The sequence below is a fragment of the Culicoides brevitarsis genome, chromosome 2 (assembly GCF_036172545.1).
Source record: "Culicoides brevitarsis isolate CSIRO-B50_1 chromosome 2, AGI_CSIRO_Cbre_v1, whole genome shotgun sequence".
In the NCBI taxonomy this organism is placed as follows: Eukaryota; Metazoa; Arthropoda; class Insecta; order Diptera; family Ceratopogonidae; genus Culicoides; species Culicoides brevitarsis.
Window position 1 is genome coordinate 31145158 of NC_087086.1, and position 995219 is coordinate 32140376.

At 30.0% G+C, this 995219-nt stretch overlaps 106 protein-coding genes, 2 long non-coding RNA genes and 3 other non-coding genes across 134 annotated transcripts; 55 read left to right on the forward strand and 56 right to left on the reverse strand.

The window, feature by feature from the left end:
- The first annotated feature begins 2933 nt into the window (after positions 1–2933).
- LOC134829628 (polyadenylate-binding protein 2) lies at positions 2934–4610 on the forward strand. 2 transcript variants are annotated; one of them, XM_063842808.1, is made up of 5 exons: positions 2934–3174; positions 3232–3627; positions 3684–3817; positions 3945–4142; positions 4511–4610. In XM_063842808.1, the coding sequence occupies exons 1-4, from the start codon at positions 3085–3087 to the stop codon at positions 3985–3987; spliced, it is 663 nt and encodes a 220-aa protein (XP_063698878.1). In that variant the 5' UTR covers positions 2934–3084; the 3' UTR covers positions 3988–4142; positions 4511–4610. The 2 variants fall into 2 exon arrangements, with proteins under 2 accessions (XP_063698878.1, XP_063698879.1); XM_063842809.1 differs by having other exon boundaries at positions 3957–4142.
- A 3969-nt stretch (positions 4611–8579) lies between these two features.
- On the reverse strand, positions 8580–10506 carry LOC134830411 (uncharacterized). The gene is made up of 2 exons (XM_063843890.1): positions 9834–10506; positions 8580–9774 (listed from the first exon to the last, which is right to left on the reverse strand). The coding sequence occupies exons 1-2, from the start codon at positions 10465–10467 to the stop codon at positions 8678–8680; spliced, it is 1731 nt and encodes a 576-aa protein (XP_063699960.1). The 5' UTR covers positions 10468–10506; the 3' UTR covers positions 8580–8677.
- Positions 10507–10583: 77 nt separating this feature from the next.
- LOC134829792 (SET and MYND domain-containing protein DDB_G0273589-like) lies at positions 10584–14154 on the forward strand. The gene is made up of 2 exons (XM_063843048.1): positions 10584–11286; positions 12705–14154. Exons 1-2 carry the CDS (start codon positions 10668–10670, stop codon positions 13832–13834), a joined length of 1749 nt encoding a protein of 582 aa, XP_063699118.1. The 5' UTR covers positions 10584–10667; the 3' UTR covers positions 13835–14154.
- A 1538-nt stretch (positions 14155–15692) lies between these two features.
- Positions 15693–41946, reverse strand: LOC134829225 (G protein alpha i subunit). Its single transcript, XM_063842225.1, has 5 exons — positions 41475–41946; positions 18917–19388; positions 16497–16591; positions 16239–16427; positions 15693–16179 (listed from the first exon to the last, which is right to left on the reverse strand). Exons 1-5 carry the CDS (start codon positions 41590–41592, stop codon positions 15989–15991), a joined length of 1065 nt encoding a protein of 354 aa, XP_063698295.1. The 5' UTR covers positions 41593–41946; the 3' UTR covers positions 15693–15988.
- A 767-nt stretch (positions 41947–42713) lies between these two features.
- LOC134832936 (U5 spliceosomal RNA) lies at positions 42714–42837 on the forward strand. The gene has a single exon (XR_010162094.1). It is a non-coding gene; the product is annotated as a U5 spliceosomal RNA (small nuclear RNA).
- Positions 42838–52093: 9256 nt separating this feature from the next.
- On the forward strand, positions 52094–54577 carry LOC134828945 (forkhead box protein F1). The gene is made up of 4 exons (XM_063841934.1): positions 52094–52779; positions 53613–53703; positions 53778–54225; positions 54450–54577. The coding sequence occupies exons 1-4, from the start codon at positions 52094–52096 to the stop codon at positions 54575–54577; spliced, it is 1353 nt and encodes a 450-aa protein (XP_063698004.1).
- Positions 54578–67602: 13025 nt separating this feature from the next.
- LOC134828946 (uncharacterized) lies at positions 67603–71160 on the reverse strand. Its single transcript, XM_063841935.1, has 4 exons — positions 70957–71160; positions 70665–70897; positions 70195–70613; positions 67603–67619 (listed from the first exon to the last, which is right to left on the reverse strand). The coding sequence occupies exons 1-4, from the start codon at positions 71158–71160 to the stop codon at positions 67603–67605; spliced, it is 873 nt and encodes a 290-aa protein (XP_063698005.1).
- Positions 71161–77280: 6120 nt separating this feature from the next.
- Positions 77281–78615, reverse strand: LOC134832036 (fork head domain-containing protein crocodile). The gene has a single exon (XM_063845924.1). It carries the CDS (start codon positions 78535–78537, stop codon positions 77281–77283), a length of 1257 nt encoding a protein of 418 aa, XP_063701994.1. The 5' UTR covers positions 78538–78615.
- A 9074-nt stretch (positions 78616–87689) lies between these two features.
- On the reverse strand, positions 87690–89142 carry LOC134830412 (ras-related protein Rab-43). Its single transcript, XM_063843891.1, has 2 exons — positions 88789–89142; positions 87690–88731 (listed from the first exon to the last, which is right to left on the reverse strand). The coding sequence occupies exons 1-2, from the start codon at positions 88912–88914 to the stop codon at positions 88147–88149; spliced, it is 711 nt and encodes a 236-aa protein (XP_063699961.1). The 5' UTR covers positions 88915–89142; the 3' UTR covers positions 87690–88146.
- A 296-nt stretch (positions 89143–89438) lies between these two features.
- On the forward strand, positions 89439–91925 carry LOC134829595 (GTP-binding protein 1). The gene is made up of 3 exons (XM_063842758.1): positions 89439–89584; positions 89665–89731; positions 89812–91925. The coding sequence occupies exon 3, from the start codon at positions 89819–89821 to the stop codon at positions 91751–91753; it is 1935 nt and encodes a 644-aa protein (XP_063698828.1). The 5' UTR covers positions 89439–89584; positions 89665–89731; positions 89812–89818; the 3' UTR covers positions 91754–91925.
- A 3662-nt stretch (positions 91926–95587) lies between these two features.
- LOC134831458 (leucine-rich repeat-containing G-protein coupled receptor 4) lies at positions 95588–145218 on the reverse strand. Its single transcript, XM_063845188.1, has 9 exons — positions 145021–145218; positions 133607–134180; positions 109842–110267; positions 107118–107340; positions 106922–107058; positions 106715–106867; positions 101649–101829; positions 97191–97330; positions 95588–95915 (listed from the first exon to the last, which is right to left on the reverse strand). Exons 3-9 carry the CDS (start codon positions 110203–110205, stop codon positions 95629–95631), a joined length of 1485 nt encoding a protein of 494 aa, XP_063701258.1. The 5' UTR covers positions 110206–110267; positions 133607–134180; positions 145021–145218; the 3' UTR covers positions 95588–95628.
- On the reverse strand, positions 99675–101418 carry LOC134832404 (PR domain zinc finger protein 5-like). Its single transcript, XM_063846415.1, has 2 exons — positions 101353–101418; positions 99675–100665 (listed from the first exon to the last, which is right to left on the reverse strand). The coding sequence occupies exons 1-2, from the start codon at positions 101416–101418 to the stop codon at positions 99697–99699; spliced, it is 1035 nt and encodes a 344-aa protein (XP_063702485.1). The 3' UTR covers positions 99675–99696.
- On the forward strand, positions 136810–140447 carry LOC134828947 (coiled-coil domain-containing protein lobo). Its single transcript, XM_063841937.1, has 2 exons — positions 136810–139038; positions 140013–140447. Exons 1-2 carry the CDS (start codon positions 136810–136812, stop codon positions 140445–140447), a joined length of 2664 nt encoding a protein of 887 aa, XP_063698007.1.
- A 2097-nt stretch (positions 145219–147315) lies between the features above and the next one.
- On the reverse strand, positions 147316–147888 carry LOC134828948 (uncharacterized). The gene has a single exon (XM_063841938.1). It carries the CDS (start codon positions 147886–147888, stop codon positions 147316–147318), a length of 573 nt encoding a protein of 190 aa, XP_063698008.1.
- Positions 147889–152206: 4318 nt separating this feature from the next.
- On the reverse strand, positions 152207–152998 carry LOC134828949 (uncharacterized). The gene has a single exon (XM_063841939.1). The coding sequence runs from the start codon at positions 152996–152998 to the stop codon at positions 152207–152209; it is 792 nt and encodes a 263-aa protein (XP_063698009.1).
- A 3477-nt stretch (positions 152999–156475) lies between these two features.
- LOC134831191 (uncharacterized) lies at positions 156476–172240 on the forward strand. Of its 2 annotated transcripts, none has more exons than XM_063844851.1 (9): positions 156476–156662; positions 158595–158723; positions 167736–167848; positions 168039–168217; positions 168344–168524; positions 169483–169531; positions 169589–170564; positions 171534–171752; positions 171813–172240. In XM_063844851.1, exons 3-9 carry the CDS (start codon positions 167737–167739, stop codon positions 171945–171947), a joined length of 1851 nt encoding a protein of 616 aa, XP_063700921.1. In that variant the 5' UTR covers positions 156476–156662; positions 158595–158723; position 167736; the 3' UTR covers positions 171948–172240. The 2 variants fall into 2 exon arrangements, with proteins under 2 accessions (XP_063700921.1, XP_063700922.1); XM_063844852.1 differs by lacking the exon at positions 156476–156662 and adding an exon at positions 156838–156858.
- Positions 172241–175322: 3082 nt separating this feature from the next.
- On the forward strand, positions 175323–181818 carry LOC134832230 (sodium-independent sulfate anion transporter). 4 transcript variants are annotated; one of them, XM_063846202.1, is made up of 5 exons: positions 175323–175549; positions 178840–179044; positions 179103–180301; positions 180365–180515; positions 181508–181818. In XM_063846202.1, exons 2-5 carry the CDS (start codon positions 178858–178860, stop codon positions 181816–181818), a joined length of 1848 nt encoding a protein of 615 aa, XP_063702272.1. In that variant the 5' UTR covers positions 175323–175549; positions 178840–178857. The 4 variants fall into 4 exon arrangements, with proteins under 4 accessions (XP_063702272.1, XP_063702273.1, XP_063702270.1 ...); XM_063846203.1 differs by lacking the exon at positions 175323–175549 and adding an exon at positions 176297–176414 and having other exon boundaries at positions 178843–179044; XM_063846200.1 differs by lacking the exon at positions 175323–175549 and adding an exon at positions 178640–178764.
- LOC134832232 (retinol dehydrogenase 13-like) lies at positions 177212–178582 on the reverse strand. Its single transcript, XM_063846206.1, has one exon. It carries the CDS (start codon positions 178437–178439, stop codon positions 177447–177449), a length of 993 nt encoding a protein of 330 aa, XP_063702276.1. The 5' UTR covers positions 178440–178582; the 3' UTR covers positions 177212–177446.
- Positions 181819–181872: 54 nt separating the features above from the next.
- Positions 181873–183273, reverse strand: LOC134832231 (26S proteasome non-ATPase regulatory subunit 4). Its single transcript, XM_063846205.1, has one exon. The coding sequence runs from the start codon at positions 183161–183163 to the stop codon at positions 181991–181993; it is 1173 nt and encodes a 390-aa protein (XP_063702275.1). The 5' UTR covers positions 183164–183273; the 3' UTR covers positions 181873–181990.
- Positions 183274–183336: 63 nt separating this feature from the next.
- Positions 183337–211676, forward strand: LOC134830239 (WASH complex subunit 5). The gene is made up of 3 exons (XM_063843653.1): positions 183337–183567; positions 205934–209137; positions 211466–211676. The coding sequence occupies exons 1-3, from the start codon at positions 183446–183448 to the stop codon at positions 211617–211619; spliced, it is 3480 nt and encodes a 1159-aa protein (XP_063699723.1). The 5' UTR covers positions 183337–183445; the 3' UTR covers positions 211620–211676.
- On the reverse strand, positions 211645–213506 carry LOC134830240 (zinc finger protein 595-like). Its single transcript, XM_063843654.1, has 2 exons — positions 213075–213506; positions 211645–213014 (listed from the first exon to the last, which is right to left on the reverse strand). Exons 1-2 carry the CDS (start codon positions 213356–213358, stop codon positions 211865–211867), a joined length of 1434 nt encoding a protein of 477 aa, XP_063699724.1. The 5' UTR covers positions 213359–213506; the 3' UTR covers positions 211645–211864.
- A 49-nt stretch (positions 213507–213555) lies between these two features.
- LOC134830749 (zinc finger CCCH domain-containing protein 8) lies at positions 213556–214365 on the forward strand. Its single transcript, XM_063844321.1, has 2 exons — positions 213556–213888; positions 214010–214365. The coding sequence occupies exons 1-2, from the start codon at positions 213592–213594 to the stop codon at positions 214307–214309; spliced, it is 597 nt and encodes a 198-aa protein (XP_063700391.1). The 5' UTR covers positions 213556–213591; the 3' UTR covers positions 214310–214365.
- A 31-nt stretch (positions 214366–214396) lies between these two features.
- Positions 214397–220087, reverse strand: LOC134830748 (synaptojanin-1). The gene is made up of 12 exons (XM_063844320.1): positions 219964–220087; positions 219685–219819; positions 219265–219631; positions 218151–219196; positions 217907–218089; positions 216751–217190; positions 216557–216694; positions 216130–216495; positions 215894–216076; positions 215713–215839; positions 215397–215644; positions 214397–214662 (listed from the first exon to the last, which is right to left on the reverse strand). Exons 2-12 carry the CDS (start codon positions 219806–219808, stop codon positions 214492–214494), a joined length of 3393 nt encoding a protein of 1130 aa, XP_063700390.1. The 5' UTR covers positions 219809–219819; positions 219964–220087; the 3' UTR covers positions 214397–214491.
- A 1375-nt stretch (positions 220088–221462) lies between these two features.
- LOC134829623 (serine/threonine-protein kinase 4) lies at positions 221463–226122 on the forward strand. Its single transcript, XM_063842799.1, has 7 exons — positions 221463–221852; positions 221914–222175; positions 222240–222786; positions 222853–222980; positions 223047–223263; positions 223322–223704; positions 225681–226122. The coding sequence occupies exons 1-7, from the start codon at positions 221839–221841 to the stop codon at positions 225849–225851; spliced, it is 1722 nt and encodes a 573-aa protein (XP_063698869.1). The 5' UTR covers positions 221463–221838; the 3' UTR covers positions 225852–226122.
- A 110-nt stretch (positions 226123–226232) lies between these two features.
- On the reverse strand, positions 226233–229494 carry LOC134828950 (hairy/enhancer-of-split related with YRPW motif protein). Its single transcript, XM_063841940.1, has 3 exons — positions 229373–229494; positions 228557–228771; positions 226233–226882 (listed from the first exon to the last, which is right to left on the reverse strand). Exons 1-3 carry the CDS (start codon positions 229492–229494, stop codon positions 226233–226235), a joined length of 987 nt encoding a protein of 328 aa, XP_063698010.1.
- A 902-nt stretch (positions 229495–230396) lies between these two features.
- Positions 230397–234476, reverse strand: LOC134830417 (HEAT repeat-containing protein 6). Its single transcript, XM_063843896.1, has 5 exons — positions 234341–234476; positions 233115–234268; positions 232702–233055; positions 231444–232638; positions 230397–230679 (listed from the first exon to the last, which is right to left on the reverse strand). The coding sequence occupies exons 1-5, from the start codon at positions 234407–234409 to the stop codon at positions 230431–230433; spliced, it is 3021 nt and encodes a 1006-aa protein (XP_063699966.1). The 5' UTR covers positions 234410–234476; the 3' UTR covers positions 230397–230430.
- A 413-nt stretch (positions 234477–234889) lies between these two features.
- Positions 234890–236593, forward strand: LOC134829415 (COP9 signalosome complex subunit 3). The gene is made up of 4 exons (XM_063842473.1): positions 234890–235084; positions 235142–235399; positions 235455–236185; positions 236242–236593. The coding sequence occupies exons 1-4, from the start codon at positions 235033–235035 to the stop codon at positions 236503–236505; spliced, it is 1305 nt and encodes a 434-aa protein (XP_063698543.1). The 5' UTR covers positions 234890–235032; the 3' UTR covers positions 236506–236593.
- Positions 236594–249851: 13258 nt separating this feature from the next.
- LOC134828951 (zinc finger protein 433) lies at positions 249852–252432 on the forward strand. The gene is made up of 3 exons (XM_063841941.1): positions 249852–250543; positions 251599–251771; positions 251837–252432. Exons 1-3 carry the CDS (start codon positions 249852–249854, stop codon positions 252430–252432), a joined length of 1461 nt encoding a protein of 486 aa, XP_063698011.1.
- Positions 252433–255430: 2998 nt separating this feature from the next.
- LOC134828952 (collagen alpha-1(I) chain) lies at positions 255431–263931 on the forward strand. Its single transcript, XM_063841942.1, has 11 exons — positions 255431–255496; positions 257426–257484; positions 257604–257924; positions 257983–259022; positions 259080–259460; positions 259591–260262; positions 261035–262248; positions 262310–262433; positions 262494–262722; positions 262780–262902; positions 262970–263931. Exons 1-11 carry the CDS (start codon positions 255431–255433, stop codon positions 263766–263768), a joined length of 5028 nt encoding a protein of 1675 aa, XP_063698012.1. The 3' UTR covers positions 263769–263931.
- Positions 263862–267429, reverse strand: LOC134829992 (coiled-coil domain-containing protein 102A). Of its 2 annotated transcripts, XM_063843319.1 has the most exons (4): positions 267155–267429; positions 265826–267099; positions 265069–265655; positions 263862–264247 (listed from the first exon to the last, which is right to left on the reverse strand). In XM_063843319.1, the coding sequence occupies exons 1-3, from the start codon at positions 267275–267277 to the stop codon at positions 265133–265135; spliced, it is 1920 nt and encodes a 639-aa protein (XP_063699389.1). In that variant the 5' UTR covers positions 267278–267429; the 3' UTR covers positions 263862–264247; positions 265069–265132. The 2 variants fall into 2 exon arrangements, with proteins under 2 accessions (XP_063699389.1, XP_063699390.1); XM_063843320.1 differs by lacking the exon at positions 265069–265655.
- Positions 267430–267698: 269 nt separating this feature from the next.
- LOC134829468 (large ribosomal subunit protein eL29) lies at positions 267699–268257 on the forward strand. The gene is made up of 4 exons (XM_063842543.1): positions 267699–267770; positions 267888–267938; positions 268002–268066; positions 268127–268257. Exons 2-4 carry the CDS (start codon positions 267902–267904, stop codon positions 268247–268249), a joined length of 225 nt encoding a protein of 74 aa, XP_063698613.1. The 5' UTR covers positions 267699–267770; positions 267888–267901; the 3' UTR covers positions 268250–268257.
- An 83-nt stretch (positions 268258–268340) lies between these two features.
- LOC134829467 (E3 ubiquitin-protein ligase TRAIP-like) lies at positions 268341–269804 on the reverse strand. The gene is made up of 3 exons (XM_063842541.1): positions 269361–269804; positions 268940–269293; positions 268341–268872 (listed from the first exon to the last, which is right to left on the reverse strand). Exons 1-3 carry the CDS (start codon positions 269690–269692, stop codon positions 268341–268343), a joined length of 1218 nt encoding a protein of 405 aa, XP_063698611.1. The 5' UTR covers positions 269693–269804.
- A 2828-nt stretch (positions 269805–272632) lies between these two features.
- Positions 272633–276062, forward strand: LOC134829593 (solute carrier family 35 member F5). 2 transcript variants are annotated; one of them, XM_063842754.1, is made up of 3 exons: positions 272633–272774; positions 273276–274165; positions 274983–276062. In XM_063842754.1, exons 2-3 carry the CDS (start codon positions 273404–273406, stop codon positions 275610–275612), a joined length of 1392 nt encoding a protein of 463 aa, XP_063698824.1. In that variant the 5' UTR covers positions 272633–272774; positions 273276–273403; the 3' UTR covers positions 275613–276062. The 2 variants fall into 2 exon arrangements, with proteins under 2 accessions (XP_063698824.1, XP_063698825.1); XM_063842755.1 differs by having other exon boundaries at positions 272646–272834.
- A 3574-nt stretch (positions 276063–279636) lies between these two features.
- Positions 279637–288174, reverse strand: LOC134828953 (mucin-2-like). The gene is made up of 17 exons (XM_063841943.1): positions 287823–288174; positions 287313–287705; positions 286821–287045; positions 286612–286740; positions 286368–286460; positions 285708–286055; positions 285301–285561; positions 284797–285150; positions 283002–284354; positions 282457–282831; positions 282009–282278; positions 281658–281840; positions 281403–281504; positions 280942–281079; positions 280782–280829; positions 280491–280667; positions 279637–280382 (listed from the first exon to the last, which is right to left on the reverse strand). The coding sequence occupies exons 1-17, from the start codon at positions 288172–288174 to the stop codon at positions 279637–279639; spliced, it is 5547 nt and encodes a 1848-aa protein (XP_063698013.1).
- An 8324-nt stretch (positions 288175–296498) lies between these two features.
- LOC134832848 (beta-1,3-glucan-binding protein-like) lies at positions 296499–297965 on the forward strand. Its single transcript, XM_063847044.1, has 2 exons — positions 296499–297273; positions 297336–297965. The coding sequence occupies exons 1-2, from the start codon at positions 296505–296507 to the stop codon at positions 297653–297655; spliced, it is 1089 nt and encodes a 362-aa protein (XP_063703114.1). The 5' UTR covers positions 296499–296504; the 3' UTR covers positions 297656–297965.
- A 663-nt stretch (positions 297966–298628) lies between these two features.
- On the forward strand, positions 298629–299726 carry LOC134831427 (transmembrane protein 267). Its single transcript, XM_063845154.1, has 2 exons — positions 298629–299130; positions 299187–299726. Exons 1-2 carry the CDS (start codon positions 298837–298839, stop codon positions 299508–299510), a joined length of 618 nt encoding a protein of 205 aa, XP_063701224.1. The 5' UTR covers positions 298629–298836; the 3' UTR covers positions 299511–299726.
- A 12082-nt stretch (positions 299727–311808) lies between these two features.
- On the reverse strand, positions 311809–384906 carry LOC134830370 (division abnormally delayed protein). Its single transcript, XM_063843824.1, has 9 exons — positions 383700–384906; positions 336638–336781; positions 328190–328313; positions 327142–327594; positions 326824–327013; positions 313962–314143; positions 312780–312981; positions 312564–312714; positions 311809–312197 (listed from the first exon to the last, which is right to left on the reverse strand). Exons 1-9 carry the CDS (start codon positions 383872–383874, stop codon positions 312052–312054), a joined length of 1767 nt encoding a protein of 588 aa, XP_063699894.1. The 5' UTR covers positions 383875–384906; the 3' UTR covers positions 311809–312051.
- A 1344-nt stretch (positions 384907–386250) lies between these two features.
- Positions 386251–387637, reverse strand: LOC134831049 (transmembrane protein 43 homolog). The gene is made up of 3 exons (XM_063844688.1): positions 387263–387637; positions 386570–387201; positions 386251–386513 (listed from the first exon to the last, which is right to left on the reverse strand). The coding sequence occupies exons 1-3, from the start codon at positions 387541–387543 to the stop codon at positions 386305–386307; spliced, it is 1122 nt and encodes a 373-aa protein (XP_063700758.1). The 5' UTR covers positions 387544–387637; the 3' UTR covers positions 386251–386304.
- A 22166-nt stretch (positions 387638–409803) lies between these two features.
- LOC134832160 (uncharacterized) lies at positions 409804–411043 on the forward strand. Its single transcript, XR_010162046.1, has 3 exons — positions 409804–409887; positions 410489–410650; positions 410830–411043. It is a non-coding gene; the product is annotated as an uncharacterized LOC134832160 (long non-coding RNA).
- Positions 411044–411208: 165 nt separating this feature from the next.
- LOC134830688 (ATP-binding cassette sub-family C member 4-like) lies at positions 411209–418925 on the reverse strand. Its single transcript, XM_063844244.1, has 7 exons — positions 418741–418925; positions 417453–417623; positions 415059–417386; positions 412127–412859; positions 411655–412066; positions 411390–411593; positions 411209–411330 (listed from the first exon to the last, which is right to left on the reverse strand). Exons 1-7 carry the CDS (start codon positions 418923–418925, stop codon positions 411269–411271), a joined length of 4095 nt encoding a protein of 1364 aa, XP_063700314.1. The 3' UTR covers positions 411209–411268.
- A 631-nt stretch (positions 418926–419556) lies between these two features.
- LOC134829570 (protein Mpv17) lies at positions 419557–420646 on the forward strand. Its single transcript, XM_063842721.1, has 3 exons — positions 419557–419881; positions 419946–420061; positions 420124–420646. The coding sequence occupies exons 1-3, from the start codon at positions 419818–419820 to the stop codon at positions 420499–420501; spliced, it is 558 nt and encodes a 185-aa protein (XP_063698791.1). The 5' UTR covers positions 419557–419817; the 3' UTR covers positions 420502–420646.
- LOC134829571 (signal recognition particle receptor subunit beta) lies at positions 420646–421707 on the forward strand. Its single transcript, XM_063842722.1, has 3 exons — positions 420646–420898; positions 420960–421266; positions 421328–421707. The coding sequence occupies exons 1-3, from the start codon at positions 420790–420792 to the stop codon at positions 421644–421646; spliced, it is 735 nt and encodes a 244-aa protein (XP_063698792.1). The 5' UTR covers positions 420646–420789; the 3' UTR covers positions 421647–421707.
- Positions 421708–421834: 127 nt separating this feature from the next.
- LOC134830988 (xyloside xylosyltransferase 1) lies at positions 421835–423213 on the forward strand. Its single transcript, XM_063844613.1, has one exon. It carries the CDS (start codon positions 421999–422001, stop codon positions 423175–423177), a length of 1179 nt encoding a protein of 392 aa, XP_063700683.1. The 5' UTR covers positions 421835–421998; the 3' UTR covers positions 423178–423213.
- A 2766-nt stretch (positions 423214–425979) lies between these two features.
- Positions 425980–431593, forward strand: LOC134829988 (elongator complex protein 1). The gene is given in 6 exon segments (XM_063843313.1): positions 425980–426361; positions 426421–429124; positions 429127–429362; positions 429430–429640; positions 431182–431335; positions 431393–431593. Coding segments are annotated over 6 exon segments (3726 nt in total). The 5' UTR covers positions 425980–426005; the 3' UTR covers positions 431458–431593.
- LOC134829989 (PRKCA-binding protein) lies at positions 431503–433992 on the reverse strand. 2 transcript variants are annotated; one of them, XM_063843315.1, is made up of 4 exons: positions 433811–433992; positions 433409–433618; positions 433038–433149; positions 431503–432963 (listed from the first exon to the last, which is right to left on the reverse strand). In XM_063843315.1, the coding sequence occupies exons 1-4, from the start codon at positions 433861–433863 to the stop codon at positions 431548–431550; spliced, it is 1791 nt and encodes a 596-aa protein (XP_063699385.1). In that variant the 5' UTR covers positions 433864–433992; the 3' UTR covers positions 431503–431547. The 2 variants fall into 2 exon arrangements, with proteins under 2 accessions (XP_063699385.1, XP_063699386.1); XM_063843316.1 differs by lacking the exon at positions 433409–433618.
- An 84-nt stretch (positions 433993–434076) lies between these two features.
- Positions 434077–437089, forward strand: LOC134830113 (uncharacterized). The gene is made up of 4 exons (XM_063843491.1): positions 434077–434342; positions 434406–434610; positions 434669–435139; positions 435198–437089. The coding sequence occupies exons 3-4, from the start codon at positions 434976–434978 to the stop codon at positions 436969–436971; spliced, it is 1938 nt and encodes a 645-aa protein (XP_063699561.1). The 5' UTR covers positions 434077–434342; positions 434406–434610; positions 434669–434975; the 3' UTR covers positions 436972–437089.
- A 928-nt stretch (positions 437090–438017) lies between these two features.
- On the reverse strand, positions 438018–440196 carry LOC134830024 (arfaptin-2). The gene is made up of 3 exons (XM_063843370.1): positions 439856–440196; positions 439661–439746; positions 438018–439597 (listed from the first exon to the last, which is right to left on the reverse strand). Coding segments are annotated over exons 1-3 (1095 nt in total). The 5' UTR covers positions 439857–440196; the 3' UTR covers positions 438018–438589.
- Positions 440197–441595: 1399 nt separating this feature from the next.
- LOC134830956 (sodium/potassium-transporting ATPase subunit beta-1-interacting protein) lies at positions 441596–509981 on the reverse strand. Its single transcript, XM_063844574.1, has 6 exons — positions 509888–509981; positions 464410–464547; positions 461008–461088; positions 452683–452886; positions 451639–451699; positions 441596–442870 (listed from the first exon to the last, which is right to left on the reverse strand). The coding sequence occupies exons 1-6, from the start codon at positions 509939–509941 to the stop codon at positions 441732–441734; spliced, it is 1677 nt and encodes a 558-aa protein (XP_063700644.1). The 5' UTR covers positions 509942–509981; the 3' UTR covers positions 441596–441731.
- A 2065-nt stretch (positions 509982–512046) lies between these two features.
- Positions 512047–513341, reverse strand: LOC134831409 (phospholipid scramblase 4). Its single transcript, XM_063845135.1, has 5 exons — positions 513178–513341; positions 513004–513057; positions 512786–512941; positions 512195–512730; positions 512047–512136 (listed from the first exon to the last, which is right to left on the reverse strand). Exons 1-5 carry the CDS (start codon positions 513242–513244, stop codon positions 512098–512100), a joined length of 852 nt encoding a protein of 283 aa, XP_063701205.1. The 5' UTR covers positions 513245–513341; the 3' UTR covers positions 512047–512097.
- A 1359-nt stretch (positions 513342–514700) lies between these two features.
- LOC134829495 (zinc finger CCCH domain-containing protein 13) lies at positions 514701–538484 on the reverse strand. Of its 2 annotated transcripts, none has more exons than XM_063842576.1 (7): positions 538107–538484; positions 531534–531633; positions 531068–531134; positions 522001–522201; positions 515959–517501; positions 515628–515901; positions 514701–515562 (listed from the first exon to the last, which is right to left on the reverse strand). In XM_063842576.1, exons 2-7 carry the CDS (start codon positions 531612–531614, stop codon positions 515368–515370), a joined length of 2361 nt encoding a protein of 786 aa, XP_063698646.1. In that variant the 5' UTR covers positions 531615–531633; positions 538107–538484; the 3' UTR covers positions 514701–515367. The 2 variants fall into 2 exon arrangements, with proteins under 2 accessions (XP_063698646.1, XP_063698645.1); XM_063842575.1 differs by lacking the exon at positions 538107–538484 and adding an exon at positions 535268–535327.
- Positions 538485–545551: 7067 nt separating this feature from the next.
- On the reverse strand, positions 545552–549126 carry LOC134828955 (collagen alpha-1(II) chain-like; the record flags this gene model as incomplete). Its single annotated transcript, XM_063841944.1, has 8 exons — positions 545552–545707; positions 546529–547092; positions 547148–547324; positions 547376–547447; positions 547504–547811; positions 547932–547959; positions 548032–548048; positions 548178–549126. Coding segments are annotated over 8 exons (2265 nt in total), but the record flags the coding sequence as incomplete, so codon positions are not given.
- Positions 549127–551339: 2213 nt separating this feature from the next.
- Positions 551340–558322, reverse strand: LOC134829822 (attractin-like protein 1). 2 transcript variants are annotated; one of them, XM_063843096.1, is made up of 8 exons: positions 558104–558322; positions 557949–557991; positions 557392–557637; positions 553530–556448; positions 553345–553471; positions 553194–553280; positions 552283–552364; positions 551340–552217 (listed from the first exon to the last, which is right to left on the reverse strand). In XM_063843096.1, exons 1-8 carry the CDS (start codon positions 558198–558200, stop codon positions 552030–552032), a joined length of 3789 nt encoding a protein of 1262 aa, XP_063699166.1. In that variant the 5' UTR covers positions 558201–558322; the 3' UTR covers positions 551340–552029. The 2 variants fall into 2 exon arrangements, with proteins under 2 accessions (XP_063699166.1, XP_063699165.1); XM_063843095.1 differs by having other exon boundaries at positions 553339–553471.
- Positions 558323–559974: 1652 nt separating this feature from the next.
- LOC134832320 (GPI ethanolamine phosphate transferase 3) lies at positions 559975–565245 on the forward strand. Its single transcript, XM_063846304.1, has 4 exons — positions 559975–560107; positions 560168–562858; positions 564531–564988; positions 565051–565245. The coding sequence occupies exons 2-4, from the start codon at positions 560230–560232 to the stop codon at positions 565243–565245; spliced, it is 3282 nt and encodes a 1093-aa protein (XP_063702374.1). The 5' UTR covers positions 559975–560107; positions 560168–560229.
- A 146-nt stretch (positions 565246–565391) lies between these two features.
- LOC134832321 (uncharacterized) lies at positions 565392–567896 on the reverse strand. Its single transcript, XM_063846305.1, has 3 exons — positions 567774–567896; positions 566482–567465; positions 565392–566419 (listed from the first exon to the last, which is right to left on the reverse strand). The coding sequence occupies exons 2-3, from the start codon at positions 567455–567457 to the stop codon at positions 565413–565415; spliced, it is 1983 nt and encodes a 660-aa protein (XP_063702375.1). The 5' UTR covers positions 567458–567465; positions 567774–567896; the 3' UTR covers positions 565392–565412.
- On the forward strand, positions 567510–568490 carry LOC134832323 (acyl-coenzyme A thioesterase 13-like). Its single transcript, XM_063846307.1, has 3 exons — positions 567510–567721; positions 567975–568162; positions 568221–568490. Exons 1-3 carry the CDS (start codon positions 567638–567640, stop codon positions 568393–568395), a joined length of 447 nt encoding a protein of 148 aa, XP_063702377.1. The 5' UTR covers positions 567510–567637; the 3' UTR covers positions 568396–568490.
- Positions 568411–570525, reverse strand: LOC134832322 (peptide-N(4)-(N-acetyl-beta-glucosaminyl)asparagine amidase). The gene has a single exon (XM_063846306.1). It carries the CDS (start codon positions 570447–570449, stop codon positions 568542–568544), a length of 1908 nt encoding a protein of 635 aa, XP_063702376.1. The 5' UTR covers positions 570450–570525; the 3' UTR covers positions 568411–568541.
- Positions 570526–572180: 1655 nt separating this feature from the next.
- LOC134831012 (MORN repeat-containing protein 4 homolog) lies at positions 572181–573707 on the forward strand. The gene is made up of 2 exons (XM_063844641.1): positions 572181–572599; positions 573404–573707. Exons 1-2 carry the CDS (start codon positions 572400–572402, stop codon positions 573669–573671), a joined length of 468 nt encoding a protein of 155 aa, XP_063700711.1. The 5' UTR covers positions 572181–572399; the 3' UTR covers positions 573672–573707.
- Positions 573708–573725: 18 nt separating this feature from the next.
- On the reverse strand, positions 573726–574569 carry LOC134828956 (enkurin). The gene is given in 3 exon segments (XM_063841945.1): positions 573726–573899; positions 573957–574242; positions 574244–574569. Coding segments are annotated over 3 exon segments (786 nt in total).
- Positions 574570–577631: 3062 nt separating this feature from the next.
- On the forward strand, positions 577632–578588 carry LOC134831576 (serine protease easter-like). Its single transcript, XM_063845331.1, has 2 exons — positions 577632–578328; positions 578387–578588. Exons 1-2 carry the CDS (start codon positions 577761–577763, stop codon positions 578551–578553), a joined length of 735 nt encoding a protein of 244 aa, XP_063701401.1. The 5' UTR covers positions 577632–577760; the 3' UTR covers positions 578554–578588.
- Positions 578589–580167: 1579 nt separating this feature from the next.
- LOC134828957 (CLIP domain-containing serine protease HP8-like) lies at positions 580168–581155 on the forward strand. The gene is made up of 2 exons (XM_063841946.1): positions 580168–580891; positions 580947–581155. The coding sequence occupies exons 1-2, from the start codon at positions 580168–580170 to the stop codon at positions 581153–581155; spliced, it is 933 nt and encodes a 310-aa protein (XP_063698016.1).
- A 1462-nt stretch (positions 581156–582617) lies between these two features.
- LOC134831678 (uncharacterized) lies at positions 582618–583546 on the reverse strand. Its single transcript, XM_063845474.1, has 3 exons — positions 583256–583546; positions 582995–583201; positions 582618–582937 (listed from the first exon to the last, which is right to left on the reverse strand). Exons 1-3 carry the CDS (start codon positions 583467–583469, stop codon positions 582741–582743), a joined length of 618 nt encoding a protein of 205 aa, XP_063701544.1. The 5' UTR covers positions 583470–583546; the 3' UTR covers positions 582618–582740.
- Positions 583547–585988: 2442 nt separating this feature from the next.
- LOC134830265 (serine protease easter-like) lies at positions 585989–587480 on the reverse strand. Its single transcript, XM_063843686.1, has one exon. It carries the CDS (start codon positions 587395–587397, stop codon positions 586213–586215), a length of 1185 nt encoding a protein of 394 aa, XP_063699756.1. The 5' UTR covers positions 587398–587480; the 3' UTR covers positions 585989–586212.
- A 169-nt stretch (positions 587481–587649) lies between these two features.
- Positions 587650–588889, reverse strand: LOC134830845 (serine protease easter-like). Its single transcript, XM_063844441.1, has one exon. The coding sequence runs from the start codon at positions 588866–588868 to the stop codon at positions 587732–587734; it is 1137 nt and encodes a 378-aa protein (XP_063700511.1). The 5' UTR covers positions 588869–588889; the 3' UTR covers positions 587650–587731.
- Positions 588890–589928: 1039 nt separating this feature from the next.
- On the reverse strand, positions 589929–592049 carry LOC134830868 (serine protease easter-like). Its single transcript, XM_063844473.1, has 3 exons — positions 591827–592049; positions 590771–591157; positions 589929–590713 (listed from the first exon to the last, which is right to left on the reverse strand). Exons 1-3 carry the CDS (start codon positions 591885–591887, stop codon positions 589986–589988), a joined length of 1176 nt encoding a protein of 391 aa, XP_063700543.1. The 5' UTR covers positions 591888–592049; the 3' UTR covers positions 589929–589985.
- Positions 592050–592292: 243 nt separating this feature from the next.
- On the reverse strand, positions 592293–594518 carry LOC134828958 (serine protease easter-like). Its single transcript, XM_063841948.1, has 5 exons — positions 593957–594518; positions 593743–593897; positions 593130–593346; positions 592665–593069; positions 592293–592609 (listed from the first exon to the last, which is right to left on the reverse strand). The coding sequence occupies exons 2-5, from the start codon at positions 593743–593745 to the stop codon at positions 592293–592295; spliced, it is 942 nt and encodes a 313-aa protein (XP_063698018.1). The 5' UTR covers positions 593746–593897; positions 593957–594518.
- Positions 594519–595234: 716 nt separating this feature from the next.
- LOC134828959 (serine protease easter-like) lies at positions 595235–596220 on the forward strand (the record flags this gene model as incomplete). Its single annotated transcript, XM_063841949.1, has 2 exons — positions 595235–595430; positions 595490–596220. Coding segments are annotated over 2 exons (924 nt in total), but the record flags the coding sequence as incomplete, so codon positions are not given.
- A 1428-nt stretch (positions 596221–597648) lies between these two features.
- LOC134830870 (serine protease easter-like) lies at positions 597649–599245 on the forward strand. The gene is made up of 3 exons (XM_063844474.1): positions 597649–597761; positions 597829–598197; positions 598255–599245. Exons 1-3 carry the CDS (start codon positions 597707–597709, stop codon positions 598980–598982), a joined length of 1152 nt encoding a protein of 383 aa, XP_063700544.1. The 5' UTR covers positions 597649–597706; the 3' UTR covers positions 598983–599245.
- Positions 599246–601866: 2621 nt separating this feature from the next.
- LOC134828960 (CLIP domain-containing serine protease HP8-like) lies at positions 601867–602607 on the reverse strand. The gene has a single exon (XM_063841950.1). It carries the CDS (start codon positions 602605–602607, stop codon positions 601867–601869), a length of 741 nt encoding a protein of 246 aa, XP_063698020.1.
- Positions 602608–604245: 1638 nt separating this feature from the next.
- On the reverse strand, positions 604246–605637 carry LOC134828961 (CLIP domain-containing serine protease B4-like). The gene is made up of 2 exons (XM_063841951.1): positions 605244–605637; positions 604246–604952 (listed from the first exon to the last, which is right to left on the reverse strand). Exons 1-2 carry the CDS (start codon positions 605635–605637, stop codon positions 604246–604248), a joined length of 1101 nt encoding a protein of 366 aa, XP_063698021.1.
- A 1528-nt stretch (positions 605638–607165) lies between these two features.
- Positions 607166–608820, forward strand: LOC134830867 (CLIP domain-containing serine protease HP8-like). The gene is made up of 2 exons (XM_063844472.1): positions 607166–607291; positions 607359–608820. The coding sequence occupies exons 1-2, from the start codon at positions 607240–607242 to the stop codon at positions 608573–608575; spliced, it is 1269 nt and encodes a 422-aa protein (XP_063700542.1). The 5' UTR covers positions 607166–607239; the 3' UTR covers positions 608576–608820.
- A 510-nt stretch (positions 608821–609330) lies between these two features.
- On the forward strand, positions 609331–612856 carry LOC134828962 (CLIP domain-containing serine protease B4-like). Its single transcript, XM_063841953.1, has 4 exons — positions 609331–609428; positions 609492–609929; positions 610661–611325; positions 612773–612856. The coding sequence occupies exons 1-4, from the start codon at positions 609365–609367 to the stop codon at positions 612854–612856; spliced, it is 1251 nt and encodes a 416-aa protein (XP_063698023.1). The 5' UTR covers positions 609331–609364.
- Positions 611366–715083, forward strand: LOC134832226 (peroxidasin). 2 transcript variants are annotated; one of them, XM_063846196.1, is made up of 12 exons: positions 611366–612285; positions 620415–621040; positions 680164–680379; positions 680928–680999; positions 681609–681844; positions 684909–685292; positions 685353–685544; positions 685605–685631; positions 696749–696952; positions 698726–698901; positions 700764–700933; positions 712053–715083. In XM_063846196.1, exons 2-12 carry the CDS (start codon positions 620856–620858, stop codon positions 714835–714837), a joined length of 4647 nt encoding a protein of 1548 aa, XP_063702266.1. In that variant the 5' UTR covers positions 611366–612285; positions 620415–620855; the 3' UTR covers positions 714838–715083. The 2 variants fall into 2 exon arrangements, with proteins under 2 accessions (XP_063702266.1, XP_063702267.1); XM_063846197.1 differs by having other exon boundaries at positions 611366–612141.
- On the reverse strand, positions 682252–684184 carry LOC134832228 (protein halfway). Its single transcript, XM_063846198.1, has 2 exons — positions 684079–684184; positions 682252–684018 (listed from the first exon to the last, which is right to left on the reverse strand). Exon 2 carries the CDS (start codon positions 684009–684011, stop codon positions 682497–682499), a length of 1515 nt encoding a protein of 504 aa, XP_063702268.1. The 5' UTR covers positions 684012–684018; positions 684079–684184; the 3' UTR covers positions 682252–682496.
- Positions 715084–721076: 5993 nt separating the features above from the next.
- Positions 721077–726571, forward strand: LOC134831462 (solute carrier family 23 member 2). Its single transcript, XM_063845191.1, has 5 exons — positions 721077–721319; positions 722622–722738; positions 722800–723290; positions 723360–723655; positions 724877–726571. The coding sequence occupies exons 1-5, from the start codon at positions 721275–721277 to the stop codon at positions 725647–725649; spliced, it is 1722 nt and encodes a 573-aa protein (XP_063701261.1). The 5' UTR covers positions 721077–721274; the 3' UTR covers positions 725650–726571.
- A 1324-nt stretch (positions 726572–727895) lies between these two features.
- Positions 727896–728769, forward strand: LOC134832699 (protein D2-like). The gene is made up of 2 exons (XM_063846816.1): positions 727896–728063; positions 728199–728769. Exons 1-2 carry the CDS (start codon positions 727934–727936, stop codon positions 728681–728683), a joined length of 615 nt encoding a protein of 204 aa, XP_063702886.1. The 5' UTR covers positions 727896–727933; the 3' UTR covers positions 728684–728769.
- LOC134832698 (actin-related protein 2/3 complex subunit 1A) lies at positions 728748–730280 on the reverse strand. Its single transcript, XM_063846815.1, has 3 exons — positions 730230–730280; positions 729936–730169; positions 728748–729864 (listed from the first exon to the last, which is right to left on the reverse strand). Exons 2-3 carry the CDS (start codon positions 730006–730008, stop codon positions 728810–728812), a joined length of 1128 nt encoding a protein of 375 aa, XP_063702885.1. The 5' UTR covers positions 730009–730169; positions 730230–730280; the 3' UTR covers positions 728748–728809.
- A 46-nt stretch (positions 730281–730326) lies between these two features.
- Positions 730327–731411, forward strand: LOC134831363 (E3 ubiquitin-protein ligase RNF113A). The gene has a single exon (XM_063845082.1). It carries the CDS (start codon positions 730354–730356, stop codon positions 731386–731388), a length of 1035 nt encoding a protein of 344 aa, XP_063701152.1. The 5' UTR covers positions 730327–730353; the 3' UTR covers positions 731389–731411.
- A 940-nt stretch (positions 731412–732351) lies between these two features.
- On the forward strand, positions 732352–733736 carry LOC134831281 (probable inactive tRNA-specific adenosine deaminase-like protein 3). Its single transcript, XM_063844976.1, has one exon. The coding sequence runs from the start codon at positions 732401–732403 to the stop codon at positions 733475–733477; it is 1077 nt and encodes a 358-aa protein (XP_063701046.1). The 5' UTR covers positions 732352–732400; the 3' UTR covers positions 733478–733736.
- A 3095-nt stretch (positions 733737–736831) lies between these two features.
- On the forward strand, positions 736832–748076 carry LOC134830019 (transcription factor CP2). 3 transcript variants are annotated; one of them, XM_063843363.1, is made up of 8 exons: positions 736832–737410; positions 737921–738251; positions 744662–744731; positions 745190–746051; positions 746110–746282; positions 746336–746531; positions 747085–747200; positions 747267–748076. In XM_063843363.1, exons 1-8 carry the CDS (start codon positions 737177–737179, stop codon positions 747685–747687), a joined length of 2403 nt encoding a protein of 800 aa, XP_063699433.1. In that variant the 5' UTR covers positions 736832–737176; the 3' UTR covers positions 747688–748076. The 3 variants fall into 3 exon arrangements, with proteins under 3 accessions (XP_063699433.1, XP_063699434.1, XP_063699435.1); XM_063843364.1 differs by lacking the exons at positions 736832–737410; positions 737921–738251 and adding an exon at positions 744106–744590; XM_063843365.1 differs by lacking the exons at positions 736832–737410; positions 737921–738251 and adding an exon at positions 744106–744560.
- A 1915-nt stretch (positions 748077–749991) lies between these two features.
- Positions 749992–752272, forward strand: LOC134830020 (uncharacterized). The gene is made up of 2 exons (XM_063843366.1): positions 749992–750310; positions 751814–752272. Exons 1-2 carry the CDS (start codon positions 750019–750021, stop codon positions 751906–751908), a joined length of 387 nt encoding a protein of 128 aa, XP_063699436.1. The 5' UTR covers positions 749992–750018; the 3' UTR covers positions 751909–752272.
- A 1506-nt stretch (positions 752273–753778) lies between these two features.
- Positions 753779–756449, reverse strand: LOC134830446 (xaa-Pro aminopeptidase ApepP-like). Its single transcript, XM_063843938.1, has 3 exons — positions 755112–756449; positions 754234–754541; positions 753779–754137 (listed from the first exon to the last, which is right to left on the reverse strand). The coding sequence occupies exons 1-3, from the start codon at positions 756428–756430 to the stop codon at positions 753830–753832; spliced, it is 1935 nt and encodes a 644-aa protein (XP_063700008.1). The 5' UTR covers positions 756431–756449; the 3' UTR covers positions 753779–753829.
- A 3983-nt stretch (positions 756450–760432) lies between these two features.
- Positions 760433–797875, reverse strand: LOC134830382 (synaptic vesicle membrane protein VAT-1 homolog-like). The gene is made up of 7 exons (XM_063843846.1): positions 797811–797875; positions 790200–790618; positions 769100–769229; positions 767180–767395; positions 762037–762176; positions 761289–761448; positions 760433–761226 (listed from the first exon to the last, which is right to left on the reverse strand). Exons 2-7 carry the CDS (start codon positions 790499–790501, stop codon positions 760714–760716), a joined length of 1461 nt encoding a protein of 486 aa, XP_063699916.1. The 5' UTR covers positions 790502–790618; positions 797811–797875; the 3' UTR covers positions 760433–760713.
- A 614-nt stretch (positions 797876–798489) lies between these two features.
- On the forward strand, positions 798490–812766 carry LOC134832130 (GPI ethanolamine phosphate transferase 2). Its single transcript, XM_063846032.1, has 7 exons — positions 798490–798963; positions 799021–799680; positions 799740–799930; positions 799982–800218; positions 811040–811822; positions 812273–812451; positions 812533–812766. The coding sequence occupies exons 1-7, from the start codon at positions 798573–798575 to the stop codon at positions 812732–812734; spliced, it is 2643 nt and encodes an 880-aa protein (XP_063702102.1). The 5' UTR covers positions 798490–798572; the 3' UTR covers positions 812735–812766.
- LOC134832131 (uncharacterized) lies at positions 803041–805345 on the reverse strand. Its single transcript, XM_063846033.1, has 2 exons — positions 803982–805345; positions 803041–803920 (listed from the first exon to the last, which is right to left on the reverse strand). The coding sequence occupies exons 1-2, from the start codon at positions 804959–804961 to the stop codon at positions 803248–803250; spliced, it is 1653 nt and encodes a 550-aa protein (XP_063702103.1). The 5' UTR covers positions 804962–805345; the 3' UTR covers positions 803041–803247.
- On the reverse strand, positions 808742–810888 carry LOC134832133 (ester hydrolase C11orf54 homolog). Of its 3 annotated transcripts, none has more exons than XM_063846034.1 (3): positions 810743–810888; positions 809758–809855; positions 808742–809700 (listed from the first exon to the last, which is right to left on the reverse strand). In XM_063846034.1, exons 2-3 carry the CDS (start codon positions 809837–809839, stop codon positions 808820–808822), a joined length of 963 nt encoding a protein of 320 aa, XP_063702104.1. In that variant the 5' UTR covers positions 809840–809855; positions 810743–810888; the 3' UTR covers positions 808742–808819. The 3 variants fall into 3 exon arrangements, with proteins under 3 accessions (XP_063702104.1, XP_063702106.1, XP_063702105.1); XM_063846036.1 differs by lacking the exon at positions 810743–810888 and adding an exon at positions 810299–810467; XM_063846035.1 differs by lacking the exon at positions 810743–810888 and adding an exon at positions 810279–810356.
- Positions 812767–813021: 255 nt separating the features above from the next.
- LOC134828963 (soluble guanylate cyclase 89Db-like) lies at positions 813022–814979 on the reverse strand. Its single transcript, XM_063841954.1, has 3 exons — positions 814976–814979; positions 813081–814243; positions 813022–813033 (listed from the first exon to the last, which is right to left on the reverse strand). Exons 1-3 carry the CDS (start codon positions 814977–814979, stop codon positions 813022–813024), a joined length of 1179 nt encoding a protein of 392 aa, XP_063698024.1.
- Positions 814980–820502: 5523 nt separating this feature from the next.
- LOC134828964 (uncharacterized) lies at positions 820503–822532 on the forward strand. Its single transcript, XM_063841955.1, has 2 exons — positions 820503–820658; positions 820715–822532. Exons 1-2 carry the CDS (start codon positions 820503–820505, stop codon positions 822485–822487), a joined length of 1929 nt encoding a protein of 642 aa, XP_063698025.1. The 3' UTR covers positions 822488–822532.
- Positions 822533–825786: 3254 nt separating this feature from the next.
- Positions 825787–827046, forward strand: LOC134832134 (valacyclovir hydrolase). Its single transcript, XM_063846038.1, has 2 exons — positions 825787–826159; positions 826222–827046. The coding sequence occupies exons 1-2, from the start codon at positions 825974–825976 to the stop codon at positions 826933–826935; spliced, it is 900 nt and encodes a 299-aa protein (XP_063702108.1). The 5' UTR covers positions 825787–825973; the 3' UTR covers positions 826936–827046.
- Positions 827047–827900: 854 nt separating this feature from the next.
- LOC134830038 (transcriptional repressor CTCF) lies at positions 827901–830571 on the reverse strand. Its single transcript, XM_063843388.1, has 7 exons — positions 830496–830571; positions 829344–830151; positions 829190–829284; positions 828974–829128; positions 828292–828913; positions 828161–828234; positions 827901–828104 (listed from the first exon to the last, which is right to left on the reverse strand). The coding sequence occupies exons 2-7, from the start codon at positions 830144–830146 to the stop codon at positions 828081–828083; spliced, it is 1773 nt and encodes a 590-aa protein (XP_063699458.1). The 5' UTR covers positions 830147–830151; positions 830496–830571; the 3' UTR covers positions 827901–828080.
- Positions 830572–832750: 2179 nt separating this feature from the next.
- Positions 832751–844988, reverse strand: LOC134828965 (mediator of RNA polymerase II transcription subunit 15). The gene is made up of 6 exons (XM_063841957.1): positions 844883–844988; positions 835002–835185; positions 834583–834789; positions 834050–834518; positions 832902–833064; positions 832751–832842 (listed from the first exon to the last, which is right to left on the reverse strand). The coding sequence occupies exons 1-6, from the start codon at positions 844959–844961 to the stop codon at positions 832751–832753; spliced, it is 1194 nt and encodes a 397-aa protein (XP_063698027.1). The 5' UTR covers positions 844962–844988.
- A 13075-nt stretch (positions 844989–858063) lies between these two features.
- Positions 858064–859899, forward strand: LOC134832890 (nucleoporin Ndc1). The gene is made up of 2 exons (XM_063847095.1): positions 858064–858809; positions 858876–859899. Exons 1-2 carry the CDS (start codon positions 858164–858166, stop codon positions 859856–859858), a joined length of 1629 nt encoding a protein of 542 aa, XP_063703165.1. The 5' UTR covers positions 858064–858163; the 3' UTR covers positions 859859–859899.
- LOC134832888 (WD repeat-containing protein 36) lies at positions 859866–862878 on the reverse strand. Its single transcript, XM_063847094.1, has 3 exons — positions 861656–862878; positions 861330–861599; positions 859866–861271 (listed from the first exon to the last, which is right to left on the reverse strand). The coding sequence occupies exons 1-3, from the start codon at positions 862752–862754 to the stop codon at positions 859950–859952; spliced, it is 2691 nt and encodes an 896-aa protein (XP_063703164.1). The 5' UTR covers positions 862755–862878; the 3' UTR covers positions 859866–859949.
- A 46-nt stretch (positions 862879–862924) lies between these two features.
- On the forward strand, positions 862925–865412 carry LOC134831448 (probable ATP-dependent RNA helicase Dbp73D). Its single transcript, XM_063845180.1, has 3 exons — positions 862925–863886; positions 863942–865081; positions 865141–865412. Exons 1-3 carry the CDS (start codon positions 862969–862971, stop codon positions 865387–865389), a joined length of 2307 nt encoding a protein of 768 aa, XP_063701250.1. The 5' UTR covers positions 862925–862968; the 3' UTR covers positions 865390–865412.
- LOC134831450 (uncharacterized) lies at positions 865370–865991 on the reverse strand. Its single transcript, XR_010161998.1, has 2 exons — positions 865705–865991; positions 865370–865652 (listed from the first exon to the last, which is right to left on the reverse strand). It is a non-coding gene; the product is annotated as an uncharacterized LOC134831450 (long non-coding RNA).
- A 224-nt stretch (positions 865992–866215) lies between these two features.
- Positions 866216–877307, forward strand: LOC134832580 (putative mediator of RNA polymerase II transcription subunit 26). Of its 2 annotated transcripts, none has more exons than XM_063846644.1 (10): positions 866216–866315; positions 869333–870014; positions 870966–871178; positions 871557–871594; positions 871663–874208; positions 874273–874495; positions 874720–874848; positions 875074–875238; positions 876142–876370; positions 876599–877307. In XM_063846644.1, exons 1-10 carry the CDS (start codon positions 866298–866300, stop codon positions 876952–876954), a joined length of 4599 nt encoding a protein of 1532 aa, XP_063702714.1. In that variant the 5' UTR covers positions 866216–866297; the 3' UTR covers positions 876955–877307. The 2 variants fall into 2 exon arrangements, with proteins under 2 accessions (XP_063702714.1, XP_063702716.1); XM_063846646.1 differs by lacking the exon at positions 866216–866315 and adding an exon at positions 866328–866662.
- On the forward strand, positions 874877–875015 carry LOC134832937 (small nucleolar RNA snoR639/H1). The gene has a single exon (XR_010162095.1). It is a non-coding gene; the product is annotated as a small nucleolar RNA snoR639/H1 (small nucleolar RNA).
- Positions 876398–876536, forward strand: LOC134832938 (small nucleolar RNA snoR639/H1). The gene has a single exon (XR_010162096.1). It is a non-coding gene; the product is annotated as a small nucleolar RNA snoR639/H1 (small nucleolar RNA).
- A 3310-nt stretch (positions 877308–880617) lies between the features above and the next one.
- Positions 880618–889681, reverse strand: LOC134831512 (short-chain dehydrogenase/reductase family 16C member 6). The gene is made up of 8 exons (XM_063845254.1): positions 889595–889681; positions 888730–889210; positions 888253–888483; positions 885186–885339; positions 881581–881816; positions 881390–881515; positions 881211–881332; positions 880618–881149 (listed from the first exon to the last, which is right to left on the reverse strand). The coding sequence occupies exons 3-8, from the start codon at positions 888442–888444 to the stop codon at positions 880810–880812; spliced, it is 1170 nt and encodes a 389-aa protein (XP_063701324.1). The 5' UTR covers positions 888445–888483; positions 888730–889210; positions 889595–889681; the 3' UTR covers positions 880618–880809.
- Positions 889682–889986: 305 nt separating this feature from the next.
- LOC134830920 (chitinase domain-containing protein 1) lies at positions 889987–891472 on the forward strand. The gene is made up of 4 exons (XM_063844535.1): positions 889987–890206; positions 890264–890581; positions 890637–891240; positions 891291–891472. Exons 1-4 carry the CDS (start codon positions 890092–890094, stop codon positions 891430–891432), a joined length of 1179 nt encoding a protein of 392 aa, XP_063700605.1. The 5' UTR covers positions 889987–890091; the 3' UTR covers positions 891433–891472.
- Positions 891473–892102: 630 nt separating this feature from the next.
- On the reverse strand, positions 892103–894735 carry LOC134831506 (transmembrane protein 62-like). Its single transcript, XM_063845247.1, has 4 exons — positions 894363–894735; positions 894178–894304; positions 892493–894122; positions 892103–892434 (listed from the first exon to the last, which is right to left on the reverse strand). The coding sequence occupies exons 1-4, from the start codon at positions 894558–894560 to the stop codon at positions 892380–892382; spliced, it is 2010 nt and encodes a 669-aa protein (XP_063701317.1). The 5' UTR covers positions 894561–894735; the 3' UTR covers positions 892103–892379.
- A 398-nt stretch (positions 894736–895133) lies between these two features.
- On the reverse strand, positions 895134–903473 carry LOC134828966 (atrial natriuretic peptide receptor 1). The gene is made up of 17 exons (XM_063841958.1): positions 903154–903473; positions 902595–902760; positions 902307–902372; positions 901996–902004; positions 901195–901351; positions 901011–901133; positions 900822–900931; positions 899594–899620; positions 899096–899520; positions 898895–899010; positions 898740–898818; positions 898554–898674; positions 898052–898177; positions 897825–897963; positions 897525–897770; positions 895264–896353; positions 895134–895209 (listed from the first exon to the last, which is right to left on the reverse strand). Exons 1-17 carry the CDS (start codon positions 903471–903473, stop codon positions 895134–895136), a joined length of 3396 nt encoding a protein of 1131 aa, XP_063698028.1.
- Positions 903474–916713: 13240 nt separating this feature from the next.
- LOC134831317 (novel acetylcholine receptor chaperone) lies at positions 916714–918851 on the reverse strand. Its single transcript, XM_063845024.1, has 3 exons — positions 918286–918851; positions 917411–917549; positions 916714–917351 (listed from the first exon to the last, which is right to left on the reverse strand). The coding sequence occupies exons 1-3, from the start codon at positions 918394–918396 to the stop codon at positions 917140–917142; spliced, it is 462 nt and encodes a 153-aa protein (XP_063701094.1). The 5' UTR covers positions 918397–918851; the 3' UTR covers positions 916714–917139.
- A 1609-nt stretch (positions 918852–920460) lies between these two features.
- On the reverse strand, positions 920461–923133 carry LOC134831883 (inner nuclear membrane protein Man1). Its single transcript, XM_063845713.1, has 3 exons — positions 922997–923133; positions 922275–922888; positions 920461–922218 (listed from the first exon to the last, which is right to left on the reverse strand). The coding sequence occupies exons 2-3, from the start codon at positions 922865–922867 to the stop codon at positions 920577–920579; spliced, it is 2235 nt and encodes a 744-aa protein (XP_063701783.1). The 5' UTR covers positions 922868–922888; positions 922997–923133; the 3' UTR covers positions 920461–920576.
- Positions 923134–923281: 148 nt separating this feature from the next.
- LOC134832399 (serine/threonine-protein kinase N) lies at positions 923282–954570 on the forward strand. Of its 5 annotated transcripts, none has more exons than XM_063846407.1 (14): positions 930105–930312; positions 932810–933074; positions 939736–939879; positions 939939–940116; positions 944035–944486; positions 949390–950344; positions 950399–950631; positions 950991–951338; positions 951596–952072; positions 953133–953322; positions 953375–953556; positions 953613–953720; positions 953782–953922; positions 953982–954570. In XM_063846407.1, exons 2-14 carry the CDS (start codon positions 932985–932987, stop codon positions 954123–954125), a joined length of 3642 nt encoding a protein of 1213 aa, XP_063702477.1. In that variant the 5' UTR covers positions 930105–930312; positions 932810–932984; the 3' UTR covers positions 954126–954570. The 5 variants fall into 5 exon arrangements, with proteins under 5 accessions (XP_063702480.1, XP_063702477.1, XP_063702479.1 ...); XM_063846409.1 differs by having other exon boundaries at positions 951027–951338; XM_063846408.1 differs by having other exon boundaries at positions 930105–930292.
- On the forward strand, positions 946954–949241 carry LOC134832407 (uncharacterized). Its single transcript, XM_063846421.1, has 3 exons — positions 946954–947358; positions 947536–947874; positions 947928–949241. The coding sequence occupies exons 1-3, from the start codon at positions 947131–947133 to the stop codon at positions 949239–949241; spliced, it is 1881 nt and encodes a 626-aa protein (XP_063702491.1). The 5' UTR covers positions 946954–947130.
- A 177-nt stretch (positions 954571–954747) lies between the features above and the next one.
- Positions 954748–955829, reverse strand: LOC134832400 (RING finger protein vilya). Its single transcript, XM_063846412.1, has 2 exons — positions 955610–955829; positions 954748–955550 (listed from the first exon to the last, which is right to left on the reverse strand). Exons 1-2 carry the CDS (start codon positions 955737–955739, stop codon positions 954874–954876), a joined length of 807 nt encoding a protein of 268 aa, XP_063702482.1. The 5' UTR covers positions 955740–955829; the 3' UTR covers positions 954748–954873.
- Positions 955830–956530: 701 nt separating this feature from the next.
- On the forward strand, positions 956531–970298 carry LOC134832634 (neurexin-4). Of its 2 annotated transcripts, none has more exons than XM_063846724.1 (12): positions 956531–956686; positions 957915–958040; positions 964027–964223; positions 964954–965095; positions 965167–965537; positions 965596–966409; positions 966475–966600; positions 967245–967448; positions 967510–968753; positions 968812–969022; positions 969083–969217; positions 969283–970298. In XM_063846724.1, exons 1-12 carry the CDS (start codon positions 956626–956628, stop codon positions 969471–969473), a joined length of 3822 nt encoding a protein of 1273 aa, XP_063702794.1. In that variant the 5' UTR covers positions 956531–956625; the 3' UTR covers positions 969474–970298. The 2 variants fall into 2 exon arrangements, with proteins under 2 accessions (XP_063702794.1, XP_063702795.1); XM_063846725.1 differs by lacking the exon at positions 964027–964223 and adding an exon at positions 964567–964763.
- Positions 959061–960170, forward strand: LOC134832635 (L-aminoadipate-semialdehyde dehydrogenase-phosphopantetheinyl transferase). The gene has a single exon (XM_063846726.1). It carries the CDS (start codon positions 959103–959105, stop codon positions 959952–959954), a length of 852 nt encoding a protein of 283 aa, XP_063702796.1. The 5' UTR covers positions 959061–959102; the 3' UTR covers positions 959955–960170.
- Positions 970299–970923: 625 nt separating the features above from the next.
- Positions 970924–974495, forward strand: LOC134832672 (ATP-dependent RNA helicase bel). The gene is made up of 3 exons (XM_063846780.1): positions 970924–971245; positions 971623–973666; positions 973729–974495. The coding sequence occupies exons 1-3, from the start codon at positions 971204–971206 to the stop codon at positions 973851–973853; spliced, it is 2211 nt and encodes a 736-aa protein (XP_063702850.1). The 5' UTR covers positions 970924–971203; the 3' UTR covers positions 973854–974495.
- A 4552-nt stretch (positions 974496–979047) lies between these two features.
- Positions 979048–980854, forward strand: LOC134828967 (uncharacterized). Its single transcript, XM_063841959.1, has 4 exons — positions 979048–979399; positions 979614–979694; positions 980467–980551; positions 980610–980854. Exons 1-4 carry the CDS (start codon positions 979048–979050, stop codon positions 980803–980805), a joined length of 714 nt encoding a protein of 237 aa, XP_063698029.1. The 3' UTR covers positions 980806–980854.
- A 12-nt stretch (positions 980855–980866) lies between these two features.
- Positions 980867–985326, reverse strand: LOC134829510 (nucleolar protein dao-5-like). 3 transcript variants are annotated; one of them, XM_063842599.1, is made up of 4 exons: positions 985173–985326; positions 983545–984846; positions 982358–982486; positions 980867–981394 (listed from the first exon to the last, which is right to left on the reverse strand). In XM_063842599.1, exons 1-4 carry the CDS (start codon positions 985263–985265, stop codon positions 981239–981241), a joined length of 1680 nt encoding a protein of 559 aa, XP_063698669.1. In that variant the 5' UTR covers positions 985266–985326; the 3' UTR covers positions 980867–981238. The 3 variants fall into 3 exon arrangements, with proteins under 3 accessions (XP_063698669.1, XP_063698668.1, XP_063698667.1); XM_063842598.1 differs by lacking the exon at positions 982358–982486 and adding an exon at positions 981484–982098 and having other exon boundaries at positions 981255–981394; XM_063842597.1 differs by lacking the exon at positions 982358–982486 and adding an exon at positions 981484–982101 and having other exon boundaries at positions 981255–981394.
- Positions 985327–995219: the final 9893 nt, after the last annotated feature.

Consider the following 995219-nt stretch of genomic DNA (forward strand, 5'->3'; position numbering starts at 1 on the left):
GTTTCTCAAAGAATGCTTCAAATATCTCATTGGAGTAATCCTGATGGAAAACTTATGTGACTTAATCTTTAACTTAAGTTTTAGTTAAAGGAATCTTTTGACTTATGATTAAAGTTTTATTTTAAAAAGAAGTTAAATTAAGTCAAAAGTCAATTTTTTGTCAAACCTGATATTTCGTTCTTTAAGCGGTTATATTCTCTTGTGCTTGTCTCGTCACATTTTCGAATGCGATTCGTAACAGCCGATCATCGTAACGCACACTTGTGGCGGCATCGCATCCTCATCCGTCATCATCTACTGTTTCATCTACCTCTTCCGAAATTCTTTTCTGATGAGGACTGATGTGACCAGATGACGAATCAAAGCCTATATTGACAGTCATAACGCAGCTTTCAAACGTTTCATTTGGATTTTTTGCCAACAATAATTCCACTTGCCTCTCTGCTGTCTTATTTACCATTTTTTGCAAGCTTATCATTACTTCCGATGCTGTTGTGATTGCATGCTCCGGTAAACAGTCTTTTTGCGCTTGTTGAACAATCTTATAATTTGGGTATATGGCGTAATCTCGCGTTTTTACATCCGTATGCAAGGCTTCCCATCCAAGTTTTGTATAATTGTTCGACAAAAAAAAGTTTAACGCAGATTCTTTCGTGTGACGGCCTTTTTTTTAAGCGTTTCTTTTTCACTTTTGTCAGGAACTTTTGCGTTTTCCGCATCTTTTTGCATTTGTTGCTTTTTTGCAAGTTTTAATGCGATTTTCAAAGCTATTGCTTCATACAGAAACATGATATCAGACGTCTAAAAGCAAGGGGTCGCATACCTAGAACCTCAAGTCGTCGATCGTACTGCAAGTATGGTAACTTAAACTATTTGAAGAGATACCTAGTAAAACTCCGTTGAACTTTTACCTTATTTTCGTTATCTATCGTGAAAGGGAGCTTTTAGGTTCGAAAAATAGAAGCTAATTAAGACTTTTCAGAATTCACAAGTATTCCCCAATATCTAAAGTAATTTAATTTACCTCAGGTAAGAGGCTGCACTTAAGGATTTTCCTAATCATGGAGTAAATCCCGTTTCCTGAAAATTAAAAGAAAAAGCAAAAACAACTAGAATTGACTAAAGTAAAAAAATACTTACCTTTTATAAAAAACTATAACTCGGTCAACGAACGAAAACAAAAACCCCTTTGCTCATAAATCACATATTCGTTCGTATCTGTCTCTCGTTACCGCTAACTAAGTACTCCGTTAACACACAACAAGCACTTATTATTAATATTATCCAACAATTCATATCTCTCGCTCTCCTCTGACTAAATATACTTCTTACCTACTCACATATGAGCTGGTCGATTGTGCAGCAGAATGTCGAAATCTTTACATTTTTTCTTCTCTGTCTTCACATAACTAACCATTAAATTAAATATCGTTTCCTGTAAAGAAATACGAAATAACAAAAAAAACAACATAAGAAGTGTATCGTTTTTTTAAGGTAGGTCAGGTTTCTACAATTTATACTTACTTGCGAGCCAACGAGTTAACAAGTTGCGATGTTGCAATACGAGAAGAACCGTCGTCGTTGTCCATTCAAAATTGGGTTAGCAAGTAATTAAAAGCTCGATATTATTGATGGCCACTCCCAAAAAAGTGCATTCACAAAAAAAAATAATTAATTTACCAACTCCCCGTGGTTCGTTTTAGAGAGAGACGTGCACCAAAGTCGCAGATACGCGATCAGTTTCGTGAGTGTTCTTAATTGAATTGCTTGTGAAAAAATTTGAGTTTTTTTTTTAATATTCTACTTGATCCACGATTTTGCCTTGACTTTTTTATGCTTGCAGGTCTATCGATCATTTTTTTAATAAATAAAATATTTATGAACGAATTGTTTTTGTTTGTGGAAAAAAAGGGCAACTACTAATGACTACTAATTTGAGTTATTTGTTTCTAAAAAAAAAACAACTTGGTCTAAGTATGTCACCAATTTCGTGCAGAGTAAAGTTATCCGCACATGATCGTCGATCGATGGGGTGCAAGTTGTGGGCAACGCCAAGCAACTAATTACAGCAACTTACAATTTATTTTTTTTTTGCATGATTTATGTTGCTTTGGTTAAAAGGTATTATCGATGCAAGAATTATGTCGAAATGCTTTCGCACTGTGTAATTAAATAATAAATCGATATGTTTGCTTAATTAAAGCTTGTGAGTTTGAAAGGTAAGTAAAGTTACCATCGGGCAAGTTTTGAGCAAGAGACATTCTAGATTGATAATTTGGAGTTACAATCTTGCAAAAAGATTTTTTTTCGTTGAAAATTTGTATAAAATTATCGATCGTGAGTTAATTTAACCCCTTAACTGAATTTTCTAACCTCAAAATGGGTTGATTTAACTTCTTAAGGTATTAATTTGACCCCTTTTGAAATTAAATTTTCTCCTAAGGGGTCAAGTTAACCTCTTCAGGGGTCAAATTAACCTCTTCAGGGGTCAAATTAACCTCTTCAGGGGTCAAATTAACCTCTTCAGGGGTCAAATTAACCTCTTCAGGGGTCAAATTAACCTCTTCAGGGGTCAAATTAACCTCTTCAAGGGTCAAATTAATTCCTTAAAAGCTAAAAGAGGTCATAAAATTCACTTGAGGAGTTAAATTATATCCCGAGGGATCAATTTTACCCCTAAAACCCTTAAAAGTTAAGAATAGGTCAAAATCTTAAAAGCCCTTAAAAAAGATCAAACTTACCCGTTTTTCGCCCCCAGGGTCCAAATATCACGAATATCCGGTAATACATTTCCGGTTCAAATCACGCCACAGGAAATATCGCGGCGAACTCTTGAACTAATTATCACTTTCATTCGTCTCACTACCGTATTCGCTAAAAATAACTCCCGCTGGAACACTGTCAACGAATTTGAATTAGCACAAAGGCAAATTTATTGTCAAGACCAAAAAAAAAATTGGCGTCGCGTGTTTTTGGCACTGCAAACTCTGAAAAAACCAAATAAAAAGTGTGAATATTGCTTTTAAACAACGATAAATCGTCAATTTTAGTGTATCCGCATCGCAAAACGCACCAAATACAAACATGGCTGATGAGGATTTATCGTTAAACGAAGACCAATTGCTCGATAATCTTGATGACGCGAACGGTGACGGTGACCTATTGATTTCCGAGGTAATTTTTCACTCCAAAAACATCGCTTTTCAGTATTGAAATCGAAATTTTCTGCAGGAACAAGATGAATCTGGCATGCAAATCGACCCGGAGCTGGAAGCGATCAAGGCACGCGTGAAAGAAATGGAAGAAGAGGCGGAAAAACTGAAACAATTGCAGTCGGAAGTGAACAAACAGCTACAATCACCGCCCGGCGTACCTGCATTATCGGCGGAGGAAAAGAAGGAAATTGACGATCGGAGCGTGTATGTGGGCAATGTTGATTATGGCGCGACGGCGGAAGAGCTGGAGGCGCATTTCCATGGTTGTGGCTCCATAAATCGCGTGACAATCCTGTGCAACAAAGTGGATGGACATCCAAAGGGATTCGCCTACATCGAATTCGGCAGCAAGGAATTTGTCGATACGGCACTTGCGATGAACGAAACGCTCTTCAGGGGGCGACAGATTAAGGTAAAAAATTTTTTTTACCTGAAAAATTAAAAAAAAATTAAAAATCTGGTTTTCAGGTTATGGCAAAGAGAACTAACCGCCCAGGGTTGTGTGCGACAAATCGCTTTCCACGCGGATTCCGCGGAAGAATAGCTCGCGGAGGTCGAGGTCTTTACTGCCCCTTCACACATCGAGGACGTGGTCGTGTAGCGTTAGTATCCTCTCTTATTTACCTCTAAAAAAAATTTAACTAACACTCAAAAATATTTAAAAATTAATACAACACGCCGTCTTTTCCCCTTTTTCTCTTTTTTATTTTATTTTGTGTTCAAATTTAGTCGCGTCTACAGAGGTCGAGCCAATTACTACTCACCCTACTAATGAATCATCGCTGCTGCCGCCGTCGTCGTCGTCGTCAACCCAAGAAGAAGTCACCAGTTCAGTCAAATTGTTCACATTTTGTTTAAAACAATATTCCACAAACATAAAAAATAACAAAAAAAAATTAAAAATAATAATATTATTTAACTATAGAGGTAAGAAATCAACAGCAACCAAGCAACAACGAAACAAAACGACAGAAAAACCGTTGAAATCCCACAAAATGCCAAAAGTAAAAATGAATAAACTCCTGTGATAATTTCCAACACTGCCAAATTTCAACGGTTTCTCTCTCTGTCTCTCGCCTTCGATACCTTGCATGTGATACGAAAGTAAAAAACTCACAGCCGAACGCCGTTAGTTCATAAGAAACCGTAAAAAATCTCAGGAAATGGCTTGAAATGAATCTTCAAAATTTATTTCAATCCATTTTTTTACTTAATTTTTTTTTATTATCATTTTTTATTTTGCTACAAAAGCAAATGCAAACTTTTTTATAACTACTGTATATGTATTTTTGCAGATTTTTGAGAAAAATTATACTGAAATATGAAAAGATTTTCAAAAAACATTCCCCAATTGTCTTCAGATGCCCAGTTTTCGAGTTTTTAATGTCAATAAAAGTATTTGAAGAATAATTTAATATTTAAATAAAAAAAATGTAAATTTAGGGATTTTTTATAAAAAAAAATGTAAACAAAAATGCGATTTCTGCGATTTTTGTAGTATTTAAAAGAAAAAATATTTATAAAATTAGAGTAAATTTTTGCGGGTAAAGAAGACAATTTTTTGATGTTTTTTGAAACAACCCACACATAACACACATCAGAAAAAAGAGATGAAAAAATGGATGGAAAGAAGGAAAAGAAGCAAAAAGATAAAAGATGGAAATGACAAAAAAAGGATAAAAATTAAAAATTTCTAATTCATAAAAAAAATTTCAAGAGTTTTTATTTTTAATGGGCTTCAATATTTACTACTGAAGGTAAGATTGTCAAATCTTTCTCCAAATGGATAAAAATTTGTCAGAGGGCTCTAATTTATCATTTTTAATCATTTTATAACTCAAAACTGCCAAAACATTGAAACTGAAAAAAAATATTTCCTTTGAAATAGTTTTGTTTTAAAAAAATCAAGAAAAAAACCAAATAAAAAAAAAACTGTGTCAAAGCCATTTTTGACAAATCTTGCTCCAAATGGATAAAAATTTGTCAGAGGGCTCTAATTTATCATTTTTAATCATTTTATAACTCAAAACTGCCAAAAAAATTGAAACTGAAAAAAATATTTTTTTTTGACATAGTTTTGTTTTGAAAACTAAATCAAGAAAAAAACCAAATCAAAAACTGTGTCAAAGCCATTTTTGACAAATCTTGCTCCAAATGGATAAAAATTTGTCAGAGGGCTCTAATTTATCATTTTTAATCATTTTATAACTCAAAACTGCCAAAAAATTGAAACTGAAAAAAAAATTTTTTTTTTGACATAGTTTTGTTTTAAAAACTAAATCAAGAAAAAAACCAAATCAAAAACTGTGTCAAAGCCATTTTTGACAAATCTTGCTCCAAATGGATAAAAATTTGTCAGAGGGCTCTAATTTATCATTTTTAATCATTTTATAACTCAAAAGTGCCAAAAAATTGAAACTGAAAAAAATTTTTTTCTTTGACACAGTTTTGTTTTGAAAACTAAATCAAGAAAAAAAACCAAATCAAAAACTGTGTCAAAAACAAATGGATAAAAATTTGTCAGAGGGCTCTAATTTATCATTTTTAATCATTTTATAACTCAAAACTGCCAAAAAATTGAAACTGAAAAAAAATTTTTTTTTTGACATAGTTTTGTTTTGAAAACTAAATCAAGAAAAAAACCAAATCAAAAACTGTGTCAAAGCCATTTTTGACAAATCTTGCTCCAAATGGATAAAAATTTGTCAGAGGGCTTTAATTTATCATTTTTAATCATTTTATAACTCAAAACTGCCAAAAAAATTGAAACTGAAAAAATGTTTTTTTTTTGACATAGTTTTGTTTTGAAAACTAAAATTGAAACTGAAAAAAAAATTTTTTCTTTTACATAGTTTTGTTTTGAAAACTAAAAATTGTGCATTTTTAATCATTTTATAACTCAAAAGTGCCAAAAAATTGAAACTGAAAAAAAAAATTTTTTCTTTGACATAGTTTTGTTTTGAAAACTAAATCAAGAAAAAAACCAAATCAAAAACTGTGTCAAAGCCATTTTTGACAAATCTTGCTCCAAATGGATAAAAATTTTTCAGAGTGCTCTAATTTATTAGTTTTACTCATTTTATAACTCAAAACTGCCAAAAAATTGAAACTGAAATTTTTTTTATCCTTAGTTTTGTTTTGAAAACTAAATCAAGAGAAAAAACCAAATCAAAAACTGTGTCAAAAACTGTGTCAAAGCCATTTTTGACAAATCTTGCTCCAAATGGATAAAAATTTGTCAGAGGGCTCTAATTTATCATTTTTAATCATTTTATAACTCAAAACTGCCAAAAAATTGAAACTGAAAAAAAATTTATCATTTTTAATCATTTTATAACTCAAAACTGCCAAAAAATTTTTTCTTTGACATAGTTTTGTTTTGAAAACTAAATCAAGAAAAAAACCAAATCAAAAACTGTGTCAAAAACTGTGTCAAAGCCATTTTTGACAAATCTTGCTCCAAATGGATAAAAATTTGTCAGAGGGCTCTAATTTATCATTTTTAATCATTTTATAACTCAAAACTGCCAAAAAATTGAAACTGAAAAAAAAATTTTTTTTGACATAGTTTTGTTTTGAAAACTAAATCAAGAAAAAAACCAAATCAAAAACTGTGTCAAAGCCATTTTTGACAAATCTTGCTCCAAATGGATAAAAATTTGTCAGAGGGCTCTAATTTATCATTTTTAATCATTTTATAACTCAAAACTGCCAAAAAATAAAAACTGAAAAAAATTTTTTTTCTTTGACATAGTTTTGTTTTGAAAACTAAATCAAGAGAAAAAACCAAATCAAAAACTGTGTCAAAAACTGTGTCAAAGCCATTTTTGACAAATCTTGCTCCAAATGGATAAAAATTTGTCAGAGGGCTCTAATTTATCATTTTTAATCATTATATAACTCAAAACTGCCAAAAAATTGAAACTGAAAAAAAAATTTTTCTTTGACATAGTTTTGTTTTGAAAACTAAATCAAGAAAAAAACCAAATCAAAAACTGTGTCAAAAACTGTGTCAAAGCCATTTTTGACAAATCTTGCTCCAAATGGATAAAAAATTGTCAGAGGGCTCTAATTTATCATTTTGAATCATTTTATAACTCAAAACTGCCAAAAAATTGAAACTGAAAAATTTTTTTTTCTTTGACATAGTTTTGTTTTGAAAAAAAACTGTGTCAAAGCCATTTTTGACAAATCTTGCTCCAAATGGATAAAAATTTGTTTTTTTTCTTTGACATAGTTTTGTTTTGAAAACTAAATCAAGAAAAAAACCAAATCAAAAACTGTGTCAAAAACTGTGTCAAAGCCATTTTTGACAAATCTTGCTCCAAATGGATAAAAATTTGTCAGAGGGCTCTAATTTATCATTTTTAATCATTTTATAACTCAAAACTGCCAAAAATTTGAAACTGAAAAAAAAAATTTCCTTTGACATAGTTTTGTTTTGAAAACTAAATCAAGAAAAAAACCAAATCAAAAACTGTGTCAAAACCATTTTTGACAAATCTTGCTCCAAATGGATAAAAATTTGTCAGAGGGCTCTAATTTATCATTTTTAATCATTTTATAACTCAAAAGTGCCAAAAAATTGAAACTGAAAAAAAAATTTTTTCTTTGACATAGTTTTGTTTTGAAAACTAAATCAAGAAAAAAAACCAAATCAAAAACTGTGTCAAAGCCATTTTTGACAAATCTTGCTCCAAATGGATAAAAATTTGTCAGAGGGCTCTAATTTATCATTTTTAATCATTTTATAACTCTAAAATGCCAAAAAATTGAAACTGAAAAAAAATTTTTTCTTTGACATAGTTTTGTTTTGAAAACTAAATCAAGAAAAAAACCAAATCAAAAACTGTGTCAAAAACTGTGTCAAAGCCATTTTTGACAAATCTTGCTCCAAATGGATAAAAATTTGTCAGAGGGCTCTAATTTATCATTTTTAATCATTTTATAACTCAAAAGTGCCAAAAAATTGAAACTGAAAAAATTTTTTTTTCTTTGACATAGTTTTGTTTTGAAAACTAAATCAAGAAAAAAACCAAATCAAAAACTGTGTCAAAAACTGTGTCAAAGCCATTTTTGACAAATCTTGCTCCAAATGGATAAAAATTTGTCAGACGGCTCTAATTTATCATTTTTAATCATTTTATAACTCAAAACTGCCAAAAAATTGAAACTGAAAAAAAATTTTTTCTTTGACATAGTTTTGTTTTGAAAACTAAATCAAGAAAAAAACCAAATCAAAAACTGTGTCAAAAACTGTGTCAAAACAATTTTTGACAAATCTTGCTCCAAATGGATAAAAATTTGTCAGAGGGCTCTAATTTATCATTTTTAATCATTTTATAACTCAAAACTGCCAAAAAATTAAAATTTTCTGTAAAAAATAAACTTTTTTCTATATTTCTCTTCAATATAGGTTCAAAAAATAATAAATCATGTTCAAAAAAATCACAAAAAAATCTCTAAATGGACTTAAATTGATTTTTCAACGGAGGTCCAAACATCAAAGTACAAAGAGCAACTATCAAAACCCCCTCCGCAACGTATAATTCAAGCAATTTCGGATTACTCTCATTTTCCACGATAAATTTCTGATACTTTTGAATCAACATCCGTGCCAAATTCTTATCAAACGACCGATTCAACTCCTTCAAATCATCACAAATTACTTTTCCCAAAACCAAATTACTTGGCACCATCTCGTCTGTCACGGGATAATCGTTCAAACACGCCTCACAAGCGCAATAAATATTAAATTGCGTCTGCAAAATCTCCTGCCGCTGCTTCCGATTGAAAACGGAATACGGTTCGCTGTAATTAATCACAAGTTCGTTGCCAGCTTCAATTTTCCGCTTTGCCACGATCCGGAGAACGTCTTTGTCGTTGATTCGCACGACATTCGGCATGCAAGAATGCTTCATGAGTTTGTCAAAAGTGAAGATTCCCGTTGCATAGGTGTCCAAATCTTCGTTTTTGTTGCACAAAATGATGCCGTTCGTGATGGCGATTTCGTAAAAGCGGAAGAGTAATGACAGGAAAAGATCTTCCAAGGCGCGATTTGTCAAGTGAAACGGTAATTCGGTGAATCGTTGAAGAAAATACCAAGCAGCAGCCACTTCTCTCGTGTGTTTGAACAGTTCAACTGGCGTTCTTAAGATATTCGGCGGCAAGAAATAAGCTGCCCGAAAATGTTCCTTTTCACTAAAATTCAAAAAATCGATGTTATCGCCTTCTTTTTCGATTTTTTCGATGAAAGATTTGAGCTTTTGCGGATCATCGAACATCGTGAAGGCACGTAAAACGGCACGAATTGCAACTCCAATGGGCCAAACGTAGTTCGGAAAGAACTTTATCATGCCATCTTTGATCTTACATTCGTATTTGTGGAAACGACGATCACCTTCCAGTTGACATTTCGTGGAACAAAACATCGCTTTGGTACAACGATCACACGGAATGAGGTTCAAGTAGTTCTGGTTGAGGCAATTTGCGCATCTGGTGAACTCGGAATGCTTTTTAACGTGATTCGAATACGCTTTTTCGATCATCAAGACCTCACCTGAAGCGAAAAAAAAATTTTTTTCAACAAAAAATTAATTTTTTAAGGGATTTTCTTACCTGGCATCAAATCACGTGCCGCAAAAATCGAGCTTCCAAAGTCATTTTTGACGAATTCGAGTCCCTCGATGACCATCGGAACAGTTTTCTTCCCCTCGGGATGCGTCAAACTCCATGGATCGTAAGCGGCGTCGTAAATTTCTTGGTTATCTCTTCGTTTTGACATTATTTCCAAGCAATCTTCCTGTCGTTTCAGCAATTTTTCCTTCACACCGCTCGGACAATTGAGATTCAACGCGATTTCGATGTTTTCCAGGCAAAATTTGAAAAATCCCGTCTTCAAAAAGACCGCAGATCGGTTTGCGTATCCCAATGCGAGGTTTTCCGAGTCTTTTGGCGCATAACAAATGCTTCGGTTGTACCAATCCATGGCTGAAATGAAGTCTTCTGACGCAAAATAGTCATTTCCGATCTGGCGAGCTCTTAAAGCAGCTGAATCGTTCTTTGGCTTGCACATTTCCGTGGCGTCGGGCAAACTAGTCAAACTTCCGGGCGGTTCTTCGTACAGGGATTGAAGGCAGAAGCGGATTCGGGAGGCGTCATTTGGTTGTGCGAGGAAAAGTTGCTCTGTGGTGCCTTTGTGGTAGTCGTGATCGAGCAGAACATCTTTGAAAGACACGGAAGACGGGTACATGACGATGGAATTGGTAAAAAAACGTTGTTTACTTCATGAAATTTTGCTCCCAGATGACGTGAATGTGCAAAAAGATCGTTTTTCTTGCGAAAAATCGGTGCGCGTTTGAGGTTAACTGGGATAAAAAGGCATTTTTTGAGCCAAGAATCCCTCGAGTTGCTTTAATTTTAATTATTTTCGTTAAAATTCATCGAAAAATTATGAATTTTCCATCATTAGAGTCCTTAATGGCATTCGCGAAAGCAATTTCATCATCGCAACACGACATGGAAGGCTTTCAAAAGCAAAAAGGTGATGCTGCCAAGTTACGATTTTGTCTCAAAACCTTGGAAAAGTTGCCAGAAGCATTACCAAAAGCATCTGAGATGCTCAAACCCAAAAACGATAAAGTCTCAACGGAAGCTCGTACCAAAGGCAATGAATTCTTCAAAGCAAAGGATTATATCAGCGCCTTGGATTTCTACAATCGCAGCATTTGTCACGCCAAATCCAAGCAAAATCTCGGAATGGGTTACGCAAATCGCTCTGCCGTCTACTTTCATGCCGGGTTTTGGAAATTTTGTTTGGAAAATATCGAGCTTGCTTTAAAGAACGATTATCCGGAACAATTTCATGCGAAATTAGAAAGTCGTCGTGCGGAATGTTTGGAAAAAATGAAAACACGTGAGGATAGTCAAGTGAAATTCGATAAGGATTACACGCCGTGGGGCTTGACATATCCGCCGAATGAGAAAATTCCGATAATGATTGATGCCCTTGAACTGGCGAAGAACGAGCATTTGGGGTATTTTGTGAGAGCGACGCGTGATTTGAAGCCAGGTAAGAAATTTATCTTCTTCTCTATCAAATTCAAAGCAACTCCAAGTAAAAGAAAAAATATTAAAATTTAAGAAAAAAAAAATAAATAAAAATTTCGCAAAAAAATTAAAATTTTTGTCAAATTCCCTTTTGTAAATTAAAATAATTTTTAAAAATGATTTCTCGTTAATTTTAATTAAATTAATTCATTTAAATTTAAAATTAAAAAATAATTATTAATTAATTTTTAAAAAAAAATTAATGGGGCAAAAAAAAAAAAAGTTAAAAATTTTTTCAAAAATGGCCGTTTTTTTATTTTCATATTTTTCAAAATGTTTTTAGAATTTTTTTTTAAAAATTTAAATTTTTTATTTTTTTTTTTAATAAAATCGTAATTTAATAAATTTTCTTAACAAAATTTTTTTTTAAAAATATTGCTAATTTATTTTTTTTTGGTCATTATTTTTTATGAATTTTTTTTTCTTTAATTTTTAATATGAAATATTCTGAATTAGGGTGCGTAATGTACAGTACTTAAAATTTCCGGTACAGTACATACTGTATGTACCGGTACATACCTGTACATTTTACATTTTTTGAAAAATAAAATTTTTTTCAAAAAAATAATTTTTTGGTTTCGTTTAAAAAATTCAATGATTTTTTCTTTAAATAACTTGGTTTTGCTGAAAAAGATAAATAAAAATCTCAAAAATTTCAAAAATATAAAATTTAGAGAAAATTTTACAACAAAATTTCAAAGTACTGTACATTCTTCAAATTTTGCTATGAAAAAAGACCAAAAAGTACTGTCAATTTTTCTGAATCTATTTTAAATTAGAAATAAAAAAGATTTAAATAAAAAATATTTAACAAACAATTTTTTTTCATTTTTGTGAAAATAGTATTTCAAATTTTTTTTTTTTTTGATTTTGCCCCCCCATGGGACAAAAATTTTGGACTTTAAATTTGGAGCGGCCTTAATTTAAAATAAAAAAATAATTGTTAATTAATTTTTAAAAAAATAATTATTTTATATTTTATAATTTTTCAATTAAATTATTTTTTTTCTATTTTTCTTAAAATATTTTTTTTTTAAATAATTTATTAAATTTTTTATTTTTTTTTTTAATAAAATTTAATTTTTAATTTAATTATATAAATTTTTAATTATTAATTTTTTTCAATAATTAAAATTAATTCTTGGAAAATTAAATGAAAAAATATTTTTTTGAAAAATTTCTTGATGATTTTTTATAAAAAAGTGAAAAAAAAGCAACTTTTTAAAAAAACATTTTTTTTAAATTAAAAATTTAACTCGATTTACTTGAAAATCGACTATTTTGGGTACAATTTTTACCCTTTTTAGATTGAAATAATATAGAGACATTAATTTTTTTTCTTTAGATTTTTGGAAATTATATTTTCTTTTATTTTTTCAGGCGACGTTCTAATGGTCGAAAAAACCTTCGTGCGTCACGTGGAACGAAGTCACGAATATCAGCGTTGCGCAAATTGCCTCGACCAAAACTACATGAATCTCTTCCCGTGCGAACGTTGTACAAATGTCATGTTTTGCTCCAAATCGTGTCACGAGGAGGCTGAGCGACGTTTCCACAAATACGAATGCAAAATTAAAGACGGCATGAACAAATTTTACGAAAATCCCGTTTGGCCCATTGGAATTGCAGTTCGAACCGTTTTGCGAGCCTTCACGATGTACGAGGATCCGAGCAAATTGCAAAAACTTGTTGCCGATTTCAAGGACGAAGATGACGTTGCGAAAGTTGATTACGCAAATCTCACTGAGGAACAACATTTTCGTGCGGCGTATTTTTTGGATCCGGTAAAAGATCCTTCTGAACTTTACGATCACGCTAATGAATGTGCCGCTGCATGGTTTTTCCTGTCAAAACACACAAATTTGAGGGAAATCCTAAAAACTGAAGAAATGGAAGATTTTTTCTTGGGACTTCTTTTCCGCTTCTATCGCATTTGCGTGCTAAACGGGATCCTTTTCGGAGATAAAACGGGACTTCTTGGCGATTTGATCGGAATGTCGCAAAATTATGCAACCGCCATGAACACGATCGGCAAACTTTTGAAGCATTCTTGCGTTCCGAACACCGACAAGTACAACGATAAAGGAACTTCCATCATAATTGCGAAACGCACGATTAAAGCTGGCGACACTCTTTTTAGTCATTATGGCACCGCAGTTCATCATGGATACACAAAACTCAAAGAACGAAAGGCGAATGTCAAAAAATTGTATGGATTTGAGTGTAAATGCCGGGCTTGCGAGTACGATTATCCAACCGCAGGCGAAATGAAGCCTCGTCCTCGTTATGCGAACTTTTTGAGACAATGCGCAGTCGATACGAGTCTCTTGATAAAGCGATATGATAAGGAATTGGCACAAAAAATGTTGAAAAAATACTTGAAACACATCACGGAGTTCGAAAGGGGACGCCCATCGGCGGAACTTTTCTATGCAGATGGCAATGTAACTTTGTCGATCTTGACTTTGATGTTTGGGGCACCTTTGAAATTGCAATTAAAGCCTATTTAAATTGAATTCTTGAAGAATTTGATCGTTTTTTGAAGTAATTTGTTGAAATTTTGAAATAAAATTGAAGTTTTTTTAATTTTTTCTCATAAAAAATAGCAACCTTTGACTTTTTAATCAATAATTTTAATTAATTTCTGTATTAAAAATGTTATCAAAGCGAGTTTTTCTAACATTTCCCAAACTTCGGGTTATAACTTCACTCAATCGATTAACAACAACTGACACTAAATGCAAAAATCCCGAAGAAAAGTCAAAAATTTTTGATAAAAACTCCATTGAACGTCGTTATGATGAATGTGAACAACTTTTTCGCATCCAAAAAATCCAACAAAACATGAATTTTTTCATAGAAAGTGTCAAAAATGCAAAATCCTTGAAATCTTCTGACATAAAAAAATTTTTGAACAACTCTTACTTCAAAACCGCAGAATTATTTTTGCATTTTTACCATTCAAAAGAACTCAAAACAGCTAAAAAATGTGCCATTTGTTCATTTATCTTGTCATACAAGGGATTTCAAGTCGCACGTCAACGTCTTCCGATCGTCATTGAAGAAGTCAGGAACTCAAAAAGTTATAAAATGATCAAATCAAGCGGAAAAAAGGCCTTTGTCGAAACAGTTGATTACACGAAAAATTTATTGAATAATCGTTCAATTAAAAAATAAACTTTTTTTTAATAATTATTTTTTTTTTGTTTTTATTTTTATCAATATTTTACGATTTACATGATTTTTTTATGCTTTAAATATCTACAAAACAGCAATGATTAATTTTGCATATTTTAGGCTCTTCAATTGTTTTTTAACATCAAATAAGTTTTTTTTGTTACTAAAGTAGGTCCCGTTTATAAATATATTTTTTTTTTTCAATTCTGTTAACTTTTAAAAATTGATAAATTGGATAGTAGCACGATTTTTGAGCTTTGTCATCAATTTTGCGATTTTTTGTGTGTTTATGTTACATTTTTTGTATTTTATTTGTTCATATATGATATATATATTGTAAAGCAAGAGTAGTAAAAGGAATGGCATTACAACATTTTCTTGTTATTTATCTTTATTTTGTATTTTAATTATAATTAATAATTATTATATTATATTATTTTTGTGTATTATTTATAATAAATTGATTCTATTGTTTAATTTTCTTAACTAGTTTGTTTTATTTTAAATATATATTTTTTTATACAAAAATAAAATGTAATGAAATCAACGCATGAGAAGCTAAGTGAATTTTTTTGTAATATTAATTTTTAATATTTTTTATTAAAAAAAAAAATGTTTTCCTGTATTAAATTAATATCAATTATAATGTTTTTAATTATTATAAGGTTGAAAAAAAATATAAATTAAAAATGCTTTATATTTAATTTAAATTTATATATTATATAATATTTATTTTTTGTTCGCATAATTATTAAAAAAAAATAATTTTTTTTTTATAAAATTAAATTTTAATAAAATTTTAAATATAAAACATTTTTAATTATTATTTTTTTTATATCAAACCTTATGAAATATATTTTTTTATAATAATAATAATTAATTTTCTTTAAAAAAATTATTATTATTAACATTTAATCTTTCTTTTTTAATATAAATACTTTCTTTTATTCCTTATTATTTTTCTTACGAATTTTTAAATATTTTTTTTTATTAATTTCATTACTTTATTCTTTTATTTTTTTTATAAATATACATAATTAATGGCGGCGTTGATTTAATTAATTATATTATAATTATTTTCTTTAATAACAAGGAAATTGATTGCGACATTTCTAACATTATCTCGACATATCTTTTGTTTACAGCTATGATAATAATTAATCATTTATTTAATTATTTATTTTATAAAATAAAACATTTATACTCGATTTCTTCATAAATTATTAGTAAAAAAAAGATTATAAAATATATATAATGATTAGGCAGTCATGATACTTTTCAAATGTGAAACTTAATAAATTGAAATTTTTAAATTAAAATAATTTTTTTTATGTAAAAGGGGTTTAAAATGCTAATTTGTATCATCATTATTCATTATAATATTAATAATATTATATTATTAATTAATAATAATATTAATTTAATAATTAATATTTTTTTAAATGTTTTTTTTTTTGAATCACCGTTTGTAACTTAATAATTTTTTTTTAATATAACCCACAGTCCTTGAGGTTATTTTTGATGATGACGTCTGTGACAGCATCGAAGACAAACTGAATGTTATTCGTGTCGGTGGCACAAGTAAGGTGAGTATAAATTTCTTTTTGATCCTTTCGCTTATTTAAGTTTTCGAATTTCATTTTGATGTAATTCGAGGCATCCTCGTAGGTGTTGGGACCTGAAAATTTGTTTATATTTTAATATTTTTTTTGAATAAAATTTAAGAGAAAATCTAACCTGTGTACTCGGGGAAACAGATTGTCAAGGGAGACCGTTTAATTTTTTCCTCAAACAAGTCCTTCTTGTTCAAAAATAAGATGATCGATGTGTCAACGAACCACTTTGAATTGCAAATTGAGTCGAATAATTTCATTGATTCAATCATGCGGTTCATTTCCTCGTCCTCTGCTAGTACCAAATCGTATCCTGTATCGAAAAAAAACATGTCAAATTAATAAAAATATTTTTTTTAGGAAAATTTTAATAAAAAATCACCTGACAAAGCGACACAAAAGATGATAGCAGTGACACCCTCGAAGCAGTGAATCCACTTTTTCCGTTCGGATCGTTGGCCACCGACGTCAAACATTCTAAAAATAGAAAAAAAAAATGAAAAATTAATAAATTTTATTTATTTCCGAGGTTTCATCATTTAATTAAAAAAAAAACACCGTAAAAAATTCAAAGTAACATAATTTTAAGACGTCACGTCACGCGGAGATGGATGTTCCAAGACTTCTTAATTACCATTCTTTTCGTCTCGCATTTTTCCGTAGCACGGAATTGCTGGATAATAATCAGCTTAATAACCGAGAGAGAAACGAAAGAATGGAAAATATGCATAATTCCATTATGTTCATTATTATTTATGAGATTCATAAATATATTTTTGTTGTTGTGGGTTAGGCTTAGATGATGATGACTAAACGTAAAACCGAAAAATATATAAAAAAAAAATACGAAAAACGGGACGACGAAAAATAAATAAAGATTTTAAGGGGGATTTTTGATTGGATTATTTTTTAATGTTATTTTGTGTGATACCTCATAAAAGTTGTCGGCAAAAGGAAAAAAAGTACGGAAAACACATCACAGGTATGTAGGTAACAAGGTGGTAGTAAATTTGTGTTTTTTTATGAACTTTATCAGACAAATGTTTGTCGTTTATGAAACGATTTAAGCATGAACGGATGGCAATCAAGGGGATGAGAAAATATTGAACTTTAAAGATTTTTTTTTGTGGAAGAAAGTTTTTGTACAATAATGTAAAAGACGTTTGTGGAAGAGAAGTGACATTGAAAGAGAAGAAAAGTTTTGAAAGAGATTTAAATTCGTTTAAAAGAAAATTATACAAGTCATCAGATGAAAGCATCGGATGTGGTTGACATTCACAAAGTTAACGAATTTTAGGTAAATTAGATTTTTTCTTTAATTTAAACATTTTTTTGAAGTAATTTGTTTATGTCCAAAAGTATTAAATTTTAATTAATTTTTTTTTTATATTTTGCCAATATTTTTTAGTAGTTTTTTGACTAAATTTTACACAAAAATTTAAAAAAAATTAAATTTAAAATATTTAGAAATTTTTGTAATTTAAAAATTTATCCAAAATCTCTAAATTTTCTTCCAAACGAGTTATAAAAAAAATTAAATTAAATAATTAATTTTTTTTAAACTATCATTAATTTTTGGTTAATTTTTATAATTTTTTTATTTTTTTTTTTTTAAATTTTTTAAAACATTTTTTTTCTTATTTTTTTTAAAATAAATTTAAAATTTTTTTCTTTTTTAAAAATTTCTTTAAAAAAAATAAAATAATTAATTAAATTAATTGTTTACTTTATGATTAAATTTTAAAAACTATTTTTTTTTATTTTTTAAATTAAATTAATTAAAATTTTTTATTAAATATTTTTACTGAATTTTTTAATTTTTTTTTATTTTTTAAATTAATTAATTAATTTTTAAAAATTTTTTTTTTTAAAAAATTTTTTTTATTTAAAGTTAAAATTAAAATTAAAATTAATCATTTGCTTTGAAAATCCTACCAAAAATTTTATTTTATTTTTACATATCGACCAAAGATAAATTTTCGTCCTTTGAAATCGTTAAAGTTCAATTTAATGCTTTAAAAATCTATTTTTTATAAATAAAAAATAAATAATATAAATAAAAATTTTATAAATTTAATTAATTTTTAATAATTTTTTTTTATTAATTTTTCTCAAAATTTATTTATTTAAATTTTAATTAAATTTTTAATTTTAATTTAATCAAATTTATTTTTTCTTTACTTTATTTTTATAGCAATTTTTAAAATTTTATTTTATTTTATTATATTTTTAATTTTTTTTTAATTTAATTAATTTTAATAAAATTATTTATTTATTAAAATAATTAAATTTATTTATAAATAAATTTTATTAATAAATTTTTATAAAAAATTGAACTTTAACCAGTTCAAAGGACCAAAAGTTATCTTAGGTCGTACTTTGACCGTTTCTGTGGTTACATTATTTCGTTTATGCATTTATTAAAAAAATTTTAAGATATCTCCTCTTCTTTTGTAAGCTACTTTGGTATGAAAGGAGGCATTAAAGGATTTTGGTTTGAAGCTTTAAAGAAATCCCTTTGTAATCTCTTGCGTAATTGACAGTACCAACATTTCATTCACATTTCTCTTTTTGCACCCAAGAACGATGTTACAAGCAAACAACACAAAAACAACTCTTTTCATGTCTAATTGCACATACACAAGCATCATCTTGAGAAAGAGAGACGAAAATTTTGTAACAAAGAACCAACAAGAGATAATTATCTCTATTTTTAAACTAGTTACCACCCTTCGAGCTGTTATGCTGGCTTTTCTTTTGTTTTTTTCCCTTCTTTTCTTTCGTTCTTCGTGCGGTACTTACTTGAAATTGAGCCCCTTAAAGCTAAAATGCGTTTCAACGATGCCAGTTGTCTTGACGCGTGTCCTCAGGACATCCTGCTGCGTCGGTATGTAGTTGGGATGCGATATTCTATCTAGGGAATTTAAGTAGTAGGCAGCAGAATCGTTTAACTGGTATTCGCGCGAACGTCCGAAGCATTGCTGCACTCCCGGATCGGCCCAAAGCTTTTTCATGAGTGACACAAGTTCGCCCGTGAGCTCGCCCTCCTCCGCCGCCGAGGCAAATGTGAAGAATTGCCGGGCGGCATCTGTCTTGCTGGGATCGGCAAAGTCTATTCTCAACGTGCCCATGGCCCGGATGATCGCCATCAAGCTCTGTATTGTGTTGCTGTAGACCACGGGTCGATATTGCTCACATTCCTCGTGCGAATAACCGGTTTCGTGAATGATTTTCATCTGTTTGACGATCGTTGATTTGCCGGATTCGCCAGCACCTGCAAAAAATTGATAAAAAAAAATTGTCATGAGACTTTTTCCACATAAAAATGACTTTTTTTTTGCCATATATGTGCAACAATAACGAGTGACTCACACACAAAAGCATTCATTATTTATTAAAAACTCAATTAAACAAGTCGGCTCTAATAGTTAGACAAACATCGTAAATATTCATGTGCAACTTTGCGATGAAACATGAAATAATGAGGAATTTTGACCTTGAAACTCCGTGGAGCAGTCTGGTCATTTGTGACAAAATTCACTTTTTTCGTCGTGTTTTTTCAATCAAAAGAGTTGAATTTATGTTCCAGTTAAAAACTTTGTCTGCCAGTCGTCAGTCAAGCAATGTCATGTCGTTGTGTCGTTATCAGAGAAAAAGAGACAAAAAAGAAGGAAAAACTTTTTTAGATTAAACTTTTCACTAATTCAATTATTACAACGGAGCGAAAGTGGCACAACACTTTTCTAACTAAATTATGGAAAAATAATAAGATCGTCCATAATGAGATACAACAACAACAACCGTCGATGATGGAGAGCCGAGAAGTTTTCTTTTGAAGTTATCAACTTTTTTTTCATTCATTTCGGTTAAATATTTGGATTGTATGTCAAATGCTGGTACGTTTGGCGATTACAGCGATGGCGAAAAAGCATTCAATCATGGCTAATTAAAAATTAAGATTTTTCGTTGTTGAATAATTGGATTGGAGAGTGGAATTTTGCAAAGTTATAAGTAATAAATTACGAAAAAAAATTGAGAGAAATTAATGAAAGGCGAAAGGAAGTTGACGTTCAGTGGATTTATTACATTCAGAATTATAAAAAATAATTGTTAAAAATATTTGAAGAGTAAATTTTCTGAATGAATTTTTAATTAAATAATTTTTTTAAAAATTATAGAATTTTTTGATATTTTTAAAATAAGTCAAAAAATTATTAATTTATTTTATAATTTTTTGATTTATTTTGAAAATTCTATAATTTTTAAAAAAATATTTAATGAAAAATTCATTCAGAAAATTTGCTCTTCAAATATTTTTAAAAATTATTTTTAATTAAATTTAAGTTCATCAAGGGATTTTAATTAATTTTTTTTTATATTTTTCGAAAATTTTTATAATTTTTTTATGAAAAATAAATTAAAATTAAAAGCTTTTGATTGACTTAAAATTTATTAAAATTAATTCTTAATATTTTTTTTCCAATAAATTTTCTTAAAAAATTTTTTATTAAAAATTTTTTAAAAAATTATGGATTTTTTTTGCATTTCTGAAGTTCAAAAAATTTATTTAATTTATTAATTTTTTTTTTAATTTTTTATTTTTTTTTTTTTATTTAATTATTTATTTTTTTTAAAGCAATTTTGAAATATTTACTATCCTTAAATTAAAAATTATAAAAAAAAAATTAAATAATAATCATAAAAAATATTCAACAACAGAACTTCAGAATTAACAGCTCTTAAAATGTTTTCAATAATTTATTTAAATTATTGCTACCGGACACTTCATTTCCGATGAAATATTAATAAAAATTATCGACAAATGTCTAAAAACATCCAGTTTAAATAAAAAATTCATCAAAACAGAACTTAATGATGAAGTAATTAAAATTTTATCAACAAAATGCGAAAAAAAACGCAAATAGTGAAGTTTTATAACAATAATAACTCATAAAACTCCATAAGCTCGTTAAATATTTTTCTCGAATTAACATATACGTGATAACGTGATAATTACTTGATTATATAATCATTTTGAGTTTGGTCGAAAAATGATTCAAACTTTTATTTTTGAAAATTTTTTAATTATTTCGCACGGTAGACATAATTCCGAATAATTCTTTGTCGAAAAACAAACAAATTAGCTGGAAACGTTCGGGCAATTTATTATGTAAACTGAAATATTTAGCAGGTGATTTGTTGTTCTATTTCCAACTAGAAATTGTGATTCATTGTGGCGCCATGAATTACTAATCGGCACACTTTTAATTACCGTTCATTATTTTAGGTAGAAACAATGGGGAAAAATGTTTCAGATTTCATTTAAAACTTCATTTAATTAGTTTGAATTAGCTACAAAGCGATTTTCAAATTTTTCAACTGTCATTAATTGAATTGACATTTAATGAATTTTTTCATAAAGTAAATTCAAATACAAATCAGATCTTTGATTGTTTTTTTTATGAAAATTTTGTAAAAAGTTTAAAAAGATCGGATTTTATTGTATTTTAATTTATTTTATGAAAAATTTCGATAAATGTCAATTCAAAAAATGACAGTTAAAAAATTTGAAAATCGCTTTGTTGCTAATTCAAAATTATTTAAATTGAAATTAAAGTCAAACATAATTTTTTTCAAGAATTTTTTTAAATTTTGTCCACAAGGAAGGTAGTTCATAACCTTTTCATCTCTCTCCAATCTTAAAAAAATTCCATCTTCCACGAAAAAATTACGGAAATTTCCCTCTAGCAAAGTACATTTTTCCTTTTTGCGTCGTCCTAAACCAATATTTTAGCAAAAAGTCATGTACGGATGGGAACTTGCACACAACATGCCCCAATAAATCCACAAACGATGACACTCTGCATCATTGAAATATTAGGCGAGAGGTCAAACGCTCGAGTCAAATCTATTAATTAAAATTTTATTTCCATGTAGCGCTCCGTGGTGTGTCGTCTGTACATGAAAAAAAAAATTCATTCATAAATTCCCTCGTTGTCGTGTGAAATGCGGTCCCACCCATACAATTTACGAGATAGAGAAATAAATTACTACTCGTACGACACAGTTTGACCACTCGTACAGCGACGTAACGACGTTCTCATTAGACGTGTCATCAAATCGGATTGTCGTGATTGAAGGATGAGTAATAGACAACGAGTGAATAATTTGCTTCATTAAGAGAGATTTACTGGCATTGTCTTGTATAAGGGAGTGTCTTTGGCGTGGAAGGTGTCAAGGGAGAGTATTTTTTTTTTTAGAGTAATAATGGAAAAATGTGACACTTTCACCTAATTTCCTGCTTACAACTTGCTCTGATGAGCTTTCATTGTGTGCAAAAGAACGTTGCAGTCTAACATGCTTTCCTCATCACATAATCATCATCGTCGTCGTCATAAAAATAATATCACGGCAAAGAAGAAGAACGCACAAAGACAAAAAACGGGAGTTGGAAGTGTTCGTTTTGAAAGGAACGACTTCTTTAGCGCATTTTGATGTTTAAGATTCACATTTTCATACTCCTCATGAGAAAAATTTCCCATTTTCATACTCCCGATGAGACAAATTTCACATTTTCTTACTTTTCGTGAAAAAAATTTGACATTTATTTACTCCTCATGAGAAAAATTTCACATTTTCTTACTCCTCAGCTCATATTTTGTTTTTTTTCACATTTTCTTACTCCTCATGAGAAAAATTTCACATTTTCTTACTCCTCATGAAAAAAATTTCACATTTTTATACTCCTCATGAGAAAAATTTCACATTTTTGTACTCCTCATGAGAAAAATTTCACATTTTTATACTCCTCATGAGAAAAATTTCACATTTTCTTACTCCTCATGAGAAAAATTTCACATTTATATACTCCTCATGATAAAAATTTCACATTTTTAAACTCCTCATGAAAAAAATTTCACATTTTCTTACTCCTCATGAGAAAAATTTCACATTTTTTTACTCCTCATTAATATTTTCTTCATCACAGTCCTTTCATTCCATCCAGCTCTTCAAATTATTTTGATTTTCCAAAATAAAAATGAATTATTAAAAAATTGGAACGCAGCTGATACTTTTTTTTACAAACAGACAACATCATTACCATATTACCGCATTTTTTTCTTCGAAATGCGGTTAAAAAAAGGGAAAAAGTAATTTAGAAAGAGCGAGTGTGCCTTTACGTTTCGTTTCTTGTAAGAACAAAAAAGTATATTGTTATTGTTCACTCAGTTGATGCCTCGAGTCCCATTTTTTGTTTTGTTTCGTGTGCGGTGAAACACTTTTTGTTCCATTTATTTTTCCATTTTTCCGTTACAATTACCGTAAAAGGAATGCATCCATTTGTCTTGCATATCTCCTTTCTTTATTTTTGTATAATTTCGTATCCTTGTATCATTTTTTTTATTTTCATGTGACTCGAAAAAATGAAAAAAATTAAACAAAAAAGTGATAAGGAATTGAACAACGACGACGTCAAGACGCCAAACCAACCACATTGTACGTAAATATTTGCATTTGTTCCTTTTATTAAAAGATTTCCTTGAAGAATTTTGTGCAATTTTTCAACTTTTTCTTTGTAAGTCGAGATTCCCTTTTTTACACTGCAGAAAGGCAAACGAGTGAGAAGAAGTCGATAATAAAGGCAGGCTTTTACTTTATTAGAATACACAATTTTTTGTTGCATTTTTCTTGTGCATAATAAAACTGTTAATACATTTTCGCTCTTTGGAACTGGCGATGCAGTGCATTGAAAAGTTTTTATTGCGTCGTTGTTGAATGTTAATTGGATGAAAAACTGCATAAATTTACGGGTTAAATCGTTTCTTTTTTGTAAAATCTTGTGTAAAGACGGTGTTATTTTTTATGAATGTGAAATTTGATGAAAGGAAAGTTTTTTAACGATTTCAATGCGAGGGAAAGAAGAAAAGGAGGAATTTTTATGGAGGTTTATTTAAGGAATTGAAAGGATCGGAGTTGAAGCGTATTGAAGCATCAACTAAATTTTATTTAGAATTTTTTTTTTTTTTTTAAATTTCATTACAAGAAATATTTTTATGGGCAGTTTGATCATAAATTTATGCGAATGGAATTTTTATTGGAAGAAATTTAATGGAATTTTACTGAAAATTGAGGACAAAGTCAAATAAAAATGAAAAATTTATTGGAAGTTTGAGACAAAATGTTTTAATATAAAAATGAATGAAAATTTTAATTAAACCAAAATTAAATTAAAAATTTTAATTAATTTAAATTTTAAAAAATTTAGCCTGACATATCACTTAAGTTTTTAAAATTAATTAAATTTATTCATTTATTTTACTTAAAAAATCTTAATAAATTTTCTAGAAACTTTCTTATTTAAAAAATAAATAATATTTTTTTAAATAATTATTTTAAATTAAATTTATTTAAATTATTATAAAAAAAATATAAATAAAAATTATAAAAACAATTATAATATTTGTAGTACAATTTTTAAAATTTATCAAAAATCATCCGAAAGAAGTATTAAATTTTATAATTTTTTTATAAACGTAAAAAAAATGTTTTTTTTTTGTTTCAATTTCTATACATTTTTAACTTTTCCAAAAATTTTAATACTTTTATACATTCAATTACGCCTAAAATCACAAAACTCGGTGAATCACTTCCAAAAATAATTTATCTTTACAAGCTTTTATCTTTTAATTAATAGATAAAAATCCATATGACGAGACAATTTACGTACCTTCTACTTTCTATTTTAGGCAGCAATCAGTCAAATAAAATCAAATAAAACCCCAAATTTACGTAAATAACACACAAAACATTTTATCAATCCGATTTTGTGATAAATTAAAACCAGACATGCTCGGTTTTTCCGATAAGAGAGTTCACTTCACCACTTCAAGGCAAATAAAAACAAATAATTGAAAGATGCTCAAGGTCGTCGTTGAAAGTCTTGAACGAATAAAAAAAAACACATTTTTCGCAATTGAGGCAATTATTCGAAACACGTTTTTGTCCATAATGTTCGATATGTAAAAAAACGATATTGACTGAAAATGACAACTTACTCGAAGTCTCTCTTATGTAAAAATTTCGAAAAAAAAAATAATCCATGCAAAATACTCCGACAGTCATTAATGGATCAGTTACATCGACATTATCATCATCAGCGTCACACTTTTCTCTTCTCTGACTGAATACGCTTGAAAGGAAAATCATTCACTTCCTTTCTTCATTATTTTGTGTTTGCGTGTGTGACGACGACGTGTTATGCAGTCGTTTCATCATATTTAAGTATCAGACACACACGAAAAATATATAAATTTATTATGAAAAGAGAACACAGAGGAGATGTGACACAATGCCGATCAATCTGTTCTCGTTTAAATAAACTTTGGAAAATAAGATTGAACGTTTTCTCGCAACAACAACGACGACGACGACGACATGAAAGTGAATTCATTCACAGGTAATTGAATTGTGTGGCGGTGTGTGTTTGGGGAAATGTAATAGACAATTTAAATGACATAAAAAGGATTCAAGTTAGATCGTTTTTGTGGTAAAAAGGTGAGGGATGTGCAGTTATGGGAAAGTGGTAAATGAGCGATAAGTTTTAGTGAAAGTTATCAAAAGTACTAAAATTTCTTAAAAATTATTTTAGAATTATCTTAGAGAAATTTTTAGGGAAAATTAAGCAAAAAAAAAAAATTAAAATTGATCAACAAATTAAATTATTTTGATTAAAAAATTTTATAAACAATTGAATGAATAATTTTTAAAAATAATTTTTGATTTTTTTAAAGAAAATTTCATCGAGAATTTGTCTTAAAAGTTAAAAATTGCTCGAAAATTTTTATTTATAATTAAAAGATAAAAGCTTGTAAAGATAAATTATTTTTGGAAGTTTTTTTTAATTTTAATTGAATATATGTTTTTTTTTAGAGGAATTTTATTTTTAATTTTTTGAAATTTAATTTTAATTAAAAAATATTTAAAATTTTTAATTTTTGGTAAAATACTTGAAAATTTATCAAAAATTTGCATTAAAATTTATTCATGAGGCAAAGAAAAATAATTAATTTGAAGTTAAATGAATATAATTTTTTTTAGATTTTGAAAAAATAATTTTTAAAAAAAAAATTTAAAAGAAAGGTTATAAAATATTAAAATTTTTTTCATTTAATAATAATAAAGTAATTTTTTAATTTTTTAAAAAATAAATTTATTATTTCAACTAAAATTATTTTAATTTTAATTTTTTTTAAAATTAACAAATTGTAAATTTATATTTATTTACATTTTTAATTTATTATTTTTTTAATTATTTAATTTAAATAATAATATTTTTAACGTAATTTATTTAAATTATTCTATAGAAAATAAAAAAGTTTTAAAATAAAATTAAGTTTTAAAATATTTTTTTAATTTTCAAATAAATTTATTAAATTTATTAATTTTAATATTTTTTTAATAATTTTTTTATAAAATTTATTTTTAAATTAATCTTAAAAGTAATTGAAGTGTGTTATAATTTTGACCAATAAAAAAGTTCAACGACCTCAAGCCAAATCAAATCTTCTTGGAAATCCAATAAAAGAGTTAAAAAATTTTATGTTTAACCAAACTGAGCCTCTCCTTAAAAATTTAAATCACTTGTTAAACAAACTTTACGTTTATTTTTACTCGCTAAAGGTTATTTTACGAATTTTCACGCTTGACTAATTATTCACAGGTCTTCCCTCTTAAAATCTTCTTCGTTTACATAAAAATTATAGCAAAACATTTTTCTCCTTTTTTTTCTTTTTTCTTCCAGACGATTCACGATAAAACAACGCCAAGTGACACGACAAGGTGATAATTATTTATGCATAAAATGAATAATAATATTTTTCAAATTAAGTTTTTAAACAATCAGAGACTTCTTTTTCACGCTTCAATACCTCATTGGCGGTCTTCCACTTAGCACGGCGGCACGTCTTCCCGACGAAACGAGAAATGGCACAGTGGCGTTAATTAAACTAAATAAACAGCAATTTACTACAACAACAACGAGTAAATAAGAGATTTACGACGACGAGCGATGTTTACTCACTCACTGATTGTTGGTTCGAGGAGGAAAAAAGAGACATTAAACGATTTTCGGGCTTTTCCTAATAAAATATTTAAATCATACTCAAATATTGACAAATATCTCGTTCCATCATCATCTTTTCATCATCTCTCGAGGATGTGGGCAAGGTCAGAAAGAGTCGCAGTACGATGACGAAGGTGACTTACATCCACATGAGAATTTGTAACATGATGAGTATATTTTGCATTTCCTTCTTTTATTGCCGTCGTAAAAAGCAAATCATAATTTTTTGCTTTAAAATACAATTTTTCAGAAGGAAGATGTTGCTCGAGAGGAAAAGTAATTGAATCACCCAGCGGCTTTCAAGTTAAAGCGGGAGAAAAAAGTAAATAAATATCACCGAAGACGAAGAAAACGAAGCAACGACACGTTTTTCATTAAAGACCGAAGAAACGACGGAAAATGCGAATTTATTTTGAGTGACAACTGTCTTTCCTTATAAAATTTTTGTTTTCGGACGAGATTACGTTAAAATGAGCGGAAATGAGGGTTTTCTTTCACGTGAACGCATTTTTAAAATAAACCCGCTTCGCTTGAGATCATCTTTCGCATTTTATTAAAATTCAACAGTGGCGCCCCCTACAAAGATCTGACGTCAGTGAAGGAACTAATCGAAAAATCGATCGCGCCAAAACGTAATTTCCGTCATTTTTTACAATTACAAAAGTAAAATATTGACATAGTTCGACACGAAATGCGACGATAAACACCTATAATTACGGCGATCTTATCACTTTTTCACCCTTTCGATGGCTCTTCAGAGGTAAGTTGTATTTTTTGCCTGATGATGATGATGATGGCTGGCACGCATTTTCATCGCGTGGATTCGTCGTCGCGAATGAGCAATAAACAAGTTTTTGCTTTGCAGTAAATAAATCACGTAAATTAATAAACGGGTGCAGAGCAGAACGAAAGATATGGAAATGAATCAAGCTTATGGAGTGTACTCGTCTTGCTGATGAAAAAGTAAATTATAAACAGAACGGAAGTACATTAAAGTGCGAATCAAAGAAAAAAAAGTGAAGAACATGCAACAGGAACTTTCCACGGTAAAAAACTTAGACAACTTGACCCAAATTTCAACTTCGAGGTTCTTTCAACTCGTAATCAATTTACGATTCTCCCGAACAAATAAACACAAACACACACCTAAGCCGATAACCGCATATATGTAATTCCAGATGACAACGACAATTTATCGTAAATGCGACAAATTGGGCAGTAGCTTCGACAACGACATACTTGGTGGTCTAACATTCAACTATCATTTGGGGTTGACATATTTTGATAAACGACCAGTTAATTACCCTTACTTTGCTTCGTTTTTTTTTCCTGCGTATGTTATAATTAACTCCGGTTGACGTGGTTAAATAAGGTAAAAACAACTTTTTTTGTTTCATTACTTTGATTGGAACGGACGATTTTGTTGTTGTCATACCGAAGTTTGCTGACGATGACAAAATTGCCGAGAACGATTTGTTTGTGGGACTCAAGAGAATTTTTGGTGAGGTAATTGATTTTTATTTTGTCAGAAATTTGTCAAATTAAGTTTCTTTTGTTTCAGAAATTAATGAAAATTGGTAGGTTAAAAGCTAATAACTTTCAATTAAAGTTGTTAAAGTTCAAAGGATTTATCAGCTCTGATTATATCAATGAGGCATTTGAAATTCGACCAATGATTGTCAAAGATAGATATCAAAGTTTTCTAGAAAAGAGATATAAAACTGATTTTTAGGTTAATTCTGGCGTTATTGAATCTAAAAAATTACTTTTCAACTCCAAATTTAAGCGAAAATCTGTCTTAACGGAATTAATTATTTAAAATTCTGAAGAAATTGAAAAAAAAATCTAAAAATCTGTATCTAAGTTTTCAAAATGAGTAAAATTGAAATTTGATGCCTTTTCGTAAAACAGGAGCAATATTGAGTGAAAATCTTGAACTGAACTACAATTAATCGAGCTAAGAATTTTCAAATTCGAATATCGACGTCAAAAAGGACAATTTTTTATCAAAATCTGGAACTAAACATCAAGAATACGCTAAAACAAGGAGCTAAATGTCAATTTTGAGTAAAAAAACTTTCAAAAATATTCGAAAAATACTTAACCAGTGTAACTTAATTCTCTTGAGGGACAACAGATCCAACGTTGAATCAATGCTGCGGGATACGAATCTGCTGGATGTGAAACAGCGGGTGTACTTCAATACACTCTTGCTGATTCACAAAGCAAAAATGGGTCTCCTCCCGACCTATATAACCGAGCGCCTCTCAATTGTTAGCGAACTCCAACCGTACAACTTGCGCAGGAATCAGTTGCTCAGTCTGCCACAATATCGAACTGCAAATAGCCAGAACTCGTTTTTTTATAAGTTCAGTAAATATCGACATGACTATCCATCGAACATCAAAAAAAATCCATCCCAATTCAATAATTTTTGCATCGTCGCCTCAACCTACAAAATAAAACTTTTCTTGTCTATTACCGCCATGCGCCTCTCTTATTGCATCTCGAATGGATCGTGCCAACTATTGATTGCATCTCGCATTTATATTTCAAAAATCCATCAAATTCGTGCAAATTCAAAAGGTGAGAGACAGCGAGATAGCTCACAAGGGAACGCATCATATAGTCAACTTTGAACCTGTAGAATAGAGCAACTGACACAAACTCTTAACAATATATCTAACAGATGATCCACCTGAGTGAGATACATCTTCATATAAACAAAAGGAATTTTATTTTTCATTGTAATTCAAGTCAAGTCTGCTTGTTTTCTACGAAAAACAAAGAAAAATAAACATCAACAAATAAATTTCGTCATGAATTGAAATTGTTCGACAAATAGCAAAAAAAGGAAATTCGTCGATTTTAAGCTCAACGTTGATTGATGTGACATGCTTTGATGACCTCCGTGCGCCCATAATTTGGCGCTAAGAAAAGAAAAAAGGACAAGACCATCAAAAATAGCAAAATATTCGACATTTACACGAAGCACCGAAGAAAAGTCATAAATTTGCGAAGATAATGTTCGGTGAGCATAAAATACGGAAATTGTATTTGACACGTTTCGCATCTACGTTACCTATCGATGATATTGAGAATTGTATCGACGAACGGAAAGACGAGGCGGCGGGAAAAGAGGAAACGAGAGAACACTTTCTTCCTAATTTTATTACTGCAAGAGACAAAATTTATCACTTTACCCATATTTTTGGTAACTTTACTGTTGCTAGCCAGGAAACGTGTTTTGTGGCTTAACATGCGGAGCGGGCACATTAAAAGCAAGCAACATTAATGTCTTTTCATGACACACATACGGACCCTTTATTGTGTTATTATTGTTATAAATTGATGTAACAATTGATTGAGTACTTGAGTGGGAGCTGCTGTTACATTTTTTTTTCTGTGTTTCCGACTACTAAAACAATAAACGTGTTGGTGCTGTGCATTTATGTAAAAAAAAAAATAAAGCAATCTATAACGTGACATCGTTCATTTGAATGTGAATGTGCTGGCAGGTATAGCACTACTTCCCCCCATATTCAACGACGAATGTAATCAAAACCAAATTGATGAAAATTGAATTATTTTTTTCACGTACCGATGGAAGGCTTTACTTCGAAAAATGAGATTTTTCCTTATCACAAACCTCAAATCAACAGGAATTTTGATCAGAATCACAAGTTGAGAAATTGACATATCGAAACAATTTTTGCATTCACCCATTTTTCACATTTTTTTTTCTCAATTCAACAAATAACAGACGTCTGTCATTCCAGAAATAGAGAAAAAAAATATCAATCTGCTAGATGAAGTTCATTATATTTTTTCATGTGTTTTGTGCATACGTCACCGGTTAGAGATACCTGGATGGTCTACTTTCCATTTATGAAATGGATATTCCTCTTTTCATGATTTATCTCGATGAGTGTGTTTATGCCAAATGGATATGAAAAGGATATGTTTTTAATATATTTTTTTGCTACTGCTGCTGCTGTCTCTCTTTGTGAAGACAGTTGGACTGGAAAATTTTTGTGCGGAAAGAATTGAGGTTATGTGGGAAAAAGTTAGTTTCACTGAAGAAAGTAAGCAGGAAAATGAGGAATTATGATTTTGAGACATTTGATTGATGTTAATCTGATTTTTTTTAGATTTTCAAGAAATTTCGATAAAATAAAGGTTCATGAGACGAGTTAAAAATTCAACAAGAACAGGTGAAAGTTCACCTTTGGCATTCCATGAAAGTGATAAATTATTGATGAATTTCATGTTTTTATGTCTCGGTCTGAAGGTGAACTTATAAAATTTTTAACAATATTTTTTGATAAGAAATGCACAAAAGATTTTTTGTTAGTTGAAGAGAATTTATTCGATGTCTACATTGTGCAAAAATATGGAAATTTTGATTTCTTAGGATTCTGATTTTCGAAGAAACATTAATAACTCGGGTCCAAACAAAATATTTTGCTTTTTTCTTTTCATCGAAATATTGATTTTTTCTTTTTTTTTTATCAAGAAAAGTTAAAATTCTTATAAATTTTAATATTGAATTTCTAATAATTTTATATTTTTGCTAAAATGAAAATTCATTCAATAAAAAAAAATTAAATAAAGAAAATAATAAAAATAATATTTATTTAATTGAATAATTTTCTTAACTAATTAAAATTAAAATTAAATTAATAAATAAATAAAATTAAATTAATTAATTAAATTTAATAAAATTAAATTATTAAAATAATTATTTTAAAAATTATTTCAAATAAATATTTTTAATTTTTTTAATTTTTTTTTATTTTTTTTTTAATTTTTTTTTTAATTTTTTATAATTAATTTTTTATTTTTTTTTATATTTTTAATAATTTTTTTTCAGATTTTGTTGTGAGGTAATTTGAGGTCATTACCCTCCATAAATTCAAATTACCAACGCAAATTTGCATAATTTTAACGTAAACAAGATTTTTCTTCAGTTTTCTCCTTTAAATTTATTAAATGGACCAAAAAGATTAAAAAATTATAATCTGCTAATGCCATAATTCCCCAAAAAAACCTCATTTCAGAACACAAAATATTCACTAATTATCCCGAATATCACGCAAAATCCAGCACGTACTTGAAAAAGGCAAACAAACCCGACAATGATTCATCTCAATTCCCGCAAATGGCAAACAAACACGCAGAGGAAATTGCAATGATACTGATAAAACCGCTTAAATTTCCGCTCCTCGATTGACGACGACGACGACGCCGTCAATGACTTTTATCGCGATTTTCTTCGTGGAATCCGTTTTTATCCATCCAATAAGCTGCTTAGAAAATTTTTTAGTTTTTTTTTTCTAAAATCTCGTTGTAACTCTGGATTAGCAAACAAATCCATCATCAAATTAAACATTTTTTTTTCTAACAAGTAACTTGCGAAATGCCCCTTCAATTTTCCACAAACTCACACACGATTACATGGAAATTGTGAGTGAAACATCAAATACAATTTTTAACGTGATTATGACACAGACTCGTTGCAGCTATAACACAGCCACAGCGAATGGCGTACAATCAAGAATGACAAGGATTATGCTTTTGATGAGAATGTTGTTGACGCTCGCTTGTCTGGTGCTGATGATGATGATGAAGATATTTACTTAACTCTAAAAAAATTTCTTTTATCTTGATTTTTCGTTTGCCCTGAGGATTAAAAGGGGTTATATTAAGCCCTTGGGAGGTTATTTTAATCCCTTATTTTGAAAAAAGGGTTACTCTAACTCCTTAAGGTGGTAATTTAACACCTTCAGAACTCTTAAAAGGGATTAAAAATTATCAAAAGGGATTAAATTAACCTCTCAAGGCGTTAAATTTACACCTTAAGCTTTAATTTAACACCTTGAGAAGTTAATTTAATCCCTTGAGGTGTCCTGCGGTACCCCTTTGGAGCTCATCATCGACAGTCTTTTCAAATTCTTCCCTTTAGAAGGTTAATTTAACCCCTCAGGATGCTATTTTAGACCCTTGTGGAATTAAGTGAATCCATTGAGAGATTAAATTAATCCCTTTTGGAAATTTTTAATTACTTTTAAGGGATTAATTTAACCTCTTTCCCTAAATTAGATATTAAAATAACCTCTGAAGACACTTACAAGGGATTATTTCAACCTCTTAATGAATAAATTATTCTCTTAAGAGGTTAAATTAATCCCTTGAGAGACTGTTTTAATACCTTAAGTGGCTATTTTAATCCCTTTTGATCTTTCTAGTTTCAAAAAGGATTAGAATAACCTCTCAAGGGGTTAATTTAATCCCATAAGGGTCTAAAATAGCATCCTGAGGGGTTAAATTAACCTCTTGAAGGGATAAATTTTAAAGACTGTCGAAGATGAACTCCAAATGATGTTAAATTAACTCTTTTCCAAAATAAGCCCTTAAAATAACTCAAGGAGCTTATATAAACCTTTTTAATCCATAGGGCGTGACACTTCTTGGGACAAGCGGCACTAAGTACTTGTCATGAAACATTACATTTTTTTTTGTGATGCTCTAATTAAAGGTCAAGGATGATAGCTTTGCATGACGAGATAAGTTTCTTCGCTCATTAAACATCCCATAGTACAGAAAGAGTTTAAAATAGCAATAAAAATGAAAACAAAATGACATGAGATGACACACACAGACACGCAGGAAGTGACGGAGAGCGGGAGAAGAGGAAGTTTAATGATGAGGATTGTTGAAACTTGTTGGTTTTTGTTGTGATAACCGACGATGCGAGAGAGAAGTGTCTATTAAATTTACTGGTAGACCAGCGCCGAACGACGAACGACGACATAAAATGTTTTAATTATCAATCTAAAGTTTATTCATGAAGAAAAACGGCTTGAACGAGTTGTTTGTCTTCAATGATGAGCGGATAAAGTTTCGTAAAAAAACTTTTTATTTTTTTTTTCCATTTTCTCGAAGCACACCTAGGTAAATGCAGAAAATCTGATAAAATAATAATCAATTACTTTTCAATTAGTTTACGTTCCAGAAATAAAACTCTCGTTGTTGGACGATACAAAACGCGTGATTGACAGGAAATCTTTAAAGAATAAATATTATTGATGATCTCCGCTGTGTTTTTGTACACGGACCTCACACGAGTACAGGCACACTTGGAGAGTAATTAAAACGATTGAAATAAACGCCATTCATGCCAATGCCAATGAAATTTCTGTTTGTTTGTCGATATTGAAGTAATTTTTTCATGAAAAGTAATGAGAACAGATTTTATCTTGGATTGAAATACTTTTTATGAGTGGTTTTTAGTGAGATTGGCTTTCGTGGGGAGTCTCGAAATTTCTTTGGGAATACATGAATAGTCAGAAAATTTACTCGGAGGCTCAAGAAAATTTTTTTAAAGGTTTCAAAGTGATCAAAAAATTTCACTGAAATGCCTTAAAAATTAATTAAAATTCTTCGAAGCTTCTTGGAATCGTAAAGAGTCTTTAAATTTTCATAAAAACTCATTAAAAATCTTAGAAACTTCAAAAATTTAAAAAAAAATCCGAAAGTCTTTAAAACTTTAGGAAATTTTTCTGAAAGATTTTAAAAGCTCAAAGAAGTTCAATAAAATTCTTCGAAAATTTCAAAAATATCAATGAAAGGCGTTAAGTTTTCAAATGTGAAAATGACTGAAAATTCTCAAAAAAGTTAATATAAGCTCCAAAAATTCATAAAAATTAAAAAAAAAATAGTAATAGATCATTTGAAAGTTACAAAAAATTTCATTTACAGATCTCACGAGTTAAAAAAAAACTAAAATCCGCTAAAAACCTTCAAAATTTCCAAAAATGGAACTTAAATGCTTTAGATATCATTTCCAAGGCTTTTGGAGCTAAAAAAAATTTTACTATAAAAATTCAGAGCTTCAAAAAAAAACCTTCGAATATTCATAAAAAATGAATGCCTTCAAATTTATGAAAAATAGGATGTTACAAAAAATCATTGATAGTTTTTAAAATTAAAAAAAAAATAATTTTCGGACCAAAGAATTTTGAAAATATTCATAAAAAATCTCTCCAAATTCACATAAAATGAAAAAAAAAAAATTAAAAAATTATAAATTTCTTATTTTATAAACTTTTTCTCAATATAAAAAAAATTTAATAAAAAAAAGTTAATTTTTTAACCGTAACTCAATCCCATAAACGATGAGAAAATTCGTAATTCGATATCCTTTTAATGAATATACTTCACAAAAATAAATACCACAGCAGTTCACCTTGAAATTTAGTAAATATTGCGGTGGCGGTTCATTTAATTACCGTACGCAACACAGTAACTTGACACCGCTATTGTGCCAGAACCCATCGACGCGCATAACGATCGGAGATGATTACTTTGTCAATTTTTTTTTTGTCGAAGGCACGTTCTTTATTTTTTTGTAACAGTCACGTTCAGACAAGGAATTTAGAATCTCTCTGGGGCAAGTAATTATAAAAGTATGTCAATCTCACTCGTTTGCGTGGACGACGTGATCACATTTTTTTTTCGCTTGAAATGAACTTGCTTGAAAAATAATTCTAAAATATGTTTTTTTTTGTAATTAAAGCCAATTTGAGCTGAAATGTGTCGATTGTGTGTCGAATGCTGGATAAATTATTCCGAAAATTTTTGCTCAATACATTCGCAATTATAAAACGTGTTTATTTGCAATGTAAATATTTTATCGAATTATTTCAATTTTTTTTTTGTGTTTTTCCGATGAAAAATGGAAAATAATTGACACACGGCAACATTCGACAAATATCAATCGAAAATCAATTGAGTTTCGTGATTGATGGAATTGAATAACTTTTGATGGTTTTTTATTCGTTTCCCCGACTCCAACCGTCTTTAATTAGATTACTCGATGATGATGGAATTCCCGATGGGCGCGTTTGGAGCAACTCACTCACACAAAAAAGGAAAAAGTTTTTTAATCTGATTCGTTTGATTGAATTTTTTTTTCTTTCAGCAGAAAAAAAACCTTTTTTTTTGTGTCCCGTTAATAGAGAATTCTTTTGTTTATGTTTGGTAGTTTTTTTCTGTACAAAAAAAAATATTGCATGTTACATTTAATCCAAAAAAAAAAGAACATTAATCGTCGTTGGTCGAAGAGTAGTTTTCTCATATGCGATCTAACCCCGTTTTAATTCGAGAGAAACAATGTCTGGCATTTATACAACTTTTCATTATTTTGTGTCTATTTAAGGTTTATGTTTAATGGGAGCAGACACTGTTTTGTTTGCCAGAATATAAAAAACAAAAAAAAAAATAATATTACGAGTTGGAACACAAATAAACATTACGTCGTCGTCGTTCGTGTAGTTGTAGTCGTCGTCATCGCATCATGTGGATATGCAACAGATTCCTTTTTTTTTTGTTCTAACGAATATTTATATGAAAAGATAATAAATAAAAGAGCGAACAATATTGGATACAAGTGGTGCACAAGTAGTATATGGCGACGACGTGTGGCGATGATGATAGTTCTGTTGGAAAGGACGACAGGATGTTTTGTTTGGCGCTATTCACCGATAAATTCAAGGATTTTAATCAATGCCGTGTGGGTGCTCGAGGTAATTTTAGTATTTGTTTCAGAAAAAAACACGAAGGAAAGTTCTTTTGAATCTAGAAAGAAAATTTAGTCTTTAAAAAGCTAGCTTTAAAAAAATATTTAGGTAAATTTAACGTGTTTGATTTTAAAAATTAAAGAAAATTGTTAAAACAAAAATTTTCTCATTAATATTTTTATATCATAAAATTCAAAAGCAAAAATCCTAAATTTTTTTAAAATTATATTTTATGATAAAAAATTTTAATTTAATTTAATTTAATTTTAATTTTAAACATGTTGAAGAATTTTTTTATTTTTTTTTCAAATTAAGTGTTATCTATTAAAATTTTGAATACATGGCATTAAATTTTATGTTTTTAAAAAAATAATTTTAAATTAAAAAAAAATTTAAATAAAAAAAAATTTAAAATAAAGAACAAATAATTTTAAATTAAAAATAAAGTTTTTAAAATGTTTCAATAATTTTTTTCAATTTTCCTTAATTATTTTTAAAAATTAACTTTTTTTTATGTCAATTTATTTTTTTAAATAAGGCCGCTCCAAATGAAACTCAATAGTTTTGTCCAAAATTTTTGAAATAAAAATGGGGGGGGGGCAAAAAAAATAAAAAAATTTGAAATACTTTTTTTCATACAAAATGCTAAATTTTTAAAAAATTTTTATAGTTAATCAATATTATTGTTGTTTTGAGTTTTTTACATTGATATTTGTGTATTAAAAATTGATTTAAGAATATTTTAATTAAAATTGAAAAAAATCAATATGGTAAAAATAACTGTCAAAATTTTTTGAGTTTCATTTGGAGCGGCCTAATTTAAAATAAAATCAAATTAAAATTCTTTTAACTGATTTCTTATCGTTAACTTATCTCAACTTATAAGAAATATGAGATAAAGTTACTAACAGCACAAATTATAGAAATCTGAAGCATTTAATGACTTTAATTGATCAAAAATGACACTAATTATGGATTTAAACGACATTAATGACGTTCTTTTTGAAGTTTAATTAATTTTATGTTTAATATTTTTAAAAGTTTTTGTCCTTTTAACGAGTTTCAAATTTCTTCAAATTAAAATTTTACCAAAAAAATCATAATTTTTAATGAATATTACAAAAAAAGAAAAAAAAATTTTGTCAATTTTTCGCCCTTGAATAGAAATTACTTATCCAAAAACATTAAACAAATAAAATTGAAAATATTTTTTTAAAGAAAAATTCCGCCCACGCAAGGACAAACATAATTATCATATCAATTGAAAGCCACAAGCACTTTCCAATTTCTCCTCTTTTTAAGAGTCCTTGCAAAAGTACTCGCCCGCCCTTTCAATCAACACCTTTAATCTGCATTGAATTGACATTGACAGCTTCCTTCTTATCAAAATTTTCGCATCGCAGTCACGTACAATCAATCAAATCAACGGAAAAACATTAAGTTTGACCATCTAATTTGAATTTCCTCTGGTGTGACATTTTTTTTGTCGGTATTATTTTTATTAAATTTCCGAAAAAAAATTTTTTTTTTCCCAACAGATGACGACGAAAAAGCGACAATTTGTCAAGCATTTGGTAAACAAGTAATTTATTCATCTCTCACCGAAGAAGTGACGACGGATCCGGAAAATGAGTCAGTTGTGTTCTTGTGACAAGAAATTCCGAGAAATGAAGGCAAAAAAAATACGAAAGATGATATGAACCAATTATTTCCCTGTGGACATTTATCAGGTATGTTCGCCGCCGCCGCTGAGAGGTGCGCTCTTGTGTGGGTTGTTGATTTTTTTTTCGTTGCCTCGTCGAGAGGAGACCGACGTAGATTATTTCACCATTATTATTCTAATGTATTCATTGTTTGTGGGCTTTTCATGCACGGCACGCAACAGACGTGTGTTTGACAATTTTTTTTTTGCTCGCTTTGTTTGTTTGTTTGCCGAAAGTTAGGTAACAGACAGAAAATTTTTGCACACAGCAGCAGGTCCAGCACAATTTTTCGTCAATATTTACATAAGCCCAGAATCGATTCCATGTATTTTTTGCGACAACAAAAGCCTTGAAGACGCAAGAAGAGCAGAAAAAAAATTGTTTTTTTCCTACGAAACCAAAAATAAAATAAAAAAAAGCGAAGAAACGAAAAAGTTAATTATCGGTGGAAAGATAATGGAGAATATTCATTGCTCGCCGCGCCAGTCATGGAGATTTACTTGTTTGTTTTGTAGTTTTTTTCTTCGTCTTCTTATTTTCTCTCTCAATAGATAAAACTTAATTTACACTCGACTTGCCGACGATATTGGGTCTTGAGTGTGTCTCGCGCACAATGTATGTTTAAGTAAAGTATTTCAAGTCAATTATAGGCAAAAAAGAGTAAAGTAAAGTAATAATTATTATTTTATTGACTTGGAGTGGGTAACGAAAGTAAAGGTTGTGTGTAGGCAGCAAAAGTGTACAATTGACGGTATAATTGCGACGTAAAGTACTTCAAAAAAAGTGTTAGACTGCAAGTTTTTGTTTTTAGGCTTGACCGGTATTTTTTTTCTTAGGTTTAAAAGCCGATTATTAACGAGATTAATTTCGGTCTATGCAAAATTTGAAAGGAAAGGTCAGGAAAATTTCATTAATTTTAATGGAAGAAAATTCGAGGAAAATTTTCTCAGGAAATTCGAGCTTTTATGAAGTGTTATGGAATTTAGTCGTAATTTGAATTAAATGTACAACAAAGCAAGTGAATAAATGCAAACTAAATATGATTCAAATGAAATTCTTGGGAAACGAGTCATCCATACGTTTCAAAGCAAGCAATTGTAAACAAAATTGGAATTATTTGTGATATAAGTCAAGTTGAGGTAAGAAATTCTATTGAATTCTATGCTATTTTGCATGAAATTTTGCAATTTTGTTTTTAAAAAGTTACCAAAATCAAAGTTTTAGGCAAAAATTCGACAATTTTAAAGAATTTGTCTCAAAAATTTGAATTTTTTAATCTAAAATGTCCTTTTATTAAGAAAAAATTTTATTTAATTAATTTTTTTTAATTTTATTTTATTTAATTTTAATTCTTATGAAAAAAAATTGGATTTTGAGCTTTTTATGACTTCTGAAAATCAATATTTAGAAAAATTTGAGAAATCTTAAATTAAATATATTTTTTTTTTAATATTCTTCTAAAATTAAAGAAGTTGTAAAAATTATTGGCGGTTTCAAAAATTTGATGGGATTTTATCAATAAAAGTTAAGGAAATTTAAGAAAATTATTCGAAAAAAAAATTCAAGAGGAAAAAATATTTTTTGAGGATGTCTAAAGGTACACTTTTTAAAATTGACACTTAAATTGTTGAATTTTTGGAAATTTTAAACCGAATATTTACAAAAAAATTTACAAAAAATTTCAAAATTTCATATTTTGACTATAAAAATTTTCAATTAAAATATTTTTAAGAAACTTTTTAAGATTTTATACAAAAATTATTTTTTAATTCAATATTAAATTGAAATATTTGTAAAAAAAAATCTTACAAAAATTTCTTGAAAATATTTTAATTGAAAATTTTTATATTCAAAATATGAAATTTTTAACATTCGATTATTTTCGGTTTAAAATTTTGCAAAATTCAATTATTTTTGTGTCAATTTTAAAAAATTTACCATTTGACATCCTCAAAATATACTTTTCTGCTCTTGAATTATTTTATTTTTGAAAAATCTCCTCAAACTTCTTCAACTTTTATTGATAAAATTCCATCAAATCAGTCTCAACAACCAATAATTTCCACAACTTCTTGAATTTTCTCGAAGAAGCACTCTTCAAAACAACAAAACTAACAACCAACTACGACGACACTTCTCCACATACAAGAAATTCCCACGAAATTACTTGAAAAAAATTTCACTATGTTGCATTATGTATAACTAAACTTTCAATTCTTTCATTTTTTTTCGCTCTCAACAACACTACAGCATCTTAAAGTTTCCATAATGTACCGCAGACCCACACACAAATCATTATTAGTAACTAAAAACCCATCAAAATAATAACATCTCTTCGTTCGTTGTTGTGCAATCATCGTCCACAGTGTAAGTAGCTAACAACATAATTTCGCATCATTTCATCTGATAATATTTTTTCGTTGTTTGTAAATGTTATCGCTTTAATATTTTTATAAAATTTATGAAATTCTGTAATTTGAACCAAATGTACTTATTTACGAAAAAAAATTTCAACAGGCAACCCTTTTGTTGTTTTGGGCAATTTGCTGATTTTGATGAAATTTTATCGCTAATTTTAATGCACATAATTCCATTTATTTTAATTTTAACGAATGTTGATTTTTGTTTGTGGTCGATTCGATATTCCTCTTCTCGTTGTCGTGTAAAAGCAACGCTTTTGAAAAGCACACATGTGTAACTTTTTAACGTAGAGTAGGGTCATGTTTGTCGTCGTGCATGTCGTCCCATATGTAGGAAATGTTTGGTTGTGTGTGTGGATGTTAAAAAAATATTACACTTCACTTTAGAAATATTACTCATTGTTGACGACGACGACGACGCCGATAACTTTTTTGCAATTTTTCTACCTTTAATTACTCACAAAGCGCACAAGTCACCGATTTTGTTGCAGCATGGCTTTGAAAAAATGTGAAAAATTAATTTTTTTGGCATACCGAGTAGCAGTAACTTTATGCAAGCATTCTTTTCCGCTTCTGACTTTAGTAATTTGTCAATATTTTTTGACCTTTCTTGTGCTTCTTTTTCTCTAGCATTACTCACGGCACATCCCATCTTGCTAGAATTTTGATCTTATCTCACTTTTTTTTTATTTCACAGAACTTTCTTCAGAATTTTCTTTTTCTAATCTTGCGTTTGGTCGGAATTTCCAACCGCTTTTCCGCACACTTGTTGAATATATTTTCGCTTTTTCTCGCGTACACACTATCGTTATTTGTACAGTTGGACAAAAAGTTTTCCCATTCAAGAACGACACTACGCTACGCGATAGCTCACGATATACACGAACCGTCGAGAGAAATGTTGTTTAGAGACACACACGTCCGCGTTTTATTCTTCGGTGTATTCCCTCTTGTACAAAAAATAAAGGTTGAAGTACAAAAGTATGCCTTTTACGTGCAAATCTGACGAGACTCAAAAGTAAACTGAATTACTGAACTACCGCACCCGTCGACACAAACACATTCTCGTGTGTGTGGAGTTGCGGTACGGGCGAGCAGAGGTGCGAATCGTCAACGCATACATACACAGGCAGCGGCAACGGTCACAAACAAACACATTTGAACTGTAGGATTTTTGGGAGATTTTTTACGAGTACAAGGAGATTTGAAGGTTTGACGTTAAATGGAGAAGAATCAGCGAGGGATTTTCTACCTGAAATATCAAGTGCCGAAAAGGAATTGTAGCGAAAAACCCAAAAACATTGGATTACAAATACATACAAAAGCGCCAACTGTCATTTTATCAGAAGCGGTATGGATCGTTAACTTCAAGATGAGCGAGTTGAGCCAGGTAAGTCGGTTTGAGCTTTCGTTAAGGTTTTTAATTCAAAATTTCATTAGATGTTCGTTAAAATATTTAAATTTTAATTTAAGATTTTTTCTTAAAAATTAAAATTTACTTATTAATTCTTCGCTTTAGAATTCAGTTTTTAGATCATTTTTGAAGAATTAGAATTTTTTATACTAAAACATTTATTTTTTTATTTTCTTTTTATGTTTCAGTTAAAATTATCAATTTCATTCGTCTCATAGCGGTCTACTGAACAGTATAGTACAGTACAGACATACGTGACGAATGAAAACGTATCGAGCATTTGTACGTAGAAACATTAATATCTCGCTAACGAACGATGGAGAAGATTTCAATAAGTACGAGGGGAATGCAACAGTTCGGTACTCTGCCATCTCTTCAATTTTCGAATAAATCTTTCGCCTTTTACTAAAGATTTCCGTGGAGAGATGGACTTTGAATGAGTCTATAAGACAATTTTTTGCAGAGCCCGACTTCGGTTGGGACAATAAACTGAAACCCACAAAATAAAATTAAGCTAACCAAGCTGAATGCCTTATTCTTGGTATTCGTTGATATCCATATGGAAGCATTGCGGTTGTACTTGTTGTTTATGTTTATGCCATGAAAGTAAGTCAAAGGATCCAACAAAGTAACAAGTCTATGTTCTGTAGCTACTAATTGAGCTTTTGGGAATATTTATTATTTTAAAGCAAAAATTGTGTTTTGACAACAAAATTAAGCTGATTTATGTTTCAACCAACAATGAAGCGGACATGCGAATGGAGGTCAATCGGAGCAACATATCCATGTACTTTGTGTGTTACACAACGTCGGATGATTAAAATCAATGATGAGACTCCGCGTTGTACATCAATTAGGTCAATGCGAATCCTTCGAAGCGACTTATCCATGTAGTTTGTGCTATATAACGTCGGATGAATTGAAAACAAAAATTGACATTGATGAGATTCCGCGTCGCACATCAAATGATTTTTACGCGTATTTAGATGAAGCGAATGCCGACTCTCGAGATTTCTTCAAAGAATCTAGAGGTTTTGTTCGTAAATCCGAATTGAGTTATATTCGCACATGCTTTTTTCCCGATAACATAGGCTGTGATGTTTTTCACGACGTGGATGAAGGATTTGCCGTTTCATATATAAGCGTCATATATAAGCGCGCAATTATCAATCGAAGAGATCCTAAGCAGAATAAATTCGTTTGATTACTCATTGCTTGATCAATCCTACAAAATAAAGTCAATAAAACACATGTCTGGGTTGCAAGTACGAAATTTGGTTCATCGATTCAATTTTATTTTTGGAGATTTAAAAAACGACACGAATAAAAATCTCTTTGATGGAATGTCCGAACTTGTCGCTATTTATCAAATCATATATTCAATTTTTATGTAAACAGCATCTCAAAACAAAATTAGAACACCCATCGACCTACTTACTAATATTTTTTATCATATCTTTCACGTCTTGCCTCCTTTTTTCTTTATCTAAACAAGTTGTTAATTTGTCTTGACATGTGTGATAATTGTCTGTCACATTACGTTGCCAGCAGTAATTTTTTTCTTAAAGAGGCGTTAAACGGATAAATTATTAATGTAAACAATTTGCCTCCTATTAATATATTCTTTAAAAAAAACAGACACGGTAGCAAAAAACATTCTGTAGGTTTTCTGTCAACGACTTTGAGGTCACTAAAAGGAAAGAAATTTCCATAAATCAAGAAAGTTTTTCCAAGCGAGTTCAAGGGCTTCAAGACTTTCGTTGAAGTCATTCTAAGACAACTTCCAGATTTTGTCAGGTAAGTTTATATCAAACGAACCCGACTTGAAGATCTTACTGACAGATTTTTCAACAGAAACCAGATCCGATTGCATCGACCAAAACTCAATGGTCTGCATTATTGATTGTGTTGAAAGAATCTTTATGTTTGATAATATTTCATTCCAAAATAGTCTCAAATCGTTCATGATGAAAGAAATTCATTCAAAATCCGATAATTTATTGTCAAATTTATGAGACATTGAACCCTTTTGGTGACCTAAAAAACAAACAATTAAACGTTTTTACTAAAAATTTCAATAAAAAACATCTTTTTTAAGGGATGACAGTCAAGTGCCTCTAATTTTTTTTTCCGTGAATTGAAAATAATAAAAATTGTAATCTGGTGCAACACACGTGTCGGGTTTGGAGGCAAGATTAGTTTTATGGAGCAACAACATGTTATTGTATGAAATGCATCTCCGAAACCTTTTGTGTACTTGATCTTTTTGATGGATGGCGTTAAATGTGATATTAGAACAACACGTTTCGATGATAAACAAAAATATACAGATTAATGATCTTACTTTTTTATGAAGATTTTTTTCTTTAAAACAAGTGAATTTTGTTCAAATTAATCCTAACATGAAAACATGTTTAAGACAAGAGCGCTTTTTTTTTGAACTCACGAAACCATCACAAACCATTAAGGAGCAACTTTTCAATCGAAATGTCCTAAAACCTCTAAACAACAACTACAGTCGATGTAAAAATGTGTTTGATGAATTCAACTTTTTGTCTACAACTGGTCTGATAAACTCTGTAATAGACGAAAGAAAATAAAAAATCAAAGATGTTCTTGTGGAATAGAAAAAAAACTACTTGAAGTGAAAGTAAAAAGATTTTCTCTGATCTTTTACCGTCTCATCATCACACATTTGTTCAAATCTTCAATCAAATTTCTTTAAAAACAGATTATTTTGTTGGTTAAAAAACCAAATTTTTATAAGATTGGCCACCCAAGATGTTTTTTTATCGCTCTTGAAAAGGGTTTATCTTGTTAATTTGAGTAATTTTTGATAATTAGTTATCAATCTTCGTGAGATATTTTTTAATTTTTAAATGAAGGGTCAATGTGATAAATTGCACATAATTTAAATTTTTCATACAAAAAACCGTGCATATATGCTATTTATCACATTGACCCTTCAAATAAAAGAAGAAAGTTTATAACCAAATTGGAGAATTTTGATTAAAAATTAACTTCTAATGATTTAAAATTATAAAAAAGCCTATTTCTCGCCTTAAAAAAATTTCGGTAACAGTCGTCAGAGATTTTGTTGTCTGACTCATCACATTATTTCTCAACCCATTCCTGTCAAATATGAATTTCAATATGACATGAAAACCGAAGCCGATACAATTCGTATTCGATACTGTCCACAAGTTATTATTTCAACAATATGCAAACATTCCGACACAACGACTTGCTGAAATAAGGGTATCGAGGACCACCCATTGTGCCTTATGGTGCTAAATGCTCGCACAAAATGTAACATTAGACAATATGTTTTAAAGCATTGGCTTGTTATTGAAGAGAAAAAATCTTTGTTTTTGTATTTATTTGTTCCAAAACATACAAAAGTCGCTTCAATTGCGATGTTTGTTGTTTTTTCTCTCCGTTTTGTAATGAGATTTCGATACATCTGGAAGACAATTCTCAAGTCTCTCTATGGAAATTTTGTATTGAAATTTCTTGTGAGATTCAGAAATCATTGGAAGACGCCTATTTTCGATTTTTTCGTTTAAACAGAGACTCGAGACCACCAAAAACTCCCTGTCTAAACTCAAAAACTGCAGTAAATCACCTTTGCCAGCTTTCTTCGATCGTCGGTCAGCTATTAGTAACTCAACACCGCACCAATTTCATTCATAAAATAAACAAAATATCGTCTCGGTCACAGTTTAAAAAGATAAAATTTGCCCTCCATTGGATTAAAATATATAAAAAATCCAGATAACAATTTTTTTGCTGGAATCTGCTTAAAATTCAACAGAGAACCTTTGTTTATGTTTTGTCTTGTTTGTCAATATATCGTCTGTCACTACCGTGTGGTGCTTATGGTAGCGAAATTCTTTCCTTTCTCTCGCTTTGGCCAGACCTTAATGATGATGTAATGATGTTGTGAGGCCCAAAAGTAATAAATTTTTGTGCGGTAGACAAGTTGTGACAGTTTTAATGGTTTGAACATGGATCTGGATCCGTTTGGCAAGTTGTGAGGTAGTTCATTCATGAAAATTGTAAAAAAAAATGTTAGAGAAAGTCTTGAATTTAAAGAAATTTGAGCTATTTACCTACAGGGATTAGAATAAGGCGCCTTCCTGTAAATCTGTTTTTAAATAATTTTTGTATTTTGGACAATTTTTAGTCAAAAATGAAGAAAAAAGTAAAAATTAAAAAAAAAACTTTGAAGTTCAATGGCTTTTTGATCAAAAAGCAACTCTTCCAAAATAAGAATTCTCAGAAAAATTTAAAAATTCTCACTTGTTCGCTCGAAATAAAGTTCTATTGCCGTAAAATCTACCATAAAACACCCAAAGTTGCTCCACATCTGACACGCATATGACATGATGAATGCCCGTCACAGCAAAACACCCTTATTTACATCGTATAACATTTCATAAAATCATGTAAAACTCTTGACACGAAACACTAGTTACGACCGTCGGCGTTCATTGGTTCGAAAATCCTTTTTTTTATTTGAACTTTTTTTTATATGTTTTGCTCCCAAAAAACATTTTTTAACATTTTATTGTTTTTTTGTGATTTTTTGAAGTCCAACATGTGCCACAAAAAGGTTTCTATAGGTTTGAGTAATCAAGACCGTCATAAAAAACGCTTCTCCAAAAAATCAACAAAAATTCAAATAAATTTAATTACAGATCTATTTTTATTGCCTGTGTTGATTTTCGAAGTAATTACTCGAAAATTAACCATAAAAAATCGATTTTTTACTAATTTTTTTTACGTCTTGACTATGAAAAATCACAGGAAATTCTGTAGCCAGACTGATAGAATTCACATGCTTTTCGTACAATTATCACCTCGGAAGACACAGGTCTGGCTTTCATTTATTTCACTGAAGAAATTCGACGTAAAGAGTCATAATTTAGTGTGGATTTAATGTAAATATTTAGATTATGTGTGTATTTTTTTGTGGAAATGCAACATAAAAAATAATATTTTTAATTTTGGAGATATTTTAACTCTTCGTTTTTTTTATGTTCTTCCATTTTTTAATTTAAACAAAAATTTAAACCAACTTCATGAAGTTTTATTAGAACTCGAAAAAAATTCTCATCAGCCATTTATAAGTCTTCTTGAAAGAACGAATCATCGTATCTGCAAAATATCTTTTCACACATCCAAAAATAACTTTAATTGCAAATTAATTATTATGTTAATTCATGTACGATAAATTCTTTCGATACGCGAGAACGTATTAATTTGTGAAAATTTTAATGATAATGCGGATGTTGAGTCATTTTAAACTTCCAGCCTGAGAAGTTAGGCGGAATTGAAAACATCGAGCTCAAAGAGATGAGACCAAAACCTCATGTAAACATGCCATGAACATGACGAACAGTTCAAGTACATCAAGCATAGAAATATTCTCTTTCAAATTTTATGAAAAATTTTATTATTCTTCACGTTTTAATGTCTAAAAATATCTTCTATTGTTTAAATTATCTGTCATAATTTTCCTCACAGATTTTTTTCTTCGTCTTGAATTTTATTTCTTCATTGAAATGAATAAAATCTAATAACGTGGAAGAGTGAAAATTTGAAATATAAATACACTGTGAGACATTTTTTGAGCAATTTTTTTTCAAAAAAATTGTAAAAGAAATAAAAACAAAAACAAAAATTCAAACAATTTCTTAAAAATTTTGTAGAAAATTTAAAAGCTTTTCCAAAAAAATCTTGTTTCAGGAATAAATCAATGTACTAAAGAAAGATTGACTCTTAGTTGATATTACACTTATCATCTTAAATGTGATCATTGACGAAAGAAGTTTTTGAAAATAGAGATATATTATAAAGTACTTAATACGTCTGTATAAACCTGAGTAATTTGCTGGTTTTCCTTCTTGCCTTTTTGTTGAGAGCAGCATGGAGCTACAAATTGATTGGACCAATTCCGATGAGATGGTAGGTTGGTGCATTTACGAAGATGGCACCACTCTTTGCAACAGTTGCATTGGACTGAAATGGTGTTGTTATTCAGCCGTTCACCGCAAACTGAGCAATGCCAGATGATGTTGTTGGGGCCAGGATTTGGTTCAATACCAGCTATTAGTAGAAGTAGCAGGAGCAAGGAAGCTGGTGAAGCTTGCCCCTTAGGTAGAAAAACGGATTTGTTGGCGATAGCCGAGGGGTGAATGGCCTTTATAGATCCAGCCATCCTGAGAAGCCGTTGCCTTTTTGTAATGGTTCTCTGCTGTAACTGAAGACTTTTACATACATACAAATCGCAATTTTTAGTCTGTATCTGTGATTTTACTCTTTGCTTTTTTCCTTCCCAAAAGCTGTTCAGTATTTTTGCTGCTGATGAATAAAATGTTCAATATTTCTTTTATTAAAATTATTAGTTTCTGTGCCAATAATGCAGGTCGAACAATTTTGTCATTAAGCCAGTCATTTACCAAGTTGCCTTTTGTTGAAGCTTTTTTGTCAAATAATTAACATAAAACATAACATTGAACATTAACATGTAAAAGAAAAAAATCCTAGATTATAAAACATAGTTAGAAAGTTTGTTAGAAATCGTTCCGGTGATAGGATAATCAACTATCTTATGAGAAGTAAATAATTTAAAATGAAATTTATTCGGATTTAATGCAAAATTGGGACATTAGCGTATATTGAATCTTTAATTTAGTTAAATAAAGAAAAAATGAAAGTTTTGCGATAAAAGCAAAAATTTAGATCTCAGCATAAAAAATTATGTTTCAATAACAAACTTTCGTTAAAAAAATTACTTACAGTGCAATCCATTGCAAAACACATTCAAATCGTCGCACAAGTAAAAAGACCTGACACGACTCGATCATCATGTAAACAATCTAACATCGTTTTTTGAAGTTTTTTTTCTATTCACCAACTAAAATCACAAAATGGTCCAACACTTGTGATTCGCTGCAAAAAAACAAAATTTATTAATAAATCAAAGAAATACAAAAAAAAATCAATTTTATGATTTACTTTTATGTCTTTTTACGACAGACTGAAACCTCGGAATCGGATATCCTTGACACATTTTGACATGTTTTGTTAAAAAGTTATTTCCATCATTGATACTCTGAAAATAAAAGTGCTAAAAATGAATTTAAAATTTACTCATTCATCACTTTGCCTTCGTTGCAAAGTGCAATAAACTGCAAAACCCCAAAAAGTGTAAACAATTTTTCATCTAAGCTGGAACGGAAAGTTCATTGAAGAGATCCATCATTCATAAATTTCACTTTCAATTTTAAAATTAAACAAATTCCGGCGTGCAATTTTAAGTACTTTCCATAATACTAATAAATAAATGAGCAAGAAGAAACCACGAAACCTCGTCCGATAGTTTTCTCGCTCGCGGAATTAATGAATGAACGTCTAGTAGTTTGGAGGACCCATTGAGGTTGATTTGTTTACGGAGTCTCCCTAATATTTATACAATAGAGGATAAATATTTAAATTCTACAATTTTATTATTATTTTTTTTTTCACTCGTTTCATCAACGAGCTAAAGACTCCGTAGACAGATGCTTTATTTATGATGAATTCGGAGTGATTAAACAATTTTTTGTTTAAACTTCTAGTGGTCGGTCGATTGATTAAACAATGCCTCTGTACGGAGTTTTTGTCGTCATCACAAGGGGTTTCCCAAATATTTTGATGGAGATTAAGTTGTTTATTATTATCGGTTCATTTTTTTTCTTAATTTTTGTTTAAAGAATTGCATTTATAACAGCAACAAATATTGTTTAAAAGATTTTTCAGTTAAATATTTACAACAAGTTACACGTAGCGAAAGTGTTTATGATTAAGATGTTAGTTTTGATGCTGCTCGTAAGTGGGGAAAGGTCATGATTTTGAATTGTTTTGATAAATATTTAATTGAACTTGTGGAATTTTATCGTTTCAGTGGTTGTTTAGACTTTAGTTTATTGACGTCTAACCAAAAAAATCTGAAAAAATCAATTTTTATTAATTTTTTTTAAATTTTCTTAATTTAAAAACGAAATCAAGACAAATATCCCGCCATTTTGAACCGCATCTTCAAAATTAAAAAACTTCCCACAGTAAAAAAGACGAAAAACAACAAACAAGCAATAAAAATAATTCGCTACAAAGTACAAATGCCACAGAGAAGATCACACAAGTACAAAAAAAAACTCAAAGATGGAACATGACAAAGTAATTTATAAGTCATGACGTCAACCAGACGACATTTCTGCTATTAAAAAATCGTTATAAAAAGTCACATCAGATCGAAATTCTCATCTTTTGGTCTTATGTGCAAAGTTATTTTTAATATTTTTTCATCTCGAGACGTTTAACGCGAGAAAATTAACCAACCATCGTCACAAGCAGTGAAAAATTTGAACGAACGTATGCGGGAAGTTGACTCCTCCCATGAAATTTCTGTACGAAGTGCTGTGTAGACGTTAATTTGTCGTGAAATTGAAAGTCCATTGAAACTCTTAAAATGAAAGATGAGTCAGGTGTATGGAACAGGTGAATGGTAAGAAGTGAAGAGACTCCATTTTTGTTAGAATTATGGAGGAAATTTATGATTTTAATTTTTTTTTTTAGAAATAAAAATTTTAAAGTACTAAATATGTCAGAAAAGTTAAAAATTTGTTTCAGAAAAGAAGAATTTGGCTTATTAAATACTAAAATTTATAAAAAAAAATTTAATTTGGTAATATTTTGGTTTGGTTTTAATTTTGGTTTAATTCTAACAAATTAAGTTAATTTTTAAAAATTCATTATAAATTAAATTTTTAATTTTTTTTTTTTATTTTTTTTTTTTAATTTTTAATTAATTTATTTATTATTTTTTTTTTACTTTTAAAATAATTTTTAATTTTTTTTAAATAATTTTTAATTTTTTTTAAAAAATTTATTAATTTTTTATTATTTTTTTTTAATTTTTTAAATTTTTTTAATTTTAATTTATTAATTTTTTTATTTTTTTTTTTAACTCTTAATTTTTTATTAAATTTTTTTTAAATTTTTCAATAATTTTTTTTATCACATAATTTATTAATTTTTTACTATTTTTTTAAATAATTTTTTATTAATAATAGAATTTTTAGAATTAAATAATAAAAAAAACATAACTTAACAAAATCGATTAAAATTATTTGAATTTTCCTCGAAAAACCTCAATTTCTTGACTACAAACTCCAATTCATCCAAAAATTCCATCAGAAACGAATGCTGGAACACACATTTCCACACTTTACATATTTTCTTCGACACACATGCCACATATGGATCGTACAAAAATCTAAACCAACCCAGATCTCGTACCGACACATCGAATTCTTAGTATACGCGATGAGATGCGAACACAAAAATTTTCAGTTTTGTTCAAGTCTCTCCTCGGTTCAGACGTTTTTCGTGCTAATTACGACTAATTTTCAATTAAATTTTTATTTTTATTTCAACTTTACCACATATTGAGTCAGTTACCACAAGAAAAAAAAAACTTTATTTATTTTATTTTTGAAAAAAAAAAATTAAATATTTATACAAGAAGAGAATCTCGGAACGAAACAATTGTAACCAATCTCGAGACTTTTGTATATTATGACAATTTAATATTTATTTATTTATTTGTTAAAAAAAATATTTTAAAAATAAATAAAAAAAAGTATCGTTCGCGTAACGAAGCAAAAAAAAATTAAAGTGAAGTTAACAAAAAATGATAAAAATCGAAGATCATCCAATGGATTCGTCAACAAGTTACTTATATCGCTCGGATATGTCAATTCACTCGGGCGGCACCGCATATCCAATCACCGACGATCAATCTGAGGACAAACACGGGTCATCTGGAATTATCGGATCTTATGCCACACTCGGAATTTACAACCAAGATCGTCCTTCGTGGACTTCTGCGGACCAATCTGACTCCCGAATTTATCATTCTTCGTCTTTTGATCGTCCTTACATCACTTACGATCGTGCCGCAGTGCCTTCCGAGGAAATTCGTGCTCCCGTTTATTTATCCAGTCAAGTAATCGACCACAGCAAAGTCAGTCAAAGTTTTTATTCGTCGCCGCAAATGTTGAGTAACTCGGATTATTCGCCTTACAAACCACGCCAACAATCGCCTGTTGAGCCAAAAACGTCGCCAAATCCGAGAAATGGCGTGATGTGTTATAATAACGCACAACCGACGACAACTCCATCGCCGAAAATGACTTCGCCAACGTCAACTACGAGCAATAAGGAAAGTAATGCAACGAGTGGCGGTGAAAAGAAGACCGGCGGAAGGAGACAGGAGAAACCGCCACATAGTTACATCAATATGATTGTTCAGGCGATCAAAAGTACCCCGGATCGGAGAATGACGTTGAGTGAGATTTACAAATATTTGCAGTCAAAGTGAGTATTTTTCTGTGAAAAAATTAAATTAGGTTGTTTTAAATTTATTTCAAACTTTTTGTACTTTGTTCTATTTAAAAAATCAAAAATTCAATTAAAAATTATTTAAAAAAAAAAATTAAAATTTTATCAAAAATTTAAGTCATTTGGGCATTTTTCATATTATTTAAAAAGATTCTTTAAAATATTTTAAATTTATTTTTTTATTTTAAAGAATTTTTATTTTTATTATTATGTTTTGTTAATTAATTAAATTAAATTTTCTAATTAATTAAATTTATGAAAAAAAAATAATTTTATCAAAAATAAACTTCTTTTGGGTTTTTTCATAATTTTTTAAGAATTCCTTTAAAATATTTTAAATTTTTGATTTATTTTATTTAATTTAGAGAATTTATTGAATTTTTATTGTTTTTTTTTAATTTTTTTTTTTAATTAATTAATAAATTTGTGAAATAAAATTATAAATAAAATAAATTAAAAATTATAAATAAAATTTATAAAAAAATAAAAAATTCTATTAAAATTAATTTAACTAATTATTTAATTTTATTTAATATTAATTTAAAGAATTTATTTTTTTCTTTAAATTTATTTAATTAAATTTTTTAAATTAATTTTTCATAAAATTTTTACGTGATTTTTTTTCACAAAATGATTTTTTTTAAATTTGGTTCTTTAACAAGGGACTTCATTGAATCAAATTTTTTAATAATTTTGAAATTTTTTTTGCCTAAATTTTTTTTTCTAACACAAAAAGTTTGAAATAAATTACGAGTGATCTAAAATTTAAATAAAAATAATTTTTTAATTAAAAAATTTAATTATTTCAGGTACGACTTCTTCAACGGCGACTACAGCGGATGGAAAAACTCAATTCGCCACAATCTAAGCTTGAATGAATGTTTCAAAAAATTACCCAAGGTAAGCAAACATTTTTTCGCTTGTTCGAAAAATCCTCCAAAAAAGCAAAAATTTTCATTCAGAATCTTCTGCAGGAGTGTGGCAAGCCAGGCAAGGGCCATTACTGGACAATTGACGAATCCGCCGAATTCATGTTCGAGGAAGAGGGAAGTTCACGTCGTCGTCCTCGTGGATTCCGCAAGAAGCAAATGATCAAGCCGTACCCAAATCCCGCGTATTACAGCAACATGTCCGAATGCATCGGGAGCTCAAGTGAAATTCAATCGCCTTATACCGCAACGCAAAGTTACACGACCTACGAATGCAATTCGACGGTGCCAACAAGTGCCGTGCCTCCAACTTATGTCACGCAAGAAGGCAGTTTCTATCCGACAATTGTGACAGCAGATAATTTAACCGCTTATCGACCTTACGCATCGCCTCCAAGTGCTCCGGGAACCGTTCTTGAATACGCGAGTTACCCATCTGCGACAACCGCGCACTACGGCACAAGTCCCTACAACACAAATAACAGTGAAAGTGGTAAGAAAATTTTTTGACACCTCGTAAATTACTAATCACTTAAAAAACTGAGAAACAATTCATAAAACGGAACAATGGAAGCTTTGTACGATGATTTTTTGTCTCGAATTTCAATCGTCACTCGATTTAAATTTTGTTCGACTTGCATTTTGTTAAAAATTTTTGATGACAAGTTTTAATTTCACTTTTCTTATAAGATTTTTTTTTGTTTTTTGTCATTCTAGGTCTGAAAGTGACGACATTGACACAAATGGATTACAAAAGTGGATGTGGATCGTCGCCGTTGCCGCCACACACGCTGCATTCGTCGTCGGCAGTGCCATATTATGAAAATATAAAATATGAGAATTAAGCAAAAATATTGTTATGAAATTGATTGCCTTTTAAGATAAGAAAAAAAAATATTTGTTGACTAAGCTCATGCAATTTTGTATTGAATTTCGGAAATATTTTTATAAAAAGTTAGAAAAATGATGTAAAAAGTTTTAGGATAATTTATGCAATAAAATTTAGAAATATTTTAATTATTTTTTTTTTATTTTTAATGACGAATTTCGAATGTTTGTATCAATTCTGCTTCAAAACAATTTTTTAAAAATATTTTTCTGAAATTTAGTTAATTTTATAATGTTTTTCAGCAAATGCCTCAATTTTTAAAGAAAAACATGTTTTGAGTCAATATATTTCTATTCCATTGAATTTTTGTATTATTTGAGCAAAAATTCCATTTAAAAATATTTTGATTCAATATTATTTAACGAAAAATTAAAGAAATGTTTTCGATTTTGTCTTTCTTATTTTTTTCTCAATTTTTTTTATATGAAATTTAATGTCAAATATCTAAAATAGAAAATAATTTTAAAATTTTTAATAATTTTTGAATGAAGATTTTTCGAAAAAAAAATAAATTTACGTAAAATGCAGTTTAAATTTGAATATTTGTCCTAAAATTTTCAATTTACTGAAATTCTTGTTCAAATTTTTAATAATTAATAAATTAATTAAATTATTTAATTCATTAAATAAAACATATTAAATTATAAAATTTTCATCTTAATTAAAATTTTGAGATTTTCTGCTTCAATTTTACATAAAATTAATAAAAAATAAGTTTTTTTCACAAAATTAAAATATCTGAAATTAATTTTTTTAAAAATCATAACGAATTTTTGAATCAAAAAATATTTAAGCTTACTGAACGAAACCAAAATCGTCAAATACATTTTCTTGAATGCCATCTGTGAGGAACTTTATACCAATATTTCTTACAAAAACATCTTAAAAGCATTTAATTTTCATGTGAACATCTGTTTGGTTCAAAAACTAAACTAACGAAAGTCTGTGTCGAAGTAACGGTTAAAAATATTCATATTTTCTCAGTTCAACTATTGATCCACAGATGTTGCTAAGCGATTCTATAACACGACACACTGAAAGAACGACTAATTTTGGAACTAAAATAAATTATTCATGTTAAATTTTATCAAAAAGATACAAAAATTTATTTATTTTTTGCGTTAACACTTATTTTTGAGCTTCAAAATTCATTTTAATTGAAAATTTTTTAAAAATTTCTTATTTTTTCAGTTTTTGTTAATTTGAGTTGTTGAACAAAAATTATTTAGAGGACCTAAATTTAAGTTTTTTTTAAAAAAATTATAAAATCTAAATTTTTGTTAAATTTCAGTTTCTCATTAATTTAAAGTCCTTTTATAATTATAATTAAAATTAAAAAAAAAAAAATTAATGACCAAATTCCCTTTAAAATTATCAAAATTCTTCAAAAATTCGTTACATCAAATCATTAGGAAGTCCTGCAAATCCCATCTAACCAAATATTTTTCAAAAATATTGACATAAAAGCATCCAATTTCACATTATTTTACTCTATTTGCTTGCCTGCTTGTGCTTAAAGTCATCCAGAAATACGACACTAACCTTTTTGTCTTCATATTTCAATAAAAAAAAATTAAAAGTTTTATGAATGAAAGTCAACTAATTTTTTTTAAAACACGTGTTAACTCTAACATTTAAATCTCATGCAAAAAAGAAATCAATCAATTTTCTAACCAATTTTTCAGCAACAACGACGTGTGTTTTCTGTCGTTTTCTCATGAATCATCCGAATTTCGTACGAAAAAACAACAAAAACCTGCTGATATTGTTTACTCGTAAAAAGTTGTAAGAATTTTTTCTTATTTATTTATTTTTACAGCGATGTCTGGGTCAATGTGCGGTTCCATTGCACTTTCTTGCGAACGATAACGGACCAAAAAACCACGCAAAAAAGGTGTAAGTCAGCAAAAATTCATCCAATTACGTGCCGTGCAAAAGAAAATTTTTGTGAATGAAATTTTTTTCTGCCGGTTTTTTTTTTGTTTATTATTAAAAGCCGATTTTTGTTGTTGTTCTTCTTTAACTTCTCATGTACGAGACACACAAATTCGTTTATAAAGTAAATATTTTAAAAAATAATAAAATAATAGTATGAATTATACGAGACGACGACGCAGCACGTTGCTCATGTGTGTTGTTTGGCAAATTGTTGTTGGTCTAGTAGACGAGACTCTCGGCACTACGGAAGGTATTTTTCATGTTTTTGTTTTTTCGTTTAACTCAACTGAAACAAGATCAATTATGTGTGACGATGAGTTTGTGTTGGTTGGATAAAAAAATAAGCAACCTTTTTAAATAATTTTTAATTTGTTATCAATGAAAACATGGGAGAAAATTTCAGTGTTTTTGTTGTGGTGTGGCGGAACAAGTCAAGCAGGTTTTTATTGATGGCGGTAACGAGTTATGTAATGTGATGCGGAGCGACGGAGAACGCGGTTAATGGAGTGAAAATTAATTTTTTACCATTTTATTGTGTTTTATGACATAAAAATTAGATTTTTTGTTGGAAAATTTTAGATTTTTTTTGAATTTTTGCAATTTTAGCTTCACTTTTAAGAAAATTTTGTCAGAATTTTGTGAAATTAAATTTTTTTATTAATATTGAAAAAAAATTTTTGTTAATAAAATTCGGAAATATACAAAAAAAACTTCGGTATGCATTTTATTTTTTTTTAAATATTTTATTCAATTTTAGATTTTATTTAATTTAAAAATTTATTTAATATTTTTTTTTTATTTTTTTTTAATTAATTGTAGTTAATTTTTTCAATATTTTTAAAAAAAATTTTAATTTTAAAAAATTAATTTTGAAATTTTTAAAATTTAGAATTTAAAATGTTTAGATTTTTTATATTTTTTTTTAATTTTTTTTATTTTTCAAAAAACTTTTTGTTCAATTATTTTTAAAAATTTAATTTTTTTTTCAATTTGTCACAAATTTTTGTTCTTGAAATAATTCAAAAATTTTTCAAATTTTTAATTAATTTAATTTAGTTTTTTTTTATTTAAAAAAAGGTTTAATTTTAATTTATTTTTTTAATTGAAAATATAAGAAAAAAATAAATAAATTTATGATTTAAATAAATTTTTAATTAATTTTAGTCCCTTTCAATGATTAAAAATTAATTTATTTTTTTTTTTAATTTAATTTTTATATTTTTATTAAAAAAATAATTTTTTATTAATTTTTTAAAGACTAAAAATAATTTTTATATTTTTTTTTAGTTGTTTTAGGACATTTTTTTATAATTTCTTTAAAAAAACGATCTTTGAAAAAAATTCAGCTCCATTTTGTCTACCAACGCATTCTTTATTTGGAAATATTTGCTCTCACACACACGCACTCCGGTAATCGAGCATGCTGTTAAACAAACATCGAAAATAAAGAAGCTGAACCTAAATAAATACAAAATTAATGAAGAAACCGCATGCAATACATTAAAATCGAGAAAAAAAATGTTGAATGAATGAAAAAAATGGAACAGGTTGCCTCCATTTGTTGGTCCGTGTTTTTTTGTTCACCTTTTTTTATGAATCACGAATCAAAAATAGTCCAAACACGGATGACTAGCAAAAGATTTTCTTTCTCATAACCGAGCAACTTTCGTGAAGTGGACGATTGTCAAATATTATCTTTTTTTTTCGAGGCAAGAAAAAATTTTTTTTTCGTTGGAGGAGAAGAAGAAGAACTTCCTGTGTTTATCCTAAATAAACAAAAAATGCCATGACTTGATTGAATCAATTTTTTCTCGTCTCCTTCGTTTCGTGCCTCGAAAACATGTCGTCAAGATAAAAAATTTATGATTTTTTTTTTCAGATGCAAACCGCATTTTGGGCGACGTGATGTCTGGCAAGAGGAATGAAAAATTACCAACAACTGAGGGTGTCAACATCCGAAAATCGTTAAAAATATCGATCGATCCGCAAAAAAAAAAATGAAGGAGGTGCGAAAATATCAAACGACAGGCATGTGTTTTGTGGTTAAAACAATTTTTTTTGTAAGGATTCATTAAAACAAAGCAGACAGTTTGTCGCCGATCGTCCCTTGAATGTTCGAGGCGATAAAAAATAAGAGCGGAAGAAGCTCAATAAGCGGTGCCTTTGTAAATCGATTATCGAACCAAAATAAATAGAGGCAGTGTGAAAACAACGATTATTGGTGGGATTTCTCGGAATAAGTGTGACACAATTTATGAAACCACTGAAAAAATACAAAAAAGTCACTGAGAAAAAGGAAGTTTTTAATTTTCTGGACCACAAAAAAAAACGAGAGAAGAAGAAAATTAATCAATTAATTCAAATAACTTTTGTCACCTAATCTCATAAGCTGTCATCGTTAGAATTAATCGTCGTCGAAAAAAGATTCCGTTGACAGAAGTGAATTTACGACAATTTAATGCCGCTGTTAGAACACAACCGGAGTATTTGTTGCGATGTTAATCTCAGACTTAACTCTTTCATTCGATGATCTTTGTCGTGTCGAGAATTAAGAGTTGAATGGGCGAGTTGTTGTAGTTGTGAAAGAAAGGGACCATGAAATTGCTTTATGCGCGGTATTTAACGCGTGCTGTGAAGATTTATTGGATTATTATGAGGTAATGAGTGAAAAGTTGGAAATGTGAGAAGGAGTTTTTGTGATGAATTGGAGTTCTTTGATACAAAATTCGAGAAGAAAATTTTTTTTATTTTGAATTTTTTTTTTTAATAATTTTTTATTTCTTTTGAATTGAATATTTTAAAAAACAATTCAGAAAAAAATTAAAACTTTTTAATTTAAAATAAATAATTAAAAATTATTAATTTAAAAATTTAATTCTCATTTAATTAAATTTAATTTAAATTTAATAATTAATTTAAAAATTATTAATTTTTAAAAATAATTAATTTTTGCTTAAATTTAAGTAAATGTCCCTAAAAAATTAAGAAAAGCTTATTTATAAAAAAAAAAAAAAATAAATATTTATTAAATTTAAATATTATTTTTTCTAAATTATAGCTAAATTTTCAAAATTTTTTAAATTAACAAATTTAATCAGTTTATTTTTAATTTTTCTAAAGAAAATTAATTAATTTTTATTTTTTTTTATTTAATTAAATAATAATTACTTATACTATTTAGTAAATTAAAGAAAATTATTTTTAGACATAATTAAAACTGTTTATTTTTATAATTTTTTTCAACTGAAGTATTTTTTTATTTGTAAATTTTTAAAACTTTTTGTAAAAAATTAATTTCTAATTAAATTTTTTTTTTATCTTTGATCCTTTATTGATCAAAAATAATAAATTTTCATTAAAAGATCCAACATATTGCCCAAAATATTCATCAAAATGCATCAAAAACCTCTTCCATCTCCAAAATTTCAAAGTTTACGACTCACTTTGATAAAATTAATCATCATTACCCATCAAAATTACATTCAATTTACGTCAAAATATTTACTGAAGTACAATTTTTACACCTTTCTAGCCTTCCATTCATCCTTTTTGTCATCTCACACGCCACACAATGCCCAAAAACACAACTCACTGGATTACTGCCAACCACAATGCCCGAAAAAAAAGTAAAATGCGCAACAATAAGATTAGAAATCACGACGAAAAAAAGTTAGTCATGCAATAAATACACAATTAAGGGACACAACAAGAAATGCATTCACGAAGAATGTGAAAGAAAGGATGACAATGCAATTATTGGGGAGGCAAATAAAGTCTTAATCTGACAAAAATCTGAGTGTTAGGTGGCCTTCTTAAGTTTTTTTTCTCTGTCGTATCAAACGTGGCATGAAACCAAAATTTGTCTCATAAATAAAAATTATTTTTATATTTTATTAAAGTTATGATGGATGATCTTTTCGAGCATGCTTAAACCAAATTTTTGGGAATTATTTTTTTTTTTTTTTTTTCATTCAGCAAAGATCTTGACAAAAAATGAAGAAAAGACAAGTGTGATTTTTTTTTCAATTTTTTGAATGAATACCTGTCATAAACTTGTCAAAAAAAATTGTTGACCCAAAAAATGCTGAAATTTCGATAACGAGCACGTAATTCAATCAACGCAATTTTCCAAGATTTTTATTTAATTTAATTTTATTGTCGTAGGTCACGAACTGCTTTCAAAAAATAAAAATTAAAAAAAAATCAATTTCTCGTGTAAACAATAAATTTTAATGATATTTACTTCCTATCAACTTAATTTCATTCCAATTCCAAAAGTTGCCCACAAACAAAGCAAAGAGTGCGTAACATAAACAAAAATTTTTTAATACTCGCATCTTGTGGGATCATTTTTATTACTTTTTAGTTGTCGACTCTCAAACAGCACTCCAACGAATTTTTTTCTCGTTGTTTAGATTTCGGTCATAATATTGAATGAATTCCAGAAAAAAACATTTTTTTTTGAACGAAACAACGCATCATCAGCATATTTTATTAATGTATGCGCGATAAAATTACCGCCGGGTGCGAATGATTGATTAAGTTCAGTGTTTGATGCAAATTTCACGTGCTTTTGGTAAAAGGATGCAAACGGAGGACACCAACAAGTGTGAAGTCAAATGGCACGTGTGTAATTTTGCAACACCCAATTTACAAAGTTCAAAAGAATCTGCAGCGACAAAGCGCCATTTGTGCGACGGAATTACATCAAAAGAAATTTTTGTCTCGTAAATTGTTGCAAGAATGAGATTTTCAACGAATGTGACGAAGAAAAAAAAATCTGAGTCGCGAAGAAAGACGAAGCGAGGTGATGACGGCTTTATTAAATGAATGAAAAGAGACACCCACCTTTGATATTGATTTAGAATTTATGGAAAATTTATGCCAAATTATTCCGTCATTAAGAGTCGATTTATCTTTCCACGCGTTTTAAGACATTTGAATGGATAAAAAATGAATTTGTCGATGGAAAATGCAGTTTTTTGTCTGGAAAATACTTGGAAATGCTTGAGGAATTTATTGGTAAGTTGGTGGTTTATTTACGATACGAGAGATAATTTATTAATTTGTGGCGTGATATGTAGGCGACGCGTGAAAGTAATTATAGTTCAAATACATTTGAAATACATTTGAACATGTATTCTTCTAAGTAAAAATTTAAAAATATTTTTTTTTTTTAAATTTTTTTTATTTATTTTTTTTTAAATTCTTTAAATAAATTATAAAATGCAAATTTTTATAATTAAAAAAAAATTGAAAAAAATTTTTTGGTCAACAATTTTTAAAAAATATTTTTAATAAGATATTTGGGAAAAAAATTTTTTTTAATAAAATTTTATTTAAAATTTATTAAAACTTAATAAAAAAATATTTCAAAAATTCTAAATGAAAGAAAATAAATATACCTTTACATTTTTTTGAAGTTTTGAATTTCATTAAATATTAATAAACTAAAAATTAAAATTACAATTTTTTTTAAAGAGATTTTTTTTTCCTAAAATTTTATAAACTTTGATATTAATTTTATTTAATTAATTAATTGATTAAAAATTTTCTGAGGTTAAGTCAAAAATTTAAAATTATTTTACTTTAATTTTAACGGAATTAAATATTAGTCATCTCTAACATATTAAAAAAATAATTTAAGTTCAAGTTTTTTTGCTATATTTTGATATTTTCTTACTTTTTATGTTTTAATCTAATCCATAAAAAAATCCTAAACCAAATTTTCAAATGACTTTCCTCCCAACTTTGCCCTGTCATGCCTTCCATCCATCAAAAATCTGCGTGAATTTCCGTCAATTTGTTTTTTAAATGCACTAAACACTATTCTTTTACGTAAAACAAGAAGCTCATTCATACATTTAAACATCACCCAGAAGAACACAATTAATGTTATAAATATAAAACTTTTTTTTTTATCCAAGAACAAAAAAAAACTCTGACAGTGACAAGACAATGAGTTGTTAAATTTCTTCATATTTTTTTCGAATTCTCACATAAATGATTGATGTCACTACTAATTAGTATAGATAGTCGAGAAACCAGAGTGTATTAATTACACAGCGAGCTACATATGTTCAACATTCGAGCGAACAACGACAAACGTTCAAGAAAAAAGTCAGATGGAAGATTTTACGGATCATCAACAGATTTGTTTCGTCTTTTACTTTTCGTTTCAAGTGGCGGAGAAATAAATATTTTTGACACGAAATTTGTAACAAACAACGCTCGACCAAAAAGAACAAGGAAATAGTCAAAAAATGAAAATTTATTTGAAAAAAAAAATTCGCAGCTAATTTTAAATCCATTAAAATATTTTTAATTTTTTTTTTTGTGTGAAAAATGACCGACGATGAGTTCAATTAGTGTTCAAGTTCAATGCAGTTTGCTGAGTAATTACCCGTAAAATGTGTGAAAGTGCATTACCGACGTAAATAAATTTTTGAATATTGACGAGTTCAAGTAATTGGATGGAGGTCTCATTAATTTTCTGCCAAAAAATCTAATTTATTTTCGGTCGTTTATGAGATTTATTTATAGAAAATCGACGACGTTTTACTAAAAAAAATTTTTTTGAAGCAATTTTTGATCTCTAACCTTTATTTTAGAATTTTTTTGGGTCACGTGACCACAATATTTTTTAATAAAGAGAAAAATCAGAAACGAACAACGATAAAAATAACAAAAGTAGGAAATTCCAGTCAATCAATCCGTCACTCAATCAGTTAATAACAAAATTATCTTTTTTTCTTTGTTTTCAATTAAAATAATAACGAAAAATAGAAATGTTCAGTGATACTCTATCTCTTCGTTCGAAACTTCACGTCACGTGTGTTGAACGAACGAACAAAAAATCATTAAAAAAATAAATATTTAGACCTTCTTCATTAAAAAACACAATAAATAAATAAATGTAATGAAGAATTTTCCATTTCCATCTGTTTCGTCGATTTTTTTTTATTGTTTTCCTCCGTAAATTTCATCCAGAAATGAGTTTCGGAGCGATAACGTGCGACTTGACAGACAATGAGACTGCTTTACTTGCATTTCATTATTCGACATGTGTTCGTTGAAACTTTTCTCACCCAATTCCGAAGCTACTGCAATGCTCTGGTTCTCCGCCTGATGGAAAGGATTAAAAATTTTTTGACTTAATTACTGCGACTAATGCATCTTAATCCTTCTTCGTTCGCAACTTTTTGAACTAATAGCAAAAATTTGAATTTCATGTGGTTCGGCTTAAAAATTTTTGTTTACATTCGATTTTTTTTTTGCCGGAGTTTCTGGTCCAATCCATGCCATGTGTGTGCTGAACTAAAACTTAGAAGTAGAGCAAAATTTATTCCTCTAATGTAAATTTTTGCATAAATCTGTTCAATATGGAAGTGATTAAATTTTTAATCATCCCGAAACTGTTACACGAAACAAAAACAAATCGCTCATCTCCATAAATTTACGATTTTACCAACTTTTTCTTCAATGAACTTACGAACGAATAAGGAAATAGGATCTGAGGTAAAAAAAGGCAAAAAATATTTAACGAAAAAAAAACCGTAAGAGGCTGGCAATTTGTTGGTGTAAACGTAGGATATGCAAATTAACGGCATGGCACGGTCGATTTATGACCGGAAATTCATTTACAATTTTTTTGTCTTTTCTCTTTTGCGGATCTTCTATGGGTTTATTGTCTCTGTTTTTTACGATGATGACGGCAATGATTTTCGGAGGTAAAGGAATTGTTACTGTTTGTTCATGAGAGGCGTTTCATGCCAAAGTGGGGCGTCCTGCTGGGTTTGCTTGTGTTTTTAGCTGATGACTTTTGTTCGGGAGGAAGTAAAATTGGGAGCAAGTGTTTGAAAAGACAAAAGGAGAAGAGGTCAAATATCAAGATTTTTTTGAATGGATTTTTAACTAAAAATTAAAGAAAATTTATAATCATTAAACGATAATTTATTTTTAAAAAAATATTTTTTGTTTGTATGATTTTTTTGCTAAAAAAACTTTAGAAATTTCTTCATTAGTAAATTTTGTTAAAAAATTTTTTAAAAAAATCATCATTATTATTTAAATATACTTTTTTGTATTTAAAAAATTATATTTATGTAAAAAATCTAAAAACTATTCATTAATTTTTTTTTGAAAAAAATTTTGTAAATTTTTTATAAATTATTATTAATTAATTAATTATTTTTTAAAAATTTTCAAAAGATTTTTCTGACTATTAAATTTATTTTAATTAAAAAACTTATATTTTTTTTTAATTTACTTAATTTTTATTTTTATTTTCTTTTTATAAAAATAAGAAATAAATTGAAGGAAAATATTTTTTAATATTTTTTTTAACAAAAAATTTTTTTATTTATTTTTTTACTATTTTATATTTTTTTATTAAATTTTTTTTTAATTTAAATTAAAATCAATTAATTTATTTAAAACATATATATTAATTTTTAAATATTTTAAATATTTAATTAAAATTTGCTTTGAACAAAATTTTTTCCATTAATATCAATTCCCAGACAAATCTCAAACCATGCCGTGTCTCCCTTTTGTCCGTTCCGAAATCTCAATTTCAAAAACAATTTGCATAAAAATCCATCACACGATACATTATTGCGTCTTTCGAGACGACTTCTTATCTTAATGGGTGGTCAACGTCTATTTATTTATTTTTTTTCTGCTCTCTTACACCACTGGTAACATTATTATTATTAATTTTTGTGTGTGCTTTAAAAAATAATAATATTGAAACAAAAGACACATAAACAAAAAAATATGTTTTTGATAAACAAAAGAATTTGCTGACGACGACGACGACAATATATGAGAACAAGTGGCAACATTGTCAGGACCAAATAGAACACACTCTAGACACTTTTTATTGTATTTATATTGCAAACACACAAAAAAATATTTAAACAATTAATTTCTGGGTGTTATTTATTGTTTTAAGCAATGTGCTCCCTTTAACCAAAAAATAAAATTTAACGGTTGACTTTAAATAATTTCGTTAAAAGGACGCATGTCTCATCTCAAGTAGGAATTTTTCTGAAATTTTACACATTTTTTTTCACCCTTTTTATGGTTTTATTTTTACCCGGCGCGTAAAGCAGTCACGTGACCTCTTTTTTCTTCTGCTTATTTTTGTTACTAAAATTTTAATACTCAGACAGGACCCACTTCTGACGCGAGACATTTGGTGCCACAACTCAGACAAGACAGGGTGGTCGTAGATTCAGGTCAAATGCTCTTGAAAAAAGTTTGCGAGAAATATTTGAATATTTAAAGTCACCCACATTTAAAGAAATATTTTCGAACAACACACCCAGAAGTTGTCGCTGCTACAATTCAAGAAAAAAAAATTGAAGAAAGCGAAGCCATTAATCCAATTGAATATCGATTCTTATGAAAATACGCATTACCATGACAATCGGGTAAGAAATGGCGAGCTCTTCTGACTTAATCGTGACGAACGAAACAAAGTTCGAGAAAAGAAGATGAGCTGAGAAAGAAGTAAAAGTATTTTCATTGAAAACAATCAATGGCTTCAAATCTGTAAATATTATAACAATAAACATTATAAAACGTTTCTTTATTATTATTATTCTCCTTTTGCCAGTACACGACTCGTTATGCGAATTGAATCGATTGTGAGGTTCATCTTGATCTCACATTTTAAAAAGAAAAACCGAATCTATCAAAGATATCGATATGTACGACGATGATGCTACTCCATGACAAGCTGGGTGTTAGTCGAGCTTTATTATTGTTGATTTTAGGCACTAAATACATTTTGATTGCATTGTCTTGTCTTGTCTTTGGAAATTTTCCATATATAAAGAGAAAGAGAGACTCTCTTAATCAAAACACTTTTTTGGACATTACCATCCCGAACTCTAAAGAAAATACTGATTTGAATATTTTTTTATTGTTATTTTTCTCGAGAAGATGAAATCTTGAAAGGATGCAACAACAACAACAACATCGACGATGACACCAAGAGATGAGATAAATGCCACGTAATAATAAAAATAAAATTATAAAGGCTTGGAAAAACATCACACACACAAAATGAATGAACGAGTTTAGAACATCATAAATTTTCTTATCAAAACAAACCTGTGATGCGATGATTTTCGTCTCGTAACGAAATATAGGTAGGTATGTAGTGACGACAAGAACGTTTTGTACTTGTTCTTTTCTTTTTTTATGATGCACTAAAATTTTTATTTTATTATCACGTTTCGTGCGTGTAAGAAGTTGTTGAGTTGATGTAGACATTGAAACAACAACAATTTATTGAGAGCAAAACCACAAAACCTTAAATAAAAATTTTTTGAACATACACAGAGACAGAATAAAGGAGTTGTTGTGAGTACTTAAATTGTCATCGTTGTTGTTTTTTTAACGTCCGTCGTTCATTTTTATTTTTACCGGTTACGTAAATAATAAATTATAGCGTGGAAATGAATGAGAAAAAAATTTTTAAAATGGGGAATTTGGATGGTACTAAAAAGTGAGAAACAAGAAATCGTTCATTAATTGAACAAAAGTCATAATGCACGGTTGCAGAGTATTTGCAGCTTTTTCAGTGTCTCGTCAGTTGCCAGGAATAAAATGCTACTGCAATAGTCAATATGTGGTTGCAGCAAGGTCTTGTAAAGTAGCAGCTTGGTGTCTTTATCAAGTTTCTTCTTCATTCTGCCTATGAAGTATGATTTCTTGGCTACTTTCTTCATGACGAACTCAGCATTTTCTTTGAAGTCAAGTTTGTGATCCAATATGACGCCCAAGTACTTCATTTTGTCGACTTTTTGGAGCACTGAGTTGAAACTTGCTCTGATGGAATATCGTCTTAATACGAATCATACATCTCTGGATAAATCCGATCGTGGCGATCTTAGTCTTAGCTATTTCAAAGTGCATTGTGTGGAAAACCATGAAACTATCCAGAAAAAGTTTTTCGAATATGAAAGAAAATTTTCATATAATGTTTGCCATTAAAAGACATGTTGATAGAAAATTCAAGACTTCCTCAATTCAACTGAAGGCTTTTCCTAAAATGAAAAAAGTATTAAAAATTAGAATATCAAATAAAAATTAAAAACTTACCTTTTGATGAAAAGAAAAATGTTACTTACCAAAACTTTTTAAACTATTTTCATTAAAAAACATCGATCGCCATAATTTTTATCAAAACCCAGAACTTGTATGAAACAAGTCTTACAATAAATTCAAAAAGAATTTAATTTTAAAATTCATTCGAGGGAACTGTCTACAACGCTCCACTGAACTGTTGACAGAGATCGTGTTCAACAAGATGTTGGGACTTTAACACAAATGACTTTATTTATGTTTTGGTAAATACTCGAGAATCTGTTGAGACAGTAAAAATCACCTTTACTACTTACGCTGACTTATTTTCCCTCTCATCGCCACAGAAATTAATCATTTATGTCACATTCTCAACTTAATCTTAAAATTCCGAGAAACAAATGGGAATTTTCTCTCCGGAGATTTTCAATCTGTAATTATTAAATTTCTCTTATTAACCCGAAAATTGAATTGAATATAAATTAAACGCATTATTTGTTATGATTATTATCGCACACACCAAACAAGAGAGAGATGCCACCAACTAACTAACCAATTTAGAAATTCAATTATTTTGCAAACAAATGATAACACGCCACAACCCTTGCATCATCATTTTAATTCAAATTCAAACCTCAACACTTTTATCATTTCACCGCAGGCAGATTAATTTCACCCGTACACTCCTTTTTCCGTACGTGAATGGATGAATAAATTTTATGTAACAATAACAAAAGCTGTTGTCGTATATATTTTATCGTCATATCTACATCACTCACTCGGCGTCGTTCTGCATAACAAAAGTCCTTCGCACACGGAACATATTGGAAGGATTTATGTTAGAAAAAAATTGAGTTAATTTTTATGCAAATTTTTCACTTTTTCATATTTTAACTCTGTGTAACTTTTCCTTGAATTTCCTCTACTCACAAAAATTCCGAGGATTTAATTTTTATTATTGTTTCTTGGAACAAAGTTTTCAACGGAGTTCATTAAATAACAGTTTATAAAAATTTTGTTTCTTCATAATTGACATAAAAGAGTTGTAATCTTTATTTTTTATTGTGAGAATTGAATTTTTTTTTATCTCTTTTCAGATGATGGGGTCTTGGTTGTCTGCCAAGATGATGCAATTTCTATTCAATTATGGATTTATAATCTTTTGTAGCGGGTATCTATGGACTGCACAAACACAGAAAATTTATTCCTTTAATCCCGAATGAGATTGCATTCAAGTCGGGATTAAAAATGGAACACAATTAAAATGGAAAGTGTATCAAAATCTCGCAAAACACTCTTTTGTTGGAAACTTTGTTCGCTTCAGGGTTTTATGTGGATTTAGGGCAATTTTTTTCTTCTAGAGTCGAACGGAATATGTGTGTGGCCGTTTTTTGGCATGAAATTGTTCTTTTCGTGAATTTAAAGGGATTGAAATGATAAAAAAATTTGGTTTTGTGTGGGACTTTGATACTTATTTTATCAAATTTTTTCAAAAAAAAAGTTGAAATTGTTTTAAAACTTACCCTTTATTGATAAAATTTCTCCTGAAAATCCGCTTCTAAAAATTTGCTCAATTTTGATTCAATTCCTTATAAAATCTTACAAAAATAGCAGATTGTCATCCAACAATTGTTCTCTTCGTCGTCTGAAAAAACATTGGCTTGACGCTCAAGACATTTGCTGCCTCTTGGGGATCAGCTTGCACTTTTCTTGCCTAAGCCAAGAGCGATCTATTACCACAAATGCTCTTTTTTACGAAACTTCTTAATCACTCAATATCAATAAAGATACAATTTAATCATTTTTTAATAAAAAAAATTGTAAAAAAAACTTTTAAATCCGTAACAAGGGTGGGATTTTATCTTGCATTTTTTTTGTAACAATGCAATTGAGGCCTCTTTTTTTATAACTCACTGAATCTGCCATGCCACAAACTGGAACAATGCAATGTTTTGATAAGGCATGACGCAGGGGTAATTTTGTGTAAAAATTTTGTTTGTTCTCGTGTTCCATTCGTTTAATTGAACCCAAAAAAAATAACAACACAATTTGTTATAAAATATCTTTACTTCGGGTAACGAACTTTAAAACTCGGCGACACGATTCTAAAATTTTTGACAAATTTCTCGTGAAAACACTTCTTAATTCCGTAGTTTTTTTTTCTTTTCCGTAAATTAACAGAAGGGTTTAACAACTCGAAACACAGAAAAATTTTAACGAAAAATAAAAATAACACTAAGTGTCAATCAAAATAGTTTAGTTTTGTTTATTCAAGCATCAAGTAAAATTAGGATTGCTGCTTGCATGCACTTAAATGTTGATATTGTATGTTTGAGCGTGCGTATGGATTTTTTTTTGTGAAAGAACGACTTTTGTAATAGCTCTGACGCTCTTTTCAATGAACAGTATAGTTTGTTGACGAAGAATAAAGACATCTGATATTTAAACAAACTATTTTGTTAAAAACGAATTAATTTGGTTTGACTAATTTTTTAACGGTGGGTCTAAAATTGATATTTTTTCTAATTCATAATTTACTTTTTTCAGGTCCAAACACGATATGATGCGTAGTACCAATGATATTTACAATTATACCCATTTCACGTTGCTTGGCCATAAACTTCTTTGATGCAACATTGTTTGAATCTATGACAGCAAAGAAATCTGAGCCCAGAAGCGCGACTTTTCGAGATGCTGCTACTACAATTAGGCCTCCTAAACCCGAACGAAGCCATTTTTTATCAATAATTTGCAAGGCTGTCATTTCACCCGATTGGAATTGCATGCACCATCCGATGAGTTTGCCGGTTTCCTTTTCAAAAGCTCCTAAAGTTGTATTCAAACGAATGGTACGGTCAAATAATCCAGGCGTAGATTGATCTCGCAATGGATAAAATGAAGCGATAAGTTTTGCGTGTTTAGGATTCAGTGATGCAAAGTAAACGCCATCAGGAGGACTGTTGATGAAAAAAAATGAGATAGCTTCTAGCAAGTAGTTAAATTCTTACGTAGGATCTGGAAAAGTCAAAATAAATTCACGTGGCGTATGTACCATTAATCCATCCATTTCATAAGACTTTTTCATTCCAAGGCGTTGGATCACTCGATTTAAAATCGATAAGTGACAGTCATTTACACTACGACATCGATAGGTCTTTGTTTTATCCAACGACATATCCAATAATATCTCCAAACGCATGTTATCTGCATCCAAGGAGTCGAAAAACAAATATGAATCGTCCTAAAAAGAGACCTTTTTGAAGACATCGAATGAATTAGTGAAAAAGTAGAAATTCTTACCACAAGATAAAACGTTCCATCTTTCCAATCTCCATTTAGAGAATAAATTTCAACATTTTCTTTCACATATTTTGGATCTTTAGTTAACCAAGTAATGTAGTTTTGCAGCAATGAATACGAAACAATATGCTTTGGCCATTCAATTAAGAATAAATCTCTTAAGCTAGCCCAGTCCGTACTTGGAATCGGTTCTCGATGATACATGTTAATTTACTAACTGAAAATTCGTTTTGTTTTTGTTCAAGTCAAGTAAAGACTGAAATGCATACCAAAAATTGCAATCTATTTATTGAAAAAATCCTACTCAGTATGAATGAAAGTTCATGACCGATATCAAGATAATTGATAAGAAAGGTTACAAAAAACCTGTTGTCTTATGTGATAAAAAGTCAAAACAAAACTGATAAATAAAAAATACGTCAATTTAGGCCAATATAAAAATTATTTCGATTTCAGGAACTTTCAAACCATTAGGAAGGTCAAAAAAATTAGTGAAAAATGTTCCAAAATCTGAAATTTTTCCTACAAAATTTTCCTCAAAAAATTATTTAGAAAGAAATCGAAACATTTTTGATTTTTTGTTAAGATAAAAGTCACTTTTAGTCCCACTGTATCCATAAATTATTCCATTTGTAACTCAACCCGTCCTAATTTCAGTAATAATTATCAATAATTTTTTTAAAAAACATTTCGCTTTCTACTTCCACACAAACAATTGTGTATCATCTCAAACTCGATACACTCTCGGAAAAAAAATGTTGATTCAATATTTTCTACAAAAAAAGAGATGTTTCTGTAAATAAACAGGAAATAATTTCATAAATCAAACGCTTTTTTGATACAAATTTCCAATAAAACATGAACTTTCTCATAAAATTGCAGATCAAAAGACTTTTTTAAATTCAACTGAATTATTGGCGCATACTTAGCAGATGTTGTTGAATTATCTTTTATGAAATTTCTTGTAAGTGTCGCACGCGCTTCGTGTTAAAAAATAGGCGAGTAATAATAATCATAACATTTGCGATTGTTTTCTCTCCAAATAATTTTTTTTTGTTCATCGATTGCTGCTTTTGTTCCGTCATTCGCCCACCCTGATTATTAATTTGAATGCTTTTCGAGCCCTTTCGATGAGAAGTGTCCATCATTGAGTCAATTTTCGTATTAAAACGATAATGGTGTCGAAAAACATGAAAAATTTAACGTTTCTTGGCATTTTTTCAAATGATTAGGGTAAATGCGGAATGGAATGGGGTGACGAGTAGATTTTGAACCCTCTGAATAAACATAAATTTAGGAAACAAGACACGCCTGTTTGATTTAGGAGCGACTATTGCAGTTGCGCATTAGAAAAGGACTAGAAAATTTTGCTGAATAGCCATTTTTGATGCTGAATGACGACGTCGCAAGACAATTTTCCGTCTCAGAGTGAAAAGTGCAGGTCATGACTCGACGGGCTGTGTGCGTTGTTTACAGCATTAATTAGTCCAGTAATCCAATATTTATTGCACATCTTTTACAACTTTGGCGTTTGGCTTATGTCTCTCGTCGGTCGATCGTCGCGCACGCATCTCTTTGCCCGTAAAAAAACACTGCGAGGAATAAATTTTTAATGATTGTAACAAATTATCTGTTTACTCAAACGAGGAAAAAGTGCAAAAATTTGCATTATTTACACAAGAGTTGTAAAAACGAATGTGCAGCAGCAGCAGAATTTATAATTTTCTAACAATTTTTTTTTCTTCTTTTTTAGAGACCAGATTTCGCGAAAGATTTATTATTTGCTATGGAACTAACATCTTGGATATGCATTTCTTCCCATCGTAATATTTTCCAACTTGCAATTTATCGTTGCGAGACAACAAATTGCCGATGGACGATGCAAACAATCGCAGTTTTGCCGTTGAAATGGCTAAAAAAAATTTTTTATTAAAAATTAAGAAAAAATTAAAATTTTAAAAAATCTTACGAAGCACATCCTTCTTGGACAAGCATCTTGTAATCCATTCCTGCGACCACAATAACACCTCGGATCCCTCAATTTCCCCCGAAAAAGTCGCAAATCAGTCGCTGTTAAGCACGGCTCGGAACAAGTGGTGTCACAAACGCACGCCAGACCAAGATGATTCATGTTTTTATTGATTTTTTTTTGTTAAAAATTATTATGAATAATTTTGAATTTAGAAAATTTTTATGAACACACAAAACGAGAAAAACTATCAAAGCAAAGTCAAAAATTCATCACAGGTTTCTTTGATCACTTAACACAAACAAACCGTTCAGATTTTTTTTCATATTAATTTTTTGTATGCGGAGATAAAGAAAAATTGCATTTAATATTGCAGAATGTGAGAAATATTTTTAGCGTGAAATCAATGCAAGAGGCGAGATTTTGATCTAATTTGTGCAGCAATCAATCAAGCGAGAAATCGGTTTCTGTTCCTTCGGCGTTTCTTTGTTGATTTTTGATTCTAAACAAAAGATGTGAGAAAATATTGAATTTTGTTTTATTTTTTTTTTTTTAATAAAAAAAAGAAATGAGAATTGCAGTCACAAGTAAAAGTATTAGAAAAAAATAAAATTTTAATAATTAGCAATTTTTAATTAAATTTTATTCTTAATTTTTATTATTTTTAAATAATTTTAGAATTATTTTTTTTAATTTTAATTTTATTTAATTATTTAACTTTTTTTATTTTTTTAAATGTAAAAAGATTGAAAAATAATTTTTGAAAAAATTCATAAAATTATTTTTTTATTTAATTTAAAAATAATTTATTATTAAAAATTTTTTTAAAAAAAATTTAAAAAATTTTAAAAAAATTTTTAATAAATATTATTTTTATTATGATTTAATTTTTTTTTAATTTTTTTATTAATTTTTAAAGAGTTTAATTTTTTTATTGAATTTATTTATTTTTTATTAACATAAAATAATAAAAATTAAAACAAATATTAAAATTTATCCAATTAATGCAATTTAATTTTAAAATTTTGTTTGAAATTCTTCATAAAGTAAAATTAAAAGAAAGCTAAAATTAAAAGAAAAATAAAAATTTAAAAAAAAAATTAAATTAGATATCAAAGCAATATTTTTATGATTCATAAATCAATAAATTTTAATATTTTCATAAATTCTCAAAAAATATAATGCAGAAATCTTGTTCTTGTTAATACCTCTTGCAACTTCAGTCTGTATAAATTAGACGAAAAATAGCATTTTGATGGTTTTTTGTCTGTCTTTGTGCAAAAATTACAAAAAAATGAAAATTTTACTACCTAAAATTTTTTTTATGTCTTAGAAAAATAAATTTAAATTTAATTTTTGAAAAATATCAAAAAATGCACTTTTGAACACAAAAATTTCGTCACTTTTAATGTTTTCTTAGACTTTTCTTACAAAAAGACACAAACATAGTCACTACTTTTCACTGTGAGGTTCATTCAATCGTTCAAGTCGTTTATTGTGGAAAATAACATCTTACTCATCGCGCTCCTCAGTACTAAACTCGGTACTCAAATGTACACATGAGTTGAATAAATATACAAATCATAAAATTTTTCTGGTTCAAATCGATCCCTTTTTACTTTCTTTCTTCTTTTGATGCTCTTTTCTTGCAGATTTTCAACAGATTTGCATTAAAAAGACCTTGACGAAAGATATGCATTGAAAAAATGTCGAAAAATTGAATTTTTTGGCTATCAGCGATTTGTCTTCATCCGAATTTGGGCTTTAAATGCTTTGAAAATCGATAATTTCTGTAAAAAAATTGCAAGCTTAAATTTTTCTTTGTCTTCGTCGGAAAAAAAGCAGAAAAATCGCATGAGAAAATTTTCAGATGTTCACAAATTCGAATGAACGTTGGCTAGAAGCAAATTCTTTTCAAGTTCATTTACATTTCAAATGTTGCTTGCTGCTTGAGCTGCGTTCGTTACCTTTAAAATTTACACACAGAGAGACCATTTTCCTTCTTCCTTTAATTTTTTTCCAGCACAAAACGAATTAGCACCCTTGTACATACAAAACATCAGATCTCCCTAAAAACTTTTTCCTTTTTCGAGCAACTCAACGAAGCGATGTACAATGCCAATTTTATGCTTCCCAAGTTAAACAAACAAAGGGTGTGTATTAATTTATTGGTTCAGAACGGCAAACGACGAACAACCGTAAAACCAATTTTGTGGCGAGAGCATACGGATGAGTGGATGAAGAATAAAGTAAGTTAACTGCCATGTTGTTTCTCTTGTTCGTCGTTTATTTGATAAGCAATTAACTTGATGGATGGATGGATAAAATTTGTTTCGTGTACCGAGGGGTTTTCCTGCGTCCCATATTTTAAAATAAATTTGTTTGCGTGCTGATTGAATGTAATCTTTTCGGTAAATTTGAATAAGAGACTAACTTTGTGGAAAGTAAAGTGAAATTTTTATGACATCCTGAAAGTAAATATTTGGGGAAATTTTTTGAAGGTGTTTGGGGGAGAAAAATGAAGGAAAGTTACGGAAAATGGGATAAAAGTGGATTTGTATAAGAATTTTTTTCGAGTGTTTGTTAAAAAATTTGTAGAATATTTAAATTTTTATAGAGAAATTTTTTTAAAAAGTTTTTTAAAGCATTTTTTCCTTTTTGTTTAAAAAATGTCAAAAAAAATTTTTTTAGTGAATTAAATTATTTTTTTTTATAGATCCTTTATATTTAGTCAATGAGGGGTTTGTTATCAAATAATTTTTTTTATTTTATAAAATAAAAAAAATTTCAAAAATCTAATGATGCAGAAATTTATTTAAAAAAATGGACCTCCCATACAAATGAACCTCTTAATAATCCTTTATATTTAAATTAATTTTATAGGCATGATCCCAATAAAAAAATTTTATAATAAACGGTAAATTAAATTTAATTTAAAAATTTGATTTTTGTCTCGTCGATATAAAAATTTAAAAAAAAAATGACAAACCCAAGGCGGTCACTACAATGTATTTTCTGTTGGTCAAAATTTTATGATTAAATAAATTTTAATTTTTAATAAAATAATTTTTTTTATAAAAAATAATTTTAATTTTTAAAAAATATTTTTTTTTATAAAAAATAATTTTAATTTATAAAAAATAGAATTAAATCTTAATTCAACTAATTAAAAAAATATAAGAGAAAAAATGCTTTTAAAAAAATCAATTTTTTAAGAATAAATTGTATTTAAATTGAAAATTCATGTTACTCATGTTTATTATTTAATGAAAAAAAAAATATTTTGAATTTAAAATTAATATTTTGACCTAAAAAATAAAATTTAATATGTTGTAAAATATAAAAATTTGTCAATTTGTTAACAAATTCAGATAAAAATAATTCTAACAATTTATCATGATGATTTATATCAAATTTAACTTTATTTTGCAATAAAATTTTTCGCAAATTCACTAATTTTTCTTGAAAATAGTTTCAACTGATTATATAAAATTAAAAAATTTGCTGAAAAACTATAAAAAAAATATTATGAAAAAAAAACTCACCTATAAATTATCATATTTTTTTGACAAAAACAACGCCAAGAACGCGTAGAAAAAACAAACAATTTTTTTTATAATAATAATATTTTTACGTTTAATCCGTAGGTATGCAATTTTTCGTACAATTTTTATACATCAGTTAATTTTAATTGATTTTTTTCAATTAATAATTTTCAAAGAAAAATTCAATTTTCTTATTTTTTTATTTTTCATTTTTTTTTTAACAACTAGAATATTTTTAATTTATACATTTTTTTTATTAATTTAATTTACCATTAATTTAAATTATTTTATTTTTTATTATTTTATAAATATTTACAAATATTGGTGGATATTTTCTAAATTTTATTTTTTATTAAATTTATGAGACGGTTTGATTAAAATATTTTTTTTTTGTAAATTAATAATAATTTATCTAACTTTCTACTACTTTTTTCTTAAATCTTAATTTTTTTACACGAAAGGATTTTTCTCTCATTTTTACATTTATTCCTACGGGGAAAAAATTTCATCTAATCATCTTTCATTCATAAATTTTTATTAAAAAGGAAGCGTTGAAAAAGTGAAGATAGGAAACACTTTAAAAATTAATTTTTGAGAGTCATGGAACATTTTTTGAATGAAATAATTTTTTTATGAATGAATTTATTTCCAAAGAAAATCCTTAAAATGACACAATTTTATCACGTTTCAAAGTAAAATAAATTCGAATGTTTTTTGCTTCTTAAACTTATTCCGCTACATTAATTAAAAATTAATTCTAGTCTTAAATATTGCCAAGAAAAGGTTTTTTTTCGGTAAATTTTCTGACTTTTAAACGCCATACTTGATACCACAATCTTGATAATAGCTTACGTGAGATCGGTAATGTTGCAAATGGTTGCTGTGATGATGCAAATGTCCCGCACTAATTGGCGACGGACCCACTGACGCCGTACCCGTTGACGATGCTGGCGGGCTTGCGGACGTCATACTACCCGGACTATGTCCCGTTTCCATTTGACACGTTGTCGTATTGTTATTTTGATTCTGATCGAAGACATCCCGGAACCCATTGACAGCTGTTGGTGTTCCATTGCCCTGCGTACTGCCTGCCGAAGTATTCCCAACGACACTTTCTGGCGGTGTCTCCGGCGCATACCAATGATGTTGTTGATGCGCTGCTGCTGCAATGCTCGCTGCATGGGCATGATGGGCCGCCGCATGATGTCGCAACGAGGGATGCGTCGACGTCGTTACCAAGTTCTCCTCGTTAAAGTGATACGGATACGAGGAATGATGAAGTCGCGGATTGTAAACGTTCATGAGCGAATCCACGGTGAAGCCGTGTTCCGTGGCACCTGAAGTCAGGTGATTCATTTGCGACAAGGTATCGTGACACGTGTTCAAAAGTGTTGCCGACGAAAGTTGTTCCTTGCTCATGCATTGGGAGGAAAGTTCAAGTCCGGGTTCGCGTTTCAACTGATGATGCCCGAATTTGCTGTTGTCCAACATGCCAGCCATGAGTTTGATTGGCTTGAGATCTCCTAATTTATCTTCGAGGATCATATTTTGACGTTTAATCGCATCTTCCTTCTCTTTCATGAAATCCTTCTTCTTGAATCGACGACGACGCCGCAAAAATGACCCGTTATCGAACATATTGTACGAATCGGGATCCAAAGTCCAATAACTTCCCTTACCGGGTTTCTTGTCATCACGAGCTACTTTGACAAAACACTCGTTCAAACTCAAATTGTGTCGAATGCTATTTTGCCATCCTTGTTTGTTGTCCCGGTAGTAAGGAAATCGCTCCATGATGTACTGATAAATGCCGTTAAGGGTGATTTTCTTATCGGGCGCATTCTGGACCGCCATGGCAATTAAAGCGATATACGAGTATGGGGGCTTTACCATTTCCTTGTTTTGTGGCCCTGTGAGGTAAGCAGCACCTGGATGGTATCCATAACGGGAATATTGGTCATACGGGTAAGGATGTCCTGTGGTCATGGCAGTTGCAGTATTCGGAGGGTATCCTGCTTGCCCGTAATGACGTGTGAAGGTAGCTTGATCAGTGAATAATGTGTGCATTTTATTTTTTTTTTTTTTTTTTGCTAATACGACATTCGCGATAAACAAACAAAATTTAATCGATTCGGTTATTCACTTTTTTTTCGTCTCGTCCATTAATTGTTTATTTATTTTTTTTTTTTTAATATTTATTTTTTTAATTTTTTTTTTTCGAAATTTTCTTTGCTAAAATTAATTCAATATTTTTTTCACAAATATTTTCATTAACGTCTGTATTTTTATTTATTTATTTTTTTCCTTTTATTTATTTATTTTTTTGTCGCGTTTTTCTTCCTCGTGAGTAATGTTCGCGCAAAGTTTTCTCTAATAACAACTTTTTTTTCGTGTCCTTCTGAAAGTTGAAATTCTTATTATTTCAATTTTTGTGTCTCTCAAAATAACTCGAATCGTTGGGAGAAGAAGAAGCACGTTCGCACCGATCGACTACTTATGTCTGACTGATGATGCACAAGATTGTATTTTCTAATAACACAAAAATAATTTTTCGAACGAAACGGGCATAGAGACATACACAGCGCACGCAATTGCTGAATGAAAGTCTGCTATGAATGGATGGTTGTTGTGAAAAGCGAATGAATGGAACGACAAATGCTGCATGGCGATTGGTGTGAAAGAGACATGTTTGGTAGGTTGTACTTGCGTTGCGTGCACGGATCTACGGAACGGAACTCGTCGTAGGAAGTTGGTGGTTTTTCGGTCGAAGGATACGCTGATGACTGTATAGAGACCATGAATGAGCGAAAAAAAGGATGAGGAACTTATCTTTTTACTTGGAAGGAAATTCGGGAAATTCCGGATTTAATTTTTATTTGGTAAGTTTTATTTTAAAAATCTTAATTTCTTAAAAAAATCTTTAAAAATTTTAAAGATATGAATTTTTTAATAGAATTTTATCAAAAATTTTATATTAAAATATCAAACTAACGCATATCTAACACATATTTAATCGACACGACACACAATTAAATAGATCCGTTGATAAAAAGTCACGCCCCTTGTCGTCATACTCTACAGAACATATAGCTCGACATATTTAAATAATAATAATAATAACTTTTATCATCATTATTATTATTGTTATTAAAAGCAAAATTCTCACTCGTACATGCTCCTCCATCATAATAAAGTGCTGTCCATACTTTTGCTACTTTTATACTACTCTATATAAAATGTTATTTTGTTATTATTATTATACATATTTAAATAGCGATAAAGTTTTAACTGATTACCGTATTTTCATTTAAAATATTTCGTTAAATAACAAGTAAATATTTTCATATGGATGATGTTACATTTAACAAATTCATTTATTATTATTATTCGGTAAAGTAAAATAAAAAAAAATTGTTAAAAATAATATTTTAAGATTGTTTTAATAGAAAATAATAATAAATAACATAATGTTATATGTATATTATTTAAAAAATTATTATTATTATATTATGGTAAATTATGATAATAATAATAACGACGGGTGGTAGTTTTACCTACATGAGCGCCATTATTTTTGGCTCGTAGGATTTTGTCGAGTTACATTAAGTTTTAATTTATGGTGAATAACTATATTTAATTTTATGAATAATGGAAATGAATTATTTTTGTTTTGAAATTTTGTTAAAAATTACAGTATAAAATTATTTTTGTCTGTTTTCTAAAATTTAAATTTAAAATATTTTTTAAGTCATTGTGAATGTTTTTAGAAAACAAAAGCGCTTTTTAAAATAAGGTTAATAGAAGTAATTAATAAAAATTCATTAAATGTTGTATTATCTTATATCTGTTTTTTTTTTTATTTTTTCAGGTTTTTATTATGTTACATAAAAGTATCAATAAAATTATATGATTATGCGTCGTATAAATAAATTGATGATGTCGTACCTTTATATACCAGGCTAATTTATGCTCCTCGTTGGATGTCTAACAAACCCTCCTCCAAGTGAAAATTGGAAAAACATTAGAGCTTTACTTATTTAATGGATTATCTACCGATTTCAACTGCTTTAAGCTAATGGAGACAATATTAAGTGGATAAAACGTAATAAATGAAATCGTGAAACTAATCCAAAGACTTCTTTCAACTTGCATATTAAAATAAATGGTTACCTCACAACGCATTCGTTAACATATCATATCAGGGTTGTCAGAAATTTATTTATAACATAGAAGACTTTATAAACGAATGATTTGTTTGTGGTGACTAAAGAAAATGTCTTTTCTTAAAAGGACGGATAATCAATTAGACTCAAAGGAATGGAAGTCATTAATTTCTATCTACAACTCAAAGTTATCAAAAATCCAGTAGCAAAGAGAGGTGTTCAACACATTTTCGAACATCCACAATATCATTCAATAAAGAATATCTGAAAGTGATAAGATTGGTTGGTAATTAAGAGTGAGTTCTTGAAGAGCTTTTCTTGTATAAGAAGCACAAAAAAGTCAGTTTATGCTTAATTGTATACTTTTTATAGTAAAGAATATCAAATGAAATCCCGTTTACTTGCTGAAATTTTCTTATTTTTGTAGCGGGTTTATTAAAACTACGTGTTTACTTGTTTAATCCAATCACTCGACTGATTTTATTTCATCAAAAATTAGTGGCATACTTCAAAAATTAACCATTAATTTTAAGTCAGTTTAAATTGAATGTATTCACTACATTTTATATACAATTTTACATAAAAATGTGAAAAAATTTTTCACGAAATTTTAATCCTTGTTTTATACAAGAGACAGACATATCAACCCTTGAAACGCATAATTTTTCTACAACACATGAGTTGAATGCATTTTACTCCAATAAATTTCACTATTTCAAAATTTAACGCAACTAAAAACCGTTCATCATGCCAGACACCTGAAACACTCATTAAAATACTCGAAAATTACCTCAAACCTGTCCATTCCATTTTATTTCCTGTTTCAACGAGTATCTTCATTCATTAGAAAACGGACAAGTATCACAAATGACGCATAATTACTACTTCCTCAAGTACATTTCTCTTTTTGCTTTTGTCTTTACAAAATTTCATTCATAAAAACTTCAAAAAAAAATATTTCATTCACAAATCTTTGGGAATTCCCAAATATCACGTCGATATCGAGAACGAAGCAAAAATGTAAACATTAACACAGGTAGTACTGAAAAACTTCATTAACTCCCGTGTGTATGAAACAAAAGGGTTGTGTCCGTTTTGTTTTTACCTGTTGTCTGGCCCAATAATTTTTTTTTCATGAATGAATTTTTTTTTTCGCTCGAGACATGAGGCGACGACGACGTGCCTTGCCTTTGTCATCGCTCGCCTCAACATTATGACCGATAATTGGGAAATTCCCATAATAAGACGACTGATGAAAAATTGTTGTTGTTGTTGCTCCGGAGATCATGAACCGGAAATTGCTATAAATATTATTTAAGTACGATGCTAATTCGGGAAAAACAGAAAATCAGCTGAACGGAGATAATCTTATCTTAAGACCGAAAAAAGACAAACACTGAGGAGAAAAAAATTTGTTGGCCATTCGATGTGATATATTTGTGCAATTGGCAAAGTGTTTATTTATTATTTTTTCGTATTATTGCGAGATAGAGAAAAGACTTGAAACAAAAGCCATGAAACCACAACAAACCAACAGAATGTCAATAAATGTGGTTTGCGACAGAATTTCCCACTTTTCGGGATTTCGGGGAATTTTCGAAATTAAAAAAACGAACTTTTTAGATCAATCAATGAGAAACTGAGGTAAACAGCTTTAAAAATGCAGAGACACACATCAGAGAACTCTTGAGATTTTTTTCTTATGAAGAATTTAATGTTTTCTTTACTTACCTTTCAATGTTTTCTTTTCATAGGAAGTGAATGTGCTCGTGGTGTTGTTCGACATGCCGGTATTGATGCTCCCGAGATGATTTTGTATTGGATAAAAAGTAAATATCAATATCGAAAATCAAAAAATCATGTTTCTGGTTCTTGCATGAGAAAGAATCTGATGTCACTTGTTGTTGTTTTAATCGATTTTTGTGTCATATTTTCAAGGAAATGGTTGGAATTTGACGGTTTTTTTGTGTGGGAAGTAAATTGTTTCCACGGGGTAAGTTATTGAAAGTGATAAAAAAAATTCATGTCTTAGAAGAGAATTTTTGGAAAAAAAATAATTTCTTTAAATGAAACGCGAAGCCATTTAAAGTTCACTTTTTTCGGAGGATTTTTATTAATTCTTCATAATTTCATGATTTTTTTATGGTTAAAATTTTTATCAAAATTAATTAAAATTTTTTATCAAACATTAATTTTTAGGCAGAATATCTCTCAATAAATACTTTTTAGAGAAAAATTTATTATAAAATTAATTTTAATTAAAAAAAAATTATTTTCACTCTTTTCTGTAATTTTTAATTAATTTTATTTTAATATTAATCATTTTATTTATTTAATTATGAATTTTAATTAAAATTTATAAAAATAGCAGAAAAGGTTGAAAAAAATTTTTTATTAATTTTATTTTTTTAATTATAAATATTAATAAAAATTTATAAAAATAGCAGAAAAGAGTGAAAATAATTTTTTATTTATTTTTTTTTTCTTAATTTAAAATAAATCAAACGAAAAAATTAATAAATCAATTTAAATAAATTCAATAAAAAATTATTTAATTCAAAAATAAATTTAATATCAAATAAATAAAAATAATTCACAATTTAATGATTAATAAAAAATTATTTTTTTTATTTTTAAAATTTAATTCAATTTTTTTTTTTAATTTAATTAATTTAAAAAATAAAATTTAATTAAAAAAATTATTTTAAAATAATTTTAATTTTTTTGCAAAAGATTTTTTAAAGAATCTCTAAAATGACGAATCAATTTCAAAATAATTAAATTTAAATCCTTAAAAAAATAAAATAAAAATTAAATTATTTAAAAAGTATTTTCTAAGAAACGTTAAACCTTCAAAAGTGACATTTTTTAAATTTCTTTTCAATTCTTTTAATTTTTCTTTCAACCAAAACTCACCTTAAAATCACTCTTTTTATTACAGACCCTCCGCACTTCACACCCAAACTTTCTACCATTTTAAACACATTTTCGGACATTGCTCATCAAATTTCACGTACGTGACAATAAATCGTGCATCGTCATTGTCGTCGTCTCTATTCAAATTGCACGCATAATAGATTTTCTAAGTCAATGTTTACCTTTAATTTACTGATGTTTTCCCACCTGACACACTTGAAAATGTCATCTCTCTCAACAAGGCTCGCTCAACATCAACAATAACGAAAAAAACGAACCAATAACATATTCCATTGATTTTTTTTTGTGTGTACAATGGACCACAACATCGCCTCGTCATCACAAAATTTTTACCACACATCATCGAAAAAAAATTGAAATTTCAAAAATTTTATGCATTAACTAACTTTTAAGCCCCCAAAATACAATGAACGGAACAATGCGCATTATAATGGCATGTTTATTTAATATCTACCTACTTTTCTTCACACATTTTTATTTTTGTCTTTTGAAAAAAAAAATGAAGAGAAGAAAAGAAGAGAAATGTATTAACACAGGTTGGTGACGAACGACTGTCATCTAATTGAATAAGAAAGCGAACGAAATAGGATAAAAAGACATTTGGAATGCAAATAACCGTGTGAGAAATTTTTTTTCTGCAAAAAAAAAGTTCTAAAAAGTAAACACAGAACGAAAAAAAGAACAAAAATTCCAAAATGAGCAAAGAATGTCAAAAGATAAGTGGGGTCTCTCTTGCTATTCACCAACTATGTGACTTTATTTATTTAAGCAAAATGCTCTTTGCATTGTGAAATGTGTATTGAAATGCCATTTTAATGCTGTTAAAAAAATAATAAACGAATTAGGAATAAATTATCGCAGCTCGTCGCACCTCTCTTCCGTACTGTGAACCGTCTCGTCTCGTCTTCCTCCTCGCTTCTAAAGTCAATATTTTTTGTTGGTATTTATCAACACACATTATTATTATTATTTAATGGTTAGTAGTTATAAAATTACACATTAGTCTCGATGAGCGAGAGAGAAAAACGATTTTTTGTTGTTTTAAAAAATAAACATTGAAATTTTATTATTATTTTCATAAAAAACAGAAAAATATTGACATAGACGCGTACATAAGCAGCACAGCAGTCAACACAAGTAAATATTATTGCTATTTAGTAGCTCAATCAAAGATCTTTGCGAGTCGGAATAAACGGCAGTGTGACAGTTTCAAACAGGTTTTTTTTTAGACTAATTGAAGTCCGACGGTGAGACATTTCGTTGGCGAAATTTAAGGTAATTAATGATTTTTATGCTAAAAAGATTTTTTATAGAACAAAAAAATATAGTAAAATTTTTTAAAAGTAAAGATACTGAAGTGAACTAAAAAAAAATCATAAAAATTTATAAAATATTTTTTTTAACTTAGGTGATTTTTTTTAATCAAAAATGTAAAAAAATATTTTTTAATGGAAAATTTATAAAAATTGTCATAAATTTAAAAATTTACTTTTACAAGATTTATTCAAACTAATGAAAGTTAAAAAAATAATTAAAAAATAAAAAAATATATGTTAAAATTTTGTATCAAAAAATAATAAAAAAACAAAAAAAAATTTCATCAAAATTGATCATTTTTTGGTCATAAATTAAATAAAAAATTTTTTAAAAATAATAATTTTAATAATTATTTAAAATTAAAAAATGAATTAATTAAAAAAAAATAAATCATAATTATTTTAATTAAAAAACATTCAATAAATTAATTCAATTCAAAAATAATAAAATTTTTGAATTTTTTCGTAATATTTTATTTTATATTACTTTAAAAATTTTAGTTTTTAATAAATAATAAAAAAAATAATATTCAAAATAGTTATTTAATGAAAAAAAAAATAAATTTGGTAAAAAAATAAAAATAAATTAATTTAATTTTTATTTTTCCCCCTGAATTTTTTCGAGAAAATCGGAGGGGGGGCGACAAAAAATGGATATATTAAATTTATTCGCCTTATTTAGAAAAATTAGTTTTTTTTAATAATAAAAAATAATTAATTTTTTTATTTATTTCAAAAAATAATTTATTTTTTCGATTTTTTTAATTTTCCCGCAACTTCATGTATTAAATGACTTAAATAAAAAAATGAATAAAAATTTAAATTAATTTTATTTAAATTGCTATCTTATCTTAGCTAATTAATAATTTATATCAAATAATTTTATTATTTTCAACTTTTTATTTTTAATTTTAATAATTTTAATTTAAATTATTTAATTTTAATTTAAAAAATAATTTTAATTATTAAAATTATAATCGAATAATCAAAATTGTAAAAAATAAAAATTTTCTTTAATTTTCAACCAAATTTTTGATACGATTCGACACAAAAATTGAAAATTCTGCATTTTGAACCTTTCGAAAATTATTAAAAATTTAAACAATAAAATTTAAAAAAAAATAATACTTTTTTTCTCGTCTTTATTTGACTTTTTGGCTTGAAAATCGATTCATTTAAATTTAAAATAAATTTATTTAATTTTTTTTAAGAATTTTTTTGAATTTTAAACACTTTAAATCAAATTTCTTGTTCATGTTTTCTCTTCAAATGCGTTTTCATGATTCCTTTACTCGAGTAACTCTTCTTGCAAACAGGACAAATGTAATTTTTGATTCCCAAATGTTCCAAAGCGATATGATCTCGTAGCATCGTCACGTTCCGGAAACTTTTTCCACAAGTTTCGCACTCGTTTTCAAACTTTTTTTCGTGTGTAAGTCTCAGATGTTGACCAAAATTAGCAGTTACGATGATTTTTTGGCATATTTTACATCTAGTCTTTGGATTTTCAGCATGAACGGTTTGAATGTGGACCTCACATTGCTTCTTTGTGGTGAATCGTTTGTCGCAAAAGTGACACAAGAAGCCATCCTCATGAGTTTTCAGATGATAATCGAAGAGGTTTTTGTTTTGAAAAATTCTGTCGCATTTTTCGCACTTTTGAGGCTTATGAGCAGTGCGAAAGTGGTTTTCTAAATTCTTTTTTAATAGAAATTGTTTGCAAATTTTACACTTTATCTTTTCAGATGGAGGATTTTTCATTTTTGAGTTCGTCAAAATAAAAATTTGGAGTAAATTTTAACTAATCAACAGCGTAAACAAAATTTTTGAAGAACCAGCTGTGCATAAAAAGTAACATCCGCCGAATACAAGTGAGTAGTTATTAAAATTTGCATGATAAGCACGTAATTTTAAGAACAATAACTTTAGTTGAAACGGTTTAAAAGAATTTTTGTGAGGATGGTAAGCATATTTTTATCAAATTTTCAAACAAAAATAATTTTCTTGAAAACATATTACGAAAATTACTCGAAAATTACTTTTTTTTTTTAAATTTTTGTCTAAGAAAAGTTTCGTGACTGGTAAATTTTTCTCAGAAATGTTCAAAGTCAATCATTTAATTTGAGTTTTTACTAAGACTGTGACTTAATTACATCAAATTCACAGAGAAATTGACAAATTCAAGTCATTTTTGTTAAAATTTGGTTGTATTTGACTAAAGAGATTTGCAATTATTTCCTTCTTTTATACTAACTTTAATTGCATCAAATTAATGAATCATTCAATTTTACGTGAAAATGTGAATTAATTATGACGTGTTATCAATTTTCTACGAAAAAATTTAATGAATCATCTAAAAATTTTTCGTTACTCATAAAATTCAATAAATTCTCGTTTTTATGAACATAAAAATTATCATTAAAACAAATTTATTTTAGTTAAAAATAATTGATAACTACTCAATAATTTTTCCTATTAAAAAAAAAAAATTCTAAAAAATTATTTAAAGAGCTTTGCATTGACTATTCTATTAAAAAAAATTTTTTCAAAGAATTTTTACAAAAAAAATTTTTTTAAAGAATTTTTACAAAAAAAATTTTTTTTTTTAAATTTTATGAAAAATATAAAAAACATTTTTTTAATAAAATTTTCAAGATGGTAAGCATATTTTGCTTAATATAAAATTTTCTTAAAAAAAAATTTCTTAAAAATTTCTAAAAAATTTCTTAAAAAAAATTTAAAAATTAATTAAAAAGTCAAATTTTTGGTTGGGTTTTTTAATAATTTTAATGTCCAATAAATATTTTTCATTCACTAACATCTACATTTCTAACATAATTTAAGTTTTAATATTTATTTTAATATCTCCTTTATTAAGTTTTAGTATATTTTGATCATTATTTAGGGTATTTCCTACTTTTTCATTGGATTTTTTTTCTTAGTCTTAAAAAAATATTTTGTTAAAGTAATAAAAAGTCTTGGCAAAAGTCATTTTACTTAAAAAAAAAGACATTCACAAATTAAAGAAACACAAAAATGGTAGATAGAGAGACTTTCTATCGAATGTGCGTTAAAAAAATTTAAAAAGTCGAAAAAAAATTTTTTTTCTAAATATGGAGGGCTCCTAATACATAATTCAGCTTTCTCGTACGTACTTTCGGTCGGTATTTTTTTTTTTTTGTCTTTAAGGCACCATTCGTTTTCTTTTTTGTGACACATAAGTTACTTTTTTCTAACAAACACGAAAAAATTTTCAAAATTTACGAACTACTTGGCGAATTATTTTCCTGTTGATTCCTCGATTTGCCTCCAGATCCGCAGAAATTGCCGCATTTGCTGTTTCCGCCAATGGATCTGCCTTCGCCCAATCGAATCCCGTTTTCGGCTCCATCGGCGGGCGTTTTGTCATTTCGCATCTTCAGCTCCTTCGCCAAATTCTGAAACACATTTTCGATGTTCGTATTGTCCTTGGCCGAGGTTTCAATCGAAAACATGATCTCCGGGATTAATTCGCACATCGACGTCACTTCCGCTGGATCAACTTGTCGTTCTGCCTCTAAATCGCATTTATTTCCGACGAGAGCGAGAATGACATTTGACGCTGTGTATCGTCGTACCTCGTCAATCCATCGTTGAAGGTTCACGTACGACTGACGCTTCGTGATATCGTAAACGATAATAACGCCATTCGCGGACCGATAATAACTTTGGGTAATTGTGCGGAAACGTTCCTGGCCTGCGGTGTCCCAAATTTGGAGTTTGACGCGTTTCCCATCGACTGCGATCGTTTTTATCGAAAAATCGACGCCAATTGTGTTGTTGTGCTTCTCGATCCAGTTGCCGTTCTGCGAAGCAATTAAAAAATGATTGACGGGGAAACTTTCAAAACGCAAAAGAATTACCTTGAAACGTTGAACGATGCAAGTTTTGCCTGTGCCACAATCCCCGATGAGCACAACTTTGAAAAGGAAGTCGAAGCTGTCGTCTGTTTGGTTCAGCGAGGCGATTGTCAGGGGTTTTTGATTCATTTTTGATAATTTGCGTCTAACTTTTCACCTTAATTCGAGCCACGGATGTAAACAAAGCCCATTTCACACGGAAATCTCCAGCAAAAGAACGAAATTTGATCGTTTCTCGTGCCACACAGAACGTCTCGAGCTGTTCTTGATACCGTCTTATCAAATGCTGCTACGTGTGATGCGAAATTTTGAATTTTTTCTCAGAGATATCGCGGATTTGTTCTCTAAGCCATTAAAAGTCGATGTCGATTGCGACGAAATTCGATGTCGAAGTGTCAAATTTCAGTTCAGGGGCGTAATATGAGAAAATTTGAGCCCCAAAAAAATTTTTTTTTAAATTAAAAATCGAAATTTTAATAATTTTTTAAGGATTTTTGAACATTTTTTTTTCAAAAATTTCTCTAAAATTAATAAAAAGGGCCCAAAATGGATCCTTTTGACAAAAATTAGGGTACAGAACTGAATTGAGGAGTACAAAAATGTGAAAATCATTTTCAACCAACCCAAAAATAGTGCAGTGAGGAGTTCAAAGGTGAGAAAAAAAACAAAGTGATTGAGTTGGAAAAGTAATTTTCCCCGAATTTCAGTGGAAAATCGCAAATTAATTGGCAACAACTCGCTAAAAATTAAAGTTCAGTACTGATTTTTGCATTTGACGACCTGAGACGCCGCCAACAACGTAAGTAACTCCCCAATTTGGCATCTTCACCTGCAATGACCTTTCCCTTTCTTTTGAATTTCTATTTTTTCTGCATTTAGTCGACGTCACAACAGTTTCGTACACATAAAGAAGGAAAACTTTGACCAATTTGAGATTTTTTCTGAGGTAATTTTCTGCATTTCTGATGCAATTTTGAATTTTTTGCACGTAATTTTTCATTAAATTGCGAAATTTATTTTTTTTAGTGGCAAAATGTCATCAGAAAGTCCTGCAGAGGCAACTGCAGCTCCCGCAACGACAGAAACCCCGAGTCCCGTGCCAGATTTCTCGAGTATCCGAACAAAAACGGTCCTCATCAGTCCGACAGAGGAGCAATATGACCTGTTACTGCAAAAGCTGCAAGGCCTAATAAACGACAGCGGCGGCGAAACCATCTACGAAATCGGAATCGGGCTCGAAGGAAGTGATTCGGGCCTCGAACCTGAAGAATATGCCGCTTCCCTTGCCACGTTACAGTCCCTCGCTGCCAGCTTGAATGCGGATTGCGTCGAATTACGAACGCGCAAGGGCGAAAAAGGCATGACGGGTCAGTATTTGGTGCGTCAACGACTAGACGAGCAAGATTTCATGGAAATTCGCGTCGCGGTAGTGGGAAATGTCGATGCTGGCAAGTCTACGTTGCTCGGAGTTTTGACGCATGGCGAGCTGGATAACGGGCGAGGTCATTCGCGGCAACGACTGTTTCGACACAAGCATGAAATGGAAAGCGGAAGGACTAGTTCGGTCGGGAATGACATTTTGGGCTTCGATTCGACGGGAAATGTCGTAAATAAGCCGGATCACGGGCACCTGGATTGGGTGAAAATCTGCGAAAAGTCTTCCAAGGTGATTACGTTCATCGATCTGGCGGGTCACGAGCGATATTTGAAGACGACGGTATTTGGCATGACGGGACATGCTCCGGATTTCGGGATGTTGATGGTTGGCGCGAATGCCGGCATGATTGGGATGACGAAGGAACACCTGGGACTCGCTCTGGCATTATCGGTGCCCGTTTTTGTGGTTGTTACGAAAATTGACATGTGTCCCGCGAACGTGCTGCAAGATAATTTGAAACTTTTGTGCAAAGTTCTAAAATCGCAAGGGTGTCGCAAGGTACCCGTGATGGTTCGAACGCCAGATGAAGTCGTAGTTTCAGCTACAAATTTCGTTTCTGAGCGTTTATGCCCGATTTTTCAAGTTTCGAACGTCACAGGGGAAAATTTGGATTTGCTGAAGATGTTTTTGAATCTGCTGACGACACGAATGCACGGTTTGGATAATTTACCTGCGGAATTTCAGATTGACGATACTTATACGGTGCAAGGAGTGGGCACCGTTGTCTCCGGGACGACTCTTCAAGGCACCATTCGACTTAATGACACACTTCTGCTGGGACCTGACCCGATCGGGCACTTCCAACCGATACAAGTGAAGAGTATTCATCGCAAACGGATGCCCGTACGTGAAGTTCGTGGCGGTCAAACTGCCTCCTTTGCCCTCAAAAAGATCAAACGTTCACAAATTCGCAAAGGAATGGTCATGGTATCGCCAGATATCAATCCCCAAGCCTGCTGGGAGTTCGAGGGAGAAATTCTCGTGTTGCACCATCCAACGACAATCAGTAAACGCTACCAAGCGATGGTTCATTGTGGCTCGATACGACAAACCGCCTCCATTATTACCATGTCAAAGGAGTGTCTGCGAACGGGCGACAAGGCACTCGTCAAATTCCGCTTCATCAAACATCCGGAATACGTGAGGAAAAATCAGAGAATGGTCTTCCGCGAAGGACGCACAAAAGCTGTCGGAAATGTTCTCGCGCCCCTGCCAATGACACAACAAATCCCCGCGAAAAGTAAACCCTCGAAGATGCAATCGCGAAATGCGACGACGACAACTTCTGGGACCACGGGACAAAATCAAAATTTGAACCCAAATTCGGGGAATGGCAGCATCGAACAAGAAAGTGTGTTGGAAATCGGGACAGATAAGAGGAATTTCAAGTCGCGAGGCGGCGGAAAACGACGAAGGGCAGCAGCGGCGGCGGCAGCAGCGACAAATGTACCAACAGCAACAAATGTAGTTGTGAACAATCAACCACCAATTGCGACAACGTCACCAGCTGCGGTGTCGGTACCTACTTAAAGAGAAGAAAAAAAAACTAAAAATTGATAAGAGACAGCAAATGATGTGAATTCACGAAGAAAGACTTTAATTTTTTGGATTATTATATGAGAAAAATTTACTTTAGAATACAGGAACAGAGTGTAAAAAACTATTTTGAGATATGAAATGAATAAAAGAAAAAAACAGAATTTATTGACAAATAATTTTTTTGTTTTTTTTTTTGTACAATTATGATCAAATTTTGATAGTTTTGTTCAAAATTTATCACTTTTGTAGCTTGAAATGCGAAAAAAAAAATTTAATTGTAAAAGTCAACGAAATTTAAGTAAAAAATATTTTTATTTCATTGAGCAATTTCAAGATTTATTTATTTTTTTATTAACTTTTTTTTTTAAATAAATAAACGTGTGAGGCAAAAAAAACATGAAAATTCAAATTTTGTTCCAAAATAATTTTTTTATAAATTTTCCAAAGAAAATTTTTTAAATATTAAAATATGAAATTAATTTTTTTTTTATTAAATTTCGTCAAAAAATTTTTTTAAAAAATCATTAGATCAATTCCAAATTTAATAAAAATTAAAAAAAATTAAATTTTCTTCTAAATATTTTATTTTATTTATTTTTTAATTTTAAAAAAATCAAATTATTTAAAAGAAAATAAAAAAAATATTTAGAACAAAATTTAATTAATTTATTTAATTTATTTTATTAATTTAATTAATTTAAAATTTAATTAAAAAAAAATTTAAAAATTTTAATTTAATTTTTTAATATTTTTTTACGATTTTTTTTTGTAATTTTATTTAAATTTTTTTTTGCAATATTTTTATTAAAAAATTTTATAGAAAAAAAAGTGTTTATTATTATTTAATTAAATTAATTATTAATTTTTTAATTAATTATTTAAAAATTAATTATTTTAATCATTATATTAAAGTTTTGATGTTTTTGCTTCAATAATTAATTTAGATTTTTTTTATTAAAAAACTTTTCAAAGCAAATTACTTACCAAAATTCAACTTTTTTGTTTAAACAAGAATAAACAAATTTTTTGCAGTTTTTCACTTTATTTTTTTAATTATTTTTATTGCGCTCGACATTTCATTTAAATTGTTCATAGCTATGTTAGATTACACTTTTGTTTAGCGATATTCCGTTATTAAATTTCCTTTCCTCTTTTTTATCTCTGTTTTTAACTTAAATCGATTACTAGCACTACCTAGCGTTACTTACTCTGTTTAAATATAATTTAATGAATTATTTATTTTATACACGTATAGATTTAATTTTTTTTTAATATTTAATATAATATATATATAAAGAAAATACATTAATATCATTTTTTTTTTGTTCATATAACTACTTTTTGTTTTGTATAATAATAATTTTAATAATAATAATAATAGAGAATAATGTTAAAGTTAATATTAGTACAATTATTATTTGACAAAAAAGTTTCTCTCTTTTTATTTAATTTATTATAGTTTTATTTTATTTAACTTTTTTTGTTAGGAAAATATACGAAAAAGTTGGCGTTTAGCTATGATTTTTTTTTTGTTATATATGTTGTATAGGATATGTATTTTGTTCTGATTGCATACGTTCATTACACTCATGGTTTTAAATATAACTTTTAATTTAATTATTTATTATGTTATTTTATGTATGTTGTTGCTTAATTCCTAATAACCTTTTTTTTGTGAAATAATCTGCGCACATAGCAACTAAAGGCCATCATCATTCAACGGCGGCTTTTAAACTTTATTTAAGGAATTATTTCGATTTTTTGTTTAAAATATATTTTTTTACTGATCCTTTTCTCTGCACACTTTTTAATATATTTTAAACAAAAAATCGTTTTTTATAAATATATTTTTTTTTTAATTTTAATGAATGATTTTTTTTCCTATATCTGGTCATTTTTCTTATAATTTTTACAACGATATGTTAATTTTTTCTTCTTTTTGTTTTAAATCTGGTCGATTTTTTTTTAATTAATAAATTAACAACAAATTTTTAAAAGGAATTTTTTTTAGTTAATTTTGATATGTATTTTGATTCAATATAATTTAATTAAATTTAATGAAGAATTATAAACAGCAATATTTATCACGCAATTTTTTCGAATGATTTTTTAAAAAAATTAAATAAAGCAAATTTTATTTCTTTACGAACATCGATTGATATGTATCTGATGACTTTTTTTTAATTTTAATAATTATCATTAATTATTAATATATATATTTTATGTTTGTATAAGAAGAAAATGTATACTATAGTATATAAGAAAGACAGCCAACATAGTTTACATTTTTCCGTAATTTCTTTCATTCGCATGTACAGTACAGATAGAAATAGAGTACAAGACAAAGTTTTCAAAGTTGATTAAATTTTTGATAATTTCCTTTTAAACATCGGACTTAATGATAAAAATTCATACATACACACATAAAATTGGAAAAGTTGTTCTCTTTTTGATGAAAGCACATTTAGAAGATATGAAATTTTATATTTTTAATGAATTTAATTTTTTTTTGTATCTGAAGAGTCCCAAGAAAACATAAAAAATTGTCATCATCAAATTATTTTTTTAATTTTTATTTTTTAATGGAAATGCAATTATGGTACGAGAATTGATTTAATGCAATTTCGATAACATTTACCGTTTAATTATTAAATTAAAATTTTTTTTTATTGCAATAAAATAACGATTTTAACTCGTTTTATTGTAGGTGTATCGATTTTTAATATAATTAACGTTTGTTGAAAGTTTTTAATTGTTTGGTCGATTATTTTATTGTTTCTGTTTTTTATGTTGTTAAATTATTGAACAATAAAGTTGTTTTTCTGATACTTTTTTATTATATTTTTATTAACAAATAAAAAATTTTTCAAGGTAAACCAAAATATCATTCATCATTATAAATTTTCTATAGCTTGTCAAGCGGAAAATCCAAAAATAACTAAAAATATGTTTTTTTTAACTTTATCCTTAACATTTCTTATACATTAAATGTTTCCTATGTTATATGTCGTCATTTTATACAAACAAACATGTATAATGTTTTGTTTTGTTTATCATTATTTTTATTTTTTATTATTATATATATATAAATTCATATAAAAAATGTTGCGATATGATTGCGATTCACCCTTATTTCAAGATAAATTTATTAAATATTTAATGATATGAATATATTTTTGTATTTTTTTTAACTTATCATTATTATATTTAATTTTATTATGTATAATAATGTTAATGTTTTTTTTTTATATATGATATGTTTCGTGGTTTTGGTTTGATTCTTTGTATGTTTTATATATAATTGGAATAGAATTTTATTTATAATATTAATAAATAATTAATTAACGGTAATATATATCAAAAGGAAAGTGTATTAATCATGAGATTTAATTTTTATCACTTTGTTACTTCCTAATTGTTTTTTTTTTTCATAATGATATGTATGATGTAAGCTATACAACTATAATTATATTATATTATGAACTTGATATGTTTTTTTGTGGGTTCATTTCATGAATTTTTGTATGTTATATATTTAACACAATTATATATAATATTTGTTGTTTTGTATAAAAACATTTGTAAATTTTCCAATTTTAACACATTTTATCTCATTTTTCCGTAAATAACTGATGCGATACAAAATAAACAAAAATTGAAACATTAAAGCTTTCGAAAAGCATCAAGCGGCTGTTTTTGACGATGTATATATGATGCTTCTCGAACAATTTTAATGTTTATTTAAAATTTTATTTGAATAACAAAAAACATATTTTTCCATTTAAAAACAAAAATAAAGTCGTTTTTCCTATTTTTTGGAGTGAATCAACACAAAAATAACAAAAATTTCTACATTATGCGAAAAATTAAATACAAATTTGCCACAAAAACATGCCAGACATTGTGACAAAGTACTCTAGATATTTTCGTGTGGTAGCCGATGAGGGGGCAGCTCCGCGTTTCGACGAGCTCGGTGGCGATTTTAAGCAATTCATGCGATCAATTGGCATATTTTGCACGAAATATTCGCGATGTTCGTTTGGCATTAAGCACATGGGGCGCTTTTTCTGCGTCATTTCGTCATCGCGATTTTTTAACTCGCGCAGCAAGTTCGGGAACCAAATCAAGTCGCACGAACAGATGAGGGGATTATCTGAAAAAGAGAAAATTATTTGTTTTTTTGTTAATGAAATAATTGAATTTGTGTCTGACAGCGATTTTTCCTCATCATCAACAAGACAAAAAAAAATGCTGAAACCCCTAATTTTGTGAACGTGAGAGGAAAATAAATTATTGTCAAAATAAATTATTGGACCTTGATTCAAAGGTAAGGAAAATTTGAAGAATTATTTCACATTAGATTAAACTAAAAATTAAAATAAAATTAAAAAAAAAAATAAATAATTCCATTTTTTTTTTTAATTTAAAGAAATAATTAATTTAATTAAAATAAAATAATTTAAAAATTTATTGAAAAAAATCAGTTTTGTTAAAAAATTTTTAAAAGTTTTAAATTTCTTTAAAACTAAATTAAATTAAATAATTAAATTTTATTAAAATTAAATTAAAATTAATTAAAAATAAAATTTAATTAAAACTATTAAATTAAATTTAATTAAATTAATTAATTAATTAAATTATTTAAATTAAATTAAAATAATGGTCAAAAATAATTTTTATAAATTATTAAAGTTTTAAAAATATTGTGTAAAATTTTTAAAAATTTTAATATTTTTAGTTTTAAATTTTTTTAGCGACATTAATAAATAAATTAATAAAATAAATGATTTAAAAAAATTAAAATTATTTATTTTAGTTAAAAAAAAATTTTTTTTATATAATAATTTTCATTTTAATTTAAAAATTTTTAATTCATTTTTTTTTTATTTTTCAATTTTTGTATTTTTTTTTAACCAATTAAATTCCATTAAATTGACAATTTTCATAATTTTTTTTTTTATTTTTTTTTTAGATTAAAAAAAATCGAGCGCCTGCCTTAGGAGAAAATTGACAAACAGACAGGAAAAATTGTCCAAATTACTCTCAAATGAAGCGAATATAAGCTATAAATGCTCGGTCAAGTAACGACACGAAATTTATTCAAATGATGCGTAATTTGTCTCTGCCTTCTCCGAAACCTGGGGTAAAAAAAATGGAGAAGCCATGCCGCGTTCCAAATAAATGACGTCATATCGCAATAAAAAATTACTTTTCTCGGAAAATTGATAACGGCTCGCTTCCAGCGCAAATATTGTCTGAACGCATAAAATTTGCATAAATTCATCGATTTTCATTCTACGAACTCGCAGACGACGAACGATTGACATAAAAAAAAATTTAAAGTATCATCGCGCTTTATTGACTTATTATTTAATAAAAAAGAACGAAAAGAAAAAACGGAAGAAATCAATAAAGAAAAAATACTCACCCATGATATCGACGACTCGCAATGTATCAATAATTGGCTCCATCACTTCTTCCGTTATGCTTTGCAATTTGTTGTTTTGGATGTTCAATGTCTCGAGGGAGTTTAGGTTCTCGAATGCCAGTGCTGGTAACGTCTTGATGCTGCGTGAAGTTTTTTTTTGAAGGGGAGAAAAATAAAAAAAAAAAATGAAACATGTACGACATTCCAATCACCTTTGTAAGTTTTTCTTTTTACGACAGAACATTTTTTTCGCAAGTAAACACAGAAAAAAACAACGCAAGGAGACAAAAACAGATGAAAGTTAATTTTTTTTCGTGCCAGACTGAACATCTGGTTTCAACATTACGTGAAGCTTATTCCCAGCGTGATCGTGATTCTTGACATAAAACATGACAAAGGTACAAAAAAAAATTTGCTCAAAGTTTTTAAAGTTGAAGATTCCCGTTTTTTGCTGTTGAAGAACCTTTTTTCGAATCTAATCCAAAAAGAGGGATGGAAAAAGTTTTTTTTTCTAATTTTAATACAACATGAAGGTGAACGACGTGATTTTGAAAACTTTTGATCACTTGAATGGGAAATTGTCTCTAAACAAGACAATCACCAATAAAACTAACATAAAAAAGTTGATCTACTGAGGTGTGAAGTGATGTGTGAAGAAGAAAAGAAGCAAGAACAAGAAGAAGGATTAACATGTCATTGAGACTCTTTTAAAAAGCTATCAGTTCATTGCAGTTTTTCTCTCTGAGAGACAAATAATGAGATTATAAAGGGAAGAAAGTAAACGTACCCTGTAGACTTCGTTCTACCGTAAAATTTATTTTTATTCTGAAATCCACTCTCGAAAGTATGCAATCAATTTTACTTTAAAAACATATTTTCAATTACCGTAATGTAGAGAATGCTAAGAGAAAAAACTGTTAAAATTTAAATGAAACAGAAAAATGTAGACAAATGAAGAGAAAGCTAATTTTGAAGTTAAGAGAAAACAATTTCTTTTTTATTTCAACAATTTTTAGTTGTATTTTAAATTTTTTTACATTAAAATGATAATTTTAACATGAATCACTTTTATATGTTTTTTCGATTCTTAAACCTTTTTCAGACGAAAATCAACAAAATTGATCGTTATGAGCATGGCCATAATTCTCTTCGTTTTTGAGTTATTTCGGGGCAAAAAATGTATGGAAATGAGTGGTCAATTTTATGTATAATTAGAAGATAATTCAGATCATAAGAAAAATTATTTATTTCTTTTATTACCGTAATGTAGATAATTCTTATGGAAAAAAATTTACGTATAACTTTTAAATTTTTAACGAAATTTAAAATTTTTTCAATATTTTTAACAAAATTTTTGAGAATGAATTTTTATTAATTTAATGAAAAATAATTTAATTTTTTTCTTAATAAGGCCGCTCCAAATTTTTTTTGAACTTTTTGTCCCATGCCCCATTTCAAAAGTCGAAAATCCAATGGGGCAAAATAAAAAAAAAATTCATAATTTGTTCTAAAAATTATGAACGCAATTATGTTTAAAATTTTTGAATCAAAAATTGACCGTTTAATAATTTGTTGAAAATGTTGAAATTTTATTTTCAGTTAAAAATTTTAAAAATTCTATTTTCATTTTTATTTTTTTCATTAGGAATTTTAATATTTCTCTTAAAATTTTTTAAAAAATTTTTTGTTTAAATTTACAAAATCCGAAGCTTCTAAACTTTCTCATCACGAATTTTCACGCAAGTTTTCGAACTTTTATATGTATTTAAAACCTACTCTGAGATGATAATTTAAAATATTCAAATCTCAATGAATATCGCTATTTTTTTCATAAAGAACAACTAAAATATGGTCAATTTGATGATAAAAAAATATTTATTTTTTTATTACCGTAATGTAGATAATTCTAATGGAAAAAAATAATCCGTTCTGTTAACATTTTACGTATAACTTTTGATTTTTTAACGAAATTTCAAATTTTTTCAATATTTTTAACAAAATTCTTGAGAATGAATTATTTAAATGAATTTTTATTATTTTTTTTTAATGAAATATAATTTAATTTTTTTATAAATAATTGCTAAAAAAAATCTAAAAATTAATTGAAAAATATTGTTCTATTAACTTCAAAATTGATGTTCCATTAATTATTAGCATTTTTTGAATTTGTAACGAATTTTTTTCCATAAGAATTATCTACATTACGGTAATTTTAACATAACTTTTTTTTTATCATTTTTTGAGATATTCTTTAACTTCAATAAAAAATTTAAAATATCCTCAAATTTTTTTTAAAGATAAAAATTTTTCGTTTAAAAAAGTTCAAAGTTATTATGCATGAGAATGTTAATGAGCAAAACAAAGAAATTCGACACATTTGTTTGTTTATATAACTTTAAGTTAAAAAAATTTGTTAAAATAAATAAATAAACCTTTTCAAGAAAAAAAAAGTTTAAAATATTTGAGACGAAATTTTTATTCAAGTTCATAAATTTTTTAACTAAAATTAACTCAATGTTTTTCTAATTTTTTTATGACGTTTCAAAAGATGTTTCTCCAGATCTTCTTTTGTTTCAAAATATTTGCCGCATGAGTCAGGATCGCAACTAAACGGCTTCGTCTCGTGCATCTTCAAATGTCTCTTGTAGTTACTCAACTGCACAAAAGTTTTTCCACAATTGTCACATTTTGCGATAACATTTTTTTCGTGTATCTCTCTGACATGTTTCTCCAAGCCATGTTTCGTTGTTAAACTCTTGTCACAAATTCCGCATTTGTAAAGTTCTTGTTCTAAATGTTGCAAGGCCAGATGATCTCGTAAATGAATTGAGCTTGGAAAACCTTTTTTGCAAACAACACAATTCAAATTGAATTTTTTCTCATGTACGTTAAGAATGTGCTTTTTTAAACTTCCGGTCAAAATTATTTTGTCACAAAATTCACATTTTGACTGCGGAGCACTTTTTATATGAACAGATTTCAAGTGATTTTGTAAGGATTTTTTATGAGATAATTTCAATCCACAAACCTCACAGGCGAATCTCTTTTCTTTGTGAGTTCTTTTGTGTGCGAAAAAAGGTGTTTTGCTGTAGAAACATTTTCCGCACTCCTCACATTTTCGCTGTTTGTGATTCTTTAAGTGATGTTCCCTCATGTTTTCTTTTAAGATAAATCTCGGGCAATGTTGGCATTTTTTGCTGTCTGGATGATCTTTGATGCGGTCACTCAAATGTATTTCCATGTGAACTCTCAACTCGGGTTTCTTGAAAGATTTTTTGCAAATATCGCAAACAAATTTTTCAGCTTTGCTTGACATTTTTTTAAATTTTTTTTTGTTCATAAAATTATTGAATGAATGTTTGAACCATTCGAGACGTGGAAAATTGATATTTTTGGCTTTTCTGAGGCAATGGTAGATTTGCGGGTATATGTTTCTTGGCGAAAAATGATCTACTTGAGATAACGAACGATAATCCTAGTAAAAAAAATTTTTTTTTAAATTTCACCTCAACTTCGATTTTTGGCGATTTTCAAGCAATTTTTGAATTTTTGGTCGAAAATCAAAATTTTTTTCACAAATTTTAGATCTATAAAGTTTACAAAATTAATAAAAATTATTTTTTAAAATATAGGCACAAAATTTACCTCAATGTAAATTAATTTTCAATTCGTCGAAATTCCAGTAGTAAACAAACGAATTAACAATTGGGCAATGTCAAGAATTAGCTGATTGGCAATTAATTAATTATTTTAGTTTTTATTTTAAACTAGCCGTTGCATAATTTTTTAATAATTTTCTGAATTTTTTTTTTTACTATTTTAGCGCTACTTTTTGAACTCAAATAAGCTTAAAATACCGAAAACAGCCTATTTTATTGCATTTTTTTTTTCAAAAGATATTTTTTTGGACAGGACATCATCGTGACTCATTTACATGAAGAAGAAAAATGTACCGAATCACCGACAAATTACATCATCGCAAAGAGCAAAACTCGTTTTCATCATTGGAAAAACCCTTCGGTAAACTCTCAATGAAAACGTGCCCATCATCAACTGTTGCTCACCAAAAACTAATAAAAACCGAAATATTTCAATGAAAGAGACATGAAATGATCATTTTTCACATTTGCTGCCAAATTCCATTGAGATTTTCTGTTTTTACATCGTCCGATGCAACGTAAGCCCATAAAAGACGTAAAATATCTGTTTGATTTATGATATCGGTCATTTTAATGCAATGTATGTGACTGCAGGCCACAAGATGAAAATACGTGCCAAAGCTCTTGTTTTCTCATTTTTTTTTGTGTTGCAATATCGAACTTTATTTGCATGTCCCTTGCGTTGTTTTTTCTGTCTTTTGTTAAACTTGCTGAATTTTTCTTTTGTGTCGCGTCGTCATTCAACAACAAAAGATGAAAAAAAAAAAAAAAAAAGGGGAAATGAATAAAAGAAACTTACTCATTCTTCTGCAAATTCAAGAAAGTAATCGAGTCACCATATCCCACAAATGCATCTTCTGCAATTACGCTGATGTTGTTTGATCGCAAATCCAAATGACGGAGTCTGTGCAACGGCTTGAGTGCTTCGCTTGGAATCACATGGAGATTATTATCGCCCAACCGTAAATATTGCAAGTTTTCTGAAAAAAGAGAAGAAAAGAAGAAAATCATAAGAAAAATCATTGAGAGAAAAGTTTTTGTGCAAGAAATCGTGTCGTGATGAAGAAAATGATGTGAAAAGTATCGTGTGAAAAGGAAAATGGATTTTTATTGATCACGCATCTTTAATCTGGTTTGGTAGTTCGTTGTGGTATGATATATTTTTTTGTAATTATTTTTTTTAGAAATTTAATAATTTTCAGAAAAAATTTATATTTTCAAGACAAAGTAGGAAGAGGGAAAATGGAGACGTAGATACAATTTTCATTTCAAGCTCATATGATTTTTTTTATAAAATCAGGTTTTAAACCTTTTTAGCCTTAAATTGATCAAATTTGATCAAAAATATTTTTTTTTTGGCTAATTTTCAAAAAAATTTTTAAAATATATTGACTTTATCAAGAATTTCACTATTTTATAAAATATTTTTTAATTTTACATATTTTTATACATTAATTTTGAAAATTAAAATTTTTCACAAAAAAAATTAAAAAGAAGAATTTTTAAATATTAAAATTTTAATTAATTTTTAATATTTATTAAATATTTAAAATTTATAAATTTAAAAAAAAAATAAAAATTTAAAATTTATAAAACTTAAATAAAATTTAAATAAAAATTAAATAAAGTTTATTAAAGTTTTTAATTTAAAAACAAAAACTTAGATATTTTTTTTTAATTGAAAAATATTTTTTTTTTAATTTTTTGTAGCCATTTAATGCATTTTGGTGCTACAGAATGTCAAAAATTTAAGAATTTTAAAATTTTTACATTAACTAAAGTTTCGTTGAAAAAATATGAATTTTTTTTATCTAAAAAGTACAATTCTGAGCTTTAAACTTTTAATTTTCGAAATTGAAGAACCCCTTGTAAAGTACCGTCCATTCCTCTTTGCCTTAATACGTCTGGAGTGCCATTAAAGTCCTGCAACTCTTACATTTTCATTAATTTGCTGGCTGTAGAAATGTTTCCACATGAACTTCAAGATAAAATCTCCTGGGTAAGATTTTTTCTTGCTTTTCCTTCATCGCAGTGCGTTATCTTATTCCTTTTCATTACCCCAGAATGAAATATACTTGATATTCATTCATTACAACGTTCTGCAAAAGACATTTCTTTAAACTTTTTTTTGTTGTTGAATTTTTTTTTTTGCCTAACGCAACATGAACTCGGCAGTGACAACGAGATAAGAAAATTTGCTGTGCCGAAGAAAAAGATGAAGACGAAGAAGAACAAGGTATCATCAGTAAACATTACATTATATTTTTCCATTACAATCTGTCTGTCTTCTAGCATTTTTCTTGACTACGAGCGACTATCAAAATTATTATGTCTCTTACTTTGTTTACTCTGTGTTTATTTTGCCAGGGAACGTCTTTATTATATTATTAGAGGCACGTTCCTCACACATAGCAAAAAAAAATTTGTAAAAAAAAAACTTCGAGTGACATAGATGTGATGAGTGTATTAAGCAAAACAAACGAAGGAAAGAAAGCAAAGTTTTTTTTATGAATATTTTCTTTTATCTCTCATGTAAAAGCGAAGAAAAATGTTCCTTGCCTCATATTGTTTGGAAAAAAACATGACGGGTAATAAGTAACAGGTTACATGTCGTGTTCGAGGTTGACGATTTATTTGTGAGACTTCATTAAGTACCAGACGTCTCCATTATTTGATGAATTCGGAATAAAGTCACATCATAAAGACATCATTCAAAGCCGATTTCATGGATGCAGACGTGTTTTTCGTTTCATTCGGTTTTTGCTACGGATTTAAAAGGGGTGAAATTTATCCCTTGAGAGGTTAATGGTACCTCTTAAGGGATAAATTTTACCCCTTTTGATCTTTTGAGGTTGATTCCTTAAGGCTTAAGTAATCAATCTGACCCCTATAGAGGTCAATTTGACCCCCTTTGAAATTGACCATCTTCAGTCCCAAGAAATAAATTCTTCAAAAAGGTTCATTTGATACCTCTTGGTTAAATTATGGGACTGAAGATGGTCAATTTTAATGGGGGTCAACTTGACCTCTAAAGGGGTCAGATTGATTACAAAGAGGTTAAATAGATCCTTTCAGGAGTTACTTAAACTTCTAAAGGATCAATCGATTCTCTTAAAAGGAATCAATCTGACCTCTAAAGAGGTCCGAATGGGTCTTAAGGATTCACATTGATCCCTTAAGAAGATGTTTATTTTTTTTTCTAAGGGATCAATTGAATCCTTAAGCAATCTATCTGACCCCTTAAAGAGGTCAATTTGACCCCCTTTGGAAAAGAGCATCTTTAATATTTTGAAACTAAAGATGCTTAATTCCCATCAGGGGGTCTTAAAGGGGTCAAATTGATTCCTTAATAGATTATACTGATCCCTTAAAAAGAAGTTCATTTGACTTCCAAGGGATCAATTTAATCTCTTAAGGAACCAATCTCATACCCTTTCACTCCGTAGGTTGTTTTGTATTTCTTGAAAAATTTCATTAAACCTGCTGTAATAATGTTTGCGTGTCACGTGTGAAGTATACCGAACATAAAAAGCAGCTACAAAGTATCACAACTTGTATATTCAAATTGAATACAAAACAACCGAGAAACAAACTTTGCTCTGCCACAGAGCAACACAAACACACTCACAAGACACACTTTAAAATGCCTTTAAACAGCAAAGGGAAACACAACAATAACCCACAGTGTAACGTTGTGTCATTCATGTCTTTATTGATTCTGACTTTTTGAAACTTTTATGTTCGCCGTATACCCGCAAATGTCACACACGAGAAAATGCAACAATTGAATTATTTATTTATTTTCCATCACTTTGTGTTTTCTAAAAACACTTCTAGCTATTTTGACAAGTTGTGGAAAAATACTGAAAAGTTCACAAAAGGAGGAAATTTTAAGTGAAAATGTGAGAGTAGCGGAAGCTTTTACGAAAAGAAAAAGTTTTTTTTCTCGGTTCCGTTTCCAGGTGAGTCTCGTTTCCGTTCAAATTTCACGATTCTTTGCATAGGCAGCGATTTTTTTTCTAACATCGTAACATGTATCGCAAGTATAGATTAGCATGCCAGTGTTTCATGCTGTTCAGTCATATCCGTTGGAAATCGCGTTTGATAGTTAAAATTTAGAGGTTTGGGCAGGGAGATTCTGTCTGTCAGTTTTTGGGCTTCAAGTGTATTTTTTTTAAAAATTTAATGGAGAATGGGACAAAAATATTAAATTTACTTGAATGCTTTATCGCAAGATATTTTATTTTTGTGCCTGAATTTTTTTTCTTTTAAATTAATGAGAAAATTTGCTCTTCAAAAAAAATAATCTTTAAAAAAAAATCAATTTTATTATTTTTTAAAAAAAAATAAACGAAAAAGTTTTTTTAAAATTTGACAGTAATCTTGATAAAAAATTATTTTTAGCTATATATTATGAATAAATTAAAAATTAAGAAAAATAAAAATTTGATTAAAATCTTTTTTTAATAAAAGCCAAAAAATATTTAAAAAAAATTTAAAATTAAATTTAAATTATAAAAAAATTTTTTTTTCAAAATTTTATCAAATTATTGAAATAAAAATTAAAAAAAAAATAAAAAATTAAAAAAAAAATAAAAATTTATTAAACTTTTAACCATCAAAAATTTACGTAAGCCAAAATTTTTTAACAAACTAAAATTATTTCATCTAAAAATTGAAATTGAATGACTGCCAATCAACAAAAAATTGATTAAAATGCACTCTAAATCCGCATTTTTACTGCACAAGTCTTCCTCCATCAACATGTTTCAATAAATACAAAAAAATTTCCTGCCTAACACATTTTTATGGAAAAAAAACTCACACACGAGTTTCAATTTTATTTTTCATGTGTATCCATTTTTTTTATCGCTACTGAACTTTTGCAGTACATGAATTTATATTTTTTCAACGTGCCTGTCTCGTATTTCTCTCGTTTTGAATGTTATTGCTGGCAAACGAAGCTTTACTAGGATTTTGCAGTTAATTAAAATCGACACGTTTACCTTTTAAATTAAATATCAAAGTTGCTCGAGACAGTAAATGACTCATTTGGCAGCAGTAAAAGCGCATTTTGAGTGATTTTTGGGCTCAACTGCTCTTAAAAAATTAATTTTTTAAAGAAATGCAAAAAAAAATTTAATTATTTTATTGAAAAAATCAATTTTCTGCTAAATAATTAATTTTGAAGCATTATTTGAACATAATTTTGCTCTTTTGATGCAAATTTAATTTTTTTGTTAAATTAAAATTTACATGAAACTTGATTTCTCATGAAAATCTTAATTTATTTGACCTTAAATATTGATTTTTAAAGTAGAAAACATGCCAATAATTTTACGTGATAAAAACGAAAAACTTTCTGTCCCAATCTTTTTTCATTTTTTTTATCACATTATAAATATTGGTTTGAACTTTTCCAGATAAGCCTTTTTTTAATACGATTTCTTTCATATTTTTGTCATCTTTCTCATGTTCATGTCTGATAAGCAAAAAAATAATAATATGAAAAAAATGTTGAGCCAGAGAAAAATATGCAGACATGAAAAAAGCTTATCTTAATAACACAAATTTATTTTTTGTATCACTTAGCATTCGATGCGATGCCCGGAGCAAATTCAATCTGCGTCAACAGAATCTCCCTCGATATTTTTCTCGTTCTCTAATTGAAGTGCAGTGCAACGAAAAATAATAATTTTATATGAAAACCAGCTTGCTAAACGTGTTGAATGCATTTTGCGAAAAAAAAAATCTAATAGAATAAAGAAAAACTTTTCTCATCATTTTATGTCAGTTTTGCATAAAAAAAACTTTTTTTCTGCTGTTTATGGTTTGAAGGGTTGTCGGGGTGAGATGAGGACTTACCTTCCAATCCGGCAAATGCATCTTTATCGATCACGCTAATTTGATTTCCCTCGAGCTCGAGCGAATTCAAGAGAGTTAAATGACGAAAGACATTGGCAGGCACCTCCGATAACTGATTGTGGGCCAAAATGAGGGAATCCAAGTTGCGTAATCCTGAAAAAATCAATTTAAAAAACTTTTCTTCATAAAAAATTTTTTTTTTCTTACCTTCAAAATCCCCCTCTCGTATTTTCTTAATTTTATTCTCTTGTATCTCCAATTTTTTCAGCGTATCCAGTATCGCCAATGCACGTTGTGGCACTTGTTGTAGCAGATTGCCGCCCAAGTTGAGACGTTTCAGTTTCCTTTAGCAACAAAAATTGAATTTTAATACGGCCCCATCATCATCATCAATCATACTTACTTTTCGAGTCCGCGGAACGCATCGGGTTCGACTAAATTAATTTTGTTCTCGTACATCGTCAAAATCTCCAGAGTATCGAGACCCTCGAACGCCTTTGCGTGTATCTGTCCAATTTTGTTGTGATTCACGTTAAATATCAGCAAATGGTGCAGATTTTTCAGCGCAGTCGATGGTACTTTGGTTAATTGATTTTGCGAAACGTCGAGTTGTGTGAGACCTTTGCCTGTAAAAATTAAATTAAAAAAAAAATTATTTGAAAAATTCTTTGTAAATTGGAATTTTGATGACGATGACAATGAATAACGGGGAAAAATAATTTTTAAAATTCTTCAACCGGATATTTTCACGCTGTGATGAAGTTGAGTTTGCTTTGTTTGGAGTGCAATTTTAGTAATGAATAGTTTTTTTTGTTGCTTTTTGACTGTTATAAATGTCAAATCAACATTTTTTGTGGTTTTTTTTACAATAAAATAGAGAAATAGTTACACTTTAGAACAAAGGAAAGCAAAATGAGAAATATTTTCATCAACAACCAATTTGAGAAATTAAAGTAAAAATAAGGCATTAAAATAATTGAAAAGTTTTTAATTTAATGCCAGGTTCAAGTTTAAGAATTAAAAATTTTTAAAAATTAATTAATTTTTTTTTAATTAAAATGAATTTAATTTAAATTAAATTAATAAATAAAAAAATTAAATTATAATAATTAAAAAAAATTAAAATCAAATAAATTAAAAAAATTAAAATAAAATTAAATTAAATTAAAAAAATTAAATAAATAAAAATAAAAAACTTAATTAAATTCCATTTTTAAATTAAATTATTTTTTATTTTATTATTTTTTAAAAATTAAAAAATAAATTAAATTAAATTAAATTAAAAAAAATAAATTAAATTAAAACAAAAAAAAATTAAAATAAAATAAATAAAAATTAAAAAATAAATTAAATTCCATTTTTAAATTAAATTAATTTTTATTTTATTTTTTTTTATTATTTTTTGATATTCACGATCAATTTTAAAAAATTTAATAAAAATTAAGTTAAATTAAATTAAAATTCAATATTAGAAGAGAAAAGATGCTTAGAAAAAATTTAATGAAAAATTTCAATTAATTAAAAAAAAATATTTTAAATTTTTAATGAGGCATTCCGTGAAAATTTCATTAAAAATTTATTAAAAACTCTTCATTTAGTAAAATTCAAAACTTGCATAAAAAATTATTTCTCATGAAGTTAATTCCAAAACATTTGCAAAACATGCAAAAATAAAACACGAATTAACACTAAACCCATTAAACTGATAACAAGAGAAAACTTTTCTCGCAACACGACCCGAACCTGACTTAATTTTAATTTTCTTTCGCAAAATTACCGCGAAAAATGAATCGATTCTCATAACGCGAAAAACTTTTAACTCGACTCCATCCCAAAAAAAAAATTAGCATAAAGTAATGAAATTTTCCATTATGAACGTTTATTATAATAATTATGACATACTTTGCTTGTCAAATTAAAACAACAGGTACTATCTCACGCGTATTTTTCAGTTTTTCTCATCGCGCCTCCTCGTTCTTTTGTGCAAATAAATATTTAGTGTTCGTGCCAAAATGAAACTACAAAAACACCGTGAATGAATGTTCTTTGCATTATTCATGTCTGGCACTTAGGTGTTTTACTAAACAAAAAAACAACAAAAACAGTCGAAAAAATGATCCGACGAAGGTGAATAACACAATTACGTTTCATTCATTATTTAGAGTCATTTGAATCTATTACGGTTGCTCGCACATTTGCTTACTGCGAGACGATGCAGACATCCAAACAAATCAAAAAGTTAAATTGGCGATGATTGGTCTACCTGACGAGGAACGGGTGAGTCAAAGTGACCCCTGAAGTGAATTTTTTGACCCCTTAGCTTAAGGGATTAATTTAACTTATTTTAAGGAGTTAATTTGATCCCTTAAGATGTCAATTCAGTCCCTTCGAGAGGTAAAATTGAAAAGTTTAGAAGGGGTCAAGTTGACCTCAAAAGACCTCTTAAGCCCTTAAAGCTTTTGAGGTCAACTTGACCCCTTCTGAAGTGATTTATTTAAGGGATTAAATTGACATCTTAAGCTTAAGGGTTCAATTTGACCTCTTTTAAGGGATCAGTTTGACCCCTTATGAGTCAAGTTGACCCTTTAGAAGTCAAATTGATCTCTTAAGGGTCAAATTGACCCCTTGAGTGAATTCTATGATTCCATAAGTTTAAATTTAAAGGGATCATCTCTTAAACCTTTAAGGCATCAAAACATTCACTTAAGGAGTCAATTTGATCCCTTCAAGAGGTTCAATTCAGATTTTCAGAAGGGGTCAATTTGACCTCAAAGACTCCCAAAACTAAAAAGAGCTTAAGAGGTCAACTTGACCCCTTTTGAAGTTATTAATTGAAAGGATCATATTGACATCTTAAGTGATCAGTTAGACCTATGATGAGGTTAAATTGACCCCTTATGATCTAAATTGACCCCTTAGAAGTCAAATTGACCCCTTATGTGAATTTTTTTGATGCCTTAAAGACTTAAGAGATCATAAAATTCATTTAAGGGGTCAGATTTGACTCCTGATGTATCAATATTGTCAAATTTGACTCTTAAAGGGTCAACTTGACTCCAAAGGGGTCTTTCTGATCCCTTGAAAAACCAATCTCTTCCGTAAATTGATAATTTTGTTCAAAACTTACCTAACGAGCTCAACGACGTCTCCTCAATTGCCGCCAAACTACTATTGTGTATCGTCAGATGCCGAATATCCAATGCGAGAAACAGAAATCCTTGCAACTTCGGCAAATTATTGTGTCGCAACTTCAAATAGAAAATAATCGGATTTTTGCCTTTTAAAGCGCTCATGGCACGCGTAATGTGTCCCACATCTGTCGCTTCGCACAAAATATCCAAGCCATTTTTCTTCACTTGGCAGGCGCACGGCGAAATTTCGCTGGCAGCGGGGCACGTTTGCGGCGCCGGACCTTGTTGCGCCGTACAACTGTGGCACAGCAAGAGCCCGAGGAGCGTTATGTACACTCCCAGGGCGCAAAGTGACGGCATTCCTCGCGTCGAAGGCTGCCGTTTAGCGACAAGCGGCTCCAGTGCGTCACGATGACGACAATCTGTAATGAGAAAAAGGAGAAAAAATTTGGTAAGAGAGGTGTTAAGTCATGACAATAATTCCATTTTCTCAAAAAAAAGGCAAAAAAAACTTTATTCATTTAGTCTTTCAATAAAATTACGAGAGAGAAAGAGAGAAAAAAAAACTTTTAAACCCAAAACCAAACTTGAGAGGTTAATTATTCTTTTGCTAAACTTTTTTTTCTCTACTTTCGTGCACATTTCCAAACTTTCCTTTTAATTAAAGTGAAAAAAAAAACACGAAAGAAGGATAAAAACTTTTTGATTTCTCACAACAGCAAAAAAAAAGTCAAGGACATTAAATTTAAAGAGTGATTTTTTTTTTCGTGAACGACATTCGACCCTTATTTAAATAATTTATTGATACTCGGGAACCCTTTTTGTTCGCTTTTTGCCTAATTTGTTCCTCAGATCCAATCTTGGACAAATGACAATGCAATGACATCCGTTTTTTCAAAATGCTTGTTTGCACGAGACAAGTCCCTTCTTTAAAACGATTTTATGGGCAGTTTTTTATTTATTCATGATTTGTCGAGAAAAAAACATTTTTTTATTTGAGTTTCTTTTATGATTTGATGGCGGCAATGACAATCACATTTTGGGCACATGTCACGGAAAAGGGACATTAAGTCATGAGAAAATAAGGATTTTCAAGCATTTTTGAGTTAATAAGTTAAAGTTTTTATGACAAAAAAAAAGTATTGATGTTTACGTATGAAGTTGGGTGTGAGGTAGTAAAATCCAATTTTGATGGGATTTTTACATAAAATTTTATGTTTAAACATATTTTTTTAGTATTTGAGGTGAAAATGTATGTTAACAAATATTTTTAGAAATCATAAAAGTAAAAATTTGAACTTTTTATGATAAAATTTTATCAAAAATTTTAATAAAATATTGATTAAATGAGAATTTCGGGCAAAAAAAAATTTAAAAAAAAATAATGGAATTTTTCAATAATTTTATTGATTAAAAAAAATTAATTTCCTACACATATATCTTTGAATTTTAAATTTTCAAAATTTAATAAAAATAATTTGTTTAAAAAAAATTAACTAATTAATTATTTATTAATTAACTTTAATTTTAATTTAATTAATAAAATAATTAAAATTAATTAATTAAAAAAAATTAATTTAATTAAAATTAAAAAATTTGTTTTAATAAAAATGAATAATTTTAATTAAATGAATTATTTTTAATTTTCTCAAATTATATTTTAGAATCAATTTTTATATTTCTTAGAATAAAAATCTAAAACTACGTCAAAAATCAAAAATAATTTTTTTAAAAAATATTATTTGAAACTCTTACTCTTAATTATTAAAAAATTAAAAAATAAAAAAAATTTAAATTATCATTAAATTTATTTTTTTTTAAATTAATAATATAATTTTTATTTAAAAAAAATAGAAAATTTAAATGAAGTTTTATATTTTTAAGGAAAAAAAATCTAAAACAACGTAAAAGATGTAAGAAAAATATTTAAAAAATTAAATAATAAAAAAATATTTAAAAAAAAAAAAAATTTAAATGAAATTTTAAAATTTAAAAAAATTAAAACAATTTTAAAATGTTTTTTTTAATTAAATATTTATGAATTTAATTTAATTTTTTATAAAAAATTAATTTAAAATTTTAATAAAAATAAAAAAAATTAAAACTACGTCGAAAATTAAAAATAAAACAATAAAAAATATTTATTTATAATCTTATATTAAAATATTTAAAAAAAAATAATCACTAATCAATTATTATCAATCCATTAAAATCCGATTTCCTCGTAACTTTCAATCCCTTAACCTTCCACGAAATATTAAATAAATTAATGAAAAATGTCAAATCGTGACGCAAAATCCTTCAATCTTTGGACCGTTCCGCAAAACAACCCATTTTAAATCTATTAATAACACCTTTCGATCACGAACATTTCCCCAATTAATTAATTCGCATCAATCCACTTCACTTGAAAGAGACACGTGTTGATATGAAACTGAAATATTTGCTTAGGCCTACAAAAATTTTCCTTGCAGTAAAGTAATAAAATTTCAAAGGAAAATTCTTAATCACTCACACTCCGCGTGCGCTTCTTCACCTTCGTTTCACTCGAGTTCACAATGTGGCATAAAAAAGACAAATTTCCACATTACTCAACATTTCCTAAATAAACAAAAAGACTGTTCTTTTATTTATAGAGGGAAAAATTCTCCGAAAAAATGAAGCAATAAATACAAATAAAGACACACACAAACGATAAAAAGCTTTTTTTTTGTCGTAATTGTGTCGTCGTCGTAACGTTATCTGATGCCTGACGTCGCGTGGGTTTGATTATCTCACATTACACCGTTTTTTGAGTGTTTTTAAGCCGGTTAGAGGAAAAAAAAGATGAAAATTAGGTCAAAGTTTGGCGCGCTTGAATAATTAATGAATTGTTTGTACAACAAATTATCGGGAAACGAATCGACTTTTATCAAAAAATGACTTTTATGTCGATGGTACGAAGGAAGTCAAGTGACTCAGTCATTAATTAGCCTTGAGCAATGTTTGTTTTTTCCATTTGAGGAAGGATACAACTGATAATAGAGACAATGTGCGTTGATGAATGAAGTGAAAAGCCACAAAAGGTTTCCATTTTATCTCTTTCGCTTTTAAACGACTTTTGTTTTTCTTTCTTCATTCGTATTTTTGTTTGAAATTTCGTTTTGTTTCGACAAAAATGACGTCTTTTGTGGAATTTTTATCAAAAAAATTGACTTTGAATGCAAATTTTAATCAAAAAGTGATCCCAGAGTCAATTTTTTGATTAAAATTTAGTCTTCAAAGAACACAAAAGACGCTTTTATTGTCTTCGTTTCTTCATTTGGGGAATTCCAGGCATAACGTTGATTCCTTATGTGTGTCATAAAGGTTAATCCTTGGGGAAGTTTGTGGTTGTGGTGATAAACAAAGCATTTAATGGAACCATATTTCTGTGTTTCGAGCTTCAAATAAAATTTATCTTGTCGTCTGTGTATCGTATTTTTGTGGTAATTTAGCCTGAAGGGACTTTGCTCTGTAAATAAAACCAAAGTGAGAAAATCTTCTTTTTTTTCTTCTTCTTCTTCGACAAGAAATAATCCACGTTAATAAAAAGAACATGAGACATAAGACGTTGTTATGATGGCAAAAAATTTGTAGAAAAAAATTTCCGCTTCTTAAGAGATGAAAATTTTCAAGGACGTTGCGTGGCTTTTGTTGCGTAAAAAAAAGTTTTTATTTGCATAAAATCATGAGATAATTCTTAATGTTTTTTTTTCTTGCAGTTACAAAGGAAAAAGATAATTATATGAGTACCCATCAGAAAATTTGTAGAGTGGAAAAAGTAGGTCGTTCACTGTTTCTGACAACTTCATTTAAAATTACGTCACATTTTATTCAAAAAAAAAAAGTCAAGAGCAAAAAGTGTCGACAGAACAATTGCTTTATATCGCCCTTTTGAAATCGCAAGCAAGTCACCTTTTTCATTTTAATTTTTAAATAAATTTATGAAGTTAATTAAAAAAGTTCTTTTCACCTTTTATGCATTTTAGTGTGAAATTCTAAAAGAGCAAAGTGCATAAAAGCAAAGTTTGTACCTAATAATTATTTTTTTTCTTTAGATATAAATTAAATGGTGACTATGTTATTAAAAGAAAAAAAAAGATTTGTGATACGCAAACTCTTTTATGAATTTTTTTTTATCAAAAGAATATTAATGAAAGCCATTTTTTGGCTTTTGACGGTATTACAAAGCTTTATTTGGCGCTTTTGAAAAAATATTTTTAATTAAAAGAGTTCTTTTGAAATTGCATTTTTAGTTTTTTTTTCTTTTTTTGGTCAAAGTATGAAGTTCAAAAAGCGTAAAAATTGACCTTTCTACAAAGGAATATTTTTTAAAAATGTCGAAAAAAGGGAAATTTTTTTTATTGTTAATTAAAATTACAAAAAAATGATTTTTTATTACTTTTTAGTATATTTAATAAAAGAAAAATGTAAGAAATTTAATTATTATTCTCCAATTTAAATTTTATGAAAATTTTGTAAAAATTTCGTGAGTTTTTCATCAAAAAATAAGATTTAAGGCAATTCCTTAAAAATATAAGGCAACGCTTTATATTTCTAAATGTATCAGATCAATATTTCTTTTAATTTAAGATATTGCAATTCACTAAAAAATCTTCCTTCCTCAGAAATATTCTATTGGTCAAAAATGACGATTTTAAGGCAATTCCTTAAAAAATAAGGCAACGCTTTAAATTTCTAAGTGCAATATATTTCTTTCAATTTAAGATATTGCAATTCACTAAAAAATCTTTGATAACTCCTCAGAAATATTCTATTGGTCTAAAACTGACGTAAGCCCATCAAAAAATTTAAGACAATTCCTTAAAAAATTAAGGCAACGCTTTATATTTCTAAATCTCTTCCAATTTAAGATTTTTTACTCACAAAAAATTTTCCCAAACCCCTTAGATAAATTCTATTAACTTAAAAATGACGTAAAACCATCAAAAAACTTACTTTAGCAATTTTAAACATTCATTTCCCATCAAAACACCCATTCAAAAAGTTTCAAATCGGCAATTAAGCGAACTTCCTATCGCTTTCTCATCCCCCACAAAACCCGTTAATTTCGCTCCTTTTGTTCCATAAACGCGCAAAATGAGCAAGCAAACACTTTATCTAACAAACACGCTGCGCTAAAAACACATAAAAAAAAACTTTAAACATGTAATTAACAATGTCTGTCTTTGTTTCGCTCGCTCGCAAAAAAAAAAAGTTTATCGTTCAAAATTTAAACGAACATGTCTCGGTAGGAAGAGCAAGATGCCACCAGCAACGACGACGATAATAGGCTTATGCATATCAGAAGTCTGTATTCGCAAAATCCGAGTCTATTACGCCAATAAAAAAAAAAGTGTGTACGCAATTTCACGATTATTACCATGCATAATCGGATCATGGCAAAGCGATAAATCAAAAATTGCCAGAGATTATCGACGACGAAAAAAAATCGTTTAATGAGCGAAATTGTCGAAAGTTTTTCCGATTTGTTTTATTGGATTAATTGACTCAGACGACGATGATAAAAAGGAGTGTCGAGTAACGTGATGGATGAGTTTTGCCATAAAAGATCTTTTTGCTTGAATTTGAAGGCAAAATGGAGAAGTCTGGTATTTTATTAAAAATGTGCAAAAATTGTTAGGGGAAAGGTCAAGATTCACATCAATGCTCGTTATGAATTCACCTTCAAAAAAAAAAGGAAAAAGAGAGTGAAAAGGTGTGATAATAAGAGTAAAAGATGAATAAAAGTTTATGAATCTTTAACATTTTCGCTAGAAGCGGTACACAGAAGCAACGTGAGGTAGTCTCTATTGCATCATTTAATGACCTTTTACACGAAAAAAAAAGGAAAAAAATTGTTGAATAAGTATCGCAGCAATTTTTTATCTTTATTTTTATACTCTTAAAGTAGAAAAAAAGATAAAAAACCACCATTGGGAGACACCCGACTTCCATCTAATGCGCCATTATCCACGCCATACATCGCGACGCATAATTTGTCTCGGATTCTCGCATAAAAAAAACCATGCAGAATGTCGTGATCGTGACATTTTCCCTCATTAACAACTTTTTTTATGATTTTTTCTTTTCTGTCTTTCTTTCAGATTCATATCAGACATGTTTCATGCAAAAATCCCGCCATGACAAGGAGATTTTCCCATGACAAATGTCTGTCTGTCTGCGATCCCTTTTGCAATTACCTTCATTGTTTTTTAGTGTATGCCAAAAAAAACAAAAAAAATAGAGACACGTGGAGTTCATTGATTGAAAAGGGATACGACTGAAGGCAGATTAACAGACGATAGAATTTTAATGGATTAGATGGCATTTAAAACAGATCACGATTAAATTGCCTTCGTCATTCATGCATTAGGAGGATAATTTTCGGGGGAATATTAATCCTCTAATGATAGGAGGTATTTTGTTGAGTCATCAAAAGTGATGGAATCGGTGAATGGAGGGGCGGAAGTGAATTTGTTGGAGGAAAATGAAGATAAAAAGTTGTGGTAGGGTTGATAATTTCTGTTAAAGGTTTTAAATTTGACTTGAGAAGAATTATTTTGATTTTAAAAAAATATTTTTTATCCATTTGAATGCATTTTATAGCTAAAATTTTATATTTAAGGCAATTCTTTAAAATTTTAAGGCGACGCTTTATATTTTTAGATTTATCTGATCGAAGGATTTTTTCTAACGCAAATTTTTTTTTATTCAGATTAACACTAATTTAGGCTATTTGAAGGCATTTCTTAACCACAAATTCATTTTTAAATCAATTCCTTAAAAATTTAAGGCAACGCTCTAATATTTTAGATTTTTCTGAGAAACTGATTAATTTTTTATTAGAGATTCACACAAAAATTGATCCGAAAAAAGTTTTTTACGCAATATTAGGGCCTTTACGAACCAAAAATTCATTTTAAGGCAATTCCTCAATAATTTAAGGCAACGCTTTAAATTAAAAAACTTCATTTAAGAAGAGATTTGACATCGAATTTCTGAACTTAAGTCTTTAACTAGGCACTCTCTTGAAAGCCTTAAAATTTCAGACCAAAAAAATATTTTAGAGCCCTGAAAAGCAAAAAAGTAAATGCCTTACTTTCTGACAAAGGTCGTAAAAATCTCAAGAAAATCTTTTTTAAAAAAATTTATTACTAAAACATTCTTCTCCATAAATCAAACCTGCACGCTACGCACCCAAAATAACTTTTTGTTGAAAAAAATTACCTTTCTTTCCGTATATCTCTCGTTCGCGCGCGTCACAAAAGCCACTTATCCACATCCAACAATAAATATCGACTTTCCCTGCTTTATTCGTCATCATCATCTTCACTCACACAACGTAAGCCAATAAGCATAAAACGTTCATCTCGTCACGTGAACAATGTTTTCCTTCTTCCAAAACAGCTAAACATAAAACTAGTCTCCTCGTTTCCTCCTTTTTTTTCTCCCAAAGTAAGCACTTACGTGTCTGCGATTCATTTCCGAGAAAATGTATTGCGCGCGCGAGAGGAAATCATTTTGCATTCACTTTGAGTAACGAAGTAACAAAAAAAACGTGTACGTGATACTTTTCACATATCTTGTGGGGTACCTTTTCTCGTTGCCCTTACCCTCGGCGTAAATTCAAAATAAATAAATGGCGATAGAAAAGTAGAGTGGCGCGCGATTTGAACGGCGAAATAATTAAAAGCTCTTAAGACGAACAAAAGAGACGCTTGAGTAACGTTCAGCTCGTAATTGATTGTCATTATGATCAAAGTTCCCCCTTTTATCGCATTTCGCAGTAAATGAAAGTAGGTCAAAGATTTCTTTTTTCTTCATATGAAACAATGGATCTTTACTGGATGTTACCAGATTAATGTTTGTAATTACTTTTCCTTCGTCTGGTCAGTTCCCACAGACACAAAAACAGCTCATGGAAAATTGGTAGACCGAAATTTACTCACCTTTAACACCACTTCATGCCCGAATGGTCAATATTAATGGTTATGCGCTCTATTTAATGCACAAACACAAAGTTGCCCGACAACACATTTCACTCACTCACAATTTCTAAACAACATTTTCCCAACCTTTCCTTTACGAAACTTTCTCATTTTACACAAAAGCAAAAAAAAAACGTCAGGTTAAAAATACAAGGCATACAAATGTGAATTATTGATTTGCTTTAAGTTTAGTTTAGAAAATGATGTAGACAACATACAAATCTAGCAAACTAACAACGAAGCAAGGAGTAATGATCGATGGCAGAACCTACACGAAACGCAATGCCAACATGTACAAAGTTGCGGGTAGGTAAAGGTTGGAAAATGAAAAAGGAAGCTAACAAATCGGAAAATGGTAATTAAATGAAAATTTGCCTTATCATGTATATTGAATTTTCTGACAACTTTTCTTCGTTCGAATGTACCTTGTGCTTTGACGAGTTGGCACAAACAAACAAAGGGATGAGAGAAAAATGAACTTTTGTGAAAGGAGATGGATGACAGACAAGAAAAGTAACGATCTAATTATTATTTGAAGAAATTGTTGTCAAAAACACATTAAGCGGCAATATTATTCAAACACAAGACAGACAGAAAATCGATATGAAAAATATATCATTGGCTTTTACATGGCAAGTAAGTGCACTTATGAGGGGTATTTAATAGTTGAACTGTGGTTAAAAGTGCATTACTGAAGAGTTATGGTGATGTCTTTTTTGGTTAGGTAAGCAGTTTTGAAATGTCAAGTACTTTTAAAGTAGATTTTTATGAAATAGAGCATGAATTTTTAAATTGAACGAATTGAAATACGAAAAAATCATATTTAAAGCAATCCTTTAAAATTTTAAGGCGACGCTTTAAATTTATTTTTTTTTATATTTAGTTTGTACTTTTATGACAAGCCAAATAAATTTTATTAAATATATGCCATTGTTAATTTAATTCAATTCAAAAGATCAATTGAATAGCCAAATTTCAGTATTTAAGGCAATCCTTTAAAAAAATAAGGCAATGCTTTAATTTTCTTTTAATTTGATTCGCCATTCTTTGACAGACTAAAAAAATCTAAATCTGTATCATGTTAAATTCTATTAGAAATAAGAAGCTAAACCACAAATATTTGCAATTAAGAAATCCTTTAAAATAAGAAGCTGAACCATAAATATTTGAATTTAAGGCAATCCTTTAAAAAAATAAGGCAATGCTTTAATTTTCTTTTAATTTGATTCGCCATTCTTTGACAGACTAAAAAAATCTAAATCTGTTTCATGTTAAATTCTATTAGAAATAAGAAGCTGAACCACAAATATTTGAATTTAAGGCAATCCTTTAAGAAATTAAGGCAACGCTTTAAATTTTGAATTTACTAAATTAAATTAAACTTAAAATTATTGAATTTTATTTATTTTAAGGCATTTACAACTAACTTAGTGATCATTTAATTTCATTTTATTTTAATATAAAAGTCATCATGACAATCAAAAATTTCCTAAAGCGTCGCCTTAAATCACTTCTTTATCAATTCTTTACCAAAATGTCTCCCCAAAAACCAAAAATTTGTTTCACATTAGTTTGTGTGCACTCAACTCGACACAACTAACAAGAAAAATATTGACTCAGTAAATATTTCGACAACGTATCAAATATATATGAGCGTCCTCTGGAGTTGTTCTGTTTTGTAGCAACTTGTTCAAAAATACTTTGCTGCTAGTTTAATCAAACTAAAAACTTTTTCTGTACATGAGTATTTGTGAGCATTTGTGCGTCAATAATCTTTCCCAAAAGTTGATTGGACAAAATTCGATATCAATTTATAACAATGATGTCATTCGATATATTCCTGAACATTCTCAAATTATCGAAAATTAGTCGAATTTAGTTTCAATTTTACTACTTTTGACCCAATTCTCAGTACAGCCAGGTCCAAAAATCGAATTTTATTCAATTTACGTTTTTTTTTATATTTTTATTATTTGTTCTATCTTGAGAGATCAAATTAAATTACACTCGGTCCCTTGAATTTAAATTGGAAAAATTTATTGTTTGTAAATCATTTATTTCTGCAAATCTGCGCCATATTGCATGGATTTGTCCATTCTCCGTTCGTATTCGCAGCGAAATAATTCCCCATTATCCCCATTAAAAGTACACCGAAAAAAATCGCAAATTTAATTATTTATTTCGCTTAATCAGCAGAGAATGAAAGAAAACTTTTTTTATACTTTTTTTTTCGGGGGAAAGTGTGGTTCCAAGAAGGAAATATACGTAAAAGCAACATATATATTTAATTTGATTAAAGGTGACGGGTTGTTCGTATCAGTCTCTATTTGATTGTCTTTCGTTTTTTTTTTCTTCCCTTTTGTTTTATTACCACGCTGAACAATGAACGCAAATGGCGACGAGGAAGGAAACGCCAAACAATATTCAGTGCTGAGGTGAGTGAAAAGGTGAATGCTGCGTGACATAAATAAATTAATTTGAACCAATTTTAGGCCCCAAAAAAAGAAGGAAAAAAAAGCAAGCAGATACTTTGCTCGGCTCATATCTGATTCAGAAGTTGTATGCCGCCTCGCTAAGAACGTGTTAATGACAAACGGATGAATATTGAAATAATGGAAGGAATTTCAAGGCATGCCGAGCGTGAAGTTATATATTTACAAAGAAAAACGAGATTTGAATTTCTGAGAAAGTAGCAAATGTTTCTTTATCATTTTTATTCGAGATTCTGGGAAATGTTGGATTTGTTTGAAGGGCATATGAATTATTAACCAAAGAAAATATAGAAAATTGAACTGAAATTTGTACATTTTCACATTTCTGTACTCCTCAGCGAACTAAAAAGTAATAAACAAGAACAATTTTAAAAAATTGTTCAATTTTTCCTAAATAATATTTGACCTAAAAGGATAATAAATTTAAATAATTTTTTATCAATTTTTATAATTTTGAAAAATAATAATTAAAAATTAATTAAATTAAAAATTAATTAAATTAATAATTAAAAAAACTTATTTACTTAATTGATAATTTAAAATTATTTTTTTCAATTATACTTGTAAAATAATAATAAAAAAAATATTATATAAAATTAATTTAAAAAAATATTTTTTAATAAATTAAAAATTTTAAAAATTAAAAATTTAAAAAAATTAAATTAAATTTTAAAAAATAATAATTTTAATAAATTAATAATTTAAAAAAAAATATTAATATAAAAAATAATTTAAAATTAAAATTTTATTTAATTTTTCGTTAATCAATAAAAAATCAGAAGCGACCAAAAATTCATTTAAAGGCTTGTAATAAATTATATTAAAGCTTTTAATATTAAATATATTTTAATATTTCTAAAAAAAATCTACGCAAAATTAAGGGTTTACCTACATTAAAAAAAGCGATTTTGCCGAAAAATTATTTTTATTGAAATTAAAAATTAATTAATAATTTTTTTTCAGCAAAATCTCTTATTAAATTAAATAATATTAATTTTATTTGATTTAATTTAATTTAAAATAATGAAAACATTTAAAATTAATAATTTATTTGAATAATTTATTAAAATATTTTTCTCATGAAAATTTAATTCTAAAAGAAATTAAAAGAAAAATCAACTTTAAACCCAAATTTTCCTCCAACTCATTCAACTCGTCTTCCAACAACCCCAAAAGTAAGTAGATGAAAAGCCCATAAAAAAACTTTACTAAATGTTCTCATATAAATGCCAATAACATTTTGTTTTAAAAGAAACAAACAAAGGCCAAGCACACGCATGAAAACATTGAAATAAATGAGTCATAAGAGACGACCAAAAATATTAAAAGATTTTACAGCGAGAAAAGGGAGACGAAGGCACAAAGATTACTTTAATGGGCTATAAATTAAATTTTCTTGTTTTGTTATTCAAAGTCATCCATTTTGTTTTGCGCTGAAACTTTTATGAGAGAAAATCTTGTGTTGTACAAAAGGTTGGGGTAATGAACATCGTTCGCCCTTTGGGATAATCTTACCCGAAAAATCTTAACTTTAACGACACATTTTTATTAAAAAAATGTCATTTTACCCGGAAAAAGTGACAAAAAACACGAAAATTGAATAATCGTCCGTCGTGCAAAAATGTATCAAAACGTGTAACGTGACACCATTTTGCTGTTTGCCTTCGTAATAATTGTTCATTTTTCATAATAAAACTGCTGTAATATAATATTTTAGGATTATGACACAATATTTCAGCAGTTTTGTTCATTTCATTTTATGGCAGAAATTTTCATCATCCGAGTCAAGTCGGATGATTTTAAGACAAAAATAACGAAAATTTTTAACAATTAAGCCCATTCAAGACCATTCAACCGTTCATGCAAGGAAATGATCTAATTTTATGCCGGTTAAGGCCAAATCAAATCAATATTGTGTGTCTTCTAAGGTAAGTGCAATTTTAAATGCTTGGAAGACGGAACAAAGAGAAAAGGAAAAGAAAAGAGTAATACATAAAACTAACAAAGAAAATTGCTCGACAAAAATTTCCATGCTACTTATAGGTTCATTCATATTTTATGAGTGTTTGAGATTCACACACACACACAGAAAATGTGGCGGTTGAGACTTGCGGCGGGTGTAAAAGGTGTCTGCTTCAAGGCATGTATTGTGCGGAGAAACAACAGAATTTATCTCTATTCTCGACAAATAATCCGCCGTAAAAGGATGTCATGAATTAATAAAAGGGATTACCCTTGCCACACAACAGCACAATGCCAATAATATTCAAATAATGGAATGAAGAGAAAAAAAGGGAGGAAGAAGAAGAATTGATGACGTTGATAGTGCGAAGTGATGGCATTGCGAAAGCAATATAATGATGGGATCAATTTATTTTATTTGATTTTTAATGTGTGTTCGGACATTGATGCGTGTTCTCTTCTTATTTTCATCACGTTTTGATTCCTTGCATGTTTTACAAAAAGGCGTTTTGGTATAAGGACCAAGAAATGTGAGATTTTTTCAAAATTTTTTTGTCTGTCTTGTCACTTGAGTATGACAAGTTTGACATTTTTTGTAAAAATTTCGAAATTTTAATAATTTTTTAAGTTAAAAATTTCAGTTTATTTTAAAAAACCATCAAAAATTTAAATTTCCTGAATTTTTCTGCTTTGAAAAGACTAAATTTTTAATTTGTCTTTTGATTTTTCGTCCCGATGCACATTTTAGATTTTTAACCTAATGAACATTTTAAAACGTTTGCCTCAGTTGACATTTTAACACGATTGTCCCAATGCACATTTTAGATTTTTGACCTAATGAACATTTAAAAACTTTTATCTAATGCACATTCAGCATTTTGACCCAAAACACAATTGAAAATTTTTACCCAGTTGACATTTTGAATTTTTTTTGACCCAAAACACAATTAAAAACTTTCGTCTCATTGACATTTTGCACATTTTTTTGCACAATAATTATTTTTGACCCAATCCATATTTCAGATTTTTGACCTAATGCGCATTTAAAAAACTTTGACCCAATGCACAATAATTTTTTTTTAGACCCAATGCATATATGAAAATTTTTAAAAAAACACATTTAAAAATTTCACCCCAGTTGACATTTTGAAATTTTACCCAAATTCACATTTAAAACTTTCGTCCCAATGCACATTTGAGGCTTCTTACCCTGTTTATGCGAATTCGTTATACAGCAACTTCGCTAAAAATAATAGAAAATTTTATCAAAAATTGATCGAAAAGCTAAAAATTTAATTTAATTTTTTAAACTTTTTATATTTTTTTTTAGACAAAAAGTCTAGAATTTTTTTCAAAGCAACATAATTTTTTTTCATCAAAAATTGTCACAAAAACGCTCACTTACATGAAAAAGTCCTTTCACTTTCTTCCATCAAAACTATAATTTTTTTGCGTGTCGTTTAGAATAAATTTCCTCAAGAATATTCTCTCGGATTAAAGTGATAAGAAATGTCAATAAAACGAAATGACTGACAACTTATTTATAGAAAACGTATAGAAAAAATTATATATTTACGTAACATCGCAGGACTCCCTCTTACTATTTTGTATTCAAACAACTCGCTGAAAGAAAATAGGAAATAAGCGAAGAAGGTCACTTTTTGACTTTATTTTTCATATTCTACCCACACTCAAAAAAAACTAAATAGATAAGAAAAAAAAATAATAATCGAGAAAATTGAACACTTCCTTGTGGCATTTGTGTCCTTTTTTTCCTGCCACCCAACTCCTCATAAGGGGACGCGACACGAGCAGCTTTTAACCGTGATTGACATTGACACACATTGAAATTTGGTCAGATGTCCTGGGGGAAATTTCCGATTTTTTTCTTTCTGCTTATCTGATTATGCGAAATGGAATAAAATTACGCAAAAAAATCTTCTTTTGAGTCATTCATATCCTTGCTGCCGTCATAGTTGAAGAGCAAAAAAAAAATATTGAACAAATTGAATTTTCCGATGTTTTTGTTGTTGGAATATCAATTGAATCAAAGGAAATTTTCCCAAACAACAAACATTGTTTGTCTTGTTATTGTTCAAAGTTTGAAAAAAAAATAACAGACAACCAAGAGGACTACAATGGAAAATGAGTCAATGGACGTAACTCGATGGTTTCAAATAGCAACGTCATGCATAATAGAGAAAAAATAAAACATCAAAGTGAATTTGGAAAATCCAATGAAATTGCGACTAAGTAACAAAAGTGAACAAAAGCATTAAAAATGTAAAAAGTTTAGGAGTGAAAAAGACAAAAGACCCATGAGACTAGAAAAGTCATTAACAACAACATTTTCGAGTGAATAAAGGAAAATGTTTATTTTTAGTGATTTTTTGTTGTTATTTTTGGGGTTTGTTTTGATTAACAAAAGAATGATTTCATGATTTTACGAAGAAATTTGGAGAAAATGGGATTTTTTGTACAAAGACTATTTAATTCTAGATTTTTGTCTCGAATTTTGTTTTTTTTCTATTTTGGATTACTGTAAATATTTTTTGAATATTTAAAAAATATTATTTTAATAAAAGATATTCAGTTTACCTCAAATTTTATTCATTTTTGACATCTCAGTTTAATTCAATCAAAATAAATTAAATTCTAAAAAATATTTGATCATTAATTAAATCATTAATTTGATCATAAATTAAATCATTAATTAAAATTAATTAATTATTATTTTTATTGTTTTTTTATTTTTTTTTGAACAAAAATTAATTAAAATATGTTCAAAAAAATAAATTTTATTTTAGAATTTCATTAAATAAGTTTATCATAACATTTAAATAGTAAAATTAAATTAATTGAAACCTAAAAAATTAGAAAAATTAATTAATAATGACAATTAAAAAAAAAAACTATTTCAATTTTTCAGAATTTCTAAAAAAATCTGAAATTCAAAAGTGTTCAATAGAAGCTTTTCAGAGTATATTAATGAATTTTTGAATAATTTTTTAACAAAATAATATTTTAAAAATTTATAAAATTCAAATTTCTAACTTTTTGAGTCTAATTAAAGTGATAAAATCATCAAATAAAATTTTTAATTAATTTTCTTAAAAAATTTTTTTAAATTTTTAATTAACTCAAAAAACAATTTTTCTCATATTTTAATAAATTCCATGAGTTTTTGAGATAATTTTAATATTCAACTTCATTAAAAAGCGAATAATTTCAAAATAAATTAAAATTTTGTCAGATTTTTTTATCTCTTCTTTATCATTAAAATTAAGACTGTTAAAAAAAAATCTTAAAAATTCATTAAAATGGGAAAAATTACATCTGTTAATTTTTTTGCTCTTTAAAATTATTCCGTTAAAGTTTTTTTTACATTTTATAATAAAAAATAACTCATTCTCTTCATTCATTTCATCGCTCCGAGGCACAATTCATGAATAAAAGACTTATCAGATTACCCCTTAACTGCAATTCTTCTCCTAAAAAAACCACATTCTTGTTGCTTCGCTATCGATTTTCTTATCTTTTCTAAGAATTTAACCGAGCAAAAATCCAGCAAGCTTCATCATGATGACACAGAAGAACGATGTACACGAAGTTTTCTTTGCAACTGGAGTGCGCAAACAAATCCAACCACTTCAACCATAATCTCTTCTTGTCTTGTGTTTCTTTATTCTTGCATGCTTTTGAGACGAAATGATTAAAGAATTCCATTGTTTCGCCGCTGCGATACCCGGAACAATGATAACGATAAGAAAATGTTTGTCTTATCATCGTGCGAAAGGAGAATGCCACAAAAACAACAACAACAACAAAAACTTTAACAACAACTTATGATTAGTTTGGAATTCGAAATCATTAGAGACTGGCACGTCTAACGACAAGTTGTTCACGTCGAAAAAAAAAATACAAAACTTGGAAAATAACGACTAATTGGTCTCTTGTGCGGCGGTAAATTGTTTAGAAAACACATTGGAAGAACGCTTAAAACCAACAATAACGGTAATTAACGTTTTTTTTTCAACCATCCGCAGTACGAGCTCTATAATTTAAACCAAATTTAGCCTTTTTTGTTAATTTCTTTTCTTTTTTAGCAAAAAAATGAAATTTTTTGTAATTTTCATCATAACAACCCTCATTGGGCTAAAAGAAGCTCGTACCTTGCCAGCGAAAAATTTGCCCCTCAATACTGACGGCATCTGGTCCTCCGTTGTGACTGGTTATAGTCACGTTCGCATGCAAAACGCAGAACAAGCTCGTGCCAGTGATGCCAAACCCATCGTTGGAAATGCGGAATGGGTCCAACATTTAATCGAAAATCCCGATTTGGCAACTGAGGGACCCGAACCCGTCAGCATTTTCATTAAGCCGTGGAAAAATTGGAAAAAAGTTAATTTTCCCGATGAAATTAAAGTGTAATGTGCGCAAAAAATTCTATGAATAATTATGAGAAATTAAATTTTTAACGTTGAATCATTTCCCCTCGCTACTTTTTCGAATTTCCTGCAATGTGTTTGTGTGTGGAAAGTGGGACAGAAAGTGCTTTAATGAGGAATACGTAAGACTTTCCATGAAGTGAAATCTCGAAAGCGAATTAAAAAATTTCAAATTATGCATTGGGTAAAAAAAATTAAAATGTCCATTGGGATTAAAATTTTAAATAGCCAATGGGTCAAAAATTTAGAATATAAATTAGGGAATTTTTTAAATATGCACTGGGTCATAAATTCAAACTATACATTAGGACAAAAAATTTCAAATGTCAACTGGGATGAAAATTTTGAATTTTCATTGGGACAACTCTTAAAATGCGCATTGGGTCAAAAAATTTTCAAAGTTACAAACAATTTAAGTTACAAACAATTCAAAATATGCATTGGGGCGAGATAAATTTTTAAACCTACAATAGGCTGAAAATTCAAAATTTGCATTGGGTAAAAAATCATTTGGGTCAAAAACTCAAACTATGCCTTAAGGCAAAAAAATTTCAAATGTCAGCTGGGATGAAATTCTAGCATTTTTTTGAGACAAAGTTCCTAAAATGTGCATTGGGACAAAAATTTTAAAAGTCAAGGTCAACAAAAATTCGAATTATGCATTGGAGCAAAATTTTAGAATTTTCATTGGGACAAAACTTTCAAAATATCAACTGGGGCGAAAATTTTGATTGTACATTGGGAGAAAACTTTCAGAATGTCAATTGGGCCAAAATTTTGAATGTTTAATAGGTCAGAAATTCAAAATTTGCATTGGGTACAAAATCATGAATGTGCATTGGGTCAATAAAAATTAATAATATGACAAACAGGTTCACTTTATGGGAAAATTTACGTTTATCGAGCGACACTCAGGTGTGGTCTCTCGCGGGAACCATTACAAGCACGTCGACATAATTGTTGATATCGCTTGACACAAAAGCGACAATAAAAATATAATGAGTAATGGTAGTTGGTGTCGGTCTTGTTCTCGCTTTCTCTCCCAGAGAAAAAAAAACTGTAAACAGACCTTTTTAATCATTAATTCACAAGAAAAGTGAAGCAAAAAGCAAAGGTGTGTCGTGTTTTTCCCTTTTTTTCGTGTTTTTTTGATGAAAATGATGTTAACCCTGCGACGACACTGCGACGGTAAGTAATTGAAATGACTGAACACGTGGCAAATTGCGTGCCCTTATGACATTACAAGCGACGGCGACAAATATTTCGAGGCAAAAAAAAAAGCAAGAAAGGTCAAGAAAAATATTTTCATCAACAATTACTTTACATTTACAACTTTTCGTTAATGGAACAAAATGCGGACTGCTTAAGTGGTCATAAAATTTTCATCCTTTTTGCTCTGTTGCTTGCTCGCATCAAACTTTCATTAATGAAAGTAAATATTTAGTTGGATTTTTTTGCCTCATAATTGACTGAAAATTCCTTTCAATGGACGAAGTTCAATCAACTTTCGTTTCATAGAAATTTTTTTTTTCCAAAAATCAAGGAAAAAATCACATAAACACCAAAAAATACTATTTCGTGTCACATTTTCATTTGTTTTCGCATCTAATAAATTATGTTGTAGGTACCTGGCACACACAAACATTGGTTTCATCAAAAAAAAAAAACAAACATACCAAAGAAAAAATAAATAAATGGAAAATGAGCGAAAAGGTGATGAAAAATGCGTGTAACCGATTTATTTGGCAGGCTTGTTTTTTTTCGCCTATTTTTTTTTTGTCACCGGAAATCATAAATTATGCAGAAAAAAGACGATTTTTTAGAATATCACCTTTTGTAAGGTGCGTACTTGTGTGTGAAAAAAAATAATTTTTGCCGGAAGGAAGTTATCTTTAGTGGGAATCGTCTAGTCGTGATCAGGATTTATTTTTCACGCGTCAAAATGACTTAGAAAAATTGCTTTTTGAAGTTAAAATTAGATTTTTTTTAAGAAAATTGCTTTAAAAACAAAAATTTTTGGTTTTTTTAATTCAACTTTAAAAAAATTTTTTTCTGAATTTTTTTAAAGGAATTCAGTTTAGCACAATTTTATTTTACTTTTTATCTTTATTGGTTAAAAAATTTGTGAAAATTTCAATGAAAATTTAAATGAAATTTAATATAATATTTTAAAATATTTTTAGTTCAGAAAAAAATAAATTTTAAAAATATTTTTAAAAATTTTAATTAATTTAATAAATTTTAATAATATTTTTTATTGAACCTATTCAAACTAATTAAAATATTTAAATAATTTGATTTAAAAAATAAATTTAAATTATTAAAATTAAATTAAATTTAAAAATTAAGTTAATTAATTAATTTATTTCATTAATTTAATTAATTAAGTTTCATTAAATTTTTTTTATTTAATTTTAATTAATTATTTTATTGAATTGAATTTAATTTAAATTAAATTTATGTTATTTAATTTTTTAAAAAATTAAAAATAATTAAAAAAAAAATAATTGAAACCAAAAAATTTGAAAAAATTTTTTTTATTCAAAATATTTCTTTAATTTGAGAATTTTTTTTTTTTAAATATCATTAAATACAACTATTAACATTTTTTTTAAATTTCATTCGAACATATGTATTTGAAAAAAACGACTGCAATTAACATTTTCACTCTTTTTTTTGTGTTAAGAGCCATTCACTCACGACACAAAGTTGTCGTTCCACTTGACTTTTATCATTATTATCATGCATTTAACATTCACAAACAATTAGAAAAGAAGAAAAACGTTTTAGGGAAAAACTAAAAAACATCGTCTCGTGTTATCCAAATGGAAAAAACCACAAACGTGTCATAAACACCTTGACATGTGATGAGGAGCTTATGTTATAGTCTCATTAAAACAAACAATTCATTTCCTCTCGACGACACAACAACAGAGACATTTTCCTTTCGGGTTTTCCTCCACTTACTCCGACGCACGATGCGATGATGATGCGAGAGTGTATTAAGTTTCCACGCCGCACATTTCGACGAGAGAACTAATTAACGGAAAACCACAAACATGAGTAAATTACACTGTGTGACAAGTTCGTGGTACAAGTGTTTTTGTCGAGCAAGTTTGGAACAACAATTTCACAATGATTTTCACTTGATGCCAGACTAAAACTCGGAATTAACTATTTCGAATCAAATAATTAGATTTGAAAGTGGTTTCGTGAATTTTTAATGCGGCGTGGCGGAAAATTGTCACAATATAGCGGTAATTTTCAGGACATTAATTTAGGTTGGATATCAATTTTTGATTCCGGTAATTAGTTTTTTCGTTGGATTTATCGTTTTTTGTTAATGATATAGTTAGATATTTGACGTCAGAGCGAGGTTTTGTGAAGTTTAAACAAAATATTTAAAAATAAGGGAAAAAATTGAAGAAAACTGAAAATTAAATTATTTTTTATTGATTTTAACCAGGCGTTCACATTTAGTAGGGATATTTTCTTTCATCTTTTTATCAATCTATTTTTTTTCTTATTATTTTTTAAGTTCAAAAATGGCTCAGCAGGCATTCTATATCAGGGCAGAAATTTTTTTTGAACCAAACTTAATTGATTTTTTTCTAAAATTGAATTATTTTTAATTAAAAATAACTTAAGTCGACTTAAGTTTACAAATTTTTCAAAAAAAAAAAATTTGGTCAAAAAGCCAAAAATTAAATAATTTAAACTTATCCTTGAACTTGAAATTTTTTTAAAAAATTTTAACATTTTTTAGCATTAAAACTTTATTCTTTAAATTTACAACATGAACTTTTAAGATTTTTAAGCCAATTAATTTAATGAGAAGTTTAATTTGTTTTATTCTGGGCTGTAAAACTTTATAAAAAATTTTGTCTTAAAGTTAAGCAAAAGTTTCTTAAGTTGGACTTAAGTCAAATTCATTAACTGAATTAACAAAATTTTTCAAAAAAATATTATTCTTTTTCCATAATTTGATCGAAAATTTAAAAAAAAATTGACTTAAATTAATCTTAAGTCAAAATATTTTTTTGACTTAAGCCTAACTTAAAGCTTAAGTCGCATAATTTTTATTAACTTAAGCTTGAGTCTAATTTTTTCAGCTTAAGCTTAGATTGATCAAAATATTTTTATTTTTTTTTCTTAACTCTTTAAGTTTATGTTAAGTTTATGTTAAAATAAATTTTAAGTTTAAGTCGTTTTTTTTTTATTTTTTCTAAAAAAATTTTTTTTTAAGTTTTTTAAAATTAATAATTTAATTCTTTAAACCCTCATAAAAATATTAAATGCTGAAAATATAAATATTTTCAATTTCTAATGAAAAACATTGAAAATCAGTCCTTGACCTCAATCTGTCAATTAATTAATTCCCCGAAAAAAAAATCGCCAATTACCATCCTCGGACAAATCCTCATCAACAACACTCGAAAATTTCATTAAATCCGAAATCTAATCTCAATATCCCGAAACTCGACCTTCGTATCGCATTTCACATTGAATTCTCGTGCGTAATGCCGCACAATCCAATTTGTAACATTAATACTAAATAATATGCTTGACCATTAGAGACTGAGTAAAATAAATTGAGTAATTACCATTTTATCTACACACTTACTCACATGCCCCCGAAAAAAGTGTGAATGGGAGAGAGAGTAATGAAATTTTTACATGAACTTTTTTTTGTCAATGTAGCTCAAAACCTCAAAGATCAAGTTGATTTTCACCCACATGCGATAAATTATTTCGATAAATTGAACAAAAAATGTATTTTTCCAATAAATTGCCCGAAAATCCCCCATTGAATTCACTTTTTATGGTGCCAAGTTTGTTTTTATTTCGAACAATTGTTGCTGATTTTTAGTTGGAGTGGATTTTGTGAGAAATTTTTACTTTCTTAAAGGATTATTGGGGGAATTTTTATGAGCTTAGATTATTTTTTGGTCATTTAGACAACGATCTTTGAGTAAAAAAGAAAAAAAAGAGCAAAAAAAATTTTTTTCATAGAAAAAGTTCAATTTTTGCCAATTTCTTCAGAAAAAAAAGAACTTTTCTATCTGTCAATTTTCAAAGAACGGCAATAAATCGCTCAATCAAACAATTACCGATCATCAGCACGAGCTTAACAATCAATTTTATTTCCTGTCATCCCCATCCGCATAATGTCGCACAGTAGCACCGTAAAAACGAGAGACAATCAGATGTAATTTACATTAACAACATGCCGCTAACCGTCATTTGGCTCCGTTTTAATAACTCGGTTATCGTGAAAACTCCAAATATCGATTAATTTTTCCGTGTAACACACGCCGCTTTGATGAATGGCACAAAAAATGTCTGATAATGAGAACTGAGGGAGTGGAGCAAACATATAAATCACGTAAATGTCACGTTACTAGACGACTAGCTATCAAGGTGTAGGTATCTACGAAGACGGCGAAGTGAAGTACATAATGGAAAATCGATTCGATTGATGATGACGATGATGATGTTCAGACGGATTCGTGATATGGCGAAGGAATAGAAAAAAGGAAAATTTACAGAAAGTAGACGTTAACGGCAATTATCTTTGGGTTTTCGTTTGAAAAATTGAGGTTAGTAGTAAATAATTTTCATTTTTACTTAAAATAATTTTTTTATGAATTCAAATATTTTTTTAATAATATTTAAATTTTAATTTGGAATTGAAAATTTAAAATTATTTAAAAAATTAAACTTTATTAATTTTTGAAATTTGTTAAAAAAATTTTTACTTATTTAAAAATTTTTATTTTTTAATAATGATTTTTAATCAAATTTTTATTTTTAAAAATATTTTTTTTTTAATTTACAAAATTTTAATTAATTAAATAAATTAAAATTTTATTTAATTAATTAAAATTTTTAATTAATATAATTAACATCTTTAATCAGGAATTATTTAAATTTCAAAATAATAAAAATATAATTTTTTGAACCTCAAAATATCAAATAAAAATTTAATTCTAATTATTTTTTTTTTTTTTGTATTCTTAAGCGAAAAATTTTTTATCCTTTTTTTGAGTAAATATTTTTAATAAACGTTTCAATTTTTTAAATGTTTTAATTTTTATTAAAAAAAAAAATAAAAAAGTTACAAAAAAAATATTTTAAAAATAATTTTAATTTTTTTTTATTATTCAAAGTCACAAATTAGCTAAAAAAATATTTTTTATTGCAAAATTTTTTTAAATATGTTATATTAATTTTTATTTTTTTTATTAATTTATTGATTAATTTATTTTTTTTATTTTACTAATTTTAAAATTTTTATAATTTAAAAAAAAAATTAATTAATTAAATAAGTTTTTAATTAATTTAATTAAAAAAATTCTAAAATTTTTGAAATATTTATTTTTTTTAAAAATTCGAAATTTTCAAAAAAAAATTGAAATTAAAAAAAATATTTTTTTTAAATTGTGTCTCCAAAAAACCAACTTTTTCACAAAAATCCATCAAAATATCAATTTATTCACACAAAAACCATCACACATTTATTCCGTATGTAAAAAATCAATTCATCATAACCAAGCTACATTGAGACAACATCAAATCTAAAATCAATTTATGTCATTTTATTGTTTATTTAACACACAAAACAATAATTGACTACGATCAATTTTTATTATGACAAGCTTGTAGTGAAAATCAGTCATAATTGCCTCGTAAAAGTCATACTTGTCGTTCTAATGAGCCTTTTCAATAATTTTTTTTTCTTTGTAGTTTCCTCGTTCAAGAAGTCCTTGACCTTTTTGTTCGATTTATTGAAAGACCTTTCAATATTTCATTAAAAATTAATAGCAAGAAAGATGGATTTACTTACCAACTTTTTAAACTTGTGTGTCTAAAATGATCACCATCTATTATCCTTGAAAGATTTTCACAACAATTTCCTCTCTCTTTTTATTTCTTGGAAAATTTTTTTCTTATTTTAAAAGATTTTTTTCTTTATTTGAAAATTAATTTTGTTCAATAAATTGCCCTGTAAATTCTTTATTTTTATTTATTTTTCACAAATATTATTTTCCACTTGAATTTTCTCTCATAAATCTTCCTAATATCGACTTTTAACTTTTTTTTTGCTGTTTATTATTTTTTTTTCTTCTTTTTCTCCTTTCAATTTGCCGTGTAATAAAAACAATAAATAAATTTCTGCACTTTTCCTTCTTTCGCAACAATACTCGATAAATTGCGAACACTTTTATTCAATTTTTATCACTTTTCTTGCCTCTTTTATTAATATATATCTTATATTTCTTTATTTAGGGATATATTGACAAGACACACATTCTACACTTGATCTGCGGCGATAAATATTCCAGAACAACAAATAAAGTTGATGACAACCTGATGATGCTGAGATGGAAAAAAAAGTTAGCAGTAAAGAAACGAATTCACTGAAAATATACAAGAGAAAAAAAAATAAAATTTATTAGTATCAAAAAGATGTTTTTATTACTCGTCGTCGGCGTCTGTTCGTTCATATCGCATGAAATGCGAATCAAGTACTCGAGAAGAGAACAGTAACGACGACGAGTATTATCATGACTTAATTCAATTAAGATCGTTTTTATACAAAATTCAAAGCACACACACGGACGGCTTTTGTGCTACAAATGTTTTTATGAACAATTTATTTTTTTTTTAGTGAAGTATCCACATTGTGAGAGTTGATTCAAGCAGCAAAAAGCAGCTTTTTATGTTAAGCAACGATGCGTTTGAGAATATTTCTGTTAAATTTTAATCATAAAAACATACAAATTAACAAGGACTTGCTTTTGAGTGAAAATTTAATGTTACAAAAAAACAAAAGCGCGTTTTGAAAAGAAATTTATTGAATTTAGTAAAAATATGAGCGAACGTCTGATTTATTGAAGATTTCGATTGAACTGAATTATGAGATAAGAAATTTATTTTGTAATCTTTAAAAGGTCGATGATTAGAAGTTTGACCTATAAATCCGAAAAGATCCATTTTTAAACGAAAATAAACACATTTCAGGCGAATTCAGATGAAAATTTGAAATTCTGAGTCGAATTCAAATTAAAATTGAAAATTTTGAGTCGAATTCAAATAAAAATTTGAAATTCTGAGTCGAATTCAGATAAAAATTTAAAATCTTTTGTCGAGTTCAGATGAAAATTAAAAATTCTGAGTCGAATTCAGATAAAAATTTGAAATTCTGAGTCGAATTCAGATAAAAATTTGAAATTCTGAGTCGAATTCAGATAAAAATTTTAAATTCTGAGTCTAATTCAGATGAAAATTTGAAATTCTGAGTCGAATTCATTAAAAAAATTTAAATTTTGAGTCGAATTCAGATAAAAATTTTAAATTCTGAGTCGAATTCAGATAAAAATTTGAAATTCTGAGTCGAATTCAGATAAAAATTTTAAAAAATTTTTTGTGCATTTCATGTCCTCCGCGATGCAAAATAAGAGTTTCAGATAAAAATTTTCCAAATTCTGAGTCGAATTCAGATAAAAATTTGAAATTCTTGAGTCGAATTCAATTTTTTAAACAAAAATAAAAATAAACATTTTTCAGTCGAATTAAAACCAAAGTCAAAGTTTTTCAGATTTCAAAAATCTGAGTCGAATTCATTCCTTGAGTCGAATTCATTAAAAATTTGAAATTCTGAGTCGAATTCAGAAAAAAAATTTGAAATTCTGAGTCGAATTCAAATAAAAATTTTAAATTCTGAGTCGAATTCATTTAAAAATTTGAAATTTTGAGTCGAATTCAGATAAAAATTTGAAATTCTGAGTCGAATTCAGATAAAATTTGAAATTCTGAGTCGAATTCAAATAAAAATTTCAACTTCTGAGTCGAATTGAGATGAGAATTTGAACTTCTGAGTCGAATTCAGATAAAAATTTGAAATTTTGAGTCGAATTTAAATTAAAATTGAAAATTTTGAGTCGAATTCAAATAAAAATTTTAAATCTTGAGTCGAATTCATTTAAAAATTTTAAATTTTCAGTCGAATTCAGATAAAAATTTGAAATTCTGAGTCGAATTCATTCAAAAATTTGAAATTCTGAGTCGAATTCAAAAAAACATTTAAACTTATGAGTCGAATTCAGATAAAAATTTGATATCTCGAGTCAAATTCATTTAAAAGTTTTAAATTTTGAGTCGAATTCAGATAAAAAATTTAAATTCTGAGTCGAATTCATTTAAAAATTTGAAATTTTGAGTCGAATTCAGATAAAAATTTGAAATTCTGAGTCGAATTCAGACACAAATTTGAAATTCTGAGTCGAATTCAAATAAAAATTTAAAATTCTGAGTCGAATTCAGAAAAATTCAAAAATTTACAAAGTCGTACTTCAAAAGAAAAGACTTCCTAAATTCTCCAAAAATGCCTTTCCATTATCTCCCTTCGAACTTTTAAAAATTTTCATAAAAAAAACGAAAACCCACATCACACAGCCACGAGCACACTTGTAAGCAAGAAAGGTACACGACAAAAAAAATAAACACTCGTCTCTGTTCTTTTTTAATAAAAATATAAAATATGTATAAAAATTTGTACAAGCGCACAAAATATCTCGCTCTTAATAGACTTGAAGCTCGTAGCGAAGACCAGAAAGCCGGAAACATCACTTTTGCATCGCGCAGTAACATGATTAGTACAAACATGGTACGAATTTAAATATTAAATCAGCAGTGATTTCATTTTTTTTTTGTCGTGTGAGATTTTTTGTACGAAACCTACGTGCCACACGAAAAATTATCTTTTAATGATATTTAAAAAGGGAAGATTTGCGGTTATTCCTCTTAGCTGAGCTTAGTGGCGACGAAGAAAATAAAAATTTAATTTTATGATTTTCTTTGGTCTGGCATTAAAATTGCATTAAAACGAGGAAAATTAGCTTCAGTTCAAAAGAAATGCCGGCAGCGACACGTTTTTTCGTCTAGTAACGCAGATTTCCATGGAAATGAGGTAAATAAACATCGAAAAATTCGAAAATTTGTTGTTATTTAGTTGTTAATTGACTGTTTAAGGGGAAAGAACGCATCATGGATCCCGGTTTCGAAGGTCGATTATCTGCCTTGTTGGCAATGAGTGATAATTTCAATCTCGGAGATGATTCAAAGGAAGCAGAAACGGAAGTTGTCGAAGAATTTGCTGCCAATTCCATCACAAATGAGACTTTAAAGACAGTTGGCGAGTCTCTTGGTCGCATCCACACATGTTTCCCCGAAATAACCGAAGTCGAGTTTGAAGGTCGCACTGATTTTCCCAAGTCCTACAAGACTTTAAGCCTAAAAGAGCGACTTTTACTACTTTTTAGCGAAAATTTCCGCCGTCAGTACAACGAAAAGTACCCGCATCGCAAACCGCTGATCTTGTGTCTCCTCAACGAATGCGGAATCCAAAAATTTGTGGCAACAACTATCAAACCCACGGTCTTTTTGTATCCGGAACTCATCGATAACTGGCAGGGAGTGGCTTCTTTCGTCGCAGATCACATCCAATACGAACCGCTAGAGGACCAAATCAAAATCCCGAAGCGCCTGTTGTCGCCCGAAACCGTAATTCGACGTCGCAAGGGCAACAGCTTCGAAATGGCAACGTTGCTATGCAGCTTGTTGATTGGCAACGGCTTTCCGGCATGCGTTGTTTACGGATATGCAACACGTGAGGTCGTCAACAACGACTTGCGACGTGTCGAATGTCCTTTTATCCCGAAAAACGACGAAAAAGAGGACGAAACTGATGTTTGTGTCAAACCTCCGAACAAATACGCGTTGAAAGAACCTCCCGCGTTGGAAAGTAACTTCGTGCAGGAGATGAAACAACGCGAATTGGACGCGATCCGCAAGTTAGAAGAAGAAAAAGAGGCTGAAGAACGTCGTCGCATCGCCGAAATCGAAAGTTTGGAACCTGACGAGTTCCATGGATCACGAATTCATGCATGGGTCGCCATAATTCAGTTCGCGCAATGGAGTTACAAGCCCGCGGATCGCTTAAAAGACGAAAATGGCGAGAAATTTGCTCCAAAAGCGTTTTTTATTGAACCTTCTACCGGATTTCGGCACGAAGTCGACGACGAGGGATATTTGGCGGTTGAAGCTTTGTGGAATCAGCACAATTTTTACGTAAATATCCAGGAGCCCATCACGGACATCCAAAATATGCGATGGGATTTGTCCAAAACGCGAGATTGGGAACATCTTTTGCCCGGAGAGCCTTTCGAGTGTCGCGAAAATCGCCCTTTGCCGGATGACGTCGAAGCTCTGACCCTCGATGAGGAGTTGGCGAAAGAGAAACATCTCGATATGCCCGTTTCGTGGGTTTCGCGTTTCGATATTCTCCTGCCTGACTTTGAGGAACGCTTTGTGAACGGAGAAAAGACGGAATTTTATAAAAGAGCTGTTTACGAGAGATTTGCGCCGTATAAAAAGGAAGACGGGCTCGTCAAAAGATTAACACTTTACAAAACTCTCGAGTACGAAGAGCCCTTTTTCCGTTGGGAATGGTACGAAAACCGCGATGACCTACTGGAAATGGTCAAAGTTGACTTTAGCACGAAGCAAATCGAGGAATATTTCCAAAAGGGACGAGCTGATGCCATGAAAGCCTTTTTCCGGAACACAGATGACACAAAGGGGAAAATTTTTAAATTTTATCACACGCCACGCTTTGATGCCCTCAAGGAATTGCATTGTTACAGCGATTACATCAAGGAATTCTACGATAAACGCAAAGACCTGTTACACTATCGCGAATTCAAGACGTCAAAAAAAGTCCAGATGAAAGGAAGTTTTAATGCTGAATCCACGAGAAAACTTACGCAGATAACGGAAAAATTTCATCGGAATGAAAATTTGCCCGCAATTCGTGATATTGCGATTCGACACTTTTATCTCAATGAAAATAAGATTTTTTTGCAATTTCATTACGATACGGATTGTATCACGGCTTCCACGAGAACTTTTCAAAAGTTGCCAGAGTCGGAAATGGGAGAGGATGTTCAATTTGATCCAGCGACAACAACAGGGTACATCAGCAATCCGAACGATAAGCAAATGTCGAACGTTGAATTGTATCTTTTGCTTAAGAAATTGATGCAGGATGAGGAAAAGTCGTGCAAAGCGTATCAGGAAAGGTTAGTTGAGGTTGAACAAAACTTGAAAAATAGGCAGATTCAACATGAGAATCCGAAATTGATGTTTACGATTTTTGATCCGTTGAGGAATGAGGCAGCGAGGCAGTTGAGGATGGAGAGATATGAACAAATGAAGGTAATTTTTTATTTTATTTTTTTTTTTTTGTAAAATTTAAAAAAAAAAAACTTAATTCTTTTTGTCTTAATTTTAAAAAAATAAGAAAATTTGGACCAAAAAAAATTTCTTTTAAGAATTTTGATTAAAATTATTGAAAAAGTATTAAATATTGTTAAAAAAATTTTATGATAAATCTCAAAAATTTTTATTTTACTTAATTAAAAATTAAAATTAGTTAGTTAAAAATTTTAAAGACGTAAATGGTAAAAAAATTTAAATATAATTTAATTTTAATTTTTTTTTTAATTATTTTATTTTTTTAAAAATCTCGTATTTTCTCTTATAGTTTGGTCTAAATTCATAAAAAAAAATTTTGGAACGAAAAAAAAATTTCTATGTATTAAAAATTTTGATTCTAAATTTGAAAATTAATTATGTACTTGAAAAACGAAAGCAAAATTTTTTAAAATTTAATTTAGTTTTCAATTTTTTTTTTTTAATTAATTAAATTTAATAAATAATTTTTTATAATTTATTTTTTAATTAATTATTTTAATTTTAAAATTTTTAATTTATTAAAAAGAAATTAATTTTTTTAAGAAGTAAAAGAACAAAATTTAATTTTTATTTTTTTTTTCAAAGGAATCGAATTAAATTAATTAATTTTTAATTTATTATTTTTTTACAAACTTTTAAACTTTTTTACTTTTAATAAGATAAAAATTTTTTTTTTCAACATAAATAAAATTAAATTAATTATTTTTTTTAATAATTTAATTTTTTTTATTAATTATTTTGATATTATAATTTAAAATTTTATTAAATTTATTTTAAAAAAATGCTACAACTTTTTTTTTCACTCACTCATTTTTTGTCTTCTTGTAAAAAAATAATTTAATTAGTCAATATTAATTAAATTATAAATTATTAAAATTTATTAATTTAATTAAATTAAATTAATTTTATTTTTTTCATTTTTTTTTTGCTTTCAGATCCGTGAAGAACTCGCCAAAACCCAACTAGCTGACTTTTTGGCGCCATATCTCGTGCGTCTCGGCAGCGGCAGAAAACTCACCGCTGACGACTTGCAACGCGCCAAAACTGAATGTCTCTCAGATTTCCGCCAATACTACCTCGACATGCTAAACGAGTTGCAAAAACGTCACGAAGAGCTCAACAAAGAGGAGGAATCCCTAAAACGCTTTCTGCACAAATTCCAATCGCAATTCGACGACTTTGACTACGAAAAATTCGTCAAGGAAGGCGAAAATATTGTGCGTAACAAACGGATCATCGAGAAACGCATCGAAAGTGTGCGCGAAGAGCTCGAACGGAAATATCGCACGCTAAAGGAAACGCTGGACAATGACGAACGACTTACGGAAATTGAAAAGTCGCACGAAACAAAATTAAAATTTACTGAATAAATGGTGCGTGGCGCAAAAAAATCTCATTAGCAATCTGTTGATTCGACATTTTTTTTGGCGCGCTGTTGAGAAAATTAATCATCGTCATAAATCAATGATGCAAATGACAGATCAGAAATTAAATTCATTACGAAGCAATTTGGTGTGACGTGAACTTTCTTTTCTCCGGGAGCAAAATGTGCGTGCGTTCGTGCGTATTTAACGCAGATTAGCGACAATTTTTTGTTTTTTTTGAATACAGTGAGGGGTTAATTTATAAACTGTCAAGATAGATAAAACATGCTTGATTAGCCAGATACAGTAACTTATTAAGAGGAAGGAGATCAAAAATGAGGTTAATTTGACCAAATCTGAAGATGTAAGGAGTTTTTCGAGCTTGAATCTCAAAGTCCTTAAGAGCTTTGTAACGAAATAACTCAAATTTTACTTCATGAATCTTTTTGAAGTTTTTTGAATTATGTCAGATTTATCTTTGAGAAGGTTTGTGAGCTAAAAAATTTAGAAAAACTCTTGGAAAAGTATGAAAATTTGTCAAATATGGTGTGTAAGGTTCATTGCATATACCAAAAAATGAAATTTTTTATTTTTTTTTTTTTTGAAAGTTACATTGATTGCATACTTTTGAACGTTTTGAAAATCTAAAAAAAAATCGATAGGTAGAACGAGTCTACGGGTCCATTAATTTCATGTAAAAAACTATTTTTTTCTTAAAATTTACTTAGATTTCAAAAGAGAAGTTCAATGAATCTAATAAAAAAATCTATCTTATACAAAATTTTTTAGATTTTTTCCAAATTGAATAAAATTCACTTAAATTTAATTTTTTTTTCTTAGCATGCCTAAAAATTAAAATTCATCCAAGTTAAGAGAAAAATCTTTCTTAGAAATATAAATTGAAAAATCTTGAAAATTTCTTAGAAATAAGAAAAAATGTCATTAAAAATCCCACCGTTCAACTCAAAGCGTCTATTTCGAAGATTTTTTTTGTTAATCAGGTCGTTTTAATTAAATATTAAATAATTTCAAAGAAATTTACGTTAAAACCCATCAATAATTAATTAATAAATTCTTAAAAATTTGCTTACAAATCAAAAAATATTGAAAAAAACTCTCATATTTTCAACATTTTTATTTTATGAAAGCTTTCCTAATGTTTGTTGAAATTGTATGAATTTTCAATGTAAAACCTTTTCTGCCAAAATGCATTTTTTTATTCAATTTATTTCGCAAAAAGGCTTTCAAAAGCATTACTTTGCATAAAAATTCTCTTTTATTTAAGATTTCTTGATAAAAATTGAAAATTGTTTATTTTCAAAAGTGCATAAAATCTATTTTTGCTCACTTTTGATCATTTGGGACCCCCTTAGGTGTCGCGACATGTTGTTGATTGACAATTTTTTTTTCTTACACTAAAGAAAAAATCTAAACTCGACACTTGAATCGAAAAATTTCATTCCACATAAAAATATTTGTTGTAGACACATAAGACGATGATCGCTCATAATCTCAATAACGAGCAAACAATGAGAGATAATATTATTATATTACCGTGAAAGATATAATAATAATAAAGTGAATAGTTTATTTGTGTAAATACACAGACACAACCAACAAATGGAATCTTTAATGGATCCCCATGTAGCGAAGGATTATGCGGTGAATGTACGAGACGAACGAAGCATCAAGTGGATGTTTTTGTGCAGTAATATAAATCGTTATATTTTATACTTTTTCATGTGCCGAAGAAGCGTCTTACGAACAAAATTGTCGATAATAATAAATTTTCTAACGTTATTTTTGCTCGTAAATGACTTCATTTCGCCTCCCCCGAAAAAAGACAATTAATTCAGGTAAGAGGGTCGTTAATATCATTAAATCAACTGAAACAATAATAAATAATCACTCATTTCACTGACAGACAGAATTTCCATGGAAATGAAAATTGAAACAAGAAATCAAATAATGACGTTTTAAATTATTAATTGATTTCCATTCATTTATCAACGTGGAACAATGTGCAAGAAACGTTCCGATGTTCGCAAGACTCGCTGGTATTTGCACTTGAATCAATCAATTTATGTTTCTTCGTGTTTGTTCATGTCATGGATAATTATTATGAGATATTGATATGCAAAAACGATTCAAATGTAATTGCATTTCGGAAAATTTGCTTAAGTATTATGCAAATATCTGTGGGATGGAAAAATATAGGAAAATGTTTGGCAAACATAAATGGATATATTTGCACAAAGAGATTCTAATTTATTAAAATCTAATATGAATATCTCTTTTGATGCTTCTTGCTAAATTTCATAATTGTGCAATCTCAATAAGTTTTGCTGTTATTTTTGTTCAACATGGGATACAAAAAGTTTTTAAGAGGAATGAAAGTTTTTAGCTTTTGTATGAAAGTAGGGTCAAGGAACCGGTTACCCTTACTAAAAGGTCAATTAGTAAAAATATTGATTTTGAGAATTTTCAACATAAAAATTTTCATAAAGTTTAAAAGGTTACTCATAAATAGGGCTGAAATACTTTCAGTCAAAAAAAAAAAAAAATTAAAAACTTTTGCTTCAGTAAAAGTCAAAATTTAGCTTTTGACCCTAAAGTCAAAAGTAAAAGCTAATTAATATAATTTATTTTTATTTAGGTCAAAGTTTTAAGTGAATAATTTCAAAATTAAAACTTTTATTTTTCCAAAAATCAAAAATTATTCGAATTTCAGACAATTTTTCATGAAAAAATAGAAATTTTTAGAAAATTAAGCTTTTAATTTTGACTTAATTGACTTATAACTTTGACTTAAGTAAAAGTAAATTAGCTTTAGCTTTTAATTTTGACTTTTAAGTTAAAAATGAACTTAATTTTGAATTTTACTTTTTAAGCTTTTAGTTCTTTTTGACCCTGCTTTTTTTGACAGCTAAAAAAAAACATATAGCGATTCAAATTTCATCGGAAAAAAATGGAAAAAATTTGAGGTTTTGTGTTAGTTAAATTAAGTAGTCCAAAAAAAAAATTCGAAAATGAATTGACATTTAAGAAAAAAATTTTTTTTAAAACCTAAATTTAGTACAGAAAAAACTTTTTAATTAAAAATCTTCTGAAATAATTATTCTTTTACTAAAATTTAAGAATTTCAAATCAAATTAAAGCCTCAATAAATATTTTTTTTATATAAAATTGAATTCGAATAAAAAATTAAAATAAAAAAATTGTTTAAAATTAAATTAAAAATTTTAATTTAAAATTAATTATTTTTTTTTTAGTTTAAATAATTTTTTTAACAATTGCTTTTTTCATTTCTTCTATTATTATTTTTTTAAATTGAATTTAAAGAAAATCATTTTTTTTAAATTTTTCAACTTTTCCTTCAGGTAAATTTCTCCTAAACCCAACAATAGGCCTGCATAAAAAATCTCTTTTGTTTAAAATGCTTACTCTGCAAAAAACAAAACTTTTCTTGCACCGTTCTCTAATTATAAAATTATAAAATTTTATTACAACTGCAACAATAAAACTTAAAATAAATAGACAATTTATTTTGTGAATTTTCACCATAAGCTGAACAAAACGTAGCCAAACAAAAAACTCACTCACTAAAAAACCATTTTTAAAGCGGAAGGAAAAGTACAAAAAATGCCTTTGGTTCCGATTTAAAATATTTTTCTTTTGTCCTACAACAACACAAACACACATCATGAGTTTCTATCGGAAAAAAAGGGTCCGAACATTTCCACGAAGAATGCAACAGTCGTCTTGAATTCCAAATATTTTGTATTCCATTCCAATTATAAATAAAATGTTAGGTCGCCGTAAATGCTTGCCGAGCATAGGAAAATTTATTCAGTCAAGTAAAATTTTATGGTAATTTATGTATTTATTCATGTTTTGTGTCGTACAGTCGTTACTTTACTTTTTTTGTAAAATTTATGCAAGTTTTTTCAGTAACTTTTGACGTTCCTTTTATTTTTTTATGTTTGTTTAAAAAAAATGTTTCAGTAAAAACTGAAATTTGTTCCAATTTTCATCTAAATATCACTAACTTGCTTTCTTCTCAGTTCTCACAAAAAAAAATTTGTCAAGGTCACATCACTTTAAATAATTTTTTGCCACAAAAAAAAATCTCCTTTAATCATTAATTTTGAAATAAAATATTTTAATGAACCCAATAGTCTCGACTTAATGGATTTAATTTAAGGTTCACTTTTTTTGTTGCCTTTTTAAATATCGATTAAGGTAACAAAAAAAAATGTCAGGATAAAAAATGGGGGGAAATTTAAGGGTTTGAACGATTCAGGGATTCATAAAACCATTAAAGGGTGTTATTCAATTTTTTACATTTTTTTTTTGTATCACGAGGAGCACGTAATGACCCGAAATCAATGAATTTTTTATAATCATCAATTTTTCATGCTATTACTCATCGTTAGTTAACGTTGCTCATTTTTTTTACTTCACATTTATTTACATAAGTCTTTTAAAATATATTTTCACCATCAATTTTTTTTGTAGTATTTTTTTTTCGCTTCTACCAAAAAGCATCAAAATAAATTCTCATATAATTTTTTTGTACCTTTTTCGCTGTTAGCCACTCGCGTATACTATTTTATCTCGTATATGTCCAATTTATATCTTGTTATATATATAACTTTAATATATATATTTATTTTAATGTGATATGATAATGCACAGATATACACAAGAAAAAAATATATATATGTATCTCGGACCGAGTCGGACTTTTAATTCCTAAGATCTTTTTTGTGACCACACAGCTAGCGATTTCAACTCAAACTAAACATCGAGAAAATTTTTGTTGTATGCTGATAAAAATTACTCACGAAAGCTGTGTACGGTAAAGCGTCTCTCTGTAATATTGCGCGCGCGAGAGAATTTTCCATTTGTTGCTTTTTACTTTTCGTTTTCATTCATCGCACTTTTTGCCCGTACAACGATGCTTCCTGACCTGTATTGTAAGAAAGGTGTCGTCTATTGTTCCTTTCGTACCCGACAAAAAAAAATAATCGAGAGAGCTTGAGAGTAAAAGCTCTCCGTGACAGTATCTGTCTACTGCTCCGTATTGTGATGAGCAAAAAAAAAAAGAAAATATTATTCTAACAAGTGGCATTAGTGCGCAACTCGTAGTATTTTAGCAATATGTGTCTATGAGCTGTTATCGTATCTCTTTTGATGCCATGGAATATTTTAAAACAAGATGGTGAGGAAATTTTTGCGGTTTTGGATGTTTTCAATTTCAGGTGTTGTAACAATCAAAACAAACAGAGCAAAGAAGAAGAAGTGTATGGGATGAGTCGCTTTTGAAACTTTTTTTGAGGATATAAGATACTTTTAGAAAAGAAATTGATGATATAAGATTTTTTCACTCGCGGCTTTATCTTAGCGAATACTGGCATTTGACGTACTTCTTAATTTGATCTTTGGCAACACGCAAGTCGCTCCCTTATAAAAAAACGAGTTCTGGCTATTTGCAGTTCGATATTGTGGCAGACTGAGCAACTGATTCCTGCTTAAGTTGTATGGTTGGAGTTCGCTGACAATTGAGAGGTGCTCGGTTTATAGGTCAATAGGAGACCCATTTTTGCTTTGTGAATCAGCAAGACTGTATTGAAGTACACACGTTGTTTCACATCCAGCAGATTCGTATCCCGCAGCATTGATTCAACGTTTGATCTGTTGTCCCTCAAGAGAATTGCGCGCAATGCACGGTTGCAGAATATTTGCAGCTTTTTCATTGTCTCGTCACTTGCCAAGAATAAGATGCTACTGCAGTAGTCAATGTGAGGTTGCAGCAAGATCAAGCTTGATGTCTTTATCTTCTTCATCCTGCCTATGAAATATGATTTCTTGGCTACTTTCTTTATGACGAACTCAGCATTTTCTTTGAAGTCAAGTTTTTGATCCAATTGAATCCAAAAAACTTCATTTTTTTGACTTTAAAAAAAAATAAAAAGGATAAAATATTTTCGAAAATTGTCATTGTAGCTTAAACAATGGAAGCTAATATGAACTGATTTGTTCAATATTGGGTGAAAGCCATTAAAACCAATTAAATTAGGCATTCACTCATCATTGCGGCATCTTAACCAATTTAGCTTTTCACATCAAATCTTCTAAATTTATCAGGATAACAATTTTCGTATTACTCACCTTGCTTGAATCGAATTTCAAACCACAAAATTTCTCCTGATTGAATTTTTCATGTGAAATTTTAACAATTTTCGATGTAAGGAAATAATGATAATCATTTCAAATAATAGAATTCCCCGAACGAAAAACTGCCAAATGTTCACTTCCTTCTCGTGTCAGCGAAACAATTTGATGTCATGACAAATGCCTAGCAATATTATTTATTAGAGGATAATATGTATAATTTGTAAAATAGGTCACGTAAATCTCGTATTTTAGCTTCAAATGTAATTATTCATGCGAGTGAATGCACATAGATACTCGCGAGATTTGAGAAAATTTTCGTTATTTTGTGCCTGGCGTCTCCATCATACAAATTCACATTAATTTTAAAGATGCATGTGGTTCGACCTTGACTTTTCACTGTAACATGACAAGAGAATAATAAGTTATAAGGAAGGATGGGATGAAAAATTTAATAATAATAATATAAATAATGATGCAAGCTATAAAAAAAACTGACTGGAAATATTGCGCTGTCTAATACTTACATAACATGTTTGGTACACACATGAAAAACACCCCGTGGACTTGCTTGAACATGTGGGTTGAGGAAAGCAATATTTGACGGAGGATACAAGAAATTTATGATCGATTTCCCAAAGCTACACTTAACTGACTATTTATTTTATGTTTGTGGTTTTTTTTTTCAACAGACTTCTTATTTTTGAACCAAATCCTTTAGAACCAACAAATTTGTGTATCCAGCCTTCACGACGATTGCAAACCGTTCAATTGTTAAATCATGAATTACAGCAGCTGTAAATCCTCGTTGAATTTTATCACAATGCATCAGAAGCATCAATTGCTTTCTTTGTTTCAAGTTCAATTCGTACCATGGCAAGTCATAAAGAGCTTCATTGATGTCATCCAACTTCTCTAAAAACTTTTCGTTGAAGTAACAAGTGATAAAGAGCAAAAGTGAGACAATGTTGACCGCAATGGCGAACAATTGCTGCTGTTTGACAACAGTGAAGATTAAGCCACTGATGAACAATGAAGCCAAACTTGCAAATTCTACTGTGAGGATTGGAAAAGCTAACAGGTTTGCTAAGTATGTGATGGTTGAGTTGACATCAGAGATCATGTCGTTCAAAATTTGAGTCCATTCGGCGAAGGAAACTTCTTTCTTGGGAATTTTTGAACTTTCGTTGATGATTTTCAAAGTTTCCAGTTCCAATGTTGATTTCAATCCTTTCTGATCTTCATTTGTTTTCTTGATCTTCATCAACATTTCTTGCTTCAACTTTTCAACTGAACGCAAAATGACTTCCAGATACCCCAAAATGTGAAAGAAGATACAAAATGAAACTCCGTACAAAAAAGCTACAATACTTGCTGTATCGATACATTCTATAATTTGAAATGTCACCGTTGTAATAAAAGCTATCCATGTCTCTTGGTTCTTAAAAGGCAAGTAAAAAGGTACGGGTAGACTAAACTTCGGGATGATACTTGGTAAAAAGAATCCTAATATGAGAAATCCAAATGTAACGTAAAATAAGTTTACATAGCAGAGTTTCCTGAATATTGTCATGCAAGTAAAACATTGCTTTTCGATGATTTTAAACTCTGATTCAGCGATCTTTTGAACTGATGAGTGGTAAGAATCCTTATTGTACAAATTTTCACACCATGCGATGAGATTTCGAACAGAACCACTTTTTGTGACAAATATTAAGGCTGTCGCAATACAAGCGAAAAACAAGGTTCCCAAGGACAAGCAGAGGATGATTGAAGTCAATTCCCCGTGAGTAACGAATATCGTTGAGATTGAAAATAGCAGGTACAGAAAAATGTGTCGAGGAATTGTGAGTTTCAGAAATTTATCAACTTTAGTTGGCTTTTTTGATGCGTCTTTGAAGATGAATAATCCAACTATTCGGTCCAAGGACTTTATTAGGCAAAAAATTCGATTGAAGTTTGACATTGTTGAATGATTTCTAAACAACAAATGATGCATTATCGAGCTTATTGAACAAATAAATGGCAACCAATTTGATCCTATTGGCCAATCACAGAAGATCACGTTGATTTTTTTCACACTTGTATTACGTGGCTGGAGCTAAATGGGTATATAGCAAAATCGATTTGCCGCATTGAACGTCATTGAGTGCATCATGAACAACTTTCACACCTGCTTTTCATGTAATTATCTAATAAAAAGTTCTCATAACTCAGCTCCTTTATAAGCAGTATAAAATTTAAGTTTTACTGAACAAAGTTTTCATTTTGGAGTTCATTGTACTAAACGATTCTACAACTTAAGCTTTCTATTAAAATAGGATATGCCGAAACCAACACTTTCGTTTGACCGAATCTCTAAGCTACTTACTTCAATGGATTTCGTAGCAGGAATGTTCGTGTACAAAGATCGTCCAAAAACTACGACTTTATTTGAAAAAATTTGGATTTTAACCATTCCTCGACACTTGTTTTTGTACATTTTCTTTTTGGTTTCAACATTACAAATCTCAAACTATCAACTAATTACCATCATTATGACTTGTTCATTTATCATAACGTTTATTTGCTTGTACTTTAGTATAACTAAAATTATCTTGAACAAAAAGCATTTTAAAGAACTACTTCAATGGTGCCAAAAATGCTATGAAATCAAGGAAAAATATCATCAAGTAATCCAAAAAGTTGCTGAATCACAATTGATGATTGTTGAAAGACAAACTTTCAAGTACATGACGTGGTTACGCAAAGCACTCTACTTTAACTTTGGTTGTTTCACCATAGGATTTGTGCTATGTAGCATCATGTTTCCTGGAATTCTGAAAGGTTCTGTACCAGTTCCGTTGTATTTGCCCTTCGAAAATCAGGAAACATGGATTGCTTTCATTACAACTATTGCAGCTCAGACAATTTTATCTTTTGACGCAGCACATTTGGTGATTTTTGTATACAATTTTCCATTTTGCCTTGCTATGCACATTTTGGGATATATGGAGATCATTTTGCAAGCAGTTGAGAAGATGAAGCAAGAAATGACGATGAAGATCAAGAAAACAGGTGAACACAAAAAATGTCAAAGAAAGTCAACCTTGGAATTGGAAACTTTGGAAATCATCAACGAGAGTTCAGAAGTTCCTGAGGATCAAACTTCATTTGACGAATGGATGAAGATCTTGAACGACATGATCTGTGAAGTTAATGATGTTCTAACATCCTTCATAACATTCTACCAGGATGTTCTATTGACTCTTGAAACTGCTAGCTTGGGATCGCTGTTCATTGGTGGAATGTGTTTGATGGTTCTGAAAGAACAGCAATTATTTGCCATTGGATTCAACGCGGTTTGTGTTCTCCTCTTTATTACTTGCTTTTTGAACGAATTGATGTTGGACAAGTTGAATGATATCAATGAAGCTCTTTACGATTTGCCTTGGTGGGAATTGAACCCGAATCAAAGGAAGCAATTGATGCTCGTGATGCATTGTGACAAAATTCAACGAGGATTCACAGCATCTGCAATTCATAATCTAACAATTGAACGATTTGCAATCATCGTTAAGGCTGGATACACAAACTTATTGGTGTTGAAGGATTTAGTTCAGAAATGAATAACTTGGCATAGAATTTAATTGCTTTTAAAATTTGTTGTTTTAGAAAATCTTTTTAAAAAAAATTTGCACTAATAAATGTTTCAAGGTCAAAAAAGGGCCTAAGTTTTGCTTCAATTCAATGTTTGAAATGTGAATTTTCTTCTCTTCACGTTAAAAAAATCCTTGATATTAGATTCAGAAATGAATAATTTAAGATCTTGATGCATTTCATACTCGTTCAACATCTTTTTGAACTGAAGTTATCTGATTGGTTAAATTTCAACTGCATTGACCTTGAACTTTCAAGCCATCATCAATTCTCAATTTGCGTTAAAAAACAATGCAGTTGAATGCAGCCAATCAGACAGCTTTACATCAGCAACTTTTAAAAGTTCAAGGAAATTTTCACTGCATCATAATCGATTAACCAATCAAATTGACTCACGTCAATTTTTCACACTTGGATAGTTTTCCCACGACCTAATGCTGAAAAAAAAGAAGTACATTGCAGGCTTTCTACTTCATTTCATAAGTAGAAGCCATGGAAGAACCAAAATCAATATCAAAAAAGCAAAAAATTTCCTTTGCAAGAATTTTCAACTTGATCAAGTCAATGGATTCCTTCACTGGTTTGTTCATATTGAAAGATCCTTTGGAAAAACTGACGTTAAAGGAAAAATTCTTCAAGACAACTTTGCCAAGGCACATGGCAATTTTTACCATCTTAAATATCGGAACACTTTTTGTAACAAACTTTGAACTCATTTCTATCATATTATGCTTCTCAGTGAGCTCTTGTGGTTTAACTTTCTATTTTGCTACAGCAATGGCTCTTGTTGAAAAGAAAACTTTTAAAAGTTTAATTAACTGGTGCGAGGAAATTTACGACGAAGAAAAGTATCACGCTGAGATCCGCAAATTAGCAGAATCTGAAGTCAAACTAATAGAAAATCGTGCTCTAAAATTCTTGAGAGTTTATAGACGAGCCCTATATGTGAACTGCATTGGTGTAGTATTGGGACTTCTCTTAGCTAAACTTTTGCTACCGAACCTGATTTCTAAATTCGCATTGCCTATTCCTTTTTACTTACCTTTCAAGAATCAGGAAACATGGGTTGCCTACATCACAACGATTGCAACCGTAACTATCGAGCTAATTGACTCAGCAACGATTGCGAGTTACATGTATGCAGTTCCATTATGCCTTTTTATCCATATTTTGGGGTATCAAGAAATTATTTTGCAAGCAGTTGGGAAGATGAAGCAAACTATGTTGATGAAGATTGAGAAAACGGATCAACAAAGGAAAGGATTGAAGTCAACTTTAGAGCTAGAAACTTTACAAATCATCAACGAAAGTTCAGAAGTTCCTGAAGATCAAGTTTCTTTCGACGAATGGATGAAAATATTAAACGATATGATTTGCAATGTCAATTCTATTTTCAAATCTTTCCAAGATTGTTATTCATTTATTTTTGCAATGTTGGAAATAGCTAGTATGGGTTCACTTTTTATATGTGGACTGCTTTTTATGGTTCTGAAACAACAGCAATTCTTCGCTATTGCAGTCAACCTTATCAGTGTCGTACTTTGCATCACGTGTTTGATGAATGAAAAAATCTTGGAGAAGTTTGATGCCATCAATGAAGCCCTTTACGATTTGCCATGGTTGGAATTGAATCCGAATCAAAGGAAGCAATTGATGATCTTGATGCATTGTGACAAAATTCAATCAGGAATCACGGCTGCAAAAGTTCACCCTTTGACAATTGAACGATTTGGAATTTTAGTAAGAGCTGGATACACAAACTTGTTGGTTTTGAGAGATTTGGTTCAAAAACAAATAATGGGCTAAGTTCAAGGAAAGCTTCAATGATTTATTATTCTATAAGTATGTAATAAAGAAAAACATGAACAAAAATATTTGTTAAGCTTTATTATTCTCTGAACTACTATTTTAAGCTATTGAAGCAACAAATTTAAACCAAGCCATGCTCTCTACTTCTGCACCAAATCCTTCAACACCAATAAGTTTGTGTATCCAGCCTTAACGATGATACCAAACCGTTCAATTGTTAGATTATGAATTCCAGCAGCTGTGAATCCTCGTTGAATTTTGTCACAATGCATCAAGAGCATCAATTGCTTCCTTTGTTTCGGATTCAATTCCCACCATGGCAAATCGTAAAGAGCTTCATTGATGTTAATCAACTTTTCCAACATCAATTCATTCAAAAAGCAACTTATGAAGAGCAAGACACATATCACGTTGACTCCAATGGCAAAAAATTGTTGCTCTTTTAAAACTGTCAAACACATCCCACAAATGAATAAAGCTCCTAAGCTAGCTGCTTCCAACAAAAATAAAACAATTGAATAGAGATTTTCCAAAGGATTGAAGATTGAGTTGACATCACAGATCATGTCGTTTAAAATTTTGATCCATTCATCAAATGAAACTTCTTCCTGAGGAGCTTCAGAACTCTCGTTGATGATTTCCAAAGTTTCTAGTTCCAAAGTTGATTTCAATCCGTCTTCATCAGTTGTCTTAACTTTCATCAACATCTCGTACTTCATCTTCTCAATGACTTGCAAAATTATATCCAAATACCCCAAAATGTGAATGAAACTACAAAGCGGGACTGCGTACAAATAAATTGCCAAGCTCGCTGTATCCAGACACTCACTAGTTTGAGCTACAACTGCTGTGAGAAAACCAATCCACGATGCCTGATTCTCAAATAAAAAGTACAATGGTAATGGTACCGTGCCCTTTGGTACGAAAGGCATTAGAAATCCAACAACAACAAATCCAAAGGACAAAAAACCAAAATTGAAGTATACAATCTTCCGCAACCATGTCATGTATTTGAAAGTTTGCTTCTCTATATGCATCATTTGCGTTTCAGCGATTTTTTGAACAACTTTGTGAAATTTTCTTTCAATGTCATAACAATTTGCACACCACTGAATCAGCTCCTTAAAACATCTTTTGTTTGAAATAATTTTAGTGACACAAACGTAACAGCAGATAAACGAGAACGCCAATGAACCAATAATGATGACAGAGATCAGTTCAAAATCGGTAATCAGCAAGGTTGAAATCACAAAAATTCCGTAAACGGCGATGTGTCGAGGCATCGTCCAATGCAAGAATTTCTCCCATAAAGTTGCTTTTTTCGGTGGATCTTTATACACGAACATTCCTGTTGCCGCATCCATGGAGATAATTAGTTTTGAGATCCGGTCAAATGAAAGTTTTGTTTCAGACATTTTTCGAGCAACCTTTTGAACTGTGGCTACAAAATAAAAGCTTCGGTCTTTCGAAGAACAATTCGATTTTATATGATTGGAAAAAATGTTGAGTTATGAGAAATTTTTAATGGATAATTATATGAGAGGCAGGTGTGAAATTTATTCAAACCTGCGTCATGATGCACTCAATGAAGTTTACTCGCTGAAGGACGTTGCCCTATAACTTCAACATGTGAGAACTTTCACTCGTTTTTATATCAGAAAATTTCCAAATTAAGGGTTTAATAAATTTGATAAGATTTAAGGAAAAATACAAAAGTCGATCAATGAACGCTACGGATTGAAAATGGAAGAAATTAACCTCTTTTTATCTTTGAAGAGGTTAACTTCATCCCTTTTCAATCCGTAGATTTATCGACTTTTGTATTTTCCCGTGGTTTCCATTGCATTAAACCCTTAATTTGGAAATTTTCTGATGTGAAAACGAGTGAAACTTCTAGAATTTCTCACATGTTGAAATAATGTATGAAGCAGAACGCTGATTGGTGTTTAAATTAAATCAATTATTTTGACGTAAATTTTCAGCAGGAACGATGACCGTTTAGCGTCGAGATTACTGCAGAAAATTTACGTCAAATTTATTGATTTAAGTTAAAGACCAATCAGCGTTCTGCACATCAGCTCCAAAGTAACTTCGTACGTCAAGGTTGTTCATACTATAAATGAAAGTTTTTCTTCAAGTTAATTTCAAATTTGCCTCTGTTCAGACTTGTCAAAGTTTAAAATGGCTAAAATCACTTTTGATCGAATTTCAAAGCTTCTTGTGTCTTTGGATGGCATGACTGGCAGTTTTATCTTCAAAGATCCTTCGAAAAAATCAACTTTTTTGGAAAAATTTTTAAAACTCACCATGCCTCGACATCTCCTCATGATGATAATTATCATCACATCAACTTTAATTGTCACTCGTTGCCAATTGATCTCCGTCATTTTTAGTGCATCAGTAGTTACTTGTTTCATTTCCTGCTACTTAACTGAAGCAAAAATGATTTTCGAGAAAAAAATCGTTAAAGAAAACTTGAAATGGTGCGAAAATTTGTACAATATTCAGGAAAAGTTCCATAAAAATGTTCAAGAAATCGCCGAAGCGAAATTGAAATCCGTTGAGCGAAAAACATTTTTGTCAATCACGTGGCTGAGAAGACTTTTGTACTTCAATACATTAAATTTCACAATCGGATTTGTGGTTATTGGATTTTTGTTGCCAAATATTGTGCCGAAATTCAGTCCCCCGGTCCCTTTTTACCTGCCATTCAAGGATCAGGAGACATGGATGGCTTTCATTACGACTTTTGGATTTCAAACTATCTTGGCAATTGATACGGCGACAGTTGTAGCTCATCTGTACGGAATACCGCTTTGTATTTTTATTCACATTTTGTGGTTTTTGGATGTCATTGAAGAAAGTATTGAAAAAATGAAGGAAAAATTGTTGAAAAATATGAAAAATTTGGAATTTGACGAAGAAAAAGACTTTGAGGAAAACAACAAAAATCGTCCAAAACCAACTTTAGAACAGAAAACTTTAAAAATCATCAACGAAAGTTCCAAAATTGAACCTGAAACTGAATTTTCCTTCGACGAATGGATCAAAATACTCAACATCATGATTTGCGACGTGAATTCCGTGATGAATTCATGTTGTAAATTCTACAGTTTATCTGCATTTTCTATTGAACTTGCCAGTTTGGGAGCGCTTTTCATCTGTGGCTTGATGCTGACGGTCGTGAAGCAACAACAATTTTTCGCTATCGGCATCAATATTGCATGTTGTGTGCTTTTTACGACTTGTTACATCAACGAAGAGATTTTAAGCAAGTTAAAAGACATCAAAAAAGCTCTTTACAATCTCCCGTGGTGCAGTTTTAGTCCAAAAGAGCGAAAACAATTGATAATGTTGATGCATTGTGATAAAATTCAAACAGGATTGACGGCAGCTGGCATTCATGTCTTGTCGTTGGAGAGCTTTATGAGTCTTCTTAAAGTTGGTTACACGAAAATGTTGGTTTTGAAAGACGTTATCGAGCATAGTGTAAAGTAAAAAAATTAATTTTAATTAAATTTCATATTTTCTAAGTTCAATTTTAAAAGCAATTTAATTAAAAATTAATTTTATTTAAAAAAAAAAAAAATAAAAAATTGACTTTTTAAAATTAATATAAAAAAAACAATTTTAATTTAAAAAAAAAATAATTTTGACCAAAAAAAAAAGGTCAAAAAGATTTTTAAAAAATTTAAAATATTGATGATATTGAAAAAAAAAATGAAAAATGAAAAAAAAATTTTTAAATTAATTATTAATAAAATAAAATATTAAAAATAAAATATTAAAAATTAATTAATTAATTATTTATTAAATTAATATTAAAAACTAATTTTAATTAAAAAAAAAATTAAAAAATTGACTTTTTTTTAAAAAAGATTTTTAAAAAATTTAAAATATTGATGATATTGAAAAAAAATGAAAAATGAAAAAAAAAATTTTTTAAATTAATTATTAATAAAATAAAATATTAAAAATTAATTAATTAATTATTAATTAATTTAATATTAAAAATTAATTTTAATTAAAAAAAAAATATGTTTTGAAAAAAAAAGTAAAGAAATTTTTTTTTTTAATTTTTTAACGTCTTTTAAAATTATAAAAATTTCAAACCAAACCACAATTCATCAAGTGACGTCATAATTTTAACTCACAAACACATCTTAAGCAAGTTATTTGTCAAATGAAGCACAAAAACCGCGATCTATACCTCACCATGCACGATCACTCGTACAGAGAAACGATCGTTCGCGATCTCCATACGAATGAATTCCCACATGAACTGAACCACATACACAATAAACAACAGAAAACCAGATACACGGCCAGAAAACGCACATAGGTGACTTGAATTTCTTATTCAATATTTTTCTCTTCTTTAGTTTAACACGATATCTCATATTGTTCGGACGATAAAATCTTGAGTTTTTTTTTCAAACGAGATTTTTTTTTTGTAATTTTTTTTCCTCTTCTTCTTCTGTTATATTTTTGTTATTATTTTAAAAAACAACTTTTTCACCAGACGACATAACACGGTCATTTGGCGTGCGTGAATTTGGCGAGAAGTGCAAAAAATAATTGAAAACATTAGCAAAAGTGAGTTTCGGATCTGGTCAAGAAAATAAATAAAAAAGCGCAGAACACACACAAAAAATTGCTATAAATTAAGAAAATGAGTGATTAATATTATTTTTAATTGAATGATAAAAAAAAAGTTGAAAGAAATTTAAAAAAGAATTCAAAACATCATCACCGACCATCAAAATAGTGCACAACACAGCGAAATATCGTAGTAATAATAATAATATGTGTTCTGTTAAAAAAATGTGTCTGTCATAAATGATATTTAGAATCTATTTTTGAATACATAATGAAGAAAAAAAAAATAAAATAAATAAATAAATAAGAGAAGAAGTGTAAACCCAGAATTTATTATATGAAAATAAAGAATGACAGACAGGAAAATTGTTTCAATTTTTTTTTCGTTTGCTAATGATTTCCTTTCAATAACGAAAAATTTTTAGAGTGCTTCATAGTGTTAAAAATATTTTTTTCTTAATTTAATTATTTTGCTTCGTTCAGTTGACAGATAGAATTTTATATCTTTCATTAAGTTGCAAAAAGCTATAAAAATTTTACAGCAAGTGGTAAATTATTCAAGTAAATAAAAGTTGTTGCAAATCGATGATGCAGGGATGTTGGAATAATTTTAATGAAAAGATATTTTTCATTTAATTATAAAGCAACTATTTAAAAAAAAAATTATTAAAAATATATTGAAAAAAATTAAATTAAAAAAAATAAATTAAAAAAAAATAAATTAAAAAAATAAATTGAAAAAAAAATTAAATAAATAAAAATTAAATTGAAAAAATTAAATAAAAAAAATAAATTAAAAAAAAATTAAATAAATAAAAATTAAATTAAAAAAAAAAAATTAAAAAAAACAAAATTGAAGTGTCTGAAATTCAAAAAAAAATCTAATGGAATTAAAAAAAATACATTTTTTTTCTTTACGAGGTATCAAGTAGCATGAAAATTTTTGTCTTTAATCCAAAAAAATTGTCAGAGACTAGAAGATAATAAAATTTTAAATATCCTGAATTCAATATTGTACGATTTTTATTTATTTATTTTTTTTTCAAAAAAATTAAAATAATTCAAAATTTTAAAATAATTTAAACATTATTTAAAAATTAATTAAATTCAAATTTTGAATTAAAACATCATAAACATTTAAATTTTATGTTTCTTCTTTGAAGTTTCTCACTAATTGACAGTTCAACCTTCACAGAAATTATCAAATGTCATTCGTTTTCAAGGCTGTTAACTTTCTACAATTTTTACATTTTCTTTTAAAAATTTAGAAAAAAATTTAAAAAAAAAGAAATTTTTTCGTTCTAATTTTTTGTTTTAAATTGTTTTCAATTATTTGTATTTGTTTAAAAAATTAAAAAAAAAAATTAAAAAAATTTTATTTTAATAAAAATTTTAAATTTTTTTATTAAATAGGTACTATTTAATTTTTTTTTTTTTTTTAGTTTTTATTATAAATCATTTTTAATATAATTTTCATAAAATTTTTTAACAAATTTGTTAAAAAAAGATTAAGTCCTAATTCAAGAACTTCCCATCCCTGTTTCAGTATTTCCTTCTAAAACGCTGTGACTGATAAACAGCTTAAAGAGCATCAACTTCACACACACACCTTAAAACTTGCTAAACATTTTAATATTTACACAAATAATCAAGCAAAAAACTGAACTCAAAGCGAAACAAACAAAAAATCTGTCTAGTCTTCTTCTTCTTCTCACATCAAACATTTTTTTTACGATATTTATACAAAAAAAAAATCGTGTGCCAATAGTGATTAAAGTTCGCCTTACGTAACTTTACGTGATGACATTGTAAAAATGTGTAGGAAACCTGAAATTTGTTTTTAAGTGCATCACAAATTAAATTCAATGAATCGTCTTTTTTGAAATTTTCTTCTTGAAAAAAATTAAAAGATTTTTTTTAATTCATCAGGTTTTTCACATCACAATATGAACTAATTCCTTCAATACAAATAAAAAATCGAAAAAAATACGAAAATCGTCCAAAAGTTCCAGAACAACAAAAATTGCCATTGAAAATAATTTAAACATCGAATTTCAAGTAAGTTTTTTTTTCGGAATTCTATCTTGAATTTATGCTCAACAACAACATCGTCGTGTCACAGTAGACTTTCTCAGAAACATGACAGCGTTCAATGCAAACCGGTAGGACTATTTTGTTGCCATATTTGACAAAAGTGTAGAACGAAATGACAAAACAGGTAGTTTAGTTTTATTTTTTTCTCTCGATCTGTTTCTTGTTCTTTCAATTTTTCATCACTTCTCGCACGATTTTTCTCAAAAGACTCGTCCATAAGGTTCGTTTTGTGTGGCGCAAAGAATTAAAATGAATGATGAATCAAGTATCCAAAAATATCCGCTGTTTTTGTTATTATTATTATTCTACTTGTTCGTCGTTCGTGCAAAAGTCATCGCGTTTATTATTGTGGTTCAGACATCATCATTCGCGGCAACGACGAAAAAAAATTACAAATTGTGATCGTTCGAAAATTATTTTTTTTTGCATTTTTTTAATGGATTTCCGATGGAAATTCACTCAAAATTCAAAAATAAAAGAAATTTGATCGAAATTCGATGAAAAAGCGAGAAAATTGAGACATTTTAGAGCAAAGGTGTGTTCATTCTTCGTTTCATGTCAATTTTATTAAAATATTATATCATCGACTGCTATATTCTTGTTATTTTATTGACGTTTCTCCATAAAAGTTGCTGATCTATATAAGCAACATCAGAAAAAAAAAATTTTTTTTTCGAACAGATTTGCATATATTTGACGATCATATGCTCTCGCAACACAAACACAACACATCACAAGGTCCATATGTATTTTTTTTTGTGTAGGTAGTAAAATAAAATTTTATGTGTTACATTTTGCTACAAACACACGAGACAACGACGACGCCAGATGAACGAAATTCATGCCGCGCCGTACGAGAGAAGGGAATATTATTATTAAAATTTTATATTTTTCACACATACACAAACTCACACATGTGCAAAACATTTTTTTTGTGTTGTCTGAAATGAACAAACACACACAGCACGCAAAGTGGTTTCGAAAATGCCGAGCGACAAACATTCCATATGTTTGGAAAAACAATAGATTTTCATTGCTCCTGTCTGTTTTCAGCAAATTTAAACTGATAAAATTGTTCAGGTGTGGAATACTAACGAGCAGTTACAATGCATTTTGCGGAAAAGTGGGTCAGAATCAGGTGTTAGGCAACGGCAAAAACGAGGATTTCCATGGAATGGATAAACTTTTTGTTTCGAGTGAATTTTGTTTGCTCTTTTAATTTTATATCGCACTCGCCTACGATATGTGAACGAAGAATTTAAGCAAGCAGTGCTTTATGATTTTGTGTAAAATGGGGGGATTTTAAGTGGGAGATTTCATTAATTCTGTAATTTTATCGTTACTTAGGTGTTTCCATGAAATAAGGTTCATAGCATCAGGTGAAGATAATAGTTGAAGAAGGAATTGATGCGAGAATTTAGTGATAAATTCTTGATGTGAGGATTAATGAGAGAAATTTGAGATAATTTTTTAAGCCCGTCACTGTCTATGAATTTAAGGATGGAATTTAGTTATTCAGGCTTGAATGCAGTTTTTGAACCGTAATTATTTGATAATAGTATTATCTGAAGCAGTTGCCATGAAACTTCCAAAAATAATCTATGAAGTAAGTTTTTCACAAAAGGTTTTTGAACCAATTAAAAGATATTTAGTTTTTAACAAGCAGGTTAACAATTGATTGAAGAAAATCAAACAAACAAACTTCAAAAAGAAGTTCCGAAAACTTGGGCCCAATTACTTATTGCAACTTTATTGAATTGGTTTTATTAAATAACTTCAACATAACAAAACGTCAAAGTGTTTATCAATTCCATGGAGTAACATATTGTCATTAGAAGAAGAAACATAAAACAAAAGGTTCTCAGTGAAACGAAAAAAAAAACTTTTTTAAGGCCCTGGGATCTTGAAAATAAGGTCCTCAAACAAAGGAGATTTTATTAGATTTTTATTTCGAAAAATTTTTTTTTTATTTTTTCGAAAAAAAAATAAAAATTTTTATCATTGGGTGCATTCAAAAATGCTCATCGATGGGCATCAATGATTTTTTCCAAATTTTTTTTTTTTCATCGAACGCGTTCAAGTTAAATAAGATGAATTTTTCGATTCATCGGTAAACATCGAAAATCGTAAAAATATGTCATTAAAGTCAAAAATATTCATCAAAAAACACATTTATGATTGAAAAATGTCACAGAAAAAAATCATGATGGAAGCGATGAGTAATCTTGAATGCACCCATTGTCTATGTAAAAGTTTGAAGGCCTTATTTTCAAGACCCCAGGGCGTAAAAAAGGTCATTTCGTCCCACTGAAAGTATGAGGATGGCATCCTTGGAGGAATTATTTTGGAAGCGCGTAACATAAAATGATATAACGAGAGTAAAAATTCACCAGCGATTGGACAAGCCAAATTAAAAAATTTTTCTCAATACTCCTGATCAATTTTGATCAATTCTGTTTCCTTAAAGTTCAGCCATTGAACTATTTTTCGAGGTTTAATTTCAAACTTTGGCATAATATCTGCAGGCTGTTCATTATTCGAAACTTAAATTGATGAATCCATTTTGAACTGATTATCTTAAGAAGTGATCCGAATAGAACTTGTTGTTCTTTTATTTCTTTTCTTTTGCCGATAAACCGTAAATTATCAAAACAACTAAAATTGCCAAAAATTATTGAACGAGTAGATGAGTAAAACGAAGTTTGCAGGTCCGCTTAAGTTTTTTCATAAAAACGATAATTTGACACATCACCCGATATCAGCATTTCATCAAAAAAAAAGTGGCATGAGATTTTTTGATGGTTTTGGATTAGTAAGGCCATAACCTAAAAAACCTTAATTGAAAATTTATCAAACGGAACTAAATTTCAAAAAAGTTTTTGAACGATACTCGATCTCACTAAAAATGCAGAACGAAGTTTACATTTAGGTTTTTTTAACTAATCCAAAACCATCAAAAAATCTCATGCCACTTTTTTTTCGATGAAATGCTGATATCGGGTGATGTGTTGATAAACCTAAAATAATAATTTAAATTTTAAAATTTACTTTTCTCAATAAAATAAATTCTTACCTTAATTTCATCAGCTAAACATTTCATCTTGCCGGAACATTATAAATCTCGAACATCTTAAATCTTTCGTCAATTTTGAAATCTGCAACAAATTAAAAGGTCAAACAAGAACAAAATCTTTCACAACTTGTTTTTTCTTTATACTCACTTGACCTTGAAACTGATTTCTTTCTTTCAAATCCAATTAACAATTGAACACATTAACAACGGAGACGTCTGGTATGTCTTAATTTCTTTTCACATTTTTTTTCTTTTCATTGTCAGCACGTAAAAATAAATTTCTTCTAAATATCCGCACGACACCTATTTACTATTTTTCATTATAAAGTTACCTGTGTTTCATTCTCGACATGCCGCCGTATACATTCAAGTACGATTGACCATCCACGAAATAGGTCAATGATAAATTATGTTGCATGCTACCATAAGGTGCCTCTCTCGCCGTCGCCGCCGTACAAAAACGACAAACGACGTCATCATCACCATAAACTACATTTTTTAAGTTTTTTATTTTGTGTTTGTTTGTTTTTTTCGCTTTCATGATGGCAATTATTATTCTTTTGAGTCGTACAGACTATTTTAAACATTCGTCTCAACTAAGCCGAGTGTGCGTTTAATTATGTCATTAGTTTTTGTTGATACTCGTACGAAGTATTAGAGTAAAGCAGGAGAGTCGAGAGAAAAAATAACACAAACTATTATTATTACATCGTACGTTGTCACACATTTGGCCGTCGGCAACGAAAAAATTGTGTAGGAGGAAGCAGCGCAAATATTGTGACAAATTACATCGAAAAAAAAAAATTGCCGTGAATCATTTTTTTTTCTATGTAAAAATGTGTAAGCAGACATTTATAAACAACAACAACATCACAATTGAATCGCATCCTTCCGGCAAAGCAATCAATTTTTTATCACGTCCATTTTTTTTTTGCTTTGCTGAATTCGTGAAGGCAGCGAAATGCATCATTACCCTTTATTTTGTGCCTTGCATGTGCCTGGAAATAATAAACAGACACTAAAGTGTGGATAGCGACACGTTTTTTTTTCATTCAGTCACGATTTTTCCCTCAACATTTCTCGTTTTATTCACGAGACGGCATCCCATTCAAGGATTTTTATTATCATTATTTCGATTAAGAATGCAACATAATGCCGCGCGTATATAAAAACACAATGCCAGCGGGAAAATAATCGTTGTACTTTACCATTTATCTATATTTTATTATTATTTGCCATACAACTCTTTTTGCTCTCTTTTTGTGCTCAACATTGTTGCTCGCATTTTATTATCGCGCTGCTTACATTTATTGCTTCATTGCACGATGCCAGTCTGCTGCCATTCACCATTCATTCATACACGGTTGATGATGCAAGAGGGATGCATTTTTGCGGATTTAACAATGAAAGGGATCAACAAGTGCAGGAATCGGATACTCAGGCAAGCGGAGATGCGACAAATAAAATGCAAAATACTCGTACATTTTTCATGAGGTTCGATTAGGTTTTGAATATTTTTTGTGTTTTTTTTTCGTGTATTGGTATTAAGAGCGTGGGTTGTTCATTCATTCGAGTGACAATCGCGATTTGTTTGGGTAAATATTAGTAAATATTTTTCGTTGTGTGCGAGTTTGATTTCGTTTAAAATAGAAAATTGATATTGAGTGAGATAAATTCATCATAAATTTGGCAGATCATTGCCGTAGTTTTGGTCTTTTGTGAGAGATTTATGAAAGGCGGGTGTCAAATTTTATCGAACAATGAATAGGGAGATGATTTAGCGAATGGTTTTGTGAATGTGTGAAAGTATAAATTTGAAACTTTTGAAGCAATTTTTGTTCAATATGGTCTTTGGTAGATTTACTTTTGAAAAAAATCAGTAAGGTTTTGGGACTTTTTGGTGCCTGCAGTTTGTTCATCTTCACGGGTTTTTTTGGACCCTCAAATTCTAACGACTTTATACCCAGTAGGAAATTTAGGCCTTTTTTTAACTTCTGAGGGTCTTAAAAAAGCCCCTGAAGTGATTTCATAGGAGATTTGTGAGTTTTTCGAGAAATCTCGTAAAATTGATGTAAATTTGAGTAATTATAATAATCTTGACTTCATAAGTCTACATTTAACCGCCTTTAAATTTACATCAATTTTGCGATATTTCTCGAAAAACGTACAAATCTCCTAAGAAATCACTTCAGGGGCTTTTTAAACCCTCAAAGGCTTTTTTAGACCCTCAGGGACTAAACAAAGGCCTAAATTTCCTACTGGGTACCACACTGAGTCTTGTTCATTGTAGGATATCACAGATATTGGTCTCAACCTATTATTGCTTGTTAATTCATATGGATTCGGCTTCTTTAATGTTGAATGTCAAGTAGTTTGGAAACAGATTCATTGTTGCTTTGTAAATTATGACTAGAACGTTAAAACATATTCGTTGCCAGATACTGAAAAGTTCAGTTTGCTCCAATATGTCACTTATCCTGCTGTATTTGTGCCTCGTGTCAAAATTCGTAATGCTCTATTCTGTATTTTTTGTAATGTTTCAATTTCATCCTTTTTGTTCAAAAATAAAATAGTACTGATGTTCTTTCAGCCTTTTATACTTACCTGAACCAATTCTCAGAAGTATCCATATTAATTTTCAAAACCTGCAAAAAATATTTCATTAAATTTTTCTCATTAATTATTTTTCAACCTTACCCACAACTCCAGCTGTTTCTTGTTTATTCCTTACCTTACCACTTTTAATGAAACTTGTTGCTCTTATTTCTCCACACCTTTTGCGGTCAACAGCACCTACCACTCCATATGCAACTCGCAATTTACGATGCGATGTGATATGCAAATAACACTCGTCATTTCCTCGAATCCAATTAAAAATACTTCCCAACTTCTCCATATGGTGTCAAACTAAAGCTCCATATACTTCGCTTAGCAAATAATTAAAAGCACCTTGAGTTGTAATCCCTTGTTATAGTTTGTTTGTAATATTAACTGGCACGCCATCCATGTTTCTCCTCATATCTCCATGAAAAATCAAAAAAGGGAAAACTCCGCTTGATCGTTGACCGGATAAAAACTGTAATTAGAATGGAAAATATGAGCTCATAACAAACAACAACAACAACAGATGATTCTAAAAATCTAATTCTACGAGGGTTATGAATTTACATTCTTCGTACAAGCGAACGACTCCCACATGCGGATCCAATATAGTTTACTTTAAGTCGGTATGTAACGAAAAATGTTTTAATGACGTGTTCTCGAGAGTTGTTCGAGTGGAATAATAAATACCAGAATTTATAATGTTTGTAATAAATTCGTTCGGATTTACTTAAATGGCTGAAACAAGTGACAAAGCCATCTATATAGCTGTGGGCTCGAATTCTTGTATCTAAGAAATTACTGCAAAAAAATGATAATTTTTTTCAATTTGCTCTCGTATTATGTCATTAGATCGTAAAGTTTATATTCATTGATGAAAAATTTGTCGCTACAACAAAATGGAAAAATGACGTCAGATTTTCCATTTTTAGCACATTTCAATATTTAATGGCATTGGAGTGGATTTACAAAATACGTAGCATATTGTTTACTTAATTGTTTTAAAATTTTATAAATATGCGATGAATTCACTTAAATTTCCAAGTTTTTGCTTCGTCATATTGTTTACATTTTACAAGGCGTCTCCATATCGATCGAGCGAAAGATGCATTCATCAAAAACTTTTCTGAGTAATTTTCCTGTCTTTCACATCTGTCAACAGCACTTTTTCAGTATATTATCGATTACCTGCCGATAGGAAATGCACTCATTTATCAACTTGACACCGCTTGACATTGTGCCTTGCTTCGTGTACCTTTTATAATAAAATTTTATTGTTATTTTTTGTTATTATTATCATTATTGTCATGCTTTTGCCTGTTTTTTCATTATAAATCTTGTACACAATGACTTGACTGACATCAGGTAACACTTTTTTCTTGAATGAATGAATGAAGTTAGCGCGCTTTGTTTGCATAATAATAAAAAAATATAATTTTTTTTATCATAACAAACATAATGTTTGCCTTGACAATGAATTTTGTGACTAAATATGGAATTCATATAAGTTGCGTTAATTTTTTTAATGTTGTCAGTTTTTGTAACATTTGTTTATTGATACGGCAAATAACTTTTTGATGAATGAAGAAACAATGAGACATGAGAATGATTGGATGCATTGAAGTGTGTCTGTTGTTTCAGATAATGGCAAGTAATTATTTTGTAATAAATGAGAGTTTTTCTAAAGTTATGAGGGGGGATTTTTTTAATATTCATCGATGATGATCAAGTTTTATTTGTTTTTTATTCGTGTCAATGATTATTATGATTACGATTATTATCATGTGGAATGTGAAACAAAGTAGGAGGTGAATTGAACTTTTAATTTGTATGAATGACTTGAATAATATGAATGAACGTGATAATTTTGATTATTATTGAAATGGTGAATAAAAAAGGAATTAAAAACGAATTATCGAAAAATTAAATTAATGTTCATTCAATATTGAGACTCGAATTAAAATTATTCGTTATTTCAGTTGAATTTTGAATATTTGAAAAGGATTCCTTTCAACTTCTTGAGGTTGTATTTCAGTTGACTTTTTTGTCTGTTTTCGAAATGAGGCAACAACTACGAATTTGAGGAAATTACTATAGTCTTGAAAATCAGTCAAGAATAATTCAGAAGGAAGGTCTTCTCAGCCTATGGCTGCCAATTCAAGCTTTGTCGATTTTTTTTATTTGTCAAACGCTCAACAGGCAAGAGTCCTGGGGTAAAAAGCCATCGAAAAACGTTCTTCGGCGTAAAAAAAACCATCTTTTCAAATAAAATACAATAAATCAATAAATTCTCGGAGTTCAGGAGTTCTGCTTCTTTGGCCCAGTTTGATAATGCGATTTGAGTTACAGATGACATCACATAAGACATAAAAAGATACAAGAAGAACAAAAATTCACCAGCGATTGGGCCAGCCAAATTAATTTTTTTCCCTTTCCTCAAAGGCGTTGCGACTCCGCTATGTGCACAATCGTCTAATGTTGCCAGTTCAGTCGCCATTTCCTTAAATCTGCTCCTCGAGACTCCAAAACTAAAATTGCCCTCCAGGTCCAGTGAAACTGTTAATGAGAAAAAGTTGATCATTTTGTTCAGGAGCCGACACATCCACGTCACGGGCTTATCTTGCCTGTAATTCATTCTCCTAAAAGGAAAGACGATTTCAAAAAATATTTTTTTCAAAAGCCGAAAAATTTTTATTTTTTCATTTTTTTAAAAAAATATTTTTTTATTAAGCTTGAGCTATGACCTTTAAAAGATTTTTTATCAAATTTTAAGAAAAAATTATTCAATTAGGAACTTACCTTTCCTCACAAACAAAAATTTAACCAAGGATCGTCTGTGCAGGCTCAATATAATTTCCTCCTACATTTTTTTTTCTTTCCATCAATACCATTAATTGATATATTGACAACATCCTTGGCATGTAATAGACAAATAAATATCTGTGCTACTACTAAGCCAATCCTTTTGCTGCAACTATCCATATCAATTTGCCGTCTGCACAGGATGAGAAAACGTAAAGAAGAAAAATCTAATTAAAATCTTTTGTAGTTAATGAGTTACAGACAGTTATTATCATTTGTCTCATCCCCATCTCACTCTTCTCAGTTGAAAAATTTTTACCATTACCATAAAGAAGAAAAATTGCAAGCAACAGGAGGAAAACTCTTTCTACGTACGGAATAATGATGATTATGATGTTGTTGTTGCTGCACTTTGTATTTAATATTAAAATATCCAACAAGCAATTAGCAATAAATTTTTCTCATTCTTTGTTCTCCCTTTTCTTCTTTTGTTTTTCTAGCATGACTTCGACCGTACGACACGAATATTCATCTAATGTGGTACGAGAATTGCATCCAACAATGACGACAACTACGAGCTCCGGCTTTCAAAGCAAACTCGATGATAAGTTAGGTAAGTTTATCCTCTCGTTTTATTTGTTTTTCACCTTTAAATCATTCTGCAAACGAAGAAAAAAACTTTTTGCCAGACAGTTTTATTCGAGTTTTATGTGTCGTGTGACAATTTTTGGCACAATAACCTACGTTAATTTTGTCATCTACGAGTTTTGCATGTTAAAATTTTCTTCTTTTGTTGCCTTCAGACTACTTGTTGGATGATTTGCAAGCGAGCGTTAGTCGTCCAGGAAGTTCCTTGGGACAACCAATTACGACCTCGTCATCGTCACATCATCATCAGAGCAGCTCGTCACAGCAAGTGCACTATTTGCAGCCAGCTAATTCGACAACAGTTTTGCGCGAACGTTCAACAAGTCCCGTCTCTGTGAGTTTTTCAGTACCTTTCGACAAAAAAAAAGCATAAAAATTAATATCCATAAAAAAAGAGAGATAAACTATCGACCGTAATAAATTGCCATTTATTGGATTTTTTGTCATTTTTTTTTCTCAGGGACAGAAAAAATTCTACACCGCAACATCCAAATATGAATACAAAAGTAGCTCAGGTGGCGGAAACAAGGCAACGAATACGACGGATTCTACTGTCACCGATGTGTACAAACAGAATATCAATCAACTGGATAATTTATTGAGCGATTTGGAACGTGAACGGGACTCCTCGTTAGATAGAAGTGAGTGACAAATATTTTTTATTTGGGCAGTTTTTTCGTGATAATTTTAGTTTTTGGCTAAACAATTATAAAATTTTTAAAATTCATTAAATTTGACTTAAATTTAATAAAAAGTTAAATTTTATGATAAAATTTGGACAAATTTTTAAAAGATGCAAAAAAAATGAAATTTATTTATTTTTATCAAAGATTTTTTTTTCAAAAATACGAGAAAGGATTTAATACAAAAACTGATAATTTTAATTTTTCAGTTTTTATAGCAAAAAAAATTATGAAAATTGAAAAATAATTTAAAATTGTAAAAACAAAAAAAGAGGCAAAAGCAGCAGCTTTCAGCTTTTGTCATTGTTTGGTAGTTTTCGAATAAAATTATCAAAAAAAAAACTTTAAATAAATTTAATTTTAAAATATAAAAAAATATTAATTTTAATTTTATCTTCAATTTTAATTAAATTAATTTAATTTTAATTAAATATAATTTTAATTTAATTTTTTTTTTTTGTTAAAAAATATCTCAAAATGTCAGTAAAAGTTCTGAATTTTTTTTCAAATTATTATTATAAAAAATTTAACAATTTTCTTTAAAATAATGTTAATTTTTTTTTTCATTATTTTTTTGCCTTTTAAAAAATTCATTTTTTAAATAACTAAAATTTCTCTATAAATTTTTGAAAACGAAAAAAATCTCAAAACTTACCTTTCGCTAATCCAAATATTTTTTTCCTCTGTTATTGGATCATTTACAATTGATTAATCTTTTCACGTGAGTCCTTTTCGACAAATTGGCAAAAAAAAAAAATTTTCCTCTATATTTACCGTTCGGCTTTAAAAATATAATTTTTCACACCGCATTCGAACTTTGTATTACAAGGTCTCCCCTGCCCTGCTATTTTTATCACTCACATGAGTCAGATTTGTAAAAATCTTAAAATAACTATTTTTTGTGTTTCATTTACAGAGAGGACCATTAAGACGCTCGAATCAAATGTCAATATCGATCCGACATTGTAAGTGCCAATTTTCTTTTTTGCAACTTTATTTTAATTTTTTTTCCAAATTTTCAGAGAGCCCGGTCAGCAAAAGCTCGTCAAAACAACGACTTTCCATCAAACGGGCGAAAAACGTGTCGCACGTGAGTTGCTCTACGATCCTCCAGGCACGGAAGTCGTTCGTCATTCACGCAACCGCAATCGCAGTCCCGGCACATGGGACAACCGCACCGTCGAATTTGTCGATAGCGGCACCGTTGATCGTCATCACACGCCAAATGTGCGTTCGGAGCATTTCTACACGGAAAGCAAGGAACTTTCGCACTTGCCGCGCTCCCCAAAAGTCCATTATTCGGAGCACGTATCGGAAAGTGTTGGCGCCGATGCCGTTCGCAAACTCGATATTGACGAACATTTATTGCCGACGCCAAACACGAAGGTAACGACAACTGTTCGCACCTACACGTACGAGTTGCCCGAAGAACCGGAAACGGGTTTGATCAACAAGAAGATTCACATGAAGGATGAAGCGTACAATCGAACCACTACAACGTTGCCAAGTAATCGTGCGGAACGCGATATCGAAGCATTGCCCCCGGGTTCGTCGCACACCCTTACGACATATCGCCAAGACGCGAATGACCTTCCGACACTCGTTAATGGCACGCCTGCGACGACAAACAGCAAATCGATGTTCTACAAAAAGGAGACGAAATCCTCGAACACAACTTATTATCCGGGCTCGCCAGATCCGAGTTTGTTGCCACGCTTGACGCAACAACCGGATGACGGTACAGGACGTCCTGTACACGTTTATCAGGAACAAATTACGCATAAAGGACCTCCGGGATCGCCTGTGCCTTCGGATCCGTATGGCATGAACACGATAACGTATCGCTACAATTCGACAAACACGAATGCGAATGTTCGTTATCCGCCGCCGGAACGAGAGCCGTTGTTGCCAGCGTTTCCTGTCGATGGTGTCGATAATCAGCATCCGGATGCCAATCCGCCGAAGCGTGTTGAGGATTTGATGGCTACTTTTGGAGATGTAAGTTTGCTAAAATTTTTTTTATAACATTTTTATTGCATTTGCCTTCAAAATTTTGCCTCGAAATTTATAACTTCGAAACTAAGAGTTTTCGAGCATATGTTTCATGGAGAAAAATGATCATTTTTACGTAAGAAACAATTTTAGAGCAATTTTTTACAAAAATCTATAATTTTCAGTCATTTTTCATTTTTAAAGAAAATTATCAGAAATTGAATTCAAGAAATAAATAATTTAATTTAAATAAATATGTTTTCGAAAAAAAAAAAATTTTTTTTCCATGTAAAAAATTGGCTCAGTTACAAAATCCAATATCAAAAAAAAAAAATAAATAAAAAAAATTCATAAAAAATTTCATAGGTCCGTCTAATAATTAAATTAATAATTCCGTTCCAAATTTTTTCCGAAAAATTTTTTCCATAAAATAAAAAAAAAAGTTTTGAAATACTATTTCATACAAAATGACAAAATTTTAACAAATTTGGGCCCTTTATGAATATTTTAGTAGTTTTTGTGGTGATTTAAAATTGATCTGAAAGTATTTCAAGTCAAAAATTTTAACAAAAAAATTTCATAAAAATAACCGTCAAAAATTTTTGAAAAATAATTTTTAGGAAATATTTTAAAAGAAGAAAATTCATGTAAAATTTCGAATTTTTGAAAATTCCTTAAAAAAGTAAGGAAAATGACCAAAAAATTGTCAATTTTGATGAAATTTTTAACTTTTTTTTTATTTTGCCCCATTGGATTTTCGGCTTTTGAAATAGGGCAGGGGACAAAAACATAGAAAAAAATTTGGAGCGGCCTTAATGAATTTTTAATCAAGGCAAATATTTTTTTTTTCATTTTTTGCAATATTGAAAAAATAAATATTTGTATCTTTCAAAAAAAAAAAAATAAAAAGAAAATGTGAAAAAAAGTTCGAAATTTTAAGCCATCTTACTAATTTTTTTTTTATTTTTCTTCCAGACATCCGTTACGGAAACAAACTACTTACGCAGACGTGAAGTTGCCGAAAAACCCATCACACCAACACGCATCGAGGAAAAACAACGTACTTTGGTGCCCATTCAAAATCCCGATGATCAACGTGAATCGACGAAAAATGTCGCTGGAAGTCCCGTTTATTATCCTCCTGGTCATGAAATGTTCGAAAAGAAGGAAGAAGCTGCTGTTTGGACTGCAGCTGTAAGATTTTTTCTCCTTGATTTAAAAAAAAATAAATAAACAAAAAAATTTTACTTTTAGGGCGGCATGGCTCGTGGTCGCGGCGAATACGAATACAAAGCAGAGGCAAAACAAAAGAGCAAAAGCAAAAGTGGGGCAGCAGTTGTGCCGGTTTGTCTCCCACTCTGTTGTGCCATGCCATGTTCAATCATGTAAAACAAGCTCAATACGGAACTTTTTGATGATGAATTGCTAACCCACTTACGACAAAAAAAAACAACACAAAAACTACTAATGAAATATTTTATTCCCTAATTAATTGTTAAAAAATAACTTGTTAATCGTCGTTCGTTCATTCATTCAAAGTTAATGAAACAACAACAAAAAAAAGTAGAACAGAAACTTTAATAATAATATTTAATGTTAACATAAAATTTTTATTTTTTGATACTTTCCGTCAAATAATTGTCCCTCATTGCCTTAATTCTGTTTGATTTTTGTGAATATATGTGCCAAAATATTCAAAAATTAACATTTTAATGAACAAAAAATCAATGAAAAAGTTGATTTGAATTTTTTTGACGAAAAATCAGGAAAAATTTCAAATAATATGTAAGTTAAAAATGTAACAAAAAAGATAATAAAATGAATAAAAAACGAAAAAAATATTAACTAACAAAAAATATCATTTTTGAAATTACTTAAGAATACTTAATATTATAAGTTTTCACATTTTTATAGATTTTTCCATATTCTTTACATCGCCCGATTTCATAAAAAAAAACATGGAATGAGATTTTTTGATGTTTTTGTGATAGTTAGCCCTCAAGTAAACGAAAAACAACCTAAATACAAAGTTCTGGAGATTTTTGACATTTTTTTTAGGGATTTGAGGGTACTTGAACCTTCTTGGCATACCCAATAAAACTAAAAGTGCTGACAAACACTGAACCTTATACCAAAATTTAGAATTAAAATTTTGTTGGTTTACTTTAGGCCTAACTAACACAAAAACATCAAAAAATCTTATGCCAATTTTTTTTTTTTGGTGAATTGATGAAATCGAGTCATCTCTACATTAAAAACTTAATTCATGATAACGATCAATTTACAACATGAAATGAATTTTTCAGTGCTCTAGCTTACAAACTACTTCAACTCCTGTTGGGATTTTTTGATTAATAAGCGACATAATAAAATTAGTTGATGAAATTTTTACATTAAATTATGATCTTTTTTTGTGAGGTTTTGCGAGATGTTTCTTCAAAGCTGTTTTAGTTTCGAACAATTGGAAGCAAGAGTCATGATTACAAGTAAACGGCTTCTTTTCATGCAACACTAAATGAAGTCTATAGCTTTTCAACTGTGTGAAAGTTCTTCCACATTTTTCGCATTTAGCTGATTTAACTCCTTCATGGCCCGTTTTTATGTGCCGGGTTAAACTTCCTTTAGTGCTAAAAGTTTTATTGCAAACCGAACATTTGTAAAGTTCTTCCTTTAAGTGTTTCAAAGCCAAATGATCTCGCAAATTTATGGTACTTATGAAACCTTTATTGCAGATATTACATTTTAGTTTGAAGTTCTTCTCGTGAACATGCTGAATGTGGCTCTTTAATTGTTGAGTGATTACCATTTTATCACAAAATTCACATTTTGTACGAGGGACACTCTTCAGATGAATTGATATCATGTGGCTTTTCAAAGTCTCTTTCCACAAAGTATTCTTTCCACACAAATCACAGGTAAACTTTAGATGTTCATTTAACGTATTATGAATTATCATATGCCTTTTGTAGTGATCCATGGTTGAAAAGGTTCTTCCACATTTCTCACATTTAGGACCAACAATTCTTTCATGAACCGTTTTTACATGTCTGGTCAAGCGTCCCTTATTACTATAATTCTTATTACAAACTGAGCATTCGTATAGATTTTCTTCTAAGTGTTTGATTGCCAAATGATCTCGTAAACATGTGGGAGCATAGAAACCTTTTTTGCATACGATACATTTGTGCTTAAAGTCCTTTTCGTGAACATGCAGAATGTGGCTCTTTAATTTTTTAGTGATTACCATTTTCTCACAAAAGTCACATTTTGTGCGAGGGACATTCTTCAGATGAATTGATATCATGTGACTTTTCAAAGTTTCTTTCCTAAAAGTCTTCATTCCACACAGATCACAGGTAAACGTTGGTTTGATCGATTTAACTCCTTCATGAATCGTTTTAATGTGTAAATTTAAACCTCCTTTGCTAGAATGGTTTTTCTTACAAATTGAACATTTGTACAGCTCTTCCTTTAAATGTTTGATTGCCAAATGATCTCGTAAACATCTGGCACTATGGAAACCTTTTTTGCAGATATTACATTTTAGTTTAAAGTTCTTCTCGTGAACATGCTGAATGTGGTTCTTTAATTGTTGAGTGATTACCATTTTATCACAAAATTCACATTTTGTGCGAGGGACACTCTTCAGATGAACTGATATCATGTGAGTTTTCAAAGTTTCTTTCCACAAAGTCTTCTTTCCACACAGATCACAGGTAAACTTTAGATGTTCATTTAACGTCTCATGAATTTTCATATGTCTTTTGTAGTGATCCATGGTTGAAAAGGTTCTTCCACATTTCTCACATTTAGCGACAACAATTCTTTCATGAACCGTTTTTACATGTCTGGTCAAGCGTCCCTTATTACTATAATTCTTATTACAAACTGAGCATTCGTATAGATTTTCTTCTAAGTGTTTGATTGCCAAATGATCTCGTAAACATGTGGGAGCATAGAAACCTTTTTTGCATACGATACATTTGTGCTTAAAGTCCTTTTCGTGAACATGCAGAATGTGGCTTTTTAAGTTTTTAGTGATTACCTTTTTCTCACAAAAGTCACATTTTGTTCGAGGAACACTCTTCAGGTGAATTGATCTCATGTGGCGATACAAAGTATCTTTCGACAAAGTCTTAATTCCACAGAGATCACAAGTAAACTTTGGTTCTTCATGGCTTTTAATGTGTTGCTTGAATGAATTTTTATTGAAAAAAAAATTTCCACATTTTACACACTTTTGTGGCTTGTGCTTTTGTAGAAGATGTTCCCTCCAATTTTCTTTCAACACAAATTTTGAGCAGTACTTGCATTTCTTACTGTCTGGATATCCTTTTACAAGTTCATTTAGATGAACTTCCATGTGATTTTGTAACCCTTGTTTCGATCTATAAGTTTTTTGACAATAATCACAAGTTAATTGTTTTGTTTCCTCCTCCATTTGCTTTGGTTTCAAATATTTTTCCTTTTAAAGATTCGTTGATAACTTAATTAATTCATTTAATTCCTCCTTTCCAATTATCCAACTAAATTCCCGCCTTCGCAATAGACAGACGTCAAAATTCCGATTGGAATGACAATTCCGATTGTCGATTTCTACTTTACCGATGTAAACAAACATTGCGAGTCATCTCCCGTTATTACAGTTTTTATCAAGTTTTCTTATCAGAATCTCATTTTTTTTTCTATCGAAATGTAAATTTTTACCGTTATTCACAAAAAAAAAACGTTAAAAATTCCCCGAAAATTCGCAACCCACACAAAGTTGAACTTATTCGGGTGAAAGTTTATTGAACTCTTGCAAAAATGTAAACAAACAAAAAAAATGCAAATTTCTACCAAATAGAAAACTAAAAGTCGTTCAGTCATTAATCAAAAGTGTTTTCGTGCGGAGTGTTTGATTAAATCAAGGCTGCTTTTCGTTTCATTGCCACTTTGTTGCTGAAAAAAAATCTAAAAAAAAATCAAAAAAAGGCAACATCGGCAAGCAGGTAATAAACATTAGGCAATCAGAATCAGTTAAGCTTGAAAATGTTTATTAAATATTTTTTTTTTGCGTAACACTTTTTAAAACAAAGCCAAACCAAAACAACAAGCAATCAATCAAATCAACGCAAAGTGACTCACACACTCAATTAAATGGGCAAAAAATCCGGTTTTATCCGAAAAGGAATAATTTCTCTAATTTCGTGTCGCGTGTTTTTATTTGTGTGTTGGCGATTGTGAAAGTCGGCATGTCTCAATGAGACGCATCTCAAGACTTTTTGTCATGTAAATTTGAATTTTTGTCGAACAAAAGGGCTCTTATATTGAACTAAATTAGAAAAAAGCCACACAAAATCATAGACTAGCGAGTTCATTCATTGAAAGTGACAATTTAGAGCAATTTAAACAACGTATCGGCAAATTGTACGTTTCGTTAAAAATATTTTTCAAGCCAACCGTTCCTTATTTTTTTTTTATTTTTTAAAAATTGTGACAAGAGAGAGATTAGCAGAACGGAGTTTTAGTCGTTGCGCGAGACTCGGAGAAGAAAGACACGAAATTGACGTGTTTGTCGATAAATATTTTCGATCCAGCTGTTTCAATATTAATTTTTATTAATTAAAATTCTCGAGGGTCTTGTATTTGAAGAGTGACTAAAGAAAATAAATAACGCGGATCTTGTGACTGAAACACACGAGTTAGGTGAGAATGTCATTTGATAGGAAATTGAAAAAAAAATATGTTTTTCCATATTGTGAAAAAAAAAATTAAAATGTGACACAAAAATTATAGACAAGTGATAGACAGAGTTTTGGTGAAACACCAGTTTGATTTAAATTGATATTAAATTAAAATATAAATTATAGGCACGTGAAAATGCAAATTCATCAGTTTCGTAAAAAATTTAAAAAAAAATTAACTGAAAAAAAAAATTTTTAATTTTAGCATTTTTCGTCTAATAAAATATCAGAAAATTCAAAATATTATTTCAAAAAAATATTAAAGTAAAAAAAAATAAAATAATTAATTGAAATTAATTAAATTAATAATTAAATTAAATAAAAATTATTTAATTAATTATTTAAATATTTAAAAAAAAATTTAATTAAAAATTTAAGATTTTTTTAATTTAATTTAATTTCAATAATTGCTTTTAATTTTTAAAAAGATTTTTATTTTTTTTTAATTTTTAATATAAACACTTTGAACTGTTTTATATTTACTTTGATGAAAAAAATCTAAATATTTAATTTAATTATTTTTTTTTTAAATTTTGTTTTAATATTTATTTTAATAATTTACGGATTTTTTTTTTAATTTAAAAAAAATGTTTAAAAAAATCGACTCAAATGATTGAAAAAATTATTTTGATTTTTTTTTTAATTTTTTTTTTCATAAAAAAATAATTAAATTAAAATTTAATTTAAAATTTATTTTCTTAAATTAAAATTTTAATGTATAACTGTTCAAAAAAAAAAATCTAAAAATTTTAAAATATTAAAAAAATTAAAATATTTTAATTTCTTACTTGAGTTTAAGACATTTAAAAAATAATTTTGACCTTCTTCTAAAATGTTCTTGAACTAAATTGACAAAAAAAATAAGGTTTTTTACATTAAAATGCATTTTCAACGAAGGACGTGACAAATTTTTCAAACAAAATCCCATGATTTCTAGTCACAGCTGTCTACTTTTTATTAAATTTTCATTACAAAAAAATCAACAAAGTTACAACAACAACAATTTGCCTTAAAAACTACCAAAAGCATGAATTTTTGTGCACATCTCCCATCTTATGTTTTAATTTTGCATTGTAACTTTGTGTTATTTTGCCATATTTCTGTTAAAAAGACTGTAAAACAGCAGAAAATCGTTCACTTCTTCGTAGCCGTTAGCAAAGTGTCAGGAGGCTGCTGGAATTTTATCGAGTTTAACCCACTTTTCGCTGACTTGCCACAACCATTCTGCCATTTTATCGTCCATAGCTTGCGCTGCAGGCGTCTTTAACGCACAATCGCTGAAATATTTGCCCGTAATTTTCTCCAAATCGGGATCCAAGGCGACATATAACGTCGTTTGAGCTCCCGCGATTGGTTCTTTAAAGAAGGGCCACAAAAATGGCTTAACGAAAATTTTTCCTAAGAAACTACTGAACATTCCCATGTGTCTGCCAAGTTCGGTATTCACGACACCCGGATGTAGTGCATTGACAGTCACTCCGGAGCCGGCAAGGCGTTGCGAAAGTGATCTCGTGAACAGTAAATTCGCCAATTTGCTTTGATTATAAGCGGCACCTGAGTCGTAATGCTTATCCGAGTTCAAATCGTCCACTTGGAGGTGTCCCCGTTCATGTGCCAAGCTCGAAACGACAACAACTCGACTTGGCGCCGCTTTTTTCAGCTGATCCAAGAGCAACGTCGTCAACAAAAAGTGCCCAAAATGATTTACGCCAATTTGAAGTTCAATTCCCTCCCGTGTGAACATCCTCGGACATCGCATTACGCCTCCATTGTTGATCAAAATGTCCAATTTCGGTTGTTCCTCCTTGAATTTCTTCGCAAACTCCTTGATACTCGCAAACGATGCCAAATCACACTCACGACAATGAACATTCGGATTTTTGGAGGCAAGTAAAATTTCATCTCGTGCCGCCTCGCATCGTTTCATGCTGCGACATGCCATGTAAACGTGAGCGCCACGTTTCGCGAGCTCTTTGGCAGTTTCCTTGCCAATTCCGGTATTGGCGCCGGTAATTACGACAATTTTGCCATCCGCACGAACGGGATTTGTGAAAGCTGTGCCTTGGAAGTAGTCTTTTGTGAGAAAAGTTACGCCAGCTCCTGCTGCAATTGTACTGCAGAGAACGACGGGCTTCGATCTTAACGCAGAAAACATCTTGAAATCGCGTTTTATGGATTAATTTCAATGAAAAATGTCAATTCAAGGATTTTTTAATTTTTTTAAAACATTTTTTTAAAATTTCCAATTGGATTTTCGAGTGAAATTCAATTTTTTTTTCGATTTTTTTCGTGTAATCAATATTTTGAAAGAAACCCAGTGCACAATTGAAAATTTGTTCCCGACCCAAGGCACAGACGGAACAAATTTTCAATTTTGCGACCAAAACAAAAAGCCGATTTTCGATTTTTGAATGAAAATTATCTCAAAATCGATGGAAAATGAGTCCAAATAGTCGATTTTTCCCTTTTTCATGAGTCGAGTGAGTCTTCAGACCATAAAAAATCATTAAAAAAATTAATTTTCAACTTTAAAGTGACATTTTTCTCTCTTTCAGAAGTCAAAAGTTACTTAGATGGGTTTGTCACACGTAGAAAAGGTACTTCCTGGTCTCCGATGGCTTCGTGGATACAATGTCGAGTATGCAGTAAGTGACTTGATCGCTGGAATCACCGTTGGATTGACTCTCCTGCCACAAGGACTTGCTTATGCGACATTAGCTGGTCTTCCGCCGCAATATGGGCTCTATAGTTCGTTCATCGGTAAATTTTTTCTGTTAAAAAAATTCATTTTTAATTAAAATTTTGTTTTTTTTGACAGGCGGAATGGTTTACGCTTGCTTAGGTGGATGTCCTGAAGTGAATATTGGTCCAACAGCACTTTTATCTCTCATGACAAGTCGTCATACGTCACTTGGAGGTACATCTGGACCTGCATTAGCGATTCTCTTATGCTTTTTAAGTGGCGTCGTTGAACTCATAATGGCTCTTTTACGACTTGGCTCTCTCGTTGACCTTCTTTCTATTGCTGTAATTGCCGGATTTACGTCAGCAACTGCCATTATCATCGGTTGTTCGCAACTAAAAGCTCTCTTGGGTATCACAGCAAAGTCCTCGGGAGGCGGATTCGTCGCCACAATTTATACCGTCTTCACGAATCTCGATAATATTCGGTACACAGACGCCGCTCTCGGAATTTCATCGATTTTTGTACTCTTAGCTGTTAGAAAACTCAAAGATATTAAGACTCCGGAGAACGCTTCCAAGTCACGTCGCATCCTGGGAGGTGCAATTTGGTTTTTTGCTACGGCAAGAAACGCTCTTCTCGTGTTCATCTCGAGTTTTGGCGCTTATTTGGCCAGTCAACGCGGAAATTCGCCATTTATTCTCACGGGAACCGTTAAAAGTGGCATTCCAGCGTTTCAATTGCCTCCAACTGAAACTACTTTTGTGAATTCGAATGGAACTTTAACGGAAATGGGATTTCCAGAGATGCTTGACGAGCTCGGGGCATCCATCGTGTTAGTGCCAATAATCGCCGTGCTCGGAAATGTCGCAATTTCAAAAGCTTTCGGCGGAAATGGTGTCGATCCAACACGAGAACTTGTCGCATTGTCCCTCAGCAACGTTTTTGGATCATTTTTCCAATCTTACCCCGTGACAGGATCATTTTCTCGGAGCGCCGTGAATCACGCTTCGGGCGTAAGAACGCCAATTGGCGGAATTTATACAGGATTTTTAGTATTATTAGCACTTTCGGTGCTCACACCGTATTTCCAATACATTCCTAAGGCAACATTGAGTGCTGTCATCATCTCTGCCGTGCTTTTTATGATCGAATATGAAGTAATTCGACCTTTGTGGCGATGCAGTAGACGAGAATTATTGCCTGGAGCAGTCACTTTTATCCTTAGTTTGTTAGTAGGAGTAGAGATTGGACTTTTAGCTGGGGTTGCAGTTGATGTCGCATTCCTCGTTCATCGTGCAGCGAGACCTAATTTGGCTGTTGAACGATGCACGGTGAGATAAAATTAAGTTTTTAGACAAAAAAAATGATTTTTCTTAAAAATTTTTAATTTTCAGACAATTTCAGCTGATATTGAATTCTTAATAATTCGTCCTCGCTACAGTTTATTGTATTTCCCAGCCACGGAATACATCAGAATTGAAATATTAAACGCTACAAAGAAACATCGGGATATCCCGATAGTCTTGGATTGCCGAAATTTGCATGGTAAATATTTTTTTTTTACAATTTTAGGCCGTTACAAATTTTTTTCGAAGTTTTTGTTCAAAAAGATTTTTTTTCAAAAAATTTTAAAAATTTTTTCATACAAAGTGACAAAATTTAAACAATTTTTGTCCTTAGTCTAGAGTATTTCAAGCTAATTTTAAGATAAAAAGTTAAAAAAAAAAATTCATAAAAATTAATGTCATAAAATTTTGAAAAATAATTTTTTGAAAATATTTTTAGAGATAAAAATTCATGTTAAATTTCGTTTTTGATGAAAATTATTTTCATTTTAAAAAAAAATTAAAATTATTTTTAAAAAATTAAAATTATTTTTAAAAAATTAAAATTATTTTTAAAAAATTAAAATTACTTTAGGTAAGGGGGGGGGAGAAAAAAAATAAAAAAAAAAAAAAAAATTAATTTTTTTTACTACTTTTTTGACGTTTTTGAACGTTAATCGTTGATTGAAGACATTAAAATAATTTTTACTTTTATTATTTTAAGTTTTTAAGTCAAAAATTTAATAAAATTTCACAAAATAAAAATTTAAGAAAAAATAAAAAATTTCTTCACGTGACTCAAAAATTTTTTCATCATTTTTTCATTTTCATTTTCGATAGATTATGCATTTTTAAAGCAAGTTAAGTTCATGTCCAATATAATTTTGATTTTTACTGGACATTAATATCTTTTTTCAATCAAAAAGTACCAAAAAATGTCAAAAATTTTCCTTTTTTTTAATTATTTTTATTTTTCCCACTGAATTCTTTCGGCAAAATCGGAGGAGGGGCGACATAAAGTGAAATAATTAAATTTAATGGCCTTAAAAAATAAAAAAAAAAATCGTGAAAAAATATATAAAAATATTAAAAAAACGATCAATTTTGATGAAATTTTCAACTTTTGGGACATATAACAAAAACATCGAGAAAAATTTGAAACGGCCTTAACTCAAAAAAAATATTTTTTTAATGAAAATTTCTTCCATCCAGAATTTGATTTCACCGCCGCTCGTGGCTTAGGAGGTCTCTACAAAGAATTACAAGCGCAAAAAGTGTCATTAGTCCTCTTGGGACCCTCTGACGAGATCGAACACGTACTAAAAGAGGCAATTTCGCCCACAGTCATCCCCTCGGCGCACTCTGAAACGGATTTGGAGGCAGTTCTAATGGAAATTACCAACAAAGAGACTCGAGAATTGAAAAATATCGACACGCCGTTGCTTCAACAGAAAGGAATCCCGAATGGAAATGCCGAAAATGACATTTATCGTCGAAAAAGTCACGACATCGAAAGTAGTTGAGTCGTGCAAAGGCCAAATCTTGTCGAAAAATCGTATTTTTTAGAATAGATAGTACAAATATTTGCAATTTTTTTGCTCAAAAAAGTCGAAAATAAAAGATTTTCTTATTTCCGCTAAATATATTGATACCAAAAACGGGAAAAAAAGTTAAATCGGCAGATTATTGAAGAAATTACTTTTGTTGCTTATCCTTGTCGCCCTTCTTGTCTTTGTTCAAGGATCCGACGACGTCGCGGATGGCATCTGATTGCGGATCGACGCCCGGCAAGTTTTCCAAGACGCTTTGCAAGAATTCCGGGTCTGTGATGACCTCGTTGTAGTCTTCGTCGACATCCATGGGGGTTTCCTCCTTACGTGCCTTCTTCGCTGCTTGTGTAATTGCCGGTTCCTGTGCCTCTTGCATCGACATTTGCATCGCGAAAGCGATTTGTTCCTCTTCCGACATGTTTGAAAAGTCGGGAATCGCACTTGCGGCACTCGAAGCGCCTGCTGACGAGGCAGCTGGTTGTTCCGTCGACATCGCAAGTGCCCGTTCCAACAATGCTTCTTCCGAATGTGGCTCGGCGACGGAAGCGGAAGCCCCAGCAGCTGCACTTGACGATTCGCCGCCCTCTCCGGAGGCTGCTTGAGCACGTCTTTGTTCCTCTTCTTGACGTTGACGTTGTTCCTCCATCGAAACACGCAAAGCGAGCGCCAATTCGGGATCTTCATTCGGATCCACGCCAAATTCGAAACCAGCTCCGCCAATTCCTGCGGCGCCCAAACCGTCTTCGCCTTGGATGATGGGCGATGAAATCAGTGCCTCGGACAAGGCAGAACCACGTGGCACGGTAATTAAATGCGATCCAGTGCCGTCCTTGCCATTTAAGACGTTAATGAAGCCCGTCAGCAATTCGTTGTTGCCTTCGTGATCGCCAAAGTTGACAATGTCCACATTGACTTTTTCCTTCTTCAAGCGTTTCGCCAGCTTCGTGAGGTCTGATTCCTCGGCTTTGATTGGCGATCCCACGAAAACCACAATTCGCATCTTGTGGTTCTTGCCCTGGCGATGCTTCAACACCAAATGCGCGATACGAACGCCCGTGACCAAATTTATGTTTCCCGTTGGCTGGACAAGATGCATTTTCGACAAAATCCTTCCGACGTCAGATGTGAGAGTTGCAAGTACTTCGACGGTATTTGCGAGCGTCAAAAGTCCCACATTGTTCTCGGGATTCGAACGGAGCTTTGTGTGGCAGACCAAGTTAATTCCGTCTTTTTGTGCGTGGATGCGAGACGGGAAATAATCGCCATTTCGCTGATAATCCGAGTTATCGAAGCAGATCATTGTACTCTCGAGCACCATTTTTACCGGAATTTGACGCTTTTTTGTGAGAAAATTTGGTTTTTTGAGGGTAAAACAACACAATAAAGTTCAGACGAGTCTTTTGCTTCGTGATGATTTGCGATTTTTGGATGACGTTTGAAATCATCTGTGACAGGAGAAATGGAAATTGAAGTGCCGGAGACCTGCAAATGTAAAATCAAAACAAAAATAAATTAAAGGGGACGAAAATTCATCAAAAAATAAGTTTAAAAATATTTTTACGTAAATTTAAGATAAATGCAGTAGAAATTTTGGTAAAAAATGAGTGAATTTACCGCAGAAAATAATCTCTGTGGGCAAACATTGCTGCAAATTGTAGCTGCTGGAAATTCAATCATCGCTGAATTGCTCAGACTGAAAGATTATGTGCCTTCAATTTTTCTGTAAGTTTCTAAAATCTATGAATTTGGATCTTTTTTCAACATTTTAGCTTCCTGTCTCATTAAATGAGTCGAAAAAGTTAAAAATTTCATGAAAATTTAAAAGTTATCGGTTTTTGAAGTTTTTTCATATTTTTTGAAAAAATTATAATTTTTTTAAAAACTTCAGGATCATTTTATCAGTATTGAGATAATTTCATTTTAATTTTCTCTAAAAATTTAAATAATTCATAATTTTTATTTTATTTTATTTATTAATAAAATTTTTTATTTTAGATTTTTTTTTTTAATTTTTAACTTTAAAATAACAAAAATTTACAAAATTTTATTTTAAATTACATTTTAATTTATTTTTTTAATAATATGTAGGTACTGAATTTTTTATGTTATAAATTAAAGTTTGTTTCCGAATTTTTTAAGTAAAAAATTAAAAGAAAATAATTAAAAATCTAAATTTTTTTTATAATTAAAATTTTTATTATTATTTTATTATTAAAATATATTTAACTTAAGAATTATTAAAAAAAATAAATTTTAATTTTGGAAAAAAATTGAGAAACTGTCAAAAAAATTTTGAAAAATAAAAAATTTTCCTTTCAATAAATTTTAAATAAAATTTAAACTAAAAATATAAATAAATTACCAATAAATTATAATGTAATATTAAATAAATAAAATAAAAATAATAACTAAATAATAGGGCTCACGTACGATTTTTTGAATATTAAGCTGAAAAAGCGGGAACGGGCTAAAATTGAAGCTTTTGGGAGTAGAAACAACTTTTGTTTTGGACTTTTTCTAAATTTTGCGTTTTCGATGTACAGGAGCCATTTAAAGATGTTAGCAAAAAAAATTGATGAAAAAAAATTTAAGTCAAAATCCTCTTATTACGGCTCACATACCGATTTTTCAAAATTTTTTCAACTTTTGTAGATCACGATTCTCCAGCTCAAATTGAAGGTTTTGGCATTAGAAACAACTTTTGTTTTGGACTTTTTCTAAATTTTGCGTTTTCGATGTACAGGAGCCATTTAAAGATGTTAGCAAAAAAAATTGATGAAAAAAAATTTAAGTCAAAATCCTCTTATTATGAGGGCTCACATACCGATTTTTCAAAATTTTTTCAACTTTTGTAGATCACGGTTCTCCAGCTCAAATTGAAGGTTTTGGCATTAGAAACAACCTTTGTTTTGGACTTTTTCTAAATTTTGCGTTTTCGATGTACAGGAGCCATTTAAAGATGTTAGCAAAAAAAAATTGATGAAAAAAATTTAAGTCAAAATCCTCTTATTATGAGGGCTCACATACCGATTTTTCAAAATTTTTTCAACTTTTGTAGATCACGGTTCTCCAGCTCAAATTGAAGGTTTTGGCATTAGAAACAACTTTTGTTTTGGACTTTTTCTAAATTTTGCGTTTCCGATGTACAGGAGCCATTTAAAGATGTTAGCAAAAAAAATTGATGAAAAAAATTTAAGTCAAAATCCTCTTATTATGAGGGCTCACATACCGATTTTTCAAAATTTTTTCAACTTTTGTAGATCACGGTTCTCCAGCTCAAATTGAAGGTTTTGGCATTAGAAACAACCTTTGTTTTGGACTTTTTCTAAATTTTGCGTTTTCGATGTACAGGAGCCATTTAAAGATGTTAGCAAAAAAAATTGATGAAAAAAATTTAAGTCAAAATCCTCTTATTATGAGGGCTCACATACCGATTTTTCAAAATTTTTTCAACTTTTGTAGATCACGGTTCTCCAGCTCAAATTGAAGGTTTTGGCATTAGAAACAACTTTTGTTTTGGACTTTTTCTAAATTTTGCGTTTTCGATGTACAGGAGCCATTTAAAGATGTTAGCAATAAAAATTGATGAAAAAAATTTAAGTCAAAATCCTCTTATTATGAGGGCTCACATACCGATTTTTTCAACTTTTGTAGATCACGGTTCTCCAGCTCAAATTGAAGGTTTTGGCATTAGAAACAACTTTTGTTTTGGACTTTTTCTAAATTTTGCGTTTTCGATGTACAGGAGCCATTTAAAGATGTTAGCAAAAAAAATTGATGAAAAAAATTTAAGTCAAAATCCTCTTATTATGACTCATGTACCGATTTTTCAAAATTTTTTCAACTTTTGTAGATCATGGTTCTCCAGCTCAAATTGAAGGTTTTGGCATTAGAAACAACTTTTGTTTTGGACTTTTTCTAAATTTTGCGTTTTCGATGTACAGGAGCCATTTAAAGATGTTAGCAAAAAAAATTGATGAAAAAAATTTAAGTCAAAATCCTCTTATTATGAGGGCTCACATACCGATTTTTTCAACTTTTGTAGATCACGGTTCTCCAGCTCAAATTGAAGGTTTTGGCATTAGAAACAACTTTTGTTTTGGACTTTTTCTAAATTTTGCGTTTTCGATGTACAGGAGCCATTTAAAGATGTTAGCAAAAAAAATTGATGAAAAAAAATTTAAGTCAAAATCCTCTTATTATGAGGGCTCACATACCGATTTTTCAAAATTTTTTCAACTTTTGTAGATCACGGTTCTCCAGCTCAAATTGAAGGTTTTGGCATTAGAAACAACTTTTGTTTTGGACTTTTTCTAAATTTTGCGTTTTCGATGTACAGGAGCCATTTAAAGATGTTAGCAAAAAAAATTGATGAAAAAAAATTTAAGTCAAAATCCTCTTATTATGAGGGCTCACATACCAATTTTTTCAACTTTTGTAGATCACGGTTCTCCAGCTTAAATTGAAGGTTTTGGCATTAGAAACAACTTTTGTTTTGGACTTTTTCTAAATTTTGCGTTTTCGATGTACAGGAGCCATTTAAAGATGTTAGCAAAAAAAATTGATGAAAAAAAATTTAAGTCAAAATCCTCTTATTATGAGGGCTCACATACCGATTTTTCAAAATTTTTTCAACTTTTGTAGATCACGGTTCTCCAGCTCAAATTGAAGGTTTTGGCATTAGAAACAACTTTTGTTTTGGACTTTTTCTAAATTTTGCGTTTTCGATGTACAGGAGCCATTTAAAGATGTTAGCAAAAAAAAATTGATGAAAAAAAATTTAAGTCAAAATCCTCTTATTATGAGGGCTCACATACCGATTTTTCAAAATTTTTTCAACTTTTGTAGATCACGGTTCTCCAGCTCAAATTGAAGGTTTTGGCATTAGAAACAACCTTTGTTTTGGACTTTTTCTAAATTTTGCGTTTTCGATGTACAGGAGCCATTTAAAGATGTTAGCAAAAAAAAATTGATGAAAAAAAAATCCTCTTATTATGAGGGCTCACATACCGATTTTTCAAAATTTTTTCAACCTTTGTAGATCACGGTTCTCCAGCTCAAATTGAAGGTTTTGGCATTAGAAACAACTTTTGTTTTGGACTTTTTCTAAATTTTGCGTTTTCGATGTACAGGAGCCATTTAAAGATGTTAGCAAAAAAAAAATTGATGAAAAAAAATTTAAGTCAAAATCCTCTTATTATGAGGGCTCACATACCGATTTTTCAAAATTTTTTCAACTTTTGTAGATCACGGTTCTCCAGCTCAAATTGAAGGTTTTGGCATTAGAAACAACTTTTGTTTTGGACTTTTTCTAAATTTTGCGTTTTCGATGTACAGGAGCCATTTAAAGATGTTAGCAAAAAAAATTGATGAAAAAAAATTTAAGTCAAAATCCTCTTATTATGAGGGCTCACATACCGATTTTTCAAAATTTTTTCAACTTTTGTAGATCACGGTTCTCCAGCTCAAATTGAAGGTTTTGGCATTAGAAACAACTTTTGTTTTGGACTTTTTCTAAATTTTGCGTTTTCGATGTACAGGAGCCATTTAAAGATGTTAAAAAAAAAATTGATGAAAAAAAAATTTAAGTCAAAATCCTCTTATTATGAGGGCTCACATACCGATTTTTCAAAATTTTTTCAACTTTTGTAGATCACGGTTCTCCAGCTCAAATTGAAGGTTTTGGCATTAGAAACAACCTTTGTTTTGGACTTTTTCTAAATTTTGCGTTTTCGATGTACAGGAGCCATTTAAAGATGTTAGCAAAAAAAATTGATGAAAAAAAATTTAAGTCAAAATCCTCTTATTATGAGGGCTCACATACCGATTTTTCAAAATTTTTTCAACTTTTGTAGATCACGGTTCTCCAGCTCAAATTGAAGGTTTTGGCATTAGAAACAACTTTTGTTTTGGACTTTTTCTAAATTTTGCGTTTTCGATGTACAGGAGCCATTTAAAGATGTTAGCAAAAAAAAATTGATGAAAAAAAATTTAAGTCAAAATCCTCTTATTATGAGGGCTCACATACCGATTTTTCAAAATTTTTTCAACTTTTGTAGATCACGGTTCTCCAGCTCAAATTGAAGGTTTTGGCATTAGAAACAACTTTTGTTTTGGACTTTTTCTAAATTTTGCGTTTTCGATGTACAGGAGCCATTTAAAGATGTTAGCAAAAAAAATTGATGAAAAAAAATTTAAGTCAAAATCCTCTTATTATGAGGGCTCACATACCGATTTTTCAAAATTTTTTCAACTTTTGTAGATCACGGTTCTCCAGCTCAAATTGAAGGTTTTGGCATTAGAAACAACTTTTGTTTTGGACTTTTTCTAAATTTTGCGTTTTCGATGTACAGGAGCCATTTAAAGATGTTAGCAAAAAAAATTGATGAAAAAAAATTTAAGTCAAAATCCTCTTATTATGAGGGCTCACATACCGATTTTTCAAAATTTTTTCAACTTTTGTAGATCACGGTTCTCCAGCTCAAATTGAAGGTTTTGGCATTAGAAACAACTTTTGTTTTGGACTTTTTCTAAATTTTGCGTTTTCGATGTACAGGAGCCATTTAAAGATGTTAGCAAAAAAAATTGATGAAAAAAAATTTAAGTCAAAATCCTCTTATTATGAGGGCTCACATACCGATTTTTCAAAATTTTTTCAACTTTTGTAGATCACGGTTCTCCAGCTCAAATTGAAGGTTTTGGCATTAGAAACAACTTTTGTTTTGGACTTTTTCTAAATTTTGCGTTTGCGATGTACAGGAGCCATTTAAAGATGTTAGCAAAAAAAATTGATGAAAAAAATTTAAGTCAAAATCCTCTTATTATGAGGGCTCACATACCGATTTTTCAAAATTTTTTCAACTTTTGTAGATCACGGTTCTCCAGCTCAAATTGAAGGTTTTGGCATTAGAAACAACTTTTGTTTTGGACTTTTTCTAAATTTTGCGTTTTCGATGTACAGGAGCCATTTAAAGATGTTAGCAAAAAAAATTGATGAAAAAAAATTTAAGTCAAAATCCTCTTATTATGAGGGCTCACATACCGATTTTTCAAAATTTTTTCAACTTTTGTAGATCACGGTTCTCCAGCTCAAATTGAAGGTTTTGGCATTAGAAACAACTTTTGTTTTGGACTTTTTCTAAATTTTGCGTTTTCGATGTACAGGAGCCATTTAAAGATGTTAGCAAAAAAATTGATGAAAAAAAATTTAAGTCAAAATCCTCTTATTATGAGGGCTCACATACCGATTTTTCAAAATTTTTTCAACTTTTGTAGATCACGGTTCTCCAGCTCAAATTGAAGGTTTTGGCATTAGAAACAACTTTTGTTTTGGACTTTTTCTAAATTTTGCGTTTTCGATGTACAGGAGCCATTTAAAGATGTTAGCAAAAAAAATTGATGAAAAAAAATTTAAGTCAAAATCCTCTTATTATGAGGGCTCACATACCGATTTTTCAAAATTTTTTCAACTTTTGTAGATCACGGTTCTCCAGCTCAAATTGAAGGTTTTGGCATTAGAAACAACTTTTGTTTTGGACTTTTTCTAAATTTTGCGTTTTCGATGTACAGGAGCCATTTAAAGATGTTAGCAAAAAAAATTGATGAAAAAAATTTAAGTCAAAATCCTCTTATTATGAGGGCTCACATACCGATTTTTCAAAATTTTTTCAACTTTTGTAGATCACGGTTCTCCAGCTCAAATTGAAGGTTTTGGCATTAGAAACAACTTTTGTTTTGGACTTTTTCTAAATTTTGCGTTTTCGATGTACAGGAGCCATTTAAAGATGTTAAAAAAAAAATTGATGAAAAAAAAATTTAAGTCAAAATCCTCTTATTATGAGGGCTCACATACCGATTTTTCAAAATTTTTTCAACTTTTGTAGATCACGGTTCTCCAGCTCAAATTGAAGGTTTTGGCATTAGAAACAACTTTTGTTTTGGACTTTTTCTAAATTTTGCGTTTTCGATGTACAGGAGCCATTTAAAGATGTTAAAAAAAAAATTGATGAAAAAAAAATTTAAGTCAAAATCCTCTTATTATGAGGGCTCACATACCGATTTTTCAAAATTTTTTCAACTTTTGTAGATCACGGTTCTCCAGCTCAAATTGAAGGTTTTGGCATTAGAAACAACTTTTGTTTTGGACTTTTTCTAAATTTTGCGTTTTCGATGTACAGGAGCCATTTAAAGATGTTAGCAAAAAAAATTGATGAAAAAAATTTAAGTCAAAATCCTCTTATTATGAGGGCTCACATACCGATTTTTTCAACTTTTGTAGATCACGGTTCTCCAGCTCAAATTGAAGGTTTTGGCATTAGAAACAACTTTTGTTTTGGACTTTATCTAAATTTTGCGTTTTCGATGTACAGGAGCCATTTAAAGATGTTAGCAAAAAAAATTGATGAAAAAAAAATTTAAGTCAAAATCCTCTTATTATGAGGGCTCACATACCGATTTTTTCAACTTTTGTAGATCACGGTTCTCCAGCTCAAATTGAAGGTTTTGGCATTAGAAACAACTTTTGTTTTGGACTTTATCTAAATTTTGCGTTTTCGATGTACAGGAGCCATTTAAAGATGTTAGCAAAAAAAATTGATGAAAAAAAAATTTAAGTCAAAATCCTCTTATTATGAGGGCTCACATACCGATTTTTCAAAATTTTTTCAACTTTTGTAGATCACGGTTCTCCAGCTCAAATTGAAGGTTTTGGCATTAGAAACAACTTTTGTTTTGGACTTTATCTAAATTTTGCGTTTTCGATGTACAGGAGCCATTTAAAGATGTTAGCAAAAAAAATTGATGAAAAAAATTTAAGTCAAAATCCTCTTATTATGAGGGCTCACATACCGATTTTTTCAACTTTTGTAGATCACGGTTCTCCAGCTCAAATTGAAGGTTTTGGCATTAGAAACAACTTTTGTTTTGGACTTTATCTAAATTTTGCGTTTTCGATGTACAGGAGCCATTTAAAGATGTTAGCAAAAAAAATTGATGAAAAAAAAATTTAAGTCAAAATCCTCTTATTATGAGGGCTCACATACCGATTTTTTCAACTTTTGTAGATCACGGTTCTCCAGCTCAAATTGAAGGTTTTGGCATTAGAAACAACTTTTGTTTTGGACTTTATCTAAATTTTGCGTTTTCGATGTACAGGAGCCATTTAAAGATGTTAGCAAAAAAAATTGATGAAAAAAAAATTTAAGTCAAAATCCTCTTATTATGAGGGCTCACATACCGATTTTTTCAACTTTTGTAGATCACGGTTCTCCAGCTCAAATTGAAGGTTTTGGCATTAGAAACAACTTTTGTTTTGGACTTTATCTAAATTTTGCGTTTTCGATGTACAGGAGCCATTTAAAGATGTTAGCAAAAAAAATTGATGAAAAAAAAATTTAAGTCAAAATCCTCTTATTATGAGGGCTCACATACCGATTTTTTCAACTTTTGTAGATCACGGTTCTCCAGCTCAAATTGAAGGTTTTGGCATTAGAAACAACTTTTGTTTTGGACTTTATCTAAATTTTGCGTTTTCGATGTACAGGAGCCATTTAAAGATGTTAGCAAAAAAAATTGATGAAAAAAATTTAAGTCAAAATCCTCTTATTATGAGGGCTCACATAAAACTTTTGTAGATTTTTCAAATTGAAGGTTTTGGCATTAGAAACAACTTTTGTAGATTGATGAAAAAAAAATTTAAGTCACCTCTTATTATGGGGCTTCTTTTTTCAACTTTTGCTCAAATTGAAGGTTTTGGCATTAGAAACAACTTTTGTTTTGGACTTTATCTAAATTTTGCGTTTTCGATGTACAGGAGCCATTTAAAGATGTTAGCAAAAAAAATTGATGAAAAAAAAATTTAAGTCAAAATCCTCTTATTATGAGGGCTCACATACCGATTTTTTCAACTTTTGTAGATCACGGTTCTCCAGCTCAAATTGAAGGTTTTGGCATTAGAAACAACTTTTGTTTTGGACTTTATCTAAATTTTGCGTTTTCGATGTACAGGAGCCATTTAAAGATGTTAGCAAAAAAAATTGATGAAAAAAAAATTTAAGTCAAAATCCTCTTATTATGAGGGCTCACATACCGATTTTTCAAAATTTTTTCAACTTTTGTAGATCACGGTTCTCCAGCTCAAATTGAAGGTTTTGGCATTAGAAACAACTTTTGTTTTGGACTTTTTCTAAATTTTGCGTTTTCGATGTACAGGAGCCATTTAAAGATGTTAGCAAAAAAAATTGATGAAAAAAAAATTTAAGTCAAAATCCTCTTATTATGAGGGCTCACATACCGATTTTTCAAAATTTTTTCAACTTTTGTAGATCACGGTTCTCCAGCTCAAATTGAAGGTTTTGGCATTAGAAACAACTTTTGTTTTGGACTTTTTCTAAATTTTGCGTTTTCGATGTACAGGAGCCATTTAAAGATGTTAGCAAAAAAAATTGATGAAAAAAAATTTAAGTCAAAATCCTCTTATTAGGCTCACATACCGATTTTTCAAAATTTTTTCAACTTTTGTAGCTCACGGTTCTCCAGCTCAAATTGAAGGTTTTGGCATTAGAAACAACTTTTGTTTTGGACTTTTTCTAAATTTTGCGTTTTCGATGTACAGGAGCCATTTAAAGATGTTATAAAAAAAAATTGATGAAAAAAAAATTTAAGTCAAAATCCTCTTATTATGAGGGCTCACATACCGATTTTTTCAACTTTTGTAGATCACGGTTCTCCAGCTCAAATTGAAGGTTTTGGCATTAGAAACAACTTTTGTTTTGGACTTTATCTAAATTTTGCGTTTTCGATGTACAGGAGCCATTTAAAGATGTTAGCAAAAAAAATTGATGAAAAAAAAATTTAAGTCAAAATCCTCTTATTATGAGGGCTCACATACCGATTTTTCAAAATTTTTTCAACTTTTGTAGATCACGGTTCTCCAGCTCAAATTGAAGGTTTTGGCATTAGAAACAACTTTTGTTTTGGACTTTTTCTAAATTTTGCGTTTTCGATGTACAGGAGCCATTTAAAGATGTTAGCAAAAAAAATTGATGAAAAAAAAATTTAAGTCAAAATCCTCTTATTATGAGGGCTCACATACCGATTTTTCAAAATTTTTTCAACTTTTGTAGATCACGGTTCTCCAGCTCAAATTGAAGGTTTTGGCATTAGAAACAACTTTTGTTTTGGACTTTATCTAAATTTTGCGTTTTCGATGTACAGGAGCCATTTAAAGATGTTAGCAAAAAAAATTGATGAAAAAAATTTAAGTCAAAATCCTCTTATTATGAGGGCTCACATATTGATTTTTTAAAATTTTTTCAACTTTTGTAGATCACGGTTCTCCAGCTCAAATTGAAGGTTTTGGCATTAGAAACAACTTTTGTTTTGGACTTTATCTAAATTTTGCGTTTTCGATGTACAGGAGCCATTTAAAGATGTTAGCAAAAAAAATTGATGAAAAAAAAATTTAAGTCAAAATCCTCTTATTATGAGGGCTCACATACCGATTTTTCAAAATTTTTTCAACTTTTGTAGATCACGGTTCTCCAGCTCAAATTGAAGGTTTTGGCATTAGAAACAACTTTTGTTTTGGACTTTTTCTAAATTTTGCGTTTTCGATGTACAGGAGCCATTTAAAGATGTTAAAAAAAAAATTGATGAAAAAAAAATTTAAGTCAAAATCCTCTTATTATGAGGGCTCACATACCGATTTTTCAAAATTTTTTCAACTTTTGTAGATCACGGTTCTCCAGCTCAAATTGAAGGTTTTGGCATTAGAAACAACTTTTGTTTTGGACTTTTTCTAAATTTTGCGTTTTCGATGTACAGGAGCCATTTAAAGATGTTAGCAAAAAAAATTGATGAAAAAAAAATTTAAGTCAAAATCCTCTTATTATGAGGGCTCACATACCGATTTTTCAAAATTTTTTCAACTTTTGTAGATCACGGTTCTCCAGCTCAAATTGAAGGTTTTGGCATTAGAAACAACTTTTGTTTTGGACTTTTTCTAAATTTTGCGTTTTCGATGTACAGGAGCCATTTAAAGATGTTAGCAAAAAAAATTGATGAAAAAAAAATTTAAGTCAAAATCCTCTTATTATGAGGGCTCACATACCGATTTTTCAAAATTTTTTCAACTTTTGTAGATCACGGTTCTCCAGCTCAAATTGAAGGTTTTGGCATTAGAAACAACTTTTGTTTTGGACTTTTTCTAAATTTTGCGTTTTCGATGTACAGGAGCCATTTAAAGATGTTAGCAAAAAAAATTGATGAAAAAAAAATTTAAGTCAAAATCCTCTTATTATGAGGGCTCACATACCGATTTTTCAAAATTTTTTCAACTTTTGTAGATCACGGTTCTCCAGCTCAAATTGAAGGTTTTGGCATTAGAAACAACTTTTGTTTTGGACTTTTTCTAAATTTTGCGTTTTCGATGTACAGGAGCCATTTCAAGATGTTGGCAAAAAAAATTGATGAAAAAAAAATTTAAGTCAAAATCCTCTTATTATGAGGGCTCACATACCGATTTTTCAAAATTTTTTCAACTTTTGTAGATCACGGTTCTCCAGCTCAAATTGAAGGTTTTGGCATTAGAAACAACTTTTGTTTTGGAGTTTTTCTAAATTTTGCGTTTTCGATGTACATGAGCCATTTAAAGATGTTAGCAAAAAAAATTGATGAAAAAAAAATTTAAGTCAAAATCCTCTTATTATGAGGGCTCACATACCGATTTTTCAAAATTTTTTCAACTTTTGTAGATCACGGTTCTCCAGCTCAAATTGAAGGTTTTGGCATTAGAAACAACTTTTGTTTTGGACTTTTTCTAAATTCTGCGTTTTCGATGTACAGGAGCCATTTAAAGATGTTAGCAAAAAAAAATTGATGAAAAAAAAATTTAAGTCAAAATCCTCTTATTATGAGGGCTCACATACCGATTTTTCAAAATTTTTTCAACTTTTGTAGATCACGGTTCTCCAGCTCAAATTGAAGGTTTTGGCATTAGAAACAACTTTTGTTTTGAACTTTTTCTAAATTTTGCGTTTTTGATGTACAGGAGCCATTTAAAGATGTTAGCAAAAAAAATTGATGAAAAAAAAATTTAAGTCAAAATCCTCTTATTATGAGGGCTCACATACCGATTTTTCAAAATTTTTTCAACTTTTGTAGATCACGGTTCTCCAGCTCAAATTGAAGGTTTTGGCATTAGAAACAACTTTTGTTTTGGACTTTTTCTAAATTTTGCGTTTTCGATGTACAGGAGCCATTTAAAGATGTTAGCAAAAAAAATTGATGAAAAAAAATTTAAGTCAAAATCCTCTTATTATGAGGGCTCACATACCGATTTTTCAAAATTTTTTCAACTTTTGTAGATCACGGTTCTCCAGCTCAAATTGAAGGTTTTGGCATTAGAAACAACTTTTGTTTTGGACTTTTTCTAAATTTTGCGTTTCCGATGTACAGGAGCCATTTAAAGATGTTAGCAAAAAAAATTGATGAAAAAAAAATTTAAGTCAAAATCCTCTTATTATGAGGGCTCACATACCGATTTTTCAAAATTTTTTCAACTTTTGTAGATCACGGTTCTCCAGCTCAAATTGAAGGTTTTGGCATTAGAAACAACTTTTGTTTTGGACTTTTTCTAAATTTTGCGTTTTCGATGTACAGGAGCCATTTAAAGATGTTAGCAAAAAAAATTGATGAAAAAAAAATTTAAGTCAAAATCCTCTTATTATGAGGGCTCACATACCGATTTTTCAAAATTTTTTCAACTTTTGTAGATCACGGTTCTCCAGCTCAAATTGAAGGTTTTGGCATTAGAAACAACTTTTGTTTTGGACTTTTTCTAAATTTTGCGTTTTCGATGTACAGGAGCCATTTAAAGATGTTAAAAAAAAAATTGATGAAAAAAAAATTTAAGTCAAAATCCTCTTATTATGAGGGCTCACATACCGATTTTTCAAAATTTTTTCAACTTTTGTAGATCACGGTTCTCCAGCTCAAATTGAAGGTTTTGGCATTAGAAACAACTTTTGTTTTGGACTTTTTCTAAATTTTGCGTTTTCGATGTACAGGAGCCATTTAAAGATGTTAGCAAAAAAAATTGATGAAAAAAAAATTTAAGTCAAAATCCTCTTATTATGAGGGCTCACATACCGATTTTTCAAAATTTTTTCAACTTTTGTAGATCACGGTTCTCCAGCTCAAATTGAAGGTTTTGGCATTAGAAACAACTTTTGTTTTGGACTTTTTCTAAATTTTGCGTTTTCGATGTACAGGAGCCATTTAAAGATGTTAGCAAAAAAAATTGATGAAAAAAAAATTTAAGTCAAAATCCTCTTATTATGAGGGCTCACATACCGATTTTTCAAAATTTTTTCAACTTTTGTAGATCACGGTTCTCCAGCTCAAATTGAAGGTTTTGGCATTAGAAACAACTTTTGTTTTGGACTTTTTCTAAATTTTGCGTTTTCGATGTACAGGAGCCATTTAAAGATGTTAGCAAAAAAAATTGATGAAAAAAAAATTTAAGTCAAAATCCTCTTATTATGAGGGCTCACATACCGATTTTTCAAAATTTTTTCAACTTTTGTAGATCACGGTTCTCCAGCTCAAATTGAAGGTTTTGGCATTAGAAACAACTTTTGTTTTGGACTTTTTCTAAATTTTGCGTTTTCGATGTACAGGAGCCATTTAAAGATGTTAGCAAAAAAAATTGATGAAAAAAAATTTAAGTCAAAATCCTCTTATTATGAGGGCTCACATACCGATTTTTCAAAATTTTTTCAACTTTTGTAGATCACGGTTCTCCAGCTCAAATTGAAGGTTTTGGCATTAGAAACAACTTTTGTTTTGGACTTTTTCTAAATTTTGCGTTTTCGATGTACAGGAGCCATTTAATGATGTTAGAAAAAAAATTGATGAAAAAAAAATTTAAGTCAAAATCCTCTTATTATGAGGGCTCACATACCGATTTTTCAAAATTTTTTCAACTTTTGTAGATCACGGTTCTCCAGCTCAAATTGAAGGTTTTGGCATTAGAAACAACTTTTGTTTTGGACTTTTTCTAAATTTTGCGTTTGCGATGTACAGGAGCCATTTAAAGATGTTAGCAAAAAAAATTGATGAAAAAAATTTAAGTCAAAATCCTCTTATTATGAGGGCTCACATACCGATTTTTCAAAATTTTTTCAACTTTTGTAGATCACGGTTCTCCAGCTCAAATTGAAGGTTTTGGCATTAGAAACAACTTTTGTTTTGGACTTTTTCTAAATTTTGCGTTTTCGATGTACAGGAGCCATTTAAAGATGTTAGCAAAAAAAATTGATGAAAAAAAAATTTAAGTCAAAATCCTCTTATTATGAGGGCTCACATACCGATTTTTCAAAATTTTTTCAACTTTTGTAGATCACGGTTCTCCAGCTCAAATTGAAGGTTTTGGCATTAGAAACAACTTTTGTTTTGGACTTTTTCTAAATTTTGCGTTTTCGATGTACAGGAGCCATTTAAAGATGTTAGCAAAAAAAATTGATGAAAAAAAAATTTAAGTCAAAATCCTCTTATTATGAGGGCTCACATACCGATTTTTCAAAATTTTTTCAACTTTTGTAGATCACGGTTCTCCAGCTCAAATTGAAGGTTTTGGCATTAGAAACAACTTTTGTTTTGGACTTTTTCTAAATTTTGCGTTTTCGATGTACAGGAGCCATTTAAAGATGTTAGCAAAAAAAATTGATGAAAAAAATTTAAGTCAAAATCCTCTTATTATGAGGGCTCACATACCGATTTTTCAAAATTTTTTCAACTTTTGTAGATCACGGTTCTCCAGCTCAAATTGAAGGTTTTGGCATTAGAAACAACTTTTGTTTTGGACTTTTTCTAAATTTTGCGTTTTCGATGTACAGGAGCCATTTAAAGATGTTAGCAAAAAAAATTGATGAAAAAAATTTAAGTCAAAATCCTCTTATTATGAGGGCTCACATACCGATTTTTCAAAATTTTTTCAACTTTTGTAGATCACGGTTCTCCAGCTCAAATTGAAGGTTTTGGCATTAGAAACAACTTTTGTTTTGGACTTTTTCTAAATTTTGCGTTTTCGATGTACAGGAGCCATTTAAAGATGTTAGCAAAAAAAATTGATGAAAAAAAATTTAAGTCAAAATCCTCTTATTATGAGGGCTCACATACCGATTTTTCAAAATTTTTTCAACTTTTGTAGATCACGGTTCTCCAGCTCAAATTGAAGGTTTTGGCATTAGAAACAACTTTTGTTTTGGACTTTTTCTAAATTTTGCGTTTTCGATGTACAGGAGCCATTTAAAGATGTTAGCAAAAAAAATTGATGAAAAAAAATTTAAGTCAAAATCCTCTTATTATGAGGGCTCACATACCGATTTTTCAAAATTTTTTCAACTTTTGTAGATCACGGTTCTCCAGCTCAAATTGAAGGTTTTGGCATTAGAAACAACTTTTGTTTTGGACTTTTTCTAAATTTTGCGTTTTCGATGTACAGGAGCCATTTAAAGATGTTAGCAAAAAAAATTGATGAAAAAAATTTAAGTCAAAATCCTCTTATTATGAGGGCTCACATACCGATTTTTCAAAATTTTTTCAACTTTTGTAGATCACGGTTCTCCAGCTCAAATTGAAGGTTTTGGCATTAGAAACAACTTTTGTTTTGGACTTTTTCTAAATTTTGCGTTTTCGATGTACAGGAGCCATTTAAAGATGTTAGCAAAAAAAATTGATGAAAAAAATTTAAGTCAAAATCCTCTTATTATGAGGGCTCACATACCGATTTTTCAAAATTTTTTCAACTTTTGTAGATCACGGTTCTCCAGCTCAAATTGAAGGTTTTGGCATTAGAAACAACTTTTGTTTTGAACTTTTTCTAAATTTTGCGTTTTCGATGTACAGGAGCCATTTAAAGATGTTAGCAAAAAAAATTGATGAAAAAAAAATTTAAGTCAAAATCCTCTTATTATGAGGGCTCACATACCGATTTTTCAAAATTTTTTCAACTTTTGTAGATCACGGTTCTCCAGCTCAAATTGAAGGTTTTGGCATTAGAAACAACTTTTGTTTTGGACTTTTTCTAAATTTTGCGTTTTCGATGTACAGGAGCCATTTAAAGATGTTAGCAAAAAAAATTGATGAAAAAAAATTTAAGTCAAAATCCTCTTATTATGAGGGCTCACATACCGATTTTTCAAAATTTTTTCAACTTTTGTAGATCACGGTTCTCCAGCTCAAATTGAAGGTTTTGGCATTAGAAACAACTTTTGTTTTGGACTTTTTCTAAATTTTGCGTTTTCGATGTACAGGAGCCATTTAAAGATGTTAGCAAAAAAAATTGATGAAAAAAAATTTAAGTCAAAATCCTCTTATTATGAGGGCTCACATACCGATTTTTCAAAATTTTTTCAACTTTTGTAGATCACGGTTCTCCAGCTCAAATTGAAGGTTTTGGCATTAGAAACAACTTTTGTTTTGGACTTTTTCTAAATTTTGCGTTTCCGATGTACAGGAGCCATTTAAAGATGTTAGCAAAAAAAATTGATGAAAAAAATTTAAGTCAAAATCCTCTTATTATGAGGGCTCACATACCGATTTTTCAAAATTTTTTCAACTTTTGTAGATCACGGTTCTCCAGCTCAAATTGAAGGTTTTGGCATTAGAAACAACTTTTGTTTTGGACTTTTTCTAAATTTTGCGTTTTCGATGTACAGGAGCCATTTAAAGATGTTAGCAAAAAAAATTGATGAAAAAAATTTAAGTCAAAATCCTCTTATTATGAGGGCTCACATACCGATTTTTCAAAATTTTTTCAACTTTTGTAGATCACGGTTCTCCAGCTCAAATTGAAGGTTTTGGCATTAGAAACAACTTTTGTTTTGGACTTTTTCTAAATTTTGCGTTTTCGATGTACAGGAGCCATTTAAAGATGTTAGCAAAAAAAATTGATGAAAAAAATTTAAGTCAAAATCCTCTTATTATGAGGGCTCACATACCGATTTTTCAAAATTTTTTCAACTTTTGTAGATCACGGTTCTCCAGCTCAAATTGAAGGTTTTGGCATTAGAAACAACTTTTGTTTTGGACTTTTTCTAAATTTTGCGTTTTCGATGTACAGGAGCCATTTAAAGATGTTAGCAAAAAAAATTGATGAAAAAAAATTTAAGTCAAAATCCTCTTATTATGAGGGCTCACATACCGATTTTTCAAAATTTTTTCAACTTTTGTAGATCACGGTTCTCCAGCTCAAATTGAAGGTTTTGGCATTAGAAACAACTTTTGTTTTGGACTTTTTCTAAATTTTGCGTTTTCGATGTACAGGAGCCATTTAAAGATGTTAAAAAAAAAATTGATGAAAAAAAAATTTAAGTCAAAATCCTCTTATTATGAGGGCTCACATACCGATTTTTCAAAATTTTTTCAACTTTTGTAGATCACGGTTCTCCAGCTCAAATTGAAGGTTTTGGCATTAGAAACAACTTTTGTTTTGGACTTTTTCTAAATTTTGCGTTTCCGATGTACAGGAGCCATTTAAAGATGTTAGCAAAAAAAATTGATGAAAAAAAATTTAAGTCAAAATCCTCTTATTATGAGGGCTCACATACCGATTTTTTCAACTTTTGTAGATCACGGTTCTCCAGCTCAAATTGAAGGTTTTGGCATTAGAAACAACTTTTGTTTTGGACTTTTTCTAAATTTTGCGTTTTCGATGTACAGGAGCCATTTAAAGATGTTAGCAAAAAAAATTGATGAAAAAAATTTAAGTCAAAATCCTCTTATTATGAGGGCTCACATACCGATTTTTTCAACTTTTGTAGATCACGGTTCTCCAGCTCAAATTGAAGGTTTTGGCATTAGAAACAACTTTTGTTTTGGACTTTTTCTAAATTTTGCGTTTTCGATGTACAGGAGCCATTTAAAGATGTTAGCAAAAAAAATTGATGAAAAAAAAATTTAAGTCAAAATCCTCTTATTATGAGGGCTCACATACCGATTTTTCAAAATTTTTTCAACTTTTGTAGATCACGGTTCTCCAGCTCAAATTGAAGGTTTTGGCATTAGAAACAACTTTTGTTTTGGACTTTTTCTAAATTTTGCGTTTTCGATGTACAGGAGCCATTTAAAGATGTTAGCAAAAAAAATTGATGAAAAAAATTTAAGTCAAAATCCTCTTATTATGAGGGCTCACATACCGATTTTTCAAAATTTTTTCAACTTTTGTAGATCACGGTTCTCCAGCTCAAATTGAAGGTTTTGGCATTAGAAACAACTTTTGTTTTGGACTTTGGATCTAAATTTTGCGTTTCCGATGTACAGGAGCCATTTAAAGATGTTAGCAAAAAAAATTGATGAAAAAAAAATTTAAGTCAAAATCCTCTTATTATGAGGGCTCACATACCGATTTTTCAAAATTTTTTCAACTTTTGTAGATCACGGTTCTCCAGCTCAAATTGAAGGTTTTGGCATTAGAAACAACTTTTGTTTTGGACTTTTTCTAAATTTTGCGTTTCCGATGTACAGGAGCCATTTAAAGATGTTAGCAAAAAAAATTGATGAAAAAAAAAATTTAAGTCAAAATCCTCTTATTATGAGGGCTCACATACCGATTTTTCAAAATTTTTTCAACTTTTGTAGATCACGGTTCTCCAGCTCAAATTGAAGGTTTTGGCATTAGAAACAACTTTTGTTTTGGACTTTTTCTAAATTTTGCGTTTCCGATGTACAGGAGCCATTTAAAGATGTTAGCAAAAAAAATTGATGAAAAAAAATTTAAGTCAAAATCCTCTTATTATGAGGGCTCACATACCGATTTTTCAAAATTTTTTCAACTTTTGTAGATCACGGTTCTCCAGCTCAAATTGAAGGTTTTGGCATTAGAAACAACTTTTGTTTTGGACTTTTTCTAAATTTTGCGTTTCCGATGTACAGGAGCCATTTAAAGATGTTAGCAAAAAAAATTGATGAAAAAAATTTAAGTCAAAATCCTCTTATTATGAGGGCTCACATACCGATTTTTCAAAATTTTTTCAACTTTTGTAGATCACGGTTCTCCAGCTCAAATTGAAGGTTTTGGCATTAGAAACAACTTTTGTTTTGGACTTTTTCTAAATTTTGCGTTTCCGATGTACAGGAGCCATTTAAAGATGTTAGCAAAAAAAATTGATGAAAAAAATTTAAGTCAAAATCCTCTTATTATGAGGGCTCACATACCGATTTTTCAAAATTTTTTCAACTTTTGTAGATCACGGTTCTCCAGCTCAAATTGAAGGTTTTGGCATTAGAAACAACTTTTGTTTTGGACTTTTTCTAAATTTTGCGTTTCCGATGTACAGGAGCCATTTAAAGATGTTAGCAAAAAAAATTGATGAAAAAAATTTAAGTCAAAATCCTCTTATTATGAGGGCTCACATACCGATTTTTCAAAATTTTTTCAACTTTTGTAGATCACGGTTCTCCAGCTCAAATTGAAGGTTTTGGCATTAGAAACAACTTTTGTTTTGGACTTTTTCTAAATTTTGCGTTTCCGATGTACAGGAGCCATTTAAAGATGTTAGCAAAAAAAAATTGATGAAAAAAAAATTTAAGTCAAAATCCTCTTATTATGAGGGCTCACATACCGATTTTTCAAAATTTTTTCAACTTTTGTAGATCACGGTTCTCCAGCTCAAATTGAAGGTTTTGGCATTAGAAACAACTTTTGTTTTGGACTTTTTCTAAATTTTGCGTTTCCGATGTACAGGAGCCATTTAAAGATGTTAGCAAAAAAAAATTGATGAAAAAAAAATTTAAGTCAAAATCCTCTTATTATGAGGGCTCACATACCGATTTTTCAAAATTTTTTCAACTTTTGTAGATCACGGTTCTCCAGCTCAAATTGAAGGTTTTGGCATTAGAAACAACTTTTGTTTTGGACTTTTTCTAAATTTTGCGTTTCCGATGTACAGGAGCCATTTAAAGATGTTAGCAAAAAAAATTGATGAAAAAAAAATTTAAGTCAAAATCCTCTTATTATGAGGGCTCACATACCGATTTTTCAAAATTTTTTCAACTTTTGTAGATCACGGTTCTCCAGCTCAAATTGAAGGTTTTGGCATTAGAAACAACTTTTGTTTTGGACTTTTTCTAAATTTTGCGTTTCCGATGTACAGGAGCCATTTAAAGATGTTAGCAAAAAAAATTGATGAAAAAAATTTAAGTCAAAATCCTCTTATTATGAGGGCTCACATACCGATTTTTCAAAATTTTTTCAACTTTTGTAGATCACGGTTCTCCAGCTCAAATTGAAGGTTTTGGCATTAGAAACAACTTTTGTTTTGGACTTTTTCTAAATTTTGCGTTTTCGATGTACAGGAGCCATTTAAAGATGTTAAAAAAAAAATTGATGAAAAAAAAATTTAAGTCAAAATCCTCTTATTATGAGGGCTCACATACCGATTTTTTAAAATTTTTTCAACTTTTGTAGATCACGGTTCTCCAGCTCAAATTGAAGGTTTTGGCATTAGAAACAACTTTTGTTTTGGACTTTTTCTAAATTTTGCGTTTCCGATGTACAGGAGCCATTTAAAGATGTTAGCAAAAAAAATTGATGAAAAAAATTTAAGTCAAAATCCTCTTATTATGAGGGCTCACATACCGATTTTTCAAAATTTTTTCAACTTTTGTAGATCACGGTTCTCCAGCTCAAATTGAAGGTTTTGGCATTAGAAACAACTTTTGTTTTGGACTTTTTCTAAATTTTGCGTTTCCGATGTACAGGAGCCATTTAAAGATGTTAGCAAAAAAAATTGATGAAAAAAAAATTTAAGTCAAAATCCTCTTATTATGAGGGCTCACATACCGATTTTTTCAACTTTTGTAGATCACGGTTCTCCAGCTCAAATTGAAGGTTTTGGCATTAGAAACAACTTTTGTTTTGGACTTTTTCTAAATTTTGCGTTTCCGATGTACAGGAGCCATTTAAAGATGTTAGCAAAAAAAATTGATGAAAAAAATTTAAGTCAAAATCCTCTTATTATGAGGGCTCACATACCGATTTTTTCAACTTTTGTAGATCACGGTTCTCCAGCTCAAATTGAAGGTTTTGGCATTAGAAACAACTTTTGTTTTGGACTTTTTCTAAATTTTGCGTTTCCGATGTACAGGAGCCATTTAAAGATGTTAGCAAAAAAAATTGATGAAAAAAAAATTTAAGTCAAAATCCTCTTATTATGAGGGCTCACATACCGATTTTTCAAAATTTTTTCAACTTTTGTAGATCACGGTTCTCCAGCTCAAATTGAAGGTTTTGGCATTAGAAACAACTTTTGTTTTGGACTTTTTCTAAATTTTGCGTTTCCGATGTACAGGAGCCATTTAAAGATGTTAGCAAAAAAAATTGATGAAAAAAAAATTTAAGTCAAAATCCTCTTATTATGAGGGCTCACATACCGATTTTTCAAAATTTTTTCAACTTTTGTAGATCACGGTTCTCCAGCTCAAATTGAAGGTTTTGGCATTAGAAACAACTTTTGTTTTGGACTTTTTCTAAATTTTGCGTTTTCGATGTACAGGAGCCATTTAAAGATGTTAAAAAAAAAATTGATGAAAAAAAAATTTAAGTCAAAATCCTCTTATTATGAGGGCTCACATACCGATTTTTCAAAATTTTTTCAACTTTTGTAGATCACGGTTCTCCAGCTCAAATTGAAGGTTTTGGCATTAGAAACAACTTTTGTTTTGGACTTTTTCTAAATTTTGCGTTTCCGATGTACAGGAGCCATTTAAAGATGTTAGCAAAAAAAATTGATGAAAAAAATTTAAGTCAAAATCCTCTTATTATGAGGGCTCACATACCGATTTTTTCAACTTTTGTAGATCACGGTTCTCCAGCTCAAATTGAAGGTTTTGGCATTAGAAACAACTTTTGTTTTGGACTTTTTCTAAATTTTGCGTTTTCGATGTACAGGAGCCATTTAAAGATGTTAGCAAAAAAAATTGATGAAAAAAATTTAAGTCAAAATCCTCTTATTATGAGGGCTCACATACCGATTTTTCAAAATTTTTTCAACTTTTGTAGATCACGGTTCTCCAGCTCAAATTGAAGGTTTTGGCATTAGAAACAACTTTTGTTTTGGACTTTTTCTAAATTTTGCGTTTCCGATGTACAGGAGCCATTTAAAGATGTTAGCAAAAAAAATTGATGAAAAAAATTTAAGTCAAAATCCTCTTATTATGAGGGCTCACATACCGATTTTTCAAAATTTTTTCAACTTTTGTAGATCACGGTTCTCCAGCTCAAATTGAAGGTTTTGGCATTAGAAACAACTTTTGTTTTGGACTTTTTCTAAATTTTGCGTTTCCGATGTACAGGAGCCATTTAAAGATGTTAGCAAAAAAAATTGATGAAAAAAATTTAAGTCAAAATCCTCTTATTATGAGGGCTCACATACCGATTTTTTCAACTTTTGTAGATCACGGTTCTCCAGCTCAAATTGAAGGTTTTGGCATTAGAAACAACTTTTGTTTTGGACTTTTTCTAAATTTTGCGTTTTCGATGTACAGGAGCCATTTAAAGATGTTAGCAAAAAAAATTGATGAAAAAAAATTTAAGTCAAAATCCTCTTATTATGATAAGCTTGATATTCAAAAATTCGTACGTGAGCCCTATAAATAATTTTTTGTCAGTTTTTTATCCTAAAAAGTAAAAAAAGAAATTAAAATATTTTTCATGAATAAATTAAAATAATTTTTTACCGTTTTATTAAAAATTTTGTCAATTTAATTAATTTTTTTTTTTAGATTCATTGATTTAAATTTGTTCGAAATTAATAATTCTCAGTAAATTATCTGTTTTAAAAAAAAAAATAAAAAATAAATTAATACAAAAATTAGTATTAAAATTAACAACTTATTAAAAAAAAATCAATTAAAAAGATATTATTTAAAAAACCATAAAAAAGACCAAAAATCAGTAATTCTTTAATAATTTTTTTTTTGCCCATTTTCAATTTTTCAACTTTTAAATAAAATCGGGCAAAGCTAATAATTTTAAATAAATTTAATAAATTTCACCTCAATTTCAACATTTTCTCACTTTTTTTAGTCTCCAATCCAAAGAAGACACCGCCAAATACGGCGAAATCCTCCTGGACTTCAGCTACTTCAACATATCCTCAGCTGTCGACAAAGCCATCGAAACCAACCAAAAATTGTACGAACTCGACGACGACATTCGCATCGAAAACTTTGAAATCCTCACGAGATTTTATTTGGCCTTCGAGAGCATCTTACTCTACGCCCACGAACTCCAAAATTACGTCAACGACTTGAACGAAGGCACTTTTATCCAACAAACGATCGAAAGTGTTCTCGCCGACGAGGAAGGCAAACAACTTTTATGCGAAAGTCTCTACTTGTACGGCGCAATGTTGCTAATTCTCGACTTGCACATTCCCGGAGGGGTTCGCGAACGTCTCTTAGTCGCCTACAATCGTTACAGCGCCCAAAAATCTCATGGCGGCTCGAATATCGACGACGTTTGTAAACTCATGAGGTCCACTGGGTTCTCGAATGACGCGAAAAAGTCAAATAATTTCGCGTATCCCGAAGAATACTTCCAACGGGTGAAATTGGACTCGATTTTCGTGGAAATGGTAATCGGTCGTTTGCGTTCCGACGACATCTACAACCAATTTCGGGTATATCCGATGCCCGAACATCGTCCCACGGCCTTGGCAAATCAAGCCAGCATGTTGTACGTTTGTCTTTTCTTCTCGCCGAGGACTTTACATGCCGAGCCAGCGAGAATGCGAGAGATTGTCGATAAATTTTTCCCCGAAAATTGGATTGTGAGCATTTACATGGGAGTCACGATCAATTTGCTCGATGCTTGGGACCCTTTCAAGGCAGCAAAAAATGCTTTGGTGAACATAACGGACCCACAAAGTGTCAAAGAGGTCACCGGAAAGCAGGAAAAATTGCTAAATCGATTAATTAAAGAATCTCGAGCGATTTTAAAGGAAGGGGTGCTGACCGAACAAACGCTCATGAATAAATTAACAAAAGTTTTGAACCTTATTCGGGAAATGAATGTCGCAATTCGTTGGTTGTTGTTGCATACAAACCCAACAGTCATCGATTTGGGCAATAAAAAGTGCAAACAACTCCGCGACCAAATAATTTCCGATTTGGGCGGCAATCACTTGGGAATTTTCGAACTTTTGCTGAACACGAGCGAGTTGGAGCTCAAAGTGAAGGAAATGATTCGCGAATTACTCGCGCAACGCGAATCTCGTTACAACGAGAGCAAAAAAGAGGCAATTGAACGCATCCAGGATTTATCGGTCGCCTTTTCCGGCACGCAACCCCTGATGAAAATCGAAAAAAATGACGGATTGACGACTTGGTTCACGGAAATCAAGAAAACGATTGAAACGTTAGACTTTGAAAATGCGAATTTATCGGGAAGGAAACTCGTTCAGCTGATCCGAGCACTCGAGGATGTCCAAGCTTACCACAATTTGGAGTCAAATATGCAAGTGAAGCAATATTTGTTGGAAACGAGGAACTTTTTGCACCAAATGATCCACATGTTGAACATCAAAGATGACGTTCTCGTGACTTTGCAATTTATTTCGGACCTCAGTTACGGCTGGCGAGCCATTGACAACTTTACGCCGACGATGCAGGAGAGCATCAAGAAGCAACCGAGTCTGGTAATTCGTTTAAGAGCGACTTTTTTGAAATTAGGCAGTGCCCTGGACGCTCCATTGTTACGGATTAACGAAGCAAAAAGCGAGGATTTGGTCTCGGTTTCGCAATATTACAGCAACGAGCTGATAAATTACGTGCGAAAAGTAATTCAGATCATTCCGAAGACAATTTTTGAGGTTTTAGCGAAAATTGTTGCCTTACAAACGGAAATTATCAAAGAATTGCCGTCGAAAGTGGCAAAAGACAAGGTAAAAGACTTTGCGCAGCTCGATGAACGTTTTTTGGTGGCGAAATTGACATATTCCGTGTCAGTTTTCACCGAAGGTATCCTGATGATGAAGAAAACTCTCGTCGGCGTCATCGAATTGGACCCAAAAGAGCTCTTGGAGGACGGAATTCGCATCGAACTCGTCAAACACATCTCGGATGCGCTTCACAATGGGCTTCAATTCAACTCGAAAGCGAAAAATTTCGAGCTCGAACCGAAATTGGCGGATTTATCGAAGGTAATTGACGGTTACAAGCGTTCCTTTGAGTATATTCAGGACTATATGAACATCAAAGGACTCAAAATCTGGCAGGAAGAGATGCGACGAATAATTTGCTTCAACGTCGAACGCGAATGCAATGCTTTTCTCAATCACAAGGTCAGCGAATGGAACTCCAAATACCAAAGTCATACAATTCCGATACCCACGTACCCGGGAGAGGCTGATGGAGCGGCGACTTTTATCGGAAGACTCGCAAAAGAGTTGCTACGGATCACAGATCCCAAGTGCACGTGTTACATTCAACATAGTTCGGCATGGTATGAAGCGAAAACACCTCATAAAGAGCTAATTAACTTGAAATTTATGAACAAAGTTGTCGAGTCGATTGAAATTTCGGGACTCAGTGGGTTGGATAAGCTTTATGCACACATGATTTGTGCGGAATTGATGGAAATTCAAACATTTTTCAAGAAGAATGTTATTTCCAACAAACAAAATACCGATATTTTGGATCAATTTGGAAAAGAACTCGATTTGCCATCAGCAAATTTGAAGACTTACAACACCGCAAGTTCGAAATTATCTAAAAATTTTTCGAAATACGTGCAATTTTTGTGTCAAATTGGTCAAAAACAGATTTTACGAAGACACATTTCCTACGAACTCAATATTTCGTGCAGATTTAAGGCGAAAAATTACGAATCTTCGTTGCGGAATTTCAATAATGCCCTCTTGACGGATGTCAAAGCGCATTTAATTGATCCGCAAACGAATTCGCTGCCGTCGCAGGAATTGTTCCAAGAGTTGCAGGAGAATTTAACAGCTGCCGGGATCTATGAGCCATATCACAAGATTTATGCGCCAATGACGAACAATCAGTACCATGGTAACTTTTTGCTGTTGATGATCGTTGGGCAGCTGCCGAAATTCGTGTTTCAAGCATCCGAGTTGGTGTCGAAAAAGGTGAACATGGAACTAGATGGACATCCGTTAGTGGTGGGGATTTTGACGTTGTTGAGACAATTCGATGCAAAAGATGTCGTTCAAGAGTTTTTGAAAGGGTTTTGTTCGTTTTTGACGACCGCCGTGCAGTGTCAATTGAGGTGAGGAATTTTTAAAGATTTTGGTTCAAATTTTAATTTTTATGATTTTTACGATTTTTTTCTAATTTCAAAGCTAAAATTGAATAAATATTCATTTTGAAGATGATTTCCATGCATATCCCCTCGATTTTTGAAGAAATTAAAAAAAACAACGATTTTATCATATGAGGAGCAAAAACCGTTGTTTTTTCTCACGTCAAGTTTCAACCAACTTTTGATGGATTTCAAAGCTAAAATTGAATAAATATTCATTTTGAAGATGATTTCCATGCATATCCCCTCAATTTTTGAAGAAATTAAAAAAACAACGATTTTATCATATGAGGAGCAAAAACCGTTGTTTTTTCTCACGTCAAGTTTCAACCAACTTTTGATGGATTTCAAAGCTAAAATTGAATAAATATTCATTTTGAAGATGATTTCCATGCATATCTCCTCGATTTTTGAAGAAATTAAAAAAACAACGATTTTATCATATGAGGAGCAAAAACCGTTGTTTTTTCTCACGTCAAGTTTCAACCAACTTTTGATGGATTTCAAAGCTAAAATTGAATAAATATGCATTCTAAAGATAATTTCCATGCATATTTCTTCGATTTTTGAAGAAATTAAAAAAACAACGATTTTATCATATGAGGAGCAAAAACCGTTGTTTTTTCTCACGTCAAGTTTCAACCATTTTAGATGAATTTCAAAGCTAAAATTGAATAAATATTCATTCGGAAGATGATTTCCATGCATATCTCCTCAATTTTTGAAGAAATTAAAAAAACAACGATTTTATCATATGAGGAGCAAAAACCGTTGTTTTTTCTCACGTCAAGTTTCAACCAACTTTTGATGGATTTCAAAGCTAAAATTGAATAAATATTCATTTTGAAGATGATTTCCATGCATATCTCATCGATTTTTGAAGAAATTAAAAAAAACAACGATTTTATCATATGAGGAGCAAAAACCGTTGTTTTTTCTCACGTCAAGTTTCAACCAACTTTTGATGGATTTCAAAGCTAAAATAATATAAATATTCATTCTGAAGATGATTTCCATGCATATCCCCTCGATTTTTGAAGAAATTAAAAAAACAACGATTTTATCATATGAGGAGCAAAAACCGTTGTTTTTTCTCACGTCAAGTTTCAACCAACTTTTGATGGATTTCAAAGCTAAAATTGAATAAATATGCATTTTAAAGATGATTTCCATGCATATTCCCTCGATTTTTGAAGAAATTAAAAAAACAACGATTTTATCATATGAGGAGCAAAAACCGTTGTTTTTTCTCACGTCAAGTTTCAACCAACTTTTGATGGATTTCAAAGCTAAAATTGAATAAATATTCATTTTGAAGATGATTTCCATGCATATCTCCTCGATTTTTGAAGAAATTAAAAAAACAACGATTTTATCATATGAGGAGCAAAAACCGTTGTTTTTTCTCACGTCAAGTTTCAACCAACTTTTGATGGATTTCAAAACAACGATTTTATCATATGAGGAGCAAAAACCGTTGTTTTTACTCACGTCAAGTTTCAACCAATTTTTGATGGATTTCAATGCTAAAATTGAATAAATATTCATTTTGAAGATGATTTCCATGCATGTCCCCTCGATTTTTGAAGAAATTAAAAAAACAACGATTTTATCATATGAGGAGCAAAAACCGTTGTTTTTTCTCACGTCAAGTTTCAACCAACTTTTGATGGATTTCAAAGCTAAAATTGAATAAATATTCATTTTGAAGATGATTTCCATGCATATCTCCTCGATTTTTGAAGAAATTAAAAAAACAACGATTTTATCATATGAGGAGCAAAAACCGTTGTTTTTTCTCACGTCAAGTTTCAACCAATTTTTGATGGATTTCAAAGCTAAAATTGAATAAATATGCATTTTGAAGATGATTTCCATGCATATCTCCTCGATTTTTGAAGAAATTAAAAAAACAACGATTTTATCATATGAGGAGCAAAAACCGTTGTTTTTTCTGAATTGAAAAACAACGATTTTATCATATGAGGAGCAAAAACCGTTGTTTTTTCTCACGTCAAGTTTCAACCAACTTTTGATGGATTTCAAAGCTAAAATTGAATAAATATTCATTTTGAAGATGATTTCCATGCATATCTCCCTGAACGATTTTATCATATGAGGAGCAAAAACCGTTGTTTTTTCTCACGTCAAGTTTCAACCCATATTTATTAGATTTCAAAGCTAAAATTGAATAAATATTCATTTTGAAGATGATTTCCATGCATATCCCCTCGATTTTTGATGAAAAAAATTTTTTTCTCGTACTAACAATTTTTTCCTTTTTTTTCTCCACAGTGCCAAACAACAAGAAATCAGCTTGGACATCTCCAACGGCTTCCGTTTCCTCCAAACGTTCCTGAATGTCGCTGAAATGTCCCAAAATGTCGTTAAAGAATTCATTCCAGAAATCATCTTGACCCAATTTGATTTTTTAACTGAAAAATCTTGAATTTACTAAAGTTGCCTTCAAATATTTTTACGAAAATAAATTCTTTTCTCTATTACACTTCTTTATTTATTCAACTAAATACACTTTGAATACATCTTATTTAAATTTCTCTTCAACATTTTCCGTCAAAATATATTTTTCTCGCGGTATAAAATAAACTTTCTACTCATTTTTCGGTCGTGAGATGCTTTGCTCGTGAGCAAACTACAAACTAAAGGTGCAAAAAATCTTTGAAAGGCACTAACTTATAAACTTTGGGCGAATGCAGCTTGAAATCCGGATGTCAGGGCTCCATTGAGAACATCGGATTCCTCGTCGTCGGCGTCATTTCCGTGCGATTGATCGAACGCAGCGGAAGAATCTTTTGCGGCGCATCGTTTTTCGTGCTGATACCGCGATGCATAGCCCGAAAGGACTTTTCCGCATACCCGACACTCGTTAATTTGCAGGTTGTGGACGTTCTTTTCGTGCAAGGAGCGTGCACGACCACTGGAGAACTCGTCGGGGCACCGGCTGCACTTCAGGACACCGCCATCGGCAAAGGTTTCGTCTTCATTTAGCTCAACGACAGGCTCGACAGGCGCCGGTTGCTCAATTACCTCCTCAGATTCGTCTTCGCGGACATTTTTGGCGCAAACTCGTTCGTGATTGTACTTCGAGTAGCGCTTATCGAAGACTTTGTCGCAGTACCGACACTCGTATTGCTCCGTTTTGACCTCTTTGGGCGACAAATGAGGCGGCGGCGGCGTTGCTTTGGTGGCAGCTACTTTGTTCGAGCTCTTGAATTTTCGGAAAAGTCCGTGCGTTTTGAGACGATGCCAGTACAAACCCTTGTGATTGGGGAACGTTTGGTCGCAACTTTCGCAAATATATGCCTTTCCTCCAACTTTTGGGGTGCTCGAGTGTTTTGCAACGACAGGCGATCGATTTCCCCGTGCCCGACGCGAGCGTTTCTTCGACGTCGGAAAAGTCTCGTTTTTGTCAACGACCCCGTTCGACACTTTTTCCAAAGTAGTTTTCACGTCGTTCGCATGAAATTCCGCCAAATGCTTTTGACGACTCATGAAAGTTGGAAAATGCATGGAACAACTGCCGCAATCGTACAATGCGGAAACGAGACTTGTCGAAGCTTCGATCATCGATTTTCTCTTACGCGATGACTTCTTGTGTCCATCCTCTTGCTTAATGGGCGTCGATTGCGACGGAATTTCGCCATTTGTGATATGCTGCGCTTTGTGTGCCTTGAATTCCTCGAGTTGGCTGTCGTTGAAGGACAATTTGCACACCTTGCAAACGTAGAAAATCTGCATGTCGTCATCCAAATTGAGTTCAGTGTTGCTGGCGTGACCTTTTTTCATGCGTTTCAGGCGCAAAGCCACTTCCATGTCGTTCAATCTACGAGAAAAAAATAAAATTTTTCAATAAAAATCGAAAATTCAGGAAAATTTAACTCACTTTTTATCAGAAACCTGACAAACTTCGCGAAACTCATGCAAACTCACGACTTTTCCGGCACAATTCAAGCAAACGTTCAGCGATTTGGCTCCCTCGAACTCGTTAATCTGCAGCCCCGTCAACGAATTTGCCATTTCCATCAATGTCATGCCGTGCCGCTCTTTGGTAAGCAAATGCACACGAGATTGCGACTCCGAAAGACACAGGCGACAACTGTTCTTCAACTGATTCAGCAATTCGGCTTCGCTCATGTTTTCCATCGTTTTGTCCGTGTTTCCGCCCATTTCCCACAAAATTTCGGTCAAAGTGGCAGCGTGAACAGCAATTTTTCGACTTTTGCACAAATTTACGGGGTTTTACGCGATTTTTCTCGTGGAAAATTGGAAAAAAATATTTTACGAGACTCAATTTCTGCAGCAGCGGCAAAATGCTTTAGTGACAAACGTCAAATTTCGGTAAACGTCAAACCAGGAAACGAAATGTAAACAAACAAAAAAGCTCAATTTCTCGAATTAAAATGAGTTTTTTGGGATTAGTGGCGGATTATGGGTCTTCTGAGGAGGATTCCGAGCAGGAAATTGGAGAAAAAATCAAGAAAGAGGTCCTGAGTGAGGATCCGAGTGACACAAGCTCCGAAAATGACGAGGAAAATGACGAAAAAGAGTCTAAACAGAAAGTTACCATGAAATTACCGAGCGCAGCGGACCTGTTAGGCGCTTCCAGTAGTCAAAAAGTGCATGGAGGAGTCTTAACGAACAAGTACAAGTTGGAAGAAGATCAAAAAATCGCAAATCTTGAACGACATGTCAAAATGGTGCGTATCTAAATCTCATTTTTTCATCAAATTTTGAAAATTTCTCCAAAAATTCGAGGAATTTCCCTTGTTACTCGATTTTTTGTACGTGTTTAAGTACATCCTCTTTGCAATTTTCCAGGTTAACACAGATTTGAACACAAAAACGAAGAATGGCAAGAAAATTTGTTGGAGTTATCGCAAGGGTCGATGTCGATTTGGCAGTTCTTGCACCTTTGCACATGATTCTGACGTACAAACCTCCAGTTCAACAGCTTCTGGTTCGTTGGAGGAACCAAAAAGTACAAAACGAAAGTCAAGTGAGACAGAAATCGAACAAAATCGCGGAAGCGGAGTCAAGAAAAAGCGTCCTGGATTGTCGAATACACTAATTCCGGGCAAAAAAGTCGTCCAAATGTACAAAAATTTGAAAAATTCGTAATTATTAAGCAACTATTTAATTTATTTCTTCATTCAATAATAATAATTATTACTATTTCCATCAATTCAACAGTTTTTTTGAAATTAATTTTTGCGAGTAGTACATTGAATAACAGCATAAAGTGTCTTTTTTGAGTTAAATATTATTTTCTAAGAAGCAAAATAAATGACATCGAGTTGATTTTAGTTGGGATTTGTTCGTGCTGGAATGGGAGGAGGTGCACGAGCGGGAATCACCGGAGGTTCTTTCCGCGGAGGAATGACGGGAGCCTTGGTTGTGGGTGGCGGCATGCTCGTTGGTGTTTCCGGTTCGTTGACGCGTTTCGGAATTGGGGGAACGGCGCGTGTTGGTACCTGAAAGAAGATGAAAAATAATTATTTTGATTTGAATTAAAATTTTTTTTAAGTTTTTTTTTTCAAATTTTTTATTGAAAATTCAAACATTTTATTAAAAAAAATTAAAAAATTGAATATTTCTTCAAAAATTGCTCTTTTTTATTTAAATATTTCTCATGATTTTTTTTAATTAATTTTTTATGTTATTTTGATTAAAATTACTCCAAAAAAATTTTTTTTAAATTAATTTTTTAAAAAATTTTAAAAAAATTATTTTTCATTTTTTTGAATTATTTCTAATTTTTTAAATATTTTTTTTTATTATTTTAATTTTTTTATGATTTTTTTTTTATTTTTTTTAAATCGTTCATTAATTTTTTTTTATTTTACAAATAAAATTTTAAAATTTTTCTTATTAATTTTTTATGACATTATTTTAATTTTGATAAAATAAAAATTTTATTTAATTTTTAATTTTTTGCAAATAAATTTTTTTTGAATTCTCCTTGTAAAGTTCTGAATTAAAATTTTATTTCAAAAATTAAAAAAAAATATGAACGATCAAAAGTTGATAAAATTAAGTAAAAAAAATAATTAAAAAAAAAATAAAAAATATCAAAAAATATTTTAAAAAATCTGAAAACAAATTTCTTTAATCAAAAGAAAATTTTAATTTTTAAATATTTTTGCTCTCAATAAAATTTTGTGTTAAAAAATTTGAAATAAATTTAAAAATTAAAAAAAAAACTCACGGGCATCGGTTCCCTTTCGCGCACAACAGGCTCTTCTTGAATCTCTTCGTAAATGGCATTCGCTGGATCAGTCGACGCCCCGCTCTCTGGCTCATCGGGCTTTGGTAAGGGATGTGGAATGTGAATTACGCCCGCTTTCGGCAAGTGTTTCGGGGACGGCGCCGGCGATTTCGGCAACGGAGGACGACTTGGCGGTAAATTGGGTCGACCTGGCGGCTTTCGAGATGGAGTTGTGGGAATTCCCAAACCTGAAAATTAATAAAAAATCAATTTTTCTTCAAAATTTGAAAAATTTGAAATCATTTTCTGGACTTACAATTATAATCACCCTTCGACGTGTCAAAGAACGGAACAGTATTTGAAGTACAGAGCTCGATTTCTTTCCGAACAGCTGAGGGCCAATCTTGCGTTTTCAGTTCTAAATTCAATTGCAAGCCGCAAATCTACAAAAAAATCATGAAAAATCCGTTTTGAGATGAAATTTCATGTAAAAATACCTCAACTTGATTTTTAGCAACTGCACTTAAAGCGGATTGCCCATCTCGGAATGTGACCCACATCGTTTCATCCACAAATCGTACCAAGGTAACTTCCCCAATTTGGCTCAGCTCTTGAATAATTGCGTTCATGATGGATTCCTCGAATATTGTGAGACCTTCTGCTTCGTTAGCGTTCAGTGCCTACAAGAAAAAATGTTAATTTCTATCAAAAAATGTCGAAAAATCGTTCTTACATTGATCACAATTGTACTATCAGGTGGTCCCATATCCTTGACAACTTGTTCAATCACGAGATTTCTCTTCTCATTGTCCATTTCGGCAATTTCGCACTCCAAAATTGCAATTACCGGTCGATGGTCACTTTGTTTCAGCTCTGCTCTTCCATAATGAATCAATTTTCCCGGATTCCAGTTGTTGGGATGCTCAGATTCCATCACGGGTCTTCGTCGTTTCCACAAAACGCGATCTGTGAAAGCTGGAGCACGCATTTTTTCGCTTGTATCGTAGTCGTCACTGAATAAGTCGTATTTGTAAGTAGGGTTGAAGGTTATGTCGCCCTCCAAGTAGTCAGCAAAAACGTTTCCAGCTGCTTGTTCTTTCTGTTTTTAAAGAAAAATGTTAAAAAATGGGATTTTTTTGAAAAATTTCGTAATTTTTTACTTTTAATTGATCATTCGCAAGCACAGTTTCGAGTTCGCCATTTTTGATTGCCTCTTTTAGCTCTTCTTTGTCCATGTCGATGCGATAATTGAAGTCACCGCACCAAAAAACGTAGTCGTGAGATTTTAATGTTCGTCCCTAAAAGCAAAATTTCCATCAAAAAATTTTTTTCGATTAAAAATCAAATTTTTTACCATCGGGAACGCCAATTTCCTCGTAATTTCCGCAAAATCAGCATTTCTCTCGGTAACTTGGGACTGTCCCGCCGCAAAATGGGCACACACGAAGCACATCGAGGTCGCTTTGTACACAAATCGTATCGCGACAGCTCCTTTATTGCCCGTGGCGCCTCCCAAACCCGTTTTTACGGAGTCAACGGCAACATCTTTGATAAATGCCGCCGCTTCTGGTCTCACAAAGACATACAAACAAACACCGACGAGCTGTTGACTCGTCAAAATGACGTATTGTTGCTCGCGTGACGACAAAACTTTCTGTAACTCTTCCGCCCACGCTTTGGCGTTGTCCGTACTGGCAGCAACGATGTTCGATGCATTCAAATCGACAATTTCCTGGAAACCGATGGCAAAAATATCGATTGGAGCGTCATGTTGGCGCAAGTTTCCGACGAGACCTGTGGATTTAAGGGATGAAAATTAAATTTTTGGGTCAGAAATTTAATGAAATTTTTTTTTTCATAAGAATTTTGATAAAAATTAATTTTTTTTATTAAAAATTTTATAAAAAATTATTTTTGTAAGAAATTTGATGAAAATTATTTTTAAAGTCAAAAATTTTATTTTTTTTTTATTAAAAAATCGATTAAAAATAATTTTTTATTCAGAAATTCAATGAAAAATATTTTTTTTATCAGAAATTTTATGAAATTTTTTTTTTATAAGAAATTTGATAAAAATTATTTTTTTTTTAATTAAAAATTTTAATTTAATTTAATTTAACTTTTTTATTAAATTTTTTTAAGTATTGTATTTTTTTTTTATTTTATTTTTTTTTTTTTATTAAAAATTTTAGAAAAAATTTTTTTGTAAGAAATTTTAAAAAAAATTTTATTTTTTTTATTAAAAAATCGATTAAAAATAATTTTTTTTTTTTCAGAAATTCAATGAAAAATATTTTTTTTATCAGAAATTTTATGAAATTTGACAGAAATTTGATAAAAATTAATTTAAGCAATTTGTTAACAATTATTTTTTTATCAAACATTTAATGAAAATTATTTCTTTTGTCACAAATTTGATTTTTTCTTATCAAAAATTTAATTAAAAATTTTTTTTCCCAGAAATTTGATAAAAATTAAAATATTTTGTCAAAAAATTAATAAAAACTCACTTTTTTCTTGAGCAAGTTCCATCGCATCCAAAAGCCAGTCCGATAACGAGACATCTTTGTACACGACACTGCGAAAATGCTTCCCGCCGTTCACATTATAAGTACCTATCGCCACTTTGAGAGATGCTGGATTTGTGTATTGCGAGCTGCGACGACATAATTCCCGTAACATTGGCGGCGGAGCTGAAAATTTTCAATAAAAAATTCAAATTTTGTTCATTTTCAGGCTTAAAACTCGACTCACCATGCAATAAATTGGAAGGTAACATGATTCTCGCACGTTCGGCGAGCTCTGAACTGAGCGTCGAACCCACAAGTAAGATATCGATCGCCTCCTGCTTCGAGCTGTCAAGTAAATTATTTTGAATTGTCCTTGCTGCGGATCGAGCGCCATCCATTAACTTCGAACCGCCTTGAATTGCACCCGTTCCTGCGTAAATTTTGCTAATTTCATTGCCATTGTTGATCCACATTTGTCGGAAAACCTCGTCAAAGCGCGATAAACTTTGTTTTTTGTCTGTCAGGCCCGTGAGACAGTCAATTTGTTGGTTTAGAACATCCAAGCCGATGAAAGTTTGCACGCAGTTTGTTCGATCCAAGCAATCTAAGCAATTTGTACGAATTGTGCCGCATTGTTCGCGTTGTACACCCGACGCGTTCACGTAAAAAATGCCAAAATCGCGACAACATTGATCCAAACGGGCTTTTAATTTCGCCAAAGATGCCGTATTTCCGCCACGACACTCCTGATGGTAATCAAAGACGATGTGCGAGACGTCGTTATGCGCGGATTCCTTGTGATGACGCTGAAATTCGTTACTTAACATCGCCTCACCTTCCTTGCTGCCAATGAGACTCGTCCCGAGGAGATTTATAATCGCTTGACGCCCATAACGAGCCTTTATCATTGTCATGTGCTTGTCAAAAGCAGCCTTTGCTGTCTCAAATCCACGCGAAAATCGAACTTTATGAGAGCCAACTTGAACTCCAGGCTGTTCCCAAAACAGAGGGACCGAACCACGCGTTTGCAGGTATGAAGTGACATCATTATCCAAGTAAATAACTTGCTCCGTCTCAACGAAATTGGCGACGTGACCTTCGTCGTTGACGCCTCGCACGTTAAAACGGGTTCCCGTGCGTTCGCAACTCAAGCGGGAAATGATCGCAGCACGGGCTTGTCTAACGCCAGCGTAGACAGTACGAATTTCGACAGAGCCACACATCACTTTGAGCAACCACGAGCTGCAATCTACGCCGAAACGGAGGAAGGGGATGTGTAACATGCGATTCCTATTGAATTAAAAAAAGAAAAATTGAGAAAAATGAGAAAATTTCAAAAAAAAAATTTTTTTTCTTACCAAAAAAATCTATTATCAGTGTTGCCTGTCTTGAATTTGTTACATTTCTGAGCACATAACGTTATATCGAACGAATTCCCCGTTGGATTGGTGCCCCACGAGAAGTAAAACGTGCCAGAGTTGATTAATTTTTTCACCTCGCCCGCACGATCTTCGTTGACTTGCTGATACTGCAACGGAACGAATTGCGTCTGAGTTATGCGAAATATTTCGACATCCGCGATTTTGCCCACGGAATAAATTCCCGTGATTAAGACCAAATATTGCACTGATGAGTTGCCCGCATTGATCTGCAGGACTCCCATACACCCGTAAGCATCCTGTATCTTCACATATTGCTTCTTGACGGCTTCAGTTTCCGTTTGACCTGAAAAATTTCTCGTTGTAATGGGAGGATTTCAATCGCATTTTAAAACTTACTCAATACTGCAATCGCTTGCGACTCGAACAGCAAGGTGTCAGGTTTGCTTCGATGTTCCAAGAGGATACTGTAAACGGGAGGGCAATTCTTTTCGTATGCACGAAAACCCTTTGACAATGCCATCCTGGAGTATCCTTAAATTAGGAGAATTTTATTTGATAAAATCTGTATCGGAATTTTGGTTTTTTTTTCGTGGTATTTTTCAAGGTCTTTGCGGTTATTGCGGGATTGAAAGTGAAATTGAAAATAATTTTTTTGTGGAATTTGTTGAAATTTACCTTTTATGGCAGGAAATTACGAGAATTGAAGTGTTTTACTTCTAAATCTACGGAATAATCTGTGCTACCGTTTCTCAAGAAAAATTTTACTCAATAAATCGATTTTGTGTTCATCAGATGGGTGAAATTCTGTGTGCAGTGGGTTTGAATCGTATCGTTAGGATGGCTAATTTTTTAAAATTTTAGATACATGTTCAAATTCATATGGTTTTTAAGAGATTTTGTGAGTTACAAACGTATTTAATCAAAAATAAAAATTTTCTTTAATATGGTGTAATACTCAAGGTAAAAACTAAATAAACTTCTTTTTCAATTTAAAATGAGAAATAACGCTAAAATATGATTCAGAAAGAAAAAATATTAACTTTATGATCTATTTTAATCTTTAAATTTTTAATATCCTTATATGAATCTTTGAATCTTGAGTTTTTTTTACATACAAGAGTTTGTCCGTCAAAATGAATCAAACCGAACAAAATGAATATACCTAAGTAAATAGTTTTTAACCACTCCACAAATTTAGTGTATGATAGTCTGTTTGCATGTGGCTTTATAACTGATGAAAGTCTTTATAACAGATTTGAGCATAGAGCTTCATATTTTTCATATCGTTTCCTTAAATTTTAAGGTAGTGCATATTTTATAGCTACATATATAACCAATGACTGTTCATTAAGTCCTTATAAATTTCAAATTGAAAACATATTTTAAAATAGATTGTGCCAATTTTATGTTTTTCTATATAGGTCGCTTTATATTCAAAGTAGTGAAAGTACGGATTTTTAGTCTTGTTCCCTTTTTTCTATCTTATTTATTACGTCATTACTTCTTGCATGTGAATGTTGAAGGAAATAGAAGTAAAAACGACAACTTTTCATTATATTTTTGGTCAATGATGAATAATATGATTTATTTCCTCTAATTGATCGAGAGCATCAACATTTTTTTAAAATGTTTTGTCACAAATGCTTCCATATGGTTCTTTTTGCTAAAAATCTGAAATATATAAAATAAACTTTTTTTTCATTAGAAATAACAAATTTAAAAAAAAATAGAATAAATATTGAAAAAAATTAAATATTTTGTTAAGAAATTAATTGAAAATTTTTTAGTTACTTGTGTAAGAATTAACAATTGATTTAAGAAAAAAATTAAAATTTAAAAGTTAAAATCCATTTTTCCACGAATTTTAAAATTTTCATGAAAATTATTTTTTTCAAATCTTTTTATAGGTAAAATAAAATAAAATTAAAAAGTGTAATAAAATAAAATTATTTGTATATATAAACAATTTGTTTTGAATAAATAAATAACTTTCCTTAAAATTAAGTTTATTAAAGAAAATATTTAAAATAAATATTTACATATTTTCTCAATAAGATGTTCCCCTTTGACGCCTTCCCGCAAACTCTCATTCAAATTTTGTCCACTTGACAGATTCTCCTGACATTCACAGACGTCACATATGAAGTGCATTATTTTTTTGATAAATAACAAAAATAGCACTGCAGAAAAGAGTAAAAATAACCCGACAACTGATCAATATTTGATGTGATTTTCACTCGAAAGAAAAGCAAAATTTTCGTACTTCAGTTAGTATCGATCGCGGCATTTCTTTTTTCGCAACAAACGACATTTCCTTTCTTCTTCATTGTTATTAATTAAACTTTGTCTCCGTCAAAAACGTTTTTTCTTCTGTCCAAATTTTTTAATTGGAAAAAAGTGACGAAAAAAACTTTTGAGCTTAATCATGCATCGTTTTTAGTGGAGTTTTAGTCGTCGTTCGTTACTTGTTAAACTATTTTACTATTCAGTGTTTTAATTATTAAGTAAAAAAAAGGGTAAAAATTGTGTGTCTGTGTGAATCGTGCGAACATGTCGAACAAAAGGTGAGGTGATTTTTTTGTAATTTTTACGTTCAGTGAATTAATTGGAGTTTTCTTCTTGCAGTGCACTTAACAAGCTTTCGGAGGAGAGTCTTACGAGACAGCCGGAAGAAGTGTTTGATATTATGTGTAAACTTGGCGAGGGCAGTTACGGGTCCGTGTATAAGGCGGTGCACAAGGAAAGCGGTGCTGTGTTGGCGATTAAGCAGGTGCCCGTCGACACGGACTTGCAGGAAATCATCAAGGAGATCTCAATAATGCAACAATGCGACTCGCCATATGTCGTCAAGTACTACGGCAGTTATTTTAAGAATACCGACTTATGGGTGAGTTGACCTTGAAACTTTTGCACGAATGAAAAATCCTTTAAAAATCGATTTTTTTCGCTAGATTGTGATGGAATACTGTGGCGCCGGCAGTGTTTCCGACATCATGCGACTCAGGAAGAAAACGTTAACGGAAGACGAAATCGCGACAATTCTAAGTGATACATTAAAGGGTTTAGATTATTTACATATAAGGAGAAAAATTCACAGAGACATAAAGGCTGGAAATATTTTACTTAATTCGGAGGGACATGCCAAACTGGCGGATTTCGGTGTCGCTGGGCAACTCACTGACACAATGTCACGTCGAAATACGGTAATTGGGACTCCTTTCTGGATGGCACCCGAAGTTATCGAGGAAATTGGATACGACTGCGTTGCCGATATTTGGTCTCTGGGCATCACGGCACTCGAAATGGCCGAGGGAAAGCCTCCGTATGGCGACATTCATCCGATGCGGGCGATTTTTATGATACCAACGAAGCCACCTCCGTCGTTTCGGGAGCCGGATCGATGGAGCCCCGAGTTTATTGACTTTGTGAGCTTGTGTTTGGTGAAAAATCCCGAGGAAAGAGCTACTGCTAACAGTTTGCTGCAACATCCGTTCATAAGTAAGCCTCTTTTCACCTGAAAAATAAAAAAAAATAATTAAATTTTAATTTAATTTTGAATTTTAGCATGCGCCAAACCGAACAACATTCTGCTATCACTCATCGCAGAAGCAAAGGAAATCAGGGAGAATCAAAATTACACGAAAAGCGAATTCAGGAAATCTCACAATATGTTCAATAATGACCTCGCTCTTGTAAGTTGATGTCAAATTTAAAAAAAAATTTGATCGAAAATTATTTTTTTTTAAATTAAATTTCAGCTTGGACAAGATTTAGCGAATTCCGGCACGCTTAAGAACAACGTAGAAGACGATGGCAGCAAAACTTTGGTGCCTGATCGAAATAACGGTGAAAATGACACGATGATAATGCATGGATCGGACTTTGGAACAGAAAATCTCGACGCCGCATCGATGATTGAAATCGAATCCAATCTCGGAACGATGGTCATTAACAGCGACGAGTCTACCATGAAACGTAATTTCCTATTTTTTGTCATAAAAAAACATTTTTTTATAATTTTTTTCATTTTTAGGTCACGATACGAATCCAGGCATCCCGAAATATCGTCCGTTGTTTCTCGAGCACTTTGATAAAAAGGAGACAGAAACGCAAAATCAGTTCATCAAGAACCAAGATCTAAATAAAAACTTGAATGATTGTGAAAAATTGCTTGAAGTACCTGCGAAAGTCCAACAACCAGCTGTTCAACAGGAAAATGTGCCAGAAGACGTCGATGACGTTACATTGGTAGGCGCCGTGCATCAAGCGAATAACCATCATCCGCAGACGGAAGAACAAGTGCCACTCAATTTTGTGCCCCCGAATAATGGACCGGCGCCGCCGCCGCAAGCTGTGCGACAATCAGATAACAATATTCAGTGTGTCAATTTGTTTCAAGGACCGGAGTGTGAATTTGTAAGAATTTTTTTCATATATTTTCAATTTGAAGCTTCTTAAAGACATCTGAAGGATTTTTTTTTCAGTTTCAATTTTTTGGCAGTTTTGAGTTATAAAAGATTTGACAATTTGCTAAGATTTTTTTTGCTCTTGATTTTTTTCAAATCAAAATTTTTTTTTTTTCCAATTTGGCAGTTTTGAGTTATAAAAGATTTGACAAAAATTGCTTTGACACAGTTTTTGACACAGTTTTTTTTGCTCTTGATTTAGTTTTTAAAACAAAACTATGTCAAAAAAAAATTTTTTTTTCAGTTTCAATTTTTTGGCAGTTTTGAGTTATAAAATGATTAAAAATGATAAATTAGAGCCCTCTGACAAATTTTTATCCATTTGGAGCAAGATTTGACAAAAATTGCTTTGACACAGTTTTTGACACAGTTTTTTTTGCTCTTGATTTAGTTTTCAAAACAAAACTATGTCAAAGAAAAATTTTTTTTTCAGTTTCAATTTTTTAACAGTTTTGAGTTATAAAACGATTAAAAATGATAAATTAGAGCCCTCTGACAAATTTTTATCCATTTGGAGCAAGATTTGACAAAAATTGCTTTGACACAGTTTTTTTGCTCTTGATTTAGTTTTTAAAACAAAACTATGTCAAAGGAATTTTTTTTTTAGTTTCAATTTTTTTGCAGTTTTGAGTTATAAAATGATTAAAAATGATAAATTAGAGCCCTCTGACAAATTTTTATCCATTTGGAGCAAGATTTGACAAAAATTGACTTTGACACAGTGACACAGTTTTTGCTCTTGATTTAGTTTTTAAAACAAAACTATGTCAAAGAAAACATTTTTTTCAGTTTCAATTTTTTAACAGTTTTGAGTTATAAAATGATTAAAAATGATAAATTAGAGCCCTCTGACAAATTTTTATCCATTTGGAGCAAGATTTGACAAAAATGGCTTTGACACAGTTTTTGACACAGTTTTTGATTTGGTTTTTTTCTTGATTTAGTTTTCAAAACAAAACTATGTCAAAGAAAAAATTTTTTTTCAGTTTCAATTTTTTGGCAGTTTTGAGTTATAAAATGATTAAAAATGATAAATTAGAGCCCTCTGACAAATTTTTATCCATTTGGAGCAAGATTTGACAAAAATTGCTTTGACACAGTTTTTGACACAGTTTTTTTGCTCTTGATTTTTTTTTGCTCTTGATTTGGTTTTCAAATCAAAACTATGTCAAAGAAAAAATTTTTTTTCAGTTTCAATTTTTTGGCAGTTTTGAGTTATAAAATGATTAAAAATGATAAATTAGAGCCCTCTGACAAATTTTTATCCATTTGGAGCAAGATTTTTGACACAGTTTTTGACACAGTTTTTTTTGCAAAAAAAACTATGTCAAAGAAAAAAATTTTTTTCAGTTTCAATTTTTTGACACAGTTTTTGATTAAAAATGATTTTTTAGAGCCCTCTGATTTATTTTTATCCAAAACAAAACTGATGTAGAAACAAGAAAAAATTTTTTTGTCAAAGTTTTGAAAAAAAAATGATTTTTTTTTCAGTTTCAATTTTTTGGCAGTTTTGAGTTATAAAATGATTAAAAATGATAAATTAGAGCCCTCTGACAAATTTTTATCCATTTGGAGCAAGATTTGACAAAAATTGCTTTGACACAGTTTTTGATTTAGTTTTTGACATAGTTTTGCTCTTGATTTGGTTTTCAAAACAAAACTGTGTCAAAGAAATTTTTTTTCAGTTTCAATTTTTTATAGTTTTGAGTTATAAAACGAAAAAATGATAAATTAGAGCCCTTAAAAATTTAGCAAGAAAAATATTTTGACACAGTTTTTTTTGCTCTTGATTTGGTTTTCAAATCAAAATTAATTAAATTTTTTAGCAATTTTTTTAAATTTTTTTTTCATCATTTTGATTTAATTTTTAAAAATTTAATAATTTTTTAATACAAATTCAATTATTTTTTTTTTTTTTTCTTGTAGTTAAAATTCCTCAGCTACGAAGAACTCGAGCAGCGCCTCTCAAACTTGGACAAAGAGATGGAAAAAGAGCTCAATGAGACCCGCAAACGATACATCATCAAAAAGAAGCCCATCATTGATGCCATTGAAACGAAGCAACATCGAAGACAAACAAAAATGGAAGAATTCTAATTTAATTATCTCAGCATTTTTGCAGTTAATTTATTAAATACAAACAAAAAAAAAATGAAATATAAAAATATTCGATCCCTTAAATACTACTTTTTACATCAAGTTATAAAAATTTAGCAAAAATATATATCATTATATTGACTATCAAACTCATTAATTAATTATTATTGTATCAGAACAAAAAAAAAACATGAAATTAGGAATGTGTTCAATATTTAGACGTATACGTACACAGTACAGTTCGAAAAAAAAAGTTGTAAAAATATCACCTAAGGTATTATTATAAAGAAAAATAAATATAAAGCAATATATTATAAAAATAATTTTTTTTTCTTGACTAGAATTCACAATTTTCAACAAATTTCTCCTGACTAGAACTTTTTAATAAGCCATTTCCGCGCCCCACGGTCTGTAAGGCTTCGAACTGTTGTGATTGTACGTCGCTTGATTCGCGTAGGCGGGATGCTCGCCCGGATATGTCGTCGCATACGGTTGAAAACTATTCCGGCTATTCGTCAAATCGATATACGTCGATCCGTGATGATGCTCGATGTGATGATGACTTTCCGCATTTCCGTATGGCGTGCCTTGCATTTGGTGATTTACGGGCGAAACGTGTCCCCCGGCATCCTGTTCGAGTTGTTTGTTGTTGTTGTATGACGTGCTCGTGACTTGTTCGGATTCGTGCGAAAGGGGGCGCGGAATGTGTGTGGCAGCGACGGAGGGCATCGATTGCGGCATTTGTTGGTAACTTTGTTGGTAAAGTGTCGAGGAAACAGTTGGAGGTGCGACGGGAGGAGGACAGGCGGCGTATGCGTTTGTGGCGGATGAAGCAGTTGATCGAGCGGAAAGTTCTCGTTGAGCCATGAAGCATTGCAAATGTGACATGAGACGAAGACGGAGAGGGTTTTGCAAGTCGAGACCTTCAATTGTGGCTAAATAACGGGCAACTTCGGAAACGCATTCACGGAATCCGGTGATGTGGTATTCGAGAGCGAAACGTTGATGGTCATAAGCGTAAGGATCGTTTCCTGAAAAGATAGAGAAAAAAATTGGAATTTAGTGAAATTCGTTAAAATTTATTTTTGAAGCATTAAAAAAATTAAAAATTGAGTGAAAATCGTTTTAAAAAAAATTAAAAAAATTTAAAGTTTCACAATTTCAAAAAATTAAAAAAAAAAAATCAAATTAATTTTTTTTTTTGATATTTTTAATTTTTAAAATTAGAAAACAAATTAAAAAAAAAAAAAATTAAAAAAAATCAAAATTTAATGGTATTTAAATTTAAAAAAAAAAATTAATTTCAATAAAATTAAAAAATATTAAAAATACATTTAAAAAAAAAAATAAAATTTAATTTAAAAAATTTTATTAAAAAATTTAAAATTAATTAAATCGTAAAAAAGGTCGCTAATTAATTTTTTTTTTTTAAATTTTATTTTTTTAATTATTTTATTTTTAATTTTATTTTTTAAATTTAAAAGTTAAATTTTTTAAATTTTAATTGTAATAATATCATTTTTTTAAATTTTGACAAAAAAATTAAAAATTTCAAAATAATAAAAATTTTGGAATTTAAAAACTAAATAAATAATCAACAAATCGTTGAATTTTGCGAAAAATTAGCAAATAATTTAAAATAAAATTTCAATAAAAAATATGAAATAATTTTTATGAATAATTTTATAAAATATCAATTTTTTTCCAAAAAATAAAAATAATTAAATTCTCACAAAAATTGTCCCCAAAATTATCAAAATATTTGCTCAAACGAACACCTGCATAGGAAAAACTTTGGGAACGTCGTGACCTTGAGAGTTCTTATCAACAAAATTAAGCCAAAACAAATAATAATAACTGTGTGAATAGTTTTTTTTCGTTTGATACGTATTTAATCGCTGTGGCGCGTGGGAATGATGATTTATTTAGATTCCTTTCCCACGATTTCGCACCCTCACAATTTTTCCGGGTTATTAGTTTCCGTCTCTTTTGCGTTAAACTCGTTGTCTCGCTTCAAAAGGGGCGGAGTTAAGTCGCAACTTAAGCTTAAGTCATAACTTAAACCTTAAGTCGTAACTTAAGGACTTAAGGAAAAATATTTAAAGGGACGAATTTTACGTTTCATTGATGTCCTTTTTACGTTCCCATCGTTTTGTTTCATTTTTTTCGCATATATTTGTCCCTTTTTTTCTCATGCGAAACTTATTGATGGGAGTAAAGTACTTTTTCGTAAACCTTTCCCACAGTTTTTCGTATTGTTGATGATGATGGTTATGATGATATTTGGATGTACACAATTTTTCCCCTTCTGATTTTTTGTTGTTTTTATTATTTGAACATTATAATGTGATAGTAAGTGCAATAAATGTACTACCGGCAATTGAATTATAAAAGGACTGCTTTTCGTGAGAACGATTTTGTTTTGCTATTGTTTGGTTATTAATATTGTTGACTTTGATATTTACTCCCACACTGACTGTCTTAAGGGGAGGACAAGAAATATTTTTTTTTTAAATGGAATTTTTTATGGATTTATTTTATTTTTTTTATGGATTTATTAATTCGATTAATTGTGAGAATAAATCATTTTTTTAATTTTCTTTAATTAAAATTAGTCACGTGGCTAATTTTTGTAAAATTATTTTTTTATAGGATTTTCACTCAAAATTAATTTAAAAAAAAAAAAAATAAAATTTAATTCTTACCTTTAGCATGTAAATTTTTCAAATGATCCACTGTTAATTGGAGAATTTCTGCCTTTTCCAGTTTTGAGGAGCCTTGTTTCTCGAAGCATGATGGCACTAAGCGTTTCAATTCAACAAGCGAATTATTGATTTTATCACGGCGTTTCTTCTCAATTACTCCACGACGTTTTTTGCGACTTACAAGTTGGCAGGGATCTGATTCGCCAGGCGAGGCACTGTAAAAGAAACATATTAGAAATTAATGAAAAATATTTTTTAAATAATATTTTAAAGAAAATTAATTAAAAATTTCTTATTTAATTAAAAATAATTGTTTTTATTTAATTTTATTTTTTTAATTCTAATTTATTTATTTATTTTTTTTATTAAATTGAAATAAATTAAATTTGATCCATTTTTTAAGAATTAATTTAATTTAATTTAATTTTTTTAAATATAATTTTATTATTATTTGTCCCAACATTTATTATATTTTTTTTATCACTTTATTATTTTGAAAATATTCTTTTTTTGTATTTTTTTATTTAAAAATTTATTTAATTTTTAAAATTAAAAAAAAATTTTATTAAATTTTATTATATTTATTAAATTTTATTTTATTTAATATTTTTTATTTTTTTTATTTTTTCTAAAAACTATTTAATTTTATAAATTCTTACTAGTTTAATTAAATTTTTTTATCACTTCATTTTTTAAATATATATATTTTTTTATTTTGTAATTCGTTTGATTAATTAATTTTTTTTTTAAATTTTTTATTTAAATTTTAAAATTAATTAATTTTATTTTATTTTTTAATTAATATTTTTTACTTACTGGTCCTTTGATGAAAGGCTTGATCCGTCATCACAGTCACTTTCTGAAATTCCGCGTTTAAGTCCTCTCGATGGAGTCCATGTTTGTTGGTGAGTTGGAGGATATAACCAATGTTGATCCATTTTTTTATTTAATTATTTTTCTTAATTCACAAAAAATTAATTTCTTGACTAGAAATTCACTCGATAATTTTTCAATTAATTTTTTTAAAAAATCTAAAAATTTTTTATGATTTTTTTGCAAGTCCTTTTTTTTAATAAAAAATAATTTTTATTTTATTTTATTTTATTATCAGAGAGAGCACTCCTGATTTTCCAACTATTAACTAGGTCTGCACGTGTGCGACTGACTGATCGTGTGACTGGCTGATGCCGATCATGTGCGATGCGTAATGCCAGAGAACATTGAATTTCGTGCCAAACGACAACTTATTTGGGTTTCCTGCTTGTTCTTCCCCTAAAATATCAAATTTTTCGTGTATTTCGCACCCTAAATGAACAATTTTCGAATCCGAAATGAAAATTTCTTCGTCCTGCTGTTCAAAAGGGGTGCAAAAACGCAATAAGAGGAAAAGAGACGACACGATATCGACGTCGCACTTTCGCTTTTAAGCCAAATCCGGAGAATCTTTGACCTGTTTTCAAGATAAGACGAAAATTGAAGGAAATAATTAGTTTATGACGATTTGTTTTCTTTGTTCCCGACCTAATTTTCAATCAAATCACCGTTCGACGTCGTCGAAAGATGTTTGTCACTCTCTTGATTTTAACGAGATAACGTGCTGGTTGTCGATAATTCGTAATTGAGATTTATTGTCGCCTTGGCCGTGCTTCGAGGAGCAGAAAAGTGTGCACGTGAGCGGGAAAAACAGCTGCTTTCAACCTGAATCACGACAATTTATGCAAATTTGCCGGCAATTATTGGTCAACGGTGTCAAAACAAAGGGAAAAAACGCGTTTTTGACCAATTCGGTGGCAAATCGTGCGGAAATTATTAGAAAAATTGACAGGATTAGTGTAAAAAAGTTTATTTTTTCATAAATAATTGTTCTTAAATTACTATCCGGTAAAGCAGAATTCAAAAGCATTGAAGGCGAGTTTTTGTTCGGCGCTTAAATTGTTATTTTTTAACGAATTTAAGTGAGTTTCGACGCTGTGGATGTCGAGCGATTCTTCCGGAGAGATTTTTGTGATGATATTTTGCCAAATTGTTTTTATGGCGTCACTCACGGGATGAAGTACGAGAGCTGCGTTGACGAGATCTTCCTTTTCGAGCATCAGAATTAAATGGCAGATGGAGAGACAGACCTAAAAAAAGGTAAAAAAAAATATTTTTTTTCAAAATTTTTATTAAAAAATTAAAGATTTGATGGCAAAATTTAATATTTTCACTTTTTGTCGCAAATATTTTTAAATTAAATAATTTTTTTAAAGTTTTTCGTTTAAATTCAAACTCAAAATTGAAGAAAAATTAAAATTTGAGAATAAAATTATTTTGGTTTCATAACTAAAATATTTTTTAAATATAAATTTTAATAATTTATTTTTAATTAATTTAAACTTAGTTTAAAATTTTACTTTATTTGAATAAAAAATTGCCTTTTTTGATTTTTTTATTTAAAATAAATTTTTAAATAATTTTGATTAATTAATTAAAAAAAAAAAAAATTGTTAAAAATTTCTTAATATATCTTAATAATTTATAACTTTTTTCATAAATCTTTTATTTCACTTTTTTTTCGAAGAATCGAAGAAAAATTAATATTAAGTTGACTAAAAAAAAATTAATAAATAATTTTTAAAAAAATTAAAATTAAATTTAAAATTTTTTATTTGAAAAAAAAAAAATATATTAAAAAAAATAATTAAATTTAAATTAAATTAATTTAAAAATAAATAAATTTATTTTTTTAAATTAATTTTTAATTATTTTAAATTTATTAAAAATTAAATCTCCTATTTCAAATTTAAAAAAAAAAAATTTTTTTCTTAATTTTTTTTCGACAAATTTCATGGTAAAAAATGACAAAAAGTGAAAATATTTTGCCTTAAAAAATTTTTTTTTAAATTACCTGATCTTCCAAACTGTCCTTATACTTGTACTCGCTATAATTTATCAAATTACTCGTCTCCACAAGTACCTGAATCAACGAATTCCATATTTTCAGGAAGAACAATCCATAAGACTTTCGTTCCTCAACTCTCCTGAGTGCCGTTATCGCATTAATTTTCACTTTAAAATTCTTCGACTCCAAAATTGTCTTAAAAAGTGCTCCAAAAATCTTCTCCTGCCAATTCACTAAATTCGTAGAGTTAAAAACTTCTGAATTTTTGATGAGATTTTGCGCGGCATAGCACGAATTCCATTTTAATTTCATACTTTCGTTCGACAAAATATTCACTTCGATCATCGAGACGCAATTTTTGATGATTTTTGTATTTTCTTCGGAATTTACGACATGCGACGCGGTAACAAGTCTCAAAATATTGCCAATGCATCGAATAAGGTTCACACGAACTTTTTCATTTTCTTTAGGATTTCTCGAACAGAGCTCCAGTAAACTCATGATGGCTTGCGGGGACATTTCCATTTCCGTTGCTTCGATGAGAACGTCACTGATGTGCGCCAAACACCACGAAGATTTGATTTTTCCCTGAACATTTGACTCTAAAAACATTTTTTTCGTCAGTTCGAGCGTGTTGTCGATGAAACAAACGTCTTCGTTGAGGATTGGGAAGTGAGCCATGATCGCGAGACATCGAATTGACGCCGCTTTTACCAAATAATCGTCGTCGTAGGAGGTTCCGGTGATGAAAGAAATGAAGAAAAGTTGCTTTTCGCGTGAAAGACGGTCGTAAATGCACTCCAAAAAGGCAAAACTGTCGCAAATGTGACACCGGATGCTCGAAGAGTTGTCCGTATTTTGTAATTCTGCAACAGCGAACGATAGAATTTCATTCCAGAACGCGTAATAATTCTCACTGAGGTCGGAAACGTCGTTGCTAGACGATAAATGCGTGTTGATATGTTGTGTGATGCCATAAAGAGCTCTTGCGGAGTGAAGTTTCACATCAGGGGACGGATCTTGCAACGAATGAAGAATACACTGAGCGATTTTCGGCAAGTACGGTATGTAAAAATGAATAAATGGGGCAGCTACTTGCAATACTTGGAGACTTTGGATGCGAAGACTAGCAGCAATTGTTAAATTTGGCATGTTTTGGTCCGGAATTAGGTTGGAAAAGATCGTTTCAAGTATCCAATTCCTATGGAAAAAGGTAAAAATTTTAAATTTTTCATTAAAATTGATTTTAAATGAAATTTCTTACTCTTGTTGATGCTCCAGACGAGCCTTATCGATACCAAGAACACTTAAAATCGAAGCCTCACTTATGCCGTTGATCCCGAGGAACGATTCAACAACCGTTAAACACGCAACTTTGATCGTCAAGTCCTTATGTAGCAACAATTCCTTCGTAGAATGCAAAAATTTCTCGATTATTGGCAATAAAACGCTGTTGAAGGTCGTTGCGCCGATCAACGTGCACAAACACTTCAAAATTTGAGTCGTCACAGTGATATGGGATTCAGTTTCAAGCATTTCTGTGATCGTTGAGTAAATATATTTCATCGAAATCCCCAAAGAAACGGTATATGGCGTGAACGAATATGGTGAGTTGTCACTAAAAAGTAAAATTTCATGAAAAAAATTAAAATTTTTGAAGAAAATTTTAAAACTTACCACAATTCGGCATGTTGCAAGTACTGACGAACCTTAAAAATGATCACAGAAGCCGTTTGCAAGGCCATCGAACGACATTTGGCAGAAGGATCTGTCTTCATTATCGATAAAAGTGACGTTGCGGGTGCCTCATCGAAGAAAATGTACCAATTTCCGAACAATTTTCGCCTTTCCGTGACTTGGCAAGTGGTTAACAGGAGATTCATTGCATTCGATTTCAATCGGTGACGCGTATGGATGTGCGGCGATTCCGTATCTGACTGTTCCGAGTCACTAGATTGCTTCATGCTGAACGTGGGAACCGTTAATCTCGTATTTGGAGCCTCATTTTGTTGCTTTTTTGCCGTTTTATTCATCACTCGAGGTCGTTTCTTCTTTTTATTCGCAGCTGGCGTCGTGGCATCGTACAAAAGTGAGGGCTCGTCATCGTCGGGCATCATCATTGTCGATGCGGTGACCTTCGAGGGCTTGTTAACACCTTCATCGAGACTCGCAAATGCCTTAAAACAACCTAAAATGAACTGCAAATGGTCCGAATCTTCGATCCAAGAGGCACGAAGCAGCAACAAGTGATTAAAAACGTTCAAACAACTTCCGGCAAACGCGAAATATTTCGAACCAAAGTTCGAGGGAGTCACAGCAAGCAGCAAAAACATCAATTGTGACGAAATTTTCTCAATTCCATCAATTCCCGCTTCAGACAATTCCGGTGATTTGTAACAAATGATCTCGACAGTCCTCACAACGGCAATTAATGTATCCTGTGCCTCCGAATCTGTCTCTAAATTCTTATTTCCGCAACATTTCTGCAAAAATCCAAGTACCACAGACCCTTTTTCGCAAATTTCCGTTTGAATTTTCGGCGACACGACATCCGAATGCTTCAAAACGATCGTCAACGACTTGAAACACTCGAATTTAATCCCATTTTCTTTGACCAAAGCGTCGAAAATCCAGTTTTGGCAGTCGATGGCAACAGTTCCCGTTAAACTTGGCTTCGATTGTGACACTAATTTGTTAATTAAGAGGAAAGATTTGCAGTATAAGGCTTCGTCGAGGTCTTGGAGTTGTGTGAGGAGACGAATTATTGCGGTAATTTCAATTAAAGGCATGTAACGACAACTGTCGGAGCTGTTAACTTCATTCAAAAGCACCTGAAAACCGGAACAGAAGGTGAGTCATGATTGAAATTTTTTGAAAATTATGAAATTTTTGAGGATTCTTACGTGTAATTGTTGCTTCTGTTGAGGATTAAAGTTTTTTAGGGTCTCTTTAAGGCAGTAAAATGGGTCCATGACTCGATTTTGGGTGATTTTTCTCTTAAATTTAGTATTTTAAAGAGAAATTTTCATTAAAAGCACCCTTTTGAAGTGCATGAAAGTTAATTTCAAAACAAATCGTGCAGGGATGGACCTTCGTTGAAGTCATTTATGGGGCAAAAATTTTTAAAAAGGGCCCTTTTCTACAAAAAAAATTTTTTTAAATTAAATTTAGGCCGCTCCAAATTTTTTTTGAAGTCATGCCCCATTTCATCGAGGGGCAAAATAAAAAAAAGTTGAAAATGACATCAAAATTGACAGTTGGTTTTTTTTAATAGTTTTTCAAGAATTTTTAAAAAGGGCCCTTTTCTACAAAAAAAAATTTTTTTAAATTAAATTTTAAGACAAATTTTAATAATTTTCAATAATTTTCTTACATTTTCAGGTCCAAAGCATTCGATCCCTTGCCAATTTCAGCTCCATTTCCATCCCTGATCCAATTTTTGACACTTGACAAGAAACGTCAAAGCTTTGTTTTGGTCGTACGAACATCAATTCGCAAATTTCCTGCGCTTTTCAAGTGAATTCCTGCAAAAAACCAAAAAATTCCGGATAAAATCCCATCAGAAACGCCCCAATTTGTGATTTATTGAGTAAGAATGGCGAGCGCACTCGAACATTACGTCAATAAAGTGCGAAACTTGAGTGAAGGTAATTTTTTTCCGCAATCTCATTGTCGCAAAATTAACTTTTCCCGTGGTTTTTCAGGCAATGTTCGTGAGTTAGTGGATTATTTGAACGAATCGCTCGAGTTGCTGACCCGAAATACCAACATTTTGGACAATGTGCTCGAGACGCTCGACATTCAGCAACACTCGCTCGGTTATATGTACATTTTGCTGGCGAAATTCGCCGACACACCGGCTGCCACTCAAGCGCTCCTTGACACAGACACGGTTGTGAAACTTCTGCGTAACTTTACGAACTTGTGCAATGGCGAGCAAGTGAGATCCGCACCAAATCAATGTAAGTTTTGACTTTTTTCAGTTTTTTGAGGTAAAAAAATTGTTTTTTTTTGTAGTTTTCGAGTTGTATAATCGTTTCACGTATTATTTGATCCATGGAAAGACACATGTGGCTCTGGGGATTCCGATTGTCGCGCAAGCCGTCGAGAAAATTCGACTTTGTGACTCGCAGCTGACGCCCATGCATGCGGATTTGTGCGTTTTGTGTCTCAGTGCGAAGATTTTCAAGCCGGCAATTGCATTTTTGGATGTCGATATCACGGAAATTGTCACGACAAACGACAAAAGTAACGATGCCAAATCCTTTCTGCTCTATTATTACTACGGCGGCATGATTTACGCCGCTCTGAAGAATTTTACGCAGGCACTGTACTTTTTCGAGGTAGCAATAACGACGCCGGCACTCGCAATGTCGCACATCATGCTGGAGGCGTACAAAAAGTACATTCTCGTGTCGATTATCGAGTTGGGGAAGATGCAACCGGTGCCGAAATCCGCATCGCAGGTCATCAGTCGCTTCATGAGACCACTTTCGCATGCGTATCACGAGTTGGGCACGGCTTATGGCAACGGATCGAGCGAGGAGCTGCGAAATGTCGTGTTGAAACATCGCGACACCTATGAACGCGACAAGAATTTCGGTTTGGTCAAGCAAGTCATTGCCTCGTTGTACAAGAAGAACATCCAACGCTTGACCAAAACTTTTCTCACACTCTCGTTGGCCGACGTTGCGAGTCGTGTTCAGTTAGGATCTCCAGCGGAAGCTGAAAAATACATTTTTAAAATGGTAAGTCAAAATTTTCTCAAAAAAAAATTTTTTTTACCTTTTTTTTAAAATTTTAGATCAAATCTGGTGAAATTTACGCGACAATCGACCAACGTGACGGCATGGTGATCTTCAAAGACAGCTCCGAGAAGTACAATACGCCGGAAATGTTCCTGAAAGTGCAGAGTGATGTCGCCAAGGTCATGGAATTGAATAAGCAGTTGTTGAAAATGGAAGAGGAAATTGTTCTCAATCCGGTGTTCGTTAAGAAGGCAGTTGGAACGCAAGACGAGGAGCTGCCACACGTTAAAGGTTACGCGTATCAGTCGATGGAGCAGTAATTTTTTGCAACGCTGTTGCAGTCGTCGTCTGATTTAAAATACTTTTTTTTTGAACAATGATATCAGTAATAAATGAAAAATTCGTAAAATAAGCAAAATGTTTTTTTTTTAATTTAAAAATTTTTAAGAATTTTAACTATTTTTTTACTCAACATAAGTTAATTTGATCAAAAATTGTTAAAATAAAAATAAAAATTGTCAAAAATGTCATTTGTCTCATGAAAAATTTAATTTTCTATTTTAGGTCGATATTTACAAAAATAAAAAAAAAATAATATTGAGTACCTTGCAGTTGAGAAAAGTATAATATTTAAAACATTTTTTAAGATGTGAAATTTTTTCTATAAAATTAATTATTTTTACAAAAAAAAAAATTGAAAAATATTGACCTGAAATTTTTTTACATTTTTTAATAATATTCGATAATTTTATAAAAATTTCTAAAAAAAATATTTCAGGGAATTTCAAAACATTTTTAATTAAGGCTGTTCCAAATTTTTTTTCTAATAGGGTTTTTTCAGGGGGGCAAAAAAAATGATTTGAAATACTTTTTCATACAAAATTACAAAATTTTTAAATTTTTTTGGCATTTATCAATATTTTAATTGGATTTTAATAGTTTTGATACCTTAAATTAAAAAATTTTTTAAATTATTTCTTTGAAAAAAATTTTATAGAATTTATGCAGAAAAGCAATTTTTAATAAAAAAATTTTTATATTTTTTGAAAAAATTGTAAATAAAAATTTGAAAAATTAAAAAAAAAATTATAAAAAAAAGTTGAAATTTTTTGCAAAAAATACCGAAAAACGGAAATTTTTAATAAAATTTTTATTTTTTTTTTATCTTGTAGCATTAGACAAAAAATGTAAGCTAAGTTTAAAATTAAGCTAAACTTTCAATTTAACTATAAATTGATAATATGAATAATTTTTTTTAAATAAAATTTATTGGTAATAATTTTTTTTATTATTTTGTGAATTTTTGACAGATTTAGCTTAGATTTTTGCCAAAAAATCGAAAATTTTTAATTAAAAAAACCAAAAAATCTAGAATTTCTTTCAGAAAAAATCATTCAATATTAAACTAATTATTGAATACTTTGAAAAAATTTTTTTTACTCTGAAATCGACAATTTTAGTTAAAATTCAAAACAAAAAAAAAATAACTCACCTTCAAAACTCCCTCGTTTCATCTCCAAACTTCTTACCATCATCGCACAACTTCCATCGCAACAACACCAACTATGAAAAAAACTAAAAATAGCACGTTGACGCGAGCAGCTGAAAGAAGTTGAACTTGATTGTGTCTCACACTTTTCTCATTTTAAAATAATTAGATTTCCATTCCATGCCACTTCACAAACACTGCAAACCAAATTCTTCTAATCTCCATTCCTCTACTTTTTTTTCGTACTTTTGCAAATCGAGGTCACTTGATCAAACTAATTAAAACTTCTTCAGAAATTCGACGACTTTCAACAATTCCCTTTAAACACGCACGTGCCCAAAAATAGCATTTCGCTGCAGAAATCAGATCAAATATCGACATTTATTTCTTCTTTTATTGCTTTTTAGGTGCACTTCATGACACATTTGCCTTTTTGAAAGAAATTTCTGCGGAACAGCAGGACAGCTGACGAAAGTGTTAATTGCTTTTTCTGGAGACAAAGCGTTTCCTTGAAAAATTTCTCTTTGGATTTTTTTTTGTGAAATTTCGCGTCAAATTTCGAGCCATTAAAATAAATTACTGGAACCGACATAAAGACACTTTATTTACAAAACACAAGTAATTGTCGTTATTTTCATTTGTTTTACATCCATTTCGCAGTTTGCGAGAACAAACAACTCTCCCGCACGTTCGCCACACGAAAAACGACGACGACGACAAAAAGGTGGCACGCGACTTTATTTATCAAAATTTATTGTTATGTCTCCTTCTTCTGCTTTTCGTTAAAGAAAAAAATATTTTTACATGTTGATGTTTTTCAATTTTTTTTTTTAATTTTCTTCTTTCCAAAGAAAAAGTAAATAAAAGCAGATTTTTCAGTGTACATTTTGGAAAGAAGACAACATTTATCATTTTTAATTTACTTGAAAGTGAAAATATTTTGAAATTCTTGGCGGATGCAGATTTTTTGTTCGTTTAAAAATTTTTTTGGAGTGAGCGACGACGCAAAAATGTTAGGTAGGTGATAATGAAATGAACATTTTTCTGTTTTTTAAATTTTCCCGAAAAGAAAAATAAAATTAGAAAAAAAGTTGTCTGTTAAATTTGATGCACATGTTGGATAGCTGGATGATTCATGCGTGTTTTGAATGGAATTAACGATGTCGGAGAAAATTATTTTCTTTATTTTTTACATTTGACACATTTTTTGGTCAAATTCTAGTTTAAAGAGAAAAAAAATATCACAAAGTTGGGATAGTCCATTAATATTGTTTCGTAATTTTTTTTCTAAAGCCAGGCGTCGTCATCGAAATCACGAAGTCTTTGTTTTCAATACTAATCCATTCGTTAAAAAAAAAAAAATTAAAAATCTCGACATCGAAATACGATGATAAATAATTTGAAGAACAAGTGAATGTAACATTAACATTGACTAATTATCCAAAAATAAAAGCATTAAAATTCCTTGAGTTTTAATTTCAAAAAATAAAAAAAGAGATCTTTAATTAATGGTTTGTCTCTGTTCTTTTTCTGTGAAGAGTACTAATGCGTGCCTTTGACAACGCATGGAGTGTTCTTTGTTTGTTTTTCCATCTATCCATCCATCTATCGCACACACTTTAAATTTTTCTTGTCTAGAAATTGTCGTACTCTACTGTGCCGGTGACACACTACAAGGTTCTGTTCTCAAAAAAAAATTTTTTAAAAAAATGTGCAAATTAATTTTAAAAATGAGATCGATCTTGGTCACACTCAAAATTGATGATCATGATGATTGAAATGGGAATTAACCGAAAAAAAAAACAGAAAAAAAGTGCACAGATTGTCACTCAAATTTTTTTCTGGATGACTCAAACAGAAAAGTAATTAACTTCCTTTCCAATTATTTTTTTCCCTAAAAATAAATTTCCTTCACCCGTTAATAACCTTCCTTCTTTCCTTTGACGATCATCATTGGGAACGAGTTCTGTAACATGTCGTCGTCCATCAAATATAATTTTCTATTTTAATAAACAACACACACTGCAGCAAAGGAGGTGAATGCCCTGATTATAATTTTCAAGGTGTTACAAAAATATGCATTTCATTTCACTTTTTTCCCCGTTCTGTTCTCTTCTTCTTACAAGTTATTAGAAAACAGTTTTTATTTACATGTGATGTGAGTGATCGTTCGACGAGTTGCTTTCCTCTCTCTGCATCTTTTCTACGGAAATGTATGGTATACAAAAAAATTTAATTTTTCCACGTAGCATGTTTATGCAGCAGTGCATTTTTCAAACAGATATATTTCAGAATTTATTTTAAGAGGAAATAAACTAAGACTTTTATTACTTGTGCATACCTACGTGTGGCGGACGATGAAAATGTGTGTACATGTTTTTATAAAAAAATATCGTGTAATTATTTACCATACACGGCGGTGTAAATGTACCGGAAATTGGGGTGGTTTTGATTAATGGGACGAATGGTCAAGGGTGAGCTACTTGTCTGTTGAGATTTATTAAAAGTGTCTTAAAGATATTTTTATCGGATATGAATAATAAATTCAATTGCGTAGATTATATTTCACAAGAAAATATTGTCTTTTGTGTTTGAAATCAAATAAGAACAAACTAAGAACTGTTTCTTGTTAAAAAATTGTTCTTGTAAAAATGGTTGATAAATTACTAAATGATAAATTTGAGTTATTTGATATGCAACAATTAATTTTTTCACATGATATATACCTAATAGTTTTACTTTTATGATATGAGATCCTTAAAATTTTAAGACTCAACAAATAAGTTTTCGACTGGATCAAACACAGTAAAAAAGTTAAAGGAATCGTCACAAATTTGTTTTATATAACAATCATACAGCAGAAGACGTGTCCAATACATCCCAACTTTTAAAAGATGTTACTTGTTATCTTTCTTCTTTGTTTAGCAGAGTAAAGAAATATTATTTTATCATTAGATTTGCACCTCAAGAATAGCTCGTTTCAGAAAATAGCATATTGTTGACATATGATCTTCCCTTGCTTTGTGATGTTAAAAAATTTACTCATTATTTTAATGATTTTCCTTCCGTACATATTAAACTATCAAAAGGTTATGGGTCTTCGATTATTGGCTAATACAACTGTCGAATTAGTTCAGTATTACAATTTGCAATTGACCAAGAAGGAATTGAAGAAGCAGCAGATTCTTTATCAGAATTATGTTCTGCTCTCATTCTTCATCGTTATTTGGCATTTTATCTGTGGAATTCTCAACATTAATTTCATCTTACTCCCCTTATTATGAATTATTTTATAGTTGCTAGTTCGAGTTTCATATAATGTGATATCTTGAAGTTTCTAATAAGAATATTTTTAGCCATGGATTTGTTTCCATATTTTATCTTTTGACGTTTAGCTCTATTGACTTTCACTATGGATCATCTAAAACTTCTTGCTACATTTCAATGGCTCGATACTATAAAAAAAATTCTAAATTAGTGTAATTAATCAAAATAACAATAAAACAAAAGAATACTTACCCTCATTAACGGTCAATGTTCTACCAACTGTTTAGAAATAAAACAAACGAAAATAAAAATCATTTTTTTACATATTCCAAGAACTTCATTGCCACCAGCAGCCAGAATCTCTGCGCGCACTCTATTTAAAATCTAATAATATAAAAAGTAATAACAAAGTTTTTCTTCAATTTTTTTTTCTTTTCAATATTCAAACAAGTCAGAATAAATTCTAAAAATGTATTAGGTATTAACAACATCCAGGAGGCAATGATCTTCTACGTTGTCGAGCGTCGTCGTCGTCGTGGTAATAATCTTGCAACAGAAGAAAAAAACACTAAAGTTAGAAATAAACATTGGATACGACCCCACCAATATTACCGTCATCGTCGTTGTCGAGTATGGCATTATTATTGAAATATTTATGGAAGCACGATGAGTGTTCGAGGTGTCTTTCTAAAATACAAAAAAAAACTACTGCTTCTTTAGTGTTTTTTTTTGTCTTTAAAGAAACGCACAGTAAACACATCATGAGATGAAATAAAATGACAATCATGTGGTTTGGTTCTTGTTGGATTTTTGTTGGATCTCGATCTCGACGTTGGGTATTTAAATAAATTTATGTCTCCATATGTGAGGATATTTTTTGCCCATCACGCGTTTTTTAATTCTTATAAGCATTATAATTTTTTTCTGGTTTTATTGCCACTTTAGCAGTAAAAAATTACAGTCTGTTCTATTCAATGAACTTCAGGAAACACGTGTTGTCTTGTAAATTCAAGTTGGTAAATCAAATGCATTTTGTTTATTGTTGCGTGTGTCTCCTTCTTTTCTTCTTCTTTTTTTTTATTTTTGATTTTTCAGAAAAATATCATCAACGTTATTTTTAAACACCTAACGCAGACCGTTTTCCTGTTTCAAAGAGGAAAATTTTTGTGTTTTATCGTGACTCAAGATTTTTCATGATTCATTCAACACGATTTTTTTTTCTGGTTAATTTTGATAAATTATGAAACTATTTTACGCTAGAAATCACGGAGACCAATTTAGTGGGAAATTTATGTCGTGTCAGAGTCATTTAGTGGCGCGCTCGTGTGTCTGCGCGTGAGATAATGAGAATTTCATTGTTGTGACACCCACTTTCGATTTACAATGTCACTAAACTCGGATGTGCGAATATTTCGTGATATGATGAAAAATACAGTGGGATTGAAATTTTCATTCAATTGATCGTTGAGTCATTGGGTTTCATCACTTTTTATTTCCGAGAATGAGTGTTTTTCATTATTTATTTTTTTTTTTCTAAACTTTCTAATATTTTTTTTTAATTTTTAAAAGAAAATGTTTTTTTTTAATTTTTTTTTTAATAAAAACGTGTAAAATATACTAAAATATTTTAAAAATTGGTTGAAATTTAAAATTAATAAATTTATTAAAGTATTAATTTTTCATTTTTTTTCTAAATTTGACACAAAAACTATGAAAAAAATTATACTTTGAAATTTTTCAAAAATTTTAATTAAAAAAAAACATAAGAAAATTAATTTTTTATCCAAAAATCGTCTAAAGCTTCAACAAAAGTATTTTTTAAACTCTTAAAAATCACTAAAAATTAAAAAAAAACTGTTTAAAATTATTAATTTAATTTTCTGAGGTCCAAAATTTGTGTGAAAAATTAAAATATTTGTACAAAAAGTTATTCTCAAATATTTTAATTTTTTTATTAAAAAAAAATAAAATAAATTATTATTATTTATTAAAAAATATTAATAATTATTTTCAAAATAATGAAAAATTTTAAACAGCAAAAAAAAAATATTTTATGATTTAATTTTTTTTTTTTTATTTAAATTTAATTATTTAAAATTTTTATTGTTTTTTTATTTTAATTTTTTTTATTTGCACTTACCTTAGGCCTCAAAAAGGATCATTTCGGAGCACCGTGACAAGTTTTTGCCCTCCTGGCGATCAAACAACGTGTGAGTCCATTTATCATTGTACGAACATCATTTTCCTCGTTCATCAACATTTTTCCAATTGGACAAAGACCCATGCTTAGTTCATCGCACACACATTTTTTTTTTGCTCAAACACAAATTCTTCATATTTACGTCAAAAAAAGCGAACATTTGTCTCTGCGCGAATGACGAAGATACAAGTTCAAAGAACAGGTGCGACATGGTAGATTGCCAAAAAAACATCAAAATTCTCTTGAACCCGATCAATGAACAGTTTTTTCGGCACATGCGGGCAAAAAAAAATTCACCACTGACTGATATTTTCCTTTGAAATTGCTTTGAAAAAGTGACCAACTGACCAACGTGATTAATTTGTTGTATATTTTCTTTGTCATTGTAAACAAAAACATTTTTACACGAAGGAAATTTTTCGCACAGTCATCATTCATTTTTTCATCCATCTGCGAGTCTGTCGCGAGACAAATAAAGGAAAAATTCGCAATAAATTTCGAAATGAAAAATTTATGCGATTTTCCTGGACAGCGTTGCAACGAATTTGACCATGAAATATTTTCGCCGCACTCGAAATTCTGCGACTAATGAACAACAAATTCGTGATTTATGGTCGTGCACAGCCATGAACCTCCTCTAAAATCCTGCCGTAAATTGGTGCGTTCTTTAAACATCCTCCGGACGAGAAATCTCTACAGCGACGCGATGAATGCCAGTCAATTTCAATGTAAATAAATAAACTCGTCATCTTTTACCTTGTACGGTGTCACATCGCTCGACTTTCATGCATGTGCGAGGAAAATGCATTTCATTTATAAATTTATATGACAACGCGATGCCGAGAGACGCGCCATGCCAGAGTGTAATTTTGTAGTTGTTAATAAAAACTTCCGTTTATTTTTGTCTAAGGATGGCAAAAAAAAATTTTGTTTGCACTTTAATGATTGTTGTGCATGTTCGTTGGTTGTGTTGTGAAAAAAAATAATAAAAATTGCAGCAGAAGAAGCCGACGATGGAAATTATTGTTTTAATAAAAGTTACAACAGCAAATGATGTTTTGACGAAGATTTTTGCATCACATGTGTGCCGTTTCTATTTTGGATTTCTTTTCTCCTCGGTGATTAATGAAGATTTTTGTTGGCGTGTGCGAATCGTTTGACAGGAGAAATGATCATCAAACGCTCTTTGATGCAAGGCGGCGCGCAATGAAAAAGGAAAGTCGAAAAAAAGTGAAAATGAGATTTTTTCATTTTTTGAGGTAAAAAGTAAAAGTTTTGGCTCATTTTCACAAAAAATGGATTAAATGCTGTCTTCAAGTAGGTATTCGATTTTTTTTTTTAAATTTTATTTTAAAATAATTTTTCCAATGATTTTTTATTTAAAAATTTTCTTTTTGTTTCCTTTTATTAAAATAAAAAATTACAAGGCAGAAAAAAATTAGTTAAATGTCAAAATTTTTTTAAATTTACTGAGACTGAGTAAAAAAAAATGTTACTTAATTTGTTTAAAAAATTAAAAAAAAATAATAAAAATTTTAAAAAAAATAAATTTAATTTAAAAAAATGATTAATTTTTATAATTAATTAATTAAAATTAAATTTCAAAAATAAATTTTTTAATTAAAAAAAAATTAAAAAAAATTAAAAATTTTAAAAAAAATTAATTTATTAAAAATTTTAATTAAAAAATTTAATTTCAATAAAAAAATGAATTTTAATGAAAAAAAGATAATTTAATAATTTTTAATATATTTTATTTAATTTAATTATTTAATAATTTTTAATATTTAATAATTTTATAGTTTTAATTAAAAAAAAATAATTAAAAAAATAAAAAAAATAATTTTAAAAATTTTAAAAATTAAAGAAATTTACTTAGAAAGCGGTTAAATCTTCAAGAATTTAAAGTAAAAATTTTAAGAAGCAGTTATTTCATCAAAAATTTAATGAAAATTGATCTTTGACTCGTTAATTTTTTCATTTTTGATAATTTTTTTCTATTTAAATTTTTGATGAAAATACAAAAAACTAAAAAATCTAAAGAGGATAAGTTTTTTAACCATTCTAGTAATTTTAGGGCATGATGTATTTTGTACTTGTTGGTTTTGATAAAAAATTACCTTTTTTTATTTTATTTTTTTCTTTAATTTTTTTTTTAAATCTCATTTTAATTTTTTTTTATTCCAAAAAACTCAAATTTTAATCATATTTAGTATTTTTTTTCAAATAAAAATTGATTAATTTAAAAAAAAAATTAAAAACTTAAGATTTTTGTCAAAATTTTATTAAGATACAAATTTAAAATTTTTAATTCAAAAAAACTCAAAATCATACAATTTTCAATTTTTTATTGAAAAAAAAAAAATAAAAAATTTTTGAAAAAATTGTAAAAATTTCAACAAAAGAAAAATTTAACTAAAAGAATGTCAAAATGTCTTTACAGATGAAATCAGACCAAAAAATCATCACTCAATATTTTCCTCACATTCAAATTTTCTACAAAGTGCCACATTTTCATTCCCGTTAAGAATATTTATGAAAATCACAACAACTCACTGACGAGAAAAAAAAGACGATCACTTTTCGAGAACAATATTCCCCTGTTCTGCCGTTGTCTAAAACAAACATTTCATGGAAATTAAAAATAGATTTTCCAACTAACAACGCTTACTTTGTCTACCTTTTTCTACGTTTTTTCCCTTTCTTTCTTCGAATTTCTCTCAAATGTCTTGAAATTGTCTTAAAAAGTGTGTTTTCATTCGAAAAGGGAATCTTATTAGAAAGCGGCAACAAGACTTATTAACCAGAAACACTTAAAATTTAATAAATTATGAATAAACACCGTCTTTGGAGGGACTTGGAACGCATTGCATCTCACATGTGACGAGAAACGACGACGTTAAAATGCATCCGTTCGTGTACAAGTAGACCAAACGTGGCATGAAATACGCACATGGGGGTGTTTGTTTGACTTTTTATATTTTTTCCACAGATTTTTTTTGTTCTTTCGTTTATCTCACACACACTTGTTTCGTATGTTCGCTCACTCTCCCGTGTTGTTGCTGCTGCTCATGTGAGACGTACACATGTTTATTTTAAAATTAAAAATATATAATGAGATGAAGGAGAAACACACGAGAAACGACTTTCGTGACAGAATTTTACTCAGAAAAAAATTATGGAGAGACGTTTTTGACGAAAATCACACGAAATCCGTTTGAAAAGTTCTCTCAGTATTATTATTTTGTACTTTTTATTATTCCGTGTGATGAGATGAAAATAACATTTTACTTTTTGAACATTTTAAGTCAGTTTAGAAAAGTCCTGCATCGCATTTAGACGTGTTCCAAAAGAAATAATTCTTTAAAAAAATTTAAAAAGAATTAAAAATTTAAGAAAAAACGGAAAAAATTAAGAAAAAAATTAAAAAGTGAAAAAAAAATTTTTTTTTGAATAAAAAAAATTAAATTAAAATTATTTGGATTATTTAAAAAAAAAAACTAAAAAAAATAAGTAAGTGAATTTTAATAAAAAAATAAAAAATAATAATTTAAAATAAAAATCGACCTTGCTCTTGACGTGGTTGACGTAGTTGCCCAAGAAAAATCACAAGTCATATTTTAATTCGTCGAAAAAAAAATCTCACCGAAAATTCCTCGTAAATTTCTATATCAACCTGTTCTAAATAAGTAAATAAATTGTTTCGGTGTAGAGAAGTGTGTCACGCGCTCAAACGTGCAAAATTGCCAAAAAATATTAAAAATGAAAAAAAAAAAATTACACCCGCCGTCTTCGTCATTGTTTGTGAAATTTTTATCGTAAAATTTGGCCGCAAATAAAACAAAAATAAAATAAAATAAATTTAATTGTAGGAAAATTTATTTGCTGTTTATTTTTAAACCGCACCGCGCATTCGATGCATGCCTAAGTAGTCCGTTAAAGGATAAATAAATGTTGTTTACGTTAAAATAAATCAGGGAAACAAGTGAATTTAATTTTTTTTTCTGAATTTTCAGCCAAAAATACTTTTCTAGGTCAAGGAATAAATTTTAAAATTTTTTGACAATTTTTTTTTTTTTTTGAAAAATAAATAATTATTTCCTTGAATTTTCCAATTTTTCAACAAGTCACGTAGAAAGTAGTAAATAAAATTTTAAACGCGGTCACTTTTTAGTCGCAAAAAAAAAATAGTGTGCGCAATTTTCTGATTCCTGAGCGAAAAATAAGACAAAAAGTACGACGGAAAATATTTTACGCGGCGCAATGTGACAAAATTCCTTCAATTTTTAGAAATTTTTGATGAGCACGAGAGACGATACACGACGACGAAAAAAAAGTGAATGAAAAAATGTGTGAAAAATGAATGAAAATGCCGCGCGCCGGTCAAACAACAAACAAAACACGTTTTTATTTCGCATCAAAAATTTTTTTTGATGTTCGTAAAAAAAAGTTAAAACAATGAGAACGCAATTAACGATAAACAAGAGAAAAACAAGTGAACATCTGAGTCGTTTTAAAAGTTAATTGACCCAAAAAAAAAAAGTTTTTTTTTTATTGAACACAAAAAAGCTGTAAAATGTGATTGACCATTGGGGTCGCCATAGATCTAAAAATATCGCGTTAGTAAGAGATTTTGGTCGGAGTGGTAATCAATCCAGCAGACAGCTCAATTGCAATTTTTTTTTTAAATCAGCATCTAATTTTAGAGCTGATGGGATTTTTTTTGTGTATTATTTTTTTTTTATAAATAAATATTTTTTTTTTTTCGAAATAAGTGGCCGTCGATCGATATGAAAATACCGCAATGACCTCAAATAATATTGGAAATTTTTTGTTGAAAGCAAAAAAAAAAAATGTAGACGACCGTCGGACTTTCTTTTAATATATATTTTTTTAACACACGCGAAGAAGTCGAGTGAACAAAAAAATTATTTATTTTCTTTTCAAACAACCTGTAAGCATCTGGTTTGTTTCATTTCTGGCGGGTATTGACGCGATATGATAGAGAAGAAAGAAATGGTAAAGCACCTCGATTTTTTCTTTCTACGGAAACAAACAATTTTTTCCCAGAGATTTTTTTCGGTTACTTTCTGTGTACTTTTTGGGGGTCACATAACATCACTGAAGCGGCAAGTGATCGATCAAGTTGGAAGTTTCCATTTTTTTTTTGTAAGCAGGGTGTGAGAAAAATTTTTAAGGCATTTTAAAAATTTGTTAATTTAGATTTTTTAGAGGAGCTTGATCGTATTTTAAATTTTTTCTTTCATTATTTAATATTTTTTATAAAATTAAAGAAAAAAAATTTAAGTACTTTGAGAATTAAAAATATAACTTGGAAATATTCTAAAATGACTTAAGATCCAAATTTTTATAATTTATGTAAGTTCAAGCTATTTTTAAAAAATATTTTTTCATAATTTTGGGAAATATGAAAAAAATAAATTCTCAAAATCTTTAAACAAGATTAAATTTTATTTTATTTTTTATTTTTATTTTTTTTATTTATCAATTTAATTCAAATCATTTTGTTTATTTGTTGGTAAAAAATTAATTAAATTTTGTTATTTTATAAAAAAAAATAATAATTTTTTTATTCCTTTTTTTTGAACATTTTTTTCCATTAAGTTCCTTGCAGAAAGTTGTTTAAAAATTTCAACAAATATTCGATTTTTTCTTAAAAAATATATAATAATTAAATAAATAAATATATAAATAAAATATTCTCGAAAATATTCAAAAATAAAAACTTTTAAGTAAAATAAAATAAAAAATAAATTCTTAATTAAAAAAAAAATTATTTTTATATTTAATTTTTTTTTTATTATTTTTTTTAATAAATAATTTAATCTATGAAAAAAATTTTAATTAATTTAAATAAAAAATTTTTTATATTTAAATTAATTTAATTTATAATATTATAAATAAATAGTTTAATTTATGAAAAAATTTTAATTATTTTAAATAAAAAAGTTATTAATTTTTAAAATTTCGATTTAGATAATTTAAAAAATAAATAATAAAATCATTAAAAAAAAAAATAATTCAAAATAATTAAATTTTTTGAATATTTTTGAATAAAGTCAAGCTCCAAAAATATTTTTAATTAAAAAATTGGTTGATGTTTAACCAAAAATCAAAATTTTCTACCCATAAAGAACATTTTTAATGACAGACAACCTAAAAATTCCCCAAAATTCGAAAAATATCTCACAAAAATACCGGGAAGTGACACCTTTTCGATGTAATTCCCCTACGGACGATGCGACAACAACATATGAAAGTGATGAGAGAGTCGACGTCAACATAAACACGACGCACATTGTTACCCAAAGGCACAACTACTTAGCGGGCATGCATCGATTAGTAAGTGTAAAAACCACCGCGATCATTTTGGCACATACTCGCTGCCTGAAAGTGTAAACAGAGAAAAATTAAATACTTTTGGCCACTATCCAAACATCAAAACTATTTTCTGACGCACTTTTCACAAAAATAATACACAAAGCCACAGGTTGTTTCGCTTCTCTCTCTCGATTTTTTTTCTCTTGCAAAAAAAAAAACGACCACTGGCCCGCGTCGAAATAGTTTGTTGCCGGAATCGTTATTTTTAGACCACTTTTTTAGATTATTTTTATAACGAACCGAAATTATTTGCAGGTGCATCATCCACAAAAAGTGAGAAGAGAGCGCGCGCGAGAGAAAAAAGCGTCATGGTGCACGAAAACGACGGTGTGCCAGAGGAATTGTACAACTTGAGGCAATTAGCAGAAGTGGCAGCCGGTAAATTGCCCCAAAATCAGCAAGAAATGAGTCACGAGAGCGATAAGGCGATCAACTACAGCCTCACAAAACCGAACATGAGTCAAACGTGCACGAAGAAAAAATGGAAGACCGAGTGGGAGGAGAGTTGTTATCAAAATGCTGCACAAACTCCGACGACAGACGCGTATCCAGCTGCCTTATCGACGTCGTCGCCGCACGTTCAGCACATGAATAATCACGCTTTGCACCCTTATCACTTGCCCTATGAGTCAGCATATGGACAGCATGTGTCGTTTATCGGAAATGCGACAAATGACCTTAAAATGACGAGCAACACCGGCAATTGTGACACACAACGACGAAACTCCTTGGTGTCAACATCTTCGTCGCTCGCATCGTCGTCCGATGATGATTCGTGTCATTTTAGTTATTCGCACAAAGTGTTCGATCGCAAGAAGGCACGGCGTTGTGTGGAGACTTTTGATGCGGTGGGCATGGAAAATACGAGCAATAGCATGACAAATAGTGCGGAGAGTGAGGGAAGTGTGGAAAGTGGCGCCGAGGAGATTCATACGTGTCCGGAATGTGGCAAAAAGTACTCGACGTCGTCGAATTTGGCGAGGCATCGACAAACCCACAGGTAAGAAAAGTTTGAAATTTTGTTAAAAAATCAAAAATTTTTGTTAAATAAGATTTTTTGACAATTTTTAAATTTTTATAGAAGTTTTTCTTAATTTCTTTAAAAATTTGAAATTAAATTTCCTCCAAAATTTTTAATATTTACTAGTTTTACTAAATTTTTTTATAAAACGTTAAAATTTTTAAGATTTTTTGACGAAATTAGAATTTTTCTATCAAAATTTTTGTGCTTTCAAAGTTAATTTTCTTTAAAAATATCAAAATTAAATCTTAATTTTTAAAATATTTTTAAAAATTTTAAATTAAAAAGTCAAAAATTAATTTTTATGAATTTTAAGACCTTTTTTAAATTAAAAAATTCTTTAAAAATATTTAAATTTCTTGAATTTTATTTTTTTTGCTATTTTTACGGCTTAAAATAGGTCAAAGCTTAATTTATGAAAAAATTCATTTTTTACATGTTACCAAATTAAACTTTTAGCTCCAAATTGTTAACTCAAGTTAAAAAATCGAACAAAATTTTATTTTTTAACAATTCAAAAAAACATTATTTTCGATAAATTGGCTCAAATGATCTCCAAAAGCAAGATTTTAGTCCTTTTTTGTGATAAAAATTTGAAAATTTAAAAAAATTAATTTATAAATGTTTAAGAATCAAAATTTTCCAATTTATTTAAATTTTTAATTTTTTTTTAAACATTTCTTTAAATTTGCTTAAATTTTCTTATTTTTGATACTTTTGCGTAAAAATTCATTAAAAATTTTAATTTGAAATTAATTTTTATTAAAAATTTTCAACAAAATCAATCTTTAGACCTCAAACTTTGCATAAAATTTAATAAAATATTTCAAAGTAGAACAAAATTTAACTTTTTAGTAATTTAATTTGAAATTTTTTGACCATAAATTGCTTTTAAGACAATATTTGAGTCCTTTTTATGAGAAAAATCTAAAAAATTACGAAAAAAAAAGTTTTTTTTTTAATGTTTAAGAGTTAGAATTTAATATTTCTTATTATTTTTCGATCCTTTTATTAACATTTCCTTCCTTTTCCAGATCCCTCCAAGACAAAAAAGCCCGCCGATGTCCCCAATGTGACAAAGTTTATGTCTCGATGCCGGCATTTGCGATGCACGTTCGAACCCACAGTCAAGGATGTCAATGCAAATATTGCGGCAAAACATTTTCTCGTCCATGGTTGCTTCAGGGACACATTCGCACTCACACAGGTACGAGTTTTAACTAAATTTGACTAAAAATTGTTCAAATTTTAACAAAATTTTATCAATTTCAGGTGAAAAACCCTTCAAATGCGAAAGTTGCGGCAAATCCTTCGCCGACAAATCAAACTTGCGTGCCCATGTCCAAACACATTCAAACGTCAAGCCGTACGAATGCAGTAGATGCTTGAAAAAATTCGCTCTAAAATCGTACTTGTACAAACACGAAGAGTCCTCGTGCATGCGGAATCACATCAAGAACGGCGGCACACCCGAAAAACCCCAAAACCGGAGGAAAAACAACCGAACGGAAAAAGACAACAAGAAACAAGCGATGAAAATTCCCGCTGCCGCCGCCGTCACGATGCCGCAACAACAACCAGAAATGGATTCGCAGAAAAACGCTCAGGAAATTGCCGTAACAAAGTCACTTGTGAAGACGAGAATTCGCGAAGTGCTCGAGGAAAACAGCAGAAAGTCTGCTGCTGCGTTGGCGAATTTCCAACAAAATGCATCAAAGGTCACGAAATTAATTAACAACAGAATTAGCGTGATTCGGACCGTGAAGACGTTCAATCCTGTCGACATGACGACGATGGATTGTCAGGAACCGCTGAACTTTGTGACGAAACCGCAGAATTTTTACAAGGAAAATTTGACGACGTTGTAATTTTTTTTTTAAATTTTTCCATCACAAAACCCGTAAGGCATTAAATTTTAATTATTTTTAAGTTTTAAGTTTAATTTTATATTTTTAATTTTATTTTACGTTAATTTTATTTAAATTTATTGTTTCCCCAAACGCAAAATTGGACAGAACAAAATGGACGAGAATGTCTAGTCTTTTATAATTTTATGATTTTTTTTCTTTTTTTTTAACAAAAAGATGAGAAAAAAGTTTTTTTTGTTGTATTTATAAAAAAATAGTGCCATGTATAAAAAAAATTTAAAAAAATAATTTTAAAACTTAGCTTTTAGGTAACATAAAATGTGATGAATTTTTTACAACGTAGCAATATTTTTTGATATCAAAATTAGTATTATTATTAATTATTCGAGAAAAAAAGAAGAAAAAAAAACTTTTTGTATTTTGTAGATTTTTTTTATAGAATTTTTTTTAAAAAATATTTTTAAGAAATTAATTTTAAGACAAAAAAGGCCGAAAATTGTGCAATAAAATAAGGTCTAGAAGAGAATACAAAGGAGATAGAATTTCGAAAAGTATTCGTGCTTGCAAGGACAAGACGATATTTTTACTTTATAAATATTTAAATTTATTTGTAGACATTTAGATGTTAGAGTAGTTTAGTGACAAAAAAGTATTTAGTTATTTTTTTATGTTTTTGTAGTAGAATTAGACATTTTTTTTACCCTTTTTGTACATTTTTTATATGGAATAAACAGCTAATAATGCCAAAGAAAACAAAAATTGATGTAGTTTTATTATTATTATTTTTTAAAATTGAATTTAAAAAGTTTTTGATATTTGAGTTCTGAAAATCGATTTCCAAAATTTAAAAATTTCTAAAGAAATATTTAAAGACGAAAGAAAATATTTTTACGCTTTACGTATTTCTGCTTACAGCTAAATAATTTATTTTCTAATAAACTAATTTTCTAATTTATTTTCTTACAGCTAAATAATAATTTTGAATAAAATTCTACGTTTTTTACTTGAAACGAGCTAAACTTCAAAAATTCAGTATTTTTTCCACATAAATTTCTTCAAAAATTTTCTTATATGTATTTTTTCTATTAAAAACTTAAATTGATACAAAATTTAATATTTTTAATTTTTAAATTTAATATTTTAAAATTTATTTAAATTGAATATTTTTAATATTTATAATTTATTTAAATTTAAAATTTTAGTATTTTTTTTATTTTTTCTCGTTTAAATGAACAAATTTTACTGATATTTTCAAAAATTATTAAATTTTTTGTTAGATTTTTTTTTGAAAAATTAAAAATTTTATTAAAAATAAAAAAAATTCTTGAATTAATTTTTTATCAAAATTGCTTAAAAATATTATTTTGATAAATTTGAACGTAATTTCCATTTAAAATCAAAAAATCCTATTAAAATTTTCCTCTTATGTGAAATTTATTGCATATCTTCAAGGGAATCCACTCCATTAAAAATTAAAATTCTCTCAATTTTTTTCTTATATTTTTTCGATAAACAAAAAATTTACACTTAAACATTCTTAACTCGTGATCTTTTATTCTACTAAAAATTTTACAAAAATAACTTTGCAATTAATTGCTAATTATGACGATTATGGGTCAGTCAAACACAGTCAATTAATTCATTGATCTTCATTTCATTCATAAAAGTTCATAATTCATAAAATTTTTACTCTACTTTTGTGTTTGTTTGTAAATACTCGCTTACTTAGTGGTTGTTCTTGTTATAGATCATTCATCTAATTTTATGTAATTACTCGTACTGACTTAATATTTCATTTGATAGAAAAATACAAAAAATTAAGAACCGAACGGATATATTCAATCAACGTGATGATCAAAAGGCATTTGTCGTCTTCTATTGATTCGTTGAAGTCTTTTGGCGATGTGTTCGAAAATTTTTTATGTGTATAGATTTGCAAGGTTTGAATGAAATTTTGCTCAAGAAGCGATTTTTTGAACAAAATTCTAATTTTTAAGGCAATTTTTACCCTTTCTTCATCAAATTTATGCTAAAATTTATCAAAAAATATTTTTTTAGTGAATTTTTAGGTGTTTTTTAAAAAATTAAAAATTTTAGCTTAAAATAATTTTTAATCAATTTCAAACCGTTAAAATTTACTCCTTCATTCACTCCAACCTATTATCATCACTTCAAAATCTTCTCTTTTTAATTATTCCCGCTTCTCCATATCACTTCTCACTTTGCATTCGACGAAGTACAAAAAAAAAATTCTCTCACACATGAGAATTTTCCTCTTCCTCGCACTCTGAAACATCATGCCGATCGTCAATCTATCGACGCGCCGCACACACAAACGCATCACAATAAAAATAAAAAGACAACAATTGAGTCTCGCTACTCTATTTTAAGTCATTCGGAGTTTAGCTGTTCCCGGGAACAGACGGAAAATATTTTCACTCTTCCGCGTTTTGATTTTTTTTTCATCATAAAAAATTACTTGGAGTAATTTTATTTCTTGGAAAAAAGACAATCAACAGTTGATTTCTGGTTCTGATCCAACGAAAAAAGCAAAAATCTCACAAGTATTGAAGAAACGGAGCAAAGTATTTTTGTGTTTTTAATATTTTTTTTTTCGTGAAAATAGTGAAAAATTGTACAAATTTAGAAAATTAAGTCATTAAAAACGCAACTCGCATAGCGTGCGTGAATTGTGTGGAAAAAGTTTTCTCTTCGACGTGCATTAAGAAAACCACTTAAGAAACACTTTGATCTTCCATCAAAAAAAAGTAAAACCTGCGAAAAAAGAACTAAAGTATTCTCAAAAGAGTTGAAGATGTACGGAATATAGCAAGAAATTGATTGAAATTATCAGCAACGGATTTTTTTTATTATACTTATAAATATTCGCTCATAGAAAAATACACGAGATAAGACTGAAGAAGATTTTTTGTGTTAAAAAAAAACTTTAGACATAAAAAAAACATAATTTGAGTCGCCAAGACGACATTAAAGGATCATGCTGCGATCAAATTGGATTAAAATACTGATTGTGGCAGTTGTGGTTGATGCTGCCCTTATTCGGGTAAGTTATTTAATTGGCGAAAAAAAAACATAAACTTTATGGATGATGATCTAAGCTCACTCAGTGGTGTTATCAGTTGCTCTAATTTTAATGTTTTTTTTCTGTGTCTTGTACGAAAGTTTGTACTATCGGAAGTAACATTGACCAATACATTGTTGACAGACAGAGGTTACTGGGTCAGAGAAATATTTTTTGACGTTAATTGGGAACTTTTTATTTTTAGGATTTAGATTAAAAATTACTGAAAAATAGTTTTACTTTGAAAAATGTTGGGGAAGGTTTCATTATTTTTAGTTTTTTTTGAGAAAAAAATGAGTGGGAAGTTATTTCTAATTTTTAACATTTTTTGTTCAAATAAGAAAGAGATACTGAAGACATTCTCCCTATAAACTTTGTTCCAATGCCCCAATTTTTGTCAATAAACCTCAATTGTGTGATTAATTGCAACAATTTTTAAGTGCCAGATCTGCAGTTTTTTATGATTATTGTTACATATCCGAAGAATTTCCACATAAAAAAAGCAATAAAGACATGTCAAAAGTTCACTCGAGGTCAGTTTATGACATGTCTCAACTTTGGTGATCAATTAGCAGTTAAAAATTTCTGTTTTCCGCTGGTTTTGGAGCGGATTGAATTACAGATACATAATTAAATACTTGACATACAATGTAAGAACTTTACAAAGACTTGTGGGAAGAAATTAATTTGAGCGTATTTCGAAATGTGTTTTTCAAAAGTGATTTGTTTTAATTTTTGCTCGACAGAATTCTAATAGGTTTTGAAATTGAAGTTAAAAATCGAACAGTCAAATCAAAATCTGTCTTAGAAATGGGTTTTGTAAAGCACGTTCTTAAAGACTAAAGGAAAAATTCAGTAATTTTCAGATGTTCTTCAGTCTGTAGCGTTCTGTTTATGAAAAATATGTGTTTACTTGTTTAATCCAATCACTCGACTGATTTTATTTCATCATAAATTGAGTAAAACTACTTTCTAGGCATACTTCAATTAAATTAAAATTTTAAGGTTCAACGTGAGTTTAAGATTCAACGTGTATCACTCATTACATTACTCCCCCTACAGCTTATGGCTTTTTAAAAAGAAATTTTTCTTTAGTTTCTATCAGTTGTCTAATAATCGTCTCTATATAACTTCGCTGAGCTGCTGATGTTTTTTATAAAACTTACCATGTTACTCAAAAAATATTACCTAATACTTAACCAATTTTCTCTTTTTGAAGTTCGTTTAGAAATCTTCATTCGTCTCTATAGTTAGTTTAAATGAGAAACTTCTGTTCTGATATCGCCACTTGTTGATTTTTGACTTCTGTTGATTTTTACGTGATTGTTTTGTTCTAAGCTTACCATTTTCATTTGCTTTTGATTGAATTTTGCCTTTTTCCTCTTCTTTTTTTTGGGGTATTCATCTTTGTACAAAATTTTCGAAAAATTTTTTTAGAAGTCCTTCTAAATTCTGATTTAAAAACATTCTTTAAATATTTTTAATTCTTTGTTGTAAAATACTTTTATGATAGTTTTCCAATTGCCAGACAGACTCGCCAAACCACAGTTTCCTAAAAAAAATAAAAACAAAAAAAAGAAAAAAAAAACAGACGATCGACATTTCTTGCATCACTTGAGAGACACACAACTCGATGAATGAATGAGATGTAGAACATATTAAATTGCGCGTAACATATACTTACATTTGTCTGATACTTGATCCCATTCAATTAAGATACTACAAATGGATTACGATGTGTGAACAGAGCTTTAAAAAAGTAATTAATCTGATGCATTCAATATCATCATCACTTTATTACAATGATGTGTTAATTAAAATTGATTGAAATTAATTTCACGTTAATGTTCTTGTGAAATATTGATTTAAATGACAAATTGATACCAAATGCAATTTTTCGTCTCGTTTCAGGAGCAAAATCTGCCAGAAAATGAACTACTTCGCGTGAAACGAGAACCGGCTAAGGGGAAGTAAGTATTTTGTCTTGTTCAAGTGTCACAGAGATCAAGGTCGACTACTGATAATGACAAGAAGAAGAAAAAAAAAAGAATTTTACACATTTTTTTAACCATACGATGATGTAATTTAGATTCAGGGGGCAAACACAATCGCAATACATGAACTTTGGTACTGAAGAGGATGGCAAAGCAGAAGCTGAGGCGACAGTTACGTCATCACGTGCGGTAGTTTCCGGCAAAAATGGCATGGGACAAGCACAGAGTCAGTCGACGGGATCTGATTGCGGATCTGAATGTTGCGGCGCTGATTGCGGAAGAAGCAGAGGAGATGATTATTATGCGGAGAAGCGTCCTGATCCATTGAGAAGTCGTTCTGATGGAGTAATTGGGCAAGATTCAAGATCAAGTTATCCCGGCGGTGGATCGTTAGTTACAGGACCTCCTGGAAGAAGGTAATTTATGAACAAGGGATATTTTAGAGACTTAATGACATAGTTTTGTATGAAACAGAATTGAAGATCACGTTAATGGAAGACCTCCAGTTAATGTTCCTATTCAAGGAGGAACAACAGGACTTGTAGATGCTTATGGAAGACCAATTCAAGGAGGTTCGACAGTACCTGTTGATGCTCATGGAAGACCAATTCAAGGAGGTTCGACAGTACCTGTTGATGCTCATGGAAGACCAATTCAAGGAGGTTCGACAGTACCTGTTGATGCTCATGGAAGACCAATTCAAGGAGGTTCGACAGTACCTGTTGATGCTCAAGGTAGACCAATTCAAGGAGGAACAACAGGATTTGTTGATGCTCAAGGAAGACCAATTCAAGGAGGTTCGACAGTACCTGTTGATGCTCATGGAAGACCAATTCAAGGAGGTTCGACAGTACCTGTTGACGCTCATGGAAGACCAATTCAAGGAGGAACAACAGGATTTGTTGATGCTCAAGGAAGACCCATTCAAGGAGGTTCGACAGTACCTGTTGATGCTCATGGAAGACCAATTCAAGGAGGTTCGACAGTACCTGTTGACGCTCATGGAAGACCAATTCAAGGAGGAACAACTGGGCTTGTTGATGCTCAAGGAAGACCAATTCAAGGAGGTTCGACAGTACCTGTTGATGCTCATGGAAGACCAATTCAAGGAGGAACAACTGGGCTTGTTGATGCTCAAGGAAGACCAATTCAAGGAGGTTCGACAGTACCTGTTGATGCTCAAGGAAGACCAATTCAAGGAGGTTCGACAGTACCTGTTGATGCTCAAGGAAGACCAATTCAAGGAGGTTCGACAGTACCTGTTGACGCTCATGGAAGACCAATTCAAGGAGGTTCGACAGTACCTGTTGACGCTCATGGAAGACCAATTCAAGGACATGGCGGAGAAACTATTGGAGCTGATGGAACTCCAATGCATGGAGGCGTTGATGCGCAAGGTCGCCCAATTGGTCCTCATTCAACAACAGTTGATGCTCATGGTCGTCCTGTTGATTCACAAGGCAGACCAATTGCTTCTCATCATGATGGTCGAGGAGATATTCCCGGACATCTTGGTAACAAATAATCTTCAAATATTCATCTCTCGATCAATTAACAATTTCTTTCTTTAGGAGGATCTATAACCGCAGATTCATCCCACCGAATGCCTGATAGAAACTTAATTAACGAATCAGGATCTCATCATAGAAAATACACTGAAAGAACACATTTCATTACAGTTCCCGGCACAAACCAACATGTTGTAAATCCAAATGAAGGTATGACAGTTCTCATTGGAACAGGAAATCCTCGACAAAGTGTTGTTGGTTCTACAGGCCCTGTACAAGTTTATTCAGGACCTGATGATGGAAAAAGTGCTCCTCATCAAACTGTTCATGCAAAAGAAGGAGGATTAACTGTTCTTATTGGAACAGGAGGACCAACACAAACAGTTGTTCATGCACCAAGTTCAGGAATTGGACCTGATGGAAAACCTTGTGTTCCTGTTCCAGGTAAGATTTTAAAGTTATTAAAAAAATATCGTCATACAGATTTAGCATGTTTTTAAACATAAAATTTTTAAAAAAATTTATAATTATTTGTATGAATCATAATGTTTTTTTTTTATTTTTATATTTAAAGCATTGCCAGGAGGTGAATTTAGACAAGTACCATCAGGACATCAAGTTGTTGGACCTTCTGTAACACATCCATCACATGTTCCTGGAACACAAACGCACGGTTCGCAATATCCTCAAGGTCCAATTACACATGCACTTATCCCCGGACAACAAGGAACAGGAGGTCAAACATATGCTCCTGGAAGTCAAGGATACGCTCCTGGAAGTCAAGTATACGCTCCCGCAGGTCAAACTACTACAGGATATACTCCGGGAAGTCAAACATATGCTCCCGGAAGTCAAGTTTATGCTCCCGGAAGTCAAGGATACGCTCCTGGTAGTCAAGGATTCGCTCCTGGCAGTCACGGATATGCTCCTGGAAGTCAAACATATGCTCCAGGAAGTCAAGGATACGCTCCCGGAGGTCAAACTACTACAGGATATGCTCCGGGAAGTCAAACATATGCTCCAGGAAGTCAAGTTTATGCTCCCGGAAGTCAAGGATACGCTCCTGGTAGTCAAGGATACGCTCCAGGAAGTCAAATTTATGCTCCCGGAAGTCAAGGATACGCTCCCGGTAGTCAAGGATACGCTCCCGGAGGTCAAACTTCTACAGGATATGCTCCGGGAAGTCAAACATATGCTCCAGGAAGTCAAGTTTATGCTCCCGGAAGTCAAGGATACGCTCCCGCAGGTCAGGGCTTTAAATTACTTCTGATTTTACTTTTAACTTTTACTTTTTCTATAAGCAAAAGTAAAAAGTAAAAAAAAATTTCATAATTTACTTTTCAAAAAAGTAAAATAAATTCCTTTACTTATGAGTAAAATCAAAACAGTTTATTTTACTTGAGTAAAAAGTAAGAATTTTATATTTTTTTACTTAACTACAAATTCTGCTCGAAATGATTTTACAATTGACCAAAATTATCAAAAAAGAAAAAATTATCTGTGGTTAAGGTTAAGCTTTAAAATTTAGATGTTTTCATGCATTTTTGAGGCAATTTTGTGTCATATTGAATGATCAAATCATCTTAAATCCAGTGTTTTTTGCAAAAAAAAAAATTAAGATCTTTTTATCAAATGAAATAGGTCAAAATAAAAAAAATAATTTTATGTTAAAATGTTGCAAACAAAATTTCGTACAAAAACGTTGAACATTATTTGGATAAAATTTTAAAATATGAAAGATATAGTGATGATATACGTATTAAATCAAATTGTTGAAAATATCATCAACATTTTTTTTGTCATTAATTCTTAAGAAAATTTAAAAAAATATATATTTCTGGATCAAAAAACCTTTTAAATCAAGTATACGCTCCCGGAGGTCAAACTACTACAGGATATGCTTAAGGAAAATCAAGGATACGCTCTACTTGAAAAAAAAATTAAATTTTTAGTTTTATTTTAACTTTTTACTTAAGTAAAAAAATAAATATTTAAACTTTAATTTCAAACTACTACAGGATATGCTCCAGGAGGTCAAGGTTACGCTCCTGGAAGTCAAGGATACGCTCCCGGAGGTCAAACTTCTACAGGATATGCTCCGGGAAGTCAAGGATACGCTCCTGGAAGTCAAGGATTCGCTCCTGGAAGTCAAGGATACGCTCCTGGAAGTCAAGGATACGCTCCCGGAGGTCAAACTTCTACAGGATATGCTCCGGGAAGTCAAACATATGCTCCAGGAGGTCAAACATATGCTCCTGGCAGTCAAGGATACGCTCCTGGAAGTCAAGGATTCGCTCCTGGAAGTCAAGGATACGCTCCCGGAGGTCAAACTACTACAGGATATGCGCCGGGAAGTCAAGGATACGCTCCTGGAAGTCAAACATTTGCTCCAGGAAGTCAAGGATACGCTCCTGGAAGTCAAGTTTATGCTCCCGGAAGTCAAGGATACGCTCCTGGAAGTCAAGGATACGCTCCTGGAAGTCAAGGATACGCTCCCGGAGGTCAAACTACTACAGGATATGCTCCGGGAAGTCAAGGATACGCTCCTGGAAGTCAAGTATACGCTCCCGGAGGTCAAACTACTACAGGATATGCTCCGGGAAGTCAAGGATACGCTCCTGGAAGTCAAGGATACGCTCCTGGAAGTCAAGGATACGCTCCCGGAGGTCAAACTTCTACAGGATATGCTCCGGGAAGTCAAGGATATGCTCCTGGAAGTCAAGGATACGCTCCTGGAAGTCAAGGATACGCTCCTGGAAGTCAAGGATACGCTCCCGGAGGTCAAACTACTACAGGATACGCTCCTGGCAGTCAAGTATACGCTCCTGGAAGTCAAGTTTACGGACCCGGAGGTCAAACAGGATCTCAAGGAAGTTATGCTCCTGGCATACCTTCTTATAGCCAAGTTTTATTACCAGGACAAGTACAACCTTCTTATGTTCCGGGACATGGGCAAGTAATTCCCCAAACTCAAGGCGGAAGCATTATTGCAAGACCTGGCGCTAAAGTTACAGGCGACAAAGAATTGGCAAGCGGCGAAGTCCCCGAAGAAGATGACGATTCATTCTCGTTAGCTGAAACATCGATCAAAGAAGGAGCTGTTTCAGCAGCTGCTCAAGGTCGCAAAAATGGAGGAACAGCTAAAACAGAAGTTTCTGGTTCGTACAAAGATGGCGGAAGCTTTAGCGCAAGTGCACAAACATCTGATTCGGATCGAGGAGCACAAGTTCAAGTAAGTTTTAACGAAGCTTTTTCCTCATTTAAATTTTTTCACAAAATTTTTTGGTTTAAAGGTTCAAGGAGGCAAGGAAGGCGCACAAACATCTGCTCAAGGCACAGGCGGAGCAGCCCAATCTCAATCTCAATTGTCCGTTAACGCTAAAACTGGAGCAACTTCTGCTACAGCTCAAAGCTCAGGTAAAATTTTAAATATTTATCTTTAAATTTTCAAAAATTAATAAATTTCGAACTTTTTAGGAATAAAACACGAGAGCGAATCCGAAGTTGAAGCAAGCGAAAAGGGAGGTTTAGCTGATGCTCAAGCTGAAGGACCTGGAAGAACTTCATCACAAGCACAAATTGGTTTCAAACCTATTGACGAAAGCGAAGTACAAGACAATCACATTTTCAATGGCGGAGGACAATCTTCTGCTTCTTCTACAAAATACTCTGGCCAATCTCAATCTCAAATCAACGGAAAATTCAAGTATGTAACTAAAGATTCAAATGATTTTTGTTAAAATTCATTAAAAATTTTCTTTAGATTTGGAATTTCTTACCATGGAGCTTCTCAGAGTGCATCAGGATCAAAAGATCACGTCGCCAAATATCGTGAACAGAACAAATTAGTCTTCCAAAAGATCTCATCTTTGCAACAAGCTACCAAGTGAGTGATTTTTCATGAAAAATTAAACAAAATTTGATACATTTTAATGATTTTTTATCATTTTCAGGAAAGCAGAGGCTGATTCCGAAGCATCTGGCACAAAACAACGTTCACAACAAACTGCCTCATTCACGACTAAAAAGCCCGAAGAGTATTCCGCTGAACCCGAAGAGTACGATGAAGAAGAAGACGAAGAAGATTACGAAGAACAAGAATATCCCGTGATGGAACGCGAAGGAGGCCTTCCTCAAGTAAAATCGAGCACAGTTGACGACAAAGATGACACCGACGAAATGGAATTGCCCGTTTCAACAACAACCACAGCTCGTCCTCGTGTCAACTTCAAAGCTCACACGTTGCCACCCAAAGCGAAAATCTTCAATCAATCCAGTCCGGGACAAAAACAAACTGCTGTCGTCGCCAACCCCGATGAAAAATTCAAACTCGTTCAAACACAAAACGGTCGTTCGACATACCATCCACGCCAACAATCCACAACTACGGAAAAAGTTCCCTCGGGCTTCAAGGAAATCGAAAAGAAGGAAACTCCCAAAGCCTTGTCGCAAAAACAAGAACGCAAAGAAGTTGTAACGACAAAATTCCTACCCTCAAAGGCAAGCGCCCAAGAAATCGACAAAACCAAAATGCCCGATAGCTTCGTAACTGTCACGAAACAAGTGACTGGCGTGAACGAGGACAAGAAACCCGGCAAATTGCCCGGCATTGAAGGAAAGAACTTTGAATCGACTTATTACACAAAATCATCAACTTGTGGCTACTTTACGTTCACATGCAACATCGTTTATGGCGCCAATGGCAGAAGTAAGATTTGTCGACCAAAGCCGCCAACTAACGGAAAGTGCTAAAAACTTACATTTGGAGCAAAACACTGCCTTAGTTTTTAAAAGTTTTATTTTTTTTTGTCATTAAATTTTAGAGCTTTATAAAGTTTAGGGTTTTTTTGAGTAATTTTTCTTTTTTAATATTAATTCTTTCATATTTTGTAATAATTAATAATTATATTCATAGTTTTTAATACTTTTATTCGGAAAAAATGTCAAAAACAAAAAAACTCACACAAATACGAAAAATTTGTTAAATTAAAATTAAAAAATATAAATAAATGGCAATCAAGTCTTTTCAGTTCCGTTATTTTAAAAACTAACAACTTAAATGTAATTTTTGTATCAACACACTTTTTACGTAGGAAAATAAATTCAAATCGTTTTTGAATGTGATTTTTTTTTTTGATTATTTTAATTTTTAATGATTTTTTGAGGGTTTGAGGTGTTGTCACACATCACTTTGTTTATCACTATTGCTGACAGATCCATTGGGAAGAATTCTGTTAAAATAAAAAAAATCAAATTATTTTTTTTGAATTAGGCCGCTCCAAATGCAACTCAATAGTTTTGTCAAAAATTTTTGAAATAAAAATGATAGGGGCAAAATTAAAAAAAAAATTTGAAATACTTTTTTTCATACAAAATGCCAAATTTCAAAGAATTTTTGACCGTTAATCAATATTTCTGTTGTTTTGAATTTTTTACATTAATATTTGTGTATTAAAAGTTGATCTAAAAAAATTTTAATTAAAATTGAAAAAAAATGAATACCTATCTTAAAAATAACTGTCAATTTTTTTTTTTTTTTGACAAAAAAATTCCATAATTTTCAATAAAATTATTTTTTAAAAAAATTTAATGTCAAAATACGATTTTCAATACAAAAATTACTAAAAATTGAAAAATTTTCATAAAAATAACTGTCAAATTTTTTTTGATAAAAAAATTCCATAATTTTCAATAAAATTATTTTTTGAAAAAATTTAATGTCTAAATACGATTTTCAATACAAAAATTGAAAAATTTTCTTAAAAAAATTATGAAAATACACCAAAAATTGGTAATTTTTGATGAAATTTTTTTTTTATTTTGCCTTATTGTATTTTCGAATTCAAAATGGGGCATCGGACAAAACTATTGAGTTTCATTTGGAGCGGCCTAATTTTTTTTTAATTTTTTAACCTAAAATGACTTCTGAAAAAATGTTAAAAATGATGAAAAACAAGACAATTTTTCATGCGATGACCTTGAAAAAACACTCAAAATGATGACAAATTGTGCAAAAAAGCAAGACACAACCACAAAAACGCTCGTTACTTACACTTTTCATCACTACCAACTAATATGTTTCGTTTAAATTTTTACGATATAAATGTATAAAATGACTATTCGTCATCGGAGACTTTGAGCCCATCCAAGTTAATGCTGCTCGTCATTGAATAATTGCCTTTGGAATTCGCAATGGGCGCCTCATCATTAAATCCGGGCGACGTAACATCCTCATAATTATTCTCAAGATACGAATTTCGCTTCGGAATAAAGGAACCCGCTTGTTTTTGTGACACGGAATAAATGGGTTGCTTATTGGAGCGACTGGAATTGTCGAATTTTTGCTTTGCCCGTTCAAAATTGAAGGCGTTATTGCGCGATTGCATCCGCATATCGAACGAATTGAGATCGGATTCGATCAAAGTGGGTTTCGCATCGGAATAGGTTCGTTGATGGGACTTTTGGGAGGGTTTTGTGACGGGGGCTTGTTGCGAAGACGGATTTTCCGAGGCATATGAGGAGATGTGGGAACGTTTTGTGTCGTCAAAGAGTTGTTTGAGCTCGTGGATGTTGGGTTTGTATTCATGCGGAAAGCCAATTTTAGTTTTGAATTGTTTGTTTGGACTGGCGGTGTTATTTCTGGATGAAAAATTTTTGGGAAAAATGACAGACAGAAGCACGCGAAAAGCAATTATTCATAAAAAAGCAGCAAAAACGATACAGATACGAAACAAAAGCGGCGTCCATCAAAAAACAAAGGTTTGTTAGTAAAAAAATTTTCGCACGAGACCCCACAAACGACGACTTACCTCGAATGCAAATGCTGCATTTGTACTTGGAAATGCTCATTTTGCTGAGTTAGCTCCTCATTTTGTCTCTGAAGACGTTTCACGTGATTCAAGGTCGAATCCAACTCATCTTCAACTGCTGCCAATTCTCGTTTGAGCTCTTCAACCCGAGTTCGTAACCTTTTCACCTCAGTTTCGTATTGCTCGGCTCTTCTTACGGCATGTTGCAGTTCCGTGTTCGATTCTGTCAACATTTTCTTCATTTTATTATTGGAATGCTTGACGTCGGCCAGTTCTTTGGTCTTGTCTGCCAAATCTTGTTGCATCGTGCGAATTTCGGCGTCGGTATTTGTGATTGGGCGCCCTTTACGTTCAAGCCGATCCTGTAAATCTTGCAATTCGGAACGTAATTTTTTGTTTTCGCGATCCATCGTGAGCTTTTCCGTCTCTAAACGTTCACGTTTGCCCCATTCGGCGGCATTTTCCGCCTGTAACTTCTCCAATTCGGTCCGTAAATCGCAAATTCGCTTCTCTAAAGCCTCCCGAGCGACAACTTCCTCTTGCAATGAATTATTGGCGATACGTAATTCCGCGCGATGCGTTTCCTGCAACGTTAGGAGTTCACGAACGGCTTCTTGCTTCGCTTGTCGCAAGTCTTCGCACTTGGAACGCAAGTCATGGAACTCGTGACGGAGTTTTTCGAAATTTTTGTGCAACGCGTTTTTCTCTTCCCGCTCGAGTTGCATCCCTTTTTGCGCTTCATCGAGTTTATTTTGCAACGTGGTGACTTTTTCCAACAAAAAATCCTCGTTTTGGTCCTCTTTCGACAATTGTTGGATCAAACGTCGTTCTTCGGCGATTTGCTCGTCTTTGGTTAATTGCAGCGAATGTTTCGCTAACGCTTCTTCCAACAAATCCACGTTATTTTCGCCATTTTTCTCGACTTTTGTCACCAATCCGTCTTCGGAATTTACGTTTTTCATGCCATCGGAGGAGATGTCAGGTGATCCATTACTTGCATCGCGATTGTCGTCTTCTTTCTTGAACTGTCCCGCATGCTTGAGCATCAGCAAGTGAAGTTTTTCCATCTCGCGTTTGTAGTTTTCGACGTCTTTTTGGGCAGTTTCGAGACTGGCACGGAGTTGTTTGACTTCGTCGCGTGCCTTGTTCCGCTCCGTACGGACTTTACTCCATTTTTCACGCCAATTTTGCGTGCAATCACTCCACCATTTCATCGTTTTTTCCATTTGGGCGGCTCGGGCGCGGGCTTCTTCGAGCTCTCGTTGTCGTTGCGACTAAAAAAAATCAAAAATTTAAAAAATTTGAATAAAAATTAAGTGAAAAAATTACTTCTTTGATGTCCCATTCGGAAGAAACTTGTGGCGATGATGCATTTTCCAGGATATTTTTCGTAGGAGCTGTACGGGAAGTTACTCCCAAGCTTGCCGAAATATTTTGCGACATATTTTCCATCTAAATATCGATTTTTTTGATTGATTTTGAGCTGTTTCTTTAAAAATTATCTTTAAACTTTTAATTTTTTACATTTTTTCTTAATTTTAAACGAAATATAGCATGGAAAACACAATTTTTCCGGAAAATCGAAAGGAAAACAAATTTTTTAATGGAATTTGCCACTGTTAATTCAAGTTATTTTGCACAAGAGGCTCGTAACTGGATTTTGAAAAAAAATTAGTGTGCACAGCAGGCGAGTAACGTGGATTTTTAAAAAATTAGTGTGTTCAGGGAGGTGAGTAACGTGGATTTTTTTTAAAATTAGTGTGTTCGAGGAGGCGAGTAACTTGGATTTTTGGAAAAATTAGTGTGTATGGGAGGATAATGACTGGAATTGCCTTATCAATTTCCTTCGTCTCACTTAATTGTCAAACTTTTTTGACGTCTTCCTTTCGATTCGCAACCTGAAAACGTGTAGCGTTCGGTTTTCGTATTTATCTCAATTTTAAAGGTAATTTTCGCGATTTTTGGCTTGAAAACATGTTAAATTGTTGTAAAAATTAATCAAGCAGCTTGTGACATCAAATTTTTAATGAAAAACTAATAAATTCTGTTGTTTTTTGCAGAGAACAAAAATCTACAATGGCCAAGTCCAAGAATCACACGAATCATAACCAAAGTGAGTATTTAAGAAATTTGTTTTTAAAATATTTTTTGTTAATTTTTTTGAATTTTCTTTTAGACCAAAAGGCTCACAAGAACGGCATCACCCGCCCAAAGCGTCAACGCTCTGAGTCGACCCGTGGAGTAAGTTTTCTTTAAAATTTTTATCTTTTTTCGATATTAAGCTTGAAATTTCCCTTTTAGATGGACCAAAAGTTCTTGCGCAACCTCCGTTTCTCAAAGAAACACAACGTTTCCCGCGAAGAAGCCCTCAAGCGATTCGAGGAACGCAAAGCCAAGAACCTCCCCAAGCCAGTTAAACTATAAACTGTCCCTCAAAAAAATACGAAACGACATGAAATAAACTGAAGATCTATTATTTCATACAAAAAATTATCCTAAAAAATTTATTAAGTGTCTAATGTTTCAACAAAAAGTTGTCAATTTTTCCCAAAGTCGGAGTTTTTGTCAATTTTTTGAATTTCGCGCTCGGAATTCGCTTCAGTGTGTGACTCGAAGCACTTGTCAGCACATTACTGCTCACCGGAACGGGAAATTCTGTGTTTTCTTTCTTGCTCGTGCCTCCGAGACCATCAAAGGCGAAGTCAGATCGTACTGTGGTGTTCTTGACCGTCAAACGAGGCTTCTTGAAGATTGTGAATTGACTGGCGAGACTTTCGTTTTCGTCGCGACGTTCGGTTTTACGGTTATTTAGGAGCGGTGAGAGACCAACACAGCTGGATTTGAGGTTTAAATACGGCGAATCGGATTTTGGCTTCGGTTCGTCGTCGAATTTGAAGCGCGATGGCGATTTGACGTCAATTGGACTCGTTTTGAGTGATTTTTGATTGACGGGAGAGATGTAAGTTGTTGAATCGAGGGAATTTTTTAATTCTTGTTCGAGTCTGTAGACTTCAGCTTCGAGATGGGCGCATTTTTCTTCGAGTTTTCTACAAAAAAATTAATTTTGGTTAAATTTTTTTTCAAAAAAGGGGAAAAATTGAAAATTTTTCTTACTTTCGTTGTTCCATTTCTCGTTTATGATCAGCTTGGGTGAGTTTCATCGACTCCCTTAACATTTGTTTCTTCGAATCGGCATGTTTTAGTTCCCTTTTTAACGATGTCACTAAAACTCCGAGGACTCGAGGGTCATTTTCCTTCTTGATTAAATCTTCGACTTCAGCAGCAGTTGCTGCCAAGACATCCTCGACAGTTTTCATAATTTCTACTTTTTGCTTCAGTTCTTTGTTCTCGGATGCCAATTGATGAACATGAGCATTGTCCAGTTTTAATAATTTTACTTCCTCGCGATGGGCATTCAAGAGAGCTTCCGTTGTTTTTAAGTTTTTTTCGAGGGTTTGAACGATTTTTCTAAAAAAAAATTGAAATTTTTTGTCATTTTTGTTTAATTTTTTAAAAATTTCATGAAAATACTTACGCACTCTTGCTGAGTTCCTTCTTCCTTTTCTCAATTTCAGTCTCCAAAGACCCAATTTTGCCGTCTTTTTGTCGCACCTGCAACGTCAAGTTGTCAACTTTGGTAATTAACGTTCCGGCATCCTCCGCCAAGTCTTCGTTCGACAGGATATTCAGGTAAATGCGGATTGTGTTGCGTTGTGTGCACTTGCTGCGACACTGCGGGCACGTTTTGGACCTCTCGAGCCATTGTTCGAGGCAGTGAACGTGAAAACAATGACCACAAGAACCCGCTGTGACAATTGAATCCGCCGAAATGAAGAGGTCCGAGCAGATAATGCAGTTGATGTTCATCGTTTATGTCAGAATTTCCCCGAAGGTTTCATTGAGATGAGGGATTTTTGGAGGAAAAGTGATGAAAAATGATGAAAATTATGATTTTATGTTTGTTTTGATCGGTTGAGCAACGATGGCGGTTATTGTTTGACAGCTGAGGGACACTTGTACAAGAAACTTGAAACTTGGATCAAAAATGGGTACTGTAAAAAATTTGTGTCTCGCAAGGAAAAAATTCCGCGAGACACTTTGCGAAAATGAAAATTTTAAAAATTTGTAAAATTATGAAGGAAAATTTTTTTTTTTAGATATTTTTTCTAAATTTTATGGTTGAAAATGGTTAACAGGCGAATAAAGCAACCATTGTAACCTTTTATTTTTTTCAAAATTTGCTCAAATTTTTGAGATTTTTTACCAAAAATAAAATTGAAATGCATAATTAAAATATTCACAAACGACAAAGAATAAAGTGTATCTTTAAAAGCGTTAAAATTTAAAAAAAAGTTTTTAAAAAAACCTACAAAACTATTAGGGTGTTCCAAAACCGTTTTCTGTTTCGCATTATATGTTTGAAAAAAATCCATTGGGGATGGGGATATAGAAATTTCATATAGATTTTTGTTTTTAGTACTATTTATAGTATGGAAAAGTAATAAAATTGTTCAATTTTGAGTAATTTTTCTAAAAAAATAATCTAATCTAAAAAAGTTTTCAAAATGGCTTTGACACAGTTTTTGATTTAGTTTTGCTCTTGATTTAGTTTTCAAAACAAAACTATGTCAAAGAAAAAAAATTTTTTCAGTTTCAATTTTTTTGCAGTTTTGAGTTATAAAATGATTAAAAATGATAAATTAGAGCCCTCTGACAAATTTTTATCCATTTTGGAGCAAGATTTGACAAAAATGTCAAAGAAATTTTTTTTTTCAGTTTCAATTTTTTGGCAGTTTTGAGTTATTTGACACAGTTTTTGACACAGTTTTTGACACAGTTTTTGACATAGTTTTTCTCTTGATTTAGTTTTCAAAACAAAACTATGTCAAAGAAAAAAAATTTTTTCAGTTTCAATTTTTTGGCAGTTTTGAGTTATAAAATGATTAAAAATGATAAATTAGAGCCCTCTGACAAATTTTTATCCATTTGGAGCAAGATTTGACAAAAATTTCTTTGACACAGTTTTTGACACAGTTTTTGACATAGTTTTTCTCTTGATTTATAAAATGATTAAAAATGATAAATTAGAGCCCTCTGACAAATTTTTAACCATTTGGAGTTTTCAAAACAAAACTATGTCAAAGAAAAATTTTTTTTTTTTTTTTCAGTTTCAATTTTTTGGCAGTTTTGAGTTATAAAATGATTAAAAATGATAAATTAGAGCCCTCTGACAAATTTTTATCCATTTGGAGCAAGATTTGACAAAAATGGCTTTGACACAGTTTTTGACACAGTTTTTGACATAGTTTTTTTCTTGATTTAGTTTTCAAAACAAAACTATGTCAAAGAAAAAAATTTTTTTCAGTTTCAATTTTTTGGCAGTTTTGAGTTATAAAATGATTAAAAATGATAAATTAGAGCCCTCTGACAAATTTTTATCCATTTGGAGCAAGATTTGTCAAAAATGGCTTTGACACAGTTTTTGACATAGTTTTTTTCTTGATTTAGTTTTCAAAACAAAACTATGTCAAAGAAAAAATTTTTTTTCAGTTTCAATTTTTTGGCAGTTTTGAGTTATAAAATGATTAAAAATGATAAATTAGAGCCCTCTGACAAATTTCTATCCATTTGGAGCAAGATTTGACAAAAATTTCTTTGACACAGTTTTTGACATAGTTTTTGACATAGTTTTTTTGCTCTTGATTTAGTTTTCAAAACAAAACTATGTCAAAGAAAAAAATTTTTTCAGTTTCAATTTTTTGGCAGTTTTGAGTTATAAAATGTTTAAAAATGATAAATTAGAGCCCTCTGACAAATTTTTATCCATTTGGAGCAAGATTTGACAAAAATTGACACAGTTTTTGACATAGTTTTTGACATAGTTTTTCTCTTGATTTAGTTTTCAAAACAAAACTATGTCAAAGAAAAATTTTTTTTTCAGTTTCAATTTTTTGGCAGTTTTGAGTTATAAAATGATTAAAAATGATAAATTAGAGCCCTCTGACAAATTTTTATCCATTTGGAGCAAGATTTGACAAAAATTGCTTTGACACAGTTTTTGACATAGTTTTTCTCTTGATTTAGTTTTCAAAACAAAACTATGTCAAAGAAAAATTTTTTTTCAGTTTCAATTTTTTGGCAGTTTTGAGTTATAAAATGATTAAAAATGATAAATTAGAGCCCTCTGACAAATTTTTATCCATTTGGAGCAAGATTTGACAAAAATGGCTTTGACACAGTTTTTGACACATTTTTTTTGCTCTTGATTTAGTTTTTAAAACAAAACTATGTCAAAGAAATTTTTTTTTTTTAGTTTCAATTTTTTGGCAGTTTTGAGTTGGAAAATGATTAAAAATGATAAATTAGAGCCCTCTGACAAATTTAAATCCATTTGGAGCAAGATTTGAAAATGGCTTTGACAATTTATTTAAAATGATTAAAAATGTAAATTATTTTTGAAAAAGTCTTATAGTTGTTAAACAAAAAACAGCTGAAATCTATATAAAATTTCTATATCCCCCATGGTGATTTTTGATAAAAATGATGGGGGAGGAAACGCGAAACAGAAAACGGTCTTGGAACACCCTAATTCATCTGTCTACTAATCATTTTTAATCAAAAAACTTACAAAAAACATAAAAAAAATTTACAAAATTTTAAAATTTTTCATGGTGTCTCGCGGATATTTTTTTTTTCGCGAGACATCAATTTTTTACAGTTAAGTAACCCGACTTGTACAAGAAACTTGAAACAGATCAAAGAAACCGAAAACATTTTAGATCGTTGTACCAGCCTTACGTCAAAAATTCTTAAAATTTTACTTGTTTTGTGCAACAACCGAACTTATCACCCGAATTTCAAGAATTAAACCTCCAAAAATCACTATTTCGCCGGAATTACATAAAAAGAGCCATTTTCCGTACTTTTCCATACAAAAATCATTTCAAAGGTGTGTGAAAATCCCTTAAAACCCCTAAAAACAACAAAAGAAGACAATTTTTTTCCATATGTAAGGAAAATTTTTCGATGTGTGTGTAGTATGCAACCACTTCACAGAAGAAACACAAGAACGACGACGCGATTTGTTTGATTTATTTATACCTCCGTGTGTGCCTGCCACTGATAATGGTTACATTGTTTCGTTGTATCGACACGAAATGCCTCAAAAATTGATGATTTATTCATAATTAATTAATTGAAAATTGGAACTACTTGCGGCACGAATTGAAATTTTTTCAGTGTGCAATGCCACCCACACACCTTCATACATGGAAAAGTCAAGTTGCGAAAAATTTTCTTATCTAGCAATTGTGTTAATTAAATTTTTTGTGTCATTGTTTGCGTTAAAGATGAATAAATTTCGCGAAATGTCGTCGTCAATTTGTATTTGAACGTCGTTTTTCGGTGTACGTGACTGATTTTTAATTTTTTTTTCGTTTTTTTTTTGCAGCGCATCGTGAGGAAAATTAATTAATTTAAGGAGAAAGGAGGAAAAAAATGCGATCGTCCCCGAATTTCGTCGCAGATCTGGCAAATGGAAGTTTTTTCTAACATCGAAGCAATATCCCGTCGTCGTCTATGGGCACAACCGTCATAAATAATGTAATACATGCCAGCAAAATGTTGACGAACAAAACACAAAGGCTGATACTCGGCGTCGTGCTGCTGCTGCTCGTCGACATCATTTGGGTTTCGTCGAGCGAACTCACAAAATTCCTGTACGAAAATGAGCAATATGACAAACCCTTCTTTTGTACATATTTCAAGACATCCATGTTCACGTTGTATCTCGTGGGTCTCGGAGTGTTGGCGCCATGGCGAAATTCCTGCGCCAAAAGCGGTTCTTACACGCTGGTCGAGCAAAATGACGACGACGAGCCTGTCGGCAGCAACGGAATGGTTCATTCGCCGAGCAGTTTGAGCGATTCGACGTTTGTGCCCATCAAAACGCCGAGCGAGCAAGTCAGCGGCACCGAAAGTGATGATTCGTCGGTGCGGAGCGTGCGATTTAACAAGTTGGCGGAGGTGCGGGAAATGAGTCCGCATGAAGCGAGTGACGCGCTGATGTCGCGGCTGTCGTATTCGGCAAGTATTCGGTTTAGGAGGCAGAAAACGCATCACAAGACCGCGAGAACGGCGCTGATGTTTTGTATTTTGTGGTTTATAGCGAATTATATGTTTCAATTGGCGTTGGATCCGGCAGATACGTCGCTCGTAACGTTGCTGAGTACGACTTCGAGCTTTTTTACGTTGATTCTGTCGTCGATGTTTCCGTCGATGTCGGGCGATAAGTTTACGCTGTCGAAATTTGTTGCTGTTTTGATGAGTTGCGGAGGAGCGGTGAGTTTTTTTGAACATTTTTCATTATTTTTCGACCTAAAATTACAAAATTTTAAAAATTTTGAATTTTTTATGAAAAATTTTGAATTTGAAGATCTGAAAATTTTTGACTTTTTGTTAAATGAGAAAAATTAATAACATTTTTCATTATTTTTTGATAAATTGCTCTTGAATCAATTTTGTTCGTTTTTTAAGAAAATTTTTGACTTCAAATGAGGCTCAATAGTTTTAATTGCTCATCTACATTTCTTGAAAAGTTCAAAAAACTTTATTTTTGAACTTTTTTTGATTTTCAAGCTCAAAAGAGTAAAAAAATAGCCTGTTAAAATAATTTTTGTGCCAAAAAATTATTTTTTTAAATGTTAAGAGCTAATTTTTATTAATTTTTTGTCAATAATTAATTTAAATCGCTCATATTTTAATTTTTAAGGTCTTAAATTTTTAAATTTTCTTGAAATTTTTATTTTTAATTGACTTTTTATGCGTTAACAAAGCTTTAAAAAATTTAAAAATATTATTTTTTGAGAAATTTTAAAAAATTTTAGCTCTTGAGCCATTTGCATTGTAATTTGCGAATTATTCACATACTTTGCATATTGCAAAAAATCAAATGTTTTCCGAAATTTTATCAATTTATCTTAAAATTCTCGTATTTTTAGGAAATTTTGTAATTTTTAACCAATTTTTACTTAATTTTCCAAAAAAAATCTTATGTGCAATTTATCTTATTTACTCTCGATCTTCAATTTTGATTAAAATTTTTAATATTTTTTTTCAAGAAAATTTCTTAATATTTTTTTTATTTTTTTCCAAACAGGTAATGGTTTCATTATCGGAAATAAGCGACGCAAAAATGTCCAAAGGAATTGTCTTGGCAGTGCTGAGTGCATTCTTCTACTCCGCCTACCTCGTGCTGGTAAAACGCAAAAACGACACCGAGGAGAAAATCGACTTACCGCTCTTTTTCGGCTTCGTTGGCATTTGTGGCATTTTCTTGATGTGGCCTCTATTTTTCGTACTTAATTTTTCGCGCATCGAAGTCTTCGAATGGCCGAATCACAAGCAATTTGCCGTGCTTTTTCTCAACGGACTCGTTGGCACGGTGCTTTCCGAAGCGCTTTGGCTGTGGGGTTGCCTCCTGACATCGACGCTAATTGGCACACTGGCAATCGCCCTGCAAATTCCGCTTGCCATGCTGTTCGACTTGGTGTTGCATAACAAACAGTACCCACCATTATTTTACTTTGGTTCGATTCCAATGTTTTTATCCCTCGTATTTGTAGCGTTTCTCGTGAAAAATGACGACAGCGATCCGCTGCTGCGATTTTTCAAGATAGTTTATCGCAAGTTGTGGATTTGCCGGAAAACGCACGTCATCCGCATCACCGAAATGGATGCCGAGCAAAATGAGTCCCTCATCCATGATGATGACGATCATGAGAGTTAAGTCAATACCTACAAAAAAAAAGTCTTTCGTTAAAAAAAAAATAATTTTATTATAAAACAGACACCTAAACACAAAAAAAAATACATTTCATGTAAGATACCTTGATAGTATTTAATGAATAAGCAACAATTTCCAATTAAAACACGCAGCTAATATATTGAGAACAAACATTTTGCGCTCTTTTGTGATAAAAAATAAAATAACTTGTAACTTCACACACTATTTTTAGCCAAATATAGTGAAAAATTGTATCTTGTTAAATATTTATGCGCTTTATTTTATCATTTATTCATGTTTTTAATTTCACTAGACAGCAATTTGTATAGAAAAAAAGACAAAATTGATAAAAAAATATGTAAATTTAGACAATTAATAGTAAAGCACAAAAAAAATGTTCAATATTAACCAAATTTGAAAAAAAAAACTCTTAATATATAAAAATTATGATTTAAAAATAACAAGAATAGCAAATAAATCACCAATAAACTTTGAAAAATTATTTCTTTTCATTGATTGTCTCCCAAAGTTTCTCCTCATTTTTTCTTAAAATTGTAATGTTTTTAAAATTTTGTCAAAAATTTATGGGTTACGGGTGAAAAATTAATTTACAAAAAAAAAAAATCTCTCAATATGGGGCAAAAATGATTTTTTTTTTGAAAATTTATTTCTTTTAATTAATCGCTTCTCAAAATTTCTAATTAATTTTTCTAAAATTATTTCACAAAACTTGTCAAAAATTTGAATTTTTGGGCATCGAGTAAAAAAATATTTAGCGAAAAAATTCAAATAAATAATGTTCTTTTAATATGGGGCAAAAATAAAAATTTTGAAACTTATTTTTCTTTTTCTAATAAATTGTTCTAAAATCTAAAATTTTTTAAAAATATTGTCAAAAATTTTAATTTTAGGCTATTGCATGCAACTAAATTTAAATAAATAATTTTTATCCCAATATGGGGCAGAATTTTTTTTTCTAAAATTTAAATTTTTTGGCATCATGCAAAAAAATGAACAAAAAAAATGATTTTCTCCAATATGGGGCAAAAATGATTTTTTTGAAATACAATTCTTTTAATTAATCGACTCTCAAAATTTCTCATAAATTTTTCTAAGATCTATTTTTTTTTGAAAATCTTGTAAAAAATTTGAATTTTGAGCTATCACATGAAATTAAATGCAAATACCTAGAATAAAATAATTTTTATCTCTATTTGGGGCAGAAATTATTTTTTTAAAAATTTGACAAAAAATACATTTTATACTAAAAGAAAAAAATTCAATAGAAATCATCTTTGAAACGATTTTTGTTCAACTCTAAGCTTAAAATTGGCTTAAAAATTGAAAAATAAAAAATTTTACCTCAAATTATTATTTTTTCCTAATTTTTAAAATTATCTGTAGATTTATTTGTTTATTTAATTTTTGGTTTGAAATTGGTGAAAAATTGAAAAAAAAAATAAAATTTTGCCTCAAATTCTTATTTTGTCCCAGTTTGAAAATTAGCCTGAGAAAAATATCTTCAAATCAATTAAAAATTACTCACCTTGTCACAACAAAAATTTTCACGTCCGTTTATAAATAATCTTCAATTACGATTTTTTTTTTATTAATCAATATCTGTTATTGCCACTTTTTTATTTATCTATCAACCATGAACTGATTCAGCGTGTTATGAAATGCATTTTTCTCGTCACCTGCTAAGCAATGCTCATTCACTTTTATTTTTTGCTTCCACAGACTTGTTGGATATTGTTTCAAGTTGTCGTCGTCGTCGCATCATCATAAATATTTTTTTTTAATTCACTCCATTAACATAAAAAAACTGAATTTTGTTGCCATTTGATATGAAGTTGTATAACAAAAACAACAACAACAAAAAAATCATCGGCAGCTAGAATTGCATCTTGTCTAATCTAGTTTCGTCTTCGGGGCAATGAGATCAGGTGCAACATGTAACAGTATGAATGAAAATGATGTCTTCATAATAAATTTTAGATAAAATTACGCATCGTCGACGAATGAAATCAAGAGTTGTCGTTAAACTAAAAAAAATTACAAAGTTGCTTCTGTCTATGAATCTATGATTGAACAAGATTCTATCCGGAGCTTGTAATATAAAAGACGGTGCAATTTTTATGAAAAGCAGTATTATTATTTTAACTGTTCTCGTATTTACAAGGGAAAAACTTAAAATAATTTTTTTATTAAAAATGGTAAGAAAAAAATTTTTTTTTTCATAAAAAAGTGAATTGTTTTGTCAAAATTGAAAAGTTAATTTTAATTTTTTTTTTAATTAAAAAAAAATAAATAAATTTTCAATGAAAAAATAAGAAATTATTTTTTTTTATAAAAAAACACAAGAAAATTAATTTCTTGAATTAATTCAATTTATTTAAAAATATGTTTTATAGAAATAATAAAAAAAAAATAAATTTAATAAATTAAAAAAAAAATCAAATAAAATAATTAATCAATAAATAATATATTTTTAAAAAAGAAAATAATTTTTCAATGAAAAAAAATATGAGTAGGTAATTAATTTTAAATAAGAAAGTAAAAAATTTCTCAAACTTTTTGATTTAATTAATTAATTTGATTCAAGAATATTTTTATTTATAAAATAATTAAATTGAAAAATTTTGAAAAATTAAAAAAAAATATTTTTTTAATTAAAAACTTATAAATAGAATAAACCTTTAATAAAAAACGAATGAAAAATAAGAAATTATTTTTTTTTATAAAAAAATCTAGAAAGTTAAATTGTTTCTCAATTTTTTTGAAGTATGTAATTAATTATTTTAAAATAAAAAAAAATTAAAGCATTATTAAGAAAAAAAAATAAATTAAATAAATATAATATGAAATTTTTTTTTATTTGAAAGAAAACAAATTTTCAATGAAAATTTAAACATATTTTGTTAAAGAAATATTTAAAAAAATAAATTAATTAAAATAGGTATAAAAAAATTGAATAAAAAATAAATTTTTTTTTTTTATAAAAAAATAAGAAAGTAAAAAAATTTCTCAAATTTTTTGAATTAATTAATTAATTAAAAATAAAAACATTTTTTATAAAGAAATTATTTTTAAACATAAAATAAATTTAAATAATTACCTAATTAATATTTTTTATTTAAAAATATTTTTTTTCCTTTTCCAGAAATTCTTCTTATTACTCCTTGCCATTGCTGCAGTCACCTGCGCCCCAGCTGAAGAAGCTAAAAAAGTAGAAAACGACGACACCAAAGAAATACAAGACACTGCTGAGTCCCATTATCACGGATGGAACGGCTGGAATGGATGGAATGGCGGATACGCTCTCGGACACGGATATTCTCATTCCTTATCGCACGGTCTTGGACATTCCTATACTTTACATACTGCGCCTCGTGTGGTCTACCGAACTCTTCATACGCCAACTTATTATAACTATCACGCTTATCCTCATTACTACAGCGGATGGTCACGTGGTTCAGGATGGTGGTAAACAAAAGTTGTTTTTGATCAAAAAATGTAAATTTCTTCCGTAAATTTCACTATTTTCTGTTTGAGATTATTAATTTTTATGCTGATGATGATTTTTTTTTGACGAAAGTAAAAGTTGCTCATCATCGCCCATTCAGCACTTTCCATTTCTTTCGTTTTTATAGTTTTTTTTGGTGTATTAATAAAAAATGCTAATTTGATACATTTTAAATGATTTTTTTTCTTTATTTTTCTTTTCTCATATATTCATAACATCCGTCGAAAGTTGCTACGAGTTACACAAGATTTCGAACTAAAACTAGTCAGTTAAAGGTTTAAAGTCTAAAGTATTTTTTTTAAGAATGAAAACTATAAAACAGTTTCACATGTCTACACCTACATTAGGGATCGCTAATACTACGATGATGACAAAGGAGTTAAATTAAAGATATGGGGCGTTAAATAATAATAAGAGCTAAAATTAGTTGTACGAGAGAGTGGGAGCTTAAAACTTAAAATAAACAACGAATCAAAAAAATATCAAAGCAATGCCCGCTTTTTAGGCGTATGGACCACCTGTGGGACTTTGTGGATGATAACTACTTTGGCTTTGCTGTGATTTGACGGTGAACGAGGTGAGTTCACGTGACTTTTGGGGGCGCGAGAATTCAAAAGCGTTGTCAACTTGACTCTTGCTGTATGACGACGAGCTTCCATGGCTGCTTCCTCCTTGTTGTTGGCTCAAAGCGGAAACGACAACGGGAACAACACTATTGCTTGATCCAGAGCTGGAGCTTGAGAAGCTTCCGTGAGAGCTACCGCTGCTTCCTTGTTGTTGATTCAATGCAGAAACAACGACGGGAATGACGCTGTTGCTTGATCCTGAGCTTGAACCACTGCTAGAGTGACTTCCGTGGGAATTTCCTTGAGTTTGTGACAAGACAACTGGGAGGATGGCTTGTGTGTGAGAGTTGAAGTTGCTGCTGCTGCTGCCATGAGAAGACGAAGAAGATCCAGAGCTGCCAAATTTGTGGGAATGTTGGTTCAAAGTTGCTGAGATAACCAATGGGATCAAGTTGTTGTCGCTTCCTGAAGAGCTTCCGCTGTAAGATGACGAAGATCCGCTGCTGTAAGAGGATGATCCGCCGGAAACGGGTTGCAAACGAGTACTTTGTTGGTTGGTAGCTGTCAAAAGGGCGGGGATAATGTTAACATTGAATCCTGAGTTTTGGCTTGAAGAGGAGGATGAAGACGAAGATCCTGTAGTGATTGGGACAACCAATGGGGTTTGTTGTTGGTGACCTCCTGTAAGAAATTTTAAAAGAAATTATTGAAAAGATCCTGAAAAATATTTCAAAAAAGCTGAAATTTCGATAAAATCCCAAAAACGAAGCGAATTAGTATGAAAGATACCTTTATCTTTCGTCAAGTCAATGGGAAGAACATGCGAATTTTTTGACGCATGAATTTTCGCTGGAAGCGGAACAACTAACGGAGTCTCATCGGAGCTTTTTTTCTCCGTGGAAACGGGAAAAACTACAGTTTTTGTCGGTTTATCCGACGGCAAGGGAACAACTAACGGAGTCTTTTCTGTAAAATGGAACAAAATCAGTAATTGTTGCCATTTCAGAAGCGCGCCAAACTAACAACGAAGCGGAATTCACAACAAAGCGTTTCAAGCGTAAAAAACGAATCAAAATCTACCTTTGTGGGACGATGAACCAACGGGAATTACTTTAACGGTAGTAGAGCCTGTTTCAAAAGAAAATTAATGACTTTTTTGAACATTTTCATGTGGCGAAGCAACTAAGCATTTTTTTCGCAGCAATCAACGAAGCAAGCTAAAATTTGTCTTAGCAAGTACCTTGACTTTGTGAGCTCGGAATTGGAACGACTAATGGTGTGTCTTTGTGTTGATGTTGTTTGCCAGTCGACACTGGGAAGACAACATGAGAGGATCCTTTGTTACTCGAGGGGATTGGTACAACGAGAGGACTTTTTTCTGTAAAATTACGTTTTGTCAGAAATTTTCAACTTAAAATCTCATGTTTGTTAGTTCATAACGGAAAGTCAAAGCTTAAGCATGAGAGCGTAAAACAAAACTAAGCAGCAGTCCTTATCTTGTTTATCAGGGTCCAGCTTGAACGTCACAGCCACCAAAAACTTAAATAAATGTCAGTTGCGTTGTTGTCAAGGGTCTGTGATAATGTTCGATCAAACCATAAGCAAAATAAGGAAGGAAAGAAACTTACGCTTTAAGCGCTAGACTAGACTAGATAGAGGAAAGTAGAGAAGGTAGAAGAGGTAAAGGAAGTTAAAAACCACCTTTGTGTTGGCTTGAACCAATAGGAACAATCAGGTTTTGATCACGACCCGATCCTGAGCTGGGAAGAGGAACAATTAACGGTGTGTTTTGTTGGTTTTGACCTGCGAATCAAAATAAATCTTCATTTAAAAAAAAAGGGTAAAACAAGCAAGGAAGGTAAGCATAAATGAAGGCTGACGAGTTTTCGAGTCAACGAAAGAAAGCGTGAATCCACTTGAAGGAGACATGAAAGCACAACAATTTGTTATAGCAACCTTGGAAGTTCACTGGATAGACATTGGGTCTTTGATGCTCGTGCGAGCTGAAGGGAATCACAATTGGACCTCCCTGATGGTTATGACCCTGATTCAGTGAAACGGGATAAACTTGAGATTGTGCATGTCCTCCTTGTTGTGGAAGAGGAATGAATAATGGTGCTCGAGAGTGTTGGTTATAATCTGTGAAACAATTTAGCGGTTATTGAATATGCTATAAATATCTGTCTAAAAACAAGAGGCACGAAAGCACGGAACGAAGCGCGAGCAAATCATCATAATCGCAGAATTAGGCAAATTTGCGATAAAATCTTTCGTAAGCTTTGCTTATTCGGTAAAGATTGTAAAAACCTTGAACGTTAACGGGATAAACTTGATTGCCGGAGCCTTGTTTGCTTGGCAATGGAACAATTAGGGGACCTTGATTCTTGTTTGAACCTTCATTAACTGACACAGGGAAGACTTGCGATTGTGCTTGCCCTCCTGACGAGGGAAGGGGAACAATTAACGGAGATTGGTTTTGATTCTGACCTTGAACTGATACCGGGTAGACGTTTGTTTTTTGTTGCCCTTGTGAATTAGGTAAGGGAACAATAAGGGGTCCTTTATTGCCATTGTCGCCTAAAATTTGTGCAGTAAACGTTTTAATATCGAGTGCAAAAAAGTAGGATGGCAAGCATATTCGAAGCTATTGACTAAGGCGCGGGTATATTTTGTGTACATCAGGGTTACACAAAAAGCAATATTTAGCATTTCATACTATTTTGCGCTTTTGAAGCGTATTGCAAATCATATTAACCTTGATTTTGAACGCTAACAGGATATACATTAGGCTTTTGTTGGCCTCCGCTAGATGGCAGAGGAACAATTAAAGGAGATTGATTTTGGTTTTGCCCTTGGTTCACTGATACGGGATAAACTTCAGTTTTTTGTTGTTTACCACTTGAAGGAAGTGGGACAATTAATGGCGATTGGTTTTGATTCTGACCTTGAACGGATACGGGATAAACGCTTGGCGATTGTTGACCTCCGTTAGAAGGAAGAGGAACAATCAATGGCGATTGGTTTTGGTTGTTACGAGGATCTACTTGAACTGGATAAACGTTTGGTCTTTGTTGTCCTTGATTTGAAGAAGGTAATGGAACAATTAATGGTCCCTGTTGTTGATTTTGTCCTATAATTTGGTAATCGTGCGTTTAATAAGAATTCATAAAATTCAAGCATTTGCAGGATGGTAAGCATCGATAGCTTGAATTTTGATCGAGTAGACAAAAAAAGGGAAGCGTACGTATAAATATATCGTGGAAGCAGAGATAAGCGTGCGTTTTAAAGCTTTATATTAACCTTGATTTTGAACGTTAACGGGATAAACTTCGGTTTTTTGCTGTCTACCACTTGACGGAAGTGGGACAACTAATGGCGATTGGTTTTGATTTTGACCTTGTACTGATACGGGATAAACGCTTGGAGATTGTTGACCTCCGCGTGATGGCAAAGGAACAATTAATGGAGATTGGTTTTGATTCTGACCTTGTACTGATACTGGATAAACGCTTGCTGATTGTTGACCGCCTCTTTGTGGAAGAGGAACAACAAGCGGCGATTGGTTTTGGTTTTGATCTTGAATTGAAACTGGATATACGCTAGCAGATTGTTGACCGCCTCTTTGTGGAAGAGGAACAACTAATGGCGATTGGTTTCTGTTTTGATCTTGAATTGAAACTGGATATACGCTTGCAGATTGTTGACCGCCTCTTTGTGGAAGAGGAACAACTAATGGCGATTGGTTTCTGTTTTGATCTTGAATTGAAACTGGATATACGCTTGCAGATTGTTGACCTCCGCGAGATGGCAAAGGAACGATCAATGGAGATTGGTTTTGGTTTTGATCCTTAATTGATACTGGATATACGCTCGCAGATTGTTGACCTCCTCGAGATGGAAGGGGAACAACTAATGGGGATTGATTTTGGTTTTGATCTTGAATTGTCACTGGATAAACGCTTGCTGATTGTTGTCCGCCTCTTTGTGGAAGAGGAACAACTAATGGCGATTGGTTTCGGTTTTGATCTTGAATTGTTACTGGGTAAACGCTTGCTGATTGTTGTCCGCCTCTTTGTGGAAGAGGAACAACTAATGGAGATTGATTTTGGTTTTGATCTCTAATCGATACTGGATAAACGCTTGGAGATTGTTGTCCTCCTCGAGAAGGCAAAGGAACAACAAGCGGCGATTGGTTTTGGTTTTGATCTTGAATCGTCACTGGATAAACATTTGGAGATTGTTGACCTCCTCTTTGTGGGAGCGGAACAATTAATGGAGATTGATTTTGGTTCTGATCTCTAATCGATACTGGATAAACGCTTGGAGACTGTTGTCCTCCTCGAGAGGGCAAAGGAACAACAAGCGGCGATTGATTTTGGTTTTGATCTCTAATCGATACTGGATAAACGCTTGGAGACTGTTGTCCTCCTCGAGATGGCAAAGGAACAACAAGCGGCGATTGATTTTGGTTTTGATCTTGAATTGTTACGGGATAAACACTTGGAGATTGTTGTCCGCCTCTTTGTGGAAGAGGAACAATGAGCGGCGATTGGTTTTGGTTTTGATCTCTAATCGTAACTGGATAAACGCTTGGGGATTGTTGTCCTTGATTAGATGGAAGAGGAACAACTAAAGGTCCTTGTTCACGTTGTCCTAAAATTCCAAAATATTTTATTTTTCAACTGTGCTAATTAAAGTGTGAAAGCAGGTAGCACATTTTTATATGGCATCCAGAATACATTTTCCAAATATTTTGAATTTTGATAAATTGAATTTTGATTGTAAATTTTGTCATTGAAGCATATACAATACAGTGTAGCAGCCAAAACGATGTGTTTTCAAACCAAATATTTTTGTACGATAAATTTTGATCGCAAATTTTGATATAAAGCGAATTCCGAATTTGTGAATTTTGTTTGCAAATTTTTTCAATAAGCAATAATTTTACAAACTATAATATGAATTTTTGTGCAAATTTTGACACTAAGCGAATAATACAAACCAAAATAGTAAATTTTGTGTTTTAAATTTTGAGGTTAAGCAAGTAATTTCTTTGCAAATATAGAAAGCAAGTTTTAAGAATAAGAATATGAACCTTGATTTATCGAAACTGGATAAACTTGTGGAGTTTGTGGTCCTTGATTAGATTGAATTGGTACAATCAATGGCGATTGGTTTTGGTTTTGATCTCTAACTGTAACAGGATAAACTTGAGGGGCTTGTGGTCTTTGACCAGGCAATGTCACAATAAGAGGAGATTGATTTTGATTTTGATCTCTCACAGTGACTGGATAGACCGAAGGGCTTTGAGCTTGTTGCGATGGCAATGGCACAATTAGAGGCGATTGATTTTGGTTTTGATCTCTAATTGTGACAGGGTAAACTGATGGGCCTTGTGCTTGTTGTGATGGTAAAGGCACAATAAGAGGCGATTGGTTTTGATTTTGACCTAAAACATCAAATCGTTTTAAAAATTTTGAATTGTAAAAAGTAATCGCCAATACAAAGCCAAAATTGAACTACAAGTTGCAAATATACATATACAAAGCACTGAACTTTCAGATAAGCAAAGCAAAAATTTATGGAGTTGTATATAGACCTTGGATTGTAACGGGATATACGGAAGGTCCTTGAGCTTGTTGAGATGGCAATGGCACAATTAGAGGCGATTGATTTTGATTTTGGTCTCTAACTGTGACAGGATAAACTGATGGGCCTTGAGCTTGTTGTGATGGTAAAGGCACAATAAGAGGAGATTGATTTTGGTTTTGATCTCTAATTGTGACTGGGTAAACTGATGGGCCTTGAGCTTGTTGTGCAGGCAATGGCACAATAAGAGGCGATTGATTTTGGTTTTGACCTAAAACATCAAATCGTTTTAAAAGGTGAATCTTTAAAAATTATCGCCAATATAAAGCCGAATTTGAACCAAAAGTTGCAATGATATACAAAGCATCAAATTTTGAAAAAGAAGCAAAGCAAAAAGTTATTAATTTAAATAAAGACCTCGAATTGTCACGGGATATACGGAAGGTCCTTGAGCTTGTTGAGCTGGCAAAGGAACAACAAGAGGTGATTGGTTGGCATTTGGATCTTTGACAGTAACTGGATAAACGGATGGGCCTTGAGCTTGTTGTGAAGGCAATGGTACAACAAGAGGCGATTGGTTAGCATTTGGATCTCTAACAGTAACTGGATAAACTGATGGGCCTTGAGCTTTTTGTGATGGCAATGGAACAATAAGAGGCGATTGGTTCGCATTTGGATCTTTAACAGTTACTGGATAAACTGAAGGAGATTGTGGTTTTGGAGCGGGCAATGGTACAACGAGTGGCGCTTGATTTGCGTTCGGGTCTGTTGAAAGTAAGTTTTTTTTAGTTTTTGATCTTTTAAAGAACTCAAAATGAACCAAAGCAACAATCAGCAGCAGTAAGCATATAACGGGCAATACAATGCAGCAGCAGTAAGCATATAACAGACAATGCATATAACTAAGCACGGTAAGCATATTTTAGGATACAAATGTAAGCAAGCATTTACAAACAATAAATGTTTTCTAAATAAGCGAGAAACAAATAAAGCACTAAGCATTCAGATTCTATGGTAAGCAAGTCAAAAAGCAAAATAAAGCAGCAGTGAACTATTTCAACAAAATTCTCTAAATACCTTTGACAGTAACTGGGTAAACAGATGGTGGTTGAGGAGGACCTCCAGAAGGTGGTAAAGGAATAACTAATGGCGTAGGATCGGGTTTCTTAGCTGTAAAGTTAGTAAAAATGTTAAAACTCCCATTCAAAATTTGTTAAATGTTAGTAGCAGCAAAAGCATTAGGTTTATAAGTAACTCGAAAGTTACTGTTGCAATATGAAGCAAACTAAGCAAAGAGACGAAAATCAAACTAAATATTAACCTTCAACAGAAACGGGATAAACAGGAGTTGGTTGTTGAGGGCCGCCAGATGGAGGCAATGGAATAACCAATGGAGGTTCGTCTTTTTGTGGAGGACCAACATTAACTGGATAAACTGGAGGCGGACCAGCTAAATTTTTCCAAAGTTAAGTTTGTGTGTTATTGAATGTGATAAAGTATTATTAAATAATTAATTGAATTGGTACTTACGTTTGGGTGTTGGAGCTGGAAGAGGAACAACGATTGGAGATTCGTCTTGTTTTCCTTTGTATGGAATGTAGATTGGTTGATATTGAGGAGTTTTCGATCCCGATGAATATGGAATTGGGATAACTAGAGGAGGCAATTCAGGTTCCTTTTTGGGGATTGGGATAATGATTGTTTTACGACCGCCTGCTCCGCCAGCTGAAGCTCCTGCTGAAGCGCCAGATCCTCCTAAAAATACATAAAAAAACATTTTTTAACAAAGAAAAATTAGCTTTCTCTACAACATAAAGCTCTTAACAAAGTTTAGAGTTCAATATTGTCGAACATTTTCGAACAAATACGAACCGTTATAATGGAACATCATTTGTTGGCCTGTAATACCAAGTTTTGTTTCTTATAGCAAATTTTCATAATTTTTTTTTGAAAGTTTTATTCCAAAAGAGTGTGAATCTTCGAGAAAACAACAAGCAAAATACATAAGTAAAATTAACTTACCTCCGGGCAATCTAATGACGTAAGGTTCTCCATTTTGTCCTCCGGTAACTTGTGCGCCTCCAGACGATGCTCCAGCACTTGCACTTGCTCCAGATCCAGCTCCTGCGCCTCCCAAAGGAATGACAATTGGTTGTCCAGCGCCGCCTCCTGATCCGCCTTGAGATTGAGCTTGAGCTTTGGCAGCAACTTCCGAAAGATTAACAACAATTGGTCCGCCATTTCCGCCATGACCTCCAGCTCCAGATTGGGCTTGAGCCTGAGCTTGAGCTTGTGCAAGGTTAACGACGATTGGTTGTCCAGCATTTCCAGCTCCATGGGATTGAGATCCGCCAACGGCATGTCCTTCGGCAAGAGTTCCCTCAATGACACGTGGTTGAGTAGATTTTCCATTAACTGTCGATAGAAAGTTAAAATTGAATATTTGATCGGGCGTTATGCAAGTATTTTGTTACATAATGTCATACGTAACATGGAATTGCATAATTCTTTCACTTTTTCCTAAATATTTACCGTAGGTAACGTAATCCTTGACGACAGTACGTGGCTCATTGACTGTCACGAGTTTCTTGACAAGAATGGTCTTTTGCACAGGCACTTCTTGCGTAATCGTAACTTTACGGATCATGGGAATCTTTTCTTGAATTTGAACAGTACGAATTGGTTTTCCAGCCATTGGATCGCCAACCTTCACTTTTGCTGGCGGTAATTTTGCCAAGGTAAGGGGTTGTCCGACAATAACTACTTTGGGGCCTTGGTCTCCGCCGCCGCCCTTCTTTTTGTTGAATAATTTTTCCAAAATTGGCGAGCCATTACACACCGTTACGCACAACAGTGCAATGGTTAATGACTGTAAGAAATTCATATTTATTATTATTACTTTTTATCCTTTTTTTGTAGCATGTAATTATTTATCACAGTTCTTGATCATTAATTATTTCGTGCTTTTTCAATTTATTATTTTGTATTAATTTTTTTTTGCACATATATTTTCACTTTTTTCATATATTTTAGATATATCAACTTACACAAAGGAATAATTTCATTTTTTCTGATTTCTCTCTAATTTCTAACACTAATTTCTATTTTTTTTTCTTTCACTCTCTTAAAAATATCCGATTCGACGGATGTAAAACCTCGGAATGGTTTGTTATCACTTGATGCAACCGTTTTTATAGGATTTCACCAAAAATTCAAATTTTTAACATAAAAAAATCATCAACCTGTTGTGCGGTGAATGCAGTAACATAGAAATGTAACAGCAACAACAACAATACAACAATTCAAAGCGTTTGATATAAGCGAAGAAAGGAAGGAAAGAGAAAAAATTATTGTTTGTTTTGAATTTTGTGTGTAGTTTTTGGGTGAAATGGTGATGAGATGAAAGATACGTAGAAGGTAGAAAGAAAGAAAAAAAGTTGATTTAGGAAAAAAATTCATAAATTTTTAATTTTTTTTTTGTAGCGATATCCGTGCTTTAGTTATAATATCCATATCCAATAGGCAATGAAAGCGAAAACTAAAAATCAATATTATGTATTATCACCGGAGATATTCATCCTCGGAATCGCTGTGAGAAAAATTCAAAACTATTCGGAAGTTTATTAACAAAAAATTATGGAATAATTTTTGCCAAAATAATTAAAAAAGGTAATTTTTCATTTATGAAGTAATAGACCATAAAGCGGTTGACGATCTCTGTGAACTTGTCTATTAATATACAATTGTTTTCTTTTTTGTCTGCATAGCTTACAGCACAAGATGTCATACACGCGCTTCCAAATTTTGTTTTTAATTACCGATTTTAAGTCAAAAATTTTAGTGCCGAGTTATGTTAAATTGTAGCATTTTTTTCTGTCACAATCGTGAATTTCATTAAAAATGCATTTTAGTTTATAGTCGAGTGAATTTGAGTTAAAACTTTAAAAATTGACAACTTAAAAGACATGAAAAATTTAAAACCGATTAATTTAGCATAATGCAATCGAGTTATGGATGGAAAAATCTAGAAGCTTAAGTGCAAAAAGTGAATTAAAAAGTTTAGTGTATGAAATGATGACAAACCTTATAAAATGTAGTTTTTGAGATAATACAAGTAATTCTGACCTAAAAATAGGTTAAAACATTTTAAAAATAGAACATTTCTGATAAGATTTTATGAAAAAGTACTCTTCAATACTATTAATGAATTAATAAGAGTAGATCAAGAAAATTTTTGGAGAAATTTCTGGTAAGATACCTTGGCTATATTTGTATATTAATATAATAATAATTTGATGAGCAGCGGGGTGACAAAGCTAGACCATATTAAAAGCTCACATATCAGAGGGTCTTTGCAAATTCAAAATACCGTCACTGAAAAAATTCACGAAGAACGAATAGCTTGGTTCCAGAAAGTTGACCAACATCCGCAAGAACAAGTCACGCAACGAGCCATCAACATGCAAAAGCCAGCGAGACGTCAAAGAGGAGCTCCAAAAACAACGTGGTTGCGCCAGATGCAAAAAAGAAGGCAACTTTACGGGTTAACTGAAGAAGAACAAATACAAAGACAAGAGCCAAGAAGAAGACTTCGTTCCTTCCAACAAAATGCTAACCTCATGAATAATACTTGATTATTATTGATTGAGAAAACAATTGACTAGTTTTAAGACGAAAGATTCAAAATAATAATTTTTTTATTATTCAGTAGGTAAATTATTTAGATTTAATTTGAAGCGAAAAAAAATTAGCGACAAATAGCTAAGATAAAAATTGATATCAGAAAGCACATGCGTATTCTGAAACTGTTTAGTCATTGTTTGATAAATTTTTATGCCAATTTGGGTTAAAATGATGATAAGACGAACACCTGCAACTAGATTAAAGAGACAAATTAGAAAATTATTTTTTATGATTCGAAAAATTACGATTTACAATGATTCCGATGAGCCAAAAAATCATACATTTCAGAAATTAATTAAAAATAAACACTGTTAGTTTCATACTTAAAAGACCATAAAAGACTATAGATAATTGAATGACATTTTGTTTAAAAATAATAATGAAAATTTATTGAATACAAACATAAGGCTTCTTTCAATTTTGTATTGTTTTAAGCCAGTTTCAAGTCATTTACGGAACTACAACAAAGGAATTTGTCTACACCGGCCGCCTCCATTGCTTTCAACGCATGAGTTATGTATCAAAAAACCCACAAATTATGTCAGTTAGATCACACTCACTTAACTTTATGGCTATTATGCCACAAATTAAGCCCTTTAAAACTGTCTCTTCACATATTTTTGACTATAAAACCGAAATTTACATAATTATTAAACATCATTCCCGCGGAAATATTTCAAACAATAATGAAATGCATCAATGCACAACACTGCCCATTGATGCATTTTTGGACTATAGACAACACACTTGTCTCCGTCTCTCAACATGAATTTTGGCTGGTAATAAAGTGCGTGTGTCAGAAATCTATCGGCATCATGCAACAAGTGTCGAAACAGGTCCATAACTCTCTTCTTCTCTCTTTCACTCGTAGGTCATGGTCGAACTTTTACTACTCGTGCTTGCATTTCCTCACGGCACTCGAAGATTTTTTTTATATAAAAAAATATTTAAATAGAAATTAGTGTTAATAAATAATCAAAAAAAGTTGATAAATTTGCATAAATATTTTCGTTTGGTCCATGCACGAAATGGATATGAAAATAAACGTACGTTGATGATGATGAGATGTTATGTAAAAGAAGATTTTTTTGTACATTTCCGAAAAATATTCAATTTCTTTCTTTATTTGCTCCACGGACGCTACTTTTTCCATTTGCATTTTTGCCTAGACAAACATTTGCTTACATCAGATATGAAAGTGGTAAAAATGTCGTTTAGCGAGACATTTTTTAAGCGAAATTGTCCTTGAGTGAAACTTTAAAAAATTGTTATGATGTTGGTTGTATTGATAGGCAAAAAAGCTTTTAGATGTATTTGACAAATGAAAATTTTATTTTTTACATTTTTTTTTTCAAAAAATTTAAATAATAAATTTTAGAATAATTTTTATTAATTTTTAAGATTCATAAAATGATTTTGTAAAATATGTTTAAGAAGTCTATACTTGTCAGTGCAGGTTTTATCACAATGGGCACACTTAAACTTCGATCCAAAGTGAATTTTGATGGTATGAAGATCCAAGTTATGCCGAGTTGTGTAGGATTTGTCACATTGATCGCATTTATGAACCACTTTCCGACATGCAATTCGATTGGTATGATTATTTTTGACATGTTTTTGCAGAGCTGCTTTAGTTTTTAACATCGAGTTGCATGACGGGTAAGTACAGGAAAATGGACGCTCCAAATGAGATTTCATGTGTCGTCTGTAGTTGCCAGGTAGCGTAAATTCTCTTTCACATTTTTCGCATTTGGTTTTCGGCTTTGCTCCGTGAACGCCATCCATGTGAATTTGCAGATCCGATTTCGAGTTTAAATTTTTGTTGCAAATTGTGCAGACGTATTTTGCTTCTTCCAAATGATGAAAAGATAAATGATCCCTAAGGCGAGTTGCATTCGGGAATCCTTTCTTGCAAACGATGCATCGCAAACGAAATTCCTTCTCATGAACCTCTCTGACGTGTTTGCCAAAATGTCTGGTTTGAATCAACTTGCTGCAAAATTCGCATTTTTTTCGTGTTTTCTGTTTCAAGTGGATGTCAACCAAATGTGACTTCAAACAAACCTTTGAATTGAATATTCTTTGACAAAAATCACAAATATATTCTTCTTTGTGCGTTTTCATGTGCCAATACAAAGAATTTTTATTGTAAAAGTGCTTCTCACATTCGTCACATTTTGTAGGTTTATGCTTTGCTTGATAGTGTTCCCGCAATTTTTCTTTGGGGAAAAAATGGATGCAATATTTGCATTTTATGCTATTCGGTTGATTTTTGATAAAATCGTTCAGATGCGTATTCTTATGATGCTGTAGTCCTTGTCTTGATGTGTAAGTTTTTTCACACAAATCACAATTAAATTGTTTAGTTTGCTTTGTCGTTTCCATTTTAGATGTTCTTTCTTGTACGATCCTTGAAATACTGACTTACTAATGACGTTACTAAAAACATCTGCTTGACACGAAACGGCAACACGATCATAAACGAAACGGACCCGAAGTGCATCAAAACATTTCGTTAGAATTCAGAATTGTGTTCTGAATAACCTGTTTCGCAACTGTTGTTAAAATTCTTAAAAGTCAATAATTTGTGACAGAATTTTTGGCGGGATTTTCACTGCACCGGCTTAGCACCTGCCCTCTGCCATTAAACGACAAGTTTTGCAATAATCGACAAAATATTGCTTTGCGTTAAGCCAACGACATAAAGTGAATGTGATAAACATGACAAATGATCAAAAAATGTGACATAACTTTATATTTTTCCCGTTGTTTCGTTTCTTCATTTGACGGCAATTTGATTTATATGTGAATTTAAACTGAAAACTATTGAAATTCGCTTTGAAATTTCGTTAAATTGACCCAATTCAGTAAAAATTCAGCAATTTTTGACTCATATTGCTTCTGATAATTCATTTCTAACATCGCCAAAAATTTCACGTCAAATAAATTTATTTTTAAATAATTCGCAAATATCATTTTTCACTTCTCATCAACATTCAAGCATCTGCTATTGATATCTAAAACATTTTTGCGATTCGATTGATTTAGACAAATGATGTCTCTTGTTGTTTAATTCATTAATAAAAACCGATGATAGTTTTTGGTGCGTTTCGCTTTTTATTATTTCTTGTTTTTTGGGGTTTTGAGTAGAGAAATTGAAATTTGAATTGAATGAAACAATGTGCGAATTTACCCGGACATAAAGTGACCTTTAATATCCGAATAAAAATATGAATTTAGAAGAAATTTCATTCAAAAAATGTGTGTGAAGAGAGAAAATTATGTAATAATTTTATGGTTGAATCTGATTTCGTAGCGTTAGCAGTTGTTAAATGTCGATGCGATGATGTTAGAGAAGAAAATTTACATTTTTGATCGATTTCTTTTGGAATTATTGTTGGTGAAGTGATGTAATTGCAAGATGATTTAAACAGGTTTGGAAGCGGAGAAAGGAGCTTTAGGTAAGTTTTTTGATTTTTTTCTCAATTATTTAAAAAAAAAAATTTTAGGTACCTTTTCTGGGAAAATTATTAAAATTTTTATCTCTTGTATTTATATTTGGATCAAATATTTTCCTGAATTATCTTAAACTTCTGAAAAAAAACGATTAATTAAAGTAAATATTAAAAAAAAAACAAAACAAAATGTGAAGCGTAAAAACTTACAAATTTTATACAAAACAAAGGAAATTAGGCTGTTACAACTATCGAAAATGTTTTGGATTTTAAGAAAGATTATTATATCTCACCCGATTTGAGCATTTCCACGAAAAGATGCCATGAGATTTTTTGACGGTTTTGTGTGATTTAGACCTACAATAGTCCAAAAAAGTCAAATTCAAAAGTTTAGAATGAGCTATTGAGATTTAAGACATTTTTTTAGTGCATTTATGGTTTTTCAAATAACTATTTGGCAAGCCCCATCTCACTGAAATTGCATACAAACATTTAAGCTCATTCTAGAATTTTGAATTCAGTTTTTTTTGACTATTTTAGACCTAACTAACACAAAACCATAAAAAAATGTATGTAAAACTATAAATTATTTTTATTCGAAATCTTGAACATTTTTGACTCAAAATCTGAAAAAATGAGAATATTTTATACTATCTTTGTTCAAAATTAAGCAAAAATTTATGAAATTTTGAATATTTTTTGGTTTTTTGATACTCTATAACTCAAGATTTTTTAAAAATAATTAGGAAGGAAAATATCTAAAACATTTTCGACAATTGTAACACACTCAGATTGACGCACTTTTCTTGGTACTAAGTCGTTTAGACTTGCATTGTTTGGTAAAACGGGTAAAACAATGTTTTAATCTATATCTTTTTGTATTTTTAGCTTATACTTTTCTTTTATCTTAATTTTTGATAAAATCATATCATCTAAAGTAATTGAAAGGCAGTTGAACTCTAACAGTGATTGCGAAAACTACAAAAACAAAAAATATTAGAAAAATGAAGAAAATTAAAGTTTTTACATTTTTATTAATTTTCGTACTTACGTATAAATGTTTATGTAGCCGATTAACATCGATGGACACTCTTCAACCAGACCAACGCCTCCAAAACCTTCGGATATTAATCCACAATCGACAGCTACTGGAAGAGGATCTTATTTCGAATACGCCGTTCGAAACATCATGCAAAATATGTTTTTCTTCCCGCAAGTTCAAACAAACAGCGATATTACTGAAAATGAGCAGATGGTCTATTATTACCACTTACAGTTAATGCACATCGATTTAGTAAAATATTTTTTTAATTTTTTTTGTTTCATTTTTAAAAATAATTTTTTTTACTTAGTTATGGACTCAAAATTGGATGCGTGAAAATCCAGGACGATATCCAGATTTAAATTTACTCCCATCGCGAGCTGTTCAATTTTATTACAAAAGCGATGTTCCCTACAGATTTGAAGATGGGCGTCAACGCACGTTACTTAGTCATAGATTGGTGTGCGAAGAGTGCAATCGACAATTTCACTGTAATGTTCATCATTTGCACAATCATTTTCCTCCCATGCAGTTAAACGGGAGCTTTTTACCTGTTTTTGTGCCGTCCAATGATGCAAAAAATAAAACGCAGTTGGGACAAGAAGAGCCATTTACGTGTGCAGGAGCTTCAAATGGACATTTTATGAGACCTCCAAGTACGACGGAAGATCCGTTTCAACCGCATTTCAGGAATTACGAGTATCATATTTTAAGGGATGAATTGAGAAAGTTGAAAAAATCTCATGGGACTCACAAAAAGAGGGTTTATAGCTGAAAAATAAGAAAAAAATTATATATAGGTATTAGATATGTTGTCTTGATTTTAAGAATTTTTTTAGATTTATTTTTTTAATTTTAGAAAATATCGAGTATTTTCTTAAATTGATTTTTTAGAAAAAAAAAGTTTAATTATTTTATTATTTTTGGAAAACATCATTAAAAATTTATTTTAAGAGATCCATAAATCTGCAGTAAAATTATCTTTTGACAAGGAAAAATATGAGTTTCGGAAGTTTTTTCAAAAAAATTAAATGAATAATTATTTGAACAAAGATAAGAATAACAAATAAGAGTATTTTTTGTAGTAAAAATTAAACATATTCAGGCAACTTTGCAATTTATTATGAGAGGCTTATCAAAAAAAAAAAAAAAATCTGTGGATTTTTATACAATTTTAGTTTTAAAGTGTACCTAACGTATATAATTGAAAAAAAAACTTAATTCAGAATTTAATTTTGTTTTCTCAAAATTTTTTCTTTTTTTTTATTTTTTACTGAAACTCCAAAGTTTAATATTTTAACTAATTTTGTGTTTTTTGTAGGTATTTTAAGTTTCATTTTTTTTTAGTTTATTATAATTTTTTTTATATTTTTTTTGCTATTTATAAATTATTCAAAAACAATAATTTTTTTCGTTAAATTATCTCCATTAATTTCCATTAAAGGCATGAAAAATGAAATTTTAATTTTTTACTTAACCAAAGCTTTATTTAAGTTAAAATTTTTATTTTAGTTTTTTTTTACTCAAGTTAGAGACAAAAATTTTTTTGTTCACTAAAAAGTGCTTTTTCATTAAATATGAAAAAATTTAAATAAAAATTAATTATAAAACTCATAAAAATTAAAAAAAATATTAAAAAATATTTTAGAACCAAAAAAATTAAGAAAAAATTCTAAAAGTATAAAAAAATAACTTTTGTAAACCACAAAAACCTCCTTTTAACTCAAATATTAAATTAAAATGCACTAAAAATCACCAAAGTTATTTTTTTCCATGCAAAGTCAATAAACAAACAAATTGAATGCTATTTGTCATTCGAATCGCAAGTCATTCATTGAACGCAAATCCGCACTCTCAGAATTAATTGCATAATTTTTTTGTCTTAATCTCGTGCGTCGTGTATGTGTCATCGGTGTTCCGCTTGAAATACCCGATTATTGATAAGCTTTGTCTTTGTTTTTTTTTTCTGTTTTTACAGCGAATAAATTAATTCGCTTATCTTCTGTTCAATTAGTTCTCATCAAGCATTCGACAATGAAGCAGTTTTTGTCGATTTTCGCTTTTTTCTTCGTTTTTCAGCGAATTATTTGTTGTTCTGATTCAATAACAACCGCAAGTGGTCCCTTTGCTCCCGCCCGAATTTGTTCTGGAGAATTAATTTTTGAAGAAAATTTCGACAAATTCGATCTTGACCTGTGGAATCACGAAGTTTCGCTTTATGGAGGGTACAACGGCGAGTTTCAGTGGTACACGAACCATCGTGACAACACTTTTGCGCAAGATGGAAAGTTGTTTGTGATGCCGACGCTTACTTATAAATATTTGCCATGCAATTGTCCGGAGAGTTTGACGTCGTACACGTTGGATTTGCTGAAAGAAGAGCCTTTTGTTTGCACAAATGCCGATCGTGAAGGTTGTTTCATGCAAGGAACGTCAGAGGAAATTATTAATCCGGTACGTTCGGGAAGAATTAAGACCGATAACGGATTTCGCTTTAAATATGGAAAAGTTGAGGTACGAGCAAAAGTTCCGCGAGGACCGTTTTTATGGCCTGCGGTTTGGATGATGCCAGCTGAGAGTGTTTACGGCGGATGGCCCAACAGTGGCGAGATTGACATCATGGAATCGCGTGGAAATAAACAAATTTTGACGAAAAATGGGGAGGAAATTGGGAATAGAAGAGCTTTGCAAACGCTTCATTTCGGAAATGGATGGCAACATCACGAATATCGCGAGACAAATAATTTAAATGACGAGGAATTTGGGAAAGATTTTCATTTGTTCAAGTTGGAATGGACTCCAGGTACTTTATTTTCTTGAAAAAACTTGAAAAAATTTTTTTATTAATTTTTTTTTAATTTTTAGAACACATTAAATTCCAAACCGACGATTTCCCTGAGAGAATTTTGAACAGTCCATTTCAAGGCAATTACACTGGATCTGAGAATGAAATTGCTCCATTCGATCAGGAGTTTTATTTTATAATTAATTTGGCAGTTGGAGGCACGCACGGATATTTTCCAGATGATGCGGAATATGCGCCGGAATTAAAGCCTTATAGAAATGACGATGGAAGGAGAGTTGGGCAGACAAAATATTGGAATGCGAATACATGGAAAGGGATTGAAAAAGATCCAGAAGGGAGTTCATTGCAAGTTGATTATATCAAAGTTTGGGCTCTTTAGTTGGATTTTAGAGGATATTTAGAGTGATACAATAGGAGAAAATGTTTTGAATTTCATTTTTTTTTTCAATTAAAAAAAAAAAATTGAAAAGTTGATAAAATTTTTAACCAATATTGAATAAAAAATAATCAAAATGTCATAAATTCTGTAAAAAATAGTTTAAAAGTTAATATTTTTTCACGTTTTTAAATTTTGAGTGAATAATATTTAATTTTGTGATTATTTCTCTTAATTTTTATATAATTGTTTTAAAAATTAAGTAAAATTTCAAAAAATTCAAAATTCGAAATCTATGAAATTCAAAATATGTTTGACTCAGGCTTGTATGATTTAAATCAAAATTAATTCAAATCAAATAAAAAAAAAATCAGTTTTAAAAATTTTTTGATATTATTTTTGATTTGATTTGAATTAATTTTGATTTAAATCAATTTTCAAATCAAATCATTGTTTGATTTGTCTCTTAAAAAAATCAGATCATTTTTTTTGATTTTTTGATTCTTGATTTTGATATAAATCATACAAGCCTGGTTTGACTATTGTATCACAATTAATGCAAAAATGTTAAAAATATATGATTTAAAATGAGTTTTTGGTTAGAAATTAAGGAAAATTTGTTAAGAAATTTTTCTGAGAAAAGTTTTATGAGCTAAAGATACGAAATTTGAACAGTTTCTCATTAAATTTTTGATCTTTAGACCTTTAATGGTTGGTAAAAGAACAAACTACCAGTCGTACTCCATAAAAATGTCGTCAGCACCTTAGAAAATTGCCATTTCTGCTAATTCAAACAAACTTCGACTTTGTGGGTTCCGATCGTGAGAACACAGTATTCCGACTAATTTGAGACGAATGAAATTGATAACTCGACAGATGGCGCTGCAGGCACGTTGTCAATATCCTGTTTGGAGCCACCAAAGCGGAAATGCGGCATGAATTGGAACTAATTTCGAGTCGGCTGAAAATGATAAGTTTGTTTTTGTTGACATCTGGAACAGCATATTTTATTAAATATTCATTGATTTCATCATTAATTCCCGAATTTTGTCATCAAATTGTGCCAAAATAAATCGGTAGCGTTATCAGTTGCCGAGCAAATCAAATCCAGACGTTATCAGTTCAATTACGGTGAAAGGCAGCAAATTTCTACCGAACATTGGAGTTGATGTCGTCAGTTGGAGATGTTGTTCAGTACAGTCACAGCGACAAAAGGGCTTTTAACAGTCCTCCTTGGACTGATTTGCGTCGGCGGTGACAGACTCGTCGATGTGAACAAAGAATCTCCCTTGTTGAAAGCCATTAGTGACAATTTAACGCATGGATTAGTTGGATTAGTCTCGTATTTGGTAGTTGTGATCGATTACAGAACGAGTATTTCGCTCTCGGAGCAGCTCTTATTGACTTTTGCGTGTTTCATCATCGCTTGCGGGATCGATGTTGATCATTTTATCATGGCGCGATCGTGGAAATTGATTGTAAGTTTTTAAATTTTCTGATTTTTGATATTTTAATTAATTTTTCTTATTTTTAGCACGCAACGAGTCTTCCATCTCGACCATATCTTCATTGTTCAACGATTCCATTGATTTTTCTCATTCTGACATTCTTCGCGAGCAAATTCAGCTTTCGTTTAACACTGTGGACAATGATGGTCTTTTGTGCATTTCTCTCGCACCATATTCGAGACTCGACAAGACGAGGTCTGTGGTTTTTCGGATATGGGCATACAAGTGCCTTGCCCTATTATGTATACGTGACAGCAGTAATGGCGTTACCGTGGATCGTAATTAGGATAATTGATAGTTTAACTGTGATAAAGCATTCAATGACATACAATAGAGTAGTAGATGTTTAAGAAATGCGTTTGAAGTTGATGAGATACAGAAATGAAGGCCTTTAATTAGCCTAGAGTGCTCAACAGAATAAAAACAGCTAAAAATTAAGTTTATTAGATGGGATTTAGGAGAATTTTTAATCAAAACTAGAAGAATTTTAAAGAAAATTGTTAAAAATTTAAATTTTCTGTAAGAAAATACTTTATGATTTTAAATTTTATCTAAAAACTTAGATATTTTAGGGAAATTCAGAAAATGAGTCATTTTCATTCCAAAATTTGGTTTCGTTTAAGACTAAATCTTATTTTTCTTCTTATAGGTCAATACGTTGATGATTCACAATCAATGCCTTCTTAAAAAGGTAGAGGGGAGTTCCATTTAAACAATATAAAGAAATGTTACTTGCTGATTTTGTAACAGAAAATTTTTAAAGATCAATCAAAAATATTCTTAAAAATGGAAGAGCGAAAAACATTTATTTGTGATTTTTGTAAAAAATCTTTTCAAACAAAACCCCTTTTAAAAATTCACATGGAAATTCATTTGAGTGAGTTCATCAAAGATCACCCGAACAGTAGGAAATGCAAATATTGTCCAAGATTTTTTTTCAAAGAAAATTTGCGTGACCATTACTTGAAGAAACACAAGGCGCAAAAGTGTGAGGAATGCGGAAGAATTTTCTACAATTATTCGACTTTTATCTGTCACAAAAAAACACACAAAACACGACCAAAATTTACTTGCGACCTATGTGGAATGAAAAGCTCTTTTAAGCAGAGTTTGGAGAATCACATGAAATCCATTCATCTGAAAAATGTTTCGCAGTGTGATATTTGTCACAAAATATTGAAGACTGGAGGCATGAAGAAACACATTCAGTTAGTTCACGAGAAAAACTTCAAACTGAAATGCATCATTTGTAAGAAAGGGTTTCGAAGTTCAAGAATCTTACAAGATCACCTCGCACTAAAACATTTAGAGCAAGAGCTTTACAAGTGTTTGATTTGTGACAAAACCTTTTCAGGTAAATTCCCCTTAAATAATCACATCAAAGAAGTTCATGAAAAAGTCATTGTCGCTAAATGTGAAAAATGTGGAAGAACTTTTACAAATTTAGGAAGCTACCAGAATCATTTCAAAGCTACATGAAAGCAAACCGTTCAGTTGTGAAAAATGCTGTAGAATGTTTGTATCGGAAAAATCTCTGAAGGAACATCTTGCAAAGCCTCATTACAAATGTGATAAATGTAGAAAAATTTACAGTGATAAAAGTCAATTTCAAAAACATATTAAAAATCAACTTAATAAGAAGTGTACAGAATAATAAATAAATAAAATATTAATTTTTCAAGGAAAGAATCTGAAACACAAACTCACAATATCAAATTGGAATAAAAACTAATGACAAACCAAAAATGGATTCTATTTTTCTGATGATTCATAATGGCACCAATCTACAAAAGTAACGTTGTATAAAAGAAGCTGAAACAGACATTTTCAGTACAGAAGACTTTTGAAAATCAATCAAAAATATTCTAAGAAATGGAAGAGCGAAAAACATTTATTTGTGATTTTTGTAAAAAATCTTTCCAAACAAAGGGCGTCTTAAAAATCCACATGGAAATTCATCAGAGTGAACTTCTAAAAGATCATCCAGATAGCAGAAAGTGTATGCGCTGTCCAAAATTCTTCTTGAAAGAGAATTTACGTGAACATTATCTGAAAAATCACAAGGCACAAAAATGCGAGATTTGTGGAAAATTCTACCGTAACAAACATTCCTTCTTGGAACACAAAAAATCGCACAAAGAACCCGAATTTACATGTGATCTTTGTGGCAACAATTTAAAGAACAAAAACATCTTGGAGAGACACATGAAATCAATTCATCTGAAAAATGCTCCAAAAACGCAATGTAAAATCTGTGACGAGATGATAAGGACTTCAAGGATGAAGGAGCACATTCAGAACGTTCACGAGAAAATCTATAACTTTAATTGCGTCGTTTGCAAAAAAGGATTTCAAACATCGACTAAGTTGAGAGATCATCTGGCATTAAAACATTTGAAGAAAGAACTTTACAAATGTTCAATTTGTGATAAAAGTTATTGCAGCAAAAGCGACTTGAATAATCATGTTAAGGAAATTCATGAGAAAATAATTGTCGCTAAATGTGAAAAATGTGGAAAATTGTTCACAAATATGAGCAACTACAGACAGCATTTGAAATGTCATGAAAAGAATCCTTTTAGTTGCAATCATGAATCATGCAATAAAATGTTTAAAACTGAAGCAGCTTTGAAGAAACACATTGCTAAGCCACATGATAGGCTCAAATGTGATCAATGCGAAAAAAGTTACATTGATAAGCAAGAACTTCGAGTCCATATGAAAAAGAAACACTAATAAAAAAATTAATCAAAAAATTCCATTTTGAGCGAAAACTAATTGCCCATCATCTTTTACTTTATTTAACGACAACTCGCATTTATCGCAATCCAATCACAATTAAAATTTGTTACTATTAGGTGAAAGGCAGCAGAAGAAATTTTTGTAAAAGACAGCTCGTTAGCATCTCGTCGTGTACGCAATTTCTTTGTGCAGATCGCTTGAATCCGATTAAAAGTCAACAACACAACTCATAATGAAATACCGAGCAAATTGGCATCTTTTCGCTGCAACATCAGATATATCACCGCGCGATCTTTCTCTACATATTTCAACATCTCTCTCGCTCGCTCGCTCACTAACTGACTAACTAATAAACAAAAGGCGAAGAAAAATATTATGCGTGCATGTAAATAATTTTTCGAACAAAACTTTTTCTTCTCGTTCACGAGATTCTCGTTGCGTTTGTTGAATTGAAACGGAAATGCAGTTCACGTTCTTCTTTTTGCATTTAATTTTATATTTAACAGACGTTTTAAATGTTTGCATATACACAAAAACTATCGCGCGATGGTAGTTGAAAAAATAACACAGATAAAAGTTACATTAGGAAAAGGCAATTTGGGGAAATTTTTCAAGTCTTATCCAGGACTTTAGATCTAATTTTCTATTAAAATGTAATATTTAAATATTTCTTACTAAAAAATTGGAAAAAAAATCAAAAACAAAAAAAAAATTGTAAGAAAATAAATTTTGAGTAAAAACTCTAAAGTTTTAAATCGTTACTTAAAATCTTAAGAAAAAAATTAATTTAAATTTAAAAATTTTGAGAAATACCTAATTTTTTTAAAAGTTTTTAAATCATCAAAAAAATTAGTTTGTTAAGAAAAAAATCATAATTTTGATAGTTTTTCTATCAGAAAATCAAAATTTGTACCAGTCCGTGTTTTTCATAAGCAAACATTTAATTAGACTTCATTCTATCAATTGTTAAAATTTCGTCAATGTTCAAATTCGTATTATTAAAACTCGTCAAGATTCTCGAGAGCAAATTGTCTGCTAATGGAGCAAATTTGAGTGATCCAGAGTTGATTTGAGGCTCCTTCAGGGTATACATTTGTACATATTTTCTGAAAAATCAAAATTTTGTACAAATTTTGTATCATTTTGTGATAATTTAAATTTTCTTTAAGCTTCTAAGATGATTTTGAAGGCATCTATTGATTTCTTTTTGGAACTGAGTTCGTCCAGAGTGTCACTAAAAATTTCGAAAACCTGAAATGAGATGAAAAAATGAAAAAAAAGGATTCTAAACCTGATTTTTCAGAACCTAAACTATCTTAAAGATCAATTTAGAGAAAAAATGGGCCAACAAGCAAAGCAAATTTGGCTTCAAATTCTTCAATAGGTCATTTCCAAAGATATATTTAGTGCTAAAATCAAAGAAAATTTTAAAAAAATTAAAAATTTAGAAAAATCTCATATCGTGAAACATTTTCCATCATTGCTCCAACCTTATTATCATACCTTACATCTAAACACTGCTCCACAGACGGTGTCTAAGCCACTCTAATCGTACACCGCTCCAACGAACGAACGACCGAAAGACAAATTATTTCTAGTTTATTTCACAGCACGTTCAAAATAATAATAATAATATGTGTTCGGATTAACACGGCGAATGTTTTCCCATGCATTGCACTGCACAAAAGATGATGTGACGGCATAAAGATGCATAATTCATCTAGTATGCTATCTACATTTTTACGACTCTTTTACTCGATTTATTTTTTTTTTCCTTTTTTGCCAAGAACATGCATAAAAATTACGACGACAACTTTTACCTACCAACTCTTGAAAGGTGCGTTATTTGAATATTTTATGAATGGCGGGGATTATCATCATTGACATTCTTCTTACCCGAAAACCTGACCTTTTTTCATTATTACTCATTAGGTCTTCGTCGTCGTCGTCACTCATTGAGACTTAATTGATGGATCTTTCCAGAAAAAGTCGGCGGCGGCGGGGTAAGTAGATTTTCATGTTATCTGTCATTTGTTCTGGCGCGCAACTATTTTGCGAGTCATCATATTTTTTTTTTCGTTCTCGATGAAAGACGATTGCGACAATATTTGACGCCTACCTACAGAATTTTTTTTGTGTTTGAAGTAAATTTTTATGTAAAGTGGTTGGAATATGGCAGTTTTTTTTAATGCAAGAGGGAGAAAAATGCTTGATGGCTAAAATAATGATGATGACAAAGTTGATGAATTACTTAATTTGGGGGAAAATTTGGAGGTGAAAGGTCGATTTATGATGTTTATTAAATTTTATTTTTTAGAAAAAATCTGAAGTAGGCTTTTAATGAAAAATTTTAAGTTGTAAACTTTTAGTTTTGAATGTCCATGAAGGAAAAAATAATATATTTCTTTTAACTCTAAAATTATTTTTTTCGAATTAAACTACTTTTTTATGTTATTTAAGTAATTTAAAAAAATGATTTCTTCAAAAAATAAAAAAAAATAAAAAGACTTTAAAATAAAAATTAAATTAGAGTAAAATTTTAAAGAAATTTTAATTAAAAAAGTTTATTATTTTTATTCATTTATTATTTTTATTATTTATTACATATTTTATTTACATATTATTTACATATTATTATTTATTATTTACATATTTTTTTGCAATGAAAATAAAAGTTTAAAAAATTTCTGAACCATTTGTTGAACTTAAAAAAATTAATTAATTTAAAAAAATTTAATTGAAAATTAATTTTAAAAATTTAGATAATTTAATTAAATAAATTAGATAAATTTAAAAAAATAAAATAAAATAAAAAAAATAAATAAAATAAAAATTATTTAAATAAATTCAATTAAACTTACCGAATTTTTCCAAATTACAAATTTTGATTTCAATTTGCCTCATAATTTATCAATTTACAATTTTTGAACTAATAACACTTTTAAAGCCAGGAAATGTTTCTGAAAGCCCATTAACAATCAAAATTCCTGTTCGAAAATTCCCTTTCTCCCAACTGCACTTAAGCCTTTTTGCAACCACACACAAACTCACAACTTTTCGAGTGCAAATAACAAAATCCGTATTTAAATGTAATTAAAAGCCATATTTCATGCAATAACAAGGCACATTAATTCAATATCTTGCTGCGTGTACTTGCCGGAGACCTGCTTAGCTCTCTTTGCAAAATTTTGAACCATTTTAAGTAAAATTAATGTTTTATCTCCTCTCGTAGAAATTTTGCGGAGGTTGACACAACTTTGACCAACTCGTTTTTTTCTCTGCTTGAGCGACATTTTACGACTGTGTGTGGTTCGACGGAGAGCTAACTGTACAAAAAAAAAATTATATTGAGTTGTTTCGCCGTCGTTGAGGCCCATTTTATCATCAGGCAGCTAGAATTCCGCTCGGCACACAACAAACAAGTAATAATAATAATAATTACAGCAATAAATTCTGTGTCATAACCAGATTTGTACATCATTAATAATCCCAATTGAGGATGGGATTAATTTAGATGACAAAGTGTGTGTGTGTCTAGGAAGCATTTTAAAAAGAGCGCACTTGAAATAATAACGAAAAATATGCAGAAAAACAAAGTTAATCTTCGCAAAAACAGATGTTCGGAGAGTGAGAGGCTAATTAGTTGTTTTTATCATCATCGTCGTTGTCGGATAATCCATTTCCTATCTCTCCGTTGCATGCGAGATGAGATTTTTTTTTCTTGTGTTGCCATAAAAGGCGAGAAGTAACCACACATTGAACCTGTATTCGATAGATTTTTACAAGTAGAGCATCCCACGATGCATTCTCGCCTCCTTGTAGAGAAATGTGGCTGATTAAAAGTGCATTTAACTCTCGCATCGCGCACAATGTTCTGTTAATTATGTGGCTCCACGTCATTCGTCAGAGTCATTAACGACGCTGTGTAGGCTCGCAGGAAGGCAGATGAATATTTTTGCAATGATTGTGATAGAAAATGGATAAAAATAGGTGGGTTTTGTCTATTTTTATTTCTCTCTCTCGGTGTCTTTCCTCGTTATATGAAAAAAAAAATCAACGAACAGTGCAAAATGACATGATGAAGATGGAATAAAGTGAAGGAGGATGTTGATGGAGAATGCAATTTTAATGGATTGAAACGATATCAAAGGGCCGTTTTCATAGTAATTCAATAAAAAAAAATAACAAAAAATATAAAAAAAATTATTAAAAGACGAATAATTTTGCTTAAAAAATCATTCAAAATTAATTCAAAATATTTAATTTAAAATAATAATTATTTTTATGTGATTTTATTTTTTTTTAAATCAAAAAAGTTGAAATTTCATCAAAATTATTTTTCAAGAAATTTTCAAAAATTTTTTAAAAATATTTTTAATTTTTAAAAATTTTTGTATTGAAAAACGAAATTTAACATAAATTTATTCTCTGAATATAAATATTTTTAAAAAAATTATTTTTTAAATTTTTTTTATTTTTTTATTAGTTATTTTTATGATTTTTTTTCTTAATTTTTAATTTGAAATACTAATGGTAATTATCAAATCTCAATATAGATACCATAAAAACAACTAAAATATTCATTAAAGACCAAAAAATGTTTAAATTTTTCTCATTTTGTATTAGAAAATATTTCAAAACATTTTTTTTCCCATCTTTTTTTCCAAATTTTTTGGGACAAAAACATCGAAAAATTGGAACAACCTTATCCTTTTTGAAAATTCTTGAATACAAAAAATAATAAAATGTCATTTAATGTCAAATTTCTTACGAATAAATCTCACTTTGAGTCCAAATCTGCCTGAAAACTAAATTATTCATTGAAAAGTAAGAAAAAACTGAAATTTCGTGTCATTTAAGACAAAAATTCGATTAAATCCATTAAACATTCTTATTCAAGGTCGATTATGTCATAAAATGAGACATCAGCTGTTCTTATTTTCTTCAATGCATTCATCCAAGAAACGTACGTGACTTCCCCAAAATTACTCAGATTTATTTTTCGGATTAATTACATCAAAAAACCCTTTCCGTTTTGTTGGTTTGTTGCTACTTTGTTACTTTTTGACTGACGAAATTGAATAAATTAGGCAAAAAATAATCCAAAATTTATTCTTGTGTTATGTTTTCATCATAAAAAAAGACGAAACGAAACAAAACCAAAGGAAACAGGAACTAATTAAAAAGGTTGGATAAAAAATTAAAAAGTAATCAAAGTCCTTTCTGGTTACTTACTTTCTCTCTGCCTTAACGCAGCATCTGGTCATGTAACAACAAGTTGCGTGCTCATGACAGGTTCATCCTTCCATAACAACCTACGATGACGACGCCACTAAGATACAAAAAAAAAACACTTAAAAACCTGACCTTTTTCGTGTCGTCAATTCATCACATCGCACGTCCCTTTAGCTTCCTCGGTTTCTGTTAAAATGTTTCTCCGTTACATTATTTACGTTGTGTAATCACATTAAAACCTTGAAAGAGCTCACCTAGATGTATTTCAAAGGCAAAAAGTTTTCGGTTGGAGAAAAGTTATCAATAGAAGCGCATTTCGATAAACTTTTTTGATTGTTTTAACCACGTGGTTAATTAATTTTTTTAACCACGTGACTTGAAATTTCTTTAAACTATGTGAATTGAAAAAAAAATTGAAACCACGTGACTTGAGAAATTTATTGAACCACGTGACCTGAATAATTTTTAATTTACTTAAATAAAAAAAGCTTTTCAAGCCGCGTGATTTGAACAAATTTCAAACCACGTGACTTTAAATTTATTTAAAAAACGTTACACGAAAATAAAATTAACCACGTGACTTAAGAAATTTTAAACCACATGATCTAAAAACATTTCAAACCACGTGACCTAATAAAATTTGAAAATTTTTCAGATCATGTGCTTTAAAAATTTCTTAGGTCACGTGGTTTTCGTGATACGTGTTTTAAAAAAAAATAAAGTCACGTGGTTTGAAATCTTTTCTTCAGTGGCGGATTAACTGGCAAAGGGGCCTAATGCTAATTGACCTTTTTCAACCTTTTTGAACCATTTTGGGGCCTATTTTAAAGAATTTTGTTCTACAGAATGCTCGGGGCCCAAGGCTGCAGCCTTGTTAGCCTACAGGAAAATCCGCCACTGCTTTTCTTGTCAAAAATATTTAACTGAATTTCAAACCACGTGATCTAAAAACTTTTTAAACCACTTACTTTATTTTTTTTTCAATTATTTAAACTATGAGGCAAGAAGAAAATTTTACGTAAGAAATAAAATAAAAAAAGTTCATTAACCATGTATGGAATGTCATATTTAAACATAATAATAATAAGATCACGTGACTTTAAAAAATTTCAAACCACGTGACCATCAATCCGAGAGTTATACCGCATTTTTTCTTCGAAATGTGGTAAAAAGTGCTTACGACCAACCTCAATGTTCTTTCTCTATATATTTCTCTATTGTTCGTGCACCGAAGAGAGTTGGATTGAAAATTCAGTCGACACATCATTAATCAAGTGGTCGGCAGCATGTGAACGTACATATCTTCCAGTGTGAGGTAGCTTTGCGTGTGTTGCTGCATTCAAATGTGTGTTAAATTAAATTAAGGTGCTTTTATGTCTTTTTCTCTTCTCTCTCTTGTTATCCTTGCCATGTATGGTGGCCTACTTTTTTGTACGAAATTTCAAGTGTTACATTTTTTGTTCCAGTTTAATTTTATTTTCTAACATAATAATAAGAAAATAATGATAAGTGCCGAAAAAGGATCCAACATACAATACAAATAAAAAAAAGTGTAACATTGTAACAAAACACTAAAGCATTATAAATGAAGTGATTCTGTGTTTTTTATGTATTACTTGGAATGATGTTAATTTACACAAAAGTCCATAAAAATCTGAAATAATGAAACATGCGTCGCTCTCTCACATACACACACACACACATTCATCATAAGAATAATTTTTACCAGCAATAAAATATTCTTATTATTATTATGTTTAAATATGACATTCCATACATGGTTAATGAACTTTTTTATTTTATTTCTTACTTACTGCCTGCCTTAATACATTTTATGTTTTAATATATATTTTACTTGTGACTCATGTGAGTCACTGCAAATGGCTGATATGAAGATGTAAATAATGAAATAAAAATTAATGAAAAAAATATTATTCTAAAATGTATAAAAAATTATTTTGTTTGTAAAAAATCTCACGAAACTTTTAAAAATTTAAACATGTAATTTTTTTATAATAAAAAAAGGTCATAATGTTAATTAAGTTAGATTTTAATTAAAATTATTATTTTAATTTTTTTAAAAATTAATAAAAAAATTTTATTTTAATTAATTTATTTATTATTTTATTTTTATTTTAATTAATAAAACTTTCTTTTGATTTATTTTTGTAAGATTTTAATTAAAAATTTTATTTTAATTATTTTTTAAATTCTATAGATTTGAAAAAATAATAAATATGTATTTAAAATTTTTAAAAATAATTGAAAGACTTTTTTATTTTTTTAAAAATTAATTAAATTTAATATAATTTAACTAAATTAATTTAATTAAAATTAATTATTTGATTTAATAAAAAAATAAATTAATAAAATTAAATTATTTTTTAAAAATTAAATTAATTAATTAATTAATAATATTTAATAAATATTTATAAATATTAAACAATAAAATGTCTCATTTGACCTCAAACAAAATAAAATTTCATTAAAAAGCAACTAAAAACTATAACTTAAAACTTGTCACAGCAATGCGCATAAAAATTTCAAAAAAAGAAATGGCTTTTAAAATAATATATTAATGTTTGTTATGAAAAACACACAAAATAATAAATAAAATAAAACAAAACATAACAATAACTTTAACACCAAAGCAACGATAACAAACTTATTCATAATAAAATTTTCTAAAAATTTATTTATTTTCCGTATGTTTAACTTTTATCTCGAACACGGAATTGAATTGAAGACGAAAAACTCTTTAGAAGTTCGTATTAGATTGTTTTGTTTTTGTCTACTTTCCATCTCCATCGTAGACACTACAAAAACATTAGTTTATTGTTTATTTTATTTTAGAATAATAAATTGAGTTAAATGGTAAACAATGTTCAAAGATGACAAAACTTACTTACCGCTCTTTGATTCGAGAAAGAAAAACAAACAAATGATTTTTTTTAATATTTAACATGTTTTTTACCTTTATTAATTTTCTTTCTTTTTCAATAATTTTATCAGTTATTAGGTTCCTTTTTTTATTTATAATATATTTATTAATATTAATAATTATTTTTATTAATTATCCTGCATTTTTTCGTTTTATTTTTTTTCATCATATATTTTAGTTATTAACTTTTAATTACACAATTTTAATATTATTATTATTTTATTAGTCACTAACTCCTATCATAAAGTTTTCTTCATATATATTTATCATATAGAAAAGTTATGTGTACAATTTCGTTTCTTTTTTTTAATTTTTTTTTTATAATGACAATAATCAAGTTATAATAATAAAGGTATAATACAAGGAAAAAATCAATAGCTTTTAAAACTTTACTTTCAATTATTTTAATATATATAAAAAAGAAGAATAATTATATATTTTTAAGAATAAGCAACAAAGTGTAAACTTTTAATAGGTAAAGTTCGGTAAATTTTATAAGGCATGAAGGAGAGAAGAGAACTTTTTTTTTTAAATTTAATATTTTTTATTTAAATATGGAAAATATGGAACTGTAATACTGGCATCAGGGTGAATTATTTTTTTTAAAGCAACTTTTAAATATTTTTTTTTATAATTTTGTGAGAAAGAGATAAAATAGTACAAAAATTTAGGACGGGATATTTTTTATAGGACATCAAGTTGATAACGGAAAAGCAGATTTCATTGGTTGTTAATAAATTCAATATAATATAATAAACTATTAGTTATCTATTCATCATAATAAAATAATAGGCATTATTAATATTAATTTCTAAAATTAATTTCTACACTCATCTTATAAAAAAATTGATTTTTTTTTGCAATTAAATAAGAAGAAATTTCTATTATTTTTATTCGTTTATTTTTTTTTTATTTAATAATCATAAAAAATTGGGAGAGTATCTAACATTACTATTATTTTTTGTAAAATTCTGATTTTTTTTTTCAATATATTTTTTTTTATTATAGATGATGATTTTCGTCGTTTTTAACGCGTTTTACGTATTTTTTCTTAAAAACAATGATATTCTTCTTAAATTTTTATTGTTAATTTTTATATATTTTAAATTTTTATCTTGCGATTCTTTTTCATTTAAATATATATATGATTTTTTTTTACAAATTTATTACACAATATTATTAATTTATAATTATTTTTTTTTTGCTTAATCACAGATATATTTTTTAAAAATCCATTTCATCAAAACAACAACAATTGGGAGAGAAGAGAGTTTTTCTATACTTTTTTTATTGTTATATGTTTGAAATTTTGGTGTTTTTGTTTATAAAATTTATTTAAAAAAAAGTTGTTGAAAGTTTTTTTTTATTTAAATAATTTTACACAAAAAATAATCAAGAAAAACTGGGAGAAAATTTATAATTTATGTTAAATATTAATAATAAATATTCTAACAGAGTACGGACAAACTTTAATTACTTTTGTTTTTTTTTTTAAATAATTTTATTTTGCTATGTGATTCTTTTTTTCGTATAAAATAAAAAAAAAATCACGGAAATTTTAGCAGAACTTTTTTTTTGTATTAAATATTTTTATTGTTTTGATGTTTTTTTTTTAATTTTCATGAATTTCGTATTTTATTGTATAGAATTAGTAGTAAGGAGTGGACATTTTGATTAAATCAGGTTTTTTTTTTAATTTTTAGGCTCAGGAAGTTTTCCTAATTTTATAATAAAAAATTGCTTGTAAAATATTTTTTTTATATAAATATTAATGATTAAAAGAAAAAACAATTATTTATTTACAAAAAAAGTCTCGAAAGACTTTAAAATAATTTTTATGGCAATTTTCGCATATCTTTTAAAGTGATAAAAAATTGTACATAAAAAAATTGTTACGCGACTATTTTGACACATCAAAGTGACTGACTCAGAATAAATTCTCCACATGTTTAAAACGAAGAAAAAGATGAAACTTAATGTAACCTTAGCACAATTACAAACATTAAAAGTGACGCGTAAAGCGACGTTAGCGATAATTGACGTGTAGTAGCGGCGCCTCCAGCATCGTTGTCACTCGGATTACTTGGGACACCTACAATTGGCGTTCTTGGTTCAATACCTGGCGAGTGATCAATACAAAAAACGACAACGAAGAACGAAAAAAAACATGCAAAAATTTAGTTAAAAGTGTAAAAAAAAACTTATAAAATAAAAGGGAGTATAATGACTGTGAAAAAAGGTGTGAAAGACAGGAAATTGGATTTTTTTCAATGGAAAATAGAGAGACAAAAAAACACAATGTAATGAAAAGGGTTTCATTTTGATAGAAAGATATAGATAGACAAGTGAAGAGGGATTGAATTGAGTAAAGTGAATGACATTTAGAGAGACGAGAAATTGTTTCATGCGAATTTAAACGGACTTTTTATTCAAAAGTCGAGAAAAATGAGAAAAATACAGAAAAAAATTGAAAAATGACACTCACCTCCATCTCCGGAGCCTCCTTCGCCAGATCCCTCCACGTAATCTTCGTCGTCGTTCATGTTGTCGTCCGCATATCCGCCGGAACCTTCTTCCAAGGCCATGTCTGACAGCATTTTATCGTTGTCGTATTTCATGTGTGAATGTGTAGACAACTAAAAACACATTTTTGTTTAGAATTTTTAATTTTTTTAAAAAATAATTAATAAAATATACTTACAGGTTTCAATACAACATTCCGTAAATTCACCAATTGATCGTTTAAGATATGTAATTTTTCGTTGCCTGATGGGTCTTGTGAGATTTTCACCGCTGGATTGTACTTTTGTTGGTCGTAGCCGATGATGTCGTGACTGTACTCGCCAAGATGACTGCCATCCCAGCATTTTTTCGGCTGACTAGTGCGGTAATCTTCGCATAAACTATGAAAAAAAAAATTAATTTAATTTATTTATTTATGATTTCAGATAATTTTTGACTTAAGCTTTAACTTAAGACTTAATTTTAAATTTGTGTAAGAGAATTTTGAATATTTTGGCTTAAAATCAAGACTTAAGCTTAAGTTCAAGAGTTTCTTTTTACTTTTCGACCTTATTTTAGAAAAAAATGATTTTTTTTTTTAATTTTGGAAAATTTTTTAAAATTAATTTAAATAAATTGAATTAAATTTTGACTTAAAGCACTTTTGAAATTTGATTTTTTTTCCCAAAAATTAAAAAAAAAAAACTTCAACTTAACCTTGAACTAGCTATAGTTTAATTTTAAGTCAAAATTTTTATTATTTTTTATTTGACTTTACAATTAAGTCTTAAGTTAAAGCTTAAGTCAAGTTCAAGTCAAAATAATTAAGATTTTTTTAATCGACTTAAAGGTTAAGTCTTTTCAACATAAGCTTAAATTAAAATAGTTTTATAAGTAAAATATTAAATATTTTAAGTTTATGCTTAAGTTGAACTTAAGTCAAATTTAAGTCAAAAAAAATTTTTAAGTCAAAATATTCTAATTGACTTAAAAATTTAGTTTCTTAAGTTTAATTTTAAGTCAAAAAACTTTTAAATTTTAATTAAGTCTTTAGTTTTAGTTTAAATTAAGTTTATATCAAAAATATTTTAGATTTTTATATCGACTTAAGGATTAAGTCTTTACGATTTAAGCTTAAGTTTAAATAATTCTTTCGATTTTTAAATTAATTCTTTTAAGTTTTTGCTTAAGTTTAAACTTAAGACAAGTTTAAGTCAATTTTTTTGGATATATTTTGAATTATAAAATTATTAAAATTTAAATTAGTAGCTTAAGTTTTGAATTTAAGTAAAAAAAATTTTTAAGTCAAAATATGTTAAATTTTTTACTTGAAATAAAAATTAAGTTTCTTAAGTCAAAAATTTCACTATAAAGTACTTACCTATCTGATATGCGCATGAAAAAGTCCTTTGCACGATCGATGCTCGACATGAAGTCAATCAAAATTGTATGAATGGGCGATGGCCATGGATTGTTCTGATTATTCATTCGTGGATTTTGGGGACGATGTGAGACATCTGCTTGTTTCTCGATCAGGGATGGATTGCCACAAGCATGCTTAATCTACGGAGAGAGAGAGAAAAACGAAAGAAGACATCAAACACCTGCATAATTAAGCACTCTTTAGTAAAGTGTTTACTAATGTGAGTATTATAATAGAGAGATACCGATAAAATTGGGCATCTTTTGTCCAACTACTTTATTTTATTTTTTTTACAGAAAAAACTCTTACGAAAAAAACGTCGTATAATTTTTTGGATTCCTGACCACCCTGCCCGTATAAACGTATGTCATTATTATAAATATCTCACATGATTTCACATGTACGATGCATTTTTTCGTCCAACGAACCGAATGAGCGTCGACCGATGCGCGTAAAAAACACGAAGAAAACGAGCGAAATTCGAGAGAACACACGAAAAAACTTGATGCAACCTGTGTAGACATGTGTTTATGCACTTCATTCATTCGTTTTCTTCTCGTGCTCTCTTTTGGCTCCGCTTCTTCGTTCACCTCTTTCACACCATTTATCATACATTCCCTTCGCATGTGGAAAAAACGCACACAACTGCAGTTTAAAATTAATAATAATAATATTATTATGGTTAAAATCAATATGTCTGGCAGGCAGGCAGAAGAAGAGTATCCAACGGAATCCATTATCCATTTAAAGAAAGTTAACACTACCTTTGTAGGTAACAGTGTCTGTGTTTCATTCATTCATTATATTATTGAACTACATTAAATTAATAATATTGTTGCGTGTGTTAACTTTTTTTTCCCGTTCTAGCGAGAGAGAAAGAGAGATGTTGATAAGTAAGCAAGCATTCATTAACGAAGGAATACCTACGGGGTCATGTGAACAGAATTTATTTTTTTGAAAAAATGAGTTTTTTTTTGTGCATCGTACAGCGTGGAGAGGACGAAAAAACGACCAAGACACGTCATTCATGGCAATTATTGTTAGTATATGAGTGATAAAGACATTAAAAGAAGACCAAAGCAATGTGTGTGTCTTTTTTCGACGCGGAATGATGCAAACTGAGATGGAGGTCCTGCAGTGTAAATTATAATTTTTCATCAATTTTATAATTTTTTAAAATTTTTGAAGAATTTTTGTGAAATTTTTAAAAATTTAATTTATTAAGAGTACTTTTAGACCTTTAAGAAGTCCTTGAGATGAAAAGGAGTTTTATGCAAATTTTTTTTTTTGTAAAATTTTGTATCATTTTGATAATTTTTAGTACATTTTGAACATACAAAATATCAGTTTTTAAATTATTTTGCAAAGAAAATGTCTCAAATGGCTTTAAAAACAAAAGAAAACATTTTTTAAAATACAAGAAAATCGTTTGTGGTATCCAAAAAGAAATAAATATTTGCTGAGAAAAATGATTTTTTCATAAAATTAATATTTAAAAGCCTTTAAAGGGTTTTTTACGTTGAAAATTTTTCAAAAAATGTCTCAATATTGCATATAAAGCCATTTTCGGGATAAAATTGAGGTTTGAAATTTATTGAATACTTTTGAATTTTAATTAAATAAAAATTATATTCATTTTATAACTTAAAGCTGCTTGACCAAAAAAATGCTAAACGAAGTACTAAAAATTTAAAAAAAAACTAATAAAAATTGTTTTCAAAGTAACTATTTGTATCATAAAATAGTTATAGAGAGCCAACTGCTTAAAATAATTTTAAGTTTATTAATTTTAATTTTTTAATTATTCAAAATTCTAAAAAAAAAATTAAAATCAACAAAACTAATAAATAAAAAATTGTTTTAATTAATTTAATTTATATTTTTTTTAATTTTTCTATTTAAATTTATTTATTTTTTTTTAATTCATTTTTATTTAATTTAATTTAATTTAATAATAAAAATTAAAACTTTGAAAAAAAAAATATTTTTTATAAAATTTTAATTAATAAATTAAATTTAATAAAAATGAATTTAAAAAATTTAAAAAAAAATTAAATAAATTTCAATAGAAAAATTAAAAAAATAATAAATAAAAATAAAATAAATTAATTTCATTAAAACAATTTTTAATTTATTAGTTTTGTTTATTTTAAATTAAAAGTTTTAGAGAATGACTTTATCTATTTTACAATTTTTAACAAAATTTTATCAATTCTTTATTCAAATTTTTGATAATTTGAAATAGACATGCTTTGGATATTTTAAAAACAATTTGATTAAGAAACAAAATTTGACAAAATTTTATTAAACAACTTTTGCTTTATTTTTTTGCCCATTTTTTGTGTATAATATCCTTAAATGTGAAAAAAGTAAATTTTTTTAGATTATTTTTTTCATTTTTTAAAACATCCAAAAATCATAAAAACTGATTAAAAAATAATGTGCAAAATTTTTTTTTTGACTATTGCTTTTGCTTTAGTTTAAGCCCTGGAATTTCAGTCTAAACTTTTAATAATTCTTCGAAGGTTCATGTCTTAATTTTTCCATTGTTGACAACTTTCCTGAACATCTTTTTATGAAAAATTGATTTTCAATAACACAAAATCTAAAATATCAAATTTGTTTACCACAACAACACAAATTTATGCTCAAGAGATGCCAAAATCCCACAAAAACAAGTTTCGTTATAGACTTTTCTCATTACGATCCACATGTTTGTCCAACAAAAGGCAGCAAAAGAAGAAATAACTCAATTTACAAAAATTTGTTACATTTTTTTTTGAAGTCTCGCCTCACAACTTGACTCGAGACATAAAAAGGTGTCGTTAACCTATTTCCAAGTACCTACAATCTACGTCCGATGATGATGACGACAAGAAATTGTGAGCATAATGTGTGAAGTGTGGAATTTATATCACAAATAGTCGCTTGTTGTTCGCTATTGTTCGCCATCAGACACCACATGATGTTTTTTTTTCTTTCTGTCTTTATCGTTCAACTGTTCTTCTATTGTGTTATCATCGACGACGAGAGCCACACACAAATAAACACAAGAAAAGATCATAAAAAAGCGTTTAAGACGAAAACGAGATAAGAAGAAAATAAATATTGAACTTCTGATACCGCGCATATTTTCAGTCTCTTGCTTAGATAATTATCTCTTGACAGCGGAGCGCAAAGGAAAATCACCTCTGAATATTTTAATTTGAGAATTTCTAAATAACGGTCAATCACTTCAAGTTGCGGAGTTTATTCAAATTGACTCTCCTTCGAAGCAGCGAAAAAAAAAATGAAGAAGAAGAATTTTATTTATGCAAAAAAGGAACGTCGACGAACGAATTGCATGTATGAGGCGTCTTATGGTCTGCATTCTTTTCGCAGTACACAATCTCATCATGCTGCAGTCGAACAATGGCAAAACTACTTCGCATCCCATTCAATACTTGCGATGCACTCACACAGCGAAAAGGTACTTGCTTACTAATAAAAATTGAACTAAACGAAAAAAAAATGCAAAGAAAAGTATTTTGCTCTTCTTTTCTTTATTCGTTTATTCTTTCTCATATGGGACGACGACGACGACAACGCGAAGTTTTTAGTTGCAAGCACATTATAAATATTTCTTGCTGCTGGGACCACATACTTGAAGCTACTAAAGCTCTTGAACTGAAAGTTTCTTAATGTATTCTCGTTTTGTGAGATTTTTCTGTTCCAAGTCGTCGTCAATGGGAAACTTGTCAGCTGTGATGAGAAATGCTTTTAGATTTTAAGAGATCGAGGATGATTTTTGAGTGAAATTTTTAGGTTGAATTTCATTTTAAAAATTTTTTAAATGACGTGAAAATCTATGAAAAAAATTTTAAATTTTAAGAAATTTTTGTTTTTGTATTAAATTTATTTTTAAGACAGCTAAAAAAAATTCAGAAGAATTTTTTTCATTTTTTCAATTTAAAATAAAAATTCTCACCTTAATTAATTTATTAAAAAAATAAATAAAAATAAAATAATTAATTTAACATTTTATTATGTAATTTTTTTTAAATTTCATTTAAAAAATTAAATTAAATTTTAATTAAGAAAAAAAAAGTTTTTAATATTTTCTTAATTTATAAAATTAAATTAAAATATAATTTTATTAATTTAAAATTTTATGTTTAAAATATTTTCTTTTTAAAAAATTAAATTTAAAATAAAAAAAATAAATTAAATTTAAATTAAAAATTCGAATTTATTTAAAAAAAAAAAATTGCTAAAAAAATAAAATTTTTAAAACAAAAAATTTATTTAATATAAAAATAAAATAATAAAATTAATCAAAATAATTTTTTTTTTAAAAATAATTTTTTATCAAATAAGTTTTTTTAATAATATGAATTTGTAAATTTTATTCAAAAATATTTTTTTTGATAATTTTTTAAGAAAAATTAAAATTAAAATAAAAATTATTAATCAATTAATTTAATTAGTTTAATTAATTAATTTATTTTTATTTAATTTAATTTTTAATTATTTTTTTAATTTGATTTTTTTTTAATTTTTTTAATTTTTTTTTAGTAATTTAATTTATTTAAAAAATTTTTTTAATTTGTTTTAATTTTTTTTATAAATTTATTTAACAGTTTTTTAAAACTCAGGTTTTTATATTTTCTATCAAAATTTAGCTTAAAAATAACTCCAGAATTTACAAAATCCCCCAAAAAAAAGGAAGAAATAAAAATCAATTTTTATTTTTTAATTGTCTCTCACACTTCAGACGATGCCAACTCAATTTCACTTAACTTCCAATTTGAATCTATTTAACGAAAAAAACGACAAACTTGGCGATAAAAGTCATTCAAATGAGTCCCCTGTGATCGCAACACAATGAACTCTAAAAAGGAAAGATTAGACGAAATTTATATGCAAATCTCTTCTCTTTTTCTCGTTGCCTGCCTGTGTTGTGTATCTTTCTCATGCGTGCAACACCAGAAGTCAATTTATTATTTAAATAACGAAGAACGAGAACCTACTTCTATTTCTATTTTGCTGTGATGTTGTGTCGTGTATTGACATTTTAGTCATCTATTTTTGTCTTTTTTCATCTTTTCGATCATCGTTGATGCGGAGGCAGAGATTTTTTTTTTTGCATAAATATCGAAAAGACAAACTGAAACTTGTGGCAAACCGGAAAGTCGACTCTTCTTTTATTGATATTTTATATGGCGATACAATTTTTATTCGTACTTTTCGTTAAAAGACATTAAAAGCCGTTCGTTCGCGATCGCGCGGCAATAAAATATATGACACAATATTTATTTAAAAAAAAAATGTGGTGCCGTCCAGTTCGATAAATGTAAATGACTTTAACGCCATTTGATTTTTATTTTATTTTACTTTTTAATAAATATCAATAAAAATTATTATTTTATCGATCGACGCAGACCAGTGACCAGAATGCCGCCTTATTTTATGAGATTTGAGGTTTTTCGTGATTTTTTTGAATGAGAAGATTTGTGAAAAAAAATGACTGACACACCTAAGCAAGCAACAATTCACACGATGACGAGCGACGACAACAACGATCAGAAGCAGAAAATAAAATACAAAAAAAAAAAGAGAAAAGTTGTAAGTAAGCAAGAAATGACTCTGCAAGAAACGTGTTCACTGTTCAATTCTTGCATTCTTTTGTTTATTTATGTAACTGAACTGACTGAACTTCGTCGTCGCTCGTTTTCATCGTCATCGTGTGAACATGTACGTGTGTGTAAATAAAAATAATAATTCCTCCTTTTATTTCAGTTTATTGTTGTTATTAAGTTAACTAAAATGTAATAAATTCAAGAATGCGTCTTATTTCATTCTTATCGCGGATCTCGTTAACCTTCGATGAGTTTTGAGATCTGCGACGAGAAAAAAGGGTTTCTCGCGATTTACGTGGGATTTTTATAGACACGTTAATGAAACCCTTGAATTTTTATGAAATTGAGTCAGCTTTTGTTGACTTTAAAGAAGTTTTGATAGAGACATTTTGTGCATGAGACGATTCAAAACAACCTTGGAACGGTAGTTCAAGTGCTAGAATGTCACGTACGAAACATTTTCTGCAGATTTTGCATTTTTAGAATTATAATTTTTATCTTTAAATGCAAAAGTTGGAGTTCAAGGTGATGAAATTTTTAACGAAATGTGACAAAATTGTGCTGAAAATTAAAAATTAATTAGTTGAAAAGCTCAAAAATTTATTTAAAAGCCATAGTTGGCGATTTTTGAACTTTTGAAGCTTTTTGTGAAGTCAAACATATTTTGCTGAATAAAAAATTAAAGTTTTTAATGCTAGAAATATGAAGTTATGCTGTAATTCAGCAATTTTATAGTTCAGCAAATTTAAATTTTGGTTTCAATTCAGCAAATTTCAATTTAATTCAGCAAATTTCAACTAAATTCAGCAAATTTCAACTTAATTCAGCAAATTTCAACTTAATTCAGCAAATTTCAATTTAATTTGTATCTAATTCAGCATAAAAATCAGTTAAGAATCAAGTTAAAAAAATTAAGTCACCTTTTTTGAGCAAGTCAATAATTGGTATTTGGAGCAAATTTAAATTTTTTTTCGAATTCAAAAATTTGTATTCGTAATTCAGCAAATTTTAATTTGTTTTACTTCAGCAAATTTTAATTTGTTTTAATTTTTCAAACTTCATTTTGTTTTTATTCAGCTAATTTTTTTTCAAATTCAAAATTTCTTGTTAAATTCAGCAAATTTTTTTTACAATTCAGCAAATTTAATTTTTAAAATTCAGCAAGTTTTTTTTTATTTCAATTCAGCAAATTTAATTTTTATTTTAATTCAGCAAATTTTTTTGTTTAAATTCAGCAAATTTCAATTTGTTCAAATTCAGCAAATTTCAATTTGTTCAAATTCAGCAAATTTCAATTTTTATGATTTAAATTTGATTAAACTCAGCAAATTTTAATTTAATTTTTTTGTTTTAATTCAGCAAATTTTAATTTGTTTTAATTCAGCAAACTTCATTTTGTTTTTATTCAGCAAATTTTAATTTTTTAAAATTAAATTTGTTCATATTCAGCAAATTTATTTTAAATTCAGCAAATTTAAATTTATTTTACTTCAGAAAGTTTTAATTTGTTTTAATTCAGCAATTTCTTTCTATTCAGCAACTTTCCTTAATTCAGCTACTTTTTATAATTCAGCAAAAAAATAATTTTAAATTATTTAAAAATTCCTTAAATTTTCAATCCAACAATTTAATTTCTCATAAATACTGCCAAAACATCACCTCAGGCGCCTTATTCCCGCTACAAAAACCATAATTTGCATTAATCCGCATGATTAAAACACCGCTCACTGTTCTCGGTTACCACCAGAAACATAAATAAAGCGCAAAATTATCATCTTCCGTTTTTTTCTTGCGATTTCTTTTCTATGCGTTCAGCATATTGACAAGAACCAGTCAACCAATTGTTGAATCATCATCATCGATATGTTCTGAATCGCTTCAATACCCAACACAAAAAAAAAATTATTAGTTGATGACTCATTTATTAATAAATTAATGCTGGATTGTATCATTTACATTTTTTTTTCGAACAATATTTTCTCAGATGCTTGTTGCTTACTCATTTGGTTGTTTTTCATTGTTTCGTGCAAAAAAAAAGTGATTTGTTATTTATTGAAGTCTCGTAAAGTCTGTGTGAGCGACAATGGAGACACGAAAAAGTCTCACACGAAAATCGAAGACAAAAGCGATTACATTTAGAAATGAAAGCAAAAAAAAAAATAAATTTCGATATAAATTATTACACACCAAAATATTTTGGGTGCCTATTGAAAAAAAAATAATAATAAAGCAAAAAAGTATAAAACAAGATCCTTATTGTTATTCAGACGGCACAAAAACCATAGAAATTCATTTGATTTATTAGCAGAGTCCGATTTATTTTTTTTTTCAGCAAACAATCGTTTAACTTTTTTTTTATATTTCTTTTCTCTCGTTGGTGACACTCGATTGCGATGACGATTAAATTCCTGTCTTGGAAACGGGTTACAACTTTTTTTCTCGCTCGTTACATAAAAGGAGTCCCGGAAATGGGACAAACGTGCAATCACATGAGATCTATTTTAATCGTCGTCGTCGTCGCATAACAACAGATGACAACAGCAGCAGCAGCGATTCTTATCGAGTTTGCTCATTAAATGCAACTCATGTCTCGAATGTGTGTGTCATCGTGCGAGCGAAACGAGAGAGAGAGATGCAAATAAACTGTAAACAACAAATTGAGACGTAATTATGTGAAACATTGTGCATACAAAACACTTTACAAATCTATATAAATTAAGGTCATAAACGACTTGAATCTTAATTAAACCGAAGAGACGCACATTAAAAACGAGAAAAAAAAAATTATCGTCGCGAAATGTGTGCTTAATCGGATTTGTTGAACCAGTAAATAATCTCTTTTGCAGCTCTTGATGATGATCGACCGACGTGTGAGAGAAAAAAAACAAAGAAATCCGCAAAAAAATAAAATAAAAAAACGAATGATATTAAATAACAACAAAACCCCACATGAACTTGACCGCTCACACCAAATCGGACAGATTGGCTATTAATTTCCTAATTTATGATTTTTTGATCATAATTTTTTTTTCATCTCAAGAGATTGCAAGAGAGATGAGGAAAAACGGACAAGAATTCGGGGCATCAAACTTAGGGATGTGTGTGTGAGTGTGCAGGCGTGAATCAGTGATAATATGCGGTTTTCGATATTTCTTCATTTTAATATTTATTTCTGATTGGCACCGGCATGGCATGGCACACCAACATCGCATCGTCCTGTCGAGATTTTTATTTTTGTTTCGTTTTTGCTGTGTGAGTGTGATGGAAATGTGCAAAAAAATCTGAATTAACGTGTGGTTTCTTAATTCAGCAAATTTTTGACAGGTTTTAAAGAGTAAAATCTCAATTCAGCAAAATTTGAAATTATGTTCAGCGCGCTGAATATCCAAAATAATTATAGAAATTCCAGAAAGACACGTAATAAATTCGAAAAATCACAATTCAGCTGAGAAATAAGGCTTAAATTTTATATTCAGCAACTTTTTTGTTTAGCAAATTTTATACTGCTGAATACAAATCATTCAAAATTTGCACTAAGAAATTTCAAAATTTGAATTAAAACTTTTTCGAATTTATAATGTAGCTTTGAGAAATTAAAATAATTAATTTGGAAATTCAGCGTGCTGAATATAATTTAAAATTTTGCTGAATTGAGTTCTAATTCTTTAAAACTTCCAAAAATTCAAATTTTATCAAAAAATATTGAGTTCTTGTTCGATAGTTTTTTTGTTTGGATAAAAAAAATTGTTTTCAAAACAAATTAATTTCATATTCAGCAAAATTTTAGAAGGCTTTGCTTTCTTTTGAGTGAATAATATTTTTTTTAAACAAAATTTTGGTTAAAATTATTTATTTGGATCTAAGTTGAATAAATTTAAAAGCAATTCAGCAAACTTCACTCAGTTTTAATTTAATTCAGCAATTTAATTCTGCAATTTTCATTAAATTTTAAATTCAGCAAACCTTGCTTTGAGTAGTTACAAAACTCTTGTTCAAAATTAGAGTTATAATTTTTTATTTTTATCAAACTGAGCTAGCTATTCAGCAAATTTTTTTTTATTCAGCATTTTTTTTATATTCAGCAACTTAATTCTAGAATTTTCATTAAGTGTTCAGCAAATTTTCAGCAAACACAATTTTGAGTGATTATAAAACTATTGTTCATAATTTGAGTAAAAATTTTTGATTTTAATTAAATTCAGCTATTCAGCAAATTTCATTCAGTTCAAATTCAATTCAGCAAATTTTCTATAAATTCAGCAGCTTTTTTTATTCAGCAAAAACAATTATTTCAAATCTCTTTAAAATCCTTTAATTTTTTAAATAAAAAAATCAAAACAAAATTCCTTAACTGAGCAAAAAACTTTCAAAAATTCATCTGAACACAAAATTTTAACACTCTTATACACATGCTCGCGCTTGTGTAGGTCTTCACAGGCATAATTCTACCTCGTTATAGTTTTAATTTAATTTTTTTTGCTCTTCATTTTTTTATTTTATATTTTTTTTTTGCAAAAAAAATGATACAACTTTAAATATAAAAATGTATAATAAAATATACGAAAAAAAAACGAAGAAAGATAAAACGGATACATAAATTTTCGATTTAAGACAAGCCATAGGTATTCACACACATGCATCAGCAGCAGCTACAGCAGCATGGCATGAAGCTGAATCTGAATCAGAAGAAGAACGAAGGAACGAACGGTATACTCTCTTCATCTTCACATATTATTATTACACAAAAGTAGTGTCAGGTAGGTTCGCTTGCTAAACTCCTACTAAATTCGTTGCACACACACACACACGAGCTCTTCTTAAGGAATTTTTGTTTTATTTTTTTTTGTTTTGTGTTATTTAATAAATATAAAATAAATGAATAAATGCATACATCTCCCTTTTTTCCGTGTACAGAGCGCCTCGTACAGCCCGGCAACAAGCAATATATTGGCATATAAACACTTTGAACTGTTTGGCGGCACCTCTTTATTATTAATGCTTTTTTTCTTCGTTCTTATACCTTTATAACGAGACAAATAAAGTGGAATGAGCAAATGAACGAATAACTGTCTCTCGGTACGTGAACGGAGCTGTGAGCAGTGCAGAGAGAAGTGCAAAGGAGGAAACACAACACGAGAAGGGAATGCAATCGAGCAAGCAAAGCAATATACAATAAATGCGTTTTTAACTTTTTTTTTCGTTGCTCTTAAAGTTTTACACATGTCCCTTTATTTACTCGTTACTCTTCTTCTTCGTCGAAGGAAATTTTTTTTTGTGAGCAACATGCTGTTGCCTTCTTGTAAGAACTGCTGGGGGCGCGTGATATAACCATGTTATAGTGTTGTCGTTTTCGAATTCCAATCCTCCTCGTAGCTGAGGATGATACACACAAAAAGAATTTCGTTGCATTATTTCCTTGTCTGTAGCTGACTGACTTCCAAAAGGATTCACCATTTATTTTTTAATAACATGCATTTCATTTTTTTTATTCGTTCTTTTGATTCATTTCTCAATTATTATTATTATTATTATGTGTTAAATATTTTTTCGATTGTGAATCACGATTATTAATTAAAGTTTTTCTCTCTTTTTGTCTGGAATTTCGTTTCTTTCATCTTTAAGGATTTTTTTTTATTTTTATTTTATTTTATAAAAAAAGATAAAGATCAGTGAAGTTTTGTATGAAGAAGATTGAGTGACTTTTTTCTCGTTTTGTGTTTCATTTGTTTCGAATTTAGTCTTGATCTGATTAGGACAATAATTGATTGTTAGCGCCTCTTCGGGCACGAAAATGTGCTTAACGATTTAATTTTCGACTTCCTGTAGGATTTTTTTTAAACAGTTATTATTAAATTTTATGAATGAAAAGTTTTAAAAATTTTCAAAATTTCACTAAATTTTTTAAATATTTAATTATTTTTTTTATTCAGAATTTTAATAAAATGAGTTTCATTTTAAAAGAAGAAAATTATATAATTTTTAATAAAATAATATGAATATGTTTTTATTTATTTATTTTTTTTAATTAATTAAAGCCAAAAAAACTTAAATTTTCAGAAAAAAATATTTTTAGCGTATATTTTTAGGCTTTTAAACTTTTAATAAAAACTTAATTTTTAAATTTAAAAAAAATTATAAAAAATTTTTATTAATTTTATAATAAATATAATTTTAATACTTAAAGTTTTTTCCAAAATCGGTTAAAAAATAATTCTCAAAATTACAGCTTTCAAATTTTACTTACAATATTTTCAAAAATAATTTCAAGAATAATTTTTTTAATAATAAAAAAGTAAAAAAAATTTTTTTATAAAATATTTTTATGAATAATATTTTTTTTTTAATTTTTTTGAAATTTTAAAAATTAGGTTTTTTTAAACTTTAAAAGCCAAACGTAAGCTAAAAAATTTTTTTTCTGAAATTTTAAGTTTTTTTCGGCTTTAATTAATTAAAAAAAATAAAAATTTATTTATATTTATTTAATTAAAAAATTTAATAATATTGATAATTTTTCAAACATTAAATTATAATTTAAAAAAATCGAATTAATTTTTTTTAAAAATTAATTATCCAATCAGCTTGAGGCAAATTTTCCTGAAAACTCAAACTTTCATGAAAACACTTCTAATTTTATAAGCTTCAACCGTATTAAATTTCATATCTATGACAACTCCGCCAGGATTCCCAGTATTCATTAACGTTCATTTATTAAAACTTTTCTCTCAACTCGCTTTAGAAAAAAAATTCAAACAAAAAAAATCTTCTAATTCATTCCACGTTTTCTACTTTTTTTTTCGTGTCTCATTTCACGAACAGATAAAATTAAAAACTGTCAATTAATAACTTTTAATTGACAGCTCATTTCATTTCATTCCATTTTCTAGCTGAGCTGCTCATCACAACTCTTTGACGAGCGAGATAAAAATCGATGTTGGTACAACAAATGTCAGTGAATGTAATCTTTTAACCAGAAGCTCAAACACAGATTTTGATAGGAACAAAAAAAATCAAACAAAAAATGGAATTTATGATCTGTTTGACAATCAAATCAGCTCAAAAGCAGCTTATTTCGAAATTTAAAACGGAAATTCAGTCGTAAAATAATAAATATATGAAAAAGTATATTTTTTATTGCTATGCAAATCCGACGAAAAAATAATAATAATAAAAAACAAAATCGAATAGCAATAAAAATTACTTACGTTTTTGTCAATTTGTGGTCCATGTTCCATCGCGTACATGATGGCATTCGATAATTTACTGTCCAGACTGCGAATGACGTTTTCGATGCCCATATCTTGTGACGTGACGAGGTTATTGAGCTTTGGAATGGCATCCGTGAAGCTGTTCCAGTCTTTGTTCAATGTTCCCAAATAAAGATTTAAGCAGCCCCTATTTTTTTGAATCAAAATTAAAAATTTTTCTTAAAAAAATTAAAAAATTTTCTTAAAAAAATTAAAAAATTTTCTTAAAAAAATTAAAAATTTTTCCTAAAAAATTTAATTAAAAAAAAAACTTACCTCATTACATTCATACAATAACCGTAACAGGGTTTGACATGCACGTGACTATATCCTTTGCAACTCGAGCAATAATTCATCTTCAACAGTGCTTCTTTGCAATTAACATCCAAATTATGGACATCCAAGGATTCCACACCCCCAAGAACTTTCGCACCGCCTTGTAAGCCTCGCAAAAAAACTGAAGCCAAATGAACACTTTGAGTAATGCTCTGGGAAAGTTCCTTCGTGACTTTTCCAAAAGGCTGGAATTGCTCGTACATGTTGCTCAAACAATTTTTATAGTCAGCATTGAAGTCCAAAAGTTTTTTGCTACTGCTCGAGTCGCCACTGAACCTTTCGGAATTAATGCCATGCAAATAGGCGACCGGGAAAAGTTGAACAAAGAAGTTATTGACACTCCTTTCTAAGCTCTCGTCGTTCGCGTTGCTCGAAATTTTCGAGAGGAAGTGACTGAAAGAAGAAATTGAAACATCAACATGGTGTTAACAAGAAAATAATTTCGTGCTAGAGGCCTAGTTCGTTCACAGCTCATTTCATGCACGATTTTTTTTTTTTTTTTTTTTGAAAAATGAAATTTTTTTTCTTATCTCTTTATTATTATTTATTTTTCAACAACGAAAATATTCACACGAGCCATAGAGAGATGCAGAACTTGAATTTATACCTTTTTGTTTCAAAACAATACCGGCGTACATTTAACGCGTCACCTCGCTACGAAAGGCTGTAGTCGTATACCAGAGAACGATAATTGTCTTTTCTTGTATTTTATGGCATTCCTTCGTTTTTTTGCTGTTCAAATATCGAAGTAAAAATATTTTTTGTTGTATTTACACAAATCTCTGCGCGATTCAAGCAAAAGATTAGCGTGCAAAAATCTACATAAAATTCCTTTTATATCACACACTTTTTAGCACCACATGACATAAAAGTGATTGTTATTGCCTACTCTTCCTTTTTTTTTCTTCTTAGCTGACCCTCGAGACTCGTCTCTCTCTCTCTCTCTATTTTGCACATAAATCGCAATTATTTCGAGCGGTTCACTTACCTCTGAATACTCTTGTAGAGCTCTTGAATGGGTTGTCTAGACATGTGTGTCATGCGAGTATAGACGGTGTTGAAGAGACTTAGTGTCCGATTCTCGGACTGGCGTAACAGCTCGAACACATGATCTGCAACGAGAGATAAAGAAAAGTGTTTGTTATGAAAAATAGTTTCATGCTGTGTTTTTATCCTTTTTTTTAACAACCGTTAATTTTCATCACACAAATCACAGATAATGTTAACAAGTAAGTTGCTTCCCTTCATCATCATGATCATCATCATCATCGACGTTGCTTAAACACTGATAATATTAATAAAAATTAATGCCCACACGGGGCATTTTCATGAAATAAAACACAAGACGAAGAGCAAGACGAAAAAAGAATCACAAAAGACATTCATTGTTTTCTCTTCCATCGCATCGTCATGTTCATACTTGTTTGATCCAGATGATATTCCCACGCCTTTAATGCTTTTAATCTGCATTCCTTTTCCATTGATCAGAGAGTCGAACATACACACACACAACCACGGAGAAACAACATTCAAAGCACATTTTTACACAGGTAATGGCAAAGAAAAAGAAAGACACAGAAACTGAATTTGGAACCAGCTCTCGATCTCTCTTTGTACTTTTATTTAAAAGTTATTTAATTCATATGTGAAGAGTTTCTCGTCTTCTTGTTCTTCGTCGTTCTGTGTGTGTAAATAAATACTGTCTTCATGTGTGTGGAGGACAGAACGTACTAAAGTATGAAACTTAAAACACAACAACAACACAGGAAAAGTAAATATATTTTCTGTCGTACATCATCACCGAAGGAAGCTTTATCGGTAAAAATTTTTATATTTTCATTGCTGCTAAAGAATAGGGTGAGTTGTCAATTATTGTGACCTTTAAAATACAATACAATAATGTTTTATTCCTTCGACTTAATTTACATGAGATGACTATACTTAAGTTACATACATAATTTTATAAACTTTTAAAGGGACTCTACAAAGGCACAGATTTTAACAATAAAGGATATCACAATAAATAGAATACTTAGTGACCTTCAAAATTCGTATAGCTTGAACGATAAAAATTTTGGATTTATATCTGGCATTGAGTACCATTTCAATTTTGTATGTCTTATTACACATAATCCTTTCCCCATTACTTCATAATTCTCATTTATTTTATTTTGGGAAAAATCAGCAATGCAAAAGCAAAAGCCTTTCCAATATTTCTTGACATGTGAGTGATCCAACTTTTATTTACTAACATCCATAATATGAATCAATGACAATATGTTTGTTCTATCGACCCATAGTTTTTGTTGGGCTATTTAAAAAACTGGGCAGTTTAAATACTTAAAGCACAGTCTCAACAATCTCTTGTACTTAGTCAAAATTCAAATTTTTCTTTCGATTTGTCTTTGAAATCTCATTTTCCAATGTGCTGTTTTGCGAATAACTATTTCAATTTTGGCTCAAATTTTCTGGGAAAGTGCATAAATCAAAAATACATGGATTATGGAGCATATACCCAAAAATACATGATACATGGATTATGAGGAATGAACGTCTTTTTCTTTTTCAATCTGCTTTCTGAACTAAGCTGCTTCCTTTGAGCTTCTTTCTAATTTTAAATTGACAGTAATCTGTTAAACCAAATCTGTAGAGTCGATCATGTCATTTTCTAATTGGAGTGAAAATTCCTTGCGTTGTCTGATTGAATGTTACTGTTTTTGTAGTTTTTCCGTAGCAGGCCCTCAACTTTTGTTCTTGTTTATCCATTTAAATGAGAGTTACAGCTGTTACTTTATCTTTTACTTGAATATGTTCAATGAACAGAATGAAACTCTTTCTGAAAATGTTACGTAATTTCTTTAACTTAAAGTCTTTGAGCTTTGTTTTTGTATTTCCAATTCTTTTCATGCAGTTTATGGCATTCAAAGCTAAAATCTGAAAGGAAAAATCATTTACGGCAATTAAATCTTACCCTGTAATTGATTGTTTACCCCAATTTATTCACACAAGCAACACAAATATTTAGCATAAAAATAATCAAAAGCATTTGCCTGTTGAATTGTAACTCTTTCTTTGTCCGCTTCTCTCTTCGTTTTCGTCTTTTGCTTTTTAAATGCAAATACATCGATGCTCTTGCTCGCTCAATGCTCGGTGTACTTCAGTAAGGTGTATTCCAGGTAAAATAATGAAGGAGAAAAGGAATTTTATCAGTAATTGTGTATATTTTATTATTGTTGTACGAATCTTCACTTCCTTTTGTTCTCTCTCCTCATATATGTGAAAAAAAAATAAAATACACACAATAATAAACAAACACAAGCGATGAACATCGAAACGAAAAATTTTTGTCGAACACGGTAAATGGGAACGTTTCGGATGCCTTTTGTGTATTTTTCTGCTTAATTGTATTATTATATTGGCAAAGCAATGCAAACTTTTTGCTGTGTGAGAAAATATATTAATTGAGATCAAATAGCAGGCAAGATTTTTAGTGTCAAAAATTTTCTCAGTCATGATCTCCGAGTTTTGCTCTTGTTTCAACAACTATCGGGAATTCCACAAATGCGAACAAATCTCAGGGAAATCCAATGAAATGTGTGTTTATTTTCAGGAAACTTTCCGGTCAGTTTGTTCAAATGACTTGAACAAGACAAAATTTTACTACTCACAAGAGAGAAAAGCTGCAAAATTTTTGTAAAACATCAAATCATTCCTTGAACAAATAATACAACAAGAAAAAAATTCAATGTTCTACTTTTGTAAAGACAAGCAAAACAACATGAGACTCACTCAATAACGTATAGACAGATGAAAAAACGAAATAAATTTGCATGTACGAGAGTTGAAAATTTACTTTTCATGTTTTCCTCTCTTGTTTTCCAGCACCTGGCATGAAAGCCAGGCATACATATCACATACACGAAAGACAATAATTTGAATATAATGTGCTGCTTGTGCTGTGCTAACAACACGTCCTTGGGTTCTTATATTTTATTTAATATACCTAGAGCACTTGCTTGCTTGAATTTTGTTGTTTCGTCAAGTCACACAAAAATTTTTCTGTGCCTTTTTTTGCTCGTCTTTTGTTCATTTTTCATTTTCCAGGTGAGCTTATGGTAATTTTTGGTGCTTTCTTGATTGTTTCAACATGACTAAACGCTTTTTATCGGATTTTTTTGTCGTCATTGAAATTTTTTTAGAGAGAGTCACACGTGTGTGATTTTGTCGACCTTGGCGGAAATCCAAAAGGGATTTTTTAATTGCCTCTGTTTTACATTTCATTTCAATTAATTCGTATCAAGAAATTGTAAAGATAAACATGTTTTCTTGACTTGACGCCATGCCATTGCCGAAGCATAGACACAACAAAACACTTGGGGCCACACAATCATATTATTTACATTTAATGACCCTAATTACTGATATTAATCATCATAATTGGCGTTTTCCAATCAAACACACATCATAATCATTGCAGCGCCGCGCCGTGTGAGTAAGCAGTAGGTAAGTAGATTCACTCAATCATCAAAACATTCACAGTAAATTGGAATAATTGGCTTTTATTTTGCTTGAGAGAGTTAATTGACTCGTAGCGCTGTGTGGCATGCAAAAAGGTGTGAAATTGTGTTTTGTTTATGTTTTTCCTCACATCAAACGAGCTCCTTTGGTTTTGCCCTGTGGATTGAAAAGGTATGAAATTGACCTCATAAGGGGTCAGAATGATCCTTTAGGAGTTGAAGAGTCTTTTAAAGGATCAATTCAGTCTCTAACGGTATCAATTTGATGTCTTCTAAGGAATCATTCGAACTCTTTAAGAGGTCAATTTGACCCCTTTTGAAGTTGATCGAAATATTAAAAGATCAACTTCAAAAGGGGTCAAATTGACCTCTTAACTTAAGGATTGGTTAAATTGACTCCTTAAAAGATCAAATTGATACCGTAAGAGACTCAATGTGTTAATTAAACTCCTAATGGATCAATCTGACTCCTTACTTACCTAAAGGATCTACTCAGTCTCTTAAGGTATCAATTTGATCGTTTTCAGGGACCCCATCTAACCTCTTAAGAGGTCAATTTGACCCCTTTTTGAAGTTGATCTTTTAATATTTCGTTCAACTTTAAAAGGGGTCAATTTGACCTCTTGATGGGTTAGATGGATTCCCTAAGATCGATCAATTACCTTAAGAGACTGAGTAGATCCTTTTAAAAAGTTTACATCAGAGGTCAATCTCACACCTTTTCAATCCGTAGGGCTGGATGATGCAAGTCATGTCACATTAAATCTGATTAGCAATTACTGCAAAGTTTAATTATTTACATTAACTGTCTCTGTCACTCTCTGGCTTTAATCCTCAGATGCATTCCGACGTCGTTGCCAATGACACATGCGAGAGAGGAGGATGAAAGACATTCCAAAAATCGACACGCTTGTCGAGTGAAAACCTCAGAAAAACGTAAAACATGCAATCAAACACCCGAAACAGAGAACGAAGAAGATTTTTTTTGATATAATGCAGATCAGGCGTGTTTATATAAATATCGCACCGTACACAAGCGGCATGTTTCTTATTGCAATTTTCTACTTAATTTTCTGCTTTATAACATTTTATTTTAAAAATATACATTTATAAAGTGCAAATTAACGTAGCAACGAACGAAGAAGCGTTTTCGCAAATATTTGTTTATGTCTTCATTGCGCAGCAAAAAAAAACAGTCGACATTGTGCGTGAATCGTGCAGAGATAAAACATTTGTCTAGAAATTCCTGAGTTAATTGGTAATTAATTTATTTTTTGATGCTTTTCAATTTTTTTTTTATTTTTTCTCTTTTGAGATCATTTTGATTTATGAGCTTCACAAGAATTTTTGTGAAACGGAAGTTTGTTGTTTAAATATTCAAAAGAAGCCACCCAAAAAAAAAAAGTTGTCATGTCAAGTGAATCAACCGCAATTGTTAGTCATCCGCTAACAAAACGCAACAAAGCAAAACAAAGGTGTTTCATTTCATTATCACCTCTTCTGTCGTTCACCAGCTTGCCTGTTTGTTTGATGTTGGGGACTAACAAACTGCAACAATATTTTCAAGTAGAGCGTGTAAAAAAAATGTGTAATTTTTTAATTAAATGACAGAATATCAGAGAGAGAGACAGAAGGAGACGAGGGAAAACTAACAAAACTGGGTAACAAAATTCCAGTCAGCCAGACAAAAGTTCATGTTGCGGTTTCCAACGATGATGGCTTGGAATGTGCAGAAAGCATCAGAGCGCGCTAAGCAGCTTATTTTATACATTTTTTTTTGTTTCAGTATATTTGATATAGTTGTAGAGAGCTACAAAAAAATAAACAACAATAAACAAGAGCACCGGATGCTGTGGTATTTACATTTATTCTTGCTTTTTTCGGCATCACTTACTCACCATCGCACCATTTTATTTACTGAAACACTGAAATCCGACTCTCCTGGCAGAAAGATACCGACGACCGACGATGCGATGCGATGACTGACTGAGCAAACAATAAAAACAAAACATGTGGAGTCGTGGAATTTATGGAGACGATTTTTCTCTTTTTTTTATTAAAAGAAAGTTAGGTAAGCGCATTTTTTTAATTTTTTAAAGTAGGAAAATTTTTCAAAATTTTTCCTCTATTTTTACAAAATTTATATTTTTAAATATTTAATTTAAATAATTTTATTTTATTTAATTTAATTTAATTTATTTTTAATTTATCTCAATTTTTTATTATTTTTTTTTTAATTTTATAAGTATAATATAAAAAATTTAAATTTTTTAGAAATTGATTAATATAAAAAAAAATTAAAATATTTTTTTAGAATAAAAATTTTAATGATTTTTTAACTAAAACAATTAAAATAATTAATTAATTAAATATTTAATAAATTAATATATTTTATTAATTAAAATTTTTAAATTAATTTAATTAATAAAATTTTAAAATATTTTAATTAATGAAATTTTCTAATTAATTTTCTAAATTAAAATTATTTTAATATTTTTTTTTATTTTATTTAAATTTTATTTATTTTATTATTTTTTTTAAATTTTTTTAAAATTATTTTTAATTGAATTTCATGTCAGTTAGTCAAAAATTTAATAAATTTTGATAGAAAAATCAAATTTTTAATTCAATATTGATTCAAAAAATTAAATTTATTCAAAAAAAACAGACAAGAATTTTTCGCGATGATCGCTTTGTCAAACCTAACCTAAAATTTTGATCAAAAAATCCATTTTCTTGACTAAGTTTCTAAAATTTTGTAAAAAGCTCATAGGAAGTCTTCACAAAAAATTTTCAAATTTAATTTCATGAACAATTTTTTCTTAAAATTTTAACAAAAAATCACAGACAGACACTCTTCATCTTCATTAACCTTAAATAACTCCTCATTTAACCAACATTCCTCACACAAAATGTTAATTTTTCAACCAAACAAGTGATCTCACGGAGAGTAACTTAACCCCCATTTTCCTTTTGACTTACTTGAAACCTCACATAATTGTCTAAAGTAGTAGCGCACAACACAAAAGAAGAAGCCTATAATTTGCAAAACTCGAAAACATGTAAGTCTACGTCATTCGTCGTCGCTCGTCGTAAGTAACATAATAACAACAAACACTTGATTATCGGATTACATATCACAACAATCACTCGGCATATGCACCCTTTTATTTAACTTTTTTTTAAGTGCGGAGCAAGATAATCTGCGAGTCAAATAATAATAATAATAATTACATATAGTTAACAATATTTACATGCAATTTTACACCTCTATCGTTCATGTTTGTCTCTCGTTAGTTTAATCTCTTTTTCTCTCGGTTTCTATGAAACTAATAACAACAATTTTACAACAACAAATAATTATCTCATTACAGCAAGCAAGAGGGCGGATTAATGCGTTGTGGTTATGTTCCCTTGGAAATTTTCCGAAAATTTGCCTCCAGTTAATTCTGCTTCGAATGCGACAAATTCCAGGATTGAAAAAAAAAATCTTATTTGGAGCAAAATTGAAACAAGTTGCCTTCCCTGAAGTTTTAAATTATGAATCATCGTGCTATGCGTCGATTCTTCAAATATTTACAACGTCGTTCCTTGCAACAACAAACACACAACAAAATTCCCCGATGAACGTCGATTTAGCGTTAAAATCGATGTTGTAACATATTTGTCGTATAAAGCTCTAAATTCTAAAGATTTTGTGTGTTTATGTGCGACACAAAACGGGGCGACACAGAAGAAGAGAGGAATGTAAACTCATACACAACGATGAAGAATGAATATTTTATCTGGATACTTTTTTTTCTGCGCATTCATGTGACAATTTTTTTTTGTGTGTGCTGTCGCTTTTCACACGGGCATCCTCTTACTGTTTTGCTTGTTGTTGGCTTACAAGTAAATTGACAAGCTGATTTGGAGCACATGAAATTTCTGGCTAAAAAAATGTAAGTAAACTCCTTAAAATTTATTTCAATTAATCCAAACCAAGCAAATTTTGAAATACTTTCACAATTTAGTACTCCTCATTTCACAATTTGATATTCCTCCTCATCATCTGTGGTCTTTTCCCATTAAAATACACAAATTTCACAAATTTGTACTCCTCATTTCACAATTTGATACTCCTCCTCATCATCTGTGGTCTTTTTTTAATTAAAAATGCACAAATTTCACAATTTTGTACTCCTCACTTCACAATTTGATACTCCTCCTCATCATCTGTGGTCTATTCTTCATTGAAATACACAAATTTCACAATTTTGTACTCCTCGCTTCACATTTTTGTACTCCTCCTCATCATTTGTGGTCTTTTCTCCATTGAAATGCACAAATTTCACAATTTTGTACTCCTCACTTCACATTTTCGTACTCCTCATAACGAAAATGCAGTAAAAATTTCGGAGACAGAGGAAAATTCCATCATAAAACCACAATTTTTCTTCGAAATGCGGTAAAAAATAGTAAAAGTGAGCTTTAATTTTGCTTTAAAACCACCTTTTTTCTCGCATTGCTGTCCCGGACTGGAATGTGAAGGTCAACTGTATGAAACGAAAAGCAGAAGAAGAAGAAGAATTGCATTTTTTTTCGTTTCTCACATTCACATTCAAGTTTTTGGCATTGCACACTGAAATATGGAACGAGACTGCAATGCAAAAAAAAAATTGCAAAAAAGGACATTTAGCTCTGTTATTTTTTTAAATATTAAATTACACACCTACTGTATCAAAGGAGGAGTTTTTCGTGTCAAAAGTGTCAGTTTCGAGTCCGTTCCTCTCGGTTTGGTTAAAAAAAACATTTTCGTACTTTCTCACGTTACAAGAACTCTGAGCAATCGATCAATAATAAAACAAAACTTTTTTCAAATTAAAGGGAAAAACTTTGCTCCGTAGGGACTTTGGTCCAATTAAATGGAAATTACTCACCTCTGAATGTATTCGCTGTCGACTCCCACAGACTACGATGACTTTGTGTGTGATCCTTCACTATCCGCTGGAAGCTCTCTGTGGATTTTTGGATCAATTGCTCTTCGGTTCGCGTATCACAACAATTTCCATTGCAAATTTGACCTGCAAATAAAAGAGATAAAAGTCGAGATTTATTAATTTGCACATGAAATAAATTGTCAAATGTGTGGCCTTGAACTATTTTTTATGATGATGACATGCGATAAGGATTTTCAGCTGGAGGCGAAACGAAATTATTGTAATGCAATGCAAATGATAGGTTTATTTTGGTGTTTTGGAACAATTTATTTTGCATTGCGCACATAAATAAATAACAAACACAAAATATAAACGTCTCTGAGCATTTCTCGAACATATAAATTAATTTAATAAACTACGAAGGAGTTTGGCTGAATAACACGCGCTAAATGTTTGTGGAGGAAGTTCCGCAGAGCAATAATGACAATAAATAAATTTTAATGAGGACGAAATGTTGTGCGCTTGAGACACATTAAGAAATATTTTTAGTAAATTTTCAACGAAAAAGGTCATTTAAGAGAAAGATGCACATTTTTGATGAATATTTGTTCTAAATAAAAATGTCAGAAATGAAATTTTTGCCAGAAAATAACCAAAAATGTCAAGTTTAATTTTGTTCTTTTTTTAAAAATTTAAATCAAATGGCTTGAAAAATGCAAAATTAATTAAAAAAGTCCTCCAAAAAAATATTTTCACGACAATTTAATAATTTTTTAAAAATTTAATTTAATAACTTTTTTAAAATTTTATTTAATAATTTTTTTTAAATTTAATTTTTAATTTCGATTTTTAATGAATTGTTTTTTTATAATTTTTTAACTTTCGGCTTTAATAAAATTTAAAAAATTCATAAAAAAATTCTTCATCTTGAGAGTATTTTTTATAATTTAATTTTATTTTTTTTTATCTTTAATAAATTTTTAAAATTTAATAAGAGCAAAAAATCTTTTTTAAAAAAATCTTTCTGAACTGTTTCATTAAAGAAAAACGTATAAAAAAACATAAGAAAAATTTAAAATTAAATTTGAAAAAAAATTATTAAATTTTTACAAAAAAAAAAAAATATTTTTAAAGGTTTTAAATTAAAGGAATTTTTTTTTTTAATTTATTAAAATTTAAAATTAATTTAAAAAAAAATAAAATTATTAAATTTTTTAATAAAAAATGCCTTGAGATATAAAGCCCTCAACTATAACTTCCCCTAAAAAAATTGAAAATCTCACCGCAATATCATCGAAAAAAAAACACACAAAATATTATTCAAACAAACCATAAAAAGACCGAAAATATCACATATGCAAACAAAAGCAATAATAACAAAAGAACCGTTTAAAAAAATCTTCTATTCACATAAATAAATAAATAAATTTTGTCTCAGCAGCGCTCAGCAAGCTCAGCTCAGCTTCGGCTCATGCGATATTATATTTTCAATTTCAATTCAATTTCTTTCAATGTCGCATCTCACAATTTATAGCCTCGTAATAATATATATATATATACCTAAGGAACGATGCCATTTTTCTTTTGAAAAAGGAAAAACTTTTTTTTTGCATTTTCTTGGCTTAGTTTTCGACACACGAAAAAAAAGAAGATATATGTTGCATGCAGGAAGAAGAAGAACAACGGACCACCGTTCAAAAAGTACTTAAGTTTAATATTAAAATAAATCGAAATCCGGATTGGAAGCGATTTAGCGCGCGCTAAAGTTTCAAAATTGAGGTTAATCTTCGATGTTTATTAGAGATGCAAGCAGCAAGTTCTTTAAAGTTTTTCAGTGGAAAATATTTTAATGCAGATAAATGATAGCAATAGAAATGTTTTAAAAGAAAATCCACAATATTTTCATTATCTTTACGAGGACTCTGTAAACGTTCCTGATGAAGAGAGTTTGTAAACTCGTTGAATAAATTGCATCTCAAGTGGTTAAGTAAGTGTGAATAATGGAAAATTGTTGTGAATGAGAAGAAGAGGAGTTTGTGTAAAAATACGAAAATACGAGCGAAAAGGAGTAGGAAGAAACATAATTTGTGGATAAAAGTTTAAAAATTGAAAAGTTACGTTCTTCTACTTCCGCTTTTCTCCCTTTTTTCTACGCAAGCCGCCCTTTAAAAGGAGACAAAAAAGAAGAAAGCTCGACACAACGTTATCTATGTTAATTCCAAAATTGACTGAAATTGATAAATGGTGGTGATCAATCAAACTAAACACGACATCGCACGTCGTCGTTTGTCGATGCTGGTGGTTGGTTCGTGGTTTGATATATATTTGCAGCTACAAACATATGATAATGATGATGATGATGACAATAAATGTGGCGTTTCATTTGCTTGCCATTGCTTTGATTTGTTTTCTGAATGCGATGCGACGATACGTGATGTGCACACAACCAACATAATAATAACGATAATATTAATATAAAATCATTCGGCGTACGAGAAGTGAATTATTATGGGTTTTAAAAAGTGATATATGGAGTGCAATTGAGTGTTTTTTTGTGTGTGTCGGAGGTTAGGTTTTTTGTTGAACTTGAAAGAATTTTACCAAAAAAATTATTTTGGAACAAATTTGGGATTTTTTAAGATTTTTTTTTAATTTTTTATGAGTTGAGAAAAGATATTTTTTTTATTTTTAGAAACCAAAAAGGGCTTAAAAAATTGAATTTTAACTCTAATATTAAAAAATGACTGTAGCGCCCCCTACAATTGATCAACTGATCGACGAATGATCTCTTTGATTTTTTTTTAATTATTTCAAATAAAAAATTATTTTACGATCAGAAGGTCAGACAATAGCTTCATTTTTAAAACATAATTATTGCTTCAAAAATAAGAAAAATAACTTTAAACGGTTAAAAACGACTAAAGCGCCCTCTATAATTGATCAACTGATCGTACAAAGATTGAAAAGCGAACTGTAAGATTTTTTTTTCGTCGTTTTAATTAATAGGTAAGAAGGTTAGTCAATGCTTCATTTTTAAAACTTAAATATTGCTTCAAAGTTACTGAAACGCCCTCTTATGAACAGTCAAATAACGGAATAAAGATCCAAAAAGACTTATTTTTTTTCGAATAAAATGCTTTAAGTTGGAATTTTTCTAAAAAAATGTCGGTTTGATCAAAATGTCATTGGACTTTTTAGAAAAGAAAAAATAGCTTTAGAGTACCATAATGAGAATTAAAAAAATAGTGTAGCGCCCTCTATAACTGATCAACTGATCGAAAATCGATCTTTAAGGATCTATTTTTAAAACTTTTTCGTTATTTCCAATAAAAATTGACTCTCAATTAAGGTTTTTCTAAAAAACTCCCGCTGTGTGCAGAAATTTTACTTTTTTGACAGTAGCGCCCTCTAACAGTCAATCCCGAAACCTTTGAGATCTCGATCAAAAGATCACTCAGATCGCCTAAAACCACAAAATATCAATTTTAATAAAATTTTCAATCAAATCCATCACAAAAGAACATTCGAGAAACAATAAAACATCAATTCACGTCACAAAACCACTCAAAATTCGTACCCTTTTCACAGCGATTATCTTTCCACAAAACCCGTCTCGAACCGTAATCTTCCGTCGTCAGTTCAACAACCTGACACTCGTGCTGTCTACTCGTTGTCTATCCGTAGACCCTCTTTATGCTTGTCTATCCCAATTTTCGTCTCGCCGATTAACCTTTTTATGACGCTTGCTGACATTTTTTTGCCAGACACCGAACAACAACTGCAATAACTCATTCATATTCGCATTTGGAACATTTTTCATTCAAACAGCCATCAAAGCGGAACGAAGTTTGCTCACACACATGACACGAGACACGAACCGTCAACATATTTGCCTGTTCCTGAAAACAAAAACAACAAAAAAAAAATGCAGGGGGAACCATCATTTTTTCCCCGATATTTAATGTTTTTGTGCAAAAATTGTTACAAATAGAACGGAGCGAGGAACAAAAACATGTTATTTACATCAATGCCATTCGGTAATTTATTATTAATTATTATGCATGTTCGAATATTGATGATCTATGTGGCCTCACACAGCGAAATTTGTATCTTTGTGTTCGTTAATTATTGCAGTTTATGCATGTTTCGCCCGCTAGGATGAACAAAAATCGCTCGAAAAAGGGATTTTCTCGCATAAAATGAGGAAAATTTTGGTCCTTTGCAGATAAATGTAAAACTCAAACAAATACAAAATTACATTTTAGAGGAACACGCAACTTTATCGGAAAATATAAACTACAACGCAAGCAATATATACTCTATTAATTAATCTTTTGTGTTGCAGTGATTACACCGAACATTGTGAGTTCATGATATCAATGGCAACAGAGAGGATAATTTTAATATGTTTGTGTTTAAACAAGATCCTAAGGTAAAAAATTGGAAAAAAGAGCAAATTTTCTATTTTTTCCGATGGAATTTAAGAAAACTTTATGAAAAGGGGTAGCAAAACCCATTTCCTGCCATTTTCACAAATTAAAATATAATTTGAGCCATTTTTAAAACGTCTACTGCTCCGTTCGAATTATTCGGTATAACTTTTCAAAGTTATTTTCACCAACATTAACATATTTAATGCCAAGCCATTGTTCCGTTGTTGATACAACAATACAAGTTGGGTGGTTTTTCGTATATTTTATGAACCGAAATGAACCAAACATGACTCGAAAGACGTTTGAATTCCTTTTGAACATGAAAAATCGGAGAATGAGAGTCCTTTTTACGCTTTTCGACGGTATTGGAGACATAAAGCTGTCATTTGAAGCCGTTTCGAACAGAATGTCGTTGTAAAAAAGGGTTAAATATTCACAGAATTAAAGGATTTTGTACGAACTAAACATAATTTTTGCTGAAACGGGGAGAATGTCTCCATTTGTACGAGTCGTGAATGATTTTTATGTGATTTGTACATCATTAAAGACAATAAAGACGCAACGACAACACTAATTTTGTGTATTTAAAGGGGAGCTAATGTTGTGTATTCAAGAGAATGAAGCCCCTTTATTGATTTTTAATGATTATTCTTGTATTTTTGTTTAAAATGGGGTTCTAAGTAGTTATAAAATATGTAAATTTTGCATTTTTTACGTAAAAATTGTTATTTTGTGAATTTTTTATTTAAATATTTTAAGAAAATTCACAAAATAAAAATTTTTTGTTTTAAAAGTTGAAAAATTTTAAGTTTTTTTTTAAATATTCTTAAAATTTTCATAATTTTTATAACGAACAAAAATTTTTTATTTCAAAATTTAATATAAAAAATTAAAAAATTATAACAAATTAAAATTTAAAAAAAAATTTAAACTTATTGAATTTTTTTGGAGTTCTAAAAAATTAAAAAAAAATTTAAATTTTTAAAAATTTATTAAAAATTACAAATTAAAAGAAAATTAAAATTTTTTTCAATTTTTCTTCAAATTGTGACAAATTATCTCAAAATTCTAAAAAAAGAAAAAAAAAATTTTACAATTTTTTTAAAAATGTTTTAAATTTTCTTTAAATTTGCAAATTTATTAAAAAAAATTTTTAATATTTTTTTGAAATTTTCTTTAAATTTTTTTCAAAAAAAAAATTTAAAATTTAAAAATTAAAAAAAAACATCTAAAAATGCTAAAAAATAAAAAAAAAATACAAATTTTATTAATTTTTTTTACTAATTTTCTTTTAAATTTTTTATTTTTTTTTACATTTTAGCAAAAAATTTTTTTAAGCCCCGAAAAAGCCCAAAATTTTATCTTTAACGCCGAATGACGTCAATTTCTTACGGTACATTGAGTACTAAAGTATAATCGAGAAGATCATTCAATTAAAATCCATCACGTTCTCGACATATTTCATTCACATCCACTCGCACTTGCCTCCGTCGTTATCATCATCGTCGAACATTGTCGTCAAACATTTTTCGTTAGTTGAACGTCCAATATGTCACATCAAATTAATTTTACTGTCTCTTGAACTTTTTTTTTCGTTCTTTAACATTTAATGCATTTCGTTACTTTTTCCTCTTTAATTTTAGCCGATTTAGATAAATCCAAGGCAAAAAGAACGAAGAAAGTTCTAATTGTTTGTTCTCTTTTTGGATTACAGCCAATTAAATGCAGGTGCTACTTTCACATGAAGTCTCTTGCTGCAAGAATTTTATGTAAATGAACGGCATCACATTTAATTATATCAGAGTGTCTCTCATGATGGCATGCCAGTCTTGCGGCAAATGACATGCTAAATAAAGCAATAATAGTAATAATGATGATGATTGTAACGTCTAAATGTGTTAAGTTGCAATAATACGAGTTTTCTGTTTAAAATGACATTCATTGTTTAAATATTTACTCTTTCATTCGTTACATTATTTTTTTTCTTCACACAAAATAAAAAAAAAATATTGCGATGAAAAAGTCATGTAATTACGTTTGTTCTAAAGCAAAATACCCTCGTTGCAAAAATATCAAAAGGACAAAAAAAAATGAAATGAAATAATAGCTCCACACAATAATCATAAATATGCATGATAAATGTGAAATTTAATTTTATGCAAAAGCTTTTAAAGAGCAATTAAATGTCGTAAAAGCAGTTAACTTTTAAAAATTACGCTTTATTTTGTTCAGCATATTTTTTTTAGCCACATAGATACAAAGAGAGAGAGAGAAAAAAAACGACATTTGTTAGAATATAATTAACAAACATAATATTTTATGGAAATTTTTGCGAGTGTACGTACAAGAGGGTTACAAGCATTTCAAACAAAATTATAAACTTAATAAATACAAAACAATGTTAAATAACTAAAAAGTTTTTTTTTTTGTTTTAATTTGATTATGAATTAATATTTCATGTTTTTTTGTGTATTTATGTTTTATTTTTGTATAACGGAAAAATGAGTTAATTAAAGGGTGAAGGAAGCGTGGCTTTTAACAAGTTTGAATTTTTTTAGAAAATTTTTAAGAGCTTTAAAGAATTTTGAGAGCTGAAAGTGCTTATATGAGTTAAAATGTTGGTTAAAAAGTTGTAAAAATGTAGAAAAACTCAAAAACTTTTGAAATTTTGTAAAACTGACAAAAACTGATAAGATCTGATGAAGAGCTGAGAAATTATTAAGAGGCCTAAAATACTTTGAAAAAGCTTAGATCTTCAGAAAAGTAGAAAAATTTATTAGAAAATGCAAAACTAACAAAATCTGACGAGTTATTACAGAGCTGAGAATTTCTAAAAAGTGAAGTAACTGAAATTTTCGTAAAGAGCTGAAATAATGAAAAAACTAACCTAACTTTTCTTTGATAATTTGAACGAAATCTCCTGATTTTTCTGTAAAATCAAAGATCATTATCAGGAGATTTCATTCAAATTATCAAAGAAAAGTTAGGTTAGGTTTTTCATAATTTCAGCCCTAACGAGAATTTCAGCTTTTCAACTTTTGTACAAATTCTCAGCTCTGTAATAACTTGTCAGATTTTGTCAGTTTTACATTTCTTGATAAATTTTCTTCTTTTATGAAGATCTAAGCCTTTTCAAAAAAGCTCTTCATCAAAATTAAATTTTGTCAGTTTTACATTTCTTGATAAATTTTTCTTCTTTTATGAAGATCTAAATTAAAAAAAAAACTAAAAAAATTAAAAGTAAAAAAATTCAACTGTTAATAGCTTTAAAAAACCTGAAAATCAATAATATAAATTTTTCAAAGCCATGTTAGGCCAGTCATTAAAAAACCTATCGATTTCATGTCACTACTTGTTTAGTAACTATGCACTTCTCTATTTAATGCACAAATTCTGTCAAAATATAATTTGCCTACTCAACAAAAATTATTATTATTTATTGACTATTATTGAATTGAGTAATCATAGACATGTCTCCGTACACAAACCTTGTTCGTTATCGCTACATTGACATAATCTTATCTTATCGCTACAAAAATAGCATGTTCGATTTCATTCAGTAGAAAGCTCTACTCTAGCTCACAAAAAATTTCCCACACTTTAAATCTTTGAATCTAGTTTCTAGTCTTCGGTTTCTGGAAATGTTTGTCAATCAATTCCGAGTTAATACAAAACATAACATGACATGTAAAGTAAATTGAGCATCCCAAATTGTCAATTATTATTCCTCAGTTAGTTTCATCTAGTGCCGCCCTTTCAGAGCTTAATCAGAAAAAAAATAACTTTTGTTCACAATTTACTTCAATTAACGAAAATTTTACGCAATTTTTCAATTTCATTTTATTATTCGGTTGCTCTTGGAACTTCATTAGTACTAATTCGAATAAACATAATAACAATGACAACTTCTAAATTTCATGTAATTTCGCATTTAATCTTGATAACGTCGTTCGCTACAATTTTTTTTGATAACAATGTCTATTAATAACTTTCGGGTTAAAACTTTTCGTTCTATGTCTTTCAATTTTCGTGTGTTATTTATCTTTTCATTTATTTATTTACTTCTTTAATGAGACAAAGTTTGCGCGATTTGTATCTACAGAGCATTCGTTATCTTATCAGGATTTAAAATTTTCGTAGAACTTTATCTATTGTTAGAATTGCAAATTAAACAAAATTTATTTTATGAGGTTGGTGCGCCATGGCGCTTCAATGAGAGTTTCCGAAAGTCATTTAAGTTTTTCAAGTGTCATGTGTTTTGTTATTGTTTAGTCTGCTTGTCAACTGTTTTTACTGTCAAGTACTTGAAACAAAGTTTTATTTTTTTTTTGTAATTAAATAAATGAAAAAAAAAAAAAAATAACTCATGACTTTTTTTTTCAAGAGCATGAACAAAAAATAACGAAAAAAAAAAATGAGTGAACGTTTTTTTCCATTATTTTTTTTTCATTCATAAAATTGTGCGTACACGTGTCTAAATTGGACGTGAAACTGACATCTATTTAGACAAATAATAATTTTCTTATCATTTTAGTCACAATTTTGTATTTTATTTTTATTTCTTTTGTATTTTTTTTAGGTATGGAAGGTTAGGGAAAAATTACGAAAAAAAGGAAGGGAATTGTGACAACTAGGATAGATTAGAAATTTAAACAAAGGTAAGAAAATGTATGAATTTTATAATTTATTCAAGCAAAAAAAAATACTTTAATTTTTTTGAATTTTAGAGCGGAATCAACACTTCATCAGAGAAATTTCAATTAAACCGGAAGAATTGAATAGAAAAATCTATTTCCAATTAATCCAAACCAAGCATAAAAACTTTAAATTTTTATCAAAAGAGGTTTTAAAAAAAACTTTCAAGGAGTTCCTTTTAAAAAAATTTCAAAAGAATTTAAATTCTTGTTGAATAATTTTCAATTTTCCAACCTTTAGTTCAGATCCTTTCATGAAAAAAAAAATTTTTTAATCATTTTCCGAGAATAATTTCCTTTTCATTCTCACCAAAAAATCACATCTTTTAAATTTTAATCGTTTCGCATTTTAAAAAGCCTTGACGGCACATTATCCAAAAAAAACCTATTCTTTCATAATTCATCATTAACTCCAGACATTTTTCTTTTAACCCGTACTTCATGTTTCCCTTTTGAATTCAACCTCTTCTTCACATCCTTCGCTCAAATTAGCTTTCATGCCTTTTTGAATGCATTTTTCCATCCTCTTTCACTCCCTTTTGAGGGCAATCATCATCAACAGAGCGACGGTAATATATTCCTCGTTTCAATTTTTTTCTTGTTTTACATTGAAAAACGTAAAAAAAACACATGAACAGAAAAACGTCTATTCAAATGATTTATTTTTCCTTTTTTCCGTGCTCTCTGGCTTCGTTGCAAGTTTAGTTTAGCACAAAAATGAGCTTTTTTTTACAGCTCAACTGAGCTGCTCATAGATAAAAAATAAAAACATTAAAAAAAATCTACATTTTTTGTGCCATTCCTCAAAAAGGCGTCTCATGTTTTATTTTTTAAGGCGAATAAAAATTTTATATTAACATAAAAGCATGTTACTTTAAATAATAATAATAATATTCCGAATGAGAGAACAGGAAACGTGAAATAAAAAAAAAAACTAAACTACCAGTTTCATATCTCTCTAAGCGAATAAAGTGAATAAAACACAGCATTTTGTGAAAATTTTGCATTTTCCAGTGTTTTCTATTGTAGTGTCCTACAATACCTACCGACAAAAAAAACGACGACGACGAAAACGTGGGACTGAAAAGCATATGGAAATTGCAAATTTATTCATGTGAATATAATTGAATGTTTATTTACATTTTTTTTCCTTTTTTCATAGTTCGTTGTTGTTCGTAAGTAAGAAAGGGTCGTTATCACGCCAATAATTGCCTCTTTTTAGTGGAAAAACGTATCAGATTATGAAAGTTGAGCGTAATTTTCCACTTCTTTGAACTTGAATTTAATCTAATGATAATAAAAATTGCTTTCGAGGAGGATTTTGGGTCATCTACCAGGCGTTCTCTTTTGTTTAATGCAATAAATGTTCCCAAATATATCATTGCTCTCTGTTTTTCGATCCTTCTCCAAATATAATTTTAGAGAAATAGACAAAATCAATAATAGGCGCCTTGCCTTCATTGCAATTCGTAGCCATAGCATACATGCAAGGTCATTTTTGTGCATCATAGGGAAGGGTAGTTTATCGAAAAATTGTTAAATTTGATTTATTTTCAAGTAAAAATTTAGAAATTATACGAAGTTCATCTAAAATTAAAAAAAAAAAATAAATTAAAATTTTCGAGTTATTTTTTATTAAAAAAAAATATTAAAATTATCTGAAAATTCATAAATTTTTTAAATAAAAAATATTTTCCTTAATAAAAGTTTGAAAATTAATTTTTAGATAATTTTTTAAACAATATTAGGTCAAAAATTTAAAATAAAAATTTAAACAATATTAGGTTAAAAATTTAAAATAAAATGAAAAAATTATTTTTGTATAACTCCAATTAAAATAAGTTAAAAAATAAAATTTAAAAAAAAAAATTAAAAATAAATTTAAATAAAATAAATTAAAAAAAAATTAAATTAAATTTTAAAATTTAAAAAATTTAAAATTAAAAATTAAATTAAAATTTAAAAAATTAATTTAAAATAAATTTAAAATTAATTCAGAATTAAATAAAATTAAAATTTAATTTAATTAAAAATTAAAAAAAAATTTAATTTAAAATTAAAAAATTTAAATTTAAATTAAAATTAAATTAAAATTAAAAAATTTTTTGAATTTTAATAATTTTTATATAAATTTTTTTTTTAAATCTTAATTCAGGTCACTTTTTGGCAACTTTCCATCAACGACCCGTTAGAAAATTCATAACCTACCCCTTTTACTCCGAAATTGCTACACACACGAGAAAATTGCTGCTGCACTTTTTTTTCTGTTCCTGTCTCTCCTCGTCGTATATTATCCGGCAAATGAATAGACTTCTAGGTTTCATTGTTCAATTCACACAAATTGTTGGTAAAAAAACGCAATAAAACCGAAAAAATACATGATCCTGTTACTCTCGAGCGATGATGATGATGATGATGGTGTTTCTGGTGACACACATTGCACACTTATTTTTTGTTATTGAATGAAAGGAAAAAAAAGTTTTATTGTGTTTTCGAACGTGTTTCGGGACACACTTTTTTCCGAGTATTTTTCAACCAAACAGTGGGTGAAAATTCAATAAAAATCGCATTTTTAATGGAAATCGAGATGACAAAGCATTTTAGGTCCCTTTTTGGGGCAGCTCTATCATTTATTTATTAGCAGAAAATAATAGATAGAAATTAGGTCGATTTTTCGAACAATGCAAAAAAAAAACGATTTTTTTTTGTGACAAATTTTTTGTTGTAGTAATTGCTCGATAACCTGCCAATTTGAATAAAAATGTCAACGAATGTTATAAAAATAAAATACAAAACAATTTTCAGCAACAACAAAAAAAAGGGAATATTTGATGCGTAAGCGTAATAATAAGTGTACGATAATAAAATAAAATAAAAATAACAACCGCGATATTTTTGTTGGTACTTTTTTTTTTGTTTTGCATTTCATAATAATAATAACGAATTTTTTTTCAGAGCAAAAATTTGTTTGCCTTTGTCGTCGTGCGCATTTTTGTTCCGTCGTTGGAATGGCGGAAAAATCTCATGAATTATGAATCGCGCGGCAGTAAAATTGTCATGTGACTTACATTCGTTGCTCCACATTGACCTAGTTGAGTCTCGTTTAGAATTTTTTACGCATTTTTTCACTTTTTTTCCTGCAAAAGGACGTTTCGTGTCATAGAAGTTAAAAGGAAATCATTTTTCTTCTTTCCCTATCCTTCATATCACCGACTAGCTTATCGTTTTCATGCTTTAGAGACGAAAAAGGCACAAGAAGACGAAGAGAAATATCCTCTTTTAAATATTGATAAGGAAACTTTTTGCATGTTTTTGCTTGGAAATTCGATAAAATAGGTTTTGATACGACTCCCACAGCTCAAAGTAATAAAATTCATACTTTCTCCTTAAAAAAAAGAACGACGACTATCTGTTCCGAACAAACAAAGATTGAATAATAAGATTGTTTCCATGCTCTCTTGTTTTTTTTTCTTGTTCTTTATCTGGGTCGTTTACCTCGAATTACCTCCCGGATAAGCGCGGATACCCCTTTAAAGTGTTTCTGAAGTGCTCGCAATGTAATCATAAATAAAGTACTTCAATATTTAATTTATTTCGCACTTTTTATATTGTAAATGAACGCAAACACTTTTAAATAACTAACAGCGTATAATCGATGAGTGTTGCTGAAAAATGTTGGCGAGTAGCACATATGGCGCATTTTTGCCCAGGAGATTAATAAAATATTTGTACAATATGTATAGAGGAGGTATTGGAACACGTAAAAATAATAGAAAATGAGAAATAATAATAAAATATAAAAGCGAACAATAATATTTTTTGTATTTGAAAAATTTATTTGAATTTATTGAGTGATTCAAAGACGATATAAATATACTCAAGAAAGCCTTTTTCATCAGATTTTTTAAATTTAAAAAAAATAATTTAATAAAAAAATTAATTATAAATAATTAAAATATAATATTTTTCTTATCCCAATGCACAATTTAAATATTCCCCAGTTCACATTTTGAATTTTAACCCTATGCATATTTTTTTTAATTTTGACCCAGTATACAATTTATAAATTTTTCGATGTAATTTGAATATTTTAACCACGTGACTTTATAAAAAAATTAATTTTTTTCTTTAAAATAAATTAGAAGTTTCTTGATTTTTTTTTCGAATAATTTTATTTTTTTTAAATAATAAAAATTATGAATTAATTTTTAAAAAAATTTTTTTTTTTTATAATAAATTTTTAAAATTTTTTTTTTTAAATTTTTATTGGGTTAATTAAATAAGCTTATTTTTAATTAAAGACATTATTTTCGTAAATTTTAATTTAAAATTTTAGATTTTTTAAAAAAACTAAAATTAAATTTTTTATTTGACCACGTGGTTAAAATTTTTAAAATACATTGAGAAATTTTTTAAATTTCTTACTGGGTCAAAATTTAAAAATATGCATTGGGTCAAAATTCAAACTGGGGAATATTTAAATTGTGTATTGGGATAAAAAATATATTTTTTAAAAATTAATTTAAATTGTTTAACCTCATAATTAATTTTTTTTATAAAATATTTAACTTTTAAATTTAAAAATCAGTCCTTAAACTTCTTTTAACAAAAAAATTTCTTGTTTGTTTAAAATCTTCTATTTATCGACTAAAATTCTTTAAAATTTTCCCAGTTCATGTCCAAAGATTAAAAATTTATTTTATTAGTAGACCATTAAACCCCCAAAGAGCCATTCCCCATTCCAATAAAAGAAATTTTTGCAAATAAAAAATCTGTTTTCGAATCAAATTACTTGCAATTCTGCAATAAATGTGCTCCACATGTTCAACCTTTGTTCGTTCGCTATAAGCAAAGCTTAAGTATATGCACATATTTATAAATAAAACTGCAAATATATTGTGTGTTTAATGCAGAAAAAGGATCATAAATATAAAAAAAAAAACAAAAAGTTTACCTTGGATTGTTTTTTTTTTCGTATAAAATGTATTTTTAATGGACTGAACTCTTTCTCTCTCTCCACACAACACAACACAAAGGGAGCACATTTATTTATTATTATTGTTTTCTCTGTAAATTATTTTATTATTTTTTAATGCATTTATAGATCAGAGTAATTATTGGCGAAATTTTCTGTTTTCCAGCCAATTTTTTTTTATTTTCTCATTGTCGCACGTTCTTTACTAGCAAAATTATTATCAAATAGTCACGTAGAAATATTTATTAATTCACCTGTCCAATAAATCGTGCGCACCTTTATCACAGTCATCATCATCGTAGTATTAATTTTCCCGCGACGCAAAATCGCATTAAAAATTATTATAAATTTTCGTAACACGCAAAACGAAGAAATTTTTTTCCATTTAATTTCAGTGTGTCTAAAGTTGTTATGATAGACACCTTTTAAATTTAATTCTCGATACGCAACGGCAGCATTTACTGTCTCAACTTTGTCTATTTATCGGTGCTGCTCATAAAAAGTTTGAAATATAGCGCTAGAGGTCATGAATCATCAAAATTCATTCCACGAATTGCGAGATTTTTTCTACCGTCTTTAAATTAAATTGAAATCTTATTTTTTTTTCGTCTCTCTTTCTCAAGGACTCTTAAGAAATTCATTCTGAGAAGAAAAAATAGAAGAAAAAAAAATTGGAAAATGGGCATGTAAAAGTTTGTTGTGGGTTGAAAAATAAAAAGAAAGGCAAAAAGAAGAAGGATCAATCGAATATTAAATTAAGCATTAAATTTATTTCTGATTTGTGTTTGTTCAATTACATTTCTATCAGTGGATGCTCCTCGCAGTTGTTGAACGTATATTTGATCATCATCCACGAAAATCGTTTTTCAATGGTTGACCTGAGTAAACAACGTGTTTTCGTCTATTTAGGACGAGTTCACAGAATCGATGGAAAAACAAAGGAGAACGATAGAAACGAAAAGTTCGAGGAAAGGAAGCAATTTTGCGCAATTTTTCATATCAATCGTGATACGTGCTGCTGGTATGCGAAGAAAAACGGATGACCGGGTGGAATTGATGAGAAAAACGCACGAAGGGCGGCGGCGATAGTGGATGAAGACCTAAAGATGCTACGTGCGTGACGACGTCTGGTAAGATAATTTATATTTGCTCACTCTCATACACAGAGACACGCGAGATAATTTCGTTATTCACCTCTCTTTAGTCTAATGTGATGTTATTAGAAAAAACTTTTTCTTCTGTTGACCGAACACTTTTTTCCCTGCCGCAATAAATCCTCATTCGTTGAATGTACAAAAAAAAACAGGAAAGGTTTTTTGATTAGATTTCTTAATTCATTCAACTTTTTCCTTTTTTTCTACCTTTTTCCTTCTTGTACGAAAGGAGCGACGACTGTTGATTGAAAACTTTTACAAATTCAACTCGAGTAAATCCCTTATCATCAAATTCAATAAGCACACAAAAACGAAAATGTGTGAAAAAATCTTCAAACCACATATTTGCTCACAAGTATCATCCTCAAATCAAATCTATTTCATATTTTTTTGTTTGTTTGTTGTTTAACGTGATGATAAAGTATTTCTCGATTCCGCATCGTTTTCAAAAATTGAGTTGAATCAATGTAAAATCTCGTCTGCCGCCAATCTCGCCATCAGTAAAGGAAAGTAACACCTAAAATTTTTGATCTCGTACAAAAAGAGAGAACGAGATGAATTGCAAACAAATTTTGAATATTGATTGAGGTAAATTCCACTCACATAGTCCATTAGTAGTAACACACAAATTGATTCTAATGTTGACCCGGAAAATTTTCCCAACCTGGTTATGGAATTGGTCTATTTGGCAGATATCGAGACAGAGATAGTCGAAAGTGAAATTGATTAATCTGAATTTTTCGTTTATTTATTTTTTTACTTGACTAATGCTGGTTTTTACATTTTAGCGGCAATTCCGATTTGATCATATATAATTTCCAAGTACTTGTACAAATTAGACTTGGTAATGAATCCATTAAATAACAATATTGCTCGTCGTGCATTGATTCTCAATAAAAAGTTATTATTTTTTAATCGGCGTCGTCATCATCCATCAATGAAGTACTACGCGACTCGCATATACAAGTTAATATTAACACCTCTTCTAACATAGCGAATGGATACGACATTAAAATTAATAACTCGTAGAAAAAAATATGTAAGTTTTTAATAGTTTTCAATTGAAATTGAATTTATAATGTGCTAAACAAATTAACACACGCACGAGCACCCATGGTATTAACATGGCTTGCGTATTTATTGATTACTTTATTAATATACCTCTTTTTTATTCTCTATCAGATTAGTTCAAGTGCATTTATAATGTTCGTAAGTGTTAAGTAAATAAACAAACAATATGTTTTAAAAAGATAAATTTTTGAGTTGATTTGTTTATACTTGTGAATGTCTAATTTTTTTAGTTCATTTTCAGAACATTGGATTTGGATTATTTTGATGAGTGTGAAGCTGAGGACGGAATTTATTTTTTAACAAGGTAAGATTTTTAATAAAAATTTTGATAAATTTTGAAAAAAAATTTTAATATATTTTTTTACTTTTTTTTAGGACAGCTCGAATCAAATATAAAGAAGTTAAAAATTTAATTTAAGTAATGCAAATATGTAATAAAAATGTAAGAAAGTGTGTAAAATCTATGCAAGTCTTCAAAATAACGAGTGTGTTACAAAAGAAAATTTTCTTACTGATGAATATTCTGTAAACTTAAAAAGTGCAAGCTCTTTAATTTTGATTATTTATTTCAGGAAACAAAAAGATCATTGCTGTTTAAAATGTTCCCAAAAAGGACAAGCGAGCGATTGGTATAATTTGACCATCATTTTTTCGTAAGTTATTGCCATGAACATCGACAGGTGAAAGAATATCATTTGCTCAAGGTTTACATATTTCAACTGCTAAACTCTGGACTTTGGGTCCAGAAATGCCTAAATAAACGAAGAGAATACAATATTTGAAAAGTAACTTAATTCAAAGAAATTCGATGACCACACAGAATGGACTTAGCATTAATTGAAACACAAGAAAATATCTCAAAAAAATTTATCCATCTTACGATTTTTTTTGTCACATTGTATGCAGGAAGAAAACTTAAGATTATTATTTGATCGCCGATTAATTACAGACACACTTTATTCTTCTATTTCCTACAAAAATTTCAGTCAATTGCCTGAAGATGATGTCTGAGAGCACATCAAAACGTCGCAAAAAAATTAATAAGTGTTTAATAATTCGACTTTTACACACTAAAAAATTATAAATTTAAAACGTCACGTAAAAAGAAATTGACAACTACTTTCGTAAAGGAATATACAACTGCATAAAAAACAAAACCCAGCTCTAACTTCACACTCACTTAAATTCTAAAAATATTTTAACAAATCGACGTCTAAATTATTATTATTTTTCGAGATTATATTTATTAGATCTCTATATTGGTATACTTATGTAGGAAGTGTAAAAATAACTGTGAAATTGGATTTGGATTGTAAAACTCAATGAAAAACCGTTTCTCGCGTAAATGCATATTCAATTAGTATCTAACGATTTATCATCGGCAATGCTACAAAAATATCATTGAGCAATAAATCTGGATCACTTAGTCATTTTTTTTTCAATGAATTAAGATTATGATAAATATTTACCGGACAACGCGACGCCTAGGTAGCCTCCTTATCACATCATAATTTTTGTTTTTGTTCAGTAGTAGTTCAAAAGTTTGTCTTACCTGAAAAAAGAAAGAAAAAAAATTATTTTCATTATTTATTTTGGCAATCTCAGCAGGAAATTCATGTAGAAAAAAAATTGTTTATGTGACTTGATTACAAAGAAAAACGCGATGAAGTAATTTTTATCGACTTTTTATTGGGTGTCAGATCTCCCACGGGATCCATTAAGAGTCTTAACAAACACATTTCATTGAACGATAAAAATTTTTTTATGTCACATTTTCACTTAATTTGTTTTGACATTTTTCGTTTAATTCATGACCCTTTTGATAATTTGTTCTTAGAATAATTTGTATCGTAAAAGTGTGCCTCTTGCAATGAATTCAACAAATGTTGTTCGAGAGAAGAAAAAAAAAATTAGACCACAGAAAATATCATCTGGTTACATCATAAATCTCTCGGCACAGCAACAAACAAACAAGAAAAATTTACACATCATTTTGGGTTCATTCATTTATTTTAATTTTTATGTTTATTAAAAAAAATTATGTTGTACGTTGAAAAAAAAATACCAGTAGCAGCACGATTTTTTTTTTTCTGTAAAGGAACAAAATATGTTAATTTTTTTTTCGCTAATCGCTCATTCATGTTTTCGGTTGTTTAGTAAATTAAACGGAACTTTGCAATTAATTTGATTGTCAAGCTTCATGCTTGATGAAAAATCGTCTGGGAAAACGGCTCTCTTGAGACAATTTTCTGTCGTCTAGACAAAAAAATGTGACCTACAACTCTTGATTGTTTTTCCTCCAAATAAATCGATTGTTGTCGTCTATCAAAGACCAATTTGAATATAAAATGCCTAATTTTGTATCGTTTTTAGAGATCGGAGACAACTCTACGACTACTTAAAAAAGTATTAAAAATTGTTTAGAAACAAAAAATAACGACATGCGACTTTGCGGGCCCATTCGCGGGCGTTTCACGTAGGCGTTAATCTGTTTATTTACTTTCGTCTCTCTAATATAATCGACTTTGTAGCATTTTTTGTGTGTCTCTCTGATCTTTCGACGAAAAGATTTTTTTTTTTTTTTGATGATCACAAAAAAAAATTTGTGCACCGGAAATTTTCTGCGAGTTTAGCAAGGCAGAACAATACAAACACTTGAGACACTTGAGCAAAGTGAAGAACACGCGGAAATGCAACGAGATGTCATTGCAAAAGAACGAAAAAAGCGGATGGACGAGCAAAAAAGCGCTAATGATCAAATAAAACAAAAAAAAATATAAGAAACTGAAACATGAATGAAGAGAACTTGACATTTCCTCTTATCTTTCGTATACACATTTGTGCTCAAGTGTTCGTGTGAGTACAAAAATAGAACAAAAATCTCTAATTACTTAACAGTGTGTGCTTACTCTCATCGCATGTCACAGAATCTAAGAATACCAATTTTTTTATTTTCTGCACATTGCTAATTGAATTTTCGAGTGCCCCTCAAACGACATCGCTGGTTGAGTCGAGAGGAGGAGGAAATATTTATTATTATTCCTCTTATGAATGAATGACTGCAACTTGTGAAATGCATACGAAACAAGAAAAAAACGACGAGTACGGTACACATCATTAATTTACTCATTATTATTCGTGTTGCTTACTTTTTTTCTTGTAAATCGTCGTTCGTCGTCGTCGTTGCATGCCTTTCTTGTCATCATCATGCAATAAATCATAAGAAGACGCGCGAGAGAGGTTTTGTTGTTCAGAGTTATGCAAACGTTCGCTTGTGGTTTTAGTTTTTTTTTTATCTACCGTTCATCATTCAAACGATGTTTATCTCGGGCTTCAGCCTACATGCATGTTCGAGTCGTGATGCACTCGTTTGTGGTGTTAAATGTGTGTCTAACATTGCAATTTCTGTGCGAGAGCAGTTAATAAATAAATAAATAGAATTAAAAGGGAATTGTTATTATAAATACATTGTGTGTTAATTTTTTTTTTTTTGCTTCATCTCGGTTTTGGTTGAATGGCAGTAAACTAATGGATAATGCAGGGATGGAAAAAAATTTTTTTGGGATTTAAAATTTCATAAATTATTAACAAAAAAATTATTTTTGTACTCGAAAAAGTCTTAAAAATTTATTTTTTTTTATTAAAATTTAAATAAAATAAAAAAAACATTTAATTTAATTTAAAATTTTTATTAAAATTTAATTTAAAAAATTAATTAACGAATAAAAATTAAACTTTCATCAAATCTTTAATTTTTTTTAAATATTTTAGTTTAGATTTTTGTACTTGACATATTCGTAAATAAATCAAAAGTTGTCTTTTAATTACTAAAAATTTTTAAAAGTGTTAAAAATCGGATGCTTATGATACTAAAAGTTATTGAAATCAATACAAAATTATTTTTTATTAAACAAAAATTTTAGAATTTCTGAAAAATTGTTATTTTGGAGTCAAAACTCTCATAATTAAAGAAAAATTTTAAACTTTTTGTATACAAGAATCTTAATAATACTCCAAAAATTGAGCTTCCATTACACAAAATATTCTAAATTAATAAAAATTTAAGCTCAAAGTTAGAAAATTTCTCAAAATTGAAGCATAGGTAAACTTAATTTTTATTTATTAAAAATCTTCAAAATTGATCATATTTCAGGTCAAAACTGAAGTTTTTTAAATTATTTCAAAATTTGATGATTTTTAACCTCATAGTTGAAGAATAATTAAATTTTTCTTCCTAATTCAAATTCAAAATTATCAAAAAGTAAACTTTTGGAACATAAAATTCTCTAAATTTATGATAATTTGAGCTTATAAATCGATACAAAACCTCTAATAATGAGAAAAAAATTAGCTTTTGGGTTTAAAAAAATAAAATTTGACTCAAAAAAATAATTTAAAGACCTTCAAAATTTTCAAATTCATAAAAAAAATATATTTTTAATTTAAAATTTTAACTTTAGGTCAAAAAAAAAAAATAAAATTTTGACTCATAAATGAACTTAAGGACCATAATTTTCAAATTTATAAAAATTTTAGTTTTTGAATTAAAAATTTGAAATTTTTTGACTAAAAATTAAACTTTGGCTTAAAAAAATTTAAATAGAAATTTTTAAACTTTAAGCAAAAAATTCCATCTCTGCACCTTTCATACACAATTAAAAACCCCTTTTAAGCGTAGGCTGATTGATGGATGAACTCTCAATGTACTTAGTTTCAATGCGCAAAGTACTTCATCGACGCACGACTTAACGTGAGAGAGCGCGAACGACAAAAAAAACTGCATTGCATGACGTTGCGTAGGCGTCCCATATTGATGTAAATTTTAATTAGCACTTAACATTTTGTCATTTTTCAATGTTTTCGGTTTGCGGCGCTTGCGAGATCCGTTGATAGATCTCGTCAGAAATCTGAATTGAATTAACTCATCAAAGAAAAAAAAATCACAAATAAAAATTGGAAATTTCCATAAAATCCGACAGTTTTATGAAACTATTAAAAAACACAAAAATCTCAATTCCGAAGACAAAAGCAGCTCTCAATAAGGTAGGCTTTAATCTGTTATTGTTCGATACTTTTTGCTGTGTGGTTGCTGCCTTGTTTGTCTATCACATCTCGCGCATAACAATAATCGTAACATAATACATTTTATTTGTTGTCTTTATTTACCCAGAGACGAGAGGCTCCGACACACACACGAGACGCGATAAAATCTCCATTTTTATGTATTTTTATGAATTAGTTTATTGTTTAATTTGACATTTAATTGACTTCGACGGCGGATTTGCTCATCGTGGTCGTCGTCGCGCGTCAAATGAAGCTGTTTCAGATTAATCGCTCGTTCTATGGGCAGGAACATGTGGCAATAAAAATGTTGTTCTTGAGAGAAAAATAACTTCATCCGAAAAAAAAATGAAGTTGCGTCATGTTCAAGTGTTCGCAATTAATTTTAGGTTTGAAATGTAAACAAATTAATGGGAGGCAAAACGTTACAATGTACAAATTTTTCTTATTTTTTTTATGGTTATTCGTCATTTATTAATGTTGTAGATGTAGAGGGACAAGTAGACGCCATAACAATAACACTTTCAGATATTTCTTTATGTAAATATTTTTTGTGCAAGTCGACACTTGTCTTGAAAGGCCATTTAGAGTTGATGTAACGGGCACTTTTCTACACTTGGTGCAAAAGAAATTGCATTTTTATTTTGTTTTAGTGCTCTGGGGCGTTGCTGGATGAGGCGATGAAACGTTTTATGGGGTCTGGATTTTATATTTGAGGAATTTTTGAGAGAATTTTGACCTTTTTAAAGGAAAAAAAATTAAATTCAGATTTTTTAAAATGATTTTTGTAGAATTTTTTGATTCAAATTTTAAGCTGAATTGTATTTTTTTATTCAAAAATACTGTTAAAAGAGAATTTTTATGCTTAAAAAGATTTATAATTGTTTTTTTTTTGTAAATTTATGGATTGATATCGCTAAATTTAATGTTCATTTAACAATTAAAAACCTTCAAAAACATAAAAATGATAAAAAAATGACCAACTTTAAAAGATTTAAGAGCAATTTTTATAAAAATTTAAAAAAATAAAATTAAATTTCAATACAATTTTAATTTTTTGCCTCAAAAATTGCTCAATATTTCGATTTTTTTAATATTTTTAATTTTTAAATGCCTTATCAGCTTAATTTTTTAAATTAAAAAGGTTTAAATTAAATATTTCAAAATTTAAAAAAATCTTTAAATTTTTTTTTTAAATAAAATAAAATAAAATTTAATTAAAATAATAATTAATTAAATTTAAATCAAAAAATTGAATTAAATTTAAAAAAATAAATAATTGAATTTAAATAATAAAATTATCAAAAAAAAAATTTCAATAATTAATTGATAATAAAAAATTTTAAATAATTAAAAATTTTAAAATAATTAAATTAAAATAAATTTTAATTTTAAAAAAAAAAAGGATAAATAAACTGACATTTTTGAAATTCAAACGAGTAATAAAAAAAATTTTTGAAAAATACCAGTTTTATTTCAATAGAAAGAATAGAAAAAAAATCGCATGCATGAAAATTGAATAAGTCAAATATAAAAAGTTCTCCAAATCGTTTTTTGTTCATGTTTTTGTGTTTTTTATTAAAAAAAGTCAACTTAATTTGGATTAAAAATCTCATTTTTATTTTTTGTGCAAATTTATTTTTTAAAATTAAAAATATTCAAAATTTTATTTTTTAAGAAATTTATGCAATAAAAATTGCAAAATTAAAAACTTTTAACGAATATACCTCAAAAAATTTTTAAAATTTCTCAAAAATTTAAATTTTTCATTTTTTTTTAAATTTTATTTTATTTTTGTCATAAAAGCGCTCATATCATGCATGTCAAACCACAAAAACTTCATAAAAAAATTTAAATCGCATACGAGACACCATTTTAAGTGCAAATTGAATTGCAGAATTTTATTTGATGTCCCATAAAAATAAATTTCGCTTCATAGAGATTTCATTTTCAGCGAACAACGAAACAACATGAGACCGTAAGAACGCAAAAAAAAAACAAACCAGTTTGCACTAAATTGGCAAAACGTTTTGTGCCTAAGTGAGTGAAATAACCCTCTATAAAAATAATAAAAAAGTCTCAACTTTTTCTGAGATTTTAATCTGAAAATTTTACGAGGTCAAAAAAGTAAAAAATTAGTTAAAGTTCGCGTCACCTGTTGGGACGTCGTCACATCGTCATAAAAGTAACTTATTGGCATGTCAAGTCATAAAAAACTGCATCTTGCAACATTTTTTGTGTGTTTTTTACGAGAGTTATTTCAAAACTAAACACACATGCTTCGAATAAACAACGAATATCAAGTTACCGAATCTGACTGCGCCTGGTACTTTACAAAAAGGGGGGAGATTCGAGAGACCTGATTATGCAAATAAAAACAAAATAAAACAGAAGAACAAATAAATCTTTTGTTCATGAATTAAAAAGCGGACCCGCAAGAAATTTCCGCCTCCATTCGGCGACCTTTATTGCACCGCGACACGACATAAAAGTGCCTAAATCCGTCTCCGCCTCACTCAATAAATCACACCGCGTCATTACACGTGAAAAAAAGGAACAACCGCGCGCGCGACAAATTTCGGGAAGTAAACTTTTTCTAATAAATTGTTATTTTTTTCCGTTATCGACTTTCCTTTCGTTTATTTTTTTACGAGCACGCGGGAAATGACACGGCAAATAACGATATACAAATTTCCGAACTCACGCATTGTTTTTCCGCGTAAAAATTTGATTTCTCGTACGAATGACGAGGCATCATCAATAAAGAGACGTAAACAATAATAATAAGTGGATTCCATCAATTTTTTATGGAAAAAGGAAAAATAAGTAAAAACGAGCCCGCATAATTTATTTTCTATCAATTTTCATCTTTCACGTGTGTTTGTGTGTGAGTGTGTGCTAAAAATAAAGAACAAACAAAAATACGAAGAAAGTTTATCATGTCAAAAAATGCAAATCATCGAGAAATTGGGGAAATGAGGAGCCAAAGTGGGAGTTTTTGCCGCAAATCAGACAGAAATCTGGCATTAATGCTGCGTGACATGCAGAAACTAATTGTGTTCAAGTGTGGATGCCGCATAAATAAGCACACACACGTCTCTTTATTAATTCAGAAAGGTGAAAAATTTTAGATGAGGGTTCGTTATTGCGCGAGTTTTATTTAGAATGTGCTGTTGGAAAAGTTATTGATAAGACAAAAATTTCTTGGGGGAGAATTTTGGAGGATTTTTCTGAATATTATTTAATGAAAGCGCGTTTTTAGGCAAATTTTAGAAGAAAATATTTTTTTTAAATAAAATTAAATTTTTGAACTAAATTTTTATTTTTTTTTAATTTAACGAATTAAAAAAATAATTTAATTTAAATAAAATATTTAAAAAATATAAATTTTTACGAAATATTTTTTTTTTTAATTTTAAAAACTTAAAAGTTTTCAAAAATTTTATGAAATTATGAGAAAATAATGGATTTTAAGTGAAAATTTTTGAAAAATTCTTAATTTTTGATTAAAAAATATTTTTGATAAATAATTTTGAACCTTGTTCTATTTTAATTTTTTTAAGAAAATTTTTAAAAAAATTGTATTAAATTTAAATTTTTTTTTTTAATTTATTAAAATTTTTTAAATAAATTTTTATATAAAATTTTATTTTATTTTTAATTAAAATTAATTAACTAAGTTTAATCAATTTTTAATTAATTAATTTTATTTATTTATTTTGATTTAATTTAATAAATTTTCAATTATTTTTTTTTTATTTTTTTAACCAATTTTTTAATTTATGATTTTTTTTTATTTTTATTAAGAAGTTTTTTTAATTTATTTATTTTTATTTTATTCAATTAATTTATATAAAAAATTATTAAATTAAAATAAATTTTAAAAATTTAATTTTTTTTATTTATAATTTTTTTTTTTTGATAATTTAATTTTTTTTAGTAATAATTTTTTAAAAATTTTACGACCAATTTCAGTTCAAAATCGCAAATTTTCGCGTACCAAACATTATTTTACGACTCCCCCTTATTAGGTTTCCATTTAAATACACGTCTCCTCATTTTACCTCATTAATATTTGATGTGATCCAGCATGACATGCGTGTGCCTTTTTCATTTAAACAAACACACGTCGTACATGAAAAGTGTGAGAAATTCTCAAAAATAAGCTTTTAAACGCAAAAAAAAACTTTTCCGATTAATAATAAATGTGAGTGCGGTGCAAAAACTTTATCATTAACCATTTTGAGACGGACCACCTGCATCATAATGTCTTAATTTTAACTTTTCAACGCAACTTTACCAATAAAGCCCAATTAAACGAAATTCTAAGACTCTCGTTGAAATTCACGACAGTCAACCGTAATAATAATAATAATGAAAAAAGGTCAATTCCTTCCATTTTTATGTGAATTTATATTTCATTTTCGAACAAAAATGTCCAAATACGTAAAACTCGCTATAAAAATTAATGAATGAAATCACCAAAAGAGACATCTGGTCGTCGACTTGTCTTGATTCTCGTTGTCGCTCTTTTGTGATTGTAGGTCTACTTTACAACGTTTCGCAGCAAGTATTTAACTGACAAACAACTGGTCGTGTTACCTTATTAGGCGTTAGTTGTTTTTATATTGCTTGCTTATATTAATATGCAGTAACATTAATATCTTTTTTTTTCTTTGTCATTTTGTGATTTCTTGCGTTGTTTCAGTGATTTTTGTCCCATATAGATGTTTATTTGTTTGTCGATCGGAAACATGAGAGACTCGAGACACGCTGCGACTGATCGATAAATCTATGTTAATTTATTTATTGAACAGAAATTTGTCTATTTAAGGTGTTTTAATTGAATTTTTGTTGAAAAGTGCCGTTATTTGAGATAAAAATGATAAAAAATTGAAAAATTAAGAATTTCTCGTGATAAAATTCATTTAAAATTATAAATTTGTTAAAAAGTTTAACAGAAAATGACACAAATTTCGTAAATGTCAATTCAAAAATTGACCGTTAAAAATTTGAAAATCACTTTTTTGCTAATTCAAAAATTTTTTTATCTCATATTTGTCTAATTTTTTAAAGAAATTGAAATTTTTAGAGGTTTTCATGCTAAAAATTATCTAAAAATCAATTAAAATTAGAAAATTCTTTAAAAAAATCGTAAATGTCAATTCAAAAAATTACCGTTGAAAATTTGAAATTTGCTTTTTTGCTAATTCAAATAATTTTTTTCATCTAATTAATCGTATTCATCTAAATTTTTTGAAAAAAATGAAAATTTTTAGATTTTTATTTATTTATTTGTCTAAAAAATTTGTAAAAATTTGAATGTCATCGAAAAAAATTTGTCGATTCAATTTTTAACTGTCAAAAATTTAAAAATCAGATTCTTAACAATTACAACTTATTTTAATAGATATTCTACTAAAATTTTACTGAAAAGTTTGAAATTATAAAAATTTCTAATGATAAAAATTGTTTTAAAACAAAATTAAATTTAAAATTTGACACAAATTTCGTAAATGTCAATTCAAAAAATGACCGTTAAAAAATTTGAAAATCGCTTTTTTGCTAATTCAAACTTTTTGCTATCTCACATTTCACTGAAAAATTCATAGAAAAGCCGAGCAATTGTTCATCAAATATCACTTTATGTCCAAAAATATCTTTTTCACACACATTTTCCGCTGCCATTGTTGCCTAAAGGGAGAAACAAACGCTGACCTCAGTGTCCCATATTTAATGGTTTTAGCTGCCAATCGCTTCCAATTTGCGCACACACGAATGACTCTCTTTGTGATATAAAATGTCCATTCAATTCACAATTTTTTTTTGTGCAGCAACAACAAACTGCAGGCACGAACATTGTTCATGCAAAAATAACAATAAATTATATATTTTACATTATTAAACACCGAGCAGAGCAAAGTCGAAGCGACGTGCATGAGAAATCAGTGACCACCATTCACATGTGTAAATATTGTTATTATATTATACATTTTATATCACCGACCGATGATGACGACCACGACGACGACGACGAACTCTCTTTTTATAAAATTTAATGGAATGGTGCACTTTTGTCTTGCTCGCTCGTTTCATTCACTTGCGCGTTGCAAAACGAGTTTTTTTCTTCGAGCATTTTTGCTGTGAACTGGTTCTTTTCTCACATGTGCAAAAAGACAAAAAAAGACCTTTGGAACTGCTTTTAATCGATTCTAGATAGATTTCGCAATTAATGCGATTTTTCTGTAGCGAGCAAAAAAACAGAGAGAGAGTAGACAAGTTGACGCTCACATGTGACTGACTGACGGTTGTTGCGTTGGCTGGCTGAGTGGTTCGCTGTTGTTAAGTTTGCCGCTTTTTCAGAACATTAGAAGCAGCGTGAGACAATCATGTGATGGATGAAGTGTCTGTGCGAATGGGTTCGTTGCCAATGTCAAACTGTCACGCCGACAGAGGGAGAGAGAGAGAGATGATTTGTTGGGTGAAGTGGATGTCAAGGACAGAGACTTTGTCACACAAGAGCTCAGCAAGGTGCGGTTTCTTACGAAATTTATCTTTTTTTAAAGAGATTTTGTGACCTTTGGTTACTTGAGATAATTTTGACGAAGGATTTTTGGTAAAAAAAATGTTAAGAAAATAAAGAGAAATTTTTCAAATAAAAATTTATGAATTTTAAATATTTTAAAAAGATCAAAAAATTATAAAAATAAAAAAATATATATAAAAAAATAAGAAAATTAATTATAATTTAAGTTATTTACTGAAAATAATTAAATTAAATTAAAATTAATAATTAAAAAAAATGGTATTTTTAAAATATTTTTTTTAATTATTTATTTTAATTAATTAATTAACGAATTAAACATAAAAAAAATATTTAATTCAAATAATTAAAACTAAAAAAATTTTATCAATAAAAAATAATAAATAATTTTTTTTTAAATAATAAATTTTAATTTTTTTTTAATTAAATAAATTTAAAAAAAATTTTTCAAAAAATAATTAAAATAAATAAAAAGTCTTTCATCTGTGATTCATTCAAAATTTATTTGAAGATTTTTTGTTTTTAATATAACTATTTTAAAAAAAATTTTTTAAATTTATTTATTAAAAATTTTAAAAAAAAATTATTAAAAACATTAAAAATAAAAAATAATTCTAATTAAAAATATAATAAATTTTTTTATTGAATAATTAAATTTAAAAAAAATTTTTTTTATTTTTTTATTATTAGATTTTTTTTTTTTTTTTTAAAAATTATTTAATTAAATTAATTTATTCACTTAAATTTTAAAATAATTAATTAATTAATTTTTTTTATTGAATAAATAATTATTGAGATTAATTAATTTTTATTATTTATAAGTTAACTTTTATTTTAATTTATTTAGAAAAATTTAGAAAATAAATCAATAAAAATTTCAAGTTCGTGGGAAAGAAAAAAAATTAGCAAAAAAAATAACTGATCGACACTTGTAAAAAATTTTTCGCCAACGACTCATCACTCAACATTCCTCCTCGTCTCAAAATCGCAAATAAAAAAAAAATGCCAAAAACCCACCTTTTCTCCCAAACTCACGTCATCCAAGTTAGAACACGACAAAATTCCATAATAAATAAAATTTTAATATAAAAATACCAAATCATAATAAAAGGGGACTCGCTGCCTTATGCATACAAATTAAGAACAAAAAAAACTTTTTTTTTGTATATTTTACCAGATTTGCGTGACATTGCGTGTTTGGTGTCTCAGCTCCAGATGATAAGTTTCCAAATAAAAAAAATAAAAACGCAATAACAATAATTCCATTTGTCAAAACGAATTATCTACAAAACAATTAATTAAATTAAGGGCCATTCGTCAATTCGTTCGGACCAAACCTCTTTTTTCTTTGTTTTTTGGGTGACTTAAATTTTTTTTCAATGAACGATGAGACATTCTTCGATTTTTTTGCTGTCACATGTCGAAAGTGTCTCGTCGTCGATGACACATTTTTTGTCTATTTTTAATTTATTTCGAGTCATTCAAGTGTTTTTAGCGTAAAATTATTATTTTTATTACAAAAAAAGAAAAACTTGAGATGCTGACACTCACGCGAGAGAGTATTTTACGCTTGATATGCATTTATAACGCGTTCATTGACTTGCCGTTTAATACGTTTATTGTTCCTTTTTTTTGCGCTCGCACAACGATCGACGAACATCTGTAGCTACGACCATTGCATTGCGTTGTGTGCCAATTTAATTATATTATTAATACATTCTGCTAGTCGTGTTTTATTAACATCAATATGCGAATATTTGCACCCCAGAGCGATGAAACGGTCGTTCACTCGACATGGGCCCCGGAATGATAGAAATTTAGACAATTTCCCGCCGCAGAGTGCGAGATAAATCATATTTATGTCTGCCTCGCAGCCAATTTTGTCTTTGATGTGCCAAATTATTTATTTTATTAGTTTGAAACAAAAGAAATTTTCTTGTAAATCTTGAGTTCGCGTAAAACGACAGAAGAAAAATACACAATAAACTATAATAATCATCATAACTGTGTCATGTCAAGCGGGGTTTTTTTCGCACACACAACGTTTTAATTAAATTTTAATTGTATCTAGATTAGAGTTTGAGATGATCTGAGACGCAGTTCGCATGACATGACAATGACAAACTGTTTGTGATCCGTTCTAGATAGTTTTTTGTTTCGTTTCGCACGTTAACGCATGCCAGATTGAAGAGTTTTTGCGACGTTTTTTTGAGTAAATTGTGAGAATTTTTGCATTTTTTGTTTAGAAAAATATAAAATTTAAATAAAATGTCTTAAATTTTTTTCAAAAAAAAAAATTAAATAAAAGCAAAAAAAAAAATAATTAAAAAAAAAATTAAAAAGCTTTAATTTTATACTAAATTTTTGAATTTATTTATCAAATGAAGTTAATTTGCTTAAAAATATTTAATGAAAAAAATAAATTAAATTTTTATATTTTTTTTTAATTTTAATTTATTTTAATAATTTTATTATTTTTTAATTATTTTAAAATTTTCTTAATTTTTAATTATTTTAAAATTTTCTAATTATTTTAATTTTTATTTTTAAATATTTTTAATTTTTTAAATTTTTGAATTTTTTAAATTTTTAAAAATTTAAAAATTTTTTAAAAATTTTTTGAGAAATCAATTAATTTTGATGACTAAATTCGTAAAAAATGTTAAAAAATTTCAATAAATCAACTTTAATGTCCAAAAATGGTATTGAATTTTTTTTTCAAATACTCCTTCAAATGAGGAAAAATTAAATTTGAATTAAAATTTTGACCCAAAATGAGCCAATAATTTTTTTAAGGTTCGAGATTTCTTCTGTTCTGTTAAAATTTTAACTCAAAAATTTTTTAAATTTACTCAAAAGTCTTAAAAGTTTCAAAAATTTCTAAAATTTAATGAAAAATAAATTCTCTTGTATAAAATTCATTTTTTTTTTCATATTAAAAATATCAAAAAATCGCTTTTAAATGAACTTTTCAGTACTATATTATTTCTAAAAATCATAAAATTGCCTTTTAAAGTTTAAAATTTCGAAAATTTGACCCAAAATCAGCCAAACATTTTTTTAAAGTTCGAGATTTCTTCTGTTCTGTTAAAATTTTAACTAAAATTTTTTTTAAAATTGACTCAAAAGCCCCAAAATTGTCTTAAATACACAAAAATTCTTCAAATGATGCCTTAAATTTCAAACAAATTTTTAATTCAAGCCTTTTTTGACATCTGAGCTAAAAAAATATAAATTTCCTCCATTTATCAACACAAATTTCTGCCATTACAACGCAATTCCTGTACCAACTTATTGTCGTCACACCGTTTTTTTCGCTTCCTGGTCGCGTCGCACTCCACGCACTATTTAGCAAGAAACACATTCACACACGAGCGGCAAAAATTCATAAGATAAGACACGCTGCGACGTCGACAACTATAAAAACATCTGCTCCAGTTTCGTTTTTTTTTCTTGCTCCCAACTATTAATTTTAATAAAGTAACAACAAGAAAAAATTTCTTTAATATTTTATTTATTTATATGGGACGACGAACTACTCTGCGCGCGATAAACTAGGCAATAAAATATATCTTATGAATAATAATGATCGTAATGAAAACAAGACATTAATAAATCCATCACATTGCGAGAAAAAAAAATAATCTGAATCACACTCATTAATATTACGCCAGAAAAAAATGTGTGTGTGTTGCTCAGAGATTCTTTTTTCTTTGCGGTTAAATTCTCTCTCTACTCGTCGAAACGGTAAGGGAAAGACCTTTAAATGAGGCATTGTCCCCGTCAAGGCTGTTTCTCACACACCTGACTCTTTAGTACGGCTAAAAAATTGATAAATATGCAAATTTTATTAATTGACTTTTTTTGTTCATCAAAAAAAATTAAAATTTTGCGTTACAGAGACCGGTTTCTTACTCCAACAGAAAAAAAATAAATAAAAAGATGATCGGCGATCACTTCCTGTATCGAATTCGATCCCGTTTGATATTGCGTTTTAATTACCCGAGTGACATTCGTGCGATTTTTCGTCCCAAAAAAGTGATGATAATACAATAAGTACCTTGTCCTCCGGTCTTCATGTTAAAAAGACGAATGTAAGAAGCAGGTACGAAAAAAATATTTGAAAAAAAATTTTCAGAGGCAAAAAATATAAAATTTTTAGAAATAATTAATAAAAAAATTTTTTTAAATTCTATAAAATCCAGAATAATTTTAAAAATTAGTTAAATTTTTTTAAATAATTAATAAAAATTAATAAAAAAAAATAATAAAAATAATTAAATAAAAAAAAAATTAAATTAAATTTAAAAAAAAATAAATAAAATAAAATAAAATGGAATTAAACTAAATATTAATTCAAAAATTTAATTAAATAAAAAAATAATAATTTTTTATTAATAAAGAAAAATTACAAATTTGTGAAAATTTATTTATAAAAATTTTAATTCAAAATTTTTTAATTTAATTTTCTTTTAATTTTAAATTTTAAAATAAAAATAAAATTATATAATTATAAATTTAATAAATTAGTAGATAATTTTAATTATTTTTTTTTTACAAATTTCGTAATGTAGAAACCAAAAATTTTTAAAAATGTTAAAATTTGATGAATTTTTTTAAAAATATTATTTTTTTATTCGAAGGCTTTCAATGTCATTAAATCAAATTTTTAAAAACTCATAAAAATTTAAATCAAATTATTTTTTTTATTTAAATATTTTTTTCATCCCTGACAAGAAGACAAAGAAGAAAAGAAAAAAATCTTTATTTTTTTTTTGCAACAACGACGCACAATGCGTACACAAAAAATTCTTCTTTTTTTTTTGTCTTGTGGGTTTTTATGGCAAAACAACGAAAGCAAACGAAGGCTTTTGGTGTGGGAAATAAGACACTTAAACTCTTGGCATTGCTATTTTTGTACCGCATGCACGAAAATAAATAAGGAGCGAGCACATAAAAGGATGCTTGAGTTGTAAAAGGAAGCCACTGAGTGAAGTGGATTGAAAAGAAGAGAAAAAAAACGAAAAGAAATCATTAATTAAAGAGCAGATCTTTTTCTACAGGGAACCATGACGAATCCGGAATTTTCTTACGTTCCCACGTTGACGTTTCAAGAAAGAAATTAAATTACGAAATTCGACCGAAAAAAAAAACAAAAGTTTCGCACACGAGTGTCGTTGACAAGATGAAGTTGAAAGACGTAACAAGACAAGGACACAACTTAATGAATTAATTTCTGTTCTTTGTCTCGAATTAGCTTGGAGACAAGAGAGGACCAAAGATTACGCAAAAAGTTGTCTTTTTTACGTCTTCCTTTGCTTTTACCGAAAAAAAACGAAAAATAGAGAAAAGGACGAGTAATTATGTTTCTTTTTGTGTCGCTGACCGAATCGTGTCAACTCTGTGACCATTATTGCTCCTGTTATCTTTCTCTTTTTTCGTCTTTTTTGTTTTCTTTTTTCACTTATCGAGATGTTTGTTCATCGAATTACTCCAAAGATAAATGTAAGACTGGAGCTAATTCGAAACTATGTGCACCACATATCAAACAAGGGTTTAGTGACAGATAAACGTCGCTCTAATAAAGTAATTATTTAGGTAGTGATTGTGTAATCAGGTGATAAAACACATGTTTCGGAGATAGGGAATAAGGGAATGGAGCAAAGTGATGGATTAGAAACTACTTTTGATGGTAGTTGATGAGACTCTGTTTACGAAGTGATGGGATTAAGAGAGATTTTTGATGTTTTATTGAGTTTTGTGTTGAGAAAAAGTTTTATGAGAAATTTTTAGTTGAGCTTTTGGAATAAATTTTTACTTGAAATGGGTAAAAAATAATTTTTATTTAAAAATATTGCAAAAAAAAAGGAAACTTTTTACAAAAAGTTTTTATAAAATTTATTTATTAATTTTTTAAATTAAAAATAAATTTAAACAAAAATTTTATTTAAATTCATTAAATTGACAAAAAAAAAAGTTTTTAAAAAAATTTATTAATTTATTTATTTAAAAAAAAAAATTTATTAAAAAAATTAAAATTTTGCTTTAAATTGTCTTCTCAAATAAATATTAAAAAAAATATTTTGACTTAATATTCAAAAATTTACATTTTTTTACCTTTGATGTTTAAAAAAAATAAAATTAAATTCTAAAAATGCCTAAATATAATAAAAATAATTTTTAGATGAAAATTTGCCTCGTTATTACTTAAATTAAATTTACTTATAAATTGTTATTCATTAAAATAATTATTTAATTAATTAGTACTTAATTTATTATTTTTTAAATTAATTTTTATATTAATATTTTTTAACGTCACAAGTTAAAAAAGTTATTAAATTGGTTTGTTTTCGGTAAAAAAATTAAGTTTAATTAAAATTTAAAAAAAAATATATAATTTTAAAATTTATTTAAAAATAAAATATTTTTTCAATTTATTAATATAAGATCTTCATAAAAAGTGTCAAAAAATGCAGAAAAAAAATCTTTGAAAAAATAATTATAAAAAAATTCTTAAAATTTTAAATTGAAAAAAATAAAAATTGGCTTTTAAAACATCTTAAAATTTTTAAATAATTTTTTTTTGACAATTTTTAATTATTTTTGAATTTTTCGAATAAAAAAATTATTAAATTATTTATTAAATATGAAAAATTATTAGTTCATTAAAAATTGTCATGTCAAAACTCATGAAAAATCTGCAAATTAATCGATCTGCTAAATAATTTCATGTTCAACCCACAAAATTTTATCAGATATTATTTTACGACTGCAATCAATTTAATCATCGGCATTTATTGCACATCTTCCACACACAGCGGAGGGAATGCAAGAGCGACGAACGAATTCAATAAAACAAACAAACAAACGCACACATGCATTGGCATGGCAGCAACAGCAGCAAAAAAGACAATTGTTCGACACGACATGTACGACGACGAGCAGCAAAACAAAAAAAAGAGAAGAATTTAAACGAACATCGAACGACCGACAATAACAAACTGTTGGCATGTAGCGAGTTGTGTGCCAAAAAATTTATTCATCCGTGATTTTTGTCTTTTGTTTAATTTTATATATAAATATTTCCACTCTTGTTGTTTTTGTTATTTATGATTTTAATTCTCGTGAAAAAATACTCTGTCTATGACACGAAGACAAGACGAAAAATCTCTCCGAGTTTTCCCCTTCTAAAAAAAATCGGCGATTAAAACATCAGTTCAGTGGCTAACGAGCGGGAGGGACTCTGACGTCGGCATGTCTGGCTTTGATTTTTTGTGAGTGTGTGTCTGAAAAGTTGCCACACACCACTCGTTGCAGTTAAAAATACACACGATATTAACAAGAAATATAAATAAATAGGAAAATTTTCGTTCGCACAGAACACGAGCAAACACGTTCATCTGGTAATTGAAAATTTTGCGAATCTCCTGCTCGAAACTCGGTAGTAACAATCGGAATTGAATACTTTTTTTGCACACATTTCTCTGTCTGCCATGCAGAAACCTTGATTTGAATAGAAAATGAACGAGAGAGAGAGATGGAACATTTTCTTTCGCTACAGGGAATATGAATAATATGATAAGAGATCTGTTTTGATGATGAACCGATATATCAATTTATTCTGGTTTCCATTTCCTTATTTACTGAATCATTGACTGATTTTTCGAAAACTGGGGTGATTCGGGAAAAATTTCTTTGGCAATGAACGGAGATGCAAAACGGGACTTTTGACGGTAAATGATTTAACTGGAGATAACTCTATTGTGTGTTTTCGTCTATCATAAATAAATAAATTAAAGAATGCTTGATGGTTTTTGTTGTTTGGCTGAATTGTTCGGGTGAGGAAATGGGATTGAAGGATGTTTGGGACTTAAGGTTGATTTTTTAAAAAAAAGATTTCCTTTTGGAAATTGGAGATTTTTGAAGAAAAAAATTTATTTAGAAAATTTATTTTTACAAGAAAAATTTTGAATTTTCTTTGAAATTCAAATTTTTCTTTAAAAATTTTATTTTTTTTTCCAATATATATTTTTACTTTTAAAATATTTTTTTTTATTTTAAAAATATTCAAAAAAAACTTTTCTTAAAAAAATTATTTATTTTTAATTTTTTTATTTTTCATTAAAAAGTAATTGAACATATGAATTTATTTGATTGATCACAAAAAATTATTTTTTCTTCATAAAAATCTTTCTCAAAAAAAAAAATGAATTTTGTTTATTCAACTTTTTTTTATAAAAAAATAAATATTTCAAAATTTAACAAATTTTTAAGAAAAATTTTTTAACTTTGACAGAACTAAGGCATGAAAAATTCAATAAAATTGGAAAATTTACTATTTAATTTGAGAAAATTACTTTTTGATTCAAAAAATGAATGTAAATGGACGCAAAAATTATTTTTGTAAATAAAATTTGAAGAAGTTCAAAAGATATTTTTAAGAATACAGAAATTACATTTAAAGACAATAAAAAATTATTAAAAATTAAAAGAAAAATTTTAGGAAATTTTCTTTAATTTTTTTCATAAAATTAATTATTAATAAAAATTTAAAAATTTTTTAATTTAAATTAAATTTTTATTTAAATTAATTTCAAACAATTTATTTAAAAATTTTAGCAGTTTTTTTTTAATTTTCAAGAAAACAATTGCTTAGATTAAAATTTGAAAAAGAAAAATTAATTTAAAAAAAAAATTAAAAATTTAATTAAACTATTGAAAATTCATTTATTAAAATTATTTAAAAATATTATTTAAAAATTAAATTTATTTTAATTTAAATTAATTAAAATTAATTCTTAAAATTTTTTATTTAATAATTTTTTTTCATTAGAAAAAATATTTCCAACCCCTTTTCTTAATAAATTTCAATTAAAAATCAATTTCTTTAACTTTTTCTCGTAATTCACGTCCCATTCTCCAAATCTTCGCCACAAATCTTCTCGAAATGCACTCAAGTCGACTTCCCCCATATAAAAATTTATGCCAAAAACACAAAAAATCCCCATTAAGAACAGAATACACAATGCTATCTGATACATTTTCATGCCTCTGCAATTCATTTCATCTACATAAAAATAAAATATAACGCAAAAATTCTTCGGATGAGATCATTTCATAAATATATGTGTGACTGACTGACTCTGACTTTGCTGCCGCTGCGTATGGAATGGAGTATGTGTGTGCATATTATAAATATTTGCCCTATGAATGATCAAAAAAAAAATTTCGTGGCACAAAAATCTATCGAGAAATAACTGATTAAAGAGAGAGAGCGACAAACGACACAAAAATGTCATGAATATTCAATGAATTCCGCGCGCGCTGTAAATGCCCCCTTTATGATACTTTTTTTTTGTATCAGATCATCTTTGCCGGACAAATAATTTGATAGTATAAAATAGATTAAAACGGGGACTGACTGACAAACCCATTCGAATTTCGTTAAATTTCTGTGAAAAGGCAGTGAATGAGTCATAAACTGCCGAAAAAATGGGGGGATTTATCGGATAATTTTTTTTTTTTTTGTTATTTTATTGCGAATTGTTTGCGAAACTATAAAAATAAATAATTCTTTTGTTTCTGTTCATATTTTTGCTCGACATCAAAAAAATGACAGGCAGACGTTTTAATCCAGTAACTTTTTTTTTCTCTTGCAGAAGCTGTCAACGTCAGTCAGTGAAATTTTCGCTACTTGGACATCAATTTCAATTAAATAGGACACGACAAAGTACTGCACGTGCACAAAATCACACTAAAAATTTAAATCAAAGTAAACGTTCTTGATTAATCGTATTTACATAAACTTTGTCGTCGTTCGCTTTGCGGCAAACCTACGTGAGAGAACGCCAAATTATGATAAATGCAGTTTATTTGCTGTTCAAAGAGGCTTTTTGGTGTTAAAATTCACACGTAACGCGAAAAAGGAGGGAAATATTGATTGATCTCTTCCTTCTTGAGTTCCTTTTAATTTTTTTCTCAAGTATTTTCTTATTTCAAGCAAAAATTGTTGATGCGGGAAACGTAAAACCGGAAGTTGTTGTGTAAAAATCCACTAAAATATAAATTTGAGATCTCTTTAATGAGATTATTGAGACAACGTTGTCCATTAACTTCAACTGCTTTAAATTGGGTTGCAAAATTTAGCACAGCTGTGACTCAATTTGTTGTTTTTTATTATTTTTTTTATTTAAAAAAAAGAAAAAATTGTTGTTGTAAAAAAGTGTAAATAAAGAGAAGTAGACTTAGTTTACTCTTCTTTTGTGTAACGAGTAAAAATTGTATAAACATCCGTTGCGACAAGGCAACGTCGACTGCGAGATGGAGGGTTGGATTTTAATGGTAGCAAGTGTTGTTTAATGTTATATTTTGCACTTTCAAGACCAAAGGCGAGTTTAATGAAATTTTGGTTTCATGGACTTTTTTAAATTGAGTTTAAAGCTAATAAAAGTTGATTCGAAAAATATAAATTAATTAATTTTAATTAAAAAATAATATTTTTTTCAGAAAATTAATTATTGATTTTTAGCAAAAATTTTAAGTTCGTTTTTATTTTATTTAATTTTAAAAATATACTTTTGTTCATTTTTAATTATTTTCCTTAAATTTTTAAATTACATATTTTTTATTAATTTTTTAAAATTAAATTTAATCTTTTAAAATATTTTATTTCAAATTAATTTATTTTAAATTAAATTTTTATATTTTTTTTTTTTTGTAAAAAAGTTTTTTGAATTAAGGTTTTTATAAAAATTTTTAATTAATTATTTATTTCAAAATATATTTTATTTAATTTTTCAATTGTTCAATGATTTTTTTTAATTTGAAATTTTTTTTTTGTAAATTTTAATTTTTTAAATAATTTTATTAATTTATTTTTCATTAAAATAAATTTTTTGAATTAATTTCTTTAAATAAAATTTTCAAAATAATTTTTGAATTTTAAATTATTTATTTTGTTTTATTTTTTTGTATTTGACAAAAAAAAGTTATAAATATTTTTATTTCAATTTTTGGGCATTTTTTTATTTTTAAATTAATTTTTTTAATTTAAAAAAAAATTGTTAAAAAATCAATTTTAACATGAAAATATTCCCTTTTTTTAAATTTTTAATAAAAATCTCATGTCAAGGTAATTCCAACTCATTAAAAAACTGTCAAAGCTCTCCTTGAACTCTCATTGAGAAAATTTTCTCACTCAAATATTGACATTAGCCTACACAAAAAATACAATTTTTCATCTCTAATGAGATGTTCACGGGAAACATCATGACTCACCTTCCTGTCTTCTAAACAGAAAATCTTAATTTAATCCCATTTTCATCTCTTTAAAAAAATTACAAAAAAATCGTAGAACAAAAATAAACACTTTTCTAACGTTGCGAATTTTTCTCTATCTTCACTTCACTCGCCAACGAAATTTTTTTTCGTCATTTTAATTTTTTTCAACAGTATCATGTTGAAAAGTTCAAGTGCTTTTTTTGCGTTATATGTTTGCGATACATTTTTCATATCATAGACGACGTTATTTTTTATAAACATTTTTATAGCGCTTCCTTTTTTTATTTTTATTATTTTTCTATTCTATTCAATGTTTGATGAAAAGCCATGGCAGAGCCTTAATTAAGCTGTTTTTTGTTGTTGTTGAGCTGATGCTGTGTTATGGCATGACGTCAATATGTGTCAAGTGGAAAAAGTTGTGAAAATTGAGGTCATTTTTAATTTGTTTGTGTCTGTTTCGACTGCATCGTTTGCGCCTTCGTGCGAGAAAAAGACCAATTTTTTGTTTTATTTTAATTTAAAACGATTAAATTTTTGTGACGGAAAAGTTACTTTTTCTCTCTATTTGTCTTCTGTTGGGATTTTGTTTGTAAAATAATTTGTTTGAATTGCAAAGTTTATTTCTAAAGTGCCAACGGGGGAAAAGAAGTTTCAAAATTTAGCCGGTGAGGGCGCTGCGGTAAATATAAACTTTTGACAGTGGCGCCCTCATGACGCCACGGTCAATGATAAAAGTTTTTTATTAGATCAAATTTATTATTTCAACCTAGTTTTTTTCATGTAATAGCTTGGCAGTAAAAATAAAGAAAAAAGAGAAAAATCGTTCAAAAGGCTTTAAGAAGAAAAATAATTTAAGATTATTGTCCTACCCTAAGGTTAAATCGTTTACATTTATCGCAGCAGCAGTAGCACGTGTGTAGCAATTCTTCGAAACAAAAATAATTTTCTTCTCAGTGGGTAACCAATTTAATATATAACGGGGAGTCAAGAAATAGAAATGTGAGGAAAATACGTCCTTATAAGTACTTATGACAAACTTTAAAAAGAAAAGTTTCTCTTTTTCTCATTTTTATCCGCTTTTGCCAGGCATGCCGGCATAGAAACAGCCAGTTTTCAACTAGACGAATTGAAATTATCTTTCAGAGTTAGAGACAGACGGAAAAGAAAAAAAGCATCTTCTGAACATTAGAATCGACTTAAGGAGTTTTCTTCCGCTGAATCCACATATGCTGGCACCTTTAGAAATGCGAGACGACAAAAGCAAATGTTTCGTGAGATTCTTTTGTGTCACTATTAGAGATAGTGATGATGCGATGATGCCGAGAACGACTCGAGATGATGATGATGTTGAGAAAAAACTAGTAGCAATCTTTCAATCTATTTAACTTTTTCAATGGCGACAATTTTCATCTCTCTCAGGCTTGAGAGCAAAACTTGCGATAATAGAAATTGAAAGAAATCAATTTTTCATCTTTTGCCGTTGTCTTGGCGTGATGGTGCCTTGGTAGGTGCGGTGAATGTCATCATCAGTCATTCTTTGATTTTTTGTTTTGCGCTTCAAAAAAAAAAGCAATTTTTCGTTCAAACTTTTAATGGAGTCTCAAGAAGAAGAAATACGGAAATGGCAAAAAGCAATTCTCAAAGTGTTTCTAAAAAGTTTTCGTCTATTAACGCGAGTGAGGTAAATAAGCGAAATGAATAGCACTCGACTAGCAAACAATGGGAGCAAAAGAAGAACAAGAAAAACAGTCATTTAAACTTTTTTTCCTGTGTTTTCAGAACAATCATAAGTTATAATTGCACCAGAATCTAGATGTTGTTGAGTAAATGTTTATCACTCAATTCCGAATTAAATTTCAGGCGGAATTTGAGTTTAAATGGCGCATAAACGGGTGTGATCAAGCAATGTGTTGCGGTTTGTTGTTGGCGCTGAGGAACGCAAAATGGTAACTGTTATGGTTGGCTGTAAAAAACGCGATATTGTCGCTTCCTGGGGACACATTGCTCGGTTGCGCGTGTTTTGTTGCTTAATGATGTAACAAAATGTTTTTTTGAAGTGCTTGTTTGTTGTTTTAACTGACTGACATGACGGGAGGAGATGAGAAGATGCGATAGATCGAGATTTGAAATTTGTCAAGTTTGTGAAGTCACGAAGGTAAGTTTATGTTTTTAAATGTTTCTCTGATTAATTTGAAGAGTTTAAATAATAAAAAAATGGTCAATATTATTATTTTATGAGAAATTCAATTTTTTGAGACAAATATTATATTTTTAGTTAAAAAATTATTTTAAATTTATTTTTTTTTAATTTAAATTTTTGTGAAAATAATATTATATTGATTTTATTTGAATTTAAATAAAATAAAATAAATTAATTATTTATATTAAATTATTAAAAAAAAAATAAAATAAAATAAATAAATAAAAATTATTTAAGAAATTAAAAAAATTAATAGAATATTTTTGATTAATTTTTTTTAAACTGATAAAAAAATATTTAAAAAAAAATTAAATATTAGGTATTTTAAATTTTTGATTAGAATTTAATAAAATTTTTGATAAAAACCAAGCCTTGGAAAAATATTTTTTTTTTATTTATGCGATTCAACAATAATTTATTTTTCATAATTTCTTTAGAAAATTATTAATTTAAATTAAAAAAAAAAATAAAAATATTTTAAAAATTTTTATTCTACAAAAATCGATGAAAATAATTTTTAAAAATTAAAATATTTATTTGTAGGTCAAAAATTGTATAATTTATAATTAATAATAAAATTTTTAATTCAATTTAAATTTTTTTATGATTTTTTTAATCATTATTATTAAAAATGTAAAAATTATTTTATAATAAATTTATAAAAATAATTTAAAATGAAATTAATTATTTAGAACATTCATTATTCATTTTTTTTAATATTAAAATTAATTAAACATTATGTTTTAATAAATTAAGAAAAAAATTACTCGAATATTTAAATAAATTAATTAAATTAAAATAAATTGAATAAAAAAAATCATCTGATTTTTATTAAAATTTTTTTAACAAATTTTTAATTAAATAAAAAGCATTTCCGCGAAACTCAAACTTTCCACAAACAAAAACTGACCAAAACTCTCATATATTTTAACCACAAACCGAGCGTCATATTGCTCCAATTTTCCATTCCTCCTCAAAAATTACATGTTGTGTTCCTGCACACTTTGACAATCAACCAAAAAATTTCATTTAAACTTTAAAATTAAATTTCCTCTTAATTTTCTCTCTTTCATTGTGTGGGATAGGCACAAAACCCCATCGCAATGGCCATATGATGTTTGTCGTCATCAAGAATGACCGAAAAATTAAATAAATTACAAACTGCCATAATAAATATTCTAGGCCTCCCATGGCAAAAATGGACATCAATCAAAAAATGGTCCGTTAGCTACCTTTTGTTCGTGTGGAATTAAATACTTTATCGTGTCCGAACATGAAACGAAGCAAAAAAAATATTGGCCATTACTAATTTATTTAATTGACATTTGTTTCACAAAAAAAGGACTTTCTCGATTTTATCTACGATTGTATGGCAAAAAAAAAATAAAAATTAGTGCGAGGAAGGGTAAAAATTCATTAATAATGATGTTTTTTTGTGTAACTTTTGTAACAAAAATAAAATTGTCTCATGTTTCAGGTAGGTAAGTGAGATAAGTGGCAAGGCGCAAGAGTAAGAGGAAAAAGGGAAGCAAGCAGGTACATGCATTAGGACACGATAAAGGTGCCATAAATACTTTAAAAGATTAAACATGAACGATTTTTGCTTCTTTTTATTTTATTATTTCTTCTTATTATTTTATTTTTATTGTTATTGCAGCGAAGACGACGACGTCGACGACTATAAAAAAATGGGAAACAACAAAAACATCAATTTAAAATTTATAACTTTATTCTCGACTTTGCTCTTCTGGTCCAGAGTAAATTCTAAATCAATAACAATAATACTTAATAATGAACGAGAAAAGGAAAAAAGGGAACAATAGAAGAAATTCCTTCTCGACGACGACTCTCGACGTACAACATTGTAAATAAAGAGGCGAGACTACGGGGCCCACAAAATTGTGTGTGTTCCTCTTCTCTCTGCACCGAACGAAGAAACCTGTCGTCTGATTTATTTTCGTACTGCAACAAAAGATCATCTCTCGTTGAAGAACAAAAAAAAAATAAAGAGAAAGAAATGCGAGGAGAGACAAAATAATAATGTGCAATAATGTAAGTAAACACACACGGCAAGTGTCTGCACAGGTCTTCAGCTCGCACACAGGTAAATTTTTTTCACACACAAACAACACAAACATTTATCGGATTACAAAAGGGAATTTTTGCTGTGTTGTTGTTATTCCATCCTCTCGGAGTTTTTGTCAATGAAATGGTTGGTATTTACTGGAAATTGACTGGCATTGATCATGTGTGTGGGGTTGCTTGTGTGAATTGAATCAAAAAGTCATTTCCGAAGGAATTTCTCAGAAATGAGGGCACAGATTTTTTTTCTTTACTAAAAAATTAGTTTTAATTTTAATTTTATGGATTTTTTGACGAATTTTGCAGTAAAAATTAATTTAATTAGAAGAAATTAGTAAAAATAATTTTATTAACAAAAATTAAAATAAAATTTAATTAAACCATTAATAACTCTTTATTTATTTTAATTCTTTTAATTATTTTTTATTTTATTTTAATTTATTTATTATTTTTTAAAAATTTAATTAATAATAAAAAAAAAATAAAATAATTAAACATCACTTTTAAAATAAATACCTAAAATAATTAATTATTTTTAAAAAAAATTAGGAAAATAATTGTTCGAATATTTAAATAAATTAAAAAATAATTTTAATTAATTAACTAATTATTTTTTTTAATAAATATTTCTTTTTGGTAATGTTTCAAATATTTTTTTTTTCTTTATTTCATTAATTATTTTTTTTATATAAATAAATAATTATTTAAATTTAAATTTAATTTAATTTTTTTTTTATTATTTTTTAAGTTTATTTTTAAATTATTTTAAATTTTAAATAATTTTTTATTAATTTTTTTTTATTTTGTTATTTATTTTTTTTTATTTTTTATTTTATTATTTATTTTATTATTTAATTATTTTTTTATTATTTGAAAATTTTTATTATTAAATTATTTTTTTTTTTAAATTAACTTTTTATTTTTTTAAATTTTAAATTTTTTTTTTGTTTTAAATTTAAAAATCAAACTAAATCTGTGATCAAAAAATATTTTAAAAATTTTAAAATGCATAAAAGTTCACATTTAAAAACAATTTCCAACGATCTGCCAATCTCCATGAAAAAAATTCCCACAGGAATCCCTTTTTTAATGAAGTTCTAAGCAATCTCACGAAAAAATCATGAAAAATATCCTGTCAAATATTAATTTTCTTTGAGAACTTTTTTTTTTGGTACCCAGGTGAGAGAGGCAAATAAAAGAAGGACATCAAGTAGATAATCGGTAAGTTTAAAACGATTTTTTGTACTTCTAACTTTATTTTTTTTTTATACAAACAACAACGAACGAAAGGAATTTGTTAAATTATTGAGAATTCCTTTTTTTTCTTTCTTTTTCTTCTTCTTCTCTTCGTCGTTCTTCTTCCTTTTATTTTCTTTCATGCATTAACAAAACACATTAAGGTGCTTATGAATCAACGAAAGACGTTCAAGCGACAAAAATCAATGAAAGGTGAACAAATTATTATTATATTTTGCTCCTTCGGATGATGATGACGATACTCCGGGTACCATAAAGCAAGCGCCTCATTTACCAAAAAAATAAAAAAAATATCACCTTTTTTCTGGACCAGGACAAATGACTCTTCAAAACATTAATTTTATGCGGCTTTTGTCAAACAATGCGGTCCAAGAAATTTGTGTGTGATTGATTTTGATTTATTTTTTTTTTTATATTTTTTTTTAAAGAAAATGAGACCATGCAAAATTTTTGTTTAATGATGTTTTGAGTAATTTTTTGTCAAAAAAAAATTAAAAATATGTTTTTTTAATTATTTCAATTAATTTTTTAAAGACGCAAATTTTTTTAATCGTCAATCCACACATCATTCAACTCTTAATTTTTTTAATTTACGACGCCAGACACTTTCGAGAGTATTTTAGCATGCCCTGTGACCTTTTTTTACATTAAAAGATTACAAAAAAAATTCTAAAAAATTATTTTTTTCTCTTAATTCATCATTAATTGACACAGAAAAAATTTTTTTGATCATCCTTGACCGAGAAGAGACGAGTTTCAGTCGCGGTTTACTCAAATATGTGCGTATTAATTATATTATTAATTATGCATAGGTCGACTTGTGGTTGATTTAACCGAAATACACTGTCTGAAAAAATATTTCAGATAATTAAAATTTAATTGATTGATTATCTCATCATATACAAAAAAAAATTTTTTTGTGTTTCAATTAAAATTTTTATGTCAATTTTTTATTATTTTATTATTTTTTGATGGAATTTTTAGTGCCCGAAACGCAATACAGACAAAATGTTTTGTTTATGCAACTTAATCATTTATAAAAATGTCTTTATACAAATTTTTATGGTTTTTTTATTGAAAAATTTATAAGCTTTCCAACACATTGACAACTTGCTGCTGCTGCTGATTTGCAAGCGAACATGACACAAGTAATAATGCTGCGTTTGCGTTTTAATGCAAAATAAATTGAAATGTGAAGCGAAATTTGAGCATTTCTTACAATTTATTTTTATTACAAGTATTGATGCAGCAGCGAAAAAAATGTCTGCAAAAAATCGAAAGAAAGCAAAGTCTAAAGTTTGACGTGTTTTTTCTCGAATGTTGCTAATTAGCAGTCGGATGATAAGAAAATCAGATTATTTTTAAAAAAATTGAAAAATAATAACAAAAGATAAGATTTTAATTCATCGTTTTTGAAATTAACGCAATTCTTTGAAAAATTATTATTTTCTATTGATTACAAGTGAAGCATAGTAAAGTAACATAAACAAACATAAACGTAGTGATAAGATAGTGTTTCGATGAATTGATCAATTTAAAGTGTATTCCGGGAAGTTTATTAATGAAATCGAACGAAAGGTTTTCTTAGAATACATTTTCGTATTTTAAGAGTTTTATTTGCGTTTTAATTAATTAATTTTGAATTTTATGTGATTTTTTTGCGAAATTTTTTATGATTTTTATCTAATTTTTTTATTGAATCGTTTTATGTTATTTTATTTTTTTATTTTTCAATAAATAAAAAAAAATATAAATTTTTTAAAGCAATTTAGAATTTTTTAAAATTTTTAAAAATTTTTTTTGAAAATTTTTCAGAAGAAATTTTAAGAAAAAAATTAAAAAATATTTATTAAAATTAAAATCATTACTTTTTTAAATTTAAAATAATTTAAAATAAATTTAATAAAAAATAAAATAAAATATAAAAATCCAGAAAGTCATAAAAATCAAATTAAAAATAATATTTGCATAGAAAAAATTCTGAAACAATTGTAAAATTTAAAAAAAAAGCTTTTCAAAATAAAATTCACTTGAAAATGTAAAAATATTACAAAAAATTTTTCGTTACGTAAAAAAATATCAATTTTTTAGGAAATATTTTTTTATAAATTAAATTTTATTTAACATTTTTTTTTATTTTTTTAAAATTAAATAATTTTAAACTTTAAATTATTTTTTTTATATTTTTAATTTAAATAATAATTTAAATTTTTTGTATGATTTTTTTTTAAATTTTTAATAAAATATCGAAACTTTGTAATCAAATCCCTTTAAAAAAATTAATAAAAAAAATTTAAAAAATTAAACTCACCAAATTGATCTGCTTCTAAACTTGTGCCGCCACTTGTGACACCAATCGTATCAAAAAAGTGCTTTATTTGACTGCACGATTGATGCCCATGCTCGATACTTTTACAATTTACATTCACAACTAGTAGACAGAAGATGACTGCTACAAGAGCCGTCGTCATTTTATTTGCACACATTTTTGATTATTTTAATTAATTATTTTTTTTTAATTTAAAAATTTTTTCTAATTTGTTTTTTTTTTTAATTTTTTTAAAAATTTTTCTCGTAAGGTAGTCAAATTTTTATCATATTTCAGACTTCCTTTTTTTCAACACTTTTTTCAGCAACTTTTTTTTATAATTTTATTATTTTTTTGCACTTTTTTATTTTTTCATGTGAGATGGCTCGAGATACAAACAAACACAATAAGTTATAAGCCGGTTGTTAACTTTTTTTTTCTTTGCTCTTTCTTGTGTGTCGCTCTGTGTGTTTTTCGTGTGCAAAACTAACTTCTTCTTTTAATAATAAATTTACAAAAATAAAAAAAAAAACTGAGAAAACGAGACGACGACAACGAAAAATATTGTGACGAAATTAAAAAATACTTTTTAACATATTTTTGTGTATCAACAAATTTTTTTTGTTGGTTTTTTTTTTGTGTCGTCGGTATTTATGCACTTTGTTCGATTTTTACACAGAAAACAAATTTACGAACAATTTTTCAGCGGAAAACTTTTTTTTTTGTTAATTTCTTTGTTTTGTTTGTTATTTTAAACTTTTTATTTTTTTTTGTGTGTGTGCGATATTTACGAGAATTGCAATCCAATATCACTTTGTTGTCATTTTCTGTAAATTGTTGATAAAATTTAATAAAAACTGTTACTTTTGATGTGTCTCGGCGAATCACACGTAGAAAATTAAATATATATTTTTATACGGCACAATAACTCAGCGGTATCCAATAAAGTTGTGTTGCATGACAATTTATTAATAAAAAAAAAATTATTTTTTTTCATTCAATATTTTTTCTGCAAAATCAGCGAGCGAATGTGTGTGGGTGACAATAAAAAATTAATTTTTTAAAAAATAAAAAAAAAACTTTGACACAATCAGGATTGATTTAAATTCCCGAAGATAACGTTAAAAGCCGTATTTTTCTTAGCGAAAAGGGTCGCGAAGGTTGATTTCGATGCGATTCTTATCTTTCTTAACAGCACAACCGTTCAAGACAACGTTCAACATGCAACTGAAGAAAAATGATTTTTTTGAAAAATTTACACCGCCGGGACGAATGAAAGTGATAAAATTTTCATTTCTAATTCAAATTTTATCATTTTCTTTCGTCTCAAACAGCTGATGGTCACTCATGCCACTCATAGTCACTCATGGCACTCACGGCACTCTGCCCCAATGCATAGAAAATAATTTCCGACAAATCCCAGTGCAAAAAAAAGAAACATGCCCCAGGTGTCAAACAACGACTAGAAAATAATTTCCGACAAATCCCAGTGCAAAAAAAATAATTTCCGACAACGTACCGTGTATGTGTATAGAAACAGACATCCAGCCTGGAATAATGGAAGCGGTACTGGAAGTCATGGAAGCGGCACTGGAAAATTAGCGGTAAATTCGGTAAATTTTCATTAATTTTTTACCTTTTTCTTTAGTAAAAATAACCTTTTTCTTGTCTTATTCGAAATTTATCAAAAACTCTCATAAAAACCTTATAAATTCATTAAACTGCTTCAAAAATTTCGAAAAATTTAACCAAATTTAACTAATTTTTTGAGTTTTTCATTTTTAAAAAACTTCTTATTAAAGCCTAATTCGAAAATTTGTTGAAATTTCACATGAAAATCTTCGAAAATTTTCCAATTGGATTGAAATAATTTTATTTTCTTCAAGAAGCTTGATTAAATTTGCAAAATTTTCATAATTTTTTTTTAGTTAGAGGAACTTTTCTTGATATTTGAGGAGAAATTTTCAAAATTCTCCTTCATATCCCTTCAAAAATCTTCTGAATTCATAAAATTTTCTTCAAAATTTTATAAATTTTTACTAAATTTTTGAATTTTTCACCTCTAAAAAACTTTTTTGAGGTTTAATTAATAATTTAAATTTTCTTCAAAAATTTTTAAGAATTTTTTTTTTATTTTTTTTTTTTGAGCCAAAGAACCTTTTTTTGTCTAATTTGAAATTTGTCAAAAACTCTCATGAAAATTTTTCTACAATTTCTGAATTTTCTACAAGATTTTCATTAATTTTCATCAAATTTACGAGTTTTCCTCCTTTACAAAAATTTTTTGAGGTCTAATGCGGAAATTTGTGAAAAATTTTAATGAAAATCTTCGAAAAGTTTTCATTTGGATTGAATTCGTTGAATTTTTTTCAAGGATTTTCAATAAATTTGCAATTTTTTACCTTTTTTGACAATTTAAAGGCTTTTTCTTGATGTCTCATGCGAAATTTGTTGATAAATTTCATGAAATTTCCTCGAAAAAGCCACGATGAGGTATTCTTATTTAAAATTTTCAAAAAAAAACCCATAAAAATTATTCTTATAAGACTTTTATTCGATTTTGAGCATTTTTGACTAGAATTTCATTTAATTTTTTCCTCTTTTAAAGCTAATCCATTCGCTGATAACGCACCGCTGGTCGTCGAAAAAGTGCCGGCGTGATAGCTGTACAAAGTAAACTTGCTCCGAGCCACGGACGATGCAGAATCCAAGCTACCGAAGTGATAAGTAACGCTGTCGATAGCGCAAATCCCAAATTAGAAGCGAACAAATTCGCTGGATTTGGAGCCAAATGTGCCGTAAATCGATTTGACGTCACTAAAAAAATTAAATTTTTAATAAAATTTCCTTAAAAAAGTCAAATTTTTACTTACAAATGGTTGTTAAAAGATGCGAAACGCACGTTACGGCAAAGAAAATCAAGACAAATCCAATGAAACGGAAGCCCCATGTCGTCCACTTTTGCGATCGATGCTCTTTGTCGAAGACGTCATTGAGCTCGTACTCGCCTTTGAACAAAATCAACACTTTTTTACCCAATTTACTGCGAAACGGGACAATTTTGTTGTTCTCCAATCGACCAACTGTCGTGTAAACTTCACCTTGGAGCCCAGCAAAGGAAAATTGTATCCGAATATCGCCAATTTCCGGGTTGAAAATGTCCATGCAGTGATAGTACATGCCGGAATGGAGTTTAATGAGACTATCGTCAGGTCTTGTATCTGACGTTACTTCTTGAAAAGTCGTAAATTTCTCTTTCAGCTCATTTCCGAGCTCATAATCGCCGATTGTGACGTGCTCTGCGGTGTACAAACGACTATCCATGGGGAATTTTGTTGGATTTTCGTGTCCGTGCCGGATATAAAAGCTTCGAGAGTCAACCAAGTCATCCCGAAACTCTTTTGTGTAGTAATAAGTTCGATCTTCGGCATCGGTACTGACGACACTATCGCCGTATTTGTGTTCAATGGTCTCTTCGACATGTTGGTACATCTGAACGCGACGTCTAAAAATGAAAATTTATCAATTTTTGATGAAAATTTAAAGAAAAAATTATAAAAATTTACTTTAATTTCACAGCTTGGACCATAATGTTGTAATCCATTTCAGTTAAAGGCTCTCCCGTGACAAGCGGACCGTAAATGTGAACCAATCTGCCTTCCGCTGAGCTATCAAAGGGTCTGTCGTACTTCAGGGATATCGCCTGATCCAAGGCTTCTTGCAGCGAAAGTGTGATATGAACTGCCCGACCTTCATTCCAAAATAAAATCAAAGTGCCGACGATAAATAACGCGAATCCGATCAACGAAGTCAACCAACTCGAACGGAATTGCTCGTAAAAATTCATTATTGTCTGATTTTTGGCCTGTTTGGTAAGATTTTAAGCTTAAAAACTACTGAAAAACACTGAAAATCGAAAAATTTTTTTTATTTGTTTTGATTTTTTGTGAGACGAATGAAAGTGATAATTCATTTCCAAAAAGGGTGTTCCAAAACCGTTTTCTGTTTCGCGTTTCATCTTTGAAATAAAAATAATGGGGGATATAGAAATTTTATATAGATTTTCGTTTTTAGTACTATTTAAGGGGGAAAGTAATAAAATTTTAATTTTGAATTATTTTCTATTATATTGTTAAAAATTAGCGTTTTGACTTAATTTTTCCTTTCCAAAAATTTTTATCCATTTTTCTAAAAAAATTTGCTAATTAAATAAAATTTAGCAAAATTGCTTTGACACAGTTTTTGACACAGTTTTTGACACAGTTTTGCTCTTGATTTAGTTTTCAAAACAAAACTATGTCAAAGAAAAATTTTTTTTTCAGTTTCAATTTTTTTGCAGTTTTGAGTTATAAAATGATTAAAAATGATAAATTAGAGCCCTCTGACAAATTTTTATCCATTTGGAGCAAGATTTGACAAAAATGGCTTTGACACAGTTTTTGACATAGTTTTTGACATAAAATGATTAAAAATGATAAATTAGAGCCCTCTGACAAATTTTCTCGGACAGTTTTTGATTTAGTTTTGCTCTTGATTTCTTAATCGAAATATCCTCTTAAATTTCAAAACAAAACTATTTTTTTGCAGTTTTGAAGAAAAATTAGAGCCCTTGACAAATTTTTATCCATTTGGAGCAAGTTTGACAAAAATTGCTTTGAATTTTTTCTTGATTTAGTTTTCAAAACAAAACTATGTCAAAGAAAAAATTTTTTTTCAGAGTTATAAAATGATTAAAAATGATAAATTAGAGCCCTCTGACAAATTTTTATCCATTTGGAGCAAGATTTGACAAAAATGGCTTTGACACAGTTTTTGACACAGTTTTTGACATAGTTTTGCTCTTGATTTAGTTTTCAAAACAAAACTATGTCAAAGAAAAAATTTTTTTCAGTTTCAATTTTTTTGCAGTTTTGAGTTATAAAATGATTAAAAATGATAAATTAGAGCCCTCTGACAAATTTTTATCCATTTGGAGCAAGATTTGACAAAAATTGCTTTGACACAGTTTTTGACATAGTTTTTGTCTTGATTTAGTTTTCAAAACAAAACTATGTCAAAGAAAAAATTTTTTTTCAGTTTCAATTTTTTGCAGTTTTGAGTTATAAAATGATTAAAAATGATAAATTAGAGCCCTCTGACAAATTTTTATCCATTTGGAGCAAGTTTGACAAAAATTGCTTTGACACAGTTTTTGAAAATTGATTTTGCTCTTGATTTATCCATTTCAAATCAAAACTGTGAAAGAAAAAATTTTTTTTCAGTTTCAATTTTTTTGCAGTTTTGAGTTATAAAATGATTAAAAATGATAAAATAGAGCCCTCTGACAAATTTTTATCCATTAGGAGCAAGATTTGAAAAAAATTGCTTTGACACAGTTTTTGACATCGTTTTTGACACAGTTTTGCTCTTGATTTAGTTTTCAAATCAAAACTGTGTCAAAGAAAAAATTTTTTTTCAGTTTCAATTTTTTTGCAGTTTTGAAAAAAATTAATTTTTGATTTCTGAATCGTAATAACCTCTTAAATAGTGCAAAATGTTAAACTTGTTGAAAAACAGCTGAAATATCGCTAAAAATTTAGTAAATATGAAAAAGTATTTCAAAATCTATATAAAATTTCTATATCCCCCATGGTGATTTTTGATAAAAATGATGGGGGAGGAAACGCGAAACAGAAAACGGTCTTGGAACACCCTAACTTCCTCTTTAGCGCCAAAAACGGAAATGCGGCGAGAATTTGAACCATCAAAATTCACCTTTTTGAGACGAATGAAATTGATGTAATTCAAAAATTCTCGTTCGTTATTCGATTTTTGAATTTTTCTTCCGTTTTTCGGGATGAAAATGACATGCGCTCCACGTTTCAAGTACAAATCCACGAGTTTATGAATGAAAATTCAACTTATGAATGAAATTTATCGTTTTTCATTGAACATCTGATTGCTTCTCGTACAAGAAGCGACGCAATCAGTCTCGATTAGAAAGTGAAACGGTACGGACGTTCATTAACTTCTCTAATTATGACAAAAAATTAAAGTTCAACTGACAAAAATCATGAAACAAAGAACCGAATTGATCGAAAATAACAAAAATTTTGAGTTTTTATTGAGAAAACAGCCGATCGGAGCATTTGTGATTCACCAAAAATCGGCTAAAAAGTTCATTTTGACTCAAGTGACTTTGCATCGCGAGTCAAAAACGCGTGAAATGATGGAATTTTTAATTATTAAAACAGCTAATGGATATAAATTTGAGGTGTGTTAACAAAAAAAAGTCATCAAAAAAAAAAATTTAAATAATTTTAAATCATTTTCAGGAATCGCAAAAAACATTCGCGACATTAAGAGCTCTTGTCACTCATCATGCCGTCATGCCCGAATTATTGCCGCATCCGTTATTTTTGCACAACAGACGCGCAAAGTCTTGCAGAAAAAGTCAAGAGGAGTACAACAGCTACGAGGATTTGAAAAAAATCATAATGGAAATGAGTGTCGACGAGAATTCCGTGTAACTAGTTGTTGTCATGGCTTATTTATGAACAAGTTGAAGAAGTAGAAGAAAAAAATAAGTAGATCTTAAATTGACTTTGAATGAAAAATGTTTTTCCCAGCAAGAGTCATTATCGTAACTAAGAGCTACTTTACTCGTTTTGTCGATGTAAATTTATAAAATTCCATGTCATGAATGGTAAAAAGTGGCAGAATTTTTTGAATGATCCTCGAAGAAAATAATGACAAGAAGTGATACTCGTAACATTAAATTAAGATGTTCAAAATTATTATTTTATTTTTTGATAAAAGGAACAAAATATTAATTAAGTTTGTTCAGGTTTTTTGAAATTTGGAAAAAATTTGAAATATTTTTAATTCATGATGAATAAACATTAAATTAAAATTTAAAATTCTAAAAAATGATTTGAAATAGAAAATAAATAAATTTAGAAAATAAATTTTTAAAATTTTAAGAAAAAAAAATATTAAAATTTAAAGGAAATTTCAAAAATTTAAAGAAATTTCAAAATTTTATAAATAATTTACAAAAACATAAAAAAAATATTAAAAAAAAATAATAAATAAAAAAATTTTCAAAAATTTTATATTTTTTTACAAATTTGATAATTTTAAATAAAAATTTAATAAGAAAAAAAAAATTTCAAACTTATTTTACCTAAATGATTTTTTTTTAATTTTTAAAGATTTTTTACATTTTTAATTTAAAAAAAAAAATTTTTTTTGATGCATTTGTGAACAAAAATTTAACTACTCGTTATGAGATTTTCATGAAAAATTAACAGAACGAGATCGAAAAATTTTTTTAATCATAATTTTGGCCTAAAAAATGTTGAAATTGTGTTAAAATATGTATTTATTGAAAAAATTTTTTTAGATTTTTAATAAAAAAATATAAATTTGATAAAAAAAAATAAAATTAAAATAAAAATTAATAAAAACTACTCAATAAATTAAACAAAAAATATAACTTACAGGAATTGTTGTTAAAATCATATATAAAAATTGTAACCAAACTGTGATATTAATAAATGTCAAAAAATGTTTTAAAAAAATATTAAAATTTATTAAAAATTACTCACCATAAATTTTTTAAAAATTTTCTTAATATTTTTATTAAAAAAAAATTATATTTTATTATTTAATTAATTTTTTTATTTTAAACTTATTTTTTAATTATTTTTTTTTCTTAAAAATCTAACATCAATAATAACTTAAATATTTTTTACAATTTTTTTCCTTTACTCAGTACTAACATTTAATTCAAAAAAACAAAAATCTACAAATTTCTAAAAAAAAATCTAAATTTTAATCAGTTACGTTGAAATTTCATTTATTTCAATCTCCTCCAAAACTTTCCTCAGCTGCTCAAAACTATCATAATCCTCAACTTTCCTATTTATCCGCTTCACGTAATACTCTTTGACATCATCTGATTTTGGCAGCAACAACGTAATTGGCAGCGTTTCTGGCATCACCGAATGATGTGTCACAAGCGCCTTCAACGATTGAAACACTTTTGTCGATCCTTTCAGTTTAAATCCATTATTTGACTCGAGAACCAAAAAATGCAGCACTTTGGATTTGCTTGACGAGAAATTCGATGAACTTTGGACAGCCATTGACAGTGCAAAGCAATTTCGTTTCGAGCTTTTTCGGATGACAAACGATCCCGAAGGACGTTGTTCGAGAATTTTTGTCGTTGTTTGACGGGATAAGCTTTCGTGGTACCAAAGGGGCTTCTCGGCATCGTCACAAATTGAGATTTGTTCATTGGCACACAACGATTTGGCGGATTTTTTGGTAACTTTTGGCACTTTTGAGTCTTTTTTGTGGGTTTTTAACTTTCGCTTGAGGATTTTTTTCACAAATTTGTAGAGTTTGCCGTTACTTTGCTGGAAATCGTTCTTCGTGACGTGAATTTTATCGTTTGAGGAGTACACTGGATGGTAGGGAGTCGATTTTAAATTGTTCGTAATGATGTGCGTTTCGTTTTTGGCAAAGACTTGACGCTTGTTGTTCAGCAAACAGCCGCCTTCGAGACTTTGGTAAGTTTTTTTCTGACCCTTCTGTAAAGAAAAAGAGAAAAAAATGGGGAAAAATTAACAATAGACTCATAAAATGTAAATTATATTAAAATTTTAGACCATTCAACTTTTTTTTAACATACATCGACAGGTGTAAACACATAAATTTAAGAACCTCTTGAACGACAAGGATTATTAAAATTTATTCGAAAAAATACAAAACTCAAAATTTTTAAAATAAAAATTACACGGATTAAGTACCCATTTCAAATTGTCAAGGTGTAGATTTTTTTAAACACATAAATTTAAGAACCTCACGTAGTGTTGACACGACAAGGATTAATTTCTCCATTTAATTTTTTCTATTTATTCGAAAAAATACACAAAAAACTCACGTGAAAGGTGTTAAAATAAAAATTACACGGATTAAGTACCCATTTCAAATTGTCAAGAGTCGATTTTTAATTGAAAAATAGATTTTTTCAACATGGATTAAGTTTCTCTTGTTGATTTTTTCACAAGCTTCAAAATCTAATTTCCGGCCTAAAAAAAAAAAAATAAAAAAATATAAAAAAAAATATTTAAAAAAAATATTTAAAAAAAATATATAAAAAAAATTAAAAAAAAATATTAAAAAAAATATTAAAAAAAGTTCTTGACTTTTTTGAAAACTATGTATTTAATACAAAAAAAACCATTTTCAAACTCTTTATTTTCTGAAAATACCCAACCGGAACCATACAAAGTACGAGAAAGCTCTTGTAAACATTTTTTATCTCCAAAATTTATTTCAAATTTAAATAAAAAAAAAGTTCTTTTATTAGAATTTGAACAATGACGATAACACTCAACGAGACAGAACGACGAAAAATTCCTCCGGACTCGACGTTAAAGAGGAAAGACGAAAAAAATGTAATAAAAATACTCTCGAAGAACATTCATAACTAAAAATGGGTCCTAAATAATTTCTTTTGTGGCATCCTACGATGTTGCACAATGCCATAGAGAACTTCAAACAATGCCACTTCTAATACTTTTTTTTTCATGTAATAAAACGCAATAATAATAAGGGAATATTGTTCGAGAGAAAATGTTGTCCGACATTGTGAGACTTTTTGTCGTCCGTATAAATTTAAATTGGAGTAAAGAGAGAGAAATATTCATAAAAAAATGAATATTAAGCTGTGGTCCTCGTTCGTAAATTAAACACAGATGAGGAATACAAAAGGAATTTGAATGTAGGCCGATTATATTGCTTTTGAGCCGATTTTGAGTGGTAATCCTCCGTAAATGGATGTGTAAGAGATTTTTTTTCGGAAGCTGGAATCTCAATTATTAATACGAAATGAGTTTTAAATAACAATAAAATGCATTAAATGGAGGATTTGTGACATGTGCTTCAATTTTGTGAAAAAAAATTATTTTTTTGTTAAAAGATTTTTTTTTTTTTGAAGTAAAAAAAAAATTTTTTAAATTTTTAAAATTTTTTTAAAAAAATATAATTAAAAAAATTAAAATTAAAAATATACTTTTTAAAGTTTCGTAATTTTTAATTAATATTTATCGTTTTTTTTTAATTTTTTATTATTTAAAACAGATTTTATTATTTTGTGATAATTTTAAAAATTTTTATAATAAAAATATAATAAATACATTTAAATTAATTTAAATAACAATAAATATTTAATTTTTTCAATTTAATAAAATAATTATTCATTAATAAAATTAATTAAAGAAATTAATTAAGTATTATCATATTATTAAATTTTAAAAAAAATAATATATTTAATTAATAATTTATTTAAATAAATTAAATATTTAATTTATTAATTTCAATAATTTTAAATAATAATTATTTAAAATATATAAAAAAATTCTTTAAACGTAATTTATGATTTTATTTTTTTGAATATTAAAATAAATTATTTAAAATATTTTTTTAAATTTTTGATAAAAAAAATCGAAAAATAAAAATAATTAAATTATTTAAAATTAATAAAAATAATTCAATAATTAAATTAAATAAATAATAATTGAATATAATTATTAATGAATTAAAGTATTTAAAATATTTAAAAATTTTTTTGGTAAATATTTGAAAATTTTTTCACAAAATCATCATTAACGATGATTAAAAATGCAAAAAAAAAACAAACAGTGAAAAAATGCTCATTATTAAAAATTTTTGTAATATATTTTTTCCATCCACTGAAACAAATTCATTTAAATTTTTAATAAATCTGGAATGCACATGTTTCAACAACACAAACTGCATCCACAGTAAAACTCTCAAATGTCTAATTAATAATTTTTCTGCTCTCGGTTAAACAAACCGAACAAAAAACTCATTTTCATGCGTGGATAAATTGATTTATGAGTGAAACATCACTTTTTAGTTGCGGATGAGCATTTTTCCATGATAAATTACGACTTTTTAACGAGAGACACAGGAGTTGCTACCTACTCAAAAACAGGCAATGAGCCAAAAAATAGGTGTCAATTTTTTTCTTTCTTGTAAGTCAGCAACACGTGTTAACTCGAGACAATCCTTCGAGGCATCCACGAAGCGAAAAATAGAAGGAAGAAAATTGAAAAGTCTCATATTTCAATTATTTTTTGTTAAATTTTTTTTCTTTCCTTCACAGAAGTTTGGTGCATGCCCTGAAGATGTTTTTTCTTGGAGAACGGGTGTTGAAGAAAAATACAAAAAAAAATTACAAAAATTATGGGTTGGTAATAAAAGTCTTGTCTAGGCAAGCAGATCATCCTTGTGGTAAGCAAGTACAACAAAAAAAAGACCAAAAAATAAACCGCATTCTATCATTCGAAATTCATCAAATTCCTTTCCATCCAAAGGCAAACAACAAAACGAAACCACAATCTAGATTGGTGCGGTTCATAATTTTCATATTTTAACGCGCACCGTACAATAATCCCGACAATAAATTTGATTGAATATCAATGAGTTTATGATTTTCATTGTTCGAGGGACAGAAACTATTAAAAAAAAATATTTTAAAAAATTTATGGCATCTCATTCATAATCACATAGAGGAACGGTCGGAGATGACACCGAACAAAAGGAGATGAAATATCTGGGTTATGAATGTTTATTTCTGATGTCTTGTCTATCTATCCATCAAGAATTTGATCTAATTTTTCAACTTTTTTTCTTCATTTATTAATAAAGAGCTCAGATCTCGGTAATTTATCGTTGCTTTTAATGGAGTTCCTTGGAGAATAGATTTTTTTCTCGTAGTTCTTGAGAAAAATAGCATCGTGAGCAGTCAATTATCGTGTCTCGAGAGGGTTATTTGCATTTTTTATGGGACAATTGTGATCGTTGATTACCTGCATGGGAGTTTTATGGAAGAAAATTTTGTCGTCGTTAAATATTTGGTCTAATTTTAGATGTTGAAATCGATAAAAAGTTTATTTTTAGGACTAAATTTAGGTTTATTTGTTAAAATGTTAATGGAAAATTCATTTTTGACGATTTTCTAATTTTTTTATAATTTATTTTAATATTTTTTTTATATATTTAATTTTTAGTTGATTTTTTTTTTTAAATAAATATTTTCATAAAAATTTTAAGACAAAAAAAAATTTAAAAATCCAAATAGATCTAATATATTTTTTTATAATTTTTAAAAATTTTATTCAATTTATTAAAAATTTTTAAAATTTAAATTTAAATTAATATATATTTTCAAAATTTTTTAAATTATTAAAAATTTTAAAAATAAAAATCAAAAAATAAAATTAATATAATTAAATTAAATTTATTTTTTGATTTTTATTTTTAAAATTCATAACCAAGTTTTTATTAATTCATATGAATTATTTAATTTTAAATTTTTATATTGATAAAATGCAAAAATTTATTATAAAAATATTTATTTAAATTCTAAATAAATTAATATAATAATTTTTTTATTTTTAAAATTTTTAATCAAGTTTTTTTTTTAATTTATAATTCAATTTTATTTTTACTGATTAAATTTTATCATAAAAATTATAAAATTTTAAAATTTATTATAAAAATAATTATTTAAATTCTAAATAAATTTAAAACAATAAATAAAATTTTTGTAAATAAAAAAATAATTTTTTATTAATAATATTAAAAAAATTATTTAAAATAAATTTTATAAAATAAGAAAATAAAATAAATTTTAAAAAACTTTCTAAAAAGACTAAAATATTTTTCAAAAAATATATTTTATCGAAAAAAATTAATTTTTAAGCAAATAATTCAAATTTAATACAAATATCTGAATAAAAGGACAACTTTTTAATCATATTTTTTATTAAATCTCCCCTAAAAAAATTTTTTATCAAGACTTCAACAAATAAAATGACATTCAAAGGACTTTTTAATCAAATTAAATAGAAAATTTTACCAAAAAGAACATTAATATCAACAAAATTGAATATTGAATCACATGAGATTAAAAATTTCCATTACTTAATTCTCCAAAAATGACACTTTAAGTCTTCCGAAGCTCTACAACTCTAAAAACTGACACGCCTCTCCATAAATCTCCTCATAATTCGCCCTTTTTTCTTCAGATGAGACTCCTTCCCTTCCAAATCCGACCAAAAATTAATAATTTTACAAATAAATAAACTGTCATTATATTTTTCTCGTGAACCGAACATCGTAATAACAACAAATAACAAGCTCATTCGCATAAAAATAGATGGATGAGAAAATAATCCCTTGTAAGAGTTTTTTTTAAAAAGAAATTGCGCTCTGCTTGCTCTTGAGTGAAGGTAATATTATTGACATGCCTTAACAAACATTTCCCTCGTCTATCATATTTTCTCCCATTCAGATTCATATTATTTGTATTTCATGAATATGTAATCGTAAAATATTGCAGGAAACATTTTTTTTTTGTCAAACAAGAAAACTTCTTCGTTCAAATCCCCAACAAAATTAATTTCGACATGTCAAGTTCCTGTCTGTGTGTTTGAAAAGATTGTCTATCGGAAATCTGTCACTTTTTCGGAACGAGACGAGAAAAGACCATCGCGTGACTTTGACTCATGCAGTTATCAGGGAAAAAAAATGATAAAAATCTTCCGGAAATTAACCGCAATGTTTGCGCTCCACATGCGGCGTCTCTTCTTTAATTATATAATCGAGGAATCTTGTCTTGTGCGTCGAGATAATTATCAACTATTTCGAGATAATTATGGTTTCCTCCGGTTTTTTGGTCCCTTTTTATTATTTATTTGAAAATTTTTAATTTTTGATTGCTTTTGTTTTTTTTCTTCATATTTTTCCAAAAAAATTTTAACCCATATGCGATTTTTTAATTTTTTTAATTTATCAAAAAACTATTCTAGGTAGATTTTTTTGTCATTTCTCTTTTGTTTCGCTTTCTTCTTGAAATTATTTTCAATTCTCGCAGATGTGCGTGTAAAAAAGTGTTCCATAAATCAATTTAACGGCGTGTTCTCTTAAAAAAATCGACAAAATTAATGATTCATATCGATATTTGCCACTTGAGGACCTTTTTTGTAAATATTTTCGTTCTTCACATTTCCTTTTCTTCGATAAAAAATCGATAAGGGGAATAATTTTTACATTAAAAATGACATTTTAAGTCACCATGACTCATATTTTTCGCCAAATATTTATCTTTTTGTCTGAGAAATGCCAAGACACGAGGGGATGCCACAAAAAAATAAACAATAATTCGACCCCTTGTTCATTCCGCCGCACGCAGAAGCACATCCAATCGTTGTCATAATATTTTATCTTCGAATTTTATTTTCATGAATGTCACTTGCGCCACGAATTTACGTCTTTTTTGAGATGAATATGAAAAATAAACACTTTTTTATTAAATAAAAAAATAAATAAAAGCGAAATTGAAGTGTTTAGAGTACAAAAAAAAATCGTAAAATTGAAAGAACAGGAAAAGGGCGGAAAACGCACGACACTTTAATTCAAAATATTTATAGTTGATGTCGTTTTGAATTGCTTTTGTGCGTCATTTGTGCGGAAATAAAAGACTTTTTTAATTAAAAACTTCAGTTTTAAAGAAATTTAATTTAATTTAATAAATTTTTATTTATTTTTGAATAAAAAAAAATTTTATGCAAAAATAAATAAAAAAATGAACTCTTTATTAAAGCGAATCAATAAAATTGCGTCTAATCCTCAAAGAAATCATAAATGCGTGCCACTCTCGACATTTACAAGCTACTCTTGTATTGTTGACATCGATTTAGATTTAACTGGAGCGCAAAAAATTTTTTTTATTATTTATTTACGGGAGCGAGAACGCACGACGACACTTGAATAACTTTTGCTTTCATTGTTTGCAATTCTATTTAATTTTTTTCTTTCTTTATTTGCTTATTTTTTGTGCAGATGAGGGCTGTTCCAATAAAGTGCTGCCTTTTAACGCTCGTAACTTGATATTTTACCAATTTTTCTTGTATTGTGATTATGAGTCATGACAAAAAAAAATGTTTTGACTCGAAAATCTCGAATTACCGGATAAAATACTTCCTCCGCAGATAAATTTGTTTTAAAAAAATTCATTTAAAAAATGCAAAAAATCGCCTGTTGAATTTTTGTTTTTATTTTTTTTTAGGAGAAGCATCCTGTGCGAGACGCCAGAAACACTTAAAACCGATCTCAACTCGACAGATGAAAAATTTAATGTTTCTACGACATGTCAAATCCAGTGCCCTGTCATGCTGTGGCAGGAGAAAAAATACATTTTCAAATTACTTTTCGATATATAAATTTTACGAGAGAGATACAACTTCCTTAAATTTTCGTTTCAATGACAGAAAATCCGAACAACAACACATGTAAAGTGAATTTAGTTTGTTTTTCTGAATAAAAACATGTCTGTCGAAAGATAATAAATAAAATTGAATAGACTTCTGTAATTATAATTAAATGCTTTTTTCGGTGATAATAATTCATTTTTCGGCTTTGGCGTTTCTATTCTTTTTCATTAGAGGCATAGAGAGATAGAGCCGAAATTTCGTAATAAAACGCATTATTATGAGGCAATTAATTATACAATTTATTACAACTTATGAAATTTATGAATAATATGTGAATATTGCCTCTGTGTGTAATTAAAAGAGAAGAAGACCGCCCAAAAATATATTTTTTTGTTCGGATCAGAGTTTGGAGTGTTTAGGGAGATTCCCGTATGAGTATTAGAGTATTTTTGATGGAAAATTTGGTTTTGAAAGGATTTTTTGATGTCTGTCCGTTAATTGTAAATTATTTTTTTTAAATTTTTTGAAATTAAAAATTAAATTAAAATTTAATTAATTTTTTTAATTTTTAATTAATTAATTAATAATTTTAATTAATTTTTAAAATTTAATTCAATTATTAAATTTTTATTTATTTAAATTAATTATTAAAAAAACTTTATTTATTGGAAAAAAATATTATTTATTTATTTAAATTTTTATTTTTTTAAATAAATAATTTTTTAAAAATTTTAAAATTTAAAATAATTAATTTTTATTGAATTAATTAATTTTTTTTAAAATTAGTTTCAATAATTTTTCCATTTTTTTTATACACAGAGCATTGAAAATTAAAATTAAAAACAAAAAATAAATTAAATAATTTTTTTAATTCAATTTAAATTAAATATTTAATTTAAAAAAAAATCATTGTAATTTAAATTGAAATTAATTTTTCAAATACCTTAGTTTATTTAAAATAATTAATTTAAAAATAAATTAAATGTAATAATATTTTACTTTTTTTTTATACCGAGAATTAAAAATTTAAATTTCGTAATAAATTATGAATTTATTGAAAAAATTATTGATTGAAAAAAAATAATTTAATTTTTATTTAAATTAATTAAATTCTTATTTTTTATTTTATTTTAATTAAAAAAAATAATTAAATTTTAAATAAAATATTTTTTTTTAATTTTATTTTAAAAATTAATTTAGACAAACAAAAAATTGAATTTTTCATAAATCTATATAACTGAAGTAAAAATAGGAAAAAATTAAAAAAAAATCTCAATTGAATTTTAATCAACTTCAACTATCATACTTCAATACCTACAAATGACACAAAAAGATACAAGGACAATTAAAAAAAAACTTTTGGTCGAACAAACTTTTTCAATTAAGCAAAACTTTCTGCCCAAATAAATTACTTGCATGTAACAAAAAAGACAGAAAATGCATTTTTTTACAAAAATGAAAAACAAAAAAAAATACGCTTTCATCTCATTTCAAAGCAACGTTCCCTTTACAAAAATTCCAAACTTTTCATCTAAACTTCGGCATTATTTTTTTCTTTTGTTTTTGTCAGAAACCGTTTTATTTATTGAAATAACATTTCTTTTGTACTTTTGTCGAAAAGGCGCCCTGAGAAAAGTATTCGAGCAAACAAAATTTATTAGAATAACAAAACAACACAAAAAAGACCGAAAACATAAAACAGATCTTTAATTGTCTTATCGCACATAAAATTGTGTCTAATTGAAATCCCAGAAAACGAAAAAAAAAAAATATTTAGAAAAATACCAATTGAAATATTTAAAAATATAAAATTCTTTCGTTGAGATATAGTTGTCATGACATCTGTTAAACATGAATTTTTTGAGACGGATAAGGAACGTCGTTCGGATAAGGGTTTTGTTTTTATTTAAATACTTGTTCCCACAGTAATTTTCTTTGATATTCTCATTAAAAGAAATTTTTAAGGCAAGTTCCCATCATTTCTCGAAAAAAGGGTGTCAAGGACTCAAACGTTTAAAAAAAGATAAACAAAGGGCAGAAATTAATGAAAATTTCATAAACTCATCCTTTTTTGAGCAAATCTTTTAATAAAATGATGAATTGAATTTTTTTCCTAAGCATTAAGGACGAGGATGATTAGGGAGAAAGTACAACAAAAAATACTCCATCATCTAATTTTTTCATGCATTCATCAATTATTTCACATTTATGATTGATTTGACAACCGAACAACATTTTTTTTTGCGTTTCATGTTTTTCTATTATTCGAATCAAATTAATACTCAGAAAGTGACTTTTGTCCTCTGAAGGATTTCATTCCAAGTTCATTAATTTTTGATTATTGTCAACAATTGGAGGACAAAAGTGACTTTTTTTCAATAGAAATGGCACATAATGAAAAATAGATTGAGTCTAGGTTAGAAAATTATGATACAGCTGCACAAACTTTTGGTCATTAAAACATATTTTTTGTTAAACGAGATTCGAACAAGGATCGGCCTTTTGTGTTTTTTTTTCTTTTCTTTTCTCGTTTCTTCTTTGGGTTCTAGTCAAGAGTGCGTTTTTGTTAAAATTTATTATATTAATAATTATTTTTTTTAGGTTCGTAAATCACGAATTAGTGTGCGTTACGTCCTTTTTTTATTTGAAAAATTATTGAAATATTTTATTTATTAATTTCGTTAAAAAAAATATTAAATAAATTTAAAAAAAAATATAAAAATAAATAAGAAATTATTTAAAAAAAATTAAGATATTAAAAAATTTATAATTTTAAAAATTATTTAATTTATTTTTTATTAAAAAATATTCAAAAGTTAAAAATAATAAATTATAAAAAAATTAAAAAATATTTTTAAAAATTAATAAATATTAATTTAATTTAATTTAAAAACTTAAAAAAAATTAAAATTAATCAAAAATTAAAAAAAAAAATTAAAAAATATATTAAAAATTTTAAAATTTAATTAAAATTAATTTTGTCCGACACATTAATTAAATTTATTTTTAAAAATAATAAAAAAAATATTACAAAAAATGTTAAAAAAATTAAATATTAAAAAAAAATAAAATAAATTTTAAAACAATAATTAAAATTAATATTTTTTTTAATTTTAAAAATTGTTTAAATAAATTTAATTTTAAAATTAAAAAAAAAAAAAAATTAAAATTATTAAAAAATATTAAAAATGTAATTATTTTAATTTAATATAATAATTTTAACATTAAAAAAAAATAAATTGTATAAATAATATTAAAATAAATTTAAAAAAATATAATAAAAATTTTTAAAAATTAAAATTTAATTTTAATTAATATACATTATTTGTATTTAAATATAAAGAAACATATTAAAAATATAAATTTGGTAAAAATATCTTAAAAATATTACAAAAAATAAAAAAAAATATATTTTTATGAAATTAATAAAAAATTGGATCATAACTCACATTTTCAGGTATCTTGACCATTTTTTAACGATTTCTTTTCATCATCGAAAAATCGAATCGAATCTCTTTTCAATTAATTTCTTATCTACATTCTATCTTTTTTGTTGGTTTTCATGCTCTTCAACATAAAAATTGGTCCTTTTTGTTATATTTTTTGTACTTTATGAGGTTACGTTTATTTATGTTTCCATTTCTAAAGAAACTTTTGTAACAAAAGGACAGCAACAGACATAAAAGCGACACACTGCATTTGTCAGATTTTTTTTTGTGGAGTGGTTCTATTTTTGACTATTGTCTGTTTTTTTGTTGCAATCTTCGTCTTGTGACTCTTCAACGTCTACCAAGATGCAAAAAAAAAATAAAATAAAAATAAATAATAAAATTCTTGTAAAGTGAACATTAACAATGGGGAAGATACTTGAAATGTGCAACGATTTTTCACATTAATTATTTTCTTTTGTGCCGAAGAGAAGAGAAGAAAAGAAGCAAAAAATCGCTCGTTCGTTACTTTAGTAACACAAAAAAGGTCGTCTTTTGTCATTTTTCAGAAGAATATCAAATTTTAATGTAATAAAAATTAGAAATTGATGATGATGAGATATGGCAAGAGGCAAGGAGGACTTGTGACGAATGGCAAAAAAAATATTTTTGAACAATAGAAGAATCTTATCGGAGAGGGGAAATATTGCAACCTAAGAAGTACAAGAAAAAAAATACAAGAAAAAAAGATTATCGTTTTAATCTGATGATGACCAGGACCAACCACTCAGTAGTCGGCTCCTTGAGAGATTAAAATAATTTTTTTCGTAATATTTTGTAATTTTTTTTCATAAAATAATTTTTTTTATTAAAATTCATTCAAGTGAAAGACTAGAGAGAAAAGTCCGCCTTCAGCTAAAAACTCTCAAAAAAAAAAATGCCGAAAAACTTTCAAATCGCGCACGTTTAATGCTCAAAATGTGAAAAAATTCCCACGTTAACGCGTCACGTAAAGCATTTTCCATAAACCATCGCTTCTTCATTAGAGACGAGATCACGTACTTTCGATACGGAAATTACCGCCATAACATGCGAGGAATTAAAAATTAAATTTTCTACTGACCAGTCCCCTACTTCGACGCTAACTGAGGTTCATTAACAGTCCTTTAATAGAGACGTGGAACAGATAACATCACGATTTAATTACAAAAAAAGTTTCAATCCCCATGTGAGAAAACCTCAGGACATGTCGAAACAAATAAATTTTGTGGTTCGAAATTATTTATTGTTACGTAATTTTCGAATGCCCTTGAATCGAGTGAACACCTTTCCCTGCGTCTCTCATAAAGTCATAAATTACGTTTTTATGACAGTCACAACAACAGTTGAAATGTAGAAATTAAAAGTTTTTTTTTTACTTTCTAATGATGACGACAAGGACCCTTATGGTTATGTATCAAAAAATATAAAATAATGAATTGAATACCCTCCCACAGGTTTCGAATGACGCGATGCACACCCTTCCAGGCAAATATCGAAATATCATTGAAATGTAGTTTTTTTTATTTCTACCTTTATTGTTGTTGGAACATTCTAATCATCTCGTAATAATGTTGATTGTTGGTAAAAAGCGGGAATTGTTTGGTAAGAGAAAATATTAAAAAAGTCGTTTTTGACCGATATGAAGGCATTTTTAAAGGAAAAAATTAAAATTTTAATTTAAAAATTAAAAAAATAATTAAAAATTTTCAAATTTTTATTAGTTTTAATAAAAATTTAGGATTTTTATGTTAAATTTAATTTTTTGACATTGAAATTATATATTTTCATATCAAAATTTAAGATATTAAAATAAAAATGTTTAAAATAAATTTTTTAAAATAAAAATAAAAATGGGACCAAATTTTAAAATAAAAAAAAAAATAAAAACCAAAATTAATTTTTTTAAATTAATTTTGTTAAAAGAATAAATTTTATAAATATTTTAGTGAATTTAAATAATTTTAAAAATTAAAATTTAGAATAAAATTGAAACTTAAATTGTTGGATATTAATCAATCATAAAATATTATTAAAGAAATATTATAAATACAAAGTGTATTTTTTGTATATTTTAACATTTTTTTATTTTTACATTATTTATTTATTTTTTTTTTATATCTTTAATAAGGAAAATATTCGATTTTAGGTCATTTTAAAAAAATATATTTTTTGTTCATATAAACATTTTTTGAGAAAATTATTTTTTGCAAATTAAATTAAATTTTCACAAAATTTTGACTTTTTTTGAATTTGTAAAATATTAAGAAATTGCTTTTAATTGAAATTTTTGATAATTTTAAGAAAAAAATTAAAATGTAAATTAAAAATATTAATTTACGGATTTAAAATTTAATTTTAATTTTAATTAATTTTATTTAATTTAAATTAAATTTATTAATTTTTTTTTTAATTTATTTAAATTTTATTTAATTTCATAATATTTAAAAAAAAATAAATAAAATTTTTTTTCTGATTTAATTTTAATTAAATTAAGATTTTTTTTTTCAAAAAGATTCTCTTTAACTCTAAATTCGTAAAAAAAAATCTAAAAAAAAAAAATAAATTTTATTGTTAAAAAAGCGCTTTCATTTAAATCTTTTCATCCATCAACCACCGCAATGAACTAAATTATGAAAAATATTACATAAAATACCCTTTTAATAAAAAGTTGCCTTTCAATCGTCCTGTCCATGTGATGCAACAACATTGTTCGAATACGAAACTAGACACGCATCGCCCGTCATAAATGCAACATTTTTTTCCTACCCCGTTTTTCTATTGTTACAAAAAAAACTGTAGATTCGAACACGATAATAACAACGTTCCTAAATGTTTTTGATTGCACGATAATGAAATGCTTTTTTTTTATCGTTGCCGTTGTTTTCCATATTTATTTACATTTTTTTATTAATAAAGCTGGACTCGCACTCGAACGAAAAAATAAATGATCTGAACGAGTTTGTGTGCTTTATTGTCTGGATATGACGGGGCATCATGCAGGGATGATGATTAAAAACACATCAATTATCATCATTATGTTGATTATTATTATTACTACGAACGATGATGCATATCACACGAAAAAATAACTCGGATTGAGTTAAACCTAGCAACCCGTCAAAATTAGAATGCATTCATTAGAGGAATGCACAAATTAACTTTTTTTTTTTGGTGAGTAACTAAAAATGAAACCTACGAGGCGTGAGACGTCAGACGTGGTGGTGTTATATTGTTATTATAACTGCTATTATATGATATGATGATAAATTATTTTAATGAACATTTTTTTACAGGCGGTGCGCCGTAGTTGAAAAAAACTCATAAAAATATGATATTAAAATATTTTTTGGGACATAAAAAGAGTGAGAGGGTGTTGAATGGTCTATGAATATTTATGTGGCGCGAGATAGAATTTTTTATGTTAAATAGCCGGTAACTTACCTTGAACAGGTCGAAGCATTTGCTGGTGTGACTGGGAGACTTTTCGGTATCCTTTAGTTTGTTGTATTTGAATAATTTTGTGTGGCCCATTTTTTTTTAGTTTTTTTTTTCTTTATAAATTTATTTTAAAATTATTTTTTTTTTATTTATTTAATTTTTTTAAATAATTTTTTAACACTTTAAGTTTTTATTTTTTTATTAAAAAAATATTTTTAATTTTTTTTTTAATTTTTTTAAAATTATTTTTCACTATTTTTCGTAATTTTTTATTTAATATTTATTTTTTTTTAATTTTTTTTTCAGTAAAAAACAACAGAGGTCTTTCTCCGCCGACGTCTAAACGTGAAATGAATCAAATTTTAAAAATTCACTTTGTTCGTGTATTTTTTTCTATTCCTCCTCAAACAATTTATCAAAGACTCGTGCACGTTTTGAGCATGAACGAATGTCAAACACACACACACAAACACACAGTTCAACACTTCATTCATTCGACATCCCATTGAATGGCTACAGAACAGAAGAATAGATTTGTTAAACAAATACAAATGCAACATAATTTTCTTGGATTCCCTTTTAATAAGAATTTTCTAAACAAATTCACGTACAAAATATTTACAAGTCCATCAAAATGTGATTCATTATTAATGGGAATTATAATCGTTCAATGCATCTACGAGTGGAATTTACTGTGAAGGACATGATTACTGAAGAGGTCCTTTTTTGTTCTGTGCAAATGGATATTTTTTCTTTGTGCGAGTTGATTTTATTGACTGACGAGAGTGGAAAGGGTCTAATTGTGTCGTATTGAATTACGAGTTTTTGTTTGTAATCGCTTGAAGTGGCAAAAAGAATTTAATGCAATGCAGGATTTTTGTGAATTTTTTTACTTCTTAGAAGTTGTTACGAATTTTTTGTTCGTTTTTAAGGAGCTTACATCATTTTTTTTAACAAAAATTCGTTGTTGAAAAAAATTTAATAATTAATATTGTTTTAAAATAAAATTTTATTTTAACTTGTTTGACATTTTTAATACAAATTTTGTAAATGTCAATTCAAAATTTTTCCGTTACAAAATTTTTTAATTATTTTTTCGTTAAATTTTTATATTTGTTTTTAAGATTTAAATGTTAATTAAACTAAATTAATATGCAAAACATTCAAAAATTTAATTTTTTAACTTTTTTGAGAAAATTGTGAATTATACTCTTAAAAAATTTATAAAAATTTGAAAATCGCTTTTGCTAATTCGAATAAAATTTTGAAAAAGTATAAGAATTAATTATAAATTGAATTTTTTAAGTGTTTATAAAAAAAATAGCAAATGTTAAATTAAATAAAAATCAATCCATTAAAAATTTAAATTTTTAAAAAATTTAAAAATATTGAATTTTCCAGATGTTTTCAATAAAAAAATTGTTAAACGTCAATTCAAAATAAATAAAAAATTCTTAAATCACTTTTTCGTTTAATTTTTATTTGGTTTTAAAATTTTTAAATTAAAAATTTGCAAAATGTGATAATTTTTTTTACTTTTTTAAGAAAAAATTTGTGAATGTCAATTTAAATAAAATCCATTAAAAAATTGAAAATCGCTTTATTGTTAATTCAATATTTAAATTCAAAACAAAAAAATGTTTTTAAAATTATTTTTTAACATTTTACATTTAATTTAATAATTAAAATAAATGAAAATTATTAAAAAATTGAATCTTTTGACATTTTTATTAAAAAAAAATTTTAAATGTCAATTCAAAAAATTTCCGTTAAAAAATTCGTAAATTGCATTATCGTTAATTCAAGAATTTTATTTGAATAATTTTTTTGATGAAAATCCAAAAAAAAATGCTAAGTTGGAATGCTAAAAATAACATTCCTACCTAATCCCGAACCTAAACTCTTTTGTAATGTAAAACATTTTTCCTTATTGCTTCAGGCTTACCTTTCATAAAAAAGTATATAAAAAGAGCGTTAAATTCCATTATGAAAAAAGGCGGTCATGCAACAGACGGTCAATGCTTTTTTTTACGAATTTGCTTAGAAGGGTTGTTTTGAATGGAATTTATTCATTAGTGAAGTTGAGAGCGCACTAAAAGGAAGCAAAAAAAAAATGAAATTTTTATTAAAGTTCTTCAAGTTTGTTGGATTAGTTCCTTTCTTCCCGAATAATTTAAAATTCACAATTTTATTGATTTTTCTGAAAAAAGTTTTTATAATTTATTACGGAATTGATCTTTCCGTGGATGCTTTTCTCATTTTTAGCTTACCATCATTTCTCGTCAGTTTCAACGAATACAAAATAATTTTTGAAGGATTTTTCGATATTTTAATGGAATTTGAGATAATTCGTCATTCTAAGCGACTAAATGATATTTGCATGAAATTATCTCGAAAAACTTCTTCAGGAAATTTAAAAATTTATTTAAAAATAATCTGGATCGCAAGTCTTATCGCCATCATCAGTTTGTCGTGTCTGACTCACGTGAAAAAAGTTACTTTGGTAAATTTCTTATCTGGATTCTATTTTGTCAGTCACTGTTTGCGGTACTTGCAGTTTTGGGCAGTTCTTGTGACACGCAACGCTTGCATAAGGGACTCGTTATCAGCAGAAAAAAATGTCATGAATGAACTTTTGGACTTGGGACTCTTGACGAAGGAGATAAATAACGCATTTGCGTCAACTTTTTTCATGTTGTTGTGTCAGCATGGAATGAATTTTATCAAAATTGTGATTATTTTGACAGATGTTGATGCAGATATTCATAAAAAGGAATTTTTACCGTTTTTGGAAGTGATGCTGAGCCTTTCTTTGATACTGATGATCATCGAGGAAATGGAAAATTATCGATTTTTGTGTAAATTGGTGTTTCTTGAGGCAATTACAAGCAAGACAAATGAGGTCAAAAGATGCAAGGAAGGCAAAATTTTGAAAAATGTTAACGGATTTAATGGAGAAATGTTGAATTTTGAACTTTTTCGAGTAATTTCATTGAAAAAAGTGACTCTGGGAATATTTTACTTCAATTCGATAGCTTTTATTGGATTATTTGAACAAATAAGGAGGTTTAAAGGAAAAAATCTAAAAGGAAATTCAGAGATTGATAAATTTTTTGATGACTTGGAGTTGTTGCTGAAGCAGCTTGATTATTAAATCAATAAGCAGGAATAAAAATTATTTTTAAAAAATTATTGAAAAAGTATTTTTTTTTTATTTTTTTCGAAAATAGACCTAAATTTTATTTTTGAAATTCAAATTTTGCCTCAATATGTGAAGTTAAAACCTTAAAATTAACAAAAATTAATAAAAATTTAAATTTTGAAGAAAATTCTGTATTTTTGCTATTCAGAAATTTACCAAAAATTGTTATTGACTTCCTTTTAGTTCAAAAAAAATTTTTTTTATAAAATTAATTTTTAATCCAATTTTTGTGAATTTAAAAAAATCCTAATAAATTAACAATAAAATTGAAAATTATTTAAATTAAAGGCCAAAAAGGTTCAAAAACCCTCAAATAAAGCTCCTTTGCTGCCTACATCTTTTGTATCAAGACGTCATAAAGTATCCTAAGAAAATCGTGCGTGGCACAAATGGCATTAACTTGTATTACGTTTCAACAGGGGGCGGCAAGTCGATGCAATCAACGACCAATTTTCGATTCGACCTATTGATGATCCCTGCGTGTGAATAAGAAAACCAATCTTTGTAAGTGATAATTTCGCCTTTTGTCTAAGTATCAAATTATATGTTTTATGTAAATTAGGTATTGTTTTCTAATCAACGAGAGATACAAACCTGATATTCAAAATATCTGCGCTTGCTCCAATTCGTCTAAAATTTAGAATAATTTGATTTGAAATTCTATATAAAGTGCCTGTCAAACCGCAAAAATCACGCAAAAGCATCAGAAATCGTGTAAATTGCACTTAGTTATCGCAGGATAATTTTAAGAAAATTACTTAGGATATTTTAGAAAATTATTTCAAGTGGTATGTATTTAAATTTAATTTAAATTTAAGTGATATCAAACAAATTGTTATAAATAATTTTTGATCAATTTTAATTAAAAAAAAGTAAAATTTTAGCCAAATTTAAAGCTTTTAAAGTAAATTTCGTAAAGGATTACTATATTAACTTATGGAAAAATTTTATTTAATTAGAATTTTGATATATTTTCAGTTTTTAACAGAATTATAGTAAATTTCTAATAAGGAAATATAAATTAAAAATTAATTTAAATTAATTATTTGCAAATTAATATTTTTTTTATTAATTTTAATTTTTTTTTTATTTTTTATTATTTATTTTTTTAAAGAAACGATTTGTTAACAACAAGTACTCAAAATAAATAAAAATTTATTAAAATTCAACTAAAAATTCTCTAATTTTCATGAAATTATAAAAATTCACATTTTCAAATTTTTTTTTCTATTTTATTTTTGTTTTTTAATTCTTGGAAATATAAGTATTGTTTGTAAAGAGAAAAAATTCAAATTAAAATTATTAAAAATTTATTATTTATTTTTTATTAAATTTTTTCTTTACGTGTAATTTAATTTATTTTTTAATATTTTTTTTTTGCTTTTACAGGTCATTCAAAAAAATGGGTGTAATCGTGTATCTTTTCTTGTGTATGTATATTACTCACATAACAGCTGGTCAAACTTTTCAATACTCCCGTGGATGGACAAATGGAAAAAGATCCAATGTTATCATGGTTCCTTTCAAAAAACCAGCTTCAGCGCTGAAACAGTAAGAATTTTTCCTTAAATCGAAAAAAAAATATTTTTTTTAATTTTTAATAATTTTTTTCAAAATTAAGAAAAAATATTTTTTTTATTTGTATCAAATTTTTAAAATTTTTTCTATTAAAATAATTAAATTTTGGCAACTCAATTTATTTAAAATGAGAATTTTTTAAAAAATTACAGACAACCATACTTCCCATGCGTGTTGGATCCTCAATTGGTAGCAATCGACACAGATAATAGCAAAAATGTACGCTCCAAAATGTTCGATCATGACCTCATGATGGATACCGAAGGAGCCCAAAGAAGTTTAAAAGACGAAGAAGTATTCTAAAAGAACCAAAATTCTAAGTAGTGAAGAACGAAAATATTTTAACAACCAAAATAATATATTTTAAATGGCATCTGATTAATTAATTTAATGTTTTACAAAATATATTGTTGTTATGCAACTTCATAAAAAAAATAAATAAAAAATTTTAAGTATTAAAAATTTAATTTCTTTAATTTTCTACCTAAAAATCGCCTTTTGTTGTGAGTTTTGATTCAAAAATGAAAATTATGATAAGTACATCCACTTTTTTATTCAAATTTATAACAAATAATAACAAAAAAAAATTCCCTAAATTTTCATTTCGTATTTTAATCTGGCAATTTGCATCAAATTTGCACTTTCTTGTGGTCCTAAAAAAAATTTTTTTTTTTAAATTTAAAATTTTTGAATAAAATTTTAATAAATTTACCCGTCGACTCAACCATTTCCCTGAATATCCCTGCCGGCAACTGCAAAATTTCATGCGGCGGTCCAAATTCTTCAGCTCGTCCTGCATCCATTACAAGCACTCGATCGCTATCCATGATTGTGTGAAGTCTATGAGCCACTGTCAGAACCGTACAATGAGCAAATTGTCTTCTGATTGTCAATTGGATCAATTCATCCGTGTGAGCTATTAAAAAAAATTAAAATTTTTAACGAATTTTAATAAAAATCTCATTTTTTTAACTCACGATCGACATTCGCTGTTGCCTCATCCAGCACCAAAATTCGATTATTTCTCAAAATTGCACGAGCCAAACACAGCAATTGCCGTTGACCAACACTGAAATTGCTTCCGCCAGCAGCGACGGCACTTTGGAGCCCAAGAGGACCACTCGCGATGTCTTTTAGCTCGACTTCTTCAAGAGCTTTCCACAAACTTGAGTCCTGGAATTCCTCAAAAGGATCCAAATTGCGACGTAAAGTGCCTGAAAACAGGACGGGATCTTGCGGAATGATGGAAATTTTTTGACGTAAGTTTCTGAGGGGAATTCGGGATGTGTCGATGCCGTCAATGATGACTTCACCTTCAACGAGGGCGATTCTGAACAAAACTCCGATGAGGGAACTCTTTCCAGCGCCTGTTCGACCAACAATTCCAATCTAAAAATATTTTTAAGGATTAAATTTTAACGAATTTTATCAAATTTTTATAAATTTTACCTTTTCACCGGATTTAACTTCAAATTCCAAGTCCTTTAAAACTAATTCTCCTTCTTCATGATAACGATAACTAACTTTTCTGAACTCAATACTTCCCTTTGTAGGCCAATCTTTCGCTACTTCAACCGCTTTTTCCGGTTCCTTTTCTTTGGCGATCGTTTTGTATTCGAGAATTCGCTCCACGGACATCAATTGGTTCGAAACTTCGGCACTTTGACGCACTCCCCACTGCATCATGCCCGTCAAAGCCATAACTTGAGTGATTGCCAACCCAACTTGATCGCCTCCCTTTGGCAACACGAGAAAACTAAACGTCACCACGGCAAAAAATATCAAACACATCAAATCGAGCATGAATCCAAAAGCTGTTGCTCCCACAATGAACATGTACCAAGCTGCCGAATGCGCATCTTGCAGTGCATCAAATTCCTGCGTCAAAATTTCCTGCGTTCCAAAAGCGCGAATAATCGGGAGACCGTTCAAAGTGACGGCGAGATGCGTAAAAACGGGCGACCGAACGATACTTTCCAATCTTTTGACATTTTTCGACGTTCGAAGGTAGATTTTTCGCACAAGTTGAAAAACGATCGCTAAAACGGCGATTGGAATGATGTAATAGTAGTTGACGATTGCTGTGACGATGATCGCTCCACTCATGTTGAGAAGAATTTGACTGGAATCGAGGATGGCTTTTGGCAGGAATTCGTCTGTGGCGCCGCAGTCTTTGGAGAAACTGAAAAAAATGTTTTGGATAAAATTTTAGCAGAAAAGTATAATTTTATCAGTTTTTAAAAGAAGGTTTGTCAAAGTTTTTGTCAAATCTTGCTCCAAATGGATTTGTAATTTTATTTTTTAACTCAGAAAAGTACTGGATAAAAATTTGTCAAAGGGCACTGCAAAAAAAATTGAAAATGAAAAAAATTTTTTCCTTTGACATAGTTTTGATTTGAAAACTAAATCAAGAACAAAAAAACTGTGTCAAAAACTGTGTCAAAGCAATTTTTGTCAAATCTTGCTCCAAATGGATAAAAATTTGTCAGAGGGCTCTAATTTATAATTTTTTAATCAAAACTTTTGAAAAAATTTTTTTTCCTTTGAACTCAAAAAAAAAACTGCAAAGCAATTTTTGTCAAATCTTGCTCCAAATGGATAAAAATTTGAAAATTTATCATGAAAAAAACTGCTAAAAAATTTTTTTTCCTTTGACATAGTTTTGTTTTGAAAACTAAATCAAGAGCAAAAAAACTGTGTGTCAAAGCCATTTTTGTCAAATTTTGCTCCAAATGGATAAAAATTTGTCAAAGGGGCTATAATTTATCAATTTAATCATTTTTTAAACTGAAAATTTTTTTTTCAATAACTGCAAAAAAACTGTGTCAAAAATTTTTGTCAAATCTTGCTCCAAATGGATAAAAATTTGTCAAAGGGCTCTAATTTATCATTTTTAATCATTTTTTAACTCAAAACTGAAAAAATCGAAACTTTTTTTTTTCCTTTGACATAGTTTTGTTTTGAAAACTAAATCAAGAATAAAACTGTGTCAAAAACTGTGTCAAAGCAATTTTTGTCAAATCTTGCTCCAAATGGATAAAAATTTGTCAGAGGGCTCAGAGGGCTCTTTTGTTTTGAAAACTAAATCAATTTATTTTTGTCAAATTTTGGATAAAAATTTGTCATCTTTTAAATCATTTTTTCAAAACAAAACTGCTAAAAAATTGAAACTGAAAAAAAATTTTTCCTTTGACATAGTTTTAATTTGAAAACTAAATCAAGAACAAAAAAATTGTGTCAAAAACTTTCCTTTGACATAGTTTTGTTTTGAAAACTAAATCAAGAAAAAAAACTGTGAAAACTAAATCAAAAAAACTGTGTCAAAAACTGTGTCAAAGCAATTTTTGTCAAATCTTGCTCCAAATGGATAAAAATTTGTCAGAGGGCTCTAATTTATCATTTTTAATCATTTTTCAACTCAAAACTGCTAAAAAATTGAAACTGAAAAATTTTTTTTCCTTTGACATAGTTTTGTTTTGAAAACTAAATCAAGAACAAAAAAACTGTGTCAAAAACTGTGTCAAAGCAATTTTTGTCAAATCTTGCTCCAAATGGATAAAAATTTGTCAGAGGGCTCTAATTTATCATTTTTAATCATTTTTTAACTCAAAACTGCTAAAAAATTGAAACTGAAAAAAAATTTTTTTCTTTGACATAGTTTTGTTTTGAAAACTAAATCAAGAACAAAAAAACTGTGTCAAAAACTGTGTCAAAGCAATTTTTGTCAAATCTTGCTCCAAATGGACAAAAATTTGTCAGAGGGCTCTAATTTATAATTTTTAATCATTTTTTAACTCAAAACTGCTAAAAAATTGAAACTGAAAAATTTTTTTTCCTTTGACATAGTTTTGTTTTGAAAACTAAATCAAGAACAAAAAAACTGTGTCAAAAACTGTGTCAAAGCAATTTTTGTCAAATCTTGCTCCAAATGGATAAAAATTTATCAGAGGGCTCTAATTTATCATTTTTAATCATTTTTTAACTCAAAACTGCTAAAAAATTGAAACTGAAAATTTTTTTTCCTTTGACATAGTTTTATTTTGAAAACTAAATCAAGAACAAAAAAACTGTGTCAAAAACTGTGTCAAAGCAATTTTTGTCAAATCTTGCTCCAAATGGATAAAAATTTGTCAGAGGCCTCTAATTCCTCATTTTTAATCATTTTTTAACTCAAAACTGCTAAAAAATTGAAACTGAAAAAATTTTTTTTTGAAACTGAAAATTTTTTTTCCTTTGACATAGTTTTGTTTTGAAAACTAAATCAAGAACAAAAAAACTGTGTCAAAAACTGTGTCAAAGCAATTTTTGTCAAATTTTTCTACAAATGAATAATTTTTTGCCAAAACTTTAAAAAAATTGCCAAAAATAAAAGAAAACTTACCGATTCAAAATCCTTCCACTCGGATTCGTGTCAAAAAATCTCATTGGTGCCCCAACTACCCCTTTAAACATTTCATCATGCAATTTTTGCGAAGACCGAACTGCTGAATTATAAAAAGTAATTGATCTCGTGAGTGCAAATAAAAACAACGCAGCCAACAACGATCCATGAATTATTGCACAAATATTGCTACTCAAGGGCTCCGGTTCGTTAAAAAGTACCGCAATGGCTGCACTGAAGTAATTCACAAAATGACTCGCGTAACCTTCGTCATTCGCATTTTCGAGCTGCGTTTCATTCAATTTCAGGTAATTTCTCCATTCTTCCTGCGACGTCCAATAACTCGACCACCAATCAATCGTACTTGCGATCGCTTGCGTGAGGAAAAACATGCCAAAAATCAGTGTGAAGCAAATTGGATGCGATCCTGCTGCCAAATATTTACGAAAAACGCCTTGAACTTTCCCTTTGCTGCTTTCTTCCAAATTATTTTGCTGTTCAACCTTTTTATCGTCTTCATCATCGCTTCCATCGAGTGATCCTTCGGGACTTTGTGACCCACTTGACGTCACGGAACTCTTTCTACTGCGACTTCCGGTACGAGAACCGCCCCTTTTCGACTGTTCATCGACTTCAGAACTGCCGTCACGATATTCCTCGGATTCTAACATCTTCGAAAAATCAATTCCCATTCGCGAAAGTTCCTGAGGCGATCCCATATGCTCAATTTTGCCCTCTTTCAGTACAACCACGACATCCGCATCTTTCAGGTAATGCACTTGATGTGTCACCAAGATCCTCGTGGCACGTTGTTTGCCTAAACGACCTCGATGTCCGATGCATTCCTCGAATAAATGTCGCCCGACGTGCGCATCGACAGCAGATAATGGATCATCCAGCAAATAAATGTCAGCTTTTCGATAAACGGCTCGTGCCAAGGAGATGCGAGCTTTTTGCCCGCCTGAAAGTGCCGTGCCTCGTTCGCCAACTATTGTTAAATCGCCAAACGGAAGTTGCTCAAAGTCTTTTAGCAAAGCGCAAACCTTTACAACAGCATCATATCGTTCTTTGTTCATTTCCTGCCCGAAAAGGATGTTTTGCCGAACAGTAGAGGCGAAGATCCATGCTTCCTGACTTGCGTAACTGATGTCCCCAGAGTACGAAATTGACCCGGATATCAAAGGAAGTTCACGTAAAATGGCTTGAAGAAGACTACTTTTGCCGGCGCCAACAGCACCAACGACGCCAATGAGTTTTCCTTTGGGGATATTGATGTTAATGGAATCTAAAGTCAATCGGGACTCATCTTTGACATCGGCAACTTCAATTTTTGAGTCATTTTTAAAGCCTTGCTCATGAACGGCATCCCATTTGGCAGTTACGTTCCTCATTGAAAGTGCTATTTTTGGCGGGAGATCCGAGTTTCCGTTATTTTCTACGGTTTTGAGCTTTAAATCGCCATTTTCATGAATTTCTTTCAAATATTTCTCATCATGTTTCAGTTTTTCCGACTCCTTTTCCTCATATTCTAAGAATTTTTTGATTCTTTTGATCGAAACAAAGGCTTCTGCGATCTCCGCCACCCCTCGAACCCACATTTGAGACATTGTACTCGAAATTATGGCATAATAAGCAGCTGTCACATACACTTTTGAGGCTGTCAGCTCGTCACCGAGTACCACAATTGCTAACATTGTCGCAAACAGCGCCATTCTCGTCGTGAAAAGCATGAAAGTCATGTAAAGAGCTCTCACATAACTACTTTTCCTCACGACACGCAGCTCCATTTTTCTCGCGACGCGAATTAATTTGGCAAAAGGCACTTCCCACGCGTAATATTTGATGACTTGTATGCCGGAGATGATTTCGTCCATGAGACGAACCCTTTCATCGGTTCGCAAAGCTGTCTGAAGGCGAAATTGAGACGCAAGTTTGCCCGTGTAGGATTGCAGCGGCACAACGAAGAAGATGACAAACATCCCGATGAGTCCGGGATATCCATCTTCGCGGTACAGGAGGTATCCCACGATGACAGCGAGTAATGGGGCACTCCACATGTGATGAATAACGACGCTAACGATGTCAAAACGGTTCACATCGTTCGAAAGTAAGTTGATGACTTTGCCCGGAGAAGTATCTCCCAACGCAGTTTTCGATAATCGAAGGGCTTTGCGATAAACTGCACTGCAAATCGCCACACGAACTTTCATGCCATTATGAAATGCACCGAGAATGTATTGATTTACACAAATTGCGTTCAAGCAGTTTAAACAAACCAGCGCGATTGTGTAGTAAAGTGCTTCATCGGATGTTATGCCAGGTTCTTGTCTAAAAAAAAATTTTTTTTTCAAGTAAAAAAAATATTTCTTAAAAAAAATTAATAAAAAATCTCACTTAAAATACAACAAAAGCCTTCCAAGCACCAAAGGTTGAGCAATTCTCAGGAAAAGTTCGTTGAAAATTTGGACACATGCTGAAATTGTGTATTCCTTCCAAAAAGTTTTTGCCAGAGCTTTGATCAGAGATGGGCTTTTTTGATTTTTTTGAACTTCTTTGAACCATTCACTGTGAAAAATACAAAAAAAATTGTCAGTTTAGGCGATTTTTAATGAAAATTATTCACGCATCACATAAAATTTCGAGTTTGAGTTTATTTTACTATTTTGTTTATTTATTTACGCTCATTCAATATTTGCGAGATTGTTTCCCCAGCATGATTCATCAAAAAATTTTACTGATTAGCAGTGATTTTGTGAGAAGAAAGTCCGAAGTTCTTATCAAAAAAATTTTTTTTTTGTCTCTAATGTTGTTTTAATTAATAAATTATTCATTTTTTTAATTTTTTTTTTAATTTTCATTCATTTTTAATATTTTTTTTTATTTAATTATTATTTATTTAATTTTTTATTTAATTTATTTTCGATTTAATTCATTAAATTTAACTTTTGGTAAAATTAGGTACCTAATAAAATTTAAAAAAAATATTAATTTAAAAAATAAAATAAATTTATTAAAATAAAAAAAATAAATTTAATTAATTTTAACAAATTTTTATTAAAATTTTTTTTTTAATTAAAATTTAATTGAATTTTTTTTTTTTAATTAAAATTAAATTTATTTTTTTAAAAATATAAAAAAAATTTAATTTTAAAATAATTAATTTTTTGTGACTTCAAACCTCATAAAATGCAAATTTTTATCAGTTGTTGCACTTAAAATGACGTTTTTAGATAAGATAATCAAATTCATTGATAATTGGCAATTTTTTCCTTTCCATTATTTCTGTTATCTGACGAAAACAAAGAAAAAAATCTAAAATTTTTGTTTTTTCAAAATCTTTGCAAAAAATTTCATTTGTTTAATTTTTATTTTAAAAAATTCCAAAAAATTTCACTTTTTTTCATAAATTTGGTAATTTTTCTCACAAAATCCGTAAGAGGAAAGTCTATTTGATCATCGTTATCTCCTCATTAATTACATAATTTATTTACTTTTCGCCACACACTGAAAGCTACCTTCCTGAATATCTCCATATCTTATCAAAATTTTCATTCAAAGTAACTTCAAGTATTTCACTAAGTCCCAAACAAGCAAAACCCTTGAAATTGGCCTTCACATTTTTAATTATTTCATCTTTTTCGGCTAATTTCGTCATAAATTCACTTTTTTTTTGCATACTCACTGTTCAAGACGATTTCCTAAAACTTCGGAATGATCACATTGTAACGGCTTAAAAAGGTCACCGAACTCGATTACTTTACGATATCCGAGTTTAAAGAAGTCTATGGTCCACCAAAAGGTCAAAAGTGACAAAAAATTCGCTTTTTCACGTGGATTTGGCTTTAACGGCTTTTGAGTTGTTTCCATTTTTCAATTTTTTTGTTCAAAATTTCATAATTTTTTTAATTTTTAAGTTTTTTATTAAAATCACAGCACTTTTAATCGAATTTAATACTGACAGCACGTCACAACAAATTAATTATTACGCGTACGATTTATTAAGACAGAATATATTTTATCACTTTTCAATCTATTTCTATACTTAATTGGCTCGAAATGTTTCCTGGACTCGTTAAAAGAACGAACGAACCGTACCGCGTCTCCAACTAAACTGAAATGCTGTGAGTTCGTGCGTGATAATGTTCACTCTCGATCGTTTCTCTCGTTTTTGAAGCAATTATCTCTCTTTGTTTGTTTAATTTTTGCTTCTGTTGAATTTTTTTTTCCACTTTTTGACTTAAAATTTTACTAAAAAATTATTTTTCATCTAAAAATTTCTTCTTCAAGCAACAAAAACCTAAAAAAAAAATTTTTTAAATTTAATTTAATTTTTTTTTAATTAAAAATAAGTCAAAAAATTCACGCATGCGCATTTCCCATTAACAACCTGACTCACGTTGCTTGAAAATTTACGCGCCAAATTAACATCTCACATCCAAAAGTGCTTCTAACCTACTCGAAATTGATTCCCAGTCACTATAGAGAGTTGGCGATACACTTTTCGTGTCGTGTGGATACAAAATATTCATCTTGTCGCGTAATAATTATAAACAAAGACATCACTAAATTTGATAAGGACCTGAAATTAACAGATAATTCTCTTGATAAACGTTTATTTTGTGTCAATCGACACTAAATTTTTTCAATTTTACGAATTTTCTTGTAAAAAAATTACATTTGAACCGGCTTTTTGTGAATTTTCATTGAAAAAATAAAAATTTTTTAATAAATTTAGAAAAATCTGTAAAATTGATTGAAAATGTTACGAGCTTACAAAACATTCTTGAATAAATATCCCGTGGCGACACAAGCAATTCAATCAGGTATCAACAGGAAATGCGAAAGTGTTAAAAAAAATAATTTCTAAACAAAATTAATCACTTACAGGCACGTTGATGGGTGTCGGTGACTTGATTTCTCAAACAATTGTGGAAAAACAGAAGTTGGACAACTTGGATTACGTTCGAACACTTCGATTTTTCAGCATTGGCTTCTTTGTGGGGGTAAATTTTCACGTTTTTATCCGAATTTTTTCAGAATTTCTTTAAAAAAAATTTTTTTTCAGGGTCCCGGTCTCCGAAAATGGTACGGAATCCTAGAAAAGCACGTAAAAGGTCCCAATCGGCATGTAAACACCCTCAAAAAAGTCACATTAGATCAACTTGTCTTCGCGCCGGCATTCCTTGGCTTCTTTATCAGCTCGATCGGCGTGCTTCAAGGTCAGTCTCCGCAGGAAATCAAAACGAAACTCGACAACGAATACCTTGAGATACTCAAGAAGAATTACTACGTATGGCCTTGGGTGCAACTAACAAATTTCTACTTTGTCCCGTTGAATTATCAAGTGTTGGTGGTGCAATTTGTGGCGATTTTCTGGAATACCTATTTGAGCTTCAAAACAAATGCGGGACCCGTTCAAGCGGAAATTCAGGAAGTTGCGTGAAGCGGTGCCGGATGCAAATTACACGACTGTGATCATGAAAAAATGCTGGAAACGTGGCAGGCGAGCAGTAACTGTGACAAAAAACAGGTTAAAAGAGATTTGTAAAAAAAAAAATAAATTTGAATAGAGATTTTGGTTCAAGAATTACTTGCCCAAGGCAAAAATCCGAAGAAATTCGGGCCCATTCCGCATTCAAGTCGATTGTTTTGGCAACGTCACTCGCTCGATTCGTGCTCCTCGCATCTTTGGACGAAAGTTTTGGCGAAATTTCCTCAAATTACGGAAGAAATGGATGCAAAACCTAAACAATGTTCCGCTCGGGCGGCTTCTGTGTCGTTGTCAGAGTTCAATTTTGGTCCAGTTATCGTCGCTTTGCTCGTTTTATTCTTCACTCTCTGTAAGTTGATAATTTTTTACATTAAATTTTCACTTTTTATCAATAAATTTTGCATTTTTAGTGGCTTTGCTGATTTTTAAACGTCGCCGCGCCGCAAGAACTGACGTACTTTTGGCTGGCGTCTGCGATTCCGGTAAAACGCAAGTTTTTTCGCAACTGGTTTACTCGGAGCCGCGCGAAACGTACACGTCGATGAAGGAAAATGTCGATAGAATTGGTTTAAACAAGACCGTTTTCCGACTTGTGGATGTTCCGGGTCACGAACGTGTCCGCCAGAAATTTTTCGATCAATACAAGAAGACGGCGCGACTTTTGGTCTTTGTGGTTGACAGTGCAACGCTTCAAAAGGACATTCGGGATGTCGCTGAGTATGATTTTTCTAAAATTTTTTAAAAAATTTCCTTAAATTTCACAAAAAAAATATTTTAGCTACCTTTACACGATCCTCGCTGATAGTTCGGTGAGCTCAACACCCGTCGTTGTGGCATGTAACAAGCAAGATTTAGCTCTCGCCAAAGGAGCAACTGCCGTAAAAGGTCTTCTCGAGAAAGAATTGAACCTTATTCGAGTAACACGAACCAGCCAACTTCAATCCGTGGACAATTCCAACTCCGGGCAGGTCTTTTTGGGCAAGGAAGGCAAAGATTTTGGGTTTTCTCAACTGTCGCAGCAAGTAGAGTTCGTTGAATGCTCCGCCAAAGACGGAAATCTGAAAGAATTGGAAGATTTAATGAAAAAATTGGTCTAGATTTTAGGTTTTTTTCGTCAATTTTGAACAAATTCTTAAAAAAAATAAATTTTAACTCACATTTTTTCGTTTTTTTAGGGAAAATTTAACGGCATGAAGGCTTTGAACGCAAAAAATTGAAACTGGGACACTTTTCCATATGTTAAGACCTCAAATTTGTGTCTTGGGTGCAATTTCCGTAAAAAATTTTCAAAACAATCGAATTGCTGTCTGTGCATTTGCGGACTTTTGACTGTTTCCCGCACCCAAAAAAGGCGTCAAAACGGTTTTCAAACGTCTCACGCTCCCCTTCCTCCGTCAAGTGACGACCTACAGTCATGGCGGCGGAGGAAACGCGCATCGAGCCTTCAACATGAATCGTGTGTTATTGATTTTGATCGTCAGCTCGGGATTTTTGCTCATCATTTATGCGAACAACGACATGTTTCATCCGACGGTGTTGCAACGCGGTGCAGAAACGCAGCTGGAAATGCATGGCGGCTCGCATGGGCAACATCACACAAGTAACAAGCATCGTTATCACTATCGACGCAATGCCACGGACTTTAATGCGGGCCACAGTTCGAGCAATTACAACTTATTCCTGATTTTTGCGAACGAAAATGAGTCGCTGAAGCACAAGTTGGACCTTTTTCTGAAGAGTTTGCTGAAATACACGTCGATATCGGTGCATTTGCACGTCATCACGGACGAAAATTCCCAAGTTTCGCTCGAAAATTCGATTAATACGATGTTTCACAAGTATCGCGGGAACCGTTTGACCGGGAGACTCAACCATTTGTACACAATTTACGACGTGAACGATGCCCGACTCAAAATCAAAGACATTCACGAGAGTTTGATGCCACTTTTTAGCTACAATTCCGGATCGTATTACAGTGACCCCTTATTTTTACTTTCTTTGGGCCTCCATCGCATCGTAGATCCCGCCATGAAACGCGGAATTCTCGTAGACTGCGACATCGTCTTTCGTTCTGACGCCAAAGAGCTCTTTGACGAGTTCAACAAGTTCTCCGACGAAAATCTCTTTGGGCTCGGGCCAGAACTCACTCCCGTGTACCGTCATGTGCTCTATAAATACCGCGCCAAGAACCCAGGAACGAATTTCGGGAACCCGTATGACATGTATTTCCCCGAAGGCTCTTCCGATACCCTCGATGACGACAATTTGCGGGCGAAATACATCAAACACGGCTATCCCGGACTAAATTCGGGCGTTGTGATGCTCAATTTCGAGGCAATTCGTCAAAGCAAGCTCTACGAAGAGACACTTAAACCGGAAAACATCAAAAATCTCGTCGAAAAGTATTATTTCAAAGGTCATTTGGGCGATCAGGACTTTTATACGTTACTCGGATATGAATTCCCCGCAGTTATTTACTATTTGGACTGCATCTGGAACAGACAATTATGTGTTTGGTGGCGCGAACATGGCTACGGCGAAGTATTTGACGCGTACTTTCATTGCGAAAGCAAGGGAAAAAGTGTAAAAATTTATCATGGGAACTGCAATACGCGAGTGCCCGAATAGCTATCGATGAAAGTTAGGAAAAACGAACGAATTTGACTTTTCCCTTTTCTACTCATCATTCATTCACTCATTCGCGAATCGTAACAAAAAATTGAATCTCGATAAAAATAATTCGTACTAGAAATTAAATTTTAGAGAATTGAAAATGTTTTTGAAAAACATATCGAATTGAAAAAAATGAAAATTATCAAAAATTGAATCGTTTGTAGTGCATTTGCAGCCAACGTGATTACTCTTAGTGACTGTTATTAGTTTTTAAGGTCTTTTTTTGCCATATTTTAATCAGTTTTAGTCCTCGACGTGATATCTTATAAAGAACAAAAAAGAAAAAAATGAATTAAGTGTAATGTAAAGTTAAAGTATTGTCTACTACTATTATGTGATTTTAATTGGTCCGTTATAGTACAAAATATAAGGAAAAAATTATTATTAATTGTTCGAATTGAAATGTTGTGTTAAACTAAACTAAACTAAACTTAACTTAACTTAATGAATATATGATAAAATAAAATAATTAAATAAATAAAATATTTGAATAATTAAGAAAAAAGATTATTTTAATAATTTTGAGTTATAAACAAGAATTGTATACTTAATGCTATTAAAATTTATCTAAAAAAAAGGACAAAGTGTGATTTTCGGCTCTTAATTTATCAGGACTTACGTAAATAACTTCCCAAAAAAATAAAAAAGTTTAGGATTTCTCACTATTTAAATTGAAAGGCTAAAAGGATAAATCGCACAACTACAGTTTTTGACAAAATACAGTTAAGAATGAGAAAATATGCGGAAAAACGTTGTTGTTGTATTTTTTTCCATCATTTAGATGATATGTCACTTTTTCATGTTCTTAATTTGGGCTAGTTTACTATATTTTAATGTTTTCAATCACATAATCTTTTGCTCTTTTTTTAAATTGATTCAATGTTAGTTCACTAATATCACAGGTTTTTGATAATTCATTGTATAAAGCTGATCCCTTGTAAAATACTGAGTTGGTTAGCAGGCTACTTGATGGTCTTAGTTGATTGTTTCTTCTCAAAAGGTAAGGCTGAACGTCTCCAACATGTGATATGTTTACTCTTAGATAATCGGGCAAGAGACCTTTGACACATTTATAAGTAAGGACAAGCATATTAAAGTTAATTCTCTGTTTGACACTCAATAATTTAGTTTGTTTCAACATATCGCCGATTTGATTCAGTGATCTTAAAGCTTGGTTTTGCACTTGTTGTAATTCATTCAAATCAGTCTCGTTGTTCAAAATCAAAATTGAGCTACAATAGTCTATACGACCCAACCATAGATTTATAAAGCATCAGTCTTGTTTCTTTATCGATCTTATTTCTGTTCCTTATCAAGAAACCAACCTTCTTTGCAGTTTTTTTTATCACAGTTTTGAGGTTTTCCTTCATATTCAATTCTTCGTCAATAGTAGGGAGTCGAACTGTGATTCTCAAGTATTTGATTATTTTCACTCGTTGAATTGCTTCATCTTGTAAAGTTAATTCGGTAGTGTTGTTATGTTTGCCTCCAAAGATCATGAACTTTGTTTTGTTTATATGATATACATATGATATACAAACGGGTTAAAAGCCAAATTTTCCGATTTTAGTTAAGTTACGATTTTAGAATGTTTGAAACCAAAGAAGCTTTGAAGAAACATTTTTCAAATTGTCACATAAAGGACAGGAAAAAGTGCGACAAATGTGATAAAACTTATTCTAATCGAAACGGCTTACTGAGACACATTCGGAAAAAACATTAAGAGACATCGCAGTTGATCAACATGAGAGTTTTGTAGTCTTCGTGTTAATGAAATATTTTGATGTTGAGAAAAAGAGGAGCCTTTCATCAAGTGAAAGAGTCATCCAAGAGTCTTCCAAGAGTCTTCCAAGCGCAAACACAACACAAGACCTACTCTCAAAATAGTATCATTTATCGATGTACGCTCTTGTTCAACAAGCTTAACGTTGCTTCCAACCTGCATCTTCCACGAAATGCTTTTAGCGACAAGTTAAAGGGTGACAACTCTGTTAGATATAAGTGAATAATTGTAGTCTTTATTAGACGAAAATGATAAATAAATCTATGAAATTTAGAGAATATTCAAATAATAATTTATAATTTATCTATCGATTCAAATTTTTTTTTAAAGATTTTGATTTATGAATAAACAAAATTTTGAAAAAAATTATTTTAAAATTTTTCATAGAAAATTTTAACCGTTAATGAATACATATTTTTGTTGTTTTTTTTTCTAAAGGTAGAAGATTTGCAAGTTGAAAATTGATTTTGCACCATTTTAAGTAAATAATAATAAACAAAAAATATTAGTCTCGTAAAAAATACTTTAAAGTTTAGAAAAATTTATTAAGGGTGTTACAAATGTCGAAAATGTTTTGGATATCCTCCTTCCTAATTATTTTTAAATTCATAAGATGGATATAGAGTATCAAGTATCTAAACAAAAAAAAAAAACTAAAATTTTTGAGCAATTTTGAACTAAAAATATCAAAATTTTTGCTCATTGTAAAAATTTAATATTTTTTTTAATTCAGAGTCAATAATGTTCAAATTTGTAAATAATAATAATTATTTTGCAGTAAAAAAAAATAAAATAAAAAAAATTTAATAAATTTAAAAAAAAAACTTACAAATTATATTTTTAACGATTCAGCATACAAAATTCAATTGAATTTTATTCCGCCGTACAACTCCACACATTCCCATGCTCTCGTACCGAAATATTTTGACATTTCTGATCTGTCATTCTCTCGTGTAAAAAAAAATAAACACACGACTTATTCACACATTTTTTGCATAAAATGCACAATTTAAACCTCACCTTTTTCAAAGAGTTCCTTCTGAAGGACTTACCGCCCATCAAGGAGTTCCGAATCGATCCCACGGACAATGACAAAGTCTATTTTTGCCATGATGACCGCATCACACTTGTCTCGTTGTCCATTCTGGGCTTCCACGAAGTCGTAAATTTCCCTTGTCCCATCGTCGGCTTCGAATTTCTTGCGATGAACAATGAACTCTGCATCGCTACGGAAGACGGAGCCGTTTATGTGCACAATTTATCCACTGGCATGCAGGAGGAAGTCACGTACTGCGAAGATGGCATCGCCGCCATGCAATTCAGTCACGATCAGGAGACTTTTGTAGTTGTCACAAAGTGAGTTTTTAATTTTTTTCAAAAAAAAAAATTTTTTTTTATTAAAAAATCGATTTTAGGAAAGCAAATGTGGTTGTTCTGAACTGCGCTTATGACGTCGTGCACGAAACAAATTTGCTGGATGAGTTTTTCGGCGAGAAGCAATTCATTAATGTCGGTTGGGGCAAAGAGGAGACCCAATTTCAGGGTCTTGCCGGCAAAAAAGCTGCTGCTACGAAGAAACACGACGACGGAGTCGCAGTGGAACAGGATGCAAAGACCTCCATTACGTGGCGGGAGGACTGCGAATACTTTGCAGTGTCATTTTTAGCTGAAAATCGCATGTTCAAAGTCTTTAACAAGGAAGGCGTTTTGCAATTTACCTCCGAAAAGTGTTCCGGACTTCAAAATTCGATCGCTTGGAGACCTTCAGGCAACTGGATTGCCATTCCGGAAGTTTATCGCAACAAATACACGATTTCATTGTTCGAGAAAAACGGATTGAAGCACCGAGAAATAATTTTGCCCTTTAATTTTGACGAGGAAGTCGTTGTGGATCTCGCTTGGAGTCTCGATTCGGAAATTTTACTCATCCAAACGCGTCGTAACGAGAAAGATTGCTTGTATTTGTACACAATTGGCAATTATCACTGGTATTTGAAGCAAACTTTACGATTTGAAGCTAAAATTGCCTTTTTTGAGTGGAGTCCGAGATCGAACGAGAAAAAATCTCTTTACGTGAGCCTTGAAAATGGTCAATTGCTGTCCTACCAATGGAATTACATCGTAAATCACTCGCGCGGGAACAAATCAAACAACGATGAAGGCGTCGTTGCAGTCATTGACGGCAAAAAATTACTTCTTACCGGCTTTCGAGGCACTGTTGTACCTCCTCCGATGTCAAATATCGTCCTCGAACACGAAAACGAGATCAATTTCGTCAGTTTCATCCACGAAAACGACCAAAATTCGAATCAATTTATAATTGTAGACTCCAAAAACGTCGTCAGCAAGTTCGATTGTCGATTTTCAACGGGACCAGTGAGAGTTTTGAACGGATTTGACAAAAAAGGAAGCTTTTCATTCAAAATTGGGGAAGAATTACCTCTAAAATTGCACAAATGGATATTCAAAAATGAATCTGAACTCATTTTCGCTAACGATAAATTAATTTTTTATGGAAAATTTTCCGAAAATGATAATGAAATTGATGTTCAAACATGTCACGAATTAAAAAATTCCAATTTAGGCACCCTAGTATTAGAAAATGGAAAGTTATTTGGACATTTTTCATCAGGAGAGGTCTTTACCATCAACGAAAACGATGAAAATCGCCTTTTAAAAGTTGGTCAATTCAGTAGCAAAGTCCAAATCGTCGGAGAAGACGTCATAATGCTCCAACCATGGCAAAATTTGTACTTGAACGACCAAATTTTAGCTTCAAATGTCACTTCCTTCACCGTTTCCGATAATTTTTTGATGTACACAACCCTCGAGGAGCTCCATTTCGTTAATTTGGCATCCAACAACCATCGAGTCGTGTCAGAACGAAAGCTGGAAAGAGGTTCAAAGATCATTTTAGTGGTTCCGGGCACGTCAAAGACTATTTTGCAGCTCCCACGAGGCAATTTGGAGACAATCCATCCGAGAATTTTGTCACTTTGCATGATTCGAGCCCTTTTGGATGAAAAATGTTACAAAAAAGCCTTCGAAATTATGCGGAAAGAGCGGATTAATTTAAATTTACTCGTGGATCACAATCCAAATGCATTTTTGGAACAAATGGATGCCTTTATCGACGATATTGACAATATTCAGTGGTTAAATCTGTTTTTGACGGAGTTACAGAACGTCGATGTCATTGGAGAGATGTATTCCTTTTATCATTTGACAAAAATGGAATGGAAAAATTTTCTCCCGGCGAATAAAGTCAACTTTGTGTGTCAAAAAATGATTGAAGTGCTCACGAAACGAGATGATTCCAAGTTTTATTTGCCTTTGATCACTTGTTATGTCAAAAGAAACGAAGTTGGAGACGCCTTAAAGCTCATTTGGCAGCTAAAATTGAAGGAAGATGCTGGAAAAGTCACTCAAGGCACGACTTCTGACGAAACTTTTAAATATTTATTGTACTTGGTGAACGTGAATGACCTTTACAACATCGCTTTGGGGCTTTATGACTTCGCTTTGGTACTTTATGTAGCGAAAAGATCACAAAAAGACCCCAAAGAGTACGTTCCCTTCCTCGAGGAACTCGATAAGCTCGAAGAAAATTACCGTCGTTACAAGATCGATTGCCATATAAAGCGATTTGAAGCTGCCCTGAGGAACATCAGTCAATGCGGCGACGAAAAATTAAACGAAGCGATAATTTTGATCGAGAAACACGAGTTATATGGCATCGCTCTTGAGTGTTACAAGCCTTATGAGAACTGTTACAAGACAGTTTGTGGTCGTTATGGTGATTTTTTGCGCCAAAAACATAAATTGCAGGAAGCTTCTTTCATGTATGAGCGAGCTGGCGACTTTCAATCCGCGATTTCGTGTGCCCGGAATGCTTTGGCGTGGAGACGTTGTCTGTTTTTGGCTGAAAAACGGAATAATTCGACGAAAGAGGAGGTTGATATGTTGGTGACATCATTAATTCCAGCACTAGAGGGCGCAGGAAGACATGCCGAAGCAGGAGAAATCGCGAAAAAATACGTGGGACTCGAAAAATCCATCGAAATTTACGTTAGAGGAAAATTATTTGACGATGCTTTGTTGGTGTGTCATCAAAACGAGGACTTAGAACCTTGATAGAGGCAAAAATTAAACCCAGTGTCGCGGAATATGTTGAAACGCTTCTATTAACCCTCGAGGAAGAAACAGATCTCTTTAAAAAACAAAAAGATCGATTGTTGCTCTTGAGACATCAGAAGGCGAATCCGGAAAATGACGAAGCAATGGATGACGACGTCGATTTGTACTCGGATACGTCAAGTATGAATTCCTCAAGATACACGGGATCGTCGATGTCGGGGTAAAAAAAATAATTTTTTAACATTTTTTTTCTTTGAAAAATATTTTTTTAATTTTTTTTTTTGTAGAAAATCATCAAAATCGAGTAAACAACGTCGTAAACACGAAAGAAAGCTTTTTAGCTTAAAAGAAGGCAGCAAATTTGAAGATATCGCTTTAGTGGATGCCTTGCATAAAATTGTGGTAAAAATATTCAATAACGAGCACTTGAAGCATATTAAAAGTGTTTTAACTGTCGCCACGGAGCTTCAGTTGGATGAGTTGGCACGAAAATTACAGGTTTGTGTTCATTTTTTGTTGAAGTTAGGATCAAAAATTAAAAAAAAAAACATTCAAACAAATTTTATAAAATTTTAGAGCAAGATTTGACAAAAATTGCTTTGACACAGTTTTTGACATAGTTTTGCTCTTGATTTAGTTTTCTTGAATTTTTTGGCAGTTTTGAGTTATAAAAATGATTAAAAATGATAAATTAGAGCCCTCTGACAAATTTTTATCCATTTGGAGCAAGATTTACACAGTTTTCAAATCAAAACTATGTCAAAGAAAAAAATTTTTTTCAGTTTCAATTTTTTGGCAGTTTTGAGTTATAAAATGATTAAAAATGATAAATTAGAGCCCTCTGACAAATTTTTATCCATTTGGAGCAAGATTTGACAAAAATTGCTTTGACACAGTTTTTGACACAGTTTTTGACATAGTTCTTGATTTAGTTTTCAAAACAAAACTATGTCAAAGAAAAAAATTTTTTTTTCAGTTTCAATTTTTTGGCAGTTTTGAGTTATAAAATGATTAAAAATGATAAATTAGAGCCCTCTGACAAATTTTTATCCATTTGGAGCAAGATTTGACAAAAATTGCTTTGACACAGTTTTTGACACAGTTTTTGATTTGGTTTTGCTCTTGATTTAGTTTTCAAATCAAAACTATGTCAAAGAAAAAAATTTTTTTCAGTTTCAATTTTTTGGCAGTTTTGAGTTATAAAATGATTAAAAATGATAAATTAGAGCCTCTTGACAAATTTTTATCCATTTGGAGCAAGATTTGACAAAAATTGCTTTGACACAGTTTTTGACACAGTTTTTTTGCTCTTGATTTAGTTTTGCTATGTCAAAGAAAAAAATTTTTTTCAGTTTCAATTTTTTGGCAGTTTTGAGTTATAAAATGATTAAAAATGATAAATTAGAGCCCTCTGACAAATTTTTATCCATTTGGAGCAAGATTTGAAAAAAATTGCTTTGACACAGTTTTTGACATAGTTTTGCTCTTGATTTAGTTTTCAAATCAAAACTATGTCAAAGAAAAAAATTTTTTTCAGTTTCAATTTTTTGGCAGTTTTGAGTTATAAAATGATTAAAAATGATAAATTAGAGCCCTCTGATAATTTTTATCCATTTGGAGCTACACAGTTTTTGACACATGTCTTGATTTAGTTTTCAAATCAAAACTATGTCAAAGAAAAAATTTTTTTCAGTTTCAATTTTTTGGCAGTTTTGAGTTATAAAATGATTAAAAATGATAAATTAGAGCCCTCTGACAAATTTTTATCCATTTGGAGCAAGATTTGACAAAAATTGCTTTGACACAGTTTTTGACACAGTTTTTGTTTTTTTCTTTGATTTAGTTTTCAAATCAAAACTATGTCAAAGAAAAAATTTTTTTTCAGTTTCAATTTTTTAGCAGTTTTGAGTTATAAAATGATTAAAAATGATAAATTAGAGCCCTCTGACATATTTTTATCCATTTGGAGCAAGATTTGACAAAAATTCAATATTTAAGACAAATTTTGACTAAAAAATAATTTTTTTTTTCTTCAACAGACGCAATACAAGAACTCAATGCACTTGATAAAAGTATCATTAAACGACATTTGGATCCCCGAGATGATCGTTTCTGAAGAAATCAACCCTTGTGCGGTTACTGGCACCATCAACTACGATCAAATCCAACGAAATCAACATTATTCCCTCATCAGTAAGTCCCGTTATTCGATTTTTTTAAATTTTTTCTCTAATTTTCTTTTTTTTTTAGAACCTCATCAGCGATACAAACCTGAACTGGCGGATTTCGACTTCGAATTAGAAATTTACAAATAATTTCTTGTTAATTTTTACAAAATTCATGAAAAAAAATTATTTTTTTCAAAATCTTTTATTTTTTTTACTCAAATTCAAACCAAAATCTTCTTAAAATAATCCAGGAATCAAAGTATTTGTGCTCGCAAGAGAAGGCGCCGGGTCTGAGGTCAGCAAATCCTGCGAACTGCTGTTCATGAGGTCCATTTCGAGTTTTGTCGGGGTTTGTTGCACCGGTTGGAACGACTGAAAATCAAAAAAATCCGTAAAATCCGAATTATTTGTCGTTGTCGTCGCAGTTCCGGTGCTATTCAAGTCAACATCTGCCAATCCAAGTTCCAATAGTAAATCCGCAGTGGCTTCCAGAGCACTTTCCTTCGTGGACGGCGTTTGATCTAAAGCTGGCAATAAACTCTCCGCGACGTCTTGCAGCAACGAAGCTTCATTTTTTTGACTTTTCTTCGGTTCGTTCGTCACGGTCGACGTTTCTGTGGCTTCTTCGGCATGCGAAACGTGATCCGAGGCGACAACTTCGCCGTCTGCCGTGAAAACTGGTCGAATGTTGTACGTAAAGGCATCTGGCTTCAAATCCAGCTCAATCGGGAAAAGGCCCGCAATTGGTTCAAATTTTTCTAAGGACTCTTTATGGAAATTATGAAGTTCAGTGATGAATTTTTCGAGTTGTCCCTTCAAATCGCGCTTATGTTTCTCCTCTAAGAGCTCAATTTTTTCGAGAACATCTTGTCGCAACTTTGAAAATTTAGTTCTGGCATCCGAGCGACATCTCAAAATCAAGCGATACTCGTAATTTCCCGTTTCGACACGATACAAAGGCTCCTGCAACGCCACAAAACTGTGTTCTTCGTCATCCATCTCCTTCACTTTCAAGCAATACGACAAATAGGCGAATTTCGCATCGAGATATTTGTTCACGGTCAACTTCGTGTCGGGGATTGCCTTGTGCAGGTACGTGCCAAAGTCCGAAATTACCGGTTTCAGCTTTTTTATCATCTTGATGCCGTCTTTTTCGAGTCCCCGATGAAATTCGCCGAACAATCTGAAGTTTTCGGAGGCACGAGCGCTGGGTTCCCGCACACTCATCTCGACAAATTGATCGCCAAAGTTCTTAAAGACCACGAGAAAGTCAAAATATGATTTCAACATTCGTTTTGCGTGATCCACGAGACCTTTGTAGACATTTTCCGTCAGTTGCAGGTCTTTTAAGCGCTTTACGAGAGAGTCGTTGCACAAAATCGCACGAGAAAGCCCCAAATTATCAGCCATGTTCGCACTAATGTTCTCGACGAGACGATGTTTCATCTTTTTTAGCACAATATCGAGCGTTTCGCCTTGCTCCGGGTCCGCATGAAGCTTGTTATAGTGAATTTTGACAAGTTTTTCAGCTCCTTGGATCATCTTGGCAACCTCAACTTTCGTCTTGCCCTTCACAGAGGTGCCGTTAATGGCGAGAAGCTCGTCTCCTGACTGAAGGGTGCCTTCTTTGGCGGATGGGGTGCCGTCAAAAATCTAAAAAAAAATTTTTTTTAGTTAAAATTTGTTGGAAAAAAACTTTTTTTAGGTAAAAATTGGATGTTAGTTACTTGAACAATATAAAGACACGGGCAATAAGGCGCGCCGCCCCCAATACTGATGCCAATCATGTTCGATGAGTCCTTTTCGATCTTCACCATGCCCGTGGAGACAGTCATTCCCCTTTTTTTGTGAGTAATTTTGCATGCAAAAGTAATTTTTTGTTAGTTTTTTGTTTTAAATTCAATTTTTTTCTAGTTACAAAAACAAAACTAATCGATAGAAAAGCAAAACACCCAAAAATAAAACTAAAAAAGGACACGCAAAATTTTTTCAAACATCCTACGAGTTACATGGCAGCCAAAATTACACAAAAAATCACTCTACGAACAAAAAAAAACTAAAAAAAAACACGAGCGATGAAGTAGAAGAAACAACTCACAACCGATCTCGTTCAAGTTTCTCATAATTAATGCTTCTGGCTTCGTAAGTGAAATATTGCGTGTCATTCGGAAAGGCTTCCTTTGCGATTTCGCCACAAATGCCATCGTATAACTTGGCTTCGGGCAACTGGTTATTTGTGGGAAATGCTGAACTACTTGCTTCCTGCGATTTTTCTTGCTTTGGCTCGTCTTTCTTGTCGAGCAGAGCCCTTTTTTGGGGTGAATTTCGTGCGTTTCATGACATTTGGAGGAATGAGCAGGCAAAAATATAAGAAAAAAAAATTTTTTTTTTTTGGAAAAAAATAAATTCACAACATAAAAGAAAGAGACGAAGAAGTAATAGAGAAGAGAAAATAGAGAAAACGAAAATGCAGTTAACGATAATGTGAAAAAAAACTTACATTTTATCCTCCTCGAAGAAAAAACCATCCTCGTCAGCGTATTCTTGCAACATTTTGCCCGAATTTCACGAAATTTGTCAATTTTCTTGTGATTTTCAGCGATGAACAGCTGGAAAATTTATGGAAAACTGATAAGGGATGACGTTTTTCCCCCAAAAATGTGTCGTGGGAGGAAAATTTTTGTTGTGTGCCTTCGGTGCGACATCCATTTCGACACCCGCTGATGTGATAAGAGAAGTAACGGTCACGATATTCCACATAAATTTCGTAATTTTTAAGAATTTACGAAAAATTATAATTAAAAAACACAATTAAAATGGTTTTGGACATTTATCAGGACCTGCAAGGTCATGCAACGATCAATAACATCCTGAATAATTGGAAAAACATCGATAGCACGTCGAAAAATAAGGCAATTATGGATTTAATTATCAACATGACCGGGTTTCAGTATGAAATGACGAGCGAAGAGGTTGAAATGGCAGAAAATCCAACGAAATATCAGGAAATTGTCGGAAAAGTCATTGAAACGGTGAGTTTTTGTGTAATTTTTTAGATAATTTAAAAATAAATCAATTTTTTGTTTTCAAAACAGGATTTTGACCACAAAAAACGGATTATCGGACATCCAGAGAAGAAAAAAATTGTCCAAAGATTCGATTCTTTCGCCGAATCGCTGGTTAAGACATTCGACAATAACACCGCAAGGGATTGGATGAACTCGATGATCAAATTTACCGATGAATTGATGAAAAATAAGTACAAAATGTCGGATTTGGTGATGATTGCTTCGTTTATTCGTGAGTTCCGAGCATTTTTTGCTTAAAAAAATAACCTCAAAAAAATTTTTTTTTGCAGGAGTGATTTTTTTGAAACATTTGATGGCTTTACGGGCTCGTTGTGAACGCGAACAGGAGTTTCTTTCGAGTCATGCAGCAACGATGAGTCTCTTACTGACTTTTGTAAGACACTTTTTGGCTCATTTACGATCGGTTTGTCGTTCAAAGACTTTCATGAACTTTATGTGGACGTTGGATTGTCACTTTTTCGTCAATATCCGGAATTTTTGATACTGGATTGGAACCAATTGGAGGTTTTTGAGGAGTTTTTTGCCGTACAAAATGCTAAAACGGTCTCTCAGAGCTTTGAGACGCTGCGTGCGTTGATGGAAGGAACTGATATTGAAGATGACGAGACCAAAGAAGACATTCGCATGGAAATTTCAGAGTTTTTTGAGAATTATTTGGATACGTTGTTCATCGATATGGTCTTGAATGTACGAGTTAACGTGTCTAAAGAAGCTTTTTTGTTGCTGATTTTGGTGCAAAAGTAATTTTTCTTTAAAATTCTTTAAAAAAATCATTAAAAAGTTTTTTTTTCTTTGTAGATTTCGTGGCGCGACGTCGATCGTCAAAGACAAGGAGTCGCTGGAGAGTATTTGTAACTCGTTCATGCGTGACAGCAAAGTTATTCGAGCATTGGCGATGGATTTCATGCGATTAGTGATGAAACCGGACAAAATATTGACTTTTATCCTCGAATGTTTGGACAAATACGTCGTTTCAGTGTCGGAAATTCTAGAATCCATCTTCGATCGTGAAATTTTCGCCCAATGGAAGCTCTATGGGGACTTTTTGGATGCAGCTCGTAACAAAAAACGCTCGGTTAATGTCGTAACTCAAATTATTCGACAATCGTTGGTGCTTTTGACGAAAGAATATCAAGAATACGAACAAAATAATCCGAACGAAGAAATTTTGCATGATGCAAAAATCGATATTTTGGAATTTTTGAGGATTTTTCCGAAATTTTTGTACGTTTATCGCGTGACGGCGCCAAATCCAGAAAGTTACACAAAAATCCTCAAGACAGTTGATGCCGTGAACTTTGCCGATGTAGCGAACGATGTGACCGAAATTTGTTTGGAAAATCTCGTAAAAGAACTTTTTGCTGGAATTGAGAATTTTGAGGTGTTTCCCGTAATTGACGCTGTCACAACGGCACTTTTGAAGCTGGAGGCTCATTTCGAGCTGCAAGACGCAATTTTGGACCCTTTGATGTACTATTCGGGCGTTTTTGCGCAAATAACGGAAATCGAAGACGAAAAAGCCTACAAACGAGCGACTTACTTCGTGTATTCGTGTCTCGCGACAAAACCAACGTTACTGGAGGACAAAATTTACGAAGATGTGTTCACGGATTTCTTCGAAACGATGACAGATGACGAGATTTTGGAGAAAGTTGGTGTGCGGTGTGCCGTTCTTGCAGTTGTAGCGCAAATTTTGACGAGATGCTTCAAGATTGTCGTCAAAAAGGGGGAAGGAAGACTCAGTTTGGATGAAATTGAAGCCGCTATGAAGGTAGTTTTGCAGAAAATGCGCGCGCAAATGACCAAAACCACGGAATCGCGCGTCGTGGTGCTCAGTGACATGAAAATTATCATGATAAATGCGGCAAATCTCATGCATTATCTGACATTTCGCAATCACGAAGCCGAAATTTTCACATCGACCTTTTCGTGCATCGTAAAATTGACGGAAATGATTCTCACGGTGCACGATATCCAACCATTTTTCCAAATTTTTAAGGATTTCTACGATGTTCACTACCAAATAATCCAAAATCACGAAGAAATTGTCCTCATTTTGCGCCATTTTGGACAACCAACGTTGCAAAAGCACATTCCGACCTTTGCCCAGGTCCTTTTGATCCCCCATTCGCGCGATCTGACACCCGACAAGAAATATTTTCGCAGTTTGATTGTCAAAACGATCATTTTAATCGCGAATGAGGCAAATATCACGCTTTTTTGGACAGCTTTTCGGCATTTTTTGACAGTCGTGTTGAAATTGAAGTCGAAGGATTTTCTAACTTTTGTCGCTAACATGACTTTTGAGATTTTGCAGCAGCAACTTTTAGTGCCGCAAGTGCCTGAGATGACAAATCGCTTTCAAATCTTGCGAATGATGACGGAAATTGTGGAAGATATGAGAAAAAGTCCGGCAGTGATGACGTCAGTAATCGAGGGTTTTAGTCAGATGCAGCGGATGCACCAACAGGACTTTACGGAAGATGAAAATCAGGAGATTAAAGAGTTTATGAAGGAGTTGGGAGGCAGTAAAAGTCGTCGAGTAACACGAACTCTGCGGGATGAATCATAAATTTTGTATTTTTTTTTCTTTACAAAGATCATTAAAATGAAAAATGAGTAAAATTTTCAAAAAAAAATAGTTTTTTTTAAAGAAAATTAATATTCATGATTGCCATTTTGCGAGAAAAACTGACAATTTTTTAGAAAAATTTATTAAAAATTCGAAAACTTATAAAAATTTCGTACGGTTTCAATTTCATTTATTTTCTAATTGAAAATAATTCCATAAATATTTTATAAAATTTTGTCCACGATTAAATATTTTTTTTCAAAAATCATGAAAATTTTAAATTTTTAGTTAAAAAATTAAAATTTTCTATTCAAAAGTCAAAAATATCATAGACTTATATTTTGTGAGATATTTGTACGAATTTTTTAACATTCTAAAAATTTTTGTAAATTTCTCAGAAAGAACTAAATATTCAAATTCATTCAAATTTCGAAAATCATTTATCAAAAATATTATTCACCAAAAAACTTGCAAGAAATATAAATTTTTTTCAATAATTAAAAAAAAATCATGAATTTCGAATTTTTGAATAAAGTTTTGATAAATTAATGAAAGCATTGAATAAATATTCATTCTAAAGATGATTTCCATCAAAATCTCCTTGATTTTTAAAGAAATAAAAAAAAAATTTTCCTTGACCGTTTTTCGAAAAAAAAATTAAAACGGTCATGAAATTTTTCAAGTCAAGATCTAACAAACTTTTGATGGATTTCAAAGCTAAAATTGAATAAATATTCATTCTAAAGATGATTTCCATCAAAATCTCCTTGATTTTTAAAGAAATAAAAAAAAAATTTTTTGGGGCATTTTTTCTTCGAAATGCGGTAAAAAAGACCTTTTTGTCAAAAATTTCAAGAAATAAAAATTATGAATTTTTAAAAGTACTTTGTTCAAACCCAAATAAATTTTATAATTAAAAAAAATTGTAAAAAAATATTTTTTTTCGAGAAAAATAAAAAAATATTCTAAATTATTAGAAAATATTTTACAAAAATGTAAAAAAATTAAACATTAAAAAAAACAAATTTTTTCATAGAGTAGTGATTTTTATTTTTTTTTTACTTCTTACAATTCTTCATCCAATAAATTAGTTTCTATACTTTTTTATGCACAAAATATATATTTTGATCATCAAATTCCGAACTCATCAAAAATTTCTTGATTTTCACTTTTACCTACGATTTTTTTTTCATTTCATCTAAAACTAAATTAAACGGGTGTCGAAATTTTGGGTGATTTCTAAAACTAAACAATTAATACAAAAAAAGTGAGATTTGACTAGAATTTGACAAACTACTGTGCTTTCGTTTTATTCTTTCTTCCTTTTTTTAAAAAATTAATAAAATATTTAAATAAATTAGACTTAAAATTAAACACACAAAAGCAAAAAACACAAAAAGGAGGAATGTGAAAAAAAAATTAAAATTTAATTTTTTTAAATAGTACTTGAGGAGTAACAAAGCAGAAGCAATAAGTGATGTGTAAATATTTTTCATTAAACTTTTTTTGTCATATATGCTGAATATACGCTCACATTAAATTTCTTCTTCATCTATAGGTTTATCAATGTTTATAAATACGAAAAATGGTCCGTGGGACGATAACGATTGCTTTCCAACTACTGCTCGAGCCACGAACTGCTCGTGGAATTGGGACTTTTGATGTTGAACTGCTTAAGCGTGCCCTCGAGCGCCGTCGCATTTCCACTGAAGTACGCCGCAACGGCATTATGCAGCAAGAGCAACTGCTTGTGCATGACTTTGACGCGATTCTCGTCCAAAAATTGCATTTTGACGGCGACATCGGCACGCAACTTCTCATATTGCTCCTTGTGCTTGGAGAAATTCTTTTGCGCCTCCTCCGCTGCGGGACTGCTAACTTCGGGTCGCGCAACTTCCAAGTCATTTTTGTAGGCGTCATACTCGATGCGTGCCGTCTCGTATTGTCTGATGGTCAACAACGTGTCCTCGATTGTCTTGTTGCACAGCGTATTCACGGACGACACGAAAAAGTTCAAGGCGCCCAGCAGCAATTCGCCATTTTTCGTGAGATTCCGTTGCGTCTCGCTGTTGTACATGAACTCCTCCTGCAGCTCCGGCGATTTTTGCGCCAAATCACTAAACGCTTCGGCGAGTGCGTGTTGCGTTTGCACGCAATGCTGAAAATGCGAGCTAAAAGCACGCGATAAACGCAAGATCGAGAGATATTTTCGTTGCGTTTCGCGTAAAAGCTCGATTTGCGCCTCGAGTTCCGTGTCGACGGTCCGTGAAGTTTTCCCGAGACGCTCCATCATGAGTTGACGCGTGCACTTGTACGTCGATATGCTCCACGTTTTGATCGTGTCGATTTTGGAGGCGCCATTCTTGAAGAAGGCCGAATCACTGCCGTTCTGCGACGACGGGCTGAAGGGCGAAACCACGGAAGCGGGCGTTCCCACTGCCGACGACGGCGTATTGTGTGATGATGCGTTATTTGGTGTCGTTGCGGCATTTCCCGCAGCAGCAGCGGCGGATGACGACGAAGGGCCCACCGAACGGAGCCCAGGCAATGTGGTCGGATGTTTATACGATTTTACTTCTGTGCCACTAAATACCGAACTTTTGCTCTCACTCATTGACGGTTCATCCTATAAAAATTAAATGACTCATCATCCCGGAAATTGAGAAAAAATCGCTTTTTCGACACTTACCTTTAGCATCTCATGTATCGAAGGCCGATCAGAGCCAACTGACATGTTTGAGAGAGGATTGGTGTGGATGTTCAGTGTTGAATTCACTAAAAAAGCAAAAAAAATTTTACATGAAAAAAATTGCGATGAAATTTTTTTTTTTAAATTACGATGAAAATTTTTTTTAAAAAAATTCCAAATAAATTTTTTTCTTACTATGAGAGAAGCGATGAAGTCACGATGTACGATGCAAACCAAAAAATCCACAAATTCCATTTCCAAACAAACTAACTTAAACAAAAAGGGAAATCAATAGTTTTGGTCGGTAGTTGGCGAGACTCTCCGGGTAAATGCCCTCGAATTCCCGTCAATTTCACGTTCGCAAAGTTTCGAATGTAGAATATCTCTAAGCAGGAAGTCTCGTAGAACAGGTTGCACGGATTTTTAAAGCTCTAAATTGGTTTTAAGCAAGCCTTTTTGGGAAATAAATAAATTGATTTTCGTCTTTTATACGACTGTGAATTATGGAAATTGCACTTTTTGCTGATTCATTCGTGTCACAATACGGTTTTCCACTGAATCGGTAGAAAAATTATAAAATTTTGTGGAAAAAATTCGAGGGAAAACAGTACTTTTGCAGTGACGTAAATGATGGGGGCAAAAAAATCTTAAGTCGTAACTTAAGAAAAATTAAGTTTTAATGAAATTATTAACTTTTTGATAAAATTTTCATATTTTTATTCTTAATCAAAATTCATTTCATTATTCTTATTCAAAATAAGAAATCATGTAGGTACCTACAGACTAAATATTTAACTTAAAATCCTTACGTTTTTAAAAAGATATGAATTTGGTTTAAAAGGCAAAACTTATTGAATTCTTTCTTAAATTTAAGATTATGTCAAACGAAAACATCTTAAGAAATTTAAAAATCGCCAAAGTCAACTTTAAATTAAAACTTGAATAATTTAAGATTTAACTTAAGCTGAAATGACTTAAACTTAAGAAAAAAAAATTGACAAACAAGAAGCTTTTGACTTAAGTTTAGAAAAAATTAAAAGAAAAGATCTTAATTAAAAAATTTCTTAATTTTTCTTAAAATCAGAGCTAAGGCTAAGTATCATGACTTAAGCTTAAGAGGCTTAAAATTTTATTTATAGCCCTCTACTTAAGTTAAATTAATCTTCTTTCTTAAATTTAATTTTTAAGCAAAAGTAAAGTTTTTTTTTAACTTTTTGACTTAAAATTTGAAACAATTATAAGTTTTAGAAAAAAATTCCAAATAATTTAAAAATTAAGTCAGCTTAAGTCTTGACTTAACTTTGACTTAAAGTAACTTTTAAAAGTTCAAAATAATTAATTTGACAAAAAAAGAATATTTTCCTTTATTTTAACTTATTTTTAGGCTTAAGTCAACATACATATTTCAATTTTTTTCATTCGACTTAAAAATTAAGTCTCATACGAATTTTTAAGTTTCAGCTTAAGTCAAAAAATTTTTTTTTGTTCTAATAAGGTATTTTATCCTAATATTTTTTTTAAAATTAAGTAAGGCACTAAATAACGGCAAAATAGTGAATTTTGAAAAAAAAACTTGCTCTTGCGCAGAAGCTAAAAAGTTTAAAATGATAGTTTTTTGATATTTTTGAAGGAAATTCAGCCCAAAACTTACCTTTTTTATAATTCTTTTGAAAATTTTTGAGTTTTGAAAAATAAAATTCAGCAAAATTCATTCAAAGTGTTTCTTTATTTTCAAATATTTGTGTCTTTTCATATTAAAACTACATTTTTTAATAATTATTTTTTAAAAATTTGCTATACATTTGACTTAAAATTAATATTTTTTAACTAATTTTACTTAAATATCCTATTTTTAGATTAAAAATTGCATGAAAATTAAAGAACAGTGAATATTTTGGAAGAACAAAAAAAAAAGTAAAAATTAAAATTTCGAGATTAAACCTAATTTCGTTCGTTATTAACGTGAGATTTCTTCAAAAGTGAGATCTTGTAACAATTTTATTTACACTTTTTTATCTTAATTCTATGTCAAATTTGTTAATTTTATTATTTTTTTATACATTTTCAGTCGTTACATGGTCGTTTCCGAATCTGGCGGCGTGTGATAGTTCAAATTATAAGCTGGAGGTCCGCTATTGATGAACGCAATCGAACTCATGCTTTCACGCGAACTCGCCATTGCCATCCGGGATTTTTGTGGCAGCTGCGGCAAATGTTGGTACGGCGACGGGCTTTGTGGCGGCGGCATTTGCGCTTGCGGTTGCACATGGGCATAGGGCTTTGGATGCGTTGGCGGCGGAATAGCAGCTGGTTTCGTAGGACGGAAAGGTTCGTGTTTATGCGTCGCTTGAATCGGGTGTGTTTCGGGTTTTGCATGCACAACTGGCGGCGGTTGTGGATTTTGAACGACTTGTTGTTGCTGCTGGTGCTGCGTTAATCCGAGAAAAACGTTTTCTTTGGTGCCCGTTTGCGGATTATACGAACTTAGGGGACGCGCGCCATGAAAATTCGAATAACTACTTCGCACGGAAGGCGGGCGATTGGAATATGGTTCATCCATGGGCTCGGGACTGTGCGACAAATTGGGCGTTGAATGCTGATACGTCGGATTTGAGTGCCCGCCTTGATTGGAAAGTGTCGTTGCTGTCGAATAATGACCCGGCGGCGGACTTGGGCTCCAACTTGTGTCTTGCGGCAATGGGGAACTCACATTATGCGTCATATTGTAGTAAATTGGATCGGGACTGTGACGCACAATGTCAGAAGCGGTGCGACTTGTACCCGGAACTGGCCCGTAATCGTTGTTCAATGACTTGAGATTCGATTCGGTGAGATGCGAAGTGCTCGTACTTGTTCCCGCAGCGCCTCGCGAGAAGGATGGAAGATTTTTGCCAGCAGCTGAGGTTGATGCGCCGCCCTGTTGTTGCTCGAGGAGCTTCGTGACGGGACTTTGATGCACTTTTCGACGACTACTGCGATGACTGCTGCGTGAATGATGCGATCGACGGGATTGGGTGCTGGTGCGATTTGTTGTTCCGCGATTCATGACACTGCGACGCTTGATACGACGCGGCGTCATTGGCTTGGGACTTAACGTTTCCGGGGCATTGTTGAGAGCATCGCGACTACGACTCCGGATTGTGTCAACTGGAGGTCCGAATTCCACGGAATACAATGACTGCCGGTATTTGGATTTCTTCAAGTTGCCCGCTGAGGAAAATTTAAACAAAAAATTATTAGAAAAAAATTTAAAAAAATTTTTTTTAAAAAAATCGTTAGTCAAAAAAAATCTAAATAACATTTAAAAATAATTTTACTTCTAAAAATATTTTTTTTTTAATTTAAATCCAAACCTTGTAAAAGCCTGTAATGTGCTCTGTTAAGGAAAAAATTATCTTTGTTAAAAAAACTACTGCAACTTTTTTTTTTTAAATTATTAAATATTTTTTTACGAGTTAGTAACTATTTATTTTTTAAAAAATTGGTGCTTACATTGTTAGTAAGGTACGGGAAAACCAGAAAAAATCATTAATTATATCAAAAACGGTTGTTTTTATTGAATAATTTTTCATTCATTTTTATAAAAACACAAAAAAATCGGAAATTTTTCATTTTTTCTTATATTTAACACTCAATAAAATAAACATAAACAACTATTTATAACGATAAATTATTTTTTAAAATATTTTATATTTATAACAATTATTTTTTTAAGTTAAAAATTAATCATAATAATAAAAAGTCTTAAATATTTATATTTATTTATAAAAACACTCGATTATTAATTTTTATTTTAATTAATATAATTGTTTTTTTTTAATATTTTGTTATTTTTGCTACTTACGATTAATTTGTATTCACTTCATTTTTTTAATTAATTATTTTTTTATTATTTTCCGCTCGTTTTATTTTTTTTTCTAATGTTTGACATCTAATACGAGAGACTATCTACCGTTCCTTTTAAATTATTTGAAGAATTTCTAAACATTTTTAATTATTATTTTTTGATTTTTACAGCACATATCTGTTGTTGTTTTGTTGATTTTTTAATAAAAAAAATTAAAAATAAATAAAAAAAGAAAGAAAAAAGAAGAAAAAATTACATGAAAATATTATTTTTATTTATTAATCATCATTTCAAAGCATTTCATTGCTTTTTATTGTAAAATTATGCAAAAAATTGGCAGTTTGACAAAGCTCTTGTGATTTGAATTCGTGTAAAATTGAACGGAATTGAAGCTATTATGAGTGAAATGAGATGAAAATACAAACTTTTATACCTTTTAACCTATTTTAAGCGGAAAATCCATTTAAATATCCAATTAAATTTAATTAATTATCTGTCTAATTATTTCAATCGATTAAAGATAATATCGAAAATGTTTCCTAAAAATTTAATTTAAAATATTTATCAAGCAGGTGCTACAAAAATTAAAGATTTTTGATTTTATCGAAGGCACGAAAATAAATAAAATTAATAAAAAATTATTTAAAACTTCATTTAAAGGCAATTTAAATATTTTTTCGAGATAATGATCAGAATTAATCGATAAATATTTTTTTTTAAATATTTATTTATTTAGGCACACGAACACCCAGATTAAAAAAAATTATAATAGTATGTGCCAAAAAAATAAACAAAATTATTAAAATTCATTTTTTTTTCATGCCCGGTTAAAGTAGCAAAACAAGCATGTGTGCCTTGATAAAATTCCCTGATAAAAAAAAATAAATTTATTTGATGATTTAATTAATTTTTTTTTTCGTTATTTACTCATGTTTACTCTGCCTGTTCGTTGATTGACTCAACTATGAACATGAAAAAATTTCTCTTACAATTTTTTTTTGTAATTGGATATTTTTATGGTGATTACATAAAAGCAAAAAAAAAATTACATCGAAGTTACAAAACAAAAATTAATTAGATTTTAATTCGAATTGAACCAGATGATGCTTCGATTGATTATTTTTTTTATTTATAAATTAGACATTGACCTTTTACCCAACAAGGTCAACTGATAAACTTCATAAAATAATTATTTAGGTCACTGAACATTTTCTTTATATTTTCATTTTTTTTTTGCTTTGTCTGTTTTTGCTCTTCAACTCTTGCTCATGAAAGATGATTAATGATATTTTCATGCAGAGAAGCGAATAGTTGAAAAAGAAGCTAATCAGATGATGAAGTAAAAAAATAGGTATATAAAAAATATTAAATTGGCGCCTTTCTTATGAAAATAATATTTTTTTTATGAAATTTTTTTTTTAAGGAAAATTGATTTTTTTTCATGTCTTTTGTTAATTATTTGACAATTTTAAAAATTATTTTTTTAATTTATTAGGTAATTATTTAAATAAGTTAATTAATTATTTAATTAAATTAATTTAATTAATTAAATTTATTTAAATTAATTAATTAATTATTTAAATAAATTAATTTAATTAATTAATTATTTAAAATAATTTAATTTAATTAATAATTAATAATAAATAAATTAATTTTTTTAAAAAAAAAAAATTTTGAATGAAAATTTGAAGTGAAATGAGTAACATGACGATGAAAGACACATTTTTTAATAATATTTTTCCATTATTAAATTTTTTAAACATTATTTCTATTTTTTTAACAAAACAAAATTTTAACAGGAAATTTTTTAGAGCTAAGACTAGGACTAGGAATAAATTCTAACAGGAGCTAAAATATCTTTTTTCCAATTTTAAATATTTTTTTAATTAATTCGTTTCATTTTTCTTCTAATTTTTGACCAATAATTTGACTAATAATCACATCTAGCTAAGGTTTTTTGAGTTTGAAGGAAAATCCTCACAAAAAAGGTAATTTTTGATTAAATTCTTTAAAAATTCATTCAAAAACACCCTTTGGAGTATTTTTTTTTAAATACAGGATTCTACTTTTTTTTCGTTATATCCCCTATTTATTAATTTTTAATTAATGTACAAACTACAATTAATTTATTTATTTTATTAATATTTAATTTTACTAATTATTTAATAATTATACCGTCCCTAAACTTTTATTTAAATTTAATTTTAATTAATTATTTTAAATATTTATTTAATTTAAATATAAAATGAGGTCCTGTTTAATTTTTCATTCTCGTTTCTCAAATATTTACTTTTTAAATATTATTTTTGATCTTAAACTTTTTATTTTTTTATTTACATTTTAAGCCGTTTTCAGTCCTTTTTTCATTTTTCGAAGAAAAATTTGTCGCTAAAATCAACGAGAGCTCAAATTGACTTAATTTTCATGAAAAATAATTAACTTTATAAACTTTTTCCGTGCCTTCAACCCCATAAATTATTTTATGTACTGCCAACTATTTGAAAGTGATGCAAGGCAAAGTAAAAGTAATAAATTTCTCGTCTTAAACGTACTTTTCTACACTCCCATTAGATAAAATCGGTAAAATTTTGTCTTGGAGATTAGTCGGAGATACGAAAAAATGTGTGGAAATGTGCTTTTTACGTGATTATGGCAAAATTTTATGAAAGAGATATTCAACTTTTTGACATTTTTCTTCAAATTTCTTGTTTCTTTCGAAGAAAAAAAGCAAAAATTACCGAAATTGAAACAAACTCGCGAAGAAAAATGAAGGAAAACCCCTTTTAATGGTATGCAAAGACACACATCACGAAAGTTGGGTTCATTGTCGCGCAATAAATCGTGTCACTCAAGCCATACACGCGAAAATTATTACGAAACCGTCTCCTTAACTTCTGTACTGTTGATAAATTGCTTGAACTTACTCACTTGAACGCAGAAAAAGATGAAAAGACGGATTCCGAGAAACGTAAAGAAATAAAGAGAAAAGTAACTCCGTGGATTGTGTATCTAGATAATTTAATTCGCGACTAAATAAATATTTTTCTTATTTTTTCATCCTTTTTTTCCTTTTTTTTGTTATTGCATCTTTTTTTTTTTGAACAAATGGCGACAACGACGACGACGAAAAGTGAAAGTAAACTGAGTTTTTCTTATACATGAGTTGGCATAATTCGTTTTTGTTATTTTTTCATAAATCTCGCTATTGAAAAATAAGTGTTGGGTTTCATCATTGTGGGAATTGTGGGCTCGTGCTTTTTACGTAATATTCGTAAAAGCCATGAAAAAAAGATGAAATAACACACAAAAAATGGGAAAAATAAAAGGCTTTGGCGGGATAAAGTTTTTTCTTCGTTTATTTTCTTTTTTATTTTGTTATTTTATGAAATTTTTCTCTTCATTGATCGTTTTGTGGGAAACCATTCAGAGTAATAAAACACTTTAAAAAATTATTTTTTAAAAAAATTAACAAGGCGTCTCCATGGAAATTTATTAAAAGAAATTAATTTTTAAAATTATTTTTAATTTTAATTGATTGAATTTTATTTATTTATAAAATTAATCGAAAAAGTAAAAACTTAAGACTTAAGCTTAAACTTAAGAAATTTAATTTTTTTTATTTAAAAATCTTTTGACTTGAGCTTAAGTTTCAAAATTAGTCAAAAATTAATTAATTTTTGGTTTTTCTACTAATTTTTTGGTAAAAATAAAAAAAATAGAAAATTAATTTTTAAGTTGTCTTAAGTGACTTTTTCTTAAACGTAAGTTAAAAAAGAACTTAAGTAAAATTAATTAATTTATAATTTTTTTTAGAATTTATTTTCTTAATTTTTTATAAAAAAGCCAAAAATAATTAATTTTTTTTAAACTTTATCTTAAGTCAAAAATTTTTATGACTTAAACTCAACTTAAACTTTAAGTCTTTTAACCTTAAGTTCAACTTAAAAAATTTTTCGCAGCTCTAAAAATAATTTCCTGAACTAAAAGTGGCAAATTTACTGCACATGTCGTTCAGATTTGCAACAAAAACGTTCAAAATATCCATTTTATTTCATTTTATCGGAGATTAAAAGTTTATTTTTACAAAGAGTGAAACAATTAAAGCAAATAGTTGTTTTAACAGACTTTTCTCTCTTTCGTTCATTTAATCTCACGTCATTCACTTGCATCCTGCACAAAAAGGATCAATTTTCCAAAGTAATTGAGACTGAAAGAGAGAAAAAAACACAAAAATACGAAAAAAAAAATAGTTTTCAAAGTTGAATCGCCTGCAAGCTGTTAATTGATTCGAACATAAAAAAGATCAAGGAAAGAAATTACGATAGATGAAAAGTTTTGCCACACAAAAAGTGCAGTAATTAAAAGAGTTTTGACACTTGAACTCTTGATTTGTGATTTTCATTTTTTTACTTAAAAAGTTTTTTTTTGAGGAAAATCACGGAAATTGAGTTGTTTTAATTGGTGACGAAACTTTTCCCTCAATTTTATGACTTTTTAGTAAAAAACCAGACGTTTCCATATGAAAAATTATTAAAATTGCATCAAAATGCATTTTCCTATATATGAAAATAATAATTTTCTTTAATGATTTATTTGGATCACGTAACAATTTTATTACTTTTAGTGCAAATATTGAATTTATTTTATTGATACGGACTAGTTTCGCCTCAAGTGTGTCAGGAAACGATAGAAATCGATATTTGGTCTAACGAGAAAATTTCTTGAAATATTTTTTTTTACTTTTCTCAACCTTTTTTCCTCGAATTCGGATATTTCTTGCTAAAAATTCATTCGCAAAAGTAAAAAACGGAAGAATTCTTTTGTTTTTTGCTTCGTAATGAATAACTTAAAAGGATAAGGGTTGAAACAAAGCACTTCACGTATGATTGGATTCAATTGACAAAAGGAACAGAACCCTCCTGAACAAATATTTGCGTCCCCCCATCGTGTAATCATAACTCTTAACTATATGATTACTGTTGCCGCCATGTCGTCTCATATTTTCAGCAGGTAAGGTTTTTATGAGGTTTTTGCATATAATCATAACTCAACGATGTGAACTAACAAGACGTTTCGTCGTAATTTGTGGTTTTTTCCCCTTCAATTTTTACTTTTTAATGCGTTTCGGGGGAAATTTGAGAACTTTATTGCAGGACTTGTTATGAATTTACTTAAAAATTAAAATTTTTTGGAAGAAAAAAAATATTTTTTAAGATTTTTGGTCCTTAAAAGACATAAAAAAGCGCTCAAGTCTCAATTTTTTTTTCTTAAAAAAATTTTTTTTCACACAAAACGTGTACGACAAGTACTTTCATGCCTTTGAGACATGTAAAAAAGAAGGAAATTTGCATAACATGTGACGACTGACGTGCCCTTGTAGCTTGAAATTTAATCGATTTTCCGAGGTTAATGAACTTTTTGGCTTCAAAAATTTAGACAAAGCCTGATTTTTCATTAAGAGATGAGAATCTTGTAAAAATCACACACTTCACTTCATTTTGTCAATAATCATCGTCGATAAATTGTATTAAATTTGATCTTCTTGAGAGTTGCAATCATGTTCTTTTATCTCCAATACTGCACTCTAATGAGAAAAAGTTCTAAAATGGAGAGAGAAAGAAAGAAAAAGTAATCCAATAAATTTATCGTCATCATATTCGTTTGATTTCTAACGTCTTTCTGAAATGACGCGCATGTAACAAAGAAAGACTTCGGCATGGAGCACTAATAAATGCGATTAATCGAAAAGTTTTCTATGATAAGGCACAGTGTTGCAAAAATTTTCAAATTTTTTTTTCTTAAAATTAATAATTTTATTTTTAAAAAATATATTTTTTAAATTGTTAATTTTTTTTATTTTTTAAATTAATTATTTTTTTAAATAATTATTTTAATTAAATTATTTATTTAATTAATTTTTTTAAAAAATTAATTATTTATTAATTTAATTTTTTTTTAATTAAAAAAATAAAAAATTAAAATGAAATTTAAATTAATTTTTCCTAAAAATTAAAAAAAAAAAATTTTTTTCAAATTTTTTTAAAACTAAAATTATATAAAAATAATAAAATAATTATTTTAATTATTAAATTTTAAATAAATTATTTAAATTAAAAAAAATAAAATATTTATTTTTTTTTAAAATTAATTATTTTTAAAAATTAAAAAATTTAATTTAAATTAATTAATTTTAATTAAATTTTTGTATTTATATTTTTTTTTAATTTTAATTAATTTTAATTAAATTAAATAAAATAATTAAAAAATAATTTAAAATTATTTTAATTAATTATTTTTTTTAAAAAAATAAAATAATTAAAAAAAAATTAAAATTAAATAAATTTTTTTATATAAAAAAAATATTTTATATTATATTGAAATTTAAATTAATTAATTAAAATTTTTTTTTAAAAAATAATTATTTAATTAAATAAAAAATATTTATTTATTTATTTTTTTTTATATAAAAAAAAATTATTAATTTTTGCAACACTGTGCCACGTCATGTATGTGCAAAGGAAAATTCGATGTCATTTCATGCATTTGTCACATAGGGGATTACACTTTTGCTTCAACGAGACATTCCTTTGTCTCGTCTTCCACAGTCAATAAATGTATATTTAACGAAAATTGAGCTCTCGTTCGACAACGACGACGACTTTTCTTTTCGAAAAAAGAACTAACATCCCAACTCAATGAAACCTTGATTGTTATTCGTGCTACAATAGGAACGTGGTCTTTGCTGCTCGCCCGCTCTCGTCCTGTGAACTCTCCGTTGCCGATGCACGATGCGATCTTGCGACTTGACGCGATGCATCGCATACGGCTCCGCATATCCATTATTGTCTATAAAGGGCAAGGGTCTCGTCGGAGACCTCACCTGATCACAAAAATTGACGCCTTGCCCACGTGACCCGCTCCCATTGCCGCCCTCGAGTCGTCTTCGGGCATTAATGCGATTCAAGTTGGGACTTCGTGCCACGAGTGAGTGTTGTGGCGACGCATTGCTCGGGGAAAATTGCCCGTTTCGACGCGGCGCGGGATGTCGCACGTTATGAGGCTCCATATAGGGCCCATTTTCGTTGATCGCATTGAGTGATTGTAACGGCGACTGGGAGTTATTGAGGAAAGGACTCGTTTCGAAGGGATTTTCGATGCCGTTAAATAAGCGTTGTTGACTCGAGTTGCGGGGGGGCACTGGCGGTGGCGATGGCGATCTGTCAATTATGTGATTCGTGTATTTTTTGCTCGATTTTTGGACATTGATGTAACTATCGAGACCTGCTTTTGGGCTATTATGCACGACTTCCGTGTACCCGAGTCCGTTTCGCTTGAGATTAAAACTCAAATTACGCTGCAAATTCCCGCGGAGCCCAAATTCGTGTGCGGACTCGCATATTGCTGATAACTGTGATACTTGTGGGCCGACACAAGCGAACTATTGGAAAAATTTGGCGAATTTGTTACACTAGCTGACTTAATTTTACTTAATTTATCGCTACTGTTCGCTAACGCAGACTTGAGAATAATGTCGGTGATGTGATGCTGATGGAGCAAAAGTGGTGAATTGTTATTGTTGTTATTATTGGATGCGGTTGTGAAGCTGTTATTGTGAATGGGCGACACAATTTTCGTCGAGGCATTGCTCAGCGTTGTGGTAGTTGGCAAACTCGTGTAACTCACGTACATTGGATGCACGGCTGTGTGTTGCGGGCTCTTCGCATCGACACCCATAAATTCGACTGCAGCATTTTTGTGTGTGTGGAAGAGAAAGAAATATTTTTTTGTCATTTTCAAGAATTTTTCATCGGAACACGGGACAAACAATATTTACACATGGACAGGAAAACGGAGGAGGCAAAACTGAAAATCCAAAAATAAAAAGCCAAAAAGCTAAAAAAATTGATCTGGATCAGGTAAGTTCTCGCATCTTTTAAATAAAAAGCTAAAATTCAATTTTCAATTAGTCCAAACCAAGCAAACCCCAAAAAAATCTAGGTTTTAACTACAAAGCAACAAAAAATTACATAGAAAGATAAAAGAGAGACCCGAATACCAAAAATTATGTAAAATAATTAAGTTTTTGCTACAGATAAGGATTTTTTGGAATATTTTAAAAACGAATACTTACAGCTGTCGTCCTCATCCATGAATATGCTTCCGATGCAAATTGCTCCTATTACTCCTAATATCTGAAAAAAGTAAAATTTTAAATTAATTTATTTCAAAGGAATTTCATTGAGCAATTTTTTTAATTTTTTAAGGTTCTTATTGACTGAAAAAAGGACCTTTTGCTATTTTCAGATTTTTTAAAAATTCCATCAAAAAATTAATAAATAGTTGAATAAAAAATAATATTAAAAATAAATATTTATTTGATAATTAATTATAAAAAATCATTTAATTAAAAATCAAATATTTTTTTTAAATTAATATTAAAATTATTCATTTTATAATTTCACTTAATTTTTTAAATTTAATAAAATAATTTAATTAATAAAATTATTTAATTAATTAATAAGGCATTTTTTAAATTTTTTAAATAATCTAAACAAATATGTTTTTTATTTATTTGAAATAAATAGAGGCATTTTTCTATTTTTTAGAATTTTTATTAAATTTATTTATTTTTATTTAATTTTTTTTTATTATTAATTATTTTTTTTTTTATTTATTAAAAATATTTAAATATTAAAAAATATTAAATTAATTTGAATATTTAATAAATAATGAACATAAAATTTTTTTAATTAAAAAAAAATAAATTAAAAAAAATAAATAAATAATTTTAATTAAAAAAATAAAATTTTAATTTAAATTAAATTTTGTTTGATTTTTATAATTTTTATAAATAAATATAATTTATAATTTTTTAAATTTAATAAATTTAGTAAATTTAATTTAATAAATTAAATTAAGTATTCGAAATATTTTTTTAATTAATTTACATAAAATTATTAAAATTTTTATATTCATAAGTTAATATATATTTTTGAATTTAAAAAAAAATCAACAATTTTCTGCGGAAATTTATTTAATTAATTAAATTTTATTTAAATTCAATTCAATTTTATCTAAATAATTTTTTTTTAAAGATTTTTATTATTTTTTTTTATAAAATTAAAAAACCCTCTTTTCAGTTCATGAAAGACTTAAAAAATATCAAATTACTTACTGCTAACAAGCACTGCTGTCCCGCTTGAATAATTTCAACAATGGTATAGTCTAAGAGGCATCCCGGCACAGGTTGTTCGGGTCTTGGCGGCTTGAACGGATCCGGTTCCGTGTGATTTGTCGAATACGATGGCTTACAGCCGTATCCATTGGCTTCAAACCACGAGACACTGCCAGTGCCCAAGTTGAGAATGCCTGAGGTGTCCTGAAATTGAAAGACGAAACGTAAGACAAGGTCGTTAGAAACGTGATTTGGTACGTGACGAGAATTTTTCTTTATTTTTTTTTTCACCGACAAACGTTCACACCTGACTCCATTTTTCACCTACTTTCATGACATTTTTTGTCATTTTTACTTTTTGCTTTGTACTGCGTTTGTTTGTCTAATTCATTAAAAGTCATCATCAACCGCATACGAAAAATATTTTGTGAAATTTTCCGCACCGACCAACCAACGACGTAACATAACTGGAAATTAATGTGATAATTTCTGGCGTACATTAACGTCTCGTGTTTAATTTATTTTCAGCAGGCAACTTACGAGGCACTGTGCAGTGAGTGAGCAATCATGAGCATGCCATGCGAGTTGAGTTGGAAATAATGAGGAAAATATTTTTTTGTGTGTTTTCTTTCTGTTCACAAGTGACACGATAACGTTACACAAAAAAAAAACAAGAAACGAAAATTTACTCGTTTAGAAGTTCTTTTCCGGTGCTTGGTTCGTTATCGCATCAAAATTTTCGGCGAAAAGGTGAAATATTAAAATGTCTGCGGATGATAAATGGTCACGTGACGCAAAGTTTTCAAAGTCGTATGTGTTTCGGAGGAAAAATGTTGATGAAGTTCAGCGTTAATGAGGTAGTCACAGAACTTTTTCCGGCATTCAGAGATTCAATTACGATAAAAAATGCCTTTTGAGGTTGAAAAAAATTCAAATTTGTGACAAAATTCATGCAAGTTTTTTTTTTGCAATAAATCGTCTTCTGATATGACATTTTTTGGTAAAAATGAGAAAATATTTTTTTTTATGAAGTCAAAAATAATATTTTTTCATAACATTCATATTTTATAAACAAACTTGAAACAAAAATTTATATTTTTCACAAATTGTAGTGTCAACAAATTCAAAAAGTTTGTTATTTGGAATAACACGCATTATTTTTTGTAAAAATAATAAACAGAATTTTTATCGAAAGTGCTTCCGGTTGTTCATTCTGGGAACTTGTTTTAGCAAAAAAAGATAAATTTTTCTGTGTTGAGTCATTTTAAACAAATTAAAGAGTATAATTTTTGCTTTTTACAATTATTTTACGAATTTTTTTATTTTTTTTAAAATAAAAAAAAAATATTTAAAAAATTATTTATATTTATTATTTTAATTAATTTTCAAAATTAAATTAAAATTAATTAAATTTAAAATAATAATAATTCAATAAATAATTTTATTAAAAAATAAAAAATATTTTTAAAATTAAATAAATTTAAAAATATTTTTATTTTAATTAATTTACAAAATAATTTATTAAATAATTAAGTAATCTTGTAAATTAATTAAAATGATAAAAAAAAATAATTTTTTAAATATTAAAAAATAAAAAAATAATTAAAAATTAAAAAATAAATAAAATATTTAAAAAATTAAATTAAATAAAAAATAAAGAAACTTAAAAAAGTTAATTAGGTATTTAAAAATTAATTTAAAAATTTAATTTAATAAATTAAATTTAATAAATTAATTTACATTTTAAATTAAATTAAATTAAAAAAATAATAAAATTTATTTAAATTAATTTACCAAAAACCAAAAAATCGAAAAATCCTCTTAAAATGAATTTTTCATGAAATTTTCCTCCAATTTATGCCATAACCGCTCATTATTTGTCCCTTTATCGCCCATTCTCATCAATAAATATTCCAAATCGATCAATTAAGGGACATTTTATGTGCGTCTCGACGCGATTTCTCGTCGATTTCTTTCGTGATAACGATGAGAAACGTTTCCTGTTCAAGACGACGGAATAAATCAACAAATAATAATTGAAACATTTTTCTTCGTTCCCACGATTTGCCACTTTTTCTCGTTATTATTTGTGTTCGACCGTTCGTTCGAAGGAAAATCCAGAAATTATTTATTGCATCAATAAATGTAAACACTTCGTCCCTTAACGAAGCTAATTTGTATGAAAAATTTTACGTAACGCCGTGAAAAGTCGCTCAACCACTTGAACGGATGAAAAATTTAAGTAATTTTCTCCCCCCTTAAATTTTCGTTTTTTCTTCAATTTTTCATCCGGTTAAAATTTTAACGCATTTTTCATTCATTTTCTGCGAAAAGTAAAAATAATGAGGGAATTTTTGTACATTTTAATCTTCATTATTGCGACAGATTATTACGGGATGAGAACTAGAAGCATAAAAATTTAAAGAAGAATTGTCACTGAGTTCATGATATATGACTTCCTCCTTATTTGTTCCCTCCCTGGCTTGATAAAAACCAGGCGCCTCCAGCAATAAATGTACTTAGCCCGTTTTTTTAGGTAACAACTGACATTATGTGACAATTTTCTCATGTCGTGTTGCATTATGGAGCGGTTGGAACATAGGAGAGATAAAAACAGACGATAAAATAATTTATTAAAGCCTCGTCACATGACAGATAGACTCATATGAAAGTGCAAGAGGCGGAAAAAAGTCATAATTTACAGAAATAACGTTCGTTACAGCTACTCTGAGGCTACTAATGAGGCATTTTTTGGTACTTGTGAAACTTTATGACTGATTTACGACGCTTATCGTGCGTTTTTAATCCGAAATTTGTCTCTTCCTTGCTCAAAATCGACCAAAAATGCTTTAAAGGACTCTTAAAGAGCAAAATTTCATTCCAATTTCATGGTTTTTGACCAAAAATTAAGACACTTTACTGTAAGTAAGTCCCGCTCGACACTTCGGAAGACACTCGAAGTAATCGGATTACAAAGCGAATGGCGAAAAGACGATCGAAAGCGGCAAAAAAAAGATGTTTACTGTCAAAATTTCCATCATCATCGTCGTGTTATTGTCCTTTCCGCCTCCTCCTCAGTCACTCACGAACGAAAAACAACCACAAGGAAAATAACATCGTTTAATTTAATGAAGAAACGAAGGCGAAAGAGGAGGAAAAGACGCGAAAAACAACAAAATCGCATCATTTATTTGTTATGTACGGCTTTAATTATATAAAGACAAAATTTCGTTGCGCATTCAAGCAAAAACGTAATTTTACACAATGATGAGGACGACGGAGTAATCATGATTAATGTCTCAATAATTTCCGAATAATTATTTAAATTTTGTGTCGGCGGGCGAACGAACGATCGAAGAAATTTTTTTTTTTTTTGCTAATTAGATGACTTGGAATTTTGACGACGCGATGTAAACAAGCAAGTCCGACAACAATAAAACTGGAGAAATTTTTGTCGCCTACCTGTGATATTATTTCTTCCGGTCATGTAAATAAATTTCGGGAAATATTTTTTTTGTTAGAAAAATTTTAATTAAGCGGATTTTTGGTTTAATAACTTAAAAAATTCTTAAAAAAAAATTATTTTTTTATGTTAAAAAATATTTTTAATTTGAATTATTTTTTTAAATAATTAATTAATTAATTAAATTTTTTATAACTTTTTATTATATTTTTAAAAATTAATAAGTTTCATTAAATATTTTTTTAAATTAATTAATTATTAATTTAAATTAATTTATTTATTTATTATTTTTTTTAATTTTATCACGATTTAAATTACTTAATTATATTAAATAAATTTTTAATTAAATAAATTTATTTTAAATTTTAATTATTTTTAAAGTCGAAAAAATAATTTAAAAAAAATTAAATTTCGCATTGAATTAATTTTCAGAATTTTTTTAAAAATATTTTCTAAATGTTTTTATTTTTTTTAAATCTAAAAAAAAATATTTTAAGAAATATTTCTTTAAAAATTTAGAACTTTTAAATTTTTTTTGAAAGTTTAGATAAGTTTTCGATCAAAAAATAACTCTGACAGACACAAATCCTAAAAAAACCAAAATTTTCCTTCTAAAAACGTCCCCAAAAATATCAAATTAAGGTCCGCTATTCACATTCCTTTGTTCATAAAACAATAAAATAATATTTTTATTCAATATTTTTGCGGAAGGGCGATAAGAAAATCGCTCCCAGGATGTTTTCACAGTCCCACAACTACACAAACGGCGCAAAATTTTTATTAATTTATTACATTGTTAATGTTATTAAACACAAAAAGTGCCTGCGCTTCGTGAATTGATTTATGATTCCTAATCAACTTGCGGATCAGCGAACACACCAGCGAACGAGGGTATGTAATAATTTATGCAAAAGGAACTGAAAATTATTGCTCGGGATTCGCAATGGGGTGTTTAATGTTTATCCGTTTGTTGCCGGAGTAAACACAGCAAATTCTACCTGCTGAGCAAATACGCGTCGGGTAGTTGCGAAAAAGGAATTGATTTCATGATTTGCATGATTTTGAATGAAACTTTGGCAAGAATCCAAGTGGGTCGTCATTTTATTATGAACAACTTGTGTCTCTTATAGGTTCTTTTGTTATGCAGTCGATTTGGATCATTATTATTTGTATTTTTTTTCTGAAGTTTTTCTGTGAAATGTAACAAAATACGAGAATTGATGATGACACTCTGTTCCTGTTTTAGTGGATTTTTTTCCCAATGTATGATATCGAAGCGTAACAGGGTGAGTTTTTTTGTGGTTTTAACTTTTTTTTCGTCAGGCATTAAAACGCAGATGGCACTCAATTTTTACTGCATTTTTTGAGGAATTTTTAAATAAAATAAAAAATAAATTTTGAAAGTTTTGACGTCCTTTTGTTTAAAAAATTAAAAAATAAAAAAATTATTTCCTTAAATTTTTGTTTTATTTTTATTTATTTTATTTACCTAATTTAATATTTTTTTAATGAAATTTTTTAATAAAAAATTAAAATTTAATTTAATTTTTTTATTCAAATTTACAACAAAAAAAAATTAAATCTTTCACTAAATTAAAATTTAATTTTATTAATTTAATATAATGAAATATTTTTTTTAAAGTAAAAATTTTAAATAAATTTTTTATATTTAATTTTTCAACCAGAAAATCGACCAAAAATTCTATTAAAAATTTAAAATTATTTTCTTAAAATCAAATTTCCTGAAAATTTTTAATATTAAATTATTTCATCAAATTTGATTTTATTTAATTTTTATTAATTTTATTTTTTTTTATGTAATTAAATATTTTTTTAAAACGAAATTTAATATTAAATAATTAAAATTTAGTTTCTTTTTTTATTTAAATTTACCAAAAAAAAAATATTGAAAAAATAATTAAATTATTTTTCAAAAACAAAGTTTCTTGAAAATTTTTAATAATTAAATTTTAAAAAAATCTCAGAATCCACTTTAGTCACTTTTTTATTGAAAATTTTTAAGCAAGATTAAAAAATTCGCTTTTGTTTATATGCAGACGATGAGCGAATCCGGGTAAACCATTGCTCGTGGCTAGCTGGTCATTCATTTCATTCATTTGGGAAATTTTTTTTCGCTGCAAATTCGTATTGATTTCATTGAACAAAAAGTAGGCAAAAGCGGAATAAATCGCGAACGAACCGAACCACGCAGAAAATTAATCAGGACATTGCTTTTGGGAATTGCTTAGAGATGAGAATTTCAATTTACCTCAAAAATTTGGGTCAGAAGAAAAAAAGAAAGCTTTTACTGCAATTTCATGTTTCTTAATTAAATATTTTTACGAGTTTTTAATTGCGTTGAAGCCCAAAACTGGAACACACACGTCACGAAGACGTCAGAGCACAAAATTTACGACCCTTATCAAAGTGAAATCCATTAAAAAAATGTGAAGAAATTCTAATATTTTTGCAAGTGAATTTAAACTTTGTTGTAACAGGTCATAAAACGATTTTATTACCCTTTTTTTCTGGTTCTGCGCTTGGATTCGACAACAATGGCGGATGTTTGGAATGAAATGTTAAGCTCTTTAAAACGAGGATTTTATTGCATTAGAAAGTTTAGAAGGATTAATGACGAATGTTTTATGGGCCAAAAATGCTGGTTAATTAGCCGACAAGGGATTCTGGCTCGATTTTCAATCCGACAACACTCCGACCCTCGTTACTTTTTCGAATAATGAAAAAAGAGACAGAAAAATTCTTTAATTTCATTTCATTTCATTTCAAATTCCTAATCTAATTTACGTTAATCCCTACGTTTTCTTCGTCTTTTTCGCCCGTATGACTTGTCCTACATTTTTCGAGCATTTTCTTTATTTTTGCATGCAAATGTCTTAACTTACGTCCGTACGTGCTTCATTATTAATTTACATTCCTTCGTTTACTTTAATTTTATTTTCTTTTAATTTCAGCAGGAAATGGCATTTCTTGACCCTAAACAAGGTCGGGTCGCGAATTAAGTAAAGAAAAGGCGGAAAAGCGTTAAATAAGCACAAATTGAATTAAATTTTCTCTAACTGATGTTAACAGCAATCAATTCCAGACCTGAAACACAATACCGGGATCAAGTACTCTCTTCAAATCTTCAGCAACCTGCTTAACAACAAAGGTAAATTCCCAATATATTTCATTAAATTATTATTCTCTTATCTAATATTTGCCAATAAACTCTGATATCCGAGCACAAAACAAACAACAATTTTCCAATAACATTAAGTAATAATCTCCATACCGTTGCAAAACACACAAACGCAGACAAATTGCACAGAACATCACATAGCAAGTCACTCCAGAAACCACAACAATCGTATCTGTTGGCACTCTTGCCCTATACCTACACAATATGGAGAGATGCAGCAAATATAGAATGGATTATCGATGTTTCATGAAACCATCGTGCAAAGGAAACAAAGCAACGTTTTTGTGTGTAAATAAATATTCTGAAAACCTTGAATTGGAATTCATGCAAGCGAAAAATAGAACGAAACTACAGAGAATAGGAACATGATGTAATATATTTTTGTATCATCAGGATGAATGGAGAAGCAGGAGGAAGATTCATGTTTTTGTTTATCTGATTGGGAAAAATTATACTGGATGGGAAGTAATGTAATGGTGAACCAATATTAAAAAAGGTATCAAGTTGCAGAGGAAAAAACATGGTTTAGTGGCTTTATTTTAATGGTTTTTTTTTGTTTAGTTTTAGAATTTTAGGAGGAAGAGATGAAATTAGAATCAACAAGATTTGAAGAGAAATAAAGAAAGTTTCGTTCAATGGAAAAATTTGATGAAACTCGACTTTTTGTGTCTCAAAGAAGCTGTTGAATGAGAAATCTAAGAAATTGTTAATTATTTCAATTAATTCAAACCAAGCATATGAACCTAAAGTCTAAAGCCTCAAAGAACTTTTAGGATGCCTCCAATGAGATCAGCTTTCGCACAGAATTTTTTATTTTACAAGGGAGTAAATTTTTTGAATGACATGATACGTGACGGATTCAATATCGAAGTGAACTATGCAAATTTCAAAAAAGCCGTTTCAAAGTTTCTTTTAAATTCTTCAACACTATCACAGTCTGTTTTATATTGCTTTGACATTTCATTGAAAATTCTTACACCTCTGTACCAAACTGATTGTTGCTCACTGTATGATATTTCTTGTCTTGGTCTTAAATGTGCATTGTTTCTTAAATTGTATAGCTGTGGGTCGCTCACTTTTTAAATTTTTGTAGACAGGTAATTAGGAAGTAGGTTTTTTGTGGCTTTAAAAATTAACACTAACACAGTAAACGAGATATGTTGCCATAGATTTATATACCTCGAAGTTCTACACTTTATACTGTAAAATCGTAAGCTTTCTCGATCTTAGTCATCCCAAGAAGGCGCCCTTTTAAATTCACTCAGATCTTCCAGAAGGTCCCAAAGGATTTGTAAGAATTCTAAGTAAATTTATTCTAATTGGTTGTTTTGTAGTATGAATTTCTTCAAGATTCACTTTAAATTTCTTGAGGGGTATTCTCTGCCTTATTTCGATGCCAGTTTTTGGAAAGTTCAGATTTATATTGTTGTGTTGTATTTTATAAATAATTGTTCTTGAAACTTTATAAAATTTTGTTTGTAACTTAATTATTGTCAACTCATGTAAATTATTTCGTTAGAATAATTTCATTTTCAATCAACAAGAAACTCATCGTTTGTACTGAAATCTGTAATTTTCATGAAAGTTTTGATAAAAAAGGAGTCTTGTGAAAAGTTTGTTCAAAAAATTCTCTTAAACTCAACAAAATACGATAAATACTTACCCTGTCCAGCACTCCTACATTTAAGTAAAAACAGATCACAAAAATGTTCCATCCTAACCAGATGACATTCCATATTGAGTACTGAAAAGACAAAAAAAAAATATTAAAAACTGATTATTCTATCAAAAAATTTTCCTTCATGTAACAATCAAAAAACTCGATATTGCGAATTTTTCTTGCCGCAATGAATACTAAACAAGTCAATTCAATCAACTCAATATAATCTACTTGGCATATTTCTTCAATATTGATGAGTTCGTTGATAAAGATGTTATTTAAGAAAAACAGGAAAAAATATGAAAATTATGAAAATCTGTCTGGAATTGGAACAAATGAAAGCGAGGGAACGTTTGAAAATCGCATGTCACGATTTCTTTTCATGAAATTTTTCAAAAGGAAAATTTCTGTAGGTTCCCTCGAACATGGTCTTATTATAAAAATTTCAATAAAGAAGCTTGTCGTTCCTTTTTTTCTGTGTATAAATATTACAAAATAATTTTTGAGTGAATGAACAATAAAACGACAAAAAAAATGGAGAGATAAAGAAAGCACAAGGAGGAATGACGGAAAAATATTGAATAAATATGATTTATTATTTAAATCTTTCAATTTTAAATTCAATTTTATGTCTCGTCGTGACGTGTCTTGTTCTTCTTAGCCTTATTGCGCGAATGTCGCGACAAGACAAGGAAGACTGTGAGAACACTAATTTAGATAAAATGTTAATTCTATTGAATTTGAACTAAAGATGAAGTAAGAAGAAAAAATGCTGAATGAAGAAATATCGCCAAGAAACGTGCATTGCACAGATTAGATTGAGAAGAGTTTCTCCAAAGTTGAAAGATTTTAATCAAATTTCTTGACTTTATTTTACTTCTTCATCTTCATTGACACAAAAAGTGTCTCATTACTCAGAAAGTCTTTCATTTCAAATGGATCAAAGGACGATGAACTCTCGGTAGGTAAATGATGAATTTTTTTAAATTTTTTTTTTGCGGTCAACCAACTAGAAATATTCTAACGAAAAAAAAAGTTTCTTATCTCTTCATTTCCTACATTCTTTCCGTCGTCGTCGTCGTTGTTGGAAGCAATGGCAAACAGGCGACCACCAACCGACGACATAGTTTGATAGTTTTGTATCGACGTTGCCTTCCAATATTGTTTTGGTTCACTTTATTTTCTATTTCCGGCGAGAAGTTGGGTATTTAAATTCGAATCTGTGCGGTAAAAATAGTCAGACAGTTATTTTAAAAAGTATGCCTATTATATAAGAGACTCCGTTTGGTGTTTTTCACACCATACTTTACAACTTTTTTGTCCCCAACATTGTATTGTTATCTCCGTGAAAGATAAAAACTTTTTCTCTGTACTTTTAAATTGTTCGTGATAGTCCATAAATCGACACAAAAAATATAATTCCCGCCAAATTGACGCTCAAGTCGCGACTTTCAAGCCTTCGCCATGAGAAAAACAAATAAAAACCTTTAATCTGAAACAAATTGAATGATGCCGGTTTACGCGAAATTTGCATCTGCGGCTCATTTCGTATGCTTATCACAAATAATGCCGACACGACATGGCATTGTCTGGCGCAAAAGTGGCAACTTTGAATATATTATTATTAAAATTTTACATTTATTCGTAATTTTATGTTTTTTTTTGTGCACAAAACGAACAAAAAAATATTAATTTCAAACTATCTGCCAAGCGACTAAAAATTGTGTTGTTTACATGCGTTTTTGATGATGATAACAACAAAATGATGGTAACGTTGTTGTAGTTGGGATTTGTCCCGGGTGTGCAATTGCACATTGTGAATACCACTTTGTTCGAGTAAACAAGTGTCGTGTTGTCTGGGAGTCTGGTTGGTGTTATTGTGGCAGGAAAATATTATAAATGGATATTAAAAATGAATTTTTTCGAGGAAATTTTAGATCAGGTGAGCGCTTTTTTAAAACTTAAATTATTTTTTTTTTAACTTATTTAATTTTTTTAAATTTATTAATTAAAAATTAAAAAATCTTTAAATATTTAAAAAATAAAACAAAAGTATAATTTAATTCTAAAAAAAAAAATTTTGAAAAATATGTGAGCCCTCAAAATTTAAAATTTTTTTTTAAATTTTTTAATTAATTTGAGCTGGAGAACCGTGATCTACAAAAGTTGAAAAAAAATTTAATTTATTTAAATTTTTTTTCAAATTTTTTTCGCTAAAATCTTTAAATAAAAAAATTTATTTAAATTTCAATTTGAAAAATCTACAAAAGTAAATTTAATTAAAAATTTATTAAATATTATTTTTATTTATTTATATAAAATTTAATTTAAAAAAATTATTTGAAATATCTAAAAAGTTAAAAAATTAATTAATAAGCGGATTTTAAAATAAAAATTTTTATTTTAAATTTATTAATGCCAAAACCTTCAATTTGAGCTGGAGAACCGTGAAATTTATAAACAAATCGGTAAAAAAATTGTGAAAATTTTTTTTCAATTTTTTAATTTAAATTTTAAAAAAATTAAAATTAAATTAAATTAAATTAAAAATTAAATTTAAAAATTTAAATTTATTTGGGTATTTAAATAAAATAAAAAAAATTTTAAATAAATTTAAAAAATTAAATAAAATTAGAAAAAAAAAAAATTTAGTCATAAATATTCAATTTAAAAATTCCTCTTAAGAATTTTAATTTTTTTTTCAACCAAAAAATGTCTTAAAGTAACAGACATACTTCTTAAAATCCTTCAAAACGCATTTTCCATTGAAAAAACATTGGAAAAGTTTAAACACCTGCATAAAAATACACAAAAATGCATGGATTTAACATTTTTCTCTGTCGTTCCATCGCTCTGCTTTGTTCGACGAGGACATTGAATGTAAAAGTTGCATGTAAATTCCCAATAAATTGTCGTCTATTATCAACTCGGGACCGACAAATAGAAATAGGGCGTTATTATTTTTTTTCTGCTCTGTAAATAAGTAATAGAAAGGATTTTTGTCACGAACTGCAAGCTGCAAAGCTTTAATGGGCACTTCATTAGCGGTTGTCGCAGCTCAAACTTTTTTAATTAGTTAAATTTTGTGTTAATGTAAATTTACTCTAACAAAAGTGCACTTGACTGATAAAAAATGATAAGCGTCGAAACACGAAAAATTTGTTTACTGATAAAAAAAAAAGTTGACGTGAGTTCATTATTGAAATTAACTACGAAAAATATCAATTTTTTCGATTAATGTCAAACAAACCGAACAAAAGTCAATAATTTTATCGGTTCGTTGTATAAATAAACGGTTGTTGTGTGCGTTTGACATGTTGATTCGCGTTCTTGACATGTTTTAATCAATCAAAATTAATGGAACAAACGAAAAATTGAATAAACAAAAGTTTTTGTTGTACTTACACTTAATAAATATTTAATCCTATATTGATAAGCTCCAAAGAATCCGAAAATGACGAAGAGGATGTGAAAAAAGTTTGTCAGTATCGGCGCCCACATGTATCCGAGGAAATCGAATACCTGCCGTTGGATGGTAAGTAACTGCAAAAAAAAAGAGAAAAATTAATTAGATTTGATGAAAAAATCATTAAATATTCAAGTCACATTTTGGGATCAGAAAACTGTTGCTTGTCATTCATGCTGAGAATTGGAGTCGTGACAGACAGAAGTCAAAAGTGAAAAATGTAAAAATTTAGTAATAAACTATTTTTTTTATTAAATATGTGTCAAGAACCTCCATGTGTGTCAAAACATCATGAATTTGTTACAACATTAACGTTTTATTGGACGTACAGAAGCGTGGGTGAGTCAAAACATTTACACTTTAAGTCATGACACTTGTCAATAAATTCTTTCTTTTTATGTTTCTTATGACACGAGTCGCGCTCTCTAATGAGTTTTTATTTTACGACATTTAAAAACCAACTTTATCGGTCTTTAACGTCTTTACAGATTTTCACTAATCGCTTTAATTTTGAATATTTATAGTTTTTTTTTTGATCATCACGATGTAAAAAATAGTAAAATCTGTCATCAACGACCAGCTGTCTTGTTCGTCACTCATCAGATGCAAACCGTAAGTACATCTCTAAATGTAGTTCATAGATGCGATTTTTTAATTTATTGAGTAACAAATTAAATTTCAAAACTCAATTAAACTCATTGCACCGCAAACTCTTCCGCATTTTAACATCAACGTCAATTAAAACATGGAAAAGTGTAGCGAAGAACTGTTCGAAAAAACCGCAAACTAAAATTCATTATAAACAAAACTCTTTGTCACATAACCGACAGTAATTCACCCCGATAAAAATAATAATAATAAAATGAGGAGTACGGAAATGTGAAAAGAGGAGTATAAAAATGTGGATTGTTCATTTACGCACTAAACATCGCCATGCTACCGAAAATTAAAATGCATCAAATGCGAAGCAAACAAATTTTATCATGGATCAGTTCGCTCCATTTGATGCTTTACTTGAACAAATTACACTCTATACATGACACAGAGATAGAGACTGAGCAAATATAATTAATTTCTATTAAAATGTGTTAAATGCACGTACTTTGTTCTAAATGTTGGTGGCATGACAGCAGTAGAATTTCATTCAAATATGCGCGAAGAAACTGCATTTGTTTGAACAATCAAGTTGATGACAGAGAACTCAATTCTATTTTTGTTTCCGCGTATTTATTTAGATGAATATTAATATTTTATGATGTTTGTTCTTTAATTTGTATTTATCAACGATTCGGAACATGAATGAGATGTATATGATGAGATACTGCATGCGGAATGGAGTTAAAGTTGAACATTCATAAATATTTTTTTTAAGTATTTTGTTTGGTTCGGTCAATTAGAAACAATTAAATGATGTGTGTGGATTTTATTGTTATTTGGCCATTATTTAATCTTTGTTTATGTGTTTGTATTTAATATTTGCTTTGTTACGATTATCCCTATTGGGATTTGCCCTATCAGACAATTAAAATTTAAATGATTTGTTAATTAATTTTATCTCTTTTCATTTCAGGTTCAATATTAATTGCAAAAGGAGTAAGTAAAAATACACAGTAAAAAATCGTGAGACGTAGATTTTTTACTGTGTAGTTAATGTTTTTCAATGGATAAGTAAGTAAATTTTATGTAACTGTGATCTTAAATTTTTTAATGAAAGGAATTTTTCTTAAAGGTACTGCAATTTTGAAGAAACATGCTCTTCAATATCATAATTGAGTTATCAAAAAACACTTAAAGATGCAAACAAACGCAGAATACTTTACATGATATGAACCAGTCTGTTTCGTACACATTTTTTAAAGAAGAAATTTGATCATATCCTTTATTATCAGTTTTGTCCTAAGACTTCAAGCCAATCATCAAATATTAAAAAAGACTATTCAGGAATCGCAACTTACAATAAATGGAAGTCTCATATATGGAAAGTAAAGATGAAAGGAAATTGGTTTTTGTTTTTGATGACGGTTTATCAATTGCACGACACAAGGAACTCCTGCAATTTATTAAGTAGTCTCACAAGACACAATCGCCGTACATGCATTCACTGACTTAGAAATTTTTCCTGAGTTCAAACATGATTGTTTTTTAACAGCTTTGTGAGCAGAAAGAAAATACCATACATATACGGTTTCCAAACAAAAGATCTACCAGTTTGGATGCAATTATCATAACTCTTATGGAAATTATAAAAACCTGGTTTCTAAGTGCTAAAAATGTTAAAGCAGATATTGTTATAGAGAATGCTAAAAATAACTCACTTGAATAAGAGTGTGACGTTCGCATTACTGAAAAATACATTTCCAGAAGGGTCAATATTGTCTGTTAGGGTCACAATTATTGCACCACAGATCGATCACCAATATTCGTGATGTTTATTTACATTCCTTCCGTGATTTAATTACAGACCGAAAAACTATTTGCTCTGATTTTTTTCCCATTAATCGAAATTAATTGTCGTCTTCGTGCTGCTAATAGCCTTTTTACATCCAATAAATCACCAAATAAACTACTTTTTTCTCTCTATCTTCTCTATAAACAATTATCGTTGTGTTGCGTTTCATTCCAATATATTGTTTGCACAACAAAACAACCAGAGTTCAAGTTGTAGAATCCAGACAACCCGACTGATTTACTGAAAAACGAGTCAAATAGTTCACGTGATCCCGTGTTTATTTTACGTTGTTTAATTGTGCGTTGGTAATTTGTTTTCCGCATTTTATTGTCATCGTTTAGAGCAAAAGCCAGAAGACGAAGAGAAAGGCACTCTCTGTAATTATTTGTTGTTTGATGTGAAAATATTTGATTTTGCCAAAGTGGTAAAAGGATTTTAATGTGTGCATTTGGCAGAAAGTTTAAAGATAACGTTTCTTTTTGTTTGACTTTGTTACAACCTTTTTTTGGAAGGCACAATTTTGACAGATGTTCCGACAAAGGATTCCCCAAAAAAAAGGAACTCTTGTAAGTTCCATTGAAAAATAACAAAAAAAAGGGAAAAACATTTCCGCACAATTCAATAATTCTATTTTTGGGTAGTGCCCAAAAAAAACAGGAACAACTCACACAAAACGATAACAAGAAAAGGGATTGAACATGACAAGGCATCATGTCCTGACATTGAAATGTAGGTTACACAAATAGAAATGGCATACACGAAAAGGGATCGAATCATTGAAATGAGAATTGTTTTAATAGAATTCTTCTTTTAATTATTTTTTGTTTTTCTTTCATAGTTTCTTACTCATCTACTAACTTTTTTCGAGCAAACGATGCCAAAAATGTGTCACAATGAAATTTTTGTTAAGGTCTCTCAACATAATAATTACAGCAGTGCCATTTAAATAAACAAGAAAACAGCAAATAAATAGAATTAATGTGTTTTTGTGTCAAAATTGTATATTGTTATTAGGTTATTTTTTGCTCGCAACATAAAAAATATGAAGTTTAATGTGCAACAAAATGTTTTGCAATTTGTAAAAAAACAACATTACGTTATTTTTGTGTGTGATGTGAGCCAAATAGTTGTTTATTAATAAAATTTATGCACCTTTCGTATGAAAAATAACATAAAAATGCAATTTTCGGGTTTCACAATGAGTTCAATGACCAAAAAAAACATTTTTGCCTTTAGTTGAAAATTTGTTGGAGACACCTCTGAAGTGTTAATGTGTTACAAATTTATTAAAATTAAGTTGTTTTGGGCATTTTCAGTGTTCGTGACGTGAAATTGTGGTAATGAAAATATTATTTTTTTGCAAGAAATTTCATCGAAATGGTCAAAAAAAGAAGGTTAAAGCACTGAATTTAACAAAAAAACTTCTATATTTCATAAAATTCAATTTTTTGTGAATTTAGTTTAACTTATTGCCTTTCAAGGTAATAAAAAATTATTTATAGCTGACCTTTCCTAACACTAAACTTGGTTTAAAATTCACCTACTTGAATTAAGTTCCACGAACCATCACAAAAAGACAAGAAAATTGCCCGAAATTAAATGAATCTCCAATCAAAAACACACAAAAAAAAAGAATCAGAGGAAACATTTTTCTCCACCTATTTTTTTATATTTTATTTTTACGCTTCGTTTATTTCCTTGTACAATTTTTTTTTCTTTGTGTCGTCTCAAGTTCTCAATTGTTCAAGCAAAGAACGCCAAGTGTATTATTTGAGAGACGAACTATTTTACGCTTGCCTGATTTGAATTGCGTCAGTTTCGAATTGAAATTCGATAAATATGTTCATAAAAATACAAATCAACATCAAATCAGTGAGACTGCATCAAGATTTTTGTGCGTTTTCTGCGATTTTACTCAAATTCTGTCAGACGAACGCATATTTTTGCATAAATTTTCAGGTTTCAAGTACTTTTGATGTGAAAAACGCCCTTTTTATGACATGTGAGTTGATTTGTGGTGAGATCTCATATTTTTTTCATGGGAGAATGAGCAGAAACTCTTCTGCCGCCACAAGAAGACGAGGTTGAAAGATGAGACGACAGAAAGTCTGTTTCCTGAATTATTTTTGAAAAATAGTGAATGGATTACTGATTAATCTGTTGCCTTTCTCGTCAAACAGCAGTCGAGACTCCAGCGGAGTGAATAACAAATCAACAATTTTATTTTTTTGTAAACATTTCAATTTTTATCGTTTACTTTGTAATCATCACACATGTTTGCTAATAAAGTTTCATGTCATGTCGGCGCTACAGGTGGGACGAACGTTCATCAAATCACTCATATAGTTGCTTGTTGATGGATGGCATGCTGTTTCGCGATGCAAATGGTTCTAGTTGGCTTCTGGTTTTGAAAATTTAACTTGATTTACTGACATATTGCACCGAAATTGCAACAACTTTTGACTTTTGAGCTCTTTTGGTAGCAAAATTCTTGTCCGTCTGTGGGAAAGGGACCTTTTCCGGTAATGGAACATCTACTGCATTGACTTGGAGTACAAGAAGTCTTGCAAGGATTACATTTAACTGGTTGTTGGCATACGTAAGGACGATATATTTGAGGCTTACAGCCAATTGGGCGACAGGGACGACAGCAAGGACGACAACATGGATCAATAAAGCAACAGGAGCGACGACAATTGCAGGGAATTATGAAGCAATTAGACTAAAAATTGAAAAAAAATTAAATTTTTAACAAAAAATCAGTTAAAAATTTCTTACTTGATTCATTTTTATTTTCAAAAATTTAATTCGGGAGACAAAAAATTTTAAAATCAATCAAAATTTGAAAGAAAAATTAACTTTGACGTAAAATTCAAAGATTTCTCAGAAAGAAAGTTTAAATCCTTGACGTTCGGATTTAAAAACAAAACAATTAAGCTTCAAAAACAAGCACGAAGGAAAAAAAATCGTTTCAGTTTGTCAAATAAAAACAAACCTGTCGAAATTCGTGTGACGAGAGAAAGTAAAAAATACTGCGACAGGTGTTGTTTTTTCCATGGATATTCATTTTTCACTGTTTTTGCTCCACTTTTTGCTTACCTGAACGTTCAACAGAAAAAAACACTTTCATTGTTTTTTTTTCAGTGAAACAGGTAAGCAAATAATGCAAAAAAATTATTGATTGATGATTCTGTCAAAAAATTTCTCTACTTTTTTTTCGGTAGGGAATTTTAAGTTTTTCTGTTTGTGACATTTTGACATCCACGGAGGAGATCAAAGCAATTACGGGTTTCTTAACTCGAGGCAACAGTTGCTCCTTTCCCAATTCTATTTTTAGAGCCATTGAAAAAACAACAAATTCAAATGTCAGAAAAACAGAAATTTAATTAGATGTTCGTAATGTGTGTTTTTCGAGGAAAACACTTGTTGTTGTTGTTATTGTTGAATCCTTAGCAAAACACACATATTCATATCAGTAGCAGATGTAAGGAATTTCATGCATCAAAAGGCATGTAACTGAAACTTGGTTGTCTTTTGATGATGTTCCTCCGTGTAATAAAGTACTTTTATTTTAAGAGAATTTCTCTCGTTGTTTGTTGGATGAAAGGGAATTTTATTCGTGTTCATTAAAGATTTATACATTTTTGTACCTGTCTACGCAGAACATCTGTGGAGGATGAAACAAAAGTAAAAATATTGTTTTACTCATTGTTTCATGTTTCATGTAAAGGTAAAGTCAGAAAAACATCCACACAGAGGAAGAGGTAAAAATTAATCAAATGAGAGAGACAAAGATCACGCAATAAATAAAACATTGCCGCAATTTAAGTTTAATGGGAATGATGAATATTTCACACAGACGCATAAAAACAGGATCCCTTTTATTTTTGTTCTCTATTCTATTCAAATGTCATCATCCAGGATGAAGTTATTTAAAGAGCTAGACACTTAACTACACCTGACGATGTCTCGATGCATATGTGCCTTTGTGTCTGTCTCAGCAATAATTACACAAAATTATACCTGGAATGTAACAGGATAGAGTGAACAAGTTTTGTGTTTGTTTTGGTAATGGCGAAAAGTTGAGTTTCAGTGTGAATTTTAACAATTAAGTAACAAAGAGAAATATTAGAAAGGATTTATTTTTAATTCTTTGAATGATAATTTTGAATTCAAAAAAAAATTCAAGTTTTCTAAATAATTCATTTTTTAATTCAGCAATATTACTTGAATTCAGCAAAATTTTTTAATTCAGCAAATTTCTTGAAACTCAGATAGACTTTATAATTCAATATAATTTACTAATTCAGGCAAAACTTCTTAAACTTTGGTACAATTAATAAATTCAGCCAAAATTTAATATATTCAGCCGATATTCAGCACCAATTTAAGATATTCAGCAAAAATTAAATGTATTCAGCAATATTGAAAAATTTTTAATTACTTTTGAATAAATTAATTCAGCAAATCTTCTACGAAATTTTTAACACTTCAGAATTTTTACAGTCCTACAAAATTTCTCTATTCAGCAAATTATAGCTATTCAGCAACTTGTTTAAGCAAAAGTCATTTATTCAGCAAGTCGATTTTTTTAAATATTTAGATTTTTTAAACAATTTTCAACGAAGAATGTTTAATTTTATTAAAAAAGTTACTTTTATATTGAAAATATTCAAATTATATTCAATTCAGCTCAAATTCAGCAGATTTCATTTAAGTTTTTCTTTAAGCTGAATAGTAATTTTTCAGTTATTACATACATTTTCAAAATGTCTCCCCTAATAAAGCACCCGAAATACGGCAACATATTGTCTATTACAATCCTCCACAGACAAAATTCGTTTAAAATTCAAAAGTCATGCAATCAAAAACGTAGAAAATAATTTAAACATTTTTCAAAAAAAAAAAAAGCTATTCCCAGCGACGATTTATGGCTTTATACGATGTCGATTGTCGATGTTTGTAATCAATTCCGTACAAAAAGGATACTACGCACGAAAAAAGACAACGAAAACGAAGATAAGTGGAATCCGAGTAGAACTATAACATAAGATAAAGGTGAAGACAAACAATTTTATTTTAATTTATTCATTCATTCATTTCACCTGTCTGTCTTTTCGTATGTCGTACATTCCAGCACAACCACAAGCACACAAGCAAAGAACTACAATAAGGAACATAAATAAAATGTGTGTTGTTACACTCAATAAAATACGGCATAAAATAAGAATGAATCGTAAAAACTTTTATCTTTGTGTATGTTTCGTCTTCTAGTGTTTTTGGTCGTTATTCTCGCTCGCACGGTAAACAATAAATAAATGAATAGGGAAGATTTCTTCTAGCTTCTTGTCGTTTCGTATCAGACAAAAAACTGGTTTTATCTCGGCGATTGTTTACCTTTTACTACTTCATTATTAATAAGCGGTCATTATGTGCAACAGCTCGTCAATAGCTTTCATGTGTAGGTCGTGCGTTTAATTGCTAAATTATTCAAATTCCTCATGTGAACGCACCAAAGGACCTCATGAACTATCATTTGTTTGCACAATCATGTCCCTAAATATTTGCCTAAAAACACATTTCACATTGAGCCTTATTTTATCCAGCTGCGAGATATTTTCGCTGAAAATGTTACATTTTATCTCATCTCATCGACAAACATCAATAGTGAATTTTTGTGTACTTTAGTTTGATATTTATCGTTAGAATAGCTTGTCTTCCGTTGTTGTTCGGGATGTTTTGCATTTGGATCGTCATCGTCGTCATCATCGGTAATCATAAATCATATTTTATCTCTTCCACAATGCAGAAAGACATTTATTACGGGGGCTTTAATGGAGAATATTTTGCGTGGAGAGTAATTTTCGTGGGTGTTTCTGGCAAATTTTATTGGTTTTTTAGTGGATCATGAATGCGATGAGAAGCGAAAAAGGGATTATTGCGAAATTTTTTGATGGGAATTTGATTTTTATGGAGAAGAAATCACAGTATGAGGTTTGACTTTTTAAAAATAGAAAGAAATTTGGATATTCAGCGGAGTTGCTGAATAAAAATTTCGATGATCGAAGTTGCTGAATAGATTTAATTTAAATGAACAATAAAATATTTAGAATGAAGCTGAATAACTTTTATTTTTATAAAAAATTAGCTAAAAGTTGAAAATTGAATAACTGAATTTTAAATTAATTTTCTTAAAAACTTCCTGAATAATAATTTAAAATTTGCTGGATACAAATTCCAAATTATCTGAATAAAAATTTAAAATTATATAAAGAAAAATTTGAAATTCGTTGAGCTAAAATATGGAATTTGCCGAGTAACAATTTAAAATTTGCTGAGTTTCAATTTTAAAATTTGCTGAATAAAAATTTTAACTTTGCTGAATAAAAATTTAAAATTAGTTGAATAAAAATTTAAAATTAGGTAAATAAAAATTTAAAGTAATGTAAATAAAAATTTCAAATTTTAATAAGCAAAAATATAGAATTTGCTGAATATCATTTTGAAATTTGCTGAATAAAAATCTTAACTCTGCTGAATAAAAGTTCAAAATCAGTTAAATAAAAATTTAAAATTTCAAATTTTCTAAGCAAAAATATGGAATTTGCTGAATAACAATTAATTTTTAAATTTGCTGAATAAAAATTTTAACTTTGCTGAATAAAAATTTAAAGTAATTTAAATAAAAATTTAAAATTAGCCGAAATAAAAATTTAAATTTAAAAATTTCAAATTTTAATTTCAATTTGCTGAATATCATTTTGAAATTTGCTGAATAAAAATCTTAACTCTGCTGAATAAAAGTTCAAAATCAGTTAAATAAAAATTTAAACTAATTTAAATAAAAATTTCAAATTTTTTTAGCAAAAATAAAGAATTTGCTGAATAACAATTTGAAATTTGCTGAGTTTCAATTTAAAAATTTGCTGAATAAAAATTTTAACTTTGCTGAATAAAAATTTAAAATTAGTTGAATAAAAATTTAAAATTAGTTAAATAAAAATTTAAAGTAATTTAAATAAAAATTTCAAATTTTCTGAGCAAAAATATGGAATTTGCTGAATATCATTTCGAAATTTGCTGAATAAAATCTTGATGTTGCTGAATTGATATTCAAAGAAGCTTAAAATGAAAAAAAATCTTTCTGATTAGTTTTCCTTTCAAAAACTACTAAATTACTCAAAAATTCAAACTCCTGTCTCACTAACTTTGACCCAAAAACGTCAAACGTGCTGAATTCCAAAATTTGCATAATTCCTTAAATCTCCTCATGTCATCTATGATCGATATTCCTATATACCTAGATAAATATTAAAATTCCTTTCTGCACACCAAAAATTTACCTTTCCCAACGAAAATTTGTAAAATTTATCACTGAAACTAAAACGAAAACGTGTGACTGTCATCATCGTCATATACCGCATGAATACGTAAAAAGGAGTCCGTTGGGAGATTTTGATGCATAGACGACTCTATTCTGACAAAAAGCAGGGCAAAAATGTTTCTCTGGGGCAAGAATAACATTGAACCAATAAATTTTTCGGTGCGAGAAAATCAATAGGAAAAAAAACTGCCAAGAGAATGTGTGAGAAGCAAAAAATGAGAAATACGGAAGGAATTCATCAAAGATTGAAACTGGCGATAAAATATGTGTTTTTTATGTCATAAATCAATACATGAGAAAAGAAGCGTCTTTAACATGAAATAACGCTCGAATGATTTTAACTGCGGCAAAACTCACCCAGAAGCCACATAAAATTTATGTTTATGAAAACCAATATTTTTATCAACATATCAGCGTTTTATGTGTTATTAACTCTTCTTTTGCGCAAACATGTAACAATCTGATAAAAAAAAAATGTTATTGACATCTTTCTTAAAAGCATCTACAAAAGAGCGACGCACAGACGAAAAACTAATAAAAACACGCTCGATTGGTTTTAATGAAAAAAGAGCTCCATAAAACGATTTTCATCCAACTTATTACCGAAAAATTCGTAAAAATGTCATTTTGTCATGTTTTTGATGGGATTTCGGGGAAAAGATAAATTTGCCGCTCCTTCACTTCCTGATTGACAATAATTTTGTCTCGTCAACAAAACATGCGGCGCTTATCTAAGTGGGACATCAAAAAGTGTCAAAAAAAGCAGGAACTTTTGACGGATCCAGACATCAGCCAAACGTGACTTACCTAGAAAGAGACAGAAAAGAGAAAAGTTTGTTAGATAAATAATCCAATTATTTTGCAACAAGGAGACAAATTTCATTCAACTTCTAAATTTTCTGCTTTGAAAGCGTTTTTTCTATACTTTGTGTCCTTTATTTGAATTGTTTACATTCATTCCGAAAACTATCAGACAAACAACTTTTCTGAGTTAGACAACATTTTGTGCAAAGTTAAATTACTTGGATCATCATTTTTCTTCGTTTCACAGCAAGTTTTTGGGTTTGTCTCGTAAAATCGAGACAAAAGTAATTTTTCTTAAGAAAAATCCTTTGAAACCGGTTGATTAAAGATGATTCACTTTTTTAACTCGTGTCACGTTGAACTCTTTTACTTGATTAACGAGACTTCTCCAGACATTTTTTTCTTTTAATATTTAAATGACTCACTTACTAAAGAATTTTTTTTTTTCAAAAGAAGTGAAATTCATTCTCGTGACTGAATTGATGAGGAATGTTGCTAAAACCTGTTCTTAGTCCCGTTCATGGCGCTACTATGACAAGCTACCAAGTTACTCTTGGAAATTATTTATTTCTTTATTATAAAAAAAAATTATTTCTGTCGCAAGAAACCGCTCATTATAAAAGTTGGAAAATTAAAAACTTTTCTTTTGTTTCCATTTTTGTTTCGAAATTTATTAAAAATGGAAGAAAAAAAGCTGCAAATTGAATTGTTATGTACCTGTCTCAATTTTTCCCTTCTCATTTTGATTGTTTTTAGCAGGACAACGACAGGAGAAGTTGTAAATTTAGCAAATTGTGAATTACTGAAGACGTTTTTGTTGTTTGTTTGTGTATTGAAAAGATGATAATTTTCAACACCTTTTCTGTTTTCTTTCAGTTTTGTTGATTGTTTTTGAAAGAAAAATATTTTTTTATTTTTTTTTCACAGCTTTTATTGTGCTGACAATGCAAAACAGGAAGAAAAAGTTTTTCCTTTCATCGGACGTTTTCTTGTTTGTCCTGCTAGATAATTTTCGAAGAAGATACAAACAAAAAAAAATGGAAAAAATACAAAAAGAGATCATGCTGAGATGCTTTGAAGAAAAAAAAAGAAAATTTTCGGAATTTTCTTTAGGAGAGCGCATTTTTTTTTTGAAGAAAAATCGAATCAAAATGTAAGTCTTAAAATTAAATTTTACGATTTTTAGGCTTAAAAAAATTATTTTTGAATATTTTTTTCAAATTTTTAATTTAAAGTTAGAAATTTTTAGTGAAACTTGATAAAACATTGATGAAATCTTGAAAAATTTAACCCAATCTGAAAATTTTTACCAAAACAAAAAAAAATTAAATTTTATATTAATTTTATAAAATAATAGATAATAATTAAATTAATTTAAATAATTTTAATTAAAATTTTTTAATAAAATAAATTTTTAAATAGTTTAAATTTAATTAATTTTATCAAAATATTTTTTATAAATTATTAAAATAATTTAAATTTAGGTAATTAATTTATTTTTAGAAAATATTTTTTTTTAATTTAAAATTTTAAATTTTTTTAATTTATTTAATTTAATTTAAAAATTTTTTTTAATTTAAATAATTTTTTTTTTAATAAAAATAAATGATTTAAATTTCATTGAAATAAAATGAATTAAATTTAAATTTATAATAAATTTATAATTAAATTAATTTTTCAAATAAATAAAAAAAATTTAAAAAAATAATTTAGAATTATTAATTAATTAATCAAAAAATTAATGATTTAAATAAAATTTTATTACTTAATTTAAAAAAATTTAATTTAATTTATTTTTAAATTATTTTTAAATAATTTTTTGTATTATTAAAAAAATTAAATTGAATTTCTTCAATTGAAAAAAAAAATTAAATTTCTTCAATTGAAAAAAAAATTAAAATAAAAATTTAAGAAAACTTTTAAATTTAACCTCGAATTTAACCATCTTAAAGTTCTTTCAGTTCATGAACAGACCAAAAATACCAAAATTTTCCTTAAAAACCAACAAAAACTCATTTCAAAGCGGAAAAATGAAAAACGGAAGCGCAAATATAGAACTAAACTACCGCAGTAAGAGCATTAATTGAAAACGATCACCGGAAGAAACAACAAAATTTTCTCGGAATTGTTATTTTAGGAACATTGCCTGCGAACTTCGCAATACGGTAAAAAAAAAGTACGCCAAATGTCTCAAGGGAACTTTTGTTTCGCTTTAATTCGTTTTCATTTCTTCAATTTGTTCAAAAAATGAAAGGAAAAGTTTGTTTTTCCTTCTTTTTTTTTGTGTTCAACTTACCGAACAATTTTGAAAGTTTTGGGAGAAAATAATTTTTTTATCGCGAGTCACCGACTCCAGACTGCAAGAATGCAGCCAAACAAGTAAATTAATTTCATGAAACCATTTACTCGTTTTTTTTCTTGCAGCGACGACGTTGATGAGACTTGTGAAGGTGAATGCAGTGAAGAGACGATAATGTCTTGTATAATTGTCGCTCTCATGGCGATGGCTGGCATTAGAGGTTGCTTTGTTGCTCAATCAAGTGTAAATGATGCGCTCTGTATCGTTCAATGCTGCACAAGAAATGGAACGTAACGCGTCAAGTAGTCAAGTAAGTATCAAGTTGTTGCAATTTTAGCTAAAAAAAATTATGGAATCCATTTTGTTCAGTTTTTTGTTTTGAAAAATGCTTTTTTCCTCTTTTCCAGGCGTTTTTGTGCTAATCGTGAATGATGGAGCGCACCCAAATCAAAATGGACCACCATTTATCGTCCCTTTTATGTGCGCACTCCTCCTACGAACGTCTTATCGCAACCTCTTTATAGTGGTCGTTTGTCTTCCGAGACGAGCCGAGACACGACTACAACTATGTTTTGATGGTTTTTGTGGCGAGACTGCTCGAACGAATGAAGATTGGACAGATAAACATCCGCATTGTATGCCATCATGCAGGCAGTAAGTGTTTCGCCACTTCAGAGAAAAAATCTCTCAAAGATAAAACTGGAAAATAGAAAAAAAGACAATCAACTTTGATTGATTGACGATACTTTTGTTCATCTTTTTTCCTTTTTTTTCGTGTTTGGAACCTCTCCAACCCGCATCTGACCGATATTTCGTCCAAAAAATGGCAATTTTTCACATTTTCTTCGATTTTTTTTAATAAATGGGTCATAAATTCAACAGAAATGCAAATAAAATCTTCTTTTGTCCGATTTTTTTTGTTAAGCAATTGGATCTTATGACACAAAAAAAAGAAAAATCCCTTACGATACTTTTGTGACGACGTTAAATGCTGAATCTTGAAGAAATTTTAATATAAGAAAGTCCCATGTTGAGATTATCAGTAGTAATATAGTTGTCACATAATAACAATAGAATTTTTTGTTCGTTTATTTGTCACAACATCATCAACACCGAAAGAAATAAAAGAAAAAGACAAGCAAAAAATGTAAATAAAAAGAATATTAAAGCAAAAAAAGTTTTTTCGTGAGAATTTTTTTTTTGCTTCGAGGAAAACAAAAAAAAAATGATAAGAAAAAATCGGAGCTTGGGGAGAAAAATCCTGAAAATCCATTTCGGAAGGCGATTTTTTTCAGAAATTTCATTTATTTTTTCGCTATCAAAAAATAAAATGATCAAAATGAAACAAAAATATCGAAAAAAATGTAGTTTTCCCCATCATCGCATTTATTTTACGACTCTTATGATAAATTTTAACCGAATTTTTCGTATTTTTACAAGGAAACACGATGTTAGTGTGTCCCACATAAATAAAAATACAATAAAACTTTAGTAGGAGACATGTTTTTCCGTGTCAAAAGCATTCAGTCAGCCTGAAAAAGTGACGTAAAAAATACATTTGCCATATAAATCGAACAATAAAATTTAATGGGAGCAATAATGAGGTGATTTATCAAATAACACTAAAAATTGCGTAAAAATTGAATGAATTTAGGGATGAAAGGTTTTTCTCAATTTTTTTTTCTTAATTTTTAAATTTTATTTTATTTTATTATTTTTTTTAGTTTTTTTTTATTTAATTTTATTTAATTTTTATTTAATTTTTTTATTTAAATTTTTATTTAATTTTATTCTTTTTGAATTTTAATTTTTAAATATTTTTTTTATTTTAATTTTTATTTATTTAACTTTTTTTTAATTTTATTTTTTTTATTTTTAATTTTTATTTTTATTTTTTTTTTTGTAAATTTTTTTATAATATTTTATTTAATTTAATTTTTATTATTTTTTTTTTAAATGAGTCAAGATAATTTTTCGACACATTTTTTTTATTAGAAAAATAAGATAATTAAATTTTTATTTATTTTTCATAAAAATTTTAATATCCGGTTCGTGTTTTCGCATCAAATTTGTTAATCGTTCCCAGAAAATTGGGTTCAAGAATAAAATAATGAATAATTATTCGATGTCAAACGTAAATCGGTGCATTGCATGTTTTTTTCGTGGGTTGCCTTTTTTGTGCAGGCACGAATTGTATGTTTATTTATTATTAATGATTCTCATTTTCAGGATTTTTTTTCACAGAATTTGTCCTGAAACACAAAAAAATAAATGAAATCAAGGATAAATGTTGCTGTTGTTGATTTTTATTGCGAGACATTATTTTAAAATGACACGAGCGGCAACACGAAAAAAAGGAATCCTCAATAAAATAAAATTTTGGGTGCATTTTTATTTTTATTTTATTAATGTTCAGAGCATTTTTTGCTTCTTTATTATTATTGGGCTCCTCATTTTTTTTTTCGTTGAATGAAAAAAAGGTAATAAATGAACATTTTCAACGAATGACCTGGAGCGAATCTTTATTTATACTTGAAAAGTGAGGAAAAAAGAGGAAAAATTAGACTCAAAGGAGCACTAAATGACCGAAGAGAGATGATTGATCGTTCGTGTGAAATTTTTTTCTGTTTATAATTTAATAATAATCGACGCATCTTTCTTTTTTTGACGTTTTTTCTGCTCGATTTGAGGAAGATTTCAACAAAATGTGAGAAAAAAAAAGAAAAATTGTTTTTTATATTGGAATATTTCGTACATTTTTCATCGAAAGACACTCGAATTCGTTACAAATGTTCAAAAAAACACGAATAAAAGTAATTTTAATAAATAATTCATATGTTTGTTTCAGTTTACTTGCAAAAAAAATTATTTCTTGACTATTTGCTCCAGACCCAGAAAAACAGGAGAAAAACATTCAAAGGTAAAGTTTGTGAGGCCGGAAGACGAGGCACACACACAAATAATAACTGTCTCGGAAAAAGTTTTTTCTCGATGAATATTTTTTTTTTGTGAATTATCGTCGTTCATATGTGAAAAGGGCATTTAATTTTTCGAGACAAAAGTTTCGTAAAATGAAAATTGTTGAAAAACAGAAGGAGAAAAGATTGGAATTTATGGTAAAATTTAATGCGAATGAAACATTATTGAAATTTTTAGTGTGATGTGCATGAAAAGTGTGAAAAAATCGAATAAGAAGAAGAGAATAGGAGAAGGAAATAAATCAGTTTGATAAAAAAAGTGAATTTATTGTTAGAAAGTCGTGTTTGGGTGACATGAAGTAGAATTAGCTTCGATTAAAGAGATTTAAAAAAGGGTTTTGTGAGCTTTAAGTGTCTGGTTTGAAGGAAAAAGGCGTTAAAGGAGATTTTTATTAAATTTAAAAGCTTTTCTGAGCTTTTAAAAAAATCAATGGGATTAAAAATATACAAAAATGTAAATAAATGGACTAAATACCTATGGTGAAAAAAAATTGTAAAAATCTATTTAAAAAAATATTTTAAAAAATTAATTTAAAAATATTTTCTTTTTATTTAATTTTTTTTTATTTAAATTTTTTTTTATTTAATTTTTTTTTTATTTAAATTCTTTTTTATTTAATTTTTTTTTTTATTTATCAGCTTTAAAATATTTTCATATGATCTTCAGAAATTATAGAATTTAAAATGAGAACTTAAATTTTTATAAAGATTTTTAAAAATTTCAATTTTTAAGCCAAAAAAATTTTGTCAATAAGCTTCAAAAGGCACTTTATAAAAATAAAACAAAAAAAAATAAAATAAATATTTTGAATAAAATGAATATTTTGCAAAATTTCAAAAAAAAAAATTTTAAAAATTTCAAAAAATATTATTATTTTTTAAATAACTTTAAAATAAAAATAAAAAAAAAATGAAAAGTAAAAAAAAATATTTCTTATAAAAATCCTAAATTTGCTAAAAACACCAAAAAATTACAAATAACCATTTCCTCATCTCTTAAATTTAATCAAAATAACCGCAAAAAGTCTTCCGCTTCTCATTGATTGCCCGAAAAAAAATTCCCACGGGTGCACAAAAATTTCTCATATAACAAAAAATGATAAATCGCTCTGGCAAACATACAAACACAAACCATCACGTCATCCTTAAGCTACTTAAATCACAATCACTCATCCCGCGCATCATATTTTTCCTCTGTTTTCCATCAAACTCGTCGCTCGCATCACAAACAGACACAGTCAGTTTATCAAAACAAACGCTATTTTATTATTTATTATTAGAAGGATGCTGCTGCTGCTGAACTGTGTTTAGAGAGACGAAAAGCGTGCCACCGAGAATGGAATTCCAATAAACGGCAAACAAACAACGATAAACGAGCGACGTATGTTAAATAATGTTCAATCATTGCTGTTCTCCATAAATTTTGCTTCATTTATTATTATTATTATTTGGTCATTTCGATCAATCGACGATGAGGAGAGGAGAAACACACAAAGCAAAAACCGATGATAAGAAAATAGAAATCAGAACATTTTAGATTCAACTTTTATATGGGCAACGCAACGATTCCAGACAATTTGGCTCCGAATTCGATGTTTTTTTTGTGGAGTGAGAAAGAACAATGAATAAAATGTTTCTATTTTGTGTGTTTATAAAATATTTGAAAAACTACCAAAATTTTGTAGTTTTTCCGTTCATTCACTTTATTTTTGGTATTGAAATAAATTTTAGTTTTTAGATGCCACGTTTGAATTTTTGTCGAGTAGACAAAAGTAAAGAACAAATAAAAATAAAGTGCTTTCAATATTTTTGTTATTTTTTGATTGTTTGTTCCTTAAATTGAGGATTTTCTACAATTTCTTGAATATTTTTAATTTTTTACAAATCACAAGGCGTCTCCATCTAAAAAAAATTCAATTTTCCCGATAGTTAAAAGATAGAACAAGACAAGAAAATCCATCAAAAGATAAAAAGGTAACAAAAAACGAGTAAAAAGGCCCATACGTTCATTCAGGTAGGTAAGTATTAACTTGATATCCGATTTACGATATCTTTTATTTTATTTTTACTTTCTTTTTTGATAAAAACGGAAGGAATTACGGGCGCCATTTATGGATTCCGTAACTTTTCGCAGCAAATTGTTTCCTGATGAGCCGATTTTTGTTCTTTAAGTCGCTTTAAGCTCGGGGATTACCGATTTTTTCATAGATTTTAAAGATATTTCTCCGAAAAAAAAGGTTCGAACGTGCCTTCGAATGATATTGAAAGGAAAAGAGAAGAAAAAAAAATGGCAAATCACTCTCAAACAAAGGCAAATTAGGTTATGACATGAGTTGGATAATGGATCGACGACACAAAAATGTTTCCTTTTGTTCAAATTATGATTGATTTCAGGTATCAAATGGCAATAAATGGACCTGAAATGGATGTTGCGTAGGTTGATGCGATATGCGAAGAGATAAAAGAGGAAGGAAAAAAAATGAAGGAAATGTGTCTTGTTGAGTTATTTTGTTACATGTTGTAGGAAGAAAAAGGTTTTTAGGCTACGTGCTGAATCATTGTGAGAAGAAAATTTTAGGAAATTAACTAAAAGAATTTTTTTCGAACTTTTTTTTTTTGAAAAAAGTTTTTAATTTTTTAATGACATTTTTTTAAACAGAAACTTTAAATTTTTTTTTCTTCAAATTGAAAATGTCAAAATATTTGTCTCTTAATTGGTTAAAAATGTAATTATAGCCAAAAATAAAAAAAAAATAAATATTTAAAAATTTAAAAAAAAATATTTAAAAATTAAAAAAAAATATTTAAAAATTAAAAAAAAAAAATAAAAAAAATAATTAAAAATTAAAAAAATATTTTTTTCGTACCTAGTCTTAAAATTTTTGAAAAATGTACAAAAAACAAAATATTTTAATTTCGAATATTTTTTTTGTCTAAAAATATATTTTATTAAGACAAAAATAAAAAAAAATTTCAAAACTAAAATATTTTTTAAGGTTAATGAGCTTTTTGGAAATTTTTCAAATATTTTAAGACTACAAAATTATTTTTTTTTATTTTTAATGATTTTTTTTATTTTTTTACCTACAATTTTATAATTTTTTTATTAACCAATTTTTTTTATTTTTTTACAAATTTTCTTTTACATTTTTAATTAAAAAAAAAAATTATTTTTTTTTTTTTTTAATTTAAATAATTCAATAATAATTAAATTTCTGATCGAATCGCCTTTAGAATTATTTTTAACGGAAATTTCAGAAATTTTTCTCCTAATTGCGTCAAATTTCCTCCACTCACGCAATATTTTTCTCCCAACTTTGCCTATCTTTGCCTAAATAAACCTTCCCACACAATAGCTCCGATTGAAAAAAGATGATCCCTTTGTTCGGAAACGAAATAATGGCTTCCATTATGAGCTATCGGCCAAATGTAACCAGATAATAGAACTATAAGTGGACATATTTATTAGATAAGGAAACCCAAAAAATGGCTCCTGAACACGAAATTTCAAGCAAAAAATTATTATTCGATACATAAAATTGATTGATGTGGCAAATATTTTGGTAATTTTTCCATTTTTTCGAATAAATGGCTCGCTTGATTGTTATTTACAATTGAATTAAGTGGTTTTCTTCACACATGAAAGCCAAGAATTTAATAAAATTATGGAGAGATAGTTCAATGCACTCTTATCATCAAATTGATAATGAAATATGGAAACCAAAAATTTTTTAATGGAAACATTTTTCGACTTCATTATTTTTATTTTTTTGAACGAACAATATTTGCTGATGTAAACGAACAATAGGAAGCCTGATATCTTTTTCTTATCTACATTTTATTATTTTTCGATCTTCTTCTATATTTATTTTTATCATTTTACGGGAAAAAGTATCTTTTTCCATCAATTTCTATTGTTTTCTTTCTTCTTCTAAAAAGACGCAAAAATATTCATGTTTTGAATATTCATTTCATGCGGATTTTTCTTTGTTTCCTTTGAATCCTCGTTATGAATATTGATCGAAAGCTTTTGTTTGACGCACGATAATGGAACAAAAAATCCCTTCGGAACAAAAGTTTGATGGATCGACCTTGTTTTGTTTTTATTGAATTTATTTTAAATTTAATTAAATTCACCTTTTTTCCCGCAATTTATCTAGAAAATATTTATCAACGCAAAAAATCTGTCCTACATTTATCACTTTTCGATCGCCCATAAACGAGTCGAGCCGTTTTTCGAGTGGCACAGGTGTCCCCATAATAAAATAAAAATATTTGCATACGAAAACTCGTGTGACCTGGACGATTATTTGTTTATTGAGCGTCGAATTGCGTTTTTATTGTGTTTCCGATGTGTTTATTGGAGGCAATTTATCAATACAGGATGATAAATTTCGGGTCCGAACCCGTTTCAGATGCGAAAATTAATGGAAAAATGGATGACAAGTGCTTTAAATGGATTTCCAAGAACAAGTTTGACGTCATAAAATGTCAAAAGTTGTTCATAACACTCAATTTTAGTTGCTGATTTTCGATTCAGAGAAGTGCTTGTGGCACAAACGTCACAAATTTTAGCAAAAATAATTAACTTTTCACACTTTACCAACGTGCCGCGATATTAAACTCATAAACATGCTGGTAACGCGCTGCAACGGTGATAACGATGGAGAAATTTTCAATAATAAAACATTTCAATCGTATCACCATGGGAGTAAATGAAGTGAGAATTTTGTGTAAATAAATTAAATGCCGTGCATGATGAAAAACTTTTTAAAGGCTGATTTTCGACTTTCTGAACGCATGAAACTCGTTGCGAATCAACTTTCATAATTAATTAACTGTGTGTGGGAGTGGAATGAGACTTTTGAATAAATAATTGCTGAACGCAGGAATCACAGGAACAAATTTTTTGAGGAGGGAACGCGAAACGATGCGAAGCCAGGCAGGTGTATTTGTATAATTTATTAGGAGAGTGAGTGGAAATATTTTAATATTCTTACCGGCACAACGAGAGCACCGAAAGAAAGCTTTATTGATTTCTTTTGTTTTTCATTGTTTGCTGCCTCGAGTGCTTCATTTATGACTCGCTATCGCTAACAAGACGCAATCGTGCATAAGCAAAAAAAAATCTGATTTCCGCTTTGATTTTCTATTCCTCAGTGAATTTTGCACCCAACAGTGAGGGGTAGGTCATGCAACGACTAAGGCGACGAATTCGAATTTATTTTGTTACGTATTTCAATAGAAAATAGTCTTATCTAAATATGTTTTCTAAATCATTTGAAGATGTTTTATATTTAACTATATAAAATAAAACCACGTGATTTGAGCTTCATAATATTTATTTCACGACTTCACTCTGGAGAGACTCGGATGACTTCTCACTTGCCAAAAAATTGAAACTGAAAAAAAAATTTTTCTTTGACATAGTTTTGTTTTGAAAACTAAATCAAGAGCAAAACTAAATCAAAAACTGTGTCTATTTGCCTTCCTTGAATTTAAGTCTTTTGTGAAACCTTTGTATTTAATAAATTGAAGTTACAAATTTTCAACTTTGTCAAAACCATTTTTGTCAAATTTGCTCCATCTTCAACTTTATAACTCAAAACTGCCAAAAAATTGAAACTGAAAAAAATTTTTTCCTTTGACTTTGTGTCAAAGCAATTTTTGTCAAATCTTCTTATAAAAATAACTCTTTATCTAACATCTTACTACTGCTAATAAAATTGAAACTGATTCTTCCTTTCCTTCTACTAAATTTTTGTCCTACTCAAAGTAAAAATTTGTATGTTAGAAAATTTTATAACTAATTGCCAAAAAATTTTAAAATGTTTTTGATCATCTGGCATTTTGTTTTGGAAAAAAAAAATTTCCTTTGACATAGTTTTGTTTTTAAAACTAAATCAAGAGCAAAACTAAATCAAAAACTGTGTCAAAGCCATTTTTGTCAAATCTTGCTCCAAATGGATAAAAATTTGTCAGAGGGCTCTAATTTATCATTTTTAATCATTTTCTAACTCAAAACTGCCAAAAAATTTAAACTGAAAAAAAAAATTTCTTTGACATAGTTTTGTTTTAAAAACTAAATCAAGAGCAAAAAAACTGTGTCAAAAACTGTGTCAAAAACTGTGTCAAAGCAATTTTTGTCAAATCTTGCTCCAAATGGATAAAAATTTGTCAGAGGGCTCTAATTTATCATTTTTAATCATTTTACAACTCAAAACTGCCAAAAAATTGAAACTGAAAAAAAATTTTTCCTTTGACATAGTTTTGTTTTGAAAACTAAATCAAGAGCAAAAAAACTGTGTCAAAAACTGTGTCAAAGCAATTTTTGTCAAATCTTGCTCCAAATGGATAAAAATTTGTCAGAGGGCTCTAATTTATCATTTTTAATCATTTTATAACTCAAAACTGCCAAAAAATTGAAACTGAAAAAAATTTTTCCTTTGACATAGTTTTGTTTTGAAAACTAAATCAAGAGCAAAAAAACTGTGTCAAAGCAATTTTTGTCAAATCTTGCTCCAAATGGATAAAAATTTGTCAGAGGGCTCTAATTTATCATTTTTAATCATGTTATAACTCAAAACTGCCAAAAAATTGAAACTGAAAAAAAATTTCCTTTGACATAATTTTGTTTTGAAATTAAGAGCAAAAAACTAAATCAAAAACTGTGTCAAAGCAATTTTTGTCAAATCTTGCTCCAAATGGATAAAAATTTGTCAGAGGGCTCTAATTTATCTTTTTAATCATTTTATAACTCAAAACTGCCAAAAAATTGAAACTGAAAAAAAAAATTTTCCTTTGACATAGTTTTGTTTTGAAAACTAAATCAAGAGCAAAAAAACTGTGTCAAAAACTGTGTCAAAGCAATTTTTGTCAAATCTTGCTCCAAATGGATAAAAATTTGTCAGAGGGCTCTAATTTATCATTTTTAATCATTTTATAACTCAAAACTGCTAAAAAATTGAAACTGAAAAAAATTTCCTTATGATTTGTTGAACTCATCATTTCATGAGCTACCCTTGCATCTAAAAGCATCCCAAAATTTAAAAAATGGAGCCGCCTTATAATACCATCCAAGAGCAATATTTAACAAGCAAGCCCTACACAAAAAATTTCATACGCTTCAAAGACATCTGTATTTATAATATGCTCGAAATATGAGATTCTCATTTCGCGTCTCTCACAACTTTGTTCATTTATTTATTTTTCCGGAGAATTATTAAGAATGTGGGAACAAATGTATGTCGGTATGCGCGTTTCATAAACAAACAAAAGACAGGTGGGAAGACGCGACGATGAGTGTGTCGTTCTCGTTTTCATCTTGCTTAAGTTTATTTATTTACACGTACCGAACACCGCATAATCATGCCAATTATAAGAAATTTAATGAGAATTTATGTGGAAATAATGGTAAATAGCAAACATAAGGGTTAAGGTATTTACGTTTATCTCGCATCAGGTTCGGTTGACTTGGCGACGATAATGAGGCCGTATATGCGGAACGTGCTCGAGAATTAATCAAATTGTATTTGTACGATGGAAACCTTTTGACATGACATTCACCTTTGCCGAGCAATTTTAAAATGTTTGGACCACAGTGTCGAGTGAAAAGCTTTTAGGCTGACAAATGAAACGATTTCCGGTGTAAATTTTGTGTGTGGGAAATCCATTGAAATGTCAAGAAAATGTATTCTCATCGACTGGCTCTTTAACAGGTTTAATTGTTGCTGTTGGAGTATGAGAGACTTTTAATTACTCGAAGCAACAATTTTTAACATTTTAAGCTATTTACGACATTTTTCGTTTTCTCAAGAAGAACGAACATTTTTTTTTAAATTATAAACATTCTTATTGCTTCCGTTCTTCTTCTTTAATTCCTTCAACACATATTGCAAAAGTTTGTCGCCAAGACTCGTTTTTATCACAGCATTGTGGTTCGATGAGCTTTTTTTGTTCGTGAAGTAAGAAAAGGAACTCGGAATCACTTTTCCGATAATGTGATTTTTTGTAATGCCTTGATTTGCTCGTCTTGATAGGTCTCTAATGATCAAGACAATTAACAAATTCAATCAGTGGTTACGATTTGTCCTTCGTTTTCTCACTTCTTCCTTTTCTTCGTGTAATTTCCATTAAAAAAACTCGATAAAAACGAACGAAATGAGCAAAAAAGGGAAAAAATTAATGTTCCTCAATCAATTTCTCCATTTCCATTAATACTCATTTCATTGTGCTTTGTTCCTATGGCGCACTGGCAAATCATCAAATTAACAATTCTCTGAAGGTTTTTGTCACAAAATCCCATAAAAGACAAGAATTCAAGGAAATTATTTGAAACAAAAGATTTTCCGTTACCAAAATTTAATTGGGTCACTCGAACAATCTCGTCTTGCTTGTCAAAGTATCAATTTTCACCAATAATAATCATCATAATTATCATCGTTATTAATGATGTCTCTCCATAGAAATTTGACGATATTGTGGCTTTGTCTTTCCCTTTTTATGCTTCCTCGTATCAAAAACTGGCATGAAACATGTTTTTATGAAACTTTCCAAATGAATCCCGTCTCGTTAAAAAATTAAGATTAATGACGAATGTTTAACAGTGTGTTAATAATTAATTTAAGGGAGTAATTATTCAGTGCTACAATTCCTGGCGAGCACTTACAAAGAATCACTTTTCATTATTTTTCCCTTTGTTAGCGTACAAAGTATCGTTTTAAGTACGTTGACAAGCTGCTGTGGAAGTAATTGGAGAAAATTAACTTAAATAGCCTCAAGTATGAAAAAAGAAACAGAAAAGTAAAAAAAAAATACTTTGAGGTTTAAAATAATTTTCAAACAATTTTTTGTGCGTTTTTAAGTTTTTATGAAAAAAAAAAATGTAAAACCAAAGTTGAATTTTTGGTTAAAAATTGTCTTTAGGCAATTTTGACAAAATCTTGTTTTGACGTTTTTTATTAAAAATATTATTATTTTTTTTCCTAAATTAATGTAACAAAAAAGTTCAGAAGAAAATTTTGACATGGAAAAAAATTAATTTTCATGAAAATTTCATTTTAATTTTTTCAAAATTTAATTTTTTAAAAGCTCTAAGATTTTTTCTTAATTTTTTTTTTAATTTTTTTATTTTAAACGATTCTTGTCAATTTTTTAAAAAAAATTTAAGAAAAATTTAATTTTATAAAAAAATTAAATTAAGAGAATTTTTTTTAAATTTAAAAAAATTTAAGAAAAAATATAATTATACTTAATTTTTTTTAAATTTAAAAAAAAATTAAAAAAAGTAAAATTTAAAATAGATGAAAAAAAGTGTTAAAAAAACCATTTGAAACATTAATTTATAAAATTAAATTTTTCTTCAATTTTTTTTTTAAATTTACAAGAATCGTTTAAAAAAGTTCATTTAACAAAAATTTAAGAAAAAATCTTAGAGTTTTTAAAAAATTAAATTTTGAAAAAATTAAAATGAAATTTTCATGAAAATTAATTTTTTCCATGCCAAAATTTTCTTCTGAACTTTTTTGGTAAATTAATTTGAGATTCCACACGAAGTTCCTTAAATTGACTAAAATTAAGGAATTTTGAATGAAAATTCAGAAAAAATTAGACTAGAATCGTTTAAAAAGTTAAATTTTTGATTGCAATCCGTGACAATTTTTTCGCTTACCCTATCGCAATTCATCATAACTTGACATCATCATGTCACATCCATCAACCACGATATAATTCTACGCTGCATGAGCAACAAATGTCACGTCACCTCATTTAACATGCAAATTTCGACTGATTTTTCTCGTAACCTCCTCTCCTCCTCCTCAAAACTTTCCTTTGATTTTTGATTCTCTTAAACAATTTCCGTACAAATTCAATTTAAAAGCACTTATTTCGAACATATTTAACCCTTTTTACACTTGCTTCGTTACAGCCTGGCAAAAAAGGAGTGCTGCTTCAAAATTTGCTGCTTTCAAGACTTCTAATGAATATTTAATAAAGACGACGTCGAACGTGAACTCTTAAACATATTCATTCGAGTTATTTTTTTTTCGTACGAGTTGGTTTATTGAATTGAGGCAAGTAGTAAGGAAAGGGAAACGAACGTTGATGATGATAAAAGATCCGTTGTTATCGTTCGACGTTCAAAAAATCATGTAAGAAGCAATAATGCTTATTATTAAAATATTCTGTACAAAACTTTGTCTTTTCCTTGTTGTTGTTGTGTGTTATATTTCCCGTTCGAATGCCTCACCTATGAACAACGAAAATTTCTCGATTTTACCTCCGTTTAAAAATTTTTACTTTAGAATTTATGCATGTTACCTTCCTGTGTCGTCGTCGTCGTCGTTGTGTAATGAAAAGTGTAATTATTGGCTCAATTACGGAATAATTTATGGCCTGACTTTTCATGACAACAGAAGGTTAGGTTCACATCGACCGTCGTCGACCATGTTAAACTCCGATAAAATCGATTCTTTGTTAATTTTTTAATATTTTACAATGAAAAGTTCGCAGATTTTACACAAAATTCGCAGAATAATTGAGTATAATCATGTAAATTTTTGTATATCCAACTTTTCGTTTATCACAAAAATCAACTTTAAGGGACTTACGGATACAATGAGAAACATTTGCAGTCCATTTCCTTCAAATTTTCATGTAAATTTTATCTTTTGTAAAGTTTTAGTCTTGCAAAATACACAACAAGACAAAGTTTTTTATTAAAAATTTGCACAAAAAGTGTATCGCATGTCGTTCGTTGATTGTCAAATTTAGAATTCGGCTCAATTTAAACTTTTTATTTCGATGAATTGAGAAAAAAAAAGTTTTTTTTCACAACTTTACGTTTCTCCAATTCTCAATGGAAATCCAAAAATAGCAAGAAATTTCTCAGCTTACCTAAAAAGAGACAAAAAATACAAGAAAAATTAGTAAAAATCAACCACAAAGTAATTTTATTTACAAATTTTATGAAAAGTGCGGTAATTAAATCTAAATAACAATAAAAAAAAAAAGAACTGGACTTGAAACCGCTAGATAACTTTTACGACACACTCGCATTTATTTGCCATAAAATTACAAGAAGTTTACATCCACAAATGGAATTTACGATTTTTTTGCAACCCAGTGGGACAAAATAACCTTTTTTAAGGCCCTTTTTTTACATGAAGAAATTCCGAAATTTTTATTTTTTTTTTCAAAAAAAAAAAAAAAAAAAAAAAAATTTTTCAAAAAAATAAAAATTTCTGAATTTCTCCATGTAAAAGTTTGATGGCCTTATTTTCAAGACCCCAGGGCCTTAAAAAAAGGTTATTTTGTACCACTTGGAAGGCTTTGGACATTTCGAGTGACTTGAAACGGAATTTAGACCCAAACGTAAGTTAACTTGTTCAATATTTACTTTTAATATACAAAGTTTTAATTGCTTTGTGGTCTCTTGCTATAATTAAAGCTTTCATATCAGTCAATAATCGCTCGTTTGAAGATGTTTGCGTGTTACATCGCTATTTACTGTAATTCATTTCCGCCGTCGAGCTGCGTGTCTGTCGATGAATGATGTGTTGAGTGATGCGGCAAACATTCAAGCAGTGTGAATTTTCTTGATTAAACTAATAATTTTGGTGGTTTTTGGGGGAAAAGGAGAAATATAAGCAAACAATCAATCATTGAAAAAAAAAAATTGCTCAAAGTTTTAATTGGGCTTCTTTGAGTTGTTTTGTCCACAATCAACCACCAACCGACATAAGTTTACGAGAAATGTTTTGTGAGAAAAAGAATTGCGAAGAAGAGCTCTTTGTGGTTTCGTTTGTTTTGGCTGTAAACAAATTTCATGGCTGGCAGGACAAAAATATTGCCACACACACTCAACTCGAGTCTCTCTCTCCATTTATCTTTGCGGTTTAAAATATACATTAAGTTAGTTGCGGTTCATTTGTGTTCATGGGATTAAGGGAATTATATGTCTCTGTTCATGTGTCTCTTTTCATGCATTTTTCACCTTGTCCAAACAAGACACTTTTCTTCTTCCTTTGATGGCAAGAGAAAGAAAAAAAAACTTTGTCTGGTAATTTTTTTCCTTTTTTTCTTCTTAAAAAAAAACATTGAAGGAAATGAACTCAGATGACTTGTAAAATATTTAAAGTCGGGTTTAAATTTTAATGAAAAATGTCAAATTCTACCCAAACCTTGAATTTTGGTGAAATTGACAGATTATGAGGGATTTTCATCTCACGAATTGAGTCACCGCAAGAACAAGTAATTGTAACATTCGGTGTCAAGTGTGCTCAAGTGTTTTATTGTTATTATCTTTATTGTTTCCTGATGTTGACAAGTAACAACAACAACAATCGACAAAAGTTTTCACGTTTCAGGAATTGGAATAGTTTCTAATCCGTTCTCTTTTTCTTTTCGTTTTCAGAGGAAGAATAAATGTGAGATGCTTTTTGTTTTGCGGGTATCCTACAGGCATACAAAGGGAAGTATATCATCTGGAACAAAACTCTTGACGGTATCTTAGTGAAGTTAGTAAAGGAAATTTTTTTTCATCAAAATATTTTTTTTCGGTTCATCTGGTTTTAAAAAGGTAAGTTTAATTTTTTTTTCCTTAGAAAATCTAAAGTTTTATAAAATTTTATTTATTTTTAGATTTTCTGTTGATAAATTGTGGATCAGGTAAGTATAAAATTTGCTGTGATATCCTTATCACTAGACAATATGGGAAAATTTAAACTTTTTAATTTTCAGCATCTTCAGTATTTTAAAACCAAAGACACGTTTTTGAAATTTTGACTAATAATTAAGCTTGGCAAAAATATGTAAATGCATATTTTTTTTCTTTCGTCCTAATGAAAAACCAAATATAGGAAAATCCGTTTCATGCAATTTCGAGTCTTTTGAGACCAACTTTATTTTGCATATTTCGCATAAATAAATAAAATCATAAATTGAGCATATTTTTGCCAGAAAAATAAATTTTTAAAAAATTTTTGTAATTTTTTTTACCAATTTTTTGGCATTTAACATTTTAGAATTTTTTTAAAATATAAAAGTTTTTCGAAAATCTGCATTTAAAAAAATAAATAATTATGAAAAAAAATTTTTTTTGCCAATATTAAATCATTTGTAGAATAAATTTGTTACATAAGTTCAATTTTAAAATTTCAAGATGCTCAAATTTTGATTTTTGAAAACAAATTATTGAAAAAATTATTTATTTTCAACCAAAATATCATATTTTTTAATGCATAAGATTGCATAAAATACATATTTTATGTGCATAAAACGCTTTTTTAAACGCATATTTTTGCCAAGCTTACTAATAATGTACGAAAATCTCAAATTTAAGTCCAAAAATTTATCCAACTTCACTCATCCAACTCAAGTTTCTCTCTCTTAACACAATTCAACAGCCAACAACCACGACACTGTATAATAGATTTTCTTTTCATGGCCTACTAAAACTTTTGTAGTTTCGTAATATTTTTCCTTCTTCTTCCTCTTATTTCTCTCTTTCATATCCTTGTGCTTTAAGCTACATGTACCCACAAAGAGCCTCTCCATAACCTGATTGTTTACAATAAATATCGTTCAAGTGTTTTTATTTTATAACTCTTTGTCTTTATTTTCCTCGTGTTTTTTTTTGTTCAAAATATTTTTTTAGTATCGCAAGGATCTACTTTGTTTATGCCAAACTCTAGTTTCGAGTGTAGCTCGAAGAATTGGTGATATAATGCCTGGTTAAGGCAATTTATTTTTATTAAGCCAACTGTGTGACATAAATACTCTCTACAGACACGTATAGAGAAGAAGACACCTTGGCACCAATTTTCCTATAATAAAAATAATAAATTTCATGCAACTATAAATTCATTGAACCTCGTTCAACTTTTTCGCATTTTAAAAGTTTTATAAAAGTAGAAATTTTAACTTGTCTTGTAACGGTGTCTGAAGCTGTTTCTTTCATGAGTTAATTAATAAAGATATCTCACATTTTGCTTCTAATGTACGATTGTTAGACCATGACTTTGAAAGTTTATTTCAAATTATTTATCTTCTTCGCGCTTGGCCATTGTTCGTAACGAAGGTAGAAGCAACATCGCATAAGCTCATCAGCAGCAGGAAATATCCATTATTACTGTAAACAGGTCAATTACAAATGTAATTACCTTGTTTGAGCAACATTAATCGAGTAATTTTATCAAAATAAATACAAAAACGCAGAAAAGCAGGTACCAAAAAAAAATTGTACATGATGATGTAACTTTTTTCCATTTAAATTCTGTCTTTTGAATAATTGAAGACTTTCATGCATGCACAATTGTTTTTCCTTCCCAGTTTTGTGTCTCGTGCAGTCTACGAAAAAAAAAGTCTGAATACAAACTTTTTCCTATAAATTAGATTTTGGACGCCAAATTGTCTACTACCCTATTATGTCATGTGAGTTATTTTTTTTTCTTCCTCCATACTACTTCCGTATTCCTTTCGCATGTAGTGGCAAAAAATAAAACAATTTTTGGCACACATTCGATATACGAGCGAAAGTGAAGAAAAATTTTTGGGCATTATGTTTATTGTTATGTGAGTTTGATAATGAAAAACAGTCGGCGGCGTCGTCTTCGTCTTCACTGAACTTGCTTGCTTTTGGTTTTGGCCTAAAGTGTTTTGTAGATAAAGTAGATGAAAAAACATGCGGAGTGAAACGTGAAGCGAGTTGAGTAGCAATAACGTAAATTACAAGTCATAAATCGATTAGACATCAAGAGGAAGGGAGATGAGACAGGAAAAAATGATGAAATTTTTGTAGATATTTAAAGGGTTTGATGCTTTAATGAAACAAAAATTGATAGAAAAATACAGTTTCTTGACATTTTTGAAAAAAAAAATTTTTTTTTCTTCTAAAAGTTATTTAAAGGACATTTTGAGACAAAAAATGAAACAAAATCTAATAATTTGCAGTATTTGTCATCTAAAAAAATTTTTTATTGTTTAAAAAACTGGAAAATATCCAATTTTATTCATAAAATGCAAACTTTTATGAACACTTTATAAGTTCTTGAACAACAAAAAACGCCTTAAAATCAATTTTGTATGATTTCAATTAACTTTTGTTCCTTTTGGTAACTTTCAAAGTCTAAAAATGACCTAAAATTCAATAAAAACAAATTTCTAAGCATTTTTAAATAAAACATTTTTGGTATAAATCAATTCGTGACACAAAATGTTTCGAAATCTTTAATGAACTTCCCACAACGATACCTGTTAAAGTCATCTCTTCCACTTTTCAACATTTTGAACATACCATTACGTCAATTTATCGTTTCTCTCACTCTCTGGTGAATCATCATGCAGGTATTTAATGGTCCACGAACGAACAAAACAAAAGTCTTGTGGTCATTCAACCGTACAGAAAGGTAACGTTTAATGTTTATGCACACTCCAAACATGAACTTTAAAGCAACTTTGAACGTTCATTACTATTATTAGCGTTTATTATGCAACCGTTAATTTTTTGTTTCAACTCTAATTCAGTTTCAGCTTTTTTTCTTCGAAAGCACTTCCATTTATTATTTTTATGCCACTTATTATAATTTCAATTTCCATTATGTCGACTTGAGTCCACAGTCGTTGTCGCATGTTTGTATGAAAAATTAATGTTTTTATTTATTTTTTTTCTCTCTTGATGTCTTTTCCACTCTGACTGACGCGCGCTGCCTGCAATAACAATGGCACCGAGCGCCTTTTTCATAACAAAAAAAGCAACAATAACACACAAAAAAAAATAATCATAAAAAAGTTATTTGAATTGAATGAGTGGAAGAAAGAAGTTCAAGTGGAAGTAAATGCATGCGATGATGAGATTTCGTGCGTTTGTTTGTAAAAGTGTGACAGACATGTGTGTTGTGATGATGATGTAACGAGCAACCACAACAACCGAAGCACGAGAAGCGATGAACACAAACAATGGAGAACATTTTGCCAACAAAACAATGAGGGAAAGGGGATTAGCTTCGAGTTGAGGAGCAGAAAATTAAAATTTAATGGAAAACTGTGATGCGACGAACGCAAAGTTAATTAAAACAAATTTGAAATTAAAATTTTTGTGGCGTCTCCATTTGAAAAAAAAAATTAGGGAGACAGATCGTCATTTGTCAAGCGCATCTGTCGGTGTCAGACGAGGATGGACTTAAAGTTGCAAATCTTTTAAAAGTGTCACTCAAAGCCTTTCATTTTTTTTTTTTTTGCAAAACAAGTGAGATAAATAGTAGTTTTTAAGGAGTTTGTTGCTCTTCAACTCTTTTTCAACACCATCAACTAAACAAACGGGAATTTTTTAGGATGATTCTAAATAATTAATCATCCAATTTTTTCTCTCTTTTGCAAAAAATCAGGAACATTTGTAACAAAAAGAATCACTTCAATTTATTTCGTTCAAGAGCTATTCTGGTCTTCTCTTCTTCAGCTAGTATTGGATTTTTTCATGTTTGCCAGATAAACGGAAAGGATTTATTATGTAAACGTTTTGGTTCGTTTTTGTTCATTTTCGACCGAGAGACAGTTTGAAGGCAGCACAAAAGAAGAGTCAGAGTGATAATCGTATCAATTCAATGCAAGCGATGAAATGAAAAGAAGAATGAATAAAAATGAAAGGGAAAGTTCAGAAATCTAGTAGAAGATATAAATAATAATAGAAGAAGTAATAGAAATTCCGTAAATGACAGTTACGAGCTGTGGTTGTGTCGAGTTGGCATGGCATGGCATGAAGTACAATGTCAAAGAGCAGTTTATTAGTCATGGAGATGACAGTGTGCTGGAAAATGCATTTTTTAGGTTCAAAATTTAATTTTATCAAAAAATTTCTATTTTTTATTTAATTTTTTTAATTTTAATTAATTGGAATTTTCGTAATTTTTTTTTTTTTTTAATTAATTTCTCGTAATTTTTTTTTAAAAAAATTTAAATTGTAATTTAAAATTCTTTAATATTTGCAACAAATTCGTGTTCAAAAAATTTTTTAAATTTATAATTTATACTAAAATGCAACTTTTTTTAAATAGCAAAAGTTGAAAGAAAATCGGTTAAAATGTATCGAAATTTTAATTAATTTAAATTTTATTGCTATTCTTTTATTTTTTAAATTAAAAAAAAAATTAAAGAAATTAAAAGTTTTTCAAAAAAATAATATTAAAAAAAATTATATTCTTAAAAAATTTAATTTAAAACAAATTTTTTTAGATTTTTAAGTCTTTTTAGTTTTAATTAATTAAAAATTACCAAATATTTTTGTTAAATTAAAATAATAATTTTTTCCAAAAATTATTTAATTTAAACATTTTGTAAAAATTTTATTTTTAAAATTATTTTTTAAATTTTAAATTTTTAAAAAAAAAAAAAATTAAAAAAATTTAAATTTTTTTTCAAAATTTTTTTTAAAATTTTTTTTGAATAAAAAAAATTAAAATACGGAAATGTAATTAAAATAAATTATTTAATAATGCAAAAATTAAAAATAAAAATTTAGTAATAATGTACCAAATTTTTAATTTGCAATTTGTTAAATTTTTGAGCCTGCTTTGATTCTTTTAAAAAATTATTTTAAAAAAATAAATTAAAAAATTAAATTTAATATAAATTTGTTTGCAACTTTTTTTAATTTTTAAGTCTAAAAATCCCGAAAATTAAATTTAAATCAATGATCTTATTAATTAAAAAATTAAAAAAATAATTAAAAATTACCAAAGTTTTTTTTGTTTAATGACTTGCTTTAATTTTTTCCAAAAAATTAATTAATTATATTTTTAACAAATTTATTAATTAAAAAAAAAATTTTTTTTTAAACTTGAATAAATTTTGAGCAAAAAAAAATTTTTGCAAATTAAAAAATCACAAATTGTTCAAAATTTAGTTACTTTTACGAACAAAAATCACTTTATAAAACACCGTAAGCCTCGCACAATGAAAATAACCTCCATTCACGCCGCCTTCCTTTCCACAGTGGATTCCTTACATAACTTGGTGTCATGTTTACAACCACTTTTATCTCTCGGGCATGCATTGCCAATTGTACAGAAAATTCTCCGACGACAACTGACATCTTAATATTATCCTTTTTCATGCAAACTAGACACTTTTTGACATTCCGCTTGCCGACTTGCCTCTTTTATGAATTGAACTCGTTTGAACCGTTTTCTATATATATTTTTTTTGTCAACTTCCTTTCCAATTTAAATGTCATTTATTAACATATTTCCTCTTTTTTCCCTTGCTTATAATGCTGAATCCACTTTTCCTTTATGTTCTTATCTATTTTTAAAGCAAAAAATAAAATATTTCAATAAGGATTCGAAAATCCTTAAATGGCCTAAATATTTGTTGAAGAAGCCATTGACACGTCACATCATCATCATCATCAGTCTTCCATGTTTGGATATTATTAACAAAAGAAATGAATTGTGTGACTGTCAATTCATCAAAAAAACGTAGAAAATACAAAAAGAGTGTTTGTAAGAGACGGATTATCCTCAAAATTGAAATGTCGCTTGAACAAAAAAAAATAGTGTCAAGCAAGGATTTTCGTTTCAATTCAGGGAATTTGAGTAAGTGGTTGATGACACGCATGAATTATATTTTGATTCGTGTCGAATTGTGTGTGAAAATGGGATTTGTTCAACCTGAACTGTAATTTGCCAGTGCAAGGACTAATATTTATTTTAGCTCTTTTATTTTATCATGAACATGAAAATTTTTTAAATCTCATTTTTTGCTGCAATTATTTTCAGACAATGGCAGTTCGTTTAGTTTAACACTATATTATATAAATAAACTTTTTTTTTGTAGAATTTCTGTTCAGAAAAGGTTATGAAGTCGTTGCTTTTGCTAACTATTTCCGGTGTGTTACAACTTTTTTCTTTTGTCACAGCAGACGGTAACAAGTAATCATGAAAAAAAAGTTATAAAAATACCGAGAGATGTTATTAAATCGCATTTATCTTTGTCATTCCTTGCTTTTTATTCGTTTTTTCTGTATTTTTTATTATGAATGTGAAGCTATTCAGTGCAGGGATGGACCTCATAAAACTAAATTTGCACTAAAAAAAATTTTTTTTTGTAAAATTTCTCAATCCTTAAAAAAATTAAAATAAAAAGTCGAGAAATATCCAGAAGTCACACGATAAAAATGATTTGTGGCCTGTTTTCTATTGTTTCTTGCTTTTTACACGTTTCGAGTAAATGCACCATCTGAGACTTATCAGAAGTTATCATTATCATTCCAAGGCAATTTTCTTGTTTTATTTTTATATTTCTCGCAATTCCCTAACAATTTCCCGACAATTCCCTGGCAAAGCGCAAGGCGAACGAATAATAGTAAATAAACACAATAATAAAAGGCATTTTGCTCGCAATATAAAAATATAAGTCATGATGCTTGCATGCAAAAATGTGCAAAAAGAAACAAGAACAAAAAAAAGTAGCACAAGTTAGACAATGCAACCGATGTGTAGATGTGAAAGAGCGAGACTAACTCAACGTGCATTTGAATGTTCCGCTTTAGAGATTCTTTAGAGCGTACGTTTGATTTATTTGGAAGTGCTCTACTTTTTTTAAGCAGGGCTGAAAAAAATTTTTGAGTCAAAAGTCAAGTTATTTTAAGTGAATCAGGGTCAAAAGGAAACTTTTTTTTAACTTAAGTTAATTTTAAAGAATTTTGCTTAAACAAAAAACTTCACAACTTAAGCTTCAAAAACTTATTCGACTTAAGCTTTAACTCAAGTTTTAGTCAAAATAATTTTTTGACTTAATTGACTTTTGACAAACGCTTAAGTCAAAGTAAAAGTAAAATTAAGTCAAATATTTTTTGAAATTTCGACCATTTTTGGGAAAAAAATCAATTTTTTTGAAAATTTTTTAAAAACTTCGGTAAATTAAGTCAAATAATTTGACTTAAGACAAACTTTTGTGACTTTTATTCAAGCTTAAGTCATAAGTCAAATGGATTCGGTTTTTGGCTTAATAAGTTTTGAAGCCCTATAATTTTGATTCTCTGAGTTTAGAATCAGTTTGACTTTTGACCAGGGCTGCAAAACTTATTAAGTCAAAAGTCGAATCCATTTGACTTATGACTTAAGCTTGAGTAAAAGTCACAAAAGTTTGACTTAAGTCAAATTATTTGACTTAATTTAACAAAATTTTTAAAAAATTTCAAAAAAATTGGATTTTTTCTCAAAAAATGATCGAAATTTCAAAAAACATTTGACTTTTGACTTAATTTTACTTTTACTTTAACTTAAGCTTTAGTCAAAAGTCAATTAAGTCAAAAGATTCTTTTGACTAAAACTTGAGTTAAAGTTTAAGTCACATAAGTTTTTGAAGCTTAAGTTTAAGTCATAAGTTTTTGCAGCCCTGCTTTTGACTAAAAAAAATGAATTTAATGAAAAAAAAATCTTTTAAAAACAAAAAGTTTAAAAATGATTTTCTTAAAATTAAAATTTAAATATTTTAATTAATTTTAAGTTAAAATAACTTAAACTCCCAAAATTTTCTTAAAATATACAATTTAAATTGACTTAAAAATTCTTCAAACTTAAACTTAAGTCAAAATATTTTTAACTTAAAAACTTAAGCTTTTAAGTCAATTTTACTTTTTAATTTAAATTCTTTTAAGTTTAAGTTATAAAATTTTGCAACCCTGAATTCAAGCCTGAATATGAAACCCACACAAAAAAAAGTTGATTTAATAAATTTATGAAAAAGTGCATTTTTTGCATGTTCTTCTTGTACAATTTTTTAAAAAGTTCACAAAGACCAAAAGCAACAGGGAAATGTTTCCCAACATTTTTTTGAAATATAAATTTCATTTCCGTTGCGTCTTCTGTTTCTATATTTTTTTCTCTTTTTTTTACTATTTCTGGTTTCCAAAGCAGTAATAATTCAATTTTTTAACCTTTTTGTCGGTTGTTTAGATTTAATCACAACACATTTGACGAGGGAGTTATAAATTAAATTATAGCTGTCTACTTCCTTTCGGCTTTTTGTTTTTTGATCGAGAATCGATTCTGGGTCAATAACACTCTCTCGGCATCGTTCAATCATCATTGAGCTTTCAAAAATATCATTATTATCGGCATTATTCTATTAATAGTCGCCCCGTAATGTGCAAGTTGATAACGCCAATGGTCCGGAAAAAAATAAGAAATATTCTCGGAACGAACAAAAAGTATTATTTTCGTATTATCTCACAATAAATTGTTTAAATGAAGTTTTTTTCTTGCTTCTATTCTTTTATTTATCTCTCGGAAGGCACTTTCACGTACTTTTGAAGCACGCTCAACCGCCGGAGAATGGATGCAATGAAAAATACGTTATTTTTGCATTACTCTTATCTATTTCTCTCAATTTAACGACTTTTTTTCATGTCTCTTTTTTGCTTGTATTCGTGCGGCGTTCTCATTCTATTTCGTGTTGAATAGGTTATTGTTTCATTACCGTTTTTTTTCTACAACTTTTTGAAGTTCCTCCACTCCAGACTCGAGTTTTATTCATTAATGATGTGTACGAAAACAGATCTCTTACATCTTTGCTTTTGTTCTTTGAACGTTCAACTCAAAAGCTTTTGAAGAGATGTGAGGAATGCGAAACTTTTTATTTAAACTAAAATTTGTAACAATTACAGGAACAACGGTCGATTAAAATAAAAAAGAATTCATGGAATTTACATTTTTTTTTTGATGTTCACGAACATATGTGAAAAGTGGATCGCATATTTTTTTTTTACATGTTTTAATCAAATTTTGGCAAACCAACGAGTTTTCTAACAAAGTTACAAAATCATAAATAACATCCTTTTTGATCCCTTTTTCTGGTCATTTTTCATAATTTTTCATGTTTCATGTTAAAAAGTCGGATTCCACAAAATTTAATATTTTTTATTGCTAAAAAATAGTAGATTCTTTTGTACAAAAGCCGCTTTATTATGTCCGACAACAAGCCAGACTAGACTTGTTTCTGCCTTTGACAGCAATTGAAAGCCGTTGGCAAAGGAGGCTTTTTGTGAAAATATTATTGCTTCTTTGTTGATGATGAGTGTAGCTTGCTGCTTGTAAAATAAATAATAAATGATAATAAATAATTTTATAAATTTTATCAATGAGCCCACGTACACATATTTCGAGTTTAGGATCCTCTTCTCGTTTTTAAGGTAGGCTAAAATAATGCATTTCGGTAATCGATTTCAACGTTGGATGTTCGAGGTAAGTCTAAAAGTTCCAACGCTATTAAACAAGAAAATCAAAAATTAAAATAATTAAATAAATAATAACAAAATTAAATAAAAATTAATTATTTAAATTAAAAATAATAATTAAATTCAATTTAAATAATTAAAATTAATATGTTTTTAAATTTATATTTAAATAAAAAAAATAATTAAATTTAATTTAAATAACAAAAATTATTTTTTTTTAAATTTATATTTAAATAAAAAAATTTTTTTATTTAATTTTAAATAAAATAAATAAATAAAATTATTTTTTTTATTCATATTTAAATAAAAAATTTTTAATTTAATTTTAAATAAATGAAATATTTTTTTTTTAAATTTATATTTAAATAAAAAATTTTTAATTTAATTTTAAATAATTAAAATTATTTTTTTTTAAATTTATATTTAAATAATTTTTTTTAATTTATTTTAAATTTAAAATTATTTTTTTTTATTTATATTTTAATTTTTATTTTTATTTATATTTTTAAAAAAATTGATTTAATTTCAAATAAATAAAATTATTTTTTTTAAATTTATATTTAAATAAAAAATTTAATTTAATTTTAAATAATTAAAATTATTTTTTTTAAATTTATATTTAAGTAAAAAATTTTTAATTTAATTTTAAATAATTAAAATTATTTTTTTTTAAATTTATATTTAAATAAAAAAATTTGAATTTAATTTTAAATAATTAAAATTAATTTTTTTTTAAATTTATATTTAAATCAAAAAATTTTTTAATTTAATTTTTAATAATTAATATTATTTCTTTTAATTTTTTTAAATATAATCAGAAATTGATAGAAAGTTTCTATAATCAGTTCGTCGCAATCTTCAGTAAATTCTCCTCGTTAAATCCCAAAATATCCATTATTGAAAATTTTTCGTCTGCCAAACACGGCGATGCAATTTCACGTTCTGTCCTGTTCATTTTCAATTCATCGGAAAATTGTCTATTTGCGATAAATACAAGCAAACTGATATTTCAACAAAAGCTGCACTGCTAAATATTTTGCGATGATAAATAAATGACACAACACAATAAATAAAAAAATATAAAGTACCGAATTTGATTCCTGAAAAATCCATATTGAATTAAAATTATATTAAATCTGTCAACTTTCAGTTCGAGTGCATCTCAATGAATTTTGCACCCAATATCTGGTTTCCCTTCTTTATTGCCTCTTTTGATTAGATTTTCCATTGCATGTAGATTTCGCAACCTATGCCAATAAAATTTCGTGTAAAAAAAGTGGACCAGATGTTCAATGCAGTTCGATAGTCAATATTGAATTATTTAGTCATACTTGGACAAACTCATAGTTGGTACAAAAAATGATGTGATCAGGAATTTTGCACTGCCATAAAAAAATTTGGACGACAAAAAATGTGGAACAGCTGTCAAGTGTTGCTGTCCTTCGCTTTGAATTTTTTTTTCGAAAATATTTCATAATTGGATGTTATTGTTTTCCGTGTTCAAAGTTGATTCGAAGCAAGTCAATTAGTAAACATAAAAAAATCAATTTCTTATCAACCAGCACATTAACTAACGATAGACGAAAGTCGTAAATTGGTAGACAAAACATTGATTTTTTTTCTTTATAGACAGGTTGGAAGAAGAAAAACAAAATAAAACGCAGTGAACGACATTCATGCATTCATGAGGTAAGTGAATTGCTTTGGATTAGCTTCGAAACAGAGATAGGAAGACAAGTATAGTAGTCGTCGTAGTTGATGACGATGACGATAAAAATAAAAATCAAATCAAAAGGCAATTTAAATGGGTTTGTTGTGTGTTTAAAAATTGTTCGACACTGGCGCGTTGTGATGTAATGGAAGTGCTCTACTATAGAAAAGACATAAATAGACAAGAAAAGAAATCAAATCAATAAAAGTAATCGTTTTATGATGCAGTGTAATGTTTAATGTAATAGCTGTTTAACTTTTTTTTTATATTTTTTGTGGTTTTAGTTAAATTTAACAACATTTGTGACAGGAAATACTGCAGACTTGTCAATCAAGGGATTATTATTTAATAAGGAGCTAAAATTACTGAAAAATTTCATTGGAAAATAATTTGAAGCCAGACAATAGGTAAGATTTTTTTTATAATTCTAAAACTTTTAAATTTAATTTTTTTTTGAAAATTACACCAGAAATTTATACAACAAATGACATTAATTAAAGGGACTTGATTACTAACTAATCATAACATCTTATATATAGAAATTAATTAATAGTAGATTTTTTCTTATTTGACGGCATTAAATTCATTATTGGACACACTAACAACTACTTAAACACTAATATCACAGCTCACGGTTCTTCTTCTTGAAAATTAATTTTCTTTCTTTTTCAGTTGATCTACCTTCAAATGATATAACCCGATTTCATCATTGATCGAAAAAATGTGGCATGAGATTTTTAATTCAGAACTCTGGAATGAACTTTAGTGTTTTTAGGCACTTTTAGTTTGATTGGGTATGTCAAAGAGGTACTTGAGAACCATCAAATGCACTAAAAAATATCTAAAATCTAAAAAGCTCATTCCAGAATTTTGAATTTAGGTTTTTTTCGACTACTTTAGGCCTAATTAATTAACACAAATCCATCAAAAAATCGAATGTAAAAATTTTTTTCGATTAATTGATAAAATCGAGTGATGTGCAAAACGATATGAAACCAATTTTGGCGCCTTGAGACATCGCCCGTCCTCACTCTTGATTTCATTTCAAATTCTAAAAAATTTCATCTATGCCATTCACCGTGTGCCTCTCGTAATCAGTGCGATACAAAAATAAATAAAAATCAGATTCGTTTTTAATGACATGCTGCACGAATCGAATCAAATTGATGATCAGATGCTTTCTTGATGAGTCACGTTTGGCGTTTAAGACACGTCTCCTCACGTAAGTCTCTGTAACTTTTGATTACTTTTCTTCTTATTAAATTCTTTTCAAATCTTTCAAGCAAACGAACTCATCATCTGAAGCGGCAATGAATCTACCGAGACGAAAACCAGATATTTCTTAGAGGGGTTTAATACATCTTTCACGTGCTATATTTTTTATGGGTCAATTCTTTTCTAGTTAGGAAAGTCCAAAAAAACAAAACTAAAGTATAAAGCAATTACGAAACGAGTGAATATTTAATGCTGATGGGCCTTCGATGTGACGCTCAAAACGAAAGGCGCTCAAAACTAAACAATAATAATAACAATAAATATCGATTTGCGATTAAATACATTGTTGCCTCAAGGAATTTCTCTTGCATCCGGTTGGTCACTTGTTCGGTACTTGTTCGTAAAAGAGGCAAGCAAGACGGACGACACATTTATAAATTATTTACACTCTCGTTCGTACTTCTTCTTATTCGACATGTTTTTGTATTCGTTGCGGTAATAGTTTTAAATTGTTTCATTTTTCTCGTTTTTCTTTCATATTTTTTTTTATCGTTATTAGTATTACATTTAATGACTGTACTCGCATTATCTACAAAAACAAAAAAAGAACAACGATAATAATAACAATTTTCTGGAATGGACCAATTAAAAAGTGTGTGAGCTTCGCTTCTTTTTTGTGAAGTCACTTGGCGAAGAGTGCGAACGAGGAAATGTTTGTTTGGAGCATAACAATAACAATAATTACAAAATAAATACAGAAGTGATTAAATCCTTATCTACAGCTTTATCTTTTTGTTCGGTAGTGATTATTCCGCACTTTATTAACACAAAAAAATTAAAATTTTGTCATTTTGTGGAATTATTCATTTATTTCCTGCGAAAAATTTTAAGTAGCAGGCCACACATGAATTTTTTCGAAGAATATATTTTTTTTTGCAAAAAAAAAACGGACATAAAATGCAAGCACGAAACATGGAGGAAAGAAAGGAGTCAGGTATCATTGACTCATAATTCAGTGTCTAGACAAATAAAAAAATTATTTGACAAGTTGCAACGTTGCGTCACTTAATCATCAGGTGCTTGCAGCAAGCAAACAACGTTCGTGAATCAAAAGTTGAAGTTTTTTGTTGTTTTTGTTTTTTGTTGAAAACAAAAAAAATATAGAATGGGGGAGTCCGAGTCACGTCATTCATTCAAGGAGTGCACAATAAAAGAATATTTTAAAGAATTTTTTTTATTATTTAATAAGCAAAAAATTTAAGGAGTGTTTAGCTTATTTCTTTCTTTTCTTATCGAACAAAATCTGCTTTTTTAAAAATAACAAATTTAGGAGGAAAACAAAAAAAAATTACAGGGATCGACATACCACAATCCCAAATGCATTCTCATGGCTTCCCGCTAGTGACATATATAAGCTAAATATACAAAATGGTTAAAGGTATAAAATTCCTCTTCCGCATATATTAAAAAAGTTTAACTAACACACTTTTTCTCTCTGTGTCGAAGTATATTGGCAACGGGCTGTCATCAACTGCTGTCGACATCGCCGTTGTTAGGTCGTCAATAAAGAGAAGAAAAAATAGTCATTCATCCGGCGCGTCACATAAAATTTGCATCTCAACGCAGAAAATGTTATCTAAGGTAATTTTTTCGAGGTGTCAAGGTGTCAATTTTGTGGCTTTTATGACAGAACTTTTATATGAGGTGAGGGTAATGATGCGTTTCAGGCTTTGAAAAATCTTTGAAAAAAAATTTTAAATCAACTTTTAAAATTTTATGAAAATTTCTTCAAAAATCACTTAATTTTTATTTTATTGAAAGTTATAAGATTCTTTAAAAAGTAAAAAATCTTACAATATTTTATTGAAATTTTGATAAATATTGATTTAAAATTATAAAATTTTCTGAAAAATTTAATTTTATAAATTCTTTAATTTTTTTAAAGTTTTCAGCATTAAAAATAATTTTCTTACAAAATGTTTTCAGAAATTTTAAAAAATTTTTTTTATTAAAAAAATTTTTCTAAGTACAATTTTTTCAAAAATTAGAAATTTTTATGAATTTTTATGTACTTTTTATTAATTTTTATTAAATTTAGATAAAATCTTATGAAATATTAAATTTTTGAAGTTCGTCAAAAGGAATAAAAATTCTAAAATTTTTAATTAAACTTGTAACTTTTGACAATAATTGTAAAAAATTAATAAAAAAATAAGATTTTATTTAAAATTTTAAAAAATGAAGAAAAAATTCACAAAAAAAAAATAAACTTTCAAAGCAAAAAAGGTTAAAAAGTCATTTCAAAAACCCTTTTACAACTCAAAAATCACCCATCAAACACTCGCTAATTCACTTTTGTCCCAAAACCTATATTCGCTTCAGTAAAACATTGCCCTATTACGGATAGCAATAACATTAAAATGGGACTCCAGTCATCCACACACACATTTAATGCCAAAATGACATTAATACTGGAGCAAAAAAAAAATGAGGAAAAATGGGAAACTTTTATGTTATTATTATAGGCACCTCAACAAATAGAGAAAGCGACACAGGAATAACTTAAAAATAAACCTAACTCGACCGACATATTATTATTATTATTAGTTGAGGCATTATTATTATATCATCCCTCGACACAGAGCAAACAGTGCAATGATAGACTCGGAAAAATAAAAAGCTTTAAAAAATTATCATAATAAGCAGTTTAGCTAACGTTTTACCGGGCGCGCGTGAAAAAAGGGGTAATTTGATACATATGTGAACACAAAAGGCAACAACAAAAATCTGACACTTAAATTTGTACTTTTTTTCTGATTGTTTGGCATGTCATGCACGTTTCTGTCACTTCTTAACTCGTTATGTGCCTTTTATGCAAAGTAAGAAGTTTTTCTTTTATTTTTATGTGTTTTTCTTGTTTTTTTTTAGAGGAAACTAGACAAGCCATCATCATCGTATCAACGAGGAAATGACGAGGAACATTTTTTTTGGCAAACATGCATCATGTCACCTCACATAATGAGCTAATTAATATTCGGAAATGGTGTGTGAGATTGGTAATTATACAAAATAGGAAGCATTGAATAATATTACCCCAGATTTCAGTCAGTTAAATTTTAATTGCACAAAATTGTATAAAAAAATTTCAACTTCCTTCCGAAAAACAAACAAAAAGGGAGACTAATCTTATTTTTATTTCATTTTTAGCTCATTTTATTCCGTCTGTGGAAAAAAAGGGACTCACAAAGGAACAATTAACATCTTGCCTCGGGATATTTTGATACTCGTATGAAAGGTACATGTCCCAAAAATTATCCTTTTTTGCAACTTTTTGTGTATTAATAATTAAAATTGTGAAGCACGTGTTCCCGAGGGACAAGTGGTCAAAACAAAATTAGCGTGACGTGACTCGAAAAAGGGACAGAAAAGTGAATTTTGATATTTTTGACCTTTTTCTATGATGATTATCAATTTGTGCTCTAAAAAAAATGTTTCTCACCTAAAAATTCCGTAAGTAATAATTTTAATATTTCACACCTGTATCAAATGTTTGCTCATCAACGTTTAATTTTTTTTCTCTCTTATGAAGCAATATGTGTACTCAAAGTCTAGATCATTTGTTTAAACTGTAAATTATTAGTAGTTTCATTGTAAATATACAGAGAACTAGAACAAGTTTCAACAAATCAAATTGTTTTTAGCTGGAAATGTAAACTACGGCTCATGATATTTGATTCGTCATCGTCACTTCGTTAAACAATGCATACAGTGAAATATTGTTTTGAAGTGAAGTGATGAATTCTTTCAATTTTTTATACTTTTGAGGAGTTATGATCTTTTTCTGGGAGTTCTTGTTAAAATTTTTTAAGCAAAAAATTGATTTTCAGGTAAGTTTTAATAAATTTAAAAATAATTTTTTTTTAAAAATAATTAAAATTTTTACAAAGGTCTCTTAAAATTAATACGTTTTAATCCAAACCAAGCAATTTTTAGTCAAAAAACAACAAAAAAATTCAAAACAGCTGAAGTCGATTCTCTTAAAAAAAACTCCACAATAAAAAATTCACATCACAACCAACAAATTTCCTCTAAATAAGCCAATTTAATAGAAAAAAGTGGATCAACATTCCCCCGAGACATCTAAAAACCGTTCAATTTAACCCAGATCAAGAATTTCCTCACATCACGTGACCATCCCCAAGCTAAATCCACGTAACAAATGCTTATGTCACTCCATTTATCTTCTAAAAATCTTCCAAAATCAATATAAAAACCTTGAAAACGCCAACCACTGAGACAAAAGACTGAGAAAAATGTAACAAATACTACGTGCTTGAACTTACCAATTGCAAAGTGCATATTGACAACAAAAAATGTCGTCTTGTACAGAATCCCATATCATGTCCTTTTAATAATCCATATAATGAAAAAAATTCTCCGGGGCGACGATAACGAAGCTATCCAATTTAATAACTTTTTCTTTAATTTTCTAACTTCTTTTTTTTTATATTGAAAAAGTATCGATAATTAAAAATTTGCGCTCATTAATTTTTTTTTTCTTTTTTTTATAGCATTTTATGAATTATTTTATTATTTCCTTTGATTTTATTTTTTCTTTTGAAAAAATTATTAATTCTCTTTTAATTTCCTTCTTTCACTTTTTTTTATTAAATTTTTTTTCACAATTTTCTCATTTAATTCTCATTATTTTTATGAAAATTTAAATATTAGCCAGTTTCACTAAAATATTTTTTTTTATATTGATTCCAAGTTAATGCAGCAATCGATCGTTGACGATGATGAATTCCTTATCTAAAAATAAAATAAATATATATAAGTGGAAAAGTTGGTATATCGATTTATTCGAATAATTTCGCGATAAATGTGTGTCATGCGAGCAAGTCAAAACTAATTTGTACTGATAAGATTCCGCAAAAAAATCTGTGATGACTAATTTTTGAATGACAATCGAAATTTGTCATTTTAAAAAATTTAAATTAATTTTTTTTTCAACAAAAATATTTTTTTTAAATAAATATTTTGATCGAAACACGATAGAAATAAATACAAAAACATGGATTGATTGCACAATTGTTTCGTGTTCGTCCATTCTTTTCTTTTCTTTCGTCTTTCATCTTTTCTCTTTCTTTCTTGTTTTAACGTTATTTTTATGTTTTGTTCATCACTTCGTACCAACTCAGGTAAATAATATTCAATTCATTTTTACAACAATTTTTTTTTCACATGAAAAATGCAACAACAACGCTTGAATGTGTTGGTGGTTAATACTCCTACAGTTGCAAGGTTACTTAGTAAGTAAAAACCCGGCATACATTTTTTTTTACGGCGAACTTGGACTTTTATTTATTCACGAATACGTAAGACGAATGATGAACGAACGACGATCATGATCAACAATCAACATGTTGTTGCATATTTTTCTTCATGGTTCACTTAAAAAATTTATTTTTTTTAAAAAAATATTTTTATTTAATTTTTCTTTTATTTATTTAATTACTTTTTGTTTTTTTTAAATATTTTCGAATGTGACGAAGACTCGTTTAATATTTTTTTTTAAATAATTATATGTTACGATTTTTTTGTTTGTTACACTTTCATTAATTTAATGATGTTACTTGCCTTGTTAATATCTTCGTTTGATATTTTTTTTACTTTCTATTTTAATTTTTTTTTTATTTATTTGCGTTTATTGCCTTAATTTTGCGGCTCGGTAATTCTTGTTAAATTTTTCAAGTAAATAATTTTTTTTTTCATAACCCGATTAATTTTTTTATTTTTTTTCTTGTCCTTCAAAGAGGCTTTCACACTATTTTTATAATTTTTTTTTCGTACGTTAGAAATTCTTCTGATTTATTTATTAAAAAAAATAAATTTCTTCGAATATTCTCACGCAGTATATCTATTTATCTAGTATCTCTATAAATACCATACACGCACACGAGAGATTACACAAAAAAAAATATTTTCGGTCCGATCTGAACGTGCACGGAGCAAAAGCAAAATCACAACTAAACTAACGAATTTAAAAGTGTTCAAGTTACAGTTGAAAATAATTCGTCTCTGTGTGCGTGCACGAATGAATGGCAAAAAACAGGTTTCTAGCGAGGGTGTATGGGAGTTTAACGGCATACACATGAATGAATGAAGTAAATTCCGATGCGTTAACGAGGAATTTATGGATGCGCTGGCGTTAAATGTGGATGGGACCTTTTTTTAATTTGAATTTTTGACACGTTATGAGGGATTTTTTGGGAAATTTTATCTGAAAAATGGTAAATTTCATATTAAAAAATGTTTTTAACTGAAAAAAATTAGAAGTTAAGTCATAAATTGATAGAAATTCCTTTGAAAAAAATTATGAATGAACAATTTTCGTTACTTCAGTACGGAAAATATAAAATTTTTGATCAACAGGTGTCTTGCAGATGATATCCTGAGCAAAATGAACATTTTGGTTTGAAGTCAAAAAATTTAAAAACCGTTAATTTTCAAAAAATACTTTTTTAGTAACAAAAAATCATGAAATTTTATTTTAACATCGTGCCAAATAAGACTGAAAGTACATGTATTCCTAAAAAAAATTAAAAAATTAATTTTTAAGTTAAATTTTTGAAAAAAAATATTTTTACCAATAAAAACGCTGCTCCAATATACAAGCTCTTAAGCCTCACATTGAGATCCGGATCGGTAAAATACACATTTGTCGTGTACAAATTCGTATCAGGATTCCATTTGCGAGCAATTGACCCTTTTTGAGTCAAATTATCGCCATCCATAACTTTAAAGAAATGCTCTTTGGGCATGTAAAATTTGTGATATTTTGGCACCGAGATGCGATAGAGAGCTTCTCCAGCAGAATTTCTCAAACTTAGCTCAGTACTCAAGAGAGAAAATTCCTCCTCGATGAAGCCAATGATGTCCCCGGGCGGTTTAACTATGAACATATGTTCGCTTCGGCAGCAGCAACAAACGAAGGCACATTCATGACGACGTTCAAAAATGAGGGATTCCTGATGGGTCTTGTCCAGTAAATGCATGTCAAAGGGACGAGAGGATCCCCAAAGCAACCGATCTTTGGATGAAGAACGTTCTAAAGCGACAAAAAGAGCTTCGTTCGATGGACCACGAATCGTGAAGCGACTTTCTGATGAAACGGCGTTCAAGGCTTTAAAGAAATTTAGTAAGTATTTTTTTTTACGAATTTTTTTTAAGAGACTCACATTCATTTAATTCATAGGCTTGATGAAAATGCACCGAAGGAATTCCTGTCAAGTAATCCAGACCCGAATACGGTAAGATTTGAGCTCCTCCAAGAACATTTGTGCCGCCAGATCTCGAGGAATTTGTCGTAAAAATCGGTTGACGATTTGGAGACACTTCAAAAAAAATGTTTTTCTTAACGTGAACAAAGGCTTCTTATAAAAACAAAATCACTTACGATCATAGGATTCTCCGAAATTGGGCGCCAATATACTCGTAGGACCCCGATGCACTACAAAACAACGAGAAAATTCCAATTATAGCTCTTTGCGTCGATAAGGTTTTTCTGTTATCAGTTCGTGGCGTATTTCTCAATTTTTTTACGTCTCAAGGGTTTTTAGTAATTTCTCACCTAATGGCGGGTCAGCGTATCTCAATTTAGGTTCCGTGCGGACAACGTCGGTTTCTTTGTTGTCCATTTCTTGTGAATTACCGAAATTAAAGTCTCAAGAGCGTAAAATGTAAATCAATAAAACAAAAAAAAAATGATTCACTTGCGTTTCCGTTCCCTATCGTTCAACGTCAAAGCGAATAACAACTGACTGCTAATTGTTTCGAGCAGACTTAGAGTACCTTTTGTTTTGCGTTATCTTCATGAAATTGCCGCGATAGTCAACGATAAAAAGTTTACAGATAACCAAAGTGTGAGTGTTGAGGTGAGCGAGGTAGCGATGAGAGAGATAATGTTGCTTATCGGTTACGAGTTAAGCGTTCGTTATCGTGCGTGGAAGGATATTCTGGCGTTATGAGTTAATGGAAATAATGGAAAAATTTGAATCTCGTTAGTCGAGTTTTAAGATTTTTAGATAAGAAAAAAAATAAAATGATAAAAAAAATTAAAAAAAGGAAATATTTAGTAAAATATTAATTAAATAAAATAATTTTTATATATTTTACGAAATTTAAATTTAACTAATGCTTAAAAAAAATGAGAAAAATTCAAAAACTGTTTACTAAAAATTTTTTAAAGAGTTTTTAATTTTCAATATGAAAATTTTGGTAAAATAATATAAAATTTATTTTTCTTTATTTATTTATTTATTTTTTTTTTTTGAAATTTAAAGGAAACTTGATTTATTGAATAAAAAAAAATATTTTTTTTTCAAATAATTTTAATAATTTAAAAAATTTAGAAATAATGAATTAATAATATAATTAATAATTAAATTAATACATATTAATAAAGAAAATTTATAAAATTAATTATTTTTCTCAAAAGCTTAAAATCATAAGAAAAAAAAAATTAATTAGCTTAAAGCTTTTAATTATTTAAAAAAAAAACAATTAATTAATTAATTTTTTAACAAATTAAGAAAAAAAAATAAATTTTTAAAAACTTTAATAAATTTTAATTTTATATAATATTTTTAAGGTATATTTTTGAAAAAATTTCGTTAAATATTACAAAAATTTTTTATTTAATTGTAAAAAAATAAAATTAAAAAAAAATAATTCTTAAAAAAAATAAAAATAATTAAAATAATTTTTATTTTAAATAATAAAATTAATTATGATGAAAATTATTTTTTTTAAAATTAATTTATAAATAAAACACATTTTTTTTATCTTACCCAACAACAATAATAATATAATTTATTTTGTTGTAATTTCAGTTTCATATAATTATTATCATTATTATTTATTTATTATATATTTTTTTCTTGGATTTTTTTAAACATGTTATATATTTTCACAAATAATATTTTTATTTTATATTTTAAATTAAAAATGTGGATGACATCCAAAAAGTTGGAATTTTAAAGTCATCATATACAATAAGGGGACCATTTTTTGATGACAATTTTGTAAATTTAGCATTTTTTTGTGTATATATTTTATTGTTTTATTCTTAGTTATTATATTATAAAAATCCGTTAGAATTTTTTTCAAGGAAAATTTTACACAGAGAATAATTTTTTAAAACGTTTTAATGATTTTTCAAATCAAAGAAAAGCTTTCTGTTGCTCTTATTTTTAAACAAATATATTTTTATTTATTTTTTTAACAGCAAATTCTTGTCTTTTAAACATTTTTTAGGTGATGCGGGGTCTCTCATCATTTTTTTGTGAAGTTCTTTTTAGACATGAATATTTTTTTTATTTAACTTTAATGTTTATTGTTACAGTTATAATGTAATAATTACCACAGTTAAAATATTTTTTTATTTATTTTTTTGTTTAGTTACAACTATGCCAACATTTTATTTATTGTTAGTAAGTAAAATATATATTTTTTATCAATACTACATAATAAAGACAGACTTTTCCATGTGTTATGTCACCAAATATTTTACTTGGATTTTTTACGGGTTACGTTGAATCAATAGTCGTTATCAGTACTGTGTGTTATTTCACACGAGATTTTTAAAAACTGATTTAAAATAAAAATTTTTTTATTAGGAAGAATTTTTTCTATCGTAAAATAAGCGATTTTTTATTATCATTGTGTCAGTTTTCGTGTGCTTTTGTACTAATATGACGTCTTTTGTCATATTTTGAAAGAAAATTAACGAAAAAAAAATTTAAAAAGATAAAAAAATTGTTTAAACACCGATATCTTTGAGTGCTTGGTACAAACAGGGGTTCTTTGCGCATTCACGTGGTCCGAGCGTTGGACTTGGAAATCCTCGGAGAATCATTAAGGCGGAACGAGCAGCTGACTGGCATCCAGGATGATGACCGCAAATGGCTTCTGCATCAGCTAAGTATTGGAAGTCACATTCGGATTGAGTGGAGCCCTAAAAAAATTAAAAAAATAATTTTTTTTAAAGAAAATACAAAAAACGGTAAAAAAAAAACTTACACAAAGGTAACACAATTGATGAACACCGCAAGCAGGCAACAAATCCTGATGCAAATCGCCACTCAAAGCATCGACACCTTTGCACCGCTTCTCGAGATTGTCCAAAATCATGCATTGATCGCTCAAATTTTGCTCGAATTCACCTTCCTCCAAGAGATCATCGATGCCATTACGCTTCTTCTTCTTCTTTTTCTTCTTGTCTTCGTCATCGGGGCTCATTTCGTTGTCGGGTTCTTCGTGTGTGACCTTTTTCGGGGCGTCTTCTGGCTTGTGTCTATAAAATTTTTAAAAATTATCAAAAAATTCTTCTAAAAAAAATTTTTTTACTCACGCGCTGTGATCAAATTCGACTTTTTCCTTCTTCACAGCGACTCGTTTTGCTTTTTTATCGTCATCTGACTCATCAACCGGGATTTCATTCGCCTCCAAGTGCTGTTCCTGCTCCATATTGTTCTTAATTTTGTCCAAAGCATGTCGCATTTTCTCCAAATTATAAGCTGTGGCAAGTCTGGAGACCACGTGGTCTTTTAATTCCTTCACATCTTCCGGTTCGACGTTGCCTTCGTGCGCTCCCGTGTATTTAATCGTCTCATCAATCAATAAATCCTCAATTGCTTTCAACTTGGCGTCCATATTTTCGATTTTTGACACATCCAGGTTGCGACGCCGGTCTTCCTCGTAGTTTTTATAGAAGCTCAGGGGATAATCGCGACTTGAGCTGCCCGTGGATTTCTTCTTGCGATCCATTCCCCAGATTCGGGACCAGGTATTTGGTGTGTCGCTGCGTTTTTTCATGTCCATTAAATCTCCCGGGATTACTTGATCTTCGCGAAAAATCTCGGCGTTGGATCTTTTGTGTTTTTTCACGTCGCGCTTCTTTTTGCGGCGTCGATCGTCGTCGGAATCCTCGGTGTCGTCGTCTTCTTCTTCGTCGTCGTTCTCGTCTTCGGACGAATCTTCTTCGCTGTCGTGGTAGTGATCATGGGGCTCGTCACAGTACTCGTCGTCGCTGCAGTCGGAATTGCGTTTTCGCTTAATTGAACGTTTTTTCATCTTGTCGCCGCGTTTTTCAAAGTCATCGTCGATAAAACGGTCTTTTTTGGCGCGTTTTTTCTTCTTATCTTCTTCTAAGTCGACGCTTTTCTTCTTTTTCTTATCTTCTTCGGGCTCGGCTTTTACTTCGCTCTTCTTCATGGCGCGTTTTTTCTTTTCTTCTTCGTCATTTTCAGCTTCGCCGCTCTTTTTAACGGCTTTTTTCTTCTTTTCCTCCTCTAATTCGTCGCTTTTTTTCGGTTCCTCGCTTTTTTTGTCCATTCCGAACAAATCATCAGCCCGTTTTTTCTTCTTTTTCTCTTCTTCTCCAGCATCTCCGAAGATTTCCTTCAACTCGTGCGTGACTTTTTCATCGGTATTCATCGTGTCATGAAATTCCCCAGCAGGCGGCGAGCGTTTTGCAACGGGAAATCTCTTCTTTCGACTCGCGGGCAACCATGGCAACATCGGATAATCGCGTTTTTTCTTCGACATGGCACCGCCAGGAGCTCCTCCGTAGTACCCGGCAGCGATCATTGGCGCGAACATCATTCGTTTCTTCTTCATTGCCCGTTTTTTCTTGTAATAATCGTCCATTTCTTCCATATCGGGGTAGTTTTCGTCGTCTTGCATGTCACGCGTGTGCTCCAACTCATTTCGCAGCAATTGACGTTCGAGTTCTTCGTCGTCGTGCTTGTATTTGCCCCAAAGTTGTTTGATTAAAGCGTGATATTTACGATCCCGATCGAGATTGCGTTCGCGATCCATTTCCCGTAAAAAGTCTTCGTCCATGGTCGAGGGATGTCCATATTCGCGTTCACGAAAAACGCTTGGTTGTTGCTCTGAAATGAGAAAAAAAGCAGGAAAAAATTAAAATTTTATATTTTTTTAAAAAATAAAGCGAAAAATCACACATTGAACATGCAGCAACAGGTTCGAGTGATTTATGACGTGCTTTTAATCTCTCACACCCGAGTCATTAGTCAATGAATGTATTAATCAATGTCACCAAAGTGGACAATAATCCCAATTGATGTGATTTTTGCACGGTGCGTGTGTGTATTTCGTCGAGTTGCTCGTCAATTCGATTGAAATTCAGTTGATTTCAGATTATTAGAAAAGAGCATTCAATGATTTTCCGTCGAAATTGAGGATAAAAATAAAATAAAATACGTGATATATTTGAAAAGTAGAAAATTTATGATGAAATCTGCTGTTTTTGATCATTTTCAGACTGGATTTATAAAAAATTCATGAAAAATTTGCTTTTGTTGTTGAATGATAAAAGAGACAAGTAGAATTTAAAAAAAAAATCACATTATTTTAAACCTCGAATTTTGTACAATTTTTAGTAGTTTTTGACGGTCCTGGAAAAGGTGCGGGAACCTGGGAACCTCGTTCCCGGGAAATTTACAAAAATCATAAAGAAATATTGACTTTTCAAGAGAAAAATGGAAAAATTTTATGATTTAAAAATTAAAATTTGAAGAATTACCTTAAAAATGTATAAAATTGACTTAATTTTTTACTTAATTTTTTTTTTATTATCTTTAGGTAAATATAATTTTGGAAAATGCGTTTGATTCCCGAGAAAAAATAAAGTTTTATTAAAATTTTTTATTTATCATTATTTTATTATTATTTTTAATTATTATTATTTTTTTTATTTATTTTTTTTTAATAAAATTTTTATTTATTATTGACTCGATTTTTGATAAAAACAAATTCAAATATTACTAACGTTATTTTAGAATATCAAATTTTTTTGAAAAAAATTTCAAATCAGGAAGAAATTCTTAAACTTGAATCCTTGAATGTAAATAATTTTTGATAAAAACAAAAATTAAATAATTATAAAAATGTTAAACATATTTTAAGGTTATTTCGACAATTTTCATCAAATTTTTGACGTAAAATTTTAATATTGAAAATTTATGAAATTTAAAATTTTCAGATGCTTTACAAAAATTAATTCGAAACTTTGAGAAAAAAAATATATACCTAATAGAAAAGGACTTTCTTTCAAAAAAAAAAGAAAAAAAAAAACAACTAAAATTTTATTCATCAAATATTTTATTTTTTTTTTCCTTAAAATAATTTTAATCCTAATGCTTCTTTCTTATGTGTTTTTTCAAAATGTTTTGGCTCGTATAATACCTTCCACATAGTTTACATTTTATATGAGGCTTTGAAAGATGTTCCTTCAAATCTTTTTCAGATTCAAAAAACTTTAAGCACGAGCCATAATTGCAATTTATCTGTTTTTTATCGTGCAGTCTTAAATGTTTTTTGTAGCCTGTCATATCTGTGAATGATTTTTCACACTTTTCACATTTAGCAACAACAATTTTTTCATGAACTCTTTTAATGTGTGTGTTTAAGCCATCTTTACAGGAAAATGTTTTATGACAAATTGAGCATTTATAGGGTTCCGCTTGCAAATGTTTCAATGCCAGATGATCTCGTAATCTACCTGCACGAGCAAAACTTTCTTTACAAATGTTGCATTTGTGCATGTAATTCTTTTCGTGAACAATCTGAATGTGTTTTTTCATTAACTTATTCAAAATTGTTTTGTCACAAATCTCACACTGTGATCGAGGAGCATTTTTTAAATGCACCGACGCCATGTGTGCCTCCAAAAGTTTTTTTGTCTTACTCATTCTTCCACAAAGATCACAAGTGAATATTGGTTTCTCGTGCGTTTTTTTGTGCCCAAGAAATGATGATTTATTGAAAAAAATTCTCTCGCACTCCTCACACTTTCGCGGTTTGTGCATTTGTTGATAATGTTCCTTTAAATTTTCCTTAAGGACATATTTCGGGCAATATTTGCATTTTGTGCCATCGGGATTATCCTTTATTTGTTCACTCTTGTGAATTTCCATGTGTCCCTTCAAACCAACTTGACAGCCTAAACCTTTTCCACAAACTGGACATTTGTATGGTTTTTCCTCCAAATGTTTCACTGCTAGATGATCTTGCAACTTTTTTGTCGATTGAAATCCCTTTTTGCAAATTATACAAACATGAGTAAAATTTTTCTCGTGAACATGCTGAATGTGCCTTTTCATGTCTATAGTCAATATCACTTTATCACAAAGCTCACACTGAGATCGAGGAACATTTTTTAGATGAATCAGTTTTATGTGAGTTTCCAAGCCCCTTTTTGATGTAAGTTTTTTTCCACAAGTGTCGCAAGAAAACTTCCTTTCATGTCCCTGTTTATGGACAAAAAACGAAATTGCATTGAAATAAATTTTTCCACACTCCTCACACTTTCGCGGTTTGTGCTTTTGTCGATTATGTTCCTTCAAATTTTCCTCGAGGACATATTTCGAGCAATATTTGCATTTCCTACTATCTGGATGATCTTTGATAAGTTCGCTTTGATGAATTTTCATATGTTTTGTTAAAACACTTTTTTTTTTAAATTTTTTCTTGCAAAAATCACAAATAAATTTTTTCTTTTCTTCCATTTTTATACTGTTGCTTTTGAGCAATGCAATCCTACTGAAGCGATTTTGTCAAAAAATGTTTCTTATATTTGTTTTTTGGCTGTGAAAGTTTCTTCATTTCATACAAAATCCTGTATGCTTTACCTTTTTTCTATGTAGGTAAGTTTTGTGCCTACCTGATGGTGCTTGTTATGAATCATCAAGGTGTCAAACAAGAACTCCGTCTATTTTATTTACGGTTTTTCCAAAAAATCCTTTCAATCAGCGTTTTTGAATGAAAGATACTTTTTTTTCGAACATTAAAAAATTTACATGTTCGGCATCTGGCATTTATTGCTACCTCCAATATTGACTTACTGACCCTCAAATAGTGAATAACAAAGCATTCGCACATACTGCCTCTGTCTCAAATTCTTTAACTTTTGTCAACTACGTCAATTTCTCTTACGGCATGAAATATATTTTTTTAACTACAACTAAAAAAAAACTAAAAATTAAATAAAATAAGAAAAAAATATTTAAAATTATTTGGTTCGAGATCGCTTGACTTAAATTTAGATTTAAAGATGTAAACTTAAATCTAAATTTATAAAAAAAATTAATTAGATTTTAAAAGTTTAGGAAAAAAAAATTCTCTTTTTTTTTCAAATTTTTCAAGTTTTAGTTAATTTTTATTTTTTCATAAAATTTTTAATTCTTATTTTTTTATAAAAATATTATTTTTAATAATTTTTGTATTTAATAATTTTAAGTAACAAAAGATGTAAAATTTTATAAGCTTCTTTGAAGTTTTACGAACATTTTACGATGTTTCTTGAATATTCTATAAAGAATGCACATTCTACGATTTTAACCTAATGCACATTCTGAAAATTTGACCCAATGCAAAATCTAAAACTATGTCCCAATGAACATTGTGAAATTATTTATTTGTTTGTAAAAAATTTAGATGTAAATTCGATTAAATAATAAGGCAAATCTAAAATAAAGTCCGATGCCTCATTTTAAAAGTCAAAAATCCAATGCAATGGGGCAAAATTAAAAAAAAAGTTAAAAATTTCATCAAAATTGATCGTTTTTTGTTGTATTTTCATAATTTTCAAGATATTTTCAAAAAAATTTATAAAAAATTTTCAATTATTTTAATTTTGTTTTAAATCATATTTTAACTTTAATTTTATTCTCTAAAAAAATTTTTCATAAAATCACTGAATTTTTTTTTTTCAAATTTTTTGACAGATATTTTTTAAGAAATTTTAATTTAAAAATTTTTAACTTAAAATGATCTTAAATCAATTTTTAATTTGAAAGTTTCAAAGAAGATTATTAAAAAACAACAAAAATGTTGATCAACGATCAAAAATTGCAAAAATTTTGTCATTTTGTATGAAAATAAGTATTTCAAATTTTTTTTTTATTTTGCCCCCCCCCCCATTTTATTTTAAAAAATTTTAGACTTTATTTTTGATTTTCATTCGGAACGGTCTAAATTCTTAAAAAAAGGATTCAATAAAGATTTTTATTAAATTTTCTCACTAAATCCTTATCTTTAATAATAAAAAATTTCTTTTCTTCCCTTTTGTGTCTCTAACTAAGTGGCACAAAGTTCATTCTTCATGATAACAATAAATATAAAAAGGGAACTAAGTGAAAATTTATTATTACGAATTCCTTCTATTCAACGTCGTCACAAGATTCTGACTTTTTCTTGTACTTTTTCTACTCGAATGTTCACCCGAGAAACGAAAAAAATACAGAAATAAAAGCATTTTAATGTTTCTTTTGTCCCATTTTATCCCTTTTACGTCATTTTTCTTCAACTTAACACAATCACACTAACAAACTTCATTAACTCCTTTACTTTTGATTTCATTAAAACTCACCTTCTCTCTCACGGAACATTGATCGTTTTCGCTTTCGATCCCCATATTCCTCCAAATCGTCCAAAAACTGCTCCCGATCATCAAATTCCGGCAAATATTCCTCACCAATGTCCCGTTCATCGTATCGCGGATCCATTTCATCGCGTCCCAAGTAGTTGGCAAGAAGGTGATTCAATGCGCGGCGATTCGTTCCTTCATTATCTGCAAAAAAAAAAAAAGAAAAATTGTTAATTAGTTTCTGATTATCAACCGATTGAAAAGAAAAACGGATAAAAAGGTGTCTGGTAACGCCGCATGCACGAGGCAACAGCGCAGTTGTCATTGACGATGAATTAGCTCATTAAATTGGCAAATAATTGAAGAGGCACAAAATGAAGCATCGAGTTACAGAAAAAAAAATTGCGAGACAAGACGCCCCCATTTTGAATTTTTTCCTCTTTTGCACTCGAGAAATGGCAAAAAAATGATGTTTACTCAGACAAGAGACAGCAAAAAATGGTCGTTGTCATTTTCTGAGATCATAAAAAAAATCTTATTGTCTATCCTCTTTTTTTTCTCGACATTTTTTATTTATTTTACAATTCCGAGGTCAATCACAGACAGCAAACGCTACTTTTGCCATTGAATTTTCCCCTTTTTTCCCATAAAAAATGTCACTCGAAATTGAACTGAATCGAATTTAATGACGATGATGATTGAAAATCGCTTCTATTCAGCAAATGTCATTACCCAGAGGAAATCAAGTAATTGTTCGTAGGTGAGCCAAGTACAACCACGCCACTACCAGACACTTTTTTTGCAATAATTTCATTGGGAAATCGAACAAAAACTTATTTTTGGTTCATTCATGATTAAAATCGGAAAAAAAATTTTTTCGACATGGGTCACTTGAAGTGCTTGACCACCCATTTACAGACAAATCACGAAAAAGCACTTGATAAAATCCGAAAATCTACTCAACTTATGTCAATTTCGAGAGTTCCGGTCCTTTTTTCGCACAAAAAGAGATACAATGCGAAATGTGAAGGCAATTGAACGTGAAAAAGGATGGCGAACCACTACAAAAACAATATTCTGTCGCTTTTGAAGGCAAATCGTAAAAGTGTGAGAACTAATTTCGTGTTTTTCGTTATCGTCACGTACCAAATTACGATCGATTGGTGTGTTATTTGAGGGAATTTTCATTCAGACGTTCGGAATAAGCGGATTTTAATGAATTTTAATGAGCGACTTTGCTATTTTTAGCTTTCAACTTTGGTCGAACGGTTAAAAATTTATTTTTCTAATAAGGTTTTTCACCTTTTCTCGTCGTTTTTCTTTTATTTTTGTATTTTTTGCATAAAATTTATATAAATAACTCTAAAAAAGATCCTCTTTATTCAGATTTAAGGAAAGAAAAAAATAAGACAAAAGAAAAAAATTCTTCTATAATTTTTTTCTTTTTACTATTTTTGCTGAATGAGAATTTTTTTCATCTGATTATCGGAATAAAATACTGAATTGGCAAAAAATGCCACCCACGCACCAAATCTATTCAATACTTTCGATATTATAAATAAAAATCATGAAAATGTGAAGAAAAGAGTGAAACATGTGAAGTTACATAAAAAAAGACATATTTTTCAATAATAATAATAATTTTATTTCAATTTTTATCTGACTGAGAGTGAAGTCTTATCACTGGAGGGGGCAACCGTAACAAGTTCAAGACAACTTTCAAGTGAAAATCTTTGAGAAAATCGAGGAAAAATAAAATATTGAATTTTTTTTCGCATTTATCAAATTTTGATATGAACTGCGAGACAATTATTATGACGAACTGCTTATTTCGAGCTCAGTTGGATCATTTTTTTTTTGTTATTTATTATTTGTTTGGAATGAAGAAAAATTGTTATTATATTTTTTTCGTGGAAATACAGATTTTTTTTGATAAAAGATATTTTTAAGGAAACTTGATACGATGCGAAGATAACGAGAATAAGTCGGTATTTAAGAGATTTTATATTCTTGGAAAATTTCGATCTTGGAGATTTTTAAAGAAAAGTTTCAAGTACTTACTTTTTATAAGTATACTTTATTACTTTAATAATAAAATATTTTTTTTTAATAAATTTATTTTTAAGAAATCAGATGATTTTTTTTTAAAGCATTAAACTAATTTACTAAAATATTTTCAAAAAATAATGAAAAATTAATAATTAATTTTATTTAGTTGAGTTATTAATAAATAAGAATTAAAAATCATTAAATAAAAATATTTAAATACAGGAAAAATTTTATACTTTTTTTTATATTAAATAAGTAAATTTTTTTTTGAATTAGCAAAAAGCGATTTTCAAATTTTTTAACTGTCATTTTTTTAATTGACTTTTAATATTTTTTTCATAATTAATTATTTATTTATTTAAATTGTATAATAATTATTTAACCTATTAAGTTTAATAAAAAACTTAAAAAATGATAAAAAATCATAAAACTACTAAGAATTTCGAAACGTCAATTCAAAAAATAACCGTTTTTTTTAAATATATTTTTTTTAATTTTAACTTTTTAGATGAAATGACTTTTTTTAATTCTTTAACCATGGAATTAATTAAATCATTTAAAGTTAAGTCAATACCAATTAAGGATAATTATTAAATTAAGACTGAACTTCTCTTAAAATCATCAAATACGAGTAAATTCCCTTATAAAAAGTGATAAAAGTGTTTAAATTCATGGGAAATCGTCCTGCCAGCGTTAGTTGACTCGTATTTTGTGTGTTACTCAAGAAATAACAATACATCTTTTGGTTTTTTATTGACAACATATACCACTGAACATCATAAACTTCCTTCAACAATGACTCCAACTTGACTTCGATGCATGTTCCGAGCAGATCCAATAAAAATACAACTGAAAAATCGCAAATTATTAAAATGTATCCCATCAACCAAAACCCTTGCGTACAAATGAAGAGACTTAAACACGTTTGAACTCCAACAACAATGTGATCACTTATATTCTGCATTGACATATTATCCTCGCAGCTACCAAGGAAATTGTTGAGAATTTGATGTTGCTCGAAAATAGATTTCAAAAATTCATCCAGTTGTTGGTCGTCCTTGTCTCGAGTGTGAATCAAATCATTTAAAATGTGGAGACGAGTTTTCAGAACATCCACTTCGATGCAATTTTGCACCAACATCAACAAGACAAACGATGAAGTAGCTCCAATGCCATTTCCGATGCAAAAACCGCACCAAGCATGCAAAACAACATGAATCTCAAATCCTGGATGCGCATTGTAATCCATTTCAGGAATGTATAACGGAATAAAAAGATGCGTTTCATCAAACAAGACGTAAAAGACAGCTGGAGCTACACTAATACAAATTGTGCATGCATAAATGACGATCAAAAGACCAAAAATCACATGTTTCAAGAGACGCAAGTACCAAACAAGCACATCGAAAGCTTCCGGTACATGCTCCCATCGCTTTGTAAACGAAATTAGATGATCTTTAATCTCCATCAAGTCATCGTGCGCCGTAACCCATTTGATTATTCGTTGCATTCCAACCACATCGATCATGAAAAGGCATGCACTAAAGACAAACTCTTCCATGACTTTGCGATGCTTATACCCTTCGAACAAGTAACAAAAGCCCGTGAACATTGACAGAATAATTACTTGTAGCACGCGTAAATTGGACTTTAAAACCCAATTTTGTGTCATATAGTCTCCAACCACAGGCTTTGTACAATGATTCAAGACAGTAATGATTAGTTCGAGGGTTTTTAGCGGTTCTAAAGACTTTTTTAAACCAGGCTTCATTTTGACATCTACTCTAAAAGATGATCCTGATGCAACTGAACTTTGTCCTCAACACCAACTGTCGCGTTTCGCAAAAACTTGATTGGTTGTAGTGAAGTTGATTGATTGCAGTTTTATTGATTTACATGCAAATTTGTTCCAAAGAAAAGAAATTTATTCGATATTTTATACTTTTATCATTAAAAAAATATTATTTTGTAGTTTTTCAGGCTCACAAAACTGTCAAGGTCAACGTACAAAGTCTTCTAAAGAAGTTTTGATATGAAAATTTAGTTCAAAGAATGATACCCTTCATATGATCTTGAAGCTTAGTAATGTAGTTTTGAAGAATCCTTCTTCTAAATTAAATACATTTTTGGACTCACTAACAACTACTTAAAACTAATATCACAGCTCACGGTTCTTCTCTCATTTGGCGGTTCGTGTGTGGCGCAACAGGCAGTTGATATTTGGTGTAGTTTGACGATTCGAGAAACTTCATAGAAGCTTTGAGAAACTCAATAGAAGCTTATAGAAATTTGACATCTTTCGTAACTAAAAAAAAAATATTTTAAACACAAACTTCTTTATAAAAAAGGGGCCCTATAAAAAACTTACAAAATACAGTAGTAAGAAAATGAAATAAAATTTTTGAACTCGATTGCTCTTTCTATTTTGAACAATTTTCGATTATTTATTTACGCGAAAAATTTATTGCGTTAAAACATTTTTTTATAATAAAATTATGCTTACAATTGAATTTTGATTAGACAAATTTAAAACTATACTAAAATTTGTTAAAAGTCATGTAATCTAAATTAAATGAGGTTAAAATAGAAAATAGTAAAAAAATCTGAAAATTACGATTGAACTTTTCTTAAAATCATCAAATACGAGTAAATTCCTTTATAAAATGCGATAAAAGTGTTTAAATTCATAGGAAATCGTCCTGCCAGCGTCAATCGACTCGTGTTTTGTGTGTTACTCAAGAAATAACAGAACATCTTTTGGTTTTTGACCGACAGCATGTACCAAGGAACATCATAAACTTCCCTAAACAATGAATCCAACTTGACTTCGATGCATGTTCCAAGCAGATCCAACAAAAAAACAACTGAAAAATCGTAAACCAGCAAAATATATCCCGCCAACCAAAACTCTTGCAAACATATGAAGAGACTTAAACACGTTTGAACTCCAACAACAATGTGATCACTTATATTCTGCATTGACATGTTATCCTCACAGGTATCTACAAAATTGTTTAGAATTTGATGTTGCTCGAAAATAGATTTCAAAAAGTCATCCAATTGTTTGTCTTGCTTGTCTCGAGTGTGAATCAAGTCATTTAAAATGTGGAGACGAGTTTTCAGAACATCCACTTCGATGCAATTTTGCGCCAACATCAACAAGACAAAGGAAGAAGTAGCTACAATGCCATTTCCGGTGCAAAAAATGCACCAAGCATGAAAGATGGCATGAATCTCGAATCCTGGATGCGCCGTGTAATCGATGCCCGGAATGTATAACGGAATAAAAAGATGCGTTTCATCAAACAAAACGTAAAAGAAGGCTGGAGCTACACTCACGCAAATTGTGCATGCATAAATGATGATCAAAATACCAAATATTAAATGTTTCAAGAGACGAACGTACCAAACTAGCACATTGAATGCTTCTTTTTCATGTTCCCAATGTTTAGTAAAACTAATAATATGCTCTTTGATGTCCATCAATTCGTTGTGCGACATAGCCCACATGATTATTCTTTGCAATCCAGCGACATCGATCATAATTAGGCAGGCACTAAACACAAACTCTTCCATGACATTGCGATGCTTATATCCGTCAAACAAGTAACAAAATCCCGAGAAGACTGAGAGAATGAATACATGAAGCACGCGTAAATTGAACTTCAAAACCCAATTCCGTGTCATATAGTCTCCAACAATAGGTTTTGCGCAGTGATTCAAGACAGTAAAGATTAGTTCGAGAGTTCTCAACGGCTCCAGAGCCTTTTTTGAAACAGACTTCATTTTAGCATGTATTTTAAAAGAAGATCCTGAAGTAACTGAACCTTGTCCTAAACACCAACTGTCACTTTTCGCAAAAATTTGATTGGTTTTAGTAAAATTCCCCATTAGGATAATGACATTTTTATTGATTTCTGAGCAAATTTGTTCTAAAAAAGAGCAATTTATTCGATATTTTATACTTTTATCATTAAAATAATTATTTTTATCGGATATTATCAAAATTCAATGCTGAAAATTAGTGAGAAAATTTGTATTTTCAAGCTCATAAAATTGACAAAGTGTTATTGTGTGAAAATTTGGTTAAAAATTAAATGACCTTCACATGACCTTGACTTTAAAAATATGTTTTCATTTTTTCTTCGAAATGCAAAATGTCCATTAAATAGACCTTGACTTATTGTTTTCTCTTTACAAAATTTCCTTAAATAGCGCATTATCACTTTTTTAAACTGCGATGATTAATTTAATTTTCTTATCAAAGGGCAAGCTCAAGTTCAGTTTCTCTTCTATGATTCAATAAAGGAACTGAATAAAAGACAGCTGATTAATCAATTTCTCTTTAGTTTGCAATTCAAATCCGACTTGAAATGTCGAAAGTAGTTTTTATATTATTTTGGGCTTTTGCCAGTTTTTGCTTCTGTTCTGATGTAAATTCTGTAAATTATAATTTCAATCACGAAAATGCTATTAGCCAAAATGAACCGAGATCAAACTCCGAAACTCAATTAAATAACTTCGAGAAAAAAGTTGACTTAATAATCGCTCACTTGGCCACTAACATCTCACAATTATTGGAAATTTTCAAACAAGAAATTCTAAAGGAAGTTGAAACTTTTCATCCCAAAAAACGTTCATTCAAATCTGGCCAGCGCTGTACCATCCAAAATCGTCGTTTCCGTGAATATTTGATCGCAAATCACGATGAAACCTTAGATCGAGATAACCAGCGTCGAAGTGTCTTTACCCAAATCGTAAGCGGATCATTGTGGAATTTGGAGAAATTCGAAGATGCTGAGAATGTTTTCAAAATTAAAAGTTCTTATTTTGATGAATATTTCTATGCTGGAGCTGATGGCTTGAAATATGACTCTCACCGCAGAGAAGTTTTTACATGGAAGCCCAAGACGCGATGTGAGGAGCAGTGCTATTGGAAAATTGAATTAGTGAAAGGTGAAACTGAATATTTTACGATTCGCAACACGGCATACGGAGAATATTTTTATGCCTTTGACACCGATCAACATTTCCCGCGACGAAAAGTTTTCACGTGGAAATTTGATCCGCATCACAATGTTCAAGCGGATCACCAAAGTCATTGGACAATTGTTTGTGATTCTGGATTTTAAGTGAAATTATTGATTCTTAAAAGATTTTTTTTAATATTAAGGCCGAGACAAAAATCAAAACTGTTTCCGATTTCATTAAAAGAAAAATTTAAAGTAGTATGAAAAAAAAATTGTTTTTTAGAATCTATAAAGGTTTTCATTTTTTTATTGAAAATATAAATTTGATAAAAAAGAAAAATAAATATTTTCCTTTAAAAAAAAATTCATTAAAAATTTTTTTAAAATAAATTAAAATAAAATAATTCATTGAAAATAAAAATAAAATTTAAAATATTCAATTTTGAACTGAATTTGATAAAAATTATTATTTTTTCTTAAAAAGAATTTAGTCAAAAATTTTACCAAATTTCGATTTTTTTTTAATAAACCTTTAATTGACCTAAGATTTTCAAAAAAAAAAAGGAAAAAAAATAAAATCGAAAACACTTTTGACTTTTATATTGTCCTAAATCGATCCTAAATTATTCATTTTTATTGTTGATAAGTTGATAAAATTAATAAATTTTCTCTTGAAACTTCACTCATTATCGCACCTTTTAATAAAATTCGATTAAATAAAGGAGAAAATGTCCATCATTGTGTAAGAACAACAGCAAATATTTCAAAAAAGCCATCAGCGAAGCAATATGATGCTCATTAAACGCGCAAAATGTTGTCAAATAGGCGTTCATTATGTAAATTTAGTTTTCTTCATCTTTCCCTTAGCGAAAATATTGGTTTCGTTTTTCATTCTCGTTTTTTTTTCCTGTTGAACAATATTTGCTGACCAGACAGCGTTCTTTACTTTTCAATGATTTTGAATATCGGATTATCTTGAAATATTTGAAAAGGAAGGTAAATTTTATTTAAAGGACAAAAAAATTCACGACCTCATTTTTTTTCATTGATTCGGTGGTTTTTTCTGCGAAAGACAGACGCTGAAAGATATTAAATTTCCTCCGTCATGTTCGCGAATTTTCATCATCAATTTTTCCTTTTCCTAAGAAAACATCAGTTTATTATCTCTTCGCCGCGGGGAAAGAAAAGGAAAATAAAAGCACGCGAAATACGATCCCAACGCAAGAAAAAAAATATTAAAATTAGAAATTTACTTTTAATCGGAGAAAATCTCTTCGTAAGACTTGAATTGAAGGTAAGTAATGAAGAGCGACAGGCGATCAATAAAATTGAACGTTTTTTTTCGAAATGATAAGATGTACAAGGACAAAGTTAATATGAAGGAAATGTTTGGGTATGTAAATAAATTTCCGGTTTGGATTCCAAGAATTAATGTTTTGAATATTTTTCTCGTTTGTTTGAATTTTTTCCTAATTTAGCTCGAATTTGTCACAAAAATATTTATTTTTTTTTTATTTATCTTCACATAGTAATTTTAGAAAATTTTTTATTTATTTAATTTCAATTTTTTATTAATTTAATTTTTTTATTAAAAAAACAGCAAATTATCACATTTTAAAATTTTTTAAAAATTTTTTTATGAAAATTTATTTTTTGAAAATTTTTTATTTACAAATTTTATTAAATTTTTTTTATTTTTTAAAGTTATTTTTAATTTTTTTAATTTTTATTTTAAACTTTTAAATTCCAATCCAAGAATAAAATAAAATATTTTTAATTCACAAAAAATGTCAACTACAAAAATGCAGTAAGTCTCGTTTTTCAACAAAAAAAAAATTAATAATGAGCGATTTTCATAAATCACGTTTCTCGAGAAAAAAACAGAAAAGTTCATATTTTAATGAGCACGCTTTTTTTGGAGTAATTAGACACGTGCGGATGTCACCATGGCACTTCATCTCTTAACTCATGACAACATAAATTTCTATTTTTCTTCCTTTTTCTTTCCGTTTTTTTTTCTAATTACTAAAAAAATGTTTTTTTTGTCTTACCTTCGAATGGTGACTCGCGATTGTTGCTAAGTTGTGATTCGCGTCGATGTAGAGCGTCAACAGCGGCCTACATTTTTTTTGTTTTAAAAGAAAAATCAATAAAAAAATATTTTTATTAATAAAAAATTTTTATTATTAAAAAACATTATTTTTTTAAGAATATTCGTAAAATTATTTTTTAATAAAAAAAAATTATTTAATTTATTTTTTTATTTAAAAAAAATAATTAAATTTTTTTTAATAATTTTAAATTATTAATTATTATTTATTAAAAAAAATTATTAATAAAATTAAATTAAAAAAAAAAATTTTAAAAATTAAAAATTTTAAATTAAAAATTAATAAAATAAAATAAAAAAAATTTAATTTTAAATAAATAAATTTATTTTTAATTATTTATTATTTATTTTTATGTGAATATTAAATATTTATTTATTTATGAAAAAAAAAAAAAAAAATTTCTTACCTGTAGCGAGTACGGCGTCGAATGCGGCGAAGCAACTGTGAATCCAAGCAAAATCCCGAACGGCAAAATTGTCAGTTTCATTCTGCACTTGAATATTTCTCTGCAAAGATTTAAAAAACAAAAGTAATAAAAAAATAAACAGAGATTTTTTAATAGTTTCATCCGGAAAAAAATAAAAGAGCCATTAATAAACGAGTGAAAAAAAAAGTTAAATAATGTTTTAGTTGCTGCGCGATGTGGGCTTAATGCTTGCTATTTTGCTGCAGTTTTTGCATCAATGTGGGCGGCAAACAGACTAAAATGTGTGCCTGGAGATATTTTTGCTCTTGAATTTAATTTTGAAGAGAAAATGAATTATTTTTTGTTAGTTTTTTGGCAAAATTTTCTTCCGGTGTCTCAGAAGATAAATTTTTGTGTCTCGTATTTTATGTGGGATGAACTTTTCGTGAAACTTGTTGTACGAGACAAATGATAAATTTGGTTGTCAAACATTTCCTTTTCGTGTCTCGTGCACATTATTTTACTTTTCTCGTAAATTTTCGGTTTAAATTGAGGCCTTTCATGAAGATCGGTTCAATTGTAATCGGAAATTACTTTTCAAGACTCAAAGCGCTGTTAATGGATTTTTGTGGTTTTCCGCGTGTTTGCCCGGTTTTCTCATCAAATGACACCCGTTCAAACGAATTTCCACGAGAATGGACGAGCAAACGGACAAAAAGAAGCAAAAACGGATAATAATCTAACAATTAGTCCACTCAGTTGTGTGCTCAGTTGGATTAGTTCGTTATCGACTGTTTTATCGGTTTCTTTGCTCATTCGCTTGTTGATACGGACTCGGCAGAGAGATGTGGTAATGGATTAACAATGGACCCGTATATGGATGAAGGATGATAGTACGCTCTTAATTAAGTTTCGATGTGTCCGTTTGTGTCTTGTTTGGAGAGATTTGCTTCATCAACTTGGAAAAGTGGTAGAAAATTGTTGAATTAAGGGAGATGTTGATGGAATTTCTAACGAAAAATGGAGTTGAGTGACAAATGATGAGGGTTTTTTTTATCGTAAAATATTTTTTTTGGGTTTTAATGCAAATTTTTTATCAAAAAAATATTAAAGACCTCAAATTTTCATTAAAATTCCTTTTAATAAATTTTATTTCCAAAAATTTTTAATTAATTCATCAATTTTCCTTTCTGTTTTTGATCAAAATTGATTTTCTCGTCATTTTCATCAATATTTAACTTTTGGTTTGTCAAAATTTATCATTTCTCTTCTAATTGGCATGTTATCTGATCCAATATTTCCTGCACACGTCAAGAGCTGAAAATATTAAATTTTCTCTCGGTGTCTGGTTGCTAAATATTTGTACTTGTTATTAATTTATTATGCAATTTCGTAATAAATGCCATTTATGTAACGAACCGTAACAAGTTCAGACGAAACGAAAATCAAGACTCAAATTTCGAGCGACTGAGTTTCTGTGAAAATGTAAATAAATACAAATTTAATAAGAAATTTCCTTGGAAAAAAATCAGAAATTGAACCCGAAAGTCTTGTTAACTTTTTGTTTTTGCATACAAAACAAAATAAAAACAAAAATTTTGTTCACTTACAAAACTTTTAATGAAAATGAAAATTTTATTATGACAAAGTCGAAATATTGCTGAAAGTTGTTTTTATTGTAATTCAAGGAGGTTTATGTTTATTAGTGACTTTTTATCAAAAATAATGACGAGTTTTAAAATTTTTATTAATTTCTCTGAAAAAATTATTTAAAAAAAAAATAAGACACGAATTATGTTTTGATGAAAAATTTTAAAATTTTAATAAAATTTTGTTAAAAGCTTTTTAATTTTTTTTTAAATATTTATTTAATTTATTAAATTTAAATAAAATAAAATTAAAATTTATTTGAAAATTAAAAAAAATTTTTTTTAAATTTAAATTTATTTTTTTTAATTGAAATTATTTTAAAATAAAAATTTTTTTTTTTTTTAACAGCTTTTTATTTTTTTTTATAATAAGAAGCTTTTAAATATTAAAATTAATTTTTCAAAAATTAAAAAAAAAATTAAAAATAAATAATTTTTATTTTAAAATAATTTTAAATAATTTTTAATTTAAAATTAAATTAAAATTTAATTAATTTAATTTTTTTTAATAATTTTTAAATTAATTTTTTTAAAATCAATTAATTTATTTAAATTTAAAATTTAATTTAAATTAATTTTTAATTTAAATTATTTTTTTATTTTAAAAATTTTTTAAAAATTGTTAGATAGTTTTACTTTTTTATTCGAACAAGAAAAACTTTTTTTTTTATTCGAAAACGATCGTATTAAAGTTAGACAAATATCAAAGTTTACTGAATATATATGCAACACGTGTGTCCTATTTACGCCTTAAGTACTTTTTCCCATGTTTCCTCTCATACCTGTCGACCATCTGTATCAATATTCACATAAATATCTTGAACAAATAACACACTCGACCAACTTTGACTTTTTATGTGATAAATTCTAATTATTACGTGCTTGTCTGTGTTTTTTCCTTTTTTCTCCGACTTGCATAACGCACTCACATTTCTTTTCTTTACGTAAACATCCTTACGCCAATTGATTAATGAATTTTGTACGACTGTTTGGTTTCTTTTTTTATTTCTTCTTGTTTCCATGTCAAAGTATTTTTTTTCGCTCCCAAGAGGAAAAAAGGCAAATTTACCTCATATTTATTTCATATCGATTTCCGGCGTTTTTCGCACAAAAAATTGATGCTTTTCAAATATTTGTGCCCGAAACCGTGCCCGACACAGACGAAAAAATATGAAAATGTTTTTGTTTGTCTGCGGGGAATCATTTATCAAAGTTTTCAAATAACTTTGGGGCTACACAGAATAAAAAAATAAATAACTCGTTTATCGAACTTTACTCGATATTGTTAATGTTTAATGTTCTTTTTTGTTGAATCTGTGAGAGCGATTATGATCGGCGAGACATGAAATGCAAATTTTAAGCACGTCTTGGAGATTGGAAGTTCGTGATTCGAGATTTTATGCGTTTTAAAACTCGAACTTGAATTGAAATTTAAAAAAAAATAATTCAAAAAAAAAAAAAATATATTTTTATTTTTTTTTATAAAATAATTTTAATAAAAATAATAAAAAAAATTAAAATTAAAAATTAAATAAAAATTAAAATAAAAATTAAAATTTTAAATAAAATTTAATTAAAATAATTGTTAAAAAAAATATAAAAATTAAATAAAATATTTTAATAATAATTTTATTATCAAAAAAAAAAAATAGAATTTAATATTTTAATATATTTTTTTTTAAATATTTATCTAATTAAAATAAAATAATTTAAAAAATAAAAATATTTTAATTAAAAATAGTTTGATGAAATGATTTAACTTTTGAATTTTTTAACTTAACAATAAATTAAAATAAAATAAATAAAAAAAAATAAAAATTATTTTTTATCAAAAGACAAAACTTTTTCCAGTCATTTAAAAGAAAATTACATTTTTTTTTGACAAAAATCAAAGAGGTTTTGGGTCTAAATTTGAATTAATTTTTTCAAACTCAAAATAGTTGATTTCTAGTTCAAAATTGTCAGTTTTTAAAATTACAATAGATTTTTCTGGCACTTTAAAAAGAAATTTTTAATTAAAAAATTATTTTTACTTAAATATTTTTTTAATCTCGGCATCTCGAGCTTTCACAAAATTCACCGAACACCAAAAAAAGTCGAGATTTTACAATTTTTCCCATGTCCTCATGAAAATTTTATGATAAATCGAACTTTTATCTGTCACACATGGGTTCACGAGCGGATTACCGTAACCCAATTGAAGAGTAAATTTCACCTCAGGGGTCGAATTACGAATAAATTGACTCAAAAACACGCACATTTAAAATATTTCCACGAGGTAACAGGTGTGGTAAGTAATTAAATTGATTTAATTCAATAACCGGGCGTCTCCACATTCATTCGCAAGACCCTTTTAAACAAAAAGAAAAAAGAAATAAAACACTTTTAAATGGATTGCAAATGAAGTGTAAGTAAGCGGATTTGCAACAATGCATAAATTTATGAGTTTTCTATGGGATATTAAAATTCAAAGGAAATTCGTTATTTATTCAAGACGTTTGTCTCGAAAGCGAACGAAGAAAAAAAAAACATATTTTCCACGCCTATTAATTTGCATTGTCATTTCGATCCGACTCCGTGAACGTCACTATTTATTTTGTGATTGAGTTTCAACTGTGAGCAAAATGACAAAAGACGATGCAAGGTAAGAAGTCCTTGAAGCGGAATTTTAATCTCGAAGAAACCAATAAATGGGCAAACAAAAAGCAAACAAAGTTACAAGTACGCAAGTTGTTTGTCTTTTCAGGAGAAATTTCTCATTGGCGCAGAAGAGCAAAACGAAGACAGAAAAAAAAATAAATTATTTATTTATAGGAAGGTAAGATGCGTTTAATGACTGACAGAAGGAGATAAGAAATCTTTTCTATTGTTCATTTTTCGTCTATTTTTCTGTCGTTATTCGGCATTAAATGAGAGAACGGAGAGTTAATTAACGTAAGTGATGATAGTTGGAGACGAAGAGTGACGTCAACATTTCATGTCCATGAACTAATGGGAGTAATTTGAGGGATAAAAACAAAAAGAAAAAGGACAATTTGGAATTTTTTTCGTAAATTTTCTTTGTGGGAGAGATTTCGTGATGTTTCGCTTGTTTTTTGGTCGTAACTTGGCAACGTTCGATCAAATAACGTTTAAGAATCTTGAATATTTTATATGATAAAGTATTGATAAGGCATCAAAAATTATTGATTTTATCGAGAGGTTTGATAAAATTATTAAAAGTTGATGTTTTTGAGTAATTAAAAAGACATTAATGAAGTGATTTTCCTTTAAAAAAATTTTTTGTGAGTAATTTTCTTCAGTTTTAATCAAAAATATTTATTTTTTTTTTCAAAAAAAAATTCTTATAATTTATTGTGAGATGCTTTATTATGAAAAGCTTTAAGCCAAAAAAAGGCAAAAAAAAATTAAGTCACAATTTTTTTTTAAATTTAAAATATTTTTCAGAAAATTCTTCCATTTTACTCAAAAATATTTTTTATTCAGAAAAATTTTTAAGTCATAAAAAATTTTAAAAGTTTATGTCTTTGTAATTAAAATGACATTAATGAAGTGATTTTCTATGAAAAAAATTAATTTTTCACATAAAAATAATTTTTCAAAATATTTTTTTTTTAAAATTTTTAGATTTTTTTTTTGAGCCAAAAAAAAATCCAGGAAAAAATTAAAAGTCATATAAAAATATTTTTAAATTAATTTTATTTTATTTAAATTAATTAATTTAATTTAATTATAATTTTAGTTTTAATTTTTTTTAAATTAATAAAAATTTAATTTTTTTTTAATTTAATATTTTTTATTAAAAAAGTTATTAAAATTAAATAATATTTAAAGTTTTTTACGAGAAAAAATATTAAAAACAACATTTCAACTTTATTTTTCACGGTGACTAAATAACAAAAAAAAACGTCAAGTCATGAAGTAATAATCAAGATTGCCACAAATGTCAGATTTGCCACTTCATAACGAATTCTAGCGGAAATCTAGACAATCAAAGCTAAAATGACTTTTCAAGCGAGAAAAAAATTTTTTTTTTCATATTTTTATTCAACTGTACCTAACTCTCTTGAGCTACTCTAGAATTATTTTTCGCTGAAGAATTTTTTTTATTTTCCATTAAAAGTATTTCAAATTAAAGCTTGCATGAGTAATTCGCGTGTTCATTACAAAATCTGATAAAAAAATTGGAGCATTTTTGATAAATTTTAATGAAAACTTAATAATTTTTTTTTTCTCCAAGAACAAATTTTTCCTCAAAATGAGCAAAAATCCATAAAAAACATCAATTTTATAAAAAAAAAAAAAAAATCATCAAGCAAATAATGTCGAATGTGACAAATGTTCCATTAAAAGTCACGTTAATCACACACAGACCAGAAGACATCGCCAGCAGCAAACATTATCATAACATGTCTTCTTGAATTACAGAAAATACACAAAGGAAGTTCCAATGTCACGTATCAATAGCATTATTCAGCAGTCAGTGGCAGACACAAATGACATCATTTTGAATTTCCAGCCTACACTTTTGCTCATTATTTTCCTCAATTGTCAATATTTTCTTTGTTTCTCGGCTCGAGATCAAACTCTTTTATTATTTTTATATGATTTCTTTTATTTTTCAGAATTTTTCATCAAAAGTGGTTCTTTTGATATGAAAAGTCTTCACCATGGTTTCAACTTTGTGGAAAAAAAATCTTTTCATCTTTCTTGTTTACAAAGTTTATTCACTGAATGAAAAAAAATAATTTTTCTCGTTTTAATACAATTTTAATATAAAAGCCGAGAAAATTTTATTTATGACAAGTCTTGCTAATTATTTTAATTATACCTACAACTTTTTATGTTAAATTGAATTTTCACGTTTTTGAAAAGCAGGAGGAAAAATAATAAAAAAAAATAGGAAAAAATTGCGGAAACTCACCCAATTGTAAAAAAATGAACTTTTTTTGATTCCTTTTATTTATTTTATTTTTTTTAATTTAATTTTTATTTTTTTTTTAAAGGAGTGACTTTTTCTTTATTTTTTTTTTTATTGAAGATTTTTTTTTCACAGAATTTTTTTTTACTGCGTATTTTTTTTGTAATAAATTATTGTTTTTTTTCTTCTTGAGTTACTTCACAACGCAGTTTCTGTTTCAATTTTTTTCTCACAATTAATTATTTTTTTTTTAATTTTTTCACTTAGAAATGAAAAGTCGACGGCATCTTTACACCGTGACACAAACCGAATGATTGTGACAAATAAAGTGCATTTCCATCCGTTTTTATAAGCAGCGAGCCTTGTGGATGCGAATGGAAAAATGTGAATGGATCGGGTGGACCAACACACTTGTTCGAGTCGATTTACGATCGATATGCGTGCGCGTTTCTTCTTTCGTGACGGGTTTCGTATCTTATCAGAGGAAAGTAGCTTCACAGCCTCGCCGTCACTGAAACTTTTTTGTTCCGTACATTTTTTGACATTTCACGTCGCACTGCGCAATCGCTCGACGGAAAATCACCTTTTTTCGCACGACACCCGAAAAACCTTTGCCAACACGGATTGTCGTCGCTGCATGCCAGGAACGTTGAATCACATGTTACGGCAATTCGTTTCCATTTATTTTTATTGTCGCTTTATAGGTGGAAGATGAAGAAGAAGCAACAGGCAGGCAAGATTCGTGTTTGTTTGTTTGTTGTGACTCCCTTTTCTGTGCCGTGTTTTGTACGATAATTCAATTTTTTTTTCATTCATGACTTTTTGTGGAGTTAAGACACTGAACGGGGCTCCATGGAACGATATTTTCACTTAAACTGTCAATTATCGCTTTAAAAGTTGTAGAAATTGCATTTTATCGTTTATTTTAACTTTTAAAATTTTCTTCGTAGGAAACTAAAATAAAATATTAAAAAAAAATAATGATAAAAAATTTTCTTCTTAACTTAATTTTTTTTCTCCTGACGTTTGAAAGAAAAAAAAATAAAAAAAAGGAAAAAATTCACCTCTAACCTTTGAATGAAGAAAAAACTCACAAAATTCCTCTTTGGTGTCAATAATTCATTCATTAAATATTCAACAAGGGACAATATTTTCGACATTCCTGCTGTTCCATCGACATAGATATGCAAATCGATATTAAATATTTTTTCGTCAACAGGATATTTTAGCAGTTCGAATTAAATTCATGTATTCGATGGTTTAATTTAATTTTCACGTTGACCGTAAAATTTCGAGGAATATTCTCTGTGGGCACATTGTTGACTCTTTGATGTTTGATACGAGCAAATGTTTAACTACGGACAGAATTTTGTGGTTTGGATGAGGTCAATGTCATTTGAACGGTGAGTTTGTATTGAAATTGTACAAATTTTGTACTTGTTGAGTATTTATTTTAACATAAAAAGAGAGATGTTTTAATTAATTTTTATGTTTTTTTTAATGAAGGATGGATTTCATAGAATTCAGGGGTAATCGTCTCGAAAAAGTCATATTTTAATGAGTTCTGGTAAATATTCACTTTTTATGTCGATATTTTATTTAAAAAAAAATAACCAGCCATAAATTTATTTTTTACGGATAATTTTGATATTGATTTAAGCATACCTACAAATTTATAAAAATTTAAAAAAAATTAAATAAAAATAAAAATTGATTTAAAATTGCACAAAAAAATTTTAAAAATTAAAAGCGCCCTCTGGAGTGAATATTTTTTTCATTTTGTGAGATTTATGATATAAAATTTTCACGTTTCAAAGCAACCATTTTTTAAGCAAATTTGTTTTTAAATTAAAAATTTAATTTTAATTAAATTTTTCTAAAATTTTTATTAATAAAGCGCCCTCTATTGTGATTTTTATTGAATATTTTTGATTTTCGTTTTTTTTTTTATTTTTTTCAAATTTTTCGAAATCTTTAAAAGCCTTAAGAGACACAACCTCTGGGCTATTTTTTTTTTTTTTTGAAATAATATAAAAATTGCAAGAAACTAGCGGTACTCATTTGAATTTTGAGCTGTCGTGAAAAATTTTAGTCAATAGAAAACCTAAGCCTTTTTTAGTAGGAAATTTTCTCAATATGGGGCATGTTCGACTTTATTCATTCATGTCAGATAGAGTTTCAATGTGATGAATAATTATTTTTTAGATTCTCTGAAAACTTTTGATAAAATTAATCGATAGTGTTAATACTTGTTTCATTTTATTGTATTCGTTTAATCCTTTGAAATGAATTGAACTTTTCGCTCCAATTTTCAGATAATTTGGCAATCTAAATTCACTTCTTTTACGAGGCTACATTAAAAATATATATTTTTTTAAAAGTACTTGAATTTTAAAAATTCATAAATAAAAAAAACAATTTTTCATGTAAATTTTTTTTCCATAAATTACCTTTAAAAAATTTTTTCCTCCGCATAAAAAAATAAAAATCTTACCTTCTTCATTAATTTTCTCTTGATTTTCACTCAATTTCTCTTTTGATGTTTTAAATGCCTGTTATTGATGTCACCGCACCTTTTTCTCCTTTTTCATTCAAAATGCTTATTGAATTAATTAAGTGTTTCCTTTTGGAGTTATGATTGATGTCACTTCGCAACGATTTCTCTTTTCTTAAGAAAAAATTTCTTTAAAACAAAAAAAAACATTTTATTGATCCAAAAACTGTCCCGTTCTTATTTTCCCCATTTCCACAAAAATCTCGACGGGACAAATGCCTTATGCTACAAAAAGCTAAAATCAAAAGTCCTCCCTTGCATTTGGATCCACGAAAAATTCAATTTCATATAACGACACAGAGCCTTTTGGTACGCTGGTTTTGTGTCAAAGAGATCTTGCATAATTTCGCCGTCTTCCAAATCACGTCCCTGCCCAAGGACATGCACTGCCATCCGATGTCGATCAATATCTGACGTGTTTTTGCACATAAAGAGCACGTGGTCGATGAAGAATCCGCTGTAGAATTGCTCGCAATCCGGGCAAAGTGTGGGAATGCTCGTTGTGACGTCGGTTTCGATTAATTGACGAAATTCCGCAGCAAATCTGAAATAAATTTAATTGGTAAGTTTTTAATTATTTCAACGAATTTCAGGAAAAAAAAGTTATTTTGAGTAAAAATTGAAAAAAAATTATTTAAAATGTCCCAAAAAAGAAATTTAAGACAAAAATTAATCTAATCACGTAATTAAAAATTTTCGAAAGTTAAATGTTATTTTCAAACAAAATTTCAAATAAATTTAAAAATTTTTTAAATAAATATTTTAAAAAAATAAATAAAAAAATAAAAAAATAATCTTAAATTAACAAAAATTTAATTCAATTAAAAAAAAAATAAAAATATTTAGAGAAAAAAATATTTTTTTTATAAAAATTTCTATTTTTCCCTATTTCTATTTTTAATTAAATATTTTTTAAGTCACGTGACCCAAAAAAAAAAATTTCTGAATTTGTTAAGAAAAATTTTATTTCAACAAGTTACGTTCATTTTTTTTTTGTAGTATAATTTCAATTAATTTTTTTTTTAATGAAAAAAATTTTTTTTTCCTAAATATTTTTATTTTTTTCCCTGAAGTTTTTCTAAGTAAAAAAAAATAAGTTTGAAATTTAATGGCCTTAATTTATAATAATTTTCCATACCTGTCCTGTTTCAGCATCAATCGACTCCGTTTCATGGTAAAACCCGGCGGAATTGGCACCGCAGACTTTTCCGACACAATATTCGATAAAAAGCCGAGTTTTTCGTTTGCCGTCAGCAGATCGCTGTGCGCGACAACTTCCGCAAATTCCTTCGCCGTCATCGACATAAATCGTATTTCATAAATCACCTCCTTTATTGCGGCAACTTCTAAAAATATTTTTCAACAAAGTTTTGTTTGTTATTCAGGTCAGGTCGCGTCATGTGTGTGCCGTTTGCTTGCTTACCTGTCGACACAATTTGAACGTGAAGTTGCATCCATTTCTCGAGCGCTTTGAATAATTCCACCTCTGAATCGATAATTAGATCGTCCATCGTGTAAATGTACTTGAGTGTCGTCACTTTGGAGCACAAAAAGTCCTCAGATTCGAGAATTTGCTTGATGTCCCATGCAATGATGTTCGTACAAGTCGCCAATAGCTCTGAATTCCCCACTGCTTGAGCAAATTCAAAAATTTGACAAACATTGGTGTGATTCGCCGTGGAAGTGATGTATTTCAAGCAACGTGCCTCGAGATCCTGAATTTGGTATTTGCGAGATGCGAAATAAAGTTGCTTGGCATCTTCGAAGGATTTGAAATGTGTCTCATGTTTTCCGATGAACCTGAAGAAAAATCATGAAAAAAAATATTTTTTTAAATAAAAATCAAAACTTACTCGACTAAAGATCGAAAAGTTCGTTCCGTGTCTTTTTTCGTGCTTGAAACGCCTTTTTCAGGACTTGACATCGCACAATCCACACCAATACTGTTCGTGTCAGCCATTTGTCCTGCTAATGTTTGTTTAAGCACCGAAATTAATTCCTCTATAAATAAATTTCTATTATATTTTGTGTTCGTGCGCTTTTTTTAGTGTGAATTCACGTTATGTTTGGTTTTTTGGGCAAAACAATTCTCCATAATTCCAGTCAAAGTAAACAAGTGATATCGTTGCCATGGATTTGTTGATTTTTAATTTAACGTTTTTTGTATTGTCTTCCAACAGGAATCATATGTTCGATGGAAATTCGGGTAAAGTTAATTTTGAGTGATTATTCGACCTGGAAAAATGTTTAAAGAGTTCATTACCGCATTTTTTCTTTGAAATGCGGTAAGAAATCTATAAATAGGTTAAAAATGGAGACGACTGGTAGAAATAAATTCCTGACACGTGCTTCCCATTCTGGCAATGAAATACTTTCCTTTTTAGGCAACACGTGATTATATTATTCATTCACACATTTTTCATTTCCTTTTTTAGACAATTTTTCTTTTTTACGCTCCTTCGTAGGATTTAACGAAAATTCCTTGAAATGAACATCTTAACCGCATTTTAATGTGTTTGTGTGATTTTTCCGATTTTTTCTCATTTTTTTTTTGAATTTCCGAGATTTTTAGAATTTTTCCAGAAAATTTTGTATGCATTTTCCGAATTTTTCAAATATCTAATTTTGTTTTGAAAACTAAATCAAGAGCAAAACCAAATCAAAAACTGTGTCAAAGCAATTTTTGTCATATCTTGCTCCAAATGGATAAAAATTTGTCAGAGGGCTCTAATTTATCATTTTTAATCATTTTATAACTCAAAACTGCCAAAAAATTGAAACTGAAAAAAAATTTTTTCTTTGACATAGTTTTGATTTGAAAACTAAATCAAGAGCAAAAAAACTGTGTCAAAAACTGTGTCAAAGCATTTTTTGACAAATCTTGCTCCAAATGGATAAAAATTTGTCAGAGGGCTCTAATTTATCATTTTTAATCATTTTATAACTCAAAACTGCCAAAAAATTGAAACTGAAAAAAAATTTTTTCTTTGACATAGTTTTGATTTGAAAACTAAATCAAGAGCAAAACTGTGTCAAAAACTGTGTCAAAGCTTTTTTTGACAAATCTTGCTCCAAATGGATAAAAATTTGTCAGAGGGCTCTAATTTATCATTTTTAATCATTTTATAACTCAAAACTGCCAAAAAATTGAAACTGAAAAAAAATTTTTTCTTTGACATAGTTTTGATTTGAAAACTAAATCAAGAGCAAAAAAACTGTGTCAAAAACTGTGTCAAAGCAATTTTTGTCAAATCTTGCTCCAAATGGATAAAAATTTGTCAGAGGGCTCTAATTTATCATTTTTAATCATTTTATAACTCAAAACTGCTAAAAAATTGAAACTGAAAAAAATTTTTTTCTTTGACATAGTTTTGATTTGAAAACTAAATCAAGAGCAAAAAAACTGTGTCAAAAACTGTGTCAAAGCCATTTTTGTCAAATCTTGCTCCAAATGGATAAAAATTTGTCAGAGGGCTCTAATTTATCATTTTTAATCATTTTATAACTCAAAACTGCCAAAAAATTGAAACTGAAAAAAATTTTTTTCTTTGACATAGTTTTGATTTGAAAACTAAATCAAGAGCAAAAAAACTGTGTCAAAGCCATTTTTGTCAAATCTTGCTCCAAATGGATAAAAATTTGTCAGAGGGCTCTAATTTATCATTTTTAATCATTTTATAACTGCCAAAAAATTGAAACTCCATCAGAGCAAAAAAACTGGCTGTGTCTAATTTATCATTTTGAAGGGCTCTAATTTATTATTTTTAATCATTTTATAACTGAAAACTGCTAAAAAGTTGCAACTGAAAAAAAATTTTTTTCTTTGACATGGTTTTGATTTGAAAACTCAAGAGCAATTTATCAAATCATTTTAAACTGTGTCAAAAACTATGTCAAAGTGTCAATTTTTGTCAAATCTTGCTCCAAATGGATAAAAATTTGTCAGAGGGCTCTAATTTATCATTTTTAATCATTTTATAACTCAAAACTGCCAAAAAATTGAAACTGAAAAAAAATTAATTTTTTTTGAATTTATTAAATTTGACATAAAAATTTGTTTTTTATCATTTTTATTTTTATAACTCAAAACTGAAAACTCCAAAAAAAACTGTGTCAAAAACTGTGTCAAAGCAATTTTTGACAAATCTTGCTCCAAATGGATAAAAATTTGTCAGAGGGCTCTAATTTATCATTTTTAATCATTTTATAACTCAAAATTGCCAAAAAATTGAAAATGAAAAAAAAGTCCACAAATGTTCGTGAGATTTCGTATAGACTGGAGACTTTACTGCGTATAACCGCTTTTTTCTAAAAGAAATCGAAATGCGGTAAAAAAAAAACCAATTTAAATTCCAGACCTTTCTCCAAATCTTCATTCAAGCAAGACACGACGGCGTTTCCTTTTTTCTCTTCGCTTCGTCTCATAAATCGTAGGTTTTGTTCTAGTTGAACTCGTCATATGCGAAGAATATCTGTTAAAGTGCTGCGAATGTGTAATCTTAATGGAATGAGAAAATATTGTCACGCCGTTGTTATGAAGTAGGACGTGCCATTACAAAAGTATTGTCTATTATATCCATCATTCATTCACATTACACACAAGATTTCAGTCAATTTTTATTTCTATTGCTTCTAACCAGCTTAAAGTACCTCGTGCGTTCGTCTTTTAACAAAAGAAAAAAAAAATGAACACTTTTATTTCTTTACTTAGCGCAAGAGACAAAATTAAGTAGAATGTTAGCGAGAAACGCATGAAGTGAAGTGTAATGAGTGGCTTTTTATTACAAAGTGTTTGTTGAAGGGATGGAATGTCTCGACAGGAATTTTTTTGAAGTGAAGGTTAAAGTGCAAAATCATCATTGACATTTAATATTTTTTATTTTAGAACAAAAAAAATTATTTAATCGTCGTCGGAATCAGAGCTGGAATCAGATTCGGATCCATCGCTGTTTTCATCATTTTCAACGTTTAATTTTTCGTTAAATCCGTTGTCATAGAAAAAGTCTGCTGAATCCTTTCTTGGCTGGGATAACGTTATTTTCATTGGTGACTGAAGAGAAATGAAGTTATTTTTAAAATTTATTTACCTACCATAAAAATTTAAAATGCAAATAGAGAAAGAAAGTCGGAAAAGTTTTAAGGAAGTCTTATAATAAAATTAATTTTGAAACATTTTTTTATGAATAAATAAATATTTTTATTTCTCTCTAAGCATTTTAATTTCTACGGATTTAATTTCTAAGCAAAGTGCAATTTTGTAAAATGTTTTTCATTTTTCTTTTAGCTTAAAAAAATTTGAAGAATAAATTTAACAATTCAATTTTTTTTTTATTTTATATGTTTTTTTTTTTGAAAAAAAATTAATTTTCTATTTTTGAATTTATTAAATTTAAATAAAATAAGTTATTAATTTTTTAAAGGCTTTTTAAATTTTATTTTTTAATTGAAAATTATTAAATTTTTTAGCTAAAAGTATTCGAAACTTTAAAGTAATTTTCAAAAAATATTTCAAAAAAAATATTATAATTTAAAAAAAAAATATTTAAATAAAAAATTAATCTTCAATTCAATGAAATTAAATTCAATTTAAAAAATAATTTAATTGAAATTAATATTTTTTTTTTATTTTTTTTTAAATAAAACAAATTAAATTTGTTATTATTATTTTTTTTTAAATTTCTATTTTTAAAAAAAATTAGATAATTTTTATTGAAATTTTAACAATTTTTAAATATTAAGTTTTCCATTTGAGATTTAAGAAAAAAATTAATTGGGACAAAATATGAAACATTTTATAAAAATTGCACTTTTCAAACTAAATAAATATCTTATTTAAATAAATATCTACTTTCTATAAACTCCATATCTTACTTTCGTGTAACGTGGAGCTCCCATTCGCATATCAGAATGTACATCTGGATTTAAAGAACTTCCGAGTTGACCTCTTCCTGGATATGATCTTGCTTTTTTGGAGTGCTTTACAGGCGCTTGTGGATAATCAAAGTCTTCTTCAAAGTCGGGTTGAACTTTAGAACTGCGATAATAAGGATCACGATATCTATAGTGACTATGATGGCGATATTTATCATCATCGTCATTTTTATGAGAACATCCACAAACACCTGGCTTTCCGGGAGGTCCTTGAGGTCCAACATCTCCTTTTTGTCCTTTAATTGATTCTCCGCGATCGCCCTTGTCTCCCTTTTCGCCTTTTTCACCATTTACTCCGTCTTTTCCGTTTTTACCAGCAGCACCTGGTTCTCCAGGATCTCCTTTTAAGCCTTGTAAACCTTGAAGTCCGGGCTCGCCTTTTGCTCCGACAGCTCCATCTAATCCAGGTTCGCCTTTAGCTCCTGTTTCGCCCTTTTCTCCGGGTTCTCCTTTTGTTCCAACGACATCTGTGCAATCACAAATGCCATTTTCTCCGGCATCGCCCTTTTTTTGAATAAAAAATTAAATTTTATTTTGAAATTTTTTGAATAAATCTTACTTTGTCGCCCTTGACTGATAATCCATCTTTGCCAGCAGGACCAACATCGCCTTTTTCTCCTTGAACTCCGGGATCTCCTTTCTCTCCAACATCGCCTTTTAAGCCAGGATCGCCTTTTGGACCGACATCTCCTTGAATTCCTTGCAAACCAACTTCTCCTTTTTCACCTTGGTCGCCCTAAAATAAAAAAAAAGTTCAAAAAATGAAATTAAAAATATTTTTCTTTACTTTTAGGCCTTGATCTCCTTTTTCTCCAGCATCTCCTTTTAATCCTTGTTCTCCGGGATCTCCTTTTTCACCCTAAAAATGACAAAAATTTAATTTCTAATTAAATCGATTAAACAAAAAAAAATTACCTGAAGTCCTTTTTCTCCAAGATCTCCTTTGTCGCCTTTAGCGCCATCTACTCCAGGTTCTCCTTTTGCGCCAGCAACTCCATCTTCGCCTTTGCAACAAGGTCCTTCAGGTCCCTGATCTCCTTTTACGCTATCTCCTTTTGGTCCTTGAGGTCCAACATCGCCTTTTTGACCATCAAGTCCTTTTTCTCCCGGTTCGCCTTTTTCGCCTGTATCTCCCTTTTGTCCTACATCTCCTTTGTCGCCCTTTTGTCCTTGAGCCCCGTCAAGACCTTTATCTCCTGGTTCTCCTTTTTCTCCTGCTTTGCCTTTTTTAATCGAATAAATTTGAGGTAGATATGCAATTTTCAGTAATTTTAAAATTTTTTACCCTAAAAAGAAATTTTTTGTTAAGAATATTGAAAATTTTTTTGATTGTTAGGTACTTACTTCAGCTCCTGCAGTTCCATCATCACCCTGCATGAAATTTTAAAAAATATAATATTTTTAGATTTATAAAATTCAGAAATTTTAGATTAATTTTCATACCTTATCTCCTTTGGCTCCTTTTTAGTAAAGATTTAAAAAGTATATCAGATGAAAAAGTTTTCTGAATTTTAATTGTTAAAAATATTTACCCTGTAAAACTTTCAATACTCAATGTTTAATTTAATTTTTTAGGTAAAATACACTTACATTTTCTCCAGTTGATCCTTTTTCTCCCTTTTCTCCTTGCTGGCCTTTTTCTCCTTGACTTCCTGTTTCACCTTTGTCGCCCTTCTCTCCTTTATTATTTCCTTGATTTCCATTATTTCCACCTTGATTTCCTGAATTTCCATTATTTCCGCCTTGGTTGCCCTGATTTCCTTGATTTCCATTATTTCCGCCTTGATTTCCTGAATTTCCATTATTTCCGCCTTGATTTCCTGAATTTCCATTATTTCCGCCTTGATTTCCTGAATTTCCGCCTTGATTTCCCTGGTTTCCATTATTTCCGCCTTGGTTGCCCTGATTTCCTTGATTTCCGCCTTGATTTCCTGAATTTCCATTATTTCCGCCTTGATTTCCTGAATTTCCGCCTTGATTTCCCTGGTTTCCATTATTTCCGCCTTGGTTGCCCTGATTTCCTTGATTTCCATTATTTCCGCCTTGATTTCCTGAATTTCCGCCTTGGTTGCCCTGATTTCCTTGATTTCCATTATTTCCGCCTTGATTTCCTGAATTTCCATTATTTCCGCCTTGATTTCCTGAATTTCCATTATTTCCACCTTGATTTCCTGAATTTCCATTATTTCCGCCTTGGTTGCCCTGATTTCCTTGATTTCCATTATTTCCGCCTTGATTTCCTTGGTTTCCTTGATTTCCATCATTTCCGCCTTGATTTCCCTGGTTTCCATTATTTCCGCCTTGATTTCCTGAATTTCCATTATTTCCGCCTTGGTTTCCCTGATTTCCATTATTTCCGCCTTGATTTCCCTGGTTTCCATTATTTCCGCCTTGATTTCCCTCTCCATCATTTTTTAAAGCAGGATCTTGAGTATTATCTCCAGGCTTTCGATTTTTATCATCATCTCTTTTTGGATCATCTCTCTTTGGGTCATTTTGGTTACGATCACGTTCAGGTTCTTTCTCTTCTTTTCCTTTAAATTCATCATTTCGTAAAACAAATCCTTTTCTCGATCTACCAACAATATCTTCGCCATTTGGATCAGTTGAATTTGGATCAGTGGCATTTTGATCTTCTTTTAATCCTTCTTTTAAAAGATCAGCAACTGATTCATTTGCAGGTTTTACATCTGATCCTTCGACGTTACTTTTTGTTAAACTAAGTGTTTTACTGTCTTCTGTTTCATTACCATTCGTGCAATCACAAGTGCACGAAATCGTCTGCAAAAATTTTAAATTTATTTTAGTTATGAAGAGTTAATGTGATAAATCACACATACGCAGTTTTTGATATATTTAAGATTTTTTGTTTTTGAAAGTACAAAAATTTTTTAAAATTTTAATATATCCTTGTAAAAATTGACTATTTTTTAATGAGAAGTTAAAAGAATAAGAAAATATGTACTTTAAAAAAAATCGAGCGGACCCGTAACTTCGTTTTACCCATGGACAATATTAATTTTTTCTTTTCAACGAAAGATTTTAAAAATTTTTTTTTAACCTTTTCTAATTACTATTGTTTTCTAACTGATTTCATATTTTTTGCTGTTCCAAAACCTTCTATCAGCTATATTTAACATAATACAAAAAATTCTGAAAGCAGAATTTAAGGTACTAAATTTAATAACTCATGAGTCTTCAAGGTCATTTCAAGGTCAAATTCATACATATAGTTACACTTCAATTTTTGTAAAGAAATAACTGAAATTCTGCTTCATGAATCTCTTTGGAGTATTTTGAGGTCTGTCAGATTTAGTTAAGAGAAGGTTTAGGAAGAAAAACTTAATATTTTTCGGAATAATTCTTCGAAAATGTAGAAAATTTCTCAAATATGGCGTGTAAAATTCATTGCATAACTTTGACCTTTATTTATTTCTTTTTTCCAATTTTTTTTTTTAATTTATTAAATAACGAGTTTAACAAGTTTATGATGATTTGAACTATTTTACATAATTTTAATAAAATTTCACAATTATATTTCACATTTTCTATGCTTTAAAAACTGTCCATAATAAGCTATTATAGCTCAGCATGCTCGTTTATCGAACTTTTTTCACCATAAAATTTTTTTAATGTTTCTTTTTCGTATTTTGAGCTTGAAAAATTTCACAAAATAATTTTTTACAGTTCTCAAAGTCCATTTTTTCTCATTTTTTAAACTTCGTACATGTGATTTATCATTAAACACTTTTTCAAAAACTATCCAAAACTTTTCAGGAAAAATGGATCCATTATCGAGCCCTTGCCCTTGCTCTAGAATCCATTTTCGTCACTTTTCCGAATGCGAAACACTTACTTTATGCGGACAACTACTGCCCTTCACCGTGCAACGCAGCGCAATTAGCAGCGTTAGCAGAACAAATAACTTCATTGCACTTGATTTTTCCACACACACACTTTAAAGAAAACTGTGAAGCACTGCGTTAAAGTGCTCTTCTTTTATACGAAAAAGCCACAAGTTGACATAACCGTGACTTAAATCAAAGCAAATTATTTTTTTATGAGGAAGATGTTTATAAATTACTGCGTGTTGCATTACAATGAAAAATAATTGTTTATTTTTTACTTACGTAACGAAGTTCCTTTGTTTTCGGCACGTGATTTGAGAAAAACTTGAGGAAGTTCTCGGAAAAAAGTCTGGATGGAATTGACTTTTTTTTCAAACCGGAAATCTGAGGCTTTTTTTGGATTGAAAATCGTGAGTGAATGAAATTTTTTAAAAATTTGTTTATAAACAAGAGACTAAAATCACAAATAAAACATATAACATGTGTCCGTGAATTCTGAAGCTACGCAAAAAAAAATTTACAAGTAAAAAAAATAAATTTTAAATTTTTTCATTTTTTTATTTTAAATTCATTATTCTTATTATTTGTTACTTTTTATTTATTTTTATATGCATATAATAATAATAATCTATTAATTCTTAATTATTTTTTTACTATAATAATTTTATTATTACAGACCTTGTTCATTTTATTTGATTCCTTTTTTTTAATTATTACTTTTTTTTCGAGATATCCTAAATTCACTTTTTTAATAAATTTCCTTTTTTTCATTAACTAATCTATAAATCTAATTTTTTTTCATTGATTTTAAAATCAGGATGTCAGCGGGGAAGTTTTGTGAAATATGAAAAATATTTACAAAGATGATGATTTTTTTTAATGAATGATGATAAGAAGCTCGGTGATAATGCGTGAAAAGTTCAGAAGATAAAAGTTTTTAAAAGTTAACAACGTGAGCTTTGTATTCGATGGCATTTGCTATTTTTTTTTTATCTAAAATTGGATCCTGTAATATAATATCATTAAGGTTTTAACTTTTTTCATGTCTCTTTCGTCGAAAATTAATTAAATAAAATTAATTTTTGTCAATTTGATTCAAAAAAAAAATTTAAAATATTTTTTTACGAGTTACATTAAAAAGTTTTGTTACAAAAATGACGCGCGCATAGAAAAGGAAAGCACAGTTCGAGATCTTTTATAAAGAAATCGATTTTTTTTATGTTAAAAAACTTTTCTAAAAAATTTCTTTCTTTGATTCTTCATGAAACTTATTTGCTAAAATTTTTCTCGATTTTTTTTTTTACATTTCTTCATTTTTTTCAAGGTTTTTCTTTTATTTAATTAAAAAATTTAAAGAAAAAAAAATGCTCTAATAAAATTCGAATAAAAATAACGCGATTCTCATCTCTCGATTCCTTCCTTAAAAGTTTTTTTTTCTTGTTTAGTGAGCGGAAGCTTAATTATTTTTAAATTCATTTGTTTTATCCTAATATTTTACAAGCTGCTAAAAATCTCATATTTCAGTACCATGTTTTTTTGTTTTGCTTTGCTTTGATGTTGTTGCTTTGTGTTTTACGTAACAAACACACTCTCTTACGTACACGAATCCGCTGGATGTTGACTTTGTTTGGTTGACCTCTTCGTGTTGGACTGTTTTGAGTTGGGTTGTTGTTGCTTTTCCGGATGCGAATCTAACGAGGGACGTCGATTGCCTAACGTAACTAATGCACTAGCTACCGCTATGCCGGCTGCTTGTCCTAAAGGAGAATGGGATTTACCACCTTTGGGGAAAATTAGAGAAAATTAAAAAAAAAATAAAAATTTAAGGAAATTTTGGAAATCTTACCAGTTGGTAAACGGACTAGAAGTGATAATACTGCTGCCTTATTGCCTTCACAAGGTTCTAAAGCAATGGGACTCGGCGAATCCTGAAAAAAAATTATTTTAAAAATATGTTTTAATAATTTGAGAGGATTTCAAAATTTTTGTCAAAAATTTCAAAAATTTCAAAAAAATTTCAAAAAGTCAAAAATTTGATAAGAAAAAAAAGTTTAAAAAACTTTTCAAAATGAACCCGTTTTTAGTAATTTTTTTAAATTTTTTTGTAAAAAAAAATAAAGTTTTATTTTTTTTCATTTCAAATTAAACTAAATTCAAATTTTTTATTAATTTAATTTTTTTCTAATTTTAAATTTAATTTTATTTCAATATATTTTTTAATTTTAATAATTTATAAAAATAATTTAATTAATAAAAAAATAAATTAAATTTAATTTAATTTAATTTAATTCAAAAATAAAAAATTTAAATCAAGTAATTAATTTTTATTTTTTTTTTTATTTAAAATTAAATTTAATTTTAATTAACTTTTAAAAATCTAATATTTTTTTTAATTTAAATTGTTTTTCTAATTTTTATTTTTTTTAAATATTTTTTTTTATTAATTTTAAAAAATTATTTTTGAATTAATTTTTATTAATTAAAATTTAATTTAACTATTTTTAATTATTTTTTTTATTTTTTTTTCGAATATTAATTTTTTTTTCTACAAAAAAAATATTCTAACATCTCTAAAAATTTTTTTCATACAATTTTTCAAGATTTTTAATTTTTTTTTTAATAGTTCTATTTTTGGATGATTTTTTTATCATAATTTTTCGAATAAAAAAAAAATATAAAATTGAAAATTTATGAAAAAAAATTAAAACAAAAGTTTAAAATAAATTTAAATAATCGTAAACTCAAAGAAAAACTTACTTTCTTTCGCTTTTTGAGCACATTGGTTATTGTTTCGACTTCAGGAGTTGTATCAAGCAACTCTTTGTTCTCAATGTCGACCAGAACCTACAAAAAATATTAAAATTTAGCAAAAATTTGAGTCTTGAACAAAAAATCGACTAACAGGTACCTGCGAAAATGGCCGCGACGCCATTTGTTCCATCTCAACGTACAATCTTTGTCGTCGTCGGAACATGTCATAACGTTGCTTGATCTTCCATAGGATGGCAGCCATCAGTAAAAGTGCAAGGAAACATCTAAAAAAAAAATTTTTTTTATAAAATTGAATTTTTAAGGTAAAAATCAAAAACTTACGTGGAAAAAGTGATGAAAAACTGCTGCAAATTCAGTTTGGGATATTGTGAAAATGCAATTTGTATCCAGAGCGGTGGATGAAAGTCATACACATACACGTAGAATGTCGTTAGTGTCATATTATCCTCGATGCCGAACGTATATTCGGCCTTGGAGAATCTATAACGGAATGTTGAACAATTGACTCCGCTAAAAAGAGTCTTTTCTTGTGGCTCACTACCCGTACGGATCGTGATATTCATTTTGGCAGCTACACTACACGTTATACTAAAGTCTGCATCTACGTCCGCCTTGATGGGCGAATTACGGAAATTAATTTGCGTAAAATACCGATCTTCCTTCTTCGAAAGATTAAACGTAAACTGGTAGTCGATTGTGAGATCGTAGTAACACGAGCCCTTACTCGGATCGCCGTGATAGTGGTTCGTGACGTCACACTTTTCGCAATGATCTCCGGCAAGGCCTTTGGTGCTGCAGAAACATTTGCCCGTCTCCCCGTTGCAATGGGTGGCTTGGTTGTTACATTCGCACTTTTGACACTTTCCTCCGTTCACCGGATTGCCCCAATACCCGGATTTGCATTTTTCGCAATTGGGTCCGTGCGTTAAATCCCTACACGGTTGCAAACAAGTCTTTTCATCGTCACCACATTCACTGTGACCATTGCACTGACAATTGGGACACTGCGTAAAATGCCATCTTTGCGTATGCGGACAATGAAATTCTTCCGTTGGACCACTATCACCGCCCGGCAAACACTTTCCAATGCCCGTATTTGATCCATCATCGCACCAACCGCATGCCGGATCGTCTCTGCACTGCCCGCAACTCTTGTAGAACTCACATTGGCTCGTCCCATTACTCGGCGATCGACATTTCGTCGAAAGTGTGGTCCATTCGCGACATTGCCCGTAAGGAAATGACGCGATATAAGCGTTTTTATCGACACACCGTTCCTCATTTTGACACCAAATACATTCCTCGTTCGTGCAATTGCCGCAAGTGTTGAAACTGGAGCAAACGGAAGGACATCCAGGCAAATCTGCGTCAGGAACTCCACTGGAATTCTCAAAATGGCGACATTTTCCGTTCTGATAGTCCCAATGGCAATGCGGAAAGGCGTGACATGCTTGACAGGCATGCAATTGTGTGCACACAGGCTCCGAATCGCTATGACATTGATCCAAAGATCGAATTGGAAACGGAGATGCTTTGTGTTTATACGAAACATCGGGACATTTATCGATCGTACAAACACTTTTGCTGGGTGTGACGCCACAAAATCCGCAATTAAACGACGTCGAGACGCAACTTTGACACGTTTGAAGTTCCTCACATTGACGATTGTTGGCGATGTGTTGTTTAGTTGCTTCAGTTCTGCCCTCTGTACGACAAACCGTGTAACTTTCTTGATCTCGACTAAATAAAAGATCTTTTTGAGCGTCTCCTACTGCGATACACTCACTTTTTTGGATGTCATAAATGCATTTCAGCCCGGGGTAGGTTTTAACACAACTTTCTGCTCCTCCAGGTCCTGACATAATTTTACAAGTGCCCGGGGTGTACTTTAACATGTCACTTAACATCTGCCCATCAAAGCCGCCGTAAATGTACAACGATTTTTCGAATAAAACTGCTGAATGCCCAAAGCGGGAAAGGTCCCCGGAGAGATCCGCCGGGATTTGTTGCACATTCCACGAATCGCAGATCACGTCGTAGATCATCCAATCGTTCGAATAACATTTGGCGCCAAAACTGTGTAGCGTATCGTTGTGAGTATTCCCGCCAAAAACCATCATGAGTCCGGGCGAGATGAAATTTCCGGTATGGAGGAAGCGCCCACTTGGAGCGGGAGTGAGCATGGTCCAAGTACGTGTTAGAGGGTCGTAACTGAACAATTTTGTGGATAACATTTGAGTACTTTCGTTTTCCGATACAATGCCGCCATAGACGTAAATTCGTTCTGTGAGTTCGTCGTAACTGGCGCTATGTCCGTATCCGCCTTTTACGGGAAATCCGCGAGTTTGGAGGATTTTCCATTCTCTCGTGGCGAAATTGTACTCTTGTACGGTATTGAGGTAGCCAAATTCGGGCGAATGCCCAAAAATAACCAACATATATTGCGGGTTTTTGCGACGATTTCCCTCGAAGCCCGGGATTAGCGTTGCAGAATGGCCGGAAGATTTAAGGGGGGCACACATGGCATTCGTTGCGTTACATTGTTCGACTTTTACCGTTATATTCTCCCATACACGTGCATTCACATCCAGCGCCCATAACTCACTTGAAACCTCTTTCCGATTATTTTTCGTGTCCACGACGCCGCCATACATGTAAATTTTGTCGCCATAAATGACAGTTGAGGCGCCATACCGTTGCTCCGGCACATTTTCACTGTGCACCGTTTCCCAAACGTTTCCGTTCAAGTCGTACATGTACAGCAACTCGCCTTTGGAATAACTTTCCCCGGCAATTATGTACATCGAGTCTTTCCAAACGGTAGCGCCATGCGATGCGGAGCCCTCTAAACTGCGATCGCCATAAGCGATGGTCTCCCAATATCCGCGACTCTTGTCTTGACTGCAATCCGCGCCGGCGAAACCTTCGGCGCACGAGCATTTTGTGCCGTGACAATGTCCTTGACGGAGCTCGGCACTGCAATTGTTCGGGCAAATGGGAATGTGACATCCGATACCTTCGTAGCCGTCGTCACACATGCATTCGCCGTCGCTGCAATATCCGTGCCCCGAACAATTGAGTGCGGATGTGGATGTAGGGCATCCGTTGATTTTGTAGGAAATGTTGAAGCCGGACATGTTGTAAGCGTCATCACTAAAGAAATGCAGGAGAGCCGCTCCAGACAGTGCAACGACCTCTGGAATGCGGCGCAAACTAAAATTATGTTGGTACATTATGCCACTGAAAAAAAAAATTTTTTTGTTAGAATTTATTTTTTGTAGATAAGACAAGTGCAATTTTTAAAAAAATATTTCACATTTTTTTTAGATTTTTAAAAAATTTAAAGAAAAAAATTTTTTTTTTTTTCATATTTTCATAAATTTTAAAAAGCGCAAAAATATTTAATAATTTTTCAACAATTTTTTTAATGTTAAAAAAAATAAAAAAAATTTAAAAATAATTAAAAAAAAAATAAAAAATTTTTAAAATAAATTATAAATTATATAACAAATTTCTGCTAAAAAATGAAAAAAAATTGAAAAAATTAGGTACAAATTTTTTTTTAATTTTTTGTTTCAAATTTGGTTAAAATTTGATAAAAAAATTTATGAAAATTTTTTAAACAATTAGGTATAATTTTTTTTTTAATTTTGTCTAAAAATTTTAACGAAAATGCTAAAAATGACAAAATATAATGAAAATTAAAAAAAAATATATAAATTTTCTAACTTAAAATGTTAAAAACTGCTAAAAAATTTTAGAAATTTAAGAAAAGTTGTAAAAAAAATTAAATATTATATTTTTTGAGAAATTTAGTTCAAAAATGTTTAAAAAATTGTAATATTCAAGAGAAATGTTGAACAATTCTAAATTTTTTAAATTTGACAAAAATATTGCTGAAAATGACAAAATATTTGATAAATTGTGAAAAAAATTATTTTTGACTTTATATGTCAAATTTGGTCATAAAATATGAAAAAATGACAAAATGTATGAAAAATTTTAAATTTTTATGCGATTTCAATAATATTTTTTATGTTCTTAAGTCATTTTTCGACAATTTTTGACTTTTTACTCCGAAAAATTATCATTATTTTGCTCTTGGATTTTCTCAATAAAGAAATTAGGACAAATGTGAAACATTCTCAATTATTGCACTTGCTTAAAATTAAGAAATTCTTACCTAAAAACACCCAACAAGGGCGACTCTACACTGTCGCCGTCAAAAACATACAAATGATCCCAACTACATTCTGTTGCGAACTCTTCGAAATGCAGCCGAATCGATACCGGATCATCCGGATACCGATACCGTTGACTAATGGTGCCGTAACTCGTGTGATTCCGCGCATCAATTAGCCAACTGCACTTGACACCTACAGAATAATTTCCGAGACCATCATGGATGAATCCCGATGGACCACTTAATCTACAAGAGAAAAAAAAATGTAAGTCATCGTTGACGCTCCATAGACATCGTACGTCGAACATGCACGACGAACAGCAAAAAAGAACAAAATCAAAACAATGCAAGCAACTCGAAGCAACTCTAAAAATAAACAGGAAGCGAATTTTTTTGGCATTTCCTGGTTTCTGTGGCACTTTTGCCCGTATTGTCACGCTTCGTCACATATTTCTGTTTTGTTTTTTGTTCGTTTTTGGTGCTCGTTCCAACTTTTTTGTTCCTGTGTTGTTGTGATTCACAGCCCAAAAGTGGTTCGACTGTTGTTGACAACTCACCTAATTTTCCCTGAACAACCTTGAGGGATTTCGGTTTTGTCACCTAAAATGCAAGAAAATGTCGTGAAAATGCATTTTAAAAGTAAATTTCAGCACAAAATCGCAACGAAACGATGGAATTTTGCGATCCAGCTGGAGAAAAAAATTTCACTTACCATTTATACATATCAAATAATTAATCACAACACATATTGGTATCAAAAAATTACATTTTCTTCGATATTTCGTCTTTTTAAATATTTCTTTCAGCATTTTGTTCGCATGTTTATGGGGGTTGTGTAATTTTTCCTGTACGATTTTTTTGATGAAACTCGCAAATTTTACTATTGGATTTTTGTGTCTTTCATTTTTTTTCTCGTCGCCAACCAATGTTCTGTACGGTAAAGTAGGGAAGTTGCTACAGGTTTTCGTGCAGATACGAATGAGACAGCAATACAGAATCTCGTACACATACGAGAGATTGCACGCTAATTCAAGGGAATTTATGACAACACACAATTTTGGGAGCCTCAAAGAGATTAACAATTTGTTATGCCTCAAAACGGTACTTGGAAACATTAACGACGAAATAAAATTTTTCGTTAATTTTTCTTTTTTGAAGAGGAAAATTGAATAATTTTAATTAGGATGAATGAAAATTTAAAGATTAGAATTTAAAATCTTAGAAAATTCTGAATTAAATTTTTAAAGAAATTATTTTACTTTCTATTCAAGTTTCAATTACGAAAGTGCAATATTGTTAATAAAAGTCAACTATCAAAAGAAAAATTGAACAACAAAGGGTCTCACATTAAAATATCGTCAAAGTAATTCACAGTCATTTTAATATAGTCTCTATAAGATAAGTGTTTTTAGCAAAATTTATTTAAGTTTTGAGTTTAAAGGACATCATACTATTATAATGGGGCTGACATAACTGAGTGAATAACGTATCATAAAGCATGTCTCAAAAAAAATTTTCTTGATTACTATCATTTTGCAAAATACCTCTTCTGAATCAAAGATCTTTATAATACTCTTTTCCGAATCAATGCAAAATTCTTTCCTTGGTTCATATGATCCTTGAATAAAAATAATGTATGTGTGCTGCTGACTAATGTTTCTTAGCAAGGTCTTTTGTTCCTATTTTTTGAGATGAAAAAAATTTAGTTCCTATAGCACGTTCCTCAAGTGTTTATTAGAAAAATGAAATCAACATCATTTTCTATGTCTTCTTTCAAAGTCTTCAAAGATTCAAAGTCTTCGTCTTACTTTTTTTCAAAACGATGATATACGCACATTTTATTTTTTAAATTGCCAATTTTTCTTGGTTCATATGACGGGGTTTTTCGTAAAGCTTTCACTTAGGTACTTTTTACATTGCTTGTTGCTTCCTCAACTTGAAAAAGAATCGAAAATGCTTGCTCGCATAAACAGTTTGCAATAAATTTACGTAGAAACTGCCATTGATTAAGAAAAATAAAAGTCTAAAATTCTAAAAGTCTAAACCTGAAAAAAAAATTTTTTAAAGTTAATAGAAACAGAGCTTAGACTAAAACTTAGCAAAATTACTTTTTGATTTTCCATAGTTTCTATTTAATTTCTATTTAAAATCCAAATTTTAAAGCTTGGCCTTAACCGCTGATAATTTTTTCTTTTTTTGATAATTTTGGTCAATGATAAAATCATTTCAAGCGCAATTCGTAGTTAAGTAAAAAGTAAAAAAATATAAAATTCTTACTTTTTTCTCAAGTAAAAAGTAAAAAATAAAATAAAATGTTTTGATTTTACTCATAAATAAAGGAATTTATTTTACTTTTTTGAAAAGTTATGAATTATGATTTTATTTTTACTTTTCCTTACAGAAAAAGTAAAAAGTAAAATCAGAAGTAATTTGAAGCCCTGATATAAAAATACTTACCACAAAAGTTTCCTATTTAAAATTCATCACAAATAATTTTGTGCATCGACTGCCCCTTGTTCAAACAAAAGTTGCTTGACGACTCTTGCCAAACTGTCACTCCAGAAACGTCAAATTCTAATTAGAATGAGGATGTGATTTTTTTTAATATTCGGCATAAAATGATTAAAGTTTAGTGGAAATTTCAATTAAATCCCACGCATTAATCGTTTATTAACTCTCTTATCTCTCAGTTTTATCTGAAATTGCTTAAAAACTCGTAAGTACTTGACAATTTCATACAAAAACCCAACCACTTATCCTTTGTTTACCTTTCTAGGGCAAAAAAATCAAGAATTACATCAACTAAGGCGTGGATTATCTCAGTGGATTATATAAAAAATGCAGTTCAACCGTGCTTTCAACTACTTTTTCGTTCTTTTGTGGATGGGATACATCATCGCAACCGGAGTTCATCTCTTCTCAAAGGGCTTTTTATTAACACGAGTATCGCACACTGACTTTTTAGAATGTACTCGTTACGAGGACTTACTTTGCAAGGGCAATAATGACACAAATAAGGAAGAATGTGACGCCACAGATCCTTCCAAAGATATTTTAAACGATTTAAACAAAGCTTCAAGTATTTGCTTACCGAAAAAGAGTAAAGTGATTCTCATGATTGTGGATGCGCTGCGTTACGACTTCGGCATTTACGATTCAGATCCTTTGAAGGAACCGCTGGCTTATCAAAATAAGCTTCCAATTATGCACGAATTGCTGGTGAAAAAGGAAGATCGTACGAGACTCTTGAAATTCATCGCGGATCCTCCGACAACTACAATGCAACGTCTCAAGGGCATGACTACCGGTAGTTTGCCCACATTCATCGATATCGGCTCGAATTTCGCATCTCCTGAAATAAATGAAGATAATGTCATCGACCAAATTGTAAGAAATAATCTTTCGGCAGTTTTCATGGGAGATGGTACTTGGACCGAACTTTTTCCGAAACGCTTCAAACGTCAATACGATTATCCGAGTTTCAATATCTACGATTTGGATACGATCGATACAAAAATCAAAGAATTCCTTCCAAAAGAGTTGGAAAAGGACGATTGGGACATTTTAATCGCCCATTTTTTGGGTGTCGATCATTGCGGGCACAAATATGGCCCCTTGCACCCCGAAATGAGTCGAAAACTGTCAGAAATGGACGAAGTAATCCGAGATACAATCGCCCGAATGGATAATGACACCGTTTTAATAGTTGCCGGCGATCACGGGATGACCCAATCAGGTGATCATGGCGGCGAAACTGTCGAAGAAGTCTCCGCGCTCTTTTTCATGCACTCAAAATCGAATCTTTTTGTACCAAATTACCTGGAATTCGATCAAGTACTGCATCAAATCGATCTTGTACCGCTAATGAGCACAATTTTGGGCGTTCCCGTGCCATATTCGAACTTAGGAGTCGTAAATTTCAATTTAATCCCGGATATTCCGCTAGAGGGCGTGCCGCGACATCAATGGCTTCTCTTTCATTTGTGGCAAAACGCAAAACAGATTCACGAGTATTTTTTGAAGTACGCATCGACAACTGGAGTCTTCGATTCCGAGGATATCGAAGCATTGAAACATAAATTTTTGACATTTTCCTATCGGGTCAACTCGATAAAGACTGAAACAGCATTCATCAACTTCGCTAAGGACCTGAAACGATATTTGAACGAAATTGGACAAATTTGTCGCGATTTATGGGTGAAATTTGATCCGAACTTGATTTCGCAAGGTTTAGTTATTACCTTTACAGCGACTTTTTTGATTTTTGTCATCATGAATCATCTAAGTTTGTTCCATTTTGAGGCAGTTTTCACCACAGATCTGGTTATTTTTATCTACATCTCGAACGCGATCGTTGGCGCCCTTGGATATCTCTTCAGAAGGAGCTTTGCACTTGTCACGGAGGAACATGCTGTCATTTTTGCCACAAATATCTTCAGTTTAGGCATTTTAGCGTACATTGTGCTTCAGAATTGGCCAAATATCGCACAAAATATGGATAAAACCAACAAATTTGGGAGGATGCCGTGTCGTGTCATCTTCCTTTTCTCCTCGAGCGTCTTCTTTAGCAACAGTTTTCTCGTGGAAGAGCAAAAAGTGCTTGGATATTTGGTCATCAGTATGTTCCTGTACACACTTTATGCCCTAAAAAGCAGTCTCAAGATCAAATTTTCACCAAAATTGAAACTTTGGAACCTTTTAACCGGAAAATCTTACCTCGGATTGAGTTGTTTGGTAACTTTAGCGTCCATCGGCATCATTCGTTACAGTCAATTCTTCTTCAAATGTCGCGAGGAGCAGGGAAATTGCGTGGATTACATGTTATTAGTACGCCCGGATATCGTTGAGAAGCAAACAAAGACCGAAAAATTCGATTTACTCCCAATTATTGCGCTTGCCATCATGACAGCAGCTTCCCGGTTGTATCTCAAGAGTTGCGGAAATCTCACCGGATTTTCATTGAACACGTCGATCGTGAGATATGGAACAACAGTTGCTGCCGTATGCACGGGAGGTCATTTTACGTTGGCAAAGTCGTCAATTGCGCATAATGTGCCTCAATTGCATATCGATGCGCTTGCATGGGTCGTTTATGCGACACTTTTGCTTGAAATTCTAGTTTTGATGAGTAAACCTTTGTTACTTTTCATCATTCCGCGCAAAACGGAGGAGATTGAAGTGACATCCAACAAAGAAATGATCGTGCCAGAACTTTTTCAACGAATGAAACAAAAATATCGGACAGGAACGGGGCTGGAAAAACCAGAAAGTGCTTCGGTTCCCATTGTGTGTGGCTTGGCGACAGTTTATTCCGCTGTTTTTGTGGCAATTGGAGCAATTTTGGCGATTTGTTTGGCTTTGCTGCTCGGACCAAAGGCGGCAATTGGATTTTTCTTGGTGATTTTGGCAGCTTTTGGTGCGTTGATGTTGTCAGCTGTGCTGAGATATGAATCTGCAACTACTTTGGGTGAGTGAATTTTTTAATTTCTTAATGTGAGTTCAAAAAATGACTTGTTAAATTTATCAGCATTTGTACTTCAAAACTCTTATTTCCAATAACTCTTATCCAATATGATCAGAAATCATCTTTAGAATGAATATTTGTTCAATTTTAGGCTTAAAACTGGTCAAAAAATGACATGCAAAAAAATCAGAGTTTGAACCTCCAAACTCTGATTTTTTTGTTACGTTTGTTTTTTGTTTGTTTTTTTGTTTTTTTGAAATCATCTTTAGAATGAATATTTGTTCAATTTTAGGCTTAAAACTGGTCAAAAAATGACATGCAAAAAAATCAGAGTTTGAACCTCCAAACTCTGATTTTTTTGTTTCATCAAATATCGACCCAATATGCACAGAAATCATCTTTAGAATGAATATTTATTCAATTTTAGGCTTAAAACTGGTCAAAAAATGACATGCAAAAAAATCAGAGTTTGAACCTCCAAACTCTGATTTTTTTGTTTCTTCAAATATCGATCCAATATGATCAGAAATCATCTTTAGAATGAATATTTATTCAATTTTAGGCTTAAAACTGGTCAAAAAATGACATGCAAAAAAATCAGAGTTTGAACCTCCAAACTCTGATTTTTTTGTTTCTTCAAATATCGATGATCAGAAATCATCTTTAGAATGAATATTTATTCAATTTTAGGCTTAAAAAAATGACATGTGATTTGAACCTCCAAACTCTGATTTTTTTGTTTCATCAAATATCGACCCAATATGTTCAGAAATCATCTTTAGAATGAATATTTGTTCAATTTTAGGCTTAAAACTGGTCAAAAAATGACATGCAAAAAAATCAGAGTTTGAACCTCCAAACTCTGATTTTTTTGTTTCTTCAAATATCGATCCAATATGATCAGAAATCATCTTTAGAATGAATATTTATTCAATTTTAGGCTTAAAAAAAAATGACTGCAAAAAAATCAGAGTTTGAACCTCCAAACTCTGATTTTTTTGTTTCTTCAAATATCGATCCAATATGATCAGAAATCATCTTTAGAATGAATATTTGTTCAATTTTAGGCTTAAAACTGATCAAAAAATGACATGCAAAAAAATCAGAGTTTGAACCTCCAAACTCTGATTTTTTTGTTTCGTCAAATATTGACCCAATATGATCAGAAATGACTTGCAAAAAAATCAGAGTTTGAACCTCCAAACTCTGATTTTTTTGTTTCTTCAAATATCGATCCAATATGATCAGAAATCATCTTTAGAATGAATATTTATTCAATTTTAGGCTTAAAACTGGTCAAAAAATGACATGCAAAAAAATCAGAGTTTGAACCTCCAAACTCTGATTTTTTTGTTTCTTTAAATATCGATCCAATATGATCAGAAATCATCTTTAGAATGAATATTTATTCAATTTTAGGCTTAAAACTGGTCAAAAAGTGCCTTGTTAAATTTATCAGCATTTGAACTTTAAATCGCTGATTTTGTTGTTACGTCAAATATCGACCCTTCAAAATAATAAAATAAAAATAAATAAAAATCGAAATTGAATGAAAAAAAATTGGAGAGTTTTTTAATTCGTTTTTTTTTAACTTTTTTTTTAATGAAGTGAGGAACAAAAACTTGAAAAAAAATTAAAGCGCCCTAAAAATTAATAAATTTTTTTTTTCCTTTAGTTGCTTGCATTCAACCAACCTTCCCAACCCTCCTACTCTGGTTCCTGCTTGGTCATTACGGATTTTACGCATCAAGTCATCAACCAACTTTATCCCAAATCGATTGGAGCTCCGCTTTTATCGGTCGTTCTGCGGATTACGATCATTCAGTAACCCTATCTGGATTTCTCGTCATCTTAAATACGTTTGCTTCGACAGTTTGGTTCAACGTTCTTTATCCGCTGATCATCATAGCGCCCTTTTTATGGTACGGCATTGTTGGAAATCGACCAGGAGCATCAAAGGATGGCGCTGAATATCGCACCGTGACTGTCAATAAAGCGGAAGATATGCTCCAGATCAAAGAAATTGACTTTGATATCTCGCGCGGCGAAGTAAATTTGTACGAAAATGAGAAACGTTTGATGGCGTCAGCGTTTAAAACTGCTTCTTTACTCTTTGTGATGCAAGGAATTCGGGTAAAAATTAAAAATTTCAATTTTTTTTATGATTTTTTATTAAAAAAAATATTTATTTTTAGATTTTCTGTTCGATGCTTGCCTGTACAATTCACTGCCGACATCTCATGGTGTGGAAAATATTCGCGCCAAGATTCATTTATGAAGGAATCACGACGTACGTGTCTTTTATCGCCCTGTTGTTGGGCTTCCTCATCTTAATTAGAGTTCAAAAAGCCGTAAATCGATTTATTGACAACATTAACAAAGACCGTTAAAGCACAATTCCCACATAAGAGACGCCAAAAAGTATTTGACACGTTTTTTTGTTTAGATTAAGTGCCTGCTCGTTCGATTTTTTATCGAATATTCGAGCATGGATGCATTTTTCTGGATTTTAGAGCAATAAAAAAGTCGTCTAGTCAGTAAAATTTTCAATTTTTTATCAATTTTCAACTTTATTTGTGAAAGAAATGTCACACAAGGGACACAAAAGTAAGTTTTCATCGCTGCCAATGACTTTTTTGATCATTTCCAGGTCATTCCAAATGCTTCGTTGACACTGTGAGCAAGTTTTGGGATTAAAATCGTCAATTTGGACTTTTGTAAGGCAACATCTGATGGTTACGTGTCCCTCTTCACACGTCAAAGAGTTCATTTCCAACATTTTTCCGCAAATTGTACAACTTTCCGCCTCACTTATGCCCAAATTTTCCGTTTTTTGTGCCAAAATTATCAATTCCGGCGTTAACGCTTCATAAATTTTGAGTAATTCATCAGTTGCGGGTGTTGCGGCGACATATTCGAGTATCGATAGTCTCAAACATCGCGCCGAAAGACATTCAAATTCGCTTTTTGCTCCATTTTTTGCGAGAAAATTCAATGCATGGCTCGCCCGAATCACTTCCAGTATTTGACCGAGACGTTCCATGCGTTTTGTCGAGACTTCTGACTCTGCGGCGCTTCGCAAACGGAAATACGTGAAACGAGCTCCTGCGAGAACAGCTGAAATTTTCACTTGAAACTCGAAATTTTTCGTAAATCCAATGTTTTTTGTTAAATCAATTGATTTTTCGAAGAGTTGAAGCATCTTTTGGTCCTTGGCGCCCAAATATCTGATGAGTTCGAGATAATCTGTGGCAGTTTTCAGTGACATCGATGGCATTGAGAGTAATTTTTCGATCGGATTTGAAGATCCAAGGCGACACAATGTTAAATTTAGCGGTTGTCGGAGTGTTAAATGGTCATGAGCTTGCGTTACGAAGCTCAAAAGTACAAAATACGCTTGATTATGAGATGGAGCGATGCCATAAACGGTATTTCCAGACAGCGAAAAGTCGAGTTGAACGTTAGTTGATGAGATTTTTAACGTTTTTGGACAAATTTGAACAGATTTGACTTCGTTATTGAGGGAAACTGTGATGAAAGACGTCTCAGAAGTCTTCATGAGACCTAAAAAATATGAAAAATTAAGAAAATTTTCAAAAAATTTAATTTTTCAAAAAATTTTTTACCTGTAATCGGCATTGAAGTCAACATTTCATGCGATTTTTTGACACAACTCATCTTGGAATCTAATTTAAAAGCCAATAAATGTCCTCCTTTCGATGCAACTGCAAGAAATCCATCATCTAAGGTCGATATTTGAACATCAGACACCGCCAACAAGTCTTTATCTTCCCACAAGCAGTTCCTCGAGCATATTTCACCAGATTTTTGTACTTTATACAAGCTGATTTGACCTTCATTGCTTCCAACAGCCACAAAAACTTCATTTTTCGTTGAAATTACGGTCATTCTGTTGATGTTTCGTTCAAAAATTTCCGAAACTCGAACGATTTCAACAGTTTTTGCTTGAAAATTAACCCGAAACGTCACCATTTTGCTACTTTTGGTCGTCGCAAGTAAGAATTCTTCATCGCCGACGTTACAAAAGACGATACTTGTTAACAACAAATCTTCTACATGACTTTCCAACTCGTTCATCGTCTTCAGAGGTGATTTTTTGTCCTTTTTCACGTATTTAAGGTATTCTTTACCGACGTTAACGACACTTTTCCATTCATTGTCTTCATTAATTTCCTCAAAAATCTCGATTCCTCCATAAGTTGACAAATAAGCGAATTTTCCGCTGCCATTCCAGGCCACTGCGCGACTCTGAACCAGCTCAGAAACGTCTTTGTTCGATAATTTTGGCAAAAATCGTTGATCCAAGAGCAAAGATTTCCTTTCCAGCTTATCGGCGTTGTTGTAGATCTCAACTTCTTCCGTATCCAACTCGTTCGTGGGCATGTCAAGGGGACATTGAACAACAGCGGGCTTCAAATTGAACAAATTTAGGTCCGGATTGTGCTTGAATTGAGGTTTCATGATTTGAACGGCGGTTTTTGTCGTAATCGAAAACGTTCCATTGGGAGATGTTTGTATTGAAAAGGGCTGTACTGACTTGTGTTGATACGAAAGTGAACAAATTTCCTTGAGCTCGATCATTTTTGGAGCTGAAAATAAATTTTAAAAATTATTTTCGGTGCAAACTTCACATTCAAACGAACAGCTGACGCGAATTCAACGTGAAATAGATTTTTTTAGACCAAAATTGTTAGTTGTGTCGCGTAATATCCAAAGGTCGATCGACTTTGCTCACGAAAAATTACTTAAAACTGCGTCAAAATGTGCAAAAAAGGCTTGGATTTCATCAAAACTGTGGCGACGTACATGAGCAAAACCGACGGCTATGACAGATTGATGAAAAATGTGAGTAAAAGTTTCAAAATATAAAAGAAATTACAAAAAAAACACAACTTACCATCAATTGTAATTGACTTCCTGCAACAAAAATCCTCAAAAACGTATTTTTTTAGTCTCAAATTTCCTCGTTGAACTCAATTTTCAATAAAATATCCGGCGAAATTCTTTCTCATCTCCTTTTCCAACCAAAAAAATGTAAATAAACAGGGTTGCCAACTACTCACACCCTAAATTTCATTAAAAAAGCGCTAAATTTCAGGTAGTTTTCACTGCTGGCGGTTCTGGCAACGTAACTGCCGAGCTGAAAGTCGCTGCGGAACACTTGAATCGTGGCGGAGGGCTTCATGGAGGGTTTATTGCAACGTTAATTGATCAAGTGACAACAATTGGCTTGATGACACATCCGAAAAATCCAAGTCCCGGAGTCAGTGTTGATTTGTCAGTGAGGTAAAATAATTTTTTTTTATTAAAAAATTGAGTTTTTGATAAATTTTTAATTTTTTAGCTATTTAAAAGGAGCTCGTGAAGGCGATGATATCGTAATTGATGCAAAAACGCTGAAATCTGGTGCAAATTTGGCATTTACGACTTGTACCTTGACAAACAAAAAGGACGGATCGATCATCGCTCACGGAAATCACACAAAATTCGTTGGATCTGGAGGTCCTAAAAAGGAATAATCAACAAAAAATTGATTTTTAGTCGAATATTATGATAAAACTGAAATTTATTTCTAAGAAATGAATTCAAAATTGCACCAAAACCGAAATTTTATCAAAGAAGTTGGAATGGTTTGTCATTTTTTAAGTTATTTTTTGCGATTTTTTTACGCAAATTTAATATTCAGCACGAACGGATACTCCGAAGAGCCTTTTTCTTGTCTAAAAAGTTGTGTGTGTTGCCAATTTCCTCCTGAAAGTACAGCTTTAATGGAGAATTTCGTTTCTCCCTTGAGTTCTTTCAAATCCGTGACACGTAATCCGTTTTTATCCATGAAAAATACGTCGATTTTGCCATTTTCGAATGTTTTTGTCTCAAACTTGTACTGCAAATTATCGATTTTTAAATTTTTTCCGGAAAAATCGAAACGCCACATTATCGAAGACTCCCCTGAGGTGCCTTCGTCGGTGTCGAGTCGTGCCAAATAACACATTTTCCAGTCAGGTTCATATTTTTTAAAGATTTTATCAGCATGATAGACTAGAGAATCCCAATTTTGTTTGGTTTCGAGGACATTTGCTTGTTTTGAGGAGTTTAACAAGTATCGCTCGTACAAGTCTCGAGTGCAGGAATATCGCAAATTGAATTGTTTCGCATTAATTTCCGCTTCTAAAGGCTCAAAAACGTAAAAACTGTTGACATTTGTCTCCATCCTTGCTTGCCGCCATGCTAAACTACCCGAACTACGTCCTCTTTTTTCGTCTTCCGTGGGTTCGCGTTCCAACATGAAGTCAGCCAATTCTCGTAATGCTCGTTTTTTGTAATTTTTTATCCAATATTCGCTTTTTCCGGCTTGTCTCTTGTTCCGCAGCGCCAAAATCGTGTCCAAAAGTTCTTTTTCCGTGCATTTATTTCTGTTTCGCAGGACTTTTTTGTGCTGATTCGTGTATCGCCAAGTCACATCTTGCACGTCGTCGTTGCTAAATGCGATTACGTAACGAATATTTTGCTTCCAGCCATGCTCGTACATGAGAGGAGCATCGACAACACCATCCGACGGGTCAACATGGATCCATCGATTTTGCAGTGTTGAATAAACTTCGGTCCAAACATGATCTTCCGTCGAAAAAATGTACCTCGCACGATATCCTAAGCAACGACAAAGGAAAGTAAAGCAATTAGCATATTCGCCGCATCGTCCTTTGCGCGTTTGAAGTAACTGCAAGACATCGTTGTACCGATAAAAGTTGATGATACGATTGCAACAGCGATATTGCTCGATGCGATTTCCATTTTCGGACGTTTGACCAACAGCTTGGGTATTTTCGTTGCCACAAACGGGACATTTCGCTTGATTTACCCACGTAAAAAAGTCATTTCTGAACCACTCTGCCAACTCGTAAAGGAACAAGTCATCGTAACTGGGCTCCATTTCCTTGCAATTTCCTGTTTTTATTTGTTTTTGGATCCTGCGAAGGCTTTCCAACGTTTTTTGTTTCAATTTTTCGATTGGAATGACAGATCTGCCCGTTTCTTGCAACACTGGGTCCTCATATTGCATCACCTTGTCCGACAAATGTTCCAAATTTTGTAAAAATTGGTTGCCAGAAAAGATGACTTTGGGAAAATTCGTTCGTTCTTTGAAGGATTTCGCACTTTTATAGACAATTTCTGGCTTTTTCGGCTCTTTAGACTCTTTTTTAATGGCTCCCGTGGTTGTTGATGACGTTGAAGGCTCATTTCCTTCCGTTAAAACTTGATCAATTTGTTGTCTTACGTTTCGGAGACAAGCAATCATGACACTTGAAGGCAATGCGTAACTTTCATCGGAGAAAACGAACCCAATTTCCGTCAAAAGAGAGTCCATTCCTTTGAGAGATAATAATTTTTCTTTGATAATTTTGTTTTCGCATCGAATTCGACGGTATTTGTCGTTTCCTGGCTCGGCGATGACGTTGTCGAGGAGTTTTAGTAGGATTTTTAGGCCTTCCTTGATGTTTTCTTGACTGTTTTTTTGCTTCACATCAGCAAGGTGCTTCAGAGATAAGCGATCGGCAGGAGTTGTTAGTACCATTTTTGTTGAGTTTTAAGGGAATTTTCTTTTTTTGCGAAGAAGAGAACCGCACACAGTGAATTTATTTACTTTTATGCTTAATCATTCCATAAAACAGCTGTGTTTACATTTTGAACTGTCATTTCTTATCTGAAGTAACGGGCGTTATTGTTGTTATGGGAGTTTTTTTTTGTACTCCTCAATTTCGTTAATTTGTTGGTAACGGTACTTTTGGTCAATTCATAACTTTATTTTTTCCGAAAAATTTTCAAACTTCAAAAAGTTTAGCTTCTTTTAGATTTTTAAATCTTCAGATTATGTTCAGAACTAATTTCAACCTTTATTCAGAGCTATTTTGAAGTCTTTAGTTTTTGCTTTGAACAATTTCTAAGTCTTCAGTTTTTGCTTTGAACAATTTCTAAGTCTTCAGTTTTTGCTTTGAACAATTTCTAAGTCTTCAGTTTTTGTTTTGAATGATTTCTAAGTCTTCAGTTTTTGCTTTGAATGATTTCTAAGTCTTCAGTTTTTGCTTTGAATCATTTCTAAGTCTTCAGTTTTTGCTTTGGATGATTTCTAAGTCTTCAGTTTTAACTTTGAATGATTTCTAAGTCTTCAGTTTTTGCTTTGAACAATTTCTAAGTCTTCAGTTTTTGTTTTGAATGATTTCTAAGTCTTCAGTTTTTGTTTTGAATGATTTCTAAGTCTTCAGTTTTTGTTTTGAATGATTTCTAAGTCTTCAGTTTTTGCTTTGAACAATTTCTAAGTCTTCAGTTTTTGCTTTGAACAATTTCTAAGTCTTCAGTTTTTGTTTTGAATGAGTTTTAAGCCTTCAGTTTTTGTTTTGAATGATTTCTAAGTCTTCAGTTTTTATTTGAATGATTTCTAAGTCTTCAGTTTTTGCTTTTAAGAGTTTTTTATGCTTCAGTTTTTGTTTTAAATTACTTCTAAGTGATCAGTTTTTGCTTTAAAGAATTTTTTAATCTTCAGTTTTCGCTTTGAACAATTTCTAAGTCTTCAGTTTTAGCTGTAAAACATTTCTAAGTTTTTAGATTTTTACCTAAGAAATTTTTGAAGAGTCTTAGCTCTTATTTCAAAAACTTCAGCTCTTTACCTCATAGTTTTCAGTTCAATTAAATACCATAAAAATGCGAATAAATTTCATTCTTCAATATTTTTTATGAAGTTAAACATTAAATAAGGCATCACATCCAATAAAACAATTACTTATCGAAAATACCTCCTCATCTTTCTTTCATCATAAGAAATTTAATCTGCTCATCAGACCAAACTGCATAAATTGAAACATATTTAAGCGCCAACCAAAAAAAATCATAAATAATCACTACCGTATGATATAATTTCGCTGAATAAATTTCTCACACGTGACTGCACTCGGAACATAACAACAAAAAAAAACTCGTAACACTTTACTTGCATTTTTTCGGTTAAAGAAGTCGTAGAAAAAAAACTTTTAGTGCGAGATTAGCTTTTGTCGTGGTCGTGCTGACCAAGTTTGTTCCGTAAATGCCTGAAATCGACATTGCTCGTATATCATTGAACAAATTTAATTAAAGGGAAGCACTAAAAGTGATTCAATTACCTACTGAGAAAAAACTTTCAGGGATGGCAAACAGGTGAAAACGAGCTAAATTTTACAAAAAAGTAAAAATTCAAAGGCGCGCCACATGAAAACAAAATAAAATCCATGTGATATTTTTCCACACTTCAATTATACTCGTTAATGTTTCCTTTTTTCCAAGTAGTTTTTACGGCAAGTGTGTCGAAAGTCGTAACAAGGAGCAGTTGAGGAAAGGAGAGGCAATAAAATTTAATAAAATTAATTAAAAAGTTTTTTTTTCACGTTGAAATTTTAAATAAATGCTCAAAAGTGCATTGCCTTGAAAGTTTTTGTGCCGACAAATAAATAAATTGTCGTGAAGAAAAATCACAAGCACTTGATTTGACGCAAAAATGGCAGCAATTACGGGAGCTGTTCGGTGTGGCGGTTATCGGTATGATGATGGGACGCGATATGTTGGGGATTGGAATCAACGAGGACAGAAACACGGAATGGGACATTTGCTCTTGAAGGATGGAACGCGTTATGATGGCGCTTTTAGCAATGGACTTTGCTCTGGATTGGGCGTTATGGTTTTTTCTGATGGAGCAAAGTGAGTAAATTTTGTGAGTTTTTTAAAAAGATTTTCACAATATGTAAATTTTTGTTTCAAATAAAAAAAATTCAACGGAACAAAAATTATTTTTAAATTTCATCAAAAATTATTTTTTTTAGTATTTTTCATTAATTTTGAAAAATTTTTAATTTTTAAAATTTTTTATGTTTGAATAAATATTTTTTGCTTTTCAACTTTTTTTTTCATAGAGTCACTGAAATTATTTTAAATTTTTAACTTGAAATTTTCAATTAAAAAAGCCCAAAATTTAAAATTTTCTTAATCAAAATTTTAATTTTTCTATAAAAAAAAATTTTTTGAAAGGAATTAAATTTTTGGATAAACAATTTTTTTTTTTTTTTAAATTATCAAAATTCTTATTCTTTTAAAAAAAACTTTTAATTTTTCATTAAAATTTTTGAATTTCTATAAAATTTCATAAATTTTTTTTAAATTTTTTTAAATCAACTTTAAATTTTATTTCTAATTTTTTATCAAAATTTTATTTATTTATTTTATAAAAATTTTTAATTTTTCATTAAATTTCGTTAAATTTCTGAATTTTTATTAAAATTTTTGATTTTTTTTTTCAAAATTTTTGAATTTTTAACAAATTTTTTGAATTTATTCATAAAAAAAAATTTAATTTAATTTTTCTATAACATTTTTTGAATTTCTTATCAAAGATCTTGAATTTCTCATCAAAAATTTTGAATTTTTAGCAAAATTCTTAAATTTTCATAAAATTTTTTGAGTTTCTAATAAAATTTTTAATTTTTCATAAAAATTCTTAAATTTCAGATACGAAGGCGAATTCATGCAAGGCTGGTTCCACGGACACGGCGTTTTCTGGCGCGCGGATGGCATGAAATTCGAAGGCGAATTCCGCGGAGGTCGAATTTGGGGCTACGGATTAGTCACATTTGCCGATGCTTCGCACGGCTTTCCACGCAACGAAGGCTTTTTCCAAGATTGTCGCATGATAAGACGAAAAAACTGCCCTGACGTCGTTCAAAGAGCGCAAAAAGTCGCACTTATGGCACGCGCTCAATGCGACCAACCCCATTGAAAATCAATAAATTTTGCAGCAAAAATTAAAAATTTATTGAAAATTGTGCAAAAATTACTCGTCATAAATGTAAATGTAGGGATTGTTCTCGATATTGAGGATGTCACGCTCGAGCGCTTTCAATTTGTTCTCGAGCTTTGTCTTGCGCTGCATTTTCGGGATCGTGTCGATCATCAAAGGTAAGGCTTGGTAACTCTTTTGGAGCTCTTCCCAGTTCTCCTTGAGACCCTAAAAGTAATTTTTTGGTGAAAAATTTATTAAAATTCATCAAAAAATGGGACTTACTCCAAGTAATTTTGCTCTTTCTTCGGGCGAAATGTACCGACACTTTGGTTGCTTCTCCAATTCCTCATTTCTCGCATGCATTTCGCGCTGAATCTCCTCCCGACGCTTCTTGATGATGTAACTCGGGCACTTTCCGTACTTTTTCGAGTACACATAAACCGGTGCAAGGCCCGATTTCTCCAAATCATGAAAGTCTCCCTTGCGCGTGTCACAAAATTTGGGTTTCGGGCGCTTCGGGGCAGCAGAAACGACTTTTTTGATGTTTTCTTTGCGGAAATTCTTGCATGGCGTGTCTTTGCAGGGCGAATTACAGCCACACAAGCTCGGATTTTTTAGGCACGGGTGGTTTGCGGGCCTCAAGTAAGCATTGTTTGGGCGATTGGGGGACTTGACAACGCACCCCACAGTCTTTTCTCAAGAAGTGACGTGGACAATGGAGCGGAACTTCGGCAAATCCCATCGTTTTGTGATGCGAAAGGGCGGCTTGACGTTCGTTTCGCACCATTTTCTCGAATTTTGAGTGATGGCGCGGGAGTTTTTGCACTGCAGCACATTCCTTGGCAGCGACACTGTAGATATTTTCGTCGTGATGAACAATGTTGATGATGGACATGGCAGATTTGGAGGCAGAAAACGGCTTTTTGACCAGAAACTTCGATAAATTGCGTTATTTGGTGGCAAATAAACAAGGGAATGACGCGCAAAAGTCGCCTAGCAACCGTTGTGAGGTGAATTTTTGTTTGTCTGACGCGCAAATGATGAAAATTCGTGGCAGGGAGGAAGGAAACTTGCAAATTCCCTTTAATCACATAAATAAGTTTCATTAATATTTTAAATGCTAATTAAATGTGAATGTTCGTGAGACACAAAATTATTTCAACTTAATACGAAAATTATTTTAAAATAATGTCAAACTTTTCCTCTGACAACATTTCATGTGGAAGTAAATAAAATACGGAAGAAGAAGGCGAAAGAAAGCAGGAAGGAAAAACTTTGTGTCGTCGTAGTTTTTGGTATAAATATCATTTTCTTCCGTATTATCTCTCTCGGCGTTCTCGTTCCTGTGCCTCACACGAAGTCTTCAACAATGCCGTAAATAAAACAACTCTCATGTAACATTCGAAAGTAATTAAGCTAATTAATTTGTTGTTCCATTATTTTAATTGGTTATGTGTCGTAAAATGCTCATGAAGTGCTTGTGACAACAAAAATTTTCTCCCGTTCTCGATGTGTGTGCGAAGTTTCTTCGTGGCACGAACGAGCGAGAGAAATTCGCAGGTGTTTAAAAGTAATTTGAAGGAAAAGTTGAGCAAAAAAATATTAAGTTGTTTCATGGGAATTGAAAGTTTTTGAGAAAATTTAGGTTCTTATGGCTTTAAAAGGTAAAAATAACTTGAAATTTTAAGTTAAAATTGGTTTTTGAGCTTGATATGGGAAATTATTCGATGAATTTTGATCAATTACAGTATTTTAATTTTCAATTTTTGTCAGTGGTAAATATATAAAGTAAAAATTTTGTTTGTAAAAGAGTTAAAACTTCAATTTTTGTCGAATAAATGAGTTTAAGGTCAACTTTTAGTTCAAAAAGGCTCGGAAAAGCTAATTTTTTGTAGATAAAATATTTTGAAAATAACATTTTTTGGGCTTCAAAGATTTTTAAAGCCAAATATTTTTCAAAAAAGCCTTTGAAAAGTCAAAGTTTCGTCGATAAATGTCATTTAAAGTCAAATTTTTGTTAAAAAAATACCGAAAAATTTTCGGAAAAAAATTTATAAAGTCATATTTTTGCAAGTAAAGACCCTTAAAAGTTCATTTGAGTTGATATTTTATTAAAAATTTAAGTCGATAATGACATTGAAAAGTCAAATTTCTTTTCATCAAGTCCTTTAAAATCAAATTTTTACAAATTAAGGCATTAAATAGCTCAATTTTTGATGAAAGAGGCCTTTTATGTCAAAAATTTTGCAAAAAATATCTTTAGAAGTCAAATATTAGACAACCGAGGTATTTGAGAAGTCAAATTTCTTTAAATTTTTACCTTTTAAAGTTTAAATTTAAGAGGATGATGTCAAAATTTTCTATATATTGGCACCCAGAAGGCAAATTTTCAGGGTTAAAAACTCTTAGAATCAAAATTTTTTGAGGTTAAAGGTTCAAAAAAGACAATTTTTTGGTCATTAAATAACTTTGATAATTTTTGAAAAATTTTTGTCAAATTTTTGTCAATAAAGATCTTTAGAAGGAATTTTTCTATTATTGAATGTCATGCAAGGTCAAATTTTTACTCATTAAGAAACGAAAATCATAAATTTCTAACAATTTCTGTCCTTTTGAGTTAAATTTTCAGCCAAGAAGATGCGGGAAATTTGAAATAAAACGAAAAAAATTAAATTCTTTAAATTTGTACATATTTGTTTTTTTTTTAAATAAAATAAAAAAAATTTAGGTCAATGAAGGAATTTTTTTAAAGTTTTTTAAAAAAAAATTATTTTTTTTTTACAAAAATTTCTTAAAAAATCTTTTACTGAAGGTCATATAAATTCAATTTTTGCTCATTTTGAACCTTGAAAATCATATTTTTAAAATATTAAAACCCAATTAATACAATTTTTAAAATTAATTTTTTTAATATTTATTTAATTTAATTAATTTTAATTTAAAAAATTAAATTAAATTTTTCTATTGAAAATTTTTTAAAATTTTCGTTTTAAATTTCCCGCACTTTCCAAAAAACAGCACAGATAATTCAGATTTTATGTGCTAAAAGTCATTAGAATTCAATTTTTGGTCAATTTATATCTCGAAAATTAAAATTTTGAGCTCTAAATGTCCTTAAAAGCCAAAATCCCATCTTTGAAACTCATAAAAAGCTAAAAAATCTCCATTTTAATAATTTACTGCACTTCCATCTACCTCACAAAGCAACTTTTTCCCGAAGAAAAATCCACTCTTGATCAATTTTATCCAGATTTACTGCAGATTTAATCTTCCATATATCCAATAAATCCATTTCTTTTACAAATTAAGCACTTTTTGTTGCGAAAAACACTTTTCCGTCTTCACTCCATCGTTCGAATCTACAAACATAATCGCACAGCTTATTGATTTTTTTGCATGTTAATCTGCTTGTTGAACATTTACACTTCCAATTGCCTTGCCTGCTGCACAAAAATTGAGACACACACACAAAAAAACACTTAAAATAACAACTTTGACAACATTTTTAGCTGCAGAGTTTATTTAGAGAAAAGTTTGAAAAAAAATCGCTTGAGTCAATAAATGCAAGGATAACAGATGAATGGCACATAAAAACATAAAATAATCCTTTCAAATTGCACTTTAATCCGTTTTAATGTTTTTGCGTCATTATTTCGAGAGACTTGAGCAATTTTCATCGAACGACACAAAAACTCGAGCAGTTTTAACCACTTTTAACACTTTGACGCCCGAAAAAAATCGTGTTGTAGTCATTTTTGTGCCGTCACGTATGAAATAATATCTGACCGAACAACTTTAAGTAATTCATTACGTTTTGCCGTCTTCTTTTAGGCCTCGTTCATTCAGTACGATTTCGACCGGTGCACGGTTTAAAGGTGTTTCGCTCATTTTTTAACATTTTTTTGCTGTGAGAGACACAAAAAACACTCAACCTTGATGATGCGATTGAATATTTTACCATTTTTTGTCGTGTTTCGCATCGCAAATGCTCTTCTTCCCGATCCAAATGTCCGAAATGCTTGCGGCGTGACAGTTTCCGATCGCATCGTTGGCGGAGTCGAGACCGAAATCGATGAATTCCCCTGGATGGCGCTGCTGGAGTACACAAAAGCCGATAAAACGAAGGTTTTTGGCTGCGGCGGGTCCCTAATTGACGAACGGCATGTTTTGACAGCGGCGCATTGCTTATCCGACCCGGATCCCGTGCTGACAGGCGTTCGTTTGGGCGAATGGAATCTCTCGTCGCCCATCGATTGCTTCGAACCGGATGATTGTGCTGACGAGCCACTAAATATCGCCGTGTCGAAGGTCTTCAAACACCCGGAATACAATAAAAATGGCGAAGAAGAGAATGACATTGCCGTTTTGCGCCTTGCGAAGCCCGTGAAGTACAGTTTTTTCGTGAAACCGATTTGTCTGCCGAGCGATAGTGAGTTACGAGCTAAGACAGACTTCACAGATACGAAATTTGTGACTGCGGGATGGGGAAGAACGGAAAAGAAGCAGCAGAGTGAAGTAAAATTGAAGACAGTTGTTGATTGGGTGAGCTTGAATGCATGTAATGTGGTTTATGAGAAGGCCAAGACGAAAGTTACGGAGAAGCAATTGTGTGCCGGAGGTAAAAATTCGAGAGATTCGTGTCAAGGAGACTCAGGTGAGATGATTTTTTTGGAAAATTTAAAGAATTTTGTTAAAAATTGATGATTTTTTAGGAGGACCATTGATGACACTTCATAAAAAAGATAAATTGAACTACATTTATTTGGCGGGAGTGATTAGTTATGGTCCAGCGAGGTGTGGAAGCAAAGGATGGCCCGGAATTTACACGAGAGTGGGTCATTACGTGGATTGGATCAAAGAATGTGTCAATAAACCTTAAAATTTCTCAATATTTTTGAAGGTTTTCTTATTTTGAACAGGGTTCGAAAAATTTTTTTTGATGTTAAAATTTGTAAAAATTTAACAAAAAATTAATAAAAAAAAAATGTAAAAAGTTAAATACTTAAATAAATGTGTTAAAAATAAAAATTTAGGCTAAAAATGTGTAAATAATTTTAAAAAAAATAATTTTTTAAACATTAATTTCAATTTTTAATTAATTATTTTTTTTTATTTTATTCAATTAAATTACTTTGAATTAAATATTTTTTCGTTTTCAAATAATACTAAATTAAATCAAAAAATTTAAAATAATAAATTATCAATTTTAAAAATTTTTATCATTTTTTTAAAATAAAAAAAATAAAATTGTGATATTCAAAATTAATTAAGAATTTTTTTCTTCTTTATTTTTATGCAAAATTTTTACTTAATTTAATTTAATTTGAATCTTAAACATAAATTTTTCAATCAAATTAAATTCCAAAAAAAATTAAGTAATTTTATATTTTTTAAAATAAAAATTAAAATTTTTAATATTTGAAAGTGATTAAATTTTTTTTCTTAATTTTTACATAAATACATATATACATAAAATTTTGGAAAAAAAACTATAAATCCCTACAAAATTAAATGAAAATTAAAAAAATATTTTTCAAAATTAATTAACAATTTTTTTAAAATTAAATTTTTTTTTTAAATTTAAAAGTTAAAAAAAAATTTGAAATACTTATTTTCATACAAAATGATAGAATTTTAGCAATTTTTGATCCTTGATCAACATTTTTGTTGTTTTTTAATAATAAAATTTACTTATTATAAAAATTTAATATTTTAAAATTTAAAAATTAAAAAATAAAATTTTCATAAAAAATAACTGTCAAAAAAATTTGAAAAAAAAAAATTTAGTAATTTTATGAAAAATTTTTTTAGAGAAGAAAATTTAAGTTAAAATATGATTTTCAAAACAAAAATTAAAATAATTAAAAATTTTTTATAAATTTTTTATGAATTTTTTTGAAAATGTCTTGAAAAATTATGAAAATACAACAAAAAACTATCAATTTTGATGAAATTTTTAACTTTTTTTTTATTTTGCCCCATTGGATTTTTGACTTTTAAAATGGGGCATAGGACTTTATTTTTGATTTTCGTTTGGAGCGGTCTTAATTAAAATATTTATTTTAAAAAATGTGCTAAAATAATTATTAAAAATTTAAATTTAATTAAAAAAAAAAATAAAATTTTTTCGAACCCTGCTTTAGAATTAATTAATTTTTTGTTGATATAAAATCAAAAATAAAGAAGATTTATAGAAAAAAAAAATAGAGAATCCCACAAACAAACAAAATTTGTCCAAAAAACTAGTTTTAAGCAGATTTTTCGGGTGATTTTTTTAAAGTCTCTCACTCTCCTAATTAACGAAAAATTATCAACCTGAAGAACGTTCTCTTTTTTCAACTTCACATCAGTTCATCGTGAGACCTCGACTTGTTCAAAAGTGTCTCAGGAGAGAGTTAAAACCACACAAAAAATAAATAAAAATAAAGATCGACCTTGAAAACCAAACAAACAAGAACTTACTTCAAAGGTTATCATCTTAAAAAATAAAAAAATGCGTCCTTCGTACGCAATTTTTGTGCTTTTCCTTGGCATTTCTGCCGTAAATGCCGCTCTTCCCAACCCCAGTGTCCGAAATGCGTGCGGCGTATGGACTGGCGATCGGATATTTGGCGGCGTCGCTACCCAAATCGACGAATACCCATGGATGGCGTTGCTTTCGTACACTTGGCAGGAGGAACAAGTTTCCGTTTTCGGTTGCGGCGGTTCGTTGATCGACGAAAGGCATGTAATTACGGCAGCGCATTGCATCAGTGACTCCGATCCGATTCTGACGGGCGTTCGTTTGGGCGAATGGAACACGTCGTCGCCTCGTGATTGCTTCGAACCGGATGATTGCGCCGATGATCCAGTTGACATCCCTATCTCGATGATCTTCAAACATCCGGAGTACAATAAAAATGGCGGCGAAGAGAATGACATCGCCATTTTGAGACTTAAGACGCCTGTGACGTACTCTTACTTCATTAAACCGATTTGTTTGCCATCGGAACCCGAGTTACGGACCAAAACGAATTACGAGGGCACGAAATTCGTCACTGCTGGATGGGGCCGCACTGAAAAGAAGCAACAAAGTGACGTCAAAATGAAGACTGTGGTTGATTTTATGAACTTGAATGCATGCAACAAGGTCTACAACACGATTGGACGACAAATTTCGACGAAACAATTGTGCGCTGGAGGTAAAGACATCAAGGATTCGTGTCAAGGTGACTCTGGTAAGTCATGAAAAAAATTTTTTTTCGAAAAAATCTTACCAAAATCCAATTTTAGGTGGTCCATTGATGACAACTTTCACGAAAAACAAGAACAATTACGCATATTTGGCTGGTTTGGTGAGTTATGGTCCCGCCGAATGTGGTTCCCGTGGATGGCCTGGCATCTATACGCGTGTCGGAGCTTACATCAGTTGGATTGAAGCTTGTGTCAATACTCCGGATCCCGTTCAGAGACCCGTTCGTCCCACTCGTTGGCGTGGATAATCACAGAAAATTTAATTCAAACATTAAAAATGCATACAAATGACTCAATTTTCACAGAGAAAAGCGCGCCACGGTGCAATTACAATAAAAATTAAACAAACATTTTCAGGACAAACAGTCGAAATGAATTAAAAATGCGAAATAAAAGGATCGCACGAAAAAAATGCTGCGTATAATATGACAAATCCAATTAAACGAGAAAAATTGAATATTCACGTCAATATTTTTATTAATGGGAGACCAAACATAGTTCACTGCTGCGAAATAAAATATTATTTATTTTTAAATGGAATAATAAATGAAGGCAGAGCTCGAGCTATTATTAGCGAGAATCATCGGAACAGGTTAAAATTTTTAAATTTTACGAGAGAAAAAAGTGGTCCTTGTTAATTTAATGCAATAAAGCAATCGCCGACTATCACCTTCCTGATACACAAACAAACGGCTAACGGCTCGTTCTATTCATTCATTAAATTTGAGTTAGCATTTTTTGTTTTGTGTGAAATTTTAATATTTCTGTCAGGTATTCGCTTTTTTGTGTTAAAAATTTATTTTTGGTTTGATTTTTAATAGATTAACGGAAGGCATTTAGTGAAATAATGCGACTTTTTGTGTTACTGAAGTGATTAAAAATTTTTAAAAAATTATTTTTTGCTGAATTTTTATCTTTTTGGCAATTATTTTTACCGCTTTTAATTTATTTTTTAACTAAAAATGACAAAAATTAATTTTTAACTTCCTGATTTGATAATTTTATGGAGTGTTAAAATATTAAAAATATGAAAAAAAAATAAATTTTGATAATCTTTATGACATTTTTAGTTCAAAATTTGAGAATTTAAAGCCTTGTTCGTTAAAAAAATATTTTTTGTATAAAAAAATTGAACAATATTTATAAATTTTTTAATTTTTCTGACTATTTTTGATGAATTTTATTAAATAAATTTTAAAAAACATAAATAAATGCCCATAATTAGCTAAAAAATTTCTGATTTGCCAATTTTATAAATTATTTTGAACATAAAAAGTATATGAGTATTTTAAATTCTTAAAAAACTTTTCAAATTTTATAAATTTTGTGACATTTTTAATTTTATTTTTTAGAAAATTTAGGGCTTTGTTCACTAAAAAAAAATTTAGAAGAAAATTTTTGACATTTTTAATTATTTTTGATAAATTTTATGATAAATTTTAAAAATCTTATTTAAAAAAAAGCCCAAAATTAGCCTCAAAATTTTTAATTTAACAATTTTATAAAATATTTTAAGCATAAAAAAATATTTTTTTAAAAAATTCTTTAAAAACTTTTCAAATTTTATGACATTTTTAAACAAAAATTTAAATTTTTGAATTTTTTCTACTAAAAAAAATAATATTTTATTAAAATTTTTGAAAATTTTCATAAAATTAAAGACTTAATTGATAATTTTTTTTAAAAAAATTAATAAAAAATTTCAAAATAATTATCGGAACAAATTTATTTGTACATGCAATAACTCACAAGAGTCGTTTAATGATAAAAAGAACTAATTAAAAATGATTAATGAATAAAATGACGCAAAATTTTAAAGATAGACATGAGCAACTAATAAGCTGGAGACTCGCTCCAATTAAATTTTTCATTTCTTTGCTTCTTAGACATCGGCGGCGTATTGAAAAATTTAGTATTTCCCTGTTTTTCTGCTTGAGGAAACGCAAAAAGGACCGATTTTCGACTGTAATCCCTTTTTGACACCTTTAACAAAGCGCTTCTGCTTCGTGAAATGATTGGCGGAGGAGAATCTAAAAGGTAAATTTACTAAAAAAAATTTTTTTGAACAAAAATTTTTAAAAAATTACCCAAATCTCCGTGATAAACACTTTCTTGCATCGAAATCTGCTTCGACAAAACCCGAATTTGCGTGGAATTTCCCAAAGGATGTTGAAAACTGAACGAACGCTCCATGAAACCTCTTCCTCGTTCAACTAATGGCGTTGCTACATCACTTAACTCGCCGCTTATATCCGGACTTGAGCAAAGGGTGCGATCAGAATCTGAGTCGGATTCTAAAAAAAAATAAATTTTAATTAAAAAAATCATTTTTTAATGAAAATTTTTACCTGTCAAGTCGATTACAGAATCATTACATTCGATATTCGCCTGAAATTTGTATTTTTTGATGAATTTTTCTTCCGCTTCGTTAAAGGAGTTTTCAATATTTATTTCGGATGTTTCATCAAGCGGACTTTCACACAAAATTTCCAACTTTCTAAAGAGCTCATCGGCGATTTCCGACTCCAAATCGAAGATTTCTTGGATAAATTCGGCCATCATGATGCAAAAAATGACAAAATTCGACGAAAAAACACGCAAATTTGTAAAAACGTAAAATTCAACTGATAAAAACGAGGTGAAACTGAAGCTGCATCAAATGACAGATAACGGAACTTCTCTCATTGGCGACTAATTTGCTCGAATTTTTCGAACATTTTGTCTGTTAATTACTTTGGCGTAATTGCACTTTTGCACAAAATTGCCTCTTTTCACGCCATTTAACGAACTAATGAATTTTTCATTGTTATTTTTACATCGGACTCGTACGTTTGTGGCTTTCCGCAGATTTCATATTAATAATAATAAAAAATTATGCACACAGCGCGTTGTCATAACAATCCACTTTTGCCATTAAACCGAAACTAATTACGCTAAAAAATTGTCATTCAGTTTGTAATTTGTAAACTAACGAGATTTTAATTAATTACGAGTTTCATCGCGAAAATTACAACTGAAAACAGTAAAATTGAGAGTAAATTTCTCGTAGACAAAAAAAAAATCTTGCTGCGTTTAATCAAGTCTGAAAAGGCAAGTTTTGGGTTGTGATTTGAATTTGAATCGATTTTAATGAAGTGAATCGATGATAAAATGCAACATTGAATGCATAAAATATTTTCAATCTTTTACATTTCCATATCAAAGAACGACTTATTTTTCATAAAAAATAAGAAAATTTCGTCTCTTTTGCAATAAACTTGAGAAAAAATGCGCTTTCTCCTATAAAATTTTCAAATATTTACAACTTTTCAGGATTTCCTTCTTCGCACGTTTCATTCTTACTCCTTCTTTTTCGTGCGCTTCACTTTTCACATCTCAAAAAAAAAACAATTTTGAAATATTTTTCCCCATGAATTTTATGACAACTTTAAATTGATTCCACAATTGCATGTTGTTCACGTCGAACACCCCACAAAATGCAGTTTAAACGACGCTTCGTGCAATTGTTGCTAGATTTCATTCATAAAAAAATGAGAAATTTATACTCGGTATTAAGCAGTGATGAGAAAATATTTTTCTTCCCTTTTTTCCAGGACTATTTTTTTTGTGTGTGCGGAATTATTTGCAAACAAGCAGAATAAATAGAGTGAAAGAAGAAGTGGAAAGAGATAGACAGACAAGTCGATAAAAGTTGATTCGAAATGAATTTGGCGAATGAATGATGATGAAGTGAGCAACAAGGGAGATATTTTGTAATGGAAAATTCCCGGAAGTAAGTATTTGTTTCTGAGTTAATTGAAATACGTGAAAAATTTTGAATTTCAGGCAGAAAATTTTGTTCCAACAGAAATTTTAGAGATAGAAAATGGATTTTTAATTGTAAAAAATTCAAGTTTCGCAACGGAAATTATAGACAAGACATGGTGCGATGGCGTATAGGTAAATTTAATAATTTTTTGGTTTTGTTTTGAACCAAAAGGATCAAATAATAATTTCTATGAAACTTACTATGAGTTAAAAATTAAAAAAATAGAATTCTTAGAATTTTTGCTATAAAATTTAAAAAGGATTAGAAGACGAATTTGTAAGTATGTTTCATCGAAGACGAGTATTTTGATATTGACACGGATGAAAAAATGCTTTTAAGCGGGTCAACTACTACTATACTACCATAAATTGAAAAAAATTGGTACAAAAGTGAAAGAAAAATAAAGCATTTAGTAAGTCAAAAAAGCAAGAACTACAAAGGTTATATGAATTTTCAAAGTATGTGCGCGGGTTACTTTGTATTATACTACATATGAAAGCCTTAGGTCCGAACCAATGTTGATGATGTCGGAGTACATCGAAACGTTGCAAAAAATTAAAAGGTCACTTAAACATAAAAAATGTCGTTAAAATTGATGTTAAAATAGGTGAAAAAAGGCCATTCTAAAAAAATAAAAGATTTACTAAAAAATACTTGAAATTTATAGATTTAGAAAGACGAAACAAAAGTAGAAATAAAGAATGAAAAAGAAACTAAAATACGAAACAATGTAAGAAAAAATTAAAATAGTGTTACACATAGAAAAAAGTAAAATTAAAATATAATAATTTTCAGGTTGAAGCCGGAGAAAACAGAATTTGTGCTCCTTTATTAAAATTGGTTTCAATATCGATCCTTGAGTCGTCACAGTTATAAGTTTATAAACCTTTAATAACAATTTCGAAAAAATTAAATATAATTAGAATAGGTAATAAGCTTGAGAGAAATGTAATTTAACTTAAATTAAAATTGATTTTATAAAAATGAAGTTCTCCTTATGCATAAGTAAGAAAACTTTCCAAGAAATGAAACCAATACAATTTACCTTCATTTCTTTATAAAAATATAAGTTATATTAGTAAGAATTTTTATAATGTTTTGCGAGACATACATTTTTCACAGAAATCATTGAATTATACAAAAGAAAAATTGCAAATTTTTTTGCAAATTTTTTCATGATTGTATTGACATCAAGAAATGTTTTTTGTCAAATTTGGAAGATATTCACAACATAAATTTTTTGTTCAATTGTTCAATAAAAAAAAGACATTTTTTCGCTTAAACTTACTTAAAATTCAACATTTTATTATTATTGAGTAAAAATTCCACTTAAAAATAAATATTGCTGTTTAACAATTATCAACAACACGAAACCAAATTTTAAAATATGTACATACATTGCATAACAACAAAAAAAAATATTCACAGCACACACTTCTAAACTAATAGCCTTAAAATTATTCACAGTAGCAGATAAATTTCTCATTTAAAACTAGTTTACGGTCTCATCATTTTCCGAATCCAATCGACATAATTACTGACTCTCGTATACACGCCAGGCCACGTTGGAGTTCCGCATTTTCCCAAGCCATACGAGACAATTCCAACTAAATATTTGTATTCGATCATCATTCGTCGATTTTTTTCATCCTGATATGGAACGATGTACCTTCCAATTACGGGACTTCCTGAATCTCCGTGACACGTATCTTTGATGCCTTGACCTCCAGCACAAAATTGATCGTCGTTGATGATTTTACGGGATTTCAACGTATTGTACTTTGCTTTGCAATACTCTTGCGACACCGCATCGACTGAGACTTTTAGTTTAACATTGCTGAAATTGCCTGCGGGACCAACTTTACCAAAACCTGAAACTTCGAGCTTTTGATTTGTAAGATTTGCGATTTCAGGTCTCGGATCAAGAAGGCAAATTGGTTGGATGAAACGAGTGTAGTTAACTGGCGTTGCAAGACGTATAAGGGCAATGTCGTTGTGAAAATTGATCGGCTCGTAATACTCGTGAATGATTTTCTCTTCAATGTTGACGTCAACTACGTGATCTGTGCAATCCGTTCGATTCGTGAGGTCTCGTCGGCAATCAATGTCACTCGTGAGATCATGTTCGCCCAAGCGGATAAACACCCGATCGTACTTGTGTGGCTCGAAGAAGCAATGAGCTGCTGTCACAACATATCTCTCGTTGATCAAGGCACCGCCGCAGTAAAAAGCAGGACGACCTCTGACCTTTTCATTAATGAGCAGCGCCATATGCGGAAATTCTGAGATACCGGCTTCGACTCCGTCTGAAATTCGATTTGAAACGTCAATTCGTTGAACATGCACGAAACACGAGTCAATTCGTGGCAGCGGATCACAACAAACCATCGGATGTTTTCGCTTCCATCCACAATGGCTTTTCCTCAAGTAATCATGATACGAGTCAAGTACCTCACGTTCGAGAATTTGACCTGTATTTCGAACTTGTTCGAGATACTTGAAGATTCCATTGGCATAAGGACAGTCATTTAACACGATACAACGTCCCGGAAATCCAAATTGATGATCGCACGAAGTATTGTGCACGGCACGCGGATCGAAGGAGAACGATTGCGCTGCGATCAGAATGGGAACACAGATAACGAGAAGACCCTGAATTGTGCAAAGAAGTGTTTTTGTCATGCTTGACCTTTGAAGTTCGCAGATTTTTCAATGAATTTCAACGCAAAAGTACGCGACGATTGTACGACACACTTGTTATCGGCATCAAGTCGATTCACAGACTAGATTTTTTTTAGCGTTTAACGTGAGCGAGTGTAAACAAACATCAAGACGAGTCTCAATAAGTAAATAAAGCGAACTAGTTTCGAATGTGTTGTGTGCATATTGACGACGAACGACGACATGATAGGAAATACCGGATTTTTTCGTACTTTTATTGCTTCTCGGAGCATATTCACAACAAATCGTTGATGCATGCTCGAAAAAAAAATCAGGTTTTTAGAATTTTTTTTTGCTATGGTCTAATGTTTTTCTGAATCCAGTCAAGGTAACTCGTGACTCGCGTATATACACCTGGCCATCCTTTCTGCCCGCAATTTGTGGGTCCATAGCTGACAATTCCAGCGACAAAGACATAATTTTTGCCCTTACTATCACGCCATGTTCGCATCAAGGGTCCTCCAGAATCGCCGCCACACGAATCCTTATTGAGTTCGCCGCCAGCGCAAATTTGCTCAGGAATGAGTTTTCGTTGAAGTTGAGGAGTCAGAGGATTTCCATAGACTTGGCTACATTTTTGAAGGTCAACTCCTTTGACGTCAAGCTTTAATTTGATGTCACTCCATGTGCCTTTTTCAGTTCGACCCCATCCAGCAACAGTAAATTCCTTTCCAACATCGATCGTGTCCTTTTGTAACTCGGGATCGAAAGGTAAACAAATCGGTTTAATGAAATATGTGAACTGAACTGGTCGGATAAGGCGAATAAGGGCAATGTCATATAATGAATTTCGATCTGACGAGTCATATTTGATATGAGAGATGGTTTGTTCAATTGGAATATCTTGCACAGGATCTGAACAATCTCCAGATTCGTCACAATCTTCTTCAGTTTTCAAATTCCATTCACCTAAGCGAACACTTTTCAGGAAAGGAGTTGTTCGAATGCAATGAGCTGCTGTCAAAACATACCGAGAACTGATCAGGACTCCGCCACATGCGAAAATATTCTGACCGTTATCATTGTACTCAAGTAATGCCATCCACGGATGTTCATCGATACCGATTTTGGTGCCTCCAAAGATTTTATCACTCAAATGGATGCCACAAACGCCCGCGCCAGGAACTGGTAAGTTTGAGCTTTGAATGATGTTTGGCGTTTCTGTTACTTCTTCAACAACTTCTTTTACTTCCTCTGTCGTTGTTGTCGTTGAACTAACTCCTGAATTTGGACAACAAACAAATCCTGGCTTCTGACATTGACTAAGTATAACAAAGTCAAATTCATCTTGCGGTACAACCGGTTGATTTAAAATGCTTCTGAGAGAAATGCAAGAATCCAATGGAACACAAATGCCCGGTTCTTTATTCGGAGTTTTGCAAAGTTCCGAGACTTGGCAGTAAATTGCGAAAATGAGAAGATATTTCAGCATTTTTGAGAGCTGCGAGTTGGTTTAGTGTTAGAACGAGACTAAGTCTGGATTGAGAGTAAATAAAGTCGAGCGATGGATAAATTACGTATTTAAACCGGTTTAATTGTCGTTTGACTAAATGCGATTCACGAGAAAGCTTTGTGACTTCTAAGACTTCGACTGAGATAATTAAAGGGTAATTCCGATTTTCATAGAAAGTTGTTCAATGACGTCAATTCTTTACAAAAAAATTTTTCTGTTAATTTATTTTTATTGAATTTTTTCCCTTAAATTCGTTATCAATTTTTAAAAAGTCATTGACTTTTTGTCTTTAAAAGAGTCAACTTATTTCATATTTTGACATTTTTTTGCCATTTTATTGTTTTATTTTTTTCGTCTTTTAAAAAGGATGCTTTTTTATTCTATCTTTTAAATTCTAATTTAGGCCGTTCCAAATTTTTTCCGATGTTTTTGTCCCAAAATATTTTTTTCAAAATGGGGGGGGGGGGGCAAAATAAAAAAAAAAGTTTTGAAATACTATTTCATACAAAATGACAAAATTTTAACAAATTTGGGCCCTGAATGAATATTTTAGTAGTTTTTGTGGTATTTACATTGAAATTTGATGATTTAAAATTGATCTGAAAGTATTTCAAGTTAAAAATTTTAACAAAAAAATTTCATAAAAATAACCGTCAAAAATTTTTGAAAAATAATTTTTAGGAAATATTTTTAGAGAAGAAAATTCATGTAAAATTTCGATTTTCAACACAAAAAATTTTAAAAAATGACAGTATTTTAAAAAATTTTTGAAAATTCCTTGAAAAAGTAAGGAAAATGACCAAAAAATGCTCAATTTTGATGAAATTTTTAACTTTTTTTTTATTTTGCCCCATTGGATTTTCGGCTTTTGAAATGGGGCAGGGGACAAAAACATTGAAAAAAATTTGGAGCGGCCTTATTTCCTAAATATTTTTAAATTACTCACTTTAAATTTTTGCATCTTAAAAATTGATTTTTAGTCAAAATTTCTAAAAAATTTCAAAAATTTTTAATCAAAACTTAATTTTTTCTTATAAAATTGCGTTTATTTGCAAGTACATTCAGAAAAGTCAAAGAAAAAAACAAAATTTGTCACTTAATAAACTTTAGATTCAATCCAGTCAATGTAACTAGCAACACGTGTATAAACGCCAGGCCATCCTTCCATTCCGCAAGGACTTGGTCCATAACTCACTAAACCAGCTAAATACGTGAATTGCCCTTTAGGACCTTGCGAAACGCCCATCAATGGACCTCCCGAGTCTCCGCGACAACTGTCCTTGCCCTTTTCGCCGCCAGCACAAATTTGCGTATCGCCAATCGTACGACGTTGACTCTTGTAGACATTATTACACGTTGGATGACTAACACCATCAACGGAAACTTTCAACTTGATGTCACTCTGAGAACGGGTCTCAGTCTTACCCCATCCAGCAACGACATATTTCTTGCCTTGAACAACGGTATCGGCGCGCAATTCATTTGTCGAGGGCAAGCAAATTGGTTTGACGAAGTAACTCAATTGTGCGGGACGAGAAAGACGTAAAAGAGCAATATCGTTGTATTGTTGCTCTCCAGCTGGCTCGTAACGTTCGTGAGGAATGAGTTTTTCAATGGGAATATCTTGAACAGGATCTGAACAATCAGATCCAACGCCAGAAGTATCGCAATCAGTATCGGTTTCGAGATTCCATTCGCCCAAACGAACACCTGTGAGTTTCCAAGTAGTTGGCAAATCAGCACTGTTCACACAATGAGAAGCTGTCAAGACATATTGATCGCTGATGAGAACACCGCCGCAATGGAATCCTTTGCTGCCTCCAGCTAAAGTTTCGAAAAATGGTTAAAAAGTTGAAAAATGACCTAAAAATGATTTCTTACTCTTTGTATATTCCAACAACGCCAACCAAGGATACTCATCGATTTTAGTAGCTTCTCCGCCATAAATTCTGTCGGAAGTGTCAAGACCGCATTGACCATCTCCAGGTTTAGGTAATTTACTTTGACGAACGGGAGCTTGTGTTGGCTGCACTGGTTGAGGGCGAACTGGACCTTTTTGTTGTTGAGGACGACCTCCTTGTTGTTGCTGAACGCCATCAGGACAACACACAAGAGGATAATTACCGCTCCATCCACATTGACTTTGAGCCAAATGCGTACGATCAGCTTGTGTCAAAGGTTGTTTACGCAAAAGGGTAGACAAGCTGTTGCAATCGAACAACGAAATACAACGTCCATTTTTCTGATTTGGAGTACGACAAGCATTTTCTGTAAGTGAAAAAAGATTCACACGAAATTATTACTTAAAACTTCAATAATCACGATTCGTTTGGAAATTCAATTAGTACAATGCGAAATAAAAAATCCCCGAAGATGACGTGGTAAGTTCTTCATACTCTTTCTGAATATTTATTTGATTGTTTCTGCTAACGCGAATAAAGGCTTCAAACAGAATCAAGAATCAACGATACGATGAAAAAAAACTAATGCCGGTCACTTACGTCATCTCTCTATCAATGACCTTAACACTTATTCTCATCGTACAACGGAGATCAGCATCGAATCATATGACACGAATGTCCTACTGGTACATAAACAAACAACAAGTTTTTAACACTACACAAGGCCATTAAAGAACCTGTATCCATACATTATTATCTATAGATATAGCTTTCTTCGTGAATCTTAAAGACGTCTTCGTAAACATTTTAATTGTGTAAATAAATGTAGGGTTTATGTAACTCGGGTATCATTTCAACAACAAAGAACTTGAGATTTTTTCACAATTTAAAATTCAACTTAAAAAAAAAGATTTCACAATGAAAAAATTTTTGTAAAAGGTCAGTTGATAGCCTTTGGCACTTCTTCACAATTTTTTGTCTCTTATCAATTTTTTATGTCACAATATTATTTTTTTACAAAATTTTTTGTACTTACGCCCAACAGCAAGGACACCCAAAAGGGCAACTAATCCTAAGAATTGTAAATAAACTCGCATCTTTTTTATTTATGCTTCCGAACTGTTTGACGTTCGACTGAAGAATGTTATGTGAACGACCTGATTCTTAATGACAAAAATTCGGGTTTTAATTTTTATTTTATTAGAGAGCGAGAGAGATGCAAATTGTACCTATCGATGGTCACCGAAAGACCACTCGTATAGAACTGTTTTGATCAAATGTCGAAAAAAATTCAAAAGAAGAAGGAACACTAAAAGTTTTCTATGTGTAGGTAAAGTAAATTCTCTCAGCTCGCATGTATGTAAATTACGCCGGTATTGTGAGATTTTTGTAAATAAACACGATCGATGTCTGTCGTCGTTTAGCTTCGGGTGTTTGTTTACTTTGTGTTTAGTAATAAGTAAGTTGCCCAGTAGTTGAAAAACGATTTAATTTCAAAACATTTATTGTCGAATATTTCTTTCGATCCAATCGAGATAACGACTGACACGTGTGTAAACTCCCGGAAAACCTTCTTGTCCGCAAGGATCGGGCCCGTAACTTACAACGCCAGCAAGATATGCGTAATAATTGCCTCGAGAGTCTTTGTAGGTGCCAATAAGACCTCCTCCGGAATCTCCTCGACATGAGTCTTTGCCACGATCGCCTCCAGCACAAACTTGAGTATCGATGACTCTTCGTACGGGTTGGAATCTGGCTGAACAGGTATTCAAATCGACTCCTCTTATCTTGACTTTTAGCTTTATATTTGATTGGGATCCTACAAAAGTTTAAAATTTTAGAATTTTCTTAAGGTTTGAGGTTAAAAATCTTACTTGTTTCAGTTTTTCCCCATCCAACAACTTCCATACGATCTCCAACTAAACTTTTTTCCTTCAACTCATTGTCCATTGGAAGACAAATCGGTTTCACAAAAGCCGTAAATTTAACAGTTTTCGCTAATCGAATCAATGCAATGTCGTTATATTGTTGATCGTCGTACGGACTATAACCGTTGTTTACAACGACTTCCTCAATGGGAATGTCAAGGTGATAATCTGCACAATCTCTCATGTAACCATATCCCTCGCAATCTGGGTTTTGCGTGAGATCATGTTCCCCAAGACGAACACTAACTAAGCGCCATGACGGAGGAATCGATTGAATACAATGAGCTGCTGTTAAGACATACCGATTGCTGATCAGAGTACCGCCGCAATGGAAATCACGAATTCCATTATCTATTAAAAAAAGTTAAAATTTAAAAGGTAAATTTAATAAATTTTAAAAATTGTTCTTACTTTTTCTATATTCCAGCAAAACTGCCCATGGATGATCATCTAAGTTAGCAATCTCTCCGCCAATTATCCGATCCTCGGTTTGACGACCACACTCACCAATTTGAGGAAGTAATGGATTTGAAGGTAAGCTCGAAGGAGTTGTTGTTGTTGTATAGTATTGACCTGGGAACGTGAATGGAGCGGAATACGCGGAATTGCTTTGATCAGGACAACAGACCTACAAAGGTAAGTATAATTAAATTTGAAAATTTTTCCAAACAGATCTTTGACAAGAACAAGAGAGTTGATTAACATGAATATTACTCAAATTAGAGTCATAGTTGCTTTCCTAACTGGCCATGCAAGATTAAATAAACTGATGAATAGAATGGGTTATAGAGACTTAACAGATTGCAGAATCTGTCACTCAGCATTTGGAACACAAAAGAATGTTGCTTTTAGGAAGTAAAAATGGTATTATGGATCCTGAAGAATTTAGAGATTTCTCACTGAAAGAAATATTTTCTTTCTTAAAGAGTGTCAGCACGGTTAAAGAAGAATATGGAATTTAACATGAATATTACTCAAAATTAAATTTAAAAAGAAAAATTGGGAAATAATTTTTGTAAGTTACCATCGGCTGATTATTCTGCCATCCACACTGACTTTGAGCCAACTTTTGCTTCTCCGCTGGAAGCAAAGGTTTCTTTCGCAACAACTGATACAAGGAATTACAGGAACTTATTTGGATACATCTTCCGATCGAACTCCATCAATTCGACATGGATTCTCTGTAATAATTAATCGTCAAATAAAACAATTAATTTCAAGGGCAAAGAAAAGCTTACGTGAAGTGACGAGAATACTTTTAAAGACGAGAAACCATAAAAATATTCCAAAGCGCATATTTTCCGTTAAAAATATGTTCTTTTCCTTGACGTTGCAACTGCACGACTGACAACTTTCAAAAGTGCATTGATATTATACCTTCCAACTGCATCGACTGACGTAATAAACATCTCTATTCATTATCGATAGGCAACTAGAAAACTTGTCTCGCCTCTTCTTTTCACATGTTTACGCAAATAACTTGTTAAAACTGGATTTGTAGAACACAATTACGCATTTTTTTCCTTTCGTGGAGTTCCCAACTGCTCTTCTTTAAATTGACATTCTTTGATTATGACTCGAAAAGGAAAAAACATGAATTTTTAAATAGCTTCATTGGAAAAATGTCTGTACTGCATTACATTTCCTGTTCACCAAACCAAAACAAATAAAATGACTCATAGCCGGCATCGCTGCGAAAACGCCTGGTAATTCCATATATGAAATAAAAACTCGTCTGCGACAAGTGGTTAATGACATTCTTGTTCTCTATCTGTAGATGCTGCGGTTTGATATGAATTCCACTCGTGCATGCATAATTCGGTGATTCTCCCCGCGAGTGTGTTTACTCAATGCGAGATGATGGAACAGCACGTAACAAAAATTTACCTTTGTTAATGAATTCGTATCGAAAAAAAACACAAGAACCGGTTCAAATTCTGACATGGGACTGTACATTAAAAATAAAAAATAATACGCAACAGAATCAGAGTCAAATTAGTTGTCGTATAAGTAGCAAAAACTCTCCGAAATTCGGGTCATTTGTATTTTGATTGTTCCCAAAGTCATCAAAAATAATTAATTTGGGAAAAAAACTCAAACTCTCGCCTTTGTTGATTTTTTTTTGTTAGTTATTTCATGAGCTCAATAGAATAGTTTCAGTAGTTGTAAAATGTCGTTTATAAGAAAAAGTGAATTTTTAACAATTTTTGTTGTTATTTTAGTATTAAGTGAAGCACGTAAGTTTTTCAAAGTTTCAAAAGTGAAAATTTTTGTTCAAATATTTTTTTTTAAATCCAGAAGACACATGTATCGATCCCTTTTTACGGGCGGGAGCTTGTGTTTCAATCCAAGACTGTCCCTCACTATTAACAGTGCTCAAAAGGAGAGTTTCGTATCAAGAAAAAGCCATATTACGTCAAAGTCAGTGCGGTTGGGAGGGACATTATCCTCAAGTTTGTTGTGCAGAAAAATATCCAACTCCCGGATTCACGAATAATTTTCAAAATGGCTTCCTTTTTCCAATTGATCCGGTAACAACGACATTAGCCACGCCCAAACCACGCCGCGCAAAGCCCTCAAAACCATCAAAGGGGGCTTCTTTACTGCCCGACGTTGGACAATGTGGCGTTCAAATCAGCAATAAAATATTTGGCGGTACAAAAGTCGAGTTTGACGAATATCCGTGGTTAGCTTTGCTGGAATATGCGAAACGTGAGTCATCTTTATTTTTAAAAAACAGGATTTTTGATTAATTTAAATATTTTTTGTAGCTGATGGATCACGAGGCGTTCATTGCGGAGGTGCTCTCATCAGTGATCGTTATGTCATCACAGCAGCTCATTGTATCCCGCGTTACGGAAATTCTCGTTTTCGCTTAATTAACGTCCATTTAGGCGAATATGACGTACGAACTTCCCTCGATTGCGATCCTGATGATCCCAGTGTTTGCGCGGACCCGCTTCAAGTCATTCCAGTTGCTAAAGAAATCCCTCACGAAGGTTATGACACGCAAAATTTAAACAACGACATTGCTCTCTTGCGTCTGGCTCGCAAAGCGAAATTCACTTATTACGTGAAACCGATTTGTTTGCCGACGGATCCTGCGTTAAAAAGTAGCGAAATTACGGTGCGACAAGAATTTGACGTTGCTGGATGGGGAAAGACTGAATTCGGGTACAAAAGTCCGATAAAGCTTAAAGTTCGTGTTTCGGGCGTTACAAATGAGGAATGTGCTCAAACATATTTACGATCACAAGCTCCGAAGAAAATTGGAAAGGAGCAGTTGTGTGCGGGAGGTGAACGTGGCAAAGACAGTTGTAATGGCGACAGCGGAGGACCGTTGATGGGTTATTACAAAGATTCGCAGGGACGAGCGTATTTCTATCTCGCAGGCATTGTGAGCTTTGGACCACAGGAATGCGGACTTGCGGGATGGCCCGGCGTTTATACGAGAATCACGGAGTACATTCCCTGGATTAAATCGAAATTGCGATCTTAACAAAAAAAAAAAAAAAAAAAAAAAAAAAAGATTAAAGACAAATAAAATAAATCAGTGTGATAAAAATAACAACGAAAAAAAAATGACAAAAAAAATATTTAAATGGCAATTATTTGCTTTAATGGCACGCGCGTTCATTCGATTGATTGTAAAACAGTGATTGGATGTGTTGCTGCATAATTAAACATCGTCCCGATTTTTTTTAAAAAAACATTTTTTGCATGAATAAAATGTGGAGCAATGGTAGGTAGGAGAGAGATAATGGAAAAATTGTCAATGTGACCAAAAATCAATGTCATTGAATGGAAATTTATTCTGTGAGATAGTTTTGAGTAAATTTATTTCCGTTTTTTTTCGTGTAGTGCAAGTTGTTTCGTAACAGGATGTTGCAATAAATTAGTGAAAATGGCGAAAAATTAAATTTTATTGAGTTAAAAGGGTTTTGGAAAAATTTTTTTGACGTGATGGATTTTATATTTTACTCTGTTGGTTGGAACTTAAAAAGTTACGTTTAAATTTTAAGTTATACGATGATTCTCAATGTTAGTATAACTATTGATGATATTTTTGTGGTTATAGCGGGGACTTTTGTAATTTTTTTTAACGTAAAACGTTTCATTTTTTATTATGTATATTATTTTTTAGTAATATTCAATAAAAAAAAATAAATAAAAAAATAATAAATTACAAATTTTGTACAAAAAAATGTTTTTGGGAAAAAAAAATATTAAATTTTTTTAGAAAAATGAAAAAAATTATTAAAAAAAATATTATGAATTTTGGTCCTTTTTTTATCTAAACTTATAACTCAAAAGTCTAATAAAATTTTAAAGAAATCTTTAAAGATTTTTGATCAAATTTAAAAAAATAAATAATTGAAAAAAAACCTATAGAATGGCTTTAGTTTTTTGAAAATGACCCAAATTTTTCAGAAATCTTGAGCTATGTTTAAAAAATTTGTTTTTTTTTTAATAAAATTTTTTGAATCTGCGAAAATTTCACTTAAATTTATTTTTTTTTAATTTAATTTATTTTTTTTTAAATTTTAATGTATTTTTTTTATTAAATATTAATTTATTTTAATTTTCTAAAATTGTCTAAAATTATTTTTTTTTTTAATTTAATATTTTTTTTATTAAAAAAAACTTTAAAATTCTCAAAAAAAATTTTTTTTAGTTTTTCTTACATTTTTTTTTTTGAAATTTATAAATGAAGTCATAATTCTTTTAGCATGACATTCACCTCTTTTTTATAAAAATCCGATGCTCTTTAATTTGTAATTTCTCTCATGAATTATCACGTGTCATAAAATTATTTTCCAGTTTTATAAAAAAAAATCCCCATTGATGCGTGAGTTGCTGTGCAAAAAATTATCTCACATTTCAATAAATACTCAATCAACGCAAGAATATTATTTAGTTCTCACTCGAACGCGTTCAGATCAAGACTGAAGATTATTTTTAAGAGACTGACAATTAAATTTATTATAATGCAAAAATTAATCTCGTCAATTATTTTCTTGTTTTTGTCACTTATTGATGCTCGTAAGTATTTTCTCAACGAATTAAAACCAAATTTTTCTCTAATTTTAATAAAATTTTTAATTTTTAGAACAAATTTGTCAAGATTATTACTACCAACCGGGATTTTGTGTTCCATTGGAGTCATGTCCTTCGTTACTTCAACTTAATCGTCGCTCATTTGCCGACAGACAAATTTTGAGTTACAACGTTTGTTCGGGAGTTTATGACAAAATACCGAAATATTGCTGTCAAGATGCCAGAAATGTGCAAAAAATTGAAAAAATTACAACAACAACGACGACAAAGAGGCCTGCAGTGCCATCCATAAGCTCTTCAGGCTCGTTACCTGTGCCTGGAAGCGGAAATTGCGGTTTGCATGTGAACGACAAGATTTTTGGAGGCAATCAAACGGGAATTAGTGAACATCCGTGGATGGCGATGTTGCAATATACTTGGAGTAAGTTTCAAAATTTCCTCAAAAAAATTTTTTTATGAGTTTTTCTTTAATTTTTAGTGAACGGCAGAAAATCTTTCCATTGCGGCGGTGCACTTATCAACGATCGTTACGTTTTGACAGCAGCTCATTGCATTTCACGTCGAGCAACGTACGATAAACCTCGTTTAACTGGCGTTCGGTTGGGCGAATGGAACGTCGACACAGATCCCGATTGTCAAGAATTCGGTTTCACCTCAGAATGTTCGCAACCGCCTCAAGATTTCGCCATTGAAGAGATGATCGTGCATGAAGGGTATCAAACTGGATCGCCTGGAAGCCCAAATGACATTGCTCTTGTGCGTCTTTCACGCGCAGCACGTTTTTCGCCCTTTGTGAGGCCTTTATGTCTTCCAACAGCGACAGAGTTACAAACCAAAATTGACTTTTCCGGCACAAAATTTGAAGTTGTTGGATGGGGAATGACAGAAAAAGGCTTTAAAAGTTCAATAAAATTAAAAGTTGATGTTCCTTATGTCTCGAAAGAGAATTGTCAAGCAGCGTGGCCTCGAAAAACCCTGATGGAAACGCAAATTTGTGCCGGAGGCGAAGAAGGAAAAGATTCGTGTAGCGGAGATTCGGGAGGACCGTTGATTACGCAACATGCCGATAACGAAGGGAATCGATATTTGTATGCGGCGGGCGTTGTGAGTTGGGGTTCGAAGGCTTGCGGTTTGGAAAATGTACCTGGCGTTTACACGAGAGTTGGGGCTTATGTTGATTGGATTTCGAGTAAAATTAGAGAATAAAGAGATTTTTAAAAATTATCAAAAATATTCTATTAGCAGTCAAGATAAGCATTAAAATTTAATATAAAATTTAGAAAAATTACTTATTTTAATTTTCATGGCTTTTGAAATAATTTTTAGTTTAAGATTTAGTCAAAAGTCAATCAACTTTTGATTTTTTTCTCGAAGTTTAGAAAAAAAATTGTAAAAATAAAATTTTAAATTTTTAAGTAAAATAATTTAATTTAAGTCACACCAAAAATTACTTTTTATTACCCTTAATAAAGTTTAATAAAATTTAATAATTAATTATAACAGAAAAAAATGAAAAAAAAATTAAATTAAAAATTTAAGAAAATTGAAAAAAAAATTAAATTAAAAATTTAAGAAAATTGAATGAAGATTTTTAAGTAAATTAAATTAATTAATTAAATTAACATAAAAAATAGAGAAAGTAGTCGTCTAAAGAACGACATACTATACCGCATTTCGATGTTATATATCTACGCTTTTTTGTACTCCTCATTTTACAATTTCGTACAAAAATTTTGACACAGTACTCCTTTTTTGCAATTTCATTTACTTTTCAAAACAAAACTATGTCAAAGAAAAAATTTTTTTTTCAGTTTCAATTTTTTGGCAGTTTTGAGTTATAAAATGATTAAAAATGATAAATTAGAGCCCTCTGACAAATTTTTATCCATTTGGAGCAAGATTTGTCAAAAATGGCTTTGACACAGTTTTTGATTTGGTTTTTTTCTTGATTTAGTTTTCAAAACAAAACTATGTCAAAGGAAAAAATTTTTTTCAGTTTCAATTTTTTGGCAGTTTTGAGTTATAAAATGATTAAAAATGATAAATTAGAGCCCTCTGATAATTTTTTATCCATTTGGAGCAAGATTTGTCAAAAATGGCTTTGACACAGTTTTTGACACAGTTTTTGATTTAGTTTTTCTCTTGATTTAGTTTTCAAATCAAAACCATGTCAAAGGATTTTTTTTTCAATTTTTCATTTTTTTATGCCTAGAGCCCCTAAGGGTACTCAAATAAGTAAGAATAACTTACAAAAATTTTGGGGCACACCGGAACACACACAAACACACACACGACAAGTCGAGCTTAATACCGCATTTTTTCTTCGAAATGCGGTAAAAAAAATAAATTAAATATTAAAAATAAAATATAAAATAAATAAAATAAAATATTAAATATTTATTTAAAATAAGTTTAAATTATTTATTTAAATTAATTTTTTAATTTATTTTAATTAATTAAATTATTTTAAAAATTTTAATTTTTTACCAAATTTTTTTCCTTTGAACTCCTTTTCTCATTTGATCTTCTTAAAAATCCGTCAAAATTTAATTTTTTACTTCCATGCGGGTCTCATATGCCTTCCAAGCAAATATTCATTCCGCTCATGAACTCAGTTAATGTTTTTTGATAAGACTTGTGCGGTTTCTTTTTGTGCGTATCTCGACTCACACAAGCGAGCGCACGATAAATGCAAACAAAGAACAAGATTATTTAATTTTATTATTAACTCTGCTGGTCTTATGAATTTCTGTTTTCAGTCAAAAGTAGGTAAGGGAGTGAATTTGCACACACACACGGAGAAAATTTGCTCTCGAGCCAGAAAAATGTACATTTTCAAAGCGAAACGCAGACAGAGAGTGCACACACATTTTAAATTATTTTAAATAAAATTTGTATATATTTTGAATTGCATGCATAAAATTATTTTTAATTCATATTCAAATATTTGGGAATTTTAAAGGAAAACGATTCACAAACGAAACGAGAGAAGGAGAGACGCTTGGATGGACATTTTTTGTGAGCGACAAAAGTGGATTAGGGCAAGCACTGAAGACAAATCTGACAAAGCTTCATGCAAATGAAGACAAGAACGAAAATTAAATCAGGATGAAATATGAAATAAATGAACATCAAAATATTTCCGAACTTTTGCCTGGCTTGGCACACAAAAGCAGCAGCAGCAGCAGAGAGAAAGAAGAGAGATGACGACGGAAGAAATGTTTTAATATAAATGAGCAAATGATAGTTGAATAATGTTTTAAATGCTCCTTTATACATTTTGCGGGTAGATAACGGCCGGAAGAACAGATGAGGATGTTTTTGTGGTTTGCTCAAAAAACATTTCAAACGCACACTTTTTCCAAGGACAAAACTTTGTGCTCGCAAATTATCGTGAATCCATTGAAAGAAGTCATAATATTTATGATAAAATAAAAAAAGCTTGATTTTTTTAAATTTCAAGGCTTATTTTTACAATTAAAATTTTAATTAAATTAAAATTAATTTTTTATTCATTTTAATTTTTTTTTAATTTTTAAAATTAAATTAAATTTAAACAAAAATTAATTAATTAAATTAAAGTTAATTTTTTATTCATTTTATTTAATTTTTTTTAATTTAAATTTAAATTAAAAAAAAATAAAAATTTTAAATTTAAAAAAAATAATTAATTTAATTAAAAAAATTAAAATAATAAAAAAATTCAAAAATTAAAAAAAAAAATTAATTAAATTAAAATTCATTTAAAAAAAGAAAATTAAATTAAATGAAAAAAAAAAAATTAAATTAATTAAAATAATTTTTTTTAAATAAAAGAAAATTGAATTAAAAAAAAAAAAATTAATTAATTAAATTAAAATTTAAAATAAAAAATTAAATTAAATTTAAAAAAAATAAAAAAATTAATAATAATTTAAATAAAATTTAATTTTTATAAATTTAATCAGAAATTTTGTCTGAAGTTCAATTTTGTGTTCAAAAAATTTAATTTAAATTTAATTTAATTTATTTTTTTTTAATATATTAATATAAGGGAACCATAATTTTTTTAAAATTAAAAAAATAATAAAATAAATAAAAATAAAAGGAACTATTCAACGAGATTATCTTGAATCCAATCAACATAATTAGAAATTCTCGTAAACTCTTTTTTAAATTTTTTTCCATCACTTTCAAGCCATTCATTTTTCAAAATTCCCGCTGCATAATAATAATTATTTCCTTTTCCATCATTATGAGTCGCCATCAACGCCCCGCCGTCATCGATCACGTCTTCTTCTCCTTTGACACAAATGAACTCTCTTGTTCCATTGCATTCGTTTGAATTAACTCCACGAATTTCTGTCGTTTGTTTCTCCACAAAATCACCATTTTTCCATCCAGCGATCGAAAAAAGCTTCCCTTCGTCGATATTTTTGTCCTCATTTTGACTCGGAAGACAAATTGGTCTCACAAAAATTGATTTTTTCACAGATTTCGTCAATCGCAGCAACGCAATGTCGGCTTTTTCGTGAATTTTTACATCTTCAATTGGGATTTCTTGTACTGGATCTGAACATTCCATCGTGATGCCGTATCTGTAACAATCGTTCGTCGTATTTAAATTATATTCGCCCAAACGAACAGTTGTTACAGGATTTCTTTTAATGCAATCCGCTGACGTTAAAACATATTTTTCGTTAATTAACGCGCCAGAACATGCAAAATTTGAATTTTCCGTTAAAAGTAATGTGATCCAAGGAAAATCTCCGATCGCAGCACGTGTTCCATGTCGATAAATTTTATCAGAAACCATAAAACCGCATCCTTCTCCAGGCACAGGAAGATTCATCTTTGGTCTTAAATTGCTCTTTTTGCAACAAACAAAGCCTTTTTGACACTTAAAAGAACTCCAGGACATGAAAAAGTCCCGAAATTGCCATGAAAGTTGCCGACACGAACCGGAAGCGACACAAATTCCCTCTTGACCGAAGATATTTCTGCATATTTGAGCGTCCGATTCAATGGAATTGCGCAAATCACGACTTGATCCGGCGTGGAGTGCGGTGCAAATTACAAAAATGATCGAGGTTAATTGTTGAAACTTCATTTTTTTTAAGACGTAGTTCTTATTTTACTCACAGACAGAATGTTACTGAAACTTTTTCGAAATGAACTTTTTATTTTATTCGTTTTTTCGCAAGTTCGTAGTTGCAGCGAACAATAGAGTCACGTATTCATTCGTCATTAAAGTGATAAATTTGCTTTGATGACGTCTCTCGTGTAAATATTTACCCGCTTCGGAGAATGTTATCTAGAATCAATGAGAATTTACTATGAGTAATTTTGTGCAGTTGCAATTTTTTTTTCATTAAAATAGTAAAATTTTTGAAATAAAAAATGATATTTTTTGAGCTCTATTTTAAATTTTTTCCATATAATTAAGTTTATATCAAGTTACTTTTGAAAATTAAAATTTAGGTCATTTTAGATTTTTTCATATTCTTGCAAAAGACTGTTTGACATTGAAAATTTAATTTAATTTAATATAATTTTAAAATTTAAAAAAATTTTAACAATTAATTTTAATTATTTATTTAAATATTATTTTAATTATTTAAAATATAATTATATTTTATTATTTGTTTATTTTAATTATATTTTTTTCTTATTAATTTTTTTATAAAAAAATTAAATATAATTTTATTTAGTTTTAAAATACAAAAATAATTAATTTATTTTAATTTTTTAATTTCAAATTAAATAATTATTTTTTTTTAAATAATATTTAAAAAATATATTTTATTTAAAAAAAATAAATAAAAAATACTCCATCTTAAAACTTTGTTACTCTCTTATCATTTTTGCAAAAAAAAAAAATTAATTAAAAAATAAATTGGCACATGGGAAATTCCGCAAATAAAAATAACTTGTAATATTTGCATGATAATACCGGTTATTCCGCTTTATAGAACAATGACTTATCTCACGTTTTGTTTTGTTTCATATGGCGAATAAATAGATCTTATGTTATGTCAGTTTATAAAAAAAAGTTAAAAATTTCATTAAAAATTAACGATTTTTGGTGTATTTTCAAAATTTTTCAATAAATTTTCAAGAAAATTTTTCAATTTTTAGTAATTTTTTTGTAAAAATTATTTAAATTTTATTTTCCAAAAACTTTGATATTTATCTTTTTCAATTTTAATTAAAATGTTTTTAAATCAATTTTCAATATATACAAATATCAATGTAAATAAATTTGAAAAAAACTAAAAACAACAAAAATATTGATTAACGATCAAAAATTTTCAAAAAAATTTGTTATTATGTATAAAAAAAATGTATTTCAAATTTTTTTTTTTTATTTTTAAAAAATAAAATTAATAAAAAATAAATTTAAAAAATTTATATATATTTTTTTTTAATTTTGAAAATTATTTTTTTTTTTTTATATTTTGTCACCGAATAGTTGAAAAAAAAAGTTCATTTATTCTCTAATATTTGCTTCAATCCATTCAATGTACTTCGAAACTCGCGTGTAGACTCCGGGAACTCCTTTTGTTCCGCATTTTGACGGTCCGTAACTCACTAGTCCCGCTAAATAATAAAAATTTCTGCCTCTGCCGTCATTGTGTGAAGCTACTAATGGACCTCCACTGTCACCTGTACAACTATCTTTGCCTTCTTCTCCTCCAGCACATAGTTGACTGTCATTTATTTCACTTCCGTAGCGTTGACGATATTTTTGAGCACATTCCCGTTGATTAAAACCCTTCAAATCGACCTTTAATTTTTTGTTGCTTTTGAAATTTGTCTCGGTTCGACCCCATCCAGCTACGACAAAGTTAGTTGACTCATCTCTCGTTTTTCCTCGCAATTCGTTGGATATCGGCAAACAAATCGGTTTCACGAAATAACTTAATTTCGCAGGTCTGGTTAATCGCAAAAGTGCAATATCGTGATGATTTGAGCCATTTTTGTTGTATTCCGGATGTATGATGATTTGTCGAATGCTAATGTCTTGAACGGGATCTGCGCATCCATCGTAGTCGCAATCATGAGTCGTGCTTGTGTCCCATTCACCAAGGCGAACGAGATTTAGGGTATAATCCGAACGAATACAATGAGCTGCTGTTAAAACGTATTTCGAGTTGATCAAAACTCCGCCGCATCCGAAAAATTTCGTGCCGTCTTCTAAAAATAAAAAAAAAAAAATAAATAAATTAAAATATTTAAAAAATAATAAAAAAAATTTAAAATATTTAAAAAAATAATAAAAAAAATTTAAAATATTTAAATAAAATAAAAATAAATAAATTTGAAATAATTTTAAATAAATTTAAAATATTAAAATTTATTTAATTAATTTAAATTTATTAAAAAAATTTTAAATAATTCTAAAAAAAAATTAGGTAAATAAATTTAAAAAAATTAAATATTTTTTAAAAATTTTAGGAATTATTAATTTATTAAAATTTTACTTACTTCTTTTATATTCCAGCAACGCCAACCACGGAAATTCGTCAATGCCGGTCTCCATTCCTCCAAAAATCTTATCTGACGTAGAAATGCCGCAAGAACCGCTTCCCGGAACAGGTAAAAGATTCGAACTCCATCGATTATCCACTGAAGTTGGGAATAAAATCGGCAAATCTTTAGCTTCAGAATCCAAACAACAGACGAGGCTCGATGTGAAAAAGTTACAATTATCCGCTCGACGAATTGGTGCATCGGGATCGTACGTGCGACACGAAGACTTGGGGATACATTTTCCAATTTTGCCCTCGGCGCTTAAACATTGCGATGCATGAGCAGGAAATGAAGCGGCAAGCGATGTCGCGATCAATGAAAGAAGTAAGCAAATTTTTAATTCTTGCATCTTCTTTGAATTCTAGGCAAATACTGAAGAATTGTTGTTTTTTGCCGTTCTTTTTATTCGTAACGGATTGCAATTTTTATGTTTTTGCTGCAAGAACTTGAATTACTGGAATTTTGTGAGATGTGTTTAAGTGCGTAAAGAACTATGATGACATAAATACGGGAGAACTGGAAGTAATAAGGTAATTTTTCGAATTATTTTAACTATTTTGAGCAACATTGTAATTTTTGTAAAAACGGATTTCCTTGTTTGCTAATAAAATCTTCTTTTAAATATTTTTTTTCTTTGAGATAACTTAAACTTTTAACATTTAATATAAATTTTAAAACTCCATCGATTTTCTGACTGAATTTTTAATGACAAACGAGGCTTTTTTACAATTATCCGCTCGACGAATTGGTGCATCGGGATCGTACGTGCGACAAAATATAATTTATAAATTTTCCGGACAATTTATTAAAAATTAAATTATCTTCTTTGAATTAAATTAAAATTGCAATTTTTATGTTTTTATTTACCTTTTTGCTGCAAGAACTTGAATTACCGGAATTTTGAGATGCGTTTAAGTGCGTATTAATGACATAAATACGGGAGAACTGGATTTATTTTAACTATTTTGATTGTAGTAAAAACGGATTTCCTTGTTTGCTAATAAAATAAAAAAACTAATTATTTAATATGAATTTTAAAAAATTTTAATGAAATTTAATTTTTTAAATTTAACAATTTATTATTAAATTTTTTTTAAAATTAATAATATCATTTTAAAACAGATCTAGAGGATTAAATTTTATTTTTTTTTGTCATTTTTAAGTATTAAAGGCTTTTTTAACAAATTTTTGCATGAGATCCTGAAGCAAAAATTCATAGTTTTTGACTTTTGAGTAAAAATCCAACTCACAAATGTACAAGATGAGTAAAATATTTGCGATACCAACAAGATAACTTGTTCTGGAATTATTTTTACCGACTTGCAAATGGACCAAAAGACTTCCTCGTAACACATTTGCACGTGAAATGGCATAAAAATTATTTTAGAAGACCTCATCTGGACATTTTTGGTCTAAATCTTCACAAATTTGAACGATTTTCGCCTCAAATCGCTTTAATTTCCACTTTTGGTCTTGAACTAACATCGAAAGTTGCTAATTTGTCTTAAATATTGTAAAATTTTGGTAAATTTTGTGGCTTCCAAGCCGAATATGAAGTCACTCCATGCAATATTTCACAAAATATCATGACAAAAATCGAAAAATGCATCTTCAAACAAATTTCTAATCTGATTTTGACAAAGATTGAAAGGCAACTGTACCAGATATTGCAATCGACGTCACTTATAAAGACCCATTTTGTTTGGAATTCCCACAAAAATGCATTTTTTCAAAGGGATTGCGGTTTAATTGACATTTTTTGTGTCGTCATACAAAATTTTTTATTAAATTTTTGCATTTCTTGTTTACTGCATCGCTAATCAATCGACTTTTAATTATTTTTTTCAGTATATTAGTATCGTTGCCGCTCATTTTAAGTCAGTATCTCTTGATTCTCTCACAAAATAACAGCTTTTTAATTGAATTTAATTAGAATTTTTTAAAAATTGAAATGATAATTGGTTTTTACTTACTTGCAGTGTTGGTTCTGAGTGCAAAAGCACGTAAGAAATTATTTTTTTCTAAAAAAAAATTTAAAAATTAATATTTTTACAAAAATTTCTTTCACAGAAAATCAATGTCAGAATTATTATGGTCAAAAAGGCACCTGCGTGGTCATTTCTTCGTGCAAATCATTGAAAGCGATCGATGAGAAGCCAAACAAAAGTTACTGGGATCGAGTTGTCATCTCTCAAAACCTCTGTGGGTCAGTTGGAAATGTCAAAAAAGTCTGTTGTTCTGATCCAGAAGTGCAAAATTCACCTCAAAGTGCGGATCGGGGACCTTTTGGAGGAATAAATATCGCTGAAAGTGTTCCTGCTGGCGATAATTCTGTTCCATGGACTAATTCAAGGCCTTCGACGACATCAGAAACGCTCGAATTCACGACCTCAACGACTGAAAATCCAGTTTTTAATCAAAAGCCGCAAACTGGGACCTCATCGAACGCTGGTTTATTGCCCGAACCCGGCGTCAGTAACTGCGGACTTCATTTTCCGGACAAAATTTACGGCGGAAGTGTCGCTGCCATCGACGAACATCCCTGGATGGCACGTTTGGAGTACACCTACACCGATGGCAGTCGTGATTTTCGTTGCGGCGGTGCTCTGATCAACTCTCGTTACGTTCTTACGGCAGCGCATTGTGTTCCGAGCAACGGCGATAACGTCACTCTCACAAGTGTTCGTCTCGGCGAATGGAATTCCGCCACAATTAACGATTGTTTCCGCAATAGTTGCACCGATCCCGTTCAAGATATCGCCATCGAGCAAATAATTTCGCATCCTGCCTTCGTGAAAGGCGATCAGGACTATTATCATGACATCGCGTTGTTGCGACTTTCAAAAGAAGCCAAATTTTCTACTTTTGTAAGACCGATTTGTTTGCCTTCAACGTCTGAATTGCGTTCGGTGACGAATTTTGCTGGAAAAAACTTTACGGTTTCCGGATGGGGTGAGACCGAAAGTGTGAGTTCGAGTGATTTAAAGCTAAAAATTGACTTGACGGGCGTTGGATTGGAAACTTGTAACTGGATTTGGCGACATAAGAGGAATCCAATTACGGAAAAGCAAATTTGTGCGGGCGGTGAAGAGGGAAAAGACACGTGCAGAGGCGATTCTGGAGGTCCGTTGTTGTTGAATCATCGAGATGGAAAGGGAAATAATTACATTTATGCGGCGGGAATTGTGAGTTATGGCTTGGCGGATTGTGCGAGACATAATTGGCCTGGAATTTATACGAATGTGGGTGCTTACATGGATTGGATTGAAGCGAATGTTAAAGCGTAAAAGCTGAAAATAAACGAAAAAGAAAGTTTTAATTTTTGTTTTTAATTTTTTGATTTAAAAAAAATTTTTTTCGGAAATATTAAAAATTTTGAAATATTTTTTCTTATAAAATTGTTCGAAATTTGAGCTTTTATCAATATTTTTGTTGAATTTAAAAACGAAAAAAAATTTGAAAAAAAAAATTAAATAAAAAAATATTAAAAATTTCAAAAATTTTTAAAAGTGTTAATAATTATGTGAAAAATATCTTTAAAGAAAAAAATAATTATGTTAAAAAATAAAAAAAAATAATTAAATTAAAAAATAATAAAAAATTAAATTAAATTAAAAATTTAAAATAATTAAATTTTAAATATTAAAATTTAAACTAAAATTAAAAATATTAAATTAAAATTAAAAAAAAAACTAAAATTAAAATAAAAAAAAATTAAAAATTAATAAAAAAATATATAAGAATAAATTAAAAATTAAATTAAAATTAATTTAAAATTATATTTAAAAATTAATTTAAAATTAAATTAAAATAAAAATTTTATTATACAATAATTATTCTAAGATTTAAGGAAAAACCCCAAAGTGAAAATTTTTTCAAGCAAAAAAAAAATTAAAAATAAAATGTTAGCGATCTAAATTAAATTTTAAATGGGAAAACCCATGTTTTGACGCCGTCACACTCGCAAAAGTTATCGCAATGGGTCAAATTACAATTTCATAATATAAATAACTTTGCAAAATAATCTCATCGACTCAGTCTTGCTTGAACTACCGATCAATTAAAACGTGAAAATCATGTTTTTAAAGCTACTGCTGATAATTACAGCGATTCAATGGAATGTCATTGCCACTCAGAGTCGTAAGTTGTAGTAAACAACTCATTTTATTTACATTTTTTGAAGTAAATTCTCACTTTTTTTAGAATCCTGCACTGATTACTATGGAAAAGCCGGACGATGTGTTCCGATAACGGCGTGTCACGTGTTACTTCATCTCGACTCGAAGCCAAATCGAACTTATTCGGATTTGTTGGTGCTTGATGGGAGTTATTGTGCGCCTGAAAGAGGCGGATTAAAATTCGTTTGTTGTGAGGAAACGGGACCAAGGGCTTCAACGACTCCAAGGACGACAAGAAGACGAACAACGACAACAACAAGTAGGACTTCAACTGTGAATAATGACAGTCCGTATGTGATTGTGACGCCAGTTCCGAACCAAACGAGGTTGAGGAGGGATGTGAAGTTGTTGCCCGATCCGGAAAATTTTGAATGCGGATTGCAATTTCCGGATAAGATTTTCGGGGGGAGTGAAACTGCGTTGGATGAGCATCCATGGACTGCTGTAATTGGCTATGTGATGGGTAAGAAAGTTGATTTTATTGCGATTTTATGAGAAAATTTTACAGTTTTCAAAGTTAAAATTTTCAAAAATTTTCAGTTTAAAAGATTTTTGTTGTCTTTTTAGCAATTTTTCTTTTGAATTCTCTAAAGATAATTTTTTTAAAATTTTACAAAAATTTTTAATAAGACTTTTTGCATAATTTTAAATTTTAATCAATTTTTGAGAAAAAAAAAATTTATTTAAGAAAATGAATTTCAGAAAAATATTTTTTGGTTTATAGAGTCAAATTTGAAGAAAATGATTAAAATTTTTGTTTTTTTTTCATAAAGAAATAGAAAATTATGAAACCATAAAAAAAAATAGTTAAAAATGAGTCAATTCTCTCAAAAATTAATTTCAGCTAAATAATTGATTTTTAAAAGTGATCTTTAAAATTAAAATTATCTTTTAATTTATAGAATGATTTTTTTAAAATTTTTTAGTAATTTATAAAAAAAAATTGTAAGTTTTCTAAAATTTTTTCATCGCTTTTCATAATATTTTTTAATTTTTTTTTAAATTTTTAGAGCCAGAAGTTAAATTTTCAGTTTTTTTTAAACCTTTTACCTCAAAAAGTCAATTTTTGACCATTTTTTGAATTTTTCGTTTAAAACGGGAAAAAAAATTATAAAATTTTATCAAATTTTCTCATAAATTCGCATTTTAATCAAAAAAATTAATTCAAAACTCACATTTTTCTTCCATTTCCAGATGACAACTCAACAATTTTCGGCTGTGGCGGCTCTTTAATCAACAATCGCTACGTTCTAACAGCTGCTCATTGCATTCATCCCGTCAACCGGATGTTTGTTCGTCTCGGCGAATGGAATCTCGACACAAATCCCGACTGCCAAGGCATTCATTGTGCTCCCGCTTCAATTGACATCGACATCGAGGAAATCACAATTCACTCTTCTTACAACAAATCGAACCGCAATCGTCTCCACGACATTGCCTTACTCCGTTTATCCTCAAAAATTGCATTTTCCTCATACATTCGACCAATTTGTCTTCCATCGACGGCTGAATTACGTCAACGACATGATCATCACTTGCTACGTTATGTCGCTGTTGGTTGGGGACTCACTCAAAATTATACCGAGAGTCAAATTAAGAAAAAAGTCGAACTTCCAGGCGTTAATTTGGATGTTTGCAATCAAAAATTCGGAAAAATGCGAAAACCCATAACCCTGAGTGAGAGTCAATTATGCGCTGGAGGCTTGGAAGGCGAAGGAAGTTGCATTGGAGACTCCGGAGGACCCTTAATTGGCACTTTTAACGACGGAAAAGGCGGAAATTTCAATTATTTAGCAGGAATTATCAGTTTTGGCGTCAATCATTGCGGCAAAAAACGTTGGCCAGGAGTTTTTACGAATGTTGGAAGTTACGTGGACTGGATTCGGGATAATATCAAGTCGTAACGGTATTTTACTTCACTCCGAAAAAATTGTAGTAGTAGATTTCTAAATATAAAACGAGAGAGCGGAATGAATTCCCTTGACGAAATTTGTCGGAGAGAACGAAAATCGCTCCAAAATAGAAGAAAAACAAATTCATTGATGCTGCGCACGAGAAACATGCCTCCATATAACGACAAAAGTATCAGATGTTCGTTGCTATGCGCATTTTATTCTCAAATTTGTTCATTTTTCGTGTACAGAAGGGATGAATGAAGTGAATGGAGGCACTGAATGCGCAACACAGATTTTCGCAAGACATTCGTGAGCCGGCTGTTAGAACGTTAACACGCGAGAACACGGTGCCCAAGGAAATTTCTTGTGAATTTTTGCGTATTTTTCATACACACACACACACACACACGGAGCGCTTTTGTGTGTGTCGTAACGGGTCGTCGACGTCGTGTGTACGTGAGACGAGGTCCTGGTGTTATTATTTTTATTAAAAGTGTATTTTCCGTCGTGTAATAAGTGGAATAATAATAAAATATATCATAAGCCAGAGAAATTTCTCTCTAGCTAGACGAGTCTGAAATAACAACAACAACAAAAAAAGTAACGAGAAGTTAAGTAAAGGAACAAGTGAAAAAGGATAACAGTCCCTTGAGAGGATTTTCTGTGTATGTGTATTTTATATATATGAAAAATACAACAACAACAACCGAACGTATTAATAAAAATAATAAAAGGAGCCCATGCTGGTGCTGCCGCTCGGCGTATTAAAAGTTTTTAATGGTAAATAATGCGATTGTGAACAAATTCGCCGAAATCTCCTGACATAAAAATTCAATAAAATTCAGTGAAAATTTTTTTTTAATAAAAAAAAAACAATTTGTTGTTAAAAAAAATCAACAAGGATTTATTTTTAACAGAAAAAAGGTAAAAATCGCTCGTGGCTGATTTTTTTTATTTATTATTTTTTTTTTAATATTTAATAAAATTTATTTTTCAATAGAAAAAAATGTGAAAAAAAATTTTTTTAACCTTATTAAATTAATTTTTTGCTTCAAATGTTTTTTTCTATTGAAAAATAAATTTTATTATTAAATATTTATAAAAAAAAATAATAAAAATATTTGAAACATAAAATAATTTCATTAACGGTAAAAAAAATATTTTTCAATAGAAAAAAAATCAGAAATAAAAAAAAAATATTTAACGGTAAAAAAATTATTTTTCAATAGAAAAAACTAAAAATAAAAAATAAATTAATTACGGAAAAACAAATATTTTTTTTTATAAAATAAAAAATTAAATCAATTGTCCTTGAATTTTTTTTTAATTAATTGAAAGTAAATTTCATGCCATTTTTAAAAAATTTATCAATTCCAAAAAAATGTTAAAAATACAAAAATTATTGTGTGAGGTTTCTTATCATCGCTCGTTTGTCGTGCCAGCCCACGCAAACGCATTTTTTGATAAATTTACAGACATTAATGAAATAAATTAAAAGGCATGACCGAGAGAATTTTGTTATAATTTTTTTTTTAATAGAAAAATTTAATGGATTTGCTAATTTTGTATGTTTTTGTGATAAGAATGGAATTTTCGCACATTTACGAGATGATTTGGACAGTACTTTGTTAGTAACGATGGATGGATGAATAACGTGCTTTTGCTCTCTTGTCGTAAATTGCTCAAAATAAATTATTCACGAGAAATAATAAAATAAAGTGTGTCGTGAAGTTCAGTGTTGATTCTCCAGGGTAGTGGAAAAATGACATTTTTTCGCTCTCTTTTGCTGTTTTGTTATTGTGTCACGAAGTTTTTCTCTATTCTTGGAAAAAAGTAAATAAGGAAATTTTAAAGAAATCGTTTTAGAGAGATTTTGGAGTCTATTAGGAATTTTTTAAAATTATTTCTTGACTCAAAAAATTTTGGATTAAAAATTTAATTAATTTCCTAAACTTAATTAAAATTTAATTTAATTAAAATAATTTATTAATATTTTAAAAATTATTATCAAAATTAATTTTTTGAAGTAAAAATACAATAAATATTAATTTAAATAAAAAAAATCATAAAAATTAAAAAAATGACTTAAAATAATTTAATTTAATTTTTTTTAATATTATTTCATTTAAATTTAATAATTTAAACAATTTAAATTTTTAAATTTAGATATTTAGATAAAAATTTAATTTTATATTAAATAAGTATATATGAAAAAATTATTAAAAAAAATTATAATTTATTTTTTTTCAATTATTTGAATTAATTTTTAAAATTAAAATCTAAATGATTTAATTTATTAAATAATTTACATATTTATTGATTTTTTTGATTTTTTCTTAATGATTTTTATAAAAAAAAACTTAAAAATTATTTTTTTTTTTTAAATTTTATTTTTATAAATTTTTATTAGGTATCCAAAAATTTCTCTGAACATAATTTTTTTTTTTTCAAAGTCTATCCCTTTCCCGGGCCAAAATTTTTTCGATTTTTTGCGCGTTTTGAAATTTCTCTTAAATTTCAAAGACCAAAATTCAAAAATATTTTTTTGTTGAAAAGCTTGAACCCTTGGCTTTCAAGTACAACTTGAATTATTTTAATAGCTGAACTTAAAGTTATTGAAAAATTAGTTTTTCAAATAAATTTTTCCTCTGTGGACAAAATCTATTTTTTGCATTAAAATGCTATTTTTACTCCCATTCTATATTCAATTTTCAATCCAAAGCTCTGTAAAAAACATTTTCTTTGACAACTCAAAATTGCGCTTTCATCTATATTTTCCCTTTCATGTCAATTCTCCAAGAAAAAAAAAATTCGTTCACCGACATGTCATGCTCTACTTTTATTTTTCGTATGTGAGCTTTTTGTTGAGTAAATTTAGACAACATTAATAATAAAATAGGGTAAAGAAGGATGGAAACTCACTCGAGATCCTTTTCGTGTAAGACCTAGTTTTTTTTGTCACAACAAAACAACTTCCGGTAATAACTTCACATGTTTCGATAAAAAAAAATACAAAAAAAAAAACGATTCAAAATTAATCCAATTAAAAAAGAAGATTGTTTCGGTCGTATTTCGTGTCGGGTGAACAAATAAATAAATTCCTTGTTAATTATCACATCTCCCAAATGCCATTAATTCTAAAGATTCGCGTCTAATCTTGCCTTCATTCTTAATTTAATTGCCCTCTTTCGTTCCCTTTTAGCTTTTGTTCTATTGCTCGTAGAAAAACAAGCGTTAAGTTACTTGATAAGGATTGTTAATCCCATCTTATTAATAACATTTCGCTTTGCTGCGAGAAAATAAATTATATTTTACGTGAAATTTATCGCAAAAGTTATCGACGGTTCTCGGTGAATTTTCTCCCTTGCGTGGGCTTGGCACCGGAGAAAATCGCTTACGAGTTCACTGATTTTGATTAGATTGCCTGGAAGGCTAATAAATGTAAAAGTGAATGTAAAATTAATGAGATTATTGATAACTTTGCTTTTATTTTTTCAACTCTCCTTTCTCTCCCTTTTGGTTTTTGCTTTGATACCAACCAACAACAATTGCTACCCTTTTTTATCCATTGTTCGGAAAAAAATATAAAAAAAACTTTTTCATGTACTTTAACGAACTCTCCTCATATATCGATCCCAAATCCAATCCATTTCAATATTTTATTCACGATCTTTTTTTTTTTTTGCCTTCGAGCACATCATCATCGTCATCATCTCGAAAAAACGACGTACAAAGCAAAACAAACATTGAGTGTGGCGTTTCCAGCTAATTATTCGCAGAATTTTTATTTGTTTCAAGGCAAAGAAGCGAAAATAGATACACTACTTGTTCATTCGCAGAGGGTTCAAGTTTGTTTTTATGGCTGCGACGCACGACGGCGAAAAAAGGGCAACAAAGAAGACAAAGAAACGTCGTTCGTCTTGCGAAGAATATGAAATGACTTTGTATTCTCATTCTTTTCGCGCGCGCTGCGATTTTTCTGTATCGAGGATGATTTCCCTTGAAGGTTGTTTGTCTGGTTGTGTATCTTGAACAAGAAGAAGATGATAAAAAATATCGTGAAACGCGAGAAGATATGTTTGTTTGTTTGTCTTGGGGTTTCCATTGTTACAGCAGCGTGAGAGGTGCTCTTCAAGCAATTTCCGATGAACTTTTTCTTTGAAGTTGTTGGAGTTTCCTGTGGAGTTTTTTTTCGATGAATGTGAAGCTGGAATTTAATGAGAAGTGAAGAATTGTTGAAAAATGGCATAATTAGGTATTTTTGAAGATTTTTTCTGATTAAAACTAAATACTTGAGTAGAAAATTTTTATGCTGAATTAAATTTTTTGTCAAATTTTTAACAAAATGCTTTTGCTGAATTGCAAAAATGACAAATTTTTAACCAAATTCCTTTGCTGAATTGCAAAAATGTCAAATTTTTAACAAATTGCTTTTGCTGAATTAAAAAAGTTCAAATTTTTAACAAAATACCTTTACTGAATTAAAAAAATTCAAATTTTTAACAAAATGCTTTTGCTGAATTGCAAAAATGACAAATTTTTAACAAATAATTTTGCTGAATTAAAAAATTTTTAACAAAGTGCTTTTGCTGAATTAAAAAATGACAAATTTTTAACAAAATGCCTTTGCTGAATTAAAAAATGACAAATTTTTAACAAAATGCCTTTGCTGAATTGCAACAATGACAAATTTTTAACAAATAATTTTGCTGAATTAAAAAATTTTTAACAAAATGCTTTTGCTGAATTTAAAAATTTCAAATTTTTAACAAAATGCTTTTGCTGAATTAAAAAAATTCAAATTTTTAACAAAATGCTTTTGCTGAATTAAAAAAATTCAAATTTTTAACAAAATGCCTTTGCTGAATTGCAAAAATGACAAATTTTTAACAAATAATTTTGCTGAATTAAAAAAATTTTTAACAAAGTGCTTTTGCTGAATTAAAAAAATTCAAAATTTTAACAAAATGCTTTTGCTGAAATAAAAAAAAAACAATTTTTTAATAAAATGCCTTTGCTGAATAGCAAAAATTACAATTTTTTAACAAAATGTTTTTGCTGAATTAAAAGATTTCAAATTTTTAACAAAATGCTTTTGCTGAATTGCAAAAATGCCAAATTTTTAACAAAATTCTTTTGCTGAATTGCAAAGATGCCAAATTTTTTATAAAATGCCTTTGCTGAATTGCAAAAATGGCAAATTTTTAACAAAAAACTTTTGATGAACTGCAAAAATGACAAATTTTTAACAAAATGTCTCTTTTTGCTCAATTAAAAAATTTCTAAATATTAAAAAATGCTTTTGCTGAAGTGAAAAAAAAAATTCAAATCTTAAGTAAAAATTTTGAGCTGAATTGAACAAAAAAGTAATAAACTTGTAAAAATCAAACCTTTTCAAAAAATCGATAAAAATCTCAAATTTTCATATTTCATATTAAAATTGAAAGCCACTCAACCAACGAGACACGCACACTAAACACCCGATTAAAATATTTTTGTGTCCAAACGAAAAACTCTTCCATCATCATTCACTTCATATTTTACGTCCCATAACAATTTTTCCCCATTTTATGTATTCAATTTTTATTATCCGCCGTAAATCAACCAACGAACCATCCGACCAACCCATTCGCCTGCACAAACATCCTTAATCCTTCTGTTGTACACCGAATTTTCCGACAGAACCCGTAACTCTCTCTAGCCATCGTCTAGAATAACAATGCGAAACACATGCCCGGTCTGTTTTTCTTTCTCTTCAACGATAGTTTTTTTTTATTTTCCACTTTTTTTTATTGCTCGTCCTTTTTAATACTTTTATTACATCATCATTATGAATGCGACTTTGTGTCTGCCGAACCTTGCCACACACGCCGTGCACCACATTTGCGATGTTTATATTTATTTTGGTCAGGCAATCAACTCTGAGTGAACGGAGCAAAACAACAAAAAGTTGAATAATTAAATTAGTTGTCTTTGTCTTACGAGTTATTTTTTTCTCTCTGGGTAACGGAATGGATTGAGATGATAAAAATCATAAAAATTCGAGAGTGTTGTTGAGAAAGGGACACAAACATGATTATTTTCATTTTGGGTCTCCGTCTTAATTACTGAGAATTGGTTTCGGACCGAAATTCGTTGATTGACTAATTAAAGGCAAGCACAGGCGACGGCGACAATGACAGAAAAGCAACAAATATCAAGCTTTGTCATGTTGGTTTTTTGTGCGAATTTCGGTTGTTTGTTAATCCGATGTAAATAAAAAGTTTTTTAGAGTGTGAGAAAATCCGCATCGGCTTTGATGCTCGTCTGACACGGACAACGGAAATGGGTGGTCTTAATTGTTTAGCCTTGGGGCGGATTCTCTCATGCTTGGCGCTTGTTTAAATAATGGTCTGTAACAACAAAAGCGAGTGTTTTTGTCTCATTTTTTGAAGACTTTTAGGGAAAATTAGTTGTTCGACTTGTTTTTGTCCGTACTTTTTAGATGTAACTTGAAAAATTAAATGTAAAATTATGAAATTGATAATTTTTACTCTAAGAGGTTCTTGAGGTTCAAAAAAATATTAAATTGAAATTTTCTTTTTGCAAATTTTTAAGCTTTTTATAAAAAAAATTTTTATTTAAAATTTTTTTCAGTCTCTTCAAGAACTTTTTAGGCAAAAAAATTTTTATTCAAAAGTCTCTTCAGCAAATGTTTATTCAAAAGTCTCTTCAGCAAATTTTTATTCAAAAGTCTCTTCAGCAAATTTTTATTCAGAAGTCTCTTCAGCAAATTTTTATTCAGAAGTCTATTCAGCAAATTTTTATTCAAAAGTCTCTTCAGCAAATTTTTATTCAGAAGTCTATTCAGCAAATTTTTATTCAGCAGTCTATTCAGCAAATTTTTATTCAGAAGTCTCTTCAGCAAATTTTTATTCAGCAGTCTCTTCAGCAAATTTTTATTCAGAAGTCTCTTTAGCAAATTTTTATTCAAAAGTCTCTTCAGCAAATTTTTATTCAGCAGGTTATTCAGCAAATTTTTATTTAGAATTTTCTTCAGAAAATTTTTATTCAGAAGTCTCTTCAGCAAATTTTTATTCAAAAGTCTCTTCAGCAAATTTTATTCAGAAGTCTCTTCAGCAAATTTTTATTCAGAAGTCTCTTCAGCAAATTTTTATTCAAAAGTCTCTTCAGCAAATTTTTATTCAAAAGTCTCTTCAGCAAATTTTTATTCAAAAGTCTCTTCAGCAAATTTTTATTCAAGTCAATTCAGCAAATTTTATTCAAAAGTCTCTTCAGAAAATTTTTATTCAGCACTCTATTCAGCAAATTTTACATTTTTCAACAAATCGATTATTTGTTAATTTTTTTAATGCAAAAAATGTTGACAAAGCGTAACAAAAATGCGGTTCAGTTGCTCATTTCACGCCGATTCTTTTATGTATCTTGTTTTTTTTATCGTCATCATCCGCATTGTCAACATGCCAACACACACGAACACGCGACGGATATTGGAGAGGGTTCGCTGAAAGCCATAACATAATATAATAATTATGTCCATATTTATTAACGTAAACATCACGTAAAATGGGAAAAAAGGGGTTTAATGCTACAATACAATGCGGCAACGCACCATGAATGTGTTGAAAGACCAAATTGTACACATTTCGTCGAGTTCGTAGTAATAGCATGCCAGGTGAGGTGAGGTGTCTGTTTTTGTAAATATTTATGGACATCAGAATCTCTCTTTTGTCTGTTTGCCGAAATACATCGAAAGTGTAGATGGGGGAGGACATTAATGCATAAATAAAAGGCAACAATTGAAATTTTATCCACACGTAGAGAAATCGGGTTTTCTCCACGTTTGATATGGGTTTGAAATGTCATTCCGTCTTCAATCCGATGAAATTTGATCAAATTTTCATCAAAAACTACTAGCATGACCTTCCATGCTTGAGAGGAGATATTTTTGTCAATGGTCACCCAGAGAACAATCGAATTGTCACAAAATCCGACAAATTTTCCAGCAGAACGCACAAAACGAATAAATTTCATCTCGAGAAACGTAATAAGTAAACATTTTTTTGGACGACGAAGGACAAACGAGAAAATGCGAAGAGCGGCGAGGGGGTGATAAAATGAATCAATTTATCACTTTTAGCGAACATTTACTTTTATTATCAGTATTTGCATATACTACGAAATTTTCGAGAGCAAAGCAAGAAAAAAAACAAACAGTCGAAAACACTTCAAATATTAAATTAAAAAAAAACTACGACGAGCAAGGACGAAAAAGTGGATGTTTAATATTTGCTGAAGAAATTCCTTTTAAATTTTAAAGCGACGAAGAATAAGTGATGATGATGAAGTAAAATTGATTTTCTGTTTTTTTTTTTTCTTCAAGTGGCTCGTTTCTTCATTACTGTATCTAGCTTGAAGAAGCAATATTGGAAAAAAGTGATGGAAGGGAGCAAAAATTAAAATCAAAGCGGAAAATTGGGAAATTAGGACCCCATTATGAGAAGTTTTGGCGTGTTGACTACTAATGAGAGTTAGAAAAAAAAAATAGGGATGGAGGAGTGACTTTTTTTTGTAAAAAAATTTAAATTCGTTGAAAAATATTTTTAAATTAATTTTTAAAAATATTTTTTAAATTAATTTTTAAAAATATTTTTTAAATTAATTTTTAAAAATATTTTTTTATTTTAAAATTTCAATATTTATTTTCAAAGAAATTTTATTTTAAAATTAAATTTAGCCAAAAAGCGATTTTTATTTTTAAAATTAATTTTGCTTCCATTTATTGCAAAAAAAAATATTTTATTGAATATTTATAAAAAAATTTAAAAAAACAGAAAAATGAAACATTTTTATTCTTGGCTAAAATTTAATATTTGAAAACTTTTTCAAATGTATGAAAATTTTTTTCATAAAATGCCAACAACCTATCGATTTCTCATAAAAATCACACAAAAATCCACTCAACGAGACAAAAAATGTTTCATAACCCACTTTTTCCGAGAAAAACCTTCAAAAAATAATCATCTAGTTCGTTTATTTATTTTTCTTTTCAGATTCTCTGTGCAGCACTGATAATAGACTCAACTCGACATAAATACTCAAACGGACTGCAAAATTCACGCAGGCAGCAGAAAAAATATTTTTCAGTGATACTTCAATGAAAAAATAAAATTACCTTGTGTACTTGGCAGATTTCTCATTGAAGAAGAAAAAAAAATAAATATTTTGCTTTGTAGAATTTTGTCATCGTCAGAAAAAAAATTTCATAATAGAAAAAGTAGTAGGCAAAAAAAAAGGGAAAAAGAGAAAAAGCAAAATAAAAAAGTATATTACCAGTCAATAAGAGAGATAAATAAAGTCAGAGAGTGTGTATAGTGAATTATATTTTGCACGTATTTCGAACGTCGTGTGTGAGTTACTCTTCTCCGCTTCTGTCGGAGTTAAAGGCACAAAAAGTTTCAAAATAAATCGTGAAAAAAATATCGGCACACAAAATGCCAAAATATCTGCCAATGACATCAGTGTTATTAGTTTTAAGTTTCTTTCTCTTGAGTTTTTGTGCGGAGGATGTGCGAGCGATCGGATGTCCCGAGAAATGCTCGTGCCAGCAGCGGACTGTGCGTTGCTTGCGTCAACAAATGGATAAAATACCTGTCGTTCCACAGGACACGAATATCATGTAAGTATTTTTCTTTTTTCTCTTTATGAATATTTGATGGTTGTTAGACAAACATTTTTGCTGAAATTAATTCTGAGAAAAACAATCCTGCAGGAAGAATTACAAAAGAATTCAGTTTGTGAGCTTCAGGTGCTTCGTAATTTAATATTTTCTTCTCAAATTTTTTTGACGTTCCTTTTTTGCTAGAAGCTAAAAGTTATAATTCTCTTCAATTTGCATTTCTAGTCAAATTATAATTTGAATTTAACAAACAACTCAAATAATGAAAAAACAAACTAGACTTTTTTTACTTTAAATCCGTTTTTTAAGTCATAACAAACCACATCTTTGGATTTTCTTTGTTCTGTGTCCTTTTTAAAAATTCATTGTGAAAAGTTGCGAGGCCATGGGACATAGACACAAAAAAATCTATGAAGAAAAAGAATGTAAGAAGTAAGCGTCAAGTCAAACTTTTATAGTTTTTTTTTATTTTCATGAGTTTTTTACTTTTAGTTTTGGTTTCATCTTTTATTTTCGATCTTCTCCTTTTTCAAAGTCGTCTCTGTGGATGCCTTTTTTGTGTTATTGAGTGAATGTGGTAGTATTATAGTTTGAAGACTTTAGGCGGAGACAATGTTGAAAAGTGTTTCATGTTTTATTATGGTTATGATTTTTTACATTTATTGTGTTGGTCGTTGAATTTGAAATAAAATATAATTCAATCGATTTATAGTTTACGCTTAATGAGATGAGAAATGATGAAAATTTTGAAAGACATTAACATTAGGTTTTTTAGATCTTCACGACTTTTAATGGCATTAGTCTCATATTCCAGGTCGTCATTCTCGTAAGAGTTTAAAAAGTGAATAAGTTCACAAGGGTTGTTGTCACAAAAATCTAATAAATTTTTAAAAACAATTTGGAAGTAAAAAAGAACTTTGCTTGTTGGAGCTCGAGGATTTGTATTTTAATTTTTAAACTTTCGAATTTTTAAACACTCTGCCGAGGCTTGATTTAGTAAACCGTCTATTTTAATGAGTCCCATTTTCAATGTAGGTGAGGGATGGATTACAATTGTAAAGTTTAGTTAATCAATTGCTCTTTATACTGAGCCATTATTTGCATATGGAGTTTGGGACGAATTTTGCGAGTTTTACAGGAACTTTAATAAATAAATCATCTGCTGCGTCCCGCATTTCGTTTGCAGCAGCATATGCGTAAAACTAAGGTTTTCGGCACAAAACGGTCTTGTCGAATACCAAGCTGAAAGAATGATAAATTTTTTAGACATTCATTTTTAAGAACTTCGTCTTCTTATAGCTGGAACTCATTGTACAAACTTAATCGATTCTTCCGTTTCCTTCACCATTTCTAACTTTGACTAATTTGATGGGTTTCAAATCGCAGTTCAGATATTTTTTATTCAGACAATTTGAGTGTTAATTGTAACAATTTGAATAAATATCCATACATTTCCCAAATTTTTTGCTTCCCCTGAAATTAAAAATAAATATTAGTTTTGAGTCTGGAAACATTTTCAATAATTGTAACATCCTAAAGCAATGTTTTTTCACATTTTATTTGAAAGTCGATCCTTCGAGAAGAAGTTAAAGATTGAAAAGTATTCATGTTGTTTGATGAGTTTAAGAATGAGTAAAAAAAAGAGAACTTCTGATACGAAAAACTTTCGGTAAAAATGTAATCTGATGCTTGTTTGGTTGCTTTTGTTAGTTTGTTGTTCAATAGCTGCACTGGTTTTGTCGGTTTTTGGAATTTGAGGAGATTTTTTAATGAAATTCCTTCTTTAAAAAATTTCCTTCCAAAGAGTAAGAAAATATTAACACAACACATCCAAGGACTAACACCTTCAGAAATTCATACATTTTTCAAAGAAAATTCGAAAAAAATGATGGTTTTATAAATATTTGTGATCATTAAGCTAAATTTTTACTATTTTGATCAAAAATTTACAAAAATGAAAAAAAAAATTATCAAAAAAATTCAAAATGATAAATTTCTTTGATTTTTTTCAATTTTTTAACTTTTTTAACCTTTTCTTCCTTAATTATCTTATTTTAGACAATTTGAAACTTTTTTCTATTTAAAATAGTTAAAATAAACCCAAAATTTGAGATTTTGATTGAAATTCCATAGAAAATCGATGTGCCCTATAAGATTATCTTAAGGCAAGTTACTAAACTATCTCTCTGTGTGTCTTTCTCTATTATTATTAGTATAAACAGAAATAATTGTTGTTGTACTTACAAGTCGAACAATAAACTTTAACTACACTTGTTTCATGGCTCTCGGGAATTGTTCGTCTTGTTTTTTGAAAAACTCGATGGAGACGACTTGTGAGTTACTTTTTTTTGCGTTGTTTAAATCATTGTGATTTACATTGCATCAAAATCCGAAAAACTAATAAAAATCGCAAAAAAAAAAATAGTATCAACAGTGGCTTATGGCATCATATCAGTTAGTGACTAGCAACCGCACGTTGCCTGCAACATCATTTATTATTATTATACGCTTCCAAACATTTGTTAAATTTCAATTTTTTCATACACTCCAATGAACCTTTTTTTCGTGTGTGTCGCTCTTTTTGTCTATGTTCGCTCGCTTTCACGTAAAAACAACAAAAAAATACGACTAAAACAATGTTGTGCTTGCTTTTGCTTCAGTTTATGTCATTCGTGCAATTTTTCAGATGCATGAAGACAATCGTGATTCGTTAGAAATTTTTTTTTTCCATTTTTAAATAAAAATCCGCGTGTGGTTCGTAGAGAGTAAGCAAAATTACTCATCTCGTCGACGATGACGCGACGGAACAAAGTGACTCGTTTCCCATGAGCATCTCTAAAGTTTTCTTCTCGAAATGCATTTTTCGAACAAATGACATGTCGTTTGTTATGCTCTCTCTCTGCTGTTCTAACAACGCGTCGGGATGAATGCAACGACATAAAATTTTGTCCGCTGCCGTGTTTCTGTCGTCTAATGAAAGTTTTTGCTGCCGCTGAAGCGAAACGACGAATGGATGAAAAAAATTAGAGAAAAATTGTTTCTTTGTTCGTTTTCACATTTTTTTGTTGTTGTTTAGAAAGAGAGACGGGACTAGACCAGACATCGATTACGCGTCACATCAGAGCATGAAATTCAAATTATTTAGCAACTCATCTTGATTTTGCTCCTTTTTGCAGCGAGACGACGGGAAAGGGGGCGATAAAGAAAGTTAACGCCCGTCATGAGTCGTTTCCTCGCCTCGTTTAATGGTCATGTTCGTAAAAAACTTCGATCCGGTTTTAATGGAATTTTTTATTATCTACCATCGTCTGCTTCTTTACTTTTATGCAAAAAGGTGTTACAAAGTAAAATAAAGGTATCTGAAAAAAAAATTTTTTTGAGCATTTACAAGGATTTTTGGATCAAAATCTGCTAGAATTTGATTTTTTCATAATTTTTTTTTTTGCCTTTGAATAATTTTTTGTCAAATTTATCAAAAAATGATCAAATTTACTTCAAATTGTTGGTTTTCAAGAAAATTTTAAACTTAAATGAAAAATATTTCCAAAATTTGTAGTTTTGGCAAATTTTATGAAGTCATGAGAAAAATTTACCTTTTTTCTAGAAAAAATTAATTCAAAAAAAATAACTTAATTAATTTAACGAAAAAAAAAATTCTTGTAAAATTTTTAAAAAATACAATTTGTAAAAAATGTTTTTAAAGAGAAATTTTTTAGATAAGTCAAAATAAATAATAGATAAGTCCTAAATTTAAAATTAAAAAAAAATATTTGATTTGAAAAAAAATTTTTAATATTTTTCTTCACTAAATTTTTATTTAATCTGATGACTTTGAATCAAATTTTTACAAAAAAAAAAATATTTTTAAATCAAAATTTTAAATCTTTATATTTTTTTTATAAAATTTTTAGCAAATTTTGCATTTTTTGGATTCAAATTTGGTATCAAATTTTTACAAAAAAAAAAAAAAAAAAATTTAAATTAAAATTTTGAGTCTTTAAATTTTTTTTTTAATTTTTAGCAAATTTTGAATTTTTTTTGGATAAAAACTTCAAAAAAGTTACAAAATTTACCTCAATGTTTAGTTTTCCATCACTTAAAATGACATTTTCGCCAAAAACTGCCTAAAAAGGCTCAAATTTCCTCAAAAACCTCAGACCTATAAAAAATTTGATATTTTTAGCAACATTACAAAAAAGCAAAAACTCCATAGGTATCACCTCACCTTTCATTTTCAATTACCGTAAAAAAAAAATCCAGCCAGCCAAACCATCATCTATCGTCATCAAGTTCGTAATAATAATCAAAAAGTTTCAGTAAATAAAATTTTTTCATGTGGCTTCTCTCTCTCTCCCGTCCTCCAATCTACTTTTTTTTTGCTGCTCCTGTTATGGACGACAATATATTCTACTCAAACGCAGGCAACACAACACAAAATTATTTGAAACTGACACATTCATTTCTCACACTTCATTCACCTCTTTCGGTCTGTGCCTTTTTTTCTCTCGTTCGTCGTCATCCTCGTCGACGACGTCCTTTCTCGTCGTGTGTGTCGTTGTTTGTTTTATATTTTATGCATTTTGTGATGGTGATTTTGATAGAAGTGGCATAGAATCCGTTTATGTCGCTCAGGTAGGCATTTTAACATTTTATTATTTCAGACGCGCGGCGCGCACGAAAAACTTATTTGCAGTAAATTTTTTTGCTGTTTTTTGCTTGAGGACAGCTCTCGAATGGGGTGGGCTTCGTCAAAAGCTGATGACTAATTGTGATGGATTTAGAAAATTTTTTGATGTTTCGTCGTCTCTGAAAACAAAAGCAAAAATTTCGTTTCGTGTTCCACATGTCGGCAAAATAAAATAAAATAGGAGAGAGGAGAGTGAAATATTAATTCAATTAATATCAAATTTCATTTTATTTGTTTCGGCTGCTGGTAGACGAGAGAGAAAAAAGCAAACATACGCACCGGAGATGAAAATATCCCACATGAACCGTATTGAATTACTTGATTAATTTCTAGACATTAAACAGGCTCTTAACTCAATTCAAACCGAACCGAAACAAACACGTGCCTCGTCTCGGTCTCCCATCTCCCCCTGACTACCCGCCTGTTCATTCACCGAAAAACTACGAAAAATATTACTTAATTACTTGTTTATTCTTTGTGGACGCCGCCGCTTTTTCGAGAGACTCGAGGGATGAGGCACTCACAGCAGGCGGAACGTCGTCGTCGTTGCTGACAAATAAAACAACAGAAAAAAAAGAGAAAAAAACAAATTATGTGTCACCATGGTGTTATATTTATCGCACTCTGGTTTGGTTTACAGCACATCTCTCGCTGGCTGCAGTACTTCTCAGGGTATTGTGTGCGTTTTAGATGAAGAGATGTGGATTTTCTGAGTGGTTTAGCAATGCTGTGGATTTACAGTCGAGGATGCGACGAAATTATCTGGATTAGCAAGAAATTTTGTGTTTGTTTGTCGAGGAGAAGGTCGAAAGGTGAGAAGATTGGCAGTCGTTCAAAAGCAAGTGTCTTTGACGATTAATTTAAGTGCTTGGCTTAGATGACTAATAAACAAGAGATTTTATGACACAAACAAACAAACAAACAGAGGGATTAGTGAGTTGTGAAAAAGTTGATCTTTGGTCGATGACACGTTGATGGAAAATTTTATTAAAATTGGGTCAAGAGGCGATTATTTGGGTATTTTTTTTATTTGTAAGAAATTAATTTTAAAGAATTATTTTAAAAGGTTTTTTTTATTTTTTTTTCAATTTTTATCAAATTTGAGCTTAACAGAGCTTATTAGAGATTAAAAATTAATTTTTAAAATTTACAAAAAAAAATTATAAATTTATAAAAAAATTTTAAAATTATTTTTTGATCTTTGTTGAGCTCATATTTGATAAAAATTGAAAAAAAAAATAAAAGTAATTCTATATCAAATAAAAAAAATATTGAACAAAAATTAATTAATTTTCATACAAAGGCTTGAAAAGTTTATATTTTTTAACTTTTCAGACAATTTATTTATTTTTTTTATTTGTTTTGATTTTGAGTCTGTTTTATATTTAACTTCATAAAATAAAACCACGTGATTTGGACTTCATAATATTTATTTCACGACTTCACTCTTGACGACTAACTTGCTATTTGCCTTCCTTGCTATCTTCATTACTTTCTTCCTTCTTACTACACAGTAAAAAATCCACGTCTCGACGACTAACTTGCTATTTGCCTTCTTTGCTATCTTCATTACTTTCTTCCTTCTTACTAACTACTACTAACAACATTCTTCCTTTCCTTCTACTATATTCCTACTCTACAGAGTCCAAAACAAATTTTCAAGCTATGATTTTTGTGAAATTTGTTAAAAATGAAAAAAATAAAATTTTTATAAAATAAAAAATTTTAAAGTTTCATTTTTTCTTAATTTTAACGTTAAATATTAAATATAAATATAATAAAAACAAATTTTGATCGATTTTTTGTCGATAAAGTGTTCAATTTTTTAAGTTTCATAAAATATTTTGTAAAAAAAATTTTTTTAAATGAAATTTGAATATATTGACATTTATATAGAATTTTGTTTAGAATTTTGAATATAGAATTTTATAATTAATTTTGTTTAGGTAAATTTAATAAAATTTAAATTCAAAAAATTATTTAATATTCATTTTCACATCGATAAATTTTTGCTTAAAATGTCAAAAATTTTTCATAAAATATCTTTCTGACAACAAACTTATCACGAATTTAAATCAAAAATCTGAATAATCTCCTTCAAGGTTACCGAAAAATCCTTCATTGAAAGTTATTTCCCTTCACAAAGCCACAAAAATCGAATAAATTTCCTCAATTTCCTCTCATGATTATATCTCTCGATTCGATCTTAATTGTTAATTTCTGTCAAATCATAAGCAAACGTCTAATAATTTATTTTCGTTCTGCGTTAGTGCTTTTATTAATAAACAACCCGAAGAACGAACGAACCAAACGACCGAGAAAAAAAATATATGAGACAAAAATTTTCGCAATAAATCTGAAATAAAAGTTCTGAGGAATATCAAACCCACTCACAATTCAAACACACACACACAACAACTGAGAGAAAAGGAAACCACATTCCACACATTTATTCTCATTATTCGTTTTTATCTTGGTACATCTGGCGTAGATACCGTATTGCTGTTATTATTATCATTTTTATTCATATATTATACAGCAAAAGCACACACAGCGTCGTTCCTTATCTCCAACACAATTCTCTATGATTTTTATTGCTCGTAATTATGCTTGAAAAATTATGAGTTTTGTCTCTGTTTTGTCATTTGTATGGTTTATAGCTCTCGGGCGTACTTACGTCGTTGTCGTCGTCGTCGAAGAAGAAGAAGATGAGAGAAAGGATGTAAAGGTCCCGGATGTAATTTGCTCAAGTTGTAAGTCAAAATGCGTTCTGCGGATTGAAAAGGTGTAAGATTGAGTTCTTAGAGGTTAGAATAATTCCTTAGGTTAGAAGCTGAATTAACTTCTTAAGCTAAAGTGAACTTTCTAACCTCTTAAGGAATCAATCTTACCTCTAAAGTGGTCAATTTAACCCCTTTTGGAATTTACCATATCAAAAAATGAGCTAAAAATCCCTTACAGAGCCTTATGGGCGAAAAGGGGTCAGATTTTGTGTCAGATTAACTTCATAAGGGGTTAAATTACTCTCCTCTTAATTCCTCGGGAGATAAGTTAACCCCTTATGAGGTTAATCTGACTCATTAAAAGTTAATCTGACCCCTTTTTTGCTAAGGACAGCTGAGATTGAGTCTTTAAGGGGTTAGAATAATCATTAGGAAGTTAAATTAGCACCTTAAGAGAACTTTTTCATCTCTTGAGGAATTGAAATTGAACTCCTTAAGTGAGTAATTTTACTCCCTTTGGAATTGACCATCTCCTGGTATAAAAAGTAATCCCTTAAAGAGGTTATTTTAACACCTTGGGAGGTTACTTTAACAGTTAACTTTACTCCTTACTATTAAGAGGTTAATTTGATCCCCTTTAAGAGTTGATCTGGTTGAGTTCATTTGTTGGATCATTAACTCTAAAGGGGAGTAAATTAACCTCTAAAGCTCAAGGAGTAAAGTTAACGGTTAAAGTAACCTCCCAAGGTGTTAAAATAACCTCTTCAAAGGATTACTTTTTATATCACGATATAGTCGATTCCAAAGGGAGTAAAATTACTCACTTTAGGAGTAATTATAAACAATTCCTCAAGAGATAAGAAAATTCTCTTAGGGTGCTAATTTAACTCCTAAGTTATTAATCTAACCCCTTGAGAACTCAATCTCAAACCTTTTCACTCCATAAGGCTATCACGACGCGAATTTAGCGCAAATTAATTAACTTTCCTCCTTTGAAGAAGAAGACGAAGACGAAGGAACATCGAGGAGTCTCTCCGCTTCGAGCTTTGTATCGATTGTCGTCGTTGTCGTGTCCCGCTGCGAGATAAATGAACGTCGTTCACATCCTCCGTTCAAAGATAAATGAAAAGACATTTATTTTTCGCTCCTGGAGACAATGAACGCGTGCATGAACACGGGATGTCACTCGAAAAATTGATGCGAGACCGAGATAGTGCTGATTTGAAAAATGATACTTTCACATCGCGGAAGGGAGCGACAACGATGATGATGATGATGTGTGCCTGCTGTTTTCAAGTGTCTTTATGTCATTCGCACACATAACCTCAAAAATATTGATTTCTTTAATTTTCGTGCTTCTGCGAAAAACCTTATGATTTTTCAACTCAATTAACTTCCGCCCACGAAGAAAAAAAATAATCTCCTGGTTAGGACAGCAACTCATCATCATCATCACAGACTGCACGTTTCGCCTCATTTTTCACCGTTGTCAAAATAAAGGTTAACAGCAACAACAAAAAAAAAGCCACGAAGAACACAATTTAATGTAATTTCCTGATACGTGAGGTTTTTTTCTTCATCTCGGTGCCACAGCAACTGTTACGCGATCATTTTTACCTGTGTCTGTCACTCACACAAAAGGAGTTTTTCGCTTTTTTTTCTCTGAAAATATTCACGAAAAGTTGGATGGATGTAATATCAAGTGAGCGTCATTCGTGAGGAACGTGGCTGATGAGATTTTTCGCTGCTTGCAGATGGTGGAAATTTATGATGGGAATTTATTGTTAGAGGTGATGTCGAGGGTTTTCCGCTGGAGTGCAGATTGAAGACTTATGCTGTTTTCGGTTGCCTTTTTTTTGTTTTAAAGTGTTTAAAATTTTGTTCATGTCAAAAAATGACACTTTTAATTAATTTTTATTGACAAAGTGAATTTTTTTTTTCACTCCATTGATTGATTTTGAGTTTTTTGGCATAAATTTTTGATTTTTTAATTGAAATTGACACTTTTTAATTAATTTTTATTGACAAAGTGACTTTTTTTAACAAGTACTCCATTGAAAATTGAATTATTGAGCCTTATTTTTCTCACGAAAAAAACAGAAAAAAGTTGTTCTGAATTAAATTAATTAATTGATTAATTTTCACTTAATTAAATTAATATTTTTTTTATTTTATTTAATTTAATTTTAATTTTCGGAAGCAAAAATGTAATTTTTAAAAAGGTTTTAATTTTTTATTTAAATTAAACCTTAATTAATTAATTAAGTAATTTTATGAATTAATTATTTAAATTTGAAAATTAAATTTAAATTTGCAGCATGCTTTATTTTATTAAATTAAAATTCCATAAAAATTGAATTAATAATTATTTAAAAAATTATTTATTTAATTTTAAAAATTTAAATTTTTTAAAATATTTCAAAAATTAAATTTAAATTAATTGAAAATTATTTTATTAAATTTAAAGAAAATTATTTAAAATTAATTAAATTTAATCAAATAAAAATTAAAATTAATCAAATAAAAAATTATTAATTTCATTTAGTGAAAATTTTGATTTTTTAAAAACTTTAAATGAGTAAATATTTGAAAATTCTTTTGTAAAAAAATATTCAGTTATTTGACATCTGTCAAAAATTTTATTATGACACTTTTGTGTTCATTTTTCATGAATTTCAATAAAATTTACAATAATTTTTAGTTTTGCTTGAAAAAAATTAAAATTTTTTGACATGATGACCAAATTTTAAATTATTTCAAATTTTACAACTGTCAAATTTTACAACTGTCAAATTTGACAGATGTCAAAATTTTTGAATTTTTACAAGTTTTTTACACTATTTTAGTTACTCAACTTTAAAATTTCATCAAATTTGTAAAAATTTGCAAAAATTTTCAAAAAAATTAATTTATTTGACACTTTTTAATTTCATTGAAATAATGACAGCTGTCAAAAAATCGTTTTTAAACAAAATTTCTTACCTTTTGGCACATTTAATCGCTATAATCTTCAACTTTTAAAAATTTTCAACCACTTTACTGCACTCTCTTCACCAAAACTCGTCCCTTTCCCTCCATGACGACAGTAAAAAAAATCACTTTGACAACCACATACCACGTCAAGATTTGATCTCATTCATTTATTTCTTCTTTCTTGTTTCACTTTTCATTCGTATTTCATCCTCCACAAATCTTGCGGTACCTCCTCCAACGCACGACGACGATTTACATTTTATTTTTTACGAAACATAAATTTTCCACGACACTTTTATCGTACTTGGGTACTTGCATCATTCTCGGCAGGCACCTTGGCGAAAATCTTGAGTAAAAGTACGAACACGTACAATTGACATACTTTTCCCTTCTCTCTTTGTGTCAACTGGCAGCGTTTTAAATCATGCAAACTGTCGGCACTCGGCAAGGCAGCAAAAGTACAAAAAAATTACAGTTTTTTTTACATTTACTTAAACAATTTCTTCTTCTGCTACGGACTCTTTTTTGTACATTTTATAGCCAAATAAACGCGTTTCGCTCGCAAAACAAACACGAGCAAAAAAAAAGTTTGTAAAATTTTCCCCAAGGACTCTCGGTTCGCAGAGAAAAAAAAGTTCAAAAGAAAGGTAAATTTAATGCGGTTTTTATGGCAAGTAATGGAAAAAATGAAAGGGAGTCGTCACAGTGTTCCCTCAGCTTCAATTAACTCTTTTTTTTTTCACTCGTAAAACGCACGAAAAATCACTGGCAACATGCAAATGAAGTTGATTTGTGTTTCCTTTTATCTCCACACCAAACACCTAATTTTCCTGTTCCACTTGAGTGATTCATAAATTCGGGCCCGAGTTTTGATGGCAATCTTCCAAAAAATGTTTCGCCAGAAGAGCAAAGAGGCATCAAGAGGAACATCTCCAGGAATTATGTTCTTTTTTGATTAAAATCTCGCAAAAAACTTAATTTTTTATCAACTTCCTGGCATGCGACGCAATTTTTTCCCGTGATCCTTGCTACAAACCGGATGTGCTTGTTAGCTTTTGTTCACTTTTTGTCGTCGTTCGTTGCAAGAGACATTCAAATGAATCAAAGCAATTACGATTATGTTCGAATAAAATCCCTGCCCAACTAACGAACGAACGGGGGGAAAACGAAAACATAAAAATTGTTTCACGCCATTTCATTCATTACGTTGCCATTCTTCTTTCCTTTTGATGCCATTCATGCCGAGTATACGGGAAAAATTCCTTCGTTAACTTGATTTCCCTTTTTTTTTCGCCTTTTATTGACGCTCGTGTCGCACTCAGCTCATCAGTGTACAATAATAATAATAATAATTTTTCTTTTATTATTTATTTTTATTATAATTCTTGAGTCAGCGCGCGATGTCTTTGCCTCGTAGGCGAGTTGAAGATGTTGAGAGTTAATAAAAATCGCAATAATGACGGTTGGTTAGCGCAAGATGATGATGATGATGATGACGACGAAGGGAGCGAAATGAACGTCATTTGGTCTGATAAGCGGATAGAAATGAATTACGAAGAGCATATTTTCACGCTCTTTTATTGTTTTTTTTTGCAGTGATTTCTTGTACGTGGCGATGTCGTCGTATTCGTTGTCCTGTAAAAAGTGTGGGAGAAATTATTTTAGAGGTCAAGGACGGATTAGAAATCGTAAAAAAACCTTGATTATTTACGACGATTGAAGATGAAATTTTGTAATTGGAGTGATTCTCGTAAAAGTTGGAGAACGTTTTTTGCCTTTTAACAGAAATTGCTTGGAAAAAAGTAATAATTTACCCGTTTTTGCATCAAATTATGTTAAAAGCAGGTAAAAAATTTGCTTGGGGAACGTCGTAAAATAATTTTCAGAGGACAGATTTATAAATTTTTGATGAAAACTGGACTTTTTAGCAGTTTTATGAAGATTTCTTGATATTTTTTATTAAAATTTTATATTTAAAAATTTTTTGTGATGTAAAAAAACGAAATTTTATGAAAAAATATCTTTTTTAATATTAAAATATTTTATGGGTCCTCCAAAATTATTTTGAATTAATTAAAAAGCAATTTTTGATGGTTGAAAAATCTATAACGGATTTATTTTGAATTGACAGACGTCAATTTTTTTCAAATTCTGAAAAAATTCTGTCAAATTCTTTCAATTTTGACTTACCATTCATTTTTGTAGTAAAAATTTTTATTTGTATTGAATTGAAAATTTTGACAGCTGTCATTAATTTTTGAATTTTTTTTCATTAAAAATAACTTTGATAAAAAAATTAATTCAATTTAATATTAAGCCAAATTAAAATTAATTTACTAAAAAGTAAACATGAAACGAATAAAAATTTGATACAAAATTGATATTCTAATTTTGACAGCTGTCACTTTTTTTTTTTTTTAATTTCAGATTAATATTTTGAAAATTTGAAGAAGAAATTTTGAAAATTTAAATTTTGTTATTTTTAATCTTTTAAAGTTTTTAATTTTAAAACTAAACATAGAAAATTTATAATTTTGACAGCTGTCATTCTATTTTTTTCATTATTTTTTTTTTTTGAAAACTAATTTCTTTGAATATTTGAAAAATTATTTAAAATTAATTTTTTAAATAATTAAATTCAATACTAAGAAAATATTTTAAAAATTTGATTTTTCAATTCTGACAGCTGTCAAGAAATTTTAAAGTTTAGATTGACAGCTGTTACTCAATTTTGTTCAAATTTTCAAAATGTTTTATCAATGAAAGTAATTTAATTTTAATTTTAAATTAATTCACTAAAAATAAAACGAAAAAAAAAATTCCTTCAAAATTGACATTTTTATGAATAATTTTGACAGCTGTCACTTAACTGTCAATTTATTTTTTTTTAATTTTCAGGTAAATATTTTAAAAATTTTAAGAAAAATTCTTCAAAAATTTTAATCTTGATAAAAGTTAATTTCAAACCTTAAAATAAATTTCTAAATTTTGACATCTGTCAATTCAAAAAATGACCGTTAAATTTTTTTTCAACCTTGAAAAAATTGCCTTTTAGCTAATTCATTAATTTTTTCATGATATTTATTTAACGAAAAAAAAAAGTTCACACCAACCCCCGACAAAACTGTAATATAAATAGTAATAATGGATAAAAGTGATGATGATGTCGATTATCGTAATGTCCCATCAACTCATAACTGACATTCACAAAAAAGGAAGAAATATGTGACAGCATCATAATAATAGGAATCATAATCTGCAACAATATGGTTTCCTTTTTCCGTCTCTCAGCTTCGCACAAAAGAAAAACGAAAGATTTCTTTTCTCCTATTTAATGGCTGGGAAAATGGGATTTCATCGAATTTCGAATGAATTGGACTGCAAAGACAATTTTTTTTGCGACACAAAGGGAAATTTTTTTGTCGAGATGCCCCCTTGTTAGCATATTGGAGTTGGAAAGTCACCAAGAACGGTGCTCTAGTGTTGGGGAGTCCTTTAAATCATCCCTTGTTGTGCCATTTTAGGACGAACAATAGACGGAACAATGCCTTTCTATCCATTTTCTATCCCATTTATTATTATCAAAGCATTGATAAAAAAAAACTTTTTTGAAGAAAATCTCGTTTTTGCCACAAAAATCTCTTCGCCACGCAACAAAAACCGCACTTTTTTGTCTGTTATCTCACAAATCTTTCACCGAAAGCGAAAAAAAGTGGAAATTTCTTTCTTTTGTACGCACCAGATAGCGTTAGAGATAAAGAAAAAAAAATTGTTAACAACACCCAACACAACACATTACATTTCTCTCGCAGCAAAAAAGGAGCTTTCATTCCCATGGAGACTAGACAGATAAATTTTTTTTCGTTACAAATTGAACCAGAAATTGAACGGAAATGTCTTGAAGAAAAATTTTTATTTTTTTTTTGTGGCTGAAATTTTGTCTGAATCCCGCAGATAAGACAAAACGACTTCAACCGACATCAAATGTGGGATCAAAAGCACGTCTATCGAATAGTAATAACCCTTAATTTTATGGGTTCGATTGCATTGGCTGGCAAGTGTTCCTCGGATCGTTTTATTTGTTGCAAGCAAAAAAGGATGAAAATGAAGAAATAACAATAAACACGTTCGGTTTCGGGATTTTTTTACGCTCCAATTGTTAGAAAATAATAAAATATAAGAAAAAAAAACAGGAAACGCAAAATTTGATAAAAATTGGTTGAGAATTTGTCGAGAGATAACGTCGCGAAATAAATATGAGTTGAGAAAGATTTAATTTTAGAGGTTGAGAACACGTAATTGTGCGGGTTTTTGTAAGGAAAAAATTAAAATTTTGTAGAAATTTTAAATTAATTTAATTTAGTAATAAAAATTGACAAAAATTTCTTCCAACAAAAAAATAGGTATATCTAAAGTTTTAATTAAAAAAAAATCATAAAAATTATATTTTTAAATGAAAAATCTGAAATGAATTTAAAAGTTTAATTTTAAAAAATTTTAAAATTTTAAATTAATTTAAAAAAATATTTTTTTAAGTAAAAATTTATTCTAAAATGTAAAACAATTTTAATATTCAAATAATGAAATTTTATCAAAAATTAATTTTAATAATTTTTTTTAATATTTTTATTTATGAAATTTATCGATAAATTCCTAAAAAAAATTATTCTTGAAAAATTTTAAATTTGAAGTGATAAGATATTTTTTAATTAATTATTAAAAAAATTAAATTTGTTAAAAAATTATTATTTAGTTTAAATAAAATTATCGAAAATTTTCTCAAAAAAACCTTTTTTATTCGTAAAATTTTAAAAAATTAAAAATTTAGTTTTAAGATACAGAAAATTTAAAAAAAAATTATTAAAAATTTTTGATTTTTATTTTAGGAAAATTTTAAAAAAATATTCAAAAGATTAATTCAAAAAATTTTTTTAAAATTGTTTTTCCAAAAAAATTGAAAATTATTCAGAATAAATTGCATAAAAATGTAAAAAATTGAAATTAGAAAATTTTTAATAAAATTATTTATTTTTTTTTTAAAATAAAAAACTAATAAAAAATCCGATCTTTAAAAATTTAAAATTCATTTAATTTAAAAAAAACAATTAAATTAAATTCAATTTAATTTTAAAATAATTTTTAGAATTTAAAATAAAAATTTTAGATCAAAATTTTAGTTTTTAATTTTTTTTTGCTTTTAAAAATTTCACAGAAAAATATCATACCAAAAACCCATAAAAGTGACATTATGACTGAATCATCTTTCACTGCATGTCACACATCGCCTCTCAAATGACTTCAATTCATTTCACTCCACTTGAAAGCCATCATCATCTCGTCGTCATCGGATCACAACACAAGACAATCGACATCAATTTTCCTCTCTCTTCCTCCGATGTGTGTGTGTGTTTGCTCCGTAACACGTGAAACGCAAACAAAACCATAAAGTGCCAAGCAGTGTAAAATATTCCGAGAACAATGCTCTCCATTTAGCAGTAAATCAAAAAAGAAGACAATAAATTGAGAAAATAGAAACACTATCAGAATATTAGATCTCTTTCATCGATGGAATGATGTTCGTTCGTCGTGTTGTGTGTGTTGTCACTCGATCTATTTTTATTGCGAAAAAAAAAGTAAGAAATATGCGGAAGATATGAACGGAACAATATCCATAAGTCATAATCACGACAGAAAAGAACGTTCGTCGACGATTACTTTCCATATTGAAGGAATTTTATCGAAGAAGAGGCGAAAAAGAGAGAAAATATGTGTCGAAAGTCGAACATCGTTCTCGAACAAACTAATATTGACAGAACTTTGTTGTGTGTTTTGTTGTTTTTTTTCTTTGCTTTCAACAGCCCTCTTGGGAAATGATCGAAAAACTGATGAAAATCCGATAAAATGAACTTTTCATCAGAAATTCCATCTTTTTTCTCCATTTTCTTAAAGAAAAAAAATCTAAAAGAGCTTCATTAGAGAGCAAGATTTCTCCTGAAATTTCTCTTAAATATTCCCAAAAGGTCTCCGTCTGTCTGTCATTTATTTATGACAGTGACACACAATAAATAACACACACGAAAAATGCGAAAAAACGAAAAAAAACGTCGTCACGTTCCACAGAAAAACCATTTAGATTCAATTCAAATCTCCATTCATGTGTCTGCTTCTTTTTTCTGCCGTGCAACGAGTCGAGCTCTTTTCTTGACACAAAAATATCGAAATCTTTATCGTCATCATCATAATACGAGTAATGATGATGTGAAGCCAGATAAATCGATTTACGGTGCAGCACATATGAAGTCGTTTCGCGTTTTTGTTTGTTTTTTTTTTCTCCTCAAAAAAAGAAAATCGGGTTTATCGAATCAAAAATTGACAAATTTGAATGCGGAATGAAGTTTTTTCGCTTTGGTGCGGTGACGCATGAAAAAGAAGTTGATTGAAAATTGAAGAATTTGAGGCGAAATTTTTAATGGAATGAAATTGAATAGTTTGACAAGGTTGGAAATTTTGTTAAAAATTAAAAAAAAATGATAGAAAAAATTTTTTAAATATTTTTATGAGAAATTTTCATCTTTTTCTTGAAAAAGTTAATAGAAAAATTTTTAGATGTCAAAATTTTTTACTCAAATATTAATTTTTTAAGAAATTATTTTACTTCAAAAAATTTAAAAATTAAAAAATGGATACTAATCTAAAAATATTGTTTAATTTAATTTAATTTAATTTTTATTTTTGAATTTTTAATATTTTTTAAAAATATTTTATAAAATTTTTAATTTATAAAATATTTTTAGATTATTATCCATTTTTTATTTTTAAATTTTTTGAAGTAAAATAATTTCTTGAAAAATTAATATTTGAGTAAAAAAATTTGACATCTAAAAATTTTTACTCAAATTTTAATTTTTATGATTTGTTTTTATTTTTTGAAAATCTGTTGAATAAAAATTAAAATCAATTCATTCAATTTAATTCAAAAAATTTAAAATTAAAATATTTTTAGATTTTAATCTATTTTTTTGTCATTTTAAGAAAAATTTATTTATATTTTATTTAAAAAATTTTTCTTAAATTTTAATAATTTTTTTTTTTTGAAAAATTGAATTTTAAATCAATTTTTTAATTGAAAATTAAACTTTTTGAAATATTTTTTTACAATTTTATTGATATTGATATTAAAATTATTTTATTATATTATCTTCGAAATTTCGATTTTTTTTTTATTTTTATTTTTTTAAATCTTTCAAAAATTCTGGACAATTAAAAACATGACAGTCATCATCATTTTAAAAAAATCCATAATAAAAATAATTTTTTTATAACTCAAAGTAATAAAATAAAATTTTTGAAAGCGAAAAAAGTCAAAATTTAAAGTTAACAATAATTTTTTTCATGTCCCAATTGAATTTTCATCCAAATTTTCCTCGAAGTAATCTTATTAAAATCAATTTCTTCAAGAATTTCGTCTTTTTCTCAAGTATTTTTCCACAAAACCTCTTAACAAATCTAAAAAACGCCACTTTTCCTCTAACTGAACATACTCTGAAGCACATCAACCCTTTTCAAGAGCCAATTTAATCAAAAACTCTTGAAAAAATCAACTTTGTGCCCATTTTCGTCGCTTGAATGAACAATCAATGGCTTTTCACTCTAATTTAATGCACTCAAAAAGGACAAAAATTCTCTGAAAAACTAAAATTCTCCCATTCCTAATTAAAATTTCATCACCTTAGCAACACGCAAAAACATCAAAATATCAAAAGTTAATTACCGAAAGTACAAATTCACCTGGAGGTGGTCTTTTGCTTCGCTTTTCGTTGCAACTTTTGACAATTAACTAATGTAATAAATTCATTAATTCACGAGAAATGTTCCGAAATTTATTATTTGCATAACAAATGAGCCTCGTTTGATCTTTTGGTCTATAATTTGTATTGTTTCGTCGTGGTAGCGTGATGTTTACATGCAATCATTGTCACTCACGCTGCCGGGCAAATAACAAAAGAAGCACAAATCAACCGGAAAAATCTATAATTTATCTAAATAAAAGGGAAAATGTTCCCTAAATGGACCTCAACTGTTTGTCGAAGTTTTCCGACGCGTCGCTCTGAATGTCATTAATCATCTTTTTCTTTCCGAAATATTGTCCGACGACGACGACGATAATTCATCATCCGTATAAATAAATAAATACCGGAACATGTTTAGAAGTCTTCACTTCTCAAATATAAACTGAAATATGATGAAAAATTGATGATAAAAAAATCCCCTCGCTCCGTTTCTCCCTCCTTCAGTTGTATCATTTTACGTTTTTCCAACCGTATCAAGTCAAACATCATTCCCAACCTCGCATTATATCAGTTGCCATCAATTCATAAAATAAATAAAAATTATTGCATTTTATGTTTACACATTTCAAACAATTTTTTTTATTCCAACAAAGGAAAAAAAGAGAAATATTTGCGCAGTAACCGATAATAAAATGTATCAATGTGTAATAATGGCAACATTTTCATATATTTTACTCCGCGTGGAAATAGAAAAAACGCGGGGGCAAAGTAAGATGTAAAGTTGTTATTATTATTCATTTTTCATCATTCAGCAGAGAATTTATTTAAATTTCTCGTTTTTCCGATTGCTGCGTTGTTGAAATAATGCAAATTTTGTAGGAAAATGGAAGCGGCGCGTCAAATCGCATCAATTAACGAGCGAAAAGGGTTATTAGAGATGTTTGAAAGTGGATTTTGTTTCATTTGGATGCTGGAAAAGGATTGAATTTCAATAATAATTCACAGAATTTTTGAATTGAAATGAGATATTTTGAGTTGTGAATAGAAATGGAGATGACTAACGTTTAAAATTTTTTTGAAATTTTGAAAAAATAAAATTTTCTAAAAAATATAAAGTTTTTTAACAAAATTTTACAATTTTTAGCAAAATGTAAAAATTTCTTTCTCAAATATTAACAAATTTTTGTTCTAAAATTTATTGAAAAAAAATTAAAAAATAAATTATAATTTTTTTTTAATAAAAATAAAAATTAACAAAAAAATAATAAAAAAAATTAAATAAAAAATCAAAATTTTTTAAAAATAAATTAAAAAAAAAATTAAAATTCAAAATTTAACTCGATTAAATTTAATTCAAAAATTTAAAATTTTCACAAAAATTAACAAATTTTTGTTCTAAAATTTATAGAAAAAAAATAAAATATAAATTATTCAAAAAAATATTTTTTATTAAATAAAAATGAAAATTAAAAAATAATAATAAAGTATTTTTTTTAAATAAAAATCAAATTTGAAAAAAAAAAAAAATATTTTTTTTAAAATAAAAATTTTTAAAATTAATTTAAAAAAATAACAATTAAATTATCTAGAATTTTGTCTAAAATTTAATTTAAAATATATTTTAACTGATTTTTAAAATTTTAAAGCAATTTTTTAATTTATTTGTTTCAAAAAAAGATCGAAAAAAAATAAAAATATGAGAATCTGTCAAAAATTTTGACAGATGTCATAACTTAATGTCAAAATTAAGCTTTAAACTTTCAAATTAAATAAAAATTTTGATTTTTGTAAAAAAAATCTCAAAACCATGAAACATGTCTTCTGAACTTCAAAAATTGACGTTTTGAAGTAATTTTGACATTTTCAAAAAATGACAGATGTCAAAATTTTTGAAAAAACTCTTAAATATCGTAAATTTCGAAGCTCTAAATTAATTTTAAAATAGCTTATCCCCTAAAAAGTACTTTAAAAATCTCAAAATCTTAAAATTGTTGATAAATTACGAAAATATAATTTGACATCTGTCAAATTTTCTTCCATCAACAATATTCCATAACCTTACCCGTTAAAATTTATGTGAAATTTCACCTCTTTCCTTCACTTTTACAAATATTTTCAAATCAAAACTTTGTTAAAATTCATATTTTTCTCTCTCCTCGACGCTGTTCTAGCAACACATTACAAAAATATGCGATGAAAAAGTTGTAATAAAAACAATAATGGGAATAATGTGAAGGCATGATGAGAAACAGAAGGAGAAAGAAGGAAAAAAAATGAGCAAACATTTATATCAATTTTCAATTTAAATAGAAATTATTTGGTTTTCGAACGATTCGCGCGCACGTGAAATTGAAATAATACCGCGCAGCGAATTCCCTGCGAAATTTCTACTGATTACACATTTTTTTTATTTATTCTATTTCATTACATTTTTAAGGCATTGATCATTTTTTTGTTCGTCTTCACGGGAGCGGAACGCCGGATTGACACGAAAACACAGATGAAGCAATTTATCATTGACGGTATTTTAGGAGAAAACCCACTCGGAAAGTGTTCCGTAGACGATGTTAGCCGAGTAAATAGAGTTGATGAGACTGAACATTTCGAACCATTCATTGCCCGGATCGGATTTTACGTGAACTTCTTTCTTTTCTCGCTCGTCTTCAAAATTTATTTCTTGATCCGAGCGACGTTCAACTTCTTTTTCGTCTGGAACGACCTCGTAGCGCTCTCGGATGCACGCATAATTGTCCGTTTCTTCATTTTTCACGTAAAATCTCTTCGTTTCGAGACGCTTCATGGAGGTTATTGTGACGTCACAGCCGTGTTCCGCATTGAAAACTGCTTCAACCGTGTAATTTAGTTTGAAATAATTGAAAAGTGAGGTTCGGGTGAGACTCAAATCGTTTTTAGTCTTTGTCATTTCTTCGACAGGAGCTGAACAATTGCTCGTTTTTAACGTTGTTCGCACGAAACAATCGTTTTCTTTGACAAATTTCTCGTTTACTGCTTGACATCCATTCAAAGTCGCCATTGGGCTGAAGTTTAAATGCTCCGCCAAGTCAAGTTCGTTACTTTTTTCACTGAATTTTAGCAAAGTAGTAGAGATAAGTTGCTTTAATTCGTCGGGGCAGGTGTTTTTTGAGGGATCTTCTTCATCTAGCAGCAGCGTATTGAGTAACGGGTTCGACACAAAGGTTGTACATGTGATGTTGAGTATGTCAGGAAGGGCATCTGTCGTGTTGAAATGTATGCTAAAGTTCTTTAGGTCAACTATCCATTCGAAATTGTCACCAATGAGCACTTTTTTTGGAAAAAAAAATTAAAAATTAATTTAAATTTTTTTAAAAAATTAATAAAATTAAAATAATTTTAAAATTAATTAAAAATAAATTAATATTGAATTTAAAATAAATAAATCTTATAAAATTTTTTTTTTTTAATTTTTTCAATTTTTAATAAAAAAAAAAAATTTTTAATTAAGCTTATATATTTTTTATTCAAAGTTTTTTTCAAATGAAGAAAAAAAATTTTTTTTTTGGTTTAAAACATCTATTTTTAATGAAAAAAAAATTTCTTATGAAAAAATTAAAATTTTTATGAAAAACAAAATTTTAATGAAAAAAATGGATTTTTAATTAAAAAAAAAAAACAAATCTCTTTTAGAAAAAAATTAAATGTTTATGAAAAAAAAATCAATTTTTAATGAAAAAAATTAATAAAAAACAATTTTTAATTAAATGAATTAATTTCTCATAAAAAAAATTAATTTTTAATAAAAAAAAATAATTTTCAATGGAAAAACTATTTTTTTATAAAAGAAAAAATAATTTTTTAAAAAGAAATATTTTTTTTTTCATTAAAAATTATTTCAAATGAAAAAATAAAATAAATTTTCTCATTTAAAAAATAATTTTTTAATGAAAAAAAAATTCTTATGAATAAATTATTTTTTTTTTTTATGAAAAAAAATAAAATTATAATAAAAAAATTAAAATAATTTTTTTATGAAAAAAATAATTTTAATGAAAAAAAAATTGATTTTTATTAAAAATTTATAAAAAAAAATTTTTCAAATGACTAAAAAAATAATTTTTTTACAAAAAAAAAAATTTCTTTTGACAAAAATAATTTTTTTGATGAAAAAAATCAAATTTCTCACCTGGTTTCAAGACAATTACTCCATCAATCCGCGACGAAACCCGTTCAACACCTTTGTCGCCGATCACATATTCCTGCACATAATTCAGCTTCAAGCAAGTCACGCCAGAAATCGCCAAAAACACTCCAAAAATCGAAATTTGACTCCACATGATGGCAAAAAATACTGAAATTGTCACGTTCAGCGTCGGTGAAAGACTGAATCAACAGTTATTCTGCTTTTTTTCTCAAGCCAAACAACATTCTGAAACCAGTTATGTTGCTCGCACCGTAGAATAGTCCAAAAAAAAACGTAAACAAAGAAGAAGAAGATCAATGAACTACAAAAGAAATACGAATTTCATTAAAAAGTGGGTCAATCTCTTCTTATATAGCTTACCTTGTAACTTGTAGGGCGACCTTTAATAGATTTTTCTCTCTTTTTTTTTTGGTACGTGTAATAGTTGCGAAAATCGTGTCATGCACAAAAATGGGCGTAAAATCGAAGGAAAAACAACATTTGCCGTACCTCGAAGGCGATTTTTCCGGAATTTTGTTGCTGCTGTTGTTATTTTTTGTGTGTTTATGTTATTTTTCCGTTTTATCTCGCAATTTTTTTTTCCGAGGCATGGGGAGCATCTGCAACAACAGAAGTGAGGAAAATGGCAGACAATGAAAGGAAATGTTTCGAATGTACAGACATTATGCCTCACGGGTGTTTGTTACCTGTTACCAAATGTATCGTTACTGCTCTATTTCGGGTTTTGGCTTCGAAATATTGACACAAAGTTCGCTCCAAGCGACATTTTTTCGAATTTTTTGCTGTTTTTCGCCGAAATTGACGCTGAAACGAGGGAAAAGTACAAGATTGATGAAAATTACTTCGGATCTCATTTCCCCAGACGCAGATGAAGATTGATTTGTCGTCATCTAGCATGATCGAGAACCGAAATCAATCCAAATTTCCAATCTTTCTTGCGGACTTTACGCATTTTTACACGAAAAAAAAAATTCTTCACATGAAAATGATTCATTTGATGTCTTTTCACTCTATTACACACATTTGTTACATTTCAATTTATTTTTCAGAGTGGCAAAGAGAAAAAAAATTCGTACATGACATCGATATATTTATAAATGATGATGAACAATATTCACACTACTCGCCGGCACCTGCTTGGTGCGAGGAGGAGTTTATGGTTCATTGAATGACGATCCATTTTGCACACAAACACTCTCATTTATTGGCACTGCGTCGAAAAAAAAAGACAAACGGAGGATGAATAAATGATCATCAACACAGAATATTGTTCACTTCATATCTTTTTGTGAATGGATTCGATTTTTCATGGTTTTTCCGAGTATTTTTTGTCATCTGAATGTTTTTTTTTTCTCTGTACGGGGAGGAAAGACACAGAAATATAATAAAAGGACAGTCAAGAGTTTCGCCATGTGAATGAATCGAATAAATAGTTATTGAATTGAGGCTCGAGAAAGAATGGGAGAGATGAGAGCTGATGATTTATCTTTTCAATGTCGATTATATTGTCAAGTGATGTTGCTTTTCGGAAAATTATGCTGCTTGTTTCGAGTGAATGGAGGCAATTTTTCGTTGTTTGTGTTTTGTTCGGGTGAATTGGATTGTGAATGGTTCTTAAATACATTGGAATTTGGGATGTTTATATGGACAAGTTTTGGATAATTATAGAAAAATTGACAAATTTAAAAAAAAAATATTGAGAAATTTTTGAAAATAAATTAATAATTTTTAAAAGAAATTGGTAAACTTTTGAAATTTTCGGTTATTTAAAAATATTATTTTAAATATAAATTTTCATTATTTTTAAACGGTAAAGTTTTTTTCATAATATAATTTGAAAATTTATATCGATTAAAGACATTAAAAGTTTAATTTAAGTCTCTTAATGAAAATTTATTTTTTAATTTGAGAATTTTTTGTAGCTAAGTTTATAATTTTTAAAAGTATTTTTTTTGTTTTAAAATTTAATCGAATTTTTGAAGTAATTTTTTTTATTAATTTAAATAAAATTATTAAAATTAATTGAATTTTTTAATCAAAAATTATTAAAAAATAAATTAACAAAATGCAAAATTATTTTTATCAAATTTTAATCAAAAAAAAATAAATTTTATTAAATTTAAATAAAAAATAAATGGATAAAAAAATTGAATTATTTTTTTTTTTTTTTGAATTTTAATTAAATTAGAAATTATTTCAATTGATTATTTAAAAAAAAATTAAATAAATTAAAATTCAGAATTTTTTTCATAAGTAAAAATTTACCTAGAAGTTTTGTAAGTTAACCAAATTTAAGCTCTTTATGTCTTTGAATAATTTTTGAAATTTTTTTCTTAAATTTTTGACTTTTTGATACATATATAATTTTTTTTTCACAAATTCAGTCAATAAGTGATTCTTAATTTTAAATTTTTTGTAAAATCTTAAAATCAATTTTTCATTATTTGAAGTCACTTTTTAACTTTTCTTCAAATTTTTATTCTTATTTTTATCTTACGAAAAAAAGTTTTAAGTTCCTTGAAAAACTTGAGATTTTTCTACAAACCATTTTTGGATTTTTTTTTCTCATAACAGATTAAACACTTACTTTTCCCGCCACTTTTCGATCTTTTTCATTAGCAATTAACTTCGTTCAACGACCCCCCTTCCGTAATCTACGACAACACATCAATAAATCTCGAGAGATGAAATCCGCCTATCCCTGTCTAATCCTCCATCTAACGCCTCTAAATCCATTTTATCCATTTCCTGATCTGCTAATAAAACTAGTTTTTTTTTCGTCGTATTTATGTTTCTCATCAAACAAGCATAACACAGGCATCACGTGTTTCGTACAAAAAAAAACTTTGAGTAAGCATGTCTGCCAAATTGATTCATTCAATCAATTAATTGTACGACACATTCTTCTCTGGCACACAATTTTCGTTCTCTCTTTGCCGCACATTTTCGCACACACCTTGGCGCATTTGGGGAAACAACGACGACGACGACGATTTCCTACAAACACCGACATCGGCAACAACTGCCGGAAAATCCAAACATTTCTGCTAAATTATGTCCACATACGAGAGAGAGTTCATGTGTGAGTGCGTTCGTTTTTTCGCTCCCTCATGTGATTTTTTGTGTGCATGGCGCAAAATGGGTCCGAAACCCATCTGTTCAATGTTTATGATATCAATTTTTTTCCTGGCTGCTATCGAATTTTTTGTTGTTGTTTTTCCTTCCTATTTTACGATAGGAGAGAAAAAGGATGAAAAATAAATATAAAAAGATTTCGTTTTATGATGCGCCACGATTGAAATCAAATTCCTCATGCGATGCTCGAAATTACTCAAAAGCATGCAATTCGAAGATTATTGGCAAAAATATTTCAAATTCTCAATAATAATTATGAATTGAGTTAATTAAAGGAATTCAATCCGAAAATTTCAAGAAGACCAATTTTCGTTCGAAATCCAAGAGAAACATCTTAATTAAACTCCCTTATTGATTGATTGATGGATCAACTGTCTTGCTTCTCTCCCCTTTTCATTGGATTTTACTGGAAATTAACATCAAAGAAGACGTACATTATTATTTATGGTTCAAGTCCTCTTCTTAATTGAACGCTTGATTGATGAAATATAAAGCATGAACACACAAAAAAAAAGAAAAACTGTCGCCAGCAACGATTTATTACACAAATTTTCCATTTTACAGGAAAAGTTGTTGTTCGAAGGTTGTGCCCAGGGAAAGAAATCCTGTAAGAGGTGAAAAATCGCATTTTTATTGATTATTCGGATGAAAAATTTACTGAAAAAGTGAAGCAAAGTGCAATTTCACCAAGAAAATGTAAAGAATTTCTCAGTTGAACGTAAAATTTTATTGAAATTTGGTTTTTCTTGAATTTGTTATGAGTTAAATAGCATGAACTCCATCAATTTGATTGAAAATCTTAAAATGATGAGACTAAGAGAGAAGTTCATATGAAATTTAATTTATTAAATTTTAGCAAAATTGTTAAAATTCTTCGAATTATTACATTTATTGGTTAAATTTTCCAAGAAAAAATGTTTAATTTAATTGGATTTTGCAATTAAATGAAAGTTTATGAACAAATTTTCAGTTTATGAAGAATATTTATGATTAAAATTCGATTTTTTTAATATTTTTTATTTTAATAAATTTTTTATTGAAGTTTTAAATGTTATTATTTTTTTTTAAATTTACTTTAAATATTTTTTTATTAACTAATTTAATCAATTTTTTTTTTCAAATATTTTTTTTTAATCATTTTATCTTCTTTCTTAATGAAAATTAATTTATTTATTAATAAATTTAAAATTATTAAAAAAAAATATTTTTTAAGATTTTTCTTCCAAAAAGTAAAAAATAATTAAAAATATTTAAAAAATGACATATTTTCCAAATTTATATCAAAATGTCAATTCAAAAAATGTTAACCGTTAAAAATTTGAAAATCGCCTTTCTGCTAATTCAAACTATTGTAACTTAAAAAAATATATTTTTTACTTAGTTTCCTTCATTTTTCAACATAAAAAAAATTATTTACGCCCCTTCTCAACATTTTGACGCACAATAAACAATTTTTTCCCCGAATTCGCGTAAAAACCGACAAAACTTGAAACTTTTAAAAAACAAGAAAAACAAATCTCCAAGCATTTAATTTAAATTTCTTACCAAATTTCTTCCGCTCGATCACAAGTGGTAGCTTGAGTGCTTTTCCCTCATCCCATTTCTCATTTTTTTTTGTCTTCTTCCATCATCTCAACGGTCGCCAAGCATCTTAGTTCTTCATGAACAAGAAAAAAAACACAAATGCTCTTAAATTATGCGAAACAACATGCAACTTTTCTATTAAAAGCTCATCCTACATTTAGAGATGGATAAAAATAAAATATATTTTTGTGCCATCGCATAAAATTTCAAACATCATCTCCACATTTCGCTCGCTTGCTTCATGTCCAAACAAATTCCGTTTTATTACAATCATAATGCCATAGTTCAAATGGAATTTCAAATAAATACATCCCGGAGAGGTGTCAAGACGTTCCACGTTTTCCAAGAGATTTGAAAGGAAAAATTTGACCAGTCGCTCGCTTTTTTTCTTTCAATTTTAAGAAGTTGCTTGTAATCCCTTGCTTGTCATATATAAGACGTTCGTTGTTGTTGTTGTTGTTGTAAAAAAGCAATAAAATACCGAAACGATGCAACAGCAGAAATTCGAGGAAAAAAAAGCCAAGCAAACAAGACGAGGCAGCCAGCAGACGAATCTTTATAAAATGTTTTTCCATTTTTGTTATTTAATATTCTACGTGATGCTTAAAGCATTAAATTTTGCATTATTATTATATGTTACGTACAGTTTATAGAATTTATAGATGCATTCGGTACAAGCTAAAGCAAGAAAAGCATCCTCATCCCTTTGCCCTATATTGTAAAAAAATATAACTTGCAAGCCAAAAAATCTGCGAGGTATGAAAATTTTTTTTTTTTTGATCTAAAATTATAAAAAAAAATATTTTAAAAAATTTAATTTATTAATAAATAAAATTGAATTAATGGAAAAATTAATAAATAAAAATATTAAATTTAATTATTAAAATAAAATATATTAAAAATAAATTAATTAAATAAATTAATTAAATAAATTAATAAAATTAAAATTCATAAAGAAAATTGAGGAAAAAAATTTTTTTAGAGATTTTTTTATTTTTCTTTTAAATTTTGTAAAGTTTGTAAGTCTTGCAACGAAGAAGAGAAAAAAATTTTTTGACTAACAAATTTACAAAATTAAATATTTTTTAAAAAAAAAATTCCAAAATGAACATTTTTGGCTAAACTTGTTTTCATTAGGAAAAATTTATGACTCAAATTTGAGTAAAAGAAAATTATTTTTTTTTTTTGACGTAAGCTTAAGTTTAAGAAAAAGTTAATTAAATTTTAGCTTTTCAACCAATTATTTTTTTTTTTTTTTGTTTAAAAAATTTTTAAAAAATTCTTATTTCTTAAGTAAATTTGACTTAAGCTTAATAACTCAACTTAACTCAATAACTTAAGCTTAACTAAAATTTAAGCTTAATTTTTTTTTTTTAAAATTCTTCATAAAAAAATTTTCAAAAATTTTTCAAAAATTCTAAAAAAAAAAATTGAATGAATGTCTTTTTGAACTTGAGCTGAAGTCAAAGAAAAATAAAATTCTTTTACTTAAGTTTAAAGTTAAGTCCTTTAAGTTCAAATATCAGTTTCTGAAGCAAAATTTGAACATTTTATCAATATTTCGCCCCAAATCTTAAAATTTTTTTAGCCTTCGAAACATTAATTTTTCACAGTATTCTATGCCAAGCTTGCCCGTGAGTAAAAAAAAATACATTTCCAGGTCGAGTCGTGTTTGTGTAGTGTAGCGAAGCAAAACACGGAGTTCATAACAATAATAATAAAATGCATCAAACAATATGGAACGTATCCTTTTTTCGCTCTACTCGTTGAGCAGCTTCTTTGATGTCTGTCTGTCTTGCTGCTATCTCTCTCTCCATAGAAGCTTGAACAACGAGCTTTTTTATTGCCAGTCATGTTTATGTTATTTTTGTACACAAGGATTTTTTTGCCGTGCCTGGCTTCATGGCAGCGTAACGCAATGCAATGAAGAATAACGACGATGATGATGACGACAACGGAGCGCGCGTGCACTTGCAATTTATTCGCTCGAATGATTTTTTTTGTGCTTCGTAACTTTTTTGTTGTTGTTGTTGTAATAAATTTTATGATGATTTTCTGGATGAAATGCTAATGTTTTATGATAATAATTCCGAATCAATTGAATCGTGCAACAATTTTGCATGCAGACTGGTGCCTGGGATTCGCCGTATTGAGGGTTTCAATGGAAATTTTTTTTTTAATTTTTATTTCTCGTAAAGAAAGAAGCCTTTGAAGTTTTTTTTAACTAATTAAATTTTCTTTAAAAATGTTTTTCAAAAAAATTCTTAAAGAAGATGAAATCCATAAAAAATGACCCATGAAGAGATTTTTCCTGACACACTTTTTTTTCTGAAACACTTCAACGTAATGTGCAACAGAGACATTTTTGACACATAAAACGGATGCTTTGCCGCATAAGCCACACATCTACCTAAAAAGAGAAAATATTTACATTTTTCATTTGCGACGTGAATGCTTGCGTAGACAAAATTGGCATACAATATGAGAATGTAACACTTGTTCGTTACGTACCGCAATAGTACAAGAAATGTGAGAAGAGGACTTTCCCTCTATTTTTCTTTCGCATTTTTACTTGTCTTGAATTATTTCGCATTTTACGAGCCAAAAATGTGTTTCCTGTCTGTCCTTAAAGCTATTTAAATTGTCACGTTTCGAAATTGTTTCTGACTGAACAAAAAAATTAAAGAAAATGAACGAAATGAACTTAAAAATTTCAGAAAATTAACTAAATGAACTTTTAGAGGTCATAAAATGAACAAAATGAACTCTTAGGTCTTAAAATGAACAAAATGAACTCTTAGGGTTCTAAAAATGAACTAAATGAACTCTTAGGGGTCTTAAAATGAACAAAATGAACTCTTAGGGGTCTTAAAATGAACAAAATGAACTCTTAGGGGTCTTAAAATGAACAAAATGAACTCTTAGGGGTCTTAAAATGAACAAAATGAACTCTTAGGGGTCTTAAATTGAACGAAATGAACTCTTAGGGGTCTTAAAATGAACAAAATGAACTCTTAGGGGTCTTAAAATGAACAAAATGAACTCTTAGGGGTCTTAAAATGAACAAAATGAACTCTTAGGGGTCTTAAAATGAACAAAATGAACTCTTAGGGGTCTTAAAATGAACAAAATGAATTTTTAGAATTCAACAAATGAACAGAATCAACTCTGAAAATTCGTAAAATGACCAAAAATGCGTAATATTGAAAAATTTAATTAAAAATTGTTAAAAATCAATACATTTCACAACATTTTCCAACTAAAATGTGCTTCTGTTACATCTTCACCCCAACTTTCCCCATCCTATTCGACGAAAAAAATTTCCCTCTGTTTGCGGTTTCTATTTGATCTTTTCTTTTTATGTGAATTGCGTTCATTCACAATATGATTGCCGCAAGCTAATATTATTACGATGACGATGATGAAGATACAAAAAGCCATCCATTCATTTCTTTCTCTCTTTTTTCTTTTTTTTGCATGAAAATGACAAAAAAAACATGGGGCGAATCACACATACCTGAGACATTTTTTGATTTAACTTTTTGTTCTTTTTTTTCTTCGCTCGCCCTGGAAAAAAACACAAAAAGAAAGATATTGACACAAGATCTAAACAAAGAGGAAAATTTTGTTTATTTTTTTTATCGAATAGATAATTTGATGATGAGGTCGTGCGTGTTATAAAAACACGGTCAAAGTTGCATCATCACGACAAAAGTAGCAGGAGTTGAAAGGAGGAAAAATGGTGTTACGAAGTTGTCAACTCGAAAAAATAAATAAATTAAATAAGAAGTCTCGTGTGATGAATTTATGGCACTTTTAAAGGTACCTCCAGTACTTGCCATAAATACATCAAGAGAGTATGTCGTCTTGGCACAAAATTTTAAATAAAAGACGACGACAAACGCAGAAGAAGCGAGCATTAAGTTGATATTTTATTAAAGTGATTTATCTTAACAAACAAAGTTGGCGTAGCGACTGGATGAAAATTTTATCTAGCGAACTTTTAACGAGCGTGTGTGTGATCTTTTAACAAGTTTTTGACTCTCCCAAGTGATTCGTGTGTCGTGCTCCAACGATGACGACGGTAATTAATCCAAGTGGCAGGAAAAGTTTGTGTCTCTCATTTGTTTTTATTGTCGTCTTGTTAAATTTGTCCTCTCATTTATTTACACGAGCGACAAAAATTTTAATAAAATTTCCGTTTTTTTTCTCTCTTTTTAGGTAAGTTCAACGAATTTTTCACGACTTGACACAAAAATGGAGCCTCATTGATAAAAATGCACAAAAAATTAGCAGTAAGTACCGATAAACACTCGTTCTCTGATAACAAGACGAACTTCGAAACAACTTGCAATGGAATGAAAATTAAAGATTGCGACGTGATGCCACGTTTGCTGGATCTTGTTTGTTTTTTCTCATTTAATAATACCGATAATGTAATAGCTCCTTTTTTCGTGTTTGTTTGTATTTGTTGTGTTCGGCTCCTCGATGCCCTACGGATTGAAAAGTGTTGAAATGGATCTTGTTTGTTTTTTCTCATTTAATAATACCGATAATGTAATAGCTCCGTTTTTTCGTGTTTGTTTGTATTTGTTGTGTTCGGCTCCTCGATGTTTATTAAATTAGGCCGAATTACCGAGAAAAGCTAATTACGTAGAGCTCGAATTAAACTAATGATTATATCGTGGTTGGTTGTGCATGATTTGTGCAAATGGGTCTGTGTGGCGGTGTACGTGTGTGCTTGAGTTAATTGAAACTTAAACATTTGTTTGGCATCAATATGTGTGGGAAATTTTTCGGCATTTGCAGTAGATTGGAGATTGTGTTGATTTTGGCGAAAATTACAAATAACATCGTCGAGTGTTCGGGGATAGTTGATAACGGAAAATTAATGATTTGTTAACGAATTGCAAAAGGTAATTATAACGAAAATCGAAAATTTAGTAGATGAGATAATGAATTTGCATGGTAATGACTAAGCAGTAGCCTATGAATTTCGAAGAATCAAAAGAAAATTTTTAAAGAAATTTTTTTAAAAAATTAAAATACAAAATTTACTTGAAGTTTCAAGTTCGAAAATTTGCCCTATTTCGAAAAATTTGAAGTTCGAAATTCGTAAATTTGAAGTTCGAAGTTCAAATTTGAAGTTCGAAGTTCATAAATTTCGATATTCGAAAAATTTGAAGTTCGAAATTCGTAAATTTGAAGTTCGAATTTTGAATTCGAAAAAAATAAGTTCGAAAAATTTTAAGTTCGAAATTCGTAAATTTGAAGTTCGAAACTCAAAATTTGTATTTCGAAACTCAAAATTTGAAGTTCGAAAATAATAATTTTCATGTTCGAAAACTTCAATTTCGAAATTCGTAAATTTGTAAGCTCATTTTTTCAGGTTACGAAAATTTGAAGTTTAAAACTCAAAATAATGAGTAACGACTTTAGACACTGCAAAAATGAATTCGTTAATTTACTAAAAGTTTTAATTTCGAAATTTGTATTTTTAACTTCCTTCCATTACGTCACTGGATGACTTTCGTAATGATTATGACAATCAATTAATGGAAGCTCCGTAATGAAAAGGATTACTTTTTTTGTTCTTTTCGAAAACTCATCATCCGATCAATTCTGCTCAACAAATACCACAAAGCTCTCTTTTATTCCGTTTTAACAAAAACACAAAACAAAAGAAAGAAAAAAAATTAACAGAAAAAAAACTAGATTAGCAATAAGTCATTGGATGTCAAGCAAGTCATGCTGCGCGTGCCTCTGACGTTACCTTGCCTCCATTTGACTCCGAGGTATTTCTGTCATTGTTTTCCCTCAACGTTATTCATCCGACATCCAACACAAACAATACGTTTCTTTGATTAAATTTTTCATTTATTTTTGTTTTGCGATGTTCCTTTGACGATTGTTGCATTTGCGTTTCACATACATATTCACAAAAAAAAAAGAATGTTCCGCAAAATCCACAGCAAGACCACATAGAAATTTCTATAAATTGATTGCTAAAAAGGGACAAAAATGTTTTGATGAACAAGTTTCAAGTGGTTTTGTTCCTCATTTATAATATTAAAGCAAAGCAAAAAAAAAAGTAGAGAGAGAGAGACAATAAAAAAAAGTTTATTTTTTGCCAGAAGTTCTCCACACGCACTAAAATAAATTTAATTATGTTTCTAATGGCATGGCATGGCAATATATTTTAAATGTATGATTTAGAAAAAAAAACATTTTTCCGAGTAGAGTCTATAATATGTTCACTGAAGCTATAATAATAAAGCGAAACGCATGAAATATATATTTATATGAAGATTTATTTGTTCGTTAGATCCATAAAATTGCGCACACAAATTAATTCTAATTTAAATAGATGTTATTTGTGTTGCTGATATGTTGAATAACTAAAGTTAGGCAATATGTGAGGGAGAAGAAAGGAGTAGAAAGTCGAAGGAATTTCGAAGACGTAAAATTATTGAGAATTTTTATTTGACAATTCACAAAAAACTAAATTTAAGATAAAATTTGAATCAAAGCGCCATCTAGCGGCAAAAATTTTGAAACGAAATATTTTAAAGCCTTCAAAATTTTTTTAAATCATAAACTAAGAGTAAAATTTTGTCATTATTCAAAAACTTAAAAACATCTGATAATTTAGATTGAGACTAAAATGAAGTTTCAATTAGAATTTTTATTTTAATCAACGCCATCTAGCGTTAAATTTAAAAATTTCTATAGAAACTCTTTTTAAGCAGAAAAATGCATGTTTTCAGTCCCTGTTCGTCAAATTCTCGCACCGAAAATTCCCTCCAACCACATAACTATTTGAACAACTTCAACAATGCGCACATGTTCCAGACTTTTAATCACTAATCATCTAAATAGGCCATAGAACCAGAGAAAAGTACAGAAAAGGATGTTATTGAGGTTTTTCTCTCGATCCTTCTATCAACTCGCTTCAGCAAACTTTATCATTTGGATCCGAAATTTTTTTCGCACACACACACAGACTTTCACAAAATATTACTTTTATCATATCAATGCAAATAAATTGTGTGAGAACTTTTGCCGGTGTGCTTTTAGCCACATATACACACAGAGAGACGCACATCAAACGAACGAATCGCAAAAACGACAAGTTTCCTATAAATTTTCGTGTCGAGATAAAATAAACGACACATTTTGCGTCATTATATCGGTGTTTCTAATAGTTTTTCGAGTTTTATCTAAAATCCCCTCCGACCGAGCAAGAGTGAGTTGACAGATAATTAAAAGTTGGTTTTGTTTAATAATTCATGCGAAATGATGGGACTAACGAGAGAGAGGTATCTCGTCGCCACACAAAAGAGCTAACCTGACCTTGTTAAACGAACGCAAAGTACGAAACCGAAAAGTAATGGAATCGGATACAATTTGATATATGAGTCACTATTGTCTTTTGTTCACGAGAGGTATTTGCTATTCATACATGAGTCTCCATGGAATTTCCGTTTCCCCAAAAATGCCATCCAAATGCAGTTTAATCTAAAATATTAGCAAGCAAATAATTCATAAGTCATCTGCATCTCTTCGATTGTCGTATTTACTTGGCGAAAATGTCACAACATTTATTTCAATGCGAATAGCATGTGCAACAGTCCCTTCCGATACACGACGACGACGACATACATCCCTCTTCCTCCTTTGCGAGGATAAATTTTAAACAACATACGTGACCAGTAGAACGAGCAAGAGCGACTCGAGGTAATCAAAATCATCATTTAAAATTCATAGAAATGTCCCTTCCTTTTTACTCGTTATAACGATCTTTGCTATTTATTTGTCAAACAATGGCTGGCAACACAGCAAACGCATGAGAAGCTACTAAACTAAGACAAGCCGGCATCGTCAACGAGGTAAGTAAACGGGAGGAACACGACATAAAATAATGGAATGTGTTTAAATTGGAAAACATTAAACAGAATTGAACATGAGCTCGGGGAAACGACACACAATGCCATTCATGTTGGGCAACCGTCTTGCTTTAAGTAAAGGAGTAGAAACGACGACGCCGAGAACAGATAAGAAACATTATTTCATGGAATATAATGGAGAAGTATTCTGGGTTGAATAGAAATCGCATAGAAATTACTTATTTATAAATGGGAGATGCCGCTTCTTTTATGTCTTTGGATTTTATGGCCTACTTTTGGCGTGCCATTTGCCTTTTTTTTTTGTCGCAGAGTTCCATATGGATGGAGAAGCGACATTGTTTATTATTGAATTTTATGACAAATGAAAGCGAATTCTCAGGTTTATTATCGTTGTTGGCGTGATTGTGTGCGAAGTGAAAGGGAATGGTGTACAAATCCTCGTCGCCATGGAATACTAATGATGAATGTTGGGAAACGCAAAAGGGATTTCTATTCAAAGGGAAAGTGATTACTTTTAGATAAATTAGATTTTTTGTCTGAAAGAGATTAAAACAAGAAGGTAATTGGAAATTCTTTTGTACTTTTATCTAGTCAGGATACACTCCAGTTATTAAATGCATCTCCGAGTAAAAAAGGGTTTGTAAAGGACCAAAGCTGACATTAAACAAAACCTCAAACAAAATTCTTTAAAATAGACCTCAAAAGTGTCCTAAAGGATTGGATAGCACGTGAAAGTTGCATCAATTTTTTAAACATTCGTAAGGGCTTAGATTGGCTCACATTGCGATCTCTCAAGGAGTTCCATTGAACTTCATAATAAGAAATCGTAAACTTCCTCGATGCTTCGAGATTGGGTTTTAGCTTTTACATCTTCATCCCAAGCAAATGCCTTCCATTAGGTTTCAAAGGGTTTCTAAAAGATCTTAGTAAATTTTAAGCACGATTGGAGTCAGAAAAGTTTTTCATGATTTTGAGTCTCGAACCAACGATCTTACGCTTTTCCTTCTGATATCATTTGACTAAACGAATCCTGAAAAAAAAACAAAAATTATTAGAAATTCATTCACTATTTCTCAAAATATGATCGTAACTTACCTTCCAGACCGAAAATAATTTATAGTGAAAAAAAACTTACCAATCTTGAAACATGTTGTCATAAAAATGCATTACGACATCTTTTATACTTCATAAATTCTTCACTCAAACGAAAAGCAGCTTTTTCCTCAAGTTTCAACTAAAGCTCTGGAAGAAACACATTTTTTAAGCCGCTTAACATTTTCGTGCTTTTCTTCCTACACAAAATTTTCTGCAACATTATTCCATCTGTCACAAACATGCCAACATTTGAACATACACACACAAAAGAAAAACTTAATTGACTTTACTTGACACAGCAAAAATTACTTCCATTCATTCATTTTTCACACCTGAAAGGCGTTCTACTTTTTTCCTATGCTCATGACAGTTTTCCTCCTTCTTCTTCTTATTGTCTGCTATATCGCTGCTTACTGCATCGCAATATGACACATCAATTTGCCAGCGACATACCTGTAACAAGATTGAAGAAAACTGACACATCAGTAACATATTAGATTGCAGTCATTAATATAGATTGAATTTATGATGATGATGATGGAAGAAAGAGAGACGAACAACTGTCGACAAAAATATTTTCATTTATAAAAGGAGATACCAGTCATTGTTGTCCTTGTTAATTGAAGTCAAAAGGTGTAACCCAAAATGTATGGAGTGATAATGGCTTTTGGTCAGGTTCTTGTTTACAACATCTCTCGTGTTTCTCGTGCAGCAAACGAGGCATGGGATTTCTTACGCTTGAATGCACAAACTAAAATTTGATTAAGAATCTGTCGTCGTCATGGTTTACTTTGCCAGCTAGATCACTTTGTGGATTATCATCATCATCGTCGTTGTCGTCGGCGCTGTTCTCATCATCATCATCAACGGAGAGTGAGAGACAAACAAATTGTGTCACATGCATCATCCTCAGTCGCTCTGTTCGTGATTCTGAGGAAAAAGTTGATTATGAAGAACACACATACACTTTGTCGTAATAATATATAATAATAATTGCACACACTTAAAATGAATTGTCACGACTTGTGGCTTTAATAAACTTGGATTAATATGATGCGGTTTGTTTTCTCTCATGGATATGTGGGAGTTACGTAAGAATTATTATCGATTTTCATCTTGCTCAAGTGAAGTTTTAATTTCGTAAAATAAACAGCAATAGCAGCCACTTAACTAATTAATATCGATTTTCTCCTTCTTCCTCAGCTCGTTGTTCGATCTCGTTGCTCAAAGAAAGTGTCGTACTATGGAGAAATTATACCGAAAAAGCAAGCAAGAGATGAAGAGATACGAACATACCTGAGGCGAGAAAATAGTTCCTTCCCCATTTTTGCGCTCGTTCGTCTATTAAGACAAAAGTATTGTTATTATAATGAAGAAATTCGAAGAGAATCGTTCGCTCCATCGTATACCTTCATTAAAAGATTAAGATTATTGTTAAATGTTTCTCGTACACTTACCGTGTTATTAGCTCCTTCGATGCCAGCTACGGAGAAGAAAATTTCGGCAAGATAAATAAATAGAGAAATTACGGTAATTTTCTTCTTCTTCTTCTTTTTTCCATTTTATTAGCTGAATACATGAAATTTACACACTCGCTGGATTAGATCGGAGGATTAACGAAAAAGATATGGAGTTCACGTTTTCCTTTGTTGTTTTGCTTTTTTGCCAGATGATGTTTTAATGCAAAAGTCAACCATCATGACGGACCATGACAAGAGATCACTTAAATTTTAACAACTGAAATAACAAAGCAAAACATTATTTTATCTCTTTTTGTGCAATTTTTTTTTCGGAACAACTGACACATAGTCAACATAATTGAATTTTGCTGAAAAACGCTGCAAAAATAATTTGCATACTCTTGCATTTATAAAAATAAAATAAAATGTTTCTCATATAAATTTTTTTATAAAAAAAATGAAACAAAAAAGGATGAGAATTACAAAAATTGCCTAATTTTTGCAACAAACGCAACTAACTTATTATGTACAACAGCCTGTCGTTGGATGTGGGTGCAATTTGCATGCATGAGATGTAGTACCATCAAGCAAAAAGAAAATGGAGTGCAGTTCTGGCAGAAAAACAACGCACATCATGACAGCATTTTGCAGATATGATTATTAGATTATTAAAATGCAGTTGTACTATTTTTATTTCTCGTTTGCATGGTTTTCCCTTATTTTCTTTCCCATATTTTCCTCTTCCTCCTCCTTGTCTCCTAATAAAATTTTTAAATACTACAGACGGGGAAAAAAATGCAAGGTTTTGTGTTGTTCCATGATTGTGATTATGCATGCAAGGCACTCGAGTAGTTTTGCAAGAAATATGCAAGGGCACAGTGGGATGAAATGAGAAATGGAGGAGCAAAAACTATTATAAGGATTAACGAAAGAAATCTAGATGTCACTTTATCGATGATTCTTCTAAACTTTTTGGCATTTTTGTCTTAAACTATTTTTTGGTAAGTCTTTAAAAGTTGTTTTAATCAAATATTAAAAAGATAAAATACTTTTGAGGAATTTCAATGAATAACGAGGAATTTCAAAATGGACGACTTTTGCTCATGGTATTACAAATATGGAACCTGAGTATCAATAAATTTCATCAAGGACAACATTCAAAAAATATTTTGAAAACGATGGAACAAATTCGAATGACGGAAAAAAGCAAGCCAACCACTGGTTAAAAGTTATACTAATTTGGATGAACTATGAAAACTTTGATATGAGTAAGCGCTCTGTTCGAGCCACTGATGTAAGGAAAAAAAATGAAGGAAAAATACTGGCCTTCGATTTAAACCGTACATTAATTGGTTCAATATTAATGTGAATGTAAAAAGTTTGCTCAGAAACAAACCCACTACCAAGGCTATGAATCCAATTAAAGACCACATATTAAATTTATATAAGACTGGCTATGTCTCTAACAGTCAAAGACTTCTTAACATTTGAATTGTGGAAGTTATGAGGAGCCTTGAGCTAAATTTATCGTTCTTCATTGTACATCCTGCCTGATGTATCATATTCTAATGTCAAATATTTTCTTAAGAACTTTTCAATATCAGAAGCTGGCGTCAAAGCTCATATTATAACGAATCAAATTTTGAAGCTAAAATTTTAAAATTTGTTAATGGACATAATATCGTGATATACTTCGCTAAAATTTCAAAAAGAAGTTAGTCAAAATAACACAAAAAAAAACTTTAAATTGAACGTAAAACTTAAAAATAAGCTTTTAGTAGGTATACAAGTTTTTTGCATTAGAACTCACAAATTTTCCCCATCGTGCCATAACAACCTCAAATATACGCTGGTCTTCTGCATCTGCATTTTATGAATAACCATGAATCTACCTCACACTCCCATTAGGCAATTGTCTCAACTGAACTCGACTCCAGTACTCGTATTTTGGTGCAACAAAAGCTATTGTCTATTTACACCGCGTTCGTGTTATTGTTGTATTGTCTGTTTCCATTTGAGGTTCTTTTTTTACATAAAATTTTTATTTCAATTCCGAAACATTTATTTTTTTTGCTCCTTTTCTCTAACAACAATTAACGTTGATTTTACAATGAAAATGGTCTCATTATGCGGCAAGTTATTTCCACGTGTGTGTGTGTGTGAGGTGTGAAAACACAAAAGAAGCAAAAAAAAACATTTTTTCATCGCTCATCAACTTGATTGAACACTGTGACCCGTAAATTATGATGATGCACGCAAAAAAAAATGTGAGATATCATTCCCCACCGATTTTTCTCGCTCTTTTTCTTTAATGATGTGGCAGAAAAAGTATTATTATAACGCAAACATCGCACACTAACATTGATTTGAGCAAACACACCTTCGACAACATGACGTGAAAATTTATTTAAAAATCCGGCGAACCATGTCATATTTTTTTCTGTTATTTTTTTTATTATTTCGATGAAAAGTCAAAATGTAACATGGCTCTCTCTCACCTCTAATGCCGAACAAACGCGTCGACAAATGGAAAAAATGGTGACTCAGTCATTTTTTATGTTCGTCTGCAGTATAATGTGTCGTTGATGATCAACATTTGTAATCCTTTGGGTGGCAAAATGGGGCAATATAATAAAAAAATAAATGATTTATCATCGAAAATTTATCAAGATATTTTTTTTTTTCGTTTTCTGTGCGAAAAAAAATGCGTCAACATGGAGATTAAAAAGTGAACCAACGACCAACGTTGATGTTGATGATGATGGTCCCGTGGGACAGCAAGAAAATACTTTTATATTGACTTGTTTAAAAATTGCTGCCAGACGTGAGTGTTCTTCACATCGCATGTTCGATGTTGAATCAAAGTGAAAAGGGTGCAAATGCTTCGTTTGACTTTTGAAGTAAACTTTAATTTAGATTATATTGACTTGTCCCGGCAGTGATATGGGATTTGGAATATATCGATGTCATGCTGCTGCTAGTTAAATATCTAGTTAGGAAAAAAGGGATAATAGAACGCAATCAACAGGAAAAAATATGGGGTCCATCCTTGTTTATTTTTTTTCAAGAGATAGTTTGAGGAAAAGATTTTTATCTTGAACCGGAAATAACGAAAAACTCAAGACAAAAAATTTTTATCACTAAAATCTAGATTTCTATGAAAAATTCCTTTATCTTAAGAATTTTTAGACGTTTTTTTACACATTTATCATCAATTTTGTTAACAAATTATGTAAAAAAGTTAATTTTTTGTTTCTTTAAAATTTTTTGTGCTCATGTTTTTATTTGTAATTTTTACATGAAAAATTTTTTAATGACTTAAAATGTTAGTTTTCTTGGAATTTTGAGCACAAAAAAAATTAAAATTAATTAAATAAATTTTGATAATTTAAATAATTTTAATTAAAATAAATTAAATTATTTTTTTCACATAAAAAAATTAATTGAATTAAATTTTAATTTTTTTAATTAATAAATTATTTTTTAATTTAAATTTAATTTTATTATTTTTTTATTTAAATTCTTATTTTTAAATTTTTTTTTTTAATTAATTAAAAATGAATTTATTAATTTTTCTAATTTAAATTTTTATTTTAAATTTTTCTTTAAAAATGATTTTTTTAAAAAAAAAAAATTTAAACAGTTTCGTGAAATTTTAACCTTAAATTTGCTTTAAAATTTCGCTCACTTGATCTTTAAATTTATTCAAATTAAAAAAAAAAGTAATTTTTAGTCCAGAACAACCTTTTTAACGACTCTCCCGAGCCATAACTCGAACCTCAGAGTTATTCTAATGAACATTAGGTGTTGTTGTTGTTGTTTCTCTCGAACAAAACTCGAGTTTGTAATAAACATTCTTAAACTTTTGAACGCCGAAACTTTGTCATATATTTGTCTTCCTTTATTTATTTATGTTTCCACACACACAGACACACACTTTCTGTGGTTTTAATTTAATTCCATCATTTTCATGCACTTTTCCTACCTTTCGCTCCTCATGTGTGTTTGTGCCTTTAACGACGAAGAGAATGAGAGAAATAGTGCAAAGTTTGCCCTCAGCAAGTCATTTATATGAATGTTTTGCGACCGAACCTTTGTTTGTGCAAGTTTTCTCCGCCTTTTATTGCACAATAAATGCATATGAGGCAAGTTGGGAAAGTAATTTCAATGTTAGAAATTAGTTTTTGTACTTTGCATAAATAAATGAGCAACTGGCTGTTAAGTGACGCATGCAATTATTAGCTGGAAAAGGGCTCGAGAATACTTTTGAAGGAATTTTCTCGATCTAAAAATGAAAATTTAGGTAATAAATTGATTAGTTGTGATGTAACAAGAAATTTAACTCAAATTTTCTGAATAATTTCCATCATCTGCTGATGTCTGCGCGTAATAAAATAAAAAAAAGAAAGATGCTCAGATTTTTTTCGCATATTCTCTTATTTATTCATATTTCGCATCAGGCACACACACATTCATACACGCCATCAGACAAACAGGGTAAGATTTGCATAACATTAAATCAAATTTATGCCATTTATTATTCGACAACAATAAAAAATGAGGACGCGTGGGATTTTTCCGCACACAGAAAAAAATGCCGTTCGGTTAAAATGTTGTTTGTTTACTTGTGAAGAAGCATTTTTCTCTGTCCGTTTATTTTTTTAAACATAAATATACAAAAACACACATCATACTCGAGAGAGATAGGGAGTTATGATCCATTTTTCGTACTTTCCATACTCAAACACACACACACGAAAATTGATAAAAAGGGTTTTTAATCCGATTTGTTGCCTTGGTTCCCGGTCATATGTCTATTTTTTCATCCGCATACGAGAAAAATTCCAACGAGTTGTCTAGCGAGGGACTTGACTCCAAAGCCAACGCCGGATCAAGTTGTAAAAAGGAAGGGATAAGGCAAACCGGATGCCGGGTGATTATACGAAATTTGAGATGAAAGGCGATACTATCGATATATTGATTTCCTATCATCCGCCAGTCATTTGCAGTGACGCAGAAGATACGACATAAATGACATGATATCGGATTAAAAAAAGTGTACATAAATATGAAATGTTGTGTGAAAAATTTGTATGCATTTAAATTTTTTGTATGGGGGCGAATTTGAAACGACGAACGACTAAATTTGACGATAACGACGGTATTTTTGCATTAAAGCTATTGACGAATAATGACGACACGATGAAGATGGTGCTGATGGGGAGAGGAAGAAGAAGAATAGGAGATCCGGTTACTTTTGTTGAAGTACTTTTATTGATGTGATATTGAACAAAAACGGTGAGAGGAGATTTTAAAGGAAATTCATCGTTTTTATTGAAGAAATCTAAATTTATTTTAGTCCTATTTTTAGACTAAGGTTTAAAGGTCATTTAAAGGTCAAAAGTCAATTGATTTAATGTCCAGAAAAAGTAACTCTAGTAAAGAAAATTTTTCTGGAGCTTAAGTCAATTGAGTTTTGACCTTTAAATGACCTTTAGTCTAAAAATAGAACTAAAATAAATTTAGATTTCTTCAATGAAATTTTTCTAAATTTAAAAAAAAAATTAAAAATTGTAATCTCAAAATTTCAAAAATATTTTTTTTTTAATTAAAATTATCAAAAATATGATTTTTTTTACCTCAAAAAGTTTCAAAAACTGTAGATTTTATTGACTTAATACTTAAACTTAAGCTTAAGTTAAAGCCTAAGTCAACATATTTTTATTTTTTTTACTTAAGTTTAAGATAAAGTCTAACAAATCTCTAATTTTTATTCCAAAAGTTTTATAATGCTGCTATGAAGTATGCAATAAATATTACATATGATTTTTCTCAATTTTTCATGAGTTTCCTCAAACTTTTTGTAAAAATTTTTGTACAGAAACTTTCTCTAAGCTCCAACGGACAAATTAAAACAAACCGTTCAAAAATCCGTAAGCCAGAACTCAAGTTATTGCATTTCAAAATCGGTATTGGAGCAAGATTTGAAAAAAATTGCTTTGACACAGTTTTTGACATAGTTTTGCTCTTGATTTAGTTTTCAAAACAAAACTATGTCAAAGGAATTTTTTTTTCAGTTTCAATTTTTTGGCAGTTTTGAGTTATAAAATGATTAAAAATGATAAATTAGAGCCCTCTGACAAATGTTTATCCATTTGGAGCAAGATTTGACAAAAATTGCTTTGACACAGTTTTTGACACAGTTTTTTTGCTCTTGATTTAGTTTTCAAAACAAAACTCTCATAAGGAAAAACATTTTTTCAAAAGTTTTTTGGCAGTTTTGAGATATTTTTTAAAAATGAGAGTATGCAATGAATATCACAATGATTTTCCAAATTTTTGACACAGTTTGAGTTTTCTCAAACTTTTTTTTTTCAGTTTCAATTTTTGGCAGTTTTGAACTTATTAATGATTAAAAATGATAAATTAAAACAAACCGTTCAAAAATCCGTAAACCAGAACTTGAGTTATTGCATTTCAAAATCATTTCTCTCAAGAGTTTCGGTCGATTTTCTTCTTGAAAAGTATTTGCTTAGCTATTTCGTCACTCAAACTTTTCTCCCGATGAAAACGTAGAAACATTTATAAGCACATTAAGCTTCTCCTACGTTCCTCTTCAAACACACATCATTTGACAAAAAGTAGACCTACTTTGCATAAAGTTTCTCTACTTCCTCCGCTTCGTCTTTTACGCAAATTTCTACGTGCTTTAGCTAATGTGTTCCAAATCTAACGAAGCCATGTTTCAACGAACGGGAACTCTTGTCTCATAAAATACCCAATTTAAGGTAAATTTAAGACATTATTGGCATAAGATATCAATATCCTACCCTCGAGGTATTAGGAGAGAGTATTAAGTTGTTTCCTGTCTGTGCTTCCCTTTCCATCTCCACACTAAAGGGATCCGCAATAAAATTCGCAAGTGTTGTAATAATTGCAATCGTTCATGTGCAATCACAGACCGTCATCGCCACAAGTACCACACGAATGCCGCAATAACAATAAAAATGCAATAAATTTCATAAAAATATATCTCAACCTTTTTTTTCCGATGCGATGCGCGTGCAAAAACTTCGCTCTCTGGCTACTACTCAAACAATGTCAGTAATTGATTATATCTGCCCTGATTGATTATTATTTTTTAATTAAAGGACCATGTTCGTCGTCGTCTCGTTTGTGGCTGGCTGCTGTGCTTGCAATTTTATTACACGTGTCTCTTCAATATAATAATTATTGCTCAAACTGTCCTTTCATGACCTAAATATCGAACACGACGACGAACGAAAAAAAAAGCAGTTTGTATAATAAAAGAACATATTTATGGGGAAAAAGGGAAAAAATCACGACCGACGTGATTTCACATTTTTTTGTGTGTCTGTCCTCCCATTTTCAACGTTTTTTCGGTATCGCCGCTCCATACTCTGGTTTGTTTTAAAATTATTATTTTTGTTTTATTTATGGGCGTTTATTGTCTGGTTGCCACGGGTCGCTTGCCTGCTGCTGGCTAACCAGTTTGCAATGGACAGCATTTTTTTTCGACAAATGTGTGGAAAGCAAATGTTTTAAAAATTTGCTCTTGGAAAGTTATTCGAATTTTGAACTAATTTTCGAAAAAAAAATTTTTTTTTTGATTTATTTTTCAAAATTTTACAAACTTGAACAGTTTTAAAAAAATAAATAAATAAAAATAAAATAAATTTTAAAAAATTATTAATTAAAAATTAAAATAAAAATTATTATTTAAAAAATTAAAAATTCTAAAAAATATTTTAAATAAATATATTAAATCACAAAAAATATTTGACGAATTTTTTGATTTATTTATTTAATTTTTTTATTAAAAAAACTTTTTCAAAAAAATTTTTTAAAATTAAAAAAAGAAATTCAAATTTTTTTTTATTTATAAAATTTTTAAAAAGAATTTAAATAATATTAAAAAAAAATAATTTTTTTTTTATTAATTGATAAAAAAATTTTTAAAAGATTATAAAAATTTAATTTTAATTTAAAAAAAAAAATTTTAAATCATACAAAAATTTTTTATTTGTTTTTTTTTTTAATTAATAAATACATTTTTTGAATTTCCATAATATTTTTAAACATTTTCTAAAAATTATTAAAAAAAAATTATTAAAATTTTATTTTTTTTTTAAAAATTAAAATTTCTTATTGAAAAATTAATTAAAATTATAAAACAATTAATTTTTTTTTTGTTTATTTATTTTCAAAAAATAATTTAAAATTATAAAAAAAAATATTTAGTTCTTTTTTAATTAAAAAATAAATTTTCTTGAATTTTTTAAAACGTTTATCCAATTTATTTTAATTTTTGAACAAAAACTTGAAGTTTTTTTTTATTTTTTTAACGAACGCAGAATCGTAGATTTTTTTCAAGCACATGAAAAAAATCTCAAAGGTCAAATAAATTGCATTTGATGATCATCGAGACATTTCCTCACCCCATGAAACCATAAATTCAAAAAAAAAATCACAACAAGGCTACAAAAAAATAACGACGCTCTTCTCATAATAATTATTTTGTTCCAGTGCTCGTAAATTTTTATTTTATTACATTGTTGGTGTGCGAGCGCGATGTCCGTTATATTCCGACACATGCCTCGGCTGCTTGTCTGTCGAGTCAACTCAATTGTTTTGTCTTCCGCTTTTTTGTGTCTTTTTTATTGCATTGACCTACCAAATTGGCTCTGACCTGATTTCCTTGTTCAATTTTTTTTTGTCATGTCGATAATTATCTCGTTTTTATCTCTCTTTTTTTAATTTTAATTTTTGTGCTTGACAAAAAAAATGACATGAAATGAAGCCAAAAGCAGGAGCCTTGACCTGGGGTGGCAACAATTATTTGTATGCAATTTATCGATCAATTGACATAATTGGAAAGAGAGAGCGAGAGAGTAGCGCATCGAAAATTATTATTAAGTAGAGTTGCAAATATAAATCTGATTAATTACGTTTTAATTGAGAAATTATAAAATGACGCAAGAGGGAGAAAATTTTCAAAAAATATTTTACGGATTTATTTCGTTTTCATTGGGTTTTCATCACTCAATTTTCCGATTTTTTATTTTATGACTTTCTTGAGTTTTCGTGCCACATTTTCTTTATGGCGGTGTCATTACCAACTTTTTTTTTTTGGTTCCGGTGCGATACGACGAAAACGACATTTACTGAGGAAAAATCAATTTCCGTTCGGCAAACTCTCATAAATGACAATAAATTTGCATAAATAAAAATTTTTACAACCTAGATTGGAAATGTGTACGTTTTTTGTTGAAAAAAAATGAAGAAATCCATAAAAAAAAAACGTAAGACCACAAAGCATTTAGATGAGATTTAAATTTGAATTTTATTGGATACACTCAATGGTAATCCCCGGCAAATGACATTTTTCGTCAGAATTTCATCACCTTGGAATATGTATGAAGGAGATTTGAGAAAAGGTGACGTAAAATTACTCGTCTGGGCGTATTTTGATTAAATTTTAGATTTTTTTCAGAATTGGAAAAAACAAAAAAAAAATGTTAAAATTCAAAATTGATTTTTTACTAATTTTGACAAAAAAAAATCAATTGATTTTTTACTGAGGCTGAAAAAAAGTTTCTTAAGTCAATTTTTTAAATTTTTCTCTAAAAAAAATTTTTTTATCTTTTTCAAAAAATTTTTCTTTAATTTTTCTCGATTTTTCTCTAAAAATCAATTTTAGGTCAAAAACGAGTCAAAAATTTTTAAGACCAATATTTTATATTCTTAAGTTATCTTAAGTCTCTTAAGTTATCAGTTTTTATATTTTTTTAAATTTTGATTGCAATTTTTTTTTCTTATTACAGTGAAATATTTGCTTTTTTGACATTTTTTTAAATAAGAAAAAGAAAAAAAAATTTTTTTGAGCTAAAATCTTAAAATTTTCCTTCAGAATGAAATATTTTGAAATATTTCAATGCCATTTATTTCTCATTAACACGTAAATTTTCTGCAAGTGACACATTTCTCAACAAAACCGCCCTTTTTCTCCGAAATGCGGTAAAAATTGCGAGATGAATTTCACGTCAAGTGTGAAAATCCAACTTTTTTTTTACTGTTTACATTTATATGGCTCGTGTTTGAATGTTATTTACATTCCCGCACACAAAAGCGCACAGGAAACGCAATTTAAGAACTCCACAAAGGATGTTGATGTGATGTGACGGATTTTCCTTTCGCGCGTCTTTTTCTGTGTGTGTGTATTAACGCACATTTTCACATCACATCAAAGGGTACATCGTCGTGTGCGTCGTTGTGTCAAGACAAGAAGATAAATGACCTCTTAAAAAAAAAAGCGAGAAAAAACGAGCGTCATGTGTTTGAAGATGGAACAAGGAAGCATGTGTGTGTTTATATTTACAATCACTTGATTTCCTTTTCCTTAAACATTGCAAGACGAGTACCGACGATGACGGAGGAAAGCTTATCTTTTCGCTTCAATTATCCTTTTTAGCGTTTTTTCTCCATCTCTCGCGTACGTTACGTGAGCCGCTTTACGCAATGAGTCGAGAAAATATGAGATGTAAGCCTTTTTCCCGTCCTTGATGTCACTTTTTTTGACTTTCTTGCCGTTATCGTTGCGCATCTCGTTTCTCAGGGAATTAAATATCGATCCGGTTGGGAAGTTAATATTTTTCCCCGGTTAGAAGATGGAAAGATTAAAATTTTTTGATCATAAGTCATGTAAAATAACCAAAATTGGCGCCGAAAATTGTCATGTAATGATGATATTTGACATTTTCATTGTGTTTTGTCTCAATTTTCCCCACATTTTATTTATTGACACGCCAAAATTGAACAGAAACCATCCCAATTTTGTCATAATTCTTGTAAATGTCAATTGTTTCGACTTTTATATTTTTTGTGTGGTTGCCAAAAAAACAGAAAATTATCTTATGGAGGGCTACAAAACTTATAACTTAAGCTTTAAGTAAAAAGTATAAGTTAAAAAATTTTTAAAAATCTAAAATATTTTGATATAAATTTTTTGTTTGACTTAAGTTTGAGTCAGCTTGAGTTTTCAAAAAATTAAAAAAACAATGAAAATTAAATTTAAGCTAAATCTTACGTAAGCTTAAGTCAAATTAAGTCTTAAGTCATATTAAGTCTTAAGTTGTATTAAGTGTTAAGTAATATTAAGCCTAAAGTAAATTAAAAACCTTGATTCCCTTTTTTTAATATCTAAGTAAGTTTAAGTTAAAATATTTTTGACTTAAGTTTTTACATCCCTAATTTTTTTGCCATTTTCATACAGCCCAAAAATCCTATAAGGCAACAATTTTCGTATCTTATTGCAAATTTATGGCATTACGTTAATAATTAAGCAATAACAATAAAAGTTATCGAAGCCCATCACCATCAAATTTCCATATTTTTGAAATTTGTCTCTAATTGAGAAATTATTTCCTTTTCGACTCCCCTTTCACACAAAATCACAAAAAGGAATAAACAAGGAAATGTTTGTAATAATCTCAAATTTCACACTCCACTTCCCTCAATTCATATTTTAATTCGGGTAAAATGTCGTCGTCGCTTCCATTGTCGCATGGAAAAAGTTGTTGACTTCAGTCACAATCAAAATATCATGAAAACAGAAACGATGATTACTGACATTATGAAGAGAAACGACGAAAAGACAATTGTTTCGTTTTATCCATAATCTCTTTTCTTCTTTTTCGTTCGGCTGTGTTTTCATTTCGGGGATGACTTTTACTTATTACTTCAAGTGCTTTCAAGGAGCAATTCTCGAGAAAGAGTTTGTCTGTTTTCATGTCAAATCTGCTAATAATCATAAATTTTTTGGGGAGTTACAAGTGAACAGACTATCTCTCCTTAGCATGGATGGAATGAATCAGCAGCTTTTCTCTCTCGTATTAATGGAAAAAAAAGTATTTTACTGAAAATCCTGCTTTAATGTTCGTATATTTTAAAATAAATCCATGGAGACAGAGTCCTCTCACTCTGTTTTAATAAAAAAAAAATTTCTCGACACGTGTTATAATCACTTTTTTTCTGTGGATCACTTTTAGATGAAAGATAGCGATGGTACCTTTACAAATATTAGCCATGCAAAAAGGTTCATTCACAAAAAAAAGTGATAAAGTAATTTTCTGTTTTATTATTTGTTGTCTTGCACTGAGGGACAACTTTGACACAGAAAAAATTACGGGGAATTAGGCCAATGGGAGATATTCGGCGACGACCTTACTTTATTTTGTGTATGAAAAAGTCATAATCTGTGTTTATTGCGAGTTTTAAAGAGGGAGAACGAGAAAGCTAAGGGGCAATTTATGCAAAGCAAAAGTCTGGTAAAGGTTGGAATGTATGGGAATAAACTTTAAATAGGTTTTTCTTTAATTAGGTGACACAAAAAAATATTAGAATAGAGCATTGTTGAAATTAACCGTCAGTAGGTTGGTTGGGCGCTGAAATTTTAAATCAATCAATGGATTTCGAAGGTGTTAGTTTTCGCTTCATTTTGTTGTATTCTTTTAGCATTTTGTAGAAAAAGGAATTCTATGCACAGCTCGTCAGATAATTTGGCAATCTTAAGTCGCTTCTTCTTCGAAGTTCGTAAGGTTGTGATTCTCCTACAGTTGTCAATTTTTCTGTCAAGTATTCCGGGAGCAGATCATTTTTTGCTTTTTCTATTACTTTCGGCTTATTGGAATAGATTCTCTTCATGTTAAGTAGTTCAGTTTCATTTAGCATGGTCTCCACGTTTGCATATCAATCCTTGGATAAGATTGCTCGCAGTGCTTCATTGCATGGGCTTTAAATCGCTTTCATGTCTTCGTCCTTCGTTAGCATCATCATCGTACTACAGTTATCAATGTGCGGCTTTTCATCAAAGCCAGAAATAGACTTTCTTTGCTATTTTCTTCATATCAAGGTTTATATGCAGATTCAATCGAAGCTTTTCATCAATCATGATGCCCAGATACTTCAGCTTTCGGACTCGTTCGAATGGCGTCTCGTCGACTTAAAATGCTGCTGTCTTTTCTCTGCCTTAATTCAGTATCATAAATTTCGTTTTACTGGCATTGACTTTCAATTTCGACATTTTAAAGTAGTGAGATAGTGCTTCGAGTTCCTCGTTGATATTTTACCAAAGGACGCATTTTTTCTGAAAACATAAAAAAATTAATAAACTTGACAATAGGTACAATGGAAAATTTAACGAGTTAACTGAAAATTGAAAAATTAAGTTATAAACTCAAAGTATTGATGAAAGTTAGTAAAATGCCCATGACAACCATTGAAAGGTTAATCTCTGCATGCATCGTTATGTCATCACATTTTCCATATCATGGCAAACAGACACTAAATATGTTAATGGGAGTGAAAGAGATTACCGTGGCAAACTTTAAGCCGATTATCAAAGCATTTAGTCTCTATTATCACATAAAATATTCATGGACTTGCATTAATTTACTTTACGAAAAATCTATCACCAAAAACTTTCAACGCACGCCACAAAAACGTCTCGTTTTTTATCACTCGCTTTCACTCTGTTAGCTGTTTATTTATTGAAGAGATGATTAAATTAAGTTACAGATATAAAAAATTCCTTTTGACAGTTTTTCCTCGAGAAACTTTTGTTCCTTGTTGTTTAGGAACACAGACCATTAAGCTGATCGTATAAACATTCATAACCATAAGTCTTGCGCCTCAAATTTCCAACATACACACACGAACACTCTTGCAGATGAATTTTCCCCCCATCACCATTAATAAATTGATAAATTGTACTTTCAATGTTTCTTATTCTTTCTTTCGTTCGTTTCTTCCGCCTCCCTTGTTTCATGTCGACATTGTTGTCTCCAATGTGTTGTGCTGTCATTATAATATATTTTTCACAAATAATAACATTAAATTGTTTTGAGAGTTTCCAATGTGCACATATATCGAGAGAAGATGCTAAATAAAGACATCTTTCATTATTTTAAATAACAATATTTTAGAGAGTAAAATGTGTCAAGGAAAAAAGTTTGTCTTTCCAGCCAACTAACGCGTTGACACAAAATAACAGTGAGAAAAGGGAGAAGATAAAAAAAATCCTAAGCTAAGTAATAAACAAACTAACGAGGACAAACATTGAGTAACTTCTGATTAAATTTGAAAGCCGCAACATTCTATCTACGTGTACACGAACAAACCACAATCAACGATGAATAATAATTATTCTTGCAAGAGTAGCTTTTCAGTCCATTACTCATGCTCCTAAAGGAAATTGGATTAGATGCTGCGACATGGAAAAAAGGGGAGAAAGGGGCGAAAAAATCAAGGTCTAGACAAATTTTTCATCTTTTAAAGCTGTTTTCCCTTTTTTAGTAGTCAAAACATAAATAAATATTACGTTCCTTTTGTCATTCAATTCAATCTTTCACGAAATTCTTCTCACGTATTTCTCGTGGTTGCATGTCATTTTTCATTAGCTTTGCTTGATCGGATTACATCACAAACACACACACCAAAAGTTATCGAAGGTTCCAAACTAATTTTTTGGGAAAAATTTATGAATTACTTACCCCGAAAGTCCATTGGGAGCCAAAAGTTCCTTGTAAAGGTTAAAAAGTGGAACAGGGACCGTTTCTGTTCGAAATAAAGAGGGAAAAAAAGTAAAATTGAGAGCTTACACACGTAAGTCACCCCTTAGGTCAAATTAATTTACATAATAACTAGATATATCATTTTTTGTTCCAAACGCTCCTTTCGAATTCAAAAATTGTTCTTGCCTTCTTACGTTTACTCGTACCTATAAGAAAAAAAAACGTAAGAGAAAAGCGACAGAAATAGACTACATTTGTAATATTATTACGAAGAAGAATGCCTAGAGCACTGAATTTATGATGTTATTTTGCTATTTTTTGCTGAAAATATATTTATTTGAACATCGTACGAAAAAAAATGACAAGAAACCATCTTCTTTTTTTTCTTACCGCATTTCGAGGAAAAAAATGCGGTTATGAAATGGTTTGTTGTCTGTATGGATTCAAAATTTAAAGAAATTAAAAATGTTTTAAAACATTTAATCAAATTAAATTAATTTTAAATAAAAAAAAATAAAATTTTAAATAATTTTTTTTGAATTTGTAGAAAAAATTATTTTAAATAAAATAAAATTATTTAATTTTTTTTTAATTAAAAAAAAAATTAATTATTTTTAAAATAAATAATTTTTAAATAAAAAAAATAATAATAAATAAAAAATAATTAATTTTTAAAAAAAATTATTTTTTAAATTAAATATTTTTTTAAAAAAAAATTTGAAATTAAAAATTTTTAAATAAAAAAAAATATTTTTTTAATTTTTATTATTATAAAAATAAATTTTTTTTTTTTTTTTTAAATTAAATTAAAAATTAAAAATAAATTTAATTAAAAATTAATTTTTAAAATTTATTTTAAATATAAATTTATTAAAAAATTTAATTTTTTTATTTTATAAAAGAAAATAATTATTTTTTAAATTAATTTTTTTTAATTTAAAATATTAAATTTATTAAAAATAATTTAATTTTTTAAATTTTAAATTTAGATAAAATAAAATTTGTAAAAAATTTAAAAAAAAAATCTTACCTCATAAAATCCGGTACAAAATGCGGTTATGTCGATAAAACCAACAAATTTTCAAAAAAAATCTTCAATTTTTCTCCTTTTTTCACTCGCTAACAGATTTACGTCATAAAAAAAGAATACGATCATAAACAATATTCTTCAAATCATCAAACGAATTGACAGCAATGATAGACATGCAGCGTTGTTAAATGCTCGTCATTGTCTCTCCTTCCATTTTTGTATAAAATAAAAAAAAATAACAGACACCACCACTCCAGTAAGAAGTCATAAAAAATTTAGTTGACAGGTAAAATATAAATATAAAAAAAAATACGAAGACACAACATTTTAAAATAAATTTAAGTTTTTATAACAATTTTTTTTATGATAAACGATGACGACTTTTGTGTTCTGAAGAAAAATAAAGAAATTGACAAGACGCGTCAATTTTTATTTTCTTTTTTTTTTGAGACTTTTTTGTCGTTTCTTCGGAAAAAATAATGTAAATCTGTTAATGTTGGCAAAGTTACAGTTGAAAATAAATATTTTTCTGTCCATTAAATGGAAATATGTTGTCTGTGCAATTTAGCAGTAAAAGAGTGAAAACGAGAGAGAGAGAGAGATAAAAAAGAAAATATTTTAATAATTAACTGGAAAAAAACTTCTTCTTCGTCTGCGTTTTTGCGTTCGTTCGTTTGCTTGCTTCTCACTCCTTTTCCCGCATTTCTTCGGATGATTTACTTTCGAAAATTTTTTTGCGAATCCATTTTAACTTAATTTCATTCTATTTATTTAAATAATCGTCTGTAATTTAATTAGTTTGAAGCGTTGTCGTTGTCGCTTCTCCATTCGACTGCGTGTGCCCAATGCTAATTTATTCAAACAAAAAACTTTTTGAAAATCTTTAAAATTTATAAATAAAGTAGGTACAAGGCAATGCGAGCGAATGAAAATAAATTTTTGGAGTAATTAATCATTTAATTGCCATTGTATTGTTGGAACAAAAGTTTGTCTCTTCGCCCCATAAAATCACCTTTATATCGCTCAAAATTATCACCGACAACGCATAATGGGCCGGATGACGATGAAGTGAGGCTTGACTAACTCGATGCATTTGTTTGAAAATTTTCGCATAAATCGATGCTATTGACCGGTTTCAATGACACTTTAATGCTTTTGTTTATGTTGTTTAGAGTTTTGTTCGAGTGATGTCATTTTTTTTAGCTGAAAAAGAGAAAAAGTACCAGTGAATATGATTCAAGAGCAATCTGATAAAATCTAGGGACGAGACACACAAAAAATTATCATATTTATTAAAATAAAAGACAAAGAGACACTTTGCAAAAAAAAAACTCTTGTAAAAAAAAGGGGAAGCAAACAAAATTCGGAGAACGAGAGATTTTAGCATAATTATGCAGATAATCTACATTTTTACATTGTTTTTGTTTCATTTTATTTCATTTATTATTTTTTGTTTCTCTTTTTATGTTTTTTTTTTGCGTTGTCTTGTTTGTGTCTTCATTTTTTATTTCAATTCAAATAATTTTCCGGGACTGGGACTTTTTCGTTTTAATTATGAAATTTTGTCCCAAAAAGTCGACCGAATTTTTATTTTATTTATTTTTTTAATTAAAAAAGGATACCGAGACATGTCAAAATGGGCTTGACGTGTCTGCGATGAGAGTCTTGTAAAGTGTTAGAAAAGTAGAAGAAAAATGGTAATAAAGTGTCTGTTCTGAAATTTTTGTCCAAAACCACAAAATTTTTGGGAAAACTAAAATAAATTACCTTTTTTCTGTCATTAAGTATAAAAGTAAAAATATTTTTGAATTAGAAAAAAGGCAAATTTTAAAGTTTAGAACAATAGAAATGGTTCAGAAAAATATTCAGAAATATTCTCACAATAATTTTCGCTTCTTAATATTCAAAATTATAGATAATTAGAAAAATTATGGATTTATAAGACGAATTATATCTAAAATATAAATATTTAGCAATAAAAATTAAAAATTTCATCAAAAATTTAAACAAAAATACCGTAATGTAGATAATGCTAAGAGAAAAAAAAATCGTTGAAATTCAAATGAAACGAAAAAATGTAAAGAAATTACGAGAAAACTAATTTTAAAGTTAATAGAATAAAATTTCTCTTAAATTTTTGACGTTTTTTAAATATTTTTTTTAAAACAATTTTAAGTTGTATTTTTAAATGTTTTTGACAATGATAATTTAAAAAAAATTATAAAAATACAAAATTAGTTAAAATTTTACAATTATCAATTATAAAAATTTTCAAAATAAGTTTGAAAAAAATTTTAAATTTTTCAGTCAAAAATTTTCTAAAATAAGAATTTGAAACAAAAAAAATTAAATTCTCTTAGCATTATCTACATAACGGTATTCTTAAAGAAACAAAAAATTTAAAATTAAAAATTGGTAAAAAGCTTAAAAAAAAAAAAAAAAAATATTCAGATTTTGGCCGTTTTATGAATATTTTTTTGAAGAGTTTAATTTTTAATTCAACTAATTTTTTAACACTTTTTTTAAACATAGGTATTATAAAAATAAATGGAAAAAATAAACTTTCTTAACTAAAATTTTTAAATTTTTATTTTTATTTTATTTTTATATAATTTTTTAGTTTTAATAATTTTCAATATAAAAAAAATTAAAAAATTTTTATTTTTTTTTAAAAAATTTTAATTTTTTAAAAAATTTTAAAGAATTTAAAAAAAATTAATTTAAAAAAAAATTTTTTTTTGTTAAACTGAAATCAAAATCTACATCCATCGAAGAAAAAAAAACCCATAAGCGTCATAAAAGAAATAATTGAAGAATTACCTGAATTGCTAATTATCTTTACCGTTCACCCCCTTATATTTTTTCTAGAAAAACAAATTTTACACACAATTCAATGCTTAAACACACACCGAGTCATCGCACCCTCACCTCAGATCATTCATCAACCCGATGGAACAAAAAAAAAAGCATTTTTCAATAGACGAGATTTTTCTTCTTCTCCAATGTTTGTCTAAAGTGCGTTCACGTGTACCACGTCTATTTCCATTGAAAGTTTGTGTCCCACTTTTCTTTCTCTACACTTAAAAAGACGAGAGAGAGAAAAAGGGTATCAGGAAACAGGTAGCTGTTTATCTTGTATATTTTATGTTGTACTTTGAACAAAAGAAAAGGAGCTTGAGAAATATGATATATTTACTCGTTATATGCAAATAACACCCTGGCATGACAAGCTTTATGATGAAAAAAGGATCTAAAAACATTTTTTATTCAAATTTCTTCGAGGAACAAACAAAAGACGAATTGATCTGGTGACACGAAACTTGACATTAAATGGCTGCAAATGAGCGTCAATTAGCACGTTTTTTTACTGGCAGCAAGAAAAAATGTGCAATTCACTTCACATGCACACGCCATTCATTCATTCAGACTGTTATCGCTGCCAGGCAAGTAGTTAGTTGCAGTTATTGCAGCAATAGAAGGAGAAAAAAACAATTGTTTAGAGCTGGCATGCTGCAACCCAATTATTTTTACGTAACATAACAATTATATTTATGTGAAATGCAAAAGTTTTCAATTTGACGTAACATGTGAGAGGAGAGAAAAAGAGACGTCTACAATGAAAAACGATGGAATAGGGAATGAAACCTGCAGAAATAAAATAAATTAATAAAAAAAAACTCACATGTGAGTTGGGAGCCAACAGAAGCCATCTGTTCTTCCGAGAGAAAAACAGTGTTCTTCATGAAAAGACCAAGTTTTTGAATAGTTTTCTCTCTTGCTCATGTTTTTAATGTTATTTTAATATATTTTAGTGTTGAACACGAGACACAAACACTCATCTGACCCGAACACCGTAATAAAACGCCAACGACATCATGAACAAAAAGGCAACCTTAATGACCTAGAATTTAAATTCTCTGATTTTATGCGTTGCTATCCTTCTCTATGACACTAATTGACACAATTTTGGCAGATATTTCGAACAAAAACACACCTGATTTGAACAAAGAGACGATTAAATGTCGACCTTAATGATTATTCCAATTATTATACTTTTCCTCATTGTTTGTTCAATTCCTTTAAAAAAAATCATTCGCAGCATTCGTTTATTCAGCAAATTTGCAGCTGAGTAAAAAAAAGTTCTCTTCATAAAATAATAATCATTTATGTAAGCTTTTTAATCTAATTAAAATCAAGTATTAATGTTGAAAGTTTTGCAACAACTTTTTTTGTTGCTTTTCATTTTTAGTTTATTATTTTATTATTAATGAAAGAGGAAAAAAAATTACTCAACTAATGAAATAAAAAAGATAAAAAAAATATGTAAATGATGATGATTATTATTATGATGAAAATGCATTAAAAATGACGTCGATGAGAAAAGTTTTTCTACGCGATTAGTGATCGTTTTTGTGCTTTGAAGGGTCTCGGAAATGAATTTTTTATAATGAAAATTGGTCTTAAAAATTAATTAAAATTTAAAAATTAATTATTAAAATTAATTTAAATAATTTTTAATTTTAATTAATATTAAAAACTGTCATAAATTTAAATTTTGTAACGCAATAACTCAAATTTTGCTTCAATAATAATAATATTTTCTTCAATAATAAACTAAATATCGTTATGAGGCCTATAACGCATTTTCTAATAAATAATAATTCAAAATTGATCTCATATTTCAAGTTATGAACCATCACAAAAAATTTTTCAAATAAATTTGAAAATTTTGAAGCTGGAAAATTTTTTTTATTTAAATTTTTGAAAATTGATCATTTGCTCCAAAAAATATGGAAAAAGACCAAAAAATGGTCAATTTTGATGAAATTTTCAACTTTTATTTTGCCCAATCGGATTTTCGGCTTTTGTGGCAGGGGACAAAAACATAGAAAAAAATATGCAGCAGCCTAATATTAAAAATTGTCATAAATTAAAATTTTGTAACGCAATAACTCAAATTCTGCTTAAATAATATTTTTAAATTTTAATTATAAAATGTCAGAATTATTTTTGAGAAGGTTTAGGAACAAAAAAACTTGAAAAAAATTAAGAAAACTATCAAATGTAGATCCGAAGAAATTAAATTTATTTTTAAAATATTGATTGCATAAATTCAGGCTTTGAATTCTACTTTTGAAGCAAAAAAAACTTTTGATGGGTAGAACGAAGTTTACGGGTCCACTATTTTTCAAAAAAATTTCAAATCTAAAAAATTTTAAAGAACCTGAAGGTTCTAAAATTCTTAATTTTGTAAAAAAAAAATAATTTTTGAAAAAAAATGTGAAATTTGTAATTTAAAAAAATATTTTTGTGAAGTTGCCTGGTTATTTTTTTTAATGCGCTTTAAAAGATAGAAATATAAAAATGAAAAAAAAATCATAAAAAATGCCAGTAATAATCGATCCCTTTTGTTGCAATGTAATTACTGCTCTCATAAAACTTTCATTGGTTCGTTGCTGTTACGCTGCTCTGCAAAAATCCAGCTTATCGATAACTCGTCATATTTATAAACAGTCGCATAGCATTTATGCAAACAACAAAAAACTTTTAAATTTTTCATAAAATTCATAATCCACTATGAAAAGTTTTGTTTTATTTATAAATGAGAGCAAACTAGAAACTATGCGAGAGAGATAAAATGCCATCGATGGACGGCTGTCTCGTCCTCGCAATTCATCATTGTTTGTCATTTCACTCATACTCATGCGAAATACGGATCGGATGTTGTTTGAACGGTGCACGGAGGTTAATGTGAATGGACTAAAAACATGAAATGCAGTCAATATTTGATGAATTACTGCAGAGAAACATGCTGTGTACGATATGTGAACATGGATTTATTATGTCAATCAATTTGTTGCATTTTTCGGCAGTTATGAACAAATTTTTGTTGATTTTTTATGAGGCTCCTTTTTCAAATCACTCAAAAAACAAAAATTAATAATTTTTCTCTTTAATTTTTTTTCAGTGACTTACGATACAACCGCATCCGAGAAATCCCGAGCAACGCATTTGCTGGTCTCAAGCATTTGCACACAATTTTCCTGAACGAGAATCAAGTAGTGACGATACACGAAGGCGCCTTCGCCGATTTGCCCTCGCTGAAGTATCTCTACTTGAACAAAAATCACATCTCACAAATTGCTGACAATGCCTTCCGACAACTGGACCGGCTACAAAGCTTGTAAGTATAATTGTTGCTCTTGCACGCGTGAATTTCGGGCGACACGTTATTATTTTATGCAAATTGTGGCCAGGAACTGACATGAATTGGAACACCAATTACAAAATTTTGTGTGTGTTTCCCAATTTTTTTTTTGTTGGTCATTTTCAATGGAATGCGTGTGGCTTTATCCATTTATATTTATTATTATTATGAAATTGTGCAGGAAGCTGGATGATGAGAACGATAAATAATAATAATTTTAATAAATTGAATGGCAATAATGCTAATAAAATTGTAAATTTTTTGTGTTCCTGTTTGTTCCGGGGCGCGGTGTTAAATAGACGAAAACAACGAAATTTATCAGGGGATGAAATTGTCACGCGTTATTAATGTGTTGTGTTGGCGCGGTCATCAAACTTATTTTGACGGGGAAATAATTTACAATCAAAAAATTCGAGACTGACATTAAATTTCTTGAAATTTTACACTTTTTACGGGAAATAATTAAGAATCAAGTTACTCGAAATAAGTTTTTTCAAACCGTTAATGATTTAATTTGCTTTCAGGTACTTGCAGTACAACAATATTTCATCATTTGAGGCAACGACGTTCTCCAATTTACCACAGTTGGAAAGATTGTAAGTATATTTCGTGATAATTTTCTTTAGAAAAAATAATTTCAAGATTAAAAAAACTGCTTACTCTCTCCATAAAGCCTTATATCCAATTTAAACTTCGCGTTTTTATTTTCTTTTTTCTTAAGTAATTAAAAGGAGACACAAAAAACGTCCTTTCTACCCGAATTAGTATCATGTCGTTGATTAAAATTGACAAGTATCCTCTCCAGTCTGTCGTAAATGCTTTTGTGACAAAAATGACAGACTGCTAATTCCGAGGATACTTTTATCGATTTTTGCTTAGAAATCACCGTTAACTTTCATTAAATTTCAAAAACTCAAACAGGTTGCTATTCAATTAAATTTTCCTCGCGTATTGTATATCATCATTGTTATTTATTGCTTGTCTAAGTTTCCTTAGATTTTTGCTGAAAAGAAAGAAAGTTGGGGGAGAAATTTTATGAATGGAAGATGATTATTTTTAATTTAGTCTATTTCATGTTGAATTCAATAGAAACGGGAGATAAGAAGTGCTTTTTTTACAAATTTCACCCTCTTTTCATAAACAACAATCTTGTTCGTAAATCTTTAAAACATGAATTTACAATTTTTTTGCTCTTTCCGTTTCAGATTCCTCTACTCGAACAAAATCACGCACATTCCATCGCACGCATTCCAGAACATGCCGGCTCTCAAACGACTTCGTTTGGATGACAATGTCTTGGATTGCAGTTGTTCGATCTTGTCATTCCTCAAGCAAGTTCAGGCGACAAAACAACAAATGGATGTCTCGGTTACCTGTGAAAGTCCCTCTGACATGAAAGGAAAGAAATTCCCCGATTTAAAGGAATCTGATTTCCATTGCAGTAAGTATTGTTGACCCATATTCACTTCATCAAAAAGATCGTAATGAGGCGTCCCCTTATCGAAAATAAGGACAAGCGAAAAAATATAGACAAAAACTTTTTTAATTGCACATTAGAGTGTAATTTAGTCACATAATAAAACGCCGCCATGCCAATGGTCGTCGTCGTTGTCCCGCTCTTACAAAACTAATAAATTTTGGATTGACATTTTCAAGCATCATTAGCACCATACTTTCCCGATACTTTGCTCGTTTGTACATATAGCCGCGTGTTATGTTTGCGGGTAATATCGCGACAATGTTGGCTGTAAACTTTTTTCGTTCAGTAAAAAAGTTTGAAACTTTTTTTTCCGTATTTTTCTATAATTTAGGCTGTTTCAAGTGAAAATAAGGATTTTTTGTCTTTTATCTTTATTTTCATTTTGTTCGTTTACAATAATGAATTGTATTTATCACACATAAAAAGCTATCTTAACAACATACATTATTAGTTATTTTATAGAGAGTATAGTCCCCTGTTTTGAAAAAAACAAAAGTATATTGTAGATAAATTCGTAGGCACTTATTAATATAAGGCGAGAGTTGATATGACATCGATTTGACACGTACATGAGATAGTTTCTGTTGGACGATTATTCAGGACGGGGAGTTTTTCAGTTTTCACAAAGCCAATCGCAAAAAGGTATTTTGGGAATTGCCGAAGCAGGCCAAGGCAAGAATCCATGTATCTTGAACACATAATAGTCGTATGTAACTTTGCAGATAAGAAATATCAGCAGCAGCACTTCCGCTATGATTATCAAGTAAATATAGTCTGTCCAATCAACATATGATCGACACAAGTTCTCCGATAAACTAAGCACGGGTTTCCCGTCATGGCACTCAATTTTATCGTAATCCTTGATGTGAGATTGGCGAGCTAGCAACCAGATTTTCAAAACTTTAGCAGCATTACAATCGCATTTTATCGTATTTCCTTCGAGAAAAACTTCAGCACCTTGAGGATGACGATCCAGAACGTTCGAAAGCAAGTAGATCGGGATAGACTTTAGCTGGTTGTGACGTAATGAGAGTTTATTGAATCGTTGGATGAAATGACTTCCTTCGAGATCGAGCATTGATGTAATCTCGTTATGATCAGCTATGAAATTTTGCAGAGAATCGTACGATGGAGAGCTGCGAAAATGTACTAAACTCGAGATGCTGTTGTTCGAAATGTTTAAAGTGGTTGTGTCAGCGGGAAGTTTATCGGGCAACGTTAACAAGTTCAATCCGCTACAATCGACACGTGCATTGAACACGACATGATCATCGCTTACAAAGTTAACACGTTCAACGCTGCAATTACATTTGGTTCCATCCTCAAAGACAGGACATTCTTTATTATCGAGCTCCTTTTGTCTTTGTAGCTGACTGAACGAAATCAAACTCGAAGTATCGTACCAAACCTTAGAATTTGACGTACAAAAAGTTTTTGCTGGATCAACAAATTTGATAGATTCTTTTCCCAAAACTTCGTTCGCTGACTTGCAGATCATGTTATCGTTGCCTCTCGTATTTATCGTCAAGTTTTTGCGGTTCGTAACTTCCGGAAGCGATGTAAGATTATTAAATGACAAATCAATGTACTGCAGATGCTTAAGTCGCACCAAAAGTTTCGGTTGTATTTCATCTAAGCCATTATTCGATACGTTTAGACATTGCAAATTTGCCATTCTAGAAAATTCTTTTGTAACACGCGATATATTTCCATCCGTAATTGCGATTGTTTGGAAGAAATTCCATTTGGCTTCAGAGAAATCAACTTCATTGAGACTTGCATTACGTATGTGAATGTGTTGCAAGACAGTAAAATTCGCGTTGGCACATTTGAGAGCTTTATCAATATCCGTGACATTACAGCAAAACATGGCATTCTTGTATAAATTATGAAGCTTGCAATTACACTTGGGACCAGTTGAAGCTACTTCTTCCTCTTCACACAAATCTTTTTCGCTGTAAAAACAAGTGTTGGTTACTGGAAGCTTTATTAAATCCTCTGAATTTTGTGTCGTAGTTGGTTCTTGTTCCGAAGGCACGTCATTATTTTGTTGGTCATCAATTGCACTACAACTCGCAATCAATATCAAAGCAATTAAAATAACTACGGAATTGATGAATTTGTGCATTTTGTGTCTATAAAAGATAATAATTGATTAAATTTAATGCATAAAACTTGAAGAATTCAATGCTTACCCTTGTGGCTATAACTAAAACATGTTTTATACGTTCAAACTAATGTAAAACTTGAAAATATCTATCTAAAAAATTATGACTATAAAAATATACTAGTTGAACGATGGACAGACGTAAATAAATAAACACAGTAATTGTTCCGGAATTCGGACAAACGCGGTTTAAGTGGTTTTTATAAACGAATTAACGAAGCTTAACTGTAGCGTTTTTCTTTTTAAATATAAGTAATTAAAATTACTTTTTATTAATTAAAAAATAAGAAATATGTTTCTTCGATGAAAATATTTCTACGAAAAAAAACTATTTTAATTTTATTTATGAATTGAAAAAAAAATTATGAACAAAAATTGGAACAGCCTTTATAGAAAAACTTAAAACACTTTGCCGTTTATTCTTATTTTCATAGTAGTCGTTTTTTCTCATTTTCTTCCTACTTTTCTACTTGTTTAAAAGTAAGTAGCATATTTCCGCCTTATTTCTTCTACAAAATCAATATTCTCACAAAAAAAAACAAATTCTACTTAAAATATAACTACAGAGAGTAAGACGACAACCGTTATCGATAGAAAATTGGAACAGTTGCTCAAAAGGAGAAAACTCATTTAAAGATAAATAAATTGAAAATTTAATTAGAAAAACGAAAATCAAACCTTTTCATATTGGTCGTTTGACATTTTTTTTATAGCGAAGCCAAACAGGCAAAAGAGAAAATTTTATCGAATTTTCGTTATTATTATTGACAAAATGAAACTAATTTAGCTTTTCCTGTCTACTCAAAAGAAGTCATTATTGACTAAGAGGATTAATTTTTTTCATCATTTTTTTTATAGAAAAACCGGAAATACTCGAGTCCCCTACAGATGTTGAAGTAACTTTTGGCGGAACAGCTGTCTTTACTTGTCGCGTTTTGGGCGATCCTGCTCCTGAAATTTCGTGGATGCTTAATTCCAACGAAATTCATATCGACTATTCTCGTATCAACATCTTGCCAGATGGATCGTTGCGAATTGATAAAACTACAGATACGGATGTCGGTCAATATGAATGCATGGCAAAGAATGACATGGGAAGCGTCAAGTCGAAACCAGCGAAGATGATTGTGCATGAACAGAGTGAGGAACAACCTGAGCCACAAAGACCGCAAATTGTTCAGGCGCCACGAGATACTGTTGTGACGCCATTTGAGGCAATTGTGTTGCATTGCGTAACTGATGGTAAGTAAAAAAAATAGTTTTCTTGAAATATTTGAATTAAATTTAAAAAAATACTTACAGGCATTCCAATTCCAACTATTCTATGGTCCTTGAATGGCAACCCGCTCACACAAAATACCGACAGATCTCATATCTATGCTAACGGAAGTTTGGTAATCACAAATCCCTTGCAAGAAGATGCCGGTGTCTACAAATGTGAAGCAAGCAACTATTTGGGAAGCATTTCCGCAATCGCCAATGTGAAAGTTAATGGTGAGTTTTTTCTCTGATTCAACTAAAAATCTTAATTGATTTCCATTTTCGTTTTTGTAGATGATGTGAACACCACAGTCGATAAAGGTAAGAAGAGAGACAATTTTTAATCACCAATCCCAAAAAAAAAAACTCAATTTGCTCCTGAAAAAAATCCCTTTCTATAACCCTCATCTTGTCTGTCAAACGTTGTGCATGGCAAGCGACTCATGCCACTCTCCTCACAAATAATCAAATAACAAAACGGAAAAAAATGTACGAACAAAAACCGGGAATTGAAAAATTATTTGAAACAAACAAGCAGCAAATACAACGAAACACCGCAATATTGCATCACATCGCTTCGTTCCTGTGCTCCGCGTGTAATAGCACAAAAGGGATAAACACAGCAGCCAACATGCCTCGAAAATTTTTAGTGTTTTATTATTGTTTTGTTCGTGTTCCGTAGTCTCGTGGCGATCAGACGCGTCGGGTGGTGTGTCGGTCCAGACAACAACAACAACACAGAAGTAATTTAAATATAATCATGTTTTCTAATGCATTTTCGAAAATCCCCGCTAGACAATGTAGATTCTGTGCACGTTGCCGCCATCGAGTTGCCGTTTCGTTTGATGTGTTATTTTGTGTTACTCGATTTTTTTTTCGACATTTTTTTCCCGGTACCTAATGCTTTGTTGCTTTTATGTTGTGCATTTTCTGTAGTTTTGGGGAAAATTTATTGTAGAATTGCGGAAAATCAATTTCAATAAACTATACGTTTGTGCTCGGAACGGATTTAAGGCAACGACAAAAAAAAACACATTCATAGAAATGAAAAATGAAATAAACAGTGAATAAATGAACAAAAAGGGATTGAGATTGTTTGATGTGGTCTTGCTATGGATTCGGAATTTTAGTTACTTGGGGATTTAAACGTTAATGGAAAGAGAGATTTTGGGTTTCTGCGAACTGAGTCAATCGACGGATTTCCAATGTGTGGGCGATTGACGAAATGTTTCTCAACAAATTGATTGCAGAATAACAGGTTCCGGGAATTTTGATGAAAATCGATTAACTTCTCTCGTTTTGATTGCCATTTAAAAGATTTTCTTTAGTCAAGAGTCAAAATTGGTAGGGAGTTGCGGGAATCCTCAAATTTAAGTTTAAAATAGAAAATCAAAAGAAAATATTTGTTAAAAGTAGAAAATTAGCAAATGTCATGCTTAAACATGGTTTAAAAATTTTTCGTTTTGAATTATTTAAAATAGTTTTTGAAGTATTTCAGACTTAGTAATCTTTTTTTTTCAAATTTTCATTTAATTGAGTTTAAATTTTTCACGAGCTTTCATTGAAATTTGAACTAATACTAAAAATTTCCTTTTCATTGAGGGGGGGGTCATGTGAAAAAACACGTCGTAAATTAGGGGGGTTGTTGGATTTCGACGGTTTACGATTGTAAGGGGGGTGGGGGTCAAAAAATACCCTTTTTTGCGGACGCCTTTAATGGATGACGCCATATTAAATTTATTTAATTTTTTGAATTTTAAAGATGAAAATTTTAAATTTCAAATTTTAAACCAAATCTTCGAAATTTTCGAAAATCGAAATTATCTGATAATTTTGAAATAGATTTTCATTAATTTTATTGATTTTCGGGGATTCCCGCAACTTCTAGGTAGCCGATCGAGTGAATCATCATAAATACCAACAGTAGACTTTTGCAGTATAAAAAGCGACCGTTTTGAAGTGTTCGATACAGTTTATTTTCAAATTTCACAAACTACATACCAACAAAAATGTCATTTATTTGCGATTTTTGTCAGAAATCTCATTCAACTAAGAAAAGCATACTATACCACTTAAAAAGTCATTTGAATGAGCAACTAAGAGATCATCCAGATAGTAAAAAGTGCAAACATTGTCCCAGTTACGTGTTGAAAGAAAACTTGAAAGAACATTATCAAAAAAATCACAAGCCTCGGAAATGTGAAAAGTGTGGAAAATTTTTTTACACTAAAAATTTACTTAAACAACATCAGAAGACACATGAACTTCCTAAGTTTACTTGCGACATTTGTGGAAAGAAGACCGGCAAGAAAAGAGACTTGGAAAGACACATGCAATTCGTTCACCTGAAAAATTCTCCTCGATCAAAATGCGAATTTTGCGATAAAATTATATTGAACCATTGTATGAAAAGACATATTAGAGAGGTTCACGAGAAAAACTATACATTTAAGTGCACAATTTGTGCCAAAGGTTTTCCAAATGCCACATACCTGCGAGACCATCTAGCTGTGAAGCACTTAAATCTAGAACTTCACAAATGTTCAATTTGTGATAAAAATTTGTCAAGTGAAAACAGTTTAAAGCAACACATGGAAATTCATCAAAATGAAAAAATCAAAGATCATTCAGACAGCAAGAAATGCAAATATTGTCCGAGATTTTTCTTGAAAGAAAATTTAAAGGATCATTACCTGAAATATCACAAGGCGCTAAAATGTGAAGAATGTGGAAAAATATATTTTAATTCGAATTCATTTCTGGGACACAAAAAAACCCATGGAACTCTAAAATTTATTTGTGATTTATGTGGATATAAAACAACGAAGAAAAGATTCCTTCAATCACACATGATGTCTATTCATCTGAAAAATGTACCTAAATCCAAATGTGAGCTCTGTGACAAATTCATAATTGCTAAAAGGATGAAGGCACACATCCGCTTAGTTCACGAAAAAATCTATCCCTTCACATGTACAGTATGCAAAAAAGGCTTTCAAGGTTCAACAGATTTACGAAATCATATTGCATCGAAACACTTAGATCTGGGACTTCACAAATGCTCAATTTGTGATAGAACATTTACAGCTAAAAGCAGTATAAAAGGACACATAAAACGAGTTCATGACAAAATTGTTGCCGCTAAATGTGAGATATGTACAAGAAAATTTAGTGATTTACAAAATTACAGAAAACATTTAAAACTGCACGAAAAGAAACCGTTCAGTTGTAGTTATGAGTCATGTTTAAAAATGTTTGAATCAGAAGAGGATTTGAAGAAGCATTGTACTTTAAAGCACATTATTGGTTTTCAGTGTGACAAATGCGACCACAGTTTCATCAGACAAGGAGCATTGACGAGTCACGTCAAAAAGGTTCATTGAGATTCATAGTTTAGCTACTGTTCCTTAATTTAAGCTTATTTTAAAATAAATTTTTATAAATCGCCACTGCAAACTTCCCTCAATCGAAAACCAAATCTTTTTGTTAACTAAATACGTAGAGGAAAAAAATGAATAAAGTTGAAAGTTGAAATAATTTTTTCCAGTGGAACGAAATGAACTTTTTTAAGGCCCTGGGGTCTTGAAAATAAAGCCCTGAAACTTTTACATGGATGATTCTCGAAATTTTTATTTTTTTAGAAAAAAAAAAAAAATTTTTCAAAAAAAAAAAAAAAAAATTTATAAAATCTCCATGTAAAAGTTCGAGGGCCTTATTTAGACTCCAAGGCCTTAAAAAAGGTTAATTTCGTCCTTTTGGATTTTTTTTTTCTATAAAAATAATTTAAATTCCTTACCAAGTTTTTAAATTTCTTCAAAAGTTTACAAAAACACAAAATATTCTTTCAAAGAATAAAAACAAATTTAAACACCTTTCCCTCCCCTTTTCTGTAATTTTCCACTCAATTCCCCAAATAAACGTTTTTCATGTTTTTCACCATCTGCCGTTACAACACTTTGGTCTAGTAAATTCATCGTTTATGGGACACATTCACACACACACAGGAGTCTTGCCAAGTAGACTTTTGAGATTATTATTGCGACAATTTTTTTTTCGTTGTTGCGAATTTAACATAACCACTTACCTCTGTAAGCGAGGCTTGTTAACAGCTTGCGTTCTGACGTTTATTGGCACGAGTTCATTCGCATTATTTTTCTCGCTGGAGCCTCCTCGAGGCAAAACCCTCAAATCTGCCGCACTCCAATTTAATTTCTCGATATGAAAAAGTTTTGTGGTTGCACAAAATTCAAAAGCAGAGCGCAGCAACAGACAAGTAAAAGATAAACAAATTGTTTTATTTTCTGCCAACTGATAGTCAAATACAAACAACAGGCACTAAATTGATATTTTGCCTTTGCTTCGGAACGCAGCGTCGGAAATATTGATGCAGATATCAACGCATCATCATCGACAACAAACAGCTCATCAGAGAGACAAGCACAAAATTCTACTGCATTATTTTTTTTTGTTTTCGGGGAAAGGGAGAGAATAATACGAAAACAAAACAAAAACAATGCGTTTCCATTTCAAATAAAGTCCCTATGAAAATATTTGCTTGTTGATGATTCGATTTTGTTCGTGATGCGTCGTTGGTCAGTTTATGGCTTTTCCAAAAAAAAAAATTTTCTCGGAATTTAATTTTTTTTCTGACTGATACTTTATCACAATAAAATGAATAAATTGATTCAATATTTTGATTAATATTTGCCATACTTGGATACGTTCCCCTTAATTTTTGTAAATTTTCGTTGATCAAATTAGTGGAAAACCGAAAAAATTTAATTAAAAAATATTTGTGGTTGCGTGCGATGGTCGTTTACTGATCAGCAACGTTTTGCAATAAAAAAAGAAGCGAATAAAAAGAGTACATTGTAATAAACTCATAAAAATTTCGCTTTTGTCCATTATCTTAATTGCTGTCATTACAAGCATTTTTTATTTATGTTTAGAAGTTGGTGCAAAGTGTAAGCGAAGGAATTTTTTCAAATACGAATTTATTGGCCTCAGGGATAAAATAAAAGAAGTTACAACAAGAAAATGTTTCCTTTTACATTTTTAACTACGCGCGAGAGAGGAGACTAAGAAGCGAAAAAAAAAGAAAAGGGAAATGCAAAAAGAATGTGTTTCGCTCGAAGAATTCAGTTAATTATAAAATTAATGATCTTTTTTTTTCTTGTTGTTTTATTTTTATTTCGTGACTTTTTATGTGTTCGGCTCGTAAATTAACATAAATAAAAAATGGGCAGGAAATCGGAAGACATGACCATTAAAAAATCAGCGCACAGCAGCAATAAATGATTAATTGGGGTAAATTACCGTAGAAAAGTACCGGGCGTCTCCTGTGTTTCTGTTTTTTTAATGTAATTTATGGTTTTTGAGGTGGTTTGTGATTTTGTAAGGTTTAAAGATGGAGATTTGGGGAGACTTTAATGAAAAAAAATATTAAGAATTTTTTTATTTTTAAAAAATATTCCTCTTTAGATTGAATTTAAAATTAAATGTAAAATTTATAAATAATTTTATTAATATATTTGAAGAAAATAAAAAAAAAATAAAATGTAAAATCATTAATTTGAAATTTAATGAGAATTCAATAAAAATAAATTAAATTTTAAAAATAATAATTAAATAAAATTATTTAAAAAATTGAAATTTAATTAGAAATTAAATGAAAACAAATTAATTAATTAAAAAAATAAAAATAATTAAAAAAAAATTAAATTAAATAATTAAATTAAAAATTAATTAATTTTATTAAAATTAAATTAAATTAATAATTAAAAAATAATTAAAATTAATTAATTTTAATTTTTTTTAATCAAAATTATTTTTTTTTTGTATTAAAATTGTCAATTTAAAATAAAATATCCAAAAAAAATTTCAAATATTTTTTCTCATTTCTCGTATTGACCTTTATTGATCAGGTCAACAAAAACAACGCAAAAAAATATTGGCAATGAAGAGAAAAAAAAATTAAAATCACAGTTTAAAATCTCTTTAAAAATCAATTAAGAAACCCCAAAAGTCAAGAAATCAAACTGTCCAGCTGTCGACATTATTTTTCTTTTCTTTTTCCTGTTTCGTTTCCGTTTACTTCGCCTTGACGTTTGTTTGCGCTATGTTCTTTTTTTTCCTTTCTCGCACATTCACAAAAAATAATCTTTTAAAAGATTTATTATGTGTAAAAAATATTCAGTCTGTTCCAGACAATGATTTCAACAAAAGCGGCTTCTTCTGCTATTTTTTCTTATTTTTTTTTAAACTAGCGAAAAGAGAGAAAAATATTAAAAGAAGCCATGACACGCCTCTAATTAGTTAGGTCATTTTTCTTTTCAATTTCATGATTTTTATTTTTTTTCACCGTCCTGCAGTCTCTCGTTTCTGCGGTGCGCTGTGATGAAAATTAATTTGTTCCAGTCGCGAAAAGAAAAAAAAAATGCGGCACGATGTCAGAAAGGATTATCGCGCCCGAAACATGATTAAGAAGAAGAAGGCGGTTGCAGCATCAAACGGTACGAGATGAAAAATGAGAAGTGAATTATCTTTCTATCTATCATGCAAAGTGGTTTGCTTGAATGCGTCTGACCTCATTTATTACGAATTTTGCGAGAGACAAAGGTTCATTGTCTCCCTTTTTAGCTGAAAATTCATTCATTTAACATTCATATGACATAACTAAGCTTTTCTCTAATGCTAATGTATTGTCTGCGGTTATGCATTCGCCTTAGAAATCTAGGCTTTTCTGCCCGGCGGATTGAAAGGGGGTGATATTAACATGTTAAGGGGTTAATTTAATCCATCATTTTGGAAAGAAGGTTAAAATAATCCCATAAGTGTCAATTGAACCTCTTAAGGAATCAATCTAACCTTCTTTGGAGTTGATCATTTATAGCCCAAAGACATGAATCTCTTCAGGAGGTCATTTTAATCCCTTTTGATGCTAAAAAAGAAGGATCAAAAGGGATTAAAATAACCTCCTAAAATATTTTAAGGGCTTCAAATGATCAACAGTTAAAGACCAAAGAAGGTTAGATTGAATACTTAAAGGACTAATTTAACCTCTTTTGTATTTAGTCGATCGTCGAAGTCTCAAAAATTACTTCTTGAGGTTAATTTAACTCCTTAAGAGGTATTTTAGCCCCTTGAGAGGTTCGTTTAACTCCTTGAGAAGTTATTTTAATCCCTTTTGAGTTTTTTAGCTTCAATAAGGGATTAAAATAATTTCTCAAAGGATTACTTTAACCTCTCAGGGGGCTAAAATACCTCTTAAGGGGTTAAATTAACCTCATGAAGGATTTTTTAGGGCCTTCGACGATCAATTCCAAAGAAGGTTAGATTAATTCCTTAAGAGGTTCAATTGAAAATTTTAAAGACTTAGTTTAACCTCCTTTCTAGTTCATAAGGGATTAATTTAACCCCTTTAGATGTTAATATCACCCCATTTCAATCCATAGGATGTGTCTGTATCTTAAGATATGCACAATTAATATATAAGAAATGGGTGCGTCTTTTATTATTATTTTAGAGAAACCACTAAACTCTCTTTTCTGTCTGTCTTCCAGTCTCACAACATTTTACTTTAATTAATTTTTGAGTGTAAAGAGCACGACGACGCCGACGTAAATATTGCACATCATCATCGTCGTCGCTCGTCGTAGGTAGAATTTATGCGGCTTTTACATTTCAAGCGGCAACCTGGCGCAAAAAAGGAAAAGAGGGAATTATTGAAAGTGCATTAATTTCATGTGTTGAAACATTGTGCCTGCGATAATGCATTGCCGTGCACCGAAAAGCTGCAAATAGACAAAATTATAATAAATATTAATTATCACCATGGTATTTTTTAGAGAAAATTATCGAAATCATCAGTAAATGTTGATGATGGCTTAACTAAAAATAGAGAATCGATTTGAAATGGAATGGTGTAATTAACGTTATTATCAATGTTTTTGTTGTAGAATTTATAATTCTGCCTCTCTTTCTATATTTGCTGCTCAAACATACGCTTTTCGGGATGAAATGGGGAATTTTGTGCAAATAGAATTTAAAATGGAATTTTTGATTGAAATTATTTTAAACATGGGAGTTGGGGGCGTGAAGTTTTGGAAGAATTGACCAAATATTTTATTTTTTTTTTATTAAAATTTATATTTTTTTTTATAGATTATTTAAGGAAAAAGAAATAATTTTTAAAAAAATATAAATAAATATTTTTTTAAAAATAAATTTAAATTTAAATTAAAAAATAATAATTTTGAATTTAATTAAATAAAAAAAATTATAAATTAAACAAAATAAAGTTAAAAATTATCAAAATTAATTTCTAATTAATTAAATAAATAATTTCTAATTATTTAATAATAATTTCTAACTGCTTTCGATTAAAAAAAACAAATGAAAATTTAAAAAAATATTTTAAAGTTCAAAAAAAATCTGTAAATAAATTAAAATCAAGTTGAGCTAAAATATTTTAACTAAAAAAAATTAAAAATATTTTATAAATTAAAAAGTTTCTTAATTTTTTATATAAAAATTTTATTTCTTTTAAAAAATCCTAATATTGTTTAAAAAGATTTAATTCAAAAAAAAAATAATTTTCTGAAAAATTAATTTCAGAAGCGAAAATTTAAATTTAATTTTAATTTTTTTTTTAAATAAAATAAAAATTATTTTAAAAAATTAAAATATTTTTTAAAAAATAATTTTTAGCTAACATTAGTTGTTAGTTGCCTCAAAAATTTATAAAATCTTTACAAAAAAATTATTTTCCAGGTCAATTCTAACCACACAAACTAAATAGCCCATTCTCCATCATCATCATTAATTTTCCTAAAACCGCAATAAAATGCGCATCAATATCAATTTATAGATTTTGTTTATTTACCGCTTGCTGCGTTTTCTCTCTTTGTTTAGTTAATGATAATAACAATAACTACAATAATGAAGACTATCGTTGCTGATGTTGATTGCGATGATGATGACAATTTGCAATAATCCTAGACAAATACACACGATGAGCGACAGAGAGAGACAGAGACAGAAAGACACAAAACCAACACAATAAATATTAATATCAAAATAATTTACATCCATAATTTCGTGCCGTGCTGTGAATTGTGCTTTTTGTGTGCGAGGTGTGTGTGTATGTTTGCTCAAATGAGGTAACATTTACGTTTATAATTGATTTATCACAGGAGATAAACAACTTCTAAATCCCCTGATTAACAGTTTGCCATTCATTTATGATTTATGTGCACATTTCGTTGTTTATTATTATTTATCTTTTGTAAAAGTTTTCTGTAAATAATTACTCACGGTGTCAATTTAAAAAGTCATCCTTCAATGCCGCCGCTGCCGTGATGATGTGATTTCCGTTAAAAGGCTTTTTAATCGCTTTTGAATTTAAAATAATTGGAAAATTCTAATCATCAATTAGTTTTCAATGTACTTTGTTGTACGTTTTAGCACATCGTCACTGGCATGTGTCGACCAAAAAGAGGGTAGCTCACGATTTTTTTCATAATTTTATTAAAATTTCAATTTTTTCCAAAATTTGGATTTTTATATTTTTTTTAAATTTTTCGAGTTTTAAAAATTAAATAAAAGCTCTTTTCAAGTATAAAACTAATTTTTTTTTTCAATAATTTTTTGAAATTTTAATTTTTATTAAAATTAATTTTTTAAATATTTAAAATAAATTTATTCACAAAGTTGGCGTTTTTCATTATATTTGAAAAAAAATTTTTGAGAAAAGTTTTAAATTAATTTTAAAATTTAAAAAATTTATTGTTTTGCTTTAAAAAAATAGAGTTTTTAAAATAAAAAAAATTAAATATTAAATAATTTAAATTAAATAAGTCAAAATTTATAAGAAAAATATACAAAGTACCTTAAAAGAGCTTAAGATTTTTTAATTTTAAATGCTTTTAATAATTTGTAAATTCAGAAAAAAAACTCAAAAGAATCAAAAAATATTTAAATTAAATGTTGTTATTTAAGAGTTTTAATTTTTTTCTTCGAAATTATTTTTAAAAAATTAAAAATTATTTTAAAATTTTAAAAAATTTTTAATTTTTGATTTAAACAATTTAAATGCCTTTAATGGTTTGTGAATTCAGAAAAATTCAAAATAAGAAAAAAATTAAATAAAATTTTATTTAAATTTATTTATTTAAATTTTATCTTATTTTTTTTATTTTACTTATTTTTTTTATTTAAAATTTATTTTAATTTAATACGTCATGTCAAATTTTTTTATGTCAATTATAAGAAAAATTTAACGAAACTTAAATTTTTATAAAAATTTTTTTCATAAAATGAATTTTTCTTAACAAAAATGAGAAATCGCGTCGCAAAAATTTACATGACCTACCCTTCAACGGACCACCAAATAGAAAATTTCACCGATACCAGCACTTTTATGTACCTCTAATGACAAAATTACCTAAATATTGTTTTTATAAGTGGCGGTACTTGCTTTAATGACACTTAAATTTCAATTGATGTTGACTTTGTGTGGGCGCTCGCTACTCGCATGCGGCATTCATGCAAATAATTATGAAAATTTTAATGAGGCTAAAAAAGAGACACGGAACGACGTGCGAATGAATGAAAAGAGGACTTCACATAAGAGGATCTTGTTTTTTTTTTTGCTGCTGTAAAATTTTGATTCACGTTCATTAACTGCAAGTTTGACTGCACGTTCGAAATTTCTTGATTTTCCTTCCGTGTCACCGCGACGAAAGAAAGGAAAATATTGAAAAGAGACAAAATTCAATTACACAGGGATCACGCACAGCATCCCCCCGCCCGTTGCTCTAACGATGGAAATATGTTTGCCTGACTGATGACACTTGAGAGATTTAGAATCTTATGAAGTTGAACGCACACAAAAACCACCGACAAACTTCTCTTTTTCTCTGCGACGAACATCTTTGGAATTAAAAATTTCGTGATAATTTTGAAAATTTAGCAAGGAACACGAACTTTTCGCACAGAAACTTTATCTCTCTCTCTCTTTAAGCTTTATGACTTTGCCTGCATGAGAGGACACACACACACGACACGAGGTACCAGCCAGCTAATTTATTTAATTTATTCATTTATTCGTGCAAAGGAAAAGTTTTTGCCTCCATGCTCGTTCTTCGTGCCGAGAAACGAGGACGAAGAGGAGAGAAAAAGTCATAAATGTGAAAGAGATAGGCTTTTTTGGTTGCTTATCTATTTATATGGCTTGAGGAGCAAAATTTATTACTTTCCTAGACAAAAGTGTATCAAAGATGCGAAAAATTAAACGAGAGGACCTTCGCCATGACACAACATTCATTCCCAAAATATTCTTTTTTAATTTATTTTTTTCTTCTCTTCTTCTAAATTCCCGTAAAATAAATCAATTTCCTCCGTTAAACGAATAAATCTTCTTTCTTCCCTTCTTTTAGTTGTTCCCACAATTACCGTTGCTCCCGAAAATCAAACATTGAATTCAGGAACGCACGTGACGCTCGAATGCCAGGCCGAGGGACATCCAAAACCGACAGTTTCTTGGTTGCGAGATGGGCATGTCCTTGGATTGACAAACAGAATTTCCATGTCGGATGATAACACGGCGATTAATATTGAGCATGTTAAGGAATCGGATGCAGGTGAGTTTTTTTTATTTTTATTGAAAAGTCAGTGCATATTAAAGAGAAAAGGAAATAAACAAGAGTAAACATGGAGAAAAGGAAAATAAAATTAATTATGAGCTATTTCTGTAGAAATTGAAGCTCAGTGGGTGAAAAATGAGAAAAATTTAAGAATTTTTGAAAAAATATTTTTTATCTTATTTTTTTTTTAATTAAAGTCAATTTTTTGATAAAAATTTGATAAAATTGATTTTTTTTTTTAAATTAAAATAATTAAAAATGTAATTGATTTAATTAATTTTTAATTAATTTAATTTAATTAAAAATGTGTCAAAATTTAATTAATTAATTAAAGTTAAATTAAATAAATTTTAATTAAAAAATAATTAAAAATTAATTAATTAAATAAAAAAAAATTAATTTAAAATTAAAATTAGTTTTATAAAAATAAATTAATTTTTCAATTAAAATATAATTTAATTAAAATTAATTTAATTTTACAAAACTAATTTTAATTTGTAATTAATTTTTTTTATTTAAATTAAATAAATTTAAACAAATAATCAATTAAATAAAAAAAATTAACTTAAAATTAAAATTAGTTTTACAAAAATGAATTAATTTTTCAATTAAAAATAATTTGATTAAAATTAATTTTTTTCAAATCATTTATGGACCTTTTTTTGAAAAAAAAAATTTGATTTAAAAAAAATTAATTAATTTGTTAAATCGATAATTTATTTTATGTCAAAAAATTTAAAAATTGAATGAAAATTAAAAATAATAAACTTTTATCATTGAAACTAACATAATAAAAGCAATTTGGACAAATATTTTCAATACTCTGTAAAAATTAATTTTTATTTTTTTTTTAATCTTTAAAGCTTTTTATTAAATTTAAAATATTTGGCAAAAAATAACACAAAATAATTTAAATTTGAGTCATTTATTAATTAAATTTTGACACATTTTATTAAAAATATCATTTTAAAAGATAATTTTGTGAAATTTTTGGTATAATTTATTTTTAAAAATGTTAAATGCATAAAGAATAATGAAACTGACTTTGAAAAGTTAAAAATATTTAAAAAAAAAAAAAAAAAATAATTATTTAAAAAATTTTTTTTCTTATTCCTTTAAAATTTTTAATAATTTTTTCAAGTTCATGAAATTTTTAATAAATAATTCCATTAAAATAATTCAAAAAATCACGAAAATGGGATGAATTTTGACTAAAAAAATACTCTTTCAGTCAAAATTCATCCCATTTATTCACCATTGACCCGAAATATCGCACAGCTCAAAGGCTTATTTTCGATTACATTTATTTATTTTTATTTCAAAAGCGTTTAAAGTACATCATCATCAAAGAAAATGGGATTTCCTGATAATATACCGTTCGTACTCTTTTATGATGAACGTACGCAAAAAAAAAAGTGTACGCTTACAAAGAGAATTATATAAAATTTTCTCATTTTACTTACAAAGTCCAAGTATATCATAAAAAACGTAGGAAATAATAAAAATAATACAAAATCGAGAAAAAAAGGAACATTAAAAGGAAGAATATAATTTTCCCGTCCCTTTTTGTACATGACTTTGACTCACAAAATATATAATTAAATTCCTTTCGTTCCTCGTTCATTTCATTCTTTCTTTATTCATTTTTGCTCTTGTTTTGTGTTTTATTAAAAAGAATTACTTTTGGCATTTTTGAACTACTTTTTCACGACCTACTCCAACATTTTTCCTTATTTCTTGCTAATTCTCCGTTTCTTTTTTCGAATCTAGGTCAATACACTTGCATCGCCGAGAACTCCGTTGGTCGTACGTCAATTACTGCCGTTCTGAGTGTCGTGAATGCTTTTGGTCCGCCACGCCTAATCTTCGAGCCAGATGATGTCGAAGCCTACACCGGAACCACTATCGAGTTACCGTGCAAAGGCGAAGGCGAACCCGCACCACAGGTAAACTTTAAAGTGCATTAAATACAAAATCGACGACGATGACGACTCCTTTGAGAATAATAAATTCGTTGTAAATTGAATTGATGATCAAACTCGTACGAAAATAGTTTTTCTGTTGATTCAGTAACGACGAAATGAGAAAAAAAAGTTGCTACCCAAACAAAAAGGGATTTTCAATTAATTGAATTAAATACTAACTATCATCATCGACGTTTGTAGGCAACGCAGACAAAGTCAAATTCAATTTAAAACAGATTATAATTTATCTGTGAAAGATCTGCAGTTGAGTACTTTTTGTCGTCGTTTCAATGGAATCTTTTTTAACTTTGTCAAAATTGACAAAAACCAAGAACGTGTACGGAGAAAAAGGGAGGAAGAGACAAAACTATTTTTGTATTTGTTTTGGTACCGAATCGATTTGGAAATGGCACGATAGGCATAAAAAGTTGAGAAACTTGACGTTTTGGGAAATATTTCTTAAGATTTGAGCGCTTTTTTTAAATAATTTAGAAGAATTTTCCCTTTTTTGTGCCAAAAATTTCTAAGAATCAAGAAAAATTCTCAAAAGTTTCATTTTTAAACCATTTTTAAAAAATATTTAAATTTACTAATTTTCAAAAAAAATAATTTAAAAATAGCTTTGGCCAAAAAATCGAACGTTTTCTTCCTAAAAAATTATAATTTTCCATTAAAATATTCAAATAATTTCAAAAATCCTCAATTTCTTTCTTGTTTTCTTGTGAATTTGGCGAAATATTTTTTTAAAAATTATTTAAAAAATTAATATTTCAAAATTTTTGCAAAAAATTTTTTATTTTAAAAATTTTAAATTTTTTCAACATGTTTTTTTTTAAATAATTTGAATTAAATTATTCAATTAATTTAATTTAAATTATTTTTTTTTTACTTTTACAACTTTACTAATTTTTGCAAATTTTTGACAGTTTAAAAAAATAAAATTAAAAGTAAAAGAAAATTTTAACTAAAATCAATTAAAATTGACTCAAATTTATTAAATTAATTGAAAAAAAGAATTTTTTAATTTTTTTGAGAAATATTTAATTATTTTTTTTAGTCAAAAACTACCTGATAAAAATTATTTTTTCTAAAATTTTATGCTCAAATTAAAATTAATTAATTAATTTAAATTTAATTTAATTAAAATTAATTTACTCTTTGAGAAAAAAATTCAAATATTTCTCAAAATTAAAAATATAATTTTAAAATTAAAAAAAATATTTAATTTTTCTCTGAAAACTGTTAAGTTAATTTTATTTTTTTTTTATTAATTTAAATTTATTTTTTTTAATAATTTTAATTTAATTTTTTTAATTAATTTTTATTTTAATATAATTTTAATTTTCTTGCAAAATTATTTAATTTTAAATTTATTAAATTTAATTTTTTTTTAATTAAGTCGTATTTTCATATTATTTCAATTTAAGGAATTAAAAATTTTGCTTTTTGGAAAAAAACTATTTTTTTTATATTCACAGACAACTTTCAACACAAACATCACTTTTTTCCCAGAAATGCCCCGAAAAAACTTCTTCAAACTTGCAAATGATTGTTTGTTTGTTTTATGTATTGCCTCGTCTCGTGCGCTCGGGTTTTTCCCTGATGTGTTTCACATGTTTGCCGATGGAATTTTCAGATGAAAATAAAATGAAATTAGATACAAAGAAAATATTTAATTTGTAATAGAAACATGAATTATTTTATGTTCGGTTTTTGTCTCTCATCGAACCATCGAAGAAATTTTCTTTATGAATATTCAATTAATTTTTTTTTATTTTTTTTACTTAAAATGAGTAATGACGATCATCAAGCATTAATTGCCACTCATTTGTTTTTAATTACAGACAAAATGGAAGAAAGATGGCCGAACTCTCATCCAATCGACAAAGTATAAATTTTCCGCTGCCGGATCTCTTTACATCCAAAACATCACGGAAGAGGACACGGGACGCTATGAGTGCTCCATCGTTAACGAAAATGGACGAGCAACGGCATCTGGACTGCTTACTGTGCGGTAAGTGACGAATTTTTCGGAGTTTAACTGAAATTTGATGAGAAAATAGATGAGATTCTGTGAAAAATGTAAAATTAATTCAATCATTAGTATTCAATCTTGTGCTCTTGAGTGCTTGACTGACACAAAATCTCTCGAAATCATCGATGATCCCTTTTTAACGGTTGATTTCGTCTCGAGAGAGATCGATACAAAGATTTTTTTTTTCGTATTCGACTCTTGTTGCTAAAAATAAGACGGATTATTTATGTATGAGATTACAAAGTTTGCGAACCTTTCATGAGCGATCCCTTTTTCCATGTAATTTATCATTTTAGGGTCAAATGGATGTCGTTCGGGCTTAGATTTCAAATAAATTTCAATTCAGAGACATTTTCGCTTGACTTGCTTCCAACTGACGACACATCTTCATTAAATTGCAACGAAAAATCAGACGACAAAAGAGACCGTTTGTCAATTTTTCTTGCCTTCCAAACCACAATTCCATTGTTTATTCAACAATAATCCCTCAAATAACACAAAAAAAGAGCAACACAATCCTTAAAACCATTCAATTTACTCTCTCTCGATGTGCTTTTGTGCTACATTTATCTCGGGCTACAAGAAAAAGACAAGAAGAATGAGACACACACACAAAAAATACTACAGAACAATATTATCTACTTTTGCACAATAAATTGTTCACTTTTTAGTTAACTGTTTAGTTTTTTCCGTATATTGCAATGTGTGTCCACAAAGCGACGCCGAGGAATTGCAACACGAAATGCTACACAAAAGATCATAAATAACTGCTCGACTCGGGTTTGTCACTGTGAAAAATTCAAGTTTTTCGAGCTAAAATATTTACAAAAAAAAAATTTCGAATGTGCATTGGGGCAAAATTTCAAAACTAGCATTGGGGCAAAGTTTCAAAATGTAAACTAGTTCAAAATCTTCGAATTTGCATTGGGACAAAACCGTACAATGTGTATTGGGGCAAAATTTTAGATTTTGCATTAGGTCAACATTTTAGAATGTGCATTGGGACAATATTTTAGAATATGCATAAGGGCAAAAATATTATATTTTTCATTGGGGCCAAGTTTCAGAATGTACATTAGGATTAAATGATCTCAATTTACATTCTGAAACTTTGTCCCAATTCACAATTTAAGCTTATGCCCCAATGACCATTGTAAGATTTTGTCCCAATGCACATTCTTAAGTTTCATTTCAATTCATTTTAAAAAATTTTTGTACTGAAAATTGCCCTAATGAACAATTTTGAGACTTAACCCTAATACACATTCTGAATATTTGCGCTATTGAACAATTTAAAATTTGAACCCAATGCATATTGTTAAACTTTGTATCTAAGATTTGGTCCAAAAGTTTTGAAATTTTGCCCTAATAGAAAATTGAAAATTTTACCCTAATGCAAATTTCAAAATTTCGCCCCAATGCACATTTTGACAAAATTCACAATCTTTTTAACTCAATCTACCTCATTTTCATGTCTCGCATTTATTTCAACATGCGAAATATATTTTTTTACAGTTCAATAGAGGAAGAAAAAGAACATTTAATGCAGATACGGTCTTTTTCGGGAGGGGACAGAAAATACAAAAATAATGATGATACACACAAATTGTCTACACTTTCCCACAATAAACGATTTTTCTTTTTCTTCTGTATGCGTCGCAACTATTTTGGGAAATGGTCTTGGTCACAAAAATGTTGCAAAATGTAATTTGAAAAGAAGGACTGAATTTTAGATTTTTTTTTTCTCTGCTCATTATGAGAAAGAAGAAAAAATAAACTACAGCAAGAGACAGAAACTTGAATAGAGAAATAAGACATCAGCAAGAAGGGTGACAGTTATGTGTTGCATTTATTTTTTTGTCTCGGTTGTTCCGGACGACACGTTACCTCTGTATAGAGAGAAAACTATCTTGTTGCCATAAAATGTACGAAAAATAAAATAATAATAATGGCTGAATATAATAAAAGCAGGAAAAAAAATGCTGGAGAGAGACTGTCTGTTTTTGTTCCATATTACAATTTTTTAAAATGTTTTGCCATAAAATAAATAAAAATAAATAGAAAATGCATCATAAAGCACATTTTTAGGTCTGTGTTTTTTTTTTGTCTGGTCGATGAAGATCTATCTGCAAAAATGTTTCATCCAATTTTTATTTCAAGTTGTAAAGAGATTTTTTGTAAAGAAGGAAATATGTGACTGGATTAGAAATGAAAAGCTCTTCAAAAGAAGGAATTTTTATGGTTATTTGATGAAAATTTCTGGTTAAAATTTTTTATCATGAATTCTTGGAAATAAAAAAAATAAATTTAATAAATTTTTGGCACAAATTAATAAATCGTAAAAATGGAAAAAATATATTTTAATGAAAAATTTATGAATTAAAATAAAAAATTAAATTTTAATAAATTTCAATTAAATTTTACTAATTTTAATAAATTTAATTTAAAATAAAATAATTAATTTAATTAAAAAAAATTATTAATTAATTAAAATAAATATTCAATTAAAATTTTAAAAAGTTAATTGAATTAAAATTTTTAATTTTTATATTTAATAAAAAATTAAATTAAAAATTAATAACAATGACCAAAAATTAAATATTTAAAAAAAATATATATTTTTTTAATTTTTTAAAAATCAACCAAAATTAAAAAATTTAAAAAATAATTTATTTAAAAAAAAAAAAATTTTATACTTAAGTAAGAGTTGATTAAAGACAACGACTCATGTGAAAAATTGCTAATCAGTAAATTAAAGAAGAAAAAATTGCATTATTTTTTTTTTTTTGTTATTATCTTAATTGCATGCTTTTTTATTAAATTTTTACAAATTAAAAAATTAAATAAAAAAAGTAAAATGTCTAAAAAAATATTTTTGTTGCATTAAGAAAAATATTTACTCTCCTTCTGCGTTTCAAATAAAAAAAATATTTGTCCAAAAAATAAGTGAAAAAAAATCAGCTTGGATGACTTTTTCTTCAACCCTTTTTACTCAAATATTATTAAATATTTATACAAAAAACGGCGCAAAATAATTTTTTAACAGGAAAAAAACTCTTTAACGACTTTCAACCATAAAACCCACTTTAAAACTCCTACAAACTCCGTCCTCTTCAAGCAATCACGAAATTAATTACCCGTAGGCTTCCTCAAGTACTCGTCGAATCACAAGACGATACGTGTCTAATTATTATCACAAAACTCCCATTAAACACTTCCTTCACTTTATTGCAAAAAAAAAAAAAAAGAATTTTTTTAAATGCAAAAAAAATTACGACAAAAATTATTATTTTATGAGTTCAGTGAACTCAATTTTCTTTCCCTTTTATTTTTTTCCTTTACTTTTTCGCTCGTCATATTTTTCACCTCTTTGCATGTGCCCCAGTTGAAAATCGCACAGCAGCAGCAAAAAAAAAAAACGAACTCAAAGAGCATCAACTCGTTAGAGAAATACACATTTTATTATTATCATTACCTCTTTGCGTTACGTTATGCATTCGCGTAATGCCGTAATAGGAGAACGAGCAGGTAATGGAATATGTAAAAAGGATTGAATTGCAAAAAAGAGCGACAAAGAAGCAACAAGAAAACATCGTCGCTCGTCGTCGTCGTCATTATTATTTTTATTATTAGTGAGAGTGTGTCTGCACGAGCGATGATCCTTTTAACTGGATATGCTGTCATGCCATGCAGATTCGTGTGTCGTCGTGTTCCACATTTTAATATCATCGAGAGTGTCTTTTGCGTTCACTTTGAGTTTTCTCTTTCATGGATTTTATTTAGTGCATTAAATTTTTTTTTAAATTTTATCCTTAATCTTGTCTTCATAAAATTTTTTTACGTGAAAATTCATGAAAAACATGAGAAAATTTCGGAAAATTCATAAAAATTTCAGATAATTTAAATAAATCTAATTTTTCAGAAAATTAGTCAAAGATTAATAAAATTTTGAATAAAATTTTATTAAAAATCGGAAAACTCAATGAAAAATTAAGAAAACTCAGGGAAAACTCGAGAAAATTTCGGAAAATTCATAAAATTTTTGAATAAATTTATTTTTTTCAGAAAATTAGTCGAAAATTCATAAAATTTCGAGTAAAAATTTATTAAAAATCGAAACACTCAATGAAAATTAAGGGAAAACTCGAGAAAATTTTGGAAAATTCATAAAATTTTTAAATTGATCTAATTTTTCAAAAAAATAGTCGAAGATTAATAAAATTTCGAATAAAAATTTATTAAAAATCGGAAAATTCAATGAAAATTCAGGGAAAACTCGAGAAAATTTTGGAAAATTCATGAAAAATAGAGGAAATTTTCGGAAAATTCAAACGAAAATAATTAAATTTTCAACTAATAGTTTAAAAAATTTTACGTCAAATGCTCTAAAAGCTTTTAAAAAAATTGGAAAATTCGGAAAAGTGTCAGTAAATTTCAAGAAACTGAGGAAAACTCAGGAAAAACTGTTGGATAAAAAATAAAATAAAAATTTTAATTTAAATTTTTTATGGAATGTTAAAGTCTTGAATATATTTATAGAATAAATTAAAAAAAAATTTGAAATTTTGAGGAAAATTCGGGAAAATCAATGGAAATTCAAGAAAATTTTTATTGATTTTATTATTTATTTTAAATTTTAAAATTAATTAAATGTTTTAATTTTAATTTATTTTATTAATTTAATTTAATTTTATTAAATTTTATTTATAAAAAAAGATAATTCAAAAGAAATTTAAAAATCTAGAAAATATAAGGAAAATTCGGAAAATTTAAAAACAAATAAAATTAATTTTTTAAATTAAATTAATTAAAACTAATAAATTATTTTAAGAAACAATTTTAATTTGACTTTAAAAATTAAAGAAAATTGATGAAAATTAAAAAAAAATTCAAAAACCTTAAAATGCACTTCAGTTAAATTTTTTATGAAAATTTTTATAACTTGATATTATTTTACATTCGAAACATTCCAAAACGAACGATGAAATAGAGAAATAAAGTGAAATAGGAGTCAAGTGGATTTGATGTAAAAAATTTTTTCATGTCTCTCTCTGTTTTCTATAATTTTACTAAAATAGGTTAAGTGTACGATTTCTATCAAACATAAAATTGTAACGATTTCAAATACAAAAAAAATACGATTAATGCTTACTCGTGTACACTTTTTGAGAGGAAAAACTTCGCGCACAAGTACTCTTGAAAAGGAACACAGACAAAAATTGTTTTCATTTCCGCCTCTTATTCATTCATGTTTACCACGATATTATCTTTTTAATGCATTTCTCGTCCTTTTGTCGACTTCCACTCGACGAGTCTCTCGACACAAAAAACGCGCTTGTCACGAATTTTCTCGCAAAATGCTTTTAAAGCTGCTTTTGCTGCAAGTTGTTGTTCTGTCGAGTGCTCGAGTTAAATGTATCGTTAAAATGTAAAACGGAGACAAAACAGGAAGGAATCGCTATCGTTTTTTATGCACTACGTAATTGTTATAGGAACGCATTGCAATCTCTCGTTGCTTTTGTTGTGCTAAAAAAAATGCGAAAAAAAAAGTTTTTTTAATATTTTTATTTTTTTTACGACTCTTCATTGACCTATAAATAAACAACTTGCCAATAAAGTATTTAATAAAGTTCGCAATATTTTTTTCTGTGTCATCTTCTTCTTTGCCATTCATTCACGAAACATCAGAAAAAATGCTTGGATCAGCAACGATGGATCTTTTTAGTGACACTAAAATATTAAAACGAACAACTGTTACAAATTGCCATAGTTTTGTCGGACAATTACGTCACCGTCATCTATTTCATGAGTTCACTTCATGGGACATGCGATAAAAAAAATACAGATTCGAAAACGAATGATAATGGCAAAGAGAGTCTTATTTATTGCAGTTTCCCTCTTTGTCGTGTGTGTGTGGGAGTGAGGGTATGTGAATGTGAGTCACAAAACTATTAGACGAGGAAAAATTGTAATAAAAAGAGATAAAAGTTGTTCAGTGAATTGTGTTTGTTGTAGGTGTGGGAAAAAATGAACTAAAGTCCAAAAAAAAAAAGTAGAAAAATTTGATTTTTTTAAAAGACAAAACTCTTTTGAAAAAAAAAATAATTTTTGAAGTTTAAAAAGGAGACTCTTTGTATCTGTTTAGGATTTTGAATTAAAATTTATTTAAAAAAAGTGAGGTTTTTATAAAAAAAAAATATATTTTTTTTTAAATTAAAAGAATATAATTTTAAAAAAATAATAATTAATTAAATTAGGTACTTTATTAAGTTTATTTTAATTTTACTATATAATTTTTTAATTTATTTTTTTTTAATTTTTTAAATTTTTTAAAAATTATATTTTTTAATTTTTTTTTCATTTAATTTTATTTATATTTATTTATTTTATTTATTTATTTTAAAATAATTTATTTAAAATATAAAAATATCCAAATTCTCCATCTCAAAATTTTATTTTAAAAAATAAATTAAAAACATAATTTTTAAAAAATATATAAAAATTTAAAAAAATAAATAAAAAAAAAATAAAGTAAAATAATAAAAATTAAAAGTGAATTTAAAAAATTATCAATAATCTTTTTTAGAATAAATTAATTTATAAAAAAATTAAAGATTTTTGTTAAAATCGATAAAATCTTATGTTCTTCTTTTTTTAATTTTATTATTATTTTTTTTTATTTATTTATTTTTTTTTTTAAAATTCTTCCAAAATTTTTTATAAATTTTATAATTTTTTAAAATCTATTTTTTAATATATTTTAAATTTAATTTAAAAAATTAATAAATGAATTAAAATCAAATTAAATAAATAAATAATATTAATTATTTTAAAATATTAATAATATGTGAAAAATAATCTCAAAAAAAAAAAAATAAAAACTTAATTCAAGTAATTGAAAAATATTTTTCAAAATTAATAAAAAATGATAATTAGTGTTTAATTTTCGTCCAAAAAAATTTTCATAAGTTAAATATTTTCATTAAAAAATTCATTCAGACAGACATTCAATCCCCAATCACCGCCATTCCTCATCTCAAATTCCCTTTTTTTTCATTCTACACAGAACAAATAACACAGCAATAGTAATGCAAATTACGCCACACATTTACCACACAGACAACAACACACTAACTTATTGTAAATATCACCAATATTATTGCTGCGAGTAGTGAGCGTTTTGTAACTGAAGAACATAATCCATGGGTTTACATAACAAAACATATCAGAACAATCGCTTCGCCAGCGAACTACCCGCCTCACCAAATGTTTAACCAAAATTTTTCGCAATCATGATAGAGAAAATTGGGTCATTTATTACGGTCCATGATGGTTGTTTTGTGCGTAAATTTATGCCCGGCGAGAGTAGAGCAGGATGCGTTTTTTTTTCATTAACCACTGAGCTCGCCATTTCATTCATCGACCTGTCTAATAAATCTGCGAGTAGAACTCTGTGAATAACAAATAAAGCACAAAATAAAAATCTGAACAATAAATATGAGATGAGATGAGAGAAAAAAAAGGGTCAAAGGGACATAATATCCGAGCAAATAAATGTTTCGCAAATGTATAAAAAATGTTTACCCAAAGAATTATTGCCAATTATTGTCTCTAAATTGCGTCCTAATGTTCACAGAACATATTTTTTTTGCCGCATATCGAAAAAAAATTGTTTTATGCGGGATTTGATGTTTATTTAATGAAAGTCACGTGGTTAAAATTTTTACAATGTGCACTGGGCTGAAACTGAAAATATGTCTTAGGTTTAAAAATTTGAAATTTGCATTGGGATTCAAATCATTAAATAATTTTTTCATCAGTTGAATCAATTTTATTATTTAAAGTTTCACATTTATAAACAATTTCGAGAAATTATTTATTTAATTAATTAATAATTTAAATTCAGTACATATTTAGCACTAAATGTTAAAACAAATTACAAATAAATATCATGGAATTTTTTGAGACATTGTATACAGAAACTCAGTGTTAATTAACGAGGTTAATTTTTTATAAACACTCCAATTTACATTTCTGAAAAAAATCCATGTTTTTAATTGTAATTATTTTTATTTTTGTAGTGCTAAATACGTGATAATGATACGTTAATAAAAATATTCGAAACTTTGTATAAATATAAAAACAAACAAAAACATCTGTGATCTTATTTCTACCTTAAAATCTGATCTGCGAACGATTTAAAGTTTGCTTATAAAAAGATCAAGTAAATTCAAAAGAAAATTTGAGGTTTCAATTTCATTTTGCAGTCATTTTAAAATGTGCATTGGGCTAAAAAAACTAAAATCTGGTTAAGGATGAAAATTTTGAATGTGTATTAAGATGCAAATTTTAAAAATGGACAAGAAAAATTCTAAAAAAATATTAACTGGGAGTCAAAAATTAAAATATGGCTGCCCAGATTTTTAAAATGTGCATTGGGCTTAAAATTTTGCCTAGGGTCACAATTTTAGAAGGTATATTGTGTTAAAAATGCCAAAATAATATTTATGAGACTTTTAAAAATGTCCGAAAATGTCTCTTAGGGGTGAAAATTTTAAATTTTACTATGTAGACATTTGAAAATGTGCATTGGGCTAAAAATATTAAAACTAAAATATGCTTTAGATTGAAAATTTCACATGTTCATTAAGAAGCCAATTTCAAAAATGCATTAAAGACTCTCTAAAAAATATTTACTGTAAGTCAAAATTAAAAATTTGTCTTCCCAGACATTTCAAATTGTGCATTGGGGTATGTCATTTTGTCAAATATCAAATGACAACTTTTTATATTTATTTTTTATGTTCATGCGACTCAATTTTCCTCTTTTTATGTCAAATAAAACAGACAAAAATTCTGCAAACGTTTGCAAAAATTTTAATTTTGTCAAATTGACATCCATTCCATTAAATAAATTAACAGAAAAAAAAACTTTTGCTACGAAAGACAATATGAAAGAAAACGTCGTTATTGTAACGCTTACTTCCTCAAAACTTTCTTAATGGCTAAAAATTGAAAGACAACTCAAACAGTAGGATGCCAAACACAGGAAATCTTACTCGGTTTCACGCAAAAACCATTTATTTCACTTTTTTCGATGTGTTTTTATTATCACACATACACGAACACTCCTCAAAAAAAAATTAAATAAATTGAAAAAGTTATCTTTTCTCCGTTAATGAGAAAGAAAATGGCCTTTCTTTGTGTGATTTCTGATAAAAAGGACGTCATTGCAACTCCTTTCCATTTTCCGCCTTGCTTCGTCGTCGTCGACTTCAGGTGCATAAGTAGCTTAATAGCACAGAAAGAATTAAAAACCTGTCGAGGGAAAATACGAGGCGAAAAGTCATCTCGTTTGCAATGTGCAACACATTCGAGAAGAAAAGAAGTAGAAAAAAATCCGGAAGAACAATAATCATGATAGAACATCGACTACAATACATTTAATAACAAATACAAGAAAAAAAACTTTTTTTTTTACAGATTTTTTCTCTAGTTAAGCTCTTGTTTTGTCTACTTCTCTTCTCATTTTTTTTCTCTTAGCGATTTTTTCCTGTTTTGTATGATAAATAAAAAAAGGCATTGTTGTTCAGCTACAAAAGGAGAAAAAGCAGGAAAAAAGTTTTCTCGTAGCTTTTTTCCTTGTTTTGTCTCATTATTTTTTCGTTAGCGTGTGTTTTGTTTGTTCCATTTTCTCGTTTTTTTTCCTTGTTTCGCCTTCGAATGTTGTTATCTCTTCTGATCAGCAAATAATAAGGAAAAACATATATCTATGCAGGAAAAAGAAAACAAGGATCATTAAGTGGTTGATGTGAGAGGAGGATTCAGTTGGAAAGCAGCTTGATTTTTCATATTTTTACGTTTTCTTTAATTTTGAAAAAAAATATTTAATTTTTTTTTTATCAAATATTTAGTTAAAAAAAATTAAAATTAAAAAATATTTAACAATTTTTTTTTTTAATTTAAAACAAAATTATACAATATTTAAAAATTTTGCATAAACTAATATTTAATTATTTTTATTAATTTTTAAAAATTACAAAAAAAAAATTAAATAAATTAATTTATTTATAAAAATTTTTATTTTTTTTAAAATTATATATTTTTAAATAAATTAAAAATATTTTAAAGAATTTTTTGTTTCAGTTTTTTTCGTAATTAATTTTTTTAATTTATACTTTATTCATTTATAATTTTTTTATTTTATTTTATAAAATATTTTTTTTTAATTTTCATTAAAATTTGAAAAAAAAATTATTTTTCTTTAAAAAAATTGTAAGTTCAGATTTAATAAAACATTTAAAAGTTTTAATGTAAAATTTAATTAATCATGTTAAAATTAAAAAAATAAATAAATTTTCATTATTAAAAAAAATATTTAAATAAATAAAAATTTTATAATAAAATCAAATAAAATATAAAAAAAATAAATTTAATATTAAAATTTAAATTAAATTATTTATTAATTAATTAAATTTTTAATTATTTGAATTTTTATTAATTAAAATTTAAAAATAACTCAAAATTAAATTATTATTTAATTATTTTTAAATGACAGATTTTAATTCAATTTCCGTCTATTTATTTAACTTTTTAAAATTATTTTTAATAAAAAAATATAATTTAATTTTGAGGAATTTATTTTTTTTTAATTAATAAAAATTCAAATAATTAGAAATTTAATTATTATTTAAATTATTAAATTTATTATTTAAATAATTAAAAAAAAAACATCAAGCAATTTTTAAAACTTCGATAAAATAAAAAAAAGCTCAAACTTATTTTTCTGACAAATTTTCAATTTACACCATTGCCATTCCTTTTAAAAAATCATTCAAGCTACTTATCTCTCATTTATTTCCTCATCATTTCAAAGCGCATCAACACCACTGAGTTGCATATCTTCCTGTTGAATGAACAATAAATGCATTCAACACCCGAGAAGAAAACCAAAACGAAGAAAAAACCAACAAACGAGAAAAACAACAGAAAAAAAACTTCATCCAAGTTCTCATAGAAATTTTTTTCTGTTGTTTTTCCTCGAATGTTATTCAAGTTTCTCACATTTTCTTTTTTTTTCTTGTATTTTCTTTCACAGCAAAAACTTGGAATTAGCACCTGGGGACCGTTACGTGCGCATCGCAATTGTCGAGGCAACACGTGAAATCGATGCCGCCATCAATAAAACGGTTGCTGATCTCTTCACTTCCCCATCGGGCGAAACAAAAGTCAGCAAGCATCACGGCGATCTCTTCCGCATCGTTCGTTTCCCAAGTGGTCCTGCACGCGAACTTGCCCGTGCCTCGGAGGTATATGAACGTGCTTTGGTCAACATTCGCAAACATGTCGACGAGGGAAAACATCTCGCGACAAATACCTCGAAATTCGACTACAAAGATCTCTTGAGCGAGGAATATTTGGACTTGTTGGCACAATTGAGTGGATGTGCAGCACATCGTGTGACTCCGAATTGCACCAATATGTGTTACCACAAGAAATATCGCAGCATCGATGGCACTTGTAACAACTTTAAGAACCCATTGTGGGGTAGTTCGTTAACTGGCTTCCGTCGTTTGTTGCCGCCGCAATACGAAAATGACTTGTCAACACCCATTGGATGGACTCCGGGCAAATTGTACAATGGCTTCGCGAAACCAAGTGCTCGATTAGTCTCTCAATCCTTAATTTCGACGGAAAAAATCACTCCGGATGAACAAATCACCCACATGGTAATGCAATGGGGACAATTTTTGGATCACGATTTGGATCATGCCCTACCTCCGGTTATCTCTGAGACCTGGGATGGCGTCGATTGCAAGAAAACTTGCGAATTTGCGGCGCCTTGTTATCCAATTTTAGTTCCTGCCAACGATACACGCGTCACAAATCGTCGCTGCATTGATTTTGTGCGTTCCAGCGCTGTTTGCGGCAGTGGCATGACGTCAATTTTCTTCGGAACAGTTCAACCGCGTGAGCAAATCAATCAGTTAACCGCTTGGATCGACGGCTCCCAAATTTACGGATATTCCGAACAATTCGCGAGAGAATTGCGCAACACGAGTTTCGAAGTTGGTACATTACGTGAAGGAATTCACTTCCCCGGGCAAAAATCTTTGTTGCCATTCGCTGCGCCTCAAGACGGGATCGATTGTCGTCGCGATGCCCAAGAAAGCGAAGTAAACTGCTTCACAGCTGGCGATATTCGGGTGAATGAACAAACGGGTCTCTTGGCGATGCATACAATATGGCTGCGGGAACATAATCGCCTCGCCACAGAACTGAAGGAGCACAATCCGCACTGGGATGGCGACACTTTGTATCAAGAAGCGAGAAAAATCGTCGGCGCTGTGCTACAACGTGTTACCTACAAGGAATGGCTTCCATTGATCGTCGGCGAAGAAGGTATGGAAATGCTTGGAGTCTATCAAGGATACAATCCTGACGTAAATCCATCGATTTCTAATGAATTCGCTACTGCGGCACTCCGTTTCGGTCATTCCCTGATAAATCCCATCTTGCATCGACTTGATTCGGAATTCAAACCCATCCCTCAAGGACATTTACCTTTGCACAAAGCATTTTTCGCGCCATGGCGCTTGGTTTACGAAGGCGGCGTTGATCCATTGATGCGCGGATTGTTCACAGTTCCCGCCAAACTCAAGAAACCCGAGCAAAATCTCAATACGGATTTGACAGACCGCTTATTTGAAACCGCTCATGCCGTTGCGCTCGACTTAGCCGCCATCAATATTCAGCGCGGGCGAGATCATGCCATTCCCAGCTATAACGAATACCGCAAAATTTGTAATATGTCAGTTGCTGCTACTTTCGATGATTTAAAACAAGAAATCAGTAACGATAATGTTCGTGCGAAACTCAAAGAGCTCTATGGACATCCCAGCAATATTGACATCTGGGTCGGCGGAATTTTAGAAGATCAATTGCCAGGAGCGAAAGTTGGTCCCTTGTTCCGATGCATCTTGGTTGAGCAATTCCGTGCATTAAGAGATGCCGATCGCTTGTGGTATGAAAATGAAAAGACATTTACCGAAGAGCAACGTGAAGAATTGGAAAAGGCGTCACTTTCCCGCGTTTTATGCGATAATGGCGACAACATCACTCAAGTCACTCAAAATGTCTTCATTTTACCGAAACTCCAAAATGGCTACATTTCTTGCGATAAATTGCCTCAAATGGACTTGCGTTACTGGCAGGACTGCGAAAAATGCTCCAAAGGCAAGTCAGATGCTTTGCGACGTCAAAGACGTGAAGAAAGACAACGCTTGAGACGTGACACGAAACTCGCCACGAAACAACAAACGGGCAACGAAACCGCTAAACATGGCGACTCGGATGGCGATTACGTCAACGAAGACATGAACGAGGAACGAATCGAAGGCTTGGAGCAACTAATTGAGAATTTCCAAAAATCCCTGCGACAAATGCGCAAAAAATTGAAGAAACTCGAAAGACAATGTCTCAATTTCACGGGAAAAGAAGGCTTTAAAGAAGCCATTAGCGGCTCTACAGGCGAAGCTAAAGACGTTGCCGCTGCCAAAAGTGAGGAGAAAAAATCCCGCAAAGAACGGAAACAGGAACGCAAGGAAAAACGGCAACACTGTGTCGACCAAAAGGGCATTCGGCGTGTCAACAAGGAGATTTGGTATCGCGATGACTGCACAAAATGCGAGTGTCAACGCAAGCAAATCAATTGCACGATCGAAAAATGTCTCCCGGACCTCAAATGCGACAAAGGAATGGTGACGCACAAAAAACAGGGAGAATGTTGTCCGCAATGCGTGCCCGAGGGACAAGTGCCATCACAAAGTACATTATTGACGTCACAACCAACGGGCAACACACCAACAACCGTGAAAGCTTAAAAAGTTGTGATTTTTTGAATGAAAAAAAAATGTAGACGAGTTTTTTCGTCGTTTTCACTTCGTCTTGAATAAAATCGAAAATTGATTGAAAAATATTGAAAAAAAAATAATTTACGTAAATTTATAAGGTTTCTTTATAATAAACAAAAATATACACAGAAATAATAAAAAAGCCAACGAGATAAAAAAAAAATAAAATAATTAAAGTTTAAATCAAAAAAAAATTAAAGTAGAATCACACAAAAACCAACCTCGACTTGAAATAAAATTTGTAGACCACCTAATTTTTTATCCTTAAATTTTTTAATAATTTTTAAAAAACTTCCATCACACTTTGTAGTTAAAAAAAATCAAAAAGTAGATGTTTTATTTAAAAAAAAAATAAATAATCAAATAAAAATAATTAATTAAAAAAAATCTTCCTACAGAAAAAAAATAACATCGAATAATAATTTTTTCATACAATTTAATTTTTTTCCAATTTTCTTAGATTTTAAATAAATTCCCATAACTTCTGCAAAAAATATACATACAGAATAAACATATACAATTTAATTGATAGACGTTGTGAAATTCAAAACAAAAAAAGTTTTTATCAAAATAAACTTAATATTAAATAAATTAAAAAAAAAATATCAAAAAAAATATATTGATGACGATGAACAGATCTTTTAATTCTATAAAAGTAAGTAAAAAAGACTTAGATAAACTCAGATATATTTAAAAAACACAAAAAAATATTTAAAATCTAAGGAAGCCAAACCCATAATTAAAAAAAGAGAGTAAGCATCACATTTGTTTGATGTATAAAAAAAAATGTATTTGTAAAATAAATAAAATAAAATTAATTTTTTTCGTATTGTATAATTAATTAATAATGGATTATATTATTAATATAATTATATAGTCAAATGTTCGTACTTGTAATAATATAATTAAATAATAATAAATAAATAAAAATAAAAGAAAATCAATAAATAATCCAAAAATGGACATCTTTTTAAAAAATAAATAAATAAAATTTTAACCGTAACTATTCGAACATAAATAAAAATTAGAAATGATATTTCTGAAGTCATTGAAAAAAGTGTAATCTAAAAAAAAAACTAAATTTTAATGAAAAATAAATAAAAATGGAAACACATAATACTTGTAAGACAAGAAAAAAATGAAGACATGACAAAAAAAAATACTTAAAAAAAATACATAATATTAATTATTATTATATTATAATTATTATGAAAAAAAAGTAAATAATGAATAAATAAAGATAAATTGTTTTAAAATTAAATTAAATGTTAATGTTCGATTTTTACACGGCAATAAAGGCAAGTGCACCGCCCGTAAGTATCTTCCAAAAATTTTTTAATTGAATTTGATGTCATTTCAGACATTGAAAAGCCTAATTTATGATGCCACTGTGACACGTTCATCGAATTTTCCGTCTTTAGTACTTCCGCCATTAGTTGAATGTAGTTACAGGCTAATCTAAGAGTTTCCATTTTCGATAAATTTGGGATTTTGTCGTCACGTGATGCAGGTAATTCTTTTCTCAGACTGTTATAGGCTTCGTTAAGCTTTCGCATTCGATTGCGTTCGCGTTCGTTGGCTTTTCCACGTTTATGAGGTAGGGATATAAGAGATTTTTGACGTTTTTGCGTCATTTTTTTTGTGAAAAAAACGTCCAAGTCGGAAAAGTTAAAGAGAAAAACTGAAGTTTTCCGATATAATTTTATTAATATAAATATTTATCGCGCGGAAAATTGTTATCAATCAGTGCGATACTGTTTAATTAATATGATAAACAGAAAGTTTTGTGCGATAACGAGTAAAGCTGGGGCAGATATCGCTACGTGATTGAATTCAAATTAGCGATAATGAAGTTTGTCGGATACTTTTAGTCCGTTGAAGAATTTTTCCCACCTTTTCAGTGAAAAAAAAAGAGTATCATTCTAATTACTATCAGTAGATAACTGAATATAAACGATTATCAAGGAAAATCGTGATTAATTAAATTACAAGTTTTATCATCCGTGTAGACTGGGAAAGCACACACACAACATTCACTCAAGATAATAAAATTATTTATTAAAAAGTTTTTCAGCAAATAAAGCACGACAAAGGGGTTGTAATTATTTATTGATGGAAGGCATGGCAAAGGCAAGGCAACATGTTCAATTTGTTGCCGGAGAGAGAATGAGTAGTGATAACGGATGATTTATGAGCTGTTAACTCTATGGCAGCAGCAGTAATAGTAATTGAATTATTAATTATATGAACTCATGTGTGTCTACAAAATCTTCCTTCTCCCACAAGAAGATCTCAAGACAAGAAGAACATGACACAACGAGGATTGATCCAAAATATTTCCCATAAAATTGCATCAATATTTACTTTTCTCTCCATATTCATATCCCCCGGAATATCTTTCTGAATATTTACTCGAGGAAAATCCAATTGCATGACTTGCAAAACATTCCTCCGCAAATTATCTTATCAACGGAGTTCACCTGCCTTGCCCTGGAATGTGAAAATCACAAAATTGACAGACAATACAAATTTATTGCCGACGAATATTTTGCCATATGCAAAATCGAGCGATGTGTCTTCTTAAAATTAGTTGGAAACAATGAAATAGTTTGCCAATGTTATCCCGTTCCATACGACGACGATGACGACGACGCACAACTCGGATTAGATTAGAGAGTGATGTGTATTCACATTCAATCAGACTTATAATTTCTGACAATTAATTTGAGCAATCGTAGGCATGTGGTTGCTGGATGTACGACGGAATAAACTTTGTGATTCGGAATATTTGCATTTCATACGGAGAAAACACATCATTCAATTTTCACAATTACCATGGATGAAAAGGTGAAATAGATGATGCGAATGACGAAGGTTTGGTTTTTTGGATGTGATGAAAATTAATTGATGCAAACCAAAATTTGTTATTCACATCATCCGATATCAGCATTTCATCGAAAAAAATGGCATGAGATTTTTTGATGCTTTTGTGTTAGTTAAGCCTAAAGTAGTCCAAAAAACCTAAATTTAAAATTCTAGAATGAGCTTAACTGTTTCTATGCATTTTTAGTGAAATCAGGTATACCAAAGAGGTACTTGAAAATACTCAAGTGCACTAAAAAATGGATAAAAACTCAAAAGCTCTTTCCAGAATTTTGAATTTAGGTTTTTTAAACTACTTTAGGCCTAACTAACACAAAACCATCAAAAAACTAATGCCATTTTTTTCGATGAAATGCTGATATCAGGTGATGTGTAACCTGATGGTTCATATATCAGTTCCAATGACATCTTTTCATCGGTTGTTTCGAGACCAAGAAGATCTTTGATGTCAAGCGGAAAAGAATGTTATGTCGCAGATAAGGGCAAGCAATTTAACTGTAATTGGTGAGTTTTTATCATACAGGAATTGGATAATTCGGGAAAAAATAAAAAAATTTAATGCTCTTGCAGAGCAAGATTTGCAGAAAATTTTCTCATTCTTAAGCATCAATCGTAGTAAAATGTCAAACCCGTCGGAAGTAAAAATAAAAAATATGTTCGTACGCGATGGAAGGTTTATCGCGCTGTGCAAAGATGAAAAAACCAGACAATGGCTTCGCAGGCGACAATGGGGTGAGCTTCAGGGTCTTGAGGTGATGGAAATAAACATCGCGCTTCAGCGGTGCACGATTCATATCATGAAACGCCCGGAAAATCAAGAAGGTTGGACCGCGGAGTCGTTTAAAAGGGAACTTGAGGGAAATGAAGGGTTAAAAATTGCCGATTTAGTAATTTATTCAAGTAAATTGCTAAACGCAGTGGAGTCGTTGCTTACATTCGGCCTGGATGAAGGCGCGTGCGAGGCCCTGAAACAGCGAAACTTTGTCGTTGAGTTTGACTGCAGAGACACAACAATAAAAATAATAGGTTATAAAAACGAAAGTGTTAAAAAGCAAAAGGTGTTCCGCTAAAAAAAACAAAAAAATAATATAATGAAGTTCCTAATTACAATTGAAGTTAAAAATAGTGAATACGATTTCAACTGTCATGACATTTGGTTAGAGATTTGGTAACATCTTTAAAATATACTTGCGGAGCGAATTTACACAACGTTTGTTCTGGTTAAGATTATTATGCGAAAAGAGGACGAAGATATGTAACGCTGATCTTATATAGAAGGAATGACGTTCACTCGAACATTGTAAGCTGAACTAACGGCGATATAACACTCTTGAGAAGTGAAGATGAATGATTTCTGATCGCCAAAATTGATTTTTCCTTTCATTTGTGATATTTACTAACTTTCAAAGTTACTATCACTTGAATGATTTTAAGGTTCAGCAGTGCTTATGAGATTCTAACATCGATCCTTTGTATTTTTCTTCTTTGAGCTTTCTCGTTGAATATCACTAAAAAGAAAAAAATTAAAAATTATTTATTGTCAAAAATTTTAAAAATTTTTTCTTACAAAGGACAAATGTAAAAGAAAACTTTCATATATGCAACTTAAAATTTCAGTTTTCCCAAAAAAAAATTTAGTACTTCAAATAATTAAACCCTCACATATTCTATTTGTGCAATGTTTGACTATCTTTATGTGCACAGTACACAACTTGACAATGCAAAAGTGAAGCCAATAATTAACAAAAGTTTATTTAATAAACATTCGAAGATGGCATGCATTTACGGTTAGAGTCATTGTCACTTTTGATTAAATTTTGGCAAAATTATATTTATCCAAATAAATTTAATCAGTCAAGTTACGATTATCTGTCGCTTCGCTGTTATGAAAAAAAAACTATCTCTAACCAACAAATCATAAAACCTTATCTTCCATGTTGTCACATTCTATTTTTATTTTATCAAAACAAGTTCATTCATGAAAAATTTTTACTATCGTTTGTCTTATCATCGACAAAAAAAATTATTTTATTATTTATCCATGTGCGTGACAGATAGGAACGCGTGCCTCGTGTACAAATACTGCCACAAAAAAAAACTTTCCAAGATAAAACCATGGAAAATTTTGTATGTGTTAAGGTAGGTTAAGTTTGCACGATTATTTTTTTTTTACGTTTGTTATCTCAACTTGTGAAGAAATGTAAACAAGAAAAATGTGCTGCAAATATGAATCTTTTATAGTTGCCATTGGGAGTTTTAATCGCGGTCAAATAAAAAATTGCGCGTGATTCTACACGCGTTGATGACGTTTTTTGTTTATTTTTTTCCAAAAATTTTTGAGGTAGGCTGGTTTATCAAGTTTACATGATAACATAGTAAAATACAGTAGGAAATGACAAAAAAGTTGTTCTTGTTGTAAACTTCTAATTAAAATGTCAAAACAGGTTGATCCGAAATTAACCCTTAAACTACTTTGAACTGGATTTTCTGTCGGCATTGTTTGTGTTCTGCCATCTTCTAGAAGTTCAAAAGGGCAAGAAACTGTCAACAAGTAAAATTAACTTGTCGTTGCATAATCACAACTGTTGTCCGGAACAACAGAAGTTACAAAAATTGAAAAAAAAGTCACCTGAGAGTGAATGACCTTCGAAAAAAATTCCATAATCCTCCCGGCACAACAAAGTTTACTCACTTGTGCTCCTTATCTTGTCAACCATAAAGATGAGTAACTCCGTCGGCCTGTCACTCGTTATTTTATGTCCATAAAAAAAATCTTCCAGCCAGTCAGAAATTGAGTGCATTAATCCCTTTTTAAGCCAAGAAAATATTTTTGTACTTGACGAATGCGACTTAAAGGCCTCCTCTTGTAAATGCCACCCCTTTTATCGCTGCACACAATCAAAAAAACCACAACACAAAAAGTGATCGTTATCGGAATGCACCAACCACTTAACTGGTTTTTGAAGGCTGTAGAAAGGTTTCGCTATACCTTTTAATGTTACAAATTTTCATTTTGTCACAGACAACCGACAATCGCTGAACAATTTTTTTTTTTCGTGAAAATACTTCCCGAAAAAAATAAATAAAAAACAAAAAAAAAATAATGTGACTGATTGTTTGCACCGAGATTAAAAAGGCTTTGCATGAAAAACGTCATCGTCGTCATATCATCAAACCACATAGGCAAAATAGACGCACACATGCGACGACGACGACGACAGTGAGTATATGTGTCAATTAAAATTCATTACAGTCTTATTGTTGTTGTTTTTATTCCACTTTATAATTGTCTTGGCAAGTCAAGTTCGTACTCAGTCTGATACGGACCGCGGAAGCAATTGCATCAAAAAAGATAAAAAAAAATACTTTTTTTGTCTCTTGAAGACTTGTGATAAAAAAAAATAAAATTAATTGAGTTAAAAATACATTTTGCTAGAATTTATTTTTAAAATTTTCCCAAAGTGAAATTTATTATTAGAAGAAAGTGATTTAATTTTAGTACGTTAGAAAATTTATTGATCATTATGACGACGACGATAGAAGTGGAAAATGATCATCAATTGGCAAACGTTAGTAGAACTTTCTAATTTTTTTGTTTTGATTTTTTTTTTTTGAGAATCATTGATTTAAAATTTTTAATTTTTTTTAAATTAATTTTTATATAAATTTTATTTTATATAAAATTTAATTTTTTTCATTAAAAAAATTGTTTTTTAATTTATTTTAATTTCTGCTTTATTTTATACGAAAAAGTTTTTTTTTAATTTAATTTCCGAAAAATTTATTTAAAAAAAAATATGATTTCTTTGGATTTCTTTAGCAAAAATTCGAAGAAAAAATTTTTAAATAATTTTTACTTATTTTTAATTAAAAATTAATTATTTTTCATAAAATATTTTAAAATACTCAAAAATCTATTATTTTTAATTTTAAAAAACTTATTTAAAGTTTTTATCATTTTTTTTTAAATCTTAAGAATTTTTTAAATTCAATTCTTAAATTTCTTTTAAAAATTTAAGCAATTTTTTAATATATTTTTTATTAAAAAAATATTATTTAAATTTTTAATTTAATTATTTTTCATAAAATAATTTTAAATACTCAAAAATCTATCATTTTTAATTTTAAAAAAAATTCTTAAAATTTTACAATTTTTTTTTTCAATCTTAAGAATTTTTTTAAATTCAATTCTTAAATTTCTTTTAAAATATTAGGCAATTTTTTATTTTTTTTTTATAACTTATAAAGCAACTTTGTATCACTTCATGACAACTAATAAATTAAATTTAAATTATTGCATAAAAAACTAGTCAAAGTCACTCAAATACTGCAAATTTAATACAAGATTAATTGATTTTTCCATTAAAATCAGAGCATTTATTCACAAAGAACAAAAATTTATTCATAAATTCAAGAAAATCGTTGAATATTAATGCAAAAATTCAATTTATTCTCAATTAATTAACGATTTCTGTGACTAAAGATTAATTTTTCTCATCGTTAAGCCACGAACTTTTTTCCTCTCGTTAAATTTATTCAAAATTACTCAAAAAATTGCCACATTTTGTTATCACTTCTGTTGCTTCTTGCTAAATATTGACTTGGTAAAGATGTAAATTAGGCCTCGATGGAGACGCCAGGCTTTGTTGCGCTCAAAAATCGAGGTCAGTTACGGAGAAAATTCACTTTCACCGTGTCGCGCTCCGCCCATTTTAAAAAAAATGTCGCAAGATAAGAAGATAAGCGACTCGGTGTACGAGTCGTAAATGGCTTAACTCGCGGAAAAATAAAATGGAGGACAAATTTCTGCGTGTTTTTGTCTGAATTCTGAATTAAATAACTGACACAAATATTTGTGGATTTTATTGCAGGGCACGAACGGCACAAGTAACGCGACTGGCAAAGGGAAGGACGATCGTAAATGTGATCTCTTATACGGAATTGATGATAATCCGCCGTGGTACATGTGTATCTTTCTCGCTTTACAAGTAATTTTTTGACATTTTTTCGCCTAAAAATAAAATTTTAATTAAAAAATCAATTTTTTAGCATTACCTAACGATGATCGGTGCCATAGTGTCAATTCCATTCATTTTAACGCCCGCTCTTTGCATGGATGATGCATCGCCATCACGCGGCGAAATAATTGCCACAATGATTTTCGTCACGGGACTCGTAACGCTCGTTCAATCGACCTTCGGATGTCGTCTCCCCATCGTTCAAGGCGGCACAATTTCCTTTCTCGTACCCACACTTGCCATTCTTAACCTCCCGCAATGGCAATGTCCCGCCGAAGGTGTCATCAATGCCATGTCCGAAGAGGAAAAGACTGAATTATGGCAAATCCGGATGCGAGAACTCTCCGGAGCGATTGCGGTTTCGGCATTAACGCAAGTTGTTCTCGGCGCCACGGGCTTGGTTGGAAAAGTCCTCAAAATAATCACTCCTTTGACAATTGTGCCAACTGTCGCACTCGTTGGATTGACACTTTTCGAACATGCAGCAGAAACGGCAAGCAAACATTGGGGCATCGCAGTCGGGTAAGACAAAATTTAGTTGACTGGAAAAGTTTATGAAATGTAAAAAATCAATCTCTTATTTTCTCGCAGAACGACTGCAATGTTGACATTATTTTCGCAAGTACTCGTTTCCATTACCATTCCAATTGTTATTTGGCGCAAAGGTCACGGCTTGCAAGTGATTAAATTTGCCATTTTTAAGCTGTTTCCGGTATTACTTACGATTGCGATCATGTGGGGTATTTGTTTGGCACTTACCTTAACCGATGTGTTTCCAGAAGGACATCAGGCACGCACAGATGTTCGCATGAAAGTTCTTACCGACGCTAGCTGGTTCCGTGTTCCTTATCCTGGGCAGTTTGGCATGCCGACAGTTTCATTAGCAGGTAATTATAAATTTTTTTCAAGCGAAAATTGACTTTTTACTTTAAAAAATATCAAAATTTTTTGAAAAATTTAAAATTTTCATTAAATTAAAAAAAAAATTAGCAGTTTTTCATTGAATTTTGTACAAAAATTTCATTTTTTTAATTTTTATTCGTTAGAAAATTATTAATTATTTTTTTTTTCATTCAAAAAAAAATATACTTCACTTAAAGATCAATTTTTTTATAAAATTTATCATTCTCTAACTGAATAAAAAAATGTTTAAAAAAAACATTTAAAAAATATTTTTAAAAAAAAATAAAAAAAATATTTAAAAAAATAAAAAAAAAATGAAAACTAAAAAAATAAATAAAATTTAAATTTTGTGAAATTTTTAAAATTAAAAAAAAAACTTTTTGAATAATTTTCAATAAAATAGTCAAAAATGTTAAAATTTTCTAAAAAAAAAAAATTAAGTAAAAAAAATTGGTACACGTTGAGACCAATTTCATAAAAAAATATCAAAATTTTCATGAAAATCCGTTTGAAAATTATTAAATTCTTACTTTTTTAATTTTTTAATGAAAAAAATTCAACTTTATATTTAAAAAAATATTTTTTCTATTAATTTTCAAAATTGATGCACAAAAATATGCAAAATCTTTTGAAAATTTGTTAAAAATTGTACTTTTTTACTTAATATTCGATTTTTTTTTCTGTTCTAATGTTTTCAACTTTTATGAAATTCAACACATTTTCGACTGTTGTATGACTGTCATTCACTTTTTATGCAAAAATTTACTCAAAAAACATCAAAAATTTCTATTTGTATCAAAAAAATATTTGAAAAATGTATTTAATATTTTTGACTAAATTTGACACAAAAAAAAATTGAAAATTAAAAAAAAATTTTTTTTTCAAAATTCAAAAAAACCAAAAGTAAAGGAATTAAAATTCAAAAAAAAATTAAAAAAAAAAAACAAGATTAATTAAAATTAAAATTAATTAATTTTTTTTTTTCAGAAAATTATTCAAAAAATTCAATAAAAAAGTTTGATCACTGAAGCTCTTGTGAAAAATATGAAAAAAAAAATTTCCTTCAAAATTATTCAATTAATTAACACTCACCATTGTGAAAATTCTACAATTACTCACTTAACACCTTTTACAACAAAAACATTCAAATGAATCGCAAACATTTGCCAAATCTGACACGCGCATCATTTTTCCCTCTCTTTCAGGTGTCCTTGGAATGCTCGCTGGCGTTCTCGCTTGCACTGTCGAATCCATCAGCTACTATCCCACAGTGTCCCGCATGTCAAATGCTCCCCCCATCCGTCTTTCCGCCATCAACGCAGGCATTCTCATCGAAGGCGCCGGATGCGTTCTCGCCGGCTTATGGGGCGCTGGCAACGGCACAAACACTTTTGGCGAAAACGTTGGCGCCATCGGAGTCACAAAAGTCGGCAGTCGTCGCGTCATCCAATACGCCGGCGTCATTATGCTCATCCAAGGTGTCATCGGGAAATTTTGCGCGGTTTTCATCATGATCCCCGATCCCGTTGTCGGAGGGATTTTTTGCGTCATGTTCGGCATGATCACCGCTTTTGGTCTCCAGGCGTTGCAATATGTGGATTTACGATCGTCACGGAACCTGTACATTGTGGGGGTGTCACTTTTCTTCCCGCTCGTGCTTTGTCAGTGGATGCACAAGAATCCCGGGGCGATAAATACGGGAATTGAGACAATCGACTCGACTTTGAACGTTTTACTGAGCACGAGTATTTTGGTTGGCGGATTTTTGGGATGTTTTTTGGATCATATCATCCCGGGAACGAAAGTTGAACGCGGAATTGTCGCCTTTAACGATGAAATTTCGTTCGAACAAACGGAAGATGATGAAAAAGTGTCGACCTATGACTGGCCAATCGGGATGCGGTGCTTGCGGGCTTGCAAATGGACCCAATATGTGCCGTTCTTGCCGACTTACAAGCCGCCCGCGAAAAAAAACTGATCCAGTTCGCAGCAAAAAATGAACGCAAATGAAACGTGCGAGACATTCACCTTCTTTGCCGTTCAAATTAATCATTTTATATGATAAAAGCGTGTCTCGCACCGTAAAAGTCTTAAACTAATAGTAAATAAAGCCGAAAAAAAATTGTGTATTATAAAAAACCGACTTTGTCAACACACACAAAAACTCACAATGTTTGTTATTTTTGCACGGCTCGTTTAAATCATAAAAAAATATCGCGTCGACGAAATCATGACCTACACAAGAGAGATTCGCTTGAACACGATGAAAAACACGTCACTCGAACCTGGCTCGTGTCTCCTCATTTTTTTCCATTGTTTATCGCAATTTGTGTGTGTTATCGCCTTTTTTCTTGCGATAACGAGACCTTAAAATCGCGATTTTTTCGTCGTGGCCCGTGCAGAGGCACCTGACTTTCTTGTCCGCTATCTATTCCGCGACAAGAGCTACTATCAACAACGAGTGCGTTTCGCTTTTGTGTACCTTGGGAAAATATTTGCGCGATAATTAATAATTCATAAGAGACACGGCTCGTGGAAGTTGTAAAATTGAGTGAGCGAGCGAGATAATAAATTATTTGTCGAGTTTTGTTTTGTTTTGTTGTTCGGTTTAATAAATAAAATAATTGAAGCGCTGTAGATGCAGCGAGTCCGTTTGACTAGCTGTTGAATGTAAGTATTTGTTGTCCGCAGTAGACAGCGAGAGGGAAAAGTGTCTCGCGCGCGCGTCGCGTGGATGGGAGATAAAGTGAGTGAGAATCTCATTGAAAAGCCGGTAGTCGAAAGTTTGTATTGTATGCGGTTAAAGTCTTGAAGATAAGCGACTCGTGTCTCCAATTGAGGTCGATTTTGATAAATTTGTTACATGATTTGGGTTATTTTTGGCACAAAGTACACGGCGTCTCCATTAAATGTTTTTTAAATTATTTTTTTTTCACTTTTTTTTTAATTTAAAATTTTTTCTTTGAATTTTTCTGCAAAAAATATAAATTTCATTTAACAATTTTATTTAATTTAATTTTTTTTATTAAAATTTTATTTATTTGTTAATTTTATTTTACTTTATTTTTTATTTTTTTTTTATTTTCATTTTTTTTATTTAATTTTGTTATTCAAAAATTTTTCAAATGAGTATAAGGGAAACTTTCTTTCAAGGCAAAAAAAAAAAAATTTAGAAATAATGAATGGTTGACTTAAATTTATTTTTTTTTTAAACTAATAAAAATTCTCGATTTCAAATAATTTTTACTTGAAATTAAAGTTAATTGGTGATTTTGAGTAATTTTTACAAGAAAATTTAAATTTCTTTAAATAGCTTTAAATTTCTTAAAATGTAAAAAAAATATTTTTTAATATTTTTTCAATCTTAATTTTTAAATAATTTGAACTAAAATTCATAAAAAAATTAAAAAATAAAAAAATTTTTTTTCATGAATTCTTTTATTAAGTCGCTTAAAATTTATTTAAAACTCAGTGTTCATGTTAAAAATTAAATAATTTAAAAATTTTAATTTTTTGTGATTTTTTAAAAAGTTTTAAAGAAATTATTTTGAAATTTCGTTCCTGAATTAATTTCGATCTATAAAATTATTTTTCATAAAATAACTGAACAAATTTTTCTATATTTTTGATACTCTTTTTTGCCATTTTTTATAAAAATAAATTAATAGGTAATAAAAAAAATAATTTTATTTGATAATTTTTTTAAATAATTTTATTTTATTAAAATTTTTAATTAAAATTTATAATTTAAATAAATTAGAATTACTTTTTTATAAAAATTTAAAAAAATAAATAAAAATTAAAAATTTATTTAAAAAAAAAAATATTTTTCATGAATTTTTTGTCAATTTAACGAAAATTTTTATTCATGATTGGAATAATGAAAAAAAAAACTCGTTGATAAGGCGTCGCCTTAAATTTTTTGAATAAAACTTTTAACGATATTCATGAAAAATTTTTAATTTTTATTCAAAAAAATTCAGAAAAATTAAGAAAATTTTAAATATTTTTATGAATAAAGCTTTTAAGCCCTCTAAAACTCCTTAAAAATGCATAAAAATAAATAAATTTTCTCGATTTTTCTTAAATTTTGTACTCCTCAGCCTCAAATTCTCATCCTATTGAAAAATTCAAGAGACCTTCACACTCATGGCTCTATGAAACATACGTTCCATATAAAAACCCATAGTTACAAACAAAAGTCACAACTCCCATTGACATCCCATAACACTTGTGACCTTTATTCTCTGCACCAAAAGACAATGTTGAGTCGTCGGATTTTGGGAGCAATTTCTCAAACGATAAAATCTCAAGTTAGACCCTTCAGTTCTGCCCTAAAAAACATGGAAAAGGAACAAGTTGTGCCCGATGTCGTTTCTCAAGTCCCCAAAGGTAAGAATTATCTCGTAAATCCTTTAAAATTTCCCTTGTTATTCCCGGCACTTTTTATCTTATCTTTCCTACACGAAAAAAAAGTTAAAATGGCGAACTTTCTCGAACTTTAATTAATTAATTTCCTTCCATCAGAGGTTGTCACCGTGAAATACCCAAGCGGCGTCGAAGTGTCGCAAGGCAACGTTTTAACCCCGACGCAAGTCAAAGACGAACCCAGCGTCACTTGGTCTGCCGATGCCAGTGCATTTTATACACTTTGCATGACGGATCCCGATGCGCCATCCCGCAAAGACCCCAAATTCCGTGAATGGCATCACTGGTTAGTCGGCAATATCAAAGGCAACGACGTCAAAAGTGGCGAAGTTTTATCCGCTTATGTTGGTTCAGGACCTCCACAGGGCACCGGATTGCATCGTTACGTGTTTTTGGTGTACAAGCAAAACGGAAAATTGACTTTCGACGAGAAACGCTTGCCCAACAACTCGGGAGACGGGCGTGGATGCTTCAAAATCAGCAAATTCGCGGAAAAATACAAACTTGAATTGGTAGCTGGCAATTTCTATCAAGCCGAATGGGATGATTATGTACCAAAATTGTACGAACAATTGGGCGGTTAAGAAAATTTACTCGAAAAAAGCCTTTAGAAGCGAAGTTTCCTTTTGTGAAAGCAAAAAAAAATAATAAAAAATATTTTGAAATTTAATTTTTCAATTTTTTTCCAGAAAAATGGAAATTTTTCAAGTTTAATTCAAAGTAAGACCTTGCATGGAACGCGTAAGAGTCTTCAAATCCCAAATAATCAATTGGTTATCCAATCCAGAGGTGCTAATTTTGCTCGTAGACTCCTTATCGCCGGCATAAATGACCAAATTAGTGATCGAATTTTGATGCAACGAGTCTAAAACCGTATCCGCAGACTCAGATTCCGCTCGTTTATCCAAATTCTGGAAATGACGCATCGCCGACAAGTTTCCGCCAGCTTTTTTCTGATCTTGTTCCAATTTTCCGAGGAACGTAATCTTGTTATCGCCTGCCGAGAAGAGTAACGGCGTGCAACTATGCCCCGCGACGACAACAACGCTCGGATTGATCCACAAACACGTCAAAAACGGCAGATATTCCGTATTGAGTTTCGTCACGACGGGCCCATTAGGCGTCGCTTCCGCCAAATTGATCGCCGAATCGTGTCCAACCCAGCAAACTTTATTGCCGTCGGCGGAAAATGACACGCCATGAATCCAACCGCCTCCGGTAGGGGAGTTTTTGAACTCTGCCATCATTTGTCCGAGTGGCATTTTCGCGCCCCATGGCGTACGAGTCGGTTGTTGCTCAATTTCCTTGATGTAAGCGGAAAAAACGCGAACTTTGTAGTCGGTGCTGCCCGCAACGAGCAAAACGTTGTTCGGATGCCAGTCCAAAGACGTCACCGTAGAGCGAATGGGCTTCTTGATGTGCTTCGAGACCCACCAATTGTTGTCTTGCTCGAAATAACACACGGAAATGAGACGCGCACCCGAGCCAACGGCGAATTTATTCTCCAACGGGGACCATTTAACGCAAGTTGCGGCACGATTGATGCGCAAAAGCACCAAAGTTGGTTTCCATTTCTTGTTGTCGTCTTGAGTCCATACGTAGGCGTTACGATCGACGGCGCAGGTGACGATACGGTTCGTTTTTGGAGCCCAATCGATGCCCATGATACGCAAATCGTGCTGGTTTAGGACATCAAGCAACTTCCAGTCCGAACCGTCGCGTTGGAAGATGTTAACTTCTTGATTGTTGAAGGAAACAGCGAGTTCTGGAAGAGAAATCGTCAAAAAATTTTAATTTTATGAACTTGAAAGTCATAAAAATGATAGAAAAACTTACGAGTACGGTCCGCATTCCAAGCATGACACGAAATGGGATTGACATTCGAACCAAAAGTATGAGTTTCGCTCATTTTTCCTCCGAAATTGAAGATTTATGGAAAATTTCTTATCTCTCAAGTAGTAAATGGAACAACGCCCCTTGCAAAGATGACTCACGACACAGTTTTAATACTTTCACAGGCAAGTTAAATGCGGATTCGAGGACTCTGGTCAGTCAACTCGAACAAAAAAGCTGAAAAATAATCAAAAATTATTAAAATTCACGAAAAAAATGAAAAATTTAGTGACTCACAATTTCACGAAACTTTTGATATGAATTTTAAACGTCACACAAACGTCAAATCTCCCGGGGGCGAGCTGTCAAAGCAGTTTGTAAACAAAAACAAACGAATAAAATCGTAAAAAATCTTGAAATCATGTCAGAAGAAGTCGGATTCTCGTTCAAAAAGCGAAATGTGAAGAACAAATTCGCCCGTAAACGCAAACAATCGAGCGACGAAAGCGCCAGCGATGAAGAAACCGGTCCAGCTGTCGTTAAAAACGAAAAAAAGAACAAACGCTTGAACCCAAATGTTCAATCCACGAGCAACATTCGGAAGCAACGCAAAAAATTAGCGGATGGAGGTGCTTCGACGTCATCTGAGGAGGAAGAAGATCTCACAACAGTTAGTTATCGCTCGAAAAAGGAAGCGGAATCGGCTTTACCGAAGGATCAAGGTGCTACTGCTGAACTTCAGTTCGAAACGGAGAAAGATAAAGACGCCCAAACGATTTTCGAACGAAGTCAGCAGATCAACAAGGAGCTCGAAGGCAAGGAAGACGACAAAGTTTATCGGGGATTGAATAATTACACGCAATATATCAAGAAAAGGGACACAGCGCAAGGCAACGCAAGCAGCGGAATGGTGCGAAAAGGTCCAATTCGGGCCCCAGCTAATTTACGAGCGACCGTGAGATGGGATTATCAGCCAGATATTTGCAAGGATTACAAGGAAACCGGGTTTTGTGGGTTTGGGGACAGTTGTAAGTTCTTGCACGATCGCAGCGATTACAAGCACGGATGGCAAATGGAGTACGATGAATCGAATAAATACACGAAAAAGTATGATGATGAGTCAGATGGCGAAGACGAGACGAAATATGAGATTCACAGCGATGAAGAAGAATTGCCATTTAAATGTTTTATTTGCCGGAAAAGCTTCAAAGATCCAATTGTGACAAAGTGCAAGCATTATTTTTGCGAAAAATGTGCGTTGGAACGGTATAAAAAGTCGGCGAGATGCGTGGTTTGCGGCGTTAACACGAATGGAGTGTTTAATCCAGCGAAAAATTTGATTGAAAGACTCAAGGCGTGTCGAGGATCGTCAGATGAGGAACGAGACGAAGATGAAGATGATAAAAAATATGAAATTAAGAGCGATGATGAGTCGGATGACGATGATGATGAATAAATTTAGAAGTTTTAGACATAATAAAAGATGAAAATTGAGAAAAATTTAAAAGAAATCGACTTTTTTGATCAAAAATTTGAAGGTTTCTGAGATATTTAATGATAAAACTGCTCTAAAAATGTATTTTCTGATTTAAAATTTAAAATTTTTTAAGATTTTTCATGACAATTTTGTTCAAAAAATTTATTTTCTGACGAAATATTTAAGAATTTTAAGGATTTTAATGCTTAATTTAATTAAAAAATTAAATTTTTGAGCGAAAATTAAGGATTTTTGAAAAAAAATAAATTTTTGAACAAAAATTTAAATTTTTTTTTAGATTTTTGGCTACCTAAAAATTGTTTTAAAAAATTATTTTATCAACAAATTTTGACAATTTCTAATATTTTTATTGATAAATTTGCTCTGAAAATTCAGTTTTTGAACAAAAAATTATTTTTTTTTTAATTTTTAACTATAAAATTGTTCTAAAAATTTTTTTCTTAACAAATATTGGCGTCTTTTAATATTTTTAATGAAAAATTTTCTTTAAAAGTTATTTTTTTTTAGCAAAAATTGATTTTTTTAGGAAAAATTAACTTTTTTTTTATCAAAAATTTAAATTTTATAGCGAAAATTGAAATTTTTAAGTGATTTTTTAAGCTAAATTTACTGAAAAAATTATTTTCTGAACAAAAATTAAATATTTCTAAAATTTTTAATACTAAATATTTTCTAAAAAAATACATTTTCTAAGCAAAAAAAAATATTTTTGAAAGAAATTGATCGAAATTTTAATTTTTTCGACCAAATTTCAACCTAAAATCTATCCTGAGCTTCATTAATGTAATTAATTTGAATCATTTCAGTTAAATTTTCATTAAAAAAAAAGGCCCCTTGATGAAAATTCTCACATCCATCCCTGAACATATGCCATAGAAACACAAATTTTAGTACAAATCAGCTGTTTCGCCATGTGAATTTGTTGACAAACACTCGAAAAAATCAAGTCTCTCCGAATTTTCAATTAAAAATGTCAGAAAATCCCCCAAAAAAGCCAAAATTAGAAGAAAATCTTGAATTCGAGTGCATTTTACCCGACAACTTATTGAAACCAGTAGAGCTGATTGAAGTTTTCGTCCTAAATGTGCGCGACAAGAAACACATCAAGCAAGCATTTCAACTTCTCGCCGCTTTTCCATACAAAGATTTGAATCATCTGAAACGAGTAAAGGACTTGCAAGTAATTTTCTGTGAAAAAAATCAACTAAAGGACATTCGAAGGACGTCAAATGAGGAAATTGATGAAAATAAAAGTGACTCAGAATTTCTCGGAGAGTTCGTCAAACGACAAAATTGGAGTGAATGGTGTTCAGAGGAAGTTTCGCTCGTAAAAGTGCCCGCTTGTCAACCAATTTTAAGATGGCAATATGAAGAAGCTGCAAAATTCTGGCCTTGTAAATTCCACACGAATGTCGAGATGGAAAGACTTGCCTCGAAAAGTCCTTTTATTGAGAAAGAAGCGGAAATTCATCGAGATTTAATGAAATCTTTGCTTTATTTGTCCCGTAGCCTTGAAGAAATTGACGTCGGTATCGCTGTAAATCCTTTGACGAACAGAATTGCTGCCATTTCTCACGATTTGACGAATTTTCATCCAATTCTCCATACTCCAATGTCCTTAATTGATGCCATTGCTCGTTCCCAAAACGGCGGAGCCTACAAAGAAACGAAAAAACCTCATCCTGAAGACAAAAATGACCTAATTTTCAAAGGACTTCCTTCAAATTTGGTCGAAATCTTGTTAGATTCTAATCCAAAACTTCAATTTGGAGCCACAATTCCCATAAAAGACAAAATTTCCGACTCTGAAGTCCTCGTCGGAGATAATTTAGAGAAATTTGGGCCTTATTTATGTACCGGATACGATATTTACCTCACAAAAGAGCCTTGTTTCATGTGCGGCATGGCCTTACTTCACAGCAGAGTCAAACGAGTCTTCTTCGCACATCCCACAAAAGACGGATCTCTTCTCACAAAACTCAAATTGCACACAGTTGAGGGCTTAAATCACCATTTCCAAGTTTTTCGACTGAAAAATGACTCATGACAAATAAAAATTACGCAAAAAAAATTGTTTACTTGCAAATTATTTTGTCAATTTAGCAAATTTGACGATAAGTATCGAAATAAATTCATTAATTCGCGCTAAAAAAAATAAAAGTAAAATGTTTTAATCAAAAATAATAAAAAAAATCAATTTGTAATTGCAAGAAGAATTTGACTGCGATGTTATCGGCAATATTTTTTATTCTGTAGTGGTTTCGATAAAAGGCAACACGAAACACTTTTAATTGGGATCAATTAGTAATGGGCAAAACTTTTCAGTTATTTTTGTTGCACGATCGGTTGTTGTCATTGTTTGCGCGCGCGTTGTTGTCGCTGAAGTAAGTACATTATGATGATAAATGTGTGTTGATCGTTAATTAATTTGTCCGTTTTATTGCCTTTTGTGAATTCGGTGTAACTGCAAAATATATTGCTCTCGATGGCACTTTTATTGGATGATGATTGGAAATTATTGTTGCGGCTGTTAAGGAGATTGTATCAAATTTTATTTTATTTTTTTTTTTTTTTTTGAAGAAAGTGCGTCTTAAGGAATTTTTATTTAATTTTTTAATTAATATTAATTAAGTTTTTTGTTTTATTTTTATTTATTTTTTATTTTATTTATTTATTTATTTTATTTATTTATTTTTTTTTAAAATAAGGCTGCTCCAAACGAAAATCAAAAATAAAGTCCGATGACCCATTTTAAAATTCAAAAATCCAATTTTTTTAAAAAAAAAAGTTATTTCATTTTGATCGTTTTTTGTTGTACTTTCATAATTTTTCAAGACATTTTCAAAAAAAATTATCAATTATTTTAATTTTTGTTTTGAAAATCATATTTTAACTTGAATTTTCTTCTCTAAAAAAATTTTTCATAAAATTACTCCATTTTTTTTCAAATTTATTTGACAGTTATTTTTTATTAAATTTAAATTTTTCAATTTTCAACTTAAAATGATCTTAAATCAGTTTTTAATTTGAAAGTTTCAAAGGAGATTATTAAAAAACAACAAAAAAGTTGATCAACGATCAAAAATTGCTAAAATTTTGTCATTTTGTATGAAAATAAATATTTCAAAATTTTTTTTTATTTTGCCCCCCCATTTTATTTTCAAAAATTTTGGACTTTATTTTTGATTTTCATTTGGAGCGGCTTAATAATTCATTTTAAAATATTCAAATTTAATTAAAAAATAAAAATAATTTTTTAAATGTTATTTCTTTATTTTTCTTTTTAATTTTATTTTTTGTTTTTATCTTTTATAATCTTTATATCTTTTATATAAAGATTATATCTTTATTAATATTTAACTTTAAAAAAATAGCTTAAAAAGAAAATAAAAAAAAATTATTAAAAATTAATTTTTTAATTTTTTAAAATTAAAAATTTTTCGCTTTTCTTTTCATAGTTTTACTCCTTAATTTTTTTTTACTTAGAAAAAAAATTAATTTATAGGCCAATATTTATTTAATATTTTTTTTTGTCAAATTTACTTTTATTTTTTTTTTACTTAAATCTAAATAAAATTTTATTTTCAATTTTTAAAATTAATTTTTGTTTAATTAATGGCTTCAATAATTTGACTTTTTCAATAATTAAATAAAACAAAAATTGCGCCAAAAATAAAAAAAAATTGACCAAAGTTGAATAATTTGAAAAATTGTTCTCATCACAATATATTTTTTAATAGACTTTTAATTAACAAAAAATATGTTCAGGAAGGTCAATTCACCAAAATATTTAAATATTTTTTCAAAAATTTTAAAAATCTTTTAATTTTTTTATTTATTTATTTTTTTTAAATTAAAATCTTAAAAAAATATTCAAAAAAGCGAACCTTTTGACATAAAAAAAAGTATTTTTTATATTTTTCTCAATTTTTCCATTCATGTCACTAAGGCTAAAAACTTCAATTCAAAGTATCAAAACTACATGCAAAATCAATTAAAAAACTTGAACGTTCAATACCCATCGCTAAATAAACAAATTTATCTATTGACCTTCTTAAGTCTAAAAAATTCCATTTTTCAGCTTGCTCCTCTTTTCCAAAAAGAAAAAAACCCAAGAAATTATTTAAAATAATTCCCGTTTCAAAAAAACGACAAAAACCAGTCGCCTCCACATTTCCTCTTGACTCATCGCCGCATTCCGATCAGATCCTCACCGCATTCGTCGGCATCTTGTACGTACCTGCGACAAGAAAAAAAAATGATATTAAATCTAATCAGACAGGTTTTCGCACCGAGAGACACAAACACTCGCAAAGAAATTCATTCTCACAACAAAAAAAAATAAAAATATTGAATTGATAACAAAACAAACAAATTTCAAAAAGTTAAATACACACAAAAAACGATGAATTTGTAGTTGTAACTTAAATTTTATTATATTATTTGTCCGTCTTCGTCGTGCATCATCACTTACTTTAATAATAATTTTTTTAAATATTAATAAAAAAAGCGACTCACACATACTCGTGTGTGAAGTTGTTATGAATGAAGTGTGTTTGTATGAGTTTACATGCCACTTGTTCGTCATTTTGTACATTTATCAATTCTCTGAAGTTCATTCGGTTTTGAGCTTTTCGAAAGATAAGACGTGTTTTTGTCTCAATCGAGAGATCTTTTTAACAAACACAGAAAAAATAAGGTCATAAAAGTGTTTTTTTACCAAGCATTGACGAAAAAAAGGAAGATAAAAAAATATTCAAATTCGAAATTTATTTAAAATAAAAATAAATTTTCATAAAAAACGAATCGACGCGACAATTTAGAAAAAAATTAAAGTGCGTGCGGATCAAAAGCGGTTCAAGGAACTAAAAAAAATTGTGTTTTTTTTTCGGAAGCCATCTTTGTCGATTTCATTTAATTAAATTGAATGACACGTAAATGACATAGACGCGATAGAATGAAGAAACGAGCTAAAAAGTTTATTTAAAAAATAAAATAATTGGACAAAAATTAAAGAAGCAAAAATAAGAAAAAAAATTGAAGAAAAATCAGAAAAATTAAAAACATTTTGAATGAGTTTTTTAATAATTATTTTCACAAATCAACAAACCGATACATTGGTCGAGGGCAGTGTCCTTTAATTTAAAACTCTAAAGAAAAAAACTAAAAAAAAAAATAATTCGTGAAAAAATCCGCAAAAGTATCTACTTAACTTGCTGGCACCGGCACATGGAGTCTAATCACCAAAAGTCAGAATTTGTTTTTTGGAGTCTGGTCAACAAAATGCTAATTGAAATCGAGAATACATTGCTGCAGAGTCATCGTCAACGTGAAACCACTGGAATTAAGAAGTTGTACAACTCCTTCTTCGTTCTTTTCTAATTTGAGGGGCCACTAAAAACAGGCTCGGATTTTAACGGCACGAACTGATTTTAAAACAAAAAAAACAATTTTTGATAAGAAAAAAAACTTTAACTCATTAAAGACTGTGATTCACAATAAAATCAAAAAGTAAGAAACAATTAAGAAAAAAAAAATAAAACCAAAGACAACGAGATCCAAAGATTCCAATATTCTCAGAAAATAGAAAAATTGTCTTTCATAGTGTTATTTTTTTGTGTGTTTGTAATAAGTGATGTAGATTCATTTTTGATAGAAACAAAAAAAAATTAAAAAAGTAATTAAATTAGTACAAAAAAAGTAAATTTAAAAAAAAATTAGTGGCCCCTCATCAACATCTCAATACATGAGAAGAATTGACCGAATGGCGGCACTTTCTACCTTAACCCCAAATGTGTCTCTTGATATTTATCAAAGCACCCAAAATATCGACGCATTAGTCGAGACAGCAGCTTCTGCAATTCAGAGACGTGTCTCGCTGACAAATTATTTGAACAATTTAGGCGGAAATTTTGATTTGTTTCAGTCTTTTGATGGGTTTAATGAGCAGGAATTGATTGGCGGACATCAGTTCGAAGAGGTAACATTTTTTTGTAAATTTTTGTTTAACTCAAAATTTGAAATAAAACTTAATTGAATAATTATTTTTTTAAGTAAAATTTGCTTTTAAGTTAAAATTTATAAAAAAAAAATTAATTAATAATTTGGCTTAATCGAATTTAAAAAAAAAAACTTTTGAATTTAAAAAAAAAGTTATAATTTCCCACAAAAAATTGTCAAAAAAACTTCAATCAGGACCAAAAAAATTCTTAAGTCAAAACTTAAGTTAAGTCTTAAACTTAAGCTTAAGCCAAAATTATTTTTTGATATTTTTACTTAAGCTTAAGTTTTAGTCCCATAAGTTTTTGTGAAGTCTAAGTTTAAATTAAAAAATTAAACTTTCCAATTTTTTCTTAAACTTAAGCCTATAAAGTCAAAATATTCTGTTGACTTAAGATTAAGTTAACATTTAAGTAACGTTAAAGTTTAACTTAAGCTTAAGTCATAAATGCTTTGCAACTTAAGTCTCATAAATCTTGTTAATTTTCAGCCACACTATCGTCAACCATCCATTCAACAACCAACACCCATCAATACTTCCGCCAATCACGTGTTCAATCATTCACTGGACTCCCTTTTGTCCCCAAAAGATTTTGAAATAATGCCCGCTACGCCCGACCTAATGGTTTCGCGTAAACGTCGCGTTGACTGGAACACTGAAGATGCCCTCACGGATTTCTCGTCTGACTTTAGTAACAGCAATTCGCCCAAGGTGCTTTTAAAAGAAGACGCTTCACCCGTTTACGGCAATGAAAATGTCGCAAGTAACTTTACGACGTCACATGAGCAACCAGCAAAACGCCTCAATAAAGGGCAACAAGGTAGGTTTTCGAAAAAAAAACATTAACAACTTTCTCTTTGTACCTATTTTACTTAAATATTTGATGTGCAAGTTACATTTGGATAATCGGTAATCACCAAGGGTTTTTAGCTTAATTAGGTAACGAAACAGGTCTAATATGTATTTGAAACTATAAACTGGTTCCTCAAAAAAAAAACTTTTAAAAAAATTGTTTTGATCAGTTAACTATTTTGTTTGTCGATCTTATAAAATTTCCATTGTTGACAGAAAATTTTTATAGTTGTTTATGAAAATATCATTTTATTTTTTTGACTTCATTACATTAGTAATTATTATGTTATTAATGTATATGAAGTTGATGCGATGCAAAAACAGGTTCGGGCAGATACGAAAAAAAAATTGGAAATACCCGTAATGTATTCTTGTTTTATACCTGTTTTTGAGACGTTTGTTTTGTGGATTCGTTCTAAGTAGACATGACGTCACAGGCAAGATACCTACTCGATAAATAATGTACATATTGACAAAAGTGCACAAAACAAAGTCATAAAAGAATTTAAGTATGTCTCGGACAAAGCTCCTTTAATGATTGGAGTACAAAGTTCAATTAAGATTTGCTTTATTTATTCAAATCGAAGATTAAACTAATTTTTTTTTGTCTGTGATAATGACTTGATCGCATTTCGGCTTGCTTTAAAAGTTAATTATACTCATTAAATATGAGATGTTAATTAATTTACAAAAAAAAACTGTTTGAAAGATAAATCACGAATTTTTACTTTTAAAAATGTCTTTCACCTGAAAATCGATTTATCTTTGCTTTTTAAGCTTTCGAGAGGATTTTTATCGGAAAAAAACAAAGGTTGTTAACATATTGCCAAACAATGACAGTTTGTGTAAATTAAAAACATTTACGTTTTCCCCTCGACATGTCGCGACAGTATGGAGATCAATATTTGTGGCACGTTTAAGTTGAACCTTAACAAAAATTAGGTTAAAGGTCAATGTAGTTTCTGTCCTTTGGACAAGGTTTGAATCTCAAATCCTAAAGATTTTAAAGTTTTTTTTACTATTTGGGTCGATATTTCAAATTTTTGGCTTTTTCTGAATACAAGATCCTTAAACTAGATTGAAAACTTCTCGGGTTAGGTATACTTTTGACGTAAATGATTTTCCTTGGGACACCTTATTTCATATTTCATTGATTGATAGTATAAGTCGTTACAGAATTTAGATTTTTTGGTTCCTTCTGAGGTTTTCTCATCCATTGGTCTTTTCAAAATATATCTCTTGGAACTGTTGAAAGTAGTTAGTTTCTGCTAAAATGTATCGTTTAAAAGCTTTTGATGAGGAAAAGTATCAAATGTCTTCTTTAAATCGATTTACATATATTGCTATGGTTCTCCGAAATAATATTGGAATGATGCTAAAGGAGTGTTTATTAACATTTCTGCAAAGATATAAAAAATATTAGTATTTCAAAGAGTTATACTCACACGTTTTACTCGAGATAAAATTTAATCTGTAAAAACAACTTTGGCTTACTCACGTTTTTTTACTACTTCTAAAATATACGGACAGACATCATTCGTCACTGGAGCATTTTTAGAGCTTACCAAATAATGTCCTAAAAAGTATTTAATTTTAATTTCTTTTCATTTAAACACTTACCAGAAAATGTACTGAAACTTCATTTCTCACAACTTTTCAGTTTCTAACTAACCTTCTACCGTCATCTTCCAAATAAATGTCGAGTTTTTATTGGCATTAATTAATTGCTCTTGATTAAAGAACACGTTGATAGAACGTGTACTATTTTTCTGCGACTTTGTTTAAGAACAATATCTTTCCAAGTAAAATCTATGAATACTAAATTTGAAAATTTTAATTAACTATTTTTATACAAAACTACACGCCTTATATCTAAAAATATATTTTTTTATCTTTTCAAGTTTTTTTGTCAAAAAAAAATTTTTTTAAAATTTCTTTAAAAGAACAAACGACTTACTGAACACTTGTTCAAGCTTTTTGTCTCGTCTCGCAGAAAAAAAACACATTGAACTTCTTATTTAAATAAAGAATATTTTCGACACTCATCAACATCGGCTTAGTTAGTGACAAAAAAATGTATCTTTACAAAAAAAGTCACATGACCACTTTCAAAAGTAAGAAAAAAAACTGCAAAGACACGTCACATTTCATTTTATTCTTCATTTTGTGCATACGATATATGCGTGAACCAAACAAGCTATCAACAAATTTTGTTGATTAATTCAAATTAGAAACCTGTTCAGACCATCACATCGACAACAACAACAAAAAAGTTTAACCTTTGAAGTTGATTCTGGTTTAAAAACGATAAACTTTTATTTTTTTTCATGTTTTTCTCAAAAAAATTCGTTTCTAACTTTGAACAAAACTTTGTTGTCCGGCAGCCAGAGGCGACAATTGATAAGGATTTCCAAAAGAAAAATATAATAAACTGTCGTAAATTACGTTAATTATGAAGCTTAAAAGCTTGTTTGGATAAGATGATGATTGCGATATGTGAAAAAGTAAATAAATAAAAATTTTACGAAATATAACAAAAGATGGCTTTGTATCCACGATAAGTGAGTATTTTTACGAGATCTGAATTTTTTATTGAGGTTAAGCTCGTTTTTATCACATTTTCACACCTTTTAAAAAATTTTCACTCAAAAAAAAGTCAATGAAAGATTTTTTTATCAGTTTTTATGACTCACCTCATTAACAGCATCAAAAGCCATGTAATTCGGAGTCCCACGTTGGATTTCCCTCTTCAAAAAAGTAGAATCTCCCATTTTTTTTTCGCGCGCTGAAAAACGTCTGCTACAAAATACACGACAAAAATTCATTACATGAAAACGACGAAAAAATTAACAAAATGTTGTCTGATTAAGTCGTCACGGTTTTTAGATATCACTCCACTCGCGATATAATTTTAGGCGTTACTGAGCTGGATGATTTCGAACAAAAAAAAACTGAAACATTTCATTAAATTCCGATTTGAAAGTGTGTCGTCTCAGCACGCTCATTATCCATCCGAAGTCAAATTTCTGGTCACAGGTCATCAAAAATTTTTATTTTTTTCTGATAAGAAAAATAAATTTATCTCTCAAACACAGACAAACTTAAGGCGTTGGAAAGAAATCATGTCTGTGCGAGTAGTTCTCTAACACCAATTAAGACGATTTTTATAGAAAATGCAGTAATGAGACACAAAGATTACAATTACAGAGAGAGGAATGTAAATAATAATTAAGTTTTGTCTCATGTTTGTTATCACGTCTGATGTTATTGAATTTCATGTCTACTCGAAATAGGGGGCTGGTACTGCAACAAGGGATTAAAAAGACACGAAAAGAGTTTCTAAAATGCCCAAAGACATGAAAAAAGTCTCGAATTATTGAATTATGTGGAATTGTCTAGTCATTCACGATCAAATGCGACACTTGAAAGATAAGGAAATTGTGTCAAGGTTTGTTCCTAAATTCTTGTTGTTTTGAAAATTTGCCAATAGTTGAGTTTTTGAAAAAAAAAACTTAATTTTTAAAGAATTTAATTTTTGACGTGTTTTTTTTTATTTTCACATGAGTTCAGTTTATTCAGCTACCGGTACAAAAACAAGAAATAAGGTTTTGATAACAAGTTATAACTCTATAAATTTGTTTAAAATGATGAAAATTTAGCTATTCACTATATTTTTTAATTTTAACAATTCATTATAGAATATTAATTCAAAAACTTGAATTTTGGTTAAATTAAATTTAGGCCGCTCCAAATGAAACTCAATAGTTTTGTCCGATATAGGGGCAAAATTGTTAAAAATTTCATCAAAAATCACCGATTTTTTGTTATTTTCAATTTTTTAAAAAATAATTTTTAAATTTTGTAAAAATCGTAAAAAATTTTCTTTAAAAATTAATTTTCATGAAAATTATTGAATTGAAAAAATTTTGACAGTTGTTTTTATGATATTAATTTTTTCAATTTTAATTAATTTTTTTAAATCAATTTTTAATACACAAATATCAATGTAAGAAACTCAAAACAACAAAAATATTGATTAAAGATCAAAATTTTTTTTTTAAATTTGATATTTTGTATGAAAAAAAATATTTCAAAATTTTTTATTTATTTTGGACAAAACTATTGGGTTTCATTTGGAGTGGCCTTAATAAAAAATATTTTAAAATTAAAAAAATAATCATAAGTAAATAAAGAAGTTTGAACTAAAAATCAATTTCAGTAAGAAATAAATTTCAATAAATTTTTGAAAAATCAAAGAAAGCAAAAATTTTTAAACAAATTTTCTAATTTTTGAAAATTTTTAGTAAAAATGTCAAATAATTTAGCTTTATGATTAAATATTTTAGTTAAAATATCCCAAGATCCTTCAAAAAATTGGAAGAATGGCCCATCGATGAAACCGGGAAGATGAAGAAAGAAATCTATCAAGCCATGTGAATTCATTTTACTATGCAGAACTGTACACGAAATGACAGAGATGGAAGATTTGGATCAATTTGCGAGGAGACTCACTCTAAAGTTCTTTAACGGAATCATTGCTCATGAGAACCCGCACATTCAATCTTTGCCAATTTCATTTTTTTATTCCATTAAGGATTTTTATAAAATTCCTGAAGTCCTTGTTTAAGTTTCTTCTTAAAAAAAATTTTTTTTTTCTCTTTTTTGCTTTTTTTTTCTGTTAAGTAAATGTGTGTTTTTTTGTACACTTTTTACGCACTGGCATGATGCATTATGGTAGTCCGGGAAATCCGGAGTCGCAGACTGAGTTTTCAGAGGCTTGATTGCTCTTGCTACTTAACTTTGGCGCTACGTAAGGCAATTAGTATTGGTCACGACCAGGGATAGTTGCAAAAATTTTCCGATGATGTTCACTGAAACTGAACTTAAAATAAAATTGACGAAATAAAAATTGACTGTTTTTAAAAAAAAAAAAAAAACTATGCAGATCTCCAAAAAGAACTAAAGAGTTACTTAATATGAATGTCAAACAAATCAGAGTGAGATTTGCTTTCCTCACGAAACATACAAGGCTTAACAAAAAAATGCATAATGGGATACAGAGGATCGGCTGAATTTGTTAAGAAGCGGAAACGAACTGAGGTTGCCTTGAATGAGATCAGCATTCGCACAGAATTGTTTATTTTACAAGGGAGTAAATTTGTTGAATGACATGATGCGTTACGGATTCCATATCGAAGTGAACTATGCGAATTTTAAAAAAGCCACGCACAAAATCGCGCGATTTCAATCTCACTGAGACCGAAAACAACTTTAAATGATGAGTTTTTAATAAAAATTTTTTTAATCCTAATTATGAGATAGGTTAGGTCTTCAGGCAACCCTTAGAAATCCCCGATAGTTATACTTATCTTCATATTATTACAATTTCTATATTACAATTACAATTCAATATTACGATTTCAATTCGTTGGGGGGATGAAAAATACGTTAAGAGCCCCTTAAACATCATTTTTTCTTGTTCCGTTAGTCTCTTTTAAACGAATATTTTTTTATTCAGACCTAATTTAACATTTTACTGGGTTTTGAGATTATTAAGTGAGCTTTCTATAGGATTAAATCCTCATTAAATTAGAATTTTAGTAATTTTTCAAAACAATTCATTTTCTCGAGAAAAGTTTTCGATATTTTAAAAGTTCGTTTGTTGCATTCCCTCATATACGTGCACCAAAACTTTCGATTTTTTTCGAAAATCATCGAAAGTCACCTTTTTGCGTGTAGTTGTTATCAGTGCGACACACAACTTTACACCCAAAGTCTCACACAATGACGAAAACTTTCATTCTTACGGGATGTCACTTACTACAAACACTCGTCGTCACACATCAAAATCATCATCATCAAAACAACAAGAAAAACAGAAAAAAAATAATTTACTAGTATTTGTTTAAAATGTTTGAACTCTCATCTCGACGCGTCTCGTCTCCTACAATCATTATCTGTCTTCTTTATACTTCCATCGTACTACAACTTCGTTTCTGTTAATCAGTTGTGCTCAGTCTCAGTCTCTGTCGCAGCAGTTTCAGTGCGATTTCCTTGAAAGAAACATGTTAGTTTCGAAATTCATGCGAATTAAAATAGAGAATTTCATTAAATTCAAAAATGTCTTCCTTTAACGAGTCAAACATGAACGACGACGAATCCGACAAAATGTCCACAAATAACGCGACATTCGAATCTCAGATGAAAAATGTTCCGTTCGAAGATCAGTTACTGTACAAAACATGGCTGCTAATGGCGGCGCAACAGCATAGTCCAGGTAGAAGTCCCAAAGTTCCGCGGATCGATGGTTAAAATAATCTAAAAATAAGGGAAAAAAATGGAAATTAATGAAAAAAATATTTTTTTGTGTCTTTTTAGGTCGTTTAACATGGCCCGATGACTTGGAATTGGATTTACAACAAGAAATTTCGAACAGCATCTATAACGGGTGAGTGTCGCAACTGGAAATTTACCCTTTAGGTCAAAAATCAATGCAATCTACGCGAAATCTCTCGTCACTTATCATCTTCGGAAATCTGTGACGGAGCATTTCCATGCATTTTGTTGGAAAAAAAACAAAATTTACCGTTGACCATCACTTTTTCCACGCATTTTCGAGTATTTTGTTTTGCCATTGAATACAAATCGAATTTTTTTAATATAATTATCACTCGGAACGTCACCGTACGGAACGTGTACGCTCGCAAATGGCATCCAGGTGATAATTTTTAATGATTTAATGTAAATGTAAGCTGGAATCAAAAAGTTTTTTCACACCGCTGAGATAATTGAATCAAAAACTCTGAAAAAATTACCTTTCTGACATCAGTTTTGTTGATTTTCGGGCACGAAATCTCGTCCAAAGTACAATTTTTATTAATTTTATTTCATGTTTCTCCCCCGCAGTGACTCCTTATTCAACTTTTCGGGCCTTACGGTGTTCAAACGTGAATTTACCCAACCGACTCCCGAAAATTATTCGCCAAATTGCGTAAATGACGATCCGCAACAGCAACAATTGATCAATAATTCGCGTAATGATGGTTGTTCCGGCAATCGGCAGCAACAACAAGCGATGCAATCTGGTTTCATGGGTACTGGATCGACTGCTGGAGGAAGTGCTGGCAGTAGTGACATGAATCCGGGTCAGAATTTCAATTCGCCCAATCAATATGAGAATAATGGAAGTCCTCCGCAACCGCCCCCGCCCCCCATGGAGATCGGAAATGCAAATTCTCGTGAGTCCTATGGGCAATTTGAGTATATGTTGAAAGCTGCAACAGCAATTGGACAAAAACACAACGAAGACAGCTTGACGTATCTCAACCAGGGACAGAGTTACGAGATAAAATTCAAGAAAACCGGCGATTTGGGGGCTTTGCGAGGCAAATTGTTGAAAAGTGTCATCAAAATTTGCTTTTATGAGCGCCGTTTGCAGTACATGGAAAAAGAACAGATGCGCCAATGGCAGGAAACCCATCCGAATGATCGTGTTTTGGAGTTGGATGTTCCTCTGAGTTACGGGATTGTCCATTTTAATCAACCCGCGAACTTTAGTTTTAGCAATATGATCGAAGTTTTGTGGGATCCGCAACAGGATTGTGGCGTTTACATCCGAGTTAATTGCATTTCGACGGAATTTACGCCCAAAAAGCATGGCGGCGAGAAAGGCGTTCCGTTCAGAATTCAAGTTGAAACGTACGAGGACAACGTTTACGGCGCCAATAAGCCTCTCAAACCTCTTCACGCAGCGGCTTGTCAAATAAAGGTAAGAAAAAATCTGAAAAATTAAAAAAAAAATTACTAAAAATGTTTTTTTTTTAAAGGTTTTTAAGTTAAAAGGAGCCGATCGCAAACACAAACAAGATAGAGAAAAAATAATGAAACGTCCTCCTTCGGAGCAGGAAAAGTATCAAAGAAGTTACGAATACACAATTTTGCATGAAATTTCACTTGAGCATCTCTACAGCATGATTCCCAATTGTTACAGTCCGGAATCGTAAGTTTTTCTTTAAAAAATTTAAATTTTTAATTAAAAAAATTGATTTTTAGGATTAAAAGAAATATTTCTCCGGCATCTGATTCACCAAATCAATATCTTTCCAAGTACGATGCGTTAGTTCCCTTTGGTGCGGGGGTTCAAACAGGAGGATTGATGCGCACAGATAGCATGACATCGACCAATGGCTTATTGAAGCCCGACGAAAGTGAGATAATTAATCTCAATAAAATGGATTATGAGGAATATGTAAGTTTTTTGATGATTTTTTAAATTTTTTTGAAGATTTTGGATTTTTTTTAAAGAAAATTGATTTTAGAGCTCTAAAATTTGTTAAAAATTACTTTTAACTTTGAATTTTTAAAAGATTTTTTAAGAAAAGAGTTTAAAATTTTTATTTTTAAAATGATATTTAGCAACTTTTAGTGCTTCAAATTAACTTTTTCTTGAAAAATTTATTTAAATCTTTAAATATCTTGTAAAAATTTCTAAAATTTCAATTGTTCAAATAATTTTTAATCATTTTAATGCAAATTTATTGATATTTTTTGAAGATTTTGACAATTTTCTGAAAAAGAAATGTCTTTGAAGCACAAAAATTAACTAAAAATTGTCTAAAGTACTCTCAAAGTGAGAATTTTTAAATTTTTTCTTTAAGAATAGAGTTAAAAATTTTTATTTAAATTGATTTTTAGAAACTTTTAGTGTTCTTAAGAGAATTTTTCTTAAAAAAATATTCAAAAATTGAAAAATCTTACCCAAAAAAATTATTTTTAATCATTTTTGTTCAAATTCTTTCCAGATAACGCCCATTTCGGCAGAATTCTCTCCCGTACAAGTTGCACATTGGCTCGCCCAACAACGTTTATCGAAATTCACGAATGCTTTTTCACGTTTTTCAGGCGTTGATCTTCTTAGGTAACACAAATCCCCATTTTTTCTTTAAAAAAATCAAAAATTTTCATAAAAAAATTATTTTTTTAGAATGACAAAAGAAGACCTCATCCAAATCTGCGGCTTGGCTGACGGCATTCGCATGTACAACATCATCCATTCGAAGAGCATCTCGCCCCGTCTCACAATTTACGTAACGTTGGACAACGCCGTCTATCACGCCATTTACTTGCACAGCTATTCCATCAAGGAATTGTTCCAAAAGTTGCATAAAGTGCCCGGATTCGTTGAGCCGCCATCGTCGCCGTGGGATCTGCAAACGAAATATTCCGACAGCAACAACAGTCTCGTCGATGCCGTCAAAATGAACTTATTCATGATTGGTCCGGCGAATGTGCAAGTGATGCTAACTGACGAGGTATTGAGCAACGTGAAAAATGACTCGCTTTTCGCGGTTGAATCACAAAACGGAAAAATTTTGATGAGACCCGAAGTTGTAATGAGCCATTAAAAAAATGAAAAAAATGAAAGAAGAAAATTTGAAACGGTGACGGAATTTTTTTTATATTTTTTTTTTCTAGTGAGTAATTTCGGTTAAAAGGATTTTTTGCATAATTTTTTGTTTCTAAGAATAAATCTACATAAAAATAATTTTTTTAATTTTAAGATTTTTTTAAAGTATTTTTTTAATGTTTGTCAAATCAATGAAAGACAATTTTTAATAAGTGCCTAAGTAAATAAAATTAGCTTTAAGTCACATAAATATTAATGAAAAATAGTAGAGAGTTTCAAAAGGCTTCACCTTACTTTTTGATTTAATTTAGTCCATAAATTTAGAATTTTCACCCAATTTTATAGTACTAGATTTTAATTTTTACTAAAAAAAAATATATTTTTATAAAAGAAGAATGAAAAATAAAGAATTACACAAAGATTGATATTCATTAAAGAGAAAGAGAAAATGTTTAGAAATAGAGATATCTACTAAAAATGTTAGAAAATAAGTTTTTAAAGTTAAGATTGTTAACAAAAAAAAATGAAATTTTGCAATAAATTGTTATTTTTGCTTTCATACTTGAGATTTTTATTATTTTTTTCTCTCTTTTGGGTTTTTTTTTTAATTAATTTAAATCGTCAGGAGTTTTTAAAGGTAATTTTTCATATCTTTTACTTAAAGTTTAGTTAAAATTTAATTAATTATAATTTTAAATTTAATTTAATTAAATCAAAATTGAAAAAAATCATTTAATTTAATTTAATTTTAATCATTAATAAATTATTTATTTAATATATTTATTTTTATTTTATTTAATTTAAAAGTTAATTTAAAATTTTCCCAAGGCAAATACTTAAAGGCCAAATTGTGATTTTTAGACAATTTTCATGCTTAATTTTTAAAGTGTTTTCAAGGCAAATATTTAAAGGCTAAAATGTGATTTTTAGAAAATTTTCAAATAATTTGAAATTAAAATTTTTTTTTTTTTATTTTCGATTTTTTAATTAAGTTTTTTTATTTTTTAATTATTTTCAATTTTTTTAATTTTTTAATTATTTAATTTTAATTTTTGAATTAATTCATGATTTCAAAGCACCTTTTATATAGACCAGGATTTTTAATTCCGAGTTTTGATCATTAAAAGTTTCACGAAATTAAATTCAAAGAAATCACGAAATAATTTTGAATTCTTTTAAATTGATTTTTTTGAATATTTTTAACAAATTTTAGACTCGAACTGATATTTAAAGCAAAATTTAAAAAAAATGTTAACTTAAAAATTATTTTTAAAAAAAATTAGAGACGTTTTACGCTCAATTTTTAATCATCAAGTTGAATTTTATTGATTTTCTAACTTTTTATGATAATTTTTAGGTTTGATGATTAATCTTTATATAATTTTTCAGTCCTTTAAATATTTTTAGATAAATTTTTAACACTCCATAAACTTCATGAAATCAAATTTTTATCATAATGAGGACAAAAAATTATTTTTTTGAAGCTCTTTCTTGATTTTTTATGATTTCCAAGCTCTTTAATTGCTTTAAAATTAATTTTTTAACATTATCAATTATAAATTTTGTACTCCAAAATAAATTTTCTAAAAATTTTTTTAATTTCCCTTAAAATTCTCTCAAAAAAACCTTCAAAAACCAAATTTTTCATTAAAATCGCATGTCGCGCCCTTTCAAAAACTCCAATATAACCACATTCCGTTACTCCTCCACGAGACGTTCGCCGCTGTGCATTTACAGTTATCCACTTTTGTTGTGGCATGTATTCGTCGAGCATTCTTATCAGCATCTACCATCGCAGTATAAAAACATCAAGAAAAGTTATCGCACGCAATTTTTGTGTCGCATCGCATTCCCGTTTCCTAACAAAAAGATGGTTGAACTAAGCTCGAAATCCGATCCATTCCAATTCAGTTTCCCGAACGTGGTCTTCATCGTGCCCGCAATTCTCGTCGTTGGACTCAGTGGTAAGCGAAATTTCCGGATTTTTTTTTTCCGTTCACGAAAATTGATTGCGTGGAAGGTTCGCATACGTGTAAGAAAATGTTTGCTTTTTGCCAAAACATATGTTTCGAGAACTGTTGATTCGGATGAGGAATTTTTTGATGAGTTGTAATTTTTTTTTTGGAGTTCCGACTTTAGAATCCCCCAGCGAAATGCCGAATGACATAATTTCGACGAATGTTTTGCTGCGATAAGTAATTGTAATCAAAATATTGTTACGAAATGGCACAAACACACACATGCATTCGATTAAAACTTACCTTTGCGACGTCTTGCTGACGATTTCAGTCGAGCGCGAACCACCGACCTCATTAAAAGTTGCAAAAAAATGAACCCAGATCCGAATTTCGACATCAATGACTTCATTGAGCGCAGTGCCAAGCGTGGCAGTGGCTTCGAAGCGGGCGGTCCGCCATCCATGGAGCAATTTTTGGAGATGTTGGACAATGTCAAGGACATGAGTGAGGCGGAAAAGGACGAATTGAAGAAAGATTTGATCATGAGAGCACTTCGGGCGTCGCAAATGAACGAAGGCGGAGGCGATCCGACGAAATTAGTGGCAGGCCCGCGGGAATATATGGTCTTTGCGTGCATGATTTTCCTACTTGTGGCAGTTTTTGGTAAGAAAAAAAGAGATACGAGTCGGATTTGGACACGTATTAGATTTTTTGGCATTATCAGCAGCGATTTTTTGTACTTCAATGCTAAACGAAAGTGATAAGACTTGAATTGAAGTTGAACTGAAATGATTGGAAATCCCCATTAAACGAAACTGAACAAAAAATATCGTTGTTTACAACAAAACGTGAGATAAAAAGTACACGGAGAGGTGTGAAGAACCGATGAATTGAGAAAAAACAGTAGAAAAAAATTATGTTTATTTAAATTAACATCGATTCTCTCTCGTTTTTTGCCTTGTAATAGGGGTGACTGAAAAAAAGTTGTGAAAAATTGAAGAAAAAATTAGAAATTTTTGGAAAACTTTAAAATTTTACCAAAAACTGGTTAAAAAATTAGCAATTTTATGAAATGTCAAGAGATTTTTTTGCTTTAAAAGTTCTTTACTTTAGAAAAAGACAAATTTTTTAAAATAATTTTACAAAATTATTACCAAATTTTTTATTTAAAGTTCATGATTACAAATTATTTTTGCTAAAAAAATTCTAAAAAAATTTTTAATACATTTTTGACGGCACTTTTAAAAGCTAATTGAGTTTTGATTCACAAAATATTTAAAAATTAATTTTTTTATTCATTAAAGTCTCTTAAAATCAAAATTTCTTAAGAAAATTTTCAAATTTTGAAGTCAAAAATAATTTTTTTTCATAAATTTTTGTATAATTTTAAAAAAAATTGTAAATTTCATCAATTTTTTAGGCTATTTTTTAGCTTCTGATTGAATTTTGATTCAAAAAATAAAAAAAAATCAAAATTCCTTTTAAAAAATTTAAAACTTTGAAGTCAAAAATTAATTTTTTCATTAAATTTTTAGCGATCGGACACGCGATTTCAATACACACTTCAATAAACCATGGAAAAAGATCACAATTAAACACTTTAATTAACATCTACTTGCGAATTGGATTGCATGATGCGAGAAATTTTTGTGTTAAAACTTGTTAAAAGTGATTGACTGACGTTTTGAAGTCATTTCGCTCAAAGAACTGACTTTTCTTCCGCCTATCTTATCATTCTTATCGCAAAAAATCACTTCGTCGAGCCATAAAAAGTCATGTTAAAGCAAGAAAAATGAACGAATTACACGAAAATTCTGCGGAAAATCCATTTTTGAACGAAGAAACATTAAAATTATTACAAGATTTGCTCCAAAGTGTCGATGGAAGAAAAATTGCGAAGAAATTGTTGCTTAAATTTAGCGCGCTGAGTCAAACTTTCAACGAATTGAACGAAGATGAGAGAAAACTCGTGAACGATCAACTGAGTAATGACTTTCGTGAGCAATTAAAGGCCTTGCATGCGAATCTCGTAGAGAAAAGTGAAGAAATTGTCGATGAATATGAATATTTTTGGTTGATTTTGTCCATTTGTACCGTGATTCTAGCAATTAGTACTAATTTTTTACGGTAAAAAGACAAAATTTTAATATTTTTGTTTATTTTCAGCCCTTTTCGGTTACAAATTGTACAAATCTCTCATGGAAAAGGAGCAAAAGAGATTGCAAAAGCAACAAATGAAGGCACAAAAGAAGAAGAAATGATCGAAGAACGGACCGGCACACTCGAAACGCATTTCAAAATAAATCAAAATTCACTTCCGTTTGACAAAAAGCAGCAAACAGCACAATTTTAACGTAGATTTTATCTAAAAAATAGAAGAAAATGTCCTAAAATGTTGTGAACATTCCGTTTTAAAAGAAAAAATATTTATTGCAATTTTTTTTATTTTTTGTTTCGTAGACGATAACAATAGAGAGACTTTAAAAAAATATGATATTTGAAAAAAAAATCAAAAGATGTATAAAAATTAATATAAAAAAATATATATTTTATTTTTGTAAAAAAAAAAATCAGATGAATGAAGACGTTTATAATGTGTTATAATAAAAAAAATAAAGATTTAAGATTTAAATAATATTAAAAAAATTTTTTAAATTTTATTTCCTTATTTTTGACCAAATTTGACCATATTCAAAAATTAAAAAAAACAATTTCAATAAAAATGATTTTTTTAGTTAAATTTCACTCATTAACTCATTTTGAGGCTTCAAATTATTCAAAACTTCAAAAAATTTAAAAAAAATAATTTTTTAATTCAAATTTTATGAATTTTCAAGTTAAAATTTAATTTAAAATGGATTCTAAGTCATTCTGTAATTTTATTCATCTAAAAATCCAACAAATTTTGAAAATAAATAAAATTAATTAATTATTTTTTTTATAATTTTAGTACTTTTAAATTATCTAAAATTCAATATTGGATCTATTTTTTCAAAAGAAAAATATTTTTAAAAAATTTTTTTTATTGAAATAATTTTTTTTTCTTGTAAAAACAGTTTAAAAATGAAATTTTGATCGAAAATCTCAAGAAAAAAAAGTCCTTAAAATTTAAATTAACTCTTCTCAAATTATTTTTTAAACCATTTTTTCAATACGGAGATAAAAAAAAACACAAAAAAATTAATTGAAATAAAACTTTATTTATTAAATAGCGATTAAATAGTTAAAAATTCATACAAAAGTGACATTTTTCACTTTTTTTTGTTAAAAATATTTGCACCAAAAATTAATCTCGTTAAATTCAAAAGCATATTTAGTCAAATTTTTATCAGTTCTGTGTCAAAGCAAAAACTTTTCTTCTTCACACTTCTTTAATAATCATATTTAATCAAAAAATTTATCAAAAGCTACACTAACATCATCACTTTGTGTGCGAGATAAGATAAAATTCCTGTTTTATGTCTTTTTTTAGACTTTGGCCACTGCACTTTTTTTCTTTTGCAACAATAATAACGTCGAAAATGCTCTTTTTTAATACTAAAGAAAGAAAATATTTCATCAAAAAAATTACAACTTGAATTGACGACCCAATTAAGAAGAGGTCAACTCCCTCATAGTATCATTAAATATTCATCCGATTAGATAAGACGAAGAATTTATGCTTTGAGACCGACATAAGTTGTCTCCAGGTTGGTTTTTTTGATGACTTCGAGGACCTCGTCGGATGTCATAGCGGATGTGACCCAAACTTTCTTGCCGGGAACGTCAAAATCGACCTTTTCGATTTTTCCTATAAGAAATTTTTTGTTATTTTGAGGAAAAAAGGGAAACCGGAGTAATTTTTTACCTTCTAATTTGGAAAGTACGCGATTGACGGAGTTTTTGCAACCGTCGCATGTCATGGCGACATTAAATTCGTAAGTCTGGAAGTAAATTTTTATTTAAAAAATTTTGTTTTTAAGTGAAAATTAATTTTTTACCTGAGACATTTTTTAACTTTTGATTCTTGTTTACGTCAATTTTTATGGAATGTTTGAGATTTTGGTCTGAAAATATTTTTTTGTCCCACTTTTGTGTGAGGTTCGTTCGAAATTATTTTTTAAAAAATTTTTAAAAGTAAAATCCGTTAAATTTAATGAATTTTTTTGGTTTATTGGTAACAAAAATGACTAATTTTTAAGTTTATTTTGTCAATTTTTGAATAGGTTTCGTGGCTTCTTTCAACCAATTGTATGACGAGACGTCGTTGACTTTTAACAATAAATCTCCAACTTCTCTCAAGGTCTTCGCGTGATAAGAATTGATCCAAGCGACTTCTTCTTCGGTCAAGAGACTCAAATCCATGAGACTTGTTTGGAAAGGAACCATTGTGACGATGTCGTATTTCATTGAACCTCTTCCGTTGAAGTCGAATTGGGTGTTAATGGGAACAACTTGAACTACATCCTCGATACGGACACCAAATTTGCCGTCGATATAGACACCAGGCTCTAAAAATGAGGAAAAATTTAAGTAAACTCAATTTTTTTTTCATAAAAATTAATAAAAAATCAATTTTTCAACAAAAATCGATAAAAAAATCTTACCATTCGACACAAACATGTTCTTAATAAGCCCGGGGAATGCAGGATCAGGTCTCGATGAGAAAAGCGGAGGATATTCGTGAACTGCTAAGAACGATCCAATGCCATGTCCTGTTCCGTGACCATAATCCAAGCCAACTTCCCACAAAGAACGACGTGCAACGGCATCAAAATAAGTTTCTGTCGCACCGCTGGGGAAAATTGAAGTATAAACTGCGATAAATCCTTTAAGAACGCGAGTAAATGCTTCTTTTTCAAAGGCTGACGGGGTTCCTAAATGAATTGTGCGCGTCGTGTCAGTCGTTCCATCCCTAAAAAACAGAAATTTTAGAAGGTAATTAATTTTTTGAAAGTCGAAAAAATTTTTGAGTTAAAATTCAATGAAAATTTCGATGAATTTTCTTAATTTTTGATATGAAAGTCAAAGTAAAATCTTAAATTAAAAAAAAATTAAAATTTTACAAAAATTGTTTTAAAAAATGGTCTTTTAGTCAAAAAATAAATCACTTCTTTTTGGAATTTTCAAATATTTTAATTTTTTTCAATAGTTAATTTTTCAATTTCTTTAGAAATTTTTAAATTTATTTTAGTTTTAATTTTTATTAATTTTTTTAAATTTAATTTAATTTAATTTTTAATTTTAACTTTTATTATTATTTTTTTAATTTAATTAATTTAATTTTAATTTAAAAAAAATTATTTAATTTAATTTTAAAAAAATATTTTTTTATTAAAAAAAAAATAATTTAATTTTTTTTTAAATATTTATATTTTTTTATTTTGAATTAAAATTTAAATATTTAAAAAAAATGTGTTGAATATTAAATTTAATTTTTTATTAATTAATTTTTTTTCACTGAATTAAAAAAAAAAATACTTACAAATATTGACCACCCGAATCAATCAAATAAACTTCATTCCTCGTAATTTCCTTTGCCGACTCATTACTCGGCGTATAATGTGCCATCGCAGCATTCGATCCCACAGCACTAATTGCCGTAAAACTCAACGACTGAAACTTCTCAAAACGAGCTCGAAATTCACCCAAAATTACAGCGCCATCCATTTCCGTGATTTTTCTCGTGCCAACATTCTCTTCCAACCAATGCAGGTACTGAACAATTGCTGCTCCATCCCGCACGTGACACTTTTTCATGCCTTCTGCTTCAATTTCGTTCTTCACAGACTTCATGATTGCCACGAGATTCTTTTGAACTAAACGAGAAGCAGGAACTGCAGAATAAATTGCGTGATTCACGGCAGTTGGAATGTAAATGCGACCTTTTGTCGAGTTCACGTAAGTTGAAAAATCCTTTGCGACAGTCAAATAATCCTTAATTTGGGTGTCTTTGACTCCTTCAGCCTTGAAATGATCCTCAATTAATTTCGTGAAACGATTTTTATGCAGATACAATTGAACGATTTTGTCGGAAACGAGGGCGTAAGAGTAAAATACCGGAGTATTTTTGACATCAGTAGCTCTGAGATTGAAAAGCCAGGCGATATCGTCGAGAGCTGTGAGGAAAATAGCTTCAGCTTGATTTTTTTTCAACTCGTCACGGATTGATTGGATTTTGCTGCTTGAATTTCTGCCGGAATACTCCAAGGAATGTGGTTTCAAGGGAGTTAGGTTCGGTTGGGGCTTATTTTTCCACACAGAATCGATGAGATTTTTCTCAAGAGGGACCATTGAATGGTTATTTTGGGTCATCGTAGGTGTCAAAGTGGCAATTTCCGTTGAAGAAACCAACACAGGATCAAATCCAACTTTACTATTTTTACCCAAAGCAGCAAGAAGCCATTCCGCCCTGGTCAAAACCCCAACATTGCCCATTTTCATGATGGTCCAGAGCGATTGATCGACTTGCCGTTCCGCTTGCAAGTGATAACGCGAGTCAGTCCATAACGCGGCATCATCCAAAGTCACAATTCCATACCCAGCTGAGCCAGTAAAGCCTGAAATAAACGCCAAACGGGCATCACTCGGTGCAATATATTCACTTTGATGCGCATCATTCGACGGAATAATGTAAGCATGAATCGAATTCGACTTCATCAGTTTCCGCAGTTCATCGAGATCTTGTTTTGTGGCTTTGGGTCCGGTATATTCTTCAGAAAAAACGATCCCAACTGTGCTAATTGCTATTACAAGCACAAGAAGACTTCCCGTAACCCCGATTAATTTCATTTTGCGACTCATGTCTCTCGATGTTGATCGAACGAGATACACTTAGCTACTGACTCGCCTCGAATCGTGTCAATAACGAACAAACAATAACTCGAGAATATTAAAACGTCGTACTTCGACACATGTGAATGTAAAGTGTTCGAAATACCCAAAAAAAAAAATAATTTTATGATAAATGTTTTTTGCGCGATATGAGGTGAGCTTACATACGAAATTGCGTGATTTATGGTAAAATGTGAAGAAGTTTGGCCCTGTGAGCCATAAAAACATATCGTAAATTATTTGAATGTCGCATTAGTCTTGAGAAAGTGAACTTTTTTGGCATTTTCGAAGGTCCTTCAGATTTAATCGACTTTTGCTGTATTACGAGTCGGAATTTCCTTATCAGTGATTAGATAGTAGTTAATTGGACTATTACGAAAGATATGGATCTAAATAATTTTTTTATTGTTTTGTTATTGTTAATTGTGGGTTATAAACGTTCGTTGACTTAATTTTTGCGTTTTTTTCTATTTGCAATTTAATTGATAATTGTCGAGTTTTTTTGAGATGTGAGCGCATTTTTGATATTGACAAAACATTGAAAAATTAGTTCACTATTGACCTTTAAATTAATTTAAAAATTTTAGGCAAGTGTAATTTTATAATTTGTTTTATATTTTATCGTAATTAACTTTTCCAAAATTCACAAACAGTTAATATATAACAAAATTCACAATTTTTCGGATTTTATGGTTGAAAAGTTACTTTTAAAGTATAAAAATTCGTTAAAAATTAAAATTTAGTAAAATATATTAATTTTTCTTTTCATTTTTGTTTATGTTTGATACAAAAAATTAAAAAAAAAAAATTTGAAGTTTTTCGAATTAAAAAAAAATTGTTGACATCTTAAATTAAAATTTTTAAAAATATTAGAAAAAATTTAACAAATTCAAATAAATTTTAAAATATAATCTTAATCTTAAAAAGATTGAAAAAAATAGTAATATTTTCTATAAAATTAATTTAAATTAATAAAATTAATTGAAATTATAACTAAACTAAACTAAATTATTTACAAAATTAATTTAAATTAAAAATTGATCAAAATTAAATTATTTTTTTTATTTCGATCGAGGCTGAAGAAGATGATATAAACTTTAAAATTGTCCGTGCCTAAACATTTAAATTTATTTTATTTTCATTGCTTCATATACTTAATCCGTTTGCACTTCCCAGTTGCAATATGTACCTTTTGTTATCACGTTTTCTATCACGTTTCATATACTATTTAATTCTATTTGTATCGTAATTCAGAATTTGTCAAACATGGTCAAACAGCATCTATGCACTTTAATTTTACGTATTTTAAAATTTCATTTTTTCGATGGGAACTTTTTGAGCTCTATATTCACGCGGTAATCAAATCGTAGTTGAACCTGTTCCAAAATTTTGTTAGATATAGCTGATGGCAGTATAAATTCATCTGCGAATCTGATCTCTGCTGCTTAGAAAATATTGTGGTTACATTATTTTGCTTTAAAAAATATCTTGTTTAAAAATTGTAGTGCTTTATTGAATTAATTTTCTTGTTTGTTAAAGTTTGTTGGTTAGTGTTTGTTAAAGCAAAAAAATAATTTGCTTGTTAAAGTTTCAGCTGTGTCATAAATTTTGAAGTTAAAAACTAACTTCAGAAAGTTGTAATTTTATTACTTACATTTAAACTGACAGATATCTATTGAACCATCAAAACCCCTTATTTTTCAAGAAATGCGCCTCAATTCCTAATCAGTAGCAACCTAGAAGTCATTTCAAAGATAAAAAAAATTTAATTGCAGTTTTTTTGTTATTTACCTTTATTTATTATTTTTATTATCCATAATATTTTTTAATATTGTATTTTATACAGATATTTATAATAATAATACAGATAACTTTTTTTTGTTTGTTTTAATTTATTGATTTAAATATTTTTTCCGGGTAATTTTATTACAGATTACAATATAAGTAATTAGAAGTTAGTTTTGAGTGGAGTGTGGAGTACATTTATTGATTAATATTTCTGATTATTTTTTTTTCTTTTCATTAAATTTACTGATTTAGTTTTACTGATCTTTTTTCATTCACAAAAGTAAGCAAGTTTAATTCAAAATTTGATATTTATTCAATTCCGATAAAGAAGCCGAAGATGTCTCAAAAGCAACTAACTACTGTAACACTGAATCGTTCTTCAAAAAATTTTTTTAATAATATTGATGTAACAAAGCCTCTTTTTTTAATACATTTATATATATGAGAAACCATCATTTATTGTTAATGTTGCAAAAAAGTCCTTCCGTTATTGATGGAAAAATATTCGTTGAACTAATCTACGGTTTTCTTTTAAAATATTTTTATTTTTCATTGGTCATTAACTGTCACAAGCATTTTTAGCAAGCCTTTTGGTTTCGTTAGTAGTTTTCTTTTTTTAGTGATATGATATAATCGCATATTATAAAATTTTCCGTTGTTTTTTTGTGTAAAAAGCTCAAAGTTAGTTATTTTATCAGTAAATGCTTCTAGAAAAGTTTTGAAACTTGAATGATATTTTTTTTTTGCAAAAGCTACAGTATAAAAGCATAGAAAGTCACTGTTACAAATTTACGTTGAATAGGCTTAAAATTTTTTTTGCTCCATTTTTATGATTTTTTTGTTTCGAGAATTTTTTTGAAAATATCGGTGAGCTATTTTTTTTGTTTTTGAGGTTTCGTTGTTGCTTTTAATGCGCTTGTGAATCTTTTAAAAGCTCGTGTTTTTTCTCTAGTTTCTATAATAATTCTCACCTTTTTAGAACCTGATTGTCGATACTTGGCTCGATTTCTTCGTCATTCAAAAATACATTGTCAAAAGACGTGATTTTTTTTTCTAGTTCTAGAGAAAGACTTTTTTGTTGGCCGTAATTTTTTCCGATTGTTCGATTACTACTTGTGCAATTTTTATTTATTTATTTTTTTTTAGTCCTGAGACCATGGAATACAAAAGCTTGACATGTGATTTTCAGTCAATTTAGCATGAAAGCTTCAATTTTTGTCTAAAAAAAAAAAATAAAAAAAAATTATACAAACCATAAAAAAAATAAAAATGAAGTAAAAAAATAAAATAAAACAATAAAAAATTATTTTTTTCATATATAAGCTTTTACAAAATATATTTTTATCATTCTTCTCTTTTCTTAATTAATATTTTAATAATTAATTTCTTTTTTTTTTCTTTATTTAAATTTCATACTTTTTTCTTTCTTGTTCAATATTTATATTTTTTTTGCGTTTATAATTTATATGACGACGCTTCATCTTTTTTTCACGTTAATACTTACACTTAACAAGATAGAGAGAGAATTTTAGTTCATTCAAGTCATCATCATAAGGATTTTTTGCATTTCATATTGTTGGATTATTGATTTTTTTTATAATTATTATTTATTTATTTAGTTAAATTTAACATCAAAAGCAATATTTTATTATTATAGATTTTTTTTGCAATTTTTTATCTTTATAATTTTTATAATATTTTCAATATATTTTGAATAATTAAAAAAAAATATTTTTTTTTATTTAAACAAGATCTTCAACGATGAACAATTAATTATAAAAAATGGAACGGATCGAAAATTTAAAATGATTTTTTTTTTTTGAGTAAAAAGTAGAAAAATGGCAGCGAAGTTCCTGTTTTCAGTTTTTTTTTTGTAATATTTTTTTTGGAATGAAATTTGAATGTTTTTGATTTGTTCCCATTTTCTTACATTTAGGCGGGACATTCTACACGCTACGTTTCCCGTGAAAAAATATATTTTTATAAAAAAATATTTTTTCCTCTCTTTACATTTTTTTTTTAGATTTATTTATTTTTTTGTGAATGTGATTTTTTGACAGTTATTCGTGTGTTTCTACTCTAAAATATATTTTTCATAAAAAAAATTTGCACTTCGCTTGTGATATTTTTGTTCTTTTTTGATAAGTAAGTAGGTTGGTTGGAAGTTGGTTGAAACCGTGGAAATAAAATTTAGATTTGCCTTTATTTTGATTGATTCTGTGATTTTTTTGATATTTTTCATTCAGATTTGAGTCAAATTTCAGCGTTTTTCATTTAAAAATAAAAATAATTAATAATAATTATGATAATAAAATACAAATATTTAAAGTAGAATAAGGGGGGGTGGTGTGATTTTTTTTTTCAATTTTTTTTTTTGTTTTTGTGTTCATTAACCTAATCACTTAATGGCCATTTCTAATCAATTCTTATTCATCATCATTCGTTCGATCAGCAGCAGCATTCATTCAACTCGATTCCTTCTTTTCCTCAGTTTCCTCGGTGCCATTGCTGTCGCCGTTTGTGGCTTTAGCGGCATCCCCGTCGCCATTTTCCTTCTTTTCGGCATCTCCGTCGCCATTTGTCTGCTTCTCCTCTTTCTTGTCTTCCTTCTTTTCATCCTTGGACTTTTTGTCCTTCTTCTCTTCGGCCTTGTCCTCGCTCGCTTGCTTCTTGTTCTTCGTCTTGGCGGGCGTTGCGGGTTTTGGTTTCGGCTCCATCGCGGGATCCAATACCAATTTTCCGACATTTTTGCGATCGTGCATCTTTTGCATGGCTTCGGAGACGTCTTCGAGGGCGTAAGTTGAGTCAACTACGGGCTTAATTTTGCCGTCTTTCCACAAAGCGAAGACTTTGTCGACGCAATCGCGCACATAGTCGGATTGTTGTTGTTGATGCAACAAATGACGCAAGTTGAAACCGGAAAGAGTCTTGTTCTCGTCGAACAATTTGATGGGGGAGACTTTGTCGACTTGCCACCACTGAAAAAAAGGAAATTTTAATTAAATTTGACAATTTTTGTTGAAAGTACGAGAAAACTTACTGCACGAGCAACACTGAAGAAGCTCTTTGTCTCGCCAGTCACGACGTTGCTGGAGCCATACAACAAATATTTGCCCATGGGCTTCAATAATCCGTAACTGCGGTTGCATTCTTCGCCGCACAAGCAATCCAAGACGACATCGACGCCATCCGATGAGACCCTGAAATTAAAATAAAGGTAAATTTTTAGTAAGAAATATTTTTTTTAGTATAAAAATTAACGTTTGAATAAAAAATCTTTAAATAATTAATTAATTTAATTTAATTTATTTATTATTTAATTATTTTTTTTTTAATTTTATAAAAATAATAATTTTTAAAAATAAAAAAAATATTATTTAATTTAAAATAAAATAATTTATTTTTTAAAAAATTAAAAAAAAAACATTTAAAAAATTAAAATTAAAAAATAAAAAATTTAAATTAAAGATTTTAAAAAAAATAAAAAAAACATTTTTTTTTTGTTTAGGTATTTGTATTAAATTAAATTTTTAAATAAATTAAATTAAAAATTAATAAAAAAAATAATCAAATTTAAAAAAAAAATAATTTTTTAATAAAAAATCATTTAAAATATTATTTAATGTAATTAATTCTATAAAATAACTAATTTAATTTAATTTAAATAAATTATTTGAATTAAAATTTAATGTATAAAATTCATTAAAATTAATTAAATACTAATTTTCTAATAAAAAAACATTTTTTTAGTTAGAAATATCAATTTCTATTAAAAATCATGTACTTACTTTCTGATTTCATTGATATAATCAGCACGATCGATGACATGATCGTACAAACCAGCAACAGCTTCATGCTTGGATTTTGAGCAAACACCGAAAAGGGTGACATTGTCAACGGTACGGGCCAATTGAGCAATCGCGTGTCCCTGAAAACAAAGAAAAACCAAAAATTAATAAGAAATTCGCTCGAAAATAACACTCAACGCTCGCTCAACACACAATACGACCATAAAGATAGCATTAAAAGATTTTTCCATTAAAAAGGTCCAACAAAAAGCGACCTTTAATGAAAAAAAAACGAAAACGCAAAAATCACTTTCTTTCATCTTTGCACGCTCAATTAAGAAAACCCGACGTACAATGTTGCAAAAGTTAGTTGTCTGTTTTTTCCAATCGTTCGATCGATCAATTACCTTCTTCTCGTGTGTTAATGCCGAAAAGTAGTAGCTTGTTTGTTGGAAAGACCGAAAAACATGCAATCACTATCCACTCGGGCTCAGCGATAGGCCAAGATGTCGTAAAAAAATCGAAAGAAAGGCCATAAAATGCGTGTCATTCCACTTTTGACGCACACTTACGCAAGGTTTTTACGACATCGAGCAAAAACTATGGAAGAAGATAATAAAACCGCTCGTGTCGCTGTAGTAAAAAGTGTCCTTGGCAAAGCATTTTTTTTTCAGGAAAAAACCTTTTAAAAAGTGTTTTTCATGCGAAAACAACAAAAAGAGAAAATTGAATTAACTTGCAAAGAAGATTTTCGGTACAACGAAGAAAAATATTAAATTGCTGTCCTTTTTTCGTAAGTATCGCAAAAAAATATTTTGGTGCCTTTTGTGAATAATAATTTTATGATATTGATTTTCGATTCGATTTCGTTTTTGTTTCGAGGAATTTGAGAGTTAAGAGGCGAAAAAGAGGTAACAGAACTAGATATTTGCTATGATTGACCTAAAAATATCATTTTTGAATGAAAAAATGGACTTGTCAAGAAAACAAACGAGATTTAGGAACAAATACCTGTTGAACGAATGGTAAGTACTTGAAATATATTCAATTTCGTTGTTTGCTTTCATTCAAAATCATTTGCAGAAGTTGTGAAAATGTACAAAAATGAGACGAATATGCAGTTGTGGACTTATCTTTGGGCTTGTAAGGCTGAAAACAGAGCCTTTGAGAATTATGAAGGATCAATTTCTTCAAAAAATGCCTCTCTAAGTTCAAAATCAATTCTAATTAATTCAAACCAAGCAATAAAATTAAAGAATTCTGAGCCAACATTGTAAATCCGTCACTATTTGTATGACGTAAGAAGTGAAATATTTTTTTTTGTTTAAAATATGATTGATTTTCGTTTCATTTACAGGTTTAGCTTTACTTATATCCAGTAGCTCTTGAATTTAACAAAAATATGATGATGATGATGAAATTCGATGAGCTGAAATAATTTTGTTTTATTAAAATATTTTGGATTTCCTCCTTCCCATTTTTTTTGTTTTCACAAGGATACGGGCTTTGTAACAAAATTCCGGTATATTTAATATAATTTACTATTTTTTTTTTATTTTACTTTAATTTTTTTATATTGAAATATAAGAATATAAATAGATTTTTTTTCAAAATAATTTTAAAAAATCATGATAATTTAAAATTTTTATTTAAAATTCTGTTAGAATTGATAAATTTCTTCAAAACTTTTCTCATTTTATTTTAAATATTTAAAAAGTTTAATTTTTTTTTGAATCAAATTTTTTCCTTCCTGGAAAAGTGTTAAATTTTTCTCGATTTTTTTAGACGAATGAGTAATTTCATGAAAAAAATAATGAATGGAAAAATACTAAAACTTCAGTTCATTCATAAATCTACGAATAAATCAACAAACTTTCGATGAGAAAATTTCAAATTGCAGCATGTGTTACCAAAATTTTGTTTAACTAATTAAGATCACATTAAGCCCTTTCATTTTTTTGTATAAAAAGAAAAAAAATTGAATCATGACGTTTAAAGTTACTTTAACAATTGTCCAGAAAATACATAAAAAATGGATTTTTCGATAAAATCTTCAGTTTTGGATGAACAAGTTTTCCAAAATCCACTTTTTCGAATACCTTTAAAAGGCTTAAAGTGGTTTGGATACATTATTTCTGCGGAGAATAAAAGATTTTGGAAATTACATTTTTACAGAGGAGTTATTTTTACAATTTCTTTTATGATCTTCCATGTTACTCAAGTAAGTTTTGTTAATTTTTATTATTATTTTTTTTAATTTTGAATTTTTTTTTGTTAAAAGTACGTCTATTTGTTTCAAAATTGGGGAAAATTGGATGACATGATGGAAAATCTTTTATTCACAATTCTTTATGCAACAACAGTGGTTCGTATGTTCAGCTTTTATGGAAATCGAAAAAGTTTGTTTAAAATTTCAAAAAAAAAGTACAAAAAAATTTAATAAAAATTATTTTTAGGATATCTCACTTTGGTAAAGGAAGCTGATGGCGAAATTTCTGAAATTTTAAACAGTGAAAACTCAAAAGAGCGGGAAATTTTTTTAAATAACATCAAATACTACAAAAAAATTGCCATTGGATTTATTTCACTCTCAACAGCTATCGCCAACTCGATGTCAGCATATCCCTTCGTTAAATCATTTTTCTACGATCCTCAAAGTGGCTCACATCCTTTAACGATTTTTAAAGTATGGGTACCAACGAATGATATTTGGGGACATTATTACAAAATTTTTATCTTTCAATTTTATATTTGCTGGGTAGCAATTTTATTCGTACCTACTTGGCCTGCGTTTACACTTTCGTTGCATTGTTATTGTATCAGTTATTTGAAGATTTTAAATTATAAAATGGAAAATTTAGATAATTATGCTTTGGAATCTTCATCAACAAATGCATGGGAAACCTTTAGAAGTTTAAGAAAAACTAAAAATTGGCAAGAAACTAAGACCCATCATAAAGAAATTATTAAAATATTTGAAGGAATCATGGAAAAACATCAAAAATTGCTGAAATTCATCAAGGAACTGTCGAAATTAATGGCAATTTACATCTTTATTGACTTTATTATTTTCAGTGGACTCATCTGTGCTTTATTGTACCACATTTGTATTGTAAGTCTTATTTTAATTTAATAATTTAAATAATTTTTAATCAAAATTTTTATTAATTTTTTCAATTTAAAAAAAAAAATTAAAAAAAAAATTTAAAAAAAAATTTAAAAAAAAATTAATTTAAAAAAAAATTAATAATAAAAATTCTTATGAAATTTTTTTAATTTTTATAAAATTGATTTATAAAATTTGAAAATTGATGAAAACTTTTATGACTTTTTTTTTATTTTAAAAAAAATATTAAAAATTTTTTCAATGATAATAAATTTAATTTCTTTTTAATTAATTTCAGACCTCAGATGTCATCCAAAAAATCACAGGAGCCACTTTATTATTTGGAATGATACTTTTTCTATGGATTTTATATTGGCATGCTAATGAAATCTGTTACTATGTAAGTTTTTTTTTAAGTTTTTTTCATTATTTTAATTAATTATTTTTTTTAGAACTCAGAATTATCCAAATCCATGTTCAGAAGTAATTGGTACACGCAATCCATGAAGTATAAAAAGATGTTTTTGATATTTAGTCAAACAAATACGCCTCCGTTGAAGATTAAAGCTTATGGAATAGATATAAAAATAGAAGGATTCGTCGCTGTAAGACCATTTTTATCTTATTTTCGATGATTTTTTATAAATTCTTCTGTATTTTTTAGGTTTTACAAGCTTCTTACAGTTATTTCACGTTTTTAAACAAACTAAATGATAAAAAATCGTAAAATTATTCATCAAAAAGGACCAAAAATATTTTTTTATCAAGGATTTATGTAGAAATTTCTCGAATATGAATCACAAAAAAATAATTGAACAATCCATTCATTAGTTTTAATGAATTCCTATCAAAACAAAAACTTTTTTTGTGTAACCGCCGAAAAAATTAACCGCAACGTGCATCATTCACCTGTAGGAACAAAACAAACTTGCGTCATAATTACGACAGAAAACGTAGGCGAACGAAACTAACAAACGAAACTTATTTAATATTTCATACCTACTTGACTTTTGTTTTTTTTTTTAATTTTTCTCCCCATTCTTTCCTTTTATTTTTATTTTTTCGTCCTTATTTATGTTTTTTTGCGTAAATTGTTTTATTTTATGAATAATAACAATAAAAAAAACCGAAGGAAAGAACAAACAGGTAACAAACAGCGAAAAATAAAATGAGACAGACAGTCTGGCGTCAAAAATAATTTTAGAGTTGAAGGTAGTAATCATCGTTGTACATGGCATCGACACCAACAAGGAGCAATTTTACATTTCTAATCAATTTCTTGACGGCCATGTTATTGAAAAGTTGGTAAATTACCCGTTTCGTTCAAGGAATTCGTTTGGAATTGTGTCAATTTTAATTGCAATCCGTTCGGTGACGTGCGAAAAATTCGTTCTCGAGCCGAGACACACACGCGAGACGCCAAAAAGGCGAGGAATTAGTCGGTAAGTATTCCATGTCAGAGCGCCATTGACACAATTTTGATATAAAAATTATTTTTTTTTTACCCTTATCAAGTCTTGCACCGCACAATAAAAATATTAAATGTAATAAAATGGAGAATAATCGCTAATTTGCATACAAAAAAAGTAACATAATGTTCAATATTTAATGCGAGACATGAAAAAATCCTTGAAAGGTAGGAATTCAGACGACAACTTGACGATAAGGATGTCTACAAACTTTGTCGAACGTCAAATTGTTGCAAAGTTTCGAGTGTGTCGTTGTCTCTCTTCAATGATTTTTGTGGTATTTCGTCTTGTTTGCCTTTGAAGCACATAAAAACCACTCATCTTTAATTCCGTTTTTATTAAAAAATCTGAAAATCTTCTTTTTTTTAGCATTTTTTGCACTAAAAAATCCGATTTCGTGCAATTTCTGCCCAGTATTCGCTAAAACGACACAAAATTTATGTTAATTCAATTCAATTCGAAGCATTTTTTCACGCTTCAACACTTTTTACGACGTGACCCTCTCTCGCTCACATGCGAATTCATTTGACTCTCAATGCGCTTCATTTTAAAAAAAAACTTTACTTACCACACCGCCAGCTGCCGAATGTACGACGACAGATTTGCCGGGACGCAACGAGATCAAGTCGAACAAAATGATGTAGGCCACCAAGTAATTCATCAAAATAGCCGCCGCATCCTGGAATGACAACTCATCGGGCAGTTTGTAGACGAATTTTGTCGAAACTGCACACAATTCGGCCCATGCACGGTATTCAGGCAGCGCAACGACACGGTCACCAACCTAGAAAGAAAAAAAAATGCAATTAATTTTTGTTTTTTTTTTTCGTGTGCCGCATCTATTAAATAAGTGAAATATTTAAATAAAAAGGTACCAACACACAGAAAAGCGCGGTAAAGTTAACAGAAAACAAAAGATAAGAGAATAAATAGCAAAAAATTTGTTATTTTAAAAAGCGAGTCGTACGAGTGACATGAACGAATGGCGTTGTCGTTGTTTGTTTGGCTATCAAGAGCAAATAATTTGCAATAAATGAATTGTAATTAAAATGCAGAAGATACCGAGGTCGTCGTTGTCGCGTTGAAATTGAATGTGGAATAAGAAAAGGTGATAATAAATTGTTTTTTAAGCTATTTTTTGCATTCTTGAAGTTAATTTTAATGGAAAATTTTTAAAATTAATTTAATGAACTATTTTTTTTTTTCAAATTTTGGGCTATGATAAGGGTTTGACGACAAACATTTTTAAATTAAATTTTATTTTTTTTATATTTTAAAATTTCAAGTTCGAAAATAAATAAAATATTTTTTTAAAATTAAAATAATAAAAAATAATGATTTTTAAATAATTTAAATAATTTTAAAAAAAAATAAATTAATTTTTGAATTTTGGGCAAAAGCTTTAAAATTTTTAAATGAAATTTTATTTATTTATATTTTATGTTCAAACAAAAATACAAACTTAATTATTTAAAGAAAAAAAAATAATAATAAATGTTTAAAATATATTTTTTTTAATTAAAACAATTTATTTAAAAAAATAATTTTAAAATAATAAAATTGATTTTAAAAATGAAAATAATTATTTTAAAATTATAAAAATAATTTAAAAAAAAATAAAATAATTATTAAAAAATACTTAAACAATTATTTAAAATAATTAAATAAATTCAATTAATGATTTTAAAAAAATTAAATTTTGAGCTAACCTTAATTTTATTTTTTTTTTTTCTATTAATTAATTTTATTTTTATTTTTTTACATGTTTTTTTTTTTAAATTCAAACCTTAAATTCTTTAAATTTTAGTGCTAAATTATTTTTTTTAGAACAATTTTTTTAAATTTTAATAAAAAAACTAATATTTTTATTTCATTTTTTTTTTTGATAATTATTTAATTAAAAATTTAAAAAAATATATTAAAAATTTGTCAAATATTGCAAAATTTATTATTTTATGAATTGAAATAATTGACCTTGCTGTTCATAACCGAATAAAATGTATTTTTAGCTAAATATTTACTTCAACAGGATTAAAACTCTTCAAAAAAAATCACCGCCAACGCAAAACGGAAAAGATTAAAAGGGAAGTTTTTTAATTAACTTAAATGCCGCTCAAATTGCGTCGGTGTTAAAATTTCTTTTGAATTAAAATTCTCCTTCCTTGAATTAAATCACATAAAAAGAAACAAAAATAACCAAACAAATCAACAAACAAACACGTAATAATAAAAAACCATAAAAAAACATGAAAGATCATAAATATTCGTTGCTGCCCTTCTTTTTTTCACGACTATTATTCTCAAACCTTTTTGTTGTATTTTGTTACTTTTTGTAATAATTTTATACAATTTTTTGATATAAAATAAAAGAAAAGCCGTTTCATGTCAATTTGTCAATAAAAAAAATAAACAGGTAGAAATTTTTAGACACGAAATTCCATTCGATGCGGTTACGGAACAAAAAAAAAGAAAAACAGAAGCTACTTACTTTGAAATCCTCGACACCTTCGCCAACGGCTTCAACTTCTCCAGCGCATTCGAAGCCAAGAATGCAGGGTGTCTTCGGCGGCGAGTCTATTGCACCCAAACGTACCAATAAATCTTGGAAGTTAAGTCCACTGTAATGAAAGAAGGGAAAAAAAATAAATAAGATTATAAAGTTTCTCACGTAAAAGACGAAAAACTCGTAAGAAGCAACGAAGAAATTAATAATATTGCAAAGACATCGTCTTCTAGGATAGAGTAAAAATATCTTTTTATGATCCTTTCGTTCGTTTCATGCATGTCCGGCTCACACATGACACGGGTTGGTATGTAATGCGAGAGTCAGGTGTAATAAATATTAAATTTTATTGCCACTGAAGTAAGTAGCTTGGCTAAAAAAAAAACACTAAAGAAAGAGAGACAAAAATAATAAAGATTTTCAAAGTAGGCAATTATAAATTATTTATGCATGCCTTGGAGCTACAAAAAAATTAAGGTCGAACGTTAACCTTGCACTTGGGAAGATTTTAGAATATTTCTATCGACTGAAATTTGGCGTTTAAATTGCAAATTTCTACTAAAAAATTCTATTTTTATAAAAATTTAATAAATTTTTTGAGTTATTCTTTTTTTTAATTAAAAAAATTGTTAATTTTAGAACAAATAAAAAAAATAAATAAAAATAATTTTAATTTAATTAATAAAAAAATAAAAAAATCCCTTAAAAAATAAATTTTAATTATTAAAATATTTAAATAATTTATTTGGAATAATTTTAATTTTATTTATTTTAATATTTTTAATAATTTTTTATTATTTTAATTTTTTAAAATAAATTGATTATTTTTTTAAAATAAATTTATTTATTATTTTTTAAATAAATATTTTATTATTTAAAAAAACATATTATTTAAATTTAAGTTTATTTTTTTTTTAATTTATTTTTTTAAAAAAATTAATTAAATATTAATTTAAAAAAAAATAATAAAATTATTTTCAAATAAAATTAATATTTTTAAAATTCAATTCATTAATTTTAAAATTTATAAATAATTATTTTTACTTTAAAAAAAATTAATTTTACAAAATTAAAAATTTTTCTTGAAAATTTATATTTTTTTATTAATTTTTTTAGCTTTTGGTCGTTACCGAAACCAAATAAAATAAAAATTGCGAAAAAAAATTCACGACAAAAATCGTAAAAACAAAAAATCAGCAGGAGACCTCAAACACGCATCAATCTTAATTTCCCCAACAATCACGCATTGTTTACCCAAACGATTACCGAGAACTTTGCAAGTAATCAGAACAAACTTTTTTTTCTCCACATCATCATGACTGCCGACTGACTTGTGTCACCCAAAATCAATACCAAATCATGCGGTTTTCGTCATCAAAGCGAACGAAAAGCAAAAAAATAAATCCAAAATCTACCGAAAATCTCATTAATTCAAAAGCAAATAAAGACAAGAAAAAAAATTGTATTTACTTGTCTCTCAATTTTTTGCACGCGCCTTGCTTTATTTGCCAAAGTTAAAGAAAAAAAAAAGCGAAAAGATGATCAACAAATGCCTCGAAAGTTTCGTAGATTGAATTTTCTTCGTTCGAAACATGTTGCTTTGCGCGCCGCTACACGACGAAAAACCATCAAAAAGTAACAAACGCAAGTTATTTGTACCTGTTTCGCATATTTAAGTAACGAAAGTAAGGCGAACCCCCGAAAATGTACGAAAAAAAAGAAATAAAAATAAATGAAACATAAAAATAAGTACACGGAAAAACAAGGAGAGGAAATGCGAGTCGCAAATGGATGATTTAGATTTCCTTCTTGTTTTTTTTTTCAGTGTTTTTTGAATTTACGCCAGTCAGGCGCTGTTACTTGGCAAGTAAATAATATAAAAATTGATGAATAAAATAAAAATACGAGAGAAACCTTGAATAAAGAAGTCGTAAAAATGAGGCGATTTTCCTCAATTTTTCTACTTTTTCCGGTATTTTTCGGATAATCAAACACAAAAAAAAACTTTCAAGGACAGAAATTTTCCCACACAAGAAATTTATTTCTGTTTGTCGTCAAAAACTCTAAAATTTGTCTGGAGAAAACTCTTTCATGACAAAACGAAATTTATTCATTACTGAGACAAAACAGCAGCAGCAGCAGCATAAAAATTCTGATTAACATTTTTTTCGTCATTCCAGTCTTCTGTTTTGTTCTGGTTGTTAAAATATAATGAAATGAAATTAAATGAACGGAAAGAAGACGAGAAAAAAACTCTGAGAATAAATTTATGTTAGACACTTTTTGACACAACACAATGGAGGAATGCATGCGTGCCCGCGTGTTCGGGATGTGCGCTAAAGGTCGCGATTGCACTGACATTGCGTTGTGTGTGGTTGGACTTGTCTTTTTAATTCTGTGTTGTTTTTTTGTGCAGCTTGAAGAATTGCAGTTAAGAATTTTTTAAGTCAAATTTTGAAACAATGTTGCAATTTTAACATCTTGTTCAGTGGATTACATTTTTTTTTTTGCTGAAATAATTATTTTTTTTTAAATATTTTTATTTACGACTTTTGAGTGAATATTTTGTCGTTTTTAATAAAAATTAATTTTAATAAAATTTAAAAAAAATTAATAGAAAATTTTTTTCTTTATTTGATTTTCTTCAAATTCTACAAAAATTTAATTTTTTTAATCAAATTTAAATATTTTTCTAATAAAAAATATTTTTTTATTAAATTATTTTTATTTATTTATTTATATTAAATTAATTTTTTTTAATTCTTACTGGATTTTATATAAAAATAATTGATAAAAAAAATTTATTTAAAATAATTCATTGATAAAAATTTTTTAAAAAAAAATTAAAAATTATTAAAAAAACATCGAAAAATTATTAAAAAAAAAAATTATTTTTTATTTAAAATTAATTTTTTTAAAATTAATTAAAATTATTTTTTTAATAAAATTAAAAATTTTTTTTTTAAATTAATTATTTTTTAAATTTGAATTTAAAATTTATTTTTTAATTTAATTATTTTATATTAAAATTATTTTTAAATATTTAAAAAATTTTAATTTTTTTTTAAATTATTTAAAAAAATATTTTTTTTTAAAAATAATAGTAATTATTTACAAAATATTTAATTATTTAAAATAATTCCTATTATTTTTAAAATTAATTAAAATATTTTTTTAAATAATTTAAAAATTTTAATTAATTTTTTTAAAAATAATTAAATTTTATATTAATTAATTTATTAATAACTTTTTAAATTTATTTATATTTTTTTTTAATCACATTACACCCCTGAGCGGTTAAAAAACAAACATTTCAACATAATTTACGAATCAAGAACGTTTTAATTGAAATGCCACTTCGAATTTAGCACAAAAATGTTCGCAAAATGCATCGACTCTGGTTTTGCGGTTAACAATTTTTGTGGTTTTTTGTACAAAGACTCGTCTTTCGGAGCTGTTTTAATGAAGAAATTCAATTACATTTCCGGCTCCGGCTCATTTACCATCACTTTAATGAATATTTCTGCATATTTTTCAAGAAGAACAAAACGGAGACAAGACAAGATCAAGCGATTTTTTTTATCAATTTATTTTAATAAAAAACAATGCAAACGATAGAAATTCCTGCCATTCCAGCGCGCCGCCATGAACTTCGAAGTGCAAGTGCAACGAACGAACATTATATTTGCTTTATTATTAGTTTAGAAATAATAAATTTATGTTCGACAAACAAACTTTTGCCTTGTTTTCACGTCTTGTATTCTCGATAAAGAAAAAATTTATTGGAACAGATAAATATACAGAATTGTTTCCTTTTTTTTTTGTTGAACTTATGTCTTGTACCCGAATAGTGTAATCTTGGTGTAAACATTATTGAAATTCATAAATAAATTGTGTGGAAAGTCGCTCGCTCGTAAAATGAGTATTTATTATTTTTTCGTTCTGCAGAACGGAGGCAACAAGTTTACTAAAGTGTCGTTGAATTTCTTGCATTTCTCGGGTGATTCTGGGAAGAGCGGTTAAGCAGTAGTGTTTGTTCTTAACGAAATGTTTACTAGAATGGGATTTATGTTGAAGTAAATTTAAATATTTAAATAAACAGGAGAGACACGAATCGCGTGTTACGTGTTTGTTGTTGATTTGAGGTCATTGTCGTACGAGAAATTGCTCTGGAAATGGTCATTTTTGTAATTTTTTTTAGTAATTAGAGGAAGTTTCATGATTAAAATTACCAAATTTTGTAAGAAAATTGATATTTTTTTAAGAAAATTTGAAATTTTTAAAAAATTTAGTTTTAATTTTTTGAAAATTTTCATAAAAATTAGGTCACGTGACCTTTATAATTTCTTCAAATAGATAATTTTGAACCTAAAGTGTAAAAATTTCTCTTTAAGTTAAGTATTTGTCAAAGATTTCATTCAAAAAACATAAATTTTGTTGAAAAAAAAACAAATTAAATGACTTTTCAAGAAAAATTTCAAGTCACGTGACCTATGAAATTTCCTCTAATTATTTATAATGTAATTTTAAGCAAAAATTAAATTTTTGGCTTTAAATTAAAATTAAACTTTTAATTATCTCTAAAAAATCTAAAAATATTTTGAAAAAATCAATAAATTCAGAATTTTTGGTAAAAAATGGTCACGTGACTTTTGAAAAAATTACATTTTTAACTCTACATAATTTTTTAAGCCAATATTTAAAGATTTTTTGACAATTTTTACTTCAACAAGAATACCTTTCTCCCAAATTTAGCAAACAATATTTTTTTTTGTCTTTCTTTCATATTCTTTCCTACCTTCGAGGGTCTTCACGATGATTTCTCTGTCAAAAAAAAACATTTCTGACAACATTTCGTTTATTTTCTTGCTGAGCAAATGAATCACCAAGTCTCAACCCAATTAACATTCATTTAATTTCAGAGACAGGCAAGAGACAAGCGCGTCTCTCCCCCTTTTTTATGCCAAAAAATGTACATTTCGACAATCAAAATCGTTTTATGCATCACTTGTCTCTGCTCCACTCTTGACATTAAACTTCTTAGTTACTGTTCATTAGGGAATTTTGCCGTTCGAGACTCACATGTGTGTCTTTTCTCCGCAATTTACGAGCGAAGACAATCTCGAAAAATATTTTATTGTGTCAAAAAAAAAAATTTCTGCATAAATTTTACGAGGTGTTAGAATTTCGTTCCAGTTCCAGCGATGCGATCGAAAAAAAAATTCATCATCATTTAACAATGAAAGAACACAAAAAGTTAATAAAGCAATTTGAATAATACGAAATTCGAGTACAATGAAAAGTATTTCCGGTGGTTCTCATGTACAAAAATTGATGAAGAGAGAAAAAAATTAAACATGAATTGCTTAACAAATTAACTTCGTCGTATGGAAAGTTTTGTTAATCTCTCTCTTTTATTCGTTGTCCAGACCAAACACAGTGGCATGGAATATGCATAATTTTACAGTTAAAATTAATTTTTAACGTGCAGCATGTTTTATTGTGTGTCAATGTCCCGGCTTTCGTCGCAGAATGCTTAATTCGATGCTTGTTGGAAATAAATTTAGCCGGCATTTAAATGAAAAAAAAAATATATGACAAAAAAATTGCCGGCATATGGTCATCGTGACAAAGAGAAGTGAAGAATATGGATATTAAAGGGATGTCCTTTCGTGTGTCGCGTGGATAAGGACGTGTCATGCGTGAGTAAATTTTGGTGAGTTAATGTTTTTGACTTGGTTTGAAGTTTAAAAAAAAATTTTAGAAGGCAAATTATTGAAAATGTAGAAAACAAATATTTTTAAGGCATTTTTTGGCTTTATTCAACAAAAAAACAAAAATTAATTTAAAGTTAAAATTTTCGCTATTTGGAAAAAAATTATTTAAAAATATGAAAATTTGAATTAAAATTAATAAAAAAAAATTAATTAATAAAATTAAATTAAAAAATTAATTAATAAAAATTTTAAAAAAATAATTAATTAAAATTAAAAAATTTTTAAAAATTAAAAAAAATTTACAAAATTATTTTTATTAAAATTATTATTTTTTTAAAATTTATAAATTATAATAAAAAAATTTTGACTAAATTTAACATTTTTATTTAAAATTTTTAGACTCAAAAAATTTATTTTTAACTCACTTTTGTGAAAATCAATTATAAAAAGTTAAAAAAATTGAACTTTAATCAATTTACGCTTCAATAATAACCTAAAAAAACATTAACAAGCCTTAAACAAAATTAAATGTAAAATTTTTGCAATAAAAAAATATTCAGATAAACAATTTTGACTCATACTAAAGACGAAATTGGTTAAAAAACCGCAAAAGACCTTCAAAAATCATTAAATTTTAGATTTTCGACCAAAAAAAAATATTTCTATAAAAATTTAATATAAAAAAAAAAATTAATTATTAAAAAAAATAAAAAATCAAATTATTTAAATAAATTAAATAATTAAATTTTTAATTTTTTATTATTTTTTTTTTTACTTTTAAACTTCTAAAAGGCCAAACCATCAAAAAATGACAAAAACCATAAATTTCGCTTCACTTCAAGTCATTTAAATTTCTTTAAAAAAAATTTCTCTTCAAAATTATTTAAAATCTTCTCCCAGACCACCAAAAATACTCATAATCTACCCATAAATTCACTTTTTTCCCCGACAATCCACTAACATCCTAAATTAACAAACATTTATTTAAAAAAGAACAGGAAAGGAAGGATTTTATATGATTTTATTAAAAAAAAAATTCCACATACAAAAAAAAATAACTGACGGTAATAATTAAATGCAAGATGAGTTGTTATAGCAGCTTGTCATATTTCATTTTTTTATGATGTTAATCACGTTGAATGAACGAACGAACAAAAAGAAAGAAAGGAAAAAAGGGAAAGGAAGTGGTGAAGCAGCAGCAAAATCGTTAGTGGTCTCTTTAAATCTGATTTTTTTCTAAAAAATAAAAAAAAAATGAATAAAAAGTCGGGAGATGACAACTGATTTCTACGAAAAAGGGGATTTTTTTGTGAAAAAAAGCACGGAAGGAAGTTCATTTCCATAAAACTCGAGTGGTAATTGATTAATTAATCAAAAGACTAAAAAAAATAATTTTTTTGTTGAAAAAAAAAAATTTTTTTAGCACGAAATTCTCATAAATTTCGACTTTCACGAAGAATCGATCGTAATTGCAATAAATCAATTTTTCAACGATGGTGCGGTATGTGAAATTTTTATGAGTCATTCTATTGTGTCTCGATTCTTGTCGGTAAAACAACAAAAAAAAACGAAAGAAAAACAAATATATGAAAATTATTTTTCCAGAAATGGAACGTGAGTCAGGAAAATTCTTTACGTGCTCGTCGTCGTTGCATGATTTATTTTTATTTGTGATAATCTGGTGCAGTTTTAAGAGCTTATCCATACGTTTCGTGCTGCCGTCATAAAGAATGATAATCCTTCACATTTTTTTTTCTTTTCGAAAAATTTCCTCTGTTCTGCCGAAAAAACAACAATTTTCTCACGTTCATCCATTCTCGCGTCATTTTCACGAGACTTCCAGACCGAAAAGGCAACGAAATCAAGTCGCGTTGATGATTAATGATAAGTGGCGACAATGACAACGACCGACTAAGTGCAATATGGTGTAAAATCTCGTCGCTCAAGAGTCTTATAAGCTTCTAATTTATGATCCAGAATGAATTCGTGAACCGTACGAGACAAAATTCCGAAGAATTACACAAAAAAACGACCTTGAATTACAATTTTGAACGAAAAAAAAATATTAAAGTTGGTCAAAAATGTGTCTCAGTCTCGTTTTCGTCTTTAATCCCGATGAACAAAAAAAAATTTAATGACATGAAATAATTTTCAAAGGAATTTCAATGCATGTTCTCGAATTTTTTTTCGAAGCATTCAAGAATTGTTCAAGAATGTAATTATGTATTCATTGAAATAATTGTCTAAGGTCTTGTTTTGTACCGAAGAGGAACAGGTAAAAATGTGTCTCGACATATTTTTCGAAAAAAAAAGTACATTAATCATCATTTAAGTTCGAGTCTAGGAGAGAAAAAAAATTTAACCCGTTTAAGGTGTCGTCCAGCGACATTGTTGAACTGAATTTAATGTCAAAACGAACAATGAAAAGACAACGAAAGTGCTCGAATGAAAGGGAAACTCATTAAAAAATCATTTATCATCAAAAAAAATTAATGTGCACAATTTAGCACTCTCTCTTGCTTCTCTTTTTCTTCGTTGTTGATCATTTTTATTCTTTTTTTTTTATTAAAAAGTGCTTAAATTCGTAAAAAATTAATAATCATCATCACGAAATGTCTCACACTTTGCCAAGATTTTTTTTTATTTTTTTTCTCAACTTTTTTTTTATCGGAAAAGTTGCCCTTTGGCGATTTTTTGTCCTTTCAATATTTTTTTTGTTGTCTCCATGCTGAAATTCAATCGATTCTGATTTTTTTTGCTACTTTTGTCCCTTAATGAATAAAAAAATAAGTATTAACGAGATATCTGAACGATTATTCATTGAAGCGAACTGCTTGCGTGTCTCTTTACAATTATATCAAAGCAAACAAAAAAAAATTGACTCACGTGTAAGGTTTTTTTTTAATTTGGCGTTTCATTAGGTAGTTTAAGTAAACGAAAAAAAAAATTGCATTGTGAGGAATTTGTGTTTCGCAGTGAAATATTTAAAAAATTATTTTTTAAAAAATAAAAGTTTAGGAAAATTTTTAAAAAATTAATAAAAATTAAATTAATTAAATAATAAATTAATTAAAATTAATTAAATTAATTGATAAAAATAATAAAAATTAAAAATATCAAATAAAAAAAATAAATTGAAAAAAAATAATAAAAATAAAATTATAAAAAATTATTCAATAATTTTAAAATATTTTTTTTTTTAAATTGAATTAGTTAATTTTTATTTTTAACATTTTTTTTTAATTTATTAAAATTTATTTTTTAAAAATTAAATTAAAATATTAAAATCAATTTAAATTTACAAAATAAATTTCAAAATTATTTTTATTTAATTTTTAAAAATATTTTATATTCATTAAACATAATTTTTTTAAATTTTAAGAGTATTTTATTAATTTTTATTTTTTTAGACTAATTTTTAATGAAATAAACAGAATTAAAAAAAAATTAATTAAATTAAATTTTAAAAATAAATTAAATATGTTAAAGCATTAAATAATTTTTATTCACTTAGCATAATTTTACAAATTTAATTCAATATTTTTTTTATTTTATTTTTTTAATTTTTTTTTTAATTTAATTTTTTAATTTTTGACCAAAATTAGATCAAAAAAAAATTTTTTTTTGTTTTGAATATTCAAAAATTAATAAAAATTTATCCAAAATTAAAATTTTTGAATTTTTGATCAAAATTAGATCCTAATATTAATTCTTTGTGTTTCAAATATTTAAAAATTAACAAAAAAACCAAAAATTTATCCAAAATTAAAATTTTTGAATTTTTTTACAATGATTCGCACTAAAATCCCAAATTGCGAAACACAAAATTTTCACAGCAATTGTAACCTATCTTTGATTGATCAGATTCTCGTTCCTTGCCCGTCCCCGAAAAAAAAAAATCATAACTGTTCAGAGGCCACATGCGTGCGTTGATTTAATAACTCGATCCGAAACATGTTTTTTTTTCAATTGATACGAAATCCGTCATTAAAATGTCATAAAGTGATCTGATCATGAACCCGAGAAAAAAAATTCTCGTCAATCATATCTCCTAGTTCAGTTTTTGCGTTAACACAACCGACTGACATGTTTGACTAAGAATTTATGGTTTGTCATTATACATTACGGGATAAAATGTGATGCGATGCGTTGAGTGAAGCATATGTGAAACAGATGTCCTAAAGCGGAATTTTTCGTTTATTTTTGTTGAAAAAAAAATCCTTTTCAGTTGTTTTTGTTCGAAAAAAAAAGGTTTTTAACAAGAAACAATTACTGGATTGTTCTCTTTTTCTAGAATTTTAAGCCGCTTAAGTAGAACAAAAGCTCGAAGCCTGGCAGCTAATTGCTCGTTAACGACGACGAGACAGAACTTTCAGCTCAATTTCACCACTAAACGAGAAGCGACGCGTCTGTTTACCCATCAAATCTGTGTTATTTACTCCTTTTTATCGTCATGTCATGTCTGACGATGATTTTTTTCCACATTCGAGTGCCTCTGGGAAATTTTTTATAACGCGATGTCTTGATTGTTTTTCCTCGTCGTCGTTGGCGTGCTTGGAAAATGTTAAATAAAAGTCAAAAGCAGCAAAAGTTGATGTGAAGCACGACAAAGCAAATAAAGAGACATTTTCATCGATTTTACTTTATTTTGTAATAATTTTCGCCCACACAACGTTCCGTGACCCGGCTGAACTCTCGTCTTGCGTCTCTAATCGCAGGCAACTTTTGTTTCTTATCATCATCAAACACACTGAGAGTGATATTTTTCATTAAAATTCCGAGAAAAGGGGTTCATTTATCGTACATTGACGATCTTGGCGGTGAATTGAAGTTCAGTAGTTCATGAGAAAGTTGTCGGAATGTCAGTAGCGGACTGAAGAAGTCAAGTTCAAAGGTCGGTTTATCAACGAAAATCACTTAGAATTAATTATTTATGGTAGTTAATGATTTTTTTTCTGATTATTTACAGCTCATAGGGGCAGATATGGTCTTGTCATATGGGAACATTGAATTTTTTCTTGATTCTCAAATCAAGTATTGGACCAAAAACGAGTAAAAGTGAGATTTTTGGAATAAATTGATACATTTTTAGTGTTAAAATTAACAATTTAAATCAAAATTGACCCATATTGTATCAAATTTCGCACAAAAATTGATGAAATCCCATCCAGCTAACCACAAAAATTGACGAAGCACGATAAAATTGCTAACAAATGTTCACAACCGTCATACAAATGTGCAGAAAAAACATGAAAAACGCATTTTTGATGTTTAACAACTTTTATTTCAATCATCTGACTCCACAAAACTACAAAAAAGCAAAAAAAAATCATTTTTTTGTATTTATCTAGCGAACATTATTCTACCGCTTAGTTATTTTTTGTATGAAAAATCCATCTGAGCGCTTTTTTAATGTTATAAAGGCAAAAATTGCTCAGAAATTTAATTTTTTAGAAAAATTTTTGAATATTTTAATTTTTTTAATTAAAAATTTTCTTTAATTTTAAATTATTTTTGTGTTTAAAGAAATTTTTCAATTAAAAATCTCAAAATATTTTAAAAAATATAAATTTTTGAGCAATTTTTGACTTTAATTTTCAACAAAATTTAATTTAATTTAATTTTTTTTATTATTAAAGAATTTTTTCAATGAAAAATCTCAAAATATTTTTTAAAAAATATCAAATTTTGAATTTCAGGACAAAATATCAACTAAATAATACCGAAAACAGCCTATAAAAAATTTTTCTCATCAACTGTTGTCTCATCTTCACAAAAAATCTAAAAAAAAATTCAAAAATCTCCACACAAAAACTGATTTTTGCTGGATTTTTACATAAAAAAAATCAATCTAAGCGCCTTTTCCCTACTTTTAACATCAAAAAATCTCCAGAATGCATTTTTACCACGCGTAGGTGGCGTCAACAACCCAATATATTCGCATTAATTGCAAATATTTGTACGGATCGACTCACATGTCCATGCAAAAAGATGAGAAACGAGCTCTGCACATGATTGTTATTACTCTACCACTTTTTTTTTTGTTGCTCGTTCGAGATGAAGAGCGAAAAACACTAAAACGCAATCGCAAAAAAGATACTGAAGACACAAAAAACATTAAACAGATGTCTTATAACGTCGATTAAATGGCAAAAAAAGAGAAATAAAAATTATGTTGCAGGCAGTTCGATACGATACGGAGCAAAAAAAGACGAGAAATGCAATAAAATGTCTTTTTTCTTCGTCTAATCTTCTTTTTTTGCTGTGGAAGATGGAGATGGAATTGAATCGAATATCAATTTGTGGCACTCCTCTCGAGTTCGTAAACAAAATTATTATTATTATTTATCACCCTACTTTTGTTTCCTGATATGAAAACCGATATGCAAATCGGGTAATTTTTTCAACAAGTGCGCAGCGCACTCCCCTTATCGGAATGGATTTTTTTTTCATTTTCGGGAAACACACAAATAATTATTATCAGATGTAATCCTGTGTCGATTTAAATTGAATTAAACATGGAGAAATGGGTGTTCTGCCAAATGTTTGTCGACACTTGCCTCGTTTCTTGTACGAAAGTTCAATGTTTTCTTTATATTTTTCACGTTTTTTTCTGCTAAACTGACAGAAATCTAATTCCAGATGTCGTTCGTTCAATTTTAAAATTCACAAAAAATATTTCTTTCGGGATTTTGTCGAAAAATCGTTAAAAATGAATTAAAAGGAAGGGGAGATTTCGCGTCTAATTTAATAAAATAATCGTCAAACCCCTTAAAATTCCGACAAAACACCTTCAATTGTTTTCTAATGTCGAGTGTAATGATGACGATGTCTGCCCGAAAGCAAAAAAAAGGCAGCCGTCTAATTAATAGACATATTTAGTGCTTTTTTCGGGTAATCTGATGTTGTTCGTTCGAGGCACGTTGCGATGTAATGTCGGTGATAAAGGTAAATAATATCTGGGGAGGTATAATTACTGTATTTTTCGAGTGTCGTGTCATTATAATTAGGCGTTTAAGGGAAATTAAATAAGAGTTTTGTACGGTTTGTGAGCAGGAATGTCGGTTTTTGCTGAAATTTGAATTGTTTTTAAATTTTTTTGGTAGTTTTAATGACCAAAAGTGAAGTTTTTGCTGAGTTGTTTAGAATTTTTTGATAAAATTTGTTGTCATTAATATTTTGGAGGGTTCATATTAAATTTTAAATGGCCTTGAAAGGAATGAATTGACTAAAAATTTAAAAGAATTTTGAAAAATTCTCATTAAAATGATAATTACAAAGGTCAGTTGATGGATTTTTAATGAAATTTTGAAACAAAAAGGTGAAAGTCTGGCTTTGAAAATTAAAATTATGAACCAGATAAGCTTTAAATGAATATTGAAAATTCAAAAACTTCATATTTTAATGACTTCTTAAGCAAAATTTTTAATTTTTATTCCAAAATTCAATAAAATTTGAACTGAAGCTTAAATTAGTGCTCTAAAAAAGCTGAGAAAGTCTTGAAAGGTTCTATTTAAAAAATTTTTCTCAGTCAAAATTAATTTTTTTGAATAAAAATAATGAAAAAATTGATAATTACGAAGCTTAGTGTCTTGTTCAAAGCATTTTTAGTAGAATATTTGCCAGAAAATAATTTTTTTCGGTGATTTTTTTATTTTCTCAATTAAATTAATTAATTAAATCAAATTAAATTGAATAAAATAAATAATCAAATAAATTAATTTAAGTTAAATTTTCAATTTTTTTATTACATTAATTTTTATTATTTTTTTTTTTATTTTGGTATTTATCATTCATTTAATTTAACTTATTTTATTTAATTAAAAATTAATTAATTTAATTTAATTTAATTTGGAGCAAATTTATTAAAAAGTTTAAATTGAATTAATTAATTAAACCAAATAAAATTAAACAAAACAAATATTTAATTTAATTATTAAATAATTTTAAAATTTTATAAATTGAAAAATTTAATTAAAATTAATTGTTTTATTATTTATTTAATTTAATTTAATTTAAAATTCAAAAATTTAATTTATAATTTTGTTTTTATTTTTTTATTTAGGTATTTATTATTTTTATTTTTTTTTTTTATTTAATTTAAAATTTAATTTATTTCGAAATTTATTTTTAAAAAATTTAAAAATTAATTTTTTTAATTAATTTATTTAACTATTTAATTTAATTAATTAAATAATTAAAACAAAATTTAATTTAATAATTTAACTCAATTTTTTAACCAAAATTCGACCGTAAAACGCAAAAACTATCACTCTTACGACCAAATAGGAAGCTAATACCTTCCCAAAATCGCCATTAAAACACTTCCCAACGACTCCCGGTACTAAAAACTAACCATTGCACGTCCTTTTAATTACAATTCCCCGTACATCATTAACACAATTTAACGGCAGAACACTAACATTGTCGACAACAACACTTTTTACGACAATCGTGTCCATTAAAGTCTGCGAAAAAAAAGGCAAACTGTACTTTTCAATATGCAAGTCAGACATTTTATGTCCTGTTCGCAGTGCACAGAAAAAAAAATCGAGGCATGGAGAGACGCATCACCGGGTAATAATGTAGGATTATTATTGCTTTGGATGTATTTTAAAATGTTTGTAACCAGCAATAATGAAAAGAAATAGTAATAATAATTGTTAACTGTTATGTGCCGTCGTTGTCTATTTTGCTGTTTTTACACAGATAACTTCGCTGGCAACCCTCTGCAGCAAAAAAAAATCCGAATGCATGGCAAACACGAATAAATTAAAGTGCGACGACGACGACGAGAGAGGAGCGAGTGACTGAGTGGGTGTTTTGTAATTCTGATTCATTATTATATTGTTGTGTGCCGTATTATCGTCCTCATCAGCATCAAATGTGCAATCGGATCGGATATAAATTCAATTGGAAGTTGTGTGGGTGCAATTTGCAAACTCTTATAATCCAATGTTGCTATTTTTGTCCGTGAAATGATGTGAACGAGTGATTGATTACGGAGCAAAAACCATGATTTATTGTCGATTTTTTTCTTCTTCTCTTCGCACAGCTAATTCACTCTTTTCCTCTCGACAAGTACGAGAAATGCATTTCATGGTCGGGTCATGGTTTTTACAGCATTTTATTTATACGGCAAGTCAATTAATTAAGGCTTTAATGATGTTTGTGGCTTGTTGTAACGGAATCACGTTTCATGAGAGGGCGTTGGTAATTAAAGGAGAAAGCAGTGTCAGCAGATGCTTGGGGATTCTGCGAGGGAATCAGTCATTTTGCGGTGAGTTTTTATGGATTACGAGGTATTTTGACGGGTAATGAGCGGTTTTTTGACGAGATAATTAATGATTTTGAATTTTTTGACAGTTATGGTAAAAATAAATTGATCAAAATTTATTTGAATCAGCGTTAAAAGGTGAGTTTTTAATAATTTTTGAATTTTAAAATTTAAAAATAATTTTTTTTATTTTTAATTGCAAATTTTTTAGAATTTATTTAAATATTTGATTTTTAAGTTTATTTATTTATTTTTTTTAAATTTTTTTTAATTTTATAGATTTATTTTTATATAATTTATTTTTTTTTAATTTTTTTAATTTATTTTTTTTATTTCTATTAATAATTTAATTTTTTTAATTTAATTACCTAATTTATTTATTTATTTTTTTTTAATTTATTTTTTTACTTTTTTAATTGAAAATGAGTTTTTAGATCTTTTTTATTAAAACTTTAATTTAATAGATTTATTTTTTTATTAAATTTTAATTTTATTTTATTTTAATTTAATTTTTTTTTTTTAAATTTTAAATTGAAAATTTTTCAGAGATGAATTTTTAATTTTTTTTTAATCTTTAATTTAATTTATTTATTTTTATTAAAATAATTTATTTTATTTTTACTGGATTTAATTTTTTTTTAATTTATTTTATTTATTTAATTTAATTTATTTTATTTATTTAATTTATTTCTTTTTATTTTTCTTAATTGCAAATTTTTTAGGACTTCAAGCATAATGAATTTTACTAAAAAATTGCTCAGAAATTGATATTTTTAATTTAGTTCTTTAAATATTTTGAGGCTTTTTTTTATTGAAAAATTTTTTAAATTTATGACTTTAACGAAATTTTTTAATTAAAACCCTCAAAATATTCAAAAAATATCACATTTCTGATCAATTTTTAGCTTCAAGAACATGCAATTTGTCATCTAGCATGTCATTCAAGCTAAAAAATACCGAAAACAGCCTATAAAACTACTCAACCACTCCCATGAAATAATATTCCTTATCAACTGTTGCCTCGATCTCGCTGAAAAATCCCAACTAAATTAAGAATCGCAACGCAAGAACGTGACTGCATACTAAAAATATCGAGCCAGACCCATAATTTTCTAACCGTTTATTTTTTTTCGTACTAAATAAGAAAATTCAGAACAACGACAGGCACACCGAAAAAAAGAATAAGATGAAAATTGAAGCAATAAATACAAATTCTTCGTTGTTTGCTCGACAAACGAGTGCAAAAGGAAAACTTTCACAGACATTTTTCGTTCGCTCAAGTTTTAGAACTCACTCAAGTCCTTAGAACAGAGAGAGAGAAATGAAATGAAAAAAAAAATCGAGGAAAAATGATAATAGTTTTGTTGTTGTATTGTGCAGTCAATTGTTGGTTGCTTGATGGGTTTCCTCTTTCTTTTCTGAATTTCTTCTCTTAGAAAAAAAAAAATATTTTTCTGTTACGGACAGTTTTTATATTATTTTTTTGTTCTACATCGAATTCTAGCAGAATTTCGTATTATTGCAGCGACGAACGAACGAACAATGAATGAATATGAACCTAATATTAAAAGTTTTGTTCTTATTTTTTTTTCTGTGCCAAGCATAGCAAAAAGTTTTTTTTTGCGGAACGTGGTGAGAAAACGACAAGAAGACGGAAGTTCAATGACTTTCCATTTGAAAATCGTTCGAAACAAAAGAGCTTCATTGACGAGATGTTGTGACGTGAGTCACTTTCCGCTCGTTAATGACGACAAAAGGGTGTCTTTGCAAAAAAGTCATAAAACGAGGCGTCATAAAAGATGTTCCCGTGTCTGGTTCTCGTAAATTTTTGCAACAAATCTGCGACAAACTTGCATGAATCGAATTTTTCGGCTAAATTTCTCGGTTTCCTAAAAAATTTTCAAAAAAAATTCAGATAAATAATTTACTTTTATGCGAATGTTCGGTATAATTTAACATTCTTAAAAACATTTCCTTTTTTTGCCTCATATTTTTGCTGCTCCCGAGCAACAACCGAGAGAAAATTCTTGAACATCTTTCATCTTCGTTCCACTAACAGTCATAAAATTTAACGAGAGACACACGACATAACTTTTGCCGTTGCCATAAAAAAAACAAGTAAAAATGAGGCAAAAAGCAGCAAAAAAAAGGAATCCTTATTATGTACCATCCGGAATTTTTGCTTCACACATGAAAAAAGTCATGCTTTCCTTTCGTTTCTCACTTTTCTTGTTGATTTTTGTCGTACCCGAGCATGTGGATGTGGTGTTGCGAGTGTTTAATGAAGGATAAAATGCGTTAATTTATCTTCCTTAGGAAGGAAAATTGCTTTAGTGAAGATCCTCTTAACTAACGAAAATGTAGAAAAGACAAAGGAATGACGTGTCGGGTGAAACGGTGTGAGAGGAATACGAAATTTAATTCATTTTTGGCTTTGAAAAATAGTTTTTAGGTATTTTTGAACATTTTTCTTCGGATTTTATCAATTTTTGAATTAGAATTAAAATTTTTAATTTTTCTTAAAGATTTTTTTATGATTTTTAACAAAAACTTAAATTATTTAAAATTTAATTAAATTAAATTAATTAATTTATAATTTATTTAAAATTTAATTAAATTAAATTAAAAATTTATTTAAATTTAATTAAATTTAATTAAAAATTTAATTAAAAAATTAAATTAAAACCTTAAAATTTTTGACAAAAATCTTAAAATATTTTTATTAAATTTACAAAATTTTGGTCAAAAAAAAATTTTTTTAAATTTTTTAAAATTTTTTTAGCAATTTTTAAAAAAATTATCTAGATTCTTTTAAAATTTGTTCATTTTCTTACGAAATTTATCAATTTAATAATTTTCAAGAATTTTTTTTTCAAGGTTTTTGACTGAGATTTGACCATTTTTAATTCTTGTTTAAAAATTTTAAATTTTTTTATGAAATTTCATAATTTACAGAACAAAAAAAATTTTTAACGTTAAAAATCGCCATTAAACAAATAAATTTCAAGGGACATTAATGTCAAATCGTGACTTAATCCGCACTTTGGTCCCTCCCATGCTGTTATTACTTCATTTTTCATCGAAATATGCAAAAATCCTGAACAAACAAACTTTGTTACCCGTCGAAAAATGTCAAAGGATCACCCCACGAATGTCCCAAAAGTAAACGCTTTTTGTCCATCATTGTGATTAATAGCATTTTTATTGACCTCTGTGACATCAAAATGTCAATTCCGTAAATTGTTTGCCTTTTGTTATGTTAAAATATCCAGACAACGTCCTCCTATGGCGGCGGCAGATCGATATTTTTGAGTTAAGTTAAATATTACATGCAAACACGCATTGCGTCGACCCACAAAACGATTGAAAATGAATTTTTGTGTTTTTTCCAAAGAAATAAAAATTAAACCCTAAAATACGAAAAAAGGGGAAAAAATTATTTTTTCAATAAAAATGGGATTAGACATCAATTATTCATGTTCTTGTCTAATAAAAAAAATCCCCCGCATGAAGCAATAATCATCATAAATGAATAAAAAAAAAAAACTTGTTGAAATCTATTCACGTGAGGTAAAATTCTAGCGCGCCAAACTGCCGTCAATTTTTATTTGTATTCGATTTTTTTCATGTTTCGACATTATTATGGGGAACAGTTTCGCATGACTCACCGAAAATTGTTACAAAACTCCGATTAAAACTGTGAGTCGAGAAATTTTCCCAAATCGATGTACGATGCATGTAGCATAAGGTAATAACATCATGTTGCGCGCTCCCTTTGCCTTCCTCCGGATCCCTTTTCCGACATTTGTGCGTCGTCGTATCGTGTTTTCCCGCATGTTGTATTCAAATAATAATAATAATCATTTGCTCTGTATCTAGTTTAGCTACTGGGATAGACACCAACTGCATGTGTTTACATTGCTGGCTACAACGTTCACGCCTAAAGTTCTCTCTCACTCTGCTTTAAATTCGATCGATATTTACGCACAACACACAGTTTAACACGTAGAACGAGCGAGAGATGTTGTTGATGATGATGAGGAAGGATACGTGAGACGTGATATTTTTCGAATTTTCTTGTTTTTTTTTTTTTGTCCCGATGGTTAGTCGATATTTTCTGTGCCACTTTCTGTTGTCTATTTAATTTATTCCGCACAAAAAAAAAAATATGTAGAACGATGGAGGAATTGGAATGGAATGGGACGATGATGTCAATGATGATGACTATTGTTGAGTCAATATTGGGAAATTATGCGGCAAAAAAAGTGCGAAATGACTTTGTGTGATGAGGGATTTGAATTTTTATCATTCTTTAGGGGGAAATTTTGCCATAATTTGAGGTCATATGACAAATGAATTACAAAATTTTATAAAAAAAAATATTTTTGTTAAAAATTTTTAATTTCAGCTCTTGAATGAAATAAAAAATATGGAGCTAAAAGCCCTAAATTGATCAATTAAGAGTCTGAAAGGATCAGAATAAGTTTAATTTTTCACTTTTGAACAAAACTGAACGATAAAATTAGATTTTTGATAAAAACTAAGAAAGTTAGCTCTTTTTAGATTTTTATTTTTAAAGAGCTAAATGACCTTAATTTAAAAACTGAAGAGTTTAAGAAGCTTAGAAAAGCTTTTTTAGATCATTTTAAGAGATTATTGAAAGAAAAAATATTTTTCCATTAAAAACTAAAAAAGTTAGCTCTTTAAAAAATTTTTTCACAAGAGCTGAAAGGCCTAAATTTACAAAATGAGAGTTTAAAACGATAAGAAAAGGCTTTTTAGTAAAATTTAAGAGATTATTAAAAGAAAAAATAAATTTTTAATAAAAACTAAGAAAGTTAGCCCTTAGTTTTTAAAAATTTCAAAAGAGCTGAAAGGCCTAAATTTAAAAAACTGAAATATTAGAACTCTTAGAAAAAGTTCTTTTCATTAAAAATAAAATAAATATTGAAAGAAAAAATATTTTTTTATATAAATTAAGAAAGTTAGCTCTTTCAGCTTTTAGAAATGATAGAGCTAATTTTCAGAAAAACTCTCAAAACTCAATTTCTTGAACATTAAAAATTATTTTAACTCAAACTGATCACATTTCATTAAGAAATCAGTTATTTTGTCATAAAAACCTAACTTCAGCTCCTTAGAGCTAATTAAATTTAAAGAGCTAACTTCTCAGTTTCTTGTCAAAACTTGTCAGTTTTTTCTCCAAATCATCTTCTTGAAACAAATACGAATTTTACGTCTCATTATCACACAAAAAAGTACAATATCAATCGCCATCCTCCGCCTTTAATCAATTCATTACGTCTAATAACCACAAATTCGGGTCAATTACACGCCAATTCTCTCCTTTAATTTTGTTCTCGTTAAACTGCGATGGAGGATGGTGAAATAATAACCGCTTTAATGGCTTGCCCACTATACAATAACGCGCGTGTTATCGCTATGTGGCATTTTTATAACCTGTTGCTCTGTCTGTACAAAATTGATTTTCTTCCTTTTTTTTTCGTATTTAATTCTTGTTCAAATCCAAATCCCTCCATCTCCCTTCGAGCAAGCAATTCACATAAGTCATCGCATTAATGCCACTTGTGCACAAACAAAGAGAAGTCGTGTGCTTTGTTCTCTCTCTCCTCTTTCTCAACCATCGTCGTCGTCGTGTGTGTCTGAAAAAATTTTTCCGTTTTTCCTCTTTTTTTTCGATTTATAGTCTGAATTTTTTTTTCTCGATGATCGTCGATGACGACGATGCCAAATAAAATTACAACACGCCAAGAGATAGGAGAGTTCATGTCTGAACGATATGATTCATGTTTTAATAGGAGTCGTTTAAAAGGCATTTACTTGTGTGACGATGAGGATGACTGAGGGGAAACAATTCCGGAATGTGCGACATTTCACGACGTGTCGGAATTTTCAAAAGAGTTACAACAATTTGTGCGGGATTTGAGGCTTTTCAAATCAAAAATTTATGTTCGACGAAAAAAAAATCGCAAAAAAAAAATAAATTTTCAAAGTCTAGACATTTCATTAACGAATAAAGACAAAAATCTTCGTTGCTTCATTTAAAAAAAAAATTTTTTTTTGTACTCACCATGCACGAACGCGGATCAAGACTTCGCCGGCAGCGGGAGTCGGTTCGGGCTTCTTCAAGATTTTAACACCCTTGAAGCCACCGAATCCCGTGAGAACAATGGCGCGCATTTCCTTTGGCGGATCTTCCTTCTTTTCCTCCTTCTTGTCGTCGCTTTTTTCGCTACTGTCGCCATTTGTGGCGGCAGCTGCTTCATCGCCATGACCATTTGTGTCGGCGCCATTTGTGGCAGCAGCGACTTCTTCCGTTGGGGTCTTTTCGGCGACAGCTTCGGGGGCAACTTCTTCCTTTGTTTCAGGCATTTTTCTTAATTTTTTGTTGTTTTTATTTTTTTAATTAAAAAGTTCACACGAATTTTTTTTTTTTGACTTCACGTAAGCACGCACGTTTCAAATTATTGAGAGACGATAGATAGAATTCTGCAATGAAAAAAAAAAGAAAAAAATTTCATCAAATATTTGTCGATACGTGATTAAATAAACGCACACAACAGAAAAAAACAAGTCAGAAGTCAAGACCTGTCTCAATTACTTGCTGATTATGCACAACAAAACAATCTATTTTCGTTCAAAAATGAAAAAAAAATAGAAAATAAATAAACAAGAAATTTTTGTTCCTCCGGAATTATCTCGAAATTTCAATAGGAAACGAATGTCAAGACAAATCACTCATTCCAGTGATAAGAGACATGATGACTATACTTGAGGAGGGAGTCATACAATAAAAAACTTAGAAATTGATATTAAAGTGGATGATTAATAAAGTAAAACAAGACAGTCTGCTCGCAATACGAAATACAAATTGCTTTAATACATCATAATTTATTTACGATTTATTTATTATTCATTTAATTTTAGATGATTTGCGTCGCTTCACTTGCTTATTTGGTTGATTCATGGCACTGTGCGACACAATTTTAATTATTTTTTGTGATAAAGTGATAAGAAAGTGTCAAAAATTAAAAAAAAATATTAAAATTTGAGATAAATTTTCACATTATTAATTTAAAATTTTTAAATTAAAATAATAAAATTTTCTTTGAAAAGAGAAAAATTTTCAAAAATGTAAACTTTAATATTTTTAAATAATTTTATTTTTAATTTTTCAATTTTAAAAAATTTTTTTAAGTCATTAATTCAACCTTTTTGGGTACAATTTAATTTTTTTTGTAATTAAAAAAATAATAAAAGTTGCTCAAAAAGCGAGAAATTTTTTAAAAATGTAGATTTTGAGTATTTTAAATAATTTCTTAAAATATTTTAAAAATTTATTTAATTTCAAAAATTGTTTTTTAAGTCATTAATTTAAAATTTTTAAGTACAAATTGTTTTTTTTTGCAATAAAAAAAATTATATTTGCCTTGATACACGAAAAAAAACAAAAATTATAAGTTTTAATTTTTTTATTTTATTTAATTATTTTAATGTCTTAATTTTTAATGTTTATTTTTTTTTAAATTTAAAACTATTTTTTTTTGTTTGAAGAAAAATGAAAAAAAAATAAAATTTGCTCAAAAGCGAAAATATTTCAAAAATTGTCAATTTTAAACATTTAAAAAATTTTTTAAAAATATAATTTTTTAAAAAAATTAAAAATTTGTTGAAAAAAAATTTAATTTCTTGTTCTTGTGCTTGAAGAAAAATGATAAAATTTATTTATTGTTTTATTATTTTCTATAAATTTGGATTGAAAAATATCAAATGTACGACTTTAAATTAAAAATTTTATAACTTTTTGAGACGATTTTTAATAAAAATTTTTTCCAATTAAAATAATTTATTAATTTTAAACAAATAAAAAATTAAATTCACGAATTCAAAGTCAAAATAAATTTAAAAAAATCATAATTTAAAAAAAAATTCTTTAAAAAAATTTTTTCTAAAGACTTTCTTATGAAAAAATTAAAATTGTAAAAAAAATTAAAATATTAAAAATTAAGACCTTCAAAATAATTAAAATGTCGCACAGTGCCACTTTATCAGACAATCAGAATTCCTCATGCATTCGTAACGACTTTGTGATTCACTTATACTCAACAATTCCTTTGTTCCAAGCGATTAAAAACTCACTTCTCTGATGATAATTCTCGATAATTCGGGGACTTTTTGCGCTTTAAGCTCAAAATCTTGCCTCTCAAGCCGAGAACAGATTTAAAAAGAGATTTATCATTAACACAATCAGCTACTGACTACTGACACTGACAAGATACAAGAAAAGAAGATAAAACATCCCATTCAGACAACAACGAGCTGCACTGAATTGCATTGATTGCCTTTATTCGCTGCTGCTCGCTTAATCCACTTCTTCTTCTTTCTTCAATTTTTTTTCTTCTTTTTTTTATTCAAATTCATATCAAACAACCTTGATATGTAATTTTTGTTATTCTTTATTCATTTTTTTTTATGTGGCAAATCGAGCGTCGTAGGAAGCCCCTTTTATGCAATTTTTTCCTCATCATCTCACACCATCAACTACGAACAATTGTAATCTTTATTTATTGTATCTTTCTTTTTTTTATTTTTAGTACTTTGGAGGAACTTGCTGGATGATTACTTGCACTTTTTCGTTTTCATCGTCAATTGTGGGCATTGTACGAACAATGGCATCGGCTGTCAAAAAGTTTCTTCGAGCAAAAAACTGCAATTTCCGACAGAAAATGTGAAAAATGCGCTCAAGTTGAGCATTAAATGCATTTTTCTCGCATCCCACACATTCTAATGGCCTCTTTTTGTATGAAAAACAGAGCAATGCAACATTTTTTAACGCAGCAGAGGCAAGTAAATGAACAAACATCTCTTAATCGTGATTTAAATGAGTTAATTTATTATTTTGTAGTGAATTATTAGCGTTTGTCTGGAATTTGCTGCGAGCACTGTTCTCGTTCTCCTTCTTTCACACACACGATACCGGCTAGATTAAGTGATTATAGACGAAACCACAACAGATTCCTTTGAACGCAGACAAAAAACAAAAGTTTTAATTGTTTTTTCAACTGCCAACACAATTTCCGCACGTCAAACTCGGTTTTTTCTCACATCGCAGCTCTTAAATTGACATAATTTCCGAAAAAAACCGGGTCCGCCATATAATTACTGCCCAACCCTCCGTTTCAGCGTCTCCTTAATAACTTAATAACGGTTGTCGTTGTCAAGTTCGGCCGAAAAATCAAGAGCAGCGAACACATAAAAATCGATAACGCATCAAATTACCGAATTTCAACGCTTGTTTTCACTGGAAAAAGGAAGGCATTTGCTCAAAAATAAACAAATGCATTCTTTTTACTCGCGTCGTCGTTAAAAAAAATTTGATACCCGGCATATCTACGGCACGTCATTTATTTTATGTTGTTTATATGACTCAAATTACCCGGCATTTCGATGAAAGAGCAAACACAGATGGGCCCGGTAACGATAAATATGTGGGTAATTCATTGATTTTTTTCACTTTTGATCATTTAATTTTTAATTTCGCGAAATTTCAGAAGCCAAACAACTTTTGGATTAGTCTCAGTTGACCGGAATTGCCGAAAAAACGGATATGAAACCCTAAAACGGCAGAAAATTAGCAAAAAAGCGTCATCTCCTACAATGTCATTGCAAAATCTTATCAAAAAAGCGTTTTATTGCCTTCTTTTCTTTGAAAGATGATAAAAAATGTGGGTAATGAAGTCTATTTACGCAGAAGTCAAGCCACAATGTCTATGAATCAACTTTGGATCAATTATTGTTGCGGGTGATTCATCAAATAATTTGTCATACGGTCGATTTCCTCGAGTCAAAAGTGCTGCGAACGACAAATTAGAACTGGATTGCTCAACTTTCGGTTTCGAGAATTTTTTTTCGGTGCCATGACATGTAAGGAATTACGTTACAAATGCTTGACATGGATTTAAATGTCCAATATTTGAAATATTTTTTGACAGGTTTTTGTTATTTGATACCGAACAAAAGAACAAAAGTTTTTTGGGTCACTTTTTTGTAATGTGAGAAGGTTGTTTTGATGGAAGATGGTTTTTTGTTGGACAAGAATTTGACAAATGTTTGAAGGTTTGGAGACAAAATGTCTTAAAAAATTGATTTTTAGTGAAAAAATTATTTAAGAGTGAAATTTTCGTGACCTTGGAGCTTTAAATTTGACTTTAAAATTTTAAATTTTTCAAATTTTAATGAATTTTTGACAAATTTTGACAAAATTTAATTAATTTTTGATGTTAGAAGACAATTTTTAGATTAAAAATTACAAATTTAGTTAAAACTTGACTTTTAAACGAATTTTCTGAGCAAAAAGTCTTCTTAATTGACTGTAACTTGTCTTAAGATTTAAAATTTTTTTAATTTTTGCTACAATTTTGAGTTAAAATTAAGTAAACTGACCTGAATTTGGCTTTAAAATTTTTTTTTTTAAATTAATTTTAATGAATTTTTGTCAATTTTTAACAAGATTTAGCTATTTTTTGATGCTAAAAGACAATTTTTAGACTAAAATTCACAAATTAATGAAAAATATTTTAAAAATTTGACTTTTAAATTGATTTTCTGAGCAAAAATTCATCTTAATTGATTTCAATGTATCTAAAAATTTCAAAATCTTTTGATTTTTGTTACATTTTTGAAATATTTTTAGTGAAAATTAATTAAATTGACCAAATTTTCATCATTTAATGAAGCTCAAAAGATATTTTTTTGATTGAAAATCGGAAAAAATTAAAAATTTAAATTTTTTTATGTAAAAAATCCATCAGAAGTGACTTTTTCGATAAAAATTTGGTTTGAAAAATTAAAATTTTTAATTTTGTGGTTCAATTTAAAATATTTTTCTAACAAAAATGAAGTCATTAAACAATTTTTACTCCTTTAATTCCTAATTTCCTCAAAAATTTAAATTTCCATATTAAATCCTGAACAAAAAAATTTTCAAAGTCATCAAAAACCTTGACTTTGCTACCAATTACGCATATTTTTCGTTATCTCTATGAACCACTTTCTCGACTATTCCATTTATTCATGCTTTATTTTTTTTGTTAACACTGCACATTCTTATCTTGACGCGATCGTTAAACAAATTATTTACTTATGAAAGCACAAAACATTCGGAACGGACAAACAAACAAGTGTCGCGCAAGTGAGTGACGACAAAAAAATTAAAAATAAACAAATCATAAAGATCATTTTTTTCCTTGCCGTGTCGTAATTTGATCGACTTGTAGGCAAAAAATTGTGAAAAATGATCCCCGACGAGAATTTGTGAGGTCTCAAAAGGAATTTTTAATAATTTGACCTCTAAATTAACGAAAAAAAAGTCACTTTCCCCCTAATTTCGAGACAAATTAGTACAAGTACCAGCATTATGCCAGCTACAGACACAATTACGAACAATTTCCCATTATTAACAAATTTTTTTGATTGATTGATTTATTAGCAAGCAACAATATTGGAATTTCATTTGCTTGAGCGCTGCTATTGAAAAAACGCGCGCGCGGCCCATTGATGTGAAATTGAAGAAAAGAACGTAAAGTACAAATTGATGTGATGTGTGATCAACCAACCAAACATAATGACCATCATTTTCTCTTATTATTTTATTTATTTATATTTTTTGTGTGTATTTCAGTTTTTTGTTGCTCTCTACTTGTTACTTGCTTAGAGAAAAAAATATCGAGCAAACGCATTGACTCAGATCGAAGTTAATGACGACTTGATTGTACGATGACGATGACGACGACGAAGACGACTCCCTTTCCGTGAAATGTTGGTAATTAATTTTATTGCTTGAGACATTTTTTTTGTTCGTTTATTAATTTTTTTATTGTTTTTAAAACGATTACAGAAATTTATGAATTTTTTATGGAGTTAAAGGGGTGACGACGAACAGTTGTGAGTCATCGAAGTGACAGAAGTTGAACAGTGCAAAGGTTCCTTGACCTTTGGGAAAAGATTTTTTGATTGATTTTTAGGTTTTATGATTTAATTTGTTTAAAAATTAATATTTTTGGCGTGTATGGAGGTTTCTGGAAGCGAAAGTTGATTAAATTTGGTCGTTTTGATGACTTGAATGGCTTTTAATGAGCTCATAATATTAAAATTTTTACTTTTCAAAGCTATATTTTATAAATTTTTGCCTATTTTTAATAATAGAAGTCACTTTTTTATAAAATTTAAAACAAAAAAGTTCGTTTTCTATCAAATTTTTAACGAAAAAGTTCAGATTTATCAATTTTTGAACCAAGTTTAAATTTAATTAAAATTTTTATTGCAAAAAAAAATTTTTTGAAAAAATTTCTTGACACGAAGAGGAACTTTTAAGTGTTTCAAGGACCTTTTTTAGAGTTTTTCTGAATCAAAAAGTCTAAAATTTTTGGAATTTCTTCAAAAAATTGTTAAAATATTTTTTTTTTAAATCTTCAATTAGGCTTAAAAATTTCAAATAATTATAAAATAAAGTCGAAATTTGGCTTAAAAAATCAAAATTTAGCCGAAAAAAAATTTGAAATTTTTTTTTAAAAATTGAAAAAAATTTTAAAAAATTGAAGAAAAATATTCAAAAAGTTCAATTTTGACTCATTTTTCTACAATAAAAAAAATAATTTAAATAGAATTCTTATCTTTCGACATTGAAAAATTGTTCGTAATCCTTCAAAAAATCCAAATTTAAAAATTAAATTTCAAAAAAACTTTCAAATCCAGAACTTTTTTTGACAAAAAATTCACGTCATCGTGTAAATTTCTTCTCAAATCATTAAAATTCTCGAGAAAATTCTTCCGCTTAACGTAAACACTTTCCATCCATATGGATCGTTGTCGATTTTTTTTTTCTTCATTCATGGAAGAGAGAAGATTTTCTTCGGGCGTTTAATGATTGCAAACATGCGTTCCTCTTATTAATCTCGTATTGTTGTAATAAATAATACTTTAATAACATAAACAACACATTTAACGCGAGCGAGCTGATTTTAACGTAAATTTTCCATTTTTTTAATTATTTCGCATAATATTGGCGTGTGTTTGTTGCGGGACACTGGCCTAGCAACACTCACATAAATTAATAAATTTTTTTTCTTTCTGCGATGCGTTCAGAAGAGCATACAAGAGGAAAGATTGAAGCCATATGGTTGTAGAAGAGCAGCAACTCCGTTCAGTTTTTTTTTTTTTGCTGCCTTTTTTCCTTCCCTTCTTCTTCTCGTCCTCTATGCTCTTCGCCACTTTTGCGTACGAGCGCAATTCTTCTTTGCCACACCGAGTACGTTGCGCTACGGCAACACAAAGAATCAGACGACGCTTTGCAGAAATTTTTCATCCACCATATTTTTGACATTTTTGTCGCTTTTTTCAATGAAATTTCCGCGTTTCTTGCACTCAAACTGTCACAAAAACGTTACTGGATGCAATTATTTCGGCACTTTTTGCGGATTTGACGAATTTCACACAGATTTTTGGATTAAAGCTTTGCTCGCAGGAGTCCGGAAAAATTGCCGCCCATATAAAATTTAATTTTTTTTTGACACTTTTTGTATTTTTTCGAGCACTTTTTCACACATTTTTTGCACAAAATAAATAAAATGGGGAAAAATTAGCAAGAATTTTCCCTGAATTAAATTTTTAAATAAATAAATACCTTGAATCACTATGCACTTGATGCACACCGTTCAACTATTTTATTTAGAATGAAGGAGATTCAACGGGCGAACCAGTCGAAAAATGAATTTGCTGTGTGCTGATTCAGATTTTACGGGGCCCAGACGAGAAAGTCATTAAATGGGGACTATATGATACATGTATGATACTTTTGTTAAGGTATTTTTCGTTTGAATAACATTTTTGAACGTTTTAAGGTCAATTTTGAAGATTTTTTAATTTTTTGACAATTAGAGTCTTAAAATTTTTGTGAATTAATGATGTAGGACCCCCAAAAATCATGAATTTGTTAAATTTTTTGCTTGGTTTGGAATAATTGGAATAAATTTGAAGCTTTTTTGATGAAATCCGGACATTTTTTGATGAAATCGCTTCTACAATTCACTGAACTCTTGAAGTATAAGGCCTCAGGAACAGATTTCATCCTTCAAAATTAATTAAATTTAATTCAGGATCAATTTATCCTTGCTCCTTTAATTTTGTCAAGTCATTGTCACCTTAAAAAATTGCCTTTTATGCTAATTCAACCAATTTTGTGAGACGAATGAATTTGATAACTCAATTTCCTTTCACGCTAATTCAATTTGACAATGAGACGAATGAAATTGATTAACGGCTCCTTACAGGAATTCACAAAATCAGCTGTTTCAATAGAAAAACAAAACAAAAAGCCGGCTGGAATGAAAAATTTAACAAATTTTCATGTTTAACTCCGAAAAATTAAAACTAAAAGTGATGAAAAATGAAAATTGAAGCAACGGGCTACTTACTTTGGTCATATTTCTTGTTCATCTTCGTTTGTCTTCAGTTTTTTCGTGCATTTTTCCCGATCAACTTCTCATCAGGACTTGACCAGAACACTTCCGAAGGCTTTAACGAGTTGCAAGACATTCCCCATTTCGAGCGTTCGATTTTAATGATCATCGATGCCTTGCGATATGACTTTGTCGAGCAAATGCCCTTCACCAAACGACTCGTCAACGAGGAAAATGCCTGTTTAGTGAAGCTTAAAGTACATCCGCCAACAGTTACGATGCCAAAAATCAAGACAATTGTGTCGGGAAGTGTTCCGAGCTTCATTGACGTCGTGCTGAACTTGAATAATGGACAAGCGATGACGAGTGATAATTTATGTAAGTTGTCAAAATCGATTTTTTAAAGAAATTTTCATTAAATTTTTAATTTTTTAGTGCATCAAATGAAGAAAAACAACAAAAGTATCGTTTTTTACGGAGATAATGTGTGGACAAAGATGTTTCCTGCGAAAAACTTCTTCACGAGAAAAGGCGAGAACGTTGACTCATTTTTCGTAAACGACTTTTACGGAGGAGATAATAACATTTCACTCGCAATTCATAAGGAACTGAATACTTCCGATTGGGATCTCATGATTTTGCATTATCTCGGCTTAGATCACATTGGACACGTACTTGGAGCGCTAAATCCGACAATTGACGCGAAATTACGAGAAATGGACGGCATTGTTAACGAAATTTATGAAAATTTTATCAAAGATTATTCAGAAAATGTAATTTTTATTACCGGAGACCACGGAATGAGAGACGCTGGAGGCCATGGAGGAAGTTCTCAAGACGAAATTCAAGTTCCGTTAATCGTTTTAGGCGTAAATTGCGATAAAGTAACAGAAAATTACGATCAAACGGACTTAGCAACGACTGCGGCAGTATTATTAGGGTTAAATATCCCGGAAACAAGCAACGGAGCTGTGATTCCCGAACTTTTGAGTCATTTGAGTGACGAAGAGAAGCTTTTAGTGTTGAATCAAACATCACAACGGCTTTTGGAGAAGATTTCCAGCCAATTTGGATACGAAATTACAACGAATAGAGGTAAAAAATTCAATTTTATGTGAAAATTTGAACCTAAAATAATAAAATTTCTCTTTTAGAATTCTTTTTTCAACTGAACGAAGCAAGAAATGCTCACAACGAATACCTGACAACGAAAAATCCGGTACCTTTTATGACAGCAGCTCTCAAATATGCTTCAGCAAGTCAGGAAATGCGCTCTCTACTAACAGCTAATACCGTTAAATATGACATGAGCTCTATTTTGGTCTCAACTTTTGCAGCATTTACGGTAATTTTTAGTTTTTTCATTGAAAATTCGTCTCAAAATAATTTTTTGTAGATCACCTTGAAAATTATTGCCGTTATTTTTGGTCACGTGACTCATATTGAGTTCAAATCCAGTCCAAAAGCGATTTTAAAGCAGTTTTTCCTGATAATTTTCTCATGTATCCTCTCCAAAAGCATCACAACTGACCTTTCTTGGATGGATTTTTCCTGTGTAGTCATCACAATTTGGATTTCCGCATCGAATTTGCTGTACATAACGCAACGAAACAACCTCCATGCAATGTTAAAGGTGAGTTCAGATGTTCAAAGTACTACAACAGTCGATATTATGTTGCATCTGTTGTGTCATGCTTATGTCACGTTGCACTTGATTCCTATTTACCTTCCGTGCAGGTCGACATGCGTAGTTGTAAATAGCGTAGAAACGAGAGTAAAGTTCATTTTTCTCCGTTTCGTCGTACTTGCTGTACCGAGAAACGGTATTATATCCCCCTTTTTTCAGCAGAATTGTGTTACATATGCAATTCATTCTTTGAATTGAATAGAAAATCACTTGTGTGGATGTGTGTGTGTCCGTCTGGATTATGTTAAATAGAGAGATCAGTGCTATTCAAGCTGTTTCAAGGTTCTTTTTTTACGTTTTTGTTGTAAAAGTAGGTATGGTACTTGGTTTTATGGTGTTTGAACAATTGAAAGTTGCTTTGTTGATGGATTTTACAATGAAAATGAAATTATTTTTGTCATAAAACATGCTGAGTTATTGTTTTAAATTAAATTTTTTGTGAAAAGGATCTGATTTTATTGAACTTTAACTCGTATTTTATGGAATCAGGTCAATTTTTCTTCATTTTTTATAAGTCTTTATTAGAAAATTTTTTAAAAATATAAAAAAAAAATGAAAATTAATCTTGATTTTTTAAATATTTTTATTTTTTAATGATTTTATAAGCTTCGCATTGAAAAATTTTGAAGTTTAAAAAAAATCTTTTAGAAAAGTAAATTAAACTGATGAAAGATATTACTTTTTTTTTATAAAATTTGCAAGTTTAAAAAAAAATTCCTCATAATTCAATTCTTTAATTATTTTTCAAAAATTTGGCCAAAAGTTAATTAATTAAAAAAAAATAATTTTTTTTTTCAAATTTTCTTAGAATAATTATAAGGATGTGATTCGAAAAATTTGCTTAAAAAATATAATATTTTTTAATATTAGGCGAATAAATTTAATATATCAATTTTTTGTCACCCCCCTTCCTATTTTGTCAAAAAAATTCAGGGGAAAAAATAAAAATTAAATTAAAAAATTAAATATTTTTGACATTTTTTTTTAAATTTTATTGAAAAATTTGAACGATAAAATCATACAAAAATCAAAAAAATTTGCAAAAAATTTAGCTTTCAAAAAATTTTGGTTTGACCAAAAAATTTTTTTTTTTTAAAATTTTTATAGAAATTTTGTTTGAAAAATCTTTACTGTTGTTTTGAAAATAATTTAATAAAAAGTAAATTGTTAAGAATCATTTTTTTTAAAAACGTTAAAAAATTGTCAAAAAAAATTCAAAAATATTTAATTTTTATTATTTCCCCTCAAAAATTTGGAAAAATCATGGGACAAAAAATGAATTTATTAAATTTATTCGCCTTAAAATTAATTAATATTTTTAATTAATTTTTAAAAAAAAATAATTTTTTTTTTTTTTTTTTTGTAAAATTTTTACTCAATGACTTTGTCAATTTTTTTCAATTTGTTTTTTTTTCAAAATTTTAATCAAAAAATTTCATATTAATTTTTTTTTTTAAATTTGTATTTTTAGGAGCTTTTACTTAAGAAAACAATCCTAAAAACCTAAAAAAAATTGTCAAAAATATTTTTTTTTTATTTTTAGGAGTAAATATTACAAACTGCGTCAATTTTAAATCTATCGTGATTAATAATATGAAAAATATGAACAAGAACTTGTCGAAATCGAAGTGAAAAGAAGAAAATTAAACATATCACATCATCAGAAGAGCAACTTTTTGAAATTTTCAGACCGAAGACATGAAATTTTACTCAAAACTTGAAAAAGTAGCATGAAGACCGAAATTAAACAAATTGATTCATTGTAAATAACTCCTTTTTCCATCAATTTCAACACATTTTTTTTTATCAAAAAATCAACAAAATTTTTTTTATTTAAAATCAACAAACTTCGCAAAGAACGACTTTTGATTAGATAAGAAATATTTTAATACAATCCAACATCGACATCATGCGATGAAATTCAAACATTGATAATGCATCATTAGCGCTACTACCTTTTACTTTACTTTTACACAATCCACTGTGAATTTCATCATTTGCGACAATTTAATTTTTTTTTCTTCTAAGAAATCAAGTTCTAAAAATATTCTCGAGAGAAAGGTAGCCAACAATTGTTTATTATTTACATTTTTTTTTTAGAAATCTCATAAAAGTTGCATATTTGGCACCAACACAGTCTTAAATTTTTTTTACCTCTTTGTATGAAGAAAGGTTCCTTTTTATTCATAATCCTCTTTTATTATAAGGACAATTTTCTGTACCTACAACCGAGGAATTGCAGCAAAGTACATAAGAAGCACTACGACAGAGGCACGACGCTGATGGCACAGCTGATTATTCGAGATGAGCGAGAGGGCACGTGAATTTTCCATTGAACGAAGCGAGAAGGCGAGATGTACATAAGGCAGCACGTGTAAATAAACCATCCGTGCGACGCATGGAGGTACATGCGTGTCTGTGTGTGAATTATGTATAAATGGAGTATTTTCTAACAAAACATGTTCTGTGTTCGCTGCTGGCTCGCTCGCATGATGATGACAAAAAAAAAGACGAAGAATTGGGTATCGTTGGGACCCATTTTGATTTTTTTTATTTCACCATCGTTCTGCGTTTGGGTTGATTATCTCTGTGCTGTTGCGTAGAAGGTATTTCCTTTCGTTGTTCGTTTTTGGGGGATAATGATTTTTGTGTGTGAATTTCAAAAGGAACGCATTTCGGAGTTACGTCTTACTTTTTTTACGGTATGCATGCGAAGAAGAACTGCATTAATTTTGGTTATTATTTATTTTATTTATTATTATCTTTAATATATACGTTACTTTGTATTTTTTGTACAAAAGTGATTTTTTTTGTTGTCTTACGGTTCTAGACGTTTTTCTTTAATTTTTTGTTTAGTAGTAATATATGACGTTGAAATTCAACACAAAATGTTTCGCTTAAAAAGAGGTATTTCTATTTCTTAGTATTTCTGTTTCGTTTCATTCTCAAAAAATTTTTCACTCCGACTGCTGTTTTTACATCTGGTTAATTGTTCGCTGGTCGAAGAAGTCGCGTGGAAACTCGTATCGCCCAATTTGATGAAATTCCTGGGTCAGGAATGACGATGGGAGGATGCTCGTAAGGGCAGCGCGTGACGTCGTCGGTACACTCAGTTGCAATGCCGACGGAATTGCCGTCACAGCTCTCAGGGCGTGTTGTTGCTGCTGCTGCTGTAACGGCACCGGTGGTTGTTGTCGCAATAACGGCGTTGCATGAATGAGTCGCGGCGGATTTTGACTCGTCGAAGGACCTCGTCCGTGATCTGACGTCGCTCCTGCATTATTCATGTGACTGTAGCATGCTTGTAGCTTCGAATCCAAGCTCCGACATTGCGTTTCGTACTTTTTTGCACGTTCCCGTGCCACTTCTAGCTCCGCACGGAGTCGCTTCAGCTCGGGATCCGCTTTGACTTGTATCACACGACGTGCATACAGCGTTCGAATGTGCTTCACTTCCACTTTGGTACGACAAACGGGACATAGACGAAGTTTTTGTTGCGCATGTTGGTCATTTAGCCACTTTTTCAGGCACGAATCGCCGAACAAGTGACCGCACTTGAGCGAAACGAGGGAATGTTTGCCGGATTCCTCCCACGGCTCGTAGCAAATGGGGCATTCGTCGCCGTCGAGGTCGTTTTCGAGGTAAGATCTGAGAAAAATTTTTATAAAATTACAAAAAAATCAAGAAAAACAGCTTTAAATCAACTTACATCTTCCGTTTTGCACAAAACGACACGCCATCAGTCTGTGTCTCCATATCTTTCTTTTCGGGTTTCAAATCGCAGCCTGTTTGGGTACCCATGCTATTGGTCAAGTGCGAAACAAAGAGTCCGCTTGTGGGTTTGGAAAAGTCCTGCGTCGTCCCTGTTGCCAGCATCGAGCGATTTTGTATCGTTGCAAAGTCCGAATGATGATGCGGATCGGTGGGCAGATGCATCGGAGGCGGCAGATCGAATTGACATCCGAAATGATCGTCGAGCAAATCCAAAATTGGTGTGAGATGTTCGTCGTCGGGCATCATCGCACTAACAGAAGGTTCGGACAAACGTGGCGGTCCCGGAAAGTCACTCGTGGATGAGGTGTTTGTGCTGCTGCTGCTCGTGCTACTCGTTGGCTGAATCACGGATTTGTGGAGCTTTTGAGGTAACCGCTTGGGCTTTGGTATCGGTTCGTCGGAATTTACTATTTGTACGTCGCCGTCGTCGTCGTCGCCGAGTAATTCAATTGTTTCTATTGGCTGCACTACGAGAATGACATCATCATCGGTATCGGTGTCTTCGAGGGCGAAAGATTCCGACACGTCGACACTGATTGTTGGCACATCGTCGTTACTGCTACTCCTAAGATTACTACTGATATTGTTGTTTGCACTTCTACTGTTGTCGTCGACGATTAGCGAGACCCCCTCCGAGTCATTGACACGACCTGTGGCTACGTCTTCCGCTACGCTCCGCGGACTGTTTGCCACTGAGCTATTTCTACTGCTATTCACATCCATTACCTTGCTGGCGATCGTCGTCGTTGCTGCAACACTGCCCATTTCCACGATATTTTCTCTCCTACTAGCAGCCATTGTGGTGATTAAATTCATGCCAAAATCGAATTCCTCATCGGATGCAGCCAAAACCACATCGGGCAACGTCGACGAGGGCATCGTGCCATTTCTGCCGATTTCTACCTCACTACTCATAACTTTTTCCAATGTTCTAGCAATTATTTCGGGCTTTTTCACAATTTTTTCTTCTCATTTGACTTTAATCATTAAAATATCGAATGCAATGTATTACATACTCGATTCTCGTACACATACACGTACAGCGAGAAGTATATAATGTAAAGTGTTCTCTACCTACAGCTGTGTACCTCTATTATATCGAATCAGCAAGATGGTGTTCGTTTACGCATTCCAATTCATAATTTTTTAAAATGTTTTGTCAATTTTTCATTCACTTCCAATCGATATGCGTTCTCACTCCAGCGTTCTCGCACTCTTTGTCACTTAATTTTTACTTTTTTCCCGATTATTGCGACACTGGGTTCTAATTTTCCTCGAGGAGACAATTAAAAGTCGATCTGAAACGTACTAAACTAATAACTTTATGTACAATTTACTTCTGTTTTTATGTCTCTGGCAGTACACGTGCATATATTGTGTGAGAACGATTCGAATTTCACATGAAGTAGAGCGAGACAAATAAATGAAAAGAGGGAGAGACAAGATGTCTTTTGATAGGTTCGTTGTCAGGATTTTAGCCAATACGTGATGGGAATTCAAAAATTTTAATCGTTGAAATTGAACAAAAGAATAATTATATGAGTAAAAAGCAAAGCCTACTTAAATTGCCATATCAGGTAGATTTCCATGAATTCAAGAATAATCAGTATATGAAAATTGTAGATAAATTTTAATCTATGTGAATTGAGGTTTTGCAGTTTTATGTTATAAAATGATTAAAAATGATAAATTAGAGCCCTCTGACAAATTTTTATCCGTTTGGAGCAAGATTTCACAAAAATGGGTTTGACACAGTTTTTGACACAGTTTTTTTGCTCTTGATTTAGTTTTTAAAACAAAACTATGTCAAAGAAAAATTTTTTTTTCAGTTTCAATTTTTTGGCAGTTTTGAGTTATAAAATGATTAAAAATGATAAATTAGAGCCCTCTGACAAATTTTTATCCGTTTGGAGCAAGATTTCACAAAAATGGGTTTGACACAGTTTTTGACACAGTTTTTTTGCTCTTGATTTAGTTTTTAAAACAAAACTATGTCAAAGAAAAATTTTTTTTTCAGTTTCAATTTTTTGGCAGTTTTGAGTTATAAAATGATTAAAAATGATAAATTAGAGCCCTCTGACAAATTTTTATCCGTTTGGAGCAAGATTTCACAAAAATGGGTTTGACACAGTTTTTGACACAGTTTTTTTGCTCTTGATTTAGTTTTTAAAACAAAACTATGTCAAAGAAAAATTTTTTTTTCAGTTTCAATTTTTTGGCAGTTTTGAGTTATAAAATGATTAAAAATGATAAATTAGAGCCCTCTGACAAATTTTTATCCGTTTGGAGCAAGATTTCACAAAAATGGGTTTGACACAGTTTTTTTGCTCTTGATTTAGTTTTTAAAACAAAACTATGTCAAAGAAAAATTTTTTTTTCAGTTTCAATTTTTTGGCAGTTTTGAGTTATAAAATGATTAAAAATGATAAATTAGAGCCCTCTGACAAATTTTTATCCGTTTGGAGCAAGATTTCACAAAAATGGGTTTGACACAGTTTTTGACACAGTTTTTTTGCTCTTGATTTAGTTTTTAAAACAAAACTATGTCAAAGAAAAATTTTTTTTTCAGTTTCAATTTTTTGGCAGTTTTGAGTTATAAAATGATTAAAAATGATAAATTAGAGCCCTCTGACAAATTTTTATCCGTTTGGAGCAAGATTTCACAAAAATGGGTTTGACACAGTTTTTGACACAGTTTTTTTGCTCTTGATTTAGTTTTTAAAACAAAACTATGTCAAAGAAAAAAATTTTTATCAGTTTCAATTTTTTGGCAGTTTTGAGTTATAAAATGATTAAAAATGATAAATTAGAGCCCTCTGACAAATTTTTATCCGTTTGGAGCAAGATTTCACAAAAATGGGTTTGACACAGTTTTTGACACAGTTTTTTTGCTCTTGATTTAGTTTTTAAAACAAAACTATGTCAAAGAAAAAAATTTTTTTCAGTTTCAATTTTTTGGCAGTTTTGAGTTATAAAATGATTAAAAATGATAAATTAGAGCCCTCTGACAAATTTTTATCCATTTGGAGCAAGATTTGTCAAAAATGGCTTTGACACAGTTTTTGACACAGTTTTTTTGCTCTTGATTTAGTTTTTAAAACAAAACTATGTCAAAGAAAAAAATTTTTTTCAGTTTCAATTTTTTGGCAGTTTTGAGTTATAAAATGATTAAAAATGATAAATTAGAGCCCTCTGACAAATTTTTATCCGTTTGGAGTCAAAAAAAAAATGGCAGTTTTGACAAAATGATTAAAAATTTTAGAGCCCTCTGACAAATTTTCATCCATTTGGAGCACAAAAATGGCTTTGACACAGTTTTTGACACAGTTTTGCTCTTGATTTAGTTTTGAAAAAAAAACTATGTCAAAGAAAAAAATTTTTTTCAGTTTCAATTTTTTAGCAGTTTTGAGTTATAAAATGATTAAAAATGATAAATTAGAGCCCTTTGACAAATTTTTATCCATTTGGAGCAAGATTTGTCAAAAATGGCTTTGACACAGTTTTTGACACAGTTTTTGACACAGTTTTGCTCTTGATTTAGTTTTGAAAAAAAAACTATGTCAAAGAAAAAAATTTTTTTCAGTTTCAATTTTTTAGCAGTTTTGAGTTATAAAATGATTAAAAATGATAAATTAGAGCCCTTTGACAAATTTTTATCCATTTGGAGCAAGATTTGTCAAAAATGGCTTTGACACAGTTTTTGACACAGTTTTGCTCTTGATTTAGTTTTGAAAAAAAAAACTATGTCAAAGAAAAAAATTTTTTTCAGTTTCAATTTTTTAGCAGTTTTGAGTTATAAAATGATTAAAAATGATAAATTAGAGCCCTTTGACAAATTTTTATCCATTTGGAGCAAGATTTGTCAAAAATGGCTTTGACACAGTTTTGCTCTTTTTCAAAAAAAAAACTATGTCAAAGAAAAAAATTTTTTTCAGTTTCAATTTTTTAGCAGTTTTGTTTTGCACAGTTTTTGACTTGATTTAGTTTTGAAAAAAAAACTATGTCAAAGAAAAAAATTTTTTTCAGTTTCAATTTTTTGGCAGTTTTGAGTTATAAAATGATTAAAAATGATAAATTAGAGCCCTCTGACAAATTTTTATCCATTTGGAGCAAGATTTGACAAAAATTGCTTTGACACAGTTTTTGACACAGTTTCTTTGCTCTTGATTTAGTTTTTAAAACAAAACTATGTCAAAGAAAAAATTTTTTTCAGTTTCAATTTTTTGGCAGTTTTGAGTTATAAAATGATTAAAAATGATAAATTAGAGCCCTTTGACAAATTTTTATCCATTTGGAGCAAGATTTGTCAAAAATTGCTTTGACACAGTTTTTGACACAGTTTTTTTGCTCTTGATTTAGTTTTCAAAACAAAACTATGTCAAAGAAAATTTTTTTTTTCAGTTTCAATTTTTTGGCAGTTTTCAGTTATAAAATGATTAAAAATGATAAATTAGAGCCCTCTGATAAATTTTTATCCATTTGGAGCAAGATTTGACAAAAATTGCTTTGACACGGTTTTTGACACAGTTTCTTTGCTCTTGATTTAGTTTTTAAAACAAAACTATGTCAAAGAAAAAATTTTTTTCAGTTTCAATTTTTTGGCAGTTTTCAGTTATAAAATGATTAAAAATGATAAATTAGAGCCCCTCTGAAAAAAAACAATGCCCCATTTTGCCTCTCATACGTCAATGCATAAAAATTCTTCATTTTAACCACTTCCCTTATTTATTTCATATAAAAATAGTTTAAATGCTTCTGAAAATCCTTAAAATTCTAATCTCGTCCAAATTTGTGAGTAATCACTGGTTTATCTACACGAACAACTTTTTCTGCAACAACAAAATATCCTTCATACTCGACCGTATCTGGAGTTGTATCATTATGATAATGTCCTCCCCATTTTCCTTCGTGCGAAAAACTATGAAAATGTTGAAGACGCAAATCCAAATCCGCCTCATCCGTTACAAGAGTTCCTACGTTGATGAGTTTCGCTGGCATTTCATAAAATTTAAGCCATGTGTTGAGTTCTTCCTCTGTCGTAATCGGAGTTTTGGAAAAATCTCTCATGACGTGTTGTTTAGCTGCTCCTTCTTTCAACAAAAATGTTCCTCCAAGTCCGACAGTTTCTTTGTAATGCTCCGTTAGACATTTCCGAATGCTTGCGATGAAGTCTAAATTTCCTGTGCGTTTTTTGCAATGCACTTTGAGGACTTTTCCTTGCTTTCCTTCACTCAAAAGCAAATTTCCCAATAAGGCACATCGCGTTTCATGCGGCGGTAATTTGTGCAAGTGACAATCGAGATTCGCATCGACTTGGGCAACGTGTGAATTGTTGCAAACGGAGTCGTCAGCGTTGACTTTGAAGTTGAAGATGCCTTCGACGTTCGTTCCGAGATGCGGAAAAGGACCAGCGCCGGCGCCAATGACAAGCAGTTCGGAAGAAGGCAAAGCTTTTTTGCACATGGATTTCGTGTCGTAAAGTTTGCTGCGATCAACGAGCGGGAGAAGATATGGAGGTCCGCCAACTTCGAGGAGTAGAGGATTTCCGCAAATTCCCTCGGATGCCAAATGGAAAGGAGCCTTTTTGAGATTAGGACAATCGACGACATCAACGGAAACGGTAGCGAAATTGGATGTTAAGCCAGAAGTGAGAACTGTGAGAAGAAAAATTGGTAAAAATTTTAAAAATTATTAAATTTTATAAATTTTACCTTTTTTGACATCATCTAAACTCGGTTGAAGCAAGTTTTTGCTTTCGTATTGGAGAAAATTGGAATCCAAAGTTGCCGCCATTCTGGAACTGAAATATCTGAAATGCGAATTTTTGTTAATTAAAGCAATAATTGGATGAAAAAATGTTAAAAAACTTTCAAAAAGTCAATTTTAAGTAGAAAATTAGAAAGTTTATTGAAAAATTTGATTAAAAATTAACAGACTTAGTCGAAAAATTTTTAGTTTTATTGCATTTTAGTTCAAATTTTAAAGAAATTTTATTATTTTTATTCAAATTTTTAACTTGAAAGCAATTTTCGAGAAATTTGAAGTCCTCGAATCAAAAACTTCTGAAAGTTTTGACTTAAAATACCCAAAAAGTAATTGAAAATTAACTTGAAAAATTTTTAAATAATAAAATTTATTAATTTTTATCCATTTTGAGTCTGAATTTCAAATAATTTTAACAAAATTCACTTAAAAATTGAATTTTTGATTCAGAAATTGACTTCTCAAGTACCAAAAAATACTTCAACTGACTTTCACGTCTTAATAACTTCAAAATTTCTTCAAAACTGTTCCTCTTCTATCAACTACTTTAATTAAAAACCCTTTTTTCTTATCATTTATCGTCTAGTTTTTTATATCACGTCTTATATGCACTTCAAACCGCATCTTTGGCCGAAGAAAACACTTGAGCGCTTCAAATTCAAACAACAACAAAAGTCGTAAACAATAATCACACGGCAGCTCCTGATAATAAACGTTCCGTAGATAGCAAAGTGAGCTATTTGTCTTGCTTTAATGGCATATTTATACAAACAAAACACATTTTTTTTAATTAACCAACGCTCTTATCACTTTAATTTTATTTACTCTTCATTCGTTTTTCGTTGAGACGAATAAAAAAATGAATGAGAGAGTTGAATTTTAATCGACTTGATCAATTTTTCGATTATTTTATGAATTTTCTATTGAATTTACCTTTTTTCTTGATGATTTTAGGATTTTTTCAAGACTATAAGACGTTGAGGGAACAAAAATAAATGCAAAAATCCCTGATGGAACGATCCGTGATCAGATAATTCACTGAATGGACTGTTTTTGTGCGTTTCGTATCACTAATTGAATCAAATTGAATGTGATATCGCAATAATACACAAGCGAACATATGATTTTTCGCTCCCCTTTTGTATTTCAAGCAGCGATTTCTCTCTCTCACTTTTGATTTTGTACGATAAATGAGTAAATTAACCGTTTTCTTTCGTTTTTTACTTGCAGGTTTATCAAAATTTTCAAAATTTGACGTTGTTGCAGCTTGTTTTGGTCGTTCTTTATGCATTCCATGCCATTTCTTTGGTTTCCAGCTCTTACGTGGAAGAAGAACATCAAACGTGGTACTTTTTCTTCAACACATTTTGCGTCGTTTTGTTCCTGACAGACGTAAAATCGACTTTTACGACGCAAATTCGACCTCAATGGCGCACTAAATTGCTTGAATGGATGATTTTCTTTGGCACGCATATTTTTGCAAGAAGATTAAATCAAACGGGCGACAAATGGATCAACGTTCCCGATGTCGGAGATTTCCTCGTGATGCCAGAAAATAAATTTTTGTTGACAATTTTTGTAATTTTCGGCGAAATTTTGTTGTTTCGAAGCGTTTTTAGTGAAGCATGGTCGAAATGGACCTCAATATCTGTTGGAGGATGTCTCGTAGCAATATTCGCTTATAGGGCAAGTTCAGGCGTTTTGTTGCCAAATATAGACCAAAGGCATTCAGATGCGTGTTTAGCAGCATTTTGGATCGGAATCGGGCTGATTTTGCTGTCGACAGTTACAAACAAGGAAATTTCCAAGATGAAAATTTTCGTTGTGACGATCGTTTTGGTGTCAGCTCTCATCCATAAGCCTCATAATATAATTTTAAATGCAATTTTGGTCATTACAAGCAGATTCGTGACATATAAAATAAAGGAAACCATGTTCTCGAAGGAACCTGACTCTAGTTTGATGATTATTTTGATTCATTTTTGCATGGGAAAGGTCTTCTACTTTTATCAGGTGAGATTTTTTTGCATTTAAATTTAATTTTTAATAAATTTCTCGTACTCTTAATGGCAAAAAGCCAATTCGGGCAAGAAATTTTTGAAAAATTTTATTAAAAAAGTTAAAATAGAATCAAAATATTTCGGTTTTAGACATTTTCAGTACATTTTGAGATCAAAATTTCAAAAAATTCTGATGAATTTCTTTAAATTTTTTTTTTATAAAGAGCAACTTTGAGGAAACTTATTCTTATTTTTTTAAATTTTCTTAAAAATATTTTAAATTTACTAAACGTTTCAAAAAATTTACTACAAATTTTGACTCAAAATAAGAAAAAATGTTTGAAAATTGGCAAAATTTGTCTAAATCTGACTTAAATCAACAAATTTAGACAATTTGATTATTTTTGACTCATAAATTTCAATAAAAATCTAATTTTTTCTAATAAATTTCTTGATTTTTTAGGGAAATTCCAACAGTTTGGCAACAATTGACTTGACAGCAGGCTATGTAGGTCTTCATCACTTTTCTTTTGCAGCAGTTGGGGTCTTGTTAACTCTTAATACCTTCAATGGACAAATTTTAAGCTTCCTGTTGTTGATTAAAAATTCAATGAAAAAGTCTTCTGGAAAAGAAAATACTAAGTAAGCCTTCATTTTTAAAAATATTTCGTTAAAATCTTGAATTTTTTTATGACATCTAATATTTTTTTTAATTTTTTTCAGGAAATTTTCTTGTGATATGTTACTAAAAACGTACATCGTGCTAACAACTACTCCTATTTGCTTTTATTTGGTTGTGATGATACTTTTTCGGTATCATTTATTCATCTGGACAGTATTTTCACCCAAATTATTGTATAAGTTTTATGTGATGTTGTTGAATTTTGTGATGACATCTTCAGTATTTGTGTTGAATAAAGTTTAAAATTAAACATTTACATGCCAAAGAGGGCTCCGTGCTACAAAAAAAAATATTTAAAATTTTATTTAGCATAAAATATTATAAAAAAAATAAATAAATTTTTCAATTTTTTTTAAATAATGATAATTTTGCTAAATTTTTAAATAAATTTTTGAAAAATAATTTTTTTAATTCAATTTTTTAATTTAATTTAAATATTAATCAAGAAAAAAATATTTTTTTTTACCTTTTTAATTTTTTTCTTAAACTGTGACTTTTGTTGCTCCACATAAATTTCCTTATAACTTCGATCAGCATTTCCGCTAATGAGCCAATACGTATCCATCTCGCCTTTTCCTTTGACAGCGACTTTCCCACGATACGACAGCTCGTATTTGGATTTCATGAGAATCGCCGCTGTCGTTCCTGTCGTCTGAATTTTATCCGGAAGACTTGAGCTCTCCATGCGACTTGCTGTATTGACGGTATCTCCGAACAAACAATAGCGCGGAACCTTCAAACCGACAATTCCCGCCACTAACGGTCCCGAATGGAAGCCAATTTTGACAGAAACTCCCCCAATTTCTTTGTTCAAGCGTTGAATCGACTCCAACATGTCTAAAGCCAAATCCGCCGCATGAAACGTATGAAGCGGATTCAGATCAGGAGCTCCTGAAACTGCCATATAGACCATTCCCACAGTTTCAACTTTGTACGAAATGGGAGACGTCACCAACTCATCAAATGACGAAAAAACGGTATTCAGGATGTTGACAGTCTTCATGGCATCTTCCAACGTCTCGCCATCGGCGATTTTTATCGTTGTTTCGGCAAAAATGACACTCGCGCAGTCATATTTCGTCACACAATCGAGCGCATCTTCGCCATTTTGGAGTCTTTCGGCGAGAGTTTTGGGAATCATCGAGTACAAAAGTTCATCTCCTTGCTTCTTCCAACTATCAGCGAGTGCCAACGACGTTTCCAGCTCCTCAGCACGTGCTTCTTCCTTCTCACACAACAAATCCAGCTTCGAATAATGACTAAATCCATTGAAAACCATCTCCTTGCTCAATCCGTGGTCATGCAAATCGTTCAAATACAAACCCATGTCGCCCAATTCCTGCAAATCGGAGATCAAAGGACTGCACAAGTAGATCAGAGCGTCAATGTCACGCAAATACATCATCTGTCCCTTCAGAAGTAACGTTCGACCTGATCTGGAGTCCTTTCGTTGTTGCTCCATGACTTCACGATCCGAAGATTCCGCCGCCATTTCGAGTTTTGAGACGCGTTTCTTCATTTTAGTCGAAGCAGCTTTGTTTAAAGAGAGTTCAAAGAGAACTGTGGTCGAATTATAAACGCTTTCCCAGTCGAAAACGATCCCTTGAGGACGACGAACCGTGAAAGCTTTGTCAATTTTGACGCCCATCAAGAGATTTGGGGCCTTGTTGTTGTTACTTGCACTCCAAGCATCCACGATTTTTTCGCCGGCGCCACAAACGCACATTTCGCGGTCGATTAGGAGCGCAAAAGCTGTTGAAAAAATTATTTGGTTAAATATTTTGGATAAAAAATATATCAAAAATGTTTTCAATTTCCTCTAAAATATTTTTTGAAAATATTTTTTTTGATCAAATCTTTAAATGGCTCGCATGAAACGCATGAAATTTTTTGTTTCTAATGCCAAAACCTTCACTGTGAGCTCCGTGAAACGGTATGTCAGCCCTCATAATAAGAGGATTTTGACTTAAATTTTTTTCATCCATCTTAAATGGCTCCTGTACATCGGAAACGCAAAATTTAGAAAAAGTCCAAAACAAAAGTTGTTTCTAATGCCAAAACCTTCAATTTGAGCTGGAGAACCGTGGTATAGCTCACCAATCAAATGACCCTCAAAAAACGGATTTTCAGATGTTGAAGTTTCATTTGCATCTTTAAATGGCTCGCCATCGGCGCATTTTTATCGTTGTTTCGGAAAAATGAAAACAAAAGTCATATTTCTAACACAATCGAGCGCATCTTCGCCATTTTGGAGAACTGGTATAGCTCAATTTTGAAATCATGTGAGTACAGAATTCATCTCCTTTTTTTTGCTAACATCTTTAAATGGCTCCTGTACATCGGAAACGCAAAATTTCCAAAAAGTCCAAAACAAAAGTTGTTTCCTTGCTCAAAACCTTCAATTTGAGCTGGAGAATCCATTGAAAAGTTGAAAAAATTTTGAAAAATCAATGTGGTCATGCAAAGAGGATTTCAAATACAAACCCATTTTCCTGTAAATCGGAGATCAAAACTGCACAAGTAAATCAGCGCAAGTTCACGCAAATACATCATCTGTCCCTTCAAAATTTAGAAGTAACGTGGAGAACCGTCGACCTGATCTGGAGTCCTTTCGTTGTTGCTCCATGACTTCACGATCCGAAGATTTGCCCTCATAATAAGAGGATTTTGACTAACATCTTTAAAAATCGGTATGTGAGCCCTCAATGGCTCCTGTACAGTCTTTAAATGGCTCCTGTAAAAACGCAAAATTTAGAAAAAGTCCAAAACAAAAGTTGTTTCTAAATTTCGAGTTTTGAGACGCGTTTCTTCATTTTAGGCTCGAAGCAGCTTTGTTTAAAGAACCGTGAGTTCAAAAAAAACTGTGGTCGAATTATAAACGCTTTCCCAGTCAAAAACGATTCCTTGGGGTCGACGAACCGTGAAGGCTTTGTCAATTTTGACGCCCATTAGGAGATTTGGGGCCTTGTTGTTGTTACTTGCACTCCAAGCATCCACGATTTTTTCGCCGGCGCCACAAACGCACATTTCGCGGTCAATTAGGAGCGCAAAAGCTGTTGAAAAAATTATTTGGTTAAATATTTTGGATAAAAAATATATCAAAAATGTTTTCAATTTCCTCTAAAATATTTTTTGAAAATATTTTTTTGATCAATTTTTTTCGCTAACATCTTTAAATGGCTCCTGTACATCGAAAACGCAAAATTTAGAAAAAGTCCAAAACAAAAGTTGTTTCTAATGCCAAAACCTTCAATTTGAGCTGGAGAACCGTGATCTACAAAAGTTGAAAAAATTTTGAAAAATCGGTATGTGAGCCCTCATAATAAGAGGATTTTGACTTAAATTTTTTTTCATCAATTTTTTTTGCTAACATCTTTAAATGGCTCCTGTACATCGAAAACGCAAAATTTAGAAAAAGTCCAAAACAAAAGTTGTTTCTAATGCCAAAACCTTCAATTTGAGCTGGAGAACCGTGGTATAGCTCAATTTTGAAAAATCGGTATGTGAGCCCTCATAATAAGAGGATTTTGACTTAAATTTTTTTTCATCAATTTTTTTTGCTAACATCTTTAAATGGCTCCTGTACATCGGAAACGCAAAATTTAGAAAATTTAGCACAAAAATTCAGTTATAAAAAATTAATTAATTAATATATTAAATTAAAAAAAATGATTCTTTTAAAAAAAATATTAAAATTTTGAAAAATTTTTGAATAAAAAAAATTTGCTATTATTTAAATTTATTTTTTTTTGTATAAAAACTTTAAAAATCCTAATAAAAAAAAATTGAATTTTAGATTTTTTTTAGGAAATTGAAAACATTTTTCGACTTTACTGAAAAAAAATTTGAGATACTCACGAAAAAGATTGAATAAAAGGTCAATTGATATGTCAGGTAACCTCTCTTGTGATGGATGAACTTTTGCATTTACCTTATGAGCCATCTAAAAACACAAAAAAAAACTCAAAATAACCTCAAATTTTCAACACAAACCGCCAACTTACGTATTCCCGATTATCAAAATCCAGTCGAAACTTGACCGTAACTTCCTTCAAACCGCCTTTTATGTTAATCGGACCCGCTGTTCCTCCCTGAATGTCATTTTGACTCTCCAAAATCCTCACTTGCAAGCTCATATTGAAGAAAGTCTTTGCAATTTCGCACAATTGTCCCGTCAAATACTTGCTAAAGCCACAACGAGAGCTCCGATAGATCAAAACAGCTCCGTCATTATCCACGGCGCCAAGTTGCATCGAAGGACTTTTCATCTTGCGATACGTGAAACGCATCTGGAGATGCAAATTATCCATTGACGATAGAAATTCGCAGAAATAACGTCCTGTGGCTTTGATTAATTCATCATAACTACAAGAAAAATAAAATTTTTAGAATAAAATTTGACAAAAAACAAGAACTCACCCAAAATTACTGAAAAACCTGACGAAACAATGTCCGAAAAACTGCATAATATCGTTATAGGGCTTCCCCAAGATCTCCGAAAGGGCCGCTGCGAGATCCGGAATCAAGTTATCCGGATAAATCTGATGCGTATTAAACACTTGGATGTCACAATCGATATTTCGCATCGCTTCGTTCCATACTTCCATGCCGTATTCGAGCTTAAAGTGATAAAAAATCGTAAAAAATGTTAACATAGGTCATGATTATTTATGAAAATCGTCGTCGTTAAGCGATTTGAGGGGATATTAACATGCGAGGTGATCAAAATGTCTAGAAGTGAATTCGATTAAATGTTAAAATTCGATAAAACACGCGATAATTATTGGAAAAATTGTCGAAAAAACGTGAATTTCGTTGAAATTGCTTCCAAAACGAAGACAAGAAGCGCTAAAATCCATCCCCCGATGACAACCCAGTAAATATCCTCCAAATGTTGTAACGTGATCGGCATTTTATTGTGTCCCGCTTTCATCGATCGCACCAAAAACATCGGATCGATGTACTTTTTCAGCCAATGTGTGAAAACTCCGTTACTTGTCACCGTGCGAAGAAGGGGATTGAACGCATGTCGCAAACACGAGCTGTTCGGATAATAAATCGATATTTGGATGTCAATTATGTGCTGAGAAGCGATCATCAGCGGCTTATCTCGATAAATTTCCTTGTTTTTATACAAAATAAAATCCAGTGTGTGCATTAGAACAGCCGTTGTACCGGGATTTTGCATCGATTTTTCCACTTTTGGATACTCGTTCAACGGTAAAATGCGGGTATTGACCTCCAACTCGGGATGTTCCTCAAAAAACTCCTTGCAAGTCGGTCGAATATAGATCGTGTACTTGCGCTGAGCGATTTTTTCGAAAGTATCAGCGAGAGAAACGTCATCGTCTTGTGCCAAAAACTGAAAATATTTGGCGAGATAGAAGTTATTGACCATGAAACAGAGTAAAATCCACGAAATGAGACAAAATCTGGCGAAATTGTTCATCGGAGGTCTTGCCAAGCCACCGCCGAGTCCAGTGAGGATCATATTGCTGTACGGATTGCGATTATTTGGTCCGAGAATCATGTAGCGCCATCGATTTCCAAGATGAGACGAGATAAAAAGGACACAAGCTCCGACGAAAAATGTCGCAAGCACCGCAAAACGAACTTTTTCCGATAATGGCTTGATGAGACGTGAAACAGGAGCGATTTCAGGCGGAATTACGAAAATTAAAGCTGATGTGTGGTACGGGAATCCCGGAGTAAGGCCCGTATTTCGTTCCGCACTGATGCCAAAGAAGCCCAAAGTCATATTGGCTCGATTTTCGAGAAGAGCTTCAATTGCGCCGTTCGCTGTTCGATTTGTGGTTTTGAAAACGAAGCCCCATTCTTGCACAATTACAGGTTCGATCGTGAAATTGTATTTTTTTGCAAGAATTTTTAATAAATTTGCTTCAATTCCTTCCAGATTTCTCATTGCCGAGCCGTTTTTCAAATATTTTTCCAAAAAAATGAACGGAGGAATGTCCAAAAGTGCTACTTTGACGGGACATTTGTGAAAATTCATCAATTTTCGAGGAAATAAAGTTGAATTTCCGCTTAAAAATTTCCCATTTCGGACTTTTTGGATCAAAACTGGTTCAGGAACTTCACACTTTCCCTCCGTGAATGGAAAATACGTGAAAATTTTTACCACATCTTCCGTATTCGACAAAAAAAGTAAACTGGTGTTGATCATGTATCGTTGATGGGCCTTCTGGAAAATGCTGCGGGCAACTTTGAACCAATCTTCGTTCAAATAATTCAGAATTACGAGATAAAAAGCGTCACTTTCGAAGTTTTTGTCTTGGAGACGTTCGTAAATTTTTGAAAAAGATTCCAAACTATCGACGAGAAAAATATTTAAAGAGCTGCGCCCGATTTTTATTTCGTCATCGTGAATGGCGGAGGAGCGAAACACGTAAAATTTTATCATCGGTTGACGTGGATGAAGAAAAGCCCAGACGAGATCGTGTTGTTCCCGTTGCGTTGTGTCGTCGCCCAAATTTTCGAAAATTAGTGTAACTGTGTTGCCACACTCGATGAAAAGTTGGGAGTTTAGTTCGGGATCGAGAAGGTCGTGAACAAGGCGCATGATGCTGGCTTTAGTTCGTTGACGTAAGGAAATGTGGGATAAAAGGTCGCCCAAAAAGTTTTCTTCGACGGTTTTTACAGCGCAAATTGAAGAAAAATAAAATGTTAGGAAAAATGTTGAGAAGTTCATGGTTTGGCAATGTGAAGTTTTGCACTAATTTGAGTTGGAAAGTTAAAATTGATGAAAAAGTGAGTAAATTAAATTGATTTTTCATGGGAATTGAACAATTAAAATGAAATTAAGTCGTTAAGGTACTTACTTGAACGAAATGTACGACACTCTCTAATAACATTCCATACATTTTTTGTGTTTGAACGAGTTTTGTTGTGTTAAATTAATAGATCTGAAAGAAAAATTTAAATTTATTAAAAAATATTTGAAACATTTTAAAATGTTTTTAAAATTTAATTAAATTTTTATTTTTTTTAATTTAATTTTTTAATTATTAATAATTTTAATTAAATTTAATTTAATTTTAAAATTTAATTAATAAATAAAATAATTAAAAATTTATATGAGGAAAAAAAACTAATTAAAAAATAATTATAATTTAATTTTTTATTAATAAAAAAGCTCCACAAAAATTATAAAATTTAAAAATAAAATTTAAAATATTTTTTTGATAAAAAATGTCAAAATCTGCGAATTAAATATTAATTGTAAAAAAAATAAAAAATAAGTTCAGTATTTTTTTTTTTTTTGAGAAAAATACTTGTAGAGAAAAAAAAAATAAGTAAAAATACGATTTTCAATACAAAATAAATACTTTTTAAAAAATTGAACAATATAATTATAATATTTTTGAGAATTTCTCAAAAAAATTTGAAAATAGACCAAAACAGGCCATTTTAAAAAAAATCTACTTTTTTTTAACGAATAATTAAGCTTAAAATTGAATAATTATTTTTTTTTGTAATATTTGGTCAATTTTTGATGATATAAAAAAAATTTGTTTTACTCATATTTGTCAAAATTTTTGGCTCAAAAAAATTTTTCAAAATTTTCAAGTCAACTTTTTACCCAATTTTTAATTTTTCTTGAAATTTTTCAAAAAAATCTTAAATATTTACTGATCTCCAGTATAAAATACCGGCAAAAATCAAAAAGTCTCTCTCTCTCACATCACAAATTTTCTCAGCAAAATTTCATTCACAAACTCATTCAAATACCTTCCTCAATTTTTGTACACATTTTGTCGTACAATTTTTGTTATGCAACATCTTCTCTCATTTCGCATATTTTGCACACATGAAATTTTCTCTGTTTTTAAAATTTCATTGAGAGTTTGCGAATCAAAACAAACAAAATTGCTTTTGTTATCATCAAGTCAATTACCTAAATTTGTCAAAAGTCATAAAATTGACCTTATTGTTGTGAAAAAGACCATTAAAAATGATTCTCACAATAAAATTATTAATAAAATAACGCGACATGTCTCAAAAATTTTTAAAATTAAGACGCAATACCTTCGATTTTATCGACTTTTCACGTTCCGATAAATTTTTTAAGCATAAAAAGCATAGTTTGGAAATATCGGAACCTGTCACGGAGGATATTTCGTCAGTTTTTGATGATTTTCCGAATGAAGTAAGTTTTTTAGTCTCAAAAAATCCTTTAATTTTGAATAATTTTTTTATTTTCAGCTTCTTTTGATGATTTTCAGTTATTTGAACTACAAAACTCTTCAAAAATGTCGTCTGGTGTCCCGTCATTGGCTTTCAGTTCTCAACACTTCTCGGAAATTCAACGATGATCTTTTGTATCTTCACGATTGTCGTCTTGATAAAGTTGAGGAACATCCATTTTCAACTCTTATGAAGTCATCACGACCTTTTTATTCCCTCAAAATAGGACGAATCAGTATTTCTTCCAATTTTTGCTCAGACCAGCTATGGGAAAAGCTTTCAACGACAGTAATTTCCTTGGATTTAACGGAATTAAAATTTGTGTCACACGAAAAATGCAAAAATATTGACCGTGAAAAGTCATTTTACGTCTTTGAAAAATTTCATAAATTAAAAACTTTGAAAATTTCCTTGAATATGGACCAAAAATCATGGGAAGAGATGATTTTGTACCTGAAACAACAAAAATTCGCCACAAAAAGTGACGAAATTCAAGATTTTTTCATCACGGATCTCAGCGGAGACGCCTTGCTGTTCGAAAAATTCCTCCAAGTGATGCCCTCGATAAAAAATTTTCACATTTTATCTCTTTCTGGCTTCAAGGACATGCCAATTTTGCTGCAAATGCATGGAAACGCTATAAAACATGTCGGTCCCAATGTCATTGTCATCTACCATGGAAGTGGAAATCGCGTTGCCGAAGAAGAATCTCTCAAAGAACTCACAGATTTACAAGAATTGCAACTTTTAACGCTCGATTGTGGCTGGAGAGTTGACGATTACAACGCCGCATCGATAAATAACTTCTTGAACCGCCAAAAAAGCTTGGAAAATGTCACTCTCGAGTGTTACGGAGACATTCCATGCGACATTTGGAGCAACGTGACAAAACTCACTGTTCGTTTCGACGACACAATCACATCTTTAGCGAAATTAGCACCTTTGGTCAACCTAAAATCGTTGGATTTTTGCATCAGTGAGAGTTATCGCGACGCCGAATACCGCGAAATTCATCCTTGCTTCTTCGGACATGAAATAATTTCAAATCCCAAGTTAACTCAACTCGCTATCAAGACGGGACCTCGCAAATATATCTACATGACACGTGATAAGCCGGGAAAATCTTGCGCCGAATGTTGGCGAACGATGCTCGAAAGTTTCCCAAATCTGGAGGCTTTGAAATTTTGTCATAACAAATATCTAAAAGACGTGGTGCCTTTAATTCTGGACCTGAAAAACTTAAAAAAGCTAATTTTAATTAATCTTCGATGTTTTCATTGTTTTTTGACAGAATGGAAATCGATGCCCGTGTTAACTCACTTGGAATTGTGGCAAGCGACGAAAATTTCTCTTGAAGGAATCACGAAACTCTGTGAAGAAGCTCCAAATTTGCGACATCTGAGATTGTTGGGAGCTCATTTGGGACAGCCAGACAACATTTTCAAGGCAATTTGTCAAAATTTGCCGGAACTTGAAATTTTGGAGGTAGATTTCGACAGTCCGGGACTCACCAAACAAGCTTTTCACAAATTACATCAGTTGCAGAGCTTAAAAGTGCTTGGGCTGGGCAATCATGAAAAAGCGCAATTATCAATTCCGCGTCAAATTGAGCTTTTTGAGAATTTACCGAAACTGCGAATAATTCGAGATATTGGATCCGACTCGCATACCGTTAGTCGACTCGAAATAAAGGAACTCTCCAAGGAAAATTTCCGCTCCGAAGAAAAATGCAAGAAAAAACCATCAAAATTGTCGAAAATGATGTCGTTTGTCGCGCACACCAGTCGATGAACGTAAATTCTTTTTATTGTGAATGAATTGTGTGTCAATTGAAAATTATGGAAATTTGACACGAAAATAGATTTCAATCAAGTGTCATGACAAATAAAGATAAATAAATAATAAAAAAGATGTCGGTGTCCTATCGATTTGTGTCTCTCATTTAAAGTTGGAGACGAATTTTCACACAATTTTATTTTTTTTTTATTTTTTTCGTGAATAACAAAACAGACGCGAGGTTTGTTTATTTTTTTACGACTTTGTTTCGACAAAAATTTAAAAAGTGTTAATAATAAAATTAAATTTAGACACAATTGAGAGAGTTTTTCGAGAACTTTGTTGATTTCAAAGTAACCAAAGGCATTATGAGCAAATATTTGTTACAAAAAGAAAAAAAGATTAAATTAATAAGCCGATTCTGGGGAAAAAAATGTTCAATTTATAAATATTTGATCATGTAGGCGTAAAAAATGTAGCACAAATAAGATAATTTTTAAGAAGCTTTTGGGAAATGGATTCTAAGGAAAAAATGTTTCCTATTTTATGAAGAAAAAATGTCATGAATTATTATTTTTATATATCTTTAAGCGAATTGTTTTAATCATTGGTCTTATATAAAAATAAATTAAAAAAATAAAAAAAAAATTAATTAAATTTTAAAAAAATATTAATTTTCATTTGAATTAAATTAAAATTTTCTTATTTAAATTTAAATTAAAATAATTTCTTATTTAAAATAAATTAAATCTTAATTTTATTAAATTTATTTTAATTGAATTTTTATTTTTTTTTTTTTCTTAATAAAATTTTTATTTATTTTTTTTATTATTTTAATTTATTTTAATTAAATTTTTATTTAATTAAATTAATTAATTTATTAATTTTTATTTATTTATTTCAATTATTATTATTTTTTTAAATTATTTAAATCTTATTTAATTATTTTTAATTATTTATATATTTTCATTAAATTCTTATTTAATTTAAATAAATTTTTTTTAATTGAAAGAATAAGTTAAAGAATTTTTCACATAATAAAATAAAAAAAAATATTTCCAGACGGTTCAGTTCATGTCATATTTTTTTGAATATCATGTTGTGATAAAAAAAAAATAATTTAGTTAAATAAGGATATTTTTGGTCAATTTTGCCTTTTTGATGAAATAAATCAATCAAGTTGATTGCTCACATTTAAAAAAGGTCCAAACACGAATTAAAACTTTCATAAAATAAATGTCTCTTTTCAAAAGAGTTTCTATTAAAATACCAAAAATGACAATTTTTCTTCTTTTTTTCAATTTACGAAGAAATTTCGAATAATTTAAGGCTTCAATTTAAACTGAAATAACTTAAATTCCCATTAAAAAAAATTTTAATCAACAATTTTTGAATAAAAATTTCAAATTATTTCATCATTTTTAACTTTTTTATTCATTTCAAGCCATTTTTTTACACACAACTTTTTTCATACAACTGAAAGAAGATTTTTCCATTTTTAAAAAAATAAGTTCATTAAAAAAACTCCCAATGGAAACGCCTATTCTCGCATTTTTCACGAATAAATTCCACTAATAGCTTCCAAAATCATTATTGACGCAAGTAAATTATCTCGCATTAAGAAAAGTGTCAGTTGTTTCCTTTTTTCGTTACTTTTTTCTTCTCAAGATAAAAGGATGAAGACAATATCCTGTTAAATCCTACAAATCACAATAAATATCATAAAAATGTCTGAGCATGTTCTCTTGAGAAAATAAATCATTTTAAACGATGTTCATAAATAAAATATCATCCTTTCAACTTTTCTTTTTCTTCAACTCGAAAAACTTATTAAAATTTTTTTGATTTGAAAATTTTAATTTTGTTGATTTTAATTAAAATTTTTATTTCTAAATTTACCTATTTAATGTTTTTCATTAAAATTTTCCTTTTTCAACTTTTCAAGTGAACTTTTTATCAACTTGATAAGAGTCAGTCCAATATTTTTTTTTTTTGTAACAAATTTATTTTATTGTCTTCAATATCCGTTTTTTTGCTCCTTTATTTTGTTTTTCTTTCCGAGTTTAACTTTTGCCGTCTTCCAAATGCGAACTGAAAGTAAACACTTGAATTCCATTCCTTTTATACCTTTTAGTGATGTTCGTTTTCATCCTGTGGAAATGCGACGACGAACGTTATCTCTCCTTTAATATCAACAACATTGGGCTCAACTTTTTTTGGTGAGCATTTTGGCATGTCGGTCGAGTCAACGAAACATGACAAGGGGAATGTTTTATTTTTCGTTCGTTTGGGTTCATAAATTTTTTTTTTTAATGCAACGATCGGGAAAATTTTTATTATTTTTTTATGAAAAAAAAAATGCTTGGTTTGGATTAAATTGGAAGAATTTTTGAGCTTTTAGTTTTTTTTTTATTTATTTTTTTTTTTTTTATTTTATTTTTTTTTTTTTTAATAATTTATTTATTTATTTTTTTTTTATTTTTTATTTTTTTTTTATTTTATTATTTATTTATTTATTATTTTTTAAACTTTTTATTTTTTTCTTAATTTAAGTTAATTTTTTATGAAAAAAATTTTTTTTTGCTTGGTTTGAATTATTTAGGAGAATTTTTGAACTTTTAGTTTTTATTTTTTTTATATTATTTAAAAAATATTTTTTTATTTTCTTTAATTAATTTTTATTTTATTTATTTAATTTTTATTTATTTATTTTTTTTTAGTTACAAAATATTTTATTATTATTTTTTTTATTAATTTTTATTTTTTTTTTATTTATTTGTTTATTTTTTTAATTTATTTTTTTTTATTTTTTTATTTAATTATTTTTTATTTAATTTTTTATTATTTTAATTCTAATTTAATTTATTTAATTAATTTTTATTTTTTTTAATATTAATTTTTTTCAGAATCCGCCACTTTCAACGATTTTATGCCTGAAAATATGAAAAGAAAAAAAATTATCAGTAAAATAGATTTTTGTGATAAAAAATTTAGTCTCGAATGCGATGAGTTTAGGTCAATGACCTTCTGAAAGTCAAAAAATCTTCAAAACTTGGACGAGAAACAAAACTTCTCTCATATAAACTTTTACTTTCATCACACATGAACAAATAATTCCCATCCATTGACTTGATTGCCTTCGTAATTGCATTCCTATTAAACGTTAATTGAATCCACACCCGTTTGAACGACCGACGTCGTCTCTCTTTTTCTAACGCTGACTCTCTCAGAACAACTTTCGATTTTTCCGTACACGCATCTTTCGTCGTCGTCGTCGTCGAACAAGCATAAACAAGAGAGCGATTAAACGACAAACAATTGAAGAAACACAGGGAAAAAAACAACTGACCTTGTCAGTTTTTATCTAGCTCAGCTGTGAGCAACAACGTATACAGAAAAAATTTCTGTTTTTTCTAGTTTTAGTTTCGTTTGCATCGCTTCCGGGATCAAGTTTGCTCAAAAAATCTTCATTTGCTGCATTTAACGCATTTCTTCCGCAACATGTTACTGCAAAAATTGGGTAAAAATCTGCTGAAAAACTGCGGGCGGTATGAAAATTTGCGAAAATTGGTGCTCGTACGTACGTTTACGGAACAAAAAATGTCGGTCAACGGGCATGACGTGACTTATGTGAAGACGGGCAAGGACATCAGTGTCGATAATTTGATTTTATTGCCCGGTGCTTTGGTAAAAAATTCAAATTTATCTCAAAATTTACCTTTTTTAACGAAATTTCATCGATTTTTCAGGGATCTCCATTGTCCGACTTCAAACCGCAATTGGAAAAGTTACCAGAATTGCTCCCCAACTACACAATTATCGGTTTCACGCCACCCGGATACGGCAAAAACGCCTCCGAGAAACGCCAATTTGGCCTTGACTTCTTCGAACGTGATGCCTTAGCTGCCCTCACGCTCATGCAGCAACTGGAAATCAACAAATTCGACGTTCTCGGATGGAGCGATGGCGGTATCACGGGTATGGTACTTGCGGGCTTTCATAGTTTCAATGTGCGTCGTCTCGTTGTTTGGGGCGCCAATGCTTATATCCATCCCGATGAGCTGAAAATCTACGAAAGTATCCGCGATGTCAGTAAATGGTCGGAAAAAATGCGAAAACCCATGGAAGAAATGTACGGCAAAGACGGTTTTCCGCGTTTATGGGGCGAATGGGTAGATGCCATTTGTCGTTTCTACAAGGAACGCGACGGAAATATCTGCAAGGAGCATTTAGAAGGTATCACGGCACCAACGTTGATCGTTCATGGCGCCAAAGATCCCATGATAGTGCCCGAACACGTGCCCTACTTGCTCAATCACATCGAAAATTCGGAACTTTTTGTCTTTGAGGAGGGCAAACATAACGTGCATTTGCGCTTTGCCGAGGAATTTAACAAACTTGTCGCGGAATTCTTGCAACGGGATATGGCAAAGGTATCTCAGAGTCACGCGAAGAAAAATTGAAGCTGTGAAATGGAGATTTTTAAGTGTTTTACATGTTGATATTGCAATACCCATACAGGAAAAGTAATAAAATTATTCTCATTTTTAACAAAAAATCGCTTATCGATTAAAAATTTAAGAAACCAGTGTTATCAGAGGAATGATAACACAATTAAATGTCATTGTTGTATCTATGAATGGAGTATCAGTGACCTTCTATGAGTAAATATTATTCTAATTTTAATGAAATTATCATTTTACGGTTTGTTTTGATTCGGCTTGAACAGGTTTTTGACCATTTTTGACAAATTTATGTCTGTGATGACATGAAAGTGTTTATAAAATTTATATTTTTTGAAAAATTTTCCATTAAATCTTCAAATTTTACATTTTTTTAAGGTTTTAAAAATTTTTAGAGTTTAATTAATTTTTCATCGATTTTTGTTAAAAATTTTACAATTTTAATTAATATTTTGTTGATTTTTCTCAGTTTATGTTAAGAGAAGTTCAAAAATTAAATTTTTGAGTAAAACTTTATCCATCTTCGAAGAAAATTTTGAGATTTTAATCAATTTTTGTTAAAAGATTTTTTTAAAAATTAAATTTTAATGAGTAAAATTTTATTGTTTTTCAAATTTTTTTCAAAGAAAAAAAATTAAATTTTTGAGTAATTTTTGATTGATTTTTGACAAAATCTTTACAATTTTAAACAACTTTTCGTTAATGTTTGTCAAAATTTTCAGAATTTCAAACGATTTTCTTCAACTTTTGTCCAAAATTTTAAATTTTTAACAATTTTTCGTTGATTTTTATTTTTGTTGTTAAAAGAGGTCCAAAAATTAAATTTTTGAGTAAAATTTCATCCGTATCCAGAATTATTTTGTAGAAATTTTTGAGTTTTCATCAATTTTTGATGATTTTTGTCCTTTTAAACAACTTGGGAGTGAAGCTTTCATCCATTTTCGTACCAAAATTGCCCGTTTTCTTCTTAAATCATTTATTCAAGCTCTTTAAAGATTCCATTTAGTTCCAAATATCCTAAAAATTAGAATTAATAATAAAGTGACGTTAAAAAAATCAATAAAACTGATGACTGCTAATAATTAAATGAGAAAAGCGCCTAATATACAAATGTAACTTATGTAAAGCTCATATTTTGATGAAATTTATTCCATTTCTTCTTCTTCGTCCTAAAAATAATCAAAAAAATTAGTAATTTTTCATAAAATTTTTAATTTAGACTCACTTCAAATCCGAAACAGTCTTCTTTTCCACTTTTTTCTTGTTTGATCGGGTCATTGAGAGTTGTTTCATGGAGTTCTATTGATAAAAATTTGTTAAAAAATATTTTTTTAATGAAAAATTTTAAATTTTTACCTTCATTCAAGAGAAAATCCTCTCCCATGAGTTCAGTTTCGTTGTTTCCAGCAGCATTTGACGCTCCTTCAGTGCCTTCTTGCTCCTGATTTTGCATGTTAATGACTTCCAACACGACATACTGTTGTCCATCTTCGCCCTGAATGGCAACAACTTGTTCCTCATGCTCCATATCCATGTCTTCCTCGCTTTCCTCGTCCTCTTCATCGGTTTCCGCTTCAGCTTTTACATGCGTAATCACTTCTTGCCCGTCGATGATTTGAATTCGCTTCTGTCTGCCCTCCTTGAGCTCCTGCGAAAGTTTATGCATTTGCGAATCGGGATCGTGCACTGCCATGTGTCGAATGAGATTCCCCTTGTGACGGAATGGGCGACTGCAGGTCGGGCAAATGTGAGTTTTCTCTTTGGGTGCGGGCGCTACGTACTCTTGGTTGTGATACAAGTTGTAATGACGCTTCAGGAGTTGCTTTTGACGGAATGATTGGTCACACTGATCGCATTGATAGGGTTTTTGGTCGGTATGGATGAGGAGATGGGACTCCAAGTGACGCGCGGAGATCGAAGCGTACGGACATAAGTCGCATTTGAAGCATTTTTCGCCGTCGTGGGTCTTTAAATGGAGCTAAAAAGAGAAAAATTTTAATTTTTCACAAAAAAATTTTAAAAAATAATTTTTTCTTACTTTATAAGTGTAACGATCAGGAAAGGATTGATCACATCTCTTACATTTGAGAGGCTTATCAGCTGTATGAAGCTTTTGAACGTGAATCCGAAGATCAGTTTTGCGCCCACACGTCGTCGGGCAAAGTTCACATTGGAATACTGGCTTATCTCCAACTAAAAATGAAATTTTTCGGTAAAAATCTTTTAAAATTGATGAAAAAATTTTAAAACTTACCACTATGAATCAATTTATGTGCTTTCAGGGAGTTTGATTGTGTGAATCTAGCTTTGCAAATTTCACATTCGTACGGTTTTTCGCCAGTATGGATTCTGAAAACGAAAAAAATTGATGAAAAATGTAAAAAAATTAATAATTTTTGTATAAAAACCTCAAATGTCTCTTCAACTTGAACGTATCTGGCGAGGCATATGTGCAATGAGGGCACTGATAAGGTCGTTCGCCGGTATGACAACGGATATGCCGCTTCAATTTGGACAATTCCACGCTGGCGTAGTCGCATTCCGTGCATTTATGGGGTTTTTCGTGCGTATGTCGGTACCTGACGTGTCGCACAAGCTCGCCAGAAGTCGTGAACGAGCTATCGCAAAACTTGCAACTATGCGGTTTGGTGCCTGTGTGAGTGTTGACGTGATTTTGCAGCGATGCGACCGTTTTGAAGCCACGTTCGCACACGGAACACTTGTGAGGTCTGTCGTCGCTGTGAGATTTCATGTGACGCGACAGGAGGTAACGCTTGCTCGTTGTGTAATTGCAATAATTGCACATGTGCGAGACTTCTGGTTGACCCGAAGACGTGCGTTTCTTGACAACCGTGATGATATTTCCCTTTTCGTCGACTTGTGCTTCGTCAACTTCCTCGTCAAAGTCGTAAACTTCCTTTTCGCCGTCTTCTGTCTTGCCATCGGGCATGATAAGCACATATTGCATGTCTTCGTCTTCGCCTTCAGTTTGTTCAGTTTTCGTTACGGGCTCTTCTTCTTCTTCGGCGGGCGGATCTGCAGGCACAGGCGTCGCATTTCGATGTGCTCTGTAGTAATAATTGCCTGCTTGATCCACGAAATATCCGGCGCCGTCATCTTCCTCCTCGGAAACATCTTGATCGTAAACGACAAACTCGGATATTCCTTCGTCCTCGACTTTCGTTTGAACTTTCGTCTGTGTTGTTGTCATATTTTCTACGAAAGAGAATTAATTTTTTCATGAGAATTGGAATACGACACGTATTGATCCATAGCTGGGTCATTCAAAAACTTCTTTTTTCGTCATTTTCTATTGAAATTTTTGCGATTTTCTAATTAAATCGCGAGATATTTGGCTCAAAACCGAGGAATAAACAATAAATATAATTACAAAAACCCAAGCCAGAGGGACCAGAAAAATTTCAGAATCAAACACGGGAAGCGCTCGAGCAGCATTTCAGTTTTTAACGTATTTTTGGGCTTTTTAGCGCTCCGAGGGAATTTTTGATAATTTTACTTGGGCCGCGACATGAAAATGCAGAGAATTGACTGAAACTTACCTGTTTTTGCTGCAAATCGTCGCCGAAAAGCCAAATTAATGGTAAAATTGACAATGTTTTTTCCTTTTTGATACACTAAAAGATGGCGTCAGTAATAAAGGAATTGCGTTTTGCTGATTCAAAAAAATTGCCTACATGCTAATTCAGAAAAAAACAGGGACGGGTGAGCGTCGGATGGATAATCTCTTCATTAAAATCGAATAAAATTAATAAAAATCTTGGAGAACAAAAGAAAAGAATGACATCGACAAAAGGATTTAGTCAAGGAGGATGCTTAAATGGGCTTGAATGGCTTACGACAACTTTGTTAGACGATTGACAGATAATATGTTTCATATTGAGGGATTTGCAGATGACTTTGTAATTTTTGTTAGAGTTGAAATTGGATCTACAATTGGCGAAATAATGCAAGATGCTTTTAATATAATGAAAAATTGGTACATAGAAAATGATTTGGCAATTTGGTCAATGAGAAGTAAAAAACATCTAAAAACTGAAACTCATTTAGAAATTTTTGGCCTCATTTGGAATCCTTAAATGGAATATGTAACTAATTATTAACTAAAGCTTATAGCTATTGAAAAATTCGGAATTCCAAGTCGATTTGTTACAGGGATACCGGAAATGAATTTTGGCGGGAAAAGTGTAAGGCGATAAAATTAGTTCAAAAAGTTACTGCATTTCCGGGTTGAAACGCTGTTCCGGAAATGAATTTCAAATTAACCGTTATTCCGATTTTTTTTTACAGTCACGTGGTTAAAAAAATTTTCAAGTCAAGATTATTTGAAAAATTTCTCAGGAGATTTTTTGAAAATTTTGCTAATAAAGTTTACTTCAAAGATTTCTCAAGTCACGTGGTTAAAACGATAGTTCACGAAATACAGGACCATCCAACAATTGGTTAAAGGGATTGAATTTATGATTCTTCTTGAGTTTGTGAAAGAAAGCATACGCTAAATAAATACTACCATCGATGTTTGGTCTACGAAATAATAAATTCGCAACAAAATAAAAAATTAAAAAAGACATTTTATTTTAAATCTAACATTTTTATTTAATTACTTCTTTAATTCTTTTTTACTGTCACATAAGATCTTTTTTTTAATTGTTTTTTTTTTGTTCTTCAACTTTTACTTACATGTTTTTTTCCTTTAAATTTTTACTTTTCTTTCTTAATTATTACACAATTATTTTTTAAGAAAATCACGAGGGGATTCCTGGAACTTTTTTGATATTCATTTTTTATTTTATTTTTTTTTTATTTGGCCAAGAATGAAAGATTTAGTGGAAAATTGCTTTAATTTTCTTACAGTTCGTTCAAAAATTAAAGAAATTAAATTAAAATTTTTTGTCTTATATTTTTTTTTTGTTTCATATATATAAATAACTACATGTCGTATGAATATTTTTTTTATACATTTTTTTATTTTATTTTACTTGACTGACTTTTCATAAAAAATTTGGGCATTACCAAAAAATAATTCTGGTGGTTTTATTATTATTTTTTATTATATTTGTAATTTTGTATAAGAGTATATTACAATAATGGTCTTTTTTTATTTATTTATTATTGGCGAGATTTATTTGTTTGTTATTTTTTGTAATTTTGAAAAATAAATATTAAATTAAAGATCGTGTAACAGAAAAACGAATTTCAGCTTCATCGTATAACTCGACATATCTATCTAAAATATTTTTTTTATATACGCATAAGTTATCATCATCAGTTTTTTAAATGTAGTTTTTTTTAATGCTAATATTAATAATTTTTTAGTTATTTTTAATACTTTTATTTAATTGTTTAATAAAATTTATTTATTCAATATAATTAATTATATTTTTTTATGTTTTAATAATTAATTAGAATTAATTAAGGAAGGACTCAGATTTCAGAAATCAATCTATTTTTTAATTATTTATAAGAATAAAACTTAACAATATATTCTATCAGCTCACTAAACCTGCATTTTTGTGTGTTTTGTTTTGTGTAAAAAGAGAATTTTTTTAAAATCATTTAATTCAAATGTTATTTTTTCTGTTCAATGATGAGAGATGACACAAAAGGGTTTCTTCTTTTTTTATAAATATTATTAAAAATCTATTCTATTTTTCCTTTTTTTTAATAGTTTTTATATAATTTTTTTATGTTTATTTTTTTGTTGAAATATTTTAGCGGCAACGACGATCTGACGACGAAGACGACAACAAAGACACTACAATCCGTAGTACCTCTAACAGACCTAATTTTCTATATATCACGACAATTCTTGTGAATACTGTGTCTCCAGTGTTGATGGTGGCCTACGAGATCGTTGTGGTACACGCATCATCGGCATTTGCGGTGGCCCTAAAATTACAAAAAAATATTAAAAAATTAAAATTTAAAAAAAAATTGAAAAAAATTACCTGGACTCCCATATCCAGCTGCGTACAATTGCACAGTGGAGTCCTTGATGAGTTCTTGCGTTTCCCTTAATTGCCGCTGTACCTGAGGAGCGAGCCTTTGTACACTTATTGCTGGAGGAAACCTTGGTTCTGGCGGAGGATTATTATTAGTATTTTGTTGAACCTGTTAAAAAATTATTAAAATTATGTTAAAATTTTGTATTTTTAGGAGTTAGATGGGAAATTGAGATCAAACTACGAAGAAGAAGAAGAAGTTGAAGCGATTCTAAAGTGGATTAGCGGCGTAAAAAAGTGTTCTAAATTACGTTTTTGTGTTAGAAATTCAAAATTCAATACTTGTGACGACGTAAAATTGTGTTAAGTGCAGCTTTAGGTTCCAAAAATTTTTTTAAAAAATTGTTTTTTTTTTGATAATTTCAAAAATTCATGAAATTTTTCAAAAAATCGAACATTTATCTTCTTAAAAAAATTATTAAAGATCAAAAAGGTTTAAAATTTTTCCATTTTTTTTTTAAATTCAACTTTTAAATATTAAAAAAAATTTTACTTAAAACTGAATTTAAAAATGAAATTTTATTCAAAATATTCAATTTTGAGCTCTAAATTAAATTCTTGAAAGTCAAAAAATGACTTGAAAATTTAAAAAAATATTAAAAATTTACAATTTTGAACCGAAATTTTCAAAAATCAATTAAATATTTTACTTTTCTTATGAGAAAAATTAATTTCATGTCTTAAAAATGTCTCAAAATTTGACATGAAATCGACTTTCAATTCAAAAAAAATTAAAAATTTATCAAAAATTCCTTTCAAATGTAAAAAAATATTTTTTGAAATTTTTTTTAGTTCGAAATTTGACTTTTTAGACTAAAATTTAGAAAAAATTAAATGAAAGCTTAAAGGAACCCAATACTGAAGTTTTACATTAGTCTCAGAAAATCGTCACGCGTCACATTACCTGAAGTTTTGAGCATTTTTTGAGATCATAACAATCCTCTTGTGTGTATTTTTTGTGTTTTGAGTGTAACAAAGGTCCAGTCTGAATCGCTTCTATTAATTCATAATTGACTTATTCCTAAATTTTCAGGTTTTTGTATGAAGAACAGTTCAAAAAAATGTTTCAAGAGAAGAAAAAATGCTAAACTCACTTGAAGAGGATGTAAAGCTTCCCCAAAATATGATTGCGGTGGTTGTTGCGAAAAATAGTTCATCGCTGTCGCTGTCGATCCGGGACCCATGCTCGGTAGAATCTGTTGTGTCACAGCTACAGGTAATGGTGGTTCTTGTGGTAATGTTCTTGTACTACGAGTTTGTTGAGATGTAGGCAGTTGTTGCATTTGATGTTGTTGTTGCTGCTGCTGAGTCGCTGGCGACGACGATGACAATGATGAAAGTATAGTGGGCACAGTGGATTGAGGAGGTTGACCCGCCAATGCGGCGTAACTCGTTTGATTGAATAACGCTGCCTGGGCGGACATTTGTATTGGCATTGGTCTAATTGGTATTGTCGTACCGTCGGGTCGTTTATTTGGACTGTTGACACCTAAACCGATCAGTTGTTGTTGCTGCTGCTGCTGCTGCAATGCAAATTTTGGCTGTTGTGCTAAAAGTTGTTGTCTAAAAAAAATTTTTTTTTTAATTTTTTTTCTTTAATTTTAGATGAAAAATGACAAAAACTCACCTCAACGAGACCTGCCGAATGGGCGTGCCCTGCAGTGAACGACTGTTGGAAGAGCAAACGGATGCCGATATACTCGCCGACTCCCAATGATGTATCAGCGAATTCAGTCTTGCCTCTTCTAATGCTATCTCCGTTTCACTGGCTGAGTCGTAATCAGGTCCCTGCTCAATTTTCTCATCAAGCATACGAAAAAAGTTTTGTTGACTACTGGAAATTTCTCTGAATTAATTTTTTTTTGTCGGGTTTGTCGATGGGAAAAGAGGTGAGTGAAGGCACGACATCAACACGCAAAACAACAGCAAATAAGAAGTTTTTGTTAGAAAAAGGTTCATTTGATTTTTAGAAGAAAATCAAGCGCACTCAAGAAAAATTCTAAAAAAAAAATCTAAGAAAGGCGGAAAAATCGCAAAAATACTTACTGGCTTTGTAGTAATGGTCCGTTACGTAGGATTGGTATGGTAATTTCGCCGTTGCTGGCGTCATTGGTATTGTTGGGAAGCTGATCGTCATCATTCAATTTGTCCTTTTCATTGAATGTGATGTCTTTTCGACCGTGATCGTCGGTGTTTTGGCCTTCTTCTTCGTCGCCGTCATTGTCGTCATCTGAAAAAATACAAAAAATTGATTTTTGTTAATTTCATGTATTTTTAATGGTTTTTATTGCTTCTGAGATAATTTTTGTGAGATACAACTTTAAAAAATTACAAATATTCTTCCAGATTTGAACCAAAAAGCAACGGAAAAAAAATTTTTTGATCAAATATTTATAAATTTACAACTAAAAGTTTTGGAAAATTAAAAAATTTTCATTAAAACTGGAGAAAAAGATAGAAATTGAAAATTAATGTGCTAAAAGAGTAAAAATTCGAACTGAAATGAAAAAATTTTAACCTCAATTAAAATTTTTTTAACATAAACTTTAGAAAAGCACTAAAAATTCAACAAAAACTGAGGAACAAAGACTAAGTTCAACATTAAATTTAAAAAAAAAATCAAATTTAAACTGTAAATAATCAGAAAAGGTCAAAACTTTCAAAAATCTTGAAGAAGAAAACCAAAAATTTAATTTCAAATATTTATAAAAATAAGAAAAAAATGATCATATACATCAAAATACCTACATCAAAATAGACAAAATTATATGAAAAAAAAAATTTTTTTGGAGGATCAAATTGAGAAAACTATTTATTTATTTTTTTAATTTTTTTATTTTACTTTCTTTTTATTTTATTTTTTATTTATTTATTTTTATTTATTTTTTAGAATTAATTTTAAACAGAAAAAAATTAATAAGAAATGATAAAAAATATTAGATTTTAATTAAAATATGAAAAAGCCAAAAAAATGACAAAAACAGAGCATTACGGCAATAAAAAAAAGCAACGAAAAAAAATTAAATTCAACAAAAAAATTAAATTTTTGCTCAAAGAGAACAAAAGTTAATATATTTTTACCCATTTCCCATACAAAAAAAAATCTATTTGCTTAAAAAACTTTTTTTTAAAATTTTTTTTTAAAGTACATCGACCTCGTCTCCCAATTTTTTTTTTGCAAGCAATTTATCCAGATAAAATATGGAGCATTATCCTCAATTGGATCGAAATAATAATAATAGTAATACAACGACGAACAATAAGAAAAAAAAAGTTTCTTTGTTCGAGACAGAAGGATAAAAATTCCACTAATAGATTATAGATGTTTCTGACAGCTGAGTTAATAATAAAAACATTAAAATCCTGCAAAATAAAAATCTCAACAATAAAAATCCGCAAGAAAATCGACGAGAAGTGGTTTGCTCAAAAATAACAAGCAAAAAAAAAGAAGAAAAATGCAAAGAAATGTAAAACAATTCAAGACAATATGTTGCGTTGTTCATGTCTTCGGGCGCGTTGTTCAGACATTAAATAGTTTTGCTCCATTTCAAGCATTCGCTGGATATTTGCCAAAAAAAAAACATTTTTCCAAACACGTTTTTTTTTTTGCTGTTCGCAATATTTTAATGAAAAGTTGTGAACGTGGAAAGTTGTCTGCTGTGGCTCTTGCGGGATCCCTCGTATTTTTAGCGATACCGCGTTCGATGGACAGCTTTTTGTGTTCATAAATATTTATTTATAATGGATGAACTCGACATCATTTAAAAAAATAATGAAATAAAATTATTTTTTTATCGAACGCGCGCGCCGCACAGTAAATTCCATTAAAATTGTTTATTACTGTTTACATTTATAATCATAATAATGATGTCGCAAAATCTAATTATTGCTTTAAATCAATTTGTCACAATGTTAAATAAATAGGTCGCTCTTTGAGTCACGAGTCAGTCCACAATAATTCGTAAAATCCTCCAGGAGGTTAGAAAAAAGTTTTTAAATTAAATTTTTGTGTGTGGAAAAAAAGTTTCAAATCGAATCACGACCACGATGGCAGCAAACTTTGGTCCTTTTGAACATCAACAAAAAAAAAAGTTTCGAGCAACATTCGAACGTATCCTAATCAAATCACCCTACTGTAGCATAAACTTCATCCCACAACATACCTTTTCATTTGTGTGAATCCAAAAATAAAACAATTTCTCGTGCAGCCACGTAGCTCGAGCTCGCAGTAGTAACGCACAATATTAAACTTTATTGAATTAAAAGTAAAATAAATCGATAAACCTGTTGTATAAAAATTTTGCTGTTTTAGGTTCGCCGTTCGCGGAGTGTGGCAAATTTGGTTTAGTTCGCTTTAAATATCTAAAAATTTCCATTTTTCGTTGAAAATTATAAAAAAGGATGAAAAAATATTGAATTTTTAAATATTGTTTTTTTTTTTAAATTAAGAATCGTTTTTTTTTTCAAAAGCAAAAATTTCTTCTTAAAAAGTCAAATTAATAAATTAAATTTACAAATTTATTTTTTTTTTCTAAATTTTCCAAAGTTTGGTCAAATAACTAAAAATTAATTGTTTTTTGACTTATTCCAACTTAATTTAATTTTTTAAGTTCTTAATTCTTTTGACTCAACCTTAAGTTAAAGCTTAAGTCCTTAAGTTTTTTTTAAGTTTTTTGCTTTTGGATTAAAGTTTTTACAGCCCGATAATATTTTTCGAAAATTGGGTCGAAAAGTTTTTAATTCTGACTTTAACTTAACATTTACTGAGCCTTAAGTTACTATTTAAGTTTAAGTTTTTTAACAAAATATTTCGACTTAAGCTTAAGGTTAAGTAAAATGTAAATTAAATTTAGCCTTTTTTTTCGACCAAATTTTCGTAAAAAAAAATATTCAGGGCTGTAAAAACTTTAAATCAAAAAAAAAGAAAAAACTTTAAAAAATTAAGTTCTTGTAAAACTTAAGCTTTTTAAGTTTAAGTCAAAAATATTAAGATCTAAAAAAATATGTTTAAGTTGGAATAAACCAAAATCCATTAATTTTTAGTTATTTTACCAAAAATTTTGTGAAATTTTGGGATAATTTTATTAAGTTTTTTAAATAAAAGTTTATTAAATTTTAACTTAAGAAAATATATTTAATAAAGTTAAGTCGAAAAATATAATGAAATATTAATAAAAAAAATATTTTAAGTCACAAAAAAAAATAAATTGAACAAAAAATCAAAAATAAGAAAAGTTTTGCATTTTAAATTAATTTAACAAATTTTAAAAATATTAATTTTAAAATTAAATATTTCAAACTTAACAAATTTATTTAATTTAGATTTTTTTTTTTCTTATATTGTTTAAGAAACATTTTTTTGAAAATCTAAAATCTAATTTTTTGAAAATAAATTTAGATCCTGAACCAAAAATATAATTTTCCATCTCTGGTTACCACGAACGAAGTACGGTCCATTTATTATAACAAATAATTATAAAACTTTAATCGAATAGAATTTAAATTTTTAATGAGCAACCGTAAAATTTGTGATCAAATTCACGCGATTTGTGCTCCAATTTAATATTTTATATCGCACGGAGCGAAAAGTGCGAACGGAAAACAAAACAACCGATAAGCCCGAAAAATCCCATTCTTAAAAATAAATTTCGCAAAATCCCGTTGTAAATCTGACAGATTTTCTCGCGTGTCTGACGAGAACTTGCTTGCTGCGACGCGAAATAAAAATCGAATCAACAAGTTTTTTTTTGTCGCACACACTTTTTTTTATCGCTCTTCGTCATTCGCACCTCTGACGCCGCCGCATGTCAAATGCAGGAAATGTCTGTCTAAATCGCGAATTTAATGATTGTTTGTCGTGTGTAATTGCGTTCGCACCAAATTCGGCTTTAATGGTGTGACGCAGAAAACGAGGAAGAAACACCTGGAAATTGCATTCAAAATTCTGTTTCCTTCACTCGACAAAGATGACTCGGAGTTGGTTAAGGGGAGACAAAACACAAGAAAGGTGTGAGTGCAAGTCGTAATTTATTTTATGACATGGACAAAATTAAGCGGAAATGACAATTCTTTCATTGGTATTTCTTGGGAGTGAGTCACAAAATGTTTAATTTGGGAAAGTTGAGATGTTTTCAAGGAAAATATTGAAGAAATTTTGAGAGAAAATCGGAGTTTTGATGATTTTTGGGCGAAAGACGAGCAACTAAAGACCAAAAATTGTAAGTTTTTGTTATCTTAAGAAGCTGTCAGAAATTTACCGGTTCAGGACTTGAATTAGCGTTTGCCTACATTTCATAATTTTTTAAAAAATTCGAAGTTTTTCTTATTTTTTAAGAAAATTTTTCGTATTTTTTTTTAATTTTCAATTAAAAATCGAGTTCTAAAAATATTTTCAATCAAAAATTTTTTTAAAATTTTGTAAAATTAGATTTTTTTTTAATTTTAGATCTTCGCAATGAACATTTTTAAAAGAATTTTTTTTTAAATTTTAATTTTTATTGAATTTTTTTTAAAATTTGATTTAAAATTAATTTTTGAAATAAAAATTCTTAAATTTCGAAAAATTTAAAAAAAATTAAAATTAAATCAAAAAATTGTGTTGAAATCAAAAGATGTCATCAAAATTTTAATTCTTATGAACGTCACTTTCTTCAGTAAACATCAACAATTCACTTCACGTGAACTTCTTTTAGCAATTTTTTAATAATTTTTATTGAAATTTTAATCACAAAAATGGATCAAACCCATTTTAATTCCCGAAAAACATCAAAAATCATTCGTTTCTTCAAGGACTTGCTGCTCGTGAACGAAAATCTCTTCAAAAACCAAGAACGCATCCGCAAAATTTATCGCTCGATGGCATCCTCGCACGTTTCCAAGGATTTTTTGCGGAAATCTGACCGAATTATCGACACCCAAGGCAAAATTTTGAGTCATCTGATGGTCCAACAGCTGCTGTGCAAGAAAAAACTCGAGGAACTCAGGGAAAAACGAAATCACGAGTCACAAACGGCCTTCGAAGCAACATCAAATCCTCCGAGTCGATCAATTTAAACAACAACGTGGAGAAGTCTGGTACTTTTTATATGAAATTTTACCCAAAGGTCCATTTTTTTCGTGTTTCGTGACAAAATCACGTTAATCAAACATCATTTAATTGTACATTTAGTGACGTAATTAACGACTACGAACACGGAAACAATAAAAAAAATGTTGCCCAATTTCACGGCAAATTCATTATTTTTCACAATTACTCACACACGTCGTAAAAAATATGTTTATTCGAAATCCAACAAATTATTCACTTACGCAAATTACTTCATCGCAGACGAAAAATTCACCACATGACCCTAATTTCCCCATGCAAAGAACCGCGCACACGAAAGAAATGTATGACGAATGTCTGGGTCACACACCGAAAAATAATATTTTTTCTTTATGATTACGCGAACAGCTAAACGATGATTAATGGTTTCACGCAAAAAAAAAGAAGAAAAAATATTAAAAAATAATGGGTGTGATTTTTTTCGGTTCTCGTTGCATTGCGTGCGCTTCAGGTTCTATTTATATAATGAGTCAGTGCTTTTTTCGTGCTTCATGCGGCGAAAACTAATTGAAATGTTGTCGGAGAGGTCATTGTCATCGTTCTATTTTAACGTTTCGCATTTTTTTTTTCTTCGCTCTTCAGCGATCAAGTGTATTTATTTTTGAGTAATTGCAAAAGTTGGTGCGTTTGGCGGAGAAAAAAAATGTTTTCTTGTAAGGAATCCCCAAAAAAAAATAGTTGGAAAAGTGCCATTAGTCATTTGTATGGTGCGACATTTCCTCGGTAGTGTGCATTCGAGTGCATTTAATGGTCATAATAATTGCAATTTTTCAGACGCAAAACCCAGACATGGATGAAAATGTGTCGGATTTTGCTAAATTTGGATGGCAGTCACTCGTGTCAATGATTTTTTTTGCATTAAACGAGACAAATTTACGATTTATTTGTCTATTTTTAAAGAAAAAAAATTATTTTTTGCCTTTTAAATGAAATTTTTCTTATAAAAATTGCCTTAACAAGTTCATTCAATTTTATTTCCAGCTGGAAAAACGTCAGTCGCATTAAATTCAATTGAATTTCCATCAAAAGAAAGCTTGAAGTGACCAACAAAACCATATTCCGACGTTTACTCTTTCATTTCTTTCATAGCAAATTACAATTTCAGAGTTGTTCTGTTTTTGTTTCGTCTCAAACGTTTTTTGCATTTGTAAAAAAGGGAAATTTTCTCATAGAAAATGCATAATTTCCATGTTAATCGAAAAGTTTTCCATTAAAATGACATCCGCCCAGAGTAGCAAAAAAGTCGTAAACTTTTGCAGATCCGATTATTTTCCCAACCATTTAAGGCTTGGGTAACAAAAAAAAACAACAAACGAGAAAATAAAACATTAAATTATTATTCTGCTAATATCATCGGTCCGCATCGTTTTATTAACGAGTCGCCATGAAAGTCCTATTAAAAGCTCAAATCTTTCTCATAAAAACCTTAAATTAAACACAACAAATTTTTTCGTTGTTTTGGCATTGTGCCCTTGTGTAAAATGTGTGGAGTGCGAAAAAAGTCCCATAAAGCACAGCACATTCCATTACCATGCCCTCTCCTGTCATATAAACTTTTGTAGCCTCGTACTCGTAATTTGACTAGTAAAAATTTATTATTATGTTTCCAACTCAATTACTCCAATGGCAAAGGCAGTACGGAGGCACAAACAGAGAGAAGGCCCGAGAAAATTATTATTAAAACTGAAAATAGACTCAGACCACCAATTAAAATTTTGCAGTTTATGTGTTGAATGTTAATGTCATTGCTTGCCTGTGTGGAGTGCAAATGCATTTGTGTCCACAATAGCAAAAGTACAGAAATTATATTTCATTTCAACACAGGAGGAGAGATAACTGCCCTCATATGCAAAAGCGGTTAATAGGTTATTCGATTTGGAAGCGTGGAAGATTAGCAATAAATTAACCAAGATGGATGATTTCTGATTTTATGGATGAAATTTGAATTAATTCTAAATGAAGAAAGTCACAAATTTTATTTAGAAGTACCTTGAATTTTTATAGTTAGGTATGATTTTAAAAAAAATTCTATCGAATCCTCACTTATTTGAGAAAAAAATGTCTTTCTTATCTTCAAATTTAGCTATAGTTCTTAATTTACTTAATTATAATACCGAGTTGCAAAAAGCGGATTCTCTCTGCGACTATAAGCGCTTGTACGGCGTTGAAATAAGAATTTCCATCTCTAAGGATATCAGTGGGAGTTATGTATAAGCGCGCGACTTTATTCTTTTCCGATGGAGTTGAGAGTTCATTGTTCTTTGAAGAGTGCCGAAGAATTTTTTGATGTAATTCTTTGAATCGTTTCTGACATGTTTAGTTCTTTTTAAAATGAGAGCAGAGGCAATGGTATCTGTGGTACCGTAGCATTAAGTTCAACTTTAGGGATTTTTTGAATTCAGAGGTTCTCTTCTGTTGATCTCATACCTTTTTTCTCGTGTTGAAAAATCTTCCTTCTCAAGCTGAAGTCATATGTCAAATAGTTTTGGCTTAATAAGTTTTACAGCATTAAGTTTTTTTTTGACTTGAAATATTTTCAACAAAGACTTTATAAAATGAACCTGTGAAATTTGATTTTATCTTATCGATTTGAAGAATTTAAGCCATCGACAAGATAATTTCTGAAAGTTGAAATATGTTAAAAATTATTTATAAAAAAAAACTCCAGAAAAGAGATTTTCAGTTCAATCTCAGGATGTGGCTAACTTTGTAAATAATTCCACAAAAGAAATTTGAGTCAGTAACTCGATACCATATTCACCACTTTTCCATATCCAGTCAGCACATTTGAGATGAGCATTCTAAAAATAACAAAATTCATGTTAAAAATATTACGTTTCTACGCCTTTCTTGTGTCTCTTTGCACTGCGCTCCATATCACAAATGACCCAAATATAAACGATTGTGAATGGATGCCGTAAATGGATGCCGAGGACGACAAGCGAATGTCTTCATTTTCTGGTTATATGAACTTTGCAAATGTGTCACCAGAGAAACATAAGTTAATTATGTCAGTGTGTACCTTGCTTTTATTTCTTTTGCTTTTCTTTGGCGTCACTCGTGTCGTCGTTGTCGGCGTCGGGAAATGAATCGTAATCCTATATTTAGTTTGGAATTGAACGTATGAGAGTTTTATTTTTCCTTCTTATTATTATTTTAATAAGCATGCTTTTAACTATTTCTGTTATTTCTGTGGAGGGGACAGTTTGTTTGCTCACTTGTTCTAACTAAAATAATCTCAATGAAGGACTTTTCCTTCAATTTTGTTAGAAAAAGGTGCCTAGACAACTTTTTTCTTCAAGAGATAATATTTGCCAAGGTTGAAAAACATTGAGAGAGATATGCGAAAATTCCTGAGTCAGCTAATATAATAAATTGCATGGCCCAACTTTTGTTTTGTTTTTCGAAAGTTCGTTTTCAAATTAAAGACGCCTCACAGTAAAAAACTTTTTTATCTGAAAAAACAAAATTTTTGTTTGCAATATTTATGAGCTACTTATATCTCTGCTTCATTCGTTTTTTTAAACGTATTTATTTTGTACACATTTCAAAATCAAAAAATATTTATAAAAGAGAAAAAAGTAACGAAATCAGAGTGGAAAAACTTTTCCATCTTAAATAGTCTACAGTGGGGATTTGTGTGTGTGTAAAAGTCAAATCTGATATAATTTATTTTATATGGCAAATTCAATACACAAAACGCAACAGTAGCAGCAGCAACAAGAATAAGAAGCAAAAATATTGCGATAATACACACTACAGTATCAATTTGTTATTTTTTACGTCATACTTGAATGATTTTCTGCAATAAACAATCTTACTTTATGATTATTATGATTGCTGAAATGGGAATGATAGTACTGCGAAGAGATGAAAGCGATGATATTTTGCTCTCTCAATCTTTTATTTTTTTTTTTCTTCTTTAAAGAAAAGTTATTTATTTGACAGGCAAAGTTTTGCAAATATTTTATCTTTGATTTTGTGGAATTGGAAATTCATCATTTCATTTGCATTGCTAATTTTGGGCAAAGGATGAATATGAATTTCAGCACGTAGAGTTATAGGCAATTTTGATTCTAATCAAAAAATGAGAGAAATTTTAAGTATTTGAGAAATTTGGAGGTCATTGACAGCAAAAAGTGTGGTCGTAAGTATTCATTTAATGAATATTTAAGAGAGCTAATCTAATCTCTTTTCAAATAATTTTCAGCTGTTTTTCAAAAATTTTGCATTAGGATGAATGTGAATGGGTTAAAATGTGCATTGGGGCAAAATTTTAAATTATGCATTGGGCAAATTTTTAGATTGTGTATTGGGACAAAATTTAAGATTGTGCATAGGGTCGAAGTCTTAGACTGTACATTGGGCAAATTTAGATTGTGAATTGGGTCAAAGTCTTAGAATGTAAATTGGGACAAAATTTTAGATAAAAAGATGACAAAAAGATGACAATGAATTGCATAATAAGCAAAGAATTACAAAGGTAAGTAAAAAATTTTCTTATATTTTTCCAAAAAACCCTTATTAACTTTTTCGACAGTGAACAGGAAAAGTTTTATCCTTAAATAGAGCAAAAGTTAAAAGAAAATTATACTTCAAAAAAAAAAAGTTTACAAAAGGTCCCCAAACATAAAGAAAACCAGTTAATGCGATGTCACACTGCGACTGTAATTAAAAAAAAATTCTCGCAGCTTTATCTCAGAGCGCAATAAAAACTAACGAAAAAGTAACAAACATTAACAACAGATGTTCCTACATATTTTTTTCGTATTACACAAAAAAAAACAGAACAAAACGAACTAATTGGATGTATTATACTTACTATGACCACTTTTCTTTCCATTGGCTTTACTTTTATTTTTACGCGGATACAGATGAATTTTGCTTTGTCCACAGCCCATGTTGTTTCGCCTTTACTTTTAGTTGTTGTTGTTGTATATTTGTTGCAAATTAATTAATTTTAAGATTTTTTTACTTGTTTAATTTTCACTTTTTTTTGTATTTTCCTTTTATCTCACATAATTTTTTTTTTATTTTTTTTAGGTAGGTATAATATTTTGCTTACAAAATATCCACTTAGTAACTGTAGACACGATTTAATTTATATTTATTTGGACAAACACATTTTTAGCACACTTATATTTGCTTTGGTGGTACTTTTGATATTTTATTATTTTTTTTTGTATTTGTGTAAAAACGGTAAAAATGACCTTTAAAGAGAAAAAGAGGAAAAAATTTATCATATTTTCTGGTTTGTTGTTCAAATTTGCATCAATCATAACTTTTTCATGCGGCATTTCCAACATTTTTCTTTTGTTCACGCGAACACAGACGCTTCATGAGCCTCCTTCGATTGTCGTTAAGTTGCGTTTTATTTATTATTCATACAGCCCTTTGCTGTATTTTTCTGTCGTCATTCGCATCTCATTCCGTAACAAACACATTTTTCCACGCATTTTCATGTCGAAGTCGTCGTCGTCGTCGTCAGTTCAACAAACAAATTTTGCGTTGTCTGAGCTGCGCATCATGCACGCCGATATTATTTTCGTTCAAAGACGAGGACGACGTCGACGATGTGATGTGATGAGGAGGTTATCGCTATTGAAAGTATAATCACCTGCTACATAGACACTGAAATGGTGTATAATAAAATAAACATTTGACGAGAGCGAGAGGAAAAAGGGAATGGAAGAAGGAACGAAAAAAACGATAAACTCTGTGACGTCCTCGGCACACAAATGTACGACGACAACGTGCTTAAATACGTATTTAATGCGTTTGTGTTAGTTGAATGGTTTGGTTGAGGAAAAAGGGCATCATCATTCATTTAACAAGACTCCACAATTTTTTTTTTGTATTTTGCGACGACTACGACGATGACGATGAATCGTGTGAATGGAGCATGAAAGGTGGCTTTTAAAAAAATATTATTCAAATGTGATCAAAGGACTCGTTCGTTATGAATTTTGCATGAGGTGTGAGGATTTTTTTTTTGGGATATTTTTAGATAAAAATTTCGACGGGACAAGAATTCGGCGAAAAGTAGTCGTTGGAATTTCACGTTTTATTAAATTTTTATGCAAAGCTTTGAATTTATCCTTATCAACGTGGGTGATAAAAATTGCAATCACTCCTTCAGCTAGATGGGTTCGCGAAACTTGATGATGATTGATATGAAAATGAGGAACAAAGGGGAGACAGCTTTGACACAGATGTTTTTTTTGTAGGCTAATATTATTCAAGAAGGATGAATAGCTAAAATTGTTGTTCTCTTCATACCATGAGCTTTGAAAGACTTTGAAATAAACCAAGAACGATATTGAATCTACGAGAAACCTTGAACCTAATTGTTATCCATAGAAGTCACCTCCAACCTTACGGACAAAAAAAACGGGTAAGATTGATCCCTTAAAAGAGATCAGATAACCCCTTTAGTGAGTTTTCTGATAACCTCAAGGGATTGAATTTAACTCCTTCATAAAGGAATCAATCTGACAACTTAAGAGGTCAATTTGATCCCTTCAAGAAGTTAATCTGATCCCTTGTTAAATTCAACAATTCACAAGGGATCAAATTTTCTTCTTGAAGGGATCAAATTGACCTCTTAAGACTTAAGTAGTCAGATTGATTCCTTGATGAGTTAAATGAATCCCTTTAAGGATCAGAAATCTCACTAAAGAGGTTATCTGATCTCTGAAGGGATCCATTTCAATCATTTACATTACCAGAAGCTTCAATTTGATTTCCGAAGCATCAATTGAGACAAACTCAACTGAAAAAGTTTCTTAAACCTTGAACTTCTCTACAAGTCTCGAAACATCATAAACTGATAACTCATTGAGGTATGTTGTCGAAATGTCCTCATTAAAACCCATCAGAGAAAAAACTGGTCATTTACTATTCACATCAAATATCATCTGCCTGTTGAGTATAAAAACAACCTTTTTTTCTCCTTTTCATTCACACAAAGATGCCAACAACTACACACTGAATAATAATTGATGATCCGCATAATAAAGAAGGCATCTCATGGGACTTTTGTCTACACCACACTAAAATACGGACTGCAGTGAATTCTCGACATTATTGAGTAACTAGCTACAAACTATCAAAATACAACCTAACCACTTAATCCCATATTTTATGTTCTTTCGGTAGGTAGAGCCTCTATAAGCTTTGCTTTAATCAAGGACCTTAAGCTGCTACGATATTTCAAGCACAACAAAACAACGGAAGAGGAATTTATGAAACGATGGCAGGTAAGTTACATACATAAATAAGTAAATGTCTTCATAATAAATTAATTAGACTGACATTCTCTGCAAACGATATCATCTAGCTCTTTATTCATTCACTCGTTGCTAAATACCTTGTTCCGCTTTTCGGAAAATACGAAACGAAAAGAAAATGTCAGAAATTACCCAGAGAAAAGTTATTCACGTGTGACATGTGATAAAACTTGCGATATTTACTGCACCTGTTGTCGTATATAGTTGTATTATGTACAATTATAATTAAAGTAATTTGACACTTGTTTCATTGATTTTCCGCCTTTTCTATTTTCTTTTTTTTGCACAACTGCCTTTGTGTTGAAGAGAAAATGAGTGTAAATGTGAAGACAAATTATTTAGAGTCCGGTTTCCGTTTTTTGCTGCTATATTGCAAAATTTTTGCACTACTTATTCTATTGAATATATTGCGTGATGCCGATGACGAGTACAAAAGTACTGTAGATATTTTCCGGTGTTTTATAGTTGGCTTGTTTATTGACGAGAATATTGAGTTGTCAAAATGTTTTGTTTGTTGATTCCAAATGATGGAAAATAAACGTTGGTTTTGCGGTCTGTAATGAGAAATTAAATGTTTTGATTAGACTCGGATCAGAATAAGGGAAACAAATGAAAAATGTGGAAATGTCAAATTATGGAAGACATGAAGCGAATCCTGAAACAATTCAAAGCATGACTACCCAAGTAGGTCAGAGATACAAAAAATCTATATTTCATTCAATATTAATGGAATGCTTTGGAAAACTTTTTTTTTGCACAAATCTAGCCTATCCAAGTTTTCACGTCAAATTGAATTACCTTTACACAAATTTTAGACAAATATCTCTTTTCTTGCCTAAACAAACAAATTTCCTCTTTTTTTTAAATAAACATGCACGAGTTCAGTTTTTGAATGTTCAATAGATAAATCACTTGAAGAGGGTCACACACACTGATAATTGCATTAACTTTCCTTCAACCCGGAAAGATAGGCTTTTGTTAATATTTATTTGTATTCAAAGAGAGAAAAAACTCTCGACATAAATTGCGAAAATTTTTATTGCTTTTTTTTTGTCATCATCGACCAATTGACCGAAAAAATCGTCGTCGTCGTGTGTTCTTTATTGGCACTTTAATTATCGTTTTAGAAACTTTTTTTTTCTATCTGTGTGTTTTTTCACGATGTTTATCGTCGGAATTCGGACTGCGATGTGCGGTAAACAAACAACGATGTGATTATCACATAAATTTTGTAGGAAATAAACAAAAACAAGAGAAAAAGTTGGCAGACAATTCGAAAAACGTTTGGCAGTGACCTAAGGTTCTATTCTCAAGAGAGAGGAGAAAAATCTTTGGAAAATCATCTCAAGACTTCCATTGTTGTGCTCAAAACAAGCAACGAGGAGAAACAAAACAAAGTAAAGTATCATTCAAGAGGTCTATTGTGTCTGCCACGATACAATATTTAGGTTAGAGCGCGATAAAAATAGACAAACACTTTAAAATAGAAAAAAATGCAAACAAAAACACACACACACATCACGACGAAACACAATTTCAAAACGAAATAACTAACAACGATATCTCGCACAATATCACAACACACGTATTTATATCGAAAACATTGTTTTATTGCAGCGCACACACATCGCACAAAGAAAGTACACGAGATCACTCATCAGCATCGCAGCAAGTGTTTTGTCTACAATTAACACAAATATATGCGGCGTCTCCTCTGTCATCTGCATGCATACGTGAGTAAATTGAGAAAGAAAAAAATACTATTATTTTCTTGTTGGTTTGTATTTTTAAAAATAATTATTTACAAAATAAACAACAATATTACATTTGTGCGATGCAAGCCAAGAAAACACGACGAAAACAATAATAACAACAAATATCGCAATTTTTGCCTCTACAATATGAGGCCAAAACACTTTTCAGACTTTGAACGGATTTTGTTTATCTTTATTGATGATGATTCAAATCATTAAGCTTTACTGATTTAAAAAAGGATATATTAAGAAAGTTTTATAAATAGCTGCCATAAAAGTTGATAGAACGAGTAAAAATAACGTCAATATCAATTTAAAACTATTTTTGGTGCAGATAAAAGAAACAAGACGATGAGTAGTTGTGTTAAGGAGGCAATTTGTTTAACACAAAAAAAAAATAAAAGGTTGTTCAATATTCGTGCCTCCGTCAATTTTTCCCTTTTTCCATTGTCAAAAATAAAACTAATGTGCAAACAAATTTTAAAACTTTTTTTTGCAGAATTTATCAAGGATGTGAGCGCATTTTTTTTTTGGGTAAGTTGGATTCGAAGTATTTTATATTAAACGAAGATCATTTGTGTTTTGAAGTCTGGAGATGAATAAAAATCACAAAAGCAGATAATTCACAGGCCCTCTTTCTAATAAATTTCCATCCAACTAAATTTTGTTTCTTGTAATTCTTTCAGGCGTAATATGGTTTAGTATTGGCAATGCGACAAACCCTTTAGTTTTGGAAGTCACAAACGAAATAAACAATATACACGAAGAAAATTATGATCAAAACTTCCAACATCCTTACGATAACTACTTTTAGCCACCTTTACACTTATACACTTTCTTTCGAACTGCTACTGCCCTTAATAAATGCTTAAAATCTCTGCAAGGAATACTGTTTAATAAGAACGATAAGCTGTTGAAGCTTTTAAAAAACAACTATGATCATCTTTATCGAATCTGATTATCTACTTCGTGCATGCCGAAAAGAAAAATAACAAAACCAACCCAGTAAAATACAAAAATTTCAAATTCGAGCTACGAGGATGTCAAGCTACTTTTCTCAATATAAGATAGAGAAGAAAATAAATAGTAACCTAAAGGTTTTAAAAAAAAATAAGGAACGGACAAATTCAACAGACACCATTTCGAAGCAAGTTTTTACAACTTCCATTTTTTTTTTCTGGAAATGTTCGATAAACAAATATTGGGTTACACCACAACACAACACAAACTCGCATATGCAAAACGTTTCAATATGTCACAAATGAAAAAAATATTGCTGCGAGCGAGAAAAAGACAATTTACGAAGCAATATGTAAACTTCCACACTGAGACTTGGCATACATTTACATCGAAAATAAGGTACATAACGCCCGATACGATAACGCCACAGCTAATGGGAATCGATTTTCATTTTATTTTGTGTTGTTCATCTTTCATTTCTTTTTCGTTTTCTGCTGCTTTGCAGATTATTCATACATTTTTTTTGTTGCCTGGTACTTTGTAGTAATATTTATATAGTGCCATGAAGTGCCTCTTTTTTTTCCTTTGTATTATTATGCGTTCTTTAAAATACTCCAAAATTGAAAAGATAGCATTGCTGATGTTATGAATAAGTAATCAGATTTTGTGTTTTAATACAAAATATCAATAGAAAGAAAAATAAAGAAAGCCCAGACACGTCCAAGAAATTTACGTTTAGGAACAAAAAAGGGATCAATAAAGCGATTGTTCAGCATTGATAACGAACAATGGTAAATATAAAATAATACCGAGATGATGAGATAAGGATAATAATAAATATTTTTTTTGTTTTTGTGTTATAATACGACACGAAGGGTTATTTTTTTAATGAATTCACCTGATCAATTACGAAAAAAAGTTGTTGTCAACACACACATTTTTGTGTTATCTTGTCTGATCATCGTGGTTAATTGAAAAGGGAGTCGTATGCTAGTTCAAATCATCCCCTGTTTTTTCTCTTGTGTCATGTGACTTACGAATGTCACAACTATTTAATGTACACAGACACACAATTCTTGGCCTGAATGGCATGGCGTCTATTTTATATGTCTACTCATGACATAGCCATCGATAGATAGACACTGTCTCCCATCTAGAAATAAATCTTGTTTGTTATTGATTTCTCTTCGATTCAATTTGCTCGGTAATTGATGATGATACACTTTTCTATTTATAATGCACTTGCTCTTTTAAACGATGCCTATATTTTTTTTTGGTATTTGGGCCATTTTATTACTGTAGCACATGCGATATTTTCAGCGAAAATTCCTAACGGCGGCAGGCGACGTTCAAAATTTTTTTTTGAATTATTGCTCAACTTGTTGTTGTTGTTGTTGCTTTTTTTACACGTGATCGGGACTTGTATTAATTAAAAATCGATAAAAATTTATGTCTTTTCTATTAGCTCCTCATTAAAAAGAGGGATAGAAACCTCATGTTTCCTCATAAAAGTAACATGAAAGTCTTTGATATTTTTTTATAAATAAGCTAATAACACTACGTCGTCGGCTTCTTTTTCAAAATAATCCAACAGGAGGAAAATTCAATTGAAATGCATACAAAGTGCATTAGAGCTACTTTATACTAACAATGTATCTCTCTTTTGAAAAAAAATATATGTGTACTATTTTGAAACGAACGTAGAGTAATGGAAGGGAAAAATAGAATGAAAAATTCATGCTCAAGTATATGTAAAAGTGCACTTGTAAGTCGACTCTCATAGAGTTTTGTGTCGTTTTGTGCAGCATGTTGGTGCTTTTGTATACACATCGGATCCAACTCATATCCGATTATTTTTTCAATTAATGCTTTTTTGTGTCTGCATCTGCACCCTACTTTGTTCGCAGTGTGGCTCATGGCACAACTTTCTACAATTATTTGACGTTTTATTACAGTGTGTTGGTTTATGAGCTTAGTATAATTGCTGCAAAGGACGAAAGGTATTTTATTTCTGATAAAATTCTTTCTTTTTTTTCTTCGTAAGCAGAAAAAATATCAGATTTCATTTGAATTTTTGTGGAAATTATTGACGAAATTTCTCTTTTGAACATCTTTACATTGAAATTTTTTCCAAAATTTTCCTTTTAATGAGATAAAAAAATTTTTTTTCCAAAAGACGAAAATCTTATATTGATTAGAATAATGTTAATTTTAAAACGAAATCGATGTACCTCGAAAGAATACTTTTGTTCCACACGAATGTTATGGGAGTGATAATATAGACAATCTTTAAAAAAATCGGATCTAAAATTGAATTAAAATCCAATTTTTAAGTTTTTTTTAAATTTAAACGTTAGGCCGCTCCAAATTTATTTCGAACTTTTTGTCCCAAAAACTTTTTTTCAAAATGGGGGGGGGGCAAAATAAAAAAAAAATTTGAAATACTGTTTCATATAAAATGACAAAATTTTAACAGTTTTTTGTGATAAATCAATATTTTAGTTGATTTTATGGTATCTACATTGAGATTTGATAATTTAAAATTTATCTCAGAGTATTTCAAGTTAAAAATTTAAACAAAAAAATTTCATAAAAACTGTCAAACTGTCAAAAAATTTTGAAAAATATTTTTTTAGAGAAAAATTTTACCGAAGAAAATTCATGTTAGAATGGATATTTAATAAAAAAATTTTTAAAAATTAAAAATTTTTTTAAAAAATGAAAATTTTTTTAAAAATTTTGTAAAATTCCTTGAAAAAATACGAAAAAAGACTAAAAAACGGTCAATTTTGATGAAATTTTTAACTTTTTTTTTTATTTTGCCTCATTGGATTTTCGACCTTTGAAATGGGACAAAAAGTTCAAAAAAAATTTGGAGCGGCCTAAAGTTAAAAAAAAAATTAAAAGACAATTTCATGACTTTTCAAAAAATAACAACTTTAAAAATTTCAACTTTCAACTGCAAAGAAATCTTAATCTTGTCAAGTTTAATTAAAGATATTAATCAGTTTTTAACTATTTCCTTGTTACTGTCTGTCTATTTCACCGTGTGTGTCTGCGAGCAAGCATAACAAAATTTCGCTGCGATGACGACAAAAAAAATGTATTCAAATATTTAAACAAATTTATCAAAACACGCAGCCTTGCTTCAATTTCCTCATTTTTGCTTGCTTTCGAAGCATTTTTGCGTTTTTTTTTATTTTAATAAAAAAAAATGTTATTTTTTTAGTGGCAAAAGGGAACGAAAACGAGGAAAAATGTTGCATGGGGAGACAAAGAGCCTTAGGGAGAAAATGTTATTTCAGTCAGTTGGTTGCTGCTTGTCAGGTACATGCAGAAAATTCGTTGCGGCTTGATGATGATTATATGACGACTAGGTATACCGTGAAGAAGAAGGAACAGCGTTGATTGGGTTAGAGGGCATTAAGGTGCCATGCAAAGGAAATTTTCTCTTCGAGAAAAGAAAAGAAAAGTCAAACAAAAGAATTTCAAAAAAATAAAATTAACACATTAGCGAGTTATGGAGCTGCAACAAAAAAAAAACGTTAATCCATCACACATTTTTCGCTAGAAATGGAAAAAGTTTTGCCACAAAACTCGAAGAACTCATTTTCCCATCCATTTGCTTGTTTATTTATTTTTCGCCTCATAAATCTTCGATGCTTCTCGCATGCTTGTTCGGTTCCGCTTGCCCAAAGAACATCAATAACCTCGTACTTAAATAATCTTCATCGTCATCATCGCAGTATCGGAATCGAGAAAGAAAAACAAACAAAATGTGGCCTCGGCACACTCGCCTCACTCTCACAACTCAATAAAAATTTTTTGGTTTTAATGCTATTTTTGTACTCCGACCAACAGATAAAAATCGATTGTACAAGATTAAAATTTTAAACCACTTGCTACTTGGGTAAGTTTTTCACAATTTTCATGCAAAAAAGAGAGAAACTTTTATGAGGTTCACCTACTTCTTCTTCTTCCACACACTTTCCTCTTTGTTTTCTATTTTTTTATATTTTTTTTTTTTATTTTATTCTGTTGAGATAATATAATTTATATTCCTACGTCAATCTTTTTTCTTTGCCATTTTTTTTATCTCTTTCGTTTTTTTTTTGTGCTGCTGCTACTTTTAATAATATTCCAATTTGTTAGTTTTTTTCCGACACTTTTCCGAATTTTTTTCGCACTTGAAATCTTTGTGGCGTATTTTGACACTTTTCCTCGGACCTGAAGCACTCTTAAGCGACAAATTAAAACAATAATTGATCCGAATTTGCAAGTTTATTGCACGTATTTTGTGTATTTTTCTAGTATTTGATCATCTCGGATTCTTTTTTTATTTCAAATTTCCTCACCGTACAAACGAACACTGAGACACTCGTCAAAGAGTCGTCGTCGTCGTCGTTCTCGTAGCAGAGCGGTACCAAATGGATTTTTCACAATCACATTTTCGTTGGGTTTCCATCGGTTTTTGTGTATCTGTCGACAGCGAGTAGATAAGATACGAGAATGACGGGCCGAAGAGAACATGCGCGGGAAAATTTTACAAATTTCCCGAATGGTGTGTGTTGAGGAATGTTAATTGAGTGAATTTAGTGTTTGTGTGTGAGAAAGAGAGAGAGAGCGGAAAAGTCGTGGAAAGTGTAATCAATAATTTTATTTAACGAAGGTTTGAATTTAAGGAACGTTTATTTCATGGATTTTATTGTGGAAAAATTATTTCCTGCTAACTTCGTTGCATTTGAGTTAAATGGTTGAAAATGATAAATTAGAGCCCTCTGACAAATTTTTATCCATTTGGAGCAAGATTTGACAAAAATTGCTTTGACACACAGTTTTTGATTTAGTTTTCAAAACAAAACTGTGTCAAAGAAAAAAATTTTTTTTCAGTTTCAATTTTTTGGCAGTTTTGAGTTATAAAATGATTAAAAATGATAAATTAGAGCCCTCTGACAAATTTTTATCCATTTGGAGCAAGATTTGACAAAAATTGCTTTGACATAGTTTTTGACACAGTTTTTTTTTGCTCTTGATTTAGTTTTCAAAACAAAACTGTGTCAAAGAAAAAATTTTTTTTCAGTTTCAATTTTTTGGCAGTTTTGAGTTATAAAATGATTAAAAATGATAAATTAGAGCCCTCTGACAAATTTTTATCCATTTGGAGCAAGATTTGACAAAAATTGCTTTGACACAGTTTTTGACACAGTTTTGCTCTTGATTTAGTTTTCAAAACAAAACTGTGTCAAAGAAAAAATTTTTTTTCAGTTTCAATTTTTTGGCAGTTTTGAGTTATAAAATGATTAAAAATGATAAATTAGAGCCCTCTGACAAATTTTTATCCATTTGGAGCAAGATTTGACAAAAATTGCTTTGACATAGTTTTTGACACAGTTTTGCTCTTGATTTAGTTTTCAAAACAAAACTGTGTCAAAGAAAAAATTTTTTTTCAGTTTCAATTTTTTGGCAGTTTTGAGTTATAAAATGATTAAAAATGATAAATTAGAGCCCTCTGACAAATTTTTATCTATTTGGAGCAAGATTTGACAAAAATTGCTTTGACATTGTTTTTGACACAGTTTTTGAAAACAAAACTGTGTCAAAGAAAAAATTTTTTTTCAGTTTCAATTTTTTGGCAGTTTTGAGTTATGTTTTTGACACAGTTTTGCTCTTGATTTAGTTTTCAAAACAAAACTGTGTCAAAGAAAAAATTTTTTTTCAGTTTCAATTTTTTGGCAGTTTTGAGTTATAAAATGATTAAAAATGATAAATTAGAGCCCTCTGACAAATTTTTATCCATTTGGAGCAAGATTTGACAAAAATTGCTTTGACATAGTTTTTGACACAGTTTTTGACACAGTTTTGCTCTTGATTTAGTTTTCAAAACAAAACTGTGTCAAAGAAAAAATTTTTTTTCAGTTTCAATTTTTTGGCAGTTTTGAGTTATAAAATGATTAAAAATGATAAATTAGAGCCCTCTGACAAATTTTTATCCATTTGGAGCAAGATTTGACAAAAATTGCTTTGACATAGTTTTTGACACAGTTTTTGACACAGTTTTGCTCTTGATTTAGTTTTCAAAACAAAACTGTGTCAAAGAAAAAATTTTTTTTCAGTTTCAATTTTTTGGCAGTTTTGAGTTATAAAATGATTAAAAATGATAAATTAAGCCCTCTGAAAAATGATAAATTAGAGCCCTCTGACAAATTTTTATCCATTTGGAGCAAGATTTGACAAAAATTGCTTTGACATAGTTTTTGACACAGTTTTTGACACAGTTTTGCTCTTGATTTAGTTTTCAAAACAAAACTGTGTCAAAGAAAAAATTTTTTTTCAGTTTCAATTTTTTGGCAGTTTTGAGTTATAAAATGATTAAAAATGATAAATTAGAGCCCTCTGACAAATTTTTATCCATTTGGAGCAAGATTTGACAAAAATTGCTTTGACACAGTTTTTGACACAGTTTTTGATTTGGTTTTTTTCTTGATTTAGTTTTCAAAACAAAACTGTGTCAAAGAAAAAATTTTTTTTCAGTTTCAATTTTTTGGCAGTTTTGAGTTATAAAATGATTAAAAATGATAAATTAGAGCCCTCTGACAAATTTTTATCCATTTGGAGCAAGATTTGACAAAAATTGCTTTGACATAGTTTTTGACAGTTTTTGACACAGTTTTGCTCTTGATTTAGTTTTCAAAACAAAACTGTGTCAAAGAAAAAATTTTTTTTCAGTTTCAATTTTTTGGCAGTTTTGAGTTATAAAATGATTAAAAATGATAAATTAGAGCCCTCTGACAAATTTTTATCCATTTGGAGCAAGATTTGACAAAAATTGCTTTGACATAGTTTTTGACACAGTTTTTGACACAGTTTTGCTCTTGATTTAGTTTTCAAAACAAAACTGTGTCAAAGAAAAAATTTTTTTTCAGTTTCAATTTTTTGGCAGTTTTGAGTTATAAAATGATTAAAAATGATAAATTAGAGCCCTCTGACAAATTTTTATCCATTTGGAGCAAGATTTGTCAAAAATTGCTTTGACATAGTTTTTGACACAGTTTTTGACACAGTTTTGCTCTTGATTTAGTTTTCAAAACAAAACTGTGTCAAAGAAAAAATTTTTTTTCAGTTTCAATTTTTTGGCAGTTTTGAGTTATAAAATGATTAAAAATGATAAATTAGAGCCCTCTGACAAATTTTTATCCATTTGGAGCAAGATTTGACAAAAATTGCTTTGACATAGTTTTTGACACAGTTTTTGACACAGTTTTGCTCTTGATTTAGTTTTCAAAACAAAACTGTGTCAAAGAAAAAATTTTTTTTCAGTTTCAATTTTTTGGCAGTTTTGAGTTATAAAATGATTAAAAATGATAAATTAGAGCCCTCTGACAAATTTTTATCCATTTGGAGCAAGATTTGACAAAAATTGCTTTGACATAGTTTTTGACACAGTTTTGATCTTGATTTAGTTTTCAAAACAAAACTGTGTCAAAGAAAAAATTTTTTTTCAGTTTCAATTTTTTGGCAGTTTTGAGTTATAAAATGATTAAAAATGATAAATTAGAGCCCTCTGACAAATTTTTATCCATTTGGAGCAAGATTTGACAAAAATTGCTTTGACACAGTTTTTGACACAGTTTTTGACACAGTTTTGCTCTTGATTTAGTTTTCAAAACAAAACTGTGTCAAAGAAAAAATTTTTTTTCAGTTTCAATTTTTTGGCAGTTTTGAGTTATAAAATGATTTAAAATTATATAATTTCAAAACAAAACTATGTTTTTTGAGTTATAAAATGATTAAAAATGATAAATTGTCACAAATTTTTATCCATTTGGAATTTGACCTTTGTCATTTTTTTCTTTTTCCTTTTTTTCCTTTTTATATCATTTTTCATGAATTTTATTCAGATCCCTTAACGTGTTTTATGTTAATATTTTCAAATTGCTACGAAAATCGCCATTTTCCAATTCAACAACATTTTTTCACTTTCATTCGTCCCACGCGAATTGCCGGGCAAAGCACAACAAAACAAACGGCATTCAAAAAATTGTGAAATAACGTACTTCTTCTCGCACCTTTCGCCGCTTAAGGACAAAAAACCTTCGAAAAATGGAAGCAAAACGCCTTTGTGCGTACCGATTCACGTCCGCAACCGCCACTTGCCTGCTCATCCAGTATTTGCTGCTAACGTTTACGGTCCTCATTGTCAACACAAACCCCCTGACTCCGATTACCTGGATTTTCGGCACTTTCCGGAGCATGTTGCGGATATCCACGCTCTTCTTCCTGCTGCCAATCGGAGCTCTTACTGTCGCAAATGGCGTCATGTTGTTGCTGAATTACCTTTCGCCGAAAAAGCCCGGAGAAATTTCCAAATTTCTGCGAAAGTTAACCAAAGTAGCGTTTCAGTTCGTCACGGGACTCGTGCTGACATGGACTTTTTTGCGATTTTTGAGCGAGGAATATGGAAGGGTCTTGCATCGAACGACGTGGGAATATAATTTAAAATGTGTTTACTTGTTGCTGTGTGGCTTGGTGACTGTCGGGCACTTTATTAGCAAGCGCCAAACGGATGTCATCGAGTTTCCGGTGTTGCAGCAGAAGAAATATCTGCGAATAAAAACGGATTTCTTCACAAATTTCTGGAAATCTTTGGGAGAATCGATATTTCCGAGCTTTTTGTGCGCTTTGGCAGTCACGACATTCATGGGAATCAGCATTTGGAGCAAAAATCTCGAGAAAAATAACATTTTTGGTAAGTTTTTTGAAGAATTTCTTAAAATTTTGCACATAACTTACCTTTTTTACTTTTTTTCAATAGGACTCATCATCGATTATCATCTTTATTTCTACACCTGGTTGTTATTCGCGTACATTTCCTGCTCACTAACAATGCTAAAAGACGTTTTTGAGGTATTTTTCTCGGATTATCAGCAATTTCCCATCGAAAAACCGGCATTGATTGCTTCCGACGCATATTTAACCTTAGCTGATGGTCTTTTGTACACGAAAATTCCTTTAATTCAAACTCTGGCTGCTCTGGATTTCTTCGTACTATCACAAAATTACAACACCGCTCGTCGTCAGGAGCTTTTTTCACTCAGTTCTGTCGGGGGTCATCCTCACAACTTCCGAAATGTGAACGAAGCAACGCTAAAAGTCCTTCAGGAGTTCACAAAAAGCCTTACGGAGGTAATTGAAACGAAAAAAGTCCCAACTCCTGTCATCGCAAACAATAATAACGCACTGCCGGTCATAACATCACCCGTAAGAGACGAAAAAACGGAGCAACGTGACATGAACAAGACCCTTGGGATTCGTAACATGGTCTATACTCCAATTGCGTCACCTCTGAAGCCACTTACAGCCCCTCCGGTAATGCCCGAACCAAAAACTCCCCAAGTTAGTCTCAATTGCAACGTTCCATCGACCCTTCGATCGCTTTTCGGCGAAGATAAAAGCAAAAAAGTCACCCAAATACTCGCCAACTACTCGGAGAAGGTGACTTATCTCAGTCAAGGCATCGCCGCAATCGCCGTTTTTTCATTGACGGAAGACAAATACGGTGTCGTGCAAGACTCCCTGCCAAAAATCATCAAAACTCTGCTCGAGTTGCACCAAATATTAGAAAAAATTAACGCGATGAACTTGGTTGTTGCGAAAAAATCGAATTATAGTTTCATTAAAGCGCGTCAGGCAGCCAAACGAAGTCTCTATAAGATGGTTAAGGAGTTCCAGATTTACTTCAAGGACATGGTTTTGGAACGTACGACGGTAGAAGCGCTTCGATCCTTCGTCGTTTAGCATATTTATTATTTTTGTATCGAAATAAATTGAGATTTGTATGAAAATTAATTTTTTTTTATAACAATTTATTCAATTTCAGGTCAAAATCTTACTTTGTAACGGCGGAAAACCCGTAATTTCGGAGAGAATTCACAACGCCAATGCCGTACATGAGCTGGTCTTCTAATTTTTGCCATCCCTGTTGTGACACGGAATCCAATTCCTCCAAACAATCCGCGAGTTCTTGATTTTCGACAATTAATTCTGCATGCTCCTTCAGGAAAACCCCCAAATATGACTGTGCAAGTTCATAATTCACCTTCGATTGGAACATTTTGATGATCATTTTCATAAATTGCAACATTATAGCGATATTTCCGCCACCCACGGGGGATAAACTCTTAATTTCAAAGTCAATGCCCGATACATTCATCGAAACGAGCTTCGAAATTGCTTCGTCAAAGTTGTCTGTGGCTATTGTACTTTTCAAAAGTCTTCCAAAAGTGGTTAAATTTTCAATATGAGCTATTGCTGCAATACGTGAGTCATCTTCCGCATCACCATTGAGGTCCATTTGATTCAAATCGAACTTCATTTCGAGTCCCGCAACGGTAGGCAGGAAAAACGGCGCTTGTTTGGGCTGTTTTGGCGGCTGTTTCGGCTTATTTCTCCTTTTACAGACATCCAAATTCAACAAATTCTGCCAACGGGACAACGCAAGATCAGATAAAGTCAGTAAATCGGGACTCAACATCGCAGGGGACTTGTAATCGGGTATCTCGTCAAACTCAAAGTCGTCGGAGTCATCAAGTTCGGTTTCTTTGCCGGCAACGGGGAAGCTCATCAAATACGGTTCTGACGTTTCTTTCAGCGCTCGCATCGAAATATGGTTGAAAAGTGTCTTGTTCGCCCACAAATTGATACCCAAGTAGTCAACGTGAGTCGTTGCAAGGAAATCTCCCGTTGGCGACATTGTCATCGATGTGCAAGGACTTTCGACTTTAAAGTGATCCACGAGATATGACGAGGGGATATCATAAACTTTGACGACGCAATCCATCGCTGTGGTCAAAAGCCATCGTCCATCGGGCGAAAAACAGGCGTCAGTGAGTCGAGCTTTGTGCCCACTAAATTTACGAGCAACGTATTTGGCATCGGCATCAATTAAGCAAACCGTAAAGTCATCCAAAGCGACACAAAGTAACGAACTGTCACGATGAAAACGGAAAAAACTGATTCCTTCGCCGAGTTCGAGGGTTTTTAGGCATTCAGAGGTGTTGCGAAAATGCCAGAATTTCACTTCGCCATCGAAACCGCCGGAAATTACGACTTGATTTAAGTTGTCAGTGGCGACGCCTTGTACTGAGCTATCGTGCGCGGGCTTTCCATACGTGGCACGATGAATTCCGGATTGAATGTTGAAGCGATGGACTGTTTCATAGGAATTTTTATGAAATTTTTTTAAGAAAAATTGAAAATTATCACTTACCATCTCCATTTGTGTAGCCAATAACGACAAAATTGCCGCAATGTGTCAAACAGATGCAATTCGCGACGGTACTGAAGTCAGTTCTGACCTTGTCTTTCAAATTTTCTGGAACAATTTTCAATTCTCCCATCTTACAACGATCGAAGGACCAAGTAGTAACCATTTTATAGTCTCTGTGGATAGCGGCGATGTTGTCCCATTCCTTTTCTCGTGTGGTTTCCGTCGTGAAATGGATTACCGGCGGCATTAAAAGCGCTTTTGCCTTTGATCCTACAAAAAATTTCATTAAAATTTAAAATTTTCTTCAAAAAAATTTTTTTTCTCACGTTTTTTCTTTGCAGCTTCCCGATTATAGCTCGCTTGACCCATGCTTCTGTTCAATGTTTCGGAAACTGTGCTGAAAATTCTCATACTAACATCTTCGCCTGATGATACAATGTGTCTTCCGCCTGCCCCGTGATACCTTATGCACAATGGAGGCAAAGCATGTCCCTCTCGACGTCGCAATAACCGCGGACCTCCATCGGGCATGTCAAAAATCCATAATTTTATCGAGTTGTCAGGGGATGCTGTGAACATCAGTGGCTCGCTGTTGAAGCAACTTAACGTACTAACACTATCAGCATGCGCCTCCAAGATTGTAACCAATTTTCGCTTCTCCAAATCCCAAATTGAGACTCTTCCGCTTGTGCTTCCAGTTACCATTATCGGAAAACCATCGGTTCGGAAGCTAATTGCTGTGACAGCTCCATCTTCTTGATTGAATTCCATCAGGATTTCATCGAATTTGAGGTTGAGGAGACTAATTTTGCCGGTTTCTAACCCGACGGCGACGATATCTGATGCGGGAGCTGCTTCCAAAGTCGTTATTTTTGACGTGAATTGATTAAAAGTGTAAATTAATTTGGAAGATTTCAAATTCCAGAGTTGTAATGTGCCTTGTTCACTGCCGAGAAGCACTTTATTCACATAAGTTGGCGGATGGAGGATACTTGTGACTCGGAAATTCGTTTTGTCAAAGGGAATTTCCAAATAAAGGAGTTCCGATTCGATGTCCCAGACTTTTAAAACGTTATCCTCGTCAACGGAGATGAGATGAGGCCCGAACGGAAGCATGAGATGCACATTAGCTTTGTGCCCGATGAATGTTTTTTTGATTATCCGCCCGGAACGCCATGAATAGATGTTTTTTCCGGCAGCGACATGCACGAGAAACGGATCTGTGACGACGCAATTGATGTCCTCCGCATGCAACGGCGTGGAATTGATCAAACGGAAGTTAGTTGTGAACGCGTGAACGCTCCGACCGGTGCAAGTGACGATTATGTTCTCCTTTCGCTTCTGGTAGTAACGAACGGCAGCAGGAACATGATTGCTTACGAAGCCCAAGGACTTGTTTCGGTTGAAAATTCGACTGCCGGGCATCTTGTTGGCAGATTTTTATAATTTTTTGTGAATTTTTGATGATTTAAATTGAATTTATTATTTAAAATACGATTTTAAACTCAAAAATTCATAATCACATGTGGATTTGTTGTTATATCACTTACATTCGTCTCACTTTGAATGACAGCTCGGGCAAAAATCAAAACAAATCCACATGTGAAAGACCGATTTTTGTCTGAAAATTGCATTTACGATGGTAGACACGGCAGAAAAGACGAAAGAAACGAAATTATTTTCGAAATTACTCACAAAAATCAGTGAACGCAAGAAAAGCGGCGGATCGGAGAAGAAAAAGCCCAAAAAGAAGGTCGAAGGATACAATTCCGACAGTGACGAATCATCCGAAGAACTCTACAACGGACTTAAAAATGGAAATTCCGTCATTGAAATCCCCGAAAAGCCCCAAGATGAGGAGGAAATGGAAGTTGACGCTCAAACATCAGAGTCTGAAAGCGAATCCGAGTCCGAAAACGAAGCAGAAAAGGAAGCCAAACTCTTGAATGCCTTAAAATCCAAAGTTGAGTCAAAGAAAAAGTTGAAAAAGGAACGCGCTCCCGTCGTTGAAGAACAAAATGTCGAAGAAAATGAGCAAATGGACACCACAGAAGTTGTTGAAGAAGAAAAAACTTCAATTCCAGATGAACCAAAACTCACAAAAACGAAAGACATCGAAGAAGCTCTCAAAGACTCGGATTTCCAAGTCTTGGGCAAGCAAGTTTTCGAACAACGGCGTAAAATTCGGTCTGTTCTTCCAGCGTGGCTTGCATATCCGCGCGTTATTTCCAATGATTTGTCCGATACGACGACGACTGTTGAGGATTTGTCCTATTTGGATGCAAAAATTAAAGAAAATTTGCTCGCTTCCGGGGTTAAACATCTATTTCCCGTACAAAAAGAGGTAATTCCGTTCATTTTGGACATCCAATCAAAGCCGAGTCCCTTTTGGCCCCGAGATATTTGCTGTTCAGCTCCAACGGGAAGCGGTAAAACTTTGGCATTTGCTGTTCCAATCGTGCAATTACTCCTGCAACGAGTCCAACGAAAGGTTCGCGCTTTGGTGATCTTGCCTGTTAATGAATTGGCGGAGCAAGTCTTTCAAGTTTTCAAGCAGGTAAGATTTTTAGAGTGAAAATTTGTAAATTTTTAATAAATTTTCATTTTTTTAGTTGTGTAAAGACACAAAAATCGTCGCAACCCTATTAACGAGCTCCATGCCGCTTGCTCAAGAACGCTCAAGACTCGTAGAAAATATCAACGGACAATATTTCTCCAAAGTTGACATCGTTGTAACCACTGCGGGACGTCTCGTTGAGCATTTACAATCGACCGAAGGCTTTTCCATCAAGGATTTGCGGTTTTTGGTCATCGACGAAGCGGATCGTGTCATGGATCAAATCCAAAATGACTGGTTATATCACTTGAATAAGCACATAAAACTCGAAAATGAGTCCTATTTGATGGGAAAATCGATTCCTTTGAGTGTAAGCAGTTTAAGAAACACCTCGAGACCTCCTCATAAACTGCTATTTTCCGCAACTTTGAGTCAGGATCCGGAAAAAATCCAAAAATTCAAGTTGTTCCATCCGAAATTGTTCACCACAGTCATTCATAAAGACTCTGCAGAGCAAGAAACGGATGAAAATGGCGAAAAATTGACGAATAACAAGGAAAAACGCGGAGATTTTATCGGAAAATATACGACTCCAGCGAATTTGGTTGAGAATTATTGTCTTACGGAGACACGATTGAAGCCGCTGAGTGTTTATGCGTTGCTAAAAGAGAACAATTGGCGACGATTTTTGTGTTTCACCAACAGTACAGATGCCTCACATCGTTTGTCGTTCGTGTTACAAGAACTTTTCGGCGACGAAATGGTCATTGAGGAGCTTTCGAGTACTTTGAGCTTGGCTGCACGTAAAAATGTCCTCCACAAATTCGCTTCGTTCAAAGTTAACGGCATCATTAGCACAGATGCACTTGCTCGAGGTATCGATATTCCAGCAGTGGATGTCGTTATCTCATATGACGCCCCAAAACACGTCAAAACCTACATTCATCGCATCGGCAGAACAGCTCGTGCTGGCCAAGCAGGCGTCGGAATAACGCTCCTTGAGAAATTCCAGCTGAAACCCTTCCAGAAAATCATTGAACAAGCAGGAAAGGAGTCCGTAGCGGAAATTAAGACGAATCCAAGTATTGAGGAAAGCAAAGCTTTGGATTATGCAAACACCCTGAAGGCATTGCAAAAGGCTTTGGAGAAGGAAAAAGCGATTATGAAACGAAAAACTTCGAAAAAAGCTGATTTGGTAAGAAATTTTTTCAATTTTTTTCCTTTTTGACCATTACTGACTTTAATTTCTTTCAGGGACCCAAGAACCTTTTGGATCAAATCCGACAACAAATCAGCCAGGACGAAGCGAAATACTTTAATCATCATATCCCATCGAGTTGGAGGGAAGAAAATATCAAAGAAAGTGCCGAAAATCAATATAAAGCGAATAAACGGTTCAAGGGCGAGATCCCGAACAAAAAAGGAAAGAAAGGTGACACACGAAAAAACTCAGGAAAGCAAAATTTCAAGAAAAATCCCAAGAAACCTGTTCATACGAAATAAAAAATGTTTATTTTTACAACTTATCAACTACGAAAAATCACTTGGAACGGATAAATTTCAGTAAATTAACTTTAATTTCACGCTGGCTTCTCAATTGGATCGTATTTCCAGTCGGTATTTTTGATGTAATTCAATTCCTTCCGCAGATTCGAGAGGCGTTTCATGTGCATTTCGATCCTCATGCTGTTTTCACACAATTCTACGTAAAGATGGAACTTTTGGCGGACGATTCCTTGTTTAGCGTTTGCGAGCTCGTCGTTTGTCTGTAATGGAATTTTTGAGAATTCAAGTTTTTAGGGGAATTTTAGGACTTACTGTGGGTTTTTTCTCGTCTGCCATGTTTAAATGAAAACTTTTTGTCGATATTCAGTCTTATTTTGATGGAATTTGATAACAATTTAACAAAACAAGTTTTGGTTGCTAAATTTTTGGGAATTTTTTGACAAAATTTTAACTTTTTTTGTTGCTGTTAACAAAAGAAAGTAATTTTTTTGAATATTTGTAAACTAAATTTAGTCTTGAAACAAAAATTTAGTGAATAAGATCCAAACTTGATCGATTTTTTATGAATTTTTAAATTTTTTAACATCCAAGACCTGAAATTGTATTTGAGACGAATGAAAATGATAAAATTGTAAATATGCCCAGTGCACAAAACAAAAGTTTACAATTTTAACTGGGATTTATCAATTTCATTCGTCTCGCGGTACTGTATTCCTCCTTACGAAAACTCAAGCGTGAGTTCGGTTCGACGGAAAATCCCATAGTACAATCAAAAACGCATCAAAATGTCACGTGGGCCAATGACGAAACGTCAGAAACGTCAAAAAACAGTGGAAGAAAAAAGCAGGTCGCTAAAAAAAGCTCATTACAGCTAAAAAAGCAAAAAATGATTGAATTAAATCGATATGGCGATATCTAAATCGGTGAGTACCGGATTCTTTTGCTAAAAAATGTGCGGGAATTGTGGTGCGGGGCTTGCAAAACTTATCGCTAAAAAAGGCACATCGTGGCGTACGTACGGTCCCCGTGTATGTGTTCGATGTGTGCGTGCGTATGACGAGCAAAAACTGTGCACGTCGTAAATTCCTCTATCGCTCTATCGACATGCGAGCACGAGTTTCTGTGTGCTCGTCGAGTCTTTGACAGTGACGACGAGAGGAAAAAAAAATTCGTGTTTAAATAAGGAAGAAATTCGGGCAAAATTACGAGTAATTGCGTCGCAAAATGTCGCTCGAGTGATGGAAAAGTGGCGAAACACGCGCTTTAAATGGTAATTATGGTGAAAAAGTGAGCAATAATGGGTGAAAAGTGCACAAAAGTCATGGGCGTATGAGTCCACATTTTTTCTTCGTGATGTCGTTCTCGCTATTTCTTACGCTGCGACACCGAAACGCGACGAAAACACACCGAAACCGACCCAAAAATGAACTTAATCAAGCGATAAAGGTCACGCCGTGAAATTAAATCAGTTTCGGGGTCGCTCCACGTTTCGAATTCTCACACGAGCGATGATGAAATTCTCCCAAAAAGAACTTTTTTGCGCTGTGCCGTGGTGATAACACGTTTCCTTTTTGCCTTTTCTTCGACATCATCGTTCCCCGTACGGCAATCGCGGTACGCACGAAGCAGCGGAGAAAGACGACCGACACGTGTATACGGCATTATTCGATTCAAAGCTGGAGCAAAGCAAGAAGTCCAAAGTAACAACTGCATTTCCAAACCTTTCGACTAATTAAATTTGATCCAGAATGTGCCATTCCGTACACACGAGTCGTCGTTGTCGTCGTCGACATTTGTACCAACACACACAGCGAGAGTGCTAACATGGCTTCTTACATAACAAAAAAAAAATTCGTCGACTCTGTGCGTGAATGTCGATGTGTGGCGAGCAACATTTGAACAGCCAACTCGACCGATTCGACCAACAACAACAACCAGAGATGATCTCTGCTCGCTTCTTCGGCACTTTTTATGCGCCGCTTTGCATGTGTGAAGGAAATTTCTTTCTTTTCACGATGAAAAAAAAAAAGTTTTTCGATGAGCGACGAAGATGATTCAATGAAAGAAATTTATTTATCAGTGTGTGGGTTTATGTTTTTATATATTTCACTATTTACGTGCGTTGACAAGAATTTTAATATACTTGCACACACTTGATTTTTGTCATTTAGGGGGAACTTTTCGAAAAAATCACGGGATTTATTAACGTTTAGACGTCTTTCTGTATGAGGAGAGGCAGAAAAAGACCGGTTTTTGACTAAAAAGTTACTTTTGAGGAAAAAAAGTTTTAGAATTTTTATGATTTTAAGCCTTTGGGATGGTTTGAATGAGTTTTAAACTACAAAACTTGGGTTAAAAATCCGAAAAATGCAAAAATGTGTTTGAAAAAGTTCGTTAGAAACATTTTAAGACCCGAAATTTATCCTAAAATCATGAATTTCAGAACTTTTCATGAAAAATTGTTCTTTTAGAAATTAAAAAATGACATTTTAGACCGATTTTAGAGAATTTCATTCTAAAAAATCTCAAAATTTGAAGAAAATGCTCCATTTTTAAAGAAAAACTTACAAAAATTCTTATTTTTCAAGCAAATTAAGTCTAATTTTTTGAGTGAAAATCTAAAAATTTAACAAAAAACTTACTTTTTAGACCTAAAAAGACTTACATTTTTTATTTTAATGAAAAATTTAAAGATTTCTTAAGAGTTTTATGCCTCATTTAGATGTGAAGCTACGAAAAATTTGAATTTTTAGATCAAAGTTGAGTAAAATTCTTTCCCTGAACATTAAATTTAAAGAATTTAATAAAGAAATTTAATAAAATTTGACTTTTCGGAACAAAAAAATCGAAATTGACTATAAGAAAGCCTTTAAAAAAAGAATTTTAAGAAAGATTCTTAAAAATTCTAAAGAAAATTTGACAAATTTAATCAAAATCTAGTCTCTGAATGCCAAATCTTAGCATTTTCAGAGGATTTTATGACTCAATTTTAAGATAGACTTCAATAATTGAAGAAAATTAATTTTTTTTTTATCTAAAATGATAAAAATCTTATCTGTAAATCTTATCTAAAATCGTATCTGTATCGTAAAAGCATTTTTTTGAAGGTCATATGACTCACTATATCACTAAATTACGAAAATCTTATAAAAATTTGACTTTTCGGACTTAAAATTACCAAAATTATCAATCTGAATGCGAGATTTAAGCATTTTTAAGAAGTTTAATGAAGAATTAAAAAAAAACTTTAACGATTTTTATCAAAAAAGAACAAATTTTAAGGAAAAATTTTAAAAAAATTAAAGAAATTTGAACTTTTTAGATCAAAAATGACGAAAACAGGCCTGTCGAAGCTCGTTATGATGAAATCTCACATCATCCGGGTCAATACATGGCCAAAATTGAACTTGTATCCGACGGTCATTGTCTCTTCCTTGCCATGAAGAGTTGATAACATTTGTGATGCAGACATTTTCTACCCAAAAAAATGACCCGACTCGCAAATTTCGCAAATTTTTGTTCAAATGTCTCATTTTACATCCGCTTTCGATGTCAAAAAATGCTTAAAATCCGCTGACGTTGCTGATTTCGTGTGACTTTATTGCTTTTGCGAGTGTTTTTTGTTGTTTTCGAATCGCACTTCTGACTCAGATCGACAAACAAAAACAAAATCTCGTTCTCTCTTCGTGAATTCTTCGCTGCAATGAGCTCATATCACGAGCAAATCATTGAAAAAAAAATAATAATAATCAGAAATCATCTTCTCTTTTTTTTCCTTCTTTTTTCTCTCCCTTTTTCATTCTAATCACACCAATCAACTTGAACAACATCACAATCAACGACGACACACACAATAAAAAAAAACTCTTATTACGTAATTTATTCAATAAATTGATTGGATTGACGAAAACGCGTCGTGGCGCGAACACGCAACTCGCAGACACGAGAAGAATTTTACGAGTTTTTAGATTTGTCAGGCGTGGACGATAGTGAAAAGGATGAATTAAAGTCAACGTTGTACGATAACAACGGAAATAGCGGTGTCGATAGCGTCGGCAGCAGCAGCAGCAGCAACAGTAGAAGCAACAAGAGTGTACGCGGCATCGGAATTGTGAGTCCCGGCAATCATCGGGGCACATCGCGTGGCGGAACGTACGTGGCGACAAATCAAAATCGCACTTTTAGACCGTCAACGACAAATTACGGCGCCCAGCAGGCCCAAAAGAACGTAAATCGCCCAAAACCCACGGCTTGGGTAACAAATCGCAAATTTCAAGGTAACGTGACGACGCAGCAGCAGCAGCAAAACCAAGCGCCGCCGTCGAAAAACGTTGTTGTCGCCTCGAAGCGATATGCTTATCAGCAGCAACAACAAAACCCGCAACAACCACAAGTGAATCACAAAAGCGGTAACAATAATTGTGGCGATACGAGTTCATCGACGACTACGACGGAACACAATCAAGGCAGATCGACGGCGACGACAACGACAACAAATAAGAGAAATTATGATGTGAATAGTGACGGGACGGCAAAAACGGCAGCAAATCGTCGTGCAAATAGTGCAAATAGTAGCTACTCCACTGAATCCGTTGATTATAGTTGTGATGAAACGAGTTACGGTAAGACCGTCTCTTGGAATGTGTCGAAAATTTCATGTCAAAGTGTGAAATGGAAATTTATTGGAAATGAAAGATAAGAAAATTTTAATTTTTAGTCGAATTTTGGGTAAAATTATTGAAAAATGATAATTTTTGACTTTAATTGTTTAAATTTTTAACAAAATTATTTTTTTTTGTATAATTTCAACCAAATTTGATAATTTTTTTGAAAAATTAGAATCTAAAAAAAATAAAAAAATTTATTTTATGTTTAAAAATCACATATTTTCATAAAATTTTGAACGAAAAACTTCATAAAATAATAATTTTTTAAAGAAAAGTTTCTTTTCGCCTGAAATTTTTAAGAAATATTATAAAATTTCAGCCCAATTTGATGAATATTTTAAAAATTTTTGAGATTTTTATTATTATCTGTTGTAAAATAACAATTTAAAAACAAAAAATTAATCAAAAACGCAAAAATGTGCTTTTTTTCGATTATTTTTGGCTTAAATTTTATAAAAATTTAAACTATTCTGTCATATTTTAAATTTAATGTAACTCAAATGCATGAAAATTACAAAAAATATTTATTTTTATGTAATTAAAAGCAATTTAAAACTAAAAAGCTTTATGAAAAATTCTTAATTTTTAATATTCGGTCAACATTTGAACATTTTTATGTGAAATTTTATCATTTTTTCAAAAAATCTTGAGCTTAAAGTAATTTTTCAGTTTGAAAATAGCATTTTTTCAACAAATTTAAAGCAAATTTCGAACGAAAATACTTCAAGAAGCCCAAAAATTGATTTCTCATCTTTCATTTCCATAAATTTTCGACAAAACTTGAAGTTTTCAAGCATTTTACAAGTTTTCACGTCATTTTTGTCTCATAAAACCGATGTGAATCCATATTTCGTGTGCAAAAAATTGAATTTTTCAATATTTTCTCCAAAAAAACCATCGAAATAGCAACGAGCACACCCTTATCTGCCACCATTGAAGAGGTTGTTATGCCAAGAATCTTAACGCCGTTAGCGACTATTCCTTTGTATGCCGTCGTGAAACCAACATTAGCAGCTACCGCAATCTTACAGCCGATAATTCAGCCACAAACGCCAGCAACGTCAACAAATACTGCATCATCATCGCCGCCGACAACGAAACAAGTACCCGAATCATCAGGTACCTTGCTTTCTTCCTCTTGTTCTTCTCTACTGTTGTGATGTTCTGGACTGAAAAAAAAAATTTTTTCTCTTTAATTTATTTTTTTTGGCTTTTATGATTTTGTTTTGCTTTTTAACACACACACGATTATCATTTATTTGAGAAATCACTTTTTTTTATTCGTTACTTTACTACCGACTTTTGATTTTATGACTAAAAATCTTTATTTATAAGGCTTCTTTTTAGTAATTTTGTATCTTTTCGTTGACTTGTGCGCGTGTTGTGTGTGTGCGTGCGATTTCTTATGCTTTTTTTTTACAGTAGTCTAGTTTTGCATGATTTTCCTTTCTCTCTGCGGGATTCCATTTGCTAATTTTTGTCCTTTTCTCCTTTCAGTGAATAGCGAATGTGCTGAAATCCATACCGAAAGCGAAGTAAGTTCATTTTTCGACACGTGACTTGTGAAAATGACGTCTAACGTTAAGAAAAACATTTTTTTCAGGAGCAAATTCATCAAATCCAGGCAACGCCGATAGATCCGCAGCAGTTGAACACTTTTTCGCCCGCATTACCGCCCGAATCGCCGTCACAAATGATCAACAATCCAAATCATCCGGGAGCCATGTCTCAGAATCAGCAACAGCAGCAAGCACAGCAACCGCCGCAATCGGCGCCAACATCACAACAGCCCCTTTTCATGAATCCCCATGCACCGTACATGTATCACATGCCAATGATGCCCCAGCCGGGCAACGTTTTCGTGAGTAATTTGACGGCAAACGTGAATGTTCATGGCTTGATGCAATCTGTGCAGCATTATTTGCAACCTGCTTATGTGCCGGCGCAAGATGTCAACGTGCAAAATCCGCATGTCGATGGGCAGGGACAACCGCAGCAGCAACAACCGGGACAACCGCAATCGCAAGGCACGCAACAACCGATGAACAATCAGATGCGCGGACAAAATCGTCGAGGTCGTGCCCGTACCAACAGCAGCAATTCGCAACGTCGTGAATTCGTACCGCGCGGCGGAAATGCCCAACAACCCGAAGTAATTCCGCAAGTTATCGATCCGCAAGCACAAATGATCGCCGCGCCGCCCGGACCTCCCTACCAATATTACGTTCAATATCCGTATTCGTATGCGCCGCAAGGACAAGCTGGAGTTCCGCATCCGAATGCGCATCCCGCGACAACTCCTTTGTACGTTCAACATTTGCCGATGTACGCATCGCCCATGTACGGCTATCAGCCCGTTTTCCCGATCATGCAGCCCGAATATATCGTCGATGATGGCGGCAAAGTCGTTGATGAGCAAGAAAATGTCCCGCAAATGTGGTCTCCGAATCACGAATATCAAGATCCGCATCAAATGCAAGATGGACAAGTGCAAATGAGTCCCGAGGAATATCAGCAAATGCAACAAACGCCCCAGCAGCAAGAAGAACTTCTCATTGCGGAACAAGAATTGAACCAACAAACCGCTCAAATTCAAATTCATCATCAAACGATACCGATGCCACATCCCGGGATGCCACATTCTGTCTTGAATCCAAATGTGCCTAATTTCACGGTTGTCAATCAGCCAGTTGCGGTTCCCGTCGTCGCTCCCGTTGCCGTACAAGAAGTCGTTCAGCCTCCATTGCCCTCACAACAGCCTCATTTCGCGAATCCCGCTCCTCAAGCGCCGTCCCAAGACTTTGCGATGGCTCCGCAGGGCAGTATTTCGCCCATTGCTGTTGCCCAATCGTACGCCAATGTGAATCAGCATCTCGCAATTGCCACATCAACGAACGAAAATAACGAACAAACGTTTATTCAGCAAGCGCAGCAAGTTGTCGTCATCAAAACTGTCACGCAAATCGAACATGAGGCAGCGGCAAATGAAAATCTCGTCGCGAACGTTGATGAATTCGTACCCGCAACCAATGATGTAGTCAAAACAAACAAAGTTCCTTCAAATGTACAGCACCAACAACCGTCTCCCTTACCTCAGCGTGTCCGTGACACTGCACAAAATCCCCCGCACATCAATGCGCCGCCCTTCGTACCGCAAAGTTTGACAAAAACTGTCTCTTCGGGCTCCCTCACTTCCACGTCGTCGTCGTCAAATGCGCAATCCTTGTCGCAAGACATCCCCAATGCCGTGCCAAACCAAGTCACTAGTTCTAGTAGTAGCGAAAAGCCTAAAGAGAAGCCCGTTGTTGCCAAGACTGATCGTTTCGGCGGCGCCAGCAACGCAAAAGTCGTCGAATGGAATACCAGCAAGAAAAATACCGCCTCCGTATCGGTTTCAGCGGTTCCCGCAAAGCAAGAAACATCAAACAACAAGACAGCGACTGTCAATCCAACGGTTAATGCCTCACAAGTTGTCGTCAAAACGCCTGCCGTTCCCTTCAAAACTGGAAATACGTCTCCCGTGCCAAGCAAATCGACTACCGTCGCAATTCCCGTAGCTGCGAAGAAAGAAGAACTCAAAACTGCACCCGTTATCGTGCAAGAAGTCAAGAAAGTCGAACAACAAAACAAAGAAGTCACCGCTAACGTTACAGAAAAGAAGCAAACTTTGTCACTTGCGCCTCCGCCGCCGCCTGTCGATGAAAATAAACAAGCTCCTGCCAAATCGTGGGCAAGTCTCTTTGCGGGAGGTGCTCCAAAACCAGCGCCATTGCCATCAGCTGCAGTATCGGGACTGGAAATGGCTTCGAAAAGACCCATTGCGAAAGTTTCGCCCTTCGAGACGAACGCTACAAGTCCAAATTTGGGCGCGCAATTTATGCCAGCGACACAAGTGAAGCCAACGACAGAGAAAAAACCCGTCGCCGACGAATATTCACTCAAATTGTCGAATTTCCTGCAAAATTACAAGATTGACAATAATAGTATCAGCATTTGCCCACGCGGTTTGATCAATCGTTCGAACTATTGTTACATAAATGGCATTTTGCAAGCGCTTGTTTCGTGCCCGCCGTTCTATCACTTGATGCGCGACATGCCAAAGTTGTCCAGTTACAAAACGAAGGGATGTACGCCGATTCTTGAAGCGATGTAAGTTGAAATTTACTAAAAAAAATTAAAAATTTTGCAAATTCATGATTTTTTCGTTTTTTAGGCAAGAATTGATCACCGAATTCCAACCGAGAAAGATAATGCGCGAGAAAGGCACCCACGTGAAAGACATCGAACTCATCACAGATACGCCCTTCGAGCCAACCGTCATCTACAAGATGCTAAATAACATCCGTTCTGAAATCTTCCATGTTGAAGGTCGTCAAGAGGATGCCGAGGAGTTCCTTGGATGCGTCTTGAACAAATTAAATGACGAAATGTTGGAGGTAAGTCTCACTTTTTCATCGAAAAATTCCATACTACCCATAAGGGATGTCGGTTTTTATGCGATATTGCCTAAAAATGTGTGGAAAATTAAATAAAAATGTTTTTATTGACCACTGAGTTAACGTTAAATATCCCAAGTTGCCTCGGTCTGAGCTCAAAACATACATTTTTTGCATAAAAAAATAATTTTTTACTCGATTCTGATAAATTTTTGTCTTTTTAGATCATAAAATTGACTGACAAACCAGCAGTTGCCGTCAAACAACCCACAACTGTCACGAAAAAGGAGGAAATCGTGAATGGCGATCACAATGGCGAAGTTAATCCCGATGCGGATGGCGATGATTGGCAAGTAAGTAATAAAAAATGTAAATTTTAAGACCCCAATCTATTAAGCCGGCATTTATTGCGACTCTTATGCATTAAAATGCGACTAAGATTGGGTACAGTAAAATCTGTGATGTGTGTATGAACGTTTCGCTTTGCTCAGGTATTCGTTCAAAGTATTACACCAGGACATTTTTGCAACTTTTTATCAATTTCAAATGTATAACTTTAATTTTTTGTATTTTTTTAGGTGATTGGAAGTCGTAACAAAGGTACCATCACTCGTACAACCGATTACGCTCGCACCCCAATTAGCGACATTTTCAGAGGAAAACTTCGTAGTCGCGTTACGCGTGAAGGAGATCACTCCACAGACAATATTCAGCCGTTCTTTACGTTGCCACTCGATATTGAGGTAGGTTTGAAGTGATTTTGTTAAGGTTTTTACGTCATAAGAAGTCAGCAAATTATCTCCTATTAGTTTTCGATTGAGATAACTAGCGTTACACTTGTGGCAGAGCAAATTGTAGCGACGGCACTTTATCCACTCGTGCGTTACTGTTTTAGTAACGTGCATCCGGATAGCTCGGTGTCTGTCGTTACGCGTTCCTGAGAGTTTGTTACGCGCATGATCTCAGCGTTTAACGTTAGAATTGGAACAAACATTTTTTTTCTTATAAATTTTTTAAAATTTTTTCTCGAAATTTTCCAACTTTATTTTTAATTTTTGTCCCAAAAAAAATTTTTAATGAATATTTTGTGAATTTTTGTTATTTTTAATTTTTTACATTAATATTTTAAATATTAAAATTTTACCTAAATATTTAGAAAAAAATCATAAAAAAAATTTTTTTTTTTTTAATTCAAAAATTCTAATTAATTAATTATTATTATTATTTTTTTGAAACAATTTTTAAACAAAAAAATTACAAATATATTTTTTTTACAAAATATTTTTTTTGTTCTTCATTTTTTTACAAAAATTATTATTTTAAAATAATATAAATTCCTAATTTAAAAAAAATGTTATTGAAAAATTATCAAAAAAAAATTAATTGATTGAAATTTTTAATTAATTTTTTCTATTTTTTTTTTTTGAATTTTTTGAAATATTTTTTTTTCAAAAAAAAAAAAAAAAATCGAAAATCAAAAAAAAAAATTTTTTTTATGAAATTTTTAATTTTTTTTATTTTAAACTTTGCCCTTATGAATTTTCGACTTTTCAAAGAGACAAAAAATTTAAATAAATTTGGATCAATTTTTTCAAAAAAATTTAAATTTAAAAACAATTTTCTGATAAATTTTTTTTCTCCAACAGCGTGCTACCTCCGTTAACCAAGCTTTAGATTTGCTCGCGGGACGCGATCCATTGGAGGGCATCACAAGCACCAAAACGAACCAAGAAGTCACGGCATGGCAACAAGTCACCATCGAAGAATTGCCCGTCGTGCTCATTTTGCATTTGAAATGCTTCGATTACAAGCAAGACGGCTGCACAAAAATCACAAAATCTCTCGAGTTCCCAGTTGAGCTGAAAATTGAAACAAGTAAGTGTCTTGAAAGTCGAAATTCAGACCCCAATCTATTAAGCCGGCATTTATTTCTTCTCACATGGAATAAAATGCGACTAAGATTGGGTACAAAAAAATCTGTGATGTGTGTATGAACGTTTCGCTTTTCTCAGGTTTTCGTTCAAAGTATTACACCAGGACATTTTTTCGTTAAAACTCTTATTTTATAAAATTAATTTTTAATTTTTTTTAAATTTTTTTTAGAACTCATGTCCAACAAGACGAAATATTCGCAAAAGCAACGCACCTACAAACTCTTCGCCGTGGTCTATCACGACGGCAAGGAGGCATCCAAAGGACATTATTTGACAGACGCTTTTCACATCGGTTACAGCAGTTGGATCCGCTACGACGACAGCAGCGTCAAACTCGTGAACGATAATCAAGTCTTGAAGCCAATTGCGCCACGCGTACCTTACCTCTTGTGTTACCGTCGTTTCGATACAATTAATACAGCACAAACAAACAACAATAACAACAACAACAACACGAATTCAAACAATAATAACAATAACAATAGCAGTTCGCAGCAACAACGGAACAACTATCATCATAAGTAAACCCCGGAATGTGTGTCAAATATAATATTTTTTATTTTTTAATTGTGGTGATGATGAAATGAACTAAGAGTGAATTTAAACCAAAACATTATTATTCAAAAAAATCTATATATAGATATATATAAAAAAAATTGAAGTACTAAGAATATTATTTTACTAAAAAAAACAATAAAAGGACACTCGTGAGTGATAGAAAAAAAAATATTAAAAAACTAATACGGAATATAATCAAAAAAAAATTGGATTTCACGGATTTTATGTTTACATTTGATGATATTCTTTTATAATTGATAAGCGTTCCACTGTAATCGTTAAACTATTATTATTATAGCCATATTTTATTAATTATTATATATTATTATTAAAAATTATTGATAAAAAAAAATTATATTCTATATAAAAATATATATTAAACATATATTTTATCCTCTTTTTCATTAACATTAACACTAAAGTGTTAAGCAAGTACGATCGTTATCATTAAATTTATGAAAAAAAAAAAATAAAACAACTACACTCAGTATAAAATATACAAAAAAATAACAAGTTTAGTTTAACAAGTTTAAAAGAAAATAACAATGAATGAAGAAAAATTAATATATTCTACAATTAGTTGATTAGTTTTAAATTAATCTTAAAAAATATATATATAATTAAAAAATAAACAAATAAATAAAAAAAAGGGAATGAATAAATATATAATATTGGTAATATCCTAACAGCGCCGCATGATGTTCATGTACTTGACAAGATCATCATGCGGCGCTCTATGAACATATATAAAAATAATAATAATATTAAACTTAGTAATAAAATGCTGTTCTAATAAAAAAAAATAAATATGTAAATTTGTTATGTTAACCGTGGTAAAAAAAATACATTATATACAATATTTTATTATATATATATATTAAATATTATTAACCACTTAAATTAATTTAAACACACAAAAAATCAACAAAAAAAGGAACTAGTGATAAATAATAATAAAAACGTATTTTATACACACACATATTTGACATTATTTTGATTTTTTTTTCGGTAATTAAACGGCTGTTAAGTATACGAAAGGCTCTTTGTATAATAATATTAATAATTATAAATAATAATAACAGTGAGTGGCTGATTTATTTTTTTTAACTACTATAAATATTTTTAAAAGGCCTATTGGTAGGAGCCTGGTTTGATTTTTTTTTTATTTTTGTAATTTCATTTGTTGTTTTTTTTATTGAAAAAATATATATACACAAAGTAATTAATCATTAATAATATTAATAAAAAAAATCAAAGTGTAGTAGAGTCAAACACCAAAAAAATAATAATAAAATAAAAAAAACAAGAAAAATACCAATGCGCTTATGTTTTAAAAAAAAAGTAATTTGTGTTTTCCTGCAGGTACTAATCAAAAAAGTAACAAAAAAAAATAATAAAATAAAACAAAGATTAACAGGTGAACATAAATAATGCTCAAAAATAACTTATAGATGTAGAAACATATCAAGATATTAATTATTTTTAACAAATTTCAGTTATTTTTTATGATTTTTTTAAAAACTATCTTTGATTTATATTCTATATGAACATATATTGCTTATAGATAACTAACTTATAATTAAAAAAAGGGACGAAAAATGTTCTATCAATGAAAAAACAGCGAAAGTCCTCAAAACTCGTGATCTTTCTGACAACTCTTCCATCAAAAAAATGTCCACCTGTCATTCTTGCACACCCACGGGTTTCAGAGAGATCCTAAGTAATAATAAATAATAATGCGTAGATAAGTGCACTTATTATGGAATAAACAAAAAATAAATAATAAGACACTCCTCACATCATTCACGTTCGATCACGTAAATAATTCATATAATAATATAATTATTATTATTAATTAATAAAAAAACAGATCTATGTATGCTTTTAATTAAAAAAAAATAAAATAAAATTTTACCAAAATTCACAAAAAAAAATATATTCACCGAATAAACTTTGGCGTCTCTAGTCTTTCTCACCTCTCTTCTAAAAATTTTTTTTTTTTATTTTTCCGAATTTATCTTCATTTAATGATGAAAAAAATCTTGTTAGTCCAAGCCTAAAAAAATATATAATAAAATGCAAGGCCTGTTTAGAACCAGTAACGATTAAAATATTGTAATAAAGTTATGATAAATATTATGAAAGCTATTAATAAATATATAAATAATAATATTAAATGATTAAAAATATGCAAAGAGACTAATATTGTAGTAGTTTAGAAGAAAAAAAAAATAAATAAATTGAAAACTTAGGGAATAATTAATTAAAATTATTAATAATAATAATCATTTTAAATGGCCTGAATTACCTAAAAAACACTTTTATAATATGAATAACATTCTTTGAGCCATGCTTTCGTTTTGGTTTGTAAAAAAAAATATTAACACAAGTTTTCCTAACTATACCTTAACAACTATACCTATTCAGAATCTTAAAGATCTTCAAATCAAAAAAAAAATTGTTGTTTTTATGTTTAGAGTTTAGTTTTTATGAAAATATTATGTTATACATAATCCAATCCAGTTTGATAATTAAATTAAATAAAAAATGATTTTAAAAAGAAACAAAAACTATTGAAAGAAGAAAGAAAAGTTTCAATAATAAAAAAAAATGTAACAATACTTACTGATTAAATTATTATTATTATTAATAAAAAAAAAATGAATAAATGAACAAATAAATGTTAAAAAAATTGTTTTATTTTTGTCGTCCCAATATGATCAGAAATCATCTTTAGAATGAATATTTATTCAATTTTAGGCTTAAAAACGATCAAAAAATGACTTGTAAAAAAAATCAGAGTTTGACCCTTCAAACTCTGATAAATTATCAGAGTTTGAACCTCCAAACTCTGATTTTTTTGTTTCGCCAAATATCGACCCAATATGATCAGAAATCATCTTTAGAATGAATATTTATTCAATTTTAGGCATAAAACTGATCAAAAAATGACTTGTAAAAAAATCAGAGTTTGACCCTTCAAACTCTGATAAATTATCAGAGTTTGAACCTCCAAACTCTGATTTTTTTGTTTCGCCAAATATCGACCCAATATGCACAGAAACCATCTTTAGAATGAATATTTATTCAATTTTAGGCTTAAAACTGGTCAAAAAATGACTTGTAAAAAAATCAGAGTTTGACCCTTCAAACTCTGATAAATTATCAGAGTTTGAACCTCCAAACTCTGATTTTTTTGTTTCGCCAAATATCGACCCAATATGATCAGAAATCATCTTTAGAATGAATATTGATTCAATTTTAGGCTTAAAAACGATCAAAAAATGACTTGTTTTTTGGAGGTTCAAACTCTGATAATTTATCAGAGTTTGAAGGGTCAAACTCTGATTTTTTTGTTTCGCCAAATATCGACCCAATATGATCAGAAATCATCTTTAGTTAAAAAACATTTGTGTTTTGATGTTACGATGTTACTGAAAATTGATAAATATTGAAGGTCAATAATTGGAAGTGATTAAATCTTAGAAAAATTTTTTTAAAGGCAACAAAAAAAATATAAAGCAAATAAATTCATAAAAAATACACGTGAAATTTCGATAAAAATCATATAAAATATCACTTTTATTCATCAAAATTAATATTTCCAAAATTTACAATTTTTTGACGTTTTTTCATAAAAATAATTAGTTCATAATTCATTCTTACATAAAATTAAATGGACTTGACTCATTTTTTTTCATAATTTTAATTTTAATTCTAATAGTTCCCACAGTTAGTCCCATTTTTTTATTCAGAATTTGTCGAAATTCTCTCGAAATAAGATTAAATCACCATTCTTAAAAACTAAAAGTTAAAAAAAAGTTAAAGAACTCTCTCGCCAGTCGACGCAGTTCTCTGGACCAGAAGTTGATTCGGTTTCGCGGTGCCATTATTATTCACCGTTGTCATGCCATTCGAAGACGAAGCAGCTGCCAGCAATGCACTTTCGCATTTTTGCAACGTTGGCGATATCGTGTGATGTTGCGGCGCAGCATCCAGCACCAATCTTCGGAGAAATCCAGAATTGCATGGCCACGGGAAGACCCACTTGATGATCAGCATCCAGCGGAAATATTCAGGCACAATTACGCATTTGTGATTTTTGCGAACACCGCTGATGATGCGATCAGCAACGTGATTTGAGTCGAGCGTTGGGACCCATCTGAGGGAAAAAAATGAATTTTTGTGAGAAATTTTCAAAATTTTTGCGAAAAATCATTTACCGTGAGTGAACATCATCAAACATGCCGGTAGCTTGGATGAAATAGGGACAAATTACTGTCGTATGAACGTTACGACATCCGAGAATTTCCAATTCCAAGCGGAGTGACTCGTCGAAACCGACCTAAAAATACAAAAAATCATCAAAAATCGATCAAAAAGTAAAGGAAAATTGACTTACGGCAGCAAATTTACTCGCACAATAGTCAACAAGCTTCGAAATGCCAACATGACCCGCCATCGAGGCAATTGTTATGATGTGACCGTGATCTTTTTCAATCATCGCCGGCAAAAATGCTTTAACGGTCTGTGTAAACAAACGCAAGTGAGAAATATTTGTGTGAAAAAGAAACGAAAAAACAAAATATTTACCCAAAAATGTGCGATTGCATTGACATTGAAAGACCGTTCGATCATATGGTCGGGCGTATCCAACAGCAATCGACCTGAAACAACTCCCGCATTGTTGAAAAGCAACGTTACATCTCCAATTCGGTTCCTAATCTCATCTGCCATCTTATAAACTTCCTCCCTTTTCGAAATATCCACGACATATCCTTTGCAATAACCGCCCATCGAAGTAATTATCTTGCATGTCTCATCAATGGCTAAAAAAAAAATAAAAAAAAAATTATTGTCAAGTACAAATATTGAACCCGCGCGATAAAATGCCGGAAATACTCATGTGACAAATTTTTTGCAATTGTTTTCTAATTTTTTTTTATATGGAAATTCAATGTCATGAACTATTGTGTCTCAATAATGACAGTGATCTTTAATTTTTTTCGCGATAAAAACGATATCGAGACACCGCGTGATACTTTTTCACAGTAAAAAGTTAGTGAAAATAGTAATTTTCTTGTGACGTTCGACGAGTAACGTGACATTTCGATCGTTTAACAATAAAGTTGAATGTGAATCGATTTTTAATGAGGAAGATTCTAGTTGACTTGTAGGTTAAATGGGATTAAAATTAAATGATTCAAGGGAAATGCGGTAAAAATATATTACCGACTTATTACTTATGAATTCGTAATTTCTATTGAAGTTGTAAGATTTTATTGATTTTTATTCGATTTTTAGGTTAAAAATGAATATTTGCTGTTTTAAAGGCCAATAGAAGCTTATCGAAAACTTTTTACAATATCTTGAAACTAAAGATTCTTATCTAAAAACTTCTAAAAGTTGCAAAAATCCATTTTTGGCTGATTTTCTTTCTTAATTGAACATAAATTACATAAAATCTATTAATTTTGAACTAAAACTTGCTCATAATAGACTCTAAACTGATGTTTTTGGCAGAAATCGAAATATTTTCTTCAAAAAATTTAGAGTTTCATAAATGTTTGAGGTTATGTTCTCTGATCTACACAAAAAAGATGGCGGCGATTAGTTTTTGGCTTTGTAAAATTACAGTTTTGACCAAAAATTTTTAATTTATCTTCAAACTTGAGCTTTAATATGAGGTTACAGGTCAAAATTTAGTATTTTTACAATCTTAGGAGCTCATTTAAGTTCGTTTATGATCTTTTTGTGTAAAAAATTTCATCACAGAGTCCTAACATGTTCTGTTTCAATGCTAAATTGATTAAAAAATCTAGTTATTTGCACATTTTCTTTCGAAATTGTTCATGAAGTACTTAAAACTTCTAACTTTTTAACTAAATTTTGTGACTTTTGGGATCTGTAATTGAAAATTGTAACAAAAAATTGACATTTCCTTCTAAAAATTATTAAACTTGACCCTATTATGAGTTCTATGGTTCATTTCGAATCTCTTAAAACCTTACAGAAGCTGATATTAAGTCTTCGAACAGAAATCATGAATACTATATATCATCAAAATCGATCCAGATTATCCAAAAAGTCACTTTTCAGACTCGATCGACCAAAAAATAAACTTTTTCATCATTTCCTGTACCGAAAACCCTCATATTTCCATTGAAAAAGTACTTGCTGCCGAAAAATGCCGCTTCCATGACCTAAAAAGTTCACCATATGATTTAAAAAATGTGTTAATCATTGCCTAATTTACCTCTTTCGACCTCATTCGAAGGGCTAATAATTACTTTAGATAGCAAAAAATCAAACAAACTACCACTCGTAACTTCTGTTGCCGAGAAATCACGTTCTATACATTGCTTCTGTGTATTTCAGTACTCGTACAGTTCACTTGCCAGACATCTCCCTCCAAAAAATTAAAACTTAATCTTTTTTTTACACACAAAACGCTTGTCTCGACTTTGAATATGAAACATAAACCTAAAGGTCTCTCTTGTCTTGCCTTACAACTACTGAAAAATAACTCCATTTCACCATAAATTTCGCAATGAATGCAATTACATGTAATTAATACAGCTCCACACACATATGAAAAAAAGTGCAGTAGTTGAAATGTGAAATTTTTTGTTCGCTTACATGAAGAGATACCAAGTTCAAGACATGAATAAAGGGCCATGATCTCAATCCGTGATTGCATATTATTGTGCGCGGCTGGCAATAATTCATCTTAATTCAACATAAAATTGCATTCTGACGTCAGACGTGTGTGTGAGTTGCATCACAAGCTGCACTTCAATTATTATTTTTATTGCAAATTTTTATTATTTTTTTTTTCAAGAGCTTCGTTCGGGTGTTTTATCGATAATTGTTATTCATTTCTGACTTTTAAGGAAGTCACGTACGCACGTCGTCGGTATTAAAAAAGGTGTAGGGAAGGTTAACAGAAGAGAATTGGTTCTAAATACTTCAAAAAAGTTTCTAATTACCGAGTTGTAGAAGGTTGTAGAAAACGTAACGAAACATGAAAGACTTGAATGACTGCGCAGAACGGCAAAAAGAAGATGAACCTGTTAACGGAGATTTTTTTGTTTTGTTCGAGGAAGTCAAGAAAAACATCAAAAAACAATTAACGCTTATCGTTGTGGTGCAGGAAATGCAAATAAGTGGTCGACTTTTGTGCGTACTTGACATCGAGTTGCATTATTTTGAGTGTTTTTCTGCGAAACGGCACTCGACAGCTTTCAATTAGAGGTTGAAATAACTCTTCGTGCAAAAATTCCTTGACCTTGACAGTAATTTTTGTTCAATTATTTGGTGATGCCTCCATTGTGTGTGTAATTTTTTGTTATTTTGTACATATTTGTATACCATGAGTTGTTAGATGAGTGACGCGACGTCAGTTTTTTTTTTGTGCGGTGAATGAACCAAAGAAGAAAAAATCGGCTGGGAATGTTAATGATCCGCTTTTTGTACTTGATTTGAACCAAACTCTCTAAAAAAGGTCAAAAATTTACTTAATTATGAATAATTAAAGCAAAAATATCATTTAAAATTGAAATTTAAGCCAAAAATTAGGTTTTAAGATGCAGTTTTGTTATATTAACTTTGATAAAAATGCAATCTGAGATTAAAATTCAATGCTTTATATGTGAAAACATCGAATAACGGCCTTTAAACGTCGAAAATGTCACTTTTTATACAATGATGAGCCGTTAAATGACAGTAAAAGTTCCTGTCATCCTTGAAAAATGCATAAAATTTTCATAAAATGTTTAAATTCATTTTCAATTGAATTAATTTACTGTTAAAAATTTTATTTTCAGTCTCTAAAATGAATTCGAAATAATATACTAGTTAAAAAAATTTCACAAAAACTCTTAAAAAAGACAAAATTGCCTAAAAATGTTTAGATTCGAAGTCATACTTTCTCAAAAATTAAAAAATTTCGTAAAATCTGACCTCTAGAATCCATTTAAGGACAGATTTCTCCTCACTGTGCTCAAGAATTCCAATGTATCATTAAAATTAAACATGTTTTTGTCAAAAAAATTAATCATTAAGTTAATTTACCTACACAAATATTAGCATAAACGACTACGTTTCAAACAAATTTCGTTCTAATGTTTGTCAAATATTTTGCTCCTCATCGCGTCACATGAGTCATTTCCAAAAAATTTCAAATTTTATCAACTTACCATCTTGATTAATGTCCCAAATGATCACTTTTACGCCTAATCTCACCAACCGCAACGCAAGCAATCGTCCGAGACCTCCGCCTCCTCCCGTGATAAGCGCCAATTCACCTTTCAAGTCTTTTTTCGGGTAACCAAACATTGTGTAGTAAAATGTCTGAAACGAAAAAAAATATTATCACGAATTAATTGCATAATTTTTCGTTCCATTGTCTTTGCAACGCGAGATCGAGTCATAAACACGCAAAATTATTATCCGAAAAAAACAAAAAAAAAATAATTTTTAATGTTGCGATGTTAAATACCGATGTCTCATATGCAAAACTAGCAACAAGTCGTTTGTTTGTCTTTACTCGGTAATGTAACTTGTTGTTCGTCGTACATGACATGCAACAAGTACAAAAGTAATAAAATTACATTTAATTGTGTAGTAAATAATGTAGTTGAAATGTGTGTGCAAGACGCACAAAAGTAGGTCAATAAACTCGGATCGCATCGTTTTCATTGATTTTTTTTTTTTTTTGCATTGACGGGGTCTTATCAAATCACGCGCCGTTCACAAGCTCTATAAATCCTGAAATCAACAAGGTCGTGCTCCACATACTCTTCTTTCGCTTCGTTTGTTTTTCACAATGAAACCGGTTCTGATCCGCGATTAGAATGAGATCGAAAGTCTAAAGTTTATAAATAAAAAAAATATCATAATTTATTGTAATAATTACTACTAAATAGAATTTCTTGTCAGCTCGTGGTGGTACCAAAACTAGTTTTTAGGTGCAAATTGGGCGCTTTTGCATAAATTTATTCTTAGATTCTTAGATCATCGGACAAAAACAAGTCTTTTTAGCATTTTAATTCTAAATGATGAAACGAGAATTTTTCAAGTTGTGCAGCACGTTTTTTTTTTTTGTGTGTGTGAAAGAACAATAAAATGCTGATTGAGTTTCTTGTTTGTTAAGAGGTTAAACGTGTGTTGCAAAAACGGGACAAATTTGGCAATCGATGTAGGTAAGTAATTTTTTAAATTCTGAGATATTAATTTTATTTATTTTTAAAATTACCGGTAAATGGGGTAACTTTGGTAGGTTTTCGTCTTCAAAAACTTTTTTTTATTTTTTTCTGAATTTTTTAACAAAGTTATAAGAAAGAAGTCCCTTTTTTCTAATTTTAGAATAAAGTGATACAAAAAATTGACTTTATTTTAAATTTGACAGATATTTACTTCTTTCGATGATTTTCAATTTTTTTTTTAGGTTAAAGATTCAACATGTTTCCATCCAACAACTAAATTTTTGTAAGTATTAAAAATATTTTTGACTGTTATAAGAATTTATAAAATGTATTTAACTTCTCTTTTTTCCTCCTCTTAAATAATAAAAATGGAGCTGACTGTAAAATAAATGTACCATCATCATGCAGGCCATAATAGTTTTCATACAAATTGTAAGCAGCTGGAGCGAGTAACAAACTAAGTTCAGGTCAGATGGAGAAAATACTTTTAAAGCGATATCATATTTGAATACAAATTTTCTGGTAGTTTGGGAGAAGTTATATGAAAAAACATTAGCCGATAAAGGATATAATAATCTGTGAAATATTTTTCTTTTTACAACTTAAGCTTGCATAAAAAAACGAAAAACAAACCTCATAAAACGTGTGATTAAAAGAGAAGAGCAGTTTAATGTGGGCAACATATTTAATTCTGGCACGATATCGATTACTGTTGATGATAAAAAAAATTACTTAAAAGCCAATCTTAGTTATAAAGATGAACTTTTTATTTTTATCAAAATATTTCACCTCGTATTTCACTCTTATGAAGCTTGAGGATGTTTTTGACAAAAAATAAGTACATTTTATAGAAATTATTATTTTTCACATTTCTTGTTCTTAGTTTCTTGTAAAATTTATTTCAGTTCCTCTGATAGTAAACAATTAATTTTCTAAAAACAAATTTAGATTTAAAAAAAAATCTAAAAAAAAATATTTTATTTTTCTTTTCTCAAAGTCTATTGTAAATAGATTTAATATTTTTCGAAACTTTCAATATATTGACAAAAAATGTTTAAAAACTCAAAGTCACCCCATTTAACGTTAATTCCAAAAACGGTTTCATCATTCTTGCATCTGCGAGTCATTTTTTGGTTGTGTCAAACGATTAATGTCGTCGTAAAAACTTAATTTTTATGAAAAAACTAACAGTATTTTTTTTACATCGCAGCTCGCGGTTATTACTCTTTAGCATAATTTTGCAAATAACAAGTGGTAGGCAAATAAATAAACACAATTAACAGTTGACTTGCTCTGAGTTGCAGCAGCAGCAGCAGCTGCTCAATAACAAACGGTACACATTGTAACGAGTTTTTATTTTTTCATAAAAATCGACAATCATCACGACTCTCAATAATAAGATTTTTTTTCGGAACAATTCGTTTCAAGATTTGCACCTAAAACTGCATTCAGTTTTTTTCCGTGCATTCAATTACATTTTTTTTTTAGTTTTTATTAGATTTTGTGACGCAAGAGTAGTTGCAGCATAGTATGTATCACTTAACTAGCTAAAAACAGGTTTGCACAAATACCTCGCTAATAATGTGCATTGCAATATGCTTCAAATAGCTGGAAACCAACACTTTTTGTCGGGCCCATTAAAAGAAACAAGGAAATATGCACAAAGTTGCATGAAAAGCGGTCCAAAAATTGCCTTTTCATGCATTTTAACTGCATTTCACACCTTTCCTTGTGTTTGCTTAGGCATCAACAGACAATGAAAAAATAGATCGCCTGTCCGACTGAGGCACGATGAAAAGTGAAATTAATTCAATTTAATAACAAAAACTCTTTTCCGGAACATTTTTTGCTCGCACATCGCACGGAACACTTTTAAAACTTGATTTATCATCCGCTGCCATGAAGAAACACGTAGAAAGTAAAAATTACATCTGATCAGGAAGAATTTTGAAATATATTTTAATGACTGGAAATTACGAAATAATGGACTTTATCACATTATGTTACGTGACCAGATTTCTCGAATACCGTTAAAAAAGAGAGAAAAACAAGAACTTACCTGTAAAATGTGTCCCGCCGAAACAAGGAGAAAAGTAATAATATCCATAATTGTGTTGTACAGATTCGGTGGTTCGTTCTTTTTATTCAATTTTATCGGTTTTTTGGGCACTTGACGCGTTTTATCCCCATTTTCGTTGCACATGGGTGGCGGTTTCTCAAAAGCCACATCGGTTCCGTCGTTCGCAACCATTTTTTAATAAAGTCTCTTATTGAATTTATCAAGATTTTCCTATGAAACACAAAAAAATCACATTTAAATGCGTGTTTAACAACAATTTTCGAGTAAAGTGCTCGAGAGTGGCACTGGCAAAATATTAGGGAGGGATGACTTTGTGTGTCGACGCGCGGTTTTCAGTGTCAAATCGATCGTTACGTCAATGTTCTATCACAAGGTGCGATCGCAAGTAATTTTTTCCTCCCGTTCAGTGTCAGAAAAATTTTTTTTTGACAAATTTTGTTCACAACTCTGCAATACCTGTTAAATACGGGTCGTTAGAATGTCATTTCACATTGCCTTGTAAGTAAGTTTAATGTCTTCTTCACTTGTTTCTTTTGTTATTCTTTTTATTTTTGTTCACTCACTCACGATCACTCGTCAATCCTGTTGTTTGTTCTTTTTTGAAGTCTGGTTTCGTTTCGTTGAATTATTTTTTTTTTCACGGCGAACTTAACACAACGACAGCTCGAATGGTATTAAAACTGTTTTTGAAGTTGGTTAAGTCGCTTGGCGATCGTGCAAAATGTTTAATGTGATGTATGAAAAGCTTGCGTGCGAAGAAGGCAGAGAGCGAGACTGAAGCTTACTTGATGAATTCTCTCTCGCGGTTTCTCTGTTTTGATTAATGGTTTGCCGGTAGTGTTAAGTAATGTTGATTTAATTCGTAATTTTTCATCAGTTTCTTCGATGTTTCGGCGAGAATTGATCAATTTTAGAGTTTTTTTGATTTACGGGATATCTAAAAATAAAAATTAAATAATTTTTTAAGCAAGTTTTTAAATTTTGAGGTAAAATTTGGGAGAAATTGAAATAAAAAATTAATTTTTTGAAGAAATTTTTAAAAGTTAAAGGCATTAAGTTGATGAAAAATATCAAAAATAATTTTAAAAAATTTATAATTTTGAAGAAATTTTAGGATTTAATGTCTCTTTAAAGTCTATTGGAGCACGATTTAACATTAAAAGTTAAATTTTTAGCTTAATGAGGTTTAATGAAGAACATTCTGGAACATTAATTAATTTTCAAATCATCAAAAACTCCAAAATTCATCAAGTTTTCTTAAAATTTTCTAAATTTGAGTTTAATTTTAATCAAATTCTTATGAAAATTACCTTTAATTGACCTTCTTTCGTTAAAAAATTAAATTTTTATCACTTTTTCGACTAATTTTTTACTTTTTATCTTGAAATTTCCTTTCGAAAACTTTCTTTGTTACTCCAGTTTGTTTTGATCCCTCTTCTAAACAATGCAATTTCATATTTTGACAGGATATCAACGCATGCGCTTTCCTGTCAAAGGACCTTTCTTATCATTTTTACCTCAAAAAGCTATTTTTACTTCATTTTTAATTAAAAATCGTTCAAAATCTTTTAAAAAATCAAATTTTGTATCAGAAAATTAGTTTTTTTCGATATTTAAATTTACATCCTTTAAATATTTTCGCATTTTTTGCCGGCAAAATTCCTTTGCAGCAGATGACGTCAATGAGAATTACTCCTGCCTTCACAATAACAAACGAAAAAAACGATAAAAAAATATTCCAACACATCAAAAATCAACAAGAAACTCGAAACAATCGCTCTCAGTACAAATCTTAGTCTATAAAATTCTATTTAAAAGATGAATAAATTTACGTGTGCTTTACTTTTACTGCATTTAGTGTTAATTGATGCCACACTATCTCCTCCTGGCAACAATAAAAAATCAAAAACGAAGGAAAAGGAAATAAAAATTAGTAAATTTTACCTTAAAAATTACTTTTTTCCTCAATAATTCTCAAATTTTTTTTCAGAAACGGGACCAATTTATCCGACAACAGTGCTGGAACGCGGATTAGCGGATGACGATCAACCTTTAGCGAAGAATATTATTCAGGAAAGTGGTGCTTATTGCAAAGAAACGACAACGAAGCACTTCAATTCAACAGTTCTCGCATATCTGACGCCATGGAATCGAAAGGGATATGAAGTTGCGAAGACTTTTGGTAGCAAATTCGACATCATCAGTCCCGTTTGGCTGCAAATCGTGCGTTTGGGTGACTTGAAGTACGAAGTTCGAGGCACTCATGACGTCGTTGAGCTTCGTACAGCTGACAATCCGGGAACGAAAAGTAAGTTTCATCCTAAAATTTAAGATTTTTCGTTAAAAAATTACTTTTTTTGTAGTTCTTCCGCGAATTCTCTTCGATAAATTCACAAATCAGGATTATTCGAAGCTGCTTTCGTACAAAAATGAACGAAATGTTGTCGCAAAGTTAATTTCTGACACATGCAAGAAATACAAGTTCGATGGGATCGTTTTGGAATTCTGGAGTTCGTTATCAGCGCGTGCCGACGACGAACATCTTCTCACGCTAGTCATTGAAATCGCTCAAACTCTCAAATACGACAATTTCGACTTTATTCTCGTTGTGCCGCCATCAAGAAAGGAATCTGTGGAGCTTTTCACGCCGGAACACTTTGAAAAATTATATCCGCATGTCACGGCATTCTCTTTGATGACGTACGATTACTCGAGTTACCAACGTCCCGGACCAAATGCACCTCTGGATTGGGTTCGTGCCGCCGTGGAATTCGTTTGTCCCGACACCGCAGCCAATTTCATGGAAAAACGACGTAAAATCCTGATGGGATTGAATTTCTATGGACAAGATTTCACCCCAGAAGGCGGAAAACCCATCATTGGACATGAATACATCGAAATGCTGAAGAACGTAAAAGGTCGTTTACGCTTCGATGATCGCGATATCGAGAATTATTTCGAAATTAAGTAAGAAATTTCTTAAATTTCAAAAATTTTCATTAAAAAATGTTTTTTAGGACAACCACGGGACGTCATATGGTATTTTATCCAACATTACATTCCATAAATGAACGTTTGAAGCTGGCACAAGAGCTCGGAACGGGAATTTCCATTTGGGAAATTGGTCAGGGGCTTGATTACTTCTACGATTTGTTCTAATCTGTGACGAATAAAGTGATTTCAATCGATTTTTCGGCTTTGTGTGGTATGGAAGGACAAATGAGAATGGCTTCTGACATCAGCTGACTATTATCAATGAGTGACTCGTGTTGAATTTTACGTTTTTTGAGGTGAATTTGGTTCGAATTGCGGCAATTTGATCGTTTTGTTTGAGTTAAGTCGTCATAAATGGATGAAATTTGACCTTCAAGATAAGAAAATTGGCTTAAATTGTCAGTAATTGGTATCTAATGTGATGTAATTTTAAGAATTTTTTGCATTTTTTACCTTTTTGTGGGATTTTTGAAAGATTTTTAGACTTCACGGATGGAATTCTTCAAAAAAATTTGTCTTTGAGCAATGAAAATTTAAAAATTTTTCACAAAATTGAAATTTTTCGACTTCAGGGATGTGATTTTTCAATTTTTTACTTCTAAATATTGAAAAATTTTATTTTTTTAAAATTATTTTTGGGATCCATGAAATAATTTTTTCCAAAAATATCATCTTTTTGTACTAAAAATTGACTTCAAAGCTCAAATTCATCCTTCAAGAAATGTTTTTGTTCAATTTTTGAATGAATTTCGACCTCAAAAGACAAAAATTTTCTTCTTTGCCTCATTTTTAGCCATTTCGTGAGTAAAAAACTCATTTCAAGTGTATAATCGTGTAATATTTCTACCAGATTTTAAAAATCTTTATTGAATTTGATTCAAAATTGCTATAAATTTGATTAAATATTATCGACAGCATTGATTAAACTCTTTCTACACGTAAAAAAGTCAAGTCTGTGGTTACATAGGCCATTTAAAAAAATGTGGTTAACTACTTTACTCGTGACTAGCTTAAAAAAAACTAAAATCCTCTACAAAGGAACATCTTGTACTATTATGTTGAACGTAAATAACGTAATTGGTAATGTACTGTTACACTAAAATGAGAAAAATTTACTCCTGCGATGACGTTGATTTAACTTCTGACGACCAAACGCTTGCTGCTGAGCTAAAAAATCACAAAATTTTATTAAAATTGTCTCTAAAAAGCTTAAAAAGTGACTTACGTCAAACACTCTTGCGGTAAATTCAACGAGTAAAGATACAAAAAGATATTTAAAACAAGTGCCCATGTCCGCATCGGTGCCACAATGAACGCAATCGCTCCATATTCGTAAAAAAAGATGAAACTTAATGTAAGCTCCACTGTCATGATCAACGAGAACGCCAAATGTCGCTTTATTTTTTGACAAAAAGAAATTTCCTTCATTTTTCCCGTTTGTTTGACGTAAAAACGACGACGAACGTTCCCTGCGATTAAATTTATCAACGGAAATTGGCAAAGCAGCAACTGCCAAAAGCCATGAACGTAGTTGAGAGTGCCGGGAAGTAAAACTCCGTCAACTAGAACACCCCAAACGAACACAATACCGAAATGCCCGTCAATTACTTCGCCAAAAGCCCATGGACCGACAGTTAAATAGAGCACATAACACACGATCGGGTAGAAAATTCGATCAACCGTCGATAAAAGCCACATTTTCTTGCACCAATTGAGTCGCAGGTCAGGTCTTTGAACAATTTCACGTTTCACGAGGATGTGCCACAGCTTAAAAGTGACCAACGGGATGACACAAAGAAGAACCGCACCGAAAAAGAAGTATTTGACGATGGTATTGAGCTCTCCCATGAGCACCAATCGTGCCATAATGTCAAATGGCAATCGCGTTCCATCCAGAGAGAACTTTTGGGTGACGCTCCGTGATTGTCCATGTTCATCCAAGACATAAACCGAGATTTCATGCAAGCCTTTTAAGTAATTTTTGGGATTCCATGGCGCTGCGTAAAAGTTTTCCGTCACTTTTTGACAATCCCGCCACGAATTTGTGTCAATTTTCACGCGACATTCCACAATTGGCGCCGTCGAAAAGATCAAAAGTCGAATATGAGTCGATTCCCGTTGAAGTTGAATGTCTTCACGAACGGGCGCATTAAAAAGAGCATTTTTCGGGTTTGTCACTAACACAACGGGCCACTTTCCGTGCTTCACATCGACGAAAGAAAGTAACCCATGATCGAATGCAACGACACGATACAAGCGATTTTGCATCCAATCGCCTAATTCAAGCTCTAAAAAGCCCTCGTGATGCAAAGTGTACATCCGTGGGACAGTTCCGGCGAATGTATGAAAGTGCCCGCAGAGATAAACCATACTTTCGGCATAATCTCCGATAATTTGGCGAATTCCATGGGACTCGTCGTCGGGAGTTAAGATGCAAGAAGTCGGAAAATGACCAAACCAAACGGTATAACTTCCTTTTTGATGCGCTTCACGTGCTAAATTGTGAAGTAAATTCGTGTCATTGCGATTTAAAACTCCCACAAAGTTAAATTGTCGCTTGGGCCCGGGGTTTAAACATCCATCGACGGCGATAAAGTTGTAAGTTATGTTATCGACAGTCACTTGTTCCAAATAAGAACGAGGTTTTTTGGCTGAAGAGTATGTCATGTACATATCTTTGTGAGAAAAGAGTGCCGGGACATTGAAATTGTCGTGATTGCCACGAATATCGATCCATTTCAGCTTCTTCAAGACACCGGATGACTCGAGAACGTCATTGTAGGTCTTCCATTCTTCCTCATATTGGCTCGAAGAGACAATATATTTGCTTTTAGCGTCTGTTAAATCACCACTTGCTACAAAAAATCAAAAATTTAGTCAAAAATCGACTTTTAAAAATGAAATTTGTACCTAAAACAATCGGTGGTTTAATGATATCAACGGTTTTTGTACAAAACTCGCGAAAATCCTTCACTCGACCTTCATCCTTGAACTTACTCACATGAATGTCAGAGATTTGTAGGAACCACATCAACTCCTAAAACAAAAAATATTAAATTAAAAGTTATAAATAGGTCGCAAAATCAATTTCTCACCTTCGGCTTATCATCTAAAGTTTTTACGTAACCGCCCTTATTGTCATTTTGCGAACTTTTCTTGTCGCTCGTCTCAATATGCTCGACATTTTTGTACAAACCTGCTTCTGTGCTAATAATTTTCGCGACATTCGCCAAAAGTAGCGACAAAATAATACTGAAAATGATTAAAAGTACGGCACCGAAACTTAATCGCATGTTTTTTCGCGTATCTCTTCAGTTGTTTGCGGAAAAAGCGATAATTTGCATGTTAAAATGTCCCGAATCGCGTTTGTTTTTGTATCACAGTCCTAATTTAAGCTCAATTTACGAATTTTCCGTGAAAATTCTTATATTTTTCCATTGTAAACGCGTATTGATTGGGAATTGTGTGTGTATTTTGGCAAATTGCTTGGATACAAAGACTGGGGATGAGTGACGTGAGGTGAATTTTTGAAGAACTCATGATATCAACAGATAGCGTTTGAATTGTTTGAACGTTTTTCTGAAAATAAATGCATAAATTATGAAAAATTTACTTAAAATGAACTAAAAATTTAAAATTCTTCAAATTTTTCAATCAAAATATTTTTGAATTTCATTTAAAGATCTCCTTCGTTGATTTTTCCCTCAAGTTTGATGATTTTTTGTATTTTTTTTAGCTAAAACCGCCTTTAAAAGTAAAGTTGCCTTCATAAATCGCTTCAAAAGAAACATTTTCAGTGTAAAAATGTAGCATCAAGTTTTTTCTCTCACAATTAATTGACATTTAATGCACATAAAATACTTGGTCTATTTTCCAATAGCTGGAAATAAGATAGGAAATGGCACGTCGTTCTCCAAATTTGACTTCATCGGTGTCGGAGGTCTAAAAAAATACATTTTCTCATAAAAAATTTCATTTTTTAATTAAAATTCTTACCTTGGATCTGGTTCGCTTGTTCCCGTGAGCCAATACGAGATCATCTTTCCTTTCCCTTTGATATCAACTTCTCCTCGCAACTCCAACTTGAACGTACCGAACTTGTCCAAAATTATTTTAGCTGCTTCCGAGACATGAATCTTCAACGGTTGACCTGTTGACTCCATGCGACTTGCTGTATTCACCGTATCTCCAAATAAGCAATAATGAGGCATTTTTACGCCTACAACGCCGGCACAAACAGATCCCGAGTGGATTCCAATGCGGATTTTCAGTTGATAATCCGGTTTGTGTTTGATCGTGAAACATTTGATCGCTTCGAGAATCGCGAGAGCCATCAATGCGATTTCACGGGCATGATCATGTCCATTCCTTTCGGGCAAACCTGAAACTACCATATACGCATCTCCGATAGTTTCGACCTTGTAAACGTCGTAAAATCCGATTATTCGATCAAAAGTGCTGTAAAGATCATTCAAGAAATTGACAACTTCCATGGGACCACTTTGAGCACAAAGCGCTGTAAATCCCACAATATCGCTAAAATAAATCGTGACACTCTCAAATTGTTCGGGTTCAACCATTTCTCCTGCCAAAAGTTGTTGCGCAACGGGACGAGGAAGTACTTGATACAAAAGTTCTTCGGTGCGACGCTTTTCCATGCTCAATTGTTCCGTTTTTTCCTCGACCAAAGTTTCCAAATTGTTCGCATATTGTTCCATGCGATGCAAGAGATCGTCCATTAGGTTCTCACAAAAGCCCTTCATGATGTCACGAACAGTATCGCGGATGCTACTGAACGAGGGACGCTCATCTTGGTCTTCAGCCCAGCATTTTTCCATCAATTCTGCCAAATCTGGAGGACAATCATGCTGCCCGATGAAAGGGCGGAAGGGAGGAGACTCGTGGGCAGCGATTCGAGCAACGATGGCGGGAACATCGTTCGTTTGACGAGCAACTTCGTAAGGACCTCCACGAACGACGATCTCTTCTAAGATGATGGCGAATGAGTAAACATCGCCTTTTTGGCTTTTGGGGGAACCAATGAACGTTGTGTGATGTAAAAGTTCGGGAGCGACCCATAAAAGTTCTAAAAATAAATTTAAAAATTAATTAAATTGTTTAAAATTCGTAAATTTAAGAACTTAGTTGATTAAAAAGTAAAAAAAAAATTTCAATTTTCAAAATTAAAAGAGATTTTTAAAATTTAAAGAGAAAATTTGAATAAAAAATTTTGTTTGAAATTCATCAGTTAAAAAAATTATTTTTTTGCATTAAAAATTTAAAAAAAAATATGAAATTGTTCGAAATTCATAAAAATATGTATATCAGTAAAAAAAAATATTTAAAAAAATCTTTAAAAAATTTAAAAAATTTTCTTTAAAAAATCAAAAAAATTTCTTTAAAAAATTAAAAAAATTTCATTAAAAAATTAAAAAAATTTCGTTAAAAAATTAAAAAAAATTTCTTTAAAAAATAAAAAAAAAATTCTTTAAAAAATTAAAAAAAATTCTTCAAAAAATTAGGTAAAAAAAAATTCATTAGAATTCAGAAAAGTTAAGAAAATTGTTCAAAATTCATTAATTTTAAACTTTAAAAAATTAAAAAAAAAAATTTAAATTTACCTATAAAAGTAATTATATTTTGAAAAAAATAAGAAAAAGACAACATTTATTTTCGACTTATTTTAAAAATTTTTATTAAAAAATTTTTTAAAATTCACATTTTTGGCTTTTCTGAAAAATTTTCCAACCATATGTTTAAAAAATTTACTCGAGATGAAAACAATCCTGGTGAACAAAAATTAAAAGTTGAAAAATTGACCTTAAGAACGGATTTTTCGAAATTCATCAAAAATTTTTAAAAATAAGGGTAAAAAAATTTCGCCAAAGCAAAAATTTCTTCAATTTTGAAATCAATAATTATTCAGTTTTTCAAAACTATTTTATGAAGAAATCGGTAAAAATCAAAACCGTGATTTTGGTATTTTTTAGAATGGAATGCACCAAATATTGAAAACTAAGAGGATGAATTATTTTCTTTAAAAAATTAAATATTTAAAAAAAAAATTGAAAAATTTAGAAAATATTGACTTTTGAACCAATTTTAACGAAAATTATATTTTTTTAAAAGAAATTTTGATCAAAAATATTTTAAAATTTTAGAATTTTCTTCCATTTTAGATACTCAATATTTAAATTTCTCAAAAAAATCAAAAAGAAGTAAGTCAAAACAATTTTCGATAAATATTTGGACCTTACTATTATAATAAACTTGATCCTTGATGACATCAGTTGTGGGCGTTGTCAACGTCGGTAATCCAAAATCCGAGATTTTCAACACAAATCTTCCATCAATCAAGCAATTGCACGAACGAAGTTTCCCATGGGCGCCAATGGCACTATTATGGAGATAAGCCATTCCCTTGACCATGTCATGAATCAAAGACATGCGAAAATTCCAATCTAATTGAATTGCCTCGTTGTCCAGAACATCCTTTAAACTACCTAAAAACGAAAAAATAATTAAAAAAAAACAAAAAAAAATAATTTTTTAATCACCTTTCGGGCAATATTCCGTGAGAATCAAGATAGTAGGTCGTGGCAAATCAATGCATGCTCCCACAAATCGCACGGTATTCTCGTGACTGACATCTCTCGCTTGCTTTATTTCCCACAACAACGTCGATGTGATGTCAACCTAACCGAGTAATAATTATGGAAATTGAATTGTGAATCATTTTTCATCGTTTGTCGATGCCAGAAATATGACAGAATAATCAAATTACCTTCTTTTTTGTCACTTTCTTAATGGCTACGCGATCGCCCTTGTAAATGCCGATTGTCGTAAAAACCTGCGTCGGCGGTAGACTGCCGCAACTTGCGATGCTTGCGCGTCCCGAACTCGCACCAAACTGTTGAATCGAAAAATTCTACGAAAAAAAAAGATGCAAAACGAGCTCATCATCATAAAATGTTATCCAGTTAAAGGCAAAACACACAACACGCCAATAAAAAATTGAGAGCCACGTTTTATGGATGCTACTTTCGTTACGTATATGCGTGAATTCGGTCATTTTCACCCTCTTTTATGACGATTTTGTTGTTCAAATAAACATTTTTCGACAAATTTGATTGATTTGCGGCTATGTTTGCTTTTACAAATGGCAAGGCGCACGCACTTGCGAACATTTTTCGTCGCAAATACGAAATTCGGATGAAAAAATCCAACTTTTTTGTCAACTAAGCAGCAAATCCTCAATTATCTTAATTACCAAGACAAATATTTACCTCGTAGTTTAACTTTTGTAAGCCGACCTTGCTACCAAATAATCGGTTCACCTCGAGCAGGATCTCATCAGGTCTTATACGCCATTCGTTACTATTGACATCGCTATTTAACTTCACCTGCCTACGGTACAAAATGAAAATTAAACAATTAAATCTCGCCACAATTGATTAAATTGCTTCGCATACTTGCACAAAAGGTACGTAACGGTAGAAATGGTGATGGAAATGATTCCGAACGCAAAAACGCCGTAAAAGATAATCGTCTCTATTAATCATGGAACATGCAATTTTGTTAGATTTGCTGGATTTCAATGAAATTTTCATTAGAAAAATAAAATTACCTTTTTGCTGACACTCTGGAGAGTTTCCGAGGAAGCCACATTTGGGCATATTAGCTGGAGGATTGTCACTTGCGCCGGGCCAATGAATTTTCTTTCCAGCAACGGGAAGGTAAGTCCTAAAATTACAAAAAAATCATATAAAAATTGTTTTTTTCTTCAAATTTCGAAAAAAAAAATTAATAAAATCTTTAAAATTCTTACCGATTCAGTCCATTATAATGCGCAACAACCTCAAATCGCCCCGTGATAGGATCCAAATCCATAATCGCGTAATCCGCATCCCGATCTCCGTTACTGTCAATCCTCACATGTCCCGTAATTCCTCGAAAATCCCGATTCCACATCCGTTTCGTGATTGCCAGACCATCTCGAAGCCCTTCTCGCCCAATTTCCGTCAAAGTTTCATTCAGCGCAATCCCAAGCAAGTAAACGCCGTCATAAAATGCTCCAATGAAGAAATTAACTTCCTCCCCTTCGAGAAATGTGTAGTTGTAGTCTTGCATTGCCCTCGCTCTCACAAGATCTGAGAAGCCCTGATAACGCGAACTCGTCGGCTGCAGCAACGAAACTCGCAAAAGTGACTCGTATGCCTTCCGTGCAATCGAATCTGACTCGTCGCCCATGTCCTAACGAGAGAAAAAAAAAGTAATGAGACTGCTTATTTATTCAAACAAACAAATATTTAATAATAATAATTACCCAATCATGATCCGCCCAATATGCACTCTACAGAAAGAGGAGAGAAAAGCAGAATAATAATTAAACAATGATGATTGTTGTTGTTGTTATATTTACGAACGTGCGAATAATTTAGCAGTAGAGCAACGATTTTCGCAGACGATTAAACAAAGACAAGATTTACTAACTAATGGGAGATGGAAAATGATGATGGATCGTAATTGTCGATGTCGTCGTCGTCGTCGATGGAAAAGTCGTTCGAGGAAGTAACTAACCCAGTTGTGTCAGCGTGAAGTGAAGAATTGTGACATTGACCATTATTGCAGTTCTTTTCTAGCGAAGTCTCTTGCATGCTTTGAGGGTGTGTGTTGGCTTAGATATGCATGATGGCTCATTTTAATGCAATTTACAGTCCATATTTATGCATAATGAGATCCAATTACAACCGACCGAGAGCGACAATGAAAAATTAGAAGGCTTTGGCGGAGGATGTTCGTGCTTTTTTTATGAATTGTGGAGGAGAAAATTCACTTTTTGTGAGAAAATTCCAAAATTTTTTAAATATTTAAAGATTTTTGAGCCATTTCAAGAAAATCTTTTTAAAAAAAGCTCAAAATTGGCTTTTGAACTTAAATTCTAATGTTTAAAATTTGATTTTTTGATGAACAATTTTGGCCTTCTAAGTGCTTCTATGTTGATTTTTAGTGTCAAAAGTAACATTTTTTCTCTTCATTAGATAAAAACAAGGATGTTGTACATCAATTTGACAAATCGCTTATGACATACTTGGTCTAGTGAAAGGACGGGGACGAATAAAATTTTTAGGGACGACATTTAAATAATTTTTCTGTTCTCCTTCAAAAAACTGGCGATTATCGGGAGGGCATCGAACTTCCTGCATCCAAATTTGTCACGTATGGGAGTGTTTTTGTCGATTCCTGCTTGTTGTAGTTCGGATGCCAGGTCAATTTGACAGTCAAAAGTAACATAAATGGATAAAAAATATCATTTTAAGACATTTTTTGACGCTTTCTTGAACCAAAAACTCGAACAAAACAAAAATATTGTCTAAAAATGCTTCTTTACGTCATTCAAAATTGATGCTTTTACCTAAAAACTTCTGATACAAGATGATTTCGATCAATTTCAAAGGTTTAAGTGAAAGAAAAAGTTCATTTCAATTGATATCTCGACAATTTTTGAAGAAAAACTTAATAAATAACTGTCAAAAAACTCAAATTCAACTCACCTGAAAAATTTCCACATCCAAAAAGACATAATCTCCCTTCGTCATGCCCAAAAAATATGCACTCAACATGAATTTTCGCACCAGCATGCCACGTACCGACAAAATTATGACTGCAAAATTTACATATATTGGTCAGTAACAAATTACTTTCCCCTTTTTTTTTGCAATTCCCAAAAAGCAATATATTACCTCGGGCATACATTTGCGCATCCAGGAGATATTTATCGTAACTTGGCTCGTCCTCGTTGCCATTCAGTTCACGTACGAACGTTATTATGCCCTCTTGTTTCAGTCCATATTCGAGATTCTTTCCTGCCAAATGACATTTTATCTAAAAATTAAGTTCAAATTGAGTTTTAAAAGGTTTACTTACCAACGGTCAACGAGAAGAGATCCGACCTGTCGATGAGCAAGGCGACATTTTTCCATCCAAACTCCTGAAAAATCCGCGCAAACACTGATTTGAGGCGACATTGGCAGTACGACATCCGCGTAAGTGTTGAATTTTTGGATTTGTCTTTGAAAATCCCCTAAAAAGATGAAAAAAAATATTTACTGTCCCTTTTTTTGGGTAAAGAAAGTCTTCTTATGTGACAATAACACATGATTTTGCATTAATCAAATGCATTAATGCGGAAAATTATAGATATCATATTTTTTCGTCGCTTGTCTCGTCGTCGTTGTCAACTTTAAACATATCATCATGCAAGGTAATCAACGGTAATGAAAAGTTAGGAGCTCACGTAGACGACGAGTGTCGTATTTGTTTAGGTTACAAGAGAAAAAAGAAGGAAAAAGGAAATTTGAACCCTTGTTATATCAATTTTTTTCTTGAGATGTTATCACTCATGACATGGTATTAACCGAATTTGAGATACGAGTCAAATTTTCACAACTTACGGGATGATTGGGATGTCTTTCGACTCCATTTTGGTTTTAAAGATGTCTGTCCGTGATAATTTTTATATTTTTTCTCGATTTTTTTCAAATTTTAATCAAAAATTTTTTTTATTTTTAGGTGATTTTTGATGATTTTCAGTTAAAAAGCGCTCACGTTGTCCTCGAAAATTCTTCAAAATTTTAAATCTGATCGCCTTTCGTCGATATCTCACCCGAAAAATCTCCCTTGAGCGTCACATTACTGCGATGAAAAACAATCTTTGTTGTTGTTTACGGATTTGTCCTCCCCAAAAAAACAACTAAAAACTTCAATTCAACATCAATTAGGCCCAATTACGCAATAAAGGTACATTTCTTAAATCAAATTTAATTACGATGTCCGTAAAGTATCTCTTTCTGCATTCAAAACGGCAGATACTTTCAGGGCAATTAACTTAATTTATATCATTACGATTTCCCGAAGGCACAAAAGCATGCAAATTTTAATTACTTCAATTTTTCCCTTCTATCCTCACACTTTTCTCTTTTTTGTCAGTTGAAGTAGAACATGATATTGTTATTTAATTAACTAACACTTCTACTTACTGAACTGTTGTACCGTTGCATACTCCCGAGGAGACCTGGAGTGACAGCAACAGATTCCGATGGTGGCTTAAAGAAAAATAAAATGAAGAAAAAACTCGTAAAAAAGATAAATTCCTCAAATAAATCAATAAATTTGGTCGAGATTGAAGAAAAACAAAACAAATTTACAAAAAAAAAGAGAACGAAAAAAAAATTGGATTTCTGATTTGAATTTTATACGAATTTAGCTATAAATAAAAATGAGGCTCAGCAGGTGATAAAAAAAAATACGCAAAAAAAAAATTGTACCTGATCTCCCATTCCTGTGATTATTGGAGTGTTCCAGTAGGAGGCTAATTGCGCTACAGGTTCGAGAGCAAAAGCACAAGCAGGTCCGATATAAGCGATGACGTCGTACTTGAAATGCATGTCAGCGGCGACGCCTGGTGCGATTTCGCCAGAACACGTTGGGTAGCTTTCGTTAAAAAAAAATAATGAAAAAAAAATCGTAAAAATATTTTTTTCTTTCATTCGATAAAATCACATAAATAGAATAATTTTTCCTTTGACAACGGATTATTTAAACGGAAGTAACTAAGTGCTTTCTTAAATTAAATCATTACTTTTATCATCATAAGAAATTATTTTTCTTCGATTTTCTTTCTTTTTTTGTTCCACTTGTTGCTTGTGATGATGATGATGATGATGCGACACTTTTCATATGTATTAATTTAATTAAATCAAATCATTTATTATTATGTAAATTTTTTTGTCATCATCTAACATTCACTTTTTTCTTCACATATATTTTTTTCTTTCACAGCAGGATTTTTTTTCATCATTTTTTTTTAACAAAAATAAAAATTACCTTTCCTGCACTTTTCTCAAGCGAATTTTGTGATGTTTTAAAAATTTTTTGTTAATTTCTTCAATGCCCAAATCGACTGCTGGTCCACATCGTTCCAAATCAAAGGGACTATTGAGGCGCGAAGCCATCAATACGCCAATGTTATATACCGTAAATCCATTCTCGTCGACTAATTCACGTTTAGTCCTTCTCGTGTCATTTCTATCAATGTTGTCGTAATAATCGACAGTCTCGAGACTCGAATCACTTCGTAGAATTTCGTAAAGGCACGTGTTTTGTATTAAAAAGTTCAAGATATGAAAAGTCAAAATGAGATGCATGATAATTTATTTTATCCCTTTTTCACTTGTTGTCACTATTTTTTCTATGTCTCAAACATCTCTATGTTTTTTTCTGATATTCAATTTAATTTAATTTATTTTTGTTTTTCTTATCGGTCGTTTCACCGCTTGATGCTTGTTAAAAAGAAATGAAAGCAACAGTTATATTATTACGAATGAGACTGTCGGCTCAAATGCATCTCCTTTTATATTGAACCTTATGTCGACGAGGATGCGTATACGGAATACTCGCTAATAGGCATTGTACACAATATCATATCAATAACGGGTGGTAGGATTGTGTATATAGTGTAGTAGATAGCTAAATGATTTCTGTAATATTGCTCTTTTTTCATCCTTTTTATCCTTGTTTTCTTCTCTCGGAATTCGTATAGATGAATGAATGACTGAATGTGAGTATGTTTTTTTTTGTCTCTGAGTGTACTGAAGAGAAACGTCTTTTTGGGTTTATTTTTTTCACAGTTGGAGCATAGTACGATTAAGTGTCGTTTAATGGGGTGAGTTTGTGTTTTGACGAAATCTGAATTCTTTTAATTGTTTTCAAAACTATTTAAAATTCCAAGAAAAAAAAATATTGAAAGGATTTAATAAAAAATCTATAAAACGGTTGTATTCTCTAAAAAGTGACAATTTGTTGGAATTATAAAATTAAAATTTTTCTTGAGATTTATTATTGTGCCATGAAGAATTTATTATTATGAACTAAACAAACTGAACTAAAAATTAATGCTCAGAAGTTTATGATTCAATCTAATTATTATCATTTTAACCCTTGGACATCATTTTGACTTTTCCTCACTTCCATCAAAAATTCATAATATACTTAAACTTCTTTTATGTAATGTTATAACTTCAAGTTTCCCTTGGTAAAATGCGAAATACAACAACAGGTATTGGTTTAATTCATTTTGTTTGCAAAACCATTCTTACGTCTGGAACTATAGCAGCAACTTATATTTTAATATTGGTACATCAAATTTAGAAACTTCTCTTTTTCTGTGGATTTAAAGGGCTCCTCCTTAGTCACTGTTTTCAATTTCTTTATTCGATTTACTGTTCATTTTATAAAATGTGTTTCATCCTACGTTGGCCAATATTTTGTGTCATTTAAAAGCTGATATAACTTACTGCTTCAACATCTCTTTATATGTTTTATTCTATGAAATATCATAATTTTACTTACCATTTTTTTTCATTTAATTAAAATATTCTTCTTATTGATGCTCTGCATTGAATTTTCAATTCTTAATTTAAGTAAAAATAAAAAAAAAATTAAAATAAAAATAAAAATAATATTACCTTTACCAACGTTACCCCATTTGACGTTAAAAATATCTCAAAACAAAACTTGACTCTCAATATTGGTACTTACCGCCTTTACACACGCTCAACCGTAAGAGACGTGAAGGAAATTACGAAGATAAAGTAAAAGGAAAATAAAACCTTTTTTCATAATTTTCGTATAAAAATTTCAATTTTTCTCCTTATTAAACATTATTATGTATTTATTATGCGTTTTTAAGTTATTTTTACTTTCTCCTTCACTATTTACTAATTTCTATTTTATTTTTATGTTTTTCGCACACTTCTAGACATGTAATTATCATCGAATTTCTTCTACGGTTTATTGCAATATTTACGTTTTAAATTACTTTGTTAAGTACAAGAATTGAAGTAGAAGACACTTAATGATAATTTTTTGATATTTTTACGATAATTTTTATAACATTTTTTTTGACAAGATTTTTTTTTCCTATTAATGGCAGTTCAGTTTATTTATTTTGTGCACTTATTTTACATCCGTGAATGAGGATTTCATCCAACCGCTTTGTTTGAGGGAATCTGGACCACGTACGAGGCGCGTTGTCATTTTCGGTTGATCATCGGCAAATTGAAAGGCATTTGATTCATAAGTTCTCTGATGAGGATTAGCAGGACCCGTTAACCGAATGTTCGAGTTTTCGTCGATATAACGACCTTTACTGCCGGAAAATTTTCCGCGATATTCCTCACGACTTTCGGGACGATTTTTATCGGGATTTGGATCGTTAACGAAACTATAAACGCCACTGAATTTGTTTTGGCCCTCTTTTGGCATGGGTGACGATGGAGATCTTCCGCGACGTGATGGCGGCGAGTGATCTGGATGTGGATAGTTGTTGTTGTCATCTTGAGATTTACAATGTCCCAAGTTCGGGCAGTAATGTGTTCGTTGTTTTGCATGAGGTTTTCCGACGACATGGAAAGGACGTTCTTCGCTACTTGTTTCGCGGGCATCCACGTAAGGGCGCAATGGTTTGTGCACAACTGGAATATCTCGAGGTCGTTGCCAATTATATTGTTCATGATCTGTGGTGCTACTTTCACGAAGACTATCACGTGGTTCTGTGAATTGCTCGTCGCTGGTCGTTGTACTGTCTCCCTTGAGGAATTTTACTTTTTCAACTACTTTGAAAGGCTCTTCGCTGGATTCACGGAGACTGTCGCTCGTCGTGAAATATTCCTTTTGGTATCGAATGTCATGTCCGAGACGATCGCGTTCTTCACTTGTGCTCGGGCTCCTGCGAAATTTCGTGCGAGATGAAACCCGTTTGCCTCCTGAACCCGTATGAGCTCTGTCTTGATCGATATTTCGACTCAAAGTTTGCGCTTTTCGTCTCTTATCGACAGCACTTTCGTATGATTCATGCGATTGTTTCACATTTTTGTTGTATTTCATCGTATTTTGCACATAACCTGGATTTCCTTCGATAACTCTTGTTCTCGTACGAATTTCACTGTAATCATCAGGCGCCAAATTCTGCCTTCTTCCAAATTTGGCAGCTTCTTTTTCCTTCTTTCGATCAAAATCTTCAACGCAGAAGGCAAATGGCGGATTTTCTGGTCTTGGTTTTGGCGGAGGAGTTTTTCCCGTGATGATATCTTCTTCCGGCGGAGGAATAACCGGTTTTTGTGGCGATTTTGGTAACTTTGATTCGTCGATAAATCGTTTCTGCTTCATTCCGCCGCTTCCGGAGCCACGAGTTGGAGGACGAGCACGTATCAAATTGTAATGTTGCGCTTTACGGACCTCAGGTTGGCACAAATAGTCTTTGAAGGAGTCAAATGGGTTGTTTTCTTGCTTCGCTGCTTGATAAGCTTTTAGTTTACGACCACTGGGAGATGCTGTACCGGCATTCGCGAGACGAATGTTCGACTCGGGACGCTTGATGATGGGACGAGAGCGCGGAAAATCGGTATATGTTTCACTAAAACACGAATTTTTATTAAAAATTTATTTTTTTCAGGTAAAAAAATTTCCTTACCGATATTCTGGATGCCAATCAGTCTCGCCTGTAAGTTTAAAATACGGATCTCGACAACGTCCTTTTTCGGGTTTTGATGTGATATGATAATCCTTGTAGCTTTCATAGTATTCCGGAAGTTCTTTGGAAAAATCTCCCGTTGGTCTTAAATTATCTGCCTTGCGATACGATGCGGATTTCTCGAAACAACTGTAATCTGGTATATGAAATCGTTCCGAATACTCAGCTTTGCCGTTCATGTGACCCGACATGTGCAAATTGTCAGGCCTGCGAATCGATGGTTTCTTCGAGTAACGATTGTATTCCGGGAAATGCTCCTGATAAGCGGGTGTGCCATGAAAACGACCTTGCAGTGATAAATGACTCGTTTGCGGCATGATTTTGGAACGTTCCATCGGCAGTGTGACGTACTTTGATCGATATTCGGGCGACAAGTTACGTTCGCCCTCCATGGAAAGATGACATTTTTCGATGCGATTTTTGCATTGTGATGCCGGACGAGAAAGCGGCTTCTTATGCGGACTTGGGCACGTTCCATTTTGATAATGTTCAGCGGGAAGAGGCTCGGGACGAATAATTTTCTTCGGTAAGTACGAATCATACATTTTGCCAGATTCACGAAATTCGGGAAACAAATCTATACTTCCGCTGTATTTTAGTTGATCCGGATTTTTGATGATTGGTTGGCGTGATCTGAGGTAATTTTAAATCAATTTTAAAGAAAATTTTATAAAAAATTAAAAAATTTACCTCCTTAAATCTTCTGTCGAGTACGGAATGTATTTTGCACTAGCCTCTGACTGAAAATTGTCCATTGGATTTCCCCGTTGATCCAACTTCAATGAGGTAGCTTGACGCAAAATGGGCGGGCGAGTAATCGGCGGAAGCGGTTGGTAGTTTTTACGATATTCACTTACATTGGGGATGGAAGGCTCTGATCGGCTGTCATGCAACTTAAAGTTAGTTTGTCTCAAATCTAAAAAAAAAAATAATTTTTAGCAAAAAATCCTTGGTTAATGTCACATAATTCGTGCATATGTGAACATTTTTGTACAAAGTGCGGTGTTGTTACAAACCAAAAAAGGTACCTGGCAACGCTCGTCGACGATAGTAATGGAGATCGTCTATCGGCACAACCTCATGTGGATACTTTAGCTCGACAAAACGGTCCTCAACTACTTTGTTTTGGCGTTCTGAAACGAAATTTCGTGTAGCTTATCGCGGATTTTATGACACGGCTTTAAAAGTGGTTCAATGTTACCTGGATAATGAGTCTCTGATATTGACCTCTGTCGTCGAAAGAAATCATAATAGTAATTATTGTCGTCTCTACCAGTTCCTCTGTGGAAAAAAAAGTTGGAGAAAAAAAATATTAAAAATAATTTTCATGCAGAGTCATTTAAAAATAAATGTCGTGGTCATTTGCTACAAATTTCCTTAACATATCAATCAAATGTTTTGTAGTAAACGTGGTGAGGCGCTGATATCGTGACTAGTCATAAAAAAGGGTTTGGAGAGCTTTAACCTTGAAACTAATTTGTGGAACGATGGTAAGTAACTTTAAATCCTTGAAAAAAATTAAATTTGAACAAAAAAAAATTATCAACTAAAATACCGAAAACAGTCTAAAATATTTCCATTAATTTGGAACCTCCATAATTTCCGTGGATCCGGAAAACGTTCTACTCGTACAGAAACTCGTAGTAACAACGACGCTATTGCTGCTTTTACGAAAGTAACTAACGAAAGAAACCTGTAGCTACGTGCTCACAACGAATTATTTGGGTCATTAACATCGTGAGAAAGTGTGTTTGAAATCAATATTCAACCGCAAATGACCTGAACGACCATTAACGAGCACTTTTCTGCAGTACTTAATGTAATTGGAGCCCGAAAATTGCACCAAAAAATTTCACTTCACTTCGATGTAAGAAAATGTAAACTTTAAATTGCAGCACGCTATTGGGCGGTTCACTTGACAACTCACCAAAATTATAAAAAAACAAATTATTGAAGGAAATAACGGGAGTTGTGGGGGAATTTGTGCAATATTAACATTATCGATCAAACAGGGAATTGGCAGGAATTTTTTGTTTTAAGGGAAATTTTTTATGCCGGAGCGTTAATAAAAATGGTAAAAATAGAAATTTTTAATTACTTTTTCCTTTAATGATTGTAATTAATTTTTCATTTGCACTTTTGGAACTTTTTTTACGATAATTGTCTTTAAATTGCGGTTCAAGTAACTTTCGGAAGTAATTTCTATTCAATTTTCAACAGATTTCAAGGCGCACCGATGATGGTCCGTGCATTTCAATGCTCAAATCGCAACTGATCCTTATCGTGGAAACGATAGTAAAGCGTTTTGTTTGTTTATTAGTTTGCAGAGTTGCAGGAATTTTCAAACAATTCCAATGGAGTCAAGTTTATGGCAATGCACTTCGTTTAATGTGCCGTTAGAGACAACAAGGGGAGTCAATTAGGGTGAAAAATTGCCTCTAAGGCTTTATTTGGTATGAAATGACGTTTGAAGCGAGTCACTCTACTGAAACCGTATTTAGCAACCAATTATTTATTTTTGATTGTTGCTAAAACAGACAAGGATGCTCGGAAACGATTGAGTTATAAGCATTTTTGAATGATTTTACATGAAAATTGATGGTCATCCTGCTGTTGTCACATGAGCTTTCGATAGAAGTTACTTTAAAGGAGAGCTGTGCTTTTATTGATGATGATAATCGTCGTGCCAGGCACAGAAAATGAGCGATTTGGCTGATGAAAAGTAACTGATGGAGATTTTTTAGTCAGGTTAAGTCAGAATTTGCATGAGAAATCCATAAAACTTGCAAGGAGGCGCCTTATATCTTGATGAAGTGAGTCCATAAATTAATTTTATCCACAAAAAAATGTTAAATTTGAATAAAAGAAGCTATATGAGAGCTTCCTGATCAATTTTAGGAGCCGAATGTTTAAAAAATTTATTTTAAAATGTTAGAATTTTTTTAAAAAAGCTAATTTTCATTAAATTTTTTAAGAATTTTGTCTTTCTAAGTTTTTTTTTTAAATTATCAAGGTTTTTATAACATTAAAGTAAAAATTTTTAGCTAAATCTTCTTTTTTTTGAAATCAATTTTTATATTTTTTTATTCCATTTTTGACTTAAAAATTACATTTGAGTCTTAAAAATTTTAGCTCAATTTTTTCTTTCTAAAATGTTTTGTAGACTTCCAATTTTTTTTCAAATTTTTGTTCAAAGTTTTTTTTCAAATGACATTTAAGTCTTAAAAATCTTTTTAAGAAAATATTTTGACAATAAATGAACTTTAATTTCCATGTAAAATCATTCAAAAATAATTATAACTCCACAAAAAATCGGAAAATTTATCAAAAATATGCAATTTTACCGAAAATTAGTTCACCTGTCAAACGCTTTTCCATTAAAATTACTTCCTCCTCCGAGAACCTTATCAAAAAACACAAAAAATATTCAATTAGTCCCAATTTCTCGCATAAAAAGTAGCATATGCATTACCAATGAGCGAAATAATTAAGATGTTTGTTTTGATTGCATGAGAAATTCATTCACTCAACACACTCTTACTATTTATCGCAATTGCTCTTGAAACACTAAACTTTTTTCTCTCCACATTATTCTAATCTAGATCCATAAATTTCGGTTTTTGACCCACATACCGACAAAAGTAACGAAATTTTGTTTATTTTAGACTCATCAACGCGTTGCAACGTTGTAGTCGATGGAGGTGCCTGGTTCGAATTTTTTAGCAGATTCATTTGTTAATTGGCAAAAGGATTTTTTACGATAATAATCGTTTTTTATGACAGCAACACTGATTATTAAGCCTTGAACAGCCTTTTTATTTGATTTATTTCCGTGTAAGAGCCTCCCTTTCATGACACACTAAATTCAATTACTTAGCAAATATTTGCCGTTCATGGATTTGCTGCAAATTTATGATGATGTGAGTTACGAGGGATAATTGATTTTCCTTTTTTTCAATTTTTTTTTTAAATTAAAGTGAAATTGAAGGTCATTTTTTGCAGGTGTGTACTTTTTTTTTAGCAGGAACGGACAAACAACGAAAGAAAAGAAGGAAAATCAAAGTGATTTATTGAGTATCATGACTGATAATTATAGAACTGCCCAGCGTAAAGACGGTAATTCGTGGGAAAATTCATTTATATTTGATGTGAAATTGAATTTAAAATTGCGTCGCGGGTGACTGATGGACAGATGCTCACTGCTTGCGTCATCAAAAGCGCATAAACTTGATTAATAATTTAAAATGTGGTACATTTTTTTCCATTTTGACCCAATTAAAGTTTGTTTTCGATTAAAATCTACAGACACACAGCAAGCCACTAATTAAAATCGTCACAAAGGAAGACATTTATCAGCGACTTTGACCTAAAAACGATATTGTCACGAGCCACGTAAGTTTTTTCTTTCTATTTTCTAAATCTTATCAAACTTTCGTATCTGCGGACTCGTGACAAAAAAATTATGCAAATTTAATAGCCGGTGTCGAGCTTCATTCTTCGACTGTTTGACAATTTCCGTTTTTTGACAGGTATCCGTCTGGAGTGCCTTTCGAACGAACCTACTTGATCCGAAAAAAAATTTTCTTAGGTTCGTTCGAAAATTTAATAAAAACAAAATAAAAAATTTCAGTCGCGTGACTTAATAAATCGCATGGTCAACATTTCAACAAGCTTCGTACTAAAATGAAAAACATTGTTGTCCCATTAAGTTCATAAACAACTCTTGTGTCATCCATAATCATCACATGTTACTCAAAATTTCATGTTTTTGTGTGATTTAAAGCCATTGCGAGTTCTATCGTCTACTTTACCAAAAATGACATCATAAAAGAAAGAAAAAAAAGTCATAGAAGGACATTAAGGCTCATAATAACAGAACAATAACAACAATAACGGCGTATCACTATCAGATAAGAATCTCGGCTACGAAGGAAGTAATTTTCGTCGTTTTCAAGGGTGACAGGTGCTGAATATTTTTTGGTAATTTTATGCCATTATTAGTTTTTGCATCGATTCGTCGTGTTTACGTTACAAAATTTTACTTTTTTTTTCGTTTGTTGTTATTGTGCCGTTGGAGCAGGTTAATGTAGGTTAAATAGATGCAAATGACATGATGAACGTCGTTTGAGGAGGAGAGCCTTTTTTTTAATACGAAAGGAAATAGGTGAACAAACAAAAAAGCTGAAAGAAATAATAAATAAAACAAAAAGAATCGTAACTTTTTGAGTGTCGCTTGTCGTGTAATTGTGGTGTGATTTTGATTTGACAAGACGACAAAATGGAAAATGTTGTAAATATAAATGGTGTACAAGTTCAGAGGATACGGAGAAGATAATCAGGTTAATTGGCGGTTTTTTCGTCAATGTCATTTCTATTTTTGGAATGAACTACATTTTTAGTTGAATTTATTAATATTTCCGTGAATTTGGAGAAAAAAATTAATAAAGGGTGAGATGAGGTTATCGAACGAAGCTTTTTAGATCAAATTTTGAACAGATTTGTTCGAAAGGCTTAAAATCCTAAATTGATAAATTGAAATTTTAAGTAAGACTTTTTAATCGAATATCTAGATCATAAAATCTGGCCTTTCAACATTAAGATCATTTTTCAAAAAAAATTGAAATTTTTACTTTCTTAAAATTGGGCGAATTTTTTTAATTTTTTCAAAATTTCGTATGTAGGTATTAAGTTATTTATATCTTATTTTTATTTAAAAACAGTAAAAATAAAGAAAAAAATTAAATTATAAAAAAAACTAACAATTCATTAAGTCAAGTCTATCGAACGAACTTATTTAGATCATCACAGAACCAGAGAGTTGTGTTCGATAAGATTTAAGAAAAATTTTTAAAAATATTTTCTAAACATGAAAATTAAATCTTGAAAATAAATTAAAGAAAAAAAACATTTGCAATAAAAAAATATATTTGGTAATAAAATATTTACAAAACAAAAATAAAATAAAAATAAAGAAAAATTCAAAAGTTCATGAAAATGTATCTAAAATTGATTTGTTACTAAATTTTTTCAAAGTACTAAAAGGTTTTACTGAATAAAATTTTATTTTCTTTTCTTTTGTTTTATGATTTCTCAAAATCTCACATAAAATAAAGAAAAATCTTTAAAAATTAGAAAAATCTGACGAATTTACAAATTTGAGCTCATCGAACGAACCTAAAAATATAATCTAAACGAGATGCGTTCGCCATTATTAAAAATTAATTTAGTTTAATCCAAAAGCGTAACATGTGAAAAAAAGTTTCAATTAAACTTTGCAACATTTTCAAGAGCAACACATGCAAAACAGACAACTTAATAGACTCGTTAATCAATTATGCCACTAATCAAAACTCAATTTTCCCTCGTGGTATCTCTAATGAATCTAAAAAATTGAGTGTTAAACATGCGAGTCAATTATCTACATTTTTTATTGTTATTGTTTGAAAAAGTTAAACGACTTTGTTGAATAGTATTATTGTCTGTCATGGCGAAGGACTCGAAGGAAGGCAACAATGGAAAGCGCGAAATTCATTAACAATTATGGCTTTTGTATTCCTCGAAGTCAATTAAATTTTATTGAGTTTCATAAAAATAAAAAGTTAAACTCACCTTCGACTCATTTTGGATGACTTGATTTTTTTATTATTTTTTTATTAACAAATTTTTTATGTTTTAATTATTTAAAAATTCCGTGAGTATCCTTAAATATTTTTTTTATCACAAAAATATTTTTTTTTAATTATTTTTTTTTATCACATTTTCAGGAATTATTTACACAAATTCTTTCCTTCCTTTCCCCGAGAAAAAAAAACAACGACGAAAAATCACTTGGAGAAACCCAAGCGACATGTAACCACCGCTTTCTAACACTAACTAACTTCTAAGCAACACACGAACGGAGCAAATCAGTTACATTCGACGTCGAGCCAAGTCGTGGCCTTCACGTTTCATGCACGCAGCCATGTACAAAGGAGCTCCATATCGTAAATATTTACTATATCGTAAAGTTTTTTGCCACATTTTCCCGATTTTTTTTATGTAATACACGAAAAATGTGTTAGTCCATGGTGCTGTCGTCGCGCGTTCGTCACGTTAAGAGGCACAATGTGTCTTGAATGAAGGTATTTTGCGCACTAACTTCAGACTTGGTCTCTGTTGTGCCGAGAAATGTGGAGAAATTGAAAAAAAGAGACTGAGTAACTTGTGTGTCGTGTATTTCGTGTGGACAATTGACTCTTTTTAAAATTTATAGACAACGTACTCGATGGAAAATGTTGGTTGAGGAGAATTTTCGCGGCGAAAGTGAAAGGAATGGGGGTCGGTAAGGTATTAAATTACATTTATTCTTCAATTTTCTTTGTTCCCACAGGTGCTGCAGAACGCGGAAGCCCCTTTCAATGCTGGACACTGATCAAATCCCTCCTCGAAGACATGGAGCAAGAGTTTATTGATGCCTTTCACGGAACTTTCTCGTTTTTTGTGTTGCGCAACGAAGCAGAGGACAAAATTCGAATAAACTCGTTTGATGCCTTTCAAGGATTTTTGTGTGGCGGCACTTGCACATCGATTGTGTCGCTTCAACGAATCATCTCGAGCTTTTTTCGCTGCTTCCTGGATTTCTGCCGTTTTCAAAAACGCTCCCAAGTCTTTGGAATGCAAGCTATTGAGACATGCGATCGGGTCGTTCTTCAACCGTTGCTGGATACACTTCATCGGAGTCACGTACAACGCCTCGTGCACTTCATTTTCAAAATTTGTCAGTTCAGCAAGGAATTTATTGATGCCTTCGTCCGTTTTGTTCATCTCTTCGGCAGCGCAATCCGCGTATTCGTCATATAATGTCTCCGCAACTTTAAATCCTTCGCTGAACGAGTATTTGGCGCATTCCTTCAATGGCGTCTTAAGATCCCAATAAGGCTCAATCCGGTTTTCGGTCTCTTCAAACAAGTCGGCGAAGGCATTTTGGAACCACAAACCCTCGTAATCCGTGAAATCTTTGATGAATTTGCTGAATTGCTTGTACATCATGAGCGAAAACATCGTGGCGTTGCTAACTTGGTCCGTGACACGACGCGAAATATTGAAAAGTTGATAAACGGGTTCGGCAAGATCAAAAAGTTTTTCCGTGACAACATGTTCGTAGACTTCGGAGAGCTTTTCGTTCGAGAGACGCATGATGCGCAACGGATTTGACGAGATTTCCGTTTGTTTTGCATTCGTGGCGCGGAATAAGTCGATGTACATTTGCATATTGTGGAAAACGTGTTTGTTCAAAGCGTGCATTGGCTCGATGAGGTCATAGCGGGCAGCTGCGTCACGGCGAGGAAAGACCCAGCGGAAGTTGTCTTTTTCGTAAGCGATTGTGGGACAGCGACTTTCAGTCAACTAATAAAAAAAAATTTTTTTTTTTAGGAAAAAAATGAAAAAATTAGAAAAATCTTACCTGAGGACTTGAAAAAAAGTAGAAAATGAGCAAAATTAGGAATCGCATCTTGAAGTGTCTTGACAGAATGAAGTTTCCAGATGAACTAAAGTCGAAAAAGCAACTTGGATTATGTGGATTTTAGAAAATTAGGAAACACTTGTTCAAATATTGTTCAGTTTTGTCATGAACGAGTCACTTTTTGAGAGTAGTTATTCACGGGACACAAACAAACGTATGGTTGATACTTGATATTCATAAAAAAACGATAAATTTGAGGATTTTAATGAAATTTGAGGTAATTTGGGATCAATTTTTGTAATTTTTTGTTTAAAAATTTTCGAAATTTTTTTAAAAATTATTTTTGAATTTATTTTTAGACATTTATTTCTCTTGAGACTCGTTTCCTGAATCATTCAACGGCGATTTTGAGTCTCTGGCTGCTCTTCTAAACGGTTCTTTCTCAATTTCGCTCATGTTGCGCCATACTTCGGCGGCTCTTTGCATAAGTTCAGTTTGTCGAATGCCACACGATGTTCGACGAAAATGTCTTACGAAGTTAAACCATGGATTTATTGTTATTTTTCCAGGATTACAGCTTTGACCAGCCATTGCAACCTCGTCAACACGTGAATCGTTAAATAATTCTGCTGAAAGTTCATCTCTTGAAAGCTCTAATTGAGGATTTGTTCTTGGATTTTCTTGTTGATTATCTCGTACGACGATGAAAACTTGGTTTCGGTTTGAATTCACGAAAATTTGATAAAGGATTGTCCCGAGAAGCCACATGAATACGAGGAAAATTATCATGTTTGGATCTATTAATATGAAGGAGAAGGAGTTTTGCATCACAAGAATAATTAGCGAAAGTTTTTTTGACAATTTTTTGACGTTAAATGCAAAGGTAAGTAATTTATTTTTTTTTAAATAAAAAATTAATTTAATTTTTTTTTTTAATTTAAATAAAATAATTAATTAAATAATTAAATTTTAAAAAATTTTAATTAATTTTTTTCTAAAATAAAATATTAAATTTTTTTTTCGAAAAATGTTTAAATTAATATTTTTAAATTTTTTTTCCATTTTTTTTTTTTTTTTTTGAATTTATAAATTGGAAATAATTTAAAAAAAATCAAAAAAAAAATTATTTAAAAAAAACAAAATAAATTTTTAATGAAAAGAGATTAAAAATGAATTTGAAAAAATTTAAAAATTATAAAAAAATTAAATAAAGCTTTAGAAAAAATCAAAATAAAATTTTAATGAAAATAGATTGGAAATAAATTGAAAAAAAAAATTATTTAAGAAAAAATTATTTTAAAATTTAATTTAAAATTTAACTCATTGAAGCCATTATTTCAAAATTTCTTTATTTTAATTTTTTTTTTCAAAAATTCCATTTAAATTTATTTAAAATTGCTGTTCACTTTATTAATTATTTATTCACTTTTTTTCTATTCAATTTTCTTTGTGCTGTTATAATTTTACGTTTAAATTTACTGAGAATCAATTAAGTAATTAATTAAATTTTTTTGTCAAAAATTCAATCCTAGCAAAAAAAGATCTAAATTCCATCTAAATGTGCTAAATTGGTGACTTGTCAAAATAATTGATTTTCTGTCGCAAAAAAAATTTCCTTATTCTTTTAATATTTTTTTTTCTTTTCGAATAACTCGTCGTTTCGCTCTACAAAAAAATTCGTTTCCATTTTTTTTCTTTTCATGAAATTTTAGAATATCTTGTTTTCACTTTTTTTTCATCATCTTGTGTTGCTCATGTGTTTTTTTGTGTAAAAATTGTGTTAATTAATCGTATTTTGGCATCATTGCTGTTAGTTTTTTTTTTCAGTTGAGCATTTTTAATCTTGTTTCACGCCATTGGTCGTTGCCTGAGCAGCAAGTCGCTCGCGGCGATCAGTTTGGTACCATATCACGAGACGCCCGCCAAGCATAAAGGTGAAAACGAGTGCGGGCCCGCAACGTTCAAAGGGATCATTCACCATGTAATGCGAGTACACAGCCAGGAGCATGAGACTGAGCAACGTGATGTTGGCAGCATTTTTGATTTTGTCTAAAAATTGATCAAAAAATTAGTTTTTTGATGGAAATTAGAGGAAAAAAGGAACTTACGATGCGGAATGAGGGCGAGACAAATTCCACAGACAACTTCGAGACCGCCAATTACTCGTCGATACCACTTTGAGGGGATCTTGATGTCGAAAAATGATGCGATCGGGAACACTTTTGCATATTTGACGTAATGCTTACGCTGGAAAGACAAAATATTTTGTTAAATTTTTGAATGCACGAGACAGGGAGTTACATTGTTTTGCATCAACACACAACAGTTGGTCACTTTGTTTATTTTTAAACCAATTAAAATTGTTTTCTTTGTAGTAGTTGAGATCTCTTTGATGTCTTGAACGCGCTTTTTAACCAAAAACTTGCAAAAAATTGATAAAATTTGATACGTGAGGTCAAGGTAAGTCATTTTTACTGAAAATAATTCTAAAATTTTTAATTTTTTCTTCTAAATTTTTCGATTTTTAGTGCTTTTTCGTTCAAATGATGTCTCAGCTTGTAATTTAAAGAAATCTGTTTTGTTAGAATTAAGAAATATTTTAATGGATAACCCCAAAAAATTGGATTTTTATGCCGGCGATCATCTACCAACTTCATTTTTGACCAAATTAGATGAAAATAAGTCGAAATAAAGAGACAAAAGCACAGACAGACATGAAAAATGGCGCCTTAAGTTGAAAAAATTTCCCCCGGAATGCCAAAATGTATACAAATGATGCATTTTGTCTCTAGGTCTATATGGCAAAACAACACGTCATTAATGAGTAGACACTTGTTCTTTGCCAAAAAGTCAACAGACGCTCCTCTCACACAAGTGATACGAAAATCTTGTTTATGAAATAAAAAAAAATCCACACAAAAATCAAGAGTGACTCAAGAGACACCTTTTTTGACTTTTCACTGCGAGTCTCACGCCAACTTACCAAATCTTTGTGCAGATCCTTGCTGATGTACGGCGTAAGTTTGATGATTCCGATAAAGATGAAGAACAATCCCAGGAGAATCGACAAACTCTTCAACACCACAGATGTCATTTTCCTTTCGTCTGATATAAATATTTTTTTTTACACAAAAATTTGTTTGCTTTCCCAGCAGAAAAATTTCCCACACGTACGAAAAAAAAAATACAAAAAAGTCGAACGAATACTTTCTCAGCTCACTCACAAAACACCACACACTGAGTGCTGCCAAGAAAATTTCTTTTGCACTGCTATCTCTTCTTCTCTTTGGGGAATATTTTTGTGTTTTTCATGCAAAACTTTTCTTGTTCTGCCTGATTTTTTTCTTTTTGTTTTTCACCCGAAGAAATTTCTCTTTCAGAGGCAATAATTTTCTCGTCTCGTCTCGTTTCTCGTGTGTGTGTGTGGAAGATCACTCTCACTTCTGCACTATTCTAACACTGTTGCGATAAAAATGCTAATTCTACGGATTTTACTGCGTTTTTCCTCTGGAAGAGACGTGATTTGTCTAAAACGATGACGACACAATGTTGACGATTAGACAAAATGAATGGAAAAATCAATAAAAGTCGTAGAAAATGCATGCATGGTACTTGTGTCGATGGAGGTATGAGCGGGCGGAAAATGAAAACTCATGTACGGTACGTGTTTCTATGGAGGTATGGTAGGATGGAAAATGAAAACCGGTTGGTATGTGGAAAATTGCCGCCGATGGAAAATAGAACAGAGCAAAAATCGATATTAGCGACTCTTGAATGAGCCGTTATTGCTTCAATTTCAATTTTTGTAATATTTCTCGTCTAAAATTTTGAGCCTGTCCTTATTTTGAGCAAAGGTAGTTCACGAATTGTCGCCATTTGGTTCGTCGATTTGCTAAGTTTTTCAAATCGAAAAGGTTTTTAGCGAATGTTTTTGGCATTTGGGAGTATGCGGCTTCGTTATATATTCAAAGCTTCTGTCACGTAGTTCTTCGAAATTTTTGTAAGTGAAATCTTTCAAAACGATAAAATATTTAATTTTTATGAAGTTTTAAACAAAAAAATCAACTTCTATGCAATTATTATCAAATATAGTTTTTATAAATCGAGTTTACTTTTTTATTTTATTTAGTTTACCTTTTTTATTTTTGAAAATGTTTTGAAATTATCTTAAGATGTCATCAAATTTGAAATTATCTTAAAAAGTCATTAAAATCCAAAGAAATTTTAAATAAAAAAATTAAAAAAGTTTAATAATAAAACATTCGATAATAATAATTCTTGAAATTTTTCGACAAATTTAAAAGAATTTCATTCATCAACAAAATTTTTAAAAATTTTAATTTCAATGAAAAGGAGATAATTCATTAGAAACATAGCTCTCTTCAAAAATACTTCGTTTCAGTTCTCTTTTAAAAATATCCAAAAAGCCAGTGTTTCTGAATTCGTCATTCAATGCGTTGAATTCGATAGACGTTTTCGTGATGGGCGCCAGGCCTCCATTTTCAACAAATAGGCGAGAATTGACGTGCAGATCTTTCGAGCTTCGCGTTACTCTATTTTTGATTTTCATATTAATTTTTATGAATAATACTCTTTGCCATTCCAGTGACGTAAAGTTTTGAAGGGATTATCAAAAAATTTGGAAAACTTTGATACTCCAACTGAATTAATAGAAGCTATTTAAGACTTTTCAGTATTCACAAGTTTATCTTCGAGTCCAAAAATTTTTTAAGCAATAGGCGTTTGATAACTCCAATAGCATCAAATATGTCCAAATGAACCAAATTTCCTTCTTCGTATTTTCAAATTGATATTTTTCATGTTGACTCTCTTCAGTAGATTTGATATCCTGCTTGATTTGGTTTGGTTTGGTGCTGTGAAAATAGGAAAAATCTTTTATAATTTATTTATTTTTCTTCTTTTTTTTGTGTGTATATATAAAACATTTTGTCCAAACATGATCAACTTACATTTAACAGCAATTTAAGGATTAAACATTAAAAAATATTAATATTATTAAGTTAGTAGTCGTCTCTCTTGCTAAGTGTGTGTGTGTTTTTTTCTTTTATCTGAGTTTTTTTTGCCTCAGTTTTAAAAATATCTAAATTTACAGTGACAAAATAATAATAAAAATTGTTAAAAACGAAACTTTAATATATATAAATTTAATAATAATATTTTCTTCTATCTCTCATTTAATTAATTTTCATCAACTATAATTTTTTCTTGTTTTTTTCTGATAATTCTGACATTGCAGAAGCAAATCTCGCGCATTTACTGATCACTCGAATCGTCGTCATCTCCATTGGTAGTCACGTGCGAGCCCCCTTTATTGTTGTTTGACGCGAGATTTTGTATGGAGGCAAGCGAGGTGGGTCGAAGCGAGACACAAGCTGCTTGCGCCGCTGCCGGAAAACGCGTCAAATATCGTTCCAATCGCAAAAATTTAATCGAAACGAGTCTATTATCGAACCACCATCCATTGATCTCGTCGTGTACCATGCCAGCATCTTGTTCGGAAGCGCAGCGCACATAAACGCAACACGATGCCGTATCGAGTTGCACGTCGTAGATGCGACACGTGTTGCCAACTTTCGCCAAAATGGCATCCTGGATGACTTGCTTGAGCGTTGGATCGTTCGCGTCATACTTGTCGAACATTTGACGGATTTTAAGGCAGGGAGTTGGGGGATCTTTGATTTTGTTTTGCTTGTCAAACGCCGGGCCTTGCCACGACTTGACACTAGATACGGTCGAGGGGCGTGCAAAAGGACTTTCCGTCGAATTATTTGCGATGCTCGTATTTGGCGAGCTGTGCGGCGTAATGGTTGACGGATCAATCCATCGCATCAGTTTGCAATCTTCTCCGTTGCGATTTCCAACTTCGAAGGAGATTCGACTCTCGTTCGCTTCCAAGAATTTCATCGCTTCAATCCAGGCCCATTCGAATTCGCGACGTTTTGTCACGGGGATAACATTATCTCGCAAATGGGCAACCACGATGCATGGATCTTCATTCGGGTCGGTTTTCGCTCGCATCCCTTGTTTGATGACAGCAGACGTAATATCGCTAATTATGGCGTTAACCTGATCTTTTCTCGCTTGTGCTCGCATTTTGAAGTAAACATATGTCAAACGAATCAAATAAACGATTGCCGAAATTAGAGCTAACAATCCCACAATTACGAAGAATTTCTGGAATTTATTCCGCAAAATGCAAGACATTGGCAAAACTGGCTCTGGCATCGCAAGACAAGAAGTTTCCATGTCACGACCAAAAATTGTTTGTTCCATCGTGATAGGTCTTCCGGTAAGATCGACATTCCTTAATTTCCATTGCGGATTCAGTCCAATCAAGTACTGGGCATTGTGCAAATGTTTCATGATCGAAATAACGTGCGAACTGGCATCCATTTCCAAGACATATGTGATAATATCGCGCGGTGACATCACAAAAGGATGATCCGAATCGACGCATTTTTGCAAAATCGCTCGATCCTGTAGTTCCGTGATGATTTTGCTGATAAAATCGAGTGTTGGTTCAAGGGCGGCTCTTTCAATGCAATCCTGTGTGGCGATCGACGACGGCAAATCCTCGCAAAAAATGTATTTTGTCGAGTCAATTACCAACGCACTCTTGATATCCGGGCTAATTGTCATGTACATGCCGCCGATGATGACAAAAAATAGAATCAAGATACTCAGCAAGCTGCATGGCACAAAAGTCTGCTTGACGCCGTAATATTCGTCGAGTTTGTTCACGAGATTCGCAATTGCGACGGTGAATGGCTTCACGGGTTGCTCCGGTACGGGCTCCGCATGGCACACAATATCATTTTCGATCGAACGTGCGGGCATCGTGGTTCGTGTGGTGTACGTCGATGTCGACGGGGTCCATGTTGACGATGAAAAAGTACTAAAAAATAAAATTTATTAATTTTTTTTAATGAAAAATCACAAAAAATTACTTACCCGCAAGGTCCATTCATCGTTTTCCGATTATTATTGATGGTTTCGTTGCGAATCATCATGAAACGTTTCCGCAAATCGGCTATCGAGGGACTGTCAAAGCCATTTGTTCGCGTACTCTCGTCAATTGTCGAGTTGGCTGTCACACTTTTGGGCGAGAATCCATTAAAAGAATCCGGTTCGTCGTCCGAATCGCCTTGAATCAACGGAGACACGTGAATATTTTGACTGCTGTATCGCGTGGGACGCGTCGAAGTCCTCCCGTAACTTGTCGGGGATGGAGTTACGGGCATCGCAAAGTCCCGATCCTTCTTCGTCGCCGACGACGTCGAGTAATTCGACTTTGGCGTAATTGTTGTTCGACGGCTCTTGATACTAATGCGAGACGAATCCGGCGAATCTGATTCCTCCTCGGAAGAAAAACTCGTTGCGATGCTCGTGTCATTCCGAACCTTGCCGCGTTCCTTGTTGATTTGCAGGCGCAACTTTTTGATGAGGATCTTTCGCGTCGTCGAGGTTACAGGTAAATTCGGAAATCCGTATTGCAGGAGACGCAACCGGAGTTCCTCGTCACTCAAACTCTCCAAGTTGTCCATATTCGGTTTTTGGTTTGTGTTCTGCGACGGAGAAAAAGAAAATTTCGTCAGATTATGTGAATGTTTACAAGCGGCGCGTCGTCTCGCCGTGAGACTCTTTCACGAAAAACGCCGAAAACGCGCAAGTACCTCTGATGTTTCCTGGTTTAGCGCATGAGAAGAGCTCGTTGCGGCAGCTGGCGCATCTAATTGCACGCAAAACACGAGATTTATACCGAAAAATTGAGATTTTTATGGGGACTTGTGTGTTATGGATTGATATTAAAAATCGCCTTTTTGCTAATTGAGTCCTGAAATTGAATTAGCAAACGGCAAATTGTTAAAAAATGACAGTTGGTTATCATTTTCATTCGTCTCAACCTGGATTTCGATCCTCCGCTTTTCGATTCAGAGCAGTCGAAACGGTTCCGATCCCCCGATTCACGACGTTAATTTTTTTGGTCCACAATTTAGCCATTTTCGTGCCCTTTCTGCGCCGTTATTATGTTAATTTTGCGCTAAAAGTCGCCCCGAGTCCGGCTTCTACGAGATTTTGATGTATTTCGTTCGAAAAAGTGCATCCTTGGTCCCGTAATTTCGCAAAAATTCCATCACACACAAGCAACACTTGTAGAGCACAGTCGTCGTCTGCCATTTGTAGTAACGCAAAATACAAGTCAAAGCAGCAAAAAAAAAAACGACAACAAAAATAAGTGAAAAACAAATAAACACTATGTGCTATTTTTGGCATTTTCAGTGAGAGAGACGCGCAAGAGAGTGTCGCGCACAAGTGAATCACCATCGTTGCCGTTCCAGACGTGAAAAAGTGCCTCCGCGGGTCCCAAATCCGCGTATCGTCGTCTCGCAAAAGAAGCAATCATCCAATTTACTACTTCTCGCGAGAAGCTGTTGTCGTCAATTGAAAGAAACAAAAAAAAAATCCAACGAATGTGTGTTGTTAGATAAACCCGAAGTGCCCGAGATCGTCATAAATAATAAAACGAGAAAATTTTTCTACTTAGTCACACACACACAAAGAAGCGAGAATAGGGAAAAGTTATTTATTTACACAACGCAACAACAAAACAAGTGCAAAAACCGTTTTTTTTTTATACGGAACAAAATTTTTATACTGTCAAACGGAAAATATTGAGATTTTCAAGAACACTTTGCTCCCTCCATTGATCGACGAGTGTTCGAGTGAATGTTTGGCAAATTACCCAACAAGCCTTTCTTACGCTCAAAATAATTATTACGACACACCGTGTGTGCATCTGTTCGTTGTAATTAACAAAATAATTGGGAAATTCTTGAATAAAAGTGTTACTTCGACAATCGAACGCCGATCATCATCAACATCATGGCGAATTCCTATTCTCAGGTGAGTGTTAATTTTTCTTTTTTTAATTTTTATGCAACTTCTTGAACATGAACGACGAGGTAGTGCAGAATCTAATCTCATTTCTTATCTTGTTTGGATAATGCAAAAAAAAATATTTATACACAATGACAAGCTCACCTTGGAAATCTTGGTACATATACTGCTGATATGTAGATAAGGCTCTAATTGTAGAAAAAATTAGTCAGAATGAGTGAGCAAATAAAGTTTTGAAGTGCGTGATTTTTTGACATTTGAGAGTTTCTTGAAGGTGTGAGAGCTTTAAAATTGGTATAAATGAGAATTTTTGATGAATTTTGATTAAAAAATCATAAAAAGAGTTAAATTTTAAACATTTTTTTGTCTAATTTTTTGATCCAAAAGAGATTTTTGACATTTTGTTGTATAAAAAATTCTCATAATGTCAATTTTTGACAGAAATGTCAAATTGACATCTGTCAAAATTTATCAGGAAATCTCAATCTAATGTTATAAGTCAAAAATTTTATTCCAAAAAAAAAATTTGATCAATTTCTACTTTAAAATTTCTCAAAATTCACAAATATTGTTAGAAATGTCAAAATGACAGATGTCAAAAGTGTACAAATTTAAAGAATTTCATCATATTTGATAACTTATTTGAAACAATAAAACTTTTTTTTGACCATTTTTTGGATAAAATGAACCTTGTTGACAATTAAAATTAAAAAAAATGTCAAAATTTAATAAAAATTTCAAATTGACATCTGTCAAAATTTGACAAATTTAATTACTTTCAAACATTTTGCTCAAATTATTTAAATCAAAAGGACTTTTCCTTTAAATTTTTAGATAAAATTAGCGTTTTAGTCATTTTTGATTGAAAAGGCACTCAAAAAAGTCAAATTTCAATAAAAATGTCAAATTGACATTTGTCATAATTTGACAGGAGATCTCAAATTCAAAGTTTTCTGTCAAATATTTAAGTTCAAAAGAAATTGTTGTTCAATTTCGACTCTGAAAAGGCTTAAATCTCAAATATTGAAAGAAATGTCAAAGTGACAGATGTCAAAATATGACAGATGATCTGATCTTCGAACATTTTACAAATTATTTTACTCAAAAGATCAAAAAATTTCATCAAATTATATATCGAAAATTGTCAATTTTTATCAAATGTCACTTTTGACATTGACAGCGAATGTCAAAAATTTGACATTTTTGACCTTTTGAATTACTTTTATGTTCCAAAAATTACTTTTGAACTTCGTTAAAACACGATAAATATCAAAATTTGATTTTTAAACGTCAAATTTGACAACTTCCTGTCATTTGTCACCTTTTTCTGTCAAAAATTTAAAAACTACTTGTTCACACCGTCATCAAATCTTCAAGCCAAGGTCAATCTGAAACCTTTTCTTCTCTCCCATCCACATGCGAATTCCCCGAATTACGTATGAAACACTCGACACACAATTCAATTACTCGTTAATTGCTTTAAATCTGCTCGTTATCGCTTCACACCGTAACGACGACCCGTAAACATTTATATCTCGAAATTTTATGAATGACCACTACTCTAGGTAGCTGCTTCGCTAGAAATCCACACATTTACACAAACGACCGTAGCAAGTACAATGAATTGAATTGAATTGAAATCAAAAGGAAATGTTTTATGTTTATTTTTTTTTTTTGCTGCTCGATCGTGTCTATGGGATGTCAAAGGTTTCCGTACTGCCTCACATTTACACACGAAAGTAGGTACGTCACTTCATTCATGCTTTGAAATACTAAAAAAAATGTATAAGTTATTCTAAAAATGTATTTTTGTCTGCTTATTAGGAAAGGAGACGCGATGCGACGTTACAAAAAATAGTCTCACGTATTTTTTTACGTTTTGAAATTTCTTTTGAATTTTTTTCGGGGCATTTCGGTGTCAAGCTCCCTTAGTTGCATGCAAGTCACTTATCCTCTGATCGATGCAATTATGCGACATCACGTGACTTTGACGACTTTGTCATTCTCAATTCCAGACATTCCTTCATCAATTTTAAAGTAAAATTAATTACCAAGACCCGATAACGACGACGACGACGAACGTTCTCGTATGAATTTCACTTGACCAAAAAATAAATACAAAAATAAAAATTCAGAAAAAAAAATACAATGACATGAATTCCTTTCCAATTTTTAATGATAATTACATGGCAAGTGTCAATGAAAGTGTTTCGCAGCAACTAGCAAACGGGCAAGTGTAGGGCTTCAAGAGCTCGGTAGTAACAATGAGAAATTACGCAAACAACGATAGACCTTCACATGGAGCTTTGTTGCAAACAAAACTTTGATAGATCGATATTTTTATTAGCGTTGTCTGCTTTTTATTGAAGTTTGCTTTGTAACTGAAGAAGGTTTTCCATTTTTTCGAATATCGTTTAATGAAATTTTCAAATTTTCGTAAATCTTTCTAGAAGCTTCTCAAATTTTCGAAGATCGTTCAATGAACTTTTCAAATTTTCGAAAAATATTCAAGAAACTTCTCAAATTTTCGAAAATTTTTCAATATGAGTTTCAAAATCTTCGAAAAGACTTTCCGAAGCTTCTAAAATTTTCGAAGATTGTTCAATGAACTTTTCAAATTTTCGAAAATCATTTAATGAACTTATCAAATTTTCGAAAATCGTTCAATGAACTTTTCAAAATTTCGAAAATCATTTAATGAACTTATCAAATTTTCGAAAATCGTTCAATGAACTTTTCAAATTTTCGAAAATCGTCCAATGTACTTTTCAAATTTTCGAAAATCTTTCCTTAAGCTGTTCAAATTTTGAATACTATAGTTCTATGAATTTCTTGATTTTCGAAAATAATTTCAAAAGTTAATAAAATCTTCGAAAATGGTTCATGAAACTTTTCAAATTTTCGAAAATTTTTCAAGAAACTTCCAACATTTTCGAAAATTATTCAAGAAAATTATTCAAGAAACCTCTCAAACATTCGAAAATCATTAAATGAACTTTTCATATTTTCGAAAATTATTCGAAAAACTTCACAAATTTTCGAAAATCATTTAAATAACTTAAAAATATGCAAAAAAAAAAAATTGAAATTCTTTACAACTTAAAAAAATATTTTTTCAAACATTTTTTTTTAAATTCCTTTATAGTAACAACAAAATGACTCGTCATATCAACAACAACGTTGCTAATAGGAACCCATCGATGGGAAAATTTTGCAACTTTTTCATAATTTTATGTTAAATGTTCGTGTCGTGTCGAAATACAAAATTTTTGCCTCTGGTTGTCTTCACATCTGACGCGAATGAGTGTTCAAGTCTCTCTTGCAATCGCAGCGCAATGCAAAAAAAAAACACTATTCGCACACATGTGATGTTTGATGGCGGCGATGTCCGGAAGTTCAACATCGTACAAGCATCTAACTCTATTTGCAGCGTCTAAACATGAATTGAAATTGAACGAACGGAAAAAATTGTGCAATAATGTGCGGTGCATCCTCTCATGTGACGCGAGTGTTAGAGCAACAAGCGAGGCTACAAAAAACAAATAAAACATAAAAGTACAGCTTCGTGACATTGATTGACGGAACGGTCGTTGTGGTTAGAATGATAATTTGTTCAATTTTTTTTTATGTGAACAATGGAAATGATTCAACTTTTCATATGCTGGATGATACGCACGAGACTCATTAATCATATTGTTACGACGAAAAACCGAAAAAAAAAGTTCATGAAACGATGTTTAATGGCCCTGACATGACAATTCATTGCACATTTATTGTTTTGCGAGCCGGTATTGTTTTTACTTTCATGTTAATTTTTTTTTTTTTAACAACATTTCACCTTCGAGATCATCAAGAAGAAGAGACAATTATAGCGGTAACGAGCATTTTTGATGAAAACGATGGAAATTCAGCGATAGATGGGTGAGAGTCATGTCGCTACAATTGATCAAAACTTGTAAATTTTGCATAACGACGCCGATTATATTGTCTTCTTCTTGATTTTATTTCTTCATGTCGAAATTATGATTACTGCATGATTATGATATAACAACATAACAATGGCAGGCAGAGCTCTAACGATTTTGTTTGTCGTTTTTTTGTTAACAACAATGATGGATTAAATACAAATTATATTGATTTTAGAAAGCGTTGGAAGTGAGTTGGAGTAGAACATATAAATAAATCGAGACGAGGCCCAGATGTTGATGAAATTTTTTCGAATTTCATGCGAAATGAACACGGAAACAAGTGATTTGGGGGTTAATGGAGACATGGAGAGAGTGAAAATTTATCAAAATTGGATGTGAATTTTAATTGAGTTTCAAGTTGAAATGATAATTGAGTAAAAATGGGTCATAAAAAGTTTTCTAAGGCAAAAATTTGAAAATATTGAATCAAAACTTTTAATTTCTTTAACTAAATTTTGCTCATTTTGATAATTTTTTCAAAAATTTTAAATTAAATGGATCAAAATTTGCTGAAAAATGTAGTTTTTAGTATTAAAATTACATTAAAAAGCTATGAGGATACTTTTTAAAAAATATTTAAAAATTTTTCGTTCTTCAGAAATAATTTTTGGGGCAATTTAATGACATCTGTGCTTCTGTGATACCTTATTTCGTAATTTTTTCTAAATTTTTAATTAAATTATGAAAATTACGAACCATAAATATTAAATTTTAATTTTTGATACACATTTAATGGTCAAAAAACTTAAAAAATGTTGAAAATTTGTTAAAATACGATCAATTTTAAAGAAAATTTTATTCATAAAAGAACCTTAGAAGCACTTTTTTAAATAATTTGATCTAAAAATATTGAATTTACATCCTTTTAGTTAATTTGTCAATCAAAAATTGAGTCGAATTTTCACAAAAATGATTTTAAGTCTTTCCTTTTAAGATTTTGTCCTTTTCTGACTCAAAAAATATTTTTTTTAAATTTTTTTGAAATTTTAATGAAAAATTTTTCATATTTTACTCAAAAAAGCTTTTTTTGGTTAAAAAATTACACTTTTGGAGCACTTTTCATAAAAACATTTAATCTTATGAGCTCAAATTTATGTTTTTTTTTCAAATTTAATGACTTTTGACCACATTTTTACTCAAATCCCTCAAAAATAATTCATTCCATTAATTAAAAATCCCACAAAAGCCATAAATTCATCAAATTACTCAAGTTACAACTGCCGGTCATCAATCCTTATCCAATAAAGACGTGTCGCCATCTCTTTCACGTGTTCCATGTCACACAACGACCCTAATTATGTCATCAAACTAGTCAGGCACACACACGCGAATCAATATATTTATGCAAATCCACCATAAAACCATTAACAAAGTGACTCGTGGCTTCTTTTCGAATAGCCATACATCAAAATAGGTACAGAACTACTTCTTTTTTGCCATAACTGGATCGCTAACATTTTAAACACTCGATAATTAATTGGGTTAGCAAACTGGAGAGTAATTTATATCGATAAACGGCTTACCGATCGTTCGAATCTGCATGAAAAATTACAAATTCTCCGGTAATATGGATTCTCTTTCCCTGCAAAAGCTCATCATCGATGGCACCGATAGATGAAAAATTAATATTTTTGTCGTTTTTACGATTAAACTGGTTAACGTGACACCAATGAGCAAGCACAAAGTCTCTCGATCGGATTTTTTCTTATCACTGCACAAGAAAAATGAACATTTACCATGGATTTTTCGCTTCAAACGTGCTCCGTACATTGGATTGTGTGCCAAAGCTTAGAAGAAAATACGTTGCCGTAAATGGTGAATGACGATACACGACGTTGAACGTACCTCACAGCCATACCGAGAGACAAACAACTACAATTCCAGTTCATTTTTCGTCAGTTGCGGTTAAGCCGTCGTGTCGAACGTATCGAAAGCGAGAAAAAAATTAAAAAAAATTCGCGTTTTTTCTGTTTTTGACACAGAAAATAAATAAATAAACACGATTAAAAATAGACAGCAGCAAAGTCGTCGGGAGGATAAGTCAATCAATTGACTGAAACTGACACGCAGAGGATATGCCACACAGTGATAACAAATGAACAAGTAAAGTCAAGTTTTGTTCCGTCGTCAGTGATAATTCCGAAGAAAAAAAATGATGACTCACGAATTGTGTGAATTTTTTGTGATATTGATTTGTTTACTTCTTGTCGCGCCGCTAGACCTTAAAAGGCTTCGCCCTTATAAATACAATTTTCTTCGCTAATAATTAAAAGACGTCCCACGCTGGACGATTAATTAATTAAGAAGCGCTTCATTGACACGTAATTGACCCATATTCGTTTGAAATTCCAAGTTTTCATTTTTTTTTTGCACAAAGTTGCAAATTCTTTCAGTAATTTTTTTTTATTTTTTTCGTGATTCAATCAATTTATTCACAACTTGTCTCTCATATTACAAGATAATGCTTAATTGTCTTTCTGTCGTTGTCGTTGTTGATTGTTGTTGAATGGATATACTTAATGATAATAAGCGCAAGAAAAATAAAAATTACTACTGTAGATTTTTTTTTTTTTTTTAACAAAAAATAATGAAGTGAAGTGAATGAAAGAAGTCTTGCTAGCAATTGTTAAAAAAAAGTAGCAACTAAAGTAGAAAATGTTATTGTCGGATTATGTAACGATATAAATTAAAAAAAAAATAAAAAATATTAGTTAGAGTAGGACATTAAAAAGTTCTGTGAAGTGAATAAAATTCAAGTGATGATAAAAAAATTTAATAAAAAAAAATATTTAGACAAAGAATTGTTATCAAGGTTACAATAGAATAATATTTTTAAAAGAAGAACGTGACTGATGGAGTACCTAAATACTTCCGAAAGTGAGAAAAAAACATTTAAAGAAAATAATTGTGATAAGGAAACGTGTTGATCGAATAGTTTTGTCGCTTACGTAATTTAATTTTTGCTATTTTTATTTTTAATTAAATTAAATTTATTTATTTATTTAATTTTTTTTTAATTTAATTAAATTAATTAATTTTTATTTTAATTTAATTAAATTTATTAATTTTATTTATAATTTTAATTTTTAATATTTTTGTCAAAAATCATGAAATTTAAGCAAAATAATTATTTTGTGAATAATTTTGTCATTAAAAAGCTTTAATTTAAGCTTTTTAACTGAAAATTAAAATTCATAGTCATTTTTTCAGAACTTTTGAGCAAAAATTTTGTCTTAGTTCAATATGTTCGATGAAAATTTTGCTGATTTTAGAAGATCTAAAGATCATTAATGAGTAGCTACAAGTAAAAAATTATCTTTCGAAAGCTTAATTTAATAATTTTTCAGTCAAATTTATATAATTGAACAAAAATTTCAATATATTTTGTCAAACATAGCCGAATATCATTATGCATTATGAGAAAAAGTTGTTAAATAGGCCAAAAATCAATGATTCATGACAAAAATTTGAAGTTTTAATGTAACTAAATTATATAATTGATCTCATGAAGTATATTATCTACTAAAAAGTAATTTATTGAACTTTTTCCGAATTTATTTTCAAAATTTTCATGACACTTGGGTTTTTACATTAATTTAAATACTCAAAAGAGTCTTAGAATATTTTTATCATTTTAAAATTAAATTTAATTTTTGAAATAATTCAAAAAACCTTAGAAATAGCCGTTTTAAAGAATTTTCAACTAAATTTTTGATCGTCGAAGGTCTAAAAATTAAAATTTTATCCTTTTCTATTATTTCAATAGATGCGGTTTAGAACTCATTAAATTTTTCTTTAATTTTTAGTTAAATAGTTAAACTTTAATTACTACCAAAAAATTCAGAAATTACTTTTTTGACAACTTTTCACCTGTTATGAGAATTTTTGCTTCTATAAAAGAAAAATTATCTTCCAAAAAATCATTAAGTCGCAATTTTTCTTCTTTAAGTCTAATTCTGAAGTAGTAGTAACAAGCAAATCCGTCATACTTCAGTGCCTTAACCCTCCCTAAGACAATCGTGTGTTGTTTGAAATAAACACTTGTCTCTTTAAACCATTCTAATTACTCATGAACGATCATAAATTTTAGTTAATTTACTCACATAATTCATCAAGTCATACAACGTCGTCGTCGCCACTTAAGTCAAGACACAAAACGCACAGCAAGAAAACACAAACAATGAACAATTCATTTGCAAAAATTAAACAACAAATTCTTATCTAAGTTTGCATAAGCAGCTCTTTACACTTCATCTTCTAAAATAACAAGACCCCTTCCCAGATAGTTCCGTACAACGACAAGGCATGAAGACATTGAACGCAAATTCCCTTGTTTATTTTGATTGTCTGATGACTGACACTCTTCTCTCGTGCACGAAACGAAAATTGTTGGCATCAACACCAAATAAAGACGATGACTTTTTATTTTAAAATTAAACTTGCGGGTGACACTTTTCTGTGTCGTCGTCGTCGTGGCTCGTAAAAAGTATGATTTAAGACGACAATGAATGGAAAATTCACACAATTTAATTGCGTTTCACGAATTATTTCGGATAAAAAAAAAAAATAAATAAAAAAAATTGAAGAAGAAGTGTGTTAATCTACGAGTTTTTTTTACAGTGATCTAATAAATAATTGAAAGAAAATGAAGAAGACGATAAAAAGTGGAATAAAATAAAAAATTAATACCACAAAAAATGAATTAAAAAGAAACAAGTGAAAACTGGGTGATATTTCGGAATAAATTATATAAAAAAATGCCGAACGTGCAATTTTAACTCAAATAAAGTGAACTATGTACCACAACAAAGACCAAAAACGATTTGATTTGAACATGGTGCTGCTGAAGGATTTTACGAGCAAACTCAAAGGATATCTCTTCACCGTAAGTCTTCTTGCCCTGACACAAATCTTCAGTAAAATTCAACCGCAAAACAGAGTCCGATATATGTTGCGCTTGTTTAATTATTCGTTTGCGGTGAATATGTGGCGCAAACATTAACTAGAACAAAAAAATCGCATACAACTTGTGAACGTATAGAATTTCCGTTATTTTCAGTTTTATTTTTTTGCTGGCATTAGCATGTTAGTTACTTGTTACCTGTCTGATGATGCAAATGTAACGAGGTAACATACAAAAGTAGGCAAAAAAAAAAGTGCAAGAAAACAGAAGAAAGAGAATCGTCTGATCTAATTATCAATTTATAGAGCAGGTTTTGCGGAATTTTTATGGGAATTTAGATGTTTTTATTAGGTTACGCGCGAACTTGAGCTTTTTTTAAAATGTAAACATTTTTTTGTTTCAATTTTAATTTTTAACTAAAATATTTGAAATTTCAACTAATTTTGTACTTTTATGTATTTTTATTTTAAAATTATCATTTTTGTGTCAAAAACATTTAAAAGTACAACTAAAATTTGTTAAAAAAAATGTTTAAAAATGTTAAAAATTTAAGAGAAATTGTTTTCTCTTAACTTCAAAATTAACCTTCTCTTAATTTATCTACATTTTTTCGTTTCATTTGAATTTTAACGGTTTTTTTTCTCTTTGCATTATGTAGATTACGGTATTAGGACATATTTTGAGAAATTTTTGACAGACAGTAACTTCGTTGCTGAAAAAAAGTTTAAATTTTCCCATATTGTCTAGTGGTTAGGATACTCACAGCTATTTCAACAGCTCCTTAAATTTCGTTTCTTCAGGGTATAACTAAAAAAAAGTAAAATTTCATCAAAATTATGAAGAAAAAGTTTTTAACATATTTACCTTGGTCTCAAAAATGTTAGAAAAATCTATTTTTGGATCTGACAATCTAAAAATTTACAAAAAATCAGCCTCGTGACACCTTATTTAGAACTTCAGAACTAAATTTTGAAGAAAAATAATAAAAAATTTAATTTTTGAATCACAAATTCACATAAAAGACACTTTTTGATCTTTCAACTGTGCTAAAATTACCTTAAAAGCCTCGGAATTTAATGATTTGAAATTCAAACTATCAATTTCCGGCAAATTTTTATATAAAAAGTTTTAAAATTCTGAGAAAAATGATTTTTTAAATGATCCATATAGACTTTTCGGATGAATTTCTAATAATTAGAACTAATTTTGAGACATTAACGATCAAAATATTAAATTTTGAGTCAAATTTTAACTTTTAAGCCACTTTTAACTTGCTCAATACGGTCAAAATTCACAAAAATTTGATAATTTTGCCAAAATTAATTCCATCAAATCCAAAAAAATAAGAAAAATCATCAAAAAAATAATTTTCCATGCCAATAACTCACCTCTGTTCCGCAATTCCCAATCACCAAACCACTAAAATTATGTCACAACATCTTCAAATAAATGTCACATCGCATCTCATTACTCTGCAAATGAATTGCAATCACGGCTTATTGGTTCCAAAGCGCACAACATAACCCAGTTTCCCCATTTTGATGATCGACCACACGAGACATCAACCGCACAGCAAAAAAAAAATCACCTGTCACACTCTGTTGCCCGTCGTGGACTTGAAATTAATACTCGAAACGGACGTATTAGAGGTTGCTCTTCAATCATATTATTTTTTTTCGTGTTTCTTTTGTGACAAATTGCCGAACGAACATTTCCGCTGCTGCAGATGGATGGATGGATGTCATTCCGCGATGATGTCTTTGCACGAATCAATTACCGTGAAGTAACATTATTGCATAATAATAAAAAAATTGTTATAAAAATCTGTAACAAGACAGTTTATGAACAATTTTTTTTCGTAGACCTTGCGTCTGTTCCATTTTTTTTAAAGAGATGAGGATGATGATGGTTAAATTTGATGATCAAGCGGCTTGCCTAAGAAGAAAAAAAATCGTTTGTTTATGAAAAACATTCAAGTTCATAATAAATTGAAAAAAGATTCTTTGCTTCGACTCCATCAACTCGCTGTAATTAAATGTTTTGACGATGGAAACATAAACATTTAAACATTGGAAGGTTGAAGTTTTTATTAATTAGATGTCGGTAGATGGAAGACAGACCACCTTCGATGCCGCAATTACACCATCCAAAGCATCTGAAAGCAAAAATAAGTGAACTACTTACCGATGTCGTCACATCTTCGTGTCAACATCGCCATTACCGCATTCGTTATATCACGCAGTCGTGTCTCTTTTGTCACCAAAATGCAACAATTACTTCACTTTTTTTACGAATTTCGGCTTAAATTCGTTGCGCTTTCGAAGCAAAGTCACAACAATGTAAAAAAATATCATACAGGTGTAATAACTCCGCTCACTTTAAAACACTTTCCATTGTTGAAGATGTTGTTTAAAAGATGTTGCTAATTAATTATTATTAGCTACTCCTTTTTGTTTTTGTTTTCGACTGTTTTTCATAAATATTTTTCGTTTTGTTTTTATAATTAATTTAATCACACATGAGTGTGTGCGGAATGGCGAAGCAGCAGCAGCAGAAGAAGAAGAAGAAAGACTTTCTAATTGCTTTGCTTTGCAAATCAAATGAATGCCAATTTCTCGTACATTTTTGCTAAACAGAAGCGTTGCTATTTTGTTTTGAGCAATTTTGCGAGCAATTAGTCAGACGATGATGATGATGGTGAATGATAATGAGTAGCTTGAGGAATGCAACGTTTTTATTCGGGAGATCTCTTCTTTGTTTCGAGAGGTATTTCGAGTATTTCAAGATGTTCAGATGAAAGTAAGAGCCGAAAGCGACAGGTATTTGTTGATTTTTTGAACTTTGTTAATCTTGAATCTTGAAGAATTGGTTAAAAATGTTCGATGAAATTGCATTGACTTTGAAAAATGATCTCTAAAAGAAGTCAAGAAATTAAAAATTAAATTTTTGAGTTAAAAGTGTTTTTAAAAATACCAATAGATGGCTCTGATTGCTTTGAAAAGTTGTTCAAAGTACACTAAATGCTTTGAAATTCATCAAACTTTGTTCATAAATAGAATTTCTTACTTTCGAAGGCTTCTAAGAAATAGAAATTATTTGAAACTGGTTCGTCAATAATTCATAGAAAACATTTGAATTATAAAGTTCATCTAAAAATCACATAGATGGCGCTGACTGTCTACAAACACCCCATAGATGGCGCTAATTGTCTATAAGAATCCTATAGGTTGCGCTAACTTAACTTTCTATAAAAAATCCCACAGATGGCGCTAATTGTACTTAAAAAATCCCTTAGATGGCGTTGATTGTTTTAATATCCCATAGATGTCGCTTATTGTCTATAAAAATTCTATAGATGGCGCTGATGATTTTTAAAAATCCCATAGATGGCGCTGATGATCTTTAAAAATCCCATAGATGGTGCTGATTGTCTTCAAAATACCTCTAGATGGCACTTTTTTCTTCATTTTGTCTTAAAATCGGCTCTAAGTTGATAAAAAAATTCATTAAATCATATTTTTCTAAAATTTTGAATTAATTTCAAACCTTCTAAGAGACTTTTCATAAAGAAAAATTGCTTACCATGTTACTTTTGATGCATTTTTTGAGGCTTTAAGGACTTTTTCAAAGAAATCTTTATAGTTGATGTTGCCAAAAATGCTTTAAAAATCACTTAAAAGCACTTTTTTGACATAAAAAATCAACATGAAAGACCACCTTGCTCGTAAAATCTGACAAAATTGGCTGCAATTCAAGCAATTTAACGAAAAACTTCATCTCCATGTCATAATTCGTAACACTTTCCAAGCTCAATGCTCAATATTGATCGCAGCTCATGTGCCAAAAATTACATAAAATAATCCCTTTAACTGCATTATGCATCGAAAAAAAAACGATAATCTGCCACCGACTACATTGTAAATTTATTCAAATATTCATCCAACAACTAACCTTTGGTAACACGTTTGATACCTAATCTCGTTTGCACTCGCTTTCAACCCATAATCCACGCAAACATAACGAGACCTCTATAAATGGAGAATGTCACAGATCAATTGGATTATAAATAATTACTTACCTTAGTCTGCTCTTCTCAGGTAAATTTTATTTTATTTTTTTCGAACAAAAATTAGCATAATCTTGTTTCGCTCTCTGTGTGTGCGATGATTCAAAAGAAGACAAAGTGCTGAAACAACGTGACACGATGCTCGATTCAAATCCAATTTATTCGATTGGCACCGCATCAAGGTGATTGCATTCACGATTAAATTGAGTCGTGTCAGGTTCAGTTATGTGCAAGCGATGCCTCTTGAAGGAATTGACGTTTCAAGGTGCTTCCGACAATTTCTTCCCAAAAAAACAATCGTTGAATAACAAATAATCGCATAAGGAGGAATTAATTGTTCTCACTTTCTCCCAATAATTTTTTTACCACCCGATTAATTTTTATCTAAATTAATCAATTGTGCAAGCAAGCTAGAGCGAGCAATGCGTAGCGAGTTCAATAAAACTTATTATCGCTTACAGTAGACGAACGATGCGATATATGCCGCCCATGTATGCTATATTTGGTTTTATGGCACGTTTTTTTGTTTCTCTTTCGAAAGAGATTGAATTCGGAGATGATATTGCTAAAAAAAATATTGAGTTATAATTTCAATATAAATAAAAAAAAAGTTATTGGCTTTGATGGATGGATTACACAATAAATTTTGTGGTGACTTGCGAGAAATGAATGGGTAGAGTTGATTTTTTTGTATCAATTGATGGTTTTCTAGGTAATTCGGATTAATTTTTTAAAGCAGAATTTTGGTTAGGAGTTGGTTTTATGTTTCAGAAGAATTTTTGGCAATAGATGGCGCTTTGGAATTATTTTTTTTAATTTGTTAAGTTGGTTTTATTAAATTTTTTTGATTAAAGAATGCCTTTGAAAAATTATTTTATTCTCTTGATCAAAAATTTATGAAAATTTGATCTATTTCTCATTAATTTTATAAATAAGGCGCCATCTAGTGGATAATTTTTTTTAGCAAACAAATATATTAAGCGATTTCAAAAATTTTTTATGCTAAAAAAATGCTTATATTTTTTTAAATTAATTAATTTTATTAAAATTGGATAAATTTTTCATTAATTTTTAAAAATTAAGCGCCATCTAGTGGATAATTTTTTTCGCAAACAAATATTTAAAGCTCTTTTAAAAATCTTTTATGCTAAAAAATGCTTAGAAATGAATTTTTTGCACTGTTAATTATGATTTTTTTTTAAATTTAGAAAATTTTTATTGATTTTTAATAAATAAAGCGCCATCTGTTGATGGGTAATTTTTTACAAGCAAATATTTTAATTTACTTCAAAAATCTTATATGCTAAAAACGCTTTAAAATTATTTTTTTGAACTATCAACAATGTTTTTTTTTAATTTAACATAATTTTTATTGATTTTTAATAAATAAAGCGCCATCTATTTGTGGGTAATTTGTTACAAGCCAAAATTTAAAGTCATTTGAAATTAAATTGTAATTAAAATTGGAAAATCATGAACAATGTTTAACCTTAAGTCGCTTTTAAGGTAAAATTTACTTTTAAAATTAAAAATTTGAAATTATACAGCGCCATCTAACGTATGTTTTATTGACGAATTACGTCTTTTAGCAAAAATTTAAAATTTTTCTGTTACAAAAACTTATTTTACCATTTTTTAATTGATTTTTATGAAAAATTTTATTAAATTTATGTTTTAAAACCTATAAAAAGACTCATAACCACAATTTTTCGATAACATCAGCAATCGCTAACCTTACCAAACTTCCATATCGCTCAAATTGAACGACTTCCCTTCCAACTTCAAACAATTTATCTACAAAAAATGACAAAACCCTGATAAGATAACGCGATTTCTTATGTAAAAAAAATTTCTACCTGTTCAGTGCTCATTTGCGGTTTGTTAGTGTCACACTGAATTTAGTCAGCAAGGTTCATTGCACGGATGATCGAGAAATTGCAAATAAATTACTAATAATTTAATCGGCAACAACCAATAAAACTCTAATAAAATTAATAATTACTTTTATTAATCAATTGAGATCTCTCGTGACTACTTTTCTCTTCGCTCAATCGATCGCAACACAAAAAAGTATCGAATATCGACTAAATGATCGTGTTGTTTTGACAAAGTTGTACATGTCGTGTGCAAGAAAAATGGATTTAACATCTGGAAATGTCGTTGTCGGACACCGTCGTAGTTGTCGCAGGGCCAAGAGGGCATCACGCAGCTTTCTTTCGTGTTTCATGGTGAGGAGTTTTCGTGTCACTTTGCGCATTTCTCGCAATAATTCGATAAAAACACGCGCGCACCGTAATGATATGTTTGCTGCGGAATCAATTTATCGTGTTTTTGTGCAAAAAAAAAATATTTATATCGACATCGTTTCGATCGGTTGTCGCGCGTTACTTTTTTTTTTACTACAACTCGTAGTAAAAGTTCATGTTCAAGGAAAACATTTGCATAGAAATTTTTTTCTGCGCTATAAAAGTTGTTTGTTACTGTTATTATTTATTTAAATTTTCTCCGATTAGCTTAGGCGGATGTTTTATGGACTTAATTAATTTGTTTTCTACTTTTTTTTTGTCTTTCGTGCAGGGAGAATACATCAAGCATCCAGTAATTCTCTACGAATTAAGCAACAAATATGGATTAACAGACAATACGCCGGACAGTGCGATACCGGATCGACTGGAGGAGATTAAGGAAGCGATCCGCAGGGAAATCAGAAAAGAATTAAAGGTAATTTTACGAAATTTTGATGAAAAAAGTGGATTTTATGAAGAAATTTTGCGTTTTAGATAAAAGAAGGCGCGGAAAAGCTGAGAGAAGTGTCGACAGATAGACGTTCCCTATCTGACGTCGCGTCAATCGTGAAGAAAAGTAACAATAAAATTGCAGAATTGAATGCAGAACTGCAAGATTTGGAAAGTCAAATTATTCTCACGCAGGGGAATACTGTCAGTAGTAATGGACAAGGTGAGTTTTCATGATTTTTTGTTATTTTAGAGGACTTGAAGGGAATTTTATGGCGATTTTATGACAGGAAATTTAAGTAAATATTAGGGTTCGAGAGTGCAAATTTCAATGAAAAATGGTAGACTTTTGACTTTGACTCTCTCTTAAATGCCTTTTTAAGCATTTTTTGGACCAAATTTAATTGAAAAAGTTTCATTTTGAGCAAAAATATGTCTTCAATGAACCTTTACTGTTAAAATTTTAATATCAGAAATTATTTTTAATGAGATTTTGTACTTTTAACATTCATTTGGAAGCTTTTTGGACATTTTTTTACACACTTTTGTTAAACATGAGTCCTAATTTTACCCGAAAATGATTTTGAAAGCAATTTTTATTAATTAAAAAAATTTATTTGATGTTTTTTGAAGCTTTTTTAGACAAATTTTAAGTACTTAAGTTCCATTTTTACTGGATTTTTTTTTTATAGAACGTTTTTGTCAAAATTTTGACTCCATATTAAATTTAAAGCGAGTTACTGTACTTTTGACAATAATATTGAGTGATATGAGTCCTAAATTGCTCCGAAGACGAACCGAAAATAGCCTTATTTTAATTCGACAGAAAATTGCTGAATTTCAATTAAAGAAAGTCTTTTAAGAGCATTTTTCGACTAATTTAAACAATTTTTGATTCATTTTTATCCAAACTTCAACTTTTAGCGTCAAAATTTTCATTTTAGAACAATTTTTTAAAATATTTTTCTCAAAATTGACACTCCTAGAACACTTTTAACTTCTAATTTTCATAAAAACTGCCTTTTTATATTAAAATCATCTCAAAATAGAACTTATACTCCCCTATGATGCATCAAAATTCCATTTAATTCCACTAAAAATTCCATTTTCATCAAATTTTATGAAGAAATTAAGATAAAAAACGTTTTTTTCCTGGTCATTGTGCCTTATGCGACACTTCTTCATCGACCAACACACCCTCAAACTTTAAGAGCAATGTCTTTTTAAAGCCATTTAACAATCAAAACTCTCAAAAAAACAAAACTTTACACTGAACCGCAAAAATAAAATACTCTCGAAAAATTTGCCATAAATAGATCAAATAAATTATGCATGAAAATAATTGATGGAGAGATAAATAGAAACCGATTTTGATCAAAACTGCGGCGATATTTCAACAACAATAAAATTTTAGTGTGTGTGTGTTGCGAATGCGATAAATTCACCGTTACTTTTTTTGCATAACTTTTGACTTGACTTGCAACCGAAGAGAAGTGACTTCAATCCAGCATCAGTAACCCAATTTTTAATTATTATTTATTTACAAAAAAACGCGAAAAAAATATAGGAAACAAGTTTAATTAATTTCTTTGTTGTTACAGTTACCTCTCTCACGTAATTTGTAACAAACAACGAGCTCATGTGCAGTGCGCTAATTTCCTCCTCTGCACAATTTATTCTTGCATGTGTTGTTGCTGCTTTTTTTTCGCTTATGTAACGCATCGCGCGCTGGTGAATGTGAACAACAATAGAAGACTTTCGGCTGACTTTCTTCCTGAACTCGCGATTTTACGTCGCTTTATTACGAAAACTGAAAAAAAATTGGATTGTCATTGTCTCAGGCTGAAAAATAAAAAAATTAAGTGTACCGGTCTTTTATCGCGAAACGACGACGCGACTAGATGATAAAAGTCGAAAAGTGTGTAGGACAGTGTCAAAGCAATAATTTTACTTCCTAACGAGACACACACACAAGTTTATTATGTGGTTAGATTGCCATGCGACAACAAAAAAAAAATATAAAATAAAGCAAAGCAAGCACAGGAAACTGGATTTAATGAACGATGAAAATGAAAGTGTGTTTCATTTATTTTTATGATATTTACTTTTATTTCGTTGAATTATTACGTTATGTAGTTTTATTTGAATAGCAAATGATAAAAAATTCTCGATTTTATTTTTAGATGCAAAATAAAACGCATAAAACGTAATTATTATGGTTGAGTGATTAAATTGGAATGAAAAAAAAAGTAAAAAAAAATATTGTTGCATGATGAAATGAGACAAAAGGCCAATGAATTCGAGGCGAATTGAATGACGAATTTCACGGAAATTTTCATTTCAAGGCACGACGTGAGGTTTGGCGAAAGGTTTTTTTCCGTCTGAGAACATTCGAGTTGATTCATTTTTTTTCTTAAATTGGTTTCTTGAAGGATTTGTCAGGGATTGAAAGGGAGTTGGAGGAGTTTTTAGTGTAATTTATGGTTAGTTGCGAGTATATAAGTGATTTTTTAAATAATTTTTTGATGTTTTAATAATTTTGATGGTGAAAAAGAGCTCTGAAAGGTTTTTAAGCCATCAATTGTATGAACTTTTGATAAAATTTAATTTTTTGTAAAAGTATTTGACTTCAATTCATCATTTTAGTCAATTTCAAGTCATAAAAATATAAATCTTAACTAATTTCACTTCATTTTATGGCTTTTTATAACGAATTTCAGTGTCTTTAAGCAAAATTTTGATCATTTTTAGTTTAAAAAGCTTATTTTTTGAGTCTCTTGCTATTAAGAACATTTTTTCAAACTATTTTAAGAATATTATTCTACGAAAAAATTAACTTTTTTACGTTGTCATGTCATTTTTGCAAATTTTTCAGAAACTTCTTTCATCATGAGGCAATTTTATAGAGTTCAAATTGCAATATATGGTTCACTTTGACGAATTTTTATGATTTTTGAGTACTTTTGTACCTATTGGTTAAAAGTAGACACTATTTTTTGAAGTTCTAACATTCACTTGAGACTTTTGAGGTGAACTTATGACCTTTAAGAAGCACTTTTTGACTAATAATGATAGAAAATTTTGTTAGAAGTGTTCTCTTATGATAAATTTTGACTTTAATTCATAACTTGAGCTCTTCTAAAGGTTTGAAAGTACACAAATTGATAAATTTTAGACCATTTTCTACTTCAACTAAACGAATTTTCTCCTTTTCAAGCAATTTCTTGCTCATTTATCAGCTTTTGAGTTTAATTTTTTGATAAACTGACGAGTGTTAATGATCCAAGTCACACTTTTTGATCCATAGACATGCTAAATTTTGACTTTTAAGAGCTTCAGTGACCAATTTTGCCCTCTAAGTTGATTAATAATTATTTTTTTAAAAATTTTCAATAGATTTTTTTTAAGATTTTTCATAATATTTTTAATCAAATTTAAAATTTTTAGTGAACTTTTTAAATTTTTTGTCTTTTTGACAATTTTCTTTTAAGAATCTCAACTTTTTGACCGAAAAACTCTTTCAACTATTAATTTAGAAGCCATTCATAATCAAAATTGCTTTTATCTCTCACTTTTTATTTAAATTTATGTCTCTTTTATAAACAAACAAGACAAAACGAAACAATTTTTAAAAATAAAATGTCTTGATTGAAACCAGAAATTGTGTGTGTTGCGCGCCAAGTCCAGCGAACACGAACAGTTTATGATGCAATTGAACTTGGACTTAACTGAATGCATAATAATAATCAATTATTTGTTATGTTATGAAAAAAAAGTTGGATTAAATTGCTTTGATGCACATTCATTGAGGAATAAAGTCGAAGGAAGGTCGCCGCAAGCGACACTTGAGCACAAGATGAAATTCGCGCTTTGTTACAATTAAAAATTCAATAAAACAATAAAAAAATATTTTAAGGTCAAACATCAGGTAGCTCGACTTCTATGACGACACTCGAACGATCGATCGTTGCAATGACCGGTTTTTTTTCTGTATCCGTTAAGTAATGCGAGCGCGTCGTGCACACCGACACAGGTGGTTGTTCCCTTGATATTTTCGCCATATACGGCCCTTTTTGTCTTCCTCTGAATATTTATTTGCTTTTCGTATTTGAAACTGATTTATTGCCTTTTTTCGTTCCAGAATTCCTTACGTCGCCGATTGCCGCCCACGCCAGCGACACGCAGCAAGGCATCAGTGTCAACGACAAGCTGCTCCAGTCGCTCGAGAAGCAACTCAGTATCGAGACAAAGGTGAAAAATGGTGCCGAAAACATGATTCAGAGCATTTTGCATGGGCACAATGGGCGCGACAAGAAACTACTTGCGGAAGCGCAACAAATGCTCGCCGACAGCAAAACCAAAATCGAGTTCTTGAAGTTGCGCATCCTCAAGGTCAAGCAAAATCGACAGTTGAATAACGTGTCGGACGAGAACGGCGATCCGAAGACGCGACATTTGGAGAATTCGTTGGAAGAACGCATCGAGGAACTGCGACATCGGTTGCGCATCGAGGCAGCTGTCGTCGATGGTGCCAAAAATGTTATCCGCATACTGCAAAGTAACAAAAATATCGATAAAAAGGCATTTCAAGAGGTAAGTGTATAAACAAACGCTTCATTTTTTTCGAGATTGGCTCCGCGTCGAGATTGATGATCATCACTTGTCGTAATTTAAATAAACATTTATTACTTTTTTTCGGGTGAACGACCTTCTTTTGTTGTCAAAAATCGTCTCGAGCGCTTTTTTCACGTTCAGCAGACTCATTTTTCGCTCAAAACTCGTAAATCTGGGAACTTTATTCCCAATTAAATGCCTGTCAATCACTCAAAAAAAAATTTATAACATAAATATTGCGAGTTTTTCTCACACTTATCTCATTTTTCGGTGCAAATTCACTTTCATTACAGACAATTCGCTACATTTGCGTCTCTCGCATGACTAAGATTTGTTATGATCCGAGAAACGCAGAACAAACCGAGTGTTTTTATTCAAAACGATGATAGATAATCCACTCAACATCGCATTTTATGTTCTGTTAATTGTCTGTTTTGGCCCGAAAGTGGGTCATATTTTGACGGGACTCGTATTTTCTCGGATGAAAAAACACACAAAACCCGCATGTGAGCGCATTTTTACGAGAAATTCGGAAGAAATCATGGTCACGCATGCCGAAACACGCGAATTCCGCTCGAGACTGCTTGACTTTGTAGTAGAAAAAAACGATAAAAATTTATTTGTAAATAACATGCTCTGCTCAGCTCATAAAATATGTGATATGTTGGTGAATCATGAATTAGAGCATAGATTTAATTTTAATGAAAATAATTATTATTATTACTGCTGCAAGACGAAGAGCATAAAATTAAGCGAATGAACGAAGAAACGGTTCTTGAGTGAAATAAAATATTTTTTATGATTTCTGAGAATTTTCTTGATCAAATATTTATTTGAAGGAAAAAAAATTGTTGGGAAAGAGCGACCATGATAAACTAAAAACAAAGAAAATTTATCGAAAATGTGAAAATTGCACACGATTCTAAGCTGAATGGAACTCGTGTCTAAAATTATCAAAAGATTTTTTCTGTTTTCCACTAAAAATAGACGGATATTATTATTAGAAATACCTTTCGAGCGCATTTTTGATAGAAAATTTTATTTTAAGGGGTTTGTCTGTCATTTGAAATGAGAATTTTCAAATTTTTTATTAATATTTTTACAAATTTTTGATAATTTTTTATTTTTAATTTTTTTTTTGATTAAGAAAAAAAAATTTGAAAATTACCTTTAGATATTTTATTTTGATAATAATTTAACCGAATTTTTAAAATATTAATTAAATTATCAAAAAAGTTAAAAATTTTTAATTTTTTTTAAGAAAAAAAATTTAAAAACTACCTTCAGTTATTTTATTTTGATAAAAATTTATTTTTTTTCAATTAATTTTCATAATATTAATTAAAAATTATTTTTTTTAATTTTTAATATTAATTAATAATTTTAATATTTATTGAAAGTTAAATTAAAAATTCACTTTTTTATTTATTTTATAAAAAATAAAATTTTTATTTAAAAAATTATTAAAAATTTAATTTTTTTATTAAAAAAAATTATCAAAAATATTTTTTATTTTATTTAATTTTATTTTTATTAAAAATCGAATTTAGTTTTAATTAAAAATTTAATTTTTTTAAAAATAATTTGAATTAAAATTCATTTCAATTTTTTTTTTAAATAATTTAACTTTATTTTTTGAAAATTACCTAAAAATGCGTTCTAATGTCTTTATAATCGCAATTTTCCGCGAAAAAACTTTTATTATCAAAAACGATTGAAACAGATGACGCCAAAATTCTCATCTTTTGTGTTTATTTTAGTGCGAAGCATGTTAAAAAAATAACTTTAATGACCATGAGAAAATTTATTTCGTAAAAATTTTGACCCGTGTCGACAATGGTAACATTGATTTGGTTGTGAAAATGAGCTCGTTGACCTCTAAAAGCATCTCAGGTGGGCAAAAATCGATCGATCATCCGTCAGCCAACCGGCGCGACATCGCAACGATGATTCAGCAGTTTGTGCCTTACTTGCGAAAAACGAAAAAAATAATTTGCGAATGAAATTTTAGTGAAAAACTCTAAAAAATTATCTCATATTTTACAAATCTGGGGATCATCTGCACACACATGTTCACTTGCGAGATTTTCTCTGCAAGTGTGGGTCGTCATACGAAAGAAAAACTCAACACGGAGAGGAAAATCCGAAAATATTCATAAGCAGAGACAGTAGAATACTTGATTTCATGTGAAATAGATGTAGAACGGTTTTTGACAAATTTTTATTTGCGGAAAATTTGACGAAAAAAGATTGAAAAGCGATTAATTTTGACGAATTGTGGAATAAAAAAGGCGGAAATCTGGAGATTTTTTGACGAAAGAGCAAAAAGACTGAATTTCCGATTGAAAAACTCTGAAAAAGATGAAAATTAAGTAGATCTTACATAATAAGATTGAAGAAAAAGTACAAAAAAGTGACAAATTAGCCGAGATAATAGAGAGAAAAAACTTTAATTCCAATAAAATATGAAAAATTAAAATAAAATTCAAACGACGACGACGATTTTTTTTTTTGTTAAATGGAATATTTGAACGGATGCCAAGTTGCTGTGAGAAGAGACACAAGTTGCGATTGTGACACCTTGTTAGTTGTTGTTCAGTGGCAATAGGAAAATCGCAAAAAAATGGAAGCGATAAATGATAAGGAAGAATTGACAGCTGAATGGACAGTTCACGCCCAATTAAAGCTCGTTCGACCTTCAGATGTGAAGCGAAGTCAAAGTTTGGGGCGACTTGCATCGCCTCGATCCGATGCGAGATCCACCGATGGCGGAAATACGCAAACTTTTGTCTACAAATGGCGCTCCGATTGCCCGGATAAGGCAATTACCGACACTTTTGACGCCTCAAAGGTACGAAGATGGGTCATTTCTTTGTTTGATGACGTGCCGAAAACGTTTTTTGGCATCGCGCCAAGCAACGTTGAGATCAACGATCACAAAAAGAAACGTGAAACAAAAGGAAATGACCCTTCTAATAATATTTAATGGCGAAAAAAGTGACAGCAACAATAAACAAATTTTTTTTAGGTGAATTCTGGGAGTTTTAACGCGACACACACGATGGGAACGGATAGCGGCATCGATAGTCAAGGCAAAAATCCGCAATGTACGAGTACGTGTAGCATCGTGTTGACTGCTTGTGCGGATTTGATGCCTCAATTGATGCGCGAAACGACAGAAAATGACTTTTCGTCGTCACTCAAGACGGAAAACGACACAGATTCGAAGGATGCGGCAGTGCAAACGAGCGATTGTGAGGTTTACTACACGAAAGATTGGGCGGAATTGGAAACGCGACGCAAACAAATGCAAGAATTGCGGAAATTAGTTGAGGAGAGTCGTGAATGTGAAAGGCAAATGCTTTCGGTAAAGCTTTTTTTTCCCATTTTTGGTCGATTTTAACAATTTTTTTATTTTAGCCTCCAAATAAACTCGATCGATCTCCGAATTTCCAATCACCAACGAACACAATTTCATCGAAAGCGAGTCAAAGTAGCAGAAATCGATGCTGCGATAGTGCCGGTGCGAAGAAAAAACCCCCAAGAACGGTTCATATTGACGTTTATTGTACGGCATCTGATGCGGAAGACACAAGCGGCGGCAATAGCCCAAGCAAAGTGATGAGTCCTACATGCGATAATCAATCCAACGCGACGCCACAAACGGTTTTCGAGTCGGAAGAGATGAAATTACGCCAAAGATTCGTCGCTGGCAAAGAATTACCGCGAAAATTGGCATCAACGCCCACAAATTCCAGCGGAAATTTGTTCCCGTTGAAAAAATCAAGCACAAAAGACGAGATCGACGAGTCGAAACAGATGCTTTTCAACAAATATCTCGGCGATCAAGCGCAAATACGGAAATTTAACGCGATGAAATCCCGCATGAACCCGTTTCGACGAGATATTAGCGATGACGCTATTAGTTCCAACTATCCCAACTCGAGTTTATCGACTTTTCGTGATGCCACATGCAGCAGTGTCTCGTCTTTTTTGCAACAATCGGTGTCTATTGAGGAAGTTGAGCCCGAAAGCTATCCCGCAAGTCGAAATAGTCTCCTTTACCCGTCAGACAGCTTCGAATACGCCAATTCCGAGGACAAATTACGCATCAAAATCATGGATCAGAATGTTTGGGCTTCGAAAACGTCGCAATTTAACTCACCCGAGGTTGAAAGAAAATTTTTATATGAACAAAAAAAGATGCAAGATAGTTATTTGAAGCGAAAACGGATGGGAATGACACAAAAAAGTCACTCCGATTCGGAAGAAAATTCCGAAGAAGACGCTTTACAGGAGTTTGTGTTCGAAAAATTCAATAAAATGAAGAATGCGTCGAGTAGATCGCTGGATATTAGTAATACAGACTCGGTTGACACTGTGAAATGTTGTCAGCCAGAGAAAACTGCGACAGGAGACTTGCCTAAAGCGGGTAGTAAAGATGTTGTGACGTCATCAGGACGTAATAGTCGAGCTTCAACGTTGAAATCTTTCACTCCGGACATTTATTCGGACGATTATTTGAGCAGAGCGAAGAATTTCGGTAGATTAATTGGCGGTTTGAGGAAACCCGGGCATCATATAGGCCCCGTACGGAATCCAGAATGCTTGTGTGATCATTGTCGACAATGGATGGCTGAACGGGAGCAATATAGGACACGAGCGCAATCCGTTGGAGAGCTTATGCCGATAACGCGCTTGCAAAAATGGAAGCGCGGAGAGAATGTTGACTAATAATTTGCATTTTTTTCGTTAATTTTACTAAAATAAAATAAATTTTTAAGATTTTTATGTGTTTTTATGTCGATTTCGGAGCCGATTTCTAATTTTTCTTTGAATTTCTGAAAATTTTTGTTAAATTTTGATTTTTTTCTTATTCAAGGCTCAAGGAACTCTCGTCGAATCATCGAGAAAATTAGATTTACTGCGACGCTCATTAGAATTACGTAGATTAGAGTTGCCCGCAGACTCTCCAGCTGCCGCTCAAATCAAGGCTGAATTACAAAACGTACAAGCTTCGAGTCCGCTGCCCGTTCAATACACCTCGTTGCATCCCTTTCGCGGCAATCAAATTGTCAAGCATCCCACATCGCAGGGACGCATCGCTGCTGTCACCGGCAAACTCGAAGTTCGTCTCATGGGATGCCAAGGCTTGCTCGAAGATGTTCCAGGACGATCGCGTCAAAGTCCCGGCGAGTTCAAAAGTCTCGTGAAGGGCATTTCCAAGAGTTCGAAGAGTTACAGCGTCAAAGATGAGACATCGAACGAAATTATGGCTGTCATAAAGTTAGATAACACAACTGTCGCGCAAACTGCGTGGAAAAGTTGCTCGCAACAAGCGTGGGATCAACGTTTCAGCATCGATCTAGAAAAATCGCGCGAACTCGAGATCGACATATATTGGCGCGACTGGAGATCACTTTGTGCCGTCAAATTTCTGCGACTCGAGGACTTTGTCGACGACATTCGGCATGGCATGGCGTTGCAACTCGAACCGCAGGGTCTCGTTTTTGCCGAAATCAAGTTCATTGACCCCATGATCTCGCGAAAACCAAAGTTGCAGCGTCAACGGATGATTTTCAACAAGCAACAAGTGAAGCGGGCGAAACAACTGAACGTAAATATCGCAACTTGGGGTCGTCTCTTGAAGCGAAGCCAAACATCGAGTCATCAGCCACAAAATGCGAACATTGTGACGACACCAACAACACCAAATGATAACTATTTGTCGGGCGTTCAACCGTTGGACATTGAAGCAGCGGAAATGGAGCCCTCAGAGACGCTTGGAGAGAATCCTGATGCCACAACTGTCGGTTTGCAAGGCGGAAGACCCTTAGGTAAGTCATTTTTATCCAAAATAATTTTGATTTTTAACATTTTTTGTCTTTTAGGCATTCATGGTGTCTGCGTTTTACCATCTGGCGATCCCCAACGTCAATTCCAGACGAGCCAAAGTCAGCAAAACTTGACGGCAGATCATTCTAGCTTAGCGAATTTACATCAACAGTCACCCAAACCATCCATGAGTACGCCATCGAGTTTCAGACAAGTGCCGCCGCCCATTAAGAAGCCTCCAATGCCTGCGCCGCCTCCGCCCCCAACACAAAAATCCATGGATCCCGAGGTAAGATGGCTTTTTTTTTGCACTTTCATCAGGTTGAAGGCTTTTTTCAAAATTTTTTTGTACAAATTTTGAAGTGTAGCGCTTAGAGCACTTCCGTTTGACCGATTTTTTGTGTAAATTTTTGCTCAAATCTTGTAAAAAAATGAAACCCAACCACTTTGCATGTACAAATCAGACAAAAACAAAAATCTGTATCACCCCTTTTTTCTGTTTTCTTTTCCAAACAAACAAAAAACCAAACACTTTTATCCCACACTGTACAAAAAATCACCCCAAAACCAAAAAAAACACAAATATTATTGGTGCTGACCTTCAATACTCATCAACATCATCGTCATCAAAATCGATCATCAACGCAGCTTCAGATGGCATTACAAGAATTCGATTTCCTGCAGCACCACGATGACGATACCATGATGGAGAATTCGGGTGATTTGATACAAGCGCCGCCTCCGTTGCAGTTTCAGGATCCGCCAATGCCTTTCCAAAGATCGCCCGCGCACAAAGACGATGCGCCGGATCTCCTGAGACCCATTTTGACGATGCCTCCTGTGTTATTGATGGGCGGAAGCGGAATTGTGCCGCCAAGTCCAATTGTTGAGATGCCTCCGACGCCCGATGCGAACCAAATGCCCGTTGTCGAGTACCCCGAGGAGGAAGATGATGAGCCGCAAGAGTTTGTTGTACGAGATCAAATTGATATTGAGGTCAGATATCTAATAAATATCTAGTAGAGCTTCCTAACCCCCAATAGAAACACTTTTTAACCCTTCTCCGTGGCTTTTTAGTTTCCAATTTGGGCGATTCTCGTGCTAACATGTAACAATAGATTAAAAAATTGGCAAAAAAACCAAAAAAAATCAAAATTTTTTAAATGCACTGTAACAGCTTTTAGAATTTTCAACTAAAAAAAAATGATTTTCCTTAAATTTTCGACTAATTTATTTTTTCGAAATTTTTTCAGATCATTTCCCAAATGAACAACATGCTCATAAACGATCCTCGTAACTCGATGCAATCGTTCACGGGTGTCGCGCCTCCGCCTCCAACGCAACAGCCAATGCAATCGAAGCCAACGCCTCCCGCAGTTCCTCAGCGCCCGCCAAGTTTGGATGCCTCACGTAGACCGCCTGTCGTACGAGAGCTTTACGAAAAGGGTCGTCGACCTTCGGCAGCGACAATCGTACAATCGAGCAGTATCGGCATGTCCCTCAACGATTTCAAACTGCTGAGCGTGCTGGGTCGCGGTCACTTTGGAAAAGTTATTCTTGCACAGTATAAAAACCGGAATGAATATTATGCGATAAAGGCACTCAAGAAGGGCGATATTATTGCACGCGATGAAGTTGAGTCGTTGTTGAGTGAGAAGAGAATTTTCGAAGTCGCTAATACGATAAGACATCCCTTCCTCGTGAATTTGCTTGCGTGTTTCCAAACAGAGGTAATTTTTTTAAAATTATTTTTCAATTAAAATCAATTTTTAAAAATGTTTTCCTTAAAAAAATAATTTTCAAAATAATTTTTTTAATTAAAGTTTTAAAATTATTTTCGAAAAAAATTAAAAATTTTCGTTAAAAATATTAATTCTTATAAATTATTTATTAATTTTTTTTTTTTTTTTTTTTTTTTTAAAAATCATTAGGTATTTTAAATTTTTACTCAAAAAATATTTTTTTAAATTAAGGCCGCTTCAAATGAAACTCTATAGTTTTGTCCAAAATTTTTGAAATAAAAATTGATATTTGTGTATTAAAAATTGATTTAAAACAAAATTAATTAAAGTTGAAAAAAATTAATATCACAAAAATAACTGTCAAATTTTTTTTGAAAAAAAAATTCAATAATTTTCATGAAAATTAATTTTTAAAGAAAATTTTATGTCAAAATACGATTTTTAATACAAAAGTTACTAAAAATTGAAAAATTTTCTGAGAAATTTCATGAAAAATTATGAAAATACACCAAAAATTGGTAATTTTTGATGAAATTTTTAACTTTTTTTTTTATTTTGCCCCATTGGATTTTCGAAAATAAAATGGGGCATCGGACAAAACTATTGAGTTTCATTTGGAGCGGCCTAAAAAATAAATAAATTAATTTCTTTTAAATACCAATTTTTCAAATTTTTTCTTTAGAAAATCAAAACCGAAAAATTTATTTTAGAATATTTTTGTAAAAAAGTCATTGACCGTATAATTTTTCGTAAAAAATAAATATTTCGATTCAAAAAATAATTTTAAAACAAATTTCTTTAAAAAATAAAATTTTAAACTTATTTTTTTTAATCACTATTTTTCTTTACAATTTTGTTTAAATTAATTAATTTAATTTAATTAGATATTTTTTTTTTTATTTTTTTCCCTAAAAAATAAATTTTTTAATTATTTTTCTTTAAATTTTTTTTTTAATTAATTTTTTCTTAAAAAAAATGTCTAAAAAATAATTTTTAACTATTTTCTGTTAAAAATCTAACTTTAACAATTTTTTCTTTAATTAAACAGCAACACGTTTGTTTTGTCATGGAATACGCAGCCGGCGGTGATCTAATGATGCACATTCACACAGATGTCTTTAGCGAGCCACGTGCCGTCTTTTATGCCGCATGCGTTGTTTTAGGTCTCCAATACTTGCATGAGAACAAAATTATCTATCGTGACTTGAAACTTGACAATTTACTGCTCGACACTGAAGGTAAGTTGAATTTTACTGCAAAAAGACCGATTTTAAAGCAAAAATTTCATAGGTTACGTGAAAATTGCCGACTTTGGGTTGTGCAAAGAAGGCATGGGATTTGGCGATCGTACAGGAACATTCTGCGGAACGCCTGAATTTTTAGCGCCCGAAGTTTTAACAGAAACTTCTTACACGAGAGCCGTCGATTGGTGGGGATTAGGAGTTCTTATCTTCGAAATGTTGGTTGGAGAGGTAAAAATTTTAAAATTTTTTAAAAAAATTATTTTTAACTTTGTTTTTTTATACAGAGTCCCTTCCCCGGCGACGATGAAGAAGAAGTATTTGACTCGATTGTCAACGATGAAGTACGATATCCGCGCTATTTGTCATTAGAAGCTATTGCGATCATGAGAAGGGTAAGTTTTCATCAAAAAAAATTATTAAAAAAAATTAAAAATTACAATTTTTACCTTTTAGCTCCTTCGTAAAAACCCCGAACGTCGTCTCGGATCCTCAGAACGTGATGCAGAAGATGTCAAACGTCAAGCATTCTTCCGTCAAATTGTATGGAACGACTTATTGTCACGCAAAGTGAAGCCTCCATTCGTGCCAACCATCGTAAGTTTCAAAATTTTCACAAAAATTGTCAAAAAATTAATAAATTTTCAAAATTTTAGCGCTCAATGGAAGACGTTTCCAACTTTGACGAGGAATTCACTGCGGAAAAACCGCAGTTGACACCACCAAAGGAGCCGCGCCAATTGACTGAAGCCGAACAAGCATTCTTCAAAAATTTTTCATACATGGCGGATTGGTGTTAAAAAAAATGTGTTGAAAAAAATGAGAAAATGTAACTCTTTTTTTTTGTTGTAAGATATTTTTTTATTATTAATATTATCTATCATTAGCGTATTTTTTTCTTTAAATAATCATTAATCCTTAAATTTATGCTAAAAAAGTTAGAAAAGTAAGAACCACTCGTTAAAAATATTAAAAAATAAATCAGTTGGACAGTTTTGAGGTCTTCCAATCAGAAGAACGTCCATGAATGAAATTCTAAAAGAAAGAAAAAAATATTACTAAAAATATTTATTACGATGAACGCAGGTGATCAAACAAAAAATGAAATAAAGGACCATGAAATGTAGGAGAACAGAGTATTTTTGTATAAGAAAAGGGATTTTTATGCTAGAAATAGATTTAAAAGCAATATTTATGGACAGTTGAGTTAAATTTTTAATGTGAATGCCAAAATACCGTCACCTTTCACTCTTCCCACGTTAATTTTTTGCCTAAAAAAACTAAAAAAAACTCGATTCAATCAATTATTATTGTAAATGTTAATTTATGTATGGTTATAATTATTAAATCATGTTGTTATTTTGTAAGATTTATCAGTTTAGTGACGTTTTTACATCTAAGGATATCAATATTAATAAGGATTAATAAAAAAAATCATTGAAAAGTATGGAAATTGTTTATTTTTTAACAAATTTTGAATAAATTTCGACATTTAATGTCATTTTGGGTCATTTTAATGGAAATTATTAACAAATATTGAACAACAACTCAACGACGATGACGAGAAATAGTCGACGGAGTACTTTGGAAGGAAAATTCCTGCGTAAGAACCTTTGTGCGGCTCTTGTCGTTCGGTGTGCTCGCCTTTTGTGAGCTGAATGGTATCTTAGGACTCAATTTCGGTGTCGCCCCGAACAATTTCTCCTTGCAATGACGATTTATGAGGGGCGTTCCTGCGCTATCGCCGAAGAAACTGCTCGTTTTCTTGGGTTTCTCAAAGACATCATCGACGGGCGCATTAAAAATCATCGTTTCGGAGCTTTTGTCGCCCATCGATTGCGACGAGTAACCCGAACTTGTGGAATGACGCGATATATTTTTGACTTTTTTCGCGTCACGAAGGAATTTCATCCGATTTTTCAAGCGTTCCTGCAATTGTCGACGATAAACACGGGCTTTTTTGGTTTTTGCTGTCTTCTTTTGCCAGTCTGAAGCAACGCGTTCTTTGTATTCCTTCGCTTTTCGGAGTTTAACTTGCACACCATTCGTGGCAGTGACTAAGCGATTCATTTGGTACATCTGAAAGTCACGAATTCGCTTCATTTCCTGCTGATTTGTGCGACAACCTTGATAGTCGAAGTACTGCTTGGCATGGGGATTCATGGAATTTGTGATTTCCATGTAAGTTGCCTTCGATTTGCACAACGGACACATCTTGCCTTGGTCTGAAATGCGAGAAAAATGTAAAAAATCGGCGATTTGTGATGTAAACAAAGCAACTTACTCGTCTTTCCCATACAAATGTGGCAGAGAAGATGCTTTGGTTGGCAGGACAAGACGAAAAATCGACGATCCTTGTGCTTGAAGAGATGTGTGCAGATGTTGCAATGGATCCATGATATGTTTTGGGACATTTTCTCCGGAGATTTGGCACAAATACGTCTTGTCACGTCGTAAAATCGCTCACAAATGACTGACAATCCTTCCGGAGGCTTACTGTGATCGGACAATCTGTCGAAATCTAACGGATATCTGTAGTGTTGCCAGATTTTTGAAAATTTGGGGTTCGATTTTTGTGGATTTTTTGAACAAATCCTGTTGAAAGTTCTTCAAAATTGATGTGATTTGTCCTTCTTGATCCTTTTGGGTCTTTAAAATCCCTAAAAATAACCAGACGTTTACTTTTTCAGAAATTGCCGTACTTGCTAATTCAAGATTTTCAGAAAATTGCCTTTTTGAGAAATTTTTTCATCATTTTACATCAAATTTTTGGCTAAAAACGTAAGTCAAGGTAAGTTCTTAAACTTTTTATTTGAATAAAGCTTATAAATTTTCCAAAAATGAGGAAAATTCGCGAAAAAAATATTTAACGTTAAATTTGAAATCACATTCGTTGTCACGTTAATAGATCGCCACGCATGCTAATTCAAAATTTTTCAACGTTGAGACGAATGAAAGTGATAAACTTACATTTTACGAGCAATTTTCATGAAATTTTCCAAAAAGTTCTTCCATGAAGTGTAGATCTCGACGAGATTTTTTACCTTTTCTTGGATGAAAATTTTAAATTTTTCCTAAAAATGTCAAAAAATCACCAAATAAAAATGCCGTTGTCGTTAATTTCGTTAATCACAGAGAATAACGACGTTGCGAGAGAGCTGTCACTTTTTGTTTTTGTCTCAGTTCGCATTCTGCTCTCAATTCATTCGGATCGTCATCAACGGCAGCAGCGAAAAACTAACCAAAATTATTAATTTTCTTGTAAAAACAACAACTTCAAATGCCAAAAATCGCAAAATAATGCAAAAATTTTCCCTATTTGTGTTACTGTGTCTCTCGTGTTCGCGTTTTGCCAACGCAGGTACGTAAAATACGGCAAAAATAAGTCGCGTCTGTGCTAATGTGGTAACAAGTGCCCATCCCAAAGCAAATCACAATACGCAACAAACGACACACGAATCCCGAGTTTTCACGGGAAAATGCGGCAAAAAGGAAGATTTTATCGATTTTTCGGCATGCAAAGCCGGCAATCATGGCAAACGCGGATTTTGGCAAAAGATTTTTGATGTGATTTAAAAGGGTTGGAAAAACTGGGTGTGTAAGAAACGTTAAGTGAGACAGAGACTAAAAATATGTGAATGTAGTTGTAAACTACTAATTGCCTCGCTACGGAAGACGTTGAGGTGTATTTTTTTCTGTGAATGAGAATTGTTGATAAAAATTTTTTGTGTGTGGATATGTGAATGAATCACACATCTCGGGGAAAAATAATCATAAAAAGTGACAATTTTCGTTATGAAATATCGGAAAAGTTGATTTACAGGTGAAAAAGTGCAATAAAAAGTGAATTTCAATGAATTTTGTGAAAAATTAACGTGAATTAATAAAAAATTCTTATTAGAAATAATTAAAATTGAATGTTCGATCATCAAAAAAAATTAAATTTTTAACATTGTTGAGCAAATTAGACTAATAATTATTAAAAATGCCACAAAAATCATCAATTCTGTGTGTTTTTGTCATAAAATTCAACAGATTTGAAGAAAAAAATGAATAATTTGCTTAATTTATATGCTTGGTTTGGATTAATTGAAATAAATTTTTGAAATTTTGTGATTTTTTCAAGGATTTATAAAATTAAGGGACCTAAAAATTAAAAAATAAATTAAAATTTTAATTTTTTCATAAATTTAGTTAAATTCTTACCTCAAAAAATTAAAATTCATTAAAAAAATTAAAGAATTAAAAAAAATTGTCAACAGTGCACCTTAAAAAAATCAAAAATTAATCCAAAATCGCATCAAAAATCTTTTGCAACTGAAAAATGTGTTAAAATGTGTCATCTCATCGCCAACACTGTCATGCCGCCCTAAAAAGAAATATCTAATAGGATTATCTAAACGACAACAAGAACTAGAAAACTTCCTTTGTCTCCATCGTGTCTCTCTTTTCTTACTCAAAACTGAAAAATAATCCATATCCGCAATAAAATTGCATCGTAATCCCATTAAAAATGCCATTTAATCCTCTTTCCTGCACCTTTGATTCACCTGGATTGCAATTTAAACCAATTTTTTTCCATTTCACAGATTACTGGAGTGACCTAGAAGATGATTACCAAGAATACCAATGCGGAGAACCCTTGCTGCACAAAGCTGTGCTCACGGCGACGTCATCGCTGCGTGAACGGGGCCCCGAAAATGCTCGCTTGAACGGTAAGTTGATGCATCTTTTGTCTTAATTCGACGCATTTTGTGTGTTTTTTAGTTGCTTCGTTTTTAGATTTCGTTTTTTTTATTAGAAATTTTGCTCCCTTTTTATTCTTTGATTAATGTGTTGTTTTGTTTGCCTTTTGTTGAACAAAAAATGCGGTTATCCTGTTTTTTATATTCGATTTACGAGAGGTGTCAATTCATCAAACTCTTCAAAACGGAAAAAATATCACCCCTCCGACGACTCATCACGCTTTAATTCGTGAAAAACACGTTTCAGCTGCTTGCAAAACTATTTTTCGTATCCAGTTGGAAGCCAATGATGCGTGAAATTGAGTCAATGAACACATTCTGCTAATTATTCATCATCAATATATGGGATGGCACTCCATTGATAAGAGTTCTATGTAGAATTATTCAACTTTAATTGCGTTACCGGCCAATTTATGAGCACTAAAAACGTTTGTAGTTCAAAGACGAGCGATTTTTGTGCATGCGGTGAATGCACTTTTGGTGTCAGTGCGCCACAAATGGCATTGAAGTGCATTGAACTTGCAATTTTTGGCAAGAAATAACATTTTTCGTGGCTACACGATGTCTCGAGAGGCGATAACGACCTTGGTTGGAATGGAAAATTAGCATTTTTATTCAAATTTGGAATTTTTTGTTCAAAAAATGATTTAAAAATCAACAATTGAGGCTCCTCACAATATATTTCATGTCAGATTTTCACTTTTATTCATTATGTCATTGAATATCTTTTGATTCGTTCTATTTTTGGACCGCCATAAATATTGTCATCATCTTTCGTAATAATAATAATAAGCGATTACGCCAAGAAAAGCGTAAAAACAAACGATGACGACAAACATCTGTCGTCATTTATGCTAATGAAGTACATTTTCCGAGATTTCCATCCAGTTTTTAATTAAAATCCCGTAAATTCCACGAAAACCGTCGTTAATCGTCGTTAAGCATCAAATCGTTACACTCTCTCGCCGTTATTGAACTGTCAAAGTCCATCAAAAAAACCAAAACAAACGACGCCTCGTCACGCAGCTCCGCATGAAATCACTTTTAATGTCGAGCAAAGACCAGATCCGATGGGCATTCAACTTGAAAACGTTTCGCCCGTCCCTCGAGGACCTCCTGAAAGCCACATCTTGCATCCAGGCCGAAGAAAAAACCCGTTTAGCCAAGTTTGTGTTCCGAGATGACTTTGATGCCTCGCTAATTGGTCGTCTGCTAATGCGAAAATTTGTGCACGAAACAACCAATACACCTTACAGCAGTATCAAGTTCGAGCGTGATTCCAATGGGAAGCCTTATTTTGCACAAGGAAATGTGGATTTTAACGTTTCGCATCAAGGATCGTATTCAGTACTTGCGGGAATTGGCAATTCCGATACAAAAACTGCCATTGGAGTGGATGTTATGAAAATCGAGTATACCGGAGGAAAGTCGCTCGACGAGTTTTTTCGCATTATGACACGAAATTTCTCCAGTAATGAATGGGAAGCAATTAAAAATCCCTCAGAGAAGCGAGAAAAGGTGAAAAATTTCATGCGACATTGGTGCTTGAAAGAAAGTTATGTCAAAAATATTGGCGTTGGAATCACAATTGACCTACAAAAAATAAGTTTTACCACGAAAGAGCCTTTAAATGCGGAAAAAGTCATCACAAGCACGTGTCTCGATGTAAACAACATTCCTGAGACGAATTTCCTGTTCGAAGAATCTCTCTTGGATGACGATCATATCGTTGCTGTAGCATTAAAACATCCAAAATCTCCCAATGTGCCTCAAAAATTCCAAATTTTGACATTCAATGAGCTTATGGAGCATTCCTCGCCGTTACTGGAACACGATATTGACTATTGTAAAGCTATTTTAGCAAAGGAATATAAAAGACAATAAAAAACTGGGGCACAAATTATTGACTAAATAAATAAATTACAAAAATATGGTAAAAAAAAAGTGACGATTTGCAATAATTTACCCGCGTTTCGGCACTGGAAATATGATTTTCCTTCATTGTCATTACTTTTTAAGTTATCAGCCATTTCCATGCGATGCGAGAATTTCACGTAACAGGCACAACTTGGCACAACACGCACACTTTAGAGTCCCGTGAAAAACTATTTCAAAGTAAACTTTTTTCGAAAGTTGTCAAAGAAGGAAAAAGGGAAACGACCTATGTTGAGCACGAATGACCTTTGTGTGTTCAATAATATTCATCCACATGTTAATCGCATTTTCGGGACTTAACATGAGTCTGCATTTCATACATGAATTAATATTTTTTTTTTTCATTCATTTGAATGAATTTTGCATCAATTGTGTTCTTTCATTTCATGATTGCATGCTGGAGCGCCCCTTTTTATGAATATTGTCGAGTTAACGGTCGTCGCTTAAACGCACTTAAAGTCGACATAATTAAATGTTTTTTTTACGAGTAACGCATGCAAATGACAGACAGTGCCGGATTTGACATTTTCGGGATTTCGTTGACACAAAAATTGTTAATTCAATAAATTTATGCTTGGTTTGAATTAATTGAAATAATTTTTATCGTGATTTTGATGATAAGGGCCTTAAATGATCCATCACTGCTTGAAAAAAAAAATGGATTGTCTCATGCATCGACTTTTGCATGACAGAAGCTTCCTTCCTTCCGATGTTCGTCATAAAATCTAAAAGCAAAAAAAAAATGTTTAGAAATTCTTCCCTTCCCTTGTTTGTTTAGTTAGTTTGCGTTTTTTGCATTAAGATTGTTTATCAAAGGATAAAAAAAATATAAAAAATGGGAAGGGGACGACACTTTAAACAATAATCGAGAGCACGCAGATCTATCTGATGATTGCCATAATGTCTGGTGAACTTGTTTAACTTGTTAAAGTTAATGCGGGCTTGTTTGCGAATACGTTATTAAGTAATCCGGGATGTGGAAAAGGGATGGCAAGTGATCGAATTTCAGGTAATGAAGCATTTTATGAGTTAATTTTGATCTCTTGGTGTTGAAATTTTTTTTTAATCTTATAAACTTCGACTTCTTTTTGGTTAAAATTTACAAAAAAATTATCTAAAAAAATTTTTTTGGTTAGAATTCAGAAGATTTTTATCAAAAAAGTCAAAACTTACCATAAATTGAGCCAATTTCCTCCTTTTATTGTCTTGTTTTTTTTGTTAACAAGAGCTCTTAATCCCGAAAGTGGCAAACATAACGCCTTTTCTCGCTCTAAATGTCTCCCTTTTTACAGAATTTTGTTGAAATCTCCGACACAAACAAAAAAACATGCAAAAGTTGTCAAACATCCCAATCAAGATCTGCCGATTGATAATCTAAACTGTCTGCCAATGTAAATAACAAAGCTAATAAAGCAATATTCCAAAAAAAAAAAAATATAAAAATACATACACGAATATTGTTCCAATCAATGCCAATAACATCAATTTATTGTTGATACAGTAAATATTAGTAGGGATTCTTCTTTTGTTTTGCTTCAACTGCATGCCGTATTCCATTTAAAACGGTCGCATTCGAGAACTAGACCAACAAAAAAAAATAACAGAATAATCTGCAACAGAGTGAAATGCATTTATTATTACATAAACATTGTTGATGTTCTATTGAGTTTTTTGTCGCCCCTATTTATAAAATTATTTCCCTTGTTCCTTGTTTTTATTATATCTTTGAGTGACTGTTGAATGGTTGAATCCTCACACATGCGAACGAAAATTAAATTCATTAGAGTTGTAACCGATATCGGTTGAGATTTTTACATTAAGAGTCTGTTAAAAGTGCATCGTGTTATTTTTTCCGTGTCGAGTCGTCGTGTGATTCCCTGAGGGAGTCATAAAAAGAAAATTAAACTCTTGATTTGAGAATATCTGGAAAATTTGAAATTTTCATCGAATTTTTTACAAACCCCTCTGAATATCAAACGGTAGTGCGCTTTAACATGATGGCTCGTTGGTGATCGGTGAAGCGTTTAATGGTGCGTAAGTTGCATGATATTTATCGGAAATGAATAAAACCGAAATGATATGGCAAGGAAAAATTCATCAATTAATTTAGTCTTTTTTCATTTTTGTTAAATGTTGCCGTTACTTACTGATATAATTTATTCGATTTGATGTTTTTTTTGCTGCTGATACATTTTTGGTCACGGAACAGGTCGAATTTACTGATAAATTCTTCCTGTTATAGTTGAATGCACTTTTGGGGTGGTTTTTTTGATACATTTTTACAAATAATGAGTTTTCAGAGGATTTGGGATGTCTGTCTGTTGCTGTTACAACTTCTTTATTACTGAAATTCTAAAAATTTGTACCCATAATATATTTTATAGGACTTTAAATTATGAAGAATATTTTAATAGGAACAACAATCATTGAAAAAGTATCAAATGCATAACTTAGAAAATTTAAGCCTTATTTCTAAAATGAACTATAGGATGAAAAGCTACTTTGTACTTGATAAAAGCAAACAGATCAGAGTATCAAAGTTCATTATAAGTCAAATTAATTTGTGTTATCATTCCGCGAATCAAATCAGACATTCAATAGTAACTGAATAAGTCAAACTGTAATGAGCTACCTTTCTCTATGATTTGAACCATCAAGGTCCTTGAAGACCTCGAACTCGATCCCGAGTTGACAATCAGCTAGTTTGAAGACAACAACGGTTCATCGACCAAAATAGCAAAACTCGAAAATCAAAACACATTGATGTGAGACATCACTATTTGCAAGAATGTATTTGGAACAAGTTGATTAAAATGAAAAAATTCTGGCTTCATGACACATACCCACGTTTACTTCCAAAGGAACTTTAACACTATTACGAAATTTAAAAAAACGAAATATCGTCGATGGCAGACCATGCAGTATAACCAAAACTATCAATCTATCCGAAACATCGAAGAAGAGTTTCAGAGTTTCACGAATTTCATCGCTAATTGCAACAAGCTCCAAAATTGTTTTTTTTTTTGGATGATGAGATCGAAAAATTTAATCAAAAAGTAGTTAAAAACTATAAAGACATACTTAAACTTAGAACAAAAGCGCATATAAAATTACAATTAACAAAAGACCTGAGTAAAGAAGGAAGTATAACTCCTGAAATACGAAACTGATGAAATTTACGAAGACAAGATAAAATTTATACAATTAAAAGCAAATTTAACTTAAGCTCAATAATAATTATCAAAAACTTATTAGAATCCTATTGGATTGAAAATTTTTATTCATTCAATTCTAATTCTCTCAAAATGCGCTCACATTATTTCCTTCATAAAGACCCATGAGGCATTTAATATTTTTTTCTATCCTTGTTAATTTAATGAAAAATATCAAAAATTCTGTTGAATTAATCAACAACTTTTTATTGCTTTCGATATGAACTTATCAACTTTGACAAAGAAAAAAATTATCCTGAATTTTTTTTTCTCTCCTGACCAAACATTAAAGGAAACCAATCGATATTCCTTTTTTTTATTCAAACAATCATCGTGGGTGCATAAACACCTGTGCATTACGTGAAATTGTTTTTTATTAGCTAATGACGATTAAATTATTGAGCAAACAACGGAGAAAAAAGATCATATCACATATATGTTTTAGTAACCCAGAAAAGTAATATGTAAGAGTTTCCTCAGAAAAAACGACAGTTGTTCGAAAAGTAATAAATATCATGAAAAGTAATGAGATGGCAGGTTCATATATTGTTTATATTTTATTTTATTTGCCATACGGATCGAAGGGTGTAAAATTACTAAATAAACATTTAATTTATGTGATCGTTGTTTTTGTTGCACTTTTATGTTGTTTGTTCCTGCTAGCTTTGTAGATATTGATAGCTTTGTTTTGTGAAATGAGAATTTAATATGATTTTTGAAAGGGAGATTTTTTTTTTGTAGAATTTTTTTTCACCGATTTTTCTTATGATTTTGTATTTTGCATATTTTTTATATTTTGACAAAAAAAGGTGGCAATGCTTGGACAGCTAAAAATTCCGATTTTGAACAACAATTGATTATTGATTTGGGAGCCGTGCACAATATCACGAGTATCGATGTGCAAGGGCGACCTTTCAGTGGCGAGCACGTAACTGAGTTTTCGCTCAGTTACGGCTACAATGGACTCGATTTTGCGGATTACAAAGAGCCGGGTGGCAATATTAAGGTAAAAAACTGAAAAAATTCTCATGGAAAAGTGGAAATTTTCTGGAATGGAAACGGAAACACATAACAAAGCATTAGAAATTTCCCGTCACTAATCCGAAACTGACCAAATCTTGTCACTAATTGCATCCGTAGAGCATTTTTTTGTAGAAATTTAGTTGCTTGAGTAGTTTTTTCGTAGTTAGAATAACATATTAACCTTTTAATCCATATAGAAAAAGTTCTTTGAACGAACTTAACATGAAGAAAATTAATAATGGTGAACGGTTTTCTCTTTTTTCCCATGCCGCTTTGGACTTTCTTTGTACAAAAATACTTCACAACTAACCCAAAAATGCACAAAGGTCGATCTGCATGGACGCCCGTTGAGAACACGTACTATCACTTTTTGACGTTCGATCTGGGCGGTCGAAAGAAAATTCGAAAAATCGCAACTGCAGGTCGCGCAAGAACGCACGAATGCGTTACGGAATACATCGTTCAGTATTCCGACGATGGGGAAATGTGGCGTTCGTATACCGACGTTATGGGCGAGGTTCAGGTACGACAATTTGCTAACATTTTAGGCTTAAGAGCACAGGGAAGGCTATAAAAAATATTTTTTTGATTAGATTTGAATTTTTTTTAACCCAATAACATGTCAAAAGGAGATTTTTCATGGAAAAAATCCTTTTTTCAACAAAAAAAAATTACCTGATTAAATTTTAATGAAAATTTTGTTGGAAAAACAGCTTTTCAAAGGAAATACTGATGGCGATACTGTCAAAGTGAACGTCTTTGAGGTCCCAATTATCGCCCAATGGGTCAGAATCAATCCAACAAGATGGCGCGATCGAATTTCTCTACGAACGGAATTGTATGGATGTAATTATGGTAAGTTTTTCTCATCAAAAATCCCTTTTTAAGGACAATTTTTTGATGAATTTTAATTTTTTTCATTACAGACAGCGACAATTTATACTTTAACGGCTCCTCATTGGTGCGTCTTGATTTGTTGCGTGACCCAATATCGGCAGCTCGCGAAACAATTCGCTTCAGATTCAAAACCACAAACCCTAATGGCGTTCTTTTGTACTCGCGTGGCACGCAAGGCGACTACATTGCCATCCAACTGAAGGAAAATCGCCTCGTGTTGAATGTCAATTTGGGTTCAAACATCCCGACAACACTTCAGGTTGGCAGCTTGCTCGACGATAACATCTGGCACGATGTCATTGTGTCACGGAATCGTCGCGATATCATCTTTTCCGTTGATCGGGTGGTTGTGCAGGGACGTGTCAAAGGGGAATTTGACCGATTGAACTTGAATCGTGGGGTAAGTTGATGTTTGTTGAGACATTTTTCATGGTTTTGAGTGATTTTTTTCGTTTTAGTTCTACATTGGCGGCGTTCCAAATGTGCAAGAAGGGTTAATTGTTCAACAAAACTTCACAGGATGCTTTGAAAACTTGTACCTGAACTCGACAAACTTCATTCGACATCTCAGAGTTGCCTTTGAAGAAGGGGAACATTTGCGATTTGAGCGTGTTAATACTTTTTACACGTGTCCTGAGCCTCCAATCATTCCCGTGACATTTTTAACGCGTGCTTCTTACGCGCGTCTCAAGGGATACGAAGGCATGCGAACCATGAATGTCTCTTTTTACTTCCGTACCTATGAAGAACGCGGTGTGATGTTGCATCATGACTTTACATCAACGAACAACGCCTATGTCAAGCTCTATCTCGAAGATGGCAACGTCAAAGTCGAAATTAAGACGAATGATCAACCAACGCCGACAATTTTGGACAATTACGACGAGAAATTCAACGATGGCAGATGGCATTCGCTCGTTTTGACAGTCGGCAAGAACAATTTGGTGCTCGATATTGACCAGAGACCCATGAGAACGACCAAATTGATCAACATTTTCACCGGAAGTTGGTATTACATCGCCGGCGGAAAGTCCAAAGATGGTTTTGTTGGATGTATGCGCATGATAACTGTCGATGGAAATTATAAACTGCCCACAGATTGGAAGGAGGAAGAGTTTTGTTGCAAAAATGAAGTTGTTTTTGATGCGTGTCACATGACAGATCGTTGTAATCCGAACCCGTGCAAACATAATGGCATTTGCAAGCAAAATTCGTTGGAGTTCTTCTGCGATTGCTCGAATACGGGATATGCTGGTGCTGTGTGTCATACTTGTAAGAATGAAATTTCTCGTTGGAAATCGATTTTTTATTAAATTTTTCGTATTTTTATGTTTTAGCTTTGAATCCATTGTCGTGCCAGGCGTACAAAAATGTTCAATCTGTGAACCAGAGAGCAAATGTGATGATCGACGTTGATGGCAGTGGTCCATTAAATCCATTCCCTGTTACTTGTGAATTTTATGGTAAGTTTTTCTTTTGGATTTTGATACTAAATTTATTAAAAATTGTTTAAAATTGAAAGAATTTTTAAAATTAGAAAATATTATTCAATTTTCAAAAAAAAAATTTTCTTGGATTTTTTTAATTTTTTTTTTCTTGAAATTTAAAAAAAAATAATTTAAGGTTCAATTCAAATTGAAAATATTTAAAATTTTTTTTTTTTAATTTCAAATGATTTTTAAAAAATTTTAAAATAATTTTAACAAAGTTTTAAAATAATTTTTAAAAAGTTTTAAAATAATTTTATAATTTTAAATTTTTTCTAAAAAATTTAAAATAATTTTTGAAATATAAATTTTAAAAAAATTATAAACTAATTTTTGAAAAATAAATTTTTAAAAAATTATAAAATAAAAAAATATTTTATAATTTTTTAAAAATATTAAAATATTTTTTTTAAAAATTTTAAAATATTTTTGTTAAAAAATTTTAAAATATATTTTTTTTTACTTTGAATTATCTCAAATTGAACCTTAAATTATAATTTTAAATTTCAAGGAAAAAAAATTAAAAAATCAAAGAAAATATTTTTTTATTTTAAAAATGCTTGAATTTTTTTTCAAAAATTTGCTAATTTAACATTTTTTTAAAAAAAATATTTTTTCAGCTGATGGACGAGTTGTTACAGTTTTAAGTCACAGTTCGGATCATACGACAACCGTTGATGGATTCCAAGAACCCGGATCTTTCGAACAAAAGATTATTTACGAAGCCGATCTACCTCAAATTGAAGCCTTATTAAATCGATCACAATCGTGTTGGCAAAGTTTGTCATATGCCTGCAAAGCTTCTCGTTTATTCAACTCTCCATGTAAGTTTTTTATTCAGTTTTCCTCTATTCAACGCAAAAAACTTGATTTTTTTCATTTTAGCTGATGAACTTTCCTTCCGCCCTTATTCCTATTGGGTATCACGTCACAACCAACCGATGGATTACTGGGCAGGAGCTCTTCCGGGTTCACGTAAATGCGAATGTGGCATCTTAGGTTCATGCTCGGACCCCTCAAAATGGTGTAACTGCGATTCGGGCAGCTTGGAATGGCAAGAAGACAGCGGCAGTATTCGTGAAAAGGAATTTTTGCCGGTTCGTGCATTGCGATTCGGTGACACGGGCACACCTTTGGATGAGCGAAAGGGACGTTATACTTTGGGTCCGTTAATTTGCGAAGGAGATGATTTGTTCAACAATGTCGTGACATTCCGAATCACCGATGCGACAATCAATTTGCCTACTTTCGATATGGGTCATTCGGGAGATATTTATCTGGAATTCCGTACAACGGTAGAAAATGCCGTGATTTTCCACTCGAAAGGACCAACGGATTATATAAAATTGAGCATAATTGGCGGCAAAAAATTACAATTCCAATATCAGGCGGGTTCGGGACCCTTAGGAGTGAATGTCGAAACGAGCTACCATTTGAACGATAATAAATGGCATTCAGTGAGTGTCGAACGAAATCGTAAAGAAGCTCGTTTGGTAGTTGATGGAGCATTAAGAGCTGAAGTTCGTGAACCTCCAGGTCCCGTAAGAGCGTTACATTTAACCTCAGATCTCGTTATCGGAGCAACTGTTGATTACCGCGATGGATATGTCGGATGCATTCGAGCTCTTTTACTCAACGGAGTGATGACAGATTTGAAGAGTTACGCTGAACGTGGCTTATATGGCGTTTCCACAGATTGCATTGGTCGTTGCGACTCGTCGCCATGCTTGAATAACGGAACATGCTTCGAACGATATGACGGATTTTCGTGCGATTGTCGTTGGAGTTCCTTCAAGGGACCAATTTGCGCTGACGAAATTGGCGTCAATTTACGTTCAAGCTCCATGATCAAATACGACTTCTTGGGATCGTGGCGTTCGACCATCGCCGAAAGTATTCGCGTTGGTTTCACGACAACGAATCAAAAAGGTTTCTTGCTCGGCTTTTCATCGAACATCTCAGGCGAATATCTCACAATTATGGTTTCCAATTCCGGTAATTTGCGTATCGTATTCGATTTTGGCTTCGAAAGACAGGAATTGATTTATCCGCAACGACATTTCGGACTCGGGCAGTATCACGATATGCACTTTAGTCGCAAAAATTCGGGATCAACAGTCGTTGTTAAGGTAATTTTTGATAATTTTCTTGAAAAAATCATCAAATAATGAACAAATTTTATTTTAGATTGACAATTTGGACCCTGTTGAATGGCATTTTGACATAAAAGACTCAGCTGATGCCCAATTTAACAACATTCAGTACATGTATATTGGTAAAAATGAGTCCATGAATGATGGTTTCGTCGGTTGTGTATCGAGAGTCGAGTTTGATGACATCTATCCATTGAAATTACTGTTCCAAGAGAATCCTCCTGATAATGTCAAGTCCTATGGATGTAAGAATTTTAATTTTTTATCGTGAAAAAATCATTTTTTAATGAAAATTTGTCTTTTAGCTTCCTTAACAGAAGATTTCTGTGGCGTAGAGCCCGTTACTCATCCGCCAATCGAGTTGGAAACTCGTCCTCCGCCAGAAGTAGATGAAGATAAGTTAAATCGTTATCGTCCTATTAGCTCAGCAGTATTAGGAAGTGAGTTTTTCGTCAAAATTTCTCTTTGAAAAATTTTTTAATTTAATTTTTTCTCATTAAAAAAGGTGTCTTAGCAATAATTTTCTTACTTCTCGTGCTCGTGCTGTTACTAATTGGACGTTTGTTGGCACGACACAAGGGCGAATACCTTACGCAGGAAGATAAGGGAGCTGACGATGCCATGGATCAAGATGATGCCGTCTTACATGCCACTACGGGACATCAAGTGTCAAAACGAAAAGAATGGTTCATCTAAATTTATTAGTTTTATCACACAAAAAGAAGGAAGAAAAGACATGCAATAATCTTTTTTATTGAAAAAAGAGCAGAAACCGCAAAGTTATGATGAGAACGAAAAAAAAAATGATTGTTTTCGATAAAATTTTAACGTTTTATCTAATCGTAGGGAATAGTTTTGTTCATTTTCTACATCATTTTATCTAGAATTAAGAGAAAAATTAGTTTATAGCAAGGCATTTATTTGACGTTTTTTCAACTGTGTAAATAATTTTCAAGTAATCCGTACAAATTTTCGATGACTTAAATTTTTTTATTTTAATTTTTAACACGAATCTCATTCTTATCAGCATCCACCAAGATACTTGCGAAGAAGATTGTTTCCGTCCGTTTATTTTTAGAAAATTTATTTTTAAGTTTTATCATTTTTTTGACCTTAATTTTATTTTATAAAAAGATTTTATTTTATTTTTTTCTGTATCTTTTAAAAAAAATCTAAAAAATAAATCAAGTCTTCTACAAAAAATTTTTTATATTTTTTTTTATTATTTTTTACAAATTTTACCAAAAAGTAGATTCCAACTATTTAGCGAGAAAAAAAGCCAAATTTAATGAAATTAGAGCAGCTTAGAATTTTTCCACTTTTCCAACTCTCAGAAGACAACAAAAAAAGAAAATGAGACAAAAGAGGCCCAAAAAAATCGCAATCGAAAAGTAAAGTTGGTGTGTGCCTTAAAAACTAATCGAAAGACCTTTAAACATCTCAGTGAAATGCTCAGTCCATGAACAAAAGTCTCAAATCACTTGTACAGCTAAAAATCGAAAATCATTTTTCTTTAGAAATTAAGACAAATAAAATTATTGAATTCACTCAATTTTTTATGACTTTTTATTCGTTTCTTGAACAAAATTCTCATAGTAAGGTTATGAAAAATTTATAAAAATTTAAACTGATTTAATTTTTATTTTTTTTTTATCAATCATAAGGCTCAAAAATTAGAGGTTAGATCTAAAATTTTAAGATCGTACGATTTTAGATGAAAATTTAAAAGTTTAGATTCAAAATTTAAAGATTTTTCACAAAACATTAATACTTTATATCAAAATTAGAAGATCTTATATAGAAACTTTAAGATTTTATAACAAAATTCAAAGTTTTAGATCAAAATTTTTAAGTTTTAGAAATCAACCAATCACAGCGTTTTGTTCTTTCGCTCCGCCCTCTTTTTCTTAAAACTCGATTTCTTGTAAAAATTGAATTTTTTTGTGTAAAATTTCATTCTTAATAAATTTTTTCAATTATTTCAAAGCTTTTCTACTAAAAATCCTTCAAAAATTCGAAAAATTGATAAAATCTGCTTACTGCTTACATAAATTCCAATGGAATTTCATTCAAATACTTCATATAAATACCTCAAAAAAATTCCGAAATACCAAATACCTGATCAATTTCAGACAACCCACTGTCTTGTACAGTCAAATAATTACGGACAATTAATTTTGCAGAAAAAAAGTGTTTAAACAACATTTTAGTTGAAGAAACTGTATCCTTGTGATAAAACATTGCTTCTAGCACGCGCATAGCTAAAAATTGCAGTGAATAAACTGGAAAAACGTCAGTTTTCGTTAAAACAAAAAATCAGCACACACAAAGGAAACGCTCTATACATAGCTCCATACACACACACACGTAATTTTGCTCGAGCAGAAGAGAGGAAAAAAAGAAGCCTTGTCGCATCGTAAAGTACTATGTACAAATCTGATTCCCAAAATGAGTTTCTAGAACAGCGAGTAAGTATCCTTCCGGGCATGGCGAATGGCCTGACGAATCTGATCTGGGGGATTGCGAGAACGCGTGTCGCGAACTGTAAAATACAAATGGCCGTCATTTCTGTAGTGCTATTACACAACGTACGTAGCGCACGTCAAGAATGGTGGTTACTCTAATTTTATTCTTGAAACCCATTTTCGTCGTCATCTACGATGTGATGACGATTCGCGTTCGTTTGGAGTTTGGTAATTGCATGGCATTGAGAAATTACGGGGTTTGGGGGAAAAATTTTACAGTTCTTGCGGAATTTCGTCAGATTGTGTCAATGACCTAATCTCGCGATGGCATAGATATTTCGACAATGAGTGTGTGTTAATTTCTTTTTTTTTCTTTCTAGTTTGCCGTTCTAGATGTAAACGATAGTAAGGAAGCTAAAAATCCAAGTGCACCTGGATCTGCTGTATATATTCCCCCGCATTTACGAGGAAGTGGTGGAAACAACAATTCGTCTCGCGGTGAACAAAGCGCCGATTCTGAGGAAGCTGCAGGTCGCGCCGAGAACGGGCCTCCTCCGCAGCATCAAAATAATCGCGAAAACAATCGCTACAATCGGGATTATCGCAATAACGATTCGAGAGATTACAACGGCGGCGGCGGCGGAAATCGCGGCAAGTTTGATCGTGGCAACAACGATCGCGGCGGTTACGGAAACTACGGAAATCGAGGACGACGCAACGACGACGGAGGAAATTATCAGAACGGCGACAACTACAATAGACGAGGCGGCGGCGGCGGCGAAAATTGGTCGAACAACAGAGGCGGCAACCGTGATTTCCAGAATCGCGACAATGGACCGCCGCAACGTACGAACAATCGTTGGCAGGAGCCCAGCGATCGCCAAGAACCCCAAATGGGAGGACGTTGGAATGAACGACGCGATATCGACTACACCATTCCCCTGGCACGCGATGATCGTCTCGAGCAGGAGCTCTTCGGTACAACAAACACCGGTATTAACTTTAGCAAGTACGAAGATATTCCCGTGGAAGCGACGGGCACAAATGTCCCGGCACACATCAATAGCTTCGAGGATGTCAAGCTGACAGAAATTATCCGCAACAACATAAACTTGGCACGCTATGACAAACCGACGCCCGTACAAAAGTACGCGATACCGATTATCATCAATGGTCGCGATTTGATGGCATGCGCCCAGACTGGATCTGGCAAGACGGCGGCGTTTCTCGTGCCGATTCTCAATCAGATGTACGAGCGCGGTGTGCAGAGCAATCCACCGAACGATCGTCCCTACAATCGTCGCAAGCAATATCCGCTTGGGCTTGTGTTGGCGCCGACGCGCGAACTTGCCACACAAATTTTCGAAGAAGCAAAGAAATTCTCGTATCGCTCTCGAATGCGCCCTGCTGTCTTGTACGGCGGCAACAACACTACCGAACAAATGCGCGAACTCGATCGCGGATGTCACTTGATCGTCGCTACGCCAGGACGTCTCGAGGATATGATCACTCGGGGCAAAGTTGGCTTGGATAACATTCAGTTTTTGGTGTTGGATGAGGCAGATCGTATGTTGGATATGGGTTTCGAGCCGCAAATTCGTCGCATTGTCGAAGCAAATAACATGCCGCCGACCGGAGAACGTCAAACTCTCATGTTCTCAGCTACTTTCCCGAAGGCAATTCAAGAACTGGCGAGCGATTTCTTGCATAACTACATTTTCTTGGCAGTAGGACGTGTCGGATCCACATCGGAGAACATCACGCAGACCGTTTTGTGGGTAAATGAGCACGAAAAACGCTCCTACTTGTTGGATTTGTTGAGTCCCTTCAAGGATGGCGGGCAGGAATATGGCGCCGACAGTCTCACACTCATTTTCGTCGAAACCAAGAAAGGCGCTGACGCTCTCGAGGAATATTTGTACCAATACAAGCATCCCGTAACAAGTATCCATGGCGATCGTACGCAAAAGGAACGCGAAGAAGCTCTGAAATGCTTCCGTTCCGGCGTGTGTCCCATTTTGGTAGCTACTGCTGTTGCTGCTCGTGGTTTAGACATTCCGCACGTGAAGAATGTTATCAACTTTGATCTGCCATCGGACATTGAGGAATATGTGCATCGTATCGGGCGTACAGGACGCATGGGAAATTTGGGCGTTGCCACGAGTTTCTTCAACGAGAAGAATCGCAACATTTGCGCCGACTTGGTTGAATTGTTGGTCGAGACGAAGCAAGAACTCCCGTCGTTCTTGGAAGAAATGCATTCGCAGGAACGTTCGCATGGCGGCGGAAGACGCCCAGGCGGGCAACGTCGTTACGGAGGCAACTCTTTCAACTCACGCGATTACCGTACTCAAAATCAACGCGGAGGCAACAGCGATAACCGCAATTCGTCACGCAATGGCAGAAATATGGGATCCAATTATGGTAAAATTTTAACTTTTTTTTTTCAAAAAAATTCTTTTTTAACAATATTTTTTCCAAAACAGGCGGCGGAAGCAACGACTACTATTCATATAGTAATCGCAATGGAAATTCTGGCGGCAACTATGGCGGAAATTACTCCTCTACAAACAATTCCAGCGGAGGCCCAGACTGGTGGGGCGATAATTAAGCAAATTATTCATCATCGGCTTGTCGTTCGTCATCATCTTTCAAAAAATTCGTTCAAATTTCAAACAATACGATTTTTCATTATCACATTTCATTTAACATAATATTATTACTACATTATATACTACAAACAAATTCAAAAAACCAGCAAAAAAATAAAAATAGCGACAAAGATCTTGTTCAAACAAAAAAAATTAAATACTTAGAATACACACTCACACTAAACAAAACAAAAAACTGATAAACTTTTGCACATTGGATTTATTTTTGAGAAAAATACGAGAATAAAATTACCATCATCATCAAAAAAATATTAAATGAATTAAAAATCGATCCAATATGTTGCACCTGCAGATTAAAAATAAAAGAAAAATTCTTCAAAAAAAAAAAAAAAAACTTCTGCTGTCCTTAAAAATTATTATAATTATAATTATTATTATTATTTATATGAAAAAATGAATCGACAGCAGTCGAATTATCAATCGCGACAAGAGAAAAGAAAAGATTGTGTAAAAGTTGACAAAAAAAATTATATATTAAAACAAACATATGCTTATCTTTTTGTCTTCGAATCAATTGAATAAACAAAAAAAAATGAATAATTATTATTGAATAATAATTTAAAAATGAAAAATAATAAAAAAAAACTTTGATTGATCAGAGTATCAAACAAAAAGAAAAATTAACGTCTTTTAATTTTAGAAAATTTTTTATTCCGAAGGTTTTTATGAAAAATGTAAGTTTTATGAGTTGGAGTTAATTAAATGTTAATATTGAATTTTATTGAAAATTTTTATGAAATTAACATTTTATTCAACTTTTGTTGGATTTCAAAGCTAAAATTGAATAAATATTCATTCTAAAGATGATTTCCATCAAAATCTCCTTGATTTTTAAAGAAATAAAAAAAAATTTTTTTTCCTTGACCGTTTTTCGAAAAAAAAATTAAAACGGTCATGAAATTTTTCAAGTCAAGATCTAACAAACTTTTGATGGATTTCAAAGCTAAAATTGAATAAATATTCATTCTAAAGATGATTTCCATCAAAATCTCCTTGATTTTTAAAGAAATAAAAAAAAATTTTTTTTCCTTGACCGTTTTTCGAAAAAAAAATTAAAACGGTCATGAAATTTTTCAAGTCAAGATCTAACAAACTTTTGATGGATTTCAAAGCTAAAATTGAATAAATATTCATTCTAAAGATGATTTCCATCAAAATCTCCTTGATTTTTAAAGAAATAAAAAAAAATTTTTCCTTGACCGTTTTTAGAAAAAAAAAATTAAAACGGTCATGAAATTTTTCAAGTCAAGATCTAACAAACTTTTGATGGATTTCAAAGCTAAAATTGAATAAATATTCATTCTAAAGATGATTTCCATCAAAATCTCCTTGATTTTTAAAAAAATACATAAAAAAATTTTTTTTTTTGGCACAGCGTTACATATCAACTTATTTGGGTTTTGTTCATTTAAAGTCCTTTGTAAAGTTGTCTTAACGCAATAATAATTTTTAAATAATTTTAAATTTTATCAAAGAACCATTTTTGATTTTGAGACTTTTCATCAAAATATTAAAAAAATTCTAAAAAAAAAATTAAAAAATGATTAAAATTTCTTTTAAAAATTAATTTGAATTCTAAAAAAAATTCTTAATTTCAAAAAATAATAATTTTTTTAACAAAAATTCTTGAAAATTATTAAAATTTGTTCAAAAAATAAATAAAAATCATCTTGTCACCGTACTTCAAGACTCTCCAACAAACGTTTATCCATCTACCTCTCTCATTTTTTTTTTTGCTTGTATTTTACCTCCATTCATTCATTCATGTGTGTTCTGCATTTCTTTCATAACTTCTTCGTCTTCTTCAGTCGCACGCCAACCATTCAGCAATTCAGATTCTTTCTTTTTTTCTTGTTCGGTCCTCTGCAAGAATTTAAAGTAATAATAAAAAAAAATCATCAAATAAAAAAAATAATTTAACAGGAATTATTCGAATTGCTTGATAATTAAATTCCCGTGAAGCATTCGAAAAAAAAAGTTTGTGACAAAAAAAATCAAGAATTAAAAAAGAAGAAGTAAATCACAAAAAAATAAAAAAAAAGATGAGATAAAGAAGGAAATACAATTAAAAATCAATACCTGAGCTGCAGTTTCCTTGTGAATGTGTGTGTGTCTAAAAAAAATAAAATAAAATAACAAATCAGTACTTTTCTTCGTGGTATAAAATTTAACAGAACCAACAACCGATCGAACAGGAGAGATGTTGAAACGTGTTCTTCTAAGCAAGCACCAATAATAACGTATAACGGTTAATCTTTGTTGTCGTCCAGCACCACGCATTCATACGCTAAACAATAAAATTTTACAAGTTTGTGCGAATTTCGATCAAAAAACATTTTTTTGTCGCATCAAAAATGAATTTCAAAAGGATACTTGACACAATTCTAAAGGTAGGTCAACATTTCTACAATTCACGGTCAATCCATGCAAAATTCGTAAACAACAATCGTGAGAGAGACGAGAAATTGCTCGTCATGTCATGTAAATTTGTTACAATTACTATTTTTTTTCTCTTTATTTATTGAGGCCATCATCATTTTCGAATTATGAGTGGGCTAGCTGAACTATGGGAAAATTGTTTAAAAAATATTTCCCTTACGTGTCTTTCTTCTTATTCTTTCCGCAATTGTTGTGACTAATCGCATTAAAAACATTTTCGTGTCCAAAAAAAATTTTTTTTTTCGCCGCAAGAAAATGAAATGCAAAAAAGTGTGTCAGTTACTTGTCAGTCAGTCAGTCTTAAGCTCTAATTTGGTGTCATTTTTGTTTTCATGAGACTTACTTGCCTATTTGGTATGCGACGTGCTGTAAATGAGTGAGAGACAACGCGCCTATTGTCTTTTCACATCGCACGCAGGTAGATAAACAAACACGGTAAACACAGTAATGAAAGGGAAAGAACCGCACAAGTGACAGTTCTGATGAGTATTGTTGGGATTTTGGGAGCATGACGACCTGAAATTGGATTAAAAGTGTTAAAAATGGGCGTAGAATGATCAAAAGTGGTAAACAATTTAATTGCAGGAAGTTTTGAATTGAATCGGGTTGAAATTTGATTTTTAACCGATTGGAGATCGATCTAAAATTTTTGAAAATTTGAATTGTTGAAAGCTTTTGAATGAATTTATATTTTTTAAGAGCTAAAGGGGTTTAAAGATGAAAAAAACGATCTAGACTTCATAAAATATTAAAATAATTCAGAAAAGTTGATCCTTAACCGATTTGAGATCATTTCAAAAATTTCCTGAGATTTCAATTTTTAGAGCTCCTGATCTATTTTCTACCGTAGAACGAAATTTTTACAAACATTTAAACCTGAAATTGATCAAAAACTGCCTAAATATTAATGGTTGATAGAAATTTGTGATCTTAAACCGATTGGAGATCAATTCAAAATTTTCTGAAATTTATATTTTTTTAGAGCTTTCATTTTTATCTGAAATCATTCTATTTTAAATTTTACGGAACATTTAAAACTGAAGTCATCCTGAAATTGATCAAAAATTGCCAAAATATGAACGATTAATATAATTTTTGATCTTAAACCGATTGAAGATCTATTGAAAATTTCAGTAAATCTCAATTTTTAGAGCTGCTGGTCTATTTTTTACCATGAAAAACATTTTTAGAAACATTTAAACCTGAATTCATTTTAAAATTGATCAAAAACTGTCAAAAGACGAATGACTGATACAAAATTTTTATCTTTAACCGATTAGAGATCGAATAAAAATTTCCGGTTATTTATATATCTTTGAACTTTTGGTCGATCTCTGCTCCCAAAGTATTATTTTTCAAAATTGAATACCATATTCAGTTTAAAATCGTATAAATATCACGAAAAATTAAAAACTTTCATTGAATCCGAAAAAAAAATCGTTAGAACCGAATAACCGATTGAGAAGATCAATTGCAAATTTTTATCAAATTAAATTTTATCAAAGTTTTAACCTATTTTAAGTCTTTATCCGAAATTGAACCAAAAATGAAAATCAAAAAATTAAAAATCAAACACTTTCCGGTTAAAATTCATAAACAAAAAATGTCACAATTTTCAAGGAGATCCGCTTTCTTTCTTTCAAACATATTTTTTTCCATAAATGGATTCCCGTTCCCGTCTGACTCATTCATTGAAATCTTTCATGCAACAGAAAAAAGTACAAATTTTACGTGTCTGACTTTCTTCTCTTGCTTTTTTTTTCTTTTATTCATGACCAAGTAGCTTTACTTATTTCGTAATATGATGACTGATCGACAGCAACAATTTAAGCACCGTTAAATATTTTTGTCGTACTTAATTAAATATTTATACAAACCACAATATTTTTTGAGCAAACAACAAAAAAAATCTCTCGTTGATTGATTTATATTTTCTTTTCTTCTGTTTTTTTTTTGTGTTGTTCAACGAAGTTCAAGTTCATGAAGAGTGGTTATGATGAATATGCGTGCTTCCACACAATACGTGCTTAAAATGTAAGTTAATGTGTTATAATTTTGCAATTATTATCGTTTTCTTGAAAGACCTGTTCGACGTTCGCAGGTGCGTACAGCTTCGTACAAGTCGTGTGTCTTTCAATCATTTCTCGTTTTTTTTTCCTCTTTTTTATTGTATCATATTACTAGAGGTGTGTAGAGGTGTTACAACGTTAAAAACTCTAATACGGTGTAGTACATGAGAAAAACTTGCTCTATAAAGGTCAATGTCCTGCGCGGATTATGTGCGGTTCTTGATTTGCAACGTCGCTGCGAATGCATGACGTCGACAACTTCATTTTTAGCTAATTATCGCGAATTTCAGCTGCTAATTGCCCAAATTTGAGGTTAGATCACGATTTTGGCGGGAAATCTGTTATCGGTTCGAAAAATAACCGATTCGAGATTTGTTGATCTTTTGAGATTGGAATTCGCGACGAATTCAAGGGTGTGTTAAATTGAATTCTCGTGAATAAATTGAACCGCAAATTGTAACAAAAGAGAGACACAACTGTGGTTGATTGTCAATCAAACTTGAAATATTGCTCTATAAGTGCTTCAATTACTTTTTTTCTTCGATTTTATGCTTCAATGGGAATTTAAACGTTGATCGTTTTCTTTTTTTTCCAGATCTCAGCGACTTTGTTACTCACAATTCACATGACACTCGCTGCTCAGTCGATATGGGAGACAATTACGACGTCACACAGAGCCTCGCGAACTCAAGCAACTTCTCACACGAAATGCGGCAACAAAAATGGCCTCAAATATCTCTCGGGCGATGCCTTAACTGACGATTTGAGTTGCGTTGGACCCGATAACATGCCGTATCCCGCATCGGCGATCAGTAGAATGTACGGCAATTGGAACGGGAATGGCGGATCGTCGTCGCGACGTGGAAGAAACAGCAAATTTGCGACAACAATGGATCCGAATCTCACGAAAAAGGCGCTGCTTTCGGCATATCGGGCGGCAAACGATGAAGATATCGCCCAAGCCAAACATCGTTACAGTAAGAACATTTTCACTTTTTAATTTTGTGTCGCTCGAGGCAACAAATTTTTTCGTCTTTAATGAAAGTACCTGTTTTGGCATGAAATACTTAACGCGTAACGAGACACATGTCCGTGACAATGATTGTTAGCAATAATTAATCGATAACAAGACGTGACAATTTTTGTAATTTATTCATATCGTGATTCGATTCTTTATTTTTTGCTCAACAGGTCGATCCACGGAATCGCAATGTAAAAACACGCCAGCACGGTTGTGTAAGACGCGATATAATACGACAGCTCCGATGTATGGTAAGTTCATGAAGAAGATTTTTTTCGAGCCATGTGAGGGATTTTTGTTGATTTTATCACGGGGAGTTTTATAAAAAAAAGTTTAGATGTTCAAAATTAATTTTAGCTCTGAAAAATCGATTTCAGCCCAAAAACTGACAAAAATTTCAGCTCAAAAACTAATTTTAGGTTTTTAAAAATAAAAATTTCAGATTTAAGAAAAATAATTTTAGTTTTCAAAATTTTTTTTTTAGTCTGAAAACTAATTTTAGGCTTTAAGAAAAAAAATTAAGATTTTAACAATTTTCAGGCCAAAAACTGATTTTAGGTTTTAAAAATGAATTTTAGGCCGAAAGTTAATTTCAGGCTCTTATAAAGAAATTCTAATTGTAAAACTGATCTCAGACTTTGAAAAAAAATTTAGCTCTAAATCTCAAAATTCAAGTCAAAATCTGATAAAATTTTTCAAAATTAAATAATTTTAGCTTAGAAAACTTAATTTTAGCTTTGAAAAAAAAAACTAACTTTAAATACGATACTTAGCTTTGCAAAAACTGATTTTAGATCTAAAGCCCAAATTTCAGCTCTTACCTGATTTTCGCTTTAAAACGTAAATCTTAGCCCTAAAAATGAATTTTAGCTACAAAAATTAAATTTCTATAAATTTTTTAGATAATTTAGTGTTCAAAAATTAAAATTTCTTGAAATACTGACCTTCTTAAGAGTCTTAGCTCTATTAAACCATCAAAAAGTTTCATTAAAACTAAAAAATTACAACTTTTCTTTTCAACAGGTGTCAGTTTAACATCTGGTCAACCCGTAACCATCGTTCAAAAGTTCCCGGATCTCTTGCAACAAGTCATTTTCGAAGTTTGCGAGTAAGTTTCTTCCTGTTTTTCTCTTATTTCGTTCAAAAACTAAAAAAATTCTTTTTAGATCCTCCGAATGTGACGTCGTGCGTGGCGAATGCACCCAAACTTACGTTCCATATCTCTTCCTCGTCATCCCACTGGGGCCTGTGACGCTTACGGGACAAGATTACGTCTTAGTTGAAAGCGGCTGTGTGTGCAAACCCAAATATGCCGCCCACGAAGTAACGCAAGACACCCAAAGTATTCTCGCGGATTTGTAGTTCACGCGAAAATTTGGGGAAAATGAAAGATTTCTTTTGTAAATACAATTTAACGTTTATTTTTTGTGTATTTTTATCTGTTTAGAGTAATATTATATTATTTTTTGTTTTATCATTAGATGAAGAATTGTATTCTAATTGCATTTTTCTGTTTTTTTCTTCTTTTTTTATAAATCTTTGTAGTTTATGTAGTTCAATATTTATTTACAAACATAAATTTTTTATCCTAAGTTAATTTTATAACCTAAAATCCATGTAGTTAAAATATTTTTTAGTGAAATGCCTTCCTTTTGAATGGCAAGGAAGCTGAATGAATTGAAACCGACGCATTATCGGTTAGTAATAATTATAAATGAAGAAAAAAAAAATAAATGAATATCAATTAAAACTAAAAAATGGTTTGTTCTAAGCCTATGACACCTTAAAGTTAATCTTAATCTTCAAATTTTATAGAATTCACTGACATATCGATGGCTCCTCCTTTGTAATTTCCGCGTTTTTTCTTCGTCTTTTCATGTCGGAACGATTTGCCTTTCGTAAACTTGAGGATATTGTTTGCTGCTTCGCCGAAAGAGCCACGAGCGTTTTTCTAAAAGTTAAATTTTTCGTTAGAAAATGATTTTTTTGATAATTTTCGAAAAAATTTTGGTTAAAAATGTTTCTTGGCATGAATTTTACCTCTTCTACATTAATTCTACGATCAAGTTTTAATAAATTTCCGTCCTAATCAAAAGTAATTTTTTTATTTGCGTTGCCGCCCGATTCGAAACTCTTGTTGAATCCTCCTCGACCGCCGCCTCGTGAGCCTCCTCGACCTCCGCGAGCTCCTCCTCGTCCTCGGCCTGCACTTCCGAAGGATTTTCTGCCTGCGCCTTCAGGAACGCCTCCCGGTCTCGCCTTTTGACACTTGTGACATTCGCCTCTCCATGCGAAATTATTGTTGCCACAATCGTCGCATGACCAATCGCCTTCACGTGGCGCGAAAGATTTTCCGCCTGTGCCTGGAGGAGCGGGTTTCTTGCAACGGTAACACTCCTTATTGCGTGCAAAATTATCTTTTCCGCAATCTTCGCACTTCCAATCGCCATCACGAGGCGTATATTGCGGCTTATCTCCGCCACCGAACGAGTTACGATCTCCGCCATTGGCGCCGCCTCGTCCTCCGCGAGCATTTCGCTCAAATTTGGGTTTTCCCGCAAAACCGGATTTTTTGCTGTCATTAAAACTGTCGTCACGCTTCTTGTGAATCTTGAATTCTTCGCCATCGGCATCAACGGTGACTTCGTCCTTGGGCTCCTTTTTGTTCGCAAGTAAAAAATTCACGCCAAGAAAGCATCACATGAAAAGAGAAAGAAAGAAAAGACACATGTTAGCACCCAAAATCATAAAAAAACATTCATTCAAAAGTTATAAATGGGGCCGGATTAAAAGAATTGCCTCGCGCGAATCTCAGGTGCAAATTTTTGTACTTTGTGTGTCATTCTCTTTCCTTCTCTGTTCATGTTTTAAGAGAAAAAAATTTTTTTTTAACAGAGTAGGACACACAACTAACCTTAGCTTCGAAGGAATTGTCTTGCACTCGGGGATCTACAGCGATTTCTTCTTCCTTAACGCGACGGAAACGCTGAATGCCACGCTTTTCGTCGGCATTTTGGGGCGTTTTCTTGAAAATTGGTGTCGACTGAGAATGGATTTTGAGGTTTTTTATTAGATTTGAGCACAAAAATGAGGCAAGACTTTGAAAATTTTTTTAAAAAATTGTGTAAAAGTTGAAAAATGCTTCCGACTGATATTTATCACAGCCAAAAATAAATAAAAATTCAACTTTTTGGGTTTTAAGTCTAGGAGAGATTGATTAAGAACCATTCAGTGATAAATTCTGAACAGTCCTCCTGAAATCTCCAAATTTTAGGCTGAAACAAAGATCAAAAATGTTTTAGGTTTCATAAAAAAAACAAAATTCTTCCTTCTATTTGATGTTTCTTAAGCTTGAAATTGATCAAAAATTATGGAAATTTTCTTTGGATGTCTTTTGGATGGTTCTTAAGCTTGAAAATTGAAAAATAAAAAATACGTAAAAAAATACGTAATTTTTATTTTGAAGGCCCATTTGATGGTTTTGAAGCTTAAAATTGATCAAAAGTTATGAAAAATGCTTTTGGATGTCTTTTGGATGGTTCTCAAGCTTGAAAATTGAAAAATAAAAAATACGTAATTTTCATTTTGAGAGCCCATTTGATGGTTTTGAAGCTTAAAATTGATCAAAAGTTATGAAAAATGCTTTTGGATGTCTTTTGGATGGTTCTCAAGCTTGAAAATTGAAAAATAAAAAATACGTAAAAAAAATACGTAATTTTTATTTTGAAGGCCCATTTGATGGTTTTGAAGCTTGAAATTGATCAAAAGTTATGAAAAATGCCTTTGGATGTCTTTTGGATGGTTCTCAAGCTTGAAAATTGAAAAATAAAAAATACGTAAAAAATACGTAATTTTCATTTTGAGAGCCCATTTGATGGTTTTGAAGCTTGAAATTGATCAAAAGTTATAAAAATTGCCTTTGGATGTCTTTTGGATGGTTCTCAAGCTTGAAAATTGAAAAATAAAAAATACGTAATTTTCTTCGAAGTTCAAAATTATTTTCAAATTTTAGTGAAAAATGATCAGAAGAAACCGAAAACATTTTTTATAATTGTCTCTGCCTTAAGTTTGATCTTTTATATCGAAATTTTGATCACTTACCTCATCTTCATACAAATTATTTCCCTTTACAAAGTTATTGTAAGCGGGCTTTTTCGCCGATTTATTAGGAGTTTCATTTTCTTCTTCATCTGCCTTGCGTTTTTGTCCCTTTGCGGGTTTCTTTTCTTCTTCTTCGTCACTATCGTCGCTCGAATCGTCATCGCTGGACTCTGCTTTCTTGGCGACAACTGCTGGTTTCTTTACAACAGGCTTCACGGCGGGCGTTTCTTCTTCATCAGAACTGTCATCTTCCGAGCTCGATTCCTTCTTTTTCGCTACTGGAGTTGCTTTTGCAGCTGGTTTCGCTGCTGGCTTCTCATCTTCGTCGTCAGAGCTGCTGTCTTCCGATGAGGACTCTTTCTTTGCTGTTCCCTTAAAAGGTTGTACGCCAGCTTTTGTTTCAGCGGGTTTTGCGGCAACTTTTGGTTTTTCTTCTTCTTCATCGCTGGAGGAATCTTCGGAGCTGGATTCTTTCTTCGCAGCTGCTTTTCCCTTGACAACGAGAGGTTTTACTCCAGCTGGTTTTGCAGCAACTTTAGGCTTTGCTTCCTCTTCTTCGTCGGAACTGTCGTCTTCTGACGAGGATTCTGCCTTTTTGGCGGGAGCTTTTGCTGGCGAAGCTTTTACTGCGGGAGCAGCTTTCTTCGCTGGAGGCTCATCGTCGTCAGAACTATCATCAGAATCATCTGAGGACTCTTGTTTCTTCGCAACAACGGGTTTTGCTGCTGGTTTAGCTGGCGTTGCCTTCTTCGCTGGAGGTTCTTCTTCTTCAGAACTGTCATCGCTATCGTCCGAAGATTCTTGTTTCTTTGCTGGAGCAGCTTTTACGGGTGTTGCGACTTTTTTAGGTGCTTCTTCTTCTTCGTCGCTGCTGTCTTCCGAGCTCGATTCAGCTTTCTTTGCGGGAACGACGGGTTTTTTCACTGCGGGCGTAGCTGCTTTCTTCGGAGGTTCTTCCTCCTCATCAGAACTATCTTCAGATGACGATTCTTTCTTAGCTTTTCCATTTGTCGCAGCGACGGGTTTTTTCACTACTGGAGTAGCAACTTTTTTTGGAGCCTCTTCTTCGCTACTGTCGCTATCTTCCGATGACGATTCCTTTTTGGCTTTGCCATTTGTGACAGGCGCAGCTTTTCCATTCGTCACAACTTTCTTTGGGGCCTCTTCCTCTTCATCAGAACTTTCTTCCGATGAGCTATCAGCCTTTTTAGCGGCAGGTGCTGCAACAACTTTTTTATTCTTCGAAGCTTGATGCAACTTCAAAACTTCAGCCAATGTAGCAGAACCTTTGCCCAAGCCCGTCTGAAATGAGAAAAAAATGAAAAATTTCATCAAACATGGTTCTATACGAGACACGCTGTTCTGTGTTGTGTACAAACTCACACACGTGGAATCATAGAAGCAAAGGCGTAATTGCCTCAAATTATGAAAATTCCATGAAAACATTCAAATTTGTGTATTTTATTCGTAAAAACGTAACAAAAGAATCACGAAAATTGAAAAATATCAAAGAGAAATTTCGGAATTTCCAAAAAACAAAAAAGTTTTGTACACAAGACCATGCGGTGATATTTTGAGTGCCCGGATGGAACACAAAAAATGGATTTTTTCATGGAATTTCGACTTACCGTCTTGAATTTTTTGGCAAAGGTTTCTGCCAATATCTTTTCCTTCTTTTGGATGAGGAAATCGTAGATTAAAGCGCACGCTTCTGAGTCCATTTTTGATTTTTTCTTGGATTAATTCTGATTTGAAAGACTGAATTGCTCGCACGCTGAGTGTTTTTTGATGCCCAGCTCACAATTCGAGCAATTTTCAATTAGAAACTGGTACAAAGGCGTCATTCATATATGGAGTTGATATTTTACGGGGGTTGATGAGGATTTTCGTAAAAATGATAATATTTCAATTTTTTAAATATTTTTCTTGATTTATGGTTAAATAAATTCTATAGGTCTTTAAGATTTTTGATAAAAAGTATTTTTTGTGAAAAAATATGCAAGAATTTTCATTTCAGTTTGAATTTATTTTTGTAATTGTTTCTTAGAGATGGTGTCAAAGCCATTTTTGTCAAATCTTGCTTCAAATGGATAGAAATTTGTCAGAGGGCTCTAATTTATCATTTTTAATCATTTTATAACTCAAAACTGCAAAAAAATTGAAACTGAAAAAAATTTTTTTCTTTGACATAGTTTTGTTTTAAAAACTAAATCAAGAGCAAAAAAACTGTGTCAAAAACTGTGTCAAAGCTATTTTTGTCAAATCTTGCTCCAAATAGATAAAAATTTGTCAGAGAGCTCTAATTTATCATTTTTAATCATTTTATAACTCAAAACTGCAAAAAAATTGAAACTGAAGAAAAATTTTCCTTTGACATAGTTTTGTTTTAAAAACTAAATCAAGAGCAAAACTACATCAAAAACTGTGTCAAAAACTGTGTCAAAGCTATTTTTGTCAAATCTTGCTCCAAATGGATAGAAATTTGTCAGAGGACTCTAATTTATCATTTTTAATCATTTTATAACTCAAAACTGCAAAAAAATTGAAACTGAAGAAAAATTTTCCTTTGACATAGTTTTGTTTTAAAAACTAAATCAAGAGCAAAACTACATCAAAAACTGTGTCAAAAACTGTGTCAAAGCTATTTTTGTCAAATCTTGCTCCAAATGGATAGAAATTTGTCAGAGGGCTCTAATTTATCATTTTTAATCATTTTATAACTCAAAACTGCAAAAAAATTGAAACTGAAAAAAAATTTTTTCTTTGACATAGTTTTGTTTTAAAAACTAAATCAAGAGCAAAAAAACTGTGTCAAAAACTGTGTCAAAGCTATTTTTGTCAAATCTTGCTCCAAATAGATAAAAATTTGTCAGAGAGCTCTAATTTATCATTTTTAATCATTTTGTAACTCAAAACTGCAAAAAAATTGAAACTGAAGAAAAATTTTCCTTTGACATAGTTTTGTTTTGAAAACTAAATCAAGAGCAAAACTACATCAAAAACTGTGTCAAAAACTATGTCAAAGCTATTTTTGTCAAATCTTGCTCCAAATGGATAGAAATTTGTCAGAGGGCTCTAATTTATCATTTTTAATCATTTTATAACTCAAAACTGCAAAAAAATTGAAACTGAAAAAAAATTTTTTCTTTGACATAGTTTTGTTTTAAAAACTAAATCAAGAGCAAAACTACATCAAAAACTGTGTCAAAAACTGTGTCAAAGCTATTTTTGTCAAATCTTGCTCCAAATGGATAAAAATTTGTCAGAGAGCTCTAATTTATCATTTTTAATCATTTTATAACTCAAAACTGCAAAAAAATTGAAACTGAAAAAAAAATTTTTCTTTGACATAGTTTTGTTTTAAAAACTAAATCAAGAGCAAAAAAACTGTGTCAAAAACTGTGTCAAAGCTATTTTTGTCAAATCTTGCTCCAAATGGATAAAAATTTGTCAGAGAGCTCTAATTTATCATTTTTAATCATTTTATAACTCAAAACTGCAAAAAAATTGAAACTGAAAAAAAATTTTTCTTTGACATAGTTTTGTTTTAAAAACTAAATCAAGAGCAAAAAAACTGTGTCAAAAACTGTGTCAAAGCTATTTTTGTCAAATCTTGCTCCAAATGGATAAAAATTTGTCAGAGAGCTCTAATTTATCATTTTTAATCATTTTATAACTCAAAACTGCCAAAAAATTGAAACTGAAAAAAATTTTTTTCTTTGACATAGTTTTGTTTTAAAAACTAAATCAAGAGCAAAAAAACTGTGTCAAAAACTGTGTCAAAGCCATTTTTGTCAAATCTTGCTCCAAATGGATAAAAATTTGTCAGAGAGCTCTAATTTATCATTTTTAATCATTTTATAACTCAAAACTGCAAAAAAATTGAAACTGAAAAAAAAATTTTTCTTTGACATAGTTTTGTTTTAAAAACTAAATCAAGAGCAAAAAAACTGTGTCGAAAACTGTGTCAAAGCCATTTTTGTCAAATCTTGCTCCAAATGGATAAAAATTTGTCAGAGAGCTCTAATTTATCATTTTTAATCATTTTATAACTCAAAACTGCCAAAAAATTGAAACTGAAAAAAATTTTTTTCTTTGACATAGTTTTGTTTTAAAAACTAAATCAAGAGCAAAAAAACTGTGTCAAAAACTGTGTCAAAGCTTTTTTTGTCAAATCTTGCTCCAAATGGATAAAAATTTGTCAGAGAGCTCTAATTTATCATTTTTAATCATTTTATAACTCAAAACTGCCAAAAAATTGAAACTGAAAAAAAAATTTTTCTTTGACATAGTTTTGTTTTAAAAACTAAATCAAGAGCAAAAAAACTGTGTCGAAAACTGTGTCAAAGCCATTTTTGTCAAATCTTGCTCCAAATGGATAAAAATTTGTCAGAGAGCTCTAATTTATCATTTTTAATCATTTTATAACTCAAAACTGCAAAAAAATTGAAACTGAAAAAAAAATTTTTCTTTGACATAGTTTTGTTTTAAAAACTAAATCAAGAGCAAAAAAACTGTGTCGAAAACTGTGTCAAAGCCATTTTTGTCAAATCTTGCTCCAAATGGATAAAAATTTGTCAGAGAGCTCTAATTTATCATTTTTAATCATTTTATAACTCAAAACTGCCAAAAAATTGAAACTGAAAAAAATTTTTTTCTTTGACATAGTTTTGTTTTAAAAACTAAATCAAGAGCAAAAAAACTGTGTCAAAAACTGTGTCAAAGCTTTTTTTGTCAAATCTTGCTCCAAATGGATAAAAATTTGTCAGAGAGCTCTAATTTATCATTTTTAATCATTTTATAACTCAAAACTGCCAAAAAATTGAAACTGAAAAAAATTTTTTTCTTTGACATAGTTTTGTTTTAAAAACTAAATCAAGAGCAAAAAAACTGTGTCAAAAACTGTGTCAAAGCTTTTTTTGTCAAATCTTGCTCCAAATGGATAAAAATTTGTCAGAGAGCTCTAATTTATCATTTTTAATCATTTTATAACTCAAAACTGCCAAAAAATTGAAACTGAAAAAAAATTTTTTCTTTGACATAGTTTTATTTTAAAAAACTAAATCAAGAGCAAAAAAACTGTGTCAAAAACTGTGTCAAAGCTTTTTTTGTCAAATCTTGCTCCAAATGGATAAAAATTTGTCAGAGAGCTCTAATTTATCATTTTTAATCATTTTATAACTCAAAACTGCAAAAAAATTGAAACTGAAAAAAAAATTTTTCTTTGACATAGTTTTGTTTTAAAAACTAAATCAAGAGCAAAAAAACTGTGTCAAAAACTGTGTCAAAGCTATTTTTGTCAAATCTTGCTCCAAATGGATAAAAATTTGTCAGAGAGCTCTAATTTATCATTTTTAATCATTTTATAACTCAAAACTGCAAAAAAATTGAAACTGAAAAAAAAATTTTTCTTTGACATAGTTTTGTTTTAAAAACTAAATCAAGAGCAAAAAAACTGTGTCAAAAACTGTGTCAAAGCCATTTTTGTCAAATCTTGCTCCAAATGGATAAAAATTTGTCAGAGAGCTCTAATTTATCATTTTTAATCATTTTATAACTCAAAACTGCCAAAAAATTGAAACTGAAAAAAATTTTTTTCTTTGACATAGTTTTGTTTTAAAAACTAAATCAAGAGCAAAAAAACTGTGTCAAAAACTGTGTCAAAGCTTTTTTTGTCAAATCTTGCTCCAAATGGATAAAAATTTGTCAGAGAGCTCTAATTTATCATTTTTAATCATTTTATAACTCAAAACTGCCAAAAAATTGAAACTGAAAAAAAATTTTTTCTTTGACATAGTTTTATTTTAAAAAACTAAATCAAGAGCAAAAAAACTGTGTCAAAAACTGTGTCAAAGCTTTTTTTGTCAAATCTTGCTCCAAATGGATAAAAATTTGTCAGAGAGCTCTAATTTATCATTTTTAATCATTTTATAACTCAAAACTGCAAAAAAATTGAAACTGAAAAAAAAATTTTTCTTTGACATAGTTTTGTTTTAAAAACTAAATCAAGAGCAAAAAAACTGTGTCAAAAACTGTGTCAAAGCTATTTTTGTCAAATCTTGCTCCAAATGGATAAAAATTTGTCAGAGAGCTCTAATTTATCATTTTTAATCATTTTATAACTCAAAACTGCCAAAAAATTGAAACTGAAAAAAAAATTTTTCTTTGACATAGTTTTGTTTTAAAAACTAAATCAAGAGCAAAAAAACTGTGTCAAAAACTGTGTCAAAGCTATTTTTGTCAAATCTTGCTCCAAATGGATAAAAATTTGTCAGAGAGCTCTAATTTATCATTTTTAATCATTTTATAACTCAAAACTGCCAAAAAATTGAAACTGAAAAAAATTTTTTTCTTTGACATAGTTTTGTTTTAAAAACTAAATCAAGAGCAAAAAAACTGTGTCAAAAACTGTGTCAAAGCTATTTTTGTCAAATCTTGCTCCAAATGGATAAAAATTTGTCAGAGAGCTCTAATTTATCATTTTTAATCATTTTATAACTCAAAACTGCCAAAAAATTGAAACTGAAAAAAAAATTTTTCTTTGACATAGTTTTGTTTTAAAAACTAAATCAAGAGCAAAAAAACTGTGTCAAAAACTGTGTCAAAGCTATTTTTGTCAAATCTTGCTCCAAATGGATAAAAATTTGTCAGAGAGCTCTAATTTATCATTTTTAATCATTTTATAACTCAAAACTGCCAAAAAATTGAAACTGAAAAAAATTTTTTTCTTTGACATAGTTTTGTTTTAAAAACTAAATCAAGAGCAAAAAAACTGTGTCAAAAACTGTGTCAAAGCCATTTTTGTCAAATCTTGCTCCAAATGGATAAAAATTTGTCAGAGAGCTCTAATTTATCATTTTTAATCATTTTATAACTCAAAACTGCCAAAAAATTGAAACTGAAAAAAAATTTTTTCTTTGACATAGTTTTGTTTTAAAAACTAAATCAAGAGCAAAAAAACTGTGTCAAAAACTGTGTCAAAGCTATTTTTGTCAAATCTTGCTCCAAATGGATAGAAATTTGTCAGAGGGCTCTAATTTATCATTTTTAATCATTTTATAACTCAAAACTGCCAAAAAATTGAAACTGAAAAAAATTTTTTTCTTTGACATAGTTTTGTTTTAAAAACTAAATCAAGAGCAAAAAAACTGTGTCAAAAACTGTGTCAAAGCTATTTTTGTCAAATCTTGCTCCAAATGGATAAAAATTTGTCAGAGAGCTCTAATTTATCATTTTTAATCATTTTATAACTCAAAACTGCCAAAAAATTGAAACTGAAAAAAATTTTTTTCTTTGACATAGTTTTGTTTTAAAAACTAAATCAAGAGCAAAAAAACTGTGTCAAAAACTGTGTCAAAGCCATTTTTGTCAAATCTTGCTCCAAATAGATAAAAATTTGTCAGAGAGCTCTAATTTATCATTTTTAATCATTTTATAACTCAAAACTGCAAAAAAATTGAAACTGAAAAAAAATTTTTTCTTTGACATAGTTTTGTTTTAAAAACTAAATCAAGAGCAAAAAAACTGTGTCAAAAACTGTGTCAAAGCTATTTTTGTCAAATCTTGCTCCAAATGGATAAAAATTTGTCAGAGAGCTCTAATTTATCATTTTTAATCATTTTATAACTCAAAACTGCCAAAAAATTGAAACTGAAAAAAATTTTTTTCTTTGACATAGTTTTGTTTTAAAAACTAAATCAAGAGCAAAAAAACTGTGTCAAAAACTGTGTCAAAGCTTTTTTTGTCAAATCTTGCTCCAAATGGATAAAAATTTGTCAGAGAGCTCTAATTTATCATTTTTAATCATTTTATAACTCAAAACTGCCAAAAAATTGAAACTGAAAAAAATTTTTTTCTTTGACATAGTTTTGTTTTAAAAACTAAATCAAGAGCAAAAAAACTGTGTCAAAAACTGTGTCAAAGCCATTTTTGTCAAATCTTGCTCCAAATAGATAAAAATTTGTCAGCGAGCTCTAATTTATCATTTTTAATCATTTTATAACTCAAAACTGCCAAAAAAATGAAAGTGAAAAAAATTTTTTTCTTTGACATAGTTTTGTTTTAAAAACTAAATCAAGAGCAAAAAAACTGTGTCAAAAACTGTGTCAAAGCTTTTTTTGTCAAATCTTGCTCCAAATGGATAAAAATTTGTCAGAGGGCTCTAATTTATCATTTTTAATCATTTTATAACTCAAAACTGCCAAGAAATTGAAACTGAAAAAAATTTTTTTCTTTGACATAGTTTTGTTTTAAAAAACTAAATCAAGAGCAAAAAAACTGTGTCAAAAACTGTGTCAAAGCTTTTTTTGTCAAATCTTGCTCCAAATGGATAAAAATTTGTCAGAGAGCTCTAATTTATCATTTTTAATCATTTTATAACTCAAAACTGCCAAAAAATTGAAACTGAAAAAAATTTTTTTCTTTGACATAGTTTTGTTTTAAAAACTAAATCAAGAGCAAAAAAACTGTGTCAAAAACTGTGTCAAAGCTTTTTTTGTCAAATCTTGCTCCAAATGGATAAAAATTTGTCAGAGAGCTCTAATTTATCATTTTTAATCATTTTATAACTCAAAACTGCCAAAAAATTGAAACTGAAAAAAAATTTTTTCTTTGACATAGTTTTATTTTAAAAAACTAAATTAAGAGCAAAAAAACTGTGTCAAAAACTGTGTCAAAGCTTTTTTTGTCAAATCTTGCTCCAAATGGATAAAAATTTGTCAGAGAGCTCTAATTTATCATTTTTAATCATTTTATAACTCAAAACTGCCAAAAAATTGAAACTGAAAAAAATTTTTTTCTTTGACATAGTTTTGTTTTAAAAACTAAATCAAGAGCAAAAAAACTGTGTCAAAAACTGTGTCAAAGCTTTTTTTGTCAAATCTTGCTCCAAATGGATAAAAATTTGTCAGAGAGCTCTAATTTATCATTTTTAATCATTTTATAACTCAAAACTGCCAAAAAATTGAAACTGAAAAAAAAAATTTTCTTTGACATAGTTTTGTTTTAAAAACTAAATCAAGAGCAAAAAAAACGTGTCAAAAACTGTGTCAAAGCTTTTTTTGTCAAATCTTGCTCCAAATGGATGAAAATTTGTCAGACGGCTCTAATTTATCATTTTTAATCATTTTACAACTCAAAACTGCTAAAAAATTGAAACTGAAAAAAATCATAGTTTTTTCTTTGACATAGTTTTGTTTTAAAAATTTTATAACTAAATCAAGAGCAAAAAAACTGTGTCAAAAACTGTGTCAAAGCTTTTTTTGTCAAATCTTGCTCCAAATGGATAAAAATTTGTCAGAGAGCTCTAATTTATCATTTTTAATCATTTTATAACTCAAAACTGCCAAAAAATTGAAACTGAAAAAAAAAATTTTCTTTGACATAGTTTTGTTTTAAAAACTAAATCAAGAGCAAAAAAACGTGTCAAAAACTGTGTCAAAGCTTTTTTTGTCAAATCTTGCTCCAAATGGATAAAAATTTGTCAGAGAGCTCTAATTTATCATTTTTAATCATTTTATAACTCAAAACTGCCAAAAAATTGAAACTGAAAAAAAATTTTTTCTTTGACATAGTTTTGTTTTAAAAACTAAATCAAGAGCAAAAAAACTGTGTCAAAAACTGTGTCAAAGCTTTTTTTGTCAAATCTTGCTCCAAATGGATAAAAATTTGTCAGAGAGCTCTAATTTATCATTTTTAATCATTTTATAACTCAAAACTGCCAAAAAATTGAAACTGAAAAAAAATTTTTTCTTTGACATAGTTTTGTTTTAAAAACTAAATCAAGAGCAAAAAAACTGTGTCAAAAACTGTGTCAAAGCTTTTTTTGTCAAATCTTGCTCCAAATGGATAAAAATTTGTCAGAGAGCTCTAATTTATCATTTTTAATCATTTTATAACTCAAAACTGCCAAAAAATTGAAACTGAAAAAAATTTTTTTCTTTGACATAGTTTTGTTTTAAAAAACTAAATCAAGAGCAAAAAAACTGTGTCAAAAACTGTGTCAAAGCTTTTTTTGTCAAATCTTGCTCCAAATGGATAAAAATTTGTCAGAGAGCTCTAATTTATCATTTTTAATCATTTTATAACTCAAAACTGCCAAAAAATTGAAACTGAAAAAAAATTTTTTCTTTGACATAGTTTTATTTTAAAAACTAAATCAAGAGCAAAAAAACTGTGTCAAAAACTGTGTCAAAGCTTTTTTTGTCAAATCTTGCTCCAAATGGATAAAAATTTGTCAGAGAGCTCTAATTTATCATTTTTAATCATTTTATAACTCAAAACTGCCAAAAAATTGAAACTGAAAAAAAATTTTTTCTTTGACATAGTTTTATTTTAAAAAACTAAATCAAGAGCAAAAAAACTGTGTCAAAAACTGTGTCAAAGCTTTTTTTGTCAAATCTTGCTCCAAATGGATAAAAATTTGTCAGAGAGCTCTAATTTATCATTTTTAATCATTTTATAACTCAAAACTGCCAAAAAATTGAAACTGAAAAAAAATTTTTTCTTTGACATAGTTTTATTTTAAAAAACTAAATCAAGAGCAAAAAAACTGTGTCAAAAACTGTGTCAAAGCTTTTTTTGTCAAATCTTGCTCCAAATGGATAAAAATTTGTCAGAGAGCTCTAATTTATCATTTTTAATCATTTTATAACTCAAAACTGCCTAAAAATTGAAACTGATAAAAAATTTTTTCTTTGACATAGTTTTGTTTTAAAAACTAAATCAAGAGCAAAAAAACTTGCTCCAAATGGATAAATTTGTCAGAGGGCTCTAATTTATCATTTTTAATCATTTTATAACTCAAAACTGCCAAAAAATTGAAACTGAAAAAAATTTTTTTCTTTGACATAGTTTTTTTTTAAAAACTAAATCAAGAGCAAAAAAAACTGTGTCAAAAACTGTGTCAAAGCAATTTTTGTCAAATCTTGCTCCAAATGGATAAAAATTTGTCAGAGAGCTCTAATTTATCATTTTTAATCATTTTATAACTCAAAACTGCCAAAAAATTGAAACTGAAAAAAATTTTTTTCTTTGACATAGTTTTGTTTTAAAAACTAAATCAAGAGCAAAAAAACTGTGTCAAAAACTGTGTCAAAGCTTTTTTTGTCAAATCTTGCTCCAAATGGATAAAAATTTGTCAGAGAGCTCTAATTTATCATTTTTAATCATTTTATAACTCAACACTGCCAAAAAATTGAAACTGAAAAAAAAAATTTCTTTGACATAGTTTGGTTTTAAAAACTAAATCAAGAGCAAAAAAACTGTGTCAAAAACTGTGTCAAAGCTTTTTTTGTCAAATCTTGCTCCAAATGGATAAAAATTTGTCAGAGAGCTCTAATTTATCATTTTTAATCATTTTATAACTCAAAACTGCCAAAAAATTGAAACTGAAAAAAAATTTTTTCTTTGACATAGTTTTATTTTAAAAAACTAAATCAAGAGCAAAAAAACTGTGTCAAAAACTGTGTCAAAGCTTTTTTTGTCAAATCTTGCTCCAAATGGATTACAATTTGTCAGAGAGCTCTAATTTATCATTTTTAATCATTTTATAACTCAAAACTGCCAAAAAATTGAAACTGAAAAAAATTTTTTTCTTTGACATAGTTTTGTTTTAAAAACTAAATCAAGAGCAAAAAAACTGTGTCAAAAACTGTGTCAAAGCTTTTTTTGTCAAA

What these genes read in the sequence shown, in the direction of transcription:
- LOC134832635 (XM_063846726.1), top strand. Translation starts at nt 959,103, where the DNA reads ATGAAATCACTTTTAATGTCGAGCAAAGACCAGATCCGATGGGCATTC.
- LOC134831191 (XM_063844851.1), top strand. Translation starts at nt 167,737, where the DNA reads ATGACTTCGACCGTACGACACGAATATTCATCTAATGTGGTACGAGAA. An exon ending in TGATGGCTACTTTTGGAGAT is followed by an intron (nt 170,565 to 171,533) that starts GTAAGTTTGCTA and finishes TTTTTCTTCCAG; the next exon opens with ACATCCGTTACGGAAACAAA. An exon ending in CTGCTGTTTGGACTGCAGCT is followed by an intron (nt 171,753 to 171,812) that starts GTAAGATTTTTT and finishes TTTTACTTTTAG; the next exon opens with GGCGGCATGGCTCGTGGTCG.
- LOC134831458 (XM_063845188.1), bottom strand. Translation starts at nt 110,205, where the DNA reads ATGCCGTCACTTTGCGCCCTGGGAGTGTACATAACGCTCCTCGGGCTC. An exon ending in GCGTTCCGCGGACTCGAAAA is followed by an intron (nt 107,059 to 107,117) that starts GTAAGTATGATT and finishes TTGTTGCTAAAG; the next exon opens with GAAACTGAAACGTCTCAACT. An exon ending in TTGAATTTGCAGAAGAATGA is followed by an intron (nt 97,331 to 101,648) that starts GTAAGTTTCTTT and finishes AACTTCACGCAG; the next exon opens with CATCAAGACGTTACCAGCAC.
- LOC134832228 (XM_063846198.1), bottom strand. Translation starts at nt 684,011, where the DNA reads ATGCACAAATTCATCAATTCCGTAGTTATTTTAATTGCTTTGATATTG.
- LOC134832130 (XM_063846032.1), top strand. Translation starts at nt 798,573, where the DNA reads ATGAAAATTGAAGCAACGGGCTACTTACTTTGGTCATATTTCTTGTTC. An exon ending in AGGTCTTCTACTTTTATCAG is followed by an intron (nt 811,823 to 812,272) that starts GTGAGATTTTTT and finishes TTGATTTTTTAG; the next exon opens with GGAAATTCCAACAGTTTGGC. An exon ending in TCTGGAAAAGAAAATACTAA is followed by an intron (nt 812,452 to 812,532) that starts GTAAGCCTTCAT and finishes AATTTTTTTCAG; the next exon opens with GAAATTTTCTTGTGATATGT.
- LOC134828947 (XM_063841937.1), top strand. Translation starts at nt 136,810, where the DNA reads ATGGATCCCGGTTTCGAAGGTCGATTATCTGCCTTGTTGGCAATGAGT. An exon ending in AGAGATATGAACAAATGAAG is followed by an intron (nt 139,039 to 140,012) that starts GTAATTTTTTAT and finishes TTTTGCTTTCAG; the next exon opens with ATCCGTGAAGAACTCGCCAA.
- LOC134830688 (XM_063844244.1), bottom strand. Translation starts at nt 418,925, where the DNA reads ATGGAAACAACTCAAAAGCCGTTAAAGCCAAATCCACGTGAAAAAGCG. An exon ending in TTAGGAAATCGTCTTGAACA is followed by an intron (nt 417,624 to 418,740) that starts GTGAGTATGCAA and finishes TATTTTTCACAG; the next exon opens with TGAATGGTTCAAAGAAGTTC. An exon ending in AAGTTAAATCCGGTGAAAAG is followed by an intron (nt 412,067 to 412,126) that starts GTAAAATTTATA and finishes AAATATTTTTAG; the next exon opens with ATTGGAATTGTTGGTCGAAC.
- LOC134832133 (XM_063846034.1), bottom strand. Translation starts at nt 809,839, where the DNA reads ATGGCGGCAACTTTGGATTCCAATTTTCTCCAATACGAAAGCAAAAAC. An exon ending in TTTAGATGATGTCAAAAAAG is followed by an intron (nt 809,701 to 809,757) that starts GTAAAATTTATA and finishes TTCTTCTCACAG; the next exon opens with TTCTCACTTCTGGCTTAACA.
- LOC134832699 (XM_063846816.1), top strand. Translation starts at nt 727,934, where the DNA reads ATGTTGAGTCGTCGGATTTTGGGAGCAATTTCTCAAACGATAAAATCT. An exon ending in CGTTTCTCAAGTCCCCAAAG is followed by an intron (nt 728,064 to 728,198) that starts GTAAGAATTATC and finishes TCCTTCCATCAG; the next exon opens with AGGTTGTCACCGTGAAATAC.
- LOC134830417 (XM_063843896.1), bottom strand. Translation starts at nt 234,409, where the DNA reads ATGGACCCATTTTACTGCCTTAAAGAGACCCTAAAAAACTTTAATCCT. An exon ending in AACAGAAGCAACAATTACAC is followed by an intron (nt 234,269 to 234,340) that starts GTAAGAATCCTC and finishes TCCGGTTTTCAG; the next exon opens with GTGCTTTTGAATGAAGTTAA. An exon ending in CGTCTGGAGCATCAACAAGA is followed by an intron (nt 232,639 to 232,701) that starts GTAAGAAATTTC and finishes CTTTTTCCATAG; the next exon opens with GAATTGGATACTTGAAACGA.
- LOC134832399 (XM_063846407.1), top strand. Translation starts at nt 932,985, where the DNA reads ATGTACCACAACAAAGACCAAAAACGATTTGATTTGAACATGGTGCTG. An exon ending in AAATCAGAAAAGAATTAAAG is followed by an intron (nt 939,880 to 939,938) that starts GTAATTTTACGA and finishes TTTGCGTTTTAG; the next exon opens with ATAAAAGAAGGCGCGGAAAA. An exon ending in AAAAATCCATGGATCCCGAG is followed by an intron (nt 950,632 to 950,990) that starts GTAAGATGGCTT and finishes TCATCAACGCAG; the next exon opens with CTTCAGATGGCATTACAAGA.
- LOC134832848 (XM_063847044.1), top strand. Translation starts at nt 296,505, where the DNA reads ATGAAGCAGTTTTTGTCGATTTTCGCTTTTTTCTTCGTTTTTCAGCGA. An exon ending in CAAGTTGGAATGGACTCCAG is followed by an intron (nt 297,274 to 297,335) that starts GTACTTTATTTT and finishes TTTAATTTTTAG; the next exon opens with AACACATTAAATTCCAAACC.
- LOC134829495 (XM_063842575.1), bottom strand. Translation starts at nt 535,302, where the DNA reads ATGGGAAAAATTGTAAAATCTCGACTTTTTTTGGT. An exon ending in AAATCTCGACTTTTTTTGGT is followed by an intron (nt 531,634 to 535,267) that starts GTTCGGTGAATT and finishes AAATCTTTGCAG; the next exon opens with AGAAATATTCAAGTGCAGAA. An exon ending in TCGCGAGTCACCATTCGAAG is followed by an intron (nt 522,202 to 531,067) that starts GTAAGACAAAAA and finishes TTTTTTTTGCAG; the next exon opens with ATAATGAAGGAACGAATCGC.
- LOC134832890 (XM_063847095.1), top strand. Translation starts at nt 858,164, where the DNA reads ATGGAAGCAAAACGCCTTTGTGCGTACCGATTCACGTCCGCAACCGCC. An exon ending in CGAGAAAAATAACATTTTTG is followed by an intron (nt 858,810 to 858,875) that starts GTAAGTTTTTTG and finishes TTTTTTCAATAG; the next exon opens with GACTCATCATCGATTATCAT.
- LOC134830867 (XM_063844472.1), top strand. Translation starts at nt 607,240, where the DNA reads ATGATAATTGGTTTTTACTTACTTGCAGTGTTGGTTCTGAGTGCAAAA. An exon ending in GGTTCTGAGTGCAAAAGCAC is followed by an intron (nt 607,292 to 607,358) that starts GTAAGAAATTAT and finishes TTTCTTTCACAG; the next exon opens with AAAATCAATGTCAGAATTAT.
- LOC134832230 (XM_063846202.1), top strand. Translation starts at nt 178,858, where the DNA reads ATGGGTTTGTCACACGTAGAAAAGGTACTTCCTGGTCTCCGATGGCTT. An exon ending in GCTCTATAGTTCGTTCATCG is followed by an intron (nt 179,045 to 179,102) that starts GTAAATTTTTTC and finishes TTTTTTTGACAG; the next exon opens with GCGGAATGGTTTACGCTTGC. An exon ending in GGATTGCCGAAATTTGCATG is followed by an intron (nt 180,516 to 181,507) that starts GTAAATATTTTT and finishes TCTTCCATCCAG; the next exon opens with AATTTGATTTCACCGCCGCT.
- LOC134832231 (XM_063846205.1), bottom strand. Translation starts at nt 183,163, where the DNA reads ATGGTGCTCGAGAGTACAATGATCTGCTTCGATAACTCGGATTATCAG.
- LOC134829595 (XM_063842758.1), top strand. Translation starts at nt 89,819, where the DNA reads ATGTCATCAGAAAGTCCTGCAGAGGCAACTGCAGCTCCCGCAACGACA.
- LOC134832888 (XM_063847094.1), bottom strand. Translation starts at nt 862,754, where the DNA reads ATGCCCGGCAGTCGAATTTTCAACCGAAACAAGTCCTTGGGCTTCGTA. An exon ending in GGAAGCTGCAAAGAAAAAAC is followed by an intron (nt 861,600 to 861,655) that starts GTGAGAAAAAAA and finishes AATTTTTTGTAG; the next exon opens with GATCAAAGGCAAAAGCGCTT. An exon ending in TGGCTACACAAATGGAGATG is followed by an intron (nt 861,272 to 861,329) that starts GTAAGTGATAAT and finishes CCTATGAAACAG; the next exon opens with TCCATCGCTTCAACATTCAA.
- LOC134831281 (XM_063844976.1), top strand. Translation starts at nt 732,401, where the DNA reads ATGTCAGAAAATCCCCCAAAAAAGCCAAAATTAGAAGAAAATCTTGAA.
- LOC134831012 (XM_063844641.1), top strand. Translation starts at nt 572,400, where the DNA reads ATGGCAGCAATTACGGGAGCTGTTCGGTGTGGCGGTTATCGGTATGAT. An exon ending in GTTTTTTCTGATGGAGCAAA is followed by an intron (nt 572,600 to 573,403) that starts GTGAGTAAATTT and finishes CTTAAATTTCAG; the next exon opens with ATACGAAGGCGAATTCATGC.
- LOC134828951 (XM_063841941.1), top strand. Translation starts at nt 249,852, where the DNA reads ATGGTGCACGAAAACGACGGTGTGCCAGAGGAATTGTACAACTTGAGG. An exon ending in AGGCATCGACAAACCCACAG is followed by an intron (nt 250,544 to 251,598) that starts GTAAGAAAAGTT and finishes TTCCTTTTCCAG; the next exon opens with ATCCCTCCAAGACAAAAAAG. An exon ending in ACACATTCGCACTCACACAG is followed by an intron (nt 251,772 to 251,836) that starts GTACGAGTTTTA and finishes TATCAATTTCAG; the next exon opens with GTGAAAAACCCTTCAAATGC.
- LOC134831448 (XM_063845180.1), top strand. Translation starts at nt 862,969, where the DNA reads ATGGTAGACACGGCAGAAAAGACGAAAGAAACGAAATTATTTTCGAAA. An exon ending in TCTTTCAAGTTTTCAAGCAG is followed by an intron (nt 863,887 to 863,941) that starts GTAAGATTTTTA and finishes TCATTTTTTTAG; the next exon opens with TTGTGTAAAGACACAAAAAT. An exon ending in CTTCGAAAAAAGCTGATTTG is followed by an intron (nt 865,082 to 865,140) that starts GTAAGAAATTTT and finishes AATTTCTTTCAG; the next exon opens with GGACCCAAGAACCTTTTGGA.
- LOC134831512 (XM_063845254.1), bottom strand. Translation starts at nt 888,444, where the DNA reads ATGGTTGCGAACGACGGAACCGATGTGGCTTTTGAGAAACCGCCACCC. An exon ending in CGGCGGGACACATTTTACAG is followed by an intron (nt 885,340 to 888,252) that starts GTAAGTTCTTGT and finishes TTTTCGTTTCAG; the next exon opens with ACATTTTACTACACAATGTT. An exon ending in ATGCAATCGCACATTTTTGG is followed by an intron (nt 881,516 to 881,580) that starts GTAAATATTTTG and finishes TTGTTTACACAG; the next exon opens with ACCGTTAAAGCATTTTTGCC.
- LOC134830370 (XM_063843824.1), bottom strand. Translation starts at nt 383,874, where the DNA reads ATGTGTGCAAATAAAATGACGACGGCTCTTGTAGCAGTCATCTTCTGT. An exon ending in TATTGTATGAATGTAATGAG is followed by an intron (nt 327,014 to 327,141) that starts GTAAGTTTTTTT and finishes TCAAAAAAATAG; the next exon opens with GGGCTGCTTAAATCTTTATT. An exon ending in TTCATGCGCATATCAGATAG is followed by an intron (nt 312,982 to 313,961) that starts GTAAGTACTTTA and finishes TTTTTTTCATAG; the next exon opens with TTTATGCGAAGATTACCGCA.
- LOC134828960 (XM_063841950.1), bottom strand. Translation starts at nt 602,607, where the DNA reads ATGAATCTTCCTGTGCCTGGAGAAGGATGCGGTTTTATGGTTTCTGAT.
- LOC134832036 (XM_063845924.1), bottom strand. Translation starts at nt 78,537, where the DNA reads ATGCACACATTATTCACTGATCAAGCTACCTTCACACGTCATTACGGG.
- LOC134830411 (XM_063843890.1), bottom strand. Translation starts at nt 10,467, where the DNA reads ATGTACCCGTCTTCCGTGTCTTTCAAAGATGTTCTGCTCGATCACGAC. An exon ending in GGCACGTGATTTGATGCCAG is followed by an intron (nt 9,775 to 9,833) that starts GTAAGAAAATCC and finishes TTTTCGCTTCAG; the next exon opens with GTGAGGTCTTGATGATCGAA.
- LOC134830988 (XM_063844613.1), top strand. Translation starts at nt 421,999, where the DNA reads ATGAATCGTGTGTTATTGATTTTGATCGTCAGCTCGGGATTTTTGCTC.
- LOC134829628 (XM_063842808.1), top strand. Translation starts at nt 3,085, where the DNA reads ATGGCTGATGAGGATTTATCGTTAAACGAAGACCAATTGCTCGATAAT. An exon ending in GTGACCTATTGATTTCCGAG is followed by an intron (nt 3,175 to 3,231) that starts GTAATTTTTCAC and finishes AATTTTCTGCAG; the next exon opens with GAACAAGATGAATCTGGCAT. An exon ending in CGAGGACGTGGTCGTGTAGC is followed by an intron (nt 3,818 to 3,944) that starts GTTAGTATCCTC and finishes GTTCAAATTTAG; the next exon opens with TCGCGTCTACAGAGGTCGAG.
- LOC134829467 (XM_063842541.1), bottom strand. Translation starts at nt 269,692, where the DNA reads ATGAACATCAACTGCATTATCTGCTCGGACCTCTTCATTTCGGCGGAT. An exon ending in AAGGAACTCAGCAAGAGTGC is followed by an intron (nt 269,294 to 269,360) that starts GTAAGTATTTTC and finishes ATTTTTTTTTAG; the next exon opens with AAAAATCGTTCAAACCCTCG. An exon ending in CGAGAAATGGAACAACGAAA is followed by an intron (nt 268,873 to 268,939) that starts GTAAGAAAAATT and finishes ATTTTTTTGTAG; the next exon opens with AAAACTCGAAGAAAAATGCG.
- LOC134831462 (XM_063845191.1), top strand. Translation starts at nt 721,275, where the DNA reads ATGACGACGACGATAGAAGTGGAAAATGATCATCAATTGGCAAAC. An exon ending in GTATCTTTCTCGCTTTACAA is followed by an intron (nt 722,739 to 722,799) that starts GTAATTTTTTGA and finishes TCAATTTTTTAG; the next exon opens with CATTACCTAACGATGATCGG. An exon ending in CATTGGGGCATCGCAGTCGG is followed by an intron (nt 723,291 to 723,359) that starts GTAAGACAAAAT and finishes ATTTTCTCGCAG; the next exon opens with AACGACTGCAATGTTGACAT.
- LOC134830446 (XM_063843938.1), bottom strand. Translation starts at nt 756,430, where the DNA reads ATGAGTCGCAAAATGAAATTAATCGGGGTTACGGGAAGTCTTCTTGTG. An exon ending in GATTCGGGTGGTCAATATTT is followed by an intron (nt 754,542 to 755,111) that starts GTAAGTATTTTT and finishes TCTGTTTTTTAG; the next exon opens with GGATGGAACGACTGACACGA. An exon ending in GAACATGTTTGTGTCGAATG is followed by an intron (nt 754,138 to 754,233) that starts GTAAGATTTTTT and finishes CCTCATTTTTAG; the next exon opens with AGCCTGGTGTCTATATCGAC.
- LOC134832404 (XM_063846415.1), bottom strand. Translation starts at nt 101,418, where the DNA reads ATGACCGATATCATAAATCAAACAGATATTTTACGTCTTTTATGGGCT. An exon ending in CTTACGTTGCATCGGACGAT is followed by an intron (nt 100,666 to 101,352) that starts GTAAAAACAGAA and finishes TTTTTTTACTAG; the next exon opens with GATTATCGTTCGTTATCTCA.
- LOC134830749 (XM_063844321.1), top strand. Translation starts at nt 213,592, where the DNA reads ATGAGTTTTTTGGGATTAGTGGCGGATTATGGGTCTTCTGAGGAGGAT. An exon ending in TTGAACGACATGTCAAAATG is followed by an intron (nt 213,889 to 214,009) that starts GTGCGTATCTAA and finishes GCAATTTTCCAG; the next exon opens with GTTAACACAGATTTGAACAC.
- LOC134828964 (XM_063841955.1), top strand. Translation starts at nt 820,503, where the DNA reads ATGTCTCAAAAATTTTTAAAATTAAGACGCAATACCTTCGATTTTATC. An exon ending in TTGATGATTTTCCGAATGAA is followed by an intron (nt 820,659 to 820,714) that starts GTAAGTTTTTTA and finishes TTTTATTTTCAG; the next exon opens with CTTCTTTTGATGATTTTCAG.
- LOC134831427 (XM_063845154.1), top strand. Translation starts at nt 298,837, where the DNA reads ATGTTGTTCAGTACAGTCACAGCGACAAAAGGGCTTTTAACAGTCCTC. An exon ending in CGCGATCGTGGAAATTGATT is followed by an intron (nt 299,131 to 299,186) that starts GTAAGTTTTTAA and finishes TCTTATTTTTAG; the next exon opens with CACGCAACGAGTCTTCCATC.
- LOC134828966 (XM_063841958.1), bottom strand. Translation starts at nt 903,473, where the DNA reads ATGCATCTCATTTTGACTTTTCATATCTTGAACTTTTTAATACAAAAC. An exon ending in TCTCTTCTCGTTGACCGTTG is followed by an intron (nt 901,134 to 901,194) that starts GTAAGTAAACCT and finishes GTCATTTGGCAG; the next exon opens with GAAAGAATCTCGAATATGGA. An exon ending in CACGGAATATTGCCCGAAAG is followed by an intron (nt 897,771 to 897,824) that starts GTGATTAAAAAA and finishes TTTCGTTTTTAG; the next exon opens with GTAGTTTAAAGGATGTTCTG.
- LOC134828965 (XM_063841957.1), bottom strand. Translation starts at nt 844,961, where the DNA reads ATGGGCTGTGGACAAAGCAAAATTCATCTGTATCCGCGTAAAAATAAA. An exon ending in GGACCATTACTACAAAGCCA is followed by an intron (nt 834,790 to 835,001) that starts GTAAGTATTTTT and finishes AGAAATTTCCAG; the next exon opens with TAGTCAACAAAACTTTTTTC. An exon ending in ATTCGGCAGGTCTCGTTGAG is followed by an intron (nt 834,519 to 834,582) that starts GTGAGTTTTTGT and finishes AATTTTTTTTAG; the next exon opens with ACAACAACTTTTAGCACAAC.
- LOC134830038 (XM_063843388.1), bottom strand. Translation starts at nt 830,146, where the DNA reads ATGACAACAACACAGACGAAAGTTCAAACGAAAGTCGAGGACGAAGGA. An exon ending in ACATAAATTGATTCATAGTG is followed by an intron (nt 829,129 to 829,189) that starts GTAAGTTTTAAA and finishes TTTCATTTTTAG; the next exon opens with TTGGAGATAAGCCAGTATTC. An exon ending in CTGATCGTTACACTTATAAA is followed by an intron (nt 828,914 to 828,973) that starts GTAAGAAAAAAT and finishes TTCTCTTTTTAG; the next exon opens with CTCCATTTAAAGACCCACGA.
- LOC134831363 (XM_063845082.1), top strand. Translation starts at nt 730,354, where the DNA reads ATGTCAGAAGAAGTCGGATTCTCGTTCAAAAAGCGAAATGTGAAGAAC.
- LOC134830019 (XM_063843363.1), top strand. Translation starts at nt 737,177, where the DNA reads ATGAGAAGAATTGACCGAATGGCGGCACTTTCTACCTTAACCCCAAAT. An exon ending in TCGAACAGCATCTATAACGG is followed by an intron (nt 744,732 to 745,189) that starts GTGAGTGTCGCA and finishes TCTCCCCCGCAG; the next exon opens with TGACTCCTTATTCAACTTTT. An exon ending in TCAGGCGTTGATCTTCTTAG is followed by an intron (nt 747,201 to 747,266) that starts GTAACACAAATC and finishes TTATTTTTTTAG; the next exon opens with AATGACAAAAGAAGACCTCA.
- LOC134828962 (XM_063841953.1), top strand. Translation starts at nt 609,365, where the DNA reads ATGTTTTTAAAGCTACTGCTGATAATTACAGCGATTCAATGGAATGTC. An exon ending in TGTCATTGCCACTCAGAGTC is followed by an intron (nt 609,429 to 609,491) that starts GTAAGTTGTAGT and finishes CACTTTTTTTAG; the next exon opens with AATCCTGCACTGATTACTAT. An exon ending in GGCCAGGAGTTTTTACGAAT is followed by an intron (nt 611,326 to 612,772) that starts GTTGGAAGTTAC and finishes TTATTGTGTGAG; the next exon opens with GTTTCTTATCATCGCTCGTT.
- LOC134830024 (XM_063843370.1), bottom strand. An exon ending in CGATACATGAGATGCTAAAG is followed by an intron (nt 439,598 to 439,660) that starts GTAAGTGTCGAA and finishes TAATTTTTATAG; the next exon opens with GATGAACCGTCAATGAGTGA.
- LOC134830748 (XM_063844320.1), bottom strand. Translation starts at nt 219,808, where the DNA reads ATGGCATTGTCAAAGGGTTTTCGTGCATACGAAAAGAATTGCCCTCCC. An exon ending in ACCTTCCAATTTATTGCATG is followed by an intron (nt 218,090 to 218,150) that starts GTGAGTCGAGTT and finishes GAAAATTTTCAG; the next exon opens with CTCCGCCGCCAATGTTACGG. An exon ending in TTGCTAAAAATCAAGTTGAG is followed by an intron (nt 215,840 to 215,893) that starts GTATTTTTACAT and finishes ATTTTTTTGTAG; the next exon opens with ATTTGCGGCTTGCAATTGAA.
- LOC134830956 (XM_063844574.1), bottom strand. Translation starts at nt 509,941, where the DNA reads ATGGGATTCTGTACAAGACGACATTTTTTGTTGTCAATATGCACTTTG. An exon ending in CAATATGCACTTTGCAATTG is followed by an intron (nt 464,548 to 509,887) that starts GTAAGTTCAAGC and finishes TTTTTTTTGCAG; the next exon opens with TTACTTACCATCCAACGGCA. An exon ending in ATGTAGGAGTGCTGGACAGG is followed by an intron (nt 452,887 to 461,007) that starts GTAAGTATTTAT and finishes TTTCAATTTCAG; the next exon opens with GACACCTCAGGCATTCTCAA.
- LOC134830382 (XM_063843846.1), bottom strand. Translation starts at nt 790,501, where the DNA reads ATGCCTGAAACAAAGGAAGAAGTTGCCCCCGAAGCTGTCGCCGAAAAG. An exon ending in ATTCGGCAGCTGGCGGTGTG is followed by an intron (nt 762,177 to 767,179) that starts GTAAGTAAAGTT and finishes CTTTGTTTTCAG; the next exon opens with GGACACGCGATTGCTCAATT. An exon ending in TCTTCAGTGTTGCTCGTGCA is followed by an intron (nt 761,227 to 761,288) that starts GTAAGTTTTCTC and finishes CCTTTTTTTCAG; the next exon opens with TGGTGGCAAGTCGACAAAGT.
- LOC134831049 (XM_063844688.1), bottom strand. Translation starts at nt 387,543, where the DNA reads ATGAATTTTTACGAGCAATTCCGTTCGAGTTGGTTGACTTCGTTGATC. An exon ending in GTCCAAGCTGTGAAATTAAA is followed by an intron (nt 387,202 to 387,262) that starts GTAAATTTTTAT and finishes TTTCATTTTTAG; the next exon opens with ACGTCGCGTTCAGATGTACC. An exon ending in GCATCTTTTAACAACCATTT is followed by an intron (nt 386,514 to 386,569) that starts GTAAGTAAAAAT and finishes TAATTTTTTTAG; the next exon opens with TGACGTCAAATCGATTTACG.
- LOC134831506 (XM_063845247.1), bottom strand. Translation starts at nt 894,560, where the DNA reads ATGCGATTAAGTTTCGGTGCCGTACTTTTAATCATTTTCAGTATTATT. An exon ending in TAAACCACCGATTGTTTTAG is followed by an intron (nt 894,123 to 894,177) that starts GTACAAATTTCA and finishes GATTTTTTGTAG; the next exon opens with CAAGTGGTGATTTAACAGAC. An exon ending in TTACCGCAAGAGTGTTTGAC is followed by an intron (nt 892,435 to 892,492) that starts GTAAGTCACTTT and finishes GTGATTTTTTAG; the next exon opens with CTCAGCAGCAAGCGTTTGGT.
- LOC134828958 (XM_063841948.1), bottom strand. An exon ending in TTTGCTGGAATATAGAAAAA is followed by an intron (nt 593,070 to 593,129) that starts GTAAGAACAATT and finishes TTTTTTTAATAG; the next exon opens with ATAATGGAATTCGTGATTTC. An exon ending in ATGGGGAAAAACTGAAACAA is followed by an intron (nt 592,610 to 592,664) that starts GTAAGATTTTTA and finishes AAACTTTTGTAG; the next exon opens with GATCCCAATCAAATATAAAG.
- LOC134830113 (XM_063843491.1), top strand. Translation starts at nt 434,976, where the DNA reads ATGGAAGGAACTGATATTGAAGATGACGAGACCAAAGAAGACATTCGC. An exon ending in TTGCTGATTTTGGTGCAAAA is followed by an intron (nt 435,140 to 435,197) that starts GTAATTTTTCTT and finishes TTTTCTTTGTAG; the next exon opens with ATTTCGTGGCGCGACGTCGA.
- LOC134830920 (XM_063844535.1), top strand. Translation starts at nt 890,092, where the DNA reads ATGAATAAATTTACGTGTGCTTTACTTTTACTGCATTTAGTGTTAATT. An exon ending in GGAAAAGGAAATAAAAATTA is followed by an intron (nt 890,207 to 890,263) that starts GTAAATTTTACC and finishes ATTTTTTTTCAG; the next exon opens with AAACGGGACCAATTTATCCG. An exon ending in GAGAATTATTTCGAAATTAA is followed by an intron (nt 891,241 to 891,290) that starts GTAAGAAATTTC and finishes AATGTTTTTTAG; the next exon opens with GACAACCACGGGACGTCATA.
- LOC134832321 (XM_063846305.1), bottom strand. Translation starts at nt 567,457, where the DNA reads ATGATCGAGCTCAAGGAAATTTGTTCACTTTCGTATCAACACAAGTCA. An exon ending in GACTTCAATGCCGATTACAG is followed by an intron (nt 566,420 to 566,481) that starts GTAAAAAATTTT and finishes CATATTTTTTAG; the next exon opens with GTCTCATGAAGACTTCTGAG.
- LOC134829510 (XM_063842597.1), bottom strand. Translation starts at nt 985,265, where the DNA reads ATGGACTCAGAAGCGTGCGCTTTAATCTACGATTTCCTCATCCAAAAG. An exon ending in TTGCCAAAAAATTCAAGACG is followed by an intron (nt 984,847 to 985,172) that starts GTAAGTCGAAAT and finishes TTCTCATTTCAG; the next exon opens with ACGGGCTTGGGCAAAGGTTC. An exon ending in ATAATTTGTATGAAGATGAG is followed by an intron (nt 982,102 to 983,544) that starts GTAAGTGATCAA and finishes GCGAACAAAAAG; the next exon opens with GAGCCCAAGGACGAAGTCAC.
- LOC134832226 (XM_063846196.1), top strand. Translation starts at nt 620,856, where the DNA reads ATGCCAAAATATCTGCCAATGACATCAGTGTTATTAGTTTTAAGTTTC. An exon ending in CCACAGGACACGAATATCAT is followed by an intron (nt 621,041 to 680,163) that starts GTAAGTATTTTT and finishes ATTTTTTTTCAG; the next exon opens with TGACTTACGATACAACCGCA. An exon ending in AAGGCGAACCCGCACCACAG is followed by an intron (nt 698,902 to 700,763) that starts GTAAACTTTAAA and finishes TTTTAATTACAG; the next exon opens with ACAAAATGGAAGAAAGATGG.
- LOC134828967 (XM_063841959.1), top strand. Translation starts at nt 979,048, where the DNA reads ATGACACTCGCTGCTCAGTCGATATGGGAGACAATTACGACGTCACAC. An exon ending in CCAAGCCAAACATCGTTACA is followed by an intron (nt 979,400 to 979,613) that starts GTAAGAACATTT and finishes TTTGCTCAACAG; the next exon opens with GTCGATCCACGGAATCGCAA. An exon ending in TACGACAGCTCCGATGTATG is followed by an intron (nt 979,695 to 980,466) that starts GTAAGTTCATGA and finishes TCTTTTCAACAG; the next exon opens with GTGTCAGTTTAACATCTGGT.
- LOC134830868 (XM_063844473.1), bottom strand. Translation starts at nt 591,887, where the DNA reads ATGCGAGTTTATTTACAATTCTTAGGATTAGTTGCCCTTTTGGGTGTC. An exon ending in GGGTGTCCTTGCTGTTGGGC is followed by an intron (nt 591,158 to 591,826) that starts GTAAGTACAAAA and finishes TTTCACTTACAG; the next exon opens with AAAATGCTTGTCGTACTCCA. An exon ending in GTTGTTGGAATATACAAAGA is followed by an intron (nt 590,714 to 590,770) that starts GTAAGAAATCAT and finishes TCGAAACTTTAG; the next exon opens with CTGGAGGCAGCAAAGGATTC.
- LOC134828949 (XM_063841939.1), bottom strand. Translation starts at nt 152,998, where the DNA reads ATGCCTTTCGTACCAAAGGGCACGGTACCATTACCATTGTACTTTTTA.
- LOC134829593 (XM_063842754.1), top strand. Translation starts at nt 273,404, where the DNA reads ATGGGCACAACCGTCATAAATAATGTAATACATGCCAGCAAAATGTTG. An exon ending in TGATGAGTTGCGGAGGAGCG is followed by an intron (nt 274,166 to 274,982) that starts GTGAGTTTTTTT and finishes TTTTCCAAACAG; the next exon opens with GTAATGGTTTCATTATCGGA.
- LOC134832407 (XM_063846421.1), top strand. Translation starts at nt 947,131, where the DNA reads ATGGAAGCGATAAATGATAAGGAAGAATTGACAGCTGAATGGACAGTT. An exon ending in ACACTTTTGACGCCTCAAAG is followed by an intron (nt 947,359 to 947,535) that starts GTACGAAGATGG and finishes AATTTTTTTTAG; the next exon opens with GTGAATTCTGGGAGTTTTAA. An exon ending in GTGAAAGGCAAATGCTTTCG is followed by an intron (nt 947,875 to 947,927) that starts GTAAAGCTTTTT and finishes TTTTTATTTTAG; the next exon opens with CCTCCAAATAAACTCGATCG.
- LOC134828952 (XM_063841942.1), top strand. Translation starts at nt 255,431, where the DNA reads ATGCTGCGATCAAATTGGATTAAAATACTGATTGTGGCAGTTGTGGTT. An exon ending in TTGATGCTGCCCTTATTCGG is followed by an intron (nt 255,497 to 257,425) that starts GTAAGTTATTTA and finishes GTCTCGTTTCAG; the next exon opens with GAGCAAAATCTGCCAGAAAA. An exon ending in ACAGGACCTCCTGGAAGAAG is followed by an intron (nt 257,925 to 257,982) that starts GTAATTTATGAA and finishes TGTATGAAACAG; the next exon opens with AATTGAAGATCACGTTAATG.
- LOC134830412 (XM_063843891.1), bottom strand. Translation starts at nt 88,914, where the DNA reads ATGAATCAAAAACCCCTGACAATCGCCTCGCTGAACCAAACAGACGAC. An exon ending in GCATCGTTCAACGTTTCAAG is followed by an intron (nt 88,732 to 88,788) that starts GTAATTCTTTTG and finishes ATTGCTTCGCAG; the next exon opens with AACGGCAACTGGATCGAGAA.
- LOC134832131 (XM_063846033.1), bottom strand. Translation starts at nt 804,961, where the DNA reads ATGAGTAGTGAGGTAGAAATCGGCAGAAATGGCACGATGCCCTCGTCG. An exon ending in TTTTGTGCAAAACGGAAGAT is followed by an intron (nt 803,921 to 803,981) that starts GTAAGTTGATTT and finishes AATTTTTCTCAG; the next exon opens with ATCTTACCTCGAAAACGACC.
- LOC134829571 (XM_063842722.1), top strand. Translation starts at nt 420,790, where the DNA reads ATGGATGCAAAACCTAAACAATGTTCCGCTCGGGCGGCTTCTGTGTCG. An exon ending in CGTTTTATTCTTCACTCTCT is followed by an intron (nt 420,899 to 420,959) that starts GTAAGTTGATAA and finishes TTGCATTTTTAG; the next exon opens with TGGCTTTGCTGATTTTTAAA. An exon ending in GACATTCGGGATGTCGCTGA is followed by an intron (nt 421,267 to 421,327) that starts GTATGATTTTTC and finishes AAAATATTTTAG; the next exon opens with CTACCTTTACACGATCCTCG.
- LOC134828957 (XM_063841946.1), top strand. Translation starts at nt 580,168, where the DNA reads ATGCGTCCTTCGTACGCAATTTTTGTGCTTTTCCTTGGCATTTCTGCC. An exon ending in TTCGTGTCAAGGTGACTCTG is followed by an intron (nt 580,892 to 580,946) that starts GTAAGTCATGAA and finishes ATCCAATTTTAG; the next exon opens with GTGGTCCATTGATGACAACT.
- LOC134828961 (XM_063841951.1), bottom strand. Translation starts at nt 605,637, where the DNA reads ATGCAAGAATTAAAAATTTGCTTACTTCTTTCATTGATCGCGACATCG. An exon ending in GTTGCTGGAATATAAAAGAA is followed by an intron (nt 604,953 to 605,243) that starts GTAAGTAAAATT and finishes TTTTATTTTTAG; the next exon opens with AAGACGGCACGAAATTTTTC.
- LOC134828946 (XM_063841935.1), bottom strand. Translation starts at nt 71,160, where the DNA reads ATGTATCATCGAGAACCGATTCCAAGTACGGACTGGGCTAGCTTAAGA. An exon ending in ATGGAACGTTTTATCTTGTG is followed by an intron (nt 70,898 to 70,956) that starts GTAAGAATTTCT and finishes GTCTCTTTTTAG; the next exon opens with GACGATTCATATTTGTTTTT. An exon ending in TTGACTTTTCCAGATCCTAC is followed by an intron (nt 70,614 to 70,664) that starts GTAAGAATTTAA and finishes TTTCATCAACAG; the next exon opens with TCCTCCTGATGGCGTTTACT.
- LOC134828945 (XM_063841934.1), top strand. Translation starts at nt 52,094, where the DNA reads ATGATAAAAATCGAAGATCATCCAATGGATTCGTCAACAAGTTACTTA. An exon ending in TACAAATATTTGCAGTCAAA is followed by an intron (nt 52,780 to 53,612) that starts GTGAGTATTTTT and finishes TAATTATTTCAG; the next exon opens with GTACGACTTCTTCAACGGCG. An exon ending in CACAAATAACAGTGAAAGTG is followed by an intron (nt 54,226 to 54,449) that starts GTAAGAAAATTT and finishes TTGTCATTCTAG; the next exon opens with GTCTGAAAGTGACGACATTG.
- LOC134829570 (XM_063842721.1), top strand. Translation starts at nt 419,818, where the DNA reads ATGTTACGAGCTTACAAAACATTCTTGAATAAATATCCCGTGGCGACA. An exon ending in GACACAAGCAATTCAATCAG is followed by an intron (nt 419,882 to 419,945) that starts GTATCAACAGGA and finishes AATCACTTACAG; the next exon opens with GCACGTTGATGGGTGTCGGT. An exon ending in GCATTGGCTTCTTTGTGGGG is followed by an intron (nt 420,062 to 420,123) that starts GTAAATTTTCAC and finishes ATTTTTTTTCAG; the next exon opens with GGTCCCGGTCTCCGAAAATG.
- LOC134828950 (XM_063841940.1), bottom strand. Translation starts at nt 229,494, where the DNA reads ATGGATCAACATTGGTTATATCCTCCAACTCACCAACAAACATGGACT. An exon ending in AGCCTTTCATCAAAGGACCA is followed by an intron (nt 228,772 to 229,372) that starts GTAAGTAAAAAA and finishes TTTCTTTTACAG; the next exon opens with TGCCTCGCCTGGCGAATCAG. An exon ending in GAAAAATTTACATGCTAAAG is followed by an intron (nt 226,883 to 228,556) that starts GTAAGAATTAAA and finishes CTATCTTTTCAG; the next exon opens with GAAACGATCCTTACGCTTAT.
- LOC134830870 (XM_063844474.1), top strand. Translation starts at nt 597,707, where the DNA reads ATGCAAAAATTAATCTCGTCAATTATTTTCTTGTTTTTGTCACTTATT. An exon ending in TTTGTCACTTATTGATGCTC is followed by an intron (nt 597,762 to 597,828) that starts GTAAGTATTTTC and finishes TTTAATTTTTAG; the next exon opens with AACAAATTTGTCAAGATTAT. An exon ending in GATGTTGCAATATACTTGGA is followed by an intron (nt 598,198 to 598,254) that starts GTAAGTTTCAAA and finishes TTTAATTTTTAG; the next exon opens with TGAACGGCAGAAAATCTTTC.
- LOC134832320 (XM_063846304.1), top strand. Translation starts at nt 560,230, where the DNA reads ATGCAGTTCAACCGTGCTTTCAACTACTTTTTCGTTCTTTTGTGGATG. An exon ending in TGAATCTGCAACTACTTTGG is followed by an intron (nt 562,859 to 564,530) that starts GTGAGTGAATTT and finishes TTTTTCCTTTAG; the next exon opens with TTGCTTGCATTCAACCAACC. An exon ending in TTGTGATGCAAGGAATTCGG is followed by an intron (nt 564,989 to 565,050) that starts GTAAAAATTAAA and finishes ATTTATTTTTAG; the next exon opens with ATTTTCTGTTCGATGCTTGC.
- LOC134831576 (XM_063845331.1), top strand. Translation starts at nt 577,761, where the DNA reads ATGGCGCTGCTGGAGTACACAAAAGCCGATAAAACGAAGGTTTTTGGC. An exon ending in TTCGTGTCAAGGAGACTCAG is followed by an intron (nt 578,329 to 578,386) that starts GTGAGATGATTT and finishes ATGATTTTTTAG; the next exon opens with GAGGACCATTGATGACACTT.
- LOC134832400 (XM_063846412.1), bottom strand. Translation starts at nt 955,739, where the DNA reads ATGTCCCAAAACATATCATGGATCCATTGCAACATCTGCACACATCTC. An exon ending in CATTTGTATGGGAAAGACGA is followed by an intron (nt 955,551 to 955,609) that starts GTAAGTTGCTTT and finishes CTCGCATTTCAG; the next exon opens with ACCAAGGCAAGATGTGTCCG.
- LOC134832580 (XM_063846644.1), top strand. An exon ending in ACGCCGATTCTTGAAGCGAT is followed by an intron (nt 874,209 to 874,272) that starts GTAAGTTGAAAT and finishes TTCGTTTTTTAG; the next exon opens with GCAAGAATTGATCACCGAAT. An exon ending in TAAATGACGAAATGTTGGAG is followed by an intron (nt 874,496 to 874,719) that starts GTAAGTCTCACT and finishes TTGTCTTTTTAG; the next exon opens with ATCATAAAATTGACTGACAA.
- LOC134830265 (XM_063843686.1), bottom strand. Translation starts at nt 587,397, where the DNA reads ATGACAAAAACACTTCTTTGCACAATTCAGGGTCTTCTCGTTATCTGT.
- LOC134830845 (XM_063844441.1), bottom strand. Translation starts at nt 588,868, where the DNA reads ATGCTGAAATATCTTCTCATTTTCGCAATTTACTGCCAAGTCTCGGAA.
- LOC134829225 (XM_063842225.1), bottom strand. Translation starts at nt 41,592, where the DNA reads ATGGGATGTGCCGTGAGTAATGCTAGAGAAAAAGAAGCACAAGAAAGG. An exon ending in CATAAAGTTACTGCTACTCG is followed by an intron (nt 19,389 to 41,474) that starts GTATGCCAAAAA and finishes AATTTTTTGCAG; the next exon opens with GTGCTGGCGAATCCGGCAAA. An exon ending in CTTTTGTGTCGCTTTGTCAG is followed by an intron (nt 16,428 to 16,496) that starts GTGATTTTTTAT and finishes TTTTCGATACAG; the next exon opens with GATACGATTTGGTACTAGCA.
- LOC134832698 (XM_063846815.1), bottom strand. Translation starts at nt 730,008, where the DNA reads ATGAGCGAAACTCATACTTTTGGTTCGAATGTCAATCCCATTTCGTGT. An exon ending in TTGGAATGCGGACCGTACTC is followed by an intron (nt 729,865 to 729,935) that starts GTAAGTTTTTCT and finishes TTTCTCTTCCAG; the next exon opens with AACTCGCTGTTTCCTTCAAC.
- LOC134829992 (XM_063843319.1), bottom strand. Translation starts at nt 267,277, where the DNA reads ATGGAAAATATGTCGCAAAATATTTCGGCAAGCTTGGGAGTAACTTCC. An exon ending in CCGAATGGGACATCAAAGAA is followed by an intron (nt 267,100 to 267,154) that starts GTAATTTTTTCA and finishes GATTTTTTTTAG; the next exon opens with TCGCAACGACAACGAGAGCT. An exon ending in ATGCAGCATTTGCATTCGAG is followed by an intron (nt 265,656 to 265,825) that starts GTAAGTCGTCGT and finishes TTTTTCATCCAG; the next exon opens with AAATAACACCGCCAGTCCAA.
- LOC134829623 (XM_063842799.1), top strand. An exon ending in TTAAGAATACCGACTTATGG is followed by an intron (nt 222,176 to 222,239) that starts GTGAGTTGACCT and finishes TTTTTTCGCTAG; the next exon opens with ATTGTGATGGAATACTGTGG. An exon ending in GCTGCAACATCCGTTCATAA is followed by an intron (nt 222,787 to 222,852) that starts GTAAGCCTCTTT and finishes TTTGAATTTTAG; the next exon opens with CATGCGCCAAACCGAACAAC.
- LOC134828948 (XM_063841938.1), bottom strand. Translation starts at nt 147,888, where the DNA reads ATGTTGATGAAGATCAAGAAAACAAATGAAGATCAGAAAGGATTGAAA.
- LOC134832134 (XM_063846038.1), top strand. Translation starts at nt 825,974, where the DNA reads ATGTTACTGCAAAAATTGGGTAAAAATCTGCTGAAAAACTGCGGGCGG. An exon ending in TTTTATTGCCCGGTGCTTTG is followed by an intron (nt 826,160 to 826,221) that starts GTAAAAAATTCA and finishes TCGATTTTTCAG; the next exon opens with GGATCTCCATTGTCCGACTT.
- LOC134832672 (XM_063846780.1), top strand. Translation starts at nt 971,204, where the DNA reads ATGTACAAATCTGATTCCCAAAATGAGTTTCTAGAACAGCGA. An exon ending in ATGAGTTTCTAGAACAGCGA is followed by an intron (nt 971,246 to 971,622) that starts GTAAGTATCCTT and finishes TTTTCTTTCTAG; the next exon opens with TTTGCCGTTCTAGATGTAAA. An exon ending in AAATATGGGATCCAATTATG is followed by an intron (nt 973,667 to 973,728) that starts GTAAAATTTTAA and finishes TTTCCAAAACAG; the next exon opens with GCGGCGGAAGCAACGACTAC.
- LOC134830020 (XM_063843366.1), top strand. Translation starts at nt 750,019, where the DNA reads ATGAACCCAGATCCGAATTTCGACATCAATGACTTCATTGAGCGCAGT. An exon ending in CCTACTTGTGGCAGTTTTTG is followed by an intron (nt 750,311 to 751,813) that starts GTAAGAAAAAAA and finishes GTTTATTTTCAG; the next exon opens with CCCTTTTCGGTTACAAATTG.
- LOC134831409 (XM_063845135.1), bottom strand. Translation starts at nt 513,244, where the DNA reads ATGGACAACAAAGAAACCGACGTTGTCCGCACGGAACCTAAATTGAGA. An exon ending in ATACGCTGACCCGCCATTAG is followed by an intron (nt 513,058 to 513,177) that starts GTGAGAAATTAC and finishes GTTGTTTTGTAG; the next exon opens with TGCATCGGGGTCCTACGAGT. An exon ending in TTGGAGCAGCGTTTTTATTG is followed by an intron (nt 512,137 to 512,194) that starts GTAAAAATATTT and finishes AATTTTTTTTAG; the next exon opens with GAATACATGTACTTTCAGTC.
- LOC134832634 (XM_063846724.1), top strand. Translation starts at nt 956,626, where the DNA reads ATGCAAAAATTTTCCCTATTTGTGTTACTGTGTCTCTCGTGTTCGCGT. An exon ending in TGGTGCTGTGTGTCATACTT is followed by an intron (nt 966,410 to 966,474) that starts GTAAGAATGAAA and finishes TTTATGTTTTAG; the next exon opens with CTTTGAATCCATTGTCGTGC. An exon ending in TAGCTCAGCAGTATTAGGAA is followed by an intron (nt 969,218 to 969,282) that starts GTGAGTTTTTCG and finishes TCATTAAAAAAG; the next exon opens with GTGTCTTAGCAATAATTTTC.
- LOC134832323 (XM_063846307.1), top strand. Translation starts at nt 567,638, where the DNA reads ATGTGCAAAAAAGGCTTGGATTTCATCAAAACTGTGGCGACGTACATG. An exon ending in ATGACAGATTGATGAAAAAT is followed by an intron (nt 567,722 to 567,974) that starts GTGAGTAAAAGT and finishes GCTAAATTTCAG; the next exon opens with GTAGTTTTCACTGCTGGCGG. An exon ending in AGTGTTGATTTGTCAGTGAG is followed by an intron (nt 568,163 to 568,220) that starts GTAAAATAATTT and finishes TTAATTTTTTAG; the next exon opens with CTATTTAAAAGGAGCTCGTG.
- LOC134829415 (XM_063842473.1), top strand. Translation starts at nt 235,033, where the DNA reads ATGGCGAGCGCACTCGAACATTACGTCAATAAAGTGCGAAACTTGAGT. An exon ending in GAGATCCGCACCAAATCAAT is followed by an intron (nt 235,400 to 235,454) that starts GTAAGTTTTGAC and finishes TTTTTTTTGTAG; the next exon opens with TTTTCGAGTTGTATAATCGT. An exon ending in AAAAATACATTTTTAAAATG is followed by an intron (nt 236,186 to 236,241) that starts GTAAGTCAAAAT and finishes TTAAAATTTTAG; the next exon opens with ATCAAATCTGGTGAAATTTA.
- LOC134831678 (XM_063845474.1), bottom strand. Translation starts at nt 583,469, where the DNA reads ATGATGGCCGAATTTATCCAAGAAATCTTCGATTTGGAGTCGGAAATC. An exon ending in TTCTGTAATCGACTTGACAG is followed by an intron (nt 583,202 to 583,255) that starts GTAAAAATTTTC and finishes ATTTTTTTTTAG; the next exon opens with AATCCGACTCAGATTCTGAT. An exon ending in TGTTTATCACGGAGATTTGG is followed by an intron (nt 582,938 to 582,994) that starts GTAATTTTTTAA and finishes TTTACCTTTTAG; the next exon opens with ATTCTCCTCCGCCAATCATT.
- LOC134831317 (XM_063845024.1), bottom strand. Translation starts at nt 918,396, where the DNA reads ATGACATCTGTGGTGTTGAAGAGTTTGTCGATTCTCCTGGGATTGTTC. An exon ending in AGGATCTGCACAAAGATTTG is followed by an intron (nt 917,550 to 918,285) that starts GTAAGTTGGCGT and finishes TTGTCTTTCCAG; the next exon opens with CGTAAGCATTACGTCAAATA. An exon ending in TCTCGCCCTCATTCCGCATC is followed by an intron (nt 917,352 to 917,410) that starts GTAAGTTCCTTT and finishes ATCAATTTTTAG; the next exon opens with ACAAAATCAAAAATGCTGCC.
- LOC134830240 (XM_063843654.1), bottom strand. Translation starts at nt 213,358, where the DNA reads ATGGGCGGAAACACGGACAAAACGATGGAAAACATGAGCGAAGCCGAA. An exon ending in TGTCAGGTTTCTGATAAAAA is followed by an intron (nt 213,015 to 213,074) that starts GTGAGTTAAATT and finishes TTTTTCTCGTAG; the next exon opens with ATTGAACGACATGGAAGTGG.
- LOC134829792 (XM_063843048.1), top strand. Translation starts at nt 10,668, where the DNA reads ATGAATTTTCCATCATTAGAGTCCTTAATGGCATTCGCGAAAGCAATT. An exon ending in GACGCGTGATTTGAAGCCAG is followed by an intron (nt 11,287 to 12,704) that starts GTAAGAAATTTA and finishes TTATTTTTTCAG; the next exon opens with GCGACGTTCTAATGGTCGAA.
- LOC134830239 (XM_063843653.1), top strand. Translation starts at nt 183,446, where the DNA reads ATGAGTGAATTTACCGCAGAAAATAATCTCTGTGGGCAAACATTGCTG. An exon ending in TATGTGCCTTCAATTTTTCT is followed by an intron (nt 183,568 to 205,933) that starts GTAAGTTTCTAA and finishes CACTTTTTTTAG; the next exon opens with TCTCCAATCCAAAGAAGACA. An exon ending in GCCGTGCAGTGTCAATTGAG is followed by an intron (nt 209,138 to 211,465) that starts GTGAGGAATTTT and finishes TTTTCTCCACAG; the next exon opens with TGCCAAACAACAAGAAATCA.
- LOC134829822 (XM_063843095.1), bottom strand. Translation starts at nt 558,200, where the DNA reads ATGCTGAAAGAAATATTTAAAAAGACGAAATATCGAAGAAAATGTAAT. An exon ending in TTTTTCATCACTTTTTCCAC is followed by an intron (nt 553,472 to 553,529) that starts GTAAGTTTTTGA and finishes TTTTTTTTTTAG; the next exon opens with ATGTTTCCTTGCACTTTTAC. An exon ending in TGCTCAAAAAGCGAAAGAAA is followed by an intron (nt 552,365 to 553,193) that starts GTAAGTTTTTCT and finishes ATTTTTTTTCAG; the next exon opens with GATTCGCCGAGTCCCATTGC.
- LOC134832232 (XM_063846206.1), bottom strand. Translation starts at nt 178,439, where the DNA reads ATGTTTTCTGCGTTAAGATCGAAGCCCGTCGTTCTCTGCAGTACAATT.
- LOC134831883 (XM_063845713.1), bottom strand. Translation starts at nt 922,867, where the DNA reads ATGGACAACTTGGAGAGTTTGAGTGACGAGGAACTCCGGTTGCGTCTC. An exon ending in ACGATGAATGGACCTTGCGG is followed by an intron (nt 922,219 to 922,274) that starts GTAAGTAATTTT and finishes TTTATTTTTTAG; the next exon opens with TACTTTTTCATCGTCAACAT.
- LOC134832322 (XM_063846306.1), bottom strand. Translation starts at nt 570,449, where the DNA reads ATGGTACTAACAACTCCTGCCGATCGCTTATCTCTGAAGCACCTTGCT.
- LOC134829989 (XM_063843315.1), bottom strand. Translation starts at nt 433,863, where the DNA reads ATGTTGCAAGAATACGCTGACGAGGATGGTTTTTTCTTCGAGGAGGAT. An exon ending in TTCTTCGAGGAGGATAAAAT is followed by an intron (nt 433,619 to 433,810) that starts GTAAGTTTTTTT and finishes ACCCCAAAAAAG; the next exon opens with GGCTCTGCTCGACAAGAAAG. An exon ending in CGTGTCTTTATATTGTTCAA is followed by an intron (nt 432,964 to 433,037) that starts GTAACTAACATC and finishes ATTTTTTTTTAG; the next exon opens with ATTTTTGACGGCACCCCATC.
- LOC134829468 (XM_063842543.1), top strand. Translation starts at nt 267,902, where the DNA reads ATGGCCAAGTCCAAGAATCACACGAATCATAACCAAA. An exon ending in TCACACGAATCATAACCAAA is followed by an intron (nt 267,939 to 268,001) that starts GTGAGTATTTAA and finishes ATTTTCTTTTAG; the next exon opens with ACCAAAAGGCTCACAAGAAC. An exon ending in GCTCTGAGTCGACCCGTGGA is followed by an intron (nt 268,067 to 268,126) that starts GTAAGTTTTCTT and finishes TTTCCCTTTTAG; the next exon opens with ATGGACCAAAAGTTCTTGCG.
- LOC134828953 (XM_063841943.1), bottom strand. Translation starts at nt 288,174, where the DNA reads ATGAATTTCTTACAGTCATTAACCATTGCACTGTTGTGCGTAACGGTG. An exon ending in TCCAGTTTCGATAAATCAAG is followed by an intron (nt 284,355 to 284,796) that starts GTTCATATTCTT and finishes TTGGAATTTTAG; the next exon opens with GACAACGTGAACAAGGACCT. An exon ending in TCCGAGCTCACAAAGTCAAG is followed by an intron (nt 280,830 to 280,941) that starts GTACTTGCTAAG and finishes CTTTTGAAACAG; the next exon opens with GCTCTACTACCGTTAAAGTA.